This window comes from Chaetodon auriga, chromosome 3 (genome assembly GCF_051107435.1).
Source record: "Chaetodon auriga isolate fChaAug3 chromosome 3, fChaAug3.hap1, whole genome shotgun sequence".
Taxonomy (NCBI): domain Eukaryota; kingdom Metazoa; phylum Chordata; class Actinopteri; order Chaetodontiformes; family Chaetodontidae; genus Chaetodon; species Chaetodon auriga.
The window spans coordinates 4,683,823-5,657,500 of NC_135076.1; the positions used below are offsets into that span (position 1 = coordinate 4,683,823).

The 973,678-nt window shown below is 40.5% G+C and overlaps 15 protein-coding genes, 1 long non-coding RNA gene and 1 pseudogene across 25 annotated transcripts; 9 read left to right on the forward strand and 8 right to left on the reverse strand.

Moving 5' to 3' along the window:
• Nucleotides 1-41,537: 41,537 nt before the first annotated feature.
• LOC143315642 (uncharacterized) lies at nt 41,538-47,302 on the forward strand. Its single transcript, XR_013076164.1, has 2 exons — nt 41,538-41,669; nt 47,147-47,302. It is a non-coding gene; the product is annotated as an uncharacterized LOC143315642 (long non-coding RNA).
• Nucleotides 47,303-50,368: 3,066 nt separating this feature from the next.
• LOC143317870 (desmoglein-2.1-like) lies at nt 50,369-60,737 on the reverse strand. Its single transcript, XM_076725773.1, has 10 exons — nt 60,693-60,737; nt 57,964-58,053; nt 57,169-57,327; nt 56,827-56,968; nt 55,103-55,263; nt 53,229-53,363; nt 52,902-53,087; nt 51,413-51,828; nt 51,157-51,299; nt 50,369-50,460 (listed from the first exon to the last, which is right to left on the reverse strand). Exons 1-10 carry the CDS (start codon nt 60,735-60,737, stop codon nt 50,369-50,371), a joined length of 1,569 nt encoding a protein of 522 aa, XP_076581888.1.
• A 7,840-nt stretch (nt 60,738-68,577) lies between these two features.
• On the reverse strand, nt 68,578-77,567 carry LOC143315791 (desmoglein-2.1-like; annotated as a pseudogene). The gene is made up of 6 exons (XR_013076185.1): nt 77,468-77,567; nt 72,053-72,275; nt 71,467-71,709; nt 70,657-70,787; nt 70,217-70,522; nt 68,578-69,693 (listed from the first exon to the last, which is right to left on the reverse strand). The product of XR_013076185.1 is annotated as a desmoglein-2.1-like (transcript).
• Nucleotides 75,650-593,817, forward strand: naaladl2 (N-acetylated alpha-linked acidic dipeptidase like 2). 5 transcript variants are annotated; one of them, XM_076723158.1, is made up of 20 exons: nt 75,650-75,740; nt 75,889-75,951; nt 125,075-125,109; nt 206,067-206,104; nt 234,917-234,995; nt 280,386-280,562; nt 283,316-283,493; nt 284,837-284,998; nt 357,231-357,498; nt 370,875-370,994; nt 374,875-375,007; nt 422,252-422,395; nt 441,469-441,561; nt 447,812-447,999; nt 448,920-449,048; nt 467,652-467,798; nt 517,583-517,672; nt 568,467-568,560; nt 584,003-584,201; nt 593,239-593,817. In XM_076723158.1, exons 6-20 carry the CDS (start codon nt 280,394-280,396, stop codon nt 593,480-593,482), a joined length of 2,358 nt encoding a protein of 785 aa, XP_076579273.1. In that variant the 5' UTR covers nt 75,650-75,740; nt 75,889-75,951; nt 125,075-125,109; nt 206,067-206,104; nt 234,917-234,995; nt 280,386-280,393; the 3' UTR covers nt 593,483-593,817. The 5 variants fall into 5 exon arrangements, with proteins under 5 accessions (XP_076579273.1, XP_076579281.1, XP_076579290.1 ...); XM_076723166.1 differs by lacking the exon at nt 75,650-75,740 and having other exon boundaries at nt 75,877-75,951; XM_076723175.1 differs by lacking the exons at nt 75,650-75,740; nt 75,889-75,951 and adding an exon at nt 107,405-107,485 and having other exon boundaries at nt 593,239-593,602.
• A 7,757-nt stretch (nt 593,818-601,574) lies between these two features.
• LOC143315754 (uncharacterized) lies at nt 601,575-688,099 on the forward strand. Its single transcript, XM_076723131.1, has 18 exons — nt 601,575-601,795; nt 609,150-609,191; nt 611,654-611,727; nt 612,465-612,533; nt 613,036-613,138; nt 619,176-619,314; nt 623,919-623,984; nt 635,322-635,445; nt 648,987-649,086; nt 651,658-651,716; nt 652,787-652,851; nt 663,099-663,248; nt 678,654-678,696; nt 680,350-680,464; nt 682,466-682,568; nt 685,170-685,239; nt 685,429-685,532; nt 685,912-688,099. Exons 1-18 carry the CDS (start codon nt 601,651-601,653, stop codon nt 686,120-686,122), a joined length of 1,782 nt encoding a protein of 593 aa, XP_076579246.1. The 5' UTR covers nt 601,575-601,650; the 3' UTR covers nt 686,123-688,099.
• Nucleotides 688,100-688,230: 131 nt separating this feature from the next.
• On the reverse strand, nt 688,231-725,236 carry tbl1xr1a (TBL1X/Y related 1a). The gene is made up of 16 exons (XM_076723144.1): nt 724,958-725,236; nt 711,452-711,517; nt 700,495-700,596; nt 698,576-698,721; nt 698,266-698,491; nt 697,772-697,904; nt 697,096-697,237; nt 695,660-695,723; nt 695,167-695,264; nt 695,002-695,062; nt 694,764-694,885; nt 694,426-694,500; nt 693,943-694,070; nt 693,596-693,761; nt 692,227-692,328; nt 688,231-692,136 (listed from the first exon to the last, which is right to left on the reverse strand). The coding sequence occupies exons 3-16, from the start codon at nt 700,550-700,552 to the stop codon at nt 692,110-692,112; spliced, it is 1,548 nt and encodes a 515-aa protein (XP_076579259.1). The 5' UTR covers nt 700,553-700,596; nt 711,452-711,517; nt 724,958-725,236; the 3' UTR covers nt 688,231-692,109.
• A 75,225-nt stretch (nt 725,237-800,461) lies between these two features.
• Nucleotides 800,462-819,099, forward strand: s100p (S100 calcium binding protein P). Its single transcript, XM_076726431.1, has 6 exons — nt 800,462-800,527; nt 802,185-802,416; nt 815,649-815,756; nt 816,667-816,837; nt 817,014-817,209; nt 817,596-819,099. The coding sequence occupies exons 3-6, from the start codon at nt 815,707-815,709 to the stop codon at nt 817,878-817,880; spliced, it is 702 nt and encodes a 233-aa protein (XP_076582546.1). The 5' UTR covers nt 800,462-800,527; nt 802,185-802,416; nt 815,649-815,706; the 3' UTR covers nt 817,881-819,099.
• A 2,013-nt stretch (nt 819,100-821,112) lies between these two features.
• Nucleotides 821,113-829,243, forward strand: mep1ba (meprin A subunit beta a). Its single transcript, XM_076725779.1, has 15 exons — nt 821,113-821,151; nt 821,304-821,331; nt 822,794-822,844; nt 822,928-822,971; nt 823,323-823,401; nt 823,504-823,621; nt 824,153-824,331; nt 824,472-824,690; nt 826,123-826,272; nt 826,969-827,184; nt 827,400-827,656; nt 828,193-828,403; nt 828,504-828,680; nt 828,782-829,029; nt 829,199-829,243. Exons 1-15 carry the CDS (start codon nt 821,113-821,115, stop codon nt 829,241-829,243), a joined length of 2,061 nt encoding a protein of 686 aa, XP_076581894.1.
• A 10,367-nt stretch (nt 829,244-839,610) lies between these two features.
• uhmk1 (U2AF homology motif (UHM) kinase 1) lies at nt 839,611-846,623 on the reverse strand. 2 transcript variants are annotated; one of them, XM_076723242.1, is made up of 10 exons: nt 846,581-846,623; nt 845,790-846,178; nt 844,914-845,043; nt 843,858-844,044; nt 843,565-843,762; nt 843,244-843,338; nt 841,864-841,940; nt 841,672-841,770; nt 841,462-841,550; nt 839,611-839,880 (listed from the first exon to the last, which is right to left on the reverse strand). In XM_076723242.1, the coding sequence occupies exons 2-10, from the start codon at nt 846,091-846,093 to the stop codon at nt 839,734-839,736; spliced, it is 1,326 nt and encodes a 441-aa protein (XP_076579357.1). In that variant the 5' UTR covers nt 846,094-846,178; nt 846,581-846,623; the 3' UTR covers nt 839,611-839,733. The 2 variants fall into 2 exon arrangements, with proteins under 2 accessions (XP_076579357.1, XP_076579347.1); XM_076723232.1 differs by having other exon boundaries at nt 845,790-846,601.
• A 1,192-nt stretch (nt 846,624-847,815) lies between these two features.
• Nucleotides 847,816-854,070, forward strand: akr1a1b (aldo-keto reductase family 1, member A1b (aldehyde reductase)). 2 transcript variants are annotated; one of them, XM_076723268.1, is made up of 9 exons: nt 847,816-847,962; nt 850,193-850,288; nt 851,171-851,290; nt 851,456-851,607; nt 851,878-852,073; nt 852,214-852,413; nt 852,956-853,028; nt 853,270-853,356; nt 853,784-854,070. In XM_076723268.1, the coding sequence occupies exons 2-9, from the start codon at nt 850,208-850,210 to the stop codon at nt 853,847-853,849; spliced, it is 975 nt and encodes a 324-aa protein (XP_076579383.1). In that variant the 5' UTR covers nt 847,816-847,962; nt 850,193-850,207; the 3' UTR covers nt 853,850-854,070. The 2 variants fall into 2 exon arrangements, with proteins under 2 accessions (XP_076579383.1, XP_076579372.1); XM_076723257.1 differs by lacking the exon at nt 847,816-847,962 and adding an exon at nt 847,985-848,116.
• Nucleotides 854,071-854,271: 201 nt separating this feature from the next.
• c3h19orf44 (chromosome 3 C19orf44 homolog) lies at nt 854,272-860,113 on the reverse strand. The gene is made up of 10 exons (XM_076723209.1): nt 859,632-860,113; nt 859,356-859,526; nt 859,073-859,200; nt 858,399-858,897; nt 857,717-858,074; nt 857,194-857,267; nt 855,913-856,381; nt 855,707-855,796; nt 854,867-855,033; nt 854,272-854,520 (listed from the first exon to the last, which is right to left on the reverse strand). Exons 1-10 carry the CDS (start codon nt 859,743-859,745, stop codon nt 854,440-854,442), a joined length of 2,151 nt encoding a protein of 716 aa, XP_076579324.1. The 5' UTR covers nt 859,746-860,113; the 3' UTR covers nt 854,272-854,439.
• Nucleotides 860,114-861,120: 1,007 nt separating this feature from the next.
• Nucleotides 861,121-863,667, reverse strand: gpx7 (glutathione peroxidase 7). Its single transcript, XM_076724784.1, has 3 exons — nt 863,392-863,667; nt 861,694-861,955; nt 861,121-861,599 (listed from the first exon to the last, which is right to left on the reverse strand). Exons 1-3 carry the CDS (start codon nt 863,521-863,523, stop codon nt 861,436-861,438), a joined length of 558 nt encoding a protein of 185 aa, XP_076580899.1. The 5' UTR covers nt 863,524-863,667; the 3' UTR covers nt 861,121-861,435.
• A 1,479-nt stretch (nt 863,668-865,146) lies between these two features.
• Nucleotides 865,147-880,657, forward strand: tut4 (terminal uridylyl transferase 4). Of its 3 annotated transcripts, XM_076724771.1 has the most exons (31): nt 865,205-865,276; nt 865,369-865,495; nt 867,576-868,137; nt 868,227-868,378; nt 868,902-869,018; nt 869,135-869,312; nt 869,472-869,560; nt 869,689-869,740; nt 870,051-870,120; nt 870,329-870,455; nt 870,865-870,984; nt 872,954-873,148; nt 873,242-873,416; nt 873,501-874,042; nt 874,555-874,705; nt 875,012-875,098; nt 875,232-875,335; nt 875,461-875,518; nt 875,608-875,711; nt 875,802-875,891; nt 876,078-876,191; nt 876,310-876,387; nt 876,532-876,709; nt 876,809-876,856; nt 877,098-877,180; nt 877,277-877,392; nt 878,127-878,281; nt 878,424-878,521; nt 878,834-879,407; nt 879,857-880,027; nt 880,127-880,657. In XM_076724771.1, exons 3-31 carry the CDS (start codon nt 867,663-867,665, stop codon nt 880,213-880,215), a joined length of 4,590 nt encoding a protein of 1,529 aa, XP_076580886.1. In that variant the 5' UTR covers nt 865,205-865,276; nt 865,369-865,495; nt 867,576-867,662; the 3' UTR covers nt 880,216-880,657. The 3 variants fall into 3 exon arrangements, with proteins under 3 accessions (XP_076580867.1, XP_076580877.1, XP_076580886.1); XM_076724752.1 differs by having other exon boundaries at nt 865,147-865,539; XM_076724762.1 differs by lacking the exon at nt 865,369-865,495 and having other exon boundaries at nt 865,160-865,276.
• Nucleotides 880,658-881,832: 1,175 nt separating this feature from the next.
• On the reverse strand, nt 881,833-886,123 carry c23h1orf87 (chromosome 23 C1orf87 homolog). The gene is made up of 7 exons (XM_076727298.1): nt 886,109-886,123; nt 885,727-885,853; nt 884,692-884,854; nt 884,347-884,466; nt 883,688-883,933; nt 882,549-882,618; nt 881,833-882,456 (listed from the first exon to the last, which is right to left on the reverse strand). Exons 2-6 carry the CDS (start codon nt 885,825-885,827, stop codon nt 882,550-882,552), a joined length of 699 nt encoding a protein of 232 aa, XP_076583413.1. The 5' UTR covers nt 885,828-885,853; nt 886,109-886,123; the 3' UTR covers nt 881,833-882,456; nt 882,549.
• A 44,016-nt stretch (nt 886,124-930,139) lies between these two features.
• LOC143318693 (uncharacterized) lies at nt 930,140-939,587 on the forward strand. Its single transcript, XM_076727153.1, has 3 exons — nt 930,140-930,705; nt 933,922-933,975; nt 938,007-939,587. The coding sequence occupies exons 1-3, from the start codon at nt 930,309-930,311 to the stop codon at nt 938,237-938,239; spliced, it is 684 nt and encodes a 227-aa protein (XP_076583268.1). The 5' UTR covers nt 930,140-930,308; the 3' UTR covers nt 938,240-939,587.
• Nucleotides 939,588-945,654: 6,067 nt separating this feature from the next.
• rhpn1 (rhophilin, Rho GTPase binding protein 1) lies at nt 945,655-962,355 on the forward strand. The gene is made up of 16 exons (XM_076727026.1): nt 945,655-945,758; nt 945,950-946,039; nt 947,757-947,872; nt 953,018-953,146; nt 953,948-954,023; nt 954,385-954,462; nt 954,669-954,793; nt 955,009-955,175; nt 955,606-955,793; nt 955,879-956,035; nt 956,545-956,670; nt 956,822-957,016; nt 957,100-957,176; nt 957,333-957,479; nt 958,402-958,554; nt 958,641-962,355. Exons 1-16 carry the CDS (start codon nt 945,735-945,737, stop codon nt 958,851-958,853), a joined length of 2,061 nt encoding a protein of 686 aa, XP_076583141.1. The 5' UTR covers nt 945,655-945,734; the 3' UTR covers nt 958,854-962,355.
• A 1,130-nt stretch (nt 962,356-963,485) lies between these two features.
• Nucleotides 963,486-967,426, reverse strand: atpaf1 (ATP synthase mitochondrial F1 complex assembly factor 1). The gene is made up of 9 exons (XM_076727027.1): nt 967,186-967,426; nt 966,270-966,378; nt 965,918-965,980; nt 965,676-965,738; nt 965,511-965,561; nt 965,077-965,124; nt 964,749-964,844; nt 964,200-964,307; nt 963,486-964,027 (listed from the first exon to the last, which is right to left on the reverse strand). The coding sequence occupies exons 1-9, from the start codon at nt 967,398-967,400 to the stop codon at nt 963,845-963,847; spliced, it is 936 nt and encodes a 311-aa protein (XP_076583142.1). The 5' UTR covers nt 967,401-967,426; the 3' UTR covers nt 963,486-963,844.
• Nucleotides 967,427-973,678: the final 6,252 nt, after the last annotated feature.

The window sequence follows — 973,678 nt, forward strand, 5'->3', positions numbered from 1 at the left end:
CTGTTTCATCTTTTCAAATCCTCCTCTGTAAATGATGAATTTTCTGTGTTTATGCTTTTTTTTCTTTTATTTTCTCCCGAAGGACTGAACTGTGGTGGCTAGTACATTTTGTTTTGTTTACACCATCCATCTAACAGTATATTGGTCATCCATATAGCCCGTGGATGCATTGAATCATGTAATTATATAAATAATTATGTAGTAATAATAGTTATTATTATTAATTTCAACACCCACACAGAGCTCCTGGCACGGCCCTGAGGGCTCAATGCAGTCCAACTTACAAAACCATGCCGCATGCAAGTGGGCAAATAAAAAGCAAAGGATGATGAGACGATTTACAGGATAGTTACATTCACTTAGGGAAAAAAACGAATGTTTTTTTAACTTTTGTTGAAGCACGGTTCTGGTATGATGTAATATTATTTGAACTTGTAGGTTAGCAATAAACAGAGGGCTACATACATGGAAACCCTCACACCCTGGAAAATTCTGTTGCTGCCTATTGTGTTCTGTGCAATTAGCACAGTTTGTGTATTTCACTGCATTTTGTCAATTTGCAGTGTTTTTCTTCTAAATGATGAGAATGTGCTGTCAAAGATGTTTTCGTCATTTGCTCGTCTTTCCTTTAGGACAGAGCTACCTGACCTGTGATCCTTTAAGTAAGCCATTCCAAAGCCTTGGGGCCCTGACTATGAAAGTGTGCTCACTGCAGGAGACCAACCTGAATGTATTTAATGTATTGTAGATATATAGAGCAAATGTGCTGATGATCTCAGGTTAGAAACAAGTGCTGCTGTACACAGCTGTACAGGTTGTTGTAAGCAGACTTAAAGAAATGACAACTCTGAAATCAGTGTATTTCTTCAGTGGGAATGGCACGAGTGAACTGCTCCTGGCAACCGCAAATCACTACAATTTCTATTTAGAATGTTTTTTGATACGCTCAAGAATATGTAGTGTAGTATCCTTTCTGTAAATACTCATTATACAAAAGATGGGATCAACAATAAGTGCTCAGATGAGGAAACTGAAATGTAAAGTGTCATCTGCTGTAAGATTTGAAGTCTTCATTCCAAACCATCCCTCTGCCTTTAATAACATTAGCTGAAGAAAATATTCTTCTTTATTTTCGATGTTCTTTGATTTTGTTTACACATGTTGCTTCCTGTAGCACCAATTAGGATTTTGAATCATTCAGTGGTGCTTACTGCTTTGTTGTTTTCCAGCATGTGATGGCTTTAGTTATGTATTTCAGTGCCATAAATGCAGGATAAGAGCTGTAAAAATTCAGAGCAGTGCGCTTTGTGGTGCTCCGCCTACGGACTTCAGGGTCTGTTTATGTGCCTTCGGGGTTGCAATGCTGCATTATGTTTCCTCTGATCTTAACTACCACACCAATAGAAGCACTCTCTCACAAATGCAGACACACAAAAAAGCACTTGCACTTTGTTTTAGTGCTAATTGGAAATCAATCGAAATTCATCCTCCTTGGAAAAGGGTGACATTTTCGCACTCTTTGCCAATGATTAGAAACAAATTATGCCAGAGTCTGAGTGACATTTGGGGAGCAGGCGGCTGTTTGGAGTGGAGTGTAAAGGATGTATTTATGCAGTCTGCTGCCGCTGCTTCTGCTGTGTGTGTGTGTATGTGTGTGTGTCTGTGTGTTTGTGTGTACATGCATGTATTTGTCTGACCAAGGGCACACACTACTGTGGGCTGCTCAGCCAGAGGGCCCTGTAGGAATAGCTTGATAAGGGAAGCTTATTTACCATAATAATGCATCTCATCTCTGCACATCAAACACTCCTGCCTGGTCTGATAACCCGCTCTTTAATTTAGCACAACTGTTTGATCTAGCTGTGCTGCCGCTGTCCCAGGGCCATTGTCGCGAGCAGTACAACAGTTGGGTAATTGCTGTGTACTTTAGCAGTGTTTCACAAATAGAACAGTTACGTAATGTTAGTGCACCTATAGCGTAGAGCACTGAGTCGTTGGAAGCTGATGATCTGTGAATGGGAAAGTCCATTTACATAATTTTAGAGAGTACATAGTCATATCTACACATCTACAGTATATCCTTTTGTTTAGAAGTGTGAGGATTCATAATAGGGTTGTTCATGGAACAGAGTGCATTGCTTGTTAGGTTTTTGTCTCAACTGTTGCCATTCAGATGTCATCTAGATTTACCCACAGGGTTGTTCAGGAGTCCCCGGGACCGTAACTACTACTGAACATACCAAGGTCACACCCTTAATATTTTTGAGTCAAAACTCTTTGAGTTTGAAATGCAGTTACTTTCTGTGGCTGATCATCACATCACCAAAGATTTTTCAAAATAAAGTATGTACTTAGACACAGTGATATACTGATGTTAAGCTTTTATAGTTTACCAATTTATGGTTTATGTTTACTATGCTATGCTAATATTTGCTAATCAGCCGTAAACACAAGGTACAAATGAGGCTAGAAGGAATGTCATTTGTCTTGTAGGTATTTGGTCATAAACTAAATATTGAATAAATTTAAGTTTTGATATGATGAAGGTGCCAGATGAAAAGTTGAGGGCTGACCAAAGTTACCACAAATTATCCTGACAGGGATGAACGTCAGTGCCACATGTCGTGAAATGATGTCTGTACTTAAGTGGTTGACCAACTGGCAGGCATTTAAAGAAAGATACACCTGACGAGATGACCAATAGGGGGCATTAGTGCACATGGCAGGGCTGACCTGCAGATTTGTGAAGGCTCCATTAATGGTGAAACCATTTATGCAGATTTTGGAGCAACCTGTGCTGCCAAGTAGACAATGTCCTTTTCAGGAAAGGTCTTGCTTATTTTAGCAAGACAATGCCAAACCACATTCTGCATGCATTCCAACAGCATGGCTCCATAGTAAAAGAGTCCTGGTGCTGAACTGGCTGCCTGCAATCCCAACTCCCAACACAGTGAAAATGTTTGACACATTATGAAAGATAAAATATGACAAAGGACACACCGAACTGTTGAGGAGCTGAAATCGAGCAAGCAAGATCAAGCAAGAACGGAAAACATTCCACTTTCTAAATGACAAGAATTAGTCTCCTCTGTTACCGAACGCTTACAGGGTGTTGTTAAAAAAAAAAGAGGTGATGCATCAGAGTGATTAACATGACCCTGTCCCAAATTTTGAAATTCTAATTAGGATATCATTTTCAAAAAACAATGACATTTCTCTGTTTCAAGATTTGATGTGTTGTCTTTGTGCTATTTTCATTAAATAGGGGGCAAGTGTGATACCACCACCATATACATATTTTTCATGTACTCTAAATGAAGTGGGGTGCCAGTCAGAGTCACATCTAACAAATAATAGTTCTAGAAAGAAAATAACTCTGCCATCCTCACGGTAAAGTTGATCCATCATCCAGGTTTGTAGTGTCAGCCAGAGTTCAGCCAAGACTGGCAACTTCTGGAGAAACTGTGATCTGGAAATACAAAAATGATTCCTCCTCCTGACAGACTCCAGAGACATGACTTATGTTTAACCAATTGGCAGCTGGTAAGATAGGTTGTGTTGTTTGTGGGTTTTTTTTTCTCTCCAAATACAACAGCACCTTAAAGTTCCCTAGACTGTAAAAAACTTGGCACCTGCATTCTTCTTGACATTGAACAGTTGTTTTTACAGGCTGCTCAGTACTCTCCATGACAGGTAAACTGACCTTTATGTGCAAATTCCGTGCAGTTCCTCTTTAATGTGGCTCAAAACACATCTGAAAATGTCAGGCTCTGCATGCGTTTCCTCTTTCAGAGTTGTAATACAAATCTGCTCTGTGCCATGTGTGCTCAAAAAGTCTGATTTGAAAGGTTGTGCAAACCTGGCCTACACTGACATCTTTGTTTTGAAGATCCATTTCTGGGCCTGCTGCCACTCGAGAAGGCACAAACATTTGTGCTGAACTACATTACAGGAAATTCATTTTGGGTTATACTTTTAAGACAGATGAAAACAATGAAATTATTAGCTGAAACTCCCTAGCCACTTATTACATATCCAAAATTTGCTCTGCTTTGAGGCAGATGAGTCACACTTTTCCCCTTAACAAGAAGTTTTAATCACTCTTTTGTTCTGTTCCTGACAACACACACAGCAAAAGCTTTGTTCATCGTCTGTGTTGAATTTAATTGGCATTTGCTGAGTCTCTGCGTCGCTCGAGTCGGTCGACTGGATGCTACCCTCAGGTAAGGCAATTATAATCAGCACACTGTCTCTCTCTTCTTCAAGGCCCGGCTTCTTCTCAAAGAGCTTCTTGTGCAGAAAAACACACGATGGACTTGATCGGAGCTCTGTTTACAAGTTTAATGATCAAACACTTTTGGATTACAAATAACATCTGTTCAGCTTGTTTGAGGTACCTTAAATCTGAAAAATCAGTCCCAACGCAGCCACCATCATTGATCCTATTTTGGGTTTACAACAGCAGGTAAAAGACATTACTGATGCTATTTCAGCTGTTAACAGATGTAAATACAAGTTTAAGACCTCGGATGATGCATTTGTTGTACTTAACATATGTAAATGCAGGCTCACTGAGACCTATTATCATCTATCCCTTTATTTATTGCATTTGATTGCAATGGCGTGCAAACAGAGACCCATATTGTCTGAGTTAGAAATGAGTTACTGTCAACACAAGTGAATGAAGCGTCTGTCTCGTGTTTCATCCTATGTCTACAAGTGATCAGCCTGCCGTGATTGAACCAAACAAATTAAATCTGAGAGGATCTGATGCTTCTCCCAGCCTGTCCGTCTGAATATCTATGAGCTTAATGAGATCTGGCAGTCAGCCTGTTCACTCTGGAAGTGGAGAAAGCTGGATCTGTCCATAGTGAAGCTAATTTAACAAATCTGATAGCTCATCTCTCTGCACAACAACAGCAGACTGTTCGAAGTGGCATGGCAGCCTTTTCCACCGTGAAGGGTGGCAGCAGTTTGTATACCTGTGTTCCATTTCATGAGGAAAGTTCCTTCAGATGATTAAGGAAATGCCTACCAGAATGTAATATTTCTTTCATTATCTTGGGTTTCAAAAGCATACTTGTAAATTAAACTCTAGATTTTTGGAAAAATGTTCTTCCTCTTTAAGTTGTGGAACTATGTTCCCTCATTGTAATTCAAGCTAAGCAGTTAGTCCTGTATTGATTCCCTGTTCTCTGTTCATTATTTATGAACACTCTAACCTTCAAATACCAGTTTACTACACATGACAACATTATAGTTCACCTGGTAGACAACAAGCACTAGCTGTCAAGGGTATAATGTACAGGATTTCCATTTGTTCTTGGTTATACTGCATAAATGAAAAACACAATTTGTTAATCGATGATAACACAAAAGCAGTGTTATTCAAGTGAATTTCAACTGCCTTTTTGTCATGGCAACGGCTAATTCTGTTGTCTCTGTCAGTCCATTTAGAACCTGTTTTTGTCATCCTGTTTTTTCCACCATCACTTGATCTCCCCACCCATCTGCAACTCCCCGGTGTGTGTAGCTGCCATCTTAGCCCTTCAGCCCTCTTGTGCTGTTATTCTGCCTCCCTTCTTGACTGTTTGCCCACCTGGTTGTTTTGCCCTCTGGACTTTGGACACCAAAGTTATGTTTACATTCAATGTTACTCACCAAAAAAACTCCTAGCCTGAACCAAAGAGTTGAATGTTTACTTTCTCATTACACAGGCTGATTTCTTGAAATATTTTATATTGAGCACTGTTTACTTGCAGTCTTCTTCTTCCCTATCTTTGCTGGTGCATTGCTGTATATCCCACTGTTTACCACCACTGCGAAACCATTCATAGGATTTTGTATTATCTGGTCAAAAACTCTACAGAGAACCTTTAAGGCAGTCAGACAGAAATTCACTGCCCATTCATGTGGAAGACATGTTCACTTCCACTGACAAACAGACCCACCTCTTTGGTTTCCCACAGATCAGGACATATTGTTTGGACTGCTGTTACTAGCATGTTAACCATGCTAGCACCAACAGTTTATGGTTCATTCAAATTCAAATTCAAATTCAAATTCAGGCAATTGGCTCCAACCTCTGACCGTTTTCTGACTCCAGTCCCATCCTTTTCAGCCACCACCTTCAACTAAGACCAGATCTAGAAAGCTTATTGATTGCTTCGCAAGACGCCATGTGCAAGTGTGCAAGTGTGCCCCCCCCCCCCCCCCCCCCCGGACACTCTCCTCTTATGTGACCAGATGGAATTGCTTTAAAGCCTTCCATGCCAGCTTCAGCCTTCCTTTCCCGTCTCTTGACATTCTCACTTTCACTAGCTTCAGCACATTTGCTCACTCAATCCTTAAGATCAAATCTTCCACCATACAGGCTTATATCAGTGGTATGAATTTCCTCATTATGTTATCAATGGGAGCGCCTTGTCCCTCCTTATCCCACTCCCACATCCGCATGTCCATCAAAGGTCTCCACAAGACTGAACCACTCTCTAACCCTAAACGTTTGCCTCTCACCTCCGACCTTCTGACCTGATGCATAGTTACCCTGCGCTCAGGTTATCTTTATCTTTTTGCAGACAAAGTACTGGAATCCATGTTTTTACTTGCTTTCTTTGACTTCCTTTGTTGTTCCGAATTCACCGCCACCACTCTAGACTACCAACCATCCCGGCACGCAGCCATCTCCGACATTTCCATCCTCTCAACCGAATCTCTTGTCTTCCACCTCAAACACAGTAAGACCAATCAGTCCAGCCTGCCTCAGCCCATCCACGTCTTACGACTAATTTAATTTCTAAGTCCTTATGAACCCATCTGTGATTACCTAAGCTTAAGACTAACCAATAGAGCCTCACCCCAAGATCCTTTGTTGATCTCAGAAACAGGCCACGTAGCCACATGCTTCTGGTTTCACCATCACTTCCACCGAATCTTATTTAGATCCGAAATCCAACCTGAACTGTACTCAGGACACTCATTTCGCATTGGTGCCACCTTTACCGTTCCCAGCAAGGAATTCCCAGCCACATCATAAAAAATTCTCGGCCGTTGGTCTTCACCTACATACCTCACCTATATCTGCAACAACATGAGAGACATCACAAACGCACAAGCGCGGCTGTCATCTGGAAGTTCTTTTGGTGCTTAACTGGTTTAACCCAAGAACATCTGAAGAGACAGTTGCCCCACCCTGAGTCTCTTCCTTCCCTGGTTTCCTCTCGTCACCAAACCTTCAGCTTACACCAATCAATCATTGCACTCCACTCATCTAACAGTCTACCATCCTTTCTTTCCTTCCCTTCTTCCTTCCTCTCTCCCTTTTGTCCTCTTTAACCTTACCTCTCCTTCCCTCATCCCTTGACCCTCATCCCCCACCCCCCACCCTCATCCCTTCATCCCTCAACCCTCATTCTTCCATCCTTCCTTTCATCATCCCTGCTCTCCTTCATCCCAAGACAAATTAAAATGATTGTAAATTTGCGTGGTCTCTGTTAGTGAAATGTAACTAAATTTCAGTTTTGGTCAGACTGTGTCATTGCCTGTTCTGCCTGAGTCCACATTCTGTGTGACTGAGCAGTTGTTCATCCACTCATCCAAGAATTTAACCGGTGAGACACATTGGAATGGGAGTCAATTTTTCATGTACAAGATAAAAATAATGAAACAAGAATAGATCTTCCTTACCAACACATGTTGACAGGCACTTCTTTTGCACTTGCCAGGGATGGTTGAACTATACAGTGTATCGCCTCAAGCTAGATGTGCATCTGGCTTGGTCCTGCGCAGTTGGCTGCATTGTTGAATTGAATTAACTGGGAGGTATCCACATCCCTCTTCGTTCGCTTAAAACAATCCCAAACCATACCATCCATAAGTGAAGGAGAACTAATTGACAGTGATATAAACAAAAAATAAGTATAATAGCAGGACAGTTCAAGGACCTGTACCTAGAAGCAAGATGAATGGGCTATCCCTCTATATATGGACACAAATCAAATTTTCTGGTTTCATAAAGCTAGCATGTAAGCCCATGATGCATGGCTAACCTACTCTAGGCTAACTTCTGAGGATCAGATCAAAATCTGCCAACAGCCTGACTGCTGAAATACTGCAGAAATAAAACAGAGTCACTTTTCCTACAAAGTGCTGACATGGAGAAAACAGTTCACAATAACATTAAGAGCAAGAGACTTCCAGACTTAACACGTGTCCACTATGGTTTTAAAACAGCTTCTAAGAGAGTTCATGACACTAGATACACAACAATGATTAATGCTGCATGTCAATAGCACAACGACAGGATTCCTGATAGTTTTGATGCTTTTACACTCTCATTCCATCACTGCAGCTCAGAATAACATGATGTGACTTTATGTACTCGATTCATGTGGGAAATAAAAACTAAGCCTGTTTTCTGCTTTGGTCTTACACTGCTTTTAACTTTTTTATGTGTATCACACATCAATGATAGTTTTGTCATCATTAGACTTAAAAGCAAAACAGTCACTCCACTGAAGATATATAACATTCCCACACCTACTTATAGCCTTAGCCTTCCTTTAGTATTTGGAAAATATGTCTAGTGTTTCTACAGCTTATTATCTTATCTCTTCTAGTTATGTGATTATAGTGTTTGTGTTTCACCTTCATTTTTTGATGTCGCTATAACCAAATTTCCCTGCAGCTATCCCCGTTTCATCTCATTTCATTTTAAGTACTTCACTCCTGGTTCTGATGCTGCTTATAATTAATGCCCATTTGTAATTGCAGTGAAGCCAGGTACCCCCAAGAGAGCAAGACTAAGTTGATCTCACTTTGTGATGAAGGCCCCAGGTCAGTGAGCGGTTTAAGACTCCATATAATTGCAATGCACCCAATCCAGCATATTTGTTGCATGCCGTCCCCAATTTCCCTCTTGACAAAGGAGGACAAAATCACTCCCAAACAACAACAACAACAACAACAACAACAACAACAACAACAACAACAATAATAATAATGAAAGTCCTCTTTAAAGTTTTTAACATCAATATTCATGAACTTTAACAAAATTTAATTGGTGCTTTAGGGGGGCAATTGCTATAATGTATGACACCTAATCTCCTGTAGGTGTAGGTCATCCTCAAACAAAGTTGGAAGTTAATAAATCTCCAGGTTAACACAAGTTGTGATGTCATGTGATCAAAACATCATGTGAGCACCTGTGAGAAGTGTTAAGACAATAATGCTATTTTGTTTTTTTTTTTATCAGGATGTTTTTATATGTTTTTTAATCAAAAAATATTATAATACAACCATTCACACTCACACCTATGGACAATTTAGAGTCACCAATTAACCTAATGAGCATGTTTTTGGTCTGTGGGAGGAAGCCGGAGTGCCCGGAGAGAACCAAAGAACCATGCACAGGCATGCACAGGAAGAACATGCAAACTCCACACAGAAAGGCCCTGCCCGACCCAGGGATCGAACCAGCGACCTCCTTGCTGTGAGGCACGCGCACTACCGGCTGCGCCACCGTGCCTTCCTCATATCAATCAGTCAAATATTTACAGCACCCAGATTGCCAGTATGGCTAATGCAACTGCAATGAATGAATGAAAGCTGCAATTCAGACAATGAATATTTGAAGGAGTTTTTCTGAACAAGTCAAGACAGACATTTTTATGCAAATTGTGCCTGCCTGAAAAAACAATGGATTTGAAGCATCCAGCCACTCTTGGGAAATATCTGCAAGTGAATGTGATCATAAGAAATCCTTAACAAAGGCAAGACCTTGAGCCAACAGGCACCGAGTGCCTCCACCCAAGTCAAACTCACAGCATTTTGTAAAGCAGCAGTGACTGTTTCCCAACAACATGTAGACAGACAGTGCTAGAACTCTGAACTTGAACGTCATTTTAATCTGTGTGAACTGAACCTTGAACTAACTCTTGTGAAGTGTGAACTTGCACAACACTGGCACTACTTTTAGAAATATCGTTCCAAAAGTGGAATAGTATGATTTACCTAAGACAAAATGCTGGAAAGGTGACAAAATCAACTATCGTCAACTATTTTTTTTTAGTCTTGCTCTTGGTGCTTTGTCAAATCGTGTTGGTCAACCTTATCCTGTTTCTTTTTCTTTTAGTTTCAAGTCACGTTTTATTTGACTAAAAGCCAAAAAAGTGAAACTATTTTAGTCTATAGTCACTGTTGACCTTTTACTCATTTTCAGTCAGATTATATTGAATATTTTTGGCAACAAAAACAAACAAAAAAAGCAGGTGTTCAGAGTTCAGAGTTTGTGTATGTTCAGTGCTGTTTGTGTGTGTGTGTGTGTGTGTGTGTGTGTGTGTGTGTGTGCTTGCTATGCTCAATTAAGACTTTGGCAGGACTGTCACAGTGCCTTACCTGCTGCTGTGCCCTCTCCTCTGTTCACCTGCTTGGCCGGTACTTTTCCACACTCAGCCACGCCTACCTGTCCACTCACCTGATCACACACCTGAGATTCGTTCCAATCAGTCCAGTATTTAAGCCATTCTCCCACACTCACTCATACCACTTCGTGTCATGCAAGACTTTCCAGACTTTGTTCAGTACTATGGCTTTTCTGTCTGTGTCAGACCCAAGATCAAGGTCATTGAAAGTAACGTCTGTGTTCTGGTGATTCTGCAATTGGGTCCTAAACCAACCCGTTACACAGCACAAACTGTTAATAACTGAAAATGTAGTCACTCAACTCTAACCCACTGCCATATTACCACCATTACACTCAAGCTCTGTCTGTATTCCCCTGCAGCAGAGTGCATGACATCACTGTCATATGGAAGTGTGTATGTTGTCTCATTTATTGATCCTTGCAGTTTTTTTCCTGCTGATAGCTCTGCTGCATTTCAGCTTCAGAAAAAGTTGGGAAAATGTAGCTTTTGTGGATGCTACCATGCTACTTGATCAATAAAAGACCAACAACAAACATTTTTCTTTCATCAAAGAGAAAGTGGTAGAGAAGAAGGGAGAAAAGCAAAAAAAACTAAACCGGGGAGAAGCGTCCATGTGGAGTCTAGTGATTCCATGAAAGCTGTGCAGAGGATAATGGGGTTAGAGATGATGCAAGGGCTTCTTGTTTCCACAAATATAATGGGCTCATTTCTGCATGTTGTTGTTTTTATACCTATGCATTATGGGTTATTTAATCATTATTCATAATGCAGTGTGTGGTAAGCAATGGTTTTATTCAGTTTCAGCTTTTATGTGTTGCCTCAAGGTTTGTTGCCTGCTAACATGCCGGTTACTGGTGGATGCATTCTCTGTTTAGTGAAATGGAAAACGTTTTAACTTATTTTCACAGCAGGTTCATGAATGTTTACCTGTTTGAGTAAGTGGAATTCAGCTTGTTTATCTGTTACAATGAGAAAATCTAGAGTATTTTTTTTTTTCAAAATCTCTACAACTTTCATTTTGTCCATGCTGCCAACTTGAGTATTTGTGTCGCTCTGTGTCAAATCCTCGCTGTTTTTGACCCGAAGCAGAGATCAATAGTTCACTGGGACATTTAATGTTTCACAGTGGATTTCTCGTATTGAGAGTGTGGTAAAGCAGAATCAATACTCTTTATCAGATGTCCAAATGAAAACATTCATCCTGAGGCCGATCTGCATGATAAACTGTACACTGTGGTGCAGTAAAACTCAAAACAAGCACAGTGAAACTGAAAAATTCACTACAGTTACTGTGACATCTTTTGTCTGTATAACACCCCTAGTGGCCCCGTCTGACTCACTTAGAACAGAGGACATGAGTTTGGATTGAGTCATTTCTGGAAAGAAAGTTTGAGTCTTCTTCTGACTTAGATGATGCCGTGAAGTGCCTTCCAGAAGATGCTATTCTCTTAATTATCATAGCTACTTTTGTAATTCAAACAAGACTAAAAGCAACACTTCAAAATGACATAAAACATGCTAAACACAAATTTATTTGATTTGATATCCAGCCATGATGGTTCAGAACTTCCTATCCTGGCTGATATGAACATTAACTGTTTAACTTACGCTGATAATTCAATACATCTCTGCGTTGAATTCAAGCTCACACAGCTTATTTGCTCCCCCACACGACCAGATCCAGAACGCATAGAAAAGGCCACCCTCTTTGATGTTATCCTCATCAATAAATTCAGTGGCATTTTCCCTCTTGACTTTAATGACCACTGTCCAATAGCATGCATCCGTGACATGAAATTGAAATGACAAAGATCCAAACCACTTTCAAAAGGAATTTCAAACACTTTTCGGACCACATATTATGTCATTCTGACCCAGTGAAATTATTTCAGGTTTTACCACTACCTCAGCTGGGTAGAGTGTATGTGAAACATTCATGCATACTTCACTTGAAAAAACCTGATCTCCTCCGTCTGGCTGTAATCATAGTGCACTTTTTCTGCGCAAACAAACCTGCCACACTGATCTTGTGATTGAAGCATTTTACTAATTTGTGTTTAATGCTCTTAGTTGTATTGATACAAAAAAAAACATGGTGTGTAAATCAGCACCCTCTGTGCCTAGGTGGTTAAAAATTAGCATTTTGTTTTCTGTACTGTACAATAAACTTTGATTGATTTAAAATTAAATGTAAATGTGTTCTCTAGAAAACTGACAGTCCCACTGAAATGATGTTATAAATACCTTGGATTCCAGCTGGATGACAAGCTGTCCTTTAAAAAACAAATGAATGAACAAGTTTTTCAATGGAAAATTGGTATTGTTTCTGTAGAAACAAGACTTGCATTAGTCAAAACTGCAGAAAGCAAATTATCAAGTCAACTTTTTTTTACTCACTGTGGACTATGGTGATCTCATTTATATGCATTTTGCCTCCACTGTCCACTTTCTCTCAAACCTCTCAATGCAGTCTGCTCTCAGGTTCATAACTTCTTGGCATACTACTGGAATATCTCTCATGTTGTCTTAGCAATAAATTAAGTTGGCGCTGCACTAGATCCCAAGACCATTTGGTCCTCTAGGATCACCCTGTCAACGCTAAGACTGGGAAACTGGCTCTGAAATATGACGCACAAACAAATGAAAGAACTTGCAGAAACCAGACAGAAGCTGATCCCTTTTAATAAATCAAAATCTCTTGTGATAGACACAGAGCTGTGTGAATGGATGTGTTTTATTTGAACTGATGATATTTCTTATGTTGTTTTTATATGTATTATAATTTTTAGTTGTATTTTTATATGCGTTATAAGGGCATCATCATTAAAGGGAGGTTACTTTCCCTGTTTCCTGGATCTCAGCAATAACAATAATAACACAAACAATAACTTCTTGAAGAGATGACCAAAGCTGGAAAAATAAAATCCAAGTGTCAACTTCTTTAGACTTGTAATGAAGAGAACAGACCTCAGTATGTCCAACACAGAAGACATGATGGCTCTGGCAGCATTAAAGGCAACATTTCGATCAAATTTATAAGAACACGTTTAAACCTTTTAAATACATTAAAGAATTGAGCATTTAAATTTGTTTTTTACTTTTTTACTCAGATTTATATTTACTTTCTGTCTTGCTCTTCGTGGAGCACTGAAGACAGAACTAAAGATCACTAATATACATTTTGAACAGTGATGCGGAAAAATGAAAAGACATAAAGCACTGTTTGATAGAAAATGCAAATGTAATTCATTACAATTCAAAAGTACCTGATATCAAAAGATAGCAACATTATTACATGACACAAGGTTACATTTAATTAAAGTGCAGATTTGACGTCAAGTTGTATGTTCAAGGATGAGGGCAGGAGCATCATCAGTACTGTCCACATGACAGGACAGCTTCTCTCCCTCTTCAGGTGGCATCACTGTCCATCATCTTGGTCAACATCACACACCAATTCTCCCACAGGACCAAATAGGACAGGTACAGAATCTCTGTGTCAGTCCTGACACGCAAGTCACCCAAGAGGGAAAGGCAAGCACAACGAAGGGAGAAGATGGTAACAATGGATGGGACGCAAACAGACAGAGACTGAGGGGAAGTCCCCGGAGAGGACGGTAAAGAAAGCAAGGTGGCATGCGAGGAGGTATGATAAGAGAAGTAAGAGACAGGAGCTGAAGAGAGTGTCAAGGAGAGATGTATGATGTTGTCGAGGTTAAGAAGACGATGATCTTCGCTGTGGGACTGAGGCTGATATATGGGGCCAAAAGTGGCATTTTATTTTATTTTTTTTATTTGAGGCCAGTCCGTGTCATCATAACTTACATTGACTGATTTTACATTTAGGTACAATTGGTCAATTCTGTAATGCTTTTCTATGGGCCAACAACAACAACAAACAAGCCTCCTCCAGGCTGATTCTGACTTTTAAACACTGATATATGTCCGATGATCCTGTGGAACCTGTTACATGTTCAAACATCTTTTCCCTAAACTTCACCAAGTGTTTTAGTTGCATAACCTCAAACTAACTCAAGCACAGTTTTTACTATATCCACGATCTTTTCCTACCCATAACTTTGTTGGGCCTCTTTGGACATCCAAGGCTACAGCTCCTAATGTTTTGTGAATACCTTGAAACAAAATAAGAGATATATAACCCAGATATATTCATGTCATTACAATCAGAGCTCTCAAAATAATATATCGTTGAATGCCAGAATGTTATGCTTTGGGGTCCTCTGTGCGTCATCCAAGCAGCAGATCTACTTCACACCACTAGCACACACATTTGTGAAAGTGTATAGTGTGTAATGCTTTTGTGAAGATGATATTTAGAGGTTAAAGTACCATGTTATCTTCCTTGTGGACACATCCAGGGGACTAATTAGCGTGTGTGTGTGTGTGTGTGTGCGTGTGTGTGTGTCTGTCTGTGTGTGTGTCAGAAAATTCAGTATTCCAATAAAGTAATGTTACGCAATACATTTATCTTTTTTTTCCAATAAATGTTCGGTGATAGCAGTTGTGAAGACATTTCTCTGATCCTAACACTAATTGCTAACAGCTTCTACTATTTTGAACGTCACAATTTATAATTAACCTAGAAAGTAAACAACCACTTTTGAGGTACACATTTTAATTTTTCATCCATCCATCCATCCATTTTCTACACCGACTATCCCTTTTGGGGTTGCGGGGGGCTGGAGCCTGTCCCAGCTGTCAACGGGCGAGACGCGGGGTACACCCTGAACCGGTCGCCAGTCAATTGCAGGGCAACATATAGAGACAGACAACCATTCACACTCACACTCACACCTATGGACAATTTACAGTCACCAATCAACCTAATGAGTATGTTTTTGGTCCGGAGTGCCCGGAGAGATGCATGCACGGGAAGAACATGTAAACTTCACACAGAAAGGCGCTGCCCGACCCGGGGATCGAACTGGTGACATTCTTGCTGTGAGGCACACGCACTACCTGCTGCGCAACTGTGCCGCCTTTCAATTTTTCAATGACAAAGAAATGCACATTGACTGTAGATAAGGTGCCAGAATTAATTTTAAAAAGTGTAAAAACAGAGCTTGTTTATATCAAAGTAAATAAAAAAATCCCTCTGGACCCCCCACAGAGGTACAGGCCAAGCCCCCAATTTCCTTACACCCTAGAAACCTTACTGACCATTACAGTTAATCTAGCCTAACCATTAACATAATTCACTGCTTTGCAAAAGCAAAACGTTACAATAGCAGCAGTGTGTCTTCAAATACAAAACATCAACAGACACCTGCACATCTTTTCACTTCCAAATCACCAAAATCAGCCGACAAGGCTGTGCTGCCTCGGCTGTTTTTAGCTCTTCAGATTGGTGTCGAGAGGTGTTGATTCAACTTTATGATCATTTTGGAGGCTGCAGTTTGTGCTGTTGTTGAATTATATTACAATATTCACTAGTGTCAGATTATTTTGTCCACCCCATTCATATTAATGAGGGCAGGCAAAAGAAACTAAAATGAATTACAGGACTGTTCTATTAGACTGCATTAGTTTTACCTAAATGGGCTGCTGGGTTTAGGTTGGCTTTCTATATTCTTTGATTTAAACAGATCCAATGAAAATAACAATGAATGCATTCTGCAAACAAGTCAAACAAGTATTGTGAGAATACCAAAAGCCCGATATGTCCACTTCCTCTGTGCCATGGAGCTCCGTTGCTGTCCAAAAACTAAAACACATCATTTTATTTTCAGTTAATCCTGCATGCACTGTCCTGCTCTGGAAACCCTTTCAAGAGGACCAGACGTCTGTTAATTCACACCTGAAAATAATCCCCAACAGAAACACATTTCTTACTGCTTCAGTGAAGTTAGCTAGGTGCCCAGATGATTTGGGTAATATCTCAGCCTCTTTACGAATTAAAGCCTTTATTCAGGATCTGAATAGAAGCCAGAAAGCCTTTTAAGAGACAGACTCACATAATGTTGCTTTCAGTCTTAACAATGACACAAATATAAAATACTGCCAATGTCATCCTTGAAAACTAATTTTCATCTTTTCATCTTCACACCCTCGATAGGTCGCAATCAAAATATCACACAATGTGATGGAACAATATGAAACAAATAGGGCGAGAAACGGATATTTGTATACAGTGTAAGGCCACAAACGGTGAAACTATTCATTTTCAAGTTTGTTGCAAATGATGTCAGCTAGAATTTCATTACAATACAGCATTTAAGTGCTAGCACTAATGTTATTTCAGACCATTATTTTGTGGCAGAATAACAGGCATTCACATACTTTAATTTTGCTACTGTACCTTCATCTGTCAGAGTGGAACACAGCTGACTGATCAACCCATACATCCTTGCTTTCACAGTCAGTGACACTGTGTTCACATTGATTGAACCACCACATTAATGGCTGGCAGATAATCAGCCTAAAATATGCAAATGAATTGAATTTATTGCCTCCTTTCCTCGTTGCTATCACTCTGGACTCCACTGATAAATATGAATAAGCTGCACAGAATTTACTCACGCAGATTTTTGCAGTAACCGATTCACTTTGTTCAACAGTGTTGTGAAAAGATGCAGAGGTAGGAGCATTAACCTTGAAGCTCCTCACTACTGTCGTCATGTGGGTGCTACATTTGCCTTGAAAAAAACGAGTCATTTTGATTAAATATCAAACTTTAAAAAGGGAAAACCACAATATGAATGTGAAGTCATTTGTAAAAAATGTTCTCAGATTTATCCTTGAACTCAGTCTTTAGATAACTTCCAATGGTGTGCTTACATCCAATTCACAAATGATGCTGAGCATAAAACAATGTGCTTAAGCAGTTTCTAAGAATCCCATTTCTATTGACAGCAACTGCCCTGCTATTTTCCATTATATAATGCCAGCACAGATGAGGGTTGAGTCAGGAATAGCCATGGACCAAAAGAGAAAAGCAAACTTTCTGGAAGATAAGATCATAGTGATGGTAGAGCAGACAGACACCAGGCGACATACATTATTCGGTGGACTAAATAATGGGTGGACAAACAAAGCCAAACACGCAGCTTGGGAGTGTGTTGCTACTGCAGTGAAAGAGGTTGGGCAGAAAGACAGAACTGTGGCTGATATTAAAGAGAAATGGTCTGATCTAAGACTACAAGGTGAAAAAATACTGTCCAGACATAACTGCAGTCTAAAAGTAATGGGAGCTCCTGGGCTCTCCTAAATTTACCAACACATTGTGGCAATCATTGGACAAAGCTGATACACTGGCACATGACAGAGGATTACAAAACAAACAAAAATGCAAAATAATGATAATAGTGTGTGTGCCCAAAAATAATGACTGGTGCCTGCTAATTCATCACACCTTTAATTGATAATTCCTATCACACTGTTCATACAACCTGTCCCCATTCCCATAGCATCAAACACTGCTGCTGTGTCACAACCTTTAAGTACCTGTCAGGTTTAGCGTCTGTGTTGAGATGCACTACGCTTTCAAATAACTCCAATGTAAACCCATCCGCGGCAATGTGAGACACCCAGAGCAACTGCTCCAACACGTTCCCATCCCAGCAACAGACAAAGACTTCCTGCCAGAATGCCTTTCTAGCATGTGCTTAATGTTGTGAAGTAGTCGCAGTTTGGTTTGATTTAGGCAACAAAACTACTGAGACTTTTGGCTTCTCACAGGTAACTAACCCTTTCATCTTTCACCCTTACCTTCCTCCATGTGCAGACTTTCTTGCTCCTACAACCTCATTTCCAAAGAAGTTGGAACACTGTGTCAAATGTAAATAGAAACAGAATGTGATGATTTGAAAAGCATTGAAAGCCCATGTTTAACTGAAAATAGCACAAAGGCAACATATAAAATTTTGAAACTGAGGATTTCATTGTTTCTTAAGAATTAGATCCTCATTTAGAATTTGACGCCGCAAAGTGTCTCAAACTGCAATACCCCTACATAACCAGCAGAAAAATCACTTGGGTCAAGTCTAAACTTTGCTTGGAAATAAGATCATTTCCATGTCAAAGTAAGGTTTTATAGCACTGATACATGTGTTTTGCTTCATTTATGCTTAAGATCAAAACTCATCGTAAGTGCATTTTGTAAATGAAGCCCCGACTAACAGAATCATCTTGAAAGAATAGATATTTTGCACTGCTGCTTCAAAGAACATTGAAACGGTCATACTTTCTATGTTTTGATGCTTCCAAAATTGAACTAAGATGAAAGCAATGCTTCAAGGCACCTGGTCGATTAAAACAATTGGTATGTGTGAAAAGGTGCAATTCTGATGCCTCCAGTGCATTTCTGTCTCAAGACAGAAGGTCACATGGTGCAATGGCTTACCAAAACGAGGCATAATAGTCTCTGGAGCTGTCAGTCAGCAGTGTGTCTCTGATGCCTTCACAGCAAACTTAAAGGAGCTGGAGGAATAAAGAGAAAACAGAAATTATATATGTTTTCATTCAGCTAGCCTTTTATTGTGTGCGCTGCTTTAGTTTTCAAGGGCTAGGGGATAGAGAGGTCCCTGGGGAGGTTAAGAAGAGGCATACATGTATGCTAGAAAGACAGAGCATCAAAGGGAAAAGGAGAGAAGACAGAAAAAGAGACGAAACATGACAGAGGTAGAGGAGTCATCGTGAGGTGTCTCAGAGCTGTCAATCACGACAGAAAACCGGATGGCTTGCTCTGAAGCGACCTGCAGAGTGAGAAGCGGAATGGAAATGAGGAGGTACTGTCTCCTGCAGCAAACAAATGCACTCTAAATCTTTTAAATGATGTTACTGGATTAAACAGAGTTATGACGGATGTGAGGTTAGCACAGGTCAGATGAAACACAGGCGCATAAATATGAGAATGATGTTGGCATGGAGACTGAAAGACAAGGACTCGAGAGAGTGCAGAAGACAATATGGAGATGATGAAGAGGGAGTCGATTGGTTTCCTTAATAACCCTTTCAAATGTTTCTACAATCGCAGTTAATAATGCATTATAATCTACGTTTGAGTTGTCTCCACTTTCCTTTCACAGATTGCACTTTATAGTGTGATACCACTTAGCTTAAAGCTGTACTAAACAATGTTTTATATGTTAACAGTGAATCAAATAGTGACAAAACCACAGAAAAGTATTAGCAGCTTTGCAGTTTTTCTCAGCTCTATGGAACCTTTTGATATCATTTCGTAAATTGTTCTTGCTTTCAGGACCACAAAATGACCCAAAGGAAAAAATTAACTGTTACTAGAAGAGTTACAAATATTTTCACTCACCGGGGATTCCTTTTATTTAATTTGTAATTATACTTTTTACTTCATTTTAGATTTATTTTTTTGTTAGTTTATTGAGCCAGAGGTCTAATCTTGCATCAGCAAATGCACTAAATATCTTTATTGGTCCATATGGACCAATATGGATGATCTCTATTGCTATAAAGAAAGAGGTTCCGCCTCTTAACTCAGGTTAGAGACACAGATTAGTGTTTCATTAAGAGCGCAGCGCATGGCGAGAGGAAAGCAGATGAAACTAATGTGATGTTAATTGTTGCCTGTTCTTGATAGTATGACAGTAAAAAGTGAAAACACATCAAGGAAATAAGAGTTAGTCAACTGCTAAAAGGACAGAGGAACACGTTTGATCTTCATGTTTTCCTTTTCTTTTCTTTTCTCAGCAGGATTTTTTTTGATTCTCTCCCTGACGAGGGGGATGGCGAGCCACCCATGTTGAGCCCTGGACCGAACATTTTTAAAATTTGTGGTAATACGGTTGTTCACTTTAAACCTATCTTTGTGTCTGATTTCTCATTGTGGTGTCCAAGTCCATTTCATTACCCCACTATTGGAGTCGAGACTATACTGGCCAACGTGCACCTGCCTCCAAGGTGGGTTACAGAGTCTTAACAACATTTTCAGCCACAGCAGGCAGCTGTTTCCTGTGAAAAAAAGCTCTGATTAACTGGTTTACCCAACACATGGTTTATTGCCCCTGCTTATATGACAACTTGAAGATGTTTGGAACCACATCCCCCAGAGTTCGGAGTAACTTTCAGTGATGAACTTTGAGGCAAGTCTTGGACTAGCAGATTGCCTTAACCTGATAGAAAACCTCAGAAGCAATGGAAAAAAAAGGTAGTGGTCCATTTACATAAAAGACATGTTAATACAAGTGGAGACTAAGGCAGCTTTAGCTTGTTTTTAGTCTACTTATTATTTAAGTGTACTTTCCTTGACTAAGTTTTTAGCCCAGTGTCAGTGTCAACCTCAAAAGTATAATCTGGTGACACGCTGTTCCACTGGTCAACAGTTGGAGGCAGTAAAGCGCAAAGAAGCGTAACAATCCACAATGGCTGTGAAGACGACTGCAAGCTGGTAAATACTGATATAAACAATGTAAGTTTCAATTATAGAAAAACACTGAAATGTGAAGTGAAACACTGAATGTAAATATAACTTCCACATCTCTCCAGGCCATCTTGACTGTGGACCTTCATTCACATGATATCAAGTGGTCTTATATAGAGGGAGAGATCATAACCTCTGGCTTACTTGATGTTTCTTCGGCTCCCCGCTGACTCATGGTCCATTACCTGCAGTCCATGCTGTGACTTTCTTTGGCCTTGTGGTCTCATACATATCTGATGTCATCTGCTTCCAGTGTTTGTTCGATTCAGTGGATCTTTGATTCTCTCAAATATACAGTGTTTCCAAAGGTCACAAATGAACAAGAATGCTTAAATCCATTGAAATTTTAAATGGGCCTCCTGTCTACCAACATGTGTATATCTGAAGTTGGAATTTCCTCAGGCCTTTACTCAATGTTAGGATGAGCAATGTAATCTTTGTTTTGCTAATGTCTTACAAAAGATTTTAATTTGATTTTTTTTTTTTTTTTCCTTCTAGAGCCCCAGTAGCCTGCAGGGTGGTGTATTGAAGTCTGTCTCTCTGTGGCTGTGCTCCCTTTTTGTTTTTGGATACAACCTTAGGATATTACTATATTTCCTATCCTGCACGTCTGAGATAGCTCTCTCTTCTTGGCTCTTTTTGTGGCATATCGCTGGCTCATACCTTGTAAAACATTTGCAGATACGAATATGCTAAATTTACAAGCTCTTCTTAAAGCTGCACTTAGCACCGACATACTATACTAGCATATTATTTATGGCTAAGCTCTTGGCTAAAAGTTGCCTGCTTAACACATGCAGCAGTCAGATCACTGGGTCTGTGTTTCCAACAACAATCACATCACCCGAAGTTTGATTCTCATTTGATTGACCAACTCGTGGGAAAATACCTGTTTCCTTCAGCTTGAACGCTCAAAGTTTCTTTCCAGCCACTCATGAACTTTGCCAATCTGTCACAGTGCATTGAGGAGGCAACAGTCTGCCAGTACAGTTAATTTGGATCAGCTCACCTGGTGCTGAACAATGCCAACAATAAAACCATTGTGTTCCATGTGTTCCATACTAAATCTTGTTTAGCAGCTCAGATTGTTTTTGTTTGTTTGTTTGTTTTTATCAGTCTTGGTCGAACTGTGTGTGGCACACACAAAATCTGGAAAAAGATGCTTAGAAAGTAAGGGTACAAAATCCAACCAGTTGGACAAGTTTTAACTGTGACCGTCATTGCACTGTTCAACTCCACACAGGTCAGCAAGCTACGTTCTATCAAGTCTAAGCTGTCAGTCTCACATCAAAAGGATCCTCAAGGCACAGCAGTATTCCAGATTTGCTAACTTTGATGTCTGTGACGAAACAGTTTGCAACAGTTAAGAACCAAGCCACAGAGTCAGGGAATCAAGATGATGAAATTAAAAAAGAAATGGCAAGGAAGCAACTAACACTTATTGATGACACTCTGAGGAGCCAATTGCAAGACCACCAACACAGTTCACATCTATTTGGTTACAAACTGAGGGTTAATCTTGAATTTCCTGTGCCATTACATATAGTCTATTGTATTAGGTCAGTGCTCATGTTTATTGATTGTGTACGTGCAGAGTACTTGATATGTAAAATTCTGCATCTCCATGTGTTTTAGATTATATGTGAGGTGTGCTTTAAAGCCCAGAGCACCTGGCAGTGAAGACCTACTCATTCTGCATGTAGCCAGCCCTGCCCTGGTGGCTGGATGTGATATAGTTCATGAACCCCACTGCCTCCATGTTACTGGATGGGGCATGGGCCAAATCACCTCAGTTGTGATAGAGATAGAAAGTTGTATGTTTATGTTGTATATTTACGTATTTCTTGAAAAGTGCGAAATCTTGTCTGCTTCACCCAAAAGTAAATAGTAAACATAAATTCACATAATAAGATTAGATCCACGCTGCACATTCATTTAGAGCACAGATAATGATAACATAGATGAGAGGAAACTGCAAACATGCATCAGAATGAGCAAGAGTACAGATGAGATTATTATTATCATGATTATTATTATTATCATGTTGTTTTGAGAATCATCCTTAGGCTAGTCACTTTTCTTTACCTGCTTCACAAAGATCAGCAACTTTAAATTGATTGGACTAAAACTGACATATGAAAGAGAGAACAAATCCTTTATTTACATCAACATAAATTTCCATGAAGGAAAAAATCACTATGAATCTCATCTAAAACAACCTACCTCTTCGGCTATCAGTCTCCTGATTGAGGACAGGGCCGTTGTTCTCTCTTGCTTTTTTTTTTTTTTTTTTTTTAAAGAATGACGGGATTCTCCTCTGTATCTTGACGTGGAGATATCAATCTGAATTAAGTGTGTAGAACTAACTGCATTTCTTTTTCACGTTTTAAAAAGGGATTGATGCTCCATCAAGCTCTTCAGCACCACACAGTTAAGCTATAGTCTACATCTCCCCCAGCACTGCACAGCAGAGTGAGTGTTGTGTGCATGCTGGTGCAGATGCTCCCTGATGTCATCTTGCAACTTTTGGGGAAAAAAAAAAACAATGCCATGTAAGGAAAGGGGGTGGATGACTTCTTGAGGTATGATCTATGATGTAACTAATCTAAAAAATATATATTTATAATAGTCATAAAATTATACATAAAACTATCAAAAATCAAAACTAACAAAAATCCAGATATCAAATATCTGGTGGGACACATGACCCCAAGCTCATCACATAAAAGTGCAAGTACCCCCTCGCTTGCAACACCAAGGTACAATATAAAAATGCAATAGCCTGGGGCTTGTGAATTTTTAACCCATCTTGAGGTCTGGTCTAAAAATCTAGTTTTATTTATTATTTCAGTTAATGTTGATGTATTTATGTTTTAAGAGAATTCCATCACATCAACATAGCAAATCTAGAACATGATAGTATTCCAGAATAGGACTACCAGTTACTTTGCTAAAGGCCAAGTATAATGAAGCTGTCTGTTGCAGACTGCCATGTGCTCTGTTCCTGGATCACCTAAAGGCAGTGCACAGACAGTGGGAGGAATGGGGGACCAAAAGGGGCCCGGACTTTAGTTTTGCCCGTGGGCCCCCTATTGGGTAAATCTGTCCCTGATTAAAACTTTTCTTTTGCTGGTAGAGCAGTGGATCATTACTTGCAGTTTTACTCTAATGGAAACACAATAACAAGGCTTCAGTATGCGCAGAGCTCTCATTAAGGTAGATTCTCTCTCTCAGTTATGATCATTAATTTTTTGCTGCAAATCATTAAACTGTTTTGCCATTTAAAGCAGTACATGGTTTCTATTGATGTCCATTAGTGTAAAAAGGAAGTAAATGGCAATTGTTGCATCCTGACCTTTATCCTATTTGTGGCCCAATGTACTCTATCGATAACAGAAAGAGAACAGTGGGCAGTAATTATCGGCTTATCGGATGTAGTATACACAAATCATTAGCTGCCGTGTTTTGCTGCTTGCTTAACTACTGATTAAGGTTTGAGGCGCTGTAAAACATGGTCGCATCAATAAGACAGCAGTCTTTAAGTCATAATTTAGAACCACTGTTGAATGCATCGTTCTGCAACGAATCACTCATTAATATTCAGAGGACCAATTAATGAGAAATGTTTGACTGTCATTGATTTCAAACAAAAGCATGCAGAGTGATGTGCTAATTGAAAGGACCATGACCTGATTAGGATTACTTTAGGCGTTGGAAACACAGAGAACGCAGTGACACAGGTGTACTGCTGTGTATTGGTGTACAGCATATATGTCACCCTTGAGGCATATATGCTGACTGTTGTACGTTTGTGACTCCTAGGCCAAACAATGACAATTAATAATCTCTGTCTTTACAGTGTAAATGTTCTTAAAATGCTAAAAGTAAAACACTGATATATTAAATGATACAATTAAAAGCCGAAGAAGAACATGCTGATTAAAATACCATAACTCAATGGAATTAAAACACTAAAATTCAATCAGTCAGCAGTCCAATTGTCATTTGCATTTGAACCACGTAGGAGCAGGAGCTAGATATCCAAAACTGGGTGGGTATCCATTTTAAATGAATAACTTACAGCTTGTTCAGTGCTACACTACAAGTGCTTAGAGAGAGAGTAATGGCACGAGATTGTAAAATATAGCATGGGCTGTTGAGATGTTGTCTGGAAAATGTTTTCAGCCTGCATGAGGAGATGGGCAGCCATTCTACTGTGGAGCCAAAACAGAAAAGAATCTTGACTGAGATGAGTGACCAGTCATTTTTTGCTAAAAATGTATTTTTTGCCTAAATCAACTCCTTATGATGCTGCCCACCTCTGGTAAAAGTTTTCTGAAAAACTTGACATAAACGAGTATTTTAAAAGCTCGACGACATGGGATTGCTAAACATCCAGAGGCAGAGAAGTGCCATGATCAGGCAGGTGTAGGGTCTGACCATGGCTTGGAGGTAGGAGGGAGTAGTTCCCTTCATTACCCCATAGGCCCTTACCAAAGGTTTGAACTGGATGCAAGCAGCAACAGGGAGCCAGTATAGTGAAGGGAAAGAAGTGGCATGTGGGAACCTGGTAACGTTGAATCGCTGGTGGGCAGCAGCATTCAGGATTAGCTGCAGGAGTCTGATGGCAGATTCAGGGGCTCCAGCAAGGAGGAAGCTGCAGTTGTCCAGATGGGGAATGACAAGTGCCAAATCTGTCAGATGGGAGGAATGACATGAATACCTGGGAGTAAATGTCATAGCAGTGGGAGAAGAAGCCATGGCAGTGTGCGACAGCATCCTTGTGTACAGCAAAAAGACGAGTGGGCCTAGAACAGAGTCTTGTGGAACTCTGATCCTTTCCATGGTTGGAGTGAGTGCAGAGCCTGAGATGCCAAACTGTAAGGGTGAGGCAGAGGATCTGGTGGTCAAATGCAGCAGACAGATCTAGGACTATGAGGACCGGGGCTTAATTTATAAATAAAATGTTCTTCAATTTATATTTGAACTTGCCCTCAGACAATTTCTGACCTCATGCTTATGTTTGATTCATAACAGATGTTGAGCACCTTATACAATGTCAGCAAAAAGGAAGGGTTGGTCATGAAAAGCCGTTGACCAAAAGAGAAAAGCAAACTTTTTGCGAAACAAGATCACAGCAATGGTAGCGGAGATTGAAGCCAGCACGACTAAATAGCGGGTGGACAAACAAAGCCAAACCAGCAGTTTGGGAGTGTGTCCTGCTGCAGTGAACGAAGTGAGGCAGAGAGAACAAGCACTATATAGACACAAACACATTAATCACTCAGATGATTGTGATCTGCATGACTGAGAGTCAGACTGGACCAATCAGAGCAGAGCTGGACAGGACTAATATTCACACATGGGCAGCAGAGAATGCCTCCATGAAGAGGGCAAAGGCAACTAGAGACGTCAAGATCAGTACTACATAGGCAAGTTCTAACTCAACAAATTTACAGTACTGACAATTACCAAAATCATTTTTCATGTGTCTGTAATGGTTAATACACCAATATGTAGACCATAAGCAGACAACTGACGGAACAAAGCTTAAAGGGAAGAATAGCTGCTAAGAAGCCATTATTGAGGCCTGCAAACATCCAGAAATGCCTCAGATTTGCCAGGGAGCACAAACAATGGACTGCTGATGACTGGAAGAAGGTACTCTGGACAAACGAGTCCAAGTTTGAACTCTTCAGTTAGCATCGTCGTGTTTATGTCTGCAGAAAAGCTGGAGAATGTTTTGATGCCAGATGCATTGCACCCACAGTGAAACACGGTGGAGATTCCATGGGGTTCCATTTGTGGAAACAGCGTGGGCAAATAAGTGAAAATCGACAGTATCATGAACAAGACCGTCTACCACAACATCTTAGTGCATCATGGAATCCCTTCTGGACTGAATCTGATTGGGCGTGGGTTAACATGCCAACAAGACAATGACCCCAAGCATACTTCAAAGCTGAACAAGAAAAAGGAATCTGGAGTACAGGAACTGATGGACTGGCCAAGTCAAAGTCCGGATTTGAATCCTATTGAACAAATTTGGGATTTAGTAGATTCAAAGATTGATTGCAAAAAAGTTTCATCTAAAGCAAGTCTGTGGTCACAGCTAGAAACTATTTGGAACTCAATAACAAAAAAACTGTCAAGAAGTACATAAAACAATGCCAGCAATAATGTAAGCTGTTATCAAGGCCAAAGGAGGCCATACAAAATATTAAGTTTCTTGGTTATTATATGTGAAAAAGGACTATTTAGTCGTTTCAGTTTGCTATTTGCCAAATAAATAACAATAACATTTTTTAGTTTTAAACAAGTTTTTGAAAGATTTCTAAAATATTTATGTTTTCTCATTTTTATGACAGGTGGTCTGATAAATTTGTTAAGCACTGTACATATACACATAAATCAGCTCAGCACCTGGCCAGAATTTGTATTGATACCTGCAACATGAAAGACAACACAAGCAAAAGGGACACATTCCTCACTCAGGTGATCGTGATCTGCGTAACTGAGAGTCCATCTACTTTCAGGCTGGACCAGTCAGAGCAGATGTGGACTCACTGTCTGATACTCCGGCATGGGGGACAGAGTATGCCTCTCTGTGTTTGGATGGATAGTGTTTGTGTGAGTTGAAGAGCTCAGCCACAGGGTCTTTTGATCATTATTATGTGTGCTACGTCTCCGCTCTGAAATACAGGTCTTGAGACAGTGTGCAAGCCAAGCTACAGGGACATTTGATCATGTAGATGGCATTTTTGTGTGTTTATTTGTGTGTGTGTGTGTGTGTGTGTGTGTGTGTGTGTGTGTGTGTGTGGAGTGGTACCCTTATTGTTATTATTTCATTATTTTTCTTTTAATTTCTTTTCTTTTCTTTTCTTTTCTTTTCTTTTCTTTTTTTGTTTTAACCACAATGCAGATGAGTAAATAAGTGACATTTGAAGGTGACATTACATTGTTCACACTGTGCACACCTGTAATTGCCATCTGGCATGGCCGATAAGAAGTGAGTAGGTCATTCTGGTAGAAGGTCACCTCTGACTATGAGATCACGCATGTTTGGAGCACATTTCTAAACAATATGTGGGAGATCTTTAAAAACTGATTTAAGATTAGGTTCAGATTTCAAAATATGCCGGTGTTGTTGGACAATCTCTTGAAATATTTTTCCCAAACGAGAGTATTGTACAATGCAGAGGGGACTTCCATGAGCTGCATCAATCCTTCTCTTACTGAAACATTCACTTTAGCTGACATTCTTAAATCTCTCTACACAAAAAAAACAGCCATACATAACTGCAGCATTAAGGCAACAGGACCCCCTCCTCTCTCCCACTCTCCCATATTGACCAGCACATTGTGGCAATCTTTGGAGAAAGTGCATACATTGGCACAAGCTCTGGTGGCGACAGTCAGGTTCTTCCACATTGCTTTTTAGCCTTTTTCCATATGGTTTAATCCCAATTTTTACATAATTTAGCAGTAAGACTGGAAATGTACTCAGTGCACAAAAGCCCAAACACCCATGACTACATCACTGGACCGTGGTAAGTGAGAATGTGAAACTTGGCTGTCGCTGACTTAATGCATAAAGAGATGCACTCATTTATTTTATTCTTTACTCACATAGAAACAGGGAAGTTGTGTTGCAGCCCGGGCGCCCTCCACCCAGGGATGAAGTGCATGAGGCTCCCAAATCAGCAAGACATAGGTATCTGTGTCTGTGCACCAGGATGAAGTCTCTGAGGCCCCAGTTCCCAAGCATTACAGATCCACAGATGCCAGTGAGAGTGAAGGTTTGGCCACAGGTGTTGAGGGTTCATTCACGTCTGCATCCACGTCTACAGGTCGCATGTCGATTGCTTTAGTCCTGCAAGCCCAGAACTGGTTGACCACATTAGCTAAAAAGATTGTGACTCCACTGACAAACTTGATTCATGTACATAATGCAATTGCTTAATGTGCCCCACATGGTGTTGAAAGTGTTCCACAAGGTGAATTAAAAAAACCTATGCTTTGTATATTGGCTGGCTTTCTGTCTCTTATCAGCAATCTCTGTATGACCACACCACATGGCAGTATTATGCATGTCAGCTTTGATTGGGGAGGGAAACCATTCACCCTTAAAACAGGCAAACATGTTACATTGAGGTGTATTGTTTTCAACTACTTAGCCCGAGCCTTTGGGTGTGCAATGTCAAGCAAATATAAAATGTTGGTATAAAGTATGATGTTTTAAATTGACCCATTTAAAAACTAAATTAAAGTTTTGCATTTTTACAAACTGATGTCACCTTCTTCTCTGGTTTGTAGAGGACTTTTCCACCTGACACATCAAGGCAGTGCCCTGTGCCCTACAGTCATCTAATAGAGTTAAAATAAAAAGAACTCACCGAGAAACCAGCCATCTCCATTCTCAGCATTCAACAGCTTCTAGACACCGGACAACTCTGCTGTGGCGCTGAATGAACAAGTCCTGTGTAGACATTGGCCACCTGGAGCAAACATTGAGTAGTTGCATACTGGGATTACAAATGATCTGAACATTTCATGAATGGAAATTAAGGTAAGGTAATATGGTGCGGTGAACTACACCTATGATGGCTGGGAAATGAAATGAGCGGAGACACTTATAAGCCATAGAGCATCATGCAACGAGTCATTCAAGTCTTGCAAAAGTCTCTCTCTTTTAAAAGTAACTTCTTTCTAATTTGACACACTATCTGTAGAACATTGCATCTTGTTATTAATTCACTCACCGTGCATCTGGCAATTCATTCCTCATACCTTTTTTTTTTTATATAATTGTGTTTATTTGTTTTTAGTTTGCCATTTAAGTTCAATGCAGAGAACATTTTTTTTTATCTTCCTCACAAAAGATTGAGAAGGATAAAAAAAAGAATAAATAATTGACAGAAGATTGAAAATGAACAAAAACACACAAAATAATTCAAGAATGCTTAAGATTTCAATATGAAAAGATTAAATGATGTGGAGTGTCCAAAAAATATTACACAACCGCTACATAACCAGCAGGAAGATGACTTGGATCAAGTTTAGGCTTTGAGATAAGATCATTTCCACTTCAGTGTAACGTTTCATAAATAGCTTACACTATACATGGTTTTCTGCTTAAGTCAAACTTAGGAAAAAAACTGATCAGAAGTCTGTACACACACACACACACACACACACACACACACACACACATATATATATATATATATATATATATATATATATATATATATATATGTATATATATACACAGACACACACACACACACACACACACACACATATATATGTGTGTGTGTGTGTGTGTGTGTGTGTGCAGACTTCTGATCAGTTTTGATCCTAAGTTTGACATATATATATATATATATACATATATATAAATATGTGTGTGTGTGTGTGTGTGTGTGTGTGTGTGTGTATATATATATAGTAATTTTTGGGTTGTATCCACATGCACTTATTTGGGTAAAAGTGTTAGCTAAGTGAATGTATTGTATGTGTATATGTAAAATTTTGAAAATGAGTTCAGAAATGTGCCTTTGGGTTAGGGTTGAGTGGCATTGTCCAGAATGCTGTCTGCCAATATCAGCAAACATCATAAACAGTGCTTTACTACATGATGCTGTGGTGGTGCGGTTAAGACAGCAGCTGGAAAAGGAAAACTCTCACTTAAAGCATCCTGGAACATTGTGGTTGAGATAGGGAGGTGGTGGGTTGTGAAGTAGCAGGTTTTAAAGATGAAATGACAGGATGGTAATGATATTTAAAGAGCAGCATCTGAGGGATTAGGGCCAGAAGTAATAGCAGAAAGTCACTCAGAGGAATCAAGGCAACTGTGAGAGAAAAAATCCTCCTTATCAAACTTGAACAAAAGCTTAATTTGACGATATTACACTGGTGGTGCAGGGGATAGAAGCCACAATATGCCAGCATTAAGAGTATTGCTTTAAACCTGCCTCCAGTTTGTCAACACACCACATAATTTATTGACTCCAATACTTCAGTCAACCCAGACAAGTGGAGCAAAGCATTAATAATATCACTCTTACAAAATTCTGTAGCGCAAGCTGCTGTTCGGTATTTGGACGTTCTATAACATTTGGGACAAACAAGCCTGTTGACCATGAAATATTTGTAACATGATTTTCAATTTATTACTGCAGGGCCAATTCTGGCTAATTTGGTGTCGGAGGCCAGACATGCCCTGCCAACAGGAGCACAGTGAACCTGAAAACATACTCACAAGGTTGACTGCGTTGTTTAACTCACAGTATGTTAAGTGCATTAAAAAATGATTTAATAGAGTGTGATTGGGCCTTTTTGACAGCTGGTGGACATGAAACCAGGAGGTTATAAATAGATTTGGCTTTGCACATGTAGGAATTAGATGACTTACTTATCCCAGGAATCAGTCTATGAATTGTAAAAGTGTTTGTGGCCCTTTGTCACTAAGGTGAGAAAGAGGACAAAAGGACACTCAATGAGGGAAACAGGATGAAGGGGGAAGTTTAAGATGTGATTATGGTATACTATGAACCCTGGGAAACAGGATGGGTGCACTCCCCCAAATAGTCATTGTTTTAAGGGACTGATTTACCAATACCAGGTGCATGTGACAACCAGTTGTCCCTTTTGTTGCCAAACAGTTTAAAAGCCAAGACATTGTGGAGATCTGCAGAGAACACTCTGCATGGGTCTTCCCTCAATACTGCATGTATTAAAGAGACCTGATTCATCACACGGAGTCTATAATTCTTCAGAGAATTAGCAACAAGGAGAATTCCCTTACACACAGTACAGTAGAGGTCTTTGTATAATTTTGAAGTCCACTTGTTCTGGTAGAAATTCCAGCCATCACTGCATGTCTCCCAATGCTGCCCCCTGCCACTGAGATTTTGATCAGTCCTGTGTATCTGTTTTATTTAGACTATCTGTCAGACCTACTTCACTAGAAACTATGGGACCCCAGAAGTCCTCATTAGTAATAGTTACTTTATAGATGAACCAAAAACAGGTTTAAATGCCAGTTTAAATGTGAAAGAAAATAAACAGCTTCCGCTTAAGGCAGTGTGTAAGTGCAGTAGTTAGCAACTTTCTCACAAGCAGCGTTTAAGACTTTCTTGTGCATTGAAGAGTCACCTATATTTCGCAATGAATGGTGTCAGCGAGAGCAACGGCACGTTCTGTCAACCATAGAGATGTAACAATACCAAAAACTCACAATACGATAAAACCTCAATATTAAGGCCACAATACAATATTTATTGTAATATAAGAAAGAAAGAAATTACTTGAAAAAAAAGCCTTTTAATAAATGAGTGTGTACAACATTTTTTAGTTATATAAAATTTGACTGTGCTTTTGCTGTCCCCATATTGATCATAAATGAGCTTCAAGTTTGTTTTTATTATGCTATGCAACTAAATATCTGCAAAACAACTTCTGAACTCCTCAAAGACATTTGAGCCTGAGCAAAGATGACATTTTTATCAACCATGGTCCATTTAAATGCTTTCACTTTCAATACCCTTCATTTAATACATGACTTGGCTACTGCTGAATTTGGTGCTCAAATTCGAATGTTAAAAGCCATTACGAGACCAGTAAATGGGTTTTCCTATGGGGCCCTCAATCATATGCTGGCTCCCAGATGGGTCATTCATCTAAACTTTGAGAACAGTTGTCTAAACCTAGTCATTTTCCATGTTCATGCTGTGATACTTATGTCACCATAATGCCTGCCTGAACTCTGCATTTACAATAACTGCAGTATATTCTAGAGCATTGTGTTGGCATGAGAATATGGGCAGAAACATTTTGAGTTGCAGCAAAAATGATGGCCTTCAGTCCAGGGCCTGTAAGCTGAAAGACAGTTCTCCCACTAACCCTGAAGAAGTGATGGTCTGACCTTGCCCTGAGGAAGCCAATGAGAGCAAAGACTGTGTCAGTTGGAGAAATCCTCATCCATAGAGACAAGGAGATGATTCAAACCCTCTGCTTCATTTAATGCAGGGTGACCACTGACACGCTCCCTCAGTTCGATCCTCCTTTTGCCACTCAAGAGGAGCAAGTGACTGTCAGTAAGCCCCCCATCTTCAGCAAATTAAACTAATCTGGGTCAGTACTACCGATTAACTGATTCTGGAGCTTTAATTAAAGCTCTGTTCCCTATTGACAGCAGTTGTGCATGTCAATAAACGGTTAATGCAGGCAAATCTTAAATGCCTTCTGCACATGAACCATACAGTATTATTGACAGAATGAATGATGAAATTGACATTGACGGGGAAATTAGAAAATGAATGTTTTACCCAAGATTTTCAATAAAGGCTCTCCTCGAGTCATTAGTCAAAGGGGGTTTCCATTGACATGTAGATTGACATTGACTAGAGGAAGTGTTCACTCAACGGCGACAGTAATAAATGTGAGCTCACTGAAGCACAATGTTATTCAGCTCCACTGTCCAGTTGTTTTATAAAAGGCATCTGTTTTTATTTATGCTCAGACATTATAGAGATTTAAAACAGGATGAAGAGGGTGCTTAAAAATCCAAACCGTCATCTCCATAATCTCCAGCTCAGTAGGCTCCGCTGGAGTGAGAGAATGAAAATTACAGCCTGTCAGGCATCAATGACATAGAGAAATGGGAAAATGGTGGACTTTTAACAGCCTTTCGTTTTAGATACCCACAAAAAACATTCTTGCTGGTCCATTTAACACTGTGTCAGGCAAGGTCACTCCCTCTTAGTTAAGTTTGCTGGGAAATTGAACCTACATTTTCTTAACTGAAGATGAAATGGCACAATAATTTAGATGAAAGCTTAATTGGGCTTAGATTCCATAATGTAAGCATAGTAAATGCAGGTGTGCATGCCCCATAGCTATGTGGAGATTAACATCCTTTTCAACTCAGGTTTGTAAGCATGGTTTGAGCTCGTAATTCAGACAGTCTCTGAAAAGCTATTTGCTATTTTAGTGTTATTGTACCACAGAAGTGAGGAGACTCTTCCGCACTGTTTTAGCATGCAGATTTCACAGGCATTACAGATGCAATGGGTCACTGTAATTTTCTGCAAAGGTATTGTTTTCTAAAGATATCAGACTTGTTCTGATTTAATTACTTCACCAACCAATATTAGTTTTATATTACTTCTGTACTGCAGAAGTGAGGACACTTGCACACAGTCTAAGAATGCAGATTCTACAGATTTCATTTAACCCTGAAGTCATTTAATTACTTTGCAAAATAAACACTAAAACTTTATTCCCTCCACCTGAGTTCAACCCAGTGGGAACTGATATGTAGAAAATAAAGGAAAGACAGCAGCGCTTGACCAGCAAACAAATGGCCAACTGATAGCAGATAACTGTGACTGATGGCAAGTCACGTCTTGCAGTTGAAGCTCAAGGTATCGGATGTAACCAAAATGGATCTTGCTAGCAGCTCTCAGTCTCCTGTTTGGCTGCAGCACCATTGTTACAGTATAAGTTGGTTTCATAGATTGACAGGACAAACTGCTCAGCTCCAAGTGCTCTGGAGATCCTGACTTAGGTGATGAGCTTGAAATATTCAAATGATGTATTTAAAAGTGTATTTCAGCCATTTCGACTTGTTTGCTACGTGCTGTTGGACAGTAGTTGAGTGCTGACCATGCAGGGCTAAAAAATGATTCAGACTCAAACAGTTTTGGATGCACATTTATGACAGCAAGCAGTTGCATTTTGTAGTTTGGCTAATGTGACAATGATGTTGATTGATGACAGCTGATAAAAGCTAAACATGTTAAGCTGGCTGTTTACATGAATGCCCTTCATTTTCAGTTTTGGGAAGATCATGATAGCACCCCCTGGATCAAACCAGTATCATGTATCAGTATCATGTCTCCCTGCACACCTGAAATCAAGATAAATCCACAAATATTAGATGGTAAATGAACTGTATTTATATTGTGCTTTTCAAGTCTGATGACCTCTCAAAGTGCTTTTACAACACAAGTCCGCATTCACCCATTCACACACACATTCATGCAGTGGCTATGCCACCTGCTCATTACGAGCTTTATCCATTTACACACACACGATGATGCACAGGGGGCAATTCGAGGCTCAGTATCTTGCCCAAGGATACTTCTACATATAGACTGCTGAGGCCAGGGATCCAACCGCAGACCTTCTGATAAGTGGACAACTTCTCCAATAAAGAACCATTAAAGAACAGACTTATTAAAGTATATTAAAGAACTGTATATTAAATAACAGGTATATATCCTTGATAGAACAGGGTCAATTTAACCAAAGAATTTCTGGAAGTCCTATGGGGGTAATAGGGGTAATACTGGTTTGACTGAAGTAAGAAAAAATCAGTGAAGATGCAGCTAATGATTTATGAGCACTGGGTTTGGCCAGACTGAAACTAGGTTGTTTGAAATCTATATTGGAAAAAAGAAAACAAACCAGCCATGACAAATTACCTGGTAGGTCCAACACATGTTCAATTTGCGGCTTTACACATGTGAATGCAGACTAAAGCAAATGTTTGTGCACTCAGATGTATTGTAACCCACAGGCAGTATTTTGGAAAGCACCTTTTTCTAATGCATTCGTCCATTACTTGATTGTGTCAAGCTCCACTCATGTCAAAGTAACAAAAAATACATTTTTCAATTGAAATGGCAAAACCACATTGTCATTCCCCTTCCTCAAACTGTCAAAGCATTAAATTGAAAGTCAGGATGTCAAAATGCTCATAAAAATAACCATTTAGTATCACCCACTGTGGGGAACTTAATGCAAGGTCAGAAGTTATTTTAAAGCTATTTTTATTAAATTGCTGTGACTGAAACATCTGTGGCTGTCATGTCATCACCAAACCTGCCAGGCTTTTCTAAAGACTTTCTATGGATGTTGACATAGGTGTAATTTCAGGGCAGATAATATGTTAATGTCACAACTAGCATGTTGCCTGGAAGTGCTCAGATCCCGATGGACAGCCACTTTAATGTACATTTTACAGTCATCTAGTGGTTCTGACATTTTTGCCATCCACACACTGAAACCGGTTGGTTTAGTTACCAAAGAGCTTAGTGAACAATTTATACCTTCAAGTTGAGGAGTTCATAGCCGATATCATCCCTTTCAGTACAAGTTATGAGTCGGACATTCGGGAAGATTTAGGGCACATACATGGCACTAACTGAAAGTTAGTGTCAACTTTTAGATGGATGAGGTCGATGTTATTGTCTGCTCTTATTTTATTGGTGACCTTTACAGCTTTTCTTATATTGATTTTGCAGTTATCTTAGTGAATGAGCTCTTAACTGAACACAGCATTGGATTTTAGAACAGGATTATCTAAAAACATCCCTCATACCTTTCCCTACACCCTGTTAATGTTTTCAGAAATGTATTGACAGGTTGATGGCATGATAGTGTCAGTACTTGATGCAATAAAACATTATAAAATAATAGTGATAATGAAACCTCCAGTAGCAGTATGACAAAAAACAACTGTAGCAGCTCTGTAAATGAATCAACTGTACCATTTCTCACTCAGATTCACTGTTTTTAACAAAATGTATGCTATCAGGATAATTTGTGACATTATCACAAAAAAAAAAATAAAATAAATAAAAAACCACGCATAGTGGCTTCCATTAAATGATGCTAAAGTTAGAATCCGTACGGCTCTTCACACAGATGTTCTCAGTTATTATGGCTAATTCAGACTTCTGCTTGAGTTTAAATTAGGCAGAGCTGTAGTGCGATAACAGGAGGTCAGCAAGCTCAATGTACCATTAAGAATTAAAAATGTGTAAGCTGTCCTGCCTCAACAGGTGCAACAAGAGAGTTAGTGGATGTCAATGAAGCGCAGTCTGCACACATCCACACAGTCCTGAGAAGAGGTCTAATCAGACAACATAAGTGAAAACACCTGTTGGATGTGTACTGATACACCGCATCATCAACTTTGTAATGGCAAATGTGATAGCTTACAGTTGCCTACATCCAACAGCTTCTGAGCCACATTAACATTCATTTGAACTCAGGTCTCTGGCCAACTGCTGAATCTAAGTGTAATACTCAGTCACCTTTTTAGCTCTGTTTTGGTATCTACCAACACTCAACAAAAATACATCAGACTTGTTAGCTTGCTAGACTGCGTACACAAGCTAGACAGACTCTTTTCATATTACACATTGTCATTTGCCTGCTGCAGCTGATAAGAGTGGTAGGACTGATCTAAACCAGTGAAGTTGCCGGCAGTGAAACCGTAACAGTGACCTGAAATATGCTAAAACGGTATAGCCGTAGAACTGAAGGGAACTGCAGAGTAGGGTAATTTGGGTTAATATGAAAAAGTTAAACTGTGCAGCTTTAAAGATGTACTGTTCTTATTCTAAAATAACTTTCATATTGCAACATGCTTGTCCTACTAAAAGCAATTTTACTTGGTAATTTTTGTTCCAAAACCACGATAAGAAACACAACAATGCACCACTTTTGTGTTGTTGTGCACTGCTGCATTCAGAACAAAGTAGAATTTATGTGGTGGCTACATTGCCCCCAATCCCCAATTAGCCCTAAAACAGGCAGGAGTGGAAAAAAAAGTTGCAAAAAATAATTTAATGTTATCACTCATCTCTTTAATTTCACATTCAACACACACACACACATATATATATTTTCAGTATGTTGGATTTTATGAGTTGTATCTCCCAGGATACGTTGCCCTATTAAGGGCAAAAATGATAAACATATTAATGTTCAATTTGATGAGGATAAATTATAAATTGTTGTATTCCTTGGTCATTTACATTACACATAGCACTTTGAAAGTTGATTCTGTTCATTTTTACCAATCCCTTTTAATCTCATAACAAAGCAACCTCATAAAAAAGTGACACAAAAACTGAACATTTCAAGATGAACATTTCAACTTTTTGTGCACTAAAGATCCCTCCATCCCTCGTAGCCTGTGATGCTACCTGGCTCCTTCAGACATGGATACTTGAGAACCAGCGTAGAAGCAACTGACTCAAGCTCATCTTTCTCGGGGTAGCCTTTAATTTCAAAAACTGCCTCTGCAATTCTATCCAAAATCTCCGTCTTCATGTCTCTTGTCACTGCAAGGCCCTTCTTAGATTTTTCGTATGTCACATTAGCCTTACACAATTTCAGTTCAACATCATCTGAAAACTTGGGGATAGGAAATGGAGAGGGCCACTCTGAGACATGCCTTAAGTTCATCTGGATAGAATCGGTCCAGCTAGGCCTGAAATCTTCAGAGTGAACACTTACTGTGTCCTGGGAAAAGACTGAACTGACTGAGGACACTGAAGCAGTGGACTGGTTAAGTGGAGATGAATCACAGTTCAACATTATATGCAGGACTGCATGCTCAGCTGGTAATTCAGATATTGCCGTCAGGTTGCATAGTGCATTTCCAAACTCTTTTGAGCCAGAACTTGTCAACAGTAAAACTTTCATAAAAGCCTGCCAGACCATGTGCACCAAGGTTATCGGCACTTACACAATATACAGTGCCCGTAACAAACTGACCCACAACTTCCACAAAAATTCCCTCTTGTTCTAGACACCTTATATCTTTAATCAATGGCTCAAAAAACTTTTCATAACCATATTGTTTGACATCCACACTTTTACCACAGAGAGCTAGCTGAATTGAACTGAGATTCGATCGGAATCTGGCTGGTAAATTTAGAACTACCCAATATACTGCAATAATCTGATGAAGTTTTCTAGAGGTGTCCAGTGGGTTACAAACTTCAAAATCATCAATATATAACGGCAAACTGATACATAAGTTTTGCTGTCCCAGTAGCTTATTGTCCTTGTACTAATACTTGCCGTCTTGAAAAGACTTAAGGTGTCCAGATAAAGCTTCTTGACTAAATACAACTTGGTCCAAAAAATCTGCCTGTCCGAATAAAGTCTCAAGTATCTTAGTGACAGATATATAAACAAAAGAGTTTTTATGAGCTGTGTTGTACAGATATTCTGTGGGTTCTACAACAGAAAAGTGCTCTTTGAAATATATATTCCTTTGGTGATCTGTAGATAGGGAACCTTTCTCCGATGTTGTTAAATGGAGTGGATTAGTTTGAACTATAGCATTAGAAATTTCTTGCAAAACAGAATCATTTACTTCAATTTCATGTTTTGAAAGGATCTCTTTGACACTGTTGAGAGTATGAATGTTAGAGAAAGAGAGCAGGTTACACAAATCCTCCACAATCTTTTCTGTTGCAGCTCGAGAAACATGCAACACTGTTTGCATACACAGAAAGAGAGAAGCCAATTTGTGTTTAAGTGTCTCACTATCCACATCCTCTACAATCTCTTCAACCTCATATGGTCTCACAACATTATAAGCTGATGTTCCTGCTTCACCATCAGATTGCTCACTTTCAGTTATCTTCAGGAACAGTTCTTGCAGTTGTTTGAAAATCCTCAAGTGTACAATTTTTATGGTTTCGACTGTGAGAATTGAAGGTTGGGCGAATGTTTGTTTTAAAGGTACACCTTAGAAAGGGACATTATACAGCTTCTCGGTTCTTTAAATGATGTCCAAGATGGTTCCAAAAAGTTTTTTCACTGCAAATCTCCTCAAAATCACACAATTCACATTGAAATGTTGAATTTTTGTGGATTTTCACTATTGAGTGTGATCTTGAGAGGTGTGATCGTAATGCTCCAGGTGTTTTAAATACACATACACAGTCTGTGTGAATGCAAGGCCAATGTGCTCCTTGTCCGTGATGAAGGCGAAAATGTTTCAGAAGAGTCTCTTGACTGAAGCTTGTGAATTTGCAAAATCTGCACTGCATGAAATCCACCCCTGAAACACAAGAGACACATAGGACACAATCAGTTTTGCTAAAAGCACTTTTGCGACAGTCCCTGTAATTTGTAAACATAAAATAACAATACAGCTCTGTTTCCCGAATTCGTGATGTTCCATGACTGGAGATCTGTGCTGAACTGATTTGGTCTGTTTGTCAGCGATTGGGCGCAGACACTTCAAATTCAGTGGCTGAGAGAAAAAAAGGGTGGAGGTTATTGTCATACTAGAAAAACGCTGTTTTTTACGCGCGTTGTGATGCACAAACCTATGGCAAGCCGTTCCTGCCAGAAATACGCCACATTGAGTCACGTTTCAACTTCATTACGGCGTAAAAAACGCCGTTTTTTCAGATTTTACGCCGTTTTTTACGCCGTAATGAAGTCCTCCAAGAACGCGCGTAAAAAACGCCGTTTTCCTAGTATGATAATAATCTCCACCCTTCTTTTCTCTCAGCCACTGAACTTGAAGCGTCTGCGCCCAATCGCTGATCAAGACAAGCAGACCAAATCAGTTCAGCACAGATCTCCTTTGTGGCATAGTTTGTCCTGACTTACCTTGTAGTTTCTCCTAGGTTAATATTTTGGGTGATAGGCAGGAACATATCCCATAAATTAACTTCGTCGTCCTCTTCCATGCATATCTATCTATCTATCTATCTATCTATCTATCTATTGGTCAAATGCTTCTATGTTATTGTTGATTTTCACTGGTTTACTCCATGACGAATGGAGTGAAGAAGTGGTACAGTGGTTAGAGCTCTGGACTTTGAAACAGAGACCTTTTAGCTTACAGGTGCGAGTGGCATTAATTACTCGAATCTTTTGTATTGTATGTATTTGTTTGGATGTAAACCCACTGACTTTGCAGCCCTGTGTTAGTAAACATGGTGGCAGAAACCTGTGTGTACTTGTACTTCCTCTCATTTCTGTCGTTGTTTAAACTCCCCTTCCATGCATTGTTAGGATATATAGACATATATTTTGGCTGCATATACATACATATACATACGTGTGTGTGTGTGTGTGTGTCTCCAGAGCTCTAACCACTGTACCACTTCACTTCATTGGCCAGGGAGTAAACCGGTGAAAATCAACAAAATCAACAACATAGAAGCATTGACCAAGAAAAATAAATAAACGATGCATGGAAGATGAATTTAAAATAACGACGAAGTTATTTTATGGGATATGTTCCTGCCTATCACCCAAAATATTAACCTACGAGAAACTACAAGGTAAGTCAGGACAAACTATGCCACAAAGGAGATCTGTGCTGAACTGATTTGGTCTGTTTGATCAGCGATTGGGCGCAGACACTTCAAGTTCAGTGGCTGAGAGAAAAGAAGGGTGGAGATTATTATCGTACTAGGAAAACGCCGTTTTTTCGCGCGTTGTGGTGCGCACAAACGCGCGTATTTTACGCGCGTTTTGATGCGCAAAACGGCGTTTTTTACGCGCGTTCTTGGAGGACTTCATTACGGCGTAAAAAGCGGCGTTCTTTTTGCGCATTACGGCGTAAAAAACGGCGTAAAATCTGAAAAAACGGCGTTTTTTACGCCGTAATGAAGTTGAAACGTGACTCAATGTGGCGTATTTCTGGCAGGAACGGCTTGCCATACAAACCGGCGTTTTTTACGCGCGTTCTTGGAGGACTTCATTAAAAAGCGGCGTTCTTTTTGCGCATTGCGCCGTAAAAAAACGCCGTAAAATCTAAAAAAAACAGCGTTTTTTACGCCATAACAAAGTTGAAACGTGACTGAAGGCGGCGTATTTCTTTCAGGAAAGGCTTGCCATACACGCAAGCCAAGCAGGGAGGGAAACTTGACGGAAGAGAGATAGAGCAAGCTGAATTACCGGGCGTCCGTCTTCTTTTCACCAAGTTTTGGCATCTTAATTTGAAATGGGAGGAGAGACGACTGACGAGGAAGGAGAAGGAGCAAATTCATGTAAGCCACCGGCACGAAAAAAACGATATACTCATTACAATCCTCACTGGGCGACACTTTCAGAGTTTGAATGGGTACAGCCGACCCAGGCAGGTAGACCATTTTCCCGCCACTTGTGTTTTGTGTCCGGCAAGAATCTCCGTAAAATATGAAGGAAAAAACGCTTTGGAAATCCATGCGAAAACAAAAAAGCATCAAGTTGTGGTATCAAACAAACAAAAACAGGCAGCCATTGCAACTTTTATGACCAAAAAAGGTTCACCAGAAGAAGACAACATTGCAGTGGCAGAGCTTACCAGTGTGTACCATGCACTGTAAAAAAGGATTTGATCAATAAGTCATGGTCACTTCTTCCTGTAATTTACTTCTACTTAACATAACGATTTATTCAACTGAATTTCTTGATTTATCAAGTTTAAAACTCAGGTTTATAAGTCAGTTCAATTGTATAAAAATTTCATGGTGCCAACATAACTTAACAGTGTGAGTTGCAAATTTCCGTGACTTCTAAACGTCGCATTATGTGGTAGAGTTGCATTAATGCGCAATGCAAATAGTCCTGGAAAATTGGTCTTAAAGCGCTGTCATTTGATACAAGACTGATAAAAAAAGGATATAGGATTTTATTAAACTGAAACAAGTGATGCACCCAGAAGCTATTGGCCATTAACAGAAGAACACCAACCGAGCATAACGACAACAGTGAAAAGACAAGCGGCGGATGGATACGTTTTGAAAGCGACTTGATGATTGACATGATTTCAACCGCGCTTTGGCAGTTTTGGTTGAGGACAGACACGATACAGACGACGTAAGGTAAGTGATTCAAATTGTTAGTTAACTGTTTATTTTCATTAACTCTCACAGAAGCACCTTCATGGCGTCTTGTTTAAGTTTCGTATGGTACCGGTGTTGTTTGTAGCGGAGTTGTCAGTAATTAGCCGTGGCCCTGGTAAAGTGTGTGTGTGGCTTAATTTGTCAGCGGTTAGCTGCTTCCCTGCTGTGTTGCTGCTGTATTGTCCGAATTGAGAGGATTTGAGGATATTCCACGTTATTAAATGAACTGCGTGTATTATTTCCCTTTCATGCAACGTTATCCACGCAGATGTTGGTTTGTGTTCAGCTCGGACTAAACCTGCCAATTTGAAAGACTTAAGTGAGTAGCGCTATATTGGCTCCTTTATTAACGTTACTCACCTTCACCTTAAATTAATGTTAATATGGTGTTTCTCACTGTGAGAAGTGCAATTTTACCGTAAAATTGTAGAGCTATCGGTTTAGTGGTGTTTGCAGTGGAATTAAGGTCCAGTTGGTGTTCTTGCAAGACACTGCAGTGATGGTAAAATAAATAAAATAAAAAATAAACTATGGTGGGCGCCTCGTTTTGTACATGTTGGTGACTTCCTCTTGTCATGAGCGAATTTAAAATCATTTCTGTTGTTGTTTTAGATATGCAATATACATCACTATTAAGTGGTGATAAAGCTAGCTGGTGGCTAATTTAGTTCATTGCACGTAATGGCGTTGACTATTTAATGGCGTCCTGTTGGGGCTGTATGCTTTATTGGCATGAATGTCAATGACATATTGCTGTAAAATGATTATTAAATTAATAGAGAAGTAAACCAATAACTTAATTAAGTACAGTTCATACAATGCTGAAAGCTTTTTTTTCTTTGTATTTGTGAAAGACTATGGAAGTGTGTGTTGAAGTTGTGAATGTGTGAGTATGCTGGTGCTGTTGGGTGTGGGTATTAACACCTGGACAGTGGAGGGGCTGGATGGTTTAGTAATGTTAATGGAAAATTTTCTCTTATGAGTTTCTAATGATTTTCTAAATTTCATGACGAAAAGTCAGCTAGGGCTGTGTAAACAAGCATGGTTGCTCAGATCATTAATCAAATTGAAGTTCATTGTTATGGGGTGCCAAATGTAAAACTTCGATAACAGTTTTCAAGCTGATATATTTTCAATGTTTAGTTCATTTTCTTCACATTTAGCTCATTTCACACACATTTGAGATATAAATTATTTAAAATTTTGGTTATATGTGAACGAAAAAGAAATGCTAAATCTAAATGCTAAATCTATATGTTAAATCTAAATGATTTAGATAGGTTTAACATTTAGATTTAACATTTCATTTTCGTTCACATGTAACCAAATTTTTTAATAATTTATGTCTCAAATGTGTGTAAAATGAGCTAAATGTGAAGAAAATGAACTAAATATTGAAAATATAAATTTGAAAACTGTAATCAAGTTTTTACATTTAGCACCCCATATATGATTACTGTTGCCATTGTGTAAAGTTAATCCTCTTTGTCAAGTTTTCAATTCATATGACTGATTAAAAGTTTGCTATAGCATGACATGTGACTATGTTCTGTGTTTCAGGTGCAGATATTTCATCCATTGAAGTTTGGTGGATGAAGTGGAGTTGTAAGTTTTGCAGTTTTGCCACTTTCAATGAGAAAATTGTGAATCATTACAAAGACAGTCATGGATGTGGAAGACGGGGTTTCAGCTGCATTTACCCAAACTGTCTAACAGTCTTTCAAACTCATGTGGAATTTGCACAACATCTAAAGGAGCACAAAAAAAGGATCCAATCCAGTCGCTAAGATTCGCTGTGAACTTTGTGCTTTTTCAGCACCAACCAACATCAATGTTGCTGAACATGCTGTGTAAAATTTCTTGTTGGATGTTTATGTGTCTGACTTTGACACATCTGTTTACTTCTGAAAGTTTTGAAGATGTTTCAATGTGTGGTGGTTTTTGGAGTTGAATCCATTCAATCAACAGCCAAAGATGTATTCATAGGAATGAAGGCTGTAAGTTGAGGCAGTTTTTCAAATAAACGTTTTATATTTGAACAGATGAGTTGCAAGTTCAGTGTTTCCCACCAATTAAAGAGACTGTGGCGGCCCTCCACAGTCTCGTTTGGGCCCGCCACAGTCTCGTCCCCACCCCCCCGCTTTCCACCCTCCTCCCCACCTAAAAAATAATAATAATAACCAGATCCGTCAGTCAGCCGATTACACAGCTGTAGCCTACTCTACTCTATAGCCCGCGAGCGAGAGCGCGCGCGTGAACACACACGCACGCGCCAACAGGTCGCGTTCATAGACGGTCCTACTGTCTGCTGCATTTGGCGCGATCCGGCGACACCGCATCCATACAGTCGATGATCCATACATGACAGCAGGCCGGAACGGCATTTCAAGATTGTGTGACTTTGCTTGGTTTACGCTTCTGCGTCGCGGCGACGGCGTACCTACGGCGTACACCCTACGCCGTTACTGAGCATTCATAGTTCTGCGTCGAGGGAACGCGTTGCTCCGCAATTCACCGCCAAGCCGCTAGGGGGGTGCGGCTGTGTCTTTGTATGGTTTCGGGGGGCTCTTGCTGCCGCGAAGAGGAGTTGTAGAGGTGGTCGTACTTGCGTACCTCCTTGATAATTCTTTCTTCGGCTTGGTCCAGTTTTTCTTGTAGCTCTCACCACAGAAACTTTGAAAATGGCGGTGTTGTTGTGCTGCGACCATAGGACCAATCACAGTCCTCGAAGTTCACGTCAATACGCGTCGACGCGACGCGTAGTCAGGATTTTTGGAGGTGCGCGTCAGGCTACGGCGTAGGGTCTGCGTAGGGGTCTGCGTCGACGGCGTAGGTACGGCGTCGCCGCGACGCAGAAGCGTAAACCACTAGCGTAAAACTTCTCTTTTGGGCAGGTATCAAGTTCGATAACGGAGCAGTGTCGGCCATGTTGCTGATCTCATTGCACCAGTCAACTTCTAACATACCAAACAGAGTCTAACTTTCCGCTATCCCTGGTGCTGATTTCCCGGTAGCTAGCTACTTGTCCGCTATTTCTCCCTCTCCCGCTCGCGCTATTTCTCTCTCTCATCCCTCTGTCGTTTGTGCTCTCTCTCTACCCGTTTATAAAAATTAACATGAAATTAATTGTTTAATATCTCTCGTCGGCGAGAAAGAAAAAGAAAAGAGGGATCCGACAGCACTGAGTCAGTGACTCTGCCACAGCCTTATCGGTGAAGAGGGGTGAGGTTATGGCTTAAAAGCTGTAGCGGAGCTGGCGGGGGGGCAGAGGGTGCGGCTGCCCCGGGCCCACGGTTATGAGGGGGCCCATCGCAAGGCTGATGCCGAAAAAACAAAAAGGGAAAGTCGGTCTCTTACTGCTGTATTTGTAAAGATATAAGTGTAAAAAAAAAAAAAAACAAAACAAAAAAAAAAAAAACGGGGAGAAAACAGTCTGAATCAGAGCGTTTCTGAAGATTAAGAGGACATGCCACCTCTCTTGCACTGTCTGGCGATCTCTCTCTCTCTCTCTCTCTCTTTTGTATGTTCTTAAGGATGATACCAACCTGTTATGTTCATATACAGCAATTTATATTACATTCAGTGGTCTCAAAATGCCCTAAAGAGATACATCAGGCTTGAAAACGTACACACACACCCAACCCCGAGGGTCAGAGACCCTGCCACCACAGTCTCCTAAAGTCCTGTGGGAAACACTGAAGTTGATTATGTGAAGTTGAAGGAAACTGGTAAACTTGCTGTCATTAGTTTAGATAAGGGATACCATTTAAAAACATAAGTCGTTTTAATTTGAAAACTTAAGTTCAGTTGCTGCCTTAAAAACACAAGTGAACATAACTTGAAATGTCAATTGGTATTAATATGGTCAAAATTATCTTAACTTAAAATTGTAAGTCTAAATTGTGTAGAACTGTATGTTTCTTTTACTAGAAAAAGCAAGTTTTCTTGAATGTAAAATGTAACATAGTAAGTTGTTTAAACTCAGAGTATCAAGTTTAAACAACAAATGACAATTGGTTAAACAACTTGTGTAACTTAACTTTGTGAGCTGAAACAAAGCATATCTTGATATTGAGTTAACTCATGCTTTTAAGGCAGCAATTGAACTTAAGTTTTTAAGTTAAACCACATTAATTATTTTTACAGTGTGGAGTGAAACACGGCCACAGCTTCTTATCAACGGATTGTGGCAATAAAGCAAGTGCGAAGATCTTTAATGATTCTACTATTGCCACAAAAATGTCATGTGGAAGAACAACAACAACACAACAAAGAGGTAAGCACAGAAATAAGGAGTCCTTCAACTGTGAACTTAGTATATTTGCACATCTGATCAAGTTTTAATCTGTATTTTTTCCATTTATACGTAATGTAGAAGATGGCAGCAGCAGGCCAAGGAGTCCATCCAGATTAAGTGCAACAGACTCAAGAACATCTGTGTTAGATAGACAACCTGAGTCAAGAAGAAAACAAAGGTACAGTAAGAGAGGCAACAGGGAGTCCTACAACTTGGTATAGCCTAGATAACTTAGTAGTCAATGTAGTATAGTTAACCTAGTATTGGCAATGCAAATATGCTCCTGTCACATCCTCCACCTCCTCTGCATATCTCTCCTGTGTTGTCTCTCTCTGTGTTCTAGTGTGTTGGCATGGCTGCTGAACTCAGATGTCTCACGGCTGGGGTGACTCATCAAAATTATCAGCTGGTGTAGGCCTACATCTACCCTGGTTTGCCTAGCAGTCAGCATTGTGTGTCTGAGACTTTGACCCTTAAACGATTAAATGTATTAACATGACTTTGTTTCTGTCTCCTATGTCTGAATTTCATGTGAATTTGGTTAGTCTGAACTGGTAATAATGCCTGAGCCCTCCGCCCCAGACATTTGGTCAAGTGTCCCTTTTTTCCACAAATCCAAGGTGGCAACCCTAATGACGACGCCTGCCTGCACCCGCGTAGCTTCCATGGGCGAGAGTTTGTTTGTTGGTCAATGTTAACATCATGTCTCCACACAAGGATAACATTAAAACCGATTAAAAAACGGATAATAAGCTAAGCTTTACCATGGCAGACGTGCAGTAAAAAAGCCAGTCTGAGATACTGTCATTTAGTGATGAAAGTCCGTATCTGAATTTCAGACGTGATTAACATTAAACAGTATCAAACATTACTTTTTGCGGGGGTCGAACGAGCTGGGCCGATGCTCTGAAATATAACCTTAGCATAGAAGTGGGTGAAGGGCTGGAAAGGCGCTTGTAGAAAACTCTAACAACACACTTAGTTAGCTTACCTGCTGGGGCAAAATGGTCGTCAGCTCCAGCTTCTGTCCACAAAATGTCCAAACACTACACTCAAACTGCAGAACAGGCGAAAATCCGTAATAGTCGAAACAATTCAGTTCACATCCAACTTTGGCCACGTCTGGTCAACTTTTCTTGGGGGGTTTTCAGTACAGAAAATGTCTACGGACCACTATCACACGGCTCAGGTCTGCTCAGGTTCAGTCGAAGGTCCGTTTGGTCTCATTCAAACTTGTTCAGACCATGTGTGCATGCGCACGTCAGTCATCTATGGGGTTTCCCACTGGTTCCCAACTTCACTCAAAAACATCTACTCAAAAGTTGATAATCTTTATTGTGCTGTTTAGAAAATCTTAGAACAACAATGAGAGAAATTTGCTGGGCAGACAAGTTTTTGTAGGTTGTAATTGGAAAGCTTTATTTCTGAGTCAGTTTAATTTGAAAACTTTGATGAAGTCAACAATTACTAGTTATTGTTTTACAGTACAGGTACGAACTTGGACCCTCACTTTCTGTGGTTCTGGACAGGCATGGCCCTGCTGGTCCTTCACCACAAATTCCACCTCATAAAAACCAGGCCACATGGACTCCTCGGCCCTCAGGATAGCTGCAGTGTCTACCAGTAACAAGACAAACATATGAAAAGTGTAAACAATCAATATGCTTTACTCTAAAGTTAACAGTATAATGGATTCAGAACTCAAATTTAAAGTTGGCCTTTCCATTCTGTAGCTTAAAAACAAGGTTCCAGAGTTTTAAGGTCAAACCCTATTATTAACCCTGTCATTTGCGAAGCTTAAAGCAACTTATGTAGAATTAAATAAATAAATAAGTAAAAAATCACTTTGGCACCCCCTAAGCAAAAGCTCAAGCAAATCTATGGCAGATACTAGCTCCTGTTGCTACAGAGCCATTTCTAACTTTATTTGTACAGTGGTATGAAAAAGTATCTGAACCTTTTGGAATTTCTCACATTTCTGCATAAAATCACCATCAAATGTGATCTGATCTTTGTCAAAATCACACAGATGAAAAAACAGTGTCTGCTTTAACTAAAACCACCCAAACATTTATAGGTTTTCATATTGTAATGAGGATAGCATGCAAACAATGACAGAAGGGGGAGGAATAAGTAACTGAACCATCACATTTAATATTTTGTGGCACCCCCTTTGGCAGCAATAACTTCAACCAGACGCTTCCTGTAGCTGCAGATCAGTTTGGCACATCGATCAGGACTAATCTTGGCCCATTCCTCTTTACAAAACTGCTGTAGTTCAGTCAGATTCCTGGGATGTCTGGCATGAATCGCTGTCTTGAGGTCATGCCACAGCATCTCAATGGGGTTCAAGTCTGGACTTTGACTTGGCCACTCCAGAACGTGTATTTTGTTCTTCTGAAACCATTCTGAAGTTGATTTACTTCTGTGTTTTGGATCATTGTCTTGTTGCAGCATCCATCCTCTTTTTAGCTTCTACTGTCTGACAGACGGCCTCAGGTTTTCCTGCAAAACATCCTGATAAACTTTTGAATTCATTTTTCCATTAATGATTGCAAGTTGTCCAGGCCCTGAGGCAGCAAAACAGCCCCAAACCATGATGCACCCTCCACCATGCTTCACGGTGGGGATGAGGTGTTGATGTTGGTGAGCTGTTCCATTTTTCCTCCACACATGACGTTGTGTGTTCCTCCCAAACAATTCAACTTTGGTTTCATCAGTCCACAGAATGTTTTGCCAAAACTTCTGTGGAGTGTCCAAGTGCCTTTTTGCGAACATCAAACGAGCAACAATGTTTTTTTTAGACAGCAGTGGCTTCCTCCGTGGAGTCCTCCCATGAACACCATTCTTGGCCATTGTTTTACATATAGTTGATGTGTGCACAGAGATATTGGACTGTGCCAGTGATTTCTGTAAGTCTTTAGCAGACACTCTAGGGTTCTTTTTTACCTCTCTGAGTATTCTGCGCTGAACTCTTGGCATCATCTTTGGTGGACGGCCACTCCTTGGGAGAGAAGCAACAGTGCCAAACTCTCTCCATTTGTAGACAACTTCTCTGACTGTCGATTGATGAACATCCAGACTTTTAGAGATGGTTTTGTATCCTTTCCCAGCTTTATACAAATCAACAATTCTTGATCGCAGGTCTTCAGACAGCTCTTTTGAGCGAACCATGGTGCACATCAGACAATGCTTCTCATCAAGACAATTCTTACCAGGTGTGTGTTTTATAGTGGGCAGGGCAGCTTTAAGCCACTCATCAGTGATTGGGCGCACACCTGACTTAAATTGTTTGGTAAAAATTGGTTTCAATTGCTCTTTAAGTCTCCTTAGGCAGAGGGTTCAGTTACTTATTCCTCCACCTTCTGTCATTGTTTGCATGCTATCCTCATTAAAATATGAAGACCTATAAATGTTTGGGTGGTTTTAGTTAAAGCAGACACTGTTTTTTCATCTGTGTGATTTTGACAAAGATCAGATCACATTTGATGGTGATTTTATGCAGAAATGTGAGAAATTCCAAAAGGTTCAGATACTTTTTCATACCACTGTATATTTATATCTGTCACTGGATGTCACTGGTCAGGGTGGGGCAGTGGTCATTAAAATCTTGCACCTGGATGGCTATGGTGCCAGTGACTGTTTTATCAGGTGCATCTGTGGTGGAAAGACAAAAATAAGATCAGGTCATTCAACATTTCCTTTGTTTTTATTTCCATTCCTCAGACAAGTTCGAGACAAACGCTTCACTCCCTCTGCTGGTGGACAACGGGTGTACACAATTATTAGTGATGGGACCAGACAACACAGTCAGGTTGAAGGTGATGTAAACTTTCTCCTTTCTTTGTCTATGTGTATTATTACTGCTGAACTAGTTATGCAGTCTGTGTTTATTCACCACTAGCTAGCCAGCAACTTACACACTAATCTTGAGTGGGTGTGCCTGGATAATTGATGATATTCCATAAGACAGTGAGTGCAGATACTTTGATTTCCACTACATTTGCTGTGGATGTTGATGGTCCCCAGATGGTGAATCCTAATCCTACTTTCAGTTAGCTGCTGAGTACACTCTTGAATGAAAATTTCAAAATAGCATAAAATATTGATAATATTTTGTGACTCTATGGACATTGCTCCAGAGTCTTTCTCAGAGCAAACTTTATGCTTTAATCTCCACTATTGGCAAAGCAGTCAGATTAATACACATTTTCAGTGTTTTATTTCATCTATCACTTTCATATTGTGGGTTATATGAGGTGAAAACCTCCGTTTCAGTCAATAGCAGGATTTCGACTTTTAAGCTTGACGTGTCATCTGAAGCTTGAGCAGACACACAGAGGAACCTCATACCTTCTGAAATGCCCAGTACTTTGGCAAAATATGTCCCATTGACCAGGAATTTAGATTCTCTGTCAGGCATCTTGTTAAGTTTGATCTCAGCCGTCTTTGGATCGATGGTTAGCCAGTTGCCAGGGTCTGAGCCCTTCACATACCTATAGCAGAAATAAGCTCTATGAGTTGTCATCATTGAATATAGAAAATGAGGCTGACATTGTAATTTTAACTGCAGAATCTTTCATGAGTATATGTTTATGTATGCAACTACCTGACATTCTCCGCTGGTTTTCCAGTGTCTTCATCTATTGCAGTGTAGCTGCCAATAACATCATTAATGTTGATGGAGTTGCCTCCCTTGGAGATGGGAAAAGCTTTGACTTTGGGGTCAAAACTAGGCCCCTCAGGCTGATTCTTCACATTGATTTTCACTGGATAAGTTTTAAATGTGGTTCCACTTTGCCATGTTGATCCTCCAGACCAACCTCCTGTACTAGAACCACCTGATCCCCCTCCGCCCCCTGCTCCACCCCCTCCTCCACCCCCTCCTCTGCCACCTGCTCCGCCACCTCCTCCCCCTATACTTATACCAGCTCCAGTACTTCCCCCAGATCCATTATATGGTGGAGCCTTGTTTCTCACAGATATTCCAAAATCAAGGTCCTTCACATCCTCATAATTCACAGCCTGTGAAATGACACACACAAACACAATGAACACAGATGGGGGTAAAAATTTGATTTGAAGGTTCGCATTACAGTTTGTTAATGGCAGATTGCTAAAACATCTTAAGGTTACAACTAAGTTTTTTCATGGTTAAAATACAAAATAAATTGTTGAGAACTGCCACCCCTCAAAACATTGTGCCATTGCATTGTGAGAATTGTCTCCTTAATGTGGTAGAAATGTTTGCTTACACTTGTGATCCTGTGAGCTATTTTGTCAAACGCAATAACTTCTGCTAGGATGGCAAATTTATCCCAGGTGAAGGGTCAGACAGAATGATTCCAAAACCTGTATGGAATGGCAACTTCTTGACATTTCTTGGACTAGGAGGATTGGTCCTACACCCATTGAACCTGGTCAGGCTCAGCCTGAAGGTATGATGTGGTGCCCCTGGTTTGGGGTTTCCCAATGGCCTGGGCCTAGTTGTGGTGACCTGAGGCAAAAAAAAAAAAAAAAAAGCAAAAACAAGCTCCTAGCAAACTAGGTTAAGGCCTGGATTATTTTATCAGAGTTACCCCATGTTAAAGGACTGTAGGGTTTTCCCAGAGTGCGGTCTTGTTATCACTGGACTTGGACAATCTTCGAGCATTCGGTGTTTCATAAGTGAGGCTGAGTCTGAAGGCAAAGCTCTTGATTTACAATTCGCTGTGAGTTCAAACCCTTACCTACGGTCATGAGCTCCGAGTGATAACTACATGAGTCAGATAAAAGTGGCTGGGCTCACCCTAAAAAATAGAATGAGGAGCTCAGACATCCAGAAGAAGGTGGTTTGGGAATCTGATGTGGATATCTCCCTGACCTCTCCCCGTGAGAATGTTCCAAGTTGGAAGAGAACGTGGGGCAGACTTTTTTAGACCTTGCTAGCACCCTAAAATCTCACCTTAAACGTGTTTCTGTTGGAGTTTCTACTTATTTTTTCCAGTCATGTCCATACCTACTGCTTATTTTCATTCGCTGTCAGGCATGATCATTGCATTTACCACATTTATCCTACAAAAGACTTTCCCACTGCTGTGTTGCTCATTTAGCATTACCTTGTCAAGCATTAAGATGCCCTCGTTGGTTTTGGGGTCCGTTTTAATGCTGAAGTACCCTGCCTCGTTGCCTTTGACGATGTCAAACACAGCTTCCCAGTTGTCTGTACCCTTCACGTCCATGTCATCTGCTTTGATTCTCATCACCTCCACACCATATTTGTTCTCCTCAATGTTGCCCACATACTGCAAGTAAAACACATCATGAGATGAAAGTAACAGGGTTCATCTCAGTGTTGTTGATTCACATTTATTTGACTTAAATGTGTGATGTGACATGAGCACATCAACATTGTCATTTGTGGAAAAGTGTAAAAAGAAAACTACCTGCTCTTTTTCCAGAGTGGGAATGTTGTCATTCACATCTCCGATCTTAATGGTCACAGTGGCAGTTTCAGTGTTTCCCCCTGGTTTGCCATTCAAGTCTTGACCTCTCACCGTCAAAGTGTACTGATCTGTTTTCTGAAAGTGGAAACTGGTTATAAATAACTTACAAAGACTGTATCACACATTGCTGTGAAATGGGACTAATGTAAGGTGTGAATTCTGAGAGATTAACTATGAACTGTATTATGTAATGTTTGCTGCATGGTTGTAGTTTGGACAGAGTAGCAATACTCCTATTTGCAGTCATTTCCAGAAATTATTGGTTTCATGGCCAACAAACTTGTCATTGTCTAGACCGGACCTTACTGTATGATTTGGTCAAATTCCCACTTTCCAAGAGGATGACAAGGCCATGTACCTTACAGCACTATCTAATGTAGGGTATGTGGGTCATACACAACTTAAGTGCTCTGCCTGACCTCACATGCACTTAGAGTTACAGTTCAGTTAGTGTTTCAGTTAGAGACACTTATATCAAACGATTTGGGACAAATCAGTGCAAAAAAAATTGGTACTGTATTTAAAGGGGATACAAAGGTGTTGTCCTGGTGAACATCCAAGACCAGACATCATCCAGCTAGGTGTCAACTGAATGAGTCTGGTGACTATTTAAAAATGGAGGTATTGCAAGATGTAAAGTACAGCAAATGCTCTACTCCGGTAAATATTTTTGAAATGATTTGAGTCATTAAGTATACTGCAATTCCTCCACACTAGATGACAATAATGATGATGATGATAAGGGTAGGAAATCATGAACTGCTGTTGGTTTGAAGTTGGGGATTTTCTTTGCAACCTTTGTGAATATTTGGAGCAAGCTTTGTTGTCAGGAATACAGTGACAGTGGCTTTAGATGGAGGTAGACAATGGTGTCTTTCAAAATACTTCAAGGAGAACCTCAGCTAGAACAAATTATACGGTAATGTAAACATGTTTGAATTCTCTGGTCACTCTATGAATATTTGGACTGCTAAAAATAAAGGTCAAATCAAATCAAATCAAATCAAATCAAATCAAATAAATACTCCTGAGCAGCATAACAAGCCCTGAAAACAACATTGACACATATAATGTATGTTACTATAATGTTATGGTGAACATGTTAGCAAATGCTTTTCTTTTAACACACACACGAAACACTTCAACATTGTTTTGGAGCTGTGTTTCCATTTATTTATTTTTTTCTATCATTTTAGCTCTGGTTTGATCTCCCCTAACTCCTGACAGTAATATCTGGCTTTTGCTCCTAAATGCTCCGGTATTTCACCAGCTAATTCCTACCTCTGTTACTGTGGGAGTTAGTGCTAGACACGGAGCATACAGTGGGTGTATCAGAGCTTTTTTTTTTGCCCTTTCCTTCTGCCTGCTACAACTGGAAACAAGATCCAGATATGAAACAGCAGATATGCAGTCTAGAATACCAAAACAATGAAAGAAGCTAAAAAGTTCTGTAAAGCTTTGTGAAGTTTCAAACTGGGTGATGTTTTTCTGTGGGCTCATCAAAGAAACACCTTTTGATTTACACATAGGCATTTGATTGATTCTAATGTTACGTAAAAATATTACTTTGAGCAGCTGATAGAATGTATAGGTCATCATGTTGTGATGGGAGAATTATCAGTAATAACAGGCATGATGGCAAGAATACACAGAAGTACACTATCTAAAGAGAAGGACTCCCCAGTGTTAAAAACTTGCACCTTCTTAACTGAATGTGATTGTTGATTGGATTAAGGGACACTGATCAGCTGCTGGAGTGAAAAATCTCTGTGGAATTTGTATTAGACCTGTAGATGTGTTGGTGTAGTCCATACCTCTCTGTCAAGGGCAGAATTTTTTACATAGATGGTCCCATTCCTGGTCATGTAGAACATGTCATCAGGCGGATTCTGATTTACGATGGAATAAACGATTTGAGAGTTCTCATTCCCCGGTTCATCAGCATCAGTTGCAGTTATTTTCATAACTGAAGTCCCTGTAAATAATAACCTTTAATTAAGCAGCCATCATACTTAAATATGTCCTGTGTATAGTTCAGTTGTAAACAAACAACAAGCATCCAGTGTGCTACAGAAATTAGCTAATGATTACAGAGTAATTGACATTTGGTGTATGATTTTCCTTTTCATCTGCCCGACATAACACCTTTTCAACAACTGATTATATTATTGTCTGGCATATTATTGTCAGTAACACAGATATGATTTTAATGTCTCTGTCTGACCATAGTCCTGTCTTTTCATTTGCATTAAAACAACACCCTGCTTCAGAACACTTTAAAAACACTTGAGGCAGAACTGAATTAATTTAGTCTATCAGTTGACAACCCTTGAGTGATATGGGATGCAGTCAAAGGTCAGAAATAAAACAATATCCTTTACATCAAATCATAATTAAGTTAGAAATCATTTGATTGAGTTTCTGGAAACTGAAATCAGTTTTATCATAATTCATTGTTCATCACACTAAGCAAAATCAGTACATGAACAGTGCCCAACTGCCTTTTTGCACTTAAGGATGAGTGTTCATCAAACAAACATCTCAGCAACTGGGACCAAAGAAGTGAGTTTAATTTCTGATATCATAAAGATTAATAGCACTTTTCAACTACTTATTCAAAAGTTGTTCAAGTCAGAGGTGTTCACCATTACATTTATCTAAGCTGACCCCAGAGACCATGCATTCATTAGAGGTGCCTGTCACTCTAGAAGGAAGGAAACAAACAATGAACAAGGGCAGATTACCAGGCTTCAATGGATTACCTTGAGAATTATACATTTTATTTCAGGCTTTTACTGTTAAATATCCTTGATCTTGCCATTAGTAAAGGTTCCTTTTCGGGTAGTTCAAATATTGCTGTTATTTCGGTTTTGCAAAAAAGGGACAAGCCTCCAACTGGCTACTCCTCTTAAAGGTCTTTCAGTCTCCTGAACTGCAAAGTCAAAATTTATGCTAAGGTCTTAGCCACTTGGTTGAAGCACTATATGCCTTGTCTGGTCCACCACGGCAACTGAGTTTATCAAATCCGTACTAGCATCTGATAATGTCAGTCGCTAACTTAATGTAATAGGTTCAGCCTCAATGTCAGAAAACCACAGTACCATCTTTCACTAGATGCCAAAGAAGACATTTGACTGGTGCTATTTATGAGCTCTTCTCCAACAGAGAAGAAAGAGCAGATGGGGTCACTTCTGTGATTATGTTACTGTATAGCAACCCTTTCACAGTAGTCATCACAAGTAATATTTGCTCATCTAGATTCTCAGTTTCCAGATCGTCTCTTCAGGGCTGCCCCTTATCTCCACTTTACTTTGTCTTTCTGTGGAGCCTGCCGCTCAGGCAGAACGACAATCGGAGGTTCTCAGTCCAGTCACCACACATGACACACCACATCACTTTTCCTTGAGTAACACTAAATGTAAACATAAGAGATGAACAAAAAGGAAAAGCTTCCAGATACAAACCCCAAGGTTTTAATTCATTTTAATTTATTATGTAATCAAGCCAATTAGAATTATCCTATCAGAGAAACACTAACCTGCAGCACTGTGCTCATTCACCTCCCCGGGCTCGATGGTTCCAAAGACTGGAGAGTTGTCGTTGGCATCTAAAACCTGGAACCGTATATCGATGTTTTCCTCTGCCAGTCTGCCATCTCTGTACCTAGCAACACCTGACAGCTGAAACAGAAAGCTCAAATGTTATGGTCTGTCTTAGTAGGTGCATTTGCAAACATGAATACCCTGTGACAGTGTAGCAGATGACTGCCAAATGCCTCATTATTAATTATCAATAGCAGCAATTACTTAATCTTAGCAAGGGAAAAATGACTTCAAAGTCAAAAAGTATAATAAGACAGAAACAGTCATGTACCACTCACATTGTACATAGAGATGGACTCCCTGTCAAGCAATTGGGTCACACGAATGACGCCAGTTTCAGGATTAACTACAAACACATTGAAGGGATACTGGTTTGCACCCACGCCTTGTAGAGAGTAGAGAACATTCCCTGTGCCATCATCTTTATCTGAATGAATCTGAAACACAGAGAAGGAGAGCTGATTCAGTTAAATACAGTCTAATTCATATTCATTTCAGCACAGCAGAAGGAAATGACCCAAGATATTTGCACTAGAAAATCAAGAGCAACTATTTGGAAAGTTTGAAAACAATTTATTTCATAAGGGGAGAAAAAACAAAAACTTTTAACTATGATTTGTTGTTGAACACTAATCATTATACAGTACAGCGCTGATCCTCAAGCATTTGTCTCTGCAACTCTCTCAACCTCTGTCTATATGATCCACTTTATTTTCACGATGCACATTTTTTGGTGTGTGGGTGTTTTTCTTTTGGCTGTTTTTTTTCTGTTTATGTAAAATAAATTGTTACAGTCTCTTTTAAAGATGTATAAAGACATTTTTAGAATGTCAAGCTTTGCTTTGCAAGCTTTGCGTGTGTGTGTGTGTGTGTGTGTGTGTGTGTGTGTGTGTGTGTGTGTGTATGTATGTAAATCAAGACTGGCTTCCAAAAAAACACGTATCAAGATGACATTGGACTGCTTTTTCTTTTGTGGTTATCAGCTAAAAGTCCCTTTTACAGCTTTTTGTTCAGTCCAGTCAGTGAGAGTAAAAATTACCAGGTCGGATCAAAGACAAAGAGCGGTGACTCACCTTGGCAACAGATTCCTCTCCTGTGTAGTCAACATTTTCTTCCAGTGGTTTCTTTAGGGGAATCCAGACAGCTTTCACCACAGCAGCAGCCTGGAGGTATAATAAAAATAGATGTACTTACTTCACAATGAACTGCACGTGAAAGATGAATCTCAGTTTGACACGTGTAAAGTCAGATGCATATCACTTAAGGTTAGATGATCAGATTTCTCAGCACAGGAAAAAATGGTATAAGAAATGAAAATAAAATGTGCATTTTGGGAGTAACCTTGGGCACTGTCAACAACGTCTTTCTAGAATCGTAGACAACTGTCCTGAATGAATGTGTGCTGCCCTGTCACTGAAAGGAGGGTGGCACAACAGCTCAGACTCACAGCAGGAACACCCCGAGTTTTCTATGTGGAGTTAGAGCATTTAAGTTAGTGTGGGAAAATCCTGCCTTCTCAGTGTGTCATAACCCTGCAGCTGAGTCAAAGTCTGTTGACTCAGTCTGCTGACTTTACTGTAGGCTCAGTAGACTGAGTCTGTATTTAATAACCTCAGACCAAAGCACTGTCTTAGCTCATAAGCTCCTATTATATGATCATTTGCTACTTTTATTTTAATTTATTTTAAATCTGACTGTTGTTGTTGTTTTGGTCCTTCATTGCTGTCATAAGATGAGGAGGGAGAGAAAATACTGACAGGTTATATGTTCCAAACTCACTGTTGATACCTTGTATTAAAAATGAAACCACAAAACAGAAAACATAAATATTCTCACTAGAGTCTTTATTTTTCCTATCCAAATAAATCCTTTGTTTATCCTTGCTCTAACGATTCTCTTTAAATAGATGTCTATGTATTTAATAGATGTCTTGTTCATGAAATTTCATATAACATAAGTAAATGAAATACCAGCTTGGCAGTGACAAAGTTAGTTCTGTTTCCCCACTGCCTCCATAGAATGACACCTAAAATTATATCATTATTGTAATGAAATCGCTATCAAGAGTGTCACTGTGTGAGAAAGCTAAGGATAAAAAGGACTGTTTAATTGCAGTTACTGTCACGATTCGGCTCCGGTGTCTCTGTTCTCTCCTGAACTAACGGTTTTTCTTTCCTCCCTCTCTGTCAGCAGGTGGAGCTCGAGAGAGAGACGGGTCTGATCGCTCCAGGTGCGAGTTTATTAGACACACCTGCGCCTCATCGGCTCATCAACCGGCTTCTTAAGCCAGCTCCAGTTTGATTCCTGTGCCAGACTATTCTCTATGCTCCAGCCATACGAGTTCTGCGCCTGTTGCTATCTCTTGTCTCTCTCTCGAGCCTCCAGTGATTGTGATTTTTGCTGTCAGCCTCTAGTGAGTTTGCTCCTAGACACTTTGAGTTTGATAGCTGATTTTGTCTTTCTAGTGAGTTTGCTCCTAGACACTTTTATTTTCCATCTCCTGAGTGAGTTTTTCACCCTTGTGGTGTTTTTGTGTTTTTTCCTAAGTTGGTACTTTTTCCCGCTGTGGTGTTTTTTGATTTTTATTTTTTGTAGGACTTCCCTGTTGAGGTGATTTTGTGTTTTTCCAATAAACTCCCTTGTAACGACTCTGCATCTGGGTCCAGACTCTCCCTGTTCACACGTGACAGTTACTGGGACTTCCTGATGTGCAGATGGTGCCGACATAAAAGCTGTAAAGCCAGTCAGTCATGTCAGGTACCTATGACAGTGTGATTGGCAGAGAGCTAAAGGTTGTTCCTGCCAGTGGGACTTAATCTTTATGTCTCGTTAGTCTGAGCGAGAGGCTGGTTCACAGCTAACACCAAAATTCACTGTTCATTGATTAATGGCCAGCAATCCAGGTAACCAGGTCTCGTTGTCTTCTTACTGAGGGCTGACACATTTGTTGTCAGAATTAAAAATTTTGACACATGATTATACTCTACCACTCAAACTTTTATTTCAGTGACAATAACAGTACTTGCCACTTTGGCTTTTTGAGAAGCATGAGCCATTCTGAGGCCTCGTGTAAGGATTTGAGACACTGCAAAAGATCATGAAGTGTCTTAATGATTTCAATGCATTTTTTTTATTATCAATAAGTACACTGACCACGTAATCACTGATATGACATGAGCAAGATGTCATTGAGTTCCAGCAAAATATAACACAGTACAAGGAAGGTGTACAATTCATGTCCAAGTGCACAGTATCAGACTCTAATTAGGTGAAATGATCCTGCATCTTCAACTATTCTTAAAAATATTTTTAAGGGGAAGATTCACTGGTGCCGTGTGGGTCTTCGCTTTTTCTAGACTGATGATTTAACATTAGTCCAAGTCTTTATGTAGAGAAGCTCACATCAGACAATAGCAAGTTGTTGGATGAGAAATGATGCCATGTCTCTGTCTCACAACACAGGCCACATCTGTGTTGTCATGGCAGCTGGCTACAGTAATTGTTCGGGCAAACATGAACAATGTAATTAGCCTATGATGTCAGGGAGTAAACACATTTAAGCTCAATGTTTCATCAGGAAAGTATGATTTGGACAGATTTTAAATCTGGTTGACAATAGTATTTTTGAAATGATGATTTAAAAGCTGATGCAATTGGAACAAATGAATTTAAAAGAAGCCTAAATAACAAGCAGTCCCCCCTCATTGTGCCAGAACTGAGCTAACTTTACAGCTAAAGAAAAAATTCAGTCCATAACATCAGAAAATGCACAGCAGAGAGAGGAAACTCCTTCTGCACTCACCAAAAGCAGTAGCAACACAAACTCGGGCGGAGAGACCCGAATCATGACTGCAGAAAAGTCGCAGTGTCCGGAACAAGTGAGCAGATGGAGTCCTTAGAGCACCAATGCAAGTTCCTGACAGACTGTGAGCTGATGGAGGTGAGGAGGAGGTTTATGAAAGAGGAGGAGTGCACCACCACGCAGACACACACCTCATCAATGTGTAAGGTATTGCTCGAAAGGCTCACTCGCTCAAGTACAAGGATGGAGCGAGGTTCACCAATTTGTGAAACACGATAATATAAAGGAGATTAATACATGGTCTCAGGAACACTTTCTTAACCTGTTATTTTAAACACAGTTTAAATCATGTTTGCAGATGATTGCTTCTGTTTTTACGAATTGTTTAATGCTTGTGCTTGCTTTGAAAAGTAAGCATATGCATATAGGAAAAGTTCTGTAAACAGCAATCAGCTGGAAAGAGGGACTCAAACAATGGCTCATTTATCCAAACAAAGTGTTTAATGCACTCCATATGCATTGTGAGCACCCTACCTGTTCAGCTGGCACATTTCACCTTCAACTAGACAAAGTTCAGCTATGACCAGAAATGTTTTGCACACCACTGAAGCTTTTTCTCTGCTGTCAAATGGAAAAAAACATCCTGGTACTTTCTTCCAAAGTGAACTGTCCAACAGAAATCAGCAGAAGAAATGTTAATAATTGTTGTAGCTATATGAGCTATGGATGAAAACTACCACAACATAAACAACTAAAGACACACTGGATGGAACATTAGTTTAGTCTTTGAATTAGTTTGAATATTACTTGTGTTTTTTGTCTGTATGTTTTTATGTTTTTTTGTCTGAATGTAGCTCCTGTTTCCTGACTGCAGTACCAGAAATGATGGGAACAGTTCTTGAAGTCATCCATTTTGAAAAAGAAGTGTTTGAACAAAACAAAACAACCGAACACGACTAAGAATCTGGAGCAACTCCAGCAGCTCCGAGACTGTTCATCCTCAGTAGTGCTTTGAGCTAAATGCCAGAATCAGACCAGCAGCACATAATTCCATTTGGAATCTCCAGTAACCGTACGATGGCAGCTGCAATTAAGAGAAACTCTGGATCTGGCTTTGTCTGCACAGCCTCCGCTGTAGACATCAAGGGTTACAGGAGGCCAATTGTGGCTGATGACAGCATTTTTTCTAACACCATTCCCTGTGATGACCATGGCAGTATCCTGTGTATGCAGAGCATTCTAGGAAAGGACCAGAGCAGTGTGGTTGGTGTCAGGGGTCGTTCCCCTGGCTTGCCCAGAAAGGACAAGGTGCTTGACCTCCAGGGATGCCAAATGGGAGCTGGCAGAGTTGGCACAGGGTACGGAGTGTTTCCTCACCTGCTGTGTAGACCTCAGGTCACCAGGCAATCTGCTAGCACAAGCCAATTGATCCTTGGATCTTTTAGCTACCCTGCATCAGCTAGACATTTCCTTTATAAATTGTTTTGTTTTGATTAATTTGAAGACCCTGTAATTCGCATACAAAGCTCTTAATGGCATAGCACCTTCTTCCATTTCAGACCTTTTTAACTCCTTATCAACCAGTGAGAACCCTTCGGTCCTCTGATGACGGTAATTGAACACTTCCTGAAGTAGCCTGCAAAACAAGTGGGGAAAATGCATACACGACGATACAATATGGAATGTATTATAAAGTTAAAAGTGTCCTTGTAAATAGTGTTGTTGTAAATAAACAAACATTCTATTTACATTCAGTGTTTCTTACCAAAACACATTGTGTGCATCACTGGGGTCTCACAAACATGGATGCAATGAGAGCATTCTATTGAGATATGACACAAAACAATCACACTGAATAAACAGCAAGTGGTGCAGAATATGATACATCCACAGTGGTGAATGTGTTCCACCAAACACTGTCTAAAACATTTCTTGAAGATGGATGCATTATGGGTAAAACCACCCAAATGTATGATGATCACATGTTAAAAAAGAAAAGTTAGGTGGTGTGGTGTGGTCAGTTTGGAGAAAAACACTGCTGCTTTCAGCTTGCTGAATCCATGAGTAAACTGAACATGGTGAACAAACAATAACCTACATTTCATCTCTTTAATGTGACGTGATGGTGAAAAGATTTCAGTCAGTCTCGTTCAGCCCTAATGCCTGATGAGGGTGGAGTGCTTCTATTCAGCGTGCTCAGGGTAAAATCAGGTTCTACAGGAAACTGCTTTCTGTTATTCTGAAGCACCAGCTTGAGCACACACATACACACACACACACACACACACACACACACAAACATGTACAGTAATGTTGATTTGATGCACAACCCAGATTCCAAAAAAGTAAAACACAATCTGTTTTTGACACACAATAGTCAGCAGAAAACAGTGCAAAAACAATATATTTAATGTTTTACCTCACTGATTTAATTGATTTTGTAAATATTTGGTTATTATAAATTTGAGGACAGCAAGATGTTTCAAGCGAGTTGGAACAGGAGCAACAAAAGACTGGGAAAGAACCAAAAACACCTGTCCGGTAAACAAGTTCACTGGTAGCAGATGATAATGACTGAGTATGACAGTAGCATACTCGAAAGGCTCACTCGCTCAAGTACAAGGATGGAGCGAGGTTCACCAATCTGTGAAACACGATAATATAAAGGAGATTAATACATGGTCTCAGGAACACTTTGTTAACCTGTTATTTTAAACACAGTTTAAGTCATGTTTGCAAATGATTGCTTCTGTTTTTATTTCCATTTTACACAGAGTCCCAACTTCATTTAAAACTTTGGTTGAACTTTCCAAGGAGTTCATTGAAATATCATTACATCTCACCAAAGTAGAAAAAAAAAAAAAAATCACATCACATAAACACATCATCTGGGTCATAATTAACTGATCATAATTAATTTTTCAATGGGTGACGTGAAACTCACCAGTCATGTTTATCACCATTGTCTTACTGTCTCGCAGAGACTGCTTTACATTTACAGTAGCTAATAGCGCTGAATGTGTGTTATGTCCCCCTGCCATGCAGCTGGCAGTCCTATTAGCTGACTTTACCCAAACTGGGAGTTGACTGAACATTGCTGAACCGCGACTGAACAAAGCCTTCCAGAGAAGCAATAAATCACATAAAAGACAATAAAACATAATCAAGGTCTTAAGGCTTTTTGACCAGATCTTAGTGGATCTGGTCAACCCCCTAGGAGGAGTATATTAAAGTACAAAACATGTTCCTATTGCCAGTAGGTGTTGCTATAACTAAATATTGGCAAATACATGTGTTCAAGCCAGGACTATAATCAATCAAACATTTTGAGTCTGTGGCAGATTTTACCATGTACAGTCAAGTTACAAACCACTTCATCTTTTGCGGAAAAACTCGGATATTTGACACTGTTTGACCCAAACTCAAAACCGTTAACACTTTTTCATCCTTGAGGTGTTCTATTTACTGTATGTTGGCCAAGTTTTGAGGTGGAAAAAAAAAACAAACACAAAAAGTAAAATTGGTTGACTTCCTCTTGGGTTAGGTTGGGCACCAAGAAACTTTTTTCAAGTCCTGGGATGTTACATATTCATCCCAAATGTGCAATTAGATGAAATTTACCATGAGGACAAGTGTTAAAAATTTTTAGGGAGCACTATCAAGCCACGGGAACGTTTGATGAAAACCCACAATTTCCACACCAAAGCATCATCAAGTTCTGAAGGCTTTTCTGACCACATTTGAAGTGAATCTGGCCAACCTGCCAAGCGGGGTACATCAAAGTACAGAAACTGTCATTTCCTCCCGGTAGTAGATGGTGAAATGACTATGACATCACCGGCTACAGGTATGATGGCGGTGTGTGAGTCCTGCTTCCCACCCTCTCAAAACTACAGGAGAGCATCTCCGGTCTGCGGGCCGACCTCAAGGAGAGGGACAAGATCTTCCTGGACTTCTCATCCTGGCACTGGACAACAGGTTCGACATCTTGAGCCTGCAGGATTTCCGTCCCGTCGGTGCCCGGTCCAGCTCGCCGCCAGGACCTGTCCACCCAGCTGTCCGTGGCTCTCACCAGTCCAGGAAGTGCGATCCGCCCGTCCGGCATGGTCTGTCCCCCTAAGCTCGGCCCGGAGCAACCACGTCGCGACCCCAGCAGGCTCCATCTCGCCCCCGCTGCACCTCCAGGGAGCCAGTGATGCAGCGCACTCCCCCCTCGGTGCTGGTGGTGGGGACCTCCATGGTTAGGCACATGGCAGTGCTCGGCGGCCAGACCATCTGCCACCCTGGAGCCTGCATCACGGAGGTTGCATCTGCCGCTCTTCAGCTGTGTGCGCAGCACAGCCCGGCCTCCACACTGGTCCTGGAGGCCGGCATCAATGACGTGAAAAACCAGCAGTCTGAGGTCCTGAAGAAGGACTTCGTGTCGCTGATCGACCACCTGTTGGACACGGGGAAGCACCTAATTATCTCCGGCCCGCTTCCCCCACCACGCTACGGTGACGTCATCACCAGCCGGCTTCGCCAGCTGCACCTGTGGCTGAAGGGATACTGCCTGACTAAAAGTATCCCGTATGTGGACAATTTTATAGCGTTTTTAAACAGGCCTTGCCTTTTTAAACGGGACAATCTCCACCCCAACCAGGAGGGTTCACGGCTTTTATCAGTCAACATTGATCTCAATGTGCGGTCCTGCACTTCAGCCACCTTCTGACTAAATGGTACGACTCACGCACACGGGCCCTCTGCCCCACACTCACCCGCACCCTCACCCACCACATGTTTCACCCACACCATCCACACCTGTAGCAGAACTGGTCCGTAGCTGACCCTCTTCTCCCCTCTTTGCCTTTCTCAGGAGAAGTGTAGTGATAAAACAATCAGACTTTTAAGAGTTATTGACCATCTGGAAGGTTCACAGGAAGGTGTGAACCCAGGCAGAGACAGGATGTCTGGTTTAGAGACATCTTCTCACACTCTTTCGGGACAACAAGAGTCACTGATAACACTTTTACTTCTAATTTACATCTGGTCAAGACGTTCTAATGGAGGTGCTAACTCTTTCTTGATAGCCCATGGGAGTTAAGGACAATAAAACTGCCTGGATGGACAAATGCCATGTCTCAAAGGAATCTTCAAACCAGATAATGCTGATGGGTTGTAAATTAGACATTCCTGAAGCAAACTGTTCTGTATGTCTGTGTGCCTTTTTGCTTAACCTACCAAATTAACCAAATCTCAATGTTTGATTTAACCGTAGATGTTATTACATTGCTAAGCTCGTGATCTGTACAATAACAATGCTTTCCTGGTGTTTCTAACTTACAGAATGACGAAACTGTGAATTTAACTATTTCAAAGGTTTTCTCTGAATTTCTGCCATGTAACCATACCGCCATCTAGAGGTTCATAGCGGTTAGGTTGAATGTGCTTAGCGGGAGACATTTATTAATAAGTAACCATAATAGCGATAATCATTTCGGCAAATATAGTCTGCCCTTCTTTATTCCTTCATCATATTAAAGTCGTTATACCCTTAGTCATCATGTTTATTAGGATTAGTATTAGAAAATGTTACCATGTCCATTGTTTAATGTTGTCGTTATTCATAAGAACTGTCTAATGCATGTAGTGAACACGCATGTTGCTGTTGAAGTGCCATTGAAAATTGATCCTTTAAAATATATTCGATTTACGATAGTGAGAAGCAGATGAGCCCTCGTATGAATCATTAATTAATTCCCGCTCTGTGAAATGAAATCACGTTGCGCGTCTGCGAACCATCCCACATGCGTGACGTCCTATCGATTAGACACGCCCTGGAGCGATGATAAAGTTAGCCAGTTTGTGTTTTAGTTTTTCTTTCTTCGTGTTAAGTTCTTTGTCTTTAGTTTTCAAGTATTTTTCCGCTCCGTCGTTTTCTCAGTCTTTTTGTTGCTGCTCACAACTACACAGAGTGGCCTGATATAATTCTGCAGAAAACGCACTTTTCTAATCTTCGTGAAACTTTCATTTTTGCTCGCCACGCCAAGCCGCATAATTCCTATTTTTGTTGTTACAGCGTAGTCACGTAATAATAATTTTGAAGACATTTTCGACCGGCCATCGAAGAGTTTCTCAATGTTATTATTAGTAATCAAAAGCCTTGCCAAACGGCCAACAACTAACTGACTGCACCGAAGACCTGTAGCCTACTGCTGACCCGCTGGTCCGGGTTAAATAACCATCGGAAGCCATTCCTCATCTGTAACCGACACCGAAGACCCTCAGCTCCCGAGACATCCCTGTCCAACACCGGCTCTCAACAGTGTTTCGCTTGATTCGTCCGGCAGACCGCTGTGCAGATCAGAGTGACGGACGACGACGCGGAGCCTCTTCGTGTCAGTTCGGGGCAGACATCTAGGAACGTCGCTGACAAAGTAGGCATACTTAAGCGGTTTTGAATAAGAGTTGGTCCGCGAGGTTGAGATATTGTCAATTTGTTTAAATTCTCTAAATCGTTCATTCAACAAATTAACTTCATATTCGCGTCCCCCTTTCCCCTCTAAAAACCTACTTCTCACTATCGCCAAACTCATTTTACCATTCTCTTGCCGTAAGTTCCTCTGTGCAGCGTTTGTGTTAATTCATCTCATCCATATAATCTTTTGCATTATCCATGATTCATATTCATTTCATTATTGTGTTTAATAAATAATCTTTTACATACAAGTCGTTGTCATACGGTGTCCTGTTGAACTGGATATAAGCAATCGCTGTACTGAGAGTTTACGCCTTAGATTATCAGACTGATCTACTGTTGGTTCATTCGTTCACTACATCAGCATTACCAGATATGATATACAAAATCCTTCTTAGCTGAGGAAGGTTGGTGCCCTTGGTCTTATTAACGAATGCAACATTAATTTAGAGGTAATTCCCCTACACACCTTTACATCAGTAACCTCCTCTCAGCCACCAAAAACTCAGGACATTCACTCCATTAGAACCGTCACTTCACACAGACAGTTAAAACCCAGGAATGTTTTTAGACCCAGCACTGTTCTTAACATTCCTTTAAAACACCATGATAAGCGCATGTTCAGCACAGATGTCAAATTAGCTGTGCTGAATGTGCGCTCTCTTTTAAACAAATCTTTTATCATAAACGATTTAATTTTGGACAAAAAGCTAGATGGTATTCTCCTTACAGAGACATGGCTTGGCACCGATGCACCTGTTGTTCTCACTGAATTAAGCAACTGAAAAGACACTGCAGGAGTGCTGAAAGGAAATGGAGAAAATCAAAACTAACAGTCCACTATGAAGTTTTATATCAACACCTCAAAACTTACAATAGCACGATTTTTTAGCCTCTGTGAGTCACTTTGTGTTGCTTTTTAAGTATGAAAAGTGCCATATAAATAAATAAAGTTTGAAGTTTTGAAGTTAAAAAAAAATACAAAAAAATATTCATATGTAAGACACAGAAACATTGTGGAGAAGGGAGTGTCTGTATAGCTGTGCTGCAGTGCTTTATGCCAAGCCAAATCCATAGCAGTAGAGGTGTGGAACAAGGTAAAGTCACTAGATAGGTCAGCTGGGATTGTTTGGACTGTCAGTATACCATTGTTATTATTCCATTTTATTGCTAACATTTAATTTACTTCTACTTAAAAGGATGTTTTTCCTTGCCACTGTTGCCAAGTGCTTGCTCATGAGGGAACTGTTGGGTCTCTGTAGTTTGGTCTGTACCAGCTCTATATGGAAAGTGTCCATGTCCAAGCTGTAATGTTGCCTTTTACCCCAAATCTTTGGGAGGGCACTGTTAGAAGGAGGCCTGGAATTTATTTTCTAGAATTCCATTGTCAAATTTAAAGAAAGGAGCACAGGGAACTTGCCCCTTTTCCATTAGCTTTCTTGCATCAGTTGAGTCCCACAAGCATCCCATCACCACCTGGACCAGGCCAGAGGAACAATCTTATTGGCATCACAGAAAATGTTCTTTGTTGTCCTGACAATCTGTCATTCATTGACCTTCTTGGTCTCCTGCATCATCACTTTGCGTTGGGAGGGGGCTGTGCTCTTTGAGATCCAGAGATACCACCCATCTGGGACAGAGGTCCTGCCCCCTGCAGCAGCTGCCCTCCGCTGTTTATTGGTCCTCTGACTACCAGTACACTCTGAGATCCTGAAAGCCCTCCTCGCTGTAGAGTGTCCCCCTGCCCGAGGCAGGTCTGGCTCCCTTTCAGCACTTTCATTGACCCTGCAGGAACCTTGCCCTCCACGACCAGAGAAGTTGTCAGTGTTGATCATGTTGGCACCAGCCCCCTGGAGTCCACTCATCTCCACCAATACCATCCCAGGGCCCTGGGCTTGTCCACTGTCCACATCACTCTCTGTTCCTGTACAAGCAAACCTTGGGCAGGTCCAGGTCCTGAGTGCCGTTAACCAGTACCATGGTGGCTGGTGCCTCAGCCAGCAGCACGGTGTTCTGAACCTGTGGCTCGACTACATAGTTAATTGGCTGCAGCACAGGGGTGGTGGTGTAGTAGACAGGGTGCTGCTGTTGTTGTAGCAGGAGCATCTGGCCTTGATTTACCATCCCTTTATTCATTGTGGTCATCCCTTGTCTTACAGTTACCGCATTTTCCTTCACCATCTGAGAATGCTCAGATGTCTCTCTGATCACAGTCTGCTGTGTTTTAGGCACAGTCGGCTGCAACTGGGGTGGTGGGGGCAGCTGTTGGGCAGTCACCACACTTGATACTGAGCTCTGAGTGTTGACTGATGCAGTTGGTAGAGGAGTGAATGTATGTTTTACTTCAACTGGGGTCTTCTTGCCTCCACACACCTCTGCCAGGGTCCTGAACTGTGGCCCGAGGACATCGAGGAACTGCAGGTCATTGTCAGACTCCAGAAGGCTGCAGCAGCCCACTGAGCTACCAGTGGAGCCCTGGCCCTCGTAGTCATAAACCAGAAGACCATCCTTCACTCCAAGATTCTTGTTTCCACTGGACATTTTCTGTTGAAAGAAAATAAGGAAATCATCAACAGTTACCTTTTTTTCTTTCCTTTTTGCATTTGTGATGCAAAAATGAATGCACTGTTCTCACCCAAACTAAACAAAATTCTCAAATTAGAAATAAAATGATTAGTATGTAGAAATACGAAAGGTATGTGCATGTTCACGTACTGTAACATCACAGCCTAATTAGTTATTCTGGTGTAAAACAATGGTGGTGCTTAAGAGCACATTCTCATAAGCAGTCAGTATGTCCATTAACACAAAGTGAGTTAGTGAGCTCAAATGGCTCTTAAAGTTCTGAAGAGTAAAGGTCAAACTAAACTTTTGTTTTAATTGAAAAGTACAGAGCTGTTGCAGCAAAGAAATTTGCGATTGGGCATTTCCAGCTATGCCTCTTTCATTCAGTTTGATTTGTTTTTTCCAGCATTCCAAGATCATCACAATAAATAAGTCCTGGACTGCAAAAGCCTGATGTGGGTTACAGAAAGTAAAAACTCGAAATATGTCAGTGATTCCTCACCTGAGAATAGTACTGTCCCAGGAAATGGTCTGGCAGAGCCATTCCGTCATAAAGTCCTCCACCTCCTCTTGACTCTCTGGCTTCAAACCCAGAGTAAAGGCCATTAATCATCCCCCATGTCCCTTCTCCGTGGCCACTTGAAAAAACATCTGGATACATGCCCCCATTCATCCCATCCATGGAAGCAACAGATTTCTTGAAATCCAAACCTGCCATTGGTGCCATTGCTGAAAAATTGTTAGCCATGCCCATATCCATCATCACATCTCCATCCTTTTGTGTTTGTATGTTCAGTAGTGGCACCTCCTATCACAGGCCAGTGATCCAAATGTTAGAACAGAGTCAACAGTCATCATCTGAATAGCAAGTGTCCAGTATGTATTGCAACATTTCTGCCCTCAACAGTAGTGGTCATGTTAATATAAATATGTTGGTCTTACCGTGTTCTCTCCCAGGCCCTCAGTGCGATAGTTAATGAGGTGTGATTTGGTGTCGAAAGGCATCTCAGTAAAGCCCCCTGGCAGACCCCCAGCCCCCCCACATTGGCAGAAGAGCAGCAACAGAGGAATGACTGTAAAAACAACAACAAAGTTTAAGTCTAATCTAATGACTCCAGAGTGTGATGTAGGAACTGCATTGCTGGTGTGGTCCTGCCAAAAAAGAGGTGCAGTTTCAGTTTACTTGGCACACATATAATGTGGTTATATCTTCTCTTGTAACAGGCCACCATATGGTTCTTTTTTAGCAACACTAGGTCATTCTATAACCACTCTGCTGTATGTTTCATATTGTAATTTTTATTTATATTATATTGTATTTTGTGAGTTGTCTGACAGTCTGGCTATGAGTATGTTGTCAGATTTGGTGACTGCCACCTGCTGGTCAGAACAAAACTGAGGCCATGAGAAACTGTTATTGGATTCATTTTCCCACCACACCTATTGCTTCCTTGTGGATGGTGGAGCATTTAAAATCACCTGAAAACTTGTTTTCTCACTTATTTTCATAATCAATGTCTTACTGAAACACTGTTTTTCGTGCCAAAGTTAACAACAGTTGTGGTCATTTCAGAGAAAAGACGTATCACCTGGTTTCGTCTTGGTTTTGATTTATTTGCTCTGGCCTTATCTTTTGTTTTGACTGGACTTAACCTCAATTCAGCCTGTCTAGGGATTAAATTGAGTCATGCCAACATGTCAGGTCTTTGATCACATGAGTTTTCACGAGAATGAACACCACATCATACTCACGTAGTAAGAGCAGCAGGCCCAGGAATAGCACTCTGATGCCTGCAGGTCCCAAAAATGCGCCTTTGCTGGTCTGACCATTGCTGCCTAGTTTCCCACACAGAACTCCATCCTCACAGGTACAAACTCGAACCTTCACTTTCTGTGGTTCTGGACAGGCATGGCCCTGCTGGTCCTTCACCAAAAATTCCACCTCATAGACATCAGGCCACATCGACTCCTGGGCCTTCAGGATAGCTGCAGTGTCTACCAATAATAAGAAAATATAGAAAAATGAAATATATGAGAAGTGAAGAAAATCACATTCTATCTTAAAAGGTTCCACACATTCTGGTAGTCCACTGGTCCATACCAACCATTCTAGTTAGAAAAATCTTAGTGCTAGTTTTAAGGTCAAAACTTGTTATTAACCCTGTTTTTCGTGACACGTAAAGCAATTCATAGAATTAAAAAAACAAACAAACAAAAAAACCCTCTTCACTTTGGCAGCCCAAGGAAAAAAACAGAGCCATTTCTAACTTTATATATATCTTTCTATTTATATATCTGTCTACCATTACTTTAAAATTATTGATAGTTTTCTCCTCACCATTGAGATGCTCCACCTTCCATTTGCCTTTAGTGCCCTCTGGGACAATTTTCAAAGTCAAACGGAGGTCCATTAGGGAATAAATCTTCATCTTTAGCGTTCACAATAACAGAATCATCCGTGACACACATGGTCTGGATGTCACTGGTCAGGGTGGGGCAGTGGTCATTAAAATCTTGCACCTGGATGGCTATGGTGCCGGTGACTGTTTTAGCAGGCATGTCTGTGTTGGGAAAACAGAAATAAGAACAGATCATTAAACATTTCCTTTGTTTTTACACAGTTCTTCAGGGACAAGTTCATAGACAAACGTTAAAGTGTGCTGAACTGTCGTGACCTGAGCTTATGCTGCTGTTGCTTCTGTTTAAGGGTTAAATAGATAATGGTATACGGTTCAGTGAAGGTCTAATATACTTAAAATTTAACCACGGTATCTTGGAGACTTCAAGTCATGGTGATGATGAATCTAATTACAACAGTAGAATTATTAAGGAGTAAGTTAGATAAGTACGGTAAGGATGATTAATTAGTTGCCACTGAAAACCTACACATTTTTATCCATGTTGGTTCTTAAATATAGGCCAGAATGTTTCTTTCTAATTTAGTGACACCTTGTACAACTTGGCCTCAGCCAAACACCTTTACCTACATTGTTATGATGAGCCATGGCATTGTTCTCCATAGAGCTAAATATAGCTCATGGCTGCTAGGATGGATTGAAGGCGACGTGATATCTGGGAGGGAAATTACTTGAGCTTAATGAAGTACATAACTCATTGCTCACATGCTGCCTACTATATAGCACACTCTCTCAATGTGCGAGGACAGTTTAGAGGGCACTACACACACTTGTAGAGGGTAATAGTTCATTTTCTCGCTGGCTCTCCTCTGAGACCTTTTTCCAGCTTGACCCAGATTTGAGGGGAAATTATGACTCAATCATTACTTTTAATGGTTGTTCAATCACTTTAAATGATAATGGATTTTGTATTTCCTGTGTGTCAAATGTTTTCTTGGGCTAACTTCTCATTGTTAAAGATTCTACTTACATAGTATTTAACACACGGTATGATGAGATATATAATAATGCAGTATATAACAATATACAAGTCAGCAGTAGTAGAAGAGGTACTCAGATCTTTACTTAAGTACCGATACTATCTTTGCTTTTGAAATACTGCATAAGTGAACCAGCGAAATGGTACCTATGGTCATGTGAAGTATCAAAAATCATATTGGTCCCTGTGACTGACTGATACTGATGTATCAATATGTAAGCAGTATCTTACTGGTGTAGTTGGAGGTGGAGTCAGTTTTGTGTGTAGTTTTGCCACTTATATATATACACAGTAATGTTTAGACCACTTATTGTGAATTCACAATAAATTATTGGATAAGTTTTGCATGACTTTCACAGTAAGTATTACAGCAATATACTGTAAAATGTACTTACAGCAATTTGCTGTAATTTCACATCTGTGAAAATCCCCCCCCCCCCCCCCCCCCACACACACACACACCCACCAACACACAACTCTGAGGTAAAGTCAATGTTAGCCCAATGGCATATTTATTTACAAATAAAGGTTATTCAACATAAATGCCAAGAAATTCAAGAATTCAAGAAATTCAACTTCCTAGTCCTTGTCAAACTTTTCAAAGCCATCTTAAAATGCTGAGAAATTGCGCAGAAACTTGCAATTCAACTACCCAGCTGTGTCACAATAACAGTAAGAGGATGGGAATGAGGCCTACATGGCAAGGGAAGAGAGGAAGGGAGAGAGCGATGAAGGGATGTCGTGAAGGGGTCAGACGCTCCTCTCAGTCTCACACATTCCAATCCACACGCAACAGCGTTGTACAAAAATCTTGTAGTGCAAAGTTGTCTTCAAAAAAAGCACTCAAAACTGAGCCTGACAACTTCTGCAGCAAAAAAAACTATGATGCCCACTCAAAGTCTATCAGTTTCCTCAAAAGGGGTTCTTGGTCTTTGAGCCTCTTTCAGGAATGATGCCCAAGAAGCAAGTAGAGATAGTTTCAGTTTTAAATAGACTTATGTATTGCAGGCAGCATTTATCAAGGTGTTCATCTGTGCCTTTTCCCATATCACACCCTAACAGATTTATAATCCAAACTTGTTGGATCTTCCTCTCACCATAAAATTATTTTTAGCCATTTTTAGCCAGGTTTGTCTGATCCAGGTTGTGGTAAATAGCAAACACTAACGTTAGCTAGCTAGCGTTAGCTAGCCTATATCAGACCACATGGGCAAACGCTACAGCTAGCTAACGCTAGCTAGTTAGCTAATAGTGTTAATATTTGGTAATGGTGTTACTGGCAGCCTTTCGCTAGGTAGCTACCGTTCGCCAATTACTTCTACATACAGTACTCGAGGCCTTGTCACATCTCCAGTAGCTAGCTCAGCTAGCAATCACTATTAGCAAATGGTGTGAGAGGACATTCAACTGTTTCAGGCACTTGCTAACAAAATATGAACTGTGTCATGCAATAACGTTCATTTGAAAGTAAATATTATTATCATTTAAAATAACATGGGTGTACTGCAAACAGAGGTTATGCATGCAGCTCACCTTCTCCATTCAGCCCAGAAGAGAAGGGAAATTACATCTTCAGGTTCAGTGCCGAGTTCTGTTACATGATGTGATTTACTCAGGAATATTTGAATACAATATTTCACTGTAATAATACTGCTGAATGCTGTGAAATCCTTGCATTTTTTTTACTGTGTTGCTGTGATATTACAGACCTTGTTGTGATATAACAGGGTTTTTTTGATTGCAGGATTTTACTGTAAAATAACAGTTTAATGCTGTAAAATCCAAGCATACTGTAGTTTTTACAGGTATTCATTGGGATATTACAAGGGAACTTAATTACAACAAGTTACTGTAAAATAATACTGTTAATTATTGTGAAATGCTGGTAATTTATTACAGTGCATCTCTGAAAAGTCACAAGATTGTGAGATGATTAATGGAAAAGGGAAAACTTGCTGTATGTATTTTTGCTTAGAGATGGAAGTGCGAACAACTGAGACATCTGAGACAAGGTAGATAATGCCAAAAAATGTTGGGAACCACTGGTTTAATCTTTAACAATGCATTGTATAATGTTTTTGTATGTAAAAGCTTAGAAAAGTAGCCAACATAAGTAGATTGTTAAAAGTAGATTTCTCTCTGAAATGTCTGGCAGAAGTACTAAGTAACATAAAATTGCAATAAAATAGAATTTAAGTACCTCAAAATTGCTCTTAAGTACAATACTTGTCTAAATCTATGTAGTTACTTCCCATCAATGCGAATCAGTGTGTTACAGCCTCAGACAATGCTTCTATTCCTATTTTTTTGGGGCAGGTATTGTAAATCATTTTCCAAGCTTCCCAGGGCTCCAAATGCTCCGAAATCCCTTTGACAAAGGCGTTTGTAGCATCAAAGGCATCTCTGACAAAATAAACCCACAAAGAATGTTTTATCAGAGCACCAAAGAGGGTTAGTGTAGTTTTTCATAGGGTTAACCGTTTCCAAATGGTTGGGATAGTAGATTGGAAGTGAAGGGCGTGCTCCTGGGCGAGAGAGGGGAGAGTGGATGAGAGAGCGGCCCTAATGCGGCATCTCATTACAACCTCTGTCAGGATCCCTCTATTCTACCATCAGCTCCCGTTAACTTGGTAAGAGCCCAACTGTCGTTTCGAGTGAGTGTGCCGCCAAGGAGGCATTTACAAATAAATGAAAAATGTCACATTTGATTTTACTCCTCTCGGACTGCGGCGCCTCAGCTTTGTCACAAACTGTCTTTGTTGTTCTGGTCTCTCGCAGGTCCCGCTCCCGGTCGCCGTGGATAGGTTCTGGCAGGTTCAGGCCCTCTGCGTCTCTCCCAGGGTAAGCCCGCAGACAATGACCTTCCCTTAATGTTGTTGAAACACTGATTCCTCCTTTTTTCCCCCTTGTTCTGCTTCTCTCATCCTTGTCCTTGAATGGCATGCGAGCAAGCAGGAAGTTGGAGCTGGTTTGCGATGACGGGGAAATAAAGAGCTGGTAAAATGGCGTGGCATGTCGTTTAGGGAGAGTCAGCATGGTATCGTCTTTAACCCTTGGCTTTGTGGTTCGCCTGGGATGCCCTCGCTCTTGCTGCCGCCGCCACAAAGGCAGCGAATTAAAGACACACGACACCTTTTTGATCTCGTATGTTTGCTGGGGTTATTTTATTCTGTAATTTTGCGAAGAGATGCTGCTGTGCTTTTTAGTGTTTCGGGATTGAAATCTTTGGATATTTCTGCATTTTCTTTGCGGCGCTGTATGATGGCTTTTTATAATTACTCTCAGATATTATTCCTACGCAGAAGAATTTCTATTCATATGCACCTGTATTGCCAATAATATGGTTTACCGTCATTATAACTGTGAAAGCGTTAATGAATTTAAAGCTTTAAGGTTTCATTTTTGATCCATGAAATGCGAAAATGCTCCGCTGAAGACTTCGAAAAATATTCCGTTAAACTAAAGGCAGTAGCCTTTTTGTACCAATAGATTCATCCGACAAATATTATAGGACTTTAAATCTGTACACAATGTTTACCTTCTGTAGGTCATTCAAACTACTAAAAATGTGTCATCTTCCTTTTATCACAGTCATTCATTTTACTGTGCAATTCATTGCTCTGATTTGTGAAGCCATTTTAGACTGTGCCTTACAGTATTCTCGTTTTTTATCGGTTTGTACCTACCAAACAATTTTCTAATCGCTTTAAGGCATGTTTAATCTCATAGAGCGAATTCCAGTGCTGTAACAAGGATTTAACTTCAGCTCCATGACACTAACTGTAATATCATTTTAGAAACATGCCAGTGAGGTGCATTTGTGTGTGTTTCACTTAAATACAAACCTATATATATCCCATAATACCTGCTACAGCTTTCAGTCTCTCACATAACAGATCCTCAGCATGCTAAATGCACCCGCACCATATTGACATCAAACACTGGCACTTCTTTCAGCTCTATTGTCAGATGTAGTCTATATGTTATTGTGTGGCGTTTAAGTGGCATGTTACAAAGATCCAGCAGCTTGCACCATGTCGACCCTGCTGAAGCAGCCAAATACTTCTTTTGAGGTTGAAAATCATCGCAAGAAATGTCTTTTTGATTAAGGATTGCCTTCCATCAGCCCACCAATGCAGCTGCTTCAAAGAAAAAACCTGCACACTACAAGCACATTAGATTTGTCATCCCATCCTGACAGAATCATATCCTGAAAATTTGACTTGAAAGTGTGTATGCATGTATGCTTTCATAAGTTGGTACAAGACTGTGCTTTTACCCACTTCTAACAATTCTCACACCTCTTTGAACAATTATTGGAAAACAAGTGTGTTGTAGATAAAATGCTTTTACTCACCTGCTGCTGCCCTTGACCATCTCAGCACATCAACTGGTGTATGCTCCATAAGGGCACTCAGTGAGGCACCATTTGTAGCTTGTAGCGTTTTTTTATGGAGTACAAATACCCCATGCAGGCTTTTGGAATGGGTTGTTAAGCCTCTTCAGTAACACTTTAAAGAGTGTGTGTAGTGGGTGGGATGTTGTAAGGAGGGGGAGACGGACGGCCTGTTATAAGATCCTGAAGGCAGGACGCCTCTGCAGTTTAAAAGCTGTTAATGATGCATGTCGCTCACCAAGGATTCAGTGGACTGCAGCCAGCAGGTTTCTTACACTAAGCATGTGTGTGTATGGGTGGGTCTGAGCAGGACACCTGTTGTGCTGTGTGTAGCCGACCTTCCATTAAACAGTGAGGAGGATATAAAGTGGCACCAAAGAAGTGGCACCATTGTCTGTCGCTGCTACATTTTTGAAAGGCTGAGGAGCTGTTGATGAGGGTAGTTGTAATGGCCTCCAAGTGGCCTTATGGAGGTTATTCACAAAGTAGCTGAATAGGTGGATACCTTTGATTTGATGTGATGTTTTTTACTTTCAATTTCTATAGTCTCAAAGGCATGGCTGCGACGTGTGCAAATATACATGGTTCTAACCTATCAGAGAAATCACAGCAACAGCCTAGGAGAGGTGTTCCAGAGGGACTGTGGGGTTTCCACTCTTTATGCAGTTGGGAGCTGCCCACACAAACCAGGTCTTTCTCTAGAGCTTGTTGAATAGCTCTATCAGAGCAGTTAAGAGTTAAATCCCTGCCTTGAGCGGACTTCTTTGGACAGTGTTGAGGCCAACATTATGTTAAGTTGATCAGTGTTTAGATTATTGGTTGAATGGTGAGGCTTTAAAACATGCAGCGACAAGGCACTGGGGTTTCATTGCTATCATATACATTCATAACTGCCTGTAGATAATTGTTTTCGAGTAAGAAAGCATCTCAACTTGAGAAGCACAATTGTGAAAGAATGACCTTTATAATAAAACTCAGTGGAAATGAGGTTTGAGCCAATGGCCTTTAGCAGTGCAGTCATCTGTGCTGTTAGAGCTCAAATCATGGAAAAACATGGTGGGTTAGAGGTTAAAGGGGTACAGCAGATCTAAAGATACTTGAAAGTATGACATGAGGTCTCAGAGTCCAGTCCTCTGATTGCCACATTATTGGTACAATCCGTGTAAACCTTTTTCCATGTGTAGTCAGTTTGTCAGGATTGATTCCATCAATGCCTGCCCTGTAGCAGATGTCAGTAGTTAGTTAGTGGAAGACCTCATACACTAAAGGAAGAAGTGTTTGGGATGCCAACTAATTCAAAAATGGATTGAAATGCATCTTCAAGCAAGGATGTTAATACTGCAAAAACACAATTTCACTTTAAACTGTTCACAGTGAGGTCAGTGGATTATCCAGGCTAACACGAACATTGTCAAAACACACGTTGTTGTTGATTTTTCAAAATTTAGTCCACTGTCTTGGTGTTTATGAGGTTTTCACTCAGGCCACTGTATCGCATGGAATCCCACCATATATTTCTAAGTTATCACGTCTGTAGATTTTGGAATGGATGTGTTATGGATGGATGTTGTTAGTTTTACTTGTTAAAGTGTTACCGGTAAGTTGTAAGCAGAGTTGCCATGTCTGTGTGTTTCCTGTAAAAAGTGAGCTGTTTTAGTAAAGAGTGAGATTTGTGGGATACCTGATCTTATTATCTGGGAAGCTCAGGCTTCACCAAGTCATTGACAAGCTCCAACACTGACAGCTCTGTTCAGTAAATAAATGGTGGCAATTTTGAAGCAGTTGGTATTTATTGGTTAAACTTTTCAAACATCACAGAATTCAAAATAGTCTTGGCCAGGAAGCAATATTGGGTTGATAGCAGATTTTGGTCGAGGTACCTTCTGCAGGTACAGGTTAGTGTGCTGCAGGCAAGCTGCCTGATGACTTGGCAGAAAAGAAGCATACAATTTTCTTTTTGATGGAATACAGTGGGAGAAGCTTTTAATAGCTAGATGCTGGTGTTGTGTTTACTGACCAAATTGAAAGAGTTTTAAATAAGATAAACCATAAATTGAGAGGTAAATTGAAAACGCTGCACAGATGAGCAGATGTTAATTATCAGAATCACAAGTATCATTTGATGTGAGGGCAGTCTTAATGTTTATCATGCACTAATGTTACAAGTTACATTCAGTGAACTGATTACTTGATGAGATGGACATGATTGGTCAGCACACAGCCGAAGGGACCCGGGAACAGCGCCCCCAGCAGCAGACCAGATACAACCATCAGTGTGGAGGACTCCCCTGAGGAAACACTGGAGTTAAAAGTAGAAGACATGATATAAGATAACTAAAATAAATTAAACAGTTAAAGGAAGAAAAATGCACAAGATAATAAATAAAGTACATTAAATAGGATAAAATACTACGGAAAATAAAACAGCAAAATAAAAGGCATCAACATAAGATAAATGATAAGGACGTAAGAGAATTTAAAGGTCAGTTAAAAGCCTGATTAAAATGGTGTGTCTTTAACCTTCTTTTAAAAATATCAACAGTCTCTGAGGTCCTGAGGCCCTCCGGCAGGCTGTTCCACAGGTGTGGAGCATAGTGGCTAAATGCCACCTCACCGTGGGTTTTAGTTCTGGCTTTTGGTATGGATAAAAGGCCGGTGTCGGAGGACCTCAGGGTCCGCGAGGGTTGATACGGTAAAATGCAGACTTTGAGATGATTTAGTGGTTTATAGGTTAATGTTTGAGCATTGCTGTGGCTCTGTTGCACTGAATGCACTATTTTATTAGCTTCAGGAAATTCTTGTGTAGCCAAATCAACAGACGAAACGAGACCACAGAGGCACAGATGATTAGTTTTAAAATGACTTGGAGCAGACAACTGCATAAAACAGACTAGCAAAAAGTAGAATGAAACTCAATCATACTTCAGTTTCAAATCTCAGATTTATATTAATAAAATAAAACGGGAAATATGACTTTACATAGGGAACTCCACATAATACGAGGTTTTGAGGTAAGTCATATAAGCAAATACATATTGAATAAAACAACCATTTTAGACTATATAAGGGCATGTGAGTTAAATGCAAACCTACTACTTTTGATCATGTGACTGACTTCCATGCACAAGTGGATCTTGTGTGGAGCACTCTTTGCCAAACAGCTGTTTTCAAGTAAAAAATGACATGAAATTAACTAACAAAAAAAAAAAAAAAAAACCCTGAACATCAAGTTCTTGCACTTATGTAGCACTAGATTTCCTCTGCCTGATTTGGGCAAAATAGCAAAAGGCAATACTTAACCAAATTTTGTAGAAAATGAAAAAATATATATATGTTCGTAAGGTGAATTGGTCTCAACCTCTAGCTTCTGTAAAAATGATAGCCATCGCAGAATTGTTCTATGTGTGAAGTATGTTACCAACCCAATGCCTAATAATCTATACAATCAACTTATGGTTATCAACTTTTAACGAATTTAATATGCAATGGGACGAAATTGTAGTTTTAGCTTACGAACTGCCAAATATTCATTTGTATCACTGGGCTTCCACTGTGCATGCATTTTAAAAGTGTGTTAGATCGAATAGAGTTGAACCATCTTGGGCCACTATTGAACAGCAATTTGTCACATTGTGTCAGTTAAAACATTGTATTGTAATTGGATTCCCTCTCTGTATTTCGTGATATTGCTGCGAAGTCGATGCAAGTGGATTCATTGTCTCTTTCCTGATGGTACTTCCCTGTGGTAAATGGTGTCTGTTCTCTATGGCAGGTACACATGCACTCAGCACTCTGTTGTGCATCAATGCTGGAGGAGATGTAGGAAACAGTGTGTTGCTGAAGTGATTAGTAGAGCAGAAACCCTATTTTCAATTTGTGAAAATGAAATTGCAATTACTTATATGTACTGAATTGCTTTTGAGAAACATAGGCATTGTTTTCTTTGCAGGATAGTTAGCTAGTACCAGCTAAAGTTAGTTTATCCTTCTGGCTCACAAGCTAGTCATCAACGTTCATTGCAGTCGAGGCAGAGAGGACCTAGGAAGTGAACTTGGAGAGTTCAGGCTTCCTTTTAGAGTTAGGTTATAGGTGATATTGCTCTGTTTTTATTGGCTGTGGAGCAGACGCTGCCGGCACAGTCACATCTGTCCTCCTCTGTGCACTGTGGATCTAATCTTTTTATGTGAGTCTATGCCCCCTTTTTTCCATAACTGGAATTTTTTGGGAAAAGCAGACAAGATTTAGCTCTTTTACAAGAAAAGTGGCAGCAGTGTAGAAACTATAGTGTAGGTGTGAGTGAGTAAGTACAATTTTCAATAACCATACCTGCACAAATAATTGACGTGGAAATCTCCCAGTAAATATACAGGACTTAGCCTAATATAAAGTGGAAGATTACAGAGCTACAAAAACCGATTGAGTGAAGTTTTAAATGAATCCCCACAAAGTCTTTGATTAACCTATGTTAAATCGGATGGGAAACTGTGCCATTATTTTGGGATTTGAAAATAAAGGAATTTTTTTTTGGCACCCCGCCCTGGGCCGTCCCATCACCCTTACCGCTGTCCACATGCCCCCAGACGCCTTACTTCAATCCATGTGACATATTTCACAAAGAGCATGACTTTGACTGACATGCTCTTCATTAAGTACAGGTAAGCCTCCTGCCATTTGGTGAGACATTTGTACAAACCTTTAGCCTTTTTGGCAGGCACTCCATCCCTCTCATGTTCCTCATCTCATTCTTCTTTTTTCTTCTTCTGCTTCGAGGTCTGGAGTCGAATTAACACCTTGATATAGTAAATGATAGTGTGTGGGGCTTTTGTGCTTAATTTTCTTCACTGTAAAACATGATGTGTGATGCAATTATATGTCATACATAAATTTTATGTATGACATATCAACCAATTTAGCTCTTTCAGTTCAGGGGACTGACATAGAGACTTTTTTTTTATTGGCAGCAGGGTTTACAGCTCAATCCTGTACAGAAACATCACCATTTTCGTGTTTTTGTTTCATAACATTGCAGTTTAGTTATAGTCAAGATGAAGGATTGGCATTTTATTTTATTGCTTCCAGGTTTGAATCCATCTGACCAATATTAGTCAAAAATAATGAAGACTGGCAACAAAATTACAGGGTGTGATTCTCAGTGATTCTCAACTGGTGGGTCGCGACCCAAAAGTGGCCTTTGCCTGGACAAAAAAACTTTTATTTTGAAGGGGATTTTTTTTGTTGAGAACCACTGGTTTCACTGGTCTAAGTAATACATCCAGACATTATGCTACAGTGTGATAAACACTTATTAAGACATTAAAATGAACAGGCAATATCATCACTATATAAAAAAGGTATACATAACTAATCAGAAGTCATACGTCTGAACCAATACTATTCAAAAACCCATCACATTACCTCACTCTGTGATCACGTTTGGTAGATCAGTGGTTCTCAACCGGTCTGGCTTGGGGACCCACCATCACCCCTTAATGACAAGCTGTCACCCAAATAGAGGAAAAAAGATGGCACTGTTACATAAAAAATCCCCTTCAATATATAAGCACAGGATTGCTTTCTTAAAATTGTTTTTTTTTTTTGTTTGTTTTTTGGCCAGGTAAAGGTCCCACCAGTTGAGAATCACTGCTCTAGACCAGTGGTTCTCAACTGGTCTGGCTTTGAGAACCACCATCACCTCTTAATGACAAGCCATGACACGAATAGACGGCACTCATAAAAAATCCCCTTCAAAATAAAAGCACATTATTATTTTCTTTTTTGTCCAGACAAAGACCCACGAGCGACTGAAAACGGGTCTGTGACCCACTTTTGGGTCACCCACCAGTTGAGAATCTGTGTTAGACAACATGTACATAGCCTTGGACTGTGTCCTGCTTCAGGTCACACTTGTGAGGATCACATACAAAATCACAGCACAAGGCAGTGTTAGAGTCACACACTGCATCACTGTCAGTATTGTCATCTTTAGCAATGATGATGAAGGCAGATTTGGTAGAAGATATGACTGATGAATATCACCAAGTACAGTACAACATGCTGGGTGTCCTTAATGTTGACAAAGACCTTGGTCAGTTGTGCAGAGAGAGGTCGTGTGTGTGTGTGTGTGTGTGTGTGTGTGTGTGTGTGTGTGTGTGTGTGTGTGTGTGTATTTGACATATGAATGATGAGTTCTATTCACTCAAGGTGACTTTTGAGGAGTCATCCATTTCTCCACTCATTGTCTCCCATTACTTGCTCCAATGCACCACTTACGCTACACACACAGAAGCAATCATGGCCTGTTATCTGACTTTAAAGTATACTTCAACCTATATCGTGGAGAGAATACATAAAAGGTTAAACATTTAAAAGGTTTTTAGACTGAAAATAATTTCTGAATGCATGTAGATGTTTCCTCTGAACTTAATCTCTGCAAGTACATATGAGCTGCAAAAGAGAATTCCTTATTTACATTCAGCCACTAGATTGAACTAATTATAGGCATGTTTAACAAAGTGCTACATGATCTCATGTGTCTGCTCCCAGAGGGCACGTTATCACTAACCCTACTCTGCACTCTGCTCTACTTTGTGCTTCCTATCACAGCTGCCAGCTTCGATTGTTGATGTGCTTCAAAGATACCCACTATGGCATAACAGATTACTCGTCAGTGCTGCAGAGTCAAGAGTATAAATGCCTTTTCTGTGATATCTGCAGTGATAATTGCATGTTTGTCACTCTGAATTGGTTCACAGTGGCTGGATAAGTAGAGGTTAAGAACACTGCTTGGCAACTCAGGGATCAGAGTTCATGTCCCAGTCGCAGGAGGTGGCACAGTGATGAGTGGAATAGGTTTGGTGGCAGTGAAGGTGATGAATTGCCTGGATGGATGACTATAGTAATATAGGAGAGGTAGGTAAGGAAAATGGTGATGGAAGACATCGATAGGTCAACAGATGGTTGTGAGGTGAATCTGTTGATACGTTTGTGGGGTTGGGTGGGTGAATCAGCTGGATAGATTAGAGGTTCAGGACACTACTTGGCAACTCGGTGACAAGGGTGACCCAGTCAAAGCATAAGGTTCTGGGTAGTCAGACTCTGTGGAAGTGTAGTTATACCAGTTATGACCAGTTGGTGGCAACTCAGGGACCAGTGTTCAAGTTCTCGCCAGAACTCCTCCTCAGATACTGGAGGTGGTGCTTAAATGAATCAGAATAAACAACAAACTGCATGACCCCAGCTCCAACTGCAAAACAAAAGGTGATTTTGCCTTTGCTGTTTTAGCCTCAATCCTCTGGAATCATTGCCCCCCATCCTTCTGATTTGCTGAATCTTCAGACTTCTAAAAAGTCATTGTCATAATTAAACCGCTGGTGGCATTGTTCTGGTTCACCTTTTGTCTGGTCTGTCTCTCATTTTGCTGTCATTTATATTGTATTTTTACCTTGTTTGTTTTATCTTTTGTGTATGTGAAGCACTTTGTAACTATGTTTTAAAAAGTGTGACATAAATAGAGTAAAGCTTTATTGACTTACTTACTTGCTCCATGAAAATGAGGCAGTTCACAGCAGCTGCATGCCAGAAGGATCCCCTCCTTGGATAAATGAGGTGGTGCAGGTTCAGTAGAAGTGAAGGTAGGCTGATTGGATGGCTATTGATGTAACCAGTGCTATAAGCAGCTGCTCTTTGATAGCGATAGCAAAGGGATGCTAACACAATTGCATCTCTGCTATCTGAGCTTCATGAGCTGTGCCACTGAGATAACAACATTCAAACACTGAAAGGCAGTTACTGGAATTAGCTGAATTACCAAATCATACTTGAACTTGAATGGCTGCTTGGTTCATTGTAATTCTAAATGAGTCACTCTCGTACAGTCTCAACCTATTACATGAACTGTCATTTCCCTTTGTGTAAAGCTCCCATTTTAGGCCCATAATTTGCATATTCAGGCATGTTAAAGAACAGAAGACACAAATACTAGTGAAGTTCACTGCAGACACTATAAACCAGATGGCTTCAAGAATACTGTCTGTAAAATAACCGACAAAATAAAATTGAAATAAAAAAGAAAGTGTTTTTCTTTTTTAAAGCAAGAAGTAAAATCTCTGGCCAGAAGAACTTGTAAAACAGAGTTAAAAAAAAAAAAAAAGTAACAAATACATTTTCAGATGCCCTTTAAACAGTCTGACTTGTTTGGCTGATGTAATGCTTTCGGGAGTTCTAGCCCACAGTCTGGCGGCAGTCACAGCAAAAACAATGTCACCTATCAGACTTAACCTGGACCTTTAAAGCCTCCAGAGGGCCCTGATTAATGGACCTGAAGCACCTAATAGCTCTGCACAGACAGATTTACTACAAACCCATATAGTGTTTTTTGCACTTGGCTGTGAGATGATATTTTCTTTGCTTGAGGCAACAGTTTCACTGTGTTGCACAACACCACTTTGACACAAAGGGGCACATAGATTGTTTTTGGTGTCAGCCTGAAGCGGCAGCTCCCATCTCTACAATCAGCAGACTTATCAAATGTATTGTCACCACAGTGTGTTCCATAACAACAGCTCAAAAATATATGAAAGCTGTCGGCAATGCTGTGGAGTCATTCTGAGAAACGGGTTATAGATAGTAGACATCACTGCTTAATTGCAATTTGGAGAGGATAAGGAAAATAGATATTAATCCTGATGTTGCAGAAATCCAAAGCCTTACCTGCTGTAGGTGTGTTTTCCTCTGCCTCTGTATGGCATTATTGATTGATTGATTATCAGTCCATAAAATGAATCTGAAATACAGTTGTGGCTTCAGCTATAGGACTTTTAAACTTTCTTCACCATCATGCCCAAACGGTGGAATTTTCCTTATTCCATGTTTCCTGCAAATGTTTTGTTGATGTTGGTATTTGAATTGTTGAAAAGAAGATTGTGCAGAATATTAAGAGATTGATGAATAAAGTCACCGCACAAATAGGAGTCAATTTGTTCAATGGATTTGATCTGTGCCGGATGATTTTGTTTTTGACTTCATCATTCTGGAGTTATTGTAACGGCCTCTTCAATACAAATAATTCTCAAAGGGTTTTAATCCCACATGCTTGAACCTTGGATAGCATCAAAATAGCAATTATTATTACTGTTATAAGTATAACAATAATACTAGTACACAGATCCACACCTTTGACCATCTGTCTTCTCCATCACAACAAAATATCTTACTTGCTATTTTAGGAAATGCTGTTGTGAACTTTGCATTGCTCAATTATCTTTCCTTTCTTTTGCACATAAGTGAGGCATGTTCTAGGTTTGCTGCATAATCTGATTGGCTTTGTTGGCCGAAAATCAAACTTTCAACATGGATTTGATGTAAAAGTCCTGTTCTCAGTTTTACTCTTCTTATTCAGATAATCAGATAACCGCCTGCCTCCATGCAACCCCAGCAGCTCAGTAAAGCCAGAGCTGCAGGTTCTGGAAATGTTTGAAGCTCAGTCATTGGATTCCTTCCTGCAGTGCTTCTTGGCAGTCATAGTTGAGTTCTGTCATGAGCTTCACGCACACTTAAGTGCAACAACTGCCACTCACCTGATACTGTCTATACAAGCATAACTCCAGAGCCCTAATATGCCTGAAAAAACTCCTCCTTCATGTCTCTATTGCATACTTTACAGGAAAGAAAATGTGGACATTAATATTCCAGTGCAAAATACATGCACAACTTCATGTGTGCAGTGTAGCAGTAATTATCAATACATTGCACACTCACCTTTTGAGCAAGAATGTAATTTAAATAGTTCACTGACTTTTATGGCAGTCGCATTTATCAGATTTTATGTTAGGATCCTGCCTGCCTGTCTTTCCTTTTGTTTCTCCTTGCCCCTTTTCCCTATTGTTTGTTGTCTGTCTGTCCTCCCCTGTCTGTGCAGCGGGGCGTCTCCATGCTCCCAGCGAACTCCGCCCCTGCTGGGGCTCACCTGTGAGGCATTGTTCCTGATTGGCACAGTATTTAAGGAGAGAGCCCTCTCTTACCTGTGCCGGATTATTCCTCATCCTCCCATGACGGTGTCTGGTCTACTTGTTGTGAGTACTACGTTTCTTTTGTCTTCCTCTCCTCCTGAGAAACACGTAATGCTCTACTGTTTAGTATTGCCACTGATTGTCTGCTTCTTTTGTTTCCAGTGCCTACCTGCCGCTTCCATGCGTGCCTGTACCACATACCCGCCTCGTCGGAGCTCCTTTAGTTATTCTCCACTCCTTTTGAGTGCGCCTTTCATTTTGTTGTTTCTCCACCTGCTTGAGTGCGCCTTTTGTTTTTCCATTTTGTTAATAAATCTTTATTTGCCTCATAAGTCCTGTGTCCAGGTCTGCATCCTTGGGTCCAGACTATTTAGCGGCTAAAGCCTAACATTATATAATGAAACTGGGACTAAAGTGCAAGGCTTCATCCCTGTGAAAAAACATTTCTTGTGATGGTATTGTGTAGTAGAGTCAAGTTGGACAGGCAAAGCCATTTCAGCACTGGTGGTTCTAGAACATTTCAAGAGCAGCATATGTGAGACATGTGATTTTAGAGGTACCAAATATATTAATACCACCAGCACCCTCATAGGTTTGGCTGTCCACAAGACTAAAGATACATACAGTATGTAACAAAAAACATAAATACATTCAGTCTTAATGTACATTTTATTTATCACTGCCCAAGAATAATTACAACTTCCCTCTTTTGGGATTAATATGGGTTTAAAAAAAAAAAAAGTTTAAAAGTTTATTCTGTAGTTTTTCGTGAAGAAATCATCATCTGCCATGGGAGATCAAAGCTGAGTTTTGACCAATTTTCTTTGACCAATTTCAGAAATATAAAAACTGTTTACATTTAGCTGTACTTGCTGTTGTTGCAACAGTAATTTTGGACAGTTTGAATAGCTCAAGGAAGACTTATTAGCATACAGTGCTAACTCTACCACATCTGAGGGCCTCAGCATTCCATTCTTTATTTTTCCTGTCTAAAATAAGATTATTTTGAATTGATGTAATCCATGTCCCAATTCTTCAGTGTTAGAATTATGCATAATGCTCAATAAAAACACAGCCTCCTCTTGTAGGAATGCAGAACTTGAGGGATTCAAGCTCTGGATGGCAGTCGTGATATTACAGTTTTCTTTTCAGAATTGTTTGTGAAGCACATTCAGCATTTTATCTAAGACGGGCAGAAAACATCTGTTATCTATACTTATCCGGCGGAGACTGTAGTAAGTACACGATGTTCCTCACAGTGATAGCTAAGGCTTTGTTGGGAACTTCATTCTGAATTGACTGTCTGAGATTGTCAGGACATTTCATTTATTATCTGACTCCAATGTCTCAACATCCCTTTCCCCTTATATGTTGCCATCTTCCAACTCCTAAAGTGAATCAAACACACTCTGAAGTAGGGTTTAAACCCTAGAAACAAGATTCCCAGGATTGGCCAAACTATTTCCCATTTTCTGAGAAATATAAAAACAGGAATACAGGATTTTTTGTTTGTATGTTTTTTTTTGTTTGTTTGTTTGTTTGTTTGTTTTTTAAATATTTAAACCATATTTGAGTATAATTAGAAAATATGCCGGCCTTCAGTTTACTCAGAAAACATATGCAACAGATGTGTGTGCACCAGTGGAACAAACTGAAAGCTTATTGTAATTAACAAACACATTTAACATTGTGCTAATACACCTACTCAGAAAAAAAGACGGCAATAATCCCCTGAAGAATCCATCCAAAGTATATATAAAACATTGCTTAGCTTTTAGAAGAGGCTTGCACCAGCAGTCTCTGACCACTAACAGAATTTCTATTTGGTCTCAGCCTAATAGAATGACTTTGAAAAAGACAAATTACTTGCTCTAATGAATTGTGTTTCTTTATGAAATGAAGAACTGTCAAACATCACTTCCATGAGGCTTTTTACGGCAGAGAGATCACAGGTCCTTGGCTATAGCTTCAGAAGTGGCTGCACAGGTGCATCATCTCTGCATTTAGAAATATCTGTGGAGACGACAACATACCCATTATGTTATTTAACATCTCAGTCATGGCACCTGAGAGTTACTTCAACATATAAATGTTTTGAAAAGAGAGAGACAATTTTTACAGCGGGACAATGACAATAAACAAGTATCACAATACACATTTCAATTCTATGATATTTTTAGACTTATACTTATTTGTATCTGTTTATACTGACAAACCTGGTGGACCGGTAGTGGTGGATTCATGTGGCTCCTTCTTCATCTGTCTCTGTTACTTGTTTTTCATCCTGTTATCCCTCATTCTTATATACCAGCCTGGTTACTTCATCTTGACACATCCCTTCTTGTTCAGTCTCTCCTCTGTTTGTAATTTATGCTGATTGTAGTGATGCCAAAGAATAAAGATTTTAACCTAACCTAACCAGATCTTGCTCTTTCCTCTTTCCACAACACTTCTTTTTCTTTTTTTTTCTTTAAAATTGACGTGTCCTTTTATTGGTTTCTTTGGTCTGGCTCAAAGGCAGATTTTTTATAAAAAACAATGTAGATCACTTATGAACCACTACGAGTCTGTGGTCGTGTCTGTATCTGCAGAGACCCTACCCCCTGCCTGTATTTTGTTATTTGGCTTTGTCTGGGACATTTCTGGGTGTCAACCTTTGGACAGTGGTTGTGTAGCCCCCAGCTAATAACAGCGTGTGAGCAACCAGGTGCCAGACTATAAAATGGATCCTTCTGGTCTCTTTGAACCGGGGCCAACTTTGTTATGTTTACAATCCACAACAGAAAGATCGTACTCATTTTGACATACTATGAATATATTTTAATGATAGTTTCCAAAAATATAGGCCCAGTATGTCCCAAAAAATCCCATAACATAGTCAAATCAATTGCCATTTTCTTTTGGGGAAAAACACACAGATACATAACAGACTATTATATATCTATGGCAAAAACAGAAAAATAGAAATGAATATCATGGTATATATAGGTGGTACTAAGAAATTTCACAATGTGAAAGTGCTGGTCTACCAGTGAATACAGATAAATGTTAGTAGATAACTTAGCCAAGAGAAACTTTACATTACAGAATAACATGTAAATGTAATGTCAGTTTCATGAAAATCATTACCTTTAATGTACTGTAAGTTTGTATAGTTGAGCAGGTTTTGAAATCATGAACATGGCTCACCTCAAAGGTTATACTTTGGTAATATTCACTTCTCACATGTCAAGTCGGTCACAGCAGGTGATCTGATGAGATAATATTAACCAAAACACTGGCTTGGCATTTGTTTAATTTTTGTTCCACCTCATGAAAATATTTGCCACAGCTGGGGGGCAGAGGGGGGTCCAGGAGACATATCACAGGGGCACTGGCATCGCATTTCCCTGACCAGAATTACTGAGAATTGTCAAAGACATTCTTTGTCACCATGTATGACAAGAGTCAACATATCAGTGCAGTAATCTTACTCACAAAAGGTTCGCTTTGCATTATAATTGCCGTTGACATTTCCTACTTACATTGCACACAAAGGCGAGCCATACAGGTGGCCAGCAGCGCGCAGGCTGGCAGAGTCCCTTTCTCAGGTTCCTTTGTCTCTGTCATTACGTTCACAATGAATTGTACTTCTAGCAAGTTCATGGTTCAATATCTATATGTGATTTGATCAAAACAGATTGTTTATAGCTGTTTATGATGATTCTCACCATACCATCTTCATCCATACCATCTTTTGTGCCTGTTGTGTTGAACGTTTGGTCAGCGACCTGCTTGCAGGGCTCTCTCAATACGCTTCCCCCTCTTTACTCTTTGCTCTGTTTCTCTCTATCTTTTTCTATCAATTTCTACCTCTCCTACCCAGCCTCTTCTCGACCTTTTCGCATCCTACAATGACACATAACTCAGCAGCACACCTGCGATCCGTGACAGCTGAGCCCCTGGCCTGGTGCAGTGCTGTCACTCAGCTAGCTAACTGCCATTAAACAGCATGACCCTGTCGCCCCATTAGGCTTGAGTCAGATGGGAGTGTCAGACCATTCCCCCATGCACCTCACTGTTTGGCACTGCTGTGCAGACATGATCTCGGTAGAATTAAATCACAAGTGCAAGGGGCTTTTAGTTTACAGTGACATTAGAGAACCTGAGAGCCATTCTTAAGACAAAGAAGATTTGTTTAGAATTCAAAGAGTGGTGACAGAAAAAAAGTCAGTTCATGAGAGGTGCATGCCTTAAAGTAATTAGGAAAACTGTTTAGTATGTACACATCAATGAAACACAGTCTAAAATGGCTTCAGAATACACAGTAATGGATTGCACAGTGAAAAGAATAACTATGGTAAAAGGAAACTGCCATATTTTCAGTAGTTTAAAAGACAGATGACAGTATGTATTATTACAAGGCTACTGTTTTGTTTTTTGTTTTTTTTTTTTAATATAGAATATTGCACCATTTTATTTATTTATTTATTTATTTATTTTTTCGCATTCAGCGACACAGGGTTAACTTTTCATAGATCAAAATTAAACCTAAAAGCTTGCATTTCAATAATGCTTTTGCAGTGACAATGTCAGTAAACCATGTTAGTGTCAGTATGAGTGTATACAAAAAGAAATTCCCCTTTGTAGGCATAATATCTTACAATAATTTCAAAAAGCCATCATACAGTGCTGCAATGAAAATGCAGAAATATCCCAAGATTTCAGTCGTATTACACCAAAAAGCATAGTAGCACTTCTTCCCCAAAATGACAGAACAAAATAATGTATATACAAGATCAAAATGACCAGTGCGTCTTCATTTCCCTGCCTGTGTGGTGCTGGCAGCAATAGCAAGGGCATTCCAAAGGACATCTGAAGGCAGAGTAGTTCAGACAAGTAGTTAGACCATGCATACTTTGTTCTAACCCTAAAGGTATTTAGGTTTAGGTATTGAGACCAACCCTAAACATTGTGCCTGCTCAGTTCATTCTTATTTGTTCACAGCTGTGTTTATATAGTAGCATTTATTATAAATATGTAAATTAGCTATTTCACATTCATTTCCACCAATTACCTTCTCACTGGGTGGTAATTAGTATTGATGATGTGATGCCACCCTTTGCAGTCACCTTCTGTTTTCAGAGACAGAGATTTCAACAAGGTTGATGGAATTACTTGATGTAGACCATACTGCTATACTAGTGTACATGCAGGGTGCAAAATGATACAGGAACACTGGAATACTGAGTTGCACACTCTCCTGCTGTCTGAACACACAATTTGTCAAGCCATTGACTTTTCAAAGCATTAGGGGTACTCCACAGAGTAGGTGGTCAACAGGTCAGATGTCTCCAACAGTGGTGTCGTATTGGCCGGTTGTAGATCTCCTGTCTGAAAACCCTTGTTCCATAGTATCTCGCAAATACTTGCTTGGACTGAGATCTGATGACTTGGTAGACCAATACAGTGAGCCAAGTTCACATCAGGTTTACAGGACCGTTTCTAGACAAGCTCATCCTCAATGGGTGAGCAGGGACGCAGTAGCGAATATCTTCTGATAATGACATTAATCAAGCCAGACAACGACAAGAAAAATCCCATTTTACACTTTTTCTCACCCTCACAGTAAAAGAACTACCCCCATATAAACTAATTATGACCAACTGCTTTGAAATGAGTCTACAGATAATGATGAGCATCAGTTTTTAAAGGTGTACATTTCACATAGATCAGTTTTCCTTTAGCCTACCTTGATGTTGTATACTCTTTGCAGTTGTGTATTTTTTCACTACCCCTGATTCCAGGCACTAAACACATCCCAGGCTAATTTTGTACTGGATGCACAGAGAAGAAATTCTAACTTTCCCATCTGACTGCGGATTTCAGGGCTTACAAGTCTACTATATTTCCCAGGATGTCAAAGGGTCATTGAGTCAGCCATAACCCCATTGGTAAGGCAAAGTTGAACTCGCCCTCTTTGGCTTACTATCTCCACCATTTCACCTTACCATGTAGTAGTGGTAATTCACACGACTGCTACAACAAGCAATGACAAATGTCCCATTACCAATGGAGGCAGGTATTATTATTATTATTATTATTATTAGTAGTAGTAGTAGTAGTAGTAATAGTAGTAGTAGTAGTAGTAGTAGTAGTAGTATGGGTGGACAGTATCACAAAATTTAAATCCCTAATATCATTACAAACCCTGGTACTTTTTTTTTTTAAGCATCTAGATAAGAGGCACGTGTCATGCCACTTTATGTCATCAAATGTAAAATTGCTCTCTTTGATAGGCTGAATGTATTCCTTCTTAATACTGGTGCTTTAAAACCACTAAAGATGTAAGAGTTAGGGCTGAAACTCTGGAGCCGCCTGCACTCTGCAGCACTCTAATGCTTCGCAATGCCTGAGAGACAGAGAAAGAGTTCCGTTTTGGAAATAGAGAAATAGGGATATTTAGGGATGGAAAGTAGACAAAGAAGAAAAGAGTGATAGGAGGGAAGTTATATAGCATGTGAGGACATACAGTAAGAGGGGACAATAAAAATGACAATCGTAATTGTGTTTCTAAAATAGCTTCAGCATAATGCGCTGTATCTATGCTAGAGAATCAGCAGGGTAGTCAAAGAGCCTTTTTATTTGCATCACAAGTCTCCTAGCAACCACAGCTGGAACAACCATGGAGGTCGACTCTTAAGAGCTCAGTTAACAAATAAATTTGGTGTTGGAATTGATACTTAGGACTAATTGGTTTGCCACCAGAACTCAAAGGAATATGTCATTGTCTGTGTTTTGACCAAATATTTTTGACAAAGCTGAATCAAATGAACTTGATCTGAAAGAAGTATGATCGGAGAGACTTAAAGCATGAAATCTGAACCCTCCTCATTAAGCCTTTGAAGATGTTGCTATGTTCTGAAACAAATGTTTCCTGGTTGTTAGGTAATGTTTCAGTAGAAGTGACTAGTATAATAGCATGAGTTCAAAGGAAATTGGTTGACGTAACGCACATATATTCTTCCCCACTTTAAATGATATTCGCAATATCCCTCCACACAGAAACTCTGGATTCTCTTGGAAAATGGAATGATATTGTCGGTTTAAGTTAAGGCCATCAGCTCCAAATACAAAGAATAATATGAAGAACATGGTTAGATGTCTAAGGTGGTGCTGTGGCAAGTTCAAAATGCTTTGTCCTTGCAATTTGTATCATAGTTGCAGTTGACCCAGAATTTCTATAGTAACTAATAGGGATGAGCGAGTACACCACTATCTGTATCTGTATCTGGATCTGTTCAACCATCTAAATAATCTGTATCCGTATCTGTACTCGGAGTGGGCGTGGTAATGGGTGGGGCTTAAATCGGTACATTATTTTAAGTCTGAAATTGATATGGATTGATCAGAAGTTGCTATATTTTGTGTTTATTTGAAAACTATTTACAGAACAGCCTCAAAATTGAGATTCAAATCAATGTTTTTGATCACAAAAGTAAGAGAACTATTTACAGAACAAGTTTTTTATGAACTCAGAACATGAATATTCTTAAGTGTATGAATGAATATTTACAGAACAGCCTCAGAATTGAGATTCAATGTTTTTGATCACAATATCACCAGCCAAACTAAGAGCAAGCAGACGGTATAAAAAAGAAAAAAAAAAAAAAAAAACCCGACCGGAGTGGAGGCAGTGACCGACGCGACACGAGCTGTTTTCAGCTCTGTCTTGTCAAATGCATCGCGTACGTTACAAAACAAGTTCACCAAGTAACTTTAAATATCATACAAACCGAAATAGAGGCGAGCTGAACAAAACCTAAGGAGGACTGAAGAGAGCAACTGTGTAGGGGGGGGCGGGCGCTGTGTGTGACTGGCCAATCACAGAGCGTGAAGACAGTCAGTTACCCAATGAGGATTTTCCTTCAGCACGAGCAAGGATATTGACGAGTTTTACTCGTATCATGCCCGTACTTGTCAAAAATGCTTTACCCGTACCTAGTAACTAAACTAATTTAATCTACTGAATGTCTTAATTGGTATATACTCTTGGTGATTGGAAGTTTCCAACTGAAATACTCCTTGACAGTCACTCACTCAACATGTCATTTCAAGTTTTTTTGCCGTTGTGGTAACAATGGTGTAAAACTGTAACAGGTTAATTTAGGACTCAATTGCAGCACTACCTGAGTACAGAAGTCTCTCAGAGTCTTAGGCAAGGCAAGATCGATGCTCCATCCAGAGTGATCGAGAGTCTCAGGAAATGTTTGGTGAACCAAACACTCAACAGTCACACTCAGTATTAAATCCAGGAAGGGCAGGGCAACACATGTAGTCAGGTACAGAAGACTGAGGTCTTTACCAGGGGGTAGATGAGCAAGCAAAGTCAGAGACAGGCAGGTCTGGTAATGAGAAAGCCATCCAGTAGAGAATGCTGAAGAGTTGTGCATGATGCAAAGAACAATCTGGCACTGAGTGAGTGTTGAAGAGCAGCTTAAATACTGTACTGATTGCTATGAACCTCAGGTGCGTGATCAGGTGAGTGGCAGGTGGGCGTGGCTGAATGTGGAAAAGTACTGACAGCACAGGTGGGCAGATGAGAAGACATGGCAGCAGGTACTGTGACAAAAACTTAGCTGTGTGTCAGTTGCCAGTTGCAGGCATGCCATTTCATGACCCATCCTACTCTGCCTCTGATTGGCCAGTACTCTTCGCTTTCATTGGTTGAGTTGGTTTGGTTTAACCATGTTTAATCATGAGGATTGAAATTTGTTAGGATTAGGATAAGAACATGAGGTTAAGTCAATCAAAGGCAGAGCAGGACAGGTCATGTCTTCGCCATTGCATTGCTGTAAAGTGAGTGTAGTTAACTCTCTTTTATTCTTTATGATTTTATTCTATATTGGATCCCCATTAGCTTCCACAAAGTGGTCATTCGTCTCCCTCTGGTTCTCACTGAAACAACAAAAAATTTAAAATAAAAGTGCACTGAATCAAAACGACCAAAAAATGCAGTATAAGTCAAACTTAGAGATCAGAAAACAAATGGAATAAAACTACTCATAAAACAACAAAACAATGGACAAAAAGGAACGGAATCTCGGAGTGATGTTGTTCTCAAGCATGTTCCAGATTGAAGAATTCTCATGGAATTTGTACATGTTATGAGTTAGTTTTCTACGTTATTTATTATTATTGCTTGTGCTCACGTTTCCTGGCGGTGCTGCAGGCAGACAGCGCACCTGAGGCTCGTCTCCCTAATTTCACCTGCTCTTAAGCAGTGTGGCGGCTTCGCCACGCTGCCAGATTGTAAATGGTCCTTGCCTGACTTTCCAGCCATTTCTCCAGTCTTTTGATCTCTTGTTCATGCTCTAGTCACCTTGCGCAGGTTTCCTTTGTTGGTGGTTTTCTCTGTGTTTATAGATTTGGCTTGTTAGTGTTTTGTCCCCGTTGCGGTTCCTACCTCAGTTTTCCTAGTGTTATCTGTTTTCCTACCCGCTCGCCATGGTGTAGTTGATAGTTTAGGGCTGATTTTGTGTTCGTTAGTTTCAGGATTGTTTGGTTGTGTTTGTTACCTTTATTTTGTGATTATAATAAACCGTTCGTTGTTCACGGCTCCCTTTGTTCAAGTGCTTTGTTCTGCCATTTTTGGGTCCTACAAAAATATCTAGATTACTAGACATAACAGTACAAGGTAACTGGTACTGCCAGCTGACAAGTCCGCTTCTATACCCAAGACAAAGGACCAGCATCCTGAACGAGAAAACCTGATGAGTAGGAGACGAAGATGGAAAGAAACAAAGTAGAGGTCATGTTGATCCTGCCAAGAAAATCATGTACAACACCGATTGTGGGATGCAGGGAAAAGGTGAAGTGGGTCTCTTTTGTTGTTGGTCCAAGCAATTTACAAATCAAAACTTTAAATGTATTGTTACATCTTTTGTGTTGTTTTGATTTGGGTGTTTACAGTGATTATTTACATTAAAACGAGATGTAAATCTAGCTCTTCAAGACTGTAGAACATCATAGTCAACTTTAACCAAACACAATTTCCCACCAACAATACTGTAGCAAATGAAAATACGTGGCTCGTAACTTTGGAAAAACACCAGCCGCAGTGGCTGGTGAGCAAACAAGGTTAATGTCAATCACCCTTGGGATCAAACCCACAGTCAGATTTAGCCAGTTTAGCCTTACCGTCTGTGGCTGAGGGGGCTGCAAGGTGCCATGATGCTAACTGTGGATACCTATTTGGAATAAAGGAGATTATTAGGCACTAAGAGGATTGGCTGGTGAGAGGCATTATGTGGAACAAGCCTTTCTCTCTCAGGGGATCAGATGCACAGGGAGATGATCAATGGTAGAGGTAGAGATAGCAGTGTTGTTTGGAATGAGATTAAACAGATTAACAACAGTTGGGCATTTTTAAAACCCAAACAATTCTTAAATATCTCTTGGTTCAGCAAAGGATTTTGCTTTAGATATGTGCTCCCAATTCTCTTAAGGCTTTTCCTTCCTTTATTTCTTAAGAGTCTGAAAATGTTCACCTGAGGCAGCTGTTCAGCTTTTTAGTTACCTGACCTCCTTTAAGCCCACATTTAGCCTCTGTGGAGCAACAAATCCTGTGGAGCATGTCTAAACTGAGGTGGTTGGAACACTGTCTAAAAATAATGTTTGCTGGATGGAACTTCCCATTTAACAGCACTTTTAAAAGTCCTCCAGAGAAAATTGAAACTGGGAGAGGGTGGCTCTCGTCCCACAGCATTGTTACAGTTATCAGGTGGTTATTCTGTGATAGAAGCAGGATTGTGGATTATTATTATAGAAGCACCAAGGCTGTTTTGTCCCTGCCTGAGCCCACTGGTAGCCATTGGTACCCTCACTAGCCGGCCAAGGCTGCTTCCGTGCCTTTGGACCTATCTGACACACACACACACACACACACACATGCACACAACACCTCAAATAGTGGCATACACAAGCTCACACACTGAATGGGAGAGGTAGTTGGGTGAAATATTGCGGAAGAGCAGGGCATGATATGTATTTCAACATTTTAGATATCAACTGAGATTGATTTATTGATGATATGCTGGACACTGTGTGGGTCACATACCCTCAGTGAATATTTTCCACTTTTCTCATTTGATGGACGATTTATGTTTCCTTACTGCCATTGCAGTTCTGTCGTCCCTGCTCATTCCTCATGCCCCTCCCTGTTCCCATTCTTATCCCGTGCCGCCTGCCTGATCACCAATCTTGCACAAAGCAAACCAAATCTATTGACAAAATTGGGAATCCCTGGAAGACTTAAGTATAAACAGATGAGCAATAGATAAATAAAGGGGTGACTTTTGTAGGTTGATGTGTTTGCTTTTACCAATTCTAGTAACAAAATTACAGAACACAGATGTGCTGTGCATTGCTGACCTGTTCCAAGCAGGCAGGTGGCAAACCATGTGAAACATGATCATCCTGACCACCCTAAACAACAATGCTGGCACTGTATTGGCAATGTCACATTCTCAAGTGTGCATAAAAATGGAGTCCTCAAGGTTCTAAGATTATTCTTGACCTTGGTTCTGGTGATTTGGGTGAACTGACCTGGTATGGGAACTGGGATCACTTTGAATTTTTCCTGGTTCCATGCAGAGGCTGATTCTGGTGCCTTCCTGTTTCATAGTGAGAATAACCATGGTTAGGAATGCTCTGCAGCACTCATCCGCTTCAGTATGACATCTTGCAATAAGGTGTAATGTGGAGACATCATCACCTTGCTTATTAATATATGTATATAATAAATAGAGAATGCATGTTTCTACCTTGACTACCACTGTTCACAGACATTCTGCAAGATAGATGCAAGGTATTAGGACTTATACTGTACAATGGTATGCATTGTAGATACCTAAATAATGGGGTATTGATCGCTGGATGTGAATCATTGCCAAATAGTTGGAGGCCTTTCGTCTCTTAAAGGGAGATTGGGTACATGCATCCTCTTGACTGCAAACAATCTCAAGGACTATGATTGATAAAGACATCTTTCTATATAGAAGATCAGCTCAAATAATTTAGTTTTAGGGGACAGCACTTCAAAAGCCATTACCGTGAAGTGGTTATATTTATCCTGATGTGAAATAGCAGCTACTCTATCAACTCTTACATTTTTACGATGGGTCTCCCTTTCATAATCTCAGCTCTGCTGTAATGTGTTGCCCTAATCAGCCTTAAATTGTCATCTTGGTTTGATTTAACTCGGCCATAATGAGAAATCTGCCTTTAGAATGACAGTAGCCATCCATTTATCCTTTCCATCTCTCTTCACGTGGCCTCTCACCACCTCCTCCAGACCATCCAAATTGAAGTGGGAAGAGACAGCAGGGCTGGATTGTGTGATGACAAAAACATATATATATATATATATATTTTATTTTATTTTTTTCCTGGACAGAATATTAGGTTTTTCATCATTCATTTTGTAGGCTTATGAAAGAGTGGGGAGATTATTTGAAAAGTTTAATTCAAAGGGTTCTCTGAAATAGATCACTAATGGGCTTTGGTAAAATATATTTATGAGTTTTGTACTGTGTTGACTTGATGGAAGCACAGAGAGAGAGGGTAAAGTCTAAATGGATCATTTGCACAAGGAAAAGGTCCTTTGTACTCACCAAGCATCACTCTGACTCCATTTCCCTCATGTCTGCAAGCGATTATCGAAGAATGAAAGTAAAATGAAAGCAGACCTATTTCCATTTAGGCTGTGTTTGGTTGGTGACATGTTTGTTAGGGCTTTGTTGTGTTTTAATGGGAATATGCCACAGAGTCTTGGTGTAGAATAGTACCTCAGATCTTGGCTGTTTTTCTCACGTCACAATGCATTACTTTTACTTTGCCTTTTTTGCTGTTCTGACTTGTTTCAGCCTATTTGAATGTCAATCAAGTAACCGTGTAGTGATTCCCACTTGGATTACTGCTCTGCTTGTATGTATGCATTTATTTCTTAGCATATTGGATTGTAAATTTATTTGAGGCAATTTGCATGATTCTTTCTTTACACTTGCATATTAAGACACACAAGTCTGCCACAAATGCTGAAATGTGTGTTTTTGTGCTCATGCTGCTGCTTGTGATGCATTCAAAAGGGATCCAAAAGCTGACAACCAACTGGTCCATTAGAGTTCTATTTTTCTTTTTTTTTTTTGTCAGCAGCAGCCTATTTTCCATAAGAAAACAAATAAAAACAAAAACAAAAAAAAACCCAATCCAAAATAGGAAAGAAATGGAGCAAACGAGTGTGAAAAACTAACTCAGAGCTGCTAGTTTTAAGTCTGATAAAGTCTGTTAAGTTTCTGTTTATTATTCAGTTAGAAGCCTGAAGTTTTATATCATTTGTAACCCTGCAAACCGTTAAAGTGACCCTTGTTTGGAGCTGTTTTGTGTTGGTAATTTCATTTAATTGGTACAAATGCAATAAGTTAACCAAATCATAGCCAGGTGCTAGCTGTTGGCCTTACCAGCGACTGAATGCGTGGGAAACTTTCTGAGTATGGTCAGTATCCATAAACTGAGTACAAATGTACATTTGTAGTTGAAAAGAGGCGAGATTTACTGACATTGGTGCGTTTTATGGATTTCTGGATGGTGTGCTTTGGCTGCTATAAGGCACAAGGCCACATGCCAGAGGAGCATACCTGCCGCACACACGTGGACTGAGCTTCAGGATTTTCTACACTGCACTGATTGGACCTTGGATGTGTATATATCAAATGTTTGAGGTAACAACAACAAACACCGTTTAAAACATAGGTTAAAAAATGTTTTTTTAATAATCACTGTACATGGGTAAGTGGGTAAGTGGGTAACAGATAACGGTAAATTCTGCCACAGCCCTAATTGCATCTCTACAACGTTTAATACTGATTTGTGGTGTACTGGGATCTCGACCAGGCAATGGTATAACATATGCTATTTCCTTTGTGACTGTACAATGTATAGAGCCACAAAAGTGCTGTAGAGCTACTTGTTAAAGTCCTGAAGTGCACCTATGACACACACATGTGTGCAGGTGGACAGTTTTGACTCAGACTTTATGTAACCACTATTCCTACAGTGGCAAGTTTACATACATTAGTTAAGTATAACTGACTGAATTTATGAATGGTTTCATCACATTGGGAATATTACAGGACAATTTGTTTGCAGATGCATCACAAACAAAAAAGTGAGTGAATGAAAGGATGTTTTTGCTTGTCTTTTCATCTTTATTAGTTAATGTTAGCTAGCTTTAGACTGGGGGAAAAAAATAATAAAATTCACTGTGGCACTTGGAGACAACCGGTATCTTTTGAGGTGGAATGTTTCCTTAAATGTTACCAACTGCATGCATTAATTTTGTGAATCAATCAACACACCTTAACAGTCAATATTACAACTTTGACTTTTCCATTTGTTTTTACTGGCATGACATTTGCTATCGCGATGATTGATGATCAACCAGCCTAGTTTGGAAAGCATTGCTCTGGTGTGCTATGATTTTGTTGGTTTCTTATTCTGTCAACAACATGCTTTTACTTAGTCTGTTCACTCAACAGGGCAGCACAAAGACCTCTCAAGGAGCAATGCCTCAAGTCACCTACAGTGCATCTAGAAGGACAACTGAAACATGCAATGTAATCTGTAATACATGTAATCTCTCTCCTCCTCCTCTTGTGGCATGTGTGTATCATTTTGAGGACAGAAGAACAGAGGAGGATGCTGTTTGCTGCAGGAGTGGAGTTCAGTAGTGAGTGTAGTGAGGTATGAGCAGAACACACTGGAATACCGAGAAGCTTAAAATACAAGGGAAAACTGAGTAGTCACTGATTGGTTAGTCGCTGATAACAGGCAATATGCTATCATTAGTTCATTTATGTCGGTGTGTCCAAACTGCTGATTGGCTTTTAGGTTATCAGTTGTCAACAGGGCAATAGATGTAAATACAGGAAAACGATTTGTATTTTGTCAATAATTCATACATTCCTACAGGTAGTGTGTGTTATTTTGTGTGTTTAGTGAGCTGCAAGCAAGCACTAAAGCTGTCAATAAATATTCTTAATTCAAATATATAACTGAATTGTGGGGAAAAAAAAGACATCTGAGTGTGAAAGTATTATTTAGTTGTGAAAAGAAAAGTAGCACTAACGTAGCACATAGCACTAAGTCTCTCTAGCCATTATATCCAGTGAAAATAATTCCTGAGTTCGATGTGATTATATCTCAACTCTACACACTGTTTCCCCTCACTGCTTCTCACATGTCCGTCCTCTGTCTTGCTCCTTCCCAGATGAATTTGGTGAATTAATGGTTAATTTCAACCAAACCAGAGTTGGTGGTGACTGTTGGAACAGTCAAAGATGAACCAAGAATGGTTTGGTCAGTTTTATTTTGTTTCTATCGTGTTTGAATGAAGTATGTTTTACTATGATAAAATCACTGTTTCTGTAAATGGAGTCTGGTGGCTTTGGTGGGAGGGATTTACCAGCTGTTTCTGGTTAAATTAAAGGGATGTGACTCTGTAACAAAAGGGTCTATCTCTATAGAGATCCTTTCCATAATGTTGTCAGACACTTAGAATAACATTCTGAGCCATTCAAGAGCAAAAACTAAACACTTTTAGTGGATGTACGTTGATAAATCGCAAACATCGGAGGGATTACATTGCAGCCCATTTCATGGCTCCTGGTTGCTGTGCTCTTGCTCAATACTGGACCAGTTTCAAAAATTGTTATCACCATAGTCTCTTACACACAAAACATGGGACAATAGGGTCCATAATCACAGCTAAAATTCAACTACTGGTGTTTATTTTGAAATAAATATAGCTTTCCAAGTAGTGTGTCTCTAGGTGAATTGTTTTGCCATCTTATGGGCACAATATGCAAAAAATATACATTTGAATTGTTTGAACTTATTTGTCTTTTGTTAGGCGGACTAATCAAACATCATTTTAGAGCAATTTCCACAGCACTACCATGGGCCAGAAGGCCAGCAGCTTACAGCTTTGAGGACTACCGCTGTGAAACAAGCTGCCAAAATCCCCAAGAAAGAATCCAGTTCCACAGTGAAACCATATTTCTCTCTCTTTTTTTAAACTAGTCATTTCATAAATAACTATTTTGTTTAGCCTTATGGGCCAGTCATAAACTTTATTGTGTTGGTGTGTCTTTCCTCTTCCTCTCTCCCTTTTGTCATTTCTTTTGGTTTCTGCCCCTGACAACACTTCAGTATCTTTTTGAAATGTTTTATTTGCAGTTAAAAGAACCAAACAGCAGCATAAACAAGAAAAATACCAATGAGAAAACTGTTAGATCCCCCTCTCTGACATTCAGTAACCAATCTAAAGGACAAATGACAAATGTATATGTATGTATGTATGTATGCACGTAGATACACTTATCAGGTTTGATAGAGGTGACAGACTAATGCTTTTGTATGGAAAACATAGAATTTTCCATGATTCATCACCTGCTGTAACATAAGCAGGTGTATGGTACAAAGTGATTTACTGCTGAATCATTGGTGTGCATAGACACAATGCTGCTGATTTACCTTTACTGTCTGCTGTTGGTGATAAATAATTGTTCTGAGCAAATCCTATATTGACACAGGTGTAAAATTATGCCCGTATACCCTGCAGCCATATAATACTACGTGTGCACTAGATCTGGTATGTGTGTTTGTATGAAGGATTAAAGTGCATATAGCAGTATCAGGGAGGGAATGCCTCCTATGTGCGGCCGCCCATGAGCCTTCACAGTTAAGTAAATCTGTGTTTAGGCGCTACTTCAGCAACCTATATTTTAAGGCCTTTGACTAAAGTAATTGGAAGGTGGTCTTTAATACACCGGCTCACTAATAATTTAATTTAGGTCAAATAGGCCAGTAAGCCTGTAGGCATAGGCAGACTTTAAGGGAAAGATGTGAGAGACATGTCTTTCTTCGCTTGTTTTTTCCCTAGCAGGGCTATCTACAAGGCAGTGGGAAATAGGCCGGCAGTCACAGGCAAGCTAACACATGGAGATTATACACACATCAATTTGTTGTTTTGAAGGTGTGGTTACCAGGAGAGTTCATACTCATCAGTTCGTCTCTCATCCATGTTCGGCTAGAGCAATTTAAACACTGCAGCCTCTGATTGATGTGCTCTTCATACGCCTCACAGAGTTGTGCTCTGATTGATAAAGTGTGTTTCCTTGATGCTTCTCATAGAGATGGTGAGGATACTTGTGTAGATGGAGGTTGTGCTGCTGCAGCCCACTCAGCTTTGACTGCTCTGACTGCTGTGCGGGAGGAGGAAATTAGTGTTGTTGCATTTCCTTCAAAAAACCCTGACGTGTCACTTGTAATTTGTGTAATTGAGGTTTGCCCCACGTTTTGGTCTATTCATATATTTGTGACAGGAATATTTAAATTTCAAGTCAGAATTCAAAGCTTTTCTGTGTGTTTCTGTTTTGCAAACGTAGCCAAACGTGCAAAAAATGTACTTACTAATACTGATTTTTGAATTTTTGGTTTATTTTAATGATATCCTGGTCTTTTCTCATCTTACACACATGCATCACTCAAAATGTAGCAAAAGTATTATATTCCAAATGTCTTTATTGAACCATAGCACTGAATTAATTTTAGTTTTATGCTCAGACTGAGTAGGCAGCTTTCCTGTCCACATACCCATCTTTTTTAAGGCATGCTAATGGAAAGACTACGAATGGCAAGGTCAGTATATCTGTAGGTTAGCCTGCCACGTTGGTTGCTCAGGGTATAACAGTTGGCAGTTCCTTCCATTTTAGCTAGATGTCTTAACAACTATTGGAGAGGCTGCCATGAAATGTGGTACAGTCATCCTTCATGCCCAGAGGATGACTCTTAATTACTTGTCCCTCTGCGCCCCCAGCAGGTTGACATTTGTGGTTCAGAATGGATTGTCTCAATCACTGTTGGATCATTACAATGCAGACATTCATGATCTCTGTGAACTTCATCTCCTGGGAGCTTCACATTAACATATCTATGTCTTCAGAAGTTTAGTCTATCTACCCAACAGCTTGATTTTCTTGTGTGGCTGTAGACTCGATCTTATTATTTGCTGTCTGCTCTCAGGAAAGGTTGTGCTTCAGCCAAAAATTCCGGACGAGAGCAGTAAAAGATTGAGGCAATATGCTGCAATAAGTTAATGTATGCAAATAAGTTCATAACCCATATGGAAAAGAACACTAACTAGTATCAGTATGCATTCCCTCGATGTAAAATAGTGCTGTTTCACTTTTTCAAATGTACATACATACATTTAGCCCCTTTTGTTTTCATTGCTCAAGCCGACCTACACAATTAAGATAATACTGTTGCCTACTAGTTGTGTTAGAGAGAACTACACCTGACATGACTTCATGAAATGTAACATTGGTATATCAAGAGAACAATATGTTTGAACATAGCTGAAAGAGAGTAGTCAATTAGTTGACAAATAATCAATCTCTGGCAGTTTCTATAATGGCATAATCATTGAGTTCATTTCATGAGTGCACTAATGTCAAATGTTTGCTGGTTCTGGCATCTCAAATGTGAGGATTTACAGCATTTCTGTGACATCTAGATTTCATAATGAAATATTTTGGATTTTTCACTGTTTGTCGAATAAAACAAGATATTTGACTTTTAGGACTTTAGCGAGCCCAAGATCACTATTCTAAAATAATTAAACAAATAAAGACGAATCAAACACTGAAAGCCATTAGTGATGCAGATGAGGGTGATCATTTCAAGTACGTAATGCAGTCATTCAGACTGTTTCAAAGGTAGTCCACATTTATCCACTATCACTGTTATCTTTGCATCCATCTCTCTTGATCCTTGACCACAATAGATCTTTGCCTTTGAACTAATGTGGCTTTAGCTGCACTGTAAGCTGCTCCACTCAGGCCTTTCAGTGTCTCCACATGCTCCCAGCCTTTGCTTTGATGCCTCATTCTTGATTATTCTCCCTTCACCTGAACACATTTCCCTTTAATGCATTTTTCCTTACCTTAATACATTTATTTTCCCTGGGCAGGCTGAGGCATGGGCTGTTTGAGCTCCACGTATTGATTGTTGTGGGGAATTTGATGCCTAGAGACTTGCTGTTCTCTCCTCTTCTCCTCTCTCCTCCGCCCCGGGGGAGTTTTAAATGGAAACACATTACTATGAATCACACAGCAGGAAGCTCCATGATTGATAGCATTGCTTACCATTTACTAGTCACTGTCTGGAGATAAGCCCTGAATTTATGGAGTATTGGAAATCCTTGCCGCAGCTACATGCGGATTAGAGTGAGGAACTGCTCCCCCCGTACTGCCACTGGAGTCACCCGGTTAACAGCTTAAGTGGAAAGCAAGGAGCCAATTTTATTGTTTATTAAAATAATATTTAGTGTTTTATTTTCTGGAATGTTACTGTAAATGGAATGTGGGAAACGCTTTGGGGAATGGTGTCTGTGTGTGTGCGTGTGTGTGTGTGTGTGTGTGTGTGTGTGTGTGTGTTTCTGTTTATAGTGTGTGGTCATTTGCTTTTACCTCTCCCTGCAACTCATTCTAAATGCATCTCAGTAAAGCATTCGCTGACAAGCCACTGTGACTTCACTCACCTTAAAAATCGCTGTTGCAAATCAGTTAAGGTAAATGGACTGAGGCCACACACCTGGTACTCAGCCTGTGGGGGTGTATTTGGTTGAAATCCAACACAAGTCATACCTCAAAAGCAAATTACAGACCAGTGGTTATATAAAGCAGCTTCAGGTTTTTATAACCCACGTACAGCTAATGGACCCCGGTTTTGCACCCTATAACTGCTTGCTGTTTTTCTACAGACGTCTGTTTTTTGACTGCAGAAACTGCTTCAAGACCTCAGCGCTTCAGTTGTCCATCTGACATGCGTCTGACAGAACAGCTGCACTTCTATTTTAATGACTCCAGCCGTAAGTGTAACAGCTCTATGTGCATAAATTTGACTCAAGTGTATTCCAATGCTGTGAGTGTGTCTTCCTCTGTTTCTGTGCACAGCTACAGTGATTGTGTGTTGGCCTCCCGCTGCCAAAAATGCTGGTGTAAATGCACTCTATACAGTGCCTGAATGCAGTTTATATATTTCTTTTTGTACCTCTTAAGCAGCTCAGTTGTGGCTCCGTGGCTTTTCTTGACGTCAGATCAAAGCAGGCCATTGTGTGACATCTTGAATTTTACAACTCAGAAACATTTTACTGGCATAATGTTTTATACTTTAGACCGACCTACCTGACTGCACTTTTTGTACAGACCTCTGGTTATATACATCAAGTAGTATAAAGACCTCAGTTTTAATGTCTTAGCCAGAGCTTGCATGTACTTTAAAGAACTCAGCTTTTATACCTAGAACAGCTGAATAATGAGCTTTTATTCTTCAGAAGTTTCCAGACTCTGGCTTCATAGCTGAGACCCACAACCAGCATGCAGGACTGAGACTGTTGTTTAAGAGGACTGCAGTTTCTACACTTTCTAATCAAAAGACAGCTGTTTATTGACCTCACTGTACCTCAGAAGCAACGTGCACTTCTCATTTTTGTAACTGACAGATCTGACAGTTTTTACACCTCAGAGTTTATACATTTCATCTCACAGTTTTTATACAGCTTCAATTTGCTTTTTATTTATCAGTAGCAGTTCGCAGACACCAGATTTTAGATTTTTCAACCAGCTTCCAGACTTTAGTTCTCATAATTGAGACCAAGCCAACAGGCTGCAGTATCTCTTCATCACAACTACCGCTGCAGAATGAATATATGGGAAACACAGGTTTTTGTACGTCAGAAGCAGCTTACAGAACACAGACTTTATACCTCGGCAGCTTGCAGAGGGAGGCTCACTATGCCTCAGTTTTGGAAAATTGTTGGCAGATTTATGCATGGCTCTGGAGAGAGTCCAACCCTCCAACATTTCAGATCCATTTCTTACCAAGCTTGGTTTACCTAGCTCCGTTGCAATTTATGTAATGGTGTGTTGTTCAGATGGACAGTCATGTTGGGCAGGCAGCCAGGAGGATAACTGATCACTGCCACGGCTGCACCCTGTGCCATCTGAGCAGTTTCATCATACTAATATCCCGCTTCACTGTGACTGAACATTTGATTCGCACGTGTTCATACTCAACAAGTCGTTTTACATCTACATTGTGCCAGCGCATCACACATGGGGGCCATTTCTGTGGTACACACCTCATTATGGAACATGACTTAATTCTCCTTGACACAAAGCCAATTCAGGGAGTGATTGTTTCACAGGTTGGTCTTCTCTCCCCACTCAGCGTGAGGGGGACAGGGTAGTGGTGGGGGTGTTGGTGGGTATCAAGACTTGAAAGACCATGGCTGAGGAGAAAATATCTGTCAGCTATTGTGGAGGGAGGGAGAGGACACAGTGTAGCCCATCACTTCTGCTCCCTGAGAGACTTATTACAGAGGCAGGCCAGGGCAAGAGCTGGTAATTAATTTGGAGAGAGCTGATATTGGTTTTGATGCACCAGAGACTGACAACATTGGCTGTCTGGTACATGTGCCTGTATGCATGACGCTGTATGTGTGTGTGTGTGTGTGTGTGTGTGTGTTTGTGTGTATAAAAACAGGAAAAGGTTCAAGAGGAAGAGCTGGTAGAGAAAGATGAGGGAAGGAGCTGAAGGAAAAGGAAGGGGAATGACAGAAGCGCCTTAGCTCTAGCTTGCAGCAGACGTCAAAGCTCCTCTACAAAGATAGCCCATGGCGATGCATATTTATGCCTCCTCTCTTGTCCCCGGCCTCCCTGGTTCTCTGCAACTCATATACTCATCTCTCATCTCTGGCTTCCCTCTCCTTCTCTTTCACACCTATCCATCTCTGCAGTCATCTCCTTCTGCCTCCTGTTCATCTCCAGCTCTGTCATGAGTGTATGTGTCATTCAAGGCAGTCTTTTTTTTTCTTTTCTTCTCTCTCTTTCTTTTTTTTTTATGACACTCTTCTCCACGTGGCAAATTTTTAATGTTGTAGGATGGAAATAGGGCTGTTTTCCATCAGTTCATCCATTTAGAAAGCTCTCGGACTGCATTGGAGCAGTACAATTACAGTGCTCTGCAATCAAAAAGATTGAAGGACGCATAGAATTTGAGTTCTTACTCATGCAAATCCACTGTTAGGTCATGACTGAGGTCAAATTTAAGATTGTTTTGTAATGACTGAAGAAGAATGAGAAAAAAAATTGGAAAAGACAAGATGACAAATGGATTTATAATATTAGCCGGTGTTACTTAAGGCTCTTTATGATGTTCTGGACATAGGTATTTCAGCAATCATTTTGTTCTTGACCTTTAATGCAGTTTCTTTGGTCGCCTGTGCATGTAAAAAGCTAAGGATAATAACTTGGATTGAAATTTCTCATATTTTTGCCGGTGTTCAGTAGACAGTAGATTTATTAGAAGAATGAAATTATTGGGCTGGTCTTCCTACAAATCAACGTCCTGGATCTCACCCTCATCATCTTTGTCTTTCTATTACCACTGCATTGTCACAATGTCAAAGGTGATGGTAATGATACCAGGCTGCACCAAGAGTACAAGCATATAGGCTCCAGTCAACCCCATTTCAAGTCTCTTATATCAGGATTAAATCCAGATCAACATATATGCATTTCTGCGGCAATGCACATGAAGCTATTTAGTAGTTGCCAAAAGCACCACAGAAAAGAACCTCTGCACTTTAGTTGCTAACATTAGAGTCTGAACAGCCAATATCCATCATAATGCTTTACAAACAGCATGTGAGTACTGTTTCAATTAGCTTGGGTGCCGTCAGATATCACAGCATAGATGGCAGAATTGTATTGTTATGGTCATCAATCAAGGCTTTTACACTTAAAGTCTAATGTCGGATGCAACATGTGAGAGAACAGAACACTCTTTTTCCCTGATATGCCGTGCTGCCACTTCCTCTGTGTACTAGATGCAATATATCACACAGGCTTTGCAGCACAATTTGTAATGGTTCTGTCATGTTTAAAATGATGGAGCATTTACATAATGGAGACCTGTCTTTGAAAGCACCATTCCTGGGTCAGATGAAGCCAGTCAGCAATATTTTACAGATTTCATATCTGTGAAAAGAATAATTCTGTCATCCATCCATCCATCTTTCCATCCATTCTCTCACTCCCTTTCAGGGTAACATGGGACTGGAGTTGTATCCCAGCATGCATTGGGAAAGAAGGCACACAGACACCCAGGACAGGTCAGTAACTCATCACATGACTAACCTCCATTACTTTTATATTTTTAAATGAAAAGCAGAGGTGTTCCTATCTGATTTGATTGACCTGATTTCAGTTCATTTGACGCTGACCTTTCCAGGGGGACATTCCCTCACACTGTTCTTTTCACAATTTACATTCACTCACAAAACTCTCCTCTATCTCTGTCTCATTCTCCCGCCATCTCATCTTTTTTCTTTTTTAAATTGTGCATCTAAGACAGGGCCCATGGTAGTGGTGAAACTAGGTCCTGGGCTTCAAATAGCAGCCCATTGTGTCCCAGGGGCCCACAGCCGAGGAAAGGCCAAGAGAAACAGAGAGACACAGAGCAGGAGAGTGAGAGATAGAGGGCGAATTGTTTGATGAAAATTAATATTTGTCATTTGGTGCTGCAGACAATACCCTGTGGACACATACAGTACAACGGGCGTTGTTTGAATCCATTTTCTTTTGAAGATATCACAACGTACCTGTGTTTCCAGCACTGTCGAGGGTACTGAGGGGTGTGTGTGCGTGTGTGTGCGTGTGTGTGTGTGTGTGCGTGCGTACATTTGCAGAGTCCCTGTACATCTTCTTTGATGTACTCTGGGACTGCTGGCTATTTCCCACTTTGTTTCAATACTTTACCAGGACCTTATTGTTCATCATGCAGCGTGATCTCATGTGTGGTAGCTTTTGTTGCTTATGCGTGTGTGTGTGTGTGTGAGAGAGAGAGAGAGAGAGAGAGAGAGAGAATGAGTTACTGATTTAATAACCTTGATGAGGCAAATGAAGAAGAAACTGCCTCATTTCCTTCTCACTAGCCTTTCTTTTGCTTCCACAGAACTATCCTCTTCCTCGTCCCTTGGTCCTTTCTCATTCTGCCACAAATCTAAAGTAATTTTCTTTTGTCGCAAGATCTCTGCTGCACATTCTGGCCTTCTGTTTGTGAAATTTGAATGTGCACAACAGCTTGGAAGGTTGTAAGCACAATTGATGTCCTGTTGATATATCTGACAGAAAAAACTCAGTTCTTAGTAAAGCAACATATCTGAATGCAATGACTAAAACATGCAAAAATGACCTCCATCCCCACTACCTCTTTATTTAAGAATATTCAAGATGCACACATACTACCAAATTAAATATTAAAGTAATTCAACTACAGTTAAACACAAGGCCCCATGTGCAAGAGTGACATTATCTCTTCAGTTTTTATTGTGCTGAAGTGATTAACAAGCAAATTTGCAATGAATGAAATGCCCACATCCTGGTTGCCATAGAGGGGGCCTATGAGAATGGGGATTCTTACGAGTCCGAACTTTTTTGGAATCAAGGTTGTATTATTTTCAAATGTGTCTGTATTACTGTGTACTGCTTACTGATGTTTACTCATAATGACCAAAAAGGCAAAAAGCGCAAACTCACACTTTCATCTGTATTGCAGTCAAAATTTCCAAAAATTGAAAATTCATTGCAAATCCTAGAGATAAAAGTTTACTTCACGCAAACTATGGTCCATCATTTTATATTATTCAACATATGCAAAATCAGGTAACATTCATATTTCTAATTCAAATGCTACCAATCTTTTTTGCTCAGTGTTGGATCAAACATCACCAAAATACCTTACAATACACCCAAAACCAGGAGAATGATATGTGCTTTATTTTTTTCTCGCCAACATTTTGAGCGTTTTTGTCTCACGAACAAAAACAAACAATGCATACATTACAATAAAATGTCATAATCAACATGTTGTGCTATTACAACCGCATTTGGTGGACATGTGTAGATATGATATCTGGTGAATTTACAAATATTGAACATGAAAAAAAGAAAAAAAAGACAGACACAAATTGGGGCCATTCGGCCAGTAGATGGCGCTGCAGCAACAAATTTAAATTTAGCTGTTTTTTGGGCCGTGTCATTTTGTTCCTTCAAAATGTGAGAAGGCTCATGGCAAAGCATGTCCTCAATGGCTCACAGTGAAAGTCAACTCACTTGAGGATATAAAGGTCCTGGATTCTTCAGGCTTTCTTATCCTCTGAAACCATGCATTGTGCGTGGACCTTCTCAATTTCCATGTGAGGCTGTATTTTAAGAGATACATTTTAAAATGTTTTACAGCAACTTCCTTCTTATGCGGCACCAATACGACCAATCACAAGAGGTATCTGAAGAGACAGTAACAGATAACAAAACAAGGTGGTTGCCAATATGGAGGAAAGAAACTTAATGCACAAAAAGAGAGGTGTGTGTGTGTGTGTGTGTGTGTGTGTGTGTGTGTGTGTGTGAGAGAGAGAGAGAGAGAGAGAGAGAGAGAGGGAGAGAGAGATGGTATAAAAGTTAAGGATAAACTTCTTTCTGTTGTGTGCTTGATGCAGGAATTGTTCAGGAATTGCTGTCTGGTCCGGTGTGGCTGTGCTAACACTGTACCTATTTCCCATCGCTCATCTGCCCTGTGATGCATGTGTGTGGCTAAACATCCCATAAACCAAGCTGCCTCAGTGTGTCCTTAGAGTAGCATAGTAGCCTTTAAACAGGGGTTACCGTGGAGACCACAGCGGTGCCACTAGCAGCAGCAGCAGCAGCAGCCACTTGCTTGTTCCTGCTGACATTCAGACAACCCCTCTAGCGCCCACACACACACACACACACACACACACACACTCACAAACACACACACTACAGAAGTCACTCACATGAGTACAGAACTACACACGACCCCACACATGTGCTGTACCTACACACTTCCTTGATTAGCCTGAGACACATGCACATACAGCCAGATCAATGATACTGTCTAACCAGGTCTTGCATTATTAATGATGTGGTTGCAGCTTTTTAACACAGGAGAATCGGCAGGTGGACACCGGTGCCCAAAGACCGATTACAGTACATTCATGCATTTGTTCCACTAAGAATACCTTGTTTTTGCATAACAAAAATCTGATTTCCATAGAAATATTCTTTGTGTCACATGTCATCTAGTTGTCATTTCGATGTTAGATCCATTTTGTCATTTAGAGAGATGAGTGTGGGCTGTTTGTAACGAGGCGTTGGAGGATAAATGTGACAGCACTGTCAGCAGCACCGCTGTACAGACGCATATCCAATTTGATACAATTTTTTTCATGCTGCTCAGTGTCATGTTCAATGTGTCTTATTGTTGGTCAAAAAATTGGATCATGGAAAAATAATGATCTATATGTCCACAAATGCAACAAGCTATTTCACAAGCAAGAATGGATTGAGGAAATGGAGAAAAAATGAGGAGAGACACAGATTAGCATTAAGTGGGAAATGAAAGCCAGTGGTAAATCAAAGCAAGAATTGCTCTAACTCTTTAGCCTTCATTTACAGTAACATTTCCGCTCCCATCTGCAGCGGTTAGGCACCGACGGATTTCTGTCTGGATTCAGTGCCAAATTATTATGGAGATTTTTTTTTTCTATCCTATTCATGCTTTAAAAGCTATTGGCTAGACTTGCACAGAAATATGCCTTGTTAGTCCCATTTTTTACTCTATTCACACACATTCATTTCAGGTGTTTAATCATCATTGATAAACACCTTTTGCCAAACAGGAAATTGTGAAATAAAATTGGAGTGACATGCAGAACTGTGTCCTGTGCAGCAGTGGTCATGCTGTTTTGTTTTTGAGCGTACTTTTGACCAACACGCAAGACAGGGTTTTGGGCCAATCCTTCAAACTTTTAAAGCCACTTTGTGTTGAGTGTGCCACTGGTCTTTGAAGACTGAACATAAAGCAAAGCTTTGCAACAGCAACTTGCAACTCAGACAAGTGGTTCCAGCCTCAGCATCCAAAGATTGCTTTAGACATTAAGACATGTTGCACACATAGAACAAAAAACCCAGGACCTTCTTGCTATGAGGAGACGGTGCTAACAACAGTAACAGTAACTTGATTTTATTTAACAGACTGAAAAAAACAGAACTGGTTTTAACACTCAAGAAGCATGGCACCAAGAGAGTGTGGTTAGGACTTTAATACCAGCACACACTTTAAGGCATATAAAAGTATTTTCAACTAATTAATTCTGTTTTACCGCATAACATGTAGATAGACTTGATAAACGAACAGGACAATACTAATGGCTACATAAAAATTGAGTAACAGTAGATGGTTGTCTACTTCAGCTTCCTGCATGGTAGATGATGAAGATGCACCTCCCAGTCCCTGGTTGAGCCTCAGATCAGCTGTCTCCATCCACAGGTCAACAGCTGGCTTTGGGCCAAATGTTTCTGTGGACATCTTTGACAGGTGACAGACGAGATCTGTACTTCATGATGTTGAGATGTGAGAATCTCCTCTCACAGGCTGCACTGCCCAAAGGCAGCCTAAGAGATGTGTAACTACCTTGTTGATGTTGAAGTAACAATCTGGACTGCTTGTATTTACTATTTTGACCAGTTCATACACAGAGAACACTGTCAACTGTTTTCCTGTCTGCTTTAAGATCATGCATTCTCTAACTGTGGAGCTTCTGTCAAGTTGCCAGGTGGCATCATATTTCTGAAGAATGCTGCTCATCATTGTGTTGCTAAATTGGTGGAGGTCTTGCATTTCCTGAGGCCTAGTTAACGGATCAAAAACTATAAAATGATTACATGAATTAAAGGAGTCATATCTGATTTCAAACTCTTCAATTACACCCTGCTGTGTCCCTGGCATGAGAAATAGTGTGTGTCCTGTAGTGACCCTCACCATCAAGCAGAGGATGGTCCAATGGCCACCTTGAGGTCATCTATACATATTGCAATGGTCAGCTTTTCCTTCTCAAACCTGTTGGATGTGGCCTTCAAAATGTGGCCAACATCAATTATGTTGCCAGAAAACACTGAAAAAGCTCTGCGCAGATATACTGCAGGTCAATGATATCAGTCAGAGCCAGTTGCATTTGATTGGCTGGCAATGGTCTTGAGATTTTCAACAGTGTTTCATGCCTCCATTCAGACCATCTGATGTTATGAAATTTTCCAAGTTTCATAAGGAGGATCCATTCTCCTCACACAACTTCTTCAGCATGGCAGTATTTTATGCTCTGTCTCAAAGTAAGGAACCTTACTATCAGCTGATTTTGTGCAGTTTTTGAGTTTTGTTAAAATACATACAGCAGCCCAGTCTGTAAAAGATTTCTGATAAAAGAGAAGTAGGTTCATCCAGTTCTTCTACCACATATTGAAAATATGTCTGAAGTAACAGAAAAGAGATTTGGTCATTTAATTGCATCATGCCAGGGGCTTTTCAGAGCTGTAAAGGCTAGTTGTGATTTCAATACGCACGATTTGAGACACACAAGGAGGCAATCAAGCACTGTTGTACTTGCATGCATATTCATGTTTAATTGCATGTGAGTCAGCTGTTGTGTTTCCTCAATTAAGTTGTTCGTGCAGACCATGTCAGCCATAAGATATCATTGTGTTAATTGGACATGCAACAGCTCAGTAATATCCAGCCAGAGTGCTGAGAGGCTGCACACTGTGCCATGTTACACAGACAACAGGCCACTGACGCCTCTGACCAAGACCTGTCTTACAGCCAGTGCAGATTACCATCATTCTGATGGTTTAATAAGATGATTTTATGCATGTTTGCAACACTTAACAGCAGACAGACAGAATTACTAACCAGCTGTTGAAATTAGTGGAACATTTATGGTGGGACATTTTTGGCGAAAATTTGGTGAAGTCCAAAAACAGCTAAAAAGAGAGTGATCATTGGACTTACATTTGCGAGCTGGTCAGACACATGACTCCGAATACTAATATTGCTTCGTACTGCTGGATGGGTAAATAGGAAATAGTTTGCCAATGCATTCTCAATAGAATATTTATAAGGTTTACAGCTTGTTCTGCTTCCCTGAGTTGCCAGAAACATGAATTAATGCCAGAACAGAGAATTATCAGTCAAATCTGCTGATCTATGGAGCTCTACTTAGCCTTTTTTTTGCTAATTGTTTTGACTTAAGTTTATATTTACTTTATGGGTCTTATTTGCAGCACCAGCAGGCAGCTTTTTCTGGCAAACAACCTCAAATGGGAGACAGATAAAGGTGATGAACATAGTGGAACCTTTATCAGTTTATCAGCTTTTTAGTTTCATCAGCAGTCAAAGGGAGAGTGAATATTGGACTTACATGCATGAATAGGCATCGTGTGCAGAGAAAGAGATGTCACAGAACACAGACTCAGACTCAGAATGAAGGGGTTATGCAGTGTGTGTCTTAGACCACCAATGGCTGAAATAATAATTTAGAACCCATAAAAAACAGTTTGAAACAATGAGAGAAGGACTTCTTAAATATCTGGTGTGACTAATGTTTATCTGGCCTTCCGCATGTTGCTTCATAAGACAATCAAGTTTGGGGAAAGTTTCTCATCTGCAGCAGTTTGGAAAGTTTTTGGGTGACACACAACAAATCAGTCAGGAGTAAATTAGATCTTTCACTAACAGATGGTGACAAAGAAACCAAGGGAAGACTGATCAGCCAGTAATGCACCTATAACTTCTTACCTTTCAGACACTGACTCAGTCTGACTCATATGTACAGTGTAATGACTCATATGGCAGAGAGTGAATTTATTATCAGCATGAGTGCTTTGACCTCACTGAATCATCATTAGGATCCCAGAAGGTCTTGTTCTGACCCAGTGAGTTTAAACTGATGTCAGAGCTCATATATTCATCATTGGGTGTTCAGTGTTCAGATGTATTTTTCATTTCTGCTATCAAAGTGTGCGTCCATCACACTGAGCTCGAAGGATTGTCCTGAATGGTTTCAGGTAAACAAATACCTTCATTTCATCTACCAGTTCTCTCCTCACTGCTGTCCCTCTTTTTCTCTTCACCTTTTCCAACTTCAACAAATTCTGTCAAGTGACCCTGATGTCTTTAAATGCAAATGCCTGCTCCATGCACTAAAGTTAGATATTTCATTCCAGGAGAGGATTAGCTGGAGCAGACTCACCTAATAAACAGGCAGAAATCAAGATTGAGCTGTGAAAAGTAAAGGTGTGCCTGTTAGGTGGGGTGGATTCAAGCCTGACAACCCAGATTTAGTTCTCATTTCGTGCAACAAAATATAATATCGAGTGTGGTTTTCAATTTCACTGAAGAGTCTTCTATTTTTAACAATTACAAAAACATACTCACTTTCGTCTTGCCTTATGCCATCAGGAATGAAAATTTGGCACTTTAAGTGGGGAGTTTAAGCTGTCAGCTCCCTCTTCATCCTGCCACTTGATAGTGTTGACTCATTGTATTTTACACTCTTTTACTTTCTCGATCTGTACGTGGTTCAGTATTTAACTGCTGAGAGGATGTAACACTCTTTCTGGAGCTTTGCTTTGGGTGCCGTGCTTAAGATATCCTTCAGCCTGTTGAAGAGTCTTGGGTGTCAGAAAAGGTTGTTTTCAGAATATCATGCATCTGAATACACACGGTTGCTACAAATAACATCACTTTATGTTAAACCATCTCTGCACAAAGTGTAGTTTATTTTCTGTTGTCTGGTAAATCTTGGTCATGACATAGAAGAAAAATTGTACCTGTGCCACTCAAATTCTGCTGCCAGTGCCCTGCTGAAAAAACCTAAAGGAACACGAGTCAAAGTTAGATACATTTGACTTCAATGCCTTGTCATGTCCTGACCTCACTCACTTAAACATAAATTCATCTGTAGTGAAGCCCTCGGGGCTTCCTCCTGCTTTTACTCTATGGTCCTGACTCAGTCCAGTATCCCTTGGATACTAGTGCAGGAAAAATCTAAATTCATACCTTGTACAAATATGCAAGTGTGCAAATGTAGCACAAGGACTAAAACCGGCATGCTAATTGCTATTAAGCATATCGACACCACTTGAGATGAAAGAGACATGGAGTCTTTTATTCCGCCCAACAGGTGGCCTGAAACAGCATGCTGAGGGCAACAGCTCATCCTCCCTCCGGACTGGATGATGCAGACAATTCAATATAGCATTAGCCCTCCTAAGGACCTGCCTGTTATAAATGAGCTAAAGCATGGCCTGACTCCTCCCTGAGACCTTACTGGCTGATTTAACAAGAGTTCCAACTCAATTTATATTGGACAAATTCAGGTTTCCAAACCAAGCAATTCTCCAGAAGGTTAGAACAGATTCAATGAAGCATCTATGAAAGACTGTCATCATCTCTGGAGCAACGTTAAAAGAATCAGGAAAAGAAAGTCTTCCTGCTATTTTGGCAGACAGCAATTATTAAATTTGTCATTGTAGTGAGGGGACACTGATCTGCTACTGCCCATCATTCACCCTCTATAGGACAGAATTACTTCTGATAAAGTGAAGCTGTGCAAGCCGCATCACAAATGTGAGACACAACAGATAGGCTTCGACTTTAGTCTCCAGGTTGTTTCACCTGTGCTTTACATGTCTCAACCCAGCATCTTCTCAGGCTTCCAGTGTAGTTTTTAGTTAGCTACTAGAGTGATTGTGTGTTGTGCCTAAGCACTGCCAACATGCCTCTGACTACCACTACTGTGGCTGAAAGTTTGCAATGTAAACAAGGTGTAACATGCAAGTCCGTGCATTTATTTATTTATTTTTAAAGAATATAAGAATAAAGTCAACCGTATGCTCAAACATTCACCTCGACCACCTCCATGAACTCTCTAAAGTACAACGTTAAAGGATTGGGGAAATAATGCTGCCAGTTCCTCCTAAATGTATCTGTCAAAGAAAATTAGTAAACACATTTATTACTTCACATGCCAGAGTATTAATTTGAAGGTGCCAGCCACTGCCAGCATTTTTTAATCATACTCACTTATCTTCCAAGACCCGCAGAATATTTTGTTCTATTCATATGTAAATGGTTAATATAAAAACAAAAAAAACAAAAACAAAAAAAAAAACAAACACAACTGTTTTTCTAGACAGTGAAGCTAATTTTATTCTGGCTTCATTCATTCATCAAGACATTGATTCATCAAATTGAATTCAGTGTTTTGCTTAGCTATGTCAGTGAAATCAGCTCACTGCCGTAAGAGTCACATAGCTCTGCTTTACCAATATTAGATGGGATGCTATGGCATCACAATTCAGTATCTGGTGAGCAAGAACACCAAACAGCCAGATTACAGGATGGCTACTAACTTTAGCTGGTACTTGCCAGCTATCTTGCAAAGCAAACCATGCCAATGTTTCTGAAATACAATTAAGTGTGCATAACTCATTGCATTTAATTTTCACACGTTTTAAAAAGGGACTGATGCTCTACTAACCACTTCAGCACCACGCCATTATGCTGTAGTCTACATCTCCTCCAGCAATGCTGCACAGCAGAGTGAGTGCTGTGTGCATGCTGGTACAGAGACTCCCTGATTTTGTCCTGCAACTTTTGAAAAAAACAAACAAAAAAAACAATACCATGTAGGGATGGGGGGTGCATGACTCCTTGAAGTATGATGTATGACATAATTAGAAGGGTATGTTTGACTCACAATATGGAATAATAGCAAAATGCTAGATAAAATAAAATAAAAGTAGAAAAAATTCCAGATATCATAAATCTGGTGGGGCACATGACCGCGAGCTTAAATGGGCATGACAGTTCCAACATTGCTGCAGGCTGTTGTATCACCATCTATTCCGTGTCAAATCATTTGCTAAGCTATTACTTAGACTCTCATATGTGCATTTTTTGCCATCTAATCCATATCTGAGTTACTCCAACAGCTGCAGGCATGCTAAGGCTCGCGAGCTGCACTGGAGAAGATTGCCGACATTTGAGAGAGCTGATTGTAATATTTTGTCATTTCGCATTAAATGCTGTGCTCGGGGATCATGGTCGCAGTCAAGTCAAATTAATGGCAGGCTGCTCAAGACGCAATATGATCTTTCCACATCATACGACTGATATTTTCTGTGTAAATTCAACACAATGGCTGCTGTTATTCCGGGACAGCTTTTGAATATTGAATTTCAAAGCACAGCCGCCTCCCACTGAGGCTGAGCTGCTAGAATTAAATCAACAGTGTTTGAGCGTTGACATTCCTTTCTGTGCTCTCTGATAACGCTCCTAATTTAGCACCAGTCAAAGTGTTTTATCTTTAGTGACCAATCAAGTGTTGACTGTTATAATTTTCAGCCCTGTTGTGATATTGTTAGATCCATTTCACAGAGCTATACTCAGACATTTAGGGATGGAATGACAGAGAGGGGAGGAGAGGGCTAAACGCATAAATACCTTATGTTTTAGAAGAAGCAGCCTAATCTTATGAATGCCACCTATAAACTGTAAATTAAATCTTGGCCTCTGTGCAAGTTTAATTTACAATATAACAGAATTACTGGACTTTCTCTGGCAGAAGTAATAATAACTTCTGTTGCAATGAACACTATAAAATGGGAGCAGGATCAATAGTAATAGTAATAAAGCGAGTGTACTTGTACTTTACTAACTCTAAAAAAGTGGATTCAGTGTTAAATGACCCTTTTAATGAGCCGAACACACACATGCATGCCTGGCTGTGAGGTCACGTTATGGAGTGGGATTCCTGACACTGCCACAGAGCAGCTGGTATGAGCTCACACAGATAGCTGGTTGCTTCCGTTTCAGTTTTTCAATGTAAACTATTGTGTTTGTGCTAGATGTGTGTCCACTACACACAAAAGAATCACAACCTATCATGAGTGTTTTTTTTGTTGTTGTTTTGCTTTTTTGCCGTGAAAAAACTACTGCTGCATTTGTTATGAAAAATGTGTGATCACCACATTTACCATTTATGTATTTGTATTTGTTAAGACTAGTCTGTTATCTACTATGCATTTTGCTACATGAGATGTCATCCAAGCTGCTTCAACTGCTCTCCCCTTTGTGCTACAAAGAGACGTGCACTTGTGCCAGATATTATTGAGCTGGACATAAGAGGAAAAAATAAAAAATAAATTAAAAAATAAATAAATAAAAAAATCAGTTCAACATATTGCCTACACATGTAAGTCAGACGATTACTGAATGGATTCTGATGTTTCAGCGGAGTCTTCTTATTGTGCAGAGCATGGCTTTCTATGATGGAAATTAGCCTATTTCTTTTCACTAATTTGCATTGGTTGCAATTTGTTTTACAGTGATGCCTGTTGCTCGATTAATTCAATAGAATGTTTCCAGTGAAAATGATCGTGGCTTTTACTCAGTAGGCTACCAGTTGTTGTGTATCCAGGAAGCTATAATTTTGTGAATCACAGGGAGTCAGCAAATACGGGTGAATAAAACAGTCTGCTTGAGCGATGCGTCATGCTCTCCTCTCCTTCTGTTTATAGACTACTTTGTTCAACAACTGGCTGCTCCCATGCTATTGCCACAATAATTGCTAATGTGGTAAAGATTATGTTCAAAGATGCTTTAGGAATGATTAGATTAATTATTAAATACATTTTTATTCATATAAAATTTGTTTTTAACTTAAAATGCTTCTGCTTTCCTTCTTTCATAACATAAAAGAAAAGTAGCTAGCCATGATTTAAGAAGATGAATTCTCGTTGGCTATGAATGATTGAAATGTACAATTTCAGAGTAAAAACACTGCAGCAGTCAGTAGCAGTCCTTTCAGAAAATAATTCAAAGAGCTGTTCCATCAGGTGACACATCCGTGATCAGTTTATGTCCTGGCAGGTTTTACTGTCTCTGTTTGGTGGTCAGCTCAGCTGTTGTAGTTGAACTGTGGTGAAAAAAACGCTGCTTCACACATCCCTCGACCAAGTAGATGACTGGAGCGGCCTACCTATGTTGAGTCCAGTGTGTGATTGGAAAAGAGTTTGTGTGTAACAGGTAAGGTTAGGACCCAATTGCAGCACTACCTGAACATGGAAGTCTCTTCAAGTCTTACATGAGGCAGGTTTGGCGCTTCATCCGGAGTGAATGACAGCTTCAGGAAATGTTCAGCAAGCCAAACAACTGACAGTTCCAATCAGTAGCAGATCCAGGATGGACAACAAATGTAGTCAGGTGCAGAAGGCTGAGGTAATTACCAGTGGGAAGGAGAGCAAATGAAGTCAGAGGCAGGCAGGGTCGATACCGAGAAGGCGGTCCGACAGGGACAGCTGGAGAGTCTTGCATGAAAGCGAAGAACAATCTGGCAACAAGTGAGTCAGAGAGCAGCTTAAGTACTGCACTGATTGGTGATGAGTCTCAGGTGTGCACTCAGGTGATTGGGCGGGTGGGCGTGGCTGAGTAGTGAAGGGGTGCTGGCTGAACAGGTGAGCAGATGAGAGAGACAATGGCAGCAGGTAAGGAGCTGGCAGACTGTGACATCGCGTCTGTAAGACAAAACTTTTCACTTCCCATTCGCTGCTCATAACATGAGCTGTGACTGTAATAAAGCTCTGAGCAGCTGGTGAAGTTCACCCATCTGTGGTTACTGAGACGCTCTCTGCTTCTTTGAAGCTCTGTGTCACTTTAGCTTTTGTCTCTTGGTGCAGAGCTGCTTTGCTGTACGACTGAAGTGTGGCCTTGATGGAATTGTATAATTTAACTTCAGCCTGTTTACTAACCTCTGAAATCTATCGATGTCAACCACAGAAAACAGCCTTAAGTCTTTAGCTTTATATTCACCGATGCTGGACTGTTTTGGGGAAAGGCTCCAAGTGCTTTCAGGCTCCTTTGGTCTGGCTGAAGCTTGTTGATGTTGTGAGTTGAGCTTCTCTGCCAATTGGCACATCACCACCCATGTTTGATGTGTTGATGTGAAGATCTCTGGCTTGCACATACAAAAAAGTTTAACTGGGGTATTTTTTTATGGGAGTAATTGTACTTCTGGTTGAGTACCCACCACTATGTGAATGTGTTAGACGGGATGTTGAGAACCATTTGAGACTGTAAGCTGGAGCAAACCAGTAAATTCACAGGACTGTCCTCACTCTCGCTCTTCATCTTTAACACTAATTGCTATGCAACTCTGCCATGCATCGTGCCAAAAAGGGATGAGAGAAGCACGATGCATCGAGTGTGCAGTTTTAGAGCATTAATGTACACAATTGTGGGATATAACTCCGTAAGTAAAGTACTTTACTAAAGTACTACAACAAATTTGAGATACTTGTACTTTTCTTTTCATGCCGCTCTCTACTCGTATCTCACTACATTTCAGAGGGCAATACTGACCTTTTCACGTCACTTCAGTTATTTGACAGCTCTGTTACTTCCAGGTTTTTGCATGCAGAACATATGAAAAGCTTAGAAGACATGATGCTTTGACGCTATCATTTTATTCTTTTTAATTATTTTGATAATTCATGTTCAGTATTTTTGAAAATGTGTTACAATGAATTGATGGAGAAAAGAATTAGCGGATTCATTTATCATGAAAATCATCGCTCGAAGAAGAAAATCATTAATTGCTGAACTATAAAACAGTTCAAAATAAGTTATATTTTAATCAACTACAACAGTAAAATCATGATTTTACATTAATGCATAAGTAATGAAAATCTAATGGTATTTCATAGTGTAACAGTCGCAGGGGACATATTTCTGCAGTATGAGTACTTTTACTTTTAACACTTTTATTTTTAATACATTAAGTACAATTTCATGCTTATACTGACAGGCTTTTACTTTTTATCATTTTCATCAATTTTCAATGCAGGAGTATTTTTATAGGGTGGTAAATAAATGTAATGACATTTAAAGAATTAATAAACTTTACATTTCGGGTAGAAATGGACAACACATGGTTTTCTAAGAGAGAAAGTACACTAGTTAAAAATATGAGAACCCTTGTGCTCTTTCCACAAACTAAAAATATGCAGTCTTGCCAAACAAAGATTTGCCGTCAGCGACAGCCTGTCCTCGACTGGTCCCAGGCGTCTGAATCGCTCTCCCCTCCAATTTATTCTAGCCAGTCATACAAGTCCATTTAGCTCTGTTTCTTATCAAAAACAAGGGAACCAATCAGAGCTTCACAGGCAGCATTAACGACTGGGAATATTATCTTCCTGTCCAAGGGGGAGGACGGACGCAGCTGCACAGGTTGTTGTAAACTGACAGATGGAAATAAAAACTGTTACATCTGTAAGTTTCTTCGATCAGCGTGACAAACATTAACTGCTTTAGGCAACAGCTAGCGTCAACAACACTGTCAGGCTAAGTTTGTCCAAATAGATTTCCCTCTTTACCATTATGTGTTGACAGACACTGTATCTAATTTGTAATCCTTCATAATGTGCTCCCCATTTATATGCAAGACAGGTTAATATTTTGATTCTGTCATCTCTTGCAGGCGGAGAAGATTTGTCACCAGTAGCCCAACAGGAAGTAAGTCACTTTATTGCATCTTGCATGAAGGGAAAGGCTGAGTTTCATAGAAGCCTCTTGTCCAGTGTCTGCCTGCTCTGTCCTGCTGTACTCTCGCTGTCCAACACTGGAACAGATGCCCTATTGTAACTTTCTCCTATTGTCAGCCTCTCCTCTTTTTTTTTTTTTTTCTTTTTTGTCCTCTGTCTTTCTTTCCCACCCTCCCGCTCCTTCTCTTGGTCCTGTTCCTCTACTTTTCTCTTGTAAGCCTTTAATGGTGATTAGCTGTGTGGTGCTGAATGTGTCCCTGTGTCTCCTCTCTCGCCGGGAGAACAAGTGCTGTCACTGAACTCGGTCCTGCACTGTTAGCTGAGCTATTGACTCACCTCAGGTGAATGGCTGGGATACAGCATGGGAATGTGATTTAGGGATACAAGGTAGCTGTGTGTGTGTGTGTGTAGGGATGTCTGAGTGGACTCCTGTTACTGATGACGGAGCTGTATGTGACAGGGCTCTGGCTCCAACACACTGGTAGTTTCTTAATGTGGAGATAATGCGGTCACACGTACACACATGTGCTTGTATGCACACACACACACACACACACACACACACACACACACACACACACACACACAAAGACACAGTGTATTCACCCTCTTAGATCCCCATCAAGGAGCCAGGACAAAGGTTTCCAGTACAATAGGGACTGGAGTTCCTGTTCCTTGAGCCCTCTTTAATACACCAAGACTTTGTCCACTCTGATGCACTCATTCAGCACTTAGAATGCATTGTGGAGGTGTGCACATTGCGCCAAATGTTCAATTGTTTTTGCGTCTGACTGAATAACCCTGCTGTTCTCAATTACCTTCTTCTTGCAGACAATGCAAAAGTGTGCTTAACATTTTTTGCAAAGTAAAAAGAAGGAACTTCATTCCAACCACAGAATTTTTGTTTTGCTATACCTGCAATATTCCCACGTACACTCAAGTTGCACTGAGGCACTTTTTTTTTTTTTTTTTTTTGCTGTGGATACTTACTTTAAGTATCATAGTTACACAAGGTTTCTTCTATCTTTAGAAGTGTCACTGTCATTATAAACAATGATGGAAATATGGATGTAGTGGTGAGACAGGCCAGACTGTTCCCAGGTTGTGTTTTACAGACTTTGCTTCACAAGCGGGTTTGAACGTAGGCCGCTCCAGCCGTCTGCTTGGTCAAGTCAAGCGTGTAGCAGTGTTTTGTTTCTTCAGAATTATTTCATAAAAGGACTGCTACTGACTGCTGCAGTGCTTTTACTTTGAAATTGTAGACAATTGAAGACAATTTTATCATCCATTAAGTAGGTGATGGCTGACTATGTTTATTTTAATTTTATGAAAGAAGGAAAGAAGAAACACTTTAAGTTAAAAACTAATTTTATATGAATAAAAAAATGCTGCCTACACTAAATAATTAATAAAGGACATTTTTTAAGTAATTTTCCTTTCCTTTTTTAATATTGCAACCGTGGCCTTAATATTATGGTATTATCGTACCTTACATACCTAGCTGTTACTCAAAGAGCAACTTTGGGCAAAAACACTTGTTATTTGCTGACCTCCTTGGCTTGAACTTTGTACCGTGCTGCAGTGATGTAAAAATGTACTTCAGAGGGTCAGTACACTGTGACATCACTGGTGGTTGTGGTCAGAGGTGCGACAGACTGTAAACAGTATGTGCTGTAAAACACTGCTTTCAACCTGTTATTAACTTATTATTTCACTATTTAGTGTTTTTACACAGAATACTAATGGCCTGTTGAAGCGCAATTTGCTATTGTTGATGTTTTGGGTAGGTACGTTGGAGAAAATTCTTTGTAGCTGGTCTCAAAAATCTATTTGTTAACAACTCATCAACATTTACAACCAGGCATGATGCATGAACCGTCTCATAATCATACCTATCAAAACTGGGATTTGAAAACACAGGAAACTTTTCCACCACCCTTACCACTGTTCCAGCTTACATTTAGACATGAGCACACACAGTGAATCCTAAAATCACCACTGGACAACCATTTGCTCTGAAATATCAGAGCAACAATGATTGAGTTAACTAGTTCCTACAGTAAGTGACTACAGTCATGTGGTCAGAATCAGATACCTGGTTGAAAGTGAAATGCTGTGAGCATCCCTGCATTATATCAATGAAAACACTAAAGGCCATTTAATTCAACACTTTAGCTTATTAATGCATTACTTGAAGGACATGTACACATCACTTACATATTAGGATTCAGTTGTGATTGTTAGAGAGGCTACTGGGAAGAGAGACAATTACGTAGCAGAGGGTGATTCTGAAATTGGATGGCAGAGACGGTATAAATACAGTCATTGGTGGAACATGTTTCTGTGCTTCTTGGCTGAACTTACGCTTGGCAGATTTGTCACTTTTCCCTCTGTAAAATCTGTGTGGCATATTTTACAAAAAGCATGACTGTGACCAACGTTGCTCTTCATTAAGTACGGGTAAGCCTCCTCCTGTTTGGTGAAATCCTTGCACAGACGTTTAGCCTTTTGGGCAGGTACTCCATCGCACTCATCCTCGTTCTTCTTCTGTTGCGCCTTTTTGTTGTCGGTTGCCGATAGAGTGAATGACATCTCGTCAGTAGATGTTGCCAATGTCCGACATACTGCAGCCTGCTGTGCCAGAGGGGAATGTAGCAAACATTATACAGAAATATATTAAGTCTTAAGGTGGACATCATGTTCACATTTATTTTTAGCAACATTATGAAACTTTTCAAGTCAATCTGCTTTGAAAACTGCAGTCGAGGAGGGAGTGTGAGAATGTTCTTCCGCTGTTTTGAGCCTTTGAGTCTGTATGCTTTAGTAGAATAGGTTTTGTTACAACACAGTGGACATGCTTGGGGCACTCTGCACTGTGGGACAGATGTCAACTGTCATTATGAACCACTACTATTCTAATAAATCTAAAAGTGCAAAAAATGTTTAATCAGCACGTTAATCAGTGTGTATTAAAGTCAGGTGCGGTGGAGAGCTCAACCAGTTTTGCATGTTCCTTTTAAAATGTGTGCAGGTGTTTAGTTAGAGCCATCATGATGTGGGTCATTCACAATCAGATCAAAGTCCTTACTAATAAAAAGAAAGGTCACGCATGGTATTCTGTTAACTGGCACCAACACTACACAATTTTTTTTAGATCCTTTAAAATGGTATTATATCAAGATTGAACCAAAACTGCTACAAGACAGGGTGTCCTCAGGGTGACTGGCTATACTGGTGTGTAGCGTGAAACCATTTTTCAAATGACAGTCAAATATAATTTCTGCCAGCAAGAGTTTATAGACTCATTTGGTGACTTGTCCTTCATGCCTGTGGATGTATGAGGCAGAAAAAAGACAACCTCCTCCACTGTTGGCCCATTATGTAGTCTTATACTTAGAAAATTTGCATCTTCATGCTTAATGGTGTATAAGGACAGACAAGCCTCCTCCACTGTTGGCGATCTGTGGCTGACTTGGCAGCGTGACCACACTCATCATCATCACTGCCTTTAGCTTCGCTTCTTATGAGCATAGCATCCCATGTCTTTTTTCAGTTTTTATTTATTTTTTTTATTTTTATAATTTATTTATTATTTTAATTCGGATAACTTTTGGTCTTCACACTGACATTTCATTCGAAATGTTGGCATCTTGAGACACTGCAGGTTGAAGATTGAGGAAGATCTGTTGATTGAGCCCTGCAGTTTAATTCAGAGTGCGAGTATATCCCTGAACTCGTGCCTAGTGGCGTAAATATGAGAAACCAGACTCCTCTGGTATTGGCAGTCCACTGCCTGCTTGGCAGCCTGACCACAGCACATTATCCCTCCCTCAGCTTCTGCAGCTCTTCTCCAAGCTATTTTTTCCTCCTTTTCCTAGGTTATTTGCCTTTACAGTTGTGTTTGTTCCTTGCCCCGAGGGCTCCCAAAATGTTATGGCATGTTTTTCTTGCTGATATCCTTAAATGAGGTCAGATGTGACTTTAAACTAACAATTAATTGATTTGTGGATCATGCAAAAAGGCAAGAAAGGATGACATACGTCATTTTATGCCAAAACTCACGTCTGTGCATGCTACTTTATATTCCAGTCAGCAGCAATTGATACCAATACCTTGTGCTTGTCAGGGCTGTTGGAAACTCTGCAAGGTGATCATTGAATAATATGGCCAGAGCTCTCGTTAAAGGAAGACATTGACATTCACACATTTAGAGTGCAAAATCTCACCACCGGTGGCAAAATGGATTCGATATTACAGCACAGAAAAGTGAAATGGCATGTTGACATTGTTGCATTTGTCATTGAAACCTTCAGGCGCCCCCAACAACATGCTATCTCATTATCTTACAGCATTCAGCATGATGGCTGACTAGAAATTCAAAGAAGAAAGTCAAGCTGAAGGACAAATTCTCAAAGTTTTTACACAACAATGTGACAAGGACCTAGCAAAAGCCAAAATGTCCCTAGTCAGTATGATGATAATTTCGTAGCCGGCATTATAAAACTGTGCAGGCAAGAATATTAACCGTAATGCACAAATTAACTTATTACTACAACTACTAATAAAGACTGACTAAACATACTATGATGCGAGAGTGAGCAGGAAAAGCAGTATATGAATGAATCAAATAGAATTAGTGGTGGCTGTCAGTGGAGCAGCTGGTAAAAGTGGAGCAAAATATGGAATCGTGTTTGGCTGTGAAAACCAAATCTGATTATAAATTCAGCCAGTTAACAAAAAGAAAGATTCTACTTGACTCAGATTTTAACGGCTGAGCTGGTTCGGCAGCATCAGAGGCAGGTGAAGATTCAGAGGTTGAAGTTGATGTTAGAGCAGAGACGGGGATCTTTCTACCTCTAACAAAAGAAACGAGAGGTGAAAGTTCATTAAATGAGTCCCAGGCAGCCTGTGATGTTGTTTCAGACACGCAGTTACTGTTTCAGTTTCATTTCTTGTTGTGTTCCAGCAGTTGTGTTGGATTAGTTTTCCTTTTAATCCTATTTTGAGAAATCTTCCATTGTTCTGTATGAGAAATTCCATGTAGGTTTAAAACAAGGTCTTGACTGTGAGGAGCTGTGTGTCCTGCTGTCAGGGAGTCACGTGAAACTTCAACCAGGGCTGCTAAGTTGCTAACCAGTCCTGTCCTCTGTCTCCTCCAGGAGAGCTTTGATCCTCTTAAATGTAAATACCAGTTTTTGTTTTAGTGTCTGGTCAGAGCTGGCCCAAATGGTGTTTTGCAGCTTTCAGGAACTAGCAGCCTTGGCATCTGGAGGGGGTTTTAACCTTTTGGCATAGCCCATTAAAAGTCTCTGGGTTCTGCTGCTGAATATCCTACAACTGCATTCAGACTTCCAAGCATTCACCCAGACTCTCGTCTCTTTATCTCTCCTTCATATTCAGTGGCTTGTGCTGCAGCAAAGCTCAAAACCAAGCTTAACAGTAGGCAAAGTATTATCACCCTTTAATGTGAAATCTCATTAATTTAGTTTTCCAGCTTCTGTGTTTCTCACCATCTCTTTGCCAGATGTTTTAAATGAATCATCGTCACCTCTCTTCGACCCACTAAACTTTTTTTTTTTTTTTTTTTTTCCTGCCAAAACATTGTGGGAGCCGAGCATTGAGTGGCTGTCCTCAGCTGGGAGGTTATTGATGAGTTGCTAATGAAAGGCCTATTAAAGACGAGCATATTGATCCACTGAGGGCCTGATGACAGTATCATTGCAACAGGGACACAATTGAAAAAGACATGCACTGCCAAGAGGCTGGGGAGTGAGGATGGAATTATCATCTTATACACTGCTCCCTTGGCCTCACTGGTGTTTTCTTTTAGTTAATATCTGTGTTACATTCCTCTCTGTCTTTCTTCTTAATCTCGCATTCAAATGCAAATGACTGAATACTTAACGTGAAAAACACTGAGTCCAAATGAAATGATAATATCATATTTTACAGTGATGTACACTAAGTTGATTTCTGTCTGTCATTTGTCATGACCTTCAGTGCTGTGCCCCATTACCCACAAACAGATCAAATGACTGCATGGATACAGCAGCAATGAGTGAGGGATGTTTGTCCTAATAGAGTGAAATCACTATGAGAAATCCAAGCATGAACTGATCTGATATCATGATTCATTCAGTCCAATGAGGTTCCATTCCACAGTCCAAGATGAGCAGTTTGATCCACTGAATGCCAGTAATCTGTTGTATGTGTTGTTTAATCAATTATTCAATTCATGAACTCTCATTTTTGCAACTTAATCTAGTCTTTAGGAGAATATTTGCTTGTTGGCTGCTGAGGGCAAGGATGCTCTTTGAGTCTGTTGAGATATAATAAAAAAAAAAACCTTTAAAAAATCTTCCCTGCCTTTGACAAAAACATAAAAACTGAAAAAGTCCATAGGAGACAGGCAAATGTCGAGTGCCAAAGTGTTGTCAGGAGTTTGACAAAACACATTTTAAAAGAAAAGCTCAACATTTGGGTAATGTGCCATTCGTTTTCTTGGGTTTGATGAGACGATAGGAACCACTCTCATGCTTGTACATTAAATCTGAGGCGAGAGCCAGCAGGTGATAAGCTTAGCATAAACACTGGAAATAGGGGGAAACTGCTCGTCCATTGCCAGACAACCACAGTCTCCAGGAAGTTACGGCTCCCAGCCAAAGGATTGTCCAGCACTTAGTCCCCTGACTCATTTTTACACTTTGGAGGTTTTTGAACAGGATAAATGAACAAGATCTATCATGTTAATTAATGATCTTAAGAAGTGCCAGTAGGCCTTTTTCTTTCTTTTCTTTCTTTTTTTCTGTGTGTTTTACCTTTGGACAGAGAGAGGGTTGATGTTTTCATCTATTTCCAGCTTTTAGGCTAAACTAAGCTAAATGCCTGCAGGCTTGTACAGTTTAAATAGAACACAATAAAATATATGATGATGTTATTCCCTCTTCTACTTGTCCCATCTGGACACTGCAGCTTCTACATATTACTCTTTGTGAAATTGTTCAATCCCTGTAAAGCTGTATGGCGATTATGAATGAGCAACAATTCTGAAGGCCTGCCATAAACCTTAGCTTTGTTTTAAGGTCTGATATACAGTATACAGATATATACATAATATAGCTATGCTCAGTAAATCTATGGGTCGTGAAAATATAGTTACAATATGACTGTAGTACGTGCTGTAAATGCCCCTGTGTTATAGAGACTGTGGTCATGTATGTCGTAATACACCACATCTTATGCAGCTTTAAGAACAACACCTCTGTTAATGCATATGTTATCAAGAATGGAACAGCTTGTCAATTTCCACCCTTGCTTTGCATGTCAACAGATTGGTGTGAGATGACTCGAAAGCGCAGTCTAGGGTTGATCTAGTGTTTCTTTCTCTTTTCAGAAATAATGACATCATCTTGTCGCTGCATTCAGAAACAAACCCCAAAAAAAGGGGTTTTCTTTGTAGCTGTGTTCAACACAACAAAACAAGGTTATTGAGGTTTGCTCAGCAGTAGCAGTCAAAGAGAAGATAGATAGGGAGAGATATCTGCTGTTGAGATATATATTTAAGAGTAAATGATTACATGCATGTGAGGAAAAGCTGTAAGATTGTTTATTCTCACTGTGAGGGGAAAGTCATATGAGAGCACATCTGAAGAGACACCACCTTTAGACTCCCCTTGGACTGCCTCCCATTGCACTTTCCATTGTTATTGGACTACTACAACCAGTTTCTTTCAGACCATGCCCATATCCAGTATCCAGTCTTAAGGGAGGAATAAACTGTGAGCTTACTGTATGACTCACTCTTCACACCTCTACAATGAATGCTATTTCAGAGCCAGATTGCTGTGATGTTGTTACATGGAGTCAGCGCTTTGTCAAACCTGCTCATGACCCAAAGTAAAGACTAAATTGAATTTATCTCAGGAAAAGCAAAAACTTTTTAAAGGATGCTTTTCTTTGAAGGACTTTTAAGAAAGAAGTTTTTGAATTAAAAAGAAAAAATCTGTGACATGCAATATAACTTCCAAACTACAAGCAAAAAAAGTTGCTGTATGGTACAGATATAAATATGAGCTATATGTGCTTATAACGCCACAGCAGCCTGTTCAGTCCGTTCAGGGAGACAACAGGACGCTGGTTTGAAAGAGAGAGTGGTTAAACACTGAATAATGTTACACTTTAATAAAAACATAATGCAGTACAATTTTAGCCCACTGGTAATCCCTGCCGGATGAAAACTGTGTGTCCAAAAGGGCCAAAAGGGACACTTGTTCTCTTATTGAACAATGAGTCTAACCAGTATAACCAGTATGAAACATGCCCACAAACATATTTGAACCAATTCTTGTAGCGTAACACAGCAGGCAGGGCTGTTTTAAAACAAATACATGCTTTTTAATAATGTGCAGAAGCAGGTTGGCACACCAAAAACTTTGGTTTAAAGGTTTTTAATACCTCTAACAAACATCATAAGAATTTAAGATTTCATACAATGTGCCAGAGCAGAAACTTAGATTAGACAGTAATATTAGTATTTATTCAGCAGCTAAATTGCAGTTGTTGACAGTTCATTAACATACAATTGTATTTAATTCAAATGTACTATACGCTATTTAGCATATGAGCCAAAACGTATTCAGTTGAGGGCACTTCACTACACTTAAACTGATACTTTTGAGTATGATTTCTGTTTCATTAGCCCCTTCACATTCATGAATATCCAGCATGATTATGGTGACAATACAGGAGCAGGACATAGAGCACAGTATCAGCACGTCATAGGCCTCTTAGGATGTGTCTTTTCCAAAGTTTCAGAAGGCTCTTCGAACCATCAAAAACGTTTGACTTGAGAGCACAAACATAAGCAAGTAGTAATCCAAAAGTATAATTCAACAGTGGCATACTCAGTCACACATAAACTGAGAGCTCAGTGGAATTTTAATTCATTTCCACAATGAATAAACATGAGCTTACAATACTGTGGCAACAGTCAGCCATGTATTAGCTGTGTGTGTATGTGTGTGTGTGTCTGCTGGCAGTGTGTAAAACCTAACCACTCCGAACTGCAGCGTGGAAAAAAAAAAAACAAAAAACAGTCCAATCACAAACACACACACACACACACACACACACACACGTGCACACACACACACACACACACACACGCAGAGGCCACACGCTGCCAAACAGGTTAGATGAGTGCAGGTAAGAGAGGAGGAAGGGCTATGCTAATGGCTGTACACAGAGAGAAGCTAGCAGCCAGGGCAGACTAACAGGTGTAAAGGTTGAACTCTGAACAGGCAGTTACTGTAGACAGGGAAACAGTCAGGAAGGCGCAGGCAGGCAGGTATACAAGTAACCAAGCAGTGTGTTTTGTAGGCAGGCAGAGTGTCAGGTAAACAAGCAGGCAGCTCTCCCTGTCCGCTGTAGCAGGAGAGACAGGCAGCAGCAGCAGCAGCAGCATAGGAAAGAAGCTAAGAGAACGGCCTTTATCCTCTGCTGCCCCCTCTGTGAGACACACACAGACTGAGGCAACTACTGGGGCGCTCAACCAGCTCAGCTTTGCAAGGTAAATATATAGATTTATTTGGTTAAATCTTGCATTGGCTGTGTGAATGTGCATGCATGCTCTTGATTTTTCTAAATTGAAATAATTGGTTGCTTTCTTTGCATCCATCACTGGCTGCATTTCCATGCTGCTGGTCGTTCTCTGGGTAAACAGACATTCAGGCTCATCAGTTTCCATGAATCTTTGCTGCTCTGAGACCCAGTCCAGCAAACAAGTTAACAACATGTCCACCTTTATAATGAGCAGGTGTAGCTTAACTGAAATACACAGGAGGGAAATGAAGTGACGCATGCAGAAAAGTATAATAGCATAATCTACCCATAATGCAGTGCGAGTTTCATAATGGAAAGGAAAGTGAAAGTAGCCATAGAAACCAAGTTTCACAGTGAGAGTTTAGCAGGTAATTGCAGTTCAGTTTCATTTGCTTCCTGTGTGACCAAGTGATGGGGGCTGATAATGAGTGTGTAGGTGCACCGGTTACCATGCAACACACCACACCAGGCCAACCCTGTGACTGTGTGCTGAGTGTATTGTTCGGCATCCTCTGGAGGATCCTCCTCAGTGACATTCATTAACAGAGGGACAGAGGGAGAGTAAAAAGACCTGCAGCACAATGTTGCCTACCTGCTGTGGCTTTGTCTGACCGTGTTTTGCATGTGTCGGAGGTAGTATGTACACACACATGCACACACGGAGATGGGGGTTGGTATTTAACAGGTGTTGTGGCTGCAGGCATCTGGAAGCACCATATCCCTCTGTGTGTGAGCGAGACAGACAGACAGAGGAAGAAGGGAGAGAGACTGCCGTTTAGATCTAAAACATTACTCATTAATTTAAGTAACATGAGCACGGACGGACAGCAACTCAAAAGAAATGAGCACCAAAAGGAATCGTGATGAGAATGAGAGGCTGATGCTCAGTTATGGATTGTAACAAAGCACAATTTACTCAATAACCGTGCTTCGTCAAGTTTGATGGTACTTGTACTCTTTAATACTGCTTTAGATTTTCTTTTCACCACTTTGCAGAGGAAAATATTGTTCTTTTTGCTTTACATAAAAAACATGATCAGATAAAAATACAATGCATTTTTATAGATTTAACTACGTATCAGTGTATAAAGCAGGTCAAATGTGTGTACATATTATCAAATCAGTAATAGCAACTCAATATCATACTATACAGTATATAAGAGGATAAGCAGGTGGGAATGACAATGATAATATAGCATTCTGAAGAGAGACATCTGTATAGAGAGTACATTCACTTTCAAATGTGAGTATATTTTGCTGATTGTACCACTGTACTTTGGGTGCTTTCACACTTGGCTCATTTGGAGCAGTTGTTACGAAACCGGGAGCGCTTCCACTCGGTTTGGTTTCTTTAGGCATATGTAAACACAGCATCACACTGGGATGGAGGACAAGAAAAATGGGCCAAGATCGCCAAGAATGAGTGATCTCGACACACTTCCAGTCAAACACTGGAGCAGTCCGTGAAAGCAAACAGACCAACCACCAGTAATTTGTGATGGCACGTGTGATTTTAGCAAGATTCCAAAAGCTGAATTCCCAATGAATCCATGACTGCGAAATCTGTTCAGGAAGCAATCTTAGAATTGATCTGTTTAAGCCATGTATATGATTATGCAAATCAGCTGGTAACCATGGTAACACATATGCCCATCAATACGGGTATTTTTTTGTGATTAATAAGTCAAAAGCTGTTAAAAGCGCTGTGCTTGTATCCCACTCTGTACTTTGTCAGCTCATGTGTGACAGCAATTCTACAGTAATAAGCTCCGTATCATTACTGTACAAGACGCCTCCTTCTCATCCTGTCTCTACCTGTTAGTCATTATTCATAACATGCGGTCCATTTGCAGTCTAATAATGCTTAAAATCATTTACTTCTTGTGAGCTCTTTGTGACACCAAAGAACATAAATATGCACATCAGAAGCATTAAAGTGTTGCGTAAACTTCTGTCAGTCACCAGATTTTGATTTCCCCACGTGGGTCCTGATTATGCACTGATGGTGCAGGATGACAGTCAACATAATTGTCCAATAATAATGTAGCATAATTTCATGTTTACTCCTCAGGACGAGAGTTCTTCTTAATAGAAGTCGCTCCTTAAGGCCTCCCTCCCAATGACATCTCACAGGCTGTGAATGACGCCATGATTGGTCGGTGTCCAACATGTCATCTGTCGTGTTTCTTGTTGAGGCAAGGCAAGATTGTATAACTATAATTCCCTAATCTGATGCAGTGACTACCTTAACAGACAAAAATGTAGCCTGACTGCTGCATAACAGAGCCCAGCTCACCTCACATACTGTATACTTGCTAAACTGAACACACTCTCCAGTTGTTTGCTGGACTGCACAGGGTCAAAGATCTCAGCTCTGTTTACTTCTGACCATGAAGTCCCTTTCCAGGGTGCTCCAATGTTCGCCACTCATACTGAAAATCAGTTTGAATTCTGTGTGTTTGCACAGTAGGTGCACAGTAATTGAGCTGCACATAAAGTCTTAATAAAGCAAAAACAGCTGAGTGCAAATGAGTCCTGGATGCACAAAGCCTGTAGGATGGCTGAATGAAGACAAATCTCATTTTTGGCAGTTACAAAGTAAAATAATAGGCTGTGTCAGAAGGGTGTGTCAGTAACCTCCTAACAGCTAGAGGAATCCATAGAAAAACTGGCTGTTGCCAAGTAAGCTGTAAGACTACAGTGGTGTGGCTGTTCATTTTGAAATGTTTGAAGTTGGAGTGAGTAGTTTCATGTGCTAGATTTCTGAGTGATGGATTGCTCTGTTGGTCACTTCACTTTGGTATAGAGTGAAGTACAGTATTTCAGTTGCTGTGGGAATCATGTATAGACGGCATGTGTATCTTTTCAATGTCTCCAGAGGATGATTCCAAATGACTTTGATGATCCCCTGACCTTTCCTCCAGCATCACCCAAAGGTCCACATTTTGGTTTTGAGTGAAATGGTCTTGGTATTGGACAGATTGCTTTGAAATTTGATGCAGGATTTCAAGTCCTCCAGAAGATCTCATTGACTGTTTATCTCCTGGTTTTTTTATACTTTGCATAAAAATGTGATGGAATCTGTACTGATTTGTTCACAAAACTCCTTTGAATAAGCATAGCTGCATCTGAATTAGCAGTTGTCAACTGGCCATGACAGCATGCTGGTGCCATACAACACATTGTGTGAGCATAGTTACTTCTCGCACAAGTTGATGAAGCTGTTTATGGTCATTAGTTGCAAACGGATACATTCTGATCACTGTTCACCAAAAACATGAAAATGTGTCAATGAACGTGTTCTTTTAGCAGATTCATGCACAACACTGGCCACTAGTGTGACTATAAGCTCTCAGGGGGTTATCTTTTAAGTGTGTGGCCCTCCTTATGGTGTTAAACTGCCATATTTACAAATGAGCCACACCAAGGTTTTACGTTGATAAGTTGGGTAAAAAAGTGAAAATAAGAAAAATAGTTCAAACATATTTGTTTTTGGCTTCATGTATGTATGTGAAGGAGAGTCTGGTCAGACATGAAATGTGAGAGCAGGGAATGAAAGTTTAAAGATGAAGAGTGCATGGTGGAAAAGCTCAGACTCTGATTTATTGAGCAGCTGGACTCATTTACATCACTACTCATTTGTGTAGCCACGAGGGTCTGTGAGGGTCCACGTGACGTAAATTTCATCATGCTTATGTCCTCAAGGGCCCACATGGATGTCTGCAGCCCAGAATTTAAGGGCCGACTGCACATTTGCAGAACATGCCCACATATGTACACACTAATGAAGAAACAAAACCACCAGCATTCAGGAGTACATAAGGGCCAGTGCAGCCATTTAATCCGAAGCCCCAAAGTCATCTCAGGTTGTAGCTTGGCACGAGTCAGCACAACACCAGATAGTGTCGCATTACCAGAACAGCTTGCTGCTCATTATCACACAAGGTTGTGACACAGAAAAGAGAAAGCAAAAGAAGGAAAGGTTTTTTTTGTTGTTGTTGTTTTCATTTTGTTTTTTTCTTCATTTGTATTTCACTAATTTCTTGTTTTTTACCCAATGGCAGTGAAACATGACAAAGTTCAGTTGTTGCTGTCATTAGAAAGTACGTAGTTTCCCCTGTGGAACTGTGTGTGTGTGTGTGTGTGTGTGTGTGTGTGTGTGTGCTGCATAGAAGAAATGAGTTTTGCAGCTTGACCTTTCTGACCCCCTCCTCCATTCTCCTCAGGTTGTTGTATGGATATTTTCACAAAAGCTTTATTATGCATGAAGTCACACTGACCTGTTGGGATTTGAAGAACACATCACATCTGAGTTTGATTTTTAACTGTAAATTTTTAGACCTCTTGCAGTATAAACATCATTAAATCTGTTCATGTGATTCGTGAACATTTTTCCTACATTACCGGGGTTTTCCCTGGATTTTTTGAGCCAAAGGTGGCAAAGCTTGGAGAATTTGTGTGGCATGCCCAGCAGACACAGTCTGTGCATGAACCTGTCGAGTGCTGCATCAAGTGAGTGCTCAGGTTTGTAGGAGGCCTTTTTTGCATTTTTAGCAGCCACTGTGGGGGAGCATGAGGCGAACAGTATTCATTTAGTTGCAATCTACAACCTAGATGTCACTAAATCCTACCCACTGGACCTTTAAGTAAAAAAAAAAAAAAATGGCTTTTTGGCTTTCTTGCTCACCAACCAGACAAAGAAAAGGGTAAGAAAAGCACAGAATGTATAGAAATGCTGAATTAAAAAGAAAAATATATGCATATACACACACACACACACACACACACACACAAACACACACACACACACAGATTTGGTTGGATCAAAAAGTTTCACAATGTTTCACTTTGACACACCAGTCAACAAAATTCAACATAAAATGGATACTTGAACAGAAAAAGAGGTAATATTTCTCTGCTCAGCAGGAAGCAGGTAATTGAGGCCATCTCTTGTCTGTTTTGGATTGCTCACCATAGATAACTTCCTTGTTAACTGGTCATGAAAAAATAATCATTATTTGACCCATTCAAATCAAACACTGAATGTGGGAAAACTGCTTTTAGTTTCTGTGCCAGACGCTGTGTGTGTCGTCTGTTTTACAACGCACATTAAACCTAAACACAGTTGCCCCCATAGGTCAATTTAAAAAACAATGATTGCAAACGACCGGACGTGCGTTTTTAACTGTCTTCTGTTGTTTGTCTGTTTATTTTCTCTTTAATTACTTCTCTGTGTATTTATTCTGTTTTAACTGCACTCTGGACATCATTGGAAATGAGGGCATGTCTACAATAAATGAAGACTCAAATAATGGTATTGAAAAGAACTCTGGTTTTGTGTCATTCAAACAGTAATTTATTGACAGTCCCTAAGTGAAGCACCTGTGGTTAAGAGCAAAGGCTCGGAGGTGAGCTAACCGTCATCTTACTGCAACGCTGGGTGAAACTGAACAGATGCCTTTTGCCCCAGAGTGCATGTTTGTTGAATATCCAATTCAAAGTGATGTCACTGCAGTGAGTTAAAATTATCAGTCCTATTTACTTCTGGAACTTAATCTGTCCAAGCTTTCATTATGAACACCCAGTCGCTTGCCTCACAATCAATGGCAGTTAATCGTTTATCTTGATCTTACAGAAATTGAGAATGTGTCGTTCCTCCTTTGACTTGAGTGTCATGTGTACAAACAATAGTTTTGGTGTTAAAAAAAAAAAGAAATTGTGCTTTTTGTCTGAATTTTCACACAGCACAGAGAGGCATGGAAAACCCTGCATATTATTTTCTACAAAGCACATTATGAATGCTCCTTTTACACAAATGGTACATGAATATTTCCAGCTTCCTGAAATTGTTATGCACCTGCTGCCCTTTGATTTTTCCCCAGCCCTTTTTTTTCTCTCTCAGCTTTTTTCTCTGCTTAATACCATCTGACATTCCTTACCCGCAAGCAGACACGGTATCACCTGTCGTCTATTGGCTTTTTCTTCTGCAACACGATCTGATGTGTCTCTCAAACAACAAAAGGGAAGAGAGGAAAAGAAGGGGAGGGCGGCAGGAGAGAGGGAGGGAGGAGAGGATGGGAGGCTGGTCTGCGGCACAGTATCTCAGACAGTCCAGCACTTTCTTTGTTATCTGCTCTCCATGTGGGAGAAAAGCATCCCACCTTCTTTATTATCATCAAGCAATGATAAGGACGACCATGACTACTCATCTCTGCCCAAAGGCAAGCTGATACCTCAAGGCCGTGTGTGTGTGTGTGTGTGTGTGTGTGTGTGTGTGTGTGTGTGTGTGTGTGTGTGTGTGTGTGTGCGTGTGTTTGTGTGTGTGTGTCTGTGCACATATCTGAGGCCATGTCTTCAGGCCCAAAATCACCAGGGGATATCTTTACCTTTTATTCTTTTACAAGATAATAGTGTTGGTGTGATTTTGTTGAGGTTTTCAGATAACAGCTTTAGCTCACCTCAGTACAATGAAGCTCAGTGGCATTTGGATGGTGGTATTCAAAGCACCAAGAAATGACTGAATTAAAAAAGATATATATATCTATAGCAACTGCTCTTTTCAAATATAATGGCATGGTTTGTCAAGATAAACTGCAAAAGAAAGTGCATCACATTGAAATGCATCACAGCAAAGTTTAAATCAGGGTCTCCATTAGCTGGGCTGTCATGAAGCAGTTCTAAGGTAACATAATGGCACACGCTGTTGGCACAAATGAATAAACAGGTCAGAAATAGTTGTCCTTGTCTAATCTCAGCTGTTAAGCTTGGAAGGTGTTCATCGTCAATCAGGGCTTGACGTAGCTTTTTTGTCTGTGAAGACTCTCATTCATGCAGGTCATGGTACTTCTCAGTGCTTTCCAAAGGCAACTGGACTTGCTTGTGGTTATTTTCAATTTGCACATGAAGAAATCCTGGAAATGATGAGTAACAAATAATAATAAAATTTCACAAAAGTCGGCTTATCCATTAAAAACACAGATGAGGAGACTATAATGTTACAAACGAATCCTAAAAACAATCAGAAACTCTTTATTTCCGTCAGGTTTTCAACATGGTTTTCTATCATTTGCAGTCTGCCTGCTGCTCTTTTTAAATTATGTTATTGGTAGTGAATGGAAACGCGCAATTATACCCATTTTCTTTTGCTGATTTTCTGTAAATTAGTTTCAAAATTTGCACTAAGTTTGGATGGAAACCCAACTTACAAGAACATTTCAGGTGATTTATAATACTCAGTCAATTTGATGGAAATGTGCATTACATTATAGTTGAAATGCACAAGTGTTCTTTTAGTACTTATACATGATGTACATGAAGCATCGTCTACATATCACACAACTGCAGGCTCTAAGAATTCACTTCCTTTTGAGAGCTGTTGGGAGTGTCTAAGTTTGTCCCTGGAGTGATGTCTGCGGAGGACAGTTGATCCTTTGTTGTGCTAATTAAAACTCAATGTAACAGTGTAGATTGGGAGGAAAAAAAACAACAACAAATGCGTGGCCAAAATCCTCAGTGAGGGATCCCTCTGGGAATATAGGGTTTTCAAGTTGTTTGTTATGTGAAAACAGAAGAGGGAGGTTTAAAGCACAAGAAAATATCCAATTAAGAAAAAGTTTCATTTTTTTTTCCTTCTTCTTAATTTTAGTGTGGTGCGTGTGTCTGTGGAAGAGGGCTTATTGCATTAGCACACTGCTGTGTGAATACTGTGATGATGGTGACCAGGCAGCTATCAAACTGCAGCTCCCCTCTTTTGTGTTGTCGTGAAGCCGCAACCTTTATCTGCCTTGTAATTCATAATTCTGCTTGGTGTGTCCCCTGCATGTTAATTTAGAGAAAGCGCCGCATCAAATGGGTTAAATATAGAACACTGAAGTAGGAACCATATAGTGAACAGAGAAAACTGCCAGACCATTGAAGCTGCTCTCGTGTTCCCCAGTGTGATGAGTGGAAACCAAACAATCTAGACTTTAACTTTCTTTTCACTCCTGTGACATTTGTTTTAAGAATACGTGATTGTCAGTGCTATAGCTGAAGTTATCGGGCTCTCTTCTGGCTGTCTCTGTCTTTTCCACTATTTCCAGGTCACAGATATGCTATTCTGTCTATATACATGCTCTTTATTAACTGCCTTTGCATTTCATATGTTTTATACATGGCAGCCACATTGTGATTCTGACACAACGTGGAAAGATTCTTCATGGGCAAAGAATATTTCATTGAAGTTATTGCTGATCTGTAAGCCCTGTTTACCCTTGTCAGTTAAAATGTCAAGAATCCAGACGCATTTGAGACAGAGTGTGTTGGTATACTTCCAAAGAAAGTAGATCACAATGAAATGCCTCACAATGAGGTTTGTATATCAGGATCTCCATTAGCTGGGCTTTCATGAGGCAGATAACACAATGCCACATGAGGGATAAATGAACAAATGTATAAACAGACAAGAAATTGAAAATGGTTGGCCGTGTCTGATCTCATCTATTCAGCTGGAAAGGTGCTCAGTCAGACATTTATGCAGCTTGATTGGTAGAGAAAGATCTGTGGACTGGATGACACACAAGTGGCGATTGACTTGCGAAAAAAATGTAGAGTGAGACAAAGTTCAATGAATATGATTTATTTAGGGAAAATAAACAAACAAAAATTTGCAGATGCTATTGTGCTGACCTTTATTTCACTAAAATTCAACCTATTACTTGTTACTGCCTTATAACTTGCCCTATCATTGTTAATCTGTGAACAGTGTGAACTTTTTTCGGCTTCTGAAGGGGGGCGCGACAAAAGAAGTTTTACGGACAAATATTGCTAAACTCTGCCTCTCTATGTCTAATTTTGAAACATAGCATACCACCACTAGAGACCAATGGGGCTGTGATAGAGGTGTTTGGCAAAAATATGCTGAAATTTATCATCTGAAGATAAGACCCTTGAGATTTATCATCTGGTTTTCAAGGGGTTTCCAAAAATTGAACCAATGCATAAAGTGAAGCAGTCCATTCTGAATCTGTCCAGTTCAGGATATATAGCATTGCTGCAAATGAAGGCAGTGTATCTGCTGCATCGATTGGCTTTGGTATAGATTACTTTTACAATGGAACATTTAGACTCTGATTTAGATCTAACAGTCAGATTTCAGATAGATGTGGGATGTCTGTTTATTGGATTCATAAAGCATTGGGCCTTAACTTTGTGTTTATCATCAGTTGGACTACTCTGCTTTATATTATTGCCTTAACAAAATTAATTTTACACAACATAAGACCCAGTGTTGGCTATGTTCATGCCAACCCCGGACTCCATTTTGAATACAACATTGACTTCAACAACAGCAACATTCCAAAAAAAAAAAAAAAAACAAACAAAAAAAAAAACATTAGATTTGCTTTAGAGCATCTGATTTGGATTTCCCTTCAACCCAAGCTGACTAAATGATTTACCTTTTCCTCTTTACCGTTTCTATAGTTTGTATGACATTGGCTTGACAATCAGATGGAAACATAACATGTCTTTCTCGTTGCTTTTCTCCATCTGTAAATTGCTACCTTCAACACTCAGTAGGCGAGAAGCAAAAGGGAGCAAATGAGCTCCAAAAAAAAATGACTCTTTGGTAAAACACACTCAGCATGACCTTTAGCTAACAGACAAATTGAGCTGTGGCTGGAGCACACTTCAGACTCGAGTCGAGTGAACACAGTTGGGCACTGGGGAATGTGCGTGTGCATGAATGTTAGGGTGGTCAAGTGTATGGGATGGAGGTGGAGATGCTAATGTACTAATTTGTTATATTTCAAATTATTTTTAATTGCATGTGTTTTTGGTGTGTGAGAGTCTTCTGTTTATTTTTTTGTTGTTTGTTTTCCTTGCACCAAGCACAGTGAGTTGTTTGTTTCATTATCTTGGAGCGACTTGCAGACGTCTGCAGTCAGCCAGTGACCTTTGCTTCTGATTCAGTGTGTGTGTGTGTGTGTGTGTGTGTGTGTGTGTGTGTGTGTGTGTGCGTATTTAAGAGAGACAAAGGGAGAGGCAGATTACAAGAATGAGCATGCAAAGGAATAAGTCAAAGCATGATTCATATATCATACATAGTGAATAATAATATAATAGATTATTCACTATACTGTATTAGTGAATAATATGTGGTTGCTGCTAAGATCACTGTCACCAATCATCAGTTCAGGCTTTTTTTTTTTTTTTTTTAACTTGCTTCCTCTTTCCTTTAAAGCCACCAAGATTCACTCTCAAAATCACTAAATGGGGCAGATGCGTGGTGCAGGGACACACGTCCCCTCCACGATGGCAACAACGCGGTGAACATTCACTCTTACAAACACTAGAAGTGCGACAGGCTGCCGTTCACTGTGAATGAATATGAGAAGCCCCGGCCTTTAAACTTACTCTGCTGTCAACCCATCAGTGCATTAGGCTGCTGCTGCCTCCATCTCTGCTACCAGTTCTTTTTTGTGGCACTTAGCATGGGTGGCTTCATGTGGTCCCCTTGGTATCTTGGGTTAAGCAGTGCTGCTTTGCGCATTATCCTCTGGGTGGAACCTTCCCCCAGCTCCTTGATGATGTCTAACTTGGACTTACAACACCAGTACACTGATTCCATTTTTCACTGTCATGTCTGTACTTTGCACTTTTTGAAAAAAAGTCCCAGATATGGTTGATTGATGGTAGCTAGCTGTTTTGCGAGGGCCAGGTCCACGTGATGGCAGTGTTTTTGATGGTTGACGGTGGAGATTCATCCATCTTTCGTGGTGGTTACATAAACACAAGTCTTGCACACCACTTCAGAAGCATCTCTTGGTCCTCCGCTCTCATTAGGCCAAAACCTGAAGTACTGCCAGATGGGGTGAGTGGTACCTTTTTAGCAACCATGTTTGTCACCACCCTAATGCAAGATGATTTGCCATGGTCACTGATCAACATCTGTGCACATCTGCTGGGCTGACTGCCTTTTTTTTCACTGGTATATTCTGCATTTACATCACTAGTATTTAAAATACTGTATTTTTTCTTTTACAATCAGATGATCTGTATTTGTCTCCGTAAAAAAATGATAAAAGAGTATATATAATATATTAAAAACTCTGGCAGGCTGTCTTAAAGTCTGGAACTCAGATGGCAAGTGGCAAGTCAATTCCGACCCAGCCCAAATTGTCAACTCGTGGCTTGCAGGCTACATCCAGTCTGCCACTTTCCCATCCAGCCTGAAGAATAAAAATGAAGTCAGAAATGGCTCGCATCTAATGTTACTCACCCATGGAAGAGGTCCACTCCATCCTGAGAGCGATGGAGAGAGTGTTGAGTGTTGTTGCTGCTGAGTTCACACATTAAGGTTACACCAGACAATTTGCTATGAGGTCCTAAATCACAGATACAGAAAGTGTCTCCTTTTCTCTAGAACACAATAACTAATGTAACTGTAGTTGTAAGAATATTTCTAAGTCAGAAGTAAATATGGACTAACCCGTCTGAGCCTTGTCTGCCTTGGTTTCATGCTGGCCCAATCACAAGAGATATGATGATGTTAATTGATTGATTAAATATTATTCTGTTATGATCAGTGGTCATTTTGAATAAAAATCAGGTGCAGACCTTGAGTGACAAGATTTAGAATCCTAAATTATAGTATAATATCATATGCCAATTCCAGTTTGGTACACATCACCAAACTCTAGCATGCATGTAGGTCACCCGCACCTGACAGCACTTCCAACACACAATCAGTATAGTTAAATATAAGTAAAACACAAGCTCTTATGAAGCTGTATCTGTATCAGACTTGAGATTGAAGTTTGAGAAACATGTCTGAAAAGCCTCCTCTGCAAACTCAGCTGCAAGCACCAGGCTCAGGAGAAACAAGAGAGGTCCTTCTAGTTAGAGTCTCTGCATGTGAACAGACTGTTACCGTTAGGTGAAAGAAAGTAGCTGGCAACACAATATGTTAGCAGTGAAGGAAATTTAGGATGCAATATTCTCAGAAAAATGTGGAGAAAAATAAAAAAAGAAGGAATCAATAAAACAGTATTAATGGCTGAATTGAAGAACTCAACATGGGTATTTTTACTGTTCTTCATGTCTTCAGAGCAATGCCAGACAAGAATGTTGATATTCAACAATTCTGTTTATTTAGTAAGTCTTTGAAGGATGTCTGTACATGACAGCAACGGTATGGTGAAAGTTAGGCAAAGATCAGCAAATGGTTATGGCATACATACCAATATATTATGGCATATTTATGGATATGGATCCAAAACTGTTGAGGTTGGGAAAATATGTGGCTCTGGTTAAAAGCAAACATTAACTGCTGGACAATGACAGAAATTAGATGTTAATCATGAGCTGTGTCTAATAATCTTCAAATATGAACATAAATCCTTGGGAATCTAGGGTGTTGAAAGTATCAAAACTTCAGTACCACGAACGTGATTAACAATCTCCGTTAATTATACATTTGAATGTGCTGAAAGTATTTGAGCTATTAAAAAAAAGAGAGAGAGAAGACGTCTACATTTTGAACCCAAGGCTGCATAGATGAAACAATGGGAAAGAAAATCAGCTGTTCCTCAAGTTGTTGCTGTTTCAGCATTTTCTCCAACAATGAGCCCACCACCTGACTGGAGGCAGAGGCACAGGCAGGCAGTACTACTCGAGCGGATGTCAGAACAGCCAGGGGGTGACCTGTGACTGCGATTCAATCACTGCACTGTGTCTACAAGTAAAGCAATGTCAGAAGAAAAAAAAAAAAGGAAAAAAAAGAAAAAAGAAACAATACTAAAAGCAATGGTAATGACATAAAGAATGTGTTGGCCTTCAAGGTAGGCAAAACACTTAAGAATAGTAATAATAACAAATGTATGTATTCAGTGACTTTCTCTGTACCATCACTGTGTGCAGATTGGCAATGAAAGAAAGGAAAAATATATATTATGTAGGTGGGATTTTTGTGTGACAACTGCAAAGAAAAGACACAAACTTGTGTTAGGATTCAAGTGTGTTGGACCCATAAGAGGGCCAACAGTAACTCAAGGTCAACACAAGAAATCTAAAACCTTTAACGTTCCTGATTGTGTTGAAGAGGAACACATTCCAACAAATTTTAAGGGAGTGGATTGGAGATCTGGAACAGGATTACAGGGTTGCATCTACTTTGCACTGTGTGCTTGCCGGTATGTCTCATCCTGTGTTGCTTGTTGCTCAAGTTTCTGCACCAAAGTGCAGTGTTTTACCCCTAACTCAACTCCTTTACTGGCCATAGCTGTTTCTCTCCCCCCAGCGACCTCTACTGAAGTAGAAACCACGCTCATTTCACCATACAGATGTGACAGCTGTCTCTGCCTGACCCAGAAAATGTCAGAGCTGGAAGGGATAATATCCATTCTGTACCAAATAAGAGGTGAAGAGTGGATCCTCCACTCATTGGTCACCATGGGCTCCGCTGTCACCACCACAGCTGCCAGCGAACTGGACTCAACTGTCCCATGTGTGGATGTTGTAGTTGCCTACAGACTGCAGAACACTTGACCCAACTGGGAGCTAGGCTAAACATGGTGGGAAGCCCTTCTGCCATCCCCATCCACTTCAGGTCCATTTATCCGACAATTTTTCCATTCTGGAAGTTACGTCCCACCATTAGGTGACTCTAAGGGGTGAACAACACTCCACCAATGACCCATCTCAACCACAAAAAAAGCACCTTTAACACTACCAAATCCATGGAATTTATTAACACACATAAAACAGTGAGTAAATTTCCTTTTCACAATCACACACATACAAAACTACTTAATGGTCAACATGGCACCAATATAGCACACTTGACTTCAGTGTGAGAAATTAGCATCATATTATTTATAAATTGAAATGGAAATGAGTGCTGCTTGAAAACTCATAGAAAAGCCAACACCTCATTACCTCTGAGCATGTGAACCAGTCCAGATTACACTCAAATCTGGAACCTAACTATGTTGCGTAGTGTCCAGCACTACACACAAGACAACTCTTCAAGCAAAGGATGTGCAATGTAGTCACACAACAAATTGGGATTAGTGCTAACAAAGTGGCAACAAACCTCATTACCAACATTACCTCACCTCATGGATGGTCGTTTACGGATGAGCCTCCGTTTGTTACTTCCCAGCGTTAGGCGGCCCTATGGTGCAAAAAACACTGAACCATCTACATTGGAACCAACAGTACCATGTATCAGCAGTCCGAAGGACTGAAGTGAGATTTTAACATTTTTTTAAATCTATTCAAGGACTGAAAAAAAAATAAAAATAAATAAATAAATAAATAAAACAGTTGTTGTCTCTGGTCTGAGTACCTCTTTCAGTCTATATTTTTTACACTTTACCAGATCAGTCATACCAAGCATAATTCTCTTTGACAGGTATGTACATTTAAGCCTTCTTCAGCCACACAGGTTTTAAAGTGTGTCTCCAGTGTTGCTTTAAAGTCAGAGTCTACTCTACAACCTATTCTTAATCCTTTAGATTTTAAGAATAGAATAGAAACTGAAAATAATAGAATAGAATTTACTTAAATACTAGGACTATTTTCAGCATGAAAAATTGGATCAGCTGAAAATCTTGGTAAGAAAGGTACCCTGACTCTGCTAGTATCTGAAACTTGGTTAAGTTGCACTGTGACTGATGTTGAGGTAGCCTTGGATGATTATGACCTTTTTAGAATGCATAGAAATTCAAGAGTTTTTAATGCAATCTCAGTACAGATATGCTCTGAGTTTCTAGCTCTGAAAGTGTGTATTGCACACGATTATTCTGTTATTGTGGATTGGTTGGAGTATGCAGACCTCCTGCTGCTATGTCCTCAGCTGTTGATGAGATAAGTATAAAAATTCAGAAATGATTATACTGGAATTTGTACTCGATTTTACCTTAAAACTATTTGGCAATATTAATCTTTCTGACTGACTCTACCAGGTCAAACTTAAAAGACCAAGACGGAAGCATATTTGAAGCATATACACCAATCAGGTATTAGAGAAAAGCCCAGCACGGTCACTGCTGCCACGCTTACTTTAAATGGCATTATTTTGACTTTTGATAGAAGGAAACACCGAGCAGCTCATTTTATTGATCCTTTGAAGTCATTTGATGCAGTTGATCATGCATTGCTTTTCTGTAACATCCGATTTGATGAATTTGCTTAAAAATGGTTTCAGAGAATGGACAAAAATCTGTGCGTTGCTTTTGGAAATGTAAAATCAGAATTTGTGTAAATTGCCAAAGGTCAGAGTCTCAATTCTGTAACCTTTTCTGTTCACTCTTTATATTGATGATTCTTCTGTATATGGATCTAATATACATCTTTATGCTGACGATGTTGTTTTGTACTGTATTGCAAATAATGTACATTCTGCTGTTATGTCCCTTCAGCACTACTTTGTTTTTCACCAGAGCAAAAATATCTTTTATGATCATGTCATCATGTCGGCTGAGAATGATATTAATACTGAAAGTCACAGACTACAAGTATCTTGGAATTTGCATGGATGATAGGGTAACTTTTAAATAGGCTTCTTCTATAGGAATAAAACATGTATTCCTTAGCATTGCAGAAAGGTGCATATTGAGAGAGACTCTGAAGCGCTCAGATGCTGTTTATCACTCCACACTAAGATTTATGACTGGTGGTAATTCTAATACTCATCATTGTGAGCTCTATGCTAAGACTGGGTGGCTCGTTTTCTCTCTCTGTAAGGTGTGATAGACACTTAGTTTTATTTATTTATGAGGCCCTTACTGTTTTATTACATTTACATTATTTCTTGACGACTGCTTTTATTGAACTTGGAAAATCTCGTTTTTCTTATTGTGCACCTGCAGCCTGGAATTAATTGCAGAACAATCTAAAGCTTTACCTCATTTTAATCCTCTGGGCAATTTAAATTTTTAATCTCATATTATTTCACTTCCAGCTGTTCTTGCTTTAGCTGATTCATCTGCTTTAAAATTTAATTACTTTATTTATTCCCAAGCTTTCATTATTTTGCTGATTTGGCTTTTTATTGTTTTTTTCTTTGTCTCTACCTCTGTGCATTTCTGAGTCAAAACCTGCACAGGTTCAATGAATGAAAGTACTTCTGTATGTAGGCACACTGCTTCAGTCCTGGCAGCATGTGGAATAGTGATATAAAAGCCTTTCTCTTTGGACAAGATTAGGAATGAAACCTCACATAAAACCCATCAAATACGAATTTGGTAATGTTTTAAAATATAACCAACATAAAGAAATCAACAATTCTGAGTCAAGGGTTCAAACTGGAAGTCAGTTACTGTCACAACAGGTCTTTCAGGTGATTTGACAAGGCTGTTATGAATGTGTCATGAGAGGGAGAACACTGGAATAAAAGAAACATAAACCTTTTGAAATTCAGATTGGTGTTCAGGAGAGTTGGAGGTCAGCTGTTTAGAGCTGCAGCAGTGTTGTCTTCTTTGTTCTGCATGACAAAACAAACTTCCTTAATCATAATTTTAGGATGAGACTGTAATGCATGGGGGCATGAAATCAGTCAACTTTTTGGTTACTTTTTGTTGTTGGACTAAGCCGTAGGTTGTGCTTGAACATGTTTTCCTTAATTATTGTTGGCAACTCTTTGTTGTCAATGAGTGACGGCCATCTTTTGCAACTCTGTATTGTCTTGTTTTGCATTGTATTATTTTGCCTTGAGCTGGTCAATTATACAATCTCTTAATAGCTGATGACTTGGTGGTGTGATCACTACAAAAGCAACTATTTACAGTCTTCTCTTTATTGTCGCAGTCCATTTTTTCTATTTACATCTAAGGGGTGACACAGTAAGTTGATACTCAAAACTTATCGGCAAACAGTTAACTCCAGGAGACATTGCCACCTTGCAAATGCGAGCATCTCCACCACTTGAACATATCTGGCTCTTTAGCAGCTAAACGCTCCTCTGTGTTCAACAGCCAGTCTCTAACTTTGTCTGTGCAGTTTGGTGCTGAGCATTAACAACCATTAACAGTGTACAAACTCAAGTGCTGTGTGACATTTGCTTGTTTTTAACAGTCTCTGTTGATAGGAGTATGAGCATGATACGAGTAGAACTCGTCACTATCCGTGCTCTTGCTGAAGGAAAATCCTCATTGGGTAACTGACTGTCTTCACGCTCTGCTCTGTTCTCACGACTTGTTTCGTAATGTACGCAGTGCATTTGACAAGACAGAGCTGAAAACGGCTTGTGTCGCGTCGGTCACTGCCTCCACTTTTTTTTTTTTTTTTTTTCTTTTGAGAAGAATACAGTGAACAAGGCTGACATATTATTTCCCTGTTTGCCATCACTGGATGTTTGAATCACCAAGTTCACACAGATCATTAAAAAATAAACAGTTTTACAGACCACTTACACACTTACATACATATAGCTGAACACACAAAGTAGCCTATATTAATATTTTTATTGTATATCAATTTCAGACTTAAAATGATGTACTGATTTAAACCTACCACTTACTACCACGCCCACTTCCGGTTTAGGCCCCGCCCACCCCGAGTACAGATACGGATACAGATAATTTAGATGGTTGAACAGATACAGATACAGATACAGATACAGATAGTGGTGTACTCGCTCATCCTTAGTCTCTGTGTTGACTCACTGATAAATTTCCTCCTCTGGGCTTAGATAGGTGTATGCACTCACTGATGAGACTGTTCAGTCCTAAACATGTATCCTGACTACACTTCCTGTTGATGGCGAATTGCAGCCCGTGTGCTGAAGAATTGTGCCATGAGCTTTGAGAGGAGGAAGCATTCACCCATTTGAGATGCTACAGAGACCAAATCCCCTGTGCTTTTGTATCTCTTAAGCGGCACTTTATTTTTACAATTGATTTTAAGATTTTACTGATTACCTTTGAGCATTTGCATAGGCTTGACCAAGTTATCTCTCAGATCTCTTAATTCCTGAGGTCACGCATGGATCCCTCAGACTTTGAAACAACCTACCTGAAAAAGTCAGACTGACTCACTTACCATAATCCTTTAATTCACTTCTTTAGATATACTATTTTAAGTAATAATAATAAATATGCAGAGTCAGTTATCAGGAATGCCTTTCAGGGCATATTGTCACATTGATTTTGGAATATGTTGTCATAGTTCCCCGAATGCTTTACTTACTAAGAATCAGTTATGCATTCCTTTTCTTAAATTTGGAAAAAGTTTGACATGATACTTTGTGTGAGGTGGGTGTCAGTCCCTGAGATGAAGCATGTAATTATACTTCAAAGGAAAAGGCAACTGAGCCTGCAAATACAGCACACTTGACTATGTGACAGCACACACTGTCATGTGTGACAACCTGCCCTGACAGGGAACAGCTTGTCACATGATGTGAAGCGGTCTTTCATCTGTAATAACTTCAACTTCTAGGAAATTATTAAGACTTTAAAAATGCCATTTTTAGAGACACCCTAATCTCTTTTTAAAACATGTATGTCAGTATTAAGGTACTGAGAAGAAATACACCAAGTAACAAGTGACAATTAGTTTCAGTCTTCCTTGTGTTTCCATGCGTTCTTCAAGCACACTGCTCATGATAGCTGCTGACAAATTAAGACACAGTAAATGGCTTAGCATGCATGACATGAAGACTGAGTTAAACAAACCAGGGCCTAGTTGAGATACAAACAAGCATTACACACGCATGCACACATGTACTCTTACACACGTACACTGATCAAAGACCACTTTGTGTCCATTTCCCTCCCTCCAAGCGGCTCCTCTCCTCCCCAGTCAATTTGACAAATCCATTAGGGATCCATTACAGAGACTTTATGAGAAGCAGCTACATTATTTTTTTCTCCCAGCACTGAGAGGAACATCATAAATAAACCCAGTGATGGTAATGATAGTCCTGAAGGGGTTTTAAGCAGTACAGTATATTTGTGCATGAGTGCATGTGTGTGTACGCTTGTGCCTGGATGTGTCATGTGTATCCCTGTATGATTGTGACTGCTGTATTTCTATACCAAAGTAATTTCTGAACTTAATATTTTGTCCATTAACTATTTTTTCCTCCCTCTTTCACAGTAATTTGCAAAGGCTTATCAAAACCATTATGATGCATGATCTCGAATTATCATCTCCCTTATTCTGTACAGGTGCACAGAATCAGCTTTGTGTCTTTTGTGTATTTGTATGTACCATTTACTTCTAGATATTTGTTGCTTCTCTTTGACTTGAAATTGCTTACTGTGGCATTGTATTTACTGTGTCAGTTGGGGTGATAGGGCGCTACACAGACCAGCTATGTGTCACTTCTGAGGACTTTAGTCACCTTCAGATGGCATATAAACAAACACACAAACAAATGACCCACCTCCGTTTTGAACACATTTTCCTTGTTGTATGCTCAGCTGCACACACTACCTTTTATTTATCGTGGTAGTTGCTGAAACCTTGGCCCGTCGCACGGCCCGATGCTGAACAGATGCATATGGTACATCCACAGCAAAGAAGCTCCTTTCATTACTGTTTGTATACAGAAAGGTGATGTTAGTTCTTGTTTAGCCTCACAAGCAGCAGTGCCTTTGACAGTGTTTGCTGGTGTGTCTCCTCACCCATCTATCCTGCACTTTGGTTCAGACCAAGCTATCATGAAAGTCCAGACTTTTTTACACAGCCAAGTTTGTTTTGGCTCAAGCCTCGTAAACAAGGATCATAAATCACAATCAGAAAACGCAGAATTCAGAAAAATTTGAACAGAAAACACAAAATCTCTGAAAAATTGAAAACGATTTCATAGGTCTTGTTATATCTCAGACATAACATGCCAGTTCACCACTGCTGTGCTATACAGTAAAAGGATGTCACAAAACCTCCTGCATTAGGAGTGAATGATGGTATAAGACGGAAATCGCGTCGTGCAGATTCTTTGTGTATGAACATAGTTCATGGCAGAGCTCCCGACTGCAACCACTTAGTTGGATCTTATGACCATTTTTAGAGCCTAAGAAAAACGTTCAATTCTCAAACACCTGATGCACTCTCTCAGTAGGCTACAGACACAGTTGTACTCTACTCTCTTGCTCTCTTAGTGTACCTGTGAGAACTGACCCCCCCCCCCCCCCCCCCCCGTGTCCTTCGTGAAACAGCACATTGTTATTTCTGTAAATTGTCTGGTTATTACCAAAAACATATCAGTAATACAGTCAAGGTGGGAAAAATATGATTGTGGTACATTGGATGTCAACTGAAATCATTCTGCTTTTGTGCTGGTGTTCCTGAAATGTTCTGTAGTACCACCAGTGCTGCTCGTGGAAAAAGTCAGTCTGGGGGTTTGCATGGGAGACTGGGCTGGGGGGACAACACTCATGTCAAGGCAACAGAAGATGTGTATTTTACCTTTTACAACAAATCAAAGTACAAAAATATTGGTGATGATTGATAGTCACTAACAAAAAAACAGAGTTCATAAACTATTGAAGTCACTGTACCTCCAAAGAGAATTAGAGTTTCTTGTAAACCTGGACCTTCACTGAGTGGCTTCACCATCACTGCTGCTCAATGTAGTGTGAACTTGTGTCGTTCACTATATCTCTGATCCCTGGCAACATGACAGGAAATGCTTTGAAACTGGGAATTGAGTCTGGGTGGTTCAGTGATAGACACACTACACACACGCCCATGCACACGCACACAGATGGCACCTACCTGTGCGACGTGCTGAGGAAAAAAGGGGGTCCTAGATGATAAGTGGCGTTCTGCATGATACTGGAACTGCACTGCCAAGTTGGCTCACACACACACAGAAACACAGACACACTGAAACCGACACAAGTAGACACAGACACACACAAAGTACCTCTGTGCATAAAAAATGTGAGGAAAAAAATGACATGTCAGGAGTGAATAGATAAATAATAGTCTGGCAGGTGGAAAATTGAGATTTTTCTTAAAACTGAGATGTGGCGCTCTAAAACCAGGCAATCTCACCTCGCTGGTGTTGAAAAGACCTGCCACAAACAGGAAGTGGGTATTAGGTAAGCTGACAAGCTGTCACAAAACTCAACTGAGCTGCACTTAATGTACAAAGAGGAAAGGCCCAAAGGTGCGTCTTCTTGCCACATTACTTAAAGACGGGTTTTCATCTTTATCCCTCACAATATGCCCAGCAGAATGGCCAGATGTTTTCCCACTTTTTTTTTTTTCTCCTGTCTTGCCCTTCAGCTCCATCAAACTCCCCGTCTTCCGCTCATATGCCACATTCTATTACAATTCCTCCAAAATAATGTCAAATGTACACCTCCCTGGGGACTTTCTTGCTGCTTTTACTTAACTTGACAAATAGCTTCAGTCAGATATGATGCTACAGTGGGTTAGAAGTGATAGAGCACCAATCAAATATGTACAAAGTAGAAAACTTCACATTGGTGCATTGTGCAAACAGGGTTTCAGCAGCTCTCTTCCAGGCTTCTTTCTCTGAACAAATATGGAACAGGAATTTGGCAAGATTCAGAGCCACATTGAACACAAATAACCAAGAAATGTAAATACCAAATAAATAAATACATAACACTGCTGACCCCACACAGAATTATCACTGGACTCTGCAGTTCTCTGCAGCTCTTTGGAGCTTTTTATCTTCCCTCAGCTTGTTGTTTTTGGTTTTACTGCCTGCATCTGTCATCAGCCTTGTTTTAAGCTTTTAGTAGCTTTCAGTGAAAAAAGTTCTTATCAACAAATTATACACTATGTGCCATCAATGGTGGGGGTCATTTGTCTATTATTTGAAAGAATACATTGCTCTATTTTTTCTAGCTTATTTCTTATTTCACAATTTTAATTCTACTTAATTGTTTGCCTTATTTTCGTGTTTACTCACCAACTGCTTGAATTTGCCCACCTTGCCTTCCCCATCTTGGGAAAAAGATGAAAAAGTAATGTCTCGGGAGGAGTAGAGGGTCAGGAAATCGTTCAAAAGTTAATCCATTATATAGACTACATACAGCGTTGTTCTCTCAAACACATACAAAAATGAAAATGAAAATTTCTAAAATGAGCCACTAAATGTTCTTTGGCAGCCATTAATATAATTGGGCATCCCACCCCAGTGAAGTCTAAATACTGTCATATATTTGAAAGACAGAGAGAATAAGAGTGGGGGTGTGCAGCTCATAATCAATCAACAAATCAATTAAAAATACATATAAATCACATTTCTCACTTTATGGCTTTGATGCTGTTCAGCTGAATTAAATCATGAGCAGAACAAGCAGAACACAGCATTTCAACAACTGAAATAATCAATTTAGCAAATTTACACCAATTTTAGGCATGTTGGCAACATTCACATATGAAGTAAATGGTGACATATATCCTAATGTGACGATCTGTAAACTGCAGCTGCAGATTCTTAAGCCATAAAGGAAATATTTTTCTTACAGTGCAATCATCAGGCACACTGCAAGCAATTACATTCAATTTAATGTCATGTTAGGGCATCACAGTAGCTCACCGGGTCGAGCATGCATCATGTATTAAGGCACAGTCCTCACCGCAGCACCCCTGCCTTTCCCGTCTCTCCCCAACTGTCACTATCATAATAAAACAGAAATCAAAAAAATTTAAAAAGTAATATCATGTCACTAATTATAGAGTTGCATTCAGCTCCCTGTTCCTGCCTGTTTATCTCATCTGGGTGATTATAATAATTACCATACAATCATAATGTTTGTGTGAAGCAGTTCTAATGAGCACCACTTACACTCTACTGTAATTTGATTATGGTTAAATGCATTTCTACAGTGTCTTAATGATGCCTTGCGATGCTTTAGAAAAGACAAGAGTCTGTCGGGCTGAATCTGTTTGATAATTTGGTTATTTTATAGAAAAGCAGCCGGCCAAGGTATGGTGGTTATACTACACTGTGGTCTGAAATATGTTTAACATGGACAAAGACATAATGTTTATTCTGCTAAAGAGAGTGTGTGTTGTTTCCTGTTGAGGCGTTAAAGGACTTTGCTCTTTTTCTTTCTCTGTACTCATTGTTGGTATTCTTAAAGCTTCTCTTTGTCCTGCTGCAGAGTTCAGGACCTCTGACATCAGATTTATTAGACTGTCAGTGGACTCAGCAGTACCTGCTTTGATACCTAGAGCTCGTGTTGTGTGCGTGCATGTGTGAGTGCGCGTGTGCACGCTTTATTTTACTGTGCATAGGTGCAGTTGTGTGCATACATCGGTGTGTGTGTGTGTGTGTGTGTGTGTAACGAGTGCAGCATAATTGCATGTGTGTGCTCTGCCCACAGATGGCCACATGGTGTGTAATCAGCACCTGTACCTCAGTGTGGGAGTCAGAGGTCAGGGATTGGAGCTTTAAGATGCTGTGCACTCCCACCAACACCACAAACACAGCTGACACAATCAGTGGATTAAGCTATAGTCCTCCTGAGGAGACAAGCTCACCACATCTGCTTTGGTCTTACTACTAGATCTGCACTGTGTATTCCAGGGACACAGAGGGACAGTGTTCAGTATGTTTGACCCTTTCTTTACCAATGGCTCTAGGTTTAGATCTGCAACAAAAAAAAAAAAATAAATAAATAAATAATAATAATAATAATAATCTCATTGGTTGACTTAACGCTCAATGATGGCACTAAAGAACCACATCTATCAGTTGTGAGAATGTTCTTGTGCTTCTCTGTACTGCTCTATAGACTCCACAGCACTGTTCACACTGTTGGCATTAAGTCAAATGCGTTCAGTGTCAGAGATCCCCCATGACCAGCCAGAGGAAGACGCTAGGCTGCACAGATCAAGTTGCTGCCTCTGTGGCCCAAACCAGGAAAAACAGCTAAAAAGTGGATACTTACATAAAACAATTCAGTTACTTTTGGCTAGCTGGCAAATAAATCACACGGCTCAGACATTCAAATGTTTGATATGGCAGTATTTCTTGCAGGACTATTGAACTGGATTGACTGTACAGCTAAAGACATGCTGGCATGCCACAGCAGAAAAAGCATAGGTGTTAATAATGAAATGCTTCCTGTCTAGGTTTCCATCTAAATGAATTGCAAATTTTAACTGAACACAAAAGAAAATGTGAATGAATGCTTGTTTCCACCCACTGCCGTTATGTCATTATTAGGAGCTGGTTCATCGTGATGAGCAGCAGGTGGTTCCAACTCTTTAGTTGAAAACCGTTATACCATTATACAGTGAAAAGATGTCAAGATGATGTACTCAAATGAGTATCAGTCAAACCTGAAACAGTGGAAAACAATGTGGAAAACATGATGGCTTATTGTGATTTAGCTTTGCCACTGAGACACATAGAGTGTCCATTTATGAGAAATGGCAAGCCAATGCACCGTTTGCTCAACGGCAGTAACTAGCTAGAGAGGATGATAGAGTTGTGAAGAGAGAACGCTTCCTCCCATTTCAAATTTACAATGTCCTTGATGTTACCTAACATAGAAACACGGGACTCTCTCAGATAAAGAAACTATCCTTTATGCTCATCTTATAATCACTGGTTTTAATGACTTCACCTTCAACTGAGGAATCATGTTTTGTCTGTAAGCTTGGCATGGCAGATGGCTCTAAATACTACAATACCTATGAGCCTCAGACAGCTAGTGCTACAGAGAAGAAGCCAGTCAGAGGCGAAAATCAGAGCTTTATGGAATTCTAAACACTTGGTTGTTGCGTTTGTTAGCAAAAAAACTGCACCATAGCTGTTAAATTCATCCAAAAATGATCTAAAAATAATTTGATTGAAGCTGCAGATTCAGTTTACTCAGCTCCATAAAAGGAGCACAGAAGCTGCTGTGTTTTAGTCTGGTAGATCTGAAATGAGTATTTCATCATATCAGAAACAGGCATATATGAAGTGCTTTGAAAAAACCTATACTTCTTCAACCAAGTGTTTTTTTGTGTGTGTGTGTGGCTTGTTGGTTTGTATTTCCAGCATGTTGCAACATGTGTGCAGTATATGCTGACAGCAGGCATAAATTTGTGATCAAGAGACTGTCCAGATGTGTCTTCTTTACCCTGGTACTTGTTTTTGAATGCAGTACAGTACATTATGAGTCTATTGAGCTCCCTTCCTAGCCTGCTGCACCCACTGGGGTTTAACTCAACCAATGAGATTATTTCTACTTGAAGAACAGCACTGCCTCTGAGAAATGTTTATAGAAGTAAAACTCCAAATCTGCTGGTTCTCAGCCTTTTGCCTTACATGCCCCCCCTGGAGCATTTTTGAAAAGGAAAGTACAGCTTAAGCCATTCATTTCACCCCGGCATGCTGCAATTTCAGCTCACAGTGATATTCAATGGCCTCTGGTGTTTGTTTGGCTGCAGCTAAATACAACAGGTTTTTCTTTTTTCAGCAAGTTGGTTTTAAGTGAGTTCTCTCATCTGAAGTGTCAAATACCCACTTCAGGTCTCCAGAGCCTCCACAAGTGGACTAACTTGGCAGGCTAGAAGCACTGTCTCAAGTTTTTAGCCATGCTAAAATGGATGTATGGATGGCAAGGGTTAGTGGTCAATGGCCAGTCCACTGTGGTCCAGACTGAAATATCTCAATAACTATTGGATGGATTACCATGAAAGTATGTACCATTATCCATGGTGCCCAGATCATTAATCCTACTGACTTCAGTGATCCTGTAACATTTCTTCCAGCACTGCCAGCAGGTCAACATTTGTTATTCTGAGAAAAATGTCTTTAAAAAACTCTGAACTGTTTTCCTGCGTTTTGCTTGCAATTTGGTGCATGTTCAAGGTCTTTGTGAACTTTAAAGACCCCCTGACTTTTAGCCAAGCATCAGCAGCAATGAAAATTCCAGTTAATGTTCCACAAGCTTCTATAACCCAATCTCTCTGTATCTATTGCAGCATTTGCAGAATTGGAACCCATGATTTGAAAAAGATTATACAAGCTCTTATATATATATATATATAGTAGTGGAAGAGAACAGTGTAGTGCATCAATGTTATTGGTACAGTAACAGACAACCTAAAAGGCAGTTTAATCTGTTGAAATGAGCACAAAGGTGTGATTATGAAAGCATTTCTGTTGACTTTCGGTTTTACCTACTTATGAAGTGGCAGTGAACTCGCACTTTTCCGGTCCAGCAGCCATCCACTGTCCACAAAGGATGGATCCCAATCACAGGTGATTCCCAGAATTTTCCTCTCAAGCCACCAGCAGGTTGACATTTGTGATTTTGAGTGAAATATCTGCAGGGTTAGGGTTAGGGTCACCATCTGGATGGTGCAGCTGGATGTTGTAACTCCAAAGACAGTCCAGCTTTCCAAATCCAAGAGGATGAGCGACTCATCGACTCTAGACCTCCTGCTTCCCTGACAACAGCACCGCCACGATTTTCCAAACCATTATAACATTTAGGAACAGTGCTAGTGTCTTATTTCAGAGCGCCGAAAACCAAACAAAAACATCCTGAGAGTTCTCCCCCACATTTTGCTGGGCCCCAGCAACAGTAACACACTTCTGCACACACACATACACACACACACACACACACACACACACACTGAGCGGACAGCAGAGCAGAACAGAAAGCCTGTGGTAGAGACAGTGAACCAGGTGAAGTGATTGAGTATATAAAGTGACTGTTTGAAACTTTACAACACTGATGTTTAAAATACAAATCAATTCTTATTCTGCTCTAAATTTATTCTTTTTTTAAAAATGATAATGAAGAGGAAAATCAATTGTTTAATAATGAAAAGGATCCAGTGAAAGTACTGATAAAGAACCTGGCTGACACCCACCCACACAGCTGGTTAGTGGCTTGGCCCCGACACTGGGGGCAAATCACAGCGCAAATCCTTTCACTATAAGCCTCAATGTTATTTTGTGATTATTATTTTTCATGGCACACAGTGTGATCGCTTACAAAAGCTTGAAGGATTACTTCAGGACATCGCACTGACTTCATCAGTGAGCATATTTGTTTCACTTTCCTGCTAAACACTGTAGTGAGAATTGTCTAACATTATGTGACACTAAATTATTAGTCACATAACATAACATTTTCTTGGCCTTGAAACCCCACAACCACAATTAAGAAATATGTACCGCTCTGCCAGTGATGTGAGTTTTTCACTTTTTTTTTTCTCTCACTGCCCAAGCGTTTCATCCCAGAATCCCCCAGCACCCTGTAAACTTTTCACCCTTAAGAAAAGTGCTTTACAAGCAAAATGAGTTGCGTGCATGTCAGCATGTGGATACTAGCATGCAGCTCAAATTACATTTTTAAACCTTTAATTGAATTAAGTTTGTTGTAAATCTGGATTTGAAATATTTCCGTTCTTACATGTGAATTTGAATTCAGTGGAACATTCCCCTGAAGTTCTGCGTTCACTTCAGCGTGTTGTTTCCTGGTCTTCTCTGTGTGAATGTGTGATTATCGTGTTTACATTCCAGTTTGAGCTCTGTGAAGCAGCCAGGTGTCCCTCCGCCCTTAATACAGTTACTGGTAGCCCTACTGTTACAATAACAGCAGTGAGACTCTACTTGGTGCTGGCGCTGTGGTCTTTCCCCCTCAGCCTCCACGGTAATAGATTGATTAATTCACAATTAGCTACAGTGTTCAAAGTCCATCCTTGTCTGCTTCTAGCAGTGAGGAACATCTGTTTCACACACACACACACACACACACACACACACACACACACACAGACGTGCATTACATAGACACACTGATGCTCAAACACACACACACGTACACACACACACAGCCTTTGTTAGGGGGTGAGACATCTGCTGTTTGTTGTTCACAAATTATTGATAGCAGTAAACAGAAAGTTGAGGGGAAAACAGACATTCCTCATGCTGATGAAACTTTCACGACCTGTCAGCCCATTCAAATCAGAGCTTTGTTACTGAGCAGGACGGCACGACGACATGAGACACGTCTCTCACCGCACATTTCCCACAGCGAGGAGAGAGACAAAGAGAGGAGGGGAGTGACAAACAAAGAAAATACCCAGTGAGGAGACCAGGGACAGGAGGAACATTTTGTCCAAAGCTCTTTGTCACTAAAAAACACCTTCACTGGATCCATTTTTGGATGTTAGAAATAGAGGCATAGCTGTGACTAATGAAATCCAGAGAGATAGATTCTGATTCTTTAGATAAATATGGATTTCCTACATCATTGTTACATAACATTAAACGCTATTTTACCAACAGTGTAATGTCAAATATGTTCTTGATCCAATAAAAACATTAGGACTTTGACTTAGCAGGTGGTTATTAATGAGAGGAAAACATTTCCCATCCATCTTAATGGCATGCTTGACATGTTGTGCTATAATCTAATTGGCAGCTGGGTTTAAGCATGTAAATGACAGTCCTCTCCATGTCTCTCCCCAGCTGTGCCCCTCTCACTCCATAACATGTGGCCTTTCATCAAACCTGATTATTGGCACTTATAAATAGGAGAGATCAACAGCCCAGTATCCCAGGAATAATGTTCATGTTTATGATTCTGCATCTCATGCTTTATATCCAGTGCTGACATTCAGCGCTCTGACAGGGTGTGAGAGTATGCAAAGTCATGCTTCTGTTCATACCCGGTTTAGGAGTCAGGGTTTGGTGCAAGCTAGATACAGCATGAAAACCAAAAGACAACAAATGCATGAGGATACATTTCTTTTCATTTATTTTGAACAAACAGTAGTGCAAGTTCAAAGACAGACAAAATCCTCTGGTTGGGGACTGCTGTAACATTTTGACCACTCACAACTTTGGTAGACTATTTTCATTATAAAAAATAAGGTCATATTTTTGTGTCACACTCTACGAACACTGAACAATAAGGTAAAGGTCATAAGATGCTATAAAGTTGAAACGCATCTTTCGTGCCATGAAATGTTTAATTTCATTCCACCTTGGCTATATTTAAACACAGCACCGAAGCATTTGTGTATCGTGTTAAGTCATAAATTAGCATGTTTGAGATGTTTCCATTCACATAACTTTAATCGCTATCTTTCCCAAACCTTAAAGAGTTTAACACCACGCTCAAAACAATGTGTTACTGCCCTCTTGTTGAGCGTTTCAAGCCTGTTGCACCTGTAACCATACCAACAGTGATGTCACAGTGTACTGACCCACCCTGGAATACATGTTGACATCACAGCAGCAAAGACAAGTATGTCACTGTAGGTCAGCAATACTAAGATGTCCAGGCAAGGTTAAGTGACTTCTTGACCATTGTTTCAGGTGCCTGACATGAAGTATAACTTTAATGTACTTTACCTGCTACAGTCCTTTCTTAACTTTAATCATGTTGGAATTGTCATGAACAGATGTTGCAAATAGTGACAATTTCAAAAATGTTGACATTAGAGGTAATCTGGAATTTTCACATAAGACTGTATTGACTGGCAATAGGGTTTGATTGCCTACAACAGAGCAATTTAAACTCGGAGGATCAGATTAAAATGTGTGACCATTCCATCTTCTAGCCAATAAAGTGACAGAAATATACAGGCATCCCACACAAGTGTTTGATTTACAAATAAGTGAGGTAATAAAGAGCACAGAGAGACGTGTGTACAGATGAGTCCAATCACTTTGTTTACCATGATAATTAAATCACACATGACAGCTCTGACTCTACAACAGGGTATCTGACAGACTACAAGAGGATGACCGAAGGTAGACTGGCTTTGCCAAGTGGTGTTCCTCTTCTTTGTGGGAGGGATTGATTCAGTGTAGTCTGACTTTACACTCCTCCGTCTCTGCAGTTAAGAATCATTAAGAAGCTGATTGTGAATGCAGAACAATGCCCAATATTACCTTTTTACTAGGGGATTAAACAAAAAATCAATAAACTAGTTCTACTGAACATCATCAAACCTGTTGTTGACGGTATTTAATACTGTCAGCGCTGCTGTGATGGTATTCAGTGAGACATTTGTGATATAAATAGCACTGCACTGCCTTGTAATTAGTAGATATTTCTATGCTGTAATTTCTTATTATATTTTTATATCACTAAAATACCAGGGATCGAAAGAGTACTAGAATATTATACTAAAAAAAGTACTATTACTTTAAAGAAACTAATCATATAAAATTGCCTTTGTAAAATGTATTTAGATAAAAGCAAAAATTAGGACAGGTCAGTCACTTACAAGCAAATCTGGTTAAAATAGAGGTTTATTCAAAAGCCTGACTACTCATGTTTTACACTTGTATCCATTTTACCTCTTTAAAATGAAAAAAAAAAAAAAATAAATAAAAATATATATATACGTATATATACATATATACGTATATGTGTGTGTGTGTGTGTGTGTGTGTGTGTGTGTGTGTGTGTGTGTATACACAAACACACACACACACACACAGTTTAAATGTTTACATTTTCCTAGGGAAGTAGATGTATTATTGAGCATACATGGCTGGAAAAAAAAAAGAAAAAAAGCCTCTGGCCAGTGTTCAGGGTCAGACTGTGCTGTATACAAAGAGCTTTGAAATGCACTGTTGAGAATATGAATTAACTCAAACTGAACAAAACCTTTAGAAGCTTTGCCAGACAAGATTTAGAAACAAACCCCTTTCCTCAGTTTTTCTCTTCAGGGTTGTTTACCTCTATCAGTGATATCCTCCTGCTATTCCTGGCCTCTTTATTGACTCCTGCAGCCGCCTTTGTTATCTCCCCACTGTGCTGTCTGGAAAAGTGGCCACCTTAAGTGTTCTTTAGTGCCACTTCTGTTGTGGAGCGCATTTCTGAAACAACACGGGATAGGCAGGCTGTTTATGGCACGAGGAGATATTGTAAGGAAATACCCCCTTTTACAGAAGAAATCACTTAAGTGCATATGTGTTTAAGTGCGTGGAGTTGTTTACGGCTAACAAAAGCACTACATGGAAACAATCAGGGCATGAAGAACAGAGTTGAATTTGGAGAATATAGGTCATTTTACTTTTATTGGACAGATGTTAGAAGTAAAGTGAAGATCAGGAAGAATACGATATGAAGTAATAATCCACCATATTTTCAGGTAAATGTTACTTTGACTACTTTATTTGATTGTTTTATCACAGGCAGTCTTTTTCACACAGGCTTTATCCTCTAAAAGACTTCAGGAGTTATCGCCATCTTGGGAGAGGCATGCAGTTTTGTAAATATGTGACAGATCGGAGCAGATTGTACCCTCCACTTACTTTTATGACTCTGAGACTTTTAACCAGTTTCTCTGCCTTAAGACTTGAAGTGAGCTCCATTTGTCTTTCCTACTGCTCCTCTCCTCTGCTTCCTCATCTCCACATATCTCCTACAAGGAAATAAATGTGAGTGAATTGAGGAAGGAAGTGAATGAGAATCCATTACAGATAACTGACCCATCAAATACAGTCTTTTCCTCAAGTATATCGAACTTTGATGCAATAAATGTGGGAACAAAGAGATATGAAACGAGGGAACACATGTGCCATTAAATCAACAAACACTTGTTTTTAAGACTTCAGCTGTAAGAAGCACAAATGAAGCTGTGCAGGTTTGCTGGGCATTACATTACATTCATGTGATAGATTGCTGTTGAAAGACTGTTAATTTTTCACCCAAAAGCAGCACTCAGACAAGAGACTTGCCAAGGTTCAAATGCAGTTTTATTAAGAATGTGGTGAGATGGGGTTTGGAGAGTTAAGCCAGAGTTTACAGTGGAGTGGGACAGGCAGATAGAGCTTAGCAGCTGGCTGGAAGGTGGACTGGCAAGGCAGGTAGACAGAGATCACAGGAGGATAATGAACTTGAGGCACATGTAAACAGAGTTAATAAGGGTTGAGGCAAATACGAGAAAAACACTGACTAGAGTTTAAGTTTGGCCATAGCGTTAGTACCACATTTGCAAACTAAACAATGTGGCGGATTGGAGTGTAGAGCCGAGGTTTATATATTCAGCAATTACGCATAACATTATGACCACCTGCCTAATATTGTGTTGGTCCCTCTTTTTCTGCCAAAACAGTCCTGACCCATTGAGGCATGGACTCCACCCCTGAAGGTGTGCTGTGGTATCTGGCACCAAGATGTTAGCAGCAGATCCTTTAAGTCCTGTAAGTTGCCAGGTGAGGCCTCCATGGATCTGACTTGCTTGTCCAGCATGTCCCACAGATGCTCAATTGGATTGAGATCTTGGGAATTTGGAGGCCAAGTCAACACCTCAAACACATTGTTGTGTTTCTCAGACCATTCCTGAACCATTTTTGCTTTGTGGCACGGCGCGTTATCCTGCTGAAAGAGGCCATAGCCATCAGGGAATACTGTTTCCATGAAAGGGTGAAAATCGTCTGCAACAATGCTTAGGTAGGTGGTACATGTCAAAGTGACATCCACATGGATGGCAGGACCCAAAGTTTCCCAGCAGAACATTGCCCAAAGCATCACACTGCCTCCCCCAGCTTGTCTTCTTCCCATAGTGCATCCTGGTGTCATGTGTTCCCCAGGTAAGCGACACGCATGTACCCGGCCATCCACGTTATGTAAAAGAAAATGTGATTCATCAGACCAGGCCACCTTCTTCCATTGCTCTGTAGTCCAGTTCTGATGCTCACATGGCCATTGTTGGCGTTTTCAGCGGTGCACAGGGGTCAGCATGGGCACCCTGACTGGCCTGCGGCAAAGCAGCCCCATATGCAACAAACGTTGATGCACCGTGTATTCTTACACCTTTATGTCAGAACCAGGATGAAAATGGAGGGCCATGCCCAGACAAACACACAGAAACACAGAGAACAAACAGGGGACCATGACCATTTGTCCAAAGCAATATAAAAAAAATGTATGGAACCTCAGCAGGAAAAATGAGTACATGCCATCAATTAACTTGAAGTTCATCACTCCAGAATATAATAATTAAGAAGAGACCTCAGTGCTGTCAAATGAAACAAAGCCAGTGAGGTTGTTTGAGCATTCAGCTCAACTCCACTGCTTTCCTCACATGGCACACTCTTATCACTGCAGCATCGTAGCAGTTAAGTCATCAGCACTCTGTTCACTTTCTTGCTGCCACACTGCTCACCTGAAAGCTATGTTGACACTAGCTGCTGCTGCTGCCTATATAGCATTTCATAAGACCGCCTGCACCCAAGCGTCCACCTGAATGCTCTGAATCTATTTCCCCAAGGGGGAAGATATTATCACCACTTCTGACTCTGAACTGTGCTACGCTTGGTGTTTCATTGTGGGAAGCTATCAGGTCAGAGCTGGGACACCAAATCAATGCTGTACACATTCTGCATTCACACAATAATCTGCTCCATACAGGACAGTTGACAGAAATTAGCATCTCACTGGGATGACTGGTAAAATGGTGGCAATAAATGTGTTTCTCTGTCATGAGAATATGGTCAGCCCTTGGAGAGAATTATCATAATATCCTGATTTGCTCATCACATATACAGTATATGTAAAGTTCATCAAGCAGGTCTGCTGAGATGTGAGGTCAAACCTATAAAACCCATATGAGATCTACACCAATTACATAGAACAAAAGTTATTTTGGTAGACACCATACTTAAGGATTTAATTTAAAATGCTAACTTAGGGGCACCCCTATAGCTCAGTTGGTAGGATGTGTGCCCCATGTATTGAGGCTGTCAGTCCTCTGCATTGGCCGCAGGTTCAGCTGCCACCTGCCCACCCTCATTTGCTGCGTGTCGTCCCCTCTCTCTGCCCTCTTTCCTGTCGTACCTTCAGCTATCACTATCATAAAGCCCAAAAGCTAACTCACAGTAAAGCACAAAAGCAGACAGATGACTTTAGTGCAAATCCTTCCATCCCATAATTCACTTAATTCCACATTAGACTCAAAACACGCTTGTATGAATAAACATTTTTCCAGATCACTATGTTCAATTAGTTTATTACTTTAAGCCTTTAATAATACTCTGATTATATATGGAACAAATTAATGCACAAATCTTAGGCTTTCTTGGGCTTAGTGGCTTTACAGGGACCTAAACACACTGGAATTTATTGTACTTTAACCTTTCATGCCATTAAATAGGAGCGTGACTCCTTGCACTTGAAAACTGTTGTAGAATATGTTCTGAGGCATTGGAGGAGCTTTGTCAAGTGTGACAAAATAGCCCTGATCACGTCTCCACAGGGTTTTGTTATTTTCTCAAGCTTGAACTTGGAGACTCAAAGTGGGTGTATAGAATTTGAAAGAAGTGGGCATATCCCAGTCAAGGATAGTCATTCTATTCTCCAACTTGACAGAAGGACAGCACTAAATTGTTGGACTGTATTATGGCATTTCTCTGCCAATCAGATCTGTGCTTATACTTTTCATAATTAGTTCAAATTTGGATAGAGATCTGTTCACCAGTGAGCTGTCACAGGTGGTAATTTATTAGTGTCAGCTGATTATTCATAATACACCCACATCAAGGACACTACACCCAACAATAATAGACAGCATTAGTGGGAGATTCACTTGCTACGTAAGCAAAAGCTTAGAACTGGCTGATGCAGTTGTCCTACTGTCTCAGTGTGTCAGGTTGAGACCATAAGATAACTGCACATTAGTGCTATTAAGCAGTTGTGCTCACCAGAAAGATGACAGTGTTGGTAATTTTTTCAAATGCTTAAAATGGCCTTTGTTTACATTTTGCTGACACATGTTGCCGGTAGGGCGGCACGGTGGCGCAGCAGGTAGTGCGCGTGCCTCAGTGCACGTGCCTGGTTCGAACCCTGGGTCGGGCAGGGCCTTTCTGTGTGAAATTTGCATGTTCTTCCTCCCACAGACCAAAAATGCTCGTTAGGTTAATTGTTCTCTAAATTGTCCGTAGGTGTGAGTGTGTGAGTTGTCTGTCTGTCTGTATGTAGCCCTGCGACCGGTTCAGGGTGTACCCCGCCTCTTGCCCATTGCTAGCTGGGATAGGCTCCAGCCCCCCGCAACCCCGAAATGGGATGCGCGGGTAAAGAAGATGAATGAATGAATGTTGCCGGTACTCTCTGAGAAGCATACTTGGAGGCAGTGTGACATTACTATACCACCACAAAAACTCTCAGCCAACCAATGCACGCCAACCAATGCGTTGGTTGTTAAAAGTATCTGTCTTTTGACATAAGAGATTACTGTTTGCGTCGCATATCCAAACAAAATTCTGCAACGATTTCTTGAAGATGATTTTTCCCCAACCTTAAGCACAGTTTTAGTTGGCTTGACTTTAACCTTAACAATAGAGGCAGCAGATCAGAAAAAGCTCATATGAATCATTTTTTAATGGTCATTTGGGTCATTTTTAAGGACAGTGTATTTTGTCATTTTCTTATGAGGACTTTAGTATTGCAGTTGCTGGTTGGACTTTCTAGTAAGTGTGTGTATGCTCCTCTAAATCTGACAAAAGGAAATTTAGCTAACCAACATACTGTCTCTGCCCCTTTTCTCCTTCAACCTCAATTTCCTCTCACCACTCCTCTCTCCTCTCCTTTCCATCTCCTTCTCTCTCGTGGACCCTGGGATTCTTAGGCATGTGTGTTGTTAATAATTCAGCCTGGAGGATGGATTTTGGTCTTCATTTGCAGCAGGAAAATGCCTTGCTCCACTGAACAATGCACTCACGCCCAGGTCCCTGACGTGTCTTCAGAAGCAGAAATAGGAAAAGCCTTTTCCCTTTAGATGGCTGCTTTCAAATGCAGGGGAAAGAAAATGGACAAGGAAGACACTAGCAGTGATTTTATGTTTCTTTTCTTTGCATGCACCAAAAACACAGCCCTCAACAAAGAAGTAATACTCTCAGTTGAGGGTGTTTTCACTGTACAGGTATGACACACTGGAAGAACGTGGGCATTTTATGAAACATCTCTTTTTTTCTCCTTTAAAGCACCTCTGATAGATTGGTGGGTCCATTTTGCTCCATTTCCCCTTGCCATCATTCTGTGTATTGGTGTTTCCATTTTTTCCTGTTTCATGACACATTTTCATGTGGTGACACATTAGTATCCATCAGTTTTGAAGGGCAGGGCGATCCGGGAGGCCTGTCAACTGCTGTGTGTCATATATTATAGCACAGAACTCATTTCCTGCCTGAGTTTAACAATGTCTGTGTCCTCTGAGAGGTGAGACTATATTAGGGACACATCATGAGGTCCTATGTTTTCAGATATTGCGTGTGTGTGTGGAAGCTGGAAAGAAACAAGAGAAAATGTGGCCAGAAGGAAATGGGAGAAATTCATGTGTCCTCCATCATGACATTCAGTGCCACTCTGGCATCATACTGTATGATTCATGACGCACATGTTGGGCTGAATGAAACGTGTACAGTATGGTTATTGTTGATTGCAAACAATGACACTTTATTAACCAAATGTCCAGGAACCTTCCTACTCAACAATACGACTGTAGATATGTAACTATTCAAAATCAAGCTGTAACCATGGGGTTCCATGGTGTAAGGGTTAGCACTCTGGGCTCTGAATCCAGTGATCTAAGTTCAAATCTCAATGGGACCTGATTTTGTGGGGTGGCTGTGGCTCAGGAGGTACAGCGGTTATCTACCAATCAGGAGGTTGATGGTGCGATCCCTGGCCTCAAATTCCAGATGCAAGACGACGTTGTGTTAGGTGGCAGCCTGTTCCAGTAGATCCATCGTTTTGTTTCATTTAGTGTGTTTTTTCCATCTCCTTTAATTTTTAATTCTTAACTGCGGTTTTGGTAACTGTGTCGTGATGTTCGCGTACAGTTTTACAACTTTTTTGGTGGCCTTTCTGTTACTTTTTACACTCTTTGTAACAAAGAGTACAGAGGGGAGTGGGGGCATTGTTTATACCTGCAAGCAGCTGATTGCATTGTTTAAACTCACGCTGCTGCCCGGAGGCACGGAGATACAGACCGTCTGTTCCAGTGATCATCACAGGGAATGTGAGGTCCTTGGCAAATAAGACGGACAAGCTTGTCGTGCTGGTCAGGACTCAGTGGGAATACAGACAGTGCAGCCTTATGGCCTTCACTGAGTTGTGGTTGCATTCAGACGTCCTGGACCAGAGCATGGAGGTACCCGGCTTCAGCTGTGCACGGGCGGACATAGACGTGGCTCGGAGCGGTAAGAGGAAGGGAGGAGGGATTGTGCTGATTGTGAATGAGAAGTGATGCAATCCCAGGCATGTTACCTTTAAGGAATGTTTCTGTAGCCCGGACATTGAGCTGCTAGCTGTGGGGTTGCAGCCTTATTATTTGCCTCAGGAGTACACGTCCGCTATCGTGATTACTATTTACCCCGAAGGCTGACGGGGATGCAGCGCATGAAATCATCCACTCCACCGTGATGTCATCCACTCCACCATAGCGGAGCTACAAATGCAGCAACCAAATGCGTTTGTAGTCATTACTGACTTTTACCACAATTCTTTGGACAAAACTCTGCCAACTTTCAACCAGTCTATCACCTCTCCCACCAGACACAATGCCACACTAGACTTACTGTATGCTAATGCAAAGGATGCATACAGTGCCACTGCCCTTCCGCCCCTGGGCAGAGCTGATCACAGCCTAGTGTTGTTAACACCTCAGTATGTCCCTCTTGTCCAGAGGCAGCCTTTGTCCATAAGAACAGTGGGGAGGTGGACTCAGGAGGCTAATGAGTCACTGCAGAACTGCTTTGAAAAACAGACTGGAATGTGTTGTGTGAGCCACATGGGGAGGACATCAACAGCCTGACAGAGTGTATCACAGAGTACATCAAATTCTGTGAACAGACCATACTACCCACCCGGACTGTACGCTGCTTTCCCAACAACAAGCCCTGGATCACCAGTGAACTGAAAAGTCTGCTGAACAAGAAGAAACAAGCTTTCCGGTCAGGGGACAAAAAAGAACTGAGGAGCGTTCAACACGAGTTCAACTTTCTCCCTCCCTTGGACTCAACTCCCACATCCCCCACAGTACCCCCTCCTCTAGCACCATTCCCTGCCTGACTGCAGGCCAGGTAAGAAGACAGCTGGAGATGCTGCACCTGGGCAAGGCTGCTGGCCCTGACAGCATTAGTTCCAGAATCCTGAGGACTTGTGCCAGCCAGCTGTCCGTGATCCTGGGTTACCTCTTCAACCTGAGCCCACAGGGAGTCCTGGTGCTGTGGAAGATGTCCTGCTTGGGTCCTGTTCCAAAGACGAAATCTCCATCTGTCCCCAAAGGCTACTGACCCATTGCCCTTACATTGCTCATGATGAAGGTGCTTGAGAGGCTGCTCCTGGCCCACCACAGGTGAAATCACCACTAGACCCTCTACAGTTCGCCTACCAATCCCATCTGGGTGTGGACAAAGCCATCATACACCTGCTGCAGCGTGCTCACTCCCACCTGGATTGTAGCAGCAGCACTGTGAGGATCACTTTCTTTGATTTCTCCAGTGCATTTAATACCATTCAGCCGCTGCTCCTGGGTAAGAAGCTGCAAGTGATGGGAGTCTGCGAGCCAACATTCTGCTGGATTACTGACTACCTGACAGACAGACCGCAGTTTGTCCGACGGGGCAACGTTCTGTCTGAGACCATGGAAAGTAGTACAGGAACGCCACGGGGGACTGTTGTGTATCCTTTTCTCTTCACCTTGTACACCTCAGACTTTCAGTACAACTCTTCATCTTGCCACCTATAGAACTTTTTCGACAACTCAATGGTGGTGGCGTGTATCAAGGATGAAAGAGAGGAGGAATAAAGAGTAGTGGTGGGCGATTTTGTGGAATGGTCTGGTAGAAGTCACCTGCTGCTTAACATCGCCAACTGGAGGAGGACACTGGACAGACTGTTATCCATCATGGATAACCCTGAACATCCTTTTCACCACCTGGTGGACAGACAGCGGAGCTCCTTCTCCCGTAGACCTGACCGCTTCAGGAAATCATTCCTGTCACGAGCCATCACACTGTGCAATACAAAACAACTTAAACAGTTAAATCACTAATTTCACAAACCCCAATACTTTACATATTATCTGCACTACTGCAATATTGCACATATGGTCTACTGTTTACATTTATTTACCATCTGAACACAAAGCTGTAAATAGTAGTTTATATACTTTGTTATATTGTATTTTCAGCATATTATAATATATAATATGTTTTATACATTCTAATACATATTATAGAACTATATATTTAGCTACACTTAGTTATATTTGTATTTTTAACAAATTGCTGTTATTTCTGTTTATATTTTTTGTTAAAAAATGTATACATTCTGTGTATGTCTATATGTTTAATTGCTACTACAACAAGGGTTAGGGTTAGGGTTAATTTCACGAATTGGGATAAGAAGCAGCCTAAAGTTTAAAGTCACTCTAAAGTCTGAAGCCACAAGATTCTAAGAAAAATTGAACATTTTGGTTGTGAAACTGCTTACTGAACAGTTTTGGCCATCTATAACAAAATGCACATGCCATAATTGATTACTTTACAGAGACACTGGCTTACAGAGACACATAAAAGTACAAAATGTAATGCTTGGCCTGGGACTGAAAAGGTTAATTAATATAATTTTAGTTTACAGAACACAAAGGTACAATAAAGGCATGACAAAATTTTCTGAACTTGTATCTGTTATTTCATCTAAGGATGAGAGGGCTTATTCTGGGTGATTTTATTATCTGTGTTTGTTGTCCTTCTGACCACATGAGTTCAGCTGTTATTCTTAAAGCTCCTTTACCCACTTCCTCTTCGTTTGTTTTTAAAACCTCACTCCATCACTCACTCACTGTTTTACTACTGACTCAGCCGGCAAAGTCAATGTCTCCTTCTCCAATTCTTCCATTCCCATTATAACACAAAATCTGGATGAATTATTAACCTGTTTTAACAGTCACTGTCTTTCCATTCTCAGTCACATTACTCCAATGAAAACCAGGCAGCTAAAATTAAACACCTTCCCATGGCTTCTGCCCGAACCCAAAGAATACTGTGTCCAAAAAAAAAAAAAAAAAAAAAAAACTGAATGCAAATGGAAGCTGACTTAGTCAGCAGTTATTTACAGCACTCTTAAAAAATATACGACAGATTTTCAGATACGAGTGAAAGAGGCGAGATCAGCCTACGTTTCTGAGATGCTGCCGAAAAATAACCATAACCCCAAAGTCTTATTTAAAGTCAGCAGTTCTGTTCTGGGCCACCCACTACAGATCTTGAAACTAGTAATGACTGGACAGAGAAATCTTTGGGAGGATATAGAGCATTCAGTCCCCAGAAGCCTCAACTAGTTTTGACACTTAATTGCTCAGCTTTAGGTAAATTCATTTCTCAAATGAAATCCTCAGTTTTTTTGGCTGCTTTCTGACACTAATCAAATTAAGTTTTTAAAAGAGGTTTCCCCCACTGTTGGTCCTTTTAATTTATTGATTATTATTCCTTTTTTGACTTGATAAGTGATAAGTGCGGCAAAATGACCATCGAAATACAAAGTCATTTTTGAAACACTAGTACTTCAATTCCTCAAATTGAAGATTAGCAAGCTGATTTCCAGGTGACAACTGTGGATTTGCGTGATTAGCTGTGGAAAGATGATTAGCACTAACTAGCACATTTTATAAGTGTAGCTAGCTAATGTAAGATAATGCCAATGCTTAACCCTGAGTCAGCTGAGAAGTTAGAATCCACTTGACATTTCCATGTGATACATTTTAAAATGAGAAGCCTCTAAAAGGGTCTTAAATATGTGCTTGATGGCTGCATACAAGTTATAATGCCAAAAGACTGAGGCTAAAGATACATGACCTTGTTATAACATTGGCATCCTCACCAGCTGTTGATCCATATCATGTATGGAAGGAATGTAAAAATGACCAAATGTATTTAAAATGTAATTCATTCTAATACAACTATTAAGTTGTCTGGACACTTAATATAGATGAAATACTTGGACATGCAATATAGTGGTCAGATTTAGGTTATGCTGTATGGTTTGTATTTTCAGTGTGCTTCATTTTTACGTGAGAAACATTTGAGGATGAAAGAAATAAGCCCTGAGTATGGGTAATGTGATGGTATCAAACGCACATTTCGCAGGAATTGCTGGAGCGTAAACTTCCCAAAAACAAAGAGCAGGACTGAGCTGCTGTCATTACACTAAATCCTAATGTAGCTGTGTCTTGGTTCACAGACTGATATATCCACAAACAGTGGATGTGTCTGTCCTGAACAGCTATTTTTCTAATGTAACCTCTATGAACATATAATATAAAAAGCTAATAACATGCCCATTTGAACGTAATGCTTGGTTACCACTGTTGGTAGTAAGTTAGCCAGATATGCTGACATTTGCAGTTTATGTTAGGGCAGATAAAGACAACGTTAAATGCATTCCTCACATGTTTGCACGTGTGTTTTAGGGTTTTGAAAAGACCTCAAAAAAGCCACCACACTCCAAACTCTTGAGATAGTGCTTAGTTTATTGTCTCATGCACACTGCATCAATGTTTAGAGAACTGCAAAGCTTGACAGGACAGCCAGTTCCTAGTTACAGCTACTAAGCTATGATTGGACAGTTGCTGTTTGGAGGAGGGGTTGAGAGAAGGGTTAATTGTTTCAAACATCCAGTTATTCAAACAGTTATGAGGAAGACTAATCTGGATCCTCTATTGCTCAGTAGTTACAGAGCAATTTCGAATTTTTTTTAGTTAGGTTTTAGAGTTCGCCATACTACAGAGACAACCCATCTGTCTCTTTGATGACATATACTTTTACAGCAGATAAAGGTGATTGCTCTGTCCTTCTTCAGCACTGCTTTTGACATGATTGATCACTCTGTTCTCCTGCACCATCTAGAAATCTAGGCTTGTCTTAAAGGACCTGCACTACAACTGCAACAGTAATATCTGTTCTATCAAATTCAAGTTCCTCTGTTGCTCAACTGTTAACTGTGGTGCTTGTTAAGTCTCCATTCTTGGCCCACTGACTCATTATACATGCTTCTTCTCATTATTCAGGGCTTTGCTGTTTCCCATCACTGTTTTGCAGATGACACACAACTGTATGTCACTCTCCAATCTAGTAATTCCAGCATGTTAGATAAGCTCAGTGCCTTAGTGATATTAAATATTCAAAGCCCCAAAATCTTTTCAAACTGAATGATGATAAATCTAAAGTCATGTAGTCTTTGATCCAACACATTTGTTCCCTTAGATTGGTGAATTGGTGGCTGGCTGTGCTTGTTATTCCCAGATCCTCGGTTTTGACCACAGGTGACCGGGTCTTAGAGCTCTTAGACTGTGGCACAGTCTGTGCATTAACATCAGGCAAGATCATTAGATTCTTTCAAATCACTTCTTAAAGCTTGCTTTCATAGAAAGGTGCTGCTGAATATTTGTCACCAGGTTTGATAATTCCTTTCTCGCCATTTCACTTTTTAACATCATTGTATCCTGCAGTGTTTTATGATGGTGTTATTATTACCTGTTCTTTATGTTAAGGAAAAAAAAATCTAACCATGTTAAAAGTGCAACATAAATCAAATTTATGTTTGCATGATTTCCACCTGGCTATTAAATTATTAACCACCTAAATTGCTCTCCATTTAGCATAAATCCTACAAAGTACAAATGCACAGTTGTGATACTTTTACACATGAAAACACTTTTAATTTAACTCCAGCCTAGTAAAACAAGGGTTTGGAAGAGTGACACAGTTGGAGGCCAGCAAAGACTCGTTTTCCCTTTGTGCTTTCTGATGATTCATTACGTCAGAGATAAAATATTTAGTTTGTCAGATGTAGAATAAACAATTACAGCATTTCCAAGCCATTTGCCCCCTTTGACTATTAAAGGCGGACTCCAACAAAGACCAGCTATCTTACATCAGATGAATCAAGTAATCAACTATTCATGAAATTCATCATTGCATATTAGGGTGCATTGAGATTCATTCATACGATTCATGAAGAGTGAGTGATGCAACAGTTTTTCCTACAGTGCCCATCACTGTAGCCCTGGGGAACATGAGGCTGATTTGTGAATATACTGTCAAATCTACATGGTGTGATGACACAGTTTCATCAATGAACAGTCTGCCCACTGTATCTTAATGAAGTGACAGCTATGAGCCTATCCACTGTCTCATTTACATTACACTGTGCAATTTGACTACAGTAATCTAGTAATCTAGCCGCAGGGCAAGCAACAGTGTTCACAGTCTGTTATTTAAGGCTTATGAAATGGTGACATTTAACTTTAGTTTTTTTCTTGATTGTATATTTTCCACAATTGTTATTTTCAGTCTTTTTTTTTTTTTTTTTACCTAATTATACCCACAATATTTAAATTATAATGTCTTTGTATCAAACCAGTATTGCTTCATATTTTTAAAACAGTGACTACAGAATGTGAAAGGGTCCCTCAGAGTGCCACAGTCACAGAGGCTTTCCAGCAACTCTTCAGTCTTCATGTCGCTATCTAGCTATTCATTAAAATTTCCTGCATGGAGTCTGAACTGCTCTCATCAGCGGGCTCGGACTGGCAATCTGGCAATTCTGGCATATGCCAGATGGGCCGGCCCACCTTGTAGGCTGCAAGGCCGCTGGCAGCAATGTGAGGAGGAAAAAAAAAAAGAGTGATGTTGGAACAGCCCATCTGACTGGGGGCTGCACAGTAACAAAATTGTCAATAGGCTACCTACTGCCAGGGCAGGTGCAGGAAGTGGCTCAGACTGTTGGCCCCACCCCCTCAATTGGAACCATCCAACCATGTAATGTCAGAGGTCAAGCGGGAAGTAATAAAATAAAAAAAAAAAAAAAACAGAAAGAGGAGAGTTTGAATTTAAAATACAAATAAAATGGATAAAGGACAGAAAAAAGTGGAGCCGTGGAGCAGAAAAGGTCAGAGAGTAAGAGAGAAAACATCTTGAGGCTGATGTCTGCTAAATTCATTTTTCACTAATCATATTTCTGATGCCAGTGCCATCCAAAATCCTACCAGCTGCAGTGTTAACATTAACAGACCCCCGACACCAAATGAAGAGCAGAGCAGTGGTCATCTTTTCTCCTGTCCAGGGTTAGAAATTAGCTGAGGTCAAAGATGACACCATGTCAAGGCACTTTCTTCCATGACGATTGAGAGCAAATTGATCAATACATTGATCTGATATGATCACCAGTCTACTTGCCCAGCTCTAAACAGTGAACAGAAAAATTTAATGACGAGCTGGTGTTCTTGGCAAAAACATGACTCCATCAATACAGATCGTATATTGTCAGACTGGCGATACCCTCAGCACAATAAACACAAACCAAGAGGAAGAGGGGAAACAAACATGGTTTGGGACAGCAGCTGAAAAACAGCACAAGAAAGAAATCCCTGCCATGAGTTATCCTTGGAAGTGTATGCACAGTGCATAGTAATCTGAATGAAGTACAGGCAAATCTTTTTGACCTGCAAGAGCACACCAGCACAACATTGTATAATGGCCTTAATGAGACGTGGCTTCAAAGTCAGGTTTCTAACCTGGATGTGCACATTGTTAACACAAAGAAGGTAGCATGTACATACATACATAAGACTGTAATTGTACAGGAGGAAGTATGTAAGGTAGTATCCACCACAGTGCTGATGTAAACAATGGATCTGAAGCTATACTGGATGTGGAGATGTCTACTGATGTGCCTAAGTTTCTACCAGGCAACTTTGACCACTGTCTGCTGGATGGTATCTGGTGTTAATAATAAACTGTGGATCACCAAGGCGTCAGTATTCTAAATGAAATGAAATGGGTATTTTCTGCCATACACTTTAAAGGAAAAGGTCAAGTGAGCAGTGAGACTGGCAAGATGGAACTAGAATGTCTTTGTGAGTGTCTTCACAAATCTATTTGTAACATAACGTTTATTCTTCAGCTGATGTGTTATAAGAAGAGTCATACATGAGCAAAAATAAATATGGAGCTTAAATACTTAATTCACTCTTCAGAGTGTTGTTTCATCTGCCAGGTGGTTAGATATCTGCCTGCTTCCTCTATTTTCTTCCTCTAATGTGTTATTCCCTCTATATCACTCTATTTTTGACTTATTAATTCTACCTCAATCCTCTCCTCTGTCTCATTCTCTCGTCATCTCCACTCTGAGATGACAAGTCCTCCCTCCACCCCATCATTCTTCCACCCAGACACACATCTGTGTCTATATATGAAATGGAGGATGACTGACAGGCCGGCAACTGGAAATACCTATCACCTTCCTTTTTCCTAGCGGCTAAAGCCCTTTAAAAGTGTCAGGATGGGGGGTGCTGGTAGGCAGACGGGGGTCTTATCTCCCCCAAACACCTGTACCTGCTCCATAGTGCCATTTAAAGGCGTCATCGCTGCATAAATAGGTGACAATGCTGATTTTTGTGTCCCTTTTAAGAGATGCTGCAGGCTAACCGATTAGGGGGCCCTGGGGATTGTGTACACTCTTTCTTTCCAACCACATCATCATTCCTGAATCTGAGATACTTTTGCTGTTTTTCATTCTTGGCTCCCGTATTTGCAGAACTTTGGCTGCTTTGAGGTGGTTTTATGTGCACGTTTAACTGTGTAAGATAGGTGTGTTGAGTCAACTTAGGACATGAGCGTGTTCTTCATGCTCTGAGTAGCTGAAACTAGGGTGTTATTTGTAGAGGTTAGGGTTGGAATAATGTCGGAGCAGCCTTTGTGTAATCATATTGTGTATTGCTGTATTGAGTTTAATAAAATATGATAAGTAATATGAGGTGAGGCATTCAGGATCCTTTGCACAGCAGTATTATTCAGTTGTGTGCCATTCAAACAAAGCTGGCCCAAGCTTGGCCGTGTAGTCATCTTCATCTTTTAACACTTCTACACTCACCTACACTTACTTCTTCAAGTTTTTCTTTACATTTTTCACTGCGATACAGAAAAATCCTATGAGAATTGAATAATGTCCACAATCGATACCAGTACTTCTTTTTCCTCACATTTTCTCTATGCAGCTTCACCTTATGTACCACTGGGTTATGCTTAAGGAGCAGCAGCTCTCGTTGTTTACTGTGTCATGTATATACAAGTGTCCAGCCAATGCAGACTTACAGCAGTAAGACAACAAAAATGCAGTTCCAGTGGTGAAACTGAAAAATGAAAAGTGGTCAACCTAGAACATTTTCTCTCCTGTCCCAGCCTCCACAAATAAAATGTGTCATAAAAGTACAGCATACATGTTTATACACATTCTTTTCTACACTACTGTTTCTTTTTTTGTGAGACAATATGTTTGCAATTTCTTAAAATTGTCTGTGGAACTTTTTTTTTCCTTCTCACATGTCTATCCACTTCAATATATTTCCACTGCAGTATCATAGGTAAACCACTGTGAGTAAAGAACAGGCTATATCATACTGACTTTGTGCAGGATATGCTAAGAGAGCTTAGTGCACAAAGCGGAATTGAAACTGTACAATAACAAAATGTGTTGAGACTCAGAATTTTAATCCAATTGTTATTATATTACATCTTCATGCTGTTTCCCCTGCAGTATCAGAAACATTTATTTGAATATAAAATGAGGATTACCTCCAGCCTTACAGTCACTCTCTGCTGCAGCTTGACTCGGCTGAATCGGGCTGGACACCCAGGGAGCCTGTTAAATCTTAATACACTTAATTAATATGTTGATTTTAATTAGCTGTCACTGGGCTGAGAGTAAGGAAGTGGTAATGGGGGATTGTTCATAGCAATCAAGGCACAGCCCTGGTAAATATTAACAGTCTTGCAGTGTTTTTATAAATATGAACAGTGTGGAGTAGACTTCCCCAGAAAAGGTAAATAGACACCAGCAAATGGGAAAACATAAAAGGCATCTTTCTATTGGTTTATGAAGCTCAATGGAAGCAACAAGCAGACATCACTAGCTGAATGGTGCAGTTGAGTTCATAAAGCAGCCTTCTTCTTCATGTTGTTCTGTACAACAAAGCAGAATTTGAATAGATCTCAACACCTCAAAAAGTCATATTTACGTCCTATTGCTTTTCAGCTTGAAACAAAGAGAAACAAAGTTAGACAGTACTAATTGTTTTGCTCTCAGCAGGCCTTTCAGACGGCTCTGATGACTCCTCGCTAATGCAGTCGTCAAAGTCAAGAGACAAGAAAATTAGAGAGAATCCAATAAACAATTTATTTTTGTCCAATGTCAAAGAGGTGCAATTTCCCGCTCAGAAGCCAAACAGTTTTATTTCAGAGCAACATCCCTGTTAAATTTTTGTAGTGGGCTGAAATCTCGCTTTAAAAGTGACATAAATGCCCATCACTTCTTCCTCAGCACTATTATTTCATTAAAGATTAAAGTGAAAATGAAACAGCTTTGAAGCAATGTCATCAAAATTGGGGGGTCTGCAGGGAGAGAGCTGATTTAGAGGATGGCGGGGGTAACAGGCTCTTAATGGGGAGCACTGCTTTCTGCTTTTTGGATGCAGTTAGATGCTGCAGCAGGAGACACACACACACACACACACACACGCACACACACACACACACACACACACAAACAAAACCCAGTGACAAGTTTCAGTCTCCTCTGATGTATTTGCTTGTCTGTCTTGTGTCCCTTTTGACTGTGTGTGCTGTGTGTGCGTGTGTGTGTGTGTGTGTGTGTGTGTGTGTGTGTGTGAGAGAGAGAGAGAGAGAGAGAGAAGATGAAGCAAAAGTATATATTGGACCTTGGAAGAGTTCAACAAAGCAGAACTGGATATAAAGTGCAACAGAACTGAACAACTTACCTATATGAAGCAAACCTACTCTCAGTGGCCACTTTATTAGGTATATGATCTCTTGCAATCCAATACAACTGGTCTACCTAAAGAGAAATTCTACAGTTTGCTAACCACTGAATATTGCCATAAGTACGAAAACAAGTATCAACTAGACTTGCAAAATGAACTAATATAAACTACATGAACAGAAGTGTCCATATCCCTGATGTTCTCTCATACTGTGTAAGTGGAGTCAACATTGTAGGCTTTTTAAGGTGATTTTAGCATTTATAATACTAGTGACATTTTGTTGCTGACTCTATTCTATGGCTGTATATGTAAACGGAACACTGACATAGACACTAGGTGGAGGGCAAGTGCTGCCATGGTTGTGTTTGTACCACATTGCATGTCTATATGGTTCGCAAGTGCAATCATAAATTGTAGGCACCAGCCATTCAGAAGTCCTGTGGCTGTTGTACATCACACAAACCCTTGCAGACCCTTGTGATGCTGCTGACACCGAGAGAAAAATTTAAGCATTGGTTTTCAGCTCTTTGTGTGACCATCTGTCAAGTCATGTCGCTTTCAGTGATGCAGCCCAAAATCACAAATCATAATTTTGCCGAAGAGGGTTTTACAAACTGTACATCTCACACACATGATGGCACAGAATGCATTTCTCCAAACCGAATAGCAAACACACAGCCGTCAGCATGTGCAAATGTTCTTTCACTTGAGAAAAACATGTTAAACTCTGACAAAATGTTAAATGCAGGCTGCAGGAAAGGATTCAGAGACAATTTAAGAACTTGAAGGCTTAAGAGATGAGAAGTAACATCAAACAATACTTTGTTAAGAGCTGTGTAAAAAATAGGACCAGGTGTCTGTATGCTTTCAGTATTTGTTAAGTTACATCATAACTAATACTTTGTGTATTAGTACACCTAATGAGAAAAACTGCATTAATCATGGCATCTGCCCAGTTCAACTACTGTACAGTTGAGTGCTCCTGCAGAGCTCGCGTACCTCATAAACACCTGTTAAAGTCTCTTCTTTCCTGTCAGACTCATGTTGAAATGCCTTTGGTCATCACCCTTGTGATCAACGTCATAAGTACACAGAGAACAAAAAAAAAGTGCATCCTCACTAACAACATCGTAACACACTACAGTGCTGTCAGTTGAAGTGACCGCTGAATGATGGCGGGAAGCATTCACACGTAGCGCAGCCAGCAGACAGAGGGGTAAAGAAACAGGGCCATATAAACTTTCTGGCATTCACAAAATCCACTGTCACGAGTTTCAGTGATGACTTCGACTACATTAACATTTTCAGATGCAGCAGTCATGGATGTGAGATTCATGGGAAGAATTTTTTGTAGCTTTGTTCAGTCCCAGCAGATGTTTGCAGGCCAGACTCGGCATAGTGCGACATTGAAAGGATTGTTTTCACGAGGCTTGCAACATTAAACCTGCTCGGACCATTTTAAAAACACTGGGCTGGCTGGATGCACGTTACTGCTTCATGTTGTAGTTTTGTCAAACAGTTTCATTTTAAATAATTGAAAACAAACATTGTTGTAATTAGATCGTAGATTGTTAATGTGTTGCAATAAACTGTACACAGAGGTTTTGATTGTATCCCTGTTGCTACGGTTGCTCATTTTAGACATAGGATAATACTATGTAGACAGTTTCAGTTTTACCCGTGTTACTGTCTTTGCCATCTGATGTGAAAACATCAGCTTTCCATCGCCCTGCTCATAGATCAGTTATAACATTCTTCTGCGCCACAGAGCGTTTCTCCTTCCGGCCTGCTGACAGCATTCTCAGCCAAAGAGTCAATCACAGTGGACAGCAGTAGAGGACGTTGTGCCACCGTCTGGTTCAGAAGTGGTTCAGCTGACTTCACTGACAGTTATCACCGGAGCAGAGAGCGTAGGAGCAGCTAATAGACTGGAGTCCTGCTGCCTCGCTGTCCGGCGTCACGCTGCTCTTTCTTTCTATCACTCTTCCCTGCTTCCATCACAGTGTGGTGGTATGTGGTCATTTTGCGACTCAGTTTGTAAAGTTTACTGTCTGACGTGCTGTTGCTCCTGCAATGCTCCGTGTACAGTGAGGCAGCTAAAAAACAGAAGTGCATTGATTTGACTCATCTTCTCAACTGATGGCTTGAATCGTTGACTGTTGGAGAGGCATCCTTAGCGCTGTGCCGCTCTGCTCTGCTTTTCCATCATCCCTCCCTATTTCTATTACAGTTTGGTCATTTTGAGACAAGGTAAACATTTCTGCAGGTGTGTAACCCACCATGCCGTTTTCCTGTCTTCCCCTGTGTGCAAAGACACAGTATCATATCAAATTCTTATTTTTTTTTAACATTCACAGATCTCTGACTGTTCAGTTCTGTCATGCAGGTCATTGTCAGTTCTGAAGACCTTTACTTTTTTTGAGATATTTGTTTCTCCTTTGTGAAAAACATTCAACAGATTCAACATGACTACAATACAATACAATACAATCCTCCACAGGTCTGTTTCTCTCTGTGTATGTAGGTCAGTCAAACACTTCACATATGTTCCATAAAGTCCTTCTTTATGTGAAACAGGAGGGATGAAATCAGGTTTATCCTAAAATTCCTCGCTCCGTGCTCTTGCTTCAGTCACCGGCTTTCTCTCTCTCTCTCTCTGATGATGTGAGAGTGTTGGGCCCTTTGCCAACAGTTAGATCTCAGTGGGGCCCATCCATATGGCCAACATGTTCAGCAGTCATTACAGGGCCATTTAACACATCTAATTGTTCAACATTTGACACCTTGTCAAGACAATTAGTTCAGATTATTCCTGCATAAGATATTGTGATGTTGATCTTGTCACAAACTGCAACACTGCTGCTGTGTAAGGCGGTTTATGTGAGTGAGTAATGTGATGACTGCATAACTGCCTGCTGGCTAGTTTTTATATTGATATTTCTGCAGACTGTATATACTGTAAATAGTCACATGCTGCCTTTTCCACATTTGTGTTCTTGGTATTGTAATGCATACTTATTTTTTCTGCCTGTTCATAGATCCCATTCACATTTTCTGCATGTTTAATTAAATGTTGTCTTTTTGGTGTTTTAGATAGAGTCAAGATTGGCAGGGAGACTGCTGACATGTTATGGTCTGTGCTTCATTGGTGCTGCTGATCTAAGGGCTTCATGCTTATTGTTACTTCACTTGGATTTTATTTTCACCGTGCAGAATAAAATATGTGCAGAGTTTGACACTGGAAGACTGTTTTTACATTGAGCTGCCGAGGAGGGAAAGTTTTTCTGCACTCACCTTAAATGAGTTTAAAGGAAAACTTCACTTTTAGTTTTCTTTAAATGATACCCGCATGCCCATTGTGCACTGAAACAGGTTTTTGTGGCTGTAATCATTCCTGCTGTCCGTATGAAACGTTCCTTTCCAAAACTGTTTCAATGTAGGTGATGGTGGACAAATCTCTTTTTGTGTAAAATAACTTTGAGTTTGGCTGAAGTTGATATGAGCCCTCAGCAGTCTGAGTTACACAAAGTGAGTACCTTCCACAGTTAGTCGTTTTATTTCAAAACGTCGTCTTTGTGTTTCCCTGGGCAGTGTTCACTTGCTGAGCTGCACTGTAGGGATAATAACTCAAAGAGGGACTTGGTACAAAAAAGACAGCAACTTTGGAAGATATTGATTTGAATAACACACACTGCTGAAGACTTAAAAATGCTTTCCGCACAGTATGAGAACTGCTGACTTCATCCTCCATCACTTACCTTTAAATTGCCCCTCTTTGCATGATGAACAGGAAGAACAGTCACAGCCACTAACTGTGAGTTTTGTATTCAGGAAGACTTGAAAAATATAATTCCTATTCTTTAAGATGCAGATGTCAATAGTTAGCCATGGGGGTCCAGTGTGCATCTTGCATATTGTAAATACACTTTGAAAGCGCACGAGAGAGAGAGAGAGAGAGAGATCTATATATGTATATATATATATAGATAGTTTTCCCTGCAGTTTAACTTTTGAATTGAAAAATCTTTGGATACTCACTCATTCTGGAAGGATCTTTGAGGAGTTTCAGTTAAGTCATTAAACTCTTTGTGAACAGCCATATAATTCCAATCAGAGTATGTCTATATGTCTTGAAACATCTGGAGGGGATCTTTAACTTCTTTTATTCACTTTCGGTGAGTGTGAACAGGGCTGAATAGGACAACATTCTGGAGATAAGGCGGCAAATAACAATTATTTTCATAATTGATGAATGCAATGTTTTGTCGATTCATTGTTTGGTGTAAAAACATATAAGAAAAAAGTGTAAAATGGCAACATGACTTCCAATCACTTGTTTTATATGAGAAACAGAGATATTAAATCTACTATATATATATATATATATATATATATATATATATATATATCTCCCCCCTCATATCTGGAGGCAAAGCATGTTCATCTTTTTTGCTGATAAATGACTGATTAATACAAAAAGACTGTCTGATTATGGCATAATGGCAATGACTGTGTCAAGCCTTCTAAACAGACTACTGTGAATGAAAATGTGTATCTTCCATGTTCGACATTGCTGTTCATGTCTGCATGTGTGTGTGTGTGTATGTGTGTGTGTGTGTGTGTGTGTGTGTGTGTGTGTGTGTGTGACATATGACATGTTTGAAGCATTCCTCTCAAATGAGAGAAACAAAGTTGGGGGAGGAAGCGGGGGAAGGTTACCTCCTGGCATCTGTCTCTCTCTACCTCATCCACATATTTAATCCCATCAACACAGCCATCATCGCTTTTTCCTAATCTCCTTTCCTGTCTGTTTATCTCTCCCTCACCTCACTATCTCTTCATCTCCCCCCAATCTTTTTCTTTTTTTCTGATTTCTGCAGTTGTTACAAAACATTACCCTCCTTCCTCATTTATCTGCAGCCTTCATATTCCCTCCGTTTCCCCTTCCTCCCTCTGTCTCTCTACCCCTCCTCCACCCTTATCTTGCAGCTACAATCTGTTTCTATGTCATTGGGAGTTAACAGGTCAAGCATAAAGGCTAATCTAAATTTCGTTCACTCCATCACTGTGGAGTTTATAAAAAAGAGGGAAGGCAGAAATTGCCTCTTTCTTTCCATGTCTCTCTCTCTCTTTCTTTCACTGTCTATTCTCGTCTCAGTGTCTTGCCCTTTTCCTTTCTCTGTTGCTCTGGTGTGTAAACCCTCTACTATTGCTACTACTGTTGCCAGTATTGCCTTGGACTCAAGAATTGCTGTCAGGTCAAGTGTAAGTCTTGTGGCAGAGGTTTGAATCATGGAAGTGACTGTCAGTCATCTTGGACATCAGTCCACTCTTGTTCAGTGTCTAAAGAGAAAATGTTTGCTCATGCACAGTATGTATTGTAGAGCCAAGCATCCTCTTGGCATGACACCAAAATCTCGACTTTTCCGAACCCCTTAGAATTCTAACAGTGGGAGCTGCTGGTGTCACCTGACATTTTCATCACATTACATTTCAGTTAGCTCCAATCTCCTACTGTGCTCCTTCCACAGTAACAAAGAACGGGTTTGGGAGCAGGTTTGTGTCTTTCTCAATGTTGAAAGTGCTGTTGAGGTTCTGTAATCAGTGACTTGAAGTTTTGACATAACTGATTTGACTCAAAAAGTCGCTGCCTTACAATAAATTATTTCAAGCGAGCATACTTTTGCAACACAAAAATATTTTTCCTTGCAAGGTTTTGCTAAATGTGTAGCGATGTAGCGATCTGACTGGTAGCGAGAATGACTGAAAGGGAGATCTGCCAACCACTCATGGTTGTTCACATAAAGGTGGTGACTTTTTCTCAGAAAGTGGCCAATTTCATATCTTAGTGAGTAGAACCGCTCCAGAAGCCAATAGACTACCGAGTACAGGGCTACATCTCAGTATTTTGTATCAGTTTCATGACCTGCATTACCTGTGGTAATAACATGCTCTTGATTGGATGAAATTGATAGTCTTCACCAAGCTACATCAGACAGCTGGACATGGTGCAGAATGTTTCCCGTGACTGATATTTCCATAAGGTGATAGTGACACCTAGCATTCACAGTAGAAACTATATTTTATTATAATCAGCTGGCCAGATATAACTGTCATTTTAAAATAAGTCACGGGCCATATAAAACAAAGGCACTAGAGTGCTTATAGGTCACGGGTCATAGTTTGGACACTCATAGTTTTAAGGCTATAACAAGGCCCTCACCACATTGCCAAGAATATAATTCATGTGGAGCATTATTAAACTCATCTATATAGTTTTAATTTAATGGATAATTAATTCTTTGCCTGAAAGTAGTCAAAGTTGAGAAGAAGTGTCAGCATTTAAAACTTTGTTATTTCAGTGTAATTGTAAAATGTTAATTCAACCCCCCACACTTCCATATATACAATACCTGGGACATGACCATAGTGTCCTCAATGGTAGCTACGCAATACAGCTGTCTCATATCATATGACATGGTTGTTCATTTGGCTTTAAGACAGTGAATACTTATGACTGAGTAAAGAGAAGATGAATAATAAGAATTCCCATTACAGCACTTACAGCGTAACAGCTTGTACTTTACATGCGCAGCTGCAACCCAAAACACACGAGCACTATTTTTAACTTACTGGCTAAATACATTGATTGTGTATTGGGCTGAGAGCCCTGCCAAAGTGGTTCTAGTGCACAGCACCACTATGGATGAAGCATCCAGTTTATGGAGGACTGGAGCAACTGTGCTGATGAGGGTGTTTCTTTTCATAGACATATGCAACCTTTGACAAAGGGTTGAGAGAGGCCACAGCTTGGTTTTAAGTCAGTCAGATACCATAAAGGTTGTGAACCAAAAGGGGAATAGGGTCAGAGTAGTCTTAATATTGCAGGCATCCATATCCTTGTGTTCCTTAATTGCATTTTCAAACACAAAGAAGACATTGTTGGCCGCTTATAACCAACTAGCTGTAAACCTTGACACTCTAATCTAGAGTGACAGCATCCATTAATTGTCAGTGAATCTTTTCATTTATAATAACCTTCTGGTTATGATACAAGGAAATGAATCAAAAATTATGATGAAAGATGTATATCTTTATACACACACACACACACACACACACACACACACACACACACACACACACAGAGTCCAGTAACAAGAAGATTCAGGGCTAATTCTGATTTAGTGCTCTGTTTTTGGTAATCAGCTCTGGAACTGTTTAAGTGTGTGATCATGTGTAAAGGGCATGTTCAGTACATTCTGCACCTCCGCCACAGAATCACACCCTGAGGAGCATGTTTAATCACATGCACTTAAGGAGCACAATGAGGGAGACTTTACATTATGACTGTCACTGTAGGTCACAAAACAACCATGTCTTAAAAATGTGGTTTTTCTCCAAGACAGAACTGTTAACAGTATGCATGAATTCACAGCGGTGACCTCCATGTGCAGTGTCACCTGTTCTTAAAATGGTCCAGATGGGGCACTTGGACGAGCCTATGAATAGATGCTGAGATGGTGCTTCTTGTTCATTGGCACTGGAGAGGAGATCCAAGCTGGTACATTAAGTAGAAACTGTTTAACTAGAAATATGTCCTTCTTAAAAGGTTAGATGATTAGAATCTGTTCCAACTTCAGCGACCAAGAATTTTATTTGGGACTCAGATTTATAATATAATTTATCAGATTTTGATTGACGGCAACTAACCCTTTTGTTTTGACAAGTGTTTTCCCACCAATGTACCGACTTCAGTAGTTGTCATTCCTTCATCAATATGTACTGTTGCAGGTGGATTTAGCTACTATGGTGTTTGGTCTGGCCATTGATGCCTCCAGAGCAGGAATTGATTTATAGTTTGGCTTATCATACTTTAATACTGAGCATTTCTCCAACTTGGTATGTTGTCTTCACTGTCAGCAATTTCATCCAGCATCAGAAAACACAGGAAACAACCAAAGCTGATGAATTATAGGTCTGCGAGTGTGTTCCCTCACTACCTTCATAGCTACAGCCGCCCCAACATGTAGCTACATTTTGTGACATGAGTGGCACAATAGCTTCAGCATGGCATATAGCATTTTGAGGCTGCTGAAGTCAGATGTGTATCCAGTGTGTAAAATTTTCATTTCATTTTCATTTTCATTCACTTTGAGACCAACAGCTACAGTAAGCTGAAGGTTTGCAGTGGAAATTGCTTTGCTAGATCACAATACATGTTCTATTACTAAAACATAGAGGATTTCATCAACTTGCTGAAAACTGTCCATATATATATATAATCACGTTTATTATATAAGACATTCAAAAATAACCAGTTTTGACCAAAGTACTGTACAAATTAAAGTGAACAGTAAAACAAAGTGAGTAAAATATCAGTAGCACATAAAGGTACAAATAGAAGTAAAAAGGCAACAACAGCAATAAATGACAATGATAAAATATAATTTGTGGCTTTAAAACAAATCAACAATGGCTTAGGAATTTGTAGTCCATAAATATCACAAACTGTTCGGTAACTTTAGAGTTGATGGGTAGGCTCTGTTGCCTTACACTCCTAATGTGCAAGTATAACTCCAGAAGAAGTTTTACATGGAGAGAGCAAACAGTGAGGAGACACTGCAAGCAGAATGTTTTTGACATTATTTGCCTTGCGTTTGGTAGTTCATCACAACCGCCTCCAGATGGGCTCGACGAAGTGCAAGGCAGTTTGATGCACTTAAACCTCTGTCGTCTGAACTTTCAGTGGTCAAAATCTGTGTAAGCAAGATGCAGTTGCTTTTCAGGTGAGAGTGTCTGTAGTTATTGGTGGGTTGACATGATGAGCTTAACATGACAGGAAGTAGTCGCTCCCTCACTGTACTCACTGTATTCAATGTCTGGTTTTGGACTAATTAAAACTAGTTGATATATAAGCTTTTATTCAATATAGACAACACAGGCTATGTAGTAATGTACTCCCACTGAATGTACCTACTCCATTAGCGTCCTCCCCAACAGTCCATGACCTGTGTGACCTTCTCAGTGATTATGTGTCATGATGGATGTGGCCAGGTACCTCTATTTAATCATCCTGATAGTCATGATGGAGAATTTAGTACCTAGAACTGGCAGCATGGCAGTGACATATGTTCACACACCCACATACACACAGACATCACACACAACACCACATGTGTGCTTTGCCAATACATAAGTCCCCTTGGAAACACAGCTAGCAGTGCTACAGAAAGCTAGCCATCTGTATGACAGAGGCGTGTGTGGGGTTGGACAAGTGCACATTGAATTTGCAGTCCTAACAGTCGGCTGAAACGAGAGGAGGAACATATCCCACTGTTATCAAAATACTCTATTTAGATTAACATCTGCACTGAAAAAATGACAGAATAGTAAAAACGTAGCTTTGCTGTACAGTGAAGTATGCCCCCGCTCTCTTAATAAGAAGGAAAAAATCAATTTCACTGGTTTGAAATACACTGCTATTATTTATGTCAACCACAGTGCTCTCCATGCCTGGAAAAATCATGCATTAATCAAAATTACATGACAATTGTAAAAGCTGACACATTAGAATTTGAATAACTAAAAAGAAAACATTCTGAAAATCTTGAAAACGTGTTTGCACCTTGCAATATATATATATATATTGTAATTCTGCAATTCTTTATACGTTTACAGATGAATGGAAATGTCTGCATTGTTTGAAAGGTCTAAGGGTAAAACCCATAAGCCAGGACATAGACACTTCCCAGGGGAACACAGTAGAATAGCCAAAGAAAACAACAAAGCTACCTTCAGATATGCCCATCGCTCAACAACCATGCTCTCAATTTTTCATGTCACGGTCTTAATTTGAAATGGACCCCAAGTCATTTTTCTGTAAAAGTCACAATCACAGAGCGTGCGTGCTGACAGAATGACAAGAGCAGAATGCTTATCCAAATGTGGGCAAATGTAGGGATAAAATGAGAGCTACAATCTTTTTAACTGTGCCTGGACTGTACTTGATTCTAAAATATATCAAATAAAAGATCAAATGATGAGAGGGTGTGTTAGTGGATCCACAGGGCTTCAATGTCTTGGGGTATGACCCTGCTCCCAGTGTGTTCCCTTGTGGTTGCACACTAAACCACAAAACAGCAGCAGATTTTACTTTGAGAAATTGCCTTTCTGACGTTTCCCTGCTTCCCATTTGCCTGTCTCCTTTCCAACATCCTTTAAAACATCATGGTCACATAGCAGTAAATTACTAAGAACAACATAATAGCTCAATGAGTAACTGCACTGATGGCTGGTGCTTGTTCTGTTTATTCCACATGTGCAGCTGTTCCACTGAGCTGCAGTGTGCCACTACATCACAGCTGAAGTACAAGAAACTACATATGACATCATATGGTGTGATTGACCCTTTACCCCATCGAGGTCATTGGAGTTGTGCTTTTCCTCCACAGTTACTCTTTATTGCACTTACATTTGTGTAATTTGTAAAATATTTATGGTTCTTTAGATACATTAGGGACACAAATAGAGATAGTTCATGAATTTAATATCTGGGCCTCCTTAGTTTCTAGGACTATGTGGGTGAAAAGGGTCAAACGAATACAAGGAGAATTCTCCCTGGAGAGGAAACACAAAGAAAGTTCCCCATTATGCAAAGCTATAAGGTGCAACACGAGCTGAGCCAAGGACGGGATCGGAAGGCTGTAGAGTGGAGGGCAGTCTGCTTTGAATGATGACGGAGGCCCAGCTCTTTCAGAACTTCAGTATTCCGAGAGCTAAAAAATCACCCAACCTGTCTGACGCGGGGGACATGGCAGAGTCGCAGCAGACTTCAGCACAGAGCCAAAATTCAAAACCAGGGCAACAGGAAAACTAGGTTTAGCATATCATGATTCATAAAGAATCGTCATAGTGGCAAACCATGTAGTGCCAAGGGGATCCTAAATTACAGATGTTGTTCCTCCTTAGCTAAACTGAAGTACTGTTAAAATATGACATTACATAACATTGAGCAGGTAGGCGTTGGGCACGTCAGAGAAATAAAAGTCAATCAACACTGCTTCCTTTTCCTGCTGCAACACAGCAGCAGGGCCAACATGTTAAATATTAATAAGATGCTTAAGCACTGGCTGATCAGAGGTCCCAATGCTGAGGACAAGTTTTTACACCAACTGTTTCACCAACCAACCATACCATAGTTAACCATACCCAGAAAGTGCATAAAATTCTTGGCAATGTGTTGCAGATACTGACTGACAATCACAGCTCCTTCTTCACCTTCACCTTTTATTTTCATAAGCTGCTATGTGGTTTCAGCAAAGCCACTTATGGTCAGACGAGCCAAATGTCAAACCCACCTCTGCAAAGCTAGTCAGCAGTGTACTCATCTGCTGGACATACGTGGACCATTTATCACCATACATTATTTTGTGTAAACGTCAGCTGCTCAGTGGTCCAGACTAATAACCACGTATCTCATAAGTCAGAGAAACACTGCAGGCATGTTCACATGTCATTGTGTATGACAGCATGAGCCTTTGTTCCAGAGGTTGTGATGAAAGCTTCAGTCTCATGAGCTTGAACAGACCTGCTGCTATCACTTCAGAAGGTCTGTCTTTTGGTTCAAAAGTTTTACAGAATGAACTGGATCAATGTAGACCTGGGTAAAGTGAAACCAGGTAGAATAAGAGGGTTCAGCAGTGCTGTGATTCAAATGTCAGATTGTAAGTGCTTGTATTTATGGGCTGAGGATCTTCGACATCAATATTATGCTCAATGAGACGTGTACCAGATCAGAGAACAGCAAGGGACAACTGTCACTGAGATTAATGAGCTCAGAAACAATTAGTCATCCAAATGTTGTAAGCATACAGATTCCCCAGTCTGATTTCTTTTCTTTTTTTTTTTAAGAATCAGCCTCCAAAACACTATCACTATGAGCTCATCAGGAAAATCACCTGCTGAAGTGTTTGGTTGGTATCGGACATGGTTGGCCACCCCTAGTCTAGTGCCATGTTAATGTCATATGAGATGAATAATAGAGATTACAAAGATTCCCATGTTGATTATTTGCAAACACTTACATGATCAGACTACTCAAAAGGGAGGAATGATTGTGTGAGGCTGTATATCCATTCAATTTGATTCTGTTGAATGATGGACTTGCTTGATGTGAGAGCATCCATATTTGTTCGGTTTTCGGTTTAGACTAAGTCAGAAATATCTGAGCTTTAAGGTAACTTGAGTTTCCCAATTATAGTTACAACTTGGATGTTGACGTGAATGCTGTTTACGAGTTAAACACCGCACACAACAGGGAGACAGACTGTAAGCTACCTTGACTAAAACCACTGTGCAACTGATCCACTGAAGAAAAACAAAAGCAAAACAAAACTTTTACATAGCAAATGTCACTCAAGAAAAGACATGATGTGCTTCTAAGATAAGTAAATAGCATAAAGTGTATATACATACTATACATATGCACTGAACCAACAAACAACTAAACAGACAAATGGGAGCAAAATAAAGGTCATCAGAGGTGCAAGAGGATAGAAACAGTGGATTTCATTTCTTTATCGAGATCCCAAAAGACAATGTCCAGCTGATCGGCTGCTATAATTGCACATTTGTTTCATCTTTCTCTATTTTCGCCATTTACTATTCCTAAGTGACACAAGGCTGGGAGAAATATAATGGAAAAAGACTGGAAGGTGAAAGATTGAGGAAAACACTGAGGGAAAAGGGAGTTTAAAGGTGATGAACGAACAAATAGGTAAGTGAGGGAGATTGCAGGGAGTGAAGAGGGAGGTACGAGCAGGTGGACCCGGCAGATGGAAAGTTCAGACCCTGCTTGTTTTCCCTGAAATGTCACAACTGTAAAAAAGGTTTTATAAAGCATCAATCACAGTGGAGCTGCACCTCCAGGAATAGTCATGAGCTTTGGAAATGAGACCCCCGCATTGAACTGCAGAGGCAATCACCACCGTGTGGTTCAGGTCACCACACTGCTCACAGAGATGAGGAAATGGAGAGGAGAGGACCAGAGAAAGAAATGAGAAGGGAAGGGAAGGAAGGGAAAAGAGAAAGGTGAGAAGGGGACAGGTGGGCATTTGCCATTAAAGCTGCTCATAGCCCTTATTTTGTTCTGATAGTATCTTTCAATTTGACTACCTTCTGAAACAGCTTTTAGGAGATCATGCAGGTTATGCAGACTGTCATTGCTGCAGCTGTTAAGCCAAACTCTCCTACACCACACTAAAATGATTAGCCTGATCAGAAATTAGGATATATACCAGTACAACAAAATAAGTTGCTTAGCGAATGACATAATGTACACATGATTACTTCGGCTATCGATTGCATGGCCGTAGTTCCCTGTTTATTCTAGGCTGTGTAACTAAAGTTGCATCTAAAGCACCATCAATGGATTCTTTTAACCAATTTGGGATGGTGGAACAAGCCGTAAACACATTTACATATTATTACCTCATAAAGTTTATATGAGGAACATTTTACAAGCAGTTGCCCATTTACACATTCATCTGACATGGAGCAACATTACGAATTTATATCATCTACATGAGTGTGTCGGTCAGAAACTTTGTTACAGGCAGAATGCAGTTCATAAACAGGACATTCAAAGTTGGCTCCTCCGTATCAGCTCAACAGCTCCACCCATGCAATCTAGCACCTGGTCACTATGTTTCTATAGAGTCCCACCCTCACACCCTGTGTGCTGTTATTGGCTGGGGGCGATACACCCACTGCCCAAACACCGACACCGAGACACGTCCTGAACACAGCAGAATGGGAAAACACAGATGGAGGGCAGGGTCTCTGCAGATACAGCAAACACTTCTAGGGGGTCACAAGTGATGATTGAGAGGAATGATTCTGGTATGGATGTACACATTGTTTTTAGGAATTTCCTACTCTTTCTGCCCTTAAACAGAACTCTCCGTCTAGCTCTGTTTTGGTCTCCACCACCTCCTGACAAAATATCTCGCTCGTTAGCTGCTAAATGCTCAACCACGTTCAACAGCCAGTTGTTATTTTGGCAGTGTACTGTTTGCTGCTGGGCAGGAGGTGTGCAGTGGGTTTATCAGTTTCCATTTGTCTGCTGTTTGAAACAAGGCTGATGACAGCAGTGAGAGTAAACTAAAGTTGCAGCCTTGAAAACCAAAACGATGAACAATGCTAAAATTGCACATTGATAATTCTCTTTAGGAATCATATGCGGCTCCTTTCACAATTCAAGTAGTAAGTTGGTCCACTGTTATTATGAAAAAAATGATTAGTGCAGCTTTAAAGCATGATATGTGTTTACATGTGATCATCTGTCAAGGTGTCATGGTGCAATCAATGGGTGTAATCTGATGGGAAACTGTAAATCAAAACCTGGTTGTTAGATATCTACAGCGGTACTACTGTTAACACCACTGTAACCCCTTGTATCAACTATAATTGTAAAATTTTCCTATTATAGTTAAGAAAGCATCAGCATAAAGAGATGAATGTTAGTATAAAACAGGATGTGAACATAGGTCAGTTTAGTCTTTGAACAATGACTTTTCGAATAAAGAAATAACTTCTTGACCTTGGAGCAGCAGCCTGACGAAAACATCTTAATTCAAGATCTACGATCTTTTTTCCAAAGCTGTCAACCACACCTCACTGTCTGTAATCATGAAATACAGCTTCGACTGTGTATGTAGAATTCAGTTTCTACTACATGTTAAAAAATCTGCTTACCACACTATATATTTATCCTGCATCAATCCATGTGAGCTATTGTGGAACGCAGAGTTCCTTTGTGATTGAATGAGGCTTTTTATAGCCTCTGTTACACTGATTTTAGGCAGCGTATGAAATTTTATATGACATGTAAAGTGCCTCAGGTCCCCAGGCGTTTATGGACAAAATATTTTAGTCTGACTTTGCAGAAGTGTGAGAAGCAAAGTCTTTTATTGGAGGGGTGTGTGTGTGTGTGTGTGTGTGTGTGTGTGTGTGTGTGTGTGTGTGTGTGTGTGTGTGACTTATGTGCATAATCTGTGTTTGTGTGTTCTCAGCTTGATTAATAAGGAGATGCTCAGAGGTAAATTATGTTGGCTAAACATGACAACAAGGCTGTATTGCTGATTTTACATTCACTTGCAGTAGCAACGACTGATAAAATGTGAGGAGAGTGTTGCTTGTTATCCTTTTATCGGTGCATCTTAAAAGGAGAGGTACAGGATTTTCAAAAGCTTTTTTCTGAAAGCTAGATAGTAACTCTATTTTCTAGGTATAAAAAAAAAAAAAAAATAGGTGTTTGGGATTCTTAAGGCACAGTGCTTTAATTTCTTACCGAGATCTATCTTTGTCTGGGTCTGAATTTGTCTGACAAGGTAAACTCCTGTTACAATCATGCCCCAATACCTCCGGTCAACCGACAGGCATTGTTACCTTAAACATGGCCTGAGCAGCAATGTTAATTTACTGCAGTGTTCAAGTTACAATCCTTACTCTTGTACAACTCTAATAAAACAAACTAACAGTCTTTAAAGCTACACTAATCAATGCTTTCATATGAACAATGGATGAAATGTTTAATGTGAAAGGGTTTGCCGGTACTGACTAACACACAAAAAAATTTATCATCTTCTTCAGTTCTCCTTGGATCACTAAGGATCTACCTGGGGGTCCCGATGCCCACTAGAGATCAGCAAAGCTTCATAGAGGGTTGTGAGACCTTCTGTATTTTAAGAGGCATAAAAAAAACCCTTTTAAAAGTATGCAGTAGGCCAATATATCAGTATTTCCTTCCTTACTGTGAAGAAAAGTGTTTAGATTTTTTTTATTAAGATATAAACTTGCATAGTGAAGACCTGAACACAAGCCTTCACTCTCATCAACTTCATCCTTAGAAATTAGAAAGAAGATTAGAAATTATGCAATGGAAACAACCACAGAGCTAACGGAACAATGGCCAAGCGTCAGGCCAAAGAAAACAGAAACTATTAATTACATGTGTGATTGTTAGAAATTAATATATATATATATAAATAAAAATAAAAATATCAGGAAAACTTATTTCTGATGCAACTTTCAAAGGAAGTAATCTGCTCAAAATCCAAATCTATCCAAATCGCTTGTTTTACACAAACTTTCACAGTTACTGTGCTGTACTATTACTGTTATGCAGTGGATATGAATGACACAACCATCAAATATCTCACTTAGTCAGAGTCATGACTTAGTTAGTCATTTACTAAATTACAGTGAAGGGGTCCCAAAAGGCTGACTTAAATCTTAGCCACTGACTTAGATCTGCAGTGTTTCAGCATCTTTCAGCTCGTTGTTCTGGTTTTATAACTCACACTCTGTCTTGTTTAAGCCACACAGCTCCCATGAAAGTAGTGCAGCTTTTAGCAACTAGCAGCCGGAGACCAGAACAACTAAAAGGAGGGTGATTTTTGTGAATGCATTGACCCAGTGGCCAGAAACACGACTGAATGCTATGTAGTTCTATGTCATTGGGTTTATGAGGTGGGAATATGTCTGCTTGTATGTATGCCTGCAGGCAAAAGCCTGAGCGAATCTGTGAATTGTGATTGCTTTATTTCAGGCGTCCTACCTCCAAATACATTTCTTAAAATAATCTGATTCAAGTCTTGGCTTGTTTACAACCAGTCTAAACTCTCATTGTGTTTGCTCCCTCTGACTTGGTAGTTGCTGTGTCCCCAGATGTCAGAAATTACTTTGTGACTACAATGTTAAAATAATTGATTGAAATTATGGCTAAAACTACTATAATAATCTTTGTTAAGTGTTCAAACATGGAATGTCATCTCACTGAAACATGAATTGGCTCATCAAATTCACAGCGATTCAAAACTCAAGAAAGAACACTCATACAAACCTCAGACAGAAGGTTATCAGAACTGTCTTCAAGATCCAGAGTACAAAGAGTTTCCCTTAATGACACAATTCTCAGAAAATTCTTAGAATTATGACGTTTTCTAAGAATTCCCCTCACAGTTAAGATTAGATCCTGGATAAGACAAAAGTTATTCACAAAGTGCCTTAGCCTGAATGTGAAAAACTTGTAGAAATAAAGAGGAGGACTTCTAAGGTGCATAAGAGTTTCTTAAGCAGAGGAAAACACTGCGGAAAGAGAAAAAGCGTAGGAAAAATATTCCCCAAATTCTGAATGACAGTGAATTAATGAAACACCACAGATTAGATGGTGCTGGGATAATGTTAGCAGTCGATCTCATTCGAGATGTGCTGACATGTCCCACCCAATGCAGCAACGCTATAATGTGAAAAATGAAAGTGATGACATCACTAAGATATTTGTCAGCTGGAAAGATGCAGCAGTACAGCATCGATGACTTGCAACAATTACAGCGCTTTCACAGCCTTATATTGTGGCGCAGTTCATCTTATTTCCACTGGATGTCTCCACCTTGCAGGCTCACAAAAGGCCATTCATGGACATTGGCTTCCCCGCTACTGTTGGCGTAATTGACGGGATATCATCAGTTATGTCACTGTCCCTTATCACTAAGAATGCCATGTCTGTTTATCAGCCAATCAGTGCTTTTGTATGCATCATACCTAGCAACAGGGTCAATTGCTCTGAGAATTTTCCTAAATCAGGAGATTGCCAGGAGAAATTAGGCTAAGTTGGGAGCTCTCCAAGGGACTCTCAGAATGTTTATGAATATGGCCTCAGTTGTTTAATGTTTACTTTTCAGTAGCTTTGAGTGACCTGGATGAAATATCACATCTGATGACTAAATTGCTTACCATTTTTTAGCAGTTATGTGAACACAGACGTCCCACAGCAGACCTGAGTGTGTGTGTGGATAACCACATGAAACGTTAACCACATTTAACACATTCACCTTGCAAGTTCCAAGATGCATCCATTGGAAAGACTTATGATAAGACTTCTGTAAATTGCAATATATACGTAATGAATGCACAGTGCATCATGATGAGTGTCAGAAAAATAATATTGTAACATGTCTTCTAATGCAGGGAGGTACAGTATGGCATATATTGCACGTGCAATGAAAAAACAGGTGGAGCAATGAATGGAATGGCCAGAAATCCGAAGGAATGGCCGCCATATTGGTACAGGGAAGCCACGCCTCTTTACGAATGGGAAGGGTTCAGTCAAATAGATTTTAATTAAAAACATTACGGCCAAACACGTTCCTTTGACCTTGATGGAAAACATCATGAGGTCAAGGAAAATGATCAATATTCCTTTAGATCAATATTCCTTTATTTGTCCCGCGAGGGGAAATTCCAAAATGTGAGGGAAAATTCTTTGGAATTTGGGAAAAGACAACTTCAGTGCTAAGAGAATCTGTACTTACACTAAGCTGCTACAATGATCTGAAGAGGAACTGGTGAACATGTGAACTGCACATCCCAGATACTTTACCTGATCATCGATCCTGAAGCCTGATGTTACTCAGGAACCTTCCTGAGCAAAAATGACTGGTCTGTTGTATAGAGACTGTGGCTTAGGAGGTAGAATGGGTTGTCCACTAATCGAAAGGTCGGTCGTTGGCTCCCCAGCGCTTCCAGTCTGCATGTCAAGGGTCCTTGGACAAGATACTGAACCCCAAATTGCTCCTGGGGGCTGTGCCATCAGTGTGTCATTGGGTGAATGTGGCATGTGTTTTGAGCCATGTATAAAGAGACTAATGATGACAGTGACAATATTATAACTTTTTATATGTTTTATGAAATGATGACGATGATGATGATGATGATGATGAGATGGAAACAGAGTGTAAAGAGTTGACAGTTCTGTCTAATATCAGGCAAAATTTATGTGCCAGCATCCAGAACTTCATTTTACCGGAAAAAGGATGAAAATTAGCGTGTCGACCTGGGTGTCATGTTTCCATCGCAGCTGATCAGAACTGGAGCCAATAAATACCCTTGACTACTTCAGAGGCATTTGACCTGGGAATGAATAACGATTGTACTCTCTTCCGCCTGAAGACAAAAGCCAGCTGTTGGTGGGTGTTAGTGGCTTTTTTGTTCAGTGTGAAAGAGGCTTTCACAAATGAAACCCTGCCAAATGCAAATAAGGGTAAAATGAGAAGGAAAATGTATCTATATAACAACGGGTGGAAAAATGATTTCCCTTGACTAACTTTTGATGAGGAAAAGCAGTTCTTGTTCTGTTGCTGGTACAGAGAGACTCGTTTTTAGTTGTACACTGCTTCAGATTTATATTGTGTGTTCAGTATGATATTATACATTGTCAGGTATGATAATAGAAAATTACTAAGATTTGTACCACTCATTTGAATTGTATTATATAGATGTTTTTTTTTTATATATATATCAAGAGATCTATATCCCTGTAATTTACCATTATGTCAGAAAACATTTCTTGTTAAGCTTTGGATGGTGCTCTGAATGCAACATTGATGTCCTTTACCTGTCACAGGCCTGTTTAAGTGATGAGCTGCACTAATTGGGGTTGTTTTTAGAGATGGTAACAGATGTTCTATACTCATGCAACAATTTGTGCTTCAAGACTTTTAATCTCTGTAGCAAAAGTGTGACAAAAAAAGAAGTTAACATACAGCCCTGCACGCATGTTCAGACTGTGGCAGGATGAAGAATGAGTAGCTGCTGTTTTGAAGGAGCTTCATGCTGTTGAAATTAATGAGTGTAAGTGCTTGTACCTGATGAGCCACACCCCCGCTGACTTCATTCACACAAAAGTGCTCGCGCCCCCTCATTACATGTTCACCATGAAGGGCCCTCCCTTTCCTCCTTAGATAGAGTTAGCATGAGTCAACAGCTCACGGTTACGTGGACTGTGAATCAGGTCGAGCTCTTGGTTCAGTCGGCAGGTCTCTTTGGGCACATTGGGCACATTTGGGCATACACAAATCTCAGATAAGTCCGTCTGGATTTCTGTAGCTGTTGAGTTTAGAAAACAGTTTGTTCATAGGTTCTATAAGGGATTTGTGTTGAGTTGACCCCAAACACAAATGTGATTATGATCATTTAATTACATACTGAACATTTTAATTTTTTAGCAAATGAAATAGACATATAAATGCATTGATTACAGCCTTCATAACATTTAAAACATGACATCATTTGTTTTTTGCTGTAGTAAATAAATGGAAAATTTTGGAATTGCACATAAATTAGATTTTCATTTTCAACATCATTCAATTTCTATATGCCCCCTAGTGTTTTTTCTTTTTTTCTTTTTTTTTTTTTTTTTAAAGAAAATAAAATAGGTTTGAAATCAGTGCAAATGAGCCCACTCAGACTCAGTCCTAATTCTAATCACAGTCTTTAAGAGTAAAAATTAATAATCGAGCATGTTGCTATGGAGGAAGAAAAAGAAGAAAAGTAAAAGGACAAAATTAGACATGGAAGAGTCACAGGTTAAGCCACTGAGAAAACCATTTTATTTGGTTCATCATCTCTTCTCCAACTTGAAAGCAGGTGTCTTCACCCTCATGCCCTCTCCTCATTTATTTATTCATTTTTACTGAGCATTTTCAGAATTGCAATACTGATATTTTTGAGATGAACACAGTGGTGTGGATGTATTAAAATTTTTGTTTGTCAGAGCGAGCTTCTCTCTATTCAGTTTTACTATTTAAGGAGAAGCAATGACACCAACAAGGGATCTTCTATTGGGGTGAGTTACCCCCCTCCTTGTGCTCACATTCCTAATCTTTAACTTTCAGCCTGCTTTTATTTTCAGAACCTGCACCTTCTCTCTGTGCATGCCTCTCTCTTTCAGAGTGTACCTTGTTTTTAAAGTAGTACTGAGGGCATTTTCTGCACTTGAGAAATCAATAAATAACAAGGCCTTCACTCCAGCACTCTTTTTTTTTTTTCTTTTTTTTTTTTTTACCCTACGTAATTCCCAATGCACTGGAGCAGTGCCTCTGAAACAGAACAGCATGACCTCTATGGCTCTATTCAGGGAAAGCCCACACATGTTTAACATTAATACAGATCAATTTTTACCTCTCTGTAATTGAATAATTGCTATTTCTGTAAGGGGGAAGAGAGTGTTGAAAGTATTGAAGTACAGGGAGAGAGGAATACTGGACATGTGCACTGTTTGGAACACACTTACCTTATTCAAAGCCGGGAAATCTTTCACTTATTCAGATTTTTTGTAGCCATGCTAGTATTGATGCTTGAGGGATTGCACTGTTGGTTGACAGTCCACTATTCTTCCTGACTGAATTGAGTCAACAGCTAATAGATGGATGGCCCAAAATTGCTATAACGTTGGTGATTCCCTGACTTTTCATGCAGCACCATCATCAGGTCATCAGGTCCAACTTTTATTTTCTCCAGTACTTTGGGTGATGACCAAATATCTTCAAAATCAGCCGGCCTATCTCTTAGAACTTACTCACTAAAATTACTTTCACATACTAATTTCCAACAGCAAATATGTTTTAAAGATCGAAATGACTCCTGGATTAAGTTTGCATTTGGATAAGGTTAGGGAAGCTCGTGGGTTCGTTTAAATTTTGGAAAAGGCCAATCTGAGTTCAAGCACAAGGAAATACATGTTTGCTTTCTTAATATTCAACCAAAATAACAATCTTTCCCCAAACCAGAGTGTTTATGTAGTCTAACCACATGCAGAATACAAACTCTGGTCTCCATCCTGCACTTCATGCACCCACAATCCACCTAAACCACCTCCCTTTATATTATTGACCATGTACATTTCACCAACAAGCGACTGTCCCAACCCCATTGTCTTTTAACTTCATTTGCTGCTTGTGCTTGATCACTTTCTATCTACATTTTGACAAATTACCAGCTTTAAAATATGATATACAGTGTAAAGGACTGCCAGACCCAGAAGAAAATGAGAGACTTCTACAAGAGCCTGACAAACATCAGCTGCTATTTACATAGCTAATTAGATCAGTTTTCCAGCACAGCACTGGGATCAGCTGGTCGTCTTACTGCTGTAACAGTCATGATGACTGGTGAGAATGTGTTGGTGTTTTATTATGTTTTATTACAACAATATGATATCTGCGTGGCTGTCAAAAAGTGTGTTCATGTATTTTTTCATCCACTCAAAGAGCAGAGTTGTGATTCATTTGGTTACGCTATTACACACAGCTCATGTTTTCCATATGGGCAAGCTAGCAAGCTAATTATTCCAAATTATATTATTAACATTAATTAAATCAGTTATATACTTTTTAAATCAGCTTCTAGACCAAATCAGCAGGTTTGTGGCACGTACAAATAATATTAATAACTTAAGTTATTAACGATAACCTCTGTAATTATATTGTTAAGTTAACCATCAGTGCTCTTAGCTCATTAATGCCATTGGAAGCTTTGGGAGAAAAATGTACAGCTGTGTCATTACTGTGACTTTTGACTTGAAATTACCATAGCTTAAGTTACACTTTTTTTTTTTTTCATCCTGACCCTTTTATGCCACTGCATTTGCTTTTTGTAATACTACTTTTGTAATACTAAAACCATCAGCATGTGGCTGTCATTATCAGCTGGATGTAGGGCTTATGCACTGCTGTGCTTCACACAGTTGCTGGTGTTGCTGTAGACTCTTAGACCTGTTAAAACATTACACAGCTAAGAGAGCTACAAAGATAAGGAAACAAACAAAACTTGATAGATGAGCCTGATTCTGATTTGGCATACTGATGGTAGTATCTAGCCGAGTGCAGCCTCTCAGAGCCGCTAACTTAGTCGTGTTTTTTCAACCCAAGCCACCTGACTCATTTTCACAACAGTCCTACGGTGGTTTGGGGTCACAATGATATCATCTTGCTAATAGCAGCCAAAAATCTGAACAATTTGTACTTTTTTATTGCTGTTGAGTTTAGTAAAAGTACTTTACCTATTGTTTCCTTCAGGATGGAGTACTTGTTGGATTTTTGAAGGAAAGGTCTCCTTTTCAAAGGAAGAAAACTGCTAATTTTCAGCATGACAAAGAAAATACAATAAGTAACATTATAATAGATGACGTACTAAAAGCTACCCTTGAAATGAATGAAGAACATGCTGCATCTAATTTTCCAGTAACAAGCTCCACACTGTTTGAAACCATTTCATAGCTAGCTCTGAGCTCCCCTCACTTCTTTTTCATTATATTCCCCCATCATACATTTTTCTCTTTTCCGTCTTTGAGTCTGTATATATTAGTTGCTCTCACACACACATACGCTCTCTCTCACACATACACACACCGACAGAAAATCACATCTACGCACTCTGTCCATCTGCAGGATGTTGAGGATTCACTGGCGTACTCTCAGTCTTTATCTGTGCTATTTTCTGAGGGAGATCAGTAAGTGAAGTATTGTGAGAGGTGATACAAAAGCTTCCATCTCAGGGGAAGAGAGGGGAGAGACTTGGTGAAATATTATTCATCCCCCCTCTTCCCAGCTTGCTCCCTCTCTGACTCTTTCCAAGCTCCTAGAGAAGCCACTTCATATGCTTGGACAAAAAGAATTTTCACTGTACTAAATAATGCAGGTAGTCCACAATCTCCTCATCTCTGCTTTCTGTCTTTTTTCTTTTTTTCAGGCCATTTGAAACGCCAGATCCCATCCTGCTCATTAGCCGTGAGTAACAAATGTGACATATTGCCATGGATACATATCTGTTTTGTTCCTGTCTATTACAAGCTTGAAATAGAGATCCAGATTAGATGCCATTTTGTAAGGAAAATGCTGTTGTGCTCAGACGGGGATGCATTCTGTGCTCCTGTTTGATTTGGAGAAGTCAGCAGACGAACAGGGTGGTTAATATGAGCAACGCTCCACATTCCACGCTTAGCAGAAAAATAGTCAAGCGATGAATGAATAGCATCAAAGAGGCAAGCCAAAGGATAATGTTCTTGAGCAAAAATCCAACCAGCCATCAGTTGATTATGGATAAAGCAAAGGAATCCTTGGTAAACAAAAACAATGAACAGCTTGGTGCAAAGACTTCAATGTTGGCATCTCAGAAAGTTACACCCACTCACAAGTTAATAAAAATAATCAGACTGTCGAGTTATTAAGAGTTCATCCGCCTGAACTCGACCAGGCTTGGCACAGAGGACACGGGAATCAACTCAATTAACTTTAGTCCTTTCTTTTATTTGACTTTTTCTTTGTTGTTGAATCATAATCAGGTTGATAACCTCAAAGAGAGAGAGAAAAAAAAACAGGAATCAGTTTCAACACTTTAAATCATAATCACAATCATGCAATCAGCTCTCTGTCTTAGCCTTCGCAAATTAAATAGATTCAGATCCATATCATCAATCAAGTCAATCTCACAATCTCATATCTTAAGAAAAAATAAACCTAACATATAATTAATGTACATAAAACACCCATACATACCAATAGCATCTCTGTGCTTCTCTCACTCTGCCCCCAGAGTGGACAGAAGGCCGCCCAGGTGCTCAACCAAGGTTAATCACCATGGCGCTTCTCACTCTCTCTCTGAAAAGTGAACGCTCAGACCCTCTACTGCCCTCTGGCACATATCTCACACACAATATAAACATTTAACACATCCTCACCCTGAAAAAATGAACAGCATATGAACAGCATATAATGCATAACTCAACACCCTAACCCGCTAAATAACTGGTCCGTCTTCTTCTTATACAGACAAAATACTACATTAGAAAATCTGGAGCATTTGCTGAATAGGCTCTAAGGCTTCCTGCCCATGGAAAAACTCAAGTATGTTACTGTTAGGCTACATATATAGCATACACAATATACAAGACATACATACAATATGGGCATGCTTTATGCACTGCCTGGAAACAATATAAAGCAATGATTTGGTGCATTATTTACAGCAGCAGGACAGTGTAGGTGGGACTAACTGAAAAACAACTGTGGCCATGTTCATAGTATTGAAGGAACATGGAACAGTTAGGTTGTTTAGAAGACAAGAGTGGTTTAAGACCCAGAGGACTGTTGGTGGCCTGGCACCAGACCTACATGTGACTGTCAGGACGTATCCTTCTGCTAGAGTTCATCAAGAACACAACGTTCAGGAACATGCAGAGAATATCCAACCAAAAATCTAAGGCAATTGAATATATCAGCTTTATTTGTCTATAAAAGATACAAAGAGAAGGCTCATTTAGCACAGTCTGGTGTGCACCACATGTCATAGAGCCTTAGCAAATGTCCTGCCTCTTTGCAGTGCTGTTGTAAAGCAAACTATCACCTGAAACTGTCATTCCTCCTTTGAATGGATTAATATCAGGATTCGGGCCTTTGACAGTGACATCTCTGTAACTCAGTAATAGTAATTGTTAATGCAGCTTTTTTCCAGACCTTTCTGCTCCCCGCATGGACATGCAGCAATTTTCGAGTCTGAAATGTCAACACTGTTGTTTCCCAGTGGTGTCAAAGATGGCTTTGTCTATGACTGGATCTTTGTCTGTATGTGTCAGTGTGTGTGCACATATGATGGCTGCCCACAGTGCGTCTGCTTGACTGCTCTGTTTGATTGCTCACTCCAGTAGCACTCTGGAAAATGTTAATAGCGAGCAGTTAACGTCAGATATAGTTCACCACCATCTGCACTTGACCAACCATCATCCCAGTACAGAGATGGATAAAAAGGTGGAGAGATTTACTAAGTAGGGGTGAAGGAAGTCACATGAAGTAAAGAAGAATACCCACTGTTGTATTGATGAGTGTGGTGTGTGTGCGTGTGTGTGTGTGTTTGTGTGTGTGCAAGCTTCATGTCTTCATGTGACTGAAGTGTGTACTGGTGTGTAAAGCATTTACATCACTGTGCGAAGAAGGTGTGAAGCAGACAGACAGTCAGGTACATCTTGTCCAATGGCCCATCTACCACTTTGGCTACTGTTGTCACGGTTATCTCTCTCTCACACACACACACGCACATACACACTGCTCGCTCTGTTGCCTTCCTGACCTGAGATTGCTGTGTGCTCTGCTGCTCACATCCAGAGAAGCATTGGGTTGTACACGAAGACACACACACACACACACACACACACACACACACACACACACACACACACAAACACACACAATGATTTACGGCCTCCAATACAGTCAATAAGAGCCATGGCCAAGATGAAGGACTTGCTAGCAGGACACACACATGCAAACACAGTCACACACACTCTCTCGCACAAACACACGCACACACACTGATGTCCATTAACTAAGTGTACTGGAGTGAGCTGCTTTCCACATTGGCTTTCTTTATTGCATTTCTGGTTAATGCCAGTGTCGCCTCCAATGCTTCATGTGAGAGGTGTGTATTACCTTTGTCCAGTATATAAGCTGGCTTGGGGGTAGGTGTGTAATTGGCATAATGATAGCATTCAATTGACACATTTTGTGTACAAAAATACAAATTAAAAAAAAAAATGCACCATAGCAATTACTCTACAAATTGAAACACACTTATCTCATCTACACATTGGTTAAATCATGGGCTACATGGGCTCAGCAGAACCAATGAGCCTGTGGTGCACCACAATGCTTGAAATGTGGATGCTGCTGCAGAGAAGCTACAAATTCTAAAACGTGGATGCTTCACACACACCTTGAACCCAGCAGCACAGAAGATCTTTACAATCAGCACAGTTTCAAGGTGGACACCCAAGAATAGTGTCACCAAATGTGAAATATGGTCACAATCTCCCCTTCTGTTCTGAGTTATGGTGTTGAATAATAGCCAGAAAAGTGTTTTCACAAAACATTGCGATGTCACAGTGAAGCTGACCTTTGACCTTTTGGATATAAAATGTCATCCCTTCATCAGCTTATCATATGAAATATTTGTGTGAAATTCTGTTATAATAAATGTATGACTTTTTGAATTATGGCCTAAAACATGATTTGTGAGGTCACACTGTCTTTTGACCACCAAAAACAAGCCACTTCACCCTTGAGTCCACGTGATTTTTTTTTTCCTCCTTTACTCTATTCTCTTTCCCACTCTATTCTTCTCATTTGCCTTCTTTTTCTCTCTCGTCTTGTTCCCTTCTCCTCCCACCTCTCCTCACTGATTTTTGTTTGTCTCATAAACACAGCAGTATCTCTTTGCTTGGAAATAAAATCAAGCCTTATTTTAGAGTGATACAAGCTGTGCTTTCACATAAAACAACAGTCAATTAGACTTAAGACGCTGAGCCTCTTCCTAGGCCATAAAACATGGATAACAATGAGCAAACTGAAATCAAGAAGCAAGGACACTTTCACTTGAAGTGGCTCTATGGATGGCAGTGACAGTATGTGTGTCAGTTGGTTGACTCATGACTTTGGTCTCCACATCTACTGAATGGAATGTGGAATGTGAATTTGGTACAGACCTTCATGGTTCCCAAAAGATAAACCCTTACAAATCCCCCAACTTTCCCTGTACCACATCACCTTGAGGTTGACATTTGGGGTATTGAGTGACATGTCTCAAAAACTAGTTAAAGTTGCAGTGTGTAAGATTGGCAGCAATGGAAAATAACATCAATAATTATGTTTTTGTTGAATCATGAATGAATCATGTTTCTGTTACTTCAGAATGAACCCTTCATATCTACACAGAGAGTGGGTCCTCTTCCCTGAACTCCACCGTATTGCACTGCCATGTTTATACAGTAGCCCAGAATGGACAAACCAAACATTGACGAGGCGCGTTCAGTTGGTTGCAATCCGCTAACTCACCTCTAGATCCCACTACATCCTAAACACTGGACCTTTAATGGATTGGAAATCTGGTACCGACATTCTTGTTCCTCTCAGAGTCAGTTGTCATAACTCAAGTGATCTCCTCATTTGCCATTCAGCACCAAAACTGCTTGACCAAAACTTTGGTTCATGAGAAAATACCTGGAAAACTTGTGGGATTTCCATTAGCCTCAGCTGTATTTTGTGTTTAATGTTAATTCAAAAAACCAGCATGTTCACTGTTTAGCTCAGAGCACCACTGTTCTACAGCCGAACAGAGCTGCTAGCATGGCCAGATTTACAATGAAATGGCACTTTTCATGTCATTGCTTTTTTTAGTTGAGACCCTACATACATAAACTTGCCTATTTTTACCCATTTTAAGTCAGACAGTTCCTGATTTGGCAAATGAGAAACAAAAAGTATTGTATTAATGTATTGGTATTGGTACTGAAAGTCACTGGTCCAATTAACACTAGTCATGAGCCAAAGGGGTTTGAAACCACTGGCCTCTAGGTCCCTGAACTGATTGTAATGAGAGATTTTAGGCTACATAGGGACAGTAGTAGTGGTAGTAACAGTAATAGCAGGATACAGTAGAAATACTTGCACAAGTAGTGATGGTCTGGTGAGTGTCTGCCCTTCCCTTTAGGACACAATGTTCATGCTGTTTTAAGTGATTGGACACATCTGGATTCTCATTTGACAGAATGAGAGACACACAGCAGAGACATACTGGTCTCTAATGTATGTGTCTGTGTCTGTGTGTGTGTGAGTGTGTGTGTACATGAGTGCATGATAGGTCACGAGTGAATCTAAAAAGGACTTTTTCTGAGCATTACGCAGAGTGGCTCAAGTTCTCCCTCTCCTAAGCTGGGTGGTGATGACTTGTCCTGAGCAGCCTGACCTGACGCTTAGCCCCCTCATCAAACTGGCTTAACTGAAGAGGCTCACTGGAAAGATGAAGTCTGTTTGTAGCTGGGTAACAGATGGACATGCAGTGAGTTCACAGCTTCTCATTCTGCAGGTCAGCTCTGTTCCTTAATGCTCATTCACTCAGCTCCACATTTTGCTGCATGGGTTCTTTATTCAGTGACTTCAGCTTTGACTTCTGCAGGAGAGACTCCCTAAGAAAGAGAACAATCTTGATCAGAGTGAGGATAATCAAATTACAATCCGTGGAGTGATTTTACATATTCATTTAAGTGTCTTGCACCACATGATGTCCACAGCATAGAGGCATGTGCATAGGCATAGAGGATATGATCGCGTAACGTTTTATTCGGATGGACCGTATGTTTCCACAAATTCACATATTGTTTGAATTCACATTAGAAAAATGTCCTGTGATCAGTGACATAGGATAGATTTGGGGATTAATAGCATTTTATCAAATCTGATATCTGTGATCAGGAATTAATGGACCATACCAGAAGATCATGGTATAAGTGAATGTAGTGTTACTATTACCGAGCTATAAATAAGTAAAGCTCAGAGCTACAGCTGAAATCTCCAAATGGAGATCCACTGCAGAAATATTAAATTGATAAGCTTCAATAAAATATATACTATAAATTGAGCTGAGATTTTTCTGGAACTGTTGTGAAAAAATCAACTACATTGTTGTTTTGATGGAGTCACTTCTTGTCAGACAACAAAAGCACACCGTCCACTTGAAATGTAGAATGATGTTTACAGTATCCTACGCACAGTCTTTGCCTCAGCATAGACACCAGCTTGCAGAGAGCACATCAACCAGACAGGTTTCATTTTAACATGAATTCCCAGAGTTGATATAATCTGCTGCCAGTGATGTTTGTCCTAACTCTTTTCTACATTATTATTTGCTAATAATAAAAGGAGCGAGGAGGGTTGAATAACACATTTGTTGATGTCTGAACTCTGGTCTTGGTGAACTCAGTTGTTTTGCCAACCAGGAACCAGATCCAGAATGGAACAACCAGCCATCATTATCTAAATATCTAAAGAAGTATTTCAAATGTATCTGCATTTCAAAGGTCTTTAGGCATGTATGCAACATTTAGCTACTCATTTAAGAGTAGTACTGGTTGTTGCAAACAACTTTAAAGCTTAAACGTATGCATGGCATTGTTACTGCTACAACATTCACAACAGCCGAAATGGTTCATCTCCCTGGGAACTGAATGTGTTTGTGTGTAGAGTTGAAATTTTGCCCAAAGGGCAGTTTTAGATCAAAGATCATGGAGTGTGGAAAGATTCCATCAGCTTGGAAGTGCAGATGTGATGAGTGGATTCATGGCCATTAGTTTTGCTACAGCTCTGCTTTAGTTCTGTACTTATCAGCATTTCATTTATTTGTTAATTTTTCCCCCATATGTCTTTCTCACTCTTGACTACAGTTCTGCCCGGGGTGCATAAATAATGTGGTTGGATGAGTACAATGACAGTGGGTGAAACTAACTGCTGCCTAGGTTGACTAAGGAGTAAATGTAAATGTCAAAAAACAAACAAACAAAAAAAAAAACATCAGTGATTATTATAATTAGTTTTATTTCTGAACATTTCTTGAAACTTTGGTCTATGTTTATATTGCACTGCAGGAGGCACTAAGCTTCATAATACCACCTCTCCCACCTTTACTGCATGTCTTTATGATCTTTAGTAAATGATCTGACCACCCCTTCCTGGTTGGATTGGTTCCTGGTTCTGAGAAATGTTCACAGGGCAAACGGACTGTAAAAGCCTTCACTTGATGTCAATTGTAATAATAATAATGAGTGGCAAATATGTAAATTTGCATGAGAATGCTGTGGAAATGATTGTGTTTGGCTCACTAGATGCCATGTTTCTCTTCAGCGTGTCTGAGCAAAGCATATACTGATCTGATGCGGAAAATCTGAAAAGCAAGTACCGTGACCAGACCCAAATAGTCTATGGAAAGTGAAAACTCTGCACTAAAGTAGACCACAGGCTTATTCTGTTGTATCAGAGAGAGAGACAGGAAGAGAGAGAGACTGATTTGGTGTATCTCAGAGAGTGTGTCGGCCGCTGACTCTGCCTTTTCTTGCGGCTGGGTTATCTGTGCAGGATAATGAATGGAGTCCGATGGAGTTAAGTTGAGATGAATGGATGCTCTGGATTCGGCACACAGGCCTTATCATCGCCAGAGTATTAAGGCAGCTATTAAACAATGTCTACAACATACTGTGTACAGAAAGGGACCTTTGGTGATTCAACAGGAAGATTGTTCTTCCTTTAATGTCACAAAAACCCATTTATTCACACCTGTTTTCTGTTGGTAATATTAATCATGTGTCAAGTTCTTTGTTGTTCATATGCAGAAAAACTACATTCAAGCACTCTTTGGGAAAGAAATTCTTGTTCTCAGGCCCCCTCCAGCAATGCTCATGGAATATGTGTAAAAAGAAAAATCATGAAAGTAAATGAGAACTGAGGAAAAGAGAATCTGAGACATAAAATTGTGCAGGTTGTACAGTAATGTTGTAAATGTATGTGCTTAATGAGAACCGGTTATGGACATTAAGGATGCAGTTAAGTAATACACATAAATCCACAGACTGTGATAGTTCAACAGCTTGTAAACAGAAGTAAAATAAAGTGGAAGAAGACCAGTGCAGTATGAGTAAAGAGACATTAAAGAGCTTGAGAGCTCGAGAGTTCAACAATCTTGTGACCTGTGGGATGAAGCTGTCCCTGAGCCTAGTGGTGTGGTCCCGTCTGCCGGATGGTATCAGGTGGAGCAGTTTGTGGTTGGGGTGATTGGGGTCTCTGATCATCCAGTTGGCCTTTTTTCCCACACCACTGGGTGCAGAGGTCCTCCATGGATGGCAGATTTGTGATGCGCTAAGCAGTTTTCACCACCTTCTGTAATGCCTCACAATTGAGGGCGGTACAGCTGCCATAGCAGGCGGTGATCCAGCCAGTCAGGATATGCTCAGTTGTGCACCTGTAGAAACTACAGAATATCCATGTTGAGCCTCCTCAGCTTGAAGAGGAAGAAGTCTTGTTGTCTTTTGATGGTGTCGCTGTGGTGAGTCCAGGTCAGGTCCAAGCTGATGTGAACCCAGGGGAACCTGAGGATGCTGATTTTCTCCTTTGTAGTCTCCACCATAGTCCCCTTAAGCCTTGATGGTGTCACTTTTTTTGTCACTTTTGTTTGCATTCAGCATTCATTACAAAAGTTTAGAACATTTTGAATCGTGCATTGTTTACATTCATGTTTGCTTGGTAGCAGTCTTCTTCTTCACTGTCTATCTGGGTGCATTTCTATGTTTATGTTTGCTGGTGCATTATCACCACCAACTGTCAAGTATTAGAGCTGTAAGAAACCAGTTAAGCAAAATAGTACGAAAATGCTATTTGCCAGGTTTATTTCATCACTTCCTGTTTGTGAACAGATTTTAATACCATAAAATCATTTGGGTCAAAAGTGTAGAACAATATTTCTAGTTTGCAAGGATAAGACTTCATTTAAGCACTTCATTTTAAGATGGTGTGACAGGTGTATTTTTGCGTAGAAATCTTGCTTAGTGCAGTATCTTGATAATCTGTTCAGAGGCCACTCTTTCATCTGACAAGGGTGACACTGAGTGCAATCAATTAGCAGTCTGAAACAATCAGCAAAGCATACTCACAGCACTGTGCTGGAACAGTAGTTTCTGATAATTGGTAGACTGTCCTCCCACTGACATGATGAATAACCACGGTGTTTCTGGAAAAGAAAGTCTCTAATATTTTCCTAAAGTGGGATCAGTGCCACTTCAACTGAAACTGAAGAGTGCCTTTATGAGACATAGAGATATATAGTGAGGGAGGGAGGATGTTCAGTGTGGGGCTCATTAACTCAGTAGATGTAATCAGTGGGAGGGAGTGAGACATTTCACCATCGATTAATGAGCAGCACGTGTAGTGTGGTGGTGAAGCCATACTGTATGTGTACTGACTGAACTCTGCTGTCAGCTCTGAGGCTCTGATGTAACAATCTCTGGATGATTATGTATACATCTTTGGATACAGATGCTCAGGGGTGAATTTTGAAATTGTGATGTGTGGGAGTGCTGATGTAACAACTTCAGTAAAAGCAGAAAAGTAAAAAAGTGGTAAAAAAAAAAGTCATTGCCCTTATGTCTTGGAATGAATGGGGGGGGGGGGGAATGGATGCAGTACAGTGCTGTTCAAACCTTGTTCAAAGCTAACTTTACCTTTGCTTGACCCACCGAAAACTGTCGGCTGGTCATTTCCATTCAATATGAGTGACTCACTCGTTGTTTACATTTTCTCCTCTTAGTTATTTGCTCCAGGTTCTGGTTTGTTGGTTTGTCTGTTTTCAGCAGGATTATATCAAACTACTGGCCCAATTTTCGTGAAACTTGATAAAAGGGTGAAGCAAGGTAGAACCCATAACATTTTGGAGTGGTACAAATCAAAGAGCTGATACACAAATTATTTTTCGCTTTCATTAACATTGCGAGATCGGACATTTGGCCTTTGCGGAGGTAATGTCGTGCATCTTAAAATCCAGTAGATGGTAGTAAAATTCAGGAACTGAAATAAAATTACTCGCTATCACAGTCCACAATCAGTCACTAACGCTCTGGAGTCGCTGGCACACGTGGTGACTCAAACTTCTTACTGAAAACAGTTGCTGAGGAGCAGTCAAGCACAGTGTTTTCATGGGAGAACCAGTGTTAATTGCAACATCGCAACAAGTGTAGCCGTAACACAAACTAAGGTATGGTCATAGAAACATAAATGCACACATATTATGCAACAAACTATACTCTTACTTACATCCAAATGGGAATTTGTCTTTTGGAAATATGTCCAGACATACAGTATATATTGGCTGCACTGCCACATTTGCATGTCATCTATTGATTAGAGGTCTCTGCTCTCCAAGTGCTTATATTTTCCCATAAAACAGTTGTAGAACACAGACAGCTTGTGACCAGCTTCCACTGTAAATGTGCAACTGTATAACATGCAGCCGCTGGGAGAAAAGCACTTTTTTTTTTTTTTTTTAGAAAAAATAAAGATTTAAATCAAATGAAAATTGCAACCTTGAGTGTAAAACACAGTAGCAGCATGAAGAGAATTTACCATGGAGCATGCTGCATACTGAAATAGCAAGATTTGCCAAATATTCAAATATGAGCATATGCATTGTAACTTGATAAGAATAGAGCATGGGGTGCGTTTGCTTAAGTACAGCATGCATATCCACCACACAGCAGCCATATGGGACACATTATGGGCCCACCATGTGGTGTCATCAAACTGACAGGACACAGTGATTTAGCCCTGCTGGAAGTGGATGGATCCACGCTTACCTTCAAAGTCATCTGTCTCCTGCTCTGTGAGAGTCTAAAAGCCCCCAGGGACACAGTACTGCATGTTGGCCATTCAAGTACCTCTCAATTGCTGCTTTTAATTTCCCTTCCACTGCTGGTCTGTCTCCATTAGCTGTGACATTTCTCGGAGATGTGAACTATATAGCAGCTTTTCTAGTCATCACCGTGGTCCCCGTCTGCTGCAGAGGTCTGGTGAAACTCTGTGTTTGCATATCAAGGTGGGGACAAACTGCAAGGGTGTGAAACGGAGTTTAGGATGGCATTACCCTGCATCAAACTGTGTACCAATTTCATTCAGGTTCTAAAAAGTTTACTGCTCTTCATGCTTATCTGTGGCTTCAATCAAAATCATTTGATTTAATGAATTAACTTACAGTTCCTGTAATTTACTGTCCATGTTTATTATATTTACTTCGTCTGAAACACCTGTGCTTTTATACTGTGTTCACGGTGACACTGGATTAAGATGCAGCTTATTTAAATTCTGATGTGTGAGGATTTACTCCTTTGTTGTTCAATTCCCATTTGACAAAATTATAGCTATAAAAATGTCAGATATCTGCTATTTTCCCCAAATTTTATTCCAGATGGACTCTCTGTGAATGTTCTGTGACAACAAAGCAACCTCAGTCTGCTTATGAAGGTCGGGAGAGGTTGCTGAAGGCACTGTGAAAAGCCATTAAGTGGACCTTGATTTCCTTTTTTCTTTTGTTAAATTTTTTGTTGAGAGTATTGCAGAAACTGCCTCAGTTGGTAACTCAGCGCCTCAGTTACTTGTGTTAATTTGTTTGGGAAAATAGCTACAGTCAATATTACCAAAATACAATCCTTTTGGCAAGATAGTGATTGCTTTGTTTCATTTGGTTATTACACATCTGAACAAACACAAATGACACATGGAGTTCCCCAAGGGTTCATCCTGGGGCATCTTCTAATTAAAGATCTCCATGCATCCACTAGCTCATAACGCACACATTTCCTTAACAATATCATGAGTGACTCAGCTCCCATGATTTAAATACTGTGGTAACCTACATCTACATCAATGCAATTACAAAATCAGCCTACTATCATCTGCTGGGTTAAGCTTGCCATAACCTGAAACACTGTGATGTTAAAATCCTTCCAGCAATGATATGCTGTTCCTGCAGTCCTCTGAGAGCTTTTTTCTTCAGGCTTTTTTAAAATTTTCACTAGTCAGGGCAATTCTTCTGACATTTTAGCTATTTAGATTTTCTACTATCTAAAGTACAGTACAAAAAAGTACAATGTCACAGCACAGTGAAAAAAGGTGCCACTGAATATTCCTGCATCCCAGATAAAATATTGGAAGGTGAAGAAGTAAGAGATGGGGTGAGAGGGGAAGAAATCGGAGGCAAAATATATTTATGTCACTTTTTCATCATCATTTTGTAGCATTTCTGAAATGGAGCGGTCATGAATTTGAAAATAAGGTTAGCTTCAGAAAGAAATTGACTTAAACTGCTCATGAGATCAATGGAATTATGGAAAAATGAGAGAAATAAGATTCCTTCCCAGCAGCACTCTTTTGGTTGCTGGGACACTGACTTTAGCTGTTTGTCTCTGTACACACACACACACACACACACACACACACACACACACAGATACACAAATACTCACACAGATGCTTATAAATGTCTAAACACATGCTCTCATACACACAAAACAATCACATAAGGTTTAGTCAGGAAGTTAGAGGCTGCCATGTTTTCGCTGCTTCTTGTTAGGGAGCATGTACATCAGAAAGGCCTGTTTCTCTCTCTGCTCTCTTCTTTTCTATCTCTCTTCTTGATAAGCCCTCAGGCTGATTTGGCAGCAGAATGACCAAATCCGTCCTATTAGGAGTCCTCTAGAACATGTTTGGGCCTTTTCTGACATTACAATTTTCCACGCAAACAGCGGACAAGACAACTACAAGAAAGGATTATGGTTTCAGAACACTTCCTTGGCCTGTCAACATAGAGTATGGATAGATGTGTGTGTGTGTGTGTGTGTGTGTGTGTGTGTGTGTGTGTGTGTGTGTGTTTGTTTGTGTGCGTTTTGCTGCGTTGGTGGTTTGGTGGCAGTGGTCCACTCATTTTTAATCTCTGTCAGTTTTGCTCCGCAGGCACCATGGTCACGCACAATCTATTCAGCTCTGTGCCATGTCACACACATGTACGCAAACACTCTCTCACACACACACAGACACACACCGTATCTCTTCCACTCAGCGCCATGCCATTTGGTGAGTGGTCACAGAGTGTAGACACAGGAGGTAGCCAACTGTGTCCCTCACATTTGGGCGTCACAGTCACTGAGTTCTTCTCCAACTACTGCTTACATACTGCTGATAGGCATGGCCAACAGGTGGTGGGGCATCTACACACAGCTGCCACTGCTCATTTGAATGCTGAGAGAAATTAAGTGACTGTTAGTGATTCTTAACTTAAAGGAAAACACCAAGCATAGCCTTCCTGTCAGGTAAGGAGAGCACAGTCACCAAATTTATTCATGTGGCAGAGCTTAGCACTCTCTCTGAACATTGAAGAATGACAAATATGTGAGTTGAAGCAGTTACTACTTCCTGTCTAAGTGAAGGTGTATTGGTCAATGGGAAAAAAATACATAGTTGTTGACATACCTGAAATCCTAAATAAACATACTTGGCTTTAACTTATATAGAAGCATTGATTTTTCATTAAAGTCACCATTATTATTATTATTATTATTATTATTATTATTATTATTATTACATTAAATCTATCTACTGAGGCTATCAAGTGTGTAATTCATTCTAATATGAAAATAACGTGTGTGGTGTTGGTAGGCAGGTGTGTGATTTGACTCATGAGGTCACAAGAAATGTCAAAGATGTTGGTTGGTTACAGTTTTTTTGAGTGGTGCATTTACAATACTATGAGTAACCTTTGGACATATTAGAAAATGGATAAGTATTTAGCATCCTATCTCCCAGAGTATTTATCAATCTGATATATAATTTATCACAATAAATTAAGTGATATCTAGCCTATTGCTTAGATTTTACACCTCCTTGATTTGAGGTGATTCTTCATTAAAGATTTAATATGTAGACTGGGAACAGATAAGCACACTTACCAATTTACACTTAATTGTTTGTGTTAAATGCTCCAAGCCTACAAATTACAAGAAAACAGTCCTATTAAGCTCAGGCCAAATGAAAAACAATTTGTTTGGATTTTCACCTTTAAAATGCTGATAACGACTCTGAAATGATTAATGCTTGCAATTTAGCTGCTGTGCAGAACAGAACGGCTCGCTGCTCTGCAGAATGAGAACTGAGGGAGTAAAATAAAATAAAATGAAATGTTCTAAATTGGAAATTTCCATTGAGGGGAGAGAACTGCAAGTTGAAAGCAATTAACAGAATCAGAGGACAGCCTCTGCGGCTTCTTGAACTCTGATTAAATGTTCTGATTGCCAGAGAAATCACTCTCTAAGAGAGAGATCCATAGCTGCCTGCACTGTAAAGTGGGCTATTGGTAAATCTATTATCCTTAGAGACAAAGGTGTTTTTAGACAAACACTATTAAGGACATTGTTAAGGATCAAAGGCTATATTTCACAGGTGCTCCAAGCTGCTACCGGGCTTTCTTGATGGATCCGCAGCTCCTCCAGGCTAATGGGTTGCAGGCTTTTTGCGTTTGCCTGCAGTGTCCCTGGACAGGCATGATGCTAAGTTTAGACATTCGAAACAGCAAAGCATCTATTCGTCCAATTGTCTGTCTGTCTGAGTTCCAGGCAATCACAGTTGCAGTTGCTGACATCCCCTGGGTCTTCCACCCAAATGCATCCTTGAGGATAGATACGGGCCAATGAAATTTTCATGACTCAGCAAATGTAGGAAATGGACATTGGTGTGGTGAGATGACCAGGGAAAGACCTAATGGAGGGAGAATAGGGAGAAAGAGGACTCGTCTGAAGAGAGACACTCATACAGCAGGAAGCCTGCATTCAACATTATTTCTTTTCTTTCTCTGAGAGTGTGAAAGCTTTGAACCTTTCTGGTAATCCCAACTGGTTTCACTGCATCTACAAGCTACTCTACAGTCCAGTATACCCACCACAGGATTATGATGCAACGTTTCCTTTTATATCTGTTAAAATTCAGGGAGAGCAACAGTAAATACCATTACCACACTCAGACCCACGTTTCTGACAGTGCCTGCTGCATGCATTAGCTTGTTTAACTGTAAACAGAAGCTCACTTTTGCAGGCGATTGAAGTGTATCCCAGGTGGCATTGGGTGTCAGACAGAGAGACACCTGGCCTTTATTACAGCACTAGTACACCTTCAAACTTAAAATGTTCAATTGAGCTAACATGCAACCGAGGAGACCCAGGAGAAACAAACAACACAGTTGTCTCAAAGCAAATCCTGAATATTCACAGTTTTGTCTTATTTAAAAAAAAAAAAAAAAAAAGCAGCTCTTATTGGTATAGCAGTAACGCAGAAACAACTCAGGAATTCTATGGTCTGAAAGCTAAGCTATTTTAAGGGTGAATGTCTAGAATGCTAACAAGTGCACATTTTTTATTTTTAAGACAAAAACTGCATTCAATATATTCGGTAGTGAAGTACACTTGAGGAGATGTATTAGACACAAACAGAGCTTTTTCTGATTTTCGTTAAGTACAAACAAGTCAGACTGAACATCAAAAAGAAAATGGCTACATGTGTCAGAAAAGTCTGGATACAACTTTGATTCCAAAAATTTGGGATGTTGTGTAAAACATAGATAAAATAGAAGGCGATAATCAGGCAATCCTTTTTGACATACACTCATTTGAAAACAGTATAAAGACAAAATATTTAATGCTTTACTTCATCAACTTCACTGATTTTTGTAAATATATTAGGCTCAGTTGTTCACAAACGAGGATGGAGGGAAGTGGAGGGAGGTAACATTGAAGGTAACATTTAATGAGCTAAATGGATAGGCAGAGCAAAATATGAACAGAAACACATTAACTAACTTCTAAACTTAACACTGACTCCAACCTTGGATGAAGCTGTTTCAAAACATTTTTGAGACTTTGTAGCGAGAAAAAAAAAAAAAAGTTAATGTGGAATTCCTCTCACCACTTCTTCATTCATCATAATTATTACAAACAAAACACAAACAAATTGAGAAACACAAGCTAAAACCCTACTTTAAAGGGCAACTGATATTTTTTTTCAAAATGGATCCTGTTTTGCCATGTTTTTGGGTCTAAATGACTTTTGAAATTTGTGCAGTATTGAACAAACTGCTGCAGCCTGCAGCCACAAAACAGGATGCAATGTAATCCCTCCAGGCGTTTGTGCACCATCGATGTATGTCCACTAAAAGTGCTTGTTTTTGCCACTGACAGTCACATTGCTTTTCTAAGTGTCTGACAACATTATGGCAAGGATTCTTACGGAGACAGAGCTTTTTGTTAAATAGTAAGATACTTTTTGTTTAACCAGAAACGGCTGTTGTATTGGTCTCACCAAAGCCATCAGACTCCATGTACAGAAACATTAATTATAATTGAAAACACACTTCATTCAAATTCAAAAGAAACCAAATAAAACTCTCCACCTTTGTTCGCCATTTACTGTTCCAACCATCACCAACTCTGGTTTGGTCAAAATAAACCCTGAATTCACTGCATTATAAACAGAAGTTAGAACACAACAATGGTTGCTGACACAACTTAGCATTAATATGCTAGATGTAAATACAGCACAATGCAGTACAGTTCAACTTTATTGTTTACTGTACTGGAAACTAGTCTTTGCGTACAGATTGGCAGAATACATCAGAAAGATATCAAATATTAGAAACAACAACATGTAAAAGTGTTCCTGATATTTTTAGAATGAGGTTTAGATTTAAAATACAGCAAAATAATAAAACTGCAACCACAATGGCGTGTTTAGTGGTATTTGTCCCATAAAATTGGAGTCATGCAATCAGAATGCTAATACCAAAATATATACAGTATATTTTCCAACATCAATGATGATTAGCTGTATTAGGAATACTCTCTGCAAAGGTGTCATCAAGTTTTTAGCATCCTCTGGAAATTTTGTTATATTGTGACTTGCTGCAGTTGTGTAGTGTACAACCTGGACTATTTGTGGTCTCTTTCTATATAGTGAGTATGTATTGGTAAATTGGTTTCATGATTTGCATTGACAGCAGTTTCTTCATTTGTGTGATGGCCTCTCAGTTATCATAGTACATTATACATCATAGTAAATTGCAGTCACATCAGTTGGGAAACAAGAATTTGTGTGTGTCTTCACACCAGAAGCCAACTTTTCAAAGACAACAGAGGAAATTTGGAGTACATTCTTCCTCTGACTGTGGATTGTGGTGCCTACATCATGACTGCACAGCAAGTTGAGTGGCATTTCCATTCCATTTCCTTTTCAAACAGAATAGGTTTGGGGCCATTGCTTAGCAAGTGAACCTCCATGTGACCAATTTTGTTTGTTTGTGTGATTTTGTAAAAATATTGTCACTAATAATTTGACTTGAACTCAGCGCAGATATGAAATATACATTCACCTTACTTCAAACAAAAGGCCTTTCCTTACTTTCTCCTCGCCAAACTCTGACATTTCCGTTTGGTTGGCTATGTGGACTGGAGGTTGACCTTTTCGGCAGACTACCACTGCTGATGGAATGGCTTTGGCTGTCATGGCTCCCATTAACCCCCTGTCCCTGGCTTCACAGGGCCATGGCTCTGTTATGTCAAGATAAAGTAAAAGATCATTCAAAGCCTTGTACACGCCCTGTTTTACTTTTAATCAAACAAGCGTGCAGGGTTCAGACTGTGAGAACGGACATGCATGCACAAGATTAGAGGAGGAGAAAGAAGAATGAAGGGAGGTTACTGCAGAGGACATGAATGAGGGCAGTTAGGGAGAAGAGTGAAAGCATCTTGTCCAGTATGTTAATATGCTCAGTGGAGCGTTTATGAAACACAGAGATGGAGGTATAAGTCAGTGACATTTTCATTAATTTGTTGTCAGGTAGATCGTCTCCCCACTGCTGAGCTTGACATATAAGGCTGTTTTCTCACATACTTCAGATGAAATGCTCAACATAAAACAGGAGGGTTTGCCTAGATGAAAAAATGGGGTTGGTATGGGCACTGGTGTGAAATAGATACTATTATAATATATATTCTAACACTTGCTTATACCTTAGCATGTATTCTCATGATTGGAAATAAAATGAATTATTAAAATAAATTAATAATAATAATAATAAATTGAAATAGCCGCTCACTTTGAGTGTAATAGTTATGCGAACTTGTTGTTCGCATAACTTGTTGTATGTTGTAGGAGGCGACCACAAAAAATCTTTCATACAAATGGTATCAAAAAGAAATGATGTCACAAATAGAAGAACTGGAAGCAAATCATGAAATTGGTAAAGGAGTTCCAACAGGAGAGCAGTTTCAGAGGAATGTTACCAATTGCTGGTAAAAAAAAAAAGAAAAAAAAAAAAAGAAAAAAAAAAGGCTCAAATATAATACACTAAACACATCAAATTGAAAAGCCATTCTAAGAACTAAACATAGATATTCTGAACTGGGAGAGAAGGCACACAACATTTTGCCCTTGTAACTGAGAGCAGCAGAAAGCTCAAGGACAATTAACCTAATTCAAACTTAGATGGGTTCCATCTCATATAAACCGAGAGAAATTAATGACACATTTAAACAACTTTATACACATTTATATGTATTTTATGAATTGCCAGATGATAAAGATTGATGGATTTCAGTCCACTACGGAACTGCAGAAATTTGCCAAAAACATAAGAAGAATCTGAAATTGTAAAGGCCTTGGCATGATTACAATCTAATAATTCAGCAGGAGAGGATATGGCACCATCATACCCATGAACATGACACATGTCATGAACACAAAGGACCTTTAATGACTGTTTATGTCATTTTCTGGGCTGTTTAGTTGCGCTATTTCCTGTTTTATTTTGAAATTTTACCTCATGTATCACATTGAACTTTACTTCTTGTGTTTTCCCTCCCGTGTGATTGTCTGATTCACCTGTGTCTAATTTTTTCTCCTCCCCTGTCGATATAAGTCAGTGTGCATCCCTTTGTCCTTGTTGGGTCTTCTTGTTTGTGGCGTTCCTGTTTCCGGTCACGTTGAAAGAGTATTCTCCTGGATTACCTGTTTGTTGGATCTATGCCTTGTTGTTCCCGTAGGCCTTGCTTTTGTTTTTGACTATTGGACTCCATTCCTTTCTTTCATTGCATTTTTGCTTGTTTACATCTTGCCTGGGTTTGACTCTCACCTGCTTCACCTACTGGTAAGTCCCTGGTTGCCTTATTGTGTAGATAAATTATTTGAACTGCTTCCGCCCTGCCTTTTTGTTTGGTCTGCATTTTGGGTTCACTTCCTGTTTTTTCTGGCCCCATTATAACAGTTTGACTGTTCTCATTAAGTGTCACTTGGTCACATATTGTTGTTTGTTCAGATGTCTTTGTTAGGACAACTTTAACCAAGACTGCGTCATACACATGCCATAACAGGCCTCATTGTCAAACTTAAGAAACTATTCAGCTTCATGTGTTAACAAGATTGAGCTGTTATGTGTGGCTGGTTTTGACATTGCCTGTCATGAGACCACTCTAATTGTGGCAGGGATTGCATTAATTTTACCAAGCTGATATACAAAGTGTCCCGATGGACAGATAGTAGCTTTGCTTGTTGCTAAAGAAAGATAGCTGTAACAACTGGTAATTGTGCTGGGCTCAGCAGTCTTGGCCTCCAAAACATGGCCTCCATGACAGAAAGAGGACGGATTAACAACAGGGAGTTGCACTACAGAGGTAATTTAAGGAGTTTCATGATGGTCAGATAGCTTTACTTGCTGCCTAAGCAAGCTAACTGTAGCTACCATTAGCTAGTTAGCTTGGCTGGCCATGCAGATGGCTTGGTTAGCCATGCAGATATTGCTCCTATCAACAATAGCTGACTCAGCCTCAGGGTGCCAGGAGCCATTGTTATGACACTTTCATATCAATCCCATGTACACCCCTTCAAATAAAGTGTCATCATGGATGTAATTAATTTAGCATCTAAAATTCAAACTCTCCCTGAATCGTGATGAATCTGAATCAGTGATCTCTTAGACCAGTGTCCCAACCTTTTTGAGCCGTGGCACATATTTTTCAATAGAAAAATCACAAGACACACCACCGAACAAAAATGTCACAAAAAGTATATTTATTGAAATATAATGAAAATGTAGTCTGAAATCTGGGCCTGTTTAGTTGAACACAAAGCTGCTATTCTTGCAGGAATTGAAGAAAGACACACAGGAAGATTTCACCTGAGTGGTGCTCTAAAATTTAATTTCACTCAGGTGAAATTGGATAATCTTCCACGGCACACCTGATGATTTCTCACGGCACACTTATGTGCCGCGGCACAGTGGTTGGGAAACACTGTCTGAAACCCATGCTAACAGCCTTGGCCACTTTTCCAAAATGAATAAATACAAACATAGGCTTTATTTTTAAACTTCACCTAAAATTCTATGTAGGCTTTTAAATATTATCCACCTAACAAAATCTAAGAAAAATGCCTTTAACAGGTTGGAACGGCCATATTTATTGAACGTTTTGGCCAAATTTGGGTTTGGCCAGTTGTTTATTGGTTGAATAAAAACCCTTGGTCATGAACCCTTGGCCAAATTAACACTAATGTACAGATCTCAACACTGTTTGCCTTGAACAGATCGAGTTGACAGGGCTGCCTGTTGTCTCCAGGACTCTTCGTCTTGGTTGTTGAGCCCCTAGCCAAAGCAATTAGGTATGATCCTGATATTAAGGGTTACAACATAGATCAGATTAATCATAAAATTAATCTCCTGGCTGATGATACAATTTTATAGTCAACAGACCATGTTAACTCCCTCACTGAATTACAGGTTCTTCTGAACGCTTATGATGTTATTGCAGGATAAAAGGTGAATTGGGGGGAAAAAAAGAAGAAATAATTCCACCAACAGGTTTTTATTTCAGTTTTAACAAACAAGCTGATTCAAGTGGCTTCTCAATGGTGTGAAATATCGTGGAAAAACTGTAGATAATGACCTTAATAATAGTAATAATAGTAATAGTAATAATAATAGTTTGCCCATTACTCTAATTGGCAGAGTTCACTGTGTAAGAATGCTACAGAGTTTACAATATCTTTTTAAGTCTTTACCCATTCCACTACCTCATACTTTTTTTCAAGCCCTCAACAAACCTTTTACACAGTTTATATGGACTTGTATGGACCCAAGGTATCTATGGAAAAACTGACGCGAGATTGTAGATTAGGAAGCCATCAACTACCCAGTTTTAAAAAGTACTTTTTGGCAGCTCAAATGCTATTTATTTCTTTATTTTTTTTTTGGACTCCAACTGCATCCCATCTGTTGGATTGCATCCCCCCTAAAGAAAAGGTAAAAGGTATTAAAATAAATGCATAACTATCATACAGGGTGGAAAATCCTATTTTTAACCATTTGATTAAAATATGGTGTTAGACTGATAGAATTCTTGGACTGAAAAACAAAAACGGCTCTGAAACAAAAATTCATTCCCATGACTCCAAATAACAAAATACTGGAGACTTGGCACCAAAAAAGGATTCGACATTTGGAAGACTGATTTCAAAAAGGACTTCTCATGGCCTGTGAACAATTGAAGAGGAACACGACTTGTCCAACAACATGTTCCTTTAATATCTTCAGTTAAGTTCTTTCTCTTTAGAACCAACCTGGGCTATGGAATGCCTTTACCTGTGTTTTCTGATGATGAGGGAAATGTATACAAATTTATTTTGAAAATGTACTCCAAAGCCAGGTTTGCACAAATCCAGAGCACAGACAGCTCTGTTCAGGTTTATGTCAAGACAGTTTGTCAGCTATTATTAATGCTCTGTACAGACAGTTCTCTATAATTTCCTCCATCAACTGTACCTCACCCCACAGAAATTACATAAATCAAACCTGAATTGCCAGAAATGTGCTTCAGATGCTGTATAGAGGTCGGCTCCTTTGTTCACTGTACCTGGCTTCACATAAAGGTGAGGTCATTTTGGTGTGACTTCTGCAATGCCTTGACCAAGAACATAGGAGTTACCTTGGTATTAGATCCTGAACTTTGCATACTGGGGAATTTCACAAGTGTCAGCAGATCTTCAACTAATTCCCAAATGACATTTATGGAAATTGCTTTATGTGCAGTCAGGAAATGCATAGCAGTGACATGGAAATCTGATTCCATTCTTCTCACTGATAGTCTTGAGAAAGGAACAGTTGTAGTACAGTCTCTGAAAAGGATAAAATCCCTTTCTGAAAATCTAGCATCCTTATCAAGAGAATATGGGTACATCACTAACACCACCATAGGGATGTGATCATTACATGTACATGATAATCATGGTGGAAAAATATAATTCAAATGTGGGTAATGCTGTATATCAAATTACTTAACATGGTGTGTAGTTTAATTGGCCGTGTGCTATAGTGTGTTCAAATCCTGTTCTCTGGGAAAGGGCACACATGTGTGAACTGCGAAAGTTAACAAAGTAGGATACAAGCACAACGGACTGCAGATGGATTTAATAGTGGTTAAGCATTTGAGTTCATGCTCAAATCACATATTAACTATAGTAAAGGACTGTTGTTCGTCTGTCAACTTTCAGAGCACAATCAAACTGCATCGGAGTCCACTTAGAAGTGATGTGATTCATAGATTTGAAAGTCAGTACAGTTACAGTTCCTGTTATGTTACACTGCAGTAGTGTTTAATAGAGTAAAGAGAAGGGTATTGTTCATAGAAGTGAGGACTTTGCTGCATATAAATTGCTCATCTCATCTCATCATTGCTTATCTCACCTACTCGGAAAAGAGGAAAAAAAAGAAAAAAGAATAAAGCTAGATAGCTACCTTAAATTACCTCTGCTGGTGATTGTGTGTTTGGTTTGTTTGTCTGTTTGTCAGCAGGCCTATGGAAAAAAGCATTGGCCTGATTTTCTTTAGAAAAACCCATTTTAATTTTGGAGTGGATCCGAATTATGAGGCAGATGCAGAAATTACTTTTCATTTAATTAATATTGCGGGAAAAGTCATTTGGCCTTGTCGGAATAAATACATCTTAAAATCCAGTTGATAGTAGTAATATTCAGTTGTGACAGAAGAAAGCAAGTTGTAGGAATACAGTGACCCCCATATTCCAACTTCACAGGTACTAGTACTCCTCTGGGATAGCCAATAGTTGCTCAAACTTCAAGCAGAAAGCGTTGTTACGGAGCACTTGGGTACAGTGAGAAGCGATACAGTTACAACAAAACTTTTTTTGTCAAACTAATACTAATACTCTTACTCACATCCAAATGTGAAATTGGAATAGTTTTGGACCTATCCAGACATACATATTGGTTGTGCTTGCAGATTTGCATATCGTAGAAGAGTGGACTATTGGCCTTGGTGGAGGACTGCACTCTATGAGTGCCCTTCTAGTTGCAAATGTAATTTGGTTGGAGGGCTTTTAAGTGCTTTCCTGTGTCTGTCTCTTTGCTCTCTAATTGACTAGATTCAATATAATTGAAACACCAAATGAATTTCCTGAATATTTATTTCATCACAGGAGTTTTGGATGGTTTTGTAGTGGCAAGTAAAGCAAGGTTATTTATATTTACGCATTGCTGATGCACATACACTGGGAAATAGCACCTCCAAGTGCTGACAGTATTTTAACATACCCAGTAATACTAATAATGATTAATAGCACAAATCTGTTTTTTTTTTTTTTTTTTTTTTTTATGCTTTGTGTTTGAAGAACTGAAACTACTTGGATGCAAAAAAAAAAAAAAAAGACTTCCTTGCAGAGTTGTTTTTGTGTACTGTGGTTGCAATCATCATCATCATCATACATTTTTGAAAATCTTTGGATGTCGAAAACATTGTTATTGTTATTTATTTGTTATTGAAAGTAGTCCAGTGTTTGAGCAGTGGTCCATCATTTTTATTTTTATTTACAATTACTGCCTGCAGCACTGTTGTAGCCCATCCGGTTTTAAGGATCTTATTATTAAACCATTCGTCTACACAGTTCATGCTGCCTGTCTGAGACTCAGTCGCAGCAGGCTAAGTAGAGCTGACATCCTTCTTTTTCAGCCATTTCCTATACGTCTTCTGGAGGCACGCCTAGGCCTGATTGGGTTTTGAATACCCCCAGCATGTTCTGAGTTTACTGAAGGGTGACCTCCCAGTACAACGTAAGCAGAATACCTCCAAAGGGAGGTGTTCAGTGGGCATCCAAATCAGATGACTGACTAACCACTGGAATCAATAAGCAAAACTGGAATCGATAAAATTCAAACGAAACCCAGCATCAGTTCTACCCCGAACTCCTTTCATGTCTTAGCTCCTCACCATTTCTCCAGCCAAGCCATCCTGTCATCTCATTTGGTTGCTACCCCATGATCATAGGTGAGGGTTGGAATACAGATTGACTGGTAAATCAAGAGCTTTCCCTTGAGGCTCAGCGCCTTCTCCAGTCTGGTAATATGCAAGCATTACTGCTGACACTGCACTAATTCGCATCTTAATCTCCTGCTCCTTCTTACACTCACTTGTGAATGAGACCCCGAGTTTTTTGAACTCATTCACTTGGGGCAGCAACATACTTCAAACACGATGGGCATAAACCCCCATTTTTCAGCAGAATACCACGCTTCAGACATTCTATCTAGTGTTGTCTTCACTCCCTCACTTCGGTGTTTTATATTCAGTATCCATGATCTCCCCCTCTCTTTAGTCATGCCTTCTCCTCCATCATCCTCCTTGCCTCCTGCCTTTCCCCTATTTCTTTTGATTCTCTTATGTCCATCTTTCATGGTTTCCATCCATCCCCCCACCCCTCAATAGACTCCCATTGCCCCCATATCCAGTCTTATCTCTATCATATTTTACTTCTTTCCCCCGCCGTATCCCTTTCTGTCATTATTTCTCCTTCCCTCTGTCATTCCTGCCAGCCTTCCCTCCCCCGTCTTTCTCCACCTCTTCTTCTTTTGAGTCCTCTCATCTTCCTCTGTCAGCACAGACTTCACTCCTCCACTTCCTGTCCTATTCTTCCTAAACATTTTCTTCCCTTTCCCTCATCCCTCCCTCCTTCCCTCTTTCTCTCAGCAGGGGTGTGTAACGTTGTCCTGTGGCAGAGAGGATGATTCATGATTGACTGGCAAGGGAGAAGGAGACGTATTAATCAAGGGGCGGCAGTAGAGTTCTGCCATAATGCAAATTGAGTGTTAATTGAGTGCTGGATGGCTTTGAATAATGGCTCTGGCTTTTCACTTCAATCAATGCCCATCACAACAATGGGCTGACACCACGCTTTCACAATGTAGCATACATCCCATAATGCTATAATGCTTTTTTCACTGCTTTGTTTTTACAATAGCAGTGAAGGGTGGCTGTTTATGCCTTAATATTACAGACTTGTTGGAGAGAAATCACAGGTTACTGAATAGATTTGGCATTATTCTCAGCATCTGTTTTGACATGAAAGTGTGAAATGAGATTCGAAAATGAGTGCAGTCAAATGGAACTGAATGATGACTTCATATTTATTCAGCATGAGGTAAAATCAAGAGAAATGAGCAGCAACAAGTTTGCCTTTGTTGCTGAGAAGACTCTGGCTGACTTCTCAATTTCACTGGTGTCTGTGGCTCATGAAACTGAACATTTTTGTGTTACAGCTAAACCTTTAAAGCTGCACTAATTATTTTTATATTACAATGGGTCAAATGACTTTAAGGTAAAAGTTGTCAGCTCTGCAATTTTCCTCAAGTCTGTAAAGGTTTTTTGCACCTTTCATCTCATTGTTTTGTTTTTTCCATCCAGCAAACGCATTCATATCAGCCTTGTTTCCAGCCACAACACGCACACATCAGTTTTTTTCAGCATGATCCACTGCTCCCAAGTGGCCTATGAAAGCACTTAATGCTGCTTTATCTGCTTTTCAGTTGCAACCCTGATTGCAAAAGAGTTGAGACATGGTGTAAAACATAAAATAAAACAATGTCAAGATTTTTCATCCCTTTTGAAATATACTCAGTTGACAAGACAATATATTTAATGTTTCACCTCATCAACCTCATTGATTTTTGTAAATATCTGCTTATTCTGAATTTTGATGCAGCAACATGTTTCCATCTAATTACTGCACAGGCTCAGGGACTTAAAAAATAAATTAAAATAAAGTGAGGTGTCTTTAGATGTTGAACTTTATTGGCCAAATATGCATGTACATACAGGGTATTTGACAATTACTACAAATGAGCTGCTCTAGAGTGGCCAAAAAAAAAAAAAAAAAAAAAAAAATCAATTAATTCTGCTTTAAAATAAAATTAAATGTTGTGTCTCCTGTTTGTTTTTTTGGAAATTGCTCAAGAGCTCTGTCTTTAACATTTGGCCACTTGAAGGCACTGAGAGATTCTGTGTCACCCTCTCCAACTGCAGCTTGAAAGTCTACAAGATATTATAATGGGCTAAAAAAACGTACTGTCTTTGAACGTGACAGTGACTGCATACACATTTGCCCAAACACCCCAGACATGCATACAAATAAAAACTCACTTACTCACTTCACTCCATGTCAACAAACATCTGGTGTATCCTTATCCCTCCACCCCATGCCACCCCGTCCCTCACAGGAGACTAATAGACTCATTAGCAGTCTCTCCAAAAGACAACAGAATGCAGGAATTAACCGGGCACCGGTAATTCTATCCAACGATACTCTTTAATTACAATGCATCAGGCTGCTAAATGAGCGCTGCTGTGGGACTCTGTGGGGAAAACAGATCCGAAAACACAGGACTTCACCTGCTGCAGAGAGGTGCTTCATTGTCATTACAGCGGAATCCGCAGGATTAAGACAAGCTCGTAGGTGCAAAGAGGTATGCCAGACACTGCTGCCATCAACTGTGTTTGAAAACTGCTTTCTGTAACAGAGAAAGTAAGGATACTGTGCTAAAAGTGAGTATGTGGCAGTGCTGATCTCCAACAGCATTTCTTTACTCAGTTTTAGCAATGTATGTGCATAGACAAACAGCTCTGTGATGTGTTTCACATGGTGCTGAGGGGAAACAAAGGAAATGAAAGTCAGCAGACACACCTTAAAATGTGAAAGACTGACAAATGAGAATTGCAGTGGATCTCAAGTCTCAGGTCAATAACAGGGTTGGGAACACTTACACAGTGCCATGCCATGAGCAACCACAGTCAGATTTTGTGATGGGCTTATGGGGAGAGTGGATTCCATCCGAGGGGAAGGCATAATAAGAGGTGTTGTTTGATCTTGATGATGTGATTGAGGTGTGCTTGTTCCCTTGAACCACAGTAAGACGCTGCCACCTGCAGCTCTATATATAACCAGTGCACTGCACATTGTTTCTTCTGGCATAGTCATTTGAGTACATGATGTAGCACCAGTAAAAGTTGGTGACAAAAACAATGCATTTCCTGTGGTTGCTTCACAATGAAACCATCCATGTAATTCGCCATTGATAAGCTTTTTATGTGAAACAGCAGCAGTGATTGCTTTGAATTAGCAGTAACTGTACAGTGTTTGACTTCTAGCAGTGTATGCACAGGTGTGCTTGTTGATGATGTAATACATAGTCCTGCTCAGTGTTTCAAACTATTTCATTGATCACTAGGAAGCGGTAACACACCAGTATGCTGCGATGTACCATCAACATGGGTGTTAACAATACAGGATGCAATGAGTTGGCATGGCAAACTAAAGAGAGACAGTCACTAAGACAGAGTTGACCATGCTTCTGTAAAGTTTCCTCATTCGGCATCGAGAGCAGGAACACGTCCACTCTGAGTAATGACAACTGACCGAAAATAAAAAGCCAGATTGCATTAAGAAGATAGTGTGCTTGAATGCAGCAGGCAGCGAAAGATGAATGCAGCATGGTAGAATAATAAAAGAGAAAGAGACATATAGATATTGCTGAAGTAGAGAATCCATTAATCTTGTCTACATTTGCTGGAACCTTCTCTAATTTCACTGAATCTGCTTTGAAAGATGTGACTTTAAACCACTAATCATACCGACTGGACTATGGAAAGGCATCAGCCAAATCACTAATCTGTCCAATCGATTTCTGCTGCATGTTTTCACTCCACTGTCACTGCTTAGTTTTCAAATAAAGTATTCAAACCTGACTTCCCCTGAATGTGCTGTAACACTTCAATCAGACTAAAAAACAAAAGGCTAAAAATGTGCTAAACAGATGATCACTTTGTAGTTGTTTACATGGGTTTTTGAAGTGTCACTGTTTTCTGTCAATATGAATATCCAGTATACTATATCAACTCAAACCATATTCAAAATGTCTGAATAAGACAGAGATACTTGAATCTTTCTTGCATTGGGGACACGGTGAAATGTAGAGACTGAAACAGGTGTCTGACTTTATCATAATTAGTTTATTATCAAGCATTCCAGAGACAAGTCCTCAGATCCACTGATTGAAACACTGCGAGGCTGACACTGCATTTTCCACTTCACTACCCCTCTCTCCCTCTCCCTGTCTTTGTCTGTCTTACTATGGCACTCAAAAAAATAAAAAAAATAAAATTAAAAAAAAATTAAATAAATAAATAATCCCATATAATTGACAGGATTAAATTAGCACATTAATAACCTCATGTTCCTCATACACTAATTCCATTAATTAACCCAAAATTAGATGTTTAATTTCCATGTGCTCTAACAATCATAATACCTTATATGCTAATGAAGAAAGAGTGAGAGGTTGGAGGTTAAAGATATACTAGCAGAGCAGAATATCCATGTTAAAGGGATATATTGATAGAATGGCTAATTTTTAAAAGTGACAGGTTCAACAGAACACACTTCTGACCACACACCCAAACATTCAACCAAGGCAGCAGTCTGGTGTTCAGTGACACTTTAAGTAGAGAAAATGTAGGAATTAAGGACAGCATTTGAAAAGATATATTATGTATTCTACCAACAATCAATGTTGGTTTCTAATAACCCTGAAGGCATCCTTTCCTGAAAGTAAAATAAGTTTGCCTCAGTTGCGTAAGTTAAATGGACTTTTTCAGCCATTCAGACCAAAAACAGCACTTTGTTAAAACAATGCAACTTATCTACTCAGGTGCCGGTGAGATAATGGTATTAAATGCAGAAGTCCAGTATGACAAGATTTTACAATTGTGGAAAGTTACCACAGCCACGATATTGTTTTCTGTCTTCTCAGTTGTGAGGAGGAGGAGGATCCTGTGCTGCAGCCCTGTGGCCGTCACAGTGGTCTCAACCCATTGGCTCCAACTGAAGAGGTAATTCTTGATGGGTCACTGATATATATTCTTTCATATTTTTCAAAAGGTTCAGTAATTGCCTAAAGCAGCTGGTAATTGTAGGAGTAAATAGTGTATTGGTTAAGGGCTATTTGCAGCAGCAAGGTGTTGTATATGAAACTGACTGAAAATAAACTCCAGTGCCCATGTCTATAATAATAAAGGAATATGTCACTGAGTGCAACGGGGTGGCTCGTTTGGATGTTTTATATAATTTATGGCTCAGAGGAATAACTTTTCAGGCTTTGACTACACAGTCAATATCTGTTTGTAGGAAACATTCATGGTTGATTTTAGTCTTTTCATGGGATTGGTTGACAGTAAAACAAAGAATATCACAAATAGCTCTCAACAATATATTGCAGGTGTTAGATCAGGAAATGTCAGAAGAATAATCGTCATGTGATAGCATTCTGCCGTTTCTAAGGTAATAGAACTTGTTGTATAATATCACTTGTAGTTATCAGTTACACTTGTATACAGAAATTATAAGAATGGATCTGTGAATTCAATTAAAAAACAGCATTTGCTTTTGTAGCTGAGTGATTTGAAGGCCCAGAATTGGTCAGGTGGAACACCAGTACTGGTGCTGATGCTGCTTGTCGATATTTGGAAGAGAACTGTGCATGTTCACGGATACTGAACATTGTTTCTGGCCATAACATACCGTGAGATCCAGGTCAAAGGGAGAAGGCAAACTTCATCCTTGGTTGTTCTCATGGAAGACCACATCTCTGAATGTTCAAGACCATGTTTTACTACAAACAGCTTGGTGTTAATAATGACCCATCTGTTGTTCATGCTTGTTGCCAAATTTTCCTCAGTAGCCCAGAATGCTATTTGCTGAATGAAAAGTATTGGAGCATGTGTTGACTTACTTTCTTTGTATTAGCTATGCATTGGAAAAGTTGGGTAAACGTCAAAGTTGCAAACAAAACCAGAAAATGAAATTTGTTTTCACTTAGCGTCAATGAGTACATCTGCTGTTTGGTGATTCTCTGCTGATGTTAATGATGTAGGGTAGTATCAGCAGTAATTACACTGTTGCTCAGTTACAGATTTAAATTATACCCAACTATAACAGGCCTAGATTTTGTATCATAGCTACTACAAATAGCCATCTATCAGTATTTAACTATCAATGTACTGTGAACATCACTGTTAATCTGAATAACAAAAGTGCTGAAAGATATAGCTGAAACAGTTTTCATGGTAGCAATTTCTGTATAATACAATGATATAATTGCAGTTTGCCCTAACACAAAGAACTGGAGAATAAAAATCTGAAATAAGAAATTAGCAGTTGCACTTAGATTAGCAAACATATGGACATGTGACCCATCTGCAAGTAGTGGTTATGGTTATGGTTAGACTAAATCTCCAGGGAATGAATGTAAGTCTATGTAATGTCTCCAAAAAGTGTGTGTGTGTGTGTGTGTGTGTGTGTGTGTGTGTGTGTGTGTGTGTCCATGTATTACTCACTTTGTGGGGACATAAATCTGTTCGCAAAGTCACAATGTGGTGACTTACCTTCCTTATGGGGACAAAATGCAAGTCCCTTGAACAGAAATCATTACATTTTAGGGTGAAAACTTGGGTTAAGGTTAGGTTTAGGTTAGGGTAAAGGTTGGGGTTAGGCAGTAATGGTTGGTATGGTTAGAGTAAGTCTCCAGAAAATGAATGTAAGTCTATGTAATGTCCCCCAAAGTGATGAAAAACTAGTGTGTGTGTGTGTGTGTGTGTGTGTGTATTTGAGTCATATCTAACCTAAGGTAAGGAGAATTGATTTCTGAGATGCAGCAATAATTACATTCCACGAGAACAAATGGATTTGAGGAAGGACGGCGGGCACTTTGGGCCGGTCAGAATGTGCAGGAAAATGATTCCGAACCATTTCTGGACAGCCATGACAATCAAGGTCACATCTTCAGTGGTGTGAAACCAACAGACGGACTAATAAAGATTCTGTGAGGGTTAAGATTTGCCACATTATTGGAGGAACATGGGAGGTTATGAAATCATCTGTTATCTAACCTCTACAGGGACAGCTGCTTGATGGGACTAGAGCTCCCCAGAGTTTCAAAGGTTAGCTGACCACATATAATGTCCTGAGGGACACAACAATGGCGGCAGTGCAAAAAATGTAACATTGAGTTCCACTACGTATTAATGCATTTTGAAATGTAACTGCTGCACAGACTGAAATTTTGATTGGAAATACCTAAAATTCTAAAATCAAAGTAGTTCCAAGACACATTAGACAAGTCCTTGATTCCAGGCTGCTGATGTCAAATAGAAAAACTTCTCACTTTTGACTTGCATTGCCCATTTTTACCCACAGTTCTAAAATTGAAAAAGTGTTTGGAATGGAAATGCTAACGTGTTGTGTTTAGGCAACTTAGACATTTTGGTAAAACCACAGGTGCCAAATTCCAAACTAGTCAGGTTTCAGACCTCTGAATCACCTCCTGCATCAAGGATTTGGCAGCAGTTCAAATCAGTCGGGTGTTGTTCCCAAATATGGAGGCTAGAGAAACAATCAACTAATCAGAGCTTTATAGGCTGTATTAAGTTTCTAAATGCCATCTTTATTCAAATGAAGATACCTACTTACACCCATTAAAACAACCAGGAGAGTGGAGGAGATCGACACAGCTGAAATCCAAACAAACGCTGCAGAAGTTTGCTCTTGGATGCACCTATGGTAGATAGAATATGATAAATTCCAGCTGAACTGTAGTGTGGTCAAATGGAGTTTATCGACCATATAAGAATGGTTGACCAACCAGTCCGATCTACCACATAGTAAATAATATAAATACCAAACAAAATGAGACACTCATCAAATTTTGTGGATTTCACCAAGTATGCATTCAGCCTTAATACACCAATAGAATTAAAACACACACACACACACACACACACACAGCCATGTGTTCATTGTGGTACATTAGATTGTCTTTAAACAAGAAAATAGTAATGCCATTCAGCAGAAAGTACATTTGATGCAGCATCAAAGGACTTGTATATTGTGATGGACACAAGTGTGGCTTACATTTAAAACTTGCTGCTTCGACAGCATCCATTCCTCTATTTGTCACCATTGGATGAAGTTATAGTTTTCCCCACAGTGTGAGTTCCCTATGAGTGCTCACAGTTAACCATGGGCTCCCACAAAATTGGCACCTTTGGGTAAAGCATAGGGTAAGAAAAGGTGAAACTTATGCAAAACACGTAACATTTTCACAACTTCTACACATCTAGTCTCTACTGTGTTATTTCAATGTCAAACTGCTGCCTGTTGCTGGTCATGTCTCCTTGACGTAATCCTTTCATGGTGGGAAATTACAATTTCTCACTATTTGTGCATGAAGCACATTATTAGCATTTTTAGAAATCATGCTCATGTCCCAAAATTTTGAGAGATCATACTCAACAGAAAATAATTTAAGCCTGTTAAGTTTAAAACGAGAGTGGTGTTATAATTTTGTCCTTTTTAGATTGTTGCTGTGTCCCTGGACAGCTCTCTGGGATTTTGTGTGTTCATGGTAAAGTTAGTTAAACCTTCTGAGGGCCCAAGGGTCCATAGGAAGTGTAAGGCAGAGGTACTTGATCGTGTTCTCAAGTTAACTGTAGAGGGCAAATAGTGGAGGAAGGGGTAATTGAAGGCGGTTCATTAGATGCTGATCCAGATCCCCCTAGAGGACCAGAGGAAGGCTGGAGGGAATAGGATTCATGCTGGGCAGAGAATTAGACAGAGGATTTGCTGCAGGCTTTGGCTCCTCTGGATGAGTCCTTCCTCATCATACACCCGAGATAGGCAGACTCACTTGCTAAGACCACTGTAATACTCACATCATTAGTTGAGGAAAAGGCTATTACTAGGCAGGGACACTTAAATTTCTACCTTGATAAGGAAAAAAATCATAGTAGAATTAGAGATCTGTCTGTGGAAATTCTATGCCAAACCCTTTATCCAGACAATTAAACATAATAGGTTTTAGGTCATCCCCATCACTGTCTCTCAGTCAATGTGTGGTTTATTATTGTTCTTATAAAATGTCTGACATATTATTTCCATTTTTTTTAATCAACTTTTAGCTCTCAAGTCTCGAAAGGGCTGTGTGTATACCAGTTTATCATTATTATTGGTCTGCAACAGCAGCTCAAATTGCCATAAACTGGAATGAGCTACAAACATGAAACTCAGAAGGAACTCACAAAAAGTAATACAACATCTACCTTTTGGATTTTGACACCAAAATGGGTATACAGCATTGCAGAACTAAGATACAGCTTTCTATTATTAATGAGCAAGATCTGTCAAATAACATGTCCACCATTTGCCCAAAGACTTTGCACAGAGCGGGGCTATCACTTATTAGTGATTTGACCAATCATCATAAATCTGGTTGCATATCTTCAGGCCATGATTGAGAATAGCCCTCCTGGAGCATTTTGAACCTGACCCACAGGGGGCACCAAAAACACCAAAAACATGTGCTTCAAAACCTAAAGGACAGAATTTCAGTAATTTCATTTGGGGGCAAGTATGAACCAAAATCTGGTGTTACATTGATTGATTGCTGTGGCCCTTACTCGCATGTTTGCTTACAACTCAAGATTCCTTTACACAATCCCGATTAAACTCACTGGAGACATCCTGTGTTACCTCCTAAAGATACACACAGTTCAGTTCTAACTGTGCATTTCTGTGTATTGCCTTGTGATAAGGCTTGAAAACAGTCATCGCATTCCTTGTAGATTTCGCACATGGCGTGTCCCACTGCGGTGCCGCATTAAGGCATCTTTGAAGAATAATTTAATCATATTAAGACACACCAGAGTCTTTTTTACATGGTCGGCATCTGACATTATGGTAGATTTTCCATGCTCTTATTGTGAGAGGCAAACATCTTTTAGCAAATGCAGGCCTTAGTTTTTGTGTGTCATTGTGGGTAGCAATAAACATAAAGCAACTGCTACTGAGATAAACCTCGAAAATCAATCACATTTATTTATTGTTTTCTAGCAACAAGTGATCTTTATTGAATCCTAACAGCTGCTTGGAGATTGCTCTTGTTTCATCAAAAGCAATATGATTTCAGAGGAGGAGTTATAGCATGTAACTTCTGGCAAGAGAATGTTAAGTATCAACAAAGAATTTTAAAGCTGCCTTAATCAACCGATAATCTCTATCTGCCTAGGTAGTGAAGCTGGTGAGCATGGAGCATTTACCAACTAAAGGGATGGATATGGTGGAGTTGAGTTGGTGGAGACCAAACAGAGCTAGGGGTACAGTGACCATAGGACTTACATTAATGAGGTGGCCAAAAACTCACAATGAACCCTTGTGTTGCTTCATGCCTGCAGCATGTACGGATGCAACTATTTGCTGTTTGCTCGATGATAATTGGCTAATGTCAGTGTGGGTTTACAGCTTGTTGCTTTTTTCCTGAAGTAAAAAAGAATTCATGCAGGTTTTTTGTCAAATGATACAGATCCTCTTTCCGTTTGTTACTATTAGTTTTAATTGAGATGTCAGCTGGGATTGGCTCCAGCACCACCCGTGAGGGACAGCTAATGGATGGATGGATTCACTTGATCTGTATACAAGTTCCATGAATGCCATTAGTATTGGTTTCAGGGAAACCTGTTTTGTCCCATAAGGCTATAAATATATTTTCTTCACTTTTAAGAATTAAATTGGGCTGATATCATTGTTGTGGAACACACTTGTTACCCACTGTGTGACATTTTAAGAGGTCTAAGCGGTTACAGAGCTGTCACTGGCTTGTTCTCAAAGATTAACACACCTGTTTGCTCACACGCCAAGAGAATTCCCATTTCCTTGTATCACTATGGCAACAGCCACTGACAGGAAAGGTAGGTGATGGTGAGTGTCCTTATCAACTAATTGAGTTATAACAGCAGACGGCTCCACCATCTGCACCACCCTCTTATTGCACAACATATCCAAGCCGTGTAGGTAAACCACTGAACCCCAGTCATCATCAAACACATCACCTGTTGCTATTTTGCCTGCTGGATGGTTTTGTGAAGCCTTCTCATCAAGTCTTGAGTGGACAATCAAAGTTGACATTGTTTATGAAGGAAGGAAAAAAGGCTTTTTGTCACAGAAAAACTGACTGACCACTCTTCCAATGAATTCCTAAATTTGTCATATCAGTTTGGTGTGTTACATACAAAGCTCCACATGGCTTCCCTCATCAGAATCTCAGACTTACACTTAGATCACCTTGCACAACATATCTGGTTGTTTGAATTGTTGAGTGAGAAGTTGGTGATGTTGCTTTTTTGTTCATATTTTGTTTGTAGTTTTGTGTGGTCCTATTGGGATATTCTACTTTGCATTAGATATGCTTCAACAATAACATTGTTAAAATCAAACAAAATATTGATTTTCTGCTGTCATTTGAATAGCTTTGCTTTGTTGTGGTTGTGAGTTAATTGGATGGGATGGTTTAGTACACTGGGTACGCATGCATATGTGCTTTTAATGTACACTGCTTTTCTGTGACACACACCGAATCTCCTCTGCAATGAAATGTACAATGAATGAGGTTTTGCTTGATTTTGCTTCTCTGTAATAAGCCATTTGCCTGTTGGTGCAGTGGTACCAGGCAAAGTTTTCTACTGCACCGCTTTCTGCTGTAAAGCTGCAATTATGCTTCTTGTCACTGTATGTAAGCAAACATACACAGGTCTTGTTTGATCTACAAATCAGCCTCTGCAACTCAAGGTTAGCAGTAACACCCTCTCTGTAGGTTCTTAAATACATATCTCCATAGAAGCATAACTCCAGCTTTAGATCTTACCTGTCAACGTTGGGATTTGAAATTAAGAGAAATTTTCCGGCACTTGGCCCTGGACCATTCCACCACCCTTAGCACCACCCACACCCCTTACATTTAGACAAGTGCACACACAGTGAATCTTAAAATCACCACTAGACAACCACTTGCTTTAAAATATCAGTGCAACAAGGATTGAGTTAACTAATTCATTACATACATTAAGTGACATTAGGTGGTCAGAATCAGATACCAGGTTGAAAGTGAAATGCTGTGAACATCCCTGCATTATATCAATGAAAACACAAAATGGCACATCACTTACATATTATGCTGCAGTTGTAATTGTGAGAGAGGCTGCTGGCAAGAGAGACAATTGGTAGCAGAGATTGATGATGAAAATGGATGTCAGAGATGGTATAAATATGGTCATTGTTGTATGTTTGACAAAAAGCATGACTTTAATCAGTGTTCTCTTCATTTAGTACAGGTAAGTCTCCTCCTATTGGCGAGACACAAACTTTTAGCCTTTCGGGCAGGTACTCCATCCCCCTCATGTTCGTCCTTCTTCTTGTTCTTATTGGTGGTTGCCCTTGGAGTAAATTGATTCTTATCACTACATGTTAGACCTAATGTTCTACATACTGCCACCTGCTGTATTGGAGGGGAATTTAGCTTTTTTTTTTTTCTTTTTGAAAGGTGAAGAATACAGGAGATATGGGACATATTTAAACAGGAGGACTGAGAGAGAAGGGTAAATCCCTGCAAACGTCTGTCCAACATGTATGGCTAAACTTGTGGTAGAACTGTCACTTTTTATTTTAAACTTGAACTACTGCCCAACTGTGGGGAGAAAAGGGAAAAAAAAAAAAGAAAAAAAAAAAGGTTGTTAATGATCTGTCCAAACTCAGTGTATAGGCACAACAGTCAGTCTTGCTCTCCAGCAGGGGGGGTTCGTCTTTTGCTGTGAATCATTGTTTTAAGTTAAGTTTTTAAGTTTTGCTCTTAACTAGACAGTTGTTTTTTTTTTTTTTTTTCTCCATTAATGCAGACTGGGGAAAACTAGTATAGTGTGCTAGATGTATAATTGTGACACCAATCTATCTGAAACATAATGTGTAGAAGCATTTTAGATCCAACAGCATCGATGAAAAGGTGATGGAAAAAAAAAAAAAACAGGATAAAGTGAAGTCTGTTTGCTCCCCTTTAAAAATCACCTGTTAGCTTGTCTGATATAGTCTAATATAGCTGTGTGTGTGTGTGTGTGTGTGTGTGTGTGTGTGTGTGTGTGTGTGTGCCACACCGGTGACTTTAATTACTCCTCTCCTCTAACATGTTTAATTGACATGTTTGTTGCACTTGTTTAGGCAGGACAATATTAAACTCTTAGCTTTACATAGAGACTGGTGACATCATAATTCTAAGCATAGCTCCACCCACGTTCAGCCTGAGCATACCTCCAATCAGCCAGAATAACTCAAAACTCCTGTGGGCATGTGGGTTCCAAAAAAAAAAAAAAAAAAAAAACCATATGCTTGAAAATATTCTGTTCATGCTTTCTGTACATCTTATTACTTGTTTTTGTTCCACTCACATTTTTTGATTATTCTTGACATGACTGCATACGATATTCCCTTCAGTATTAAAAATATTTTAAAAAATACAACTGTGAAAGCCTCATGTTCTTAAGACACAAAGTTACAGCAAGAGAGGAGAGAAAAAAAAAATGGTGAAACGACAGAGGCTCCAAGAAAAAGCATAGAGACTTGGCCTGTCAATTTGTTGACATTAGCTGGGTATTACTAGACAGCATGCCTCATTCCAGCATCGTATAGGAGAATTTCAGGGTTCCTGGCTCCATATTCTGCAATAATCAATGCTGCTATTTTGTGTGGGAGATGTGACATTGTCTGCTCGAGGCGCTGAAAACCGGCCTGCGTCTCCTCTCCCGCTATGCTTCATGGTCTCATGCTGCGATGCTTCTCAGCTGGGCTTTTCAGCATCAAAATCCCATCATTTCTACCTAATCCTCATTCAGTCAGCAACTGCTGCTCTTTGCAAAAGGCAAATGGAATCAGCTGCAGCCATCTCTCCTAGCCTCTAACCACACCCCCGTTCATTATGAATCTATTACAAAGGGTTATGCACTAATGACATTTCCGAAAGAACTGAATCAGATGTTCACACACCGATGAGTAATATAAAAGTAGTGCAAACAGATTCAAAAAGTGAATGGAGAGAAATATTGTCATGGCAGCACAGTAACTCAAAAAGCAAAGCAACACCAGCATGTATATCATCCAGATTTGCTTTTGCTGTTTTTTTTTTTTTTTTCTTTTTTTTTTTTTTAAAGAAAGGGTATTTTTCTATGCAGTTGAGTAACGGCAGCTGCAAGCATATAGGCGTGAAAGCTCCACTTGCGAGCTGCTCTTATCACACTGCTGTTCCATTCCACTATCCTCAGATCAGAATCGTTCTCCAGAATTTAGCATGCTTTTATAGTCCTGTTATAAGCTTTATCCTTCCTTGTCCTTTACTGTGATCTTCCCTTCTTTTCTTCTTTTTCCCTCATCCCCCACTTCTCTCCTCACTTTTCCTTCTCTGATTACTGGCTTTGCTCTTTTTTTTCTCCCTTTCTCTTCTCTGCTCTGCTTTCAATAGCTCTCTCAAGTCCTCTGTGGCTTTTTTTTCTCTTTTTTGACCCATGCATGTGAAGAGGAACGTATATGCTTTCTATGACCTGGTTGGATCAAGGCAGAGTATACAGCCTAGCAGAAGCAAAGCAATTTATTTATCTCTCTGCCTGGCTTGACCCCTTTTTGTGGAAAGCAGATTGCCTCTAAAAGTGTATTTTCAGGGCAAATCCAAGGTCCTGTTTCTTGCACAGGTAGATATGCCATTTCCTCCCCATCAATGCCATGTCAAGGTGTTAGGTTGAGAACCCCCACAGGTTTTTCTCGCAAATACAGGGGGCTTTCAGAAATGTATTTTGGCCGTGGGCTTAGTGCTAACAAGAACAGCAGCCGGTGCGTGATCCATAGTGAACCTGTGCAAATCCAAAATGGGTCCTTCATTTTCCTTGTGCATCCAAATGATTAGAAAATGTCAGGTTTGGGGTGCCGTGAGAGCAGATGATTCACTGTCCACAGCCCAGGCTGCTTGGATCAGAAGCAGCCATTTTGTGGCTTTTTATCTATACATTGTGCTCGTTTTCTGGTTGAATGGCATTGGAGAATAGAGGGAAGGAGTCATTGGTGGTGATCAGTTAGACATTTAGGCTTAACAAGACTAGGCGAGCCTGGTCAGGGTGGATTGCTGCTTCACACAGCCATCTAGTTTTGACTCTGCAGTCAGTTGGTACTGTTGGTTTTAGTTCGCCCAATATACAGTAAAACTGGTATTGACCAGCCTATAGTTGAGGTATAGGTTTGACTGGGCCATTGTAAGTGAATCTATGTGTGTCTGAACCACAGCAGTTGTGGTTAAGTGATAGATCAACATAGTTGTTATGAAGGTTTCCACAACAAATTCCTGTTTGACCAAGTTAAGCCATAAAGGGCCATAGTGTCATGTCTGGTTTCATGGGTGCCCAGGTGAGCCAAGCCAAGTGTTGTCATGCACATTTCAATAATGTGTTTGACACACATTATTGAAATGTGCAAGTATTGTAAAGGCCTCAATTTGCTTCAAACTAGATCATATGGTGTGTTGTCCAACCGTGTCTAAAGGTCAGTGTTTTGACCTGTATTGTAAAGCCACATGCTGCTTTCATAGCCTCCTTTTGGTCTTAGTCACACACACATCTGGTCAGTGGCTGCATAAAGTCAGTGTGATTGCCGAAGTGTCTGTTTTGAATACTTACAAAAATTGCACCCCCTCATTCCACCATTGGAAATGGGTGTTCAGATGTCATTGTGCAGCGCTTTATTAGCTTTAAAGGATATGGCTAACAATATTCTTTTCTTCTTTACCTTTTTCATTCTTAACAAATGAAATGATCAGAAGCATCAATATGCTAGTATGTCTTTCAGTAGGTTCCAGTGTCCCTACACTCTGCTCCCTACAGCTCTGGCTCTCAGCCTAAAGCTTTCATTCATGCCAAAGACATGCATCTATAACAATACATGGAAATGTAAAATGAAAAAAAAAAAAAAAAAAAAAAACTAGATAGATAGATATATGCGGGGCAATACTGGAGCTCTATAGCACATATGAATAAGATGTAGCAGCAGGTGTTCGATACACACAATACTTGTTAGAAGGATTGGATTCATTATAGAATATCACCAGATATCCATGAAGATGCACTCATTCCTCTCGAATGCACTGCTTCCTCAGTTCAGCAGACCACTGACTCCAGTTTATGTTTCTATTACTTATAATGTTTAGTCAATATAGTGCATTATTTAACCCTTTTTTTTATCATTGGTGGATAGATGATATTAACATATATTTACAGCATGAGGGCAAACGCAGTATAATGTCACACTACACTGATTACAAAACATCTATCAACCACAATACTTTTCTCATTATCTTTAATATTTGAATGGATAAAACTTACAAATTACACAGAAAATACTGATGATAATGTGTAGATAATCCTGTTGTGTCAGTATATCGTTCCCTTTATTCAACAAGAAATAATCACATTGTGCAACGTGTATTTTCTCTGTCTGCTTATGCTCTTACACTGTGTGGAAAGTGTAAGGTTTCATTAAATCTCCAACGGGCAAATAGAGAACAGACAATAGTGGATTTAATCATTAACATACGCTGCTCAGCTCAGGCCAGTCAGTTGGTCCCACCTGAGTTCAATGGCTCTATGCTCACCTGGACACATGAATAAAAACGAAAGGCTTGGATCGCAATGAGCAAACCCATCAACATGGTGCATGATACCTCCACTGGTCCATAAAAATGCTGAAATTACAAGCTATAATTATATATTAAAAGTTCTTTCATTAATCTTGCGCTGAGGATAAACAGTTAGTTCACATACCTTCACCATCTGACGGAGGTGACAGTGAATTCTTCTCCTGTGTTTGCTGCTCAGTATCCACCGTGGGACACCAGATGGCAAACCTGAAGGTTGTAGCTCCTCTTTTGTACCTGCATGCATTATTCAAAGCCCATTTATCACAGAAAAAATCCCAGTGTAGCCACATTAAACATCCGCTGGCTCGTTTGTTTATGCCTTATTTATGCCTTCAAAATACAGAGCAAGGTTCGATACTTGTACAATTAGTGACCTTTATTTAACCCTGTGTGAATCTACCTGTATTATTTAGCAGCCATCATTTTATTATGTCATTTTATTATGCTACATACTGTCTTAGAGGGAAATACATAAATAAGGAATGCCTGCCATCCACGTCTGTACATGCTGTTCACCATAATGCACTGCACAACATTCTTGTGGGGCTGCTAAAGTGATTTATCTCAATGTGGTGGACAGCACTGATGTGCCAACTACATACATATAAACCTAACTGGTGTTGAATGAATTTCAATAAGTTGCCTTTATCAAGCTCTTTGCTCATATATCTAACGATCAATTCCAGTATTGTTTTCCAGGTTCAAAACATTTTAAGTGGTTTTATGGTGACACCGAGCTTCGTGGGGTATCTAAATCTCGAGGGGATGATGTCCTTGCACGAGCAGATGTAATTACGTTTGCACCACACTGACATTTTTAATCCTTTGTCAGGCCGCCTGCTCTCTGCTCGGCATTCTGTTGCGCAAGGGAGTGTTGAATTTATCAGGGTTAAGCAAGGTCCAGACCCACTTTGATTTACTTAGGTGTATACACACACACACACACACACACACACACACACACACACACACACCTGCTTTAAGGCCTTGGTGGTGAAGATGGGGTCATGATCTGTGTGGATAGCCTGCAGGATCTCCAGAGGGCCCTGATTTCACAGTGGATGAAGAGAAACAATACTGTAGTTGTACAAGGTTTCAATCCTGCATTGCAATAAGATGCTCCTTTCTTTTTGTATACGTCGGCACTGAGAATGCTGTCTTGCTGAATGTGTGACCCCATTGAACTACGTGTCTTGTATAACATAAAGTAAGTGTAAAAGGCCTCATATGGCTATGCTGTCATCCCAATTTGATTCTGTATCCAACAAAAATTGAAATCTGTTGATATTTTGTTATTTGCATAAATATCAAATCTCCAAAGACAGTCTTTTTTTTCTAAAGCAAGGTACACAAGATTGAGTGTGTTTTGTAAGTCCTTGATTTCATAACTTTACTCATCATTAAAATGCTGTGACAAATTAACAAATTTAACAATATTTTTCACATAACTTGTGAAAAGTGCATGTAATTAATATACCACTTAAAGGTAGACTGACGAGTAATACTCCCTATCAATCATCACTGATGACTCACTGGAAGTCTGTGGTGGTGTCACTATATCGGTTTAGAAAGTAAGATGCAATGTTAGATAAAATTAAATTACACAAATCAAATTAGCCACGCCAACAGCCATTACAACATTAAAATACATGCTTTCAGGCAGGGATGGAAAGAGCACTGGAAGATTATACACGAGTAAAAGTACTGTTACAGTGCTGAAGTAAAAGTCCTTGTGTAAAAAATGTTCATATTTAGGCTACACAAAAAAATTGCACTGAAAGACAATGAAATAGTGTCACACCAGCCACACCTAACACCAAACTCAGACAACTACACACAAATGAGCAAAGTCTACGGACACCACAATGGCTACAACAGACATCTCTTTTTAGACTTCATTTAAAGTTTTTACTGTAAATACATACACAAACATGAAAGCACACAGAGAGAGGATCTAGGTGAAAGTTTTACAGTTGTAGAATGCTTATAGAACGAAAAGCACCACAGTCCAGGGGATGTCTGCCCTTTTTGATGGAACCAAAAATGATTGCCAGTGTTATGGTTTCAGATAACTTTTGTTCAAACACTGTTTCTTGGTATTATGAGCATAACATGATTTTCAGGAAAAAGGTCTACTCTCTGGGGGAAACACATCTAACACATCTTTGCTGCTTTGCATCAAATTAAGAGCTTGAATAACTTCTTGGCATGTTATACTAGCTTCAGTGCTAATTTGGGCATCTAGGTCAAGTGTCTGAATGTTTATTTTGTCAAGGAAGGCATGAACCTCAGAGGTATCTTCAGTGGCATCCACAGTATGAAGATTTTTGTTGGCGGTCATTAATAGTTTAGCATGTGCCACATGGATCCCTGGAATAGTTCTGCTAGCCACTGCTCGTATAAGTTGGTTGGATAGCATAAGATGTTCATAAAATGTATGTCTTGATTTAAATAAAAGCTGTTCAGCATGTCTAATTGGCAGGTTGTCAATTGCAGCCCTAGTCATATATAATTCAGGTGAAGTGTGGAAAATGTCTGCTTCTGTTATCTGAGTAGACAGTTCTGAAAGATGTTTTGTACATTTTCTCTTGTCATAAGCTTTGGAGAATTCCCAGATTGTAGAGTATAACATACCCGGGGTTGAGTTAATATCTAGGAAAGTCATTTGTAAACATTAAATTTATGACTGAACAGCAACAGGGAGTCACTAAGTCGTGCTGCAGTGCTAAACTATTGGGTAAATACATATCTAGCTGATCTGGGCAATGGGCAGAAGTGACAATGCTGTGATACTGGCAGTTTGTGCCAGTATGTTTCTTGTATGTTTCTCTGCTCAGCAGAGTTGTTGCTCTTTCCTCTGTGTGATATACTAAAATCTGTGTGGAATATTTTCCAAAAAGCATGACTTTGACTGACGTTGCTCTCCATCAAGTATGCTTAAGCCTCCTTCCATTTGGTGCGTTAGGCTACTCCATCTCTCTCACCTTCATCCATCCATCCTCTTCTACTCCTTGTTCTAATGGCAGGTGCTGTTTGAGTGAATAACTTCTCATCGCTACAGTTCTACGTACTGTCACCTGCTGCACCAGAGAGGAATTTAGCAAACACATCAAATCAGCCTGGAGGTTTGACCTTCCACTGACATTACAAGTTTAGAAATTTACAGGAGATTTGCAAGAAAAATTTAAATGGGAGGTCACCAGGTGTGAAGGGTAAATTACAAGAGAATCCCGGGAAATAGCAGTGTTTACATGTCTGACACACAGACCTCTTTAGCTGTTGCAATTCCTCGTGCCTGATCTGCTGCTGCTCCTCTTGGGGTCACTTCTCCTTCGGAGCTGCTCTTTGCTGATGGACTGTCTCTGGGCTTGCCACAGGGCAGGTTGCAGCCTGGCTGCCCCTCCACAAGCACTTATTTGCCTTCATCTCAGGTGGGCTGGACCTGGCCTGTACACTCTGTCTAGCCCAGACAACAGCTTGTAATCTGCTGAATCAGCACCACCGTTGGCTGTTTGTTTTACAAACCAACTGCAAGTAAAACACAGACACAACCAGAGAATCCTGTGTGCTTGACTCAGACATTGTCCTCAAATGAACCTTTCCCATAACTCTACACCCTGATTAACAGTAATGTTCATTTCATAAAATTTAGTGCACTGTGTTTCCCAGTACGGCCCCAGAGGATTTGACATGGGGAAGTGGGTGTGGTTTCATCTCAACTGAGTAGGAAAAACGGTATGTCCAGGCCTGGCTGCAGTATGCATTTGAAGTCACCTCCCACAACCACATGGTATGTTTGGAGATCTGGTAATTTGGTTATAAATTGGGTGAGAAAATGTGGGGTCTCCCAGTTTGAACCATGCACATCAGCTAAAAAGTTTACCAGCAGGAGTTATGTATCTGCTATTATTATCTGCAAAAGCTGGGATTGAAGGAGAAGGGATTCCCTTTTTGATCAGTATGGCTGCTCCTGGATCCAACCAGTATTTGGAATACAATATCTGTCCAATCCAGCCTCTCTCAAGTTTAGTGGTTTCATTTATGTGGAGGTTGATCTCTTGTAGAAAAATCTTTTCTAATTTTAGGTGTGCAAACACACAGCTGCATTGGAAGGTGGAGCCCTTTAATATTCCAGTTGGTGAGCCGAATAGAGCCTAAAGTACTGGAACTCGGTGACGCCATACTGTATTAAAATCGGTTAAATGAGATCATGTGATTCAGATCTGAATAGTTTATTCTCCATCTTCAGTCATTTAAAAATTAAAAACTGCAATGAAAAACAGTCAAGGGAGGAAATAGAAAGGGACCAAAAAGGTCCTAAATCCCAGTGCATCAGTGTGGATATGGCAGTCTGATGTCATTTGATCTAATACCTCAATAACACCATGACACTGGGTAAACTTTAAGTACAATGCCTTTAATTTTGTAACTGTGTGTTCTGCAGAGCTTACAGATACACTTTGTATCTCCTGCAGTAGGCATTATTAAGCCAAATAAATTAAATAGCCTGACACTGACACACAAACAATATGTTGCTAGACAATGCAGTGGTTGCCCATATTCTCCTCTAGAGAGAGTTACAGTAATCAGCTTGTTATTGTTTTCACCTATCTGGACGTCATTCTGGGAGTCCCCCACAGTCTGCTTTCGCTTCAACATGTCCATTCTCAATACATCATAGAAACAGTCCACTCAGCCTCTCTGTCCCACTGTGCTTTTCAAAGTTTTCAAAAAAGCTGAATGACCTGTATTGTCAACTGTGTAAGGCATTGACACAAACAGCAGAACGTTTTCACCCACCCAAGTGAAGGTAGAAGTTCTTAAGTGAGCACAAAAGTCACCGCAGGGGATGCTCGGTGAACATTTTTGCATTCAACACATTAGCCAGACCCAGCATGCACCTGTTGGTCATGCAACATCTTGGGTGCGTTTGATTTAGGTTGCTTAGCGAGCTGGCCGAGTGGGGCATTAAATCAGTCATTAATTGAAGTAGATGCAACCGTCTTTAAGGGTACATAACCCAGAATACAGTGCATATATAATGCTCAGTGACAACAAGCCCCAGCTCAGTTGCGACTGTAGCCCTCATACCTCTCTGACACTCACACTGAACTGTGAACGTAAACACTCAGAACATGTATCAGTCTCCTCTCTGGACATGGAGCTCTGCTGCAGCTTCTTCTCTGCTGCAGCTACTGATTTAACACCTTTCTCCTGTTCCATTGTCACACAGTTCATCAGGACTTTTTCATGTGACTTTTGTTTTTACTCTGTAACAGATGCAACTTGAAATGTAGACAACTACAACACAAAAAAATACATAAAGTAAAAATAAAATGCCCTTTGTTTTAGAAATACTCAAAAATCCAAGCAAACAAAATACAACTTTACTACAGTAACAGGAGTTAATGTAACTTATTGCTTCTAGCCCTGCTTACATGTTGTATCATGCATCAATAATAAGAATCCACTTTTATACAACATACAGTGCATTGCATAACACTTTGACATGGGCAATCTGCATAATAAGTTCTTCAAGTAATAATGCTAAATGCTACACTAAACAATACGTTTGTACTGACAATGGATCAAATGACTAATACTCATTTAGGTTCCTTGTTCTTTACCTCATTTTCAGTCACACACACCTGCTGTACACTACCTGCTCAGCACTAAACAGCAGGAAGAGAATGTTGGAGACATAGTGGAACATTTGGCAGCTAAATCGCCAGCAACATCTTTTCAGTTAGTATTTAACATAGCATGGACCTGGTTTCCTCTGTACAATATAATTGTGCCCTTTTAACCAATGCACAAATCAATTGTATGAATCTTATTGTACTTCTGGGGTGGAGAGAGGAGCTTTCTACTCTGCCAGCTATTGGTCTTCTCTGGCATTAAACAGTGTTTGTTCCAATTACCACCAAGATGAATTGTGGACCATCCAATCAATGCCTCACAGAGGATTTCTGCTGCTATGATAAAAAGGGGCGAGATTAAGGGCTTAAGGTATTTCTCAAACTCATCTGTCATAAAGAAAACCTGAGGGATGATGGGAGATAGCCAAACAGGAAGTGAGGCCATAAGGCCACAGTGGTCTCAATTACCTCACAGAGAGATGATGGAGGGCTAAACAAAGTACTGAAGATGTGAAATGAGTAATATGAAAGATTGATATGACATGATTTGACCCCCTGAATTGATCATTTTTACATACTCGTGTGGTTGTGGTTTTATTGATTGCATCAGCAGTACATTAGCTATGCCACTTACATGCACATAATGATATGCACATTATCACCACACATAAACTGGATGACGCTGATGATCAGTGGCATTGCGTGCATTCATTAATCAGACTGGCATTTCCTCTGACCAGATTCTAAATAGCCTCTTAATTGAATATAAGGATAATGTACAAAGATGAGTGTTTATCATTCCCATGTTAATTACACTGAAACAGCAAATTAACTGAACAACCGTGTTGCTGCATGAAACAAAGTACCAACACTCACTTCCCTCCAACATATATTAATTTGTTCATCAATTTAAATGGATTTTCCATGTTGTGTCATATTTTGTTTCCTTGTTACTGCCTAATGGTTTATTATGGGTAACCAATAAAGCATAGAAGGGAGGAAGTGAACTTCCCTGCACTATAATTTAATTTGCTGTATTTGGTTTTCTAAAGCCAGTGATAAATCACAGTGTCCAGGCCAAATTTATCACACTCACAGTGAGGTTGATTACTTCATTATGGAGTTTCCAAAGGAAAAAGTCCTCAGTCAATGTGCTTTTGCCATCCTGTTTACCACCAACCCAACACACAAATAATCCATCCTCTCCACATGTTTGTCGCCTCTCATTTTTCGACCTCACTATCACTCTCCTTCCTCTCCTCTTCCTCCTGTCCTCTAGGGATCCTGCACATATATAAATTACAGTTTTGTCACAGTTAATTAAGGCCATGGAGAATTAATGACAGCAATGTGAAAAGAGAGATCTTCTTTGTTGTTATGATGATTCTGTCCCAGGCCATCTTCCTCAGTGATCAACCCCTGTATTGTTGACAAAACAGTCATGAAACTGAGACAGAAACAGACACAAAACATGCATTGACGAAAAGCCCAGAAAACTGTGTAACATTGCATATAGTCTCATTTGGGACTGACTCATCCACTGCATGGGAGACAGTGTAGTCAGAAGGTCTAGGGAGGCACCAGCATGGAGTTTTTTTTTATCAGAGGTGAGAAAGTTAATGATATTTCTGACTGAAATACAATTAAATCTGCCCCCTTAGTAGATTCTGAACAGAAAGTGTGCTTGAGACTCCTTGGAAACTTAATGAGTTGTGGATCTGGACAAACTCTAAAAGTGTGGACTTTTGGATTCAATCTGTCTCCTTTCATTATTTTTATCATGTCTTGCTAAAGCTCACACATATTTCTCTGCATTTAGAGAGAGAAAAAAAAGCATTTATCCTTTCTGCACACTGTCATTAATTTTGAGGAGCAAATGCACGCCAACTGCAAGGTTTCATCTCTCATGTTTCATAGTTACATTGCTTTTATTAATCAAATACAGTCCAATAAAAAGCAGGCATGATACAGTGTGTAGAAAAGTTTCACATAAGCTATTAATACTGATGGAGTTTGATAGTGTCCATGTGTGGTCACTGAACTGACTTTGCCTCATGGAGATGGTGCTCTCCCAAGAGCACAGTGATAAAACATTGATTAAGACAGATAAGCCATTTGATTAGTCAGTCAGTGAGATTGACATACAGAAAAACATATATTCAGTCAGTCAGTCAATCAGTCAGTCAGTCAGAAGATCTAAAGCCAGCCAGTCAGATGGATGTGTACAAAGTCAGTCAGTGGGTCAAGTCAGTGAGACAGATGGAGATGAAGAGATCAAAGTGGGAGAACTAGATGGAGCAGCAGTCCAGATGGCCGTGGAGACAGATCCCAGCCCAAGTTAACAGTGGCCCAGCCAACACATTACCAGACAGAGCCGTCTCACCAGCAGCCAACTGCCCCGCAGCTCAGCAGGCTGGCTGCGGATGCCAGCTCTTTCCTGTCAGGGAAATGGGTCAGACCAACACAATCATGGTCAGTGACTGATGCTGCTTGGATCTCCTGCACATGATGCGTTTATTGTTAGACTAATAGAAACTGATAGCGCAGATGCACATGTGTAATATAATTTTAAACACATGTTCCGCAGCAGTCAAAAGCTAGTTACATTATTCACTATTATTTCACTGCAACAATAATGTAAAGTCAGCATTCTGTCTCATCTATGACAAAGCTGTGTCATGTATGGTTTTAATGTAGGGGAAAGCCTTTGGCTGCACAGCTCTGAGTGTACTTATGGAAAGGTACAAACACAGAGCTTTAATTGTTCATGAAATGTTATGCACTCAGGTATTTATGCAACTTTTCAAGTAGCTAGAAAACATTTAGAAAAAGGGGGATTATAAATATATGCAGTACAATAAATATTGAAAATACAAATGAACAGAGAGTGATAATACCTCTTGCATTTGATGAAGGACACAGACCCAGTTTTGCTCTCAGCTGCTCTCCTATTTTTTTTTTTAATTATTATTTTTTTTTTATCAGGAACAGACAAATTGAACTGCAGACTAAACTGTATTTTTATGGATATTTAAAAATATAACTAGAAAGTTTCGAACTACTTTAAATGCAGTAAATGAATTAAATGTACTGCAAAAAAAAAAAAAATTCCCTCCATGAATGAAAAGTTGAAATCAAAAGCCATAACACATATCCTTGCTTTATTCAAGACACTCTGGGTTTTTGCTGCTACAGACTGACTTGTTCTGTTGTTCTGATATGGCACTACCTTGTGGCAGCTAATGATGCGGGAGTGCTAACATTGGCATGCTTGTTGTTTCTCTCTTGTTGTCATATTCTACTCTACCTAAAGTGATGTCTTTAAAGCAACCGGCTGAAATGAATCTTGGAAGCGAAATAGAAATTCAGCATGCTGTTATCTTGCAATTGACACTTGTGGCCACTGTTAATTAAAAAACAGAATACATAGTCCAACTTTATGAAGCAATGTGCAACTCTTTTGAAAGTGCTCAATTTTTTGCCTGTCCTGTCGCTTTGGTAATGCTGGGTAAACTTTTGTGTGTCTGTTCATTAAGATCTTCAAATTAAAAGACAAAATAATGCAGTTGAGAGTCCACTGCAGTGCTTCCAGTTGAACAGACGGGAAGAGCCATGCTGTCTAGAAGAACTGACATCCCACAATAGAGAGTTATTGGTCAGAATGTTGTTTCAGATGATTTCATTAGTATTGGATTCAGTGGGCGGTGTTAGTGCCATACAGTTTAAATGTTGATTCATAGAATTTCATTTGTACTGGTTTCAGTGGGCAGTTTAGAGTTATGTGATACAGATGCATTATCAGAGAATTTCATTAGGATTGGTTTCAGTGGAGAGTTTGCTGTGGTGTAAGTGCTGCTTCAGAGGCCTTTCCACTCTGCCAAGACACAAGTGTGGGAGAAATGCTGATCTAAAGCCTGCATTCAAAGAAAGTTTTTAGAAGAATTCATGAGTCTGGCCTTTCAGATCCTGTAACGAGTGACTGTGGATGCACAGTGCTTGATCCTCAAAACTTGTTAAGCATCCTAGCATCCCACATCTCTCTGAACCGCCAGCTCAAATCCTCCCCTCTCCCACTCATTCTCTGACTCTGTTCATTTAATCAACCGGCGCCTCATATTTTTTCAAAAACCCTGATACTCACACTGATCACTTCATCTTTCTCAAACTGTCTGAAGACAAAACTCTCCAAAGTGAGGACTTGTCAGTTGTCACTTCTCTAAGAGGTTAGTTTAGAGCTCAAGGCCACTCTGGTGGGAAAGAACAAGGATTGTATGTTGAAAAGTGAACGGTTGAACTGCCTACAACACAATAGTTAATGCTGATTGAAAAGAAGAATTTTCATTTGCATGTGACTGAGAGCCGTCCTTAAGAAATCAGGACTTTGTAGCAGTGACTGTCGACTGGAAAACCAGTTTGTTTTTCAAATTAAGGCAAAGATATAATCCAGACACCCAACAACGAGAGTTAAAGTGTTTATAATATAAATATATTAGTCTCTAGGGAACATTCGAGTTTGTGAAGTAATGCTTTGAAGCTATGACCTCGTAGATTAGGTTACATTAGACTAGATTACATTACATTAAATTAACTTTTTTTTTTGTCAAAGGTATATTCTGTTGAACATAAATGCATGGAGCACACATAGACACAAATGAGAACCTTTAGATGGGGCCACAACATATTACAAATGAAATCAGATATAATGCATTGCTTTTCTTTGCAAACTGCGTTTGGATTTTTAACCTACTGTGATTGAAAAAAAAAAAGTGTGGATTGATCCATTAGTGGATCATGCTCTAAATCTGTTTTGTATTTGGTCTTTTCTCATTTAACCATCTAACTATTGTTACGGAAGGGGGACCCCCTGATACTTATTATATTACTCCCATATCAGTTTCAACACCCAATCCTACATTTGGTGCTATACAGGATCACCAATGGCTGTCTCTAAACCCGCCAGCTAAGCCACTGCCTGAGCTATGCTGAGGGAAAACACTGGTGATGTTCCTGGCCAGCAAACGTTTGCATGTAATGTTTCAGTCAGTTCTTTCTGCATTAAGTCAAATGCATTAATGTTGGTCAAGTGCCTTGTGGCTGTTTTCTTTTTCATCTAAATTCAACTCCATCATGTGTAACCGTGATTTGCCGGTGCCCCTTGTCCTTGGACACAGGCTGCCGATGCTCAGATACCTCCTACCTGTTTGTATTTGACTGATGCAAATCTGTAAGTAGAAACAGTTTTATCAAAACTCAATTTGTCCATCGTTTCGGACTCAAACAAATATTTGTACGGTTAATTGCCTTGATGCCTGCATATTCTCTTATCCAGGCGTATGTTAAATGAAGAGTAGGATACTTTATGTGTGTACTGTGTGCGCGTGTGTGGTTAAAAAAATCAAAGAACTGGCTGAGGCATTTTACATCACATCGCTCTCATGATGTTGTAGTAATGGTTGTAAGAGCTACATGTTTTTAAATGTCTCTCACATGATTTATTGCTTAGTGTGTGTGTGCATATGTCTGCATGCATGTGAAAGGTCAGCTCTCCAGCTGTGAGAGAGTGCGCCTTTTTCATCTGCCTCTCCCCTTGTCAAGCTTCGCTCAGATTAAAGCCTCCTGGGAGTCAAAAGGAAGCATTACATATCACTGTGTGTCTGTTTGTTTGCATGATTGCACACAACAAGTGCATTTTAATCTGACTATTGTGTGTGCGTGTCTGTGTATATGTGTGGTTAAAACACATTACAGTGTAAAATATGCACACAGAGTAACAGCCAACTTTATAATGAAAATAAGAGAAGAAACAGACTAAAATTGGAAATGGGAGGCATGACAGTTAACAGATCTATGTAGTAGTAGAGAGTATGAAAAAATAAAACCTTCACATCCCTCTGGCCTCAGATTTGATGTTATGAAACATCTCTCCTCCGCTGATATCTTCCCACCTAGCCCTGCGGCCATAATCACAAACATTCTCAGAATACTTTCAGACAGTTCTTAACTTTGCCAAAAAAAAAAAAAAAAAAATCCTTACAAGGACTTCCAGTGGAGAAGTGATTAAGGAGAGGACTCTGAGCAAAGGAAGGTCAGGAAGTGAGGAAGTGAGGAAGTAAGGCGGAGGCTGTTGCTTGGTGCCATTACAGATTGATCCTAAGTATCTGAGCATGCCAACATAAGGCTGTTTAGACTGCTGCTGCTGCTGCTGCTGCTGCTGATGTGCCCCATGTGACCCTGACAACACCCGGGAAGGCCATTATATCCATTATCACTGTTGTGTTGGCTTGTAGTGTGTGCTTCTGGTGCGAATGAAATCAATCAAGGCTGTGAAATAGCGCTCCTGGTCTAATAGGGTTACGTTATTGAAAGAGAATTGAAAACACATCTATAACAAGATTAAGATCAGCCACAATATCATCCCTGCACAGTCTGATATTAACTCCCTGACTGTAGATAATATGGCTACACTCTGGCTTGTTTGCATTTAGTTTGCATGACCATTCATGTTCCCTACACTGATAAACTGCATTCAAGCAATGTCAACGCATCTTAAAATCTTAGCAATAAAATGTATCATGATAAATAGGACTGATATTTAAATATACAGACTAAGAGCCTACAGCTCCATTAGACGCTCTGTGAAGCTGTACTTTATGCCAACATCGGCATGCTAACATGCTCACAATGACAATGCTAACATGCTGAAGCCATCCTACTTCAGTGTGTTAGCATGCCACTATTAAATCAGCATGAATCCTGCTATAATGCAGCAGAAGCAATCTGTGAACAAAACATTGACATGCCATACCAACTCCTAAAAGAAATATCTGGGTCCTTAGCTGCTTAATGCTCCACCCTGTTCGCCAACATGACGCAGTGAGTGGATATTTTTTGAGGGTTTCATATTAAGCAACAGGCGTGGATGTTTTGACGTCATTGGCTGCCACTGTGTGTTGCCCCAGATCTCCATATGAACATACACAGATTTGACATGCCAAGCAAAGAGTGCAAGCAAATCACCAACACCAAGGGTAGTTTGTGCATTTATCAAGTGAATCAAATGATTACAGAAATACTTTCAAGCCCATTGGCAAAATGAAAATCACAGTGTGAACTGCTGCCCCCTTTGGCAAGATCCACGCTGAAGTCTGAAAAGCCTTTTTAAAGCTCTGAAACATGACTGCATTGAATTGCCAGAGTTCCGTGCATGATTTTGTAAATGGACAGCACAGATCGTACTGATCAGTCCATGAATCAGCATTTTTAAGTTTTTAAGCCTGAAATAGGTATCATCTTCACCTTGTTACATTTAGTGCTTATTTATAATGTTGTCTCTTCATCAGCATGCATCATCCCAGCCTCTTTATTGAGCCGTTGGCCATGATACGACCACTCAGCCCAGGCACTGCATTCTGTGCCAAAGGCGACCGATAGGCCCTGTAGGAAGGGCATTGTGTCTGCTGTGTGTTTGCCTCATTTTGCACTGGATACTTTGTGTATTCATATCTAAATTACTCATTATCTCAGGGTTGACTGAGATTTTGACGTTCAGCCATGTCTCTCCTTGCCCCCCTCTATCAGCCTTGCTGTTACTTAATTTTTGCATCTTCTCTCTCAGAATCTCTCTGTCCTTGTTTCTTTCTTGCTGTAAGCAACAGTGTTTTCCTTTCAGCTGTCAAGCAAATTTTGCAGAGATGTTTGAAATTTCACAAAAACATCCCCGTTTCTACGAGCTGGAATGATGTGAATACATCAGCTTTCCGAATGTCAAATTAAAATCATATAGCTGAGAAGGAAGAACGATGAATCCACTGTGACAGTTACAGTTAACACATCTCAGTTGTGAACAAGTTTTTATTGTGCTTTGAAGGATAATTCGGATTTATTAAAGCTTGGAGCTTAGCATTTGTTCTGTCAACAATAATAATGTTCTGTTCTCAGAGTTAAGGTAAGATCTGGAAATGCAAAGACAATCCTGCAAGAAACACATGCAGTCAGACAATCAGGGGAGCCAGGTCATTTGGAAGAGAAAGGAGACATGAAGAAAAAATTATCACCTCTCATCGTGTCTAATAAGCATCAGCTTACACACTGACATCCTGGTTCAACTTTGACCTATGGTACTTGTGCACAATCCACTTTTACAACTTTTACAACAAGGCATTATTATTATAATATTAAGGGTGATGGGTGATAATTTGGTTGCATTCATTTAGCCCCAGTGATTTAGATGATTGTTGACTGCAGTAGGTGGGTGATGACAGCATAAACCAAATACTACATGTGACTAAAAACAGGCATCACAGCAAATATTTGTTTGCAGAAGGCAACAAAGTTCCACTGTAGAGATGTCACACAGCTGTAGGGGAATGTGACAAAAATCCAAAAAAATCAAAGTTACTCCAATAATACACTGAGGAAATTACAGATGGATTGGAAAATCTCAGAAAGATGTTAACGATTTAGACTGTAAAAAAGTAAGCTTTCTCTAATCTGAGTCAGTATATAAAATAACTGAAGAATGCTGGTCATGAGATAAGTAATTGCTCATGTATTGGACAAACAAAGCCAAACAAGGTGGTTTAGATAATCTAGATAAACTGCTGGCTTGTTTGTCTGATCAACTGACAGCTTGTGTTTTTTGCTCCATCACACTCTTTTTTTTTAGTGACACTATTTTCCCAGACCTCATTACTGTAGTTTGTTCAATTTTCTGTAATAGAGGCGATAGCTCAAACTATGATAATAAGACTCATGTTGAAAGAAACCATGTTATATAAACCTAATATCATTTATTTGTTGTCATAAGGGGATGGAAACAAATAAATGACCTTGGCAATAATGATATTCAACCAAACCAACCAGCAAAACCGTTTTCCATTGCTGTTGATTGAATACTTTCATTGAGCTTAACAAGGTCGCAATCTTGAGGAAATTGATTGTCTTGAGGCTTTTTACTATTTTCCTTCAGCTTTTCTCCATTAATACATCATATACTTACCCTGAATCTCAGCTTAGAGACGCACTGTTCCCCCCTCTCTGCCTTTGTCTGTCTGTGGCAGTGATACTTTGTATCTCTGCTCTCACAAAGGCATAATCAATTTAAGAGTTTGTCTTGGGTCATTATTACCTGCTGGAGGACCATCTGTTCTCTGAGGCTGGCCGAGAACTCTGCCAGGTAGACACACACACACACACACACACACACACACACACACTGAAACACATTCATACATGGGCACACACACACAGCCTGAAGGATTGGCAGGTAAACTTGGCCCGCAGTACGATGTGAGATGTTGAATAATTGAGCCTGAAGCTGAAGATGAAGACACGAAACATACATATATGGTTGCATAGTGTATGTATATCCACATGTTTGTGTCTGCCATCAATGTGATACATGTATGCAACTGTGTAATGAGGCGGTGTGTGTGTGTGTGTGTGTGTGTGTGTGTGTGTGTGTGTCAGGTACAAATGGTGAAGGTCACCAGTTATCTCACCTAGTGGTTTAGCTGCTGGTTAAGAGCACCGTGGCTAAATATAATTACACCCACAGCCTTAAAAACAGCCTGACTACCTTGCTGCTGATGCAACTGTGAAGAAAAAAAAAAGGAAAAAGAAAACTAGAGAAGGCACCAGCAGCAAGGAGTCGGCGTAAGATGGATGCACTTGTGTTGTAGAACGATGCAACTGAACAAACGCTCCATCCAGTTAATTTGTTTTCTTCTGAGCACGTAAAAAGATGAATGCTTGTCATGTTTTTTTTTTTTTTTTGCCTTTGTAGGCTTACATGCTTTTTTTTTGTTTTTTTGTTTTTTTGTTTTTTTCTCCATGATGTGTTGCAGTGTCTGTAGTCTGCCAAAAATTCCTACAAAAAAAGGTAACATGCATGGATGAAAGTGATGAAGCTGTACAGGTTGTCATAAGTTGACTAACAGAAATAACAACCGTTAAATCAAATATATCACGCCCTACTGTGTGGATAGAGCAAAAAAAAGACCCAGCCCATGCCTAACATAGAATGGCTAAATATGAAGACACACATCATGATTGTGGAGCAGATCATGAAACTGATTTGGGTGTATCAGCATGATCAGACTGTTCGACTGGATCTGTTCCAGACTGGGTCAGTCAGCGTTCAGGAAATAAAATCATACAGTACGCAGTGATCAAGCTGTCCTAAAAACAGTGACCAAACACTCATCTGTCCGCCCACTATAAACTCACCATCATTACTTTTCACTAACTTTGTGTCTATGTGCATTATCGGAATCTGTTCTGCTGCAAGTATCTATTGTATGTATTTATGACAATCCCTATATATAGATATATACCTGCCATTGTCAACTCATAGTGTGACAGTGTCAATTTAAGGAGGGGCAAGGTGACAGTTCTTTGTGTGTGTGTGTGTGTGTGTGTGTGAGAGAGAGAGAGAGAGAGAGAGATAGTGGCCGGCGATAATGAGTGATGTGCAATAGCTGTTCGGCAGCACGATCCAGGCTATATTCAGAGGTAATTGTGTATTTGTGTACAGAGGGCTTCAGAGAAGGTAGTAGAAGTAGTAGAAGTTCATCATCTGTGAGTCACAGGATGCATGAGTAAAACAACTACAATTTGCCTGTCTGATTTCCCCGTAACAGTTTTGTTAAAATATGGTAATTACAAACAGGACTTCTAAGATGTGCTTAGAAATCCTGTTCGTATCATAGAAGGAGGGATGGAGTGTTTACTCAGGTGTATGTCTACCTAGTTCACTGTCAGTCATAATGTCAGGTGTGTTTAAGTTTCACAATTCTCATGTTGGTATGAAAGTATTTTCTCCAAACTTCAGCTGCCTGTCGTGGTAAATTTGCTTAAATGTGTAACTCAAGTACAGCCGCTTATTTCACTTTTAATGTCACAGAGCAAAATATATAATAATGGCTGATGAGTGACACTTTACACACGTCATTTGACTTGGAATTCATGGCCTTTGAGAGCTATGCTTAACATGCAGCTGTCAAGAAATAGGGACAACATTTACTGAGGCAAACAGGACCTTATTCAGAAAACAGCGCTTTTCCAACGTACCCTTGGGCTTTCATCAACAGACAGGTGTTGACTGTACTGTTACAGCACAGAACATCATGTGATTAATTACTGTTCCTGCATACACAGAATTTTAATTCCATTAGCCATTTCTGTCTTACATTCCAGTTGATTCCAGTTTTGGCTCCCACAGCCAGATATCCTGCCAGCCAGCCAGCCAGTTAGCCAAAATGCTGCCAGCGAGTCAATATGTCAGCCTGCGAGAGCAACAAGAAGGCAGGTTTCCTCATACTACTGTATTATTGGGCCCATAGAGCATGTGCACTTAAGTCCTTCTCTGGCCGATAGCACACATGGGGTGTGTGGGGAAAATGCTTTTTGGGCCAGTGTGCATCACTTAGTGTAAGAAGCTGCAATACCCAGAGTGGCCACTATGCCAAAATTGCCAAATAGCTCGGCACTGGTCCTTGGGGCTTCATCCTAACCATCAAAAGCATTGTTCCAAAAAGGTTTGGTTCCTCATTTATTAAGACAATTGCAGACAATCAGAGAGTTCTGGCAAGAAGTAGTCCAATAAACAACCTCAGCTTTTGCCACAGCGCAGTGCATCATCATGCCTGAATTAATTATGCGGGCAAAATTCACAGTGTACCATGTGGCATGCATTGTACAAATTTTGCTTTTTGCTCTTTGTTTACTCCTGCCAACTCAAAGGAGTGTCAACCACAAAGTGCTCCTGCTGTGTGTGATAAACCTTTAAACTGAACTTTTCAGTTCATGTTTTATGTTCTCATCAGTACAATAGGCAGCCCACCCAGACCGATGCAGGCCCTTGTGTTGTTTTGCCAGAGGGCTGTTGTCAGTCTGAAAGGGCCCTAAGTGCTTTCTGAAAGGCTCACCTCAGGGCAAAGAATGTCCCCTAACTGCCAGAGCATGTCTTCACACAAAGCCAAGCAGTCTTTCACTCTTGTTCCAGGATAATGTGTTTCTGTCAACAATATTTCCAGCCAGACATTCAGACAATCAGTATGCAAAAATCTGAATCTATAACCAGCCAGTTGGCTCTTTTCACAGCAGACTCCTTATAGTTGGAAAAGCACCAGTGGTACTATTAACATTAACAATGGCTCTGTTCTATTCAAGCATCCCAGTAAGACATGACAGTGTACAATGTTGTCAAAGTTCTGTTCATACAGATTAAATGAGCTACATTCATAGGTCACAATTTTGAATCTGGAACTAAGTTCACAATCCCGAATATTTCTTTCTTTCTTTTTTCTTTTTCTTTTCTTTTCTTTTCTTTTCTTTTCTTTTAGGAGCTCCAAAGGCTGATTTTCTACAATGTAGTCTCATAAAGTACAAGTCTGTGTACTTGTTGTTGGGGAAACAAAGTAACTGGTCCTTCACAAAAGCTGTGAGTTTGATTTGGGTAGAGGAACTTTGCAACTGTTGGTTCATGGTTTCCCTTCTTGTGATCATCATTTGCTCATAGATATTTCCCAAGACAGTTCTTTGTTGGTTGGGTTGGTTAGATTTAGGCATGAGGGGTGAGACTGCTTCGGGTTAGAGTCAATATCAGGGTAAGCCAATCAGAGGCAGAGAATTCTGCCTGATTGAATTCTAACTGTGCCATGTATCAGTGTATAAAGGGAGTCAGTCACCCAGCAGCTCAGCGAAGAAACCATGTTTGTTGTTGTTTGTATGGATTTCACCGGATGAAGGTTTGAGGACTGAAATGTTGTTAATGAATTGAGTACAAGCATTTGACAGTCTGCAGGATGTTTTTTTTTTTTCTCCCCCCACAGCGATAGTTTAAGATCTGACACATCTGTCCATAAGAACTTTGTACAAATTGTCTCCTGGTAATTGGAATTCATAAGATGCAATTCATCAGCTGTAAACTGCACAACCGCTCAGCTCAACACACTGTGAGCTTTTGCTCCTGCAACCTTCTTTGTCTGGTATGACAACTAGTTTAGAATGGTTAACATTAGTCACTGTTTGCAAACTTTTGATAGAGATGCATGTAATTGACGTTACTAAGTTCAAGTTCCCTTTAGTTTATTGCACAATAATGAGAATACTGATACATTTGGGGGAGGAAGGAAGCCTAAAGGGCTCCCCTCATTTAAAAATGACTTTGTTACTCATCAAAAAGGAAACAAAACATGCAATCAAATAACACAAACAATATCTACTAATGCATATAACACAGAAGCAAGCATAAACAGCAGTTCAAAGAACTGGAAAAAAAAAACCCAAAAAAACAAAAAAAACAAACAAACCAAGAATAAGTAGATCTGTACAATCAACAGAAATATCTTACCATAAGCTTCAGGTTCTACCTTGTACCTCTTGATGTACAACAATAAGGTAAATGGAAATAATTCTTGACCTGAGTGAAAATTCTAAATAATTTAATAAAAGTATGAAAAGTGTCTTGCTTGCAATTCCTGTGCCCAAACACAAACAAGCATGTTTGAAAAATCTTTACCTCCAGACAGGAATGAATATTTTCTAGGTATTTAAGAGGTATGGATGGATCTGGTCTGGTCTCTGGTCTGGACCTGATTTAAAATCATTCTCAAGGAAGTTGTTAGGATATAAAGATGGGAAGTTTCTTGACTTTGTGCCTCTTCTTGACTTGTGTTAGAGTAACACTGTTTTTGATAATGACAGATTATGTTAGAGGTTTTAACACAAAAGTTAAAGTAACACCTAACTGAGAGACATGTTTGTTGTTTCCTGCATGTCTGTCTGTCCAGCACTCCCTCTCACAGTCAGAAAAACTGCAGTATAATAGCATCTTTACACCCTGAACACATTAAACTTCTTAATCAAATGAGATGAAAGGAGCTCCAAATATTATTCATAATTTTGAAGTTAAATACTTGAATGTTTTGACCAGTTGGTAGGCTTCTATCTTTGGATTCCTCCCTCACTGTCTATAACATAGACAGCCCGAGGTCACGTCTAACAACAAATGCTTTAACAGATGGTATCCCAAAGAACGAAGCCTTAAATTAAATGGTGATCGCTGTGATTAGCGTATTATGTTTTGGTGCTTGGTCTTGTACTACATTCCATAGAGGATTTTTGTCCTTTTCAAGTGATTCCCGCATAGCAAGACGTGCTGAGAGACAGTATTTTTCCGGCACTCACACTGATAACAGCTCATCTTTTTTTTTTTTCCCTTCCTGCAAAATGGACTCCAGAATGGATGGGAACCCCAAGCCCCAGCTAACTGATAGGCTTGATGTGTAATTAATGGTCTGACACGTGCTAATGAAGCTAATGACGCTAACTGTGCTAGCATATGGGCGCCCCATGGGGATCCACGCTCGGCGCTCTAATTTAGATAAATGACGCCCCAGGTTATGCTGGGCTATTTGCATTTCATTTGGTGGAGGCCAAGGGAGAAGAGGGGATTAAACAGGGGGATGGATGGGAGAGATCAAACAGGAGAGGTGTTTAGGGTTTGCGGGATGGGGAGATGGAGGTGTTTACGCCTGTGAATGTGTATGTTTGTGTGGGTGTAGATCTCCCCTTGGCCATGCACGATGCTGTTGTCAGATAAAAGGAGCAGAAGTGGCTGATGGCAGCTGTCAGAAACAGACAGTTAAAAAACGACCTGTGTGTGTGTGTGTGTGTGTGTGTAGTTTTGTGGATGAGCACAGGTTTGTAATTACTGTACATTGGCCCTTGGGAGACGTGTCATTGTCAGCAAGAATGTCTCAAAAGGAAAGCGAATGTGCTGTATTTGGATCGCATCATTGTCATACATATAAGAGCCTCTGCCTGTCGAAACAGTCAGCCATGTGCATGTTTCACCCACTTGTATAATACTTAAAGTAACCTCACATGAAGTTACAGATGGAGCAGAAAGCTAATGCAGATAGTTTATTGGTATAGAGGGAGGCCATATTGATTGACTTTTTTGCTGCTTCACGCTAAGTCTTCAAGCTTAATTCATATTTACATAATTTTCAATCACCTCACATTCACCAGTCCCCTGAGGGTTTTGTTCAGGATGTGGCATCACTCGCAAAAATGCCATCTTCTTGATTATTACATATTCCCAGCATGTGGCATGTTAACAGCTGGTAATTCACAAAGACACTTCTGATAGCTGTCATCAGGTCTAGGGTCTTTGAAAAGACACATTAACTAAGTTAGAGGTGAATGCCGCATAGGATTTTGTGAATAGTTTATCAAATATTTTGTAAGTTTCTAGCTATGAGTTTTTCAACTAAAATGGGGGGGGGGGGATCCAGTGAAATCCACTGACAGTGCATCCATCTGTGAACATCTGTTAAAACAGAATAATGTACCATAGGTGCTTACTTTAAGTGACATAGTTTGCTTCAGAGGAACATGTGGCCACTGAGTGAATATTCCAACTTCACAGAAAAAAGCTTGACGAAATAAATTTGACTCAAAGCCAAGTTCTGAGCTTTTCCTTGAGGTTCCAGCTACATCATCAGCAGATGGAGGTGGTTCAGTTGTCATCACGAGACCCAAATATGGACTTTTAGTAGCAATACCTTGAAATGCCCCTGCCCAGTCTGAGTCAATACACAATGCTGACCTTACTAAACTGAGTCAGTATGAACCAGATGTGACCGGTCCATACTGCATTTGTTTATTTGCTGCGTTCAGCAACTGTTGTTGCTCATTACTTCCTGTGTGTGTGTGCTTCAGTTAATTGACCTTGATGTGCAGTCACTGTTAAGCCATGTTAAGATCAACACTAGTCATGCATAAAACAAATGCAGCCTTTTCATTTGTCTGTATTTCTACTGTTTACCTCCCGTTTGTTGCAATGAAAGATAAAATGACTGGCATCATGATATTTTCCCGAGTTAAATCCCATCTGACCACTACCATGGCTGTGCAGTGTCCTCAGTGTTTTGGTGTCTGATGAACCTTCACATTCATGGATTTGTTACTCAATTTGGTCCCCCTGAATTGTGTTCCTTGTCGCGCTTGTGTGTCTTCCATTGTATGAGAAGCAAGAGTCATCAAATCCTCCTGACTACCAGAAGTTCAAATTTGTCCTCTGTGGAGGACATTGGTAAACCTGGATATCTCCCACCTACTGCAAACTTCTAAATTAACTCCTTTTGCTATATACAGAGGACATTTAGAGCTTTTCAGTGATACCAAATGTGAAGGGGTGGGGCTTTGGTACCTTTCTGTTTCTCATTAAGGAAAATGGCATCCATCAGTGCAAGTGCATTTTATGGAAAGAGGAAAAGTAAGTGTATAATACTTTTTATTGAGCAAATTTTGGCTTGAAATGTTGTTGCCATATTTCATATTAGTCTCTTAATAACACATTAAAACATTGTCTGAATTATTTTAACTGTATTTTAGCATAGTATTTAAGTGTTTAAAAAAATGTCCTAAAAAAAAAAAAAAATGTTTTCTGTATTCTAATTACCTTGCAAAGATTGGGGAATTTAAAAAAAAAATGTAATTGGACAATGTTTTGTTTTGTTTTTTTTTTCCTGGTAGTCAGGAGGATATTAAATGCTTTGGATGATCAGCAAAGAGGATGGGCAGTTTCCAGTGCTTTAAATGTGCAAATTTTAAAAGTTCTTTCCCAGTATAAATACTCCAAATAGTAAATGAACTACTTCACATTTCATTTCATGTTGAAAGAGGTTTTCTTGAACCAGGCCCTGTTCCTGAAGAAGTGTAGAGAGAAGCTGTGAATGATAGAAGGACGTGTACTTGTCATCATGAGATCTGAAAAGGAAAACAGGGTGACAATTTTGGTGATTGCATTCCCTTTTTTTGTAAGTTTGCTCTCCCAAAAAATGATATGTGGAAATCTTACCATAGAATCTAATCAGACTCAGGTTACCATAAAAGTGATTTTAGATTGTGAACAACTCTGCTGCTACAGCGACTATTCAGTACTAACAACAACTCACACCACAGGCTGCAGGTTGTTGCTACTCATATGCTCTCATCTCTTATCACTGAGCATAAGTGGGTTGCAGCTTGAAGTACAAGGAATAGTTAGCAAGATGAATAATACGATATAAGTTTAGCTAGCTAATACCACACATGTAGTTTATTGGCCCACACTGGATAATCAAACTTGCATGTTTGTTGAGTGCAGAAGTTCTCTGGCTTCACTGACTAACTTTTCCTCAGCTTTTAACCACGTCACTGTCTTCAAAGGATATATTTCACCGAGCTGTCATGGAGATGATTCAGGTGTTCGTCATTTGATAAAAGGTGCACAGACCTCTTTTTGATCTCTGTTCAAAGAGGTCTCTACAGCAATATTTTTCATGTGTTTGTGACTAGGTCAAGATAAGAATAACTACACGCTATTGTTTCTGTCAACTGCTAATCTGTCAACACCAGTCCTTTCTTTGCTGTTCTCAAGATCAAACAAGGCTCAGAATCCCTTATACCTTCCTGATATGTGGAAACCAGCATTGGCCAAATTCTTATCCATTTGATTGTTTTTTCAAAAGTAAAACATCAAGGTCCTGCCTATTTTTTTTACGATAAAAACACTGTGAAGGATGTTATTATTGCAAATTTAGAGTGTGTTTTGATGCTTCCTCAAGCAGAATTTATCCATTATGCCACTCATCCGCATCTGCCTCATCTCATTTCCAAGATCCACCCACCATAGAGCAAGAAAACCTGACCTTAAGCCATAATGGACTACATAACCTGTTGACTTGTGGGTAATGCAGTTTTTAATGGACTGGCTCAAACTTTCAGAGCCGGGAATGTAGCGAGAGTGAAAGCGAGGGCAAGAAGCGGGAGAAAACAAGAAAGAAACCCGGTATTGAGAGGAAGAAATACAAACAAACAGCCAGATAAGAATGTTTGCCTGTTATTGTTTTCCGTGTCTAACATCCTGAGACATGGCCTGTGGTATTCAGAAGATTTAATGCAGAGGAGAGAGAGAGAGAGAGAGAGCAAGATCCATAAAGCCTCCACTCTCCCTCAACACCCCAGGGGAAGCCATCTTTAATTCATGAACACTATAAAAATAAAGGTTTTTCTCTGATGGCCCTGCAGCCTGTAACAAACTCTCACAGCTACATGGCACTGGGCAGATGTTGATGCTGTTGTTACGGATGGATATTGGCCTGTGAGATGCAGGTTATATGTCATGCAGAAATGAACAGTCTACCTTTGGCTGTACTATTAGATGGATTCTAATAAGCTGCATGTTGATTCTGTCTCTTTGCACACACCAGACAGGCACATGACAGATTTTAAACGAACAGACTGCCTGTTAGGTACCACAGCCCACTGCGGAACGGTGAGTGGAGCATTAATGTGTTCTTTGGCACCTCATGTGCTGAATAGAAGAGTCTGTCTGATGGTTCCACACACTCATAATCTTTATTTTTGAAACAGTTCACTCTCAAACTGTGATTGCCACTTGTCTATCTTGTTATAGCAATGTAATTTAGAACCAATCAAGTGATTAATTCATAAAAATGATTTAATATTAGTTCAGGTTCTGGATAAACTCTGACAATTTTGTAGTAACTTTTTTAAAATCACAAAATTTGCATTAATTCAGAATCGTATTATTTTATGTAAACATGCTGTTAGGAAAATTATAGTTGGTGCAGGTGTTATGACAGCATGATTAGGGTACAGGGGAAGACACCTGAATGTTCTTGGTAAAGAAAGAAAACTACAAATACAGAGCTTTGCAGTCTCCATAAGAAGACAACCAATTTGCTATAGAAACCAAACATAGTGATGAAAACTCATTTATTTTATGTAAGAAGGAATAGTGTACAATCAACTTTTTTTTTTTTTTTTTTTTTTTTTTAAATCAACATAAGAAGGCAAGTTTGTAAAGAACATATTCTGAAAAGCTCTATTCCCATGAGGTTAGTATTATGTGGGTACCTTCAGTAATTTGTAATAATTGCGGAGGTCATCTGTGATCGAAATCCTCTGTGAATTTGTTATGTGATAATAATAGTTCTGTGTGAATTGGCATCTCAGGGTCGTACTTTTGATTTATTTTTCTATTTTCTGTTGTCAGAGAATGGAGCAAGTATAAAATTTGATCCCAGCTCATAATATGTTGAGCAGCAGTCAACAGCTGTGCTGCTATAATGATGTTTAAAATGAGTGATGACAGAGAAGGTTGGGGGCAACAAGGCTGTCATACAGCCGCAAAGCATGTGTGGCTTGATCTGCATGAGCTGTAAATGTATATTTATGGTTGTTAAACATGCAGAAAGTGGAGTGGAGTTGTGCATGGTGCTTCAGTGAGTGCAGTGACTCACTCTCAGCCTGGAGTGCATGGTGTTTACTTAAAATTTTTTTATATTTGGACACACATCTATGTACATGGAAATTGATAGTCTGCCTTGTAAGACAGTTTGGGTGGTTATTTGAGGGTTGCCTTCAAGGCTTTCTGACAGAAAGCCTTTGGGAAGTCAGGTGACATAGTATAAACAAGTTATTTGCATTTCTATCTAATTAGTATTATTATTTTCAATTTCCAGTCACAGTCACACATACCGAGTACTGAGAAGATTTTTGTTGTTTGTTTGTTGTTTTGGATGCAATTTAGTCCATCTAAATGTCAATATATATAATGTCAATATATTTTAGCACTATTTGGTAGTACATTTAACGTTATAATGGTCAATTTTTAGAATTTATCGACAGTCAGGTAAAAGTCATTTGAAAATCTGCAGGCAACTCTAGCCATGGTTGCAGCCATGCCAGCAGTACAAGGAGCAAATATCTTAGTGCATCTTTGTAAATGGATGATGACAAAAAATAACACGTCTTCAAAAGATTTACATAAACTCAATCACAAGTTTCAGTACATTGTTTAGCTGTCCATCCCCACAACTTCATTCTTTCAGTTCACTCTCACTGCTCTCAAAGTGTTGCTTTCAGCAGGCAGATGTTTCTGGTGAAAAAGCTCTAAAACCCCGCTGTACACTCCCTCCTCAATACCTAACAGCAGACAAACACAATTAGCAAGCTGGTGAGCATGATGGAGAATTTAACAGCGAAAGCGACAAATATTTCCCCAGATGTTTTCCTCAGGAGTTGGTGGAGACCAAAAACAGAGGAAAAAGAGAGTCAGTGAACATAATTCATGGAGGAATTACATTCCCTCATAAATTAATCAGAAAAAAAAAAACAAAAAAACAAACAAAAAAAAACATTTAGTATTAACGTCATTTTTAGGTGGCAGGGTTGTGGAAGGAGATGAGCAGGAAGTCAAATGCTAGAGTTCAGATGATCCGAGTTCAGATCATGTAATATATGAGGACATGTGGGTTGTTGCCTTCAGGATGTAATCTGCACTTTTAACCAAATACTGTAAACTGCCTGTGGGAACGCATACACCAAATCAAAAACATATTATTAAAACCTCAATGTAGAGTGCATTTGCATGTGGTCATTTTTTGTTATTATTTCATCTATTTTTTGTTCAATGTTTTGCTTAAAAACAAGAAGTGAGTGTTCAGTTGATTTATTGGTTAAAAACAAAGTCACCTACCTCACACTTAAAAAGACTGACAGGTATATTTCACTCCTGTTTACACTGTGAAGAGACACACAATACCATGAGTGAATGTCCATCAAACAATGCCACCAAACTCATTTATTCCTAAAAGCTGACTTGTATCACACACTCCCAGTAACATGTCATTTTGCAAATAAGTTTGCACTTTCACACTCCCACACATGGGATAAAGCTTCGGCTTCCTGCAAGCATATGATTGCACCTCATTTGCCACTGACTGTCATAAAATGTGAACCAAGTCTCCATAGAGACGCTCAGTCATTTCATTACACTGCTGCTTGCTTTTCTTATTTGTCCCAAGTGGTTTTTACCATTTCTTCCATTATCTTTGACTATCACTGAGGGACTCATCAGGGCACTGAGGGTTATTGTATAATCTGACTGTGTTTTATTTATGGACATGAAAATATACATTTAACAGTAACTTTGAGGTTGTCTTCATGTATAATTTACGTGGGATTATAAATAATTTGTGGTCTTTGCGAGCTTTTCCCTCTGCCCTCCTGGCGCTTCTGTGTGCCAGAGAGGGAGGAAAAGCTATGACTGACAGCTCGCTTCGTGATCTGTAACTATGGCAGCTGACAAGGTCGTGTCAAATGAAATGATTGGTGAGGAGGAGTGTTTGGGGAAATATTCTCCCTCTCTTGCTCTTTGTCTCTCTGCCCTGATCACACTAAACATGTTCGACAGCCTCACCAGCACACCGGTGTTGCAGTAATTTATGAATGAGAGGTGAACCTACTGTAGAGCAGTGAAAGATACCAGATATAGCAGATGATCTGTCAATCTGTTTGGAGCTGAAAGAGACGAGATCAAAGACAACTTTGTTCCTCAAGCCTGCATTTGTCTTCTTGCGTGTGCGTCTACGTGTACAAGTTCTGAATATCAGAGGAATTATTTGAAGGGGGACTGTCCTCGTATACCAATCCTGTTATTCCTCACGTCTTCAAAGCCACAGAGCTGTTGCTGATTATGGAGAGCTGTGAAGGTCAAACAGAGGAGCTGTTGCATCACACTTTTTATTTGTTATGCAGAATTTGTTCTGAGGCTTACCTCTGTAAATGACTTGTACTTAAAAAAAAAAAAAAAGGAAAAAAAAAAGCCTACTTCGATCTACAGTTGCTTATAATGGACGTAGTTATAACTCATCAAATAAATTACATAAATGATTAGGCAATTTTTTTCTCACTGTGGCAGCTCTGCATTTCCTTTATAATTTGCATATTGATACAGTATCAATGTACAACGCAATACACCTACTGTCTACTAAAACACTATATCCACTATATTATATGTACAGCAGTAGGTTAAAAAAAAACAACTTGAGTATAAAATCTGCAAAATTATGGACAGATTGATGAAATTGTGGCTAGCTCTCAAGTTTCTCACAGCTGTCTTGTTGTGTGACCAACTATACTCAAGCCAGAAGGTGGCACAGTTGTAAGTAGTTCCTGTACATGTTCTAGTAGTGTACTTTTTTTTTTTTTTTTTTTTGAGGAGTACTTGATGGCCAGCTGGTAAACTACTGTAGCTGGTGAGGTAACTGCTAACATGCTAGCCAGCCAGGAACATGCTAGTGATGCTCAGTCACAAAAGTAAATTAGCAAAAAGTTGCAAACAAAAATGTTCATACAGTTTGTTCAAGAATACGTATTTGTGTCAACAGCATATAGTTTTATTCCATGCAAAATCTGGATTTCCACAGCTACACTGGTAACAAGTCAGAGCCTCCAGTCTTCCACCACTGAATCACAATGGTGATAGAAATGAGTTTAAAAGATGGAGATTTAATGTTGTCTATAAAACTAATCATCGGTTTGAAATGACAGGTTAGGGGAGTATGTCTTTAAGGATCCTCAATGAAAGTGAAAATGTATTGTATTCACAATAGTGCAGACAACTTAACAGCTGCTCTATCTGAGGTTTTTGTATTCAAAATTATTTTTTAAACAGAAATGCTTTTGAGTTGTAGCAAATGTAGCACTTTTATCCAAGTCCTCTGAAATGATGGGACTCTCACCTTGATAAAAGTCACATCAGAAAAATAGCACTTAACATTTTTCTTTTAATCTCAAAATCACGTTGAAGGATGCAGCCTTAAAAGTTGAGTGACCCATCCAGCCAAGACAACAGCCACAAAAGTCGCCCCCATCTCCATGATTTATTCAAAACAGCTTTAAAGTATGGTGATGCTTCAGTCACAGACATCAACTATCAACAACATCTAACTAGAAATGACAAGTCGGCAGTGGAGCAGCAGTAAAGACTGATAAATATCTTAGTTGAGAACTAGTCCAGACTTAAATGTGCAAAATGTAATAGCGAAAATAAATAGTGAAATAAATTGCATGAATTAGTCACTTTGTAATGCCAATGTGTGAATGAATTGTAATGTGTCTTAAAAAAATAAAAAATAAAAAAATTAGAACATCCCCGAATCTTTTGGTTTCTATGTCAAATACTTTTTTTCTTTCCAGGGAAATCCAAAGCATTTGACATTCATGCATGCTCTTCGAGCCTTGCTTCTCTTAATTTCACTCCCATACAGTGCCAACAGAGTACAACACTAGCTAACGTTAGCTTTAAAATGGAGTCCGCTAACGTCACAAAACACCCACCACAACACAGAGTGCAACACAAGCAAAGACAAAGCTAACATACAGCAAAGCACGTAAAATATATGGTGATATTGTGGTTTAGCTGGCAAATGTTAGCTTGCTTGCTAAGACAGACAAATTGCTAATTAGCCTAACAAACACTGTCTTAAGTGGATAACGTCAGCCGATTGCAGATTTGGCTGATAAATCGGTTAGCTTGTTGGTTGCAAATTACTTTTTCAGAGAAGGTTATATTATTAGTTATGCTAATTAGTAAAATTTAACATGCTAACATACTAATAAACATTAGGCTAAACATCGGTGTGATAGCAATGTCATTGTGAGCATTAACGTTAACAAGTACACATTCACAAGATTTGAGCTTATTGTTTTATTGTAAACATAGGCCTTTTTTGGTCTGTTTTGATGAAAAGTTCCTCAGAAAAGTACTTAGAATGTAGAAATGACCTATGGCAGCTCTCTGCAGTGTAGTATTAAAAATGACACAGTGGTAGATGACAGCAATGCATGCTCACACTGCTGTTTCATGCAAAGATCAGACCCAGGGATATTAACCGCAAGGCTTAGATTGTACCTTTTTTCTTCAGGGTTCTCTCAAATTCCCACAAACAGAAACTTAGGCCATCTGGATAATTGGATGTTGCAATAAAAGAAAAATGTTAAGTTAGAAATCCATTGTAGTTGCATTGACCTGGACTCCCCCTCCAGTGTAGGATATTCTCCTCTACCATCACTTGACAAACATTTGTGGAAGCAAACAAAGATTTTTCTGTTGTTTTGTCACACAACTATGTTCTGATGTACCTACAGCAAATCTTTCAAGAAGATCTACTGCCGCTTCTTAACATTATACTGTCATCCATGACATATTGAATATAAAGGTTAGATTATGGGATTAACAGTCTATGACTGTTTTATTTTAAATTGCAGTAGATCATCATGAGATATGCAGTAAAGATCCAACACTGTAATCCTTTGATTTTTGATGGAATGTTAATATTTCTCACATTCTGCACGAGAGAAATGTTTCAAAGCTGATAGAAGAAGGTAGAAGTAGAGGACCATGATGGACAGATTAGGTACGTAATATTATGCATTCGCCATTCATGCAAAAACAAGGAAGAAATTTCTTATGTAATCATTTTGGTAACACTGGATAGCTAGTATTAATGTCACCAGCATTCAGTGTTACAGAGATGAGTTTAACGTGTCACTGTTATTAATGAGTCTGCAGATTCTTGGAGGACCTGCCCAGAAAAACAAGCTGGAGTTTGTGACGAGTACCTGCAGATGCAACTTCACCTTTAGTGAAGGGGTCTCTGTCACTGGCCACCACAGGTTATGAGAGCCTATGAGTCACCTTTTATAGTTGAGAGCTGAGAAGCACAAAAATGTCAGCTGTCAGTCATAGAGTGACATATTGAGCAGAGCTTCTCCACAGTCCAGACCTTATGAGGGGTGGAGTAGATTTCATTTACAATTTTAACGCAAAACAAGGCAGAATATTTGATATTCAACAAAAACCCAAATTAAGTTCAATGACAATGTTTTCTCTTTTTCTCTCCTTTTTTCCCTTCAACACTGAAAAGTAGGTTAGAATGAGAAAAAGAAAACGAACTGTTTGATGATGGTACACAAACTCTGATCCCTGGCGTTACATTTGGATGCACGACATTCACCTCATCCCCCAAATCCTGGCTTTTCCTCCTTGCTGTGGGCACACCACAGTGTTTAAGTGTTAAAGGTTTTGTTATTTAAAAGTTTCCTGTTGTCAGCAAATCCTAGAAAGACACCAAAACCCACACAGCAATGTATTGGTCCATTTCATAGTACTTCTCCACTCCTTATCTATGTTTCTATTCAAGACATACATTTTTAAAAAACGAGCGACAAGTATATAGTTCATGTTTTAAAATAGACAGTAATTTCTTGAAACAGCTGGTTACTGTAGTTTTTACAAACACTGTAAAAACAGGACTATTTTCAGATGCAGATTTATATGTATTCATTGTTCTACTGATTATCAGGGGCAGCAGGATGGTGTATAGGATTGAGTTAAGATATATTACAGCAGTTGAAATGGAACACATCACCCAGTGCAACAGTGTGGCTTGTTTATTGTTAACAGTGGACGTTTTAGTGGAATCATTTATTTGTTGATTTGTTTTTTAATATGATTTGTTTGCAAAACCAAAAATATATAAATATATAAATATCATATATGGTTTGTTGCTAACACATATGGATTGAATGTGGCAAAAGTGTTTGCACTTGGATGGAGAAAGTCAAATTAGCGAAGGCCTTCCAATCTTATTGTGCACACTTCACAAGACTCCAGTGCCATCTGCAGTGAAATGCTTCTCTGAAAACGAAATAGCACATTGACTTCCAAAGTCAAATAGCATGTGCATACAAGAAAAAAGAAAGAGAGTCTAGTTTCAAGGCTTTCACTCTCCAGCAGTGATAGGTATCAGGCTAAATTCCCACTGAAGTGTGTGTGGCTGTAACAGGAGGTCAGCAGTTAAATGAACTTTTGTTCTGTTTTACTGAGAGGATCCTTCATCTGCATTGAGCTAGAAGTAATGAAAGTGTGGTGGAGCATTGAAGATTGATGCCACAGAACTCCCAGACCTCTTCCCTCTGCTTTTTACCCTCTCTCCTTCATCTATAACAACTCTGCCTCTTCTTTCCTGCCTTCCTGTTTTCAACTATTTTGTTTTGTGGCTCTGTCTTTTTCTGCTCACTGCCTCTCTCTTCCCTCCTCTTCAGGATTCTTCCTCTAATTGCCTCTTGTCTGTGTATCTCTCTCTCCCTTTTCTCCCATTTCTAACTCAATTTCTCCTCGATTCTGCTTTCTAAATCAAAAGTGGCTATTCTGTCTAAACAAGGACAATTCAGCAATCAGTCAGACATCTGTGACACATTCAGAGCTGAATTGATCTGGAATTGTAACTAATTGATCAACAGTATCACAATTTATTATATTCTTGTGTAGTTGTATGGAATGGTATGGTGCAACAACTGAAACAGTTACAGAAGAAAAAATATGTGTCTGCAAAGTTGCAAAATGTCCATACTGAACATATTTGTAACCTATTTACCAGCTATGTTTCATTTGTTTTCCCAATGTAGCCATTCCTGCATGAGTAACGGTTTAATGATTCATCATTGTTGTGGTTACATAAACAGCCTAAACCTAACCATGCGCGGGACAGTACACAGGATGTGAACACTGATCCTGGTGTCCTGGACTTTGCTGCTGGCTGTATTCAATGGCATTTCACTCAAAGACAAATAAGTATCTAACCTCTTTATATGAATTTGCATCATTTTCTGCTCATGGTACTTTTTTTTCCTGATTTTTGCTCTGACTGCAGGTGGTTTGAACCTGTAATCATCTGAATAAACCATCTATTAAAGTGACATTTTTACAGAATAATGGTCTTATATTTGACTACAATTTTGGGGTCTTTGATTTTATTTAACTTTTTATATTTATTTTTTTAAACTCAAGTGGTTATTGATCCAGCAGTTCATTTGGCCATTCATGGTGGACTTTGATGATGGAGCATGTAAAAAGGATTGTTAAACTTGATGACATTCCAAGACACGAGCTGGGAGGTTTTATATAGCTGATCTCCAGTCAGATGTCACACACATGCACGGACACACGCGCACACACACACACACACACACACACACACACACCCACACACATATACAGTCTTAATGCATGATCATAGCCCTGGTGAGACTTAATGATGCTGTTTAGGAGCTGTATTGAACCCAGAACTGGTTTACCTGTGCAAAACACAACCACACACATGCACAAATAAACCCATTCACACACACATACCTTCACCATCTCCCAGATCACATACACATACTCAACACACCCGTACGGCCATGAATTCCTGCTGCACACACACACACACGCACAAACACACGCTCAGATCAAGTACTTAGCTTGATGTCTCGGTGCAACTTGTGTTCTCTCAGTCACATTAATGTGTGTAAATGCATCGCACCACCCTGCAGTGCTTTTAGTCTTCATAATTGTGTGCTGAGTGGCCGTGGTCAGTCACTTAGCCTAAGCAGCTTTTAACCACATTTATCACATTTTCTTCTATATCCAACACTAATGCAACATCCATTACCTTGAGTCAAATGAGCAGTCTTAATCTGACCCTGGTGGTTTATACTAGGCTTTCTACATACACTGCCTGGATTAGCTACAGAGAGGTCTCAGTATGGATCGCAAATGTCAACGTGCATTATGCTGATGAGGAAAAGTCGGTAAGCAATCCTTTGGAATGGACTGCCTGGTAGGATCTGTTAAATTTGAATGAATTATTTATACCTTTACAGAACAAGTTAACAGTTGTTCCATCATTTATGTCCTTCACCTTTTTGTTAAAACCTCTGAAAGTAGAGAAGAATTCTCTCTATTGCGGATACATTGATAGTGTACTTGTTTTCAGCTGTGTTCCATGTATATGGATCATGTTCAAAGCACCATTAGCACTGTGTGAGAACAAAAAGGCCAGAGCCTCATTACTTTGAATGAACCTCTGGGAAAAACCTCAGGGTTGTCCAGCAAAAGAGTTCCAGCAAAACCAGGCTCAACATCTGACCAAATGCAATGGATGTCAACTGGCAACACATTGCATTGATCAATCAAATGCAATGTATCTAATAGCCCTTACCTTAGGAACATTTTTATGTTTTTTTTTTTGGATCTTTGGGATTTCAGCTGAAAAGGGACTAATGTTAAGTATAGAAATAAAAACTGCTGAAACTGTGTGAATGACAATTTGATGCATTTGTAAATCCAGGTGACATCATGGCATACAGGAAGGTGTGTGACGCCCAGGGTGGCCCAATGGTTGGTGAGGTTCTGCACTGCTCTGGAGCTTTGGATCTTGACTGGGACCTGGACAAGGAGGAGCTGCAGGAACCAGGACCCAGCATGGACCGCATGCAGATGCAACATATAGACTGCCAGAGATCAGGTAGGCTTTGCTTGAACTGATACACACTCACAATTTCCTATAACCTTTTTGCTGGTTAAGGTTGGAATGCTCTCATCAACAGTCTTGCCAGCAGATTCCAAATTCTGCTACGACATTGCTACGACCCAGCTCGCTAGGGGAAAGGAAGTAACAAAAAATAACCGGATGTAATTGGTTAAAATAGTTATTTTTTTTAAACCCAAGTGGTATTAAGTTGTTTGAGTACAAAAGGTGAATTTCCAGACAATGAAAAGAGCAATTTGGGTGCTTTTCAGATAAATGAAATAATCATAACCAAAAGAGAACTCTCAAGAAGGAGGGCTTACCTGAATCACAAACAAAACGAAATGAAAATAAAACCCTCTTAAATGAGGCCTACAGTACAAGTAGAAAATGAGAACAAAAATACAAAAGGAAATAGAATACCTCTGAGCCTTTTGAGGCTAACAAACAATATAACTAAGTGTGGGTGTGAAATCAGTCCCCGTCTAAAACTTAGGTCAGTTCGAGTCTGGTTGCCACAAAGATGCAAGGAGCAGAGCTCTGACAAATCTGTCACAAAACAATTGAATCCGAGGACTGGTCATGAGATAGGCCAGCCACCCACTGCCGGGCTGAGACATCTCTTGTAGCCAGCAGGAGATAATCGCTTGCAGGGGATTGGACTGGCTCCTCCCCAATAGCCATCCTCTTCCGGAGGAGGAGGTCTGTTTCCACACCCACTCACCTGCAACCACTCAGATACATGCAGGGCACGAGAACACACACACAAACACACACAAGAACGGTGGTGGCCGTTACAGACATCAACTGGCCTAGCAGCCAAAGACAAATTAATGCATTATTTACAACTGCTGTCTGATCTAAAATCCATTGTGAACAAGTGATTGTGATGCAGCAGACATTTAACAACTCATAAAACATAAAGGTTCATATTGTGGTATGTCATGTCATGCAACTGATCTCACTTAAAGAAACACAATGTGTTTATGCAGGTGGTTGGTTTGCTCTACTAAGAGGATAATTACAGGTAACATTAAAGGTAAATGAACACAGTCTGATTGATATCAGGACAGTTAACATGATGAGTTTGTGAATTATTTATTAAAAATGTTCTCACATTAATGAGAATGTCACAGCTGTTAACTGTGAAACCAAATAGGAATTTGAGTAAAAAATATGACTCACATCACCTGTTTAAAACTGTTAAATCTCATTTATATCATGTACTTCTGTATTTTGACATGCTCTGCTGGGATGTGCCTAAATGTAATAAGGATAATCTTGTTTACACAGTGTTCTCATGCCCGGTTCATTATGCATGTTTATGAACTTTTCTGGCACATGTTTAACTTAAACATGCTTACAATAATCACATGATTCAGTGTTCCTTGTTTAATTTTCCTTGAAGTTGGTAGTTTTTTTTTTCCACCTTGCCAAAACAAGTTTCTTTCTCATGCTTTTGATGATCTTAAAAGGGGTTTTGCACCGAAACTTTTACACATAATTTGAAACAACCTGTCACTGTGCATAAATGCTGTATTTAATGTGAGAAGTTTGCCACTGCCAGCAGTTGCAAGAGTGAGAAACTTAATAAGTACCCTAAAGCTAGACTTGAGTTCCTCAGCTTTGAAGGCCTCAGTTTTGAATTGTGCCTGGAGTTTCATATCAGTGGCAGTTTTGTATCCTCACAAATGCCTTCTCAAAGAAATGGGCTGAGACTTTCAAAACTAAGCATTAAGTTTTTATTCCATTTCCCATACAGTTTATTTTAACCATTACAGTCGATATCTGTTGTTAGTAAGTTATAAACAAACCCAACTCTCTGTGATAGAAGAGTCCTTAGTGGCAAGCATGCCACTAAGGCATGCAATTATTTTTATTTTTTGTTTTCTCTTGATCATGCACGATGATCATAAAATTGAAACTGATGTGACCTTGATGCAACACATTTTGTTTAGACACCATTGTGATCTCAGCATAATGCAGAGTCTTGCTGAAATCATCATTTTAAAGTATACAGCCATGCTAGCGACTCTATGAGGCTGTACTTAGACATAGCATGGCTTTAAGCTCGTGCTAATGTTGACATACAAACACAACAACAATGCCAACATGGTGATATTTTGCATGTATCATGTTTACCGTGTTCATCTTTCACCAAAAATACTGAACAAAAACTTTTAACTGATGATGGCACTAGATACCCTATGATGAACATAAATATGTGAACCAAGTTTCATGGTAATCCTTCCGGAGGTTGGTGGACTGACCAACCAACCCACCGACCCTCAGATCAGCAGATCAACGATACCATAAAAATGAGCAAGTGTCTAATATGGTAGAGCTTTATATAGAGTCTATGTTTGTGGGTCAATTTTCACTCAGATGCTCTCTTCTACTCTACTCTACAAAATCAAAAAAAAAAAAAATTCTGCTGACTGCTTTGGATTGGTCTGTCAGGGTAAAAATGTGATGTGTCCTTCTCTTTAGAATGCTGCAAGAGTTTTTGCTAAAGACGGTGCAAAAAATGACCTCCAAACGACTGAAACCTGAAAATTGCTTTTGTGCATTCATTCATTCATTCATTCATTCATTCATATGGAATATATCAACTTTGGATTGCCAAAAAATCCCATCCATCCAAACCATATTAACATTTTATTAGCTTAACATGATTATTTGCCTGTATGTGAGTGTATTTTCAACAGTGCAGATCAATTTAACCCATAACACACTGCTATCACTTTCAGGGTGTTCAGACCCCGGCCCTGACCCTGACCCTGAGCTAATGGAACCCATACAGCCTTCTGTCTCAGTTTCACCACATGGACGATTTGAACGACTGCAGGAAGATCCCAACTACATCTCCCACTTCACCAGGGCCCCTGGCCATAAAGGCCAGCGACGACTCCACTGCTTCCTGCTCAGGTAATTCAAGAACTGCTGAAGAACTTTCGTAGAACTCAAGTCAGGTTTTCCTTGCTACAGGTTATGTAGGTCATTTTCATTAATTTACAACTTGTTTCTATTTCAGTCATCTGCTGCAGTAGAGTTAGTTTTGCTGCTGTCGCCAAACCCTCCAAAGTGGACAATTTTCTGGATTAACACTTAAGAACAAGACGGTCTTAAAAAAAAAAAAAGAAAAGAAAAAAAAAAAAAGACTATGAAGCTGTAAAACATAATTGTGAATTAACAACAGTTCATGCCACCATGTTGATGTCATCTCACACAGCTTGGTTCCTCCATATTCTGCTTTTGATTAAAATGGGGGCGATCAGCCTTGTGATTGTCATGAATCCTGCCACACTGAACAGGCAGTTGTGGATTAACTTGGACCTAAATCCACACATTTGGGATGAATCATGATGGACATATAGAATATTAATTGTGTTTGATAAGATGTGCTGGATGGATGTGCTGTTTAAATGAATGTCCTGCCCTTCATTGTTCACCAGTTTATACATATAAGTGTCTTTACATATAGATATTTCCTTTTCCTTAATGTAAATTACGTTCAGAGTGGAACTAACTGAAAGTGCCTTTGTCTCCTCACTGCAGCAACCACATACATTAATCATCTACCCTGGCACTTGTGCTTGATTGTGCCTTTTTTCGCATATCATCATTTAGCCAGTATGTACTGTATTTTTATTACCCCTTTCACTGCTATTAAAGGATTGCACCACATAGGGTAAGAATGAGGCCTGAGTACCCTGACAACTTTCCCAGACACCTGTCTCATATGACACAGCACCTGCTTGGATGGAAAAGTTGCATGTTATCTAGATAAGGACCACTGCAGGATGCTTGAAGGCAAGGTCTGAATAGTGCCCTAATGCACTGAGCCACTAGTACCAACACTGACTCAGCTGCTATGAAAAGGTAATGGCAGCCTGTCGAATGGAATGTCAGACTGCTTATTAAGCACAAGCACCATCTTAACTTTTAGGTGCTAGAAGTATGTGACGGACTGTGCTGGTCAGTGTGTCCCCAATTTAACAGGAAATATTTCTTAAGAAAGTCTGTTATATGTATCATCTCTTGACCTTGGAAACACTAGACTGATGAAAAAACCTGAACTCAAGGTCTGCTTTCTAGCTTTTTCCAGAGCATCTTACTGGCCTTTTTTTCCTCCACATCTTTTACTAAACAAACATGTGATTTAATATTGAAAACTCAAAAAAAAAAAAAAAAAAAAAAACCCTTGTGGACATAAGTGGACATAACAAAATGTCTTGATTCATTTCTGACTGCTCACTCATTCTTCATAGGTACTTCCTTGCAGGGGTGGGGCTTTTTGTCCTGGGTCTTCTGATTGGCTGGTTCACTCACACACCTGCTGTCAAACCACCCGTTCCTCCTTCTGACAGCTCAGACCTGCTAGAGGAGCTGCTGAAAGGAATCACAGCTGACAAGATAGATGCTCTTCAGAGGTAAGTGCCCAACATGGGACACTTAATAATTGAAAAAAAAAAAAAAAAAACAAGGTTGCTAACAACAGTCAAAATGTTGTTGAGAAAATTCTGTCATGTCTGTCAATGTTGGTAGCAGTTGAATGGAGACTTGTGGACATATGGATGTTAATTGATCAAAAAATATATAGTGACTGGCTTCTGAATTGACCATAGGCTGCAGTGAAGCAAATGTTTGTCACATGTCAGTGGATGTGCTGAAACAAATCTAAGCTGATGAAAGAGATGAGATGAAAGAGTTTACACTTATAAACCAATCCCCCTTTCAAAAATCATGACCAAACTTTACACAATAAGTTTAACACCACCATAGAACATGTGGACAAAGAAATTTGTCACTCAAATCTGCACAGCTAATTATGAGAAATAAACTTTTGTATTTGTGGCACCTGCTAGTGGCAACATATCCCAGGACTATGTAGTGAAACGTAGACCTAGCATCTGAACACATGCCGTGAGTTTGGTTACAATAGCTCAAGCCAGTTTTGATTTATGAGTGTTGATGTGACATTGAACTTAAAGGCAGATTTAAAAATGTATGATTTTAAAACCATGTGGAATATCAAAAATCCCCCCAAAAAATAATTGTTTTGGAGTGGTCCAGATATGCTGTGTGGCCAGTTTAATGCAAATTGCTTAACATTTGTAGGAGAAGTGAATGAATAGACAAAATTCACTTACTGAGAGTAAATGGGCATGACTTACAGATGTAGATTTGTTTGGATCCACAGAAAAAATAATAATTTTGTTTCTTAGGGTTCGGAAGTTGTCGGCCAAGGTTGTAGTTCATTGTTATAGTGCCACCATCAAGCCAGTTGGCATAATTTTTTGGGCTCAGTAATGGGTGACATTTCCAACCTATCTGCCCAGGAACTGTAGCTGTTACAGTTTCTGAGACCCAGATATGTGTGTGTGTGTGTGTGTGTGTGTGTGTGTGTGTGTGTGTCATCACGGCAAAGTTGTATTAAGCTAAAGTTGTAAAGCTATTGTAGCAGGAACGACCACAGAAGCAGTTTTGAGCACACTGTCAGGTGCCTATATGTCTGTCTGTTGACAGATTTTGTCACCACAATATATGTCACATCCGTCCAAGATGCAGTCACGAAACCTCATAGGTGTGAGAACAAAATGAAAAGCAAACAGACAGAGAAGATCATATTTTGATTTCCCTAAGTCTAACATCACCATAATCCAAAGTGCGACTTGTTGCCTTCTGGCCAGGCACTGATCAATTTATATCCAAAGAGGAAGAGAAGGACTCAGAGGTGGGAGACACAAAGCGGAAATGAGAGATAAAGTCTCACGACCAGGGAGCAAATCTATTTTCTAACACTGATACAAACCTCTGTCAACCTGAACGCTGCCTTCTCCAGGCCAAAGGATCATGGGATGCCTGGGTATACGTGTGTCTGTGAGATAACTGGCTTTGCCACTGAACTGAGACAATCATGTCACCATGGTTTCCCTCTCACACTTTTTATTATTTATTTTCTCACATTTATATTTCAAGGTGCCAGAAACACCCCTACCCACCAATCCATTACCACCAAAGACCCACACATGCTATATGTCAACCATCCATGAGGATGATGGCAGCGGCAGCTACCTATGGAATTAAATGGTTATTTTCACCACCTACTAGTCGTCAAGTAATGATGTATAATTGATTACATTTGATTTACCAGTGGCCTCTGTCTGCTCCGCGTTGGTCAGAGACCAGCATGAACTGTAACAATAGGGAAAGATACAACCACATATCTTTAAACCTTGAATTATTGTGACCTGTAGTTGTTCTTTGCTGTACAATAAGCCTTATTTTCACAACGTAGAACTTCCAATCATGTTATGGTTTTGGTCACTGGACCTTGTGAACTCTTAATAAGCATTATTTCCTTTGTGCTGTGAAACAGTACAAACACTGCATTTTGAGTCAAAAATTAGATATCATATGATTATAATTAAACAATCCAGTCCCCAAGCATTGAAACCACGAGTGCAATTGTGGGTTGCATTCAGTTGCAGCATTTAGTATCAGTGTGTTGAGATCAGGATGGATGATGTGCATTCAAAGTGCAAATTGTTTGCTTTCAGCTCTAGTCTGTTTTATCAGCTCTGAATATCAAAACATGCAAACTGCAAGTATTTATTGAGTATCATCACATCAGATCAGAACCACACATGACTGATGGTTTTAACAAAGACCCTGATATGAAAATGTCATTGCTATAGTTAGTTCTGTGATGTTTGAAGAATTCACTCTATGTGCAGAACTTTGTGTTCCAACACAAGACATTGAAATTCAGGACATGAAACTGATGCTATTTGTGAATTCTTCAGTTTGGCACGTATCCATTGAACAAATAATGGTAATATATTGTCAGTCACTAGTCGTGGCTGTGGTTTGTTTATATAAGTGGGTATAAGTAGGAGTTTTTGGCGCCAAATAATATTACGCAGGGACCTTTGCCATAGCTAAGGGTTTAGGGAATGGATGCTTCTGGGCTAATTCTGCCAAGAACTCATAATGAGTTGGCTCTTTTACTCAGCCAACAACACATGTTCCTCTGCATTCAAACTTTTAGGTTTTCCTTTAGCCAGATTATTCTATTTACTTTACTGGGCACATAAAACTGAAATAAAGCCGCCTGAGTTCCTTTGTACTGAGTCTGGGAGAAGAGAAGCAAAGTGAGAGCGAAACAGTGGCAGACAAAGTGAGAGAGACACATAAAAGGAGCAGTGACGACGGAGGAAGACAGAGGTAGACTAAGGCGACGATGGCGGTAGGGGAGCATATTTTAACTGGGTTTGTATGACTATACGGGGGAAATATCTCTGTGGACAAATTGCTGTTTGGTGTGTGGGATTCTCATTACGAGATTGATTAAATGATTGCTGTATCTGCCTTTTGCAGATAGAACTGCTGTAGGGTCTTATGTAGCTCCATATTCAACAAATAATGATCAATATGTCCTCAGCTCAGATAGATGACTTCTGCTTGTGTTTATTATTTTATATTTCCCACTTTTCTTGTTTCTTAGCCAAAGGGCCTGCAGTGTTTTTTCCTATTAATAGGGGTGTCAAGGCAAAACATTACAGGCCTTTTTTTTTTTTTCAAACTCGTCACTGTAGAAACTTTATGCATCCAATTCTTTTCCATTTACACTTCAAAGAGGTGTGTAAGCATGCAGAGCTACTTTGAGAGAAACTGGATTAAGTTCAAATCCCTGGAAGATGGTTTCCCACTGCTAGTATCTTGGCCTGTCGAATACTTACCTCTCCAGCTAATTATACTACTGTAATAAATTCATTCTTACAGCTATAAGGAAGTGCTTCAGAGTGCTTTATGTTTTTGTTTTTGTTTTTTTTTTGTTGTTGTTGTTTGCATATAGTGCCACACATGTCTGAAATGTGAACAAATGCATTTAGTTTTATTGTGTTTTTAGGAGGTAATCCTTGAAATGCTGTTTGAAAGCCCTGGGCTGTAATTGCTACTGATTCTTGCTGGATGATGTCTTGGGGTGACACATCTTTATCTGGCTGATATGGCTTTATCTGGATGATAGACTGCATTTCTTGCTGTGCTGGCACCAGGACAGCTAGCGTCATGGATCACTATCTTGTTATGCTTGGAGTCTTGCTGCTGTGCATTCTTTGTTTTTCTTTGAGTTCTCCGTTTATATGAAGATGTACTCTCTTAGGTATAAATGAAGCACAACATGGACCTCATTTGACCAATGACGAGACGGATTATGGAGCTAAATGTTTGCTATAGCTGTTACTTACTTTGTGTATCTAGAGGGCCATTGTTTCTCTCAATAATATATTTCAGTTGGACTGATGACTGTGAGATTTCCACACTTAAAAGCGACCTCTTCCAGTTTGTTACACCAAATCACATCAAAACTGAGCTTAAATGGGACTCTAAGTGTTTATGCTTATCTGTGTAGATAGGTATCTTCATAGATCTCTAGTTAGTGAGCAGCTACATGACTGGTCTCTTCATTGTCTGTTTCGGCATGGCAGCCTAATGGTGACTGCTTCTTATCTCTATCTCTTTTAATTAGGTATGAAAAATCTGCTTAATATGGGAAGTCTCAGACACCTTCATTAACACTAAGGACCTGGCTGGTGCCAAAGTGTCAAGGTGGTTAGCATGGATATTATCACCACCGGTATTGCTCCTCCTCTGCGTATTTGAAAAGCCCCATTTATGTCTTTTAAATACAAGAAATATAACTGAGTCCATTGGCAAACTATGAGTCATTCTTTATGCAGCAGAAAAATTAAAGTCCTTAAACAGACATTTTATCACTAAACAAACCAAAGAGATTCTGGAGAACAGCTCACTGGTGTGTGGGAAAGCTCAGAAAGGTCAGTCACAGTTAAATGCTGGTGCAGTGTTGGAAGATTAAAATCATTCTTACTGGTTCATGCTGTAGAAGATGTGCAGAAAGTAACCATGATTTTGAAAAAGTTGACTGTGTCCCTCTGTCAAGTTTGTCTGAGCAGACAAAAAACAAGTTAACAAAATTGTGTTTATTACAAGAAAAGCTTTCATGAGCGACAATTTGGCAACGTCAACCAGTGGTAGATTAATTAAAACAGACAGTGACATATGCATATGGACGACTGGTGATTTCAAGTGTTAAATACAATTAAAATCATCAAAGAAAACAGAGTGAAAAACTGAGCATAGCCCGGCCCAGAGCCTCAAAGTGGAAAACTGTTTATTCCACTTCAGCTTATGTTCACCAGCTGATTACACCACTAATTGACTTTGTCCAGTTTAAAATGAAAAACTGAAATTTATTCTGACTTTTCAAAGTCTTTCAGACGAGCTGGCCTCTGTGTGGAACCCGGTGAAAGAGAAGGATTTCAGGAGTTTTGTGCAAGAAGGCTGAACCACCTGCAAACAGATTGTGGAGAGAGAGCAGCTGAAAGTCGGCTGAATGTAGAGGCGCTTGTTGACTAGAGTCATGTCTCTGGAAAGTCATTGGAAGGTTTTATGGAGTTTGAGCAGCCTCAGACACTAATCGCTGAGGTGGAGCAATAGTAAATTATCACCCTCTGCGTTTGGCTGCATTTCTCAGCGAGTCCCCACCACTCAAACAGCTTGTTTCCTCCAAGGACTGAGGATTGCAGCTGAGGCTACAGTCATATATGGCCTTGAAGAAATTACACTTGGCATTTACTTAAAACATGTCAATGCAAATTCACAAAAGACAATTAACCAATATTATGTCAGTTATGTGACTGGGTGCCACACCTGAACGTGCATATTAGGGCTGTCAGGATGACATATTTTCACTTTACAATATAATCACAATATTAATGATTAAAAGAGCAACATAACATCATTACAATATCTCTATCTTTCTATTTCTGTGCAATATCACGATCTCTATCAAATTTTTATGATAAAGATGGATCAAATGACTGATTAAAGTGAGAAGCATGACAACCCACAGGTAATTATCATTAAGTTTGCCTTATCTTTATAGAATGCTTTAATGCCTTTCGGCTCATTATTTCATTTTTTTCATTCATCTTCTATACCCACATATCCCTTTCGGGGTTGCGGGGGGCTGGAGCCTATCCCAGCCAGCAATGGGCCCTAAACCGGTCGCCAGCCGATCGCAGGGCAACATAGACAGACACACAGACAGACAACCATTCACATTCACACTCACACCTACGGACAATTTAGAGTCACCAATTAACCTAATGAGCATGTTTTTGGTCTGTGGGAGGAAGCCGGAGTGCCCGGAGAGAACCCACGCATGCACGGGAAGGAAGGCCCTGCCCGACCCGGCGATCGAACCAGCGACCTCCTTGCTGTGAGGCACATGCACTACCTGCTGCGCCACCGTGCCGCCCCATTTTTTTCATATTCTACTTTTTATTTTTCCAACAGCAGCAGGCAGACGTAAGTTAATGTAATGGAGCATTTAGCAGCTAAAGAGATTAGACTTCTCAGGACTTGGTGGAGAGCAAAACAGAGCTAAAAGTGGCATGAGTATAGGACACATAGTCGGCCTATCAGGCGACAAGAAACATAGCTCCAGCTGAACGCTATGCTGCTCTGTTTCTATTGAAAGCATAAACAGGCAACTGCTTGCTAACACAGTTGCAGTATGAAAGCTATGGGGTGAAAATACAGTATATAAATCTTGTGTTTACAGCAACAGCAGTCAATGCAGGTCCAGCAATCTTTATTGTCCTTTTAATATTACATTGCTAAACCTAAAAGCACAGCCAAGTTATTCAACGATCACATTGTGCAATATCTCCTGCTAACTGATACTTGAAGTCAGCTCAAAAGTTTCAGAATATCTAGATACAGCGAGTGAACTTACTGCAGTTAACTTTTTCATGTCGTGAAGTACTGAGGTGCTCGCTGTGGAGAGGAGGGTGAGGATAAATGTGTTTCTTTGCGGCAATCAGTAAATCCCTATGCTCCTGTACACTTTCAACAATAACAGTTCTTAGCAGGGATAAAGTCTGTCCAGGGTAGACCTGATTTATTTTCAACTGACATGTTCTTGGCAAGAATTTAGTTTTGTGTGTGTGTGTGTGTGTGTGCGCGCGTGCGCACATGTGAATGAGAGCCCAAATTCCATATAAAGTGGGCTTGAAAAGTACAAAAGTACAAGAAGAACCAGTGATTCTTAAACTATTACTGTGGCTTGGAAATTACACAATGTTCGAAATAACAGACAATAACGGAGGTAAATCCTTGATATAGTAAAAGATCAGGTTAATTCAATAATTGATTAATAGGAAATGTCATATGAGAAATGGTGCATAGAGATCATTGAAGACATTTCTCAGTGCAGTTTCTGAAGGCGCGGGTCTTTTGACCTTTTTAGACCTTTATGGGGGGCACCTCAGTTAATAGAGGTTGTCTGTGAATATCACCTTCTGAACAGTGTCCCAATGTGACCGTCTACAGGAACTCATCTACCTTCACATCGCTGCTGCTCATTTGACTGATTACTTCCTTCTCTCATTAAAGTAGTGTTAATCAGTGAAATCAGCTGCTTTAGTGACTGATTGCAATGACTCTCTGGCACAAGCCATTTGTGGATAAATTAACATGAGTGCCTTATATTCCTTAGACCTATAGACCTTCCTGTTATTTTTTTTACCCCTCAACACTGTGTAAATGTTTGTGTGTGTGCGCGCATGTGTGTATACGTGTGTGGATTCAAGACTGCATAAAAAAATGCAGTTTATATCATGATTATGCAAAAACGTGTTATTCATTAGTGTTATTAGCTACCTCATGTCCCACATGTCCTTCGTAAATGTACATTAGGATGCTCCAAATCAACAGCACCTATGGTTCATATTACAACACAGAACACAGTCTCAATGAGATATTAAACTTAATAAGTCTCATATACGTATTATTAATTGCAGGAATGTTTACATGAACTTACATTGTACAGATGTTTATTTTATTGTGTCCTGTCCACTGTAGAGGTGATCCATCTTTTCCAGATTGAGTTCATTAAAAGGGAGCTTCACAGAGTCTGTTTACAGGAATGAGTTCTACTGCACATGTAAAAAAAAAAAAAAAAAAAGTTGTGTGAAGCCTTTTGGAGCTCCAGAGGGAGCTGTGTGAAGTTAGATAAACTGCCTCCAGTGATGTCACTGAAGACCACAAGTATGTGGGTGTAGCAGCAAGTGTATATTCAGTTGTTTCTCTTTTGAATCCTTAAAAGGCAAAAATAAGTCCCACTGATGATGAATAATGGAGTCCTATCACAACTCAGATGAATGAACCAGTGTCTTCTGTGAAGTCTAAGTACATCCACCACATGTAGTTCGATGTCCTCGCCGTCCCACAGCGGCAGGCGTGTAAACACCTGACGATTCTCACAGCCAGACAGAACTGGGGCCAGTGGCATAAAAATAGACCTAGTCTTTGACTTAAATGTAACTTTGTCAGACTTCTTAGAAGAACTTAATTTTACCTGTTGCATAGAGCTTCTCTATGAGTGACAAATATAAGACTGACTTAGATGTTGTGCAATGCATTATGGTTAAAATAAGACACTTCACAGAAGAGAAAAAATGGTCGATTCAAGTGTGACATTTAGCGGCAGAAGATCGACACATTATATACCTGCTGAGAACCTATGCTGTGAAAAACGTTAACAGAAATCAGAAGCAACACCCGTCTGTAAAACCATCAGAGATGTTCGACACATTTTAAGAATATTGGAGAAGAGGAGCCTGGAAATGAGAAAATCCAGCTGAAAAGACCACTGGGCTCATCATTGAAATTTATGGGAAGAGTGACCTATGATTTGGGGAGTTCCTGGAGGGCAAGAGAGAGGAGCGGAGGGCGTACCGCCTCAGTAACGCCTGATGCACCTCTGCTGTCAGCAACACACAGTAGCACCGCAGGTAACATCCCCAATTACCTCAGTGTGTCACTCAATGATATACCACATTAAATAACATGTATGTTGTCATTTGTAACATAGCCTAAATACTGCATGTACAAGCATTCCTGTGTCAAACCAAGCCTAAATGACAAAAAACTATGCTGTCTCTGCATTCATATATTGAGGAGACGGTACTACTTACACCCTGAGAACTGCTGTATGTTTTGTATTGTGAAGACCTGTGCCACTGGTCTGTGAGATATACTCTGCTTCACCTCCAATATTTGTGTTCTTGCATTTACATAAATTTGTAAAATGTGTGTGTGTACATGTATGTAAATGTTAAATATGGACATCAACCTTATTTCATTTATCTGATTCATTTATTTTTGGCTTTGGACAATGAGGACAGCACCAATGGCCACCCCTAAAGGTGACACAAGTACAGCCACTGGTGCAAGAGGAGCTGTCCATGGTGCTGAAAAAGTGACCCTGGCCATGGTCCTGGAGCGGCAGTACAGGATCTTAAAGTGGAGCATATATAGCATATACATATTGTTTTTATTTTGGAAGACCGACAATTTCATGCAACAAACCAAATCTTAAAAATGATTCACAAAACACACAAGTTAATAAAGTTTGCCATTCATTGATAAGCGCGTGTTTTGTTGCTTGTGTGGGTATAGGCCTATAGTTACAAGCTCAAATATGAGAAATGCAAACATGGATGGAGTTGATTGTGGAAGAGCTGTATTGAGGCTATAGTCTGTGGCCGTCATGCAGAGGAGATAATCCTCCACCAGTGCCTGACAGACAGGGCAACCAGCTCCTTGCTCCATTTCTGGCTCATTTTCCTGTGTGGGCTCTGCCTCCTCATGTCCATGCTCTGGCTCATCAGGCTCAGGAAGGGCTAGTTCCCTGAAGTGAACAGGATCATTCTCACTAAAACAGTAGTTTAATTTGACAGCACCGATTCAGCAATTCTTCAGTTTTGATATAGCTACCAAACACATGATGGTTTTGACCACTTGGCTGGTTGCCATGTTATAGAGGACGACACAGGCACAGATGATTTTGAAGTCCCTCACTGGTGACATCTGAAGCTGTCCATGGAGGCAATGGAACCTCCTCTTCCTCTGTGTTCAGCTGCACGTCTGGTTTTGAAGGGAGCATGGCTTTCCTCACTTTGACTTGTTGGCTTTAGGTGTGGGGCAAGGAGCCAGGGTTTGAGGGGATAGCCAGAGTCACCTAGAGCACCATCGAAAGTCCCTGCTCAAATGCCTGTCTAATGTTTGAAAGCTGCAAGATCCTGCAATCGTAGGTTGATGCCGCCCAGCAAGCCACACAATTTGTAGTGTATTGTATTTGTATGCCGTCAGCATCTACATGCGTCATGCCTCACATGTGTTCCATCTATTTCTCCTGCCATAGTCAGAAATCCTGCTACAACACGACACTGTACTTTAGGCTGATTCAGACCTGCAATGTTTGTTGGGAATAAAAGAAGCATCTTGATGAGTTCACTGGGGACCCTGTGGAAGAACTGCGATACAGTGGATTTGTTAAGTCCTACAGCATCATCCACAGAGTTTAGGAAGCTCCCTGTAGCATAGAATCGCAAAGCTACACACTTTAGAAATGGCAGGGACACTATTGTTTCTTGCTATTAGAGGGTTTATGGCATCCTCAAGTTCCCCAGCCAGCAGAAAGAGTATCTCTAGGAAACTGAAATCTCTAAACCAGTCTGTGATCATTGTATCTCTCTAATGGGTTGTTACTCTCCCTGAAGACCCTCTTCTTAGGGCTTTTTACAAAAAACAAACATTTGCCATCTTCAGCACAGAGCAAGCACTGTCTGTCGTAAAGAAGTTGAACTCTCACCAACGTCAAATTTGCCCCTCTCTTGTCCTTTTTTTTTCATTTTTGATTGTGAGATTGTTGTCATAGCAACACAGCACTCACCTCAGGCTTAACCAGGGGAAGAGAGTACCTCAAATGCAGTCAGATCTTTATGCAACATACAGGCTTAATTAGACTACTGTAACCTGACAGTTTAAGACCAGTCCAAGGCCAAGACAAGTCTTAAACTAAGTTTTTGCAACTGACCCCTGGGCTTCTGTACAACAGTGTGATTTACAAATCTAATTTTGTTTTACTAAATAACAAAAAATGATCCCCTAAAATACAGATTGTCAATTAAATCACCTCATCTGCACCCTAAAATGTGGCAACATGCCTGAACAGGACTTTGCATTTTGTTTGGACCTTCAAAAAATACTTTTACAAGGAAAAACTGATGTGCTGTGTTTAAGCTTAACTGCTGGCAAAGCTTTGAACATGTGTGGTTTAAAGTATAGCAAATAAACTATACCAGCCAAATTAACTTAGAACTCTGACTCCATAAACAATTTGGACGCTGTAAACATAAATAAAAACAGAACACAATCATTTTCAAATGAACTGTACTCCTGAGGCCATGTAGTACTACCCTTTGTCCAGTCATGTGTTCATGGTTCAAGTGGTGAACCTCGCTCCATCCTTTCTTGTGAATGACTGACGCCTTTCCAGGATGCCCCTTTCATACCCAATCATGATACTATCACCTGTTACCAATGAACCTGTTTACCTGTGGAATGTTTCAAACAGGTGTTTTTGGAACATTCCACAACTTTTGCAGTCTTTTTTGTTGTTTTATTTGAAATGTGTTGCTGCACCAAATTCCCAACAACAGTAGAAAATGCCATTATGAGTACTCGGGTTAATTAACTAAACAACTAACATTCTGTATTTTGATTGCAATTACATTTATGACTGTGTAAACTGCGTCTTCCCTAAGGTTATGTTAACTTAGATTACATAGAGCCTTGTATATATATTATGCAGACTTGCATAATTCTGTATATTGTGCCTGGTGTTTGTGTGCATGTGCTATGTGAACCTGAAACACAGCCCTTACCAGAATGACACTGTAATGACATGACAGCCATATCAGTAACACTGTGTTTGGTGTTCTCAGCATCAGATGGTACAACATGATGGTGAATAGTTGAATACAAATCCACAACATGATAAGTAAGACAATATCCAAACTGAGACATTATGCAGTTTGCAGCAGTTACATTCAAATTATTCTAATGTTCAGTGTCCCAGTGTTTGGTGTATAGAGGAGGCATATTTTATTCTCATGAAAATGATTTCTTGCTGACACAAAGTGACTGGGGGAGGAGGGAAAGAGCAGAGAGAGGAATGAGAGAAACAAATGAAGATGGAAAGGGTGAGCAGGCGTCAGTGAGTGAATACAAATGGAGAGAGAGAAGACGAGAGCATCTTAGGCCGTGATAAACAAGCACTGTGTTGATGCAGTGTAAACTGGCAGTGTTTTCTGCAACAGGGAGAGGAAACGGTTACGAGGATTATAAATTATGTGGTGGATTAAAACTTCTGTGACACAGAGGCTTCTTTCTTTCATTGCGGACAGTTTTTATTGCCGACACGTTATGTTTACAGGATAAAGTTTACTGTCATCTAAAACCAATATTTTTTAGTGAATGGTTCATCAAATACATAGACCAGACTTTGAAAACTTGTTTTACAACAATCCAAACTCAAGGTCCCTATACAATCATTTTCCAGAACCACAGTTTCCCCGGAGTTCGCTCAGTCGTCGTGGAGGCATCTATCTCAATGGAGATCCATCCACGGACGAAGGTAGAGTCAGGCTGTGTGGGTTAAGTGATCAAAAAGATACGTAGATCAACATTTCACATGCACCCCACTTACATTTCCACCATGTCAGGACAGGAGGTGTAGTGCCAGCAGCATGCTAGCAGAGCAGCAGCATCAGTTCACCATGTATGTCTTCACAGGATGTGATCAGGCACAGCGGTGAGAGGAGGTCACCTGTGTTTTGGCACTGCTCACAACCCAACACACAATTACTGTGGTTGTATATACAACAGAGGAAAAGAGCTTTGAAGATGAACAAAGTGTGTATTTGTGCCTGTGCAGCACAAGTGAAACGTGAGCTGTTTCACAGCATGTGTAGACAGCTGGATTGATTAAAACAGGAGTGTATCTGTTCTGTCAGACACGCGTGAGACCGATGACTGTGAAGCACAGCTGAACTGCGTCCTGCGTAGACACGCCATTGGCCTGTTTATGCATCTAAGGTTAATTTAATAGGTGTCTACAGTAATATCAAGAAAGCAAAGAGCACAGTAAATACTGCTGACAAGCACTCAAATCACCTCAGTCGGTTGTTTAAGAAATGTTCTACCCAGATGCCCCTGTCCTTTCCTGACCTTGAAATTCACTTTGCCATCTGTGTGGTATTTTAATGCACAGTGCACAGCAGGGAAGAGAGGTGCAAGCAGGTTGGAGGCTCATTTAAATGATGTAGCACATAGCCAGTTGTTGGTATTTTGGTGAAACTTGGGCTTTGACGTTGTGGTGAAAAGACCATGTACCTATGACTCTTGAGAAATATCAAAGTAAGTACTACAGAAATTGCAGAATAATGCTTAATTTGTAAAATCATTTCATTGCTCTACAACCAGCAGATGCATCAAAAATTAACCTTTAACGTGTGCTCACAGGAACGATGATAAATCAGTTTGAATTTATGTGCAATTTAATATGAGCGATTCTTGCAGTATCTGAGGTCCACAGCTTCTTTATTCTGTATGAAAAGTTTCTCCTCCAGTTCATTACATCCCTGCAGACATCTGACAGTAGAACAAATATGTTATATATATGTAATATGTCTGCAGAAGCATCACATCAGTGCACAGTGCAGTTATGCAATATGTGGTGCTGTGTTCACGTCATGCTTCTCTGCACCTTCCAGTCAGCCACATGACATAAATATATGGTTGTTCATTAGTTGAGCTGTTGTCATCATGCATCACTGTGATTTAGTCCTAATGTTACTTGTAATGTGACTGTCAAAACTGTCCAGAAAGGATCCCTGTCTGCTAACTCAGCTGATATCTTTGCTAGCAAATTCTATAATATTATACCATCTGATATGTGGTCTTGTGATGACATGATAATCACTTTTAATCAAGGTACTAAACTGGTTTTAGATTATACTGCTCCTATTCCAATCAAAGTGTTGTCTGATAAAAAGTCCTTGGCTAATGCATACATTAATAAGATGGAAGACAAGGGACTGCAGAAGGACTGAGCATAAATTACATAAAACCTCGCTTCCAGAGCATCTTGATATTTACAAAAATCTGTTAATTAGTTATAAGAAAAGCAAGGCAAGCATGTTTTAGAAATATAATAAACAGTAAAACACACAAGGGTTCTCTTTTCTACTAAATGTCGCAATAACTCAGGAACTTCGATTCCAGGTGATTTTATTTCCACTGATAAGGATTTTGCTGCCTTCTTTCGCAACAGCATAATGACTATTAGGGCAAATATCCCTATAATCACTCATGCCCCTCCCGCCCTGCCTCCTACATTTTACACAAGTCAATGTTGATGATCTTGGAACTGTGATTCAGGGTCTAAACTGCTCCACTTCTTTTCTTGATCCCATCCCCACTCCTTTTGTAATAGTGGTTTCAACTGCATACTTAAAACAGCATTTTATCATTTAAAATATACTGGAGGAGCTTCTTATCCCAGGAAGACACATAGAAAATCATCCATGCTTTTATTTCTACTTGCCAAGACCACTCCAAAGCACTGCTCATTGGAATATCCAAAAAGCACTCTGCTGCAGTAACGAAAGATGACCATAAAACACCTGTGCTTAAGTCGTTACACTGGGTTCCAGGAAATCCTAGCATTGATTTAAAAAGTGTAATACTCATTTTTAAGACCCAAAATGGTCTGGCGCCCCAATATCTCTATGCTTGTAACTGTTAACCAGCTACACTTCTCAGTTCATCTGGAACAAGCTGTCCCTTTGCTTCCAGGTCTCCACGAAAACTGGTGAAACTGCCTTTGGCTTTTAGAATCCTACCCAATAATTTTAGATGTGCTCCGCTATCATCTTTCAAAACTAGCCTGAGACATTCCTTTTCTGCTGTGCCATTTGAGTCTGATTTGCCATTCTTATTCATGTTCTTCTTTTATCTGTGCTTTCATGTCTCATTATTTTTGTTGGTCAACTGTTGGTTTCAATTATTTCATTCTTTTCAAGATGTTTTAATAGTGTTTACTCGTGTCTAATGTTTTATCTTTACACTATCCACACAGTTTTTGTGGGTGTGACTTTCATGATAGCTCATGCTTTGTGCAGCACATTGTGCTTCCACAGTATGCAGTATTTCATAGAGAACGTTTTGCTTGCTTGCATACATCAGTCAGTGACCATTACTTTTTAACCAGGGTTGAAACCCTGTGATAGTGGTGCTGAAGCTGTAGCAGCTGAAGTTTCACTGACTTCCATTGAAATAAGTCTTTCTCCACAATAAAGAGACAGTAAGAAAGCTGCTCCGGCACTTTCAACACACACAATCATGCAGGAGCCATAATGCGCTGTTTGATAGTTGTTTGTAAGCCAGCCTGTTTTTAGCACATTATTCTCCTTCTGGCTGTTTCTGGCAGTCACCCACAGCTTTAGTTGTGTCCCTGCCACCCTTTCAAGTAAGGCCTGCCATGATTTGCATATGGCACAGAGAAAGGAGGACCATGTTGTGTCGACCTGAGGGTCAATCAAGCTGATTGGTTTGATCCAACTTCATCTATCAGGAGCCAGAAAAAGAAAAGAAAAAAAAAACATGTTATTTTGAAATATGTGTAAAAGCATAAAAGAATCAGCCAATGTGAACATGTCCAAATGAAGAGGAATGGAGAAAAAGTTTTACATCAGTGGAATGCAGATAAAAGACTGGACTACAAGGAATAAATCATCCGAGGGCAACGAGTCTTGGTCAAAATTCATGGAAAGACTGGCCATCTGCATAATGTGCAATATGGCTTGTGTATCCCAGCATGAACAGAGAAGAAAGAGTAAGCAACAACAGGCATAAATAAGAGACTGAGAGACAGTGTTGATGGGGTTTTTGCTGAGTGTGCATGTATACTGCTCAGTCAAGGCTGGGCTTCATTACCAGGATACACACTCTGAAATCTGTGGATACAGCACAGTGGGTACCAGTGATATGCTTTGTATGTGTATGTGTGGATGTTGCTATGGGTGTAGGAATGTGTTTACTTACTTTATCTGTTTTTGTGATAGTTTAAGTCGACTGCCAATTTGTGTTTAAATTATATGAATGACAGAGCCTTGCAGTAACAATTTTACTCTGAGAAGAATCTTCTTATCCGTTTTCCACTTCTCTCTCATTCTCTTGAATATGAAACATACTCTGCATTTGAAGTCCTTCAATAGGTTGTTTGCAGTCACGTGACGTTAAATTCAGATGGAGGGCCACATGTGAATACTGCAATGGATGAGATGATGGAAAGTTCTTACCGGACTAGTTTATGTGAAATTGTGAGGAAAAAGGTACACACAGAAAATCAGGACATGTGTTTGATCTGACCCTTATGTTATGGTGAGGAGGATTTTTTCAGCTGAACTGAAAAATTTGCTGCTACTGAGGGAGTACATATAACCACTTTCCTGCTCATTCAGGTGTCATTCTACTCTAGAAAACACCTGAAAGCACACAAAAGTATTGAGGCAAACAACTTTCTTGTTATCGGTTGGGCCCACAACCTTGGTACCAAAGTGCTCTGGGATGGCTGTTGTTTTGTTTTTTCAAGGGTGCGTAGTTTTTATTTTCCTGTGGATTAACTGAGCAGCAAACTTTCAGCACCGCAGTGCTGAATGTTGATGTTTACATTAATGGTTGTTTGCTAAGTTAACCACTCGCAAAACGCCACTAAAGATGTGGATCATCTCAAAACAAGACAGGGTACATTATTTATGTTCAGCTGTCTTATGTGAAACCATTAAGGCTGATTTAATAAGTGTAAGTTGTGTTGCTTGTAGCCATTACTTTAAATCTATCGCCATAGATTTAAAACTATAGCTAATGTTACACCATTTCCACCATTAGCCAACTCGGCTCCTTTTGACCACAGACAGTTAAGCTATTTTTTCCTGCTTTCTTCAGTCAATTTCTTGCATTTTTCACCCTTATGAAGAACAACATTAGATTACTCAATAAAAGCTCCTCCTGGTTTCTTGGTTTGAACAATCTGAGCAAACGAAAATGACGTACAACGTTTTACGTTGTGTGTTATTGTGTTTCCTATGCAGAAAATCACTTCGGACCCTCCATCTGCAGTTCGTGCCACAACAAAAGAGTGATGTGACGTCATCTGCAAACAGCCAATGGGTGAAACAGTGTAGCTGCAGAATAAGCTTCCAACCTGAATCTTGAATGTAAATTAATCACATACAAAAGTCAAAGCTACAGTGCCTTGACAGATTGAACATCTATAACCCTGCCCAAATCTAAATTCATTTAAATGTATTACTTTATGCCGATTGCATTTAGATGGGAATGTGATGAGATAGAGACGTCTTTGTCCTAGTCAGAAACGTCATTCATAAGCTCTGATACAATATAGTCACCAATGGAAACTTCTTTGCTGCCGTCAAAGTTGTCATCGCTGCTTACTGGTGGAAATATCATTACAGCCCACGGGTACAGATGATGGTCAGGAGGACTACTTTTCATTTGTTTGCTATCTCTCATTGATGTGTCTTCTTTGTCTCTAACTGAATCAATTCACCATGGATTTTTCAATCCTTCAAGAGCCATTTTAACCCACTGGTGAATTGGCAGCACCTGACCATAATTCATAAGCAGTGGGGGAGATCAGAGGTGCTCACTTGAGGGGGCAATTGTATCAGCATAGCCTTTTCCCCCCTTGGCGGCGTCCCTGGCTATGATAAATCATTTAACACATATATAGCACGCTAACCTCTGTGATGGCTGCAATAGTGTCTCTTTGGTGAGGCGTCTGATGTCAGATGGCAGTGGTGATGATGATGGTACTCGCAGCTGGTTTTCCAAGAGTTAGTCTTGACCAGAACTGAGTCTTAGCATGAGTCAGATTTGAAAAGAACTGCTCATAGTAGTTAGTCCCTGCTTTCCTGCTGAATGATTTTGTGTTGTAGGTTGTCCGGCAATCAGATGGCTCCACATTAAACAGCATAGCCAATATGTTCAGCTCATTTTGTTTACTTCTCACGTCCTCAAATCTCTAACCAAATGCCTGAAGTTTTCATACTCAGCACCTTATTCAGATGTCATAGCAGGCTTTTGTTCTTGCAGAGCAGGAAAATGCAGTGCAATTTTCTCAGAGAGCTGAGAAGCTGGCCGGAGCTTGAGGTTCAGCTCTGAGAGGTTCTTGATAGTGTCCACCATGAAGGCCAGATCACACAGACACTTGCTATCACAGGTTTTCCTTCATCTCTATGAATTATTCCAGACTAATGACACTTTTTATTTTTAGTTTGTCTGGTGCTGTCACCTCTGCAGCAGCTACAAGGCACTCGTTCACAAAGTACCCTTCTGCATGAAGTTTTAGCTTCTCAGCTATTAGCTCGCTCACCACAAGACTTGCCGGCGTAACGCTGTCTCTGTCTCAATGTGGTCTTGTGAAAGCTGCCTGTTGGGCACCCAAACTCCACAGAAGAACATTAAATTTATCTAAGTGCATTTGTCCTTGTGGCTTATCCATGTAAGCATGTTTTAGAGCTCTAATGACTTTTGAGAGATTAGATATTAGTCTTTTTCATCATGGCAAGCATGTCTCCACAAACCAACTTAGGCACACAAAAAAAAGAAAAGAAAAAAGAAAAAAAAATTGTTGATTTCTCTTTGCACTCTGCATCTGCTTACATTTTATTGACAGGCACTATGATGCACTGACATGATATCAACCACTACATATTTGTTGCCCTCAGGGACAACTTGGAAAAATGTGTCAGTCTACAATTTGATGTTATTTTCTTTACCAATGGAAAAAGTAATTGCTTCTTTGTATTTCTGAATTGCCTTGTAGGCTGGATCAAATAGTCTCGTGGGCCATACGTGGCCCAGAGACCAGAGGTCCGACAGCCCTGTGTTAAAGGAACACTCTGCTAAAAATATTTTGAGAATTGAAAGCCATGTACATGTGCAAAGCTTTCAGCATGCCATTGGCATGATCCTTTGTAAAGGATGGATGTAGCTAACTAAAGCTTGGATTCACAGCAGCGTTGCAATGGATTCAAATGGCGACATACAGTTTCATCAATCAGGATCAGTGTCTCATTGACACAGAAGTAGAGAAAATATGAATTTGCAACAGATATGTGGAATATGCTGCAGAAATGTAATGTAGAGTTAAGATACTTCTTACTATGACACCTCCACCACCAGGCAGCAGAGAGCTCCACTCTGTTAGGAGTCCAGACACGCTCCTTGAGGTTACTACCTCAAGATGGGGACTGTCTTCACTTTTCTTTCAATTAGCCTGTCTTGATTGAATGTCTCATCACAGCATGTGGTAATTAATGACATCACTTCCCTCATGACTGTCCAAAGGTAGAAATGTGAGTACAATCATTATCATCACTCATTAGAAAACTTGCAGTGTTAAGAAATGTCATCTCCTCAAGCACTGCTGCCCAGAGCTGACGTTATAACTGCAGGTGGGCATGTCATCAGTGCTGCTACTGATGTGATTGTGGCAGGTAGACATGGCAGAAATTCATCACTACTGCTGGCAGAGACATAGAGACAGAGCATAGAAACATCATCAGAAGTCCAAATAGTTAAGAATCTTCTCACGCTGGGTTGCAAAGTAATCAATCAAGGTGGAAGAATAAAAACTTAATGGGCATGGGACTTTAAAAAAAAGCAACATAGTGCTTTACAATACAAAATGAATACACAATTATAAAAGACCTAAGAGGCAAAGGCATCATGAATATTTAGTAAAGGAGCACAATAAAGCTAAAAACAGAAGATGATGCCATAAAAGACCAAAAAATATGAAAGCGCAGCATAACATAAAAATGTCTTAAAATAAAAACATGCCTTAAGAAAAGATTTTAAATCTAATGCCGATTTTGCAAGCTTAAGACTGGGAGGCTGGGGAGTTGACCATCATTAGCAGTAATAACGTGTTTTCAGAGCCATCAGGAGGACCTTCCCTGACGGATTGAGGCACCGTTCAGCCTCAAAAGGATCAGGATCGACATCCCAAAAGTCTCCTTTTTAAATTCAATCAAGTATTCAGCCATGCTGGTGGCTTTATGAGGCTATACTGAGGCACAGCCATGCTTTGAGCTGAATACGATAATCAACATGCCCACATTTACAATGCTAACATGCTGTTGTTAAGCAGGTATAATGCTTAACATATCCACCATCTCAGTTTCAGTATTTTCTTTAGGTATTTGGTCATAAACCAAAGTATCAGACAAATTCAAGATTGGACATTCTGATATCGTAAGATGCCATGTGGCAGGGAGGAGCTAGCTGCAAGCCCAAAGAAAATGTAATGCACCTTCTAATGAGTAGCAGAAATGTTTGGCCCACTATTACTTCCACTGAAGTAACCTGAGACAGAATATAGAGCATGCCACTTAATGCAGCATGGGTTAAAGGTAAGCATGTCATCAGGTTACTCATTATGTAGATAGCACACAGAGATGGTGATTTGGACCCTAATGGCATGTGTAGATATAAATGGGTCCCATGACACAGTAAATGTACAAAACCATCTGTGCAGCAAAGATATTTTGCCTGTTCTTTTGGGAGGGTTTTTTTTTCTTCTTCTGTACGGTTTTGTATTTTCTTTTGTGCAGGTTACACAGTGGAGTTTGATTATGGCTGTGAAGCTGTGTTGCTCTCAATACAGCAGCAAACCAAATCCTATTTTGAAGAATGCAGGAGTCGGAATATAACATCCAGTCTCCTGGTGCTTCAAACAGCACTGTGAATAATAGTGAACCTGAATAAGACGAACCAAAGGACTCGATAAACAAGTGAAATGCACACTATAATTGAATTCTACAATGTAGACCTCCTATGTGCATTTACATAATGATGATTGCTTTGAAGGCATAACCGCTGAAAGGCTGATAGATGCAGTAGCTACAGTAGAGACATGCAGAGTTCTTACATGCACACAATTTCAAAGATAACTCCTCCACATTCAGACTTTAACAAGCATGTAAGGTTGAAAACAATAGTCAAATAATAGACTTCTTATTGTGTGAGAAGGGTAAAACAGTCACTGGCTTTAAAAAGAGGAATGAGCTTATTCTTCTATTTAAAGTCAGAGTTTTATGTAACATCATGAGGTTATGATATCAGACATAAGATTGTAATCCACCAGTGCTGAAAAGGACTTCAACCTGCAAAGCTGCAGCCTCTTTCACAGGCCAACTCATCATTTGTCTCTTAGATAAACAGTTTAAATTATATAAATGTTATATATATATAAAGTAAGGCTGATTAGATATACAATTATATACAATATATCAATCTAGCAAAACACATGACATGAACATGAAGAAGTACTTGGTTAATATGCTTTCCATAATAACTTCATGTAACTATTAAAGCAGAAATCCCTCTTATGATCACTTTAGTTTCAATGGTATAGACCTGATAGATCCATTTATATTTACATTTTACTATAAATACGTTCATGCTCAATTCTACTGTTTTACAAATATATACCCTAACTGAAATCAAAACATGACCTCCACCAATCACAGGGTTAGTGCAACCTGTATATTAATGCAACCTGCAGCAAAGAAAAGTCTGTAAAGCACATGCTGCTGTAAAGTGTATTGATCTGAGTGGGTGGTAATATTTGAAGGTGTCTCAGATGAACTGTATCAACACCTCATCATTTTGGTAGCTGGACAGTCAGAGGGCAATGTTTAGAGAGATTTTAGAGAAGGAATCAAACTGAAATTGTAAGTGGAGGGTACAGATACACGATTTTGAAAAGTGAAGATGGTGTGTCCCCTAAGTCCTCAGTGAAAATCACAGAAAGCCCTTGCATACAAGACAATTGTGGAACACATACAAAGCAGTGTGTAAGGAACGGGCAAGTATCCTGAGAAATTTATCAATTTTGCACATTTCAAATGTTCATTTGCAGTGCAGTAAGTACTGTTCTGTGCATGTAGTAAGGCTGAAAGTAAGCGTGTGGAGGTTGTGGTGGTGGATGGGTTTGGACCATGTTTGGTTTTTATGTCGAAGACCAAAGTTTACATCCTTTTGCAGACCTACAATTAACATTCACATTTTTATCAATTGTAATGATCTTTCCCTAATCTTGACAAAGTTTTAATTGCCTTCCTCTAATCATGCCTCAAAATTAAAATCCTTAATATTTCAATTCTGGTTCATTTCACAATACCTGTAATTACCGGAAACAGCAAGTGCAGTATACTACAGATCCCAGAATTCTGGCCAGCAAAACAACAACTACTGTCATTTCAATGAAGACGTCAGGCAGAAATTGGCCTGTTCCATCATTCTGAGAGCAACTGCGATCTGATTTCATGCTGCACATGGCATGAGTCTGTGAACAGCGAGGTATAGTGAGAGGAGTTGGTTACCTCACTGAGAAGTTGGAGGTCGCCTGCAGCTCTTCATCAAACTAACTGTGGCTGCTCCTTCTTGTCCCGTTACCCTCTGCAATATTTAATAACAATATAAAAGGTATCCACTGTCAAAAAATTGTTTTGCAGATGCTTTTTTAATGAACGATAGCAGTCAGTGCAAAGCTCACTGACAAACACACTGCATTTATTGTGACTACTTCATAATAAAAGCCAGCTCATGTTTTACGAGTTCAGTACTTTTAATGTAAAGCTGCTGAAGCAGGAAATGTTCAGTTTGCATAAGCACTACCTTACATACAAATATATATATATATATATATATATATATATATATATATATATATATATATCTCAGTGGGCCATAGGCTGAATCACCATTACCTCATTCAGCGATTGAATGCAAATCTTCGCGGTTATTACTTTAATCATAGTTTATTTAATGTAATCACAAAATGTCAAACCCAGGAATTGCAGAAAGTAAGAATTTCAAAAATGTTGGCAGTGGGCATAAACGTGCATCATTGAATTGTCACTGAATGCAGTCTGACCAACACTCTTGAATATTCTGTCTACACTGCTGTCTGCATCAGTTTTGGCTATCAGGAGTTTTTATAATTTGAACAATAAATTGGCTATTTTAAACCCATGAGGTAGATCTGACAAACTGTTGTACCTTTTTCTATTGTTAGGTGTTAGTGTATGTCAACTAGCTATACCACTAAAAAATCCCTAAAAGGAATAATAATTTAAAAATGCCCCAAATCTAGGACAACCTTCACCTACAGTATGTCCAGATCTATCAATACTCTTATTCTAACTACTTTAAACTGTTGTCCAATACAATCTTTTTCTGATCCAGGGCCCAAATATTTCTGTAAAACTAAAAGCCACGATGACAGTAAGGATTTGCTCCATGCTCTCATTTCGCCGTCTGCCTCCTTACCTGTCACAGTCTTGCACTCACACACTCAGACTTAGACATAAACATGTGCATACAGAACACACAGCTTGTTGGAGTTAATTGCTTTTTACAAACCAGTACCTGGAGTTTCACACTCTAACAAGTTTCAGAGCAGTTAATTGCATTTTTGTCTCTGAGTGTGTTAGTGTGCGTACCTCAATGTATATTTGAGTCAGGAGGATAAAGGCAGAGCTGTACTATCCCTTGTGAGTGTGTGATACCTGCCTTATTTACATGCTTCAGTCTTTGCCTGAATTGTCACCTTGTATGCAATTAGTAGGAGAGAGGAAAGAGTGCAGTTAAAGCCAGGCACTGCAGCAGCCAACTGCTCCCTGCTCTGCTACTGACAGCCAGCTCTTGGCTCCAGTCTGAAGAAATCCTCACTCTTGAAAGGGATCTAACAACATATCAATGTACGGCACTAGCTGATAGTTATTGACGGGTTTCAGATCAGGACTATTTTGACTGGCATAACATAAGCCTAAAAACAACAACAACAACAACAACAACAACAACAAAAAGTATAAGAGTTTATGTCTGCCGATAGAAGCATTGTATATGAGGAATTGTTTTCACCTAACTGGCAGGGTTGCTATGTGAAATGTGCTACACAGAGTTTATGTATTTGTATGTCACATTTCATACAAAAGGGGAATTCAAAGTGCTTTGCATGATGCACTGAACCATTCAAATACAAATTAAAAGAATAGAAACCTTCAAAAACCATGGAATTACAGTGAATAGGTATAACAAGGGTCCAAAATTAGTACTCAGCACTCACCAAATGGAAGTAAAAATCTATACCGGCCAGTGAAATAAATTCAGTCAGCTGCCATTCACAGGTTGCTGAAATAGGCTCACTTCACTACAAACTCCCATCCCACAAACTACAAAATTCCACACATCCACATTCCTTTAAAGACACTTACACACACACACACACACACACACACACACACACACACACACACACACACCTCGGTAAAGACAGTGGTCGTACAACTCAGCTTTCCTCACCGCCATCTTGTTGACAGAGATGTGTAAACACGTCCTTCATTGTGCTTCTTATGTCTCTTGCATAATGTGGCCACTGACTGATTTTAAGTAAACAACCCTTTTTTATGAGACTGTATCCACTGTTGGTTATTGGTCCCTGATCTCTGGGTGGTGCCCCATTTTTATTCATTCATATTAATAATTTTATCGATATTAGTGCAGTTAATGGTATCACCAATACTCCTACCAGATTCCAATGCTACAGTTATGCTCACTTTATCCAGCTAGCTACCACAGAGGAGGATTTACTAACTGCAAAGGGAATCTGCAAGTACTCTTCTTCTTCTTCTTCTTCTTCTTCTTCTTCTTCTTCTTCTGTATGTGACAGCACATCCTCAAAGTAGATCAGCCTAAAAGAAAAAATGAAGAGTATGGTGGAAGTTACGGTGAAAAGAAATTTACTGCTAAGTGGTGCTTCACAGAGGGAGAGGGGAGATTGGCATTTTGTCATAGCAACACCAATACAATGAGCTGCAGTGTTTGACATGGGTACTCGACAGTTTCGGACCTGGTTGTTTGTGGTTTTTCGTTTTTAATGACACTGTATCTTACAGTTTTATGGTCGGCTGAAAAATATTTTGGCCTTGCAGATAAGCAGAATAGTTAATTTTATCCCTGGGTATGGATGTCACAAGGTTCAGTCAAAGGCCTAAGTCAAAGGTCACTGGTAGGCTGGCATAATTAGTTCTGTTCTTTCTCAAAATGAAGACATCCATGATGCATGATTCTGAGAGGACTCCTCAGAGCCTTCCTCAATGGCCCTTCTGAAGGATTAATATGTTGCAACATGAGATTTTGCTGCTTTTAAAATTGGCCTTCAAGGACAGATCTATACTTTGAAGTCTTCAGTGTATTGATCTCCCCTTAAGTCTATTCAGTCTCTGCAGTCTTTCCTCCTGTCCATAGTGTATTCCTCTATAGAATCCACTCTGCAGTAAGACCCCATTATAAGAACAGGGGCCAAAATCCACAATTCTTACTCAGTTCAAAAATGCAATGTGATGTTCAGCTGAAGCTACTTTAATACTGAAGTCGTTTTACTTTGGAGAAATATTTTCAAGAGCTACTGTCTGTAGTATGAAATTCTCTCTTTGTGTTTGCCAGGACTATATTCTCTTTTGTAATTTGATAGAAGGTAGTGGCAGAACCACAGTGGCCCAACATGTGGATGCATACACATTTCTCTATATATAAAAATATAAATATATGCATGAAGAAGAACAGTTGCAGCCTTTCAAAGAACAGGGAATGTGACAGGCAGAGTTCAGCCTTTTATGTCTCTATGCTATGCTGAGAGATGTCCCAGTTTGCTCAGGATTTTCAAGCTGAGTGGCCTGAGTCCCAGCACATATCTGTAAAACACTAAAATGTCCCAGTTGTCAACAGTCATTACCAAATTGTCATGGTTCTGACCACAAAACATAAGCAATGCACCACACATCTGACTTCAACACTGATTTGTCTGCATATTTGTCAGTTAGTCATTATGTTGTCAAAACTGTTGCCAGCCAGTGAGTCATAGGCAAGTGTCATAGGTCAAAACAATGTACGCTAATGTCACTAGTCTCTAGTGACATCAGTGCAGATAGTTTTAGCTTAGCCACACAGATAGTTGGTTTTGCACCAGGTTTTGAGATATCTGTTTTTGAGAATTTTTCCTCCACCCCAATGCAATGGAGGTTTTCAAATTTCACTGACTGCTTTTCTCAAGAGAAATCCACAGAACACACCATGTACAGATTTTATGTAAATGCTTTTGCAATTGATTTGAAGTGGCCATGAATGACTTTTAAACGTCTTCAGGTAAAAACATTGTTATCTTCACCGGTATTGAAGTAATGGGTGGGACACGGGAAGCAGAGTAAGACGTTCACCCATAGTCAGCTTTTCCAGTTAGCTTCTGAAGTGGATAAGATGACACGAGTGACTATCTGCCCATGATATTAGTTTAACAGACTTCACATTGGCTTCTACTGGAAATTTCTGTTCTCATTTCTAAAGGCTTTGAAAGATTTTTGCACCCAGCCAAGACCATGGCCCAGAAAAAGCTGTTTAATGTACATTTTGATGTCCTTGGGTTTGAGATCTTATTTCTACGAGATGTTGGGACGTACTCATCTCTGCAGTGGATATTTCATTGCCCGTGGGACCGATTTGTGACTCACTAACATGGTCTGATTCACCGCAGAGGGTTTTATTCAAAATGCATTCCTGCACATGAGGTTTTTAACTTCTCTGTAACTGGGTGAAGTGCCTGAAAATAATGTCTGATTTACAGTTGAAGCACAGGTAGAGAGGATTCATACATAACCTGAAAAATCTGCAATCATCTTCAGTCATACACGTCCATGTTACTATCTTCATTCTGTTCCGCTCTATTGATTCCACCTACACCAACATTTTCAAATCATTTTAAAACATATCACATGGATTCCAAATCAACTCAACTGCCACAATCAGTGCCCTGTAATAGGGCTCCAAGTCCAGGTTGTCAAAGCTCTCTCCAGTCTAGTCTAACATTGCCAGACCGATCTCCATGCTTTGGTTTGTGTTTTGTTGTGTGGGTGTGGCTGCACCCGCTGGTACAGGATTAAAAACACTCTGGCTTGGATGTATTTCTTTAAATCAGTCACAATCATCTTGGGCAGTGCTAAGACCAGGATGCAGCAATGGTGCCCTTGCAAACCATTTGCAGGTGAAGAGGCATTAAAATGACCAAATTGTCGTAAAAAAGAACACCACATAAAACAATAAAAGATGTACGTCAATTCTGTGACGCACGCAGGCCTGCTTGACGATTCATGTTTGTCAAAACTTGCAGTTTTCTGCGTATGGGTTGCTAGCTCAGAGGTTGCTGCCGTTTCACAAGGCGATGGGGACTTTGAAAACGGGAACTCACAGATAACAGAAGGAGTGCGACATTCTGCCTGAAGTAGTCAGCCAGTGGTAGGCTTATACCAGTCCTCCGGTGAATCAGACTACCTCCAGTCAAGCTGTTGTACAGGTCATGTGTAATAAAAACATAATCTGTTCTCTCATGCAGAAAATTAATGTGTGCATGGCATGATTTACATCATTGGTGGAGTTCTTGCAATGTTAGCCTTTGTTTTCTCAGAGGAAGGCTGTGGAAGAGGGACAGTCAGACTTCACCTTTTTGTATTGGTGGGTGTGATTTGGGATTATACAGATAAACTTGATTTTAACCAGGTCAAAATGGGCACCAACCTGTGCTTTGATGAGGAAAGCATTAATCAGGTCTAAACAATGGCATGGTAGTATACAAGTAATAGACATACTGAGGTTGTTTGGATTTTTCTTGTGAGGATTTTGTTGTTTTCAAATATAGAGAATTTACTCAGTGATTAAATGAGGTGGCACAGTGGTTGCCCTTTAGCATCACACTTCACACCTTTCTGTTCAGAGTTTGCATGTTCTTCCTGTTCCTGTATGTGCTTCCTCACACAAGGCAAAAACCTGCAGGTCCACTAATCATGCCTCTTGTGTGAATGATTGTCTGTCTGTGTGTCAGCCCAGCTCAGGGACAGGCTTCACTGATAGGCGCCAGCCCTATATGGCCTTGCACACAGTATACCTTTGCCTTGCACGGACATAAAGTATGGATAACCAAATGATTTAACACATGTTCTTGTAAAGCTGCTTTTTACTGTGCGTCATGGTTGTAGTAACCTTTATTGCCCCACTGAAATCTGTATTCATTTAACAGGGCTTATTCTCTGACATAATAATTAAATATCATAACTTTATAATAATAACATTATTTTTAATGGGGGTACATGCTATGTGTAAGATATGGTCAGCGTTTTAGTGTACAACATTTAAAAAATGAACTAACATCTTCAACAGAATGTGATGTAACAGATCAGTATTATGTTGCACAGATAAGTATTGACGTCGGCATGCTGACCAGCTGGCCCTCCACCATTATGTCTCGTAATAGCATTTTATTCTTACAGCTGTTTTCCTTATTGAACAGAAAAATGCAACCGTACACCTTCTGAGTTCAGGTTCTCACTTTTACTGAACTCAGAAGAACTTAATTGCCAAGTTAACTTGTACAACACGTTCAATTCAAACTGGAAGGGAAAAAAAAACCTCTCCCGGCTTGGTTGTTTTTCTGCTCTTACAACAATCACCAACTCTGTTTTGGTTGAAATATACCCTTAATTCACCGAGTTAGAGGTGAATATATTATGTGATCTTCCTTTTCGCTCCTCTCCTGCTCTGTCCCTCTCCTGTTCCCTCCTGCCATGAGCCATCATAGTCGTGGTCGGAGCTGCTGTGAATCACCTCTGTAGTGCAATCCCTGTCGTCACACTGGCCTCCACTGCAGTCTGTCAAGTAATGTTGAATTGTTATTAACAAATACCACCTGTTTCTGATTGGCTGGAATGGTGTCACGTGGCTCAATCCGAGCCACTTTGTTGGTTTCCCGTTTACAAAGCCAGGCCTGTGTGCAAAATTTTTTTCAGCACACACACAGGATGGACAGCGAGAGAACCTTGAGAAGATATTTGCTGAATTTGACCAAAAAAATGGTGGAGTAGAATGACTCAGCACACATTTAATGTTGAACCCAGACAAGCTGTGCTCCTCCAGATTCTTGATGCACTCCACACACACAGATTGTATGCCCACAAGCACACACCTTCATTCCAGACATAAACACTTGCACTAATTTTTGATTGGCTAATCAAGCGGTACCCTGATGAGAAGGTTTCCTGATAACAGAAAGAGTCCTGCTGTCCTGACAGACACACTCCAGATCCAAGTAATCCAAACTAAATCTAAGTTTAAATTTTTGGAGAAGGAACATTTAGTGCTAATGTAAATGTAAAACTGATCACAGGCTTACTTCAGGCTTCATTATGGCCATGGAGCTTAATAAGATCACAATTCAGTAATTCACTCTCTGGCAAAATGAAAGTCATCGGAAAGTAATTTTACGTGCTGAAATGAAGTGTTAGCATGATACCATGCCCTGTGTTCATATTTGAGAAGGAAAATGTTAGCATAACTCTTACTATGTGTGTATTTGCATTTGTCTATGTGTGTGTGTGTGTGTGTGTGTGTGTGTGTGTGTGTGTGTGTGTGTTTGACAGACAGAAAGGTTTTGTTTAAGGTCAGATGCCATGGCTGATCCAAACAATATGCAGCAGGGCTGTGGTGCATCTGTGACATGTGTCATATCCTATTTATTATCATAATGTCAGGTCGAAGGAGCATCAATCCAGTCACAAAGGTCAATAGTTTACAATCCAGTTTCAATTGAAAGTTTAGAGAGGCAGCACACAGTAAAAACTATGCTCAAAGAAAACGTACTGACCTGAACAGAGGGGAGACAAATGTGATCGCCAATATCTATGACAATCTATATAAAAGCTACTGTAATACATCAAAACTCAGCCTTTATTATTTTAATATGAGCTGTCATGAAATTTGTTACCTTGTTTGGTTTAGTAATTTAGCCAGTTAGAGGTAGATATAGCATGTTACCAAATCAATGCTCTTTAAACTGATAGGAGGAACCGATCTGGCCACCGCTACACACATAAGCCTCCAGATCTTTTCCCCCCAGAACAGAGTTAGGTCACAAATTGAGTTTTAGAAGCTCTTACTGAGTCATTGACATTATAACGACAAACCTCCCAGAGACACATTTCACAGTCAGTCCGTATTATTGGTCAGTAAAACTACAGTGAAACTTATTTCCGCAAGTGCTTGCAGTGAGTCACTCGTATCAGTTTTCATGCTGTGCCTCTTTCCTTATGAATCCAGCACAGTGTTCATATTGGGTGTTTAGAGAAATTGTGGTTATTGAAAACAATGGGTTATGGGTAGGAAAGGAAAAGTAGGCTGGCACAGACTATGCAAAAATCCCCAAACCAGAACAATTCTCACTGTTTCTGCGGATTTCTTTATGTACCCCAAAACTCCTGCCTGCATAGCACTCATCATGCAGGTACTGATGGGAGCGCTGGAAAGGATGTAAAGGCCATTTTGAGGGAACTGTATGTATCAGCCAGCAGACGTGTGTCAGTCAGATGTTGTATGCATTCCGTGGGAGTATCTCTGCCTCCTGCTGCTTGCTTTACCTCGGATTGGTAATGAGCAGACAAACTAAGAGCATTTCACAGTATCTACATAGTTTACACATAATGATGCGTGAGGCTAATGCAATGTTCAGTTTCCAAATTGTCACTGGTAAACAGACCCAACAGACAGAATTGATTTATAGGAATGGGAAACCAGTGCATGACCATTTAAAAGGTACATAATGAGTCTTGATTCTGGAAAAGCTTCTGATGCAATCTTTGTGCAATGTCACTCTAAATAAAAGTGAATTAAATTATATTTTAAAGACATCCCATTAGCAGAAAGCAGTGAAAAGAAGAAAATCCCACATGCAAAACTGAGCAGCCTAATTCAAATAAGAAACAGCTTAAATTCCTGAATGTCAATCCAATTAATTTTACACACTAGCTACTTCATACTAATCCACACTGTCTTTGCCATGTTGGCAAAAGCCCATAGCAAGCGTGTGTTTGAAAGAGAGAGAAAGAAAATAAAGGAAATTTAGATAGAGAGCCCGTCTAATGTCATGTTCACCCCTCTGAGCCAAGTCTGTGTTGATAACAATGCTGTTACAGCGAGTGCACACAATGCAGTAATGCAGACATGCACTGAATATCCTCCAGTGCGCCAGACAAGCTTTGTGTTTGCATCTGGGGATAGATTTAGGAGTTTGGAGTGAGTGTCTGGTCTGTTTTCAGCTCTATTCCCCTTTCTGACTGTGAAATGTTTCATTTAAGAATGTCAAAAGTCTCTGTTGCGCTTTGTTCATGCTGCTTTACTCAAGACATCCCATCCCACTTTCCCCCTTATGTAACACCCAGCATCCATCATTTCTTACACCGCTGTGCTAAGACATGACAAGACAGACAAATGTCAGTGTTGTGTGAGTTGAGGGGAGGGGGTTGTGTTTGTTGCTGAGATGTGACAAGACAGTCAGACATCAACTGAAAGGTTACATGGCCAATCAGCCTCGAACATGGCTGAGAGCTGCCACGACAACAAATCAGCAGTGTTGATGAGGGCTGGTGCTAGAGGCACTTGACGGGGAGTGTGTGTGCGTGTGTGTGCGTGCGTGCGTGCGTGTGTCATTTGCTATCAGAACAGATGTCTCTGCTGCCTGTCATTTTGATGTAGACCTACATCAAACAGTTTTCCTTGATGGCTGATGATGATAGTTTGACACGTTCCAACTAAATGCTTAGCTGCTGCTGGGCAAGCACACATTCTGCTGCTGGCTGCAGCTGATTTTTTTCTTCTTTTTTTTTCTTTTTTTTTTGCATTTAAAAGAAAGTAGGTTCCAAAGTTTCTCAGTCATTAGTCTTTTTTCTTTCTTTTAGAAAGCATTTGGAATTTCCCTGGCGTAAACCCTGCCCTCACACGCTCGCAGAGCATAAATAAACACAAAGTTGGTACAGTCGTTTTGCACAGCTCAGTGCAAATTACAGTGGAAAGTCATTTATCTGGAGCCAGTGGGAATAGAGGCTGTTAAGATGGCTGAGACTCGTTCACTCATTCAAATGCTCACGTATGAGGCTCGAGTAGGCTGTATACCATTTGGTGAACACTTGAGATTGCACAGTAAGAGCGTACAGTTTTATTAGGTGTGGCCCCAGTGGGAAGTCATCTTGCCTTTGCAACAGCATGTCCATATAAACTAAACATAGCCATATTATCTTGTATTTCTGTTCAATTTGCTATAATGTATCAGCTCAGCATTAATATTCTTATACATAAAACCCATGCCATAAACAATTCCCATAGGCTACATGTAATACAAACATGAGTTTGCTCTGGTGCAATAATATTGTCTTGTTATGGGGTCAACAGCGTAGTAAATCAACAAGCATGATGTGAAATATGTTTGCGTATCTATAAATGTCCTGTTTATCCAAAGTCATTAGAATATATTTGCAAAGCAGGATGTTTTTGTTTCTTTTGAGGTTAGCTGTGTGACATTTAGATAAATGTGTTTGTGTTGTGAGTCTTTATTCATTATCATGATTATACCTATAAGGCATTAATCAAGGATTCTGTTAACCAGTATACATCCACGTACTGCGCCACTCTCCCCCCGTGATGTTCTCATGTCCTCAGACTCCCTGGCTGGGCAATTACCAGAGCTTGTAATAAGCTGGGGACTGAGACATTAATGTAGTTTAGTTCTCTGTGGGGTAACGTGCTGAGGCGAGCCATCCACATTCAATTACAGTTGCACGCACGTGCATATATCATCTGACAGGCTTTGCACGCACTCACACATGCGTATACACACCACCTTGGGGTGTGAAGCCTACAGGTAATTACTTTCTCTGATCAATACTGGTGTTAGCAGCCTGGGCTAGCAGCTCTATACTGTGAAGCTAACTTCTCCAGGGGATTCTATTACAGCTATAGATCCAGCACCTAAAGACTCCCATGCAAGGAGAGAAATCGTTAAAAAATATCCTTCTTTAACAAGTTCTTTAATCTGGTATTGACTTATCTTTTTTAAGGAAAGTGGTTCTTAAAGTAGTTATGGAAAGATTTAAGCTCCTGGTTACTGATGTAAACTGATTTAGTTCATGAAATTACAATTTATAAGGTCAAAGTAATGAAGGCAGTCTCACATTTTATTTACTTGCATGTTAGTTTATGTAGGTGGGACAATAAAGATAAATGCTGTTACATGGGAGAAGCAATGCAAAAGATGTCCACATACAGGCTGTCTAGTTGGTGTTAATTTGCAGCCATTATTCCCGGTTTGCTTTTAAAACAAAGTGCTCGAATAGATACAGGAAGAAAAAAACAACAGAGCAGATAAAACAGACCATGTACGTTTGTGTATGTGCATGTCTGCATGCATTTATTGTCAGAGTGTGTGTGTTTGTGTGTCAGTATAGATGTATGCTGCAGAGGCATACGTGTGTGGAATGAATTCATTTAAAACTCATTCACATCTCTTTCAGCCACTGTTTCACTTGTGCATTGAAAACATTAGATTCTGATTGTGTGATTTTGGAACTCTACTGGTTTAAGGCTAATTTCATCAAATTTCTACATGACTGCTTCATGACACTTGCCAAACTGTTTTTTTTTTTTTTTTTAAACATTGGTGCCATTCATCTGTCTCTGCTCCATTGTCTTTGAAATGGCACAGCAATTACAGTCAATACAACAGCCCCGCAATAATAAGAAAGCTATATTATGCCTACTGCTTTTACAATAAATGAGATGAACATTATGCTACATACACAATGAATGCAAGGTCTAAGCAGCCAACATCTGAAGGGATGGAGCTCACTGATATAGTTTTTTAATATACTCCAGACCCCATCACTCCATATCTGTCTCATTATCTTGTCTTTTGATGCACCAGCTTGAGCTCTAATTTGGCTGGTGCACAGAAATTCCTTCATCCTTTGCATAACCAGCTATCTCACAAGCTCAACCTTTGACTCAGATAATTCCAGTAATTGGAGAATGCTGTTCTGGTGGTTTATGAGAGTCATAGTGTCAAACTACAGACTCACAAGGTACAATAGCACAATACAACACATGGATAGAATACAGTAAGCAAAGCAAATACTGTCGTAATTGTTGAAGCAGAAGTTGAGTGCACATTCTACAAAATTTCATATATATGCAACTTTCTTTTAATCCCTGTGAGTGAGATGAGCATTTGTGGGTCGAGAATATAGGCACACAACTGGTGGTATAAGTGATTTATTTTGTCAAAATCAATAGTCTAAAGATCTATTTTAATGTGTCCTCCATTAAAGACTAGAATGTCCAGATTTGCTCCTATTTAGTAACTTGGAATTTTGCCTTCAGGGCCAATTGGGCTGCTTCACTGCTGACCAAGGAAAGCATTCAAATCCTTATATGTTCCAAAATACTTTAGTTACAACATTAAAGAACCAGTGTGGTATGAGTTCAGCATATGATGATAGTTTAGAATCTAGACAGGGAGATGATCTCTGGAGATAAACGATGACGATGTATGTTGGATATTTCAGCCTTTTCAGGAACTCTAAATCACAGGAGGAGGTCTGTATGTGGAGGGAGACAAACAGCATAGCAGGAGCTCAATCTCTCTCTCTAGCTGTCTCTTTAAACCTTGAAAGAGAAGGAAGAAGGAGGGAGAGAAGACAGGAATTTGTGGGATGAATGAGTGAGAAAAAAGCCAGTGTGAGGATGGAGAGGGAGGAAGGAGAGGAACACAAACCGGGAGAGAGAATGCAGGAGAGACACAGACGTAAATGGGCCTCAGGAGGGTATCTGAGAGTGACAGGCTGCTGCCACGATTGTACTGTGCTGTGGGTAAACTGTCAAAACATTGACTGGTCCACCTGGCAGCCCTCCCCTTCCTCTTTCTTTTCCAAGTTTTATTCTTGCTCTTTTTTTGCTACTCCCTCAGAAAAGAAACTTCCAACACTGAGCTGGCTGTGATACAGAGAAACATAAAAGGAGAATGCAGAGAAAAAAAAAACTGACCTTGGTATTTCTATAATTACATTTAAATCTTTGTTAAGTTATTTCCTATACTATTCAGACATTTGCAGCCACACATTGTGTGTGTTGCACTAACAAGGAATATGTTAACATTCACACTGTTATTCTGGCTTCTAGACCAGTCGTGTGGTGCACGTGTCAGCATTATATGCTGTTCTCAGGAACATGGATAAGCGCTTGTCTCGGTCTTTTGAAACCTGAATATGCTATCTCAAGTACACTGATAGAAGTGCATGTACGCACATTTCTGATCCCTTCCTGCCATGTGTCCACGTGTGCCCTCAACTACAGTCACGTAATAGTTTGTCACTAAATAAAGCATACTTAAAGGAAAACTTTTTAAAGGACTTTTTTTTTTTTTTCTTTTTTGCAATTTTTGCTTTTATTTGACAGTTCAAAGTGAACATAGACCGGTAACTCAGGGAGGGAAGGAGAGGGGATGACTTTCAACATGCAACAAAGGCACCCAGCTGGAATCAAAGTAAGGACACTGTGATTTCATGGTATGCATCTTAGACCACGAGATCACAGGGACTCAGGAAATGAAAATGCGTCGAAAAATGATGCAAAGATGATCTACATGCTGAAATAAAAGGCAGCTGACTGACACTTCTAATGTGAAGGACAAATTGTTATTGTTATGTTCCCATTCAATTAGCGGTGATAAGCCAGAGACAAAATCGGGTTCATCGTCAACTGTTGAGGTAGCTCAGTCTTTCAACTTTCATCTTTAACTTTATTGTCCCCAAGGGGAAATTTGTTTTGTAGCCAAGTGAAACACAGAACACACAGAAACTTAAACAAGGAAAATATATGCAAAGTGCACAGAGGAGGATGGTATGAATAACAAAGATATTACATATTACATGTAAATGTTAAAAGCAGCTCCACATCATTATGTGATGGAGCAGAAACTGCTTGCTGTCGAGTTGATGTCAAGTTGTAAACGTGTACACGCTCTTTGAATCGCTGAACAGGACACGGCGGGAGAAAAACAACCGATTCACTAAAACAGTTAAGGACATTGGACAGATAGAAGTCAAGTGAGGCTGACACACTGGATTAATCATGATCTATTGGCTAGAAACATGGTAGGGTATGGATATATGCTGTTATATACAACTAGGTATGTTTATGTGGGTGAATGTATTTTTAAAAATCTGTATATGTGTGAGCCTGTGTTTATTTGCAAGGTAGCACAAATGTGTGTGTGTGTGTGTGTGTGTGTGTGTGTGTGTGTGTGTGTGTGTGTGTGTGTGTCTCACACTGACTGATAGCCTTGGCCCTTCAGCCCAGTGTGTGATGCCCTGGGATACCCAGCAATAAACACACAGTCATCCTTTGGCCATGAATCTCTGCCAGCCACCACATCTTCTGCTCTCCACCCAGAGTCACAAACACACACAGTTAGAATGCTGCAATTTTCAACAGCAGCACCTCCACAGTCATCCTCCCTGGCCATAGTCGTACTCCACCTATCCCTAAGGACCTGGGTTATGTCTCCAGAATAAAACATAAGTGTCAAGCCATCGATATCACTTCAAAGTGAAGAGCTATCAGTGGTGACGAAACATTAGGCTGAACGCCCATTTGAAAATAATTTGTTGGAAACCACAGTCCATTTGCTGAGCAACTGAATCTTTGGCTGTCTACTTAGAATCTCTTTAGTTGCTTCATTGAGGTTAAAAAAAAATATGGATAAAGCTGATTCAGGTATTAGACACTATCAACTTTCATATGCTGAAGACTTCTGAATGAAATGTTTTCCAGATTGACAGCGATGATAAACAATGCGTCACAAATATCAAGGATGTTGATAACATAATAATAACTTTACAAGAAAGAAATCATATGCACCGAGTTTGTGCTTCACATAGAAAAGACAGAATGGACATAAAAACAGATAGAAAATGAATGTAATCCTGAATGTTACAGGAAGCCAGTGCAGAGCAGCTAAAACTGGACTAATGCGCTCTCTCCTCTTGGTTCTGGTTAATAGCTGAGCTGCAGAGTTTTGAATGAGCTGAAGTCTCTCAGTGGGTGTTTTTGGGAGGCCAATAGTAAATAGTGCGTCACAGTAATTCAGTCGGCTGGAAATAAAGACATGAATCAGTTTTTCAGCATCTTTTCGATTGAAAAATGGTCATACTCCAGGGAGTTAATTTCCCCAGATTTTTAAACAACATTTCTCTCTTTGTTTTAGAATCGACTTGTAGGATTTCAGTTTTGTCCCAATTTAACTTCAAGAAAGGTTGGATATCGGCCTGTAGTTAATGAGTGCATTACTATCCAGGTTGAGTTTCTTTAGTAATGGTGTTACAGCAGCTGCTTCAAAGATGTATTTATAATCTTGAGGACATGATTTAGACTCAGTGACAGTCTTGCAGAGCTCAGTTAATGTAATACAGGTGAATTTTCCAATGATTACATCTTTTTTCCAAGGTTTATTGAGCTCATCTGTGTTCACATCAGCAGCAATGCTGGCTCAGGAGGTTTTGTTGTTAATGAAGGATGATGCAGATGGGGTCAGTACTGAGTAGCTGGTCAACAGTGATGAATAATACTGTAGAGTTACCAGCATTCTCTGTAATAATCTTGGAAAGGTAATCCTTTCTTGCCAGACATATTGCTGTTATAGACAGTCATGGCTTCTTTGTATATATTACAGTGAACTGTGAGCCCAGTTTTCCTCCATTTTCTTTCAGCTGCTTGACAAATTCTCTTCCTCTCATTAACACTACTGTGGTTTAACCATGGAGAGATTCTGTCAGTCAACCCCTTTTTAATCTTTAGTAGAGCAACAGCATGTAAAGCAGATGACATGGTATTGTTGAAATGTTCAACCATGTGACTCAAATGATCTCATAATTTTACAAAACCTTTCTCCAGCCTTGCCATCAAGGAATTGTCTTTGAACCAGAAATTCCCTATTAGTCTTTGTCAAGATTAGTTTGGTATCAAAAACACACAGTAATGGTCAGAATTAGGTAATTGTAATACTGAGACATTGTCTATGTTTAACCCTGCGGTCATTACCAAGTCTAGAATGTTACCATGCTGATGGGTGGCTTCATTTACATGTTGGATAAGTTTAAAGCTGTCCAGTCAGTTCATAAACTCCATGGCTTTGGACTCATTCTTTTACACTAAGTGCAATCAGCTCTGATAATTCCTAATCTGTATTTTTACTGGTTGGCTTGAACTCCTCTGGAACTGGCATAAACCATTCAGTATGCAAATGAGCGGGGAGCTTAATGAAGCTGAACACAAAATCATAGAAGAGCAATTTCAAGTTTTTAAAAGCCTAGAGGTCCAATATACGGTAGACACTATTTGAGACTTGTCAAATAAAATGCTCAAATAAAAGTTGGCTCTAAAATCCATGTGCCCTATATAGAACAAACATGACTGATAAACATATTCACCTTAAAGGTAAAAGATATAGACATAAAAATAACAAAATAAAACTAAAATCAGTTCGGTTTAATAAATCAGGCTACTTCCGTAGTGTTTCAAATGGGTTTAACAAGTGGCTACAGCTGGAGGTAACGAGGATCTGCAGCATTTTTTTTTTTTGAAAATCTAGCACATTACCAATGTGATTCCTAAGTTCAGTTTAAAGGTTCTGCACAGCCACACAAATGTGTTCAATTTCTGGCTTATTAGACAGGAAGAAAAATCTGACAAAATCTAATCCGACAAAATAAGTAAAAACACTGTGTTCCAAGATGAAATATTTCTTTGATAATGACATTAGATGTAAGTTGCTCTGTCTGAGCTGTAGAAGGACACGATGTTCCATTTCAGAACTCAAGAAAGCCTGAAATGAAATATATAGTCTACTCGCTGCTAAGTAGCGACTTCCAAAGGACACAGAATATCAAACAAGACTGTATGTCTACAGTCACACAAGCTGCTCTTTGAGCCAGAAAGAACAGTGCTTGAAGCTAAATGTCAGTCAGCATGCAACATGCTCATAATTACAGTGTTTACATGCTTCTAATATTTGCCATGTGCACTGTTAAGTGTGGTAGTATGCTAAAAAATACAAGCTGTGGCTGATGGGAATATATTTTTTGTAGCATATGGTCATAAACCAAAGTAGCAGTCCTTCCAGTAGTTGTTGAGATGTTTTAATCTGGACCGAAGTGGTAAAAATAGATGCCATGCTTCTCCTGTCACTAAAAGCAAATCTCCCACCATGTAAAAGCAGTAAAAATGAGCATCGGCAAGAGGAATAACTAGTCCACAGAAGTTATTTCAGGCAGGACAACTCAATGAAAACGTCTTGGCACATAAAGACACGTGGATTTCTTTAGACCATTAAAGGGCAACAAGCATGTGGAAGACAGATGACAGTGAAATGATTTGAGGAAGTTAATAATACAGTGTTGTTGGTTTCTACACTCAGAGGTTGTGTGTCTGTTTTCAATGGCAACTGTTGTCTTTCTGACTTTGTGATGAGAGTTGTGCATCATGACAGTTCCTGCAGTGGGAATCTGCAGTCAGAGCTGAACCTGTGGCTGCAGTTATGGAGGATGTGCAACTGATAGTGGAGTGTTGTTTTTTTTTTTTCATGTTTCTTCAGTATTTTTTATTTTCTTTTCAACCCTTTTCCTTTCCTCCCCCTTCCTCATGTGTGATCACGAATACTTGGGTCAACAGCATGGACATGTTAAAAGATGTTTCCTGACTACATTCGATTTCCAATCACAGCTCTCACTGTGTGTGATATTTCACAGGTTAGCAGCAGCTGAGCTGAGAATGATAGCTGGTGTTTGTGCTGTGTGAATATGAGCTACAAAGAAACAGCGTAGCATCTTGGGTTTTAAAGATTAAAGAGCTGCATAGCTATTAGTCTCCCCAATGCCCGCAGCTAGAATGACTTCACAAAGTATTTGCATATGTGCGCAGGTTTTATCATAACGCCTAATGTTTTTCATGACTCGAGGGTGACACATTGACTTCAAACAGAGCCAGGTGAGAAGTGACTACAGTGCATCAGTGTGGGGTTAAGTGCTGCATGGGATGTGAGTGTATGTGTCACAGCAAAAATACACTCCTCGGGGCTAAAAACACACAGGACATCAATATCATACAAACAACATCCAGCCCACACACACTCACAGCACCTTCCTAAACAGTGTGCTTTCTGTTTCATCTTGCATGTGTCTGTCAACTTCTGCTCATCAGAGTGAATGAATCTGTTAATGAGGAGGTTTAGGGGGAAAGAAGAAAAGTGTAGTCGACAAGCTCAAGAGTGATTATATCAAAGCGGAAGCAAATGCTGTTATTTCCAATTCATTTAGATTAAGGCAGGAAATTGCATGAGTTTTAGCTTCCGAAAGGACTTTTTTGTTGAAGGAAGCTGTCTGTACACAAATTGTGTGTGTATATGCGTGCAGATGGCAGGGATGGTATTTGTCAGGAAGTGTGAATTTTATTTTGCCACTCAACTGCAGTATGTACTTTTAACATGACCACTGTCTGGATAATACAGACCTGTAGAGTTGTCACATGACACACAACTTGACAAATGAGTAGAACATTAACATTAACGAGAAAATGCTCCTCTCCTGCTGCTTTCATCTTTCACTTTCAGTACCTTGGAACTGTAATTTGAAGGTAAACGTTTCAAAATGTAAGAGACAGTAACTAAAGTAGCAGAAAGCAGCAGATTATACACTAGCAGCCAGTCTACCATAAAATATGAAATAATTACCTCCCTAAAGAATCATGCAAACATAACTTCTAGTGAATCAAATGTAAAAAAAAAAAAAAGAGAGAGAGAAAAAGAGAGGATCCTTTCAACATGAGTTGCTTTTGAATTTCTATATTAGTTTTATCACTATCACTATTAGCATTATCCCTGAATTTTCCCTCAAATTCTTTCATGTGAACTAAACTAGTTTAGTTCCTAAACTAGTAACCTGCTTCTGAGGTGTTGATTGGAGGAATCTGTACGTGCACTGTGTCAAAATGAGGAATTCTGCGGCGTCCAGAAGCAGAGCGACAGGCAGACAACGGTGTAGCAGAAGACTCTTTATTGTAATAATGTATAGTCAGTATGAAACATGCAATCCAGCCAAGCTGAGCCAAGGTGGTAGCAAGGAATGGCAGACGGCATGGACCTGTGAGGCGGGGCAGAGACAGTTTGCTGACTTCAGGCAGGAGATCCACGTGGTGTATAGCTCTGGGGTTTCCAGGACGGAGAGACAAAACACAGGAGAAAGAGCAGTGGTAGAGAGCATAGAGCAAAATCACACACTAGCCGAGACAAAATACCACTGAGGATAACTGACTGGTGATGGCTGGAGTGAAGAACTGGGTTTTTTATACTGTGCCGGTGATTAGTGATAAGGGGCAGGTGACCACGCCCAGCTCAGCTCAGACAAAGACATACGGGGGAGAGAGAGACAGAACATACATGACACGTAAGGGAAGGCACACGGAGGAAACACAGGGAGACAAGTAGAGGGATAATGCCAGATCCTGACATATTGACTGTTTTGACCATACTTTTGTCATGTTTTGAGTCCAGACTCTCTAGACTTGTGCTCCACAGGTCTCTCACCGACCTGTAGGCTACTGTATTCAGTGATAGAAAAGCTACTGTAGAAACTGGACTTAAAGTCTAGAACCACGCTTGTGACCACAGGAGGTTGCATTGCTTCATACTTAGCATTAAAATATTTACAAAAATGTTAATTGTATGTGAATGTATTTGGCTGCCAGGGGAAAACCACTCTACAATAAGTTCATACTCTGCATGGTGGTGGCTGTTGCTAACATGGCTAAAGTTAGCCCTTTAGCATGACCTTAGCCTTAGTTGAGGCAGAGCACTGAAGTTGCACTATAATTAGTTGATCAGCATCAGCTGCTTCATTCATCGTCACTATCAGCTGCTCATTGCCTGCCTGAACACCAGTGAACTAGACATGTCCGCTCACACTGTTACAGGTGCACAGCATGGCCTTTATAACCTCTGGCATGGCTGCGAAATGATCTTCTTACCTCTAAATCAACTGAAGTATAGCATGCAGAGACAAGTGAAATCTTATGATCCAACTTCCCATCTCTCTCACCTCACCTCACCTCACCTCACCTCAGGTGTGTATGCAGTCAGATGTGAGTGGCTGCTCTGCAAGTGTTCTCCACCACTCACACCTATACTTACGAAATACAAACACACAGGTCGGATAAACTATTGAGAAGGCTCTCTGCAGGGAAGTTGTGAACAGTTTAAATGTCACTGACTTTCACAACAGCCTGTGCCCTGCTGTTACATTGCAGTTAAATGGCAGTGTGTATAGAGGCATACTGTCAGTGTGTCTTCTGCTTAACGTGATGATCAGTGACATTTTGCTCCAAATACATGTCTGTTTCGTTACCAAGACAGTTGTGATTTAGCTTATAGACAGCTGCTAATGTGAACATGATGTTTGATACATCATTTAACCATTGTAGTATTGCAGTGACCTAAATGACCTATTTTGTAATATATTCTTATATATTTCATTTTACATACTTGATGTTTTCATGTTGCATTTACCTTTATACTGCACATGATATTACCTCTTTGTTTTCCTGTATCTTCTTTTCATGTTTGCAGTCTTGTTACTCAGCCTCATATGAATAAAGAACATTTTACGTCAAAACATATTGTTAAAGGAGGCACTACATATATGTATGATGAGTGTAAAAATATGCCTTCAGTTTAGAATATGTTGACTGTTTACACACACAAATTGAGGGCCAAAATACTGGAAAGGGCGGCACAAATTTGCTTTTCATTTTACTCACACTCATAATGTGTGTGAAATCATTTGATTTACTTAGGCAACAGCTAATTATGCATTCAGCCCAGATCAGCAAGCTCATAAAAGACATCAGAATGTTGACTGATTCTCTAATAGAAATACTCATTAATTTACAAACTTCCCAAAATGTTTGCAAAGGCAGCTATTAAACTCCACGTGAGCAAATTATTTGTGCGTCTATTACTCATGAGATTATAATAATAGCTTTGGTTTATGAAATTAATGCTGTAGGGGTAATTAAACAGACTTCTGAAATGACAAAGAGCTGCAGCCACAACACCAAAGAGATTTTTTTTTATAAAAAAAATAATAATGCCACTGATATGCTTATGTCGTCCCAGAATCCCAAAACAACTGTATCAAAACACACATTTTAAAATGATCATCATAGTGTTTTAACAGCATATCATAAAGTTTATGCTCAGATTTAAGTAGCAGCTGTTTGCTCTTTGTTTTGTGTTTTAAAATGTTCAAATATTATATTCATTTGTTCTACAAGCTCTGCAAAATCTGCACTCCACAGTGCCGCTAAAGATAACATGATCTATGCAGTGTTGGGCAGTTTTTGTAAGCACAATCTGACATGCAGTAATTACGTTATACTGTCACATCACAGGTAGTACAAGTAAAATTACTCTGCTGATTGCTATGTACTGTACAGCTGTACCAGCTAATGACAGGCCATAAAATATAGTGAATGTGATCTTATATAGGACTCACCTGAACCCCAGTGTGCTCATTTGGCTCTCCACTGTCACTCCTTTCCAATTTCTGCATGTGTTACACACACAAGGCAATGTTTCAAGGCAACTTAGACACAGGGGAGCTGAGTAATGAAAGCACAGCAATGAGGAATGCAACTTTTTCCCCCTGTGTCTGATAATGAGTTAAGTAATGTAAATACTTTCAATGAGTGATATGTAAAGATTACATTTTTCATTTAACTTCCGAAACAATGGGTTTTTATGGTTATTTTAAAATGTTGACAAAGAAAAAGATAGAATGCTGAAAAAAAAATCAAGTGTGTGTTTAGAGAGATTAAGAGGGTTGAATTAAAAAGAAAATGATGGAGAAAGAGAGATTACATGTGTGGAAAGCAAGGAAATAAGCAAGAAAATCAAAGGGAAATACAGAGACAACGGAAGAAGAAAGAAGTGAGCAGGAAAAGGAAGGTAAAAAAGGCAGCAGAACAAGAAGCATGGAAGAAGAAGCACATGAGCGAGAGGCACATGCTAGAGTGAGCAAAGCGTTAGAGGTGTGATTGTATTCAACATTCAAAGCCGTCCCGCTGGGACTTTCTGAAGGGTTAATAATTAATGCCAACACATCAGACTGGGCCAATTAACACACAGCTAGAGATCCACCATGACCTGGTAAATGGAGTGAGAGAAAGGGGGAGAGGGAGAGAGCGATTGATTTTGTTTATATGGAACTGCAGCACTATCTGACTGAGGAGAAAATGCCTATTTGGAGTTACGAATGTTATTCTTAAATGGTCTTTCTTAAACTGAACAATCACACAATCCAGACACTGGAGAAAAAAAAATGATGCTGTTCATTCATTGGAGTGTAGCTCTTACACAGCATTTGTGACCTTCTATCCATTCTCTGCATCCCATCTCAAATCACAGAAAGGGGAGGAAAAAAGAAGGAAAGCAAGAGGAAGGAACACAAAGGAATTTTATTTCAAAGAGTGAACTGTTCACGTACAGTGCGCTATTTGTTACACTTTTACCGCGCCTACCCACTCTGTTACTACTGACTTACCATAAAAGAAGGAAAACAAACAAGCAAACAAGCAAAAGGCAAGTCAATTAATGGAATACATCGCTCAGAGTTATGCATGTGGCACAGTAAATACTCAAATCTTTAATTTCAATTACCAAAATCATGATGAAAGGTACCCCGTGGAGCTTTCTTGTAAACAAACAAAGTTACATACATTCCCTTCCTCATAAAACATTGTATTTCTGAATTTTGAAACCTACATTTTTGTATGCATGATTACTGGCTGGCGGTCTTCTCCGTCCCTGCCTTTTGCTGGTGCATTGCCGTTTCCCGCATCACCCATATGCTTTTAGGTATCCTCATTTGCGTGCTGGCAGAGCACAAGATGCAAGCAACATTGAGACCTGCTCATCAAAACATTGCTCTTTAGTGCCTATAGTCCACAAGGTGCCTTTAAGGCTGCATTACTGGATTTTTGTTGGCCACCTGGGGGAAGTAGAACAAATTGAAAGCACAACAGTGACATATTATTACCTTATATTTACTGAGATATGCTGCCCTGCTAGAAAATTCACATCCAGCAAAGAGAGAACATTAGCATTCACTGAGTTGTGCTTTAGGCTCTGATCTGTTCTCCACCAACTCCAGCTACAAATATCTGGCTCTTTAGCATCTTAATGCATGAATGTTGCTAACTTTGTCTGTCTGCTGTTTGGTGCTGGGCAGGTTGAGCACATTGATCTTATCAGAGCATTTGGCTGCTATGGCTGGAAAAAAAAAAAACAAAAAACAAAAAAAACAATGACCCAAAATTGACTAAAAGGGCTTCATGGCTCTTGTGTGAATCTGCAGAGTCAATTTTCTATAAGATCATCAAGCAAACCCTTTCACATTACACATTGTTTGATCCATTGTAAGTATAAACATGCACATGTCCTTTTTCTTCAGCTTCTTCAGTGTTGGTGTGAAAATGTCACACAGGTGTACCACAATACTGCAACTGTCTTTCCTTCTACAGATGTATGTTCCTTAAGTAGTTGGTTTGTGTGCATCAAAGAGAATGGAAATCTGCACATGTCACTTATGTGTGCTGCTCAGTCAGCTAAGTGGTCACTTAGAATTGGAAAATCCTTATGATGTGTCCAAAAGCTTTAGTATCTAAAGTCAAATAACAACTGCAACCTTGGGATACAGTATCTACAGTGATTTTTAAGTTTTCTCCTATAAGCTGCAGCTTGTCTTTGTCGTGTCCTTTCTTTTATTGCTCTTCTAACAAAACAAAAGCAACCAAAATTATTTTTAGGTGTGCATATGGCATATTGTTGTATTTTTTGATTGATGAAAACAAATCAAGGGAGGATAAAGAGGGTAAACAGTGTCTGGACGCTGTTTATAGATAAACCCACATTTTTTGAAAGACCAATTAATACGAGATGTGTACTCGTATCGATAATTGAAGTTATAGAGTTGTAGATGGAATTTCAACTGAAAATTAACCAAATAATTACAAAAAACACCAAGGAAAAATTATATCTTGCCCATCCTGTGTTTTGAATTTTAATAGTGCAATATAACCCTTTGGTTTACTTTTGGATCATTGCTCATGCTTTTAATATTAAGGCCTGTGCCAACAAGCAGGTTTGCTGAATAAAATGGCAATCACACAAACAGGACTGTGTACTACTGAGGGGGGAATTACAGGTCTGGAAAGTGGCCTCATTGAAATGAATGAGCAGATTAGATGTTTTGACATGGCGCTCTTTTTTGGGTTCACTGCAACCTTACCTGAAAGCTTTGCAGGGTAAAACCGTGAGCAGCTATTTAAGTCAAGTTCCAGGTGTGAGGGTGTTGCAGGTTTTACTCCGCAAAGATAAATCAGTAACTCTACTTAACATAATTCTTTGTTTAGATTGTCCTGGACTCTTGAGTGTATTGTAATTTTGCTGGTAACACAAATAACAGTGACAGTGATTTGGTCCTACATTTTATGGATGTTGTAATCCCACCCATGTCACTTTATCCCAAATGGACCATGGAGACCTGTATGATGCTGTGACCCTGACTGTGGTCCATTTTGCAGTAGTTCAGCTCATATACTGTACCTCAGAGTAACCTTCAGTGACCTACAGCCACAGTGAGTCAGAAACCTTTCCTGACATCTTTAATCTGATCTGACAAAACATCCCCACTGGCCTCCACACTCCAAACTCATCACATCAAATCTCTCTTCAAAATTTATGAATGGAAATCAGAGTGGAAACACACTGCAGCGAACATATTCTTCCACATCAGTGTCTTCTCCTTCTTTTACTATTTTTTATTTCTCTAGTTTTTCCTATGTAAATTGTGTACAGTGTAATTGTCAACAGTATTACTTTCGATTTTGACAGCCCTTGTCAACATTTGGCTATCTTGCTGGCTAGTGTTGGAGCTGTTCTTGGGTTTGTAATGTAAAGGTGGCAAGCATTAACATTACCAAGTTTATTTATTTATTTATTTTAAACCATAGTAGCTTAATTGGTAGTGCACACCATGAACACCAGAGTGAAGGGTTATGAGGGGAGCAAGGCAGTTACCGCCAGAGTTGGGCATCTGGCAAATTAATGACGGAATACCAGCACAACACATTAAGAAACTGTCACATAGGCTTTTCTCTCTTGATCACCATTTGCCCTCATTTGAGGATGAGACTCTTCTGTTTAGACTACTTTACCACTCTCCAGTGGGCGCTGTGTTCTATATGCTACAATTGGACTAGGTTGAATTGGAGTTGAATTTCTCCTTGCCAGTAGTTCAAAACTCTCCCACACTTTGTTTCTGGGTATTCAAGTCAAAATACAGTGCATATCTGTCTGCAAACCAGTTACAAAAATATTGGGGGCTCCTAGTGTCCGTTTTGCTAATATGGAAGCTGCTCCACCTCTGTGTCCAATGGGACTTCGCACTTTGGTTTAATGATCACCTGACCCGTTAGCCCACAGTCAGCCATGATGCAGTTGTCTAAAAACTGGGCATTCCCTCTGAACTGTAAAGAGCCCAGTTGAGAGTGGCATATGTGAAATGAAACAGAAGTTACACATTGTGTTCCTGGTTCCATGAGCACAAGTAGCACTTTCTTATCTTGTCACCCAGCTACTCCTCAAGGCACCAACTTGAGTTTGTTTGATGTTTCAGAGGTTCATCCTCAAGCGCTGAGCTGGCTCTTGCAAATTTTAATGTAATGTTTCAGATTGTTAGGTGTTAATGCCCTGAGCTCAAAAGAGGGCTCTGCCCTCATCCTTACAACTGCGAGTACAACACATAACTTGCAAGAACAGGTCTAATAGGCAGAGAGTACCATAACACTTCAACTTGGAAGTTGAAGGTACGACAGGAAAGGGGGCAGAGAGAGAGGGGACGACATGCAGCAAATGAGGGTGGGCAGGTGGCAGCTGAACCTGCGGCCAATGCAAAGGACTGACAGCCTCAATACATGGGGCACACCCCCTATCAACTGAGCTATAGGGGCGCCTCCAATCTAACCATGTTATATCATATTGCCTCCTCATTTCACACTGTAGGCAGCAGTCAGCTGCGAAGGCTTTTCATAGGACATTCAACTGCCTGCACAAAATCTGAGGAAAGTTTGAAAACTATTATTTTGACATTAGAATGGCAATATCACTTGAACTTGATACAATGCAATACAAGTGATACAATGTAGTGGACGGTACAAAATCATGTTGTGGATACTATCTGATCATTGAATTACATCACATAATGGTATCTCTGAATCATTTTGGTTTTAAAAGTGATAACTTCTGCTACTATCATCTCTCATTGAAAATCGGCAGGTGATATGTTTCCCAGTATAGTGGTCTTGCTTTTAGGGCCAAGATATCCAATCACACTTCTTTGATTAGGCCATGGAACGAGTTTAATTTGACACTTAAATCCTAATCTTAAACTATAATTCTGGTTTATTAGACTTTGCATGTATTTTCTTGAATTTTGACTCATTTCTATCAGTTATGGTAAACACTAGATTACAGTAAAGCAATTGCTGAAGTCTGGCAACATAATCCCTCACTGTGCATAAAAACTGTGAGTGTGTACAACGATGGCAAGCACAGTAGGTCAAAGTTGAACCTGGAAGTTTTTCCTGTAAACAGTTTACAATGGGTGACTTGAGTTATATTCTCATCAGTGACTATCCTGGAGGCTTGCTGAAAATTTCCACATTTGTGTGACCTTTTTGTCCCATCAAGCTGGAGTCAAACTGCTGTTTTAGCTCACAAACTATTGATTGAACCTATTAAACATACAATTCACCTCATTTCATCAATAAATAATGTTACTATTATTAAAATTAAACAGATGCACATTTTTTAGACGGTATGTTGCGCAGTATATTTTCCTAATTTGGCCTTACTTCATCAACCTTCAGGCATGGGCAACATTAGGTTGCAGTTCATGACTACTCTGAATAGTCATCATTGTATGTCTGTGTTACAGGGAGGTACAGTATGACAATGGTCAGATCTGCTTCCAATAATAAAATGTGGACATTTATTATCAGAAAATTGTTAGGTAAAATGATAAAATCATCTCTTTGGAGATTAACTTTCACCTTGCCAATTTTCTTCAGTTACATCAACAAAGATAAATCAAAGCACCAAAAATGGCAATATCCCAAAAAACAACAATAAGATCCAAAGGATTAAGTAATTGATGAGAATTTCTCTGCCTTGGCAAGCAAAAGACTTTGAGAGATACCAATCCCATATCTTTCAAGCTAGAATCAATGAAGTCCAAGATAAAACTAAACACTAAATGTGCTGCCAGAATGTCAAACTTTCACCCCGTTGCTACAATGTCCTAGTTGTTTGTATTATAACCTCCCATTCCTGACAAAGGAAAAGGCTTTTAGGACTGTAGATTCTTCTTTCTTAAACCCAGTATGATTTTGATTTGATTTGATTTGTTTTATTTTTATTTTTTGGTGGAATGGGTTTATTCAATTCATAATAGATTTCAACAAATCTCTCTCTCTTTTTTAAATTTTAAATTTTTTATTTCATTTTATTTTATTTTATTTTATTTTATTTTTTGTCAGATTACTGCAAAGTGAGAAGAAATGCCTCACATAGAACACCCACTGCTGCCTCTGTTTCTTTCTCCTGTTCTGTGAAGCCCTCATTTTTCTGATAACTGGTGATTTCTTTATTATTATTATTTACATGTTCTCATCCCAGTGATGCACAAAGCCTTCCTGTCTGAAAATGTTGTGAAATGGTCACAAGTTGGTTAGGTTTAGGCACCAAGACTACTTGGTTCGGTACAGTTCAGGAAAAGTTTGCTGGATTTTGGTTTGTCACAGGACACAAACCCTCCTGGGTGAAAGTCACGTCTTTTTTTCCCCCACCGTCCTCCATCTGCAGACTTTCTTTCTCTTTATACTATGTCACCTTGCTCTGGGAGTCTGTTATTGCCATGGATGGGTTTACAATGGAGTTAGTTGAAAGCCTGGTGCATCTCGTACCTTGTGTGTCTCGATGAGACCCAGAAGAAAGTGACAAAACAGTGCTATTCGACACTCTGGGAATGAGACCAGCCTTGTCAAATTCATGATTGTATAGACGACATAACTCCATAAGCTTGTGAACGCTTCACCTCATCAAACCATTGTTGGCAAACAATAGAATGAGTGGTTGTGCTTTCCATCTTAAGTCATTAAAGACTAAAGACTTTGCGCATTCATTTGACACATGACTTGAGAATGTTAGTAACTGCATTCTGGGGCTTCATTGCTGAACTGAGTGGAATTCCTTTTAAGATTTCAAACAAGTCATAATGAAGGCAATCTTTTTCACAGATAAGAGGTGAGATTCATGGTCTTTGTGTTTAGTCATGCTTGCTGTGCTGAGTGTCTACGGTCAGACATGCATTACCAAACAAAGACACCGACAACACAATGTTTCCTTTTGACTTTTAAGCTGCGTCAACTAGCTCTGCAGTTACTCTCAGCCCCAAAAAGTGTGTTTGCATCTTTCCGCTTGATGTTTTGTTTCTGTGACCCACAACTTTACTGTTTGGGTTCAGTCTCACCACTCTCATCAACCACATTTCCGGCTGCAGCTGTCAGCAGTGAGTTCAGATAAATCCACTGAACAGTATGTGATCATCACCAAAAACAGACAGACAAGTTCATCAACTAGCTAGTGAACATTTTACTTAATTATTCATTTAGAAGAGAAAGATTTTTTTTTTTTTTCCTCAGGAGCTGTCAGAAACTAAATCAACTTAGAGGCGATTGGTCTTCCATTCATCACCTGCTCAGCAAGGGACCAAAAGTCAATTAATGTCTATATTTTCTGTCTTGTTTTGTACATAGTGTTCATTCTTGGCCTTAGAAACAATAGTTTGACAAAACAATCTCAAAACATCTCAAGATCCATTTACCAAAGCTGTAGACTTGAAGAGAAAACAGAAAAGCCTGAGTTGAATTTACTGAAATATACCTGCCATCCATGCATCCAATAGTTCATGTGTCTAAACACAGCCAGAACACTGCACCTCATGATCTTCAGAGTGTGATCTAACTATTGACACCCCCTCCTACACACCCGTCTACAAGAAGCTGAAGGTGTGCAGGAACCTTTCAAGTCAATATTCTTCTGACATTTAAGATTAAAGTCCCATATTGGGGTCGTGTTTAGTTTTTGGCATTCGGCACTGCTACAATCACAGACAGTGCTCCACATTTCAAAGTCTGGTTTTGGCCATTGGCCATTGTAATTATTATGCAAGGACCTGGCAGTCTGGAAAAAAAAAACTTGCTTTTTGACTTGCCAATCATGTCTCAAAGACTAGAGTCTTGGACTAACCCTGTGAAGACCTAACTTGCACACAACAGCTTTGCTACTTCTGAGCTTTTTGATGGAGCTTTCAATGGGACTGCATGGAGTTTTCTCAGTTGTCATCAAGATGGATCAGTTGAAGTAATGCAAACTAAACAAAAATATAATTTGATTGCTTCTTGTTTGATTAGCTGCAGGGTTTTTCACCAAAACAAGGAGTGTAAACTGGTAGAGAAAGTTTTCATCAATCCAAAACTTTAAAATAATGTTCTTATGTCATGTACATCATTTAAAGTTGGACCATATTAAGAGTTATTTGCACTTGTTCCAGTTGCAGTATTTTCTTAATGATGCACTTACCCAGCCTTAATAAAAAAACTCACTTTACATTCCTTCCATACCTACACTAAAGATTATTTTACGACTGTTGGCCACCAGATTTTTGACGACATTGAATGTGAATGAAACCCACTTAAATTGGCCAACCAGTATATCTGAGTTGTAGTTACACTATGAGATCACCAAAGTGCACATTAATACCCCCTTTGCCTGATATTGAAAAGCACACAGACACAACACATGAACATAATGTTAAGGATTTATTTGCCTAGTCAGTCAAAAATACAGATTTTACTGGAGATAGCGTCTTGCTGTGTTGGACATTTTATTTTCTTTACATTTTTTTCTTAAAATTCTGTGAATAAAAGTTTTGCATTCTTCTATTGCACGAGATCATGTCACATTCGTTCATACAGTCAAACGTAGATGTGTTGGATCCAGTTGTGCAATTCTGCGAGGTGAATGAGCTCTATGCAGAGTTACACTGCGTTACATGACGTTTTACTAAAATGATTAAAGGGATCGTTCAGTGCTGACTAAGGCCTTGTTCAGACTGCAGCCATATCAGATTTGTTTTTCAAATCGGATCTTTGAGACATACTGTCTGTAGCATTATTTACAAGTGATCAGATTGGATTTTTGCAACTAGACATCACCATCCTATCTGCACAGGTTGCTGTGGTAACAACATAGGTGTCAGATGCGGCTGAAGCATGAGAAATGGAGATCTATCATCTTGCTCTCCAAACAACTGTGCTGTCAAGTTGCACTACAGTTTATTTCAGCTTCTGTCCACGGATTGTTGTTCTCTGTGTTACCCTCCATACTGCTCTGCAAGTAGCAGCACGGATCACTTTGGATTTGACGTTGTTGTGTTACCTTGCAAGCAACACAAAATACACTTTTGAAATCACATTGAGTGGCCAGACACGTCTGTAGAAGTCTGATCTCCAAATGTGGCTTGGATCTGACTTGCAAAAATCACTGTCCAGACTTTCTGAAATTAATCTGGATACAGTCAAGGTATGCCAAATGAATTAAGTTTAAAGATTTCTAGCATGTATAAATGAGCAGCAGAAAGATGGGTGGGAATATTTCAAATTATAAAACGGAAAGGTGAAATCCGGCAATCTGATTGGCTGTTAACTGTGATATAATGAGCGTATATCACAGCTACTATTCGAAAGAGCCTTATCACAGCATGATACTCCGCTTCAGGGAAGCAACAATGTTTCCATGACAACAACCAACTATTACAGTACGCAGCAAAAAGCAGCCGGTTTTGATATCTATTTTTTTAAGGCGTTAACAACATTCAAACATGTTCACGGTCAGTCACAGGATCGGCTATGACACTTAGGGCTCTGTAGGGTGATCTGTCACTGTCTGATTGAACAGCCTCATGGAAATGATATTTTACAATTCTTCACATTATGTACTAACGAAATTCGTTAAGGCAAGTAATGGGTTAATTAATTAATAATTTTGGGTGGATTCTTCCGGACCACTCACCCATAGTTAACTGCGGGGGGGCCTCGCATGTTTACCTTACGGGCTGATTGTCAGAGAAGCAACAATGTATCCATGACAACAGGCTGTTACAGTAGGTAGCAAAAAGTTGCTCCGTTGTTTTGACAACGTTAATAAATAGACTTAATTAGTTGAATTCACATGTTTACGGTTAACGTTCACCCCCAGATTGGATTAACAATGGTAGAGTTGATTGAGCAGCGACTTTCTCCCGAAAAAAAGGCGAGGAATAGACGACATGCAGAGCTAACGTACGGAGAGGTGGGACTACTTTTTTCACAGCGGGGCTATTTTATTAGATAATATGTATTTCTGTTTAATTAAAAGCTACACCAAAATTATTGTGTATTCCTCTTTCATATCGCCATTATTGGTAACCGTTTTATAAAAGCAATACATCACTCCAGTCCGTGATATGCGCTCATTATGCCATGCTAAGGGGCGTTCTTCGGCCCGACGCTGTGATATAATGAGCGATATCACGGCCTGTCGTGATGTATTGCTTAAATCTACAAGATGCATACAATGCTCATCCATGAATATATTTAGAATTATTGTGTGACCATAATTTCACTCATAAATATTGTCATCTTTGTGGCTTTTGTAAGAATACAGAATACAAAAAATCTATTTTATTCTATTCTAATCTATTCTTAAGTCTCTGTTTCTCTTCCCATAACACTATTTTACAGCATGTCAACTTGAAATTTGGTGCCACAAATTGGAAATAATAATGTGGTTTTCTTTGAAAGTGGGAGTGTTATTCTTTTTCATTGCATAAATCATACATTTCCTTCATTTACCATTCAACATGTGGACCTGCTTATGAGCTTCTTTTCGGAGGTCGAGTTGCTTTGATATAATCTTGATGTGTGTTACAAAGTCAGACCTCCCAGCAGTTTTCCATTCCTATAAAAATCTTTGCCTTAACAAATGTATGCTGTGTGGGCAGGTGACAGGTTATGTTTCTTATTTCTTTATTCAAGTCGTGTATTCCTGAGCATACAGTCCTCAATGTATACAAAGCTGATACAACCTAATGATGAAGTTTTGAATCAAAGAGTCGGCTGCTGTCTCAGTAATCAGGAGGGGACATTACAACTCCTTACAATATTTAGCACACAAAGCTTCACTTTCAATCACACCATCCACCTGAAGTCATTCATCTAGACACACACATTCTCTGAGTGTGTGTTTCTGATGCCTCTTATATGAAACTGCCACAGATTTACAGTTGAAACATCATCTTTTATCTGTAAAATACAGATGAGATTACATTAATATCAATAGGTATATCAGAGTGGGCATAGTACCTTTACAATGCAATCTCTTGCAATGAGTTTTGTTAATGTTTTGGGTTTTTTTTTTTTTTTTTTTAAGCAATGATTCAAATCTAGGATCATTTTTGAGGCTCAGGGGTAGGAAACTTTTTTTCCTGCCAAGGGCCATTTCAGTTTTCATAACGTCTTTCGAGGGTCATAAAATTTTCATAGGGGTCATTGTTGACTGGGCGGCACCTGAGAAGCTTATTATGCATAATGTGACGGAGGAGTTTATCACTTGGGGGGTCAGCAATTGGCTTCGGCCTCCCTGCCCTGACTCCCCCTTTGCAGCACCCCAGGCCACACTAAATTATTAGTGAGTGAGTGATGATGATGATGATGATGATGATGATGATGATGCTGGCAGCTGGTTTCCAGGTTTGGGTCAGTCATTGTTGAGTAGAACAGAATCTTTGTGTTGATTTTGTGTTGTAGGTTGTCAAAATTGCATTGTGTTGCATTCAGAGACCACTCAAATGAATGTGTTAGTCAACTATATCGCTGAAAAAAGGAATTGCTCTTTTTTTGTTTATGAATTGCCTCTCCGGTCCAATCAAACGCCCAGAGGGACAAAGGTTCCCCACCCTGCTCCAGTTTGTGGTGTTGCATTGCATTACAATTCAATACGTTGCCACGTCATTGCTCAGTAATGAATCTATAACCTAATATCATCAAAACTAAACATTATAAACACAGAATTTTGAGTTTAATTATATTTGATAGCAATGGATAGTGCACATTATATATATAATTCACATAAAGTCATATACTATATGTTATTGTCAATATTATCATCCTAATAGTGAATGTCAGGTAATTTGTACATGCAGAAAATGTTCAGCTCTCACTGATAAACAAAACACCAGGAGTTTAGAACTAAAATCAAATCTAAGTCTGACCTGACTGGCATCAGAAATATGGAACAGCAAGCTGCATCAGCAAGGTCAAGAAACACCACTCTCTCTGTGCAATGTCCATCCAGCTGAGCTAAAGTTTTGATTGGATTTAATATTTGAATGTACAATGTCCATTCCCTGCCTTTCTCAGAGATACTGAACATAAAATGAGGTAGCAAACAAGCTAGTTTCTCAGCCATCAGGATTCACAATGTATGTTATTAGTTATGTTGTTATCGACATTAATGTCAATATATGACATATTATGTCACATTGCCCACTTATCTTTTGATCAGGTCATTAGTCTTGATTATAAGTGTTAGAACGGGAATATCCAGTCAATGCGGCACCTCAGCCTATTGTGTGAGGACACAGCCCCTTCAGTATCTGTATAATATGCTGACAAGATCAGAGAAAGCATATCCTTTTTTCAATCAAATTTTATGTGTGTATCTTAGGCCTGGTCCACACATACACCAGTATTGTTAAAACAAGGTTTTTCAAAAGGTCTGTTTTGAGCGACCTAAATCACTGTTGACACTTTATTCTTTTTCAGTCATCAGAAAGTGTCTGGTATCGTGGTCTGATGGTGTCAATTTAAGGAATACATCCAGATTGATTTGGATGCCCAGTCAAATCAAATTCATTTTGATGGTAATGTGGAGAACAAATGAACACAACATTCTAAAATACATCAGTAAGTTATCTGCTCAGGTGCATACTAGGTTGTTGTTTATGATTACATGGTGTATGGCTTTTACCTAGTTAGCTCACTAATTTTAGACTGAAGCTCCAACTTCTGCTTCAAATAAAGTTGCAATTCAGCTGAATCATCAATATTTCATCATCCCCCACACATGCGTGTGGGCACACACACACACACACACACACACACACACACACACACACACACACACACACACACACACACACACAAGCTGTCTGTGTTTATTGTCTGCTGCTGTAGTCCTGCTGGCACCCACAGCACAGGAAATGGAACTGCTGCACTGAAAGAAACCCAATCTATAATATTTTATCTCCTCTTTTTTTTTTTACCAACAAAAATAAAGAGGGCCTTTGGTAAAGTACATATATATACATTTTAAAAAGTTTTTTAGTCTGATCCTTTTTCATCAATAATATTGCATGTTGATATAGTCAAGAGTTAATGTTCAATGACATCTGCTGTCCTGTCCTTGTTATGACTTGGTCATGGAACAAAATGTGATAAATATATTTAGTCATACTTTTTGATAATGAAATTAACCCTACTCCAGAGTCATTGCATTATTAATAAGAGATCTAAACGAGCAGTCATAACAAATATAACTAATGTGATTAGCAGATGTGACTGATGGTCTGTAGTTAACAATGATTATTTTGCGTGCATGCGATGCCATCCAACGTGATCCATGATTATCTAAAACTGATCAATTCGCAATCCAAAGCATAAAGTACACCTGTAATGTATTACATTTGAAAAGTCATTTCACTCTTACATGAGTTTTTGCTCAAAGGCGATGTTCATATGAGCAGCAAGGGTAGCTTTGTATCTTACATAAATTATCCCACAACTGAATGCAGGTTTTCTTTCCAGGAAAAAGCCAACATTGTGTCCAACAACCACCACGTGTTCTGTGCAAGTGTCCTTGAATGTGACACTAAACCCCCTCAGGTGTTGTCAGCATTTATGGAGAAATCTGCCATATGCTATTGTTACACCAAGGACAGGTACGATCTACTGTATATGTGTAAGTGCACAAATTGGTGTCCAAAGGCAGACACCCACACACCTTGGCAGACAAGACATTTATTATTCAAGTATTTTACTTATTGGTGAGGTAAGCTTGTAGGTGGGACATTTATACCGATGTCCCTCTAAATCAGCTGGCTTCATTATTTGATCTTGATTGTCAAAATGTTGGTATTTATGTGTGACCACCTTTAATGTTGCGGTTCATGTTAGTTTTTTCAGTGTGCACCTCACACAACTATCTCCGAATTCCTTTTGTTTCTTTAAAGTTTGTAGGTGACAACAGTCTGGCAGCACCCAACAAACCATAACTGAGGTAATTGTCCTGCAAATTGGAAGGTGAACAGGTTAGACAAGAAAAGGCAGGAATGCCAAGGCAGCTAAGACAATGTGACAAATGAAATGGGGAAATTGCTTGCTTTTTTTTTTTTCTTTTTCAACATAAACACGGATAATTGGAGGATGAGTTGCAGCTGAGGAGGCAGGCAGAAGCTCGCAGGGCTAATGAGGGAATGAGCAACAGTTGTGTATAGCAGGAGAATATACAGGCGAGGAATGGATTTTTCTGATAAACATAGACACTACAAATAATGCTCGTTGTATCTTAATTCAGGGACAGGATCCTCAGCGGTCCCAATTACAAGACCTGCACACTATATGTCATAAAAGGCCTTGTGCTCCAATCTTTTTTAAAAGGTGGCTGAGAAATGCAGCCTTCATTCCCTGAATTTGGAGGACAATACCAGTGCGGCTCATGATCCACAACCATTAGCCCATTGTGTGACATCCAATTTTTTAATGGAGTTCTCCGGCAACCCATGTAAGCCCATGAAGTTGATAAATATAACAGCAGCATATCATATTTATTTGTTATTTAATTGTAGCAGTCATGGTTAAAAGTGTGCATCACATTTCATCAGGGCAGGCATGTCATGGGTGGCATGAGGGCCATGGCCACCCTCAGTTTGGTCTAATGACCCTCAGAAAAATGACATGCTCTGCAGCCACAATGGCCTTGATGCACCGTCCAGACTGCCCCAGCTGATTTTGTCTATTTCTCCTCTGCCTCTTTCCTGTAAATACAGCTTTTATTTTTGATATTCTGAATTCTTATTGGGCATCATCTGTGCCACAAAGCTGTGACTGAGTGAACCTCTGAGAGGAGAAGGCTGACTGAGCTGAAGTGAGAAAGTTTGATGAATAAGACAAGAATTCATTCTGTCTCCACCTCTGCTCGCTGTGATATGGCTGTTTTGTGGCATCTCTAAGTCTAACTAGAGAATTTCATTACCCCATGGAAACAGGATTCACTAAACTCAAAAGAAGGGTTGAATGCATTAATTATGCAATGTCCAAACATACAGCAATATTAGATTTGTACAAATCAGCATCAAGATGGCTGTAAGTGGCTAACACTGCCCTGTTTTTCTTTCTTTTCAAAATTCCAAAATTCAAAATATGTGCTCTGTGTGTGTGTGTGTGTGTGTGTGTGTGTGTGTGTGTGTCTGTGTGCGCGTGCGTGCATGTGTGTGTGTGTGTGTGTGTAGTGTAACTGGGCGCTGCAACACTGAACCTGTTTTACATTCACTGGGAAGCAGTTCTTTTTAACTGCTGCTTTATTCAAAGTCAGTGTGTCTCTGAACTGTCTTCATCTATCACTACTGTGCTCGAGCCATGGCTGCCACACTATCCTCGACAATACACACACACACACACACACACACACACACACACACACATACACACACTTTGACACCAGAGAAAGACGGTGCTCTATAGTGTTGTTTTTGGTTGGTAAGTACAGATGCTCTAGCAATTACTTGACACTGGAAAAAATGGTGGTGCTCTCTGCTATGGAGTAATTACTTGTAGACTGTCCTGTTCTCTGTACGTCTTCTATATATCAACAAAAGCATGACGACAGTCTCCGCTTTGTTGACAAGTTTATTGATTTAGAAAGGGTAAAACTTTAGGTGAATATAGCTACAGTATACTCATTATACTCAGGGTTAAATGAGATAAGCTAACATAAGTTTGGCTAAACAAAATGTTTAGTGTTAAAATGTTGACATTAGCTAGGTGAACTGCTGCAAGGTAAATAAAGTTTCACAAAAAAATATCATGTAAATAATGTTGCACATTTGCAGATAAGTAACTAAAACAACATTACATACCAGAGATGCCATCAAAAGCTGTGTTGTGACATGTGGATAGGATGGTGACATTTGGATTGTCAGGTACAGCACATGAGCTCCTCTCCACGAAAAAACTTTGTGTCACATGACAAATGACATTTACAATACAAGTTCACAGCACAGAGACAGAAACAACTCTATGAAAATATCACAAAGACTAATAATCCTGCTTCCACAGCCATCTGGAGTTGCTGCTTTCTCTGTTTAGACCTTGTGCAGTTCAGTACTTTACTATGCACAGATATTAAAAGGACACTTTGCCTTCCTGTCATCCTTGTCTTACAGGGTCACATCAACATCACAGATGTATTTCTTTTTTCAGAACAATCCACTTTTCTGCATTCAGAACTGATTACACTTTGTGGGAGCACGTGTGTTTGTGCATGTGTGCGCACTGGATTTACAATTATTCATTAATGATCAAATCCCTCCTCAAATCAAATGTCCCACCAGAAGCCGGTCATCATTCAGGTGGGTTCACCTCACTCACTGAGGGGGGATCAAGTCTAAAGAAAGATAAATCCAAACTAAACCGGAGTTTTGACTGCAAATGTTTCTTGCTGTTGTGGGGAAGAATAGTGTTATTTATTCCAACAAGGTGACCCCACTCACCAAAAGGACATATTTGAGGACAGACAGTTCCTGTTGTCAGTTATGTTTTCATCAGAGCTTAGTGGAAGTGTGGGTGGTTTACAAAACACTGGGGGACCAATGTTGTAAACACTGGATAAAGGCTCAACGCTCCTCTATTCAGGGAAGGATTCTCTACTTTGACACCAGTAGCCTCTTTTACATGTTAAAACAATGGTTTATTACATCTTAAGCTTTTAGCAAGTTGTTGATAATGCACATTAATGTAATGTCACCAAAGCCTGAATGTAACCTGCAGTCATTTGGAACGGAGCTGTGTTCACTTACAACAGTTTTACAAAGTGTTCCTGAGTCCATGTAGTAATATAAACAGTCATGTGTTCACAAAGCGGTGAACCTCTCTCCATCCTCACTTGTGAATGTCTGAGCCTTTCCAGGATGCCTCTTTCATACCCAATCATGATGCTATCACCTGTTACCAATGACCCTCTTTACCTGTGGAATGTTAGAAAACAAATTCAGAATAAGCAGATATTTACAAAAACCAATGAAACCGATGAGGTCAAACATTAAATATATTGACCTTCTACTGTTTTCTGTTGAGTTTATGTCAAAAAGGATGAGCAAATGATCACATTCTGTTTTATTTTTTAAACAGCTTCCCAACTTTTGGAATCAGAGTTGCACATGACTGAGTTACAGTGTAGTTAACAGTTTAACTGAATCTATTTACATTTGTGCGATCACGAATGGAATTGAATTGCTGTATGTGAACATCCATTTAGTGTTTCCCGAGTATGCTTAATCTCAAATTTCCAAGGTGTATTAGCCTGTGTGATGCATGATGACTGATTTATTTTCAGCCACACAGATTGGTGTGAGTGATTCATAAAGGTGCGTTCTAACGCAGTAAGCCAGTGAAGTGGTCATTGAATACACTTTAACTGTTTTTCCTCTTCATTCCAGGTGGCTGCCATTAGTTTTAACTACCAAGTGATCTCTCTTTTGGTTTCAGACAGACAAATTGTTAATTTTTCATTGAGTACGGGTTGAAGCACTATTGTGTTATATCTAGTTAGACAAGTAATTGTTGCATTTATTTACATGAAAATGTGACAGGATATCTGGAGCAACACTGCACCAGAATCGACTCCTGTCCTGGTATCAGTGATTGAACTCTCAGATGATCTACCTTCCTACTTCCTCCCTCCTGAGTTATACTATAAAGCACTGCATAGAACAGCCAGTGATGTGTTGAATCTTCTTTATTGGCAGCCTCCATCATCACTTAGATTCCACCTTAACATCAGCCCTGGCACCTGAATAAAGATTTCCTATCATGGAGCTTGAGCACAGGCGCCACGCTCTTAAAATGTGACAAATGCAAATGGGATGAGAGAAATCAAATGTGACTAACGTGTATGGAAACAGAGAAAATCAATTGTCTCCTGAACAAATGGATGAGCTATTAAAATGATTGTGTGCTACAGGAATATATTATCCTCAGCAGCTGCCAGCAGAGGCAACAGCGACTCATATTCCAAGTCTACTTGGCCCAAGACAGCGCACAGAGCTCCCAGTAAGGCAATTATATCCACACTCTGCATGAGCAGAACATGTGATTTATCTGCCTGCTCACATTATCATTATAACAAGCATAAAGCATGTAATAAAACTGTGGCTGCACGCAGAGGAAGAAGTGGAATTTTTAAAGTGGACCTGTAGGCCATAAATGCATACTTTGCCAAAGTTCATTTGTCTGTTTGTGTTTCAAAGGAGATGGTGCAGTGACGCTAAAGACTTGACTTTGAAGCAACATTACCATTTCCCAACTTTAAGAAAACAAAAGCTTTTGACTCGTGCAGAATTTTAGAGTCACGGACCAGATTTGGAACTGTTGTTTTAAATCATGATGACAGGGTGTTTTTTTCCTCGCTCCATTTGTCAGTGATGTTGAGAATAAAGAATTAATTAAAGCTTAGAAGCCAAAAAGGCAAGATATGAAACATTTAAAAGAGACTTTTATGAAACAATTGCATCTGGCTGAAGTTTGAATAAACAGTTTTTCATCATTCTCTGTGGGGTAGAGAGGCTTCAGAGGAGAGGATTCAATCCACTCATCAGATAAAGACAGTCACGGGGCTTCAAATGCAGCCTGTTAGCACTTCAAAACAATCAGAGCATCTCTGCAGGCATTGGAAAGGTTACACAGCAAGGGAATAAGACAGATTTACTTGGTTTTTTTTTTAGCTGTTTTTTGGAATAATTTCCCCAAAATAAATATAGATGATGTACATGATATCCATGCTCAATCCTGTTAGCTGGAAGAAAATGTCAAGAAGGACAGCCATATGCCTTAAAATGGGATACATCTCCACGTGATATTGATGGGATAGTAACCTTCTGAAATGACAGGTTTAGTGGAGTCTGAAACGTGGATCCATTAAAGTTTTAATAAACTAAATCACAAAATGGCACCGGCCCACTGTGCTGAGTGCCAAAGAAAAAAGTCAATTCCCGCACACACTTGTCACCTCTGCATCGATTTAGTTAAAAAAGGTCGGCATTTCCCTCAGAAGGACCTTTCTCAAGACACCAATCATAAAGCGACACACTGCTTAAATACAGCACATAATTGCATGATAATCCGCAGCTGTGTTGGAGGTGTGTCGGTGATCACGTTCAGCAGTTTATTCTCTCAACAGTCCCTGCACCATAAAAGAGACAAAGCAAGTGCTGTGTGTGTTGTGTGCTGAGTGACCAATGTCCTTCAGAGCAATTGATGTGTCGTACATTCTCCCCGTTTGTCCTCAAGCGTCAGGTTCCAACACTGGTGGGAAATCATATCTGCACAAGTGAAACAACGAAGGGGAAAACAAACTTGTCCTCCAAATGACAGAGTGAGCTTACAATACATTTTTGCAGTTTCACACCAATTAAAATATAGACTAACTGATAGATCGAAACCCCCAAACAGTACATGTCCAATCACAGATAACTCAAACTACTTGGATTTCTCCACATGCTGAAGTGCTGTTCATGGAGCTCTCGTCAGAGTGATACTCGACCTTTAAAGAGTTTGGTGGGTCGAGTCTTTTTTTCCAGCCTTTTAAATTTAAAATCACGAGAGGAAACGTGTAAGGAATGGGTTGAACAGTGTTGTCGTCTACTCTAACATGAAGTGCAACATTTGCATAACGAGTTACCATAATAAACTAAATGTTACTTCCAAGACCAAGGGGTAGCTTATCGTTAGCAAGCTACATCATTAAAAGGAGTAGTAGGAGGTGTGAGATAAAGTTTGATTCAAGATTGACATGTTCAGTGTGAGGAAGCTGATGGACCACAACGCTACTAATTGCTTTTCAATAGTTTAGGGCAGTGATTTTCTTTTTAAGTGGGGTTTTTTATGCGGTGGAGTGCCGTGTATTCACTTTCCTTAACAGTAGTTGGCTATAATGCCCTGTAACGCTAATAAACACCTGCCATTTCACAGCGTAGAAGAAAACCTGTAAAGTGTGTTTTCATATGCTAATTGAGCATGGTGAAACGCAAATACCACACCGACGACATGAGATATGGATTTTTTTTACATTGAGGACAAAGGAGGGCAAAAACAGACTGGACATTGAGCATGACCTCAGAGTTGCGTTTTCTACTAATGTAACTCCAGACTCTGAGACAAAAAACATCCCCAGTTGCCCCGTTAATTCCTCCAAACTCAGATCTATGATGTCAGTGCTACACCTAAGGTTGAAGTGAGTGCTGCTTAATTTTCTTCAGTGTTTTTCAGTATTTACCTACTGATAAGGTGATCAGAAGAAAAGTTAATTTTCTATATTTGAATCTTTTTGAAAAGCACTTTTTGTTTAATTTATTTTGAGTTGATGGATAAAAACTGCTACTCAAGATACAATTTTTTTTTTCCATAGTGCAGTGTTGGTTGTCATAGATTCAGTGAGTATTCTCAGCTAAAGCTACATAATTTGAGTCTTTTTGGAACTGCTTCTCAGTACTTGGACTTTTTTATTTCATGTTTGTGCATAAAAGCTCACAAAGCACCTTGTGTCCCTAGATGCATTTTTTCGTATTTAATTAAAATGCAGCTAATTGAGTGTAAAAGGGAATATTTCCCTCTCTAGTATCGCCACCTGCTGGTCACTTTAGTTTATCATTAAACTTGTATTTTTTTGTGTTAGCATACTGTGATATTCTGTACCATCTCAGGCTCAAACTGCACCATCTTTTCATTAAATAAATGAAAATGAAAATGAAAGTTGAAAATTTTCCTCAATTTGGGTCACGACTTATCATTAAAGCTGCAGTAGGTAAGATGGAGAAGAGAGCAGACTTAGCCTGAAAATTTGAACCAACACAAGTTCCACGTCACCACCCCCTCCCTCTCCGCTGCACTCATGCCCCGCCTCCAAGCCCCTCCTCCCTGCGGCGTCTGCGCGGCTGCCGTGACAACCAGTAGCGTTAGCCTTAGCATCGGAAACAAGCTAACTCTGCCCAGTCGCTACATCACAGTCGCTAACATACCGTACGTGCTGCGGAGTGTCACTGTAACAATCATCATATTAGCTTTATGGTTATTTGTTGTCTTAGCCGTACATGCTGTTGTTGGCAGTGGCGGTATGGACAGTTTCTCCTTTGCGGGTGTCTGTTGCTCCGCCATAGCTTTCACTAGCCTCCTGACGTGAGTAGTGATCGACAGATGTCAGACACTCCCTCAGATGCTCCTCTGGCTCTGATTGGTTTTTGAAATGTAAATAGAAACAGATTTGCAAAATGCTGAAGCCCCATATTTAATTGAAAATAGCACAAAGACAACAGATCAAATGTTGAATCTGAGAAGTTTCATTGTTTTCTGAAAATGATATCGTATCGATTTGATGCTAGCTACACGTTTCAATAAAGTTGGGACAGGCTCATGTTTAGTGCATGTTTAGTGTAAGTGTTGTAAGTGCAAACTGAGGAGACCGATTGTTGTCATTTCGAAAGTGGAATGTTTTCCGTTCTTGCTTGATGTTCAATTTCAGCTCCTCAACAGTTCAGGGTGCCCTTTGTCATATTTTATGTTTCATAATGCGCCAAACATTTTAAATGTGTGACATGTTGGGACTGCAGGCAGACCAGTTTAGCACCCTGACTCTTTTACTACGGAACCATGCTGCCGTAATATGTGCAGAATGGGGTTTGGCATTGTCTTGCTGAAATAAGCAAGACCTTCCCTGGAAAAGACAACATCTACTTGGCAACACATGTTGCTCCAAAACCTACATATATAATTCAGCATTAATGGAGCCTTCACAAATGTGCAGGTCAGTCATGCCATGTGCACTAATGCACCCTATACCACCACAGACGCAGGCTTTTGAACTGTGTGCTGACAACCAGCCGGATGGTCCCTCTCCTCTTCAGCCTGGAGGACATGGCGTCCATGATTTCCAAAAATAATTTAAAATGTTGACTTGTCAGACCAGAGGATGAGTTTCCACTTCGCCTCAGTCCATTTTAAATGAGCTCAGGACCAGAAAAGGCGGCAGCATTTCCGGATCTGGTTTATACTGTATATGGTTTCCTCTTTGCATGGTCGAGTTTCAACTTGCATCTGTGGATGCAGCAATGAACTGTGTTCATAGACGATGGTTTTCGGAAGTGATCCAGAGTTCATGCAGTGATGTCCACTCCAGTGTCATGTCTGTTTTCAATGCAGTGCCCTCTGCAGGCCTGAAGATCTCGGCCATCAATATCTGTTAATGACATTATGTACTGTAGACAATGAAATCCCCAAATTCTTTGCAGTTTTACACTGAGAAACATTATTCTTAAATTATTGCGCTTTTCTTGCCACTGTCACAACTTTATTTAAATGTGTTGCTGGCATCAAATTCTAAATGAGGATATAACTGTCAAAAAACAATGAACATTCAACATTTTATATGTTGTCTTTGTGCTAATTTCAGTAACATATGGAGTTTCACTGTTTTGCAAATCATCACATTCTGTTTCTATTTACGTTTTATACAGTGTACCAACTTTTTTGGAAACAGGATTGCATAGTAAATACCTGACCAGTGTTTTGTTGGAAAGAAATAACAGTCCTGATATATTTGTCTGAGGTTAACTCACACCCCCGCAGCACAAAGGTTGTCACTTCGTTTTCATGTCGAACACATGTTTCATCAACCTGTCACTTTTCTCCTGGAACATATGAGCTCTAGCCTCAGGCTGTTTTGAAACCCAACTATGAGTTAGCATGGTGTCATGTACGTAGCTATGAAATGCATATTTAAGACCCTTTTTTTCCAGCTTCTCATTTTCACAGAAGTCAGTGGGAAACATAGCCAGCCAGAGTGTTCAACCAGCAACTGTCATTTTAGCTGACAAAATCAATGGCTGCTGACTAAAAATGAGAAGCCTGCTTCTGCCACCTTCTGTCTGAAATGAAAGAGAATTCAATAATTACCACAAACTTCACGTGGGATAATGCTGGAAGATTCAGCATTATCACTAAATATAGTGCTAGATTGAAAAGTGTGTCAGGCAGCAGTAGACCTAGATAAGGGGAGATGGGCTAAATGAAGGATCAGGTGTATGTTAACTGGAAATGTCTGCTCAGCGGCTATAATGAACAATTTGCAGTGACATGGCAGGTTCAGGGGTCAGTGTCTTGCTCAGAACTTGACTAAGGATGTAAACTACAAACCTTGAAAGTCAAAGTAAACCCAAAGTATCAAATGCAACATAATACTGCAAACACATAAAGGGAATGGAAGAATCAGTTCAGCTTAGAGGAGCAACAAATACTTGTTGAGAATTGAAACCTTTTTTTAATCCTGCTGGGAGCAGTCCAGTCTGTCAAAGTCTTTTACTGCTAATCACTGGACAGCTCCAGTGAAGCAGCTGGGCGTTGGGTGGGTGGGAATCACTCATTTACTTTCCCCAGCTGGTCCATGGATCAGAGAATGTTGCCTTTGTATTTAGACTACCAGAGGCATATTTTTCAAGAGTCCATAATATTAATTTTAACAAACATAGCAAGTAAGGGGTGAGGTATTCTTAATCAGAACTAATTTGTACAACATGTTGACAGACCAAGGTGTAAGTCAAAAGTTTAGTTGTCCCGGACAGCCACATTCAAAGGAGCAGTGGGGATAATGGCACACAATTTCAGAAGGGGTCTCCTGTAAGGCACTCATAGAATTGCATTTGGCTGTTCTCACAAAAAAAAATTGATAGCTGTGTTAAGACTGAAAAAAGACAGTTAGAGAAGTTCTAACATTGGCTCCTTTTTCAATTCCATCGCCGTGAAAGTGGAAATGGTTGGACACAGCCTGCCATGATCCTGCATTGGAAAGGTGTGTGTGTGTGTGTTGTTTGCAGGGGCGTGGTCAGTGGGTGGCCTGGTGTGGCACTGGCCACCCACAAGAGCTGCACTGTTATCCTAAAGTATGACTGGCTGTCTGTCCAGTGAGGGTTTGGATCTTGGTTTGAAACAACTGTTTGATGAGTATTTCTGAAAGTGTATTGTTTTCTTTTCCATCCAGCTAATTTTAAGATGAAGTTTCTTGTTGAGTATTTAAATAATAATGTATGCAAACTTAAAATTTTATACTTATACTGTTGTGATTGGTCAGACTATTTATCTTGTAAATAAATTCTAAACACAGGAATATGTAATAATGTAATATAAGGTACAGTGTAACAAAAATGACATTGCTGGTAATTTAACTAAATATTATATAATATGTATTATAATGTATAATACATATTATATAATATTATAACACTATAATAAAAATACAATATAACTAGTGATATAAACAAGTATTTACATTAAAAAATTGTGCAGTTTCAGGTGATAAATAAACCTTAAACAGCTAAATAAATGTAAACTGTAGACCGTATGTGCAGTATTGTAGTAGTGCACATAATATGTAAAATATTGGGGTTTGTAAGGTTGGTGGATTAACTGTTTAAGTTGCTATTGTACAGTGTGATGGCTCGTGGCAGGAATGATTTCCTGAAGCGGTCAAGTCTACTGGAGAAGGAGCTCCGCTGTCTGTCCACGAGGTGGTGAAGAGGATGTTCAGGGCTATCCATGATGGATAACAGTCTGTCCATTGTCCTCCTCTCCACCACCTCCTCAAAAGTGTCTAATTTGCAGCCAATAACAGAGCCAGCTCTCTTGATCAGTTTGTTCAGTCTGTCTGTGTTGCTGGCTCCGATGCTGCTCCCCCAGCACACTGCAGCAAGGAAGAGTGCACTGGCAACAACAGACTGGTAAAAGATCTCCAACATCTTGCTGCATACAATCAATGATCTGAGCCTCCTCAGGAAATAGAGTCTGCTCAACCCCTTCTTGTAAACAGCATTGATGTTAGTTGTCCAGTTCAGTCTGGGGTCTAGTAGCACTCCAAGGTATTTGTAATCCTCCACCAACATTCTCCCCCAGAATACACAGTGGTTGTGTGGTCGTCCTGTTCCTTCTGAAATCAATCACCATCTCCTTGGTCTTGGCCACATTAGGCAGCAGGTGATTTCTACCAGACCATTCCACAAAATCATCCACCACTGCTCTGTATTCCTCCTCTCATCAATCCTTTTATACACCCCACCACCACGAGTAGTAGAAAACTTCTGTAGGTGGCACGATGAAGAGTTGTACTGAAAGTCTGAGGTGTACAAGGTGAAGAGAAAAGGAGACAGAACAGTCCCCTGTGGCGTTCCTGTACTACTTTCCACGGTCTCAGACAGAACGTTGTTCAGTTGGACAAACTGCGGTCTGTCTGTCAGGTAGTCAGTAATCCAGGAGATTGTGAGCGCGTCGACTCACCGCTCATCACTCACAGCCTCTCACCCAGGAGCAGTGGCTGAATGGTATTAAATGCACTGGAGAAATCAAAGAAAGTGATCCTCACAGTGCTGCTGTTACAATCCAGATGAGAGTGAGCACGCTGCAGCAGGTGTATGATGGCGCCGTCCACACCTAGGTGGTGTTGGCAACTGTAGAGGGTCCAGTGATAATTTCACCTTGGAGGTGGGCCAGGACCAGCCTCTGCAGCACCTTCATCATGAGCAGTGTAAGGGCAACGAGTTGGTAGTCTTTGGGGCCAGATGGAGATTTCTTCTTTGGAACAGGAAACACGCAAGACGTCTTCCACAGTATTGGGACTCTCTGCAGGCTCAGGCTCAGGTTGAAGAGGTGATCCAGGATCAGGGACAGCTGGCTGGCACAAGTCCTCAGGCACAAGTCCTAAAAATATGCAACATTGCTTAGATCTTTAACTTTCCACAGTTTGTTAGTGTAGTTTGTCCACTTTGGATGGAGATAAAAGGTGGGTTGGGTGGTGGTGGCCAAAGGTATTTCTCCAACAAAAAGACAGGATACAGCGGATTCCCTCGCTGCTCAAACAGGAAGCAAAAATATGAATACAGCAATTTTCCATCTTTTTTTTCCATTCATAGATATATACACATTGTTATATTACTGTTTTACTAGTAATACCACCATTGCCGTAGAGACGGAAAAAGTATTGTGAGGGAGGGGTAGGGGGTAAGTTTTCTCAGACAGCTGTAGATAGAGAGCCATTAAGACATGCACATGAACACACTGCTGTGTAGATCAACACACATATGCAAACAGAGACACACTCAAAGTCACTTGAGACATGAGGCGTCACCAGAATTGGGCATGTGTCCCAAACCTCAGGGAGTCTTTCCAACAGTTTGGCTTCTAGATGAAGGTCTCTGCGAACATACACAAATGGAAATGCACACACTCGCACACATGTATGAAAACACAGCAGCACACACACAGCCTCCTGCTGCTGCTCCTGGCGAGCAGTGAGATGTGGCCTGCTGACTAGAGAATAGCAGAATTGTGTGTTTCAGCCATCTGTTGCTGAGACTGATAGAGATATCACACACATGCACTCACACCAGACACACTGACACACTGTAAGACAAGTAGTCCACATGGCAAACCCAAACTTTGGCCATGCACGTGCAGATAGACACCTATCACACATTTATGCCCCAGCAATATGTCTCTCTCTCTCTCTCTCTCTCTCTATATATATATATATATATATATATGTGTGTGTGTGTGTGTGTGTGTGTGTGTGTGTGTGTACACACACACACACACACACACATATATACATATACATATATACATATATACATATTGACATATTGCTGGGGCCACAAAAACATGATTGGCTACAGTCAAATGACTGAGAGGACTTCATGGACTTTCATGGTTTTCTGGTTGTAGAAAGTCTTCTTTACAAATAGATGTTAAAATGTATGAGGGCTTTGCAAAAAAAAAAAAAAAAAAAAAGTTCCGTAGCGGTTCGAGCACAATAACAATTGAAAGACCAGACAGACACAAAGATACCTTTGAGTAACAGATGAATAACAATAAAAGTAATCATTGGTTAAGGAACTTGGAAACTTCAAAATCTGTGCAAATTTAAAAGGGAACAGGCTGTTTCAGTGTGAAGTGCACAATAAAGCCAATAACAAGCTGGAATTATCAAGTGTTGCTTTAGCAAAGCTATTCTTCTAAATGTCAAAATGGAAATAGAAGGTTGGCGTAGAGTTAAGACTGTTGGAATTTCATAACGGGATATCGGCTGAACATACTGACAAAGCAGTTTAAATCTATTCAATGTAACCACTGAGTAGACCGCAGAGGGCCCAAAGAAAGACTGGTTGCCCACGTATTTACAGCCCAATTGTACTGTTGTGGTTCACTAATGATCCCGTGTCATTTGTGCTTTTCTGGACTAGAAAATTAACTCGAAACCACCACCAGCAGCAGTGCTCTTCCCTGTGGGGATATTAACTAAATGATGTAAATAGTACATTTGGTGTCTGAATGGTGCTGTTATTTTACCTATGAAACTTTTGAAGAGTACATTTGTGTGCGTGTGTGCGTGTGTGTGTGTGTGTGTGTGTGTGTGTGTGTTTTCATTTGTGTAAACTATATAAATGAGGGCACATTTTTTTTATTAAGATATCTTATCATTTAGGCCCAGGTATTGTTCAGTGCTGGATGGGATATTTGTTTTTTGCCAAAAGGCTGAAATACCAGCCAGTCCATTCTGGAAATGTCTTTATTGCTGAACTTTGAGTCCAGTCTTCTCAGAGTCAGAACAATAAAGAGAGTAAACATCAAGAAGCAAACAAACCAACAGAGGAGACTCAAATAAGGCCTGGATCAAATTTTATCGACGTTTTTCATGCAATTAGGAAAACAGGGACGACAGAGATTGACAGCTCCTGTGCAGAGTTGAGTGTTTGTGTGAGAAAGAAAAAGAGGTTAACGTGAAACTTAAAGGAAAAAAAAAATAAAGCTACCTGCAGTGTTATGAAGACCACTTGGCAGAAGAATTGCCATTATCATCCTCAAAGTGCTAAATTGTTTTTGTCTTTTATCTACATTGTCAATTCTAAAGAACAGAATTTTTTGGTCATTATGTTGTCTTTCATTCAAAACCTTGAGATGTGAAAAAAATATGGTTATGAAGGTTTACTCTGCATATTCTCCCACTCAAACAACAGTCATTTCCTCAGATGATCTGTAAGAGTTTAACAAGAGTGTTTTATTCATGTTTCCTCCTTTGATTTAGAGAAATTGGTTGCCCTCTTGTTCAATAATTAACATTTGTAATTGGGAAATCGTTATCTTATTTGGGACTGCACGCAGGTGAATCAATTTCTGAACATTTGTTTGAAATTGCAAAGTTTCACGGTTATCTGTGTAAAACATTTTAAGATCGCAATGTCATAAACCATATAAACCCCGTGGCCGTTTTCCTCTGACATCAAAGAAGCTCAAATGCTGTTAAGAGCAGAAGGATCCTGATGTGTTCCAGGTTGCAAGTCATATAAACGTAACAGAACCTGACTAATCATTTTCAATTCACCACTTCCCGACTATCAGCAACAGAAGAGACAATGGATACATAAATGGTGTTTTATTTTTTAATGTTTTTTTTCCATATAAAATAGGTGATGTGTTAATGTTTTTCAATTCCTTTGAAGGCCTAAAAGACCACAAGGAGTATCATTCCTCTGCTTTCCTTATCAACGTTAACTTGTTCCAGTGTTTATATGGGGGGGTACCAACATCTGTATAGAGTATATTGTGTATAAAAGCCGGAAAATACTGCATGTGGTAGACTTTCAGCAGAAATTGCTGCAGCTGAAAGTTGATCTCTTTACATTACCGTAATAATAATACATTTCAATGTCAGACCTAAGTATTGAGCTACATGTGACAGTTATGATGACACACAGTGGCGTTAATAAGGTTTGGACAAGGCATTGTCATTATAGCCTTCAAAATACTGGCAAACAGGCCCACAGAGACTCCAAAGCTCACACGGTACAAATCCTGGATTTCCACAAGTTTGATTTTTTTTTTTTAGGAAGATTTTTAGGAAGATGGAGTCCATTTTGGTGAGGATTTCAAGGAAATACCAGGATCTACATTCCTTGTATTTAACATTAGTAACAAGTCAAATCAGTTGTATTTCAAGCCTAGAGTAAATCATCCATAATACTGCATTGCACAACATGATGAACATTTCTCCTTGTCTCCTGTGTCCAGGTCTTTCTCCAGCCTATCAGATGACAGTGAGGAAGCCAGAGCCAGGTACCTCTACAGACAGTGGGTGGGACTTGGTTTGACTGATGTCCGTCTGTCCAATCACACAGTTCTGCTCAGCCTGCCTGGTTCCACACCCAACACCATCACTGACCGGTCTAGTCACCAGTGTTTCCTGCCAAACGGGATCCCCTGTGATCAGCGTGGAACGAATGACCTGCCGAAGCAGAGGTTCTCCTACGCAGCATATTCTGCTGTTGGAAGTCTGCAGGTACTGCACCTTGTATTGCCATTTCCTCAACCAGATGTTGCTTCACCCTCCTGGCTACTGCACTCTCTCTTGCTCCTCCTCCCTTCATCACCCTACATATTGTCAGATTATCTTAGTCCTCAGCCCCTGAGCACTGAAAGGTCATCAGTCCGAAATGATCTCAGTGGTCTATTTTTAGCAAGGATAAAGATGATGCTGTACTTTCTGGTCGAATTTCGAACTGATTTGTGTCATATAGAAAAGAGTCCTTAAAAGTCCTCTTTGTCTGCAGTGTGTTTATAGCACCAATTTCCTTGCATAGTACAGTGCTGGTGATTCAAGGCTGATTTTAACTGCAGTTTGAGGAAATATCTAAAGCAGATGTGAATATAAATTCTGTGCATACATGAGCTTCCTTCATGCCTCAAAAGTAAATCCGCTGCTTTCATTCTTTCTCTTCAGTGTTTCATCTTGTTGCAACCAGTACTTCCTCATAATTGAAAATTAATAAAAGTAGGATTTTTTTTTTTTATCAAACAACAAAAGCCTTATTTTTTTGAAAATCACTTATCTAAAGGTGGGAGCAGACTTTAACATTATTGAAACTGAAAAAAAATTTGACACAGCTATGCATACCACAGGCTGAGCGACATGTCCGATTAGAGTCTTGTCCTTAGGAAACCCCAGAAATCCTGTGAAAACACAAATTCTCATGTTCATGTACCAAAACAGACAACTTTGAAAGCCATGCTTTGAAAACAGTTTGCCTTATTAATTTCTGCTGCAATTTGTGTAGAAAAGGCAAAACAAATAAAACAAAATGATTTGTGGAGATGAAGGGAAAACCATCATATCAACTGTGATAGCAAGTGTCTATGTGAATTGTTGGCAAATAATTTGAAGTGAAATTAAAGCTGTGGCAAGTGCAACTGGAAAGAGGAAACACTGTGCAATTTCCTATTCTGCAAGACATTAGAACCAGCTGATGCTACTGACAACTTACAACACAAAATCATTGAGCTGCAAAGAAACTACGAGCTCAGAGTTAGGTACAACCTCCATCCGATTGAGCCCCATAAACGTATGTATGTCCTGAGGATCTTCCCATCCATGCACTGAAGTTTGAATCTCTGTTTGGGACAGCCTGCTACTGTGAGCAGTTCTTTTCAGAACTGACTCTTATTGAGATTGGCAGGACAAAGTCATTTACCACTTACAAAGGAGAGCATAATATTGAATTCTTCAATATGACTCTGCTGTTGCATCAAGGAGTAAAAAAAAAAAGTCCATAATAGCAATACCATGTCTCTAATATCAATAGAAATATGACTTGTTACAGTGGGTGTCAAGCAGGGCCACAGCAGTAAGTGCAACCATGAACCACAATCCAGGCGCAGCCATGATCCAACCTGCAACACAAGAGAGCACAAAGGCTCTGGGAAAGAAGCCAAGATAATGACATGCATTAGACATTTCCATGTCTTTGTTTTTGCACCTGTGGTATCTGGAGCACTTGGAACAGGATCATTGCTTACTTAACATTTCCTATTGACAGTCATTTCACACTGTCAACAACAAATATTCAGGAGTCATTTCAGACTGTCAGCAGAACTAAAACATTCATCCAAAACTCTACTGTGCCCACATTCCAAGCCCCTTGTAGAGTGCAAGCCCCCTCAAGTCTGCGAAACACTGTTATAATACAACTTTTCCAAGACAGCAATCACTTTGGTGAGTAAAGTCACATCACAACCAAGCCAACTGATAACAACAATAATTTACCTTTAAAATCACCACAATGAGAAAGTCAGGATTCAACAGACTTGGTCCACACTTGATGCAATCAGCCATGATGCCTAAAGCAGAGTTACAGTGTAACGATCATCTGCCACCAAGTGATTTCAATCCTAGATCTTACCAAGGTCCATTTTTTAAACCAGTATCTCAGAAACAAAATGAAGTCATGCTTTTTAATGCAGCACTTCATATAGCACAAATGCACATCATCAAATGAAACCATATATTCACCAGGTTTAAATGGGTCATACTCAAGAGGATCATTTTTTATAAATAGAACAGAAGGAGAATTTTTCTTGCTCGGGTGCCTCGGGCCATCTCTTACAGACAAGAGGTAGTTCACGCACATTATACACTACACTTAGATAAGAATAGACTCTGCGATCAGAACAACAGCAGCAAACTCGACACAGAAACTGTAAAAATATTCAACGTGATATTTGCATCATGCCAGATGCACTGTTAATCTTTTCCACCATCCTTCAGGAGTGTGAAGGTTAATGGAAGTCATTATGCATGTAGTCTGCTCATGCTAGCCAGCAGGCGCACGACTACGCACGCATGCACACACACACACACGCACACACAAAGAAATACAGTCACACTATTTTTAGAGGGTTTTACTTCTCTGTATCCCGGGAACAGAAAAAGGGGTTGAAGGAGACGCTTGTTATTCCCTTGAGCCGCTGCCGGCCTGAGGGCAGATGAAAAGTTGGAGTGATTCTCTGAATACCAAGTTTTCCTCCTCCTTTCTCTCCCTCCCTCTCTCCTCGTTCTCCTTTCTCCACTTTGCTCGATCCATCCAGCTGTCCACTCGTCGGAGTCTACCCAAAGGAGGGTCACAGTCATCCATCACCAGATTATTTCCTAGCCCTCTTCCTGAATGTTGCCTTGAATTAAGCGTCGGTTTGGTCGGATCTAAACATGGCTTTCAGACAATTAAATATGGCGTTTGTGATGGATGGATGGCGGCCCAGAGCAAGTATACCAGGCTAATAAGTCCTGCTGTTGGTGGCACTGTTTTCCTGGTGCTGCCCGAATTATGCTCTAACAAACACATACACACCAACAAAATGAAAGACAGAAAGATCAAGTAAGAAGATTGTATTGTTTTCTCAGTGTCTGCTAGATGAATAGAATGTGACCATCCTTGTTGGATGTAATATTGCAATATGCAAAATGTAATACAAAAGCAAAGTGGATATATTTCACACATTCTACTTTTGTAATGCAGTTATAGCGGCTGGTCGCATATCTGCTCTCAATTTTCATGTAACCAAATCTTTCAGTCGCCATAATTATACATGAATTGGCCCTGTTTTCCTGATGATTCGTGGTATGAGATGTGAGATAGAGAGCAAGGGATTTGAAAGGGGGATTACATGCAGTGGTGGTAAAGTAGTAGAGAAAGTGTTCTTGAGATTGGACAGTGGAGAGTAGAATTTAATAATTTGTTCGCACAAAACATTCATTTTACAGCAAGATTTTTTTTTTCTCCATGACACCTGTCAGGTGCTGTTCTGTTGGACATGAAGATGCTTGGGAATAGTAAATCACCCAGTTTGGGTGGCCTCCCAGCAGAGTTTCAATACTCTGTTACAACTTAAACTTATTGTGATGCTTGTCATAATGTCAGACTTACATGCACTTGTCTGTGGTTGTTTACCATTTGATGATTTAAGAAAATATGACGCTGTGATATTTTGTTAAGTTAATTTTAATTTAAATTTACTGGGCTGTTACCTAAAAAACGCATGTCTAATTTAATTGTAGGGCAACCTCTGAGGCAGTAATTAGAATGTAATTGTTTAAGTTTGTAAGCAGCCCTTATGTGTCCAGAGGAATTGATTTCTCGGGCTATCAAAGTAAATACTGTGTTTATTTCTTATTCTGTAACAATGGAAACTTCATTCATATATTTTGGATTGTAATTCACAGTTACATATTAGTTCATTTCTAAGAAACTGCAGGAGAGTACGAGTATGAGTTAAAGTGATGCAAATTCTTCATGTCATAGTAAGAGCCAGAGAGAGGCAGCAGCCCTGTAAATTTTAAGGACTTTTTTCAGCTAAAAGTCCTTAAAACTCCTCAATGACTTAGAGTTAGATAGCACAGTTGAGGTCAGTGAGCAGTTGTTAATGAGCAGAGGGATGGGGAATTAGAATGTTTTCTTAACTTGCTTATTCATGGTTACACAGCGGCTCAGTCACAGAGAATCAAAGGTTCATGTAACCAGCTTAAGGCCTTAACTGGATTCTGGATTAGATGGGTTACTGCATATCAGCAACCATCAGTATCACAGAGCGCGGCCCAGTCAGCAGAATAGATGGTGACACTGTACATTTCTGCAAACTACAGATATGTTAAATCTGTACATTTCATATGTATTATATCAATGCTTCAACAATAGATATCAAAGTGATGCAGATCAGATTACCAGTACATGCATATGAGCCGAGTTTCTCCTCAGGAGGAGCAGGGGATGGTGATGGCTTGACAGCTCGGTGAGATGACTGCCAAGCAGCAGAATACTGTTTGAGCTTGAGCTTGAGTTTGTGATGACAAAACTGGGTAGTTTTTCAGCCAAAACATGATATTTTTCTACCACAGCCAAGTGGTGCATGTGCCTAAACCTCACCAGACCTGTTGCTAGTACAAAACTAGCTTATACAAGTTCGATTAAGAAGGTTAACAGCTCAGCAGCCTTATTATTTATGACAGTTATCAGATTATTGTTTTTTTTTTTTGTTGTTGTTTTTTTTGTGGCTTTGCTGTCTTTTAATAAACTTTTAGCAAGGAAATAACATGCTGTGTTTCATGGCTGAGCTGACACTGGTGTGCTCAGTCACCAGTGAGTGAAGCTGCACTGCTCAAAGGTACTGACTGGGTCAGTGACACTGTGTATTCAGTGTAGTCAGTTCACTTTCGAAATGTGTTGATTTGTTCGCACAGGTACTGAACACCTCTAGTACAGACATATTAGAACAAACAAGACAGGCACATGAGTAAGTGTATGTACTATATGGACCACTGTGCATAGTAACAGATGGTTGCTGCTGATTATGGCAATATAGTTCCTTGGTAACAGTATCATAGAGTGTGTTGTTGGATATTTTGCCTGGCTAAATAAGAATCCTAATAGTGCATGCTTTTATCCAAAACCATCCAGTGTTCTTATTTCATCTCAGTTAAATAATTTGATTCCATTGAGGGTTGATCCAAAAAGCTAGTGGACAGGCTCATACCACCCCTGTTTTAGCTTCTCTTCACTGGTTTCCAGTCAGTTTGAGGGTGGAATTTCAGATTTTCTTTATTAACTTTAAAGCACGTCATGGTTCAGCTCCCAGCCACAATGCTGAATTTCTGCTCCCCTGTGAGCCAGGGCACAGCCTCAGATCCTCAGGCAGGACTCTGCTGGCTGTTCTTAAGTCCTGGCTCAAGACTAAAGGTGACCGGGCTTTTGGTCTAAAGGCTCCTCAGCTCTGGAACTCTGTGCCCAAGGAACTGAAGTTTGCTGAATCAGTGACATCTTTTAAGCCACTTCTCAAAAGTTATCTTTTCAAAGAAGCCTTTTATTAAATCTAGTGCAGTGTTAGGTGCAGGTCTTATCTGTTTTATTATAAGTATTTATATTTATTTATTGTTCAGGCCTTTATTTCATTTTATTAGTCTGATTTTATTTGCCTCAGTCCTGAAATGGTTTAATCTTGATTCAATCCATGTAAAGCACTTTGTAACTTTGTTTTGAAAAGTACTAAATAATGTACTGCTTCAATATAAATGTATAGTTTATTCAGCGCAGTTTAAATACAGTTAAACACTCCGGTTCCATTAAAATGAATGTAGCTGACTTGTCAAGTAAACATAAATGTGCTCTTGACCTGCCAAGTTATAAACATTTTATTTAAATGTCTTATGTATTTATGAGTAGATCTGTAATGGCCCTGAATGTGTGCTTTAATGTGAATTAATCAACGCTATAGCAAAGAAATAATTACTTTGTGGGTTTTTTGTTTCTAATGTTTTCCCAGGGAATTCATATAGAATTATTCCGGAGTAATCCAAGGAAAGTTTCCTTTAAAGGGCATATCATTCAGTACTGAAAGTACATTTACGGTGGGCAAGGATCTCAAATGATGTGATTCTAAGAAAAAAGTCTTGTGAATTATTCAGTAATTCCTGACGTCTTGTGGACTCCACCAAGCTGACCTCTCCAGTTTTCTATTTCTGTTGTAGTTAGCAACTCCATTAAACTTTGTCTATTTTCTTCTTTTCCACTACAGTTATACATAATTACATGACTCTCTTCAGGAAAAAAAATAAATCAGACTGACAAACCAGAACATTACCAGCATTCTGTATTCTGTGTAGTTTTGCAAACCTCCCTTTGGCATTCGTGGTATATAAACAACTCTGCTTTGTTCTATTTCATACTGTCCCCTTATTATTATCCAGATTTTTGTTGTATTGTTTGACCCAAGTTTGTAAATAGTACTCACTTGGAGTTTTTCTTGACATGAATTATTTATGTAAAAGGACCAATTCAATTCACTTCAAATCCAGCTGGATGCAAATGACAAAGTCGAAAGAAAGCTGGGGTAAAGGCACAGGCTTCATTACATGACACACATACAGAAATCTCACTGATGCTTTATAAATGCTCACTTTTAAGCCTTCCGGGGGGATGCCGTGGGGAAAAGCCTCTGCGTAATTGAACACAGCTATAGTAAAATACTCATCCCCCGTCCTTGTCTCTGTCTTCCTGTCTTTGTTTCACCTTATATCTCTTTACTCCCTCATCTTTGGGATAAATTCCAGTCTTTGTCCATTGCACTTGGGAAGAACAGTTTGTGAATTCTTAATACTCGATCCATATATACTGTAGTTATTGCCCAGAGTACTGAAGGCCAATGAAAAAATGTGCTTCCAAGGTTTGCCATCAGATCAGTGCACTCTCTGGAAACACTCACACTGGCAGCTGCCCTTTGAACTCTGAGCAAGGGTCAAGCTGGGCATGCCGTTACGCACACACTCATGGAACTGGCATTGCTCCAGTTCTACGAGAAGTCATACAAAATGTTTGTACTTTGTACGTGCTCTGTCCTATAACAAGCTTCACAACTGGTAAAAACTTGGGGTGAAAGCTGTAAGCGATATGATTTACTCACTGCTAGACCTGCATCATCCACCAGCCATCAGGAGTAAAAGAAAAAGATGGCACAGGATTTTTGTACTCTTAAATTTCCCATTTCTATTGCAATGGAAAGAAGCATTGATATCTCTGTGTAGGACATTTAAAGAATGGTGGATGAAACAAGGAAAATCATTGACTCCTGAACTGCTTTGTCACTGGAAATGAGAAAGAGGGTGCATGAAGGAAAAGGAGGCTTGCAGCCTACTGCCTAGTAAAGAACAATGGAGTGCTGGCACCCCAAACCAATGAAGGAGGAGAGTAAGAGGCAAAAGACAGCCTGACATTAGATTTGGCTATCCTATCATTCCCCTTACATACTTTAAGGTAGGATAATGATACACCCCAGGTGAGGTGCCTCTGGGCAATAGCTGACATCTCCCACTGAGACAGCCTGAGATTTAGAGTCTATTTGAGAGGTGAGGAACTTTAGTCTTTCAGGGAAGATGTAATGTATGAAGTTCTGCCCTTTATTAGAAACTACTTTTGGCCTTCTGCTGTCAGAGGCAGGAGGACAAATGGGGTCATCCACTCCACAACTACCAGGCTCATGACAAACCCCAGGAAGAGGAGAAGATCTGGAATGTAATCAAGATCTAGTGAATCAACTGGATGCTGGTGGTGCCGGAGCAGAGGACGATGGCCGGTCATGAGTCGCTCACCTGTCCGAGGGGCTTCTTGTGGAAAGGTGTGAGGATGCAGGTGGGACTCCACTTCCTCCGACACCTTCTTTACAGAGCTCAGCTGCCTCCTGGGTGCTTCATGTCTGGGCCAAAGAAGGGGGATTCTCTGGAGAGCAGCTCAAATGATTCTTCCATCATCAACACTGAAGGTTTGAGATGTCAGGCTATGGATGACCTCATGGACAAGGCCCCAAGGATTTCATTAGAAGACAGCTCAGGGAGGTAGATATCAGTGATGGCTGAAGGTCAGAAAGGCCAAGTTTGACAGTGGACAATATGTGTCTAAAAGCATACAGAGCCATTTCTATGTGTGTGTGTGTGTGCGTGTGTGTGTGTGTGTGTGTACACTTGTGCATCCATAATCCCAGAATAAACATTTTCAGGATTTACCTCCGCTGTGTAAACTTTAACCGCCATGTTGGAGCAATCTACACTCCAAAAATGATATGTTAATGAATGATTAATTATATCCCAACAGAATACTAACATAATTCATCTGCAAGCCCTGCTATGTTATTTGGCTTTTGTCAAAGCATTTCACTTGCTTGTTACATACTGAAATAGTGAATCATAAATTACAGAAACACATCATTTTGTGAGGGATATTGAGTTTCCCTCCAGTATAGCCAAATATCTTTCATTATAGATGAAGAGAAAAGATCCTGTTGCGTTTAATATACTGTTCTTGAAAGTTAATGGACAGGCTTGAGCTGCTTGAGCTGCCTAATCCCTCATCAACCATAATAATTTAATATAAGAGGCTATGCTATTAAGATCCGTAATTAAGGTAATTAACATTATTTAGAAGCTAGTACTCTGTCATCATACTTATCTTCACATAAAACATGGCTGCTATTAATATGAACTATGCCTCTTAGAGCATAATGGAGTTCTTGCAGTTTCAAGAAAACTGCAAGAAGAAAAACAGTTTTTCCTCATTAATATGCAAATGTAAGCACATGTTCTCCAGAATCTAATTAAATCATCTCCTCTATAAGGCCAGCCTGCAGTGCGATTATGAATATTCTGCAGTTGTATGTCTGCACAAGAATGGATTCTGTCTGTCTCTTTTGACTATATACAGTCAAAAGAGACAGACAGACATGTCAGTATGGTATAATAAATTTTGTATGATTTACAGCAGTGGAGGTCATTATGGTTTTTTTTTGTTTTGTTTTGTTTTGCTGTGTTTAATGACCATGCTCCTTGAAAGGAGTTAAATATGACCCCAGAAATGTAATACACATGGCTGAGCAAGTTGAAAAATACTGTACACATGCTATGCATTTCAATATTTAATGTAAAGCACTTAGATTAAACTTTATTTAACCACATTACAATAATTGGTCCACATCATTCTGCACCTACATGCTGAAGATCAACAGAAAAAAACTGCATAAAGAAACATGTTTTGAAATGAATTTCTATAATGTGTGTGTTCCTTTAGATCAGTGGTATGGTTTCATTGTGGTAGGTGTGTATACTGCTTTCCTTTGCATATGCCTCCTACAAGCATAGGAAATCAAAAGAGAGCCAATACAAGACTAACAAAAATAAACTTTGTCACAAGCACATTTCAATTCTTTTTAACATTAATTTCAGCGTCAATGTCAGAAGTCAACTTTACACAGATTATTTTTGGCATTTACAGGGCAGTTAGGTGATCCCTCATATTCATCATTTGCACTTAATATCTCAATTCTCAGCCAGTCAAATACAACAATACTGACAAACCAACCAGCAATTAGCATCATCGCTGTCAGATTTCTTTTTTGCTGAAGTCTAACATTGTGCTTTGGTGTCTCTGCTTCATATTTGTAGTTGTGCATGAGCACAACATGAGATTAGCCGCTTGCTAGAATCTGCACTACAACCATCTATTTCAAGCTTCATATTCCTCAACAAAAGCTCAAGAGTCTTAAGACAGACGATAGCCAACTACAACACAGGCACCCATGGAATAATTCATGGCAGAAATGTGCTTTGAATATCTACTTAGTGCTGCATTTTCCTAGATTTCTTTCAAACCAGACAGTGATTTTCAGCTATTTTATACCTGGTTCCAGCATCCTTTTTGATACCTGCAATTATCGAGGGCATGTTGTATGACACGACAATTCGAACAGGTTTTGTGCATTTAATCAATAAACCATATCTCTTGACTTCAGGATTATTGTAGTTCAACCCATTGCCATGTGCAGTAAGTGGTAGCTTGTGAAGGTTCTAAAAATGGCTTTCCCAACACTGGCCCTCCTCTAGCCTGCCTCTCCTTGTTGTCTGACACAATGACAGTGTGATTGTGAAGGCACTTCATTTACTTGATGTGATAAGAGTTAATTACAGGGTGGATTTGAGCAGCTTTCAATCAGCAGACTGCAGAAACAATCCATGACCTCCTCTGTCTCCTCCCTGCATGTCTGCTCTTCTTTTCTGTACCATTTTCTGCTCCCTTCACATATTCTGTATTAAGACAGAGAGACTGAGAAAGAGACAGCCATGCTTTTTTTTCTCCCTCCCCATTTCAGCTTCTTTCCTTCTTTTGTATCCTGTTTAATGTCTCCCCATTTATTGTGGTGGAGATTCAGCTTTTTCTATATACCAGAATCCATTTTTATTAAAGCTTACTTGCGACTAAAAACACTTCTACCTCAGGAAAACATATGACATCACTGCTTCATGACACGTACTAGTGGTAGTAGTAGAAGTAGAAGTAGTAGTTTTCCTAACAGCTGCTGTTTTAGACAAACTTAAAAATTTAAATTTCAAATAATAGTAATCTGTAGGCTTAATGTGCATAGGCCAGGGACAATAACAAGTATTTCATAATGCCAGGATTTCTGGCACATTCAGTCATGTGTATTACTGTTAAACAAGAGTCCATTAATACAGTAGACTGCAGGTGAACATTGGCATCTATATGTATATACAGATCAAAATAGCAGATCATTTGACTCAGATGCATGATGCTGAAAACTGTCTGTGGAGGACATTTCATCTTCTTTTTGTCCCTTCAACAATATGATGCCACCCAGTGTTAGGAAATAAACAGAGTACATTTTAAAAAATACAGACGTATTATTTAATATTTATTCAATATTTTAGAAACTATATTGTATTTTAGCTGCTGTAAATATGTTAAGTTAAGCAAGTGAAATTCAACCAGGGTGAAAGTGATTGTATTTACAATGAAATTTAAAGTCTGTTCTCGCTGAGGACCTTTGAGTGGTGTCCATTATCTGTGCGAGTTGCTTTGATAGAGATCAAAGTTTGATTTATTATTGTTAATTGAAAGTCATCACGGTTGCAAGGCTGCATTTTCTTTCTTACTAAAAGTCAGTCTGCACAAAATAAAAGTAGAACAAAGTCAAAGTCAAATTATTCCATTTTCTTCAAAACAGCTTAATGAGCTTATTGTCAACAAGTATTCCCAAAGAGCTTTTCTTCTCATGGATTGTCTCTTCCTGAACGCCATCTCCTGGCAGCAGCTAACAGCAGCAAACTCTGGAGCTCTTCTTAAGATAGCAGCAATTTCCTAATAAATTCCTGATCAAATGCTTTTTCTCCTAGTCCTAAAAACAGAACTAAAAATGTGACTTTGAACATTTTTGGCCAGTTAGGACTGACTTCCTTCTCTGAACTGCTTGATAAATACAGGCCCTGGTCAATTTTGCCTTCTTCTGTTATGATGAGGGTGTGAATGTAACTCACTGATCAGTTTCAGGAGCATCAGTCTGTAAAGCCTGTGAGGAAACTTCCCTCCTCTTCAAAAGCTGCTTCCTCAAATGAAAGCATTTCACAATGGACTAAATGCTGTTTAAAATCTCCAGGATGCAACTGTGGCACACACGGTGAATATTTATATTACGGGGTGAAAATGGTCAGTGATATTGGACACCGACAGAGCCCATCAATATATATTGGTCTCCTCGTCTTTCTTCAGAAACTCAACCAAATCTCGTGTGAATGCCTGGCTGGGTTATGAGGAAAAATCCATCATCTCAACAGGAGAATGATGCTCACAGCTTCAGCCAGACAGAGACCACTTACATTGTTAATTTCATTACCTCGCCAGGATGAAATGAAAGAAAGAAGGGAGGGGAAAGAGAGAGATGGATCTAGTTCAAGCAGCACCATCTTAGTGCGTACAGAGATTCTCCTGTATTTCAATTTGCTGCGTCTTGTACTGTTCCATGGTCTGCAGTTTAAATGGAGGACTTTTATGATGCAAATGCAGGCAGGAGCGATAAATCTCTCTTGCTCTCCTCTCCTGGGCTCCCCTGATGCAAAAGATGTGCTCTCTCTCTCTCTCTCTCTCTCTCTCTCTCTCTCTCTCTCTCTCCCTCTCCCTCTCTCTCTCTCTCTCTCACACACACACACACACACACACACATACATTCAGGGGCTCTCTCGCCTTCTCCTTTGCTTTCTCTCCACTGCAGCATCGTGTTACACTCGCCCCCAGGCCACATGAAAAATGAATCAGGCCCAGGTGATGCAGTGAGGGGGTGGGGAGGGGGGAGAGAGGGGTGAGGGAAAGAGAAACAGAGAGGGAAAGAGAGAAAGAGAGAGAGACCCCAAAAAGTAATGCTTTGACTTTCCTCAACAACTTCTAGGTCACTTTAATTTTGTCGATGATAACGCTTGCTCAGTCACATAGACATCTGCACGTACACACAAAACACACTTGGCCAAAGTAATTCCAGTGTGCTGTAAGTAATCCAATTCTGTTGTCAGTCAGTGCCATGTTATTGATTATAATGACTACATTAGGACTGAGTACATGCACACTGGCAATTCATTAAATCCTTATAATCACTTGTAGGAAGTCTGTTGTTGAATTATAGAGTCTTTCTTGCTCATTGTTTATATGAAAGGTTAGACCAGACATCGTATCACGTGATGAGTTTTCTGTACACACACCAAACATTTTTGTAGTTGCTTTTCAGAATAATATTTTTACAATCCCTCGGACCCTCTCCAACAAAGCAGTGTTTAAAGTCTGGCTGCTCAGTATTGCACTTCCATCGAGCTGGAAACTCAGAAGCCACAGATTTTGAAAGGAATGCTCAAAACCGAAGCCGCAGAGGCTGAGATATCCTAACCTGACCTGACCATCCCTCCTGCAGGTCAAGCTCGTTTCTTGTTGTTTGATCCTCCCATGTCTTTCAAATTCCACACACTCAGTTTTGGAATGAGTTCTTTTTTTTTTTTGCTTGTTTGTTTTTGTTGTGAATTTCCTGTTTGAGCCGAGGGATGACCCTTGTTAGACTGACCAGGTTATTTTCTCAACCTTTAAAAAGCTCCTCCAGAGTTACAGATTGCATTAGACAATGGTTTTCACAGGCTGGACAGTCCTACACATGAATAGTTAACTGACTCCTAAAAATCAGTGGAGTGCCTCTATTACTTAACATAGAAAGCCAAAGATGAATTTTGCCAAATAAAAAACAAAATTAGCCAAGTTAAAACTAGAAATACCTGCTTACTCTCTAGACTTTTCCATTCTTTATGCTTATTTAGACACATTTCACACTCTGCATTCTAATGCAGAGTCAAGTCACACACAGAGAAAGGACAAACACAGACAACTGGGGAGTCCAAACACATACATGTGACCCGACACCTGGGTGGCAGATTATGCAGAAACATCTTGGGAAAACGTGATTAAAGGGCATTGATTTAGTAGCCACTGATCCCTGAGCCTCCGTGTGGTTTCTCCTCAACAGGGAGAGGTGGTGGATGTCCAGTATGGCAGCGTGGATGATCTAAGGAGAGCCAAAGACAGCCTCGACCTCACCAACCAGATTGCTGTGGTCAAGCTTGGCCAAGCACCTTTGCTGTACAAGGTAAGATCAAATCAAAGCTCCGCAAAGCGCGACTGCTCTGCTCTGCTGATAAGAGAATCACACATGTGATTTAACGCTGTACTTGAGATCTACCTGATATCCTGCAGCAGGAAAAATATTCACCCCCACAGAGAAATGAGATCTTTTTATCTTTACAATAAGTGCAAGGTATGTCAAGAAAAAAAAAAAAAAAAAAAAAAAGATTTTAACATGAGAGGGTTTAAAACTGAGTTTCCAAAAGGATCTAGGGTATGTTAATATACTTGCATGCTACAGCTCATTGCCCTTTGAAGAAACTAAGTACAGCTTGCTGCACTGGGATTTGTACACTGAACAGGGTCTAATGTGTATGACTAGCCATGCATGACTAATTCTTTATATGATTTTGCCATAAATTTATCATATCTGACTCCTGCATCTGCACCTCCTCAGTGCAAAGATGTCTGAATTAATTTGCCTCCATAAGAAATAACATTAGTGATGCATTGATTGATTAGGCCTGTTCCTGCTTGGATGTGTGCCATGTTCAGCTCAAAGCAGTTTTCTAATCAATTACAAGGTGACAGGGAAAATATCAATTCCAATCCACTTAATAAAAACTTAAACATCTACTTTCATGTTAATTACAGATAAATTTGTCTTCATTTTCTATTAAATTAAAAGTAGTTCAATGCTAGGGACCTGAATACATGTGCACTGCAGTATTGACTGATGAAAATGTATACTGTAATGTAGCTCCTGACACAATTATATCCACGTATGTCAGTTTAATGAATGGATATCGACACACTACAGTCAGATTTGTGCGATACCATTAAGGGCTGATGTAGAATTGTTGACAATGACTTAAACCATGATGTACCACTGATAACCTCCCACACCAGGTGTACGACGCAAAGACCAGAGCAGAAACTTCACCTCTATTTCTTCTTGCTTTGGGCAGTAAATAAACAAACATAATCTGACAGACTAATCAAGCTACTTTTATTTTTTCATGCTTTTTCATGCACATTCTATAAAAAGGCCGGCTCAGACATCTGAGTCCAGGTCTGTTTGTGCTCTGTTACCCTGCCGCAGCCAAGCCCTCTAATGACGAGGAGACTCAGGTGAAACGTAGCATCCTTGGCCACTTTTTTTTTTTTTTTTAATTTGTTTCGCTGTCGGAGTATGACTTTTAAATAGAACTGCTAATATATACTACAGCTAATATTAACAGACAGATTCACAGAGCACCGTGCAGCAGGCAACGGCTGTGTATGGGCCATGAATTTACTGGAAAATCATCATTGCTTTATTCATAGAACATTACTACTAAATGTGCGGTTAGTGATAAATGACAGACTAATGAGCCATAACGGGAGTAAGTGGAGGGTACCAAAAAAAAAAAAAATGATAGGAAAATAAAGAGGGGTCACCATACTGCATTTACATATTAACAGTTAGACTTTTAAAAGTCCATTAAATCAGACTGCACCTCCTGTCACATGGGACCCTTCCAGCAACAGGCTGCTGACCCATTTTTTCATTCTCGCCCACAGTTTGTGACAAATTTGATCAGATGTGCTTCATAATGTCTCTGTGTGTCAGCAGCAAAGAGAAATGATCGCCCTTTACATATAAATGGGGACGAATGATTGATGAGCCTTGTACTCTCACTAATGAGTGTGTGATGGTGACTGCAGGCCCAGTGTTACACATACAGCTGGATTTGTGTTTAATACACACATGGAACACATGTTTTGACCAAGTTAGCTGAACTCATTTGCTTCCATCCCTGTTTCTCTGTTGTTTGTCTCAATACTGAGTTCACTTTACCAGAACACTTCACACAGTCAACACGGCAGAAATCACAGAGAACTAAACTATGCATCATTTTTCATTGCTTTGACACAAAATGCATTCACACCTCTCAAAATTCATGAAATGTTTTCCCACTCAAACTTAACCACCCCCAAAACTCCATTCTGCACATTTATATTAGTGTTAAAACTGTTAAACATAACACAAACTTGCTGTTAATTACACTGCAATTTGCTACATTCTGCTGCATTTACGTCCAAAAAGAAATTGAAAAGGGAAAGAAAAAAAAAAAAAAAAGAATGCTGGATCTCTGCAGAAGATTGTCAGTGATGGATGCAGAAATATTGTCTCCCAGGTCTATTGCAAGAGAGGACACGGGGTTTAGATGAGATGTGGAGTATATAGAGGTATATTGCAATATTTCTCCTGAAGAAAATAAATAAATAAAAGATACTTTACAAAGCAGGAAGAGATCCACAATGCTCACTTTAGTTAGTTTGCTTCCAGTTAGTGATTATTATGGTCCTTATACAGTGTAATGAATGACATGAAGTGTTACTGTTACTGCATTCTGGATATGAGATTGCTGCAGAGAGTGCTGAGCTGCATGTTGACAGAACTGGGAACTGTGTCAAAAAAAGTGAACTCAGTATAGAAAATATGTGTTGTAAAACAATCAGTGTAGAATCACAACATGAGCCAATGTCAGCACGCTGTCATATTCTAGAGCTGTTATTTATAATACATGTGTTGATTCTTGCTTCTCATTGTAATCTGTGACTTCCAGTCAGCACAATGTCAACATCTGTGAACATCATGGGGAATTTTTCTGCTGAAAGATTTCATGCTGATTAATGTTTTCCACATATTTGTCATGCATTAGCTGTCAATGTGAATGTCAGTGCGTCTTCTGCATCCATGTTCTTATGAAAGTGTGCAAAAGCATGACTTTTCCCATGTGTATGTGTGCGTGTCAGTGTCCAGTGTGTGTGTGTGTGTGTGTGTGTGTGTGTGTGTGTGTGTGTGCGCGCGCGCGTGTGTGCGTGTGTGTGAATGGCTCTGTGTGTGGGAGTGTGCATGTGTTGTGCAGTGTCCCTGTTTTTCGCTGAAGGACAGAGTTGTGATGAGAGGAGAATGACCGTGGCTGGTGTCACATATTCAATAAAATAGTCATCTACGCTCATAAAAAACAAGGACGCTACATCTCCCATGGACAACAATGAAATACTGCTCTGCACAGCGGCAGCTGCAGCACACTGCCTCCAAGCCAGCAACTCCTCTCTACTAGTGATGCTGGCAAACTAAACAGCAACATATGACCTTTGATTGTCAAGAGGAAAACAGCCAGTCATACAAGCCAGTGTTAACTTCAAAAAGGCCATAAACAGGAAGTCACTTCAGTATTGATAAATGCACCTTCCTCTCTCTGATTCACATTAGACAAGAATCACTCAATATAGAGCCAGTTATGGTTGTGTGAGGCAAAAAACAAGGGAAAACAACATCACATTACTGATGCACAGTGTTTGACTGTCAGGTGATCTCTGGAAGCACAGTGCAGAAATGACACGGCTTCCACACTGATAGTCATTGGCTACAAAGACACACACACACACACACACACACACACATACACGGAGCAATAAACTAACACTGCATTTTTGTACCCACTCTTTCTTTATTTATTCTTACTGCTTACATTCCTCTTACGTTGATCCTGTTTCCAGCAGCAAAAGGCATCTCTGATAAACCAACTGTGTTCGACCTGCTCAGCAGCAAATGACAGAATAACAGCTGGTGAACATAGTGAAGCATTTAGCCACTTGAGAGCCAGATATTCCCCTAAGGCTTTGTTGGCGATACTGTATATGTACAAATTGGAAGTTCCTTGTACACCTTGTTACAACTTTATTTGTGTTAATATGTTGTTTTCAGCTTGTTCCAAGGTGTCAGTAGCTATCAGTAAAACATTGATAGCATCAGATATTTTTGCATGTCTTTGTGCGTTTGTGAGTGTATGGATGCATCATCTCACTTTCTTACTCATTGTGCCTTTGTATGTTTCTGTATGTGTGTCCAGCTATCCCTACTGTCTGAGCTGGGTTTTGGAGGTGTTCTGTTATACATTGACCCCTGTGATGCCCCCCCTGGCCGCCAGACCTGGCATCAAGCCTTCAGAGTCACTCTCAACCCTGGAGGAATCCCTGCAATTGGTGAGTGTATGTGGCTTAATGACCAGAGTGAATTTTTGTTTGGAAAATCCACTTCTACCTATCTATTCAAGTTTGAAAACATAGATGAGAACATCAGTTTTCTGGACTGGTCAATCTTTATACCACAAAAGGGTCATAAATGATGTACAATAATCATCAAAAACAGCTCTATTTTAGTTCTACTTTTGTTACTTTAAGTCATTTTTGTGTTTCTTGTGACAATATACAATTCTAAAATTTGCAAAATTAAAGTATCTCAAAGTTTACCCACTGAAGGACCGCATCAAAGCAAAGATCACATGCTGATGTGACCAAAAAGAAAACTGTCCAGACCACAGCTGCTCCTCAGTATTGTGGCTTTGAATATCACAAACTGCAGAGGGAACAAGACGCATCCTTGCTTAAGTGCTCAGCCCACAACATATCTTTAACCAAACCTATGCAGACAGGATTAGCAAATACCTGTGACCTTGCATCAATCAGCGAATTTATCTGAGAATGTATTTTTGCAGCACTTCCTGTGGTCATTATATCATGTTTCTAACACAAAAACTGCACATGACACCACACATGCAGTATAATAATAGTGGTGAAAACTGGTTCTATTACAATGAACCAAAACATAAAATATATCAGCGGACATATTGCAATCACCGCCTTCAGTTTGCAGCTGTTCATAAAATTACACGAAACTCTGATTTATGATGAAACAAACAAAAAAAATGTTGACTGCACGTGGTTGTCAGGCACTTTTTTCTCGACTATGATAAGACAGAAAAAAAAAGAAAAGAAAAGAAAAAATACAGTTGTATTACAGCTGTACAAGCCACCTTATCTTACAAGATCCAGAAATTCCCATGACATTAAACGTGTGTTTAAACCTATCATAAAAGATCCTTTGAGTATTACGACTAATTTAAGCACATCTCAGATCAAATACAGTTCTCTTTGGAATCTGTTCAATGCTTAAAACTTAATCACATTTCCTACCTTGGCCTGAGGCAGAGGACGTTATATCTCTCTTTATCTCTGTGACTCTTTTCTACTGTATTTAAATCACCCTCCCAAGATGGATGACCTCTCCGACTCTCAGTCTTGTCCCCACTTCCTGTTTTTCTGCCCGGTCTGGCCAATAGGGACGTGTCATTACCGCTGAAGTATCTTTAGTCCTTGTAAGAGTCCCAGTACCACTGTGGCAAGACCCAGTAGAGCCCCAGCAGATGTCTGGACTGCTGCGTGAGCATGTGTAAGAGTGTGTGTGTGTGTGTGTGTGTGTGTGTGTGTGTGTGTGTGTGCATTAGGGTGTGTTTAAGTGGAAGAGAGAGAGAGACAGATGCTGGCTGTCTAGTCTCTCACCAATTGCAATGCTCTCTGGTCCCCAGTGCTAATACAGCTCAAAAGAACAGAAGATGTGAAAGGACACCTCATTACTCATATCAACCATACTTTATTCAACTGCCAGACACTGCTTAGGTTAAATCTATTTATTTATTTATTATTCAATGAAATTAATGATAAGACGAGATGTCTTAGCAGCATGTTCTACCCATTAAGCCTTTAAACTGATATCAATCCGGAATTTCCAAGTATTTCACTTGAGGTTAAAAGTGTCTCACAGTTTTCCTGCTGTACTCTGTGAAGGCTTTTTTTTTCTTCTTCCTTGCTGAGAATTTTCCTTTATTGCTCCTCAGGGAGGATTCACATGTTAGAACAGCACATGATGCAGGCTAAGAACTAAGACTATGAAATCTACATTAAAGAAATGAGAGCAATTACACTAGAGTAAGAATCTCTGAGGCTTTCATGAAATCATCCCCCTTTTTTGAACTATTTCTGTGTGACATATTTTCTGTAATGGTCATCCAGTCTTTATTTACCTTCAGTGACTGCATCTCAATGCATTTTTCATTGGCAGTGGCAGAGTCTGCCATTCCTGCACTAAATTCAGATTGCCAACCAAACTGTGAGGGATTCACAAGACACAATGCATGTATGTGGCTGAGCACAGTTTTATCTCATTAATATCAGCCTCACTGTTTACTGTTCACCCTCTTTACGATGTGATCAGAGTTGGGAGAAATGCATTACAAAAGTAACACATTGAAATAATATATTACTTTTAAGCAGTAGCAAGCTTAACTAATGTGTTATTAATGGGATTTCTGTAATATTTTTCCATTTACTATGTCAAGTATTGTGTTGTCACACAAAATAAAGTATCTCTAGCTCTCAGTGATGTCAACCTCTTGTAGATATACAGTACCGGGTTTAAGGATTCAGCTGTTACTGGGAAAATAAAGCCAGCATCAAGAAATGCAACAGAACTGAAAAACAGGTTTGATAAAGGGTGGCAGCAAAATTCCTGTCAAAAGCAATCATAAGTTAAGCCAACACTGCCATAGAGACCAGGTTATGCTGTGGCTGAAGTAGCAATAGTGTTATTATAACAAACCATAATATAAATACAACTAATATATAACGCTCATCATACTTCTGCAATTATTTGGGTGAAAGTAACACAAAGAAAACATAGTGTGATAATGTAATCAGTAATGTCAAGTAACTGATTAATTTCAGATAAGAGTAATTTTTATATATATATTTTTTATATTTTTTTATATAGGCTTTTATATATTTTTTTATATATAGGCTAGTATGCAAAACTTCATGCATTCCTTCATTCATCTTCTATACCCGACTATCCCTTTTGGAGTTGTGGGGGGACTGGAGCCTATCCCAGCTGTCAACGGGCGAGAGGCGGGGTACAGTCAATTCCAGGGCAGCATATAGAGACAGACAACCATTCACACCTAAGGAAAATTTAGTGGTCTGTGGGAGGAAGCCAGAGTGCCCGGAGAGAACCCACGCATGCAAGGGAAGAATGCAAACTTCACACAGAAAGGCCCTGCCCGACCCGGGGATCAAACCGACGACCTTCTTGCTGTGAGGCACACGCACTACCTGCTGCGCCACTGTGCTGCCCTATGCAAGGCTTTTCATAGAAATTTTTAATATAAAATTTATTTTGCAGACAGGCCAACTTCTATGTATTAAATAGAAGCTACAAACAGTAATATGACATTAGTTCCCTTTTTCAGTTTTTGAATACATAGTAAAAGTCAGTAATTACATCTTATCTAATCTGCTGCCTGCAGCTCTGACACCCATTTGAGCATCGCAGATGGGAAATCTACTGTGCTGTCACTACAAATGCAGATTATTTGGTGGAAAAAAGCTGTCTGTAAATATGTTCCTTCATTACAAATTAGGCTGTCCAGCATTCCAAACATAATGCTTTCATATAAAGCCAATAAAATGAGTGTTTTCATGGATGTCAATGCAGCTGGAACAATTTTGATGTGCTGCCTGTATCTTATCAGTCATTCAGTTGAATAATACACATGTTGTTCCAAATTTGTACATTTGTTTCAGCCTTTTCTAATTAAATTTCTAATGATGCAGGTGTTTAAAGGTCAATTATAAATCTCAGGACATTGCTTATAACGGAAACACTCCAAAATAAGTAGACAGTAAAATGTAGAAAATGGTTTTCTGGGGTCTTTTTTTTTTTGTGTACTTCGATTTTATTTTGGTTTTGTTTCTTATTCACTGACTTTCCCCTGCAACATCATTATCTTTTGAGTCATTTCACAATTTCCAGGTTTACATTTTCATCTACATGTTTGCTGTACATGCAATTTTTTCCCTAAGGTCTGAATGTAATTCCCACGAGGAATAGGACAAACACCGCCCAATCTGTCATCTGGCTTCATAAGAATCCGATCTCTTGGCGATGTCCATTGAATCTTGGAATCTCTCCATCAAAACAATAAAGTATGCAGGTTATTTCCACTGCTTTCCATTATTTTCTTTTATGTCATACAGTGGAGCATTTGTGTAGTGTATAACAGTGGTAACTGTCATTATAACAGTTAGCTGCATGGTATTGACATGATGGAATCGCAAGAGAAGGCTACTCTGAGGGAAAGGATGAATATGGAATAAAAATGTTTTTAAACAAGACCACAACTGTCATCATTTACCAGTACAAAGATAAACATAGGTCTGGATTTATGGCACATCTGTATTGATGTTACTGTATGAATGTTGTAAATTTAAAGATCTAACACATTATTGAGTTAAACCTGCAGAACTTTTGTCTCCCCCTTCTGTCAGAGGGACTAATTACACTGTTTTTGTAGCCCACTCCATTGCGATGGTTGCTTCCCCCCTTCCCCTCAGCTCTGGCATATCAATCATCGATAGTAGATGTAAATTACATTATTGCCAGTGCACCAGAACTATAATGATGCCACAGACTCCAGATTTAAAAAACAGTGGTATACTGAAAAATGCAGAGATTTACTGGTCTCATTCCTAGGGCATCAAGCACTGACACTTTATCATGCCCCTCAACTTTTCGTAGCCTTGAACCCTGTTTGAGATGCACCAGGCTTCCAGCTAACTTAGCAAAAAAGTAGTTGGAGGGGTGGAGATCAGGGTACAGTGGTCGGTCAGAGCCTGAACACAAACTTCACCCAGGAGACTGGGGTTTGTGTCCAGTGAGAAACCAAAAGTGAACAATGTTTTTCGATACCTATACCTTTGGTGCCTAAAGCTAACCAAACTGCAACTGTTTTATGACAGTTACCACATGTTAGAAAGGCTTTTTGGCAGGAAAGCATAAAGCAGCATCAGTATTTGAGGACCTGCAATGAGAATGTGTTTGACATTGCTGTGGATGGGAGTTGGTTGAAAGCCCTGAAAACCTTCAGGTTACTTTGAGTGTCTGTATGAGATATGAAGGGGCATGGCAAAACAATAGTATTTGATGCTCGGAATGAGGATGGGTTGGCAACTGACACCCTGCTTCATATCTTTAATATTAAGTCTCTTATATATTTTTGTAACTTTATTCTTTCCTTGATGAGTTACTCCACCCAAGTACATGTGCATGTGAAGTTTTCACATTATATATTATCTTTGACATGAAATGTGAAATTCCAGTGTAATGTCCAAGACCACATGGGCCTATTTCATCTACAGTTTCATTACCTGTCAATGTGGATACCATTCTTCAAAAAGATATTCCCTCATCTGGTGTTTTGATGATGATGGTGGAGAGCCCCGTGTCACACGTCGGTGCAAAGTCTCCCACATGTTTTCGCTTGGGTTGAGATCTGGTGACTGCAAAGGTCATAGCATATGATTCACATCATTTTCACACTCATCAAACCATTCAGTGAGCCCTCGTGTCCTATGAACGGGGGTGTTGTCATCTTTGAAGAGACCTCTCCCATCAGGATATAAATGCTTCAACATCCCCTCACTGTAGGGGTCAAACACTCAGGCCTATGCCATTCTCATGCTGCATGCCACACATGCACTTGCCCACTTGTCGAGAATATAGTGAAGGATGAGTCATCTGACCACAGAATTTTTTTTCCACATCTTTGTAAACCGGTGCCTGTGGTTGTTGCAACACTGGACTCTCAAATGTGCATTCATCTTTGTAATGAGGGGTATATCCACTGCAATCCAACTCGAGTATCCCTCTCTCTGTTCTTGCTGATGCAGTCTGATCACGCTCTGCATTGAAATTCTTTGTCAAATGGGGATGAGTAGCTCTTCTGTTTTTTCCTTAGATACCACACTAATACTCCAGCTGCAAGTCATCAAATGTGCACTGTCAGCCACAATTTCCGACCCTATTTACTGATGTCTTCCATAGATCTGAATGCGGATGCCACATTAGTAACTGTTCCTGTTGAAAGACCAGCCATTTGAGCAGTCTTTGTGACTAAAGCTCCTGCCATCCATGCCTCAACAATGAGCTTTCCAATTCACTGACATATTTTCCTCTTTTCATCTTGATACAAAATCAGAATCAACTGGGCCTGCTCAGCAGTTTCATTCATGCCACAGAGCATGATTGAATGTTAATTGCTTAATTGTACCATGCAATGCGTGCATCCAGCAATGCACCTGTTTGGAAACATCTGCATTTGTTTTTCCTTTAATTTGTCACCCTTACATAATGCTGATTACACATCACATGTGAAATATTTCATTTGCTACATGCGTGCCAGTTTAAATTTATTACATGTGAAATATTGTTCCACATTTGATAAGCAAATATATATATTTGGACAGGCAGAATGAGAACATATCATACCACACTAGATCTGGACCCAACACCCCTCACCCCTGTCGTTTACCCCTAACAGTCAGCTGTATTTCTCCAACTTAATCTTTAAATGAGTGCTCACTGGGTCAAGATGCAATCATTAGTGCAATAAAGTAAGCTGCACTATTATTCCATCTAAAATGCAGTCATATTGTACAAGGAGGTGTTCTTAAAAGTGTTCTACTACAAATGTATTAAATTATTTTTTTTTACGTGATGATACAGCAGTGTTGTTTAAAGCCTGGCTTATCACACAGACATGCTGTACTGTATGCTAAAGAGACCATCACTGTGTCTCCTGGTGGCAAGAGAGAGAGGAAGATGTGAATTCAAAACACAGAGCCTTTCAGTCATTTTGAGGTAGGCCTGTACTTCAAACATGTGCTGGTACAAAATCCCTTGCAATTTACTGAAATGTAGGCCATTTTCCCACAATTCATGTACACTTATGTGACAAGAACTGAGGTATCTCCCGCTGTTCTGTGTGACTGTGGAAAAGCTGTTGCATCGCACCTGTTTTGCTTCTACCTTTCAGGCTGTTGGTGTTTTAAGAGCTTTAAAACATGCTCAGTTCTCTGTGGTGTCAACAGAACCTCCTGTTTCAACCGGAAAAATAAGACACAAAAAGATGCCACAAGTGCTCCCCACTGAAAATGCTGCCAATGGAAGAGCTGTTTGGAGTAAATGTAATTCCACTTGCCAGACTTTCCCCACCTCCCACTTCATTGTTTGGACTTTGTTGTCTTCCTCTCTCCACCCTCTCCTCCTCCTTCCCCAGCTTGTTAATTTGACTGTTCCTTGTATCACTGCTGTGCTTTCATATGCTGCCTGCTGAGACAGCCACAGCAAAACAAAGCCTTTGCCATCTCCTACATACATCCCTTTCCCTATCCTGTTACATAGTATGTTATCTATATGTGTATGTGTGAGTGTGTAGTGGTGCATTGTCTATGTGTGTGTAGACAGACAAGAAGAACCGACTGTGTTTTCGCATGCATAAATAACTCAGTAAAATGAAGGAAGTGTGTGTGCATGTTTGCAAGCCCAATGGCGTTCCTTGGATGGGTAGGTGTATATATTCATATGTGTTTTCCAGGTGTTTCTTACATGCCTGTGATTGTCACTGCATTAATGAAAAGAGGGGGGGAAATCAAGTTGTCTGCAGATTCCTGCAGAACCCACAGGTTTGGTTAGATATCATCAGCAGGTGTTCGCTGTTTGTTTTACTCCATGTTGCTCCAGCATTCAACTATGCTGCCGTAGCATCAATTTATTGTTTGGAGGAGATGTCACAGCTTTGGTGTCCTAGCCTGCCCTATAGCTGTCTTCACATTTGTTATAAAGCTGAACCAGTGCCAACAGAAAAGTCTGACTAACTGAGAAAACATTCACTGTTACTTTATTTTGTTTGATACTGTGTGTAAAAGCTTGGTCAGCTGTGTAATTAGAGAACATAGATCAACAGCTTGATTTGAGGAGCACACACTTGATGAACAATTTGTCAGGGGAGAACTCACGTTTAAGCTACATGTTGCACACTTGCACTACATTCAGCCTAAAAATGGCCCAGTTCAAACAACTATGTCTCCAAAATATTATCTTTTGCATAGAAGTCATAGGAACAAAGATGGACTTGATGGTGACCATGCAAAGGTCAAGACATATGAGACCAGAGTTTGCATCCCGCATCCAGCATTTAGTTTTGGCTGATAAAGACTTCAGTCAAGGTTAGGAAAAGATTGACCAAAGATAACATTGAAAAAGTAAGCATGGAAAAAAATGGTTCATAACCTTTCTGACTTTGAAAAACAAGGCTATGACTATTTGTGTCCCCGAGTCAGTTTTGTTGGAACTTTTTGGGTGGCAACTTCCAACCCTGGTTTCAAAAAAGTTGGGACACTGTGTAAAACACAACTTAAACAGAATGACTCCATTTGCAAACAAGCTGTGTTTACCAGCAACAGCATTATAAAGTCTTCCCAAGGTCATGTAGTAATATAATTTAAACAACTGTGTGTTTCAAAGAGGTGAACCTTGCTCTGCCCTCGCTTGTGAATGACTGAGCCTTCCGAGGGTGATTCTTTCATACCCAATCATGATACTTGGGTTTGAAATGAATGAATGATAAGTTCTACTGCCTGACTGAATGCAGCCATGTTCAGGTTTGAGCTGGAGAAATCAAACTTCTTTGAAGTAGTCTTGACTGTTAGATAGTGAAAAAATAATACATAAAACTGATTCTTTTCGAATATAGTTGTTGAATATGAGGCAGTCCCTTTGGGTGCAGCATCATTAGTAATGCAGATGCTGATTTTGGACATATTTCTGTCCATCATAACAATGGGGCAGTCTGCCTGAAAGAGATGCCATGTTCCAGACTCATGAGAGCAGAACACAAGAGGGAAATAGACACTGAGTTCTCCCTTTGTGGAAAGAGAGACAAATAATTGTTTCTGGCACCTATTTCTTATCAGACACCTTGTTTCTTGCCAAGTTGTCACCCCTGGTAGTCAGGCAATTTTCTCTGTCCTTTGAATGTAGCTGCCATGTGTGAGATTTGCCTTTCACTGAGGTCTTTCCGTATCCCCTTGCTGTGTTTCACAAATGAGAACTGCTGGTCATCAGTGTTTGATTGCTCTTTGTACGTGGTGTCTTGATGTTATACACCACTGGTTGTGCGTATGGCTACAACTGCATAATTGTGTTAGCCTTTAACATGCAGTACCTATTTCTCAGTGCTCCTCTGATGTCGCAAACAGAATGCAAACAATTCCCCCATGTTAATTTCTGAACTGGTTGGCAGGTATTTTCACTGGGTCCCTTGGGTTATTTAGAAACCTCTGCTGGATTCAAATAAAGCCAATGAATAGAACATGTAGTCATTAACATATTGATTTAAATACAGGGTTGCTACAAGACATCTATTTTCCCCCTTTATATGAACAATCATAGCCATGGTAATGTGAATAGAGGAATGGAGCAATGGTTGGTCCTCTACTGGATGTCAGAATGTGTGATTAGAGTACCTGTGCTATTATTCCCCAAGTGAAGGAAGAACAAAATAGGCATTTCTGTAGTCAAAAACCAACCCTGCTCTCTACACTTAGTCCTACTTTATATGCTAAAAATTCTTTTGCAAAGTCAATTTTGTAGGAAACATAATTGCTGTGTTCATGGATTTTTACTGGCAACATTTTTTTTTTTTTTTTTTTTTTTTTTTCAGTGTATAAAGTGTTATGTCCTCAAATGACACAAAACTTGCACATGGATGGTCAGGGGTATTCAAAGTTTATGATTCTGACATTGGAAAGTGGAGTCTGCATCCTGCATACTAAATCATTAAAGGTTAAGAAAGGGTCATGGTTTTGGGAACTACCATCAAACAAGAAAGTCGATATTGGACAGTTCATCAAAAACACAGAATTAGATTCAGTGGCAACGTTCACCTGTGTGTGATGAGATATGGTCAGAAAAGAGCTATTAGGGTGCAAACTCAGATGAAAGTCAACCACAGACCAAACCTCCCAGCCTCTTGACATCACAACTTTCTGCATTGGCAGTGAATGTTACCATTTGATGAACTGTCCAACGTGGACAGAACTCCTAGGGATAGGCAATCTTTTGGTTTAATATTGAAAGAATACACATCGTGATTCATGCTTTAAGTCACCATTGAGTTCTTTAATATTTAATCAAGAACATGATCTTTCACTAACACTAACAAAGTGCTTTGAGTTGCTTAAATACAATCATAAAACATTAATCATACTTTAGTTGCCACTAACGGATACTGTTGAGAAGACGACTGTCACTGACTTTTGCAGAAACGTTCAATATCAACAGAGACTGCACCTTAAACACATCCCATTTCTGCACACAGGTGTTTAAGCTCACCTGATCCATTCCCTTCCCCATTAATTCAGTTCTCACAATGTTTCTGTGTTATTGTGATAAAAATGCATTTCAGGTGTCTGCTCTTTCAAATTACTGGCATATATGTATATTTATTTGATAGTACAGCTGGAGGGGGACAGGAAGGGGCAAGCGAGTGGGGATGACATGCAGCAACAGGCTCCAGGTTGGAATCACTGTGGAAAGAACACAGTCTTATTCAGGTGACAGGACTTGTCACTTGTCCGGCCACAACTTCGCTGTTTTAATTCACTCTCACCGCTCTCATAGTCGCAGCAGGCAGCTGCTTTCAGCGGAAAAGCTCTGAAAACCTACTGCTTAGCATGAAACAGCAGACAGACACAGTTAGTGACATCAAGGTGGACACAGTAGACAAAAAACAGAGCAAAAAGACAATGATTATTGGACTGAGGTGGACACAAACATCATTCCAAATGAATGATAATGTTGTTCTGTATCTCTGGATGTGTAACAAGTTCACCATATCAACTTTAACAGTGATTTACAGCTTCTTTCTGCTGCCTCCATGAGGCCATAAATCAGTCATTGCAGGTTTCGCACCACATGAGATGTTTTCACATATAGTGCCAGTGTTCTAAAAATTCCAGCCTGCTACAATATCTGTGCATGGCAACTGCTGTCATGATTAAGGTTAGGGAAAGGTTGTGGTTATGGTTAATAAAAAGGCAAATGTTAATTGCACGTTTGTGTGAAGACCTGAGCCCCAGTCACCTGCATGAAAGTCAGATTCATTATACACCAATCCACCACCTCGACCTCCACAACCCTATTCTCTGCCTCGCTACATAAAAAGCACACTGCTTCCTGAATGTTGGCAGCGGCGTAAATTGTGGGGTGCAGAATCAACAAATATCAGCTTAATTGCCAGGTCTGATTTCTGGGCTGGATATTTTAGAATGGTTCATTCTAATGTAACCTATGTAAACACAAAATTAAAAGTTATTTTTTGGGGCCTTATTTTAAGGGATTTTGGATATTTTTCCTTCCATAAATAAGAACAGTAAGAAGAAGAAGAAGAAATAAAATCTCTATACAATCATTGAGAGTCTGTTTTACATTATCCATGGGGGATATGTTTTATTGCAGGGTGCTCAAACATTGCAAGTGGAATAATACACTAAATATAATCATTCCTGCTCTCCTCTTCTATCTCTGTAACACTATTTTTCAGGTAATAATACCCATTCAGCAACAGTCTCAAAGTGATAGGGGTAGCAGCATCCATAAAGTCAAACTTTACAACAAATTGTTTCAGTCTGAAGACAATTTAATCAGGATAACAAACATCGTTAGCCCACACAGTTCTCAGCCTGCTCAAACCAAGGGTATTCAGTATAAAGAGAAACTATTACACTACGCCTGACCTCTCATCTTCTTTCAAGGTGAAAACACTTTTAGTGAGTTCTCATCAGGAATTAGCTCAGACAGTTTTCAGGAGAGTGTACTTTCTTTGTTCATTCTGCTGAGAGTTGGACTTTGTTGGATTCATTACAGTTAATTGGCTGTTTAGTGGGACACTACTGAACAGTTGAGTGAGGGAGCTGCAGCTGTAGCATTAGCATCAGTGCGGGCTGAATTATGCATGGAGGTTAAAGCTTCTGAAAGCTTCTCCTTATGATTTATTAATGTCTGCTTGCAGATAGGAAAGGATTAGGTCTGCAGGAGGGATACCAAATGATGACACATTCACAATGGTCACGGCAGAGTTATGTTACAAAACCGGATGGAAATCAAAGCCAAAATGATGATATTAATTCCATCGACTTCCAACATTTGTGAAACAGTGGGTGCTCACTGAATTCAAAGTTTCATACATTTTCATACATTAAGACAGACTCAATAACTGTGGAAAGACAAATGCCTCACCCTGTGCAGCTCTGTTGAGCCAGACAGAGGCTAACTGCTTTATGATACGGCACTGCTTGATCTCCATCTTTATTGATTGGCTTGCTAGCTAAAGAGCAGTGGGTTCAGAACAAGAAAAGCATGTGGTACGATTCAAATTAACATTTAGTTTACACGTTTGACAGTTTTCTTTTTTGAAGCTCATCTTTGCAATGCAACTATTAGTAAATACCAAAGACTTTACCTACTGTTGTGTCACTACACACAGGGAACGATCTATACTGAATCTGCAGTATCAAACTAGGCTAGGCTACATTATGAACAAGTGCAAACAAGGAATAATAATGACCTCAGACTGGATCTGAATAATCTGTATGCATGCTCTGATTATTAGGAAACTGTTGAAGGTAGCATGCTTTAAACAAATACGTGTTTAATTTCTATGCGATTATAACATCCTTCAAGTTATTCTAACGAAATAACATAACAACATTTTCTTCTTCTGCACATAGGGGCATTCAGATGTACTCTGGATGTGGACTTATTCATGCCAATGGAAACGATTATACAGACATGCATAGTCAACCATAAGCATCCTCTGACAGATCTCAGAACTCACCAGGAACCACATTTCTTTCTCTTATTATCTACCAGTCTTTTTTTTCCTCATCTCTGTACATTTATGGATTTATAATCTCACACAGATATCTAAAATGTTCTCAGCATTTTGTCTGAGCACAACTTTAGATAACAGTCTAGGTAGATTATACACACCACATAATAACAGCACATACCAGTATTTAAAGAGTAACCCCATACTACATTAGAAGAAATAGAAACATGGCTGCACTGACCTTTATGGGTCAAAAAGTACTCTCTTGAATCTTTGTCCACACTCAACACCACAGCTGGGTGTGGTCAAATAGCCATGTCTTTAGCCTAACGATGTCAGTAGGTATTTAGACAGGCAAATTAAAAGTTTTAGAGTAAGAGAGAGGTGTTTTTTAAAGTATAGTCTGTAGCTCGAGTGGAACAGCAAGGTTCTAATGCGCCTGAGCTATAAATGTACACTTTAATCTGTGTTTTTAATCATGCTGTAAGTACATATCGTGTACAGCCCTCAGCCCACTGAGCCACCAGGATCTCCCTCACATCCTCAGACTTTATGATATAATCCTCTCGTACTGTCACAACAGCTAAGTCTGCCACCTGTGTCATACAGGATCCTATTATCATCACTTTACAATCTAAATACGACTGGAGCTGCCTGACATCATGTGAAGAAGATAGACAGGTACATCCTGTTTGAAATTCCTGTCACACTGGCTTTTCTGAACTTTGCCTTCCAGCCTATTTCACGGCTGATCCATCATGCATGTCAAGTGTGTCTGTTTAACCCACTAAAGGACACATTTGGCCTTCATTATACTACTTCCTGTCTCCCAAAATGCTTTGCTCTCCATCTTTTGCTGTGATTCTGGTGTGTCAGTGCTTGTGTGTGGGTGTAGGTGTGGGTGGTTTGGGGATGTTGGATGTGCAGCAGAGCTTCAAATTGGCTCTCCTTGCCTCATGTCGAGTCACGGTTTTGTGAGGTAATAGACATGCAAATAACACGGAGTGAGTGCGAATATTTCCAGGCGGCTTCGCGTCTTGGCACTCGGTCAATATCATAATGGAAATGTTCCGTGGATTCTTTGGGTCTCACTGTTTGAGTTGGATAACAAGCAGTCCAATGAGCCTCTTAGCACGGTGACAGTGACAGAATGAGGTGTTTGTATTGTCACACACTGTATCACAGTGTATGGCAGGAGGGAGAGAGAAAGATGTACTGTAGACACATAAAGGAATGCAGCGGAGAGATAGAAAGCACAAGTGATCAAAGTTCTACAGTCCTTTTCCCTGTTTACTCCATTTACCAAAGGAAACGTGTGCAAACACATTTTCCCTCTCGTTTTCTGCTCTCACTTCTTTTTTTAACTGTCAAAGTTTCCACTTGTCAAATTTAATTGCTCATCAAAACGACACATCATACTGTGGCTTGAATTGAGTTCTAGAAACTACAGTTTAGTTGTTGCTCCAGCATGTAAGCACTCGCACGCAGCATCTCGGCCTCACTTGAGGGGACGGTGTAAATAGTGTTTACACATCCGGCCGTGGTCCTGTTGATTTTCAGATTGAACAGAGTGACAAATTGAGATGCGCCTCATGTGGATAGTGTTTGCTTAATTGCATTGACAGAATTATTGCCATTCTCAAGACAATTCCCCCTCCTGAAGAAGGGTTTTGTGTGCCATTTCGATGTGCATGTGTGAAAGAATAGAGTCCAGAGGGAAATTTGAACATCTGTGTCTCACTACCTCACTATGCCCAGGAGAGAGCTGAAAATAGATGGTTTGCCTATAAGGAGTCTGCTTCAGCAGGTTGAATATCAAAAGAAAAAAAAGATATAACATATGGTTAACCTGGCAATTACTTACACTTTTGTATAGTTGCAGCTTGAGCTCATTACACTTGAATAAAACTGTTCTCCGTAATTATGTCGTCCTTCATAGAGCGCATTTAGAAAAAAACAGAAAAGGTTCCCTTTAGGACACCATCAGCTGTTCTCAGACCTTTTGCTGGATTTTTTTAAAAATGTTTTGATGTGTTTTTTAGATTATTTTCTTCAGGAGGATTCATAGTGTCAGAGTAAGAACTTTAAAGACTGATGCAGGCTATGCTAAATATGCTAAATACGTTACATCTCTAAAAGATGTGATTTCATGAAACACAAGAACAATTGCTAGTTTTTGTTTTACCACAGTGCGTCTCTGAAGGCAGATTAAAAGCCACCTGCGATCATGGAACTTCCTGAGCCAATTCAAAGAAAAGAGATGAGAACACACAAATTGGTATTGCTTAGTTGACAGTTTTTTTGTTTTTGTTTTTTTGTTTTATTTTTACCCTTTTCATATAGAATACATTTTAAATATGTATATAAATTCAAATGTGCACAATCTTTCACCTTCAGTTACGCTTATTACTGTGTAATGTATTTATTAAGTTTTACATTTAAGAAATTCCATATTAAGTGCTGTGAGGTCATAGAATTTACATACAAACAATTTTAGAAGCAATAATGAATAGAATGACTGTGTGACTGTGAGATAGTGAAGACAGTGCAGTAAACTCATGATCTCACAGGAGGTTGAGTTGTAAAAACATGTTTGATGGGCCAAGTCCACATTGATCGATCTCAAACAAAAATTCCACGTTCTTTTTCCCAGTAATGAATGAAGAAGAGCTATGGGATAGAATGAGACAAGCCGGAGTGCCATGAATACGTGAACAATGGATGGGATTGTGGACTTGATATTCTCCGAATTTCTCTCTAGAGCCATTGTTCTCCTTTTTCTGTTCAGCAGCCTGTAACAAGTCTGTTTTTCCTTCATGGGGTTTAGTCTTCTCTCCCCACAAAGTAAGCTAGATTGAATGGCGATAAGCATTGAGGCAGAATTAGTAACCAAACCCTCTATCTTCGCTGCAGTTGCCTCTTCTGGCCAATTAAGCTGGATTCCATTCCTGCTCCTCTCTCTGCTTCTATCCTTTCTGGCCCTTGCTCCCTGCAGCTCATTTGGGATGAGAAAGGCACTTAAGTCTGGCCAAATGCAAAAGTGTTTTACCCAACAAGGATTTGTTGTGACCGCAACCATGCAGCCTTTCCCCCCCCAGCACACAAATTAGCTCCTCTTTGAATGTGCAATAGGGAAGGAGAGGATTACCGAATGGAATGACAGCTGTCAGACATTTTCCTCCTGCCTTCTGTCCTCTCGTCTTCTCTCCTCTCCCTGCATGTACACGTCGCTCACTCCCTAATGTTGTCATTATGATTCTTGGCTTTGATTCCAGGGGCTCACATCAGGCTCTCTCTAAAATCAAGTGTAGTATATCTTTGATCAAAAGATATAGCACCAATGGAAAAAAGGTGAAAATTTAAGGTCAACTGTTTTCAGTGAAGATCAAATGATCTGTAAAGCCACCAATGGTGCCACTTTGTGACATTTAAATAGTTCACACAGCAGATTTTAAATATTCCCCGTTAGCTCTTTCCACTCCCATGCCCATGCATGGTGTCTGAGTTTGATCCCATCCAAGCCCCTTCTTTGCACTACTTTGTATCAGGGGCATCATGCAAGCCAAAATTCTGGAAATGGGCACAATTAGAGCAGGGGGCATGGGGTCCTTGCCCATAAAAAAGAAAATAACGATGCAATTTTCTGCAGCTTGACATATATCCAGACTTTGGGGGGATTATCTTAAAACTTCACTAAACCAGTTTTTGTAGCTCAGTGATCACACTTACTCACTTTTCTTGAAAATGAGCTAAATCTTGTCTGCTTTACCCAAAAGTTTTAAGAAGCATAAATTCCTATAAAAAGATTAAATTAATTTAGACAACACAGATGATAAAGCCACAGATAGGAGGAACCTGTTAACATAGTAACAGCTGTATTTTCAAACACAATGCATCTGAAGCAGCAGGAGGACAGATGTGACTGTGCTGACGTCACACAGCAGTGTCTGCTCCACAGCCAATTTCACCTGTAACCTCCATAAGTCTTAAAGGAAGCGCAAACTCTCCAAGTTCACTTCCTGGGTCCTCTCTGCCTCGACTGCAATGACCGTTTATCATAAGTAAACGACTAGCACTTTAGCCAGAAGGCTAAACAACCATAAACATAAACAATCATTTTGGAAAAAGCAGTTTGTGGTGAGGCTGAACTATATTGCATTATACTGAGAACTTTTTCTGTCACTTACGCTGACCTCATTGATATAAGTGAGGTGAACAAAATAATACACTTTTAACTATTGTGCACAAATAATTTAACACCACCACAAACTACAGCCTCCAAAATAACCATAAAGTTGAATCAACACCTCTTTTATTTAACCTCGCTGTACATATTGCATTTCATTCTAAGCAAGTTCAATTTGCTTTTCTTTAAAGTGCATGCAGTGGCTGTAATAAAAAAAAAAAAAATACAAAAACCCCATCCCCAAAAACGACCCTGTCTCCTAACAAGACGAGAGAGAGACTCTGCAAGACTGTAAGCTAAATGTGTTAGCAACCTAATATGCTCACAATGACAAGGCTAACATGCTGATGCTAAGCAGGTATAATTTTTAGCATGTTTACAGTCTTAGTTAAGCATGCTAGCATGGTAAGATTTGTTCATTTGCATTAAATGCATTTACAGCTGCGGCTGATCGGAATTTTCTTATCTAGACGTAAACCAAAGTATTTTGAGAACTCTTGATCTTGTTTCACAGACCTGCACTGTGTAAGCCCACCATCCACCCGAACAACCTCCCTGCAAACTCCAGCACAGTACATGAGTTCAGAGTTTCATTTGCTTCAAGAATCATTATATGAACACAATCCGGGCAGTAATTACATTAACTACATTAGTAATTACAACAATTGAGTAATAAACAAACCATATTTCTAGGAGACAGGGTTGATCTAAGTCCCTACAGGTCATCCTGAGGGAGACATGAAGGTCTGAACAGAATTTCACGGTGAGCCATCCGAAAGTTGCTGAGAAGTTTCACTCAAAATCACAAATGTCAACCTCATGTTGTCACTCGGGGAAAAGTCAGGGATCACCAAAGTAATTAAGATTTATCCTCTGTGGATCATGAATATCTGTAGAAAATGTCATGGCATTCCACCCAATAGTTGTTGAGATATTTCACTCTGGACCACAGTGGTGGACCTTAACAATTGACATTTCCATCTGACATTTCCATCCTTCCAGCCATGCTAAAAATTTCATATAGTACTAAATTATTTTACAAAACATGTTAAGGAGAGAATGTAATTGCTGCTATGTTATGTTCAGTGGTCCAGTCCATGAGGTGTTGCATTCTTTTATTACACAGCGGTCAGAGGCAGGGACGTGTGGACTTTGCTGGTGGATCTTCCATTCTGCTATTTATTAAAAAATGTTTCCTGATTATGTTTACAAAAAAACAAAACAAAACAAAAACAAACATATAAACAGACAGCATTATATTTCAGTTCAATAGCAATTGCTGTGAGTGATAAACCAAAAAACAAAACAAAACAACTCTATAATTAGGGCTGTATTTCTGAATTTCCAGAACCTGGGAAATTATTATTTGTTTATAAGGACCCTCAAAATAGTGTAAGTGTTTCCCTTCCTAACAGATAGGAATTTAATGATGGTAGATGAGTGAATGATTAATTAAGTTGAATTAGTTGGTATAAAAACATTGTTGTCATGTTTAAATATACTGAGTCTAAAAATATTGCAGTTATCCTGTAAAACAGCCACCATGTGAAAGTTTCAATTGCAGAACATTAACTTGTCTTCAGTGGTAGCTGCAGCCCAGGACAGATTGACCGCAGCACAGTAAAGAGCACATACCCACCCTACAGATGTAAACCATGGATACACACACCCATACAATCAGACACACATTGTCCACTGTCTGCTTGTAGCCCAGTAATTACGTAATTAAGGACTAAGTTTTCACAATACTTTTGAAAATCATGAGCAATTTTAATGCAACACAGGGAGTAAAGTTTCCTATTCATTATTGCCAAAGTTCAAACTTCAAACAGTGCTCCTCCTGGAGGGATGGCTGATTGGTCACTAGTTTTCTCATCTCATTTCTCTACTTTTTTTTTCTGTTGACCTTCAATATAATGTTGGTCTCTGTTGCTGGTGTTTCTGATTTTACCTCGTGTCAAGTGTGCTCAAATTGTCTTTATTGTGGAGTGGAGCCCACGACTCCCTCGGATAATCAGGGCAATAACTGAGCAGTGCTGTTGTGTTCTTAACTAACTAAGCAAATACTGGCTGTGCCTTGCGGCTCAGCTACGCTTGAAACTAACTGCTTCATACAAAATCAAAGGATGTGTTTATACCTGTTCCAAATGGCCACATTCAAAGACTGGGCAAAAAGCTTGCTGTCATAAAGGAGGATAACAGTGAACACTAGTCACTCCTCATTAGTCATGTTGCCTGTTTGTACATGCACAAACCGACAGAGGCAGCTGTGTAAAGACAAACAAAGAGAGCTTGAGAGACAAATTCAAACCCTATATTCTGTATCATTTTCTCGCTTCCATACACCTGACCAATCACTGCATGAAGTGGGCATGATTGACAGATTGTTGGTGTCAAAAAGCTCTAAAAACTGTTGATGCAGCCCCCCATGTCTGACCCTGGAAAAGGTGTGGGCTTAGAGGTTTTCAGATGCTGTTCAAAAACCCGACAAGCACTTTGTCAGCAGGTTGTTTACATTCTCACACTCGTAGTTTAATCTGCCAACAAAGGTGGTGAGCTAACGAGGTTGCATACAGAATGTAGACTGATGCCAGCAAAGATGTTTTGGTGGTTTTTGGAAACATGACGTAGGGGTTTGCAGAGGGTGGATGATGCTTATCTTGTATGTTCTGTAGGCCCAGCAGCAGATGGTAGGCTGGATGTTGGCCTATTGTTCATGTGCTGTAGCACAGCATGCAAAATTTACACAAATTCAATTCAATTTTAGTTATTTATATAGTACCAAATCCCAACAGAATTTTTATTTTTTTTTTATTTTTTATTTTTTTGCATATCTAACAGGCCAGGACAATACTCTTAATCTTAAAGACCCAAACTTTCCCTCATGAGCAAGCACTTGGCAACAGTGGTGAGGAAAACAATCCTTTTAACAGGGAGAGACCACAAGCAGAGGTTGGGCGGCAATCTGCCTGGACCGTTTGGTTAGGGAGAGAAAGGGAGAGAGAGAGAGAGAGAGAGAGAGAGAGAGAGAGAGAGAGAGAGAGAGAGAGAGAGAAAGAAATAAATGACAATAATTATGACAGCTATAATAACATGACTAATAAAAAACAGTATATAATTATAAGTCTATTAATATATGATAGTACAGTATACAAGCATATGCATAATATTTACTATATAATATTATTATATGTCAAAACCATCTTTTTATTTACAAAAGGTGGGGTAAAAAGCGTGTGGGAATGTTTTTCAGAAATTCTCAATCTGGACTTGTTTACTTGCACAGACCCACCCAGGTACAAATGGACGGCAGCTGTTGGTTGGTATGTGTGGTAGGCAATTGTGCAAAAGTGATAACTGGAGCACAAAAAACAGTGGGAGCAGGTGGTGGCAGTGTTAACCAAGGCCTTCACAGATGCCTGGTAGGAAGTGGCTTTCATCTGTGGGCAGAGTAGTTAGTTTCCCAGTTGGCTCTTTGTGAAATACATACTTAGTTTAGTCCTCAGCTTTTTTACCTGGATTCTGAGAGAGTTGTTTTCAAGGAAAATGTGTTTGGTGAGTTTAGGGAAGTAATAACCACTCTAACTATTTGCAAGAGTTCGTAGTTACTTTTTTGGCAAACAAATTTTGCGACTGTACATAATCCATACAAGGTTTTGATTCTATTTTTATCCCAACTTCCTGCCATCTTATGATATGTTAGTCAGGTGGATTGAGAGCCGTAGTAAGTGAAAGTAATCTCAATGAGGTGTGCAAGTGCAGGTTGTCTGTCAGTCTCATGCTAGCTCAGTTTTTCATGACCTCAAAAAGAATATGTAGAGAACATGAATGACTACAGCCACCAGAGGGGAACTGGGCCAGTCCATGACAATGTAGTCCCCACCCCCTCAGCAGGGCAGCTGGATGGTCCAGCAGTTAGGCTGGTTAAGTGCAGGCTCACATGGGTTTGATCTTTTACAGCCACACACACACACACACACACACACACACACACACACACACACACACACACTGAGCATCCTTGGGTAGGACACTTAACCTCACACCCCAGCCAGAGGGAGGAAAGAGACTATCTCTCTTGGGGTTGAACAAAGTCTGTCAAATCAAACAGTGTGTGTTTATCCCTCTCTGACTCATTTCCCCTGTCTCTCAGTGTCATTATGTCTTTTTATCTCTCTCTCTCTCTCTCTCTCTCCCTCTGTAAGCAGCTTTAGAAGCGCCACTCTGAGTTGAAGCCACTAGCCGAGCATGTCTTGCCTCCGGCTTACACACCAACTGCAGTGGGTCAGACTCTTTAACTGCGAGCCTGTCTATATAGCAAGATAGTCCGTACAGTAGCCACTTGTCTTTACAACAGGGATTAAAGCCCCACTTCATAATTGCAATGCAGTGGTGCCCTCTTGTGAAACAGCATTCCACCACTGTTTGCTTTGTTTATGTTTTAGTTCAGTTCGATATAATGCAAATCCATGATTTAGAGGGACTGAACCTTCTCCACGAGAACCAATTGTATGCAGTGGCCACATTTTATGTCTGTTTTGAGGGTGAACATTTTCACTTTAATTGTAGAGTTTGTATGTACTTTTTTGTATGTGCTTTTAATTAGAAATAGGAGTGGTCACGAGAGACTGTCGACAACCTTTAGAGTCAAAAGTCTTCTGCACAAAATCCTTGTTTCTCTAACAAAGTAACATTACAGGAGTTAGACAAAATCATTCAGAACAGATTACATTTTGCTGTGTAAAGTAATTTTAATGTATATCATGGAAACTAAAATAAAAAAAGGTACGTATTCTAAAACACATTTTCAACTTCATCTACTAACCTGATTTCTGATTTATTGGTTAGAAGGTACCTGTAATGGAGATACATTTTGTGGTAGTCATAGCATTAAAAATGACATTAAACATTGGACAAAATTCAACAGCAACATCCCTTTTCAGACACTGTGTTTGGGTAAATTTGGGTAAATCACAAATAAGATGTGAACATTACAACTACTTCCTACCAAAAAAAAAAAAAAAAAAAATAGTCCCTGTGAAATCTGTTGCGTGGATTATTCAGAATGATGGGGACACTGGTGTTGAAAAACATGTTGCTGCTGAATTCTTAAATTAAGTTTGGTCTTGGGTTATTAATAACTTTCTAATATATTATGAAACACAACACGTCAGACTTTGTCAGGGGTAGAGCGAGAGAGTTCTGGACTTATATCTATCGTTCTCTTGTGCTTTGACAGTTCTCCAGCCTTGATCAAGGTGCCATGTCCAACCAAAGAAAACCTGGAAACTAATAACTAAAATCCCCCAAAAGCTGAATCCCCATAAACCATTAATGTACAGTGTATGAGAGCATGAATGGATAAGATGAATTTTCTCATGAAAACTGGAACAGATACATAATGTATGCTTCTAACAGATGCTTTCCGCTCTGCTGGATATTACCCACTGAGCATACACAATACAGACACACTGTACATACAGTTCGTACTTACTGTATGTTTACTCAGAATGTGTTTCACATCACAAAAATAAAAGTCAGCAGACACAGGGCCAGTGTCAGTTCATTTCCGAAGCTCATTTAAAATGCAAATGCAAGATTTTGGCATTTAAATCAGTATTCCCACTATGTACCTCCATATTACCATGGAAATTGTGTCAGGCTAATTGTGCTTTAACCTGGCTCATCTCTTGAGGTTGCACACTGTACAGCATGCTGCCACAGCTTGCCATATTCACACACTGTCAAGTGGAAGTAATTGTGAGTGGCATGACCTGTGTCTGTGCATGTATGGGTATACAGCAGTACAGTGTGTCTATGTGCACAGCTGTGCATAACTCTGGTAGGTTGGTGCTGTTTCTTCATTTCCTGGTGAGAGAGGGTTAGTCTGGGCTGCAACCTCTTTATTAACATCTCTGTAGTCTGAATAATGTACGCTGTTGGCATCTGATGACTTCTGACTGGCTTCACACCTCATTATCTTTTCTCAAGTAAATGGGAGGAGACCTCTGGCACATTGCTTCTATTTTACATTTTGCATTATATGGATTTAGAGAGATGCTCTTATAGGAGACAGACGTATTTTTCATCCTCTCAGAGAGTCCTTTTTAACAGTGTCTGGACGTAGGAGCAAATAAGATGCAATGCAGTTTTACAGTGAAGTGTTGCATTTACACATTGGCCATATTAAGAGATAAAGATGTTTGTCTGTCATTAGGTTATTTATCTCTAAGTGGATGACCTGGTAAAGAGGGAGATACAAATGAATTGCTGGAGTGCGAATAACTGTAACTGACCTGATTGCACAAACTAAAAGCAAAAAAAAAAAGGAAATGGCTTTTGTTTTGTTGTTACATAGACTGATTGAATCATCAATTTAAGAATTAAACATAATAAAGAACTTAGACAGAAATGTAAAGAAGGAGTATTTAGGAGTCAGATTTGGAGGAGGGGGAATAGGTTTTGGGTGGAGTCTTTCTTTAAGTTTGAAGATCTTTAGCAGGGCCATAAGGCCCAGTCACATCAGCATTTAATGTGTTCATTTCAATTGAGGTGCTGTGAGCAGCAGATTCTCTCAATCTGCACAAATCTTTTGCATAAAGTTCATCTTTAGTGAATTTTGCCTCATGAATTTGTGCAATTGACCACAGCAAACCATTTTGACAATGGTGACCTGCCTAACCTTTATATTTTCATTTCAAAAAACCCTTCAGAAGAGAAAGAAGTAATTCCAACTTTTACTTCTACTTGTACTTATTTGTACTCCACTTGTTTTCACTTATGTAAAACTTTAAGTATGACGATCTGTTGAGAACCATGGTGCCAATCTGTTCAAAACATAGTCAGGTAGTCATGTAAAAGTGTGTATTCCCGGATGATAAAAAATAGGTTGGGAACAGAGAATGGGTGAATTTAGTGATATCCTTATATTATCAGCTGTACATTCACATGTGAGAACAATGTTAAATCCTACATTACGCAATTTATAAACTGCATAGGATACACATCAAAAGGTTGTGAACAGATGAAACACAGATAGACTTTATGCACAAAAATATTCAGATTTATAACACAGTGCACATGCACATCCTACGCTAGTTTCCTTTTCTAAATTAAATTGCATCATGTCATGACCATAGTTGCCTATAAATAGTAAGTGAAATGCCCGAAATTGATAATCATTCATACTGACTGGAGAGGTTGATGGCAAATGTTGAGAGAAAGACTAAAAAGAGAAATATCACACAGAGTGAAATTATTTTTGGGAAGACTGAGACAAAAAAAAAGAAAAAAAAGAAAGAAAAAAAAGATGCACATTCATATTTGAGGGTTCTTTGCAATAACAGATCCCTTTCTATATGATACACAAGAGGCAATATTTCAAGGGGTGCACGTAGCTCTTACACAGAAACAGAGAGCTCACCTTTGACTTCCATGGATTGATTGTACTGACCAGACTGTGCAGGCCATAACAGATGGATTTGTGAAGCTCCTCCATGATGCAGGATTGGACTGGTTTATGACTTGGTCCAAGTAGTAAATACAAGCAATCTACATTGTTAATCCAACATTAACAAGGTCATTAAATTGTCTCTGAGGCTGCCTTTGAGCAGTGCATCCTGTGAGAGGACATTCTCACATCTCAACATAATGAAACCAAGTACAGATCTCCTCTGTCAGCCCTGATGCACATTCACCTGTCAAAGATGACCACAAAGCCAGCTGTTGACCTGTGGATGGAGACAGCTGATCTGAGGCTCAGCCAGGTACTGGGAGGTGCATCTTCATCATCTACCATGCAGGAAGCTGAAGCAGAAGACAGTGAGGGAGATTGTGTTTATTAAAACCAAGCTATGTATGAAGTACCAAACTCCATCTCGTAAAAAACACCTGACTAAAAAATTCATGTGCATCCTGAATATTTGACAAAATTGCAATTTCACACCGTTTCTTGCGTTTCATCCTTCTGCCATCTGAGTCGCACTTTCTCATTTGTCCAGTTTATGCATGTGCGTGCATGGCTCACAGTTTCACTTTCTCCTGTCCAGTTTGTTTTTTATAAATGTATGTAGAAAGTGATGTACACTCTGTTTCGTGTGTATGCAGCGTTTATGAATGAAGTCCAAGACAACGTACCCTGAGACTGCTGCACAGGGGAGCAGGCGAGTGCAGCAGTAGCAGCGGGGCTCTGGACTCATGTGGGGGAGCTCGGGTGGTGGTGGATGCATTTTAAAGGATCCACAGAGAGAATGAGTAAAAGTATGAGTTCATGAAAGGAAACAGGCATTACAGTGCTCAGAAAGCAACGTGTTGATGCAGCGGATGATTTGGGTTATAACACTATCATAAAAATGTTTCAAAAAACATTTCAAATGTCAAATAATGAATGTATGAACAGAGCACTTACTGGTAATCTGGTGATCTGAGATTTGAACACAGTCTGTGCTGATGTGGTGTTCCTCTCCATCCTTATTCTCCACTTTCATTAGTTGAACAGACAGTCCTGTCTGACTCTTTGTAATCTGCATTTGAAGCTGTTGTGCTGCTCTCTTCAATCACAGATAAGGCTATACAGTATCATCATTAGGCCTAGGTAGAAAAACAGTGGAACTATATTCTAAGAGATAACTTGTCAGAAATGATGGGATCTTAATGTTCTTTGAAACACAAGTTTTGGCGGAAACTCAAATTGCTGTAATCCATGTAGTCATGGATACGAATTCCCATTAAGTAGCTATTAACTGTTCCATTTGAACATTAGTGTGCCATTTGCCTGCTGTCACCCGTGTAGCGCTGAACTCTCTGAAGTGTCTATGCTATGCATGGTAAGCCCTACACTACATGGGAGGTAAGGCAGTGCCAGTGACAGCAGCGTCTGTGGGATTTGGGAGGCTTGAGAGAGCACTTCATTGCTCTTCACCCCAACATGTCTATAGTAATGTCTGTCTTTATGCCACCTCCCTCTTGTTGTCTTTCTTTACTCATCTTTTTCTGTTTTTGGCAGACGCTGACAGTAAGTACAACAGGGTGTTAAGAGTGTAATTAAGCTTTCATTAAAACACCATCATCATTAGAGGAGGATTAGTTATTCCCTGGATTCACCACTTCAGCAGCTCAGGAATATCAAAACACAATCAAAGTCTATTAAAACAACAATGATGCCGGCCCACTGAGAAGCACTAGTTGGCTTCCACCATCTTTTTTTTTTTTTTTTTTTAAATTTTTTTTGTGCATGTGTGCGTGTGTGTGTGCGTGTGTTTGAAGGACTGTCTATTTTGGCAGTAAATATGTCTCTTGAACTGTCAACAACGTGCCAAAAACATGTTGGCAATGAGCTTGTTAGTATGTAAAAACTACTGAGTAAACTGCATACACACGCACTCATTTTAACAAAAAATAAGAGCAGTGTCGATCAAAGTGCATAACATGGTGTGCCCACACACACACACACACACACACACACACACACACACACACACACACTTCAGCAAGGCCTCTGCAGATTCAATATTCAATATTGCTGATTGGGATGTGCTCCGTTCTTATAGTATATCTGACTAACTTGAAGTAACTTAAGATAAAAGTATCTTTAGGCCGTTTGTGCATTCAGGGAAAGATTTGCTACATCTTTTATCCTGAAAAACAATGCTTCTTTATTTTTTATTCAACAGTACAGGCAAATCTCTCTAGAATTTTAGATGCTAAGTTGTTCAGTAAAAAATGCTTTTCTTCTGAGCAACAGCAGCAATGTTTAGAGTCTTCACCTCTGGAGTATTTAATCATGGTGTGAAACGATATAACCCTTGTCCATTCTGACAAATGTATACACACACACAGAAAACAGTAAAGTACTTTACATACTCTTGGCTCGGGCCTCGGACTCCACTATTGAGAAAGGGTTCAGGCTTATGGCTTATAATAAACTGGGTAACAGCTCTGTGGCACTTGTTCATCCTTTCCTTGTCAGTAGGCTCAGGAGCTGCTTTGTTGGGGTATGTTGTTTCAGGTGAGACAATGAAATACAATCCAGGATGTCCAGTTAAGGTAATAGATTCCTGAAAAATGAAGGCTTATCAGACACCAAAATACTGCACAGTGGTTTACAATATAATGAGGAATGATTCTACTGTTCTGAGCTGGGCTGCGCTGCACCATGCCCCAGCAAAAGTTGGGGCAGTTTAAACTTTTTTGCCGTACAACTCCGCATTTTTTTTTTTACGGGAACTGACTCGGTGCTGCAGTAGAGTGACCTCTGAATGAAGGTCCTAATGCAGGTATGAACACAGCTTCATGCTCCCTCTGCTGCTAACGTGAATGGATTCGCTGCTTGGCACCAATGTTGGAGGGAGGAGAGGCTGGTTGGTTTCAGTCTCAATCTAGAAGAATTAGCCAAATTTTAAGATATGTGGCTCATTAGGCTCAACCATTTTATCGAATTTGCGAACAGAAGGATCATATTTCTGAACAGGATCAAACAAGGCATAGCCAACTCACCCAAACCACTGATTGCTTCATTTAGTTCCATGTGGTTAATTAAAATGTCTCACAGCAGCTTCCTGTCCCTTATTCCCCACAGAAAAGAAACACTAAGGTAGGATCAAACACAAAGGTGGTGTCATCATCAAACTTTGGGAGAACAGACATGTTTGAAAGTTGTGAAGATGGAAGAAGATTACTTCAAGCAATTCTACAAATTTCATTTGTCACACTCTCTAGCAAGAAAATTGATTTATTGAATAAATAATTTCAACTGTAAGACTCAATTGGACATTAAATTCAGTATCTGGAAGTTAGATATGGGTTTTGAACCTTAACTTGAAACTTCAATTCAGTTTTCTGTTTTAGATTTAGCTTTGTGAAGGGCAAGTCAAACGCTTTTCTCTTTCATGCAACTTTTGTACTGTTTGGTAGAAAAAGTCCTGCCAACGTCACACTTTTACTCCTTTTTTCTGCAGTCTGAGTGCTGAATGCTTCATTGCAGTTTGTACAGTAGCTGTGCACTGAGATCAGTCAGAGGCCAAGCATGTGCACAAACACATATGTGGTCAGTGTTTACATTGCTAGCTAGGTACAGACACAGCCATTGAGAATGGCTGGCTGGTCCATGGCAGGGCCCGAAGAGATCACTGCTGGGTTCCTGATGGGTCCTTGGCTGTAATGAGATCCCCCTTCGATGATGAATGCAGCCCTGCCCTGTAGTACCATGTGTAGAAACCAGTTGCAATGGTTTATCTACCCACAAGGGGGAGCAGGGATTCTGAAAGCTCAAATGGTCTACTGCCCATTTTGCTTCCAGTTTCACTGTTATTATGAGGTCATGAAAATATTATGCTGGAACTTTTCATAAAACATATTGACATAGATATTTGTTTTAGCCAACATGAAATAAAAGTTGTTGTTCAAATTGAGCAAATAAGCAAGTAAGCTGGTGCTAAAAAGACTATTCACTCCTTAAACATTCAGTTGCATAAATTCAGTTTTTCCTGAGGAGAACATGCAGTGCTCATTGAGCTTTTCTGCTAACTTGTCCTCTCTCTTGATAACAGGAACAGCAACAACCACAGTGTCTGTCTTTATGTGACATTTGAAAAGGCTAAATGATCACTGAATCACATGGACAACAAAAGTGCTGCTGTACTGACGTCAGTGGGCAAAAACTTTGACGCATGCTGCAGATCTGACTTTGTAACAATGTCTGAGTAGTGTTTTTGTTTGACCGAAAGAGACGCCGCTCCAGTATTTACTGACTATTCATTGATTCAGAGCCATGAAAGTCCCAAAAAAACACTTTTGGAAAACCCAAGTCAGACACTTGCAAAAGGAGAGACATTTCCACCTCTCTTCCTGTGAGCAGGCTGACCAGGGGTGGATCCGCGGTTTCAGACTGAATTCTTTGGGGAAGTTTGTCTAAAATGATGCACAAGACATCAGTACTAACTCTGTTTGATGGAATGTAACCATAAAAACATAGAGTAAGTCTATTTAGCTTTTTATTTAGTTTGAGAGAGAGGGACAGAACTTCCTCTGGTTCCAGGCTAAGACACTCTGGTTTTCGAATAGTGTCACAGTGCGTGTCTGGATGCAAGACACTAAGTTGCTTTCACAGGAAGTCAAACGGCATAATATCCCTCTTGTTAATTTGTAATTGTGTGTGATTGGATTTCGGAAAAGGCCTTAAACGGCATTTTGCTCTGACTAGACTGAGCTGCCAAAGGATTTGCAGCAAAGCAAGCAATTACTACGGACCAAGATGAAACAAAAAATATGAATAATATGAATAATTCTCTCCTAATGATTAAAAGAGATTTCATTTTGGCATTGTGTCTTAGAGAAAGAGAATCTGCCCCTCTCTCTTCTGAGAATCTGCCTCTCTCCTTGTGTCTCCATCCCTGTCTCACCTTCTTCATCTCTGTCTGCTGGCGTGAGCTTAGCGAAACGTCTTACAGTGAGGTGTCACATGTTCACGGAGATGAGAGGAAGGGACCCTCCTGCAGTGCTTATTAGCTGTAATGCATTCCTCTCCTCTGCTTTGATCACTGTGGGAGACAATGTGATGCCTTCTGTCATCTCATTTGTTTCATGTCAGAAATTTTCCGTCTCTCTATCATCTCATTCCGTCTTAGAAATATGCACACACACATTCAAACTGACACATGACTGGCAGGGCGGAGCCAAGTCTTGGGGCTACCTGCTGCATCCTTCAGCATAATATAATATGTTTTGTATGGCATGTTATGCTCCATATTATGTGTTATTTTAATCTACAGATATATTTGAGATTACATGGACTGCCATTGGTACAGACATAATTATGCAGTAATCCTGGAATTACATGAATGCACATATGAAACACATACAAAGAATACTGTTTTCAACTGAGAAAATCGATAGATGCCAGTGTGAAGTGGATGGTAAAAGTCACATGAATGTAAGTATAAAGTGACATGTTTAAGGTTGAGGTAGATATTATCCTACACTACCATCTCAGGGGACCTGTGCTGTCTCAGCTACAGAGGATAAGCCTCTTGGGTAAATCTTGCTGTCCCAGTAGTGTATATCCTCAAACAGGTCTAAGTTGTAGCACGCTGTGACTCACTGAGGCCTTTAAGCACCGCGTCACTGTTTTCACGATGACTTCCTCCAGAAGAACTTGCTTCTAAACAGTGACGTAGAATTTGTAGTATGTTTCTTGACCATGGGCAATCATTCTACAGCCATTTATCTTGCACTGCTTACCATAATATCAACAGAATGACTAGAAACACATATTGAAGAAGCCAGGCATTAATGAATATGTACCACACAAATGAACAGCCCAGTCACTTGAACCTTGTTGGCACCGAGATTGCTGTGTGATGATTTTACAACACTGTACTATCTATAAATAATGAGTATTTAACACACAATAAAAACATCCATCATAAGCTGTCAACCAGACAGGTGAGATATTTCTGCTTATTCTAGGTTTCCCAGTTTTCGTTTCGTTGAAATAAGTCCCAGCATAAAAAAAAGCAAAAAACAAAACAAAACAAAACAAAAAATCTTAATTTGTAATGATGCTACCTGATAGGTGGAGCATTTCATTTTCGTTTTCAAGAAATGTTCCTCTCAGAACTGATGGCCATACAGTACTTGGCTATGTCTTATGCTACGGAATGCAGCATGTTGTGTTGTTCCTGGATTGGAGCAAATCAACTTCATTTACCTCAGAACAAGTTGTTAACCTCTTCACTACGAGGCCTATTTTGTCCCCCTCATCTGAAATTTCCTACCCCAAAATAAATAGAGTATATCTTCACAACTACAAGGGCTGTATGAATAATCTTGGTCTCAAAAGAAAGCTAAGACCCGTGAGATTACTACAGAATCAAGATATGTGTTACTGTGTCAGAGTAAATTCATCTTGAACACAGCAGAATTTTTTCCGACCATCGCGGTCGATCTCAAACTAACACAGGGTCATAGGAGCAGATATTAGCAGCGTTTTTTCGAGCTGGAATATAACTTTTGACCACTAAACAGCAAAGGTAAGACTTACTGTATTGTAAGTGGGCTGCTGGCACACCGAGTTTTTGTCGCACAGTGAGGAGGCAGACATTGTCGTGATCATCAGACTCTCTGCTTTCATGTGATACCAGGCTTGTGTGGCTTGTGTGAAGTGGTGAATACAGCAGACGCTCTAAATTGGACAGACACTATTTTCGTGTTTTTCTTATACGCCCATATAATGTATTGCACTATGAATTATGTTTCGTTTGGGTGGCAATGCTTTGTAGAGGCTTTTAGCTGAGTTTCTCCCCTTATTCTGGTTAGTTAGGATTGGTGTTTCCTAGTGTGACTATTGATCATCTGAGCTGCACGCATCTGATGCTTGCCCCCTGTACAGGGGGTGCTCGTATTGTAGAAATTGTCACATCATTTGGCAACTTAGCAGAGTTAAATAAGTGAAATAGTGAAAGACACACACACACACACACACACACACACACACACACACACACACACACACACACAGCTGTGCTTCCATCACTTCAGAGGATATCACACTGATGTGCATTAATTTCCTGGAGACTTTCTTTAAACTCAACGCAAGTCTTTACCATAAAATTTAATGATTTACATTAGAGGTAAATGTACATCTGTGTAAACAGATTTATGTCCCCACAACACGAGTCACATGCACACACACACAAAATCACAGGCTTTAACCTCCTAGTTCATATTTAAAAGTAGCTCAGTAACAGACTGTGCTTACTGTCTGAACCAGGTCTACGCTGTAAGAAATTTCCCTGTTGAATTACAGTAAACTACTGGCAGCTACAGTTGTCAACATGAAACTGTTGTTCTACAGTGTTGTAATCTGTAACAACACTTTATTACGGTGCTGTGCTGTATAATTTTTAGTTTTACAGTATAATACTGTCAGCTGGTTGGTTGTATGATACTGTTATTTTAGTGTAATCAGTAGTTTATTTTAACCAGTTTGTTACTGTAAAATGTGTCATAGAACCATAGAATGTAGAATGAAAACCCTGAAAACTGCTCGCACAGAAATGACTTGCACAAGTCAACGCCTCACAACATCAGTTTTTTATTAGTCAATGCAGCATCCAACACATTCAGTAACTGAATAATTGAAAATAATTTCATTTTTGTAGAATGCATAAAACACGATTTATAAAAACACTATTCCTCGAGGTGAACAAGTTCTCAGTCTGCATGTCCTTGTCCATGTACCCTGAACTCAGGTTTTTTTTTTTTATGACAAGAGCTGCCTGTATAACACTACTTTCATTAGATTCTATAGATAGATAGATAGATAGATAGATAGATAGATAGATAGATATATTGTAAAATCCAATCCGTGAGAACAATGAATCAAGTCAAACAAGTTCTCACCAATGTGTACACAACTTACATATCACACTTAATGCACCTTGAGTTATGACCCTGTGCAATAGAAAGCAAGTGAAAGAACAAGCCTGGAACTGCAGAAAACTGCAGTGTGGATCCTTTGTGACAGTGAGGTCCTGTGTGGAGATGCGTTGTGGCCTAAAGCTCCACTCAGAGTCCATGAGGTTTTCACTATTTACAATCATTAATACACCTAACCAAAAAAAAAAAAAAAAAAAGTTGTTTTTCCATTAATAAAGTTCCAGTTTTTTAGAAACCATATTTGAGATTCAAACCTAAGAATACAAAAAACAAAACAAAAACAATAACTAGTCCGTGTGGTTCAGATTACAACCTTTTAGCAAAGTTTGACTAGTGCACTGTACTTTAAAGGGTAAGGCTGATGATATTCTAGTATGTAATTGTTAAAAAATCCAGTCAGAAACATTAATTGATTTTATGACCAAGTATTGTCGGTGTTTCCAAAGTCTGATTGTTCATCTGTGCTGTAGAGCACTGTTGCTGTCCAAAAACTAAAAACACTAAAACTAAAAAACTGAAAACACATCATCAAAATACTAAAAACACATCAGCGAGACATACTGTTACACTGGGTGACCCCTTCAACTCCCTTCATTGCAATGAACCCACACACTGCAGCTACTCTGTCCTGCTGCTGGAAATAATTGCTAGAGAAATGTGTATTAATGCGCTATTGAAAATAATTGCCAACAAATACAACAATAATTACAATGGCCAGTTGTTTTAGGAAATAACTGCATCTTTTCTAAAATATACATGAAACTATATATTCATAATGCCTTTTCTTTAAGTTGTGCATCTTCAGCAGGAACAAATGGGCTTGGGGCCGAGAGCCACAGGCAGAGTAGGGAAATGAGAGAGTATTGTGAGAGTATTGCAACACATTGTTGGTTTGGTCTCGTCATTAGATTTGTTGACAATTTGAAAATATAGAGTAAACTAAATAACGTCAGCTTTAACCTTTCGGCAAATCCTGTTATAGAAATATTACTACATACCAGTACCTTGCCATAAAACATTAGAATACAGGAGCACCAGGTTGCCTTCTTTTTTTTTTCTTGGTATTTTTCTAAGAAACATTGCAGCTATTGTGAGACTCTCAAGGCCAGAGTCAGTGAATGGCCCTCTAAAAATGATGAAATACAAACTGCGGTATAACAAAATATGAAAAGGGGCAGTTAGTGGAACCTTCGCTGACACAATGCAGCTTGGTGTTTTATGTGAGATTTTCACATATCCTCCCCATATTAGACGAGTGGTCCCCTGGAACTGCTCAGTACACATAAAGCAGATGATGAATCTATGCCAAACATCACAACAGAAACAAAGACAAGAAAATATGACAAAGCACATCTCATCCTCAACTTCATCAGTGCAATGGTGGGTAATGAAGAGAGACAACCGTGAGTTGTGTGTCTCAAAATATTATCTTCTGACAAATTTTAGACACTTTAAGAATTCACATCCTGAATACAAAGAGAAGCCAATACATCTGTGCCTTCAAATGCTCAAATCATCTCCTGCAAAGTAGCCTGCGGAGTTGCTCAGTGTATAAAGTCCCACACTGCAGCTGAAGAATTAATACTTTATTTATATCGTTTCAACTATGATTGATCAGGCAGCAGCCACTAAACTAAAAGCTATTCCCCTGTCAAACAGTATTATTGTGAAGTGCACTGATGACATGTCAAAAGGTTTAGAGGAGCAGCTTAATGACAGGATACAAGACAACTGTTTTGCTCTGATGATCAATGAAGCAACTGCCAGTAACAGACTTTGTTCATTGATGCCAAAGATTTGAGGGAAGACTTGCTTTTCTGCAAATGTGTTACTAACAGAGGCAATTGTTCAAAATCACTGTCCCTTACTTGAAAGAGGTTGATATGAAATGGGAGGACTGTCTGGGCATCTGCACAGATGGGGCTCAGACAGCGGCTGGGAAACGAGGAGGGCTGCAAGCGCCAATCAAGCTCACTTCCCCCAATGTGGAGTGGACACACTGTATGATACACCTGAGAGGCACCAGCGTCTAAACAGCTAAGTCCCAAGCTGGATGATGGCAGACATCAGCGCCACAGTAAACGACATCAGCAAGGCCTGTCAAAAACGATACTTTCTGCACTGTGCGAGGAAATGGGGTCCCATCACAAGCTGTTTAATTTCACCGCAAGTCCCAATGGCTGTCACGTGGGAAGGTTTTATCGAGGGTGTTCGAATTGCGAGATGACATCAGAATCTTCTTGGAGGAAGAGTGTTCTGAACCTGTCCACAAGTATGACAGCAACAGCTTCTCATGAAACTTGCATACCACAGTGACATGTTTCTGAAACTTGATGAACTAAATCTGCAGATGCAGGGCACCAACACACCTTCCACAGCTGGCAGATGAAATCGCATCATTCACAAGAGAACTGGAGACACGGGAGCCACAAGTGAAAGAGGGGAATATAGACTCATTTGAAAGCCTGAAATCATTCATCGAGGTCCACAAGCTGCAGAACACAGTGATCCCACAAATGAAAACTCATACCTCTGCCCTACAAAACCATTTTCAGAGGCATATTACAGTGCTGCATCCTGCAAAATATGACTGGATCCAAGATCCCTTCATGCATCACCAGCTGCTGACTTCAACAATGCAGAAGAGTTCATTGATGTCACCTCAGATTCAACTGTGAGGCTGCAGTCCAAGTCCAAGACACTGGACTAAAGTGGAAAAGGACTACCCGCTGCTGGTCAGGAGAGCCGGGGCCACACTCATTCCTTTTCTACATCATAGCTGTGTGAGGCAGAAAAGGTTTTGGAACCACTGTATTGAACTAGTAACATTACAATACAATTGAGGATAAAAAATGTTGCATTGCCCCTTTAACATCCCAACCCTTTGCATCATCTAGTATGCTGACACTGAGCATAATGACGCACAGACATCAGTTAGGAAATCAAATGGTGTCTCTTAGCTCTTAAACACTTGCTTCTTGACAGTTTTTAATTGAAGTGGTTTGATGATTTTCTGCCTGGCCTGCACATCATGGAGTCAGCAGCTGGTCTTGCCTCTGTGAATGTGTCAAGATCATACACGATGCACTGCTTGTGCACTACTCGAGCAACCACTGAAAAGGTTGAGCACCCACAGGGAACGCTGATCAAAGCAGAAATTAATAAAGAAAGAAAGATGCATCTTTGTGTGTGTATGTAAATATTGTATGATGAATACCAAGTTATGGTATTAATATGTGTAGGTAGTTCTTGCTTAGATGTTCTACTGTTGTACACAAGTGATTTCCAATACTGTGATTTTTAAATAAGGGAAATTTTACAGCACCCTGTCCTGTTCCACCACCCTGACCACAGTCCACTTCCCCCTTCCATTTAGACATGAGCACACACAGTGAATCCTAAAATCACCACTAGACAACCACTTGCTTAAAATATGAGAGCAACAATGATTGAGTTAACTAGTTCCTACATTAAGTGACTACAGTCAGGTGGTCAGAATCAGATACCTGGTTGAAAGTGAAATGCTGTGAGCATCCCTGCATTATATCAATGAAAACACTAAAGGCCATTTAATTCAGCACTTAGTTTATTTATGCATTACTTGAAGGACATGTACACATCACTTACATAATGATTCAGTGGTGATTGTTAGAGAGGCTACTGGCAAGAGAGACAATTACATAGCAGAGGGTGATCCTGAAAATGGATGGCAGAGATGGTATAAATGCAGTCATTGGTGGAGCATGTTTCTGTGCTTCTTGTGTGAACTTATATTCGACAGGTTTGCCATGCTGGCCCACATTGATTTTCCCTCCATGTGATATATTAAAATCGCCATTGGATGCCACAGCTAATGTTCTCCATACTGCCACCTGCTATACTGGAGGAGAATGTAGCAAACACATTAAATAAGCAGCATTTTTAAATTTTTTATTTGTTGCATGGCAAAGAATGGCACAATGTGGAAGAATCCTGGGAAAATCTGGGAAAAGTTCACTAAAAAGTGATTTTGTGATTTTGGAATCACCACCTTGGTGGTATTCACTTGCTTGCACTGATCTACACGCACGCACGCACGCACGCACGCACGCACGCATGCACACACACACACACACAAAGAAACACTGGCCCTGGCCCTATAGAGCCAGTCTGTCAATCCAGGTATCAGTTAATATCAGTGTCCAGTAATGGAAAGATTGATTTACAGAGCATGGACACTGCCTGGGTATTGATTTGTGAGTTCTCGCTTTACTGAACATTCAGACGATGGACAAAATAGAAAAAAAGAAAGGCTGAAGAAGGTTAAAGTCCAAGAAGAAAATTAACAGTAAAAGAGACTGTGAGAAAAGGTGGGGAGGGAAGTGCAATACTTCAGCTCTTTAAAGAGAAGGCCTTTACAGAGTGTTTCACAGGTACATTGGATTGACAGTTGGTCTTATGGCTTTGAATTGTGAGGGGAGCCAGAAGCAGACAGAACTAATGTTATATTGTTAAGTCTTAGAGAGCTAAAATATTTAAACCATCATGAGAATCTTTGCTCTCTGTTTAACATCAGACTGATGAAAGGGGAGCATCTGTTTAAGCTTTCAGATACTTATATACTCCATATGATACATACGTACATAGAATAACAAGAAGTTAAAACATGAAACAAGCAAGGCAAGGCTTGCAGTTGAAAATAAATTTGGCCAACTGAAAGGAAGCGGGAGATGTATGCAGAAGCACAATGACTGCAGCCTGGAGAGAGTGAAGTCCATGATATCCACCCGCTGTGTCCTCCATAAGAGAGCCATGGTGAGGAGTACAAAGAGGAGTCGGGTGTACCTATCCCTTTTCCACAGCCAGATGTGCCACTGCCACCTGGTGCAGAGACTGATGGAGGAGGAGTACGTGCAGCCCTGATGCATGATCTTAACCCTGTGACTGATAGCTAACCTCCCACAACACAAAGCATCACACATATCTTTGTGAGAGCATGATTCACTGCATTGTGTAAAACCTAATACTGTAAGGCTATTTCATCATTCAAACATTTCAGGTACAAGTCATGTGCAGCAATTAACAATTACACCATGTATGCAGTTGTACATCGGTTTCTGTTGCTCTAGTTACATCTGATGTGTGACAACAAGCGACATGTTGTGTATATTAACGTGGTGGTATGTTATTGGATGCATATGCCCTCTATTTATTGTGATCTAGTTCAACTGTATTTATCGTGATTTGTACTACTTGCCACACTGAGCATCACACTTCTACTATTTTTGAACAATAACTACTCTATCACATTTATTTTCCACAAGCTTTGTTCAAAATATTTTGTGTCTTAATTTATCATGACTCAAGACTCTTGTCTTAATAATAATAAATAATTAATGAGTACCATATCTCACCACAAACCGTTAATTTGACTGTACTTTGATCTATGGCCACCTGCTAAACAAGAAAACATGTTTTGGTTTTGTGCTCTTGTGCAAGGAACTTGAAATGACACAATGGCTGAGCTTCAGCTGCATAGAACATTTCAGGATGTTCACATCTGTATTTGTTGCATCCAAGTACAGGAAGTGTAGCCCTTTTGAGATGGTACAGTTCCTACACTATTGGGAAAATGTAGATTCAAGTTAGAATTAAAGTTTCAATTAAAATTCCCAAGTATACAACACCACACCACCAACAGAAAAAAGTTATTCAGCTGTATAGGGAATGTAATAGGTGTGGTTAGCTGTGAAATACAGAAATGCCAATTATATCACAAATAACTTTGATGATGTCTGGAAATGCTGGCTGTTGCAGCATCTTTCTTCAGATCTCTTCAACCATGCACACTGTCATCAGTGTTAATTTCAGGAAGTGCATCAAGAGAGCGAGAATAGTATAGACTGTCCTTTTACTGTATGTCACTAGTACAGTGAGAACAGTAACTAAACCAACTGGTTCCCAATGATATAACAAGACATTTGATGGAAGTCAACATACACTGCACTTTTCTGACAGTTCTATCCAATGTCACAGCCAGGTAAAACCTCACTTGAATGAAAGATGTGTGTCTGGGGTAAATGGTGAAAGCACTGGTGAGCAGAATACGCAGTGTCACGTGAGGAGGGTGTGGGTTGGGTTCTGTCTGGGGTCCTTAATACATGAACTCAGTCTCTCTAAAAAAAAGCCTTATTTTGTCCATGGCACATCAGCCAACTATCAAAATGCAAATAAGGTAAATTCAGGAAAAAGAAGGGCTGAGAGTCCAAGGAGCTGTCCTCATAAGGTCAAAGCCTGAATGGCAATGAATAAACTCAGCAATGTTGTTGTCGTTATTCTCCATTTACTTTACCTGGCTTCCAACTGTTCAATAGCAGTCAAGGTCCCCTACTGCTTCCATGGAAAAGTCATCTATGCCCTAAAAAAAGTCAAATATCTTATTGGAACAGTTTACCTTGCCTTTTGGACAAAGTCAAAAAGCCAAAAGCTTCTCACAGGTGGTGGAGATGGTCTTGACATTCCAGCCTTATAAGGCATGGAAGTGGTTGTGTCTTCCTCGTAGCAGAAGCAAAACAAACATAGGATAAAAGAGAGCTGGTTCTTACAGCTCTCTTAACAGTCAGCTCTTTTGGCTCACAAGTGGCTCCTCAGATTTTTTGTTGTTTAACTTATTATCAAAAATAATGTAAAATTAGCGGCACGGTGGCGCAGCAGGTAGTGCGCGTGCCTCACAGCAAGGAGGTCTCTGGTTTGATCTCCGGGTCAGGCAGGGCCTTTCTGTGTGAAGTTTGCATGTTCTTCCCTTGCATGCGTGGGTTCTCTCCGGGCACTCCGGCTTCCTCCCACAGACCAAAAACATGCTCATTAGGTTAATTGGTGACTCTAAATTGTCCATAGGTGTGAGTGTGAGTGTGAATGGTTGTCTGTCTGTGTTGCCCTGCAATCAGCTGGCGAACGGTTCAGGGTGTACCCCGCCTCTCGCCCATTGCCAGCTGGGATAGGCTCCAGCCCCCCGCAACCCCGAAAGGGATACGCAGGTATAGAAGATGAATGAATGAATGTAAGATTATGTGTAAAATTAATTACTAATGTACAAAACATACTTTATATCTAATTCTACTGCATTTCCTGCAGTCACTCATTTTCTCACCTTTCCAGCATGTGTCTGTTGTGACTCTGTGTGTGTGTGTGTGTGTGTGTGCGTGTGTGTGTGTGTGTGTGTGTGTGTATCCGCACACATCATATAGTTGACGAATCACGTGCAGCTTGAACAAAAAAAAAAAAAAAGCCCCAGCCAAAGCTCCCAGGCAGGATCCGGCTCTGATCGTCCACTTCTAAGAGCTGTTTTGTTCGCAACCCACACACCACTAGTCATCAACTGAGAAACATGCAAGCACACAAACAAAGCATCCAAAACACAACAGAGTAAAGTTTTGCTTGTTTTAGCAAAACTACCATGACCAAACACAGGGCCATAGTTCATAGCTAAGCTAACAAGGAAGGTGATGTAGCATAGTTTTTTGTATTATGCATCAATCCAAATAATCCTACTGTGCTAGCAAACTTTGGTTTCCAGGTCTTCATGGATATACAAACACAAACAAGCACTGTACAGATAAATACCATGATATCGAGCAAACAGCAACAGCTAGCAATGGAACTAGCTAGTTTGCAAACTGTCGCTACAGTTCCTGCTGCAATGCTAATATGTGTGCATGTATGCAGAGAGGACGGCAGTTTTCCAGAGTACACAAACACACCAGCTCCAAGCAGTGATACACACAACTCTCCAGCTACTATATCGAATATCCCAACAACAGCATATCTTGGAAAACTAGAAAGTAAGTTCATAGCCTGTTGGCAAGTAATTTAATGTTACCTGACGCACAAATCACAAACATTCATGCCTTCCCACTCTCAGAGGTCTCATCACCAGTGGAAGCCACAGTAATGTTAACATAGCTCTTTGCCCTTTCCTGATCATGGCCCTTGGCCATGTCTCACTCTTTACAATGCGATGACACATTAAACCGTGTCAGATACTGTCCCTCAACACCACCTCATTATTTTGACCTGAGCATTTTGGCTGCAGGTCTTTTTATGCTTTGTTCTGGATAATTTGGATTTGTTTTGGTTTTATGTTGGGTTTTGTTGTTCTAAGTCTGTTGGTTTTGCATTTTTCTTCATCTGAATAACTATTTGTGTTAATGTTTATTGTTCTTATATATGATTTGGCTTGTTTCAGCAGTCCTGCAGAGGGAGAAGATGAGGGTGAAAAAGAAGTCCAACACCAAAGACAATGGTTATGAAGTGTCTTTTAATGAAGAGTTGAGAGATAAGTCTGTAATGAAATGCTGTGAATCACAACGCAAAGCGCTACTATGCAGGGTCCTTTTCATTTGTTTTAATTTATTCAGGCAGAAATAAAAACCACCTACTTCAGTGTGTTCAATCTTTAATTACTCAATGCCAGTACTTACAGTGATTCTGGCTGCAGGGGATAAAAGTTCAGTGTTACACTTCAAAAGAAACCAAAAACAATTCATGTACTCCAAATGGTTCAAGAACAGCTTTTAGTTTACTTTGGCTATGCCTTGGATATGAGTTTTAGGCTATTTGTACACTTACATGACATGTTGATGTTAATATTGAGAAATATGACCTAATCACACCAGAAAGTGACACAGCAAAATACATCCATGCCAGAGGAGGTGACATAGGGGCTATTATCCAGGCTACTTGATGAAGAAGTCAGGGACACGATCTCCAAGCCTCTGTTTATGTTCTCTGACTTGGGCCGTTTCCCTGCATCATTTCATCAGTAAAGTTTTTAAAGAGGAAAAACAAGGCTAGCTTACTAACTGTGAGTCACTTAGTTGCCCACTCACTTGGAAGTCCACACAGTTTATTTGAGAGGAGTGTAGCATCGTCTGCTATCCACAAGCCAGTCCTCCATTGTGGAGCAGTTTATGCTCCTGCAGAAGAAGTAACTGCAACACAACTAGATGGTGCAACACAGCTAACAAGCTACAATAGCTGCCTGTGTTTTGGACTCCCCAGCTCTCTGTTCCCTCAAACATCAGCTCTGTCAATGGTGCAAATTAAGGATTGAAGATATCAGGAGTTACTTATTAGTAATATATCAATTATCAGTTATCTGTCTGTTAACTTGTTCCTTGGTAAGTGCCATATTAAGTGTTATCATCTTTTCTATGCATGCTGTCACTCCATGTGTCCCTCCCTCTACTCCCCCAATTTCTCTATGCCCGCTGTCCTTTTTCTTGCTCCAGCTGTGCATCTTTCTTCCCTTCCAACCCCCTTGTCTTCTCATCTCTTTTGTCCTCTCCTTCCCGTCTTCTTGTTCTCTCTCAACCCTCTTCTTTCTTGTCACCTCATCAACTATTCTCTCACTGCCTCTCTTCTGCTCTCCTCTAACCTCTCAACTTTTTCTCCAAGCCGTCCCCTGACCTCTCTTTTCGTCTTTACTTTTTGCCTTATTTCCCCTTCTCAATATCCTCACCCTTTGCCTCTTTCCCCGTCTCCCCCTTGTCTTGTCTCCCGTGTTGTTCATGGATTATTAATCACCTTGTGGAGCTAGAACGCCACTCTGACACTCTCTAGACCAGCCATAGAAAGCTATTGACCAGAACTTTGTTCAAAGAAACCACAAGGGATTTTTCAAGGGTTGCTGAACTTGTCCTCACAGCTAAGGTTAGAATATAGATTGTTCACAAACTTGGACAAAGTATGGATCAGCTGCAAGAGAAGCAGAAAAGTAACAATATGCTTTAGTTAATGGGGTATACAAGATGCAACTGGCTGAGGAAATTAGATATTAGGGAGAAAGGATGCATGCCTTTGTAATGAGTTATGACTTTGCTGTTTATAGCTGATTGCAGCTCCCATTTGTTGTTGGAGTTATTGTAGTTTAACTTTGCCAAAGTGCAACAAAATGCAAGAGAACACTTTATTTTTCAAGTCAGCAATTTCTTTATTCCTTAATCCTGACAATGAGTTAACATTAAGAAGACTTCCTGAAACAGATAATGATAATAATAATGATATTAGCCTTGTGAAATTATAGTAGGAAAATATGAAAACATAGTGCTGTGGTGGGACAAAGGGACACTGATGGCAAATAAAACATATATAATTTATATGTGATAGGTCATCTGTGAGCATAGCTGTTGTCCGTATCTACCACATTGGTTCAAAAATAATTTGTAGTAGGGATATAAATTGCAGGTGTAATTTCCATAAATTTAATAATTACCAAATTGTGCTTTTTCAGTTAACTCTTTCTATACAGGGAAACATTTTTGGGGCCACCACATCACTAAATGATGATGCTCCAAAACCCAAAGTTTCAAAGCTCGAAAAGTTTATGATTCCAAAGACCCAAATTTACTGCGACAGAAGACAAAAGGCTGTAATTTCTTGCACTGAGAAGCTGGAACCAGAGAATGTTTGGCATCTGTGCTTCACAAATGACTAAGATTACTTATTTAAACATTTATGCACCTAAACAGACTGTTCTATCAGTGAACCTAAAACAGGTTTTGTTTACAGTCTACACTCATTAATTCATAGACGATAATCAAATTTTTGTTGAGTTGTAGCCACAAGTACTTGTTGTAACAAGTAAACAATTTAGACTACAATTGTTCATTTATCTATCTACCTGGGTAAGGACAGTTTGCGCTGGTGGGTTTACTTGAAGATGTTTTGTAGTTTACCTTGCTGTGTCACTATATTGGCCAGACGTAAAATATAAAGAGAGCTCAATAAGACAGTCCACTTTGAAAAGTTTGTTTGCAGTTCCCAGTCTTCATCAGCAGTTCTCCTTTCAGTGTCTGCTGAACAGACAGTACTTAAAGAGCCACCAGAGGAACGACAACCATCTAATTCCCAGTATTATAATTAACAGATTACTGGTTAGCCTGTTAAAACTGTAATAAGTAATATAACTATTTGATTACTTCATCAAGGGAATGTAACTTATTGCTTTTGATTACTCTTTGATTACTTTTCAAATGTTTTAAACTGGGCAATAAAGCTGTAAAGTCCTCAAAGCATAAATGTAAACCGGCAGTGTAAACCTCACAGCAGTACTCAATACTGATTACGTATGACTGGCAGACGAGAAGCACGACAACCAATCAGGAAGAACTGTTGAATTGTCATCTGCATTGTATGGACCCTGTCCAGACATAGAGACAGCTTTATGTAAGCCATACTACCCTTGATGATGTTGCTCTCAAAAATGTGTCAATGGCTTTGATGACCTGAATTCCAAAAGGAATATTTTCAGGCAAATTCAGAAGAAGCATACAGCATATTTACAAAAATCAATGAAGTTGATAATGTCAAACATTGAATATATTGTCTTTGTACTGTTGAGTATATGCTACAGTTTTTTCCAATTGCTAACACACCAAAATGACATGCATAGCACAATTATTTAAACTGACACACAGACAGCAAAACATCTTCCCAAGTCTTCAAAACTCCAAACACATTTTCTGCTTCACACACATTTTGCAATTCAAAATGGCACCTTTTAAATGTACTGAACACGGTTCTCTGCACAAGACACAACAATCTGACATAAAGTCACATGTTTGCCATTTAGAAACACTGCCATTCAAAATGACACTACATGAGCTAATTGGCCAATATATGTCCCACCTGGCCAAACACCTCAATGGTCAATTGTTACCACTTCAATCAGGAAGTAAGCACTATAAAAAGTCCACAGGTGAGCACCTTTTTTTTTTTTTTTTTTTTTTACAACAACCATGGAAGACATTACAGAGAGAGGAAGAGGAGGAGGGAGGGTGACAATGAGAGGGGGAAGAAGAGTGAGAGGTAAGGGTAGAGCTGGTAGAGGCCAAAGAAGACAAAAACTTTCAAATGAAATCAGAGCAACCTTAGTTGATCATGTCGTCAACCATGGGCTGACAATGCAAGAGGCTGGACAGAGAGTGCAGCCGAACTTGAGCCGTTTTATTGTCGCCTCTGTCATCCGGACATTTAGACTGGAGTACAGGTATGTAACCAAAATTTCTTTCACACTATGTAGTACACCCCATGTCATCAGTTGGGTGACACCTGTTTACTTCATGAATGGCTGATGTCATACACTAACTGTACAAGTTTCCCGTACAATTTACTCTACTGTGGGGGAAATATCTTTAGGCTGCATTGTCCAAGCCCTATAGTTTTGTTTTTTTTTGTTTTTCTAAAGGACTGAGAGACGCAACCATGGTGGAGGAAGGGGCGAAATGTTCACCAGGGTACAGGAAGCTGCCGTTGTGAGCTTGGTTTTGGAAAATAATGGAATTAGATTACAAGAAATTCAAAGCCACATCATCCAAGACAGCACTATATTCAACAATATTCAACGAGTCAGCCTGTCCACATTGGCCCGCATTCTCAAGCAAAACCAAATCAGATTGAAACAACTTTTTTTTATACAACTTTTTTGAGAGAAACTCTCAAAGAAACAAAGAGCTCAGATGAGCATATGTGGATTTAAGTACAATATTGACTGCAGTACACTACATGCAACATTGTTTCCCAGTGTACTGGATAACACCATACTGACTGATTTCTGTTCTTTGAGTACTGGAAATGGATGCTTATGCAATCCCACATGAGTTCATCTTTATAAATGAGGCTGGGTTCAACCTAACAAACACCAGAAGAAGGGGAAGAAACATCATTGGCCACAGAGCCATTATAGATGTTCCTGGACAACAGAACATTACAATGTGCGCTGCCGCCCATATTCTCACATTTCTGGACAGACTCCACAACATTCTCATACCACCAGAGCGTATGAATGATGCAGACCATCAAAGAAACCAGTACGTTGTAGTATGAGACAACGTGAGCTTTCATCATGCAGCCCCAGTCCAAAACTGGTTTGCTGACCACCCACCATTTCCTGTGCAATACCTCCCACCAAACTCACCATTTCTGAACCCCATAGAAGAGTTGTTTTTGGCATGGCGGTGGAAGGTATACGACCGGCAGCCCTTTGTGCGCATGCCTCGTGTACAGGCTATGGAAGAGGTGTGTGATGAAATTGATGTGGGTGCAATTCAGGGATGGATAAGGCACTCAAGGCGCTTCTTCCCTCGATGTCTGGCAAGGAAAGATATTGCCTGTGATGTGGACGAGGCATTGTGGTCAGACCCAGCTGTGTGGCAAGATGCTGCGTAATTGTTTTTCTTGCCTCTTTTTTTATATATATATATATATATTTTTTTTTTTTTCTGCACATTTTTTCTGCAATTTTCTTTTTCAGTTTACTGTTTTGTGTGAGCATATTTTTGTTCACTCCAATGTAAATATATCTGCTGTGCATATGTTATTAAAAAATAAATTACATTAAAAAATAAATGTTTCAACAGCATATGTGTGTGTATCTGCAAATATTTCTGTGCATGTGAACAATCTCAAGAATTTTCTACAATTTGAACTATTTTAATATTATGGCAAAGCTACTAAAGATGAGAGTGCTTTTCATTATGCCCAACAGTGTTTAGTTGGTTAGACAAAAATCTGGTAATATGAATGAAGTGTGTGCCATTTGGTGCAAAAGTTTGATTTTGATAATACTATATACTATATACTATATACTATATACTATATAATACTATATACTATGTTTTGGTTGCAGTGCTTCATTTTGCAGGATATATGAGGTATTTTGCATTTTGGGTGTGTGGTTTTGTGTTAAGTATTTTGAAACTGTGAAAAGGATTTGGAAAATATCACATTCTATTTTGTTTATGTTCTACACAGTGTCCCAACTTTTTTGCAATAAAGGTTGTAGAAAACTTCAGTGGACATCTCTATTAGCAGTCAAGTCACTCGATGCCAAGGATGCAGAGAAAGACAACTAGGACATAATAACAATGGGAACGAAGATAACCAGTGCCGAAACATACACACACCTTTATCCTGGATGAATTAAATCTGTGAAGGACAAGCGGTACTGAGATAAGAGTGCAGTAAGGCTGATCAGGCCCCGCTGTCCATAACAATTACTGAGCAACAGAATAAACAGCATACAAACAACTTACTCCTTATCATGTAACAGACTGTGTTTTGTTATAATATTTTGTTCTAACAACTTTATTTTGATGAAAAGTATACTGTGGAAAGAGAAGGGTAGAATAAAGAAAGACTATTTCTGCACTCCCATCATATCAGATTGACTTACAAGCTGCTGGCAGTGACAAGTTGTCATTTAAGCTGTCTATAACTAAATAGACCACTTGCATGACCCCTCTTATGTCATAGCTACAAGATGAACAAATATAAAAACTAAAATTGCGTCTTTGACCTTCCTATGGCCACTTGCATGTACTGCAACCATGACACCAATGTGCAGAGCCTTTGATTTCTTATTTCAAAATACACTAAAAGTATTGATATTGTGGCCAGCTGATGCTAGGATACCAAGTTTAAAGTGCGTGAAGGTTATTTTAATTAATAATGACTTCTGTACTGCCATATAGCTTGTGAATTTCCCCACATGGATGAATATAGTTTCATCTTCAATATAACACATCATATTTCATTTGTTGGTTACACAGTATTTTGTAGTATTGATCTGTTGCTGTCAGATTACTATATTGGGGTAAAAGGTAAAATATTTTCCTCTGAAATGTAGTGTCGTAGACGTAGAAAGTTGTAGACCATGGAAATACTCCAGTACAGTACAAATACGTCATAATCATACTTAAGTCCAGTACTTTAGTAAATGTACTTGGTTGCATTTCACCACTGTCTACAAGGGACACACAGGTAGATATGATTACTGCTAAATCAATAGAAATAGACACTATGACTGAATGTTATCAAATGTACCATCAAAAACAGAAGGAGACCCAAAACAGACCCTTGAGGAATTCCATAATCTCTGTAATGGAGGGACTGAAATTGTCTGGGACAGCTTTCTCTTTTTTTCTGACTGCTCTGCTTTCAATCTGGTTTTTGCCTTGATTTTGCCACTGATTCTCCTCCTGGTTTTTTTTTTGTTTTTCTTTCTAGCTGAGGTATCAAGAGAGATTCGAGGAAGTCTGACATCTCTGCTGGTTCAGCCCATCTCTGCCTTCCTGGCAAAGACGTTACTGTCCTCTCTATCCACAGGGCAGGGAGACTCCTGTATTCCTCTTGCCATGCCTCCCAACACAGGTAAATACACAAAACACAGTATGACAGAGGTATGTTATAATTAATAATCCTTTATTAATCCCAGTGTTGAGGCTTACCATTGCACTCAATTAATGTTATATGTTATATGAATTCATGTTATTGCACATAGTAAATATGGATATTACAGTTTGGACTACACTGATATTGCAGTGAGTGAGTGAATTTGTGAGTTTGGGTGTGTGTGGTCTACTGGGAGCAGTGTTCACTGTAAAGTCTGACAGCAGCAGGAAGGAAGGACCTGCAGTGTCTCCTTCACACACTGTCAGTGAAGCAGCCTGTCACTGAAGAAGCTGCCCAGTGCTGTCAGAGTGTCTTGCATGGGGTGGGGCATGTCCACCTGACCTCCTGTCTCCTATGACCTCCACTTGGTCGAGGGGGCATCCCAGGACAGAGCTTGCCTTCTTAACTAGTCTCTGTTAAGTCTCTGAAGCCACTGTCAGAACACTGCATAGAAGATGGCTGGTGCCACAACAGAATCAAAAAAGATCCACAGGAGTGGCCCCTAGCACTCCAAAAGACCTGAGTCTCCTCAGTAGATACAGTCTGCTTTGGCCTTCTGATGTAGTGCATTTGTAATGTCAGTCCAGTCCCCCATGTTGCAGCCAACAATGTTGGAGTCACGGTCCTTTTTTTCTCACATGCTGTGGTCGGTTGGTGAGGTAGTCCTTGATCCATGCTGTCAGGTGCACTTGTCACTCAGAACCATTACTGAATAATTACAATAATCAAAACTCACACTTACCCCTTTTGGTTGGAACTGAGCCACTACCCCAAGTGAAGGTGTGCAAGATTTTGTGCATGGTTGAGGGACCACAAGACTGACAGGAAGATTTGTGCTGCATTTGCAATGATACAGGGGAGTGTTGTGATCAAGAAGAAACTGTGCCTGCAATGGTCTTGATTTACCAGTTGATTTCCGTTTCAATCCTCTACTACAGTCATGAGTTTTGCGTAGTGTGTGTAGTGCATTTAAACAGCAGAAATGAGCTTCCATCACAGGGTGGCTGGGCTCACCCTGAGGTAGTAGTTGACGAGCTCTGACAGGTGTTTGGATTAAAACTGCTGTTTCTTTGCAAGGAGCAAGTTGAGGTCATTCAAGGTTCAAGGTTTTCAAAACAGATAAAAGCAAATAAAGAAGCAAAGTTTGCTACTGGCCACCACATCCACACGCTCTGCCATCATCAATGAAAAAGATGATTCGCGTGATTAGGATATACTCATTTTGCCTCCCTGTGGATATATTCCACGAATATCCAGGGTGGACATAGGAAAATATATTTTCATATCAAGTCAAACACCTCAGGCTGAGGAAAAGAATGTCTGCTTAGCCTGTTGCTACCACATTCTGCACAGAGACAGAAAGTCATTCTTTTGTGTTTATTTATGTCAGCATGTAGAGTTAATTCCAAAAAACATAAAACATGAATTTACAAGTGTTTGACCTGATCGCAGTCTCCTGCTGCACCAAATTACAAGCTCTGTAGGGATCCCTCTCAATGATATTGAATGCATTACCAGGGCACATCACTGGTTTTTATCTAAGTACAGTAAAGGTGCCTTTCGAATCTTATGCACAGTTGAAATAATGAGTCAATTCAACAATCAACAGAAAAATAATCTGCAACAACTTTCATAATCATCTAATCAAGGTAATTTTTCATGTAAATATACTAAGCATTCTTCAGTACCAGTTTCTAAAATGTGGGTATTTATTGCTTTTCTCTGTTTATATCATTATAAAGTGAGTATCTTTGGGTTTTTTTTATTGCAGGTCAGATGGTACAAGACATTTGAAGAAGTCACTCTGGATTTCAAACATTTTGAATGCCGTTGCTCATGCTTTTCTGTGGACACTTGCATTAACAAAACAAATAAGCGATTAATCAAGAAACTAATTCAGCAGATTAATTGATAATGAAATTAGTCATAAGTTGCAGCCTTAATTCGGACATACAGCCTTAAATTGAAGTGGCTAAAGATGTTTATTGATTGATATATGATTGATATACTTGTTTCACTGATATCTTTGTACAGTCTCACTGCACATCGATCCAATTTCTCTTATTAATGTCCAACTATTACATTCTCTGGATATGGAGGTGGGAGCACTGGAAAATTCAAAAAAGAGAACACAAACCAACAAAATAACAAATTATTCACACGAAGAATGTTTAAATTGTAGGTTCAGGACTAATGTGGGTCTGAGTTGATGTTTGTATCATTCTGCTCTATCTAAATGGATCACTGTAACTCTGGCTACCTCTGCTAGCATATCACTAACACTGTAAGGTGACTCATTGAGTTCATAGGCTGGAGTCTCCAGCCTATGCAGTTTGGTTGAGTCACAGATGTGACCTGACTGCCACTGCCAGACTTTCCACTCTAGCTGTGTTTCAGAAACAGCATGTTTTCATGCAACATCACTCTTTCTCTCTTTTACTCACTATAACTTCAATATCACATGGAAACTTGACATGATTAGCAATTAACCCAAAGACAGTATTCCCTCTTCCTGAAGAGAAGCTTATCAACACTCACTTGTTTATGCTTGTTTCTTTATTTGTTTTTGTTTGTTTTTTTTGGCAAGAAAGAAATCGTCAGAAATGAAAAGACTGTTTCAGTTTTACGAAAACTGCCTGCATTTTGCATCTATATGCAGGACAATAAAACTAATTTAGCAGTATGTTAAAGCCACTATTTTTTAAGACTCCTTTGATGAGGATTTGAGATTTTTGATGGTATCATTTAATGTCACATGGCGTTACGTCTGTGTAGTCTGCAACAATGAGTTAGAATACAAAGGGAGAACAAACTGGTCGCTGCTCTCTACAGGTATGTCAGTACTCTTGTTGTGTAGTGCAAGTTAGCTAAAGCTATCATCCATGAGCTAGCTTGTTAATGTATTGATTACTCAAACATATCCAATCATGCATGACAGGAGAGTTATCACTTAGCAGCTACCAGACTCCATGTTGAGGCTGACCTGCAGCGCCAATGTTCAGAAAGTTATGTCATCCACAGTGTGCTGTTACAGAGAATCTTTGGTACCCTTCAATATACACTTACGTGAAAGGGAGCCATCTGATTAGCTACAGACAATGAACCCCTGTTGAAAAAAAATGTATTTGTGAATGGAGCTACTTCAGGAGAAAATGAAAACACAGAAATGCTGTAAAGTTCACAAATGACAAGCAGTTTGTTAATGTAAATCCAGCAGTTTGCATTTAAATGCAACAACATCCAAATATGTTTTGGATGGAAATTGCAAACACTTCAAATACATGTATTTGTGAATTTCTATTTATTTAAAACAAGAAATATTTTTGTGTGTATCAGAAACACATTTTTGAGCTTTATTTATGTTGATTGTTTTTCCATTTGTATATTATGAAAAATATCTTTGTGTGCATTGAAAACATTTATGTGGAGAGAGTCATTTATGTATAAATCCCAAAATGTATCTGTGCATCCTTCGGTTTGCATTCATCAATATTGAGACTAATATTACTCCAAAGCCATGCAGGCTGAGATAGTTTAGACAGAAAAGAGGACGGAGATCTGATTAGGAGGGGACTCAGAAAAATATACTACATTTTACATTGACTGTACATAAATAAAGGCAATCATATACAGATACAATGACAAACTAATTCCACCTTCAGAGACGAGAGCCACACTGGCAAACATACAGTAAACTGGGCACATAAACATAGAACAGTGCAGGCAAGTGCCTGAGACGTTCCCCTCACATGTCCAGTGGACACTGACACATTACATAGAATGGAGTTGCAGTCCGGGCAGAACATGATGCAGCCACACTTAATGGACATGAGAGGAAAATGGTTCCCTTAAAAAAGAGAGGGGTCATTTTAGCATACGTTTTGCTGATAAGCAATGTGACTTCTGAAATGATATGCTACATTTGAAGTCCTTTTGTTTTTTTTGGATTGATACCACCTTTTTAAAAAAGTAAAAAGCTCTAAGAAACTTAAATCCGGTGTTTTGGAATTGCGCCTCAAGAGCCCATATCTTTTGACCCTATGTGCAGATAATGAAAGAGAACGAGGAATAAAGGTAAGCAGGCATGCAGAGATGACATTCAGTCTATATGCTGTAGGAAGTTGAACCTGTTGCCCAACAGGCTGGTCAGTGTTGAATGTTGCTCTCATGTCATATTTCAAGTCTGTCCTTATACAGTGTAGACCAAAAAAAAAAGATTAGAATTCATCGTAGTATTATATATCGACCTGCTCTCTAACCCTTATTTTATCACATCTACTTTTTTTTTTTTTTCTTTTGTAGTTGTATGCCATCGGAGCTCTTGTTAGTTTGTGCTGTTTAAGTATTTGAACATTTTTTATTGCAGCACAGTTTTGATTGTCTTGAAATGTGACTTGATTTTTGGGTGGTGAGGTCATCATAAATGAGATGCAGATGTTAATTAACCTCTCGTGAATGAGGTGAGAGAATAGCTGCAGGGACAAGCTCTTACTTCCTTTACACAAAAGAAGAATGGATAGATAGATGGATTAAATAAAAGAGATACTTTCTTATGACTGGGGTTTCAACATTTCTCCTTGAAGGCAAAGAAAAACACTAAAACAAGACGGAATCATGGCAGGACAGTCCACACCCTCAGGGTCAAAATGACCATAAAATGCTTGTGAAACACTGCCAGTGTAAAAAAGCACTCCTCCAGAAGAAGACAGAAATTAGCAAGTGCAGCAGTGTCAAAGTAATTTATCTCACATTGAAAGGAAGGCTTCTCTCATTTTAAGCAACCCACATACAAATTAAAGGAGTCTAACAAAAAGGAAAGAAATATATTGAGTTTAATTTCCTTTGCCAGAAAGAGATGAATAGATGATAAGAGGGCAGTGGGGATATTTTCCCCATCATTCGAACAGGAGGCTGTAGAAATACAGAAAGGGGGTAAGAAAATGGAGATGAATAATGTGATAGTGGTGTTCAAGGAATAACTTAAAGGTCTGATTCAGTCAAATAACAAAAAAAAAAAAAAAACATTTTCTCACCTCCCTTTGGTGGTACCACACTGATGCTTTTAGCTGTTGTCTTGCCAGGTTTTAAAATATGTGGCAAGGCCACCAGTACAAAAAGCACTAGTAAAATGGAGGAATTTATATGACATTTGAACATTGAAAATGGCATTTAAGCAAGACCAAGAATGCACAGCCATGCTGTGAGGTTGTTCTATGGAACAGCAATGTGTAGCATTAAAAGCTTACATAAGCATGCTAAGTTGCTTACAGTGACAGCTACCCAGTTGATGCTTAGCAGGTATAATTTCATGGCAATCCATGAAGTAGTTGGCACTTGGTGGTAGAGGAAAAGTCAAGGAACAATAAAGTTATTAGCATTTATCATCTGGGACCCCTGAATATATGTTGCAAATTCCAGGATAATCCATACTAGTTGTCAAGATATTGTGCTCTGAACCACAGATGTAAACTACATAAAAGTGCTAGGGAAAGAGGATGTCATGGTAGTCCGTCCAGCAGTTATTGAGATATTACCGTCTGGACCAAAGTGGTCAGCCACCTGACACTGCCATCCATAGATTTACGTCCCTAGCATGGCTAAATCTTCAGGAATATGTCATCACTCAGACCTCACTGTGGAAACATTAAACTATTTTCTACTGAAGACTTAGTGAAGTGAAAATAAAAAAAGAACTGGTGGCAAATATGTCAATGACAGACATTTCAAAATCTGGGCAAATAAAACCGAACCGCTATTCACATGGCTAGACACCACAAGACATTGGTAACAAAATATGTTTGCTTTTGGTAATGTGGGGTGAAATGAAAATAAAGATACACCATATCCCTCCTCAGTTTCTAGAGGGTTGGCCAACACTAAATGGATTCTATATGCACATTAAATCACATGAAGGACATTGTGTCAATGTTACACATGTATGGCATTTGCATTGCAAAAGACACCTCAAGCTGAAGTGTATCAGTTCGGAAGTGCGGTGGAAGAGCGGCTGTGGCTCAGGAGGTAGAGCGGTCAGGAGGTCGGTGGTTCGATCCCTGGCCTCGGCAGTCCACATGCCGAAGTATCCTTGGGCAAGATACTGAACCCCAAAAACTGCCCCTGATGCTGCACCATCGGTGTGTGAATTCATATGTACATCGCTTTGGATAAAAGCGGCTGCCAAATGACTAATTGTAATTCTAAGTTTGGACAACTAAGCCTGATAAGCTGAAGAACATGAGACCACCACCCCTGTCACATCTGAGGGACAGCAGTTATTATTTCTATGACCCTAAGAGGTTGTCTACCAGGAACCTTAAACATAGGCCGTAATCAATGTTTGAAGAATGACCAAAACTGTTTTTCTGGCGAGGACACTCTCCGACTGACTTATCACAACCAGTGATAGAACTACGTTTGTCTTACTCCTGGGTCTCAATTATAAGTCCGTACAAAACATATACATGCATTTAGCAGCTGTGTCTCCACTGTCAATGTCATTTCTTGCCATAATATCAGATTTAGTGAGATCTGGCAGTTTTGGCCAGATAAGGGGCAGCTTGTTATGTTTTTAGCTGAGGTCACAGGACCCAAAACACCAGGCTCAGACAGATGAGACAGGAGGCAGAAAAAAGTTTAACCATTTAAAGAATATAATGCAGGTTATGAGTTTGGACGAGGCAGAATCCGGATCAACGGGGCATGGGTGACAGCAGGTGAGAATGACACCTGAGCAGAGACAGGGGAGTGCAAATCAGGAAGGCAGGTAGCAGACAAGACGAGAATATTCAGAGAGAGAGAGAGAGAGAGAGAGATGAGATGGATATAGTATTACAGTGGTAATTCCTGCTTTCGAGAGCGTAAATCCCTCATGTCTCAGCATCACTGCTGCAGGCCTCTACCACACTGCCACCTTCTGCTCCTTCACTCCCTCATTCTGAGTCCTCTGTCTTTCATTTGAGCCTCCACTCACTCATCCTCCCCCCTCCATCCCACCCCAGCACTTTTTAGGGGGCAGGGAGTCGTCATCTCTTGCTGCCAGCATGTTTCCCCATTGTACGTGTGTATGGTCTGTCCTTTTCCATTTATTCCCCAATAAATCCAAGCAGCTGGTCACTGACTGGAACACTGCTTTCTGCTGTTTCCCATGTTGCACAGATAACAGTCACACATACACACACACACACACACACACACACACACACACACACACACAGGCACACAGTTCGTCATTGTCATGCACCCATGCTTCCTCAGTGAGTCACACAGACAATCAATGATGCACCCCTAACACCCAGTGGCCAAAGACATGAGTGCAATTGATCCTTCAGTGTCGGGGGGCAGATTGTGCCTATGTGTGCCACTCTTGCCCTCCTATTGTTTTCAATTGCAAAAACCAATGGTGTTAGTGCGATGTGTCAGGTTGTTTTAGGACTATCTTGTCTTGACACTGTTGGCCGCTTGTAGGTGTGTAGAATCTTATCTAAGTCATCATGTTGATATCGTTCGTGTGTCATTGAATCTAAATTGTTTGTCAGAAGCTGTTCCAGCTCTGCCAGAAGTACTGTCGGTTTTGGAGTGCACAGTTTCTGTGTGTGTGTGTGTGTGTGTGTGTGTGTGTGTGTGTGGTGTGCACATTTGTGTTTGTCCCCACTCTCTGAAGACCGAGCTTAATGTACATCTAACGCTTCTGCAAGGTAGGCTTCTTTTTGAAGTGTTTCCATTACATCAAATGAGTTTGAAAGAGGGAGAGAATGGGTGTGAGAAAGGGAGAGAGACAAAAGGGGAGACAAAGAGAGAGCGAGAGAGATGTAATCTGTCTCAAATCGATTGGCTGCACCTCTGACCACTCTTGGGATCCCACTATCATTTGTTTCCATCTGTCTGCCTCCTTTCATTTTTTTTCTTTCTTTTTAATGCCTTTTCTCCTTATTTTTCTCTTTTAATTCCCTTTCAATTAAGGCTGGCTATATTGGCTGGCCATTGGTTAATTGCCCAGGGGCCCTCCATGGAGATCATCAGACCTTAACAAGATGACGTGGCAGACTTCACATTACTCTCAGCACTGCATGTGCATGTGCATGTGTGTGTGTGCATCTCTATCAGTATATAGTATATTGTGTCCTTGCTATGCAACACACAGGCACACACACACTGTAATGCTGCATACTTTATATTCCTTTTACTATTATTCCTCAACACATGTGTGCCAGAAAGCTCATGTTGTAGCTTGTAGCATTGCCAAATCATACAAAAATCTCATGAATATATGTGGCTCTTTGCACCCTTTGGAAATGCTATAATAGATACAGCTAACACCCTAGCAATGACTAACCTGTAGTGGAGCGTGTGTGTGTGTGTGTGTGTGTGTGTGTGTGTGTGTGTGTGCATTTTTGTTGTTTAGTTAAATATTTTGAATAAAGTTTGTTTATGTGGCTTGATTGTGGCAAAAATAAAAAGTCGGACTCAGACCACTTCTGTATCTTCTGAGACGAACCACCACCACTGCTGAGGGGTTCTCAGCTTATGCAGCCAACAGCACCAGCGGGGCACTGTGGCCTGTTTGTACTGCTGTTGATTCCACCCCATTAGTAAACCCCTTTATAGGGCCCCCGCCACTCTGAGTCGATTTGGCTGCCGGGAGTTTGAAAAGCTCACAGGCTTCTGCTGTAATTCTGTTTCCCATGCTGTTTTTGTGTAAGGTTTTGTAACATTTCTGTTACAGTTTAAAATCAAGAGGTGATGTGACATCACATCACCAACCTCTCTTTCTCTGTGTGTGTGTGTGTGTGTGCATGTGTGTGTGTGTATGTGTATCATTTAATAAAACGTAGCCTCACAAAGCCAGACCTAACTCCAAACTTTGTTTTAGCACTGCCACTGCTGGAGAACGTGACCTCTGACTTCAAAGTACAGGTGCCCGCATGTGTCTGCATCTTGTTCAGCGTGTAGCCAGACATTTCGTGTGGGCTGTAATGGATTCCATGGAATTTTTAATGGATTGGCTTCAAACTCACAGCTGTTAAATGGAAAACGTTATTGGTAAATTGTTTCATATTCATTGTTTGTGATTACATAGGCTTGTCATAGATGCTGACTAGCCGATCTTTTTCAAAAATGGCACTGTTTGTTGCTACTTGTTTTGTAGACCACCATGTCTCCTTGGTTATTGTTGTAGGCCACACATTGCTTGCACACTTGTAGTTTGTTGGCTTGTGGAGGTTGATGGCCTGATCCTGTAGGCTATATGGCTGTGCATCCAACATCACTAAATGTCAAACTGTGTATTAATTAGCCTTCTATCCTTGGTTGCCAGCCCTGTTAACTTAGTCTGCCTTACTTTTTATCCTTTATCTGACTGGGGTTTGGGCAAATTATTGGTCAATTCAATGCTGCTGGCCATGGTTCTGAAATAGCAGACGCTGATAAATCCACAGCACTGTCCATGGTGCTGAAAAAGCATTCCTCATTCATCCACATTTCTCTCTGTTCTGCTCTTCTGTCCTCGTACGTTTCCCCTTGGATCAGTCTTGCATCTCCACACAGCCTATAGGCTGTACAAGGGCCCACTACTGGTCCTTGGCCCTTGGTCCCTCAACAATGAGCCATCGACTCCAAGCCTGCTAACCACCAACGACGTACCTCATAAAAGGCACATTTTACAATGCCATATCAACTATTTAGCATCCATTTGCTAAACACCGGTTGGCAATGTCTCAATATATCACAACACATGAGCTACCATTTTGAAATGGAAAGTGAGAGCTAACCAGTGAACAACAAAATATGCCTTAAACAAGCCCAAAGCAAGCATATACAAAAACGTTTTCAGAAATGCTCAACAATTTTTCTTGTATACAGTTCTTCATCGCATAACACCCCAGAAAGGTAAATAAACAGCTGTTGTTTCCTGCATTTGCCAAATCCATTTTCAGTTTTTTTTTTTGTTTTTTTTTTTTGTTTTTTTTTGCATTTGCAGACTTATTTGCATCTCAGCATCTAAGTTTCAGACTCTTGAGTATTGCTGCATTCAGTCTTGTATGTCTATTTGCTCTTCTGTATAAATACCCTCTGTGTGTCCTTATGTCCGTGTTCATATATCCGTCTGCAGGTATGTGTTTGTGCGTGTGGGTGTTGTGTCTGAGAGAGCTTGTCCACCCCTCCCATCTTTTCAGCCCTTTAAGAGTGATTAATTCACTGAACACACCCTGTCCCCTTCAGGCCTTGGGGCTTTGGCTCTGACTCTATCTGAGTGGTCTGTCTGTTGACCAGACAATTACCAAGCTAGTCAATCACTACCTCAAAGGTGTGTTGCAAGCCCCTGTTTACCCTGGCAAGGCTGACTGATCGCACTCACACATTAACACACATCCTGCTACTTTCAGCTTTATGCTCATGCGTGTTCATGCTTCTTATCAGACTGGAAGCCGCAAGCTTCACTAAGCAATAAAGAGACTTTACTCTGTGACTCTGAGTCATAGTGCCCTGCCAACACATCATAAACCACCACTTAAGTTTTTGATTGGTTAAGTTGGCTCATTTTCAACCATTAAATTTTTATTTGTGGTTAATTATGGTCTTCTGATAGACCTTATTGACAATAAAATAAGTTTCTCACACCTTCTAAAAATTATCCTTCACATTAACTGAGTTACACCCTAGATATTTCACGGTTATGCTTCGATGGTACGTTATGGTATGTTTCTGTCGAATACGAGGATTTGCTCCGATTCAGAGACAAGAGTATCAGTGAGATCAGCCATTGATCTTGGCTGCAAACGCCTGGTTTGTAGTCAGCAGTCCAGTTCATTCCAAAGGTATTGGATGGGGTTGAGGTGAGGGCTCTGTGCAAGCCAGTCCAATTATTCCTCACCAAAGTGGGAAAACACAGGGGTCTTGCCATGTTTAAACAAGAAACAGCCTTCCTCAAACTGGACATGGAGCATTTACTGGAGCATTTACATTCCTCCTAATTAGAAGGTGCCAAGCCCAAACCATGAAAAACAACCCAAAACAAACAGCACATAAAAGAAATGTCCACATACTTTTGGCCATATAATGGGTATATAGGTAATGCCTATATACCAATACTTAATAGTTGGGGCTTTACATTTATACATTGCTACACTACACTTTATTAATATTATCCTAAATCATAAAATGAGGACCAGGGTTCTCATGTATAAAAGACAGTGCAGCTTTCAAACTGAAAAATGGTGTAGTCACAAAATTTGAAAAATACATGCACACAGAAATCTCTACCTGTAAAACTTTGCCAGGCCATGCGCACCTTTCTTTTATACACTCCAATCAATCTGAAATTGAGTGCATGTGCATAAGCCACTTACCCTACCGTAGCCAGAAATGCCTATATTGCAGATGACTGTAAATACTTGCCTCCTGCCACCTACTATCCAAATAACAATTGCAAATCCTTCTGCAAACACACACACACAAAAAAAAACAACCCTCATACAGTATGAAAATGAGGTGCTGATTACTGAGATGGAGGACAGAAAAAAAAAACACATAAAACAGTATTATTTGGTGGTTTGTCCACTGTAATCAGTAACAAACACACACATGCGGAATGGAAATCATGGAGCATTTAGGGGTGGCTCTTCCAGTTTTTGAGGTCAGTCATTCATCATCAGAAATGTATAAAGATTACAAGAAAGATAAATACCAATATAAAGAGAAGGTCTTGAGAGAGGCAAAGGAATGCAAAGTTACTTGATGTTCGGGTCAATTTTAGCTAATGTTATGGGAACTGAATGCTAACAAAACATTTGCTAATCGTGCATAAATAATCAACCATGTCTAGCGACATGAAACACGTAGGCTACCTTTGTGTCTGACTGTATAGGCTACTGTGACATTTCATGTTCGAATCTTATTCATTGTGTTGTGTTTGATGGTAGTGCGGCAGTTCTATGCAGCCTCTCACTGTGCTGTGCTGAAAAATGTTAAAACTGTAGTCATGCGTTTACCCTTTCTGCACTCCCTGACATGCCTTAACTTCTTCATGTCACACGAACAGACAAAACTGTCCAGTTTACTGCTGATCATGGTTTTGGCACAGTGAGTAAGGAACGTCTCATCTGTGGAAGATTAGTTTCAATAGGTTTTTGTTGGATGCAATAACGATTATGGTGTATCAGTGGACATTCATTCATTCATTCATCTTCTATACCCGCGTATCCCTTTCGGGGTTGTGGGGGGCTGGAGCCTATCCCAGGTGGCAATGGGCGAGAGGCGGGGTACACCCTGAAGCGGTCGCCAGCCGATTGCAGGGCAACATAGACAGACATACAGACATACAACCATTCACACTCACACTCACACCTATGGACAATTTAGAGTCACCAGTTAACCTAATGAGCATGTTTTTGGTTTGTGGGAGGAAGCCGGAGTGCCCAGAGAGAACCCACGCATGCACGGGAAGAACATGCGAACTTCACACAGAAAGGCCCTGCCCGACCCGGGGATCGAACCAGCGACCTCAGTGGACATGATTAGCTTTTTTTTATATACTACTTCATAGATATGGCACAGTAACTGGAGTGAAAATGTTATTTTGAAACATTTCAGTTCCCAGTTTCCGGTGCTGTCACATTCATATGTACAGCATCTCTCTCTCTCTCTCTCTCTCTCTCTCTCTCTCTCTCTCCCTCTCTCTCTCTCTCTCTCTCTCTCTCTCTCTCTGTCACACACACACTCACACACACATACATTCATCTTAAACCAATTGATGCTCGAAGTAAAATCATAGCTGAAGAATGGGACTTCAGCAAGTCAGCTTTGCTGAATCCCTTCTTTGTCTCGTTTCCTCCTCACTTAAGTTTTTAACACATGCAATTCTTTCTATCTTTCTCTCCGTGTGTCTCTCTCTGTCTACCACTCAGAACAAATGCCAAAAGTGAAACAAATTTCCGTGGCAATTACATTGCGAGGCCACGGAGGGAGAGGCGAGCGAAGCAGAACAACTTGAAATGGCTTTATAGAAAGGACTCCCAGGCCCTTTAATTACACCACTATTGATTGCTTTGTGCAGGATTCCCACATTCACTTACTGCTTTTTCTTCTCAATTCTGCATTTAATACCCTGCAGAGAATGGCGCAGAGATGCTTCTGAATTTAGACTCTGATTATATATCAGCTCTTTTCATTTGGTGGCATTTAATGGCTTCAAGGTGCAGTTGACGGTTCTGGAGAAAGGTAGTTGATTGTCATATTCCCAGGTCGTCCAATAGCGACACTTTTGGTCCAGTTCCCTGGTCCAAAGTATTTGACAGCCTGGGAATGAGACTCAAAAATTAGCTGGCACTGGGTGGTTGTTTTGGTTGATTGTTGTTTGCAAATACCATTAGGAGCACCAGGAGTAGTCAGAGGAAAAGGTTATTGTCATTTTTACAAGAGTTACCTACTGAACCTTTAAATGTATGGGTCCACGGGTGATGAAATCAGCTAGTTTAAGATGTGATTCATTTGTTGTGGTTTTGTTTCAAAGTCTAATACTGCTAAATTCCATCATGGCATCACTAGTGGGTTGTGTGTCCATGTGCCTGCTACGATAACAATTGGTAGCTCCTTGTTCATCTAATTCTTGGTCTCATTTTGCATCAAAGTTTTACTTTACTCATTTGTTTTATTGTGTAAATACGTGCTGGAATTTTTTCTACATGAATAGTTAATACATCTGCCCAGTACTTCTGTGCAGCATCTCTAGCGAGTTTAGCTAAAGACCGTTGGTAGGACGGAAAGAGCTAACCTTTGCTCTGCCCAAAGTGAAAATAAGACTAGGCATCTACGGCCATGTTAGTTGCTCGAAGACTTTGTACTTAGGTGCAGCGTACATTGAGCTAAATGCAAAAGACACCATACTCATATGCTCACAATGCTAACATGCATGCAGGTATGATGTTTATCATCTAAGTTTAGCATGAACACAAAGTGCTCATTGATAGTCATATCAATCTTCTCATTGAACTCCCAAAAAGGAAATACTTAAAAATATTTTGTGGAAACTGTTATTGAAAGCAATATTAAACAATCTATTTTGTAGTTTTAGGCAGAGGTCTTGTCAGTAAAGGTTATGTTTTCAGGGTCAGTCATGTGTGATGTTCCTTGGAGAAGACAAGGTTAAGTATCTTGTTTAAGGGCTTTTTCAGACACTGAAAAACTGTGCAAGGGGAGGACCTGTGTTCCTAAGTTTCTAATCACTCTGCCTTCCTGCTGTGTACTGGGAAAATCATGAACTCTGTCAGAGAAAATGGCTAAAAAAAACACTTTAACAGAGCACTTTTGGTCTAATCATTTGGTGAAGTTGGGACAAAATTTACCATCAATATTCACTGTTCCACTGAGTTATTCTAAGAGCAACAGCTAGAAAATCATGAAAATTCTCAGGAAGAACCTACTGAGAGCGACTATGGAAACATCTGCTTTCACATTTCATTTAACTGTGAAAACCAGACTCAAACTGTAGCCCCTTTAAATATTTTCATAAAATCTCAAAACTTAACTCAGAGTCACCCTTTACCTGTAGAGGCAACCCTATCTATAAACCCATTCATCATGAAGTGGAATTACTCTCTGACAAATCTCTCTGTGCGTACGTCTGCTGAGTGAATACACAAACGGGCCCCATGTTCCATCCCTGCTTTTTAGCCAAAGTCATTTGTGCCAATGTCAAAAGTGATAAATGGGTTATGTGGTGCCTATGAGAGAAAGCAGTGAATTTTTATAATGTATTAAACAGGCACGAGAGGAGGGCGAGGAGACAGGCATGGGGAATGGAGGACGGGAGCGGAGCTGGGAAAGTGGGCTGTCATGCTGTAGTGCTGTGCTGTAGGCAGGGGACCTCTGTCACACACAGTTTGAGCCCCTGCTTCACATCTTTACTGGCACCTTGTCTGTATTTCCCTCAGATATCCAGCCATCAGCCCCCCTAGAGCTCACAGCCATCCAGCAAGGCAGCAGAACTGGCAAACACAGTATACAGTGACTGCTCCCTCTGTGTGTGTGTGTGTGTGTGTGTGTGTGTGTGTGTGTGTGTGTGTGTGTGTCTTTGTATTACTTGTGTTGTGGGGACACAATGCAGGTCCTCATAATGTAAATCATTAAACTTTAGAGTGAAGACTTGGGTTAAGGTGTTAAGGTTAGGATTAGGCAAGTAGTGGTTATGATAAGTCTCCAGGAAATGAATATAAATTGATGCAATGTCCCTAACTTGTGTGTGTCTGTGTGTGTTTCTGTGACAGCCAATTTGCATTTTAGACCTTCACAGAAAAGATACCGTTTCTACTGGAGGTCATCTCCATTGTGTTCTTGTTTCATTTCATTTTTAAAGAGTGTGATGAAAACATGGTGATGTTTTCAGTGTTTCTCACCAAAATGCATTGCGCTGGCTAAAAGTGTGTTGAATCCATTTCCCTCCTCATCAAACATTTCTTTGACATTTTTGAAATATCCTTCACTTACCGCCATCAAAAGTCAATCAGTAGAGCAGCATGAATCTATCACACAGCTTGCATGCAACACACACTCAGAAGGAATGTGTATGCGTGACCTGCATACTCATGTTCTCATGCAAATGTGCATCCGTATCAAAGGAGGGTGGAATCAAGGGCAACTGGATTTGGTTACAGAAATTTTTTGTCTCTCAACTAACTTCCATGGAGAGGTTGGCCACAATGGGAGATGGTGGTGGTGGTGGTGAGCCCATGGCACAGCCATGTTTTTGTCTGTAAAACCCCCCATTGTACTGAAAGTAGGTGGTGTTCAGATAGAGGTCAAGCAGTTCGCAAAGCTGGTCTGGGCTGAGGATGGTTCCATTGTTGTTGCCTTGTAGCAGTTGTTTCCTTACAGTTCTACTGCTTCCATAGTCGGCATGCATGTAAACATTGTTGTTCATGTTGGGACCTCACCATGTGGCCGGCATGTAAGACAAAAGACTAAACAAAGAGAGGCACGCCTGCAAAGACTAAAGCCTGATGAAGAACTCAGGACACAGAAAAAAGAAATAGCACCAAAATTCCATCAGACATTGCAAATCTCACGAGTGCAAGATTTGTTTTGAATGCAAATCCTGGCTTCCCATTGGACGAGACCCTCTGGGAATCAGGGTAGTCCCTGCAATATGGCAATGACATCATCAAGGATATAAGGATAGGAAAGGGATATTTGTGTGTATGTGTTGTGGTAAAAGCTGGTTGTGAGGGTCAGTGCTCACAGTCAACCCTTCACTGTTCATCTGATAAATGTAAAAACGAATTTTAAATATTGGCATTTTAAGTGAACAGCCCTTTGCTGAGACTCTGTTCACAGTGGGTTACTGGTTCCTGATTTCAGGCTAGTGGCCCATTATGATTAATTCTTATTAATAACTTAATTGATATTAAAACAGTAATTGGTATCAATAAATATCCTTAATATCTGATAATAACTAAATGAGCTCCTACCAGATCACAACATTCACATGCATCTCAACTATTAGGGTCTTACAGACAAAAGCATGGCTGTGATATGGGCTCGCCAGTATCTCCGATTGTGGCCAACCTCTGCATGGAAAAAGTACAAGACAGAGTCTGGAACCCCCTCAGAGGAACAGCACTGAGCCATGGGTTTAGATGTGTGGGTGACTCATGGATCAAATCCCAGAAGGTGCAAGCTTTCAACTCAGTGGATGGTAATCTCAACTTCTTGAGGGAACATCAGGGACAAAAGCATGGCTTTTTTGCACCGTACACACTGAAGTGGACAGGAGTCATCACATTGGAGTCTACAGGAAACCCATGCACACAGACCAATACTTATGCTTTGACGCTCATCACCCACTGAAGCATTAAGTTAGGAGCTGTCAGAAATCTGCAACACCAAGCTGAAAGTGTACCAACAAGTGCCCAGGTCTGAGAGAAGGAGCACAAACATTTACAGGAATCACTTAAAGCTTAAGGATACCCTTACTGGCCCTTTGTGAAAACAGGTTTGAAAGAGGAATGAAGGAGGCTATTTATGTTAAAATAAAGAAACCATCCCTCAACGGAGAGGAGGTCTACAACATCACTTATCCATCACCTACAACCCTTACCAGGAGATTTAACGACTTTTCACGGCTGGCACCAGGTGACAGCCCTAATGACTGTTGATCACACAGCCAGCTGCACCCAAGTAGTTTCAATGACCATTATAACAACCCCACAGAGGTTAAATACCTGGGACCTGGGACAACACATTGTTAAACTGTTTCACAATAGTGGTCAAAAATGCTGCACTGTCCTTTTTTACTTTTTTTTTTTTTTTTTTTTTTTGGACAGGAAATAATTATAAAAAAAAAAAAATTGAAAATAGTACAAGAATTGAAATTTTCAAGTCTTTTCTACTGAGCAGAGGACAGTCCCGGATGCATTCCATTGAAAAGCTCAGGGTTATGGGGTTTTTTAAGACACGTGGATGTTAATCCAACAGACATTATTCAAACTCACCAATTAGTCCTCATTATAAAAAAAAAAAAAAAAAAAAAAAATCCTTTATTTCATTCTGGTGCATCAAGCTTGCAGTGGATGAGACAGTTCAAGGTGGGCCGGTCCATTTCATGACAAACCATCTAATGTCATCTGAAAAATATTGGTACGTCTCTTTTATCTGTGCCTTTTTATGGTCGGTTCTCACCTGAATGATATATTGTATGTTTATGTGTGTGCGCGTGTGTGTGTCAGTGCAGTATGTTTTCCTCTGCAGTTGCACAAATTTGGTGATGTATGGCCTTTCTGTGTATTGTGCATCATTGTCTGACAATACCCATTTGGAATTAAAGTGAGATAAAGCATAGTTACACACAACGTGCTTATGAAGAGAGGTTTCCTCTAAGAAAGGAGCTTTTGCATGCATATGTGTGTGTGTACGCGATTAGAGCTCTCATTCAACTCTCATCCACTTGACATAATCCAATTATTCCTTGAGAGTGAGACAGGGAATTTGACAGAAACAAATACTGTGTGAGAGTGTGGGTCTGTGTTCGTGCTTATTGTACTTCATTTGATTGTGTTGGCTAATCTAGTTGATCAGTTTGTATTGATAAATCTTAACATGACATTATGGGGCAAAGCTCTATCCATATGAAAACCATGTTGGACACCAGTATAACTCTGAACACATTTTGTTCTACTTGTTCTTTCCTTTTTCTCTCCTGCATGAAATGAAACCCTGTGACATATAAAAAAAAACACATTTATATTCAGCTAATTTGCAGTAAGGAAATATATTTTGTGGGAAACATTATGTCTTTTTTAAATGACTTCTGTTTCATTTTGGCAGCATAACAAGGAAACTTTGATATTGAACCGATCTGCAAAATGTACTTTGTCAACAAATTTCATTTTCTATTAAAATATTGAGAAAAGATAGTACACCCCTGTGTTCTATTTATGACATCTATGCAGCGAAGAAGAAGAAAACAAACAAAAATGGCCAACAAATGCAGTCCAGGAAGCAATAATGTTTCCTACAAAACGTACCTGGCAGTGTGTTAGTGGTATATAAAGGTATTCAGTCAGAGATAGGGTTGAGGTATAATCATCACTTTTGGCCAAAGTGGCTGGTAGAGTGGATGAATCAGTCAATGCTGCCTTAAACTAAACTGTTGATTAGCTGGAAGCCAGTTTTATTTTTCCAGCCTGCATTTGAAGAGCATCAACTTGAGCAATCACATACCGAGGAAGATTTCCATTTACCACTGCTTTCCTCTGATTTCAGTTTGCTTCCTCCCAGTCTGGCAATGTTCAAGTTTATACAGCAACAGCGTTTTTGACAGCCTGGGAGTCATGTGTTGTCTTTCTCTGGGTGATTAAAGTAAGAGTTCAATGTACCACAGTACCATCACACTGGAGACAAATTCTGATTCATTATTACTCTGATATTTGCATAACGACTTCAAATTGGTCAAGGTTGGTCAAAATTAGGATCAGTTTTGAAGTTTGTCCGCAGTGAATTTAAAAATGGTTTTTCCTTTCCCACTGGAGCTCATCTCAAAGTCTGTCTGCTCTTTTTTCTAGAACGAAAGAAGATTACTCTGACGGTTGGAAACCAGCTGTCCTACAAGAAAATCTACAATGTTGTGGGATACCTGAAAGGAAGGAGGAACCCAGGTTTGTGCAAATGCTCCAAAGTTTTGTCTTAAAGTGAAAACTGCTTGTCTCAGTATTTCGTGTTCAACAAGGCAGACAAAAATTGTGTGTGCGAAGAGTGTGCCCCGCATGTTCTTCATGAACTTGATTTACCCAAAGTTATTTAAAATCTTGATTACATTTAGTCACATTTTCGGTCATGTGGGCATTAACTCATCTTTTACAAATGTCTGTGAATGCATTTATTCCATAAATTGATGTTAGCTAACAATACTGACAGGGACATAATATTAGTGAAATCCAGGATACAGCTTATTAGATGAACACATCATTAAGACTTTGCATTAAGTCAGAAATTATTTTTTTTTACATGCCATTCTCCTTACTTTTTCTACATTAAAAATGTAAATATTTGGTGGTACATTTTAGAATGTACATTGTACATTCTCTGTTTTTGCTTAGATTTAGCTGCATTAGTCATACTGTCCACAGCTACAATAAACAAGTTGATATGATTCAGTTTGAAGATTAAACAGTCGCCTCCAAAAATAATGTCATTGGCTTTACTTCTCATGTATGCGTATCCACAGCATATAAACAAGTATGAATAAAAATAAATAAATAAAAAAAATCATCACTTTACATAGCTGTCTCTCAGTGTAGGAACAAATTACAGGAACTGGATGTGCTAGTCCAGCGTTCCACAAATACCCTCAGCCTGAGGTGGCTTTTAAATAGAGGCAACCAGAATGACTCAGCTTACTGTGTTCACGATCAGACATCTCAACTGCTGGATGATTAGACATGAAGAGCAATATTTGGTGGTAACAAAGCACTTAGATCCAAAAAATATAGCAATGGAAAACATGCAAGATACTACTAAGGATATTATTATAAATAATAACTATATGAATACATTAGTTATTAAATGGACTATGCATATTTTAGGACACTGAATATGTATTATGAACTAAAGCACAACACAACCCACAAAACAGGCTCTGAGTTCACATTGCCATGTTAATGACTTCAGACAAGACTACCCAGTTTATGTAATAAGAGGAACTCTTCTGTGTGTGTGTGTGTGTGTGTGTGTGTGTGTGTGTGTGTGTGTGTGTGTGTGTCCATGTTTGTGTCTTCAAGCAGAACTTTATGCAAGTGTGTGATAATAAAGTGTTTGCATATGTGTGTGGTGACTAAGAATCTCGTGGCTTCTCAGACAGCACTATTATGCATTATTTTGCGATATTTTATAGACCAAGCTATTAATACATCTTTTATTAGAGTTGTTTTAATCAATTAACTATGAACATGAACAGCACATTAATCAGCAATGAAAATAACTGTAGTTTGCAGCCCTAGTGGCAACAAATGCCCTATATGAAGCAATGATTACACTGGCCACGAAGCAGCGGAAGAACTCCACAACAACTTTAAAAAGCCCAACTCTTATCATATTATCAGTTTATCAAGTTGTTATGGTGACAGTGTTAGCAATGAAGTGGATTTGTTTCATACCCAGAAGACTCAAAACAACAGAACCTTTCATTTGAGGTCATGTTATCTGATGAATCCAAAAGGGAATCCAACTTTTGCTAACCTTTAAGCTTTGTATTTGCTCCCCACCAACTCCTGAGGCAAAAATGGCAACTGGACTGTATTTACGCAGTGCTTTTCTAGTCTGACGACCACTCAAAGCACTTTTACAACACAAGTCTGCATTCACCTTTTCACTCGGCCAAAGATACAGTAGTTGGACATGTAGACTGCCGAGGTCAGGGATCAAACTGCCGACCTAAGAGGTGGACAACCGCTCTCCCTCCTGAGCCACAGCTGCCCTGTGTGATCTGGCTCTTCAGCTGCTAAATGATCCGCTGTGTTCACCAGCCATTGTTTGACTTAGTCCGTCTGCCATTTGGTGCCCGACAGGTAGACAGTGGATTATCTGTGTTTTGTTGTGGCCTCTTTGAAATTGCATGTCGTCATTCAGTACTAACCTCCCTGTAATGGCTTCTTCCTGTTCCTGTTTTCTTTGAGGTTATTTCACGTCAGAGCTTCTTTGTTATTGCCCCTTCATTCGATGTACTGAGAGATTCAAAAACATGAAAACATTTTAATTATCTGTCAAGAAAATGTTGAAAGGTTTTGGAAGTAAGATCAGTAATATGTTTTAAATGAACCCATGCTTTTCCTTGTCTTCCTTTGTTGGTGTCCTCTCTGTCCCACTCCTCTGTCAGCTCAGGTTAATTCCAACCATATTTTGTCCATTTAATGTTTAAATGGCAGCTCAGCCTCTTCTGCTTAGCTGTTTTTGCCCTTTTCCTTTTTTAATTGTCATTCTGCAGAGAGACCCTTTATCTTGTCCTTGCCTTGGCCTCCACCGTCGTCCTCCCCTCCTGCTCTCCCATCTACTCATAGCAATGCATTGTTACTGTACCTGTCCTGCCCAGTCAGTGGTGGAAAATTACCTTGCTGATTTACACTGTGATATTAGGCAGCCATAATGGGCCACTAAAGCAGATAATATGGGCCACAAATCTCCGGAAGGAGCGACATTTTAACTGGTTGTTGGCGTTTGATCATATGTCTGTTCCAGGCTCATTGATCTCCACCCTAAACAGAATGAATATTCATGCACATTTTCAAAGGTTTTGAGTCACACAGCCCTTGACAATGAAGAGGGTTATTTTGCAGGAATCTGTTTTGCCCTATGCAAATACTCCTTAAATAAAACAATGTTTGCTAATGTGGAGGGACAAAATGCAATATGAAAGCACCCCAACACAATTAGCACACAAATACTTCACAGTCCATAGCAGGGCACTCGACACACTGTTTTAGAGAACTCAGAGTGGAATATGCTCTCAAATGTAAGTTTGCACACAGGCAGTTTTACTGCATATTTAAAGTGCACTTATTTGAATGATGTAATCATTCTACCATTCGATTGCTGGCGTGGTGGCTTCTTTTGCAATATTTTTGCAAAAATCCTGGATTTTATAGTTTTATAGGATTTTATAGGATTTTTATAGTTGAAAAATCATCTTCTCAGTGCTCTCTGGTGGGCAAACTGTGTAATGGTGACACTGTTTCTAAATGATGTCAGACCCATGTGTCACACAACTTCACTATTGTTCCATACCAGCACATACTGTACATGTATGGTCCCCTTCAAGGTCTTGTAAATAACATTTACATAATTCTTAGATGAGCTTGTCAGTCTCCAGGGTAACTGGAGAAGCAAAACAGGAAGGTGTACCAGGCAGAAGAGACTGTAATTAGCTAAACATTCATAGTTGCTCAAATGTGTTCAACTAAACAATTTCTACTGGCTCCTTAACAGGCAATCAATAAAGTGCATTCATATCAAATTTGACATGAAGGTCTGGACTATAAAGAATGAAGAGATGTAAAACATTAGCTTCAAATCAACATGCCACCATCAGTTCACTTCACTGACAATAACAGATTCCCATCGTCAGTGCTAATTTAAAGCAATTATTTTTACAGAGAAAAGCAAATGAGAACCTAACTTACTGCCTTTTCACTAACTTGTTTATGCATTCTAATGAAGTTCACTGATTTTGGCATAAAATGTGACAAATGCAGCAGAGATGACAGTATAACAGTAAAAAGAGAGAGAGCGAGAGAAGTTTAAAGCCTACATGCTAGTGTTGAGAAGGTCACAACAATGTATTTGACACCAGTTTTGTGACTATTTGTGCCCAATAGATCCTGCTGTCCAACATTTGACGGTTTTAAAAATAGAGCTGCAAAACTGGACAATTCCAAATCATATCGCAAAGGAGGCAGAGATGGAATCTATGTTGGGAAACAATAGTGAGTTTTAGCATCTTAAACTACATCAGGCCATGTCTCTTACAACTGCAGACATATTTTCAATCCATAGACTCTGCAGACAGCTTTTCTGTTATACCCAATCCCAGATCCATTTCTCATGCAGATTTTTAAATGGTCTGTCTGATGAGGGATTCTGTAGGTTAGACCATTGATCACACACTGCTTCACATAGCACGTCTGGGGAGAATAGTGAAGGAAGGTCATTTAGATTTAACACAACCAAAAACCTGAAGAAATCTAAAACAATTGGGACTGTACATAACTGCTCAAATATGGTCAAACACACATCTATTAATAATGATTATTTCCTTTCAGTACAATTGCACCTTCATAGCTGACCGTTAAAGAAATAGTTTGCTTTCCTGCTGAGAGCTAAACAGGATCTGCAACTGCCAGCAGCTAGTTAGCTTAGCTTAGCACAAAGACTGAAAGCAAGTCGGAACAGCTGGCCTGGCTCTAAGGCTAACCAACTACTAGGCATGGATTCAGAGTTGCTCTGAAGACATGAGTGGCATCAATTTTCTGTCCTTACTCTTTTTCTATGTTCCTGGTAATGAAGGAACACAACAGTGTGGCTCATTGATGTGTTTTTATTTATTTTTGGACAAGTAATGGCACTCTATATCACAGAGGAATAAAACACATCAGGCTATAGATACACACACATTACTTGTTTGGTGGGATTAATTGCTGACTTACTTATCCCCTAAAAAGTGCTTTTTGTTGAGGACAAAATACCAACAGTGGTCATTGGCATACATGTAAAGCCAGACTGTATTTGATGCCTACAATAATTTCAGTTAAAGAAAAAAGAAATACCCCTCCATCGAGTGCACTAAACATTAGTTTGTGCCTGCTGAACCATGAATGATTTGTCATGGCCTGAGGGCAGCAAGAACATGACCTCATGTATTTATTTATTTATTTTTTTATTAATAAGTGCTTCTTATAAATGCTTCATTTGACTTTTAGTGTGTTAATCTCTTTTCAACAAGAAGCATATCCATGAAAAAGATCAAATAAAAAAAAAATAAAACAAATTGCACTTTCACACATGACTAATTTGAGGCAGTTTACAGTAATGGTTGATTTACCCTGGAAGCCGCTCTCAGTGCAATAATAAGTTGTCAGATTCTTAGGCTAAGCTAGCAGGCTTCTCTAAGCACCTCTTTTCTCAAACAAAGTCATCAGCACTCTGTGTTGGGGTGATGAGGTTTGCTCTGTTCCCCTCTTTGCCTGCAGGAAGCCGCTTTGTGCATCAATACTCAACATTCTGTCTCTGTAGAGAATGTAAGGCATACAAAGAAGCCTGAAGCATTTGTGTTTGTGTGTGTCTGAGTGTGAGTGTGTTTCCATGGAAAACCACTGTGCTTGAATACTGTTTTGTGATACTTTTACTGAACTCTTGAATACATTTTCATTTTCTAACTCTCTATTCACCTTTTACTTTCATATTTCTCCATTTAGATCTCAATGGCCTTATATAATGACCTCTGTGTGTATTAAAGCAAATGCATGAAGCGGAGGCTTTACATGTCTGCTGTTCAGAGTGTCTGGTGTTATGACTGATTTTGATCCAAAAAAGTGAGATCATCTTTTCAAACAAGGTGACACGAGGGAAATCTTTGAGTCTCACTGCGCCGAGAGTTAACAGTACATAACATTTTGAATGAATCCCTCAATGATCAAATATATCCATGCAGTTAAATGTGACAAGGTAAAACTGATTCAGAGGTGTCAGTAGTGAGATCACACACCACTAACACGCCTATTCTCTGTATAGAGCTGCATCACCTTCATTTAATCAAAGCTTTAGTTTTTCTGAGTTTTGAAGACCTGAAATGACAAAAAAGTGCAATAAAAGTATGGTAGGCTGCACATGCAGTTAGTACATATGGACTGATGATTTGCCTTATTGTGAGTATATCATTACCTTGCACCTCTCATTGAATTTGCATTCTAAATTTAATTGAGATCTCTAGATTTATTATTGCTGAAAGAAAATACAGGCTAAAATGATGATAGAATTAGAATATCATAGAAGTGATGTAAATTCTGCTGTGGAAAGTCTGCCTTCTTCCCTTTTCACTAGCCTCTTTTTCCCAATGTTCACAGTTTTTATTGTATTTTTTTTTTTTTTTTGGTTGGGGGCGATTCACCTTAACCTCTGTTTCACTAATATTTTTATTGACAAATGCCAACAGATCTGCCTCTTCAACATTCACTTCAAAGATTTCCAATGCGACACAACATTTGCCGCTCTGTACATGGAACAGCAGCACTACCCTCATCACTGCTTCTTATAACTGCCGTGTTTGTTTTGATTTAATAAATGTGGACGTAAGAGAAAACCATAATAAGCATAATAAATTACGCTAACTATTTTTCTTCTCCATTTATTTGTTTACAGATCGCTATGTGCTGGTTGGCAGTCGTCATGACAGCGACCAGGGAGGAGGGGCTTCAGCTATTATGAATCAGCTCATCGCTGCGCTGACAGAGCAGACCAAACAAGGATGGGTGCCAGACCGTACCACTGTGTTTTGCTCGTGGGGAGGCTCAGCCCTGGGGAACATCGGGTCCTATGAGTGGGGAAAGGTCAGTAAGCATAAGAGCATCTGCTTTATTAAATGTCAGCTCAGAGATAAAAAGGTTGTGGCTTCTGGAATGATTTCAACTCAGGCAGATGCAGTTGGCACTAGCAACAAACATGTACATACACCATGCCATGAAACTACACACTGTGTAAGGATCACCATACAGTGCACTTTAATCTTCATCTTTTCTCTCTTCTTTCTCCAACATATGCTACTGCTGGGGCTTGTTAGCAGTTAGCCCGCTAACAGCCAAATTATTAAACACAAAGATGATAGTTGGGTCTGTGCAGCAGCTTGTACTGACACGTGAGTACTGGCCACATGAAATGGAACTGAAACTTGTGTACCACCTTTGCAAATGTCAGTGGAAACAACAATCACAATTACCAGTCATAAGGAGAAAGAGGAAAGCCAGTCAGAACAGAATGTTCCAGTGCCCACTGTATTGTCTCAAGAAAGGAATCCTGCTACAACAGAAGAACAGCCCACTACAGCTACAGTCAGACTGTCTTGTTTGGATTGAGTAGGTCTCATTTATGATTCATTATTCTTATTCCCACATAAGCAGAGGGAGTCATTGTCAGCAAGACTGATACACTCTTGAAAATGACAGTGACTTTCTGTAGAATAAGAAAAAAAACATCTAGCTTTTAACAAAAACGTTGGATTCTTATGTGCACCTCATGAAATATCATGATCATAATAATCTTATGGTTTGAAATTACATTGTGAGGACGGCTGAGGACGAAGAATGACTGCCAAGAGGAGGACATGACAATAATGTAATCCTTAGATTAAAGTGGCAAGGACACTTTTTGTGGACTTGAGGTAATGATGATAATGATGATGTGACCAGTGCAGTGAGAACAATTATAGAATTACATCATCGGGAGTGTAATGATATGTGTGTGTTCTCTTCAGGATAACAGTGTCGTTCTGAAGAGCAGTGCAGTGGCCTACGTCAGTCTGAACTCTCCAGTTAGAGGGACCGAGACCCTCAGAGCTACAGCTTCTCCGACACTGCTGCAGCTCACTTCAGATATACAAAGAGTAAGTATTTCTGCTTCTGCTACTACTGACTAGCACTACAATGACTGCTAACATCAAGTCACCACAGATGTACAGTTTAACTAGTAATATGACCATACTGCTGCTACCATCAGTACTTAAACAGACGCAAACTGTTCTAGTTTTACTACAGCAGCACACACACATATTGAGGGTAACATGCAATATTACTCCTATTACTATTACTCCTAATCACCCAAATATGGTGATAACTGACAATAGTCTTGACTGACTCTAGCTTTGTTGTTATTTGTTGTTGCTATTATTATTATTATTATTATTATTATTATTATTATTATTATTATTATTATTATTTTACAAGCTGCTGCCATCTCATCTATGGTATCCACTTCTAAATCCACCTGTAGTTTTAAAGATGTGTAATGACAGTTGTTTTATATACTGCGGAATTGAAATATGTTGGTCCAGGCCCTTGAAAAAATTCACACTCTGGGTAAAAAAGTCAATTTCTATCATTTCATCATTTAGAACAAAACAAAAGGAGAAGGAGTTCCCTGGATAAACAGCGGTGATTGGTTGTTAGGAACACATTCACAGATCATTCCCTTTCTGTCTGGCAGCTGATTGGTTGACCACATGTGCAGCTGCTCTCACCTACTCACCAGGGTTGCCAACCAGCTTGGAGTGAGATTTCTTCTGTTGGGGTTAACCCTAGTCACACCAGACAAATTCATAAAATTAGACAAACGACTTGCATATCTGTCAAGTTAAAATAACTGAAATCAGAGATCAGTGATTGGCATCCATGAGCCAGACTCAGAGACAGAGACTCTGGATGAAGGAGGTGAAAGCAGCTCATATACTAAAAGTTTTATCTCCAAAAAAGAAAGATGCTGTGATCATATGAGCCTTAATATTGCAGGAACAAATGGACTTTAGAATTATTTAAAATGAATTCAAACTTGTGTCGCATAGATTTGATTTGATATTTCTAGAACTGTTGACTTCTGCTACTGCTTCTCCGACCAGCAATACCCTATAATATACTATTACTTCAGTTATTACTGCAGCTTACTTGAGCTATAGAGAATAACTAACAATGCTACTTTTTCCACTACTGCTTTTATATCTGTTACCACTGTGGCTACTACGACTACTCCTAATCTACTTCAGTTACCTTTACTAGCTATACCATTACACCTACACATTACATTACATTACAGTTACTCCTGCTTCTATTATTGCGACAAACCTCTTGCAAAGTGTAACTGGACAGATGAATACAGCTACATCCAGTACAACTGCCATTAGCACAACTCATTGCAGATGTATGCAGGCTATTGGTGGAAGAAGTACTGAGGTATTTGGTAAAGTAAAAGAAGCAATACCACAGTGCAAAAATACTCACAATGCTTACAAATGAAAGTCATGCATTTACAATTTTACTGACGGGTACAAAAGTATTAGCATGAAATTATAAGTACCGGAAAGTAAAAGTACTCATTCTGCATAATGTCCCATTTCATAATAATGCATATTGTATTTTTTGATATGATTATTAAAGCATTCACATAACTTTGATATTACAGCTGTTAAATGTGGGGCCGATTTGAATTTGATTACATTTGTATTACATACTGTATATTACTGTATATACTTCCTGATCCAAAAATTTGTGCCAGAACCCAAAAGACCTGGAAATGTACTACCAACCAGACCAGTCTATTATTATAAAGCTGGGACCTGGACCCATACTGAACAGAGAAACATCAGACATGAACCCAGCTGAGAAACACAGATCTGATTGGCCCTGTTTAACAAGTTACTGTGTCTGGCCGTAACACATAATGCAGACTCCTTGCAAAGAAAGTTGTAAAAATACATCCAGATTTTCTGTTCCTCTCTTGCTCATTGAAACAGCGTGGTTAATACACTTGTTATTTCAGCTTTAAAGTCCACTTGTTGTGAGGATGACGCATGACAAATGTGACTCAGCAGAACCGGTTTGGGAGTTTTGTTGCACCTAGCATAATAAAAATAACTTTGCACTTTAAAACTATAACAATGATTGCTTGTTTGTTGTTCTAACATTAGCTCTGCCAATTAGCTATCCTCCTCCTTCACCTTATTTCCCGGCTCGCACCTTTTCCTGCTAGTGTTACAATGTTGCCTCTGAATTGTACTAGAGTAGAATTGTAAAGTAGTAGAAAATAGAAGTAAAAGTACGATGGTACAAGAAGTCTTATGTCTCATCTTATGCTTTATGATTCATAACAGTATGTAGTAAAGTAATAGATGAGTAATTTTGATAAGATATTCTAGAATCATTGTAAAATGTTTGACTTAAAGTATAAATCCATAATATATCATATAACCACTGTTTCTGTTTGCTTATTTTCTTACCAGCTGTGCTGCCTCCATATTAGGAAATGCCCTTTTGGCTTCTTCACCCATATCAGGCTTATTTTACCTCCCTCATTGTTCCTAATTTTACTCCACTTTAATCTCTTCAGCTCCTCGTTCTCCTCGTGCTCTCTTTGTGCTCTACTTTCATCCATCTGTCTTTCCACGTTCTAGCTTTGTGCCATGATAGTTAACACAGTAACGAGCGAAACATAATCACAAGAAATGAGGAGACTTCGACTATTCTTTAAAGTATGACACCTTTTTTGTGAGAGGCAGAGGATGACACTCTCAATATGATCTAAATAAAGCTAACTTCACTCTCACCCCATCCCACACTTCATATTCACACACAATCTGCAATGGCCATTCTACTGATTAAGTATAGCAGCTCTGTGATTCAGCCTCCCAAACTGTCTCTTTATTCCAACCTGGGGGTGTTTTGCAGATATGTTCAACCCTTGCAGACTTCTTTCCAACTTTCACCATCTCTTTAAACTTTGAAAACTTTTGCCTTTAAAAAAAAAACACCTCAGCCTCACTCTCTCTCATTTCCTTCCTCTGTTTCCACTGCCTCATCCTTCCTTTTTTTGTTCTTCCCCTTCTCCCTTCAGCACTACATCTCTCTCTGCATCCCTCTCTCTCCGCCTTGCTCCCTCTCCTATCATTTCTTAATCTCCTCTTTCATCAGCAGCAAGCACTGCATCTCCGCACTCTCTCATTTTCCTCATTAAAATCTCCCTCTCACTTCTCCTCTGCCGTCTCTCTTTGTCTCCTCAGGTTATAATATACAGTACTCTTATTTGTGTCTTTAGGTTAGTCATCCATCCTAAGGGAAGATTCATGTTCCTGCCAGACACCCAGGTACAAGAGGTCAAGAGTGGACAGATAGTACAGTGTAATGTCCCTTTATTCTCTGCTCTACCATAAACTAACTAATTAGCCAGAATGGTCCAGTCTACCTGTGACATTCAGCTGCTGCAGCCTCTGCCAACGTCATATAAAAAGAGGAAGAAAAAAGGACACAGAGACAAAGGAACTTGTTTTTTTTAGATGGTTTTTAATGAAATATCTTTCACGGAAAAAAAGGAAAAAGCTCAAACATTGCGCATGGGTGAATCTCTGCCTCTGCTCTCATATTCATGCACTCTGACAAACTTCATGCTAACCTTGTCATTCAGCTCCAGTGTTGTCGTCTTGTATAGTGTATATAAACCTTACGCTCAGACATCATTCTTTGTGGCCATAAATACCCAGAGGACATTAGTGCTGCTGTAAATACTGCTTTAGGAAAGAAGAAATTTACAGAAGCTTCCATGCAGCATGCTTCAGTCTGATTGGCTCTCTCTTCATTATCCAAGGACAATTCCTCACTCAACTCCACACTTCTTCATTTCAAATCTTGCTAGCTAGAGCGTAATAGCCTCTCATATTACATATTGCTCCATGTGCCCACTTGGGTCGACAGTGCATTAGTGCAAACACTGTACATGGACAGTGTTCTGTGTGAACGATGGCTTTGCTCCTGAAAAGCTGCACTTAAGAGATGCAACAACTTGGTCACAATGATGATAATCATCATCAATCATTAATTAGCGTGCCTACATTTGTTTGGTTAAAACAAGTGAAATATGCTGTAATAATGCATAATGGAGCTCAAGAATATATTGCCATTCCATACAATATTTTGCTTAGTGAAAATAAGACCTTCAGAGAGAGCCTGCCTGATAATGTTGGCAAGCCATTACCGTTAAAATGTCCCTATATCACACTGAAATCTACAGAAATGTTCCTACAACCATGTTCAGACATGCACCCTTCATCTCTAAGAGGATATTACCATCCAGTCATTTTTCATTCTTCAGTTGCCGTGTTTTTTTTTTTTTGTTTTTTTTTTCTGGTAGAGATGTCTGTCAGTTTGTAGGCCAACTTTTTGTTTCACCTTTAACTAATTAAAGGAAATTGCCATGTGTTTTCCTGACTCAGGCAAAGGATGACGACATCACTCTTCTCAATCGCACCTACAAAGATCTGAGTGGTCAGGTTTCCTCATCGTTTCTTTCGCAAGTGTAAGAAAATGTGAATTAGTGTGGATTTCTATCCATTAGTGGTATACTATTACTGGGAGTTGGTCAACAACTGGTGGAGCTAATTCTCCTGTCAGGTGCCATTAAACCATTACAGAAGGAGAGGGCATAACAAGATGATATGATTAAAAGAACACCAGTCGAACCTCAAGTACACAGATGTTATGTGGAACACATGATGGAAGTATTTCATTTCCATTTGTTTCATGAATTCATTTGAGGAAAGCTAAGGCACAGATTCCTCATCACTCTCACATTTTGCTGTTATCGATACACCAACATTTCCACCTCAGCCAAGCTTTTTTTGCAGGATTTCCATTTTGTTTTCATAATTCACCTTAGCCAGCTTTTCTTTTCATTGGATTTGCATCACCACAATATTCTTTTTGGTGCTCTGACACATCCATGTAGGAAACTCTCTATAGCAGCACTCTATATATTCCATGTATCCACTTTAGCATTGTATAACCTTTATGGTACCAAGATTGCTTTGGTGTATTCAGAAATCAAAAGGATACAATGCATCAGAACAGCTCTACAGACGAACACTGCACTAACCAAAGAATCCTCCAAGACTCCCTCCTCAGTGTTTACTTTTCATTCACCCTCCCGTCTCATCTCGCCTCGCCTCATTGTACCATTCAGTGACAGCTGTATCTCTGGCACACTCTATTGCTCTATTCATCATCTCCGAGAGTCTCTGAGCTGCCCCAGGTACGCTCCCCACCTCCCAATATTTAGAAACAGGTCTAAGCATGTCGTTAATCATGTTTGCACAACAGCCATAATACTTCCTACTTATCTTACTTTGCTGGGACCTGTCTTCCAAATCGAGATGCTGCTGCACTGATAGTTTTGGAATGGGTGCTTGGGAACCAATTATAATACAACTAGATACTTCTGTTGTAGGATATTTACACAGTGAGGAGGGACAACAGGGGGTAGATGGACAGAAAGATGGCAAGTGGAAGAGAATCAAAGGTGGAAAGACAGAAGTGAGGGGAGCCTTGGTGGTTACAAGAATACAAAACAAATGGCTTGTGATTTAATTGGGTATTGTTCCAAAGATGTATGTGTGTCTCGTCTCCAGTCGGAGTGTGGGTGGCTTGCAACACTTACCTTCATTTGAAAACAAATGGCTGTACAGTGGACAGCGCATTGTTAGACTGAAAAAGGACCCAAGTGGAAAATCCCTCATCTCTTTGCTCTCCAAGAAATGGTCATGGGCCTGTGCAGATGTGTTATGTTTCTGTGTGTGTGTGTGTGTGTGTGTGTGTGTGTGTGTGCAGATGTACATGAAGTTAGTTGGCTATTATGGTGTGATTTAAACCCCCCTGAGCTCTGTGTGGGGCCCTAAGTTGTTTATATTACATATCCCAGACTGCATCTTCTTTTTTCTAGGTGTTTGGATTATCATCACCGTGAATCACATGGTCACATGATATTTACTACCATTTACTACCTTTACAAGCTGAAACCAAATCCAAAACCAATCATACTACATCACGTTAGCCCAATTTATTTCACATAACATTTCATCATTATCTGATGAAAAAACACAGCTTGAATGATGAAGAATGCAGCTTTGCAGAAAGTGTCTGTTCCAGTGGATTGATGTTGTCAATTTAAGAAAAACATCGAGATTCATTTGGATGCCAAATCGGATCAAACTCATTTTGATGGTAATGTGAAGAACAAATAAACACATTTATGTCATAAAACCAAAAATACGTTAGTAGTTTATTAGTAATTTAGCTGCTGAGGTTTCAGGTGCACAGCAGCTATAAACAGCGGTAGGCTGCTGTTTCCACTGAACAGACCAACTCCCTTCAGCTCAGTGTGTCACACATTTGAATGGTTGTTTGCACATTTCCACTGTCAGAAATTGTGGAACCATTTTGCTCCATTCCGTTTTGTTTGTTACCCCTATGTTGACGTATGTATTACACTGATTTGCTGCTTAAAGGTGGAGCTAGAAACAATGCAGTCTGTTGATTGGTCAGAGAGAATCGGAGCAGCTGGAGTCGTCGTCTCGTCATCTGCACTCTCACGGAGGAATTCCCACCTTTTTTTTGTCTTGCTGCCTGCAGCCTTTTCTCCAAGCGTCTCTCCTTGTCCATTAACCAAGAAGAAAGAAACCAAAACATTCCATGTGCTCTTGCTGAAAGAGTAGATCAGTGCTAAAATGTGTGTGGTTGTGTGAGTAAGAAACAGGTGTGACTGCTACTTTCTGTTGACTCGTGGTCATCGTCAAACCTGCTTCCACCTCCAGCTTGTGAGCCATTTTGTCCCTGTTGGCGTCTCACATTAAATTTACATCGAATTGGTCTGGAGCATGTCTTGATAGATGTGCACAAAGCTCATCCAGTATGCCAGCCCATTCACAGTCAAGCCGACTGATGTGATTAGACAGATTTTCCAGCCGCCAACAGTGTCATGAACACACATACTATAAGTAGGGATAGTGATGGAAAGAGTATTGATGAAACACATTCCCACTAGCCACACTGGTGGCCTTAATTATTTCAGTTTGAATTATTGAGCTGAATTTGTTACTCATTATACATTGGTGTCTCTAGTAGATACACCACATTACATCCCCCAAAAAACACAAATTTAACCTTCGTTAGTCATTCTGAGGAACACATCTCAAACCAACCACGGCTTTATATTCCTGTTTCTCTGCTTTCTGTCTGACTACCTTTCTCTGTGTTTCACTCTGTCTCTCACACACCCACCTGTCTCTGCCATATTGACATCAATAGAGTCCGGCAGGCTGATAGTATTTTGATGCAGAGTCCTTTCAGGAATAAACAGGCGTAGTTGTAATCCTTTCAAGTGAGTCAGTGCTGATTAGAGCAGGAGTGATGTCTGTGGGTTTCTTTCTTTTTTTTTCTCTTTGCCTGGTTCATCTTGAGAAATGTGTGTGTGTGTGTGTGTGTGTGTGTGTGTGTGTATACTCCAGATAGATAGATTCATACATAGATATAGACATTCACATTTACGTACATATAAACATATATATACAGTATATATATGTATGTACCAATCAACTGCTTAAAGGTGGATCTAGAAACAGTGCAGTCTGGTTTATGTATGATTACGAGTGGTTTCTAACACACTAATATACATATAATGCAGTTGTAATTGTTGATGTATTTATTCACAGCCTGACTCTCACAGCCTGAGTGAGACTCCTCAATTCATCCTCCATCATAAATAGTAGTTTTTTTGTTCCGCGCATGGCATGGATGTTCTGCAGCTTGCATTTTGTTGCGCAATCTTGTGTTGTGCAATGATAAACAAACTTTGAACCTTGTACACTCAACTTTAACTCATCCTGTCAAACACTCATACATGGAAGCTTGTGTGTAAGCAGATGAATGGCAACACAGTAAAGCACAGTTGTGATAATATGAAATATGTCCTCTTAAGAGAAGTTACAGTTGAGGAAATGTTGAAAAATATCATTGTAGCTTCGTACGACTGTTACAATGTGTCATGAACTTTTGTTTATTTATTTTTTTACATGTTTTATGTACTGCTTATAAAGGGAAAACAGGAGGACTGACAGACTGCCACTCAACTACCATATAGAGAGGTGATCATCGAATATAAAATCAGTGAATGGCTATTGCAGATGTCCAGCTATAAATACCCAAATATGGTTTGATTTCATCTAAAAGATTTCTTTTATTCAATTTCTTTTATTTTCTTTTTTGCTTTAGGACTGAGTGCTGATTTTATCTGGGTTTGTTGTTGGCTCATGACTGTGATTCCGTCACGGTCGGAGCTATCAGAAGGAGATCTCGAACAGGCATGACTGAGGGGGCTTTGTCCTCCTGCCCCCTTCTGTTTCTTGATCAAAATCTACCACCCACATTCAGTCCAAATGTCTGTCAGTGAAGCCTCTGTATATAGTGAACTGAATGATACTTTATAAAACACCATGAAATGGCCTCAGTGACATTATGGAGACCACTCAAAATTCATCTCACAGAAATAGGTGAACTGTTGCTGGTTAATGTGGGAAAAGCGGTAACTTTTATGGATACCATACCAAACATTTTTGCATGTACATACTAGTCTGGACTGAATCCTCTCACCTCTTCCACTCCATGATCCTAGAATCTCATTTAAAGACTGTTCCCCCAGAACAATAACCATGCATAATTTAAATCATCCACACAATGGATCTCAAATGCCAAAAGACCTTTTGCACATTTCCACTATGTTGTATTTTAAACACAATTTGTATTCACAGTGACAAATCATCCTCTTGTACTGGCTCTTATAGTATGTGCTGACTGGAAAAATTACGGCTGACATTTTAATGAAATTATAACACCATGACAGGTTTTTAAACATGAAGAAGGGATGACAGTGGACCAGCTTCAGAATCACACTGTAAATGGTAAATATGAACATCATCCACATTAGGGAAGATGCAAAGGATCCTAATTTATATGTCTAATTTATTTGTTTTCACGCATAAAACCAGTGGAAAAGATGCTTGCAATAAATCACCAGAATGTGCCCGTGACTTTATGGCGGTGCAGCTATGCAAGATGGTTCGACAGCACACTTGGCATAATGTTTGAAATAGTACGCTGCCTGCAATATGTTTGAATTACCACAGTTTTTGAATTGTCAGGAAACTGTGGCAGGCTCCATGAATATGCATAATCACGTGGAGAAGCTGCTCGGCCTCAGAAGGTATTTATGCATCTGGCAGCATGGCCCTTCCATCACAGTTTCATATCATAGCGACAGAACATAAGCAGAGGAACGCATATGAAAATGTGTGTTAGATGAAGAATGAGCACTGTCAGTACTTGCTGCTATGACATTCGTCAGGTGCTGTGGTGTGATGCATCTGCCCAGCAGCAGATTGCAGCCTGCCTGGTAAGAGGCAAGCTACTAAGCGTGCAAGGCCATGGAAGACTTATTGTTTGTAATAGGTGGAGGCAGGTTTAGTCATGTAGCCAGAGCTTGCTTGAGATTCATTTCTACTTAATAAATGGCCCCTAAATGAATTAAAGACACATTACAGCCTAATTTGTGTATAAACTATGGCCCTGAATATGCATAATTGCTCTTAGCGAGAATTAATCAATGCCTATTCCTGAAGTGCACTATTTCTCTGTGGGCAATCTTCTGCAAGGTTGACTTTTAACCCGCTCAGTAATCATTTTATCAATTGCTAGAGAGACAGTTCCAAAGGATTTCTTTACTGTAGGTGGAAAAATGTATGTATGCATGAGGGTGATACATAATGTAGCCTACTATGTATTTTACAGTACATTATGCATTACCCAGTTACCTTGAGGGACACAATTTATGCCCATTCTCATCTGTTTACTGTGCATTTTCCAGCACTTATTATTAATCACTGGTTATTTCACTGATGTACTCATTATTTGCATTCAGTTGTACTCACAAAATGTAGAGGATTGTCTGCAGGTTGTCTGGTAAATAGCGACAGCCTTTCAGTTCCATTTCCTGTTAAAGCAATAACATATTGAAGTTCTGCCCAGAAAGCCTGCCCATAAGCACCGGCTGCTGGCCAAACTGCCGACTACTCATTTAAGTCCAGACAGCTTTTTCATTATATTAATTTTTAATTCTACAAAAATACTTTTTATCAACAAGTTGTGATTTGCTATGGTCCCTTTTAGGACCACGCTTCACCCAGTGTGAGCATGAGGATAAAGAAACATGCCCCTCTGTCTGTATTAGTTCTGCCTCCACATACTCTATATGAATGTGTGTGTGTGTGTGTGTGTGTGTGTGCGTGTGCGTGTGCGTGTGTGTGTGTGCACTCAGCTCAGAGGTTGTGTCCTTTTTGCTGCACTTATTCAGAATTGAATGCAGTACAAACAATTGCTCACTTGAGGCATTTGAAATGTATTGTTGTACACAATTTGGGCATTTCCACCCAATCTTTCATGTTCAGTCACATTCTTTCAGCATGATGGCTGTTTTATTATAGCTCTCTACCTCACTATCTACAGGACATGTAACTCTGTTACATCTTTTCTTGTTTTGCTTTATGGTCAAGAAAAAAGTAAGAGAAAAAGACTTAGATTTTTGGGATCTGCTCTCATCTGTGTGGCTCTCTCGCTCGCTCTCTTCCCCATCCTCCCTCTATCTCTTTGTCTCTTTAATATCCCAGTCACTCATTTCTGGATGGCTGGGACATGCTTTTCAGTTCAACAGCTGCAAATGGCTTTTCCAAAGACCGCGGTCCGGAACGGAATTATTATTATCGTCACACAGATATTGCAAAGTTGTTTTTGTCATTTGGCACTTTGTTGTTGCTGTGGGTTGCATTCTGATTACGGTACACTGCCACTCTCTGACACCCTCTGCTTGTTTGATGTGTCATAATGCTGATGTACGCTGAGTGTACAAAATGTTAGGGCCCTGTATTTTGTTTGGAAAATGGGGGGAATGATTTTATTCCAATCTGGCCATGAGAATAGGATGTTAAAAATTATATATATATTTCCAAGATTGTTTTTATGAGTGAGTTCAACGTGTGCATGGCTTTGGATTTATATCGGCTTTTATTCTAATATAGATAAATAAATATTCAAATCAAACATATCCTTGTTCAAGCAAGAACAGCATCAATATTCTCACTCTGGAAGATTATCTAGGTCCAAGTCCAGCAAGTCATTCTGTGTAGCACATATGATTTTGTAGATTGAGTGGTATTGAGTGGTAAGCTGAGATCTCAAAATGATTTCATTCTCTCCTTATCATAGCAGACAAAGAAATTAAATATTGATTCCTGGTGTGGCACCACGGGCTGAAATTACCCATTCTCTCTGCTCTCTCACTTTTTCCCTCCCTGCTCACTTGTTTATTCTCTCTGTCCTCCCATTGCATCCCTTTTTTTTACACCTCTCTTTTTGTTATTCCCTCTCCAAAGAACTCTACTTTCATTTTGACCATCCCTGTTTCTCTTTTGCTCCTCTGACACACACTGTATCTGGTTGTAAGAGAGGAAAAGGCGAGAAGAGACACATGGCCTGACTTTAAATCTTCTCTCCAGCTGATGGAGTTATAGTCCATCTCTGTATATAATCGTGCTTTGTGCCTTAAGTTGAGGTATTTTTCTCTGTTCCCCATCTTCTTTATTGTTGGAATTCAAAGAGTGCACAGGCCTTTAAAGTGTTTAGTGAATGCCGTCACCTCAGGTCACATAAATTCTTTTAAAAGCAGCTATATATTTTCTAAAATCTTAGTTTGATGAAAACACAGGTGAGAGGTTAGGATAGATTTTCACCACACAGCAACCTGAAATATTTTCTTCCTTTGGAACAGACAATGTAAGATAGTAGCCAAAATAAAGAAAAAAATATAGGTTGGATCCCTGTACAGTTCACAAACTAAAATAAATAATGGATTATAGCTGCATCTAACAAAGCACTTTAAGTAAGTTTCAAACATTTTCCAAATATTATCTAAAAATACATGAACATGCAAACTCTTCGAATAGTAATAAGTGAATACTGTTATTCATTGTTTGATTTCAGATTTTCATTCGTCCATCCATTGTCCACCACTTATCTGGGTCTCAGTTGCCATGGTAGCAGACTAACCAAAGTAGCCCAGACGTCCTTCTTCCAAACCACATGCTGCACCCCTTCCTCAGGGGTCTTGAGGCATTCCCAGGCCAGATGGGATATAGAATGTCATCCTGTTTAGTGGTGGAAATGGTGAGCCTATTCTGTAGAGGCTGTGAGTTAAGCTGTGGCATCAACGCAATGTTCAATCAGGGCATAGAGTGTGCATGGCCGAGCACTGTGGAGAAAACAAAACTAGAAGTGCTAGCAGAGCACTTAGCCAGTCATAATATCACAACTGCTCCTCCTGACATGATTTTATATTTTCTAAAAAACACTAACTGGCATCCACACTTAATCATGCTCTGCAGGAGGGCTGGAGATGCGTCTGCATGGAAATGTCCAGTCTCCAGTCAGAGCTGTGAGGAACAGACAGACATAAAACAATGTAATTTTAGGATTTTTGAAGGTGTTTATGTGTGTAGTGATAAAACTAAAAGATATAGTCTGTTACTGGCATAAAAATATGTGGAAAAAAATCAACAAAATAGAACAGTACACATACAGTGAATGTATACAGCATCCATAAAATGTCTGTCATTCAGGTTAATATCTACTCCCTGGATGTAAGCGTATTTCAAGATGTCACTCAGAAATTTGTCGATGCATTCCCTCCACCATGTCCTGCATTTGCCCCGCAATCTCAGGGGGAGGCATCCTAATTTAATGGCCCAACCACAGCAGCTGCTTTTAGCTGCTTGTATCTGCAGTCTCACTCTTTCAGTCACGACCCTGAGCTCATGAACATACTGTTAAATTAAGTGCTTGGTCTGTCAGTTGAGCTCCTTCAACACAGCAATCCAACACTTAATGCAAAAAAGGAAAAATTTGCATTTGGTGTACAAGTCAATTTTGTCTTTGTTCCCACTGTGGCCCATTTAAAAGTGTCCACGCGTGCAGAGACAGCCCTGTCTATTGATCACTAATCAATTGGGTCTTCTCTAGTTACTATCAATGTAATGTTTTTCTTAAGCACTGACCCTGGGACAAACTGCTGTAAATTGTTTTAACTTGTTCACTCGTGGATACAAGGTAGACAGTCAGTGCTTGTTCAATGGCGTACTTGCTCACAAATTGGATTGCTCACTGGTAGTAGTGCCTTTTCTAATCACAGGCATTCATGCAAATCGAGTTCAAATCAAGTTCATCCAATATCTTGGTTCAGCGGCAATGTTCCAGTAGAACGCACATCTGATGAATACAGAGGTGAGGACACACAGTTGTAGCTCGTATTCAGTCTGGTGACAGAGCGACTGAGCCTGTACAGTGGGTGGACACAATGAAAGCTACAGCTGCACAGTGTAATCCAATATGAAATATATACCCAGTTTGTAATCCAATGCAACAGCACCACAAACTAATGTCTGATATATTACATATATCAGAGTTGAATTAGCACCTCTCACACACAGTCAATTAAACACTGAACAATAAATGCTTAGCATGGTTATTCCAGGACTGGTAAACTGAATTGCATTGAGTGGTACTGTGATCTGATTTTATCACATCCATCGCTTGTACACAGGCTTCAGTAAATGTACATAGTGTTTGTCTCCCCCTCAGCCAAATTTCCACTGCACGGTAGCTAGCTTGACTGGGTGCCCCCCTTCACCTCTCCAGCAGTTGGGGGTTCACTTCGGTCTTGAGAAGCTGCAGTCTTAATTCACTGACTAACTGTAATCTACACTGTCCATTTACTGTCCATTGACAACTTTCACTGATAAGCTTTCCTCTACTCCACTCACATTCACTGTCTTTCTCTAAGTCACTCAACCCCACATTCACGACGCACACAAAGGAGGTACACTATGCTTATAACAGAGATATCGAAGGGGTGCTGTACGTTGTATGATGCTCGCTGAGTCGAGTGAGTGAAAACAAATTGTTGTTTGTGCTGCTGATAGCCGCTATTTAAAAATGCTGGGCTTGTGCAGGATGTCCCATGGTCCCGTGTTGCACAAGTGGCGATTCTAATAATGATTCCCTCTGATGTGTCAGTGGTCAGCCATGTTTTCACAACACCGACTCGGCTCAACTCAGCTGGCTTGGAACATCGATTAAGGTAAAACTAAAAAAGTCCCTGCTGTCAGGTACTCTCCACAACAGGAAAAGAAAAAAGAGTGAGTAGAGTCAAGGTGAGCTGCACCATGAGGTGCAAAACACCTATTCAATGCTGAAAAGCACAAGTGGACTGAGTCCTTATGACTTCAACGTGAGTCAGATGTTACTCACAAATCCAGTGACTTATGCCATAATTAGGTGATTTGAAAATTACTCGAAACCTGTGAGGTATGATGAGTCAACATTACATAATAAATTTAAAATATTTTACTTTCTTCCAGAGAAATTCATTTTATGTTTTCACTGCTCGTTTTAGTCTGCACAGTCTTAGTCATTACAACAACAGCACGCAACAGCAAATTGTGTCCTATTGGCAGGAAATGGTGTGCACTCACCCAGATTTTGAGTTCTGACACGGTCACACATCTGTGCATGTAATCACAGATGTTTACTCAGTAGGAGTAGGCACCAGTATTACCATTATACTGTTCACTGGTATTTTTATGGGAATTACGGCTAGCAGACATTTTATACAATCAGACACATGAGTATGAAATTGATGTGAATCAAATGCTATGGCTTTCACAGCTGGCAGATCTCAACCCAGCTGAACACATTCGACACCCACTGGCTCTTCATTGATTTTGTGCAGTAGATGAATCATGTTGTTGCAGCCTTGTGTTAAAAACATGATGATTCATGTTACAATAATTTTTATTTCAAGACAGTAATCTTACATTTTCTTAGGTTAAGGCTGACTCAGTTTGAAACAGCAGCACCTTGACAATGTTTTTATTTGACCTCAGTTTATCTTGGTCTGACTTGTGCTGGGATTTATGACTGACTTGGTGCCATTTCTAGTAAGATAATTACTTCAGAGTCTTTTTATTTTTGCATCCTTACCATTACAAGCTCATTACTGTGGTGTTTTAGTTTTCCAAAATGAACAATGTGAAATGCTTTACTCGATAAAGCTTGCCAAGAAGTAGTGTCAGGTGCATGCAGCCAAAGTGAACAGTTGTGCTGACTATAGTGTTAGCACAGGAATATCCTCTGCTATCGCTTTTCCCACTATTCTTAACCTTTTGGATGGGAAAAACATAATCTTTTTTTTTTTTTCTTTCTTCATATAATATTTCCTACTGAATGGCTTTTTAGGCAGACCGTTGAGACAGTGCAGTCCAGAAAAGTGAATGTCCCTTATTGGTTGACAGAGAAACACATGAACGCCTCTGCACATGACAGTTTGACGTGGCCCAGGAAGGCACATTTAAAACCTTGCCACTGTTGGCAAGGTAGTGACTTCATTTGACCTCAGAGTCCAGAGACAGATGTCAGCCACTTTCCCTTGAATGGAGTAACCAATCCTGTCTTGTGAATCTGTAGTAATCAATCTGTAGGGACGCCCTGCTTGGCGTAACAACAGCTCTCTGGGTTGACAGCTGCCTTCAGAGACGGGGAGTGAGCAGTCTGTTCAGTTGACCAAACAGAGGCCAGACTTCATCAGGGAACTGATTGAGTATGTTTCTGAAATGGCATGGTTTGCTTGTGGTGGACTGTGTGGACTGCACTTGTGGTCTGTTGTTAAGTCGTAAGTGCTGTTGTGTGTTGGCGCTGCACTCAGAGATCACTGGCCAATCAAACTGCATTTCCTGTGCTCTAGTTTGCATATACCTTGATGAAGTTTAAATGTGTGTACATTTTTCTTTCTCTGCTGAGCCATGGTGGCTATTAATGCTATAACACTAATTATCCAGAAATCTAAAATTCACCATTCCCTGTGTGTGGATTTAAACACTACAGGCTTCACGCACAGCTCTTTGCTTGAATTACACACTAATAAGCTGCTGAAGTGAAATGAAAGCTGAATACGCCAAACAATATTATGATGTCTGTCCTCTGTGTGTGAGTTCCCCATTGTGATTCTCAATCAACTTCTAAATTATGCACACATGAACGAGCATTTATTCCCACCCTGTTAACTCCCACAATTAGCCATAAGTGGATAATGAGATGTCCTTCATGAATATTGATATGCATGTAAATGTATTGTCCTACCAGTCTTTTTGTCGGAGTAAATGGAAAAGAGTGAGATCAAAAAGAGAAATTTCATTGAGACTGAGTTGAATGTGGGCAAGTTAAAGCAAGGTTATGGTGTTATTTACTGGCCTTCATTCAGTTAGAGTGGGAATGTGTCACAATAGTAGTTCAGAGAGCAACAGCCTTTAGAAAAAGCTAAACAGAAACGCTGACAACAGTGTGTCAGTGACAAGGATGATTGGACACCAGGGCTTAATTAAGGGAAATTCAAATTAAATGCAACGTGACAGAAGAACATGGTGACATCAGACAGGCTCAACAGATGTGAGATAAGGCTGTAATTGATTGACTGTTGCGTTCTCTTTCCTTATATTACGCAACCTGGTCTCAACAATTTCTATATAGCAGTCGTGTTGCTCTTTCAATTAGAGAGGACACCAGAAGGCAGTCAACTCAGGTAACAAGCTGCATGTGAGCTGTGGAGAACTGTGACAAAAGCTTGAAGTGGGCAATTAGCCACATGCCAAATGTTAATAACACTCTCACCTCGCATCCTTCTCTCTCTCAGCCTGATATTGTATTTAGTGCAATTTAGGCTTGTCCTTGACAATTCTAATTGGGTTCAACATTCAAACAACTCGGTACATTTTTTAATGGCTGACATGGTGCTTATAGTCAGCTCTTTCTCCCTCACTGACATAACACAAACATAGTGTAGAGCTACCAATAAACCAAATCACACATACGAACGCGCCCTTTGTGAGTCGCCAAACACTGCAGCAGCATACTTAAAGGATGCTACAACGAATGGGTCATATATTAATGTTCCCTATTTAAGAAAGAAGTTGCATTGTTGGTTAATGTTCCTTCAGAAAGTTATCATTAGAAAATGCTGTCATGACCATTTTCCATCTTTTTTGTGGATATATATATTTCAAAGCCCAATTTGTACCTTACAAGGCTGGTATGCCATGCTTGTGTTAAGTTATTCCTAAGTTTTCCTACAAGTATGGCATGAAGACTTTCTCTCAGTCTTAGATTTGGAGGTTGTGTAGTGTGTGAATGTGTATCACTGAAACAGCTGTGGCTTTTCATTTGCTTCTTTTTCTTATTATCAGACACATACTGCAGGTGTTCTTGTGATTGTAGAATCATTATTTCTTGCGACTATGATACATTTTTCCCAGAGTGAAAAAAACTTACCATTAATTCAATTTGATTTAAACACTACACTGCATATAATAATTGACAATATGGTGTTTTTTCAAAATTGTCTTCTGAAACAGTTTTAACACAGAATGTCAGAGAGCTTAAATCGGCAAGTATGACAATCTCTTGTGTTAACTTTACTTATTTTGCACTCAATGCCCCACCGCCTATTAAACGTCACTCTGCACTCTGATTTTGGGATGGGACCTACATGTCTGATTAACAAACTGTCTGCATGAAACATAATTGGAAGAAAGCGCTGCTACTGAAAAGTTGTATTACTGTAATAACAGCACTTCCAGGTAAAGCATTACTATTTAGATGCGTCAGTTGAGTGGAAGTTCATAAGGTAGATATTCAGATCCTTTATTTATGTGAAAGTAACAATTCCACTCTGTGAAAATACTCCACTTTCAGTAAAAGCCCTGTATTCACAATCTTAGGTAAAAGTATGCAAATATTATCAGCACAATTAACGTAAAGTATAAAAAGTAAAAGTGCTCGTGTAGAAAAATGGTCCTAGTTTTACTGTTACAGCCGATGTTTTTGAATTAATATTACTGCTGCATTAATGTGAATGTTGCATTTTTTTGTAAGTGCTCAACACATAAAGGAACCTGTAATACTTTATTAGAAAAATTCAAAGTCAAAATGGAGATACATGGTTTTCACTGGATGGGAAGGGTATGAAAAATTGTAATCTGAAAATGAACCACTAACTAAAGCTGTCACACCAGTGTAGTAGAGTAAAAAGTACATTTGACTCTTAAATGTGGTGGAGTAGAAGTATATATTTGCATACAATGAAATACTCAAGTACAAGTACCTCAAATTTGTACTCAAGTACAGTACTTGAGTAAATGTACTTGTGTTATTCAATATTCCTTTATTTGTCCCTCAAGGGGAAATTCCAGAGTTATGTTAAATATTACTTTTCACCACAGTCTGTAAGCCTTCTCTTGCTCCAATAAATTCAGTAAAACTTGAACTATGATCTGATGTTTCGGGCAGCTATAGCAAAGTGTTTTCTCTATAACTCATTTAATCCATTAACATGGCAGCAACCTGTTAACCTCTGTGCCTTTTTGCTCTGCGACACCCCGTCTTCTCCTTTTTCTCTTTCCACCAGTGAATCTTGCTCATCCCACTCTGCTTTTCTCTCTCTCTCCGTCTTTTCTCCTCTCTCGCAGAGACAGTTACTGAGTTGTATTCGTGGTGGGAACTGCCCTGGACCCAATGTCAGCTCGCTGCAGTTGCCTGGAGATGTGAATTTCTTCGCCAACCAGCTGGCTGTGCCCACCATGGAGTTTGCCTTCGAGCAGAGCAAAGCAGAAGAGGTACACCTAAGCCAAAACACCAGAATCTTTACTTCCACTGCTCTGACCACTTTGCCTACTGATACCCTCCATTTTCAGATGACCCTCTTATAGCCTTACTTGAATTTTATGCTCAGGTGTAGGACCGCCACAGAGCAGAGGATCTAGTCTGATAAATGCAAGAAAGAGTCATGCCTTGCCTCAGTGTCTGACAGAAAGCTGTGAAAAGATTTAATAGGATAAACTTGTGTGTTTGCCATTGGACACAACTTGTGTGTCTTTAGCTCTTAATTGGAAGTCAGACTTTTCTCGGTGAAGATACAGCAACGTGACAGTAGTCTGTGTGTATCATATGTTGAAGAAAAGTGTCCTACAATATGGCACTGCAGTAATTTGTCCAGTTCTGACACATTGGAGACTGGATGTGTTGACAACCATCTGGAGCCTCTGAGACTAATAGCATTGTTTAGATAGAATAAAATATTTCAACATCATTTACAGACCCAGCTTGACACACTGCAGTATGGATTATGTCTCTATACAAGCAACAAACACACATCACAGAGCTTACAAATTATGCGTATCCTCATAAAAATGCAGTATTGATGTTTGTTGTACTGCCTTGGGGTGGAAACACAGAGATTTAGCCCCAGCTAAATCAGCCCACTCAAATTTGGAACTTCTGGCTAGGATGGCAACTTTGAGCTTAATTAGTGCGAGAGATCTTCATGATGTTTATCTGCCCTCCAGGCTTCTTCACAGCCTCAAAATAATAGGTAGTTGAGGGTGAAATCCACAGCACTGGTTTTCTTTTTTTTTGGGGGGGGGGGGGCAAAACCCAAATGAATTAAACACAGTCTAACACATAAATATGCTTCACTCTACTAGAGGGGAGTCCAGTGCTCACACCTTAGAATTATCTTAATAGCATTCATACTTAAGTGGTATGTTAAAAATCTGTGGGTAATCCCACTTCCTGTATTATGTCATTTCTTTATAGAGACTTAAGGAAAGCTGACAGGGACAGAAAGGTAACATAGTTTCTGTACGAACTTAATTGCTTCACAAGGACAGATGTATCAGGAATCACTCAGAGGAATGCTGAAAGTGATCCTTGGACTTAAGCCCTGCATTCCTCACAGTGTGACTTAAAAAAATATTTATGAAGCTTCCTGCGCTTTTAGCAAGGACTTAGGCAGTTACAAATTGTAAATTAACATAACAGACACAAACTGGGGACAACGCTGCTCATGGTCAACACCTCAACCCCTAAGCCAGTTCCCGGCTTAGAGGTTGTGGGTGTTGTGGGTTCTAATCTTTATTTGTGTGGATAAATAATACGGGTCACTAAGTTATTTATGTTACATATGCAATGACCTATATCTCATCATGACATTTACCAGTTAGCCTTAGTCTTAAATTGCTTAGCCAGGGCTGCACGTCACATGTATTATGCAATATTGTACATGCAGCGATGATGTTGCAGACCCTCTGTGGGCTTCGTTGGTGTATTGTCACTTTTACTACATTCATTTGTCAGGGTCCATGTAGAAAAACATTAACCTCAAAGAGAAAGACACAAACCTCCAGCTAACTGATTGTCCCTTACGGCAACACTCAGTGTTGGCAAACACACTGTCACAATATGACCATGTGTCTTCAATGAAGCTCCGTCCTCATAATTTTAAATAAATGAATGAATAAGTACACCCACAATTTGTAGATTTGCGGCTTGTTTTTCACAAGTTTCTCACTAAGTGCTTTGGAAATAAATGCATCTGGGGAGCAGCAATCAAAGATGGATGTATTACTGCCAAAATTGTCACTTATGTCAGACCCAAAACATTGCGAAGCTACATCTCCTTGCTGCTGTGAGGTTGTGAGTCAATTGGTAATTGCATTCTCCTCATCCCACACAAGGTCAGTCAAGAAGAACTTGTTAACCAAAACAGTATCTTTTAACAACCTCATCGCCATCAATACATGCTCACATCTGCCTGAACACCATCTCCTGAGGACTCCTAACAGGTTAGGACAACTGTGGAGCACATTTTAAAAGTCAAGTTAAAAAAGTTGATAAAAATATCTTTACCTCCAGGCCTAAAAGTAGGACCAAAAATGCACCACTCTGAAAATCTTTGGCCAGTTGGACAGATTTTAAACTCTCAGACACTTGGTGAATCCTGGCTCAGGTAAGTTTCACATATCTAAGATGATGAACTTTACTGTGAGGAGCAAGATCATACATCCTGAAGGCACAGATCAAGTAGGTATTAAGAGCAGTAAGAAATACATGACCTGGATTGGTAACCTGCATGCATTATCACATTAATAGAACCTCCTTCCCCAACAGCACTCTTCTCTCCTCTTGAGCTACAGTGACCTCTTATTGACATTAAGTTATGTTTTCACAATGCAGAGACAGTTATGTAACAGAAGTGTCTAGCAATGTATCACTGTGCTGAAATAGTGGATAGAGTTTTTATAATCTGACAGCCTTCTTGGGTGATTTTTAACAGTTGTATGTGTCATATTTTTAAGTCACATACTGTATTAGTCATAGCTCTCATTTTTGTCTCCCACACACTAAACCCAGATTGTCGTCTGCTCTTTGGTTCTCCCACCATGTCACATTACTGGTGTTGTCATTGCAAATGGTCTGTATTTGAAGGAGGAGGCCATGGAGTTGTGATACTTTTCCTAATTTCTAGATTCTCTCCCACCCAAAAGAAACTTTCTGGATTCAATGCACTGAATTTGAGAAATGGTGGAAAGTAACTTTGTAGATTTACTCAAGAACTGTGTTCAGTTCAAATGTTGTGGTACTTGTACTTTACTTGAGTATGTTCATTTTATGCTACCTTATTTCTCAATTCCATATAACTGACAGATACACAATTGTTAACAGAATAGCAGAAACGTCTTTTATTAAATAGAGAAAAGTCTTCAGTTCTATTATTTGCTCTTCTTGCAATGAAGAAATACTATCCAGTTCTGATATAACTGATAGCATTGAATGAATGGCTGCTTCTCTCACTGTCAACACAAATAGATCTGGCCGCCCGTAGCTGCCAGTAGTTCGTCACCGGATGCTGACTGGTCCAAAAGCATATACGTTCAGCCACAAACGCATTGCTTGAATCCTGTCAAGATGGATTCATGGCACACCTGGTCTTGTGAAAAGGCAAATGGTTCAGATGTCTGCAGCCTCATTTTCACTGTATGGTACAGCTCAGCTTGACTCCAGTCAACTCATTTTTGGTACCAGGTATCTCAGCTGATCATCATAGCAACACTATGAAATTGCCCTGACATCATCTTCAATGCAACACAAACACAGGAACAGTGGAGGATCTTGGAGGGATGGTGTTCTTGACTCTTGATATGTGGCTGTTTGTCAGTAAGGAACAAACTTTTTCAGAAAAGACTGAAGACAACAAAAGATTGGTGGAAAAAACAGGAGCGCTTGGAAAATTCTACATCAGGCGACGAGACAACTGTATTTGCTCTGTTATTCAGCTTGTTTGGAAACTCGAAAGAAGTCATACCAAAAAAGTATTAGGTGCCAGGTACTGTCCACAGCTGTTTTCAATGGTTTTCAATGGAAATCCAAAAAGAACAGTTCCAAGCGAGTTGAGCTGAGTCAAGCCAAGTCATACCATGCACAGGAAATGAGGCATAGATTTTTAACAGTTCCATCAATGAGGCATGTCTCTTGTAACCTCTCACATGGTTTCATTTAAATATCTGTTTGAGGTCCACAAGGTTAAGTTATCCATTATTTCAAAAGAAAGAGAAAAGTTAAAAAAAAAAAATGGAACAGATTTGTGTTGCTGAACGACCCCTCATTACCCCTCCCCCTGCATTTATCTTCTGACCCCTGATTCCCAACCTAGATGTAAAGTACTTCTCCACCTCTAGCTACGACAGTAAAATGATGCTCATACATTGCTGCATCAGTATTAACAACCTCATGTTGTATAAATATATATATGTCACAGAGGGCATTTTATTGTAGAATATATTGCAGGGACAGCACAAGAAAAACAAATAAACAGTCTGACAGAATGGCAGGAGACAAAAGAAGCATGCATGATGATATGTTGCGATAGATTTGTTGTATTGTTGGCTTACAATGGAAGAAATTATATAAGATTACATTGAGCATAGTATTTTATACAATAATTCTAGTAATGTATGTAGCTTTATGGTATGCCATTTTAGGCCAGGGGTGGGGAAGTGTTTCCCTACCTAAGGCCATTTCAGATTCTACAACATCCTTCAAGGGCCATATTACACTATTCAAAATATACATCATACTAATCTCCCCGATGGCTGGAGCTGCTTCTCTTTGGCTGGGTGTCCGATATCACATAGTATTGATAATGATGGTACTTGCAGCTGGTTTTCGAGGGTTCGGTCAGTCAGTCTTGAGTGGATGCGAGCTTTGCAAAAGTTAGTTTTGAAAAGAGCCACTCACAGCAGTGGGCCATGGCTTTGCAAGTCAGTGATTACATGCTGTTTGAGTGTCAGGCACATCAGCTGATTCCACATTAAACAGTGTACCAAGTATTCAGTCCATTTTGTTCACCTTTCATGTCCTCAAATGTCTAGCCAAATACCCGAAGGCATTTTCACTCCCAGCAGCATATTCAGATGCCACAGCAGGCTTTTGTTCTTGTGGAACAGGTAAATGCACAGTGTTACTCTTTCCAGTTGCACTTGCCACAGCTTTAATTTTGCTTCAAATGATTTCGCATTTGAAAGTAGAGAGGTGAGGAGCTGGCTGGAGCTTGAGGTTGCAGCTTACAGTAGTACATGGCATGAAGGCCAAATCAAAGCCACTTGCTGTCACTGAGTTCACAGCAGGTTTTCCTTCATCTCTGAGTTATGTGAGACAAACTGACACTTTGGAACAAATGTACTTTTTCTGGGTTTAGTAGCTCTGCCATGGCAACAAGGCACTCTGTCATAAATTCATCTTCTGAATCAGGTTTCAGCCTCTTAGCTATTAGCTCGCTCACCACAAAACTTGTCAGTATAACACTGTCTCTGTCAGAATGTGGTCTTGAGAAATAATCCAAACTCTGCCAAAGAGCATTAAATTTATCCAAACACATTTGTCCTTGCAGCTCATCTATTTTAGCATGTTAGCGGCTGTAATGACTCTTGGGATTATAGCTATTACTTTTTAGCACTGCGAGTATGCACCCACAAACTAACTCAGGTACACTGACTTGACTTTCACTTCAGCAAAGACAAATAAAATTTTGTCAATTTTTCTTGGAAATCGCAACACATGATATCATTGACATGATACCAACCTCTATGTACATGTTGCATTCATGGGTTACTTTATGGGTTACAGATTATACATTTGTCCAATGAAGTGCACTCATCATCGCACAGTGATTTCCAATGATGGAAGATTATTTGAGACATTTTCTTCTGGAATATTTTCTTTAAAATAAATAAAAGAATGCTTTCAGCTCAGTTGAGACAGAAACCTGAAAGGGGCAAAGATTAGAGAAGACACAGGATAATGTATTCAAGCAGATACATGTGGCCCCAACACACAAGCACTTTGAGTAATTTCTGCCTCTGTGTTCCAACGTTGTTCAATATTCCAGACCACTATATGTGGTCTACTGTGTGTGTAATTGTATTCATCCATCCTCATATGCCCAATAAACAGAGGTGTGGTGCTGGTAATGTGTATGAAAACCACCAGATGTTGTGAAGCAGTGCCACAGTGTTCGTGACAGGAGTGTGGTTCGATGAACATTTGTTTTCTCATTTAGCATCTGTTTTCCTCTCACTCCATGAAAGTTGTCTCTTCTGTGTTGTAATGTTCCTCACACTGTCCTGCGATTTTTCACCTCCTGCTGTAATTTTACAAAGTTTGTTGTACAAAGTTTGCATGGTTGTTTTAAGATGATTTATTTGCATTTAAGAGTGGGTTAGGGTAAATTAGTGTGTTTGTGAAATGAGGATGATCTGCAAAGTCAAACCTGCCTGTGCAAAAAAAAACTTTTTTTTTTTTTTCCTCTCAGTACATATTACCAACATGAAAGAATGATATGAGTAGAAGCAAAGTTGGCCAGGTGAACAATACAACCATCATATCATTAGAATCAGGTTGATGTAACACAATACTCTCAAAAAAATCCTTCAGTAGAGGTTTCTTTACCACTGCACAGAACTCTGGAAGTAAAATTCCACCCCATTGGTGCAATGTGTGGGAGATGTCTCTGACATATGTCATCAAGCACTGGCTTTGGGGACCTGGAAGAGAAATCAGACAGGCTGGTTAGGTGTGAGGAGAATATCTGACATCCCCTCATCCTTGCTGTTCCTTGGTTCAGGGCCACATTGAGGTTCAGGTGGGGATTAATAGAGCCAGAAGGATCTTAATCTTGACATGGACTCTTCCCAGACAATTGTTGTCTTCCAAACATAAAGACTAGGGCTCCAACATTTTGTCCATTTGCCTTCTGTGATGTCCTCTCTTTGATAGCATTATTGTTTAAAACATAGCAGAGCATAGAAGAAAGCTCTGCAAATAATTAGTAGGAGTAAATCTATCCACCATAACAACAAATTGTCCTTCCAGGCTTCATCTTTAATTTCTTCTCTCACTACGTCAGTAATAGCTGTAATTATGTCATTGTAGGTTGTAACCAGTGTGCCAGTAAACACTTTATTGTTTGACAGGCTGTAATATAAACCTTTGTTGTGTTCAGACAAAGGAAAAGAAGCTCCACATAATTCCCTCTAATATTTGATGTGTTCCCTTCATTGTGACCCCTAAAATGAGCTCTCTGCAGCAAAAAGACAACACAGTTGCCTTGTCCTGCTTTTCATGGTCGCTATGTCGCCCAAGCTTTTGGATGTTTCTTTGGAATTAAATGCTTCCGATACAAACTGCAGACCGGCACTTTTGCATCTTCCCTTCAGCTTCATCTGGCGCTGACTCAATTTCAGCTACACACCAATCTGATCCCCTGACCACAAATGTATTTACAAGTGGACTACCACACAACTGTCCTGTGTCTGACTATCTTAGCCGGGTTAGCTTTTATCCAGCTGACACTTTAGCAAGAAACAATCATGGAAAATACCTGTCATGCCTTTGGTTAACAGTTAGTTATAAAGGTCACAAATAAGTTCAAAATGTTTAAATGCATAAGTTAATTTCATGGTTAAAAACTGTTAAAATGCTGTGGTTAAAAGTTATCAGAGTGAGACACCCTTCGTAAAGGATCGTTTTGGTTTCTGTAGAGTGGATGCTCATCACGTCAATAGACAATCTTTGGTAATTTTTCTCTCACGAGAGACTGGCTAGCAGTACGCTGTGTTGACTTCAAAGCCTTTGAGCCTCGGGAAATTTTCATCTATGTAAGTATCACGTGTACAAAGCACTTATCTAGAGGCCATGAATGTTGTGAATTAGTGTTTGCAAAGTCAGTTGTGTTCCGTTGGCGGATGCCGATGTTACCGACGTGTATTAGCTACATGTTTGTGTTAGCATACCACATTTACTACATGTTGACTACAAGATGGCTCCATAAAAACAAGAAAAGAAAGCCTTGTGTATGGAGTTTTCTTTAGTGGTTCGCTAGCTGTGTAGCAGCACACAGACACGTGTTGTGAGGACAGCACAATACTAGTAAGCACACTCACAGCTGAAAGGTGACATCAAATGGATGGAACTAACAACAGTGACCTAATCTTGGGTTTCTCCACTGTTGCCACAGCCAAAAGCCAAACATGTCTCGGCCCAGGACCCCTTCCTTTACTTAATCACCCTCATTGACCATTCACTTGAAGTTGGTAAACAATGCGTCATCTCCAGCCTCCTGCCCTCCCCAAGCTTTGGCGATGTCAAATTCAGTGGTGCCCCTCGACTCCGTATATGCGAGATGGCGCTGTGTTAAGTGGCAGCCTGTTGCAGTAGCTCTGTCATTAAAAATAGAAGAGATAGGAGAGGTAGGAGAGGTTAAGGATGGGATTGGTGGACAATACTGTTGAGTAACTGATTATTTTCAAACAGGGAGTAGGTTCTGATTTGATGAGGTAGGAGCACACTTACAGTGATCTTAATTAACAGGATCGGACATGACAGATGCCGGTGCAGAGACGAGGATAATTTATGTACAATGCTTACAACAAAGAGAATTAAAACCTTTACTAAAAGGGTTAAAACTAAGCTAAATAAAATACCACTAGGCGGGGGTAAAACTTTCGTGACAAAAACAACAACTAGAGTCTTTCTAAAACGGGTGGCCAGACCGGATACATCGCAGCCAAAGGCGGTGGGGGACTATACTTCGTCGGGTGCTCCAGGCGCCTGAGCTGTCCTTCCCGGCAGCGTCACGGAGGCCACCTGTAAAATAAAATAAAAAAAAAAAATGTGCGGCCAATCGGTTGTCCTTGCAACAAGCAAGTTTACTCGGGTGGCGCAACACACATCAGAGCGCTACTCAGGCATAACAGGTTACTCACACACCACGCAGAGCGCTGTGCCCTGCCGCTGTGGATATGCGACGTTGTAACGCTTTCTGCCTGGGTCTGCAGCCCACTGGTCAAGTTGTTGCCACTTGTCGTCCGCTTGGCGTCTTGCTAACCTTCCACTGCCTCCTCATATTGTCCGGTATCACTCTGGCGTCTTCGTTTTTTGTGCGTTGTCGTCACGCTCCTCCGTTCTCTGTCTCCGCGTCTCTGTTTCCAAGTCTCTCTTCCACGTCCCTCTCCCTGCTCCTCTTTTGTACCCCTGGCCATTCTCTTTTTTTCGTTCTTAATTGGTGGAAAGACCACCTGTTGGTGGAAAAGGCAAAACTTCCCAGGTGCAACTAATTCGGCATTTTATGTAACGTTCACGGGCAGTGGTAATTTAAGAAAACAGTAACATGCACTATAAACACATAAAACCATAAAAAGTAAATCACACAATAAAAGCATGCAATAATAAATAATCATAAAATATATAAAAAAACATGAATAATCAAGACAAAATCCTACTGCCTGTGACATATACAAAATATATATACAGATGTATAAACAAATATATATACTGAGAACCAATTTATACCGAGATTTTTTGTTTCTTTTATATTCTATTTCTTAACTGTGCTTTTGGTAACTCTGTTGCGATGTTTGCTGCACAGTTTTACAACTTTTTTGGTGGCCTCTCTGTTACTTTTGCACTCTTTGGAATGGAGGGCCATACAGAGGGGAGTGGGGGCATTGTCTACACACGCGAGCAACTGATCCCACTGTGTAAACCAACGCTGCTGCCCGGAGAGAGGACTGTAGTCCCGGACGAGCTGAAGAAATGACGTTGGGGATGCAGAGCTGGAGCCAAATGGAGGGTGAAGGCATGGAGATACAGACTGTCCATCCCGATGATCATCGCGGGGAACGTGAGGTCCTTAGCAAATAAAACAGATGAGCTTGTGCTGGTCAGGTCTCAGTGGGAATACCGACAGTACAGCCCTATGGCCTTCACTGAATCATGGCTGCATTCAGACATCCTGGACCAGAGCGTGGAGGTACCCGGCTTCAGCTGCGTGCGAGGGGACAGAGACGTGGCTCGGAGCGGTAAGAAGGGAGGAGGGATTGCGCTCTTTGTGAATGAGAAGTGGTGTAATCTCAGTCATGTTACCGTTAAGGAACGTTTCTGTAGCCCAGACATTGAGCTGCTAGCTGTGGGGATGCGGCCTTATTATTTGCCTCCGGAGTTCACGTCTGCCATCATGATCACTCTTTACATCACCTCACAGAGTACATCAATTCTATGAATGGACCATACTGCCAACCCGGACTGTTGGCTGCTTTCCCAACAACAAGCCCTGGATCACCAGTGAACTGAAAAGTCTGCTGAACAGGAAGAAACAAGCTTTCAGGTCAGGGGACAAAAAAAAAGTGAGGAGTGTTCGACACGAGATGCCTACAGGAGGAAGCTGGAGGTTAAACTCCAGCAGAACAGAGTAAACGATGTGTGGACAGGAATGAAGGACATCACAGGGCCCAAGGCAAAAGATAGACCAGCAGGCAGCAGCCTTGAGAGGGCCAATGAGCTAAACCACTTTTTCAACAGGTTTAGCTCACAGCCAGGAGTGGCCCTACATTCCCCCACCCCCCTCACACCTAACCACTATCCCAAGCTTTCTCCCTCCAACCCTCAATCCCCCCGATGATCCCTCCCTTAGACTCAACTCCCACGTCCCCCACCATCCCCCACAGCACCCCAACCACTAGCACCATCCTCTGCCTGACTGTGGGCCAGGCAAAAAGACAGCTGGAGATGCTGCACCTGGGCAAGGCTGCTGGCCCTGGCGGCATTAGTTCCAGAGTCCTGAGGACTTTTTCCAACAAGCTGTCCGTGATCCTGGGAAACCCCTGAGCCTGCAGAGAGTCCCGGTCCTGTGGAAGACATCCTGCGTGGTTCCTGTTCTGAAGAAGAAGTCTCCATCTGGCCCCAACGACTACCGACCCGTTGCCCTTACATCACTCACGATGAAGGTGCTGGAGAGGCTGGTCCTGGCCCACCCTGACCTCAGGTGAAATCATCACTGGACCCTGTACAGTTCACCTACCAACTCCATCTGGGTGTGGACGACGCCATTATACACCTGCTGCAGCGTGCTCACTCCCACCTGGATTGTAGCAGCAGCACGGTGAGGATCACTTTCTTTGATTTCTCCAGTGCATTTAATACCATTCAGCCGCTGCTCCTGGGTGAGAAGCTGTGAGTGATGAGCAGTGAGTCGGCGCGCTCACAATCTCCTGGATTACTGAGGCAATGTTCTGTCTGAGACCGTGGAAAGTAGTACAGGAGTGCCACAGGGGACTGTTCTGTCTCCGTTTCTCTTCACCTTGTACACCTCAGTATAACTCTTGATCGTGCCACCAACCGTGCCAAGTTTTCTAGTACTCAGTGGTAGTGGGTGTATAAAGGACAAACAAGAGGAGGAATACAGAGCAGTGGTGGACGATTTTGTGGAATGGTCTGGTATATGTGTGGCCAAGGCCAAGGAGATGGTTGTTGATCTCAGAAGGAACAGGAGGACCACACAACCACTGTGTATTCTGGGGGAGAATGTCATAGTGGTGGAGGATTACAAATATCTTGAGCGCTCCTAGACAACAGACTGAACTGGAAAACTAACATCAATGCTGTTTACAAGAAGGGGTTGAGCAGACTATTTCCTGAGGAGGCTCAGATCATTGATTGTATGCAGCAAGATGTTGGAGATCTTTTACCAGTCTGTTGTTGTCAGTGCAATCTTCTTTGCTGCAGTGTGCTGGGGGAGCAGCATCGGAGCCGGCAACACAAACAGACTGAACAAACTGATCAAGAGAGCTGGCTCTGTTATTGGCTGCAAATTAGACACTTTTGAGGAGGTGGTGGAGAGGAGGACAATGGACAGACTGTCATCCATCATGGATTGCCCTGAACATCCTCTTCACCACCTCGTGGACAGACAGCGGAGCTCCTTCCCTTATAGACTGCTCCAGCTCCGCTGTCACAAGGACCACTTCAGGAAATCATTCCTGCCACGAGCCATCACACTGTACAATAGCAACTTAAACAGTAAATCTACCAACCTCACAAACCCCAATATTACATGTAACATATTACAATGTTACAAATTTATCTGCAATATTGGACACACTGTCTATTGTTTACATTATTTATCATCTACACCTGCACATTTTTTTTGTAACTACTGTAAATACTTGTTTATATACTTAGTTATACTGTATTTTTATTATATCATACTTTGAGCAATATCAATCAATATTATAGAACATGTATTATACATTATAATACATATTATATAACTATATATTTAGTTATACTTAGTTGTATTTTTAAAAAAGTGCTGTTATTCTTGTTTATATATTGTTACATTTTTAAACAATTGTTGTATATATTTTGTGTTTGTATGTTTAAATTGCTACTGCAACAGAATAATTTCCCAAATTGGGATCAATAAAGAAACAGTCTAGTCGTATCTGGCTGAAGGGTTATTTCACATCTTTTTGCACCTTTTAATACTAGTTGTTTTACCTCTGATAATAGAAATTCAAGCATTCCTGTCCATATAAGTTAAAGTTGATAACTAGACCCCTGCAAGGATTGTTACTCCAGTGTCACTGTATTGAGACCATGCCCACCACCCAAGAAGTATAAATTTTAACTTCATAATACATAATACATTGACTGCCTCTACTCACCTAAATCTGGATTACTGCATGTGAGGTTCTTAACCAACAAGTGCTTCGCATGTCCAGATATTACTGACACTTACAACCTTGATCCATTCCTCATCACTGAAACCTGGATAAACCAGGATGACTCTTATATACAGAGGTGCCGCCCCCTGATTCCCACTTTTTTAACCAGCCCTGATCCTCTTGTTGAGGTGGAGGATTAGCAATTATTTAAAGGAACATGTCTTGCTCTCTTGTCTCAGTTGGCCAGTTCACATCCTATGAATCATTATCCTAACCTTTGTGTCTTGATTTACAGACCCCCAAAACAATTAAATGCCTTCATCAGTGAATTCTCTGAACTATAACCATATTATGCCAAACCACAAGAGGGTTTCAGTACTTGGTGACTTTAACATGTATCACATCATGTCTGTTGTCCTTCTCAACCTCTTGCCAAAGAATTCTTATTCCTTATTGAATCTTTGATCTTGTTCAGTCAAAAACTATTCCACTGCTTGTCAAAACCATTCTCTGGACTGATTTTATCCTCAGGTATCTGCACCGCTAATTTTAACCTGAACAATATCTGTTTTGAATCATAAATCCATTTTATTCGATGTACAGCTTTCTTTCTCCACTCCTGCACAAACTGCTCCTGTATGCTCTAGTATACTCAGCTCAACCACTGCTAGTCAGTTTCCTACTGCATTGAGAGCCACGCTAACCACCTGCCAAATTGAATCTTCCCCGTCATTAACCACAGAGTAATTGCCCTCAGTTGCCCCTTCACAAGAAGACCTTGCAAACGAAAAACCTTTCCAGGGCTCAATGACCAGACACAATTGATTAGAGGGGACTGCAGGAGAGCAGAGCTCAAGTGGCAGAAAGACAGGCTTCAGATCTCCTATGATATCAACATCTTTGACAAAATCCCAGCTGTCTGTGAAGGATGGAAGATGCATCTCTGACGTGGAGGCCCTCAAGGCTCAGTCCTTGGTCCCCTCTTACTTTCCATCTATATGCTTCTGCTGGGCAAAAATTTACAGAATCACAGTATCTCTTTTCACTGTTACACAGGTGACACAAAGCTGTACCAGACTAGACCTACTACCCTCACTAAATGTGTGGATGACATTAAAGGATGAATTAACTTTCTACAATTCAATGAAAACAAGACAGGGATCATAGTGTTCTGCTTCCTCAAGCATTGCTCCCCAGGTCCTAAACCAGTTATCCAATCATAGCAGACCATATGCAAAAACTGTGGAATAATATTGGACAATACTCAGAAATTTGAGCAAGTTGGCACAGTTGTCAAATATAGCTTCCCAGCTCAGAAATCTATGGCTACGGTCAGGATCTTTTGACCGAAAGAGCTAGAAAAAAGTCACCTATGCTCAAATATCCTCAAGACTTGATTGTTGGAACTCCCTATATTTTGGTATGAAACAGGTTTCTATTCAGTGCTTACAACAAGTTCAAAATGCTTCGGTGAGACTCCTATGCAGATGAGAAAAAAGGGAACATATTCCACATGTATTATCATTTTTGCACTTGCCCCCCATTCAGTATCAAATTCCTTACAAGATTCTTCTGTTTGTGCTTAAAGCCCCATGTGGTCTCACCCCAACCTATATTACAGAACTTTTATCCACATATAGTACAGCTATAAGACCTAAGAGCTGTTAATCATCCCATGATCTTGTTAAAAACTTCTTGGAGACCAGGCCTTCTCAGAAGCTGCACCAAGACCCTGGAATAGTCTCCCTGAAAATTTTGGATCAGCAGAGTCTCTTGACTCTTTTAAAAGATGTCTTTTACTCTCCTGCGATGATTCTCAACATCATTTGCATTCTGTCTGTGTGTGTATGTGTGCACTATGTATTATGGGTGTATTTTAAGTACTCAAGTCTTGTGATAACAGTTTTAAATAATTATGTCTGTTGTAATGTACAAACAAGGTTGGTTTTTAAAGCGCTCTATAAATAAATTTACCTTGACCATGACCATGTGTTGTTGCTGCCTAGCTGAGACAAGTGTGGTTTGTGAAACCTCCATGACACTGTCTCTGTCACAAAGATGAAATGCCCCTGCAGTGCTGTTTCACCTCTGCTTGACCGCGGTGAGCCACTGTGGTAGTAGAGGTCCCCAGAGACAAAATCAACCCATACAGGACATGCATGAACTGTTTCTTCTTTTCTTTTCTTTTCCTTTTTTTTTTTTTTTTTCTTGCATTTCAATATCCGCTTGTAGTGACTACAGCATTCACAAAATTTTTATGGTTATTTTTAGGCACTGGCAGTCACATTTAAGTGCAGAGATAGATGTCATTTTTCATCACCGCTATAGATAGATAGATGGGTTATACTGTACCCTACAGAGGCATAGTGACAATACAACAATAAAATACAATGAAAGAAAACTCCTAGAGGCTAAATCAGAGTCTGATTGGGTTAATAGTTCCTTTAATTCATGTTTCACTTAGACTACTGTCTAACTGCTGTCATTTAAAACAGCCACATTTTGTGGCAAAACCAAATAATTTCAACAGAATTACTTGGCTTGCTGTCTTACTGTCAGCCGGAAGCTAACTGACCACTGACATGGTTTCAGCTCCCTACCATTTTAGCAGTTAGCTCATTATCTACAATAGTTAGCCAACTAACCCTGCATTTCATAGAACCACATAGGTCCTGAAAATGCACAGATCAATTTTGCTGTGACGCTTTTTGGACTAAAAATTAATTTTGCTGATGGTGTCAATATCTGGTTTATTTTGAATCTTTTTTAAGTTTCTTAAGTGGCCTCACTCTGGCCTCTCCTGTCCCACAGTAATTCTGTATGAGGTCCTGTTTGCAGAGATATTTTCCAGCCTACAGCGTGATTAACCATTATTCCAGTTTTCTTCTGAACAATTGGCAGTGGAGTGGAAAGTAAGATACATATTACACATACATCCGTAAACTTAATTCAACACATATTTGACAAGCTGGTTTGAATTTGGCAGCAATTTCATCACACCCGTTCTCCAGGAGCACATCAAGTCTTAATTTATTATTGCCTCATACAGCAGAAATACCATTTTATTACACCAATTTACAGTGACATTTTGTCCATTTCGAATGGTATTCCTCAGCCTGCGTGCTGTGCTGTAAAACACAGTAAATGGAGTCTTGTTAAGTGGCAGTAGATACCTGTCAGTGCCTCCAACTGTCCTGGAAGTCTAAAGCTAATGTGAATCAATAGAAAGATATTACATCTGCATCCAGTTCTCCCCTGCACAGCTGTCAGGCCAAAACCCCCTTTGGTGCTTCAGGTGGAGATGATACCAGCGACCAGTCATGCAAGCTAAGGCACACTAACACACACCCATGAGCATGTGTGTGTGCACATATGCATATCTCCATCTGACACAGCTTACTTGAAGTAATTCCATGAACAACTTTGAAGATGGGGATGAGTGAGGGTGAGAGGGCATGTGAATAAAGTCTGTGGAGTAGATGGAGGAAACACGGTGAGAGTGAGGAGGAGGAAACAGGTGGAAAAGTAAGAGTAACATGATGGGTTGTGAACATCAATAAATCATTACCATATTAAATTTCAGACATTAGCACAAATTACCATGTACCTCTGCCAAGAGGCCTCTCAGTCTCTAGAGGACCCTCAGTCTCTTGAGTCTTCTACACTGCACTTTTCACTAATTTGATGGATAAGTGTAGCGCACAAAAAGAAACAGTGATGTCACCACTCCTTTTTTCAGACTTTAGAAAGCTCCTCCAGAGCCACAGAAGACATTACAGCAGTTACTCCCCATGACAACGAAACTGATCTCTATGTGTAAAATTGGTGGAGTGGCCTTTTATGCAGTCCATCCATCTATTCATTTTCTAAACCCTCTCCAGAGTCATGGGGGGTAGAATCTGTCCCAGCACACATTAGCTGAGAGGTGTTAACAGCCTATCACAGGGTTAACATATATCATCATTTAGACACATCATTTACACTCAATTTCACTCATACAGCTAATTCATAGCTTTCTGCATGTTGTAGATCTGGGAGAATACCAAGTCATGACATTCTCAGTGTGAGGTGAGAGTAGGAATGTCCTGGACTGCCATTGTTAGTGCTCTAACACTTGAGTACTAAAAATACAACATACAACATGAGCCTTTACAATACATGAAAGTAGCAAGCATTCAGTTTTACTTTTAAACCATCAGACATGTGAAGGTGTCAGGCTGATGATGCCAGAGGCATGCACTGCTTATAAGATAGAACATCAACACATGTCAACACCCGGTATTCTCAGCATCATATAACCAATTTCCATTTCTCATGGCGTGTCTGCACAGATGGTGTTTCAATTGTATTTTGTAGTCACTCGTCTCATGTGCCTCTGCAGCAACATTATACACACATTACGCTTCATATCTGTTTTCTTCCGTTTTGTGCATGTGATGACAATGACTGTCTGTTGCGTTCTGAGCACTGTCAAAATGCAGCTGACCAAGCATTTGATCATCAAGTGGCTGCCCACGACCACATTCGGCCCCACCAAAGCTTCCCAGTCCGGCCCACGCTATTTGTATGAATTCAGAAAATGCACACATCTAACATTACTCACCAGTGGAAGAGGTCCAGTCTCCTGAGAGTGATCACTCATTTAATGAGCCAAAAAATCCATATTTCATAATTCACTCATTCTGCGCTATCGGATTATTCTAAAACTCCGTCCTCTCTACTTGTACAGTCACCCTCAAATTCTCGGCCCAGTTGACAGAGAATCAGTAAGCTTGCCTATTTGATGCAAGAGATGTCACATGGGTTTATTTTTGTTGGCCAACTGTTGTACTGAGCCACAAACTGAGTATTTTTGTTTGTTTCTTGGGATCTTGAAGAGATCTTTTTTTTGTTGAGATCAGAACTCGTTCATGGGTAGTTGAGCTGTAGGTTTTGTACTGAGCACTGGCTGTCCCCTTGTTTGAACTCTGAGAGCATTGTTTTGTTCAGTATCTAATTTTTATTATCAATTTTCTGTTTTTATAAGTCTGTTCACACTGATGTTGGTAATTAAAAAATAACATTCATTTTGTAAGTGAAAAATAAAAAAAATGGAGCAATAATGGGTTAATTAGCCCTCACTATTTTGTTTTTGAAAGTCCGTCCCCCACAGTGTCTGCTTGAAAAAATGCTGGCCCCTGGACAAATGTAGTTGATGACCCCTGCTCGATCCTGTGCCTGAACATATCCTGTGTTGACACAGATGAAAGACGAAAGCTGTTAACGTGCTGCTCACACTGCACCTCCTGTGTGGGCACAGTGTTTGAAGCTTTTATACCAGTGCCTGAAGGATGTACCATCATTAACTTTAATCAGTTTCAGTGTTTTTTTTTACATTGTCCATATAGGAATGTCCATCTTTTGGACCTTTTTGTCTTTTTGCAGTCACTTGTTATATTATGTATCATTAGACTCTCCCTAAATTTTTTAATATTTGCTCTCCAGTTTTTCCTATATGAGCTGACATGTATCTTGTTGTATAGCACTTTTACATGCTGTTGAACATATGACTATACTCCTGCAGGGATATTTTGAATATTCATGTTTTAAATATTTTTATGGCCTTATCTGGGCAGTCAACTAATTTCCATGTAAACAGACGATAAAGCACAGTCTCACAGTAGCTGACTCAACAGCAGTGATTTATTGGTGGATGAGCTGTTTGGTCCACTTAACATTACTTGGGTGGAAGATCATCCCTTTCTGTATGTCTAGCATTTTATTTAGCACTCCAAATACTGATTGTCCAGAAAACTGTGACCAATCTTTTCATGACAGAGCAGTTTGTTTATGAAAGAGATTATTTATCCTCAAGTCCCTTAAATGGCCTCTGAGTCACCACATGAAGCTGGAGATTGGAACACGAAAAAGTTATCTTTAAGCTGTTGTTTGACTCAGTCAAGGGTTATTTCAAGTTGAGGGTAGATCTGAAGTTGAGGAAGATAGCATGAAATTTGGATCAAATATCTATTGTTTTGATGTCTGCATGCCCATGTGCTTTTTAAGATAATGTGTATAAACAAACTTTGTTCTCGTGTTTGCCACTTTCCTTGCACTTCTGTGTAATGTTTCATTACACTTCATTAGAGCTGTGGGAGTCAGTGACAGCATTGAAAAGACTGGATGTGTTTGCATGTGGGAGTCGTTGTCCACGCTTCTCTTTTACGGCAGGTTAAAACCATGGCACAATTTCTTTCCTCCCTGAGTTCCAGTTGAAACACCTGCGGCTCAACATTAACAGCATGGCATTGCAGTATATCCGACTGTAAACTTTACCTGTTGCTTTTTAGCCTCCACTCTTTGGTTGAGTGTGTGTGCTTGTGTGTGTGTGTGTGTCAGTGTCACCTATGTCTAAAAACAATGAGAACCCCAGACTTGGACCAATCTTGAGACAGATGTTTTGGTCAACAGCTGGCAGTTTTTTCCATTTTCATTGCTTTAATATTCCTAAACAGATTTGTGTCAGTCAGTGAGCTTGATGGTGCTTGTTGCTGATTGGTCAAAGAGTGTCTGCATCATTAATGAGCGACAACACATCTCCCAGTGCATCATTTGTCTTGAAATGACTCAGCATCCTCCACTCTGACCACTAAAACATAGAGAAAAATACTGTATACTCTAACAGTACAAATAATTCCACTACTTCGACTAAACTAAACTGCACTGAAATTACCCACAAAACACCAACCTTTATCAAACGCCTCTCCACCCCGGTGTTTGATGGTTTGACACTCCACACAGAAATCAAATCATTCCTCTGTGAAACGTCACTGTTGGAGACGTAGCTGTCACTTGTTCCTCCTGTCAGCCTGATGCACGTCAAAGCCCTGCTGAACAAAGTTTTACACTGAATCAGCCTCATCTGTGAGCATGTGTGACTGACTGTGGTTAAAAAAAAAAGAAAAGAAAAAAAAAAAAAACAGTTGCCAGATGTTTCATCATGCCCACTATACTTTGAAAACAGTCTGCTTTAAGCCTAAACTTACAATGTACAGTTACTTATCAGCTCAGCTGACAACGGATTTGCCTTATCTGAAATCCAATATAGCTTTGATTCACAAAATGCTTATCATAAAAAGTGACAAGTCGAAAGCTCAGAAAGGTTCAAGCCAAGTTAAATCTTTTCTCCTACCAAATCTCCATTGATCCACTTAGCCATATTGTGCATCTCCACCCACATACTGCAGTTACAGGGATTCAAAACTTTGTGCTAATCTTAGGGTTGCCATTCATATTCCCTTAAAGGATCATCGTGGTTTATTAAAAGGTGATTTTTTTTTTCACATTTGTAGCCACTGTTTCTATCAATTAAGATGAGATTTCTGAGATCTGAGAACATGATGCCATCAAAGAGCTCCATCTGGCCGGGAAATGTAAGTTGTTAGGCGATCTGATGGGTTGTCAACAAACCAAATTAGCACTTTAGCCAAATGCTCTTAACTTTAGACGACAAATTATCCATATAAACATATCCAAATACACGGACTGTATGTTAATGCTAGGTGGCATTGGTCCCCATTTCCAGATGCCTCTTTAAGGTAGCTCATTCTCTCTTCTTTCACAATGCCATAGTCTGCCTCTTGCTCGTGGTTTTCAATCTTTTCCCCAAGCATCCAGTCTTCTTTCTCTTAATCCTTAGTGTCTGGTCCTCACGCCTATTCTCACATCATGTAGGTAGCATTTATTCTTTCTGGTAAACTATGACCTTAAGGTGTCACAGCTGCACATTTAAATAAAAATCAGACAGACTTTTCAAAGGCCTGTCCATTTATTATAAAATACAGTATCTTCCTATAATATTCCAATGCTATGATATATACTATGAATTCAATATAATACAGATTAATGTCAGCCTAGTAAGACAAGTAAATCCTATTAAAAAAAAGTAGGTAAACTGATTTAAGAGTTTACCCTCTACTGCATGTCTTTGTTATTAATCTTCAGCACTCCTCCCCCTGTTGTCCTCTTACCCTCTTTGTATATCACCCACACCACTTACTAAAAAGTGAACACATCTCTCCATCTCTCTTTGTCTTGCCCCTGCAGCACCCAACTCTCTCAAACACACACTCATACACACCCTCAACAGATGTTCAGTCCAATCAACTGGATTAGAGGGTTTAGTATCGGTATCAATTACCTCCTCAGGAACAGACGTTGCTGAAATTTGTCCCTCGGCAAACTCCCAGACCCTCTGGAGTCTGTGGAGGAGATGATGGAGATGAAAGAGGGCAATTTCATTTTCATACTGTAATTTTTTGTGTGCTCTTTAGAGAAATCCTTCATTTCATGTTTCATTTTACAGACACATTTTGTGAGCGGGAAAATAATAAGGTTCTGACTGTCAAATCTGGGATTTCTCAGTATCTTGAAACTGTGTTTTGCCCAGATAGAACCATATAACTCCAAGGTCACTATTCACAGTGGATCTATCTTTTTCCATAAAGTACATTGACTCTCAGTATCGGGACATCTTACTGCCACTGGCATGGCAGCTGTTTGCCATTCTTTTTAGGATAGAAATCACTTACTCTTGTACTGCATGTCCAAGGCTTCAAATTGAATATCAAATCTATTCTGTGCGTCTGAAAATGCCATGAGCTTCATCTTAATTTATTTCCTCTTCTGTTTTGATTAACCCACTTCATACTTAATGTGCCGCTGATCCAGTTTCAACATGCGGCCATTAAAGTGTCATCAATTATAATCTAATCGAGTGTAATTGACAATAATGTTTTGTTTTTAGTTCATAAACAACCAGTGATCAGCACTGGTGGTCCCAGTTTAATCCACAATTGTTTTGTACATTACACACAAATCAATACCTGTATAAGTGATAGACCTATATATATGTTTAAATGTGCTCCCTAGATGTTAGGGACAGGTTGGCTGCAAGAATCCAGGATCATGTTGATTTAGTTTTTGGAAATATATTGCACAAACCAGTGTGTAAACAAAGAAACATGACTTCGGTGTTTTATGGGCCATCATGTGCTGTGACTGTGTTTTTGTGAGGGAGGGACCATCTCTCGGTGACACCATGATAACAGTTGAATGAATGGTGCTTGAATGGACGTGTTTACTGTGGAATATAGACACGCCTTCTTAGGTAACAGGAGGAGGAAGGGAGATTCCCAGCAGCTGGAAAATGGCTGGAAACTGGATCCCAGCCGGCTTACAGCGGAGACCCTCTGGTTGGGAGTGGGAATTTTAGATGGCTAAGACTGTGGAAAATGCAGATAATTCAGACAATAGTAAAGCAAAAAGGAAGAATAATAAGAAGAGAAAGATTGAGTAGAAGTTCCAAAGAGGCTCGGTGCTAGAGCAATTCAACTTGGTTGCCTGTCTCGGTTAGTATTCAGGTGAACACCCAATAGTGAACAAAAGCTGCTACAACAGGCTGCCACTCATGTGGTGCCATCTTGACGAGGAATAATAGCTGTACTCGTAGTTGTTCTTGTAGGTCTACAGGGAGAGTTGTACAGTCCTGATTACTTAATTTCTTTTGAGGGCTCCATTTTCAATGCAGTGTGGTATTTTCCTTACCTGCAAATTCATTTTGCCCTGTCTGTGTGGTATTTGGTGGCCCATCCAGAGTACACGGTGAACAGGTGTGAGGTTAATTTAAAGACAGCACAAAGCCAGTTGTTGGGACTTGGAACTTGAAAATAGATGTCTTATTCTGAAGGAATGTCACTCTGCTGGCCCTTACTATTTGCAGCAAATGTGCAAAAATAACTATTACATTAATTAAGCAATTAAAAACATCACATGAGTAAATGTGTTTGAATTAGCATTAAAAAAATAACATTAAATGTGCTGAAAGCAGGAATAATGGGAAATCAGTGTGGAGTAATGTTCAAGTAGGAAAGTAAAAAAAAAAAAAAAAAAAAGAGTTTATTAACAGCAAGACAGCTAATGGTTTGACAGCTTGACAACTTGTTTACAGGTTTGAAGAGGACACTTTGTTAAGCAGAACTAACTGTGTCAAATTAAAGGCATTAGCATTAGCACTTACAAGAAGTTGGTTAGTAGTTCTTATTGGAATAAAGTATAGCTTAATAATATTTTCAGTTCAAATGATTGTACGGTATATTGCTATATGAGTTCTGATATAATGTAGAATTGCTAATTGTTTTAATTAGCATCATTTTGAGGAATAATGGATGAAATACCTCCTTATAATTAGTCCTCAGTTAGAGTGTGTTATTAATGTTATACAGTGACTTCATGATGCACCATAGATGTACACTGATTAGTTTTTGTCACAGATGTATAATGTTTATCTTCCCTGACCATATTAGTCACAATGGAAATGTGTCACTGTCACATTGTCTATTCCACAATGAATTCAGCCATTCCTGTTGTTTGTTCCTTGCAGGACACGGTAGTTTTGAAATTTGTTCTGTATGTGATGTGATTTTGTTCAATTATCTGTAAAGATGCTCATTCATGCAGGTCATGGTACCACTAGAAGATGTTTTGCCTCTCATCCAAGAGGTTTTTTCAGACTGGTGGATAGTCCCAGATCCCCTTGTAGAATCATTCAAACCTTGGGAGTTGTTGAGGTCACATATGAGTCATTGACCCATCAGCCCATCATATGAGTCATTAGAGTCACATAAGTCATGGTATGACAGGGTGTTAAGCCACCCGAGGGAGAGATCTCAGGACTGCATTATAAGTGGCTGATAAGTGGTGTCGTAGACCACCTCGTCTGTTCAGTGACGGTCCTTCCAGTGTCCAGTTCTGTGTATTAACACATGATTAATATATGATACAGTATATATTTTCACTTCCTTCATGCAGGTGACTCTCAAGACTCTGCAACCATGTGCAAGGTGAACGTTACATGACAGTCATAGACAGCCAAAAGCCTTTGTAGACCACTTTTTGGTAGTCTTGCTAACTGAGCTAACTCGACCCTATGCTCAACAAGACCTGCAGGATAGTGTGTCAAAACAACCCCTGTACATATGCCCACTCTGGCATCACTCCCCCTGACATCCGCAGAGCAGTCATCACAAAAGCCGAGCGCACAAAGCAGGCCAATGACAACCTGCACTCACTCCATCAGCACTCTGCTGCCCAGAAACGGCTCAGCTCCAGCAGCAGTTTCCTGGACACCAGTGAAGTACTGGAGATCATCCCAACTGATGCCACATTTACTGTATGGCAGAACCAGTGGAGCAACCTTGGCAGCCAGACAACCCAATGGATGGAGACAGGCTTTAGCTCATACACTTCTGTTAAAGGTAATCTGTGGGGTTTTGGACCACCAAAAGCATTAAAAAAGTAATTAAGTATATTTAACACTACATTTACCGACGTTTCACTCTCTCCGTTTTCAAAAATAACAGCATGTACACGTGTCCATTTTCAGAAAACTTTTCGTTTACACTAACCCGTGTATGTATGTCATCGACGCTGGCAGTGCCACAGACTGGCTCTTCGTGTTGGGGGGGGAGTTGTTGCAAAATTGCTGACCTGCGAGCACTCATTCGTCTCTGCTCCTTGATATAATAGAGCAGCTGTATTTGCAAATGCAAACATACGAAAAGGGTTTGCACCAACATAAATGCGACTGCTACTCTGAATGCATCCGTGATCACCATAGCCAGATGAAAATGTAAACATAGGTCACACTTTTGGCACAGGTGCAAGTTCTGGCGTATAATGTGACGTCGGCTACCTAAAACTCAGTTTTTCCCCATTTTTCTACGTTTACATGTAAACGTGCAACCAAAGTTTTCCAAAATCTCCCCTCTGGCCGGAGTTTTTAGGATGTATCATTTTCAGAGGCGAATTCTCCATAAACGAAGGGCACAAATGAAGGGAAATGTCTCCGTTTTTCAAATGTCCCTGTACATGTAAACAGGACTTAAGAGTGGCTCCCAGTTTTTTGTATCTTGTACTCAAACTAGGATATATACACAAGGGCACAGGTGACACAATACACACTGCCACTGCTGTTTACATTATACTGGCTGACTGTTAACACAGGGAAAGAAACAGTAGTCTGTCTGCAAAAGCAAGGGTGGAGAAAACTTCCACTAATAAACATTTATGTAAATAATTCAAAATCACTGTTAGTTTTATTTTTATTTTATTTATGTGGCTTTGCCTCATTAAAATTTAATGAGTTGAATGAGGGAGGAAATACATTTGTTAGATCTCAAGGACACAGTGGGTTTCAATGAGAATGTAAACAGACACTTATTATTAAATATTGTAGGATTAATTAGAAAATGTCCACAAGACTCCTTTAATATTGGCTTGAGTTTCATTTTATTTTTTCACCTTATTGTATTTTCTCATTCTTTTTCCTCAGTGGTCATTGTGAGGCGCAATTTCAACTCAGCTTTAATTGTAGAACAGGCCATATCTTGAAGAAATGATTTGTTGCCTCTGTTGTGTTGCTGCCTGTCAACTCACAGATTTACTTTAAATTCTGGCATCAGTACTTTTGTTTTGGTATTTACTTCCTTTGTTTTCTCATCAGGGTGAAAAAGCCTCTAAATAAACATTTAGACGATCACACTATCCATTCACTCCATCTAATGTATCCATCTCCTCTGAGACCAGATTAATGAAAATCTTTTAACTGGTTGACAATTTGTTGAATTGGGATGTAGAAAAAAAACTCTGAGATACACAAGGCCATTAAATAAAGAATTGAATTAACACTCAAATGAATAAATGTGCATAGAAATTTGCAGTTTTACAGACATTTTTATGTAGCATTGGTCAGGGATATAGCTGAAGTTAGTGAGATGCCTCCATCACATTTAAAATTGATTCTAAAATGACTCATCGCTCCAATATCTGTTTAGTTTAAATGCACAATTTCAACTCAAATGAGCATACTGCAAAAAAAAAAAAAAAACCCTCTACAAACTCTCTGTCTCTTGTCTGTGAGAGTCAGCTCCATAGATGAAGCTCAATCTACAACACTTTTTATTATTATTATTATTATTATTATTATTCAGTTTGAAATTACATAACCATATTCCCATGTGAAATGTCTCGAAATGGGAGAGATGGAGGGTATGGGGCTATTTGAAGTTCAAACTCATAACCCTGTGGCTAATTTGTGACTCGGAGGGAGGCTGGCAGATATAGCATAGATCTCTGCAGACTCTTGTCTCTGTGCAATCCCTCTCCCTGGGTCAGCTAGCTTTGCATACCTGTGTGTGTTAATTGACAGGCATTTCTAAGTTTCCATATATGCTCTCATCCATGTCTTAAGACATATGTCTGGGTCACCAAATGTGTTTACGTCTGTTTGTCTTCAAGCTGTATGTATTTGTATGCATTTCTATGTATAAGCTTGTATGCTTTTTTAGGTGTGTTTTTAGTGCATCATGTATTCCTTACATCATGGGGACATGAATCTGTTTACACAGTCACATTGTGGGGACTGGCCCTCCTTATAGGGAGAAAATACAGATCCTATTAATGTAAATCATTAAATTTTAGGATGAAGGCTGAGGTTACGGTTAGGGTAAGGGTGTGTGTGTGTGTGTGTGTGTGTGTGTGTTGGTTTTGTGTAGTCAGGTACAGGGTGCAAGAGCAGGTTTTACTGAGTGCCCTTCAACTGCTCTGTGTTCTCCCCTCTCAGCTAGCACAATGAGTGTAATAGGATCATACATGACTGAATGCATGCAAAATGCCCCAGTGCCACTGCTGTCTGTGTGTTGTCTTGTCACGCACTCCTAACCCAGACTGACAGGCCAACATGCATCTAATTTGGTACGCTGCAGATGCTGTAAGGCTGGGATTCATTTGAAGGGAATATGCAAAGACACAGCACCCACATTGCTGTACATATAAATTCAGTGCACATGCATTTCTAGGACACCAGTGTAGAGAACAGACCTTAGAAAATGTATTCTCAACCCATAACACTTCACAGTATCCATATAGCTCTGAATTTCAGACCCTAAAGCTGCTTTGGCTTATATTGTCTTATGTATCTGCCTATACAGAGTCAATTAATGTCAGAAAGCACAGATCAGAAAAGCTTCCTCTTGTAATGTGATGAGCAAGTCTGTAAAAAAAAAAAAAGAGGGTACAATGCACAGTGCTTGTTTTGCAAGTTGTATTTGTATTGCACCTAAATTCTTGTATTATTGATTTTTTTTTCTAATGTAATTTATGACCACCAATAAATTACCTGATTTTTTAAAATAATCCTCCTGTAAACTCCCTGTAAACACACATGCAGATACTATACCGTACTTGTTGTGGTAGATAAATAAATTGGTTAAGTGTAGTTAAAGAATGGTCCATTTAGACAGGCAAAAATACACTGGAAAAATGGGGCTCTCACTTTCCATTCTGGATCTTTCATTCCAGGTCAAGTGATAACCTGGAACTATGAAATGTAGGACTGTGTTTCAACTTAGCCAACAAACTTTGCAGCATGCACAAAGTTATGGTTATAAAATTGCACCATGCTGAGAATAAGCTGTGCAACACATGGTCTGTGGTAGTCATTTGGTTTATTTGGCAAGTTTCCACTGAATGATCTTCTTCCAAAGCTACACTGGCTTCTAGGTTTAATGACTGTGTTGTTTGGCCTACTGTATCACTAATAAAATGGTTGCATACCGGTTGGGATTGGCAGTCTGTAAACTTTAACATATCCATCCTGTTGTAAGACGAATCAAGCCATTCTATAAAAGAGACATATTTACACAACACCAGGCAATTAAAGTCACCCATTCCATGGGACAGCTTGCAAGACTTGTACAGTACATATTGTTTAATTGAATGCTAATTCAAAACCCTTGTGTTGTTCTTTTAGTGGCTTGGATTCCACAGATAAAACCCTTGTTGGGGTGCACAGTATGTGAGAGATTCACTGTTGTATCCTTCTGCACGAATAATGCTAAGAATAATCAGCAATAAATTGAACATTTTAGAAGTGGCAACGAGCATATATCCTGAAAAGTAAGAAAAAGAACGTGTTCAGAAATACCCTTTTTATCTGCAGCCTGTCTACTGAATATAATTGGAAAGGCTTTTCATGAGTTTGTGCAGTCTCATGTTCCTCTGTCTGGGACCCAATTCAAAATTGTCTAAACCGAATAGCTGATCAGTGGTGAATGTGTAAGTAGATCACAAAAACACCTTGAACATCATCTATGTCATGCAGTTCCTCTGTTATTGGACAAATGCCTTTTCGGGTGCATTTTGACTTTGTAGACACATCCCAGTTGAACAAAATTTTCTTTTGACCACTTTGTGCTTGGGCAAGCCAAAGATACAAGGCCAACATAAGTATGGCAATTTTATGAAGATCTGGTGTTTCTGTAAGTGTCGTGTGAAGCCAAATGTGTATAAGTTTGTATGCTTTTTTAGGTGTGTTTTTAGTTTATCATGTATTCTTTACGTCATGGGGACATGAATCTATTTACATAGTCACATTGTGGGGACTGGCCTTCCTTATAGGGAGAAAATACAGACCCTATTAATGTAAATCATGAAATTTTAGGATGAAGGCTGAGGTTAAGGTTAGGGCAATGTGTGTGTGTGTGTGTGTGTGTGTGTGTGTGTGTGTGTGTGTGTGTTTGTTTTGTGTAGTCAGGTACAGGGTGCAAGAGCAGGTTTTACTGAGTGCCCTTCAACTGTGTTTATAGCTTTTCAAAACAGCCACACCGGAAGGCAGAGTGAAAAGCATGCCATCTTAAACTCCTTGCAGACATACACACCTTTATGTTAATCTGACAGCAATTTAACATGGCGGCCTCATCTCTGAATATACGCTATGGTTACATTTATGTAAAAGTCATGTCAAGATGTCAATCTTACTAGATTGGACTTGAACCATTTCTGTGTCACTTTCTACATGGCACAAATCTGAATTGAATGCTGTCAGATTAACGTGAAGGTAATGAATTTATTATCTCAATCAACATCTCTTTTGCACAAAATCGGTTTTATACACTAGGAAACTCTGTGACACAGTCAGTTTGAAGGTGTTGAGGAGATTGATCTTCTCATATCAGATCAGTCAATAAAAAGATATTTTTCCTCCCTTTTCTTAACAATCTAGATACATTTATCATAGCTCAGTCCATTAATGTCCTATCATGTCTGAATGAAGCCATGAGGAACATTAACATCAAAATGACACCTATGTCTGAATGACAGTATGCCATCTCTTTAACAAATAGACAAAGCCAACAATGTTACATATTCGATGTCTGAAATGGGCAAGATGTGGTAATCATTCTGATGGAGATAAATTGATACACACTTTCAGATAATCTTTGCTTAGAAACATTTGTGTGGTTGTACCTGTCTGCACATGTGAAAAGTGACTGAAGTAGTTGTGTGAAGAATAAAAGAAGGGATTCAGAGTTTGCCTTATCCACTGTGCTCCCAACCCCATTTAGGAATACAGAAAAAAATGGAAAGGTATGGGGGAATAGGGGAATGGGGGAATGGGTTTCCAACAATGTTTGAAGCTCAAAGTCTAAGTACACTGACGACTCTGGTGTTCGTACCCTCAAGGGAAAAAATAAACAAAGGTGAATTCCAGTAATTCAATTTGAGAGGGGGCAGTTGCAGCCTTAATTTGTAATTTAAACTAAACAGCAAGTTCAGGTCTGCAACATTATGGCAGCTGCTACTTCAATGATGCTGGGTACACGTAGAAGCGGTGTTTGCCATAGAACTTACTGAACCTTAGATGGTGTATAAAATACTGCTATTACTTATTCCCATCTGCCGTGAACGGAGGAAAAAGTCCCTAAGAAAAATATTGGTACTCTTACATTTCCATCAAGAACCATTTTACCACCGTCATGTCCTCAAGTAAAACTCCTCATGGTTTCCCCAGTGGAGCCTTTCAGCAGTCTGAACCAGTAGACCGTGGCTATATGGGGCATCTCTAGGTGCACCTTCCGTGTGAAGCAGAGCATTGGCAAATAAGTGAGCTCAATGAACTCAGAACACATAAACAAAGGTGTTGGAAAGAAAAAAGTGGTTGCACTGGACATGACACAGGTGTGAGAAAACTAGCAGAGCATCTCAGAAAAAGATGAAAGTCTGCTATAATATGTTCAGTTGACGTCAAGAGTAAATAAAGAAATACTCAGAAATTCCACAGTGTCAAACTTGGACAACTGCACTGGTGTCCTCCATTTAACTGTCAGGATATCAGGAACCCTATGATTAATGCCACTCAGCAAGGGCCATTTTAATGTGAATGATTGTTCAAATTGCATATTACAGACTCAAAGGGCGTGGAACACTATTGTTCCCAGTTAGGAGTAAATGACATTGAAATGCGTCATCTACATGTGGGCAATTTTACTTCCTTTCTAGTGTCCTTTTCATAGATCTGTTGTGGCAGCCCTATGCCATCTGCAGTGCTGCTAGTTGAGGCCTTTTCAAAAGGTTAGCACAGAGCTTATTCTAACGCGCTGCCCAAAAAAAAAAAAAAAAAAAAAAAATCTCAAAATGCCACCCGATCAACCTAATTTACCTACATGGCAGTTCACACTGTGGCACCAGTGGTGTCATCCAAGTTTTAAGGCCTGAAATTGGGATCAGGGTTGAGACAAGAGGAAGGCTATTTTTCAGGAGTTAGAGGTCAAAATCTCCCATTGATGTTAAAATGAGCTCAGTTATGTCTAGGAGGAATATTTTAGACTAAGAAGAGATATTGTTTTGAAGTTTCATTATCTCTGGATATGCCAGGTGATTCATTTCAAATGATCATGGATTCATCAACAAGTCAAGGCCTGTATATGAGAAATGGTTCTATTTGTAAGCAACCCTGTACTCAACCATGTTGTCTTTAGACACATTAAAAGTTAAACCATAGATAGTCTTGATTTGATTACAGTAACACAGCAATATTTTTCAGGTCTTTGGACAGGGTATCCACACAGTTAGAGGAAAGCTGTAATGATCTTATGAATAGACAGAGCAAAATGAGACAGATGTTAAATCATATGGAATGTGTCCAGATTGCAGCAAGAAATGATCAAAATACTTCAGAAGTTTTGAAGATGTCGCAGCAGTCGCAGACATCAAGATGACACAAGCCAAACACAGACAAACTGTATCAACAGAGGATTAACTCACAGACATATGCCAGACACAAACCCTGCCTCTGCAGATGAAGTGGGCTCTCCTTTTCCATCTGCAAAAGAGTCTCTACATAAACAGCAGCGACTCCATTTTCACACTTGCTTTGCATGTGAATAGATTACTCTGAGTGCTCCTCAAACTTGACCCAACAGACCATGGAAAAGGCATGATTGTGGGTTTTCTGGAGTGCAGGCTTGAGCATCACCATGACTGTAGAACCACTGGCCATTTCAAAGGGATCGGTCTCAAAGGTGTACAACGGATGGACCCAGGCACAAAACAGCTCATCAGAACTGTGCTTTGTGAGTGACGGCCATACACGGATGAATCTTAGAAATCTCGGGCTAAGGTCTTCACAAATATTGTATCACTACTCCACTATAGAACTGATGAGCTGAACTCTGCCACAACAAGCTATTTCTGAGCATACACTTGGGTGTATGGTCACAAATAAATAAATAAATAAATAAATAGCATTCCAATGGACAGATGCTGATTGGTAAAAGCTTGTCTGGTATGATGAATACCAGTTTCAACTGCACAGCCAAAATGGTGTGCTCAGGGTATGGTCCGGGAGCCCATAACACATGCTACAACTCTACATGTCATCAGGGAAGATGTATTGGTTTTGGGGGGCAATCACATCAAACAAACTAGGTCCTTTAAGACCTGTAGTTTATGTTTACATGTTGGTTCCAGACCATGGCCACCTTTTATTCTCAAAGGGAAGATGGGTACTTTGAACAAGGAAATGCTCCCCATCCTATTGTCCTCTCGAGTCTCTAAGTCTAACCAGCCATGAAGATAAACACAAAAACCATTGTGTTGTTCTTTGTATTTTAACTGTATGGATGTTGAAAGGATGGGTGCTGGGGTGGAAAGAGACTTAAAATGCCAGAGAGAGCAGACACCTGTCTGCCCCATGTCAACAATGTGTTGAGCATTCTCTGGTTCTTTTTCTGCTTTGGCATGTAACCCCAGTAAAACACTAAGCAACTGAATTGCACTTGAAATGCTCTTACTCATATGCCTACTCTCTATATATATCACAACTCACATATTCCCACTCACCAGCACAGTCAACAGTTGGAGCTGCAGCAGTGACTGTGACACACAACTCATTAAGGTGCTTTAAAACCCTTAGCATCCAATGGCACTCCTTCTCAGAGCCATAACTTATTTGAGCACAAAGACATATGATTATTTCATTACTTCAGTATCAAAGTAATCCAACGATGGATGTCTGCACATTCATTAGTTCCTTGCAAACAGGCACAGTTAATAGCTATTAACCCAATAGTTGATAATAGTACTCCCATTTTGTTTCACATATATTGTATGTGAGTACTGTTCAATAAAATGTATCGGGGGAAAAAACTATTGATATTTGCTTGTTAAATAACCTCATGCAACGATATGGAGACTTGAATTTGATCACTGAGACACATTTCTGATATTGTGCAGTTTTATTTGTGAGCCAATCCATTTTTCTTTTGGATTGTACTGTTATTCCAAGTGCTGATTATTTCAGTCAATTTTTAAGAAGAAAACAGACTGTGAGCACAGCGAAATGACTCCTGCTTGTCTTGTGTTACTACTGTTACTCTCCAACTGGACAGGATAATTTGTCGAAGATTGATTTATTCTTTTGTTCCTCATTTCTCCTAAAGCGGGGTTAGGTGCTATGCTATATGCTATATGCTACACAGATTTAAATGGCTCACACAAAGGGAAAAGCAGCAAACATGCCAAGCGTAAGTTCCCCCAAGAGGCACAGAAACATACTCCACCAATGACTGCATTTATATTATCTCTGCCATCCATGTTCAGAATCACCCTCTGCTACCAATTGGCTCTCTTGCCAGTAGCCTCTCTAACAATCACAACTGAATCATAATCCGTACGTGATGAGTACATATCCCTCAAATAATACTAAGTGCTGAATTAAATGGCCTTTTGTGTTTTCATTCATATAATGCAGGGATGCTCACAGCATTTCACTTTCAACCAGGTATCTGATTCTGACCACCTGACTGTAGTCACTTAACGTTGGAACTAGTTAACTCAATCCTTGTTGCTCTGATATTTTAAGCCAGTGGTTGTCTAATGGTGATTTTAGGATTCACTGTGTGGGCTCATGTCTAAATGGAAGAGGATGTGGACAGTAGTAAGGGAGGTGGGAAGGCCCAGGGTGGGGCACCAGAAAATTCCCCTTATTTTCGAATGTTGAAATGTACAGCTAAAAGAAATAGGTCTGAATTCAGAAATCATTTAACGAAAGTAGGACTTCAGTCACTATGAGGTGGACATTATTTGTAGATGCTCGTTTAAAATTCTCGACTTTTCATGTGTGGCAAAGAAAATTGAGATGAATTTCAAAGTGAAACAACAATGGCACAGCATCCAGGGCTTCACTTGTGACATCACAACTCACATTAACAATGTAACTACATGCAGGCATCTTCCCAAGGAACAGAACAATGGTGCTATGCTGTACTGTAAGTCACCCATCATGATACATCAGAATTCAGAACAACTGGTCTGAATTATGAAACCATGATAAATTCTGAAACAATTATTTTAATTAGTATTTTTGTATATACCTGTTTGTGAGAGGTGCAAACAGTTTGGGTTCATTTTTGCAGAGTTTCCGCTATGCCTTTATTCATATGTTCTTTAATCAGCCAGACCCTTGACACCTCGGTGCTGTAAAAGTCCTCCTATGATGCAGTAATGCTGCATGGATTTGCAGATATACAATGTACAATTGACTAGTGACATTCTACGAGTATATCGTTATCACTGATGGGGTCAAGTTATTTATTGCCCATTCAACTCCAAATACAGATTGAACCAGACACTAGCTTGCTAATTGTGTGGCCGTCATTTTACAACATTGCCTTCATTAAATAGTGAATGGACCCCAGCTTTGATACTACTTGATGACTCCAGCCATCCAGAGGCTCTCAGTAGCGGAATGAGGTTGCAGTTGTCTCTTTTGTTTCCTCAGTGACACCCAGTGGTGAACTATCTAGGCAGACAGGAGACAGAGACTGAGAGGATAAGATGGGGATACAAAGAGAGCAAGCTAGAGGGACAGAACGAGCAAAACAGGGAGTGTGTGCTTACTTTGGGAACCCCAGCAGAGTCCAAATGAATATCTCAACACAATATTGATCCAGACACTGTCACCCCTATTCTTTATCTCAGCCCTTCCACCTCCCACTCCAAGTCTCTCCATCTTGTGCTCTCTCACTGTCAGATTCAAATTCGTTTCAGGTTTTCCTCTCTCTCTCTCTCTCTCTCTCTCTCTCTCTCTCAGATTGTCTCTCGCTCCTATGGTGCCCCAGGGTGTAATCAAATAACTGCCACAGAGATGGACTGTATCAGGAACTGGCGTACGTGCGTGCGTGTGTGCGTGTGTGCGTGTGTGAGCATGTTCTTTTACCTAATGTCCTCACAAAAACAGAAAGATCCTTCAAGGGATTAGTTACTGGACATGGCTGTGTTTAGGGTTTGTGTTTAGGGTTTAAGATTAGAATTAAGAATTTTTCAGTCTTTGGTTTTAAGCAGTCTTTACTGTGTTTTTTTTTTTCTTTTTTTTTTTTTTTTACTGTACTTCAAAGAGACTGTCAATCAAACAGTTTTGCTGCACAGTTTTTTGGTGTTAGATCAGTCAGAGAAGAACTCGAATGAGATCATATTTTATATTGCAGGTACCACAGGTAACGATGGGATATAGGAAAGTTTAATGAAAGAGTTCAAGGAAATAAATATCTTTAGCCTGGGGCTGTTAGATCTCTTAGTTCAAATGAAAGGAAATTGTAATGCCACAGCATATAATGGTCTTTTTAGATAATAGGGTGCTTCCAACCTTGTGGAACAGTTTCATGTTTCAACATGGCAATGTCACCGTGCTCACACCCATCTTCATAACGAAATGGTTTTCCCGCTTCAGTGGTCTGCACATGCAGAGCCCTCAACTCAACCCCATCTATCACCTCTAGGATGAACTGGAATCACAACAGCAAGTAGAGCATCAGCGTCCGACTTCCTGAACACCGTTCAAACAGTCATAACAGCTCATTTGAATGGAACCACCACATTCTCTATTAAGCAAGCATGCAATCATGTTGGATTACTTTTCCACCTGAATGCCATATTTTGGCTGTTTACCTGGCAATCATTGCAACAGAGACCACAATGATTGCCATGATATTTTTCCAAAGAACATCCTTTCCTATAATATTAGAAACCTGACCATATTGCCAAACAAGAACCTTGCACAAACTGGATAATTTCAGAAAGTGAGTGCCCTTTGGCTGGTCCTCACAACTTCAAAGAGCTGTTTGAAGGTTAAGACCTGGTTTAGGTCTTAAACTTTAAGTCTTAGGTTAGAATTAGATCCAGATTAGGCTTACAGTAAGAGCTGGGGTTCGGCATTTAGTAGTGATTGTTAAGGCTAGGAAAAGGGGCTAGGGAACACATTATGAGGGTCTTCACAAAGATAGAAGTACAAGTTTGTGTGTGTGTGAGTGTGTGTGTGTGTGTGTGTGTGTGTGTGTGTGTGTGTGTGTGTGTGAATGTGAATGTTTCAGGCCTTCAGAGGAAGTTTGTATTGAGAAAAATAGAGACCATTAACCAGGCTTTACTTGTTTCTGCTACCTAATCAGCCACTAACTCCCCCAGATCCTGCTGCAGTAATACTGATGCCACAGAAGAGGAGACTGAGGGAGAAAAGCCGAACAAGAGACAATGAGGGATAAATGAAGAAATTTCGGGGGAATTAGAGATGAAGAAGAATGGGATGATGAGAAAATACTGGCAAGTAGAAGAGAGGGAAGTGGGGAGAGAGACTGTAGGTCATAGGGAAATGTCAGGGAGGGGAAATGATAAAGTTAAAGTAAAACTCACTTGATTCAAAAGAAGAAACTCTCTTTATGTAGTATTTGTATTCAAATCTGAACTGCAGACTCTGGTGCTTTTGATGGTTCATCTTCACATACTGCATTTGGTTTCAGCTAAAATAAATCTACGCCTAAACTAAATCCATAGTTTTTATTGCTGTTGACTGTTACCAGTTTAGTCAGTATTTGAGGACGGAAAACCATCGGTCAGAAGTAAAACATGGTCTGCCCAAATATGATCTTGTGATTTCTGCTGTTTATGTGGGAAGAGAAGGTCACACAAAAAATTGAAAACAGTATATTTGGAAGTAAAAATTAGAACATTTTTTCAAACAAGCTTTCAGGACCGTCTCATGACATTGGAGGTATTATCTGGATCCTCACAAGTTCTCACACCGAAATAGCAAAACTGATTTTTAAACTCCCATTTGCACCCTCTAAACTTAAACTTACTGACTTACTAATAAGAAAATCCGTCTTCTTCCTTCTGACAATTTACAGACATCATTAACAATGTGGTATAATCTCATGTGAAGTTTGATCACAGATGAAGTGCTGCTGGACCACACAAGGAAGGTATTAGAATTGTTATGGTTCAGAGGTTGATTAGTCTGCTTCCTGCTTTATTTTGAAGGTTGCTCTCCTCATGTGTCATGTCTCATGTTCCTGTCTTTGTGTGTTTTCCTGTATTGCGAGTATTGATCAGTTTCACCTGTCCTTCATTAGCCATCCCTCCCCAGTGTTTGTTTTTCTCTTCACTTCTTGCAAGTTCATCTCAGTACCTTGTGTGCAGCCTTGCAGTCCATTCCAGTGTTTCCCCACTATTGAACCTGCACTTTCTTTTTCCTGGACTGTTTTTGGATTTTTGAATTCTTGCCTGCTCAGTGTTGGAGTTATTTGCCTGTTTTATTGCCTCTGATCTTGACCATTTGCTGTCTCATCATACTATAAGCCGTAAAAAATATAATTTTTTTAAAGCACGAGAGCCAATAAAAACAAATGAAATGGTCAAAGTATCATATCGACAGTTAAAGTGAGCTGACTGATTCACAGTGTCAACTGATGCATTGAGTTACATGCAAGAAAACACTCCACCCTCAAAGATACTGGTAGCCTTTGAACGGCACAGTGAATGTGTGGAGAAAGTGTAGAGCTAGAACCTTTTCCTTTTTTCCAAATCATACAAACAATATATAATTCCACTGTTTTCCGTTATTGTCTGCCCAGACATTCTCCCATTCTCTGTCAATCGACACACAATCTAGGTTCTGTCTAAACATGACCAACAAACTGTCACAAGACCATACAAAGGCTTTAAGTTTCCCCCCGCTCACCTCATGAGAAGACAAAAACATTCGAACTCTTTGCTTTCTCTACTTTCTACACACTCACCCATCAAGCTTTGGCTACTGGCTCTCTGCAGTCTGCCCTTCTCTTTTGTCTGTCAAACTGAGCATGTGTGTCCTTGAATACTGATGACAGAATATGATGAAATCTGCCAGTTATTCTTGTTGTGCTTTGCCTTAGGCTACATGTCTAATTAATCATAACCACCCAGGGTAACTCTCCACTGAATTTTGAAGTCTTTGTTTCGGCATGCATGCTGGTGTCTTCACCAGCATGTTCTGTTAGAGGGTACCTTCACATTCTGAATGTCAGGTCTGCTTCTTTGCTAAGTGTTTGTGATGTTGCGATTTAATATTCTGGTTTGGTCCATTTAAGAGTAGAACTCACAGAGAACATACCTGTGTGAGGGCTCCAGATTCATCTGAGTTTGTTATTTTGAAACTATGATAAAAAAATGTCTATAAGTTTTGGAATCTGGACATACATTTGCATTCAAATATAAAGTGACACTTGGGAAAGTATTATGGTTGTGCACAAGAATGGATTGTGAGACAACTGTAAGTGAAATAGCATCAGATTTTAAAGGATAAATCTGTGCATCAAGTTTAGATTGTCAACAGGGCAAAGTGGCCATCAGGATCCTATAACCCCCTGGGGGTGGCAATAGTTCAAGGTTCACTGTGTAGCATTTAGTTTGTCATAATTTGATTAATAGTAAATACACTGTTCTTCTGTAACGCACAACACGATGGTCCTGCTTTATCCCTCGATCTTCAGCAAAACATTTGCTTAAGGTGGCTATAATCAGTATTTCTATATTATCTATGGATCACATGATCACTTGTATGTGAAAGCCTTTGCTCATAGTGACAAACTCAGAAGAGATAATCACCCGACTCTAAAGTTACCCTCTGTGGAGATTTTTAGCATCCTTCAGTTCATTGCTTTGATTTTATGGCCAGCAACTTTACTGTTTGGGCTAAATCTCTCCACTCTCATCAACCGTTTCCAGCAGCAACAGGCAGCTGTTTCTGGTGGAAAAAAGCTTTTAAAAAACAAACAGCACAGAGATAAAGTTAGCAAGTAGCTGGGGAAGGTAGTGGAGCATTTATTAGCTAAATAGACAGATATTTCCCTCAGAGGTTCACAGAGACCAAACCAGAGCTAAACGGAGAGTGATGGGACTTCACAGAAACACAACTCAAAGTTAATACAAATGTCCCCCTATATATATGTGTGTGTGTGTGTGTGTGTGTGTGAGTGTGTGTGTGTATGTGTATGTGTATGTGTGTATGTGTATATATGTGCATATGTATCAGATTTTAGAGCATCTGTGATTGTTGTCTAAATCAGAAGTGAGAAGAAAAACAGACTCAAGTTTATCGGTATGTATAAACACATATGTAGAAAATGAACATAAGCCTTAGCCTGGATATACTGTACCTGTTAGACACAGTTAGAAATAGTTAGCTGCATGTTCAGTGGCAGGACAGAGTTTGCAACTGTTCATTTCTTCATCTTATTTTACAAGCACGACTGGCTGTCGATCCTGGCTGTCGAACCTCGCTGTACACCCCCTTTTCCACTACCAGTTTTAAACCCACAGTTTTACTGTGAGGGAATCCAATTACATCCAGTACCTCGAAAGACAAGGAGAAAGAGAGAAAGATAGACAGAGGAGAGACTCAAGAAGACAAAAAAAATCAATGACAATCCAACTGAGGTGGAACTAAGCTTGACAGCACAGCTCCTTTCTCTGCTTCGCACTCGTTTTGTTTTTCCTGGAGCGATAAAAGTGTATGACTGTCTGGGTGTTTATTTCACATGAACTCACCACATTAACCTCCAACTCTCTCAAGGATTTTCAGTTTCTTTATTCATTCTTTTTGTTTTATCCTTCTTCCCCTGCCTCTGTCCTCTGCTCAGTCTCCCTTTTCAGCCTCTCATTTGCTCTCTCTGTCTTCTCTGCTTTCATCGCTCATGTGTTTGAGTCTGCGGTTGCCTGCCTGTACAGTGTGTGTTAGCTTTCACCAACACCATATGATTCACATCAAGGTATCAAAATGTACTGCTATTGTCATTTTACAACACGGGGTTTTGCAATGAAATGCAAGTTATAGTCCCTTAATGCTAAATACACTCAACATATGCACCATAATACTGAAATTAAAATCAGTCAGAATCAAATAGAGATAAAATAAAACAATACATACAGTTTAGGCTATACATCTATATACAGTATAGTATGTGTAGAATGTCAGCGTAAAGTTCCATGTCATTTAGTTATGGTAGAGTGCAGAGAATGAGTTGAGGAGTCTCACAGCCTGAGGAAAGAAGCTGCTCTGTAGTCTGGTGGTACAGCAGTGGATACTTCTGTATTGATCGGCAGATGGCAGCAGGGTGAACAGGCTGTGGCTGTGGCTGGTATTGTCTTTTAATATCATCTGAGCTCTCACCTCACTGATATCACTGATGCTTGGTAGATGGTACCAGTGATGTTCTGGTTGGGTTTAATGCCTCACTGCTGAGTCCTCCTGTCCTGGGCCGTGCATATCCCATGCCAGTTTGTAATGTTGCTTGTCTGTAAATGTTTACAAAAACTCTGTATTGGATTTTTTCCTTTCTTCGGTTCCCTAAAGAAATAGCTTTGAGATGTTTGATGACCATGACATGTTTTCCATGATGCAGATTCCCAGGAACATAAAACTGTTCACCTGTTCCATCTCAGCTGAAGTACACAGGGGTTTGCCTCTCCTTTCCTGAAATCAATGATCAGCTCTTCGGTGTAGTTGAGGTTCAGCATAAGACTGTTTTGTGTGCACCACCCTGCAGGATAGTTGAGTTCCTCCCAGTATGAATTCCCACCACTGTCTAAAATTCGGCTGATGGTGGTGTCATGCCCAGCTTCACAACAGAGTTCTCTCCATGTGGGGATAGCGATCATGGGTGTGCAGTGTGAACAATGCGGGGCTGAACACACAGCCCTGGTGGGCTCGTGTTCACCACTACAGTGGAAAAGATGTAACTACCAATCTGAACTGTCTGTGGTCTGCCTGTTAGGAAGTCCATTAGCTATTGCAGAGTGTGGCTCTCAAGACCAGTGCTAAGTTTGCCAGTCAGTTTCATGAGGGACACTGTTGAATGTTGAGCTGACACCAGCAAACAGCACCTTGTTATTTTCAAGGTGTGTGAACATTGAGTGGAGGCCAGTGAATTACGTATATATATATATTATATGTGTGTGTATATATATTCACACACACACACACACACACACACACACACATATATATACATACATATATGGTATTTCTTTATTTTTTCACCATTATTGTTGCTGTCATGGTATTCAAGAGGGTAAGATTCTATCAGATCTGTTTGAGGATATGTCAGACTATGATTTAAGTTGCAACTGTATCAGAATTTAGGTCGTTTTCACACCTGACCAAGCGGACTCGGTTCGATTGGGAAGCTGAAAGTCGCAACATTGTTGCATTTATCACTTGTTTCGGTTCTGCTTTCACACTGTGATTTCTAAAGCGCACCGAACTTTCTGAGCAGCATCACGTGGTTGAAAGGAGGCGCTCGTCGATGGGACAAAGTAGGAGGGGAAATCCCTCCCTCCCGGCCCGGAAAAACAACAGTAAATATGGAGCATGATGTGAAGTTCGTTCATTTAAAACCCATTCCCCCCATTTTCTCACTAAACTGTTTAAAAATGTCATTGTTTTTGTGAGTGGATGTCAGAAGTAGGTTTATGTGGTCATCTGACCATATTTCAAGGAGAGCTTTGAGCTCTTCATCTGTCCACGTCTGTCCTCTCGCCATGTTTGTTTTGGTTTAGAGTGCGCGCTGTACTTCCTCTACCCTAGATGCACTGCGTATGCACTGCCAATAGCATCACTACGTACATTTGGTCCTGTGTTTGGTCCGGTGAGCTTTCACCCTGCATACGAACCGATCCAGGGTTCACTTGCAAGCGAACCGAGACCCACGTTTTCAAGCGGACCAGAGTTCGCTTGTTTGGTCCGCACCAGAGTTCGGGTGAGCTTTCACACCTGCCCAGACGAAGCAGACTATCTGAGGAAACGAACTCTGGTCCGTTTAAAGCAGACCAAACAGCTCTGGTGTGAAAGCGACCTGAGAGTAATGACAGCAGCTCAGTCCTGCTCTTTGTTTTGGGGAAGTTCACACTACAGCAACTGCAGCCAGACATACATACCATGACATTCGCCAAATTTATGGCTTATTCTTCATATCCTCAAATCCTTCTCTCATGTAAAAATGAGGCATGCTGTTTGAAAATACAACTCCTAGAATTTTAGCATTTTATCTATATTTTATTATTTTGATTTTATCATTACCATGTTAACAGGGCAAATTAGCTCTACACTGAAATACACAATCAATGGTGCTCGCTTGTATACATGAAATGGATCAACAACTGGTGAGGATGCCGATGTTATGCCTGGGGCATGTAGCTTGAGCCTCAGTCTTTTAGCATTATATCCTTGATTCCTTTCCTTGCCCTCTCTCCTCACATCTAAGTCCTTCCCACCCAAGATATGAGCAGAGGAGGCAAGAAAGAGATGTGAGGAGAGAGCAGTCAAGGCAACAGGCATTTAGCAAAATGATTGAGTGATATATATTCGATCTATCTATCTATCTGATCCCCTCCCATTTCCATAACACCAAAAACTAGTGGATGTGGCTACAGACAGAGAAATAAACTAGATGAAGTAAATTGTGAACTCAGAGAACTAAATGAAGACAGCTATAGTGTGAGCGCCCTGTGGCAGTGGCATTAGCATCTGTCAACATTATGAGATCTCTGAGGCTTTTCTGACCATGTGACATGTGCCTGTGAACAGGTGATCATTTTCAGCCCTCGGTCTGGTTAAGGGTGAGCATTTCATCATCAGTCCCTGTAAGAAATGGCAAAGTGAAACTGATCTCAAATATGGCCTGCAGCCTTAATTGCACGTCATGACAGGACTATGGGTTTGGAATGATATTTGCAGGCTATATAGCCGAATGAGCAACTGACTGCTATATGACAACATGAAATACAGCAAATTAATGCTGAAAGCAAGAGAATGTTCTAGTTGATAAAGTGATGTGATGCTGTTTACACTTATACATATATCATGATTACAGCAGTTGAAGGAGATGTAGCCTATATTCAATGATAAAAACACAAGCAATACCAAGGTAAAGTGTCATTAGAGCTAAGCAGGCGGCCAAGGCCAGAAAGTTTGATCGCACATTTGATCATCCTAAATCTAATACAACTTATGAATACCAAATGAACACATGAAATTTGCAGGTCACAGGCAGGAGGACAGAGGAGATGAGGAGGCCCAAAATAGAGAAATGAAAAGAGGTAATAAATCTACCACCGTCATCACTGTAAACTCCTTATGCGCTGTGCAAAAAAAGCTTGGCAGGCAGAGCACAGCAACAGCATGGGAGGCAGCTCTATTAAGGTTTCCTGTAATAAGAGATAAGAGGCCTAGCTCAAACCATGAAAACCAGACTGAAAATACACATCAGTTGTACAGCGGTGTCCAAATCGACCATATCTATATTCAGAAATGTACAAATGTGTGATTTTAAGGAGTCTAAATAAGACCTTATCTGATCTGAAACCAGTGATTTGAAAATCCTCACCATTCCTGCCATCTTTTTGTTCAAAATCTGTCAAGTTACACCTTTAAATATACATGTGTGTCCTTTGCAGAAAAGTACATTGTTTTAAGTATTGTAGTCTACAGTGTGAAGAATAGTGCTGTGGATTTCTTTCATGCTGGTTTTGAAGTGTCGTCACCTCCTTGTTCTCTCAGGTCTTACTTTTATCAGTTGTCACAGCGGCTCTCTATGGAGGTACTGTCGAGCCTATAAACAATACATTAATGCTTTCAGACACTGCTAGCATCGCTTTGTCAAAAGAATCCCTCATAGGGTATTTTTCAGTCTTTTTGGTTAGGTTTAATGGTGTGAGAGTCTAGAGTGGATAAAATAAACAAGTCTGTTCAAGGTGCACTTGTAGCACTTTATTCAAGGAATAAGGATAAGAGTAATGTCTGGGTAGTAAATCACTTCAAGGGGAAGGAAAGTTACATTCTGTATAAATTAACATTTAGTAGTCCAATCAGGCTTTTCATTTTGAACAGTAAAAGATTCCTCAGCTGTTTGATTGTTCCTTGACCTCTCTGTAAGTTACCACAAGTCACAGTATTATTACCAGCAATCATGGGAAAGTATCAAAGTATCAGGGAGTCTTCATGAGTTACTTGTCTTTTCTCCTTAGAGGTCAGGCATGATATGAATCAGGATTTTAGCATGAATCTGGGGTGAGAAGAGAAATATATAAAGATTTTATATAAGTTGCGATAAAAGTGTAGCACAGTAAGTATTACAGTACCCATAGGCTGAATAGTTTGCACAAAACAAGGCACAGAATGAAATGCATCACATAATCATACAAAGATGCTAATGAGGATGCTATGGAGCACATAGGAATGAAAATAATCTCCACATCAGTTTAATAACCTGGGTTGACTTGCATGACTCCAAGAGTTCAGCAATGCACAAAATCAACTTTTCCACCATTCTTTTCCACAGCAAAGTTGTTTTTGACATCATTTTCACCCCCTGTCAAAACCACATTCCTATTAGATATGTGTTATGGAGGTTAACAGATTCGGGTCAAAGTACAATAAGTTGAAGTTTGGATCAAAACCTGTTGACAAATCAGCGTACAAGTGCACTGGAAGGAATGGCCCTGCTCTATGCAATGTCAGACTGGTGAAGCAGTCTCAGTGAGGCTGCAAGGTGTTACCAGACTTTTATTATCAGTTTTTTCATCAGCGTAAGAGAACCAGACCAAACAAGAAAACAGACCAGACTTCATTTAATATGCACCAAAAAGGTTAAGGTGTAAACACAGCCTAACAAGGCTTTGACACTCTGCTAACAATGTCTGTGATGATGATTGCTCCCCTACAAACAGGCTGCTCTGTTTTGCGCGTTGATGACACTGCTAAGAAGGCTTTGTTTAAATTTCTGGGGTAGTAAACATGGAGACGGTGACTGACACAGATCAGACACAGTGAGTAAATTCACTCAGGAAACATGATGTCATTGACTCCTTCCTTTAGGAATGAATACAGTCTACTGAAAAGTATCAGTACTCAGTATTTGTATTTGTCTTGTACTACTTAAACATTAGGCCCACACTGCTGATAAGACTGTGCTGAAATCTTGGACACAGATCCAGTCCTAACCCAACATTTTACAGACTCTCCATTCTTGGTATATAAAAGGAAACCTAATCTATGCAATAAATTGGTAAGAGCTATTATATCGCCTGGTCTTAAACAGACTCTCCTTGCTCTCCTTAAACAGAGAAACTACGCCTGTGGAAACTGTGCACAAAGCCATGATTGAAAAAGTAGAGACAGCTAAGCTTGGACATGGGGGGGCAATTCAAATGCAACACAAAGAAGGTTATTTACCTATTTCATCTCCTGGGGTCATATTCATGAAGCTTTCTAGTACAAAGAGTTTATCCCAGTGACAAAATTCCATGTAAAGATAAAAGTTATCATCATCACACAGCATGTTAGCACTTAAGAGAGCTCCAAGGGTGAGGGTTAGGCAAGTAGTGGTTTTAGTTATGGTTAGGTTAAGTCTCCAGGAAATGAATGTAAGTCTATGTAATATCACTCACTATACAATCTGAACAACGTACAACACCTTCTATCCGTAGAGTTTCATATCGGTTAACTTAAAAAACCTCAGAAAAAGCAATAGGGAGGATAGCCAGACATCCAGTGGGTGTTTTATGTACAGAGGAGACAGAGTTAGCAGTACAAGGACATTTTAAGTATGTTTGCTGCTGTCTGTGTTGGACAATCCCACATGAGAAGCACTGGAGTGAAGTGCACGACTTCCATTTGTAAAGTCACTAGAAACACAACTCAACCTATTAGCCATATCAACGTGAAAATGTCCTAATATGTCAAACATGCAATTCAGCTATTTGTAAACTTCTGCCTCCAAAGTGTCTAACAATAATTAAAATATTAATTAACAGCTTTGAAGCAACAGTAAGTGTGAAGACTGTGAATTCAAGCAATGTCCTGATGCTAGATACAGCTGGTGGGACATGGACCACAAAGTCTCCCCTCTACCTCAGAGAGCTGAAAAGATGATCAACTACTCATTCAAGATTCACTGGTGATATTTGTCACATAGTATGTGCAATAAAATGCAGAGTGGCATACTCATTGGGCTGTGTTAAAGATTAAAACATCTAAATATTGTTTATGCTGGCCCAGTGTGGAAGTGGGCTGTGCAGTTCATTCAGTTTAAATGTGAAATGAACAAATGTCAAAATTGCAAAGCAAACCATACAATCGAATTCTGCATTCACTCCAGAGGAAAATATGTAAATGTGCAAGGCGGCGCAAAGCATGCAGGGAGGACAAAGTGCCAGAAAAGGTCAAGGAGATAAACTTTTTCCTAGTCTCTCTGTATTGGCGTTTTCCAAAACACAAGAGTCAAGGGCATCATTCAAATAGAGGGTGAGGCAAAAAAGATTCTCAGAGAGAGATGAAAGATGGAACCAACAAGAAGTGTGGTTGCCTCTAGCACCCACAACGGCCGAGGTGAGCAAACTGATTTTTGACAGCAGATTTACCCATCCACCATCCTATCTCAGCACGTACAGGGCAGGATGCATACTTCCACACAGTCTAGAGTCTCCAGTTTGCTTAAGCTACATGTCTTCTGACTGCAGCAGAAACCTGTAGCACCCAGAGTGAGTCCATGCAAACAGAGGGAGAACATGGAAACTCCACACAGAAAAGGCAAACTAGACCCAAGACCCAAGACCTTTGTGCTTTATGGGGACAGCGCGAAACACTGAGCCAGCATGCTACCTTATTGGAAAATGTTTGTACCTATATTCATTTATTAAATATCACTCAACAATGCTGTACTGAAAGATAATTATTGCGGTCAACTCGAAATCTGTGGTGGTGCAGTCATCAGGCTGGACCACTGTGCCCTTTTGTTCATCCCCTAACCCTTCATTAGGACACACCTTTCCTTGCACAGAAGTGTTGTCAATGGAAACTGTTGGTGTGGTGTTTTCAAAGATGATCGTTTTCATACGGCTATTCAAATTTGATCGCTTTCCAAATTATTGATGTGTTAAAAATCCGTGATAGCATTTATGTCAAATTCTGATTGAGATACTCAACAAGAGCAAGAAAGTGCGAGCCTAAGATCAAGGCAGAGAGAAGGTCTGTACTGTGAAAGATGAAATGAGTGCTCGATAAGCGCTACAAAGGGCTCTAAGTACAAAGTGAATGGAACTCTGGTATCTTTGATCCTGGCAATCTCTCTCTTTGTTTTAAGGCTTTAGCTCTCCAAAACCCTTCATCCTGGCCCTGTGAAGTACAGAACAGTGCTTGATATGGCCCGATGCTTAGCACCATGTATCCATGGCTAATGACACTGTGTCATACTGGGGGCAGGTGGACGCTGTGGAGTCTTTCTGTCCATTGTGTACGCGTGTGTGCTTGCATTTAACAATATTTTTGCAGGTGCCATTTGTATTTTTTTCCACTGGTAGCATGCAGTGTCACTGTGCATTGGATTTTAATGTGATCACAGAATCTTTGTGTTTATTTTGACAATCTAGGTTTTGTCTGTACAAATTGGGACAGTCACTGTGAACTTCGGTGAAGTCTGTGCTTTGAATTCAGCTCTCCATTCTTAGACCTGCAGTGTGGAGGTGTACTGGCATGCATTCTTTTGCTGCCACAGTGTAGCCAGTGGCACTCAACAACTTTTCACCATTTTTGAATCTTGCTGGCTACTGACTCCAAGCAGAGTTTTCCTCACTGCTGGGGCATGGCCTATTTCCAATATGTAGCATGTGCCTAAGAGAAACGCTGAATAAGCAGTCCTTTAAACCTGCAAAAAGTTGTTGTTTTTTCAGACCACTTGGGAACAGCAGTAACAAACTGTTAACACAGCATTTAAGTTGACACTGAGCTAGTTAGCAAACAGTTATTTACACATCCAGTAGTTATGGAGCAACATTATCAGTCATGTGTCCAGGTAGCGAATGTAAGAGCAAGATTCACTCTGTTACCAACTCCTGAGGGAAATGTCTGGCTCTTTAGCTGCTAAATGCTTCACTATGTTCACCAGCTAGTTGCTAACTGTGTCTGTTCACTGCTGAGCAAGTAGTGTACAGTGGATTCTTAGAGCAGATACACTGAAAACAGCTTCCTGTGAGAATAAAGCTCTTCCAGACTGTCAGCGCAAATATCTGACATTATTATAAAAATATCAATTCTAACCGCTTCAAATAACACAATGTTAGTATTGATGCAACTTCTTTCTTGATTCCTGTTCCCTCTGTGCTTTTCAGCTTCCCTGATCTTTCACAGAAATATGCAGGCATACAGTGACTTTTGAGAGTTAGAGAGGAGGAAACATCCTCCTGTTCTTCTGCGGTTCTTTTCACAAGCCGACTCAAAATAATTCCTCCCTATCCAATATCAACAGCCTAGACCCGAGGTCACCGCTGGGCTACCTGGCACTCCTCTGTTTCTAACTATTTCAACCATCTTTCTGAGGGAGTGAAACATGTTGCATGGGTCTGCTGTCTATTATAAATAAATATTCCATCACTTAGAAGCTGAAATCTTTATAATCTTGACAAAGTTCACAAAGATTAATCTAATTTGGTCACACTCAAATCTGTGATATTCAATACAATATTACATATAATTTCAATAATTACAAGAAAAGTCTCAAGAAAGCCCCACCACTCATCTTTTAACCACATTTGTGTTTTTCATCATGGTCTTGATTTGATTGACTCATCAGTACAAGTAATTGCGCTGAAACAGCTTGACCACAGAGACTGACGGTTGCAGAAATCTCTTGGGTTCAAACAGCAGCTGAAGCCATGGTGTGTGAGCGTGCCTCACAGATGTAACCATGTGTTTGATTTGAATTCTTCTGTAGACGATGAGGCTTCTTTTTGGGGAACGCTGCACATATTCAGCTTGACATCCACAACAGGGGCATATTTTGAGGCAGCTGTTGCGCTCAATAATTCACATATTTATTCAGAGGCAGCACACAAAAAGGCTTCATAAAACTTTCTGCTTGTGCCATCTTGGAATGCATAACTATGTGAATTATTAAGTAAAACTTCTACTCTCCATATGTGCTCACATTGCGGCTGCCGTATTGACTGACTGAGACTGTTGTTTAGGTGCCTCCCACATTTTAGCTGCTTTTCCTGGCTCAGGCATTAAACAATTTCCTCTATATTTCAAGTGTTTTTCCCCCAGTAACCTGAAAGCTGCACACACAATTTGTTTACTGAGTCATGAACTTTTGAGGATCAATTTCTGTGCAACATAATGCAAAACACCCTGTAATAACAGCTCTGCTTAGCTCATGTGCAATTCTCAAAAGGCTTGGCTCTGTTTCTTTTCAGCTAGCAAACACATAACATGTGCTGTATGTCTGAAAAGTGGTGACGTCTACATTTGTATAAGGTGCACTAAGTGATGCCATGCATTCGTAGCGATATTCATGGCTTTCAGGATAATTTTATGTTTCCTAACTTCACTCATCATCTTTTTATCTTCCAAACACAAATTGAAAAATGTGACATATTACCGTAGTGGCCATGTGCAGAGGGAGAGTTTTAAGCTCTTGAGACCAACTTTCTGAGTTCTTAAACACAAGTCTGTATGAAAGACAGCAGTTAAGGGTTCAGGAGGTAACTTTTGAAAATAATTTTTTGACATTTTTGCTGAAACATCCTGACAGGTAATATGTGAAAAGGTCAGGCTCGTCTAGCTCCTCTTAGAGCTCCTAATGGCATTTGCAAGAATCCACCATGCCTGAATGAAAACAACCAATAAGAGGCAATTGATTGTTGACTCTTATTCCCAGGTTGTCAAATACCGACACTTTGGGCTGGCCACCTGACCCAAAGAGTGAGAAGCATTCCCCTGCAGAGCTGGAGAGGCCCTGAATTTCTAGACACAATAGTTCCAGGCCCACAGTTTTTGTCAGTGTCAGTCACATACTGTTAGCAGTACAGATTTCATTCATTCACTGTTATCTGTGGGCGAAAAACTTCTTCAAGTTAATGACAGGGCTTTTCTTTCAGCATCTCCTACAAATACTCATAACATCAGTCTATAATCCAAAATTTTAAAAATGTATCATTTGTAATACATACAATGATGGTACATTTTGCTTTTTGTGTGTTCAGTGTGTGTTTGGCCTACATTCATTCAGTCAAATATCATTTAACCAAGAAGGGTAAATAACAATAAAGATGATTGTCATTAATTATTTGATGAATGGGAAACCTTTCTTGTCCTTTACAGACTTTGTCTTGCTTGATGGGTTTTCAGAAAGTAAATGTGTCAAACATAAAGCAGACACTGCACACATAAGAAGAACATGTACAGGAAATGCATGTAGTAGAAATACATTATTATTTGGCTCCTCAGGGAGACTCTAAATTTCAATCAACGATGCCATACAGTGTGTCTGAAGCTAGTAAGATACACTGGAGTTGTCAGATATTACTTAAATTGAGTGTTTGAACCTTTGATATTCTTATCTGTGTGCTACTTCACTTGACTGTGTTTCTGGGACATTACAAAGTATCCTGAGGTGACAATGAGGTAGTTTTTGGGTGTGTGCAGACCTGGTTACATGACTTTGTGTCAACATCTAGGACTCTGTGTGTGTGTGTGTGTGTGTGTGTGTGTGTATACGCACATGTATACTGTATATGTGTGCATTTGACAGCAGAACAAAACATCCTGACAGCTGGGTGGCCTTGAGAGCATTTACTGTTGTTTCCTGTCAAAAGCTTGACAGTTTCACTCTCTTAGAGTAGAATAGAACAACCTGGAATAGAAAAGATAAGAAAAGCGAAGAGGAAAAAGGGTAAGCTTTTGTTTCATTTCATCTTGGACTTGGGGCTCATTGTGTTCCCACTGAAATGTAAAGGTTTCTGAATGAGATAATGACTTGACTTGAAAAGGCAGGAGACAGAGATTAAAGAGATACTGCTGCTTCTTCTCTCGTTCACCTCAGGCCACCAGTTTCCTGTCAGAGGCCCAGTTTTCTGCTGAGTTGCCAGAGACCCTGGATCCGCTTTTCAAGTTCCATGAGACCATTGCTAAGGTAAGACCACCGTAATTAATCCTACTTCTCCCAATAAAATCTCTGAATCACAGCAGCGGTCGTGTCTCCCAAGTGATAAAATGCTAACAACTTTTCGCTGCTGTCATATATCCAATTAAGAATACATGAACACAGTTTACAGGGTTTGCATTCACTTCAATAGAAGTCACTGTTCTTGATCAAAATTCTTCTTTTTTTTTGTTATTTTACACCTGCCATAGATCATTATGCTCCTCACTTAAAAGTCACTTAAATACCACCTTAATTGACATTTTCTGTATTTTACAAATTGTACCCATACCAGAGTTTACGAGCGACAGACTGACTAAATATTTCAGTTCCAGGACACTAAGCTAGCACAAGCCATTAATATTATGCCTGGATAACTTAAATATTAAAATGGATCATTTTCAGTAACCAATGCTTCACTTAATTCACTTGAAGGAGCCAAAACTTTGTCTTCGTATCAACCAAAACACCAGTAACATTTCCACGTTCATGTGGCAGTAACTCCAGAAAAGTTTGCGATAGCTTTCTCAATTACAGTGTCCACTTTTTAGGCTTAGAAACATGAGGCCCACCACTCACTTTCATTTTGAAACCCCCGCACAGGCATAATCACTTTTGCTGTTTCTAGGCAACCCACAAATCCAGCTGCTGTCAGTCACTCAGCTCATCCTGCAGATGAAATTAGCAAAGTCATGAGTTAAATAAAACATTAAAAAGCCACCATCCATTTTAGCTGCATCAGTCAAGGCCTGGTAGAATTCATTGATATTCACTGGAGATGAAGCAGGATGTGTTGGAACAATCACTGTTGTCTTCACTCTCAATGTCCATGTACAGCAGCTCTAATGAAGAGAGTCCTGCTGTGAGGAAAGAGCTACAGAGATGTTGAGCCATTTTCCGCTCAGTTCAAAAGTAGCCAAAAACTATTATCATCATCTTCTTCTTTTCTTCCTCTTTTAGGATTTCTATCACAGATTGTAGCTTTATAAAACAACCCCCACTGTTAGGAGGAACTCTTGTTGCTTATACTGTAAATGCCACCAGCTCCACTGTAGGAGAGCTGTGACAGTTTCCAAATTACATAAGACACAGTGACATTTTCATCATCAACCTTTCTTGGAGGCCCAGCTTGAAATGATCACGCTTCATTTTGGTATGTCTCTACCTTGGCACCTTAAATGTGTGAAGTTACACTTAGTTTACAAGTACCGCCTTGGCACTAAAACTCACAAACTATTAGTGATGTATCTCAGCCTACTACTGTGTATTTTCATCTACTCAACGCCCTCTCCAGATAAACATAAATGGGAACTTTATTTGGTATTGCAGAGAGTGGAGATGAAGACAGAAGTAGTTCAATTTGGGTGAGCAGGATGTGGAGGAGAGAAGATGACACGTTTGTACAAAGGAAGCTTTTTTTTCCTCGTGAACGGGGTGCCATCTGTGTGTTTGGACTCCTGTAGCATTCTGTCTGCAGTGTATGCCTGTTTGATGTATGCATGATCCAGAGTGTGAGTTTAAATGTATGAAAGTGTTCCCAAGTGGGGCTGTGAATGAACTGTAGCACCTGTTCTGTCTGGGTCAAAGTCCAGGCTGCATTTCGGTGTAAAGCAGATGCTATTTACATATGTCAGGACAAACCCGCCCTCCTGTATTTTTTATTCTAAATTTGTAAATAAATAATTCACAAATTCAAGTATAATGTACAATACTCAAAATGTTGAAACGCTTTCTTATTTTCAACATATTAAATACAAGGTGTCCAGCAAGTGCGTATTTGATAATGTGTGGCTTTCCAACAACAATCATAATACATGGCTCAAGAGAGAGGCTGACCCGAGCCATGCTGGATGCAGGCTCTGCACCAAAATGAGAAAAAGCATCAAGACAAACAAAAGGCCCTCAACGGACTGCCAGCATCGGCCCATATTTCACGCCTACCGCAGCCAAGCCAGTCACCGCTTCTACCAGCATGGCAAGCATTGGTATAGCTGCGAGCAACTTAAACTGATGCTCAACCAATCCACAATGTCCACATCCAGACCTGCTACAACCTGAAGTGATGTGGGCTCTGAAGATGACTCACATTATTCATACAGCTCGTGTGCTAACACAGGTGAGCTTTTCAGAGCTACGTTTCTGAAGTGTGTGTACCTCTCCACATTTGGAGTTGCATCCTACATCAAAATGCACGTTGTCAGAGAGGTGTCCACGCAGGCTTGTTATATAATGATGCCTGAATACAAGTAACTTTCTCCAAGGTTCAGGCTGCATTCAGCTGGTACTCCAAAATAGCCACAAACATGGCTGTAGTATTTGAGCAGGAAAAGCTCTTCTTTCCATTATTCAGATCCACTGTAGGTGTATGAAGAACTGAAGGCAGAATGGGTTTGAATAGTGTGTGTGTGTGTGTGTGTGTGTGTGTGTGTGTGTGTGTGTGTGTGTGTGTTCAACCAACCAAACCAACCGAAGCAGTGTTTGGTGTTATGTCCACTGTGCGGGCGACCTTGACGTCCATCCCATCCCTGCTGGATGGTGATTGCTTGGCTAACAGGCTGCTTGTTGGCAGCTCATTTTTCTCTTGATGTTCTTGTTCTTTTTTCACTCAACACCTCCTTCAGTTTAGTCATGACTTTTAAAGAAGACAAAAAACAGACAGGTCATTCATGTGACTTAACATGCACATAAACAGTACTGCCAACCTGTGGTTGCAAATTTCACTGTGGCATTTCACCTGCCCATCTTTACCATCCACCAACATGGGTTTAAGGGGCTTCTTGGGGATCAGACTGAGGCTGTTGATAGACCTAAATTAAATGACAAACCACATAATTTGTAACTAGTCTTCATAATGATGCATACAGGTGGTTTCAAATCTTGGGTTAAAAATACAATCAGATTAGGCAACGATTGTGGTCATGGTTAAAGGAAACCAACACTGACTTTCAGTAGAAAACAGGAAATAAATATAGACCCTAGTCCCACGTTTTGTGGACCACCCAACCATCCTGACCCTCTCCCTCTGCTCACTTTGTGGCTGTGTGAAAACATCAAATCATCAACTTTGCTCCTAACAAACAGCAGTCAAATACACAGCATAACCACTACTACCTAGCAGAGGTCAGAGAGGATACCTGAGGGGGACCAGGGCTGAGATACATCTCTGTAGATATATCTCAACCCTGGTATCAAGTCATGCTTGGCTCTAGTCCTACTCACAACAATATGTGTGATCAGACCCCAATGATGATATGCCAAGACATCTCTTTTGACAAATGTATCTGTCAGCATCCACAGACAGTGCCATTACAGAAATGAGTCCCATCAGTCAGCTGAAGGATATGTGGCATGTATGTAAAAAAAAAATGACAAAAGAGGCCTCTCACATCTCCACAACTCTTGTTTGGCTTGTTTGGGAATACAGTCATTATTAGTCAGGGGAATGTCTACTCTGGTAACATACTTTTGTCGATGGTGTAGATGACATAAAGTACACAGAACTTACTGGCTAACAATCGTCTGTACCCCAGCACTGTCAGGCAGAATTGCCAAGTGAGTAGGGATTCCTTTACTGGACGAATTATAAACACCAGAGCTTTTAGTAGAAGACGTGGATTTTGTTCAAACAATGTAGCTGTGCTTTGCATACACAAAGAGATTCTTCCAGTCTTAAAGTAGCAGTTAAAAATCTGTTGATTTGAGTCATAAGTCAGTTTGTTTGGTCTGGCATGGGGCTTCAGAGTTTGACACAATACTTCTGTTTGTTGGGATTGTGATGCTCTCAGTTCCCATAATGCTTTGAGGAATATAAACAAGATGTATATTGTTGCCATGGATTCAGTGAGCTATGTGGTGAGTTACAACTTGAGCCCTGTGTTTGAGGCTTCATCAAAAAATTTGCCAAATTAGCTACTAGTATTTTCCTATTAGTTTGCAGTGTACCCATAGCTGTGCAGACAACTACACTGATATGGAAGAAACCTTAAAAACATGATGGTTCTCAGACATGTTCTGGAGTTATAAAGAGTGTGTTTTTTCACTATTTCTGAGCAAATTTGTAGACATTTGGACATCAGAGATACCAATAACACCAGAAAGTGTTTGACTCTGAGTTGTGACTCATATATATTGGGTGTAATATTTAAACTGGAGTCAAATTCCAGTCAAATTCTTTGTATGTGGTCACATGCTTGGCCAATTAAGCTGATTCTGATTGTACATGTGCCAAAGAGCAATACAGAGTTGCAGTCAGTGTTCTTGTTCTATGTAGAACTTCACTTTATTCAACAGACTCACTTTTCAGAAGAAAGAAAAACTAAGGTCAGCTCCTGGTGATAATGACGTTCAGTGACTAAGGCCAAGGGAAGACACTCTGAGAGGTACTTCATCCTGATGGTAGCTGAACAGTATCCCATAATAGTTTCCCATGTACATAATACTGTGGATGGTGTTGTTAGGATATAGTGCACTTGTAAATATAAGAAATAAGACAGTTCAACTGACATTTTATGCGTTATTTCACATGTAGACCACAATAACTGAGATGAGTGTTTAGATGTAATGTGCCCTGACTGACTGACATGCTCCTCCGGCAACAAAGATAAAGCACTGAGCACAGTTACTGCAGCAAAGCTGCTTCCCTGTCAGAATGCGTTTTGCCTTATTTAGTTGCAGAGGGAAAGCCAGCCACAGAGGGAAAAGAGAAACAGGGTTGAGGATTGTCCTAGTCGAGGTGAAATGAATCTGTGATCCACATGGAGCCATCTCACAATAAGAGGGGCCAAGTTTCACGGCTTGTTTCTGGTCGGATTCCTCCACGTCAGAGCTTTCCAGCACACTGGAAAAGGTTTTCACTTCTTCAGGTCTCAGACAGTGAGCAGTGTTTGAATCCCACCTGTGTTGCACCTTTTCTGCTACGGGTTAAATAGTTTTTTTTTAAAACAAAGGTGTCTTCCATTCATTTGTTTGTGATGTCATTCTCAAACATTTCTTGTTGTTTTTTTCTTTCCATTTTTAAAACAATTCTTAAAGGTTGTCCATAATGCAGTTCCTTTTTAACCTTGTTAGAGAAACAGCAGTAACACCAGCGTGAAATGTATTTTGCTGCAGCTTTTACATGTAAGACTATTCTTGTTCCATTTTTTTCTCCAGATAAACACATTCTGGCTTCTGTAGTGTTGCTATGTGACAAGCCTGGTGTGTGTTTCTCTTTAGTTATGCTGAATTTTTTCAGCACTGTGGACAGCGGCGTTGGGTTTCCATGCTCTCTCTTCAAAGACTATGCACGGCATTTGTAGTTATTCTGCTTGATTTGATCTCTACTCAGGCTGAAATTGGGTGGAGCTATGCACAGGGTAACCAAGCATAATGTGGTTTTAAGAAAGATAAACAAGTAAGCTATCCTTGCAGCAAAACAGGAGCACAAAGGTGATGCTTGTACATACCCCATAACACATCTGCATTGATTATTGTATTAGCCAGGCGTAAGAACAGTTGTGTATACATACCTTGCCATATTCATCATATTAACTGTGTGTTTATTTACAGAAATGTGGCCTGTCATCAGTGTAAAAAGGCTTTGATGGAAATTCTGAAGCGTCTATGAAAAAAAGTTGCAGCCATGGTGGGCAGAGGAGAACAGGCCTGTTGTTTGGCCTTAATCATCACATCCTTGGAGATCAGGCAGAGTGCCAGATGTTATCTGTGTAGCTTGGAAATGTTTGGAAGAGAGAGAGAGAGAGAGAGAGAGAGAGAGAGAGAGAGAGAGAGCTAGAGACAGAGAGAGGTGCAGAATGACAGTTACATAAAAACACAAGGCCGAGAGTACACTGACACAACTTGTCACGATGAAGGGCAAATGGGAGTTAGCAGAGATGTTATTCATTCCCCGTGCTAAATATTCTGATTGGGAGGGGGGTAAAGAAAGGGAGAAAGCCTGTGTGTGCATGTGGGTGTGTGACCTCTCTTCTGGCTTGTGTGTGTGTGTGTGTGTGTGTGTGTGTGTGTGTGTGTGTGTGTGTGTGTGTGTGTTTGTGTATTTGTATATGCTCTGAAATGTCAGGCAGTCTCACTACTTATCAACAACAACTCTATCTGGAGGGGAGACATGGAGAGAAAAAAAACATACATACTTATAGTGCAGCCCCCTGCTCTATATAGGTGCCAGTGTTTTTTCTAAATATTCAAGATTTATGTCAGATAAAAAGAAAAAAAAAATACAAATAGACAAAGAATCAAGTGTGTTTTCATCTTTCCAGCTACATCACAAGTGCCAAAGCGGTGCTTTGTTAAACAAGCTGCATGAACCTACATGTCCTAAAATGTCACCCATTTAAAAACCTACAGTAGATGTTGGAAAATGTCTGCTCAAGGTAATTATTGCCTCGTGCCATCATAGTGGATTGAGTTGCAGTTGTACACTAGAGCAATTAAGATAACAAAGACCTTGATTATGCTCAATGGGAAACTACTGGATTGCACCGATAAATGGAAAGTAATGACAGGATCAGATACAGTAAAATGCCGTATTAATGTTGCTCCAGAGAACTCCTGACAGGACTGGTGAAACCAAGCAAAAAAGTGACCAAAAACTTACTCTCCATTCACTCAATGATGAAAAGATATATTTGCTTCCAGTGAAAAAATGTTTTCTCCCTATTTTAGAGGTTTGAATTTCAATCCACAAAATTATGATCGTGTAAAGTGCTGATCCAATTTGATGAAAACTCATGAGATTTTCATGTTTTATTTACTGATTTGAGAACATGGAAGGAATGTACAAGTGAGTGGGGGTTACAGGGAAGCATAAACCTTTATTTATTTTACATTCCATTAAATATTTAACCTATTTATATATTCAGTGATATACTTGACTCCTCTGATCACCTTTTACTGCCTTATGTGGGTTGGAGGGCTCCATTCTACCCATGCAAGCTTGAAGTAAATTTGACCAAGAAAATTTTGGCCTGACATCCCAATCAGTGATATCACAGTGAGTGTTGGACATTAGCTGTGAGATGTGTCTGACATGCGGTCTGAAATCCAATTATACATTCTGCTCACCTGGTGCCATGAAAACAGAGGAAATGCAGAGTACTTTATGCAAATGCTGTGCAGTTGTTCACTGTTGCCCTTTTTAATGATTCAGAATATGATTTGAAAATGATTTAAATCTTTCATGGCTGTGGAAAATTGTTCTGTACTGTTTCCTTACTTCATTTTCTTTTCCAACTATCCAGCTTCAGTCTTTGCCGGTGTGTTCTCCTCTTTCTCCCACTGCCTCCTCTCTCTCTCTCTCTCTCTCTCTCTCTCTCTCTCTCACACACACACACACACACACACACACACATACAAACACCCATCCCCTTGCTCTCCATGGAATAGTGTATGTGCATTGTTAGTGTTGTAGCTCAGGGATTATGCCTAGACGCTGTGTCCCTGTACTCATTTGTCAAGTGCGGTTTTAGACGCAGCTTGGTTGGGAGGGTTCAGGGTGGCAGGTGGCAACAGCAGGCATCTCTCTTTGTCTCTGTTTCTCTTTTCTCATTCTCCTCTTGTCTCCCGAGCTCCCTTGGCCTCACTAACTGTCTCTCAGTGGGCAGTGCTCTCTGTGTAGCTAATTTTTTATGCATGACGTTGTGTTCAAGTTGGCTTCCCCTGACTTGGCAAGGCGAGGCTGGCATTGATCAAGCCAGCGAACGACGGATAGCGCTGGCATCTGCTGGTCCCTGCTGCACACTGCTGCGTATACGCATTAGAGCTGGGAGGGTTGGAGTGTATGAAGAACATAAGCATTATGCTTGAATGTAAAGTTCCTTGCAAGTGAAAATGATGACATGTCCCAAGCTTATGGATTCCACAATATCCACATAAAATGTCTAGGGATGTGACAATATATCAAATTGTCCGATATTGTGGTAGAAGTCTCGATGCCATCATGGGACTACCCTGATGTTACATAGTTATTTACTACCTCTCCATATGAAAAATTGTTTTGAGGGCACAATCATAGTAGTCAAGAAGAGAGACTCTCGTCATGCTTTGCGTGCAAGCCAAGCGCTGGTAAAATAAACCCGATGAGAAAACTATGGATGAACGTGCCGATAACGAAAAAGGGATTGAAGATGAAGAAGATTGACTTTTAAAGCTGATATGTGGCAACATTTTGGTTTTCCTGTTTCAAGAACTGACAATGTCCGAAGGAAACTGAGAAACGCAAAACAACTTGCTGGTGGTAAATGCTGGTGGACAACGGTCAACTGCACGACAAGAAACACATCAAACATGAGAAAACATTTGTCACATCACCAACAACAACAAAGCTTCAGCCAGACCAAAGGAGACTGAAAGAAGCACTGGAGTCCTGATTCCATATAATAGTCCAAGAGCTGAAGAAATAACAACAGCATCAGAGGTTAGTATAAAAGGCTGAAGTTAAAGTATACAATTCCATCAAGGCCACACTTTAGTCACACAGTGATAGCAGCTCTTTACCAAGAGACAAAAGCTAAAGTGACACAGAGCCTCAAAGAAGCAGAGAGCATCTCAGTAACCACAGATGGGTGAACTTCACCAGCTGCTCAGAGCTTTATTACAGTCACAGCTCATGTTATGAACAGCGAATGGGAAAAGAAAAGTGAACGTGAACTCTTTTCCAATCACACACTGGACTCAACATCACTGAGGTTTTGAAATCTGCTGTTTTGGAGTGGGAGTTCGAAATGAGGAGTAACAACAGTCATGTTAGTATTGCCATCGTTATAAACAATGCAGGAAATATGGACGTAGTGCTGAGAGAGGCTGGACTGTCCCCACACATAAAGTGTTTTATAAACACTTTAAACCTCACGTCACCAGCGGGTTTGAACGAAGGCCACTCCAGCTGTCTGCTTGGTCAAATGAATTGTGAGGCAACATTTTTTCACCACAGTTCAACTGTAACAGCTGAGCTGACCACCAAACAGAGACCGTTAAACCTGCCAGGACATGTAGCTTTGCATATTGCAAAACAACAGAAATAGTTGTGTGAGGAAGGAAAAAGAAGGAGGTTCAAAACCTGCATAATTTCTCACCTCAGCACACCTTGATAGTCACTGCACTGGTTGGACATACTTCTCGGATTGTTGCTCCAGAAATTACTTTGGTCGCAAATTTCTCAATTTTGACTTGAAGTATTTGAGGAGGGCGTTTCAGATGCTGTTTCATGACAAGCATGTCACTTGAAGCATACTGAGACATTTACCGTAATGGTGGCTACAGTTTCTGTTTGTTCACTGCACCCTCAGTGACTCCTCTGCCTAATTCCCAGTTGCTTTACGGGGATCCTTAACATTGCCATCAATATCCTCAAAGCAAAAGTTTTGCCACGAAAACACACGAGCAGATCACTGCAGCAGAACAGCATAGAGGACTGAAAGACTTGAGGATAAAAGACATATTCTGCTTCAGGACATTGGTTTTCAACAGGTCTTTTTTTATCCTAAGATGTTGTGACTATATTTACAAGCAATTTACATGTATCATTGAGACTGATTCCATGTCCTTGTCTTTGAGGGAAGCACAAAGGGAAGCATACAGCAAGACAGGGAGAAAGGAAGGGTAAATGGTAATAGAGCAAGCAGAATCAGAAATGGACACGGGGACACAAAATGACAAAGTAGCACATAAGCCTGCAAGTATAGATGAAGTGGACTGGAGATGAAGAAGAGAAATGCAGGTATGGACAATTTAACCAAAGGAACAAGAGAGAGAAAAAAAGAAGTGTTAAGAGCCAGACACATGAAGAAAAAGGAGTAGAAGATGAAAAGACTGAAAATACAGAGGAGGAACAAAGGAACAAAGATAACAGAAAGGACAAGACATGAGTGAGAAACATACTGTATGCTGGGAAGAGATTCAGATACATGATGGTGAAGAAGAGGACTATGAGTGATATTTAGCACATTTTATCTTCAGGTCTTTGTTCATCTGTCTTTTGTATTGAGCTGTGTGAATCCTTTGCCTCAATTTCTCTTCTCTCTCAAAGAACACAAATGCCATCAGATGTGATCAGTAAAGGAAGTTAAGAATATCCGGGTGATTATTTGAGGGTGATATTCAACTTGTGATTTAAACCAAGAGTAAATAGTATAAAGCAATATCATTTAGTATTTAAAGCATGACAATTGACAACAACATGCATTTTTAAAATGCCAATAAAAAGTATGCGTTGGTCTTTTCCATATTTAATAGTCACTGGAATTCAAAAGAGCTAGTCATATGGCTTGAAGATCTGCCTGTAAATTTAGGTATATCTAGAGGCTGGCAAGAGGTTGTGATGTATATAACTATGTCATCAGCATAGAAAATCAATTGATGAACTTTGATCTTTCAGCTAATACTGGGTAAACAGTGCAGGACCTAAAATTGACTCTTGCAGACAAACAAATCCATAGAAAGGCAGACATCAGCATCAGCAATCACCGTCACATTTTGTGTAGAAGGTACAGTAGTGTCTAAACCAGAAGAGTTCAGTCATTAAGTCCAACTGAATGTATTGTTGTTTTCCTTGTAGCTGATACCCAAACTGGGACCCCAAGTTGGTCCAAATTATATCCTCAAGTCATGCAGGCTCTCATATCACTGCAGTTCTCAGATCTGTCACATACCCAGACCTGCTAACTGCTCATTAATTTGTATTGCTTCACACTGCTGCCAGTTTTGGTGTTCTACTGCTCATTTTTAGTCGGCCTTAATTATCTTTGGGCCTGTTTGGACTGTTTGCACCTGCTGGATTTTTTAATTTTATTTTATTTTATGTAATTTATGCATCATCTCTGTCACTGAAAGAGACATTATAGTTTCTTTCCTATGCTTTGGGTGCTTTCTGTCTATCTGGCTTTAATGTCACTGTTTATTTCAAATAAAGACAAAGACAAAAAAATATTGCGGTATGCAGTAGCTGGACTGCCTGTCTAAAGGACGCTGCACCCACCGCTCTGCAGCTGGTTCAAACTCACAGCTCTGCCCCTGCAGTCACTGTCCATGTCGGCACCAACACCAAAAAAAAAAAAAAAATCAACAGTCAAATATTCTCAAAGATGAGTTTGTGCACCTCATGGACAGTCTGCTGCACACCAGGAAGCAGTGTGTGAGAGAGAATCTGGATAGATCTACAGGTGTGGAAGCAGTCACCTCAAGGTGTCATATTGAAAACTATTTTGATGTTCAGGAGAGAGTGTGAAAACAGATGCAGAGTCCAGGTCTAGGGTTTAGACCGTTAATCTGAAATGGAGGTACACAAAACAGTGAGGGTGAAGTGAGCCTGATGAAAAAATAAAGGTGTTAAAATGCAAAAGTCCATCAAATATGAGTTGATAGTGTGTAATTCTATAACAGTGCAACACAACAGTACAGACTGATTAGTCACAGAGAATCTAGCATAGAAGCAAGGCTAAGTCAGAAACCTAAAGTCATAACATCTAGGAAACATACCAAAAGGCTCTTAAAGGCAATTAGTGATTAGCAAACACTGAATAAGCATTCAAACTGCATGACATATGATTGACTATGAATCACTGTGGCAGTCACTAATCAACCAGCATTCAGTGTACAAAGGTATAAACAACAGAAATAAACAGTGACTGAAATGCACAGAAACAGCAGCGAGCAAAGCGCAGTCACACAACTCTCAGATTATAAACAGCAACCAATTCTCTTCCTGGACGTGCACTAAAGAAAAGTCGATGGGACGCCACTGTAGTCCACAGTAGGTGAGGTCCAGCTATCACCTGCATGTCTCACTTGCTGTGCTTGCAGGCATACACTGTGTGGGCAGACTGAGTTCACATGCAGAGCTTGATATGGCACAGGAAATAAGTGAGAAGACAAGGCCCTTCATTTCTGCGTGTGTAATATTCTCTGCCATGAAGGCAAACTTTCTGTTTATCACCAACCTTAAATTGAATGAGTAAATATGTCTTAGTTTAATTAATGATGAGTGATGTAGCTGCCCAGTCCTGACAAAAGTTGGACAGTTTTTGTGCTGGCAAGAAGTGTTTTGATGTTCACTTTGTTCCCTTGGTTAAGACAGCACATTTAATAATGTTATTCTGGTTGAAATTGCATGCAAATGTCTCACAGTAGGTTACTTCATTGGGTCAAATGTGTTGACAAGGCATGCATGATCAATGACTGGTGCTGCCTTCATCTTCTGTTGAGTTTTATGGTGGTTAGCATCGATAAGTGTTGTATTACTGCCATCTGCTGGCTCGTAAGAGCTTCCCAGTGCAAACTATCGTCAAGACTGTAAATTTTACACTCTCGACCCAAGGTGATCCCATCCTAAAACCCAGACCCAATTCAGCTACTGCCTTGTGTGCAAAAGGGAAGTTGTCAAACAACTGATATGACGCAGTTCTCATTTTTGTAGTGCGTACATACCAGTTATGCACACCGTTGCTAATCGGTTCCACTATAATGGGCAGAGTGTTCAAGTACACTTTGACAGGGATTGAAACATTTTGCTATGGTGAAATAAAAAAGGAACCATTGGCCAACCACAGACTCACGATCAATTATACAACATTACAATAGTAATGTGGTTAATGTTAATCTTGTTATTGCAATACCTTTACTCCTTTGTAATCTCAATCTCCTCCTCCTCTGGTCGCTGGTTTCTGTCTGGGCTCGTGATTTCCCATCTTGTTTTCTGTATTTATTTTAATTTTCCTGAAACTTGAAAGTTTTAATTTTTGGCTGAATTGGACATCTAAAGACATATTTTATGGACAAATATTTCAAAGTTGTGGATGACCCTTGCGACCTCTGATGTTTCACGGATACACTCTGCTCTGGCCTACTGACAGAAAAAGCCTGCTACGGCCTACCAACAGAAAAATCCTGCTGGAAGCTAAAGCTGACTAGCACCAAGATGCCTCCTTTCTCCACAGATGACCTCTACAAACTTCTGCAGCAGGTTGCAGTGTTGGAAACTAAGGTTATCGTCTGGAAATAAACACAGAAGTGAACAGACCTTGTGGAAATGACAGCACTTTGCCACTGACTCAAAACAGCGGACTGGAGAATGCTAACATCCAGCTAATTAGCTCTGATACAGCTCCCACAAAACTAAAGGGCTGTGTACCGGGTAATAAATCTGCCAGTATTAGTCCTCCCTGGAATGCTCTCGGGGCAAAGCCCAAGAGTAAATCAGCTGATATGGGGAGACGTCCAGCAGGTAGAACCCAGCACCCAGAGATCTGTGATGCGACAGGTTGGCCTGCGTTATCATCCTCCTCAACACCTGTGCAGAGTAAGACACAGCTGTGGATAAAAGCTAAAGAGAAGATGAGCAACAAAGCTCCCAAACCAGCTCGTGTGCAGTTACAAAATTTGCTCCACTACTGCAGGACCCTGGATCTCCAACTGAAAACCTGGATAACTCCTCGGACTCACAGAGAAGGGTAAGGCCTGACAGGAAGTCAGAACCTAGAAAGCTACAAGGAAAGCTACTGACTGGTCCTGAGACTCTGGTTGTTGGTGATTCTGCTATTAAAGATGTGAGAAGCATGTACAGCAGAAACACAAAAGTGTTGTGCTTTCCTGATGATACAGTCTCCGACATGACCGACAGAATCCTCAGTATTGTTGCAGAAATTCCAACTTGGAAATACCTTGTAGTGCACACAGGGGCAAATGATATTGCGAAACGACAATCTGAAGTGCTCAAACGAGATTTAGGTAAACTGCTTAATGCAGAGAGCTCTCTGAATGCTGAAGTCTTCTTCAGTGGGCCTTTACTACCAGTCAGAGGAGAAGGAGAAAGATTCAGCAGATTGTTGGCAGTAAACAGATGGCTTTCAACTGCATGTGATGTCCACTCAGTGCATTTTATTGACAATTTCAACTTTTTCTGGGACCGCAGATACTCTGCCAACAAACTTTTTTTTAAAAATGTCTTTAATTGCATAGCTCCAGATGTGTTGCAGATAATAAATAATTCTCTTCAGTCTGGTCACTTTCCCCAGGCCTTGAAAACTGCAGTAATAAAACCTCTCCTAAAAAAAGACTAATCTGGATGCTTCAGTAATAAGTAACTACAGGCCAATATCAAATCTTCCCTCCCTAGGAAAAATTATGTTTTTCAACAAACGCATGCTTTCATGATGCAGAACAATCTTTTTAATGCATTTCAGTCTGGATTTCGTCCACACCACAGCACTGAGACTGTACTTATCAAAGTTTTAAATGACATACATCTGAATAATGATGCTTCCAAGACCTCAGTCTTCAGATCTCAGTGCTGCCTTTGATACAGTTGATCATGACATAGTTCTTGACTGACTGAAAAAGTGGGTGGGACTAACTGGCACTGTACTACACTGGTTCAAATCTTATTTACAAGATAGAGACTACTTTGTGTTGGTGAGCATGTGTCTGAACGACAAAAGATGATGTGTGGGGTGCCACAAGGGTCCATTCTCGGACCACTTCTTTTCAATATCTACATGTTGTGCCTAGCTCAGATTATGGAGCATCATAATATTTTGTATCATACTTACGCAGATGATACACAACTTTATATTTCTGTGTCATCACATGACTATAGTCCCTTACTTTCACTGAGTGAGTGTATTCATCAAATCAACGAGTGGATGTGCCAGAATTTTCTTCAGCTTAATGCAGATAAGACAGAAGTGATTGTATTCGGCCCCAAAAATGAAAGGTCAAAGATCAGTGCTCGCCTTAATTCCATGTCACGGACAACAACAGATAAAGCCAGAAATCTTGGTGTAATTATTGATTCTGACCTGAATTTTAACAACCATTTAAAGCTCATTACCAAATCAGCCTACTGCCACCTGAAAAATATAACCAGAATTAAGGGATGTCTGTCCAAAGAAGACATGGAAAAAACTTGTTCATGCATTTATTTTCAGTAGGTTGGACTATTACAATGGAGTCTTTACTGGCCTAAACAAAAAATCAATTAGGCAACTACAGCTGATTCATGTTGCTGCATGAGTCCTTACAAACAGCAGAAAAATGGACCATATCACACCAGTCCTCAGATCACTACATTGGCTTCCTGTGAGTCAAAGAATAGACTTTAAAATCTTACTGTTGGTCTACAAAGCATTAAATGGTCTAGGACCAAAATATATTCTAGATTTATTAACTCCATATGAAGTATCCAGACCTCTCAGGTCATCAGGGACAGGTCTATTGTGTGTTCCCAGAATGAGAACCAAACAAAGTGAAGCAGCTTTCAGTTATTATGCTCCTCACCTGTGGAACATTCTCCCTGCACACCTGAGGTCTGCACCAACTGTCAGCTCATTTAAATCAGGGTTGAAAACATTATTATTTGCTACAGCTTTTACTTAAAGTAAATATATTTGCCCAATGACTTTAATCATTCTAAATGCTAAATTATTGTCTTTTGCTGGCTCCTGTTTTTAATTTTCCTTTAATTGTATTTTATTTTTATTTTTCTATTCTGTTCTAATCTCTTTCTTTCTTCCTTTCTCTCATTCTTTGAAATGTATGATTTAAATGTATTTTTATGCTTCTGTAAAGCACTCTGAATTGCCTGGTGTATGAATTGTGCTATACAAATAAATTTGCCTTGCCTTGCCTTGCCTACGTCTGTGGACATGACCCAGATCCACCCATTTAACAAAAGTATCTGTATTCTCATTGCTGTGCTCTACAAAGATGTTGTTTTTTATTTATTTTTCTATATTTTGGTGAAGCTGACTTGTGTAATCTAATTGCTTTCCAGCCTTGCCCATGGCCTTCTCAATAAATGAGCAAGAAAGGGGGTTGTGATTAAAGGAGCCATAAAAGCTTTTTCTATCTAAGATCAAATCCTTGGCTTGTGTGTTAATAGATTGGACTTATCTTTGTGCTGTTGCTTGTCAGGCCTGAGGGGTCTCTTTAGACACCATGGCCCCTCTGACTTCCCCGAGAGGTCAACAGTGAACAAACAATTTACAGGGTCAACATCTATGAATGTATTCCAAGCACAGAACCCAGGGCTACTACACGATCAATCTTAATTATCACCGTGTTAACCACTTGATCAGCCAGCTACTGGGATGTAACAGTGACCATTTAGTATATTCCATTGGGGAAAGGGAAACATTGAAGTTGAACAGTTTTCAGCAGAAATACTGTTCACCCACCATTGCTGAATCCATCACCTCTCATTTTTTGCATGCTGTACTGCACTCTCCTATGAGAGATTACAACTTTAGGAAACATGAAAAGTAAAATCCATATCCCCTGCTTCATGAAACCAGCTTTAACTACTTTTGTCACCATTCAAGCTGGCATGTGGGCTTTTTACACAAATGGATTTTTGCCACATGCAAGTCATCGCCAAAGCTCTCACCTCTCACCACTACATACATCTCTGTATTTTGCAGTATGCTGGTTTTAAATGTGGTGTCTGTGGTGACATCCCCATGCTGGCACACCCTTAGTGTGGTGTTTTGATTTGCCAGAGCTGAAGGGAAGAGCGAAGAGGGAAGAGTACAGCATCTAAGCACATCGACTGTGTTTATGTAATGACTCTCAGTGCCAGGGGAAGGGGCAAAGTTTCCACACTGCAGATTTGAATTCTCTCATTTTCATTCTGAGCAGCACTATTTAGGATCAACAGGCTTAGCTCTGGAGAACACAGCACCCAATCACTGTATCAGCCAGTAAATGGTTTATATCCCGCCATACCTACCTGGCATAGGTTTTGATGTATGTATAGATGGTTATACTCTATATGATCAGGCTGTATCATGCTTAGATTAGACCAACGGTAACTGTTGGCTTGCATTCTTTTCACTTTGCGACAAAGGACAATAGGAAACTATTCCTATCCAATCGTCATGTTTATGCTGTTTCCTTAACTATGAGAGAAAGTGCTGATTATGAATAGACTAAAGCTTTAATGTCCATGAGGGACACCCTCAATAAAAAAAAAAAAAAACAAGAATAAATACAACAAAATACACAAGTACACAAAAGAAAAGGTAACAGGTGCTGGCGTATTTATGTCTGATCAGGTTACGAATAAAGTAACTTGCCATTTTCAACCTGTTTCGAGCTTGGGGATTGCTTCCTATACCAAAGGGGATGTTGAAAATGGTAACATGCAGATAGCAGAAGGAGAGGAGAATGCTGCCTGAAATAGACGCCCCATGGCAGGCCAACACCAACAGGCTACATCCAGCGAGTCAGACTGCCACAAGTGTCACTGTTGCCATTGTCACTGGTCAGCACAACCAGACAGAGCAGCAAAAAGAGTAGGGCCAGTGGGCCATCCTGTCGCATCCACAGTGGTATTTACAAGAAATGTCTTTGCTATGTGCGTTACTGAAAAGGAGAAGATTACTGAGCCTTTCTTCAACTTCCTTCATGCTGTCACAGGCAACCAACCACAGTTCTTGTGTACTCCATGTGATATCTCCATTGCTGCCGTAACCCTGTCGTGTAGTAAAATTTTTGAGATGGTAAGTAAGTGTCTTTGTTTCTATGGCACCATTCAAGAGTGGAACATCACAAAATGCTTCACAAAAGAAATAAGGCAACTCGGAAAGATTACACCATAAAATAATAATAAAATAAGAGTAAAATAGAAAATTATGCTGAACAGATGGGTCTTGAGCTGCTTTTTAAAGGCGTCCACAGAGTCCACAGATGTTTAGTCCAATGGGAGAGAGTTCCAAAGTTTAGTAGTCACAACCTCCTTAGCCCAGTCTCCTGTAGTTTTAATTCTCGAGTCAGGAGCAATAAACAAATCGTGATCAGAGGACCTTGCCTGGACATATACCTGCTGGTAATATATGGTTGCAGTCACTCTCTAATGGAGACAAGTGCCTGACCATGCAGAGCCCAGTAAGTGATGACAAGATGCATGTTATGTAGCACGTCAGCCACACTGTAGATTACGACAAAGTAAGAGCAGCTATAGGAGAAGGTCCTGAAGCTACATTGTAACTCTCAGGCACAAAAAATAAATCCTCTTTAACTTTTTTAAGCTTCTACAACCTGGTTACAAAGTCAAGCATACTCAGCCATCTTGGGGTCTAGGATCAGGGACCCATAAATGGTTCTGCCATGAGAAGCACAACTCACAACCTTTTTTTACTGAAGAGAAATAGAGAAAAGAAAAAAAAACTATGTAGTTTTTCTCTGTCCTGCGTTTGCTGTATGTGTACCCTCTGTTGTGGCTCTAGTTGAATATGTCTATACTCAGTGCCAAACATTGCAGTGCCTACATTTGTGTTAACACTGTCAGGCACTGCATCCCTATAAAAAATACAATACATTGTTCATACATGCATATACAGTATTATACAGCCATGAAGAAATGGTCTATATTCATGCATACACATTCCTGTGCATACTTGTAAATGTGAGCACTAATCACCACCATACTGTGGGACTTGACTTCAAACTCAAAGCACTTTAGCTAAATGTGCGGAGAATGAGAAGGTACAGGGAATGATTAACTTGCCAACTCCATCGAGGCAAGTTAATTTGGGCCTGGTTTGGGGACAGTTTGGTTAAGGTGTCTTGAAAAGTCAGTGCTTCTGAGTCACTCAACTTCATCGTAATTCTGAACTCTCACCTTTGTGAAAACATACCAAATAGACGGGCCAGTAGCTCTTTAGTGCTTTAATCAACAGAAGGATGTAGTTTTGACACAACAATGTGGTTTTTCACTTCTGTTGAATTCAAGAACATGACAATCCTTTAGCAACATGGTTAACATTTGTCTTTTCTTCTGGCCACATTAAGATGTTCAAGCATTCTGTACAAATCTTCTCTAGCTTTAACAAAATGAAGCTCTTTTGTAAATCTGATTGCAAATTACCACCTGTAAATGTCCAATACAGCCTGAAACATATATGATTTGAAGAAAACAATAATAGTTACATTTTCGCTTAATTTGTGGATAACTGCAAAGGCTGGAGAGTCTATTACACTCTTTGGGGTGAGACCAGATTGCATGGTCCTCTGTCAGCTGCAATGTAGGAAATTAACAGAAAGTACAGACTAAAATGTTGCCACACAGATTAAAATGATACAAAACATAAATGATTATAAAGACTCAACCCTAAATTCAACCAGGCATGGCTGCGTCATAGTCCACACGCAACAGTGTTGCGGAGCTACTCTGAGCTATTCAAGACAATGCTTATGATTCCACCAGAAGTGACGCAGCGTGTTTCAGAAGCATCCCAGGAACGGCTCTGCAGCCATGCCTGGTGGAATCACCAGGTCAGAAATAAACTAAATGCATGTTAAAAAATATTAAATGTTTTATTTTCTTTGAATGTATACTTAGTCAATAATTACTGTAGTTTGGGGAGAGAGAAAGACAGGTAATTGATAATATCTTTGCCAATCAGCCAGCCAATCAACTAGTGAGTAAGCCAGTGAAGAAGTGCTTGTGTCAGCCCGCAAACCAGCCGCACATTCAGTCTGAACAGCCCAGTTTACAACAGACTGCTATAAAACACGAGCAGCTGACAGCTACAGTCACTTCTGGCTGGCACACCGTGGAGTTGCTATGACGTTACTACAGCAGCAGTCTGCATCGCTGCAATGACAAGCTCCTTTATCACCTGTTAACAGGAGGTAAAGTTTGTGCGTGTGCACTTTTGAGAAACCAGTGAAGCAAGTACAAGCTGTATATATGTGTTGGTTAGGTGTGTGTGAGGATGTGTCTCGCTGGTTGTGTATGTGTCAATGTGTGTGACAGAGACAGGCATGAGTGTGTATGAGAGCTGACAGAGGCGTCCAGGTTGACAGCCTTTGTAATGGAGGAGAAGGTAATTTGTTAGACGGATCCTCCTCTGTGGCCGCCTGCACGTCTTCCTCTGTTCATCCTTCTTTCCATTGCTCTCCCTCCATCGCATCTCCTGTAAATCTCTCTCAACCGCTCTTTCTTTCCCACTTATCCTCCATCTCTCAACATCCTTCTTGTCCAATGCACCTCCTCCATCCCTCTTTTCCTCCTCCCTTGCCCAGCTTGGGCCCTCATCCATCAGGCCTAATGATTAAGCTGCTGCCCTGCTCATCTGAGCCCCTGCTTCATATTTCCCAGAGCTGAATACTGGCTTTAGCGGAGCAGCAGTCGAGCATGCTTCAGCAGCAGAGCAAACTGAGGCATATCCTCTCGATAAGTAGCCTACTCTGATTAAAGAGCACTTACTCAAATTTAGTTCTTTGTCTAAAATTGTATGTATAAAATCAGGGCTGAAGCAAAGAGTGATTCTTAATTTTATGCATAAGAAGGGGAGAATTTTGTCAAAGCTCTTGGTTTTCACTCAACTCTTAAAGGATTTCTTCTTCTGACCAGTATTGATGTTTGTGGTTTGCATGAAGATACAATAAATTTTGTGCCAAAATTTCTAAACTTTCAACTTCAAAAGTGACTATTTCATATCAGTCAGTCCTCCAATAACACTTGCTGAAAAAGCTGACTCCCAAGACTGTTTGCAAAACTCCTCACTTGAAGAATGATTCTTCAGTCACAGCGAAGCAAACATAATGAGGCAAAGACGGTTTGTTAGGGTTTGGATTTCATCAAAACAAAAGCGGTGTGTGAGGTCTGTAATAAGAGCTGTAAAGTCTTCTTATGGTGTCTTTTTCATTGCCTTTAAACCAATGTTCAAATCCAATATTTGAGTTATGTTTTCCTTAAGTTAGCATTTTGACCAGTTATATGAGGACAAATAATATTTTGTAGAGAGTGCTTTTCTATGTCTAATGCTGTCCGACAAGAAGTTGCCAAACTAGAGTGCAATATAGTACAAAAGTACAAAGTTGCTTCTTTATTAACATGTCTTCTCAATGGATCTGGGTAAGGATACTGACTTCCTGTGACATGTAGCTTTAGCCTAAGCCTTTGTCATGTTATCATTCATCATTTTTAAGACAGACCATCCTGGTATTCTCCTGTACTTTACCCATTTCTCAGACTGACTTTGCTTTGTGTAAAGGTGTCAATAGATTTAGAACCCATAAGACCTTCAGGAAGGCTGTTCCAGAGTTTTGGGGCATAATTAAAACTCCCTATTGGGGAGTTCTGTTAGGGATTAAATCACAAAGCATCAGTCACAGATATCTCAATAAATATTCACATTCTGAATGCCATCTGTCTGGTTGCTTCATCTAGTTCTAGCTTTGAACTGTTGAAACCAGGATGCGAAACAATAATCAAAGCTTGTAAGGCAACCACTGACTTCATTACCAAGTAAGCAAGTATTAGGGAACTGAGAACCAGCTTGGTCTCTTATGCCGCTAGGCTCCTGTGTTTTTGCAAAGCATCCTTTTCCACACAACGCCATCTGCAACAACCATTTGCTGAAATACTGTGCTGTGTATCCCAGCACAGAGTTAATGCCTAAGTTATCCCCTCAAACTAGAGATACACAAAACTTTTACTTACCAAGGTCTCTTAGCACCTCAGCAAGGAGTTTTCACGATGTTATTATTTCCACGCCTCACTGCTTCATTGTTCCTGTAGACTGCAATCACTAGCACAGAAAACTGAGAGGCGAAAGGATTTCAGTGAAGGGTCATACCAAAGAGGTGTTTGAACAGGTGTCATTTTTGACAGTGAGGGTGAAAGGGTTACTTCTTGAAAAGTCCATAACAGGTTAACCCATTCTCAGTCCCAACTTAGTCACATATGGACGCTTGGTCAGGACCCCTTGGCATCGTTTTTTTACAGCACCAGGGTACCCTTTTAGCATCATTTTTCACTGTGCAGGGTCATCTGATAGACTTCTTTTGGCAGTCAGTTCTCACTCCCAACGCATCAAATGACATAGATAAAAAGCGAGAAAAGTCCATAAATGGAGCAGGTTAGGGTGGTGGGATGGGTCAAGCACAGGAATTTCACCAAAGGGTTTGTGTCTGGTGTAAAACCAAAAGTGAATGTTGATTTCTGCTGTAAGTGAAGTTAAATAATGTAACTTAACTTAATAATTTAACTTTATACACGTAATTCATTTTTTATCACTTGTCCCTGCCTTAGGAACACGAAACTGGTTGAGTTTCCCCTGGGCTTTTACTGATTTTTGCATTGCTTACAATTGTGTCTGAGGACCCCAAGTGCAGCCATGGTCCCATTGTTTACACCAGGGATCGGCTGATAGTGCTCCATAACATGGTGGTGTTTCCAGGGATTGACCTGATGCTCCCCACACACTGAGGAAGAAGAGATGCCAGGGCTGAGATGCTCCCCTCCCTCAGTCATCATGGGGAATGTAAGATCTCCCTCCAATAAGGTCGACAAGCTAGCAGCGCTGACGTGGCACCAGCCTGAATGCTGGTTCATGGAGACATAATCATGCTAATTCCAAAAATGCTGCTTTGGACCATTTCTAGATGATGTAGGCAGACAGGACAAAGGAGCATGTTAATGATCAATGTTGTATCTCACAGCACTATGAAAGACAACTCTGCAGTAAGGACAGTTGCTGTTTGCATGAGACCATAGGGAATCTTTGCATGTTATAGTACACCAATAGTGGTCTATATTCTCCTTCACTCAGTCTGTGATGTCATCCACTCAGTTACAAACAGGCTGCAGACACAACAGACATGCCCTTCACTCCACATTTACCAGATATGGTGCGTGCATTTATTTTATGCCACTACCAAGTAGGCATATAACTCATCACCTCTCCATCCCCTGGGAAGAACTGATCATAACCTGTTGCATCTCCTGCCTGTGTACAAACCTCTTGTACACAGGTGGCCACCTGTCTCTGTCACAGTGAAAAGATGATCCAAAGAGACTGATGAGGCCTTGAAGGATGATTTTGAAACAACTGTGTGGGAAGTACTTTGTGATGCATATGGGGAGGACATTGACAGTCTCACAAACAATATGATGAACTACATCAACTTCTGTGTGGAGAATTCTGTACCCACCAGGACCCTGAATTACTCCTGAGGGAGCTGAGGAGGATGATAAAAAAAAAAAAAAAACAGATACAGGAGGAAGAACAGAACAACATCAGTGTAGTCTGGAGAGGCCTTGAAACCTTCTCTGCCTACAAGGAAACCATCAGCTCAGGGCTCTTCAAGCTCTGGCACTGACATCACACTTGATGAAGACCCTGGAGAGGCTGTTCCTTGTCCATCTCCTCCCCCTGAGTGAGTTCATCTATGGACCATCTAGAGCTTGCCTATTAACCTAGCACTGAGTTGGATGACGCTGTCATCTATGTCCGACAAAGATCCTTGGTTAGGTTTAAGTAAAGGTCATGGTGTGGCTAAGTATGTTTGTTTTGCGTGTTACTTTCATACATTGTATACATTGGATGCACTGGGAGTGAGAATGAGCTGTCTGTAGAAGTCTATCAGACTACCCTGCACGTTGAAAAATGATGCTGTTACCCAGTGTCTTAAAAAGTGATGCCAGAGGGTTCTCACCAAGCATCCATATGTGATGAGCAGGGAGTGAGAAAGAGTTGCCGACATGGTTGACTTGGGACTTCCCAAGGAACAGTCCTGGCCCCCTTCCTCTTCACCCTCCATACTGCTGACTTCACGCACAAATTACCTAACTGCTACCTGCAAAGTTCTCTGGTGACTCTGAAATCTTCTGCCTCATCAAAGATAGGGAATGCAGTACAACTGCACTATATAAGAAAAGCCAACACAGGCTGTATCTACTGAGGAGATCAGCCATCTTCTGTGAGTGGTCTGCTGGGGCAGCTGCATCTAGACTGCTGACAGGAAGAGACGTAACAGACTGCTTCAGAAGGCCAGCTCTGTCCTGGGATACCCCCTCGACCCAAAGGAATTCAAGGGAAAAAGGAGGATGATGGCTAAGCCATTACCCCTGATGGATGTTCCACCTCATGCACGACACTCTGACAGATGCTGCAGGTCCTCCTTCCTGCTGCTGTTAGACTTTACAACCTACATAATACCTAAAAAAAAAAAAAAAAAAAGAAAAAAGAAAAAAAGGCCTGCGAAATAAGCTAGATAATTCTAAAATACATTAATTGTCATGTCATGCTAGGTTTTAGAGATGTTGCTCCTCATCCATGGTTTAGACCTGGGTTTCTTTGAAAAAACTGGATGTGAAGCAGAATACAATCTGCAGAATTAAATTCTACACTATATAGGTCGATAGCTGTTGCCAGAGGGCTCAGTATTAGAAAAAGTTTTTGATCAGATCAAACCAAACATGTCCATAAGCATCAGAAACAATTGCCCTCTGACTCTGACTTACAGTGTGATGGATTAGTAGTGCTGTCTGTTTCCAGTTTCATAATTCACATTTCTTTAGCATGCTTGGAAGCATGCACTCATTTTTAGTTGGGACAACAGCCACATAAATAGGTTTACTGGTTTAAATGCAGTGTGCTGCACAGCTGCTTATCATGCACTTTAATTAATGTGACAGTCATGGTGCGACTCTCTTGTAATGTGCCCATCACATGACATCTTAACAGCAGTACAGCAACAGGAATGTAAATGTGAATGTGGGGAAAAAAAAAAATTGCTGCTGATGTGCATCTTGCTGATGCTGGTGCATAACCTTTATTGAAAACAATGGGCGAGTTTTGCATGTTTCATCCTTTTTCATACCTATGTAATTCTTCTTCATGTTTCACCTTGGAATTTTGGCATCAGTAGCTCAAGGCTCCACGCAGACAACTTTTGGCAGACAAAACTGTCCATCCGTATCACCAAATGTTAGCTAGCTCGTTTAAATTGTACAGCAAGCCATTTTTTTTTAGCAAGAAACACACCATAAACAGTTTCACCAGAGCCAAGACTGAAAAATGGCTAACAGTAATGATTCATCATCATTACTCATGTTTCACTGGTATAACAGGAACAGCTTGTCTGAGTTAGTGCTGAGTTGACTACAGAAGCAAATGTGTTAATGATTAGTCACTACCAGGGCTAATTACAAAATATCAAGAAAGTTTAATGTTAACGTTATTGTGAGTTACATGTTGACTCATTTTAGTGTGAACCTAAATAAATACTAAAAATACATTATTAAAGAAACACTGAATATTTTTTGATCGCAAGAAGGGACGACTAAATGTGTTTTCTTTTGGACTACACACATGTGGGCTGGTGCACACATGACCACACCCAAATTATCTGTAGCATCGTACATTGTGAAGGTCTGCAGTGCACGGGGTGTGGACAAAGCATGCAGCAACTGCTAGATGGTACAGTGCACAAATCACTTTTATCCCGGTGAAGTTACTCTTTAGGATTTACTGGTGAATGAGCCCATAGGCTGTTCTTTACTGCATCGCTGTATGTGAAGCTCTTGAATGTCTGACACCTTAACTGACCGACTGCTTGTCATTTCCCCTGGATTCTTGGCTCCACAGATTCACCAAGTCCTCTCTCCATTTTGCTCGTGTTAATTATTTTACAGAGTGGAGAGCAGGGCTGCTTTGATGCCAGAAGATGTCTTTCTTTCTCTCTCTTTGCATGAATACTCTAGTGAGCCCTGTCTTCTTACTCCCACTCTTCTCTCTGTCTATTAGTCACTCCCTCAATCTGCCCTGAAGTGGTGTTACAAGTCCCACTAAAGCCAATTAAAGGAGCTAGAAACAAATTTATAATTTGGCAAAATGGCACTTAAATTGAAATTGTTAAAAGATGTATGCGAATCTAAACCCCACTGATGAGTTCATGCTCTTCTCCTTCTCCTCAAGGGGATGGAGAAGAGCATGTGCCCACTCATGCCCAAATGGTTGTGCACTCATATCAACGTGCATGCAACGCACAGTAATAAACTCATTCAGGCATCACAAGTGCGTTTACATACCTACACACAAGGCTGCATGACAGACATGTGGCCGTGTGTGCATTTTTTTCACACTACAGCACACACACTCTCGCATGCTGTAGGGTGAGCTGGCAGGTATAGCGCTCTAACTTTTAAACCCCATGTCTGATGAATCATTAAACCAAAACATAATGCAGCTCTACTCCAATGGTGTCAAGAAACACCATTGGATGAACACAGCAAAACAGCCCAAGGCTTCTTTACTGCGATAACACAAGTGTACTTCTACTCTGTTTTTGTTATTACCTCCTTGCTTTTTATTCTCTTCGTGCTTTCTTTTCTTGTTGCAGTGGCTACTGTATCTGTCTTCTCCAACACACACTTCCACAACACTGCTGAAGATGCAGAGGATAAAAAATTGATTGGCATTACGATTTAATCAATAGACGGACATGAAAATGTGATGTGGCTGCTCCCGGGATGCTGTTGATGGAGAGGAGTTAGATGTTTGAGCGAGGAGGGAAACGCCTCGGAGACCCAAAGATACGGGCCAACACACACACATAGAGAGGCCCAGCTGTAAACTGCATGGGTAGAGTCAGTGCGTGCGCTGTCATTTAAAATAAAGTATTTCTACTGGGAGTCAAAGAGAGGAGCTATCAGACTTGGGTGATTGGCAGGCAGGGGAGAGGTGAGGTTTTCATTGTGTTTGCTGGGGATTAAAGAAGAATGTGAGAAAGATCTCTCTCCCCCAAGACTCGATCTGTGTGCATGGATTATGTGTGTGTGTGTGTGTGTGTGTGTGTGTGTGTGTGTGTGTGTGTGTGTGTGTGGGTGCATGTCCTCTTACTGCCTCCATTGCTGTCACATCTGATCATAGCCCATCAAACCAACTGAAAGCTGAGCTGACAGAACTGTTTAATAAACACAGACACCCCCGACACAGACACAAAGGTAGGAAACTTTAAAGAGACAGTGAGATCCCCCCACCACAATATCATCAGCTCTCCTTATTTATATGCTGATTATTGGAGGCGCCTTCTGCCAGACCAAAGAGGGGTGTATGGATGTATATAAGATACCAAGGAAGAAGACAGTATCTAGCTTAAAGGATTGTTTCAACTTTGGGGAAATTGGGGTCTTGGTCACTTTTTCATATCTTGAGTAAAGACATGGTTTTCATAGACAGGGAAGATCAAACCGAGCACGGGTAAATAAGACGATCTGGCCTTTGTGACACCAAACACTATTCCTGGTACCTAGCAACCTTGACAGTTGCAGCTGACAACCAGCTGCTAGCTGTGTCATGATTGTATTTTTCACACACACACACAGACACACACAGTATATAAAATAAATATTATATGGAATATAAAATATATTATAGATAGATAGATCGATAGATTTAAGACTTTTAAAGGACCTGAAGACACCCTGTTGTTCCACTTCTTATGCATTTTACATTGTAAATAGTTGTAAAGACCGCTGCAAGTAAAATAAACAGTGTATATAACAATTAACATTAACAATTTAAAGTAATTTAATATTATTTTTGAAAAATGTCTCAAATAGAGATAAAAGCCTTTCCATCGTCTCTCCTCTGCAACCTCACGTTCCTTTGATGAGCTGAAGAGACTCATTCCCTCTCTCTAGCTGGCACTGGCTGGCCCTCCTCCTGCTCCTCCCAGTCATCCACTGCTGTACTTGGCACTTGTGTGTGTAATGTCTGCCGGACATCTAACAAAGAACAAGGACACTCGTTGCCCGTGGCATAAATGAGCGAGCAGACCTGCACTTTCCGGTCTTCTCTGTTTAGCTTTGTGGCTAGCTTGAAGCATGAAAATCTTTGCTTCCAGTCCAGCCATTCTCCCGGGTTAGCAAACTTTAAGTCCTCCAAAGGATTAAAGTTCGACATGTCCATCCGTTCTGGTACCCACTTCTGGCACCATGTAATGTCTGCTTGACATCTAACAGAGGAGGCTCAGAAAAATCAGAACACTCACAGCAGAGTTTAATAACAGATCTGCAACATGGACATGGAAAACACACAGTCCCTCCTGGTCTTTTCCACCCAACATCCCGTTCCCTGAAGTGCTGTGGCATGTGTGCTAACTTAGGAAGACTGGAAAATGTGACAGAGCAGGACAGACGCATTATCCCCCAGAAATCACTTACTTGGATGGCTTGTACAAGGACAAAAAAGAACGAGGGAAAAGGTGACAGTCACAGCTTGCATCACAAAACATGACAAAGAAAAAAGGGTATTGCCCCATCTACTGGTTGTCCTGTTATGGTCCTGCTATGGTCCTGCTTTGTATTCGATGAGGAATAACATAAGTGCTCAAATGGGGATATCAGAAATGGGCTATTGTTCTCTTACCTCTAAGCTACGCCGGCTGAATTTGTCACCCTGGTGAAGAGGAGATTTTCTATTTCCTTTCCTCAGTTTCATAAAGTGAGCCTTAAGCTCCTTGCTTCCTACAACAAAATGAAATGTTCAGGCAAGTTTTGCTTCACATCACCAAACAAAAGCAGCACAAGAAGCAAAATAACAGGATTCAGTTCAGCCATGTCATCAATCATTTGTCCTGGACTTTGAAAGTGATATTCAACTGGTTAAAACCCAAGCAGGGTTCACAACAATGTCTAAATCTGTTCACCTTCGTGAACCAACCACCACTTGGATACAGAATATTAAGTACATTATCTGTAAGATTCACCACAGTCTTGGTCAGACAATCAACCTCTTAAGTTTGAAAGTCACTGAAAAGCTGCAACTTGGGTTGAATTCGGTTAGTCAAGCTGCAGTAAGTGCAGCGTCTCCCAGTGGCTAAACATGCAAGCTAGCAATGTCAGTTAACATTACTAACACATGGAACTGTTATTATCTTATTTTATAATATATTATTATTATTTTAACAAAAAAAAAAAAGGTTTTAAAGCCCCTTAGACTTTTAACATTTGTTTTGTTGGCTATTCGAATGAGTTTAAAAAAAACAATACTTACATTTAAAAGTGTAACGCTCGGCTGCTGCTGCTATTACGTTTGGAAAATCTGCCGTATTCCATCTTTAAAAAAAAAGAAAGAAAGAAAGAAAAAATCCAGACATCAAGAGGGCACAGTGAATCTTGTGATAAGTTGGGCCACGAGGGATCCACCCATTGGATCCTCCAAATTCAGTTTAAAAAGGCTGCACTTCACAGCTGCGTTTGAAGGAGTCTTTGAGATGGGACAGACTTGTTGCTCCGCTGTGACTTTCGGGGCCATAGCCTTGGAAGGATGTGACCCTTAACTTGGGACACAGCTGCTGTTTTCTCCTGCCTTCATGTAAATGCTATGATGTTAACTGCACATGTTAAGGCCATTTTCAGTGACATTTGCCTTCACCATAATCAAAACGCATTGTTACATTTGATCCTTTAACAATGGATCAAATGTTTACATGTACTGCAAATGTGTAGCTTGTAGTGGGGAACTAATTTTTCCCCACTTTTAAGGTCCCCTCAGCACGATAAAGCATTTTCACATGTTGAAACTGGTGATGTAGTGTGTAACTGCTCATCTCGTATATGACTGCACAATTTGTTCTTTAAGGTACTCTGTCCAGTACAGTAACGCAAAATATGTCAATTATATGACTTCAAATTCATTGCTTTGAGTAGTTTGGCCCGCTTCTGTTTGCTTTTTTTTTTTTTTTTTTTTTTTTTTTTGCTTTTTTTTTCCTTATTTTGCCTCTTTGATCCAATGACTTTTCTTCGTTGGATTAAAAAAGTCAAATTTTCCTTGATTTGGTGTCAGTCAAGCACATCCACCCACACAGTCCTGAGGAGAGGTCGAATTAGGCGACAAGTGAAAACACCTTCATGTGTGGTTCATTGCCTTAAACAGAACAAACAAATCTGCACCACTGTAAACTATTATTTCTTGTTAAATGTCTGTGGAACAGTTGTTCGTGTGCTTGTTATCTTTTGACGTGTAACACATTTTATTTTAGTAGTGCACAAGTTGTTAGTTGCCACTTATGGTACAATAAGCTGGTAGCTCTCTGAGTCAGTACATGTGTTAGCATTGACAAGTGCTAATGTGAAGCGTTATGTAGAGCAAATGATCCACCAGGGACTCAAGGATGATTTTGTTGTCTGTGTTCTCATCACTTCAAATCTGGGACAGTCTCCCAAAACCTGCTGTATTCTTCGCTTCCTCTTGCAGTTCATACTTCAGTTGACTCGGCTTCGCTCTTTGAGTTAGCAGCAGCACCATATGTTTCCTGGGAGCACAAAGAACATTTGATTCTTTTAATGTCACTCTCCACTCTCTCCTTTCTCTGATGTTTTTCCACTTTTTCTTCTCTCTCATTTCTCACGACCTCTTCCTTCCCTTTCACCTTTGCTCATTTCTCCTGCTGATCTCCCCCTTCTTCCTCTGCTTTTCCCCTTCATCGCTTCTACTTCGATCCCCACCTCCTCTTGTCTTCTTTATCTTTTTCTCCTCCTCCATCCTCTTCACCTCCTTCCCTCATTTCCTTTCTCTCATTACTTTTCCATGTCTTTTCCTTGTTTCCTACTTCCACCACCCTTCCTACCTCCTCCTCCTTCTCTCTTTTCAGGTCAAGTGATTCCTGACCTCTGTGTTTTACAGAAAGCCTCTCTCACACAGCAGTGGCATATGGGACATAAATATTCATACGGGGCGCTATGTGCTGTGCGTACTATGCCCTCTGTCCTGTTATTATACTTTTCCTGCATTTCTGTCATTTTTGTGATGTCTGTATGAAAACAGGTGTTGTTGTTTGAATGCTCTAACGTGAGGATGTGTAAGGATTCTGCGTAGGTTGATTTATTCAGAAAGGCTTGCTATTGTTTCGCTGACACACACCTCCAAACCCCAGTGAGACAAGCTTTTATACAAACACAGCAATATGGAACCACTTGGCCTGGAAGCTGTGCAGTGAGAATCAATGTTGAGTGACTTACTGAAGGGCACGGCAGCAATTCAGCACCTGGTTCAAAACTATGAACATCCGGTTTCCACAAAGCACCGACAGAAAACACGAGAGAAATGTAATCTGCACATTGCAAATGTCAGCCTGTGTGTGTGTGCGTGTGTGCGTGCGTGTGCTTGTTCTTGTGTTCTTCGCACCTAAAGTCAATAAAAGGTCAAATTTAAATTTTACAAGAGAGAACATACCAGCATCCCCATCAAAACATTTTAGCATTGTTGATGTTCAGTAACACAGCATATAAAGGACTAACACAGTGGAAAGGTATATGTGTAAGACTCAAATTTGAAATAATCAGCAGATAAATAAGTGAATATCTTTAAAACTTTGTTTTGTTTGCTACAGAAACTGAGTAACATCTAGGCTCCTTTTCTTAGTTCACCATGCATAACCTTTAGAGATTTGCTATTAACTTGCTGCACTGCCTTGTGTCACAGGGCTTGAAATTGACTTTTTGGATACTCATTTCAAAGTTACAGCTGCTCTAAATTTCAACTAGCAGTAGCAATTTTCTCGAGAGTGACTAATAAGATCATTCACTGCATTCAACATGTTTATTAGTACAAATAAGACACAATATTTCAAATCTGTGCCAAGCTGTTTCACTGACATCTTTAATGAAAACTGAGACATGTCATGTAACTGCAACTGAATGTAAGAAGGGTCAAGGTTTAGTTTGTAGTGGCTTGTAGTCAGTTACTGTTTGGAAACCTTGCCACAAGGACAGTGTGCTGCCCATGCAGCCTCTTCTGATTCCCCGGGGATGGATTATTCCTTGGCAGTCTGTGTGCTGCAGTGTCTACCAATCTGAACGCACCATTCGTTGATGATTTTGACAACAGTCACATCGCCTTGTTTGTCGCCGTGCACTTGTTGATATCGTCTGTGACATCCTCCATATATTCTTGCAAGTCGGTGATGTTGTCATATGTTGCTGCCACATTGAAGATGTCCCACTGTGTGTTTTCAAAGCAGTCCCGCAGTGTTGGAATTGCCTCCTGTGGCCACATTCTGACTTCTGAGTACTGACTGCTCTCATTTCACCCAAGGCCTGTATGCTGGAGTTAGCATAACAGTCAGGTGGTCAGAGTTGCCAATGTGGGAGGGGGTCTGCTTTATAGTTGTTCTTGATGTGTGTCAAGACAACCTCTGCATGTTTGCACTATGATTTGTTGATGTAAATGGCCAGGCCACCTCCCTGGAACTCACCAGGACAGGAACGCTACTCTGTCCATTCTATGGACAGTTAACCCATCCAGCTGAATCGCGGTGTCCATGATGTTTTGACTTGGCTGGGAGGCTCTCAAAAATCTGATATAATCCATTTTGCTGTCTAGAGAATGAACATCGGCAGTATGTGGGAATGCCAGTTTGAGTTAGCAGTCAGCCAGTCGCTTGCACTCCTCCATGCTTGCTCCTCTTTTGCATCCTGTTGCACCGCTTTCGATGTTTCCTCTCCGGCACTGATTTAGCTCTCCCAGCTAGGGTTTATCACAACAAAACTCTTTATCACAATTGTCCAAAAACTAATTCCCATGCACTCCACACAGTGCAACACTGCAAGCTGGTTGAACCCTGCTGGCTGCCAATTTGTCACCACCACCTTATTTGTTGCTTGAGTAAAACAGCACAGAGACAACCAGCAAAATAATGCAATATATGTAATATATGTATATACTGTATGTATGTACATAATGAAACGACAAAACTGTAATGTATTGTAAATTGTGCTGTGTTTACATGCAAACACAGTAAATTACATAAACATATCTATATAGCTCATATAGAGAGAATCATTGGTATGACAAGTGGAAAAGAGAGCTAAAGAGCCTCTCTTGTCATTCATAGCTATCACTTTGGAGCATTATGGCTTCCTGGTAAATTACAGCGATGCTGGACAAAGGGTCGGTTAATAAAAACTGTGCCCACATTACATCAAACATCCAATCAAATATGCTAAAACGTCAGCAACACTCAAACACATCTGCTGCAGAGCTTCAACCCTACCAGTCACTTTTGCCTGTCCTGTAAACCAACACAAACTGGGATTATGATCCATCCAGGAGTGATCACAGATGGTGAACCTGCAGGAATGCAGAGAGCTACATACAGTGACTGTGTACAACTTGAAAATAGACTGAATGCAAGAAACTAATTGAGGAATGTGAAAAGCTTAAACTGCACTGTAGATTTAGGAAGACATTAGCAAATTATACATTTACTGATGAAATGGCTGAATTACAAAACATTTAACAATGCATTTAACATCCATCTGATAATAAATATTTGAGTGTATTTGCTCGAACAAATTTAATAAAAACTGTTTTTATGGGCCAGTTTGTGAAATGAATAGAAAAAGAATATCAAAATAAATTTGCTTGGTATTTTAAATACTTACATTATTTTTCCGTAGAATAATTGATTTATGTATTTTTTTCTGGACTAATTCAGTGCATCTTCCTCACATATATCTGTGATATGCTGTTTTTGTCTGTGGCAATTTGAATTAAAGACCGGTTCACTGAGTAGTTTGTCCTCTCCATTAACCCTTTTTCAGCACACTTCTGCGTTTTGCATCCACTCTTCAGACAGAGAGTTTTCAAATGCAAAAGTGACCCTTGTAAAGTACCGGAGTCTTTGCAAATTCAGTGGAATGAGCCCTCATCACACTTATGTTTGCTCCTCCTGTTATTCATGCAATCTTCGTTTAAATGCATATGAACAAAGGAGAAAGGTGCACTTCAGACATGCAAAGTGCACTTTAGATGAGTGGGGAAACTGGACTTTCTGCGTCTTTGATGAATAACATTCAAATGGAAATAGCAAATCTTACCCTCAGAGAAAACTGTCAGTCACTGCAGTTACACACACATGCGCACGTACACACACACACACACACACACACACATAGAGTGCATGCTCCTGTTCTCTGTAATAAACACGAGTTATAACGTACAACAATCTGTCAATCTGCTGTTGTTTATATATGTCTATACTGGTTTTTGACCCATCATGAACCACAAACACCCACCCACACACACACACACACACACACACACACAGATATGACCATCTGCTGCTGTAATGAGGCTGAGTGCCGCCATTTGCAGTATCAATCTTCCAGGCTACATATGTCATGCAATGCCATGCCGAGACAGCAGGCGGGGGTGGGTTGTGGGGGGACTTTATGGTCGCCAAAGTGTGAATTAATTAGCACCATGTCTGAGGGTTCTCATTCACATCTCACCAATATGTCACACTCTATGATCTAACAAGGCCTCAAGCAGATAAAAAGCACAAGCTGAAGCAAAGTCACTCTGGCAAACTTGTCCTCCGGCACATGAGCTGAGTCTGAACACAGGAAATGAGGTTCTTCTCCCAGTTGTTTTTATGTTTTTCCTCTTGGCAGTGTATTCCGTGACATGAAGATAAAATCAAATACACACTGTCCCACACCTTTTCCTGCTACTAAGGGTTTTTGACATTATGTTTATCTGAAGATGATACTGATTGTAGAAACAAACGGCTGTTTGCCAGGTTAAATGTTTTCATATCCATCTGTATTTCTCCTTCACTGTCATCACTCTCAATCGTGGGTAATGGAGGTTTAACTCTGTGTTTATCCAATTAAAGCTTTGCCAATTATGTATGTTCATAATTGCTTGTCTCTGGGAGAAAGAATTTTTCTTTGATTTTGTTCCGTGTCAGTAAAATCAAGATACACACACACACACACACACACACACACACACACACACAAAGTGTTTGGAGAGTAGTACTGCCGATGGGACCATCTGTTATTAAAGCTTAGGCTCATTGAAGCAGGGAAAAGATAGCTTCCAGAAACCAGCTCATTGCATGTCTTGTGTCTGTAAATATTAGTCCTGGCACTGGCCATGGGTGCTGGCGGTGTATGAGTTCTTGCATGAACAGCAGTGTGTGTGAGGGTTTTTTGTATTGACGACTATAGAGGCACAGCAGCCATATCAGCGAGTTGCTGGTTAGATGTCGCTGTACACAAATAATGTCTTAAAAGCCCTAAAAGACAAGGTTTATACAAGTGTTTGGTCTCATTTAGATAACTACTAAGTCATTCAGGCAAAGTGACTGAGCAAGTGAAGGAAGCTCGTCATCTGACCAATGTGTGCTATTTACACTTAATTGACCAACTCCTAACATTATGCACATCAAAGGAGGGTATATTTTAAGAAAGAAAAATCTATTTTAGAAATAGGAGCTCCTGCCAGTAGAAAATGGTTTAGCAAAGCATCAAATAACCCATGCAGTGGTTCCTAATCCCTCAATTCAAGACCCTTTCAGTCCTCAAGACATTATGTGGGGTATTAATTTTATCCACAGCTGCCCACTATAAGAGCAGGCACAATTAAAAATATGACCTGCAAAAGCCCCACTGCACATAGGAGTTTCTAGATAGATACATGGATCTCAAAAGGGATGAGAAAATGGACACATTCTGTCTTATTTATGTCTTATACAGTGTCCAGACTTCTTTGGAATCAGATGGCATGCTGCTGGAAAGCCTTGGAGTACAGACAGAAAGAGAGCGGAAAGTTTATTTCTATAAAAACACTGCAAAGATGTAACCAATTGTATAACTTCCCCTCCACGTACAGCATCAAATGTTATTAGAGGAGTGTTATTAGAGAACATTTCTTTCACTCCATTCCCCTTATTTTTTTAGTTTGAGCCAGTCACTGTGTGAGATTAGGGCAGCCAATAAGACAGAGTCTCTCACTAACCTTAATCAAGTGTTTTAGGTGCTTTATGTATCTTTAGGTGCCTCATCTAAACAGTATCAAAACATTTAGTACTAAAACCACCAACAAGCCAGGACCAATCAATGACACAGTAAAAAAGTATGCATATATTGATGAGACAGTGAACAAAAGGTAAAACCAGTGTTGGCAGGTAAAGCATGCAACATATCAATGAATCAAAATTAGGGGTGGCTGTCACTGGAGCAGCTGCTAAAAGCTGTGATAAATATAGAATAGCTTTTGTTTGTGAAAGCTACTTAGAATTATTCAAAATAATTCACCCCATTGACAAAAAGAAAGGTACTTCTTATGTGGCCGCTAGTGCAGTGGTAGAGTTGGCTGGGCGGCATCAGAAGCAGTGAAACACGTTGTTGCTCCTGCAGGGTGGTGACATGAAGACTCAGCAGGTGAAGCTGATGTTAAAGCTGAGACAGGGGATCTGTGTCGCAGCAAACAAAAAAATCTGCTTTGCGTATTCCCTGACGGTCTTTTGTGCAAAAAATTCAGTCAGGATATTCAAAAAGTTTTTGTCCAATCCACTGATGGAGATGGTTTCCAGGCCCCCCATGCCATAATTATCTGGACCTATAACACTTACACATATATGATTTATAAAACATTTAAGTTGTTTATAAATGATAGCAAACTTCTCAGGTGGTCAAGAATACCGAAGACAGGCAGTCAAACACTCAGAAAAGTAATAAAGTAATGGCATTGCAACAATTTTAAGAGTATAAAGTAGGAGAAAGACGAAATTCATGAGGAGGCTCTGGGTGTCAACGGGGAGAGTTCCAAAAGAATCCATTAGTCTGGGAGGAGGGGGAAGTAATGTGTTCAGGCACATCATTTTAACTTTTAGTGCCATTTCTGGTTGTGTTGGTCTAGCAGTAATGTTGTCTATTTTCATTTCAGTCTCATTTTGAGAAACTCTTCCGTTCTTCTGTACAAGAAAGGTTTGATGACAAAGTGCCATCTTCTGTTGGGAAACAGTCTGGATGATTTCAGACATGGCGCCTTGGGCCATCATTAGCAGTCAGTTGGTCACTGTCTTGTCTTCTGCCTCCAGGAAAGTTTTTGTTAATCCTAAATGTGAATAGTACTCTTTGTTTTTGCTAAAAGTAGCTAAATGACCTGACAACTAGTTCACAGCTGTGGGACAGGATCTGTGGTTTGGAGGCGGTCTTCAACCTGTTGAGGGTCTGAAGTTGAGTATTAATATTACATAATATTAATGTCTGTGTGAAGTAATGCATTACACTACTTTTGCGCTACTATCACCAAAATAACTGGAAAAGTACAATGAGCATTATATAACAGTTGCTAATAATGCTAGCTCTCTGATAGTCTCAGCATAACCTGGTTCCTATGGCAACGTTAACTTACCTTGTGATTGCTTTTGACAGGAATTTCACTGACAAGCTTTATCAGACCAGTTTTCACTTACATCCCACGCAACAGATAAGCTCTCATTTTAATCTATGCAGCTGTCTGTGCACCGGGTCCATGCAGGCTTGTGTTTGAGCTGCGTCTCACGGGTCCAACTGCGACCGTTCATTTATGCTTCAGGTATACTTTTATTCAATAGTATGTGCGTAAACATGAGGGTGATGCCCCAAAGAAGGCACAAGTTAAAGCCACTGTTTATAGAAAAACAGGAAGGTCTCAGTGAAAATCAGACCAGACTGTGTTGCTTTCAGGCCATCCACTCATTCAGTCCAGTTTCAGACTGGCTGTGTGAGTCATGCATTACTGTCTGCCATGTGCTCGTTTTTATTCCTATACCTATACACTATACCTAAAAAAAAAAAAAAAATACTCCCATACAGATTGAATTAATGCAACAATTACATCTAACAATCCAAAAGTCCGACAGGATCCCCAGGTTTTCTCCCAGTTCAGCGTTGATGTTTTGACTCAACACAGTTCGAGCTGAAGTCTGCTTTCAGAATTGTTTCTTTTTTGTTCCCTTCCACAGAGAGTCAAGGTATATTTCTCGAAATAACAAGACGGTCTACCCTGCCTGCTTTTTTCCAGCAAATCTAATTACCCATATTGCTACAAAAATGCTTGAACCTTGAACTGTGAATGTTGAGGAAAGCTCTTCTTTGGCACAGGAGTGTGGTTTCCTCTTGCCTAGAGGCAGCAGACGGCTCATTGTCACAACAGCAGCGTAGCCGGCAGCTGAACCCCAGTTCAACTCCAACACAGCTCTTTTTTTATTCCCTCTGCTCCCAGGCCCTGAGCTGACTTCATCCCTGCTGCAATCAGTATCTCATGTTTTTGAGTGGGAGAAAAAGCAGAGATATCTTTGCCCCCTCTGCCGTGGGAGCTACTGGAACTACAGTACCATAAAAATTATGCTGGAAAAATGCAAAGTAATCACTTAAAGGTTGGCCAGAATTGTAGTTTTAAAAAAATGAACTGACACTCTAAACAGTTCTGTCTGCTTGAGCCTGCAGTGCCCAAGGTGTGAACACAAACAATCCCCTGGTTCTCCGAGCCAGTAGGGCCACCAGTTGCAGGGCTAACTGAGCTAACTAGCTAATTCTAGTGAGCAGCAATAGTCAAAGACAGCTACAGCAAAGAGTGTAATGAGCAGCAGTGAGCAGTTACTCTGGTGATTTGCTATCTTGTATTTGTTTGGAACACCTTTGACAGGTGGCCATATGTGCTTCTTTCACCTCTCTGTCCACTGTGTCTGAGCCACGTCTCAACTTCACACCAGAACACTTTAAAGTGAGATTTATGAGATGTTTGAACAAAGAAACAGCTCATGCTTTTATTCAAAGTTGACTTGAAAATAAAATGCACCCATTCACAGTAGGCTATAGTAAAGTGTTTATTCTGGACTCAGGTTGCCTAATGATGATGTCATCAAAATAAGTAGAGAATATTAGGAAATAGGAAAAGTCAACGTACTAATATCTTATGATCACCACTTGTGGCTGGAATTGCCACTGTTCAGAAAAAGTTAGAACAAGAAAAATATCTCTCTAAAATCTTAATCTTAAAGCAAAATTGTGCTGACTCTATGCCTGTGAGTTCATTTTATCTTATTTCATTATCTTTCTTCTACACGGGGGTTGCAATGCAAATTTCATTGACATGTCCATGCTCAATGACAATAAAAGCAATCTTGAATCTCGAATCTTGAATCTTGAAATTGCATGACAAACATGTTGATTGAAAAATGAAATGATGGATGGTTATCTCTCAATACCATTAAGCATCCTACTGTGTTACCATTGTGAAAGCTTCACATACTGCCACCTCACCATATCTTGTAAGCCGTTGGACAGCATGTTGGTAGGACAGCTTGAGTTTGCTCAACACATGGCCTAATTAATACTCAATAGTATTTTTTAGTCATGCTAGCAGCGATGCTCTGGGGGTAGCAATGTAAATGTCTTTGTTATTTGGTCTGCTCCTGTGGTCCAAACTGAAACTATTGGATGGGTTTCCATGCCTTTGGTGGTCCCTTAACTTTCCATCTAATGCCATGGTCAGGTCAAATTGTAATATCTTCAGTATTTTGATTAATGACCAAACACCTGCGAAACTAATGACATTCCCATCAACCTCTGCCAGACAACCTTTGGCTAATTAGCATTTGTTTAGTACTATTTAGACAATGTTAGCATGCCAACATGCTAAACTAAGATATTAATAAGGTAAACATTATACCTGCCTAATATTAGCATGTTAGTTAGCATTGTCATTGTGAGCAGGGTTAGCATGCTGATGTTAGCCTTTGGTTCAAAGCACCATTGTGCCGGAGTAGGCTACAGTCTCACAGAGCTGCATAAGGCCATCAGCTGTCAGCCTTATTACATTTTATGTCCAGCTCGGGTGTTAAACATTCACTGATAAAGTGTTTATTGCAGTTATATTTTGTTTTTCATGCAGGTTCAGCTGTGTTAGCTGCTCATGCTAATTACACAGGTGTTGCACACATTCACACAAATTTCAAATGGAAACTTTTGCTTTGCACCAGATAATTTCCCTGAGTGACCTGCTGTATCAAACACTCTGTTTAAAACAGGAAATAAGTAGTCAGAAACCTGTGCAGTGCAGACATTTACCCATTTACCCACATAGAAGCTCTGCATGCCTACTGCAATGTTTGTTTATGCGCTTGAGCTCAACTTGAAAAGAGAAACTGAACGCCACCCCTCCTGCTCCTATTGTACTTAACCATGCTGCATCTATTCATGTGCCGTTGTTACATAACTTAACTACATAGTTTATGGTTTATTCATGAGGCCTATTTTGGCCCAGAGAACTGGGCGTCCTGAATCAGAGGAGAATCTCTCCATCTTTCCACGGGCCTCAGGGGAAAACAGGCAGGCAGGCGAACAAGATCGCAGACTTGGACAGAATTATCACTTCACTAAGAGAGAGGAAGAGGAAATGATCTCTGTCACCTGCTCTGCTCCCTCCATCCACCCATCTGACCATCATCATTTCATTTTGTTGCCTGTTTCATCTGTGTACATGTGCCTGTGGGGATGTGTGTTGATGTGTGTGTTTAAGTGCTGCACTGCTCTGAATGTAATGCTGCCACTCTGGATGTCTACATGCATGCATTTATGAGACCGGCACTGCAAATGATGCTACCAATCTGAATAGGACAGGAGTTGGCTGAGAGGCTGTGCCAGTTGTGCGTCACTGAGAATGCACTATAGCTTCTCTGTGTCCATATGAGGGAGAGAGGGAGGAAAGCTAAGGTAGCTAGCGTGTCACAGGAGAGCCCTCTGCTGTTTGAAGTACCAACCACTCAACATGTTGTTTCTACAGTGAGTCTGTCAATCACCAGTTTCTCCATTTGTGTGGCGGTCATCTAAATTCAAAATGACTGAAGATTACATTTGCCGAGGTGTTTACACTTGAAAATAAGTTATAGTCTCCCTGCTTATCATCTTTCACTAATGTATTTTGCTCATTTTCTTTCTCACACATCGAACACTATCTCAATATCAGATATAACTGTTCCCCTTCTCTCTGGTTCTGCCTGTCTTGAATATACAAATGAATGTAGATTTGGCTGAAAAGGCTCCTCACTGTAAGCAACAGGAAAGGAAAAGTGGAGAGTAAATAGATAGTCCTTTAACACTGCAAGAACTCTTTCAGGAACTTATGAACTTGTGCTATGTTTCCTTTACCACATGCACTCAGACATTACAGTTGTGCAACAGTAAATACAAAAATGTTTTCAGACTGCAATTTTATTGACTTGAGACCATGATTACATGGTATGGAGTGCAAACAACATTAGTGTTGGCCAAGTTACCCTCAGTATATTACATTTCACTAATATTTTTCATTTTAAAGTAATAACTTAGTGTACAGTATTACTGTCTGTGTAGAGTAATGTGTTACTGATTACACTATATTTGAGTTACTTTCACTAAGATAACCCACAGAAGTACAACTAGCATTATATTTGGCTATATGTTAAGGTTATACTAAGGTTTGTAATAATAACACTATTGCTACTAAAGCCCTGGCATAACCTGGTCTCGATGGCAATGTTAGCTTACCTTTATTTGACAGGAATTTAGCTGACAGGCCTTATCAGACCTGATTTTCACTTACATGTCTCACAGAACAGATTCGCTCTCATTGTAATCTCTGCAGCTCTGTCTGCAGCAGCTCAGTGCAGGCTAGTGTTTCAGCCGTGTCTCACGGGTGTAACCACGACCTAAAGCGTTTATTTAAGCTTCAAGTTGAATTTTCCGACAACGCATGTGTAAAGGCGAGGTTGGTGCCCAATAAAAACACACTGAATATATGTATATTATCTTTATTTTCCAACTTTGGCAGAGCAGAGTGTGCTGCTCTCTGGAAAAGGTCCAGCCACACACACACACACACACACACACACACACACACACACACACACACACACACACAAATCTCTCTTGCACTAAGTTTGCTGAAAGCTGGACTTATAGCAACAGCGCACATTTCCCATCATGCCGTGCAGGGCTGAGTTGTTTGTTAAGTTTGTTGTTTTATGTTCCAAAATGCAAACATTAGTGTTTGCGTAGTGTCTGTTCAGAACATGGTGTTTTGTTGGCTTTTGTTCTTTTCGTGCTGGTTTAACCAGCTTAAGCTTTAACCTTGGTGAGGTGGCTGTGTTTCACTTCACAAAGGTTTGTGTCCTTGTAGCTTGTGCAACAAAAACAGCCGACTTGAACAAACTTAAACCTAATTTACCTTTAACTTCTGCTTGTTCAACTGTAATAACAAATTTGATGTCAGCATAAATGGGATTACCATATTCAAACAAAAGATCTACATTTCATTTGCTCTGAAGCTATGAGATGGGTCCCCCAAAGTTAACTGATTGATTGATTGATTGATTGATTGATTGATTGATTGATTGATTGATTGATTTTAGGCCTCTATTCAGACATTTCAAATCGTTTTTAATTTTGCTTTGTGAAATGTAATAGAAAATATACTAAAAGCTACTAGAAGACCAGAAACCAGAAAAAACAAACGCAGCATGAGGAGAAAGCTAAACTGTGCTGTGATGGAGAGAAAGCCTGAAGTGGACAGTGGCACCAGCAGCACATATGGAAACCCAAAGATCATTTTGGCAAAGGTCAACTGATTGGGTGATTTTTTTCAGAATGTCAACTTATTAAAAATTGATGTAACGACATGCTTCAGTCCAACAAATGTTAAAGTGACCTTCAGACGTGTGTCCTGTGTTTCTTAGAGTATATTAAAACTGATATCGATTCATAGATGGAGAAATAAGGATTTCAGAGCCAACTTAATCCTGTCCTCAATTTCATCCTGTATCTGTCTTTTTTTGTGCTAAGAACTACTTTACCTTAACTCAACAGTTCAGTTCAGTTAAATCTTCTTCAATGTCCCACAGAAGGAAGGATTGAAACATGGGGACACGGGTTTGGTTAGCCAAGGCCTGTTCCATCCTCACAAACACTTCTTTATTTTATTTTCTAATGCAAATAAATGATCTATTATCTATTTACTGTTCATTATCTATTTTTAATTTCCAAACACTCTTTGTGGAGATAACACTAACATTGGATCCTCTGCATATCAAGACTTGGTGGCCCAAAATGCAATCTAAAGATTTATGGCCCGGCCACTGTATATAGATTATATGGAGTAATAAGTGATGATAATAAAAAACAAAAATAATAATTGTAAGTAATAAAACTTATTGGTTGCAGATAATTCCCTTTTTTAAAAAAAAAAATAAATAAATACATTTATGAATCGAGTCATATCAGAGGAGTGACGAAAAAAAGACATAAAGTTTCAGTGAAGTTCACTCATGGAAAGTAGTTTGTAAATGCAAGTTCAACAGTTTGTCTATAAATGTAACATCATGTGTTTTTAGTGGACATTGCAACACATATTAAACACATATTACTGTAGATTTCCACTATATTTATTTAAAACAAGGAATTTTTCTGTGTGCATCAGATTTACATTTGTGAACCTTGTTTTTTATGAGATTTTGTCCTCCATTTATATACAATGATAAGTATTTTTGTGTGCGTGGAAAAAGATTTATGTGGCGAGAGTCATTCATATACAGGATAAATTCTGAAATGCATTTGTGAATCCTACTGTGGACATTGATTCATGCTGAGGCTGACCTGACTCCATACCCACACTGTAACAGTGAAAGATCTCTACCATTGACACCAGTGATTTTGTTAAAGGTCTAAGACCCTCTGAACTGCAGACATTTTAAGATTCCATCTTTAGGGAAACACACATTGACACTGGTGGCAGTTGTGCACACACATACATTACTGACAGCAAAGACATGTGATCATAATGAGAGTAATTCAAATATCCTTCAGCGAGCTTGTTCAGTGGCTGCCAGAGAGGTACATAACCCAGTGAATCCATTAGATCACTATTACGAGGTGAATACCTGCTGTGCCCTTCTTGGAATGATTGTCTTCTGACTTGAGCTTGGACGAAGTCCTATACTTTATCTACTAAATCACTTTTTTAATATATAGAACTGTTGACACACTAAAATAACACAAATATATCAATACAAGACTACATTTCTGCCTGTACAAGTAAGCTTTTGATGCAGGTGCATAATATTGACCAAGCCGATGTGTACAGGAGGGCTGTAGGGGGTCACCGTGGGTCTTGACAGTCAGTAAGCAGTCAATAAGCTCTGACATTTGGTCCTTGGCCATGTGAATATATATAAGTAATTCTTTCTCCGTCTTTCCTCTGTGCCGGGTGAACTCACAGAGATAGTGACAACAGCTGAATGGTGTTTCATCCCTGAACTGTAACTTTGACAGATAGAACTGATTTCATTGCAATCTAAAACAGGGCTTCTCAAAGTCTGGACCTCGGTCTGCATCCGGTCACGCCTGCAGGTCACGTCCAGTCTGCCAAGGCTTTCCATCCAGCCCACAGAAAATTTATGAATTCAGAAAATGCGTGCATCTGACATTACTCACCAGTTGAAGAGGCGGAGTCCGATCTGAGAGTGATAGTTGATTAGTTTTACTAGCATCACTTTTGTTGGCCAACTGTTGTATTGACAAAATACTCCCAAACTGAGCATGTGTGTTTTCTTCCTGGGATCATGAAGAGGAGTTTTTAGTTGAGATCAGGACTCTTTCATTGGTAGTTGAACAGTGGGTTTTGTACTGAGCACTGACTCCTCCTTGATGGAGGTCTGGGAGCATTTTCTAGTGCAGTGTGTAGTTATTATGGATTTTCCATGTTCAGTCTGATGTGGTCTCAGAAAAATAGCATTAATTCTGTAAGAAAGTGAAAATATTAAAGAATAATAGGCTAATTAGACCTAAAAAGATTTTATTTTTTTATTTGAAAGTCCCAGAGAGTGTGGGCTACAATACATTATGAAGTGTAATGTTTTCTGTTTTGAAATCAATTTTCTATTGATCAATAAATCGTTCATGACAATGAATATTCAGTATAACTGGAGATCATTCACAGAGATGTTGTCCACAGATGAATGTGATTTTAACATGGCTTATTTCCCTGTTCTTGACATCGTTGTCATGGTGACATTAGGTGCTGGAGAGCGTGTTGTGTGTCGTTGCTGCTGAGTTCAAACTTTAACGTTGCAGCAGAGAGTTTTCTGTCAGCTCCACATACAGAATGTGTCTCCTTTTCTCCAGAACACAATAACTAGTGTAACTGTAGTTGTCAGAATATGTCAGAAATAAATATGCATTAACTGTCTGAGCCTTGTCAGCCTCGGTTTCATGCTGGTCCCATCACAATAGACGTGACGTTAATTGGTTGATTAAATGTTATTTTGTTATTGCCAACTGATGCAGATGTGGACCATTGAGTGACAAGTTTGAGAACCCCTGATCTAAACGTCAGGTCAGGAGAGGGCATGAGGAGAGGGAAGGTCATGACAGGAGAGGAGGACAAGAAAAGAGGAAACATGAGAAGAGATGTTCATGCAGGTTTGTTCTATCTTCCACTCCACTCCAACTGTCATATTTCTTTAGTTTGGATTGTCTTTTACTTTGTGTTATGTCACAGCCTCTTTTCTGCCTTTCTTCCTCCATCATTATCTCTCGCCGTCGCTCGTTCTCCCCTCTCACAGCCTTTTTCTCTCTGTCCTCTGCCTTGGAAAGAGACGATCCAGAAATAAGGCCATAAATAAGAAATCAACGGCCTTTTCTGTCCCACCACATTACAGGCTTTTGATGTATGCTTTCTGCAGTAGTATTACTCACCAGCCTCAAATCAATGCTCTAATCTTTCCCCCTGCCAGATTGATTTCAGTGGCAGTGACAACAGCGCAGAGAGATGCTGAACAGATCTGTACACTGTACACGGCCATTTCCCAAACACTAGCAAAGCTGTGTTATATAAGGGCTGCTGCTTAGGTAGGTTCATTAAGATGCCAGCTATCACATAGTGACGGCACAGAGGTGTGAGAGCATAGTGTACCTGACTTCCAGTTTTTGTGTCTTTCAGTCTCTTAAGCCTGACTGGTCCATTCAGAAAAACTGTGGACAAACATAGTTTAAATTCATACAACTGTATTTTGAATTGTGATCAAGCGCCCAAATTGAGTGTTTTAAACCATTTCAGTGAAGATTTATCAGCAACTAGTGGGAAACTCAATACAGCGCAGTGTATTAGATCAGTGGTTCTCAAGCTTTTTTGTCTTCAGTACTCTCTTTCCCTGATTTGTCAGTCCAAGTTCCTCCTTTACCCAACGACAACATTTTTCCTAGAAAGCTGCAAGAGAAAACAATAGCTAGCATGTGATGTAATGAATGAACGATAACCCAGTCCAGTTTTGATGTCAGCGTGTTCCAAGTGTTACAAAATAACAGCATAATGGCCAAAGTACTGCTTTCTTTTCTATGTGAATAGATATTATATAGATATATAGATATTTTCCGGCTCCCTCTGATCTGCTGTTTTAGAACTACCTTGTCTGTGCTTACTGAAGGAAGGAATTCTTGTAAAGGAAGTTTTTACACTGTACATATTTTTGACCTTATGTCAATACAGGGGATTCTTCTAAGAATACAAATACTGCTCAAAACAAGCTTGTTTGCATCTGCTCAGAGTGAAAAGTCATTTAAGCCAAAATCAATGGCACCCCCCCCCCCCCCCAGTCATATGCAGTGTATGATGATCCTCGAGGGTGCCATCCAGAGTGTACAAGTCTTAAATGGAGCCCAAAGTGAAAGTGTCAGTATGCTTCAAAGTGCTTGTCAATGGTCACTAGATCACTGGATAATTAAGTATACTTAACATTAAACAACAACATGATTACCAGGCCTAGAGAGCACTCAACTTTCACTCTCTCTAACCTCTGAAATTCTGCCACTTTCTGCCACTTAAATGGATATTGTGTACTGACATCCAGTGGGAAATGCAATCAGATTTTGCAAGGTCACTCAGAGAAAGCTTTGAAAATTTGGTGACCATGTCTACAATTTGCCAAGACATTTTGGCACACTGGATCCTGATGAGCATCAAAATGGTTTTGGGGACATACCTGCTGGTTATGGTTTATGGCGCAAAAGGAGATTCATTTATGACAAAATAACAGGATGCCACCTTGCCGCCATAGACAGTTAACAGACTGTTAAAGCTTTGAGGGGGCCTGCCTATAGCACCAGGTGGGAGAAGTCAAGAGCATTTAGAAAAATCATGTTCAGTACCATTGTTCTCTTCATGAAAGCAGAACAAAAACAAAAGATCACGTAACAGACCTGAGGGCTGCTGGTAGAGGCCCTCTGTCATCTCCACCATGGCTTCATTTTTTACATCAAGAGATTGCAAATTTGCCTGAAAACAATATATTGTTGTTTACAAGCTACATGCAGCATCTGTGAATATGAGAGGCTTGAGTGAGGGCTGGCACTGCTTCATCACCTGACCCTGAAGTGAGGTTGCTGCTGGCAGTCTGCCTTTCACTTCTGTCCAGTTTCAGTCAGGCTGACCTCCAGCACATTCAACCTGTGAGGGCCTGGAGAGTGTGTGTGTGTGTGTGTGTGTGTGTGTGTGTGTGTGTGTGTGTGTAGGTGCCCATGTATTACTCACATTGTGGGGACAAAAATCTGTTTACACAGTCTCATGTGGGGACTCACCTTACTTGTGGGGACAAAATACAGGTCCCCACAATTTAAATCATTACATTTTAGGGTGAAGACTGAGGTGTGTGTTTGTGTGTGCGTGCGAGCGTGCATGTGTGTGCGTGCGTGCATTTGTGTGTGTGATGTGTGCCCATGAGTGAATGAACTGGGCACTCAGGTTATCATCCAAGAGTCTACTCAACTGGAGACAGACTTGAGGTTCACTGGCCAGGAATGAGCTAAGTCAGGTGGAAGATACACAAGCACACACAGGGGCACACACAGGTGCACACACACAGACACACACTGAACTGCATACTGACCTTTATTTTCCCCACTGTTCTTCGCCTATGGAGATAATGTGTAAGAAAAGAAAGAAAAAAAAAAAGAAAATGTATACACACATGTGTGTGTGTCTGTGTGTATATAATATATACTCTCTTATTCTTTATATATGTGTGTGTGTGTGTGTGTGTGTGTCTGCGCTTGCCTGTGAACAGTTCCAATGGCATCTATGGGAAATGCAGCTGCCGTTGCTAAGAAGCATGTTGTGATCTTCCATCATGCACTGCTGGCTGGAGAACATCATACTGAGCAGCCTGTGAACTTTGATAAACAAAAGGTGTTCCCTTTCAACAGACCTTAAGGCATTGTTTATTAACTGTTAGAAGTTCAACCCATCTGCACCTTTAAATTCAAGATCAGGCTGTCAACGTTGTATTCCTCTTTGAATTCCCACCAAAAATAATGTGTTCATTCAACTTTATAGAAACTAAGAGGACTGGCAAGCATTAGCAGTCACTCAGAGCAACAAGTAGTCATGTAACATCAGCACCCATGTCACCCTGATGATGATCCATAGCCGCTCTGTTAGACAACTGTGCAGAGGAGTAACATGTAAGTTCTGATGGAACTTGATGCAACATGCATCTCAACTTAGACACAAGTTTAACAACAACAACAACACTTCTCTTTCTAAACTCTTCTTCTACACTTACTTTCCCATTTTCCTCAAATACATAACTATGTGAAGTCACATAGGGCAGTGTTACAGAGAATATACATACCACAATACTGGCCCCCTTTTACTCCCTTACAGCCCAGTGATTTGGATAATGACATGGAGTAGCATTTAAGAGAAACTAGTTAGAAAATAAAATAAAACTCATGATTTTTCTATTTGTTTATTACAGTTTTGATAGATAGGTACAGAATTCAAAAGAAAAACAAGGTGAACCAGGTTGCTCTCGGAGCCTGATTGTTAAGGCCTGTGCCACATGCCTGCAGCGCCTGGTTTTGATTCCAGACGGAGATGTATGTTGCCTATCATACCCCTCTCTGTCTCTGCCTCTCTATATTGCCTGCACAGTAAAGGAAACAATGTAAAATAAATAAATGACTTAACAAACAAACAAATAAATAAGTTGGTGAAAACATGAAAGCAGAAAGAAAAACCAGGGGACCTGAATGAACGCTCAAGGTTATGGTCTAGGTGCTTTTTACTACTTTTTCAACAGAGAATAGAAGTGCAAAGGAAGACGCTCTGTATCCTGTAGGATGCTGGATCTTTGTCGTGTAAATAAATGTAGCTCAGGTTAAATAATACATGTGATGTGTGGCAGTGAGAAATTCAATTTTCTTACAATACAGCGAGCTGTGAATTTCCTGTGAGAATGACACAGTGGAGGTGCGGAATCAGAGTATCGATACATCAATAATCCCAGCTGTAGTCTTGTAGCCGGATAGAGCAGTGAACTGCAGTGATGTTACACTACAATAAAAATCCAAGTCGAAGCCAAGTCATCTACCTGCTAAGAGTGGCCAAATCGGTGGCACTGTTTGCATTAAGATGACAGACACTTCACTGTGAGAGCACAGCCAGAGAGACACTCTGCGATTTGGACGATGCTTCTCATTATGACGTGCCAGCGCAAGCAGGGATCTGCATAAATGTTTGCTCACACTGCAGCCAAAGTTGTCCCAGTTATTTTTTTTCTCCTCACATCACAGCTGTTGTTAAATCAGTATGAAAAGCAAAAGGTTACACAGAGTCTCAGATTTTCAATTTAAAATCTGGACCGCAAAGGTGTGCGGTGCATAATCAGAGCTGATGACTGTGATGGCGAGGACAAGACACAACATGAATCGACTGATTGGATCCATCTGCCCAAGTACCAATCAAAACCCAAAGGCACATAACTGACATGTAAATGGACATTTATTGTGAAAATTGCTGTCAATTCATATTGCCTCTAAATGTGGGTTACATCCTCGAAGGAGAAGAGCCACTGAGTAGTGATTCAAATTGTGCCTGGATGTTATCAACACAATACACCAGACCAGAGAAGAAGAAAAACAACCACCCTGTTAAGAGGCGTGGTGAATTATCGTGAATGAGAACATAATAGCACAAAATGACAAGGTGCTGTAAAGAGTGAGAAAAGGGAGGAAAATGCTGATGCGTTAAGCTATTGAAAGAATATTAAAAAAAAAAAAAAAAAAAAAAACCTGGTGTGCCAAAATCTACATTCAAGACATGAAAAAAAGAAGAAAAAGGTACAATCAGAGCAGACTGAGGCAGCGATGAAATCAATAAAGGCAAAGCAGACACGAAGGCATAAGAAAAATCTAAAAAGCACACAAAACAAATACAAAATTGATTGGTCTGCTGAAGAGGGTTTAAGTAAAGGCTGTTGGCTGTTCCACAGTGTTTTTTTTTTTCAGGCTGACAAAATGAAAGTCTGCAGTACAAAGCTGCCCAGGGTAAATTCTAAGAATGATGCAATTTTGCGCTATACTCTCAAAATGAAGAAAAAGTTGTGAACAAAATTATTTGTTAATGTTAAGACCTTGGTCTCGCCATCTATTATTCAAGAGAGCTGCAGAGTTCTCCTGAGTGACTTGCAGAGGCAGCAACAGCACACTTTTTTATAGTCTGGAAATGTATGAGGAGCTTTAATGCAGCAATAACATGTTGCCTTTTGAGGCCTGCTATTGGCTGATTCAGTGATTCAGGAAGATTTGTGGCCAGACATGAGTCTAATCCAACACCTGACAGTCACTGCAATCAGCACTCTTAAACTTTGCTGTTACTTTTTAGCCATAAGTCAAAGTTAAGGACACGTCAGGCCATTTTTTGTAAATCTTAATTATACCTCCTTACATCTCCGGTCTACTTGCCAGACTTTTCCTGGATCTTTCAACCACATTGCTTCATTCTCATCATCTGAGTTGGTCCAGTTGTCATCGCTGACAGCTCAGGAAAAGGCTAGGAAGTGGACCTTGAGTCAAGATTTTCTTGTCAACTATTCCTCGGGTCAAGAATGAACTTTCATGTTCAACTTTTACCATTTCGTTTTTAAGGCTGGATATAGCAATTTCCAGAGCTGCTATCGTGGTGACAAGTTCATTCATAAGAACACAGTTTTTTTGGTCTTAAAATCATTCACAACTGTCTTGGACAGGAGCTGCTGGCCATGTATGAAACTAAGCTAAATCCTGTAGCTGTTCACCTGCACATGTCCTGGGTATCTGTTCTGTGCTGACTCTGGAACCACATGCTACATGAATGCAGTTTTTCAAATAAAACCAACTTCACCCAAATGTCTTTTGGCTGTGTTTCTGCAGATGACAGCAGAAGCCATCCTCCGGCTGGTCAATGACCCTGTGCTGCCGTTCTACCCTCTGGACATTGCCCTGGATGTTCAGAACAAACTCAAAGGTAATACTGATGATGATGCAGTGGTAGAGATGGTGGTGATAGTAATATGCAGTGTTATGATTTCTTATGATTTTTGAAGGCGACTGAAGGTTAGGTAGTTTTAACAGTCAAACTTTATAGATAAATATCATGAGGTGATTGTTCTTGCCTAAATTGATTTTTATATTTTGAGTCAAGTGCTGTCAAGCCAGAGACAGTATTTGTGAGAACAGTTAACCACCTTGAATTTAAAAGCTTTTATCTGTGTTCTGAGCGGTTTTGAGGTATTGAGCTTCAATGTTTTTGTATTCCAATTTGAAATATTTTTGCATTTGGAAATTCCAAATGCAAAAATGATATGAGGAACATGTCTCTTTTGTACCGACACCCAAAATGCATACTACGCGTACAATATCGAAATCCTGTCAAATTTGTAAATGGAGTTGTTTTTGAACAGGTCAAATGCAGATAGAACTTTCTAGTTCTTTTAAGAACTTTCTGCTTGGAATTATAGCATGGCATCTTGAAAAATTATCAATGATTTTCAAGGAACACAAACATTTATTCATAATTTTACTGAAAACATGAAATTAGTGTTGTAACAATGTCTACATAGAAGAAAAAAATTGATTAATTGAATTTATTGCTTTCTATGACATATTTATGACATTATATTTCATGATTTAAGACAACTTGTCTATTTCTTATTCAAAACAGCATTTCAGGTTCAGTATAAAGGTCAGTGCGAAACATTTTGTGCAGTGCAAAGGTCAGTTTATGTAGAAATATAGTCAGTTATTAAAAATGTAATTCCAGGAACCATTAGTTTCAGTTTCCTTTGGGTTAGACAGCAAGAAGCTACTGTAATAAATCTAACCCAGACTTTATTCCACAGAAAGTGGGACGGCTAAAGCATGAGTTTTTTTTCTCTCTACAGATCAGTATGGCAGGTAAATAAAATGTGTGTTGGGTTCATGTATCATTGGAATTGTCCCAGCATGTAAGTGTAGCAGGTCAGAATAAAGGCAGTGTTAGGTTTTGTTTTATATCAGGAATGTTGACTCTGATGCACCACAATGTCTTATTTTAAGGGGGAATGAAAGAAAGAAGAAAAATGAAATTAGTGTTTATGTTGTATTTAAGACGTGATGTATTTCTCAAATCCATGACAGTAAGACCTTTTAAAGACCTGCAAGAAAAAGAGAATGTTTCTGCAAAATCTTTTCATTTTTCATTGTCAGAAGTTATTGCAAGACATAACGAGGGTTTTACTGGTGGTCTTGTGAAGGACAGCAGTGCCAATGTCAGGCATGTTGAGTGTGTTCTTTTATTTCTTTGAGTTGTTGCTGAGGAGCAAAGGCCACTTGAGGCGGGCTCCAGAAACCAGAAACAGAGTCAATCCTCAAAGGCCCACATATTAAAATGCTCCGACTTTACACCACAAACGAACATGTTTGCAGCATAGTACAAAAAAATGGTTTTGGTCTCTTTAGCAACCAGGCTTCATTCAACCCACTTCAGCTTCCATCCATACTCCACCTCTTTGTCCATTTTTGGATTAGCTGGGAGTTATGGTTTCAGGAGCTGCCACGATCATAACGACTGGTGCCACTGTCATTGAGCTTCAGAATGGCCCTTCAGAAACCTACGGGTAACGTCACAGAGACTATGTCCATGTTTTATACAGTCTGTGGGTACACCCTAGGCTGACGTACATAGCAAACACTTACGGCCAATTTAGGGTTACAAATTCAACTGACATAACTTTGGTCAGAAACCCACCCAAAAAGAGGGAGAATATGAGAACTCCACACGGAAAGGTGAGGCAACAGTGCTAGTATAACATAGAACATGCTGCTGGAGGTAGAGATGAAATCATCTAAACACAACATGGTTCAGTTTCAGGCAGTTCAGGCAGCTGGTATGTTTCTGCATCTGTAGTTTCTAGGGTTGCAGGTCAAAGGTTTCTGCTGTGGTCCGTTCACATTGCCTGCTCAACATTTCTCAAATCTGGAAACGTGCACATTAGTGAAACAGTGGAAATATAAATTTTATCTCTGTTAAAATAAAGTGACAGTTTCTGTTAAAGTGCTTGTGGATGGATTATTCTGTTATGGTTGAGGTATGAAAAACATGGTAAATTTGAAGGATAAAAATGACCATGTGCCTTCAGTTCAGCAAACTGATTCGGGGAGCTGCTTAATGTTACTGACCGTAGCAAAATGATGGCACAGAAAATAGGATAAAACAATTCAGTTGTTTGAGTGAGGCTGCATGTTATCAGTACATTTCTTACACTGCCTGGTCAATTTTATTGTGTAAATCTGGCGTTTCTTTTATTTTGTTGACACGGATTCTCTGGGCTCTGTGTTGGTGTTGGCTCAGCCACACTGAGGTTATTTCCTTTCCTGCGCCACTTTGGTGTCTTGGTGAATCGCTGTGTGCCACAGTGTGTGTGGTGTTGCCAGTTCATCAGTGGACTGCAATCTTGATGCCAAGAATGATTGTGTCTTGAGCAGTTTGCTGCCCAGCAGAGCAGCAGACTTGTGTTCCATGATATGCTGATCACTTTATGAAAAAACTCTTACATAGTGTTGTCTGAAACCGCTTAAGTCATGTTTTGTTCAAGTAAAGTCAGCCGGTGATGTCCTGAAATGATTTTGGAAATGTACGTAAACTGTGTCAATGTTTTATGTCTACACACCATTTTAAGCCAAGAATTATGTTTTCCTTACATTTGATTATTTTCTGTGTCTGCAGTCAGGCTGCTGATGTCTTGCAGCATTTACAATAAAGCATAAAGCATATAAATGTACCAAATAACTGACAGCAACCGAGAAAATATAGGATATAGAAAAAAAACATCTTTGCTATAACTTACCGAAGACAGAGTCATAACTGCACAAATGTAAATGTCTTCTAAAAATATCAATATCAAAGTATGTTTGGACCAATATCTCATAAGATATATTGATATTTCAGATGCAGAACGCCTACAGTGAAATTTGACGTACAGTATTGTAGGGACCAACCAGCTTAAGACGGCAAGATATATTGTAATGTAGGTTTGGGCGACGACATATCAAATCACTTTTAACCTCAATTAGACACAGATTGCTAATGCTACCTTTAGCAAAGTGGTCCTCACAGTTGCATATAGTGATATTTATCACCTAAAGTATGCAAATTTCACAGTAAGAGGAATGCATCACTTTAGTCAAGGTCTGAACTGCACCCCGTGTAATTTTACAGGGCCAAATACTCAGCAGTTAGCATGCTGCATGACCTCTCAGGCTTTCTCAACCAAAATCAGCTTATTCAGTCACAGTCTCAGAGCGTGCAAAGGCACTGTCCTTGAATATTAAGATGACCTTTGAAAGAGGATGCACAACAGAGGCTTTGACGCACTTAGCCCACATGCTGTCTTCGCATGCAAACTCAGGATAAACAAAATGTTACTTTCATTATGCACCATGGAAAATCCTCAAGTACAGGAGTTGTCAGAGAGTGAGGTTTCTGAATAGATAGTCAATCCAGTCTTTATGTTGCTCTGTTCTGCATAAGTTGTGGATTTACAATAAGAAAACGCACGGGGCTCAGAATGAATTCTTCATGCTTGAGATAAGATAAATCTATATACCAGCGTCTATCAAATCAGAGATTGAGAGAGGGAGACGCTCTCCGTCACATGTACGGTAGCTCCAACTTTAAGTCTCATTCATTGTACCACTGAAAGCAATTGCTCAGTGGCTCGGGTTCACTGGCTCTGTCTAAGCATGTAAGCACCGTCCCATTAAGGTCTAGATTGAGTGGTTATGCTTCCCTGTCTGAGACTAATGGACAGATTACGACCTGAGAGAGATGACTGATTATTATACCTGTCTGTAGCCTCTGTCTGTTTCTTCATCACTTGTCCCTCATTGTGCCCCTATTTCTGCTCCTCACTTTCTCTCCTCTATCAATTTGATTCAAAGGTACTTTATTGTCATGAAAGATCCACCTTCTTGGCAACTTCACACACCAGTAATGAGATGAAGAATGGTGTAACAAGTGAGCTTCATTTCATGGAGGCTAAAAGGCCTTATCATCCAGCCAAAACACAAATGACGAAGCAGACTTACACCATTAATTAGCAATAAGATTTAACTTAAAATTTTTGTGCTCTGATTATCTAGATTACCAGTATGAAGATCAGAGTGTTTTATCATTCTTGAACATTACTCTCCTCAATTCCTTACATTCAGTGAGAAACACAAATTTTAGCAAACAAGGTGGGTAAGACCACAACAGAACCTTCCAGCACACCAATCCAACCATTTAGTAGCACTACATGCTAGTCCAATCTCAGCTCATGTATGAAGATCCAACCTGGATTCCAAAAAAGCTGGGACACTGTATAACACATATAAAACCAACATGCAATGACATGCAAATCGTTTTCAATCTAGATAGATAGATAGATAGATATTTTATTCATCCCCAAGTTCACATCTATATCAAGCTGATATGCAACTGATGGATGGACGTTCTTGCTTGATAGAACACTGATTTCACATTTATCTGCTGAAGGCAGGAAGTTCCTTCCTCCAATCTTAGTTTAAGACATACATGTATGATTTTGTGACATCACAACTGGTTAGTCAATCATGGTCTACTGAAAATGGACATTTTAGTGAAACCTGAGCAACATCGAGTCCAGTGTGTGATTGGAAAAGAGTTCACATCTGTAGGACAAAACTTTTCATTTCCCATTCGTTGCTCATAACATGAGCTGTGACTGTAATAAAGCTCTGAGCAGCTGGTGAAGTTCACCCATCTGTGGTTACTGAGATGCTCTCTGCTTCTTTGAGGCTCTGTGTCACTTTAGCTTTTGTCTCTTGGTAAAGAGCTGCTATCACTGTGTGACTAAAGTGTGGCCTTGATGGAACTGTATACTTTAACTTCAGCCTTTTAAGCTAACCTCTGAAATCCATCATTGTTGACCACAGAAAATGGCCTCATGTTCGATGTGTTTCCTGTAGTGCAGTTGACCGCCGTCCAGCAGGATTGTTTTGCGTTTCTCAGTTTCATTTTCACCTTTGTCAGTTCTTGAAATGGGAAAACCAAAATGTTGCCATGTGTCAGCTCTAAAAGTTGATGGATCATCTTCAATCTCTTTTTCATTTCGGCATGTTCATCTGTAATTTTCTCGTTGGGTTTATTTTACCAGTGCTTGGCTTGCACACAAAGGATGATGGGAGTCTGTGTTCTTGACTACTATAATTGCACCCTCTGCTTTTATCAATTTTCAACAAGGAGAAGCAGTAAATAACCATGTAACATCACAGTATATCGCATCAGTCCCACGACGATATCAAGCCATATTTCTATTGCGATATTGTGAGATCTGATATATTCTTATATCCCGGGAATCAACCAGGAAAACCTCTGTCCTGTGCACATGAAACATGTTGCTTTGTAGGAAGCAGTAACTGGTTTTATTGCTGTGGACATCAAAAACAGTTTATATAAATGGTACAATGATCCTGTTTCCAATGCCAGGAATGAACTTTCAATCTCAACTTTGAGTTTAGTTTGGTTGCTGACCTTCAGGTAACATCTAACTCTCTGTGTGGCTCTGCACAGTAAGCTGCTAGCTGTAGGTTTAACATCTATCTCTCTCCTTTTTTTGGAACATCAGAAGGTGTGCGTGTGACCGGAGTAGTGCTGCATGTCATTTTTGGCCTTGTGTTCAGAAATGAGGATGCTAAAGAATGGCTTTATTTTAATTGCAGCTGCTTTATAATACACAATTGGACTTCATATCCCCACACTTCATCTCCAAGTGTCATTTTCCTTATGCTTATATTTAGTTTTACTGTTTCCATCAGCTGTGTGTAATCAAAAAGAGGCTGCTTGTGACAGATTTGGGGCCCTTTATTGTGGTTATTAAATTGCTATTAAATTTAATTCCAGGTGGCATTATAAACGTCTTTAAGTTATAAATCTGACTTTGTGAAACGTGCAGATACTCTCAATGCTGTAGACCAAGCAGTTCCTTTTCAACCAGAAAACAGGTGGGAGAGGGCTTTTATCTCCGCTGGTTAAAAATACAGAGAGGCACCAGATGGAGAGAAGAAGAGGAGGAGGAATAGGACAGTGAAATAAATACTTTTTGATGTGTGTGTGTGTGGTAACAGATAGTGAGGCATGATAAATAATTCCTGGTGTGCGTTAGGATTGCGTGTGGGTTGGTTAATGGCAGTGGTTGCAGGGTAAAAGCTGGCATGCAGATTGTAAAATCTGAACACTTTATAATTTCAACCAAGATGAAAGGACAAAAGTGTGTGAGAAAAAGCAGGATTGGCCACTGATTCCACAAGTACTTCAGCACAAAAAATTACCATTTCAAAGTTTACTTGTAATAATGCCTTCCACGCTCCTCAACACAGAAACACAAACATACAGGCTGCTGGATAATTTAACAGTTGAATTTGTTTAAAGTTGCACTAAAGAATATGTCAATATAAAGACTGAAGCAAATTACACAGCCCGTCCCTGAATGAGTCCACCCAATGTCCTTCCTTAACCCTAACCCTAACCTGCCTTTGCACTAACAATGAATGATTGGCATGTGCATGAACTTCACTTTTTTTTTTTTTAACTTGATTTGACTTGACCCACTTTGACTTTTCCTTTGTCAGTAGTCAACAAAATGTCTTAGTGTAAGTTACTAAATTAGAAACATTAATATCAGCATATAAAGCAGTGCTTTTCAATTTAGATCCTCAGTTCAGCATGTGATTGTACAGTACACGTGACCGTCTGTTATACAAAAAGATTCTCTAAACAATAAAGATAAATAACATGAAATAGTAGACTAACGTGTCTTTTCGAGCGGTCACTGAAGGCAACACGCATGTTGCAGTTGATGATATTATGTCAGTCGATCATGGCAACAGTCAAGAAAATTAGTCTTTTATTAAAGTCCAACTTGATCCAACACATTCAATTACGGAAACATTTAAAATAGTTTGATGATTGTAGAATGCATTAAACTCAATCCATAAATATCATAAATATCATGAGAGATCAACAGTTGCTTCATCGTCCCCTCGCTGGACTTGTTCCTCTTTTGGGGTTGATAACAATGAAGCACCTGAATGTGTAATAACACAGAAAGCACATATTTGGTGTGGTAAGTAGAGACTGTCAAATAAATTGACACGTTCCTGGTAACATGGTTCAACGGAAAAATATCAAATGTTGTTCACTCAGCAGCTAAAGGGGAGATGCTAGCTGACGTTAGCTGAAAACATCTGCATGCATGCTAGCATGATGCGGTTAACACAAAAAAGGAAAGCTCATACAATAGAAATTCAGTACAAAATGAGATAAAAGGGTAACAATGACTTTGATAAAACCACAGTTTCCTTGTTCAGTAAAGCACAGGAGCAGGATGGAGGACAATGAGCCGTGTCTGTTGTCCAGGACGACAGCAGAGCTTTATGTCCGTCCACTTCGCTGCTGTCCGGTCAGAGCAGGGTGACAATCACCTTCAGTTCTGTTTCTTCTTGTTATTTTTCCCTCTACCATTAATGAAATCAAGGATCCACAATACTTAACACCTATTTTTTAGAATCTTTACATTGACTGTGTGCTAAGTGAGGTAGTCGGACTGGATGTAACACAACTTTGCTGAGATGAGAAACAGGCGGACTCAAGTAAAAAATAATAAATACTGTATTATACCATTTAGTTTTTATAGGAGGTTATTAATATTTTGTTCTCCCACGGCATCAACATTAACAGTATTCAATACATTGCAGCGCATAGAGTCTCAGCCATTGGCACCTTGTCAAAGCCTCATGGAAGCTGTAGTTATTGAATGCTAAGAAAGTCATTGTTTTATCTGAGTAACAGGGTGCTAACATTTTATGCTACAAGATATACATTTAGCTCAGGATAAGGACAGAAACCACCATGTTTCACCTTTGTGGAAAGTCTGATTAAGCAGCCTATATGAGAAAAACAGTTGCTGTCCACAAGCTAATGGAACAGAGGACAGTGTGGAGAGGGAGCAGGACTTTGACTCTCGACCATGTCTGACCATTACTGGTCAGAAGCCGTCATTACAGTAACCAGGAAGTAGTCAGTAACTACAGTTACTGACAGTGTGTATGTCTTTCTCCTATATTTGCAGCTTGTATGAAAGTAGAGCCCTAACAGCTCACCTGGTAGAGTGTGTGCCCATCTACTCAGGCTGTGTCCTCACTGCAGCGGCCAGGGTTTGATTCCAACCCTTTGCTGCATCTCATTCCCACTCTGTTCCCCCTTTCTTGTCTCTCTCCAGCTGCGCTATCAAAGACCAAAAAAAAGAGAGAGACTAGAAAGGCAGTGAATGTGAGCATGAGTGTGTTGATACAGTATAATGTGGGTGGATGTAGCTAAGATAGCGTGGGCACATGTTTTGTGTGTGTGTGTGTGTCTGCATGTGTAAGCTACACATGTGTAGGTGGTGATGCGTGTGTTTTTGGGGTCTTTTCAAAGATTCCTGTGAGTATATTTTGGGTGGTGTGAAATGGCAGTATGTCTGTGTGTGAGTGTGGGTGTATGAGTGGAAATGCTTTTGTGTGTGTATGTGTCTGGTCTCTAGGTGTTTTAGCAGCCCCCTGCGGCAGAGGACCAGTGATATTTAATGGATTCTTCACAGCCGGCATGGAGCACTGCAATATTCATGACTGGCAGTCATGGAAGGGACTCAGATCAAACAACCAGAGCTAATTGAAACCCCCAAAAACCTTTTGTTCAACTTTTTTAATCACTGTTCTCCTTTCTTTTCTCTTTTCATATAAAACTGCCTTTGGTCTAGTCTGATCTGACATAAATCTCCATTAATTAAATGTAGTGATAGTGCTCAGTGGCAGGGCTGCCTTTGGTCTTCAGCTGCAGTACCAAAGACAGGTAGACCTGGCTGCTGTCAGTGCTGGGAATTACTAAAATACACGGAGGAAATCACAGTAAATTGTGTGCCCATATGAATAAACTATTTCTTACATTTGGATGTCACTTAAAACCTATGGCCCGTTTTTGAGTTTTAATTAGGTTTTTCTCAGTAACAAAGCCAAAGAATCACATTTTGCTGTGTAATCAGACTGATACCGATAGGAGCAAAGGTGACCACTGTCAGGAAGCCCAGTAGTGTGACTTCACAATGTAAAAAGCTTCGCTACGGATCCAAATGTGAGGGAAAGAAGGGTCATGGTTGAATTGTCAGGCCACCCTGAACATCTGGAACAGCTTCAGTACTTCTTGTCTTTGTCTCTCAAAGTCTCTGACTCCACTGGATGGATGAACAGCATCCTTCAATTGGTGCTTTGATGAGGGTGGTAGACAGCACTGTCTCAAGGGCCAATCACATCAGAAAGGGATACAGTAGAGTTCTGAGCATCTTTGCAAATTCTAAGTTCATAGAAGCTTTGTGACATGACTCGCAGGGCTAGTTGGCAAGCTAAGCGCTTACACATCAGCCATCCAGGAAAATGTTAAGATTAGTCAATCACAATAATTTTACAAAGTAGTAAGCTTGCTGAGCTCAGCAAGCTAAGATGAACACAGATTAACTTAGTTCCCATAGCTGGACTTCCAAGATCACAGATATATGAACTATGAGGGGCAAGCAGAAGTTAACCAAGACCTGCTGCTACTTCAAAGGAGAGGTTCAGTTCAACTTAATTTAATAGCATGACTAAAGTGTAATAGACATCGGGGAAGGGGAATGAGGTTTCAGCAGTCTGATTTGAGGAGGTATCTTCCAAAGTTACCGTCTTTTCAGTATGAAATTCCCTTTTTGTGTCTCCATGGCATGTCTCCTCACTGAGCCCCAGCTTCCTGCATGTGAAGGTTTGTTAGTGGGACACAGCACCAGCAATAATCCTGCACACAACCGCCACAATGTACTTGACTGCTAAAGCCTCCTCCTGTTAGCTTCAACCACAGTGGATTGTGTCCTTCATCTTTAACTGTGTATTTGCACTCTGTTTCAGCCGGTGCAGAGTGTAGTGATGAAGTCACTCTTTAAAGGTTGGTGTTGCATGTGATGTATTGTATTAAGGTAGACTTTAAAAAGCAGAAGCCTTCCTTTCAAAGCAAATGTTAGGTAGCAGGCCTAATGACAAGGAGCTGTTGGAGTCATTGTCAAAGGAGTCTGTCATCATGGTTGCTTTGCATGGAATATGCATTCATGCATATAACATGTATATGCATTTGCATTTCAGTCAGTGTTTGCTTCACTAAATTTAGACCATGAGCACAGAGAACAGAAACACCTTCTATGTAGAATATGCTTAACCCCAATATGCATTTAGAACACAGTAACTTAGCAAGCTGTGCCTTGTTCAGACTGGGTAATATATTTTGTAAACATAAATACATGTGATAACTAATTAATAAGCTGACATGTGTTTAACATCCCAGAATGAGAACTGTGTGCTAGTTTGCCCACATCAAGTCATTTGCAATGATGTGGAATAACTGAGTGAAAAAGAGCTGTATGAAAGAGACGCTGACCTCTCCTCTTTATGGTAATGAACTAAATAGCCAGTGTTGTGTATAGTTTTCATTTACATCTTGACTTGAGTGCCTCTGGCATATGAATTCAGTTATACTGTTACTGCCTCCAGACTTCTGCTTCTCAACAATGTGGAACCAAAATACAAAACAGCATTTGACACTGCACGACCTTCTCCAAACGATTCTAACAATAAATGTTGAAATGCTTTAATTTAATATACATGCAGGAGCAAGGTGTCTGTCAGAATCTCTCAAACACGTAGTCTGACCGTGATTTCAATGAACACTTGTCTCAAGTGCTTGCTTGAACGTAAAGCAGTGAGCCGTTCCGGTCCCTGCTAATAATCAGTGAAGTAGTGTTAAATTATGACTGTCCAATCAGTAATGACCAAGGACAAGCATAACAGCCAGCATTATGAACAAAAGAAATAAGTGAATTCACCATTTCCTTTCATCAAAAGCAACTACAGCTGTGTTTGCTATCAGTCCCACATGCTCAACACCTGGATTAGCTGAAAAGCATCATTAAACTCTACTTTACTGTACAGAAGCCTGTTGCCTCACAGAAAAAAGGTCTATATATGAACATAAGAGCATAAAGCTTGGATAAAGACCAAAGCAAAACGACAAACCCTCAACGTCTGCATGATGAGATAGACATATTATAGTATAATATTCTATTATTTTACCTTTAAATCAAGAAGAAGTCATTTGTGACTAATTACTGTTTATGGCCCAAATCTGCGTGTTTGTTTTCAACATTGTGGCTTTTTTAGTTGTCCGTCTCAAATAATACATCAAGAATTGGAATTGCTCTTTAAGAACCTGCATCAATATAGCAGAATAGGAATCAATTAAACCTACATGAAACCAACGCCAACATTCATAAACATCTGTCGATGTTTATGATGATTTACTTGAAAGGAAAAATATTCCATCGAATAAAAACATCACCCTCGAGCTCTTTTGAATTTCTCTCTCTCTTCTCTCTGCCACTGTTATCGCATGAGGCCAAGTCCCAACTGTATACCCAAATACAAATACACTCACACACCTCCCTGCATGTCAAAAGATGTGATGGATTACAACAATCAAACAATATTTCATGAGTCCCAGCTGTCTGCGAGGAGCCAGAGCCATTTAAATTTGTAGAAGAGAACAGTTCTCTTTGTCTATTTTTGTCCCCACTGTCTTCCTTTCTCATCTCCAAAGAGTCACACTCTGTTCCCAAACTCAAGTGACTCACTCTGATCCAAAGAAACACAAACACACACCAAGGTATGCTGATTAAGACCAGTATGTTACCTATTATTAATTTACAGTCTGGTTTTGATTCACATAAGGCCAACATTTGATCCTAATCATGTTTGCACTCCCAACTGCTGTCACCTTGTGAGTTTCACTTAAGTATTCTTTTTATTTTTAACAGTTCTTTGATTCCTGAATCAATTATGCATAGTCCAACTCAATGCTAACACATAATATGAATTGCCATCAAGACACAAACAGAAATTAGCTTTGCAAACAATCCATTTTTCTTCATATGCTCAACATTAAACGACATGTGTGCTCATACTTACAGACATATATTTGCACTGTGGAAACAAACTAATAGTTGCTGACTCACATTGCTAAATCAAGCTGCTGCTCTGCAGCTTAAACACCAGCTGCAGCAACTACAAAGAGTAAAAACTCAAACCCAAAATTCCCAGTGGGTTTAAAAGTACAGCCACCACTAGGCAGAAACATGCTCCAGGACAGGGCAGCCCACATTTTGAAAGGACAGGTTTCAAGTTCTGTTTCCTGTGCTGAGGATGTTAAGTTCAAGTCTCCCAGTTTGTGCTGTGTGCAGTTTATACACAATACTTGTAAGAATCTCAATGGACATCTCCTCTGTGCACATGTATCTTGATAGCATCAAATCAGACGATGAGCGTATCGTCCTGGCCCTACTCTTCATTTTCTCTTTTGTCTTCTTTTTTTCTCTTCTTATGCTTTCTTTTATTTTTCTCCAAAAAATGTTTGCCCACACTCCTTCTCATGCAAAATAATCAACCTTATCTCCAAACTGAGAGTTAACACTGTGCAATTCTGCAAAGCCCAGTAACATAACTGATATTGTAGCAAACTTTCAGTGTACTTTCTTTTTATGCAACAGTCAACACACATGAGGAATACACAGCATTCTCGACATGAACATTTAGACATGCGGCAGGGTGTGCTTGTTCATGTATTATGTCCTGTGTGATGGATGAGTTCACCCTGTATTGAAGAAACTTGCTTTTCATTTCATTCATATTCAAAGAAAAGTTCATTCCTGGTCAGCTCAAAGTCTTTGTGAGGATACATCTGTCATGGTGAAAGGTCAGAACATGGGAAGCTTCCAGTGAGCAGAGAAAATATTTCATTAGACTATCGAAACCTTGTACTAATACCAGTGATACTCATTTCTGCACTCAAGCAGTGCAGAAATTGATCTCTTCACACATCACATTAGCATGCTCCTTTTCAAATATATTATATGCTGTACCTGAGTCACATTATCATCATGGCATCAGTTTATGCAATCATGTATCCAGCTCCTAGTATTTCCTGACCTGCAGCATTGCAAACAGTGGCTGTATTGTGTTCATACTGTAAAAGCATTCCTGATTGGCTCAATGGAAACCATTTGAACACCTGAACATGAACCTTTGTCCTCACACAGACAGCAACACAACAGATTTCAGCCGTTCCAAAGGAGGCCCATTGGATCCAGCCAGATATCATTTAATGGTGCCAATAATACAGGCCAGTTAACTGTAAATGTGAGGTAATTGATTCGCAGTGCCAAATGTACTGTAAAATAAGCCAGCTTTGTGTTGACAGGCTAATTGTGTATCCTGTGTGTGTGAGCCTGTGAGTGTGTGTAGAGGCCGGGGGAGTAAATTGATCAGTAGTTGGAGGTAAGAAAAGCGGAAGGTCTCTTTAATTTAGTGTATTGAGTGTATGGTTGATGTGGGGCTTGAAAGAGAGACCTGGGAGTTAAGCTTTAAATTACGTCTTGAGTAAAAGTGTCTGTGTTTTTTGTCAAGTGGTATTGAGGAGGTGTGACTCTCACGATGGAGAAGACAGGGACAGCTGATACACATTGTTTGATTCTCATTGTTTTGGGATACTATTGGGAAGTATCACATTCCTATTGACAGGAATAGGAACATGCTCGAGCATTACACGTGATTTCAACCAGCAGCTGGTACCAAGACAGCAAACACATGACCAGCAGCATGTGAGAAGGGCATGTTGTGACTAATTAAGATGTATGGCAGTGAAGTCTGTCACATTCAAAGATACCAGGATGTATTTCATGACACTTCCCATGTCAGTCCATTATCTGTACCAGCTTATCTGGCCAAGGTAGCAAGAGGGCTGATTCCTATCCCACCCTGCACCGGGTGATAGGCAGGATATATTCTGGACAGGGGACTGGTCGGAGGGTTAAAGTACTTCCTATGTGCCCTTGGCTATTCCACTTCATGAGATTTAAGTAATTCAGAGTCAGCAAGTTTGATAAATTACCTTTAAATATTTAAAATGAGCAAATCAATTTGACTTTTTAAGCATTTTAATATCAAATGAAGCTATAGAGTATGAAATTAACTGCAACAATGAATCTAGTTTGTATTCTCTGCCATCCCAGCTATGCACTTCATACTAATTCAACACTGCCATCCTCCCAGTCCTGCCTTCACTTTGTTCCACTCTTTAAAAAATAATAATTGTGTAATCAATACAAGGGGGACACTTTATGATTCTTTGAGCTCCAATGTATTTCTGTTTACATGTAGTCGTAGTACCTTACCTTAAAATATTAGTCAATATTTTATTATTTTATTTAGAGGATGTACATTCTGCATTTTTGTATTTAAATGTTTAAGTTCAAATCATTTTTTTTTTTTTCAAGTCCAAAGATCCCTCTGCTCACTGAGAAAAGAGCAGTGGTGGAGGAAGTATTCAGGTGTGAACATCACTGTAAAAATGCTCTGTAGAAAAATCTATAGAGAAATCTTAAGTTAAGCTGAAGTATAAGTATCACAAGGAAAATGTACTTAGAGAATTAAAAGTAAAAGTAGTCATTGTATAAAACTGTTCCCTGTGACTGTTATTCTATATTATACCATAAACGTAATGGAGTAAAAAGTACAATATTTTGTGAATCAATAGTAAATGCAAGTATCTACACAGTCATCTGTAGTTGGAGAAGTGGTCTGACTTTATGTTCCATTCTGTGTGCATTTAAAGCTATATTTTCACATGTGCTTTCCCTCTCCAGATAAGCTATCCAGATACAGACTGCATGTTTACACTCTGTGTAAAATGGGTTCTAGCATCAGAAACAAAATCGTCATCTGTAGTTTGTTTGTTGGGAGTAAAACAGGAGTTTAAACTCATCCTGCTGTTCAAGAAACCACAGGTTATCTTAGTGTGTTTGGGACTATACAGAAACATGCATGTGCAGACCAATCCAAAAAAAAAAAAAAAAAAAAAAGAACCTCTTGATAATTCATGATAACAGGTGTAAAGCTGAAAAAAGATATGCAACATTTAGAAGGGCCAAGTTTCGTCAACCTGACACTGTGTTATGTGGTTTTGTGAGCCAGTTCCCAAATGTCCTTGCATAACAGCATAACAAAAACCCACTGCACAGGTTTTGTTGAGTCACAGAAATCTTGGTTTAATTTCTAAGACCACACTGAGTTCCAACTTAAAACCACCATCTTCCTTGCAATTTCACTGTCTTGCACCCAATGCTTATATATTCAAGCCAGCTACTATTTCTGGAACAGACATCTGCAAACCTTAAAGTTAAGGTCAGTTTTTCATAGATTGTTTCTCTTCCTCTGTCTCCTCTTCTCCCTGTTTATGTGTCTAGAGAAGAGTATGGTATCTCAGCCCCTGCTGTCCTCAGCCTCCTCTCTGAGGGACCACGCAGCTTTCTTCCAATCAGAAACTATGCGGCCGGCAAATGACCCTAAAGAGCGCGATCCCTCCCACGTGCGGATGCTGAATGATGTGCTCCGTGACCTGGAGAAGAGCTTCATCATCCCACAGACGCCGCCTGGAGTGTACAGGTAGGAGACGAGTTACTGTCTGGGAGTTGCAACAGTGGTGTAATGTGGTAGGAGGTAAATGGTAGACGGTCACCTGATACCCAACCCAGGAACACCTACACACTCAGTCTGGATGATCTTAAAATATATGAACTTTTGTTACATAAATCCAAGCTGTTGAACATAGTTGCATTTAGTGTTTGACATCTTAAAGTCGGTGTGCTCCTTCCTGTTCAGTCTTTCTGCTGAAGTATTATACAGATCATGCAGACTGTGTGTTAATAGGTCAACAGTTTCTTTATGTATCTTTTTCCAGTTGGTGAGAGTCATGTTATTGTCCATTCCAGTCGGCGGGGCTTAAATATGAGCCGACAATCTGAAAAACATTTATCACTGAAAATTCCTCCACCCTCGGCCCTCCATCGTTAGCTCAGTTGGTCCTCTCACCCCCCCTTTTGACTTTTGTGTGCTTGTGCATAAGGTACAACTGGATTGCTTCTCTGTAGCACCATTGGTGGTCAAAAACACCACAGGGGACCTTTGAAATGCTTCGTAGCAACTTCAAAAACCATGGCAGCATACTTTCTTTAGAACTTATAAGAACTAATAATCAAACATCATGAGCGCATACTGTTCCCGAACAGGCTGAAACTAGCAATTTAGAAAAAAAAGAGCAGTTGAGAAATCAAACTTGGAACACTTGTATCAGTAAACCTAATGAAAAAGAGGGAGAGGTTCTGGATAAGGATATGAAATGGCTCCTGCATGAGGCCCATTGTAGGTCTGAGTTCTGAGTTTTATTTTTCTCCCCACAGTGTACCATATTCATGGCAAAACCCACAAAATAGATTTTTTTTTTTTTAACCGTAGGCAGCACCAAGGTAGAGCCACTGTATTGTACAGTGACTCACCGTCTTACTGCTAAATGAACTTTGAGCAGATACTTTTGTTGAGAAGTGTTTTAGAGAATAGTCGTCTGCTCAGGGTCGTAACAAAACGCCCATGGCTATGATTAAAAGTTTGTGACATGATGTAATTTGAAGGCAGATGGCTTCAGTGGTGGAATGTAACTAAGTACGTTTATTCAGGTACTGTACTTGGGGACAAATCCAAGGTCGTCGTACTGTACTCGAGTATTTCCATTTTATATCTATTATTTTAGAGGTACGTGGTTCTCACAGAACAGTGACACTACAAACAATTGTAGAATATCATGTATTGCTTTGAATTAAGCTATAGTAAATAAAATATACATTATACATAAAAATATAATAGTATATAAAGCAGTTGAAATTAGCACAACCTTAAACATCTACAGCAGTAAAATGCAACATGCACATGAATCCAGAAACATCAGATATAACAGTAAAACACTGACTGCTGAATAACAACTTGCTGCAGTAATGCTTGTTTATAATACTTTCATACTCTTACTTAAGTAAGGTTTTGAATGCAGGACTTGTCCCCACAGTGGAGTATTTTCACAGTGTGGTATTAGTACTTTTACTTGAAGTGATGAATCTGACTACTTCTTCCACTGGCTTGTTTTAAGTGGTGGTGAGTGGTTAAGAGTACAACTCTTCTGTGATACATCTTGAGTGTCCTGAATTGAGCATGAATCCCTTCATGCTTTAAGCATGATTACACTCATGGATTGCCTAAATCAAGAAGAACAGTGTTGAAGTGTTGTGTGACACAATGTGTTGAAAGTATCTTTATATCTACTGGAGTTATTTACATTCCTGACTTTTTTAATCTCATCTGTTGTCATCAAATGTGTAATTAAAGAGGCCTTTACCAATTCTACACTGTTTTGTATGGAAAGCCTTTATTGAGAGGATTTAATAATGTGAAATAATGCAATATTGGGCACAATGATTAAAGCAGTTGCCCAGTGATGCTGAATGAATGGAATGGAAACCTGGTTTATTCAGAACAAGCTGGCAGACAAAGAACAAGGTGGTAGGTTACAGCTGTTTGAACACAATGGCCTGTAGCCTGCATAACCATGACTCATCCGCACAGTTGCTGCGCCGCCTGTGAAACATTTGGAATGCACCACTAGTCATTTTGGAGCAGCGATTCCTGAGGCCAAACTCAGCATCCAAATTTGCTGATCACATTTAGATTTACAGTCAGGGACTGTACAAAAGTTACTGACGTGGAGAGCAGAGCTGAAACTCATATTTATACAGTGTACTTTACATCTTGGCTCATAATCATCATATTCCGACTTTGTCTTCAGAATCAAAGTAATCTCAAGGTGGCTGTTTTCGCTGTGAATAGGCACTGTTTGTCTCCCAAGCTGCAGAACTTATGAGGTGTAGATAGTTTTAGGTTTGTTATTCTGACATTCACCAAGTTTTATCCTCAAGAACATTTTGTTTGTCTGACCATATGAAGCCGCGCGTTTCCATTTGACTGCTGCCGTGATTCTGAAGGCTGGCACTTTGCCTGAAGTGAAGCTGGAGTTAGGTACCATCCCAAAAGTGCCCACAAAATGGTCAAGAGAGCTTTTTAGGTTTTTGTCAAGGTTAGTAGTTTTCTCATTTAGAAAACCGTAACACAGAATATGAAGCAACAACATAAGCTGTAGGCACCCAGTGAGAGTCTGGATACACGCTCAATATGACCGCAAATAATTAGCCATGAAAAGATATTTTTATATATAAAATATTAGTGAAAAATAGCAACTTTTTCTTTATTTTTTGTAAACACATTAATTGTGGGTAGAGGGGTGAGTTTGCATAGACCAGCATCCTCCTGTGCGTCTGGGTACAGTCTGCAGTGTAGCATCCTCTCTGCCTAAGTTTCTATAACTTGGGTAGAAAACGGGAAAGGAAAAAAATGAATGACAACTGAGTAATGATAATAATTCTGAAAGTGTACACATTTAAACTCAGCGAAAAGAAAAAAAACTACATAACTCTGCCCCTTTTCTGGTCCCCTCTCCTTGCACTAATAATTTTCCCACAGTCCCTAAATCACATGCATGCCTACAGTATATTGTGGCAGCCATGATTTAAATCCCCCATCGGCCTTCTGTCTTGCACTGGGTGCAGCCACTTCTTTTTCATCTTGTTCTACATATGGAGCAGAACAGCAATAATGTAACATAAAACTTGAGCTTCACAGTGAACACATATTTATTCCTTCTGACAAAAAAGGGAAAAGAGGAATAATTTACAGGCAACAGTGTTTGAATTTTCCCCAGCAGCAGCTTTTCAGGCCAGAGCAGCAGTAATTCATTGGCTCCGCACAGTGCATGTACAAGAAAGCGAAAGCTCCAGATTAGTTGGTGAAGTTATTTTAGTCAAACTGTCCAGCTAAAGAATAAACACAATAAATCATATCAAATCACATTTAGTTGGAGGACAGCTGACCTTGACTGATAGAGGGGACTTTTTTGCAGCAACTATATTTCTATTTCATAATAGTAACGCCTCTGTTCTGTCTGATTCTAGCATCCTCACCGTGTCTGGTACACTCTGTCTTCCTCCACAGCACTTAAGCTGTCTACTTTTCAACTAGATTCTAACAGAATAAATGGCCTCTGCGGTTCAGTGTTATTCACAGTTTATGGCAGTAATAGACATGTTAATTGTCCTAGACTCCCATTAGCATCCAAGCTAAAATTAGCTGCTCCATCATGCTCGGAAGGCATTAAGGCTAAATAGCACTCATTTATAAAGGAAGTTACCGATCCCTCACAGGACTAAGACAATTAGACTAAGAGTGCTGAACACTCTTTAAAATGTTTACCTTGATGGTTTATATTGTGTTTTAAGCAACAAAATCTACAGCAACGTGGGAACATGAACACATCATTTTGACACTTTAAGTGCAATAACACATATTCATGATTTGTATTTTTGTTGTGTGTGCATGATACTAGCGTTAAATAACCTCTCATTAAATTGCACACTGAGCCTTAAAACACTCTCCGGAGGAACCATCCACTATGTATCTGACTGACTTAGGGGGTTTTGGAGGCACGCACACATATAGACAGCAGTGGCTCTGTGCAGTGTGTAGTCTGTAACTGACAACATGTAACATACTGAAGTATGAAGTATTTAAGTTGGATCTGACAGCTGCTTCTACGTTTCATGTAATGCCTCTGCGTACATACAGTAGCAGCCACTCATAATATGTGTTGTTGTGGCCCTCAGCAGGGTGAATAAGTCAACTTTCATTCAGTCCAGGGACTCTCTAGTGGTTACACACAAGGTCACTGAAGTCCACTCAACCTGACCTTAAAACTTTGCCTTCAGGTGTCCTTTGGAAAGACCTGAACATGGTTCACCCTCTCATGCAAAGTGCCCCTGGTATTCCCTCTTGTTGGGTGCTAATGATAATATCTTAGATGCAATGAATGTTTCAGTCAAATGAATTTTTTGTTACTTAGCTTGCATGATATATGAGCACCGTACTGGCTTCCAACTGCATCAACAATGGTTGTGGTGAAACATCAATCAAGTCCAATCTAAATTGCTCATGTCATTCACTTGCTACGTTTATATCTCAGGTTAAGTGTCTGGCTCCAGTAGACTTTATCTAGGGCGATACATGCAATAACCCCCAGTGATTTGCTGTTTAAAGTGGCTGCAAAGTGTCACACCAAGGTGGAACTGGAATTGTTCGCTTCAACATTTCTTTTCATTGCACAAGTGTAATATTAGTGGGACTCTGAAGGTTGTCAAGGTATTAGCTGGTATTTAGGATAATATGAATCAGTCAGATCTTGGATCTTGCTGAAGGAAAAATGTTTCTACTCTCTGCCTAAACTCAAGCTCTTTGTGGAGCAGAGTTTATATTGCTTTTGGAATAGTATATTTTATAGGTGACAGACATGGATTTTGTCTTCTATAATCAACATGCTGATGTCTAGAACTAAACCAATAAGGAGTCTCTGCATATGCACACCCACTATGTTACACTGATGCGTGATAACACCCGAAATCGATATGTTGGCCTGCACATTGATCAGGAACTTCTTATTTGAGTTGGTAGTTGACTTTTAGAACTAATAAGCCAACTTTCAAAACCAGCATGACACTTCCTCATATGCACACAGAAGTTCAATTTCTACTATGCTGCAGTGAAAAGTCTTAACATCCAAAATCAATGTGCTGCATTATGAATTGGGAACTTTCATGCTGGAACTGTAAGATGACATATTTTGGAGGTCAGTATACTAGATTTGGAGGGTGAAGGACCTGGAAATGTGACCTCCAAAATCAGTATGCAAACTTCTAAAGTCAATAAGGAACTAAGACATTTCCCCCACAGAGGTTTTATTTGCAGTATCTTAAACTAAAATGGACATCTCCCAAAATCCATATGTGGAGCTGCCTATTGCATTTGGAAATTCCCAGCACAGTATCCTGGCAAAGCACGTAGCAGAAGCATCGATCTTTCACACAGCGGACCGCGGTTAGAATCCACTGTGAAACCAGCAGTCAGCGTTGACTGTTAAGGAAGTAGAATTTAAACCCAAATCATGAACTTTTCCTAAACCTAACCAAGCTGTGAGCGCCAGCAGAAATTTTAGTCGCCAAGTTTTATTTTAAAAGTCTAACTGGACGTTGCAAACTTCACTGCAAAATGAGAACTTGTTCTTTTCACGCAATAGGTTTTGAAGGCATTATTCTCACTTTGGAAGGTAAAACACCTGCAACTAGACTTCCAAGATAACTTAGCTGACTTTTAGATCATGCCAAAGCTACATATGAGCACTGAACTCCCTTTTCCAGTATGTTACACTGAAAAAGTAAGTAGTAAGATTTTTTTCTAAACTTATACCAAAATCTGATTCCTAATCTTTAAATTTCCGATTACAAAAGGGAGAACAAGCCAAAATGACCTCACTTTGAAACTAAACCTTAAATTGTTAACAAAGAGGCAGCAGGACACACAGACACACCATGCAGCTGTCAGTGTTGAATGGATGCTGCTGCTCCTGTGAGAGTGACACCTGGGACCACGAGACATAGTTAAACCTAATTTGTTTTGTTGCAGAGCAGGAGATGGCCTCCATTAAGAGTGGATGTCAGGCTGCCGAGAGTCACACCAATCGATAGCAGATGTCTTTATGCACACTGAGGTGCTTCAGAAAGCTCTCTTTCATAACTGACTATTCACAGACAGACGGGAGTTGACAGTCTGTTGGTCAGGGGACATGGATGGACAAGATTATGTTGGCTCTGAGGCTCTTTGAGCATCGCATCGCTGCCTTTTATCTTCTCCTTCGAGTGGCTCTTTGTTTGATTTTGTTCTGTTTTCATCACTGCAGTTTCCTTTTCCTTTCCTTTCCTTCCTTTCCTTCCCTCAGTTTACTTTTTATTATGTTAGTTTGTAGTGTTTAAGGGTATTTAATACCTGTCAAGTTGTACATCCCGTGGTTTACAAAGTGGAGGTGAATAAGGAATTTAATGACAATATTATGTCTGCTCTATTGTGTTTGGTAATACATCGGAAAAATTGTGAATATTAATTTGATCACCACTGTTCTCCCTCAACTACCATGTGACCAATGAGCACCGTAACTCCATCTGTAACAGTCCTGTTGTGTTTGAATAGAGCCGTTACCTTTATGTAGCAGGGACCTGTGTTTGAAACAATGATAAAGCCAGCAATGCAATAGATTCCGTTTGGAAAAGGCTGATGCCAGCCTGGTGTAAACTGGTGACCTGTGCAGAGATGAATCCTTCCTGCTCCGATAACTCCAGCCCGGCACCATGGACAGGATAAGCAGGTTCAGACATGGTTCAGGATGGATGATGGTATCAGTGTAAAAAACACCAGGCTTTAAATCTCACCTGCCAATGACCAGTGGACGAAGCAAAACATAACCACCCTTAAAATGTATTTGTTGTTCCCAGTATACAGATTTGTACAAGATGTGAGCACAATACTGACTGATCGCACAAAAGCTGAACTTGCAATGCAAGGCAGTCATTCTCTCTCTGTCGGCCTCTTTCTTCCTGTAGAAAACAAATTTCTTTCTGTCTTGTTCACAGTAGGGATGTTCCCGAACATGAATGCAACATTCAGCATAGTACAAATAATGCATATATTACAAAAATCTGTTCAGTACATATTTGTTCAGTAGTGTTTGTATTATTGAGTCATGGATTCTAACAGAAATCACTCGATTAAACTGGAGTATATGCATGTTTTAAGCTTCTAAATCATCATCTGAAAAATAATGGATTCTTTGATGATGATGTTCCAAAGCTTACGAGGTGCTGCAGGTCGTTGAATCGTATTTTTTTTTCATCCCAGTATGGCAAGAACTTATGTCCATATTTGATGATTCAGGACCTCACAATTTAAGTCCAGTCACAAAATTCAACACCAAAACAGTAGTGTGCCCTTCATGAAGCAAGACAGAACACACTCTGCAGAGCTTATCAGCATCTTTCAGGTCATTGTTCTGGTTTTACTGCGCATAACTTCACTGTTTTGACTTTGATAAACTGACCAGCCCGGTACTAAACAGCAGACAGACAAAGTTGGCAAATAGTGAACATAGTCAAATACTAAATAACCAGATATTTCCCTGAGCAATTAGTGGTGAGGAAACAGAAATAAAGGGAGGGTGAATATTGTTCTTAAACCGGTCAGGTGGCGAGAAACACAACTCAAAATGAATGCAAATGTTCTTCCATTTCTGCTGATTGTTTAAATGTTTCATTCTGTGAATGCACTGCATTCATGGACTAAAGTATGTTGTGGTAGCATCAAACCAAGACCTAACATACAATGCAAACGTGGGCATTGTGCTGAATATGACAGCTACTTGTATTCAGTGACAAGGGGTTTTTTTTATATATATATATATTGTTTTACTTAACTTTAATGTCATTACTTTAATCTAAAAACCCTTTACACACAGGAGTAGCCTCACTGGTGTCATATAATGGTTTCATGTGGTAAACGCATAATGTTCACAGTTCTCTGACTTTGACCTTCAGCACACAATTTACACTCAGTGTTCCCTCACACCCTACAGCCCAAGACCTGTGTCTTAACAGATGAAGAATCACTCCATTTACTCTCCAAGACTGTCTGTTCAGCCGCTTTAAAAGAAATCAATGTACTTCAGCCCTGAGGAGAGTAACACTCCAAAGTCTGTGCCATTCTGACCTACAAATGACTACTCTGCTGCCCCCAAAGGCTTGTCTGTGTTTATAGATGTGCTTTGCTGTATGTGTGTGCATGCTGGTGTGTGCTACAGTATGGCAGGAAGACAAAGAGACATGGATTCCGGGGTCTTTAAAGAACAATAATTCATCTGGTGTGGCATGTTTGTGACCTGTTTGCAACAAAAAAAAATTAAGCAGAGGTCAAAATATGAAGAAGACATTTTCACACATTGGTCAGTCTATGAATGTCAAACCACTGCAGTTTAGCACAGGTTGGCTACCGCAAAACTTTTATTTGTGCTAAAGCTGTCAAAGATTACTGTATAGGCATAGAGACAGACTAGAGATTCAAGGTCAGCACAGACAAACTTTCCCCCTTCAGTAGATGAAGATGAAAACAAGCTCACACATCCAGGTGAATTAACAATAAGAAAAACAAACACAATCAGTCAAGAGAAGTTGGCAAAATAAAAACTAATTTAAGCAAATTGAATAGAGGTTCATTCATTAAATTCTATTTCAAAGTAAGCTGCTTCTCCTGTTATGTCGGTGGCCTGTCATGATGAATGTGTGAATATCAGGGACGGCATCAGGAGGGGATGGATGATCAGTTCTTGTTAGATCACATCTTTTTACTGGTAGCCAACACCCTGAGGATGTACCTCGTCACAGCCTCGTCGCTGCGAATCAGTGTTCTGAAAATAAATAGAACAGTGATTACATACATAATTGTCTTTTGGAGCTGTAATTTGAAAGGAGATCAGGGCAGGGCTTGCTGTGGATTTAACTGTCTGTGCGAGCTAAAACAGCATGCTAAGTTGGCCTTTAAATACATCTGATTTACAAAAGAAAAAAAAAGGATTCATTCTCAAGTCCTATTCATATCCTCTCTCTGTCTCTCTCCATAGGAACCTGTTGTACAGCCTTCCGGGAAAGACTCCTCAGTTTTCCATCCTCAGGTTCTCACAGGAAGCCGTCCTGCACTGCAACGTCACCAGCAAAGCAGTCAGACACAACTCTGCAGAGAAGGAAGTACTTTGCCACAGCACCGTGAACCAGTCTCTGTCTGTCATCCTCAGGGCCATCCAGTCAGCTGAGCGGCTGGTGTGTTTCGGCCTGGACTTGTTTGAAAATTATCCAAATGGCATGTGATCTGACACAGGCCCACCAGTGAGCTTGGACGCACACAAGAGCAAAAACTGCCACTGGTCAAGTCGATACAGTTTAAATGCGTTTGAAATGTTAAAACACAACTGACCCTCCAACTGACCTCATCCAAAACCTCATCTTGCTAATCACACAGCAGTGCTGAAAGAGTTGAGAGTCAGAGGGAATCGACAGAAACTAGATTCAAACTCTCAAAGCAGTGTCATTCATCCTCATTATTCCCCGCTTCCCCTAAAACTAATTGAATTAATTGAATTTAGACAATGTGCAGTCCAGAAAAGTTTTACAATTGTTTTCAATAGTTTTCATATCAACGGTTGAAAAAAAAAAAAAAATGCTTTCTGATTGATGAATGTATCGAACCTAACTTGTTGCACGCTTGCTCTTTGATATGCAAATAATATTGACACAATAGAGTCGTTAAAATTGCACTATGCCCTCTTCCAGTAACAGCAGACCAGTAATAAAAGGCATATGGTCATTTTTAGATTACCCTTCTTTCAGCAGTTGTTTGCTCTGTTGTCCTGGCAACTTTTGTCCATCCCTTTCTGAACAAATCTCACTTCAAGCACCAGTTCATAAACGGTTGCCTAATGAAGGAAAATGTAAAAACAGGTGCTGCCATGTTAGAGAAAGAATGTGTTTACTTGTTTTTTTTACACTTTGATTGCACACACTGGGAGACGGAGGTAAGCTGTGGAGAGGTCAATGTCACTTTATGACGATACTTGTTTTCATAGTTTTGTGTGCCCATGAAGAGAAATTTTGGTATTCTCCAATCTGGATCTTATTCTCTAACGATAACTGTTGCCAACTTTGCACTCACCACTGACATTGTGGAGATACAGGAAACTCATCCCCAGCAAAACAAAGTATATGTGGCCAAGCAGCTTCCTAAAACCTTCCAAATAAAACTTTCCATGTGGTCCAGCTGAGCTGAATGCTAGCTGGCTATAATACCCACTTATCCATGATGTTAAAGGTGCAGTGTGTAGGATTTAGTGGCTTCTAGCCATGAAGTTGCAGATTGCAACCAACTGAATACCCGCCACCTCAACCTCCCTTTCCAAGTGTGTATGAGAAGTGACAGGTCCTCTCTGTTGAAGTGTTTTGTTTGTCCATTTTGGGCTACTGTAGAAACATAGCGGTGCAACACGGCAGACTCTGTGGACGAGGACCTGCTCCTTCTATAGATATAAAGAGCTCATTCTAAGGTCACCAAATTACAACAATTCTCATTTTCAGGTGATTATACACTAATGACAACATAGTTATGTATATAATATTCCACTGCTGCCAACAGATCAATCTAAATCCTACACACTGGTCCTTTAGTAAAAAGCCATTCTACTATCAACTTACCAAACAACACCCTTTAGCTGTTCTAAAAACCCTGTAAGCCATGGCATCTTATGGCCCGTCACTTTTGTTAAAGAGCAATAACCGTTGTTTAAAAGAACAGAACACAGCCATTCAAGAAATCTAATACTTTAAGCAATAAAAAATCTTTTTCCATCCTGCAGTGCAGTCAATGAACAGCATCTAAAAAGTAAAATAGTTCAACTGTTTAGCTACGTGTTTGTAGATGACCTTAATGAGGGTGTCCTCGCAGCACAGACCTACAACACTCATCACTGCACAGACCTGGGATCAGTACCTGCTTGTCAATGCCTCTTGCCTGGCCTAGAGCCCCGAGCAACGAGCGCAGTAAGTGGCAGTGTTAGCAGGTGGGAAGCTGGTGGGGGAGAATGTCCTTGTTGTTCACACTAGTTTCTCCTGCTGGTAAAATCGGTACAGCTCCTAACTGTCAGGTGAAAGCGAGCAGTTGGTAACTCCATGTCCTTTGTAGAGGGCATAGTAGGTAGTCTTTGCCTGCGACAGGCCATGTAAGAATAACAATTACTAAAAACACATTTTTTGTCAGCAACCTCATCTAATCTGAATCACCCAATACCCCAAAAACACCAAACACTGCCATATTACTTGCTTCCTGTGTAGCATTTATATAACAGTCTTACACAGTAGAGGAGTTAAAAACACTCAAACGTTTTAGCATAAACAAGTGAAAATCAACAGCAGAGCGGCATCACAACACACAATCATTCCAGCTGATGCATTTACAATCATTATGCCCCGTTTGACAATTGTGCTCAATCTCCACTCGTCATTCTCTCGCATTTCCTCGATGGCTGTGCTACATCCTGCGAACTTTTAATGTTTTAAGTGGCAGCAGCCAGTGGTGTCTCTCCGCCTCCTCTTTCTCGTTATTCTTCTCACATTCTCTCCCTAATTAATGGCACCAGCCAGTGATCTCTGTCATTGTGCAGGAGTTTGCTCTGCTCATGACAAGAGATTTAGGAGTCTAAGGCTGACGTGCTGCCTCTAATAGTCTGCACAAGCCTGAATCGAGATCTGAGCAATAAATTTTTTTTAATCGTTAACGTTTAATAGCTAATTATTAATATGAAAGTACTCAAAAAAACATTATTATTTTGAGCAATAATGTATGTTGGTTTATGGTTCTCAAGCTGTAACCAAATCACTGAATCTAATCAAGCAAAGCTGCAAACCACGTCGAACAATTCTTTCAGATTACAGGCAGAAGTGAGATTCAGTGTTTCTATAAGAACTACTGGTAAATGGGGCTTCAGGGTTTTTTGTAGTTAGGCATGAAGTGTACTAGAACAGTGTTTGTGTGAAAAGAAATGAGTAGAGCACTATTTTATAATATGAAAAAAAAAACTTTGATAACTTATTTGTAATAGTTTGGCTGTGATAGACTTTTTTAGCATGATGGACGGGTGGGAGGGCGTGGGATGGACTTGGATTTCACAGCTTGTAATTCATTTTTATTAACTCTGAATTTTGTAGAGCTTACACACTTTTAAAATGTTCTGTGAAATGATTCAGCATCTAGAAAGATACCAACAACATCATCTACAATTGCTTGTTTACTTGCCCAGATAATCTGTTTGTTTTAGTATTTAGTGTTTCCACAGTCATAATGATGCATTCAGATAAGTTCATTTATAGTCAAAAAATATGATGTTTTATATTAATTCCATGTCAGTTTGCAGCAAAGATTTGATACGCGACATTTTATAAGGTCAATTGATCATTTGTATTTAAGTGTCCAGTTTGCAATACTGATTTTCGAAAACAAAACTTTTCAGGGATCAAAAATATAAATGTTCATTGCTTTAAATAATGTGCCTTTTATCAGAAACAAAAAAAAATGCTTTAATTCACAAGTATAACATCAAACACAATACCAAAAAAAGATTAAGCTCCAGATTTTTGTTGATGTAGTGCACTACAGAGGTCCCCACCTCTGAGCAGATAGTCAGCTGTAGAATCCAATCAATTACCCAACACTGTGTTAATCAGTATACATGTGCTTTTCACCATAACCAGTTCATGCTAGCATTATCGTGCATTAAGACAGCATACAAAGTCAATTTTAGTGGTGGCACAGTTGCATACGAAAAACTTCAATCAATAGAAGGTAACATAAGTTTTCACTATCTACAGCTAACCTAGCTACTTCCTTGTCAGCTAGTAAAATGACTCTATTGGATATATACTGTGCTGTATTAACATTCCAGAATACAAAACAGTACAGAAAGCTCTGAGGTGCTTTAAAGCCAGTGGACACAAATTCACTCAGCCAGTCACCATTTCCAGGAATGAACAAGTTAATGATATGCCTGCTATTTATTTTAATCACCAGCTTGAATATTCTTCATTTGAGAGAAAACTTGCATTGTTGTTTGATGTCTGTACATTTTAATAAACCGGTGTATATTATTGTCTTCTACTGTATATTAATGCTGTCACTGTGGCACAAACTTAACATACTGTAAGCAGCAGTCCTAACCAGGTATTCCTGCAGGTGTCATGGACATGGCCAATCACCAATCATTCGACCATGTAGGACTTTGCTTCACACTATGTATCGCTGACACAGATAGAAATGTGTGACGCAGTACGTTATTTGGTTGTACCATAACCATACATTTCTACAGATTTCTATCATGTTGAAGAGTGACTGTGATTCCAGGTGGCCTGATGTGTTACAGTATGAAAAAGTCTGCCTCACAGCATCAGTTTTGGCTATTTGTTTTATACTTGCATGATAATACATCCACGTAGAATTCCATGACTCACTCATTATTGTGCTATGACGTCACACAGTGTTAGACTGCTGTATATAATGATCTAAAGTGGTTCTCCACCTCTTTTGCTGTTTTATTATCTCTTTTCGGTTGGATTAATTAATGACTAGGGTTAACTTAGAGGGTACAGGTATTTGCTATTTTAACATTAGTATGTCATAACATAAATTGATGATTTGCAGTACAAAATGCATCATTGCACAAGCAGGGCCCACACCCTACCTCTCCAGAGGTCTCAACTCACACACAGGATGGAAAATACTTGACTTGGTTGAACTATGAGTTTACTGTGTACAGTATTTATTTGAAAATTTGGAGTAGGTCGACATAATATGCAATGTTAGATGATTGTTTATTAGAATTAGACAAAACTGGAAACTGCTGTATTGTGGAATTTGCACAGAATTCTGAATGTTCTCTGTGATGTCATCGTTTCAAATGAATTTTCCAAGTCTTTACATTTACCCAGAACTAAAGCTCACGCTGTATTCGATTATTTGATTATTCGTTTTCTGAATCGTACTTTAAAACACACACACACACACACACACACACACACACACACACACACACACAATAAAAAAATGTCTTATTTGGAATTATTTGAAAATCTATGAAAGGTTTGCAAAATGTAACTTTTTATGAGCTGACTCTGACTCTCATATTGAACACTGTTGTTAATTGAATCATCTGATGGTTCAGTCTGGCCTGGTTTGTGTATGCATGACATAATAACTTCAGTAGCTTATGCAGGGATTTTTCTGGCATGTTTTTCTGTCCTCTAAACTGTTGAAGTCTTGTTGAATTTTTAATGCAATAAAGAACATTTTAAGCATCTGCCTTTGTTCCTCCAGACAACTGGAAAGAAAAATCTCATACATTTTGACATAATCAGCACAGCAAATATCTGTAATTCCAGCAAACACTTCTGCACTTTCACAGCAGCTAAAAATCTTGGTTTTTTTTTCTGACTGTAGTGGATTAATTTCTCACCTTGCTGTAAGGATGTAGAAGTGTATGTCAGTGCACCCTGATGTCAGTGTCTGACCAGACCACTCCAGACTGGTCAAAGGTGCAACGTACTTCTGCAACCAGAGAGTGTCTCACTGGAATGAAGTTATTCTTAAATCCAAGATATCGGATTGTTTCTCACAGCCCATTTTCCTTCACTAACTATTGCACTAACTACTCAACAGTAGTAATAATTGGATAATTGATATGATCATTATCAACAAACTATCATTCTCCTGTTTCACCACCTGACTCAGGGATGGACACACAGGAAGACTGCATGTGGTTTGTGCATTTAAAGATTATTTTCTCTTCAACCACAGCAGAACCATGAGACCAAAATGGAAACATTTACTGCAATATGTTTGCAGCATGCAGTAAATTGCACATGAAAACTAACTGAACTCAATCCAGAGAGTGGGAGGGTGACAGGGAGGGAGACAGTGGCGGATAAAATACTCAAATCTTTCACTTCTTACTTTTACTTCATACATTCAAAATTCAAGTGCTCATGACAGTTATTGGAGCATTAATGCGTGCATGACTTCATGTTGCAGCTGCTGAAGGTTGGCTTATTTTGATTACTTGTTATACTGTTGAGTACCTTGTGAATTTCCTCCTGGACCAATAAATCTTTTGTCAGGATTTGGCAGTGTACCGCTCCTTCTAGTTTCGCTGTGTTTCCTATGCTTCCCCTCCATGTGTTTCGTGTGTCTCTCTCATTCTGTGTATCTTTGTCTGTGTTTGAGCTGAACTGGGTGCCGTTACCTGCCCCCTCCCATTGCCAGCCCACCTGCACACTTCATGTTCATCAGACAATCAGCTCCTGCAGCATAAACCCTGGCTCTTCACTCAGATGGTCCATTAATCATTGTGGTACTTTGTTTTGGCTCTTACCTTTGCTCTAGTTACCAGTTTGTGGTTCTGTCTAGTGATTGTTTCTCCAGACCTCATTCCTGTGTCTCCTTGTCCTAGAAAACCTCAAGCCATTCACCACCTGAATCTCCTGCCATAAGCTGCACACTAACTTTATTAATCAGTTCAATAAACTGCTGTACACTACTCAACTGTGCTCGCTCTGCTTCTGGGTCTGATTCAAACTGCCCATTATGACAGCCTTATCTTAATCTATAATAATATATCATTGTTTATTTGTTGATTTTATGTTGTGTTGTGTTAACGAGTGCAAGGTAACTAGTTACTGGTAAAAGTTATCAAATATATGTAGTGGAGTAGAAAGTACAATAATCTGCCTCTTTATTGTAGTGGAGCAGAAGCATTAACATGAAATGGATGGACTCAAGGAAAGTAGGCTCCCTCAGATGTGTATTCAGGTAAATGCACTTTCTTGCAATATGAAAATGATAGAAAAAAAAAAAAAAAACGAACGAAAACAAACGAGTAATTATACACACACATATGTATATGTATATTTAAGCAATATCACACGAGAGGGAGTGTTGCTGTGTTGAATATCAGCACTGGTGTGATTCGGTCGCAGATAATCACACCAGTGCTGATATTCAGCACAGCAGCACGACCTCGAGTGTGATATTGAGTTTACACAAAAGTTCTACAAGCGCATTTTATTAGTTAACAGTAATAAGCCACAAGAGATTATGATTTGTTTGTTTATTCAATCATTTATTTGGCTCCGCCAACACAAATAGTTCCGCAACTGGAAGGGAGACGAGGCTGTTGCCAGGCAACACATAAACATTTCCTACACACAAGCTTGCTACTCTGTGTCTGCATATTACCGCTACATTGTATCATTTCCATTTATCTGAATATTTCCATTTATTGTGCAACTACTAAAAAAAGAGTCTGCTGACAGACGCTTTGGTGGCATGATGTGTGTTTCTGATGCCTTAACAGCTCGATCAGACAGCACGTTGCTCCATCGTTTCCGGCTCTCCATAGATAGTCTCCAGTAACTTTTTAGCGAGCTTTCAGACCTGTGAAACAAGTTTTTGTTTAGATATGTATTTTATGTTCTGCGACACATTATCTATGAATCAAAATTGACATCGTGGTTTGCATCTGTATATAAAGCATCTCACCTATGCCCGTGTGTGTCCCTGCCTCCTTGCACATCCTGGGTAACATCTGTGACAGCTGGTTTACCCCCAGTGTAACAGCGGTATACCAGAAGCTGTCTGTCGCCACTGTTACCCTCCTCGGCTGCAGGTTCAGGACCTTTGCATCAGGCGAAATTTTCTTTAGGTATTTTTCGAGCGACGCTACCGGACAGAGCGCATTTCCTCGCTCCTCATACATAGCGCCCCTCCGGTTTTCTCTGTCTTAGATTGTTTGCCACAATCTAAGGTAGTTAACGACTGATGTAACGTTAATTAACGGTTATTAGAACGCCTGTACAGCGGAGTGACAATGTCAGTAAAAAGTCCCAGTGCTGTTGTACTCTATCAGCAGTCATGGAATGTCTCTTATCCAATCAAATTACTTTGTCGAACTTTATTTATTTATTTATTTATTTATTTATTTATGAGCCCCCATACTGTAGTGCCCAGTGAGAGTTCCTTCAGTGGACCAGCACACTTCATGTTTATTTATACCCCATGAATTGCTATAAAGTTTGAAATAAAGATGGCTGGATGTGTGTTACTGCTGATTATCTGTGAACCATTAGCCTTGCTGGGCAATCTGGTTTAGTGATTTGAAGTCTGCCTTTTGCATATAAGTCGCCTGTATAATTTGTTGCTGTGGATGCTGCGAGTGACCCAGGATACTGATCCCTGTCTATATGCTAAATTTATGATTCCCATCACCTACTGTGTGCTACTTTTCATGTAATGCGCTGAAGCGGTGTGACGCTCATTCATAAAGCGCCGTCGGGCGCGCGCAGCATCCGGAGGACCGCGCGCGCTCACGTGTCGCGAGAAAGCGAGAGGGGCGGGAGCGGAGGAGAGAGAGGATGAGGGGAGGGGGAGAGATAGGGTGTTCAAAATGATGGCGACCGCCGCAGAGGAGATAAGAAACCAAACAAGCCCCTGTCCCGTCCCCGACAACAGTCTCAGCACTTTGTCCATCAAAATTACGCGGAAAAACCAGGATAGACACTGGAAGTTGCGGTTTATTTACCTGCAGTGCTGTGAGTACCGACACACATCACGACGTTTAGAGGTACCGGTACAGGCCACACAAGCCCGCTCAGGAAACACTGAACAGTTTGCTGCCTAACTATATTAACCGACATTTGGTTTCTAACAGTACATTTGTGAGGAAGCGATGCTCCATTAACATGTTATGGTGGGGGCGGGGGCGGACGGAGATACAACGCTCGCGAGGACAAACATGGAGAACTACGTGAAAATAAACAGTCTGAATAATCTTGCTGATGCTGCAATAAACATACCCTAGTTAGCAAAACATCAATGAGTCATTCGGATTTACCATGTTATTGAACGTGCATTAAATGGACCTATTAGTGCTGACTTATTGCAATTTTCATTTTCATTTCTTTTTAATGACTTCTCGTTGTTCCCATTTCTCGCGTGAACTATCTCAAGAAGTTGATACGTGAAGTAGCGCTTGGCATTTGCCCTCAAAAACACCTGAATGCTTGCAAACAAGCGAAACTACTACTTACTACTTCAATTTGTAATGCTCTCCGATAAGCTAACGTTTTCACTGTTGCTTAAGTTAAGCCAGTGACTCTGGAGCAGTTTGTTCGGACAATGTGTGAAGTTACACTTGCTTGAGCTCCTTTAGTTCACTGCTTTCAATGTGTTTTTAGCTCTAGTTAAAGTCATTGTTGAGGAGGTGCTGCTCTGATGAAAAAGATTACAGTGACACTTTAGGCTTAAGCTCCCATACGTGCTATATATTCACACACACACACACACACACACACATATATGTTCACACACACACACACATATAGATATGTAGATATGTACAATATATTCTGCTATTATTTTCAGTGCAGCAAGCTGTTGTCTCAATGTTACTGAAGTGATAGTTTGAGTGCGTTTGGTGACTGAGACTGTTGACAAATGAGGTGAAAATAGCTGCTGTTGATGTGTCCTTTAGCAAAGACCTTAGACTCCATGTGCTCTAGTGATGCTGTTCAGTGACCACCAGTCGGCAGTCCTTTTTCCAGGGGGAATTAACCAGTTTACAACTAGCTGAACTGGCTTACTTTGTGTTGCATCAGTATCGTGATGTTTGCCAGCAGAATGGTGCGTTATAGGCTTTTTCACACAAGGCATTTTGACTTGTCACTGTAGGAAAAGCACAGGTGTAATTAAGCTCCTTCAGTTTCAGGGTCCAGGTATTGTTCATGCTGGCAAGCTGTCATTGCTTACGAAGACACTTGAACAGAACAGAGCCATCATTAATGTTGTTTGTACCACCTGTGCTCTTCCTGCCAGGACCCTCCATGAGCTCAATGGCAGAGCCCTACTTGAAGGGAACAAATTATGTGACATGGCCTCCGCCACTTCTCGTTTATCTCTGCAGGATTTTAACTGCTAGGGGACTCCAGGAAAAACAAGACCAGGTCGAAACCTAGTATATGGCTGGACCGTGTATGATCAGTGTCTATAATGTAAATTCCTTGATATTAAATTTTCAGTGCCTTGCCATGTCTCGTTACTCCTGCTACTGTCTGTGGTGAGAATGTGTGTGTGTGTGTGTGTGTGTGTGTGTGTATACATGTAGTTGAGGGTGTGTGTCAGTACATATGGAGGGTGGGAGGGTTGGGTTTTTGGTGTTGTTCTGTTTTTATTTATATTGTTTTTAACTCTTGTAAAGCACTTTGTGTTGCATTATGTATGACATGTTCTATAAGCGCTATATAAATAAAGTTTGATTTGATTTGATTTGATTCTGGAGTGGTCCATTAGCATTTGTTCTGAACGTGTATTGAAGTAGCATATCACATGACATGTGAGGTGAGTTTTTGTCAAAAAATGTTTTGGAATTCAGTTGCAAGACCAGTATTTTCCACTCACTTGAGTGTTTCGTCACACTGATTGTTAACTTGGGGTGCTTTAACGGTGGGCTCTCCCTCATGTCTGGGCACATGGAGAGCTACTTTTTTCTCCTGCTTTGTTGTCTGCTGGACTGTTACAGTGCCTAACCGCTGCCTCTGTTCCTCATTGCTGCAGGTTTTATGTTGTTTTCCAGTTTCGTTCCCCAGTGGTGACTATCAAGTATAGTGCTCTCTGTGCTGGTTGTGCGTATATGAGCTGTGATGTGTTATTGTGCTGTGATGCATTGGTGAGGTATGGACTGGTTATTGATTTCTCATGAAATGAGTGTTTTTGCTTGGATGGGAGAAGCCTTTGTGAAACAGAAAGTTTCGGATCCAGATTCGAAGCACTGGACCCCACTGGTTCCTTTAACCAGCTGAAGAAAAGGCTGCTGCTGATTCTTCAGTCTTTTACACAAAGTGCAACCGAGGTTTGAAGCAGAATTATTTAATAACTAATTTAAGAAAACGTAGGTGTGCCTCCCTCCATCTGCACATTATGACTAAGAGGTGCCAGACTGAAGGATGCCAAAAACAAAGGACAAATTGTTGAGCATCCAAATCAGTCTATGAAGGTCACTTTGCCCATGTTTCCATCTCAGGCTTAGAATCCTGTCTCTGCCTGTAACACAAGTTATTGAGTCATTATATTACATGCCTCGGCAGCTGTGTGAACACAGACAATCCGAAAAAGATTATGATGACATGTCTAATTACTGACACCATATGTCCCTTAGCCATCTTTAGAGGGGTGGTGGGACAGCACAGAGGAGGATTGAGAAGAGAATCATGAAAAATGATCAGGCTGATTTAGAATGACAGCTTATTTCTAGTGATGATGGCAGCTCCGTAGAGTGCAAGTGATGGATTTGAATGCAACAGAAAAGTGACCTGTCTCGTCAATACAACTATCAAGCTGTGGTGACAGAGGGGCTGGTTGATGGTGTTTATTGTCATCCTAATAGAGGGTCTCACAGCTGCATTACAGCATGTGTAAGAATTGTCTTTCTGGAAATATGCAGCGTTGTATGAAAGCACTTCCATCAAAGTAAACCTTTAGGAAAGCTTTTCTGTTTTTTTCCATTACTGACTACTCAGGCATGACATGAATGTACCATTGATATTGATATTGATTCACAGTTTTATGTAAACCATGTGTATTCTGCAGTTTTCTTATTGTCAACAAATGCTTTGACAAGACCAAAAGCAACAATGCATAAGTCTGTCAAGACTTTCCAAAGTTTACCACAGGAAAGTGGTGAGTGGGGGTCCAGTATTTACAGTTGAGTTTCTAAACAAAACATTAGTCAAAACTGATTTCATTCTGTAGCCAGTGGGATTTTATATTTTTTGTTTTTTGATAACAAAAGTGTGACCAAATTAAATCAGTTCTTTGCCTTTTTTTTTCTCTAATAGTCTGTATCAGAAATGCCCGAGATAATGAGGCCTCCTACGCACAATAGTAAATGCAGGTAGTGATACACTGACTGCTATTTTTTACCTCTGTTCCTGAGCCAGTGTAACCTTCCGAGATTGCTATTTTCAGTAATGCTGTTTTCGGGCATTCCCTTGTAAATAAAACAACACATGGCTTCAGTAAGCAGGAGGAGTTAGGGGGCCACATATAGGTATCATTAGCTGCTAATGCATGGCATTTGTGTTGTGATGTAGCATCGCTGCTAATTTTCCCTGAAGCTTAATTAGCCGGACATTCAATTTCATAAAATTGTTAGAATTTCCTCTGACTCTGGTGCAGGCCCTCTCATTTCAGGTGAAACACGACAGTGTTTCCCAACCAGTGTGCCACGGCACATAAGTGTGCCGTGAGAAATCATCAGGTGTGCCGTGGAAGATTATCCAATTTCATAGAGCACCAATCAGGTGAAATCTTCCTGTGTGTCTTTCTTCAATTCCTGCAAGAATATCAGCTTTGTGTTCAACTAAACAGGCTCAGATTTCACAGTAAGTAAATTGAGTACATTGAGACTAGATTTTCATTATATTTCAATAAATATACTTTTTGTGACATTTTTGTTTGGTTGTGTGCCTTGTGATTTTTCTAATGTAAAATATGTGCCGTGGCTCACAAAAGTTGGGAAACACTGAAATAGGATGCCTCCAGTATATATTGCTGCAGGAAACCATGACATTATTGATACTACATTCATAACCCATTCAAAGCACAAGTTGTCAGGGAGTTTTTTTTATATATTAAAAAAACTATAGCTTGCTAGTTCATGAACTTTGGAGGTATTTCAAGGTCGAGTTTGTCACCGTTGGATGGAGCCAGGCTAGCTGTTTTGCCCTGTTTCCAGTCTTTATGCTAAACTAAGCTGGTCAGCTGCTGGCTGTGGCTTCAGAATTGCCACACAGACACAAGAGTGGTCTTGATCTTCTCACATAGCTCTTGACAAGAAAGTAGATAGGCATAATTCCCAAATACATTTCTAGTTATAGTATCAATCAGATCATATCAAACTTGGGCCATGTTTTTATAGCTTTGGTTGTTTTACTGATCAAAGTATCCTATCACACTCCTGATGGGTTAATTTGTACCAATGTTCAGTCAGACCATCTTTTTAGACAGTTTTAGTTTATTCTTCCACAGGGGGAAATGATGAAATACCACAAGGTTGTGAGAGAACATTACAAAACACCATAGGCAAACAAAGAGTGTATAAAACATGGACGTAGTCTCTGTGAAATTTTGAAGAGCCATTGTGAAGCTCAGTGACAGTGGCTTTGCCTTGACTCCGCCAAATTCCATGTTAATCAAAAAATGGGCAAAGAGATGGAGCTTGGTGGGTGGAGCTGAGGTAAGCTGAATGAAGCCTGGTTGCTGAAACCCAGCAGCTAGCTGTCACTCAAAAGGGCTATGCAGTTGTCATAATAGGGGAGATGAAGCTATACAGTTTTTCTACCAAGCTGTAAACATGTTTATTTCTGCTGTAATACTGTGCATTTTAATATGGGCGTCTATGCGGATTGACTTGCTTTAGGAGCCAGCCTCAAGTGGCCAAAACAACTTTGATAGAAAACTACAGACTGCTGCATAGAACTGTATGCAGTTTGCATAACATCATCCTGCAGCTGGAGGGGAATAGTTTTAAGGCTGGCGAGGTACTGCAGAGTGGGGCGTCAGTGTTGTTTGCTGTAATGCTGGCTTTGAGTCTCAGAGCCATTGCAGTGAGGTCAGCCAAGTTGGTTGTGTGAGAATGAATTATCTCAGAGATGATGTGTACAGTTTTGAGAAATGTATTTCGTTCTACAACTGTGAGTAAATTGAAAAAGGAGATGGAGCAGTAGAGAGGGACGGTACAATGAAAGCTCAGCTGAGGTATCATGGCTGGAACTAACTTATTTGAGTTTTTGCTGTCAGTACACAGTAGACTTTCCATGGCAATCCAGTTTATGTCTGCTATTCTCAACTGTCCCTGACCTGGAAATTGAAAGTGTCAATCAATATCCTAGGTAATTTTGAAACTGTCTTAAAACTTAGAGTTGACACAAAACCTCTTGAACACAGTCATGACAAAAATTTAACAGTGTGTCCCAAAGATTGTTGTTGTTTTTATTGTTGCAGTGTTATTATGATGTAATTACTTGATATTGTACCGACATTTATCGAATTACAGAAGTGCTGACTGAAGTCAAGTAACATGGACTCATGTCAGACTCGACTTTGACTTTAATGCCAGTAATTTATGACTATGACTTGGAATTAAGCCTTTCGCCGTAGATGTCTTAATAACCTCTTAAAGCCCCAAAACTAAAAAATATGGTATAAAGAGGTGTGAAACAAATGTAAATTTTTAATATACCGTCATACCGATGTATGTGATTACACAACGTTCGGAACGCTGCGCGTCAGACGGGACCGTTTTCAATGTCTTCTAAACATGTATGGTGCGGGGCGTAGTGAGGGTAAACTGTAGTGCTCTGGTGTTACAATATGGTGAAGATGGATGGGATAGATGTTGAAAGTTCTGAAATTGAACCTGCAGAACTAGTAGAACATGATGACACAGAAGAACTTCTGCCAAAAAGAGGAGCCGTGTCTGTTGTTTTTTTGGTTTGTTTTTTTTGGGGGGCTAACGTCGCCGGAGGCTCCACCACCTTAGCTGCAGGCATGTCTTGGAATATCAAGAATGTTTGAAGTTAAGATCAGTGCCCTCCGCATCAGCAGGTAACACGGGAAAAGCAAAAGAAAAACTGAGCGAAATGTCACTTCAAGGCGCGTTTGCTAGAGGGACTCCGTAATGGATCGAGACCACAAACTCTATCACTATCCACCTAGCCAAAGACATTGGCCTGCTTAACACTGTAGAAAAAGAAGCTTCAGGCAGATGATCAACACATTGGATCCCAGGTATGAAATACTGAGCAGAAAATACTCCAGCCAAGTTACAATCCCCAACTTGTACCAATTAACCTGTTCAATACGAGCGCCGCCTGTACAGGGGGCAGCGAGATGCGCGCAGTTCAGACGGTCAGTGCTCACGCTAGGAATGTAGCATATCAGAATGACAGGGAGAAACTCAGCTAAAAGCCTCAAGCACTGCTACCCAAACAAAACATAATTCATGCAGCAATAAATGATATGCGCATGTATCAAAAAGATGAAAATAGCGTATGTCCACTTTAGAGCATCTGCTCATTTTACCACTTCATGCAAACCACACAAGCCTGATATCATATGAAAGCAGAGAGTCTGCTGATGATGAAGATGTCTGCCTCCTCACTGTGTGACAGAAACTCGGCGAGCTAGCAGCCCAAGAGTAGCAGAAAAAAACTTTGCGAAATGATAAAGCATGTCTTAGCTTTGCTGTTTTGTGGTCAGAAGTTATATTCCACCTCGAAAAAACATTGCTAATGTCTCCTCCTATGACTCTGCATTAGTTTGAGATCAATCATGAAGGTCCTGGTTGTTTACATAAAGAGGAGGGGGTTTTTAGAGTGAGGGTTAGGGTTAGATGTGGTAAGATCATCAAAATTGACCAATGGGTTGCTGAGCTATTGACCAGTGTAAGTGCGCACTTAGTGTGAACGCTCCGTTACACATGAACGGGCAGAGCGCTCACAGAGGACCCTGCTGACTAGCCCGAGGTGTTATTTTACTGTTTTATTTGCATTTAGTCCGTTATGAGAGATAAGAACAATGGCAAGCAGAAAAAAGGCTGAAAAGTGTTTTCAGCAGAGGTGGTTCTCTGTATGCTTGGACGAGATGTGCCCAAATGAGCGCCTGGACATACCTGTGTTAAATCATCTGTAAAACTGTTCAGGTTCTTTTTTTAGCATGGATTTTGCAGAGTTACTCATCAGATATTACTTTACTAATTAACTAAAAAAAAAAAAAAAGTCATATACCGTGAAACCGTTAGAATTTTGAAAAATACCGTGATATACATTTTTGGTCACACTGCCCAGCACTACTTTGATTGATCTGACCAAGTTCTGTTTGTCTTCTCAGATTTCTTGACCATTGCAACAATACTGGGAACTGGAATCTTAGGTGAGTACTTCTGTTTTCTTACCTTTGTAAGATGCATAATGACAAAAGTACGCTGACAGGCCAAAAGCATGGACATCACACTTATGCTAGAAAGACATCATGTCTATGAAAAATTCTGGCTGTATTTGAAACCACCTACTACATCCTACTGACAAATGCAGTATGTACTACATACTTTTTCATAGTAGTATGCAGTATAAAACTGTTATATCAATTTATTTTGCAGTATGCTAGGCCAGACAATTGGAAGGAGCCAGATGCTGTTGCTTTGGAATTGTAACATAATCCTTGTTTTCCTTGCTTCAATCAAACTGGGAGCCTTTTCCTAAAACTTGTTGATTGGTATTATTGTTTGTGTTAATGCTCATGCTGATTTGGTCATATTGTGAGCATTTCCCCCTCGGCAATAGCTGTATAACTTCAATAAAATATGTCAAAAATTAATGTTATGACAGAATAATAGCAGTACAATAATGAAAAAATATCTTTAATTTGTGGGCCTGGCTTTCCTCTGCCACTGATTAATGGTGCTTCTCAACTCTGAAAACGTTTGAGCACTTTTTCAATTCCTCATCAATTTTCAAAAAACTGTCAATGTTCAAAGTCTACACAGTTGATTTCTCGCCACCTTACCGTTGTTGACCCGGCTGGTTGTTGTGACTGCTCCAGTGCTTTGCATTGTGGGATACAGTGGGTGAGATAGATTGATCTGAGTACATACTGCTAGCATAGTAGGTTGCCAATTGGGAAAAAATAATCGCCATTTAGGTTTGATGATCATACATATGATAATTGGTATGAAGAACAGATAATCGGCGATAGGACATTTGACAAAATGCTATTGGTGGAGCTCCAACAGTGGCTAATGCCTGTGCAGCCTCCATCAGTCACTTGGGATGAACATCACTGTTTTGCATGAAGTCAATGAAAGTTAACTTTATAGAAGACATTAATTTATAATTGTGAGCATGATAAAGTTGTTGTAGTATGGCATTATTAACACAGACTGAAGAGAACTGCAAAGTGTGCTCTGTTTTGTAGTGTCATGCTGGTTAGTCTTAGTGTTACCTATAAACTTGAACATTACAGTGAGCATCTTTTTAAACTGGCAGAGGCACAACTCTTGAGAAGCATTGTAAGTTCAGAATGGGCATGAGAAACATAAAAGTCTTAGCTTTGCTCTGCACATCCACTTTGAGGTTGTAGAATGTGGAGCAACATGTAAACAACTTTAACATGTGACCATCCCACACAGACAAGCAGCAATCCAATGTGAAGCAGCGTGAAAACCCACAAAGACAGATTAAATGTCCAACAGGGTCTCTGTTATTCCCACAGGACACTGACCGATTCCTTAGCTTTGCGTTAGCTTGTAGCAGGAGCAGTCCACGGTGAGGATCCCAGTAAAATTCCAAACTGAAAAAATTAGCAGTCTACAAACACACTGCCACCAGTGTAACGCTAAACTGCTAAATGCCACTAAATCCTACACACTGGACCTCAGTATTGATAAAATAAAACTGGCTGGGTTTACATAATATGCTTGGCAGCCAGTTGGATTTGGGGAACATACATTTGATGACAAACCGAATACAGGATGACTGGTTATAGTTGGCCAGCTTCATTAAGGGAAAACACATTGGATGACAAAGATTTGGCAAACACTGAAAACAAATACTTGGTGAGTTAGATTTGTGTAGCTCGAGACCCATCCTCTTCATACTTTATGAGATTGGATTGATGGGATTTGGGGAACACTAGAATCAGTTGGATATGGGGAACACACTCTGAGCAAGATATAAATTACAACAAATTTAGAGATTTTGCCGTTGGTTGATAAGCAGCAACATGCACCACATCCTGAACATTCATTGTCAAGTTAACTTCCTATATACATATATTTTGGAAAATTATTGTACTGAATTGTGATTCTACAGGTGTGTGGCATGTTTCATTCAACCCATATGATGGTAAAAACTTTGATAATCTATATTTATTCTTTCTACTGGACTTCATTTTTATATATTAGTTCATTTGGAATATAATTAAAGCTCTGTCCATCTTTTGGCTTTCATTGGCAGAGCAAATTTAACTGTGGTTTATGAAGTGTAGTTAACACCAGAGAGATTTTTGTAGAGCTGGAAATTACATGGGACATTACATTTAACTACTTTGTTTGCAGCAGGGTCTTCATGTAGTTCTACAAAGGTGGAGCCCTTCCAAGTTAGCACTTGTTCAATCACTTAAATGTCATATTGAAATCAGCACTAACCATAAAATTTTATGGTAAGTTTGAGCCAGAGCGGAAAGGAGTGTCTGTGAGGGAGAAAGACAAGCAGACACAGTGATAGACAGGTAGGTCGATGCACTGACAGAAAGTCAGATGTTGTCTTAACACATGCCTTCAAGTCAGTTTAGGTGGGAATTAAACTCAGAAACTTTCACATTGTTTCAATTTCTAGGTCTTCCAGTGACAATAGCCCATGCTGGACTGGTGCCTTTCCTCGTCTCCTTTCTTGTTGGCTTCTTTGTTCAGGTGAGCAACGCATGCCTCAGTGGACTTTTATTTTCTTGAAAAACTTGCATGGTCTGTGGAAATTCAAGATGTGGTGAACTGAGTGCAAATCAGTCTTAACAGTCTCCAAAATGAGATCCAGTGACTAAGAAAGATGACGCTGAGAGAGCAGTCAAATGAAACAGCATTTCCTAGACAAAAGGCTACTCTGGCTTTAATTCTTGCCCCATATGTCAAAGATGCTACTTGTATATAATAGTGGCCATAACCTTTATAATAAATTACTTTGAGCCAATTTATTATCCACACCCAAGCATTTTCTCCATGAGAAAACAAAGAAACAATGTGATAGACTGACCTATCACACTCAGGAATAAGACAGCAATTACTGGAGACTGAGTACTGGTACCATTTTCTAAACTTGGATCGGATCAAACAGGAAGTGAGTCTTGCTGTAATTTCCTGCATGAACTGTTTCCCCCCAAATTTTATTAAGTAGATAAAATAAATGAAATGAAACAATGTATGACTTCCTGCATGAACTGCAAAGACTCCTGGGAACTGTCCCTCTTGACTGTAGCTTTCTGTCACTGCCCCCTGCTGCTGCCGCCTGCTCTTGTCCACTTTCCAAGCGAGGCACAGTTCATCTAGAATAAGCCTGAACGTGCCTGTGCACAGGACTGTTGCACTCACTTATTTTCTGTTAGACCCATTTCATAAACAAAAACTGTGGATGTTGTCCATGTTCTGTCATGCAGGCCTTGCTTATTTACCTGTTTGTGGAGCTTCTTCAGAAATGTCAGGTGGTGCAGCTGGAATCTCTGAAGGTAAGCAGCTGAACACACCCTGTAGCCACATTTTATTTTTTTGGCTCTATTTGTAGCACTGAGAGCAGACTTTGACACCCAACCTCACTGAGGAAAATAGAAACTATTGGAATGCACTCATGATGATGTAAAACAGTGCTGGAGCTTTATTACAGAAGACTTAAGTGAATGAAAAGTTGTCATAGCAGGAAAATAAAACAAAGTGAGTAGCAAAACCAAGAACATGGAACCAGCTCACCTAAATGGAATGCAGTCACTTTGATGTTATCAATTACACCTGATCTTGTCCTGCTATGACAAGCTGTAATGTCTGCTGTGAAAAAGGCCCATTTTAATAGCATATAATTTACAAAACATGCCTCTGACAGCTGAAATTCTTCTTGTGATTTTGTTTAATATAGCTGGTCACAGTATCTCATGGTAGAACTCTTGGATGTTAGTAATAAATGATGACAGAGAACATTTTTCAATGTAGAACTTGATCTTTCTGTGTCGATTTTAGACAGGTGTGGCAGAGTGTATTGTGATGGATCAGGTGGGTGTGGAGGATCGAGCCCCCACGGAGGATGAGGATGAGGATGATGAGAGTGAAAATGCAGAAGCAGGTAACAAAACAAACCTTTGTGTTCAGCATTTCTTCAAAATTGAATCACCATGTTAATTCCATTCACCTGCCAAGTTTTGAATGAAACAGTTCAATGTCCCAGTTACCCGCCCTGTAAGAATGTGATTGATTTGTGGATTACGCAGATAACTCCCTGGAATTGGTCTGATAAATACACGGTACAGAATAGTGCAGTACACAAGACACCTTTCTGTTTATTCTCCGTCTATTGAGTAGTTTCCACGCGTCCGAGCCTACGTGGACTTCCTGTCACTCACCATTTATTTTCATTTGGTGCTGATCAGCCAACAGTTTGGTGAATCACAGACCTGCAGACATGCTAACAACTGAGATTCCAAATTGTTCACAACATTTCATTCAAAACAAGTTGTTGAAGAGCTGTTTCAATCTATTTATTTCAAGCAAAAATAAGCTGAGTTACACTGCAAATATCCTCACTGTTGCAAAACAGTGTTTTGAATTGCTCCATATTGCACCATAACCTGCTGCATCGGTACAGGGCTCATTTGAATTGTATTGATCTGTTAATAACTAGATGTTTCGGATCACTGATGGCATAGTGAGATATAAATCAAATAGGTCTCTTGGCGAGATACACAAACCTCCTGAAGCGTAAATTGTAAAAATCTAATTTCTAAGCATCATTCTGAAGCATTAACCAGAAGAGAATACTGAGGGTGATGGCAAATCGCCAGTCATTTCCCAGTCTGTATATTACCGTATCTTACATATTTTAAGAGGCCTTTGTGTTTTTTGTCCATTTTAATGTGACGTAGATGCTGTAATACAACCGCAGTACTTCCTCCATGTTTCCTTGTTGTCTTGATAAATTCAGAACAATGAATTTCCACAGCACTGTTTCTGTGGTCAGTGTAGTAATCTTCCCTGTCAACATTTGGATTTGTAAATTAGGAAAATTTCCGATGCCCCCTTCCATTTAGACATGAGTACACACAGTGAATCCTAAAATCACCACTAGACCACTTGCTTAAAATATGAGCAACAATGATTGAATCAACTAGTTCCTACATTAAGTGACAACAGTCAGGTGGTCAGAATCAGATACTGTGATGATGCTGTGAACATTCCTGCATTATATCAATGAAAACACTAAAGGCTCTTCATTAAGTATGAGTGAGCCTCCTCCCATCTGGTGAGATACTTTCACAAACCTTTAGCCTTTCTTGGCAGGTACTCCATCCCTCCCACATTCATCCTTCTTCTACTTCTACTTCTTCTTCTTCTTCGTCTTCCTGTTTTATTACAGGTGCCATTTGAATGAGTGACTCCTCGTCAATACATGTTACAGCTAATGTTCTGCATACTGACTCCTGCTGTACTGGAGGGGAATTGAGCAAACACATCAAACAGGCGGTTATGCCCCCTGCCAGCTTTTTAAGGTTAAAATACAGGAGATTAATGGGCAAACAGGAAAACAGTAGGAAAAGGGTAAAATATGAGAGAAGGTTGTGGCAGGTTGGTGCACTGATGGAATTAATTTAGTGTGAATTAAAACTATACTGAATATACCTTCATACTAGTTCAGTGCCCCCTTAGTATTTTTTTCCCAAACTTTATTAGCAAGAGGCCTATATATGTCCGTGACAGCCATTATTTTAAATGCTACTGTCTAACTTTTTGTTTTATTTTCTGTTTTGTTTTTACTCAGTGGTGTTGCATTTGTGGTAACAATTCAATAATTATCACGCCTCAAACACTATGTAGTGATAAGTTGTTTTTATACAACAAAACCCTTTAAAAGGAAAGCAAAATGGGAGCATAATCGTCCATTCCAGGGAGCATTAGGCTTGATTATGTGCAAAGACTGTGGCTGTGTGGTTTGGTTGGACTTCTGTCCACTGGCTCTTTCTCTCCAGTTGCATTACATTGTCACCAAAGGTGCACATTTTTCCCACTGTGTGTGTGGGTTTGTGTGCAGGCACCAGTGTGGCTCGTCCTTTCTCTCGGTTTGGATGTGCAACCAGCATGACAAAGCCGTCTTTTATATCCTGAATAACAAAAGATGATTTTCTTAAATGTGAGATGGTCTGCTGAATAAAAATAGCGCTCTAATGTTTTACTATTTAACTGTAAAGGTTTAATCTCTCCTGCACACCTGTCTAATTTTATCATCTCCATTACAAGTGTCATGTGGCCAAACACCATCCAGATATATTTACACTTTCACACCCTTGGGGATATCAGACAATGTGCAGTAAACCATGGTTATTGGTGAATTAGCGATGAGGCTTATTTCAGGCTGATCCTGTTATTTGCTAATAAAGTGTCAAGCCCTCTCTTTACAATTCTGAATGGGTAGACATACATGCACACACGCACAACTGCCTATTTTCACGGGCTCATGCAGAGACAGAAACACACGTTGCACATTTCCACAATCAGTGACATTCATGTTTAACTGTGTTTTCTTGATCACATTCCTCCCCCGCGCTGCCTGAAATAAGACCTCTGATAATGGCTGCAGATATGTCACTTTGATCAACTCATTCATCAATCCACGGCTGACCTCTCCAAGTGCTGCATGTGTGGACAGGGTCAGCCATAGATGGGAAGTAAATGCTGCACTGTTTGTTTAAAGTCTGAAAATGGGAAGGAGAGACAGAATAACAGACTGTGCAAGTGCTTAATTCAGTCACCTACTGTAGCTTTGAAGCATATTATGCAGTTAATGGTTTATTCATACATAAATGAATAAAGAGGCCCTTGAAAGAAAGCTGACTATAACACATATTCCCCAAACACACTGTAACTCACAAGGCTTTGTCTGAGAATACCTGCTTCATATTTACTAAACTTTGCTTTGATCCTTTTCCTGTGACGGGATAATTCACGAGTGTTTGAAACTTTTTTTTTTTTTTAACTTGTCCAGTTTGCTCAAGTGTAGCCTACAAGCAAAAGCAATTTATGGTGAAAGCTTCACAAATCATTAAGAACTGACTTATAATTATATGGACCAGTGGCTTCTTGGGCCTACTCTGCTAAGCTGCTTGGGCTATCCCACTGACGAGGAAAATTATATTGTATAATGGCTAATTTGTTGTCTATGTAACTTGCCATGTCTCATTTTCAGTGCTATGCCTCATGTTCGTGGGCTCATGTCAGTGTTCTGAGAGTTCTGGTGCTTTTTCATTTCTGTCCATCTTATGACCAGCCGCAATGATGTGGCTGACATTGTTTTCAGCTTGTGTGTGTGTGTGTGTGTGTGTGTGTGTGTGTGTGTGTGTGTGTGTGTGTGTGCGTGCATGCGTGTGTGCGTGTCATCATGGCAAATTGTGGTCCTGGAGACACCAGGAACTCCCACAGACACAGATCTGAGTTCTTTGCCAGGTGTTTACGTGTCTGTGGACAGATTTTGTCCTTGTCTCCTGTTGAGTAGAGAGCAGAGTTGTCTTCAGTGTTTGACAAATATTAGCAAAATAATTTATGACCCAACATATCAAGAATTGCACTGATTGCACAGACAGCGGGCATCCTCATTAGATGGGCTGCTTTGGAAAACACTGCTGGCAGCAACTTGACGATTTTGCAGTGAGCATTGAAAAGTGGACTGAAAGTGCTCCATTTTCCACATACGCCACACAGGTGTGATGTGCTTAATGAATGAAAGAATGGATGAATTGTCTTCATGTACATTGGCCTCTTTACAGCAGAGCCATCTATAAGACGCATTGCAAACACACACTAAAACGGACAAGGTGTCAAAGTTTCAGGCCAATGTCATATCAGGAAAATGTTAGCTATGCCTCAGCCTCACACGGTATTTTACCGTTTAAAATGTCCTCATTTGCATTTTTTGCCATAGACCAGTGATGCAAGCGGCAGCTGAAGATTTTACGTACAAAACAAATGGTCAGTTTAGAAAATATGCAAGGTAATTGGAGTCAGCACTGCTTCAACCATTTATGTTAATATGCTTCTTATAATGCATCAGTAGAAATAATAAAATATTTATCAATATCATTTTTACTTTTCATGGGGCGGCTGTGGCTCAGAAAGTAGGGCGGGTCATCTTCTGATTACAGGGTTGGCAGTTTGATTCCCACCTATTCCTGTCCACATGTTGAAGTGTCCTTGGGCAAAATGGTGAACCCAGCTCAGCCACTGGGGATGCATGAGCCATGATATTCCTTGTTGCTGATCCCAAGCCTGGATAAATCAGCAGGGTTGCGTCAGGAAGCGCGCCCTGCATGAAAGGCAGATGCCAAATCAAATATGCAGATCATACAGTTCTGATTTCTGTGCCGGGAGGGCCGGCCGCTGGTTTGCCAGCGAGATGGAAACGAATGATCCACTGTGGCGACTCCTCATAGGGAAAGAAGAAGATTTTCACTTTTCAAACTTAATGTCCAGTTTGCTGATAAGTATATCTGTACTAAGTAAAACTTGGAATGCAGAACTTGTTACAGTGTGGTATTGATACTTTGACTGAGGTAAAAGGTCTGTGTACTTCTTCCTGCACTGCTTTTACATACATTATAGATCAGCATTTGTGTTTACTAGCATAAACAAGCCAATGTTGTTTAATCATATCAGACAAAAACACCTCTTCCCCTTAAAAGCTTCAAGTGCATGCTGAGCAGCTGCTGGTGTATAGGACTGGCACCTTCTTTATTTAAACTCAAGCACTGGCATACAGATGGTGATGGTGGTGTGTTTGTGTGTATGTGTGTCAATGCCCTACTTTTATATAACAGACTTGTGGTTTTGCCATAAATTTAACATGCTTGTTTGCCATTAATTTAATATGCTTGTTTAGACTATCTTGTTTAATAATGCACACTCTGCCAAGACCACTAACATCAACATTATTCCACCATAAGCTGGCAGTGCAGTTATGATTGGCTGTATGGTTGTGTTCTGGAAGCTCCCCTCCTACCCATGCAGCATGCATGGAGGCTTATACCAAGAAGAGCAGCAATAGACCCCCTGGGTTACTCTAAGAACAAAACCTGCAACATTGTTCAAATTCAGATGAGTACACATCTAAGGAAGCTTTAATAATCTTTAAAAGAACAACACATAATGCAACTAATAGTTTAGGCAGAATGTGAAAGCAATGAGTGGCATGGTGGAGCTGAGGTTCACAACGAGGGGCTGAAGGTGGCCCAAGGTGTGTAAGATATGGCCAGAATTTTAGTTTAAGATATTAAAAAATGAGCTGACATCAACAGAATGTGAAGAAGAAACAGCGCTGACAGTACATCAAGATGCCAGTCTACAGATACCTACTGAAGTTAGCATGCTAACCAGCTAGCCACGACTCATTCTGTCTCACAATATCATTTTGTACCTCAAGACATGATAGTCCAGTGGTGTGGCCCCCGTAGTTTCAGCTGGGAGATGTATGCAAGTTTGCTATGTTACACTAGTGCTCTTAGCTTTTTTAGTCTATAATAATATAAACAACAAAACTCCCAAAATGTAAAGAAAGGAAAAATTTAACAGAAAAATACTTCTTCTGAATTTAAGTTCCTCTTTTTTTATATAGAAATAAGACAAGCTTAATTGCCAAGTTGCCACTGTAAACACACTTATTCATACTCACAAGATATAAGATTAAAAAAACCTACCCAAACTGTCTTGTCTTTCCAACATTACAACAAACAGCAACTGCTCTCCCGGTTCACAGCTCTCCTGTCCCGTCCTGCAGTGTCTTTGTCATCCGTGGACTCACTAGGATGTGGCTGAGCCCAGTGCCAGCGGTGCAAACACCAACACTCCTCCGGTGCTCTGAGCTCTCAGTCAGACAATAGGGCCTCTAGATGCTTGGTGAACTGAGCTAATTAGCTAACGGCATTTCATGGCTACAGCAAAGAGAATAGTGAGCAGCAGTTAGGGATTTCTTCTGTGATATGCTGTTTGTTTGGAGCAACCCTCGGCAGCCAATTATCACACATTGTGCCTTTAAACAGAGCTTTAATCCTCATTCTTTTTAGTCAGTCATCTACTAGTTTGGAGTTCATGCAATTGTCCATCTGTCTGTCTGTGTCTTTCAGATACGGGGTTACTACAGCCGGATGCGGGAGCTTTGCACAACCAAGCTGAGAGCCTGCAACCCAACCTTCATCTGCTTGGCCACCTCTTCCTCTCCCGGCCCATGAGCCATGCTTTCAACTGCATCCTCCTCTTCCAGTTGTAAGTAACCATGGTGATGATGGAGCCCGTAATTTTGCAGGATCATAACGTTGCAACATGTACCAATCACACACAAAATAATACCGAGTGTGAGAGAGAGGATGTGGGTGGATGTGTTTTTCCCATCGCGTCAGTTCATCTGTGCTGTGTGTTAAGTTCAACCTCCATCGTTTTGCTCTGAGCTCTCTCCACACAGAAGCAGCTCCCGTTTCAGCTGTGCCTTTACAAACGGAATTGATAACGATTTTCTCCAAACAATATTGTGAAACCTTTTCACCCATCATGTTCGGAACATCTCCACTTCACCACCAAATATTTACACTGTGATTTTTCATCCTTAAAGTTAGAGTGAGGGGAGCTCCCTGAGGGGTTCAGTGAAATCCACACAAAACTAACACAATTATATGCAAGAACTACTATTTTAATTCTGCAGTGTTTCACTGTAAACACTAGGGAAGATCAAGAGTTCTTATAAAAACAGATAAATACGCTTAGATGATGATGATATGAGTATGATACCCTTTCAAAAACAAGTAAAAAGTATGGTTTGTATAAAGACTGGGCCTGAGCATGTCCACACTCTGAGAAGGTTTCTCATAGTTATGAGAAAGTTGCTTTTATTGAGTCTCGTATGAAACATTGGTTGTGATAAAATAATACAGACATGTTAAAAGTATGATAAAAGCACATTTGTATACATGGGCCTGAACTGGAGACACCATACACAAAAGCATATTTGATGTTTTGTGAAGTTAAAAGAATGATAAACTACACATCTAAAACAAAAAGGTTGATGTTTGATGAACTATCATCCTAGTGGGAACTTGCTTTGTAGTATGGGGACAAATAGCACACAGTGCTTCACGGCACCAACCTGCAGTGCTTCTAAAGATTTCAGCCATTCTTCAGTCATTACTGCCCCCTACCCTCTGTCTGTCTATCCTTCATGACTTCCCTTTAATGTTTTACAGAGGGACTAATTAATGCACTAACTAATGCAAGACATAATTACAAGGTTCCATGTAATTTAGACACACTTTCTCCCTAATAATAAGATACCAAGTCCTGATTATGACTTACTATCTAATATTTATGTCACACTGTCTCATATTAGAATATTTTCTCATAGTTTGTCATAATCATGAGAAAAGATAACCAATAATATAGTTGATTAATTTATTAATCAACTATATTTATTATTTATTAATAATTTATTAATTTATTAAGGTAGTGGAAATAGGCTGCCAGGACTTGTTTTCAGCAGCATGTGGAAAAACAACAGTGCTATGTGTTTTTCAGTGTACTAAGATCAATACAGACTGAAGCTGAAATTCTGACTCCTGACCTCGACCACATAGATTCAATCATAGCCTGAGTCTACCGTCAAATCATCACATGCTCTGTCACTGTCTGTTCTGCTTGGCCATTGTTTCTGGAAAACAGTACAGTACTCTAGCATGACTAATACAACAACATGGGAGAGAAACTTTCAGTGTTCTGAACCAGCACAACTACTCTCAAGTGAGTCAGGACAGCAGGCTTGTGTTAAAACTGTCCTTGAGGTTCAGACTTAATATCATTGGCTTCTGCTGCACAGTCTTGAAATATTGAGAGTTACAAGCCTGCGCCAAACACTGATAAAATATGGTCAGTGCTGCAGCACCTGCAGTCCACCAACTTTGTATGGTGTCCAACTTTTTTTCCAGTCACTGTTTTTTGTCCTTAAATTTGACAGCTAGTAAACTAAACTTTGCTTTAAGCTTCAAGCTGGCTGATGTAGATCTGTCCTCATTCTGTAAGAATACACAATGCAGTCACTACTCACACAAATACAGTGGACACTGTTTTTAATTCCAAACATGCTGTAATTTGGAGAAACTCACACCATATCCCCTGCTATAAAAGCAGACCAACTGATTTCCCTCACAGAGAACTGCATTCTGTTTCTGTTTCTTAACAATTTCTCCAATGGCTCCAAACTAATGGTGTGTCTGAATCACTCAAATAAAAGTAAAGGTCTAGATATGTAATTTTACAGGCTGATGCTGAATTTGTACTTGAGAAAAATACTGAGGCGTCACCCAAAACCATGGCTTTAGTCAGGGTTAGGACCAACTGTATGCAGCATAGTAATTTGTTTATTTTTTTTAATACAATGGTACACTAGTGTAGCATAAAGGGCAGTGCTGTGTGTCGATGTGTGTGTCCTTACGGGCCCAGAGGAGGGGGACAGGGCTTTTAGCATCGCTGGTGGAAGGTCTTGTTATCAGTGTGCGAGCAGCTCTGTAACACCTGGCCAATCGATAGTTCCCTCATTGTGTTCAAGGAGGCTTAGTGGTCGATCAATGCTGAGGCTCGACCGCACACACACAGAGGCACACACACACACACACACACACACACACACACACACACACACACACACACACACAACATGACCTGCATCTTTTACCCTTGGCACCCCTAAGTCTTTATGTACTGCCCTACAGAGTGGAGCTGTTGTACAACACACATACTGACAGACTGATACTGAACGCAGCACACAGAGACATGTAAATGCACACACTGTGTTAGGGCAGTCAGCCATGGTGTTCGATTATTGCTTTTAGGAAAAACCTCTCGGTTTTAACCATGTGAATTGTCCATAAGAGGGCAAATCAATATGGGAGACATGATAAACACGTCTTTGAAGAGATCTACATGCCAACACATTACAAACTAAACAAAATAATGTCCTGTATCATGTTGCTGAATTATTCGCTCTTTTCAGGTTGACCTACATTTCATTTTTAATCAGTGAAAGTGGAGTTATGTGCAGAGTTTCTGTTAAAAAAATATGGTTCATGTCCATGTTTACTGGAAGATTTCATTGTCCTGGACAAACAGGAGAAATTGTGGTTAAGTATTATCTGTGTTCATAGACCCTATTTTCCCATATTTTTCTGTCCAAGTGACTAATGGAGACAACAATTGTTGAAGTTTTTCCAGTGTTTAGTGAGAGCGCTGCAGCTGGCAGCCACGAAGCAGGCTCCAATATAATCCCTTCAGGCGTGTGTGCGCCATCAATGTACGTCAACTAAAAGTGTTTGTTTTGCCACTGATTGTTATTCTAAGTGTCAAACAACATTATGGAAAGGATCTCTACGGAGATATCGTCTTTTTAAAGAGTAAGATCCATTCTGTTTAACCAGAAATAGCCGCTACGTGGCTCTCACCAAACCACAAGTCTAACACAAAAAAAAAAAAAACTGTGGTTGTGTGGTTCCTGTCTGTGACTGCCGCGTTAAAGTGCTGCTTTTGTCCACAGTTTTTTCACAATTGAATATGAATTTCTTCTACAATTTCATTTTATATTCAAATTTCGAATATAGCCACCCTACACACACACACACACACACACACTCACACACACACACACACACACACACACACACAAAATCATGTTTCCATCAGTTATGTAGACTTATATTCATTTCCTGGAAACTTACCCTAACCATAACCATAAACACTAATTGCCTAACCCTAACCCTTACCCTAACCTCAACAACGTCACACACACACACACACACACACACAATTCAATGTATAGACATAATTCACTGTGAATAACATATATTACATAACACAATATACAACAGAACTGTGTATATTTAGTAGGTGTACATGCTTTACTGTTGTTTTTTGTGTGCTGATTGTTGCAGTGATGGTGATGATATGTTTGCAGCTCATTTTTGGGGGTCAGGGTTCCATATTTATTTGAGAGTTAGACAGAGAGTGAGGATATCTATCCAAATTAACAGAAAACATGTCTTTTATCCTTGATGATAGTTACATTTAGATATCTGTAGTAAATATCTGGAGTTTGAATCATTTTACAACTTCTTTGACATCACATGTTCTCTGTTCTTTACTTTGCAGCTTTGTTAAATAGTTCTGGTTCAAAAATACTGATTGCTATTGAAAGAACTTCGGAAATGTTTGGGTAGTTCCCTTTTAAGCTTTGACAGAGAGTAGAGTTAAAATAATGGATGTAAAATAACACTTCACTGTCTGCTAATGGATTTGCACTCTTGACAAACAACTGTTGAGAGATTACAGAGGCTTAAAATTATAAGGGACACAACAGATGCTGAGCTACAAAAAAAACTCTCTTGCTCACTTTGGATTAAAGTCTCCAGTAAAAAAAACTCATGTTCAGGAACATCCAGCTCATTTATGAAGGCACAACATTTTTCAAACAGATTTCTGGAGTGATGTGAATGTGTGATGCTCAGAGTACATAGGAAATCAAACATTTGATTTAAGTAGCCCCCAAAGGCAACTTTTGTTTTGAGCAAATATAAAATAGAGAAGTTGTGGAGGATGAAGGCACTGCACTACATACAAGAAATGATTTTAGATTCGGATCCATTAGATGTTCCTAGCATCAGGCACTATGGTGAGGCAACATCATAATGTTTGGCACAATGGAGGAGTGCTAACTATGACAGTAGATGATGACCAACCATTGCCAATTACCTAACAATCTCTCCTCCTCTCCTTTTTCTTTGCCTTTCTCTTTTCTGCTTTTTTTCTTTATCTTCTCTTATTCTGTCTTTCTTCAGTATTTCTATTGGAATTAGTTATGTCTTGGCTGGCAGTGAGGCCTACGCTGCTCTCCTTAATGTCAGGTAAGTACATACACGCAAAAAATCTATAGAAAAAGACAAGAGGTACCCCAAAAGGTACCCTATTACTGTCTACAACAACATACAGTATTCTTACTACTGTATCTTGAGTAACTTACTGTGACATTACATTCCGGGGCGGCTGTGGCTGAGGAGGTATAGTGGTCATCCACTTATCAGAAGGTTGGTAGTTTGATCCCAAGCCTTGGCAGTTTGCATGTTGAAGTATCCATCGGTGTGTAAATGGTTAAAGCTCATAAGGAGCAGGTGGTAGCGGGTGTAGGTAGGTGTATGAGTGTGGCTGAATGCAGACTTGTATTGTAAAAGTCCCTTAAGTGAGTCAGACTTGAAAAGCACTTATTAGATGCATACCATTTGGAGTTCAGTAGCATTTTATCAAATCTCGTATTTGATAAAATTCAAATCTGTTTGTTGAATCTGAATCCTTTCAGATCTCTAATCATATACATTTGGGTTCAGCTGTGTGAATCAGTTTGAATTAATACAAAATCAACTCATGATCTGTTACATAATTTCACTTAGGACTCACCACTCTGTTAATCTCGTTGAACTACCACAACACACTGTCCACTTCCAATTGTGGAGGGATGTCAAGGATTGATGCTTCATATGTCTCACAAATGATATTTGGCTGAGAACAGACACAATAACCAGACCAGCCAAAGGCCTTTGGAAACAAACTACAACATTAATGTTAATGAGTTACACATTTGCCACCAGTAATAATTGTCATTCAAACCCACAAAAGCAATAGTCATCGTAGGCTAAAAATGAGAAGCCTCATTACCTGAACATAGAGATGTAGGAGTATAGAGCGTCCTCCTATTTTATCAACCTGGACCTTGGAATCTGGTCCAAAATCTGGTGATTTCTAGGGAGTTTCCGGAGGGTTTGTCTACCTACCATATTTTCCGGACTATAAGTCGCTCCAGAGTATAAGTTGCATCAGTCAAAAAATGCATCATGAAGAGGAAAAAAACATATATAAGTCACACTGGACTTTAAGTCGCATTTATTTAGAAATTTATTTCACAAAATCCAAGACTAATAACAGACATTTAATCTGGAGAGGCAAGTTATTCAACTACACAACAACACACAGAACAACAGGCTAAATAGTTGTCCGGTATGTTAACGTAACACATTAACAGTTATTCAGCTACACAATAGCATAAAGAAAATACCTGGGAGGCTGAATAGGCTAAATTAACATAAGCCAGCGAGTCCAACAAGCAAGTTACTGGTAAGCAAGTTCACCAAGCTCCCGATCTCATTCCACTCCACTGAATTCTTCATCCTCGGTGTCACTCCTGAACAACTCCGCCAACTCTGGAGGAAGATGAAGCGCCATCTCCTTTTTTCGATGCCGTCATCAGACTCGGTATTCAGCATTCAGTTAATTCTTCAGTGGCACAGCAGCATATAGTTGCCACAAGCCTAGAGTGCCCTCTCGCGGGTAGACAGTAATGTTACTCCTTGGTTCATGTCAGTCAGTATGAATTCACATTTAAAAACTGTTATTAACAAGAAGGAACAACAGAAAGCGCACTCGTACGAGTGGATAACAACAAAACTAAAGGCGCATTCAAAAGGAGTGGAAATAACAAAAGGAGCTCCGACGAGGCGGGTTTGAAGGCAAGGCACGCGTGGAAGCAGCAGGAAGGCACTGAAACAAAGGAGCACACTATAAGTGGCAATACTAGACCATGGAACATTAGCTGAGACTCTGGAGGAGAGAAGGAAAAGAGACGTAGTACTCACGCTAAAACACCCCGACACCATCATGGAAAGATGAGGAATAATCCAGCACAGGTAGGAGAGGGCTCTCTCCTTAAATACTGTGCCAATCAGGAACAATGCCTCTCAGGTGAGCCCCTGAAGGGGCGGAGCTGACTGGGAGTAGGGAAACACCCAGCTGCACCGACAGGGGAGGACAGACAGACAACAAACACTAGGAAAGAGGGCAAGGAGACACACTAGGAGAGAACAGGTGAGCAGGATCTTAACAAAAACATGTTCAATTATATATATTTTGATATATAAGTCACACCTGACTATAAGTCACAGGACCAGCCAACTATGAAAAAAAAAGTGTGACTTATAGTCCAGAAAATATCGTATTTATGTTCCTAAAGCTGACACTTGGGCATTGATAGATAATTATTAGATGAATGCAGCATTTAAAACAGTTTTGGTTTGTACTTGGGATCGACAGAGGCTGCATACAAAAACAAACTAACAAAGACAAAGCTGTAAATTCTGTGTGTAAGTGCTGTCGGAACAGTTTAAGAAATTCCAGAATCATTAAAACACCATGAAACTTTGGTTGGAGTTTAGGATTAATCTAAGGTGTCCACAGAAGTACACATGCAGTGTGTTGAGGGGGCTTAGATTGTTTCCTGTGTAACATATGAGTCACTTTCAGTATGAGTTTCCTCCAACATATAAAGCACCAAAATTCTTTTCAGGGTTAGCAGCTCTTAACAGTGTGTGATTCAGAGTGAGTCATTCAAACAGATCAAATGTAAGGAAAGAAAGAATTAACACAGCATTTCACTGAGCAGTGACAACATCATAAAGAAAATAAGTAATATACAACAAAAGTCAAACATCATTCCGGGTTTTCAGATTTCCATATCAGGACCTGTCTGACCCCACGTTCTGTGTCACATTCATTTGTCAAAAAAGCAAAAAAGTTGAACGTGAATTGTGAGGGCAAGTGTTGCTTAAGGCTACATGAGAAATGAGATTTTTTAAAAACTGATGCAACCCTGAGAGATGATAGCTGCCCACTTGAGTGTGATGCACTGAAAGAATTGCAGGAGCTTACAGCATTCCTTTTAATTAAAGCAAACAAACACACACACACACACACACACACACACACACACACACACACACACAGAAGAAATGTTTCTTTCAGCAACAATATTCCATGATCAGATGGTGAGCATTTATTAATTTATTTTCCATTTCTCTATTACAGGATTCACCCTGGTCTGAAATTTAATTCTCTACTAATGAATACTAAATGAATAATTATCTGTAAGCTTTCTCATCTGTCACTCTTTTCACTTAACACTGTGGCTGCTACTTCCAAGAGGGTAAACTGGCCTAATTGGCTGACATGAGTCAGTACTTCTACATGTATTAATGTGCTTCTAAATGAACTGAATGCTTGTGGTTTTCAGATTAGTTCTAGCTGTCTGGTCCTCATTACTTTAGGGCAACATTTTGTGTAAAGATAACTGTATGTTGTCGTGCTTTAAGATGGGCAATTTTTACTGCACTATGTGCCAGTAAACTCACATCCAGCGGTGTGTTTCTCTTGTCTGAACAGACTAAAATTGTCTTGAAATTGACACACTGACCATCACCAGATGGTCTATTAGCACCTGTTCTGGAGCTTTCAGGTGTTTCATATGATGTTCCTGAGCAGAAGGAGTTTATTGCACATGTAAAATACTGGAAATACAAATGTTTTCGTGTCAGACATTTAGACCATGTTGCATCAGAGTTTGCTGTCTACAAGCAGAATTATAAATGTTCCTTTAAATGCATGCTGCAACAATTATCTTGTATAAATATTTTTCAGTGTTGGGTTTCACTGCTCCAAGCATCAAAATCTCCATTCCATTTGCCACCCTTGTCTTAAAGTAATGAAGCTGCATGGGGTGGAATATTATCTGAAAATCTGAATTACTAGGAGTCAAAATGTGACTGAATTATATTTCGAAACCCAGTGTCAGATTTGGTTTTCCAAATTTATTTTAATAATTGTTGGAGTTGTCTGGTTGTAAGTTTTGTAAACCCTTGATTGAGCCTCATTGCTACACAAACAATCTGTCTGACTCTTGAACGATCTCTACTGTTGTAAGTCTAAAGGCCAAGATCATGGCATACAGTGCTTTTGGGCTGTAGACCTATTTTTGTTTGTTTGTTTGTTTGTTTGGACTGCAGCAAATTGGCCAGCTTTTTAAAATCCTTGAGACATGTTAATAGTAATTCATTACTCTGTCATTTATTTCAGCATTTGCCGTTGTCCTGTTTTCCTTTGTGTTGTAATGAGCTAATGTCATGTTGTACAGATGGCTGTCTGAACATTTGTGTTCAAGAAAAAAACACACAAAAAGCTTTTTGAACGCATTCATCTTGAAAGTGGGCTCCTCATCTCAAAACTTGCATGCAGTGCCAGAGGCACAATGATGTCAAGACCACAAAAACACAAATAACACAAATTAGACCCCTTTAAAATATCTAGTACCTTTTGAAACAAGATTAACAAATCAATTAGTAGAAAGTAGGCAACCATGTAATGGTACATTGCGTTCTCGATAATGGTCGTCATAGTTTAGGATTCACCACTTTATTTACATTTATTTTGCTTACAGCAACCACAAGCACACAGTGACAACAAACACAAATTAACAGCGAGAGAGAGAGAGAGAGAGAAAAAACACAAATAGACTCAGCAAAGATCAAGTGCAGGATTCCTTCACTTGTTACCTTATTTATGTGTTAGGTTTTGCACTCTCAATGTCTCAATGAACGTCCGCTCAAGCCATGTTTGACCCTCAGGTCCAGTGGCCAAGTAGAGTGTGCACACTGCACATGCATGGCTGGTATAGTAGTGTCTTGCATACATGTTGGGGCTCTCCTGTTTAACATTGAAGTAGCAGTGCTGGGTGAGGGACCGGGACAGTCACCGTCGTTTAAGTCTACCGGATGATTCCTGCTAATGGTTTTATTTTTCTATCTGCACAAATTAGTATTATGTTACACAAAGAGATTCATTATTGGACTTAAGTTCCAGCGTTATTATGGTAAAATGTAGTGTGCAACATATGAAAACCGCTGTTAATGCAGTCTACATCACAAGTATGCAGTTTCACAAGATGTTTTCGTAACAACACAAGGGTACATATTAGGCACAGCATACAGACTCAATCTTGTCAAGGAATGTTTTCACCTTCACATGGGAGCACCAATCTCACTCATAAGATCTCATTTAATGTGATGTACTTGGTGCATGCACATCCCATCCTCATGGACCCAATGCCACTGAGATACTTTGTGGTGTGCTTGTGTTGTGAAAATGTCTGTGCTCCAGCTTTCAGAATTAGAATCAGAATCACAAATATCTTGATCCCCGAGGGGACATTGTTTTCGTTACAGGTGCTCCTTACAAGAATAGAAGAGATAGAAGAGTTTTAACATGTAGTGCAATTAGAAGAGAAAAAAATATATACATGTAAAAAACAAAATATATATACTAAGAACTATCAAATATACACATAGACAAAATGGCAAAAATAGATCATAAAAAGAGTATATACAGTAAAGGTATGTGCTTTGTTTTTTGAACAGTAGTATGCTGATATTGTACAGGCTTGTTATTATACATATATATATGTATAATAACAGGGTTAGGGTTAGGGTTAGGGTAGGACACAAAAATAAGTTATGTAACAGTGTAAAAAATAAATAAATGTATGACAGTGGATATTACACAAGTTGAATTATTGCACAGAGTGACACTGTTGACACTGTTGACACAGTTGGTTATTGCACATGATTATTGTATTAAGTCAGCAGTGAACTGTAGTATAAACACAGTTTGATGGCCACAGGCAGGAGTGATTTCCTGTGGCGTTCAGTCGTGCATTTTGGTGGGATGAGTCTCTCACTGAAAGTACTCTTGTGCCTGACCAGCACATCATGAAGTGAGTGTGAGACGTTGTCCAAGATAGTCCGTAGCTTAGTCAGCATCCTCCTCTCTGACACCACCGTCAGAGAGTCACACTCCATTCCCACAACGTCACTGGCCTTGCAGATCAGTTTGTTGAGTCTGTTGGCATCCGCCATCCTCAGCCTGCTGCCCCAGCACGCAACAGCATAGAGAATAGCACTAGCCACCACAGACTCGTAGAAGATCCTGAGTATAGTCCGGCAGATGTTGAAGGACCTCAGTCACCTCAGAGAATAGAGACGACTCTGGCCCTTCCTGTGGAGAGCATCACTGTTCTTTGCCCAGTCCAGTTTATTGTCAATATGTACCCCCAGGCACTTGTAGTCCTCCACAATGTCCAGACTGACCCCCTGGATCAGGAGTCACCGGTGCCTTGGTTCTCCTCAGGTCCACTACCAGTTCCTTAGTCTTTGCCATGTTTAGTTGCAGATGGATCTGCTCACACCATGTGACAAAGTTGTCCACAGCATCCTTGCACTCATTGTCATCACCCTTACTGATAAATCCAACTATCGCAGAGTCATCAGAAAACTTCTGAAGATGGCAGGTCTCTGTGGTTGAAGTGTAGTTGAAGTCTGTGGTGTAGAGGGTGAAGAGGAAGGGAGAGAGGACAGTCCCCTGTGGGGCCCCAGTGTTGCTGACCACTCTGTCTGACAGGCGCACGTACTGTGGTCTGCCAGTCAGGTAGTCCACAATCCAGGACACTAGGGGGGTGTCTACCTGCATTACTGTCAGCTTGTCACCCAGTAGAGCTGGACGAATGGTGTTAAATGCACTGGAGAAGTCAAAAAACATAACCCCACAGTGCTCGCCGGCTTGTCCAGGTGGGCGTAGACACGGTTGAGCAGGTAGATGATGGCGTCCTCAACTCCAAGTCAGGGCTGTGAACTGGAGGGGGTCCAAGACTGGCTTGACCATGGGCCGGAGCTGCTTCAAGACGAGTCTCTCCAGGGTCTTCATGATGTGGAAGGTCAGTGCCACAGGTCTGTAGTCATTGGAGGCCCGATGTGATCGGATGTGGTCCTCTCTCAATGTTGATTTCAAAGCAGTCCACAATAACGCCAACGTGATCGCTTTAAAATGTAGAAGAGCACTTAAACAGGGGAATGTTTTTGGCCCATCTGTTGTATTCAGGGAAGAAGCTGCATCAACACACCCATCACAACAGCAAAACATGGAAGCCAAATGTAGCACTTGACCTTCACGTCATCATCTTTGAAGGAATGCTCATCCATCCTCTTTTGGTAGAGCTCGTCATGTCACAGAGGTGATGCTTGTTTGTCTTACAGCTGCTAACCGTACCATGCAGCGCCTCTGTGTCTCGGCAACCTGACCTCCATTATTTTGGTTCCAAGCTGGAAAGCTGAAAAATCCCACTTGATTAGGCGTCTGTTTCCCAGTCTGGGCATGAGAATATTTATGGCAGTTGATAATACAGTAAGCTTTCCAACTATTCCACATCCATTCCAGTGTGTTTTTAAGTTGGATAAGATCTAAACACCACTGCTACTCGGTCTCTACTGTACAGCTGCTTCCATGTTCTAAAATACCACAGTGCCTTGTGTTGCTCATGTCACAATCCTGTTTTCTATTCCCTGCAAAATTGCTTTTGGTTTATACTAAAATAATACAGAAAACTGCAATTTCCTCAGATTTTTTACCCCTTTTACCACTATTTCACTATAGCGGACTCAAATCAAAGGCCATACTTGGATCTAAAAAATCAATAGTTTTCAGGCCTGTGTGTTGCTTGCTTGCTTCTCATTTCTTACTAAATTATCTTTATCTCTCATTTAAACATCTCCCAATCTCTCTTAAACATTGTCTCTCCTACATGACACACCCCCTGATAGCTTTTCCTCACTGTAACCAAGTAGTTTTTGTGCCAAGATCAAAACGTTTCATGTTATGTAGCTGCGGTGTGTCCGCTGATAGCCCTTCTTGTTTTTTTTTTCTGTGCTGTGTCCACCATTTTCATGGCGTCCTCTTGGATACATGTTGCTACGATCTGGTACCAGGTTACCACCTTTTTATGCAGTCCTGACCTGACCTGCAAGCTGTTATTGGCTAGGGGCAACACACAGACGGCCCAAAGGTTGCAGCCCAGAAACACACAGCAAACTAAGACGAAAATATATAAAATATAGGCAGTGAGTGCAGTGTCTCTGCAGATAAATACACTTACAGTAGATCATAACTAATGATTGAGAAGGATTTACTTTCATATGAGTTGATAATATTGTTTTGTAGGAAAATCTTAATTACTTTCACTTTAATTGCCTTATTGAATTATTTTCATCTGACTTGATAAGAAACTATACTAGTTTTAGTCCCTTACTTTTACACCGAGGTTGCCTGAACATGATCTCCGTGCCAAGTCATTTTCAAAACAGTCATATGGGTAATAGTGTACATATAGAATAGAAGCTAAAATGCTACTGTGTTTAAACTAAAGCTGATAAAACTGAATAGTGCGTTATACTGGTGTCGCTTACTAACTCCAGCACTCTCAAGTCACTGAAGCAAAAATCAATGCAGCACTGTTAGCCTTCTCTTCAAGTGATTGTTGTCTCCTCCCCACCTCACACCTCCTCTTTCCCTCTTCCAAGCCTATAATTACCTTTATCAGTTAACAGGACTAATTTATTTTGTCATGCTCCAGTAAATACTTAACCCGAATAATATTGTTCAAACTCTTCAGGTCGGTTGGTCTGCTACGTTGCCACGCCTGGGTGCTTCATTATCGGCCTGCACAGCACCAAGGGAGATGCTGCAATGCATTGTGGGAGTGGGAAGGCAGGGTTACTGGCGTGAAAAAACCTTGGGCAGCCTCGTTTGGATAAACCACCTTATTCCTTCTCCCCAGGGGCAGCAATCAATAGGCTACTGCAGGTCTCTGCACAAAAACTCTCCTCTCAGTCCCACTGCTGCAGGATAGTGGGTGTCTTGGAAACAAACTCCTCAGAGCTCTGCAAGATTTAAAGCACAAGATTCACTTTGAATCCTGGGACCACATTATTGTGTCCTAATATTCCTTCAACAGAGTTGTAGGTTTAAAAGTGGTCATTTTCTATCTTTCATAAAATATTCTAGAATAAAAACACTGTCTTAAACCTACATTCTACCAATACATCAGTTAAATCTCATGTGTTTAATTAAAATGAAAGTAAGCTCATGCTTGTTTCTACAGCTGGTGAACTTAAATCTTATAATCTTACTCCTGATTAATACAGTTGGTATAATGAGCTAACGGACGACTAAAACTTTGAGTGTTTTTTGTTTTATTTCACTGCTTAATTCAATTTATACACCCATTGTTACAATCATTACTCATGTCTGGTCAGTGTGTGTGTGTGTGTGTGTGTGTGTGTGTGTGCGTGTGTGTGTGTGTGTTTGTGTACAGTTACACCCGAGGATACTTCGGCATGTGGACTGCCGAGGACAGGAATGGAACCACCGACCTCCTGAGCCACAGCCGCCCGTGTATACATACACGAATTATATATGTGGACATAAAACATAATGTTTTGTACATACTAACTTTTTGTGATTTCATTATCATTTTAGAGGTGTTTTAATGAAAAAATTAATAATGTAACATATTTTAATAATAAGCCAAATAAAAGAATAATATGAATTTCAGGTGTAGCATTTATGCCGCATTTATTACATCAGTTTTATTATCAGTTCCTACATTCCGTCGAAGCCAGACTAAAATTGCCAATATTTTCTTTCCAGAGAGTAAAACTTGATTTTAAAAAATAATAATAATCAAAAAAATCACAAACATATTAATAACATTCATTGGAAGAGGGCATACAAGAGAAATTCCACAAAACATGTGGCTTCATCTGTTTGGCCAGGTGCTTCAACAGTAATTTTCTTGATATTGGTAAAGGAAAAAAGTCACAAGAGTTCAGCTTTTTTATTTATTGCTGCATCTGAATGATCAAAAGAATATCATCTTTGGTAGAATACACTGTTGTTCTCCTGCTGAACAATAAATATCTGGTTGTCATGCTTTCCATTAAGATAAAATAAAAGACTTTATTGATCCCACACTGAAGAAAACAAACAGGTCAAGATACAAAAAAGTGTACAGGATACAGAATAGAAAAGAAAAACTATGTACATGTACATTACGTGCAGATTATAAAAATAATAAATGCCATAAAAGTATTACTGCCAATATTCTTATGAGAGAAGTCTATGTATTATGCACAATATGTACAGTTTATAAAAATACTGTTGCCAATGTGGATAATTAATAGTGTTATTGCACAGTTGAGAAAGAATATACAACAACCTAGAACTGGGAAAGGCAGCTGGATATTCACCAGTGTAGATTGTGGTACCTTCCTTCAGAAATCAATCACCATCTCCTTCGTCTTGCTGGCATTTATGTGCAGGTGGTTCAGTCCACGCCAGTCGACAAAGTTGGTTATGACCTCCCTGTATTCCAGTTTGTTCCCCTGTGATACACGTCCAATGATGGCTGTATCATCTGAGAACTTGTGGATGTGACAGCTGTTGGTGTTGTGTCTGAAGTCTGATGTGTAAAGTGTGAAGAGGAAAGGAGAGAGCACTGTCCCCTGCAGAGCCCCCATGCTGCAAACTACACATCAGAAATGCAGTCACGAGGCCTCACATACTGTGGTCTGTTGGTGATGTAGTTGATGGTCCACGCAGCCAGGTTGTGGTCTGTTCCAGCTCCTTCTAGCTCCCCCTGTGTTGCGAGCACTGGAGAAGTCAAAAAACATGAGCCTCACTGTGCTCCAGATGAGAGAGAGATTGATGGAGCGGGTTAATGACTGCATCCTCCACACCGTTGCCTGATCAATATGCAAACTGTAGGGGGTCCAGCTCACTGCTCAAGTGACGGAGGAGGTTCAGTATGATCCTCTCCAAAGTCCTCATCAGGTGGGAAGTTAAGGCCACCGGCCTGAAGTGGCTGGGCTCCCTGGGATGTGTGGTCTTTGGGACTGGAAACACACAGGAAGTTTTCCACGGGGCTGGAACTCTCTCCAGACTGAGACTAACGTTGAAGTCAGTAACTAGTAGCTTTAGCTGTCAGATAAGTCTAATGGATTAAAATAATACAATATTTGCCTTACCAATGTAGTGTAATACTTAGTAGCATCCATTGGAGATACTTGAGTAAAAAACAAGTACCTCAAATTTGATCTGAAGTGCAGCACTTGCATAAAAGTAGTGACTCTGTGAGTGAATTTCAGTTGAATGGCTGTTCTATGTGCAAATGAATGTGTATAACAGATGAAAGACATTGCAGAACTGTCACCTTGGTCAAGGACATACAATAAGTCAGATACTGCTGAGCGCAGCAGATATGTGTTTGTTTTGGAATGTGGATGTATGCTTTGGACCAGTTTGGAGCAGGTATTCTTCATCAAGGTTACGAAGTACAATGTCTTTACTTTTCCCATATCTTGGATATGAACGTGCAGGTGACAGAGATGTTCAAGTTTGTATCGGTCAGTTGTTCAGTTTATGAGATGTGAACATAAATGGAAGCATTCAAATGTATGACTGCCTGTGTGTTTTCTCCACAGACACATCTATGTGATCCCAGCCTTCACCGGGATTCTGACTCTTGCTATCTTAGTAGCCCACAAAATCATCCAGCCAATCACATCGCTGCTTACTCTGCTGAAGGGAATCCTACTCATTGTCACGGTAACCATAGCTCTTATTGATCTTTTATTATTATTTTTGGAATTTTGAGTTGGAAAAAAGAATGGTGGCTTTTCATTATCAAAAGAAAATAAATATAGAGAAGAACATAACGAATAACACTCAAAAACTGGCATCCATATGAATTTAATCACTGCCTAGAAGTGGTGAGTTGTCAATAGTCAGGTGTGATGCTTATTTTTCATGGCGGTCTATTGACTGTCTTGTTTCAATTCTGATGAACATGAATGGTCTTAGCGTTGATGACTCGGGAGGTTGGAGCTTTCCTGGTGGTGGTGAGTCCGGTGACGCTAACATGGAGAGAAAAAGTCGTCATTTGTTGTTTGGTCATTCTTCTGCAGATTAGACCGCTGATTCCGTACAGCTATGCATGAATGAATATCATGAATTCATCTTACTTACCCGCAGGCTTTATCTTGATGCATTCTACAGTACATTTCATATCCAATCATGCAAACTATGACAAATCGTACAGGTGCCATAAGAATCAGGAGGCTGTGCTCTACTAAATCTGAAGTGATATTATTGGAAAAGAGATGGACTTGATTGAAGGTGATATTTTGTTATTGATGTTCAAAACACAAATGTCCAACGATATCAGTTTTAAGTAAAGAGTAAAACAAGAAATTGTGGCATTATAAATCTAATTGTCAAACCCAGCTTTGTTGAAGTAGCATACAGTATATACAGAGAGATTTTCTAGGGGCATTAAAGTGTACGCATGGCTGAATTAGTATTCCCAATATCACAGTTATTCTCACCCAATTCTCTGTTTGTGTACTTTGCTTTTGAATCTTTTGTCATTACTTTGTCAGATACTGTTCCAGTATCTGTCTACACAGATGGAGACTTTATTTCGACAGCCAGTCAAATCTTGTATAAAACAATAATGTCGGCGTGCTATCATGGGCAGAGCAGGCGGTTACACCGAGCCAGACAGCAGCCTGCTACACAACACAAGAGGCTCAAACTCTGAACGACAACCACATTTAGCTTCCTGCTAAAGTCTCCTTCTTATGACTCACAAACACAAACACAAGCACACATTTTGTTCTGCACCTTAGCTTGTTGAACGAGCCACTAAACAAACATCGGGGGAAAGTGCTTAAGTCAGTTTGCAGGCTGCAAGGCTGCTCAGCTGCAACAGGATGTAAACATACCTGCTAATGTCACTTAAGTCCATGAACAGAGACTAGGACATGCCAGCTGAGATGAAAAGATTGTTTCTCATTTTATTTTCCTAAATTTGTTTGTTATTCTTGTTAATAAAAAAAACTAATTGAAATTTTTTGACTACAAAACAGGATGGCTAAGTGTGATTTCATCATCATGGAGTAATTAAAACTTTTAAAACTACAGCTTTTACAAATATTGCATCTGATTTCCAACTGGCAAGATAAAGTGTTGGTGAAACTTCTGCTCCTACCTGTGTGTGTAGCATTATGATACATATGATGATGTTAGTGCATACTACAGGCTTAGCAGGGTGTAGACGTGGATCTTGAAGTTAGCATTAGAAACTTGAGTGCTGTAATTTCATTGCTGCCTGTGCACATGCAGCCCAGGATCTTTTTGTGTGTGTGCCAGTTTCAGACAAGCAGTAAAATACAACATATTTAAACTAAAGCATCACAGTGATTTAGTGGTTAGCGCTGTAGCTTCAAAGCAAGAATGTCCTTGATGGTCCTGATCTTTGTCCACGTATCTTCCCCATATCTGCACAGTGGTATTAAAACACTCCTGAGATTAAATGGTTTGAATTACTGTATCTGTAACCAGAAATGTTCTGATCACTTTTTTTGCCTTAGAGTCATTTCATATTGGCTGTCTGCTGATCCCAAGTCTGATCTGATATAAACTACAAGAACACATACAGTTGTACAGTGATGGTTCTATTTCCATGTAAACAGCCTTTGGTCAAATACAGAGACTGGCTTGCAGAGAGCACCCAAACCCTGCAATAGACAACTTTCATTTTGGCCTATCAGCCAGTCAGTCACTGAAGTTAATTAGCAACAGCTGATTTGTCATTTTAGCCGGTGAAAGTGACGGTCTGCACCAGCTGAAAATGAGAAGCTTCTTAGCATCAGAGCAGAACAAAGTCAATCACAAGTGCAGCCTCATCATTTTTGACACTCATGTACTCTAATTTTAACACTGCAACACTGGCAGGCTGAGGTCAACAAAACACAGTGAAGTCCAGGAAAGAAAGGATCAGATTTTGATCGGCTTTGTTTTAGAATGTCCTGATGGGCCCTGATACAGATGCTTATGAAAGGCTCAGGGCAACCCCATCTGTAGCAGGTAACCTGGCTGCCTAGAATCCATTCACTGTGAGGAAAATGGTATACGTGACGGCAGCAGATTATGTGCAAAGCATTTTACAGTTGCAGTTCGCAGGGTACGTCTGTCAGAATATATATTCATTAAAACTGAACTTCAAATGAAAGTTGATGGTCTGCGTTTTGCTGTAATTTCCTTGTAATGCCGGGTTGATTACAGGGTTGACCCTCACCAAAGGCCATGTGGTCAGACATAACTGCTAAGAGTTTTAAGCTTCTCGTCCAGTTTTCTTGAATCAACCAATGATCTCCGTGCCTGTACACTGACTGATTTAAATGTCTGAGAGTCTTGAGAAAAAGGTGCACAAACTGGTTCCAATATTACGATACGTTCCTAAATGAGAGTGATGTTATTGCTTGGTGTTTCAGTCTTAGAAGCTGAGGAGTTCACATTACTACAGAGCTCCCTCTTCTTCTAAGATATTACTTTCTCTAAAGAATTTAAAGGGAAATTAGAATATACAGTATAATTGTTAAGAAGTAAAATGCTTTAGTATATGATGTGTTGTGGAGTGTTTTACTCTCTGTCTTCGTCTTTGACAAGAAATACACTAAATGGAAATGTTTCAAGAGTCTTCTCTCACCTTCACGCTTCACACTTTATAGGCTTTTAAGCTTTGTCTTCATTCATTCCCTAAAAGTATATATCCCTCGGCCATTTTTGATGGATGTTGTGTCGCCGTGACTGCTGTGTTTGCGTGTGAGGTCATGCTGGCAAAATGGATGGAAGTGGCATTGTGCGCTGGTCACCTCATGCAGAAGCTGTGCTGCTTACTGAGCTCTCACTGTGTGTGTGTGTGTGTGTGTGTGTGTGTGTGTGTGTGTGTGTGTGTGTGTGTGTGTGTGTGTGTGTGTGTGTGTGTGGTGGTTTTGGGCTTTTCCAGGTCAGTGCTTGCCAACATCAGGGAGTGTCAGCAGCTCAGCAGGAGCTCTTGAAGGAAGTCTTTAGGCTTGAGCCAGAATACATTTAACACCATCACATCCCACAAGGTTACACTGCCTCAAAGAGTTGTACAGCTAGCCTCCACTTCTACCGTGTTAGATGTTGGCCAACACTTTGACATCCTTCTCGCACTACCTACACAGTATTACATTGAAAAATAATGCAAAGGATATCCTCCATTGTCATTCTCAAGTCTATCTTAAAATATTCACCTCAATCTTGTGTGTACATGGAGAGAGTCATCTCTTACACTGGCATGGCAGTGCCATTAGTACAAGATGACCACACAGCCAATATGGACAGGAGAAATAATGACAGTGATCGACGGGTGATCAAGCTACCACCATACCCATACCGTACATGTCTGCTCAGAGCATGTTCACATTCATGCTACTTTCCATACTCCACACACTATAAATTACATTTGATGCCTGCATTTGCCTACTGTTACTGCTGTTCATGCTGTGTATATCCCTGTGTATTCATTTCACTCTGTTCCTACTGTTCATACTGTATAAACCCTAGCGTATTCATACACCTCATTGTTATTTATATATCTCAATACATACATTATTCTGCTTTGGTTGGATGCTGTGCTGCATTTTGTCGTCTCAGTACTTTCACTCTATTATGTTGACTCTAATCTAACTGGGTTTCACCAAGCATACACACAGACTGGCTACACACAGATACAAACACACACACACTGCTTGCATCTGTACTTTTAATGCTACAATTGTATTTAAACAAGCAACATAGTCATGCAATGCAAGCAAATTTTCAGACTCTCATATGGTTTTATTTCACCACAAGTCACAGTCAGCTGACTGGGATTGCTAGTGTGACTTCATGGTCACTGCTAAAGTCAGGGCATAGTTAATGAGCAGTGTGTTTTACTGGTTGAGCTACTTTGCACTGGCCTCCTGCTTGTTTCGCATGTCATTCCCAAAGTCAGGAGTATAAAACCACTGAGTGGTCATGGGAAGTTAAATACAGTGTAGAGATGTGTAGCTCACAGTTGAAAGTGACTGCTTTGACATTGTGTGTAATCCAATTTCCCTTAACTTGTCATATGAAGCGTCTTTCAGTATCTAGAAAAATGCTCTATGAAAAAAGTGTATTATTATTCTTATTTTTAGCTATTAGGATGTGATGGTGATGCATGTGCTCCCTGTGGCTGTGTGGTTTTCTCCAGCTGCTCCAGTTTACTCCCACCCTCCAAAGACATGCAGGTTAGGTTAACTGGAGATTCTTCATTGCCTGTAGGTGTTGAGTACGTGTGAATGGCTGTCTGCCTTAAATGTGTTAGCTCTGTAATTGACTGGCAGCTGTGCATGGTGTCTCGCCCAATGTCAGCTGGGAGAGGCTGCAGCTCCCTGTAACCCTGAAAAGGGTCAGGAAGTATTAATAATGCATGTATGGATTCATATCTATTAATTGGACAGCATTGTAATGCCTCACAGTATGATAGCTCCCGGGTGCAGGTGGGTGACAGAGCTCCTGAGCACACATGTAATCAGGGCCGGCTGTGTATTTTGAACGAACAGGCTGAGCACTGCCTATGATTAGTAATAGAAGCAATGTAGATTTTGTGAAGATTTTGTAACCTCCAGGGCCCTTCAGGTCAGTTAAGAATGCAGGAACATTTCTGTCTTTAATGTGCTGTAGATGAGATCTAATGCCTTTTACCTCAACTCTTTCTCGTGTGAAGTAGGAGATCCCCAGTGCCTCTTTATGATCAAATACAGGATAACTTTTCAAAATTGCAACCAGTCAGTGATAGGAACTATAAAACACCTTAATGTGTTATGTACCGGTTTTTATTGGTGTCTCAGTCTGAGAACTCTGTCTGCTCATGATACTGTAACTTTCTCCATCTTCTAAAACATTACTTCCTAATCTAAAAAGAATTGTCTCAGTCACTAGAGGAAATGGTTACATGGCTTTCCATTGTTTTCCTCCTGAGCGTGCTTGTCTTTGGCTTTGCCATTTTGGTTGCAGAGGATGGTTTGTCAGAATTCTTTCATTACATAAAATCTCCCCATGGACAGAGCTTTCATTTTTCTTGTATGCCCTCTAACTCTGTTTCTCTGCACTTCATATACCATGTTAGTTCATCTTAATCAGATGAGCTGATGGTGGATTAGCACCGAAAGAGATCGATGTCAGTGTTATTTAGTCCTGTCTCACTTGCAGCAGAGCCATGGGTTTTCTACTGTTACACAAGATGAAGCCATTTGTGGTCTTTGTAGAGGAACATCAGTGCTGTCCATGTAAAAAGCACAAAATTAAAGAAAACCTGTCACAGAGAACCAAATTGGTGTATTGTCTTTAAAGGATAGTTCCACTGTTTTTCAAACCAAACCGTGTTAAGTTTGTTTCCCATTATGTCTGACTGGAATTAACACAGCTTCACTGACAATCTAAGATTTGGAAAACGTTTGCAAACAGCTTTTTAAAGCTAAGTACAGTCTGGCAGTTGTTTTGACCTCCACAAACCAGGATACATATTGTAAAATATGAACTATATTGATATTGTTTTGTAGTTTGGTAGTGTTTAGTGGTGCTTGTGGTCGTTCTATATGGGTTGATGAGGTTGAAAGAGACTTTCATGCTGGCCTTCCCTGATTTTTTGTCGAACTTGTCCCTCTTACTGGTCTCTCTCTCATAGAGACATCAGTGTGTTTAGTAGGAGGAATCCATTATCTTGTCTCCTAATGTTTTCCTGTCATCATAGTTCCACTCACAGTCCTGTGGCTGAAAGAACCATTTTGATTGTAATTTGTTTTCCTATCAGCCCTTCTTTCCTCTCTTTATCCTGGCTTTTAACCTCACTTTCCATTTCTCTTTTCTATCTCTACAATCATTATTCACACAGTACAGGTTTACTGTTATAATTTTCCTAGCTATACTTGCAGTAACAACAGTTTGTTAGTTTTACCCTATGACAACATCTTACCTTACTGATGTTATGGGGTGTTTTGTTTTTTTGCAGCCAACATATGTAAATTACAGCAATTGGAGAGCAACAGAGTACAATCAGACAACACTCGAGCGTTAGTGAGAACACTTTTCCTTCAGAAGGACCCCTGCAATAAAAAACCCCCTCAGATTCTGTGCTTACCGTTTGTGTTTAGTAGCGGTCTTCACCCCAAACCCACGATCCCTCCTAGCAGTGATTGCAGGCCCTCCCCCAGCCTGGCAGCAGCAAAAACCGCTTACAGCTGCTCTGTCCTACAATTTTCACGCATACATCATACATCAGTGTTCCTACAAGTCTTTTTTCAGTCAAACAAACAAAAGACAAAAGACTGGATATACATGAGCCATAAGAAAGGTTGTGGTCGAGAAAAGAAACGTGGATTAATTTTGGATTGACAGGGATATCAAACACGCCACAGAATTAACTAGCAAAAAAACAAACTGAAAAGCAATTCTTTGAAACACTTAGAAAAAGAATAATATATGTCCAAATAAATAACAGAGGGAGGAAAACGCTGTCTGCGTTTGGTATTTCATGTCTCTGTCTCTGTTGGTCCTTGCGTGTGTTTATGTGCTTGTAACAACGAGAGAGAGAGAGAGAGAGAGAGAGAGAGTTCAGTTAGACTCCACTGCCACCAATAATTGTTCATAAGTGTAGCATCAGCACACTAGGGAGTGCTTTAAACATGGCCATTTGTAACTGGACAATATTAGAACACTGCGAACTCACAGCACAGAACGTGCGCCTGATCATCAGGGTGCTTAAGGGGACTATTTCCTTTAGTATTCTTAGTTTCAACTTCATTTATCGAAAGATAATATTTACATTTTAAGTCTCTGTTGACTCTGAGACAAAGGCTGAAGCATCATCATACTGATGAGCATGCAATGTCAAACACATACTTCTTTTCTAGACATCTTGGGTTGCACATATTCTTGGATACATACATATGATTCAAACATTTTTAAAGCACACAGTGAAGTGGGCTTTCCACAAAGTACACCATAGTAAAATATCATATGCGTACAATGTGTGTCGAGACTAGCGCCTTGTCCCAAAATGCCATCTTGTGGATGAATGAATAGATGTTGGTTGCAGGAGAATAACTATCCTTACACCAACATCAGATCAATGACTTCATCCCTCCAGAGTATGAGGCAGCTAGTGGAGCCTTTATGACTCCTAAAGGATCTTCTGTCCTTGAAGAACAATGGAGAAATTGGACAGATTGATTTTAGATTGCATTGATAGCACACACACAACCTTAAAACACTATAAATGATTTCATACACAAACACAAGCACACACACACACACACACACACACACACACACACACACACACACACTCAGTTGTCTACCCTACTAAACTGTACTTGCTGTTGTTTTGGGGGGTTGTTGTTTCATCTTTGGCCTGTAGGTGGAGACATTTACACAGAAACTCTCCTGTATCCACATGCACACACATACACACACAATATGAGAGAAATGTGTCCTAGAGCTAAGTCCCAAAGAGGGGGAGGCGTTAAGATTTAGAGGTTCAGTACTGGAGCAGGGCACTGAGAGCCATTCCCTGTACTCTGCATCAATATGAGAGAGAGCCGGGCAGGCAAGGCCGACCACACCAGAATAAAACACACTATCGTCAAGCACCAGCCATTTATGGCCCAGCAAATGTGATTTTTCTCTTTATGGCTGAAATATTAATGCTTCTATTTTGGCATACTTAGAAAGAAAACAGCAGTTTCCAGGCCCTGAGCTGCCAAGACCAGAGGTGCACAGAGAGACAGGGGAATTTAATAAGTGATGTCATGGCAAATAAAAGGGTGGGTAAAGTATGACCTTCAGTCAGTGACTACTGTAAAGAAAAAGCAATGCCAATGTAACAGACGTAAAATGTTTTTTAAGATTTTTTCAATCCCATTTTTGCCAATTTCCATGGAAGAGCATTGACTGATGTACTTTGTGTTTATGACTTGAGACTGAGATGATTCATTATGTAAATGCAAAAGGTACCCTTAGTCAGACAGACAGACAGACAGACAGACAGACAGACAGACAGACAGACAGGCAGATCCCTCCTCCACCTGGCTCATCATTGGTCTGATGTTCTCTCATTTTCTTCACCTTCTTTCTGAGGCAGGTAATAGCAGATGTCATCACCAACAGTTTCTCTTAACTCTCCATTCTCAACATCTTGGGTCCAGACAGCATAGCTGCCCCTCTGCTTCCAGTTTTCAGGGCTCAGAGGTAGTGTTAGCATTAGCTTCTCTAATTCTGCACTGCTGGAGTAAGGTTTATTTAATGTGTCTATTGCTATTAGAGTTTGATAGTGAGGGATTGCGTTCACTGAAGTAACTGCTTCACTAATAAGCTGGCGCCACGTCAGCTGTCAGAACTCACGCTCAGCTCTGCCTGTATTACCTGGCACCAAAAACCAACCAGTTGGAGAAGGTCAGTTCAGTAACCTGCTTTTTACCAACTGATGTCAGGCTGCACAACAGATGTGACTCAGGCTTGGGCATTTTGCTGTCATTCAGAAAGAAGAAAACATGGCAATATTCTTGCTATTTGAAACTAAATCAGCCTAGCTTTAGATTCAAAATTGCCTCTAAACACTATCTTTAAACTTCCACCCATGTCAGTTTTTTTTCTGCCTGATCCTGGCCTTCAAAAAAATGTCATGTTAAAGTGCATACTATGCCAAATGCCATGTAGGACATGACAGTCTTTTGCTGGAATAGCATAACATAATGTTGGTTTTATGCTGAAAACTTCCTTACTGACTTAAGTCTCCCAAAGAGCCAAAATATGAAGTACTGGGACAGCCGTAACACCTGTGTTGAGGGAGAAATACATTTAGTCTGAAATCCATCTTGTATTACCATGTACAGAATAATCTGAGAGCAGTAAAGTCTCAAAGATGGAAAAAAAAAGAAAAAAAAAAAACCTAACAGAATGTCTGTTATTCCCAGTACAATGTTTGATTGTCATATGATATTCATTATGAAAGAAGTATGATAATGGAATGGGAGGAGTGGACTTTGGAGAAAAGGTCAAATTTGGCTAGACATGGTGCAGGGATTGAGGCCGATGTTGATGCCTTCCTTCCAACAGTTCTTTTTCTTGCAGGGACTAAATATAGTAATACTCAGATCTCATTGGGCTAGAGTCTAGACCAAATGCATTTGGTGTAGGGGGATATCTGGCCAGAGACCTTTGAAGTGCCACTGCAACATGGTAACCGAGCTAAAAATATGGCTAGCAAGTCCCTGCCGGCTGACCACTATTGGCTGTGTGAGCTACATAGTTATATTACAGTGTTGTCTTATAAACCACCCTGGCTGTAACATTGGATACAGCTGTGCCTTCTTCCTTTGATTAGCAAGCTTTGTGCTATTTTTCCATTTCCTGTACAGTTTTATGAAGTTTTCAAGGACAGTTGTTCAGTGTGCTTCTTCATTGATTCATTGACAAGTAGAGAAGCTAAACAACTGCTGTTGGCGGTCTCTGTTTGTCACGTGACTGTCAGCGTGTAGGTTGTAGCTGCTCCTTGAGAGTGTCCCGGATTCTTTTTCAATTATTACCAATATTAAATAGAAGAAGATTCATTTTACAACTGTGACTTTTTTAGTATTGTACTTCTTGTTAAAACATAACAGGTTGCAAATGAATGCTCTGTTTTAGTTGTTTTATTTTCCTGCATAAAAAGTTAGAAAATGTATTAACATGGCCTTTACAGCATTTACCAGGATTCACAGACATTCTCAAAACAAAATCAATGCTGGTGTCTCTTTGATTGCCTCCCTTCACAGGAGTATAATCCTAAATAAAGCAGTCTATAATTTATTCCACTCTCCAAACACTGGCCTCAGGGAGATGTTTCTCCACCGCAAAAACCACTTTCAGAAAGCCAAAGTTAGATTACTGCATCCAGCCCCTTTTAAGTCAACTTTATGAAAAGTGAATGTGAAACCTTGGCAGTAAACAACTTATGAAGTAGACTGATGTTTTGAGCAGGATTAAAATGAGAGTTTGTTGAGGTCTATGAAGAGGCAGAGTGGAGGACAAGCAGCCCCCCAGGGCACCTCTGTTGATTGGGATTGATTCTGGTGAGACAAAGGACAACCTGCAAGTAACCCACTGAGTTTCAGACCGACACATCAGCAGTTTGTTTTCTTGCAGGACACTAAGGGTGGAACCTGTTCACATCACTGCACCCTGTACATGTCTGTAACAGTGATGTCACAGTGGAAGTTTGTTAGTGATCTCTACCTGCTGTTTGGGTATGGCTGTGGATGTCACACACAGACAGAACAGAAGAGTCAGGGAGATGCCAGTCAAACTTAGACTGTGTCCAAAATCACTCCCTCTTTCATTCATTCACTGCTTCCTATAAGATAGATGAGGGCTTTTCAAATTTCAGACCAAATGGCAAGTTAATCCAGACCCAGTCCATAACTCTGTAACTTAACTGGCAGCCTGTAAACCACATCCGTCCAGCATTCAGAAAATCTGCACATCTGAGGTTACTCAATAGTCTGTCCGGAGAGTGATCATCGTTAAGTTTGCCACCCCTTCAAGACGAATCAAAAAAGTCCGTATTTCTTAGTCCAGTAATTCTACAGAATTGGATTATTCTCCAACTCTGTCATCTCTACTCCGTGGACCCCCAATCAAACCACATGACAACCAAAAAATCCCTATTTTCTAATTCAGTAACTTGTCATCATTTTGGATTTTCTGTGGTTTTTAGGAGTCTGTTCAGACTAATAAAGACTAACATTAATTCTGTAAAGTGAAAATATTAAACAATAATAGGCTAAAAAGGTCTAAATAATAAATTATTATTTTTTTATTTGCAAGTCTGACCTCCACAGTGTCTGCTTAGAGACATTCTGGCCTTGGACAAATGCTGGTCCCATCACATCAATAGATGTGACGTTAATTCATTGATTAAATGTTATTTTGTCGTTGCCAATCATTCTGGACCTCTAACCTTGAACAAAAATCAGATGCGGACTTTTCAGTTTGTAATTGCATTGCATTGTGGGATTGTTTGCAGAGTGTACTTGCCATTGACACCACTTTCTTGAATCATTGATTTAATCAGAAAGTGGACACTCAAATGGTAGATAGTTAATAAGAAGCAGCTTGTGTCTGCAGACAGACCTAGATGAGGTCTAATCAGCCATAATAATTAAAATCATGTGTGTGGGTGGACCATGGGTGCTCAGGGCCTTTAAGAACAATCAAACTTGAAACTATAAAGCTCAAACAGTGTTCATCTCCTGACCTGAATGAAACAGTCCGCTTTGTCCAAAGTAGCGATAAATCAGACGTTATGCATGATTCTTATGAAGTTCTAACTTATTATGTCTAATATGTTAAAATTATCCATTTACTGACAAACAATGAAGGTAACAGATCCACATATTTTGACCATTTCAATAATGTGAGACACGGTGTGGGTGCAGGTTAAAGGAGTAGTTGTGCATCTTGAGAAACGTGTTTGCTTACCTGAGCAGACTGAGACTAAATGATTGATGTCCCTGAAGTATAGAGCCGGAGCCAGAAGGTGATTGGCTTGGTTTTACATAAAGACTGTAAAGAGGTAATAACAGCTGCCCTGCTCTGTCCAAAGATTCCAAAATATGCCGACCAAACTTCGTAAAGCTCACAAGTTCACACTTTGTATCGATTTGTCTTGTTTGAACTTCAGACAGAGCAAGGTGAGCTTTGTCTCTTTATGCTAAGCTAAGCCACTGAAATTGCAAGTTTATTTCCCAAAATGTCAAACTACTGTCCTGAATATTATTATGAATTACAGATCCAACCAAAAATGGTTAAAATGCTCATCTGATTTGCCTTCATTTGTGTAGGCCTGAAGGAAGGTTTTGCTTCTACCACACACACAGTTTTCCACATGCTCACGCACAGACACACACAGACACACACAGACACACACACACACACACACACACACACACATACACACACTTTTTAAATGAATCTCATGCACTGAGCTGTGGAATTGTGTTGGAAGGTAGATTATTCATGGGGAATCGACTACAATTTCACGGCTTTCTGGAAATAATTAGCGTGACATTTATTCAGGCTTTGTAATTGGTTAAGACTCCAGACCCTCACCTCTAATAAAGTTGTCATTGAACCTTTAATGCTGCTCGCTCCCATGACAGCAGGGGGATATTGCAGCCTGGTGCAGGGCAGTCAAATCATTTGGAAGAGGATAATGCAGTCAAGTTTATGGTGCATGTGTGGTGTGTGTGTGTGTGTGTGTGTGTGTGTGTGTGTGTGTTGAGTAGTTTAGTAAAATGTGTCCATTCTTTGTCCAAGTCCAAGTGCCCATCGTGAGGTGATGAGACAATCTCAAAGACTTTTAAAGAGTCCTCTCTCAGCTCATCTAGAAACATTAATTGGCATACAAGACTTTTACTTTAGTTAGTTATTAGAAGGTTTTAGAACCAATCATCTGGTCTTCTTCCTCAGCACTGAACACCCTCCTTTTTTCTCATTCGTCTTCATCACGTTTGTTAAGTTTTGTGTCGTTTCTTGTTGCACTAAAACACAAAGGTTATGTAAAGATCTTGGTAAAGTAACTGATGACTCAGTCTCCTGGTGTGATCAATCTTTTCCAACTAAAAGGCAAAGGAAGAAAATATTTTATTTGGTCTTCACACTGTAGCCCATTAAGCCGTTGAAGTTCCTGCTAAAGTACAAGTGGAAAACTGCAACGATTTCAAGTATACTTGCACATCAATTCTATACAAAAACAGTATGTCGGCATCTGTATGAAAGGACAACATCATGTTGACTGTCTGAAGACAGTTAATAATAGTAAAAGTATTTTCTCTACAGCAGGAATGCTTAGATTGTTCGTAGAAAAGTAAACTTTATTCCGATGCCTGGTAGGTGAGCTTCAGATATTCCCACCTTGCCAAATTATCAGCATTGACAAGACTGGAAGAATCCCAAATGCTTTTGTACGTAGTTGTTGTTGTACATCAGTCACAATGCTCATTAATAAATGAAATAATTCTTCATTCACTGTTTGTTTTAGAACAAAAGCTAAATGTTACTCTCCTGTGCTTGACACATGAGAAATGCCTTGATGTTTATCCACTTTCATCTTAATCAATCTTGACTTTGACGGAGTGTCTGTTGGATATATTGATACAAAAGACCCCTGTGTGTGTGTGTGTGTGTGTGTGTGTCTGTCTGTCTGTCTGTCTCAGGTGGCTGTGACATTTGCAGTGGGGTCAGAGGTCGGCCTACAGAGCAGCAGTGACTTCAGTCAGATGGGGAAACCTTTCCTAATGGGCACGGTGGCTCTGGGTGAGAATCAGCTTTGTATGGTATTGCTCACTGTCTTTGCTTCTACATCTTTTGACCTTTCTGGCCCTCTGAATTTCTTTTATTTTTTCCAGTCTGTGCTCCCTCTTCATCCTTCATCCTTTCATGCTGAAGGCCCTTGATGGATGATATTCTCTAACCACCTCTCATTAGAATTACCAAACAGATTTGGAAAACTAACTTGCCACAACAAATTGGCCAAAACACACTGCTCCATTTGACAATACAAATCAGTGACTGACTTTGTGGGTATGTCATCAGATTTGCACAAAAGCTCGACACTTGGGCGAAGCCAAATGATCTTCGAGAAGGACTTTTGGTTGGCCCCCAGGATGTTCTGACAAACTGTGAGATGACTCAGGAAGGTAAATCAGGGCTTGAACCACACTGTGATCAGCAGGTGAGGAGAACTGCTGACCCTGATTGGGGATATTGTCGAGTGGTGGAAAGAGCAATTTGAGGAACCCCTGAACCGAACCAGCACATCATATGTGGAGGAAGCAGAGGTATAATTGAGTTTTGCCATGAGATGCTGAATGCTCTACACATTGTTAGGCTGTCTTGGCTGACATAGCTCTTCAATGTGTCTCAGAGGTGTGGGACAGTACCTGTGGAAAAGGGGCCAGGGCATTATGCCAAGTTACTTGAAAGGAGATTCCAGCCAGGAGGAGCAATGTGGAATCTGTCCTGGTGTTGGAACGGGCTTGCAAGTTATCACAGGGGTCATTGGAGTTTGTCCAGTCAGGTGTATGGAGGCCATTGCTGGTAGACACCTGGTCCTAGAGTAATTAGAGCAGGAGCTGTGTGTTGTCTCTGATTCTGTTTGTGATTTTTGTGGTGCACCTCGGGCTTAGTCTGGTTTGGGGACCTCTCCATTGTTTCTCTTTGCAGATGATATGGTTCTGTTTGCTTCATTAGACCATGACCTTCAGCACACACTTGAGTGGTTTGTAGCTGAATGGTAGCGGTAGGGTGTAGAGTCAGCACCTCCAAGCCTGAGGCCACTGGTCTCTGCTGGAATATGGTGGATTGCTCCCTCTGGGTTGTCAGTGAGTTGCTCCCTGAAATGAGTTAATGTTCTTGTTCACAAGCGAGGGAAAATGGAGAGTGAGAGACAGACGGATTGGTGGGGCGTCAGCTGTTATGCAGGTGTTACTGGATTGGTGAGGAAGGAGCTGAGCTGGAGGGCATAGCTTTCAACTTATAAGTTGATCTGCGTTCCAGCCCTCACTTATGATCATGCTCTTTGGGTAGTAACCAAATGACTGAGATCATGGCTGCAGGTGGCCAAAATGAGTTTCCTCTGTAGCGTGACTGGGCTCACCCTTTGAGGTTTGACAGTTTAGACATGTGGAGGGAGCTCAGCGTGGAGATACTGCTCCTTTTTGTCGAATGGAGCCATTTGAGGTGGTTTCGGCCATCTAATCAGGGTGCTTCCTGGTGGCCTTCCTTTGAAGGTTTTCTGGGTATGTCCAACTGGTTAGAGCCCCAGGGGTAGACCCAAAACAATGCGGGAGGAACACCTCTGATCTGTTTGATCCAGGACAAACTGGAAAGAGGAACCTCTGGACTACGTTGCTTGACCTGCAATCAATGTAATGGATAACCCAGATAAGCAGCAGAAATTAATGGATTGACCAGAAGCTGGCTTCTTGACGTCACTGCAGCATATCAGCTGTGGCAGCATAACGAGTTGTTGCTCTATTTCAATAGCATTTCTGTGACAGCTTTGACTGTGCTTCTTACCAGATTTCATTCTTTTAGAGGGCCATTTCAACAAACTGCTAGCTAAGACTGCTGCTTGCAGTTTGCCATTGCTAGTTGTGTGAAACAGTGTAGAGAACAACTTCAAAAGATTTTCTCCTGATAAAAAAAGGTTATGTTTACACAAAAGTGTATTCTGCTCAAGATTTAATAACCTCCCCAATATTATTTAGGCTATGCCGGGACTTAGAGTTAATACAATGCTTTTAGGTTGGTTTGCAGTTCTTTAAAGGAGAGTTGGAGGGATTTCACTGTAGCTCATATAAACTGGCACCTTTTTGAAGCTGATGGCCAAAAAGGCAGAAAGCACCTTAATATCAGAAATGGCAAACCCAGAACAAAGCAGGAAAGTATCATTTCATGACACTGGTGATATCTATTGGTTAGGACCACATAAACTATAGTTGCATTGCTTTCAATAATATCTATCTATCTATCTATCTATCTATCTATCTATATGTATATACATACACACACACACACACACACACACACACACACACACACATACATATATATAATTGTATTTATTTATTTACTTATTTTTTTCTAGTTTTTTCTATTAATTCTCCAGCCAAGCTAGGGTACAATATTATTTTTCATGCACTCTGTCATAGTCACAAACATGTTTGTTTGTGACGTGGAGAACAGTGATGACACATGGGTGAGTGAAGAAAATGTGTAGAACATTAAAATATGTAAAAATGCAGTAAAATGCAGTGAAGAAAAAAATGACAAATGTTACACATTTTGTGAGACTGACCTGCTATTCTGTTTTTGTGTCAACAGGAGGGATTGTAAACGTGATGCCTTTGCTCTTCTCGGAGATCTCACACAACAAAACACAGGTAAATCTAGTCCTCTACTATATCCTGCACTGCCTGCTGATCTGTAGACTCAATGTTCTGAATTCAAAAATAGCTTATGAGACAATGTGTTGTTATTCTTCTGCATTAGTACACTGTGAAAGATAGACTGCAACATGTAGGGAGCAAAGGCTAAAGGGGTGTGGTCATCCCACTCAGCCATCTTGTAACACCAGAAAGGCTTGCAAATACTGAACAGGTCCAGCTGAGCATCTCAGTGACAGCACTGTGGCTGTACTGGGCAGCTCCTGGTGTTCATTTGTAATACTCTAAGAGTACCACCACATACTTTTCAAGACCCCATTTGGTCAGCACTGCTGGTTTCCGTTGGCCATGCCTCTCCATTCCTGCCAGGCGACTAACCCTGCATGCCGGTTGGGTCAGTCTTTATTGGGCAGGTCAGAAGTGCTGCTGGTCAGGGCAGCACTCTCCCTTGCACATAGTCTAGTTTCTGTTGGACAGGCTCCATCTGCTAATGTCATTTGAATGGGAGTGGGTGGTACTAATTCTTCAGTTAGGTACCATCAAACCAAGAATTGGGAACAACAAGACAGCACATAAGATTGTGTGAGTAGAAATACACTGACTGCTTTAATACAAACAAGTACCCAGTATATGTTGTCCTGCTTCTGACACGGCTAAAAGACTGCAAAAGATGATTTGTATGTTTTGAGGACACTATCACCAAAGTGTCTTTGAAGAGGGACCTTTTGCCTAAAACAGATATTTTGCATGAAACGTACATGCAAAGACAAGGTCAGACCCACCAAGTGTAGTGGCAGAGAGCAGTGTGTCACTGACATACCTCAATAAGTTCTGCTCAGCATTGTTCAGATGTGTAAGTGTACAAATTACTGGTTATGCATAGAAGAAGCAGCAAATTGAAGTTTGAATTGTAAGTGCTGCTAAGGCTGTGTAATTAGTCATTGTTAACGGTGATTGAGTTTCACTGGTATTGTATCACAATTAAGTGTTGTTGTTTTATAGATTTCTGCTGTAACTCAATACAGGACATTGTTGGTCACCATGTACTGTATTTTCTTCATGTCCAGATCCTGTGGTTTCGGAGAGCAGTGCTTGGAGGTTTGACAACCTGCACTGTGCTCAACATCCTCTGGTAAGCACATCATTCTCTTAATGTCCTGCCCTTTAAATTCTTTATTTATAAATAAGCTCCAGATAATTCATAGTTATGAGCATATACATCTTCAGAGTCCTGCTTTTTTCAGGCATGTTCTATTGCAAGAAAGAAAAGCCTCTCTGACTGTGCTGTCCAAAATGAAAAAACATATCATAACAAAGTAAGTGTTTTGACTGGGGTGGAAGACATTATTTTATGCAAAACACCACTACCAGTTCCTCTGAATCTACTCCTGTACCATGGAAGAGACTTTTCCCCAGCAGAGCACCACAGGACACCGGGCTATTTCTGTGAATGCCTCAACCTCTCTGCATTCAGAGGGTCAGTGATTATGGAGGCAGCAAAATCAGGGGGTTGGCTTTGTTTTAGGCACAGTAGCCATTGGGTTTAAGCTTCTATGTGTGCTCATCATCATATGAAGGTTTGGATTGTTTAATGTGTTGAAATCATAGCAAGGCAAAAAAACATCTTTGCAGAACAGCAAGAGGTGGGTTGTCAAAATAAGGTTTTATTGGATGATTCTATAAGCAATAGGAGTCTTGTGTTCATTGTGCAATGCAATAACAATAGGGTTGTGTGTGACATGTCCTTGTGTGTTAAAAGCAGAGATGACAGCAGGCTGTTATTATCTGTGGATAGCAGATGTGAATCTGCTTAGTTGGGATTAAGGATGGAGGCTGTCATGCCTAGAAAGTGTGATTGGGTTCCAAAAGTGAAATTTAAGCTTGATTTGGAGATTCAGAAAGTTCAACTTTTGATATGTGATAGACCATGATTGACATTGAGCTTTGTGGCCAGATGATCACATGTGACATGAGACAGAGAAATCAATATTAGCAGGACCCTCTGAGGCTTGAGGGCAGCAGGTGTTAATGGCAGCCATGGTAGAGCTAATCTGGTCTAGAGACAAAGGAGACTATCTTGACATAACAACCAGCAGCAGAAGACTCTAGATACACCAGAGAGTGCAAACCGTCCACAGTGTCTTGAAACTTTTTTTGCAGCTGAAGAACTTAAGACAGGTGTCTTTGGGGGGAATGTTTTACCTGCTATTTCCTATTAGTGGTTTGACGTTTGGAGTCAGACTGCACTTACAAGGGTATTTAAACCTCACTCTCTGGCCATATGAACACAACAAATCCGTAGACAAGGTAAATTGGCTGTATTTAGTATTTTAATGACAAAGACAAATTCAGCTCTTTCAGTATCGAGAGAAAACCTTTAGCTTTGTTTGTGGATATTTGGCTATCTGTGTGTTTGTTTCAAGGCCATTACTATCAGCACCCAGGAGTCTGTAGCCAACAGTGCTATTTGCATAAAAACCACCATCATTTGCTGAACTTAACCTAGTAGTTTTGGCACCTAAATCTGACCAAATTGTTACTGAAAACTTAATATAATAAGTCACCTCCACTGATTTTCATTGCCCAAGTCACTTTACTTATCACTTGGAGTTCCTCTCAGCCATTGAAAACAGTTGTCTAATGTTTTGTGTGGCGCTGGAGATGCTTTGTCAAATTGGAGGAGTCTAGGCAGGCACGGTCTTCAGAAAATATGCTATGTAGTTGCATTGTGGGGTGTAGGTATATTGTTTTTGAAGTCTGACCCCGAAGTAGGCACTACTGTACGTAGTCAGGATATCTAAGCCTCTGCTGCTTTGTGTAATTTTGATCATTCTTAGTCTATGGCAAACCCCACAACACACACAGCTTTGAACCAACGTTGCGATTTTACTCCAAATGCCAGGTACTCGAAATATGACTTACTATACATCAAAGCCAATAATATCTTGGTTCAGATCTTCAACCTCTCTGAATTCATGCTGTGCACCTTGTTTCTGTCGATTTTTGAAAAAATATGAAAATTTTAGATATTGCCAAAAGGTCAAAATGTAAAATAAACAGACAAGCACATCTTAAACTGAAGAAAGGCTCTGGTGCACTGCTGCATGAGAGACTTTGTACACCTTTGACAAATTTCACTGAGCTATACTCAACAATTGGCTGTATCTGACCTTTGGTGTACTTTACTGATCAGCTTCTGGCGAAACAACTTACAGCAGCTCCACACAATAAGTCTCTCTCCTCTGGGATATTTCTCAGAGATTTATGAGCTTCAGGCTGCATTTTTGTCTTTTGTGTCCAACCTACACACCAGACTCTGAAAGCAGTGTTCCATGGCAATGCAATGCTCTATAAAGGGATATTTTTTCACAGGGGAGCTCCGTTTATCGATTCATGATAACATTTCAGAGTGATTTCAGTGCTCTGTAAACAGGCTTCACTTTCTCTAACCACTCTTACAGAGCCCCTTGGTCAAAATATGCACTGCAAAAACCTATATTATCCTTTTACTTTCAGTTCAGTAAATGCATTGTCAGATGAGCCTTAAACTAAGTGTTCTATTGACATCCACTAACAGGGCTCTATGTGTTTAACTTTTCATCGTATTCAAATGAAATGTTGATGAATAATGGTCTACGCGACATTGTATCAACTTTTAGTTAGTCACTGTAAAGAATCACCTTTCCAACCAAAGTTCTTTGAAGAGTTATGGTAGATGTGAGGGATTAATGTGAACCCTGTTGTAGATACCCACATTAGGTTTTTGATTTTTAGCTCAGCATCACATTTCACTTGTTGATAACACCACTGCAACATGAAGCAGGTGCATCATGTGTGATTGTATCATGCTTCAACTACGTTCTCCATAGTGTGTTTACATTCTTGCGATGACTCTGTGATGTAGTCGATGGTGGGAAGGGCAGTTGTGCTTTCAGTGTTTTCTCACACTCTACTGTAGGTCCCCATCTGATATGCTTCTTCTGCGTGAGGCCAGATCGTATCTGCCATATTTTTGAGATTGGCAGCTACTGTCATATCCTCTTGGTGACCTGGGATAACTCCCTCCAGTTTCATGTAATTGTACTTTCCTGCTTAGTTTTGGGTTTTCCATTTCTGATATTATGCCATTTCTGATATTGAATGGAATTATTGTGATGTTTTGCAATGAACGAAAGTAACCACAACCAACGGTTGCCACGGCATGACATGACAAAATAGTCATTACTTCACCAAGGTTCCAGCATCAGCTATTTCATAAAGATGCACAAATGAACTGAATTTCTGAACCAGAAAAACCTCCTGGTGGCCTGCTTTTTGATGGTCTCATTCAGTGTTGGTGTCCCTGACTCTTCCTGAAGGCATCCTCGATAAAGAACACAATTGAGCTCATGTGTTGTGCAGCTGTCCAGTTCAGTAACCTCTCCTGGGCTGTTTCTACAGCCATGGAAAGAGTCACCTGTGCATCATTACCTCTGTTCTCTGTGTTTTTTTGCCTGAAGTCTCTGAGACGTTCAAGCTGAAAGAGAAGTGAGCAAGTCCACAAACCTTGTGGCTAGGCATCCATTCCCGACCAGCTGTGGTCAGCCAAGCAAACATTAGGCTTCAAGAACAGTAAAAAAAAAAAAAGGTTATTTCAGCTTTCTGTTAAGAGACATGTTTCTGGCTGCATAGTCCTCATGCTTCTTCCCAGCAGATATCCTTCCCACTGAGGAAATGAGGCTAGCTGCCATATCACTCTGTCCTTCTAGGCAGCAAAGCAAGAGAGGCCCAATACTACTATGTATGTTGTGGTTTACTCCTCTTATGTACAGACCCATTCATGTGATTCATAAGTTCTGCCTCAACTGTACATACATTGTCATGGTCACAGATTGCGTGTAACACAACAATGATTATGTGTTACAATTGCATTTCTATTGACATCAGCAGAACCCAGTGATTCTGCTACCATGCCACTGCACAAGCCACTACACTTCAGTGGATGCGGTAATTAGTGCACACTCTCATTTCTCTTTTTAGACTTGGGTTGGTGGCAAAGTGTGCAGTAAGGAGTCATTATGCATGACTGTCCAAATGGAGGACTTCTCAGACCATCAAGCAGTGTTCGAAACCCCCTCTCCCCAAAATCGTTCTGACATCTGAACTGAGGCTTCATCTGACAATTTTTAGAATTATCCAAAATTTATCCAAGACAATCTGACAGATATGACAGACACTTCCTGCAGCAGTTGGCCAGGTATTCAGAGGAAAGTAGGCAAGATTTGAAGGTCTTACTCACACCCTAATACTTCCATCACTTTTCTTGTGTACAAACAGTTGCAAAACCATAAAGCTTTCAAGGAGAGCTTGTCCTGAACTGTGCGCAATTGTCCTCATTTTAACTAGTTTGGTGTCTCCCTGATTTCTATGACAATAGGGTTTCCTTCCCACCTTTGAACATGGACATTTGTAACAGCTGTAAACACTTTCGCCTTCTGACACTGATATTACATGTTCTACAAACGTTCTTTTCAAAAGTACCCTGGCCTTCAACATTCACAATGTTGTTGATTTTTAAGGATTGCAGGTTCAACCCAGAGTCATTTTAGTTGGAAACAACTGTTGTCACCCACTTCAGAACATTGTGCAAACTAACAGTGTGCAGGAGGTGTTTCAGCAGTGTTTTTTAGTCACCCATCTCACGCATCTGTGCCAAAGTGCAATGAAATCTGGTTAAACAGTTGCCACAGACTTCAAGGAATATGATGTTTTCAAGAACCTATTTACAACTGATAAACAGAAAAGCTTCAGTCATTCATTCAAAGACATTGCTTTCTTTCGCTCACACATCACACTCACTCCCTTTTTGCAGACTGAGTATGAACGTTTAAATATTACCTAAAAGCTCAAAACTATGATGGTGTAGCTGAATTCAGAAGTTAATGTAATGCATTCAAATTTACGGTCTTTGTTTTTCAAAAGACTTGAAGTCTGGCATAGTTTGTCACTCTAAGTTGACTGAAATAATCAAGACTTACACTGCACAGATGCAAATCCTCTCTCGCGCCTTGCTTTCTCTCACCTCTCTCTCTCTCTTATCACACTACTTCTTTTTGGGGTCCTGTTCCCGCTTGACGTCCTGGTAAGCAATTTCCTCTGCCTCCATTTTTTAGACCATAATTTTGATTGATAATTATCGTTGGGGACATAATTCTGTTGAGCCACCCAGCAGAGTGAAAGACTAGTAGAATAAAATAGAAATGGTGTGTTGTTGGGTGCATTCGAGCGTAGCCACAACAAATGAATGGATAAATCTCTCAGAGCTGCACTCTGCACTGCCGATTCAAAGAGACCAACAGCCAGTGCCGCAGAGAGAGGAGAAAACACACTTGTCCATGACTTGCTTTCACTTTCTCCCTGCAGCCTAACTTTATGGCCTTTGGTTTCAAACAAAGAACTTGTGATTCATCTTTTGTTTCCCAGTCTGCTGGTTTTGTTTTTATGAAATGAAAGACTAGCTGTACCCTAAAGGATCATCAGGCTGATTTCCACCAGACTTAAACACTCTGACAGTCCAAGGGGAAATCCCTGTTGGAGGCCTGGTTGGGACTGCTGATCAGCCATCTCTCATTATACACATATCTGAGCTGAAAATATTAGCACATTTGACATAGCAGTTGACAGTTCAGTCTCAGTTATATTGTTATAATGTGGATTAATCCATCCTTTGAGTAATCCTGTGCGAACACCTTTAAATGAGATACCACAAGCTGGTGAAATCCTTATGTACAGGATGCAATGATGAGATTATGAATTCATTCTTCTTCCTGAGAAACAGTAGTTTACAAAAACAGTCTTAACACAAGGTCCATTTAATATCTGTTCCAGACTTTTTGATCATATCTCACGATATACCTCAACAGATGGAGTTTGCCCCATTTTTAAGGAAATGTCAATGTTCAAATTTGCATTTTTTCTCAGCACTTAAAAATGCTCCCTAAAAATTGAAACCTTGGAAACAATAATTAACACAACAATCTGACCATACACTCCATTTAGCAGTTGAGCTTTTGATCAGTCCCCAACTGGCAGTAACACAAATACAGAAGAAGGTTACTATGTGGCATAGATTGTGACTGTGAATAATAAGATACCTTGAGACATAAGGATGCCTCTCGCAAAAGGGTCATGTGAGGGTGTGGGGTATAATGTGGGGTGTGTAGAAGAGTAAACTCTTTTTAGACCTGATTCATGAATCTGTCTTTGCAGTATCTGCTGAGGCAGGCTGACATCAGATGACTTTGTTCTAACTGGTAACACATGTGACTGTCAGTGATAGCAAATTAATATTGAACATTTAGTACATACAGTTCATAGTTTCTAGATCATATTCAGGATACTGGAGAAGTTCAGAGACAGAGTGTCTTTTTTTTTTCTTTTGAGAAAATAGACATGGCATTAAAATGTGCTCCAGCACCCTGACATGACAACATGTGTTCAAGCACAAAAAAAAAAACTGCTTTTATATTAAACATGCAGTGCAGCCTTCGTGCTAATAATGGATTGTACCGTTGCTTCAGATGAACAGCTCAACATTTTGAAGTGAAATTACCAGGCAGTTGAAACTCCAATTGTTCAGAAAGTCAACTGTTGGAGAAAAAGCTGTGTTTTCAGATCAACGCCTAATGAAAAGGTTACCAGGTGTACATGGATGCCTTGGGCTAAGAGGAAAATTAGCGAACTTGACAGTATAAATGTTACCTTACTTGTCACATTGATTTTTCCATAAAAATGGCTTGTCAGCACACATCTAACATGGCAAACATGCTAAGCTCAGTTTTTGCAGCAGGGAGTTTGCGGTCATTGCATATTGCCAGAAATCACAATGGCAAAATTTGCAATAAACCTCAGAGATTATAAATAGGCAATCACTACAAATGTAGAAATCCTATTGTGGACTAGTTTCATTTCATGCATGTCATCTACAAAGGCAGGCACTGCTGTATACATCCAACGGTGAAAATATGGTAAATGGTAAGTGGACTGTATTTGTATAGCGCTTGTCTAGTCTAGTCTTTTCTAGTCCACTCAAAGCTCTTTGAGTGGACAACCACTCTACCTCCTGAGCCGCAGCCGCCCCATGACATGGACATCACTTGTATTTGGTGCTTGCTTCATATAATGATTAGAAATGTGAAGTTTTGAAAAAGTAAACTTAAGGTTGTGTAACATTGATTTTTGATCATATTGCTCTTTTTTTAACCTTACAACAATTACTGACTGGAAATTATGCTGATAAACCTGCAGCCTTGGATTTGAAAACCACCACACCAGAGTCATTCACTGTGTTTACTTTGATTACATGATGTGCAAATGACACCAGGCTGCTATAAAATAACAGCACACACTTCTACACACATCAAACGTTTCGGTTATAACTCTTGTGTTGTGCCTGATTATGAAGGAAGCATCAGATTAACAGAGCTCATTAATCCAGTGCATCATTGTCTCCTTTCCAGCAGCCTTTTTAACAAGTTGCATTTCATGTTTTTTTCTTCAAATGTATAAGTGTGCAGACACTGTTGACACATCAGTTATCTTATGATGTGACCTTTTATGGCGGCAGATTGAGTAGAATTAAAACTGAAATATCGTTGAGTTGATGTGATCGTATAAACAGCCTCACTAACATTGTTTATTATTTATTTGTGTCACCATTGTACAAATTCATTGCAAAAAAAACACACCACCTGCCTCTGGCTGCACATTTGTGGTTCTGTGCGTTCACGTCAGGCCACTCTTGCACCTTCTAGACAGCAATATGATTTCCATGATGAAGCATTTTCCCATTTCTCGAGCAATGTGACTGGCTGAGAGTGTGCTTATTAATCATCACACCATCTGATCTACATTTCACTACATCCAGCCCTTTTGTACTTTGCCCTGCTTGAACCAAAATAGGAAGTGCGCTTGCAGGCACCCACACAGTGCGTTCACCCAAGATCTACCTCTTTGCTCTGGTCATTGCGCTTGCACAATTAAAACAGGGCCCTCAAAACAATTAAAGTTGACGGGTTAAAACTAATTGACATTGGAAAAAAAGACAAGCTCGAACAGTTGAAATCGTATCCAGCATATGAGCAAACAACTTACACGGTCAAATGTAATTTTTCTGAATAGGCTTTGCAAAAGATTTCACACAATAAACCTACAGGATTATTAAGTACAGAAGCCAGCAAACACACAGCACTGAGAAAGGGTGTATACTTAATACACGAGGAAACAATGCCAATGTCAAACACAGCAAAGAGAAACTAGAACAGGAGGAAGCTGTGGTACTGGAGGGAGTAAATTACCAACACGACTGAGAGGGCTGTCCAGCAGGTGCATGAAAACGGTATGACCAGCTGCAGCAGTGTTATGTTAAGAATGAAATCATCATCAAGAGTGAGACATTGTCAGTTTCTAAAGATCACCTCATTTCCAGATTGAGCATGCTTTGTGAATCACTGCTTTGCTAGATCTAAGGCCATGCTTCATTTGAGATTAGTATGGCTCAGTCTTGCTGATAAATGTGTAGTTAATTCATGATGGTGTCCTTGTGAGGCTTTAAAACTAGTAAGTCTCTATTTCCGTGTCAGGCTTGGGGCCAATCTCATTCTCAAAAAGGGAAGAAGGGAAGCCAGGCTTATAAGACTGCCATGTCTCCATGGTTATGCAGTCTCTTGTAAAGTTTCAAGATTTAAAAGGGTACCATGGTAAAACTCAAATTGCCCTGCTTATACGTTGTAGTTCCTCCTATTATAGGAAACATAAATTAATAAATCAGTTGCCTTGCGCAAATTATTTATGTTTCTGAAGAGTTAAATGTCATAATCTAACAGTAAGCAATCCTCATTAAATATTTTATCAAGGATTAGTTTCACTGCTATTTTTTGTGGATTTTTTCAAAGACAGCCACCCTCCACCTTCCCCACCTTGTTACAGTCCCCCTGGAACACCTCCAGATTAGCTGAGCCTCATTTGGCAGTTCTTTGTTCTAAACAAGGATGGTCAGGTGAGGAAATAAACAGTCCAAAATGTGTGTGAGCTGAGTGAGTGACACACTACCAAAACAGCACAAGCATTCCAACGCCAGCTAGACGTTAAATCTCCTGTTGATATGGTAAACATGTTAGCAACCAGTTGACTGTTGACACATCCAGCAGACACAGAGCAACAGAATCATTCAACTGGAATCTTGTTTCTGGCTACCTGATGAACGAAAGTCCAATATTCTCTCTCCTTTTAGCTCTGATTTTCCCTCCACCAACTCCTGAGGGAAATATCTGGCCCTTAAGCTGCTAAATGTTCCACAGTATTCACCAGCTGTGGCTAACGTGGTCTGCCTGCTGCTTGGTGTTTAGCAAGTAGTGTACAATGGGTTTATCAGAGGCTTTTCACTGAAACAACTGCCTCCTGCTTTTGGGAACAAGGTTCACGAGAGTGTTGAGACTGAATCAAAACTGTGAAGTTGTGTGCAACAAAATCAAAATGATGATTTTAAAGTGCTGAAACTCTCAGCAGTGCTAAGAGGAACTGCAGACTTGGATGATGATTCTTTGGAAGAGTGAGCCCTTTCACAAACTACATAGTCATTTCATCCATTTTTCACGTTGAGTGAGTGCAGCTATTGATGAGTGCAGGTGAGTGGTGATGCTGGTGAAGCAGAGTGTGTCTCTCTATTGGCCATGGCCTTGGAAAAGTCGACTCCCTCATATAAGAAATTGAAGCTTTTTTTTTATATACCCACCCATTGTTTTTAACACTCGTCTTTGTGCACCTTCAAAATGAATTAATCCTGCTTCTTCCACTGAAGGATTTTTGCTAAGATTAGAAATAACATCTCCTTGAAATTTTGGGATGGCTTGTCATTACATTGGTTCCAGTGGCTCATGGTATCGTCATGTGAGCACAGAAGAGATATTAATGCTAAAGCCACTCGTGTATAAAACATCAAACCCTCTGCACTTTGATTGGACTTCAAAGAGCAGCTTTTTGAAACATGCGTGGTCAAATAATTTAACAGAATACAAAAAAACTAAGTCACTATCAGACCATACAGGCAGCTTTTTTTCCAGTTTGTGTTTTTGCCCTTTGAACCAATTAAGAAATCACAAACCATTTAAGACATCCTGGTAGGCTTAGCTTTATAGTGAGCTTCATATATCCCAAGGAAAACATGATCATATTGGTTCAGAAACACAAATATTTTCAAAAATGTGTTACATATCTGCTGTATAGTAGTGTAACATGAGTGGAGGTTCACTGTGTGTTCCAGTGAATGACATACTTTTATCCATGTGATATGAATTCTCACCTGCCTTTGTCAAACATCCTGTTGGTGCTTGTGTGTTTCAGGTGCTGGGCAGTGCTGGAAATTGTCCCTCAGACATCATTACCAGAGAGGCGGATGGCACCTGAGACAACAGCCCAGCCCGACTCCAGTAGCCTGTCTGGTCCTCACTCCTCTGTCTCCCCTCTGCTGTACTCCAACATTTCACTGGAAGAGTGAGTGTTTTGTGCCTTTCATCATAACCAACAGTCATTTGGCAGCAGGCCTGCTACTGTTGTCTAAAATTTATTATTGACGTATTCTATGTCATTAAAGTTGGGCACTTTTTAGTCTGCCATGTATTGGACATTTTTTATAGTTGATTAAGCTGTTTGTCTAACATCAGAGGGATCACGGTTTTTCACTTGTAAGTAGCTTGGTTGACTTTTGGTAGCCTGTCCTCCCTCTAGGTTAGAGGTTTGACTACAAAAAGTTTGATTCCAGTCCATTTTACTTCAGCTAAGCATGATGGACATGTCTGTGATCCTTGCTTTAATAGACTGATTAAATAATGAATTAATTTCAAAGGGAAATTACAAAACTTTCCTTGTTAGAAGACATCAATATGAATATGAATCTCTATTTACCTTCCAGGTAACTAACTGCTTTATCCGTCTTCTCCTTGTGTGCATAATAGTTTTTCAGCCTCTTCTCCTGTGGTCAGTTTGAATTACATTTTTACTTACTGTTATGAGCTGCCACCACATTTTTTTCCAATGAAAGCCAAGATTTTACTGTAAATGTCTCCGTACAGTTATTTAGTGCAGATGTTCAAAGGGCATTGCTATTAGCCGATCAAATGAACCAGAGTAAAGGAGAAAATGCTCCAGAGGTCACTCTGTGGTTGATGAGAACAAGCCCTTGCATGATCTTGGGACCAAGCCAAACCATTGATATTGGGGTGTGCAGAACACAGCTGTAAAGCAACCAGGGATTTTTCTTAGTAGAAAATGCTAAGAACATTCTTAAAAGCAATTTCCCCTCTTATCATTTGCATTTTCTGTCACTAGTGAGTGGGCTGACATTAGCAACAATCCTCAGTTGAAAGTCGTTGTAGAACCGTTTAACTGCTGTTTTAAAATTGAAGTTGACAGTCTCTTCTTGACCTTGTGAACAGCTCAAGGTCCACTTAATGGCTTGTTCTGGAGCTTTCAACTGTATAATGCTGACCTCATCAGCAGATGTAGTTTTCTCGGTTGTCATAGAGCAAAAAAAAAAAAAAAAAAAACTAAAATAATATAATGATTCTGAGACCCTCCTGGACAAAAGGGTTGAGGTCTGGCAGTTCATGGAAACATGAACAGCAAACAGGAGTTGACAAGAAGATCTCAACTCAAAGACCACTAACTCACTTGTTTTGGGATTTTAAAATTGTTGTGATGGATCAAGAGGCAAGCTCAATAATAAATAGTGTACCCTGTAGGTATGGATAGTACCTCACCTAAAAAAAACCCCCAAGAGGACAGCATAGCAACGCAACTATTCCAAAACTGTCATCTGAGGTTGAATGACAATGTCAAATAAAATCCACTGACATCAGCTTAGTCCTTAAATAATTTGGCAGGCATGGAGCCCTTTTTATGCCATTACATTGTCCGCTCCCATTCTGAGAAAATAAAACAGCAGCAGATTGTCATTTCTGATACTTAGTAAGCTTTTTGTCATCAGAACTGTACAGTTTGCTATTCAGTTGATGCCAAAAGGTGACAGTGATGATACATCAGCAGAGAATTGTGTGAATGTGCACAATTAACAGCTCTTGTACTGAATATGTAATTATTTCAAAGCATCTTTGAATTGTAATAGCTCCCTGGCTCAGGCCTCCCCTTTCCATTAAATTCTCCTTCATTCCTCTGATTTGCAGAACAACCATTTTTCATTCTGATTGCTTGGCATGAATTTTTATTTCTGTGTTATTCTTTCCCCCCTACCGATCACTGCTCATTGTTCATCTCCTTAAAAGGCAGAGCTCCTGTGACCCACATGGCTAAGACAACCTCAGTGACAGGCACTCTTCTCTTCTTGCTGGGCAGAGCTGTGGCTTTCATAGACCAACATTGCCCCCTAGTGAATTATTAGAAATTCTTTAAAAAAAAAAAAAAGCATTTGTTTGGAGCACATGGCAACATCACTTCAAATCCCTGTCCTCTAACCTTTTTCCCCTCATCTGCTGAGTCTTTTTGAAAGCCTTTGTGCGTTTAATGCCATGGTAGGATGAAGGGGGTAATAACAAAGATGAAAGTGCCTCATGTGGTCTGTCATTTGGATCAAAACAACAGGTTGCTTTTAGACACTTTGCCATTTTCCAATCCTCGGTGAGTATTAGCCTGCACCTCAGATAAAGGTGATTAGGGAGCAGTTTTACATCTGAGATGCCCCAAGAATATCTGGATGATTTTGTCCGCCTGTGTAGTGTAAGCACAGAATATATAAGCTGTGTTGGGCTGTTGTTAAGACTGCTTTAGTCAAGTCCAGGAGCCTTGTTTATCAAAGCAGGCATAAAGCAAATAGAGTAAAACATTTCCACTTCTTACACACAAACATGTGGGCTCTGTTGAAATTATGCTATGCCTGATACTTCCCCTCTGCATGGGGACCGGAAAAAAATGGGTCACTTAAATGTAAATGACCATTTGAGTGTAATTCAGATTAAATAGATTAAGAGGTTGTTTTAATTCGCTTTTTAATTGTTGAAAAGATGATCATTGCAGACACACCTAAGTTAAATCAATTAAAATTAATGATACTGAAATGTAACAATTCATTATTTTTGAAGCTTGACAATTAAACTGATATCAGTGGATCTTTCCAATGGAGCCACAGGTGCTCAGTGATGCATTGCGAGAGGAATAAGACAAACAAAGGCACTAATATACAGTATAACTTCACTCTGAAAGAAATGATAACCTTGTTTTTCCAAATGAAAATGAAAAAAATTGTTGGCAATCTTAACGGATAGGCTCGCATGATTGACAGCCGAGTTGGGGTTTGATTACATTCACATTTCTTCATTTGGTGACATTTGTCCAAAGTGGTGTTCAAATGAGGTATAGTCCAAGCCACAGTAGACAGAGAGAATAACAACACTCAGTTCAACATGACACAAGTGTCATAGGGCTCTTTGGTACATTAAGTTAACATGTAAGTGCTGGGCAACAGAGAGAGAGAGAGCATATTAAGTGAGTAAGTACTCACCAAAGAAGCAGGTGTAGAAGCAGTTTTTGAAGACAGAAAGGGATTCTGCTGACAGAATCGAGTTTGGTCACTCATTACACCACCGATGGACCTCACAAGAGAGGAGTTGTGATTGAGATGTCCGTCCTCACAGTGACAGTAGCACAAGTCGTTGTTAATTTGCAAATCGCAGTGAATGAGACAGCTCATAAACCTGAATGAGGAATTCAGGTAGGTGGCATGCTAGGCCACTCTGTAGATGAGCATTAGTGACTTGAACTTAATGAAAGAAGCCGCAGGGAGACAGTTGAGAGTAATTAATAGTGGAGTGACATGAGCAGTCCTTGGCTGGCTGAGGACCAGACATGCTGCACCTTTTGCTGAACATTACAGTAATGAAGGCGAGAGAAGCCATGCACAAGTACAAGGAGATGAGTGGAACTGAGTAGACTCAGTTAGATAGAACCTGGTCTTTCTGGTGTCATATAGTGTGAAGCAACGTAGCCGAGTGGCAGATGCAACATACTCAGTTAAAGTTAGTTCAGTCAGGACCACCTTAGTCAAAGTCTGTTTATGAATACAGCATACATTAATACAGCATACACTATATTTGGCGGTATGGCTCTGTTCTGGGACCTCCCTGCCCTTTCACACACTTGCGTGAAAAGCCTGAAGCAAAGAGAGCACCTCTCTGCTCTTCCATGTGCGTACTTGGAACGGCCGTAAGCAGGGAGAGCAGCAGCAAAGACCCCCCAGGGAACAGAACAGAGTGGGCATCAATGACAGCAGAAATGACATTGATAAAATCAGACATGGCATAAAGGTGGAGCTGGGGTGGAGGTGGGTTTTAAACAGCTTGCAGAGGAAGCAGCAAAGGGTGAGCAGGCTATGACAGCTTAAATAGAGCGCGCTGAGATGTGCCAGTAAGGAGCGACGCAGAGAATCACTTGAGCTGTCAGCTAATGTGGGCTGGTCTGAGATCAGCTGAGCCATCAGCCAATGAGCTTGACCTGGGTGGCTTTCCTGAACTTGTGCTATGCTTCATTTGGTCATCAATCATGGTGCCTAGATTTGATGACAGACCAGCAAACTGCTAGTGAGAGTGAGGCAGAGTTGAGCTAGATTGGGATCATCAGGAGTTCACTGAGATCCGCTCTGAGACAGGCGCCATGTCTGGTGAGAAGGACAAACAGAGCTGGGTAGCAATACTAGGAAAAACTGGACCAAGGGATAATCTTCTTTGAGAGGTGTAGTGGGAAAAGTCAGGGACCAAGCATAGATCCTTGTGGTACTCCAGTGGAAACAAAATGATGCGTGTCACTAAAGGTTTGTTAGCGTCAGGCCAGTTTAACAAGCAGAATTAGGGAAGCTCACATCCATATCAAGCAGGGGCGAGAACAAGTCAAGACCTACACCAAAGCAAAGTGAGTATTATGAAAAGATAAACGTTAACAGGATATGCAAGAACTTTTTTGGATATTCCTTAACCTTTAAAAAACATGGTTGATAATGTTTCAATTGGTAGAAATTTGTCAAGTCAACATGATGAGATGATGACTTAATAACAGACATATGAAAGTTTGGCCAGCCTGGACAAAATGTGTGCTTTTCGTTTTGTTCTTAAAGACATGCTAACATAACATCTGCAGGGAATAAGCTAGCTTATTTCTACAAAATTTGCTTCAACCGTTATTTGTGTAATTTTACAGATGAAAATATGAAATAGTAAACGTGGCATCTGCAAATGTCGGCAGTCTATCAGCAGTCAGTGACACCTCCCTCGGCAGAAATGACGGCCTCCAAACATTTCTTGCCACAACTCTTGCGATGGGTTATTTTTTACTCTACTCTTTGCACTGTGAGGGGGATTTTAATCATTTTATTTCTCTCAGTAATTTGTGTCAAGAAGCTGTGCAAACTGTGCTTAAGTTAAATACAGTGAGTGTCGAAAGCAAAGAATGTGAATATCCAACTAAAAAATTCCATGATTCATCTTTTTTCTTCATTATTTATGAATTTAATTGACATCTCTTTTAAAAATGATGCCTCAGATGTTCTTTTACCACAAAATCTGTGCATTATTTGTTTCACTCACGGCAAAAGACAACGTTGAATTTAATATGATTAGTGGAAGGCTGAGGCAGATGAAAAGAAATATTTCAGTAACTTACACACACACACACACACACACACACACACACACACACACACACCACAGAAGAAATGTGCTGCACTTTTATGAATATGTTAAAGCACAAACCAAAGTAAGATGAAAACATTTCATATTATGATTTAGACTTTGACTTTCGAGCTGCAAAAAGTATTTCATGGGGATGGAACCCAAATTATCAGTACTAATAATAATCACCATATGGCTTGGAACACAGCCATTCAGATTATAGTGTTTGCCATATGAATACAGCCATGGTGTTAGTTGTAGTATCATGACCGATCTTCGTCTTTTTCATCTCTTAATGTAGCTGTTTCCTTTCAAAAGGCTTTCATACCCATTGCCATCCTCCCTCATCTGGGAATCGTTGAAGGAAAAATAGGAGGTAGTCAGTGACAACTTTAGGCAACAAGGTTACACCATGAAAACACAGCACACACTGTAAGTGTGTCCACTCTTGTGAGCGCAGTAACCTTATCTTTGTTCATCTGGATGGATGAGGAGGATCCTTGCATGCTTTCATTCACAGCATTGCGATGGATTCAGGTGTCAAGTGTGCCAGCTCAGCAGGAGGCACAGTCTGAGAAGTGTGCGGCAAAAACTTCTCAGAGATCAAACACGCCATCAAAATACTGCAACAAGTGGAAGACTTCCCATCCCAGGGACTCTCAAACTTGTCACTCAAAGGTCCGCATCTGATTTTTATTCAAGGTCAGATGTCCGGAATGATTGCTGATAACAAAATAATATTTCATCAATTAATTAAGTGACCATTTGCTATCGTTCAGACAGCAGAATGTTAGCGGTCCTCTCCTTTTTTTTTTGCTGCAAATAGCGCCTGAGGAGAAAACAAATGGCAAAGATGCTGACAGAGGAATCTAATGTATCAGTGTGTGATAAAGCCACTCTCCTTCTCATCATCATGGCTGCTCTCTTACCACATAAACCCACGCAGCTTTTTCACTGAAATCTACAATTATGTATTTATTTACACAACCTGCTGATAGCTGCTCTTTGTCTCCACTCTGTCAGTTTTGCAAACTCTCAATTTTATCTCATTCAAGGTGTATCACAGAAGACTTTAACTGCATGTTTTGACACATATATTCCATCATAGAGTTGGAATATAAACACACAGATATTTTGGACTTTTCATTCCTATTTGCTTTCATATCTTCACTCTGTCACATCTCCATTTGTATCTGAACGGGGAACACTAGCTATCATTCCTGAAGCTGAAACATGTGTTAAAAACACTTTTACTTGTTTGGAGCTTGTTATCTTTGGTGATTTGAAACACCAAATCTTTGCTGTTGCCTGTCCTTTTATTTTGTTTTGTCTTGCATAGCTGTGCACATACTCATAGAACTGGAGTTACGCCCACTAACTACTGTTGTCCTCACTATAACAATGACCCCTGTGACACAAAAATGTTGGAAGTAACATAACAAGCAACACACAGTACTTTCTCTGTTGTTGGTTTCCTCTACTGCCACCAACTGAGAAAGTGGAGACCCAGTGGATTAACTTTGTGGAAATGTCACCACAACAATTGAGAAACTCTTAGGCTAACAGTTATATTGTTATGTGTGTGCGAATCATTTTCCTTCAGCCTGCTTTGAGGGCCAATACAAAGCAGGATACACTTCAAAACTGAAGCTCAAGGATGGATCAGTACTTCAAACTTAGAAGCTCTAAATTTTACCATCTTCATGTTGCTTTACTCTTTATTCTTCAGGTTAACCTGTCGAATTTGGCATTAGCACGTTCTGCAGCTAATGTGGCTAGCAGCATCTATTGTAGACCCACACGCTGGAGCACTGTTGGGAGTATTCAGTACTGAGGGACTGTCAAGAGAAAGTGTGTGAAGGTTCAGCCTCATCTGAGGCCAATTAAAGAACCAGAGGAGCAGCTCGGATGTGGGAAACTGTTTTTTTTCACGTTGTTTTTAGTGTCGTCTCACACAGCCACAGCTAACGTTATCTCCACACTTCTTGATGTTACAGGAAAGCCTCCACTGCTACCTCATATGTGTTTCTGCTGTGTGCCTGTGTTTGACAGACACACCCTGTGGTACACTGACTACTGTACTTCTATAATTTACTTAGGGTTTTCTGCCAAAGTATATTATGTCAGAGTGTGTGTCTGTCAGTGCTGGGTCACTACTTTAAACACATTTCTCATTAGCGTGGTGGCAGTCGCTGTTTTCTGAATCAAATAGCTTTTAATTAGCTCAGCTCTTTCATTGATCAAGTAGCGTGGTAGCATCCACACAAGCTACATTTTCCCAACTATTTCTGAAGCTGAAATGCAGCAGAGCGTTCAGCGGCATAAAACTGCAAGGATCAGTAAGTGAGAGGACAGACGCACTGCCATATGATGGTGACGTCATGTACTCTCTCCTGCAGGGGAATACAGACGCGGGAGCTTGAATGTACTTGATGGTAATATGGCAGCCGGTTAGGGTTGATTTACTACATTTTGAGTTATTAACAGTTTGTGCTGCAAATGTGCCAAAGTCTAAATTGAGCATATCCATGCAAGCACATGTACACACACACACACACACACACACACACACACACACACACACACACACACAAATGAACACTCTGGACACCTGTTTTTGGTTATTATGTGCTGCACATGTTTTTTATTTGTTAATTTGCCTCATTGGTTTTGGAGCAGTGAGAGCAGAGAGCACAGTTTGTTTAATTAGCAGTTGAAATGAGCATTTTTTTTGCTTGCCTGTTTGTTGGACTGACAGTTCAATTGATCACTGAGATAGCACTGACTTGGAATGAAGTTGGTTCAGTGTTAAAAAAAGTAAACTACTTTTGCCGTGTTGCTTAAGCTCAGCTTCATACATTTCTCTGTAGCTTCAGTGTAGTGAAGCTTCATTTAATGTAGAGCACTGGTAGCTTAGCTCTCTACATTTTCAAAGTGGCTTTCCCCACACTGGTGTCTGGTGCTGCCCTTTGTACCTGACAAACATGTCCAGTGGTAGACTGACTGTTGTACTTATATAATATACTGTGGGTTTTCTGCTAAATAAATCCTGTTGAGATGCCTAATCCTGATTCCTCACAGTATCATTGCAGTGTCTGGGGACTAAATGCCCAAAGAAAATATTTTCAACATTATCTGTCATTTTGAAGCCAAGTTAAATATATAACATGGTAGCCATGGTATAATGGTAGCATTTTCAGCTAATAGCAAGATGACAATAGCGCCATAGGAACAGTCAGGAATCACCACAGCGATTCCAGTTTATCCTGAGGGGAAGATGTATGTCTGTAGCAAACGTCACGGCAACCCATTAAATAGTTACGAGACATTCCGATCTGAATCAATAATGTCAACTGTGATCACATTAGAACACATTTTCTTGCGATGATAAGTATCTGTACAATGCCAGTTCAATAGATGCCTATTGAATATTTGTCAAGATATTTCAGTCTCAACCAAAATGGTGGCCTAACTGACCAACAAAGATTACCATTCCACCATTCAAAGCGTGCAGCTAGCGTGGCTAAAAACAGTACATTCATTGAATTCTTCAGGACAATAAAAAAATCACAAACATGAGTAATCCAAGTTACAAGTCAATTTACGAGTCCAGATGTGTACAATTCAGCCTGTGAAGAGTATGTTTTCTGTGGCTCGGGAAGAGATTTGACTAGTCTTAGAAAATAACACCAACAGTTTGGACACAATATTTTTTGAACAGAAAGTCTGTGTAACAAGCTGGAGATGTGGCAGAATGTAATAGGATCAAGTTGATGTGGAGCGTAACCAATACTAGGGACTAAAAGCTGGAATATCTTTGCCTCTGGTCATTCAGTTTTGGCCTGTCTTTAAAATCTGTCTCTCACAATATTGCACAAGCACAAATATTGCATGTTAGATATTTCCTTTTTGGAACTCTGTGTGTCATAATGTCACAGTGTGTGACTGTTCTCCCATCATTACTTTACCTATCATTACTGAACCAAAAACTGCCAGAAAGGAAACCGACCTGCATGATTACACAGATAAAAGAAACATGACGTCAAGACAACAAAGTCAGTTTCACTGTCAAATGGAGATTGTTAAGAGTATCAGGAAACTGACTCTGGACGAGAGAAGGAAAGAGCTCAAAACAGAGCTGTTCAGAGAGTTTAGGGAAATGGGGATGGAGCATAGAATAAGAGGTGCTCTGGAAGTGCTTCAGCAGTGCAGGACAGAAAAAGAAGAAAGAGACAAAGAAACTGAAAGACTGCACAGGTTGAGAGAGAGTGTTTGTGAAGCATGGAGCAGGAAGGAGGCCACACAGATGGAGGAGAAGGAGAGTCGGGCAAATGAGCAAAAGGCCCTGGAGAGAGAAAAGAAAGACCAGCTGAAGAATGAGAGAGAGAAGGTCAGGATGGTGGAGGAGGAGCCACCCACAAGGCCCAGATTCACTGATCTGAAAAAGGAGCAAGAGAGGAGGTGCGAGGAGGCTGAGCTCTGCCACCTGCCAAGAGCAGGAGATGAAGCTAGCTTTAAGAGCCTGACCTGAGCTAAAGGGCCAGGAGCAGACTAAAAGAAATACTCTGTTCAGCAACTGGGTGGGTGAGGAGCTCCACTCTAATGGCTCCACCCAACCCCACTCCAGAGAAAAAGTCTGGTGTCTGACAGTACGGACTTATCTCTCATTTGCATTCATTTGTTTTAAATAGCAGTTCACTACTTATTAAATACTGCACCCTTAATCAGTGTGCTAATCATCTTGTCTTCTCGTATGAAAAAGCAGCACCACCAAAATCCACTGGGTCCCTGTCATGGCTGCAGGAGAAATGGATGTTTGGAGTCTGGCTTGACAAATAACATGATCATGAGGGGAGGAGGAAGCAGCCTCGCAGGCTCAAAGCAGAGGAGCGATGTGCAAAGTGGATGGCCTTCAAGGAGAAGCACTGGAGCAATTTGTCTGAGCAGTTTGAGGTTACACCATGTCCAGAAACAGCATCCTCAAGAAATCCATCTTCCTAACATACTATATGTCTGGATTTCATTGATGCTTTCTGAAGGTAATAAAGCTGCTGCATTGAAAACATCTGACTTTTGCTTTAGTTAAGATGTGTTTAAATACACAAAAGTCATGGAAAATGTAAAAAAAAAAAAAAAAATCCTCTTGAATAGGGGAGGTTATTCAAAAATACGAGGAAAGAGGCTGAGATCAATTAATTCTGAAGAACCCTGTTACGAGCTCAGAGCACATTTCCTCAACTCTGACTCATAAATGTGTTACCTCTGACATGTGGGAGTGGTAGCAAACTTCTCTGTCAGAAAGGCAACATTCAGATATGTCAGATGGGTCAAAGTTATTTTACAAGTCATGACTAAAATTCAAGTCTCTTAGCTATGAAATCACAGGTCAAGTCCAGGATTTAACCTTTGTGTTTTTCTCTCACTCCACCATGCAGATTACAGTTGTGGTTTGAAAATTATTTTTTCTACAACTAATGGAGAGATAGCCTATAATAATTTTTGCCATCCCTGGAGTTTTCATCAGCTCAAAATTAGTTTGTTCAATATCAATCAATCAGTCAAACTTTGTTTATATAGCAAGTCACACATCAAATGCAACACACTCACACGTGAAACAGAAAAGAAGAGTTAAAAAGAACACGTTTTGGTAAAAACCTTTAAATGAATGAAATAAAGTAGAATACAATAAAACTCATAACAAAAGCCAGGCTAACAGGGTGTATTTCTTTTGAAGATATCAACGCTATCTGGCCTTCTCAAGTCCTCCAGCAGGCCATTCCACAGGCTGCAGCCATAGTGGCTAAAAAACCAGACCCAAGGAACAACCAGGAGACAACTACTAGAGGACCTTTGGGATCTTGTCAGTACAGAGTTTAAAAACATGTCAGATGGGAAGTCAGGACAGTGATTTCTAGATTGATAAAAGAATCTTGAAATCAGTTGTAAAACTGTCAGGTCAGTGCAGCTTTCCATCCCCGGCCCCTGCAGTCTACATGCTGACATATCCTTGAGCAAGATACTGAAGCTGACGCCGTGTCATCATTGTGTAGGTGTGCCTGTGAATGATTACTGCTAATGAGCAGGTGGCACATAGCAGGCAGTGTGCGGACGTGTGTGAGAGTGGGTGAATGCTGACTGTAAAGGTGTTTTGTAAATACAGTCCATTTGCCATCAGGAGATTTAGATGTATTTGTCCTTCTGCAAGGAAAATTGTTTCCACCTTCTGTACAACCTCAGCTTACAGACAAACATACATACATGGACAGAAAACATCAAATTTGACAGATACATGCGTGAATCCCACACATCAGAGTGCAGACAAATACACACATGAATCCCACACCATACACCCACTACCTCCACATTCTCAAATTTAACATACACAAACACACAAACTCAGGCACATTACAGTCTAGATGTTCTGTTGTGTTATCGGCAAATACTGCAATATGGAGTTGGGTATCATCACTATAACTTTCAAAAGTAATGCCATGTCTCCTGACGACGCTACCAAAGGGTAGTACAGCTGAGGAAACAAAAAAAATTCTCTTCCTGTGAGGTAAGACGTAAACCACTTCAGAACAGTGCCAGACACCTTTGTGTTGCCTGTCTATGAGAATATTGTGGTCGACTTTATCAAACGCTTTATCAACAAGTTGATTCTAAGGTCAGAACATATCGATAAAACAGCCAGGATCGAGAAGGGTAGTGTAAAATAACAAAATAAAATGTCAATTTCTGACAAAGCTTGTGACAGACAAACACCACACTGACTTTAGTAACTTTATGATGAAATGCCTGGAAACTTCCCATCAGCCCCAGCTGTATTTTGTGTGTACTGTTGAGGATGCTAACACAATAATCTAAGATGATAAACATTGTACCTGCAAAACATTAGGATGTTAACATGTTAATTCGACAGCAGCCTGGCCAGCAGTTATTGAGATGTCTTGCTGTGCACTAAAGTGTCAGGTGGACCTTCATGTGTGTAAAACAGTCATGATAATCATATTTACTTGGTCTTTTTGGCAAGCCCTGCTGATGTGGCAATTACACTATGCGACTGCTTTGTTAACACAAGACATACAATGGCTGTGTACCAGATGTCATGCACAGAATGTGCACCTGGGCTGTGCTTGCACTCTAAGCACATGTTTTCTAAATTGAAGTTCAATTGTTCCCACCTGCCTTTAGGGTGAACTTCTCAGTTGTGTTTGTTGGGCTGCAAAGGAAAGCAGAAATAAACAAACTAATGATACCTCTAGCACTTTACAGCAGCAGCAGACAAATGGCCAAAATTAGTGTTTAAAATGGAAACACTGATTCACAGCTTTAGCCCTGACCTGCCGTATGTTTTACAACCATTTGTGCCTCATTTAATATTTACCCCTGCTGTAGTATTCTTGTATCTCCCCAGGAGATCCCTCTGCAGGCTGGGAGCTGGCCAGCTACCAAAGAAACCGAGGGAGCCGCGCTCCAACGACTCTTAATGAAGATTAATTAGGGCAGCCCTTTAGAAATGATAGTTAAAAGTGTAAAGGAACAGACAGAAGAATGTAATATGAAACCAAACTTTAGCCTGTTACAGGAAGTATCGGCACAAATTACTGGCAATCAAAGGTTTGTTGTCATTTCATTGGCTTCATAAGTTAAAAGCACACATGTACCTAAGCTCTCCAAATCATTTAAAGTGTATTTTATGTATTATGTTTGACTACTACGCTTGAGTTGTATAGTCTTCAGCCTATAGCCATATGAACGTTTACATACAAAAGTGATGAATATAAGTAACACAATATCATAATAACCCAACATTCTGATTTTATCATAGGAACGTGCTCTTAAGGTATGTTGTGTCCAGGTAAGAACCTCCTACCATTCCAGTAAAAATGAGCCTAAAACGCCATTCAAGGCAATACCCAAGGTAAATTTATAGCTGTTCTTAAACCATTTGCAGTACATGATTGGTTTTGGTCTCTTGAAAGGTAACACTCTGACCTCTATCACTCTCTCTAACACTCTATCCCCAATGCTCAGAATCACTGTAAGTGCTACTGGCATTGAGTAATACAAGTCTGAACACACTGAAGGGTTGTTCATATTCACATTAACACAGGCTCAACTGTACAATGAAATGTGTTGGACAAGAAAAACAAGTCACATATATATATATGTGTGTGTAAACACTATGTACACTCTATTATGAAAATGAGGATTATGTGTAAAAGTAAAGTGACAAGTGCTTGATTAGATTAGATTAGATTAGATTAGATTAGATTAGATTAGATTAGATTAGATTAGATTAGATTCAACTTTATTGTTATCGTCAGAGTGCAACACAGAGAGAGAATGAAATGCACTTTAGAAACAGTGCAGACAGTATTCTAGTATTATTGCACATTGAGTGTATCAGTCCTGGTTAAGTAGCAGTAGTTATGGTTAATAGTGCAAGATTAGATTTATGAGTACGGAAGGCTGACAGCCTGGTGGTAGGAACTGTCCTTGAGTCTGGTCGTATGTGCAGCCATGCTCCTGTATCAACTACCAGGCCGTAACAGGGAGAACAGTCTGCATGCTGGGTGGCTATAGTGCTTGATGATGCTTATGTGCCTTCCGCAGGCTCCACAGGTGGAAGATGTCCTTTGTGGCTGTGGGCAGAACAGCTCCTGTACCAGACTGTGATGCACCTCCTCTCTGTAGGCTGTCTCATCATTGTCCATGATGAGGCCCAGGATGGCCGTGATCTGTTTTTCCGTATCATTGGAGCTGCGCTTGGCAACACAGTTGTGGGTAAACAGGGAGTACAGGAGGGGGCTGAGCACGTAGTCCTGTGGTGTGTCCAGCTTGTGGATCAGTGAGGAAAAGGTGTAGCAACTGATTCTTACTGCCTGGAGTCTGCCCGTCAGGAAGTCAAAAATGCAGCTGCAGATGAAGGTCTCCAGTCCAAGATCAATATCCTCAGAGACAAGTTTTGAGGGAATGGTGGTGCTGAATGCTGAGCTGTAATCAGAGAGTACTCTCTTATAAGTATTCCCTTTATCCAGATAAGCACAGTGTGTCGCCAAGGTGATGGCGTTATTCATGGTTCTTTTTAGTCTGCATGCAAACGGAAGGAGGGTCCAGGGTGTTGAGAAGGAAAGAGCAGATGTGGGTTTTGACTTGTCGCTTGAAGTACTTCATGATGACTGACATCAATGTGACAAGGTGGAAGTCATTTAAACAGGAAGCAACTGGTTTCTTAGGGACTGGGACAATGGTGGATACCACTGACTGACTCAGGGAGAGGCTGAAGATGTTGGTGAAAACATATCCAAGGTTTTTGTTATCTTCCATGCATTTTTGTGATTTTGTTGTTTTCCTGTAACCTGTTACATGAGAGCTTTAATTCATCTAAGTGACCTTCCAGCTCAATCAAGCTAGCCATAATCCTCAGCATTTATTGTGTGGTCATGAGAACCAGCATCACTTGATTTTAACAAACTTAATTTTATTTTTTTGTGTTTTTGTCTGTGTTTAAACCACTATAATTTGTTCAGAATGCTGTCTCACTCTTATTGTCTTTCAGCTTTTTTTCCCTTTTATTCATTGATTTATTTTTTTTAAATACAAGTTCACCACCTTTAAAGGAAATAGATAATACAGATATCTGTGATAACAGGGGGACGTTTTCCATGACTAACCTTCAAATTCCACTCTGTCTTACTCACTGATTGAGTGCTCTGTTCGTTTATGTTTAAACAGTGAAATCTAACAGTGGGACTCTGACTCTGTCACTTTACTGCTTCTGGTGGGACATCTAATGATCAGTGCTATGCATTTTTCTCGTGAAATGTTGTTTCATACATTTTCCTGGAATTGCTTTCTTAACTATGTCAAATAACAGAAAACAAATGGATTTACAACATGGTGAAAACCATGAATTATTTGTTCTGTATTTATTTATTTACACTTCAATTTGAATCAAGAGTGTCTTCAGAACATGTGGGTGAAAGAAGGCAAGTGACAACAATATTGAAAGATCCAGGACTCCATTGTCAAGCTGGTGAAGTGACATTACAGATGTTAAACATCAGGTTCTGCTTGGATAAAGATATGCATTGCTCAGACACATCGATAGTGAGTGAGGGGAGACCACTTCACTGCACTCTACCACCACCCTTCAGCTCCAAAGCCGCCCCTGTAACCAACAGATAAACTGACTTTTCTTCTGTCTTTGTTTTCCCTCCAGGTCTGAGAAAGCAGGGGAGATTGCAACCATTCCATTGACTAAGGTAAGACTCCACATTCCTTTCTGTGTCTTTATATTGACGAGGTATAAGCCTGATGGAATGTAGCATTCAGCAGCACACTCCAAGTCAGTGGAGCTAATGAGGCTTTGTAGATGGTGGAGTGAAGAAACTATTTCTAGAGCAAACAGCAGTCCAGTTGACTTCTAAATACCCCATCACCTGGATGGCATTGAATGTTTATAGGTACAGATACAGATACAGATATAGATACAGCACACCTGTGTCTGGGGGCAGTGATGCTGTAACAGGGGTTGGGATCAGTGTGGATTGAAAACTCACACTACTGACATCTCATGTCTGTTGGATCTTTGGGGCTGGTTTTATAGTTCATTAGATGAAGTGTTTAAAACTACTGACATGTTATATTTGGTTATATTGGGTTTTAGGGTTATATTGAAAAGTAGCATTCATTTGAAGTAAAGCTCAGTTTTGTTTTTTGTTTTTTTTGGAAGATTCAGCCAGAGAGCTAGTCAGATGGACCTTTAGAAACCTCTGATGTCTCACACAATTACTGTGGACCAACTAACAACAATAACACACCCATTGACTCCACATACAAACACACTTTGTTAGCTTCAGAACCAAGTCTACAGGAAGGGAACAAAATGAGAGGAAGAAATTATGTATTACAAAAAAAAAATATATAGAACACCAGGAGGCATGATTGAGTGCCCTTCTTACTTAATTGTTCTTATAGATACAAGTGATTGTAATTGATGCATACTTAGGCTTAGATTAAATCTGCACAGGTTGTTTGATTACACCATCTTCTCAAACACCTTAAAACATGTAATGGCTTCATACAGTTTGGCTATTAGACACTAATCTGACCTTCTGGAAGTTGTAATCCATTGAATCTTTGTTGACTTTGTCTTGTACTGTCTCAGTCTTTGTTGCAAAGTGGTCATTTTGTCTATAGCACCTCTGTAATATTATAAAGTAGCGCAAGTATGGTTGTAAAAAGCTATAGCACAGTATATTGTATGTATGTTGAAATGCCCCATGCAGGGCCAGATAATGATTTGTGATGAATTCAACTGCAGCACGATATGGTCAGCCTGTGTTTGGCTAAAACAAATTCAATTACTCACAAAACAGTACTTCTGCCCTGCTAACAACTTCCTGTGTTGCTAATATGGAAACATGCAGTAATTATCTGTAGTGGCGGGCTGGGCCTGGCTGACAAACGTAATTGGTTGTCAGACATTGCACAGTGGCTTGGCCCCATTAAAGGGAATATAGTTCGGGAGGATAAAATTGGCTTCGGCAAGATTTCTGTGTAAACATCTTCTTAGCCCAACTCACAAAGAAGAGCTGGGGCCCACACAGATCCACAACAAATTCAGCCTCTGACTCTTTGGTGCAATTACTGATGGGACCCAGGTTTTATTGTGTCTGTCATTAAAATGAAATGTTTTCTTAACGGAGAGCTAAGAGTTTCCATTCCAACCAATGATTTCATGAGCACGACTTCAAGGAGGGAGCTGATCATTCCCTTACTGAGTGTCCAGTTTGTTTCAAACCTTGCAACTAGCTTTAAGAGCAAAGAACAAAAACGTGCCTCCCCTCTTCCTTGTTGTGTCCTCATTTTCAACATCCACCAACATCCATCACCCTCCCCACCAAACCATGTAGATTATTAATGAACGTTACAGGGCATACTCCTGGGTGGCTGAACTGATCCAGGTCTTTATAGCCATCAGCGTCACAGTGTCCTTCCTGGTGATGGGATCTGCCATGAAACACACCAGTAAGTTTACTCCTGCTTGAATGTCATTCAGTAATTTATTCTTTTACTGTTAATGTGCTTCATGTTGCTGCCACAGAGACAATTAGAATTAAGAGAAAATTGCTCGTGTTACTTTTACCCCGGTAGAAAGACGTGTGCAGGTGTCATGGTAATACTAGTGGTATTAGCAGCACTAAAGTCAAAGTTACAGCTATTCATTTTTTTTCTGTTAGACAATTTTGATATTTAAAGGAACAGTGTGACATTTTGAGAAATAAACTTATTCATTTTCTTGCATGTCTGCAAATGTGGTGCTACAGCCAGGAGACAGCTTAGCTTAGCATAAAGACTGAAGGCAAATGGAGACAATGGAGACAGCTGTCTGGCTGTTTTTTGGGCCAACCACTGTCACTTCCTGGAGTCTTCTCTGGGTGTCTGGCAGATTCATGATGACAGCAAAACTCCAGGAAGTCACTGTGCCCATTCGAGGAAAAAGGCTGTGTTCAAAACCACCTGCTATGCAGGCAGTACGTACTGATTTGGCTAAAATGTAGTATACAGAATGCAAACAAAGGCAAAATCTACGCAGATGTCATACCAGTATGCATCAGTCCATCTCGCCTGCTGTGTCACATGATGCAGCTAGCCAGCAGGCCAGTCACACTCACAGACCCCTCTCACCCCACAGTCACACAGACCACTGCAGCGAGCACAGCAGACCCCAGCATCAGTGGCAGAGGAAAGCCTGGCCCACAACTCAAAGCTGTAATTTTCATACTGCTGTTATTCTGTTGTTACATTACATTTTTGACATATTTTGTTGAACTTATGCAGCTATTGCCGAGGGCGAAATGTTCACCATGTACCACAATACCAGCATGAGCATCAACACAAACAAAAATACCATCAATCAGCAAGTTTTATGAAAAGGCTCCCAGCTTGATTGAAGCAGGAGAACAAAGACAGTGTTGCTCTTCCAAAGCAGCAGAAATACCAGGAGGACGAGCTCCAACTCGGATTGCATTTGCAGTAAAGTAATGTGGCAAAATGCCGGTGTGTCTGGTTCCTTCCACTCATCAGATATGTGTTCCAATCTCTCAGGTAAATGTTGGAAAATCATGAAAATCCACATTTATAATTTCTCATTTTTTTTAGAGAATAAGGGGATGCTGCACAGTAGTGGTGGTTTGCTGGCCTGGCCTATAGCATCCTGTTAAATAAATTGATGTAACACTATCACATTGTGTGCTACTATGAAAAACAGTCTGTAGTACACACTGCATACTGCGTTTGACATTAGGATGTAGTCACCAGCTATAGTCTGACACAGAATCCCTCTAACTTGTTGTTTTTACACTTCAGTTATTGTACATATTAAACAAACAAGATATGACATGTTAATTATTAAGTGTTAAAGGTGCTGGTAGATGTATTTTTTTAACCTTTGGACAGAGCCAGGCTAGTTGTTTCCCCCTGTTTCCAGCCTGTGCAGTTTTAATGTGTTGTACCACCATGGAGCTGTTTTTGTATGACGGGTCTCCGTTATGTTTATCTCATGCATGAGGGCACATCACACACGTTTGATGTGATAAACAGTACCTATGATTTCACGTTATTCCACTCATCACACAGGTGGTGGTTACAAGAGAGAGAGAAGAGAAGAAGACTGCAAGCAAATAAACATGGATATAAAAAATGCAGGATTTAAAATTGGCTTTGCAAATGTTTTATGAGCAAAGAAACACATTCAGCATGTTTGTTTAGACCTCAAGGATAAACACAGTGAGGCTTTGTGAATAATATTGAATGTTACTATGTTTATAAGTAAACTCCACAGGCCACCTTTAACCGAAGGCTGGCTGTAGCATCATGTTGAATGGCAGGATAATAGAGTGCTATCGATCTTCTAACTCATCTGTCAGCAAGAGAGCGAATGAGCAAATTTCCCAAAATATTGAAGTACTCCTTTAAGCATTAGGTATATAGTGATTTGTGTTGACTGACTGTTTGTGTTTCTTTCAGTTGATGGCCTGGTGAGCTCATTGTGGAGCAACAGACTGGAGTGGCTGTCTAAAGCCTGGGAGCGAAACCTGCCAAACAAACAGCACATCTGCTCAGCAAGAAGGTGAGTACAAAGTGTGAGAAGGGAGTGAAGCTGAAGTGTTTATCTTGCTGGCTCATCTTTGTGATAATAGAGCAGTTTATGCTCGAGAAAGAAAGAACCTGAAAAAAATGTCATCTGGTATAATGGTTAATGTCAGAAACTGACAGCAAATATGAGGCGGCGCACTGCCTCAAAGATCTGAAGGCGTGGGCGTTAGTTTGGTGTACCAGGTCCACCACCGTCAGCAGCTGATGCATAAAGGTAAAGACAGTGTTCACAACAGTAGCATATTTTTTAACCTCTCTTATGATAATCATCACTATTTATACAGCCTTGCATACGTACCATTGAGGCAACAGGAAACAACACTCCCACAGGGATTTTCACTTATTCTGGATGGCTCAAATTAAAGTTGGTCAGAGCTATGCTTGCAATTATATCATATATATCTGCTTTAAGGAAAGAACAATCACCTGTTAATTAAACTGGCAAGTATTTTGCTTGAACTTATTGTTATGAAGTAAATGTTGACTGCACAGTGTAATGGCTCGAGAATAATGACACCATCTGTGTTTAGATTGGTTCCCTACAAGCCTCGCTTTCACTATGCAATTTTGTCTGCCACCGGGAACAGTCTCCCAGGAAAATGACAAGTGACTGGCGATCCAGTCAGGCTGGTACTGTTTCTATCTGCTTTCATGCCTCCAGTATCGACTAAATGAATGAATGAACTCATGTTTTCTCTCCTAGTGTTTTCTTCAACTCTCCCTCCACCCCAGCGCCAACCCCTGCTGTAGTTACTGGTTTACATAAAGCAGTACCCAAACTATGATATTACTCCACATAAGATTTGGACAGTTTCATATTATGTACTCACTGATCTAGCTTCTTCCTTCTCTCTTATTTCCAAAGGGGTGTTGACCGTTTCTTTGTGGAACTTTGATGTCTGTTCTTTTTCCACTTATTCCACACACAATAATGCTGAACCAAATACTCCTCAAAAGTTGCAGTCTGTTCACACGGCCTGCTATAAAATTTTCCAAGGTTGGAACACACATCCACATTTTTGTGGAAACACCTCTGGATGTGGTTTGAGAGGTATTCTACCCAAATGATGAAATAGTGTAAAAACATATTGCTCAAAGATACATCAGTCACATTTTGAAGTCTACCTAGGTTGTGAAAGTAGCTTCTACAGGGTCTGTCCCCTGTGATAACGGCAGTTAGCCACTGTTCTCCCTATCAAAAAAAAAAAAAGGAAAAAGCAGCTGTGGATATTTTAACACATTCGATCATACAGTAGGTGTAATATGCTGTGGTGTTTATGTGATAGTACGTTGAATGATCTGAGGGGATAATCTATATTTATGAATGAGAGCTTTTGGAGTACATAGACAGTTGTTAGCTAGCAAGCTAAACTGTTTTTGTAAGCTGCTAAAGTGCCTAATGTTATTCTTCTTCTCAGGTTTTTCTAGCAGTTACCTGCTAAACTGCTCCAGGTTATTTACCACCAGTCTCTGGACTGGAGAAGGCCTGAACCTGAGACTGAGAAAACTGAGAAAACTAGGACAAACTGTAATCGGATGTGTGAACTGGCTAATGGAGATGCATACATGTGTCTTAGTGTAAAAGGAAATGGATTCAATTGCACTTGGATTTTATGTGGATATCTGACACTGGGCAAGTGTAACTGGAGCCTGCTGTGTTTACTCAAATAGTGAGCAGGGCCTTTGTTTGCCTCACCTGCTGAAGGTACCAGGCCTGTATTTGAAGCAGGTTTGTATTAGAGGCAGGCCTTTATTTCTAATTCCCTCTGTTGAAATTTATTGGTCATATTTTAATACGAATCCTCATTTTCATCCACTCCTGTTTAACCTGTTAAAGTTACTGCTTTACACTGTTGAAGCAAACTCAACACTTCCTGCAGGTATTTCAAATTAAAAGTCATATAGCATTTCTGTGGGCAGAAACCCTTCAAGTCTATTATTGTGAAACATTTGCAGGAAAAATTTGCAAAAAAAAAAAAAAAAAAAACCTCACTGACCCACAAAGACCCCATAGGCACTTGAAATGAAGCCGCTCTTGTGGCACTTGTGCATCTAACATGTTAGATGAGTAATCAGAAAAAGGAATTATCCAACATTGTTTTTTCCATCAGCCTCTATTAGAGACCCAGCTTTTAGTTAACTGCCATTTTTGAGTTTAGGAACGTTATTTTCTTTTCTCTTGCCTCACAAATGCTTACTTCAAAGACCATATGGCAGTACAAGTAGGACGCTTTGAGTTTTTGCCATTACTGGCTTCATCATCAATAAAAAGTACTCCAGCGCCACCAAAGACATTTTTTAAATGTTACTGTATTGTCATAATTTTAGTTTAAAGCAAACATAAAATCTGGATTATACTGTTGAGGAAGTTTCCTTTAGGCACCAGACTTTCGAAGTTTCATGGTTCTTACACCATGATTCCCCAAAAGCCAGTCAATCTATTTCACAGTCTGCTTATTGGCAGGTTCTTTCTTCGTCTTTGCCTACAACTTTTGGCTTTTTTTGTTTTTGGCCCTTTTCAGATGTGTTCTTTGACTCATTAAGCTCATGCTCCTCTTCTCTGTTTTTCTTCCAGCTTGGCTAAAGGATTCGCGTCACTACTTGGATTTAGTGTCATCTTTATCGTGTCAGTCTGTGATCCCAGGGTAAATGATAAATCTCTCTCTCTCTCTCTCACACACACACACACACACACACACACACACACACACACACTAATTAATGGTGATGATTGAAGACAATGAAGAATGATGATGATGATGATGATGATGATGATGATGATGGAGTACTGGGAAGTTGGTGGAATTCTGCCACTCACTAGTGTGTTCTTTCAGGGTTTTGTTGTCATGTTGGACAAAGTTGTGTCGTTCTCCCTCAACACTGAAGTTGGACTGTTTGTCTTCATCATGCTGAGAGAATCCAGAGAAGATAGATTCCAGTGAGTGCCTCTGTCTTTTTAAAATACATGTCATGTTAGTACGAGTAATGTGATTTAGCATTAATTATAGGGAGAAAAGAGAAAGTGTTTACTTGCTACCTTACCAGTAGATTTATTCCAATGTTATTCCTACTATATTGTTCCCTGTAGAGTGTTTAAGGCAGCAGGATTTGACACACTATGTGGTGAATAAAGTTACCAAAAATCAATCCTGGATTTTTATGTTGGCTTAAATGGAGTTTTTATCAAAAGAAATTTCAATTGTCCTTTCAGGTAAGTTACTTTCAGGAAACTTCATAGGAAATGATGAATGTGTGAGATAAAGCGTTACCTTAAAGTCAGATTTGGAATGAAACGTCCTCTCTCTCTGTCCTTTCAGACACCTTGCAGTCCCTCTGCCAGTTGGTGACTGTGTCTTCAGCCTCAGTTGGCTGCTGCCTACCTACTTCCTGTTTGCAGTAACCTATGATGTCCTGCAGACCATGGCGGATGTGGCTCATTACCTGCCTTTCTACAGGCACAGTGAGGAACCACACTACCACAATCTGACTGGAAGTTTAACAGCAGCCAATCTCTCCGTCCTGCTCTGATCCTCAAGCAACCAGATAAGAGACGGACCAGCAGGAGTTGAAATTGCCAAAAAAAAAAAGAAGCTTAGCAAGTGCTTTTATATTTTATCCACATGTGTCAAGCTCTTGATACAATTTGAAAATTTAAAGATAAGCATTATTAGTTTTTTTGAAGGCCTTTTTCTTTTTTGTTCCTTTGCTCTTCAGCTGCTGTGGCCTCCCTGCGCATGCAAACTATATAATTGTTTTTCATTAAAATACCCAGTTAACTGGAAACATTATTGTGTGCCAGAGGATTTTCCCACCAGACACATGGGGCCAGATGTATGAATGAGGCGTACGCACAAAAAACACTCATGCGCCACAGAAATGTCCACACCTCATCCGTATTTCAGACCAAGTGCACACGTGGTTTTCCAGAACAGTCCATGGGTGGTATTTTAAGGTGAAGATGAAAAAGAAGCTGAGAGACAAAGCAACAAACAGGACAATGGCAATCAGAGTTAAAGGAAAACTACGGCTTTTACAACATGAGTTTCGTTTTCACAGCTTCAGCTATCGCTTGTATAGCTTATAATGAGGCTGTACTCACCAAATTGCTGAGATCCTGGAACACAGCAGCTAAAAACCAGTCCAGAACCAGTCAGATCATCACAGGCTGTAAATGCACCACACAATTGATGAAACTGTGCTGTAGTGTGTTCTTCTCAGCGACAGACAGGTAGAACAGACAGGTCTTCACTTCCACAATGACTGACAGTTCTAAAACAGAACCATGTGAACACACAGCCTTAGAAATCAGATGAGATGCAGAGGTTGAGCCTGATTTTACACAGAGTTTAATGCATCTGGTCCCTGGTGCTGTAGAGCTGTATTTGATACGCCAGTCTTAATGAAGTACTATATAATAGACTATACAGTAGTTTGAGTCACTAGCAACGCACTATGCGGAGTATACGAATATTTATTTGAATGAAAATGTATATTACTTACTTCACTTGCACTGTATGATCATGAAATTAGTTTAAAAACTGTATTTACTGCTGGAGTAAATTGTCACATGGTCCCTGACAGGACTCACCCTCATCATCTTCGTCACCATCATTTGTCACCAAAACACTAAACTGCTAAGTTCAAAGCGTCCCAACCTTTTTTGCCCCACAAGCCATTTTTAGACCAACAATAGCCTTGTTACCATCAAGCAAATTTGAAGGAGGCTTTTAAAATGTTTGCTTCAAAGGATGCAAAAAAGAAAGAAAATGCAAGTTAGCTGTGTTTCCATCAGAAGTTGGAGGTATAGGCTATGTTACACATGGCCTTAATAAATGGAGTAGAAAAAGTAGGGGTCGCAAACCAGAAACAAATCCAGCTGTTTGTCAGATTTTGCCATTTGTATCAGCCTTTTCTCATGCAATACTTCAAAATGTGCATAAAAAAAACATTGATGGAAACACGGCGACTGAAGCGGCACATGATGTTCAGCAAGTTTCGCTTCAGGCATGATCTTTATTTATCCTCCCAACACACAAACAAGCCTTGATATGAAATTCTTTTCTTTATTACGTTGTATTGCTTCATCATGGTCCATTGGCAGATGTTCCAGGCCCAGTACCTGACTGCAGCCCTGGGCTGGGAACCTGCTGTTCCTCTCAGATCTGATGCCAGTCTCATTTATGTTTTCATCTGCAGCAGGATCAAATTCTGTATGTACAAAAGAAATCATTTCACTGTGTATTCCAGTTTCTGCTGTCCGCTGACTCCACAGTACACACTCGAGGCTGGAGTGGAGCCACAGGAACGTTTCATTTAAGGCAGACAAAAATCCAAACTGCTGCATCTTCCCTTTACATGACAAAGTGCAAAACATGTCCTGAGAATGAAGAATGCCTCTTTAGTTTCATCTGCTGTGTACCACAGAAAGCACCAGCACGAGGGAGGTTCAAGCTGTGAGATCATGGTTGTATCAGTTCATTAAAGCCATTCTTTTTAGCATTGTGACATGAATTCAAACATGGACTCCTTATTGTGGTTAACCCCACAGTGTTAGTTACAGTTTCTACACACACACACACACACACACACACACACACACACACACACACACACACAAACAAATAAAAACTCGTAACTCTTATCAAAATATATTTTATTCTGGACTTTTGTTTCACTGATCTGATTTGAATGATAACAGATCGATGTGATGCAAGTTGCAGAAAAATAACAGAACAAAAAGGCTTGGAGACCCCGTGGAGAGACGCTGCCGGGCTGACATGATGCTCTGTCATGGTGGCACAGAAAAAGGCTGACTCAGCAACTTTGGCCATGGTTACCCAGACAAACTGTGGCACAGATCTAAGCATGGCATTAACATATTGGAGGAATCTGCCTTGTTGAGATATTTTCAGAACTGAAGTGCTTCAAATACAGGGAAGAAAAAAAAAAACAATGAAGTTGTACAAAGGACTCTTCATCAGAACACATGAAATCTGTCAGTCCATTCGTAGAATTCTCCAATTTATTCCAGGAGATACAGGAGAAAATAAAGCAGATTTGTAGTTGTACAAACGTTTCTCAGAAGCGGAGGTGCTCTGGATGCAGATATAACGTTTTAAACCTCTGAGTGAAGCCAAACTTAAGCTTTAACAAACCAAATTGATAAAATCCAGTTAACAATATACACCACTAACTTAATTTTTTGACTAACCCATGATGATTGTGGAGGATTTAATTTAATTTTAACTGAGATTCAGTCAAACAGTAGCAGAGTCTCTGAGGTTTAACTCAAGTATGAGAATTATATTTGTGTCTCCATCGTGGAAAAGATGTTTCACATATACATTATATTTTATGGAGTGCTTCTGTACTTCCTTAGTGACCGGTGATCAGGTTGTAGACAAGACAGCCAATCAAAAATGACCTAGTTCAGTTATCCAGTTGGCTAAAAAATGACCCTGTCACATTGAACGAGCTGGCAGACAAACCCGAGGACGCACAGAGCAGAGATGTGGTGAGTGCTCAGAGGCTGGAGAAACACACTGACTGAAAAGAATCTGTTCAAAGTCAGACACAAATATAACTCCACATTCAACCCATGACATTATATCTGCTTCCAGAGACACTTTCTCCACAAAACACCTGCGACTCAACTGCAGCAATGAAAAAAGGGGAACCAGAAAAATTCCCTCGAGTCTTGGCTTGATTGAAAAATTACAATTTTATTCCATTCAAAGACTTCTTCATCTTTTTTTTAATTGTCTTATGTGTAAGCCAAGAGGAGTTCAGGATAAAGTAATTTTCTGGGGGGAAAAAATTCCCAAAAAGATTCAAGCAAAAGAAAAAGTAAAACATTTCTTTATTAAAACATAGACAAATTTAGTGGTAATTTGCTCCTGGGAGAACCTCCCAGGCAAGGTGCCTTCAGAATGACAGCTCAGCTCGGTAAGCCTTACATTACAGGGTCAACCTTTACTATCTGCAATAGCATCAAAGTAACAAAAGAAAACCGTTCAAATTTATAGAACACGGAAATTAACACTGCCAATAAATCATCAGTTCACATTTTTCAAATCTACAAAGAAATTACAAAAATGCAACTTTAAATTTGTCTTTAAAAGAGTATAAAACGTCTTCTCAGTAAGGAACCTCAGAATAAAACGGGAGCAGAAATTTCGGAGGTGAAGAACCAAGAATGGAGCCGAGGGGGCAGATAAGTTCAAATACTCTGAATGTGCAGCTTGACTGTTTCTTTTTTGGCTGTTTTCAATTCACCGAGACCGTCGTGTTGTGGATAAAAGACTTTACATTTGACCTTAAGCTACTGCACGTCTCTTCATCTGGTCTGTTTGTGTCCTTTGACACTTCAGCTGGCTTATAAACAACACAAATGGAGTTATGCGCCCACATGGTGACAAGAACCTGTTACTTCAAACAGAGAAAAAAGAAAATGTCCAGATATTGCTTTAATGTTTCTGCTTCGGGGCTCGACTCTGAATAGCGACCTTGTGCCGGGGATCAGCCAGTAAGATTCAACAGGGGAGGGGAAGATCTTCACAGGCAGGCTAGGTTTGTTTTTGTGATGTAAGGGGACGACACCTCAGGTCTCTTTGTCTCTTCCTGTGTAGAGGCAGCAGCCCAAAGTCCCACTGAAGCCCTCCTCTCCGTGCCACAGACAGTGTTATAAAACAGTAAAAAGATATCAGGAGATCCAAATTTCAGTTGTAGGTCTCAGAGGCAGAGCTGCGGTGGAATCATTAAACCTTCAACAGAGCAGAGCCGAGGACCAGAAGACGGCCACAGTGGCCAGTTTGAATGGTTCGAAACAAAACCTGGTCCAACTACCATTTAAAAGAATCAGTTTTCCCGTTCGTTCGTTACACTGCGACCTCGCTGCCTCACACATGTATGAATATTTTGAGGTTGGAGGCTTAGCTAAGCCAGCTAGCTTAATACAGCCAAAATCCCTCCCTCTGCAGTGCACTGCATATACTATACTGACTGCCAGTTCATTTGAGCGTATGAATTCAGAGTGACGTGTGTGTGTATAGCACGCTATAAAAAGCTTCCTTCTGCTAACAATGACTCATATTTGATAGGTACAGTCATGCAACACTACAGTGTCACAGGAGTCCAACCAGCTGATGTAGAATATGGAATGAGGGGTTTCAGGCAGTTTGACAGTCTTGATTCTGTGTTTCACGTATAATTCTGATCAGCTACGTGGGCAGAATAAAACGAGCTGATTGAGGCTGCTGGGATAATGCGTGAACGCTCCTTCGCTGAATGCAGTCTGTCATATAACGATCTGGCTCTGCCCTCTGCGGTCTAAGTCACGGAGACGGTTTCTGCCTCCAGAGCATCAAGCTCTGACAATCTGAACACGCTTTTCCACCACCACGTTTGATGATTTGAGGCTGAACCACATTAGAAATGACTCACACAGAGTGACTGAAGTAAATGTGTGAAGGGAAAAAGAACAGCTGGAATCCTACTGGCTGAGTACAGGATGGGATCTGAGAGGAGACTTGTTGCACGGCCTTCAACTCAGAACATTCAGAGTGGAGTTTTTTTTCTTTTTTTGTAGCCACGCAGGTCACTGCTATGGCTGAAGAGTCCAGAGAGGAGAGCTGGGGTGAAACATCTAGATCAAATAGTGCACAGAGGAGCTGTTTTTAAAGCATCTAGACGTAGATCGTTTGTGTCCTGGAGCGGGTGGATGTACGAGGGGAATCCAGAGTTTTTCCTCCGGAGAAGACGACACATGAGTTACTGCATTTCGAGGTTAACCGTATGATCCACTGACAGCTGCAGAAAGCACGACTGAAACACACGAAAGAAAAGCCTTTAGGTTTGCCACGTTGGCTTGAAATCATTATGAGGACACTGTTTGGAGAACTGTTTGGTGTGCGTGTCGACTGTGTTTGGATGTTCGGTGACCTGGCCAGCCCCTGCCCCCTCCCCCAAAGATAAAAAATATAAAAACATTGAAACAAGAGATCTGAAATTTAAAAAAACTAAGTGCCATCCTATTTTACGGTGGAGAAGTTGATATGTCTGCACAATGAGATCCAACTAGTAACAAAGATCAACACTTTTTTCACTGTTTTTCATTTTGATGACGATGAGCATGGTTTAAAGATCAAAAAAAGCTAAATAGCTTCCAAATTTTGGTACATATACGGATCTGTAACTTTTTTTTTTGTCTATCAGTTTTTTCTTTTTTTCACTGCGTCCCATCTGCATCTCTGTAAGAGTCTGCACAGATAGAGAGGGGCGCTTCCATCCGCCCGATTATCCGTCCGTCCGTCCGTCTGTCCGTCCGTCCATCTGTTCATTCCTGTGTCTGGACCTGCTGTGTCGGGTGCTTGCTTCCTGTTCCTGTTTCCTGCTTCCTGTCTGTCGGTGGGCGGGGCCATAGTCGTAAGCGTGAGCAGTACGCAGGGCAGGCAGGGACAGTCATTTGGCTATGTACACATTCATGGTCGGTCCATGGCTTCCAACAAACAGCAGCACTATTTCCGCAGGTCTAGTACACACACCTGTGTCAAGAGAGGAGAGACGTCAGTCTGTAGGACTGATCGCAAAGCTGGACACCATCTAAACGCCCAAACAGTCCTGTGTACACTTACAGATCCGTCTGATGCGCTGGCTCCCACTTTGTCCCCTGCTGCATTCCAGCAAACCTCAAAGATTCCCCCCGTCCCTCTGTAACTGTGGACTAAAGCGCCTGTCTGCAGCACGAGAGACAGAAGCAGAGTGAAGCGAAAGGCAATCAGAGGAAAACATCATTTTATGGAAGATGGTGTACATGAAAGTAAAAAGCCTTTCCCAGCAGAGCACAGGAGGCTTTGAACTGCAGTAATTGATTTGTTTGGCCACGTGGGGGCAGCAGTCACGTGTCTCTCCACATATTGAATGTCAGGCAGTCAGAAGGTGGACCTTGACACATCTGAGACACAGTTTATTTAGAAAATATTGACTGGTACAGCTTTAACATGCAGCTCTCACAACATCCACTGCTTTTGTCACCAGGTGGTTACAAAACACTTCACATGAACAAAAACTTGTATATACACTCAATAACTCAATCTACTCTGTGTTTTTATGGCAGGCTTCAGGTCATACTCAATTTAAACCTGTACTGGGCGGATGGGCGGTGTACTGGTTTTATCACCAGTGTCACAATCTGCCAGGACATAAGATAAGACTTTCTTAATCCCCTGTAGGGGAAGTGAGGGTGTTACAGGCCGCAGCAACAGTATCTTACTGTGGCTGTGATAACATGCAGATAGAGGGCTACACATGTACTCCTAGAACAGGAGTTACGCCCACTAACTACAGTTTTCCTCACTACTACAGTGACTCCTGTAACAGATGTGGACGGCAACATTACAAGCAACACAGTCATTTCTCTGTTGTTTGCTGTGCGAATCATTTTCCTTCAGCCTGCTTTGAGGGCCAATCCAAAGCAGGATACACTTCAAACTTAGAAGCTCTAAATTTGACGATCGTCATGTTGCTTTACTCTTTATTCTTCAGGTTAGCCTGTTCTGCGGCTGTTGTAGACCCACACGCTGGAGCAATGTTGGAGTATTTAACACTGAAGGACCGTCAAGAGAAAGTGTGTGAAGGTTCAGCCTCATCTGAAGCCAATTAAAGAAGCAGAGGAGCAGCTTGGATGTGGGAAACTGTTTTTTTCACACAGCCACAGCTAACGTTATCGCCACACTGAGAATGAATCGCATTGCATTTAATAATTAACCTACATTATGGGGCTAATACCATGACATAATACCATCACTTTATACCCAAGAGGAAGTCTGTGCATCACAGCTTGCAGTTACAGTGACACCGGCCTCGTCCTGCCTTAAGTAGATGCAAAGTCACCTCAAAGTTTGCCATGACTCTGGCTTTGACTGCACAGCTGAACGAGTATTCACAGTGTGCTCAGGTGTACAGGACACACACACACACTGCGCCTCCCACTTCTCTTCCTACCTGTGTATTCCAGATGTGCACGCATTTGTCAAAGGAGCCACTGGCCAGATGCCGACCGTCGGGGCTGAAAGCCACACTGTAGACCGGCTCCTGATGTTTAGTCAGCGTATGGATACAGATGCCTCTCTCCACGTCCCAAAGACGAACTGTGGAGTCAAACGATGCACTGTGGATGTGGGAGACGGGGACAAACGGGGTTATAGAGGAGATAATGTGGAATCTGGACACTTTTAAAACAGTGTGGTGATGTTCACAAACAGGAGCTTTACCTCGAACGCAGCTGTGAACATACTTATCTTTTACACTGACTATTATAACCCCCTACCTGTATACACACACACACTCACCTGGCTAGCATGAGGTTAGCGCTGGGATTGTTGGTTCCGGGGCCGGTGGGACTCCATTTGATGGTGTAGATTTCTTTACTGTGGGCCTGCAGGTCATGGACACACGAGTCCTGCTTCATACTCCAAATCTGAAACAACACAAAAGCCCAACTCAAAACTCAACAACTTCATCTTTCATTCTCACGAATTGCAGGTGTGTGAATGTGCAGCCGACAGCACACAGATCGCATTGCAGCACATTGTGAAATATCTGATTCTCTGTACTCCACGTTCGAAATCTTCTAAGACCTCAGTTCAGAGAAAATTACAAATTACAAGTTCAGGGGCCAGCAAGCTGGACTTGGCCTCTTCAGAGTCCCCAGTCATCATAAACACATCAGCACTTTCTTTATGGCTCAGCACTGTCAGCTCAAGGGTAGCCGTGATAGCGATATTAATGACACCAGATGTCCAATATTTCACCAGGCTGGACTCTCGGCTCACCTTCAACGTCATGTCGTCTGAGCAGGAGGCTAGCAGGTTCCCTGTGGGGTCCCACTTGATTGCATTTACTTCATTCTGGGGAGAGAGAAAAGAGGGGTGAGGGCGAGAGCACGACGCAGAGACTTCACTTTGCTCCGTCCAGCCTTCCCTTTGGAATGAAATAACTAGATGCAAACAGTGGTTTATTGATCTGGAGTCATTTACACCCATCCAAGGCAGTTAAGACAAAATACTCATGAAAAAGACAATTCTTTGATCTGCTTTGGATTCTACAGAAGTTACACATCAGTGATGACAAACATAGACACATGCACGCACGCACGCACGTGACCACTTACTGTGTGTCCCTGGAATGTTTTAATGGGTCTATCCTGCCCCAGTTTACAGACGTGGATACACATGTCTGTACTACAGGAGGCAAACGTATTGTTGCTCTGCCAATCCACGTCTAGTGCTGGAGCTGTGGGAGACAGAGAGATGGACGTCAGCGATATCAAAAATGTTCTGTTTCAAATCACAGTCAGGTGAACAGCACATGGACCACCTGAAAATTCAGAGTGAACAGATGCTTTGTACCTGAATGGAAGGGAAACTGTTGTTTGGCTTCTCCTGTGTGGGCATCCCATATGATTGTTGTCTGGCAGGACACATGTACAGTTAGAGCTCACAGTGAGTACACAGTAAACTAGTTTGATTAGGTTATTTAATGCACTGATCACTGAGCAACACCAGCTGATTTACCTTGTCTACTCCTGCACTGAGGATAAAATTGCCTTTTTTATTCCACTTCAGGGCAAAGATGGGACCCTTGTGTTGGCCAAGCGTACTGGCCAGGTTTCCTGTGGAGCAAAACACACAGAAAGGAGCCAAAATCTGTAAGCATCAAATCTGGAATACCAACAATGACAAGATAGTATGGATCTAAATATATCACACAGCAGGAAATACAGTCAAAGAGATTCTATGGCAGTATGCAAAGCTGCCTCTAGGTGGCAGTGTTGCTCAAGGATTAACCAAGCCATGTGGCATCAAGGCTGCAGTACAAGATAAACAAAAAGCCAACCACAGCATCAGGAAATACCACAGCATCATCATTACTTGGGTTTCCCTTTGCTAATAAACAAACACTGTATCCAAATACAAATTTATAGCCAAGAACGATGATGAAACCAAGAATTTTCCCCTTCGAGCAAACACTAATTATATTAAACCAGTGGAATTTAAGTCATCTCACCATCCTTGGTCCATATTCTGGCAAAGCCGTCATAGGAGCCCGTTGCTAACAGCGTGCCCTCGCTCTGTCCGAGAGAGAGAGAGAGAGAGAGAGAGAAGTGTAAGAGTGTGTGTGTGTGTGTGTGTGTGTGTGTGTCAGACAGGTGCTTCTCTTCCACACTCATGTTGTCCTTTGCAGTTGCCATGCTTGCCTTCCAGAGTCCAGGCTGAATGAACATTTGCTGTGATTCAGCTGCTATTAGAGGAGAGGCCTGTGTTTTCCATCAGCATGGATGCTTCCCAGGAAATTTTTGCCTCTGCCCTTGGCTCAGCTTTACAATCCATTGGCTGAACTGAAGGAAAATTCCATTGTCTGATGCTCCTCCACTGTTAGACATCACCAGCAGCTTCGCTCAGAGTGCTCTGGGAGTTCCTCCGTGATGAGCCGTGTGCTGTGAGTCGCCTCTCTGCACCGCTCTCTCTGCCTGTCTAACTCAAAGGTGGAGCACCTTTATTGAAAATTCTGACAAAAACACAGAGGCTTTATTTTAAATGCCAAAACTGCTGTGCCTTTTATCAGCCACTGCTCTGAAGCACTCACAGGAGCCAATGGGGAAATGACACGTTCACAGCTTCTGCATCTCAAGCTAATCAATGAACTTCTATTATTCATGAGGCAAACGAATGTGTGTTTGTAATGAAGGCTACTGGAGCTTAAGTTAAAGGAGTAAATACAGCTGGACATCAACCCTCAGCAGCTCAGTTACTCCTTGAAGGGCCATACTCGACAGACTGTGGTGACATCAGTTCTGAGTTGGACCTTCAGCAAACATTCAGCGTCATCTTCTTCCTCAGTTTCACGGTTAGCTCACATCGCCCTTAACCACAGGGCTTTCACTCAGGGGCCGTTCATAAATTACTGTTTGTGTGACACAAAACCGACCAAGCTCTCATACTTAGGATGTCTGCGCTTTTTCTATTTTAAATGAACATTTTCAGCTTTTTTTAAAATAGCTTCCATGTCATGTGACCCACCTGTTGGCATCTGTTTGCTCGTCATTTTGGAAATCTCTGTCAGGCTCTGGCCTTTTGCCCTTTACTGTCAATTTCATTGATTTATTTGTTCCATCATAGTAGAAAATTTAAATCCTTTGGACGCGTTGTTTCATTTAAGCGCATAAAATTAGCATCCAGGCTTTGCCACCTTTGTCTCTTCAAATCTCGGGCAGCTGCTGACGGTACATACAGCACAGTGGAAATCAGCGTAACGAAATGATCAAACAACCCTGCTCTGACTGTGAAGCAGCACGATGACATGACACGGCACTCTGACATTCAGAAATTTCTCCACCATCCTCACAACTTTAACCTGGCCCCATATTTTGAACATATGCACCCGTGCGGGGTGACTCACGTGCGTGCGACATGTGATGTGTGTGCGTGTGTTGGGGCTCTTACATTCCAGTCTAACGAGGTGACATCTTTGTTGCTGGGGACATCCTGTCCTCCCTCTCGTATGCAGTGTCTCAGGACCAGCTGTGTGGAGCTGCTTGTACTGTTCTCACTCAGGTTCCAGATGCGAGCCGTTGAATCGCCAGACCTGAGACAGACACACACGTTTCTGATTGCCGTGCTTGGCCTTCCAGCTATAAAGTATCAGGACACAGACACCTCATACATAAACCATGTTGTTGGTAAGCACTTTTTTTTTTTACTCACTGGTAGGGATAGATATATAGACACGAGCACAGTTGACTTTTGTAAGTTACCAGGACGATGTTAAGCTGCAGCAGTTCTTCATAATCTTTTGATTTTAACTGTGGTTTTGTTACTTTGCCCCCTCACACTGCTCATCTTTATGATGTGGCATCTGATCCTGTATAAATATACCTTTATGGCAAATGTCTGCAACAGCACATGTAAAATAAAATGAAACTCATTAGTTTGGACATTAGTTTTTAATTACAATGAGCCTGAATTTATTAATTTAGACATCTGAACTGCATAAAATGGTAGCCCCATATGATCGTGTTATTAAATTAAGATGTCTCTTGGATTGTGGGCTGTACTTCGAGCACAGAGGTTGTATAAAGCAGTGATTTGTGCAGAGAGTGTGGCAGGAAAGGTGACTAACCCCGATGCCAGCAGGTCGCTGACTGGGTTCCAGGCACAGATGAAGACCTCTGACTCGTGGCCCCTCAAAACCATGGCCTTGTTCTGAGGGATCTCCACATCTCCGTCCACCTCCATCAGGTCTGCGTGGTTGTCTAAGCACAGAGTTTGATGGGTGACACACAGCATGACGACAGGACGTTGAGTTAGCAAACCAGGAAGGTCCAGAAAGCACGCCATCAGCTTTTTTGTCAGATCTCCGTATTTTTTACCACTGCGGTGTAGAGTTCTCTAATATGTGCTTGTAAGGGAATACTTCATTAAAAGCAATTAATTCAAGGTTCACTCAAGGGTTCCACTTTTTAGCATTTTGTTTTTCCAAACTGCAATTCCAAGGTCAAAACTGAACGTCCATCCTTCATAAAAATGCGGCTCAAACAGTGAGAAGCAGCTTCGTCACTGCAGGCAGCGAACCATCACTGCACGTCCTTCTCTATTTGTGAAGATATTACTCACTAGCTAAGGCATGGGCTCCGTTCTCCTCCCCGTTGGCAGTATTCTCTCCATTCTTGGCGTTGCCGGCGATGCTGCCCCCGGTGGCTGATGCCGGTGCTGAAGTGGCGGCCTGCTGCTGGGCCATTTTGTCCCGGTAGGCCTGCTGCCTCGTCTGAACAACGTCAGGCATGACCGCATCAATCAGCGACAGAGACTCTATGGGCCGCCCATCAAATAACGTGCCATCCTACAGCGTGGCAGAAATAACAGGTTAGAGAGGAGACGCAGGAGAGCAGAGGAGAGCTTCTACTATCTTGTGTGTGTGTCCCACCTCATTGATGCTGACTTCAGCCTCGACGTACTGCAGGCCCTTCTGGATGATGCTGATGAGGGCAGCAGGGGGAACCAGAGCACCATTGATGTTGGACTGGCTGATGTGACTCTCTATACCAAACGTGAACGCTGAGTGGGAAAATCCTGCAGAAAGAGGGCAGGAGAGGAGAAGATATACTGTGTGACACAGGGAATAATACTCCCCTCACATTTGTAACGCAAGCTGATTTATTAATGAGGTCACCTTTGTCTTTCCACACTACTGTTACTCTTCTGTTTGCACTGTTGAGCATTTCTCATCGTCATCAACGTGCTTGTGTTTGAGGTTAGAGCAGAGGCTGCGCAGCATGCTAACTGAACTGAACGCTCAACGTCTGACTTCCCATTGTTGTTGAAATAACTTCTGGCACACTTCATGTGAGGTGACAATTAAAAGGTATTCAACAGACAAACAGCATTAGAAAATCCATATAATGACGCTCATCTCCGCTGGTGTGCGTTTGGATCATTACGCTGTCCGAGCTTCAGCTGTGCACACACGTTTGTTTGTTGTTTCTTGAAACACTTTAACGCTCACTTTCAGCTCACTGCACCTGGTGAGTTCAGGGTCTACATGTAAAAGCTGATGTCAGTCAAAAGACCGGCTTCAGCACAACTGCACCAGCAGAGGACAGAAGCCTCCGTGTATGATATCATGGCCGGGCCGTGACCCAGGCCTGCAATCAACAGCAAATAAATCATTTCATGCAAACACAAATCTCCCAGTCTGCTGAGAGCAGGTAGCTTCTATTCATCTGCCACTTTAGTGTTTGAATGAACAACAGTGCAGCCGTGACAGGATTTCTTCATGCACACGAGCCATCAGCGCCTTATCAAATATATTATGTAATAAATACATGAGGCGGGAAGCTAAGTTACAGACAGTACAGCTTCCACTGACACACACAGACAGAACAGTGCAGGCTGAGCTGAGCCTTCTGGCAGCTCCTCTGCAGTGATATGGGAGTTTCGGTTTCACAGAGCTAAACACAGGTGGATAAAGGTCATTGTCACACCTACATTTCCACACACAAAGGGCAGGGAGCCTGAATACGTTAATGCACAGTGAGGCATATTTGCAGACTCACTTTAACTCTAAAGTTCTTCTGTCTGTCTGAAAAGCAGCACCATTCATCGCACTGACAAGCTTACTCCTAATGGGCAGGTCAGTACTCTTCATACAGCCTTTAGCGCTGTTCTCAGGGTAAAGGTGCTATTTAAATGCAGTCTGCACACTGTATGATTGATGAAGCAGTGGATAACCCTCCATCGCTCTGTCCCACCGCGCGTTCATTCGGACTGAGTGAGAAAGAATTGTACACACACTGCAGACAGACTGTTTATCTGCCTGTTCCATACTCTGTGTGTGTGTGTGTGTGTGTGTGTGTGTGTGTGTGTGTGTGTGTGTCACTCTCCCCCAGCAGCTTCTCTTCAGTGCATTGTGCCTTTCATACAACAAGCTCACCCACACACATTGTGTTGTGTATACACAGCGACTTAGTTTACCTAACAAACTAGCATGCAGCTTTCAGGTGCCTGCTGGATGGACCAATAGTACAAGCAGCAGGAGGGGAGATGTACTGGTGCTTTTTACTTTTCTATACACCCTGAATCAATGCACACTGGTTAAAAAGACAGCAGCTGAAGACTTCAAATATTCACCATTTCTTTGGTGACTCCTACAGGTCAAACTTTCATTGCAGGGGTAATGAGTCAAATGCTTAAAAATAATAATAATGCTTTAAATTTTGGAATAATCACCAACAGGATGACATTGGATGTAAAACATATTATTGGTATGAAAGCAAACCACTATAAGAGATCAGAATGAAATGTAATGAATGCACAGATGATGGATGTAAGGAGCTGAGAGGATACCTGACTCTTGTAGGTATCTGTAGACCAGGAAGTTGACCTCATCACTGCTAATGCTCATCTTTACTCCAGTTACACCATGAGGTCAGCACACACACACCTAGCCTAGAAAACAGAGAGAGAGAGAATCATTAATGAAGGGAAATACTCGACGTTAGCACAACTGCTCCATGCACGTGATACATGCTCACAATAACTGCTGTGGAAATGGACAAACTGTTGACCTCATACAGGCCCATGTCTCGTCTAGTTTAAGGTGTTGTGTAGGTTATGCTCCAAAAATATGTATAATATATAATAGATCTATCTTGTCTTCTTTTAATTTCTGTTCTCTTGTTTGACAATTCAATTTCAGCACGCAGTATTTTGGAGGAGTTATTGCATTTTAAGAGGGCATATTTCAGGCCGCTTGCCACAGTCTGTATCCACAGGAGAGAGGCAGAGAGACCAGGTCATCAGATAGCTGGACAGTCCTTCATGCACGCAGAGGGCTCTAACAAAACGTTTGAACCTGCTTCAACTTTTGCTGGAATGTCATCCGGCAAGGAACTGTACTAGCCAATCAAATACACACAAGACACACATTCCTGGTAGATTACTTTGTAATGTGAACGCTTTATTTTCTACGACTGCCTCATGATCGTCACAACAGAAGATGAAATGAGAACAGCCGTGACCACTTCCCAGACTGTCTCATAGTATTATTAACCCCTGTGCACTGTTTTGGTGTATGTTCAGCCGTCAAACTCGAGGATTTATCACTCGAACTGGACTTCTCGGATTATATTTCCCCGTCCCGTCGGTGCCTGAAGCAACACGGCCCCACCAAGCAAGCCCTGTTTTGTGCATACGTAACACTTCTAAATGAGAGTGTTGGACTGTAACGCCTGCTGTGGTATGACAGTGTGCATCCAGGCGCACATCAGGGGATCACCATTCCACATTACTTTAGTCTGTGGTTTCATGAACTGAGAAGGTTGGGAACCACAACTTTAAAGCTCACTGAGATCCAGAGAGCCAATTCCAAATAAGGGCCAGCTCAAAGCCCATTTCCCCTGAGAATAATCAGCCATGTAATGCCTGCAGCTCAGTGTCTGCAGCCCCCTCTCCCAGGAGAAGGAGACTTTCTCTGCATTTAATGGCATTTAAGTGGATGAAACACTCTCCTGGGTCCTGTGAGCACTGGGTTACATTTCATTTCCCAGGATGTTAGATTTTCGTCGTCTGGCACAGCAAAACATTGAGCGTGAGCCGTGGCCTTAACATTGCAGGTTTGACAACACGATCAACAAACTGCAGATTACACATAATGATGCTATCATCTTCCGCAGGTGATTAGAAGAGAAGATGAGATGAATCTTTAATGATAACCTGAGAGGAAACAGGTCACTGCAGCACAAAACAGGATGCAACAACATAATACACATGGCACTGTGTGAGGCACGTGAAGGCCAGTGTCTCCACTCCTGTGACCACTGTCAACTGTTACTAGTCCAGTGTAGTCAGGCCACAACAGCAGCAGTAGACTGTACACTAGAGATGGAGGCAGCCAGTTGCATCACCTTCACAAGAGAATAAAGCTGCCATGGCTGAGCTGTTTGTGAATCTATCCATGACCCAGGAGACTGGCAACAGCTCTGCGGCCAAGACGGCAGAGGAGGAGGTGACACTGGTCTCTAGCACGTTGGCTCAGCAATACTTATCTGCGCCTGCACTATATCCTGTGAGAAAGAGGTGTGTTTTCCATAGAGACAAGTGTCAGCGAGCAGACTGTTCTGAGGGTCAGACATACAGCAAGTAGACAAAACAACGCAACCCACCTCCGGTGAAGATTTCAGCTCAAAACTCCCAAACACTGCTACAAAAGTAGCTCGGTGCTAACTGGCAACATTCTGTGATGTTCACGAGTCGTTGCAACCCATGAAACTCTGGCATTGCCACTGTATTCTAAATTAGGCCCATTATTAAATCATAAGCAGCTGTCGGGCTGCTTTCACTTCCAATTTACAGCAGCTCCACTCTGCAAACATTTCAGCCGCCTGCTAACTTTAAAACACACCACACCTCCGCACTTTGTGGTGACTGTGTGTGCTTATGACAGAAAAGTATGATAGCCACAGTTGAAAACAGTGTTTTTTTTTATTTATTGCTCAGTGCCAGTTAATTAAAGAAAGACTTGATTTGCTCTAATAATGATTTTCCAGATCACATCTGGAAATCTCTTGTTACACCTCTATAGAAATAAATACACTGAGTGACCCCACACACACACACACACACACACACACACACACACACACACACAAACATCTGCAAACTCTTATGCAATGCAATGAAACTTGGAATTGTGTCAGGGGATTTCTGGTCACTGATTCAGCTCTGGTCATGTCTGAGGCTGTATTTTGGTGTGCTGTATTATTGTGTGTCTTACATTTTTAATCGTCTATCTAAATGAGGTGGGCAAAATATCAGAATCAATCATCTCTGTGTGATGCAGCCGAATACAAAGTTAACACACACCATAGCCTTAAAAATGACCATAGAGCATCAACATAGAATCAAGACACAAAACACACTGGAACAGCTCTGTTACACCGTGAAGGTGTTTCGACTATTTTTAGCACACTGGTCACACGGCCTTAGTGCCACTCCTGGATAAAAGGCAATAGTCAACATGCTCTCATTTGACCACATTCATGACACATAACTCTAGAAATACAATGTTTCCTGCAGACGTTTGTTCTCACAGGAGTGGAAAATAGCTCTGAGGCAACATTGACATCCAGGGACAGAAACTCTCCACTGAAAGGGATACAAGTACCATTACTACAACTGAGATGGCAACTGTCTGAGGCAGAAGTCACTGCAGCACCACTAACACTTCTTCTAAACTTGATAGTGTTCGTCTTACATCACTGTATCTGTGAAAACCTGCTGCACACTTGTTACCAAGCTATCTGTCCATCAATCTGCATATCTATCAGGGATGTCTTTTAACCAGCTCAAGGCAGAGAGGATCAATATACAGTAGTAGTGCAAAGTGTCTGTAGTTTATTTCAATTATGTAATGCAACTTAAAGCAACCATATCCACACTACAATGGCATATGACTTTCAGGACTGTTGCTTTACACTGTGCCTACGGAGCAAAAGCAGCATGTTAGCAGAGCAGCCGGGAGCATAAAAATACACTGCAGGTCACACTTACATGTGCACAGTGTGAGTGAAATGTGAGCTATTGTGCAGCCGGTGTAGACAGCTGGATTGATTAAAATATCTGTTCAGTCTAATTAGGAGTGATCCAGCAACTGAAAACTTCCATTCAGCCTTAAATCCATTATGTTAAATGTCTTTGTCACGATGGGCACTTTGCAGAGTGGTGGCATACATTTTAGTTTGCGGAAAAAATAGGCATTTGTGATGAAAATTCAAGAGTTCCTGAGACACTGCTGCAGCATCCTACAACTGGGGGTGCCAAAGTCAGAAAGTTTAGTATTCTATACACAGTGGCCTTGATCTTGTTTTAAGAAAAACTCATCTTAGAGGCTAAGACATATACAACTCATATATATGCTCTAGATATTAAATTAGACATTAGTCAAGACAAATTCCTGCAACAATACATTTCACTTCATGGTCTATGACAGTGCTGAAGAGCCTACAGGAATTTATTTGAACCAAACACAAAAGCAGCTAATTTGATCAATACACTTCAAACAAGATAGGAGGCAGAGTAAAGAGTAAAGTACAATCACCTGCTGTTGTGTTTGGTTGAAATGAAAACCTGCAGACTGTTGAGTCACAGATCACTAAGACCCTCTGCTCAAATCCCATCTGACAGCAGCATTGCCCGGGGAGGACCACAGGTTTGTAAACAGAAAGCTGTTCCCTCCACCACCATCCCACTGCAGTGGCGCTGTGGAGCCACCATCTGCAGCCAGGATCATCTGTGTTGACAGTGTGAGAGAACAGAGGGGGGATGGGAGAGGAGAAGGGAATCTCTGTCTATGCATTTCTCTTTCTCCCTCTCTTGGCTGCTGCCAGTGGCAAACTGGCCCGTACCTTCAGTCTTAAATCAAGTCATAGCTCAACGAGACAGGGAGGGAGGGAGAGAGAGAGGCAATCAATCAACACCACAAGAAAATCAGGACATGACGATTAGACACATGCAGCATATAACCTGTTTCCTCACCGACAAGAGTGAATTCATGTTGATGAGAGTGAGGGAGGTTCTGTCGCTCGCAATATGAAATCAATGTCACGAAGTAAATCAGATTTAGCTTGGGTTATCAGCTGGCATACATCATTCATTAAGCCAAACACGGGCTAATGAAACATCCAATCAGCAGCTTTAGCCCACTCAAAGAGGTGCAGTAAATACATAACAAACCCTTATCAAATATGCAGTAATGCGCTACTTCCTGTAACAACATGTTAACTATATATCAATCAAATATTCTTCCTGCCATTTTTTTCTCTGTTAGAAAGAAAACAGAAATGATAACATGATGCATGGACACTTTATTTTTCTTTGGAGGGAAAGTGGATGAGGGCTGCTTGTTTTGCCTGCCTGTACCTGCGTACAAGTGGAGGTTTCTGCAAGTCCGTCTACCTATCAAAACCACGTTTAACATTGCTCATCAAAGGAAGTTAGGAGACATGACTCTCTGATAGCGCCTGGATGAGCCTGTAGCTTTAGAGGATTGCACATTACACCCTGGCCGACTTTCCAATATGACCAGCCAATATTAACTTGGCTGATGGGTAATATAGAGGCAGTGTCACCATAACAGTTTACCCACCAGAGAGCACTGTAAAATATCGCACTCAACATTATTTTGTAATCATGGATTTGTTTCCGCTTCCGACTCTTTCCGCTCATCCTCTGCTCTGTTTCTGCTGCTGTTGTAGTTACCAGACAATGATGATAAATTCTAATGTTAGTGTTATAAGGTTCATGTAGCACAATAACTCAATTTTCTCTTTCGTATTTATTATTGTCACACTGTCTAATTGATGTTAAGTGTGTCGGTAAAGACAATTTCAGTAATTAGCCTCGCAACGTGTTAAGCTAACCGCTAGCCGAGCTAGTTTGTTCTGTGCTACTGTGACTACAATTAACGTAGTTTCAGTGTGATATTGCGGCAGTAGTGGTTATTGCAACAGTGATGTTTAGTATTAACAGTGAACATCTTTTTAAACTGGCAGACGCACAACTCTTAAAGCTGCAGTAGGTAACTTGCATAAAAGTAATTTTTTGTCATATTTGCTAAAACTGTCCCTGTGCCTTGACAGCAGTACATGAAACATCACGGGCCTTTCTCAATATGCGTTCTCCTCTGTACTTGTGTTCTTGTGTACTTGAGAAACGTCATCAGTCTCAGTCCAAGTACTGTTCCAATTCAAAAGTCCGCATCTCGCCAAGTACAGTCAAATACCCGGATGTGTTCTTGCCCCTCCCATTTTATCGAGGATGCATCGGGTGGTGACTTGTGTGGACTTGGGGCAGCCACGTATCCCAGAATGCATTTCGTAGCAATGATAGCGGAGGAGAGGACTCACAACTGTTAAGTTACAAGTTTCGAAATACTACTGTTTTAGTAGTACGGAATGTGGTTTTAAGATTATTTTATGTGAGAAAGTGGATGTTAAAACTTAAAATCTGTGGTCGATTCATCACGATAGCGCGTAGTTTAAAATTTGCTCCAAAGTTTTCGGAGATAACCAGCAGACGAGCTGCGATGGTGACCGTCCTGCGTCCTCCCGTCCTGAAGAGACTGTACTCCCAGGTCGAACTTGCTAAGTCCAAACTGCCAAGTTCGTAAGTCCGAACTTGGCGTACTTGGTATTGAGAAACGACCATAATCTGTGAAAAACTGGCTCCATTGGTCCCACCTACTGCTCCTACTGTGATTTGCAAGAATCCACCGTGCCCGACACAAAACAACCAATCAGAGCCAGAGGAGCATCTGAGGGAGTGTCTGACATCTGTCAATCACTACACATGCTGTGAACCGCCCCCTCCCTCTGCTCATGCTGCCGGCTTCAGCTCTGTGAGCGGCATCAGGAGGCTAGTGAAAGCTATGGCGGAGCAACAGACACCCGCAAAGGACAAACTGCCCACACCGCCACTGCCAACAACAGCATGTACGGCTAAGACAACAAATAACCAGAAAGCTAATATGATGATTGTTACAGTGACACTCCGCAGCGCGTATGGTATGTTAGCGACTGAGATGTAGCGGCTGGGCAGAGTTAGCTTGTTTCTGATGCTAAGGCTAACGCTACTGGTTGTCATGGCAGCCGCGCAGACACTGCAGGGAGGAGGGGCTTGGAGGCAGGACATGAGTGCAGCAGAGAGGGAGGGGGTGGTGACGTGGAACTTGCGTTGGTTCAAATTTTCAGGCTAAGTCTGCTCTCTTCTCCATCTTACCTACTGCGGCTTTAAAAAGCACTGTAAGCTCAGAATGGGCATGAGCAACTTAAGAGTCTGGTGACAACAGGGTCTCTGTTATTCCCTTAGGACACCGACCAACTCCTTAGCTTTGTGTTAGCTTGTAGCAGGAGCAGTTAGGTCATTAATCCCAGTAAAATTCAAAACAGAAAAAATGAGCAGTCTTCCAACACACTGCCACAAGCGTAACGCTGGTTACTCTTATATATATATATATATATATATATATATCCATAACGTAGCTTTATGTATCATTGCTCATTGTGTACTACTGCTGCTGTGGCAGAAGATTACAGTACAGCAGCATCTTAACCGTTTTGGTTCTTAGTTTGCGCTTGCCATAAAAAGGAGGAAATAATGACATTTTAGCTACTTTTTCAACCCAAACTCATACTGTAAACCCCTATTATGGCTTTCTAAACTCCACTGTGCAGTTGTGCAACGACAACAGAAATGAAGTCCAAGCTGCATGCGGCTCTCCCCTCCCCCTCTCCAGGGTTACTGGTCTCTTGGAGTGACAGATTGCATTGGCAAGCCTAGCTCTGCCTCACATGGCCTATGTGAGGTCAGCGAGGCTAGCTGTCTGTCGGTGACAGATGGTAGCATGTAGGCCTTGCCAGCTAGCCTCGCTTGACGGGCAGTTAAACCTGCTCCAGGCTCCCCGTCATCTGAATGCAGCAGGCCAGTGAAGGCGACTGAATCAGTGATGGTTATCTCACTGCAAGTTGCCATGCTGGCTTGGATTACAAAGATCTCACCTTAATCAGAATCCCAGTCACTTAAAGAATGTCTTTAGAAGGTCAAATGTGTTGCACGAATCACGTACGAGTCATGGTCACCGCTTGCTTTGAAGTCCTTATAGTGGGACTGGATATCACATGGAGTACAGCACAACAAGTACAACTGGATGTGCCTTACAAAGAAAAACATGCAGACCTGCCAACCTTGGGAAAATACTGTATTTTGACTACCCTAACAGTATGCCGCTTAGTTCACATGCACCACCTCAGCTTTGCGTGCACACACCCGCCCTTTTATTAAGTTATTCAACATCGGCTATAAAAAAAAACTACTTTTGCTTTATTACATTTTTTATTATAGCTTGCAAATTACATAATATCAGTCTAACATTACTAACCTCAAATATCTTCCCAAGGTTGGGAGCTCTGTGTTAACTGAAGTTAAGTCAATTCACAGTTTCAACTTTCCACATCCACCCGAGTCCATTTACCTTGGCAAAGCTGTTAAAAGAACAGTCCTCACTTGGGGCACCAGCCTGCCGGAGCGAGGAGGTGAGGAGGTGATTTCTGATTGATCGGTAAGTGCAACATCGCACCAAACCCAACAGAGGCTAATGAATTTAATCTGGACAGAGAATACAGGTTTTACGCTTTGATGACAATCTGGATTAAAGCCGTGTTTTCAGTTGTTTAGAGTGGTTTTATTGTAGTAAGCTCTTAAGCCACATACCCATACTAACCACATCTATTTCTATAAACAGACAGAGGAACTGGATGTAGTGCGCAAACATGATGAGCCAATGTATTGACAGGTGGCCGTATTAGGAGACCATGGGGGGCCATGGAGGTGTGAGAGAAGCTGGCATCAGAATAAAATGTTGTAAACTCCATTACCTGTGTAAGACAACAACCTGCTAGCGCACCACAATACTACTTCATTTACATGGTGGCTGTGAAGAATCTAACAGGTGTATGAGTGTAGAGGTTGGGTTGGAGGTATGCACAAATAGAGCATTTAAAGCGTCAGTGTCCTCATAAACGCCATCTGACAAATATTTTTGTTATTTTCAACATGGGTCATATTTTACAAGCTTTCTTATCATTGCCAATTCGTGGAAAAGCTTGTTGAAAAGAGGATTTAATTGACTTCTGAGGCCCCTTGTTCATGTCAAATCAAAGATTCAAAATAAAAAACAAAAGTGCATTTACTACAGAGTGAATATGGACTTGTTTGAAATGTATGTGTTTAAAGGGCCATTAAGTGTTTTCGTGACCTCTCATAGGGTAAGTTGGTATACTAGTGTACTGCTGTATCCCAGCTTTTTTCTATTTTCTCTGTGCTGTACCCTTTACTCCCCTCTGGCCCTCCTCAGCATTGTATATCATTCCATTCCTGAAGAGGAGAAAAAGCTCCCAAAAGTAAGCAGCTAATGGACAACAGGTTCATGCAGTTTATTCAAGAAACATATTTGTGCAATCAAATCCTGTCTCATAACTTGTGTAAACCATCTATAATTCTGTGTCTCTGCCAGACATGTGGGCAAATGAAAATAGCGCGGTGGCGAGCCTAATCTCCTGCTCTATCATCCAGCCTTATCTGTATTTAATTATCTCACTTTCTGTCTTTTATAGCGCTCTAACTCTTCCGCTCTCTCAGACAAAAAAAGGTTTGGAGCATCAAGGTTAACCAGGGACGTGCCCTTTGCAAGAGGTGTGGAATTTTTGGCTTCCTTTAGGACACACTAGAGGAGAAGTGTCTGAAATATTTGTGGTATATTTTGAGAATGGGGGCACACTCTGGAAGAGGCGTAGCATCCAAGCTAATTTCTAGGCAAACTGCTGCACTGAATCAATGCTGTGCGCTGAATCATTTTCAAACAAAGGCTCCCTTCTTCTCTCTCCAGCCTTGTGGGAGCAACATAGTTTTGCACACTACTGCATCAATACAAATACAAAACACATCCTAAAATCCGAGGACATGTTTTCTGAAGACTTTGGGCAATTCAGGAGAAATCTGACAACCAGCCAACTTTCCCCAGTAGCAGGAACATGTGGGAAACAATAGTAGGAGTCAGTGTGGAATTAAAGACAAAGCTGAGGGTGAAAGGTTTCCGTAGACGGGGCACAAACAAATTGGGGTGCTGTTTGTCCTTAACTCCTGGCATAAACAGCTCTGATTCAAAGTCAGTGACTGCTCAAAAACACTGCAGCAAGTTGAGCAGCATGCAATCCACAGCTCAAAACCAATATGTGAGAATAAAATCACACAATAACACAGAGACCAATATGGCTGACATCACTATTCCTTTCTCCAAACAAGTCTGTCTGTCTGTTCAACACTAATAGCACAATGGAAAATGATTTCCTGTGCTATGCGCAAAATGACGAGGTCCTTGGTTTATGGTGCTGACTGGTATGGAAATGAGAACTGTGCGCAAGTGCTTATAGGCTATTTAGGTAAATAACAAACACACTGGATTCACAAACAAGGTGAGCTGAGGAGTGAAGAAAACAAAGCCATCCTATAATAAGGCTGACCTGACATCAACACTGCCAGTTGCCAAAATGGGTGGCAGCAGTCACATAGCTGTCAGAGCAAAGTGTCTTGGTTCAAGCAGAGAACCAAATGAGCAATGTCAGTAAGTCAGGCAGAAAGTCCTTGGGTATCTGAGCGTAAACAAACACGACCATCACAATGGAGACTGATAGCTTCTAGGGTCACTATCCTGGACTGTACATTGTGCACTGCTGGATAGGGTTCACTGGGAATCTGCTGGATTCTGTAACTGTTCACAACAGGAAGAGCATGCTGTTCTTCTAGTGGAATTCAAACTACACTTTTCTGGCAATCACAGATGGTTACAAGACCAAAATGTATGTTCTCCTCAGTAAAATAAGACCGGTGACAGGAAGGGATACAGGAAGCAACAGCATTTATGGGAAATGTGGTCTGTATGTGGGGAAGCAGTGCACTAACAACTTGAGTGTTATGGAGACTGCCAAACAGGTTTGGGAATTTTCAAACCTTCGTTGCTTCGGCTGGTTGAACCAGCTGGAACATCCCTGTGTGATACATGTTGCTTAAATTTCTTTCTGCATTAAAAGAAACCAAACCAGGTCACCCGATAGCGGAGTGGTTAAGGCGCATACCGCATAAGTGTGACGCCTCGGGTTCAGGCCGAGGAGCTGTGCTGCGTGTCATACCCCTCCCCTTGTTTCCTACAGGCTTTTTTACTATCCTGTCCAACAAAGACATAATACAAAAAAATACCTTTGAAGACAAAATAAAAAGAAACCGAACCAATAGGTGAACAAGTTAGCAACTTATCCACTGATTTGGACCAAATCAAACAAAATCTAGGGTTGAAAAACCTACATAGTACGGTACTAAAGCATGACGAAGTAGGCGCACTCAAACATAGAAATCAATTCAACAGATCGGCCCCATTGTCACCGAGCCAGCAACTGCCCGGCAACTCCAACAAAGAAGCCACTTGAAGATAACTCAGAATACAAGTAAAAATTGTAAGGACAACAAATGTAGGAAACATTTAGTGGGCACATTACCATGTGTATAAGCTTTACAAACTGGAGATAAACAGAGTCATTGAAAAGGCACGGTTGTGAAGGAATAAGCAAAATAAGTTGCCATGTCTTTTGAGTGTTACAGATATTCCACGTTCTAATATTCAAAGCTCTGCGTGGTCTATAATGTGAATATGCAGGTAGAAACATTTTACAGCCCCGGCCAGCTGTAGATCACTCACCACAGTAGTAAGTCTGTATGCACCACCGGTATGTTCAGTCAGGGCCTTGTACCATGGGCTCAGGACCTGCAACGACAAGATATGGGAGACTCAGTCAGGACGCTTTTCAATGACATTACCTGACAGAAAGCAAAGGATTCTGGTAAACGCTTTGGAAATCTGTGGTATCCAAAGTCAAAGGTCACATCATGTAATGAAAAGCAACTATCATATACTCAAGCGTCACAGAGGCTGCACAAGAAACGTAAAGAGATAACTCATTTCTCACAGAACTCCAAAAAGGAGCGGGAGGGTTTATTTTTAGAGGGAAACTGAACTTTATATAAACGTGAAAATTGCATGTTTATACAATATGTCGAAGGAACTTTGCCTTTATTTTTAACATGAATGTGAATTTGAGGAACTTGAATAGCAGCACAAAACATCGCACAGTCTGTAATTTCTTTCAAATATGGTAGAACTGCCTTCATAAAGCACTTGCCAAAATCTTCTCTATCAAAGTTCCCCTTTAGAGTACTTCTAGAGATGAGCTGGAGCATGTTTTGACGATTGGGTTCCTGTTTTTTTTACTGTATTTCATGCTCTACAAACATATGTTCAAGGACGGTCATGTATGTGCACAACAGGTGTAATGATGAGGGCGATTAGTCAGTCAACAGAAAATAAATCAACCATTATTTTGATAATTAATTACTCTGTCAAATGCCAAACATTCTCTGATTAAAGCATCTCAATTTGAGACTTTGTTGCTAATCTTTGTCCTATATGCAATAGTAAACTGAATATATTTGGGTTATGGACTGCTGGTTGAATAAATCAAGCTATTTAGTAACATAACCTTAGTGTGACTGACATTTTTCACTATTTTCTGGCTTTTTACATAGTTTACAATTCAGTCACAAATGGTCTAAAAACAACACACAAGACAAAACAAACTGCTCTCCTATTAAGTGACATGTTAACACACAATATTCCAGCAAAAGCTGCTTATAAAATATGCTTTGCAATTGTTTTACAATGAGGGAAATACAAGTTTGTTCGGCCTACACACACACACACACACACACAGACACACACACACACATACACACACACACACACACAATTGTTTTTGGTCACACACTGAATGCAAATGTAACAGTGTTTGCTCTGAGCAATACACTCGATACTAAGTAGCAGCAGTTTGTCAGAGACATTTTCACCGCCTGTACCTTCATTAGAAGATCATTAAACTGAATGCACTGAAAGTAAAAAGGCTAAAGGCGTCAGCCAGCAGCACATGTGGACCAAATGGTCAAACCATGTGACCGGCACTCATTCAGAAGTCTGAACAATGGCTCGGTTCTTCAGGCAGAGGACAGTGGGAGACAACAACACACCATGTTTGCTGCCAACAGTAGGTGGCCATCACACACCTGTGCAATGTAAAGCAATACACTGCAGTCAACACTACCTTTGTGAAGCCCATAATGTTCCATTTTGGTGATACTGTGACTCAATCCGTGTGCCTAATTATGAAGCCTGCAGACTGAGGTGGCATTACAGCACTGGTTCCCGACCTGGGGGACCTGACCTCTGCTCAGGGTTGGAAGAAAACATTTTTTTTAAATATACAGGAGGCCTTTATCTCAGCATTTCATTGATTTCTGTTAGGAAAAGTAAATGAAAATGTTATGTTTACAGCTTCTTTTTTTTTTCTATATACGGAATATTTATATAAATTTATATAAGGAATCAACAACAACAAAACCCAAGTCTCCTTCTACATGTTTCACTGTCCTAGCTCTCTATTTTTTTTTATACTTTTTTTTTGTTGTTGTTGTTGTTGACAGAAGGGCACAGAGCCTGACGGAAAAAGCAAACGCAACGAGCAGATGCCAACAGATAGGTCACATGATATGGAAGCTATGATAACATACTGCTGAATTTGGATTTAAAAAAATATTCATTTAAAATAGAACAAGGACTAAAATTCAAAAAAAAGAAGAGTGTCCTATTCGTCCAGTGCTGTGATAGAATTCAGTATTGATTTGGAGTCACTGAGTCACATGACATGGAAGCTATTGAAAAAAAACTGCATTATTTTCTATTCAAATATTTATGTCACTTTAATAAAACACTCACAATCAAAATACGTGTGCAGCACGAGACCAGTTTAGTATGACCTATTTATAATTTCCACTAATATGGTCAAGTCAGCACGAAGGCATTGAAAATAACAATGGTTTTGTGTCATTCAAACAGCCTGGAGTCTCAATCTGGAGCAAATGTGTTTTTTATATATACACTGATCAATTGGAGAATGCTTTGACAATCCGACCCCATCTTTATCCTGCAAAACGTTTGCAAACAAACTGCCACATAAGTCAAAAATTTGGACTGATAACTAAATCAATGCACAAATTGCACAGTTAAAGTGTCAGTCTAACCTCTATATTATGGCTTGATTATTGTTAAGCAAGCCGCTCCAACAGGTGCGGTGGTGGTACAACGAAATACACTGACAGCAGCAGCATATTTAGCTGTAACACGGTGTATGTGCTGTTGTGTCCTTTCGTGGCTGACAGCTATGTTTGTTGGTTGTGGTCAAAAGAGTGCTGGCACACCAGGGTTGGCAAGGAGCCAACAGGAAGTCAGCCAATTTGGATAGAGGAAGTCTCTAACACGCACAGTCTCAACAATCCCAGCAGTCTGTGCAGACCAGAGACGGCGTATGCTCTGTGGGCCCCAAAATGAGGACACGTTGGAAACCTGAAAAACATATTTGGTGTATGCACCCAGCAGGCACCATCTTGGAACACATTACCCAGTTTTTCTTAATACATCTATTACTGTGGCCTTAGCTTGCACTGCTAAATTAGCTATTCGAACTGTGGAAGCCCAACCAGCTTGTTGGTGCAGAGCTGCAATGTTGAGCATTTTAAGTGACTAAGAAAGAGGAAACTTGCTGCCTTAAGATAGGCCATATTATGTTCTTTTCTTCCTTTATTATGTTTTGCCTGCCTGGTTTTGTTGACTCAGTTTTGTTGATTTGGTCGTTTTTTCCTTGATGTTTGTGCTTCTACCATGGGTTGGTAGGCTACGTCGTGAAATGGTTTAATTATGGGTACTGCTGATATACAATCAGGAGTCATGCACGGGGTGTTTTATTTTGAAAACAGATTCTCTATGGCTTTTCTGTGTCTGACTTCCTGGCCGGCTCGATCTGCTCTGACTTGGCAAAAATAGACTAGGCGCATAAGTGTATAGCTGCTTCTTCTTTTTGATTCCTTTGTACTCTCTCACTGTGCATTAAAACCAAGTTATTGGGCTGCCCCTTAAATCTCTCAGCTCTTCCGTAACAGACACTGTAATCCATGTCAGACATAACAACCACAGTAGGAAGCAAGCCACAACTGTAACATCACACCTTCCCTAAGACACACAATCACTGCTCTCTTGTATATATGGGGAGCTTATGGACCTCAGGCCTTTCACTCAACAGCAATGCCACATCATAAACATGGGTTATATCAGTAAGTACATGTTGACACCACAAATCCATAATGAGATCAGTCGTTTTTTATTACTGGCCAATCCAAAGCCATATGCGCAAGCTCCACCAGAGCATTGAACCTTCAGATTTAACCCATTCCAGACAAACACATCAACTTCTGAAACAGCGCTGAGCCCCAGATATCACTGATAATGATGCAATATGTGAGAGGACTGCAAGGACCCCACATTTAGCTGGAGTTAAGTACACCTCGGCTGTTTCTCTCATGAAGTACACAAGCGACAACTCATCAGAGGGGAGAAACCCTGCCCAAAAAAAAAAATGCAACCTCAAAGTCACAGAGAGCTTGTTGGGGTTAGTGAGAGCTTGTGAGATGGGCTGTGGAACAGTTTCCAGATCACTGCAATAATGCTGAACTATGGAGGTGGCATGCTCGGGGTCTGGTACTCATTATTAGTCGATTGGTAAATCATTGACATCAGCTGTGCAAATTTCATACGGCCCTGATTCAAAGAAAATGTGACACTTCTGCTCCCAGTGCAAATGCCATTACTAGTTCTATTCAATAAAAATCATCCATGAAAAGGGAGAGAGGAGGACAGAAACTGAACCTTCAAAGTGGTGTTTTTTTTATTGCCTTTTCAAAACCAAAAACACATTGGATGGATTAAACAGTGTGTTTATCTGCTCTAATGTGTGCTGCAAATGTTAGCATGCCCGGCTAACTAACTTATTACCTACATTAGTAACCTTGCGTTACTTACAAAGCCACAGAGCCTATCATTAGCAGTGTTTAGTACAGTATTTGGGGGCATACCACTTTCGTTTACTTCTGTGTGAAATCAAAAATCAAAGACGTACCGTTAAACAACATTTCCAAATCTTGAGTGGTAAATCTACCAATCTTAGAGGTAAATCTGCCTACCTTACTCCTGTAAACTCCCTATGTGGCACGGTCTACTGAGAAGTTCGACGTGCTTATACGATCTGCTTGAAGTACTACAGCAGAAAAAGCACCAGATCAGACACATACACACACACACACACACACACACACACACACACACACACACACACACACACACACACACACCAGGAACAGAGATAGCAGGCGTGGACAGATAACAACAGGTCAGTTGTTATATCTTCCAGTATCAGTGGACACTCTTGTGCTGCAATTCCACTGAAGCACAGGAGCCCTTTTAAAAGCACGGACTACTGTCCGTTACAAATGTCAATTCGAACAATACATGTGTTTATATTCAGAGCAAAAGCATTGCCTTCTCGTGATGCGGCCTTATGACGATGTTCTTATTGCATTTTCACTCTGTATGATCTGCTCCAATTCAATTCTGTTTTATTTATAGAGCTCCAAAAGTCATCTGAGGACACTTTCCATCTAGGGCAGGTCTAGACCGTACTCTTTAATGTACAGATGCCAACAATTCCCCCATAAGCTATCAATCAATAAAATCAAAGTCTATCACATTTATTCATGAGCACACTTCCTCTCCACTAAATACTGTTACTACTGTTTCAGCTTGGTCGACAATTTTGAAACATTCTGATTCATCCATAATAAAGGACCACCATAGAGAACAGTTTCTAGAGCCCTATGATGTCTGCAATGAAGAAGCTGTAAAACACAGATATCATTGAAAATGACAAAATGTGGATGAAATGTATAAAAACCAGGGTTTTCCCTCCCTCGGTTTTCCCCTAGTGCAATGCTGTATTACATCAAATTCAATGATATGAAATTTGAACCATTTTCTTATTGAATTAGGTTTTTTGTAATTGAATTTTCTCCACAAACCACATGATTAACAAAAATAACTATACATGTGATAGAAGAGTGTGCTGCTGAATGCAGCGCGTGGTTACAATTCAGTGAAATGGCCATAGCATTACCAAAACCTGCCACAAGACCTGGTATTGTGTATGTTGCTCCCCCCAAAAATAACTGCATGCTGGCTGGAAATTTACCAACCTTTGCAACCCTACCCACGCTACATTCAGAGGTGGTCTGAGGTGGTCTGGGCATCCTCTGCGTAAGGTTAGAGTAAGGTTCATAGGTTACATAATAATTCATGTGCCAACAGCATCATTTTTAACTGCAAAACAAGAAGAAACTACAACAGCAGGAAAAATGGATAAATAAAGACACAAAACACGCTGTCTGATTCCCATGTGGAGGTCAGTCTTCGCAAACAGAAACAATGTCCGTGTTTTGTTCTCTTATTAGAGATTGACTCCAACAAAGTATGGGAAGTGGTGTACAACTAAAAACTAGATCCCACAAGGTTTCTTTGTTCTTTAACAGAATGCAACAGATTGGCCACAACCAGGAGCCGTGAGCAAACATCACTTAATTAAAGGTCTCATTATACAAGGGTCGTCTCTTCAAATCTTTTCTGGAGCCTCCCTGCACAAGCAACAGAACAAGAGCTGCTGTTCCTCATTGAAAACAAGCCAAGGGAAATCCTTTTTCCACTCTGCCTTTCGCCGTTATTTTCAGTGTTTCACTCGTCTCTTCCTTGCAGGCTGGTTTTGGGGTTTTGGCTATCCGGCTCATCTCGCTCATAGATATATGCAGTCAATGACACATCCAGCTTATGAGGTGTGTCTCTGCTGCTGTGCTGCTTTTGGATGTTCTAACATCTGACAGGAAATGCCAAAACCAAGCAACAGGGAATAACAATTCACAACATTTGAACTTGATATTTATGAAGTGAAGCGACTTTCCTGATGCTACGTTGAGCGAACTGTCAGATAAAGAAAAAAATGGCATTTTTCATTTAAGTTATGCAGTAAGATGGATAAAATAATATTTGTTAATCATGGTCAAATTAAGAAAGAACTGTAAGAAAGATTCGGTGAGCTGTGATGATTTTAACTGTGGACAGACCTGCTGCCTTAACACAGCTCCCCTGTACCAATATGGCAGCCGTTCTCTCAGCATTACAGGTATTGCTGTTGGATGTTTGGACTCTATTCAGCCGGGGAAATGATTTTTAAGTGCACAATAGACAACAGCTACCAAGCAGAAGGGCGATGCACCATTGATTCATCTCACACATGTACTTTAAAGCTGGTGCTACTGCAGTAATTTCATTCATGGCACCCTCGGAGTACTCATATGGCCAAAATCTTCTATCACAGTCGGTATTTGTAATTGATACCACGGTAAAGGTAGATTTCACAGTATAGTAACTGTTGTGTAAATTCAGTTTTCGTGGTAAGCAAGAGTCGAAAGCAATATACAGACAAGCAGTAAAGAGTAGCTAGTAGTAGCATTAGCTGTGTGCGATGTCATTAACACACCCACTCACGTGCTGAGTAGCACTTTATAGACTGTGAATGACACTGTGTAAATACAGCTTCAGGGGTAGTCCTGCCATTTAAGTTGTATTGCCAGATCCCTCCCAGTGAGCACACTTTTACCATTGCACGGAATACGCTGTCATGTATACCACCCACCCCTAGCACGTGAAGCACTACTCAGCTCTGGCTCGACGTGAACTGATGTATTCAAAGCTGTCCACTGGTGATCAGATCGCCCAAGATGCATGTTCATTCCAGATCTAAACAGTGATTCATTTCATTCACACTATACATCCTCATTGATGCTACTGACAAAATCAAGCATGTTTGCCAAAACCGTATTGCAATGGCCACACAGTCAGAGTCAGCAGACAGTTCAGCAGTTCACACTATGGATTAAATCTGCACCCACAGTGCAGCTGCAGCGTGGCGTTCCTCTGCCGGCGGGTCAGCCCTATCCTGGAAGCCGCGGAATGCCCACTGCCTGTTTCCTTTCTTTTTAACAACACAGGGACACCAGTTGTTTTGGGCGTTCCCATCAGCCTATAAGCAAAGTGAGCATTCCAAATGTCAATGCTTGTGGTTCAATCAGAAACACAAAGGGTGGACCATTTATAGCAAAGGTGCTCAATGTGCAGATTGAGCTGGAAGGACTGCTCACCCATTATTAAAAATACATGCTCATTGACACATTTAACGTGAGTTAAATGAATAATTCTAAAAACACAGCACATGAGGAGGAGGTCGGGGTAGAGGAGGGAGCTGCAGCAGCAAACAGCAATTACATGAGAGTATCAGTAGATTAACAGTGAAAGGTGTCAGGTTAGGCCACACAGCATACCTGCACGAATATGATTGGACATCATTAGTCAGCTGATGGTTTCACAGGCTGTGAATGAGCGGGTGATTGTGTAGCATGAATAAAACAGCTGATACACGTGCAACACCAGTGCTCTGCCTGAAACAACAAAACATTTGAGATGCTACTGCTTATAAAACAGATTTCAAAATGATTTCCATTGAAATTTTTCTAAATTCTGTTTCACAATTGAATTTGATGTAACACAACATTGCACTACTTTTTATGAAACAGCTCTTCCGCAAACAGCCTCCATATGCAGTTGTTGTTGACCAGAAACAGACGTAGCTTTTTCATTTTTGATCCGACTCCACACATACAGCCATGAACTGGCGTGTTGCACCTGCTGATGGGGGTGCATTTCTTAAGAGTATGTTGAAGTGTTGAGCTCTTGTTAGTGTGCTGCCTCTCTCTCGTTCTCAGAGGGCCTCTTCCACATGACGGTGTGTCTGTGACACCAAAACATAGCAGCTTAGTTTCTTGTTCTGTCCGTGTGGCTTCTAAAAACGCTTATATTGTTAGGAAGACAGCTGATTTTTATCAATTGCATCCACATGATTGGGCCATAGACAGTCAGATTAGCACAACAAAACACAGTTCATGTTACAGGGTTTTGTACCTGGCAGGTGTAGCTCATATCTGACTGACCAGAACAGTTTGCTGTCAGGTGAAGTTGGACTGCAACGGCGTAAGTTGAGCTTTGTGCTGCAGTTAAAACAGTGGAAAAGGTATTATTTGATCAAAAACATTAATAAAGACTATTGAAAAATACGCACTTCCCAAAGTCTTTTAAAAGATTGCTATGAACAGAGTAGTAATTCAGTCTTCATATTGTGTTATCATCAATACCTGTATTAGTTGTGATATATTCTAATTCAGTACATATCAGATGGTCCAGCACCTCTAATTTACATGGTCAACTAAACTGTGATATGGGACTTTCCCAAAGGTTGAAACGGAAGCTGCAGGGTACAAATAATCCCCCTCGGCCTCTCTGCAGCAGAGGGGAAGAGGGGCTGCAGGCCTGTAAACTTCAAAGGGGAAAGAGGGGGAGGGCCACCGTGCACAGACACATTCTTCACAATGTTGAACTTGACCCCTGGGGTTGCCACACACACACACACACACACACACACACACACCATGTGACTGCTGTCAACTATGTTTGTGTGTGCATGTGAGAAGGCCTGAGTGTGTATGTTCTGAGGGTGTGTGTGTGTGTTTGTGTCTGAGATTAATCTTATCTATTCCTTTCAACCTGTCTGAGCACTTAAAATCTGCATGTCCTTAGAACAAGTTCACTTAAAAGGATCAGCCACCAGTTGTAAAAAGGTAACGTGAACCCATTTATTTCTGTGCCTTAAACCTTAAACAAAATAGCTAACTGCCATTTTTCTGACCAGCAATACACTACTACAATCAAGCTCCAGGCCATTCACACTATTCTGTGTCACTAATTCACCTAAGGAAAGAGGGGAGAACGTGAAAACTCGACAGGGAAAGGCCCCAGCTGGCCAGCGGTCTCATCTATATTGTTAGCATCTGCAGCCACAGTGGTCTGTGTTGCCGATATCCACAAGGGTCTGCACAGCCTAAAATAAAACCACACATGCGTCCATTTTGCACTGTGTGGACGTTAAGGTAACAGTGCTAACCACTACACCACCATGCCACACTAGCTCACACTTAACAAGATGCTGTCATCGATAATGGTGTTGTCGTCCACTTATGGTAATATTGACAAAGTAATAACTGACCGACGACCACTGTGAGACACTGCTGATACATGGACACTGTAGCTGCTAGCGACTGGACGCGCAGCTTCAGAGATCCAAATCCTGGAGACCTCCACCTCCCCCTGCCAACATACACAGTATCTAATTTCTACTATCTACTAACTATGCACTCATTGTGGAGGTGCGGATCCTTAATGTTCCAAGCAACATGTCTGCAGGTGTACAGTATTCAGGCCTGCTCATATTTGTGTCTCTCCATCTCATGTTAGGCCGTTACCTAACTAAGGAAGACATTTTCACTCACTGCACTTCTTTGTCCATTTTGTCTTTCCCTTTTCAATTCACAACACTGATGAGCAGTGGTTACATAACTGTACTACTCCACCACTCTCTCTCTCTCTCTCTCTCTCTGATTTAATAAGGCCAACTAATCAATGTGTCCTGTGTAGATAACATGACTCAGCTGCCTGCCCTGTAAATAACTATATTCTTTTGTCCTGTGCTCAGAATTTGCTCCAGAAATGCAACATCGAGGACACGTATGCAAATCCAGTACGTAAACACCCGTCTGGTCACAGCTTAGCAGCGCCACAGAGGATTTAAATGTACACATTTAGCTTTATTCTCTCAGTCCGAGTTATCAAGTGAAAGTGCAAAAGACACAATTGAATATACAGAGACACCACGGGTATTTCTCAGTGCCTCATTTCAAATTCTGGTGTCAGGCACAGTGTTGTCTTTAATATAAACCGCACTTGCCGTAGTCAGGGAAACTGGGCCAATGTGAGGATGGCCAACAAGCTAGTGGGTTAAGAAAAGGTGGCCACATCCATTAGCTATCAAAAGATTTGCATGCTTCTTTGCTTCCCCACTCAGCTCAGGAAAATGTAAAATTTACATTAAGGTTATTACAGCCATTCAAATGCACTCATATATAGGGTCAAAATGAAGCACTTCACTATTTTTACTAAGCTTTCTACTACTTACATTGCTTATTTAGAGCATGCTAGCATGATACACTAACGAATTATGGCATCATGAAAGGAAATCCCAAAGTAGCAGAAAAATGAAGACACAAGATCATCTGCTGCTTACATAATTCTACTGTACAGTTCATTTAACAGTTATTATCACATTGCATTTACAGAAGTCTATGGACAGTAAACGCATATCCTGTGTGTCTGAGGATGGCATGTCTGTGCCAGCCACACAACAATTATTAGATGTTGTATGTATCTCTATAGCCACAGTGTTTCCCATACGTTGATTAATTTGTAGCAGCCTGCCACAATATCAGCACTGACGGCCACATATTGATTCTTACATACACATTGACAACACAGCCCCTCTGTGATTAGCACCTCATCTCCGTGCACACTCTGAATCACAGCACGATCATACGCAGGGGGAAGGATCGTTGTTGGCCTTTACCCTCGGAGAAGACGGCTCTCTGAATTCCTGACTAGGATAGAACTGATGCCTTGGAGTTAACTGTGATAGTTCTTCAATCTATGTTCTTAACACAATGCTGTAAAACTCAGAGACTCTTCAAATGAGTTATTAGCAAGCATGTAAGGAGCTGTACAAGTCAAGTTGGCTGCAGTCAAATGAGCTGTCACTTGCAAAAACTCTGTCAAGCCAGTCAACACTTGGATTCTGATGTGCGTCTACTCACACTGTTACCATACTGGTGCTCAGAGCAGTCAAAAAGAACAAAAGACTTGCAGCTATTTGACAAAAAGAGAAGAATGGAGTCCTGCATATGTTCAGTTCTTTGTTTGACGCAACATGAAACAATGGGGCTGTATCTATTATCTTTATGAGTTATTTATTGGTCACAAAGTACTTCAATATCAGTCATCAACAGCAGCTGTGAACCCTGACCTTAATGTGGGGCATCTATGATGGACACCAAACAACCCTTTTTTACAAGCACTCGAGCCACATCGAATGTGAGTTGAGCTGTGTTGCTTCAATAACGCAGCAGAGAGCAGATTTGCTTTTCCAGTTGTTCAATTCTTGGTATGGTTTCCAACAGTTGTGGTGTATTAACTGGCTATAAATTAGTATTTGACGTGTAATAATCCGGATACATAATAACAACTATGTCAGTCCAATTACATAATACAACCAGAAAAGCACAAAAACAAAAAATAATACAGGGAATATTTAGGGAATCAGCCACTCCAGGCTTAATGAATTAAATCTGTGTGTCCACCAAAGTGACATCTGCACACAGAGCCAAAGTCACACCCGATTCTGTACCAGCTTCAGTTCCACTGGCCTCCATTCTGCACTGTATTTATGCACAGAGCATTTCTTTCAACGTTCTTAAACGCTGACAAACGGGATTGGAGTTTCTGTTCAATACTTGTTTCTGTGCAATTTGCTCATGTCCTTGCTTGACACACTAAGCCAACCTCAATGCACAAGCACAAACACAGACCACAGGATGTACTGCCTTCACCTCCTCTGTTATAAGTTGGACTTGAATACACCACAAAGACTGACAGCCCACTGACGACTGACATGCACACATGTTGTGCACCTGTACATGAGTAAAAAACTAGATTGTTGTCAGTGGTCCTAATCCAAAAAAAAAAAAAGATTAAATAACCTTGACATATGGTTGGAGAGAAATGTATGAGATATATTCAACATTCTTGACCATCTAAATGTGAGATAATAGTGGCCAACTAAAGTCAACAATGCATGATAAACCGCATTAACTACAGGCAACCACTGACCACTGATGGTGTGCTTGATATTGGTATTGGAATCGGTTATAAACACCAACTAATATCAGTATGAGCTTTAGTGTTCAGGCTCTGTAACAAACATCCAATTTAAAAAGAAAAAATACATCGCCACAGCTGCTTTTTTCATTTGCTATGTAGCCATGGTTAATGTGTGATAATGCACTCCGAGGCTCATCAGGACACCTCCTCATGCATTATTATGAACATAACCTACTTTCAATATCAGCTGCAATATTTGAACAAAACAACACAGCCAAGAACTCAGGTGGGAAATATTCTGGGAAAAGGAGAGTTGTGAGTTCAAAAACAAATTATTTGATTTAAATTTCAATTCAGGCCTAAAAATACTTTAACCCAATTAGCCTGCAGATCTTGACTCTGGCTAAGCAGAATCAGAGCCTTTTCCTTATCTGGGACTGGTACATTGTGTCATTGAGTTGAGCTTCACAAGGTTGGCAAGTGGCCCTCCTGGGTGTGTGTGTGTGTGTGTGTGTGGATGTGTGCTCTCCCCTCCCCCACACCACCCATGGCTTTGGAGCAACCAGCTGCAAAGCACTCCAGAAAAGCTTTGAATAAGAAAAGTAATAAAATAATAAATAATAATATGCAATGCACGTTGGCACATTTACAAATCTACTGTCTGTTGCAGACAATCATCATAAACAGCAGCCTTATATTAAACTGTGGGAATAACTAGCAGAACACCTCAAACTGCTAAGAAACTATGGGACAAATTGCTAACATGGCTCAAAGGACAGTTTCCGTTTTGATTTGTAACAATTGTTCCAAGTATTTATCAGAACTCTCAAGTATTTATCACAACTGTCAGGTATTTATCAGAACTCAAGTAGTTATCAGAACAGGTACAAAGTGTATTCAAACACAAAGTAACTTCAGTAAGAAATCTTAATTATCTAAACAAAACGAAATTGTTAAGTAAAAAAGTTCAGATTGCTAGCTCAGGGCGTAAAAAACCAAAACATCTTCAGCGCGGGTGAAAAAAACGTGAAGTGTTCAGTAAGATGTCTTTGTGGTTAAGATTAAAAATCAGTGAAGTGTTTTTAATTCAAAGCTAGCAGGAGTTGCAGGAAGGAAGCGCGCGCTCACAAACACAAACCAACCACGAGAGCTACGAACACATGCACCGTGCACGCGCGCCTACTCACGCGCTGAGGCTGCCCATCCCCCACCCCGACAGAAAATAGACAAATAAACGTGCAAAATGGCGCAATAACCCGCTCAAACCTTGTATTTACAGTCATATGTGATCGCTCTACGCCGGGGTATAATTTATAACGGCAACAACAACGTAAAATGACGGTAAACACTCACCAAAAGCTCCAAATCACACAAGGGGGGTGCCTTCTCCTCTGTGCTCCTAATATGGAATCTCCTCCTCCTCCACCACCGTTGTTTTCTAGCTCTAATTAAACCTCGAAAAACCGTTATAACGGCCTTCAGACCCGGCCAACCGGTGCTAGGAATCCCCAATGACCGATGTGTTTTGGATACACGGGCATATATTGTGATAAATCCCCTTAAAATGAGCTGGATGGACAGTTGGGTCTAGATTGTAGGTTTGCTCGCTAGTAGAGAAAAGAGCCAAACGGTTCAGTAGCAGCCAACGGCTTCAGACTGAAACACAGAGCAGCTGACCTGCCAGGCGAAAATGAGGTAGGCCTGAGCTCCTCTCTGCAGGAAGCACACTCCAGTCACATAAACATCAAAATGGGTGTCGCAGTATGGAAAAGGATGGTGTAGTCGGGCTGGGGTTGGCGGTAATTCTCCAAAAACAACGTACAAATATAAAACTGAAATACATTTTAAACCAATGGGATTTTTGAAAGATCAATACTATGAATACGTCTGTATTTTTGTGTTGTAGTTGTGGCCATGCTAGCTTTGATGCTGTAAGTGGAGGCTACTGATGAAGGAATGCATAGATTACACGTATATTTATTTACCTATATATTTATTTCTGCTGTTTATGTTTTATATAATTCTTTTACTGTCTAAAAAATGGTAACAGCAGTGAACGAAAATAATTCCAACAGCATTTTACATTTTCCAGAGCATGCTCCACCCCACCCCCACCTAAAGCTCAGCCATATGAAATGGACCACACTGCTTTTTAGGAAAAATACATTAGTTAAAGCAATGTTGGCAGATTTGACATAGATAGATAGATAGATAGATAGATAGATAGATAGATAGATGTGTGGGTGTGTTTGTGGATAATTATATGTACCCTTCTTGGGCTGGATTTCTACATCTATGTTCGGGCCGCTGTTTGCTGAGTAGCCACACTCTAGGCTAGCTGATTTGTGCCTTATCGAAAAATGTGATGTCAGTCAATGTCAGTTACACAGAAACCACGTGGAGACCGCAAGTACTGTAATGGCTCAGCTTGAGTTGGTTGTTTTCTCTCTTACAAATTTCACATTCTGGTCGAAGCTGCGGACTGTGAAGACGAGCATGAAACCACCTGAAGAAAGGCTCAGTTATCTTCTTTTCAGGAAGACACACCAGCCAAGACATTTCCACTGCAAGCTCTTCTGCACAGACCCATGTTCAGTAATGAAACAAGGTGCGCCTTCCCACTGTCGCTCATATCACACACTAATGAAAGGACAGCACCACAGTTATTACGGGTAATGTAATTAAAGAAGGACACAGCCTGCATTTGTCTAGTGTTGGAGAGTTGATATCAATGGGAGAACTCTGATTCGCAATTAGAAATCAAAACCTTTACGACAGGTATCGACAGAAAGACTCCTGTTATTTGATTTATCAGCATATCTTAACGCAACACCTAACACTGAAAAATGATCTTGAGCAATTCACGTGAATAACATTAAATTCCACTTAAAAAGTCTCCACTTACATTCATTTTAAGCTTAACAGCTTTTAAGGCTTTTGTCACTGAGATGTGAATGAATAATTTTTTGAATTGGAAATAATTTCAGCTGAGTGTTACTGAACTGACATATAATATTCTTTTGTCGTTCATCACGTATTAGTCATAATGTATCAAGCCCACTGAACTCAATGCCCTGATTAAAATATCAGTCATAACAGTAATTGGAGGGGAGGAGAGGCCAACGCATTGAAATGATGCTGAACTTCTCACTGGGGAAAACCACCCAAATGGCATAAAAAGTAGCCCAAATTATCACAGATTGCCCCAAACCATATTTAACCACCCAGTCAAATAAAAGTAGCCTGACTGGGTGTAGAAACAAAATCCTCTGCAAAATAGTCATTAAGTACTTGAACCATTTTACAGTAGGTTTACAGATGGTAGCTTTAATTTACTCCAATGTATTTATTTTTCAATGCAACACTAGTATTCTGGATCTTTTTGAAATGGTTATATTACCTAAAGTTAGACGACTATATGCTTTATGTGACAGCAGCAAACTAAACAAATCTGAGTGATACTGGGGAGGAAAGAGGTAGCCATAGGCTGGAGGTGTTGGGGTGATAGAGGTGGAGGTGGGAGGAATAAGACATCTATAGATGCATATTCTGCAGACATAAACAATGAAAAAGTGCATGTTTGCATTAAAAGCATATTATGCTCATTAACATGCACACACGCACTCACGCCACAGATAAGGGCCAGCTGAGACAAACAGACACGCACAGACACAAAGCCCCGGGGTGGTGTGTGTGGTGTGAGCTTTAATGGGGCGGGGTGGGGGTGGAGGGTTCTTTCCTCCGCCTGTACTTTCACATGCCTCAGGAGGCTTGCAGTTCAAGAGGGCCCCTACTATTTTGATAGTGGCAATCATTCCACATTGCTCTCATTTGAACACTATTTTGCCTGTGCTTGTTTTGTTTTGGAAGGAAATGCAGCTATCTCAGCAGTGGCCCATCACTGCTGAATGAATGAAGAGAGAAACATGGTGTAGTAACAGCACCAGTGTGGCAAATTGTGAAGTGATGCACCTCAGGGCGAAGCACGACCACTGTCAGGATAATGACTTTTTCTGGGAAACCACAATACGCCATCTGTATGCAACACTCAGCCTCTGTGTTTTCTTCTTCTCTGTTGACTGTGCATCAAACGCACCACCTCCACTATTACTACTAATGAGTATTTGCTTTGATAAGCTTATCATATGAATTTAATGCTATATCCTTTGCCTGTGTCCACACCATTGAGTCCGCCCACTCCACCAAGTTGACTGATTCGTCTGGCATCATGACATTAAACAGCGGTTTCTCAGTTGAAAAAGCAATCAATCCAAAGAGTGCCGGGTGGGACTAACAATTAGCCAATCAGCACCATGAGCGGTACTAATTCTGTTACACAGCTGTTGTCAAGCTGTGTGCCAGAACCAAGGAGGACTAATAACAACAATGGCGATAGACGCTGCTGTCGACGCTGTTTTAAATCCATTAAAAGTACCAATTACTTTGAAATCTAAAGAGCACTCTGCTTTCAAAGGGGAAATGTTTTTTACATTCTCCCAACTGGATTTTGGAAAAGTCTTATCTGCCAACCTATGGTACTTGAGGAATGGGTCAGAAGAAGCGCACAGTGATTGTAATCTCTCACGCTAATGGGGAACCATGACAAGGAAGCTGCAAAGCTTGATTTGATGGAGATGCAGTTTGGTGTTTGACTGATATCAGATATCAGTGAGCTTGTTGGAGTGGGCAGATTCAAAAGGGTGACGCAAGGGATAGTCAACTGGTTGCAACCTGCAACCTCACCACTAGATGCCACGAAATCCTACACACTGGTCCTTTAAGTTGAATAGAAGTGATCTAAGGTATTTCCTCATATAACCTCTTAACCGTGGCTTCATTTCGTGAGACACTACAGCTTTTTTACCTGTGTCCTTGGCCTGATTTATATGAGGCAAAGGGTGAGCCCAGTATTTTCTCCATGAATGGTACACCAGATAAGAGTTGGCAGAGCTTATTTGTGTACTCATTACAGTGGTTTGGCATGAAGCATTTAGCATGTAAAGGCATTGAAAGGAACAGCTCAGCAAATATGCTTAACGATTTTCTTGTAAAGAGTTAGATGAGAGGACCAGTACCGCTCTAATATCTGTCCGCCAAATATGAAGCTAGGGTCAGGAAGTTATTAGCTTATTTTGGTAATGGAAACCATGGAAAACAGCTCGCCTGGTTCTGTCCCAAGATGAAAACTCAGCCAAACAAGTTGAATGGTCACCTAACTCTGTGTTTTCCCGTTAGCTTAAGTAATCCTTGCCAAAGCTACCAGCAGTAGCAACAGCTAGCAAATCTTCCCACGCAAAACAGTATTTAAGAATGAATAACGTCCATGAGTGGCATCGCTTCCCTTGACCTGAGACAGCTGTGTTTTTTGCATATTGAAATCTGATCAGCGCAGGCAGAACCAAATTAAATTGAATACACCAGGTGTAAATGCAAAGGCCCAGGGATCTGATGTCATTGTCCAAATAAAAAATGCAGATCCTTGAATACAACTGTGCCACCATGAATGCAATTACTAGCTTCCACTTGTCCTTGTATGACAAGTCATAATGTCTGCTGCGACAAATCACATGTATATTTATTACATTGTCTACTGTTTTGCTATGAAGGTGTATGAAATATGACTGGTGTTTGTATAATGAGAAGTTTGTACAGTCTTTGAAAAGCAAGCACATACAAGGAAATAGTTGAACTGAAGTAGATTTATTAGTAATGAATGAAAGGAATGCAACAAAACTAGTTACAACAGAAAGAGACTGCACCATTTAATCTTTCTGATGTCTGTCCCAAACAATACGCCACATGGAGATCATGTCATCTGATTTAACCAGGAGGTATTAGATGACAGATCAGACAAGGACAGTAATAAGACTGTGTGTTTCGCACATGTTTAGCTGGAATGGAACAGCAGGAGTTACAACCTGGGGCAAATGAAAAGATTCAGATTCTCTTCTGCCATGCAAAGCTTATTTGCATAGGAAGGGAAAATAGTGAAACCTGCCATGAAAAACAAGGTGAACAGCAGAACAGGAATATCTTACTAAAACTGGTCAAATTGAATCACAGTTGTGTATGAACGGACAGGCAGGATTGAAAGCACATTTGCTCTCCTGTGCACCCAAAACGGTCACAAGTAAAACAATATTTTTGACCATGGTTGCAGAACCAGTTAGGTTAGGTCATTTATTTTAAAGTTTAATTCGAACTCCATAAACTTTATAATACCACAAATACACACTCACAAATAGAGGTACGGGACAAGGAGGAGGTACAGTTTTATAGTGGAAAAAGTCGTAGATTTTGCATAACAGAGACATAGTGAGGCCAGATGTGCAGTTTGTGGATTATTTAAGATACACTGAAGCTCTTTCCCTTCACTGTCATTTTCAGCTGTGTGCTTCAGTTGCCTTGAGCACCCAGTTGAGCTGAGCGGCTAAAATCAATATTTTTATCATAACAATGTATCAGATGACGCTATGTGATGTGGAAGGCCTCCCTCATCTGAGTTACAGAAAATTATCAGCCAACTCTGCTCCCCTCTACTGTATAGACTTTTATAATGAGTTTCAGCTCATTGTTCAGCTGTCCTGCCCACCATGTAACTGTTTTGATCTACGCGCCCTACTCTTGCTCTCATAGCATTGTTAATCGCTGTAGCAGGCAGTGGGTTTCAGAGAAAATGCTCTTAAAAACCCACTGGACGCTGCCCACTCAACACCAAACACAAGCTAGACACACTTACAGACTATCTGCTGAACATTGACTACACACTAGCTGGTGAAATATCTGGCTCTTCAGCATTCATCAGCCAAAGAGGCAGATATTTTCCTCAGGAGCTGGTAGAGACCATAAACAGAGCTAAAAGAGAGCAAATGTCGAACTTATGCGTTATTGCCTCAGTGGGGACGTCTCAGCAAGCTGTGCTCTCACCTCTAATTCCCGACACTCTGGTCCTCCCTTCCCTCTAACCAACTGGAGAACCCATACATATACACACAAACACACACACCCTTCCTTTGGCCACTTTTTTCAGTCATTGCACATCCAACAATAACTGCCTCAGCCTTTAAAAACCCATACCAGCATTATACTATATCCACTTCAAAGGACGTGTAATGCTTCACTCCACCTCTGGCATATTTAGTGCTTTGACAATGACAAGGTCTCAAGAAAGCATGGCTCCATAATATGTCTTCATAAGGCCTTACAGTAATGGCTGTTCTCTACCTACGGAGCTATAATTTACCCTCCACAGTGGAGACTGGAATAGCATGGTTGGCTGTTGCTGTTAAGTGATTAAATTATTTAGCACTGCAGAGATGGAGACAGAGAAAAACAGACGTTGCATGAGTGTGTGTGGGGGCTTTTATGTGGGTGTGTGAGGGGGAGAGGAAAACAGAAAGAAATTACTTGTATCTTTTATGTATGTGCTTGTGTGTGTACGAATGAGAAAGAGAGAGCAGCACGGTGTGTTGTACCTCATCAGGCTGATAAGACAAAGAGAGGCTGGTCGGTGTAATATCCCCATCGATCCCAGCTCACCTTGTTACACATTAACATTTACAACTATCCAACTCAGACAGTTAAAGACTCTCCCGAGTGGAAGGGAGATGAAAAGACAGAGAAGTGCACTGAGGGGGAGGAGGGGAAAACACCAATAATAAATCCCAGGGTGTGCAAACAAACCTGAGTTATAAAATCTACCAAGTGTCAGTGCTGGTGATTTTAGCTGCTTAAAATGAGAAGTCGTCTTCCACTGAAACTCCAAATGCCAATAATTCCAAATATCAGAGAAGAGAGACACTTCAACCTTGGTGATGTGCTCTCAGGAGGGTGTGGCATATAGTGAAAGTATTATAAACCAGGGAACTGTGGCATTTACTACTCTAGGGATGGCAATGTCTGTCAGTCCAGACTGAAAAATCTTAACAGATATGGGATGGATTGGAACAAAATTCATACATTCGTGATCCTGACTGGATGATAACCATTGACTTTCCCATCAGTCTCAGCTGCACTTTGTTTTTAATGCTTATTAGCAAATGTTAGCATGCAAACACCCTAAACAAGGATGCTGTACTTAGTAAACATTATACATGCTAAACATGTTCTCTGTGCCCATGGGTAGCATGCTGACATTAGCATTTTGCTCACAGTACTTAACCTAAGTATAGCCTCACACAGTGACTAGCATGGCTGTAGATCCATTGTCTTGTTTACCCTTAATGTAAAGCAAAGGAGCCACTGATTTGGATTTTTTTTCCCCCCCTCACTCTGAATTCCCATTTCAACTTTCAGCTTTTAATGGTATGCTTAATGCTTTTCAGATGCGTGGGGATTTAATGGTCCTATGGATTCAAGTTATGGGCAAAAGTTTTAATTATGTCAGCTTTGTTTCTAGGAAGTCACATCAGTTTGGCATTGTGCGTGGCTCTAAGTACTACAATATTCATGAGCCTTGGCCACCATTGCATTGACGATGAAGCCAGTTAGCGAGTAGTCAAAACACGTCATTGTTGCAGTTGTGAACACATGTACAGATGTGTCCCTTTGATTTTGTCAGATATTTTCTAACACTGCTGTTCATCTTTTGTACTAAACATTCAGCATGAAGAGTTGCTGATCCAAGCCACAGAAGCACTCCAGCTGTGAGTCACCTCACACTGGCCCTCCCACAACTCTGTGCTGTAGCCATTCAAATCAGGGCAACTAGCGCGCTCATTATTGATTAATCTGTTGATTATTTTCTGATTATTCAGCTAGAGCTCCCCAGAGCCCATGTTGACATCATCTAACCACTTTGACCACCAGCCCAAAACCTAAAGATATTCAATTCTTGATGATATCAAACAGGGAAAGATCAGATAGTGACATATGCTAAATGTCTTACAATAAACCAGTCATAAAACTGCTGACTCTTGCATTCTGAAATTGTCTGATAATTTTGAGCACCAGCTCTGGGCGACATCTAACACACCAAGTCATGTCATATGACAGATTATGACTGACTTCCATAAATAGGGCTGCTCTGTTGAGAACACGTGGACAAAATGGAGTGAGAGGCTGTGTGTGATGGCTCATAGCACATACTGTATCTCATCCTGACAGGTCTGCAGGAACAGCATGCACAGTCTTTAAGTGTATTAATCTCATTCCACTATTACACCATTAATATTGCACTGACTAAAGAACTGTGTAGTGGTGTTTCAGTTTAAGCCCTCTCTGCTGTTTTTCTTGGCCTGGAGTAAAAGATACACATGACTCCAGCAGTAATATGGAGGCCTGCAAGATGTAACCGTGAGATAATAAATATGTCAATCAAGGTACACCTTCATATATTGGAACGCTTTTCTTAGTCTGATTTAGAGGGTCCCTGTGGAGTTTTCTTGTATACAAACAGTTAGATTTACCGTCTTGTTTCTGGTCAAAAAGCATTGTGCATTAAGAGGGATGTAGCTGAAAGCTTAGCTTAACATAAAGACTGAAAGTAGGGGAAACAGTCTCTAACATGTTAATAAGTTAGCTATACAGGTACTGGCAAGTCAATTTTTCCACCTTTGAGAAAATTATCTAATCTGCAGCTGGCTGCAGCTTCATATTTAGCACTGAGACGCCATCTGTCTTGCAGATCTTACTCTTTAAAAGACAGCAAATAAGCATAAATGTTGAACTGTTCTTTTCATGAAGCTGCTTACTGTTATAATATCAAAGAAAAAGCAGAAGATATAATTTGCTCACATTGTTGAAGAACAATGTTGTTGCCCCTAAAATGTGGTGGGTGCAGCTATTTGAAAACCAAAGAAGAGCTGGTTCTCACCCACAACTTACCCACTGGCAAGGTTTGGCTTCAGAAATGGAGGGGAGCATGATGTTAAGAAAACTAGAACAAAGAGCACTGTGCTTTACTGCCGCGTCTTACACTGATGTTCAAATCTACCGCCTCTTCTAGAGGTACCAACTACAAATAAACATATTAACTGAAAGCCGGCAGTGAGTCTTATTCAGCCCTCAAACTCAGAGTTCTGACAGGCTTCAGTATGACGATCAACATGGGTTAAGATCAAGGTACAATAAAATCATGACTGACACCTCCTCGTGTGGTCCTCTGGAGGAGCCTGTCCTATTCACTAGTGTCCCTTGTATGATGTCAGAGTTTTAGTACTTTCTATTTTAGAAATTACGACAAGTCTATAAAAAGGGTGACAGTCTACTGTAACACTACTGACAGTTTATGGAGAGGTCAGTGACATGGAGGCTCAGAGTTCAGTTTATTTTAGTTTAGCACTTTATTTCTCGCACTCACAAAACAACTGGAACTCAAAAGCCAAGAGAGGGGCCCAGAAAACTCTCTCATGTCACACACATAACAGGGTTTAAAAATGTGCAGTACAAGAATAATAACTGACCTTGTTTGCAGCTTCAGACGACCTGTTCACATTTTCCAGATGCTTCTTTTATAATGGTGGTCTATGGGAAAACTGCTTTTTGGGCTGAGTGGGATGTTGTATTTGCAGTACTGTGAACAGTCATTGAGACAAATTGACAGCAGGGCTGAGTAATGGCACCATATCTAGCTTTCTCAATGCATCAATGGCAGGTTGTCTGACAATGATGTCTTGGCTCAGGAGAATTTTGAAATGAATGGACATGCAGTGTGATATTATCCTGCAACTTCTTCTCTTGGCCACAGTGGAGCTGTTCAGCAAGTCTCTGTGATGTCACATATGAAATATGCAGTTTATTCATCTGTATAACTTCACATAGAAACGCCAAAACTCTTCAGAACAGGAGTTTTCAACTCTTCAGAACTTTTGGTCTACAGTGAACATCACAGACTGATGATCTGTAATGACAGTAGAGTATTGAGCTTTTCATTACAAGGTCTTTCATTGATTTCCAACATATAGAATGGGCTATGTGCTGTTTATTAGATATAGTACATTTTTTACAGTTTTCACATCCTAAGGGCAATATTTCCACAGGGTCGACCAGAAAAAAAAACAGACATGAAGGCACTCTTAGTATAAAGGTAATGCCAGTTGAAAGACATAAAAGGTGAGTCCTTAGAATGGATAACACACAGAGAGGTTTCTGAGGCAGGAAAGACATGACCAAGAACCTTCCTGTGAATAGCGAACAGTGTGTGGGAGTATTTAAAATGTGTGATCTCAATCTATCTAACTGAAGCCCTTTTATACATGGAACATGGAACATTGCTGGTTTCATCTGTCTGTGAAACTAATTACTTTCGGCTTTTCAAATACAGGAGTCTGGTAAATGTTCCATAATGGCTCTATGCAAAACTAGGACCGCTATGGAGAGAGCCACAATGATAACATGATATCACGCATCCCAAACATGAGAGGGAGCAATGGCTGCTGAAGAACACACATTTGCACAATTAACAAAGCCGGCTTCATTTGAAAAGGCCATTTGTGAGTGAAAAGGGCCTATTCACTCTACAGTTTTCACCACAATCTCATAAGAGTGTGTTCACCTTCAGTGGTGTTCTACTGACTACTCAAGGATATGTTAGTGTATATCCTACAAATTAGATGTTTTCTCTCCCTTTTGGCATTAGCTCGTACTATCAAACTGAGAGTCAAGCCATCTGCCCATTCACAAAATTCAACATTTCAGAGTATAAAGTCAGTAAAAATATAAAATAGCCAATGAACAATATACACAAAGACTGATTGCATTTTGGAGGACTATCAGTCTGTTAGGTTTGTATTCCACATGGAAAGTGGAAGCTAGTTAGCTTAGCATGCTAACATTAGCACTGATACCCACAAGATGTCAGTTATTGCTTGTGTAATTTCAACACTGGCTGAGTCACAAATCGAATACAATACCGACATCATCAGTGAAAATATTCACGCCTTCTGGAGAACAACAGTGTGCAGGGTGCTGTCACATCAGAGAAATAAATACGATGAAAGTTTCTTCTGTTTGGCAATTACAGTTTGGACCAAATATATACACATATTAAAACAAACAGCAAAGACATACAGCATACACAGACTGATGTCTTCGGAAAAATGAATGTAGTTGAGAGATAATACCACTGTATTTGTATAACTCTGAGAGCAAAGCATGCACTTTTACTTAACATTATTCAAATGCATGCTCTCCAGTTGTAGATTTTTGATGTATTTCTCCCACCATTCCAGGAAGCCACTGCCTTTCATTCCTTTTCTTATAATATGAAGATCAATGAGCCGACTCCGGACATCAAGCTGCCATTCGTGTTTGCCAGTGTTACATCATAGTGATGAGGCGAGGCAGTTAAGAGTTGTGCAACAGTAACTGCAGATTACACAACATGAGCAAGATTGAACAGTGTACAAATATGTTTTGAGGTTTCATAGAAATGAATGAGTACCAATGAATCTCTGGAACACAACAGAAAAACACATTTAAATTTCACAACACAAGCACAGTTTGAAATGTGGTTAACTGTAACATGTTCTATGTTATTAATATGCTAATTATACAAAACCACAGTCATGGCCCTTTAAACTAATAAGGTAATTAAGGCCCTATTTCTACTATGGTGTGCCCTTTAGTGCTTCTTACCACAAGAAATAGTAACCAGTGTGCTCTTTTAACAAAATTTGAATCTAGGATCCTTTTATCATTGTGGATCCTCTCTGTTTTTTGCCTTGTCTTCCTGCCCATTATGTCCATCTCTCTTATACTCAGATGGAATCATCCATCTCCTCACAAGAGGAGAGAGAGAGAGCAAGAGAGAGAGAAGCGGGGGAGGGGCAGAGAGAGAGAGAGAGAGAGAGAGAGAGAGAGAGAGAGAGAGAGAGAGAGAGAGAGCTTATTGTAAATTGTAAGAGGTGTGCAGCAACTGGGACAGATTATGTCTGCGGAAACGAGGACTGCAGGATCCCACCCATCCCCCACAACCACACACACACACACACACACACACACACACACACACACACACACACACACACACACACACTAGAGCTCATTTGTGCCTGGCTGGTCACCTCACTGCAATAGATAGATTCCACCCCACCCCCTATCCTCTGCTCAGTCATTCAGACCTGGGAGAGTCAATAACAAGCTGACATCATCATTGGTTTTGTAGGATACAGTGCTGCCTTTATTCTAGCAGCCATATGAGAGAGAGAGCTGCATCTTCTGTGCCACTGATGAGGGGCTGAGCGACCAAATGCAGGTCAGAGAGCAGAGGTAGAGATAGGTGGACAGAAGCAGAGAGAGAGAGAGTGTGTGAGAGGGAAGGAAGGGGGAGGGGAAGAGCAGTGTGGTTGGCCTTTTTAGTCCGGCTTTATCAGTGACATTGACCAAGATGCATATCACACACATACACATACAGGGGGACACCCTGGTATGCACGTGTACACACAATCCCACATGCAACTATGCACACACATGCTTCTATACACACTTGTCTGCTTGAGACAAAATCTCAAGCAGACAAACACACAACAGTTTAATATTTTAGGAATTATAGTTATTTGCTGGTAATTTGCGAAAGTGATGAGAGGGTTAATCACATGTGTTTGTGTTAAGATGGCAAAAGACATTTCTTTTTGGTTTAATGTGTTATTTCAAGTACATGTTGCTTGCACTATAGAATGGAGACACATTGGCATTTCTGGCTGCCGCTGGTTTTTTTTCTATTCAGTTTAATTCAAGTCAGTTTCACTTACAAAGTGCCAAATCACAGCAAAAGTCATCTGATGACACCTTCCATAGAAAGCAGGTCTAGACCATACTGTTCAATTTACAGATACCCAATAATTTGCCCGTGTGCATGGTTTTGGCGACGCTGGAGAGGAAAAACTTCCTTTTAACAGGCAGAAACCTCAGAAACCTCAAACAGAACCAGGCTGTGGGTGGGTGGCCATCTGTGCCTCAAACAGTTGGGTTTTAGAGAGAGAGAGAGAGAGAGAGAGAGAGAGAGAGAGAGAGAGAGAGGGGAGAGCTGTATGAGCCATATAACAATAACAACTACAATAATAATGACAGAATGAAATTGTTTCTGATTGTATATGAATATGGTATATGTATGATAGTATTTGCGTATAATAATATGCATATACTGTAATAATAGAAATATGAGTGTGTGTGTATGTAGAATAGTGTATGATCTCCTGGGAAAGTGAAGGCTGGCTGCTGATCCAGTCAGGCTGGCACCATTTCTATCTGCTTTCATGTCTCCATTATAGACTAAATGAATGAATGAACTCATGCTTTCTCTCCTCGTGTTTTCTTCTACTCTCCCTCCACCCGACACCGACCCTATAAATCTAGAAAATTATGACAATTTCACTTTACCTCTTCAGTTAACATGCTTCTCTCTCCTCTATTACTTCCAAAGTTATCGTTTCTTCACAGAAATTGGGAAGGGAGTGCGGTCTGTCCTGTGTTATTGGTAGTTGCTTGGCTCTGAGAGCATTGTGGTTGTCTCTGTGACAGCGGCGCCAACAATAACGCCACTTAGAAATGCTAGGAGGGGATGAAAGTTGTCTGTTTTCACTTGAAGTACAGAGCTGGAGTCAGGACTTGGTTAACTAGTTTTGCAAAGGCTGGAAGCAGGGGGACACTGCAAGCCTGGCTAGCATTCCAATGTCCTGCCTGTACAGGGACCTGTGCTGAAACCTCTGTTCACCGACAGAGAAAACTCCAAATCGCTGTTTTTCTTCATGTATGGGTAAAACAAACAAGATGCATTGTTTACATTAGTCAGCATCTGAGGTGCTGGTAAGCATAGTTTGAAAGAGCAAGAGCTAGACTGGCATCCCTCCATGTCTGGTCTTCATACTAAACTATAGGCTAAACACCTTTTAACACCAGCTCTGAAGGCCAGCTTAAAAAGATAAAGGTAGCCAGTGAGGCCAGCATAAAGACCTGAAAGAGCAAGGTTAAACAAACAAGATACACTGTGCAAATTAGGCAGCTTCAGATGTGTTGGTATGTGTATTTTTGAACTTTGGACAGAGGTGTACTCGCTGTTTCCTCCTGCCTCTAGTCTTTATGCAACAATAGCCTAACCACATCCTTACTGCATCTCTGTACGAAATGCAAACACAAGGTTAATATCTGTCCTCTGAGCTCACTCCAGTAAAGACAGCAAATAAAGCTATTTCCCAATTTGTTGAACTATAGACAGACAGACAGACACACACACACACACACACACACACCGTCAGTGTCTCAGCACTCCCTTGCTTTCCCCCCATTACACAAGACATACTCAGACACACACAAACGCTGGCCTATGTGAGCACACACACACACACACACACACACACACACACACACACACACACACACACACACACGGCTTACACAACATTCCAATCAATTCTCCACACTCGGGTTCAGCATTCCAGCCTGGTGTTGCTTTCGTCCCACTGCACACAGGAAGCTGTGCATGTGTGTGTGTGTGTGTGTGTGTGTGTGTGTGTGTGTGTGTACAAAGTTTTAGATGTTGCTATAGCAGGAGGCCCCAGTGAGAGGCTTTCTCTGTCAGATCAGCTGCCCTGAGTTTAGCTGCTAATCCGTGGCTGCTACACTATGCCTTCCACAAACTGCTCTCAGACCTTGACCAGCAGGGGGCAGTAGCATATCTGCTGACCAGTATAGATCACTTGCTATAAATAAGGGTAATTATTTGAATCTTTTAAGCCATTTTCACCCAAAAAATACTTATTTTCTTTTCATTGTTGTGTTTCTTTTTAGATGACACTAAGTACATTAGTTTACAGGAGACATTTAGCAAAGAGCTGCAAACAGCTCTAAAACTCTCTGGTTGCCTGCCGGTGTGGCTATTGGAATTTGAGTGATATTGAACCGTTTTTAGTGCCCACCCACACAGACATTCCACCAATCAAATTACAGTATTGATTGTATTGACTCAATAAATAAAACATTTCTTTGTTGTGGTAATATGGTGATACATTTTGACCACATAAGTAAATCAGTCAAAAATATAAATAAATAAATAAATAAAGAATACATTACACGTTTATTTAACTGCAGTTTGACTTTTGGCAGTTGCTTCACACAGCACGTAATATACTAATATAATGTAATATACCAACGCTAGTTACCTAAAATATATAGTGAATTGGCAGGTGCATGGCTACCTCTGTATCTACACTACATGGCTCACTGTTTGCTCTCATGAAACATGGGGAATACTGCACTTGTTGACCAAGTGAGTGGTGTAACACTGCATACATCAAAAACGAATGGAAAGAGGAATACATGTACTCTGACAATCCCAGACACACTCCCAGAAATCTCTAACATGAGTGCAAACCCACACTGGTAGTAAGTGAAGTACATAATAAAAGAATAAAAAGCAAACATAATAACATAATCCCCACACACCTCCAACACACACATACACACACACACACACACACACACACACACACACACACACAGACAGTAAAGGAAAGAGAGAGGAGATAGTCACATGTTTGTTCAGCCGTGGCTGGGAACATGATGATGTGTCTGTGTGCACTGTGGGATGCACAGTGGACAAAATTAAGGTAATTTCACGGCCTGGTGAAGCTGACTTGTAGCTGTTTGCTTTCCTTGCTGTGCGGCCAGTGAAATGTACATGTTGGTGTAAATGTTGTTGTGAATGGACCACTCCAAAACCCACAACATGAAAACTAGCTAAAAGCTGGCAGATGTGAATGTCCAATATTCATATTTAGGAGTTGAAGCTGCTCACACATGATACTGGAATTTTTTTTTTTTTAATTATTTACAGTGGACATGTAGGGCTGATCAGTTATGAAACAAACAGACCATGTAATCAGTCTAGTTGCACAATATCTTTTCAGACGTGGAGGCCAATGACTGGACAGATGAGATCTAATCTTTGAAAACGAGGCCACTATCAGCCCCTTTAATCAGGTTAACCTGAGCACAAACACCTTGTGAGAGCACACACTTTGACTGTGGTGATATTCACCTCTGCAACCTGTGAAATCTCATGTTTTACACATGAGACTCCGTTTTAGAGTCTTTGCTGTTATCTCCCAGCTGTGAAATGAAAATCTCTCAAACTGTCACAGTATCAAAGAACAGAGAAACCCTTTCTGGCTTCAGCAGCTCCTCACACAATGTGTGTGTGGTGATGATGGCTGCCAGCAGTAGATAATGTGGTAAATAAAGTCATTTCCATCTTCTGCTATGGCTCAGGAGTGATTCTGCTGTTCTTCACTGCTACTGGGAAACTTGTGTCATTTTGTTCCACTGTGTGTATGAAGACAGAACTGCTAAATAAAACAAATTTCAGGCTTTCTCAGGTTTTTATTTCTTCTCTGTGATAAAGACTTGTGTTCATCTTTTCATCTAGGCCAGTTACCACACCTTAATATATGCAAATCCCCTCTCCTTACACCAATTGTTCAATCATAGCTTAGTAATTGTAACTAGGGACAACATTCCTGTCAAGGTTTGAATTTCTCTACATGCAGAAACAGTGTGCACAGAGCACATGAGCAATAACTGGTATACTACGAGTTTTGGGTGTGTGTTTTTTTTTTTTTGGAGGGTTTTTGAGGATTAAACTGTTTGTCTGCTCCAGTGTGAGCATTGTTAGCTAACTCTTTACCTACAATAGTAAAAAAAAAACATGCCTGTTCAGGACCTAAACATTCACAGTGTCAGAGCAAGATGTCACCATATCTCTGACTCTGGCCCGCTGTTTATCTGGTTTAAGGATGTTTATATGCTAACACCCCCGATCTCAGTTAATTCCTTCCCCGTGCAGAGTGAAGACCCTTTTACAGATCAAACATTTAAAGTCAGCTGGAGAAGGGCTTTTCAGCCAAATCAAGACGTGTCCATTAGCTAGCTACAGCTAATAAAAATCTGCCAATGACAGTCAACATTTCAGCTGACAAAATTGCTGTTCATTGGCCGGATATGAGAAGCTGACTTCTGTTTGAAATCTAGAGCCTATTGTTTAAAAAAATTGGAGGAACGGTAATTCTCACTGTTCTTGGTAATCATTGCTAACTGCCTCTGTGCAGTGCCAGAACTGTAACAACATTAACCAAGAGGGCTGGAGCTCAATTGAAAGACTAATGGGATGTTCAGAGTGTTAACAACACTGTGTTAAAACAATGCAAGGACCTCCCCTGCTGGGGTTTCAGATCCTGGTGAGACCATGAAACACACTAACAAAGTCAACTACCAGGAATGTGTGCTCCAACATATTTGTGACCATTGCGACATGTTGCTAGATGATGTCGTAAAAGCTGAGCCAGTTTTGACTTTTTGGCGGGACAACCCTTCATGTCAGGCAGTTTTCACACAGTGCTAATGTCTGAAAATGGCCTTAGTGAGAAAATAATTATCTGTGACATTATCAGAAGACAGTATTCCTTTAGAGGCCAACAATCAGGACACCTCCAGACACAACAGCTTACAGGCACACACACATACACCCACACACACACACACACACACTCATTGAGTGCCAAGTAAGGGATACCTCAGCCAGGGCAGAGATAGCCCAGATGGCCTGCTTACAGCAGTGACCTACATAGACCCAGAAAGACCAATGGGAAAGAACAGAGCAGTACACAAAACGTGTGTGTGCATGTCTGTTTCTTTCCTGGAGGACAGAGAAAAAAGGGAGCAATTACACAACATGTATGAGTGAATCTAAACTGTTTCCAAAGCAATTTATTTCCTCGAGTCAAGTTTTATTTCAGTGCCCAATTCAGCATGAATTCATAACAACGTTGAAATGGTGAGAATTCTAATGACACAGTGCAACACACCATCACCTCGCCAAGTACTTACTGTGGGATAAAATCATTTTGTGACACTCGTATTAAAAGTTATTCTCCTCGTTTCTGTTCCTTTCGTATTAAAAGCTGTTGTGATTAATATTTTACATCAGCAGTAAACTGGCCCTTTGCCATGTGACAGACAAACATCAATATGTCCCTTTTGCACCACAGACCTGCAGGCCAGCTTGTTGGTGCCATTGCCAGGTTTCAACTTTCAACTGTCCTTGCCAAACTCATGACAAGCTCTGCCTCAGCTCTCACCCCGTACCTGATCACTCACTCTCTCTAAAAAAAAAACCCCTCTCAGATCCTCCCTCCAGGAAATACTGATTTTCTACTCATTTCGCTTTCAGACCAAATGATACCACAGCTTGGAAGCAAAAAGCAGTACTGATACTATCATCCGTTTTCTTGCATGCATGATATGAGGAAGTATGCACTGACTTCTGTTATGAATTCAAACACTGAGTGGATGTCAGCTTCTTTAGTAATCACAACTAACATGAAAACATGTCTTTTCGGTGCACAAAAGTTGTTTCCCAGCAGGCTTCACAATAGCTCTGTGTCAGCAGAATAAGCATGGGGTGAGAGTCCTGGTTTTATTTTATTGTATTTTCTCATTTTCCTTCCACCGCAGCTTCATATGAGCTTCACAACACCAGCCCCCAATTTTCACTTCTCTCGCTGTGTGGTAAAACCCAATCTGCCTCAGACAGATGTCATTTCAAGGAAATGGTACAATGGATGACTCACAGGTCTCTCAGTGGATGCACACACCATTCTCTGGGTTGCAACTAGTTTCGGATTTTCAAACTGAGAAAGAAAAAAAACACAGATGCAGTACTGGGAATGACCGATGTCTATGTATGTACTAAAGTTAGTTTCGAAATGAATATAAGGCACAAAATATTTGCTGAGTTGTCATCTCCTACCCTAAGGATGGACTATAACTCCTCTTTGTTCATGTGATTACAAATAAGCCATAACAACTGAACAAACTCCATCTGCTGACAAATACTGAGAGATGTGGTTGAAAGCTGTGGAAAACGCCAGCAGTGACTTTTCATGCTGCTCTACGCTCACTAGATAAAACCTCATAGCACAAGAACAACTAATGTGTACAGACTTAACGACACATTTCAACCTCTTTTAGACACACCATTGCAAAAAAAAAACCTTAATTTAATTTAACGATGAAAGCTTTTGATACAAAGAATTATCACCTTTTAACATCTTTCAGTTCATTGTTTTGGTTTCACAGACCACAGATTTACTGCGTTGGTTGGTGAATTAGCAACTAACTAGTTGCTAACTAACTAGCTGGCTTATTCCAAACCAGAACTCAACAAGTGAAAAACTTTACTGGGTGGCCAAACACGTGACTCTAAATCAATGCTAATATCACTCCATGTCTGCTGGATGTGTAAATAGGCAACTGTCAGCTAACATGCACTCCATCTCAAGTGACATTGTCTTTCACATGCAAAGGTGAAAGACAGTGCTCATGCAGCCACAATTAACAAATACTAAAAAATTAATAAATACATAATATATCTAAAATGCTAAAGTGCAACAACAACTATATTTATTCATATGTATGATCAGACAACTGTGCATTGGTGAAAGTGTTTCAGATGGAATGACTATCGCCACGTCAGAAATGAAATTTAAAAATATCCACCGTGTAATGCATTTAGCTTATGCCTGTTAACTGTGCACACACATGTAAAAGAATTGGCTATCATCAAATGTTAGTGATTATATTTTTACTGCAAACTAAGATAACTTGAAGGATGATTATATAGATGAGTCCTGCTGTGCGATGGTTATAATGTTATGCATGAAATGTACATCACAATGTCAGAGATGAGAGGAATAATATCCACAGTACAGCCACAGTGACAAGTGCATTTAGCTCATGCCTGTCAACTTTGCACACATGGTGTAAAACAAGCTGCTATCATCACAATCACAGCACATATTTCTACTGCAAAAATGCCTGGAGGCCCACAGACAAGGTTTGGGTGTGGATTCCTATTTTCTACCTGCAGTCTCGATCAGAAAACAGCAAGTACACACACATGCGCACAAATAGAGTGGCTGGTTATTCACTTGTACTTATGTCTTTATTAAAATAAAAATAAAACGCTTTGCTAAATTAGCTCATTATTGCTAATTGAGCAAAATGTACGTGCTCTCATGGGAAAGTGTCAGACATATGTTACTGCACTATGAAATTAAGTAAACACATAATCTATTATCTGATGATAATGGCTTCTTTGTTGGTACATGGAGTAGATACATTTCGTTTTTCCACGGCGCTCTAATAAAACCTGAGACTGAAATTTCTTCCAGGGAGAAGGTGTGGTGGGTAATGGCTCGCCCATGAGTTGATTTACAGGTTTGTCTGCTAAACCCCTCAAGCAGTCCCACAAAGACACTGAAGATCTCTAAAGATATTTACTGGAAAAAAAAAAAAAAAAGCAAAAGCAGTCGGTAACATGTATAGGCAGAGGTGTCTCTAAATGCCTACAGACCGGGGAAATGCTTTTGCTGGAAATTATGCAGGCAGGAATGTTTGGCAGAACACAATCCGCCATAAAACCCTTTCAAGGAAAAGGAAAAAACTCGCCCTGTTATCCAAGCCTCACATTCTTTAGTCGCAGATGGTTCTGCTTAGCGAGCACCTCGTACTGAATCTGGATTGGGTGGAATTTCAAGAGAACCCACGCTTTAAAAAGAAGTGGCTCATTTGGGGGAAACAAACGTCAGCTGCTTCTTTTCAAGCACTGATTTGTGGTTCTTGTGGGCTGCTGCACATGGAAATATTTCTTTTCAGCTTGCTTGTCTACTTCCAGCAGACAACGTGAGTGCTGTTTTTGATTGGCCGTAACTGGGAAGAGAGTAGAGGATCACTTATACAGTACACATGGTAAACTATTTCAAAACCAAGGCCATCACTGGAGTTGAACCGTTATTTGGGTCCACCTCAACGAGGCTGTGTCCCAGTTGTAGCTAACAGGGACAATCTGAGGGTTCAACAAGCCACACCTACTGTTTGTTTTCTTTACTCAGATGGAAAATTGAATTTAATTCATTTAGCGGCACACTTTCAAATTAGATTTTCAACCAAACACACTTGTAAACAAAAATTATAGGCACTAACAAGTATGGTTTTTATTGGAGAGCGTTTTATCCTGTAATCCTGCCAGGTTGTTTCAGTCAATCTGACTCCAGTCATTCCAAATTAGAATGACTGACTCGTCTACAGTCTTGCTGTGATTTCCTCTTGTATTCTTAAAAGGTAAGAATACATGGTGAAATAGCTGATAATTATCATCAGTCCAGACTGTGGTCTGCCCTCAGTTCATTTTGTTATGCCGGGCTGTCCAAGCCTGACAAAATCCCTGACTATCAAATGTCAACATCTGTCTCTTTATATCCCTAAAACTTTGTATGATGGTATAATTTCAACGAAATTCCTCCTAACACTTTCAACAAACCACACTGCATTTGTCTGTCGGGAACAGAGACATCATTCTCTGTCTCACAGTACGCGGTGCCACCCAAGTTCAGCTGGCATTGCTCCCACTTGGCCGAGCAAACCATACTTATGGATCACAGTCACCAGAGTTCATATAATCTGCTCCAACATGCTTGCTGTGAACGCACCCTCAGTGCTGGAGAGGAATGTGAGATTCAGAATGCCAAGGCATGCCTGGAAAAGAGCACGTGTTTTGAGTCTTTTTTGTTCCATCATGTTAGCTGTCTGACTATTGCTCATGAAATGGGGGGTGAAGAACACCCCCATTCTCCCTGAAACACACAAAATCCAGCTCATGGAAAGCAACAAGACCCTGCTTCCCTCAGTGGATACAAGTATATTCTTCACTCTACAACAGATGTGTGGTTAGATCAGGGTCGCAGTTCCATTCAAACATTTACAGGGCTCAAAATAGTGCACTATCAGTCCAACTTACCCACATTTATGCAACTCAATGTCCGAGCCCTTCCAATATCAGACAGATAAAATCCACTGCTAGAGTTTCTCACTTTGTAAGTCCATTTGTTTACACTCGTGCATTTCAATAGCAGTTAGTTCATTTCATATTCAGCAATATCTTACCGGCTAATGTGTGTTTATTGCTGATTTGGGTTATATCAATCATGATTTTAATTTGGGCACTATAAGAAGGGAAAACAAGTGACATCGGGTCTGAATGTAAGAACATTTCTAATCTAAGAATATTTTGTAACCATAATTAGCCACACGTATAACCTGCATAATGTTACCACAAGTTGATTAAAAGACCAGTCAGCATTGTATTGGATCCTTATTACCAACAGCTTTAGTGCACTCATCTGATCTGCATGTGAATGTCAATCGTGACATCATCAGGGATATCTCAGTCCTCGCTGTGAATGTAGACCAGAGGCAGATGGCGCTACGAGTCTCAGGTGAGGCGAAAGCCGCTAACTTCCCACCAGCTCCAGGAGTTCTGTGGGTGACCCTGCTCTCTGACCCCCCTGTTGGCATGGCATTTAGCAAAAACGGCCTTCAGTGACCTGCCATACTTCACTTGCCTTCATCAATTTTAGCATCACTTGCACTGTCCTTATGAATGTCAGATTTATTTTGGCAGGACACACCAGTTCTTCCCCACCCCCCTCTCTTTGTACTGTATCTGTAATGCACCACCCGTTCCCCTCCTTCTCTCCCGCAGCTCTAAGGAAAGAGGCTGCCATTTTCAGAAGTCTGGCAGAGAAGAGCTTAACTCTCAGGAGCTTTGGAGATCAAAGTATTTACACACATTGGCATGCACACGCACACACACACACACACACACACACACACACACACACACACACACACACACACACACACAAATGTTCCAGCTCTCAGTAACCATAAATACATCCTCACATACACACACAGACAGAGGGATGTGAAATATCAGCATCAAACTGCAAGCGACAAGGTCTTTCCCATGGCACCTTCTCTGCCTCTTCATGAATACACTCACTCTCACACACACACACACACACACACACACACACATGCACACGGAAAACATTTGAAATCTGTAAGGGCAGATTAGGAGAATTCTCTATGGGTGTTTCAGCAACCCCCATCTCTTTGACAAGAGGATCCCTTTGTGTATACACTGCACTGACAGCATTTTAGTACTCTCTCCCTCTTTCTGTGTGTGTGTGTGTGTGTGTGTGTGTGTGTGCTTGCATGTGTGTGGAAGTTGAATTGACATGACTGACAAAGATGCCCCACATTACCTGTGTGCGTGATCTTAGCTTTGAGCCATTTCTCCTCCATTCTATCCACCCTGCCCTCTTCCACATTTTCATTTTCCTCTCCTTTCTCTTTGTCTTCCTCGTAACCCCCACACCCCTCTGCAGCATCCTGACATTAATATGGGGGCGAGATTATGCAGGCAAAGCTACTGTGGTTTCAACGCAAACCCTGGGATCTCCAGAGAGCTCCGTATTCTTTTACATAACAACTCATCATTTACCAAGCACTGAGGAGATTAAGACGCAATTTTAGATCTGTCTCTGAAGGCGAACAGTAAAGAGAGCCTTGGGTTTTCATTTGGCACTTGAATGGGATTGTGTGTGATGCTTCAAGCCCAGGATGGGCAGATAAGGAGTCCTCTGTATACAAACAAATCTGTTCCTTCTTTCCCGTTAATTGTGTGTTCACAGGCAGACTGCTGTTATAGCTGTAGAGTAGTCTTGGAGGTGCTGACTTGGTGTTGAAGGACATTTCCTGTTGTATTCAGGTTCTACACATATATTAACACCAGTCCTACATTTTACACTAAATACAAAAGATTATATATGTCAACTCAAGCAAGATTATGTAATTTCAGCCTTTGAATTACATAGTGAATTGCTGTAATTTCAGTCACTGTAGCCACAAGTGGCAATTATGGGATAATGACACTTTAAAGTCATCATCATTAGATGACCTGACTGAGACTAAGTGGAACAGGACCATAACATGAACGTGTTAAAGTTGCCCTATAGAGTTCTGTAGTGAACCACTTTACATTGAATGTTAACTCACCAAAATGCATCCCTGTGTTCCAACAAAAGTTCTGCAGGCGTTTCCTTTATATAAAACATTTTCAAAGCCGCTTTTTAAAGTTCTGCACAGTTTGCAGTCTTTTTCTTGCCTTTGCTGGTGCATCTCTGCGTTTCTTGGCACTTTACAGCCACCTTTTGCACCAGTAGAATAGCGTGGATCCTACGGTGGGACTCTCTAATGCGTCACCTGGAATACACATTCTATAGTGCTAGTAGAGCTCAGAAACTGAATAATCACAGTAAATCAGTCTTGCTTTCATTGGAAGTAATAGGTGTTATCTTGGAGTCCAGTGTGCAGGGCTGTGTCCAAAATCACTTTGTCAATCATCAGTTCATATAGTAGTACTAATAGTAAAATATTTTATTCTGTGCTGGCCAGTAAAATTAGATTTTAGAGACACTTACGCATGTCATTTTGCATCACTGACAGGTGTAATATCACACGACTGTCACATTTGCTGATCAAATGCAATGCATTCTGGCATTGCTTGCAAAAAAAAGTGTTCTGTCAAATTGATTTTTGAGGGCACTACATATTAGATGAATTTACAGCCCAAATTCAGACACACGGATATAATGGCAGACAGCAAATATATACCATATAACATACAGTAAATACAAAGGGATTTTGGTCTCAGACCTGTTCTCATAACACCCTCATGAACCACATTCAGGAAATAATGATGTCTCCTGCTGAGTGTTTCTTTTTGTGTTACCACTGAAAGGTTCATCAGTGACATGCAAGTGTAACAGTAGCACAGGTATAGAAAAGTCAATAAAGTTAAAGAGAAAAGAAAAAAAAAGATGAAACCATAGTGCTTTTTTGACAATTGCCCCTAGATGGCGCTGCAGAAGCGTTGCCGCCATTTCTGGACTAAAAATGGCGATGGAAGAATCTACAGATACACAGTCGAAAAAAACAGTCATTTCACACTGAGAGAGCTGTTTGTAATGTTACGCTGTAACAACGAACACAACTTTGTGATTATGTGCTCTCAGTTAGGTTTGCAATCTTTGACTTCTGATCTATGATAGCATGACTGAAACTGAAAATACTGGGAACCTATGGCGTACAGTGCTGGTAAACCAACATGAACCGTTGACAGTAAACGATGATATCCTCTTACCGTCCCGTCCTACCGATTAGACAATCACTGTGTTTTTTTGAATTGTGATGTGCCACCAAAATGTAACATTACTAATGGATGAAGTCAATTCAAAACAAATGCTTCTGCCCTTTTCTCATGGCACTCATGACAGCCTTTTATTTACAGCGCCTTCGGCAGGCCAGCTACACCCACACTCTGGGGATTTATTATGCATGTCTTCTACTTCATTATATGATTTAGAATAAGAACAAGTTGAGAAATGGGTCTATTTGTCATTCAGTCATGCTGCAGCAGCTCATAGTGGGCAGGCTGGAGTAGAAAAGAGACTCACCTTTCTTAAGTGCATGGCTATGGAAGACTTATATTGTCATCAGAGGACGAAAAACAAACATAACACTGTAATGTAACAGGATAACACTGTTGAAACAGAGCAGCTGATATTGGCGAGAGCAACAAGATAGAACACTGGTGAGATGCCTTCAGTCCAAAATGGCAGAGGCGAAGCTCTGCTGCTGTGCATTGATGTTGCAATGGAACAACCAATTTGCTTTCATGTTAGTTAGTTCTGTGATGAAATTATGCAAAGTTTGCAAAGACTATAGCTGACATTAGCTACTCTAAGCTACTGGTCATACTACACCATAAAAAGCTGTTCAGCAAACTCCCTACTGTTGTGATTGGAGCAAGGGTACAGTGTATTTCAAATCCCACAGCTGCACACTCTGTGACAGGAAACATGCAGAAACAAGGAGGGATAATTGTCTTCATTATGCAGATTATCTTGATAAAAGATAAAAGGTGGGCCACTCAGTAGGAAAGGAAGCAACACAAGGCAATGTTGCTTTTGTCTTCTGATTTAGCTTGTTCTTAATGAGCTTTAATGCGCCGTTAAGCGAAACATTCAAGGACACATATGTGCCCATAAGAGGAGAATTAATTCAACTTGCTCTTTCATCGGGTCTTTCAGTGTGACAGTGAAGTTGTGACAAACAGAAAATTGCAGATACCCTGATTAATCTGGCAGAGTTGGTATGAGATTTTACACTCTAAATAAACTCTGGAAAAAGGAAGCGAGAATCAAGGATGAAATCAAGATTTAAAAAATAGACATATGGGACATTCATCAGAAAGGTTACAACAGTTATGATTCAATAGTAAATATACACAATAGAGTTGAAAGAAAGATACAGCCTGTTGACAGTCTCTGCTTTCTGTTTTCAGTCTTCACACAATTTCTTTGACCTTTGCTCTATACAGAAAGACAAATGTCGCCTCATCTCTCTCAGGATCAACCAGTGAAGTTTTAAACGTCCCCCTTTTGCTGCTGCTGTGAAGGCAAAACAGAACTCTGTGTTCATGGTTTCAAACAGTGCCCTGCAGTTATGCGAGTTTCCTCCATGATGATGCCATCCACAGCAGCATACAGTCGATGCAAAAGCAAATAGAGCATAAAACCGGTTTTACACAAAGCCATTGAAACACAAAATACTTGTCAAAACAGGAGGGATTAATATAACCCACATATCAGTGAAGTGAGGATCTATCAAGAAAGATGTAAAAGGAGGACAAAGGTTCTGTGTGTGGCAGAATTCAGTGAGTCACACACTGACAAACACGCAGTCATGCAAGCTGCATCATTGAACTAAACATCTTCTTAGGGTCTCCGGATGGTGAAGGTGGTCCATGCTGACATTCAGTTTGTGTAGATTTAGCGTAGATGCTTGCATACTTGTTGTACAATTTATTTTCTTGAGGATTTTGCACCAGTGATCATTTCAACATCATAATTTCCTTGTTTGACAGTGAGCTACAGGAAACCACTCTCTGTTTACTGTCTCACGTCACACATTTTGTTCTAATCTGCTGTCACCCACCACAGAGCAGGAGTGCTTTACTGACAGCTGGGATCAGCAGGCTGGAAGAGAAGCACTCCACTGTTAAGATATTGACAAATTCACGTTATATATATTGTTGTGCGTAGTCTCACTTCAATAGACAGTTTTATTCACCTCATGGTTTCGTCAAATATGATGAGATGAATGGCCTACCACCTGTTTATGTCAACACATTTGATTTTATTTAAGTTGTAAATCAATGCTGTTGTTTTGCTCCCGAGAAGCCCATTGGATTTAGACAAAACAATATTTTTATTGTTTAAGCCTAAATATTACACTTCAGCAACATATACTGCAAACTGAGGACAGAAATCCAAGGCGTGTGTGTTCATAGTTACTTCTTATTGTGTCAGAATTGTACTGAATATGTGAGACCACCAGAACAAATTAACCTGACCTGTGAATTTGCTACACGCCCAGAGCATATGCAGGGTGTTTGTGTGGGAACAGTATTATTATCTCTCTCTCTTTCTCTCTGTATGTGTGTGTGTGTGTGTGTGTGTGTGTGTGTGTGTGTGCGTGTGGCAATATAGGCTGCCTGGATACAGCTGAACCAATAACAGACATATCCTGAGTTTCCTTGGCAACACTATAGCAACCTTTGCTGTGAATGAGGCTGCTATTTTGAGGAGAATCAAAAGGATGAAAAACATTACAGTATATGTACAGATCAGGCTATTCTTCTCTTTACCACATTTGCTCAAGGGTCGTTTTAAAAATAGTGCAGGAACTGCACTGATGCGTGGATCATTACTGTGATTTAAGACTTCGAACTTCTATGAATATGAACAAAACTATCTTTTAAATATCGGACATTAGAACTGGTGTGCATGGAGAAAAAACAGAGGTAAAGCAACATGTACTTACATACCTGTTCACATGTTTGCTACCTTTGACCAACTTAAAAATTCATCTTACATGTGCATTAAGTGGACCATGATCTATGTGTCAATTTCCATTTGGATGTTTCAGAATATCCAGTTTCAATATGTAATGTCAGAACATTTAGTATTTCATAATTACAGTTTAATTGCCAAATCTTTCCACCATGAGCTTGAGGCTTGTTAACCTCACCTCATTTTGCTGTTGTTTCTTATTAAGCAGACACGAAGGGAGAGAGGAAGGAAGCAGGATGCAACTGTCAGCCAATGAAAGGCTTATCACAGTGTTCTACATCTGTTGAGTAATCTATGTAGTAAGAACTGCAATAACACCAATAAGTCGCCGGTGTTCACCTATAATCTTGGTAATTACACTAGAGAGTCAACAACAATGTACAGAGAAGAGGTAATGTCAACAGACACTTTAGCAATCCAAGCAGCATGTTTGTATGTTGTAGTGTACACTGTGGTCAGGACTGAAATATCTCAACAGCCTTTGGACCGATTGATGTTAAATTTGGTGCAGATTTCCATTTTTCCCTCAGGGTTTTGAACCAGTGCCACTGGAGGACTGAACAGAATAACCTCAGACTTGTCATCATTAAATTTAAGAACATTTTGGGACATCCAGGATTTGATATTAGAGAGACAAGTTGTGAGATTAGCTAGGCTGCTAGGATCTGTGCATTTTAATAGCATGCATAGCTGAGTGTCATCTGCATAAAAAATGGTAAAATACATCATGAATAACCCAGCCAAGAGGAAGCATGTATATAGAAAACAGAGGGGGGCAAGAACTGAGCCTTGAGGGACACCACAATTCAACTGAATGAAAGAAAAAGAAAAAGAAAAAGAAAAAGAAAAAGAAAAAGAAAAAGTTCTGTTAGAGAGTTTTGGGCAAAACAAGCTGAGAACCAAGCCCTTGATGCCCTGATGCCTCTCCAAACAATGTAACTGTGATCAACTATGTCAAAAGCAGGACTTAAATCTCAGAACTAAAATTGAGCAGTTGCTTCTTTCTGCAGTTAGCAGTAGGTCATGAGTGACCACAATAAGTGCTGTCTCGGTACTATGAAGTGCACTAAAACCAGACTGGAAACTGTTAAAATACTATGGTCAGGCTGGATTTGGGACCAGGAAGCTGGAGTGGAAGGCAGTCAGGGAGAGAGCAAGGAAGATTTTGTTTATTATGGTCACGCTATATATGAGGTAAGTATCTAACACCATTTCCAGGTACTCACCTGTGTACGTGACCTAAAAGTTGCATGCACTCCTGGAGACAGTAATTGTTAATTTGCTGACCAAAGCCAAGACTTACCAGAAACCAAATTCAGATGAGTAATAAAGAGTTTTTGTCTCGCTTTGCTTCCTCAATGAATCAATCAGGGTGACATAGTATGGGCAACAACAATGACCAAACAAAAATTGCTGACCATAAAGATGCTGGTGTAGATTTTAGAATTATTACCAATAACATTGATATTATTGCTAATATTCTGACACCCACTTCCAAATATAATGATCCAGTGTTTCAGCAGGTTTTCACACAGTCGTGTGTACTTAATATAGTGCATTTGCACTGAAGCCACATGACAGCAAGTCACAGTGTGTTACCAGAGCACTCTGATGTCTTACCGTGTAATTTATGCTTTGGGATTTACAAACGAATAGTACTGATCAAATCTAACACCTCTACTTTTCTGCTTCTATTGCAACTTGTATTTCCATTAATGCTGCTACTTTTACAACTACAAACAATTTGCATGCATGAAGAATTGGGTGCTTCACTTGATAATATCTTTTTTTCATTTATAGTCTTCAGCTATTAGTATATTGATAAGATTCTGATTTGTAACGCGGAAAGTCTGAGAGTGATAACAGATATGAGTTGGAAGCTACTACAGTCACACTATATTCTGAGTTGCTGACAGGAAGCTTTAGCAGGATGAAATAATTGTGTGTGTGTGTGTGTGTGTGTGTGTGTGAGAGAGAGAGAGAGAGAGAGAGAGAGAGAGAGAGAGAGATGAAGGATGGCCAAATCAGCATGGTCTAATTTCAGTCCCAGCCAACCCTGAGGCGTCCTAATGAAGACAGAGCTAACAATCAGCTCCCCTGCTGGAAGATGACTGGGAAAACATGATATTTATTCCAATTTGCACCATCCTACTTGGTTGTTATGTAGAGGACATGAAACCTGTCAAGATGTGCAGCTATAAGTAACACCTCCCAGAATTTTGGTTGCTTATATTAATTTGTCAGCCTGTTCAGGTGTGTTGTGGACTTGGGGGAGATACTTTGTGGAATGTTTGTGGAAGCTGCTTTGGACTGTAGTAACTTGTGTGCATGAGGTTTTCACAATTTTAGCAGCTAAATGCTCCACTACGTTACAGCTAGCAACAATTTCTTTTTAACTTTGGCTGCTGTTTGGTGTTGGGGTGAGTTAATTTATTAATTAGCCTGATCTCAGTTTACATCACTAAAACCAATTTGCACGACATGTCGGCCAACCCTGTCCAAAGGTCAACGTTCATACACATTCCGAATGACCCCACTCAAAGGTGAGATGAAAAGCCTATTCGGACAGTCTCCTCAAATGCATTGATTGTTTGTTTGATGAATGTAGTGTAGTTTTGTGGAAACACAGTTCAAACCCTTCCTACCTTTGCACTTCCATACACCTGACCAGTTGGATTGTTGGATTGTCTTTTTCAGGAAGTTACAAAATGTGTTAGATGTAGCCACAGTCCATGGCTCATTCAGAAAGGGGGTTTGAAGTAGAGACATTTTTGGGGGGATCCTGTGGGTCACGGTATTCCTATGGGATGGAAGTCAGTTCCACTCAACTTGAAAGGGACAGGAAAAAAAATCAATGAGTTCGGGCTACATTACCTATTCTTATTTCAGTGAGATGTGTGAGGTGTTTCTGTTGATTCTGACAACTTCTCTCATAGTTGTGACTGCAGAGCCTCATTCAGCTCAAAATGTTTGAAAACTATGAGGAGAGCAGTGAGACATAGAGGCTGAAAGGACTGGTTATAGTGGGAAAGAGAGGTGTGCAAACTGATTCTAGTGGAACAGAGAGGTTTAGAGGACTAGTTATAACATGAACTGAAAATGGTCAAGCAGATTGTTGAGGACTTTGCGATGCACAAGGCTCAGAGAATGACGTCCAGACAGGTGAGTACGTAACAACCACAGAGATGTCAAGAACCACTCCGCTGCCTAGCAATGTAGCATTGTGTGTGAGTGTGCGCTACACATATATGACTGTAAGACTGTGCATCTCCCTTTGTTTTATGAGTGTTTGTGGCTGCAGCTGCAGAATTCATATTGTTTATACATCATTGTGTTGTCTGCTTTGGCCATGTTGAGGTTAATTTTTGTAGCCTAATACTGCTTGTTACACCCACAAGTGTCCGTAGCTATTTATATTTATAGTTGGTCATTTGTGTTCACTTTTGTTCTCTTTTCTGGTTAATTCTAGTGAGGCTATACAGAACAGGACAGTTATAAATGATAATCAATGGTATGCACTGGTCGCCAAATCTGTTTATACAAAGGGAATTTATGATTGGTTTGGATTCTGTGGCTGATGTTCCACTAGTGTGATTGGATTGACATTGAATGCAGTAATAGCAGCACAAAGTAATAAAGTAATAGTACTTTTACTTGAGTAAAATATTCCAGTACAATTTCCATCTCTGTCTAAAAGTATATGAAAAGGATAGCAAGAACATAAATTCAAAATCATTCCATTGCCTAAAGACTTCCAATCCAGTGTCACCCTCTAGTTTGGAGCATATGAACTTAGCATGTTTAAGAATGGTAAAATTGGCTAGTTTGCCAGTGACGTTAAAAATAAGATCCAGGACAAAATATGAAATGTGCTCCACCCCAGAGGATGATGCCTAATGATGTTGTTGATCCTTTAGTATCATCAGGTCAAAATTTTCTTTTAACCAGCAAATTTTCTGAGAAAATGATGTACAGTATTTTCATGTACTTTAGATTTGTGCACATTCAGCCTCACCAGAGGTTAAATCTTAATGTTGATGATGTGCCAGACATGCTACACTTGCATACCTTCATGTTAAAAATGTCTTCTAGGCAGACTGACACTGAATCCACTGAGCACATCCACGCTCTTCAGAGGACGAACCCTTTTGTCTGGCACCACTCTAAGGCCAAAATGTCAACTTGTCACACAAGATATCCCACAATCTAAAGGTTAAAGACTGCCATGAAATTTGCTGGGCACTTTCATGTTTTGTGTGTGTGTGTGTATGTGTGTGTGTGTGTGTGTGTGTGTCAGTATGTTGTTTGTTCTGACACTTTTGTATCGCTAGGTGTAATGTACATTTTGTTTCAGCTGTTTAGTTGTTGAAATTGTTTTTATGTATTATTTTCTTTCTTTTTCTTTTAATCAATAAAACTGACTGAAGTAATGTTTTTGTGGGAATTAAAGGCTACAGACTCTGTTGGTATATGTACTCCAAATACTCAGAGAGAAAGACTGTGAAACTTCACAGGCTTGTGTAGACTTAGATCTGCACAACAGTACACCAGAGACAAGCCTTTCTGCGGGTGAAATTACACCCTGACTTTCATCATTCCAGAAAAAAAAGAAAGAAGAGCACAAAGAACCTGCACAGAATCCAATTAGCAAAGACCAAGAGGCGCTGCAGTGAAACTTTCATATCTTCCAAAAATTACATTGTGTTACGTTCACTGTTATGTTCAGAAGAGTAAATATTAACTTTGAGTGGCAAGATGACACATGTATGAACAAGGAATTCAGTAACTCTCAAAAACCGCTTTGCAGCCAAGTTCTGCATTTGTCTTCACCGACCTTAGTAAGAATATGACTTTCCCTGCTCAGACCAGTGACTTAGTCTGCTTCCTTAATAACCTCTGTTTGTCAAACATAGATGCTGTCACTCCCTTAAAAAAACAAACCCATTCGTATTAGTAACTCATGCCCTTGGATGAACGATGACATGCATTGTCTTAAAAGAGAGTGCAGAAAGGTTGAATGTAGGTAAAAAAAACAAACAAACAAACAGTAAATTTGAAGTTCAGTTTATTCACATGAAGCAGTTATTTTCATGTTTTAATAAGAACTAAGAAAAGCTTATTTTTCTGATCTGATTGATTACAGCAACAAAAATCTAAGAGCTGTCTTTAGCACAATCGATAAATTGGTGAACCCGGCCCTTCCCCCTGTACCGGACTTTTTTAATGCTGACTGTGAAATGGTTTTACCATTCTTTGTGGATAAGGTCACTGACATAAGGTCTAAGATATTGCCTTCCTGTTCCCCAGGGCTTTACTGTCTGGCCTGTGTTTCTCTGTTGAGCCAGTCCAGCCCAGTCTCACTGGAAGAACTCGCTAGAGGGTTGTCTGTGAAGATTCCCATTCATCCACTAGAGGGTTTCACTCCTGTCCCATCCCAATACATGACAGAGTAAAAACAAATCCTGTCCCATCCCAGACCTGGAAGAATGACTCCTGTCCTCCTGTGAGTGGGGGTAATCTTTAGGCAATGGAATGACTTCGGAGTTCTCACTGTCCTTTTCAGATTTTTTTCATATTCTCTGTGGTGCGGCACAAGAAATGTTACTCAAGTACTTGTGTAAAATGTATGTACCTGGGTGACAGTACAAAGTAAGCCAGATAAAATGTACTACTATGTGACGCTGCTATTAAATTATAGATCAGTTACAAATATACAGTGTCTTCCTCTGTATAGCCTGCATAGTCTATAAGACACCAAACCTTGACCCATCGCTTCCCACTAACTATAGACCTATATCCAAACTTGCTTTTATTTCCAAGTTGAAATGTTTGAGAAATTCCTGTCTGGTTTTCGTTTGAAGCACAGAAGTGAAACTGCTCTGGTCAGGGTTTTAAATGATATTTTAATGTGTGCAGATGCAGGGGAATATTCATTTTTGTTGCTGCTTGTCCTAAGTACAGCTGTCGACACTGCTGGCCATTTTTATTCTCCTTAGTACGCGTCAGCCGTGGGCAGGTGTAAAAATATCTGCCTTTGACTGGTTTGCTAGACAGGAGTCTGGCCATTGATCAGTTTGTTTCCTCATTTGCTTGGTTGACCTGTGGTGTACCCCATGGTTCAATCCTTGGTCCTATTCTTTTCTCCCCATACACTCTCCCCCTTAGTTTCTTAATTCATCGATTTAAAGGTATTTCGTATCACTGTTATGCAGATGATACCCAGCTGTGCTTTTCTAACAATTTGGATGATGTCAGTAAACTCTCTTCTTTTTAAGGCTGTCTGACGGCTATGGAGTACAGGATGTGAGTACCTCCAACTTAACTTGGACAAAATAAAAGTCCTCATAATAGGCCCTTTTTTTTTGGCCCCACTTTATGTTTCTATGTATGTTCCCTGGCCACAGTGAGATCACTGAGGTCTTCTGACTTAAGCTTTGTTTAGGCTTCGGCGTCGCGGCGACGCCGTACCTACGGCGTACACCCTACGCCGTCACTGAGCATTCGTAGTTCTGCGTCGAGGGAACGCGTTGCTCCGCAATTCACCGCCAAGCCGCTAGGGGGGTGCAGCTGTGTCTTTGTATGGTTTCGGGGGGCTCTTGCTGCCGTGAAGAGGAGTTGTAGAGGTGGTCGTACTTGCGTACCTCCTCGATAATTCTTTCTTCGGCTTGGTCCAGTTTTTCTTGTAGCTCTCACCACAGAAACTTTGAAAATGGCGGTGTTGTTGTGCTGCGACCATAGGGCTGCGACTGAACCGAAAATTACGTTCTGAACGGACCAATCACAGTCCTCGACGTTCACGTCACTACGCGTCGACGCGACACGTAGTCAGGATTTTTTGGAGGTGCGCGTCAGGCTACGGCGTAGGGTCCGCGTAGGGGTCTGCGTCGACGGCGTAGGTACGGCGTTGACGCGACGCAGAAGCCTAAACCAAGCTTAAGACTTTTTGGTTGTCCTAGGCTTAGACTGAGAGACGACTGAGCTTTTGCAGTTATGGCTCCCATCCTCTGGAACCAAAGCAGAGTCAGTCAATAGTTTTAAAAAGCTTTTAAAAACTCACCTGCTTTGTCAGCACTTTGTCCTGTAATGTCTGGTTGTCTTCTGTGTGTTTTGTATGTTTTTTATATTGGTATTTTCTGTTTCAAATGTCAAACGTGCCGGAATTTTTCTCTCTGCATTTGTTGGGGAATAAACTACAGCTAAAAGGTGAGTGGACTTATATTTGCTATGTGGTGAGAAAAATGACTCCAAATGAATGCTAAAGTTGATCCATATGTGCATGTGTAATAAAACAACTGGCTAACAAGTTTGCTCTATAAACTTAGTAGGTGATAATGTGCCAGTGTTGTGTTTGCTACTTGGTTCTGCTGCCCCCAAGTGGCCAAAACAATCAGTTAATGCTGGTTAAAGGAAATATAGCACATATAATTTGATTGTAGTTGTTGAAGAAACTCTTCAGCTTGTTAAAACTGACAAACTCCTGGTGAATAATAATGACAACATGACCTTGGTGTCCCCTGTGGTAGCTGCTGCTGCGATGGTTTTTATTGCACACCTGTATGGCAAAAAAAATCACAAACTACCAGCCTCAAGTGAGAATCAGAAATTTCATTGTTATATAAAAGATTTTTATTTGAGATGTCCTTCATTCAGATTTTCTTCTGTAATACAAAGTTTTCAAACGAATATGTGCATAAAAATCTAACAAACAGGACTGCTGCAAAATCTGTTTATATCTATTTTTGATTTCTCCTCATTATTATGTTCAAAACATCTGAGAATAGCTGCAACTCTTATTGAAACAAAGCTTGCATGCATTAAGCTCTCCTTTCAAATGTTACTGGAATTTCTATAATTATGATCACATTCTCTAACTCTGAAAAGTCCATTATTGCAACATAACCCATCTGACTCTGATTAAGCTCAGAGAGATGATGGATCCTTCTGTTTATTTTCCAAAGAGGCTCCAAGGGGACAATTTGTTTATCGTGTTGAGTTAAAACTGTGCATCGTCAATATTACTGCATAGATCATTTATATGATAATCAAATTAATGAAAAGAAGGTTTTAAAATAATTTAGTGTTCCCCTAGAAACCATTTTTGTCAAAGGAAACATTGGCTCCATACACAAGCTTAATCTAGATAGCACATCAGTCATTTTGTACAGTAACATTAAGTTAAATAATCACCATTTTGCTTATGCAACAGCCAATTGTGGCCCACAGCTCTTGGCAGCTCCTCTCCTTTCACTTCATCTGGTCTCCTCTTACAGCATTTCCTCCGTCTCTCTCTGCTCCTCTGCTTTTATTTAGTCTTCTTGTATCTATTTTGGGGGAGGGAAGGCTGAGGGAGAGAAAGGAAGACAAGGGTAAAGGAGAAAATGTATGTATAGAGAGAATTTAAATGCAGACAGAAGGATAAATACTTCCCTCCTGTTGGGAGCCATGTCAGACTGCACAGCACTGCTGCACTCTGCATGACAAGACCAGGCAGGCAGGCTGGCAGACTGTGTGTGTGTGTGTGTGTGTGTGTGTGTGTGTGTGTGTGTGTGTGTGTGTGTGTGTGTGTGTGTGTGCGCACGCGTGTGTGTGTGAGTGTGGCTGGGCAGGCAGGCAGACTCTCAGTGAATGTAGGTGAAAGGGCTTTGTTGTCAGAGCGAGGCAGTGCAGAGTCGAGCAGAGCAGGGATAAGCTATAATCTGCACTCCCCCGCCATTTCTCCCGAGGGGGTGTGGTGAGGAGGCGGATCGATGTGGAAGGAAGGGGGAGGGCAGCGAGAAAGAAAGATACTTAAGTAATTTGATTAACTTTTCGAGTAAAGGCAGCAGTTTCTGTGGCTCTCTCAAGCAATGATCTTTTCAGTATCGCAGCTGTAGCCTTGAAAGGTGACTGTGTAAAGAGAACAGAAGCTGCAGTCAGCTTGGATTCATGTTGGTAAAAATGGCTTCTTGTTCTCATTCTCAAAATGGTGCTTGTCCGTAGAGCATGGAAATGCAACATAGAGGTTACATATTTAGCCATTTGGTGAAAATGTGAATGTTCTGAAGACTGATATTGTCCATCCACGCACTCAATATGTTCCAAAGAAGACATTGTTTGTTACAGTGCAACATTAGTCAACAGTTTCAAGGATGATATTTGTTATCAAACACATGCAGAGTTTGAGTAGAGTGTCATTTTAACATATTATTACCATTCAGTGATGTCTTCTTCATGTGTAAGCACATTCAGTCAATTATTGAAGAGCCTCATTAGCAGTGATTTGCCTCCACATCGTGTGTTAATTTTCAATAACCTCACAGGGTGAATGCATTAGCCACTTGCTGGCAAAATAGAATAGAAAAATATTAATGTAAAATAATTGTTTGTGAGGTAATACACTTTTAAACTGGAATAAATGGAAAAAATCATTACTTTCCTACCCCACCAAGTACAAGAAGTTGTAGTGTAATAACAGCTGTAATAACGGCTGAAGAGCCTTCCAGTTAATGTTGTAGATATCGATATTCCTAATATTCGACATCATCCTCTCTTCTTCTTGCTTTCGTCTTGAAACAGTTTGCACTCTACGTCCATTTAAGGAACAGCATTTATGGTTCTAAGGTTACCGTTAATGAGCAAGTATATATATAAGCTGATGACCTAATTTTATATCTAACACACCAACGGGCCTAATATTCTAGTAACATATTATTTAAATATGCATTAATACATCAATACAATTTCCAGCTTCTCTTTGCATTGGTTAAAATCTTCATGCAGACTGAATGAGTGCTAAATGCTTCTACCACTACTGTGATATACTGTATGTAATGGACATACATGATTGGAGGATGTTTGGAACCTGTGACTACAAAACAACTTCCATATCTGCTTGAACTGTCAGGCTCTGTGTCAGTATGAGAAGGTAAAAAGGGAAAGGTGTGCAAAGAGTCACTTCACTGCCCTCTCTGGTTGAACGTGTGTTTGCATGTGGTTGGGTGTGGTCGGTGTGTTGTGTTGTATCTGTAACTACACCCGATAGTGATATCACAGCGTCCTGGAGTACACTGGTACATCACTGCAGTAAGGCCAGGATTAAACCACTGGAGGTCTGCAGGAACAAGATTTTCAAAGGATGTGAAGTGACTCTTTAAAGCTTTGACACTCTGCTGTAGCTCTGTTTGATGGGACTAGATGGGATCATATAGTATCAAGGAATATGGAGTAGCCATTATCAATCTGTGTTATTTCCAGTATTTGCACCCAGTATGACTGTTTACTGATTCTTAGTGCGTGCACTCTCTCACCCTCGTAAGAGCACCAGAACACACAGAGCACTGTATTTATATGGAGTTCTTGTATGAGCTGGCTGAACTCAGCTGCCTTGTCTTGTTTCGGTCGATGTCGGGTTTTCACACATGCAGGAGGAGTGTTATTGACAGTCCAGCAGACAAGAATACACCTTGTACTTTTGGGCTTGTGATGTTATAAATAAACGCTGCCAGACCAAAACCACAGTTTCCTCTTAGTGGTTTCATAATAGTCTGGCACAGAAATCTAACAGAGCAAATAACCGTTACATTAACATTCATGTATTTCATGTTAAGACTGCAGTTGGAAATTGAGTTAAAATGAACTGTTCATACTTTTGTGGCATATTCTTAAGTCCCTTGTTATATAACACAGAGCAGTTTTGGCTGCAGGAGAAGCTTACTGTTCAGTGGGGAGAAATCTGCTTTCACTGCCTAACAAGGCAGAGCTATAAAAAGATAAAGATTCAGTGAGTGTGTGTATGTTTGTGTGGGCGCCTATGTGAGCTCGCTGCAGGCATAAACTGGAAAGGACAATCAACAATTACAGGCAGGCAGGCAGGCAGGCGTGGGGATGAAGGAGGTGGTGGGGAGAAAAATGAATCAGGGCTTGTGTGCTTGGTTAGGTCAGATAATGAATTGCTGACTGGAGAGCAGCAGGAGGAGGTAGAGGAGGAACGCTGAGGTCACTTTAGGCCAACATGTCTCACAGGAAGAGGCAGATGAAAACAGCACTATTACACAGTGTCCTGTGACATTTTTGATGCATCATGGAGAAGTGTTTTTATGAGTGGGTTCCCATTTTGTTTGTGTTGTGCACATGCAAGTGTGTAAGCATGCCAGCAATGCAATACACATTCCTGTCTTAGGTGTCATATTATTCACTTCTCTGAATGACAGTTGGGGGAGTAAACATGCAAAAAAGCAATGCACTAACAAAGCAAGCTAGTAATCGTGGATCGTAAATTGTAAACAATGCAGGATTTTAAAAGATCTGTGTTGCAAATGAGGAAGGAAAATAGTGCTAAGAACACTCAATTTTAAGGTAACTTTTGTTTGTTTGCAAGAAAACTCCATGGAGGACGTTTCAAGAATAAGTCCACCCTCAAACTGTGCTACAACGCTCCCTTCCAATAAACGTCTACAAATGCAACAGAGGAGTCAGGGGGCGTAACATTGATGTGAGCCATGGTCTTCTAGCTATGACGTGTGTGACAGCGTGGGAGGTGTGTGTACAGGCGGAACTCTGACTGACCATTGCTCAGTGTATGGAGAGCTAGGTGCGAAGTCACAGTGCTGGTCTTCAGAGTGAACCAGCCTGGAGTAGCTACTGTTGGTCTGCTACAACCACATTCATGCCCATTTCTGTGTGGGTATCAATGTTACAGCTGTACTAATGTCTCTCCAACAAGGGGCTCTTCTGCTGTGTGGGGGCAGTGCCAGTACATGGCTGTAGCCTCACTGTCATAGTCGTTAAGATAACATTAATGTTCAATGTTCCTGCTTTTCTAGTGGGCCTATATGTTGTGTTTATGACCACAGAAGAGAAATTAATCTCTTGTTCATTTTGTTGTTAACCATGGTTACCATGTCAGAAAGGCTTTATGGTAGAAATGCTTTCTGGCAGGCGTCTCAAACAGACCCTACAAGGTACCTTGTGTGTCTGTATGAGACATCGATGGGCGGCACAGCACTGTGATGTGTATTTGACAACCGAAATCCTAACACTGATCTGGTTGAGGTGGGGGCTATACAGTACATGGGTTTGTCTGTTTTTTTTCTCTTTTCTTTGTTGGGACTGGGTAAGACCTGCCGTTGGCTACTTTAAACTTTAACTTATGATCCCAAACATCCCAAATACCCCAAGGATTCAGTCAGCAGCTATTAATATTTACTGTTAATAATGGTAATAATAATAATGGTTGTGTCTGATTCTAAGCCTAAGAAAACAGCCAGTGGAGCCTCAGGCTAGTATACTGTATTTCGATGATAACAATGACAATGGTGCCACTGTTGACTTCACAAACCAGCCCTGTGCAGGCCTGTGTCTACAGAGCATACAAACACTGCTGTAGCTGCTGCTGAGGTCCCTGAGGTCTGGACCTCATTATCCTTTATCACAGACTACTTTTTTATTTATTTATTTATTTATTGCCTGTTTTTGTAACTGAAAGTGATTTTTGTAACATCATTGTAATTGCTCCTGTGGGACAGCGCTAATGACACAGGCAAATAATAATGAGCAGTCTAAATCTATGTAGATGTTCCAGCGTAGATGCACATCTGCCTGAATGCTGTGACTGCACAGGAGGGTCTGATTAGATGATATGAGTGAGTAAAGGCAGGCATTCATGTAATAAATATAGCGTTTATGTAGGCTGCATGGTCCACACAAATACGTTGCATATAACAGCATTTTCCCCACATATATCCGCCTGCATGGATTAGGAGTCACGACTACACACAAAACATGTTGGGAAACACACTGACTCGTATTTGCTGCAGTGCACACTATTAGTTCATGTTATTTTAATTTTTTTATCTATTATTCTTATTCTTATTTATCTATACAATCTGAAGCCTTTAAAAGATTTGCAGTGAGTCAATGAGCACCACAGCATAGTTTCCATAGCAACCAGCACGCTAGAGTCCTCTTATAACTGAGCCTTTTGTAAAGCCATGGTTAGAGATTTTCCAAGAATCAGAGTGGGTTTGTATGAGCTAGCAGCAAGTGAGTTACTTGTTACAAAAGATATTCAGATGATAATAAAACTGATCTGATGTCTCAAACGCTGCAGTGATAACATCCCCAGCTCTCTGGATCTTGGTAGCATCGCATCATAATTTCAATCTGTAAAATTGGAGGGACCATAGATTTCAAATTTAAGTTGCCTTGAACCAAAAACACAATGTGATCCCTCAATTACTTTCATTAAATCATACTGCAAACCCACTTATGTTGCTGAAATTATTTCTTCAGTAGGTGAAATAACTTATGTATTCTATGAACTTGATATACCTAGCAAGTATTTGACTTGATTATATCATTTTGAAGCATCTGAGGGTTTAGAGCTGAACAAAAATCACCTCCTCTGACCAAAGCAGAAGACAAGTTAAATATTCATTTAAGAGTAGATGGGAGCTGAAACTGAAAAACAATCTTTCCACAACCCCCCACAGAGTTGAATCCCATAAAACCAAACAGTACATATTGTACTTTCGGATATTTGTCTACCCCAAACATTTTGCAGAAGTTCACAGCTGTGTTTCACAATGAACAATGTCTCAATGAATTGTCCCAGGCTGCCTCCCGAAAATTTAAACGAAACCTCGCCAATCTTTCTTTTTATCAGCAGATGTTTCCTCGAGACGATCACATCAGTACTCGCAAATACAACGACAGATACAGCTGTTCACTCTCACTAGAATTTTATGGTGTTTAACCTCTAAATGGACATTGTGATATAAATCACTTGAATTAAAGACTACAGATGGATTGCACATATCATTCCTGCTGTTGTATCTGGCTGAAGCTGCTTAGTCAACTGGCAGGGAAGGCGCCATGCATGGGCTTGCTGGGAAAAACCCACTGAAATATAATGTGTGTGTGTGTGTGTGTGTGTGTGAGAGAGAGAGAGAAAAAAAGTTAGTGTATCATAACATTATTGTCAGGAGAGAAGCCCTGCAGTTACAAAACAGCTGGGAAGAACACTAAGAGAAACATAGCTCAAGGCACACCACACAGATGTATAAGAAACATTAACAAAAAGATGTTTAATAATGCTCCATTAGTCTTTAAAGGGGCAACGTGTAACCGTGCACAGCTGCATCGCCCCGGTTGATGCAGTTTTGTTCCATCCTGCACACAGCTTCAAACCCCAATGCTGCAGAGAGATCTGTTTAGGTTAACATGCTAACCAGCTAGCTCACTGCTGTAGATGCATGTGAGCGGTGAGTTTACAACATTTTGCAAGCTCTCTTAGCTTTTAAGTGTAATGAATAAATAAAACGAGAGTGAGGAAGGAAGTCGACAAACTAGCTAGCTAGTCCCTCTGTTGTTTACTGTTTGTTGTATCACTCACTCCGGATGGAGCATAATTATTCACTGTTTTATTCTGTGCGTTAAGTGCAAATGTACAGGTGAAGAGAGAGGTAAAATGAGGGTAGATGTTGGTGTGGCACTTCCAAGATGGACAGAGCTTCGTGATGAGCTGGGCCTGGAGAGACACCAGTGCTGTAAGGACACAGAAGCACCCATGTTTAACAATGACGACACTACTTCACAACATTATCAAACTCTGTCTTTTGTTAGCGTTTTGATTGAGAGACCTCTAGTAGAAGAAATTCAATCCTGTCCATTTAAAACTAACATGGGCTTTTGACGTCAGGACAAAATCTAACAACAGCTGTCAGAATGAACACTGGTTACACCATGTGACAGTAATACTCTGCTCTGAAACCTCAGAAAGTCATTTAGCAAAGCATCATTTAAACCGTCCACCATCAAAACTGTATTTGAAAGAAATACTGCCAAGTATACACTTAAATGCCGGATACATTAACCATCTTCAACCTGATGTCCTCAACTGCAGTCGTCCTCTAGGAGCATTTTCTATAAAGCATGTGTGTGTGCATGTTTGTGTGTGAGATGTGGGTGGGGTGGGTGGTGGTGGTAGCATTCAGGGAGTGGGGGAAAGGCCTAAATGGTCTGAGAGAGTAATTCCCTTAAGTGCATGTCCTCATAAAACAGGAGGTGTGTGAGAGAGAGAGGACGGGAAAGGGATAAGAATATTGAATAAATGCAGAGGATAATAAGGAGAGATGGAGCAGGGAGGTGGGGATGGGGATGAGAAAAGAGGCAAACAAATCATAGAAGTATGATAGAAGAAAGAGGGATATGGATGAAGACGGGAGAAAAGGGGTGAAAGACAGAAACAGAAAGGGAGGGGTGACATAGAGGGAAGCGGGCATGGATACATAGATAGATTGGAGTAGACTGGATGAATGTTTAATGAATCCCTTCGGGGGGAGAGCTGGATAGCTGGTATAGCAACGATGCATACAGAAAAAGGCTTCCAATAAAAACAATGAGGATCCTGGGAACATATAATGCAACTGATAATACAAACACTCAGAATGACTGAATTGGAATGCTGCTTCTGAATGACTCACGTTAAAAAGTAGAGCATTTATAGAATGGCAAATAGCAGCTGCGGTCTCTGAGAAATTGTTGTTTGTTTAAAAGGATCTCTGAGGAACAAAAGCAACATTTGTGACATGTAGTCATTATATCATTATGAGACACATATGCCATTGTCTTTAATTCACCAACTGAGATACTGTATGTGTACATGTTTGTAGAACGGATGAACAGATGGATGAATGGTGTGAGTAGGAGACTCATGCTGCTTCGGTAAAAGCAGGTCAGGACCTCTCTATGTATAAAACTTTAAAGTGTATCAGGCATTAGTCCACAAGAGTGCCATATATAGAGCACTGCTACTGTGATAGTTATGTTGATTATACTTTTTCCAACAAGTAGTTATGCTGCATTCTGACAGTAGCTGAAAGAAGGAATAGAAATACTTACAAGAGGACTGCACCCATTAGCACTGCACTCCTATAACACTGTCAGACTCACTGACAAAAAAGGCAATGCAGCAAAAGTAGATACTATTTTTTTTTAGTCAAAGCGTTCTTCTTTCTTCAAAATCTGGCACCTACATAACTCACAGCGCAGCTCGACCACTGACAGTTCAGTTGAAGGTTCGGGTGTGTTATGCTAGTTGTGGCTAATGTAACCTGGAGCTGTTAACCTCAAGCAGAGATGAGGAGCAGCAGGTCCGGTAAGATTGCTTCTGTCTAACTCCACACCTCCAGATTGTTTTCTTTTTCAAACATGTCGTCTTCAGCCCCAACTTTTATCAGACTTTGTGCAGCTCCCTCTGAAGCCACAAAAGGCTTTTTGCATTTTTTCAAACTGGAACTCCCCAGAACCTGTAAACAGACTTTGATGTGTAAAATTGATGCATTTCCTCTTTAAAGTATCGACATGCAAAACATATTAACACTGACTCACACTTCAAGTGGTCTATCAACCACGTTGCAGCAGTGAGTCTTGACAATCTCGACAGGTTGCCAGGAATAACAGTAGCAGTGTGGTATGTATAGGAAGTCTCAAGGGGAGTGAGTATGAGTGCAGGCCAGATTGAAGTGAGCATACTTAACAACCTCAGTAGTGAGCACATACATCTATGGGAAGTCCTGAGGGGAAAATATGTCAGTCACTACCTGCTTAAAGCAGGCTAAACTTTGTAAAATAGCACTGAGTTAGTCTGGAAGACCATTTAAGGGTTTGAGGGCTCTAATCTCCATCACATGCAGTTAGTAGGTAAGAAACGGTGAGATCTTTTGGTAGTGTAAACATTAGTTTTTTCCAGCACTAATGGAGGGATGGATAGATGGATGGGGGGATGGGTCGATACAAGGAGGGGGATAGAAGGCAAAGTAGACAGCCAGACAGTGAGCACGGGGTCAGGGTTAATGGATAACTTCTCCCTGGAGGAAAAGCTACATCCACCAAGACATGGCTGGTGTTCATCTGGAGTGCACTCATCATTCAGCACACGTGAGTTCACTAATATAACTGTTACAACTTGGTGTGGCAAGAAAGAAGCCACGACCTTAAGGAGACTGGGGGGGATTGTATTTTTCTTACCATCAAGACAGAAGTAGCACACTCATTTTAAGATATTAGTACAGTTTATTGCACACAAATTAGATCTTTGCCAACATGGAGTGAGTCACAGGGTGTGGTTAGTGCTGAATCCACACAAAGTTGATGTATGGACGTGAAAAAATAAGTAAGTTGAATTAAAAATAGAAAGCAGAAAACATCTGTCAGCTGTCAAGGATAGTATCGAGGCCACCGAGAAAGACAGAACAGTTTCCAGTCTGACATGGATGAATGTACTCTCAGACAAGAGAGTCTGAAGTGTAGCTGCACAGAGAGTCGCTGGTGCTGTGGAACATTCCACGTATCATGAATCAAGGTCAAGCATGTAGCTGCTCACATTAGAACCGTGCTTGGAAACAAATTGCATCATCGGGTCAAAATTTTAATTGTCACAATTCCTGACTAAATACCTGCAAAACATTCCCATCAGCCTCAGCTGTACTTTGTGTTTAGGGCTGATTAGCAAACGTTATCATGGCAATATGATACACTAAAAAAGGTGAACATGGTCAGTTTTTCCTGCTAAATGTTAACACATTAGCCTTGTCATTGTAGGCATTGTACAGTCTGTACCACAACATGAATCCATACCACAAGCCTACAAACTGCACAAAGGTCATCATATCTTTATTTATTAGGTCAGTCAATCATCCGAAACAACACTTCATCATCAAATGACAATGAAGAAGCAAATGACCTGTAAATAAGTGCAATAATTTTCAGCGCAAACAATCAGCATAGACACTCAGCAATGGACCAGAAATCACATTATACAGATATTTTGCAGTCAGCAACCATTACAGACTTAGTTACACAGTGTGTACCAACTTATTTTTCAGCACAGAACATATCCCCTCTGACACACATCATTCAGAAGTGTGCTGTAACTGTGGCCTACACACCTATTGATTTACCTCAAATAATAATTATTCTTAAACTATTAAACTATTTTTGAAAGTTAACAGCACCTTCCTCTGAGAGCAACCGCTGCTGTGGTGTTTGTAGTCAACTTCCTATTAGAAATCCCTATAGAGGGACTTATTTCATGCCACGCTAAGTAAGTGATTTATCTCAATCACATGCCCTTGTGGTAAGTCATATGCTGGAAAGATGGGAAGAGAGCTGAAAACTCGTATTGCTGTACATAGAAGAACTAGTTAGGGCAAAAACATGAATGATCCAGTTGCAGTACATTTTGCTGAATTTAATCATCCCATTTCCTCTCATAAATGTGTTGGACTTGAGAAGGTATCATTCCCTCCAAAAGGAGGTAGTTTGGATGTTTTACTTAGCAGGAGGGAACACTGTTGGACTCACTGTCTGACAACCCTGTCAAGTCATGCATTGAATATAGAGAATATAGATATTTGGAAAATGTGTTTAGGATGTTAATTTAAAGCTGATCTTTAACCTTTTTCTGCACATCTATTGGAAATCTATCCAAAATTATAAGTGAAATTGAAATCTCCACATGTGGTATTAGACATAGTGATTCTTGTCCCTCTGTTTCAAGTAACTTGATTGGCTGTAGCTCCTGTCATTGTTTAAAGTTTTGATTCACTGAAGGCCTCTTGATGTTGTTTCTCACCCTAATAGTGGAACATGATCATCTAATCACCATCAGATGTGTTACTCGGGTGTGGCCTGCACAGCATACTGGTCCTATTATGATTGTTGATCTTGACGAAGTCCAGAGGGCTGAAACATCATCCTAATAAAAGCAAAATCCATATGGAGCCAGAGTCTGAGACCTTTTTTCCTCTATTCTCAGGTCTGCCTGCAGTGATCAGCGCCTCACCACAGCCCTTGATGTGTATTACTTTTCTGTTCTAAGTTAACGGCTCATAGCAACTGCTACCACAGCTTTCATGAAACTGAAAATGCTGTCATTGAAATAGATACAGTACATTCTCCACCATTGATTGGTTAGGGCAAAACTGAACAAAATGTCCCTACATTGACGGGGTGGCTGTGGCTCAGGCGGTAGTGGTCATCGGGGGTTGTCTGGGCTTGACCGTCTACATGTTGAAGTATTCTTCTATCGTTCTATCTTATGAACGTGTGTGTGAAAGGGTGAATGCACACTTGTGTTGTTCAAGTGCTTTGCGTGGTCGTCAGACTAGAAAAGTGTTATATTTACCATTGACATCATGCTCAATCCTCTATTTAGCTTCATTGGGCGATGTTACCAATCTCTGATATGGTCACCTCACATTATTATTACCTGCTTGCGAGCCCGGGGACTCAGGGGAAGCTGAGTCCAGCAAGCTGTGGTGATTCTGCTGTGGAATCTACAACTGCGGTACAGTCACACTGTCTGTCATTAAATCAGTCAGTAGTGCCTCATCCTCTTTCCCTCCATCCATCCATCTCTGTGTGCGAAGATGAAAGAAGCGTCTCGCTGGGTTAACAGTTAATGAGGAGTAGAGAAGGGAACATGAGGAAGGGTGGAGAGGGGACTAAATGAATGGAGGGGGTGGATGGAAAGTATCACGGGGGGAGCGAGAGAGAAACTATAGTCTAACATGGAGAGAAATTAGAGAGTTAGAGAGGGAAATGAGGGGAAGCATAATGAGGGAATTGAGATAAAATGAGTGGGGGAGGAGAGAGAAAGAGTGGGGGAAGGAGGGGAGAGGAGTCAGAGAAAATTAGTGGATAGGAGAGAGGAGGAAAGAGAACATGGGGAGAAGTGTGTGTGTGTGTGTGCGTGTGTGTGTGTGTGTGTGTGTGTGTGTGTGTGCGTGCACGCGTGTGTGTGTGTGTGTGTGTGTGTGTGTGTGTGTGTGTGTGTGTGAGAGAGAGAGAGAGCTGCAGAGAACAGGCAGGGTGATGGCAGGCTGTACTGCATGATCAGCACTACTATTTATAGATCTGTGGAAACAGGCAAAGGAAGACAGGACCAGCGGTACTGCAGACCTGTGCTATTATCAGCCTTAATATAGCTTCATATTATACCTGGTTCAGTAGAGAGGGGCATCTGTGTGCATGTCTGTGTGAGTGCAGGCTTGTATTTGTTTCCTTATGAGAACCAAATGCAAGTGTATAAAGATGTGGAAATTGTACTATGGTAGTCTATGTTGCTGGTTTAAAGTTAGGGTTGACAATTAGGTTCTTTCAATTCTTTTTGCTTGTTTTCTCGCTCAGACAGAGATCCTCATGCAATACAGTAAATAAGTATTAAGGTCTCTGCATGCTGCAGACAACGTATGTGATGGCTTGTCTAGTAGCATCTAAAACCCCCTTTCCAATTGGTAGAATCACAGGTCTGCATCCGTATCTCAGACAAAACAGTCTTACATTCACAGCCACTTCATGTACTGACCTATGTCTTGTGCTGCACAGTTATCTACTGAAGTTAACATGCTAACCAGCTAGCCCCGTCCCGACCTCTCACAATATCACTTTATACCTCAAGACATCCAATATTGTAGCCCCCAATAGTTTCAGCTGGGAGATGTATGAAAGTTTGCGATGTTACACAAGTGCTCTTAGCTTTTTTAGTCTAATAAATAAACAAAATAAACTCACAAAATGTCGAAGAAAGGAAATATTCTTTCACCTATTTTTCTGACATAAAAATGCCACCGCACACCTTCTGAATTCAGCTTTCTCTTACTGAAATAAAACAAGCTCATAAATAATAAAATTCATCAAAAACCATCTTGCCTTTCCAAAATTGCACAATCACCATCTCTGGTTTGGTTCTCTGAGTTAGATGTGAAAATATTCCAGCTCTAGAGGCTGGTTTTCCACTCTGGTGATGACTGACCTTCCACTCGCTGCTCTCACGGTTCATGCCTCTCCTGTCCTGGCTTGCTGTGTCTTCATCGTCCCCTTACTTGGCACTGTTTTCGCTGTCATCAAGCTGGCCTCCTTCTGTTTGTTCAGTCCAGGTGCAGCGGTGCAAACACCAACACTCCCCTAGTGCTCCGAGCTCTCGGTTGGGTAGACTCCAGTCAGCTGATAGGGCCACTGCGCGGCTAACTGAGCTAATTAGCTAAAGGCAGCTAGTAGTCACAGCCAAGAGTGAGCAGTAGTTAGCTGTTACTCTGGTGATATGCTGCCCCCTGGGTGGCAATTCTTACATGTTGTACCTTTGAACTTGTCTTTTAAGCATCCTCTTTTCATTTCTTATACATCTACTTCCATCACTTCTGTGTGTGTACATCCTCATGTAACAGCATGAATACTTTAAAGGTGTCCAAACGTCTGAACCAATCCCCATGTGTGCCATTCATCACATTCAGACTACTCACACGTCATGCAACAGACACATTTTTTTTTTTTTTTTTACTTTGTACACTTTCAGTTTGATTAACGGCCCACAAGAGGTGAGAAAGATGGCTAGGTAATGATATGCAACCACGGTCCCCTGTCCAGATGCAAACCAGTGACAAGGGCTCCTCTTTTACCCCAAATTTGAGCGTGGCCATTCACAACTGGCATAAGCCCTTTCTCTTAAGATATGGCTGTAAGACTAGATCACACATTGTGTGACTTTGTTCACTTGAAGCACATTTAAGTCTTTAGAACATTAATGCATTTTTGTTTTTTTTTCAGCACATGAAACAATGACTTTGAAGCTATGAACATGATTTCCTGGCTCCTTTTTGCATAGTTTTGGTCATCATTTTTATTGGTTATGGTAATATTGTTCTCACTCAAGTCATTTGACAACAGTGGTAAAAACAAGCTAACAGTTTAGCCAGATTCTCTAAACCACTTTATCAAGTGGTAAAATCTGAAGTGAACACACAAAAAAATAGTTAATTGCACACAACTGTAGTCAATACAATATGTCATCACAATCAGGAACTCTGTCCGTAGCTGTAATCTTTACCGTTCATTTTTCTTATTTCCCTTCCTAATACGTTTTAAAACCTATATGATTGTCTGGCTTCCTTTTGGCAATCTTACAGCAAGTACACTCTTGCCAGTAACAATGAAATAAGACCCAAGCTGTAATAAATTAAAAAACAAATAGAAGCTGAAATTATTCTGTACAGTGCTGAATCTCATTTTAAAAGTAAGGGTGATTGTATCCACATTGGGTAAACAGTACAGTAATTCTAGCCCTTTGTATACACAGTGTCCCAGTTTTAGTGAACCAAATGACAACTTAAATAAAGGTGTTCCTCACAGCAGGCATTTTGAACTGTCATCGTAGGATAAACACAGTTGTTACTAATAATGTTGAAGATGGCTCTGCTGTATTGAAGCAGATTAATGGAATTCAGCCATCATTCATTTTATTCTTTACATATGTGATTTTCCTACATGTAAACATGTCTTCTGTGAAAAAGTTCTGCTGTTTTTAGTCTACAAACCACAAACCTCAGTAAGCACTTGGGATCTTCTTATTGGTATTGGTCATGGACTGTGATGTCTGAACTGCAGCCATCTTCACTTCTTGCACATTTTAGGGGTTTTAATTCAGATGTAGCAAGTAAAATAGCCTATGAGATCAGATAGGTGACTACAACAAGGTTTGGTGATAAAAAAAATTCATTGGTTGCCTTGTTTGTGGGTTGGATTATTGTTGTGCAGGATTGTCCTAAAAGTGACTAAAAAGTGATTTCTTAAAAGTGATATACTTTGTTTACTTACTCTCTTTTTTCCTGCTACTGCTGAAGATTTTCGCTAGCTTGAGGGCTAAGGTAGCCAAACATCTATGCCCTGTGAGGATGATACACTGTGCAAGAAAGCTAACAAAATGATCTCTGACCTCAAGGAAGTTATTTGATGGCTCCCTTAATGAACTGCAGAAAACAGACTCTCATTTGGCAAGATTCATGGATGAGGCTTTTGGGCAGGCAAAACTGTTTCCCACAGCTCTGGGGGACCCCTCCACTTGTCCATGGCCACCCTCCTGCTCGACACCTAACCATCAGTTGGGCCGAAGTGGTTGCCTGTGGTTACACAAGGCTCAGGCAGGGCTACCTCATCATGTCAACTCGGCCTCTCCAACCACTACACAGCCCCGTCTGACAACCATGTGGCCGACCTAGCTGATGTTCCTGCGGCTTTGATTCGTTGCCATCTGGACCCCTCGGTGAAAACATTTGCTATGTTTACATGCAGTCAAAAACCCTTTCAATACCGGAATATCAGCAATAACCCAGTTGCGCACGGCCATGAAAACACCTTGAATAACTGGAATATGCTCATATTCCGGTTTTTAAAAACCCAAATATGACCCCTGGGTTATATACCACTCTCCAAACTGTCTTTTTTTATCTAAGGTTCTGGAGAAAGTAATTTAATCCCAACGGACATCTTTTATGACTAATAATAGTATTTATTTTATTTTATTTTTTTTTTTTGTTAAAAGTTTCCAGTCTGGTTTTAGTGCCTTCCATAGGACTGAGACAACACTTGTTAAGGTTACTGATGACCCACAGCTAAGTGCAGAAAGAAGCAACTGCTCAATTTTAGTTCTTAGATTTAAGTGCTACTTTTGACACAGTTGATCACAGTATCCTCTTACATCATTTGGAGATGCGTCAAGGGCTCGGTTCTTAGCTTATTACACCAAAACCTATCCAACAGAACTTTTTTTTGTCACTCAGGGTAACTCTTCTTCTCGATTGCTCAGCTGAATTTTGCTGTCCCTCAAGGCTCAGTTCTTGGCCCTCCTCTGTTTCCTATATGAATGCTGCGTCTTGGCCAAGTGATCTTAGCTAATCTTGCAATCAGTCTCATAATATCAAATCCTGGATGTCCCAAAATGTCCTTGAATTCAATAACTATAACTCAGAAGTCATTGTGTTCCCCAGATTCCATCAGCCCCTTTGGTGCTAACCTTGGTGATCTCTCTAATAATATTACGCTGGCTGCCTGGCACCTATGGGTAATATGTTATGGTAAACCCTGTTTTGATGATTGAGTCAAAAGTGTTGTTCAGTCATGTTTCTTCCGACCCAAGTTTATCTCATCATCACCAGAATTATATAATTTCTATGAATTGCTGATCTACAAAAAGCTTTACATGCTTTTATCTATTTTTGGCTTGATTACTGTAATGCACTTTACTCTGGTATTAACCAGGACTCCCTCCACCATCTCCAGTTGGTACAGAACGCTCATCTCATGGGACAAAGAGGAATGATCACATCACACCTGTGCCTCCTTGCATTGGCTCCCTGTTAGATTTCCAATAGAAATCTTGCTTGCCCTTCCTTGTGAATACATTTCTGATCTGTTGACCTTATATGTGTCCTCTCGACCATTAAGCCCTGCTGGTTACTCCCAAGTCAGGGACTGTGAATAAGGGTGATTGAGTTTTTACTATTAAGGCCCCTACACTACAGACTTCTCTGCCTACTGAGCTCCGACCCACTAAGTTTGTGGCTTCTTTCAAATCTCCTCTTCTTTTCTTATTGTGAAAGCTTTTGGAAATGTTTCATATATGTTTCATTCATACTGTTCTTATTCCTATTTATTGGATTTTATTCACTTCATTTTATTGTCTTTTTTCTTCTGTGCTCATGTCCTTGGCCCTTTCCTTTTTTCATAGGCCTTATCTGGTTTTTTGCTTTTGTAAAGCACATTGTAACATTGTTAAGAAAAGTGCTATATTAATAAAGTTTATTATCATTATTAGAATTGTGCAAAAGATTTTCACACTATTACTTAATGTGCTCGGGTCTGAATTAGTGGATGAGTTGGTGAACTTTGTGCATTTTCCCCTTGGTTTGGCTTCTTTTCACAAAAAAAAAAAAAAAAAAGATCCAAGTGAGCCCACATGCATTACTAGCATTACTACAAACCATGTGAGAATGTTCACTTCATTCAGATGTGTCTGGGGCAGGTGCAGGAATGCAAACACAGCGAAGAAGGTCTTGAAGGAGGTCCACTTGCCAAATGTAACATATTAGTTTGCAGGTCTGACCTCAATTCATCCTCCTTCTAGTTGCAGGTTAAACAATTTTGTTCTTGTTTCCACTGTAGGTTGCTACTGTTTGCAGTTCCACTTGTAAAGGCAGTTTCTGATCCTTGTGTTTAGCTGGTGACACTTTGATTGTTGTCTTTTTATTGTCCTTGTTTCGTACAGACCCTGAGTAGACTAGTGACCACTTTGTAGAAGCTAATAGGGATCTGAACAAAGGACCCTAACCTCTTTCACTTCCTTCATAGTGGATCATGAAGGAGAAAGCAGCAGGAAGAACTTGAATGAAATCGTTAGCAATTGCTCTGCTTTTGGAATGAGTAGTAAAGTAATGGCTGTTTCTGCACCTCAGAAGTTGTGTCTAATGCTAATGTTCAATACAAATGCAAGAAGTAGTCAGCACTCTTTTGTAGCAATGACTCATCATTAAGCTGCACAGAGCAGAACAAGCAAGACAGGAAGTCAAATTCAGGAATGGCGTAGAGAATCAGGACAATTTTCAAAATAAAACACCCTGTGCAAACTCATGATCATATATCAACAAAATCTAAGGGTGCTCAAATTGATCTGCCACAGATTTTTATTGGCCAATACGCGTTATAAATTGTTTGGTGGTCTCTTTTATGGCCGATCCGAAAAGCCTAATAGATGACGCAAAACACGGGAGACAATTTCTGTATATGCCGCTAAATGGCTTGTCGGTCTGGTGTCTGGCAAAGAAAATAAATTTAGAATTTGTAATATGTGTTTCAAAGAAATCCCTTGTGGGGGAATGCAACCAAAAAATTTGAATGACATTTGAATGGTGAGGCAAGTTTGGCAGCGAGTGGCACCAAGCCCTCAGTGAACAAGTTGGCTCCTTACACGCTATGTATGCTGAATTGTTTGATGAAGACCAGAACATGGTGGTGGGGACATCAGCAACCCAACATCACTGCAGATGAGGCTCTACCCATCACATCTGGTTATCAGTTATTTTGGCAGGAGAGTAAAAGCATTATTTATTTTTTTCCCCAGGAAAGCTGCTACGGTTTAAGTTGCGTCTGAAAGTGTGGTGGTTCAGTTTTTTTTCAGTGTTTTTGTATCATTTTTTTGTGGAGGTTCTGGCCTCTGGTGCCTCTCTCTCTCCCTCTCTACTGTGCAGGCTGGAGGTGTGGCTGGCAGGTGTGTTGAGCAGCAGTTTGCACATAGCAGGGTATTTTGGAAAACAGATATATTATAGCCCCTCCGTTTTCAAAAATAACATCGTGCACACAATATCGTTTTCAAAAATGTTGTCATTTGCTGTACATGAACCCAGATAAATACGCCGTTGAGCGCCATCATAACTATGTCAAACCTATGGGCGTCAGTGTAAACATAGGTTGCTCACATGATGTTAAGTATTTTCAGTCACATGTTGTGACGTTTCGGAACCTAAAACGCCATTTAACCCTGTTTACACACCAACACATAACCGGTGTTTTCAGAAATCTCCACTTTTAAAAACTGTGAACGAGAGGCCACTCTGCATGAAAACATGGATTTTCACTAAGTGTAAACAGGGTTTTGAGTTCGCCGTTCCTTCTTGCTGCGGGCCAGATTGTTTTGTCACTAATATGTAGACTTTGGACTCTGTTTTGCCGGATCTGGTGAAGTGATGCTGCTGCTGCTCTTTCAACTAAGACTGAGATTAGTAAAAAAAAAAAAAAAAAAATCCTGACCACCTCCTTAGTTTGGGGCTTAGTTTTAGTTTGCGGGACACTATTTTTTTTTATTCATCCTGGTTTTGTGTTAAATTAGTTTCCTCCTCCTGCGGGAGTGAGTTCTGTTGGCTTTTCATCATAATCGTGTATTAAACCATTGAACGGCCCTCTTGTGTTTGCCCTCTTTGCCTTGGCATTTTGAGTTAAATGATTTGGTGGTCAAAAGACCTAAAACAAAGAGACAGATTGGAATATGTTGCACAAGTTGCCTGCCAATAAATAAACAGTTATCAATTTATGATACTTTCTCATCTCTTAATTTTAATGTTATGAATAGTTACATAAATAAATATATAATGCCACACGATAAATAGAAAGTTTCAAATAGACCCTGTGATTTATCATCAGAGCTTTATTAGTAAGTGCAACCATCAACAACAAGCCACTGTAGCCACCTGGCTGTAAGACACGTTTTACACCGCACAAGACATTGGACTGCACAGCATGAGAGACTGAATCACACTAGAGAGCAACATACTGTATCGAAGTTACCAAACAGTACGGAGGGATACAGAGAAAACAATGCAGCTTTTCCTCTGTTTCATCCTACGGTTGATTTCTCATTGTCTCTAAGCTGATCATCAGTGGCAAGGTCAGTTGAACGGTGTGAAAACAAAGTCTCACATTACATTCTCACCCTCCATCCCATCTGAACAGCTCATGCTGAGCTGACTCACTGATAAATACTTCAGGGCTTTTAGCCTTGTGCTCATTAGCATTATTACGGCGATTAAATGTTTTGCAGTGACACATACGAATACAACTCAGTTTATCCACAACTACAACACCAACAATGAGTAACATCATTGTAAAACAGTGTTTGCTGCCACCACAAAGCTATCATTCACCTAACCTTAAACGCAGTTACAGGCCACACTGTTGCATTTGGCTACAGTTCAAGAAAGTAATTCCGTGATTGATGTCATACCAGTGCTCAGATCCTCTCTCTGTCTAATTAGGTAATTTCTCTGGAACCTCCTGACTACCAGGAAAAAAAGTATTGTCCAATCACATTTTTTAAAAAATACTATGCTAAAATACAGTTAAAATAATTCAGACAATGTTTTAATGTGTTGTCAAGACTTATCTAAAATATGCCAACAACATTTCAAGCCAAAAATTTGCTCAATAAAAAGTATTATACACTTACTTTTCCTCTTCCCATAAAATGCACTTGCACTGATGGATGCCATTTTCCTTAATGAGACAGAGAAAGGTACCAAAGCCCCACCCCTTCACATTTGGTATCATTGAAAAGCCCTAAATGTCCTCTGTAGATAGCAAAAGCAGTTAATTCAGTAGTATGCAGTGGGTGGGAGATATTCAGGTTTACAAATGTCCTCCACAGAGGACAAATTTGAACTACTGGCAGTCAGGAGGATATTAGGAGGTCATAAGACAAAACAAACTTTAACATTTTCTCACCACAGTAAATGCTGAGATATGGAAACACATTCAAGTTATAAACAAACCAAACCTTTATCATTTAAACCAGTTTTTGCTATGATCACAACGGCAATGTCAATCATAATCCTTCGTTCCCACAGGAGAACTGTGAGCAACTGCAAGTGCTGGAGGTCTAAACTGTAAACTCTGACGGATGTTTGCAACAGACGTGATGGGTAATCATTTTACTCCTCACCTTCATTTTCTTCCAGATGACTTATTGTTCTACCTCTTATCCTTTTATGGAGTGCCTTTGAGTTGTGTATCATTAAATACATAAACACAGAGTATGTCCCAGGTCTGGACTGGCCACTGGGAGCACTGGGAGTCCTCCTGGCCAGTGGATTGACCCAGAGTGTCAGGCTAGTATTAAAAATACAAAATGAAACACAGCTACAATCACTCACAACTGTGGACAGTCAGTCTCTGAGCAAAGACAATAATAATAACAATAATATCACAATTATCCCTCCTGAGCTGATTCTATGGTTTAAAAAACTAATAAATAGCATCAGCACTTATTCATGCTCTGTAGAAAAGCTGGAGATGCTTCCAGTTACTGCTCTAGTCAGAGCTGCTGAGCTTCATGGTGATTGACAGAAGGCTAGTCAGAGCCAATGTCAGACAATCCAAAAGTGCACAAAATCACACAGTTTATATGAATCTTTATTTCTGTTGCCTTAATTATTGAAGTGCAGCTGTTTTTGTTTAGTTGATTTTGTTTTTCTGGCATAAAAACATGAATGAAGCAATGATGAAGCAATGAAGCAATCTCTCTATCTGTCTTTGTACATAGATATTTGGTAAAGTAATCCATATTTTTTACTGAAGCCATTATGATTAAATATTGTTTGATGATTATTGCTATTATAGTTTTATTGGAGTATATTTCATTCTTGACAGTAATGCCCTGTCTGTTTTTATTTCATGGTGGCTTTGTTCCCAGTGACACTTTTATTTTATAATGTCACCTATCGTGGCAGTGAGTTTTCACTGGTGACCACACCTTCGCCTCTCAGCTCTAACTCTCCCACTGAGTCTGTGTATTTATAGTCTTCAAAGAACAATTACCTGAGTGTCAATTTGACAGCATGCCATAATAGTTGGGATTCATGTTAGTTCTTTGATTTCACATTCTGAGCCTGGGCAAAGGCGGACATATAAACACGCTCGTATTTCTAGTCACTAGAAAGTGATCAAACAGAAGATCACAGTGTCCCCGATGGAAAGACGTACATCGTGTCATCTTGAAAATATACAAGTGTCGAAAAACTCATCCCATGTAAATATTACACACCTCAGTGTGTAATATAAAAATATTGAACAAATGACTGTGTGATGGCTATTCTATCAATTTCACAGATAAATAGATGCCCATTCATTGCATAGTGTAAAGTAAAAACTGTTCCAGCAATGGCTGCAGTCCAGAAACAGTACAATTCATCCTTTGCCCATTTCTCCAAAAGGCCTAAGTGTCTCAGTCATCTGTTTTTATGGAGGAACTCACTGACACACAAGGCAGGCAATAAAGTAGAAAAAAGCTCTTCAATCTAAAGGTAGTGCAGATGGAGAGGAGCCAGTGGGTGGTGGAAGAGGTGGGTATGCTGAGGCCATGTGAAGGCAAGGAAGAGGAGGAACATTAAGAAATTGGATGAATAAATGATGAATCTGCAGGAAGGCAGCCAAGACATGAGAGAGTGTGTGTGTGTGTGTGTGTGTGTGTGTGTGTGTGTGTGTGTGTGTGTGTGTGTGAGAAAGACACACACACAGATAAACACAGTGGAAGAGGGGGAGAAGCATACAGAATGAGAGAACCAGAAATAGCTAGTGTGAAGCAGAGTGTGTAGCTATGTGAAAGAGGTCGAGATGGGCTCAGTGCCAGCTGTGTCAGAGCAGCTGAAGCAAGTCTGCATCCATACTGGTTTGGGCAGGAACAGGAGCAGGATGACAGGAACTGGGAGACTTGTGAGTATTTGTCATGATAGACAAGGTTTTGTCTATGGTTGAAGCTATAAGCTATCATAATATACAGCTAAGTTACCGTAAGCTATCACCAAATCACCGTCCTATCTAGAATCTGTGCTTTGTCCTTGTATTATTTCAGGAAATCAGGAAATGTGAAAATGCTCAAAGCTTATGTGAACAGTTGACTTTTGTTCACCAGAGTGCCACTTTTAGTTCAAGGCTACAGCTCCATTTTTGTTCCCCGCTGATAAAAGTCATCTCATGCAGAAACAGCCACAGAGGGAGGAAGCTGAGGGGAATGAAAAAGAGAAGTGCTGCTGCAGCTGTTTGGCAGTTCTTCAGCTTGGATGACATCAGAAATCCATCTGATTTGGACTAAGCCTTGTGGAGCTCTGTGTGAAAAATCTCAAGCAAATGATGACAATACAGCACATGCGCATGCTCTCCTCGTCACTTTATATATATATACGTATATACGTATACGTATCTATATATACGTATACGTATATACGTATATACATACATATATATATATATATATATATATTTGAAAGGAATGCCTAGTTCCCTCCAAAGTACATCCATCTAGCAACACCTCAAAAACAATGAACACATTGTATATTGTTTGTTTTCTGTACATAAGGAAAGAGCAACAGTGAGCCCTTTTTGGAGTCTTGTCATCGTTGACGCGTTGCCAGGCTTAGTACAATAGAGACCTACAATGTGCTCACTGTATCTGGAAGTCTGGACAGAGCCAGGATAGCCATTTCCTAGCCTTTAGTCTTTATGCTGAGCTTGGTTAACCGTGGCCACTAGGTCTGTATTTATAGTCACAGTGGACTATATTATGATGATGGACAATGATGGACTATCATTGAGAGCATTGAAGTTGATAATGCAATGAATTTTCAAGTGAAACAAAATATGTCTGTGGATGGGCTGTAATTACAAGAGACATCTGATCAGAACCCTCAGATTTTATTTGTGTGATGAGCTGGAGGCCTGCAGATCTGCAGAGGTCGGCCTCCTGCTGCACCTCCCTCACAGCAGGACAAGAGAGAGGTGAATGAATTAGATCACAAATATGCTCTTGTAAGCAAATAAATAAATAAATATCAAAATTGCCAGTTGAGATCCAAACACATATCTTCATCCATACTAATGTTTTTGCTGGCTACCACAACCCATGAGCTAACAGTCAAGTGTGGGATGGGCTTAGCTCGTAACTCCCAATCACATTTGACTGGATATATTTTCCAATGAGTTCTGGACGAGTGTTATGCTCTGAGATATTGGCTGAATTCTAAATGCAGAACACAGAAAATACAGGATTAGAATAGTAAAAAGGATGTATTGTCACAAAAGTGGATAATGTTCACCGGGAGATGTTCCTTGTTGATCCATACAGACAGCAGGCAGGTAGGTGAGGTGAGTGCACAGGTTCTGTGGGTGGTGGACTGGATGTGGTAGGTGAGAGACATGAGGAGATGATCCTGAGACACAAGGAGAATAGATTAGACACTCAAAAAACAGACAAGGCTAAACTCTGACGCTTTAATAAGCACAAGGGTGAGCAAAGCTGCTGAGACTTGATACAAGGCTAGTTAGTGAGCACAACAATCTGGTGAGGACTGGTGAGTGAATTAAGCACTTGTTTCACCTGGACCGGTTCATGTGTCCCTGAGGATTTCAGTGTCCCACGCAAATGGGAGAAATTCCAGCCACATCTTATCTGATTATGGATCCTGTTTTCCCATGATTTCACATCCAAGTGACAAATGAAGACAACAATTTTTAAAATGTGTTCAGTATTTGGCGAGAGAGCATTGCAGCCATGAAATGGACCATGATGTAATCCCTCCGGGAGTCTGCGCACCATCACCAAAATTATCTATACAGAGATACTTCTTTGTTAAAGATTAAGATCCTTTTTGTTTAACCAGAAACAGCCGATGAGCCTCCAAAAATCTTAATTTATACTGTTCCAACAATCATCACTAACTCGGTCTGACTGAGATAAACTCTGAATCAGAAGAAGATGGATATCAATTTTCACAATCAAAAGCCTAGTTTTGCAATTATGTATATTCGTGTTTCTAATATTCACAGACTGTCCTGTGCCTTTACTAATGTCCCTCTCATCCTTATGTATTTTGTTTTTCATATTCATCAGCAAAATAGTGAAAGTGCAGCGTCTGCCTGGTAGCTTTTCTCTCCAACTCTGGCCAAGTGTCTAGAGTAAAAAGGCTTTTATGTAAGTGTTAGAGAACTTGCAAGCTGCACTGGTGCCAGCACAAATTTAAAGCCTGCCAGAGAAAGAGTGTGCATGGAAAGTGAATGAGTAACCTTCTCTCTCCAGTATTACTGTCAAGGTGCCTTTGAAGACGCTGCAGCAAAGGAATAATAAAAGATGTGGTTGTATTGTAAACAGTTATAGTAAAAATTGGTGTACGGGCAGTAAATGAGAAGCAAATGAATAAACAGTGAGTCAAGTCTGCTCTGTGATATTTGATTAAAATGCATGAACATAAATTAAACCAAAAGTCAAGGGTGCCATCTGTATGTCCTTGAGTGTATTCTTAGACTCAAGCATGTTCTCTTTACACAGAAATATACTATGTGTGTGAATGTGTGTGTGTGTGTGCGTGACATGACACTGACATGATGTCGTGTGACAGATCGAGGCCACTGTGAAGCAATCATGAAATAGTGGCTCCAGCTATTGATCCTGGGATTAACAGTGGAGCTGCACAGATAACACTGGAGCACAGGAGGGTGTGTGTGCACACTCACCCTGAAAATCACCAGACACACACATGCATACTTGCCTACACTGTATGTTCGTGTGTATGACACAACATACCCTGCTATAATAACCATCTCCATATCAACATTTTCTGCGAGGTCTCAGAATTTTGCAATTGCATCTGTAAGTGATGGACATCGACCTGTGCTACTAACAGCAAACAGAGCCTGTAAGATTTTACAGAGGGGACGGAAACAACCCCAGGCAAGGTCACTGCTCTATTGATGTCTTAAGAGAGGTGACAGACTTCATTCAACACCTCGAACCTGCTTAGCATGCCAAATCCATGGAGACACAGACAAACAAAACAGCAGTCACAGCTGGCTTTTACCACCAATATGAATTATAGAAAACCGTAGTAAAAAGTAAAAAATCTGAGTGTGCTTGCTTATTTTGAAATTTGCATATTCAAAAGAGTTAAATTGTCATGTAACAGATGAAAATGATTTTGAACGTTGATTGCTGTTTGTGAGATGTTGTACTGGAGTTGCAGTTGACAGTGAAGCACTGAAAGGGTTTGAAGGGTGTGATAAAGTGGAAGAGCAGTTAAGATCAGTTGACGTGTACTTGCTGAAGGCATTTGAAAATGTATTTTTAAGTTTAGGCATGACAGGCAGTTGAATTGCCACTTTGTCTGAAAGCCTTGAAAGGAGTTGGATGGACAGTCAGTGAGTAACGGCTGAGAACAGCTGAAATGTCAGTTGATGTTTGAGTTTCTTCAAGCTGTTGAATGACAGGTCTTACTACAGTTCAGGTGCTAATGGAAAAACACACAGTGTAGCTCATTTCACTTCATCCTCGTCCCAACGGAGAACAGGAGGAGAACTGATTGCTATTACCAAATATTAGCTCTCCACTATTGTGCAGTGTACCTTTGTTTGATCAGAAATATACAACTGCCAAACTACGATGGAACACAGAGAACAAACAGATCCACATCTTTCACAAGAATAAAACGCCTTCTTTGGCTCTGACTAAAACAAGATTAGCAAACCTTTCATACCCAGAACACAGTGAAATTGTGTCATTTTCTTGTAATCCATCATGTATTTAATATGAAATCCAATGAAAAATCTAACTGCTCTGCGAACGGACTCTCACATACAGGATCCGAAAACAGTCTTGTCTGCTCTCCTTCAGTTATCTTCACTTCAAATACTTCCAGTAAGAAGGCCGAGCAGTTACTTTTGGTACAGTGTGACTATTCAGACAGATGAGAAGTGTTTCATGTATTTAAGTTCCCTATTTTCTTTAAGCAGCATGTCAGCTTTGGGAGTCAACAGTGTGCACCTCTTCATCAGCTCTTCATGAAATCCTTTCTGTTGGCCAGCAATTATTCAGCAAGACAAATTGTCTTAACAGTGGACATTTAAAGCTGCATTATACTGGCTTGGCTTTACCATTACTGTACCGGAAAGACTTTGACCATTACAAGTTTGTCTGTTCATCTCTGTTGTGGTTGTTGTTGCAGTGTTTTGGTGAGAGATTTGTTTGGGCAGTGTGAGAGCAACAGACAGCGACAGAGAGCTGGCAGCCCTGAGCTTTGTACAGCTGAAATATTGGTTGTTGTATTCTCTGTGGGTTAGTTTTTATAAGCACCATCTTTTCACATTACGTGTAGTGATTTGATTCATTGTTAATGGAACAAATATTGATATATTGATGAGTGGAGCTTGAACAGGAACATTTTAAGACAGAGCATGTCTGCGTCACAGTGCTAAACCTTGCAGCAGACTCTGCTCTGCTGTCACTCAGTATGAAGATGTTCTAAGTGTAACACACACTGAATGAAGGCAACTTCCATTCGGGTGCCAGGTGATTATAATGGAGACTGCAAATAGCCTAGAGCAAAAGAACATTGTTAGATGAATGCAGGCGTCTTTGTTGGCTGTGATCATGTTCTACCTTCACACTGACATCTTCCTAAGCTTGTACATTTCCACTGATACAGAACAGTGTGCCATTTCTGTAGTGCCTTCGTGTACAATATTCAGTTTACAACATAACTGCAACTGTCATAAAATGAACTCAATGATTTGCACACAACAGGGAAATGTGACACCCACTCACTAACAAAATACTGCTCATAGCTGATACAGTATAAAACATTTACATTTCTAACACAGAACCCCACAAAATTAAGATCTTGTCACTGCTGTTAAGACATACAGCTAGCAGGCTCAACAAGCCCAGATGAGCTGTGGGAGGCTAGCATTAGTTAGCGGCCTTATCGTCTGACATAAATAACCTTGGTAACATTAAAAACATGGCCCCACAAATAAATTTATATTTGACATAAACGTATGTGTCAGAACAGCTGTAGATGAATCAATGAATTAAGGTGAAAGCAGATGAGTTCACTGTGCTTCTGAGGAATATTCGCTGAATTAAAACTGAAGCTTTTATCGTCAAGGGTAAAATCAGCGCAGGACAGCAGTTGGTAATGCTGTGCACTAGGCAGGCATTTTCCTGTTAGGCTGTTTTTGAGAAGGAGGTTATGGAGTTCAAGTCGAATCAGGACATTTACAAGCCATTGGTCACCGCCAACATGTTCTCCTTCTGCATCTCTCTCTGTCTTCCACAGTCAGATGTGCTGCTGTGTCCTTATGCAACTCTGCCAATGTCATTTATTAATAGGAGTGTAGCCTGGAGTTCTCACAGCTCACACTCCAAAACACACACACACCCACACACCCGCCCACACACACACGCGCTCCTGCATGCACATGCACGCACAGCACTACTGGAGAATGCATTCTGCATAATAATGACAGAGCCTTCATACTCAGCTGTTGTTTTTCAGATTTTGACTGAAACCTTCTTTAGGAAAAACATTTTTCATATTTAATTATGTCATATTTCACACTTTGGAAGACAGTGGTGCACCTCCACCTGCTGACCTGAACTGAGGGTGGACCTGTGCACTGAATGATAGAAATGAGGCTTCGATTTTTTCACATTTTCACAAGATCAAAATGTGGACTGTGAAGCTGCAGTATATCGCCCAGTAGAAAAGAAAAAAATCTGGGCATCTCAGTTGACTGAGCTCCACTGAACTTTGTTTGGACATCTTAACTTGGCTTGAACTTTAATGTAGCTGGACTTCTCTTTTAATAATTTCTCTCCATTTTTTTTCCTCTGGAAATCTGTCTGTTGTAGACTTGCCATCTCTTCTCTGTCTGCCTTTATCTCTGCAGGCTGGCAATCCTCTATGTGTCTGTCTGTCTCTTCAACTTGTGTCTCTGTTGGATACTGAGCACTTCTGAGGACTCTCACCCTCTCTCTCTGGGGAGGGAGAAACAGAGAGACACTGAGCTTTAGGAGGAGGGAGGGGAACTGAGAAAGAGGATTGAAGTATGTTTCAGATACTGTCAGGATTCAAAATGAATACTGACTTATATATAGTTCACTCTTTCACTGTCTGAGTGGATTCTAAACCTCCCATTGAAAACCAGGATGATGATGATGATGATGATGGTGATAGTTAGTGAGTGTTATACATAAGAATACATGCTTATACATCTTAATACATCTGTCAGAATGGAGATCTTCACTGTTCCACTCGGCTCCTGGTAACCAAGACTAACCAGAGACTAGAGCTGAGTCTAAATTCTGTGCAACTATACTTATTAGTTGGGTGGAATCCATTGTATTGCTGCAGGTCTCAGGTCTGTCAGTATATCTGCTATTGAGGGGATGTAAGTGGACTGGCTATCAGCCCTGATCACATGTTGTGTCATAGTGATCAAAGAAGTAAATGTGAATTTTGAGGCTAGAGAGTGAGTATGACCTCTTAAGTGCAGGCAAAGTGACGTGCATTGCTGCCCTTTTTCAACCTTGCTACTTGATAAGTGGTGGTGCATCATGCAGCTGTCAGTGCTGGCGTTCTCTCTCTATTTGGGTCTGTTCAGGTTGACTGCATTTTGGATCAGGTCCAGTTACTCTGAGGTCAATTTCAGATCAGTTCTAACTGTCCTTACATTTCGGGTCAGGTTTTTTGTTTTTTTTTGAAAATGAATCTATGCACCTCAGGTTTGAGTAGGTTTTTCAATGAAGAACTCTGAAACCTGATCAAACAGTTGAAAGTAAAGCTGTCCAGGCAACACATACCCTGTGGAGTTCACACAGTTCACCCAAACACATTTTGTGTATGTTTAAGGCCTAACAAAGCAATACCTTTCCTTCCAAATAAAACTTTGCTATAAAGCTGACTTTTGGAACCTGTGTTGTTCACATCAGTTTTTACATCAGCTTGTGGTTCTTCCCTGATCCTTCACTTAGATATAAAGTTAACTCACACTTACAGCCAGCAACTTTCAATCAGAGGAATAGCGTGAAACTGAGGGATTTTCGTTTGATAGATATGAAAAATCTTTGAGGTAGATGCCAGCTTTTACCGTCACACTGGCTTCACTTTCTCCAGCTGACGGTGCAACATTTGTCATCTTCCATCAACTTGCATGCACTACACTGGCATTGTCCTCAGCAGCTGGCAGGAATGCAAAAAAAAAAAAAAAAAAACACCCCAAAATGTGCATCCTTTTGTAAGTAAAGCATGTGATACAAACAAAACAGGGACCCGCTCATCAAAACATGCTTCATAGCACCACCTCTGGTCAAAAACTAGACAAGGTACCTTTAAGTAATAAGCAGTGTTGCATTGGTTCATTCTGTACTAAATATGAACTAAATCCTACTCCATTATGTCCATGGTGCAGTGACTCAAGATAACCCCATTTAACATAAAATTTAAAGTGACATTACCACACTCTAAAAAACCTTTTAATGATAATCTGTTTAATTATCTATATAGCAGCACAAGGGTACATTAAAGCCGAGCTATGTGATGAAATATATTCATGTGTGTGGAGATTAATCTGAGCCCTGATGATCTGAATATGAGCTTGATTTATCAAGAGCCACCGCCTCTTCATTTAACTGCAGCAGAGCTTCAGAGTCATTTTTCCTTTGGTTTCCATCCTTGTCTTGTAGTTAATATTATCAGAGCGCTGGGCAGTTGAAACAAAACACTGAGATCTATTTCATGTGCGGAATAATTCCATTAATTTCTCTGTTTTAGAATCATAGCAGGCCAGTCGGTGAGGTTGTGTAACCCTCTCTCGCTCTGTCTCCCTCACACACACATACACACACGCACACACAGACAGCTCTGGGATTGTTAGCAATGAACTGATGTTCCAGTTCTATTTAAAGCTCCTGCCGCAGTGAGAGACAGATAACTTCCTTCATTAGTGATAACCTGAAATATTCAACAGGAGGCAGGCGGAGAGCCAGAAGGAGGTCGACAGAGAGACGAGGGTGTGAGTGTTAGAAAGCTTTCCTGGTGCGTCTCTGGTTCAACTGTTAAGGCATCATTAGGTGTTTCCATCCAAACCGTCAAGTCGTGTTGCAAAGCCCTCAGTCAGTCACAGTCTCAAAGGGTCAAGTGAAGTCTAAAATGCTTTAAGTAATTTATTGACCTCTAATGGTAAGATGTGTAGCAACAGTGAGAGTTAGATCCTCACACATGCATCTCAGGTGATCACAGCCCTCCCTGCCTCCACCCAGTCACACCCTGCCTCCAGCCTTCAACTATAGCAGCCTGTCCATGAGAATCTTTTAGTGGATAGAAGGTCATTTATTACCAAGCTAAGAAGCAATGCTGCTTGGTTTGTGTGTCCATGCAGTGGGGGATTTGTGCTCCAAAATGTAGCACAGACCTGAAACTACATTTAGAATAGGTGTATGTTAATTGCTGAATCTTTGGGATTTTTTAAAAATATCTTTGGCAGCTTTGCAGGGAACATAAAACATGACTTGATGTCCAATTTTCACCACAATTTGGTAGCACAACTGATTTTCCACCAAGTTTACATTGTGATGATTGTTTCAGGTTCAGTCACCTTCAATTTAAATTGAGAGCAGCAATAACCAACAGTCACAGACTTCCTGTGACGTAGGGTCCAACCACACCACATGGTAATAAGTTAAAGAGCTGAATATTTTCCTCAGGAGTTGGTAGAGACCAAAACTGAGCTAGAGAGATTAATATTGGACTGGCATTTGCCAGGTTGTCAGAAACTCAACTCCAAATGAATGATAATGTTGCTCTGTAACTGCTGGATGTATAAGTAAAGCAACTGTTTGCTTTTGTTGTCATAATAACTTCTTTCCATTGCTCCCAGGTGTTCAAGAAAAATGGGCTGTTGCAGGTTAAAAGTTAAGTCCTTTATTGCAGTTGATGAAATGTAGATTTAAGAGAACAAATCAGCTCTTCTACAGCTGCATCAAGCTCATCCATGCGTGTTGTGTTTTGTGGCTATTTTCTGTCACCATTTTTCATAGATTTATTTAATTAGGTGGGCCTGTTTTTAATCCCAGCTTCAAAGCTCTGACCGGAATGCAGAAAACTGATGCTTCCAAAAAACCCCAGATCAAAGCTGTCACACCATCCAATTGTGTAAAATCCTGCCCTGCTGAATCAGAAATAATGTCTGGAGACCTGTTCTTGCAACCACTTCACGACCTGCGGTCATTATGTCATCAAGCCGACACCATGTCCTACTTCAACTTGACACACAAACTAATGTCACTACAATTTTTAGTATGAAAAGGCACGACTGCAAACTAGTCAAGTGGCATCACTGGGTAATGATGACTCATTAAACATCAGCGCTCTCCAGAAAAGCTCCATCATGTCAAGAAATATTGCACTAAATGCTTCTAAGCAGTGTGTAAAGTGACACCAATAAAGACTTTGGTCTTCTCATGAGTCCAGTAAGATCTGTTTCCAAATCATCATTCCACCTAAAGTGAGCTGAAAACTTACTTGTGCAAAGGTTTGAAAGTATTATTTCAAGAAGATTTCCATTTCAATTGTCCAGTAAAGAAAAAAAAAATTGGGCTTGACCCTTGAGAATCCATACAACTCCTTGAAGCATTGAGACAAAAAAAGAATTAATGACAACTCAGGTTTTAGACAGCATCACAGTTCTGTGACTGTGCTTTTTCGAGTAACAAATGATCTTTAAAGAATGATCGATATTGTGGAGTCTTTCATCCTTGTAGCCTACTGATCAATTTAATTGCAGCTTCTAAAACAACTGACCACAAAACTGTGATACAGCCGCTGCAGCACTAGGTTGGCCTATCTGGGATGGCTTTGAAGTGGTTCTGTTACTTGACAAACCATATTTTTTGATTCTACTGGTGACCATGTCTCCCTCAGTTCTTAGTAACTTGTGGAGTCCTCCAGGGGTCGATACTAGTCCCACTTGGCTACATCAGATAGAGACACAATATTTCAGTCCACTGCTACACAGATGATATGCAGCTAAATCTCCCGATAAAGCAAACCTCTCCATACTTAAAAACTGTAAAAAATGGGTGTCAGCAAATTATCTGCATTATAGTAGATTCTGATGAAAGAGATTCTTATCATTGGTCCTGACAATCTTCATCCCAGCATTCAGTCCTATCTTATTCCTTTATCAGTTAACATTGAATCATATGTGATCATTCACACTTTTATTTCCCCTTGCTTGGACTATTGTAATGGACTTTTAAGTTAACAGGTGTAAATCACAAATCAATTAACAGACTACAAGCAGTACAATGCAGCAGCAAGACTCCTAAAGAAAAACAAGAAAAGAGAAGCCATTACTCCAATTTTAATGACCTTACACTGACTGCCCATTTGTTTTAGAATTGATTTTAAGATACTGCTTATTACTTTTACAGCCTTTCGTGGCCTGGCCCCAGAGTACATATTGGAACTGCCATCCCCTTACCAACCAGAGCGCAGCCTGAGACCCTTGGGCAGAAACCTGCTGATTGTTCCCAGCTCACACTTAAAGACTAAGGGGGGCAGAATGTTTGCTGATGGGGCTCCTTGGTTGTGGAATGACCTGCCTGAGGAATTCTTATTACCTCTGTATCTTCTTCCAAATCACCTTTGAAGACCAGGCCACCGTAGGGGAGGGTGGGGTATTCAGCTGGTTGCAATCTGCAACCTCACTGCTAGATGCCGCTAATCCTCCCCAACACACCTACACACATTCACATAAAAGCAAAGCTTGCCTCTCTTTCAAATCACATAAAATCTGGAATATGTGAGTATAACTGGCTTGTTGGGGTTGGATCAAGCTGAACCAGAACCTCTCCTTTCCTCTCCTGTTTTCCCCTCAGTCTGTCTCTGCCAGTCTGTGTCAGTGCAGAGAAAATACTCAGGGGAGTAGAATGACCTCCTTCTCTTGTGAAGATAAAAACAGAAGCACTCCACGAGCACCGCACACCAAAATCTGTCTTGACGTACGCCTTGCATGACAGAGGCATGCGCTTTTCAAGGCCAGCGCCAGTTCTGTTTCTCTGTTGAGGATAATTTGGTGCAATTTAAAGATGAGGACTTGTTTTGAACGAATGTCTAACGTGTAAAAGCATACTTATGTTCCGAGCACCAAAACAGTTTCTACAATGTGGATAAGTGTTTTTCATTTTTTAAAGTGCTGCAAACAAAATGCTTTGCAGCATATAGTGGACAAACCACTAGTAATGCACAAGCCAGTTTTTTATTAACCTTGTGTATCAAAAAGTGGCTGAGCATTATGTAGGACACTCAGAGCATTTGTGTTTTTTTATTCTACATTCAGACATTGGGCACTTTGTATTGTAGTTTGAGAAAAAGTACAACTGGAAAATAAAGTAATCTTTGGAAGTTTAATCAAAACACTTTTTGGTGTTTTAATGGTGCCATGATGACAGTAAAACGTTGGGTTGCACTGACGATTCACAGAATAGTGGTCGTGTTGTGTATGTTCTGCTGCTTCGCTTTCATTAGAAGGGGATAAAATGTGTGTAATATGTCCAAAAGGCCAAAGAGTCATTTGAAGCCAATTATAGCCTGTTGTAACTGCAACCACTAATGCATCAGGTTGTATACACACACACAGACACACACACACACACACACACACACACACACACACACACATATATTGTTAAAAAGGCAGGGATGAAATCCTTGAAAGGCAAGGATGGAGCGAGGTTCACCACTTTGTAAACACATGATTCTAGAAAGGGTATTACTGCATGGGCTCAGGAACACTTTGTAAAATATAAATATAAATGATTGAATTCGGTTTTTATTTATGTTTCACACAGTGTCCCAACTTTTTTTAGATCAGGTATGAAGTTTTTCAGTGCACTGTAATGTAATATCCTTTGTGATATTTCCCCCTGCATTGCAGTGCTGTCATGCACTCAGGTGTTGTCCTTGGTGGATTAGTAGGAGGTTATTTGCATCTCCAGATGGCTGACTTATCAATAATTCATCATGTGTTTGAATACTTTCTCTTGCGCTTCATTCTTTGCACTGCAGCTAAATGTGAAATATCAGACAAAATGCTCCCCTGGAATGCTTTGTCAGCCAAATCTTTCACAAACACAAAGTTACTTTGACAATGTATTGTCAAACTTCACTAATTTTTGTTAACCAAGTCATTTTGCAGTAATATCCATCATCCTCTTCTTACACTCAAAACATCATCGTAGATGTAGTTATCAGCAACAGTTAAATCACTCGTAAACTCATCACATACACAAACTCTGTGTCTCTGTGGTAGTATGAATTGGGATAGAAAAATAAGTCTGTTGATTTTCTGTATTTTTCTTCTTGTCAACAAATCCCATAAAAAGACCAAAACCAATAGCGAGTTGATCCTCCTAACAAGTACTGTGTGTCATCAAAGCCTACTTCCCCTGTGCCATAGAGCTCAATGCTGTCCAAAACCTACTAAAAGCACATCAGTGAGCCACACGGCTGCGCTGGGTGACATGTACCTTCACGACCATGAACACACACACACACACACACACACACACACACACACACACACACACACACACACAGTAGTTTATTTTACACACTGTCCTGCTGCTGGAAATACTCACTGGAGCACCAAATGTGCATTAATCTACAGCTAAAAATAGACTCTAACTACTGCACTCTTTCCTCCTGTTTGAGTAGCATTTGCTAAAAAGCAAATGTTAATGAGTCTTTTAGGAAATGTAACTATATATGTGAGAGCCCTTTTCGAGTTTCTGTCTTTGGAAAGTATTGAGGGATGGCCTAACAAATTGTTGGTTTTGGTCTATTCTTGTGTTGATTAGATTAACTCCAGCCGTATCCTACATGTTGTGACAAACAGCCGGGACAGTGACTACGTGCAAGACTAGCTGGTGAGCTACTGTAGGTGCTGAGCTACCTGCTAACATGCTAGCCAGCTGGGAGTACGCATAGGGCCATCACAATAACTGCTCTGTCTCTGAAGGGTCCATGCATTCACACAGCTGAAGACATTTGTTTTGTTTTGTTTTTTTTTACCACTGACTCCTGTCTCAGAACAGGGGTTTGTTCAGTCTGGTCCAGTCCAGGAGTTGACAGTCTGCAGATAAAATCATACAGTGTGATGATATGTAAAGATCCTAATCCTTGGTCTCCAGTTCCGGTCGCTGCCAGTCGCTCTCATTTTTAACACGTTTGATATGTGCTGCAGCTGACATCAGCGGCCGATGACGTCTCTCCATTCAGGATCTCCGCCAGATTTTTTTCACCCTTCTCTGACCTTTTCAGAGCAAATTGACTTTGATGTTCGTTTTGGAGCAACAACATATGACGACTGACATTCTCGCAGGATTTTCTACCACCTGAGCTCCAGTGACCAGTGGCTCAGTGTGTTTACTCAGGGGCCTTACTGAGCGTCAAAGATGAAAGACCTGTGCAAGTTGGTGGGAAATAACTTGTGTGGTTTGTCCAGTCTTTGTATGTTTCAGCTAGCTTTTAGGTTTGTACCAAGTGTGCTTGCTATTTTTATTGTATTATTTGGACATTCAATTTTTTTAAAGTAGTGTGGATTCTTCCTTTAAGATATAATGTTTCAATTAACGGATCAATCTTGCCCCCATACAGCAGTAGTACATACAGTATATCTGTGTAAACCTATTCTTTCACCACAGTGTTTGAAGTCACAGCCGGGCAGAAACACCTCTCCATTTGAGCTGGAGGACACAGCCTCTGGTCTCCTAGGCAACAAGCCAGATTTCCCGCGGTAAGAAATTGCTGAAGCCCATTGGTGGGAGGATGAGGAGCTCCCTGCAGCATTCCCATGGCAACCAGCTCTGTGCTTTCTGAGAACTGACGGCATGTTTTTTTTATAACTCTGTAACACCAGGCTCACCCCCATACCGGCTCTCTCACACACATTTTCTATGATGTGTTTCTTTTCTCTCACTAAACAGCTCAGCTCTCCCAGCTGACAAACCACTGAACTCTGCCTTCTCTCAGTTCCTCTTCACCAAACCGTAGCTTCATCGATTCCACGTTTACTGGCTGTCGCTTTCTTACCTGACTGAACACAAGGACATGCCGTGAAACTTCTAATAAACAGCTGGCCAATAGGATCTCTCTGCCGTTATGTCATTAGTGTAGAGTGACTGCAGAGAATGAGATGTGACAAAAGCCATTAGTCGCCTGTTAACATACAGCCAGCACCGCTGAAGCCACTGAAACATGCAACCATCAGGCGTAATGTTATCTGAGGACTGCTGGAAAGTTTTCTGTTGTAATTAATAATGTATAATAATTGGCCACAAAATGTAGTAGCAAGGCAAATTTACTGTGCCAATGTGGTATGACGTTGTCCTGTGAACACTGTGATCCAATATATATAAAAACTCTGAATGTACAGTAGAACAATAGATACTCAAGGTAGGACAGAGTACGTCAGCGATGTCTGAAACGTTTTGCACTGAGCAGAGAAATGTACTCTACCTTAATCTTGTACATTTTTCTTGTTAGCCAGTCACAATCTCAGTGCAGACTGGCTACAGCTCTGCACACAGAGGCACAGATAAAGGAACTACTGAGTTATTTTAAGCCTGAAACATGGTTCTGCACCTGCAAGTCCACAGGCGTGGCGTACAGATGCTCGCAGAGGTGACGGCCAGTATATCTGCATGCAACTTTTTATGTGCGTGCTCAGGGGTTGTGTCCCATTGATAAAACCAGATGTACAGGAAGCAAAGGCTCTCCAGGAGGTCATCAGAGTTTCACTAAGGAGGGAATGTATGTATCAAATGTATGGACAGGCTTCATGTCACTCCTCTAACTGCTCCAGTGGGTTAGGTCTTAGCACGGTAATGTCACCACATGCTGTTCTTTATCCACCCACAGGACAGCACATCAACATGAAGTGTAGCTGAGAATGTAGAAATGTGATCTCTGGTTCCTCCGTGAGCTGCATTAACCCCAAAAACCCTTCTGTGCAAAATAAAGAAGTTAAAACGCACCCTGACAAAATCCTGTTTCAGATTTTAGGCAGTGCCACAATCATAGCATGTTGTCGTTGATAGCACCACAGAAAGTGTTAGGGGAGGAGGTCCAGACGGATGATTAGCCAAAGATTGTGTGATTTCTACAGCGGAGACCATGTTTGTTTCCTATCTTCTCCCAGCAGTCAATGTTGGTTTCTTTTAGCAATGAATGTGATCTGTCACTAACCTTCACCATGACCACGATCTTCCCCTGACCTGAAACCAGTAGTTTTAGTTGCTTAAAATGGAACCAGACCTTAGCCACAGACGTGGAAGATCAGAAAACAACTGTGTCTGAAACCACTCCCTGGTTCACTCACTCTCTAATCCTTATGAAAAAGCACACAAGTTGACTCTACAGTGAGCAGTAAATTGAGATTTCGGACATTTTTAAATACTTCATGACTGTAATTTACACGTCTATCAAAGATGAAGAAGAACCATGTCCTCTTTTTTTGAGTCATGTTCTTGAATTATGTGCCACTGGTGCATTGTACAGTGTAATATTGTGTATATCCAACAGTGTGTTAAGAAAACACACACACACACACACACACACACACACACACACACAGGACAATTAGGCCCTCTTTGATCATCCTGGTTTGACTTAGTGGTTGCTATGCCAACAGGCAAGAACACAGCTTTGAGCTGCAGTACTATGACTTTCATGACTGATGCAACATTTACCATAACCCCCCACCACACACACTCTCACACACTCATACACAGATACACACACACACACACACACACACGCACACAGAGCAGTTTCTTTTAGATTTTCTCCAACAGTTCGGCAGCTTTTGTATTTAGGTCAGTGCTGCTCTGCTTTCTCCATCCCTCTCTAACTCTTTCTGTCTCTCTGTCCCTGCTGTTCAATTGCCAAAGGACACATGAGGGACTCTGGGAGGCCATGTGTCTTGTCCTCCTCCATCTTCCTCCCTCTTGTCTCTCTCTATCGCCATTCTCTTCACTTCTTGCTCCCTCCTATCAGGCGTGACCTACATTTCCTCCCCATTCCTTGGCCCTTTGATTCCTCCCTGTCTTTTCTGTCCCACCTCTGCATACACTAAAAGACACACACACGCACACGCACAGTCTCACAGCAGGATGGGGGTGGGGTAGAGTCACTAAGTCCATTTAGAGCTGATAAGGGTGGAGTTATAAAATAGAATGCCAAGCTAAGCCCTGAGTGAACCCTGTTTCAAAACACTGCCTGTGAGTGTGTGTGTGTGTGTGTGTGTGTGTGTGTGTGTGTGAGAGAGAGAGAGAGAGAGAGAGAGAGAGAGAGAGGAAGGTTAAGGAAACAGTGCCTCCAATGGCCAAACAGCATCCCGTCAGTGTTGACATGTGTGACTCCACACTGCCACCTACTGGGCCTTGTTACATCCACATTTCATTTTTCCTTAAAATCAGATCACCTCTCTGCTGTCACCTAGTGGTGACAGCTGGTAACTACAGTCTAAACCAGCTGTGTTTTACATGATGTCCCTGTTGTTTGAGCACATTTCCAATTGAAGCCTGTTTGGATAACTGGCGTCTGTAAAATTCTGCACAAACTGGAACAAATGTAGCTGTTACTCTTGTATTGTAGCATTAATTCACTTACTCTGTTTGATATCATATAGTTTCTTTGTAGTATATTTGAGCCTAAAATTATATTTCCATCTTTATTTACCACCTTATCTTTAAGTGATGGTCAATTTTATGGACTTTTTACGAGAATATCTTAATTACATGTTATTAATATCTCGATTTCGTTAGCAAGTCCACCACTTTGGTCCAGAGTGAAATATCTCAAGAGCTATTGGATGGGTCGATCAGATTTGGGACAGATGTCCATGATGCCCAGAGGATAAAATCCTGATGCCTTTAGTGATCCTCCTGCTTTTCCTCTAGCACCACCACATGGTTGACAATTGCAGTTTTTATTGAAACATCTCAACAACGACTGGATTGATTACCATGAAATTTGATACACACATTCATGCCCCCCTCAGCGCCATCATCAGGACAAAGTCTTAATGTGGCCATTACTTTGGTTTAAGTACCAGCAAAACTGGTGTCATTCCGCTCAACCTCAGTCGTGCTTTGTGTTTAGTGTTAATCAACAATCACTGTTAGCATGGTGACGTAGTAATTCACTCAAAGCTCTGCTGTGCTGTACAGCCTCAGAGAGCTGCTTGCATGGCTGTAGACTCTTATCAGCAGATCTTCCTGTTAGGCTTCAGCCCCCAGGCAGCCTGAGAGGAGAAACCCTGGACACAGCTTTGAGTAAATCAAAGAGAAACTGTAAGTGGATTTCTCTCCCATATCCCCAGTGGAACTACACCCTTGACCGTAAGTTAACATAATGTATAACTCACATTTATGACTGAGAATCACTGAAAATTATTATTGCACACTTAAATGCTGCATGTTATTACTAAGGTAAAACATTTCTATTTGGATGAAAAGTTACTGTAAAAGGCCATTTATTATCTATCTATCTATCTATCTATCTATATATACACATATATATCTTTAATGACTTTTTTAAGAGTCTGCACTCAAGGAACATGAGGAAACTGTCAACAACTACCTTCACTGAATCACAGCTTGAAGTTGATGAACTGGATGGAAACGTGTAATCGCAGCCGCCCTCTCCCAACATCAGGAAAGTGAACAAAGCCTCAACTTCCTCCAATTCTCTCACTGTTTGCTTATTGGATTCTACTCCATCCTGTGTGTGTGTGTGTGTGTGTGTGTGTGTGTGTGTGTGTGTGTCTAGGTAGTCCTCTCATTCAGTCACAGTCAGACAGTTAGACATGAGCACAGCACCAGCATGCTACACAAGAAGAGCTTCGTCGCCCAGTGCACCTCAGGGTGAGCCCACTGATCTGTTTCTCTATTCAGCCCACATCAGCTCAAATGTTTTTTGTTTTTTTTAACATTTAAGAATGAAACAATCTTTGTAGGACATTTTGTATAGTAAGTTCACAAAGAGAAGAGACTATAACTGAGTCATTCATACAATCTAGTTCCTAGATAGATAAGTAGAAACATATTAGTGTAGTATTTATTAACACAGCCACTATGGAAAAATAATCATCCGTTATTGGACATATTTCAAACTAGTTAAGATCATTTTATTACAAGTTTATCTAAAATATCAAGTGCCCTGTACTCTACTATGCTTACGATGATTACCAGGGTAAATACAAATAACAAGTCATTTTGTGAAATATATGTTTAATCAGGTCTCATGTCATATCCATCCTATTTTTCAGAAGAAGAAACAAAGAATATCAACTGAATATCAGTAGAAACTACAGTAAATCAACTTGTCTTCTCTGAGGCTGACATGGATCATTCTCCTCTTTTATTTCCTGGTAGAAATCCAAACTTATCGACTCCAGAGACTCCTGGCTTAGCTTAGTAACAGACCATGACTTGAACAATGGCGAGTCCGGCTCTGTCCAAAGGTCATCAGTTAATGTCTGTGTAAAAATGCCATGTAACATGTTAACACAGAGCTTTAGAGTGTGCAGTAGTTTAATACTCAGCTGAGTCTTGTAGAGGCCAGCTAGCTGCCATTAGAGGTCACTGTGCCTACAGCTAAACCACATCTGCTGCATTTTAAGCTGAACTGAGGTTTAAGGACGTTGAGTTTGGTACACGGAGATTTGTGCCACTCTGATCATTTTGATATATCCACATTGTGTGTGCATGTCATATGTATGGTATAATGAATTCCGATCTCCCTGAATTCATTTTAAAAGCTGTGCTATATGTGAGGTCAGCACACTGAGCGTAACAGTGAAGATAATGGTGTGAGGTGTGATTTTTTTCTGCCCTGAGGTGAGGTGAGAGAATCAGTCAACAGATGAAAACCACTACATTCATGCTTAATGGTGATTCCATGTAAGCTGTTGAACTTTTTGAACTTAGGCTGCTTCACTCAGAGCAGTTTAAGGAAGTGGAGCGGTGTCGTATCGTACTTGGTCCTTTAAAGATTGGTCCTTTCATATGCGGTTGTGCTACTGTGCTCTGTCGTCTCTTTGTTTCAGACTGTTGCTTTGTCTTTGTGATATATTCTTATGTCATTTGACTTTGTCCTGTCATAAGGTGGATCCAGATGGTGGAACCCCCTCACCACAATTTTTCTGTTAGCAATGAATCAAATGATAGATACCTTCTGCTTTGCTTTACTTTCAGCCGTCTCATCCACCGTGTTTTCAGCAGCAGACAGCAAGTAGTTTTGAAAAATGACCTACAATATGTTGTCATTTACAAATGAGGGCTTAAGCTTGAGGTGTAAGCCAAGCTCGTTATGTTAAAAAGTTTCATATTTGAGCTTTAAACTGCTTTATCGTGTATTGTGTGTGAGTGTGTGTGTGTGTGTGTGTGTGTGTGTGTGTGTGTGTGTGTGTGTGTGTTGGGGGGGGGATTATCGTTTTTCCTCCCCGTCTCTCATCTTCTCCTTTTCACTCTCCCTTTTTCCCTCCCACACCAAACACTGTCTCTCCCTCGGATCCCACAGACGATCATCATCACACACAGATTATTAGTGTGAGCTGTGAGGGGCAGTGTGGTTATTATGGCTGTCCCTCAGTCTGCAGTATGGGAGGGGTGCTGAGGGCTGCTCCGTCCCTGATAGACACAATATCACATGTTGGCTCAGCCCAGAGGACACTTCTTAACATGCCATGGGATTAAACTACAAAATGAACACCTGCAGCCAGGAAACTTTGTGACTTCAGCAGCATTTGAAGGTAAGTTTAGACAGTTTGACAGAATTAGAAAAGGTGGAAAAACATTTGGTGGAGCAAAGTCCTATGATTTGCAGTTTGGTGTTCAGGAAGGTGTTTGATTACACTGCCCAGAATTCTGGGGGCTTCAAAATGACTGACTATAATAGAGGTGCAACCTTGATGTGAGAGGAGTTCAACACTAGCTGAAGCTCTGCTGTGTAGTGGCTGTCTTTGTCAATCACTGAAATGAAATTCAAATCTTTTGTTCGCGGTAATTTCATCTGATAACTTTGCTGTTGTTATGGTGGTTCAAAAGCTCACCGCCATGATGTTTTTGTGCCACATTTTGCACAGACAGCCATGTCTTAAGACTGAAAGCTTAGAGCAAAACATGTAAAAGCTCTCACGAACAGGCTGGTTTATATCAGCTGCTGTGTTATCACTCAAATGACAAACAAAAGGTGTCGCTTGTAGTGACAAAGACTCAGTTATCTCTGCAGTTCCCTGTTTTAGCGTCTTTCAGCTCATTGCTTTGGTTTCGTGGACCGCAGCTTTACTGCTTTGGTTCACTCTCACTGCTCTGTTCAGCATTGTTTTTGGCAGCTGTTTTCAGCAAAAAAGCTCTAAAAACCCCTGTTCACTACCTGCTCTGCACCAAAGGGCCCAGCTTAAGGACCAGATATTTGCCCCAAGAGTTGGTGGAAAGCTAAACAACAAAATTAGAGTATATCATTGGACAAGCAGGCAGAAACATGACTCCAAATGTTAATGTTGCTCTGTGTCAGCTGAAGGAACAGGATCCTGTTTGAGTTTGTGTAAATGTATGTCTCCTTCGCTTGCCCACATGCCCCTCTTCTCATCACTATCTCCACAAATGTGTGTGGGTGTGTGTGTGTTTGTGTGGGTGTGTGCATTTAGGTGCGGAGTGCTACCCATTGGATGGGAAGCAGAGTGGAGAAAGAAACTTAAAGGTGATTTAATCTGACGTTGCCAGTCACAGACAATACTGTGTCGAACTGCCTCCCTGCCAAACTTTACGTGAAATGCAAAAATGCATAGACTGTGTTACTACTAAAGAAAAACATAATCAAAAACATGAAATATGATTTATCAGAAAATTACTGTCTCATTCTCAACACACTTTCTCCAAATTTGAATTCAGTTCTAATCTATCTGCCGCCAAGCTACTGTAAACTGTAGTTCAGCTGATAATTTAATTACATGTACTAAAGTGACTTCACAGCAGTGTGGATCATTCCGTTAACGGTACCTCACTGTGGGGAGCCATGGAGTCTGCTCTGAACCATTAACAGCAGCTGTCTCTACCCTCTTCCATTAGCACTCATTCTAACACTCACAACGAAATATGTCTGAGACAAGCCAACTCTAATCCTATCTCCTGTAGATCACACTGCATTTCCAACTCTGCCTCTGCCTCTCTCCCTCCCTGCGTTTCACTCTTGTTCTGTTTCACACAATCTCAGACAAGTTTCTCATTCCTGCTTTACACAAAAATAAGCCAGTGTTATGTGTCATCATAATCTTATCTGCTACAATAGAGATGTCTTTCAGGTGAAGTAACTGTCACCAGACACCAGTTTGATTAGGGTGGCTAAAAATGATATCCCATTCATGTTTTCTGGTATTGTTATCATGTAAATGTCCCCAGTTAAAATCAAACACACTGATTAAACAATCTTATAAGAAATATGCATCATGTAAGAATAATACCAACTGAAATACTAAAGATTGAACTTCAACAAGACAAGCTAAAAATGCAGCTTATCCGGGCTGTAATTGTGCTTGTGAAATTAACATATTTGCGATTGATCAAATTTCCACAAACAGTCAACCTGGGTGTTTATGGGGCCCCTCAGGTGCCAGCTTTGCCTGGTAAATCTCTGCTAAGGGCATCACAAAACCAGCCAACTGGAGGATCGAGTAATTACCATCTGTGTTGTACAATGGCAGTAGTTACATGGTGTCTTTGTTTGACACATTTGCAGTTTTTCAGTTTTTCTTGGCTTCAACAGTCTGAGTTAATCTAATAAGCAGACATCTTCCTGCGTTATAGTCTTTTTGTGACCAAATATCCTCATTCTGGTGCAAATGTCCCACAGAGAGGGACATTTGCACTAGAATGACAGCTGTGTTGCATGTGCTGTATACAATTGCCAGAAACTTTTAAGGAAGGCTCATGATCTTAGAACATGTACTAGCAATACACAGATACATCCTGATTGCATTTACAGAGTTACATACATTCACACCTGGAGGCAGCCCAGTACAATACAACCACATCTGGTCTGCAAGCCACTGAGCAGCTCCACTGGAGCCCATATTAACCCCTCAGTGTGCTGATATGGGAAGGAATTTTGGTTAAATAAGCTAAATTTGTCATTCAGATTTCTTGACAAATCCAATCATAAAATGTACAACTGACATTAAACACTGCACAACACCATACAGGTTGTGTTCTGTTTGAATGCAAAGAGAATTTTAGAGGTGGCATGATATATGAAGTCCATGGAAAGATGCTGCAGATCTGGATTCTGTGGGGAAAGATGAAAATTTCTCAGCAAAAAATTAGCTCAAGTTACTGTTGATATTACCGCTCCAGCTATCTAAACAGCTGGTACACTCGTTGTTGGTGGCAAACAAACAGTAAGAGTAAAAACTCCCCAGTGTGAGATTTGGGAATTTCGTCTGAACTCAGTGTAACAGCAGTGCGAGCTGAGTTGAAATAAGTGTTGAGGGGCAGGGACAGCAGCAGCCTGCAGTATTGTGTTTACAGTAAGCTCATTTCACTGCAGCTTTATTTTATAAGCTGCACTTTAACTCTTTGATTCTAAACAAGGCTGAACAGCTGTGTCAGACTCTCACTGTCTGTTCTGCAGTCAGTCAGGTGGCAGCAGACAACTGCAGGCTACGCACACTGAGACGCATGCCATCCAAATAACCTTCCAGAAACAGAACCATGACATCACTGCTGAGATACACCGTGGGTGTGCGTGTGTGTGTGTATGTGTGAGTCCAACCTTGCCACAGAGAATGGCAGCACCTGTGCCGTCACCATGCCACCTGACGGTCCCACCTTCCAGGAAAGCCATGAGGTTTATGTGTCAAAGAGAGACAAGTGGCTTCGCTTTTGAACTGCTTGACATGAATCCAGCGTGTGTGTGTGTGTGTGTGTGTGTGGTGGGGTGGTATGTGGTTGTGCTGATGTCTAAGGATGCAAGAGGGGACAGCTTGCACTATGTGGACACGTGTGGGTGTATATGGTGAGGGATGTATGACCACTTCAGAGAACGTTCCTCAACAGTACAATATATGCTGCCAATGACCTTTTTAACAGTTGGAAGACTAAATAGTTGTGTGTAAGTGTGACCACACAATAAAACGACACATGTATGAACGTGATGTCCCTTGCCATCTGAAAGGACAGCACATGTAGACTTTTATGTTTGATTTTAAGGTAGTTACAGCTGACACCACTCATGTTAAAGCTAAAGCTGGTGTTTGTGTGCATTTACATTAAATTATTACCTTTCATTCTAATCTTTTGTGCATTCTTGTATGATTTACATCACCTTAAATGCCTCTGTTGCTAACCTGTATGACATATCTTTTGGCACTAGACATTGAAAACATCACGCTTGCATGCACACATACAGACAAAGCTATTATTTCAGATATCTGTCATCCCCTTAAAGGTCAAAGGCAGTGTGTTTCAGACTGCTGTGGCCACAGGAACGTGGTGCCAGAAATTAGATAACGGCTGGTAATGCAATCTGGATTCTGGATTCCGTCCACTGAAAAAAGTGGGAGAAGGCTATGATGATAGTAACTGAAACTCCTTTCCCCTCAAGTTCTGCTAATCGTAGCCTCTAAGTACCATTCTTCTTATTTGTTAGGTTGCAGTTGTGCATATCATAGGCAGTTTGAAATGGGAAAACACTATTTTTGGGCATAAGAGAACTGTAACACAGGCTGGACAGATTAAGTGTAAGCCTACATACATGTAGGCACACAGTGGCATTATCATCCCACCTGAGTTGTGTTTCTAGATACCTGATGAATATAACTGCAGCATGAACTTTTTTAGGTCTGGTTTGGTCTTCAAGTCTTCCTAGTATCCCTGGTAACTACATCATTATTCTGTTTGTCACGTTTTATCCAGTAGCAATGGTCAGTGCCAGGGCAGGAAATAGTGTGTCCTTTATGTAGCACTGAGCACCATGGAGGTCAAGCTGGGGGTTGGACATGAGGCACACTGGACTTCGGTGTGGGAGACCACCGCAACTGTTTGCTAACCTTAAAGGAATTCTTTGACAGTTTGGGAAATATGCTTATTCACTTTTTTTTGTTTGTTTTTTTTCTGAGAAGATTAATACCACTGTCATGTCTGAGCATTGATAGAGCCAGCAGGCGATTAGCTTAGCATAAAGGGTGAAACAGTTAGCCTGGCTTTGTCCCAAGGTAAAAAGCAATCTGCCAAGCAGCACCTCTAAATATCCATCTCTTTAGCTGCCAGGTGTTTAACTTTCTTAACCAGCTAGTTGCTAACCTGCTCTATATGCAACGTGGTGCTAAGAAGGCAATTTAGAGCTTTAAATTCTCCTAACTGTAACACAGAAAGTTAGATCAGGACCTTCCTGCTGTGAGGTAGTTGTGCTAACTGCTTAGCTAATGCACTGTCCACATTTATTGTTAATGGAACACATCCTGCAAAATGAGATATATTTTTTTCACCAAAACTTTCAAAAACAACTTCAAAAACAGCTTCTAGCACATGGTTTGACCAGAAACTGGGCCCACTGTAATATCTGTGTACTTCAAATAAATAATTGCTTTCAATAGCACGACAGTGCACTGATTGATTATTTAAATAGCATTGTTCGTCACTCTGCCTGCTATCACTTTGCCAAGCTTTATTTAGCAGCTGCTGTTTGGTCAGCATTATCATTAGGACACATGTTTTTGATACAGGGCGGAGAGGATTCCAGACACTGGGATTCTGTTTTGGCATCATCAGTATTTTCAGGTTCATGTCTCGCTCCTCTCTGTCAACCCTAATCCACATCCACACCATCCAATCACCTCCCACATCCACACTGAGAGATGCTGATGAGGCTGACGTAAACCACACTGGTGTGGAGAGCTGACACCTCAGGCACAGCTTCTTTCACCTCGTGGGTTATTATTTGGAGAATGGCTCCAGACGATGGACCGATGGACATTATTGACCGGTTCCTGTTTTTTCTCATTTTTCATTGGTTTGCTTTGGTTCTGAACATTTTTCAAACGTTTGAATGAGCAAAGGTTTAAGTGTTCTTTTTAAATGCTGCAGTTTGTCTCATTTAGTTTTTCTTTTTATAGTTTATGGCTTCCTCAAAGTTGAATAAGTAAAAAGAAAATCATTGACAATGTCCTCTCTGTTGGCGCAATTTAGCAGTTTGACATGAAGACTGCTGAGCCTGCTCTTGGGCAGCAGTCAGAACTATATATGCATTAAATGATAGTAATAGTTTGGACAAAGATACCACAAGCTCATTGGATGGAGGTATTGTAAAGTGCAAGGTGCCATGTTAGGAGACAACTGCTCCGACAGTCTGACCGTTGACTTTTGTCCAACGCCACCATCAGAAATCAGGTGAGCTCCATTTCATCATCACTATAGAACTTAGAAAACGTCAGCTGAAATAAGTGTATTGTTAAATGGGATGCTGTCACTGGGGGTTACAGAGTTTTGTGCAACGTCCAGTCCTCATATGACTGGCTAGAGCCTAAACTGATGCCGCTCTTAAGATTTTTTGTATGGCTTGACAATTTACAGGAAATATCTAATTGGGATTTTTCGCCATTTAAATTGAAATAATTTCCATTTAATCATTTACTATTAAAAAGCATATGATTGTAGCAAGCACAGTCACTAACTTTATATTATCAGATAAAGCAACTGCTTTTTGCTATTTGATACTAGTGATATAGTCAACATTAATGAATAATATTCGAATTTATTCATGACATTCAGAAGCGATCTAAAGCTGCATAATTGACCAGTTAATAATAGCAAAATACTGATAAGTCAGGTCGGAACAATGTTTTGATAATGGACTGATGACACCTAATGTTGACAGCTTTGCACTGTAGCTTCTGGTGCTAACTTTAACCATGGCTTCACAGACAGACGAGCTACTTCACACCTCAGGGTGTCTCAGTTTAGAGCTTTTAAGGCGGTGGGCCTATAACGGTGATATGATGCTCTTTAAGTTGAACTGGGAGATTAACTTTGTTCACCAGCTGTGTTCAAGGCTTGGCAGTTACCAATATGGGAGCTAGCTAGCTGATTGAAATTGATAAAGTATATTGTTTATGTATGATAAAAAGCATTTTTTTTTATAGAATTATAGAATCGGATATGTGCAACAAAGCCATCTGTGGTTAAATGTTAATAGACAGGCATATGGTGAACACATGAACAGGGCAAGTTTATTTTGCTTTGACAGAAAAAAAACTGCGGCTGTGATAACTTGTGAGCAATCAGTCATTATAGCCAATGGAAAAAAAAGAAGTTGCATGACTAAAGTTTCACTTTCTACTTCATGCTAGACTCAAAAGAGCTGTGATTCAAAAACTGCTTTCTTTTATATCATCATTTCAATATAAAATGATCATTAGCACATTTGTTGGGTCTCAAAATGTTGAAAATTATCTTTGAAAACTGTTACACAATTGTGATTAAAAAAAAAAAAAATCACTTTGTGAGGCAAAAAATAGAGAGATTTTTTGAACCCCTGGGGACCTCAACCCTCATGTTGGGAAACACTGGTTTGGCAGAGAGTTTGGATTTCAGTCTTAAATTCTGATTCTTCACTACCTGTGTTGATGTTTCCCACCACTGACGTTCTTATCGCCAAAGTAGATTTCAAAGATCTCCAGCTGTCACTAAGCTGTGGCTGAGAGCTCTCCAGTGCTAAAAGACCTGTCTGAAACACACATAAACAGAATAAGCAAATATTGACTCAGGCATCAGGTGGTCCATCATTCATGGCCCTATTACTTTTATAGACCAAGCGTGTCTGTGTGTGTAGTGAAGCATGCCTCAGTCAATATTTAGTCCCGTCATGTTGACTGCTCCTGCTTTAGTAGCCAAGCGCCAACAGCTTCCCAGTGTTTTGGTCCTCTGGTTGCTCTAGTTCATGTTGAACTCCCCACCTGACCTGTTCCTTAATAATCTGAAAATATGACCTCATTAAGATAGTCAATTTAGAGAGAAAACATGAGATAGTAATCTTGGTGTTGGAGTCCCTCAGACTGGTTTACTGAGTGTGAATTAGCACGTCTGTGTCCATAAACACACTGGAAGATTTCAAACGGGCTTTGTGCTTGGCTTTTACAGTATATGACGGTCGGCATAATAATATCTCACCTGAAGGTTTGTGTTTACCAGGCAGTTCGACACTGAGAGAAAAAAGACAGAAAAGCAATGTTTCCAAGTTAAAACAGAAAGCATCATGAAAACACTTGAAAAAAAAAAATAATTTCTAAAGTCACAGAATGAGGGGTAGCTGAACGCTCACACTGCTCTTGAACTTTTTCTTTGCACATTATTTTAGCAGTGAGAACTGTCTCCATCTCACAGTGAAGTGAGTTCATCATGCTTAAGTTACAGACAGTGGGGGAAAATAACAAAATGCATTTACTCAAGTACACAATTCAATCATCTTTATCATGACTTTCCTTTAATACTTCCATTTTGTGCTATTTTATACTTCCACTTCACTACATGACAGATGGAAATATTTACTTCAGTGCATGTATTTGATATATTTACTAGTTACTTTTCACATGAAAATTTGACATTTAAAAACCATAATGTTAAGCCTGTGAAATATGATGCATTGTTAACTATTAAACCAGTAGTTCTCAACTCTTTTTGGCTCCTGACCCCTTATAAAAAAAACTGTCTGGTTGGGCCCTTTGTCATATTTCGGACGAGTTTTACCAACAACACATTTAGATAACAGTTTGACGCCTGACGCCATTTATTCAATGTTGAAAAAACAACTTTTAAACACAGATTTGTATGGACTCTGCCAGCTCTGCCAGAATAATCAACAGCACCATCGTGGACTTAAGTGAACAAATGGTCTGGACATGTACAGCTGAGTACAGTCTTAAATAGTATCACACTTCCAGCATTCCTGCATGTACTCTACATGCAGCTGCTGCTAAACAGATTTTCCTTTTCCAAATTAGCAACCAACATAGGCCTGTTAACAAGACCTCGTGTAGATCTGAAGGAAAAAGCAACTGTGCAATGAAGAAGCAATCACAAGCTACTGCTAACTGCTAAATAGTATCAACCCTCACAACCCTTTCCTTACCCAGTATCACATTAAAACCTGCAAAGTCTCCTCAACCCGACATTCTTCAGCAGCCTTATACTTCATTACCTTCATTTTGTTGCCTATGATTTCCAATAATTTTACCTTACTCAAATAGATTCCAGTCGGTAGCTCAGATTTTTTGAAAGACTTGAATGATTAAAATCCATTAATTAATGTTTTCATACTAATAATGGATCAAAAGACAACATGTGAAGGGGAAGGTGTCACTCATCATTTGAACCACCGGAGAATTTTCACCTGACTCTACAGTTCTTTTCAGTTCTATTGAGCTTCATAGTGTCTTTTAGCTTGTTTTAGTTTTGCAGCCCACAGCTTTACTGTTTGGTTTCACTCTCACTGCTTTCATTAGTGTTGGTTCTAACAGACCCACTGTACATTGAGTCCCCAGCACCAAACAGCAGACAGACAGACAGACAGACAGACAGACAGACAGACAGACAGACAGACAGACAGACAGGCATTTAGCTGTCAAAGACCAAAGAGAATGACTATTGGACTTACATTTGCCATGTCACCAGCAACACGACTCCAAATGAATACTAATGCCATTATCTGCTACATGTGTAAATAAGTAGCTGTTTACTTATGAACGGGTTTGCCATATCAACTTTAAAAGGTGACAATATGTTAATGATGTCTTCACAGCTTGTTGTGCTGGTCCTAAGTGGCCTAAAACAATCAGTTAATGAAGGTTTACATCTGTAAATGACTCATGTCATTGATGTGACTGACTGTCTCTCCAAACAGCTGAACCTAGTGGGAGGACGGATGTTGAGATTTTAAATTTTGGCCACAGCTTTTAATGAACTTTGTATTTATTTTATTTTATTTATTGACCGCATGACACAGATATTCCCTCGATAGTAGCACATTAGCAATAAGTGAAGCCTGATCTCACCAGAAAAATGGTGGAATAACTCATCTGTGCAAGCAGGTCCTCTAGTGGTTACAGTAATTATGACACAAGCAAAGGAAGAAGTCAGGTGATATAGTATAGAGAGCAAGAAAGTCTGTACATGGAGGTGGGGTGAATGAATGGGTCAAACAAGTGCAAGACTTTCATCCAGGAGACGGCTGCTCACATCCTGTGTGAACCTGAAAGTCAGCACTGACTTATTTTAACTCAGGTAATGTACTGCAGTTATGTCACATAGGTAACAGTAATGTACATTTTAAACCCAAACCACAATCTTTTCCAAGACCAGAACAAATAGTTTTGATGCCTCAAGCTGAGCAAACTGTGACCATCTCACAAAGTTAACCATGTGATGACGAAGGTCCAGTACAATGAATGTTGAGTTCACCTGTTGCTGCTACTCTCCAACGGTTAAATATGTCATTTTAGGAGTCATTGCCAATCAACCTATTCAGTCACTGAGGTATGAGAATGTGTTAATAAGTGTTTCATTGGTACAAGTCTAGCAGCCCTTCAACCCAACAGTGTAATATCCAATAGTTACTGTAACATCTTCATCACATGTCACAGCTCTAAGGGTTTTTATGCAAAATGGCTCCTGTGAGTTTCTATAGTATATTTAATGACATACTATATATTTACTATTGTATATATTACTCATGCATCAATGTTTAAGCAGGAACTAATATTTTTGACTATTTTATATAGAACTGCAACAAATAAAGCTCAAATTTCATGTAGTCTTACATTTGGCAGTTTTGTAATGCATTATCATTTTAAAGTTGTCACGAATCTATAGTGGAGTAAAAAGAACAATATTTCTTTCTAAAATTGAGTGGAGTAGGATTAGCCAATAAAGTGTCATGAAATACTACTTAAATAAAGTACAGATACCTCAAATTTGTGCTAAAGTACAGTATTTGAGTAAATGTACTTAGTTACATTTTGCCACTGTCTTTTGGTCTTGCTTTGTAGTAAGAGATGTGTTGATAAAACACAGCCCTGGAGGTAGTATTATATAATGTTTGTTTTTCAGTCTGGTTCCAGTGATAGTGTTGTCTGACCTTCATGACGACAGCTTTTGTGAGAGTGTGGTTTCCATTCGTGCAGGAGGTCTTAAACTGTAAAGGAATGACAGCTATGTGTTTAAGACAGCATGTCCACATACCGGCTCGTGTGTGTGCCACTGGAGTTTTTCCATCAGTTTTCAAAGATAACTCTCTTTGGACAAATATAACACTCAAAGATGCACGTAGATCTGTATGCGGTCAGTTAACACACTCATCACATATAGATCAAACCAAAGCGCACACACAGAATGTCAGTGCCATACTTTTTTTTAGGTGACATGTTCTTCCACACTAACAGGAAGACATGCAGGCTGACTGATACACTGACACACTGATTTGTGTACAGCCAAAGGCTGTTCTGCAATATGTAACCAAATAATAATTGTCCAAGGCTAAGAATCTGAATAAGCATGCAACTTCTTTCTATTTCTAGTTTTCTATAATTGATGCTACAGACGTGTTTCAGTTTAACCCAAAAGTATTGAGGTTCAGCAGCCCTATAATATATTGTAAAGACCAGTCTAGCAATGAATTATCTAAGCTTGCCAGGCTGACCTTCCTCATTTAACATAGCTATATATTAGCTGGAGGATCGTGCAAACTGTGAAAAACTAGTGTAGGAAGGAACCTTTGCATGAGTTGTGGTGGTATCACACTTAAAAAAAGAATGAAAATTCAATGAAAATTAAAAGAATAGTCAATGCAGAAGAGGCAGACATATGCTGACGTTTTGTCCCTGCGATGTGTGTCAAGCACCACAAACAATGACTCCTACATTTCCCGCAATGCAGTTCAACATCTTTCATTAGTCTTCCCCTGCCTGGTCAATGTCTACATTTTTCAAATATGGCCAGTTTGTAATGCAAGCTGTCTGTTAAATATATGCAGCCTCCAATCCTAATCCAACATTGACCCTGATGACATCATTAGGGTAGTTTTCTAAGACATCAGAAAGCTCCCTCCAGGGCCACAGAAGACATCATACAACTAGGAGAGCACTCGGAGAGCACAGACCTTTACCAAGACCAACAGTTCTTCAATGATATCCAAATCTGCAAACTGAAACCTCAGTATTATTGCTTGTTCTAGTGAAGCGTAAAGTTCCAACATTTTCACATTTGGATATGAGTGAGAGTATGATTAGTTTCATAATCTGTGTGTATTTACATTTCTATAACCACACATTAGTTTGAGAAAAAAGCATTGTTACACTTGTTGTGATGTTGGAATTGTACTGGTTCTCCCATGAAAACACTGTCCCTGACTGCTCCTCAGCAACTGTTTTCTGTATGAAGTTTGAGCAGCAACATGCGAAAAATACCTTCCCTGTGACTCGTACCGCTCCAAAATTGAATGGGGTCTTCTTTGGCCCATGTTACACCCTTCCCTTCAGGTTTGATGAAAATTGGGCCAGTAGTTTTATGCAATCCTGCTGACAAACTGAGCCAAAAACAAAGCCTCCATGGTGAAAGTTTCTATTTCCACAGGCTGAGTAGTTACATCCTCATGGCGCAGGAGCAGAACTCCATGTATAAACTTTGTTGGGTTCTCCTTCTCCACAGGGCAGAGGGAGCGGGGGTGACAATAAAGACAGACGTGTGTTTATGGTTGCTCTTAAACATGTTCTCAGAAGATATATTGTACATGGTATGAGAGTGACATTATGGAACTCATGATCAGAATTATGACATAATTTATTTGTATTTGTTAGTTTATTGAACAAGGACAATTCAGATAAACACTGTTAGAAGGGAAGAAGCATCACAATACTTGTGGGTGTCTAGCTGAAGCTAATGTGGAGTCCCCTCACCTATCAGGCTTTTAGATCCAGGTTGAAACAACTAAATGGATAGAACAGATTCAGGATGATGTGGTTTGAAGGGATGGGAAACACAAGGCTCAGTTTTTTTGTTCAAACCAGAGAAATAGCTGATTTGAGATTACACGCAATCACAGGAATATCAAGTAAACGTCCCTATACACACAGACAAACAAGTATACAAGACAGAGAAAGCTAATTCAGACCCTGGCTTGGATGGGATGGGATTTCTGAAAGGAAAATAATCAATGTAAAAGGTTTGTCTGTTTCTCTGCCCGCTGAGTGAACCACAACTACATGTACAGTCTACAACACATGCACCTACAGTACACACACACACACACACACACACACACACACACACACACACACACACACAAACAACTGCAGAGCTGACAATACTGTACCCCCCTCACAGTGAGTCGGAGACTCTTATTGATGACTGATGAAAGGGACCTGTTAAGCCTGGGTTGTAAATAATTGTGAGGCCCACTCAGTCAGCCCAGTGACGACATACGAACATGCATCATGACAACCAGTTGGTGTTGTTTTTGCCTCTTTGATGTTATCTACATTCTGCACACTCTAATGCACCTTCAAAAAGGTACCGGAACGGATATTTTAATCAGTGTTAACTGAGCATGTTTTTGTATAATTATATCATCTTTGTAAAGGTGTCTATGTGAAAAGTGGAGCATACAAGTCAAGATAAATTCATCACGGCTTCACTTTATCTATACAGTATACATAGATAAAGTACACAGTAGTGTGTCTGTTAAAAGTGTGTACCATCCTCTGCTGTAGTTGTAGACATGATGTCATTTTTTAGTCTAGTCTGTTCAACAGACGTGTTGAACCTTTTAAATGCCCTCAACTGAACTCAACATTTATAGCAACACTGTAGTTGTTGTTCTGTATCCTGAGCCACAGCCCATAGTACGTCTGACTGACCTGTAGTGGCCCATCAGGACAACAGAAGTCAGGTCCTGTGTGATCTGTAGGGTTTTTGAATAACAGTCTCATATATTTTGCAGGTGGGTCATCTCCTCTGGCAGCAACGGTGGACTACAAATCCCTCATTCCTCACATACCATGTTCCTGTGGGCAGGAAGTAAAGCAACAGATGGTAGAGGTGACCGCAGGTATAGAAAGCTGTGTATTCAGCGTTAATGCAAAAATATGTCAGAACTACAAAAGGCTACTTTTTTTTTTTTTTGAAAACATTTAAGTGTACTGAAAATGCATGTCCAAGTGCGGAAACCAGGTTACAATGTCTTAAAATGTTGTTTGTTTGAAAGTGAGATGTTGAATGGAAGTTGCAGTTGAACATAATTGGAAAAACCATATGAGACACAAATTACAATTACAATTAGTCATTTGGTAAACGCTTTTATTCAATGTGACGTACATATGAATTCATGTGGACTGTGATCCACCAACCTTCTGAAAGGTGGACGGCCGCTCTACCTCCTGAGCCACAGCCACCACAAATCATTTAAAGTATTTTATATAGATCATTAAACAAGTGTGGAGGGAATCTGATGTGTCGAGGCTGAAAGCTGGGTGAAGGATGAACAGATTTAAATTATCATTTTAGAGTGGTGCTGAAAGCGGTTGAAGATGAATGTAAGTGCCGGAGATGGCTGAAGCGTATGAACTTTAAATAGTTGAGGTGTGAGTTGGTATGTGAGCAGTGACAACAGTTGAAATGTGAGTTGGAGCGTTTGATGCGTCAGTTGAAGGGTAAAAATGAGTTGAAAGGTCAGTTGATATGTAGAGGCTGAACGCTGTTAAACAGTCAGATGAAGGGTAAGAGATGAGATGAGCACACTTAAATCATCAGTTCAAGTGTAGCGGCGAAAGCAGCTGAAGATGAGATTGAAGTGCCAGAGATAGTTGAAGTGTGTACACTGTGAAGAGTGAAAGTGACAGTAAATTCAAGACCTGAAGAGGGAGAGTGCATAAGGTCAGATCAAATACTTCAGCATCGACATAAAATGCAGAATGTGTTTTTTAGTGTTGAGGTGCATCTTTAATGCTAACCTTTTTCAGATCCATCTACCAGAAGATTCGGGAATATGACGTCCTGGACAAGAGGAAGACAGTGACAGCTCTGAGGGCAGGCGAGGACAGAGCCATACTGCTGGGCCTCAGCATGGTCTTCCTCTCCATCATGATGTACTTCGTCCTTGGAATCACCATACTGCGCTCTTACTCTGACAGGTAATCACGGCTACATGGTCACTTACAGAACACAAATGCATGTTCTTTATTTGTGACTTCATTGTGATTATTGAGTCAAAGCTTGTGTTCACGAGTTCAACAGACTGCCCACAGAAACCACTGTAAATGTGCCTACAGCATAGCGTGCATTGGAAATAAGCGCTCTTTGTCAACAGCGTATGGACGGACGAGGCTAGCTGCACCATCGTGAACGCCACCATCGTGTGGGATGTGAACTGCTCATACAGCTGTGGAGCAGAGTGCTGGAAAAGCTCCCGTTACCCCTGTCTCCAGGTCTACGTCAGCCTCAACTCCTCAGGGAAGGTGATACGACTGTTGCACAATGAGGAGACAGAGGACAGCAATCCTGAGGTACTCTGCAACCCACGGAGAGGATAAATATTTTATTCTGTTTTTTGTTATGACACTTTTTCATACTATTTCAGTTACACTGTATATGGAAATGCACCTTGTCAACAGCTGCATATATCCATGCAAGCTGCATGCAGCTAAAAATGTTTATATTATATTTTTATGCAATTTGCAACTTCAGATGCTTCACACAGTGCATCACGTATGCCTATATGTGCACTCAGTTGCCATTATATTAGATACACCTAGCTCAAGGTCCAATACAACAGACTGCATTGGTTTTAAGTAGGTGTACCTACTTAGCACATGGAAATTAAAGTTATTCATTGACTAATCAGAGTCAAAACATATGTCTGTTTTTTCTTTTTTTCTATTCCTTCCTTCAGTGCTTCTACATCCCAAAGTGCCGTAAGGACTATGCAGCCACACATGCAATAGTTCAGAACATTTCTGAGCGTCTCAGGTCTCAGCACACAGTTCAATGTTACGTGGACCCAAAAGACAGAATGGACAGTGCCATCCTGACGCAGATCTATGGCCAGGTCGCCGTCTTCCACTCCCTGTTCTGGCCAACCTGCACCTTGATTGGAGGAACCATCATCATTGCCATGGTGAAGCTGACCCAGTACCTGTCCATTATGAGCGAGCGACTAAAACGCATTAAGAGGTGAAGGGTAGGACGGGAAGAAGTTCAAAGGGAAGTTCCCTTTGAATGGACACGGGGACAGTTGCAGTACTTTAAAGACTGAGAGAGGAGGGACATGTTGTCTGTCTGTGACAGCTGGAATGCTGGGATCCCAAGACACGTCTCAGCGACAATCTAGAAGCAGCTGAAAAGACAAGCATATATTTTTGAGACAGGGTCGAAATCCAGATAGACTGATGCCGTTTTACAGCTCAACACGTGTTAGGTCTGCCGGCGGTCGAAGCTCAGTAACAATCTTTGAAACTATCATTTCCATTATTTTTGTTGGCCAGTCGGCAATTTCAAAAGGATTTGTACAAATGTGACGACGTGTTTTTTAAAGCACCTATTCTGTGTTCTATAGCTTTACAACGTAAGTTGTTAAAGGAATAGTTCAACATTTAAGGAAATACATTCATCTTCTTTCTTGCCAAGAGATAGATGGTCTTAAAAAGTTTAGAGGATCAACTCCACTCTTAAACTTGACAGTGGTATTATTATTCTTATCTCACTTGTAGCAAGAAAGCAAATAAGTGCATTTCCCAAAGTGTCAAACCATTCCTTTGAAGGCATTTTTTTTAAACGTCTGCTTGGTACCAAAAAGTGCATTTGGGGCTCTCTGAGTCCCCGTATAACTGATGCTAATGCTTTATTGTAGCAGTGTCTTAGGGTGAGAGAATTGGCTGTTTGGGTCCTATGTGGATATAGCTTACAAACCTATGCTCTGATGTTAGAAACCTGTGCACTGACTCATCACATGTGGCTGATTTTCAGTGGATTCCCTGCTTTGATAATGTCTAGCTTTAAAATGCCACAGCATGAAAGTGCATAAAGAGCGTAAAACAAAGACCATTTTCTGCTTTAGTCCACCGTAAGATCAGTTACCACACTCAGTTATTTCTTTAATTTCCTCTCGTCATGCTGAAGCTAAAGACCGGAGGACTGTTTGTGGCAGTTTTCAGATACTGTACTGTGCATATGGTGCATCACGCAGAGCAGTTAAGGAAAGGGTCTCACAAAGGCAAAACCAATAAAAGTCATTTTCTACTACTGGGCTTAATCAGGCTGAGCAGTGCTTACTCACAGCCTCACACAGTACACCGATGCTGCCTGTGATTTATCTGAAATTTTCTATTCAATACTGTTTTGTTACATGAATGATTGATTGATACTATCAAATAAACACAATGTGCCTGTTACTGCTTGATAATGATGTTTTGCCCTTCAGTGGTTTTCATTGTGCTTATCATGATGGTGCCACAGTTTGGCATCATGGATTGTGTAAGCATGATGATTTTTTCGGCTGGACGGACTGCATCATCACAGATTAGGGAGGCAAGGTTCTTAACCTCTTCACTACCAGGCCTATTTTGTCTGCCTCCTATCCTATCCTCTGAAATGACCTACCCAAAATAAATAGAGTATATCTTCACAACTACAAGGGCTGTATGAATAATCTTGGTCTCAAAAGAAAGCTAAAACCCGTGAGATTACTACAGAATCAAGATATGTGTTACTGTGTCAGAGTAAATTCATCTTGAACGCAGTAGAATTTTTTAATTTTTATCTCCGCCTGAAAACAAAACATTATTTTGAGTGAAAACCACCTTTAAATCATGTGATAAAAGCCAAATTCTTCTACGAATTAGTAAAGTAATATCTGATGAGTAACTGTGCAAAAGTACATCCCAAAATGATGAACCTGAGCAGTTTTACGGATGTTTTCCCACAGGCGCTCGTCTGAGCGGAGTACCGTTATCTCTCCGAAGGCTCTCTAACAATCTTCTCTGTGTAGCCGTTTTCTGCTCTCTGTTATTTTTAACCTTCATAAAAGGACAAAGTGCAAACAAAACAGTAAAATAACACCTCGGACTGCTCAGCAGGGCCCTCTGTGAGCCTCTGTGTGCCTCTGTGCGCGCCCTGCCTGTTGACGTGTAAATAACAGGGAGAAGTGAAACTAACTGCGCGCTTACTGCAGCCAGTCGCCCCCCACCATTTGGTCATTGACCCAAGTTCACCATAGAAACACCAATGACTATTGGAAGTGTACGTGTATTTAATGTGAGCACTCCCCCCACTCTAGAAACCCCCTCCTCTTTACGTAAACAACCATGACCCTCGCGGTCGATCTCAAACTAACACAGAGTGATAGGAGCAGATAGCAGCAGCGTTTTCTCGAGCTGGAATATAACTTTTTACCACAAAGCAGCAAAGATAAGACATACTGTATGACTTTGAGAATTATTTTTCTGCTGCTGTTTGGCTGCCAACTCGCCGAGTTGTCGTCGCACAGTGAGGAGGCAGACATCGCTGTGATCGTCAGACTCTCTGCTTTCATATGGCATCAGGCTTGTGTGGCTTGTGTAAAGTGGTGAATACAGCAGACGCTCTAAAGTGGACAGACACTGTTTTCGTGTTTTCCTTATATGCCCATATAATTTATTGCAGTATAAGTTAGGTTTCGTTTTGGTGGCAATGCTTGGTAGAGGCTTTTAGCTGAATTTCTCCCCTTATTCTGGTATGGTAGAAGTTAGGATTGGTGCTTCCTAGTGTGACCACTGATCATCTGAGCTGCACGCATCTCAGGCTCGCCCCCTGTACAGGGGCCGCTCCTATTGAACAGGTTAACAAGTATACATATAAAACCTGGTTCTATTACAATAGCATGTAAAAACATAATGGGAAGAAGTTACCTTGGTAAATATCAACCTTATGTCAACTGTCCCCAGGTTGTTAAATCCTCCATCTTTTCCAGAAAAAAATACTTTGAACATAAATGGACATATACACAGTCAGACTGACAAACTCTGACCCTTGTTTAAGGTGAAAGATTTGTTCAAACTAAAGTTTGACGGTTCAAATACTTTTAATTGATCATCCTCAGAAGGTGATTTTAAATAACAGCTCTGTGCAGTCGTGATCTGCTGCTTCCACTGATTCAAACTGTGTTACAGGGTAGGTAAGATCACATCCGTGTGTGTGCGTGTACTGTAAAAGTTTTAACTTTTTCAAACCACCTGCACCATCGTATGTTTATTAGTGTGGCTGCAACACTTAAATAAGATAATCATGAGTATTAATAATTAATCGGACAGTCATGTTATCTCCTTCAACCCGAGTCATAAAGATTATCAGATTACGTGAATGTGCAAAAACAATGCGAAAACATTTCTTCAGACACAGCAGGACTGGGGCAGTGTGTGTCTGCATCTGGAGCCATGGCAGCATGGATCATTCTGTTCTTCAGCCTGGGACTGGTGAGTGTAAGCCTTTGCATTCATATTGTATCTCCAGTGCAAAACATTGCTTGAATGTGGAGTTGCCTCCCAGGTTGTCTATGCATTCTTTAGTAAATCGTCATCGGTTTTCTCCATTGATTAATTAATGTGCTTTCTAATCTATTTATTAGGCAGCAGCTAAGCTCACAGGTGATACAGGTGAGTCACATATTGTGTTTGTCCAGTTAATTACTGTCAAAAGCAAATAAAAACTTGAGGTAAAAATCATAAAATATCCCAGACCAGCCTGTATTACTTGATTTTTAGGCAGTACCTGCATGATGCAGATGTCTTGTATTTTACAGGTTCTCTTAACAGTATCCCCACTACACCCTTGAGCTGTATATCCAGCTCAAAAGGGAAAGTTAAGAACATCCTGTTTCAAACTCGATTAGCATTATGCATTTTTGCTGTTGACATCTCCATATGCTATATCTAGCAAATATTATAGCCAATTATTCTGGAAGAGGGAAAAAGCATCTGATGACATGAGATTCAGTTCAATTCAGTTTTACTTATATAGTGTCAAATCACAACAAAAGTTGTCTCAGGACATTTTCCACACAGATACATACATCCATATGGAACAGGTCAAAACCGTACTCTTTCATGCACACATACCCAACGGTAAAGATTTACAGATATGCAGCAATTCAAAATGAGGTGAGATTACATTCAACAGGGCCAATGGACAATATGACACTTTAATATCAAGTAGGTCAGATAAGCTTGTAAATACCATATTCCCGAAATGCCCTACCCCTGGGCAATACATGTGAAGAAAAGCCTGTGTGTGTTCAATAGGGCAGAGTTCACAGTCTGGACAGGATACGAGCTTTATCAGATAGAACTTCCTGAAAGTGAGAAACATCCTATGCAGAAATTTGAAGTGTATCCCTTTGCGGTTGGGATTTTCAGATTAAGAGGCATGAGTTGGGACTCAAACTATATATCTTATGTGAAGGCAGAGAGACATCCAAAATGTGAGGAGCTGAGGAGGAGGCATTATTGACATACAGGGTTAGATAAGATGCCGACTGTCACAATGGTTCAAGGTCTTGTGTAAGCTGCTTTAACCTGCCTAATGAGGCCCTGAATCAAGCCAAACTTCTCAAGCTCCTCCCATAGGTATTGCGTCTTGTTTTAATATCTCTTGAAAAGTGTCTCACATGAAGGAATATGCATGCAAATTTCGTCTCCCACCAGACTAAATAAAGCATTCAGTCATATGTGACTCAATCCTGGAGGCCAAGTCTTTGGCATAACCCTTTAATTCTGCACATAGCTACAACACAGAGTGGGGTCTTTAATTGGTTCAGGTAAGACTGCAGGTAAAGCCATACTGACAGTGTCGAGAAAAGAAGCCTTTTCAGCTGCTGTCAGAAGCTCAGGGGAATAAAATCCCACCCTGCAGATTTTTCCTGTTTCATTTATTCTTGAGTTCAGTATAATAGGAATCCTAAAATGGTCTGCTTCCTCCTGTGATAAAGATAGGAGGTTTACGTTTCCTTACTCTTTTCAATGTCTGCAGTTATTTCTGAGGAAAAGAGGTTAAAGAAAAAAATTCTTAAATTTTGTGTCCCATTAATCCAATTGTATATTCCTGATTCCACATCTGCAGAAACTGACGTTGATGAAGGCCATGACTGGGACATCTTTAACATCAATGAAGGTTTGTGGACTCATTATTTTTGTTTTGCTTTGTTGTACAATATGCCTCTGAGGGCTTTCAACCAGTATAATTTTCCTTTGCAGTGGCTGGGCTGGACCTGCTGGAGGGAGATATCCAACAGGAGGAAGTAAGTTAGTGTGCACACACACCAAAGACTCCACAGACTAAAAACTGCTGCTGCTCTTCAGTAATCTACACATTTTGGCCTATTTGAGTGTTATATTTGTGCATAAATTCAGGCCACGTGATAGGGCACAAATTATACTTTGAAGAGAAAGCTTCCATACTCACCGATGATCCTACTAATGATCAGATGATGGAGAGCCAATCAGAAATGACCTACTCCAATTATTTGATAATAATAAAATTTGGTTATTATTGTGTGCTTATGTGGATAACTGAGTATAAAACTGATTTTTGTTCTCTCCAAATATCCAATTTATGTGCATGCAAAAATCTTTTTCTTCATTTCTATCAGAAATTCAGCAGAAACTCCGTTATAGGAGATGAGTATCGCTGGCCAACCACCATTCCCTACTACCTAGAGGACAGTCTTGGTAAGACACTGTGTTATGGAAACTCACATTCACAGTACTCCATTGTTATTATGGATATGCACCAAATTCATGTTTCTTTGTCTGACATTGTGTAACATGCAGATATGAATGCAAAGGGAGTGATCCTGAAGGCTTTTGAGCAGTACAGACTGAAGACCTGTATTGACTTCACACCGTGGACGGGAGAGGAGAACTACATCTCTGTGTTCAAAGGGAGCGGGTGAGCTGTTCATGTTACATAAAGTGTACTGCTGAGCAACACTAAACTGTGCCTCACATAATGGCTGGTTGAATGTGTCTCGGCACATGAATTCACTATGCTAACACTCTATATATTTTCATATATAAAATGTGTATGTAATGTGAAAGAGGTGGATCTGAAGTCTTCAGCTCTACACAATCTTTCTGCCCATTGTTTTGGTTTTATGACAACTTTACTGCTTTGGTTTAATCTCAAAGTTTTTATCAACCTTTTTCCAGAGAGCTGACTGTATGCTATCTGCCCAGCACCAAAAGGCAGACAGAAAGCAATAAACCCATGAAAGTCTGGGACTAATTCCAATATGATATGGTAGTTTATTAGTCTATGTTTGTGCATTTTTTTTTTTTTATTTTAAATAGTGACGCAGGTTAGAGCCAAGGCTGGCAGAGCTACAGGAATATTTCTCATCCTCTGAATGCTGTCCGTCTTTCCAGAGCTAAAAGACCATTCAGTTAAAAGTGTAGGCTATCTTGGCTCCCCTCTCTGCAGATGCTCCTCCTCTGTAGGCAACCAGCGTGTGGGGAAGCAGCGGCTGTCCATTGGTAAAAACTGTGATCGTCTAGGAACTGTTGAGCATGAGTTCCTGCACGCTTTGGGTTTCTGGCACGAGCAGTCCAGAGCTGACCGTGATGACTACGTCAACATCATGTGGGATCGCATTGAAGCCGGTAACACTGACCTGTTGAATTACAGCTGAACACTTAAATTAGTGTATAGGCACTTGTAATACTGACATTCTATCAATCCTTCTAAAAATCAAAAACAAAGGGCTGAATTTTCCCGCATATTCTTAATATTTCTTCCTCAGGAAAAGAGCACAACTTCAGAACATACGATGACACGGTGTCCAGTGCTCTAGGCGTCCCCTATGACTATGGCTCTGTAATGCACTACAGTAAGACGTCCTTCAACATCGGCTCCGAGCCCACCATCGTCACCAAGATCCCTCAATTTATGGATGTGATTGGTCAGCGGATGGGCTTCAGTGCCAGTGACCTAACCAAGCTCAACCTTCTCTATGGCTGCAGTGAGTCATCATAACACACTGTGTTCTTTTTTTCTAAAGACGTTTATTCAGTGAGATTAGAAAAGATCCCCTCTCAAGAATTTAGGTAGCGTTAACTTAATGTTGTTTCTCAAATAATGAAAACTGTTGCCAAAGCACAACCATGCTAAACTAGCTAAACAAACGCTTTGCTCACATGCTTGACATTAGCTGAAGGGCAGGAATGAAAATGAAGTGAAATGAAAGTATTTAGTGCCTGTGCTGATGTCATGTTTGCCAACAACTTGAAAGAATGACTTGTAGTTTGAGCCTAACTGAATATTGCAATCATCAGCTTCCTCGTCACTGAACACTCTCTTGAAAGTGAACCTCAGTAACTTGCTACAATATCTTTTAGATACTTTGTTAATTAGTTATGCAGCCCTTGCCTCCATCTTAAACGAGCTGTTAACTTGCACTGGTTATTGAGAAAAAGTGTCAATTCATGTGTACTCTGTACTAACATTTAGCTACAAGCTACTGCGGAGTTTGAACCTCAACCTATGAAACATAATACATTACATAAAATTCAGCTTAACTGTGGTATGCAATACGTTTGCTCCCACAGTATTACACAAGTCAGTCAGTAGGACATTAGCTTCCAAAATATTGCATGATACTATAGTGTCACTTCGCCCTTGAAACAGCAAGCAACCAATGAAGAAACAGGTAAAGCAAAAAAGATGAATGAGAATTATGGATAAAGAGGTGGAGGCATGAATACAGGAAAGGTAAAAAATCTATGACACAATTACCTATTTTGGAAAACAGTAGCTGTGATGTAAAGTATAGGTATGTGACCTGCAGTAAATTGTCTAAATAAACCTGTTAAAAGGGTCCTCTGAGTGTCTGACAAACTAAACTAAACAAAATCAGAAGAAAATGATTTTTGTCCCATAATAACCTAGCAGAGTGGAAGGGTCAGAGTTTTGAGCTGAAGCTGATATATATTGACAATCTTGAGCAATAATCTATAATTTATGAGCCCACAGTATTACACCTCAGACAGCCATGAATGCAGAGGAGATGCAGCACATGCTTGGCCAATCACTTCTTTGTCTGTATCTGGGATCTTGATATGGACATGTAGCCAACCAAACCACTTGCTTGCATATGAAGGGAGCTGCATTTGCTTTCTCCAATAGCACAGCACCCAATAAAATAGGATTATTCCTCGAGCATCTATGAACATTATCCTTACAGTGAAAAGCATTATTGTGGCAATAACACGTAGCTAAATGAGGTAGGATCAGCCTATACATAAAGGAAGACAAAAATACAAAATACTTTGTAGCATTCCAGGTCTATGACAGGAGTGGTAAAGAAAGTGACAATCAAACAAATTAGATTAAAAGTCTTGGTCATTCAAATCTAATGTACTCTTGATGAAAGTGTGACTGTTTTCTCTCTGCAGCCAAGTCTTCTACCTTTGTGGAAAGTTGTAACTTTGAGGAGGAGAACATCTGTGGGATGATTCAGGGTCCCGGCAACAGAAAGTGGGAACAGCGTAGTTCTGTGAGTAGAGGGCCTAAGACTGACTTCTCCATCATGGGACAATGCAAAGGTGACTATCACTCATCACAAATGCATGTCTTTGAATGCATTAACTTTGGTTATTTGAACATTCCTCTCAAAATCTACTGGAGGGTTTATTTATTTCTTTCTACTTACTTACCCCCACTCACTCTTACGGTAGATACTTGGCCTCGGTGTTTAGTATCTGAAGATATTTCCAAAAGTTGCCAGAGGTGATTCATCGATGACATTATCTGTACAATGTACAGGCTGGCAGTAAAAATACTTTGATTATTGTGTGAGGTTTCAGATAAATACCAATTTATTAGTGATTTACAATTTAGTGAGGGGCTCATTCATTGGCTGTTATAAAAGTCAACGAGATAATTCTTTGATTTACTGCTCACAGAAAGCCAAAAAGCTATCCACCTCTGTTCTGGCTGATAAATTTTGATCTCCTCATTATCACCATTCAATCAGAGTCGTGGCAATTATTTCTTAGCCTTCAATAAAACATCAGACAAAAGGGAGCTTTAAACATATTGAACTGACAGTTGTGAAGTAGGCTCTTGAATATGGTACCATAGTACCAACAGCAGCCCCTGAACCTTGTTTATTCCACAGATTACTTGCTGAGGTATTCACAGGTGATCATGCAGAACTAAAATACTTTTTATTTATTTACTGTAATATGACAAACTTCTGATGCCCAACATTACCCACTGCTGTCTCCTCCTGCCCCCAGGAAAAGGCTATTTCATGCACTTCAGCACAGCCTCTGCTGAACCTGGTGACCATGCAGTCCTGGAGAGTCAGTGGCTTTACCCTAAACCTGGAGCCCAGTGTCTGCAGTTCTTCCTCCATAACACCGCAGCAGCTGATGATGTGCTCAATATCTGGGTGAAAGAATATGACCAGACCAACCCCAGCGGTAAACTGAAGCTCTTCAAGAGTATTTCAGGTAAAGAATGAAGCATTAAATATTGTATAAGTGTAGTTAGAACAAATGGCTTCTCTCATGTTTCAACAATTGAAATAATTTATATTTTGTGATCAGAATAATTTAAAAGAAGCTGAAACCAAATCAGAAACTCAAAGGTTTCATATACAGCCTCAAACCGAGTTATAAATCTGTGATTAATGGTGATGAATATCTCTTCTCTGTTGTCTTTACAGGAGGTGTCATGGGCTCCTGGGAACTGCATAACATCAATCTTTTTGTAACACAGAAGGCCCGTGTGGTTTTTGAAGGTGTGAGGGGAAAGAGTCCATCCGAGGGAGGTTTCTCTCTGGATGATATTAATCTGTCATCCACAAAGTGCCCTCAGCATGTCTGGCACATCCGCAACATCACCAGCTTGCTGGCCACCACACCAGCAGGAAGAAAACTGTACAGCCCTCGCTTTCTCTCACCAGCAGGTTACTCCTTCCAGGTAAATTTGCCTTTTAGTATTCAGTTCTCTCAGTCTTGGCACATAAAAAGAATACAGATATTTGTTTTGCAAGGCCTGTAGCAGTAATTTAAGTCCAACAAGTCCAACCAGTTTTGAAAGAGGTTTTTCAACATAACCTGCAAGTCCACAAACAAAGGTTTTTAGTTAATTACATGCTCCTTGAACGCACTAGTTAGCCAAATATACTAACAATTGCAGCTGAAGTTAGTGCAGATAAACAGAGTTTCATCCATTCCTTACACTGTTTCTCCTGTGTTTTTTGTTTTGGACAGTATTGCTCTTGTTAGATCCTCATGCACAGCACTTTGTCATGTGGAGAAGTTCAGAGTTTCACACACCTGCTGTGCACAGCATGCACCTGCTGAGCATTTAACAAGTGGTCAATTAACTTATATTACATCACATGCTTGCACAGATTGCTGCTGCAACAGTTTTTGAATAATCCAACCATTAAGTTAGTTGGTGGGATTTTAAAAGTACTTTAAAGTTACTTCATGCTGCTCTGTGATCTGTAGATAGGTGTGTACCTTAATGGGATAAGTGACCGTCCAGGGTACATGGCCACCTACTTCTACCTGACCTCAGGCCCCAATGACCACACCCTCAAATGGCCATGTCCGTGGCAGCAGGTAACTATGGCCCTGATGGATCAGCAGTCTGACATCAGACAGCAAATGAATATGCACCGAATGGTCACCACTGACCCTGGCAAGCTGTCCTCTGACGGTAAGAGAAGGATGGATAACTTGTTGTAGCAAGCTTGACAATCCACTCATTCTATTCTTCATAGAGCAAATGGATTTCATTGACAGTTCACCTGTTCCAGGCACTGAGTATTACTGGGACGACCCCAGGAAGGTGGGCTCTAAAGTGACTGCGTCTGATGGCAGCTATTACTATCGAGGCCCAGGCTTTGGAACAAGCAGCTTCATCACCCACAGCAGGCTGAAGAGTAGAAACTTCATCAAAGGAGACGATGCCTTCTTCTTCCTCAGTCTGGAAGGTGTGGAGTCATTCAGACAGTAGATGGGAGCATGATGTCACCACTCTATATCTAAGACCATCCTGTCTCCAACATCATGGTTGTTGTCTACTTGTCCTCAGATATTTCTGATCTGCTGGTACCTCAGCCTCTTCCCCGCTCTGCTGTCCGTGCTGAGGACAGTTTGATGAAGGCTGCAGACCAAGGTGCCCCACAGAGTGCTGCTAATAACACCATAGTGATCACGGCTGTGGCTGGGTCTGTGGCAGCAGTCATATTGGTGGTTTCCATGCTGGTCTGGAGGATGAGGAGGAGACGGCAGGAAAGTGATGAGGCAGTGATCATGCAGGATATGCATGGATCCACGCAGGTGAGTGTGAGTTAAGCATTAGTCAGAACCAGTTCACATCAGTGCAAATTAGGTTAGCAGTAATTTACTGTGCCTTATTTGAGCTGCAGCAATTTATCTGAAGCAAATTGTCATGTTGTCAGTTTGTGTTTGACAAACCACCACAAAATGTGTCTCTGTGTCATTGCAGGAGCGCCCGACCAAGGATTTACCACCTGCTTTCATCACTCCATGATGACCTGATCAAAGAAAAAAAAAAAAATCAGCACTTACCAGAAGAGAGACCACATTAGTAAATAGTGTCTATGTAATCAGATTGTACTGGACTCCGCCTCATGTGTAATCTGAGTGTGAATAAAATTTCTGCATAGCATGCAAGTTCGAATCATTTGTTCCCTTCATCACAACTTCTTCATTGGCAGTAAAAAAAAAAAAGGATTTCTTGGATTTCTTGACCAAAATCATATTCCTGGCAATGTGGTGAGGCCTCTGAAACAGCTTTTTTTTGGTTGTTGGAAGCTAACATTTACAGAACACGTAATTGATCAGCTGAATTAATAAACGTGAAAACGAAAGAAAAAAGAAAACTTAAAAACTTATTTTGGGGTCTTGACCAAAGAGCATGTTGCATGAGGGTTTGTCATTCACCTGAGGTCCGCTGAGTGTAGATCCAACTGCAGCCACAGAGGGGCACCACACTCAATATTATTAGTCAGAGAGAATTTCAAAAGGGAACAGACATCCTGCTGATCCTAATTTGAAACTTGAAACCCATTTAATCCCAATTTTTTCCCAGACATGAAAATATCTAAATCATGTGTCATTGAAATAATCAATCATTATTTTTAAACATTTTCATGGAAAAGTAGGTGAAGAAGTGTGTTTTATGTTCGGTTGCAATTGTGACCAATGGGATAAGGTGTTGTATCTACCAATTATAGACTATACGAACATATTTATCCTATGCAGTCATAAAAAATGCCATATATCCCACCCCAGTTAATAATATTTGTACAATTCTGTCACTGGTAGTAGCCAGTATTACCAAAAGAATGCTCTATGACATTCTAGTGTGACTTAGGCCTAAAGTATCAAAAATACAACTACATTCATATGAATACTGACACAAGTAGCCCATCTCTTGAATCAACTGACCTTTTTCAGAAACATTTTTGATTGTATTTTTCCCTTTTTCTTGCTTTTCTTTTTACTCTTTATTGGCTTTTTTTCCACCCTTTTGTTCACTCTCATCTTCTTTTCTACTGGTTATGGTACAACTTGAAGCACTCGATATGCAGTGGCACTTTGAATTTCTCACATCTGTAGGTAGTGCGTTTGTCACAAAGATGACATCTCTGGGACTCGTGCGTCGTGTTGATTGGCCAGTGAGAAGCATTGTGATATCTTGCCTGATCTTGAATAGTTAGCAGCCAGAAGAGATCTCCTTCCTGACCTCACTGGTTTTGTGCCAGCAACTTCTCGTCTTCAGTCAGAACCTCAAAGGTTCCCCGGGGTACCTTCATGAAGTCCTTCTGTGACTTGAATGGGACATCAAACAGGTGGTTTTGCCTCATTGTTCCAGAGCACCCATATCCTCTTTTTGTCATTTTATCGAGGAGTGCAAGTGAAGTAAAGAGGTTGTCATAAATGAATTTGCAACCTTGAGGCATCTGAGCTTGCTCTGTAAGACAGAGCGATCGAACGACACTGGGTCCCTGACCCAACCCAGTCTCAGGGAGGAGAATGTGGGATCCATTATATGGCTCCATGTGATACATATAACCACTGGATGAGGCAAGGCTCCATAGTTTGTAACCAAAATGGATTGGTTTACCTCTTATGAATTGCTCACGTCTATGTCCGCCATAGTATGGGATTGTGCTCTCATCCACTGACAGCCATTCCTGAAATGGCATAACTTTGTATGAGTGATTGAACTCGGTGAAGATGGGCCTAACCTTTAAAAATGGGTCATCATTGATATTTGTGTTGTCAACCAGATGAACTGAAGCCAACTGAAGAACACAGCAGAAAGTTAGCTAGAACAAGAACTAATGCTACAGGATGTACTGCTAATGCTAACAATGGTTAATGTCACAGTGTGGCTCACTAAGCTAGAACCATAGATAGAACTAGTATTGCTGAATGGAACATGGTCAACTCGGATGCCATGCTATTCCCAGCTACTGACTTCCCAAGCAAATGGAATGCAACATTAGCATGTGTCTGCATAGATACACTGTATTATCCCAACGGTCACAATTGTTGCCGTCAACATGTTTGCTCATTCTATGACTACACTATACAAGTTTGAGTAATTGTAAATGCCTATATAAATACTAGACACCTCAAGTATGATGTATACCAAAAATGTTTTCTTATCTTTATGTTAACATACTTTACCAACCGTTTTTGTGGGGGCATTGATGCAGCCATCCTTTTCTCATTGTACAGCCAGGATGTAAACAGCTTCGGTCTTGTGGCAATTTACAGTGAACATGTGACACTGCACATATTTCATTGAGACCCTTTATTATTTCAATATTTGTTGGAAATTAAACTGACACATAATTCAGTAAGGTTTTTAGAGCCTTATAACGAAGAAACATTTTTACGGTTACTATAGTGACCGTTGGGATTAAACAAGTTAAACTCCACGAGCCATAGACGAAGTAGACAAAATTTAGTGACAACTTTTATCCTGAACATCCACATAAACACATTCCGGAGACCCATGGATTATTGTTTGATATGATTAGTGATCATTAAACTGGTCTTATCAACCTTATAGACGTCTCCAAATATACCTTTAAATTCCTTGAAAAGGTCTCTATGGTGCTATCTGTCCATCATTACACCCATCAATCAGTCACTCACTGAGCCCCAAAAATGCCAGACAAACATCAGTTCAAGTCAAGCATCATTTTTATTATGAGATACTCAAACAACAACATGAGTGCCATGATTCACGCTCAACTGGAAGGCTATAGAGCATGGACTAACTCACACAGGTTTACACATGTTGCCTGTGTCTTGCATACAGTGTCCTTCTCACATTGTGCTTTGATAAAGAAGAAGGTTTCAAAGAAAAGGTAACAATCGTATGCTTTCAGTTCGGTTTGACCTGTGTGACATTTCCTGAAGCAGGACTACTCACTGAGGATGGATCATCTGGGAACACAAATTAACATTAACTCTTTATGTTTTAATGTTTCACTGAAAAACAATTGATCTGGCCAAATCAATCATCCTATTTCTTTAAATATCCCACATATCAACAAGTGTCCAACTCCAACTTTCACTCATTATTGAACGAACTGGTCAACTTCTCAACCACCCTGGTTCATAGAAAACCAAAAGGAAGACCAAAAAAGGCAACAATTGTCATAAGGATTGTCTTTTGACATTTAAAAATATATTACACTGAATATTTGACATTTTTGAGTTGTTCAGGCTCAAAATGATAATAGCAATCGGTGTGCAACTTCTCCCTCCTGACCAAATGTTTTTGGTTTTGGTTGTCTGATAGTTCGGTCATGATTTGGTGTTTCTAGGCCTTCAGAACTTGTGTAGCTCAACATTCATTCCCAAACCTGATCAGACATTCCTAGTAAGATCAGATTTGGGTTTAAATTAGTGTTCTTAGTTCTTTAAGCTGGGGCTCATCAAAATGGTGTCACGTATTCACACAGCTCTTTTGCAGCCCGGTAAACATTTCGCCAATATGTCTGTGAAGATTCTCCGTCATCCAGGTCGTAGTTATTCGAGGAGGGCTGAATCAAGGGCGATGGTGCTCCTGGCTGTGTAACAACCGCACCAACAACCCAAGTGGTGGGACTCCCCACCACTCAGTTAGACCTGAAGAGGCCCCTCGAATGAGAGGCAAAAGCTTTCCAAGTTTCTGCAACTATGTCCAGCCTTTTCCAGCCTGCCCTTGATTCAACCCCGCTTGGATACTTTGTCAATATGTATCACATTAAGGACAGCTCAAATATATGATGTATATATGAAGGTATAATCACTGTTGTAGTGTGACTGTTCTTCACTTTTAGTTAATTAATACTGACTTGAAATCTGTCTTAATTAGTGTTCTGTGTCGAGCAGAATGAAGCGCTTGACTCATTTTTCTTACTATCTTCCCTGGACACGACTTCATCTTTTATCTTCTGTGCTGTAAAGAATTTCAAGATTTGCCTCAATTAATGTGTGCTTTGTTAACAGGAATGGATACTACAGACATCACAGTATAAATGGGTGGCTGCACTCTTGCATATTCAATCTGAAGTTCCAAACTGACTCTTTCTCACACTGACCTGATGATTCACAATGACTGGAGATTGCCTTTTGCAAGCAAACAGGCGTACAGCGCTTCTGCTATAACACTACAGACACACGCACACACAGGAAAATAACCTGAAACACTTATATGTTTCACATAGACATACCATGCACACAGGCAGACAGGTCTTACAACTTACAAACGATGCCTCCAAAAATGATAACTTGTTACTGCTACCTCATCCTCTACACAAGCACACACGTACGTATGTACACACAAACACCTTGTCCAAACAATCTAGACAAACCCAAATGCACAAATGTGCTGAGAGCATATCAAAGTCAGGCCATCATGTTTGAAATGAGAGCAGCCCCTGAATCTCTGTCAGTGCACAAAGGAGTCTCTCTGACCAGCAACGAAAAGAAGAAAGAGAGAAAATGACATCTGAGATGACAGAAAACGGCAGATAAACTGACATAAAGCTGTGCTTTAGCTTAATGGCAGACCTAAATAGCGGTCGGAAATGTTTGAAATGTTAAGACTTAAACACCCTGAAATCGAGTAATATAGTGTCAACGGAAAAAATAAAATCACTGCATTTGCCGAAGCCTGTTTAGATTTTGCTGTCATTTCCTGTGAGCACAGACTTCCCTTTAGTGTCCACACACATTAACAGAATTGAATTCAAACAGATGGAAAGACGGGTAAAAATCACCTAAGAGCAAGCACTAAAGATGCTTGTGTGAGTCAGAGCCACAGAGAGGAAGATGAAGACAGGGAGGGAGGAGTCCACTCAGTGCCCCAAGCTTCATGCAGAGCCACTAAATCCTGACAGGACACAGGCCTCAGACAGGATCAAGGCAAGACGGCTTCAACACACTCTCAACTCAATACGACATAATGACTGGGAAAAGAAACGCTTTTGGCTCAGGTTCACCTGACAAGTGAGACAGAGCCCTTAAAGGCCTCTGACTCAGCTCTTCACCCTGGTGCCTCTGACCAACACTGTGTGCTCATCATCAGTACTGCGGTCTACCAAATGCAATGGCCAATGATTCATCTAAAAAACAATGAACCGATAAGAAGAAGAATTGTTAGTTGCAGCCTTAGTTTGCATACTGTCACCAGCTGTTAGAAAATGATGCATAACGTCGGATCGTGGTGAGACTTTGGAATCTTTTGTCCGATGACGCTGGGACAAACTGGATCGTGTCTCTTAATGGTTAACTGTGGCAGTGGGCATTAACCACATGTACACAGCGTCACCCTGACTGAGATAAAATCAACTAGTGCATCAATATCACATTAAGAGGGTGTTCTCACTTTCGTCTGGACACGGCCTCATACAGGCGGCAGGCGGCGTTTTCCACCTGCAGAGCACACGCTTCATCTGGAACAAACACATTACAGCCTCTTCACTAAGAGTGAAAGCTAAAAAAAAAAAAGATGAATTCCACAACCACAAAATAATAATATACTGAAAGTGATAATCATTGCGTAAACAAACAAAAACAGCTGCTTCTGCACGTCCTAGACCTCAGCCAGTCAGAAGATGCTTTCAGGATTCAACTGAACTGAGCTCATAGTATCAGCGTGCAGCAAACAGCTTGATATTATATAATTCAGGTCAACAGTAGCCTCAATACATATTTGAGCCTATTACTTAAACACTGTTAAATATTTAGGTTTCCACTGTAGCTGCTCACAGCTCTGCGGCAGCAGGTTATTTAGACTATTAATGCTCACAGGGCACCAGACTCACACCTGCAAGCAACAAACATTCTCAAAAGCTAAATCAACATGTCATCAATCTTATTCATCCATAAGGCAGGTCAGTTACATCACAGCTCTAAGGTGCCACCGTCAGTAAAAACCTTTTCTATGTAAACTACAAACAGTAGGAACCACAACTCCACACACAACCAATAACCTAATTCTAACATTAATTTACACTTGTACGAGTAACAGATTCAGGATCAGTACCATCCTCCAGTATGTGATACAAGATGACAAACAAACCAATGAAGCAGTCATAAACTGATCACGTTGCAGTGCATTTCACAACGGCAGCGTGGCTTTAAAAGGAGGATTCAGTGGTCACTAAATGTCACTAAAGTCTGTGGCGTGACATTAAAGTCTGATTTGGTTACATGTTCTGACCTCTCTGCACTTTGCCTCTGTGCTTCTCTGTTTGTGGCTTAGTGTTCAGGCCTCCAGGAGGGATTTATGGTGACTATAAGCCATTATGAACGAGGAGTGAGACGTCCCCAGCCACTTGTAAACTTAAGAGACGAGGCAGGACTGAGCTTTAGAAGCGAAGTTTCAGTTTAGGTGTGAACACCACATGCTGAATGCATGTGTGAGGAGAAGACCCCTCAATATTAAAAGAGATTAAAAAAATGGAAAATATCATTTGTGTAATTTCTATCAGCAACACCCAATTCCAAAAAATGTGGGACGCTGTGTAAAAGGTCAATTAATCAGCTGTTACCAATGAACCTGTTTACCCGTGGAATGTTCCAAACAGGTGTTTTTGGAGCATTCCACATCTTTCCCAGTCTTTAGTTGCTTTAGGCAAGGTCAAATTACATTCTGTATGTTCTACAGACCGGTTCAGGGTGTACCCCGCCTCTCGCCCGTTGGCAGCTGAGATAGGCTCCAGCCCCTGCAACCCCGAAAGGGATAGGCAGTATAGAAGATGAATGAATGAATGAATGAATGAATGAATGAATGAATGTTCTACAGAGTGTCTCATCTTTTTTGGAATGGGGGGTTGGGGAAATTGCCAGTTAGCTACTTTAATGAAGATGAGGATATCTCACTTGGAACTGAACCCAACATGAGCAACCAGGGGGTGTCCTGGTGACCACTTGGTTAAAACACACATAACTGCAAAGTCCCTGGGTCCATTGCGGATGAAGACCTTTGTTGCATTTGATAATACACACACTCACTAACACAGAGAATCCAATTACTCAAGTCTACACTGGCACGATATCTCAACACAACTTACACTTCCACACTCATTTGTCATGCATCATAAAACACAAACACGAGTTCTCTTCACAGTGTCTAAACTCTCCTTAAAGCGCTTTGTAAGCCACACAATATAAGGTCCATACTCCTTATTTAGATACGGTACAGTCAACCTGTGGTGAGTTTACTCGCTGACCTGGTCACTAATATCCGGAAGATGGTTTAAATATATCAAGGAAAATCAAAGACCAATGATCTTGACATCATCAAAGAAGACTTCTCTTCACCAGGTCCTTGAGAGACTATGGGAATTGTGGAAGAATTGTTCTTTAGTTCTTAACCTGGTATTGTTATTTGAGGATCACTGGTTACAAGTCACTGAGCGTACTGACCATCATCTCAGGGTACCACAGACTGCTAATTCAAAAGTGCTGCATAATCCAGTGGTTGGAGCCCAATTCAAGTTTCAAATCAAGGTTTTTAGGCCACGATACTCTCAAGGGAAAACTTGGCAATTCACATTTCAGGCACACACAAATAAAGTTTGTAGAAAAATATGTTTTGTTTTGTTTTTTGTAGAACTTTACACAAGACAAAACTTGAATTTCTCCGCCAACTCTAGGTTTTTAGATTTTTCGTTGCAGAATTGAAACACATTTTCCAATAGAGGAGGGAGGAAGACATTTAACAAAAAATAGGTCTCAAACAGAGGAGTTTCTTTCACATATGTAAATCACATTACCCATTCAGATGGAGCGGGGCTTTATATTTGTGCTCTTAAACACAAGTGAAGCAGTTGCAGCTCTTCACACGGCAGATTTGGAAGCAAGACTATGAACTTCTAGTCAAGAAATAACTAATTCTTCCTCCTATAAATACAAAGTTGAATCCAAAAAATAAACCCTTGCTCAAGTCAATACACTCTGGGTTTGCTGCTACATATTAACTTGGTCATGTATGTCCAGTATCTGATGGTGGCTAATGTTAGCTGATGCTAGCAAACTGAAAGTAGAAATGGCTCTATAATGCACATTAACTGAGTCAGTTTGCTGATTTTATGACTCTTCTCCGCTTGTGTGTCTGTTACAATTATTTGGCATTTTAGCTAAATGCTAAACAGTAGTGCTAAATGCTAAACAGTTGTTAATGCTAGTTTAGTTTAGTTTTAGTTTAGCATTTTTAGTATTTAGCAGTTTAGCACCTAGCTAATTCCATCAGTTTAGCATTTACTGTAGCTAACATCAACATTAGCATAACACCATCATTTTCACTTGTGGCTGCAGTGGCTGCTGTTCAGTGAAAGTACGAATACAGTGAAAAATGAGCAAAGAGCAGCTCTTTGAATGAACTGAAACAGATCACTGCTCCATTTTTGTTGTTTCTAACAATCAAGTTCTGTTCCAGGGTGGGACTACATCTGCAGGAAGGGCATTATTCTCTAAGGCATCTGCAACAGCTTGGGCTACATAAGGAACGGTAGCACAACTTGTTGTTATAGCAGCATTTTGGTTAGTTAGCTAGCTTCAGTGTCATGGGGCACTTGTGTAGAAATCATCTAATGGTTCAGTGTGACAGAGTGGGCTTGTTGGGTACTACATAGCCACTGTTATCATAAAGTGGAAGCAAGAGAACAAAAGAATCTCTGGTTCTACAACATAAAGTACATTCCACTGCAAAAATGCCAAGCTTGCTGAGTCTCTGTCGCTGCTATCTAACACTACAATGCTTCTTCCTGGACTCTATTAGTTAAACTGTCCTGATATAATCAATACAACATAACAAAAACATGTTATTCGTTCAAGAAATCAGTTTCAAGACTGCACCAATGTGCATGTGTATGATATTTCTGTCACATTACTGATTCCTAAAACTCAAAATGTTGACATGTAAGGGTGAAACAGTTCTACATCAGCCGGCTAGCTGATGTGGGGCTTGCAGTCTACCCATTAATCCACTGGTTCATGCACACTACTGAAGCACCAGAAGATTGTATAACATTACACTGCATCTGTCTAGTTAGCACAGTAGCCACTCCACCTTGCATCAGTACTGCACAATCTTTAAAGCCACTGTGTGTTGGATCTGAAAATGTCCAACAAAACACAGACTGCACCAATTTCTACCAGGTTTGTCTCTCTCTCTCTCCCTCACTCACACACACACACACACACACACACACACACACACACACACACACACACACACACACACACACACACACACACACACACACACAGTGGCTTCAGACTGCTTATGTGTATACTGGCTACTGTGTATCTGCATTTTCTAATGAACAGCAATATACTGCTCAGCACTTTGGCTCTACACTGTAATTCATATTCATATAAACACACTTAGACATTTATTACCACTGAACTGCTATTTTTGTTCATTAGCTCATTTCCACCAAGAAAAAGGTTTTGGACAATACTGACTGTATTCATATGTCAGTTGCTCTAACTTCGCAAGGCCAGTCATTTTCAGCTTGTACTTGTATTTACTTATTTGTGTGCCCTTTAAGACTTGCAGTCAAAATAGGACAGGACACGAGGAGCCCTAGACTTGCTCAGATAAAGGCAGAGAGAGAGAGAGAGAGCGAGAGAGAGAGAGAGGAGGGGGGCAGGGGGGATAACCAGCAGTTGGTAAAGGGGTCACTGCAAACCATTCTGTACCTGTGTATACCCTTGTACCTCACCATTTCCTTGCATTAAATGCTCACCATAAGAAATAGAAAAAGGACAGACTAATACAATTATTATTCCTAATTTAACAACAGGACAGGACACTCATTTCACCACAGCAAAGTTGAGAGGGGTTTTGTTTGTCATCAGGATTTGAAATTTCATCAGTGATTTCCTGCTACATGTTTCTAATCACATCTCTGACTCCACTGATGACACTGAGTATTTCACTGATAATTTGTAACTAGTTGGATCTGTAGAACTATTTAGTATCGTAGAGATACTAATAATAGATTCTCAAACTTTACACCATCATTCGATGAAGGCTTTTGCTTGAGCAACCCTCATCAGAGATTCTTCTTGTCCTAATCACACATTCTTAGTGTAGTCATCTCTATTTATGAATGACAGTGAAATGGAAGCTAAAACAGGAACTGCTGTACCCAGACCACGGACCTTTAGTCCAGACTCATTGCATGAGAGGGATGCGGGTCGCCTTGAAGCACTACATGGATGTACACTGATAAGAATAGTGCACAGACCAGAGGCAGCAGACACAAGGTGTTACTGTACGCAGCCTAGTTCAATTCACACTCATATGGATAACATGCAGAACTTTTAACTACACTCATTGATAACTGAATCATTTGAACTCAACCTGCAGGGTAACCACTCGTGTCTGTGTTGGCTGTAGGTGTTTTTGCAGGGAGATTCTCCACTGTGGTGCCCTATGCAGTTCTTTTTTTTTTCATGCAAACAGTGCAGGGGTGTAAACTGAACTTAAGGACTTCACTGCACAGTCTGGTACAAGTAACCTCTTTTATAGGCGCTGAGAGGGTAGAAGGTGGCTACAACAAACTTCCCGTCAAAGGTGCGGCCCGTCAGTAGCCTCTGAGCCTCTTTGGAGTCACTGGAGTTGGCATACTCTACAAACACCTGGTGGGCACAAAAAGGATATGTGGATGAATTAGTGGGGGAGTGACTGAATGTGTGTATGACCCAAAACCTCAAATTCATTGGATGTGGCTGTGGCACACTGGTCTTAGCCTACTTTTATTATAAATCAAAGTCCACTGGAATCAGGGGTGCAGCATTTTCAAGCAATCTGTTCTTCAGCAGGCATGTTTCAAATGCTGTTTATTGGCTTTTTGAGTTTAACAAGCATTTACATGAGTTAGCAGATATTTTGTGGCTGTAATGTATGTGTCTTAGGATGTATTCACACGTGTAGTAGAGTTCATTTGGTCTGGACCATGTGAAAGCAATGATACACTGCTGCATTTCAGTTCAGGTCCAGTTCCTACTCATAAAATAAAAAAATGTAATTCTGTCCAGTGTTGTTGAATGATATACTTTTGTCAGCTTGACCTACATTTCATTTTCAATCAATGTGAACAATGAAAGCTTCCAGCTGGTGCTGGTCTATGTGTCCTGAAAGATTTCAGTGCAGCAGACAAATGCCGAAATTTCAGTGAAATACTATCTGTCTTCATGGACCATATTTTCCCACATTGGTGTGGCTAATGAAGACAATTTTTGAAACTGGTTCAGTATTTAGTGAGAGTGGTTTTGTGATTGTCACCCTGCAACATCACGACCCATGTCGGAAAATCAAATTCTGGTGCCTGACAGAAGATTATGCAGCACTTTAATGCTTCTGAGTTTGCTTGGAAGCAAACCGAGACCCACTTTTTCAAGCAGTCTCGGTCGGTCTTGTTCGGGCTGCACCAATTTTCGATATACAGCGTTCATACCAGGCCGGATGAACCACACTACTCGGGAAAATGTACCAGGACCCCTTTTAACCAAACAAGCTATGTGTGACAGCATCGTTTGTGACTGCAGGGTTGCACGTCATCTCGCATCTGCGTGTCTTTCCTGAATGGTGTGTTTCAGCAGCAGGAAAGTTGTCTCTCTGTCTCATATCTCGCTTTCTCTCCTCTGTCTCTCACTCACCAAAAACTATGACTGTATATATGTTGAGACATCATCACGAACCAATGAAATGTGTCATTAAATGGAAATTTTAAGTGAATTATATTCATTAAACATGAATAGCAGTGCATCATGTCCAGCATCAGTGACAAAGCTTGGAGTGCAATGCAGCTGCACCGTGTGAGTTACTGCGTGAGTCAAACAGAGAACACTGGATCAGTGTAGTGAGGGTACTTGTACTACTGAAGCCAATAAAGAAAACTCCACTGAATACAGCTGCTAAAATAGTCTGTGTCTTCATATTCCACTTCAACAAACAACAAAAAGTATACTGGCACCTTTTCCTCCTATTTTACACCAAGTTTTTCAATTATTTCATCGGACTAATGAAAATGTGCCGTGCAGAAAATGTGAGTCTTCATAAAGTTTGGTGTGCTACCACCCAATGAAGTCTGCCCATGTGAAACACAGTGGAGGTTTTCTATGATTCAAACAGCTGTGAAATAAAAGTTACTGCACGTAACATGACTGAAACATTTTGAAGAGTCCTGGTTTATAGAGCTGGAGTTTACAGACTCTAACCTGTCCTTTCCCTGGGTTCTCCTTGGGGATGAGCAACGAAACCACTGAGCCATACTTCTGGCACTCCTCTTTCATGTCGTCCAGGATGTCTGGGAGAAACAATGACATAGACTTTAACATCTGTACACTCTTAAGAAACAGGAAACCAATTCAAGCACTGCAGGCCATTCAAATGTTTAGCACAGGAAAGTGAAAAACATGGTGCTGTACCTTCATACTCTTCGTCATTGTGCAGATGACTGTCATCAATCAGGTTGAGCAGACGGAGAACAGGAGAGGGCAGCAGAACCAAGTCCTCAATGTGAGGAGCTGAAACACCCGCACACACATGTACAAACAGGTAAATATGGTACACTGAGAGATGCGTTCATCTTGGTGGAGGTCTCAAATATTGACACTTACCAAAGGGAATACTGAAGAAAGGGCTCAGCAGGGCAGTTTCAGCTGTGCATCTTTGCTTTGGGTTGTTGAGAAGCATGCTGCAGACACAAAGTATCAAAAGACCGATACAGCTCAGTGACTACAGACCAGGGTTTGAAAAAGTCAAGATCCATCTTATATTGAGAACTGGTGGCCCACGGGTCACATCCACTCTGCCAAAGCTTCCCATCCAGCCCACAGAATATTAATGGATTCAGAAAATGGACGCATCTAACATCTCACCAGTGGAAGAGGTCCAATCTACCCTGAGAGTGATTATTGATTAGCTTGCCCCTGGCAATGAGTCAAAAAGTCCATAATTCATAGTTCAACCACTCTTTGGAAATGGATACTCACGAAGAATCACAAAGCTTGTCTATTAGATGCAACAGGCGTCACATGGGTTTGTTTTCCTTGGCCAACATTCGTATTGAGTCTCAGACTGAGTTTTGTTTGTTTGTTTGTTTGTTTCCTGGCATCCTAAAGAGGAGTTTTTGGTTGAGATCAGGAGATCAGTTTCTGTACTGAGCACTCCTTGATGGAGGTCTGAGAGGATTTTCTAGTTCAGTATCTAGTTATTATGGATTTTCCATGTCTGTTCACACTGATATAGGATAAAAATAACTTAATTTTGTAACAAAGTGAAAATATTAAACAATAATAGATTAATTAGACCCAAATATATACATATTTTTCTATTTGAAAGTCCAGCCCCTGAGTGTGTGCTCAGAGAAATTCTAGCTGGCCCTTAGACAAATGTAGATGTAGATGAGGACCCCTGCCATACCTGGTGTTATGAATAGGCTACAACACATTATGAAGTTTCATGTTTTTTACTTTAAAATCAATTTTCTATTAAACAATAAATTGTTAATGACAATGAAATGATAATGACAATGGTTTATTTCCCTGTTCTTGACATCACTGTCATGGTGACATTAGATGCTGGTGTGTGTTGTTTGTTGTTGCTGCTGAGTTCAAACTTTAACGTTACAGCAGAGATTTTTCTATCAGCTCCACATACAGAATGTGTCTCCTTTTCTCGAGAACACAATAACTAGTGTAACTGCAGTTGTCAGAATATGTCAGAAATAAATATGGACTACCTGTCTGAGCCTTGTCTGTCTTTAATGTTGGCCCAATCGGAACAGATGTGACATTAATTCATTGATTAAATATTATTTTGTTAGTGCCAATTGTTCCGGACATCTGACCTTGATGTCTAGAACCAAGTTTGAGAACCCCTGCAATAGACAGTTAAACTGCAGGCAACATTCCTCTGCTTAGTAGTACATGACATAACGGTCAAATCCGAGTAATCTGGATTAGACTGGATTCAAAGTTTTATGTGTGAGAACCTACCTTTTGATAAGGTCTCTGAGGTGATAGACAGGGATGGCAGGACACAAAAGACTGTTGCTGGCAAAGAAATGGTCGACAATGGCAGCACTGTTATCCTAAAGGGGTTGAAAACAGATAAAGGCTCTGCTCTGTTAGACTTTTCCTGACTGATATCAGCTGTTTCCAAACTTGTGAAACTCCTAAAGACTTCCATTATACCATGAATAAGTCCTACAGTGTCAACTTATTCTGGTTTCTTGTTTTATATATTGTTATTCCTTATGTTGTGCTATTCCATTAAATTAATATCATCAATCTACCCTGTGCAGAGCTTTGTCATACCTTCCACTCCTGTGAGCGGACGGTGTCTTTGAGTTTGATTCCTGAGAACATCTCCAACAGGATAATGCCAAGGCTCCACAGGTCCACAGCGGACGTGCAGCCTGAGTCCCCGTCCACCTCCACCCCGGCCTGAGCGAGGCTGTTCTGAAGCTCAGCCTCTGGAGCGCGATACCCGTCTGTCTGGATGTACTTGACATCCTGGAGGAGGTAAGACAGGGAGAGACACAGAGATATAATACTCAGTTATCCCAGTTCCTCTTCCACTGAATTTCAAATTCTCCAGACTCACCCACCTGGTTTCCCTCTTTGAAGCTGAGACCAAAGTCGATAAGCTTGAAGCACTCGTCATCAGCGCTCCAGAGAATGTTACGTGGCTTGAGGTCAGCGTGGACATAGCCCTCCCTGTGCAGGAAGGCGAGAGCCTCCAGGATGTCTCTGGCACAGTGCTGGACAAGCCACATGGAGTGACCCTGCTGGGGTCTGCCAAAAAATATCATGAAAGCTACACACAAGGCTTGAGTTTTCCTAAATACAGTGAGTGCAGTCATCACTCATACGATCATGCCCACATGAACCATATACAGTACTATTGTACAACGGTCTGACTGCTCCCTGACATTTTGCAGAACTTGAAATACTTGACTATTGAAAATCTGGTCGGATTTTAAAGGGTCAGTTCAACCAAATTAAAAAAAACACATTTTTCCCTTGTTAACATATTTTGCTATCTAACACACAGAACTCACTGTCAGCAGGTTTTCTGTCAGCATTTACATATTGCCACTGGAACTGGAAATATTCTACATAACAACTATTTACATCGAGTCACAAATCTTTCAACAGTTCACAATTTTTCACAAATTGTGATCTCATAATTAAAAACGTATGAAGAATACTGACATGGGTCTCCCACTGTGTGATGATTTTACTTTTTTCTTCAAATCTGAAAGAGGGAGTGAAAAATATCTGTCACTGCTACACATGAGCATGCAGTCACCTGTGTGGGAGGCAAAACCTTCTAGCATTAAGCTACTTGTAGCACACAATGCATTGCATGGCTACATGCACACAGTTGCCAGTTTATTCAGGCCACCTAGATAAACCTAATGCAGTCTAAGACAACACCATGCAATAAATCCTCCCTTCATGAAGGTTAGAACAATCAGATCGTGGGCCGTTGATTCAACTTTGGGAGGCTGCACTTTGTGGGGCTGCATTTTATACTGACAGTTATCTATTATGTCCCATTTTATATCAATAAGGGTAGGCAAAATAATAGAAACAGCTCCCTGCAACCCGCCACAGTCTGAATTATGCTGTATGCCAAGTAGCGATATCATTTGACTTACCTACCACCCTGGGTACCACTGCTGCCTCTCACCAGCAGCTCAGAGACACTGACATCCAACAGCTCCAGCAGAAGACAGCGGGTGGCAACGCCCATACAGCTGTGGTTGGTGAACACCCCGTACAGGGTCACTGGCAAGAGAACAAATCTGTGATTATGAACAGCTCGGCCTGTACTGCTGCATTTATATCACATTTTAGGAAAAAGTAAAGGCGACATTCCTAATAGACAATACCCTTCACTTCAGTATAATGACATTATATGTGATATGACAGCATCACAGTAATATGACCCTCATGATGTACAAAAGTATGTTTCACATGAAATGAATCAAGATCTCTGCTGAACAGTCTGCACATGTTACACTCCATACTGAATTTAAATAAAGTTTCAATTTACAGGTTTATGGAGCAAACAACTATCAAACATGATTGTTTTCATGACACTGTTACACATTTTAACACCTGGTGTTTCACTGGGATTAGGTCTTTTTGTGGTTTATCATATGCAGAATTAAAAATCAGACCATATCTTTCTGCAAATGGTCTTGCAGAATATTCTACCACCACCGATGACAAGCAAGTTCCTGTAAAATTAAGAGATTTTCAATGGAATTTGGCTTTTGCTCTGTTTAAAAGAAACAACGCACAAGGATTCGAAAAGAGTAGTCAGTGTCACTGACACAGTCAAGGAAGCTTTCTGTTAAAGGAAAGCTTGCATTAGGTAATGACGTTTAATTTCCATGTCTGTAGCATTCTGGTGATGTTGACTGAGTTTCTGTCTGGCTACAGGAGGCAGCCCGAGAACATTCGTTGCTTGCTTCGTACTCACAGATCTAATGTTACATGTGTTAATACTGAGTAGAATAATGCTTTACCGATGTTTTTATGTCCCTGGATGTCTTCCAGCACGGATCTCTCCTTATGATACCCGTAATCTCCTCCCTGAGTGTCGGCCTGGAACTCCTTGACAGCGGCGGTGGTGGCTCTGCCTGAGCTGACCCGGTACACCGAGGCCGAGACTCCCTGGCCGAGCCGTGACTGGACGGTCCAGATCTCACCGAAGATCTCGAACAGTACCGGCTTCATGCTCTGGTCTACGCTCCCCTGCGGCGGTATGATGCTGTCCGGACGTGGTGCCTGGACCTTTGCGCTCGGCTCGGAGGAGCCGCAGTGAGCCATCGGGCAAAGGCTGACGGGAGACAGGAGGAGAGGAGCCAGCTAGTTGACAGGTGGAAGCAGCTGCAGGAGCATTGTGAACCGGGCTCTATCAGCGCCACATTAAAAAAAGAGGGGGAAAAGGACGTGTCAACGACAGCTAGCAGACAATCCAGCTCCAGTCGAAATCTTGTTCAAACAAAGCACTACGCAATAACTAAGCATATTAGACTGCTGTTTGCTTCTGAGGCGGCTGCCAAAATGTATTCACTGTAGTCAGGTGACAAAAAGTTAGCTAACTTAGCTGCTCCAAGTGGCTAAATTAGCCACCGAGTTTGAGCTCAACCACAAACCACTTCCACGACGCGCAAGAAAGTACTCCCTCCATAACACACCGGTTGTTATTTCGGCATTTGTGACGGGTGTAATAACTTTAGAAAGTGTATCAAATGTAACGACCGTAAAGTTTTGCCGGAGTTGTAACTCAGGTTGTTGTTGATATTAATCTTACTTCCGTCTCTGCTTTCCTCCTGCAAGTTTGCGGTGCATCGTTTACTGCAGTCTGCCCCCTGTCGGTATGGAGTGTCCCTACACCTTCTCTTAATTCAGGCAACAAGATGTGACATGTTGCGTTGTCTTCAGTTCAGATCCCGCAGTCGTTTTTATTTTCTCTCTCCCCTGATGTTCGACGTTGAAGTATGATCAACTAAAAACACTGTTTTTCTATCTACAGTTCGTTTATGTGGTTACACATTGACTAATCTACATTTTACTGGTTAAATACTGAGTGATTCTGTTACCATAAAAGATCTCTGTCCAAATATCTGCACACAGAAAATCCACTTATCACCGTTGTTAGGTTGCTTTTGCATTTCTTTGGATGTTGCCAGTGTTTCACAAAAGGTGCCTCAAGCAAACAATGAAAATAAATAATTAAATACACAAATAAGACATCAAAGCCTCACTTTGAGTATTCTAAAAATATATTTTTGTGCTTCTCCGTGGAGATTTTTGTCTCTTCCTCTGAGGCTCTTTTCTGTCCCGTCCTCTTTATCCATAGGGAAGCAGCAGATCACAGTGTTGACACTTATTATGTTGTCCCTTGAAGTATCATCACACATCCGACCAGTTCTCAGCTCCCCTCTATCATATGATATGTGCTGTTTCAGGTTTTCCCACTTTGTTCCTGTGGTCTTAATAATAACATATTATTATTATTATTATTATTATTGTTATTATTATTATTATTATTATTATTATTATTATTATTATTGGTAGTAGTAGTAGTATCATTACAGTATGTCTCCACATTGATGTTGCAATACTTACTAAACTATTCACATTTTTTTTAACAGTTTCCTCCCACTATAAGCATTATCATTATTATTTTTTATTGTTACTTACTTAAACAAATCCTGAAACTGCAAAAAATAAATGTTGTATTGTGGTAAATATTTCTTTTCAAACAGCATTGAATTGTTTTCAGCTGTTGTTGTGTCAAAAGTCAATTCCATGATTTCATTATTCTACACTACACTGGTACAAATATTAAGCTCGGTATGCAAACATCTGGAATTATTTAACAAACCATTGTTGTATTTCTAAGCGTTGAAAGCTTTAGTAGTACCAGTGGTAACTCCAGATACAGTTAAAATCTTTTACACCTAAATGCACCTCTCTGAAGTGAATCAGTGACACATCCTCAAAGGGTCCGCAAATATTTTCACCGGAAATGGAGGAATCATCATTCCGGAAGAGGAAATGTCACCAGGATGAAGTGGTGTTTTTGAACGTTTGGCAGAAAGCATCACTTGAACAACACTCTGGTCCTGCTCAGGAGGATTGTAAGAAGAGGCTCCTGTTTGACGGCGCTGGTTTTAAACTCTTGAAACAGTAAGTTGGTGACTTATTAATTGAGGAGGGGCCGCCGCTGACAAGCAGCGGTGTTATGCAATTTTACCACTGAGCTGCAGCCACCATGCAGGCAGTCAGATGTCAGGTCTTCCAGCAGATGTTCCGTCGTTTGTGTTTTGACACTGGCAAGCGGGTGAGTAAGGCAGCAGTTTTAAAAATGGCTGGCCGTGGACGTCGAATGAAACGCGGATAGTGAAGTTCAGTCGAGTGCAGATTTCTCTTCAGGAGAAGCTAAAGCTAGCTAGCTGTCATTTGAACAAGAGCTGGATTTAATGGACAGCTGTTTGTCTTAGCTCACAATAGATGGCGTAGTGGTCAATGAGAGGGCCCACCGAGTGACCCCACAGTTATTATTAATCGGTATTATAGATTATTTATACTCTATGTTTATAAATTCTCTCAGGGTAGTGGCCAAATATTGCATCACCCGTCATTTGCTAGCGTGTGCTTCATATTGTGGAAAGCGTTAATGTTGCTGATCAGGTTTGATTTGAGGTGCCAGTCTGTGAGGTGTGGCCGTGCGCGTGACTTCCATGGAATCAGCTGACAGTCCTGGTTTCGGAGAGATCTGGAAAATGTCTTATTTTTTTCTTGAGATATGTCAGAAGCTCTTCGGCAAAATGCTGGTTTAGCTGACGGTCTGGATTTGGAATTGCGATTTAACATGAAACAAGCCAGCTGCCATGCAGATCAACCTGCCATCCCTGACATGTGGAATCAATGTCCTGCAAATAAAGCAGAGGGTGATACATTTGAACACAACACTTAAGAGCGTTAAAGAAAATCTGTTGAAACAGTCAAACAAAATAGGCAAAAATAGGATGAAGTGATTCAAAGTGAGAAGTGAATCAATCAAAGACACAAGTAACCTGGAGGGTTAGGGTTAGGTTTTAATTGAATGTTAACAGAAGAGGAAAGCAGAAAAAAAAAAAAAAAAAACACTTATACTTCATGTTTTAACTTTTCAGGACTCAGGAAAAGTCAGTCTGATAAAACATGAAAAATAGTCTGATCACAGCTTGTAGACATATGCAACCAATGATTCAACCACTTCCTTTGTTTGAAGGGGTCACAAGCCCAAAATGTTGAGAACAGCTGTTTTCGACCTTCAGGAAGTTGCAGCACAGCAGCTTTCCAGTGTTTGGTTCTGGTTCTCCAGGTTTCCTAAACATCCAAAGGGTCTTCGAGGTTTATTTTCTTTAAGCGTGTGTTGTGATTTGTTAACTGTTTAGAGTTAAGAACAGGGCTAACGTGCTGAGTCCTCCTGGTTAAGGCAGTGCTGTTCTGAATGTGCTGCGGTGATATTTTTGGGAGAGGAAACAACAGTTGATGCCTGCCTGACCGGAGCGAGGGCACGAAGGATTTTTCTTTGAATCTGTCTGGACAGGAAACCTCAAATTCTTTCATTTGCTTTCAGTGATGAAAAGCTGCTTCACGTATTGTCTGGATGTGTCTGCTGCAGCTCAGGTCTGAGTCTGTAAAAACACTCAGCTTTCAAACTTGGCCTTTAATCTTAAGTATGGAACAACTTTCAATGTTTTCTGCTTTTTGTCATATGCAGTAATTTCTGTCTTATCTTTATATAATGGATGAAATGATGCCATCTCCTATTTAGAGCACCTCAGGCTGTGCTGCAAGGTTATAAACAGCTCAGTCTGATGACTTCTGAGGGAAATGCAAGTCAGCACTTCTTCCTCTGTTTGGACGGTGTGCTGGAAGAGCTTCTCTACATGTTTTGGCTCATTGTTCTGAAAAAAAGAGCATCTCCTTACTTCTGACAGTGAACGAAAATTCATAATCTGACATAAATAGAAAATATATATGTACACAGTAACACCCGGCAGCGTATCTGTTTTTGGTCCCATTGAGCATTTATTTAACACCTGAACTCAGAATCATTCAAATTAAAAAAGTGGTTAATTGCTGTATTTCCTTTGGAACCAGTTACCTCCTTAACCACAGTAATGGTGTGTTCCAGATGTTTTCATGTGGCAGCCTTTGCCTCTGTTTGTGTGTTGCATTTCTCTGTTACAGTTTGTGAAAGAGTGAAAAATGAATATCTCCAATGCTGTAGTCTAAACAGCTTAATGCTAATACGACGGGTGTGTTTTCACATTGAATTCTTGCTACGGCAGCTTTAAACATCCGAGCAGCTAAGACAAGCAGCTCCCCTCACTGACTGAGTCGTGCTCTCCTTGTCCTTTTCAAGGTGCTTCTGAGAGGCATGAATGACTTTGCAGTTCTCAACACAGGGCGGAAGATGCCCCTCCTTGGACTGGGAACATGGAAGAGTGAGCCAGGAAAGGTAGAGGCTGCACTGATTTCCTCTTAAAAAGAAAGCCTTCTTCATATGATTTCTCTCATAAAAGGACAGTATTGCATTCTTCTTTCTGTTTCTGCCCACTTAGTTTCTCTTCCCTTCATCCAGAAATGCATCCGTCATTTCAGACGTTACAGCTGCACAAATCAATATTTTTGTATTTGCAACGAGTCCAAATGTCTGCGTGTAAAGTAGAAAGTGTTGCTCACGGTGCTGAACCCACAGAGAATTATCATTAGACTTCAGCCTCTCTTAACTTTCTGCTTGGCTTCTGTCTCACCATTCTCATTAACCTTGTTTCCAGCAGCCGTTTTCAGTGATGCACCCACTAACAAGCTGACCATGGACACATCCAAGTCTTTTAGATGACATCCACATCTCCCTCACTTGCTTTTCCTTTCGTCTTAGTCCCTCTCACTGAGGATGAATGGAGAGACACAGCAAACCATGCAAGGAGAGAAGGGACGAGGGAATGTGTTTATAGAGAGATGAGACATCCTTTCCTCTGAAACCTTATGTTTCTGATGATGGCGCCAGCTGATCCAGCTGTGATCAGCTGTCGGTCGCCTTGAACAGCTGTACAGACGTTTGATGAGTTTGTGTCTGCACACATGTGCTCTGTGCTAATACTGATTAAAGCGCACAGTTGTCAGAGCCAGAGCAGCAGTGTTTTCTCTCTGCAGTCTGTTACCTGTTTAACAAACACCTGCACATGAAGAACAACCTGCATCTTGAATTTATACTGTGTTGCTTCAGGTTTAACAATGAACTCATGCCAGTTAATGTCAGCATGACAGCATAAATAGTGTGCTGGTGCAGCTTTTGAAGTCAGTGTTTAACAGTTGTCGTGTTTTGCTGCTGTCACAGGTGAAACAGGCCGTCGTTTGGGCCTTGGAGGCTGGGTATCACCACATTGACTGTGCAGCCATCTATGGCAATGAGGTTGAGATTGGAGAAGCCCTGCAGGACACACTCGGACCCGGCAAGGTAAAACAGCTGAGCATTGCATTAGAAGCTCAAGTAAGAGTGTTTTCTGTTCCATAATTCAAACAATCAATATCTCTCCTTCGCGGCTGATAGATGAAATTTCAAGATGCTTACAATCTGCCCAAAATGTACTAAACTATATCTGACATATTGTCTGTGCACCAGGCCCTGAGGCGAGAGGACGTGTTCATCACATCCAAGCTGTGGAATACCCGACATCACCCAGAGGACGTGGAGCCGGCCCTCCTGAAGACCCTGAAGGACCTGAAGCTGGAGTACCTGGACCTCTACCTCATCCACTGGCCCTACGCCTTCCAGTGAGCTCCACTTTAATTAACTCATCATTTTGACAGCTGGGTTTAAAAAGGAAAGTTTTTAATAAAGAATCGATTGTTCAATATAAGCAAATTGAAGTTGTGACATTATATTTAACCTCCTAACTTTTTCACTCTACGTTATGTAGACCATAAACTGGGGACATACTTAAAGGAAATACAATGAAAGGACATTGCTTTTGTCTATGTCAGTCTCTCCCTGGTTGCTTTTAATTTTCTTTTTAAATGTGGCTCCCTCTTTACACCTCCTAGACAAGGAGACGTTCCTTTTCCCAAAAAGGAGGATGGAACCCTGCTGTATGACAACATAGACTACAAGCTGACCTGGGCTGCCATGGAGAAGCTGGTGGAGAAAGGCCTCGTCAGATCCATCGGCCTGTCCAACTTCAACAGTCGACAGATAGACGACATCCTGTCTGTCGCCAGCATCAAACCCACTGTGCTACAGGTACAGGGTGCTTGTGATGACGCAAAAATTAATTTAAAATGCTCCAGACAGTTCAAGTCTGAACACCGCTGTAACACGTCCCGGGTTTGGTGTTCGAAAGCTACAGATCGTCCTGGTGTCTCTGTGTTTGGTTGGGGTAGGTAGAGAGCCACCCCTACCTGGCCCAGGTAGAGCTGCTGGCCCACTGTCGGGACCGGGGCCTTGTGATGACGGCCTACAGCCCTCTGGGCTCTCCTGACCGGGCCTGGAAGCATCCAGATGAACCTGTTCTGCTTGAGGAGCCTGTGGTCGCCACCCTCGCAGAGAAATACAAAAAGTCCCCTGCTCAGATTATCCTGAGGTGATTCCACTCTAAATGAACTGCTCAGATTGTATCCCGGCGCAAACACACTTTATTTTATGGGCTATCCTAGATGGCACAATAACACTTAATGTACGCATTTGCAGTTTCACATCAAGCTCAGCCAGATATTGCCTGTTTAAAAAGTTTTTTTTCTGTATTCAGCATTTTTAAATTGATTCCAATCTTCATTAAAAATGGTCTCTGAAGTCATTATTGGAGCAACCACAGAGTAGATTCAAATGAGAAACACGACTTTCCTATAACATGAATTTGTATCAGATGCACTGAGCAGTTGCAATAACATATTTTGGCCACTTGGGGGCAGTGCAACAAGCTGTAAACACAGCAGTGGCCCGCAGCACAGAATTCTCAGCGTATGCAGAATAAAGCTGACATTGAAACAGAAACCCTGTGATGCGTTCTGAACACATTACCCTGTTATTTAAATGTCAGGTGCACCTGATTAGTTGTGCAGCCTGTTCTGGTCTCTGCACTCTGCAGTGACCGTATACTTCAGCCCTGCTTTATTGTATTTGCAGGTGGCAGACACAGCGAGGAGTGGTAACCATCCCCAAGAGTGTGACAGAGTCCCGAATCAAAGAGAACATTCAGGTGGAGTAAAATTTCAGTGGTAGAAATTCATTTTCAAACAATGAGGCCATTTTTTTTTTTTTTTAAGATGACAATTGTAGAATTTTTTAACGTCGCATTAAGGGTCAGTTTTTGCCTTCAAGTACTTAAAAGCTAATTGTATTAGCTGTCCACATGTGTATTACATTTTGTGGTACAGCTCTAGTTTACAGTGGCAGAGGATGCTGTGTGGGTCGTGAGGAATCATTTTGTTTGTTTTCAGGTGTTTGATTTTACCCTCGAAGCAGAGGAAATGAAAAGTATTACAGCGCTGAACAGAGGCTGGCGCTACATCGTACCAATGATCCAGGTGAGTGGGCTTTATGTACTGCATCTCATGGTGGGTACTGATGGTGTTACCGTTTCATTTTCCAGTCTACTGGGAAACTTCATTTCCTATCCAGCTCATTTTATAAATATAAGAGCCTGTGGTCATGACCGAGCACGTCCTCACTGTCCCGAAGTATGATTTTAACAGACGTGCTGTTTTAGGGTGGGGATATTTTTCTTTATACGGCAAAAATAAAATCAGTTTGAAATGTCTGGGATAATGGCACAAAATGTCAGATGTTGGAAGTTTTAAGTTGTCAAAAATCAGTATCAGCCCTTCTTGAGCAGTTTGGTGAAGAGTGTGAGCAGTTAGTGTGGGATGGAAATCTGTCGGGCAGAACAAGTGAACCTGAACACATCACTGAAGAGCAGAGGGAAGTGAATCAGCTGTGGTTTGGATGTTGCAGGTGGAAGGAGAACGTGTTCCCAGGGATGCAGGACATCCTCACTACCCCTTCAACGACCCCTACTGACGACCCACACGGACACCTGACTTTGTGCCTTCAACCCCCCCAACACCACGTCACTAATAGATGTCCTGGATCCTGACATCAGAGTTTGTTTTAGATTATGTCAAATCCTGCACTTATCATTAGAACAATGGAGTTATTGTTGGTGATGAAGACTGGAACATGTGGTGTGGCTGCCTACATACTGTACGTGTTATTTTTTAAATAAACATTTTGTTACTTCACTGGCAGGCGTCGTTTCATTATTCATGAATGAACTCCTGTGGTTGAAAGATTACTCAAACTATAAATGTCCACCAGCCTGGAGTTATATGTCTTATACTCTGATGCAGAAGTTTTGAAAGATTTTGACCTTTTTATATGGTGTCAATCCATCAAAACAAAAATTTCTTTGAAATTTTACAAGTTACTCCTGTAACTTTGAATTTCTTGTATTAAGATTTATTGTAACTAATGCATTAATTCTTCCAACAGTAGAAAAATATTTCATGATGTATAAAACGTATTTTAATAAGAAGGACTTGACAAATGTCTCTTGCTCCACACTTGGGGGTTCAGGAATCCAGGACATCCAGTACCAGAGGTCAGACGTGTTAGCAGTCTCTCATCTCCTGCAGCACCTCCTCTAAGGCGTCCTCCATCGTCAGCTTGGGAGGTCTGTGCTTGCGAATGTACTGAAGAAGGAAAAAAATATTGCCGGTAAATGTGTGAATTTTCTGCAGGTTTCAGAAAACATGCAGGTTTGCAATTACAATACCAATTTAAAGAATGACTGGTTTCTGTAAATTTTACTGGTCTGTCTCATGACACTGATTGTCCACAATCACCAAATAACAGTTCAACTACATCACAGTCAGTGAATGCAGGAAAGCTGAGTGCGATGAATGTCTCACCATGCAGGGAGGTGCATAAGGTGAGAAAATGTGAGGGTTCTTTTATAGATTGGATATTCAACCAATGAGGCTTTGAACCAGTGATGAAACTCATTTCCTTTGTTGAGCCAGGAGAAGTGTGCTTTACCTCCTTGGTGTCCTCCAGCGTGGTGTACCTGTAGCTGGGTGGTTCCAGGCTCTGCACCAGGCTGGAGTGAAGATGTCGGCTGCTTTCGATGAACCGCCTTGTCATGGCAAGCTGCTGCTTCAGCAGTTCATTGAGTGCAAATACAGCTGGATTGAAGGTGCTGAGAGCTGAGGGAGGGACATCAGACACACATAGAAGCAGAAGAATCAGTACTATGACTGTAGAACTCCCAAGAATGTAAACTGGGTTTGTGGCAAAAGCGAGTGCTGGAGAACGACTCCACCGCTCCTAGTAACACTAATGTGAGATGAAAAGAAGAACCCAGTACTCCACACCAGCTTTCACCACTGATTTATCTCCAATTGATAAAGCTGCTTCCACTAATTTCATGTTGTGGTTTCAATGGAAACACTGTCCCGTATTATTCTTAATCTTAATAAATATCCTTCCATTTATTCCACAAAGGTCGTTACTCAAATTCAACAGCACAGCACAGCGTCATAATGGACAGACCCCCCAAAAAAGTTTGCTTTTGTATGTGTCACAGTGTTCTTCTTTGATCGTTTCTCACATTTTTTAAGGTATAGTAAAACTATGTCACAAAAGTAATCCTGTAAATTTCTATAGCATTTCACCTGTTGATGGTGCAACCTCAGCAAAGTCTGACTCACTTGAAATTTTGCATCATCATAAATCTGGATGCAGGTGCAGGTTTGTTTTTTTTTAAATATTTTCTATTTCAAAGGTCGAGCCTTGGCAGAGGTAGGCTCTCTGTCACGCTGCTTTCTAGTCTTCAGTGTGTATTTACGTTGTATTTTGCTCCGTTTTATTGAGTCTTACCTTCTACCATTTCTGCACTGAGAGCATGAGTGACCATTGGGGTGGGATCCATGTAGGTCATGCGTGCTGCAGGACCCACAGTAGCCATACCTGCACAGGGAGGAGAGCCAGAGATAAGAAAGTGAAGAAATGTTGATGGTAGTGGTATTGATGATTCAGGCCCTACCACATCTTAAATATACAAACACCATGTCTGGCAGACTAACCGGCAGGCTGCGTGTAAGTCTGTACTGCTGCGTCTTTTAAATCATTTCTAGTTGAAGCACGCCTCCTCGACTGGTGAGAACTGTTCCGGCTGCCATATGATACCGAGGATCTGGAGTCTCTGCTTCTGCTCAGTGTTTGACTGTGATCTGAGGTCTGTGAGATGTAGGAGCGACTTGTGTCTGAGAAAGTGTCTGAGTAATCATCCTCTGCCGCCCCACGGGACACGTCTGAATCCAAAGCCTTCTCTCTGACCTCTGACGCCACCTCCTCTTCATCTCCATGTCCTTGCAAATGCTCTGAAACCTGACTGGCACTGTAACCTGGATCTGTCCTGCTCTCACTCTCAAAGTCACTCTGGTAGTCCAGCACGTCCTCCGCCTGCTGCTGGTCCTCGTCCTTCTCCTTCAGTCTTGGCAGCGCTCGTCTGTTCAGGGATCCAGGAACAAGAGTGCTGAGTCTGGCTTCTCTCTGTTTACGCAGCGGGAAGAAAGCAAACACATCAGTCTAAGGAGTCCTTCAGGGGATCTGACAAGATCCTCAGTAAAAAGGAGAAAAGGCTGAATTTTATGGAGCTTTTGGCATCTTTCAGCTCATTGTTTTGGTTTTATGTTTCTCAACTTTACTGTTTTGGTTCAGTCTCACTTGTCTCCCATGTTTCCAGCAGCAGCAGGCAGCTCTTTTCAGTGGAAAGCTCTAATAAGCCACCATAAACTATGCTCAGCATCAAACAGCAGACACACACAGTTAGAGACCACCAGATGACCAGAGTAGAACACTTAGCAGCTAAAGAGGATATTTTTCTCAGGAGTTGGTGAGAGAACAAAACAGAGCTACAAGAAAGTGAATACTGGACATACATTTGTATTCGAACATGAATTCAAGCTAATGTGTGCTGGACAGTGTGATGGACTGAGGGCAGACTGGACGCTACAGTGACTCTCTATCACTTCTTTGACGTCTTTGACATAATTATGTCTTCACATTGTTGATAACTACAGTTAATTTTTTAATGAATTAAAATTCGTACATATTTGATAACATTTCATTGTACATGTTGTTTGCAGCTTGGTCCTGCTGCCACCAAGTGACCAACCCCCCCAAATAATCAAAAATTACCGTAAAATATTAAAATTATAAAATTATAGTAACGGTTCCTTTGAGCTTTAATGCAGTTCATCACTGCATTCCAGCACACATTCAAATAGCACTCTGTATTACACACAACTACTTTGTGACTTTACTTTGTTCCACTGTGCTTAATTAATGCTGTCATGGCTCACCTCGTGCGTTTCCTCAGTAAATCCAGGGTTAGCAGGGACGAGGTCGTCTAATGTCAACACATTTAACTTGAAGTCTGCAATAACACAAGATTACAACAGACTTTTATAAATGATAGTGGACATCCACAGAACTGTCATCAACACATCAGTTAGTGCGCTACTGCTGTTAATGCATAAAGTATCAAATATACATGAAAAGCAAGTACTGACAAAAGCTAGAAAATGAGCGTGAGGCTGCTGTATCAGTGATTCAAATTTCACTACCCTACATAGCAACTCATATCTGTCCTGTTCTCTGCTCATATTTACTCTACAGAGGGATGATTTTAGTACCTTGTTGTCCATCTAGGATGCATGAGATGAAGAGTGACAAATAAAACATGATTAATGGACAAAAACACCATGGTTTAACAGGTATACACAAAGGGGAACACTACTGATTTTAAGTAACTCTTAATCTTAGAAATTCCAACACTAACTGCCACCTTTCCTGGTGTACTTGATGCCCTGATGAACTTCTCACCTTCAGAGGAAACTGCACTCATGTCATTGTGAGGATCTTCAGAGTCAGGACCAACAGGGAAGAGCTCCTCCAGAGAGAGCACCTCACTGCGGCGTGACATGGAGGAGAGGGAACGCTGTGGACTTCCCATCCTATGAGGGAAGTCCAGTCTCCCTGGAGGAGAGGGGGAGGCAGAGGGGGGAGAGGGGGATGGGGAGAGCACAGAGGGGCTGAAGTGGGCCTGAGCCTGACCGGTGAATCGAAAAGGAGAACTGCAGCTGGGGGAGCGGGGAGGTGCTGTGTTGACTGGTGATGATGATGGAGGGACAGCAGCAGGAGGAGGTGTGGAGTGGACCCTCTGACTGCTTTTACTCAACATCTGGAAGAGAGGAAAGTATTATTATTCATTTATAAAAAGCCCAAATAAACAACAACAACCAATAGGAAGGACAAAACACATGATATTTTCGGGCATTTGTGATACAAGTTTTTGGAATATTGGTACATTTTTTGACAAAGCTCAGAATGTCCCATTGACATGGTTCTTATATGCCTGAAATGCTGACACTTGTCCCATATACAAATATTTTCTGTTTTGAAAACTTGCAAACACACACAGGCAAAAAAAATCTAATTGTGATGGACAGTGAAGAATGAATGAAAACTGAGGAAAACCAGCCCTGGGTTCAGAGGTGAGAAGTACCTTGTCTGCTGTTCTTTTGGAGGAGGGTCTCGCAGGTATTAAGAAGCTGTTGTCTGTTGAATCTGAGTCTCCTAGCAGCTTCCTCATATCCTCTTCATCACTTTCCAGACTCACACCTCTCACTACTCTCACTGACTTTGTCTCCAAACCCACGGAAGGAACAACAGCATCGGCAGCTCTGGACCTGGACCTGACACCAACATCTGGGCCTTGTGGAGCCCGAGCAGCAGCAGCAGGATTACTGTTGTTCACAGCTGAGTTATTCTTGAGGAAACGTGTCCCCTTCAGGCTCTGGTCACGGTTGGACTGTGCTGAGAGTTGCACAGAGACTTCCGTAGACTGAGCAGCTGGTGGAGGTGAGACTCCTAAGTCTGTCGTTAGATTCTCTGCAGATTTTGGCCCCTGACCGGCCAGCTGGCGGCTGCGGATGCGGCTCTCAATTTGAGCCAGTCTATTCAAAGCAGCAGTCTGGGAGCCTCGCAGAGAAGATGAAACATTTCTGAAGGGAGTGGGTGAGACGGGTGAATGGAGAGAAAAACACAAGAATTGAGCTGCAGCAGAAGTGCATATTTGAAATGGAAATTTTTGAGTAGAATCAATGGGTCAGATGATAGAAAACTTCAGTCTAGAGCTCAATATAACATTTGTGTCTCTTCACATACACAGAACAGTACCTGGGTTCGGCCACCTGCTGTATTTGGCGCCTGCTGACAGGTGATTGGCTGCTGTTGGTTGCAGGTGTTGGAGCCTTCTTCAAGAACCTGCTCCCTCCTCCACCCAGAGAGCTTTGAGGCCTGAGATCCTGGCAGAAGAAAGCAAGGACCGCTCAAACAGCATCACAAAAAGTGAAGGACTTTTATCAAATTGGACTTAAAAACGTCTTACTGTGGAGGCTTTTAAAGTTTCATTGCATTTATATCCAAAGCTAAGCAGCATCAATCTTCTAAGAGTGTTAACCTTGGTAGTATCCCGCTCCCTTCCCTGGGTCTTCCCAGCAGCAGCAGAGGCCCCGGTGTCGGCTCCATGCTCAGGAGCTGAGCTGACCGAGGACAGGTCACTCACATCGGACAGTAAAGTGTGCGTGTTTGGGGGAGCAGGTCGGCTTTTCGCAGACCCAACCACAGCACCCTAAAGAGAGGGAAAGGAAAGACAAGTTTCTGGTGTTACAGGCGTATTAAAGTGACGCCACGGTTGATTTAAACACGTTTACAGCTTGAAACTCACTGTGTGTACCTGTGTTTCGGCTGTCGGCCGCACGGACTCAGCGTCTCCCCTGCTGTTCCTCTTGGCGGACAGCAGCGCCTGAGCCCGATCCAGAGCGGAGCTTCGACCGCCTCGTTTCCACATATTAGCTACTTAATACACTTCGATATAGCTATAATGTTACATGTTCACACGGCATTTAACTGTAGTTTACCCCGTTTCGGGATTTTTCATCTTGCGCTGGAGACAGCAGTGTTAGCTAGATAACTATGAAGGCAAAAATGATGTCTGCTAACCCTAGCTAAGTAAGTTACATACGGTGAGAAAGAAGCGCTTCATAGATTCATTTCGAGGCAGTTCACAAGCTTCTGCAATTCACATCAATAAGCCAACATCAAGCGGCTCACTGTGTCGCCAATGTCTGACCATGCAGTGCCTACTTTATTCATAGCGACCACTCTGGCGTCCCTTGTTTCCAAGGAAGAACTTCCGCTTTCTCCCTCTTCTTCGCTGATTTACGGCAGATATCTTCCTTTACGTTCATTACTGCCTCCTTCTGATTGGGACTTTCGTCTTCTTCTTCTCTGGCTTTGTGCGGTAGCCGAAAGCCGCTATATTACATTACTTCCCCCTGCTGGCACAAGTCCGTTACTGTGCCATCTGCTTCTAGACTGTTTAATGAGGCCAGTGTCTCTTTAGAAGTCAAGCAGCTATCTAAGTCCTCTCCCTTTCCCCCCATACTCTAGAATACTTATTAATATTTCTTTTAATCACAACTGCTTAGCAGATATGACAGTAAAGCAAATAGAGGGGGGTCATCATCTCAGAAGGTATATCAGGGAGCTGGATGACGAAAAAGACTGCACAGAATCAAGTTTGATTGATTGTGTCAGACTGTGTGTCACTGCTGAGTTTATGGTACTGACCTTTTCACAAGATGGCAAATTAGCTGGGCATGTGTAATGATCGTACAGCTGTACAGTAATTCCACCAAAACAAGGAAATGTTCAGTGTTTTATGTGTTGTGTGGGGTATTCATGAACAAATACTCATTCTGTTTGCCAAAAAGTAATTCACAAACAAAGAAATACACACTATGTTATCCTTTGTTACTGATGTTTTGGGTCAACTGGACCTAAGAGACGTCTTCCTGTTAGAGCTCTAATGAACCAAATGTTTAAGATCTGTCATATTCTTTGCTGCGGCACATTCCTGAAACATGTCCTCAGTTCATTCATGGCTCATAAAGTTGATAAAAGAATGTTAACTATGTTTTTTGAGCTCTTAAGGAGGGCACGGGGTCTCGAGGACCACACAGAATATCCGAGTTAGTATGTGATCACATGTCCACTTGGAGTCTTGCTCTTCATGTTTTTGTTGTATTGTCTCTCATAAGATCCCAAAAATACAAAAAACAAAACAAAACAAAACAAAAACCTATTGCTGGCATAACAGTGATTATGGAGGAAAGCTGTAGGATATAGTCCACATATAGAACATAGACTAAACAGCAATGTTTCACTCTCCTCACAGTTTATTCCACAATTCAGAATGAACACAAACCCAAACACATCATCCACATGACTAACGGGGAAACAGGAGCTCTTTGGCTTACAGCTGCAGCTTCAAAGGTCATACACCTGATATAAAACTTGACTTTAAAAACATAGTGGTTTAATCAGTGCTTTCAATACGTGACTTGAATCGAATGATTTATTCTAACAAAGTCTGATTGTACGAGCAAAGTCAAGGTGTTCAGTTCATCCCTTTGGTTCAGGTGCCAGTAAACTGAAATCTCATACTGCAGAACACTAAAGGGTGTTTTAACAGGAGGTTAAAGCTCTTCTTTCTTCTTTAAGATTATCTGCCGCACCATTTCAGCTATTTTGGGTCGGATTTCTTTGACAGAAACTTTTGGTCCCCATGCATCCACCACTTTGCCGTTTACATCAATGAGATACTTCCAGAAATTCCAGTCAGGCTCCTTCCCAGAAGACTCTGCAGAGAATGAGAGAAGAACAACAAGTTAAAGCCTTCAGCAGGAAGCTGAAATTGAGGACAATGAGGGAGACACCAATAACACCTTACTCACCTGCAAGGTACCTGTACACATTGTTGGCTCCAGTTCCAACGACAGCGATTTTACTGAACAGAGGGAAGGAAACTCCGTAGACTCGTCGCACAAAGCTGTCGATCTCCTTATCGCTGCCGGGCTCCTGCTGCCCAAACTGGTTGCAAGGGAAGGCCAGAACGTTGAAGTGATACGGCCCGAAGTCCCGCTGGAGCTGCTGCAGGTCTTTGTAGTGTTCCTCAGTGAAGCCACACTCACTGGCCACGTTCACCACCAGGGACACCTAAAGCCAGAGAGGCACCATGAAAACACTACAGAAACAGACCCGAGAGTCATAAAACAACCATCAGTAGCAACTGGGAGGCTGGAACCAGCTGTTAACATCCCAGGATACGAGAAGACGTTCAGAACGTGCTCTGTGCACATCACAGACGGCCAGAAGGTCAGATTGTTCAGCTTGTACATCTAATAATGTCAGATAAAATTCTTACAAAACTGTATTAGTTCTTTTAGTTAAGGATCTGAACAGTAAGTCTTCTCAACTGGTTAAAACCACCGTAGACTTCCAAAAAAAACAAAATTTCAAACTGAATCTATCGTTGTTTACCTTTTCCTCTTAAGTGTTAGTGAAGTGGTCGTGGGCGGACCTGTACAGGCACACTGCATAGAGACAGTTGAGGATGTTAGTGAAGGTTAATGCTTGTGACGTGTTACAGCTTCATGCTTCAGCTCACAGTCAGTGAGGAAGAGGTTCAGGATGGAAAGCAGCTCATCAGTGCAAAGGTGAGCACATGCATTCTTTGATTTCTGCAGAGAGGGACAGCAGGCTGACGTTTGATGATCCCGTCGTCATGTACTGACATCTAGTGTCACGATGAAGCAACTCCAGGTGTGATGTATCTGAAACCCTCATGGATTTATGTACATTATAGATCCTAAATAGAACCCAACAGCAACTCCCTTCGAACAACAGCACGCTATATACAAAATGCTTGAAGTACTGCAAGTAACTCGTAATCGAACGGTAATTGTGGAAATGTGGAAGCTTCTAACAAGACATTTAACTGGAGACAATATTCTGTTTGTTCAAGGTGTTTAAGGAGAAATGCTTTGAGACTCTATTTAAAAGGATTCATTAAGATAAACTACACAAGCTCTGGTCTACTTTTTTATTCATTAACATTTTTTGTATTTAAACAAGATTATAAGACTATTTTAAAACACAGCATGTAGGAAAATGTACACATAAAGCCTTTTCTTCATTCTGTTATACTTCCTGCAATGATGTCTTTTGATATGAGCTGTTGAAACCTACATGCAAAGCAGATCCTGCATGTTCAGTCTCCTTTAAAGACTCAGGCAAGATGAAAAAGACCTGCAGCAGCTGCAGGACTGTACAGTGTCGGTCTGCTGTGGGCAGATGAAGCCTAATCCGGTCCAGTGCTCGGTACCTGGTTTGAATGAAAACTCTATGGAGCTCCTGCAGCTGCAGGGGCTCTGCAGGCCTCTTGCCACGTAGGCTAGCGGGGCTACATGACGGGACGTCCGGACCAGGCTGCAGACACACTGAAGCACTATGTTATCACATCTACGAACCAAGTGCTAACAGGGACAAGAAAGAAACACACATGCCCATGCAACATTCATTCATGCCATGCGGAGAGAGACCTGTTAAAGACACCAACATCACCGACACAGACTTTAATGACCCAAACTTACCGATCCCCGGTATTTTTCCAGGGACACTAACTTCCCTCTGCTGTTCACGATTTTAAAAGTGTAAAAGTCTTTCTGTTTGCTCTCACTGAAGCTGAATAAAGTGAGCAACACGGTGAGCACTCCGGGAAGCATCTTTACAGTCAGACTGCCAACTCAACAGCGCGAACACTGATGCAAAAGTCCTTCGGATCTCCTCCGTCCCGTCGGTCAAGTTACAAACAGTAAGGACAACACTTCTTCCACCGGTCGCCGCTTACAAAATAAAAGCCTTCCTGAATAACGTGTGCTGCAAAGGTCAAATTTCAGGACGGGCAGAAGCTACAGGACGAATACTGCTTGATACACCCTTCAGATGGTTAGTTTTGGGCCTCAAAAGTACTCGGATCAGGTTAGGAAAAAGATGCAGGACAGTCTGTCAGACTCCATCTAGACCCTTCTGTCGGAGCTTGCAATTAAGTGCTACATATTTTTTGTCATAAATTGCATCATAATAAATAAACAATGAAATATTTGAGAAAGTCAAAAATATGAGATTTTCATTTTATGGACAATTTAACTTTAAATGTCATTTCAGTTTAAATGGAAATTATAATATGATAGAATTTAGTAGACCATAGAAACTGACAAAAAAAAAAATTAAACGCCTGCAAATGGGTGTGGGAGTCCTTTCCATCACAACCAGTGTCGGGTTTGGTGGTTGCTGGACTTCATGTGTACTTGATGAGGAGTCGGATGCTTTTATTTTGAAGGTATAATGGAGTGCTGGAACTGGAACAAAAAAATTTGCATCTATCATTCTCAGCTCATTAGGCAAATGAAGGCTTGCACACCATGGCCTACTTCTTTATAGAGGAAAACAAATGAACACAAGCCAAAAATACAGAAAAAAAACCCTAAAGTCTCCTCCTCTGCAAGAGAAGTTTTCACAAACTGGGTCTCATTTGTGTGGGAATTTAGGCCATGTCACATTCCTAACCAGAGAATAATAACACAGACTTTAGTTGAGGTAAGCCTATCTTATGTTGTGTTCTGAGATGTAGTTTAGGTCTGAGTGAATGGCCTACATACTGCATGCCAAAATATATAAATAACCCCATGCACTGGCTCACAGAGTGTTTATTTTCTCTTGCATTGCACCACCTAGCATCCTGGTTATTTTTTTTCAAATGATTGTATCAAGATACAGCATGTGCAGAAACGGGAGAACCTTTTCAGCAACTAGCTGTGTTTATCTTGATGTACAGTCAATGGATAGATGGGACATAGAAAGTAAAGATACAGAAAATGATACGTTTAAACTCTTTAAAATGTCTGCCTATTTCCCACATTCACATTTACTAAAATCATTTGGATAATTTTCCAGAAAAGAAGTACTTGCTTGTGGGTATTAAAGGGAAAGAGCCTCGCTGGTAAAGATTGGGGCTTTGTTTGTTAGTTTGTGTTTTTGTTTTTTTGTTTTTTTTTGACACACCAACGAAAAAATCAATACACTGTCTGGCCAAATTTCATTAAGAATGGATCCAAGTAGACAACCGAATTGATATGCCCTTTTCTTAAAATTTGTTTATAAGTTTACCTAAATATATCTGTAATTTTCATTTCGTGTCCCCGAACTTTTCTGTTGTAAATTTCATATTGTGACGGAAGAAAGAAAAGTAAGACTTTGGAACTTAACTGATAAAAGTTTTCTTGCGATCCTTGAACGCAGCACGTCACACGCCCCTCTCATCATCACGGGCACTCCCACAATGCAGCGGGGTAATGTAGTAACATGGCGTCAATGGCTGCTGTTTTGACCAGGGCCGTGGGATGTGAAAAACATTATTTAGAACATAACCATGGAGACAGCTAAACAATAATCCGAAATCAACTTAAGAGCTCGAAAGTAAGTTAACACGCGCTCTTGTGTGTTGTAATGGTCGAAGGGATTTCTTTCTGTTTTTAATGACTTGCTGCTGTGTGGCAACTGTGTGCCAGTATTATTTATTTCCCGTTAGCTAGCTCTGCCGGACGACCGGGCACAGCGGCTAGCGTTAACGTTAGCTTACCAAGACAGCTAGCTAACTGCAAAGTCGGCTAAGCGAAGAGTCCCCAGGAAGTCAACGTGAGTCCTTCCTATCATACAGGAAACACATTTTGGTTTTAATGGTGAGCGTTTCTTTCAGTCGATACTATCTGCATGCGTGGTGAGCCCTCTTTTCGTACCTGTTTTGGAAGTTGAGCTAACGTTGAGTCGCAGTGTTGTGTCGAAGTCTATCCCCCCTTCAGTTTCGTTTTCCTCTTAACGGAACCAAATATTAACTGCAAGTTGACGCCAGTCTCTCATGTCTGCGACGCCTTAACATATACTAACATTAGCCGAAATGAGTTCCGAACACCGCTCGTGGAGGCTAATGTTACGGCGTGTTCATTTAAAAGGGGCATCGGACTTGGACACATAATCACTGCACTGTCTATTTTGGCTTTGTCCGTGTGAGGTGTGTTTATGTTTAGGAGGTCAGTAAACACCACTGTCGCTTCAGATATTTCTTCTTCTACTTCTTTTCAGTGTTATATAATGGCACATACATTGATGGTAAGCGCTGCATTATCAGTTAGTCTGTTTATTATTTCGATCAACTGGTTAATCAATTAGCCTCTGAAATGTAACATATATATACATATATAAAAACACTCAGCAAACTCTCTGAAAGGCCAAAGTGAAGTCCTCTGCTTTCTTGTTTTGTCAGATTAACAGTCCCAACATCTAAAGATATTCAGTTTACAGAGATATAAAAGAGAAAAACAGGAAATTTTCGCATTTGAGAAACTCATTAAATTACTTGAGCAATTAACTACTTATCAAAACTGCCATTAGCTAATTGAGTGTATTCGAAATGAGGTCAAGGAGCTTTCATGATATATACACAGAATTTGCACCGTTCACAGGTTTCCCCTAAACTTTACAGTGCCATCAGGGAGCTGCTGCTAGTCTGGAATAAAGAAAAGTTAGTTTTTTGGTATATAAAGACTTGCCCTTCACTTCATGGGTTGTATTATGGTTGTAATTTATAATGTATGTCTTTGGTAGAGCCTGAAGCTTCACAGATTCGATGCTGCTCAGTCTATCAAAAAACAAGTAAGGCGCCGCTGCTTTCTGCAGGCGTGGAGTCAAACTGTGTGATTCTCATATCGGAGGATGGGAACAAGAATGTTAATCGAGACTTTTCAGCGTCTGTTTAAAAACTCACCTTTAGGCTTTCTTTTGACTTGCGGTGTGATGTTACTGCCATTGTTTGATGTGGAACACCAGACTTGAAAGGATTAATCAATGAGTGGACAGAAAGTTAATCTTCAGCGTTTTGATTTGATTTGATTAATTGCATCAGCTGTTGAAGACACTGATCGAACATGCCGATCGTTCTGTGCTTCCAGCCTCGGCTGTGACAATCCTCTCATATCTGGAGTTGTTGGACTGGTGAAAAAAGAAGCAATTTGATGACATCACCTTGAAATTTAGGAATTTGTGATGGACTTTTTTCAATGTTTTCAGGCACTTTATTTACCAAACAATTCACTCGTTAACGGAGAAAATAAATAAGATAAGATACAACATCGAGTTTACCTGTGAAAAGAGTTAAAATAGATAATGATTGCGTTTTTTACAAATATGCACTGATTTAAAAAAACTTTCTATCACACAGACACGTGGTAATGATGTGAATGGTGTGAAGGATGAAAAGGAACGAAAACTCCTAAAAAGCAAAACATAGACTTTGTTTAAATACTTTTAAATTGAAAAGTTAAAAGGTCTTTGCTATTGTGGCTTCATCATTAAAAGTAGCACTTCTTGTCATCTTTTTTGGTTTTATTTTATTTCTAGTACACTGGGTAAGTTGGGTGTGTGTACTTTACATGAGAAAGATCATGTTCTCAAAGCCAAAACAGTCAATTGAAACCAGTTTTTATTTTAATAATAATTTCTAAAGTTGCATCAATACTGTATGAACAGCAATCAGACCTTTAAGTACTTTTCATAGCTTTGTCGTGACTTGTAGAACATTTTAGTTGACCATGACATCTGTAGTGTAAGACCTCTGTGTTGACTTTCTTCACACAGCAGGCTATCACATTGCTTTTTGTAGAGTAATTTTGCGAATTAGTCTGATAGTTCTGTTTTTTTTTTTTGTTTTTTTTTTACCTAGACTTTAGGTGGCCTGCCTCCCTGGTCATCCTCAGTGTGGTGTTGACTCCACCAGGGACAGGAGCAGCAGGGCAGCAGGGCAGGAGGGATGGATGAGTCCAGAAGTCCAGTCAAATCAGGCAAACAGTCCCAACCCAGAGGAGCCAAAGCTTTGTCCAGCGAGAAGTCAAAGAAAGAGATTCCTGTGCAGAGAGAGCGTACTGAGTCTGCACCCCGCAGACACGAAAACCTCAACACCGCAAAGGATGAGCATAATATAGGAAGCCGTGGGCCGGGCAAGACTTTCACAGATATCCCCCAGGACAAGAGGAGAGGACGGCCCTCCAGGCTGAGCAGACTGACTGGAAGAACGAGCTCTGGGGAGAGAGGGAAAGGAAAAGTGGCAAGCTCCCAACAGCAGCTGGTGGCACAGGCTCCTGACTCCAGGGTGTCTCTTTCTGCAGACAGCAGCCCCTCAGCAAACAGAGACACCTGCTCTCCTGCAGTGCCCTGTACACCTGAGAAAGGCCTCACAGAGCAGGCCAAGAGCTCGATTGTAGCTCCAGCAAAAGAAAAGTCCCATGGTGATTTTGCAGGATGTTTTTCCTGAAGTGATTCTATCTTCTCCACCAAATGTATCTCTGGTTAACGGCTTTGTCTTTGTTGTTTGTAGGGGTGAGAGCTGCTGCACTGATGCATCAGCCAGCTGAAGAGGGCATAGAGGTGAGGCCCCCTGTGGAGGAAGGACTGCTGACAGAGCAACAGCTGGGCCTCCGACAGGCGGAGGAGCGCCTCTACAGAGACTACATCCACCGACTGTTGAAAGTAAGGAAACAATCTGCCCGTGCTTCATATACAGAAAATGTATGGCTCAGCTCCTATCAGCTGCTGCAATATGGGTCCAGCAAGTATACTGATACGTTGATAGATTGATAAATGGATTTATAACTGACAGACAAAGTCAAAATACACTAGAGACTTCAAATCTAAAGAGGTTCTAACACTCTAGGACTTTGTGTTAAATGTCAGTTATTTTTGGGTTTCAACCCAAATGCGATCGTATATCTGAATCACGTGTAGCCAAAGTTCTTGCACGGCCTTTTTTTGTAAAGACAAAATGAAAGAAGTTTGACTTATTTTGATATCTAAGGACAATAATGTTTCACTTTGCCCTGTCTGTTTTTCTTGCACTGGGGATTTGTTGATTTTATTTCCACCCAGCATGTGCAGGTGGGCTTTAACAGTTGATCGGGCAGAGGATAAAACCACAAATCCCCAAATTTCCCATTGAGAAACAGGGAGAAAACATGCATAACCTGAGTGCTTTTGCCTCTCTTTGTTCTCGCAGCAGTCCCCGGAGTACCCAAACTATCAATACTTATGCAAGCTCTGTTCTGTGCACATTGAGAACATTCAAGGAGCACACAAACACATCAAGGAGAAGAGACACAAGAAGAACATAATGGTAAAGGAAAATTTAAGTCTGCGTTGTCACTCATGCTTTATTCACGCTCTTTTGAAGGGGTTTAAAGTAAGGGTTTAGACTCAAGTGTTTTACATGTTCTGGCTGTGGTGCATCAGGAAAAACAGGAGGAGAATGAGCTGCGCGCCCTGCCGCCCGCCTCCGCCGCCCAGCTCAGGGCCGTGGACGCAGCCGTCCTAGAAACAGCCAGGCAGCAAGGGGTCTCAGAGGAGGACTTTGAGGTTCGGAAGGCAGTGGTCATCAGGATGGAGGAGATCATCAAGAGGCACCTCTCAGGTTGTACGCTGCGCTGTCACTCAGCCTGATTTCTATTTCCTGCAGTGAGTTGTGAACAAAGAGGAAATGCATTGAGAAACATTAGAGTTTCAAGTCATACTGAAGTTAGACCTTGCTTATCCTCAGTGAACATATGTAATCTTCTGTTTGCTTTTACAGCTTGCTCTCTCCGTCTCTATGGTTCATGTCTTACCCGCTTTGCCTTCAAAACGAGTGACATCAACATCGACGTCACTCACCCTTCCTCTGTAAGTCTGCCTCTGCTGTTTCACAAAACAGTGATGCGCTTTCTCTGTAACATAAGACATTGTAAATCAGCACTGACATTTGGTCTAATTGATGGTCACTTTTTTTTTTTTTTTTTGTTTCTGTTCAGATGACACAACCCGAGGTCTTGATTCAAGTGCTGGAAATCCTTAAGAACAGCCGTAGGTTCTGTTTGGTGATTTGTAAATGCTTTCTGGAGTCTGGACGTGATTAATTGTCATTAAGTTGCATAAATCCACTGTTCTGTTTGTCTGGAATCACTGGCTGTGCCCTGTTGCTTCTCAGGTCTGCTAACATTTGCAATTTAAGAAGAAACACATTGTTCGGAAATTCCTTACCTGCTTGGTCTTTGACCTCAATAATCCCACTTTGTGTAATTCAGTTTTTATGCAAAAGTTCTGCAGTTACTTTGTGTCTGTGCAACTTTCTTTGAGGTCATTTTGTGTTTTTTTTTATTCTGTTTCTCTTCAGCTGAATTTTCTGAGGTTGAGTCAGATTTTCATGCCAAAGTTCCTGCCGTATTCTGTCGGGATGTTTGCAGGTGAGTGTTGGTCTAAAAGCATCAGTTTTTTTTTTTTTTAAACTTTTCTGTCTGCATATTTTTGTCAGTTTAGTCATGAATGTTTAAATCACCTGTCTAGAGAGGGAGTTTATGGCTGAGGGTTGCTTCAGTGATAGTGTGTATTGTGTAGTTTATCATGCTTTTAAATATTTTATGTGTTTGATTTTTCACCTCTGTGTCTGTGCAGCGGCCTGATGTGTAAAGTGAGTGCAGGTAATGACGTCGCTTGTCTCACCACCAATCATCTGGCAGCCCTGGCTAAACTGGAGCCCAGATTGGTTCCACTGGTGCTGGCTTTCCGCTACTGGGCAAGGGTAAGACTGCGGCAGTCTCCTCAGCTGAAAGAAGAAATGATAAAAATCTCCTTTCTATGTTTGTTCCTACGCAGGTTGGACTTTTCCAAAATAGTTAGTGTATCTCAAGTCTTAGCAACCTGGTTTGTTTGAGCGTCTTACTAATTAGAGCACACAGTCTACAACTAATATGTTGATACTGGACTCACTGAATTTAATGCTGACAGACCACAATTTAATGCTTTGAAGTTGCAATGCTTGTGAATTTTTTTTTTAAATAAAGCACATCTCTGTTTGATCCTTAATGTTTAGACTATAATGAGTGAGGATTTTCTAATTGGAGAAATTGATTTCAGTTTTGCAGTGTGCATTGAGGCTGACATGCAGACTACCTGAAAGAAATCTTTTCCTCATGTGTTCATCTCTGTAGCTGTGTCACATCGACTGCCAGGCTGAAGGTGGCATCCCTTCATACTCCTTCGCCCTCATGGTCATCTTCTTCCTGCAGCAGAGGAAAGAGCCCATCCTCCCTGTCTACCTGGGCCGCTGGGTAGGTCAAGTGTTTTCCACTCTCGCTGGAAAAGAACTGCTCAGTGTGCGCCCCTCTCAGCAGAAAGAAAATGATTTTTTTAATGCATTCTTTTGAGCATTTTGTGCATTCATTAGCTAGTTGACGGGAGAGTGATGGCATGAGGAGAGAGAGATTGAAAATGACATGTATGATGTAAAAAAGGTCCCAACTGGAAATGTTGCACTTCATTGTTGCCGCCTTATCCGCAAGAGCGCTCCCCTCACAGTCCTCTTCCACACACACGAGAAACAGAGACCTGTTTTGAACTAACTTATTTTTTGATAAAGACAATTGTTGTAACTGACATTAATACACATATAACCTCTACTCCTGAACCTTTGTCACTTCAGATACACACAGATATACACACCTGAGCCCTGTCATTCAAATTCGAAAAGAGAACATGTGATTCACAGAACCTGCTCATAAGATTGCACAAAAGCACAAAAGATTTTCTGATTTATCAGATCTTGTTTCTGGTACTAAACTTGAATTATCTCTCCTTGATAACATGTCCTTTGAATGAGATATGGTTGATGTTGATAAATACATGAAAAGTTTACTTGTGTCTGTGCCAACCTACTTACTTCCCATTATTTCTGGTGCATTATCCCAACTTATTGTTTTTTGTTTTAGGGAAAGTAAAGGGTTCTGTCTTTTTTTTTTCAGCTTTTTTTGTGTTTAAGCCTTGTCTTAGGAAACACACAGTGTAACAGCCTGGGTAGTGCAGACAGTGTCTTCTCGTTTTATGTAATGCAGAGGATGACCCACATTCTTCATCTGCGTCTTGTGTCATGTTTTGTGAAAAACACTCCCACACGACACGGATCAGGTCTGTGTAGGGAAACATGGCTTTAACACAAGATGTGGATGGAAACGTGTGTCTGTCTTTTCGTAGCAGTTCAAGAAAAAAACATGACAGAAAAATCATCCTTTCACTGCTGTTAAGATGATCTCATTAGAATTTTTTTTAACACTATGCTGCATGCATTTGCATAATACTGAGGAAAATGTGAAGCTGCCGCAAATCATTAATTTCTTTAAGATGTAAAATTCATATTCATAGTCACATGACGATATAAATTGACCCATTTAACTAAGATTGCATTTATCGTTTGTGGCACCACTGTTAGAAAGTGGTTTTAAATGAACTAGAAGTTATATTTTAGTGCACAGCCACCACCAGGAAGAACCCATCCGCAATGTCTGCATGAGTGTAGGTGGAAGCATGTTTCTCCTCCTCGAGGTAAAGATTCCCGTCTTTAGGCCTTCAGACTGCTTGTGCCTCATGGTGCTTGCAGTGATGTGGTTTTGTGGGAAGCTGTGTGGTCTCAGAGTGAAGAATAGGAAAGATGTCATTAAGATGAACAAAGGTTTCCTGAAGTTCCACGTTGAAGAGTAATTTAACACCAAGTTGAAAAACTGCCCTCTCTGGTTGAACATTTTAAGTCTGTTTAGCATCACTTCTGGGTGTGCACCTGCAACCACACCCAGCAGTGATCACTCAGTAATGTAGAGCATTTATCTGCTCAGAGCTACTCGAAGCTGTCCTCCAGAAATGCACGGTGGGCAGGCCAGATAAAACGTGAGGTGTTGATGCGTATCATCCAATCACAAAGTGTTTTTCCATGATTTGTTTTCTTGTTTTGGCTGTATTCTTTGGGCTGTAGGTCCACACTCTTGTAAAGTGTGGAAATTCATTCATACGGAGGCAAATATTCTTCATGTAATCATTTAAAAATAATGTATCTAAAAAGGGAAAATTACAGGCCTCATAAATGCTGAAATAGGCAGCAACACAAGCAGTCAGATGACCAAGCACAGTGAGTCTCCTGCTCACCACCAACAACATGACCGTACAGCACAAAAACATGGATATTAGGAGCTGTGGAGTTAAACTGGCCTTTAAAAAATGTCGTGTTTGTTTGACTTCATTCTCCTCGTTCAGATCGAAGGCTTTGATGTGAAACGCGTGGATGAGTATCATCTAACTGGAATCACTTTGGACATGTTTGTCCGGTGGGAGCGCAGACCTCCGAGCTCCACGGACGGACGAGGGGAGAACCGCAGCGAAGCCAGAGGAGAAGGCCGACCCAAACCAGAGCCCAAGAAGCCTGATGATAATCACGCCTCAGAAGGCTTGGTGAGTGTCACTACAGCGTACGGCCATATCGAAGCGTTTAGATCGCCTTTGATTGAAATTTCATATTCTACCCTCTGCTGCTTTCCCTTAAAGACCCGCTTAACTCTGGACCTGGGTAAAGGTGTGTCGCTGGGCCAGCTGTGGTTGGAGCTCTTACGTTTCTACACACTGGAATTTGCTCTTGAAGAATACATCATCAGCATCCGCTTAAAAGAGCTCCTCTCCAGGGAAGTGAAGAACTGGCCACGTCGCAGGCTCGCTATTGAGGGTGAGATACCTCTCTGCTGGAAAACTCACCCTACAGGTCTGGAGAAGAATCTGAAATTCACTCTCTGTGTCTTTCTTTTTTTAGATCCTTTTGCGTTGAAGAGGAATGTTGCACGAAGCTTGAACAGCCAAATGGTCTTTGAGTACATCCAGGAGCGCTTCCGTACAGCTTACAAATACTTTGCTTGCCCCCAGAGAAGAGGCACCGGGGGCCGCCAGAGAGGCAAGAAGGCAGGCAAACAAGGAGCAAAAGTGGAAGATGTCGAGAAGAAGGAAGAAGACGACGGGAAGGGTGAAAAAAGTCAGAGCGCTCCGAGAGGCCACCAAGGGCCGAAGGAGGACGAGGAGCCTGACAGCGACGATGAAGATGGTTCGATTCCGTCCACAAAGAAGGATGAGATGAGTTTAGATGCCAGCCTCATGGACATGGTTCTCAGTGAGGGGAACAAACCGTCCTTCTCCCCCAACGGCCTGCTGGACAGTGACAAGGAGGGGGAGGAGGAGGAGGAGGAGGACGAGGAGGAGGAGGAGGAGGAGGAGGAGAGCAGTGTTTCAGATAAGGATGGATCTGTTACATCAGAAGATCTGCACTATGTGTTTGATAAGATGATTTTCACTGGGGGGAAGGTAACTATGGTGAACAGCATTCACCCTTTGTGTGCATGTTTTTATAGAGTCAGGAGCATGAAATCAAGAATTACTTTAAGATACTAATAATATAAAATCCTACATGTAATAATATTGTGTATTGCTCCTGAACACAGTGTGATGGAGCTAATTTGAAAAAAATAAATAGTAGATTTCAAGATTTTCCACTTTTATAACTGCAGTACAGAAGAAGCATCATCTCACCTCAATCATTGATGGCTTCATGCCACATGAGGTGTTTCCATGTAAGGAGGGCCTGTATGGGTTTATTGACACACGGTGACAGTTCAGACATTAGCTTCAGTGGTTGGTGGAGAGCATTATGGGACAGATTGTTTTGTCACAGTGATGTTCTGTAACTAGTGCACAATGTTTACAACATTTTAGTTTTTTTTTTATTTATGCCACGATCTTGCACTTGTTTGTGTTGATAAAAGCCTTCATATCTCATTGGTCCATTCATTTATGGTCTTTGAACTTTGTCGTTCCAGCCTCCAACTGTCGTGTGCAGCATCTGCAAACGAGACGGTCACCTGAAGGACGAGTGTCCTGAAGACTTCAAGAAGATCGAGCTGAAGCCGCTGCCTCCCATGAACGACCACTTCAGAGATATCCTCGATGGCCTCTGCAAACTGTGCTACTGTAAGTTGTCAGGTGCAGTCTTACCTGCTCTTCACATTGAATATGCTGAGCAACAGCTGGCACTGGCTCATATTATTTACCAATATGAAACTGACATTTAGATTATTGAATCTGATCTCATCTGTTTTGAAAATAGTGAACCGTTCACATGAGCACTTCTTTGCTTGTAGAATGACTTCAAATGAATCTGCGTTTAGAATTTCGAATGCAATAATCCTTTAGTTTAATTGAACAAATTAAACCGCTTAATCAATCGACGAATCGTTGGCGCTCTGTGTGACTGAATAAATGCTCTGCTGTTGGCAGATGAATTGTCACCTACACATGCCGAGCAGCAGAAGAGGGAGCAGATCCTCGGCAGCCTGGAGAGGTTCATAAGGAAGGAGTACAATGGTGAGTACGACATGACTGTTGCATGACTTGCTGTTTGAACAGACTTTTACTGTTATTTGAAAATCTCTGATAATGATACAGAATGTGTTTCACCTTCAGATTGAAATTTCTTCTTCTGTGTGTCATTTCACAGATAAGGCTCAGCTCTGCTTGTTTGGCTCCTCCAAGAATGGGTTCGGCTTCCGTGACAGTGACCTTGACATCTGCATGACTCTGGAGGGCCATGAGACTGCAGAGGTAGGCGGACGAAACACACACACACACACACACACTCACACTGCTGTTTAATTCAACTCACGCCTCCTCAGTGTGACCCTTATGTTCTGTCTCTGTTCCATGTAATTTTTGATCTGTCTGAACAGAAGCTCAACTGCAAAGAGATCATTGAAGGCCTTGCAAAAGTGCTGAAGAAGCATACAGGTGATTTAGCAATTCACTGATTATCTCCTGTCTGTGTGTCAAGGACTGAATCTGAATGGCTGTGATCTCTCCCTTTCTCAACATCACAGGTCTGAGGAACATCTTGCCTATCACAACAGCTAAAGTGCCTATTGTGAAGTTTGAACACAGACAGAGTGGTCTGGAGGGAGACATCAGCCTTTATAACACCCTGGTGAGTGAGCAAGGCTCTCACATCAGAACCTGCCTTCACTGCTATTATTTAAGTGCTGAATGAGTGACGTTGGACGGGTCGTCTCTGTAGGCTCAACACAACACCAGAATGCTGGCTACGTACGCAGCGCTGGATCCACGTGTGCAGTTCCTGGGATACACGATGAAGGTCTTTGCAAAGGTATGTGAAACTGATACAGTAATCCTGAGCTGATTGCTTCTGGACGATCCAGTTTGCAGTTTTCTGTTCTAGTCTTCCCCTCAGGGGTTTGAAAGTTTTTAGATCGTTGTCTTGTCAAAATGTAGCAGGCATGAATTTCGCACACTATGCTCTCACTGTATAACTCACCTCCCCCTGTGCTCACAGCGCTGCGACATTGGGGATGCGTCCAGAGGAAGCCTCTCGTCTTATGCTTACATCCTGATGGTGCTCTACTTCCTGCAGCAGAGGCAGCCGCCAGTCATTCCTGTCCTGCAGGAGGTACCAGCTGCTGATTAATGACCATCCCTTTAAACTCAAATGACCTCTGCCTGAAACACAAAGGAGTGTGTCGCTTTGAGTGGAATAAAGTAAATAGCTCTGTACGATGTCTTTGTAGATCTTTGACGGGTCGACTGTTCCCCAGCGGATGGTAGACGGCTGGAATGCTTTCTTTTGTGATGACCTTGAGGATCTGGTGAGTTTACTTGCACTCCTTGGGGTCTCCTGAAACTTGGGACAGTGTTGAATTACTTCACATTATCTGTCAGCAGTCCAAATCTGGCTCCTGTCACATGTCTCTCATTATAATATTATACCTAAATGTGTTCTGTCCACACAGCGTCGGCTGCTCTCGGAGCTGCAGCCCAACACAGAGTCAGTGGGAGAGCTGTGGTTGGGGCTCCTGCGCTTTTACACAGAAGAATTTGACTTCAAAGAGCACGTCATCAGCATCCGCCAAAGGAAACGCCTCACCACCTTTGAGAAACAGTGGACCAGTAAATGCATCGCGATTGAAGGTGCTCACACGGATGTGCTTGTCCTCTGTCTTTACCTGCTTCTGACTGTTATCACCAGAGTCGTCTTCTCTCTGCTCACTCATCTGCTCTTCTCCTCAGATCCCTTCGATTTGAATCATAATCTTGGTGCTGGAGTTTCTCGCAAAAGTAAGTGCTTTAGTAAAAACATACTTTTATAAGATAACATAGAAAAGTTTGGGACTGAGTCGTTCTCTCGTGATGCTGAGTCGGAGGTGTTTTCCCTTTTTCCAGTTTCTGACTGTTTGATATTTGAATGAAGAAGCAGGTGTTGTGTTTCAAAAGCTAAGATTCTGTGCCCTCTGGTTTTGATCGTGTGATCTCAGCTGCCTCTACACCTGTGAAAATGTTCCTCCTTTGCTTCCTCTAGTGACAAACTTCATCATGAAGGCGTTTATTAACGGGAGAAAGTTGTTTGGAACTCCGTTCTACCCCATCCCCGGCACTGAAGTGGTACGTCAGTCATGGCTCAAACAAACTGCACAAAAGGTTAAGATTTTGAACGTTCTTGTCTAAATTAGCTTCTGTTTCTGTTGTGCTCTGCTGCAGGACTACTTCTTTGACTCAAAGGTGTTGACAGACGGCGAGCTGGCGCCTAATGACAGATGCTGCAGGATCTGCGGCAAGATTGGACATTACATGAAGGACTGTCCAAAGAGACGCAGGTTGTTCTCTTCATTCATGGAAATGTTTCTGTCACCCTGGTAGAATTCAAAGGAAAGCTAAAAGAAAGCACTGAGAAGTGTGTTTTCAGTTCAGTGAGCCTTTTTTTAAAGCATCATTATCTTGAGCACTGCTGCGTTATGCATCACACATACACTGTTAAGATGTCGTTAAAAAATAAATGAGAAGGTGAAAGTGAGCATGTGGCTGCCATGGCAACAGGACCACATAAGTAATGCTTAGATGAATGCCTTCATTAAGTGCCTTTATGAGATGAGTTATTTAGGGAGTATTAAACTGTACTGCACCACTGTAGCTTTCCACTTATGGCTTCACATCTAGTTGTTGGTAGACTTTCCAACGAGTGACATTTTCTTTTTCTGTTGCTTAGATTTTCCCAGTAAGAAAAATACTGAGTCTCTGGGCTCAGGCTTGCTGAGCCTTGAATATGTGTGCAGTCACTGTGTGTACTTCTTAGGATTTAAAGCTGGTTTCACAAAGACCTTTGGTTATTTATACAGGAATCCTGTTTAAATCTTTATCTCTTTAATTAAAACCAGACCTTTTTTTGTTAACTCGGTGTGGCTGAAGGTGTTCTCAGTGAAAGGAAACAGAAGTCTCTGATATTTAGGAGTCTGTACTGTTGTAATGCTCCTTGTGTGTATGTTGACACATCCATTGTTTGTACGGGATGTATCTGGTTTATTCACTCCTCCTTGAACATTTTCTCTGCCAGGGTTAAGAAGAAGGAAAATGACAAAGATGAGGACGTTAAAGAGGAGGAGCGGGAGCCAAAGGACAGACGTTGTTTTCAGTGTGGGGACACGGGTCACGTACGGAGGGACTGTCCTGAGTACCGCCACCTCAAGCAGAGAAGCGCCGGAGCACCAGGTATCCACAGAGTCCATGTCCCAGAGGTTAACTGACAGCAACGAACCGAGAGTGAAGACAAGCACACACACATATATTTAGAAATATTTAACTTTACCGAGTGAAAATAAACTTGCTTCTCTGGTGTTTCATTCTTCTCCAGCTCCTCATGTGGTACAAACATTAGTGAGCTCCCAGTCCATCCCCATTCCCCAGGTAGCTGCAGAGTGTCCTGGACGGACCAGACAGCCCTCAGAATGTGTGAGTACAATGGTTAGACACTGCACAGGGGTCGGTTTACCTGATTTGCAAAAAACTCTCAAAATATTTCCTCACTTTGCACCCGTAGAGATTTCTGCCTCCTTTCAAATACATAGGAAGTGAAGGGGATTTAATATGTTGGGCCGTGGAAGTGAAAAATCATGAGTACAAGTGGATGATGGTGCACACAATGTTTTGGTTTCCTCAGTCAAGCCGTGTCACTACTGCACACCAGTGAATAGAATTCATGTTTGAATGTGTAAACAAAGTCTGATTGTTGATTTCTAATTCTTTGTTTCTTTTTCTCAACAGTCCGACAGTCGCCAGACTCCGCCCTACTCCCCGCAGCCTGCAGTTGTCCCCCAGAGTTCCTCCCAGTCCACGAGTTCCCCCCAGACCTCCCTCAGTAAGACCAGTTGCCCTGGTCCCTCAAAGCAGCCTGCTCACCCCCAGGTCCCCCCAGTGTCTCTCTTCAGCTTCCCGACCTCCCATCCTGGCCAATACCACCCAGGGGCGCTCACTGCACTGGGACTTATTCCCTCCCACCAGCACCAGTCACACCACTCCCAGGGGCAGCCTCATCACGCAGTCCACATCCCTTCCACCTCCTGGCCCATCCACGGACCTGTCCTCAGCACGTCCTCTCCCACCGCCGCCCCCTCCCCGCCCAGCCTGAAATTCGCCCTGCGCTCAGCATCGGGGAATGGGAGTCCCACAGGCTCAGGGGGCAACCCCAGCCCCATGAACCTGAACGACCCCAGTATCATCTTTGCCCAGCCGGCAGGGAGACAGCTGGGCATCGGTGGGCCAGGACGGGAAGGACACTGGCACAACCACTTGGCACAAGCTGGGTCACTCATGGGCAATGGCACTGTAGTCAAGTCAGGTATTCACTGGGTGAACTTTGGTGGCACCGTCTGTGTGTGTGACTCTGTCTCTGTGTCGTCCTGTTTCTCTGTCTCTAAAGATTCATGTAATTAGGAAATTATATGTACAGTCACTTATATTATACTATCAAATGATTTTAGGTCCAGATCTATAGTAAACAGTAGTTCTTTGCCTTTTTCCATAGTAACCGAGTAATAATTAAAAAGAAATATTTGCGATGTGGCCTTGTTCTCTAGAAGGTCCATCCAAAGTATTCAGTGACGTCACGTTCAGTCTGATCTGGACTGCACTGCTTGTCAGACATACAGAAAGCACATTTTAAGAGTTTTCCTAACTCATTTACATATTACCCACTGTCCCTTTTGGATATACAGGAACCATAGAACTGTGCTTGAACTTCTCCTTATTTGTGAGTTATTCGAGTGTGTTTTGATCTTGTCTCTGCAGAGTCAGGCCACTCAGCCCAGCTTGTAGGTATGAGCCAAGGCTCCCGGTTATGGGAGCACAATAAAGCACCACAGTATGCCCTGTCGCCATCCTGGCCCTACCGAATGCCTCAGAGCTTCATCCAGCAGGGCAACGGAGGCTACCAACCCAGCAAACCCTTCGTGGCACAAGGTCAGACATGATGCAGTTTATTTGTGGCTGCTGGGAAAAGTCGATAATCGCAAGATGTCCGTTTGCACTGACTTTGACACAATTCTCTCCCTCCATTAGGTTCTGTGGTTCATCCAAATCCGAACTTCCCACTGGTCCCACATGTCCGACATCAAGTAAATTTGAATTTCATCCAACAGAAGAAGTAAACTAGCGTCTCTCCTTTCAGATTTATGGTCAGTAACATAACAAAATCAAAATTATGTCCTTTGCATCATTTGATCACGAAGAATTTTTAAGATGAATTTTATCATTTTTGTACAGTTTTTATGTTTTATTTTTTGTGTCATTACATTGATTTGTGATACAAATGTCAAATATTTTAATACCCCCATTTTTGAGGGGGTCCAAAAAAGTGTTTTTATTTTATGTGTAAAGTAAGGAGGAAAAATGTAAACCTTTATTTTTATTAGCTGTATTCATACTTTGCTTGCCACAAGATGAAGGCTTTGAATAGACGTTTGTTTTAAAAACAATCTAACATGTCACCCTAAGTATGTAGTGCCAAAAGCAGAGATAGCAAGAAAAAAGGGAAAAAAATCTTAAATATAAAAAAAAAAGCTACAAAAAAATAAAGAAAAAAGCAAACAAGTGTGTTGTGTCGTGTGGGTCGATGTCCTTAGCATGTCTGTGTGCACTCCTGAATGACGCTCTGTGAAGAGGCCACACATGGACGCTCTGCTCTGCTCTGCTGTCACTCAGCCTGATGTCATCTTCACATTTGCCAGTGTCTGTTTTTTTTTCCTTATACGTTGCCCGAACTGATCAGAAGTGAGTTACCTATCTTCCCAGTTGATGTCAGTTTCAGTCAGCACAGAAGCTGCTGTGGTGGTTGCTAGATGCGTGTCCTTTAAAAGCTGAATAAGATGCCACCGACCAGCCAAGCTGCCAGTTTGTCCCAGTGGCCATTGTCAGCACCATAGATGGAAAATATACAGGTCTGTAAAACTGACCTTTGCAATTTAAGGGGTCCTATCAACAATTACACTGTGTGCTATTTACTTTAAAAACTGTGAGGCTTATGTTTGTTAAACTCTGTGCGTGATGTCGTGTGTGTAACATATGTCACCTGTTGAAGGTCACTCCAAACAAACTTGAATTCAGAAGGTGTATAGTTATATTTTTCAGTTTAACACTGGAAATGGGTACAAGAATAAGTCAGTCTATCACTTTTTAGGAGACAGAAAGGCCAGGGCTAGCTGGTTAGCATGCTAACTTCTATAGAGATATGCAATAAAAAATAAATGGTAGACGTCTGAGTTAACGCCAGAACTGTAACTTCTCCACACCCTGTTGATGAAGTTAGTACATGTCGAGTCAGATCATTGGCCTACATCCATGGTGTGTCATCCACAGCAAGGAGCTGGTAACTTTTATTTGAATAAGAATCAGAGTTATTATGTAAGACAGCTTATCACATGGGGTGAGGTTCACCACTTTGTGAACACATGACTGTATGAAGGATATGACTACATGAGCTCAGGGACACTTCAGAAAACTGTTGTTGGTAAACACAGTTTGAAAATGATTGCATTCTGTTTTTATTTTAGTTTTTACACAGTGGCCCAACTTTTTGGGAATTGGGCTTGTATGTTAGGAGATGACGTCCTCATTCTTTAGCCTGCAAAGCTTTGATTGGCCAGTCAACAATGAGTACAACCCCACACCTTTTTAACGGGCTGAACAAGTCAGACACATGGATGCAGATTCAGAGGTCTGGAATCAGGCTCCTGCTGTCTGGTTTTCCACCACGTGTGTTACCTACATTGGTCCTACATTAGTACTCTGACTCCTGTCTGTACCACACATCTGCTGTGTCATACACTCGTCAATTGTTGTGCGTCACACGGTGCAACATGGCAGGTGTGTGTTGCACTTCAGTTATTAACTTCATGTACACACAAAGTGTGACATGGCACTAAAAGAAAGACTAAATAAATATGAAAGGGTGAATGAAGACTCTTAACTCACTAAGTGGTTGAAAAACAGTTGACTGTCTATATAGTAGATCACATACTGTACATCCAATCATATTTGACACTAACTACTGCTGCACATTCTTTTCAGGTGTTCATACATAAGCGCTGGCTGTAGCTCAGAGTGGGTTGGTCATTTTGTGCAGGACTTGTGGTTTGATCCGTGGGTCCTGTCTGACAAGACAGTCAGCACCAAATTGCTTCTGATAAAACTGTGTTCCAAATGAAAGCCGTGTGGTGATCATAGGTAGACAGATCTCCTCACTCACACACAATCACTTCTATCACAACATTATACTTCCAGTCCTTTGAGCTGTGGCCGGATGAGTTTAGCTCTTGCTCGATTGTCAGCGTGCTCAGATTCATGATGTGATAGCCGTGAAGACGCTTTGTCCTTGTTGAGCTCCTCTGAAGCTGCAGAGAGGTGAAAGGATCTTTGGTTCATGTGCACAGAGCAGATACTGAATCTGATGATAGTTTACCTCACAGCTGAAGACTGGATTCACCTCACTGACAGTGGAGCTCCTCAGGGAATGCAGAACTTCTAATGAATTGTAGGAGATTTCTGTAATGAATCTGTAACAATACAAGGTGAATAACTGGAATGAATGCCATACACAACTTCAAGTGAAATCAGTTGCTCTGAAAATATATGATGCAAAGCATTCGGTGGATTATTTCAAGAAAACAATGACACTCTACAATCACTCCAGCAGCTGCACGAGGCTGTTACGAGGAACTTAAAGGCCATCTGTCATCATGTGACCATAGCTTCAGACTGTAATACACACATACAAATTCTACCTGCTGAGGAAGACCTTGAGATGCAGTTGAAAGTCCTGGGAAAGCTAGTAAGTGAAGTTAAGTATAGTATTATGTTAACAAGCTGACTGGGTTTTAACATGTTAATGTCTATTAGAATGTATCTTCTGATGGGATCAAATTCTAAAGCTAGTTGATATGCACAGGCCAACACGCAAGATTTAACGCTTACAGCATGTACGCGTATTAACATGCATACAGTTAGCATGGTAACTGTACTTCAATATGGAACATGCTTGTAGGCTACATTACCATATTAAACTTCAGGATAGCCTGGATCCAAGCTCAGAGTCAGGCTGCTATTCTAATCTACTCATTGTAATAAAGGTTATGGCCACTGGGGGCAGCACAGGTCTAACTGCTGCTGAGGAGCACCCCAGTCAGCGAGTGAGGAAGAAATCCTGCGCCATCTTTACTTTCAGTTTTTGATAGATGACCGCAGCTTTAAAATTATTATTTTTGTCACTACCTTTCAGCAATGATTTCCTCCCATCCAGTTACTTCATATTTACAATGTTCTCCCTGTAACTAATGTCATGAAGTCTCCCAGGATCATCAGATGACCGCGCAGGATGTATCACAATCCTGGTTTTAAAGCAATCTTGTCATGACTTGCGGTGTTGAACATGTAGACATTGGAGTCTGTGCTCTGCACAGCATTTCACAGTCATCTGTCCAGCAGGTATCCAGATATTGTCCTCTTGACTAGTGGGTTGGATCGTCACTCTGACTGACATTTCTCTTTTTAGATCCCCACCCTTTGTGTAGCTTGTAATACTAAACAAAGAAATTGTTGCGTGTCAAACTATTATTGCTAGCTTACCTGGACTGGATCATTTTTGTTAGAAAACATTTGGAGGAGCAGAGAAAATGTTGGGAGTTTCAGTGGAACGTCATGTTTGAGAAACAGGTGAGTGATCTCCGATCGATCCAGCGTCCCACCGAAGGTGAGATCAAGAGCTGCCGCGTCGTCCTCTGCTGATCTCAGAGAGGAGAGCTGCCAATCAGACACCTCCTCTCTGACAGCCGAGGAGAGCTGGGCCTTATCTCTGTCCTCAGACACACCTTTCTGTGAGGAAGAAAAAGTGAGTTTATCTTCAGTCATGGTGCCGACTGACCAGTTTAACAGCAGTGCTGCACTATGGATCTGTGACGTGGATCATGGAGCTGGAGACACAAAGACCCAAAGAGGTCTGAGGTCATTTTAGGTATTTGAATTCATTATGAATCATTCACTTTACACCTTTAAAAGGTTTCATTCAGAATGCTTGGAATCAGAAACTTTAAAGCCACATTATATAACAGGTTTACCTTAAAATTACAGCTTCAAGATCATTTTGATGGTACTGTGGTCAGAATCTGTATTATCTGTATCTGTATCTGTATGTTTTATTACTTATTTTTATCTGTCATTCCTGACAGTTAAACTGTAATACAGCGTTATTGAAAGCTGCATGTTAAGGTTATATTTTACAGAAGAACCTGCTCTGTTGTCTCCTGTGCCTCGGCTGCTCTGGGTTCAGAGTTGAGGTGAGTCTTTGGGTGGATGTAGGACCTGGAGCGATCACCAGAGGGCGCTGTGACGCACAGCCTGTCAGGAACCTGAAGAGAAGCACAAACAGCATCAGTGAAGCAAAGCCTCATCTGTCTGCTGTTTTTTCAGATTTTCAGATTCTTGAGTACTTGCTTTGAGAAGTTATTTGTTGTAATTTGAATGATTTTATCTTTTTTAAATTTATTATTCATTCTTTGTTTCCACTGTGCAGCACTTTGTTTTGTGCTATATAAAGACGTTCTTTTTACTTCCAAACATTAATAAACACATACCTGGTTGATCACAGCCCAAAGTGCCGAGTCCACTCTGTTCTGCACGTGTCTGTCAGACCTGGACTCCATCACTTCATGGTTCTCTGGAGATTTCTCTGAATCATCATCAATCACAGCTTCAGCTGGAGGACTTTGTCCTTTCCCTGACACGTCTCCAGTATCTCTGTTTGGGAAAACATGTCAAAGTAATATTCATTTTGTACTTCTGTGGGCATCCAATGAAAAATACAAAAAACAACTTTAATGCAAGCTGAGTTAAAACAAGTCAGCTTCATTTGTTTAAGGCATCAAATGAGATGAAGAACAAAAACACTCAATAAATTCTAAAGATTCAGAGATAACAACCCATTCATACTTGAAGGCTTCATACACTGTAAGCATGAGATTATGAGATTATTTGTACAAAAATGTAAGTTCCTCATACATTCAGCAGTCAACAATCAGACTGAGTATCAACAATGATAATCTTGATTTCTATAGCTCCTCACAAAACCAGAATCTCAACGTGCTTCACAAAATACAAACAATACAGGTGCAAAGATAGTAACTCACAGAGAAACAAAGAACTCAAAAGGAACATCATACACAGAAAATGGGATGAGAAACAGGGATTTCAAGAAGTGGCCAAACACTGAGAGATAAAATGTAAAAGAACAACATTAAAATATTTGAATAGACATGAAAACATTATACTAATGCCTTTCTGTACAGGTGAGTCTTTAAAAGCTGACCCTCCTTTGTTTTAAGCCCGGACTGTGGAACTATTAACAACGTTTGATTCTTTGGCCTGAGGGGTCTCAGAGCAGAATAAGAGGTTCTGAGTTAAATATCTTGAATACAAATGTCAAATGTCACAATGATAATAAAAAAACAGAAGAAACCTAAACACTCACTACATAAGAACAAAAACATCAAATTAAATAGTCAACTTCCTGTAACGAGCATCGTGTCACAGGATAAACGTCTTCGCTGGGTAATCTTCGATCTCTCGTTTTCAACACTGAATAATCGCAGCCATCCTGTTGCTATACTCACTCTTGTGGCTCCTCAATAAACTGCTTGACCTGTTTGCTGCCGATGATCCTGACAACAAGTCTGGGGATTGAATTTGCTCCGGACGTGTTTTTCTGAGCCATGATGCAGGTGATATGATCAGGATTCCCTGGAGAAAGAGACAGAGACAGAGAGCAGGAGATGCATCAGTCATGCAGCTGATGGAGGGCTGCATGGCTCAAACCTTTAGTCAAGTGAAAGCTCACATGAGGACATTCCAGCGAAGCACAGCACCAACAGCATAACAGATACAGTTTGTGTCTGTATGCATAATGATGCTTTACTTACACGCAACTATTCCACTCCCAGTTTCCAATTTTCACTTATTTCCTGTTTCTTTTTCCAAGTGGATCTCATTTCTTACCGTGTGTCTGAACAACACTTTCCTGTTTGCTCTTCCTGCACCATGGTTACCTCTCTGTCTCCACCCCTGAGCTGCAACACCCGACACCCTGCAGAACTCTGCAGAGCACTGGGGATCACGTCAGCACACAATCACTTGTGGTTCATGAGTGTGTTTTTCATTTTCAGTCTGCTGGCATTACTAAAAATGTATGGAAGTGACCCACAGGTAAACATGAAGCAACATGTCAGATGAAGTAATATTCCCTCAAGTTTATGACCATTTACTGATTCTTTTCCTTTACATCACACTTTGTGTCTGATGTGTCAGGCTGCAGTGATAGAGGTACTCAGATCCTTCATCTAAAGTAATAGTATGAACAGCTGTGTTTGTTTGACCCACCTTCCTCCACATGCAGACTTTCTTGTTCTTTCTCGTCACCTGACGTCCTGCTTTGCTCCCGTCACAATCACTGTGACCACTAGAGGTCGCCACCTGGCACTGAACCTTAATATGGGTCAGAGTAACCTTTTTTTTATTTCTGGTGCGTTGTTGTTCATTGTATGGTTTTATTTCTGGTCTTTTTTGATGTAAGGTGACCTTGAATGCCATTAAATAAAATGTATTATTACAACGTACACTAGTCCAACAATCATGTCCCCAGTTTGGACTCCACCAATTCCTGAGAATAATATCCGGCCTTTCAGCTGCTAAATGTTCCACTTTCTTCACTAGCTTGTCTGTGACTGTGACTGCCTGCCGTGTGGTGCTGAGCAAGTAGTATACAGGTTTATCGGGGCTTGACTGATGAAAAAACACTCTGACTGACAGGAAATGAGCTGCAAAAGCTAAACACTGAGCTGAAAGAAGCCCGACATCACTGTGGAGCTGCACAGTTGATAACACTCTGTGGGTTCAGCACTACAAATGTTATTTATTTCAATCTTAATATGAAAATATATTGATTAGTGGAGTTTTAAGTTCAGTACTTCAGTAACGTACATCCTGTTATTTCTTCCCACCTCTGTCCAGCTGTTCTACTCTTCTCTTTATATGCCTCTGGCCAACAATTAACAAGAGAATCAACCGGTTGAAGTTCACTTTAATTTTGCAAAATCATTAATTGGAAAGATTTTTCTAATTAAATTTCCAGAAGCGATAAGGAAACAGCTTTGATAAGAGGCCTGGGCGGAGATAGCGGGCCTAATTACATTAATTACTCTATACCTGGAGGAGAAATCTGAGTCAATAAGTTCTGTAGCCCTCTAATCTTTTCATAGAATAAAGCAGGTGGACCACGGTAGCCTGAGCCTGGCACGCTGCCAGGTACAGCCACCGGTGCTCTGCCTCTCTCCCTTTGATTTGCAAGAATTAAGTTATTAAACGCTCTTAATAACTGTGGAAATGGCCACTCATTCTTCATGGCATTGTCAGTCCCTACACGTCACAGACCTCTTTAAATGTCCTGCTGCAGCTGAAGTGTGAAAGTCAAACACAAAGTCCACATCTTAATGATCAGAGGAGCAGCCACAAAACAGCTGCAGGACGTTTGCTGCTGCGAGGAGAGAGGCGGCGACAGCACGCAGAGAGCCCGTTTACCGACAGAAGAATCCTCAAAGGCCCATCTGGTGCCACTGTGAAAATATGTCCACTGTGTTCGAGCTCACATGCTGCTCAGTCATATTAGCAGCAGTCCAGGGAGGCACGAGCACAGAGAATAACAATGAACTGTTTTCATGTTTTCCTCAGTAATATTTAAAATGCACTCATGTGTAAATATGAACAATAGAGCTGTATTTCAAAACACCTGACAAACTGTACAACTACTAAACAAACTTTTTTTAATAACAAATGTTACTGTGATCGTGTCAGTGGATGTAATATTTTGATTATGATGTTTGGGACAGATTTGAGTTTTACTTCGTATTCCTGGCTGAGGAACCTGTTAGCCAAGGGTTTACAGCAAAACATAGCTTTAGTGGTATGCAGAGGGACAGTATGCAGTGTTCAAACTGACTACCAGCCCTGGCAGTTACTGCTCACATCCAACTCAAAAAGTTCCAACGACCCTCTTTGTGCTACTGGGTTAGCTCGCTGAATCAGTCCGTTGCTGAGCTGCAGCTCTCATTCGTCCTTCTGTTCGTGTGCGTGCACAACAGTGTATACTCCAGAGGCAGTTTGGATTCATTTCTGCTCATAAATCCAATCTATTGATTCCTCTTTAAGAGTCATTCAAAAAGAACAATTTGTTCATGAACTAACATCAGTACATTTGAGAATAAGAGAAAAACAACCCCACATTCATGCTTCATTTATATCTAAAATGACTTGTTTTAATTGATTTTAATAAAGTTCAGGAGCTTCGAAGCTAACAAGGTGCAGTCTGGTCATGCTACTAACCTAAATCAATGACTACAGAAAACCAGAATTCTTTTCACACCTCATCTGAAAACCTGAGCACAGAACACATGACCTCAGTATTTAGACCCAGCAGTGATCTAAAGATCATTCACCAGGGCCTAAATGAATAACCCTCGAGGGTCTCCACTGAAAAAAGTTCACGGCTGCAGTCATTTAGAAATGAAAACGTTCTGTGCGTTTGGGTTAGCTTTGTAAAGGTTTAGCATACAGTAAGTTATGATGAGCAGGATGTGAAACACTGAGGTAAAATGTGTTCTGTTTAGTCCCCCTCTGTATCTCACAGCTCCAGCTGTCAGCCTCATTTATGCACTTGGCTGAGACGATCTTTTTAACACAGGCCTTAATTGATTAGCAGCCCAATTAAAGAGCAGCGATGGGGGCCGAGGGTGGAGGAGAAGGTGACAGAATCACGGCGCTCTCTTCTCCTCCAGAGTAATTCTTTTACTGAGGTTCTAAATCGGGTTTGCCTTGGACTGATAATGGATGTCCGGGCTATCTAAACATGCACCCAAAAGCCAGCTCAATCCCTCAGCTGAGATAAAAGCAGACAAATTACACAAGGAGGAAAGTACAAGGAATGAAAAAACAGAACAACTCCTGAAGGGTTTTATCACAAGTTTCAGAGTGTTTGTGTTTGTGGATGTGCTTGTAGGTGGACACACCTCCATGTTCGTCCATGTATAAGTGATTTTTGGGAGAGAAAAGGACAAAATTTGAGATAACATTCCAATGATAAATTGATCATTTAATGGGTTATCTCTGTCTCGTTAACCTTCGCCTGCGTGCAAATGATATGTCAGATTAAACAATGGGGTCTGAACATGGCAGGCACTACATCTCCTGACTGGCTGTGTGGAGAGGCACATTGATCAAAGCGTCATGTCCAAGATCTCCAACGTTCCTGCTGCGCTCCAAGCCATCCATCACCAGTCCCTCCTCTGGCTCAGATGGCAGTGTCGTTTAACATTTTTATGAATGCCTTCTGCTCGACATACCTGCGCAGGAAATATATGACATTATAATGTCCTTCACCAGTCTACCGGTCACATGTTTGGAATGCCAAAGGAGAAAAGACACTCAGAGCCTGTGGCCAAGCTCGCCAGCTTGAGAGGCGGTGATGTTTGGTTTTCATCAGAAAACTAATTTGGATAGCCAACTTAGCTGTTTTTAGATCATTACCACTAGAGAGGGAAGAATATAAAGTTTGTCCTGAGGGTGGCGCTAAAATAAAGGACAGAAATCAAATGGTTCATCCTCTGTACAAGGGTCAGGCTCAGCTCCACATCATCAGACTTGGTGCGACATTCGTCTTTAGAGGCTGAACTTGGTCAGACTCAGATGGGCTCTGAGCTGATCGCTAACATGCAAAAGCTCCCATGTTAACATACAAGTTAACTGTTGAACGTTAGCATGCTGTTGTTTAGGTTTCGAAGTTGTTCGATTTTGAACATGCAGACCTTCAAATGGAACTCCAGAGGTTGTTTTCATCATGATATGAGTCGTGAAAACACTTTTGCAAGGCAACCGAAAAAATGTCTTCAAATTAAAAAAAAATATGTTGAACAGGAGTACGGATAAATCTTGCTAACCTGAAATCATAACAGCCGTGCAAACATATGAGAGTATGATTTTCTTGGTTGGCCCATAGAGGCGAGGCTGAGGCTGCTTTGGTCTTTAGTTTCAGAGGTGTCCTCTACTGACGTCGGGGTGAATGGAAATTGTTGGGAACATTAATGTGGACACAAGTCTACAGCAATCCATCCAATAGTTGTCAAAATATTTGACTTTAGACAAAAGCGGTTCCATCCCTAAATGCTGCTTGAGTGACTAAAAAGCTCAAAGAATCTCAGTCAGATTTTGAGGAAAAGACCGAAAAATGCCTCTGATCACGGTCTCATTCTGCATGTGTGAACATTAATTTCATCCAGACAATATAAACCTTGGTTGGTTTCACAGGTTAAATGGATCAAAGTGTTGATGTTTGAGCATCAACATCATTATTCTGAGAACATTTCATGTACCCTTCGCAAGTGGCAGCCGTCATCCATTTCCAACCTCAGTCCTGACCAGGACAGAAATCATCCGATACAGCAGGAGCTGAGCCTTCAGCGGAGCTGCAGAGGCGCACGGCTGCACATCGCTGGAGGTCAGACTGGAAACATATCCCTCAAGTACTCCTAAAGTGATGTGTTTTGGTAGTTTAAGTAAAGGATTAAAACATCTCTTAATGCCAGAAACTACATTCTGAACAATCACAGAGTAGAATGAAGTGACATCATGTTCAGGCTAATAAACAGAAAAATAAACAATGAAATATAATAAATCAAAGGCATGGATCCGTCCAGGGTTATAAATCTAGCTCTTCGTTGGCAGGCTGCAGCGTAGCCATGCCTCTCTATTAAGGAGGTGTCAAACGTGATAGGAGGGCTCCGCTCCGCCCTTCAGGGAGCTTGAGCAGCGGCGACACTCCACTCACACTGTTCCCTCTGTTAAAATGCAAATTGCTTTTTCCTGACCCCTCTGCAGTGGACAGGGAGGGCCTGTAGCTTTCAACGTGACCTGCTTTTTTCTTCAAAAGGCCGCATACTATGATGCAGCAGGCGCTGACAGGGTGAGACAGCTTAGCAGATAATATCGTCCATGGCAGCAGAGAAGGTGACAAACCAGGCAAAAACAGCATAATATACTCCCACACAGCATATCTTTAACTCTGTGCAGTGAGGTCATTTGCAATTCTGCTTTACGTTCCCATGCACTCATATTATTTAGACCTTTTAAGGTAGAATTGTATTCAGCCAGGAACTTTAAGGGGGAAAAAAATTATTACATTTGATTAACTTAGAAGTCCAAAGTGGAGCCATAAATGTTACTGTACTTATATTCCCAGTCCCAGAGGTTTTAATATGTTATGGACCTCTCTCACACTGGATGTTCCCACTTCTCAAACACTGGTGCAGCTGATTTCATGAATCATGGCTGCATTTTATTCAGCTGTGTCAGCTCCACAGCTCTGGCATTGTACCTGTTGGTTCACTGCTATAGCATACTGGGGCACAAAGAAGCAGAGTCATCCTTAATGGTTGTGTTCCATCTGTTGTTTTTTTTTTTTTTTTTTTTTTAACCATGCTAGCATCATGGCTCCACAATGAACAACTTATTAGATGAACTGCCATGCGAAACATGCTGCAACTGACAAAACGTGTTGCAGAAAGCCAAAACAAATACATTAAGAGCAAACATACTGCAAATACAGACACGACGCAAGTCTAAAACACATCAACTGGAAGTTGACAGAAGCTAAATTACTGTATATAATTAAATAACATAAATGAAATAATTCTTGCATGATTGAGGCATTTTGACCATCTGTAATTTTGTTCCAGCTCTATATTTAATATATATTTAAACACTAATGCAATGGAGAGTCGACGGCTCCGTTTACATCTACAATGATAAGATATGGCCACCTGTTGAAGGTATTCCAAATAAATAGGGGGCAGCATATCACCAGAGTAACTGTTAAACACCGCTCACTATACTCTTACCTGTCTTTAGCAGTAGCCACTAGCTGCTGTTAGCTGAACAAGTCCGCATTAGAGGAGTGATGGGGGCAGCTGTGCTAGACTACAGCTAGCTATTATATTCCTGCAAAATACATAGACATGTTCGACATACTGTCAGAACTGCTGTTTCAGATTCTGCTGATGTTAGTTTATGTTTTAAACCAACATTCTGGTCATATCTTACACATGGACCTTTACATAATGTATCAAAGGTTTGAAATTGCACTAGTGGCAGGATAACTGAATCATTCATGAAAATGTATGCTCTGTGTAGAAGAGGCTCTACGTTCCTATTCACACCTGATATAAACTACTCCAGCCCGCCACGACCCTCAAAGATAAACTGTTGTATAGTTACTGGATGGATGGCTGGATGTTCAAAGACTGCTTTGTTTTAATTAGCATCTTTGATCTGTACTCGTTTTTCCTCTACCTATAGATGTGTTTTGTTTTTTTTTTAACAAAGGCCTGAAAGCAAGTGGGATTCTTAGAGATTTTCATAAGAACATGATTGCTGTTAATTAAAGCTTTTATGGAGCTTGTAGTCTTGCTGCTAGACAGAAAAACATTAAAATACTCAGGTTCTTCAAAACAGTGATTCTCAACTGGTGGGTGCTCCTGTGCTTTTATTTTGAAGGGGATTTGCTATGCAGCCGTCTTTTTTCCAGGATTTGGGTCGCGGCTTGTCATTAAAGGGGTGATCGTGGGTCGAAGACAGACCAGTTGAGAACCACTGCTTTAAAGTACACTAGGGATTCCTTAAAGGAACAATTTGGACTTTTTGGAAAAATTCATTGCAACATTCACTCACACTGGTTAGCGGATCTTCAGCAGGACTGAGCTCTCAGACCAGTAACACTTAACAATATGGTACACAAAAATGTGAGTAGTTACTAAGGAACAACTGGGGAATGAATCAGGGATGACCTGATAATGAAAGATTAATAAGTCATTCCTGAATAACTGTGATTCAACAACTATAGTAGATAACGATGAGTTACTAGACAACAGGCTTTGAGACACTGTATTAACAATGCATTAGGTAATGATTGGTTCATAAATATCTGAGAACCATGACCACTTTGAACACAAGTTAATTATTAGTTACTCGCTTTGTGCCCCTTCAAGTAAAGTGATACATCATATTAGTTTTTAATGGGAGTTCTTAATTAGTTGCTTAATAACAAACCAGAGACAGCAGGATCCTACTAAATATTAAAATCATTATATTCACATCAATATTCACATCCAAGTCATATTCTGTAACATTATTGATGCTGATGCCTTAAAAATAAACGTCCGTGTTGCTGAGGGTCGACTCATCTCCCACAACTGGATCGCTGCCCTTCAGGACCACCCTGCTGCCACTGATTCAGACCGTCTGGCTGCTCCTCCTGCACGGAGGTCTGTGCTCTCCTGGCTTGGCTGCAGCTGCTGTCCCTTCTCCTCTGCTGCCTCTCTCCCTGGCTGCCTGCCTTCTGCCCTCACCAGCAGTGCTTGTTGTCAGCACCTCTATGGTCCAGCGCATAGTGGTATGCAGTGGCCGAACTTTCAGCTTTGCAGGTTCCTCTCTAAAGGACACTGCACCCACTGCTGTGAAGCTGGATCAAACTCACATCTCTGCCTCTGCAGTCACTGTCCATGTCAGCACCAACAATTTAGAAAATCAACATGCAGAGATTGCCAAAGATGAGTTTGTGCACCTCATGGACAGTCTGCTGCACACCAGGAAGCAGTGTGTGAGAGAGAATCTGGATAGATCTACAGGTGTGGGAGCAGTCACCTCAAGGTGTCATATTGAAAACTATTTTGATGTTCAGGAGAGAGTGTGAAAACAGATGCAGAGTCCAGGTCTAGGGTTTAGACTGCTTATCTGAAATTGTATACAAAACAGTGAGGGTGAAGTGAACCTGATGAAAAAATAAAGGTGTTAAAATGTCAAAAAAAGTCCATCAAATATGAGTTGATTGTGTGTGATTCTATAACAGTGCAACACAACAGTACAGACTGATTAGTCATGGAGAATCTAGCATAGACAACAAGGTGAAAGTAAGGTGGACATCTACACAGATAACAGCCAGCAAATGGAGCGAAAGACTAGGACTGATGATTAGCAAACACTGAATAAGCATTCAAACTGCACAACATATGAATGACTATGAATCACCGTGGCAGTCACTAATCAACCAGCATTCAGTGTACAACAGCTCTCAGACTATTACAAGCTGGCAGCTGGCCCTGAATCACATCATGTAAGCTGACAGGAAACAACTAACAATGAAGGAATATTCCTTAATAACAAACCACATTTTATAGATACAACTCTAAAGAAATGTCCACGGGACGTCACAGTAGTCCACAATAGGCAAGGTCCTGCTGTCATCTGCATGTCTCACTTGCTGTGTCGACACACTGGGCACGCTCAGTCTTTTGATGCGTGCGTATTTTGGTTCTAGCAGAATTTTGTTATTTGTGGGCCTATGTTTTGGTAAAAAAAGAAAAAAGTTAGGCAGCTGGGGAGCTGGAGAGAGAGAACTTTGCCCTGCTACTCTTATAGAGAATAAATGTGCAGATCCTGATTCCTGGTATGAATGATGCTCTTCAGCCTGTGAGCAACCATCCTAAAGCTGCTGCATTTATTCAAAGGTGACAAATTATGAAGCTTTTTCAATAAGTTACATAGGTCTATGATTTCCATAAAACATGTTTTTGAAGCTGTTGCCTGGAAATAGCTTTTAGATAAAGATTCTCGCCTCTTTCTATTTCCCTCTCTTTCAGTCCCTTTCAGAATGTTCTGTTTCTGCTGTCTGTAGCTTTAAATGCAAATGAGCCGCTGCTGTCCCACCCATATCACCATGGTAGCAGGGAGAGCGTAGACTCACGTAGCACTGTGTGGAAGTAGCAGAAATGGCGGCAGTGAACAGACTGAGTGCTTTCGCAGTTCAGCCGTACATGTTTGAAGCTGAATCAGATCCTGAAGGAGGGGAGGCTCCTACAGAAGCTCAGAGAATTCAGCAGGACGCTTCTGAAAGGTTAGTCAAAAAACGTCTTTCTATCTTTTTCTCTTCGACACAAGCGCCGCCTGTACAGGGGGCAGCGTGAGAGGCCCGAAGGTCAGACGGTCAATGCTCACGCTAGGAAGCACCAATCTTAACTTGTAGCATACCAGATTGACGGAGAGAAACTAAGCTAAAAGCCTCTACCAAGCATTACCACCCAAACGAAACATAATTCATACCCCAAGAAATTAAATGCGCATGTAACGAAAACACGGAAATAGCGTATGTCCCCTTTAGCGCGCCTGCTGATTTCACCACATCACGCAAACCACACAAACCTGGTATCATATGAAAGCAGAGAGTCCGGAGGACCTATTTGTTTACATAAAGAGGATATGGTTTCTAGCAATCACTGGGTTGCTGAGACATTGACTCGTCTAACTGCGCTGTTAGTTTCATTGCTCCGTCTCATTTACCCACGAACGGGCAGAGCACACAGACACACTACTGACCATTCACCTCAAGCTCAGGAAAAAGTAGCTAGCTAGAGCACACACATTCAAATCTAAAACGTGGGTGCTGTTATTGGCTGAAAATGCTGGTATGCAAGGTTTGTTTATTTCGCTTTATACATGCTTTTTTTTTGTTTGTTTGTATCAGTGCACATGTGGAACAATGCAGTCAGAGCCTGAGAACATATGCTGTCAGGAGGTGCCACAGGTCACATTATCTTTACCTACACTTATGATCACAGTGTATGATTGCAGATAACATGCCACTGCAGATACTCACCTTATGTTATGCATAATAGGTTACAAGACGGCTGCAGCAGCTGGATGAAAGGCCTCCATGCATGATCGACCATCCAGGTTTATTACCTGTTTGCCTAAATGTGTATACAACACTTACAGGACTGACTATGGTCCTTTACTGCTATGGGGGACACACCAGTGAGTTTCATCTATAATAACTTACTTAACTTCACTGTTCATACACCATAATAAACTAAATATAGTCAGCCAATGCCACAAATTCAGATCATATTTTTTCTTGAACATATAGCCAAATTTTTCCTAAGCAAATACTGTATATTACACATTTACTCACATGAAACGTTTACAGATATACAATAAATATTTATTGACCGCAGTCATGAATATTTGTACATGGAAATACAGTACAAGTGAAGGACTCACTGAATCCATATCAGAAAAATGTGACTACAGATGTTGACGTTATAGAACCTGTTAACTAACACAATGTTCAATTTTCTCAGTTGCTACAGGTATCTAGCCTATATGAGTTTGTGAGCTGGTGCTGGAGCTTCCTTGGGCAGAAGATTCATGTAGTCATCCCATCATGCGTAGTACTTCAAATACGTTGGGGGTTTCCTGGCGCCAAGGGAAGATACGTCCCCGATTGAATCTTGACTCGTTGCTGGCGATGACCTCCTCCTTGTCTGGATGCTCATATTGTGACGACACGTCCGGCAGGATGTTTATCTTCAGAATCTCAGCTCTGTACGATGATGGGTCAACAAAGATCTTGTCCATGATCATGTCCATCAAATCATAAATATACCCTGTGCAATACACAGACACACAGAAAAAAGTGAATCATTAGTATCATTTATCAGATTATTCAACAACTGCAAATATAGTGCCATCTTGCACTTTGAATTTTGTAGTTTCTCAGGTATTTAAGTGTATTTTTTTGGTTTATTTATTGTGTTGAAAGTACTGAGGTACTTTGGACACGTGGTGTCATGTACAATCTAAATGTTTGTTTTTTTGTGATTGTTTTTTGTTGTAAGTTAACACTTACAAATGTGGCCTCAGTCTTCACTGGTATGGCTCTGCACTCTCCCTTCATGGACTTTGGAAAGCTCATTTTGAAAAGAGGATCCCCTGATGAAGTGGCAGGTTGTCCTCTATCAGCATTCTTGTTGTAATGCAGTGCATAACAACAGTAGTCCTTGCAGGACACAGGAGCCTGGACAGCTGTAACAAAAGTATATTGTTATGATAACAGGGCATACTTAGGAGTAAAACATGACTGCACTGTTAGAGTATAAATTCATGCACTAAAGGCTGCAACAGCTCACTGCTACACTTGATCAACAGCAGGTAACTGTAATGATGCACTGGCCTACATAAAAAGAGAGAAATGACACCAACTTTATCTTACATGTATAACTATGCCAACAGCTACGTACAGCATAAAAACGGATCACTCATAAATAAACTCCAGAGAAAAAACGCTTGGAGTGTAAATTGTGTTGTGATGGAGCAGTCTAACCATACACTCGTTTTGCCCTGGGCTCCTCTAACATACTCCAGTTTAGAAAATGTTTCCAAATGCATTATTTTCTCAAATTCCCGAAGCTTAGACCCTGCGGAGCGTCCGTGTATGTATCGCTTGACCGACCGGGTCGCTGGGTTTGCATATGGAGACCATGCATATTGCTAACTAGAAGCTAGCGGTTAGCGTTAGCGTGTGTGTGCGCCAAAACACTTCTTGGTCAATTCGTGTAAAACTGCAAAATGAACACAGCTTAATATTTGTGAATGCTGGCATCTCCCTCGAACATTTATTAAATCATTTGCAAGATCAGAGACGTGGTGTGATGCACCAAAAGCTACGGTAGCAGCGAGCTAACCTTTGAGGGCTGAAGTCGTAGTGTCGAAGCTAACGGTTAGCCTTATATCGTTCTCAATGGCAAAACACACACGCTACAACACGGAAGAGTTCGCGCTAATCTACTCAAGAAACACACAGCTAATTATTTGTATACTTACATGTCCCTCGTCTGCACGTATTCCACGCAAAGCTGGAGGTGAGCCTTCCTTTAGAGGAAGTCTCCCGGCTAATCTGCCTCGTACTGACCGAGGTTGGAGAAACAGCCTTGAAGTGGTTAGCACACACCAGCAGGTGTTTGCCAGCTGTGGCGAGGACGTTGCCTTCAAAAATTCAACTCAGGCTGCTCTTCTGTCCTCTGCGGCTGGGAGCCGATTGAGCGATTTGTGCTCGTCTTTACAGCCACCAACAGAACACTGTGTGTGGCGGCTCGACATAATGATTCCTAACACAGTGCTTTCGATAGCAACATCGCGGATCCGTGAGAAGGTAGCGCTGTATTTCGTGGGTGGAGAGATGCCGGGGAGAGGAGTGGGGTTGGTGGCTGGTGGGTGGGAGCATGCAAATATCCGGGCTTGTTACATAAGAGTACGCCCCGAATTCAATCAGGTCATGTGGAAGCTGCAGGCAGGATGCTTTCAGAAATCCGTATCTCACTCAAAAAAACACGGACGGTCTTATTTCACACTTTGTATGCGTGTGGTAGCAACAGAGACACAAAATAACACCCCAAATCCCAGAAAAGGAAAAGTTTTTCATAATATGGGACCTTACAATCAATCCTAACTTATTCATGTGAGCGATGTCCATGAGCTGCACAAACTTCTCCTTGAGAATCTCTGACTGTTGATTTCTTAAGTTTTGCCATGCTATGCCTAGGCCAGGGCAGAAGGCAGGAAGAGCAGCAGCAGAGGAGTCCCAGGGGACAGCAGCAGAGCTGGGAGAGCTCAGACCTCCACAGAGGAGGAGCATGCCGACGGTCGAAATCAGTGGCAGCAGGGCCTTCCTGTGGAAGCCGAGCCAGGACATTTATTTTTAAATGCTAATGCTACAGAATACGAGTGTCCTGCTGGCTGTTCTGAAGGTACTAATTAAGAACTCCCCATAAAAACTCAGTAGCTACTTGTCATAATCATGATGGAATGAGGGACTATTAGTCACTACTCAGTGTGGTGTATCGCTTTACTTGAAGGGCCACAAAATGAGTAACTAATGATTAAGTAATTAGTAATTAATGAGTTGTCAGCAATGACTGGTTCAGAGTTAATTAGAAATGACTCATGAAGAAAGTGGTCATGATTCACAGATATTTATGAACCACTCATTACCTAATGCTTTATTTATGTAGTATCTCCCGGTCTGTTCTCTTGTAACTGATCATATCTACTATATATTATTCCCCTGCACCAATCCAAGACATTTTGAGCAACCTGCCATTCGGCAGGCCAACAGGATCTTATCTGACCCTTCCCGTGTGTTGAACTCTGAGTATTTGCTAATGAATTCTGGAAGGATGTACAGGGTGTCTGACTGTTGGCACAATTGTTCCAAACTTTCATTCGTCCCCATATCAGTTAAATTCATTCTTGGCAGCTCCTGGAGCAGAGACAGAAGAGATCATTCATATCTCAGATAACTGCACTTTTCACCAATCGCTTGTTTGCCAGCAAGTATGGAAAGTGCAACGTGTTGTTGCTTGTAGTTTGTGTACAACGATGCCTCCAGTTTTTGTACGTTTTAACGGAATGAGTGACTTTGTGACTGATTTGTTTGGTTGTTTTATCGCAGGCTTGTTTTTGCACATTTTGTGTTTTTATTGTAAGGTCTTAAATTAAGTCTTTAAAACTCATAAGAGCAGCATATGAGCATTTGTACAACTAACAATTTGCTTATTAAAGATCAAATTTGGTTGTTTTACTTCTTAAAATTTCTTTCTTAAACACATTCCACCTTTTGCTTGTACAATCCAATTAATGCTGGCCTGTTCCCATGTTAATATAAAGTACAAATGACCGCAGACTCCACAGCGTTAGAGCTTACCAGCATCCCAGTGCCGTAATAACATGCAGGATCAAACTGTATATCTGCAGGCTAATCTCTCCAACAGTCGCTGCACGAATAAAGTCACCTTCCAAGTGCAGCTTGCACAATGAAATATTAAACTCACACAACATGTTAGTGGGGTGAGCCCAGAGGAAGGCTGCTGTTCACAGCAGCCTGACGTAAATCTGGTCTGAATTTCTGCAGCTGACAATCATCTACAGCAGACGGCCTTTCTGGGCTTCTTCGGCTGCCTCTTATCTGTCTGCCGGAGGAAACCCCAGAGACAGACACATATAATAAATGTGTGAGTGGTGACTGTGTGTGTGTGTGTGTGTGTGTATCTCCAGAGATCAGTTCAGTGCAACTGCACAACAAAGCCACTCTGATGTTGCAGTGAAGAGTTGTTAAAGAGAAGGGCAGAAAAAAAATCATTATACAGTGAAATTCAAAAGCACATAATACAGATATTACATTAGGATACTATCATTATTGTCTTTTGCTCATTTATCACTGATTTTGTCCCTGATGCACAGCCTTGCTCTGTCATCCTATAAACATTTCTTTTGTGTGTGTGTGTGTGTGTGTGTGTGTGTGTGTGTGTATGATACATCACAGAGTGTTTCTCTGCACAAACAGTTTTTTTTCCTTCGACAAGAAATCAGTTTATCTGGTGAGACTTGCTGTCTTCCTCAAAATAGCATTATGGGATTGACTTCCACATCAGATGTGAAAACCATGCTTCACCTTCACTATGACAAGTCATCACACCCACACATCAAAATGGGTTATTAATGCCTTCAAAAACATCTTTATGACTGTCAGGTTAAGTTTCAGCAACTGAAACCACTTGGTTTAAGGAAAAGATCAACATCAAGGATAGAAGAGACAACTGTTGATGGAGCACGAACCACTGTCTCCAGTGACGAAGTCACTTTGTACGTCCATCCTCCACTTTGAATCCTCCCCTATGACAACCTCATGCTGCTTCTTCTTGATACTGAACACAAACACATGATGTTTTTCTTGCGAGGACAGAAGGTGTCACGCCACCTTCAACAGTCACCGCTCAGAAAAAAGGGTATAAAACTTGACTTCTTGTGGTAGCCAACCCATTGCCTGACCTTGATCTGAGAACATGTCTCCACCTTCAGACCCAGGTTGTAAAATGAACAATGAAAAAAAAAAAAAAATGCTGTAGAACGACACTTCACCACTTTGGACTTTGATTCATCTCCAAATTGATCAATTAGCTCCTTCTGGCCATTCAGTTCAGGGGAGAGAAGGCTGCAGAGGAGATTATTTATCTGCTGTCAGGACAGTTGTCAGGCGACAGGACAACAAACGGCAGCGCTGTGTACTCTGAACGTCCAGCAGAGCCTCCTGGTTTGTCCGAGGTACGGCTCAGGGAAAAAGGTTAATAAGGACGCCTCCTCTTTACCAGAGAGACAGCGCCGTCACTTTGCCAGCGAGGGAGCCTCGAACAGGTCTCTGCCACATGCAGCGCAGGAATATTTTAGAATATTAATTGCACACTTAGTATGCTGTTGTCATATGGCTTTTATTAGTATTCCATCAGCTCAATGAGGTGTGAAAGGGCCAGATGCTGTGTCCTCATCTTCCCACATACATTCTTGTCTTTTGTCAATTATCAGTGCAGTGAGTGTCAGTCTGCTCATCACATCACAGTGATCTGATGTGGTGTATTTATTAATTGGATCAGTGAGTTTAAAAGCAGATTAATAACACTCAGGTCTGATCTACATTATCAAAGTGGGGGCTGCATACACCTCCCATTGTTGTCAACACACACACTCACAGAAGTATGAGTTTGCACTCGTGAGGATACTGTTGACTCATATTTCCGATATGGAGGCTCACCCTTACATTATCCATTCTGTGCCAACCACCTAAATCCTGCTAAATTCCTAAATTTGTATAAGATTTCTTTAATATGTTTTGAAAAGAAAACATATTGACGAAATATTTAAGGCTGTTAAACTAGATTCTGGACACGGGACCGTCCAACTCAGGCCCTTCAGCTTTCAGTTGGGATTGTACTTCAGTGGAATAAACTGTGTTTCAACAAATAACTTGGGCCTTTCTGTGCATCACGGGAGCCCACTTTGCTCTGCTGGTGACAGTGTTAATTTTGACAAGAATTTTAAATTTAGTTTTAGTCGCTTACTGAAAATAATAGTAAATTTAATTTTAGTTGCTTGACTGAAAATTGTAGTTGGTTTAAGTCACATTTTAGTCTTTTGTTTCATCAAGATTTTTGTTTAGTTTCAGTCAAATGTTTTAGTCATAATTTTCTCAGTTTCATGATACTGTAATGGATTTTGAACTATGGTCATCCTCTTTATTTTCTGCATACAAAAGTGAAGCAGACCCTGCAGACATGGCACACTGCCCTCTTCATTTACATATAACCTGGAGAAATACCAAAAACTGTGAAATGATTTGGTCCAACTTATATTCCTTTTCATTGACTGGGGGGGTGGGGGGGGGCACGACCCAGGAAGAGGACACTGACATGGACCAAGCAGGGGGGAAAAACTCCCAGTGAGATGGGCCAGTGAGAGAATTTGACTTGCACTTGCAGAAGTGATTGGTTAAAAATGAAAACAACAACCAGGTTGTCCACCCGAGCCTAGATAACTTTTTCGTCTTTTCTCTTTTTTTTTTTTCATTTACGTCGTCATCACAATTTAGTCATGCAATAACATGACATCAATGAATTCTTATCATTGGAGTTTTCGTTGACAAAATTAACAGTGGCTGGTGATCCAGCCATGAGGATGTCTTTCTTTTTTTTTTTTTGTAGCATCAGAATCCCCATTCCCAATTTACAGTTTATACATCCATGTGGCTGCAAGGGTCCTCTCAAGGGTCCTCAATTCTCAGCCTCTATCCCCCTTCATCTGTTTGGTATGTCCATGCTTTAATGTGACTGTGTCCCCGCAACAAGCTTGTCTGTCTTACACGGGTGAGACCACTTCATGGCAATACTCAAACCTGATCCTAACTTGACTCTTGTAATTCTAATCCTAAAACCAAGCCCAACCCCACTGTAATTCCACTACTTTTGGTGGTAACTGATTACTGTTTCAATTTAAATAACACACTTACAGAAGATTAAAAGGACTCCATACTTTTGTCATGACAGCAGATAAACATAACCTATTGTATTGGATTATAATAATGTTTAACACAGGAGAGAAGAAATCCAAAACAGATACAGCTGGGATCAAGAAAAGTAACAGCCACATCACCAATGACTAAAACTATAAACCCGCACAAAAACAGTTAGCAGCATAAACCTCCATGTTCTGAACAGACACATTACAAACACCAACAAACAAACGAACAAACAAATGGGGTAATTCTGAACAGGGGATGAACTCTGTACAGCCAGGACGAAATGGAGAGTTCAAACTTCTGTGGCATGGATGTGATTTAGGTCTGAAAAGTCTGAGAAGGACCAGAAAACTACACTTTGAAAATAATGTTGCAGACCGATCCTCACAACAGGCTCAAACACCACGAGCCTCTTCACCACCTGCACAGGAATCAACAGCACAAAGAGAATCTACGGACGAAAGCCCCAGGAACAAACCCCTGACTCAGGCGCTGCTTATCTTGTTTGCAGATGCAGTTCAGAAGTGTTTTCTTTTTACCTTTTTATGTTTTATACGTAATGGCAACAAGTTATGTACCACACTAACGCATTACTTTCTGGTGGAAGTAATCTGTATCTGTATTTATTTACTTTTGATGATTTCACTAATAATTGTAACTAACTAAGTGTGATTTCTGAAGTGATGAGCGAATTAATCTTTCACACACACATACATGTCTATCATAAGGCACATGATGCTCTTTCTTTGTGGGAGTGATGAATATCAGTGTATTCAGACATGATCATATTAAGTTAGCCAATAAAGTGGTAAGACATTTACTGTCAGCACGTCATTAAAGAGGATGACTTTTGGAATGTCTGATCATTGACTTCATAAAGCGCCCTCCTTTTGATCGCTGCTGCTGTAGAATGAATGAATGAAGTCAGACACATCTGCATTTTTTTTGCTCTTTATTCTCTTTCTCTTTACTTACTCAAAATATGACATTTTAAGTGGGTTGGACAAATGTCAGGTGGGTGAGATCACGTTGTGGGTTCTGTTCAAAACAAATGGAGAGCATTGCTATTTGGTAAATTTGGTAATTTTAACAAAAGGTATATTTGTTTAAGCATAAGCGTCCTTGACAGTTTTTTTAGATATGGGCCTGTAATGCGATCCTCTAAGAGAAGTTAACTTGATGGATGGAGAGGACATTAGCTGCCATTGTTTTCACAGTTGGCTGGTTGTGAATTCTAGTTTGCATTATATATTTATGAATTTAATCCTTGTTGATCATAATGTTTGATCCACCCAAGGCTGAAGGCATCTTAACAGTAAGCTTAAAAAAATTTGCTGTGTGAATATACCTTGTTGCTGTTCTTAAATTCAGGTACACCATGTACACCATTTTAAATGCCTATTTTAAAATTTTAAAATCTTACACCAGACTTGCATGATTTCAACTTGAATATTCAAGTCAAGTGTTTATTTTCGTTTTTTTTTTTTTTTACATGATGTACCATAAATTACCCACTGAAACGTATTCATATACTGTACTTTTACGGAGCTCCCTGAGGTCAGATCAGTTTATAAAGCATGCTCTCGGATTGCTACCTCACTAAACTGCTCCACTTCTCATGTGCGAGGCGTTCACAGGCGGCGTCCTTCTACATTGAGCTTGCCTTTGATAATGGCCATCAGTAATGGTGATGACGTGATTTTGTTTACCCTTGTTAAGAGAGAGATCGGGAACACCAAATGATTACTGCCCTTCACCTGACTTTTTTTTAACATATCTGTGTAGGTATGTACTGAATACACTGACACTTCATTCATGATGTTTACGTTTGAATTCAAAATCAGCATTTGAATTATCACAAAGACAAACTTGCATATGCTGCATACGGTAAAAGACAGGATGAAGAGTGATTTTCACTGTTGAACTGCTTTGTTGGTTCATATAATGTTTGTCGGCAGATCATGAGTTGGCCTCCAACCATGTTTTGATATGAATGAATCCAGTTACTGTTTGTGCCTTGAAATCATACCATGTCTTGTTTTTTTTTGATTTTTTTCCTTCTGTTTTTTCTTAAATGTGTTCATTTGGCTTTGATCTCTTTGAACATTTTGTATGTAGAATGATGTCACAACATTCCGGCTTATAAGCCGAGGACACACTCCCAAGACAAACAGAGTTTAGTTATTATTAGTTTTAGCATTTCAAAGGTGAATGACATATTATTTGAAACTCATGGATTCAAAATTGGCACCAACAATGAGCACAGGTCAGTGTTCTGTTCTTGCAGAACGCCACACTGACCTCATCACCCATGTAGTGAAAGAAGATGGAAGAAAGAAGACCGCCAAGAGAAACTCTGACAATAGTCTTGAAGGATCTAGCAAGAGAAGGGGTACAAGTTCCTCTGAGGGTTGCAGCCAGACTAGTGGGTCTTGTACAGCCAACATCACCAGCCTCAGCACTGGAAGTGAAGATAGGAAGAGCAGTAAGGGGAAATCTGAGGAAACAGAGGAACCCAGGAAGAGGAGCAAAAATAGCAAGTCTGAGGAAACAGAGGAACCCAGGAAGAGGAGCACAAAGAAGAAATCTAAGAAAACAGAGGAACCCAGGAAGAGGAGCACAAAGAAGAAGTCTGAGGAAACAGAGGAACCCAGGAAGAGGAGCACAAAGAGGAAGTCTGAGGAAACAGAGGAACCCAGGAAGAGGAGCACAAAGAAGAAATCTAAGAAAACAGAGGAACCCAGGAAGAGGAGTAGAAACACCTCCAGATCCCCTGTGGTACCTAGTGAACATGCCACTGAGGTGTCCACAAGTGACAAGCCTGGCACCTCATCAGCCACCACTGTCAACAATAATAGCAGAGGTAAGATGAAGTTTGGGGTAAGAGTTAAGAGGGTTAAGAGTGTGTGGGCCTATTTCTTGCTACAAAGTTAGATCTCTACACAGGTTTTAGCACCAACTTTGAATAATTGCAACAAATTGCACCAAATGTGTTATTTGGTGTGTTTTAGAGATGTTGGTAGGTGGACCCAAATGCATTTGCTAACCCAAATGCCAAAAAGGTCAACTATTCTTTTGTGGTTCAGCCTTGGGTTTTGGATTCATATTGGAAATAAGTTGCTATTTTATATAAATACAAATTATTATGAGGGGTTTGATTTATAAGTGGCAACAATGAAAGCTGTGAACAAGTGATCAAACTGTTTTTATGTGTATTTACTTTCTGCAGATGCTTTCACGGCCAAATACAAGCAATTCAGGAAACTGCTGGGACAAGGAGGCTTCGGATCAGTCTTTGCTGGCCTCCGCAGAGACGACAATCTGCCTGTAAGACATGCCATACAACACACACACACACACACACACACACACACACACACACACACACACACACTTTGATTCATGTATGCACTCCATATGTTGTGTAAGCTAACCAAATGTCTGTTTCTGTCCTGTAGGTGGCCATAAAACACATCCCCAAGCGCAACATTAAGCGCACATCAATGGTAAGTAATCATATGGCAAGCATTTCTTGATATGTCTCTTTTTATATGTAGTACAAAGGGAACATATCCACGTGTTCCTGTTGTAACTCATACAAACTAACAGCTAGAACAGTTTACTTTTGTATATATGTACACATTAATATTTCATTGTTTATTTTTCTTCCTACATAAAGATTCTGGATGGGAAAATTCGCAAAGTCCCTATGGAGGTGGCCCTGCTGCTGAAACTCAAGCCAGCAGAAGATGAGACCAGTGCAGTCGCGGCCCTGCTGGACTGGTACGATCTGGACAGTGAGCTGATTCTCATACTAGAGAGACCAGTCCCCTGCATGAATCTGAGAGACTACAGTGTAGTAAGAAAACACATACCGGAGGACGAGGTTAAAGTAAGTATCTGATGGCATGTTTATTTCCATGTTTCTATACGTGTGTCTAAGTGCAACATAACTCACAGTCTGCATGTCTCTTTCTCTCCCCCTCAGATCATAGTCAAAGAGCTGGTCGATGCCCTTATTGAGATCCACTCCAAAGGTGTGTTCCACAGGGACATCAAGCCGCAGAACATTCTGATTCAAACTGGCTCTGATGTTCCACGTGTCAAGATTATTGATTTTGGCTGTGGCACATACCTGCATCGGGGGCCATACTTTAGATCTGAAGGTAAGCCATCTTTCTATAATAATCTGGTTCTCTGAGCCAGTCCACCATCTTTGCTGTCTCTGTTATCTACCTCTGTCCCTCACCATTAACCTTTGCCCTTGTGTGTGTATTGCAGGAACCTATCAATTTATCCCCCCTGAGTGGTACCGGTTCAAGTGTTACAGGGCTGAACCGTTGACAGTGTGGCAGCTCGGTTTAGTGCTGTTTAGGATACTGCATGGATATCTGCCCTTCTACCACAGTCGTGAAATTGTCCATGGCGAACCTGCACTCATAAAAAGTCTTTCTTCAAGTAAGTCATAAACACACACCTACAGCAGAATCAAACACACAGAGAAGCACACACAGAGCAGTGTGCAGTGCAGTGTGTGCAGTTTGTATTAAAATGTGATATCTGTTTGTCTTTCCAGACTGCCAGGATTTTCTATCAAGGTGTTTATTCAAGGGGGCACTGCTCCGACCGACGCTGAAGGCACTTAGGAAGCATCCCTGGCTGATGTGATCCAGACTGAACCTCTGAGGACAACAGTTGAAAGTCCAGCTCTCCTTCGTTTCCAGGATCAACTCTGCGTAGTTCACATGTATGGCTCTTTTTGAAGCAGCAGACGTGGGACTGAGAGATGAGTGGCCACCATGTTCTCGTGGAGCTGATGTAGATCAATTGCTAGCTTCAGCATGGACTCAGCCAATCTGGTCAGTCTCAATCTTTGACAACGCTGCTGCTTCAAACACCCAGCTGTCTGTGGAGAGGGGGCCTCTCGTTGAATTGCCTCTCCCGAGGTTTCTTCTGTTGTCCTTGTGTGTGGAATTTACAGGAGTTTTTCCTCGTCTTCTTCGAGGGCTTGAGCTGGGTTGGAAGCGATGGCTTCTGGAGAGCTGTATGACGATACAAAAAGATAGAAATGCATGGCAAAAAAAGCATATTGGCAATATTTTAGAGATCCCCAAAAATTTCACAAATCATGTTTTCAGGGGAGCTCATTCTCATTAAGAATCAATCAATCTCCCCTGTAGTTCGCTCCACCATAATCTGGACCCTGGTTGGAAGCTCACTGATAAGGGCCTGAGCTATTCTATACATGGGACTAGTCAATGAAAAAGAAGTTAATAATCTGATATATAATGATGATATACAGTATATAATACATCATATATATATAAAATGCACAACATAATATACAACATGATAATGAATAATGTTGATAAATAAATAAATAAATAAACAAACAAATCTGATACTAAATTGCAAATCATCAAGGTCTATTGAACAGTTTCATTTACACAATGAAATTGTTATGAGCCTACTGACCTGTTCTCTCCTTGTCCTTTCCCTGGTGTTATTGTTGCCTGTCTGTTCTCCCCTGTCTGTGCAGCTGGGTGTTCCTCTACACCCAGTCAGCTCCGCCGTCTTCTGTTGCAATTTTTGTATCAATAAATTCCATTTAACTGTATTCAACTGTCTCGGGTCTGCATCCTCGGGTCCAAACAAATTTACCAGGCAGAAGCCTAACATAAATCAGTACACTAGAGGGGGTGTACGTGCGCTGTAATAGAGTAGACCTGTTTTGCTGGAGCTCTGTGTTGCTACCTCCATTTTCATAAACAGTTGCAACTGAATGCTTTGTTTTCACTGCCCTGTCACCGTCCTGCATCGTAATCCGTTTTTAGACAAAGGCAAAAAGATGACCTCTCAGGTGAGCTTGACTGCTACTAACACCGATGCTATATTAGCCGCTATCACTAGCCACGGCATTGAGCTCGCCAAGATTTGCACGCTTGTGGATGACTTGAAGAAGCTGATGGAGGGGCGCCTTGACTAAATCAAAGCATGCCTATCTACCCTCCAAAAAGAACACGATGAAGCTGAGCACTGCCAGGACGACATGGAGGAGGCTCTCTCGGCCGCCGACAGCTGCATCACAGTGCTGGAGGTGACATGCAAAGATTTAACGGGCTCCTCAAAGCTAAAGTGAATGACTTGGACGGTCGCTCTCATAGGCTTAATGTCAGGATTGTGGGCATTAAAGAAGGAGAAGAAAATGGTCGCTTCTTGGCCGGGATAACTTCACCAAGCCTGTCAAAATTGATCGTGCCCACCGCAGCCTGAAGCCCAAGCCACTTCCTAACGAACGACCACGGATCATCATTGCAATAGTCCACAATGACAGCGACCTGGTCAGTATCCTCCAGCTCAGCTGCCAACAAGCCCCTGCTACAGTACCACAAGCCGACAAAACATGACTGTTAAAGTTTCCCATATAGATGTCTATCTATATGCATCACCTATATTTCATTCCTTTAAACATTTCCAGCATGGGCTTAAGTGATTGTTTGTTATAAGTACCTTCCAGTAGGTGCACCTTGCTGTTTATTAATCTATAGTTTGGAGGTGCACACAGTGCTGTTAGTATAGGCTGACTTATTACTGTACGGTTTAGCCGTGTGCTGTCCTCACAACACGTGTCTGTGTGCTGCTAGACAGCTAGCGAACCACTCCCTACACAAGGCTTTCTTTTCTTGTTTTTATGGAGCCATCTTGTAGTCAACATGCCAGTTATTGGTATGACAATGGTGACAAACGTTGACAAATGGTAACTGTAACATACAGAAAAATGCAATTAATATCTATTGGAAATGTGGTATGCTAACACGAACATGTAGCTAATACACGTCGCTAACAATGGCATCCGCCAACGGAAACACAATTGACTTACCAAACACTAATTCATAACATTTATGGCCTCTATATAAGTGCTTTGTACACATAATACTTACAAAGACGAACATTTCCCGAGGTTCAAACGCTTTGAAATCAGCACAGCTCACTATGAGGGTTTTTACGATGTTAATTTTTGCCGTACCGCTAGCTCTCGTGAGGAAAACCAAAGATTGTCTATTGATGTGAGGAGCACCCACTCTACAGAAACCAAACGATCCTTTACGAAGGGTGTCTCACTCTGACATTTTTAACCATAGCATTTTAACAGTTTTTAACCATGAAATTAACTTATTTATTTAAACATTCTGAACTTTCTTGTGACCTTATAACTTACAGTTAACCAAAGGCATGACAAGCTGTCTGTTACCCGGTAGCCTCCATGACGGATAGAGGGTGTTGCTGCTTAGTTCTCGTTGTGGCTGTTGGTTTGTTTTTGTTTTTTTGTTTGTTTGTTTTTTGTGTGTATTAAACTGTCAGTTTCTTGTCATGTTTGTCATGTCAGCCTTTATTTTTTGTTCTTTTGTCTCCTAAATGCAGGATAGTCATTTGGTCAGGCCAGGATTATTACTTTTACTTCATGGAATTGTAGAGGTCTTGGCAAGGCACTTAAGAGGGGGAATGTACTCTCACGTAAAATCCTTGTCATTTGATATCATATTTTTGCAGGAGACCCAGATTCAGCCTAATGAGCAGAGACGTTTGAGATCTTTAATGGTGTACCAATCCACTTTGTCATCTAAGGGGAGAGAGGTTGCTATCCTTATCCGCAAAACTATTCCATTTGTATTCAACTCCATAACAATGGACCCAGGTGGGAGATATGTCCTTGTCACTGGTGCAATCAATCAATCAATCAATCAATCATTGACGAATCAATGACAGCTTGAACCTCCTCAAGACCTGATTGAGTATGTTAATGGTTTCCAGCATAGGTTGTACATGGCTGGGGAGAAGGCTAGGGAAAAACTGGCCACCTCCCGGTCAAAAATGAAGTGACTTTATGATAAAAAAAGCAGAAGTTCACCAGTTTAGTCTGGGTGACCAGGTGCTCGCATTATTGCCAGTGGTCAGTTCTCCATTGCAGGCCAAGTTTCATGGCCCATTCATAGTTCTGCGCCAGATTTCTGTGCTGAATTACTTGTTATCGACACCGGAGCGCAGATGAAAAACTCAACTTTGCCATGTTAACCTCTTAAAACCTTACTACACACGCGAGCCACAGTCTTGTGAAGGGGAGGGAAGTGAGCACCGACTGTCATACCTGTGTTGGTGGCAGACACCATGGGTAGGCAGTCAGCTGCTCATTTGCCTGCATATGAAGATGATGGGGTGGTAAATTTGATTTACTCAAGGGGTATTGGCAAGTAGTACCACTATCACAAAGGGCTAAAGAGATTTCCGCCTTCCTAACTCCGTTTGGCCTGTTTTCCTATTCAGTGATGAGCTTTGGGCTGCGGAATGCACCAGTGACCTTTCAACGGTTGATGAATCTTGTTGTGTCCGCTCTGGACAGTTGTGCTGTCTGCCTTGATGACATTGTGGTTTACAGCAATACCTGGAAAGAGCATGTCCACTGTATCCGCCATCTGTTTGATCGTCTCCGTGATGCACACCTGACAGTTAACTAAGCAAAGTGCGAGTTTGCAAAGGCTACGGTCACCTACCTCGGTAAGGTGGAAGGACAGGGACAGGTGTGGCCAGTACAGGCTAAGGTGACTGCAGTCAAGCAGTGCCCTATCCCCATGACTAAGAACCGCTAACCAACTTTTTGAAGGCAAAAGTGAAGTTTGTCTGGTCAGTCTCCTACCTCAGATATACGAGAAGGCTTGTCGGCCAAGGTAAAGGGAATAATGATGGAATCTATCAACTTGAAGAAAGAGGCTGTGAGATATATGGGTATGTTTTGGAAAAGGTACATATATTTGGGTAGAACTACCATCTTGACGATATTGACACACCCAATTAACGAGAGAGTAAGAAGTTTCCATTTGTTTATCATAATTTTGTTTACCGATCAGATGTTATAGCCTGGCTCACTGGCTGAAACATAAAGGGAGACAGACATGAGGTGGCGGCCTGAAGAACTTCATTTATTTAACAAAAATCACAAGCAAATTAAGAGAGGGTCTGAGGATCAGTCGATCAGTGGTGTAATGCATATATGGGTGCACGTGAATGACAGTGTGTGTGAAAGAAACAAAAAAGAACTTCATGAGGGTCTCATGTGCTGAGGTGCTGTCTGTTCTGGTGATGGCAGGAGAAGAGAGAGACTGCAGGCTGAGGCAGCTATTTGAGCAACCCAGCAACCCCAGTGCCTGGAGAAGCAATTTAGGAGTAGGAGGCGGAGAAAGATGGCAGACCACGAAAACGCAGACAGTAACATCAAGAGCCCAGTGCTCTCGACAACGCATCCACCACAATGTTTTCTGAGCCTTTAATATGGCGAATGTTTAGGCAATATGACTGCAAAAATAGGAACCAACGCATCAACCGGCGGTTCGGACAAGTCAAAGAGTTCAAGAGCGTTAACGGATTATGATCGGTGTAGACCGTGAGAGGAACACTGGAGTTGATGTAAACTTCAAAATGTTGCAATGCCCACACAAGGGCAAGAATCTTTTTCGTTTGGCCCCTTCTCTCCATATTAAAGAAGCTTGGGTATCAGACATCAGTGATTAGATTTCAGATGCGTTGTGGGCCCAGGGTTTGAATAGGATCAAATCTTGCTCTATCAATTCCAGACTTCATCTTATTCAGTTTGAAGTCATTCACCCGTTACATTTCTCCAAGACTAAACTGAACAGGATATTTCCCTCTGTTTCTGCTACCTGTGATAAATGCAAATCAGATGACGGGACTCGGGGTCACCTTTTTTGGTCCTGCCCTAAGCTTCGGAATTTTTGAGACAACATTTTCCATTTGTACAGTGTTATGTATAGTCAACAGTTGATCCTTGATAGCCTTCTGATGATACTGGGCTGTTCCACCTCTCTCTCACCCTTCCGTCAAAAATTGCAAGTTTGGGAGCATTTTAAGATTGCTGATGATGGTGATCCTAAAAAAGGGCAATGGCATTCCAGCAAATGTATGCTGATGAAATTTACAAGTTATAGACATTAAAACTAAAATCCTTCATGTTGGTTCATTTGTCATTATTCCAGGTTATGGCAGATTAGCGTACATCAGCAACTTGTGCCAACAGCTTCATGGTGCTGAATCTAACTTGTATTAGTAAGAAGCAAAATGTCAAAATGTCAGACCAGAGGTGTCAAGATGGGTGTTCTCACTGTTCTCATAGATGATCATGCAGCTTCCTCACTGCCCAATTACTTTTTAATTGAGTTAGGTGGGTAATGCTGTTTGACTCCACTTTAACTCTTTTTTTATGGGACCAGTTGAGCCCCTAAAGATGGGTTTGTTTGTTTGTTTTTTTTAAATTTTGTGAAGAAGATTGTATTTTGTGGGAAGAAGCTATTTTCCTGTAGGAATAAGGCTCATATATTGTGAGAAGCTATCTTGTTAGAGAAAGATCTCTATCCACTTCTGCCAACTATAAAAAATCTTGTTCACATTTTATTGATGAACAAAACACCATCTTGGTGGGACCTCCTCGTCCTGTATAGCTGTATCTGTTTCTTTAGGCTGGTTTATGGGTCATTTTAATGAAATGTGCATAGATGCCTGATTGTGCTTGGGCATCTTGTTTAAGGACTGTTTCCAAACTGATTTCCTGAAGTTGACGCACTGATGTTCTCTGGCTGTGTATTCATGTAAAAGAGTTATTCATTGAACCCTGGCCCTTCGTGATTTAACTCAGTGGAAGTGACTTTACGATTGTGTTGGAGGTGACAGTCAATGAAGCACATGAGTGGAGGTCTTCAATAACATTATAACTCTCTTTTACTGCGCTGCAGAGCTGTGAGCTGGTGGCTAAGAGCCAGGCGGGAGGAGCAGCACCTCCATTTCTCCTTCAGTGCTGTCAGTGACTGCTCACCTTCCATGGAGGAACTGATACACTCTCATCACTTCTCTAAATGAAAACAAAAGCGCTTTTTGGCCAACCTTTTTTTTTTTTTTTTTAAGGGCGTATGTGTCTGAATGGTGCTGAATTAAGTCTGGGGGTTGTTGTTAGCCACACTGATGCCGTGGCTTTATGGATGGAAATGTCTACCACTTCTTTTTCCTTATCTAAAACATTCTGGATGGATTGGCATGAATTTTTGTTAAGAAATTCAAGTTCCCCTCAGGATGAATCATAGTGACTCTGGCAATCACGTCACCATCGTCGGATCAAATGTAATGGCTAACAACATTCCATCAAATGCAATTAATGTTTACTGCTTTTTAGCAAATGTTAGCAGGCTAATATGCACAGCTAAAATTGTGACCATGGTAAGCATGACACCTAATAAACATCAGCATGTTACCATGCTGATGTTAGCATTTAGCTCATAGCACTGCTATGCCTCAAAAAGTGCATCCTCACAGAGCTGCTAGCATAGACTTTTAGTATTGTTATTTTCTAAAGACAAATATCTGAGTATCTTAATTTTGTTTTTGATTTTGATCAATAACTACAACGATTCATTGTTTAATTGAGAAGTGAAACATGTTGGTTATTGATGAACAATTTAAGTGAATTGTGAAGGAAACATGTCAGTCTGTCATTTCTTTATTATCATTCTTGCATCTTTGACCTCTGTTGCTCTCATCTGCCCTGCAGGTGACCTCAGTGTTTCCCACCTCTCATCATCACCTGACCTCTGCATCCACCGGTACTACTGCTCCTGATCCTCCACTAAACCCTCAATATATACAGTATATACCTGCCCCTTGCTATTGTGTTACTCTAACTTAACAGCTCTATACTTTTTATGAACAGACCTTTCTGGGCTTTTTGTGTGCTCATGCCACCGTTTTGCTTTTGATTGCCTCTTCATGACTTCCTGCCTGTTACTGGACCTGTCAGCATCTGAGATGTGCATTCGAATTAGGAATGCAGCGTTCGATCAGGTATCCAGCATGATCTGACCAAACTGCATGAACAGATACCCTGAGCTCAGAAATGAGAGGCACAGTTTTATTGGTGCATCCCTAATTTGAGTCTTCTGAGAGTTTTACATCAAACATTTGCTGATTCCCTGTATTATCTAACTGTAAATTGAATATTTTTGGGTTTCAGTTGAACAAAACAGGATGGATGAATATAAATCGATAGATCACTGCACATAAACATTTCTACACATAATGGCTTCAAAAAGAAGAAGAAAATCATTAAAAAAATAAAATATTCTCAAAACAAAATGCCTCACTGTCTGTGCTTAGCTGTGCTTTTTCCAGCTGATTTTCATTGTTGTTCTTTTTACAAATGTACAACCCTTTCCATGTGCATGCTGGACAAACACACACACACACATACACACACAGTGATGGTGAGAGTCCCTCAGTTCATTAGAGTTTAGATTGGAATCTGTGGTGGTGGTGCTTGTGGTGGCTGTACCTCTGTCCCCTGTAGGATTGGAGAGGAGGGAAATTGAAACCACAACCTTTGGACAAGCAGACATTTAAGGCCTTGTCAGAGTGAGATAGGGCTCTCTGGGCCCGTCAAACCCTGATGGCTGACTCCATCACTCTCAATATCCTCCTCCTTGCTCACAGCAGCCTCCCCTTTAAAACAGAAGGTGATGTGGAGAACAGATAGCTGATCAGAGACGGCAGAGAGGGAGACATAACATCTTCTCCAGACTTTACCCTCCTTCTCTTCAGGGTAGGTTCAGACTGAACGCCAAAGGTCATGCCTTTTCACGCACTGAAAAAAGTGTTTTTTCCTCACTCTAATAACTGAAAATTATTATTTTTTTCATTTAATTTCTTTAATTTCTTTTTGTGGTTGAACCTTTTTTTCAGGTTGAAATGAATCAAATAAATTTTCTTTCTTTTCTCATCTTGGTGCTAGCAGCTCCACAGCAGCAACAAGGCACTCCATAAATTCTCCTTCTGAATGAGTTTTTAGCGTCTTAGCTGTTAGCTCGCTCACCACAAAGTTGCTTTCATGACACTGTCTCTGTCAGAATGTGATCTTTTCAAAGCTGCTTGTTGGACACCTCGTTTTAATGATTAAAATATCATCACAAGTTTATTACCCCTCAAGATAACAAGAAAATGAAGTCCTGGTCTTGACTGCTGTCAGCTTTTATATTCTGCTCATCTTTGTGTGTATCTCTGGATTAACAAACAAACACTGATGTGCACAGTGAGACGCACTGCAAAAACTCAACACCAAATACATCAAATTAAGATAATTGTTAGGTAGATCATTGTCATTTAAGGCTCTGGCTCCAACACTGAGAGAGATCCAATTCCAGCTACACTCCTGGTTGCGAGGTCAGTGACATTTTCATCCAGGCTGCCAGCTATTTCCATCAGTGTCTCCGTAATGACATTAAGCCAGCGTGATTGCTGTGAGTAAATCCACATTACTGAACATAATTTTTTACCGTCCTGACATCCTGTTTTGTGGGCACTCACTGTTTCAGTCCCTCCCATCGTTATCCTGTATCAGTTTGCAGAGGTGGGACAGTAAATGGCAGGAGACGAATCGCGGCCACGACGACGACAATGACAACCACAGGAAGGTTAGATGTTCAGCCACATAAATCTAAACCACTGTGAGATTAAACTGCTGCATTCACTGCGGTTATATAATGGCTACCCAAACAATAACAACAGTCTTTATCCTGCAGACACTGATTAATGACATCATTATGGAGAATGAGCTGGAGTCACATTATGAGGGGGGAAAAAAATCCTTATCTTATGATTAACTGAAAATTTACTGTTTGCTCTTCCTTCAGCTCTCTTCTCTCCTCAGGAAGGTCTAGCAATGTTAGTGCTGCATCTCTAAATGCCTGTGTTAGTTCATTTCACACGCTGGTTAATGTAGTGGGACGCAGGCGGGATGAGGGGTCAACAAGTCCTCATGTAAACAACAAAATAGGTTGGCAGGTCGTGCCTTTCATAACCAGCTTCATCTAGATGGGATTGGGATTGGCTTACTTTTGCAGCCAGCCTCAAGTGGTCATTTGAAGAACTGCAGTTTTAAGGAGTCCCACGAGTCAACAAGAGTCTACAGTCATGCCTACTGGCACAGTAATGATTTGATGCTAACATGCTTATATCAAGCATGTAGGTTACAATGTTTACCGTGAACACTATCATCAATCAGTCATCAATCAATCACATCACCTGCATTGATGATGGGACAAATTTTGGCATGAAATGAGAAGTCATTAGAATACCTCACCTAGAAACCATGAATGTCTGAGCCAAATTCTATGCCAACCCATCGAGTGGATTGAGATGTTTAGAGATGTTGAGATATTCACATGATTAGTGAAAACCTTGACCATCTGGTGGTCAGAGGAAAAGTCAGGGGATCACCATCATCAGTGTGTGTAATGGAGCGTGGTGCATTGCTGTCATCACCAACTGTATCCAGCCACCTCATGTCTCATTCACATGTAAGAAGACACCTCACGATGTCATACTGAAGGTAAACAGCAAACATGGCTGCCATTAGTGCTCCCAGCTGTCAAGCTAGCATGTTAGTGTTGGGAATGTTTGGCTGCACTTTCTTGCCATTCTTGTGTGACTCCCTCACTATAGCTTTTGCAATATATCTGCCAGGTACGTAGGTAGACAGGCAGGCAGGCCAACCTAATTTTTATTTTTTTTTTTTTGTGTCAGAGGTTTTTACTTAAACCCAAACTGGCAGATTCACCTGCCATCTCCCATTGAGTTTGGTTGGCAAAGCAGGGGTGTTAAATAGGGTGCTCCCTCACACATTGATGGTCAAAAGGACTGCAAAATTGTGTTTGTTTGTAATATCACATTTTGTGTTGATTGTATGTTCTAAGCCTAGTCTTTGGTTACAGAGAATGTAGCACTGATTCAACTTTGTATTGGACTGTAAATAACTGTAAATATATTCACTGTTTGCACCTTGGGAAGGCAATGTAATAAATCACATGATCATTATATTATCTGCCTGAACACGAAATAGAACCCTGCAGCAAGAACTTGCTGGGTTTTGATCTGGAAGAAGAGTGCAGGGAATAAAACAGACAATATCTCAGGTTTTGCTACACCAGTTTGATAGTTTTTTTTAATTGTCCATCATGAATCTGACAATATTATAGGCGGACAGAGATGAACTGGTCAAGTTCTCTTTTAACTAACAGAAAGGAGCGTTCTTCATGGTTGTTATATAGTTTCTTGCCACAAGAAACAAAGCACCGTGGGATGGAGTGAGCGTTAGCAAGTGTCCAAGCCCACAGCTGGATCTACTGTCGACCTGTTAGTGTTCAGTGTGATGTCCGCAGGTTCAGAGTGGGGAATCTCCTTCTGTAACTGAACAGGGCGGTCCTGTCTGTGCAAGCCCCGGCTGCTCCAGCTCACCATTTGTGATAATTAAATTTTCAGAGAGCAGATTTTGTCTTTCTGACACGTCGAGGGGAAGCTGTGAAAAGACCATTTTCCCCACGAGGACGTCTGAGGAGGGGAAGCAGCAGAAACAAATGTGTTTCATCAGGGAAAAGACAGCCTGGGAAGGCTTTTCAAAACAATTCCATTTGCCAAAGGTTTCCATTATCACATCTGAGATGGAGGACACGAGGAGGGAGGGACGACCACAAAATAAATCTCCTCTGAAATGAAAATTGCATGAAGCAATAAAGATATTCTACTAAAAAATGTTGATTTTGAAAAGCCTCGTCACCATTGTTTATTTTCATAAAAATTACTGAAGCTGATGAGTTTGGATGCTTATTTTTTCCTTTTTCATAATCTATGTGTCTTCAGGCTACATTTCCAAGCTTTGTTCCAAGCATTCATTTTCATTCTCAGTCTCAGTCTAAGTTTAATTTCATACCTGCAGACTTCATTCTGTTAACAGCAAGAAATCTGTTCACTAATGCGTAAGGAGTTTTAACCTGAGTGGACCCGATGATGTCAGGGAAAACCCCCCAACATGTTTCGGGTGCAACAGCAGAAGAAACATTTCCTGTTTCATGATTCATGACGGTGGCGACTCGAGAACTAAAGAGTGACTTTGCTGTGCGGGCTGAGACAGATACCCTTGGAGTCCAGTGGAAGGAGAGCGCATGAGGGGAATGCATTAATGCCGTATTGATCACAGTGACATTACTATCAGCTGAGACAAATAGAAAGGTCGCAGTCACTCACTCTGACTTTACCCTGTGTGTCCAACTCGCCAACGCTGAGAGAGAGAGAAGTGATTGGAGGTAAAACATATCCACAGCAGCAGAATGAAAGCTGTTCCTGTGATCGCGCTACATGTTTCAGTGTGAGTCACAACAAATCAATAGACCCTGTTTCACAGCCTCTGATATTACCGTAGTAATGCTTTTTTTTTTCAGCCTTCTACTGCTTTATTCTGTGTCTCAGTATGTTGTCTTGAACTTGCTTTGTCCCACAAGTCCCATTACAGATTGTTGGAGATGAAAACAAGGCAGGATATCAAATCATCATGTTTTCCCCTTTTGATGCCCTCCAATGATTGAGGAGAAATTGTTTTTAATCACACCTTAGCAACCTTTTCTGTCTATAAGGCACATCTGGTTTGTCAAGACACAAAATCTACTTGATGCATCTTGGGGCTTTTGCTCTTTTCTTATCTGCTCTGTTGCATAAGTCTCATCATTCTCATTTAACTCCTCTTATCCACAAGTAGATCCACAGAATCACTGATTGGTAGTTTTTTTTTTTTTTTTGGCATCCATATTTGCTGAATGCTATTAGCAGTTCCTGTTTACAATATACTCAAGAAAGTACAGACTGGATTATTTCAGCACTGAAGAAAAAAGGATTAATTTCAAGAACACACAACTGCAATAAACTAAGTGTTATTAGAGTTGTTGAGCTCTCCTCGCAGGACTTTCGGTTCTCCTCGTACTCAGCTCGGTGCTTCTGCTTAAGGTGCTGAAATAAGTTTGTTTAAGTGTGCTTTGTCCCCTTTTGTTGTTAAGGTCTTCTGCCACTTCTTACATATTATTGTGCTTTGTTGTCAATCTGATCTTTTGTGACTGAGTGTAACATGGGGATTTGCAGAATCGTTCAATATAAACATTCTTGTCTGGTGATCCAGGATGCTCCTCTCATACTGTTAGTTTGTCTGAAAGACCTTGTTATCACAGCTTGACCTTGTGTTGTAGACTTTGGTACACAGTAAAAAGCATTGATTTTAATGGAGTCTGTTGAGTCTCGCCCGTATTTTGATTCCTGCAGTCAAGCTGGAAAGACATAAAGGAAAGCCATGTCTGTTCCTGTGAGCCTTATGAAACTGTAATCACTCATCCACTGGAGGGAAAAGCAAACTGTCGTTGCTACAGATCAGTTATTAAACAGGATTGGTTTGTATCATTAGGCGTGCTGAGGGGGACTCCCTGTGCCAGATGTGCTGTGCCTCTGGTTCAGCCGTGGGACAGACACATCCGAACATTAACTCACATTGACAGCATCTCTTTATTGCTCATCACTGAGAGTAATTAGCTCTGCTGTCCTGGAAAACCCCCTGGGAACTCCTTCAGGAAAGAGGGTGAATCCCCATTATTGTTCAGGTAGAAACCTGTTTCTGCCTGGTGTCATGTCTGAGGTGAAGACAACGCCAACAGTGAATAGTAATTCCCCGCTATGGAATGTAATACAGTACACAGAGATGATGGTACAAATGCATCTCTTTCTTAAACTGTGTTAACCTACAGTCCCATTAGCTACTGAGCTCGTGTTAGTTACCTTGCTAACCCTCAGTGACTGACTAGTCAGTGTTTTTGTGTTTGTATTTAAAATTTGAAATGACCTTGAAATGACCTGGCTCAGAAGATTTAAGCATGCAAAGTGAATGTTAATGCATCACACATCACATCACAGACACTAAATGTTTAACAAGTGCAACACAAAATGGTGTGAGGCTCAGTTATGGCCGTTCTGTTGGTACTTTTCATCTGATCCCTCAGTGTGCAGCAGCTGCAGCTGGCATGAGGTCGAAGGTGTTTGCAGCGATACAGAAGTTCAAAGGTGAACGGGGAGTTAGTTTTTGCCAAATGTCAGCCAGTTCCCCACATAAAAAGACCACCTGGCACAAGTAAAAGCAGGGCAGAGGGAAGAGACTGCACTGAAACGGCCAAACTGAAAACGCTGAAAACTGAAACACAAAAGGCAGCCTGACCTGAGTCTGACAGATAAAAACAATCCACTAAACAGAGTTGTCATTCACCTCCTAAATTCACGCTCACCTTTCTTTTTCCATTTGAAATATTAAGATCATAATGCAAACGGTCATGTCCATTTTTGAAATTAATCTCCTATTGAAAGGGGATCTCTTTGGTGTGATTAATGGCATGGAAATAGATGCTGCTGCCCATGTCAGAGGATAATGGTCATGAGAGTTAAATCCAGATTTTGTGTCATCTGCAGCTGTTCAGACCCAACGTGTGCCATCACAAAGACACAAATAGACACAGTCATTATGGACGTACTTACAGGATGTAACTCAGAACATAAATCTGCATATGAATTGATTCATTTCTACAAAAGCTTAGAATCAGTTCATTCATTTCACTCAGGTGTTGACCTTTGAAGAGAATGAGGTTGCAGAGATATGGGAGGGAAGAGAGAAGGAACGTCACTGTAATCTCACAGTATTCTTTGCACATCAAGGATCAAGTCACCTGCCTCGTCCTCCCACAGCCGCACAAAGCCTCACTATCAGCTGGCATCCTGCAGTTTCTGCACAGGTGATGCAGATCTCATTTCACCAGACCTGACAGTGTCTCCTGGAAATGATGTTTAATACTTTTTGGCAACGACAAATCCATTTTCATGAAGGTTGGAGTCTGTTTCTGTAGGCTGCCAACAATGTCTCATAGAAATTTTATTTGCATATACTGTATATATATAATTTCCATCAAAAAACATTTGCTATTACACATTAGTTGTATGTAATATATATTTTTTTTAACAGCAAATGTTTTTTGAAGCAAATGATTTAATTGACATAATGAAGAAATGTTGCTAATTAATGTATGTGACGAGTCACAGTGTTGATAAAGAACATGGCAGTAAGATGTTCATCAGATCTTGCAGTACAACATCCACTCATCAAACATGGTCTGCCTTAAAACAAAAAAAAATCCTCAGTGATTTGAGACAAAACAGATTTCTTAATATTTAAGCATAAACACTTTAACCAAAGTCCTTTGGTTGCCTAAACCGAACCACAGACAGGAGTCAGGATCAATACATGTTGCCTTATTCACTTTAAAAAGATCACAATCATCTGATCACAATCCAGGCAGCAAATTACTGCAGATTTCCTTCCATATTATAATTGGGAAAACAGTTTAGCACGATATAAATGTAATCTCTAGGACAAAGGGCGGAGGCAGCATGTAGGCAAACATGCACATGGCTGTTTAGAGACATTTGAGGGCTGTTCTTTTATACTTGATACTATGATGCTCTGTTACAGTATATGGAAGGTGTGATTGCTGGCTTCTCTGTAAGCCCCTGCAGCCTGTGGTTACCTTCTCTGAGAAGACATTTAGGTGTTCTGACAATGCATTTAATTTTTTTTCCGATAATATACACTTATTGGAGATAAAACATAATTACTATTTCTTGTGGCAACTCAAAGAATCTGGTTTTATCGTGGTCTATGGTAAATATGATAATGTTCAGGAGACAGCAGTTGAGACCACAGCTGTGTAATGTTGTAATGTTATGAAGAATTTGGTGGCTGTAATGACTTTATATGTGGTTAATAATGAGCTGATGATTCTTTATAGATGAATGCTTAATAAGAAAAACTTAAAAATCCAATAAACCTCCAATAAACCAAGCAAAATCTTTTTTCTGCAACCCATCATTTTCAGCATTGCTTTGGAAAACTGATACATGAATATCAGTAGAATTTGTGGGAAACACATTTGTTTGTGTTGAAGCGAATTGACTGATCACATGACATCTGCTGTTTGGCAGGTGAGGTTATGACCTGGGGCCTCACTTCTAAGATTGTGCAGAAGATTCATGTCAAATGGTTGCACACAGATGAAACACAGAAGCTGCTAGTGCATAAAAATATTAAGATTTATATTATTTTACACGGTGCACACTCATGACCCATGCCGATTTCCCTTTGTAAACCCCAATCCCACTTTGGCACATGTACGTGAGCTTCCTGTCCCACCCTTTAATGCCCATATAGTTGCAATTTAATAGTCAGTGAAAGGTTCCTAGTTAATATTAATCAACGCTGACTACACCATATTGTTAAGGTAGAGGCAAGAAAGAACATATTATTGAGTGAAGGGCTTTAGAGTGGCAGCATTTATTATCCTAAATCATGTTTTGTTTTGTTTTGTTTTTTGTTTTTTTTCTGTGTGCAGTGATCAACACCATCCAGGTTTACTTTGATCTGTGCTTGTTCAGTGACAAAAATTGTGCAGTTTTTATGTGGAGTTGTGAATAATTACACAGATAAACTTTGCTCAAAGCAGGATAACTGAAGACTGAGGGACAGAACAGACAGTATATTTTGTGTATTTATACCAGTGGATGAGCACACAGATAGCCAGTGGGGACACGGACTCTGACAAATCCCTCGACGGATAGAACTGCGATGCTGAAGCACAAAAAACAAGACCTACATAAAACCCAACACATGAAAATTCATAAAAATGTCATCCTGGGTGTTCTGCTGTATTTCGATGTGCTCGTGCATTTTACTGGTCAAATTACAGAAGAGGTTTTCAATGTAAACATGAGTTAGCCCACGATGTCCCTTTGACCTTTAGGCTGAAGAGGACGCTGTGGATTTGATGGAGGGCCTCAAAATACATCAAGCCAATTTCATTTCATTGGTGGAAAATCAATATATTCCAGTGTCCTATTTACCTGCAGATTGTCCTGGGAGGACTGGAGGAGTAGATGAAGGTTGACCTGATCCTGACATGGTTCCACAGATATCCAACAGATGGTTCAGAGGGCTACAAGCTCTAAGACTGGCTTTCAAAATGAAACTCTGACCGGATACATTTTCAACCTGCAGGGTGGAACTATTGTCTCCCTCTTCTGGTAGTGAGAGTAATCACACAAACACTGTCGCTTATGACACGCTCTGCCATACTCTCCATACTTCCGAATTTTCCTTGACCTCATCATGTTTTCCATCGAGGTCATCAAAAGTGTTTAGGAAAAGCCAAAGGACCTGATCTTTTTTTGACTGTTCGACTGCGCTCCTAGTTGCGCTTGCCTATGCCTTCACAACGGTTGCTCCTCCCAGTCATTGCTCATTGAGGTATAAGACATCGCTGCCGGTGTGCCAGCGTGGGGATGTCATCACAGATTCCAGATTCAAGGATTCTGGCATGCTACAAAATATAGAGAGCTTTACCTGGAGATGGTCGGCTTCAAGGCTTGAATGTAACAGACATTCATTCTATGTAAAGGTCCCACACTCCACTTTTAAGTTTACATGGTTTAAAATTGAGAGTTATTGACAACAAGTCTGGTGAGGATCAAGAGCTGTATTTCATTTCATATGTATTCTTCATATATATACATACACATGAAGTAAAGGTCATTGGAGACCCCAGGAGAAGGTCGTTATGTCTTCCACAGTCATGCTGAAGGATGCAGGGAGGTTTACATGCTGACTATGGGTATTAACACTCTCCTGTGTGAGCTGACCAGTACAACCACAGCTTCATATGGCTGCCCTTTAAACCTGTCCAGCTTGATTTAAATAAATAAATAAATCATAAATTCAATTCATCTGCTCATCTGCTGGTCCTGCTTCTGTCTGTATGGAGTCAAATTTCTGTTACTAAACTCTAACTTTATACACAGTAGTTTTGCGAAAGTGCATGTTTGCTGCATTTCATCTGCATATAAAGTTTCTGTTACTGTGCACTTTGTAGTCGCCATTCTGTATTCCTTGTAGTTTGTACATCTGCAATTTTTGTAGTGTTTTTGGTTGTTTTTGGTAAGTTGCTTTGCAGTAATTGTACTTCTGCTACTGTTATTTCTGTCTGCTCTGATCAAATTGTGCTTTTCTTCTTTTTCTTCCCCTCTTCCTGAGCTTTCTCTTGTTTTTTCCTGGTAAATATCTTTAAGGGTTTACAGAGAGAAAAATACTGTAAATACTGCCAGAGAATGTAAATAGCTTTTTGAAAGGAGCTACTGTATTTCATATCGTGACAAAGTTGGATTAAGTTGTTGTTATATAAATTAGTTATTTCGGGTTTCTTCCTCAAATTACACCAAATTATGAGCTGTTTGTGATCAGTTACAAGCAGCCTCAGGCCGCTACCACATTCACATACTCTAACTAACTACAATTAAGATGAAGGGAGGTCATTGAAATTAATTACCTGTGTTAATCTGATAGATATTCTACCTTAAAGCCCATTCCTGGTTTTAGTCATACCCTGTCCTGATGTAAATAAAATGTGCAGCCTGTTCTTCATGAAAGTAGTGCATCACGAACAGAACATACACTGAGGTCTAAGATGCATTTAATGGAAAATGTCATGGAAAAGGGCGCAGGGTTGAGGATAAGGAGATCATGGAGTGTGTGTACTGAAAGTGAATCCACTTCCTGAGAGTGAGCTCACCTAAGGGTTCCCGAGGATCAGGATCTGACATGAGAGAGGACGAGCGTGACCTTGCTGGTTGTAGGGAGAGAAAATGACTTTTCATCCTTGCTCTGTGCGAGGATGAGGGGCGACGAGTGACACAAGAGAGCTTAATTCAGCCTGCAGGATGGAGGGAGGGGACGGAGGATGCAGAGAATGGATGAGCGAAGAGGTGGAATTGAGCATTTGTCTGGCTTGGGTCATATCTGATTAAAGTATATGAGTCCAGTATGAGGGGTAATTTTCATCAGGCAGCCAGATAAGCCCGAGCTGCACAGACAGAGATTCTTTGTTATTCAGTAGGACTCAATCGCAGGCGTGTGTCCTCCGCTGCCGTCACAATCCCTGCTGATTAACACAGGAATAGAGAGGATGCTCTGTTCCAATTTCTCATTCCATACCCCCCCCCCCCCCCCCCCACCCTCGTCTCTTTTTTTCCCTTTTAGTCTCTCCGTCTCACCCTCTCTTTATCATATAGAGCCTGGTAGGTGTCAGACGGAGACATTTTTGACCAGAGAATAATTTCTTTAAATTGATTTGTCTGCTCAATATAGCTGTTTTTTTCCTCTATATTCAGTAATCTGTTGCCTTGAATCGCATTTTGTTATCTCAAATTAATAATATATATGCTACCATCCCTTTCAACATTTTTTCGGCAATTCAAGTGAAGCTAAACCCGTGTAGTGCTCAGTGATGGCTGTTTGCCTGGTTGGAGGAACAGTTAACTAATCAGATCTTGGTGGGATTAAAAATCAAAAATGTGTCAGAGCCACTAAAATTGTGATAGAAAAATGACAGTTTCCAAGCTAAAGTGTCAAGAAATCAGCTTTGCAAATGCTTTTTGAAGAAGGAAATGCATTTCATAGAGTTTGGCCTCAGGGATAGACACAATGTCTTTTAGTGAGTAGAACTGAGCGCAAACATATCTGTCTGTATTTACAAGAAAACTCCAGAGTGTGTCTTTAAATCGTCTTATTGATTCCATCTACGTGAAAAATGTTAACTGCTACTGCAGCTTGTATGTCAACTGGAAATGACACCACAATGATAGAAATGTCAGGCACTGCTGCTTGCTTGGAGAAAAATGTCTGAGAGGTAACAGTTAACACAAACTGAGTAATGAAGTGACGATGAAAAAGCAGTTCAGTCTGATTACTTCTGTCCTTCAAATTCTAAGAGAAGGAAAGGACACACATTTTTAACTATACACTGACTAGACATTACTGATCTGGTGGAATGAATGAGGTAGTTTGAGACTGAGCTCTAGAAGTCCAGTCTCTGTCTTGAGTCTGGTATTAAGACTTTCCTGTTCAGCATCATTGGCTGCTTTCGATGTTGGTGTTATGTCGTTTACGTGTGCAGGTAATGCTCATTTTCCAAGTGTGCCTTTGCTATGTCATACCAAAATATTTTAGGCATGCAGTTTTATGCATGAATGTGTGGAAGGATATGCTTCACACACACTCTATGGACTAGTTAGCTCATGAATCTGTGCAGGAATATATCCCTTAACTGTCTGACTGGCTGTCTTGACTCGACTTGGCTTTGTGCTGTCACTGCAGCCCTGGTTTCAGTGTATGATGACATTGGTGGGATAAGCAACTACACCCTTGGTGTGGATTATCTCTTAAATAAATGGATGCACCTTTGTACAGACCTAACACTATGTCATGATGTGTTCAATCGACTCTTAGATTAATAATAAATCAGACACGAAAATCTGATTCTTTTCTATAAATATACACTAATATCTGCAGAGTGTTTTGTTCTCTCCTGAGCGCACTGCAGCCAGACATACACAAAGCTCCAGGGACAAATTAGCAAACTTTTCAGGGGACTTATAGTTCTGCATAAACCATTCTCACCTTCCCAAAGGAATATCTGACTAAAGTACCTTCAGCAGCAAACATCTTGTCAGTGAAAGCTCTGATATGAAAGCAGAGTTCATTTTAGGACAAAGGAGTCAATGTATGAGCGGCTTCTTTTGCTTATTACGTTGTCCACACAACAATGTGTCAACTGCAGCTCTCTGTTTAATTTTAATCAAAAAAAAAAAAAAAAAAAAAAAGGGAATGGCACAAAAATCTGATTGGCTTGGCTTTTGTTCCTGATTACAGCAAAAATATGATGGAACCTTACAAAGCTCTCGCTGGAGTCTGCTAAAGTTCGTGGGTAATGTAATATTTAGAGCCATTCATAATACCGAACTGATGTAAACAAATGTCCTTTGTCACAGAAGGTGAAACATTTTTATCTGATCAGTGAAACTTAATGTTTTGTTCACTTCTAATTTAGTGTTTCTGTGTTGAAGAACACTAAAATAAACTTTCAAATGTGAATTTACAGTGAGACAAAACACCTCCCACGTCGCTTCATTATCATTAACATGAGGGTTAAACTACACATTTAACCTTAGTATCAGCCCTACAGTGACACTTTGATTTTAATGCATGCACAGAGGTGTTTGATAGTGGAAGACATTTGATTCTGTGTCCAGGATGCCCAAAAGACCCCAAGAGAAAGACAGGCATTTCATTTTTTGCACGATAGTTTCTATCAAGTGCTCTGTGACATTTTGAACACCGTGGTTGGCTCGTCTCTGCTCACTCCTCCCTGATTACCTTCGCTCGTGACAGATGACAAGCTACGATCTGTCAGGGTCAACATGTAGCAGTCTGATGTGCACCAGCTAATCACAGCAAGGCTCAAAGACACCATAATCACCTAATTTCACAGAGTGACAGATATATAAATTCCATGCAGTCTGATCCTGGTTCATGGGGGATATGAACCACTGCTGTAATCTCCTAAGATTGCTTTATGTTCCTGTTCGACATGGTTGATTCCACAGTCGAGCACCTTTATCGCATTTTATAATTGCACCAAAGCTGCAGCAAAGCTACAAGAAGCTGACCTCCATTTTGAGACTACTGATGGACAAAGTTGAGGAATCTTAAAAAAAATGTCCCCTTTTGTTCTGGAAGCTGAACCGCTGAAGGCCACAGTGGCGTCCACGGTGACTCACCGGATGCCATGATTGATTTAAGGGTCAGCGAGCCCAATACATTTCCCCTGAGCCAATCTTTGAACGACTGATGTGATCTTAATTGAGTCTAGCTCATCTTTTCAGAAAAAGGAAGGGAGAAACAGTCTTCAGATCCACAGACGTACAGGGAATATCACAGAGGTAACTGACATCACTCCCATCAAAACACAAGTGTGCTCAGATGCTTCACACTGGCTGTGTCATTGTATCATTGTGAAATGACAAGGGAGCATCACGGCCCTATTTCATACTGCAATCACTCAACAACTGAATCTAAGACATGTGAATGATGTCTGTCTGCCATTCGTGACAGACTACTATGTTCATACATGCATCTACATACAGAACATCTGTGCTTTTATTCATGCTAAAAGTTGGGATCTTGGGATGATGATGTAGGTCGTGCCACCCCTTTGATTTAGACTGAAATATCTCAATGAGATTTTTCTACAGACAGTCAAGGTCTCCAGGAAACAAATCCTCCTGACTTTGGTGATCTTCAGACTTCCCATTTCCATGAGCTGGACATTCGTATTTTATTACTGAATAACTGTAAACTAATCACGTTTCCAACATGTTCTTACTGCCAGGTCGTCACATATATAATTACTCTGTGTCCAACATTATGTAGTAAGGGACTGTACTATGAAAGGGCTGTTTCTAACAGAATAACAGAGCAGAATGACGAAAATCTGCAGTCCTACTTTGGCCTGTTTTTGAGCTGCATTCTGCTTCCCCTGCTTTTATTTGGCTAAATGACATTGCTGAAGCTGAATTTATGGTTTATTTAAATTGTTTTTGCTATTTTTCAAATTAACTTCATTTGGTAGGAAGATTTTTTATTTTACAGTACTTTCTCCCTTTTCTACTTAATCTTCTTTTATTTAATCTAGTTTATACTTCTGTGTCAGTTCTGAATCTGACTTAAATTGAGCTGTATTGAAAGAAAAGCTCATGTCCGACCACAGAGCGCCATCTCTCTCCTCTTACTCCAACGGGGCTCATTTTACACAGAACATCAGCAGTCATCGGTGGATTTTTTCATTCCTGAGGACATAAACAGCTCAGTGAGGTCTGAAACACCAGCCTGTGGTAGAAAAGACATGAACTCACCTCAGGCTGCAGACTGTGCACGTGAAGTGGACACGAAGGGCGAACAAGTGGCTCCCAGCGTCCCTGCTCTCCCGCCAGCCGCACATTTCAGCCTCGGACACCTGAAAGCAGCGGAGGAAGCGCCGTGACTGCTTCAGGTTCACAGGACCGTCCGAAGCGGCGTTTTCCGTCAGTAATTCTCATCGTCGCTGTATGTGACAGCCGCGGCACGTCAGGTGTACTGTCACGGATTCTTGGCTCCTTCATCCAACATTTACGCGCTTTTAAGATCGGGAGCCGAGTGCTGCCACATTTTCTAGCACGTTTCTTTCCTTGGACGGCATTGTAATTGTATTTGTACTCTGCCACTGTATTGTTTTTATTTCACTTTTGGAAATAAACCAAAGAATTGGGCGCAAAAACTTCCTTCTTCGTTCGTGCGTAAAAGCTCGTCAGTGAGTGACACGTTGTGTGTTTCGTCAGTGACAGCTGGGTAAGTTTTCAGAGGGGCTGTCAGACGGAGACTTTGACGTCTGAGGGAACCTGTTGGATTATAAAGAACACTGCCCGTTACTGGTAAGGACGGCAAGTTTGGCGACTCTGCCGTTTGGCATTCTGGTGCGTCTTCAGCGGATTTCTGGCGCCTGTGTGACCCGCAAATTCAGTCCTTCCTGTGGTGATTACATGGTAACAACAATGTTATGCAACACGAGTGCCATAAAAGACTGGAGCTATTTTCTGTCTCAGATACTGCCTCTGATGAATAAAACTACAGGCTTGGTAAACATGGACAAAGCGGAGGATGTGACGACCACCATGGTGACTGCTCTGCAGCCGGACAGCGCCATGAGCGCAAGTAACCCGCCTCTCAACTCCAACCATACCTCGGGCATGGAGCACGTCTTTCAGTACTCTTATTCGGAGAGTGACCTACTGTACACGGACTACCGGACCCCCGCACGAGACTCCATCCCGTTGCCCAAAGCTGTTCTCTACCTGGTCATGGCAGCGCTGGTGGTGGTGGCGGTGGCGTATGCGATAGTTGGACACCTGGTCAAAGATGTGGTTAATGACTTTGTAGGTATGTGACCCCCTATTGTGTGTGTGTGTGTGTGTGTGTGTGTGTGTGTGTGTGTGTGACAGAGAGAGAGAGAGAGAGAGAGCGAGAGAGAGAGAGAGAGAGAGAGAGAGAGCAGACATTCCCACTGGGATTACTAAAAGGAATGTAAAGACATATACACATACATACATACATTTTAACACTGGAGTTATTTGAAGTAAAATGCTAGTGAAATTGACCTTTTCCTGATTTTGCACTTGGACCCCTGGAACCCATGCAAGGGGCCCTGCTGGAGCGTATTAAACAGAACAATTGCTGCCTGAAATGGACAACACAAAATACAAACATCTTCATTAATAGATGAAGAAAGTTCTTTGGGATAACAACAGACAGCTTCTTTACTAATTCAACATGTTCAATGACAGTTGTTTGGCTCAACTGCAACCAGCAAACTGTGGAGAGTTTATTATCATCCCTCCCAAACCAAATAAGACGTGTTAATGCTGATGTTGTCTACTGTAGCTCCAGTCTCATATCAGCCGATGACCTTGTGAGGGAGACTTCCGACAAACTACACTATCAGCAAGTGTCTGTGTGAGAAATGGAGAGGAGGGCTGCTGTTTCTCTATTTTTGAAGACTGAGCGATAAATAATGAATGAAACAATGAGTCTATTTTTAGGGCCCGTGTCCTCTCATAGTGCTGACTTGACCTGATCGTCAGCTCATTACATCTGGCCATTTGAAGCAAAATGGAAGATTTTACTGGGGGCAGATCAGGACAGGGACGCATCAGTTAAGAAGGTGCAGGGGGCCCCACAATCACCAGGGGCCCCCAAATAAATGGAAGATATACTCTCTGGATACATTTTGTTATTGTAATTCCAGCATTTAATGACGCGGTCCTTGAATTTGTTATCGCATAGTTACTGGCTGAAAATTCTGGCAAGAAAAATGTTTCTCTTGTGTGCAGTCCAACAAATTTCCTGATAATTTCTTTTAAACTTTGGTGTGCTTCAACAAATTTGGAGGTTAAACACTTGGACAGAAATAGGTGTCATGTTAGATTTTGTTGATTTTTCCTCTTCTGTTATCACAGTTCAATCCCATATTTTAACCAGAAGCTTCTCAGAACATTTTGACTTAAGTAACAATCTTGTGGACCAGATACTTGACTTTTAAAGTAACAAATCACAAAGAATGAGCATAAATGGACTTCTGTCTCACCAAGTTTACTCCTCCACTGGCTCCCTATGAGGATGTGTGCTTACCTTCTGCACAAATATGTGTCAGAGCCGGTGTGAAAATAGGGACAATCTAAAGTATGCAGATGACTGTTATCATTAATCAGCTCCAGCACAATGAGACCAGCCACAGCCCGGTCATCAACAACTTTGTCAAATGGTGCAAGGAGTCCTATCTTCAAGTAAACATATCTTAAACCAAAGACATGATAACTGGCTTTAGAAAACATGCTCACATACATGAAGTTGCATCCATTAAGGGTCAAACAGTGGAAAGTGTGCAGTCTTTCAGATATCCTCAACTTTGAAGCAAATTGTGCAACCCCCCCGCCCAAAAAAAAGAATGTGCTATTTCCACATTGACAAAACCATGATGACCTTATTCTGTCGTGCTTTTATTCAAAGGATTTTATCTTTTTCTTTGGTGCCATGCTTTGGAAACCTATCTTTAAGGAACAGAAGCTCTGTGAATCAAACTCTTCAATGGTCTAGTAGTCTGATTGGTGAATCACAGCTTAATCCAGTCTTCCTGTACACCTGAGAGTGGATAACCAGCTGGACTTTCAATGACTCCCACCCTTTGCACAGTGAATTCAGCCAGCCATGACTTAAGCATGTGCAAAAAATTGGCATGAATTGTCTTTCGTTGATTGAACCATGAACAGTTTCAAAGTAAAAAGACTGCAGCAGTCAGTAGCAGTCCTTTTATGAAATAATTCAAAGAGCTGTTCCATCAGGTGACATCATCCATGATCAGTTTATGTCCTGGCAGGTTTAACGGTCTCTGTTTGGTGGTCAGCTCAGCAGTTACAGTTGAACTGTGGTGAAAAAATGCTGCCTCACGGTTCATTCGACCAAGCAGACAGCTGGAGTGGCCTTTGTTCAAACCCGCTGGTGACGTGAGGTTTAAAGTGTTTATAAAACACTTTATGTGTGGGGACAGTCCAGCCTCTCTCACCACTACGTCCATATTTCCTGCATTGTTTCTAATTGTTTATAACGACATCAATACTAACATGACTGTTGTTATTCTTCATGTCAAGCTCCCACTCCAAAACAGCAGATTTCAAAACCTGAGCGATGTCGAGTTCAGTGTGTGATTGGAAAAGAGTTCACATCTGTAGGACAAAACTTTTCACTTCCCATTCGCTGCTCATAACATGAGCTGTGACTGTAATAAAGCTCTGAGCAGCTGGTGAAGTTCACCCATCTGTGGTTACTGAGATGCTCTCTGCTTCTTTGAGGCTCTGTGTCACTTTAGCTTTTGACAGAACAGCCACAGAACAGCCTTAAGTCTTTAGCTTTATATTCACAGATGCATCTTGTTGTTTCTTCAGCTCTTGGACTGTTATATGGAATCAGGACTCCAGTGCTTCTTTCAGGCTCCTTTGGTCTGGCTGAAGCTTTGTTGTTGTTGGTGATGTGACAGACGTTTTCTCATGTTTGAAGTGTTTCCTGTAGCATAGTTGACCGTCCAGCAGGATTTACAAGTTGTTTTGCGTTTCTCAGTTTCCTTTTGGCTAATGTCAGTTCATGAAATGGGAAAACCGACATTTTGCCACGTGTCAGCTCTAAAAGTTGATGGAGCATCTTCAAATCTCTTTTTTGTTTTCGGCATGTTCATCTGTAGTTTTCTCGTTGGCTTTATTTTTTGTAAATTGAATGTGGCTGAACATAATCTAAACCAGAGATTAAATTTAAATGTACTTAAGTTTTTTCAAGTCTTAGAATTGTCATGAATTGCTGTGTACACATACATGGTTAAAACTACCAGCTCCTGCACAGGGCCTGAGAAAGGCTTGAACCAGCATGCTCTGGGGCATCTACATCAGTGACCACTGTGTCTAAGCCTCCTCTCTTTTCACTCACATTATCACACCTGTCCGCTCATGTTTGGATGACTTCTGTTCTTGCTTTGCCTGTACCACTTCATCAGACACATCAGAGTCTGTGTGCAGTCACTGACATGCCTGTTCTCTTGCTGACTGCATGTAGGTGGTGGGAGGTCGATCGTTGCTGAGGGCGACGGCGGTGAAACCAGTGAACCAGGTAAAAAACACACTGCTCACATGGGTCAGAGTGTGCAGCACTTAGCTCTGCCACAGAGACACGCTGACCCCCCCTTCAACTGGTCAGCAGAAAGAGCTCATCTGTCTGTCTACCTGCACCTCACCTTACCACCTCCATATGAAAACTCACAAATACACATTTACACACACACACACACACACACACACACACACACACACACACAGGTGACACATTTTGGACATTTTGCTGAGGTGTAAATGTGGAAACTGTGTGTTTTTCTTCTCACCAGAAGAAGATTGAAAATATACTGTCAAGTTACTGCTCACAGCAAGATGCTTCACTCCTCCGTCATGGTGCAATGTCAGAAAAGCAAAAAAGCCTGTTGTAGACATGTTACGGTCCACCTAGAAAGAAAAAGCAGTGGAAAATGTACATGGGACACACATTTCTAAATTGTTAGTAAAGGATATTAAGTGCTGGGATCTGGGAACATGCACACAGTTTTCCTGTGGCGTTCAGCTGTCTGATGATTCTTGAACACTTTGTTTGCTGCGCTGAATGAATGTGTTGCGTTTCATATAGAACACTGGACTTAAATTTTTTGTTTTGAGCATGTTATTTTATATATTTGTATTGTGATATTTTAGCCAATAAACCAACTAACTAGAAATGTCACAACTGCAATCTCAGCACTTCATTTGATGAGTACAAAATCATGATAGATGAGATGATGATAGAAACAACAGCAAAATCTGAGAAAATAATAAGCAAATCTGAATGATCCTTTAAAAACACATTATTCTGCTATTGTTATCATTATTATTATTATTATTAGTAGTAGTAGTGGTAGTAGCAATGGTAGCGGTAGTAGTAGTAGTAGTTGTTGTTGTAGTAGCAGAAGTCGTAGTGGTAGTCGTGTAGCAGTAAGAGCAGCAACAGCAGAAAAACGACAAATTACAATACACTCTGTTACTGTCAATCCCATCTGTATTGTAACTCTCCATAAAATAAGTGCTACTTTCCTTTTGAGACACCTGATATGTCTAGATAATGGTTATATTTGCATCTTTACTAAAAAAAGGACTGTGCTTTACTCTCTTATTTTTGACTGATGTTCAGTTCTAATGTATTTTTAGGACAATGTTATATTATTACTGATACACATTTAGAAAAATGTATTTCACAACACCATTTTTTTAGATCTGAGTAGTGTCTCCAGGTTTCCAGGCTCCATACCACCCCAACAACCTCCAACAACAGCCTTTGTGGCAAACAAGTGTGAAGCTCATGTGGACTATAGCACCTGGGGAGTAAGAAAAGAATAATCAGAGAGACATAGTATGAAAATCAACCTGAAACTATGTGGCTGAGGGGGACAATTATAGGATTTGGGAAAATGAAGGCAACATGCTTCCCCCACAACCGATCCCCACTGGAAATTTGGCCCTTGTGGTCATGTATCAGCTGTGTGTGTCTGAGGAATCCCGTTCAGCCTTCTGTCTGTTCTTCACACTCACGACTGTCAGCCTTAATCTCAGCTCCTCATCTGACAGAACAATGATTGATGTGTCGCAATTCAAAAAGGCTCCACCACACATGATGGAGCTGCGGTGCGGCAGACATCTCCCCCAGAAACAATTTTATGGTGCTTTGCCTCTAATGGAATTACAGAGGCTGAACTCATCGTAACTTTCTGTCAGATGAAGTTTGCAGCCTTGTTCTGAGCATGTTTTAAGTGCTCAGCTTGCTTGTTTTTACCCCGTGAACATGAATGTGCTTTACGCTTCCACCCCCGCAATGCTGCATCTGTGAAGGCTGGGTGAGCGAGTGGAAATGGAAAGTACCTACAAGCTAAATCTAAAGCTGAAATGATAAGTCAATTTAATTACGAGTCGACCGACAATGTTTTTATAACCGATTCATCTTCTCAATGACTTTTTAAGTAAGTCTTTATTTTCTTGTAGTAGCTTCCTAAATGTATGTGTTTTTTGCTCTGCTTTATTGTGGGTTGAGTAACTTTGGGTTTTGACATAATGAACACTTTGAAGACCTCCTTAGAGTCTGGGAAACTGTATTCACAATATTCTGACATTTCACAGACAGATATTCACTCTCCTTGCAGCTCTGGTTTGGTTTCCACCAACTCCTGAGAAAAATGTCAGCCTCATTAAATATGTTTATGTTCCACTTTCCTTACCAGCTGGTCTATAACTGTGTCTGTCTTGCTGTTTGTTGCTGGGCAGTTGCTGTACTGTGGATTTATCAGAGCTTGTGTAGTTGAAAACAGCTGCCTGCTGCTGCTGGATATGACAGTGATGAGAGCGCAGAGACTGAACTGCAGCTATGACAGAGGACAATGAAATTATGTTTGTGATATTTTGGCCAGTGTGGAGGTTTTTCCAGCCTGCTAGTCTTTTAAATCTGGTGAAAATTTGACTTTTCGTGATTTTCACTGAGAAATGCATCTCAAAAAATGATTAAAATCAATTAGTTAAAATAAATCGTTCAGCTGTCAACCTACTGGCAAGTTACTTTTTCTCTGCAAACCAGGAACTCCTAATTTCAGTATTCTTAACTCCAGGTTATGGCCCAAGACTAAACCATACACTAAATATTCTGCAAAGCCAAAACAATGAGCTGGAAGAGGCTAAAAAGCACCACAGAGATCCACAGTGCAACCAATGTACACAGATCAGAATCACACATATTCTGACAACTACAGGTACACTATTTATGGTATTGTTACATTCTGTATTAAAGTAAAATTTAAAGTGTGGTTTTTATCATCCTATATCAGTGTGAACAGACATGGAAAATCCATAACAACTAGATACTGATGTAGAAAATGCTCTCAGACCTCCATCAAGGAGGCAGTCAGAGCTCAATCAAGACCCACAGTTCAACAACCAATGAATGAGTCCGGATCTCAAAACAAACATACGAACAAAAAATTATCAAAAAGCAAACAAACAAGCAAACAAAAAAATTGAGACTCAATACAGCAGTTGGCCAGTGAAACCAAACCTGAGTGACATCTGTTGTGTGTAACAGACAAGCTTTGCGATTCTCTGATGATGCAGAATTTCCTCTTGTAGTCTGGTCAGTGTGCTGCTGTCAGCTCCAGGGAATGTTCAGCCTGGGAGCCGACAGTTTGATGGTGGGTCCACGGAGTCGTGAGGATGGAGTTGGAGAGTATCTGATTCTGTAGAATGGGTGAAATATGAATTACAGACATTTTGGTTTGTTGCCAGGGGTTGGCAAGTTTATCAGCGATCACTGTCAGGGTAAACCTCTTCTACTAGTAACATTGGATGAGTAATGTAATGTAACATTACATGTGAGCATTTTCTGAGTTCATTAATTTTCTGCAGGACAGATGTGGCCAGCATTCTGACAGTTGATGATCACTATGGAGTTATGGGCTGGGTCCAGATTCACTCGCTGCCCATATACAGACTGAGGTCTGGACTTCGAGAAGCTCTGTAGTAAAGACCTTAGTATTTATAGCATGTAGTTTAGAGAATATTATACATCCAAGACAAAACTGACGGCAGGGTGGGACTGAGGAGAAAAAGGTACAATTACAAATCTGTCTGCTACTTCAGCATCACAGACAGCACCATAGATTTATAAATACACTGCACAGTTAGTGCTACTGATATTTCAGAGCCTTGGTCAGGGCTACACATTCTAACTTGCACAAACCTCAATCAAATAAAGGATCAGTGAGTCCAGAAGTCAGGGATGTAATTTCCAGTAACAGTGGAGGGCTTAGGGTTAGACAGTATACAATCCCCGCACTTGAATTGTTTAAGGTTGATTTTCTTGAACATCGTTCTTTTACTGTCCCGCTGCTATAATGAGTCACTGCAATCTATGCTTTTGGGTCAGAATCAATTTTAATTGCAGACAAGACTCGAAAGCACAGAGCTCTGTAGTAATCAGGCCAATACCACATTGTCCAATTCTCAATCTTGAACTGAAACAATGGTCTCCATCTGCACTGACTCCCACAGTAACAGCACTATTATCCCTTCATCTCTCCTCAGACTGGGTGTTTGGCTCTCGTCGAGTTACCAGCCGCAACAAGACTGAGATAAACTGCATCACAAACAACATGAACGAGATGAGTGAGTTGGGCGAGAGGCCTCGGCTAATGGAAATGAGCTACATATCCCTGAACCACACTAACTGCCTGAGCTCCAACAGACCGGAGGAGATAGTCGTCACCGTAGATGAGACGTTAGAGCAGCAACCTCCAGACACTCACTCTGGGACTTAACTGTGACCTTCTGACCTTCCCTGAGAGAAATAAAGCAGCATATTTGCTTGCGTTTCTTCTTCAAGTGGATTTACAAGTCTTTCATGAATCAAAGCTCTATCCACTGTTTTATCACCTGCAGGTGGGCTGTAATACCTGTGTATTGTTGGGCCAGAAGGGATTTTGAATTGTCAGCCTGTGCTGGAACACTGGAGGCATCAAATGCTGATGTTTGCATCAGATGGGACTCCTTTCTGCAAACACGCGACCGGAGAGGACGGCTGCAGCTTTTGTTGGACAAGCAGTCATGTTATTTTTGTCCTCATTGTACTGCCGACCTTTTTTCAAATGACCCCTTGTGAAAATACCGCTCAGTTAATGTTTCACATGCAGTTCACTGTAACCACAAACAGTATGTAATCACTATACAATACACGCTGGGCAGTGCTTGTTGTAATATTGCTGCTAGCAAGGTTAAACACGTCACCTTTACAAAAATAATCACGCCAACAACTTTTTATTTTCCTTGATGCTGTGTGACACTAGAGGATTTTTTTTGTAATTATTGTAAAAATTTGTCTCAAATGACACAGGAAGGCCGCACACTTTAACACTTTTTTTCTGTAACAATGCTGTAATTACTGGGGCAAAAAAAAAAAGTTCACGACATGATGATGAAATTAAAGTATTTTGTAGTTTCATGTTATTAGCTAGATGTGAACAAGTGCTAAATCACCTTTAAGAGCTCTGGTTACACCTGATTGCAAAAAAATATAATCTAAAATGTAAAAGTATCGAAGCCATTGTTGTTATGTACGTTACGTTTCAGTTGAGGAATTTCTGTTGTCAAAAGCTGATTTCTTGGTATTCAAATTTCTGGTTAAACGTCTAAACTTGACATCACCTTTGAAGCAAAAACTGCTCATTGCTTGTTCGTTTTTCCAATGTTTAATATTTCATGTGAAACGGCTTTTGTCAAAGCCTCGGTTTACCTTTAATACCTCACTGTTAAGGGCTATGTATTGCTGCTGATGAGTCTGTGACACCAGTCAGAGCTACAAATAATGGGGCTTATTTTTCTGTGCATGCTGTGATCATCATACTCTGCACACACAGCTACTGGAAACTGAAGATATCTGTTCTACCTAAAATTACTGATGTACGAACTGTGTCAACGTATGAAGGGAACATTTTGACACATATTTGACGAAGGGTGAAGCGGTTCTTGAATACAGATGGTAGGGTATATATTTCAAGGGCAAGTTTAAAGGTTCAGAATCTGAACCTGCAAAAAAAGCCTGTTTTTTCACCACCTGGATGCTGTCAATCACTGGATTCCTTTCAAGTCATCTAATAAATATTCATGGTCAAACATGTTCCTCTTAATTACTTGTTCATTAGTTTCATATCCATTACTGATTTTGACCTCTGGGTATGTATGCGTCTTCTGTTGTCATGGAGATAACTGTCAACTTCATCCTTAGGCCCTGTACTGAAAACTGAGCTATCTCCAATCAGCAAACTCAGTCTGTACAGAAACGCAGCCAGGCACTGGTGGTTTGCTGATTGATCTGTTTTTAGTAAAACATCATTATTTGAAATCCGTAAAACTGACTGACAAATCAGTACTGATCAATTAGTCAAACCATATAAGGAATCATTGTCGCTCAAGATTGGAAATATTTTGCTTTTCAGTTACAAAAAAACGTCATTTTAGATACAATATAAGTTATATATAAGTATAGGTTCCTGGAGAAATGACTGGAATGACGGGAGAGAGATTGGGAGTGCAGTAAAGCTCCATGGCCAAACACAAGCAAAGGATAAAGTGGATGCTATTAGCTTTTTCTCAAAACCAAAACCAGCAATGTCCCTCAGTACTTTCTGACTTCCCTACCTTCCCTACCCTTTGGGCGTAGCCTCCTTTACTTCTGTGATGTGACAATTCCAACAACTGTCATGCACGCCTGGCACCAGGTGACTTCAACGACTCTGAGGACTGCTGTTACTCCAGCCTGGAGCACAAATGACCCACATGGTTTCAGTGACCTTGATAATGACCCGACAGAGGTTAAATACCTGGGACTCCCCACCAGTCAGTTAGAACTGAAGATGCTCCTTGGAGGAAAGGCAAAACGATTTCAAGTTTCTACAACCACATCCAGCTGACCTTGAGTCAGCCCCCCTTGGATCAGATACAGATGTACATAATGCTTTGGATACACACACAATAATTTTTAGTTCATTGTCTTTTCATAGAATTCGTTGACAAGAAGAAAATATCGAATATGGCCAGCCTTGTCATTTCAACCTGAACTCCTTCAGGCTTTATTGCTCATGCACCCTGTATGCACAACAACAAAGGTAAACTTTTAGTTATGAGATATAATTTTATAGTCATTTTCTTCACTTGGATTAAAATTCACGGTGCAGGACAGTCTAACATGTCAATAACAACACAATAACAATGTTTTTCAGTGCTATCCTCCTGAAGCAATAAAATATTAAATTAACATTTCCTTATATCACAGAACTGAGGAGGAAATCTCTGAGGCACAGCCTCGAAGTTATCTAAAACCACAAAATCCATAGATGGAGCTGGTGTTGCATGACCTTGAGGATGCATGCTGCAGTATGCTTTTCCTTGATCCACCCCTCCTTTAACAACTTGCAGCCTCAGAGGTTCAATCCAGGGACCAACTGCTGTGAAGATGCAATGGAAATAGTAATGAGCACAGCACATGGCTCGCATGTGTGATACAATATCAATGAGAAGAGGAGGATGAGAAATTGTGCTTACAGCTCCAAAACATCTTGAGCCAACCCTGATGAGAGTCCACTAATGTTCAGTGTTGGGCAAGATACTGTCAAAATGTAATAAGTTACATATTACTATTTTTGAGGACTTTGGGGTGCACAAGGCTCAGAAGATGACGTCCACACAGGTACGTCCACCGCAATGCCCAGCAAAGTAGTGTTGTGTGTACGGAGGAAAGCCCTCATATTCTCATAAGTGATAATCAGTGATATGCACAGGCTGCAAAATCTAAATGAAATTTATTATTGGTTTGGACATGAGGGCATCACTGCTGTAGTACCACCTCACATGTTAACATGACAGCCGACTCAGTCTTGTTATTTCTGTCATCAGAGAGATGAAATGTATCACTTGATGAAAGCTTTTGAAACGGCAAAAGCCGGATTGATTGGGATTAGATTCTGACAGGACCCTAGTGGAAAATCAGCATCTCTGGAGTGATTTCAACAGATTCCTTCACCCCTACATCATCTAAATGAGCAAAGAGAACAAAAAAACCTCTAGAACAAGAGGTCGCCTATTTAATTTGACAGCGCACACATCACAACCAACCCTGGTCTAAATTTTTCATCACCTTAAAGCACCTTCTCAGCCTGAACTGTTTCTCCTTTCCTATATTGGGAGGACAAATTCCAGTGTGTTACCCACACTTCTGAGCGTGGTTGTTACCTGTCAGCTTCCCCTTTCCAATAAAGAGGTGCATGACACAGGAGCTAATGAAAGAGCAGCAAGGATTGCCAGCGACCCTGCCCACCCAGCGAACCATCTGTTCCAAAAACCTCCCCCCACTCACTCAGTGAGACCTCCTGTCACCTCAGCAGCTTCGTCCCAAGAGCTGTCACCTTGCTTGACTGGTCCTGCTACTCACTGAATGCTTCCAGCCTCCACAATCAGACAGGACCTCAGCATCCAACAGGCTCATTCTGTATATGCTTACTGTGAGCACCTATTGTCATCCTTTCAGTTTATCATACCCAGGCAGCATTCGCATAATGCTGCACTTTTGAGGGAAAACTAGGGTCAATTTGAAATCTTCTTTCTCCTCCATATAATTGGCTACTGACAACAAAATCACCAAAGTGTATGTTGAAATTTGTATTTGCTTCATGTTTGCAGTATCTGATCTTTGCAGTACCTGTGATCCGATGACCAGCAGGGCACTGCCTGTCATTCATCCGCCACTGGAATGATTGATTTCCCCTCTCTGTTTATGTGACAGTGTGTGAAGTTGTGCATGTGGCATTTGTCTCAAATTCCCAGAAGCTATATCATTAGCTCTGAGCTCGCTATATCTGTTAACAGCATTTGTGGGGCTTTAACTCCCTCATATATCAAGGAGGATGGATGGAAGTTTGAGGCCACTATGTGAAAGCTGCTCACAAATAAAATTGACTTGATAGGAATTTCTTATCGATGTTGATAGATTGTTAACATCTTGGTGGTATGCCAGAAATAACACCATGTCTTGTTGCTACAACATAAGAAATCCAAACTGCATCACGTCAATTAAAATTAAAATAATTCTGGAGAGCAAGGCGTTCCGCACTGTCCTTTTCTGTGTACACTAAATTGTCAAAATGTGCACATTCATGTTCATTTACTGTACTTTGTGAATGAAATGATCACCAAATGGTCCAGAAAATCTGTTCTGTTCTATGCTTAATCCTTTTAGCCTCATAAAATGTTCATTATTCTCACTTGACTTCAGGGAGAGCTTTAACCAAACAGAGACATTTTTCATTGTGACAGCAGGTCCTCCTCATTGTTTGTGCTGCACGCTAAATGATCGATTGTTTGAAAATGTCACACGGGCTCGTATACCAGTGGGGCAGTGTGTCAGTGTGAGCAGCAAAAAGTTTGATTCAACAAAGTCTCTAAATTCAAATTTGGAAGTAAATGTCAAAACTTTGATATTGATCTTCATTGCAGGATAAAGGTTTACCCAAGTGAGCTTCATCACAGTAGCTGGTGTGAACATGAAGCGTTTTGATTCACATCCATTAAATCTGGCTTTGACTCTGTTGTGACCTCCAGAGCAAACCTGAAGTAAAGCTGTTGTTCAGTTTTGGTGGACGAGGCAAAATCCTGAATTAAGGTGTCTTTATTAATGATGCAGTTTAGGTTTGATAACAGTTTCTCAACTCGTCCTCATAAGTCACTGTTTTAATTAGTCTTAAACTCAATAATGTTCAATAATGTTCCAACTTCTCCCCTTGCTTCATTGTGATTGTGACATTTCAAACATGTTGAAACATTAAAGGTGTACTCGCAGTGTGCATGAAGAGTATGTGAAAGGGTATAAGTGCCCTCAAGTGGCCAAACGACAGAATACAGCAGAGAGCACGTCAATGTTCGAAAACAAAATGTAATGTATTCAAAAGCTGTGTTCATTTGTTAATTAACACCTTTGATCAGCAAACGAACTTGTCTGTAGAAATCAGTCTCTGTGCTTGTTGTTGTAAATATGTCAAAGTACATTTACTCAGTTATTGTATTTAAGTAGCCTAGTAGCTTTGAGGTATTTTGGTTTTCCTGTTTTACGTCATTTCAACCCATTTCATGCTTCTGATTCTCACATTTGAGAGGTAAATATTGAACTAAAATATTGTTTCATATTGTTATTATTGTTTCACATTTGACAGCTGGAACAGCACTAAAACCTGCTTCCATGTTAATCCATCGGTAATAATAATTCAATATCATGATAAATGATTTTGAAAGAAGCTATTAATCTTAATGAGTGTTGATAAAATTTATACATTAATGCTAAACAAACTAATGACACTTTCTGTGTTCAAGAAAAAGTACTTATCCTCAAATATAATGACAAATGCAGGACGTTTTCTTGGAATGAAGTATTCTTAGGTGTGATTATTTTTCTTTTTAGTTAAGTCAAAGATTTCAATAGTTCTTCCACTACTGGAAACAATGTTAGCTGAACTGTTTCTAATACGATCACAGCAGACCACAAGAGGAAAATTGATCTGACAATATAGACTGAAATTCTGATGATATCAAATAGATCTGATAAAGATCCAAAATTGTATAAATTCTTATTTTTTGTTTTTAAGAGTTTCAGGTGTCATCAGCTGTGTACATGAGCATTTGATCTCATCAAACATGCATACAATAAGGAAAAGGTTAATAACTACTGCACTAAAACACATTCAACTCCCATTTTTTCTTTACCTTCAACTGAAATCCAGCTACCAATTCATTCACAACACACTGCTAACTACTCTCCCCACACAGGACCTCGGTCCCAACATAATCCCTGTGCGAGAGTGGTCTTAGTTCAAGGTTGGAGCCCAAAAATTGAAGCTTCACCTCAGTCGTACATTTCTGGGAGAGAGCTCTAATTAAATGGCTGGCCGGGAACCAGGACAAGAGGACCTGCCATATGGAGATGTGGCCAGACAAATAGAGAAGCATTGAGGATGAGCACCCAGCTCTGTCTGACAGCAACAATGTACAGAAAGACTGAATGAGGTCAGGTCATTTCATTATGGCCACACCACCCTGAAACAAGCTAGTTGTGTCCAACTCGTGGAACTAAAATAAATTGGATCAGGATGAATTAGTAGACAATAGCGGTGTGCAAGTTTGGTAATGATTGCTGAGATGGTGAATAACTAAAACCAAGTGTTAATGGGCAAACTGGTGACATTATGAGGAAAGAAACAGAGAATGATATTAATTATTTAGCTAGACACTGAGGCCTAAATGGAAAAAGGTATGTGAGATTTGGAGACACACTGGCAGCAATACAAAGAAGCCCTGCTTCCACTGAGGTCCATTATGAAGGTGTTTTGTATTGGCCGACAAAATAGTTCACCAAGTTTGACTGAATGTTATTGTGCACAAGCAGTGCATCATGACAGAAGCATAAATCCATTTTTAACAATACAAGCTCAGAGGTTCCAATGTGCTTTGAAACCACGCATTAAAATTTAAGAAACAGATCACTGCAGGTTTATAGTGGGAATAAATGCAGCTGCTTTTCTTAGAACAACATACCCACAGTTCTTTTTTTTTTTTTTTTTAATATGATCCCTGACAAAACCAACAAATGCATAATGTAAGCAGAGCGTTTCCCTGAACTGGCAGTATTTTGAGGACTGGACATCATACATCAACAGTTCCTATGGAGCATGCACTTACAAACTTGTTTAGAGGGAACACAAAGATAATGAGAATAAAAGTTTCCACTGTAAAAAATAAAATAAGAATAATGTTCGAGTCATTTCTCTTCATGTTTAAGGCCCAATGGAGGTGGAGCCTCTACAATCTTTTCGGAGCCCACACACAAGCCACAGCCCTCACGTTGCCGTGGCAACGGCCCGCGGACAAGGGGGACGCCAGGAGCGACATGTAATTGGTCAGATAAGGCTGTCGTTCGGTCATAATCCTCTCTCTGATTTGTTATACCGACTGTCGCTTTCACATACTACAACATGATTGGCTAGCTTCACCCTCGCGGCCCGCCTTGGTGAAGAAGCTCTCGCAGCTGCACAGTCAGAAAAAAACGAGCGGAGGAGGTGCCATCATGATAAGTTGAAGCTGGTTTGTTTTGAGGAGTTAAAAGTTGTTTATTTTAGCCTAACGTTGACTGAGCAATGGAGTTTTGAGTTTATGTGGAGTGATACAAAGTTAGGAGAAATGTAGTTACTCTTTGTCCGGTTCTGTCATTGCTTCACGATGGAGGAACCTGCGACAAGGCAAGTGGGAAAACTGCGGCTCGTTAACGTTAGCTCATTAACGTAACCTCACCGGTTTTACTTCAGTATTGTCGGCGTTAAAGCTGTTTATTCAATCATATTTCGAAGCTGGAGAGTTGTGTTTAAAGTACAAGGTGACATATGGCAAGTATGTCGAAACATTAGTGTTTAATGTTATCATGACTCCACAGAGAGTTTGAGATGTCCCTGTCGGACGGTGCCTCGGATGACGATATGCCCTTAACGTTACCCGCAGAGGGCAGCCACAGCGGGAGCATCCGAAAGGTGAGACACACACACACACACACACACACACTACATTTACATGTATGTAAACTTAAGGAAAGGATTGGAAAACATGTCATGGGTGGCTCCATAGAGTAACTCATACTTACATACCAACTCATATTTCCATACTGCAGGCCCTACTTTTTTAAACCTCTCCAGACAGATTCTTAGATTTAATTAAATAAACAAGGTACAGTCTTTCCACGTGAGGCTTCTTAGGCAAAGCCTCATAAAAAAAAACAGCTTTAAAACCATGAAAAAACAAATATGAGCTTTCAGAGTCTCGCCTCCACATGATTTCTGCTCAAAGTACTTGCTTGATTTCGCTTTTTGCATCATTGCATAAAAACATACAATGCAGTGAACAGAGTTACAGTGATTGATGGTCATGTTCACCTGTCAGCTCGGAGTGGCACCCATTAGTACGCACCTTTGAAGGCTTGATGGCTAAAAACATTTTTTGGTAACAGACTGAGTGAATTTACGTTATGGGACATTGGTGAGTGTGACCCTCTCTTCTTTACACATGGACACAGACATTAAGGAGCCAGCTGGTCAGAGTGCAGTGACAACCTGACAAATAAGCAACAGTAATGATAAAAGTATCGTAGTCTTTAAAACCACTTCACAGATGTTATAAAAAAAAATACAACAATAATTTGAATGGAATTTTGATTGAGAATGAGAATGCACCTGCGTTTGTACCGACACTGATATCGAGTCTTGCACAGTGTAGCATGTAGTATATCAGGCAATATGAGTATGGCTGCTGGTAATATCTTAAAAATATGTACCAGTATGCACCTGGTTTGAATGGGGAAAAAATGCATGAAGAAAATGATTACTGACATAGTGCCCTTAAGCAAAGTGCTTAACCTTTTGCTGCTGGAGCGGATAGGAGCAGCAGCAGCTTACGGTTTTACTTTTGTTGCTGAAAAACAAGACGTGTGCTCAGAGAAAGCCACCTGGACACTGAACGCTTTTCACAGAGGCTTTCTGACTTTATCTGCACAGATGTCATGCAGTCTCCTTCCTCTTGCCCCCCTGATGGTAGAGCAGAGGTGGGAGCTCGGCCAGAAGTCTAATCCACACAGGCACTCTAAGGATTACTTGACATGTGCATGCTAAACAAACACCTTAACTGGGTGAGAGGGAAGGAGAAAGATAAAGGGAGAAAAAGGGAGAGAATGAGAAACTGTACAAGTTGGCTGCAAGAAGAGTCGCACGGGAGTATGCAGCATGTTTACATTACAGCTACTCCATCTGACACGTTACTGTACGTCCGTTTACCTTTTACTGTGCAACAGTGGTGCATGGTATGATAGATTGCTGATTTTAGTGGGCAGACATTTAACAATCAGCTGTGGGGAAACTGTGTTGTTGGCAAACTGCCTGCTGAAGTGAGAGTTGAGGTCTTTCAGTCTTCAGACAGATACACATACACAGCTCTGACATATTACCAGATTCTTTTTCTGTTGAACACAGTCTCCTTCTGAGGTGAAGGTTGTCCTGCTGTACCATACCAGGTTATTATCATGTTTAGCATCCACAAGGCTCTCCTGATCTCTGTTTCCCCACACACCCTTTGAAACATCCATCAAAATAACAATTGTCACATCACCCAGAAACATGACGAACACCAGGTTTCAACTGAAGACTTACCTGTAATCCATCATTCATCAATTCATCACTTTCATGACTCTTTTCTCTGCAGGGATGTGATCCTTTCGCCCAGACTCAGCGCAGTAAACTGCAACACCGGCGTGCTCGCATCAACCAGCAGATCAACAAGGAGATGCGCATGAGAGCCGGTGCAGAGAACCTCTTCAGGTGAGGTGCTGGGACGGCGGTTGTGCATGAAAATGTTCACATTCCTAGCCTCAGTTTCATTGCAGTTTCATGTATTGAGGGACTTTTCTAGCATGGGCCGTGTTGAAAATTAGGTGCTTCACTACACCATTGAGCCAGTGTCAACAGTGTCATCTGGCTAATTCAAAGAGGTGAAATTAGGTTGATAATTAAGTGAAATTGCAGTGGTGTTGTTTCTAACCCTATTTATGAAAATGGATTTCAAGGCACAATTCAAGAGTAGCAAATTGTTAAGATATGTCATGTGACGTGTTTGCCTCTTTTAACAGTAGTTTCAAAGTGTCCAATGCAGTAAGGTGGACCTATTATTCATGGCAGTCATTTTGATTTGAAACCGTCTCGTAGATCAGATTTTCCGCTCTGAGAATGTAGTGATGAGTGCTGCTCTGGTCTCCTCTGTGTTGGTCGCCCTTTGTTAACTCGTTGGCTCTGTCACATTTGTGGTGGTGTCCTGTGATGGGAAAAGGTCAGAGATCAGTCTCCTCCAAAACACACACACTAGCAGCACCCAGTTTTCTGCTTCCATTTGTATTTGCTGTGCGTGAACACGCATATTTATGTGTCTGTCTCCTTGTGTGTCCTCTCTAACCATGTCTGTGTCTCCTCCTCGTTTTTCCTATTAAGATTTTTTTGTACTCACACAAAAATATTGGAACACTGCATACAAGGCTAATCACCCCACTGAGCTGTGATGGCTTTTTGTTTTAAAGCAGTTAGTTGCCATTCACATAGCAGAGAGTTTTATTGATGAATAATTGAGGGAAATAAAAAAAGACACGGTGGCACAACATCAAAGTATTCTCTCCGAGAGCATTAGCGTCATCTTTATCCCCTCCAGCTTCTCTCCATGTCTCTGTGCCTCTGCTTTCCCCCTCTTTCTTTCTTCTTCACTACTTGCCAGGCTCTGGTAGATTACGACAGAGGCTGAAAGCATACATTTAATATATGTGCATACATTTGGTGTACACATTTGCCATGGTAGTTTTGAGAACATCTACAACATGAATAGTCCACTGTGCAAAACTCTCTGAGAACACACTTGTAGTAGAATAGCTGCCTAGTCTGCCTCCTCTGCTCATGAAGATTCAAGTTGGGAGCAGCAGCAGCAGGAGGAGGAGGAGTAGGAGTCACTTCATTAAAGCAGGGAGCTACTTTCTGCCTCCTAAGTGGTGCCATGTCAGAATCTAATTAGATCAACACAGAAAACAACAGTGTCTTTAATTGAAAGGCGACCAACACAGGACCTTTTTGGCAACAACTAATTAAGTTACTCAGCGATCTTTTTCAGGGGGCGATGGATGATAGCAGAGCTGCTGCTTCTAATTATTTTCAGTGTTTAGTCTGCCTATTATTTTATTCTATAAATGCACAAAAACTTGAAAAATGCCCCCAAACATTTCTGGAGTCCAAGGTTACATATTCAGATTGGGTCTTTTGCTTGACTAAAGGCCCCAAATCCTGAAGACATTCAGTTAACCATGATATAAATGTAGAGCTGCAATGATTAGTTGATTCATTGATCAGTTGACAGAACATTAATGGACAACTTTTTTGGTAATTGATTTGTAGTTTTTTAAGCAAAACACCCACACTACCCTGTCCTAGCTTTTTTAATGTGATGATTTACTGCTTTTCTTTGTCTTATGTGATAGTAAACTGAATACCTTTGTGTTTTGGACTGTTGGTTAGACAAAAGTCTCAAGATATTATCTTGAACTGATGGGTATTAACTGAATAAAGTGAGTTAAATATCAGCTCCTCTAGGCAGATTGGACTAATTCTTTAACAAGTTTTGATTTTTTTGGCTTGTGAGTCGTTCTGCCCAACTCCATTTCTGACTGGGTTCAGGCTGTTACCCTGAAAGGTGATGACTCAGTTTAGGGGAAATAAAACAAGCGCTCCTGCCCTTTCTATTGGGACGATGGGTCACAGAGACAAAGAGGACCCCCCCACAGCCTGCCGGCCTATAATCAGCCGGCTTTGTGTCCACCTCCTGTCCTGTTCCCATGCAGAGATTCCCAACAGAGCCCGGCAAGCTCATCCCCCACTTATTTGTCTGCATAGTCAGACCTTTTTTTTTTGTCTGTCCTCCCCTTTTCCGGTGAACTGGAATGGTCCACACACACGTACACACATACACACTCTCACACATACACACACACACACACACACACAAAACATCTCACTTTCGTTTTCACTTCAGTTACTCAGAAACTGTTGTTGAACTGCCTTGTGGGTGTTTGGAGTGTCGGGGTGGGTGTTAAGATGCTAATTACAGATGAAAAAGGGTTGTTACTCATCAGGGTTTGTGATTGGCTGATCGAGACATCATGTTGTGTGCTGCAGGGTGTTTCCCTGTAGGAATTCAGATGAGGGACTGGAACTAGTTTAATCCTGGTCTTCATGTCAGGTAGTTTGGTTGTTACAAACTGTAAGTACCTGAAAAAAGTTGCTTTCAGCTTCTCTGACTTCTCCTCTGTTCTTCAGTCACTGCTTACACTCAGAAGAAGAAAGTTATTTTTTCCTCTCAAAAGCTTCAGTATGGTGTGCGTGCAAGTGGGTGTGTGTGAAGGGGATATTTGGCAGCCCATTTAAAGCTGACTAATCAGATTGCCCTTGGCTTGATCCTAGATATAGGTGTGTGTGTGTGTGTGTGTGTGTGTGTGTGTGTGTGTGTGTGAGAGACTGCGGGAGGGAGTGACAGATGAGGAGAGAAGTGAAGGTAAAGTAGTCGAACTGGACAGATTAACATTACTTACAGTAACTGAAAGGTGAATGTCTGAATGTCTAAGCCCAGTTTGGTCATGTGTTAAAGAATCACAGTTTTCAGTGTGTCCACTGGTCACTGATGGTGGTTTCCAGCCTTTTTGGCTTGTGAAATCCTCTCAAACAACGCAGACTAGTTGGGGCACGATATCGTCATGGTTCAGGTGTTTATGAGTTGTTAGCTCACCAAAGAGACGTTTCCCATATGAACTTCTCAGATGGTGTCATTTAAATAATTTGTCCGATATTTCACAACAAAGCAAAGACTGGAGAAAAATTCAGAGAAATGAATACAGATTTGTATAGTGGATCTTTTTTTCTCTTTCATTAATCATCAAACCACCTCTCAGATTTATGTTTTGACTGTGTGGGTTAGAAACAGCTCGACTAAACTACTTTTATTCAAGTAGGATTTTGAATGCAGGACTTTTACTTGTAATCGAGTACATTTACATTAATGTATTGGTACTTTTTATTAAGAAAAGAATCTGAATATTCATCCACCTCCTATACCATATGTCGCCTTTTATGAATCAATTCAATTAATAATTTCAGAATTTGATTATGTTCCCACATTTTCATTTGAAGTGGTGCTCTGTACGTGACATTAATGTTCTTTGCTGGTCACATGCATGTTTAAGTGATGAACTGCACTAATTGTGGTTGTTCTTGGAGATGGTAATAGACGTGTTTATACTCGTGTTATAATTTTGTGTCCTGTGCTACAAAACTTGCAGCCTCTGTAGCAGCTGTGCTTTGAAAAACAGTTAATGTACAATCCTGTGAACATTCATCTGCAGCTCTTGCAGCCTGTTTGCACAGTGAGCGTTAACTCTTAGCTTCAGTGTATTGTTAATCTGTGACCCAAAACATAACCACACCTTGACAATTCTCTGAATTTGTCATAGTCTTTGCCCTTGACAACCTATGTGTATCTTTCCTCCGCAGATCTTCACCCCATGATGTATCTGATGACTCATTCAGCACCAAGCCTTTAATCTTTCTTTTTACCTGATAAAACTGTGCAAAGACGAAATTGTTGATTCCCATATGCAGAATTTATTTATGCTGCCTCACCAAACACATTGCTTTATGTGTCTTTGTTTGTACATACTATTTCTTCTCCTCTGCAGATGTAGGTGTATTGAAGAATCTGGCAGAATCTCTTATCTTGTGAACTCAGTGCTGTTGTGCTGCCCTCTTCTTGTCAGTGCTCAGTCTACGTCTGTTAATCACACATTCTTGTCATCTTGTAGATTCCCTGTTTAATGATTGCATAATTAGGGGAATTTCCGGGGCCACATTTCCAACTACGTGTATATCATCAGTTACCCTGGTAACCCAGTGATGCCTCAGATTTCCAGGAACATTGTGTGTTGTTGACCTCAGACCCCCACAGCAGTGTGAGCTGGCAACACTCAGCACGAAGACTCTCCCCCTGTGACAGAAGGAGGGGTGGAGGGTCTTGAAGTGAATGAAGGGAGGATGACAGAGGAGAGGGTGGAGGGATGAGATATTTGCATAAATTAGAGAGGCTTTTTGTTCAAGAGAAGTCTACTGTGGTCCATTTATGGTGTCGTTCGTACATCCATGAAGAAAGATTTACACATGCAAGGCAGTTTTCAAGGTGGATTGTGTTATTTGTGATGTTAAGTTGTGTGATAAAATAGCTAACTAAGTGTTAACATTGGTGGCTAATTTGTCATCTTTGCATAAGTAAGTTAAGGTACAAGCCCTACGCTAGAGATGACAGATGTCAGTGTTTTCAACAGGTATCAGATGGATAAAGAATGGAGATGCTTCATTTGTTATTCAGTTACAGTATACTTCATAAAGCAAAGAGATGTTCAATGGATGCAACAGTTCCTGAAATAATGTCACCAATTCTAAAAAAAACCCAATGCATGTTAAGTCTTAGGACTGCTCTTACTGATTCTTGTATCATTGATCTGGAAAACAAATAGTCAAAGACACCCCTCACAAGTTCCCAGAACATAATGTGATAACCTCAAATGTCTTCTTTTGTCTGTCCAACAGGCCAAACCCCAAAGATATTCAGTTTCTATTGACGGAGAAGAGGGCAGCAGATCTTCATGTTCTGACGAGGGCTGAGCTGTGATAGATGTCGAGTCTAATTTGAGGAAATTTAATGATGCAGCTTTTGCAGTTTAGGAGGTGGCAGTGTCTGTTTGTGATGTTGATGAGTGAACCTTCTCCTGCTCAGAAGCAAGGACTAAGGCATTCTCCTGTCACACTGGAAATGGAAGTCTATTATAATCTGTTTTAGGGTGGTCTTAATGAAGGATGAGATCTGAAGAGTGTGTGTGTTTATTTTTGCAGGGCAACAAGCAACAACAAGGTGAAAGAGACGGTGGCTCTGGAGCTCAGCTTCGTCAACTCCAACCTGCAGCTGCTCAAGGAGGAACTGGAGGAGCTCAACAGCAACATGGAGGTCTACCAGACGGACAGGTAGACAGCCGACTGACACGCACACAGACACACAGACACAGACACAGACACAGACACACACACACACACACACACACACACACACACACACACACACACACAGACACACACACAAATGGCCCATTTATAATTTGTTCATGAATTCCAGGTCACTCATTAGTCTAATGAGAATTCTGATTGTTGAAAACAAGCATCCATTACATTCAGTAATTACACTGTGCCCTGTGTGTATGTGCTCATGTATTTCTATCTTTGAGGCGACCGATTTGTGCTTTAGACCTTGAGAATAAGGACATTTTTGTTAAGTAAGGACATATTGTCTTGTTCTCAATTCATCAAAAGGCTGTTTGGGGTTTGGTTAGGTAAGAAGTAGTTTCAGTCAGGGCTCGGGTAAGGGGCTAAGGACTTAAGATAGTATAGTATAGATGTGTGTGTGTGTGTGTGTGTGTGTGTGTGTGTGTGTGTGTGTGTGTGTGCGCAGGAGATTTTCCCTCTGTGGCCCCAGGTCATGGAAGGGATAAATCCCCTGATTAGAGTGTCATTAATGACCCTGTGGCGTGTGTGCGTGTTTATGTTCATTGTGAATGAGGAGGGGTGACTGCGGGGGGTGTCGGGGCCGTAAGGGTTAATACGTGGATTTAGCTTTGCTTATTAGCAGGATGAAGCTCTGAGCAGTGAGCCTGCTGGGTTTGAAGCAGATGGCAGTACTGAACTGACTGTTTACATGTTGGTGTTTACATAGTGTAACCTGTGAAAGACAATACACACACACACACACTCTGCATTTATTTGTCTCCACAGTGAGGCCGTCAATGTACCCATGATTCCACTTGGATTAAAAGAAACCAAAGAGGTGGACTTCACAGTTTCTATCCAGGTGAAGATGGCACCCGTCTACTCATATTTCACCTGCTTGAGTTATCTCATTTAGCAAATTTCCTTTTCTTTGAGAAAAACCAAGGTTTGAATGAAACCAAGAATATTGTATTTAAATCATTAAATAAGGTAGTAGAGTACATTGTTATCTGTATTTTACAAGCACTGTTTCAGGTTTGGTGCCAGTTTGAAAACTGAGAAGAACATACATGAATTGGCAGTCTTTTTTATTGTGACAAATACTGAATAATGTTTGTTGCAAGAATACTGATGGGCAATAAAAGTCCTCTGCACTTTGTTTAAGTATTAAAGAACACTTGAATACTAGATTTGTCATTATTAGCCATCTGTCTCCTTCACAGGACTTCATCTGTGAGCACTACGGAGAGGACAGCTCCCTCTACAACAAGGAGATCAAGGAGCTTATGGAGCTCAGACAGGTTAATAAATGCACTCATACAACTTCATATGAAAGAAGCCTTAGGAGACGAGAGTAAACTTTATTGTCCCAAACGGGAAATTGATCTAGTTGTAGAAAATCAGTGTGTGCCATCTGTCAGAGAACGGAAAACTGTGGAAAGAATTAAAAAGGTTTTTCAGTCTGTGATGTTAGATGTTTATTTATGCCTGTTGTTGTTTTTGCCAGGCCATGCGCACACCCAGTCGAAACCAGGCCGGCCTGGAGCTTCTGATGGAGTATTACAACCAGATGTACTACCTGGATCAGCGCTTCTTCCCCCTCCACAGGAACCTGGGCGTGCACTTCCACTGGTATGACATATGTGTGTATGTATGTGTATGAAACTGATGATGATGATGGAAACCCTCTTGAACAGCCTTAAAGCTTTAAGTCTAGGCTTATACCTCAGGGTCATGGTTTTATTTCAGATCTTATCTGATAGAGTGCAAAGACAATAGTCTTGACAGTCAATGACACACAAACAGGATGCATTTAGTAATCAGATTCCTTCTTGTTTGTCCCTCAGGTATGACTCTTTGACAGGCGTCCCATCGTGTCAGCGTACGTTGGCCTTTGAGAAAGGAAGTGTGTTGTTCAACATTGGTGCTCTCTACACGCAGATTGGAGCCCGGCAAGACCGCTCTGCAGCAGCTGGCATAGACACAGCTATAGATGCGTTTCAAAGAGCTGCAGGTACTGACACTGAATGTTTTACTAGCCTCCGTACAGCGTTACTGCTTACTTTGCCTTCGCCTTACTAGCCTTTGTGGGACTCCACAGTGAGGATGTCCCAACGTAAAGAGTCTCTTCACCTTGTCTGCCAAAATATAGTTTAATATTTACCCATTGAGTGTCTAAAAAATGAGTATGGCTTGTTAAAAAAGCCCAAAGTGACGTCTTTAAATTGTGTGTTGTTTTATCAGACCGTCCAAAACCTTATCAGTCCAAAACCTAAAGATATCCAATTCATAATGGTACAACACAGAGAACAGTAAATCCTCAGATATCAGATGCTGAGATCAGTAAATGTTCGGCATGTTTGCTTAGTAAATGACAACAAAATGAATGAAAAATTGACTACCAGAATGTTTGCTTCCTTGTGTGTGTGTGTGTGTGTGTTTAGGTGCATTTAATTACCTGAAGGAGAATTTCTCCAATGCTCCAAGTCTGGACATGAGCAGTCCATCGCTCTGCATGCTGGTACGGCTGATGGTGGCCCAGGTGCAGGAGTGTGTGTTTGAACGTGTCACCCTGACCACACAGGACACACACTTCACTTCCCAGCTGCGCCTGGCACAAGAGGCTGCACGGGTGAGTTAGCACGTCTCTGGTTTTGCCTTTTTGTTCCTGCTGATATAATATGACTGCGTTGTACATGTGTGTGTGTCTCCTGTAGGTGTCAGACGTCTACTTGTTAGTGCAGCAGACCATGACGCAGCCTCTGATGAAAGACTATGTGCCATTTTCTTGGGCGTCCATGGTTCAGGTCAAATCTGAACACTTCCGTGCCCTCTCACACTACTACACTGCTGTTGCACTCTGCGACCACACTTGTAAGTCACACCAAACCACTCCTGAATATATCTTAAATATATTTAGAGGGTGTTTGCACTTTAAAAAAGGCAGCAAAGAGATAAATACATGAAGACAACTCTACTGTACACACACAGCATAAAAACATTGTACAGAAGAGATAGCAAGCTGAGATTTTGTACAAAGAGCCTGCCTAGAAAGTACCCAAAGACCTTGTATGAATAACATGGATCAGGTTTTGTAGTGCAACAGTAGAGAGATGACTTTACCAGGACGGACTGACATCCAATAGATGTTGTGTGTACGGAATAAACCAATATAGTAAAATTACAGTGTGGACAGTAGGGTTACAAAATCATAGATACAGTAGATTGTTGAAAGATAGCAATTATAAGAAAGAGAAAGCCGCTTCTGTCTGTACACACTCAGGATTCAACCATCAAATTCAACGCTTGGCCTTTGATTATCTTTACCCAAAACAAGTCTTTGTGTATCTACACACATTCACTTGGAATGTCTTGTTCTGTAGTTTCTGCTGAGGAGGAGGAGGGTGATGAGGAAGCAGAGAAGGCTTTCCTCCAGTTCTACATCAACGTTCCTACAGTGCCACCACTCAGCCAGGTTTTACGAGACCCTGAAAAACGAAGAAAGCTTGGTGAGTTCATGCACGTGAGGGATATGTTTATATTTAGTCCAAATATACAGCAGTGAAGACACCACGTGGCTGTTTTCAGTAGCAGCTCTATTTCTATGAACGTTCATCAGGTCGTTAATGTACACAGGAATTTTATAAATAATGTCTGCAGGTAAAGCTCATCTGCGGCGTGCAGTCATCAGACATGAGGAGGCCATGCGTGTCCACAGTCTGTGTAAGATCCTGAGGAAGATGGACATCCTGCAGGATGTGCTGTCTCTCACTCACAAACGCTCTTTGGACAAGTACTCAGAGCTGGACAGAGAGGATGACTTTGACGAAACCGCAGAGGCTCCAGAGATACAGTGTGAGTGTCTGTTTCAAGTCATGTTAATTATATGATTCTATGGTGAGATGACAGTAAGTGATTGAGGTGTCTTCTGTTGTCAGCTCAAACGCATCAGAAACCAGACATCACTCCACCCAACTTCTCCACAGTCCAAGTGACCGATATCTTCCAGAGACTGGTAAGATGTCAATTATGAGAACAGCATGACATTTAGGGAAATACACAGATTTACTGCCCCACAGTGACTGAAAACATGTAGCCTCTTAAAACCCACTAAAAAAACTGCAGCACTCACTGGTGCTTGAGTTGAAGATGAGTCGTTCCTGTGCTGCAGGGGCCTCTCACAGTGTTCTGTGCACGGGCTCGCTGGGGTCCGGTACGTGTGATCAGCCTGCAGAGGAGGGAGGGTGGACTGGGTCTCACGCTCAGAGGAGACTCCCCCGTCCTGGTGGCTGGAGTGGTGCCTGGAGGCTGTGCAGCGGTAAGAAACTTATAGTTTCCAACAGGACGTCCCTCACAAACTGTGGCGTATGCTAGCTGCATCTGTGGGTGATGATTGATTACGTAGTTGACAACGCAGTAGAAAATGCAGGAAATTGGAGGAAAGAAGTGACTCACAAATGGTGTGGATCTTCACTCCTTTCCTAATGAGCAAAAAACAGAAATTCTACTCACAGGTTCAAAGCAGAAAGGCAGAGATTAGAGTCAGTGTGCTAGCCTGTCCAAGCAAATGAAAAACCATGTGGATGATTTTAGCCTCTGATCTTTATTTCATTAGCCACTTTAACAAGGTTTGTCAATCTGAGGAACATCGCCAAGATTAGATTATTGTTAATTGAGAATGATGCTGAAATGCTGATACCAGCTTTTATCACAAACTGCCAAGATTATTGCAGCTTTTTTTTTATTGGTCTCCCTTTTAAGTCTTTAAGAAAATTACAGATAATATAGAGATGACCAATACAGAGATCACAGTACCCCTCTGCTCATATCACTGCACTGGCTTCTTGTGTCTTTTAGAATTGATTTTAAAGTCCTTTTACTAATCTACAAAGCCTTACATAATCTAGCACTTTCATATATCATCAGTGGCTGCCTCTTATTTTATGTCCCAACAAGAACTCTCAGATCTTCCATTGCCTTTCTTTTCAAAGTTCCTTAAGTGTCCATGAGAAATCTGGTGATGCTGCTTTTCTGTTTTAATGGCCTTAAACTGTGGAATTTTGCTGGTATCATTGAAAATGTCTAATTGGATTGTATCACTTATTGCTAGTTATTGCTACTTTTTTTTAAACTCACAGTTATTGTTTGTTTTCATTTGATCTTGTTTTGTCTTGACTTTGGTCTGCATCTTTGCATGAAAGGTACAAATAAAGCTATTGTTATTATTGTGTGTTGCGCAGGAGGCAGGACTAAGGGAAGGAGACTACATAGTAGCAGTGGACGGACAGGACTGTAAATGGGCCAAACATGGCGAGGTGGTCCACATGCTCAAGAGCTGCAGTGACAGAGGAGTGGAGCTCAGCGTGGTCACATTACATTCACATGATACACAGGTAAGTAAGTGTGAGTGTATGTGTGTGTTTGGCATGTCATGTGTGCTTACCTGTGCAGTGACCAATATATTACCTGTGTGTGTTAGCAGGTGGAGAGGAGGGCCATCATGCTGTCTCACTGCAGCGATAAAGAAAACGCTCGGCAGCGTCTGCTGGGTGGCGCTAAGGGCCAGAGCTCCGCCTCATTGCTGAACTGGAACAGGAAGAAGAAGAGGGAGGGCAGCGGGGTCCCTAAGAGACTGGGAAGCACTTTCAGTTTGTCATTTGGAAGCATCCGAGACACTGAGGCCATGTACTGAGACTGGACTGTAGAGGAACCACTCAGGGAATCAGAGCGGTGGAGCACACGGTACGATGAGGGCTGCACGCAGACAGACAGTCATACTGACCCAGGAAACACCAGCAGGGGATGCTGCTGAGGAGAGCTCCGACTAAACAAGCACACTCTTAGCTTTGTGTGCTGTTGTGCTACAGCACAGTCCAATGTGTCTCACAGCTTTGTTGGCCAGTCAGATATGTGGAAGCATGGATGCAGGTAAGACACCTTGTAACATGTAGCATTTAGCTTTAGAGTGGGAGGAGGAGCTTACTATTGCTGCCATGAGAGTTTTCCACAGGTGAACTGTCCTGCCTCTGGAGTGTGTCGTACTGCGCTGCCTTGAGTCTAAAGGTGTGCTGACACAGAACACAAGGAAAACACGAGATGGCAAGTGCATATAAAATCAATGGAAAGTTGTAGGTTGGTATAGATAGATATAATTGCCCAGAGTGGCGTGAACTGAGGCTAAAACGTCCATGTTACCTGTGGTATATTATTTTACCAGCGTCTGGTTCAAAAGTGGTTTAACCAACTTTGTTTACAGGCACGAGTCACCGTGCCCTCTGTTTCATCACTTCCATCACAGCTAGTTTTGTGGTTCAGTCACTTTGAGATAAGACTCAGTTTGTGAGCTTTGCATTCTGCCATGCTGTTGCTCCTGCTTTGCCAAGATTAGATTGTACAATGATACAGCTAAAATTAAGAAAGAAAGAAAACTGTCAGTGAAAGAGCGTGAATATGGAGAATGGCTTTGTTCTTTTATAACAGCATCTTAATAGCTGCTTGCGCCTGAAGGAAAAACAGCTTATTTAATCAGGCTTGTTTACCACCCAGTGAAAACATACAAGTGATTCTTAAGTGTACCTGCTTTGCGCCTGCCTTAGCAAATCAGGGCCGTGTCTTTCTTTGTATGACAGAACTGAGGATTAACACGTACCTACAGAGCAAACTAGTTTGTATACAAACCTGAAGCAAAGTGCGACACCTGTCTTTAACAAATAATCCCTCACCGCTGTTTCATTTTTAACCCTCTTCTTCACCGTGTCTCACCTTGAATATGTAACTGAGAATGTTTCATGTTTAGGAAAAATAGAATCAGCAAATTTTTAACATGTAATGATGAGCTGATCTATCTCACACTAATTACCTGATTGGACTTCAGCAACCTCAGTCATTTTCCTGATTAGTTAGAAATAACATAAGAACATAAAGAACAAATACATTTTTGCTACAATATTATGTATTTTAGAATATTCAACACGCATACGTATAAAAAATATAAAAGACAGTATATACACAGTTGCATTACCTTTGTAGATCCATAATATGACTATGAACACTGTCATATGTCAGTTCTGCAGACATCGCTCAGTCTTCTTAATTGTTAACTGGAATCATCGACTTTTAGAGGGTCAGCTAGAGACTGAGCTGCCACACAAACACGTCCGTTTCTGGCTAGCTAATGTGTAGCAACATGTCCACACCAGCACAGCACCTCGTGTGTTGGACTTCTCTGTGAGACAGGGAGCCATGAACAGTCAAAGAATCGTTTTGAATATTACTGAACTTTATTTAACTTTTCCTTCAAACAACTGAGACCAACATTAAAAAAATATTCCAGTATACGAGTGAATTCCACCCTGTCCAGGGTCAAGGATTTACACACACAGCATGTGAATGCTGAGATCTGACGAAAGGACAAACATTTCTTTATGCTTTTGTTTGAACAGAGATTCAAAGTGGCCATTTTAATAATGTGTTTTTGAAAATAACTCAGATCTGGAACTGGATTGAGTGAAAAAATGCCTCAACCTTTATTGATTAAGGTGAACACAAACCGAGTGTCGTATGACACAAACACCCCTATTTGCTCCTGTTCTTTGTCAGAGCAGCCATGTTGGATTGAATGATGGTGTTGATGCTTCTCTATTGGCACTCACCTAACATACGTTGATAATTCTAATAATGTGTTGGGGGTGTCCCGAGGCTGCAGTTGGCAAAATTTGTAGTGAAAATTTAGGAAAATATTACTGAAAGCTGACTCAAAATCTGTGTGTTCTAACATCAGTGTGACTTATGTCGAAAGAACTTCGAGGGCAGAGCAGAGTGTGTCTTATATTCTCCTGAAGTGATCTCTGAGTTTACACAAAAGTGAAACGGTCGTCTGGTAACCGGTGAGGTGCTCCACAAACCATGCTGAACTTTTTGATTGGTTTGGATCAGCGTATCCATGGATACATTACATCACACTCCACTGAGACGCATGGCGTTGCATTCATCCACAGATCAGTGTTCTTGGAGACATATTTTTGTGTTTAGTTTTGTCACTTTTAGATGATTAAAAGCACTCCAGAGATTTTTTGTAGTGTTGGTACTCTTTAATGCACTGTGAATATTGAAAAGAACAAATCTCTTGTTAATGTAGTTGTGACTTGATGTTTCATAATGAGCACGAAACACAGCGAGAGGTTGTGTGTGTTTTGTATTGTCTGCTGTGTGAGTCCTTAATGGTTTCTGAGAACACAAATGGCCAGTTCAGCCCCTGCACTGTGTGTCAGTCAGCCACTGTGAGGAACGACAGCTGAGGGCGTTAGTGGAGACACATTTCTTTCAGATAACATTGTTTGAATTTTTTTGTAACATTTTGATACAACTAGAATTGTGAGACTTGTAGCACATTATTGTTTGGTGTTTTTGTTTTTGTCTGTACAATGTTTGTGCCATGGTGGTCCATAGTCGTGAGTATGGAAAGAGACAAACAGTGATTTCTCATGTTTTCACGTGATCGCAATGTACAACTCTGATTCCAAAGAAGTTTGGACACTGTAAAACATAAATAACAGAATGTGATAATCTCAATGGAAACAGTACGCAAGTCAATATATTTAATGTTTGACCTCATCATCTTCACTGGTTTTTGTAAATATCTGCTTATTCTGAATTTGATGCAGCAACATGTTTCAAACACGTTGGGACAGGAGCAACTAAAGACTGGGAAAGATGTGGAACGCTCCAAAAACACCTGTTTGGAACATTCCACCGGTAAACAGTTTGTTTGCAAATGGTTGCTTCTGTTTTTGTGTCTTTAATTTTGAGTCCCAACCTTTTTGGAATCGGGTTGAAATTAATCTGTGATCCTGATCCTGTGAAGTTTCACAATCACAAAAAACAGTGTTGACAGTTTATGCCACACTTGTAAAATGGTGAGATCTTTTTATTCTGAGAATGTTGAAATTCATTTTCTAATTCAAGGAAACAAACTTGTCATGTTGTGATCACAAAGTAACAGAACAACTGTGTGTGTGCGTGCGTGCGTGCGTGCGTGCGTGCGTGCGTGCGTGCGTGCGTGTGTGTGTGTGTGTGTGAGTAAATGTGTGTAAAGGAATCATTTTTCCTGCTTTGTGTTTTTGAATGAATATCTGACCATCCCTTCATGACTGCATTTGGGGATTTGCACAGTATTTTTTCATGTATAAATACATTAAAAGTGAAGAAACTATTTCCAGCTTCAACAGTTTGATTGTTCTTGACCTGCTGGCATGAAAGTGGCATGAAAGTTATTACGTTATAAAGTTATAATGTTTGGACATCCCAGAAATTTGACCTCTCATAACTTCCACCTTTTAAGGCTTCTGACCTTGATTAGCTCGTTAGGGCTGTGGCTTGTTCACAGTCATCGTTAGAGAAGGCCAAGTGATGCATAGTTCAAAGTTTATAAAGCAGCTATAGGTGCTTAGCAGCTGCCTGCACTCTGAAACTTAAATTTACTGATGTCCTCAAAGCAGGAGTAGCCTATAAGAAGAAAGGGAGCTGCTTCCTCAGTTTGTAATGTCGTTAAGAAATGGCACTTAACTGAAACAGTGGAGGCCAAGCTGAGGTCTGGGAGAGAGAACTGCTCGTAGGATCGCTACAAAGACAGATCAAACCCCTGCTTGACCACAGAAGACCTTCAGGAAGCTTTAGCAGACTGTGGGGTGGTGCACTGTTCTACTGTGCAGCACAAATATGACCTTCATGGAAGAGATATCAGAAGGAAACCTCTCCTGCGTCCTCACCACTACATTCACTGTCAGATGGTTGCAAAGGAGCATGTGAACAGGCCTGATGCATTGTAGAAACAAGATCTGTGGACTGTGGTATGTTTGGAGGTAAAAGCTGCTGTTTGCTGCTGTTTTGATCCATCTTTTAGTGATTCACTGCCAAGTCTTTTGTGGTCTTAAGTGCAATGTTACTTAACGCTGTAGTAATTCATTTATGACCACTAGGGGGCAGAGAAACATCAGTGTCCACTGTGAGTATTAGTCCTGCAGTCAAAACCTAGTATTAAGAGAGTAGTCATCATGCAGTAAAATGTTCCCGGTCAGTGTTTTACTGTCAGTATCTGATGTTTGTGGATTAACGTTACTGCTGCATTCATGTAGCATGTGTGTGCTGTGATTAATAAAGTATAACTTAAATGTGTATGTTGTATTCTACTGCTGTACATGTTTAAGGTTGAGCTCATTTTAACTCATTTATATATTGTTGGGAATTATCCTGGCCCTGGAAAATTTCTGTCGCACTCATCCCCTGAACACATGTTCAATGTCGATCACAGTATAAACACATTAAAGATGTTTTAAATATGATTTATTTAACATCATGAGGGTTTTCAGGGATAGCTGCTGGACCGACGAGGTCCATCTGCTGCAGTCTAACATGGAGGGTAGGATACATTTATTTATTATAGATCTGATCAACACCACATTACTCTCCTGTGGTTACAAATTTATGCACATTGAATAAGTCCCACGCAGAGTCCACGAGAAGCTTCTGATGCTCCTTTAAATTCTTTTGCCTGAATCACAGCCGCTGCTGCAAACGTCATACACAGTCTGAGGAAAAGGTGCATCCCAACGGACAGCGCTGAGCAAAGATCCAATGAAGACCAACAGTTCTTGGGAATCCAGTTTCAGCCCGACTCTGGTCTCACTATGACCCTCCAGGGGCCACCGCTGGCCCCAGGCCGCTCTGTTCCAGCTCTGCTATCACTGACATGTGTTTGAACTCTGTAGGGTGGTGGTTAAATGTCTCGACCAGTCGGTACGTCTCCTGCCTCTGCGTGCCGTAGAACAGCTGCACCTGATTGGCTAAGCACTGAGCCTGGTGAACGGTCTGTGAAGAGGAGGGACAGACGGTTTAACGTACAGCCATGATCACACACTCTTGGCCATTTAGAGCATATTAACTGTAAAAAACGGGGAAAAGACATGAAAAAGCAGCAGTGAGGCCCGTTAATACGGGTGTAGCCAGCAGCCAGGTGAGTCCACCGGGGTAGAAGACTTACGATGAACTTGGGGTCCATCTCGGCCGTCATGAGGACCAGGCCTTTCTCCTCTTTCAGTTCTGGGTAGTGGTAGAGGATCAGCTGACTGGGAGCGTTCTCTCCTAGAGTCTGCACATCAACAGGAAGAGAAAAGCTGTAGTTAACACCTGCACAGCTACAAAGCTTCATCCTAATAGAGCACTAAGGCTGACAGTATGAACGTAGCCAGCATGTGTGCATGAAACACACATGAAGATCACACATTTTCTACCCACACTGCCAAGTGACACAAATCCTGACTTTTTTTTTGTCATGTTAACACAGTTAAAGGTTCTTCTTACACAAAGCATCTTCTGTTCACCTCATTGTTGCTGGCATGCAATGAAAATGTTGCCAGCAATCAGCGACGTGAACTTAAAATCTATTTCCTGAAGGCGTGAAGTTAGCCGGCACTGTCATCTGGTTGATCGTTTGAGTTTCAGGGTGACCGGTACATGAAAACAGCTGTCAGAAGCCCACAGAGAGCCAGACTTCCAGCAGCAGGTGACGGCGCCGTGGGAAGTGGTTTACCTGGACGTTGATGAGGGAGGTGAAGTGGAGCTCGTGTCCGGACCACTGACCCAGGAAGAACTCGTAACCCTCCTTCTGAGGCAAAGCGTAGAGGAACTGAGCAGGGAGGAGACCACAGAGAGAGCGAGGTCACCATGGTGATGAGACAGAAAATAAAGAGGAAAAATGTGATTTCAAGTGTTGTTCATCTGGCACTCTGCAGCCATTTAGCCAAAACCTGAACACAAAATGAGCCACTGTTTTTGGTTGTAATGACTGACTGATGGTTTGCCATGAGTTTCCACAGTGTTCCTTCAGAATGCCTCAGCGTGAGAAGCTGTGATCTTACCATCTGGCAGGACTGTGATCTTTTGAAAATCACCTCGTAGATCTGGGTCTGCAATGTAAGAGAAGACAGGTTCTGAGGTCAGGACCAGACACGTGCCAGCGTGGATCTACAAAACTGGCTGCTTATCAAACATGGTGCAATTGTGAAAACATGGAGGGACTGGGCATTACTCCTTTACAACGTGGGAATCCAGGAAAAACAATCTGCACACAGCACACAGGAGTGAAAAACAGAACCGATCCTCTGCAACAAGGCAGGAAAAAACTCCAAAAACAAAAGTAAATGAGTTACTACTTAAGATAAGAACCTACTTTTGTTGATACAGCACGAGCAGGGAAAAAAAAGTGTGAAGAGGAGCCGTGAAAGACATGAGTGAACATGAAGTGTCGGCAGACTCTGTGCTGTATCAGCACGTTCTCTGCTGTGAAACTCACCGGGATGACGGCGCTGACTGTGTCCTTGGTCGAATAATACTTCATCCACAGCTGAGAGGAAAAAGGCCAAAACAAAGAACAGTTTCAAATGGTTACAACTGCACCAGGAAGAGGCGATCTGTGGTTACATGAGACAAATACAGACAACGCCCCCTACAGACTGACCTCTGCAATTTCCTCTCCCGTCTTGTCCTTGATCATCTCCATGTTGAGGATGGAGCCCAGCGTCTGCAGGACAGAACATCACACAGTGTGTTACCAGTGCACACTTCATCATCACCACAAGGAAAACACTTCAAACACCAAAAAACATGAACAGTGATAAGGAGCATCTTTAAATATAACCACAGAAAGAGAATCAACTCAAAGTGAGGTGAAAGGACCAGCTGCTCCTCTGCTCATCTCACCTTGTTCTTTGTGAAACCTCCTGATGCTCCATCACTGGAAGCCATCTTGTCCCTTTTCTCCAACTGCAAAGATTCCCACAATAAAGAGACATCACATTCAAACAGTGTGCTAAAGAGCCGTGACGGGCGGAAGAAGAAACAAAACCAGAGAAAAATCCTTCTCCATTACGCAGGTAATAAACACAGGCTGACAGGATTGTTTTATGTCCACTACTGAGGACAGTAGCAGGACAGAAGTGCTTAAAAATGTGTATAATTTGTCTGTTGTTTAAATTTCTGACTTGAATTTGTGTAATATTTCAGGACCTCCATCATTTTCCAAGCATATTTCCATGGTGTCCTGATACTTCACCTCCTGCTCCATGAACTTGACGAACTCCGCCTGCTTCGAGTGTCCCAGCACTTCGCTCTTGGCCTCATGCCGTTTCTCCAGTCGGGCGTTGTACTCCTGTGGTTTGGCACTGCAAAGGAGTCGGACAAATCAATGAAACACCAAACAAAGTGGGCCACTTTCAGGCTAAATCCCATTTCACCCTGTGAATGAAAGAAGAAGCCTTCATAAAGCACCAAACTAGTAGTTTTGCATGTTTTTTTCCTCAATAAGTTGTGTCTGCTGAACATTTTTGAGAAAAACCCCACCAGGTCCTAGAATGATTTCCATCCTTCCACCAAAATATAGACATTAGTTTCAGGACACTAATGTGGTATTCCTCAGTATTTCTCTCTTTACATGAAGGTGTTGGTGCCTTTGACTGTGTCTGTTGGAAGTTTGAGGCTCAGGACAAGGTGTGGATGCCAAGAGGACGGTCCAATGAAAGTAACGTTATTTCTAACAGAGGGGAAGCCATAGCTTTAACAATGAGTCCACAGACCTGTCAGTCAAATCACACTACGTTCGGTATACACACAACTGACGTTACACGAAACATTTGCTTAAAACAAATTCAGCTTTTTCTTCTTCTTCAGGAGTGCCCACTGGTTCACTCATCACGCCAGCATTAAGTTAGACTCTTGATGCATTAATGACAGATTGGCGGGGAGTCAGAGGTAAATGTTAAAATGTTATACGTGGATACACATCTTGACAGTCTAAATGTAATCCGAATGTATCAGTTGCTCATCAGAATTTTGGTGAACTCTTTTGCAATAGTCTAAACAGCATTTACACAAAGAAAAAAGAAACCGACTTCTAAAATATCAAACATTTCTAACGGGGATCCGGGTATCGGGGAACGCGTTGTTGCTGGTAGCTAAATTAGCCCGCTGACCTGCGCAGCTTCTGGATCTTGTCCTGGTACTTGCTGTAGTACGGGTTTTCCTCCAGGTCCGGCTCCTTCCGCACCGAGAAGGCTCGGAACTGCGCCGGGACCAGTCCGGGGATCAGCGTCCTGATGCCGGTGGCCCGGACCGCCAACATTCCTCGGTACAAACATGACATTTGTACCATGGCCGCCGCCATCTTCCCATCGCTCCCGTCCAACATCTATAGTATTCCGGCGGTGAGCGGCTTTCATACATTGGTTCCGAGGAAAATACGTTACTCTTCAGTCAAAAATGTAATGATTTACTTTATGGGGACATACATACTTTTTGTCCCCTGAGGGAAGGACAGTCACACTCCTATTTATACATATTTATGTCCGTAATACATGGCTACACAGACAGACAGACAGACAGACACACACACACACACGCACACACACACACACACGCACACACACACACACACACTATTATTTTTAAAATGAATTATACTTAATGATCGGAAAAATGCCCAATAAAATAACATAACAAAAAAAACATAATATAATAATAAGCATAATTATATACTTTGACACTGACAAATTATATATTGATGTGTGTTTTGTAGTGTGGGCTGACACAACTATTCATTTTCTTGTGAACTTTGTGAGAAAAACAGCTTTTTTTTTTCTTTCTTTCTTTTTACACTTGAAACAGTAGCTGGACAAACACAAGCTGTTGACACAAAGCTGAAAGCGCAGTATTGTATAAAATGGAAATATCAGCATAAAGATTTCCCTTCAGTGGAAACAAGGAACCCAAAACAAGAAAAAAACCATGTCTGCATTCTTTTAGCCTTTCTCTGCCATCTCTAATAACACATTTTGTGAGATTTTCAATATAAACCAAAAAATAAAAGTAAATTTCGAGCCATTTCACATTGCCACAGCTGTTCTGTTCACAGCTGTCTTGACATGTCGACACCACTGGAGGTCACTGTATCTCTTCACTGAGAGCCGCCTGGATGTACTTCCATGTATGGATTAGTCCTCACTGCTGTCTGAACTCAGAGAGCCACTGCAGCTCCACAGACACAGCTGCGATTGACAAGCAAATACATGAGCAGATAAGTACAATAAACAATCAGCCCCAACTCTCCAGAGTCACTTCCTGATGCTCTCATCTTTTCGTCTGTGTGTACTCTATAAACCCACACTGCTGTTTATGCCTGTGTGTGTGCGCACACAGACACCATGCTGGCTGTAAATTTAATGACGTGTGTTTCCCTGATGACTGTCTGAGTGCCTCTGTGTTTACTTTCCACAGCCAATCATTTTTCAATCACTAATCAATATGCAGAGCAGCTGGGAGCTGTTCACTGTACACCTGGGACCCAGCAGATGATGATGGTGGATAATGTGTGTGTGTGTGTGTGTGTGTGTGTGTGTGTGTGTGTGTGTGTGTGTGTGTGTGTGTCTGTGCATACATAAGAAATACATTTAAAAACATCATTCAAGTGATTTGTGTGTGTAGTTTAGTGTAAATGTAGGTCTGATTCAGGAATTCTGATATTGTGCAACTACAAAATCCTAAATTATGTCAATTTTTCTTAAAGTAATTCAAGAATGTGATCAGGACAAAACATATGTAGATGTAGATTGTATAGTACCGAAGATAAAGACATCACACAATACACACGCAGCAGCAGTGGTGTTTCTGTACTTACAGTGTAAACATGATGAGTTTCCTCTTGTGTTTTGTCTTTCTTGATGGTTGTTTCCTTTTTCTCCAGTTTAAGATTTTCTGGAGCTTCGTGCCTGCTTGTCGTGTATGTCTCCCTCAACGGCCTGGTGTGATCAGATACACTCGAGCTATATTTCCAACCATAAGTGAAGACTTTCAGTTACAGCTGGAAATTTGTCATTTTTGTGCACCTCTCAAGTCATTAGACTTAAAAATCAAGGCCTTTCTCAGCTCTCTTTACAAACGTCTGTTCAGAATCAGAATCAGCTTTACTGGCCAAGTATGTGAACACGTACGGGCAACTCGACTCCAGTTTTTAAGTTGTTCAAGCAGTTAAAAAAAAAGGACTTCAAGGCTGAACAAAGATAAGCGACAATACGCATTTAACTATAATGTACATACAGAGGTGTGTGTGTGTGTGTGTGTGTGTGTGTGTATAAAGTGTTTCTGTAAAAGAGTAAAGAAAAACAAAGTGCAAAAGAATATTGAATGGGCAATGTAATTGATTACTTTACATACTTGCTTCACATGGTTATGCACAGTGTTTGTGTGTGTGTGTGTGTGTGTGTGTGTGTACATCTCTATATACAGTACACACAGTGTGCAGGATTTATCTTTGACAATGAAGGATGATATGTACATGTTCAAGCAGAGTGTACTTGAAAGTGTAAATAATGTTTCATATTTTTTATTTAATAATTACATGTTATATCATTTAGAATTTGTAAGTAAGAGGATGTTTTAGTGTTACAGGTTACTGACACACAAGTCAGCGTGTTGTTGGTCGTTCTTGCTGATGACTTCACTGTTACTGTAAATGTTTCTCTGATCGACAGCCGTCTAGCAGAAACACGAAGCAGATGTTTTGGAAGATCAGATCAGGAAGAATATGACCTCTAAAAGACAGAGTGAGTGTGTGTGACAATAAGCAGCTACTGCTATGAGTCATCTGTGATCAGTATAAATATCTTGATGCATGTCTGCATGTCTGCTCTGAGCCAGTCAATTTTTTATAAATAGATTTTATGTATTTACTCACACAAATACATCAAATCAAATAAACAGCTGTTTTGTGGGGATTTTTCCAGACTGAATTCACATGCTGCAGATTTGCCTGCGACTAACACACATCTCCATCCTGCGAGCTGTCACACGCTGACCGCTTTCTTTAATCTGCTCTCTGCTTCTGTGTTTGCTTCCTCTCCTCTCACTGACCTGCTGCCCCCTCCTCCTCCTCCTCCTCCTCATCCTCCTCCTCTCTCTCTCTCTCTCTCTCTCTCTCCATTCTCTCGCTCTCTTTGTTATGGGGGCCCCTTCATGCAGGATGTATATTTTATGTGTGGCTCTGGAGGCTTTTACCATTAATTATAGAGAAACACTAAGCTCTCCATTTGCCGGACAGATGTTATTTTTTACTTAAGGAGAGAAAGGGGACTGTTCCATAATTCAGAGGTAATCCCGCTCACCAGAGAACAAATAAATAAATGAATAAATAAATAAAGCAAAAGCAAAAACCACAAACATTTGGTACACTGCTCCTGCGTGCTCAGACATGTAAGGCAACAGCCGACACACACGCACAGATTTCCTCTGTGTTCAGCCTTTAAGTGCCTCCCATGTAATAAATATGGAACAGCTGCTTTATCATTTCATTTTTTATTCAATCGGCTTCTCCCAAAGTATTTCACAAAATCACACACACATAATGCAACCATTTTCAGCCTCAGAGCAAAAGATGTGTTAAAAAAAAAAAAAGCTGAAATATGTAGCACAAAGAAAGATGCAGAGCAGAAAAGAACATGTTAACCTTTTACATCTGGATCCATCCTCAGAGACTCATGTTGTGCAGTCAGGCAGAGCTGAGATGATTGCTTAATGATAGAATATTAATTAACAATTTTCATGAGGAATCAGTATAAAAGCCATTTACCAGCTTAAAATACCAAATCTTCTCTGGTTCCAGCTTGTCAAATGTGAAAACCTGCTGCTATTTTCTGTCTCATATAACTGTGAGATGAATATCTGAGAGGTGACCTGCTGCTCTGGGAATCTGTGATTTGTGTTTTTCAGGGTTGCAGCTAATATTGAGGACAGTGAGGTCATGTCCTCTGCAATATTTCTGGGGTTTGGTGGGATTTAATGCAAGAGAAAACGTTTACACAATACATTTTAGGACTGACTCTGATGCGTTTTAAGACTAAATATCTTAAATTGTACATTTTATAAGCTAAAAACTGACTACATTCAAATAAATGGGATTATCCTACATACCTGAAGAGACAGCTTTGAAACAACAATTAGACCATAATGTAGAAATAGAAAAGACCAGAATGTATAAAGTTTCTAAAATCATGTGAATAATTAAATGAAATGTTTTTATGAAATATCTCTAAAATTGTAGAGTTTGGTTAGTGGCTGGTCAAAAATTCATTAGTGGAGTGTGCTGTGCTGTGTGGAATTTCATTATTATTATAAAGCGATTAAGCAATTATTTAAAAAAATGTAAATGATTTGATAAAAGAAAATACCCCTTAATTGCAGCCCGTGTTTGTTCAAATCCACAGAGCCTTATTTTTAAGTCTTCACCCCAGGCCAGTTCTTACAAAACAACTTCTTCATGCCGTGCAAACTTTGTTCAAACTCATAACTTCATTTTAAATTCTAGTTTCCAAATATGTCAGGCTGAATTTTGGGGAAATGTGTATAAAATGACTCACTTTCACTCAGAATAAGTAAGTGCTGGAAGGGGCAGAATGTGTGGTGTTGTCTAAAAAAAAAAAAAAAAAGAATACCTGAGGTAGAGTTTAGGAAGTGAGAAACAGTCAAATTTGTCAGAGTAGCTGGAATTAAATAATTTTACTCTGCAGATCAGCTGGCCCAGAATCAATTTTGTAACATCTGGATTAAATACCTGCAGTCTGACATATTTCACATGCCATTTTTATTGCATTGTGTATAAATTCATACTATTTTCCCCAATATATTATACATATTTAGTATTTTTAGCCTGAAATAATTTATCCTCTAAAAATCCTGTGATCTTCTCACATTTTACTTAAAGTATCTTTAAGGTTGGACAAAATAATTGTGTTCTGTCTGTCTGAAAGCAGCACAGTATATTCAGCATCAGCCTGTTCCAACTCTTCAGTGCATTTACATCCTGCTTAAACTGCGTGAAGGTTTCATATCTAAAAAAGAAACTTCTACAATTCCAGAAAAACTCCATCTGCTGAACAAAATCATGTGTCATGACAGAAAGTGTTAGAACAGCTGCTAAACTAGCACTGATTTATGTCTTTTATGTCTGTACCATTCCATCCAAATAAATATTCTAGATGTCTTGTGTGTCATTTTATACAAATTTCCAATAAATTCAGGCATATTTGATATTTTTGGAAGCTTTGGGAACTTCACTGGAACTTCTGCAGGTCTGAACCATGTTTGGCTGCAGGATACATTCGTAATGACTGAGCCTCCAGCAGATCAGTGGGAATGAGCCTCCTCTTTCGGGGAAATTAGTACAAAATGATGCACAAGACAGCTAGAATATTTCAATTTGATGGAATGATGCAGCCATAAAAATATGGTGGTTGAATATTTCACACAGTCTAGTCATTGGTCAGTGCTTCACCTGCTAGTGTAGAAAAAGAAAGAGCTTTGCCTTAATTTAAGGAACCACAGGGTGAAATTTGAGGAGGAAAACAGGGAAGCTCAATAATCACCTCAAATACCTCAGAATGGATGTTTTGCATGTTTTGTCTCTCTCCAGATATTGAAAAGTGTTGTGCTTCATGTAGTAGCAGCTCAGTGACATTTTCATTTTCAGCTCTGCCACGTCGCCGTCGGTCGGAGTGTGTGACCGTGAGGTTTCATTTCAAGCCTTGGGGTTTTCGGGGTCTTGGGACCACTCACTTACCGTCCCTCCGGCAAGTTGAAATCGCACCCCTGGGCAAGTGGCTGACCCTTATCCACACCCCCTGCACACCCACCCTTACATGCACACACACACACACAAACACACGGTTAAGCACTCACTCACATACACACTCAGAGAAAAAGGGTCAGGGTTGGCAGAGAAATCCCATCGTTTTAGAGAGGGATCCCATTAAAAGTGCATGAGTGTGTCTGTCTAGGAATCAAGACACCCGCTCTGCCGCTCAGCCGATAGCTCTGTGTGTGCGTGTGTGTGTGTGTTATTTATTCATGCACAGGGTTATTAGGCATCCTGTGGTGGACATCACTCACTTTACGCTGGACACACTGAGGAGATGTAGAAGGCTGAATGACATCTGGATTTTCATGTTTGGGTTTTCAGGTCTTCATTGTTTCATTAACTTGACTTTTGACCCTGGATTAGACACAATCTTCAGATCTTTAAATCATATTCAAATCCTCCCTAAAAATAAATGACGCACCCACACGCAGCTTCAGAGGTGAGGGGTTTATGCTCTTGGTTTTTGAGGCACTGATCAGTCTTCTCTGCCTGGTAGAGCAACAGGAGCTGCCTGTCCTTTGCTTTTTCCGGCTCATCCAGAAATGTAACATTTTGCACATTAAAAGCAGGTTCAAATGGTGAACCAGCAGAACACAAAGAACCAGAGACGTGAGTGAAGATGAGTGAGAGTAAGGAAAAAGAGAAGCAGTCTGCACGCTGATGCAACATTCAGACCTTGAAGGTCTTTGTCAGGTCAAAACTCCTGCACAACCCTGTAAAATGAATTCTGATTTAATAAAATGATGAAAGTGAAGTTGTAAATGAGTTATTACCAAATAACA

Coding starts and splice junctions, on each gene's coding strand:
- LOC143317870 (XM_076725773.1), bottom strand. CDS start 60,737: ATGATTCGGGTCTCTCCGCCCGAGTTTGTGTTGCTACTGCTTTTG. Junction 56,969..57,168: donor AGTCCATCTCTATGTACAAT/GTGAGTGGTACA, acceptor TTTCTGTTTCAG/CTGTCAGGTGTTGCTAGGTA. Junction 53,088..53,228: donor CCACTCTGGAAAAAGAGCAG/GTAGTTTTCTTT, acceptor TTTTACTTGCAG/TATGTGGGCAACATTGAGGA.
- naaladl2 (XM_076723158.1), top strand. CDS start 280,394: ATGGCATACAGGAAGGTGTGTGACGCCCAGGGTGGCCCAATGGTTGGT. Junction 357,499..370,874: donor CTGCTGTTGGAAGTCTGCAG/GTACTGCACCTT, acceptor TCTCCTCAACAG/GGAGAGGTGGTGGATGTCCA. Junction 449,049..467,651: donor TCACTTCAGATATACAAAGA/GTAAGTATTTCT, acceptor CCTCTCTCGCAG/AGACAGTTACTGAGTTGTAT.
- LOC143315754 (XM_076723131.1), top strand. CDS start 601,651: ATGATGGCGACCGCCGCAGAGGAGATAAGAAACCAAACAAGCCCCTGT. Junction 651,717..652,786: donor TCTCACACAACAAAACACAG/GTAAATCTAGTC, acceptor CTTCATGTCCAG/ATCCTGTGGTTTCGGAGAGC. Junction 682,569..685,169: donor CACATCTGCTCAGCAAGAAG/GTGAGTACAAAG, acceptor TTTTTCTTCCAG/CTTGGCTAAAGGATTCGCGT.
- tbl1xr1a (XM_076723144.1), bottom strand. CDS start 700,552: ATGAGCATTAGCAGTGATGAGGTCAACTTCCTGGTCTACAGATACCTA. Junction 697,238..697,771: donor AGCGACCTGCTGGCATCGGG/GTTAGTCACCTT, acceptor TGTCTGTCTCAG/GTCTGGCGATTCAACGGCTC. Junction 695,265..695,659: donor CAGAATATGGACCAAGGATG/GTGAGATGACTT, acceptor TTTGCTCCACAG/GAAACCTGGCCAGTACGCTT.
- s100p (XM_076726431.1), top strand. CDS start 815,707: ATGTTCCTGTGGGCAGGAAGTAAAGCAACAGATGGTAGAGGTGACCGC. Junction 816,838..817,013: donor CTGCGCTCTTACTCTGACAG/GTAATCACGGCT, acceptor CTTTGTCAACAG/CGTATGGACGGACGAGGCTA. Junction 817,210..817,595: donor CAGAGGACAGCAATCCTGAG/GTACTCTGCAAC, acceptor TCCTTCCTTCAG/TGCTTCTACATCCCAAAGTG.
- mep1ba (XM_076725779.1), top strand. CDS start 821,113: ATGGCAGCATGGATCATTCTGTTCTTCAGCCTGGGACTG. Junction 823,622..824,152: donor TCTGTGTTCAAAGGGAGCGG/GTGAGCTGTTCA, acceptor CCCTCTCTGCAG/ATGCTCCTCCTCTGTAGGCA. Junction 824,332..824,471: donor GTGGGATCGCATTGAAGCCG/GTAACACTGACC, acceptor TTTCTTCCTCAG/GAAAAGAGCACAACTTCAGA.
- uhmk1 (XM_076723242.1), bottom strand. CDS start 846,093: ATGGCTCACTGCGGCTCCTCCGAGCCGAGCGCAAAGGTCCAGGCACCA. Junction 841,551..841,671: donor CAATGACGAAGAGTATGAAG/GTACAGCACCAT, acceptor TGTTTCTCCCAG/ACATCCTGGACGACATGAAA. Junction 839,881..841,461: donor AGAACCCAGGGAAAGGACAG/GTTAGAGTCTGT, acceptor TGTGCCCACCAG/GTGTTTGTAGAGTATGCCAA.
- akr1a1b (XM_076723257.1), top strand. CDS start 848,048: ATGCAGGCAGTCAGATGTCAGGTCTTCCAGCAGATGTTCCGTCGTTTG. Junction 848,117..850,192: donor GTTTTGACACTGGCAAGCGG/GTGAGTAAGGCA, acceptor GTCCTTTTCAAG/GTGCTTCTGAGAGGCATGAA. Junction 852,074..852,213: donor TCAAACCCACTGTGCTACAG/GTACAGGGTGCT, acceptor TGGTTGGGGTAG/GTAGAGAGCCACCCCTACCT.
- c3h19orf44 (XM_076723209.1), bottom strand. CDS start 859,745: ATGTGGAAACGAGGCGGTCGAAGCTCCGCTCTGGATCGGGCTCAGGCG. Junction 858,898..859,072: donor CAGCAGGTGGCCGAACCCAG/GTACTGTTCTGT, acceptor CACTCCCTTCAG/AAATGTTTCATCTTCTCTGC. Junction 858,075..858,398: donor CCAAAAGAACAGCAGACAAG/GTACTTCTCACC, acceptor CCTCTCTTCCAG/ATGTTGAGTAAAAGCAGTCA.
- gpx7 (XM_076724784.1), bottom strand. CDS start 863,523: ATGCTTCCCGGAGTGCTCACCGTGTTGCTCACTTTATTCAGCTTCAGT. Junction 861,956..863,391: donor TGGAAAAATACCGGGGATCG/GTAAGTTTGGGT, acceptor CTCTGGCTTTAG/GTGTCCCTGGTGGTGAACGT. Junction 861,600..861,693: donor TGTGTACAGGTACCTTGCAG/GTGAGTAAGGTG, acceptor CATTCTCTGCAG/AGTCTTCTGGGAAGGAGCCT.
- tut4 (XM_076724752.1), top strand. CDS start 867,663: ATGGATGAGTCCAGAAGTCCAGTCAAATCAGGCAAACAGTCCCAACCC. Junction 869,313..869,471: donor CATCAAGAGGCACCTCTCAG/GTTGTACGCTGC, acceptor TTGCTTTTACAG/CTTGCTCTCTCCGTCTCTAT. Junction 870,985..872,953: donor CTGTCTACCTGGGCCGCTGG/GTAGGTCAAGTG, acceptor CTCCTCGTTCAG/ATCGAAGGCTTTGATGTGAA.
- c23h1orf87 (XM_076727298.1), bottom strand. CDS start 885,827: ATGGCTCAGAAAAACACGTCCGGAGCAAATTCAATCCCCAGACTTGTT. Junction 884,855..885,726: donor TTTATTGAGGAGCCACAAGA/GTGAGTATAGCA, acceptor TTTCCCAAACAG/AGATACTGGAGACGTGTCAG. Junction 882,619..883,687: donor ACAAAAATGATCCAGTCCAG/GTAAGCTAGCAA, acceptor GTATTGTTACAG/ATTCATTACAGAAATCTCCT.
- LOC143318693 (XM_076727153.1), top strand. CDS start 930,309: ATGGTAACAACAATGTTATGCAACACGAGTGCCATAAAAGACTGGAGC. Junction 930,706..933,921: donor TGTGGTTAATGACTTTGTAG/GTATGTGACCCC, acceptor GACTGCATGTAG/GTGGTGGGAGGTCGATCGTT. Junction 933,976..938,006: donor CGGTGAAACCAGTGAACCAG/GTAAAAAACACA, acceptor ATCTCTCCTCAG/ACTGGGTGTTTGGCTCTCGT.
- rhpn1 (XM_076727026.1), top strand. CDS start 945,735: ATGGAGGAACCTGCGACAAGGCAA. Junction 956,036..956,544: donor TGCACTCTGCGACCACACTT/GTAAGTCACACC, acceptor CTTGTTCTGTAG/TTTCTGCTGAGGAGGAGGAG. Junction 957,480..958,401: donor TGCCTGGAGGCTGTGCAGCG/GTAAGAAACTTA, acceptor TGTGTTGCGCAG/GAGGCAGGACTAAGGGAAGG.
- atpaf1 (XM_076727027.1), bottom strand. CDS start 967,400: ATGTTGGACGGGAGCGATGGGAAGATGGCGGCGGCCATGGTACAAATG. Junction 965,739..965,917: donor GAGGTTTCACAAAGAACAAG/GTGAGATGAGCA, acceptor TCTGTCCTGCAG/ACGCTGGGCTCCATCCTCAA. Junction 965,562..965,675: donor CGGGAGAGGAAATTGCAGAG/GTCAGTCTGTAG, acceptor TTTTCCTCTCAG/CTGTGGATGAAGTATTATTC.